Source organism: Lissotriton helveticus, chromosome 1_2 (genome assembly GCF_964261635.1).
Source record: "Lissotriton helveticus chromosome 1_2, aLisHel1.1, whole genome shotgun sequence".
NCBI classification, from domain to species: Eukaryota; Metazoa; Chordata; class Amphibia; order Caudata; family Salamandridae; genus Lissotriton; species Lissotriton helveticus.
The window spans coordinates 229,842,597-230,981,750 of record NC_136058.1 but is presented as its reverse complement, the minus strand read 5'-3'; the positions used below and the strand labels follow the sequence as shown (position 1 = coordinate 230,981,750).

Genomic DNA, 1,139,154 nt, shown 5'->3' with positions numbered 1-1,139,154 from the left:
GTCCACGAGTCGGAAAAAGGTGACGGCCACACTGAACCAGACAAAATTCTGGCTGATACACAAGGCATACTGGACACCAGCCCGTTTAGCCACCGTAGGCATTAGAGACAGCGACGTATGCTGGAACTGCGATAAAGAAAGGGGAGACTTAGAACACCTCCTACTAAAATGCCCAAAAATCAAGGACTTCTGGGGGAAGATCAGAATACTTATCCACGAGATCACAGGCATAGACATACAAATAGACCTCACAAGCCTGGCCCTAGGTTTCACATCCCAGGCAATCACAAAGGCAGAGGATCGGGACCTCATTGATCTTCTGCTAACAGCCGCAGTCAAAATAGTCCTAACTAACTGGAAGGACACATCAAAGGCGGCTCCACAGGCGTGGCTCAACTGGGTCACGTTCCTCAGGGGGGCGGACAACATCACAGCAAAACACACACCGAAAACGCACAAGCAGTCGACCATGTGGGGATCCTTAGACCACTACCTGTCATCACACAAGCCACCGTAGGCGTGAACAAGATACATCTGAGGGCGCTTGCTGAAACAGTTTTGTGATAATAGAACACCGTGCACATCTCCTACTTTATCTATATCTCTCTCCACTGTTCCCCCGGGGCGCGGGGCACAAGATGATCGATCACAGAGACGTACAAATGCCATGGAACATCAAAAAGACGGAATACGAACTATGAGACTACGAACTGGCGAACAATCTCAAGAGTACGGACTACCGCTCCCCCCCCGCCCCCCCCCCCTCTTCCTTCTTTCCTCCTTTCTCCTCTTTAGCCTATTTTCTTCTTTCTTCTTCCACTCATGTATAAGCCTCGTCCATGTATGTAAATTTATATTTTTTTATATACAATAAAGAATTTCGGAAATAAAAAAAAAAAAAGAATATAAGTGAATGCTATACCAAAAAAGGAACATTCTTAAAAAGTTGTTGCATAAGTTTCTAACTTATAGTAGTATTGGGGTGGGGAGGGAGGCAAGTAAAAGCTGCAATTTGCAACTCGTTTTACTCGGCTTAACAGAAGTCGTAGAATATATTTCTGAAATGAAAGGAGGCAGCACAGGGATTGGGACAGGTTACCTAAGGTAGATGGGTTTTCCTAATTTTGAATTGGTGGCACGCTAAAGGGGGGACCCAGGGAGAGCTGTGTGCGAGCCGGTCTCTTCCTTGGTAGCTTCGCGCGAGGGCTGGCCGCGGACAGGTGGCAATTAGGCAAATGGACAGAGGCTATATTTAGGGCCAGCGTAGGGCGCGAAAGGGCTCTGATAGCGGGAGGCGGGTGACGGAGCTTGTTTTACATCCGTGTTTGGGGATTTCTGTTACCTTCTTGACCTGCCGACTGTAATGGAGGCGAGGTGCTGAGGGCCATTCTGGTCCTGCGAGCGACGGGCCGGGAGGATCTTTTGGTCCCTGAGGTTTCCGGTTTGGCAGGGGTGGGGCCTCAGCACCCGGCCCGGAAGGCGTTTGGTGGTGTTTTCAAGGCTGTGTCTGCCTGCTTGTCCTCGCAGGCAGACGAGGACGACGGCGACGCGGCCATGCCTGGTGTCGGGTCAGACACTGAGGCGGGGCCTGCTCTGGCTGTTACCGACCCCCCCCGCGCCTTCGGCTGCTTCCAATGAGGTATGTCTTGCTCCCTCGGGAGCGGTGTGCGCAAGGGGAGCAGCTGGTGGGCGGTGGGGGCGGACTGGTGGGCGGGCTGCGCATTTGCGGGGCGGGTTTTCCCTCAGCTTGGCCCGGTCTGTTTCGAGAGCCAGGGGGAAGCGTGGGAGGAGTCTGGTGGTCCCTCCTAGCCCGTGTTTGCCGGCCTCTGCTTTTCCTAGTGCCCCTGTGTTTCCTTTCAGCAGTGCTGCCGGCCAGGACAGTGCACAGTGTATCCAGCTCAATGGGCAGACCTATGTTTAGGCACGTCCTCCTCCGCAGTCCCTGAGTGTTCACCATGACCGGATAGCCCCCCCCAGTCGGGTTTATTGTCTGGGCACGAGGGTGCCCCCCCCCCTTGTGCTGATTTAAGTAACTCTTGTGGTCTTCCAAAGAGATTCGATTTGCCTGGGCCCACAGTGTTTATGGCTGCTGACTCATTCTCACCCCCTGCTGCTTCACAGGTGCCCCCACCGCCCGGTTGCCTGTTCCCCTTGCGGCGAGTTTTGACGCTCTCGGTCCGGAGACGGGCCTTGGGCAGGGATGCGGCCAGTGGGTATGGATTGGGTCGGGTGCAGACTCCGCAGTCGTTTTACAGGGTACAGAGGGGGCAGTTGGGTCTTTTGGCGTGACGCAGAAGGGTTGGAGTGGCTCCAGAAGCAAGGATACGGCTGCAGTGTGCAGATCTTCGGCTGGTAAACGCAAGTTGCGGACTCAACAGGCGGCAGTTACGTTTGGTGGGGGGGCTCAGGAGAGGGATCTGGAGCGGACTCCTCTTCTTTTTCGTCCGGCGCAGTGCGCAAGGAAGAGATTCAATGGGAATTTTATGATGGGGGCATTGGAGATGGGGAGGTGCCTGGTGGCAGTGGGGATTATGTGTGTCTTGGAGATATGATATCATTGGACATTGATGATGATGATTTGGAAGAAGGTGAATTACGTGATGGCGATGTTGGCAATATTGCAGCAACTGTTCAGGCGGGTGAGTTGGGGCAATCCAATGTTCTTCGTATTTTGCAGGAGTCAGGTGCGGACCACGCGAAAGTACGACTATCCTCGGCGAACAAGTCAAGACAAGGGGACCCCGCTTTGTTTCAACAGAAGTTGTCACAGTTGCCAAAAGGTAAGGCAGGTTGGTGGTCTGTTTGGCAGCAAGGGCAGAGTCTTCCCGCTAAGAGTACTCGATCTATTGGTATTGGGGATGCGGTGATTGGGGAGCAAGTTGCTGCTACTACGCTGCTTGTGCGGCAGCCTGCGGAGAGTAAAAAGCATGTTGGGAATGCTGCCAATGTTACGAATGGGCAGGCTGGGGACGCTGCTAAATCCAAGGATCAGGTGGAAGAGGATAAGAACATACATAAGAAATTGCCTTATACAGGCATTGGTATGCCCTTGGGTTCTCATTTGTCCGAAAAGGCGAAATCTAGGATTTGGCGTAATGAATTTGTTGATGTCTTTAAATTACTTCATCGCGATATTCAGGCCAAGGAGGGGTCTAAAGAGGAGGAGTGGGAGTTGGCTCGGCGGCCTAGGGTCCCGAAGTCAATAGAGAATTGGACGTCTGCTTTTTTGATCTATGCTAGTGTTTACTGCGATCAACATCAGGATAAGCCGGTGGCGATTTACAAGTATGTGGACGTCATTAGGAAGGCACACAGTTATTTTGGAGGCTATGCTTGGCTTTCGTATGACGAGGAATTCCGTGCTAGGATGAGTTTGTTCCCTGAGCGTTCTTGGGGAGATGTGGATGCTGAGCTCTGATTACAGTGGATGGCTTCTGCTCAGCCGCCGGCGACTACTCACATGGCTAGTGGATTGCCGGTGACATATCAGCCCTTTCCATTTCGTCCCGCTCAGTTTGGGGCGGGGTTATGGGCAGGGGGCAGTCAGCGACGTCTGGTGCATGCTGGCACTATAACAAAGGTTTTTGCATCAGACAGTACTGTAAATATAAACATGAGTGCTCACAATGTGGGGGCAGGCACCCTCTCACACAATGTTTCCCGGGACAGCGTTTTGGTGACCAAGGTAGGTGTCAAGGGGGCAGAGGCCAGTCTTCTCAGTTTGTCCCAAAAGGCTCCTACTCCTATTAAGGCGGCGGTTTTAGGCCAGTGGTTGCAGGATTATCCAGACTCTGATGCGGCAAAACGTTTGTCCTGGGGTTTCAAGGTGGGTTTCAAGATTGGTTACCGGGGGCCCCGGCAAGGTAGGTGGTCGGATAACTTGAAGTCCGCAAAAGAGAGTCCTCAGGTTGTACAGAAAAATTGGACGCTGAACTTGATGCAGGCAGGATTGCTGGTCCTTTTGTACATTGTCCTTTGCCTGATTTGATTGTTTCATCTCTGGGAGTGGTGCCAAAAAAGGCAACTGGTGAATTCCGACTTATACACCACTTGTCCTGGCCTGAGGATTCCTCCATCAATGACTTTATTTCCCCAGAAGATTCTAGTGTGTCCTACGATTCGGTGGATGATGCATTGGGGCTGGTGAGATCTGCGGGACAAGGGGCACAGTTGGCAAAAAGTGACATCCAATCGGCTTTCCGTCTTTTGCCTATTCACCCTTCTGATTTTGGCCCGCTGGGAATGCATTTTCAAGGGAAGTTTTATGTGGACAAGGTCTTGCCGATGGGATGTTCAGTGTCCTGTGCATTATTCAAAACTTTCAGTACCCTTTTGCAGTGGCGTTTCACTTTCATGAGTGGTCATAGGCTGGTCTGTCACTATCTGGATGATTTCCTTTTCATAAGTGAACGACATTCTGGGCAGTGTCAGTTGGCGTTGCAGTCTTTCCAGGCCATGACTGAGGAGCTGGGTGTGCCTCTGGCTCCTGACAAAACAGAAGGTCCATGTACCACACTAACCTTTTTGGGGATCGAAATTGATACTCTGGCCATGGTTGCACGGCTGCCCAGCAGCAAGGTTCAAGCAATTTCTGCATTTTTGTTGTTTGTTGTGGAAGAGCGTAAGTTGGAACTCAGAAAGGTGCAGAAATTGTTGGGATACTTGAATTTCGCAAGTAGAGTGGTTCGAGCAGGTAGGACATTTTGTAGACGGTTGGGTATGTCCTTGTCTGGGGCGTATCTTCCACATCATCGGGTGTGTATCACAGCAGCTGTCAGGGCAGATCTGTCCATATGGTTGACTTTTCTGAAAGATTTTAATGGGGTGCCTTTGTCTTTTGAGGATAAAGACACGATTTGGCAGGTACAAATCTACACTGATGCGTCTGTGCCCTGGCATTTGCCATATTCTGGGAGGGACGCTGGTGTGCTGCAAGCTGGCCTGTTCACTGGCAGAGTCAGGGTCACAGTATTGCCTTTTTGGAGTTGTTCCCTTTGCTGGTGGCGCTGTACATCTGGGGTGAAGAATTCAGGAACAGGACTGTGTTATTCCATGTGGATAATTTGGCAGTAGTAGAATTTATTACCAGACAAAAAGCAAGGGATTTGCGTGTGCTGAAGCTGTTGCGTGCTTTCATGTTGAGGTGTCTGCAGTTGAATATAGTTTTCAAAGCAAGACATATTCCGGGGACCACTAATTGTATAGCAGACGCTCTATCTCGATTTCAGTGGAAGGAATTCCCCAGACTGGCTCCTGGGGCAGATCTCAAGCAGACACAGATCCCACAGTACGTATGGGCCTGGGGGGATTGAGGGTCGCCCAGTTGTTCGAGAATTCAGTGGCTGTTTCTACTCGGCGGAGTTACTTGCAAGTATGGCAGGAATTTTTGAGATTTGGTTATGAGTTTTCTTTTCCAAAAGGGGGGTTGTCTGAGGAGCAGTTTTTGTTGAGTTTTGTTTTACACTTGGTGGACAGAGGCTTTTCACACAACACTATCTCTGGTAAACTGGCGGGGATCTCTTTTTATAGGCAGCTCAGGTGGGGGAGGGATCCGGTGGGGGGGTGTTTTTGTCAAAAAGGTTTTGAAAGGTTTGGGTAGGCTACAGGCTGGTTCTAAGCGGCTGAGGCAGCCTGTCACTTTTGATTTACTTCAGCAAATGTTGTCCCAGTTATCTTCTTGCTGTTACGATGCTTCTGAGTGCGTCAAATTTAGGTTGTGTTTTGTGTGGTTATTATTTGGGGCATTTCGGGCTTCAGAACTCTTGGGTTTGCGGAACAGGTCAGGCATGAATTGTAATGAGGTTGTTTTGGAAGGGGATAGGTTACGACTTTGGCTACGAGTTTCTAAAACGGATCAGTTGGGATGGGGTAAGTGTGTTTTTTGGGGAGGAGTGGTTTGGATTCTTGTTGCCCGGTTGGGGAATGGGAGGTTTTCATGGATTCCTCTGCTTTTAGGCCGGGTGTTATCTTTTGCAATGCGGATGGCAGCCCAATTTCTGTTTCCAAGTTATTGGCCGTGTTATGGAAGGTGCTGTTGACTTTGGGGCAGCATCCTTTCCACTTTGGAACTCACTCTTTTAGGATTGGCGTGGCGACTGAGGCTGTCAGGTTGGGGTGGGACTGGTCTCAGATACGCAGAATTGGGAGGTGGAGGTCGAGATGCTGCGAGAAATATGTTAGAAAATACTCCACCTTTGTCTTTTGTTAATATGTGTTTTTTCTCCTAGGTCCTTTGCACAGGATGGTCAGAGATAAACGAAGGGTATGGATTGTGGGACATTCCTTCGTGAAATGGGCCGCTGTCTCTGCAGAACGACAAATTTGTGGGAGGTTTCTGGGTCTCAGCAGTTTAACACATGAGGTCTTTTGGCATGGTAAAGGGGGAATACGTTGGGGGGGATTGTTTCCTATTTTATCTGTACTTTGTGAGGGAGGAGGGGGTCCGCCAGACTTGCTAGTAATTCACCTGTGTGAAAACGATTTGGTATCTTTATCTGGTCTGAGTTTGCTAAAATTGATGAAGATGGATCTTGAAGTCATCAAAGAAGCCTGGGCGAGCACCATGGTGATCTGGACGGAATTTGTGCCACGACTGGAATGGAGCACAAAATCACACAGCTATGGACAGAGCAAGGAGGACACTGAACCGTTCAATGAGACTTTTTTGGAAGGAACTAAGTATTTACAGTTTGGCTCATCCTCATTTACAGGTTTCTGAACGACATTTGTTTCGTGAGGATGGGGTTCACCTTTCCCAGTTGGGACAGTCTTTTTATTTATTAGAATTGCGTGATTTGATTGCCAAAGTTTTGGATGTTCAGTTATGGTGCTCTGAGAGTCAGTTTTAATTTGCTCTTTCAGGTGGAGCAGGAAAACTCTAAAGGTTTTCCTGTTTGGCAGATTTTTAGTGGGGGGGTGGGCAGCCTGGAGCGGGTTGGTCCATCCTCAAAGGGCAGTTAAAGGAAAGGAAGGGGTATCTACAAGAGTTAGTTGCTTGTGGGTTAGTTAGGGTTAACTTGGTGGGGGGTTTAGGATGCTTAGTTAAGCTGAAAGAATTTTGCTTTAATAATTAAATAAATTAAATATGTTTGTCAGATGTTTTGTTTCACACCTGTCTTATTAAAGTGGCCTTTCTTGCTTACTAAGAAGTCGTGGACAGTGAGTTCTTGCGCGAGGGGGGACCCAGGGAGAGCCGTGCGCGAGCTCGTCTCTCCCTGGGTAGGTTCGCGCAAGGGCTGGCCGCGGACAGGTGGCAATTAGGCAGAGGGACAGAGGCTATATTTAGGGCCAGCGTAGGGCGGGAAAGGGCTCTGATAGCGGGAGGCGGGTGACGGAGCTTGTTTTGCCCCACCCACCCTTCCCTCTTTTTTACCGTTAGGCCTTTTTTATTTTCAGTGCTTTAGGTCCTGGTTTTTTATTTTTGTTAGGCTTGCCACGCTAAGACAGGTTGAATTTTCTTTTTATAGGCGGGTTTTTAGTGGGGGGTGGGCAGCCTGGAGCGGGTTGGTCCATCCTCAAAGGGCAGTTAAAGGAAAGGAAGGGGTATCTACAAGAGTTAGTTGCTTCTGGGTTAGTTAGGGTTAACTTGGTGGAGGTTTACTCTTGATAAGGATGCTTAGTTAAGCTGAAAGAATTTTGGTTTAATAATTAAATAAATGAAATATGTTGGTCAGATGTTTTGTTTCACACCTGTCTTATTAAAGTGGCCTTTCTTGCTTACTAAGAAGTCGTGGACAGTGAGTTCTTGCGCGAGTGCAGCACAGAGAGGAGCACAGGTGTATATCAAAAGCACTGAACATGTATAACGAACAAGCAAAGCCCTTCCTTATAAGAATGCCAGCAAGCAGGATGCCAACATCACTGATAATCTCAGCCAGAATACTACAATTTTTTTAGACAATGCACATTTACAGTATGAAATTATGCCAAAGTGGGCCACCTCACTTAACAAAAAAACGTAAACTCCATGTGCGATCAAAATAAATACGACCTTGTGTAATGCAACTTTTCTTCAGGTAAAGCGCTCCGATAACTACTTCGCGCTATACCAATGTAAATTAAAAGAAGCAGCGACCTCTGAGGGGTGGAACAGGCAAGCAGAGTTATAGGAGGGGTGGTGCATCAACTGCACTATAACATTCTGTGTGCGGTAATCTTGAAGTGTAGAAACCAAGGCACACAGCATATTATCACTTCACAAGTACAAGGCATGGTTTTGCCTTTGACCAGTCCCTGTATATAAAAGATGAACGTGCTTGCTAAGAATGTAAGATGGGGCGAAGCCTGGCCAAGCAGCAAGATGCCCGCTCATTAGAGAGGCTCTGCTGGCCGTAGTAAAGATCTGGCATTAATCCTGGTTCCAAGGGCATTTGCACCCTACCCGTGCCCTCTCCTATACCCCTCTGGCTGCCCAATCCGCCTTGCTCCAGTGGGTTCCCTGTTGAGGGACAGAGGGGGAGTGCACCACAATGCATCCTGAGCGTGGCCTGTGCGATGGCCGGGTGTAGTGTGCCATCTCCCTGCCGCTGACCTGGGAGGTGGCAACTGATTGCTTTACGCGGCTGAGCCATCAATGACTACGCGGCAACTACTCCTGACCTGCGACCAAAAGTTGGATGGAGGCCGCGCACGCACTCCAGGATCGGAGCTCCAATCGGGCTGCCTGGGCCCACAGCGGTGAGTCAAGAGCCCTATCTTTGGACCCGGGGAAGGGAAACACACTTGAGACTTAGACTGGGCCGCAGCCTAGACGTTCCGGGCATACCTAAACCTTTTCTGCCCACCCCAAGTGCAATTATGTGCCAGACTCCTTGGGGGAGTGGCCGAACAGCCACGATGGCGGACGGCTTCCACTAGAGCTCCGTGCCCGGCCGGGATTTATCCGGAGAACACGGAGCTGTGAGGGACACTTGCGCCGCTGACCTGAGCGGATTAGTGGCAGAGCCCGGCCCGGTGAGCTGTGGCGTGAATGGCAGCGAGGTGGGGCGACAGGACTGACAGATACACGGCCCGTCAGGACTCGCGGAGCAGGCCCCAGAAGCCGGGAGGTAAAGTGACGCTGTGGCCCGGCGGCGGGACTGGGACCCCGGAACCCGCTTGGCGGTGGACGCCGGAGCTGCGGGGGCGGGACCTGCGCCTGTGGACGATGGTAGAGGCTGCATAAACTTTCCTGGGCACTGCCAGACTTTGAAGGGGCTTGAGGGGCACGGTGGAGACGGCGGGAGGAGGTGCGCTGTGTCCCGCGCTCCGACTACGAGACACTGATACCAGACGGCGACGCCATTTTGAGGCTGCCGGCCTGGGCGGTGCCCGGGGATCGCTGCGCGGCCTCTGCAGCGTGGAGCATTTCGTCGATCTCCTCCTCCTTCCCCCCCCCTCAGCCCTTCGTTGCCTGCTGACCGATCCCACTGGGGGACCGGGGGGTTCGTATGAGGAGGGAGAGCGCGGTGTGACCCGGGACCCTTGGACATACACCCTGCGCAGCGGTCATAGTGGGGAGCCGCAATCATTTACCCTCATAATTCGGACCTGGCCTGGAGACTGAGGGAGGTACTACTGTAACGTGGGCTTCCGCCCGGTGAGGCCCCGGCGAGGGTGAGAGACTGCTGGGGTGAAGGCTGGAACCCCCGAGGAGGTGATCCTGATAGGAGCCGGAAACACCTGCTCCTTGGCTCCCTGTCCTTCTGGGTCCCCCGCACGGGATCGCCAGAGTGGGTGTATCACTGGGACGGCGACCTGCTGCCTGGGCTGCGGCGCCCGTGGGGCCGGAGTACCCACACTGCAGCTGAGTGCCCCGGGTCAAGCACACTATGGTGCGGAGGGGCCAGAGAGCGGTGGAGGGACTGGGTGAGCAGACGGGACCCTGCCCGCAGGCGGGAACTGGCGTGGGCGGCAGCGGAACAGGACAGGCTGATCAGACGATGCTGGGAAATCAACAACCGGATAAGCTGGACCTTATACTCCAGGAAATCTGAGACTCACGGCACGCACTGGAGCAACAATTGGGGACCCTCACCACTAACTTATCTCTCCTGAAAGCTGATCACAGCAAGTTAGCGGCCAAAGTCAAAGACCAAGGTCTAGTGCTCGCAGACCTTGCGCCCACTGTGGCGGACCACAGCACGTCTATCCGGGACATGCGGGGTCAGGTCACCGCCCTGATGGAAAGGATCGAAGAGGCGGAAGGGCGCATTCGATGAAATAATGTAAGGGTGATCGGCCTGCCGGAAAAATGTGAGGGACCACGGGCCGCGGAGTTCATGGAGCAGTGGTTCCGAGACCACGTTGCGACGGACGGAGTCTCCCCATACTTCTGTGTGGAAAGGGTGCATAGGATCCCGACGGGACAGCCCAGGCCGGGTCGACCTCCGCGCCCTCTCATAGCCCGCATCTTTAATTACCGTGACAGGGACGTCCTTCTGAGGAAAGCTCGTGAGAAATCCACCATCCACTTTGAGAATCAGAGGGTGTCGCTCTACCCGGATTATACGAACATGGTACAAAAACAGCGGGCTGCTTATCTGGAGGTGAAAAAGAAACTAAGAGGCGCACAGCTGAAATACGCATTACTCTTCCCTGCCCGCTTAAAAGTCATTCAAGGAAAGGAATCTCACTTCTTCGAGAGCCCTGCTGATGCTGAAGAGTGGCTGGAGGTGGTGGGGCTAGATGGCAGTCAAGAGGCGTCCCAGGGAGCGGAGGCGAGGACATCCGAGAGAGGCTCGGGGGGTAGCTGCCACTCATCCTCTGGATCCGGGAAGGGGAGTGCTGGGCGAGGACCGTCGCGGGACCATCAGAAGAAGGATCAATTGGAGGCTCTTTCGATCGCTGGCACCTTCAGGGAGGACTCGGCGAAAATCATCATGGACTCTGACGACAACACGGTGCACTCAGACTCAGAGAACAGTGTGCTGCTCTTTCCTACAATCACACCTCGAGCTGCGGACGATCTTATTGACAGCTGACCTGTTAAGTGCTGACCAGGGTCGGTACCTCCGCTGCAGACACTGTACGGTATCCTTTATTGCTGTAATTGGTGCCTCCGGTACCTGCCTCCTTTTGGAAAGTTATGTATGGGGGAGGTGGGATATACACGTGGTGGGTGTCAACGACTCTTTCCCCAGCATACACCACATTTGCAGAATTAAAATTGCAATGGGTACCTCTGAGCATTGCTCGAGGAAACTTACTGACAATCCCACAGACGCTGTTTATACATTACACTGAACTTCTCTTCCATGCATCATGAACCCCGGCCGGCCACTGTTGAGCCGGTGGAGCCCGGAACTGGTAACAAAATGAACTTATGTGTGCTAGGCCACCCCCCCAATGGCGAAAGCACGAGACTTTGGATTTCTATGTTTCGACTGTTAATGTTGGGCACAGCTAAGTTCTATTGCTGGGCCGAGTTAGTTTTGATTATGTTAGACGTATTTAGAGGTGTACTCTCGAGGGGGCGTGGCTAACGATCGATGCAGATGGCGGCGTTCCCGTAGCTCTCCTCGGCAGGCGCGGGTGACGGGAGACCTGACGGCGCACAATTGGCGACTTTTCGTTCTGGACCTGACTGAGAGGCCGGCGGAAGATGAGGGGTGTCGCCTGATGTCCTTCCTGAAGCGCCATTCATCGTCTTTGTGCTCTTGGCATCCAAAGTGAGTGACGAACCGTCCAGAGGGGCCGCAGCTGCCATTACGCATTACCGCTGACGGAGCTCTGCTCCTAGCGGTGAAAGTCTCCAACGCAACTGCCTGCCTTCCAAGGGAAATGCTTTCCTGATGTAGTTATTGTGCGCTGCAAGCTGTTTTTTTTGCCTGCCCCACGTGTTTGGGTGAATTAGGAGTTGCTATCTCCAGCTTTGCTCGCTTTTGTCAGTAAAATGAACTGCGTCACCACAGCCTGCATTCCTGCTCTAACGAGGCGGTGATTTCTCCTCACACACAAGTGCCCTTTGAATTGCCTCATGAAGTGTCTGAACTAATTAATAATTCTCCTCTAGGAATACATTTCAGGAACATTGCATACTTCATATCTTACTGGACTTTTAGTTCCAGAGCCACTTCTGCGCTCATACTATTTCCCTTGCTCTTTTATTGTTCATTTTTAGGGCTTTTGCTATGGAATTATCTTCTTAATGCCTTAGGCAGTGTATAAGTAGCATGTTTCTCATTATTTTTGCTACATTTATTTCATGTGCTCTGCATAGCTTCTTGACAAAATGTATTTATTATTAGGGCTTTGAGCACTGGGTTTCATTGCTACTTTCATTGTGCTATATGCCTATTAATATTTAGTTTTGTTGCCTGCTATTCTTTTTCTGATCTTTTTAGTCAGCCACCTTTCCTTACATATAATGTCCTAACGTCTTTATTAGTAGATGGTTTTTGTATGCCTCTTGACCTTATGCAAGTATATAGTTGTATTTCGTTTTTATGAGGCACAGGATTGCAGATATTTATTCTCTTGCATTTATTTTTGTATCTGCCTAGGACATGTGTTCTACTTGCGTGATGTGGGTTTAGAGGGGATACTGTTTAACATGTTTTGAATGTTCGGTTGACTCTTCTATATCTTTTGTGCCTTCATTTGCTCCACTGATCTCCTGCTCATATATTGTTATTACATTACTAGTTGAATTGATGCATTTTATGTATGGGGAGATTATACAAAGATTTACGTAAGCCCTCTTCTGCTACGAAGATTTTTGGACATACAGGTTCTCGCTATAAGTGTCTGGCCATGGAGGATTTACCTGATACCACACCTGCCAAGGGTGCGTCATCTTCAAATGTGTCACTCCCTGCTTCTAAAAAAGGTACGATTAAAAAATTAAAAAAAGATCCTCCTTCACCTCCTTCACCTCCTTCACAGACGTCTTCTTCTACTACCATTGACTTACTTCTGGAGGAAATACGGGCACTGCGTCCTTTTATTGAGGAGACTAAGTCCACCATGCAACAGCTTTCTGACAAATGGCTATCCGTAGATGAAAGGATTACCACACTTGAACAGAGTGTTGCTTCCATAGAGTCCTCTATTGTTAAGGTTGATCCAGTGTGTGCACAAGTCTCAATTTTACACAAACAGATCGAGAATTTAGAATATAGGAGTAGGCGGAACAACCTACGCCTTTACGGCCTTGAGGAAGGTTTGGAGGGGTCTGATCCCATTGCCTACTTCAAATCCTTCTTACCAAAGCTTCTCCACTTGCCGGAGGATACTAATTTGAATATTCAACGGGCACATCGCCTGGGCTCACTCAGAGGTTTGTCCTCATCTGCGGCTGCACCGAGAAAACCAAGAGGTGTGATCATGTATTTTCTTGAATATACTGACCTACTTAAAGTCTTAGCTGCGGCAAAAGCAATGAATCGCATTACATGGTCGGGCCATCCTCTATTCTTTTCACAGGACTACGCCAAAACAACAGCTGACCGACGTAAGGAGTTCTTATCTCTTCGTCCCCAGTTGCGTTCCTTGGGAGCACAATATGGCTTGTTCCACCCCTGCCTTTTCAAGGTTACTATCAACAATAAGACTACCACTTATGATGATCCCCTGAAGTTGAAGAGCTTTCTTTATTCACATTCTAGCGAGAAGATGGAGACTTCGTTTGCCTCCAGTTCTAAGTAATCCTCTATCACTGTAATGGTATAGTCCTCTTGGTCTGTTGTTGTTATTAAGATGGTGCCTTGTTGTTTGTTATGTTAATTGTCATTATGTTCACTCTCTTATTCTGTCTATATATATATATATATATATTTTATTTTTCTTCTCGTACAGATTCTTTCCCGAATTGGCTGGGTCCTTCCCTATGTTCATGACGTCCGTTGGGTCTCCTCCTTTCCTTCGTCTTCCCTTCTGAGCTGTGGTCGCCCCATCGTCCACGTGGCTTCCACCCTCCCACCCTTTGCTTTGTTTTGTTCGAGATGTTCTGTAAGTTTTTTCTCCTTCCTTTTTTCCTGGTGTTTTATGTCTTCTGGGGGGGGTTTCCTTCTCTTAGGTTTCCTGTCCATGAAATCCTTTTTTTATTTTCATCTCACATTCCTACACCCCCTCCAACTTACTGGACACTGCTTTACTATTTTTTTTTTCTTCTTTTCCTGATTTACTATGTCCGCTTATTTCTGCTTTCTTTCGTCTGTTTTTATCGCTTTTTTTCATTCCCTTCTTTGCTTCACTCTAAGTTCTCTTCTACAGTTCTTTTTCCTTTTTTTGTTCGCTCTTTTCTTCCGTCTCACTATTACCTCTTTTCTCCAATGAGAGTATTTCCATTTCTATTATGTTATACCTTTTGTTTAATATTGCTAATTATAATACAGTTTTCGATCTCTTATTGTTTGTTTTTTACTTGCATGACTATTTTACCTTTCGCTTACAAATATTATAGTTGGATTTTTAGGATGTATCTCTTTCAGGTTCTGATATGCCGTTGACACTTGTTTCATGGAATGTTAAGGGCCTTCACTCACCAATTAAAAGGCAAAGAGTATTGTCCCATTTAGCTAAACTTCATGCTGACATAGCTTGTATACAGGAATCTCACCTTTCTGCTGCAGAGTCAGTCAAATTGAAAAGAGACTGGGTGGGTGAGGTTCACTTTTCCCCGGGTGATGGCAAACGTAATGGGGTAATGATTTTGTTTCGTAAGTCCCTTGTTGTTAAAGAACTCACAAGTTGTAATGATCATTTGGGTAGATGGGTACTTGTTCACTTTACCATGGATGGAGTTCCTATATCTATTTTAAATGTTTATGCCCCAGTTACTGGTGATGCACTCTTTTGGTCCTCCTTAGTACCACATGTTACACAACATTACACTGACAATTTCATTCTAGCTGGCGACTGTAATGAGGTTTTCGATCCATTCCTGGATAGACAATCCTCTACCGCATACATTCCCCATAAATCGCATAAATCCTTCACACAGCTCGTTCATCAATTTAAACTACTTGATGCCTGGAGGTTGTGTCATCCTACCTTACGTGAGTATTCATTTTTTTCCCCACCGCATCATACTCAATCAAGGTTGGATTACTTTTTTATCTCGCATCATTTGTCTCAATCCCTCATTTCCTCTGAAATTGGATCTATTCTGATTTCTGATCATGCTCCAGTTTCTATGTCATTAGATGTTCTTCACAAGCCCAACTCTACTAAGAAATGGCGTTTTAATAATTCCCTTCTCCTTGATCCTGTCTTTGTTTCATCCTTTACCTCTTTTTTTCATGATTTCTTCTTGTTGAATCAATCTGACGAGATTCAATTTCCGGTCGTTTGAGATGCTTTTAAAGCATCGGCCAGGGACTTTATAATTCAATTTGTTTCGCGCAAGCGCAAGATAGCACAACAATCTACCAAAGATCTTTTTTCCAAAATTAAACGCCTTGAGCATTCCTATTATACTTCCAAATCCAAAGACTGTTTGCATGAACTTATTGCTACCAAGCTTAAATTTAACCAGGATACTACCAATAGTGCCTCTAAAGATTTACTAAAATCCAGTGCAAAGTTCTATGGGGGCCAAAATAGAGCAGGTAAATTGCTGGCTAATTATTTAAAAGCCAAACAAAATCGGGTTAACATAGATACTATTCATGGTCAGGATGGTTCCCTTAAGTATAAAGATAATGAAATCTTACATGAATTTCAACATTTTTATGAATCTCTTTATTCCTCTGAATCTACCTCATCTGCAGAATCTATCTCCCAATATCTCTCTCTAATTCACTCTCATTTTGTTTCGCCCCCTGATCTTTCTACACTGGAATCTGATATAACACAGGCGGAACTCTTGCGAGCTTTGCAGTCTTTGAAACACGGGAAGGCGCCGGGACCTGATGGTTTCACTGTTGAATTCTTTTCTCACTTTTCGCAACTGCTTGTCCCCAAATTGCATTCCTTAATCTCTACTTTTCTTGAGTCTAAATCTGCTTCAGGTACTTTTGCAGATGCTCTCATTTGCATTCTCCCTAAACCAGGCAAAGACCCGCAGTATTGTAAAAATTATCGGCCAATTTCATTGGTGAATATTGATTATAAGATTTTCTCGAAAGCACTGGCTATGCGGTTGGAATCTCACTTGCCCGATCTTCTGGGAAAAGAACAATCTGGCTTCGTCAAGGGTAGATATCTTGCAGATAATACCAGATTATTTTTCGACATCATTTCTAAATCTTCTCGCTCATCTCAGTCTCTCGCAGCCATTGCTCTTGATGCTGAGAAAGCTTTTGATAGAGTTGAATGGAAGTACCTTTTTCACACCTTGAAGTGGTTCGGTTTCGGTCCAAAAATATCTACATTGATCTCACTCTTATATTCTAGCCCTAGGGCGGCAATTTCGGCGAATGGTTGTCTCTCTTCTTATTTTTCTCTTAAGAGAGTTCGTCAGGGCTGCCCTCTTTCCCCTTTTTTGTTCGATCTCGCCCTAGAACCTTTCCTATTAAAAATTCGCCAACATTCTGATATTCATGGATTCACTTTCCAACAGTCTCATATTAAGATGGCAACGTATACGGATGATGTCCTTTTATTTCTCTCACAACCTAGCTCCTCCCTTCCCGCGTTCCTGACTGAAGTAGATTCTTTTTCTTTTGTCTCGGGATATAAATTAAATAGGGACAAATGTGAAATATTGCCCTTAACAAAATTTACTCTTAAAAATTACTTTACTGCTTCAGGCTTCACTTGGAATTCTTCTTCCATTAAATATTTGGGGCTTAATTTTACGGCATCCCTTAAAGGCACAGTTGTTCGCTGTTTAGAGGATTGTATTCACAAGATTCTCACCCTTACTTCTAAATGGCATCCTCTTTATTTATCCTGGTGGGGGAGGCTAGATACGATTAAGATGATGCTATCCCCTATTATACTTTTTACCGTTTCCAACATCCCTTTGTCCATTCCTTCCAAATAAAATTAATTCTATCCTTTCGGCCTTCTTGTGGGGGCACAAAAAATCTCGTATGTCCTTGAACAAACTATCTCGACCCAAATCAGAGGGGGGGGTGAATTTTCCCAACCTCTCTTTGTACCATAAATCTTTCTTGTTACACCACATTTCCAGGTGGCTTTTGGGTATTAATGCTTCCTCTCCTCTTTGGTTAGATCTAGAGGAATCTTTCATCTCTCCCTTTCTTTTTCAAGAGTATCTTATGTTCTCTCGCAAACCACAAGGTGTAGTTACTCCTATTATCAAACATACATCTAAACTTCTTCCTACTCTCCCTATCACTTCCTTTTTCGATCAACCCATTTGGCATAATGGTTCTATCTTGATAAATAAGAAGCCCATTTTTTGGAAGGCATGGAGATCACGAGGTCTTATATGGGTTCACCAATTATACAACCATGGTCGGCCCCTTTCCTTCTCTTCGGCTTCTTCTGTGTTTAATTTTCCTTCTTCCTTCCGAACCAAATATTCCTTGTTAATTTCTGCTTTTCAAGAGGCTAACAATACCTATCTAACTTCTCCTTCTCCTGTTTATCCAATACCCTCCAGTATGCCTTCTTTGCACTCTTTACTCCTCAAACGTGCCAAGGCTTCCAAAATTTATGCTGCTCTTTTATCCTCCCCCTCACCTAGGCTTAAAACACAAACGGAGGAGACTTGGGAAAGAGAGTTACAAGTTTCTTGGACTACTGCTCTCTGGGATAAAATTTGGCTTAAACTACGCAAATCTTCTAGAGCCGCCAGCTCAACTCAGACGTTATTTTTTATTTATAATCGCCTATTATTTTCCCCTCTCACTCTAAGCAAGCAATTTCTGGCTGTCACAGACTCATGCTGGTCGTGTACCAAGCCCGGAGCAGATCTTTTTCACATGCTTTTTGAATGCTCCTTAGTGCGCACCTTTTGGACGCAAGTATGGTCCCAGATTAACAAAATTTTTCTCTCCACACACCCCTTTTCCGTCTCACACATTTTCCTGGGGAGTGTCTCTCCTATTTGGAAACACTGCAATATGGGTACCAGAATTATAGATCTATTGTTAGCAGTTGCTTTTCAACAAATTACAAAAAATTGGAAAGACTTTACCAAAATATCTTATCAGGCCTGGTGGTATGCAGTCTGTTATAATCACAGATTAGATACGACTTTTGTTTATCCAGTGTCCATGGCGACGAAACCAAAAATGTTATGGGCACCTGTTACCATCTTGTTTGATGATAGTGCCAGACATTCTTTGCCTATTTCTCCTTTGCAACAAGAAGTTTCTAAGCCTCCGTGAGGATGCCTTGATGTTCCATCATTCCATCATTATTGTTTAAATTTAATACATGTTGTTACTTTATATTTGCATTTCTGAATTACATTTGTTTTCATTGTGACTGTTATGTATAGTATATACCCTCTCAGCTGTATTTTGTTATAGTTATTAGTCGTGCTTATAGCATATTGCATTTTTCTTTTTCTTTCCTTCTCTCTTTTCTTTTCTCTCTTCTCTATACCTTCATTCTTTTCTCTTTTGCGATGCTTTATACTTATTTCTTTTCTTTAAGAATATTTGAATTCATTTTTATGTAACATGTTTTTATGATATGTTATGCTTACCTTATCTGAACTTTTTTTAATAAAATTTTGTTCTTGAAACTAGAGGTGCACTCTCCTGGGTTCAGCTCCCCGGTGCTCCCAATTCACGACCACTGGCAGAAATAGTTCCGCCACCTAACGATTATGGCTGAACAGTCTGAAGTATACAAAGTCATCACCTGGAATGTGCGAGGGCTAGGGGCAGTGCAGAAAAGCCACAGGGTCCACTCCTACCTCCTTAGGCAACAGACACAAATCGCCTTCCTGCAGGAAATACACCTCACAGCATCTGAGGCTCAGAAGTTAAGGAAGAAGTGGAGGGGGACTATATACTCCACGTCATATTCTGCCTTTTCCAGGGGGGCCACTATCTGGGTGCGACATGGGACACCGTTCCTGGAAGTGGAACGGAAGGTGGATGACCAGGGCAGGTACATTCTGGTTAAAGGTACCCTAGATGGCAAACTGATTGTCCTGGGCAGCATATACGCCCCGAACTACGATCAGGAATCGTTCCTGCGGAGAGTTGGGAGGGCACTCTCCTCATGGGCAGATATACCCTGGGTACTCGGGGGGATTGGAACGCTGTGTTAGATCTGGCTTTGGATAGATCACACCCGCCCCTACAGGCCGCTGGCGCTGCAAAGCTCACTGACATTTTTAAGGCATGGGCGGAGGGCTGGAGACTGTGCGATGTATGGCGAGTGATACACCCTACGCACAAAGAATATTCCTTCTACTCCCCAGTACATGACCTACACACACGCATTGACCATCTCCTATGCTCCCACACACTGGTTTCTTTGATAGGTGCCCCGGAATACCTGGCAAAGACCTTCTCGGACCACATGCCCCTAAAATGCACCATCTCCTGGGGCAGAGTCCCGACCCCAGTCCCTACATGGCGACTCAACCCACAGCTCTTGGAAGACGGGCCGTTCAGAGCAACCCTTTCAGATGCCCTGACACATTACTGGGATGTCAATTGGGGTTCTGCTTTCTGCAACTTGGTGGTCTGGGATGCGATGAAGGTGGTGATACGGAGGGTGGCGATAGGGAAGTTGGTCGGCGCTAGGCAGGAGATACACCGGACGTTATGTGAGGTGGAGGCCCGAATAACGGGGCTTGAACGGGAGGCAGTTGAGGACCCCGGGAAAAAACAGGCCCTACAAGCTGCATGCTGATACGCTAGAAACACTGCGTACCCTTGATTACAAAGCTTATCTACAGAGACAACACACGGAGGTGGACCGCTCCGGTGCGCTGCTAGCCTGCGCTTGGTGCGAGATAAGCCAGACACCCCGATCATTACCCAGGTCCGTAACCAGGCAGGCGACCTAGTATATACACAATCTGATGTCAACCTGGCGTTCCACGACCACCTAAAGGCACTGTATGACCGAACCGGGACAGACGACCCTACACAAATAACTGACTTCATGCGTGACCTTCCCTTCCCCCTATTAACAGCAGACGTGCAAAAGTCGATAGAGGGACCCATAACCCAACACGAAATACGCGCAGCGATTAAAAACTTAAACAGAAACAAGACGCCAGGCATGGATGGACTCCTGGTGGAGTTCTATTCGACTTATGCCGACACATTAGTACCGGTCCCGGAAAAGGTTTATAAGGTAGCCTTCGAAGAAGGCCATCTGCCACACACAACAATGCAGGCAATAGTGACCTCCATACCTAAACCAGATAGGGATGCTTTGGAGCTAGCGAATTATAGGCCCCTATCCATGCTGGCCACGGAATATAAAATTTTGAGCAAAGCTATCGCCCTGCGTGTCCTGCCTCACCTGACCTCGCTCATACATCGAGACCAGTGTGGGTTTCTCCCGGGGCGCAGCACCTCTCTCAACACGAGACGCCTGCACGCCCTAATGGCAGCGTCACCGACAGAACTAACACAGGCGGGATGTATTGCGTTAGATCTCAAACAAGCGTTTGATTCACTTTCTTGGTCCTTTATGTTTGAGGCCCTACGACGCTTTGGCTTCCCGCCCCCGCTAATAAGATGGATCAGGTTGTTGTAAACTGATCCCACAGCCCGGGCGAGAACGGGGCGCTATGTCCGAATACCCAGTTTACCGAGGCAACAGACAGGGGTGGCCTCTGTCCCCAATGCTGTTTGTGTTAGCGCTGGAACCACTAGCCATTGCTCTTCGCAAACATGCGTATGCGCTGGGTATACCAATGGCGGGGACATCCCATATTCTATCCATATACGCGGACGATATGTTATTATATCTCCGGGACCTGGAGTCCGACCATATGCTATTATATGACACCTTCCGCCAGTTTGAAGTGGTATCGGGATTGACCATAAACCCTGAAAAGTCTGTGGGATTCTATTTCCGGGACGCACGCCACCCACCCTCTATACCGTTTGGCACTTACATAATTCCAGTGGCCCAATCCAGTTTTAAATACCTGGGGATCCGCATGTATAGAAAAACGGAGGATCAGTTGGATGGCAATATCTCTAGGGCCATCGCCGGTCTCCGTGGCAGTATTGGCTTTTGGACCTCGCTTCCCTTGTCAGTCATGGGCCGCATTACCATAGCAAAGAAGGCCCTCCCGCCTTATTTAAGGAGTGTTGAAGGTAACCCTGTGTAAGAATTGATTGGGTACCTTCCCCTGAGGCGGAAAGCCGGGGGCGCTCTTCTCTTCCTGCTATCACTTGTGTTGTGTATTCTCTGTATTAATTCAGTACCGAATTTTAAAATTGTACATATTTTATGAGGTGCATTTTTAACTGCTGATAATTACGCTTGTTGCGGGAGAGACTTACTTCTCTTCCGTGGCTCCCGACAGAGGCCTCATTCTACCGGCGCAGCCGATTGCAAGCGCTGACGCCGGTAGACGCGGAAGTACGCCGCCATCTTGGGAAGGCAGGTAGGGAGGGTAGCGGTACAGCTTCGCGACCACTCCCACCCTCCTGTCATGTGTAAAAGCAATTACATTTCCCGGCCGCGCAGCGGACGGGCGCAGCGGGCGCGACGATGGCGCGCCGAAGGCGCGCCTAAGGCAAGCCCGTCTGCGCCCGTCCGCGCCTGGCCCGGGCCTAGGGCCAGTCCCCCTGCCCGGGGTGTGAGAGAGATCGGCATCAGTTGGACCAGAGATCAGCTGACATTAGTAGGAGCGGGCTCATGTTCTCTATCTGACCGCTGCTCCCCTATGGATTTAGATGGCCGTTCTTTTCAATGCTCCCATTGCTCCTTATCGATTCCCCCATGGCGCGAACGTACCCTCCCTCTTCCCACCGCTTTGTCTTCTTGCCCGTTAAAACTAGCATTGATTAATTGTCGCTCCCTGCCCCGGCATGCCAATGAAATCTCGTCGACCCTCACTACTTACTGTTGGGATATATTATTCCTTACGGAATCATGGACCAAAGATACCTCAAATCCAGACATTTTTCTAGCTACCCCCCCAGACTATCGCTATTTAGGCGCCAACCGGGAGGGAAAGACAGGAGGTGGACTTGCCATCCTGTTTAAATCCCACCTGAATATTATCATTAAGAAAATCACCAATATTGGTCTGATTGAAGCCATTTATTTCTCTGTTGCGGACTCTGCCGCAGTCTATCTTACCGGTATTCTAGTTTACAACCCCCCTAAAGCTTCTCCCTCAGCCCTGTCACAATTGGTACATGTCATCACGGACCTTTCCCTTAAGCACCCTCACTTTATAGTTCTGGGTGACTTTAACCTTCACGTTGATGACCCTACCTGTACCCAAGCCATCCGTCTTCTCGACTCTCTTCAGAGTCTGAGCCTGATGCAACTCATCCACGGTCCGACGCATGTAGCCGGCCACACGCTAGACCTTATTTTCTCCAACCTCCCAGGGACTAGTACGCACCCTCCTCTCCCCCTTACATGGTCCGATCACTTCTTGCTTGCGTTTGACATTCCCATCCCTCAGGCTCCCATCCCGGTGAAACCAGGGCCTGGCCAGAGAAGAAAATGGCATAAGGTCACCTGTACTGCCCTAGAGCCAATATTCAGTTGCCCTCTTGAGTTAAGCTCAGGAAATATTGACACCTGTGTTACTAAGTTTAACACCACTCTATTGGCGGCGATCGATGAAATTGCCCCTTGTATAGCGATGTCATCTGCTAGATCTCGCCCTTCTGCTCCCTGGTTTTCAGATGCCTTACGTAAAGAAAAAAGCCATTGTAAAAAACTCGAACGTAAATGGAGACTTACGTATGACCTTGAGGCAAAAACTATCTATAGACTGGCCCTTAGGAATTTCACCAAATCAAGAAAATTAGCCATGAAAGAGTTTTTCACCTCACAAATTAAAGACGCAGACAATTCGGCAAAAACACTGTTTAAAATTGTCAAGGACTTTGTCAAACCCCCTGCTTTGACACCCATTAATCTTGCTAGTCTGTCTCTTTGTAACGGACTATCAGACTTCTTTCAAGAAAAAATCGATAAAATTGCTGCCTCTTTCCCTCCAGCTGGTACTTTGGACCTCTCCCTTATCCCGGTTTCAACTAACCAGGACATTGTTCCTACTTTAGCTGTTTTTAAGGACCTCACTCCTAATCTTGCACATAAACTATTATTACAGTGCAAATCAGGTTCCCCTTTGGACCCGGTCCCCCCTAAAATCATGAGTGAGTTGGCCACTTTACTGTTAGAGCCTCTTATTTCCATTTGGAACGCCTCTTTACAACTAGGCCAGTTCCCTTTAGCCTGGAAGGAAGCTCTGCTGATACCCATTTTGAAGAAAGCTGATGCCGACCCGACACAATTTAGTAATTATCGGCCTATCTCTCTGCTTCCCAAACCTGCTAAGGTTTTGGAAAAGGCAGTCCAACTTCAACTAGCGGAATACCTGGAGACTTACTCTCTTCTGCATGATTCTCAGTCCGGCTTCCGTGCTGGGTTCAGCACTGAGACCGCACTGCTCGAAGTGTCAGAGACGGTGCGAGAGTGTGTGGACAAGGGCGAGGAGGCCATGCTGGTCCTCCTCGACCTGTCCGCCGCTTTCGATACGGTGTCTCATAAAATCCTCCTTGACCGTATGAAGCAGATTGGGGTGAGTGGCGTTGCCTTATCATGGCTGGGTTCCTTCCTCCAAGGGCGATCGCAGAGGGTTCTTCTTAGACCTTTTGAATCAGAATGCAAACCTCTGGTCCGCGGAGTCCCACAGGGCTCAGCGTTAAGCCCACTGTTCTTCAATGTGTACCTTGCCCCGTTGGCCAAGGTAGTAGAGGCTTGCGGAGTCAGAGTGATCTCGTATGCTGATGATACTCAGCTTATATTCTCTTTCAGCGATCACTCTGACTCCAGCCTCTCCAGTTTTCGCCACTGCCTTGGCGAAATCTGCTCCTGGATGTCTTCTAACCATCTGCAGCTAAACACCGATAAAACGGAGGTTCTGTTCTTTAATCAAAAAATGACCATTCCACCTTCTTTATGGTGGCCTACGATTCTCAACCCTCCGCCAACCCCGGTTCATTCTGCCCGTAACCTGGGGTTCATATTCGATGATACACTATCCTGCAGCCCCCAAATCAATAAGGTCACGTCGATTTGCTATGGCAAATTAAAAATGATGAGGAAGATTTTCCCTTTTTTACCTATGGATGCACGTAGAACTGTCACCCAGGCCTTAATTACTTCCCACCTGGATTACGCGAACAGTCTATATGTAGGGGCTCCTCTGTACCAAATTGAACGTCTCCAGGTGGTGCAGAACGCGGCCGCAAGATTGATTGGTAACATTCCCTACAGACATTCGATCTCGGCGTTTCGCAAAGAGCTTCATTGGTTGCCTATAGCTAACCGAATTAAGTTCAAAACGCTCATTCTCGCCTTTCGAGCGTTGAATGGATCTGGCCCAGACTACTTAAGAAAAAGACTGAGGTTGTCCTACTCGGTCAGGGATCTCCGCTCTAACAATCTGCGCCTAATGTGTGTGCCTAGATTCCGTCGCACAAGAATGGGTGGCAGAGCTTTTGCCGTCCTGGCAGCCAAATACTGGAACAGTCTTCCTATTGATCTTAGATTTGCCCCATCTGAAGTGATTTTCCGCAGACGCCTGAAGACTTGGCTTTTTGCATCTGTGTAGTCTACTTCCTCTCTTTTCTGCCAATCAGTTTCTTAGCGCCGGGACACCCCCATTGGGGGTAGCCGTGCGCTCTACAAAATCCATAAATAAATAAATGCTACCTCGCTTACTGTACCACTTCGTGAATCTACCTATATGTATCCCGCACCGCATTTTCGCGACCATTAAGTCCTTGCTGACCACTCTTATATGGGGGTCGGGCAGACGACGGATCAGTCTGCGTAAATTACAACTTAGTACCTCTCTGGTGGGACTAGGCGCCCCTGACTTTCAAGGATATTATTACGCAAGTCAACTCCAATGGTTGTCTTATTGGCTGGCCGGGAAAAACCTCCATGAGATCGGATGGACAACAGAACAGTTGGGTCGAAGCGACTTACATACCCTATTGCTACCCAAAAGTAGGATACCAAGATTGTGCCACCCATTGCTACGTACTGCCCTTCTCTGTTGGAAGAAGAAGGCGCTGGCTTATACGTCGTCTGCACAGCCATACGCAGATAATACCCCCTTACTGGGTATCCCAACACCGCAGGGAAGGCTCACCAAAAATACTCTACGGCACTGGACGGAATGCGGAATTGAGGGGGTGGGTAGTTTCTTTGGAGATAACCTACTGCTGGACCATCGCACCTTTGTGCAGGTGACCGGGACCTCGGACATACATTACTTATTACACGCTACTGTATCTCACTTTATTAGGACGACTTGGGCGCCGCACCGCATTCAACCACAGCAACACGAGCTAGTACATCTGATGCACTACATTGTTGTGTTTTTCAGCACTCAAACCTGTGAGTAGCCACTCTCTGGCTTACCTGTGGCCACCAGTGTGCCGTACTTCAATGGTTGTCCACATATATTGCTAGCGGTCGCTGTACGTCGACCGGCACCTTCAATGGGCGACTGCTCTACCGGGCTCCCGTTCCAGAATTTGTGTTGTAGATTAAACATATCTCCACATAGTAATAGACAGGTGATGTTAAAAGCAAGTTCCTCTGATAACCAGGACCAGGTTTTGTAGTTGAGAATACTGTGAGTGGAGGGTAACCTGGATCCTTTGTTTCCCCTCTACGCTCCTAATTGAGAGGATCATTCATTTGTCTGCCAAGTTTTCTACTAATAGACTTTGAATAAACCAGTCCATTAATATTTCTTTACTAATGTGCATAGATTGTAATATTTCGGTTTCTTCTGTTGTCGTTTCCTGTGTTGTTTTCTCGATCCCATACATTTGAATGGTTATTGTCTCTGAGGGTGCTTCTGTAGGCTGTGAATGCAAATATATAAAACATTAGTGCAATATTTGTGAAGTAGTAGATATATTTTATATTTATAGCATTTGCTACCTTAACATTTGCTTTCATTGGTGTACTTAATCCAAGGTAATATGAGGTTGTTTATGTATGTTAAATAAGGCACTGTTAGCTATTTGAAATGCTTAGAGTTAAAGGTAATACAATTCAATTTATAAAGCTTTATTCTGAACATTAAAAAAACATGTCCATAAAAGCACATACAGTAACAGATACAAACATTTCATTAAAAGAAAAACACATAATACATATATTATCCAGAGGGGGATGGAATAAATATTTAAAATGCTTAAAAACACATACTTTTCCTGGCGCTGATTGATTTGAGCAAAAATGTAGCAGTAAAAAAGCAAATGTCCGGATGGTGCAAATTAAAAAGCAGTTTCATAGAGTCCGTGATTGTTCTCACTCCAAATCTTTTCAACATAGGCTTTAGAAAAAGTTTCCGTAATTCACTATACAATTTGCATGATAAGAGAAAGTGCTTAGTGCTCTGTTCCGTTTTATTATCACATGCACAGGGTCCATTAGGGCGCATTTTAATATTAGGGCACGCAACAAGATAATGTACTATTCCCATCCTCATTCTGGTTAGTACAAACTGGTGCGAGACTCTGGTTACCTGTATCAAGTACGGATGAAATCCAGTAAAATCATTCATGCTATTGTACAGTATACATGTGGATAGTTTAGAATCCTCCAGGGAATGCCTTTCGTTGCAATAATTCAAAAAAGTTATTTTCATATTTAATTTAGAGATATCAGAGGCACTGTATGGATCATTGATCACATTAAGCCCAAAATCTTTAGGAAGCATTCAATAATGTATTTAATCCAAGGGATCTTAAGATGCTGGTCCAAAGAAAGGCAATCCTCAATAATAGCTCTGTTCAATGAGGTGCCATCACTCAGCCAAATAGAGCGCCACAATAATAAGGGTCTTAACATGATCATATCATTTAGGGTTTGAATCCCTGTTTCCTTGTGAACCAAGGTGTTGGAGGTAGATTTGGGTAAACACAGGAGCCTTTTCAGGAAATTATTCTCCTCTACCTGAAGGCTCCCCGCTTGTGACACACCCCATACACCTTCCCCGTAAAGGGCTGCAGAGAGACATCTAGATTGATAAATTTTTAACATGTCTTTAATGCGTCTACTCCCCACCTTCTTGGCAAATACAAAGAACCCATTAGCACTCCTAGTCATCTTTGTTTTAACAGCTTTGTGTTCAATATCCCATCTACCATTATTTGAAAAAGTAATTCCCAAGTAGCAGAAATTTTCAACTTTTTGGACAGGTTCACCATCAATAAAATAATGGGATTTACTTTTCATTTTAGCTCGTCCAGGCCCACACTCCATCACATATGTTTTAGATTTATTAATCACCAGTTTCCTGTTTTTGATGAACTGCACAAAGCAGTCCATCAAACGTTGAAGACCCAGGGGAGTCCCGGACAGTAACACGGCGTCATCCGCATAGAATAACACGGGTATGTTAAGATTGTTAACTCTAGGGGCATCCGCCGTGACCGTCTGCAGGACAGAATCCACCTCATTTATGAAGACGGTGAAAAGCAGGGGTGCTAAAACACACCCCTGTCTAATTCCCCTCCCGATCCTGAACTTGGTCGTACACTCCCCATTAGGTCCGTATCGAACACTGGTGCTAAGCTTTTCGTACAGGCGGGCCAGGAAATAGATTATACCTTCAGGAGCCCCCATTTCTATCAGTTTGGCCCATAGTATAGCATGGTCTACCATATCGAAAGCGCTGCTTAGGTCAGCAAAACATAAATAAAGCGACCCTTTTTTGGCCTGGGTATATTTCCCTACCAAAAGCTCTAGGTTCAGACACTGCTCAATGGTGCCACGTCCTTTTCTGAACCCAAACTGACAATTGGTTAAAATCTCATTAGTTTCTGCCCATTCCTCTAGTCTTACTAAAAGGACCCGACTCATAATTTTGACAGATGAGTCCAGTAAGGATATTGGTCGATAATTCTTGGCATTGCCCCGGTCACCTTTTTTATAAATAGGAACGATTATTGATTCCTCCCAAGTAGACGGTATTTTACAGCAAATAGCTGCATTGAAGATTTTAGCCAACAATGGGCCCCAAATCTCCGGTGCGGTCTTATACACGTCTATGGGTACTCCATCGGGTCCCTGGGCCTTCCCTCCCTTACTGGCTCTTATGCTAACCATAACCTCATCTATGGTGATATTTAAGGCTACGATAGGCCAGCCTTCTCCGTTGGGGACAGGTCTATTACTCGAGTCAAAAATAATGGAGAAATGTTGGATCCAAGATTCCATACTCACATTTGATGTGAGTTCTGGTACCTTTTCATCTTTTAGGAATGGACTATTCACCGTGGACCAAAACAAGGTATAATTCTTCAATTCTGCTGCTTGGCTGAGGTTGTCCCACGCTTCCTGCTGTAATTCGGCTTTTCTACGTTTAAGGATCAAATTATAATCCTGCCTAAGTTGAATCACCAGACTCTTGTCTCTTGGTTTAACTGCCAAGGCCTCTTTAAGGTCCCTTCGGGCAGTAGAGCAAGCATGATCAAACCACCCCCTTTTGTATCTATTCTTGTGCCCAACCTCTTTGGTAAACTTCTTATTGATGGTTGAATTAATTCTATCAAAGTGGTCAATACTGTCAGCCGAGGTTTCATCCTGTTCTAAAATTGCCGTGATTTCCATTAGACAACTAGTGATGATGGACTCAGATGTTATATCCACTTTTTCTCCCTTCCACCTCAACCTATAACCATTCTGCCTATGGGGTTCAATGTTAACAATACTACCTTGTTCACGTATATAGACATGGTTCCATATTATTACCTCAGTAGTTAAACAGTTATGATCACTTAGCATAACATCAACCACCTTGGGCACAGAACATAGCGGAATAAGGGTTGAAGACATGCATATAAAATCAATGATAGTATTAGCGCCCCTTCCTTTAAAAGTCGGTATATTTTCACCCTCATCATTTTTGACATTTTCCATAATTTCCATATCATAGTCTATCAGAAAGTTATTCAGGGTCTCTCCATAGGAGTGATGGGGAAAATGAACATCAGCATCCCCCAAACGATTATACACACCGCATAACTTCTGAGATGATAATGGGCATACTGAAACGTTAAAATCCCCCACGAAAAGAAATTCAAAAACACCATTAAAATTTTTAACACAGTTAGTCAATGCCCTATCTAATTCATTAATTGCAACATGTCTAGTGCCATCAAATATATTATTGTAGAAATTAATCAAAAGTATATTTCTACCCGCTTCTTGCGCTAGCCATAGAATTTGTGAATGAGCCCCCACTTTTACATAGTTTTTCACCGAGATAGGCAACTTGACTGAAATCAACACCAACAACCCTCCTTTAGCTCTGCCATGGGTTGAGGCCAAGGCAGGAAGTTCATAGGATACAAAGCCATCAATGCCCCTACAGTTTTTACACCAGGTTTCCTGAAGGCAAATGATGTCAAATAAATTCACAAAATCTTTCCATCCTAACATATCCTCCTTGGCCACTAGGCCTGCAATATTCCAGCTGGCGATATGACAAGTTACCCTATCACTCTCATGGCTGATAATAGGCGGTCCATCACTAAATATGGACATGTTATCCTCTAGGTTAAAAAGCTCTATGTTATACATTGAATTTGAGGCATCTCCCCCTACCGACATACAATCTACAATCACTTTATCGTCCAATTCATTTACGGACATAGTTACTTTTCCACAATTATTACTAGTTGCATCACCCCGGGAAAGGTCAATCTCATGTCAATCATTCTGATCCAGAAAGCTCAACGACTGGTACCTATTCTGAATTGGGACTTGATAGACCATCCCACTAACAGGCAAAGGGGTGCTACCATAGGTTGTAAATGGGTTGGGGGTATATGTTACGAATTTATTCCCGCCTGTCGTAGAGTTCACCGTATGCATCGGCGGGGTAAATGTACCATCCTGAGAACCAGGACGGAAATTAGGCAACACAGGTCTATTTACAAAAGATGGATAGGTAAAGTTGCTCGTTACCCCCTCCCCGCAATTAACAGAGGGCGGCCTGCTAAGATGGTTATAAAAATAGCCCAATGGTCTAGCAACTACATATGTCTCTGACTGCGTGAGTGAGGCTGCTCTAAGTAGAACAGTCGCAACATGTTGCGGGTGTTTAAAATTAATGATCACGCAGTCACCCCCACATGTCTTTCTGGTATTACCGATCCAATTGACTCTTCTGATAGAGATAATTTGATCAGAGTAGCCAACTGGATAACCACAGTGGCGGTTTAACCAGGAAATTGTTTTATTCATCAAAGATTCCGCTGACTCCTGGGTAGTAAGGACCTGGGTTAAGATCGGGACATTAGTTAATACCACAACGTAGGGTACACATTCAGGTGGAAGGTCCACTGGGCGCCTACATATCCGCATGGGTACCCCATTAGTTCCCCCTGTGGCAGCAGGCAAAGCTAAGACAGCTGGTACCGGAGCTGTCTTAGCACAATTTGGAGCTGATATAGGTCTAGCATCATTCTGTAAAGTACCCGACACTGTGCTTGTCGACCCAGCCGTTAGTTGCTGTGAAGGTCGGCCTGCCTCCTGAGCCATTGTATGTTTTGGTACAGATAGCTCTCTAGGCAGTTGTTTCCTAGTATTAGTGAAAGGGCACTATTAGTGGGTCGTAATTGTGACAGCACCCTATCCTTTGTAGAGACAGTGGTTGAGCACGCTGGCATTTTGATATCTGATATAGATTTTTCCAATTTACCGGCATGCTGGTCCACCACGGCCCTTAGTCTTACTACTTCTGCCTGCAGATCATCAATTTTGATTAACAAGGGCTCTACAACCATATTTAATTTGTTATAGATAGTACTCAGTAACAGGTCAATTTGATCAGGCTTAATGGAGACAAAATTGTCATTTGATAATGACCCTATTTCCTCGGCGCTCTCCTTGTGTATGGCGTCTTTTTTGTTCTTTCTGATAGAGTGATTTCCCCGCTTAGGTACCATTTTCTTACAGGCTCGCATAAATTTAGTAGCCCTAATGGACTGCTGAGGTGTACCTTCGGAGTTCTCACATGGGTCATCTTCCACCCTAATTGAATTGTCTGCAGCCGTAGTTAAATCAACATTGACACCAATATTATCATACTCCACTACTGTGGCTGCCTCGTTGCCAATATTAATATCTGCATTATTTAGATCCGCAGATGGAATCAGTTGGAGGTCTGATACAGTACTTTTCCCCAGTGATTTCCTTCTGTCACTATTGATTCTGGAAACTACTTTCAGCAAATAGTTATCCGGTAAAGTAGTTTGGACTGACATTTTGTGGTTGATAAGGGGTCTCAAGTAATTGTTATTAAAATGAACAAAGTTACATCTGCAAATAATCACCTACAGGTACTCACAGGTCGAACCAAGGGGGGTGGCCCGGCCCGTCCTCAATCGTCCCCGGACGGCCACAGACGGCCCCGCCCTTGTCCCGGGCTTCACCCGGTCGCTCCCGCGCGCGACTCGCGTGGCGAGAGGGGTGTCAGCCCTTTTCTAGCGCCTCCTGGCGCTCCCGGCGCGTCACGGGCGCGCTGCCCCAGAGGCTGCTGGGAAGTGTGGTCCGGTGTGCTGGTCTGCCTCCCGGCGTCTCCGCTTGCAAAGCCGTTCCCCTCACGGCACCGCCCGATGGCGTCGTGGTCAATTAAGCACTCTGCTGGTGTCCCCCAATACAATTAATAGTTAAACTGAGTTGAATTATTAGTTTGGTTAAATAATTGTTTTATTTTAAATTTACCTTAAAAGAGGATTCAGAAGGATATTGGTTATGTTGTACTATCTGCATTACTTTTTGTAGTATTTATGTGAATAATGCACTTTGGAACAATAGTTATAGCGGTAATTAATATTAATATATTAAAGTGTGGTACTGTAGGAGTAGTTAATTATATGTATATTGTGATTTAAAAGTTTGTTAGTGGTGGTTATGGTTTGTTAATTTATTAAAATATACAGGCTATACATTTATATGAGCCGAAATAGATCACCCAGGACCTCATCTGGCCTGGTTGCTTTCCTACAGGCAATAGGCTTAATTTCCTGTATTGTATCCCTCATCTCTATCACTAGTGGATCTAATGGGGGTTATTTACACCTTGTCACTGCATAACATCAGGAGCTAGTGGGCCATGTTGTAACCTATATAATCCTGTAAAGTACGTGTGCCTAACCTTATGGGAAATTGTATTTGGCAGAAGTCGAGTTGGGCCTTTATTACCATTTGCTGCCAACTTCTAAAATGATTTATTATCTTTTGATATAGCTCCCATATACATATTTTCCCATACGTTTACTTCCCAGTCCTTATGTGCTTTAGCTTGGACTATTTTATACTTATTTGTTTTCGTTTTAACGAAAGATATCTCACCTACTGTAAGGGCTTGTGGAAGTGCATTTTCTAAATAATTGTAAAGTTTGTTGTACCAAGAGCATTTAGGGTTAAAGTGGGCTTAGATGACCTAAATGTTTGTATGAAGCATGTGCCCAGAGTGTGGAATAAGCCTTTATTTATTATAGTTACAGTAGTCGACCAAAAAAAGTCCCTAGGCTTAACCTACCTAACTGTGGTGTTGCTTCTATAAGGGCCCCAGTTTTTAGGGGTGAAGATATCTTATGTTAATGCTCTAAATACACACAAATGATAGTGCACTGGAAAATTTAGAATCCATTGATATATAAGTTCATTTTAAGTTGTATACAATCTAATACGTTTTTTTTAATCGTTGATAAAAACTAACAGCTAACACGTTTCCTTCACCGTAAATGTACTTTTTCAGGGTAATTGCAGTTTTTAGTCCTTGCCCAGGTTTAAATATTACAGGCGATATGTGCAGAGGTGCATTATGATATTTTAGTGGTTAATGGCACAAATTAAGGTGTGCTAGAGGCCTATTAGGCAATCTGAGCTGAATTAGCGTTATTAGCAGGAAACACGAATATCCTGTGAGGTTAAGGGATCGAGTTTACTTTGGGTAAGGATTGCAGTTATTTGATACACAATTTTAATTGCAAATAATCCCAAAGTAAGAGTAGTTCTGGCTAAAGACAGCTGCGCAGGGGCTAGTTCCACAAGGTAATAGTGGTCTGTACTCACCCACAAATGGTCAAACTTCTCCAAAACCAAAATGTCAACACGTGATTAAACAGGGACTTGCTCACTGCCAGAATTATCCACCTCGAGGCACCGTCAAGTCTGAATGTCATTACGGCACAGATTATTGATGTGGGAAGGTAAGGGAAAGGGTGTTTGGATGGGAACTACAGGGAGGGAGACCTGCAATAAATGAACAAGATCTTTGTAATTAATTTCAACAATGGTCTTTCTATGCTCATTAGTTTTGTATATATACAAAATAATCACCTGAATCCTGCACCACAGACTCCTATGAGGAGGATGTCGTTTTCTCCCCGTAACACACATATTATGGTCAATGTTATCACTCTATATTCATTCTTATTGTTCACTATGTAACAGGACACTATTCCCTTCACACATACCTGGTCAAAAACATACCTAGTCTAACTCTGTAGATGCCTTGAGTTGATCTTTGTATTACTTCTATTAAACAGGATATCTTCATCATAGGATGGTCTGATAGTCTCTTTTATGTCCAAAGAAACCAAATAGTCTTTTCAGTGCTTCTCATATTAACATCTACAATAATGCAGGACCGGCCACGCAACATATGTACACCGATGATTGAAAAAGTTCAAAAAATTAACCGTCAAATGTGACTTTTTACGACGGTCTTAGGGATACTTATCAGCCATCAAACATTGCTCCTTTTACCTTAGAAGAGGTAATCGAGGCGATGACTTCTATCAAAGGTGGAAAAGCACCTGGTCCTGATGCCATCCCAGTGGATCTGTATAAAGCAAACATACCAGTGTGGGGGCCCATCCTAACTATTGTTTTATAAGCCTGCTGTTATCAGCATTACTTCTGACTTGGGGGGAGTCTATAATAGTCCCCATCTACAAAAAAGTAGACCGACACAATCCCGCCTGCTATAGACCAATCTTGCTGCTTGACTCCTTAGTCAAAATAGTTGGCAGAATAATTTTAAACAGATTACAAGATTGGGCTGATAGTAAAGGTGTGCTCACCGATTTACAATATGGGTTTCGTACCAGGGTGGGGAGGATTGAACAGAGTCTTAACTTGTCCATCCTCACAGGGAAGTATACAAAAATTAAAGACTGCAATTTGTATTTGGGATTTGTGGACCTTTCATCTGCCTTTGATTGTGTTAATCACTTTAAATTTTGGACAATAATGGGCGAGATGGGAGTGGACTCCCAGATAATTTCCTTCCTTAGGGATCTTTATGCTGGTGCCAAAGCCAGGATTAGACATGGACTCCATGGTGAATGTACTAAGTCGTTCAGCATAGGTAGAGGTGTGAGGCAGGGCTGGGTCCTTGCACCTTTTCTGTTCTCACTTTATATCAACAATGTGGGTAATGCCCTTGACCTTTATCCAAGGGACCCAGGTAGGACACCGCACTGTGCCCGTCCTTCTCTATGCTGACGATGCGGTACTGATGGCACACACCCCAAACTCAATGCAGCTGTGTTGGACCTGTCAGCCTTAGGGTGGTCTCCCCCTACATTTTTGCCCTTTTGCCTCCCATGTTTACCGTACCTTTTTGTTGGACTTAGGCCTCTGGGTGCTCACCACTGCTAAACAGTGCTGAGGTGCAGGTGCTCTCCCCATAAACATTGTGACACTGGCATATCTGCCACAGGCCCCTGCTACCGCAAGTGAGACTTAACCCTCCATAGGTTAACATTGGGGACCCCCCTCTATGGAATAACTTCTGACTGGGACCTAATAAGTCCCTCATGTTTGGTCTTGTTGGACTCGGGGCAGGGAACCCTCTCCAATGATATATGGGGTTTGGGCACTACTACTTTAGGGATCCCAATTTTAGATAGTGGACCCTTTCTTTTCCTACACTTAGCCTGGGCACTGTAGACTCCCCCCTCCCCTCTGCATACTGATAGCCTGCCTGGGTTGGGAGGTGGAAGTGGTGATTCACACCTTCTCCACTGGAATGGGCTGTGACCAGCTGCCCACTGTAGCCTTAACGGCCCTGTCTTTCGTCACTGTGACAGCCAGGTCAGGGAAGGCAGGGAACATCCCAAAACTCCCTGGACTCTTCCAGAAGCCCATCCCCCCAGACCCTTCCCCCCAGACCCTTCCAGAGACTTCCACCACCTTCCAGTAATTGGACTGTAGAATATATAAGGGAGGGTCCTGGCCTCACAACTTTGTTACACTGCTGGACCAGGAAAAATCTCTGCTGGAGCGAGGACTGCTGCGCCAGGAAGGATTGCCATCTGGAAGGAGGCTGACTGCTCTAAGGAACTTCTGCCCCAACCTGCTGAGCTGCCCTACTGCCTGCTGATCCTGCCCTGCTAGGGAGACCTAAAGAAACACATCCAGAGTGTCTCCACAACCTCTTAAGGACCGTCTTTTTAGACCGCAACATTGGAAAGACTTGCCCCTGCAACGCTGGGCCTACGTGCATCATCGCTTGCCCTTTGACTTCTCAAGAAACTACCTCTGCAACCCTGGGTGTGTGTGGCTATTCTTATCACCCCTAACTGAACTGGAAAGTGCTGTGGGGAAGAAGCGCTGCAAGCCTGAAGTCACCGACGCTGGCCCGTGGCGAAAAGTGCTTCAACCACTGTCCTGATTGAACTGGGGAGCGCTGTAAGGAAGAAGCGCTGTGTGGCCAGAATCACCGCCGCCAGCCCGGACTGAGGACAATATCAGAATCCTCCCGTGGTGCTGAGCGCGGTGTCTGCACTGTACTGGAACCCGGATTTAAGCGTAGCGAAACCCTGACACCGTAATTACCGCCGCAGGCACAAGGTTCACACTACAGGAAACTCCCCCGTGATCACTGCCACGGGCCGGGAACCCTGACACCGTAATTACCACCGCAGGCACAAGGTTCACACTACAGGAAACTCCCCCGTGATCACTGCCACGGGCCCGGGAACCCTGTCCCTGCACCGCTGACATGAGGACCGGAGCCGCGCTGGGATTGGCTCCAGCGCGGGGAGTTACCTAGCAACCAGGACTCTCTAGACGAGCCGCCGCTGGAAAAGGGGGCTGCGCCTGAGGCAGTACCGCATCAGCGGGAGACCGAGCATCCCGGGAATCCAAGGAGCCTCACCCCAAGGCCAGCACCTGTCACCCCAGGTAATGTTCCTAGCGTGTGCCCAGCCGCCATGCCAGATGGGGTGCGGCTTGTTACCGTTTGGAAATTGGGGGATTGGTCCAATCTGCCGGGGCCTGTCTGGCATGGGGCTTCGGGCTGATCAGCGTGAGGAAGCAGCGAGGGGCCTTGGACAGCCTCAACCCTGTCTTGCAATCCTAGAGGTTTTTTCTAGCTTCCTTAAGTGCCGGGGACTGTGCCATAGGGCAGCTGGGGATATTGCATTACATCGCAGAGCCGCTGGAGTGGGAATTTCATTTGTTTGGTAACGGCCCATATCTCCTTTGAAAGGAAAGGCTGACTAACTGCGCCGGGATCATTGCGGGTCATCCCTCTTAAACTGACTCTGCCTTCTGTCGCGGGCCTGCGGGGAACTGTGCAAATAGGACCAGCGGGGGCCTAATTACTCTGCCGCTGGGTGCGTAAAAGTCACCTAGGACATACGTTTATTCACACGAGCAGGGGAAACATCATGTCAGGAACTGCTTGATCTAAAACCAAAGTTCTGTTGTGCCCAAGATGGGAACAGTGTCTAAATCTGCCTCATATGGGGGAACAGTTTGCTCGAGAGGTTCTCCCTCTGAAAGACAAACTGTGCTAATAACAGGGGTTAGCTGGTTCTGCTACATGTCACTGAGGAACTGTTTTGCTCTGGTGTTTTCCAGCCTTCCTGTTTTGCGCCAAGCTACCCTGTCGGAAGCGGTGGTCCCTACTTGGACTAGGGTGCGTACCCCTGCCACCCCTGCCAACTAGAGACCCCGGTTCTAACAAGCTGGTACTTAACGACTTTGTTAAATACATGCAAGATCTTGACCTCCATGTAAACCAGGCAAACACTTTTGTAATGAAGTGTGAGAAGAAACCTGGTAATACATGAGCTATGAGAATTAAGGACTCCATTATTAAATCCACCGACACTTTCTCATATCTCGCTGTGTTATTTGACAAAGGTGGCTCCTAGAATCAAGCTGTTAAAACAAGGTCGGTACTTTTTAGAAGTGCCTGCATGGCACTACGTAAATTCTCTCTGAGATTGGGCACAAATCCCCCTAAGGAAATGCTGATCATCTATAAGGCCCGGTGTGACAGCAAAGCTGTTTATGGGGCAGGCGTCTGGGGACACGTGTACTGCAAGCCAATCCATCAACGTTTGTCTGTCATGCAGAGCTGGGACTACCTTTTCTTACAGATTTAATTAAGACTGAGCTCATACTCTTGTGGCATAAATTGTGGACATCCGAGAATACTGTTTTTAATCAACTTGTCATTAGGGACTGCCTAAACTCTACTCAATATGCACAAATTACCTGGCTAAAATATGTAGAGAGCTTTTGCAATGATTTGGGGCACCCAGAATATTTTAATAATACAGAAAGCTTACCGAAACTAAACAGGAAAGACCTAAAAACTGAGGGCCTCATTTATGAGGCCTTGTGTCAGTTTTGCGCTTCTGATGCGTCACTTTTTGTGACGCATCGGCGGCGTAAAACATGCCTCCTGTTGCGCTCAATTTACAAAGTGACGAATCTAAGCAGATGCATCACTTTGTAAACCCTTGCGCTACATTATACCTGCGTCAGGTATAATGTATGCAGGGGGGGCGTTTCCCCGCAAATAAGAGATTTCACTGCGTCACTTCTAGGACACCGTTGCGTCAAAATCTTGCGCCTGCCTCACAGCAGGCGTAAGACTGACATAAGCCCTTTCACATGGGGCTTGCCCCATGTGAAAGGAAGCATTGCTGGAGTTGCATCACTTTTGTGACACACTCCAGCAATGCGTCACTTTTGCGCTTACAGATACGTCAGAAATACTGACGTATCTGTAACTCCTTACGACATGATGCGTCATACATTAAATATGACGCATCAGGTATGTCGCAAGGATTGCGCACTGAGAAGTGACGCATCGCTGCTTTCACGCAGCGATGTGTCATTTCTCATAAATGTGGCCCTGACTGTTTAGTACACCTGGAGAATAACAGGCTGTCGGAAGAACTATTGAAAGGTTCTATTCAAGGAAACCAGCTAATTCTAACGAGACATGATACTCAATTATATCTTATCCAGGTCCCACACCAAAAGCATAGATATGTTTTAGCAGGTTTTAAGATGGACGTGGTTACTTTGCCAGATGTAAACGATTAGTCCTCCACTTTATCCAAGGGTCCATGTGATAATGTTTCGGCACAGACAACAATGCACGTTGTTCTCTTCTGCAAATTTTATAACTAATGGAGTAGACATTATATATTAAGTTACCTAAAGCATCAATATTTTCATCAATGTCATCCAGCTTCTCTATTTTTGCAGTCCCTTTCGACAATTGATATTTGCCTAAGAATGTCATCATTTCTGTGGAGTGTAATTTACGCTAGGAAATCTGTTTTATGAACTCTATGATGATCTACATGAAATTTGTACCGATTGGTGATTGCTTCAGGTGAGCATGACAGGCAGGTATGGCGGGCCCAGTATTACTGAGGCTCTTACCATCCTGCTGCTCCATGATAGTACACTATGAATATTTTTAAAGATATAAGTTATACATTTCTTTTTTAATTGACTGGTAAATGGGCATATGGAAAGGTCTGTCGCTTTCTAATTATGGGATGATCTGTATGGGCCCGATTCACAGAATGAACTTAAGACTCAATCCTAAACTTACTACTACTTTGGTATTCACAGAATGTACTTATTACTTTTGGTATTCACGGAATGCACTTACTACTTTTGGTATTCACAGAATGAACTTACTACTTTTGGTATTCACAGAAGTTAGGATTTTGTCTTAAGTCTGTCTTAAGTCTGTATTAAGTCTGTCTTAAGTTTGTCTTAAGTCTGTCTTAAGTCTGTACTTAAGACAAAATCGTAACTTCTGTGAATACCAAAAGTAGTAAGTTCATTCTGTGAATACCAAAAGTAGTAAGTGCATTCCGTGAATACCAAAAGTAATAAGTGCATTCTGTGAATACCAAAGTGGTAGTAAGTTTAGGATTGAGTCTTAAATTCATTCTGTGAATCGGGCCCTATGTGTTTGGAACCCTGTTTCTAAGGTATTGTCTTATTTTTTACATTCATTGTATTGTGCTTTTATGGTCTGATATCTTCTTGACTGACTAAAGATAATTCGATTCGAAACGATTCGATTTGGCTTTTTAAGAAACTCTGAACGTTCTTACCATCAGAGATTGGGCCAATCTTGACTTTGTCTGTGTTCACTGAATGTGGTGTTCCAATCTGATATCAGTGCTTCCACTGCAATGTAGACAGCTGTCCGATGTCTTAACTCATTGCAGGTACCGGAAACACCCACACGCACCCGGAACAGGAACACAACCAAGATCGCACCTCCGAGCAGAAAAGAAAAGCGAGCAGAAGGTCAAGGGTGGAGCTCATTTTATACTCGAGCCCCTCTGACAAAGCAGTTGCGCTCGTGTAACTGGAAAAAGTAAGTTTCGGGCATGCGTCCATTTCCCTGCACTATAAACAGCATGCGGCAATGGAACAGAAGCATTTACTGTGCCTGTGATTTTTCCGTGTTCACAATCAACAAAGTCTAAAAAGTAATAAGACAAAAATAAAGAATAAACTTAATGTCACAAAAAACTCAGTCTTATGCAATTCTTCTTGCATCATGGTACCAGCATTAGCCCTGAGTAAACGCAATTTGCACTTATATTTTATGAACAATGTCACCAGTATTTGGCTAAAGTATATGGTCCATGTATTTTGCCACACAATACAGAGGAGCACTGGTTGGCAAAGATCCTTGGACCCCTAGAACCGCTGGTTAAGGTCATGACAGTACTTCCCTTTCTCGAAGGGGCTTTAGGGGATGGTTTCTCAGGGTGCCCAGCATGAAAATATGCTAATAAACAAGGAGGGTTACCAGCTGGTTCCCAGGAGTCATTCTCAGGTCTGTAGCCCTTCTAGGATACAAAAATACCACTTCTTTGTTCCTTTTTTAAGGGTCTGAGATTTGTCGCACTTCATATTCTGTGTGTCCGTGGACCAACACTGGTGTTGGTCGAGATTTACAAATTTGAGCCACAGGTTTTAATAGGATATTAAGAAAAATCCTGGATGTATTTTGAGATTTGGGGGCAGATCTAATCGATATGTTACGGGATTGGTCTGTCGGAGCACAGCATAGGGACCTATGTATTTTGGGTGCAATGCCTTTTTATTATGGAATGGAATGTTTTTCGTGGATAGCCACACTTGATCACCTGGTTTGTGCAACACTCCAGGGCCAAGCCTTCTTATCAGCTGCTTTATTATATAGGTATTTAGCTTTTTCCAAATGTTTGAATACGTATTTATGGGTTTTTAGAATGTCCTGAATATTGGATGCAGCAGTTGGTGCGGTATTGATCAACGTACTTGAACTTGAGATTGTTAAATAATTGGGTTGAAAACCATATGTACATTGGAATGGTGAAGTTTGAATAGAGGAATGATATGCAGAGGTCTAGGCGATTTCAGCCAACCATAACATGTCTACCCATGATTTTGTAGTAGAAGTTACTTATCCTTTAGATATTGTTTCAGAGTCTGATTGAGTCTCTCAGTTTGCCCTTCTGTTTGTAGGTGATGGCTGGTGAATAAGGCCAGAGCAATTTGAAGAGGCTTACATCAACTTATCCAAAATTTCGCAGTAAACTGAGTGTTGCGATCTGAAATAATTTTACTAGGGATTCAATGCAAACGTATATTATGCAAGAACACTTGTGCTAAGTCACTTCCTGTGGGTAAGTTTCTGCATGCAATAAAATGTCAAAGTTTAGAAAAACTGTCTATGATTACTAAAATACAAGTATGTCCTTGATCTTGAGGTAGATCAGTAATGAAGTCTAAAGACCAATGCCCCCACGGTCTTTGTAGAGTTTGTAAAGGCAAGAGAAGACCCTATGGTTTTCCGGGGTCGCGCCTGGTTCCAGCACAGACTTCACACTGTATGATCCATTTAGAGATATCTTTCACCATTGTGGGCCACCAGAAATTTCTTTGACCTGCATATAATGTTTTTGACAACCTGGATGTCCTGCACATAGAGGACCATAATGCCGTTCGACCACAACTTTATGAAATTATTCTGTAGGAATATATAGTTTTGAAGCATGAAAAGGTAGCCCTTGTATAATTTACCTATGTGATGTTTGTTGTAGCCATGGTGCCCTTTCCGGTATTTGAAATTTGGTTCGTACTGCATCAAGGAAGTCTTATGTGGAAACCACACTATTGACTTTTCCCGGAGCTATGATGGACCGTGGCATATCGGTTTGATGTAAAACATTGGAGTCTTGCCTTGTTAAGTCATCAGCTTTCCGATTGTCAACTCCTGGATGAAAAGTAACTATGAAATCAAATTCAGAAACGAAAATCATGCATCACAACTGCTGAGGCGCGAGTATCCTAGCTGTTTGAATTGCAGGTTACGGTGATCAGTGTATGCTGTAATAACATGTTTCGCCCCTAACAAGGAGTGTCTCCACTCTTTAAAAGTATCCCAAATTGCTAACAGTTCTTTTTCAGCTATTGTGTAATTATTTTCGACTGATGAACGTTGATTGGACATGTAGCCAACAGGTTGGCATTGGCCATTAGCAGAGGGTTTTTGAAAAAGTATAGCTCCCACAGCTATATCGGAAGCATCTGCTTTACCAATGTAAGGTAACTGAGGATTTGGATGCATTAGGACAGGTGCTGTGGTGAAGGCTGTTTTAATTGGTCTAATGCTTTTTGTGCTTCTGTGTCCCTCGTAAAGATCTCATTTTTCTTTAGTAATCGGGTTACGGGAGCAACTTTCTAGGAAAAATGATCAATAAATCGCAGATGGAAGTTGGTAAAGATAAGAACGCATTGCACATCTCACAAAGTCTTCGGGACAGGCCATTGAAGAACAGATTGGATTTTTTGGTCAGCCATTTGCAATCATCCGGGTGATACAATTAGAAACTCCACCTTAGTGACATGAAAATCACACTTACTTAGTTTACATTTAAGCCCATGGAGTTGCACAGTAATTAGAATTGTCGGTACATGTTGAATGTGACTTTGTTCTGATTCAGAGTAATTCAAGATGTCGTCAGTGTAAATGACAAGAAACTTATCAAGGTATTCTCTTAAGATATTACTTAGGAAGAACTGAAATTCTGCAGGAGCATTACATAGGCATGACCATGTATTCAAACAGACCATATCGTGTTTTGAAAGCAGTCTTCCATTTGTCGCCTTCGGGCATTCGCCCAAAATGATAAACTCCCTTCAGGTCCAATTTTGTATATATCACAGCAGATTTGACTTGTTCCAGTAAAACCAGAATCAAGGGTAGAGGATACATTTTTTTTTTTGTAGAGTTTTATATAGCGCGAACTAGACCCGAACTGAATCAGGTATCAGAGCGCTTTACATAGCACCATTTTCGTTACGTGAGGACATGCATTCATTTTTAGGCACGGGGAGATTAAGTGATTTGCCCAGAATCACTGGAGGTTTTTTTTTGGCGTCATTACCGAGACTCGAACCCAGGTCCCCAGGTCCGAGGTCGAGCGCCGTAGCCGTTAGGCCAACTCCCCTCTCCCCTCTACTTGTTTTTGATTGCAATTTTGTTTAAAGCTCTAAAGTCTATACAAGCATGTACCTTGCCATTTGCTTTTGGCACGTAAAATAAAGGAGAGGCGGCTGGGGATTTAGATTGTCTTATAAATCCATTTGCTAAATATTAGTCATGGTAGGCCCGCAGATGTACATTCTTTACTACATGATAACACTTTTTGTTGCAATAAGAAGATACGTCTATAATGGTATTAGATACCCAATCTATCCAGGGCTTATGTAATCTCAAACAAGACATTCCTAAAATAAACCCATTTTGTGGGGCACTAATCAGACTGAAGTGAATCAACTCCACATGCTCTGTATTCTTTAGATGAAAAGCCATGTTGTCCGTTTGTTTGGTTATATTGCCTGATGTTAAGACTTTACCATCTACGGTTTGAACTGGCTCTGGACTGTTTTATTGTATACATGGTAATTTCGGAGCCTGTGCCAGATCTGTGTCCACAAAATTAATTGTGGCTTCTGAATCAATCAGAATCATGATAGAATGAGATATCTGTGGTGACACCATTGAAGTCATTGTGAGAATTAAATGTGCTACATGGTCACCCACAGTCAAGCTTAAGGTGGGATTTTCCAACTACTCTAAAGATCCCCTACACATCTCCCCCCTTCACATCTTTTGAGCTCACTAGTTGTCCATCAGTGTATCTACACAATTCACTTTCATTGTTGGTTGTTTTGAACCCTTTGCCTTTGCTTTGAGTAAACAGTCTTTTACGGAGTGGCCTTTTATACCACAGTATAAATCCTGACCGCACTGATCCTATTTTCATAGGTTCTCGATGAGTCTCATTTTGGGTGGTATTAGTTATTTCTCTGGTACGATTCAATCAAAACCCCATATGATCCTGATGACCACGATCTCCTTTTCGTTCTGATACTCGATGGTCTAACCTTAACGTCAAATTAATTAATTCAGTACAAGTTAGAGGTTGAGGATCAATTTGTGCAAGAATGTCTTTCATCTCATTCTTGAGACCGTGATAGTATACTGCTGCCCTCTTTCCTTCAGACAGGCTGTCTCCGCCACAAGATGATTGAAATGTGTTAAATAAGTTATCAGATCACGATTACCCTTCATGAGTTCTACTAATTCACTATCTGCGGAGTGAGTGGCAGCTCTCCTATCAAAAACGTTTTCAAACTCTCTTACAAAGTTCTTCCAATTGTATGAAATGTGATCACTATTTTGTACTAAAGGGACTACCCAAGAGGCAGCATCTCCCCTAAATAGGAGATTAAGTAGACCACTCATGATTGAGCATCTAGAAATGAAGAAGGTTTGCAAGTAAAGTGTAATTCGATCTGTGTGAGAATTTTTTTTACTTTTTCTGGATCGCTCGAATATCTCTTGGGCTGCCAAAGGTATTTGCGGTGGCACAGTCACAGATATGTTAGGTGTGTTCCCTGCACTACTCCCTTGACTTCCTTGATGCCTAATACTAGGATATTTACTCAAAGGAAGATCAAACAAATACAGTTCTTCACCCCCTCTGACCTCTACTCTTTATTGCAACAGAGATGCCTTGTCTGCTAAAGCTGCTGTACTATTCTTTGCCTCCAACAACGCTTGTTGTACCTGTACTAACACATTCATGATATCATCTAATGAAGCCATTCTGGAACCGAGCAAGCCACTTGGAATATTTGTTCGTGGGCTCCCTATTCTGTCAACACATCATCCCACAGGGACTTGCTCACTGCCAAAAATGTTCCAGCCCCAGGCACCACCAAGTCTGAATGTTGTTACAGCACAAATTATTGATGTGGCCAGGTGAGGGAAAGGGTGTTGGGATAGTAACTGCGGGGAGGGAGAGCTGCAAGAAATAAACAAGATCTTCATAATTAATCTCCACAATGGTCTCACTATACCCGCTAGTTTTGTATGTATTCAAAATAATCACCCGATCCCTGCACACAGACTCTTCTGAGGAGGATGTTTCTCCCCTGTAACACAAATATAATTGTCAACGTTATCACTCTATACTCATTTCTATTGTTCACCATGTAACAGGACAATATTCCCTTCCCACATACTTGGTCTAACTCTGTAGATGCCTTGAGTTGACATGTGTATGACATCTATAAAACGGAATATGTTAATCGTAGGATGTTCTGATAGTCTCTTTTATGTCCAAAGAAATCAAATGATATTTTCAGTGCTTCTCATATTAACATCTGTAACAATGCAGGACCAGCCTCACAATATATGTACACCGATGATTCAAAAGGTTCCAAAAATTAGCTGTCAAACATTACTTTGCCGAAGCTCTGAAAGTTCTTACCATCAGAGATTGGGCCAATCTCGACTTTGTGTTCAATGAATGTGATCTCCCAATCTGACATCAGCCTTCCATTGCGATGTAGACAGCGGTCCGATGTTCAAACTGGTCGGAGGTACCGGAAACGCTCACACACAGTCTGAACAGGAACCTAAGCTAGACCGCATCTCAGAGCGCAAAAGAATAGTGAGCGGACATCGAAGGGCGGAGCACATTTTATACTCGGCCCCTCCCGATGTAGCAGTCATGCTCGCATAACTGGGAAAAGGACGTTTCTAGCATGCATCCATTTCCCTGCAATGTAAAGAGCATGGGACAATGGAAGAGAAGCGTTTACTGTGCCATTGATTATTCCGTGTTGCCAATCAACAAAGTCTAAAGAGTAACAAGGCAAATTCCAATTGCATCATGGTACCAGCGTTAGCTACAGAGCCCTGAGTAAACGCAATTTGCACCTATACTTTATGAACAATGTCACCAGTATTTGACCAAAATATATGGTCCATGTATTTTGCCACACAATACAGTGAAGCACTGTTCGGCAAAGATCCTTGGATCCCTAGAACTGCTAGTTAAGGTCATGACAGATAAATACATTAAACCAGATAAAACACACAAAAGAGAGTGCCTCAACAATCCAACAGTTGTATTGTAGATTTTGCTCTCTTTGTTTCTTCCCTCCTTCTTTCATGAAGTACACAGAGTTCAATGGTGTCGATATCAATGTACTCTTTGACAATACCAAAATACCATGAGAGCTTTGGTATGAAGTCTTAAAACAATTCTCTTTATTATTCTTCAATACAGCCAAGACACAGTGCGACCAACGTGTTTTGTCCTCTGAGAGGTCTTCATCAGGATAAATGTATTTCTTTACAGCGATGTCACATCGAAGTATTATTGTAAAATGGATCAGTTCTCCGCGAAATTCTCTGAACACTAATACTGCTCCTTTATTGTAGGGAAATACCAGGTGACAATATATAAATATCACAGATATTACGACAGAGCACCACCATCAGAAAAAAGGTCAGTGACAGTGGGACTGTGTTGTATTATCCAGTCTGAACTTACAGAACCCAATGGGGGTGGATATTAAGCTGTGATATTTATGTATGGTCACCTGGTATTTCCCTTCAACAGCAAAGGAGCAGTATGTATTGAAGAAAAATAAAGATAATTGTTTTGAGACTTCATACCACGGCTCCCATGTACCTTTGCGTGTTTTTTGCACAATTATGATTGCTCTGAACAAGCTTATGTGTAGTGAATGAAACGCATTGGCTGTTCACTGTTGTCATTATTAAAAAAAGAAAATAAAGATGTAGTACAATTTGGAGTGGATTTATATATGAACGTATTCAACATTTTCAGGTGCACTACTATTTGTGCATTTTTAGAAGTTTATCTCGCCGTTAGGTTGCACCTTGGAAGCAGTAAGTGCTTTGTTTGATGTACGCAGTATAAGTACGGATGTGGAGAATTCAATAAAGGGAGAGGTGCAGTTTTAGGAGTAGCTTGCTGGTTTGCTGTATGTATGAAATATGTTAATGTTAATGTTTTTATGGCTATTAATTTGTAGTACTTACTTGTAGTATGTTGTGACTTGTATTTAGAAATTGTCATTATTTAATTCATGGACAGTTAGTTGCTTGATTTTTATATATTGTCCAATTATTATAAGACAGCCTGTTGCTTCCATCCATAAAGTTATTTTGACAATATTGGTAGTGTCTTTTATAGTAATTGATTTTAGTTTTTTCACTTGTCGTCCAATAAAAGTATTTTTTGATGGCATCTTCCTGTAAATTATACAATTGTAAAGGTTACTTTTAACGCCTTACATGTTCCATTACACAACAAATAGAGTTTTGAATTAAATGTATTAGAATGATAGCTAAAGGTTTAGTAATGAGTATTGGGCAATTTGAAAGGATGTAAAATAAAGGGCACAGTAGTGAGAAAGGAAGTTATGAAGTTGATATGAAAGTAATATTGAGATAGTGGGAATATGAACATAGCAAATTAATTAGTAGAACAAGTTAAAATGAAGTAAATTAGGGGTTTGAGTATAAGTAATATAGAAGGAGAGGAATATAGGATGCTAAAGAACTGGAGGAAGAGTGCAGTGGTATGGAATAGGTTGATGTATAGTTAAGTGGGTGATGTGGTTAAAGAGGAAAGGTTATTAGATTAAATAATAAATAGGATGGATGTGTAATATATATATATATATATATATATATATATATATATATATATATATATTCACTGAAAAAACCATAGGTTTCACACCAGTTATAGTTAGGAATTAGCATTTCAAAAAACCTATTAAATTCACTGAAAAAACCATAGGTTTGACACCAGTTATAGTTAGCTGGAAATTTTACTGACATAAAACCATTGAAATTCCCACGTTATAGTTAGTTGGTGTCACTATAACTTACGCGCCTGCAATGCACTGCTGATGACGTCACATATTACATCACTCATGACATGCTCAGTGACATCACTCATGACATCACTGTCACTGTCAAACCTATGGTTTTTTCAGTGAATTTAATAGGTTTTTTAAATGCTAATTCGTAACTATAACTGGTGTGAAACCTATGTTTTTTTCAGGGAATTTCATAGGTTTTGTAAATGCTAATTCCTAACATATAGGGCCTCAAACCTATGTTTTTTTCAGTGAATTTCAAATGTTTTTTAATAGAAAATCTTTATAGCTATGAAATATAATATTTTTTATAATGAATTTTATATTTTATATTTATGTAATACTATTTTTTGTATGTATATTTTTCCTTTTTAAAAAAACAAAAATTTGCCCTGGACTGCTCCCCGTGCGCCTACCGGTGAGCGCACCGGTAAACGCAGTTGCGGCGCGTCCCGGTGCGCGTACCGGTGAGTGTCCCGTTAGCGTTATTGCCGCGAACGAAAACATCATCGTGACGTATCGCGTAGCCGCGTGATGCGTCTTATGACGCACGGCGTAAGCGCCCCAGGGCGCGCCCCGACGCGCTTACGCTACGTGCCCAGGGGCGCGCCCCCGGGCGCGTAGCGTAAGCGCGTCGGGTCATGTGATCTGAAAATAACACTTTTCATTGGTTCAGAACAGTTTTGTTTTCCAAATGATGAAAGCCCCCACCTTTTTTCCTCATTCTCACTTTGTTCTTTGACTGAGGAAGACCTGTTTCTATTCATTGAGAAATGGCTACAATAGCAGCAGCAGCAGGAGCATCTGCACCACCACCACCACCACCACCACCACAAGGACCACCACAACACCACATTGGTGGTGAAGAAGAAGAGGAGGAGAAGGAGGAGGAGGAGGAGGAGAGGCAGTTCCTACCTGAAGATAATACCCCATATAAACCGAAGGAGCACATTGTGTGGGAGTTTTTTAAAATCCCAAGGGGCCTAAAGAAAGTCAATGCGCCAAAAGTGACATGTCTGATCTGTGCACTGTACTTTCCAGGGGGAACCCTGCCAAAAAGTATTCTTTTGGCAATAATACCATGATTCGCCACATGCAACGCAGGCATCCAAACAACTATTCTGCGGCAGAGGTCAGAGAACTGACCAGAAACCCTCCCCAATCTTCTCCCAGCACCTCCAAAAGCAAACAACCCACTCCATCGGGTCCAGAGGCAAGGAAGATGGTCCCAAACATACAAACCCAGTTTGGAGATTTTAAAATAATTTGTTTATTTTGCGGGACTACAATTTCCTATGGAGAGCAAAGCATCAAATTGATCAACCGTGCTGGAGACAACCACAAGTGCAAAAAGAAACCTTAATTTTTTCCTGATTTTTTTTCCTCCAGTTGAGCCGTTTACAGTTCCCTGGTTTTTTGTTTGTCCCCATAAAAAATACAAAAAAATTATAAAATTGTTCATAAAAGCCAAAAAAAGTAAAAAAGTTCAAAAAAACAATAAAAAAATAAAACAACAAAAAGAATATAAAAACCAGTTCTTTTTAGAACTACCTCCAATTTATAAAAAAATGCTACATTTTAAAAAAACTCTGTCATTCTTTTTTTTCCATGGTACGCTCCCCGGTACGCTCCCCGGTGCGCGTAGCGGGCGCTCCCCCGCGAAAATCGAAAAAAATCTACCCTGCCCCCTTTTGGTCATTTCCCCCTTTGTTTTTGCCACCTCTTGTATCTCGATCCTACCGAGACACAAGATGGCGGCCGCTCCGGACTGTTTGGAATGTTCACAGACACCCGAGAGCCAATCAGCTTTCCGCTCGCGAACTCGCGTAGCGCGCTGGTACGCGCCTCGGTGCGCGTACCGGGCGCGCTTATAGATATATATATTTTTTTGCACCTAAATTACTCAAAATCCACTGGAGCACATATCTTGAGACATAGCAAAGGCACATCGGGCTACCGTTGGGCTAAAAGTGAGTCCAACCGCCCTATGGAAATTAACATGGGGAAAACACGTTTTGGGACCCCCCTTTTATCTCGGCCCCCGCTTCACGAATCCCCCCCAAACTTTCAGGGAAAGAGCGGCCATTTTCTTGGAGAAATTCAGCCAATTCCGTTGATCAACGCCAAAGTTATTCCCAATAGAATGTTGCGGATTTCCTATGGAAACTAGGTCCTAACTATACTATAACTACCTACTGGCAACCGCCAGTAGGTAATATATATATATATACATATATATATAACATATATGTAAGTGTTGTTACATTTATTATTAATGGAATGTGGAGTAAAACACTTGAGAGTTAGATATGGTAGTGGTGAAGGTTAGTAAGTTTGTTAGTTCTAATTGTTGTAGTAGATATATTTTGATAATAATTGTATATTTGTTATTTTATAAAAGATAGGGTGTGTGAACCTATGAAGTATGGTGATGTGAAGTTGTTTGTTGAGTATATTTATTATGTGATTTAAATAGGTAAATGCAATGCATTAAAAGGTAGAGTTTGTTTTTAAATATATTAGAATGATAGTTAAGGAGTTAGTAATGAGTATTGTGTAATTTGAAAGGGTGTTAAACAAATGGCACAGTATTGAGAAATGAAGTTATGAAGTAAATAATAAAGTAATATTGAGATAGTAGGAATATGAAAATAGTAAATTAGTAAAAAGAATAAAGTAAATATGAAGCCATTTAGGAGTTTGTGAAGAGGTAATATAGGAGAGGAATAGAGGATGTTAAAGAATTTAGGTAGATAGGTAGACGTGAGGCAGTGGATATATAATTAAGTGGGGAGAGTGGGCTTAGGAATTAAGGTAGCATTGATGTAGTGTTAGTTGTAAATTAAGCATATCGTGTAGTAGTATATAGTATATTGTTGTAGAGTGTAGTAGTGTTGAATAGATTATAATGGTTTCTACTGTATCTGTGTAAAGTTGAGCAACGTATAGTACAGTGATGTTGAGTTTAGTGTTAGAGAGATCAGTTTTGTAGAGTGATGTTTAGGGACATTGTTTAGATTGGAGCTTTGTAGAGTAGAGTGTAGTGGTGTATGTAAGAGTATAAGGGTATGGAATAGTGTGATGTATAGCTAAGTGGTATGATGTTTAAGAAGAAATGTTCTTAGATTAAGTAATACATAGGATTGATGTGTAATATATATAAATATATGTAGTCATTGTTATATATAATTACTAATTATGAATGGAATGTGGGGTGAACCACTTGGCAGCTACACATGGTAGTAGTGAAGCTTAGTACGTGTTTTTTACCCATAATTGCTGTAGCAGATGTATTTAGTTAATAGTTGTATATTGGTATATATTATAAAAGATTGGGCGTGTGACACTATGAAGTATGGTGATGTTATAAAATTAACTTTTAGATAATATTTAAATTAGTTAGGAAACAGAAGTGAGGTTGTTTGTTGATGTTATATATTATGTAAATTAAATAGGAATATGCAAGGATGCAGAGTTTTGAATTAAATATATTAATATGATAGTTAAGGAGTTAGAAATGAGTTTTGTGTAATTTGAAAAGATGTAAAACATAGGGCATAGTAGTGAGAAAGGAAGTTATGAAGTTAATATTAAAGTATTATTGACGTAGTAGGAATATGAAAATAGTTAATTAGGAAGTAGAGTAAAGTAAATGTGAAGTATATTAGGGGTTTGTGAAGAGGTAGTAGAGAAGGAGAGGAATATAGGATGTCACAAAATTAGGTAAAAAGGTAGTATTGAGGTAGTGGATGCTGAAGGAAGTAGAAATAGGAAGCTTATGAATTAAGGTAGCATTGAGGTATTGCTAGTTATGAAATAAGGAATAGCTATAGTTATTTGTCCTACCTCTATAATTGTTCCACACACTGTCATCATTGTTTTAAGTTTTGCTTCCTTGACAGCTTGTTGGTAATGATGGTGGAGCAAGTGACTGTAATATACATCTAGCTTCTTGTTCAATTGTATTAGGAATTGGAACTGCTAGTACTTTTTGCTTGTTTTTTTAATTAGCATTGCATTATTTTTCACCAAGAAATTATGTATTAAAATTGTGTGATTCTCTTTGTCAATTGAAAGTATTCTTCATTGTAGCAATTGGCTTTGATGCTGCCACTTGTGTCTGCCAATGCCATGTGGTAAAGTACTTTAGTTCCTTGCTTTGCTGTCTTGTAGTACGTCTTGCTTGCACAATTGATTATTTTTGCTTTGATATATTTTTGGTACAATTTATTGTCATCTGTTGTTTTCTCTTTGATTTCTTGAATTGAAAGCATCTGAAATGTGATCAAAATTGTTAATATATTTGTTTATTTTTAAATAGCTACCCATAATGCTTATGGCCACTGTAATAGAATTCTATAGTTGCATAGCCCTTTATATGTTCATTCGTGTATATATGATCTAATGTTGTTTGGTAGTTAATAGGGTAATTTTTAATTGTTTAGTAGCATTGAAACTGTGTGTGCATAAATTCTTGTAGTAAGGTACTTTGTTGGTGTTGGGTGTTTAAATCTATATTAAAATCTCCCATGATGACATAAGTAAAATTGTTGTAGGATGTAAGAATGTTTGTAAATGATTGTAATAGTAGTTGTATTGGTGAATGTGCTGATTTGTATAACATCACAACTAAGTATTTTTTTTAATTTATATGTTGCATAACATATTGCATGTCAATTCCTAGTTGCGTTTTCTAAATAGGTAGTATGCACATTTCTTTTTTGTACTGTATTGCATTGCCATGGTTAGTTTGTTCATTGTGGTATTTATCAAATATAATATGGTGATATTGGGGAATTGAGAATGCTTCGTTTGGTGTCTTTCGATTAGTGTTTATTTCTGTTGATGAAATAATATCTGCATTCATTAAATTGTAATCACTTGTTTATGATTTAAAAAGCACTTGAAGTGAGTGTATAATTCGACCAATAAATTGCATTTGTTTCTGTATGTGCTTAAATGTGGTACTGATAAATGTAATGGTATTTCTATTGTTAGCGTTGCATTTCTTCCTTTCCTTTCTGATGTACAATTATTTTGTGTCATCAAAATTTTGAATGTATATGTTGAAGCTACATAGTGCAAGAGGTGTATTTTGCTATTGTTAAAGTGTATATAAAGTGGCTTAATAGTTTCACTGTGTGTCCTATTGATTGTATGTGCTGATGCTGGACGTAGTGGGAATTGTTTGCATATAATAGTTATAAATGTTTTTGTATATTGAAATTGTCTTGTTAACGGATATATTGGTGTCCAGGTTTTACAAATTCCTGCATTATATGTGTTATCTTTCCAATTGTTTCATGATAAAAAGATACTCAAATAATAATTGGTGTATTGTTGATACTTTCTAAAAATTCTATATACAAATTGCTCCATTAGTTAAACAATCATTTACAGCTACATTACAAGTTAGATTATAGCGTAATTTTGAGGCAATGTATAAGTTGTGTGCAAGTCTCACAGTTTTTATTGCATCGGTTAGTTATTATTTTAATATTGTTTGTTTTACTTGTTCTGTAAGATCTGAACTAATGGTATTAGTTGCTATTGTGAAAACTGGATGTTGTAGTATATGTTGATGCAAACCTTTATTGTTAATGTCATTTACTTCTTTGTTTGTTGACATGATATATGGTATATTTTCGATAATACTTTCATCTGGCTGTATTTTGATTTGTTTAATGTGCAAAATATCTGTTTCTGTATCATTTTCTTCTCTTATTCTATTTGATAATTATGCAAATTTTAAGTCATTTAAATGTCTCCTTGTTTTTGTGAGTTCATATAGTGTAAAACATATTACCCATAAATCTGTACTTAGTGGGACATATGAATGTTTTGAATTCTCAAATATATATGTGAAAAACTAGTTTTAATTGATAAAAGTCTCCAACAGCTAATAAAGAAATTCCTCCTAATGGCTGACGGGATGCTTTTGTTTCTTTTCATCTATTATGTATAAAACCGAACATATTATTTCCAACCATTACATTTCATAAATGATCAGTACTTTAAAATGCATTAGTTGATTTTGAATAATAGTCCTGTTTTCATGAGTTAGTGGTTTATAAGTAAAAGTTTGTGAAACAGGTATTTTGAATGTGTTATGTATTGTTCTTCCATTAATATTATGTTGACACTGCTAGTAATACATACATTTTGTCTGGACTTTTGCCTACTTTAGTATTGTCTTAACATAATAATCTATACTAATCTAATAAAGAGAGAGCCCAAACCTTTGAGGCGGGTAATCTCAGGAACCACAGCACCAACCACATCACCCAATACAGCATTGGAAAGGGCAGTTGCAGCAGAAGGACATAGGCTATGCAGACGCCCACCATATACATTTAAAAGGTAAAAGAACCGTGCCAGCAAAGTAGTCCCTTATGGGCGTGTCTGCGTTGTGCTGTGGGCGTGTGCTGGGGGCGTGACAAACGCTGGGGGCGTGTGGTACGTTCCGCCCTTCATGCCATGTCTCATATCGTGTGCTAATCCCACCCTGCTCCCTTTAAATACCCCTGCACCCCATAGTCATAACCCACCCTTACTCCTTAAAATACCCCAACACCCTTAAACACTAACCCATCTAACCCTATAAATATACCCTGTACCCCAAAACCCAAACCTATCCCTAAACCCTAAAAATACCCCTGTACCCCTAAACCAAAACCTAGCCCTGAACCCTTTAAATACCCCTGTACCTCAAAAACCAAACCTACCCCATAACCCTAAAAATACCCCTGTACCCCAAAACCCAAACCTAGTCGTGAACCCTAAAAATACCACTGTACCCCAAAACCAACCCTGAACCCTAAAATACCCCTGTACCCCAAAACCCAAACCTACCCCTGAACCCTTAAAATACCCCTGTACCCCAAAACCCAAAGCTACCCCTGAACCCTAAAAATACCCCTGTACCCCGAAACCCAAACCTAGCCCTGAACCCTAAAAGTAACCCTGTACCCCAAAGCCCAAACCTACCCCCTGAACCCTAAAATACCCCTGTACCCCAAAACCCAAACCTAGCCCTGAACCCTTAAAATACCCCTGTATCCCAAAACCCAAACCTACCCCTGAACCCTAAAAATACCCCTAAACCCCAAAACCCAAACCTAGCCCTGAACCCTAAAAATACCCCTGTACCCCAAAACCCATACCTATCCCTAAACCCTAAAACTACCCCTGTACCCCATAACCCAAAACTATATCTGAACCCTTAAAATAGCCAAACACCCCAAAACATATACCTCAGTAACCCAAAACATATACCCCTATACCCATACTTACCTTATCCAAACATTTAAAAAAACATGCTTTTACCATTCATGCATTTACAACTAATTTCGTTGTAAATGTATGCGTGGTAAAAGCATAGAAAATGTAATGCCATGCGTTATAATGGCATTTCGGAGTCATGGTACTTTCGTAATAAAAGTATGCGGAGTGATGGTATGCGGAAAGAAAGTTGCGGAATAATGGGTGTTTACCCTCCCCCGGTAAGTACATTGGTGGCACGGTGGCCCACATCTCCAGCAACATACTCATATTTTTTCACCACCCATTTGAAAAATGCACAGGTCTCTCTCATTGATGGCCAGCACCGACATACACTTTTAGACACACCTCCCGCCACAAGTGCTAGAATTGCGAACTTTAGAGCTGGGGAGCTACGTTCTAATCTCGGCATCAGCTCAACATCCTGTGATTCCAGGCAAATCGCTTTGTCTCCCCGTGCCTACCACAAATGAATGTGTTCTTCTGTAATGTAAATTGTGCTCATGCCATGTTGTCGAGTTCGCGCTATATATTATTGCAAGGAAAAATAAAGTAGGGAAACTCGAGTTCACACACTACTGAACGCGCACTCTTCAGTGCATCAGCAGTGCACTGTGAATCGGAGCGTTTCACAGGCCCGTCACAGATAAGAAATGCTATCAAAACGAAATCCTACAAAACAATATACTACTGGCCGGCAGCAATTCATACCCGGACAACGTCGGGACAGGCTGCTAGTGTTTTATAAAGTGCTGTAATAAGAAAGCTTTTTCCAAATACCACCCTACCAGTACAGAATATATAGCATGTTATTTCTTAACCCCTTCTGTTAAATGATATTATAGTATTTGTCATTTAGTAAAAACAAATTAGAGTGTCTTCTTCTGCATTGGTTCTAATACCTAAATCTAATGACTTGTCGTATATATTGTGTTTTTCATTATCTGGTTGATTAGTTGGTGTTCTATCTATTGACAGTGTGTTGTGTGTAGTAGTAGTTCCTTCTAATAATTCAGGCATTGTTTCATTGTTGATGTTACTCTCTAAATTTTGCATTAGTTCATTATGTTTATTATATTTGATATGATTGTTATTTACAAAGGCGTTGGCTTGAATATATTTTACAAGTATGTTTTGTTATTTAAACTTATTTTATTTTATTCTCTCCATGGATGAAAGAGCATGAATAATTCTCTATAATAATTTTCATAGTCATTGGTTTTATTAAATCTGCAGTAACGTATTATTTTAATATTTTTGCATTTATTTAAGATATATGTTTTTCCAGCTATATCTGGTTATTTTCTGTGTTTATCTTTTTTATTTCAATTTCCACCTCATCTGAGCTGTGGAAATTAGTTTTGATCAGTACATTTTCATTGTCATTCTGTATTTTTATTTGCATGTTTTTTAATTATGATTATACTTAGATGTATTTTCTGCCAATGTACATTGTTCTAATGTTTTTGTCCATTTGCAATATTGAAATATGATACTGTCAAATTATGTGTTAGTATCTGGTAATGGTTTTATAGTATCTAGGTCTCTCATTAAATAAGTTCTTTTATCTGGAGGATTAGCATTAATAAATACAAAAGACATGAACGTTTGTGTAAATGAATTTAAATAATGAGTTAAGCAGCGTCCAGAGCACTATTTGCTGTACAGTTTGAGAATGTATTGCCTATGTGCTTAAACTGTTCTTTTATATTACTGTTGTTATATACTTCTTTTGTTGCTCGTTCAATATTCTGGTCATTCCTCTTTGTGATTTACTAATATATGGAATTATGGAGACAGCAGAAGCATCTTGTATAAACTGTATGTCTATGTTTGCTTGCCAGAACTGCAAACATAATGGATTTTTTATTATTAATACAACATTCTGCTGGTCTTCGTCTTTGAAAAAATTGCAGTTTTTTTCTATTGTGGATCTTAAACATGTAATATATTGCTACAGATTTAAATGTATATTTCCTAAAAGTTTGCAACATTTTAAGTATTATATTCAGGTTTATTCATAGTTTCATGAATATTCTGTATATGTTGCTGCAATTGTTTATCTGTTGTGTCCACTGGTTAAGGTTATACGATTATAGTTTGTGGAATTGTTTATTTTTGATATTGATATTTGCATGTTATTTTGGTTTGACAAGGAAAGGGGGGATCGTAGTGGGCTTATTAAAGAGGTCCAGGCTTCATGCCCTCCTTAATCATGTACTACCAAGAAAAGGAAGCTGTTCCTCTGAGCTCGAAAAACACCTAGCAACTGATTAGTGGTGGTGATTTTAAAAAAAGGGGGGGAGAAGAGAAAGGAGGTAGTGGGATCGGGGATCCCGCTTTTGCGGAACTAGGGTCCTGTCACAATTCAGCTCTGGTGGTTGTAATCCTTGAGTGACGAGGTGCGACTGCTGGACTCTAAGTCCCAGAATGCTTAGGGCTGAGTGATCTGGCCTTTCTCTCGCTCTCTTGCCCACTTAGGCATTCCCTTTCCTCTTCTCGGGTGCTTGTCACCTGATCGTTGTTGTTTGAGTCCATGGTGGAAATACTTGTTCCTGGAGCCTGTTTGTGAGAGATCGTTTCTCACCCCTGATGCGGTAGCGCATAGACGCGCTGGATTGAGACCGCGAAGACCGAGGATGAATCAGTGTTTGCCGTGCTGAACTGAGATACCCGTATTGCGTAACCTGGAAGCGTGAGGAAACGATCATTACTATTAAGCGCTGGACGCGCTGAACTTGGATATGTTTGTAGCTAGTGTAACGCATGCCACGCTGGATTAGATAGGCTCTTACTCGTGATTAGAACGGGTGAAACAAAAGGATATTACCGCTGTACGGAGAAGTGGAGCTGTCAGCCACCATTCGAGACTTGGTTTATGCGGGTGAAACAGCTCGGGGAAAATAAACTGAACTGTTGGACACACGCATACTGAACGGACACATATCTGGTTCAGATAAGTACTTGTTTGTCGAGTGTGCGGAGATCTCAATTCCACTTCAGTAATTACTCTCTGCCTTTAAGAGACTAGTGATTACCCCTGTGAACCTTTCTTTTTATATTTTTTTTGTATTTACTTTATTTTTCTCTTTTGTGCTGTTGGACTTGGCCCTTCTGGCAGGTTCACCCCTGAACTTTTTGCCTGGTATTATTAAATAATTATGGTGTTTCTTGGTTTCTGCGCACTTTCACTGTGTCCCAGTGGACAGTGCGTGCGCACTCTGAGTGCGTGGAGTAAGGTTGTCCTGCCCTCCCATAGGAATGCATGGGGAATGTATGTGTCCCTGGTAGTTCCTGATGCATGTGGTGTACAGGATCGAGTCTGGTATGTGCGGACTCGTGTGATTGAATGCTGCGAAATCATGTATGCGGCATGATTGTGTCTAGTGTGGAAGTGCCACTTCTAGACATGGGTGTGCATGTGTAGTGAGTGTGCTGACACGTGATTGGCTGGAGCCTGGCTCCAGGATGTCTAGATGGGTCTGCCCGGTGGTGAGTGTGGAGATTAGCATGCTGATGGCTGGGGAGGAGTGCACCTGGGTCCTGAATAGGGCTGGGCTTTTCCCACACAATGCTGGCTCTGCCCCCTGTGGTGCGTCTAATGACCCTGGCCTCCCTAGTGAATAGAGTGAGGGGCTGAGCACATCAAGGGTGCTCCCAGACCAGCTGCGACTGGTTCTTCCCCCACCCTGCACCTTTAGACAAAGGTATTCAATGTATAAAAAGGGGCTGTGTCTCCTGACAAAATGTTCTTGTTTCTGAGGTGCCCCGCGATCCTCCTGCCCACGTTGAAGCACCTCACATCTATGAGGGAGGTCTTTTACTTTTTGACTACACATACTTAGATAGGTAGTCCCCCCTGAATGGTAGCTCCTTAATTAGCAGCACTGTTTAGTGTAGATATCCAACACCAACCCCCCCTTTTTTACACTGATTTCATATATATAGGTCCTGAAGAATTGCCACGGTACTAATCGACCAACAGGGCAAGAAACATGTCGACCCAGAGAGAAGAGCACATTAGTGAATGAACATCACCCGACAGGGCCGGGGCCTCTCTTCTTTATATATTTCCTTTTAGGAAGGTGGATTACCTAACCAGAATAAAATGTATCGTCTTGGAATATCCAACCTTTTTTAACTCACCCCCACAGCACCACTCACTATCTACACATACAAGGGCCACACACCCCCACTTCATCATACGGCAAAGGAACAAAAGATCTCCGATAAAGAGCCCCTTCGCGGGTGCCCGTTGAGCATTGCAGCGCCGGCTCAACGAGGAGCAGGTCCATTTGATGAAGCATGAGACCTAGCTTGGTGCGTGTGTGAGGACCCTAGTTCCGCAAAAGCGGGATCCCCGATCCCACTACCTCCTTTCTCTTCTTCCCCCCCCCTTTTTTTAAAATCACCACCACTAATCAGTTGGTAGGTGTTTTTCCAGCTCAGAGGAACAGCTTCCTTTTCTTGGTAGTACATGTTATTTTGTTGACAATTTGTGTGTGTGTGCAGGTTATATATTTATCATACTTCTATATTTGTTTTTTCTTACTGTGGTGCATTTTCAATTCATAATAAACCATGTATATGTGGTGAACCTCTTTGTTGAAATTCTGCTCTGTAAAAGTTGTCAATTAATGTACCATTAGGGTTACCTCTATGCATTATAATACAAATCTGCAAGCTGTGGAGGGGAGAGGTGTGAGTCAGTGGCCAGAGTGGCTGACTCCAGAGAGCAGAGCTCACGGTTCGATCCTCGGTGCCACAGGCAGCTCAGCTCAGCGCCCTGTGATTCTGGAGAATAACTCACTTAATTTCCACGACTGCTCCCAGCACCTTGAAGCCTTAAGGCGTGATATGTTCGCGCTTTACTAATATGGATTATTATTTATTATTTTACAATGAAATAATTTCCCATCTTCATAGTCAAAATGTCTTGCATTGTTTCAAACTCTTCTTTTGTGCTTTCATTTTTTTTTGCACTCTTAGGGGCCGATTCCGATGCTGGGCGGACTCAGGTCCGTCCGACATCGGCCAGGAGCCGTAACCGACTGACCCGCTGTGGTCGGTTACGGCCCTGCTAGTATGATGCAACCGAACCCTGTTCGGTCGCATTTGTATGTTTCACAATGAAAGAATGCATTCCGAGTAGATTGCATGCCTCCATTGTGAAATGCAGGGGTGCAGTTCATCCCTGCACCCTGTGTCCGGAACCTCAAGTTGCCTGCCACCTGGTGCAGGGATCAACGGAGGGGCACCAGGCCACCATTTGGTGGCCTCACACCCATGGGGGCCCTGCTGGGGGCACCCAGAGACAGTTTCCGACTGCCTTTTTGTGCCAGACACACCAGCACGAAAAGGCAGTGAAAAACTGCCATCGTACTCCCTCGGTCGTAAAGAGGCGACCGGGGGAGTACTGGAGGATTTCCGCATTGCAGACGGGCTCTCCGAGCCCGTCATAGGCCATCCGGAAATCAGAGTCGAATTCCTTACCGACCGAGCCCATTGGAATGGCTTGGTTGGAAAGAAATCCGCCCGACACATACTGATTCAGTCGGAAGGGCTCCGAACATGGTTCGGAGCCTTTCTGACCCGAATCGGAATCGGCCCCTTAATAGTATATTAAGGGCCATATGTATCATTGAAATTCGCATTCGCAAAGGCCGAAATTCGCAGAATTTTGGCCTCTGCGACTGTGAATTCGCAAAATGATCCGATGCAAAATAAGGAAGCGCAAAATTTGCGATTCCTTATTTTGCGAGTGCATTTAAGGAATCGCAAATTTAGCGATTCCTTAAATGCAATGTAAGAAGGCAAAAAAAATTGCTAAATGGCCTTAAGGAATCGCAAATTACCACCAACTTCTAGTTGGTGGTAAGTTGCGAATTCCTTGAAAAATGCAAATTTTTCAAAGTGCCATGTGACGCACATACATGCCCTTAGGGCATGTATGTGCACCACATGTGCACCTATGCTTATTTCAGGGGTGCAACAGGGTGTCCTTTGGACACCCCTGCACCCTTGAAATTGTTCTCAATTTGCAATTAGCAAATTGCGAATCGCAAATTGAGAAAAAATTCCCATTCCTTCCTATGGTCCTCCGGGCCCATAGAAATGAAAGGGAAAGTATTCCTTATTTGCGAATTCGCAATTTGCGAATTCGCAATTAAGGAATATCAAGAAATCGCTAAAAAAATGTGTTTTTCTTGATATATACCATTTTGCGATTCTGAAATTGCGATTTCTTAAAAATCGCTATTACAGAATCGCAAATTGGTTCCTTGATACATATGACCCCTATTAAATGGTGCCATTTTGTTTCTGCTGCTGATCAAGTTAGGAAAACAGTTTGTATTCCTAGTTGTCTTATCACAGCGAAAAGAGCTTTTTTGCAATGCACCTAATATGGTTGTGAACTGCTAATAGTTTTTAATATTTTGTATCCTTCATTGTATTGTATAATATTTTAAAAATTATATTTTATGTCTTTTGCAGTAATACATTTTCCATTGTTAAAATGTTTTCTAAATGGTACATTAATTTTACCTTTAATTTGTTTTACCTGTTTTATGTTTAGCAAACATATTAGTCATTGATATTGTTAGTCTTCTGCCAAAACTTCTTAATTCTCATTTACATATTCTACTAAAATGTACAGGTATGTGTTTATCTTCGTTATTAGCTCTTTGTTCTCCTCCAAAAAATGATGGAAAAACTAAATATTCTGAATATTTGTCTTTATATACCCCCCTTTGTTGTGTTACATTCAGCTGTTGCTAATAGTTTGATTTGTTAACATATCTACATTTCCAGCTACTATGTTATCAGAAGTATCAGATGAATCATTTGTTTCTGGTGTTTCACTGCTATAGTTTATTTGTTGTGGTATATACTTCCAATTTGGATTAATAGTGACTAAGGGTAGGCGAAGATGGCGGAGTACCCTTACGTGGAATTCTGCAGAGTTGAACAAAAACTCAGTGAAACTCCGCTCCGTAACTTTGTTCCGTCTCATCCCAATTAATAAAACAGAAACCTCACATACCTTTGGTAAAACAAGAAGTAACTCTATCTTTACATGCTAAAATGCATATAGTCATCTCACAAAAGTGAAAATGAAAGTATAACAAGCAGTGAGAGAGGTGATGATTTTGGGGTCCTCCCTAACCTAGGGAGAAAACCAAGCAGACACATTCAACACAAAGAGCATATCATGCTGAACAATTCGGTGGTGGTCCCATCCTCCTAGGATCACCCCAAGCACAGTTATGGGCAAAAATACAATCCCAACCAAAGGCCCTGCAAACCATATTGGACAAAATACTAGAGTGTAGTGAACTAGATTATTTTTTTGCCCCGGCAGGGTAACTGGAAAGGGTGACAGGGGTGGAATCCCAAGCGAGAGGTCTGTCAGATCATTCCCCCCTGTGGCTCACTGTAGGTCGAGAGACCTGTAGTGGAGCGGGTGGTTGAGGCTAAAAGCCTGGGATCTCAGAGACCCAGGGATAGTGAAGATAGTAAGGGTGGAATCAGAGCTGTGCTTCCTAGAGAATCAAGGATCAATATCCTCGGCTGTGGGTCTATGGGAAGCTGTCAAGGCTGTGTTAAGAGAGAGAGCCCAAAATGGTATAGCATAACAGGCATTGAAAAGAGACGCAGGACATAGGGGCACTCGAGAGCAAACTCATGCACTTAGAGCAAAAAGTGGGAGGAAGTTCTAGTCCGTACACTCTCCATCAGATTGAAGTCCCCAGTGCGGAATATCATTTGCTGGCACGAAGAGAGCCAAATCAACAATATCTCGCTCGAGACATCACCTTTATGAAACAGGGGATAGGGCAGGAGAGCTCTTGGCATGGCAAGGCAGGAAGGAGATAGAATCTAGATGGGTGGGAGCCATCTGCAGAGACGGGTAGGACCTTACTAAGGCGCAAGACATTTCCGACTACTATGCTGACTTGTATAAAGAAAGGAAGAAGGTGGGAGACACACATAACCAGGAGTATCTGGGGAGTCTACGCTCGTTGGGGGAACAGCTGATCATTCACCTGCCTTGTCTGCTACCAGAGGGGGACTCGTGGACTCCCTTGCTCTCCCCCGCCGCCGCTGTTGGCATCGCGGCCGCCGAGAGGGGAGAGCGTCCAAGAACCACATATCCCAGCGTCCCCTACCTGCCTGACGGGGACGCCGACTGTCGCATCACGCTTCCGCGCCTGGAGGCGCATAAAGACGAGCTGCTGCTCCCGCGATGCGGGACGCGTGCGGGCGGCGCCGGGCAGAGGGCGGGCCGTCTGTGGCTGTCCGGGGTCAGAGGAGGTCGGGTCGGGCCACCCCCCTAACACGTACGGTCCCTCATGGGTAAGCGAAAATTACAAACATCTATTTCCGGAGGGGGTGTCAAGGCGAAAGTTCCACGTAACTCTGCTAGCATAATTTCTTATCTAACTTCCGCTGTCGGAGCATTGACTACTGAAATTGCAAACAAAGAACGTGAACTGGGTTTGGAAGGCATTATCCCGGAATCACAGGAGTTGCCTGCTAGTATCAGACCCCTTAGGAGGCATATCCCCTTGGAGCCAAGTATTATAATCGAGCCACCCAAGAGTATCATACCATTGGACTCCACCTCCCAACATAACCATGAGGAGGCTAACCCAGTTAACACGCCGACAGTGACGGCTCCATCAGGGGGAGTACAAAACACTGTGAAAAATCGTGGGAAGAGGCAGCACCCAACATCGAAGCTGCCTAATGAAAACCTGCCAATTAGAGGAACAATTCTTCCCGGCAATCTAGAAGAGTCTTTAAGAGTTTTGGTGGAGAACATTTTTACAGAGAAATTGGAGGCTACATTGATACAGATATCAAAGGACATTATTGACACTTTGAACGAGTGTGTAGCAGGGATTCTAAAAAAATATGAGCGCTTGAATGCTTTTGTACTAGCAAAGGAACAACTTCACCCCCCCCCTAGCAGATACTCCTCTAATTAATTTACAGGCACAGAGAGACAAAGCTCTAGGTATAAGAGGGTTGAACACAATCCCATTGGGCACTAAGCATAATAACCCCATGCTTTCTAACAATACTGTAGCACCCGGGGATGGAAATGGCCCTCAGGGTCCGCTGTTGGGCCCAGGCCCTAAAAACCCCATCCGTCCCATGAGGCCTTTGCAAATTAGGAGGGATTCTAGGCATGATACAATTTTGGCACCCCAAACATACATTAATCTCCCCCCGAAGCTACCCCTTTTGTTGCTATACTAGTTAATGTCCCCCCATTGAAAGCTGGAGAGGTAGAGTCCTCGGATACACTGTTGATAAACTTAAAGAACTGGTGTAATGAAAATTGCACTGGGGGAAAAAACATCTCTTATAGTATAATCTTGGGTAGACGTGTAGGGTGGTTGGGTCACACACATAAACATCTGAAAGGTGACTGCCTCATTGTAAACTTCAACTAACCGAATGAGGCTACACGTCTTTTTTGGGATGTATCAAATTTAGACCCTGAAGTTGCAGGTATTAGAGCTATGCCACTGGGCTTTTTCTACCCACGAGCCAGACTAAGTGACCTGGGAGAGAAAAGATACATGGCATGGAACTCATGTGACCTAAGTAAGACTACTGAAATAAATTCTTCCAAACAACCCAGCTGGGTAACACAAAAACCGGGGTTGCTATCTAACTCCTTTGATACTTCCAACAAGGAGCCCAGGGAGGGTTTGGCCCTATCAAATAGGTTCTCCCCTCAGTCCAACCTGGGGGAGATTGATTGACTGACTGGTCCAGTTACTTCACCCCTTAGTACCCAAGATAATATAGCAAGCTACACATAAGGGATGGGGGAGACAGTGAAAATGATACGTTGGAATGTAGCAGGTCTACGTACAAAAAGAGATGATATGGTCTGGCTTAATCTTGTTAAAGAGTACGATGTAGTTGCGCTACAGGAAACCAGGGACAGAGAGTGCAATTTCTGGGTTAATGGGTATACATCATACTTCACAGCTGCCCGTAGCTCGACAGCTGGGAGAGACAGAGGGGGACTTATACTCTTGATTTCAGTCAACATAGCAGGCACAGCTAAAGTGCTCGACTCTATTTCCCCCAATTACCTAATAGTGGAAGTAAGTTTGATAAATAACACAAAACTATTACTTATTAACTTTTATAACTCAATGCAAGGCGAATCCCCTAATGAGCATCTCCACTCACTGTCAAATTTTTTAATAGTATACAAGGAAAATCAAACCACTTTTGTCCATTATATTTTGATGGGTGATTTTAATGTTCATTTATGTAACTTAAACTGCCAGTATAGAGATAACGATGGTCCCGACAACTCAACCCCCCAACATTTTGAACACAACACCAAGGGGGAAGCTCTGGAGTCCCTCCTTTCTAATACTGACTTGTTCGAGGCTGGGTTCTTTGAAAGGAGTGACCGTGTTGTAACATACAGAGCTAGGGATAGCGAATCAATTATAGATTATATATGTATATCTCCTGCACTCTTAAATTCTGTAATTTTTTATAATGCTATACATTCAACTTTTAGCGACCACAAACCGGTAGTTTTAGAACTCGATAATAACTTTTCATTTTTTAAAAAAAAGACCACCTAGAAATTTCAACTGAGGTCAAAGATAAAGATCAAGGTAGGAGACTTAAATGGAACAAAGTCATCTCCGAAGATTTTTTCAATAGGATTAGTATGAAGGTAGGGGCTGAATTAAATACATGTGCTGATCCTCTTAAGTACAGAGAGGATGTTATTGTCTCCTTTGAAGCGATCTGTCATCAGGTGGCTAATGAACTCACAGTTAAGACTCAACCTAAGGCCCATCCAGCAAAGGGCTGGTTTGACCACAAATGCTCCAGAGCCCACAATTTGCTCATGAAAGCCCTTAAACAGAAACCTAGGGAGAAATACCTGGTATCGCTGCTTAGGAAAGAGTACAAATCTACTGTACAGGCACGTAAAAATGAAATTAAAAAATAGGCTTGGGCAGCATTAATGGATAAGGCTACAATGAGGGACAGCTCCAAGTTTTGGGCAATCATTAATAACCCACTATTTACTGGTTCCGAAAACGCATCACTAGAAGTTAACATTGCAGAGAAGGACTGGTTAGGTCACTTTGAACACATCTATGGTAGCAACTTGGAACTAGAAATATTTGAACCCCCCCATATCTGAGTCCCCTTCATTGCCCCTGAGATTTACCGTGGAGGAAGTTGTGAAAGCGATCGAGGGCACGGCTGGACATAAAGCCCCCGGCCCGGATAGTGTGCCCTCTGACATGTACGAGGCCAATCCCAAATATTGGGCCATAATATTAGCAAATGTTTTTAATTCATCTGCTTCATCGGCTGCAAAATGGTTCCCGACTTCATGGTCACGTTCCATTATTATCCCCGTGTTTAAAAAGGGCCAAAGGGGGGATCCAAGGTGTTACAGGCCAATATCCCTATTAGATTCTTCGATCAAAATTCTGGGGAAGGTAATTTTAGCCAAAATAACAGCCTGGGCCACTGAGAAAGAGAAAATTCTTTCAAATCCGCAATACGGCTTTAGAGCTGGCAGAGGCACGGAGGACCAATGTCTCAATCTACATTTATTAATAAATAAATACACGACAGCTGCAAGAGGCTCTATGTTTTTGGCTTTTATGGATCTGTCCACGGCCTTTGACCTAGTCAATAGGTTGAGGCTGTAGACCATCCTTTTAGATCTAGGCCTTGATCGGGCTTTGGTGTATTTTTTGGCCGAGTTACATAGGGATTTGACGGCAACCATAAGGATGACACAGGAGGGGAAATGTACAGCAGGGCTTAAATCAGGTAGGGGGGTGCGCCAAGGGTGCATTTTAGCCCCTATGCTTTTTACTTTATATATTAACTCTTTGGAGGACAATTTACTCACAGCGACAGTAGATATTCCGCGTGTAGGTGTGGAATTTTAGTTCGTGTACTGAACATCATCTACGCCATCTTGCAGACTCACGTATGAGCATACACGACAGCCATTTTAGGTACCATGGTCTCCCTGTTCACGATCGCCCGTCAGCACACTTCCCTGAACCTTGCAAGCCTTCCCCGCGTGTCCTGGCTGCCCCCGCACTCACATGCACAAGTCATGAACCCTCCCCTCCCATGACTCTGTCTCAGGGAATCACACCCCGCGCCTGACCAACACCTCCTTTCTGTCCATGAATACCCCTCCTTTGATGACCCCTTCCTCTGAGCCCGACTGCCTGTACGAACCGCTGTTCATCCTTTAGCCCGAGGATATAGTTTATTGCCCACTACTGTATGCACTCGCTTTTCCTGAAAGGAGCCACTATTGATCATGACCTCCCCACCCCCTGAGATTCGATCAGGCGCACACATTCCAAAGGAATCGGCAGAACACTCAGCTGCGTGATAGCCCCCTCCCAATCATATGAGGGGAAAGGGCCTCTACTGTTGTCATGTGTTGGAAGGGGCCGGAACTGGGGGGTGCCGGGGATGTCGTTCTCATACTTCACAATGTCCTTGTTGTAATAAAGAACGTCCACATGTCTTAAACCAGTGTATAAAAGACCAGGTCTCAAAGAGGCTGGGAGAGCACCTCGAGACGATACCTTGTTGTCTGATCTGATGTGTTCTACTCCGTCGGAATAAACTTGTTTCCTGTCTTCCTGTCTCCAGCGCCTGCCTCTTTATTGAATAACTTCATATGGTATTAGAGGCGTTTTTACGCCGGGCAAATTTAACTTAGGAAACATCTACTGAAATCGCCTGACCATTTTGAATTGATCTTTATCAATTGGCGTCCCAAACGCGGGGCCCATCGGCGACACGTGGATCCAGTGGGAGAGGTCCCGACGACAGAGTGAACGACTGCAACGATCGGGAGAGCTCCTGTCCAATAGACCCTCGTCTGATAGCCGATCATCTGAACTTCACTGATTCCGAGCAGACCTCTCCCGAGTGATCTACGGTCCTGACTGGGAACCACCAGGAGTGCCGCGATAGCAACAGAGAGTAGAGGACGATCGGGCGCTGGAAGCGGAAGACGAGAAACTGTCCATGCGGTCCGGGTAAGGTCGTGACACACGACAAATTGCGAAATTGATTGATTGATTGTTTGAAAATACTAGTATTACTTATTGATTGTCTCTGAGAGATTCTCTATTTGCAAACAAGCACAGAGTCGCCATACTCTGTTTAGTCTTTGCAGATAGTGAAGGATAGGTAACGCGGACTTTTGTCCCCCATTGTAATCTGCCGTGCCTATTTTTCTCCCCATTGATTGATTGATTGAATCGAGCATTGAATTGTTCGAAGTTGCTTCTCTTAAGGATCTTCTCTGCCTGCAAACGGGGAAGAATAGGAATATTCTCTCTCCCTTTGCAGATAGTGAAGGGTAGGTAACGCAAACCTTTAACACGTCGTGCCTATTTCGTTCCTCATTGATTGATTGTTTGTCCAAACATTGACTGTTTGGAATTGGTTCTTTCTGGAGGTATTCTCTATTTGCAAACAGCGTAGAATAGAATATTCTGTCCAGTCTTTGCAAGTAGTGAAAAGATAGGTAGTGCAGGCTTTTGCCCCCCATTGTAATCCGTCATGCCTATCTTCTCCCCATTGGTTAATAGTTGGGTCAACCCGGACCGCTTATTACAGATGAACCATCCAGCTCCACTGGAAGGCACCCCTAATAAGGACATGTTTACTAAGCAAGGACTAGTCGCTATAGCTTATAGTAAGTTATGGCATAAATATACAAAAAAGGATCCTGAAAGTCAGTGGCCACTGATAGGTTCTTTTGATGAAAATAAAATAAAAACACTAGAAGCAGCTGTAAAAATAAATAAGGCAACGCCCACTATGCTCGATAGTATTGGCATGTGGCGCAAAGAAGCAGAACAGCGAAGGAAAAGAGAAGAAGCAAAAATAGTGAAAGAATTACGAAAAGCAGCCCATCTGGCCGCAAAAGAACTAGATGAAGAAATAAGAAAAAGAGAGGAAGTTAAACAAACACAAGAATCAGGACTGGCAGGCCATAGCCCTGTCAGGACCACCCCTACGCTCTACACGGAGATGCCCTCCAAACAGCGGGCAAATGACGAGTTACTGCTCGGTCCTCCAATTATCTACATGCCCCCTCCTTATGCTCCCAGCCAACCTCTAGCACAACACTCACCAGTTCAAAATGTAGGCGAGGGTGACCATAGCGCTAGTGCCCCGACTCTTACGGCCTTCGCACCGGCCGCATTGGTAACAACACCAGATGAACTCGAGACTGGCAAACAGCTAACAGCCAGACCAAATAGGTTGAGCAAAGATGAGCGGGATGGAATCGACCAGATAGCAAAGACCCTGGTAGAACGGAAGGAGAGCGAAGAATATACGATGAATATGCATAATTCACATGCCGGTAGTCACAGACGGCATTTCATTTTACGGTTCAGCTACCACACCCTGAACGCATATGAGGATAGGTACCAGAATAAGGGTCCTGCAAAACTGACGACTCTATATAGAAGGGTCGATGTTGGAGATGGGACTGAGAGCGATGTGACGGACCTCTTCATGCAAACGCTTGAGGTCTTCCGCCACCTCGCGGAACAGAAACCAGAGGTCAAGATCACAGTCCCTGAGACGATTGAGCCCTCATTAGAAGCAGCCAACACTATGATGCCTATCAGAGAAGCCGCCCTCTACTGGGTTCCCCCAAGAGGTCAGGGAACAAACGATGATATCAACCACGCAGATGCAAAAGGGAGGGTTGTGTACAACTGGGTTTACCAACCATGGGATCGGCAAGATATTTTAACTTTTAGGCAAACCCTGCCCGATTTAAGAAAGAACCCTACAGCATTTTATACCGAACTAGGCACAGCCTTGGGCTCAACCATAATGACTCTATCGGACATTGATTTGTTTTTCGGGTTGTGTCTGCCGGCTGATGTGTGGAAGCAAATCCGGAAAGCCGACCACACAGATCTGTTCGGACACACCTGGAAACAACTCGATGAACTAGATAGGCAGCGAGAGCCCGGAAAGAAACCTGTAAAAGACATACTGGAACTCCCCGACAAAATAGTGCAGAAGCTAAAGACGTTGATCCCAGAAAAGAAGGTAGACTGGTCGGTAGTCACGGCTTACCGCCAGAAACCTCAGGAGGACGTATCAGAATACTTCTCCCGATTTGAGACGGTTTTCTCCGACTACAGTGGCCAAGACATGACCACCGCAACCGGACAACACCTATTCGTGCAAAACTACGTAAAAGGGCTATCGCAAGAGGTCTCCCAAAAGTTACAGACGAGCGAGAGTAGTTGGGGAGCCTCCAAACCTGCAGCTATCCTCCAGATGGCTCAGTATTATGAGCACCAAAAGAACAAGAACGAGAGGGCGAATGAGAAAAAGAAAAAGGACTTAAAGGAACGAGTTATGATTGCTCAATTACATGAAGTGACTACAGGAAGGGAACGGTATAGGGGAAACTACCAGTCGAATGCCCCTAGGAATTCGCCCCCTAGAGGCCGCAACCCCACACCTGGTGCTCCACGAACCGACCTCGATGAGAACCAGTGTGCATTTTGCAAAGAATTTGGACATTGGAAGTCCCAATGCCCGGCCCTTTGGGAAATGATTAAAAATAAAGAGACAAGGGACATGACAAATGGCCCAAAAACTGGAGGGCAGGGGCGAGGGCAGACCTACGACACCACCAATGACCGACCTGGCAGACCAAACACATTTGACCGCCCCGACAGAATCAGTGCCAACAGTCCGACTGTAACAATGCTCACGACTCTGCATAGGACTGCCAGGGGCAAGGGAGGGATCCAGTCGAGCTCTGTGTTGACCAGCAAGGTCCTTACGTCACTGCTAAGGTCCTGGGTACAAAGTCTCCATTTTTGGTAGACACTGGAGCGACACGTAGTGTATTATCAAAACGACTGATTCCAAGGGCACCCTTGTCTGGCTCACACATTACCTCGATAGGTTTCGATGGAACGCCCTCCACTAATCCCCTGTCTGTACCTATCTCCTTTGACCTAGGAAACAATCCCACTGACACCACGTTTCTGCTCTCCTCCAACTCCCCTGACGCCATTATGGGTATTGATTTACTGAAACATTTCCGAGCTACTATTAGGTGTTCCCCGGATGGAGTCCGAGTCATCCTGTACGACAACCCGAGCATGTCCAGACCCTACCCCGCACGACATATGTACGCCATAACAGATGCTGACCTATCCTTGCTCGATACCCTACCCCTGTACCTATGGGCCAGAAACGACTCGGATGTAGGACGAATGATGATCGATCCTGTACACATAACTGTTCGACCAGATGCAATACTCCCGAAACCCCCACAGTACCGGATATCGCCCGAAGGCGAGAAGGCATTGGTAGCGATTATTCAGTCCTTGGTAGATGCAGGAGTGGTAGAGGAAGTGGTTAGTAATGTCTGCAATAGCCCTATCCTACCCATTGTTAAGAAGCAAGGTGAGGGAGATGAGAAAGCGTACCGCTTCATCATCGACCTGCGAGAAGTCAACAAAGTGGTGGTGCCACAGTACCCCGTAGTCTCAGACATCGCCACCATTCTGACTCTCATCCCGTCCACTGCCACCACCTTCACCGTTATTGATCTTAAAAATGCATTTTTTTCTATCCCCATCCATCCAGACAGCCGTTATCTCTTCGGCTTCACTTTAAAAAAACGTTCATACCGATTTTGTAGAGCTCCCCAGGGCTACACTGAAAGTCCCAGCATTTACAGCCAGGTCCTCAAAAGACAGCTGGACGCCGTCCAGCTACCAGATGGAGTAGTGTTGATCCAATATGTCGATGATATCCTTTTGGCGGCCGACACCACTCCACTTGCAATCACAGCCACTATCCAACTCTTGCACTTTCTTGCGGAGAATGGCCACAAAGTCTCCAAAAAGAAACTGCAGTTCTGCCAGCCCCAAGTGACATACCTAGGCCATCTCCTGTCCAAAGAAGGGAGGAAACTTACGCCCGACCGAATCCAAACCATCCTAGACACCCCCATTCCAAAAACACAGAAGCAAGTCCGTTCATTAGTGGGCCTTACTTCTTTCTGCCGACAATGGTTACCAAATTTCAGTCTCATTATAAAACCCCTACTTTCCCTGTTGGCCAAAGATGTTCCGTTCCCACTCCCTTGGACCCCCGAATGCCAAGCATCCTTTAAGGAGTTGCGGGATGCCCTTTGCTCGGCACCCGTTCTAGGAACACCAGATTACTCCAAGCCCTTCTCCCTCTTCACTCACGAAAGGGAGGGATGCGCATTGCCTGTTCTAACTCAGCCCATCGGCGCCAAACAACGCCCTTGTGCCTACTTCTCTGCCACTCTTGATCCAGTCGCCAGAGCCTTACCTGCCTGCCTTCGAGCAGTAGCCGCTGCTGCTGTCTCTATCCGCCAGAGTGAGGGAATTGTGCTTTCGAACTCTCTCACGGTATTAGTGCCCCATGCAGTTGACACCCTTTTGAACCAGACCAAGACTCAACACCTGACTAGTGCACGACTGACAGGGTACGAATTGACTCTACTTGCACCCCACATCACCCTGAAGAGATGCACGACATTGAATCCTGCTACACTGTTACCCTTGCCCGAAAATGACCCCGATGTGCCCCCTATACATGACTGTGTGACCCTCACGGACGAACAGACTAGGAGTAGAATTGACCTCCGAGACATTGCTTTTACAGATCCTGATGGAGAACTATGGGTAGATGGCTCTTGTATCAAACTCCCAGACGGCACCACTTCTGCTGCCTATGCGGTGACGACAGCTCGAACAGTAGTTGAAACAGCTCGCATCACACAACGATCCGCACAGGCAGCAGAACTAATTGCCCTCACACGAGCATGTATCATAGCAGCAGGAACCACGGCAAACATTTACACGGACAGCCAGTACGCCTTCGGGGTGGTTCATCATTTTGGGCTCCTGTGGAGGGAAAGGGGATTCCTGACGTCCCACGGTACGCCCATCCTTCACGGAGATTTAGTCTCCGCCCTGATTGAAGCAGTTCTTCTCCCCAAACAATTAGCAGTGATCAAATGCCAGGCACACAAGAAGGTGACAGATTTAGTTGGACAGGGAAACGCACTAGCCGACATCACTGCCCGAACCACAGCTGAGAATAGGACAACGACACGCATGTATGTGACCAGGTCACAAGCAGAAAAATGGACCGACGCTAGGGAAACAATTAGGGACATCCAGTCGGCTAGCACACCTCTCGAACTGACTGAATGGACACGGGTGGGTCTAAGGGACGATGAAGGCTGCTGGCGGACAAATGACACAAACAAATGGTTGCTGCCTGATGCATATTTGATCCCCATACTGACAATGGCACACTCCCCTGCACACATAGGCTCTGCCCCCATGATTGAACTTATTTCCAAAGTCTGGCACAACAACAAGATCCCCGATTCGGCCAAACGCCTAGTCCAGCAGTGCCTTATCTGCCTACAACACAACCCCGGGAAAGGAACTGTGGTACCCCGGGGAGGGTTTGGGATCCCCGACCACCCCTTTGAGGTCCTCCAGATGGATTACATCCAACTGGAGAGGTGCCAAGGCTTGAAGTACGTATTGGTCATCGTATGTGCCTTCAGCAAATGGGTGGAAGCCTATCCGGCCCGTGATAACACTGCCATGACTACTGCCAAAGTACTACTGAAAGAGTTTTTCCCTCGCTACGGCCTTTGTCGAATTTTATGGAGCGACAATGGCCCCCACTTCATAGCTGAAGTTATCCAACTAATCCTGAAGGGGTTGGGGGTAAAACAGAGGTTCCATGCAGTCTTCCACCCCCAATCCGCTGGCCTGGTTGAACGACACAACGCTACACTGAAACTGAAACTGTCAAAAATAGTGGCCACCACAGGACTTAAGTGGCCAGATGCCCTTCCACTGGCATTACTATCGATGCGCTCCACTCCCACTAAGCACCACTTGACCCCCTACGAAGTTGTGTTTGGGCGGCCTATGAACCTCTGGACTGCCCCCAAACCGACCTCCATTCACGACGTCCCCGACGTCCTGCTGTCAGATTATTTATACAAATTAACTAAAACGTTGTCTGTCATTCATCAACAGGTGCAGCAGGCCATCCCCGATGCTTCCAGGGGTCCCGGTCACGATATCCAACCGGGGGACTACGTCCTAGTCCGGAACTTTCAACGAGCGAAGAGTCTGGAACCCCGGTGGACGGGCCCCTGGCAAGTACTGATCACCACTCGGACGGCTCTTCGAGTGGAGGGGAAGAAGAACTGGCTGCACGCACACCACTGCAAAAAGGTTTCCTCGACCCTGGCCACGACAGACAACGTCAGCACCCAAGAAGAGCTCCTGAACAAAGACCGACCATCACTGAACTGCTATCCTGATACCGAGGCACTTGAACTTGCAAAACACTCTGATCCCACTGTGCCTTCTCGAGAAGGGTATTTCCTGCGTCGAAAGGAGGGAGCTTCGGCTAAGTAGGCCACTGACTAAGTTAAAAATCTCAGAACGGTGACCCAAAGCAACCAAGGGTTACCCGGAGAGAAGCTAAAGAAAGTCTGTGGTTCTGCCCGCTACCGAGCACCTTGAAGATGAAGATGATGGAAGCGCCAGATAAGAAGATGATGGAAGCGCCAGATAGGAAGACGTCGGAAGCAACAGGAAATACCCGCTACAGAAACCCAAAGACTGATAATTTGCACAAATCAAAGACAATCACTTTCTTCATTGTCTTCCTCTTTTGCCTCCTCCTCATGACTTCCTTCTGGATCTTGGAGGAAAGCACACCCGCTCACCAGATGTGGCCAACCACTGTCCAGCCAACCACCATGAAAGAGCACCACCTGATCACCCTTTCACCTCAGCTCCGAGAAAGGCGTAAGGAGTTCTGGAACAATTCCTTCGTACAACTGTTGCACCAGCACAACCTTGCTGCAAATGCCACGAACTGCTGGATCTGTGGGTTGCTCCCACATGCTACCGGACACTCCATCCCCTTCATCCCTTCTCCTTTCTCAGTTCACGGCTCCTGCCTCGCCTGGTTGATCCTCATGCAGGAAAGCCACAAGGACAACGCCGCTTCTGGTCAAACAGTGTCACACTTCTACTATGGGTTCTGGCTGAACAAAACAGGAAAGATGTCTGCTCCCTTTTGTCCTGCAATTTCAGGTTCAACCTTCCTTACGAACATCCCTGCTAAAGAAAGGGTCGAAATGCAAGTGCTCCACAATCCAGCCAGACCCACCTTCTCCCACCTGCGGAAACAAACGGCTGCCACCCTGACCGTGGCCCTGTCTGTCATCAATGTCACAGGACTCGTATGCCTCGAAGGACAAGGAACGCAGCTGGTGGGTCACAGTTCTTGTCGCATCACCAAAACATTGGTCTCAGCTGACCCCCCCTCCTTTGTTGCTTCTCCGAATATGTACTTTGTTTGTGGCACCAAAGCTTACACTTGGCTCCCAAAAGGCTGGAGGGGTACGTGCTACATCGCCTTCATTCTTCCTCCCACGTATGTGGCTTCAGCCTACCACCACCGGCAAAGTCGCGCAGGAGATGTTGAACAAGCCGACTCCACCGGAGCACAGTTCCTGGATACAGCAAAGGGACTTGTTCCTCTGTGGGGACCAATGGCAAATAGCCGCGCTATCCGACACCTGACTCAGGCAGTAGAAACAACCATTAACATCACCGCTGGTATCCTTGCTAACAACGCGGCTGAGCTTCAGGCAGTCCGCCTGGTGGCTCTTCAGAACCGCCTTGTTCTAGATGTGATTCTGGCCGACCGTGGAGGTGCATGCCGCATCATCGGCTCCAGCTGTTGCACCTACGTGCCAGATAACTCACCTTCAGTCTACAAAGCAATCGAACACCTCCACAGACTGTCCTCGGAGGTTCACCAGGAGCAGGAAGGATGGTCGCTTGGAGGCTGGTTCTGGGACACTTTGAAGAACTGGGGATAGAGATTGTTCACATTTTTATTGATACCAATCATGATACTGTGTGGGTGTTGCTTGGGTATTCAATGTTTACCACCTTTATGTGCACTCATTTCCAACTGTATGTGCCCAAAGACTTTGAACTTTAAAACTGAGCACATGAGTCCCCTATATGAGATAGAGGTGCATGGTCTCATGGGGATCGATCCGAACTGACAAGCTGGCGAGACATGTTAAAGGGAGGACTGTGGAATTTTAGTTTGTGTACTGAACATCATCTACGCCATCTTGCAGACTCACGTATGAGCATACACGACAGCCATTTTAGGTACCATGGTCTCCCTGTTCACGATCGCCCGTCAGCACACTTCCCTGAACCTTGCAAGCCTTCCCCGCGTGTCCTGGCTGCCCCCGCACTCACATGCACAAGTCATGAACCCTCCCCTCCCATGACTCTGTCTCAGGGAATCACACCCCGCGCCTGACCAACACCTCCTTTCCGTCCATGAATACCCCTCCTTTGATGACCCCTTCCTCTGAGCCCGACTGCCTGTACGAACCGCTGGTCATCCTTTAGCCCGAGGATATAGTTTATTGCCCACTACTGTATGCACTCGCTTTTCCTGAAAGGAGCCACTATTGATCATGACCTCCCCACCCCCTGAGATTCGATCAGGCGCACACATTCCAAAGGAATCGGTAGAACACTCAGCTGCGTGATAGCCCCCTCCCAATCATATGAGGGGAAAGGGCCTCTACTGTTGTCATGTGTTGGAAGGGGCCGGAACTGGGGGGTGTCGGGGATGTCTTTCTCATACTTCACAATGTCCTTGTTGTAATAAAGAATGTCCACATGTCTTAAACCAGTGTATAAAAGACCAGGTCTCAAAGAGGCTGGGAGAGCACCTCGAGACGATACCTTGTTGTCTGATCTGATGTGTTCTACTCCGTCGGAATAAACTTGTTTCCTGTCTTCCTGTCTCCAGCGCCTGCCTCTTTATTGAATAACTTCGTATGGTATTAGAGGCGTTTTTACGCCGGGCAAATTTAACTTAGGAAACATCTACTGAAATCGCCTGACCATTTTGAATTGATCTTTATCATAGGAGGAACGACCATCCCAGTACTCCTATACGCGGATGATGCTGTTCTACTAGCACGGACCCCTTTAGGGTTACAAAGACTACTCAACTCTTTTGGAGATTTTATGAACTCACTGGATTTAGTGATTAACAGCGGTAAATCGCATGTTATGTCACTGGGCTCAAGAAAGAACAGCATTAAAACATATTATTGCAATGGTTCTACAATCTCTAGAGTGAAAGTCTTTACGTACCTGGGGGTTGTGTCTGATGACAATGGCTCTTGGGCTCCCCAACTTTCGTTTAAAGCTACAGCTGGGAGAAGATCATCTGCCGCAATATTAGGCTTTGCTAAAAGACTGGGGGTAAACCGTGTGAAGCAATCCTATCTATATATAGAGCAAAAACCATTGCAATAGCAAGGTATGGGGCTGTAATATGGGGCTATAAACATACTGACTCCATTCAGAGAGAGGAAAATAAATTCCTCCTTGCACTTTTGGCCCTCCCCCAATCATCGGCAACCTTTTCGGTCAACCTGGAACTGGGTATGGGCTATATCTCAGATGTAATTAATATGGCTCCCATCTTATTATGGATCAGAACTTGGTTGAACCGTAATCTTACCCTTAACCATCAGATCCTCAGGGACCGTATGAAGCTTGAGAGAGCCAAGGAAATCCAATGGTTATCCTTTATTAAATCAACAGCTAGGATTCTGGGGCATCCAGAGATTTATACAAACCCAGAGGGTCTGATAAAAGCTGATCTAAAATGGGTCAAAACCAATTTTTTAAAGACTAGAGAGCTGGAGAGGGAAGAAATAGAATTAAGGAAACCGATGGTAAGGGCCGACTATTTGCTTATTTCGTCCCTATCCATACAACCATACCTTACTTTTGTAACGATCCCATTCCAGCGATGGTTGCTAACGAAATTTCGATTTAATCAGATCTATTTGGTATTAAGTGATCTGAAAGGCTGGAGTAGGCCGGGGGATGCTGCACCTTGTAAGTGGGACGATCACTCCCTCCAAGATTCGTTGCATTTCTTGTTTTTTTGTCCCTTTTACACTGTGGCTCGGACAAAGTTTATTCTCCCATTGTTAAAAAACAAGGGTTTTAAGCATATTAAACCAGCACTACTTTATTTACAATTAATGTAATCTCCAGTAGTCATGTTTGGTGTTGCAAGTTTCCTAGTTGCATCTATTCGAAGTAGGAAGATCAGTTTGACAATCCAAATGGCCTAGGCTTAACTGTCGTACTGAGCTAGATTGAATGGGATAACCTGATTTAACCGGGAAATTGTTTTATCTTTTAATGCTTTAAATTTTAAATGGCTGTAAAAATATGAAATTGTGATATCATTTCTACATGTATGCCACACAGACAATCTGATTTTACTTGATTATTATGTGATAATGTTTTTAAAATGTTTTTACTGAGAATCTATCAAATTCTAACACCATGTCGTATTTTGTATAGCTTACTTTTATGATTTTTATTAATCGAATAAAGTGGATTTCTGATTCTGATTCTGATTCTATCTGGGGAAATACACCTCCCGGCTCTGTCCACGGAAAACCGGGAAGCTCTGGAAGAAGAGATTACGCTCGAGGAGGTGACTGAGGTTAAACATAAACAAAAATCCAGGAAAACCCCAGGGCCAAATGGTCTACCCACAAAGCTCTTCAAGGCAAACCACATCTACTGGATATGTGTCAGGCGGCATTGGAAGAGGGCATTCTACCACTTGATTTGCGGAGAGCAACAGTAGTGGCTATTTACAAGCCCGGAAAGCCGGCAACATATCGTGGGTCATATCGACTAATCTCTCTCCTTAACGTGGAGGTGAAGGTATTAGCTTCTATCCTAGCAAACAGATTGGCCTCAGTGGTCACCTCCCTTATACATGCCGACCAATCTGAATTTATGTCAGGGAGAGTGACAAGGTTTAATATAAGCCGTTTTGCAAACTGGCTGAGTATGATCTAAGGTAGAACAGAATCTCATATGCTGCTCTCATTGGATGCAGAAAAGGCCTTTGATGCCGTCCACTGGCCTTTCATGTGGCAGATATTGAGACGGTCCACCCCAATTTACGGGGTGGATTGAGCTCCCGTACAGGGCACAGATGGCGAGGGTGCGGGTGACTGGGGCAATGCGAGAGGAGTTTGCTCTTTGTACTGACACTGGAACAGCTAACTTGCCTCATAAGAGCGCACCCAAAGGTGAAGGGGTTCATGGCGGGCGGAAGGGAGGAACGCATTTCGCTATATGCGAACAATAATCTTCTGTATGTCACTGAGCCCTTATTCACAATTCCAACCCTTTTTCAAGAGTTAGGAACATTCGGAAAACACACAGGCTACAACATTAAATGGAGTAAATCAATTCTCTATCAGGTGGGATGACCCCTTGAAATACAGGATCTCCCCAGGTAATTGCAAGTAACCAAGTAAGGGCTTAAATATCTGGGGGATGTGTATATCTACGGACATTCCAAGCAGCCTCACGCGTAAAATCCGTAGGGTTGTGACAGAATGCCACACTGATGTGGAAAGGTGCAGAAGATTGCCTCTCACATTACAGGGAAGAGCGGCAATGTACAACATGATTACGCTCCCCAAATTTCTGTACATCTTGCAAAAGACATATCACAAGATCCTTGAGGATATTTTCGGGGCAATAGACAGTGAGGTACGCATGCTCCTGTGGGACGGGGGAGAACCACAGATTGCGTTACGCACACTTCAGCGTAATCAATACAACAGAGGGATAGTCCTCCCAGACATCATCTCTTATTACAGGGCAGCGCATCTGATAGCAGTAAATGACTGGGGACACCTGCCAAGATCACTCCCGACTTATGCGCTGGAACAAAACCAATTTGAAGTACATTCATTCTTACACTACATATGCAGGGGGGAGGGGTCAAACATTTGCTGCCGGCAACTCAGAGGGCATTGGATGCCTGGAAGGGCAATGAGGAACAAATGGGCTAGCATAAGAGAGTAACAAGGCAGACCCCTTTATGGGAAGGAATGCGTCTTCTGGAAATAGGGAAACTGAAAGGGTTCAAAGATTGGGACTTGATAGGAATCTTCGCAATTGGGTACCTAATAAAGGGAGGCTCAATGATCTCGTTTGAAGCGCTGCAGCAAGAATTACAGAAGAGGGCCAGACAAAGTTATAAATATATGCAAATTAAACATGTGTGGACCGCAGAGAGATTAGAAGCGGCAGACATCCCTGGTTTTGTGCTGCTAGAGGGCAGACTCATGCAAGGGAAGATACTAGAGAAGGCCATATCCTGGACCACAAGACTATCATTAATAATATAACCTGGTGGCCCTCAGGGGATCTGGAGGACATAGATTGGGAGGTGGCACTTATGCATCCGAGGAAGGTGGCAGTCAAATTGAGTTTGCATTTAATTCGACTTAAAATCCTACACAGAACATGTGTAACTAGGTTCTGTCTTCACAAAATGGGAAGGGCAGAATTTCCTGGGTGCCTTCGTTTCAAGGCAAAAAGAGGCACGATCATACTCACCTTGTGGGACTGCACACACATACAAAGATACTGGACCAAAATAATGAAGGAGCTAAGTGGGATACTGGGGATCAGCTACCGAAGGATGCTAAATATGCCCTGCTGGGTATACCTTCTGACATAGACCTGCCCAGAAGAAGCCTTACCCTGTGTAATCTAGGTATGGTAGTGGCAGAAAGAGATATAGCCAAAAAATGGGGGGCGTCAGAGGTCCCGACCTTGAGAGAGTGGAAAACCGGGATGGACATGTACATGGGAGCGTTGCAAGCAACATATAAAATTAGACGTTGGCCACAGAAATTCCTCAAGATCTGGCGTCCTTGGCTTAGGTGTTATGGGCTCGAGCTTAGTGATACACAGGGGGAGACACAGAACAGAATAGCACCCAGGAAAAAGAAGGCCTTAATGAACAGTCAATAGTGAGGAGGGTAGAGGAAGATCCCAATGGAAACCAATTGTCATGCCTATAAGCTGTTATACATCTATGCTGCTGGAAATTCAAATTGTCTGTAACCAAAGGAGAAATTTGTATTGCCTGGTGTTCATACATGTACCAAATGTGAAATAAATGTATTTTGGCATCTATGTTAAAATATCAATACAAATATTTATAATTAAAAAAAAGGAAAAGGGCACGGAGAACAACTGGCACAGAAAAGCAGGGAACAGGCAAAAATCGGCTGAGGTGCAGACTCACAATACAAAATTAATACAGAGGCACAATAACAGGCACAATAACAAGACAGTGAAGAGGATAGAAGGAAGACAGAAAATGGCACAGAAAGAAAATGGCAAAATGAATACACAGGCACAGGCACAATAACTAGACAGGCACAATAACAAGACAGTGTAGAGAATAGAAGGAAGACAGAAAACGGGCACAGAAAGACAGAAAATGGCACAAACACAGAGACAGACCACAGCAGACCAGCAGAAGAGCAAGGCTCTTCCATTGGACCACCAGGGATGAGGCGCAGGCAGGAGCCTGCGGGTGGAGGAGGGCCTTGAACACCTACCTCCACAGTGGCAGTGGTAGTGGCAGCAGCACAACAGCAGAGCTGCTGGGGGAGAGAGCAGGTCTCACTCTCTGACCAGGAGCTGACCAAGAGGTGAAACATGAAAATAAACAAACATTGGCAAATCTAACATTAGTGGTCAGCTTTTTGGTTATGTCAATGCGTCTATTGTTTTAGAAAATATTATTATTCTGAGAGCTGCCATCATTAAAACAAACACTGCCAAAAGCAACAATATTTTTGGACTCAAAAACCACACATTGCCATAGTTGTTCCGGGCACTGAACAACATTTTTTGCATTCTCAGCCAGTGGGGTGATGCCGACGCCAAATATCCTGTAGCCCCAGGGTAAGAGCACATTCAGCCAGTCTTGTGTTTCCCCTCCCACCCGTCTGTCCAGACCGATCTATTGCAGGGTCTTCCACGTCGCTGAAATCCCCACCCACCAAGTGTAGGGGGGAGTCCACTGCAAGCAAGACCTCCGCCACTTTCTCGAGCGTCTGTCCCTGTGTGCTCATGTTCCCTGTACCACCACATATGTGCCGCTGGGGTCGGGCCAAGAATTGGAAACATGAAAGAGTACAGTCTTCCTGACGAGTATTTCCACCCGTCAGAAACCAGAGGTAAATCCCGCATGGGCCAGGGTAGTATACATGCCTCTTCCCGGAAAATTACAGCGCGTGCCTCTAAGGTGCGTCTCCTGGAGGAGCATTATATCAAGCTTAAGTCTTTTAATATTTTTAGTTATTAGGCTCATTTTAATCTGGTGCCCCAGCCCGTTTACATTCCAAACCATTGCTGTGTAGCCCTTTTCAGCCATATCCCATGTGGTTGTCTCCGCCATTGCTACCCAGGATGTAGTGTCTCACTTGGCTGCCTGTATTTTGATGTGCATATATGCTTTCATCAGAACTATTGGTAAAGTTCTGATTACCTTGGTATGTGTCCCCTCTCTGAACCTCCACCCCAACTACCCCCACCCCACTCTTTCCCACTTCCCACACACTTTCCCCAACTTGGCAACATGACAACTGTCGCAGGTTTAGCCTGAGAGGTCTGTGTCCCCCCTCTCCTCCCATCCCCAACAGTGAAGCTAGCTAACTAATGGGAGGAGGTAGACCGTGATGCTCCGGGCCCGGGGTTAATTTGTGACCAGCCTAGGCTATATAGGTCTCTACTGCCATCTAGTGTTCTCCTACTGTCTGTTCAGCATCAAACATGCCCTGGATCTGCATTCTTCATCGCTTCCATCTGGTGTTGTTGGTCGCAGCGTCTCTCCTATTACTTCTTTCACTTCCGTCTCTTCTAGTTGATTCATTTTCTGCAGTAGCGGGTGATCACTATCTGACCCCTCCGAGTGCTCCATTCCCAGTGGGCTTGGTGTGGCTTGTCTTCTGGGTCTACCACCCGGGCGTGGCCATTCCCTCGACCTTCGATTTGAGCCCTCTTCCAAGTCTTGGTCTTGCTTTGCTTGCTCCACAACCACTTTAAGCCTTCTGGGTGTGTTGCCATGGGGATCAGACCCATGCCCCAGGTTTTGTTTGAGTTTGGCTCTCTTGGTTTAGGCCTTACCACTGTCTCTGGTATCCGGTACTGTGAGTTTTTCTGTTCTGTGGTTCGCACCCTGGTAGGCCTCTACTCTACCCATGACAATGCCTTATTGGGGGTCCTTAAAAAGAAAGTCTTATCTTGAAATATTACTTTTCGCTTGGCCGGGAAGAGCAGCATATACTGAATTTGGAGGTTTCTCAATATTTCTTTTACAGAGTCGAAAGTTCTCCTCTGCTTCTGCACTTCCCTGGAATAGTCCGGAAACACCATTATTTTCGTATTTTGCATCCGGACCTCTGCCAGCTGTCCCATCAAGCATAATATTAAGTCTCTGTCCTGATAGTTTAGTTTAGGAACCAAACTATAACCAGTCTGGGCGGTGCCCCCACCGGTGGCCTGAATGCAGGCATTCTGTGCGCCCGTCCAATCATAAGGCACGTGGAAAATGGGGCGTTTGCAAGAGTCTCTTTGAGCCATTTGAGGAGGTACACTCCTATGTCTGCCCCTTCGATTCCCTCCGGTAAACCTATAAAACGCAGGTTGTTCCTTCTCGCCCGGTTTTCTTCATCGTCCACGTTCCACATTGTCTCCTTCAAGGAGGCCGTCAACTTGGTAACTTCTCCCCTCAAAGTTATGTGTTACATCTTCCATTTCCTAGCTACGTTGTTCCTGTCTGTGTCGGCTCTTTCAGTTACATTGTGAAGGTCTTGCCGTAGTAGCGTCAGTCCCATCCGTGCGTACTTCAGCTATCCTGCCTTCCAGTGCTTCTCTTGAAGCATGTATTACTCGTAAGAGTGCTGCATTGTCCGGCACCTAGCGTGTGCATGAATCAACTGCTACTAAGATGTACTTATACGCAATATCAGAAGAAAAATGACCACAGTGATCTAAATAAACACATCCAAGTGATTTATTAGAAATGTACAACTGTGTTTGGGGCGGACGCGTAGCAGTTGAAGGCTTAATCTGCTGGCAAATGTCACATTGAAGGAAATAATCATGCGTCTGTTTGTATAGCCCCCACCTCCAGAAACGTTGTTGCAACTGTGCTACACTAGCCGAAACGCCCGCATGCGCAGACCCAACACCTTCATGGGCTGCAGTAATCAGCGCCGGCCTGTGGTCCGCGTTGGGAATTAACCTCTCACCAACGTCAGGTATTTTCACATAAGGAACTTTATCAGGACTTAAGTGGTATGAATATTTAGAAGGGAACCCCTTAGGATATTTACTTCCCTTCTTAGTCGCAGCAATGGCTGCCAAGATATCATCATCAATCTTACTTTTGGAACGTGTAACTGCTGCAACCAAATATGTCGATACTGCTGATTTTGCGGCCTCATCGGCCAAAGAATTGCCAACAGCGTGAACTCCCACGCGCTGATGACCGAGAGTATGAATTAAAAACACGAGTGGCAACTGCTCTTTAAGCTCAGCCACTCGGACCCAGATCATTCTATGTTTTATTGTGCTATCCCTGGAATCACAAAAATCATTCTGAATCCAAAAGAACAGGTTTTCGTTGTAAGACTGGACACAGTAGTAAGAATCACTTACAATAAGCGTCGTCACAGCGTACTCCAATGCAAGCATCAGAGCACGAAGCTCTGACAATATTGAGGTGCAGTCCCCTAAAGTCTGCCTGTGAGCGACCCTGGACTTACCACAATGGCGCAAGCTGAAACTTATTCGTGCTTAGACCCATGCGCAACTTGCGCTGAACCGTCAGTGTATATGATGCAATGGAATTCCTTCAAAGGCCGCATAGTCAAAGGCGCAGGATGAACAAATTCATATTGCAAAAACTCTTGCGACTGGAGGGAGGCATCAAAAATAAATGTGACATCCGGAGACGTCAATGATGCTGCCCATTGTATCCACCGTGGGTGCAAAGCTTTAGAATTCGGTACACTGGCTTTCGTCCCTGCCTCTAGTGCAGGATATGGGGTAACAACCAACATGCGTTTTCACTGCGACAGTGCACGTTCCTTAAGAATCGCCATTTGCACTGCAGTCAAAACTTTTTCCACAGTGGAAAACCGCATTTCATCCGAAGTGTACAAGTGTAACTTGTAAGCAATAGGTGCTGTGTCTCCTTCGTTAAAAGTAAGGTAAGTGAAGCCCACCGCCCCAGGGATGATTCTTATCACCAGGTTGGTATGGTTATCACGAGTCAGTAAGAATTTAGATCCTAGAAGATCAGCCTGCAAAGATTGCAAAATAGCTGAATGTTCTGGCAGCCACAAAGATTTTGGTAAAAGTAGTGCCAGTCCCTGGGTTTATCTCTCTGATATCTACTCTCTGAAACCACAGTGACTCATATGCTGGTCGTGATGTCAACTGGCATTTTTTGCATTGCTGCCTCACTTCATTACGTTTTTGTTTTCTTTTTTGGTCTCCTCTTCTCTCTTCATCGTCCTATTCTACAAAATGGTTGCTTGTTGTTATTCATCTAAACAAAGGAAGCCATCCCCTGCAACAGCTCTTCTCTTTCAGAGATAATTAATTAATTTACAACCGACTGAATTACGACCTCAATCCCACAATTCTCTCTGTTGTTTCATCTCCACAGAATCAGGACTGCCCTATGATAATAGAAGGATTTTGGTAAAAGTAGTGCCAGTCCCTGGGTTTATCTCTCTGATATCTACTCTCTGAAACCACAGTGACTCATATGCTGGTCGTGATGTCAACTGGCATTTTTTGCATTGCTGCCTCACTTCATTACGTTTTTGTTTTCTTTTTTGGTCTCCTCTTCTCTCTTCATCGTCCTATTCTACAAAATGGCTGCTTGTTGTTATTCATCTAAACAAAGGAAGCCATCCCCTGCAACAGCTCTTCTCTTTCAGAGATAATTAATTAATTTACAACTGACTGAATTACGACCTCAATCCCACAATTCCCTCTGTTGTTTCATCTCCACAGAATCAGGACTGCCCTATGATAATAGAAAGAGGACCCTCCTACCTATATGTTGCAACTGAAGTAGGACCACAACCCCAAAATCCCTCTTTAAACCATGCTCATAGATGCAGGACTACTCTGGGGCTCTCGTGATCTATGAACACAGAAAAAGGACTGCACTAACTTGGTCTCATGCTCTCTTGGGCTATGGACACAGAAAAAGGACTGCACTAACATTTATCTTGAGATAGGATTATTCTGTTTTTCAAATGTGTTATCGTAATTTTCCTTTAAGGGACTGTATATGTCTTCACTTCAATCCCTCTTCGATCCTGTTCATAGAATTAGGACTACTCTGTGACCCACCTGTTTTATGCTAACACTTTTATTAGGACTACATATAGACCTGTGTGCTATCTTACTTAGGATTCGTCCATTCTTGTTTCTGGTACCTTTTGCCCTCTATTTACTATACCTCCTACCTCTCTCCCTTACTCTTCAACTTCTGAATTAGGCCTCCCCTCTCTCTCATCACATCCTCTGCTCTTTTCAGCCTTATTACTCAGGTCTTCTCCTCGCTATCCCGGGATCTCTGCTCTCACTATGGAACCTACAGGCACTCACACCTACAAAATCATCTACCCTCCCAAACTCAACAAAAAATCAGCCAAACGTTTTAAGCACAACTTTCTTAAATCTCACCCAGAAACGCCCTTTGCTGACCCTTACTTCACACCACATAATGGAATCACGACCACTGATATCATTTTCTTCACTAGACGTAGAGTCCAATGGAGGAAAGATTTCCTAGCCTTATTCTCGATCTCCTCGACGAGGAAATCCGCACACGGTCTTATTATCTACACTGCTTCATCACAATTCTTCCATGCCACAGCCACCTTCACAATCTACAACAACGGAACTATTCTCATTCTATCCACAGAACGCAGTCTAAATCTATTTGATAACATCTTCTCTACTATAAAAGATTATGTTTCTAATCCTCCCACCCCCTCCCAATTTACCCAACCTACACATTTTCCCCTCACTCCCAGCACTCCGGTCACCACTACGCCTACCCTCCTTGACACCCTCCCATCCCCTACCCACCTGCCATCCTTGAGCGCTGGTCCTCACTCTTCCCTCAACCTCCCTTTCTCACCCTCCAGCACCCCTCCATACTCTCCCCCTAACCCTCTCACGCCTCCAACCTGCTTAACCTTATCTACTAATTCACCTCTTGCACAATCTCTCAGTCTTCCCACAATGCCCACAGCCCCTTACACTCCCTGTCCCTCTTCCCCCTCCATCATCCCTCCCCCAACCGCCTCCCTATTCCATAACAACACCTAAGTCCTCCCTCTTCCCTGTATTGCATCCCCTCACGCTCCCTGTACAGTAGTCGTCCCTCCTCTGGCTCCTAACAGAGACCATTCCCCACCTATTGAATCCCCCCAAGGACCCTGCACAGTAGTTGTTCCTCCGCTGGCACCAAACAGAAACCATTCCCCTCCCTCTGAATCCCCTTATGCACCCTGCACAGTAGTCGTTCCACCACTGACTCCAAGTTGTGACCATTCTCTTCCCAATAATATTCCAACCATCATACCTCTCCTCCTTTCACTAGCCATTACCACTTCCCCTATACCTTCGCCTTCACTGTGCACTACATTCCATGCATTACCCCCCTCCCCCACTTTGCCTTCATCTGATCTCTCTCCTAACCGAGTCTTACCCCCCCAACCCATTTCTCACTCCAACACCAACACCTCTACCATTCCAATCTACACCTTGGATAAGATTATGACAACTCTTCTTCAGATCAAAGCCGATCTCCATTCCCTCAAAGAGTTATTCTCGAAACAACCCAGGCATCCTTTACCCCCTAGAAACTCCTTACCCTACAAGCGCCTCACCCAACCTCGAATTCCTTGCAAACAGAATCCTCCTTATTCGACATCCCCTCACATAATTCTACCACCCGTCCTCTTCGCAGCATCAACCCACTCTCAGCGTACGAGATTCGCTCTCTCCTACACTCTTATGATCTCTCACCCTTGACCCACACAGCCCCCACATATCTTCCCATCCCTACTATTCCTCTCAATCCCCACAGGTCCTCCAAACAGAACAATAGAGGTATCGTTGCCGATAATCTAAAAAAAGTCACACTCACCCCCACCCCTCTTCCTCCCTCATCACTCCTCGGCTTAAATGCACTCTTCTGAACTGTAGATCGGCCCCCAGACATGCCTCAGACATTGCAGACCTCATTATCGCACATGACCTAGACTTGATCATACTCACCGAAACCTGGTTAACAGACTCCTCCTCACCACTCATTGACATTCTGGCAAAACAGGAGGTGGACTTGCATGTATTCACCGTAGCAATCTCGCAATCAGTAGAGCCAGTTCACCTTTATTCTCCTCCTGTGAACACCTTTGTTTTGATATCATCAGCGAAGCTAACCCTGTTTGCTCCCTACATATTATCTACCACCCTCAAGGAGACAACCTCACCTTTACTGAACACCTCATGGATCTGATCACAATGAATAATGGACGTCAACATACACAGATTTTCCTTGGGGATTTCAACCTTCATTGGAACGACCACAACGACTCTGTGGTCAATTGTCTCAAAAACTTCCTCATCGACCTTGACCTCACACAAATTTGCAACAGCCCCACCCACGACAAAGGCTCTATCCTGGATCTTATCATCTCCAAAGCTGACTCTATTCAACTCGAGTCAATCCAACCCTGTGACTGGTCTGACCACTTCATTATTACTTTCTTCATTATCGAAAAAATGAAGCTCATTCCCGCTCAATCCACCAGACCTAAGGTCTGGAAGAGAGATCTGAAGAAACTCAACCCCAACTCACTACCCTCCCTGAACCACAATCTTCTCTTACCCCCCATTGGCGTTGTTGATGTACAGGATTTTACCGACCACTACCTCAAGTCGATGTCCTCAATTATCAATGCAGCTGCCCCCCTTCAATTAAAGAATGTCTCCTCAAAAATCTCTAAACCATGGTTTGACGGAACTCTTAATGATGATAGACGTGCGATGAGACTAGCAGAACGTAACTGGAGATCTGTCCCGTCAGCTTTGCACCTCAAAACACTTAAGAAAAAAAGAAACGCTTACTTCAGAAAAATCAAACGTTCAAAAACTACTGTCTTTAGCCTCCAACTTGATCAAGCAAAAAAACGACCAAAAAAACTGTTCGAGTTAATAAAAACTCAATTCAAAAATGTCCCTCGATCTCTCTCAAACACCTCTAATGCACTGCCGTCCTGTGATGAATTATCTTCCTTCTTTAACTTAAAGACAGAAAACATCAGGAATGACCTCCTCACTGATCTAAATCTCTACTCTAACCGTCACAGTAAAACGCCCACTGAATTAAAAAACAATGCTTCGTGGTAATCCTTTGGAATGTACTCGGAAGAAAAAATTGCCAAGATTCTAAGCACACTGAAGCCTTCCAATCACCTCACTGACCCTGTACCCGCAAACGCCGTTAAGGACTTTATCCCATTACTTCTCCCCCTATGGACCAAAATCATTAATAGCTCACTCCAACAAGGACGCATCCCGGACTCCCTCAAAGTGGGACAGGTTTCTCCCATCTTAAAGAAACCCACAGCGGACCCATCCGAACTTAACAACTATCGCCCTATCCCTACCCTAGCCAAACTACTAGAAAAATGCGTACACCTTCAACTGACTAAACACATCGAGCACTTTCACCTCCTCAACCCATACCAATCAGGTTTCTGAGCAGGCCACAGTACTGAATCTGCCATGACCCACATTATTGATGATGCACTTCAAATACTAGATCAGAATGGTTCCTGCCTCCTCATACTACTCGATCTCTCCTCAGCCTTTGATGCAGTCAAACATGAGAATATACTTGATCTGTTGAATCTCAGAATGGGTATCTCAGGGACAGTTCTCAATTGGTTCACCTCCTTTCTGCACAACAGGACCCAAAAATTCAAGATCAATAATACTTTTTCCACTCCAATCCCTGTAACACTTGGTGTCCCCCAAGGATCCTCCCTCTACCCTACTCTGTTTAATCTAGTCATGGAACCACTTACCGCACTACTCCAAGCATCTAATGTTCAATTCCACATGTACGCTGATGACACCCAACTCTACCTCAAAATACACACCCTCGATGACATCAAAATACTTAATACAACGCTTAGAAACACACAGACCTGGCTAGCAGAGAATCACCTCAAACTTAACGCGCTAAAAACAGAATTCCTCTTAATAGCTCCTCCCACCAAAATCCCCATCACTCAGGCCTGGTTTAAGCATCTCACTGCTCTCACCGTTCAACCTACTATTGTGGACTCTGCAAAATCTTTAGGCATAACCCTTGACGGCAATCTCAACATGCATCATCACATCAGCAATGCAACTAAGGGAGCTAATTTCCACATCAACACACTGCGTAAATTGAAACCTTTCCTCCTTCCCAAGGATTTCAAAACTGCAGTCCAAGCCTTGGTCATCCCACGAGTGGAATATGGAAGTGCTGCCCTCTGTGGTCTCCACTTATCAACTATCGCACCATTAAAAGCCTCTATTAATGCTGCAGCCAGACTTATCACAGGCTCGAAAAAAAGGTCACACATCACTCCCGATCTAAAAGCTTTAGACTGGCTGCCCTACGAAGCCAGAATACTTCTGAAAATCGCCTGTATGACCCACAAAGCTTTACACCACAATTCCCCCAGTTATCTCGCGCAGAAACTGACAATTTCTGGTGGATCAAGAGCGACAAGAAGCGCAGACAATCTTCTCTTGAAACCTAGGAGATTCCACAAGAAAAAAACGTATAAACGCTCCTTCTCAGGAATGGCGCCCAGGATATCAGAACTCAGACTTATCTCATCCACGGCATCCTTTAAAAAAGAAGTAAAAGCTCTCCTCTTAGCCAAATTCACCTGAACTCTGACTACTGTAATATGGTAACTCAAAACTTTTCCTCCTGACACTATTTATATTGTTTTTTGTATGTATATTAATTGCCTTGCATCGTTGCCACCTTACATTGTTTTTCTTTATTTTGTAACCATTTACACCTCTTTCTCAAATGTTTTTGTTTAATTATTATTCATTCGCATGCATATTCACACTCTGTTTGTAAAGCGCTCTGATATCCGTAAGGATCTTGTTCGCGCTCTATAAAACTTTCAAATGAAATTAAAAATAAAAATAATAGCTTGTATCAAAGCATACAAAGGCTTGATACGCTGGGCATATTCAGTAATGTATGTACGCCCGAAATTCAAAAATCCCAGCAAGGACTGTAACTTTTTCAGAGTTGTAGGAGCGCGCAGTTGTGCGCATTTCTCCAAGAAGTGAGGAGCTAATCCTCGTCCTTCATTGTTGAGCTCGTAGCCTTGAAACAACACTGTGTACTCTGCAATGTGAGACTTGGCAAAGTTGAATTTGTAACCAAAGTCTGCAAAGTTACAAATTATGCGGTCAACGCGATACAGATGCGCCCAAAGCTCGTCGTCTGTGAGATATATGTCATCCACATACTAACATGCATCCGTGTCCACTCTCTCCGAGAGAGAGACTATATGGGCAGCAAACACGCCTGGACTATTGTTATAGCCCATCGCTAGGCGCTTAAATTGGCGCTGTTTGCCGCCACAGGTAAAACTGGTCCATTGGGAACTGAGACCATCCAAATTGTGGGCAAAAAAAACGTTGGAAATGTCAAGTGTGGTTTTAAACCGTTTTCGCACAAGACCATCCACTAAAGCAGAGCCGTGGGTATTCTGTACTGCACAGGTACGACAATGCGAGTTCAAATGCCGGTAATCCAATACCAAACCGTACGAGCCGTCTGGCTTGGTCACAGTAAAAAGAGGGTTATTCATCGGTGACACACAAGTTTCAATTACACCTTGATATTCCAATTGTTCAAGGATTTCCACAACGGAAGCCTTAGCTTCGCGTCCGATGGGATATTGAGGTTGAGGCTTTGGCATAGACCGTAAGGGAATCTCGTGGTGTGGGGAAAATTTATCCCAACCACAGTGTATATGGTACAGAGCCGGCGCAAGGCCTTTAGCCCACTCTTCTGCTAAATTCAGCGCATGCTCCTTTTAGACTGTGTGCGCGAAACTAGGGAGGATCACCTCCTCCCCTCTTGGAGCTGCGAGGACAAAAGGTGGGGGCCAGTCAGCCTCCGCTAACAAAATGTCATAGGTAGTTGTAAGATTTTCCCAAAATCCCCCTTTTATGGTACGTTGTATGTCACCTTCAATTAAAAGGACTCTTTCATAAAGTCTATCAGGGGGAGCTACTCTGGTATCAGCTGTCTTCACAACAACGTATCGGTCAGTCGCTGTCACCTTCAGTAGTGGACGCAGGGCCTCTCGCACTATGGTAATCTCCGCCGCGCTGTCTAATAACGTCAGCGCCCATGTCTGATTCCGAAGCTGCGTCACTATCTGTGGCATATCTCGCTGTTAAAGCGGCAACTTTTTTCTTCTGAACCTGGGGTCATTTCGGTGTCGAATCGTCCTGCTTGCCTTTAAATTATTTTGGGCAGGGCTGGTCGCGTCCCTGCTGGCCACCCCGACCTCTGCCGCCTCCTCCACCACCGGTCGATGAGGCCGATGAGGCCGATAAGTCCTGAACGAACGAGGAGAGCGTTGTTCAGAAACCTGAAAACGATCAGGAGATTTTATCGTCGCGCGATCGCGCAAGTCATAAACACGTTCTGTAGGTGCAGGCACTGGAGATGCAGGACGTGACCCCTGTTTCTGTTGCTGTTGTTTACCCTGTTTTTGTTTTTTCGGCCAATTTTGCTTCTTAGCCTTGGGCTGGTCGTCTGTTTCCGACTTCTGCCCTTGGGGTTGTTTTTTCTCTTTTGTAGAGAAAGGCTTGACACCCAAACTATTACGGCCTACGGTCTTATAAGCCGCCATAATAATTCTCGGTAACTGACGGTATTTATTGGCGTCGGGAACAGCCTGCAAAGCATTAGACACCTGAAAGCTTACCGCATCTCCCTTGACATAGGCGAGAACGAGATCGGAAACTATGTCAAAACTGCCGCATAGCCGCATACCCAATTCAAACGCTGCCTCAGGTCCGTGCTCATCTTGAACACGTTTAATGACCGAGGGTAGGACGGTCATTGACGGAGTGCCAAAGCACCTCGTATACACCGCCGCAAAAATCTTACCTCAAGACTCACAGTCACCTGCCTCTGGTATCAAGTCTTTTGGCAAACTAATTGTCAGAATCCTATGTTTTTTAACAGGAGTCGTGTTAGGAAATACTGCTTCCAACTGGTCAAATTTCTCGGCAAGCCAGAAAGGCATATCATCCTTATCCTGGGGGCGCTTGCCCATCACTGCATTAACCATGACAGGACTAAGCTACATACCGCTTGGTCCTGCTGGAAGTGCCGCAACACCTGAGGACCCGCCTGGGAGATTGCGGGTAATGTATTAATCACACTAATTGCGACTGTATGTAGCAGCCATAAATCGGCAACGGGAACCACTCCATGTCTAGGATGCAGTGTAAAGTCGGCCTAAACAGGCCAGGTAGCGCCTGGAATGGACAAAGGACCTAACCTTGTGACTAACAAATTGTGGGATAGGGCGCCATTAAACCAAACTCGGTGCTGCCAAGCATTAATCGGAACTTCCTGTGTCCCATATGGAACATATTCCTGTGGCATGGCAGTAGGAGTATAAGTGTCGAACACACCAGTATTTGCGCTCACTGCAGGGAAGTTCACCCACGAATAGAACATTTCATATGGGTAAGCTACTTCCGCACTCACTACCATAATAACTGCCATGCCCTCTAACCCGACATTGTAAACCTGCAAATGATTGCGAACCGCAATTCGACTATGTTGCGGTATGTCAACGTCAGCCATAGTGACACAGTAAGAAAGAGGTACAACAAAAAACTACGTAGCACAACTGGGCAGTAATTCAAAAGGAAACCATTTGAAAAGATTCAAGCTTGAAAAGACCTATGTAACTATAGGTAGGGATGTCCGACACCACTGTCTTCCGGAAACAACAGTGAAGGGGGTTAAGGACTGATATAAGCACTACTCAAGCGTCATGTAATAAGACCACCAACGGTTGGGCGCCATGTCGCAGGGATTCTGCTCCTACACAGAACTGTGCATAGAGACTTGGAACCTCAGTGAATTAGGGTGTGCCAAAATTCACCTTAGTAGCCAAAATCCCCTACCAGACTAGCAATCAGTGTCTCATTGGTTCTTCCATACCCCCAATGATTAGACAACCCAGAACATGGACTTAGAACACCTCAGGTAACGTGGAACACATGAACACTCTTTCGTTATACTATCATACCAGTCCAAAACGAGGAGTAAATGAAGACACGTGCAAGTTTGAAATGTTTAATTCTAATGCCGTGTTCCCAGGCGCAGTATCTTAGCTAATACAAGCAAACATATTATATGCAACAAGGTTATCAGCATAGTTATTAGTCCATAAAATACAAAGGGAGAAAGCATGTTAAAATGCTAAAGGGAAGAAGGCTAAATGGCACCTCAGTCTTACACTCCCTTGCTAGTATATTATGTTATATCTACAGAAGATCTCATTGGGTTTTAGAAGGGCGGCCCCATACCTCTGGTCTTAGTAGACCTTTCTGTTCACACCCAGATTCCTAGTTGCGAGTATTTGCTTTTTTGGGGCGATTCTCTGGGCTGCTCCAATGGGAGTGCATGGTGTTGTTACTGGTCTTCTCTCGATTTCCATCTGTGTCCCCAGTCTGACCCCTCCAAATTTGCTTTGAGTTATGAGGCACTTCAAGCTAGGAAAATTCCAATGTTTTGCTTGTATCTGGCTTAACCTGTGGAAACAGTCAGTAGATCTTTATTGCTTCTGTCCCGCTCTGCTGAGCTTTGAGTTTCTCTGGGTGGGGGTGAATACCTACCTTCACTTTTGCCACTTTTTGCGTGTCCCTTATTCTTCTTGATCCTCAGCTGACCCAACGGACCTGAAAAACTACCAGCCCATCGCTCTCGATCCCTTCGCAGCCAAGGTCACCGAGAAATTCGTCAATGCCCAGCTGACCACCTTCATCGAAGAGAATGTCATCTTCAACTCCTCCCAGTGCGGATGCCACAGTAACCACAGCACAGAAACTGCTCTCCTTGCAGCCAATGACGACATCCGCTCGCTACTCGACCAGGGCCACCCCGCGGCCCTCATCCTGCTAGACCTCTCTGCAGACTTTGACACTGTCTCCCACCGCACTCTTGCAGCCAGACTCCACAAGGCTGGCATACGGGGGACCGCCCTTGACTGGATCCGTTCCTTTCTCGCCAGCAGAACCCAAAGGATCAGACTCCCGCCCTTCCTCTCCAAACCCTCAGAGATCAACTGCGGAGTACCCCAAGGATCATTGCTCAGCCCCACGCTCTTCAACATCTACATGACCCCCTCGCCACCATCACCAAACAGCATGGGCTCAGTATAATATGCTACGCCGACGACACTCAGCTTATCCTTTCCCTCACAAAGAACCCAGAAGACACCAGACTCAGCTTTCAGGAAAGAAGGAAAGATGCTGCAGCCTGGATGAGCAACAGCTGCCTAAAGCTCAACTCGGAGAAGACAGAGGTCCTCGTCTTTGGACCATCCCCGACCAAATAGGACAACATCTGGTGGCCCTCCACCCTCGGAAACCCACCCACCCCGACGAAACATGCCAGGAACTTCGACATCATTCTAGACTCCTCCCTCACCATGACTTGCCAGATAAACACCATAGCCTTCATCTCCTTCAACTCCCACCGCATCCTCCGCAAGAATTTCATGTTGATCCCCCTGAAGTCAGAAAGACCGTCACCCACACACTCATAACCAGCAGACTGGACTATGGTAACGCCCTCTACTCTGGAATCAACAAATCCCTGGACACAAACTCCAGACCATCCAGAACACCACAGCCAGACTCGTCCTCGGCACCCCACGACATGCGCACATGACCCAGCACCTGCGTGACGTCCACTGGCTTCCCATCGATAAGAGAGTAACCTTCAAGCTACTCACCAACGCCTACAAATCCCTCCACAACATCGGACCCAAATACCTGAAGGTAACAATATCTTACCACTTACCCATAAGAAACCTCCGCTCTGTCGACCTCGCCCTAGCAGAGACCCCGCGCATCTGCAGAGCAGGTGAATGAGACTTCTCCTATATTGTGGCCAAGGCCTGGAACGAACTCCCAGTCAACATCAGGCGCTCCCCTACCCTACACACCTTCAGGAAGAGCCTCAAGACCTGGCATTTGTTTTTGTTTTTAAATGTTTATTAGTATTTTCACAGAGACATCCAGATCAAATTGAATAGAAAAATAAATCCATATTAACTCTACGTTTACCCCCCACCCACCCCCCTACACACCATAGAATGCAAATGGTACGAATGTCAGAAATTTATGTCAATTTATGCAATAAAAGACAAGAAAAGGAGAGAACCAGAAGAAAAAGAAAAAAGAGAAAAATTAAAGCAAAAAGAAATTTACATAGCAGAATAATAAGCAAACTGATATTTCATCATTATTCATTCAAAGAAGACCAACTCATCAAGGGGGCCCAGATGGCTAATCCTTCCATTCTCACTTTACGACCTGCTCTGGCGTATATAGCTTTTTCAAATCTGAAAATTGACAAGAGCCTTCCCAGCCATTGTTGTCCCGTCGGAGGGATAGGGTCAAGCCAATGAGTGGCTATACACAGCCTAAAAACTGTACAGGCAACAAATAAAAAAGTGCAACTTAAGTTCCAAGCATGAGCATTTTTCTATACCTAATACAATCAATTTAGGGCTAAGATCTATTTCTGCACCAAGAATACTTGTTAAAAAACCTTTAACGCTGCTTTTCAAGGTGTCTAGTGTCGGACATGTCGCAAACATGTGAACGAGATCGGCTGCTGGATGTTGGCAGCGAGGGCAAGTAGACCCAGCTACTCTGCCCCATTTGGCAATCTTAGAAGGTGTTATATACAGATTAAACCACTTTTTGTAATATTGAAGTTGTAAGTTTGTTGCCATAAATGATGTATGCGCCATAAGTAATGAATCTTCAGCATTCCCAGTATTGATCTTTAATACATTTTGCCACTGGTCGACATGTTTAGTCAGATCATCCGGTACTAGATCACCCAGTAGTTTGTATAGCCCACCCAACGCACTAGAGTCTTTAATTAATAGCTCCATTACCGGTACTTTGAGAAAGGCAGACGTTCCTCCGAGTTTTTTAGCTAAAGAATCTCTTAATTGGAGATATTTAAAAAATTGTCGGTTATCTAGCCCATATTTGTCCCTTATGATATCAAACAGAAGCATATCAGACCCACTTATAATATCTCCAATTGATCGTATTCCTTTATCATACCATTGCTTCATATATCCATCATTAAAGACATAGGGCAGGGGATTATTCCTGTATATAGGCTTGTATGCATTAAATCGTACCAGTCCTAGCCTCTTCCGGACTGCGGTCCAAACCTTAAATGCACAAATTAGGGACTTAAACCTGACCCGTTTGTAGTAATTGTAGTCAATATGCCGTAAAAAACACCTCTTAGCTTCAGTTCCCTAAATCATTTAAAAAATAGGGACAGAAGAACTATCCCTTATTGAATCCCTCTTTTCATTAAGCAGTATCTCCATATTCTGCAACATCGCAGCCCAGTGAAATAATTGGAGGTTAGGTATCCATGGGTAGAGTTAATAGTCTTAAGGCTCTGCGGGGACGGCAGTTAGCCCAAATGAATCTAGTGAAAAGTTGGTTCATCGAGTTAAACCAGGTGTTACTAATCAACAAAGAAATGGCCCTTAAAAAATATAATATCTTTGGAAAAAAAATCATTTTAATAATATTACATCTACCCACCAGAGTGAGTTTCAGATTCTCTAGGCGAGCAAATTCCGTTTTAAATTTACCAATTAAAGGGTTTAGGTTATTTTCAACAATTTTGGATACATCTGCCCCAATTTCTATCCCCAAATACACCACTTTTTGAACCACACGTGTATCGTTTACCTGAGGTACATTCCCACTCAAAATCTGTGTTTTATTTTGATTTAATCGATAGCCGGAATGTTTTCCAAAGAACTCAGCTTCTTTTTTCGATTTCTTTTACAGCTATCTCGGGATGAGAAGAAACTATGGTTAGGTCGTAGGCGTAAGCCCGTATTTTCGTGTTACCCCCAATGCTCTGCACTCCCTCAATCAAAGAGTTGGATTCTCTCTTCCTTATCAAAGGGTCTATATGGACCACAAACAATAAGGGTGAGCAGGGGCAACCCTGGTGAGTCCCTTTACTAATAAGGATTGGTTCCGTCATCTCTCCCATGATAGAGATACTAGCTGTGGGGCTGCGATACATTGATTTTAACGCTGTAATATATTTCTCCCCTATTTCTCTGTCCTTTAGCGTTGCCCATAAAAACGGCCAGGAGACAATATCGACTGCCTTCTCCGCATCTAGCAGAATAAGTCCGAGAGGCTCTCCTGTGATGCCGGCTGCATCTAGTAAAGTGATGACCCGCTGAATATGTTCTATCGTACTTTGTCCTGGTACGAACCCATGTTGAGTAGGTGACACTAATTGCTTAATTATAGCTGCCAAGCGAACTGCCAATATCTTTGCATATATTTTGATATCGCTGTTTATCAAAGCAATAGGCCGTATGACCCCATTTCTTCCAGAGGTTTCCCTTTTTGGGGAATATGACTATATTGGCAGCTTCCCAGGATTACGGAACCCCCAACCCATTCTGGGCATTCAAAAATACTTGCTTCATCATTTCTAACAGCGATGGTGCAAATGTTTTGTAGAATTCTCCCGGTATTGCATCTGGCCCAGCTGCCTTACCCCTAGCCAGTGAACTAATGGCATCCTGAATTTCTTCAATTGTTATAGGAGATTCTAGAGCTGTTTGCTCCTCTTGAATGAGTTTCTCCCTTGAAAGGCCATCCAAATATTTATCAATTGCTTCCTCACAATTATCATTATCTTCACAATAGAGTTTCTGATAACATCCATGAAAAGCAGCACGAATTTCGCTGGGTCCGAACACCAACCCTTTCGCTGGGCTTTCTATTGCTACGATGTTTCCCTGGGCTGTGCGTTGTCGAGTGCGCCTTGCCAGTACATGACCCACTTTTTCGCCGCATTCATATAGCCTTGAACGCCAAGCAGTAAACTTCCCTGCCGCTTTAATTGCCGATGCTTCTGTAATAACAGATTTAGAGACAGCTACTCTACTTTGAGCCTGTTTAATGCCTTGATTGCTACAGATAGCTTGAATCAATTGGGTTTCGGCTATACTTAATTCCTGATATTGATCTTGTAAAACCTAGTTGTTTCCCCTCTGATCCCGGCTTTCAGTGTATCCCATAATATCTCAACCGATGCACTTCCTCTATTTTCTTCTAAGACCTGGCTTTTTAGTTGACCCTGAGCTGCACCTAGCCCTCTCCCCCCATTAATAAGTGGTAAGGGGGTTGTGAGGACAGGGTGCATATAGCTAAGTAAGTTAACAAATTAACACGCTGCTTTTATGCAGTTTATGTCAGTAAACAATATGAAAGCAACAGTGATACTTATTGAAGCAGGTTTTTTTGATGTCCTATAGGAAGCATGTGACCTGCATGTGTTTACCTGTTGCTCACAAAGGTAATACGTTTTAAAAAAGCCTCAAGTGGGCATCTCAGGCTGTCCACTATTTAAAGGAAGTTAAATCTCATATGTGCATTTTATACTTGTGTTAATTACTTGTCCGTGTTGTTAAGTAGTACAATGAGTCCATCCCCTCACTGAAAATTGCTACGGATAAATGGATATCATAAGACAGTTGATTAACATTTACTTAAAATTGGGTTGAAATGTTCGATTTGGCAGCTTGTATTAGATAAAGTATTGTTATTTTAAACAATGTTGATCAAAAGTGATACAATAGTGAAAGATAAAATGCAACCGTTATGAAATATGCATTATGGAATGCAAAAACATAAAAGTAAGCAGCTGTGAAGGGGACTCCCTGGTAAAATAGAAGAATATATGAAGTTACAATGCATGCAATTACAATGCATGTTTTACAACACAGTCTTTACATCGCAACTACTATTACATTGTATAATTTTTACAACGCATACCATTACAATACCTAATACTTTTGGGTCAACAGTAAGGTAAGTGTTGGATAGTGCATGGGGTAAAAACTACTATTCCCACTCCAGTGAGTGCAACAGTAGGGTAAGTGTTGGATAGTGTAGGGGTAAAAAGTATTATCCCAAGTACCCCAAAACCAATACACACCCTAATACTAAAATAATCTCCATTACTTACCTTATAATGCTTTGTAATGGTATGCAATGTAATGGCATGCATTGTAGTGACATGCGTTGTAATGGCATGCATTGTAATGGTATGCAATGTAAAGGCAGTTGCGTTTTAACAGTTACGTTGTAAAGGTATTTTGTTGTAATGACAGCGTTGTAATGGATGTTTCCCAAAGTAGAACAATAGAATGCGGTATAATGAAAATATACCGTAAAATAAAGTCAGTATTTTTGTTTAAACATAAGGGAAAGGTACACATGTAGCCTCAGAAAATAAAGGCTATGTATTGTTTTTAAGACATGAGGAAAAGGCAAGGCCATAGTGACATATGGAGCCTGGTGCGTTTTGTTGGTAACATAGGCAGAAATGTGGGTGGCTGTGATAACAAACACAGGGGGATAAGTACAAGGAAGTGGCGGAGCGTATCGTTAGCCTCCTTGGCTTAACACCGTGCACTTCCACTTCTGAAACGCAAGGCTGCACCATATTTACAAGAATGTGGTGCAGCCTTGCGTTTCCCCCAGCGATGGCGCTAAATTTAGCAACTTAGCGTCAACACAGGCACCTTTGCACCATAGTGCAAGGATGTGTGTGTGCAGGGGAGGATTGTTTATGTGTAGGGAAGTATCTCTTCCTGCTCATAAACAATCCTAAAATTCAATTTTGCGCGGAGGGCGGGGTAGGCAGAGCCAGGCACTTCCGGGGGGCCGGTTAGCGGTCTAGCTGTTTTCAGACAGGTAGGATAAATGAAGTGGTTGCTGTGGTCGCATTGCGGTAAGCTTGGGCGGTGGCCGAGCCCTGTGCCGCTTCTAACACTACGGGCCTGATTGATTGACCTGATTTCCCCTCAACAGCGCTGTGACTGTGACGGCAGAGGCTGAGGTTGCGGTGCGGTGCCAGTTACTGCACAGTGATTGCTCGTTTTAAATACCATTTTAAAAATACTTGTAAATACTTATTCAACTGTTGGGGGCATGCTCCTACCTGCTGTGTGGCCTGGGCTTGACTGTCACGCCTACCCGCCCGGGTCCGACGCGGTAACCAGTACCGTTGCGCAGAGGGTGGGGTAGGCAGAGCCAGCACTTCCGGGGGGCCGGTTAGCGGTCTAGCTGTTTTCAGACAGGTAGGATAAAGGAAGTGGTTGCTGTGGTCGCGTTGCGGTAAGCTTGGGCGGTGGCAGAGCCCTGTGCCGCTTCTAACACTACGGGCCTGATTGACTGACCTGATTTCCCCTTAACAGCGCTGTGACTGTGACGGCTGAGGCTGAGGTTGCGGTGCGGTGCCAGTTACTGCACAGTGATTTCTCGTTGTAAATACCGTTTTTAAAATACTTTTAAATACTTATTCAACTATTGGGGGCATTCTCCTACCTGCTGTGTGGCCTGGGCTCGACTGTCACGCCTACCCGCCCCGGTCCGACGCGGTAACCAGTACCGTTGCGCCGAGGGCGGGGTAGGCAGAGCCAGGCACTTCCGGGGGGCCAGTTAGCGGTCTGGCTGTTTTCAGACAGGTAGGATAAAGGAAGTGGTTGCTGTGGTCACGTTGCAGTAAGCTTGGGCGGTGGCAGAGCCCTGTGCCGCTTCTAACACTACAGGCCTGAGTGTTTTACCTGATTTCCCCTTAACAGCGCTGTGACTGTGACGGCTGAGGCTGAGGTTGCGGTGCGGTGCCAGTTACTGCACAGTGATTGCTCGTTTTAAATACCGTTTTTAAAATACTTTTAAATACTTATTCAACTGTTGGGGGCATTCTCCTACCTGCTGTGTGACCTGGGCTCGACTGTCACGCCTACCCGCCCCGGTCCGATGCGGTAACCAGTACCGTTGCGTGGAGGGCGGGGTAGGCAGAGCCAGGCACTTCCGGGGGGCCGGTTAGCGGTCTAGCTGATTTTAGACAGCCATATATTGAGATGCCCCACGACCGTGCAGCAGACGCGCGCAGCGGGCGCGCCACAGGCGCGCCAAAGGGAAGCCCGTCTGCGCCCGTTCGCGGCCGGACTGGGCCGGGTCCCAGACCCCTGTACGCACATACTTAATGTCCAGTATAGCTCTCGAGAATTGCCTGGGTTGCGCTCCGCGAGTATGGAGTGTTGTAAGCACAAAATGGAGTGCAACAATGTAAGGAGGAGCTGTGGATTCTGCCCATTTTCCTTTGGCGGCATTGGGGAGGACGAGGTGGCGACTTGTGAACTTAAGTGCTGCCTAGTGAACTGCCGGTCGCTAGGGAAACACAGGTTGGAGGTCTACGACCTACTGGTAGACAGTCAGACTGATATTCTGTTTCTTACTGAGACCTGGCTAGATGAAGAGTCAGCCCCGGATATCATAGAAGCAGTCCCCCAGGGCTATGCCATTAGCCATCTAGATAGGAAAGGGGGCAGGGGGGGAGGCATAGCCATTATTTATAAGCATAATGTCCACTGCACGTTAGAGGAGATAAGTCTGTGGGAGTGTGAGGCGGGGTCCTTTACACTTGAGATGGACCATAACTACATTGTGAAGGGGGTCTTTTTTTAGACCTCCAGGCTATGCAAAGGGCTTTGTGTCCAGTGTTCTGGATTACGCAGCGCAGCCTGCTTTGCGATATGAGAAATTCTTAGTACTTGGGGACCTTAACCTTCACCTGGATGATAGTGCCTGCCCTATAGCTAGGGAATTCTGTCAGGAAAATACCACCCTGCAACTGGGACTTAGGTCCATGGCCCCTACCCACATAAAGGGACACCTTCTGGACTCTCTGTTTGCAAACTGGGAGGATATTGTGGTCCAAACCCCGCCCTCTGTCATCTGGACGGATCATTACCTGGTACCATTTGTAATCAGACGTCCGATGACGAGAAGGGTGGGGCCGAACAGCAAGACAGCAGTCTGTAGGAGATGGGGGGTCTTTTCACAGGAGCTTTTTAATAAGGCCCTGGGGAAGGACGGCCCGCCTGGGGGCAGTGATGCGGAATCAGCATGTAAATACTTAGACCGCCACATCATGGAAGCTCTTGACTGTACGGCCCCATGGGTTAAGAAAAAACAGTTTCGTACTCAGAAATCTGCCCCGTGGTATTCGGAGAACCTGAGAGCTGGTAAAGCCGCTTGTAAACGTCATGAAAGGATCTGGAGGGCAGATTACTCAGAGCAGGGGAAGGAGCTTTATAGAAAGGAACTTAGAAATGCCAAGGCCGGCCATCTGTTAGAGCGAATTGACTCAGCCAGTAATTCTACCCGGGAACTCCTTAAGGTTTACAAGGAGCTGACCTCCACCACCAGAGGTGGGCTCAGAGGTACTCTGCAACCAGATCGCGGAGTTCTTCTCCGAAAAGGTGGAAAATATAAATTCCACCTTCCCGGAGGGGGCCAGGGGTGGTGAGATAGGAATGGCATATGGAGAACCTATGGTGGAATGAGCTGGATTGAAGGAATTCTCGATACCCCCCCAGGGACAACGGATTAAAATCTGCAGCAGTATCAAGTTCGGCTCTCCTAAAGGATCCGGCTCCCCCAAGAAGGTTAATGGGGAGCTTGGAATGCCTAGAGCCTTTCATTAGGCACTTAGTGACGACCTCTTTTGATACATGTTGTGTCCCTGGCTGTTGGAAGGAAGCTGTGGTCCTACCGCTTCCAAAGAAACCACACCTGGGGTTAGAGCGTTTAGGCAACTTACGCCCTATCTCTCTCTTACCATACTTTGCTACGGTGGCCTAAAAAGTGGTCAATATACAACTAACAGCCCACATTGAAGAACATGAGCTTCTGCACCGGACCCAGTCTGGCTTTCGAGCCAGATATTCGACAGAATCAGCTCTGCTCTATGCCACCGAGTCCATCTGGCAATTGGTGGATGCAGGTCAAACGGCGGCCTTAATTTTGCTAGATCTGAGTGCCGCCTTTGACACTGTAGCCCACCACACCCTGGTGCAATGTCTGCGGAAGGGTGGGGTGTCGGGTAGGGCCTTGGGCTGGCTAAAATCTTTTCTGTCAGGGCGGTGCTTCCGGGTGAGACATGGTGAGCACTACTCCCGGGTCATCAAGTTGAACCAAGGAGTGCCGCAGGGATCGACCCTGAGCCCTACCCTGTTTAATATCTATGTAGCACCTGTGGCAGAGATTGCGGAGAGGTTTGGGGTCAGGGTCGTATCCTATGCGGACGACACACAGCTGGTGGTCTCCCTAACTCAGTCCCCGGAGTCAGCCGCCCTCAGCTTCAGAGCATGTATGCAAGAACTAGATACTTGGATGGCTGATAACTGCCTGAGGCTGAATGGCGGCAAGACGGAGGTTCTGGTGGTGGGGCGGGCCCCAACTGTGTGGTCATCGGCTTGGTGGCCTCAGGACTTGGGGGCGACACCTATACCATGTGCACAGGCAAAAAAACTGGGAGTCTGGCTAGACCATGACCTGTCGTTTGACTACCAAACAAGGCGTGTGGCAGGCACGTGCTTCGGAATTATGAAGGTCCTGCGTTAAACCTTGGATCTCCTACCCGTGGCAGCTAGTAAGACTCTGGTGCATGCGCTGGTGACAGCCCGTCTAGATTATGGTAACATCTTGTATCTAGGGGCTCCTGCGAGATGTGTGCAGCGCCTGCAGGGAGTGCAGAATGCAGCCGCCCGCCTCATTCTGAGACGCCCGAAAAGATCATCGGCCAGGGTAGCACGGGCGGCGCTTCACTGGCTACCTATTAAAGAGAGAGTCGCCTTCAAAGCACTTTGTGTCTGCCACCGAATCCTGCAGTGCAGGGCCCCGGCGTACCTGGCAGAACTTGTGTCCCCACACCTTCCTGCGCGGCAGTTGAGGTCGAGTGGGATGGGTTTGGTATGTGTACCAGCTATAAAAAGGGCCAGGATGGGCTGCCGGTCCTTTAAACTGCTGGCAGCCAAACAGTGGAATGCCCACCCGTTGGAACTCCAGATGGAGAGCCAAGAGAGATGCTTTAGGAAAAAATTGAAAACATTTCTTTTTCCTTAAGGTTGAGTCAGGTTCGATCTGGGCTTGATTATTGGCTGACTTACCGCAGCGCGGGGACACACTGGCATTAGTGTAACCACGGCGCTTTATAAGTGGACATATTATTATTATTATTATTAATGTTGTCACTTTCATGTGTGCTGCTACATGAAGCACACATGAAAGTGAAAAAATTGCATTTTTTAAAATGTTTGTTTATGTGCAGGAAGGGACACCTTCCGGTACATAAAAAAACACATGGCATTTTGCTTTTTCCATGTGTGCTGCACAAGGCAGTTCACATGTAAAAAGCAAAAGACTAGAGGTTTCCTGGTCTTAATTTTGGCGCTGCCTCCGATGTACGCCACCCTTGTACATAGGGGGCAGCATCAAATACAATGGGTGTTGCAGTGGAACGCCTACCACAACACCCACTGCACGCCCCTTTCACGTTAACCATAGACTGCTCACATAGCTTTAATTAAACTTTTATCCTGGGACTTTATCGCATTGATTATTAACAATTAAGCTTGTCTACACTGTTTATCTCACCAAGAGGGGGAGGTATTTCTAACTCCCAAATTTTTACCCTCAACATAAAAACTATCCTTTAGTTCACTGTAAATAAGGGTGTGGGCCTTTCCAGTCCTCTAAAGTGTATCTGCATTGCTAGCGATAATACTCACAACCCCTAAGCTTTTCTCGACCGCCTGATAGATGAGCCATAGTGATACTTGAGCGTGGTCCATCACACTCTATTTGATTCTAAGATTGTTGGCTGTCTAATAATGTTTACCATCAAAGGCATCATGACGGGTAGCCATTGCACTACAAACTGGAAGAGTTCAATCAAGTGCAATGGCATTATGATCACTTTCATGCCTCAAACCAATGGACATATTGGCAACTTAAGGCCACAGCCTGACATCAACTAAGATATCATCTATCAAACAAAGTACTGCTGGTTCGATTGAAGGTATTCATCCCTTTCCTATCTGATGGTGTTCTCCCATTACAGGCTTGCACAGAATGATTAAGCGTAAATGTGTAGATTTGTATGGGCAATGGGGGCCATTTTTAATAGGCGGTCTGGACAAAACTAGAACCAGGCAAGAGTTGTTTTCTCTTGATATGGTGTCCTCAAAATTTACATCAAGAGGTTCAAATTGTCAGTTGAAATTACCAATCAATCAATCAATCATGCCATTTGTATAGCGCACTACTCACCCGGGAGGGTCTCAAGGCGCTTGGGGGGAGGGGTATGCTACTGCTCGAACAGCCAGGTCTTGAGTTGTTTCCTGAAGGCGAGATGGTCCTGGGTCAGCCGAAGGTGGATGGGGAGGGAGTTCCAAGTCTTGGCAGCCAGGTAAGAGAAGGATCTTCCTCCGGCGGTGGCTCTTCGGATGCGTGGTACGGCTGCAAGGGCAAGGCTGGTGGACCGTAGCTGGCGGGTGGGCGTGTAGAAGGTCAGGCGGTCGTTGAGGTACTTGGGGCCCAGGTCGTGGAGAGACTTGTGTGCGTGGGTGAGGAGCCGGAACGTGATCCTCTTGTCGACGGGGAGCCAGTACAGGTTCCTCAGGTGGCTGGAGATGTGGCTGCGTCGGGGGACATCCAGGATGAGTCGGGCGGAGGCGTTCTGGATGCGCTGGAGTCTTTTCTGTAGCTTGGCTGTGGTTCCGGCGTAGAGGGCGTTTCCGTAGTCCAGTCGACTGGTAACGAGTGCCTGGGTGACAGTCTTCGTGGTGTCGGTCGGAATCCAGCGGAAGATCTTGCGAAGCATACGCAGGGTGTTGAAGCACGATGAGGAGACGGCGTTGACTTGTCTGGTCATCGAGAGGGAGGGGTCCAGGATGAAGCCCAGGTTGCGTGCGTGGTCGGTTGGCTTGGGTGCGGTGCCCAGGGCTGGGGGCCACCAGGAGTTGTCCCAGGCGGAGGGCGAAGATCCCAGGATGAGGACTTCCGTCTTGTCCGAGTTCAGTTTCAGGCGGCTGTCCTTCATCCACTCGGTGACGTCTTTCATCCCTTCGTGTAGGCAGGTTCTGGCGGTGTCGGGGTCTCTGGTGAGGGAGACTACACTGTAAGCTGCCCCCTTAGGGGGGCTATATGTGCACCAAGAATATCAACTACTGGAGATTCCAACCCAAGCCTACAGATCTTGAGTAGATGCTATACACAAAGATATTTTCCTGGGATAGAAATAAATGTGTGTAAAGGATATCATCGGATGCTATCTTGACCGGCTTTACTGAGCAACCAAGGTGTATGCCAATCCACTTAATCAAGCCCCCTGACACTCTGCCCCTACCTCCCCCTATTGCTTTTTTACTAAAGGAAGCAAACCTAACTGGCTGTGCCTCCTTTATCTGCCTTGTTTCCAGAAATAAACATCAAACAGGTCAATAAAACATCCCCAGTCCATACAATCAAGTTTAGTGCCAAGACCAGCAAAGTTCCAAGACAACAATCTTACCACTGTGTTGGCCTGCACACCATTCAGGGTCATCTTTATTCCAGATTGCTCTTCCTGGCCAGGAGCACTGGCAGTGCTCTCCCCACCACTTCAATCTGAGTAAACTCTACCAATATTTGCTGTTTTTACTGAGTGAGATTGTTCCACTAGATAACCCATCCCACCAATTACATAGGCATCCTCTGGTGTGCAGGAAAAATAATGGAGTCTGCTCTGGCAATCGTGAAACTGTCAACTGGCTCAATATAGTTATCCTTTAGCTTTTCATATGTGAGAGGTGTTCTATTCCCACTGCCCATATCCCAAGGCCTATTTCCTTGTGGCCCATCCATTTCCCTCCCACAAGTCATGGTCCCTTTTTATTAATGAGTCAGTCAACTCCCTCCAGTACATCAAATGTATTTGCAACAGGGATATTATAAAACTATTGTGGAGCCATTGTCTAGGCAGGATGAACACTGTGTTGATTAAGCCAAATAATCGCTTCTGGCATGTGGCAGAAGCTTGTAAAAGTATCCCTGTGGTAGAAGAAGGATATCTGAGCCCTCGCCCCTCCTGTACAGTTCATCCACTAGAAGCCTTTGTTCCAGATTGGGGTTTCTAAAATTAATAATATTACAGTCACCCGGATGATCAATCTGACCCTTCCCAATCCACTTTAATCTGCAGGTAAGGAGTACATTTTGGCCCAGTGAAACCAGGAAGTTCTTAGTCCTCATTAGCCAGTGTGAAAACGTGTTTGCCAGTTCCTTCTGTATTACTTTTTTGCCCTTGTTCAATTCTGGTACTCCTGACATAATTGCTACAAATGGGTAGGCGGCAAATTAATAATCAGTAGATCATTATTATTATCATACACTGCCACATTACTACTCTCCTCATGTCTGCCCTTATTCTGAGGTGGGAGCTCTATATGCCTTCCAATTAAATAATGGCAGTGGTCTGATGAACTAGGGTCAATAATAACTGAAGGTGCAGTTGATGGAGCGAGATAGAAAACAGAAATCTGTTTAAACTCGTGAAGTCACACTTCCATAAATAAATTAATAATGTTAACAATTTGTGCTATGTGTATGCTAATTCAATCTAGTTTAAAGTTGCATCTTCACAGAACACGCGGGAAACTAACATGTGTGCTCATAAATGTGCATTATGTTGCATTCTTATGTATGTGGAAAATAATAAATTAATCTTGTCTATTGTCATGTCATAACTAATAGCAGCTGTTTTTATATAATGGCATGTGCTTATTTTGCTTTCCTTGTATATGTGATGTCATTCCTACTATTCTAGGTGCACATAAGGTTTTATGGATTCATGAAGACTGGTAGATATAAAATGCTGCTTTATTTGTGCTTTACTGCTAGGTAATTTAGACTAATGGGTTAATTATTAGCAATGATGGGAGGCAACAGAACAAACTGTATTTCTTTCATTAATTATTCTTTGTGTTTGTTTATATAATAGTTTTACAAGTGAAGCTTAGAGATGGCTGCAGAAAAATAGTACACTTTTAAAAGTGGCGCTGGAGAGGTGGCGCAGAAAATTGACGCTCATTGAAAAGAGGCCTAATGATGAAAATGGCTCAAGTGAAAATAATTCTGAAAGGATGGAAAAGGCCTCTGAGCTTTTATTTTGAAAGGTTTTGGAATGAACTGCTAAAAAGATGACTCTTTGGAGAAATTTGCTAACGTTTGCTAACGTGCCACGGGAGTTTAGAGCTGACAGGCTCAAGGTTGAAAGGAAGCTTTCGCTACAAAATGTAGCAGCCTAAGGAAGAACTGCCAAGACTTCTAAATGAACAATGAACAAGTGAATTTGCCCGGGCATGTAAGAAGGAGGTGTCACAGTTTACTGTGGTACGAGGTGGCTCAGCCAATGGAGAACTAGAATTCGTCTGCTGGAATGTGAAAAATAGTTAGCTCAGCTTAATTTAGGGTATAAGAATAGGTTCAGAGAACACATAGTTGGCTTACGCTCGAGAATTCTGGAGGACGATGTTATGCTGATGGACTTTACACGTGAGGACAGGAGTTTTTATTAATTACTTTATTACTAGGTGATGAGGGTAGAGACAGAGATATAGTTAGGATTTTGGGAAATGCTTAATTTTACTTATTCCTGCTAATGAATAATAATTCTTGATTTATACTCTTTTTATTAATACTGAATAAATCTTTCTTTATGACATTTTCTAATGCTTGTTTAATAAAATACCAAAACCTAAGTTTTTCTAGATGTGTTTAAATAAACTTTCTAAAATGACAAGCTGGTCTTGATTATTGTAGATAGTTTAAACAACTATATTTAGATCTTATCGCCTCATGATTCAGTCGCTCTATTGTTGATATGGGCCTGGTGTTGTAATGTAAGTTTGGTGGTAGTAGATAGTGTCATTTGTGCAATATTTTGGTGAGAGCGCTGGATCAATTTCATGGTAGCCATCGGACGGTTTATATATGTTGTTTTTGACATACATGTTACATGCATGATACATATATGTTGGTAAATTCATAGGATTAAATTTTAACACATGTTGAGTTTGTTTATTTTGTGCTATGTGTGTACCGGTACAAAAAACTGTGTGATGAGAAGGTAGTCATGCAGAATATCTGATCTGTTTCTGTGATATCGCCGAGTATCACTGTTGGTATCGCCGTGTACCAGAGGTATTGTCGCCGTGCAATACAGTGTTGTCGCCGTGCAACACAGTTTTAGGGCTAGGTGTGAATCTTGTAATAGTGAGGGTTTTCTAAGAAATTAGAGCAGCATGAGAATAGGGACAAAGCGCCTTCCATAAAACTCACTGTGATAAGAGTATTAGTTATATTCGAGCTTGAGTGAAGGGCAGGGTAATGTCGGTGCATGATTATCTATAAACAGGTTAGAGTCCTGTAGGGGTACATGTTTTATATCTATAAACAGGTGAGAGTCCTGTACGGATAACGGTGTTATTTTGCTAACGGTGCATGATTTCTATAAACAGGTGAGAGTCCTGTACGGATTTCATGTGTGACTGAAGTTAGGGAATTTTCAGTGTGAAAGTGCGTGATTGTTTTGTAAGGTATGTTCAAGTGGAACTCTTAGAACAGTCACTTCGCGGTGCGTTCAGAGGAAAACTGGTTCATATTTTTACGTGTTAGAAGGGTAGGGTAAGAGTTGCTCTACTGGCAAATGTAAATTATCCTTAGTGAGAATAGCGCCGACTATTCCGAAGTGTGGATACTTGAATGTATGTAAACTATCCTAATTAGAGAAGCAGACAGATGAGTTTCGTTTTATGTATTTACTAAATTGTACCAAAAGTAATTCTAAGGTACTTAGGAATGTTCTAGGTAAAGTCTGTACCATTCTAAGACTTTTTATGATGTTGTGCAGTGTTTAAATACATTTAAAAGCTCTGCACGCTAATAAAATTCAATTCAAAAGTGTTCAGCATAATTGAAAAGTATAAAAAGGTGAACTGTACTATTTTAAAACATTCAGGAGCATTTTAGAATGTTCTGTGTTAATTAGGCTATAATTAAGGTATTCCACGTTGTTAAACATTTTTAAGTAAGTAAAAAGTGATCAGTATAAATTTTATAAACATTGCTCGCTTTAAATATAATAATAAATTGTTCTCCGTAGTTTAAATTCATTAAAATGTGCCCCGAACGAAAATTGTAAGGGAGGGGCTGGTTTTGCGAGTGAGAGCGTGTGGGGAGAGACTGCAGCTGCAGCTGCTGCATACGTCATCGCCCTGCCGCGCTCTGGTTGGTAGAACTGTCTGGAGCGTCATCATTGAGTAGTGCTCTGATTGGTTCAGGTTTCCCGGAGTGTCAGAGCAATATAGCATTTTATTGGCTGAAGCGCGATTAATGCTCGAAGTTATATTTTGTTTTATAAGTATTCCCGTTCTGATTTCTGTCCCTCCTTTTGCAGATCGCGCTAATTTTAGAGAAAAACTGATTTGATTGCATGTCACATCACAACTGATGTATGCTGGCGAGTGTTGCACTATTTTAAAAGTGAAGTGTAGCGTTGTGGGCTCATTAAATTGTAATTATAAATATCCCCGTGTTGCTAGATGTGCGCTAATACTTTAAAAGAAAGTTAAATGTGTGTCCCGAGCATTTTGTGAAGGAGGGGCTGCTGCCTGGGGAGAGCTGCCAGCTGCAGCGGCTGACTACGTAAGCCGCCACGCTGCCATTGGCTAAAACGCCGACGCGTCATGCACGGAGCCGCGCTCTGATTGGGCAGAGCTCCGTGTGTTGAATGGGGACTGAGCGTCTAGTGTGGATCGCATAGGAGAGCCGCGCTCTCATTGAGCGGGGTTCTGGCGAGGCCTTTGCGTATTGATGCGCTGTGTTTCCTTGACCTGTTGGTCTCCCTAGAGGTTGGAGAAGTTGCGAAGGGGCCGCGATATAATTGGTGGAGGTCCCGTCGCGTCATACAAGAGTCGCGCACTCATTGGTTAGTGAAGCGTGCTGTCACATGAGGAGCCGCGACCTGATTGGTAAAAGCTCCGTGTTATTGTTGGACTTGGTGTTGAGAGCTGGCTTTGAAGTGATAGCGAAATTGCGCTACACTTCAAGAGTTTTAATTTCTGCTTAGGGGAGCTGGCTTAATTGAGGTTGATTTGTCTGTTGTTCGAGAAGAACTGTGTCCTGGTTGATGAGCTGTGTCCTGGTTGGTTGAGGAAGCCGCAGCGTCATAGAAAGGCCGCGACCGGATTGGTTGAGGCTCGGTGGATATTGTGGTTGGCTAAGTGTTTTGGCAGACGTGTAATGATTGGCTGAGGCGTCTCCAATGATTGATGCACCCTGTTTACTTCTGTTCTGATGCTAGTGCCCCTAGTGCTTCGATTTCTTAAATTAATAGTTTGTATTGCTCTGTGATTTGCGTTTTAGAACTGTTCTTTCTAGGATAGGTTTTGTTTTCTAATTTTGTTATAGAGTGAGTAGTTGTAAACATTAAACGCTGTTCCTGTTTGGTATCTGTCACGTTTATGACGTCGTGTTCGTGTCTTGTTTTTACTAACACAGATTGCCATTTGGATATTTTTGAAAGCAGGAGTTACAGGCATTTATTGTTGATAGTTTATTTATGCCTGGTGTCTGCATCTGTTATTGCTTTCACGAGTGGGTATATGTTCTGATAAACTATTGGAGAGCCTAACTTTGGGAAAAAGCAGTGTCTGATTTAGTGGGTAGAGTGTTACCTAATGCATTGTTAATAAAGCACATGTTAATAAGTGTTCAGAACTAATCTAAATTGATAAATTTTATCACAGAGGTGTGGTTCATGGTTGTTGGGGTCATTAGTCACAGTATAGCAAATACCAACACCATTTTAAAGACAAGAATAGGGGGATATACGTTGTCAATAAAGCATTAACAACTGTCAATAAATATGGAAATACAGTTGTAGAGCCCACCAAGGAAAGAACAAGATTTGGCGACATCAGCAACATTGTATCAAAATTGGTGATTTTTGATTTACAAGTCAAATTAAATTATTGGTTTAAAGAAATTAATAAAAGGAGTCTAAAGGTTTTGCAGCAAGACATTTTATTTAAATTAAGGCAAATAGATTAGGTTTTCTTTTTCCACAGGTATATGATGCAGAAGGTGTGTAAGTGAAAAATAAGTACATTTAAAACACATGTGATTATATGTTGGTATTATTGTTATAAATAAATATTTTGCGTTGCTACTGTTTTTGCAAATTGATATTTTTCTTTACAGGTTAATTATAATTAGTGATACAGGCAAATTAGGAGAAATATTAGATTGACCAAATTATAAGATTATTCTACACCTGATAGTGTTAAATTCATTAATTAATTGATCAGCAAGCGCTGCAAGGCAAATTTAAAGAGTACATTTACCAAATTAATTAAAGAAAATGTCTTCCTTATACAAGAAAATGAAAAAGGTTGTTGCTAAATGTGAGAGTAAATTAAAGATTCCCAAATTAGCGAAAATAAATAATAAAGGTGTCAGAGTAGAGAATGTTGATCAGTGTAAAATTAATGTTGTAAATATGGATCAGAACAGAAATACAAGAAGAACCCCAGAACAGGTTAATACAACACCAAAAGTCCAAGATCAGATTGATAGAATGACAGCTCAAACTTCTTCTAAAATTAATGCAATTGAAAAACATGATGAAATGATTGGTACATCTGGAATTAATATTCCTGATCATGTAAATTCATCAAATGATTTAAAGGAGTCTATGAAAATTATGGAAACAGAGATAGTCCCTACGCTTAGAAAAGATGAAAATAATCCCGCAAATTTAAAAGTCCCATTAACTGAAAAGGTTTATTCTATTGTACTTGAAATTGAACTAGTAGGGATTACAACTCAGCAAGAAATAGAGATGACTTCAGTTCTGGTAAGTGAGAAGTCTGACATTGACCTGATTGATTTGACACAGTCAGACGAGTCAAAATTATGGTCAAATGAAAAGGAAATTGAGATAAATGAGCTGAATGAACAGCTAAAAGTACAGCGACAGGTAATGATTCAAGAAATTGAGATGGCTTCATTGCCAGTGCAAATTTTTGTTAATGAACAGACAGAGAAAACAGATACAGGATTAAGTAAAGAACAAGAAAACAGTCCACAAAGAATAGATCTACTTCCAGTATGTTGGAATAAAATTAATGTTCTTTTGAGTGAAGACATCAAAGTAAAGGACACAATTGATCAACAGATTGAAACATTGACTTCTGCAGGTTCACTTTTCAGAAATGCAAATTTAATTAAAAGATTGATTGATAACATTCAATTGACAGAAAGGTTTGCTGTCGTGATATGTGCAGCATACAAAATGAATGATGAACATGCTTTGAGTTCACTAATACTAACAGCTGTAGTTGAAACATGGCAGGTAGTCAAAGGCTTACAAGATGAAGCAACTCATGAGGAGAGAAACACATGGTTGAGAAACACATGGTTAAGAGCAGATTATAAACAGCAAGATGAGAATGAGATTTGGATACACAAAGATGACAGAGTAGTTTTGCTAAATAGCATGATTACTGGCATGGACAGAATGTACCATAAAATTGCAGAATTTCTTTACCAGAGGTGTCTGACATATCAGCAAGTGAACACAATTAAGAGAACAATTATGAGATTGGGAACAGAATTACAGGAGAGTGGTTCATTGACCAGATTACAAATGGATTTCTTTCAGATGTCACTGCATGAAAAACTGTGCTACATTTTTGTGATTATCTATTTGATTACAAAATGGGTTGAAACATTTCAGATGCGACATGATGAAATTACTGTTGCAAAGTTATCAGATAACAGAAAACATATTGAAAACAAATTGCTCCATTGTACAGATAGAACAGAAATTTCAGATGTTGAGGAACAAGAGAACGGTACTATAAAAGACAGAGATGCAAAAATGTGCCTAGCTGCAGGTACAAAGTGGACAGATGTCCTTCCACTTGTTTTGATGTTTCTGAGAAACACTACTGATAAAAAGACAGATTTAAGTCCATGTGAGATTATGATGGACAAGGTCATGAGACAGACATTCATACCAGAGAAAAGAATGATAACTATCAATGATAGCATCAATTTGGAGAACTGCAGGAATTTATCAGATGAAATGATCTCTGTGTTTGATGAAGATGAAACTGAAGTGCAAACAAGAGAAAAAGAGCAAGTACTTGATCTGTTGCCAGGTAAAAGGATCAGGAAAAAGGTTCGTCTAAAAGGAAATTGTCTAGTGCAAAGGTGGCAGAAAAGGAGGCTAGTCAGTCTTGTCACAGCAAATGCAGAGAAGTGCAAAAGACTGAAGAGGTGGATTGACACTGGCCATACTTTTCGTGTAACTACACCTGAAAATCCTGATGAGGATAGTGTCACAATTGATGATTCAGATTCTGAAGAAGAGCCTGAAGAGAATCCAGATCTTGAAGATCGACAGGTTGGTCGACATCTGGAGAGTTTGATTGAAAAACAAGCCTTGATTGAAGAAGACTTGAAAGTTGTGACTGAAGACTCAGAAAATGATGGAGATCTGCTAGAAAAAGAAGCAGAAGAAGAATGTGATCAGATTGTGATTCAAGACCAGGAGAGTATTGAAAAGCAGGAAAGTAGCTCTGAAAGCAGGAACTGGAATTCTGAAACTGGGAAGTTGAAGGTAATTAAAGAAGAAAATGAATTGCCAAGTACCAGCTACAAAGATGACGTTCCTAACGGAGTGAAGCTGCCGAGTAAAGAAGTACCTGAGTCTGAAGTTGAAATTTCTGACACTGAAAATGATGAGAATGATGAAGATTCTCAAATAAGAAAATTCAGAAAAGGAGCTTGGAGAACAGAATGTAATGTGACCAAGCAAAAGAAGAAATTACTAAGAAAAAGTGATAACTGGCCAGAAGAAAATGAAGGCCTAAAATTCAAATTGAGATACAGATCAAAGAAACAGATTGATGAAAAATCAAGTCAAAAAGATTCTGTAAAGAAAAGTGAGGCAGGAAAGAAAATAGAAGTGATACCTGTAGTGGAGGTAAATGATGAGAGTCAGAAAGAGATTGAAAACAAAAGTGACAATGATTGAAGTGCATACCTGTAAAATTTTAGGTTCTCTGTTTTTGGCATAAGGCTGAAGAAATCTTGTTAGATGACACAAGGTCGAAGAAATTCTGTTAGCTGAAAAATTAATTTGTGACATTAGGTCGAAGAAAAACTGTTAGAAGGTTTAAAGAGTATAAAAAAAAAAAAAAAAAAAAAAAAAAAATTGAAAAAGGGGGGTGTTAGAAATTTTTAGAAAATTTAGGTAAAATTTTTAAAATTTTTGTTTTATTTTTCTTTGCAAGCTTAATGAAAATACACTCAACAAGCTCAAGATGCCTAATTTTAAAAATGTTGTAAGATGTCTCTGATATATATGCTCCTAATAATTCTGCTTTGGTTAATTTAGGTTATTGTTCTTTTAGAAATTAACAAGGAGAAGTTTAAGGTTAATATGACAAGCAAGATACTGACATTTTATTAGTTATAGTTTTTACAACACATTTATTGAAGCTTAGTTGTATGTTACACAAGAGAAAGAAATAGAACTAGAGGAGTTTCTTAAAACTCAATATGAAAATTGTAGATAAACTGATGAGATAAGTCTTTAGAACTACTAACACAGGTGAAATTGAATCATGTTCATCTTAGATAAAATTTTTGCTAAATTTTGGGTGGTGGTGTGGTGATTTGTTAATCACCAGATGAGGGAGTTGATGGAGCGAGATAGAAAACAGAAATCTGTTTAAACTCGTGAAGTCACACTTCCATAAATAAATTAATAATGTTAACAATTTGTGCTATGTGTATGCTAATTCAATCTGGTTTAAAGTTGCATCTTCACAGAACACGCGGGAAACTAACATGTGTGCTCATAAATGTGCATTATGTTGCATTCTTATGTATGTGGAAAATAATAAATTAATCTTGTCTATTGTCATGTCATAACTAATAGCAGCTGTTTTTATATAATGGCATGTGCTTATTTTGCTTTCCTTGTATATGTGATGTCATTCCTACTATTCTAGGTGCACATAAGGTTTTATGGATTCATGAAGACTGGTAGATATAAAATGCTGCTTTATTTGTGCTTTACTGCTAGGTAATTTAGACTAATGGGTTAATTATTAGCAATGATGGGAGGCAACAGAACAAACTGTATTTCTTTCATTAATTATTCTTTGTGTTTGTTTATATAATAGTTTTACAAGTGAAGCTTAGAGATGGCTGCAGAAAAATAGTACACTTTTAAAAGTGGCGCAGGAGAGGTGGCGCAGAAAATTGACGCTCATTGAAAAGAGGCCTAATGATGAAAATGGCTCAAGTGAAAATAATTCTGAAAGGATGGAAAAGGCCTCTGAGCTTTTATTTTGAAAGGTTTTGGAATGAACTGCTAAAAAGATGACTCTTTGGAGAAATTTGCTAACGTTTGCTAACGTGCCACGGGAGTTTAGAGCTGACAGGCTCAAGGTTGAAAGGAAGCTTTCGCTACAAAATGTAGCAGCCTAAGGAAGAACTGCCAAGACTTCTAAATGAACAATGAACAAGTGAATTTGCCCGGGCATGTAAGAAGGAGGTGTCACAGTTTACTGTGGTACGAGGTGGCTCAGCCAATGGAGAACTAGAATTCGTCTGCTGGAATGTGAAAAATAGTTAGCTCAGCTTAATTTAGGGTATAAGAATAGGTTCAGAGAACACATAGTTGGCTTACGCTCGAGAATTCTGGAGGACGATGTTATGCTGATGGACTTTACACGTGAGGACAGGAGTTTTTATTAATTACTTTATTACTAGGTGATGAGGGTAGAGACAGAGATATAGTTAGGATTTTGGGAAATGCTTAATTTTACTTATTCCTGCTAATGAATAATAATTCTTGATTTATACTCTTTTTATTAATACTGAATAAATCTTTCTTTATGACATTTTCTAATGCTTGTTTAATAAAATACCAAAACCTAAGTTTTTCTAGATGTGTTTAAATAAACTTTCTAAAATGACAAGCTGGTCTTGATTATTGTAGATAGTTTAAACAACTATATTTAGATCTTATCGCCTCATGATTCAGTCGCTCTATTGTTGATATGGGCCTAGTGTTGTAATGTAAGTTTGGTGGTAGTAGATAGTGTCATTTGTGCAATATTTTGGTGAGAGCGCTGGATCACAGTCAATGGGGGCCTTCTGATATCACAGCATAATCCATGGACTCAAGATGATACAGTATGTGAGAAGTTGGCCTGGCATATGCTGTCCACTATTCTAGTGGGCACCTTGCACCGCACCGGTCCAAAGACCCTTATTGATGGTAGGTTAAGATATCCTCACCCAACTGTTCTACTGGTGCAAGACAGGCTAGTAGTGGCATAGGTTACATAGTTAAAATGGTTTTAACTTTCTCAGTAATCTCAACCACTAGCTGTGCCTTCCGACATAGCTGTGAGTTGGAAGGCACACTTGATGGTAATACATGTGGAGAATGGGCCATTGCTCTTGTCATATTCTGTTTTTTACACACAGCCTTCTGCTATTTTTTTTAACTATTTTGTGTGATACAGCACCGCTATTCTCCAGAGTGTGGACTCCATTGCCTCCAATTAACAGAGGGATAGTAGACCAAGTGATTGTGTTATACCCACTCTCTGGGGCAGTAGTGGTAACGGGTAAATCTGGTGGCCATGCCGGTGAAGGTAGTCGGGTACCAGTCCCCACAGAGAGATTCCTATCCACTAGCTCAATTTCTATGGTCACAACTCCTATTGCTTTCTGCAGTATTTTATCAATTGATGTTGGTTTAGCGAGGGGAAGACAGGCGGGGGTCCCTCCAGAACATTTCTGCTTCCCCTTTATAACTCACTAACACAAACATTATTGATAGTAGCAGTATCTATACATTAAGGCTCCAAAGTAGGCAATTTGCCCCCTGTAGTGGCAGCTCGACACCAAAATGTTACTGTAGAATGATTATATCACCCAACTGTATTTGTACTCAGTCACAAAAACAGGCCAAACGAAATGTACTATAAGTCACTCAGCCTAATTTCCTGGGGCAATATGTCTGAAAGGTGACCCAGCCCAGCCTCATTTGGCCACTGATGGCCCGGGATTGACGCGGGCGTGGCCCGTGCACATCCCGCACTGCTGGGCTATGTGGCGCACTGTATAGCGCCGTCAATGCTGCCAAGGTGCTGCTCGTTGCAGCCTCCACCTCCTGGAGTCCTCGTAATTGTGGGCAATGTAGTCCCCTTGTGTATGGCCACCAGCAAAACTGTTGCAACTCCGACGCTATTGGACCAGGTGATGTCCTATATATCGCACCGCCAATGCTGCTCAGGTGCTGCTCGTTGCAGGGTCTGCCTCCTGGAGCCCTAATACTTTTGGGCGATGTGGTTCCCTCACCAGTGGCACTGCCATGTACAAAAAGAGGAGGGGTAGGAGAGGGAGTGCAGGGGAGCGTAGGAGTGGGCGTGGGGGGAGTGTTTAAAATAATATTAAAAAATAAAACGTTATGCTTAACTGCTGCCGGCCGCCTTCCGCCTCAGTGCTGGGACTTCCTTGTCCCAGCAGACACACTGTGACTGTGTCACAGATACCCTGTGCAATCCCCATGCTGCTGCAGCGCTTTGATTTACCTGAGCAGGCTAGAAAGACGCCCTGCTCAGACCAGCGAGTCTGTGGGGTTTCCCAGCCGCTGGAGAAACTTAAGTGCGCATGTGAGTTATGATTGGCCCAAGATGGCTGGCCAAACACACATGAGCACTCAGGTATTGCACCTAGCACTCCTCCTCCCCCCTCCCATGCCTCGGCCCTGTCCCCGACCCCAATCACTGTACACACTGGCAGAGCCAGCGGCTTAAAAATAAAACAATATTGAAATATAAATTTTTTTTTTTGCTGCTGGCTCTGAGCCAGTGGGATGACGCTCCTCTGCCATTGCGTAGGGCAGCCCCTGCCCTTGCCTATGGCCACCAGCAAAGCTGCCATAACTCCCTTATCATATACTGCTTGCTGTTGCATTTTGGGCCACCGACATCTAGTATGGAGAAAAAACATTCTTTTACAAACCCGAGCACAGGATGGAAACTGTTTTTTTTAATGGAAATTGAAGCAATGATTTAAAAATAAAAAACTCTAACACCTTTGGAATACTGGCTCCCTCGAGAACTCCAACCAATTATGAAGTGACCTGTAAACAGCCTCTCATAAATAACACTTTTTGTTCGTCAATATTATTTATTTTGTTTAAACAGGCAGTGACAACGCACCAGTGGGGAGTGGATTCATGTAAAGGCATTGGTCAATTTAGAATGTAACAGTCAGGCCACATGGTACCACCTCGGAAGCAGGCACAGCCAGGTCTCAGGTAATCAATTACTGTCAGCTGAGCATAGTCCAGGGTATACCGGCCCGATGTGAGAGTAGCAGTCGCAGGCTGCAGCCTACTTAAATAATTATGTTCAATCTGCCAAATTAATTAACTCTTGAAACACAGAGAGCACAGAGGAAGTACGACGAGTCTGCAGTGCAATAGTGTGCACAGCTCTCGTGTGCTGCTCTTTATGCAGCGCATCTAGACGGTCACTGACTTCCAGCTTCTGCCTCACAAAGTGTAGGAGGTGTCAAGGTGCTAATAATGGGTGACTAATTCATTTTAGTGGGGTGATGCGGACCACCACACCACAATGCATTCATCTCACCCATGATGCGTGGCACTAGGCAGTACTGCCTAACCTATTCTACTTCTCTTAGTACTCCTGGCTTGCCTATTCTACCACGTTTTTCTCCATCTGACCATGGGCCCTTTTATATTGGGTTTGGTCTTCTTCATCCCTCTGGCACTGGTCCTCCTAGATCCTATGGTGTGGGTGACCCTAGTTCATCTAGATAATGTCATCCTGATGTAAGATCCCCCCCCCCCCCCGAGTCTCACAATCCTGGATCTTCTGATCCTGGTCCCATTGGACCTCGCCTTCCTCGTGATTCACCTCTTGGCCCTTATCCTCCTACTTTTCATCCTCCTCCTCTATTACGTCCTTCTCCAGCACCCCTCACCAGTTACTTTAGTCAGGAGCAGCCTCCAAGCTAGTCAGACAGATTTTAATGTTTTGTTTTCGCTTCCAGAAATGAGGGCCCACTAGAGACAAGACTTTCCACCGCTTAAAATGTGAAAAATCAAAACTACCATTCCCTCGTTGCATTGTGCAGGTGACTAAAATATCAGTGTGACTGAAGGGTCCACCTATGAGATGTGACGAATAAGCATCAATGCCCTAAACCTACTCTGCTGGGTGAATAGGATGAAAAAAATGTGTTTATTCACAGGCAGCAGGGATGAGCTCCTCCTGTGAATTACACAGCTTCATTCCTTACCTGTCTCCTGCTTCCATTTTGGCCTTTCCACTGAAGCCCCATTACAGTGTCTCATTCAGTTTACCTCCTGTATGTTTCCCAAAGCACTAGGCCCCAAACACCAATTACCTCCTGTTTATGCCCTTCCCTCTGGGGCCCAAATACCACCTGTCTGCAAGGCCGGACTGAGAATCAAAACCGGCCCTGGCAAAGTGCTCGGCCGGCCCCCTGGGGTTGCGACCGAGCTCTTTGCCGGGGCCGGTTTTCGGCCGTTTTTTTTACAGGGCCGATTTTGCTGCAAAAACGGCCCTGTAACAAAAACGGCCCCCAGGGCCCCAAACCGGCCCCCACCCTTGTGGCGCACCGGGGGATTGCCCGGTGCCCGCAACGGCCAGTCCGGGCCTGCCTGTCTGCATTCCATGTTTGGTGCTGCTTGACTGCTAATGTGCTGCCAGATTTGAAATACTAAGCAAGGACATTCCCCCTTAAAAGAAGCCTAAAGTCTCCAATATGAAGCCCAAAGAGAGCCCAGCCCTAACAAATTATCAATAGGAACATCATGACCACTAAAAATAACAATGCATATCATGAGTAAATAAAGCATTTATTTAACAGGCTTTAAAACAATGCTGAGTATTCTTTGCTGACAGTCAAATACTCTGTGACTGAAGCGCAAAATATCTGTGTGCCACATCCATTTCTACATGTCTTATCTAAATATTAAAATGAAAAAATGTTTTTATTAAAAAATGATTTTATATTTTTTGATCTGTAAACAGTTTAGCTTTATTCATGCACTTACCTTTTTACCAACTATTGTACATTTGTATATGCACTTACTTTCAAATGCTTCACACGTTACATCTCCATTCCAAGATAGTGATCACACTAATATAGCCTGGAGTCCATTTTCTCTTTATCACGGCTAAATAAAGACCTGTTTCACACAGTTTATCTGGCCGAGGGTTAAATTGTACATCATCTCTACTTTTTAGTTTATGGCTGGCTAAACAGCAGAGATAGCGTGCTATTTTGCTGGCAACTGGGTAAATAGATGAGATAATACCATTCTATCTAATATAGACAACACTTGGGGCCAGATGTAGGTAGCCTAATACCGGTCGGTAACGGCCGAAATTACCGAATTTCAGCCGTTACCGACCGGTATTAGGCTTTTCAGATGTAGGAGGCCAAATTGAAGGATTCAGTAATTGACCGAATTGGTAATTTAAGGAATCGGTAAATTACCGAATTCTTAAAATACCGATTCGGTAAATTACCGAATCTTTAATGTAGGGAGCACTCAAATAAGTGCTTTTCTCATTTCAGGATTCGTTATTTACCACCAACTACAAGTTGGTGGTAAATATCGAAAACCGTTAAAAAAGCAATTTTTGCAATTTTTAAAAGTGCCATGTGGCTGACATATATGCCCTTAGTGCATGTATGTGTGCCTCCTATGCACCCATGCACTATTCAGGCGTGCAACAGGGTGTCAATGTGACACCCTGCCACCCTTGTAAGTCTTCGTCCTATTACCGATTCATATTTATCAACTCGGTAATTCTCATTCAATTCTATGGGCCTCCAGGCTTGTCAGTACCTTGAACTGTTGATTCCACAGGAGCAGAAGAGTAATTCTCCGATGCCCTCTACAGCCTACCGACTAGGAAAAAACTCCTGCCAGCACGCTACAGGGGGAAGGGGAAATTGGGAAGAGAGAGAAGAGAGAGACTGTCCCAGGGTCTGGTCTGTCTTTAGGCGCTTCTAGGAGTTTTCGATCTCCCTTCGCGAGTAAGTGGAGTGACAGATACCTGCCGAGGAGACACAATGTAAAACACACAATACCTCCCTCAGAAACAAATATAGGTACATTCACTTATATTATTTCACTATATACCTTATACCCTCTAGACTATAGCCTCTCTCTCAGGTGAAAATGAATTCTTGAAAATATAGGTTTCTCTCTCGTAAGTAGTAATACATGTTGCAGTGTTCTTGGAAGCTGTAAGACCTAATACTCTGAAGAAATGAGACCTTACTTGACTTTTCAGGTAAAAGTTCGAATTAGGATGACAAGTCTCACATGTGCCGATGTTTTTGAGGAGACCACCGACTCTGAAGACTCTGAAGCGAAGAACCGCTGACTCTTTTTGTAGGAATGCTCTGGATAGGGAGAGTTTCCAAGAAACGGATTTGTCACAAAAACTAAGGAATTCCTAAGATGAGAAATACACTCTTCGGTGTGCACACCCGAAACGCCACTGAAGGCGAAACAAAAACTAAGGACCGCACCTAGCGGTAATAAGTTCTGACAGAAAAGTTCAGGCACGATAGCGAGACACTGTTCACCGCTACAGCAACAGTTGAAGTGCGCAGAACAGCGCTCGAGCGCCGGTGAAGGCATCAGCAAACGTCAGAGGGGGAGGATGCATAGAGCGCTGACGTCTCTTGCTGACTTGACGGCCATGTTGGAAATCCGCGCTGGCAGTTGGTGATGAATGCCTTAAGGAGGAGTAAATAGAGAGGTCGCAGGTATGGTAATCGCCTTTTCCAGCGTGGATAGAGTTTAACCTTGAACCAATTACTGAACCTAGACCCTGGAAAGAAGATTACAGCTAATGTGTTCCTGACAAGGCGTATAGGAATGAATGGCAATTACCAAATCGGTAAATACTGAATCGGTAATTACCGAATTTTACAGATTCGGTAACATTTACAGAATTTTTTCCTACATAGCATTTACCGATTCTTAAATACCGAATTGGTAAAATTCGGTATTTTAGAATGCATGTGTGTGCGCAACATTAAACTTTGAAAAATGCACTTTAGTACATTTTTTAAAGTTTTTGCTATTTACCATGTAGTTAGGCTTCGTGGTAAATAGCGGCCCCAGATTGCGAATTCGCAATTTTAAAATGGGTCATGAATTGCATTTAAGGAATCTATAATTGAGATTCCTTAAATGCAATTAATCGCAATTTAGCGATTTTCAGAATTGCGATTTTTGCATTTGGGATGATGAATCCCAAATGCAAAAAAAGCGCTCGCAAAGGGCCAGATTCTCAGAATCTGGCCCTTTGCGAGCCGATTTTCCTTTGATGAATCTGGCTGTATGATTCTATTCACTTCAAACTCTTCACCAGAACCTATAGGAATACTATGTGGAGGTTCTTTGGTGCGCAGTTGGGGTGGACTCTCTTTGATTAAGGACACATGGAAAACTGGATGGATTCTCACTGTGGGGGGCATTTTCAGTTTAACTATATAGCAAAATTTGCTATTAAAGAATTCGCACATTTGCGAAGAATTGCATTTAAGGAATCTCTATTTGAGATTCCTTAAATGCAATTCATGAATCATTTTAAAAATGCGAAATTGCAATTTTGGGCCGCTATTTACCGAGAGGTCAGACCTCGTGGTAAATAGCAAAAACTTAGAAAAATGCATTTAAATGCATTTTTCTAAGTTGCATGTTACACACACACATGTCCTTTGGACATGTGTGTGCGCAACACCAATGTAGATTACATTTCAGGGGTGCTACAGGGTGTCCTTTGGACACCCCTGCACCCGTGAAATCGCATCCTAATTTGCGATTAGCTAATTGCTAATCGCAAATAAGGAATAACTCCACATTCATTCCTATGGGCCTGTAGGCCCATAGGAATGCATGGGGAGTTATTCCTTATTTGCGATTAGCAATTTGCTAATCGCAAATAAGGAACATGTAGGAATCGCAATATTTTTTGCAATTCCTACATGAATCCCGTTTTGCAAGTCCTTAATAGCGATTCCTTATGAATCGCTATTAGGGGCTCGCAAAACGGGAGAATGATGAATCTGGCTGATAGCGATTTCTACTAATTTCTTAAGGAATATCTCCCCATTCATTCCTATGGGCCTAGAGGCCCATAGGAATGAATGGGAACACAATCTCAATTTGCTAATCGCAATTAGCGATTCGCAAATTGAGATTGCGATTTCAAGGGTGCAGGGGTGTCCAAAGGACACCCTGTTGCACCCCTGAAATTGATGTGTGCACATATGTTGCGCACACACATGCCCTTAGGGCATGTGTGTGCGCAACATTAAACTTTGAAAAATGCACTTTAGTGCATTTTTTAAAGTTTTTGCTATTTACCATGTAGTTAGGCTTCGCGGTAAATAGCGGCCCCAGATTGCGAATTCGCAATTTTAAAATGGGTCATGAATTGCATTTAAGGAATCTCTAATTGAGATTCCTTAAATGCAATTAATCGCAATTTAGCGATTTTCAGAATTGCGATTTTTGCATTTGGGATGATGAATCCCAAATGCAAAAAAAGCGCTCGCAAAGGGCCACATTCTCAGAATCTGGCCCTTTGCGAGCCGATTTTCCTTTGATGAATCTGGCTGTATGATTCTATTCACTTCAAACTCTTCACCAGAACCTATAGGAATACTATGTGGAGGTTCTTTGGTGCGCAGTTGGGGTGGACTCTCTTTGATTAAGGACACATGGAAAACTGGATGGATTCTCACTGTGGGGGGCATTTTCAGTTTAACTATAACAGGGTTTATAATCTTGATTACCTCAAAGGGGCCTAGAAATCTGGGTTGAAACTTTCTATTCCCTTTCAGATATAAATGACGTGTAGACAACCAAACCTTATCCCCCTTTTTGTATTGAGGACTAGGTTTTCTCTTTTTATCTGCTTGCTTTTTGTAAGCTATTTTAGCCTCACTCAGATTTTTCCTAGCAGCTTAATAAGCATCATGCAACTTTTCCGCTAAACTCTCAACTGCTGGAACCGAATTATCCTTTTTACTTACAAATATATTTGGGTCTTTCCCATAATTCAATTAGAAAGGAGAAAACCCAGTAGACGAGTGAACCGCTGAATTATATGCAAATTCAGCCATCCAGATCAAGTCTGGCAACTCTCCTTCCTGGTCCTGCAAATACAAATGCAAGTATTGCTCTAGCTCCTGGTTTACCCTCTCAGTCAGTCTCTGGGTGATAACTAGTGGAGAATATAGCGTCTACACATAGGTTTTTTAGAAAAGACTTCCAGAAACGAGACACAAACTGGGTACCTCTGTCTGAGATCACCACTGAAGGAACCCCATGAAGACGAACTACATGTTGCGCAAACAACTGGGCTAAGTCAGGAGCTCGAGGAATGGCCTTGAAAGGAACAAAGTGACCCATTTTTTAAAAGGTATCCACAAACACCAAAATGGTGTTGAAACCTTTACTCAAAGGGAGATCTACAATAAGGTCCATTGAGACCGTGTGCCAAGGCTAAGGATCAGTGGGTAAAGGACATAATAGACCTTGAGGAGCTTGTCTAGTAACTTTTCCTTTAACACACTTTTCACAATTTTGGATGTACTGTCTTATCTGATGGTTCATTTTTGGCCACCAAAAATGCCTCTTGATTAATTCTGTGGTTTTCTTGACTCCTTAATGGCCGGCCAAAGGATCGTCATGAAGGGTTTGCATAGCCAACTTAATGGTAGGTAGATACAAGGCTTCTTTCAAATACAGTAGATTTTTCTTAATTTGTCTTTCAGCGCCTTGTTCCACCCATTCATTCATTGCTTCTGGAGTGAGGGACTCTTGGACACCAATTTCAAACCTGGAATATTCGGTAGCTCTGACAAATTTTTCTTCAGGGATGATGGACGAGATTTCCGACCTTTTCAATTTTTCTGGGTTTAATCTGGAAAGGGCATCAGCTTTTCCATTAGAAGAACCTGGTTGATAGGTAATGTTAAAGTTGAAATCCGCAAAGTACAGAGACCATCTTAATTGCCTGGGGGTTAAGGTCTTAGCCGATTTCAGGTATTGCAAGTTCTTATGGTCTGTGAACACAGTTAAAACGTGTTTGGCTCCCAATAGATAGTGTCTCCACTCTTGGAAGGCATCTTTCACCGCTAGTAACTCCTTGTCGGCTATAGGGTAATTTAGTTCAGAAAGCGATAAGCCACTGGATGTAATTGACCCGTGGTTTTGTGTCGCTGGGACAAGATTCCACCAATGGCGTAATCCGAAGTATCAGCCTCAACATAAAAGGGCTCTTCCAAGTCTGGATGTAACAAAATGGGGGCTGTAGTGAAGGCCTTCTTTAGAAAGGTAAAGGCTTCCTCAGTCTCTGAGTTCCAAATAAAAGGTACTAATTTCTTAAGGAGACGAGTTAAAGGTGCCACCTTCAGAGCAAAATCCATGATGCAACGTCGATAAAAATTGGCAAAGCCAATAAAACTTTGGACTTCCTTAACTGATCTGGGCGAAGGCCAATTCTGGATGGCCTGAATCTTAGATGAATCCATAGAAATTCCGTTGGGAGAGAGTATGAACCCCAAAAATGCAACCTCTTTTAAGTGAAAAGCACATTTCTCTAGTTTTACAAATACCAGGTTTTCTCTCAATCTTCGAAGCACGGCCTTAACATGGTGTACATGTTCATTTTTGTTCTCAGAAAAGATCAAAATGTCGTCAATATAGATAACGGCAATCCTGTCCAAAAATTCTCTCAAGACATCATTGACGAAATGCTGGAAGGCGGGAGGGGCATTACATAACCCGTACGGCATGACTTGATATTCGAAAAGCCCGAAACGGGTGCGGAACGCGGTCTTCCACTCGTTTCCCTCAGCGACTCGGATCAAGTGGTAAGCACCACGGAGGTCCAATTTGGTGAAGATTTTGGCACTTTTCACCTGGTCCAACAGCACCGAGATTAAATGGAGCAGGTACCGGTCCGGAAGAACAGAGGGGACGATGCTTGCGATTTAGAAGGTCGGATAAATCCGTTAGCTAGGAATTGGTCCAAGTACTCTATTAGGTATTGATTCTCTCTCTCCGTGAGCACATAGATACGACTGCAGGTTATGACCGCTCCTGGCTCCAACTCAATCCGACAATCATAGGGTCTGTGAGGCGGGAGTGTGTTTGCAGCCTTTTCGCTAAAACATCTTTGAACTCCTCGTAATTCTTAGGAATTTCTGTAGCGATTACTGAATTGATGCTTTGAGAAAATTGAGCAAACAGACTAGAAGGAGATTCTAGTTGTTCTTTTCGAATCTTATGGAAACAATTCTCCTGACAATATTTCTAAACCATCTTGATGGTTCTCTTCTCCCAATCGATAGTGGGGTTATGCTCAGTGAGCCAAGGTAGGCCAAGGATCGATTGGAATTGAGGAGCATCGATAAGATTGAAATGAATCTCCTCACAATGACCATTTAGCCCAGATAACTCAATTGACTCGGTCTCTTCATTGATTGGACCTGGGGTTAAACTCGTTCCATCAACGGCTCGAACAACTTCCACGATTTTCTTTTTTATAGATCGAATTCCAACTTCTTTTGCATGTTTAATGCCCCAAAAGTTGACGGTAGCTCCGGAATCGATCATGACCGAGACTTCTTGAATTTCTCTTTTATTGAATCTTGCAGTAAACAAAACAGTAAGATGAGGTGAAGATACTTGTAAGGTGTTAGCAATCTATTGAGAATCTGGAGTTGTCTTTTCTTCTTTCACACCCATCAGAGCAACTCCTCTTACTGATGGGGTCTCTCTTTTAACGGATGAGTAGATTTTGGTTTCTTTCGACACTCCTTCACAAAGTGCCCTGCGCTCCCGCAATACATGCAGAGATTCCCTAACCGTCTTTTATCTTTTTCATCCTTAGATAAAGGTCCTCTTATGCTGCCTATTTGCATGGGTTCTTCTCCGACGTTAGATTCTGGCGACTTAGTAACTTCAGATCTCACTCTATCGAACCGCTGAGGAAAAGGCCGTAAATCTCTTTTCTTCTCTGATTTTCGCTCATTTAATCTTTGATCCATCTGTAAAACTAGATCTATGAGCCCAGAGATCTCAGTTGGTCTATTAGAAATCTGTGCCAGTGCATCTTTTAATTCTTCCTTCAATCCTCTGTAAAAGATTGCCGCTCGCTTTGACTCGGGCCAGTTCGTTTCGACCACCAATTTGTTAAACTGTGCTAAATACAAGACAAAATCTTTATTTCCTTGACTTACTTAACTCCAACAATTCGTTATCAGAGGCTCGGGTCACTGCTCTTCTGTCAAATATGCGGAGGAATTCTGATCTGAACCTTTCAAAGTCGTATAAAATGGAATCATTCTGCGCAACCAAGGGCAGGGACCACACAGCTGCGTCACCGCTCAGATAAGACAGTACAAAGGCCACCTTAGATTGATCTTCTGCAAAAATAATTGGTCTGCACAAAAAATGCAAAGAGCATTGGGTCAGAAATATTTGCGCCTTGTGAGGATCTCCACTGAAGCGCACTGGTGGGGCTAGAGGGACAATGGGGGATACAGCATGAATAATCTGAGTGGACAATTCGGGAGTGGGCACAACTGGGATGCCTGTCTTATTCTGTTGATGATATTCCAGAGGTACCAGCAGAGAGTTCTTCTACTCTAGCCTTCAAGTTTTTATTTTCTTCTATGGTTTGATTCAATTGTCTCTGCATATTTTCTAAAATAATTGCTAGTTTCTTAACATTTAAGCTCTCAACCATTCTGCTAGGGTGGAATTGAAGCTGGCACTTCAATCTGTCAGTACCTTGAACTGTTGATTGCACAGGAGCAGAAGAGTAATTCTCTGATGCCCCCTACTGCCTACCGAATTGGAAGAAACTCCTGTCAGCACACTACAGGGGGAAGGGAAAATTGGGAAGAGAGAGAAGAGAGAGACTATCCGAGGGTCTGGTCTGTCTTTCGGCCCTTCTAGGAGTTTTTGGATCTCCCATCGCTGGTAAGTGGAGTGACAGATACCTGCAGAGGAGACACAATGTAAAACACAAAATACCTCACTAAGAAACAAATATAGGTACATTCACTTATATTATTTCACTATATACCGTATACCCTCTAGACTATAGCCTCTCTCTCAGGTGAAAATGAATTCTTGAAAATATAGGTTTCTCTCTCGTAAGTAGTAATACGTGTTGCAGTGTTCTTGGAAGCTGTAAGACCTAATACTCTGAAGAAATGAGACCTTACTTGACTTCTCAGGTAAAAGTTCGAATTCGAATGACAAGTCTCACAAGTGCCGATGTTTTTGAGGAGACCACCGACTCCGAAGACTCTGAAGCGAAGAACCGCTGACTCTTCTTGCAGGAATGCTCTGGATAGCAAGAGTTTCCAAGAAACGGATTTGTCACAAAAACTAAGGAATTCCTAAGTGGAGAAATACACTCCTCGGTGTGCACACCCGAAACGCCACTGAAGGCCAAACAAAAACTAAGGACCGCACCTAGCAGTAATAAGTTCTGACAGAAAAGTTCAGGCGAGATAGCGAGACACTGTTCACCGCTACAGCAACAGTTGAAGTGCGCAGAACAGCGCTCGAGCGCCGGTGAAGGCATCAGCAAACGTCAGAGGGGGAGGATGCATAGAGCGATGACCTCTCTTGCTGACTTGGTGGCCATGTTGGAAATCCGCGCTGGCAGTTGGTGATGAATGCCTTAAGGAGGAGTGAATTGAGAAGTCGCAGGTATGGTAATCGCCTTTTCCAGCGTGGATAGAGTTTACCCTTGAACCAATTACTGAACCTAGACACTGGAAAGGAGACTACAGCTAATGTGTTCCTGACAAGGCCCATAGGAATGAATGGGAATTACCGAATCGGTAAATACTGAATCGGTAATTACCGAATTTTACCGATTCTGTAAAATTTACAGAATTGTTTCCTACATAGCATTTACCGATTCGTAAATACTGAATCGGTAAAATTCGGTATTTTCGAATCTGTAAATGTAGATTACCTACATATGGCCCCTAATCTTTCTTCACCCTTCTGTTGGAAACTCACTACAGTACTAATTTTGCCACATTAAAATTTCTAAATAATTCTCACTTTCATCTTCACAAGGGTTTTTTACTTATACTAACTACTTAGTGTTCACACCTGTTCCACTAGCCTGTGTACTTATGGGCATAACTAATGCAGGGCTTTAAAAAAAAAGATTTTTTTAACCACAACCCTCACTCCAAACACTTGTGTTACTATTGATACTCGAAATAGCAACAGCATTCTCACATAAGCTCACCATTCTGTATATCATCCCATTCTTGCCATTACCCATATTTTGTTTATAATCTGAAGGGAAATTTTTCAACATGGCTCTCATGCATTCTTAACCTCTCTTTTTTCCTTTAATCATTTATCTAAATACACAACTATAAAAAAACAATACTTATACACGGTCCCTAGTTTCAGTCGAGAATCTCTGGGGTTGCTTCACGGACTTGTGTTGACCCATGTGTGGGCTCCTCGAATTCGAAATCAGATTCACAGTTATGTAGAATGTAAATTTGTACAGCACACTATCCCCTGGGTGGGAATCCTAGCGCTGAGAAGGTATAAGTCTAGGCACACCTAGGGCCTAGTGGAACTACTTGCAAAGCCAGGACTTTATCTTTTTGTGGAATTCAAGAAGTGAGGAGGAGCCTCCTAAGTGCAGCGGACGATCATTTCATGTTTTAGGAGCAACGTAGGAGAAGTCTTGACCGCCAGATCTGGGTTTCCGTATGTCTGGGATTTTTTGGCAAGCAGGAGTCTGGACGAGCACAACTGTCTGGTAAGTTTGTGAAACCAGTTGCGATTGAGGTATGCTGGACCAGTGTTATTTAATGCCTTGAACATGGGGGGAAGGAGCTTGAATTGTGTTCATTTGGGAATGGGGAGCTAGTGCGGTTCCTTCAGGTGTGGTGTGATGCGAGTGCGAGGTATAGAGTGATTCTGGTGGCAGAGTTCTGAATAGTCTGCAGCCTTCTGGTGAGTTTTTTGTTGATCCTTGCATAAAGGTTGTTTCCATCTTGCTTGCGACCAAGGCATGCATGACGGCTTTCTGGAAAATCTTTATCAGCATCTTCAGGGTATGGAAGCATGAGGCGAAGTCAGCCTTAATTTGGGCGGTCACCAGTGTGCTATTGGTGATAACCCTGAGGTTCTTGGCATGGGTGTTGAGGGTGGGTGTTTCTCTTGGCTCTGTTGGCCATCACGTAGAGTACATGGTAATGAGCTCTTCCCGAAGATCACAATTTGGTCATGTCAGTAGTCAGTTTTAGAAAGTTGGGGGCATATTATCAAGAACGCGATAAAATTAAATTATCGCCGTTCTTGATAATGTGCCCCTGGGTCTTCATCCAATGTCGTTATTTGAACTTGCTCCCAACACTCAGGGGTCTATTAGGATGGCGGTTGGAAACCCATCCCGACCGCCATGGTAGCGGAAATTAACCGTCGCTGGTACCGCGACAAAACTGGTGGTCCAATTAGGATCAACTGGCAAAAAATTCCGACCCCGGTGTAACAATGCCATAAAAGACTGACGGTAGCGGGCGGAGCTGGTGAAAATCTGTCCACGGCGGTCAGATTTGCAACGGAAACACACAAAAACGCCGCTAGGCCAGCGGAGTGAGCACACGGAAAATTAGAATTCCATTAAGGTGACAGCGGGACGATCCGATGTTTCCGACCGCCACGATCGCAAACAGTGATGAATGGGAGAGCCTGCGGAAGGGCTGTTGCATACCCACCTCCGGGGACGCTCCGTGACAAATATGGCAGTCGACAAAAACAACACACAACAGGCCACCAAGTGCACACATCCAACTAGCTCAGCCCCCAAAAACATCTAACACACCCCAATGACACCCCCCATAGCAACTTAAAAAATACAAATCTCAGGATAACCCACACATCACACCCGACAGCAGTACTCCATTTTGGCACACCCACATAGCTGAGTATAAAACCAGCCCCTTCCCTGACCAGAATCCTTTGGCACTACTTCAGCCCTGAAGGAACTAAACCCTGCAGCACAGTGGAAAGGCAAAACACCACACATCTCACCAGCACAAAAACACCCCCCTCCCTCACAACTGTACTTTAAACCATTAAACATTTAAACACACCATGACACAAAATAAAATGCCCAAATTCACTGACAGTGAGTTGTCAGTCATGGCAGATGAGATAATCAGAGTAGAACCACAATTGTTTGGTCATCTGGGCCAACAGACACCATTAGCCACCAGAGCACAAATGTGGAGAGGGATAGTCGACAAGGTCAACACAGTAGGGACTACCCCGCCACCAATAAGGAAATCATGAAGCGGTGCCATGACCTGAAGAGGCTGGTGAAACAGAAGAACTACAAGAAACGTCAGCTGGCTCAGATTACTGGTGGTGGCCCTCCCATTCCACCAAGAACATTCACTGCATCGGAGGACAAGGTGCTTGCCATACTGTATCCAGAGAGTCTCACAGGAGTACCCCGGGGAGTGAAGGCTAGTAAGTACAAACAACTCCCACCAGGCCCCACTGTCCCACCCCTGAGCAGGATATAGCACTCGACCACACCCAGAAGCATGTGGCAGCCACTGTATTGTTCAACTTTACCTAACAGGTAGGTAGCCATCTTCACAGGGAGGGGTGTTTGTGGGTGGGAGGCCTGCACTACAACTCCCACCAGGCCCCCTTGTCCCACCCCTGAGCAGGATGTAGCACTCGACCACACTCAGAAGCATGCAGCAGCCTTTGTATTATTCAACTTTATCTAACAGGTAGGTAGCCATCTTCACAGGGAGGGGTGTTTGGGGGAGGGAGGCCTGCACTACAACCCCACCAGGCCCCTTGTTCCACAGCTCAGCAAGATGGAGCAATTCCCCCACCCAGAAGCATGTGGCAGCAATTGTATTGTTCACCTTCACCTAACAGGTAGGTAGCCATCTTCCCAATGAGGGGTGTTTGTGGGTGGGAGGCCTGCACTACAACTCCCACCAGGCTCCTTGTCCCAACCCTGAGCAGGATGTGGTGCTCCACCACACCCAGAAGCGTGCGGCAGCCATTGTATTATTCAACTTTACCTAACAGGTAGGTAGCCATCTTCATAGGAAGGGGTGTTTGGGGGAGGGAGGCCTGCACTACAACCCCCACCAGGCACCTTGTTCCACAGCTCAGCAAGATGGAGCAATCCCCCCACCCAGAAGCATGTGGCAGCAATTGCATTGTTCACCTTCACCTTACAGGTAGGTAGCCATCTTCCCAGGGAGAGGTGTTTGTGGGTGAGAGGCCTGCACTACAACTCCCACCAGCCCCCCTTGTCCCATTCCTGAGCAGGATGTAGCACTCCACCACACACACCCAAAAATTCCACCCAAATGTGACTACAGAATAGGTAGGTAGACAGTGCTTGCACCCCGCCATTCCTCTCAAAAAGCATGGAGCCATATGACAACAACAGCCATTTTTAAAGAAAATTGAATAGCATCAACAGTAATATGATACAGCAAATGAATTATGATGACATGTAGCAGCAACATTCATAAGTCATGATAGTGAGGCATAGTACAACATACTATGGTATTCACTTTATCTACCCCTCTGTGTCCCCCGGGTGGCGTGTAATGTGGCTGGGCCCGCCCTGTCATTATACCCAGGCTAGTCACTGTCTTCTTATTTCTGATCTGGCGGGGAAGGTTCATAGATATTTCCCCTATGGTGGTTCCATTTTCCTCACACTCTCGTCACATCCCACCAAAATTGACACAGATCCAATAGCCACTTACAGTGTGCAAACAACTAAGCGTATGTAACTGTCACAGCAACCAAAGTGTAACATACCAAATCACATGTTGCAGAAATTCAGGGCACAATCATGCACAGCACTGAATGCTATGTGTAAGTGCCATGGGGCAGATCTTTAAGGACCATATGAAAACAAAGCAAGCATGGTCTGTAGTGCAAATAAAGCAATGCGCATGACATGACAAAGGTATGCATGAGATAACTATGGCTAGCTCATGCTTAGATATAACGTTTGCCAGGCAGAGTAATCAACAAAGATGCTTCACATAAAGTCGTTGTGCCACTAGTCATTAGATGACAACATGTCCTTGTAATCACAAAATCTGCATGTGGCGCATGTCACACCATGGACAAGTAATGCATGTACCTCCACATCATGTCATGTTGCACAGTACTGTGCAGACATACAATCTGATAACTAGTAAACTGTGTGGTGCATAACCTGTAAATAAGATACGTCTAACACCAAGCTTGAGGGGTGCACTTCAATGACCATTTCCCCGTGTCCCACAGGTGACCAAGAACTGACAGAAGAAGATGATGACACCAACCTGCAGAGCCAGTCTCCACCCCTGGAACATGGACTCTCTGATGATGACTCCCTGGATTTCGAGGATGCGGAGCAAGAATCCGGCCCATCAGGCATGCCAGGGCGTAACAGGTCCCAGGACCCCACTGTCCCCCCCACCACATCAGCAACAGCAATTGCGCTGACCCCTGCTGCAACGACCTGTGTGGCCTCCACCACCACCAGTGCTGCCTGCAACACTCTCCCTGCCTCAGAGGATGACCACCCCACCCCACCAACTGAGGAGGGCAGGGAGAGTATGCGGGTACATAGAGTGTTGACGTCACAGGTCCGTGACAGCAGGGCACGTGGGAGGGCAACTGAGAGTCAAGCACAACCGGACACTGGGACCGAAGCCCTGGCCAACATCGCCAGGGTCTTTGGGGCCTATGAACAAGCCCAGGGACACAGGGCCAGGCTCTTGAATATTCCAGTGAGCTCTGCCTGCTGCTGAGGTCCATAGACACCCACATGGGTCAAATCGTGGACCTCTTGGGCCAGCTTGTGGCGGTCCTGAGAGACAGGTCTGTGGCTCAAACAACAGCTCTACCTCCCTCCAGTGGCCCGCAGATGACAGTTCTTCTACCTCCCTGTGGGCACAGAGAGAGGGGGAGTCCTCAGACCCCAATGAGCCAGTAGCAGAGCCCCCCCGCTAAACGATCAAGAGGCCGTCCAAAGAATTCCCAGGGAGGATCCCGTGGCAAAGCACCAGCCAAGCGCCAGTCAAGGAGCCAGCCATGATGGCACCCCTCTTCACTATTGCATTGACTTTGTTGACTGTCATTTTCCACACTGCCATGTTAATGGCATGCGTCTGTGGTGACTACTCAATTGTCTCATCTTCCATCACTGACAACTCATTGATTCCCTATTCACCGTTTTGTAAATATTAACTTCCCTGTCACACATACCCATTGTAAATAAACACTCCTTACACTCCTATGTTTTCGTGTCTGCTCCATGTGCATCACAGGATATACAATGTTGACCATGATTACAATGTACCAGGAGCACAGATTGTTTGTAGGCAATGAGAGGCTGAAGGGACCTAGGAAAACACAAGAGAAAAATATTCACTTGTCACGTGATGGCATCACAGCCATTACACAACACTATGTCGGTACTGTTGCTCATTGTAATGTGTGCAGATTGGAATCTGCACACATTACAATGAGCAACAGTATCAACATAGACATCCTGTATCTGTGCATAACTACCCTGTCCCGGAAACATTAGCATCCAGCACAGAGGCAACAACAGGCAGCAGTCACAAAGCTTAACTAGGCCTTTTCACCAACAACAACATCAGCAGACAATGGCCTTGTTGTACGTTTTCACTCACCTTCAAGGGACGTAACAGTGGATGAGCTGTTGACGCATGTCGACACCTTCCTCCTCTCTACTATTCTCATCACTGGATACGTGTGGGTTTACAGTCGGGCCCTCGGCTGCTCATCAGCATCCATGGATCTCCTTGTAGAAGGTCAGGTTGTGGAGCATGCAGCATGCAACTACAATCTGACACACCTTTTTGGGCTAGTACATCAGTGCACCTCCGGTATTGTCCAGGCAGCAAGATCATGACTTTAGGAGACCAAAAGTACGCTCCACCACAGGACATGTCCTCCCATGGGCATCATTGTAGAGGACTTCACCCGGGGTCCTGGGATTCCGCAGTGGGCTTAGCCACCAAGGCCTGTTGGGAAATGCAGAGTCACCTAGGTGTGAGATACACATACAGATTTTGTGATATAACTGTGGCAGAGGACAGCATGTCACACATCTAGCACGCTACTTGACTTTGCGTACTCATCCACAATCCATGCACACTCCGAAAGCAGATTTGCCATCAGCTGTGGCACAATGCTGTTACACAAGATGTACGAGTCATGGGCAGAACCTGTAAATTTGGCACAGACATGTACAGATTATCATATATGCCTGGCAGACCACTTGCACATTGATGGAATGGAAATGTTTTCTATTACTGTAGATGTGCTCACATGCCTGTGGTGGAATCGGGCCAACATGTTTATTTATTTATTTATGCATTTTTTATATAGCGCGGACTTTGCCCGAAGGCGTCGGAGCGCTTCACATTAGGAACAAGAAATGAAACATAATGAGAAACATTACAAAAGAACAGATTGCAAAAACATACGTTACTTACATAAGATACCAACAAGATTATGCAAGTGCCCAAGGGCATAAAAATCACCCTTCACAGCTGCCAATTGAATGCCTCCTGGGGTAATGGATGTATCTGTCCTTGTAGGTCATCATAGCAGAAAGGACATCAGGTAGCACCATGCTGAACATAGGTTGCGACATCCCACCTGCGCTGACACCGTGTACTGGAATGATCCAGTAGCAAAGAAATGCTGGGCCGCCATCACCTTAGCAGTCTGATATGTTCTGTGAGGCTGCAGGTGGGGCTCCAACAGAGCACATCTTGTAGGGTGGGTCGATCCAGACGGAATTTCCATATGACGTCCTCATACTCCATGTCCACCAGCACTGTGAAGGGACGATGCACATTTGGTCGCCTCCTAGGTGAGATGAAAGGGGACACATGTCATTGCAAACCACCATGAGATGTGTCCAACATCTTACGTTTTGACTGACACAACACCAACTATCCGGGCTCGGCGGTGAGGGCTATGCAACTTGGAACGGACACAGGTGGAGGAACCTAAGCTACTTTGGCTCCAACCCTGATGTCTGACCCGCCGGGCACTGTTGACACATATAAACTCTGACTATTAGGCAGGAGCAGTTGTTCAACAGGTAGCACAATTTTTGTGCTTTGGCAAACTGACACTTATGTAGGTCATGTTTTGGAGACAGTAGTACTGCCTGTTTATAGGTCCTGAAGAATCGCTTGCCAATGAGCGTCTAGCGAGAAACATGTTGACCATATCTTTCACATCTTAGTACTGTCTCGTATGTGGAAGCTTAAGTTCCAGCGAGAACAGACTATTCTTGTTTTTAATTGAGGCTAAGGGCCACCTGAATAAAGTCGTTTTCTGGTACCTTTTGCTTCATTTTACCCTCACCTACACCGTCTACACTTTACTGGCCCCACACCTCCACTTCACCCATAGGCAGTTGGATTAAAAGATCTCCGCCAAAGAGCCCCTCTTTGAGGTGTTGCCCGTTGGGAATTGCACCGCCTACCCAACGAGGAGCATTGCCTATGATGAAGCATGACACCCGCAAGGGTGTGTGAGGCCTCTATATCCAACAAAATGGATACCCTGGGGTAGTTCTCCAATGAGCACTCTCCCCCCCTTGCACCCTAGTGACCAGTTGACCTTCTGGGAACAGCCTAGTCTTCTTTTGTTTTGCCACAACACCAACAATAACTGGCATCACAGTTCAGCTTACAGCACAACTTACATGTAGGAACACCTTCAGCTACACTAGCCGTACACTTGTCCACTTGTCCACTTGTCACACAGTGAGTACCTACAAAACAAAATTTGACTATGTGAATGCCCAAAGGTACATGTCCACATCTTGCGTAACCAGCGCTGAGAGTAGTTTATACAGCATATGTGTGAAACAGCAACACTGCTGGCTCCTACCTAGCTGCTGTTCATGCCACACCTTCTTGCGTAAGTCGAACAGGGCACACATCAACTACACAATGAGTTCAGTCTGTGCATTAAGAACAAGTATGTACATGAGCAAAGCAAAATACACAGTGAAATATGCACATTGTGTAGTCAGATATTCATCACTGTGTGTTGCTTAGCCAGATCACACGTTGCCATGTGTACATATTGGAGCGTCCATCACAACACTGATCTGTGTATATGCACAACAATATCACAAGTGAGGTGTGAGGGAGTATATGCCAATGTTTGCAATCATGTGCACCGACATGGCATGTGTAGTCAGCAGTGGGCTAAATGTTACACTGGCATTGTGTGCACTATTTTGTGGTATGAATTAGGGGTCTACTGTACACTGTTGAGAACTGGCCATTGCCATTGACACAGCATGATGTCTCCATAGGTGCTGTTAACGTGCTCCACCACCCAAATCACGGTCATAGGCACCAATGGATAGCAGCCATATCACGGTAGCGACCGCCTGGCCCCTACGGTTTGTCAGCGCCAATGCCCATGCCCTTCAAGCCAATGGGACCAGCAATCGCGGTAGTGATATACACATTGGGAAATGGCAGTTGGCATGCTCCGCCAACCAAATCACGGTCATTGGCACCAATAGATAGCAGCCATATTGCGGTAGCGACCGCCTGGCCCCTTTGGTGTGTCACCGACAATGCCCATGCCCTTCAAGTCAATGGAACCAGCAATTGCGGTAGTGATATACACATTGGGAAATGGTTGTTAGCATGCTCTACCAACCAAATCACTGTCATTGGCACCAATGGATAGCAGCCATATCACGGTAGAGACCGCCTGGCCTCTGCGGTGTGTCACCGCCAATACGCATGCCCTCACAGCCAATGGGAACTGCAATCGCGGTAGCCTAATGCAATTTTGAAAATCGCAGTAGGCGTGCTCCGCATTGTTTTGCATTGTGCATTTGAAAAAAGCAGACCTGGAACACCAATTGCAGCAGCTTAGAACCACTGAAACTACCCCAGGGGGCTATATATGTGTGAGAGAGAGCCTCACATTCCCACTGCTTCCAGACACTGCTGCCTGACACTCTACACCACCAACTGTTGCTGCTCCTGTCTCCTGGACCCAGATATTGCTGCCTGACGCTCCTCACCACCAACTGCTGCTGCTCCTGTCTCCTGGACCCAGACATTGCTGCCTGATGCTCCTCACCACCAACTGCTGCTACTCCTGTCTCCTGGACCCAGACACTGCTGCCTGACGGTCCTCACCACTAACTGCTACTGCTCCTGTCTTATGGACCCAGTGATGGTGAGGGTTGAGACAATCAGGGCCCATCCCTTCACCACAGAGGAGCTGGAGGTCCTGGTGGACGAGGTGCTCACACAGTATGGGAGGCTATATGGTGCTCCAGATGTCACGGTAAGTGTTTCATTGTGGAAGTGAGAGTGCAGGGAGTGCACACATGAAGTTGATCTGCTCGAGTATGTGCCTGAGAGTGTGGGTGTGTGTGATACACTGCCTAGCATGCTGACTTCAGGGAAATGGGGTTTGTAGCCTATTTCACACATTCCCCGGTCTGCATTTCAAGATAGGAGGGACATGCAGTCTTTTTGCAGTCATACAGTGACACTACCAGTATGGAAAGTGGGAGTCAGGACAGACTTTGCCTGTGCTAATGGATCTTTGAGTCCATGAGGTTGTTCACAGGCTCATTTGTGAAGTGAGACAGACTTTGCTTCCAGAGTGTACTGATGGAACTGTGTTTGACTCTATATTGCCACCATGGATATGTAAGCATTATGCACAAGAGTGAAATGCCTGGGGGTGACACTCTTGGCGGATAATTCACATATGACACATCAGATTGCTGTACTTAGGTAACATCATCCTTCCATTGTATTCATCATGTGTTCTGACTCTCATGTTTAGGCACTGTTTGCCCTCTCATATTGTACCTGCATGTGACATTTCTGATGCCACACATTGAACCTCAGTGTGAGCCCCCCTGGCCTGCACAGTCACTGCCCCATTTGCCAAGGACCCATCACTGAATGGACAGAGTGAGACATATGGGTTGTCTAGTACCCTATCCAAAAAAGAGCTATCTCAAGCCTGTGGATTGCACAAAACAGACCTTGTTAGAGGGGGTGAGACTGTAAGATCATGTCCCTAAATGTGACCTCCATGACACAGTGAGCCATTCACAGGGCAAGGGACATTGAGGGGTGTGCAGTGTTGGACACAGTGAGTCTGCCCCACCACATCATTTACAATGTAATGTATGTCTTGCTCACTCACAAACTGGATAGCAGATGTGGGCCTCCTTCACATTGCTTTCTGTGCTGGCATTGTGCATGTGTATGAGATGGAAAGGTACTGTATCCATCCTCACACCTGCATGCATTTTGGTATGAATATCCCATGCTTATGTACTACGTGTCATGCTGTATTGTCTCTGATAAATGTATCTGTGAAGCTGTGCTGAGTTTGTGCATGCTCCTGTACTGAGAGATAGTGGTACATAACTCAGTGTCACTGAATTTTCCTCCTCTTGTCTCCTATGCCTGCAGCTCAAAGTCCACCAGCGTAAGGCCGTATAGAGGGCCATTGCATGGAAGGTGCGGGCTCTGGGTGTCTCCAACTGATGACACACTCACTGTCACAAGAGGTGGGATGACATCTGCCAGCTGAGCAAAAATATGGCAGAGATGACTCTGGGGCTGCTCCTTCGGACTGGCAGGTTGGCGCACCGGAGCATGACACCACTAATGGCACGCATCTTGGCAGTGACACAGCCAGAGCTGGATGCAGGTTTGAAGGACCATCAGCAGCAAGCTGGGGGTAAGTATTCTGGGAAGGGTGACTTTGGTTGTGAGTGACTGCATGTATTTTAAGCCTGAGCCAGTACTGAACTCTGTGATGTTGCTAGTGTGATGCAATGGCTTGTAAGTGGCCTGTGTGTTGGGTGCAGCTGTCATGCATTTTCGCTACATGTACTTTCTTGTGTCATTGATGTAATGGCCCTTGACATTGCTTTCTGAGTTGTGCCCTTTGGCATTGGCTGCATTGGGGGAGTCGGGGACATCCCATGGCAGTGAACGGCAGTGTGCCTCATCTGAGTGTGCATTCATCAATGTGTGCAGTACTTGACCTCAAAATTGTGAGACTACACATTTGACATCAATGTGCAACTGTAGTTGTACCCCAAAGTAGGACATAGTGGATGGCATGAGCTCATGGCCATTGAAAACTGATATTTTGGAGTCTGTATCTGTGTTGTCCCCATATGTGACCGTGACAACATGTTGAGAGGTACATCTTTTTCACCCACAGGGACCTTGGTATGCTCAGATGAATTTGTATGCCAGGTTACACGGATGCACGGACAAGGTATTTGGCGGTGTAGACATCACATGGGGCAATTATGCCAAGTTTGCATGATACCATGCAATTTTTTACTTTGGAATTAAGCTTGCACAATGTGACTGCACAGGGTGGTGTGCAACATGGGGCTATCATCATCTTGTTTTGTGATTTGCTTGCATATGATGTTTGTGTGAATGGCACTAAACTGAACCTATGTATCTGTCTCCTGCAGCATTTACCAAGGCCACAGAAGGACAGGGGACGGACACCAGTGGTGAGACATCAGGCACAACTGCTACACATGAGAACACTGACACTGATGTGACCAGTGCCTCAGAAGGGTACAGGAGTGTGCTTGAGGAATCACAGCCAGAGACACTAACCTCAATTTAATCTGACCCCAGCGGTGACTATGTTAGCGGGGACAGGGAGTGGGAAATCTGCCTCCTCTTCCACCACACATTATCCAGTGCCCACCCTCCCAGCTACTTCCGCTAGTGCTGCACGTGCTCGCACCAGTAAGAAGGGAAGAGTGTCTTTCCGCCAAGGCACTGCTGTCCCTACCCCTGTCTCCCCTGCTGCACTCAGTGTTGAGGCTGTGGACCTTTTGCGCCAGCTGTCTGTGGGTCGGACAACTCTCCTGAATGCCTTCCTAGACCATGACGAGAAGTTGGCACAGGTAGTTGCCTTAATGGAGGCCATTCATTCAGACGTGGGTGGGCTACACAGGACTGTCCAGTCTTTGTCCTCCACAGTGACGGCAGCCATTCAGCTGTCACAGGCTCAGAGTCCAGCTCCAGTCCCTTCAGCCACCCCCCTGCCAGTGGCTACACACCACAGCCCTCAGGCTCAAGATACACCACACGGAGCACACAACAGTAGCACCCCAAGCGGTCCAGAGCGCAGACACCATACCCTAAACAAACCAAAGTCACCGCAGAGCACAAAGGCAAAAGCCCTTCAGGTGAACTCAGGGGCATCAAGTCAAGAAGCAAGCCTCAGGCTCACATGCCTCAAAAGCATCCCCATCCAAGGACACTCCCGTCCCAAAAGCATTTCCCAAAGACAAGCAGACAGTTGATGTGCCTGCTGTGTAGCTGGTGCCTGCCAAGAGTCCGCAGAAAAAGCCCTCTAAGGCAGATTCACTCACAACCTCAACTCCCATCCACCACCCTGTGAAGCTGGGAAAGGAGGGCACTGTAGGGGGGTTCACCTGGTCAACAGGGGATAGAGGGGAAAGGCCAAGCGTACCACCAGCACCAGCAGATACCCAGAGGGACAGCCACCACCTGCTCCTGATGCACCTGTGGTAGAGAGTAAGTCTGTTGTGCCCAACCTACTTCCAACTCTACCCAAGACACTAATATGCTATAGAGTCCCCAAGAAGTGGAAAGGCACCCCTCCAAATTTTCCCTCCCACACTGTGTCTCATGGCAGCACGTCTCCGCCTCCACGTGCCACAACACCACCCAGTCCAAGCAGCCCTCCGGCTCCCAAAGCCACTGATGACTCTACCTCAGCTGGTCCTCTCTCTCCCAGGTCCAGTCCTCCAACTGGCCCGACACTCAGCCACCTCCCAGTCAGACTGACAGTCAAGTCTGAGTCAAAGTCCCCCTCACACACCTGTCTCTCCCACAGCGATGCCTGGACTGCCCATCGTTATCCCCCTAGCTGTGTTGCTGACCATGGCAGTATACAGTCTCACCCATTCCCTGTGCAGGTTGTCATGCACATATGTGCCTACTTTGAACTGTGGACTGGCCACTGGCCTTGCTGTTCATTCCTGTGTTTGCCCATTTCCTGTGCAGGTTCTCATGCACACATGTGCCTACTTTGAACTATGGACTTCCCACTTGCCTTGCTGTTTATTACTGTGCTTGCCCATTCCCTGTGCAGGTTCTCATGTACCTACTTTGTACTTTGTACTAGCCAATGGCCTTGCTGTTCATCACTTTGGATGCCCATTCCCTCTACAGGTTCTCATGCACACATGGGCCTACTTTGAACTGTGGACTGGCCACTGGCCTTGCTCTTGTCTACTTTTGATGCCTATCTGTGTTATATGTAATAAAGACAATTATTCCTGTTGTCTGCTTTATCAGTGTCCTTGCTAAATAAATGGTTTTCTGTATGGGTATGGTTTAATGTGACACATGCTCTGTATGCCACTTTAACATTCCCAATGGCTTGTTTCACTTTTTCAGAGTTTAGCAGAGGTGACAGGCACTTCAGTTCTTCTTGACTCTGAGGCTTGGGGGTGCAATGATGGTTGTTTGTGATGACCTATTGTTACCCTAATTATTCTATGGTCAGGTTTGCTAAATTGTACATGTCATGTTTGGATGCACTGCCAGCACAGAGGTGGATTCTATCCACAGGATTGCAGGCAGGCTGGCCAGGGTCTATCATGTCAGTGTGATCTTTATTGATGTGTGAACAGCATTGTTGGTGTATGGTCATTTTGTGATGGCCTGTCTTCCTAGTCACAGGGTACATTTGAATGTGTGCACTTGAGTGGCTATGAAGTGTGCAGTGTAAAGGGGGTGACTTGATCGGTAGTGTTGATGTGTGTATGCCCCTGCAAAGATAACTGCACACATGTGTCACCCAGGAGCTGAGTCCCTGTTTGTTTGATTTGTCAGCCCTGTGCTTGTGATTGTGTGTGCATGTGGGAGTTGTAGGTTGTGCACTGTGCAGCGTGTTGATGTGTCCTTGCACTTCTGGGGATCACCTACTTGTTGATACTGCCAGTTGTGAGTATGCAGAGTGTGTGACAGCCAAGTCTGTGTTGTGTTTTGTTGATCAGCCATGGGTCTTGTAACTGTTTGTGCTTACTGTGCAGACCTGCTTATCCACACTGACATTGTGGATGTTTTCTCATGCATTGCTATCACGAGCCATTTTTGGCTCCAGTATGATACCATCCCCTAGCTTTGCTTGTGATACCTACCCATTGTGAGTGAATCCTTCATGTATTTGTGTATTGTTCACTCCTAACCTGTCCACTACTGACGTACACACCACTTCACTCTCATGTCACCTATCCCCTTAGGTTGCCAATGTGTGTGCCTCCCCACCAATTAATTTGTTACACTGTGCTTTGTGGTGCTGATCTGTGCACAGGACCAATGTGCCACTCATGACAGTTTCCCAATTAGTTATGTGCGATTTTCTTGTACTGGTTTGCAGTCATGGTTTTTTTTTTTGGGTATCTTTTTTATTATATAAACAAAAGGAAACAACACAAACATACAATCAAGGCAATACAGCAATAATAAAGCCATTAGGTCCGCGCTCGAGGAGGACGGGAGATATATGACAACAGGATAATTTTTTTTTTTAATACAGACGAGGGGAGGGCGCAAAAGGTAGAATTGCATGTAAACAGCACAATATACCACAGCTAGAAGGAATGTAGGTCAGGGCGACTGGGAAGGACTAGGAATCCCAGTAAGTGGGGGCGTACAGATATCTCCACGGTATGAGTTCCACTGGTTCCAAATCTTCCCCCACTTTTTGGGTCTGCCTCGTGCCATATACACTGTCTTCTCTCTAAACATGCACCAGTCCAGACTCTCTTTCCAAGCAGTCACTGTAGGCGGCCTCGGGGACCCCCACAGCTGTGCAATATCCCTCTTCGCCACCATATTGGCAAGAGTCACCCACCGAAGCTGCGACACGTCATAATCATTCGGACCCCACACATTCAATAAACATTGTCCGGCTTCCGGCTTCATCACAACACCCGTTACTTCATCCATCACCTCATGTACACGTTTCCAAAATCGCACCACCTCGGGGCATTCCCATATAATATGGAAATAGGGGCCAAGGAGACCACACCCACGCCTACACATGCCATCCGTGGAGTAGCCCATATGGATCAGACGGGGACCGGTGACATAGATCCTGTGGAGGATCTTGAGTTGGACCAGATGGAGGCGGGCCGGAATCGCCACCTCCCTGGGAGAGGAGATCGCGGACTGCCAGTCCTCATCATCCAGTTCGATACCATCAGCAATCCCAGCTTCACGAAGGCGATCAAGTAAACTTGACCGGGCATTAATCATTTTTTTATAGAACAATGAGATAGTACTGTCTGGCACATACCCGTCTAATATACGATCTTCGAGGGGGAGGAGTCCGGAATATCACTACCCACTGGCAACACAGAGTTCAGAGCATGGCGTACCTGGACATAACGAAATCTTTCCCTGTCACTCAGCTTATATTCTACTTGCAGATCCGAGAAGGTCTTCACCTCGCCTTTAACCCAGAGATCACACACTTTACTAATACCGATCGTGTCCCATTTATCAAAGCCCTTCGTCTTCCACAGGCCACCCAACTTCGCAGAGGCATAGAGCGGAGTTGCACCAGTTCATTTATCACTCCAGCCCATAGCCGCCGTTGCGCTATGCCATGCCCGCACGGCTATAGTGGTAGGTCCCGAGAGTTGTGAACGCGAGGGTCCCGAATAAAGCGCCCTATAGTAATCACCACCCGGAAGCAGCCACTTATCCATTTCGAATGCTGGATTCAACGCCGGGCCATACATCCCGTGGTTGATGGCAGCAAGGTGGGAGGCCCAATAATACCTGCGAATATCCGGGAGCGCTATACCGCCATCATACCAGGGAAGTGTCAATTTTGGAAGAGCGATGCGTGAACGTCCGTCCCATATCAATTGCCTCTGCAGCGATTCTACTTCCCAAAACTATTTCGACAGGATGACATCAAAACTATTCTGAAGTGCGTATAGGAACCGCGGCAAGGACATCATTTTAAAAAGGGCCTCACGCCCTAAGGGAGATAACGGTAATTTACGCCAACACGCTACATCGGAGCGCAACCTTTGGAGTGGGGGGAGTAAATTGCCGTCATAGCGAACCGCCGGATCCAACGAGATAAACACACCCAAGTACTTAAAGCCAGACTGCGACAACTGGATGGGACAGCCCCGTGGCAAGCGAGGGACATCACCCGCAAGTACATAAATGTAGGATTTCGACCAATTAATGATAAGGCCCGAGTTCTTCCCAAAGGAGTTAAGTACGTCAAACAATACGTTGAGCGATTTTTGGGGAGATGTAAGGTACAATAAAATATCATCCGCGTACAAGGAAATGCGATCTTTAAATTCCGGCGTCCAGCGTATACCCTTCATCGAAGGTTCCCACCGTAGCCAAGCGGCGAGTGGCTCCAACGCCAAAGCAAAGAGGAGCGGGGACAACGGACAACCCTGCCGCGTGCCCCTCCCAAGCGTAAAAGGCCTTGAGACACGGCCATTAACCACCACCTGTGCCAGTGGCGTTTCATACAGGAGTTTGACCCAACCAATAAAACCGGCGCCGAATCCAGATTTAGCGAGCACCGCCCAGAGATAAGACCACTCGATTGTATCAAAGGCCATCGTGGCGTCCAAGGACGCCAAGATGGGCGGTTCACGCAGCGTCGGGGCCCTCGCGAGAACACCATGTAAACGTCTCAAATTTAATGCCGTGTTACGGTGCGGGATAAAACCGGATTGATCCGGATGAATCAGGTCGCTAATAACCGTAATCAGATGATTAGCAAGCAGTTTGGCGAGGATCTTAGGCTCCACATTTAAGAGCGAAATGGGTCTATAAGACGAGCAGCAATCCCGTGGTTTACCCTCCTTATGGATCACCACAATGGTAGCAAGACGCCGATCTCTGGGGAGGGAGCCACTGTCTCGCGCAGCCAAAAACATATCACAGAGATAGGGAGCTAGAGTATCAGGGCGTAACTTATACAGTTCAACAGGAAGGCCATTGGGACCCAGAGCCTTGCCGGAACGAATAGAGCGCAGCGCGAGAGCCACCTCATCCACCGAGGGCGTGGCATCCAAACAATCCCGATCCGATTCCGACAAACATGGAAGTGCTATATCTCGAAGCAACAACTGCAAATCCTCCTCAGGCCTGTCGGACACCGAGGTATAGACTTCTCGAAAATAATAAGCAAAGCAGTCAACAATTTCAACAGGGTCCGTTACACGCACACCACCACATGTCTCAATCACCGGAACCACTCGACTCGCTCTCTCCCTTCTGTCCAGCCAGGCAATCAACTTTCCCGCTTTATCACCCACATCATATAGCCGTCCCTGCTGTTCCCTACTCATCATCTTTGCCGCATCAGTAACCAAAGATTTATATTCTAATTGTTTAAGGCAGAGGACATGTAATGCTTCTCGAGACACCTCTCGTTCCAATGCAGTCTCCAGGTCTGTGATTTCAGTCTCGAGCTGAACAATTGCCTCATTCTTAAATTTCTTAGCACACCCCACCAAAGACAATGCCTGTCCCCTGATCACAGTCTTGAAAGCTTCCCATAACGAAACAGGCGAGGATACAGACCCTGCATTCTCAGTAAAATACAGATCAAATGATTTAATCAATTCAGTGCGAGTCTTAGGGTTAAGAAGATACCAGGGGTTAATCGGGGCCACCCTCCCCTCGGCGCCGACGCTAAGATTAAAATGAAACCAAATAGGGGAATGGTCTGAGATACCCCGGGCCAAGTGTCTAATCTCTCCAATCGAAGGGGACAGGGCAGCCGGTATCAGGATATAATCCAGTCTAGAAAGACTACCATGAGCTCCTGAATTGAAAGTAAACTGTGTTTGCTCTGGATGCATTAATCTCCAACAATCTATAAGTCCCAATGTTTCCAGGAAGTCACCCAACCAGGATTGCGCAGCAGGAAGATCTCTGGGCGGAAAGCGGTCTAGTCTGCCAGAAATGACGGAGTTAAAATCACCATCCAGTATCAAAACACCCTCCGGGAGACCCAGAACCCATCTGCCCCAGGTCCGTGAATGTCGTGGATTGTAAGCCCGGAGGAACATACACCGACACCAACGAAAGTGGCTGTCCCTCCCACCGAGGATCACATCGTCAACCTCGAGGGGGAGGGAAACCCTAAGCAAAATACCCACTCCTCTAGAACTAGATGTAAATCCAGAATGGGCAGCAAGACGATAACCCCGTCTATTAAGCGTGTGACAAGTATTCCCTATCAAGTGTGTCTCTTGTAGCAAGACGACATCAGGCGAAAGGCGCCGCAACAGCTGCATAACCACCCCTCTCTTTATCCGATCACCCAACCCATTCACATTCCAGCATAATACCCTCAGCCCTCTACCCCCCATCCAGATCCACAAAGAACTCCCATCGCAAAACGAGCATCACACCAATGTCAAAGATAATGAAAGTACCTTGCCTTGAAAAAAGAAAAAACAAAACAAACAATCCCAAAACATGGCCCCCCCTCCCTCCAAGGTTCCCATCACAACTCCCCCCCACCCTGCACCGCTGCACCGACTCAAAGGCCACCCCAATTTGCAGTGTCTTTAAAGGGTGGCGTCACCAAGACCCAATTTGCAGTGTGCCTGTCGCCCTAACAATTACAAACAAAGAACTAGTCTACACAAAGAAAACCCCAGAGGAGGAAAGGGGTCCCACCATCCCCGCTACCCCCCAAGATACGAATGGAATGATCAAGGAAGTCAGTGAGCCTCAGCTGGGCATACTGAATAGTTATCCGGTCACGGACACCATAATCATCCTGGGTCTGTCAGTCCCCCCTCAGCACCACCAGCATGTTCCTGACCAGAACGGTGAACCGGCAAGGTGTCCAACCAGTCACTCGCTTCCTCAGGCCTGACAAAGAAGAATGTTCGATTGTCATATTCGACATGCAGTCGGGCCGGGAATAACATAGCATATTTTAGTTCCTTGTCTCTCAGTCGCCGTTTCACCCCTTGAAATCCCATTCGTTGTTTCTGGACCGATTGAGAAAAGTCTGGATAAAAGTTCACAGCAACGTTCCCGAACTGCGTAGGGCCGCTCGTCCGTGCCGCCTGCAGAATGGCGTCGCGATCTCTGAAGTTGAAGATCCGTGCAATAATCGGACGGGGGGGGGAAACCAGGTTTCGCCTGTCCCCCTGGCACTCTGTGCGCACGTTCGATGGCAAAGAATTTGCTCAGGCCCTTGGGTGCAAGATGATTAAGAATGAGGTCCTCCACTCGAAGATCAGTGGCGAGTGAACTAGAATCCTCCGGGACCCCAATAATACGCACGTTGTTGCGCCGTGCACGGCCTTCAAAATCCTCCAAACGACGGGCAAAAAAGTCATTAGCGGATCTAAGGTTGCGCACTTCTGTTTGCAGGTCAGACACGTCCGTGGTAAGGCTGGATGTCTTTAGGTCCAATGACTTCACCTTCTCGTTCATCTTGGCCAGATCAGTGCGAATGAGGTTGACGTCAATAGCCACCGTGTCCAACTTCAGAGCCAGGGCTTCATACTGTTGGCCAATAGAAGACTGAATACCAGCAATGGCGCCCATCACGTCCTGTAGCGTTAAGTCCGCCGATACAACAGGATCGTCGACAGCCTCCTCCCGGGCCTTAGGCGCGCCACCAGGGGATCCTGCAGAAAGTGTGTAGCGATCCATGACATTCGTCTGGGTTGAACCTCCACGTATAGTAGTCTTGACTTCCGTTTTTCACCCTCGGGCTTGCCCGTCATGGCGAGCCGGGTGCCCCGGAGGGAGGCTTGGGATCTGGTCCAAATGGCTCCTTAAAATTCACACACAAGAATACAGGAGACGAAGTTGGGCAAAGCTGAGGCACAGCAAAACAGTCGCTAACTCGAAGCTCAATGAACTAGCACCGGTGCTCGTCCGATCAGCAGACACACCGCAGATAGGAGGCAGTGCGCTGGAGAAACTAAACCGGAAGTGAGGTGAGGCTGTGGTCTGATCCCCTCAAGCCGTTGTTGTTAAATTACGACCTGGGCACTGCTACAACTCAAGGTCCAGGCTGTCCCATGGAGAAGGCCACAAATTTCAAGACGGCAGAACTCGGGGACCCTGCATCCGATCCGACCCAAAAACCTGCTAGTACGTCAGCCAGGTTGTGTCTTAAATGATCTTCCATCAGTTCAGGATATTATCCAGGATAAATGCGGAAGGCAGCAAAGGTCCTCGGGAGCCCTGTGCTCACGCGGCCATCTCGGATGCGCGCGTAGCTCCTCCTGCAGTCATGGTTGCTCATGTGCACTGCAACTGTTTGTGCTGCACAGTCGTCTGTTCGTGTTGTTTGCACCTGGGTGCCCATGAGTTGTGCATCTGTGGGTGTTGGGTTAGCTGTATGTGTGTTTGCTGAGGTACTGCTACCCTTCCTGAGTGTGATGTCTGTGAGCTGTGCTGATTTGTGTTGTGGGAGTAAATGGTGTGGAACTGGGATGTGTATGCTACTAATTTGGTTGGTGTGCACACACTGCTTGTTGTGCATGCAGTGTGTCAGTGTATGTTGCCTTGTACTTGCCTGGTGTGCATCCACTGATGTCCAGCTGAGTTTGCAATGTGATGGATTGGCATGTGCATCTGTTGTGTTTTTCTTGTGGATGTATGCAGAGTTTGGGCTGTATTGGCTCTTTCAGCTGACAGATGCTCTGTGTGTGATGTTCTATTTGCATTACATTGTGTGCGAGGTGTTTGTGCATTGTGATACATTCAGATGTGTGTTGCAAGTGTAGTGTGCATTACTTGTGTGTCTGTCACATGCAGCAAGGTGGATTCTTGTTCCTGAGCTTGTTTTGAGTGCAGATGGGTAGTTTGTCCACCTATTTTTGACCTGTCACTTGTCAGGATTGTGCATGTGCATGCATGTTGTACACTATGACTTGATGGGTTGTGTGGTTTGTCTCTCTGTGTTAGCGTATTGTCCCATTGATCCCAGTGTGTGTCCATGATTATTTTGAGATGATGCACTTCTTGTTTGTGTTGGAGTATGTATGGTGTCTGTGCATTGGTCCTGAGTGACAATGTTGTGTACTCCTGTTCTGGCTGGGGTCCCATGGCCTTTCCACTGTTTGGCTGGCCAAATGTGGGCTTGTTGGACTCCTGTGTATGTTGTTTGTGAGGTTTGTGGGCTATTGTTTTTGTGCCAGCATTAGTTCAGGCATCCCTGAGTGCCTGTGTGTTGTTTGTGGATGCACCTCAGGGAGTGTGATTGTTTGTCTGTGTACTCACAGGACAATTTTTGCATCCTTCTGTGTGTTTAACACTGGTGTTGAGTGGTGCAGGTGTGAGGTGGGCGGAGGAGGGGTATGTGTGAGGTCAGTTTCTAGGCCTAGAGTATTAAGCATGGGTGAGAGCTAGGTAAAACATCTCTATGGAGTGCAGCGGGCTTTGAACAACATGCCAAGAAGTTCTCTAGGTGGGATTACTCCATATGAGGTCCTATTTAGGACAAGAATGTGGGTAGCTGATCTTGATTGCGAAGGTGCAGTTGCGGATGAAAAGCCATTTGACATCCATTATTGTTTGGCTGTTTCACAGGATCTAAATGAATCCAGGACATAACAAAGCAATGTCCACCTGAAGCAGAACGCCACTGGGGAAGTCAAATCAGTCACGGCAAGACCTGTTTGGATCCCAAAAGTTAGGGATCTGGTCAGAGAGAAAATAGCGGACAAGAAAGAATTTGGGCCATCATACAGAGAGCCTGTACAGGTCCTAGCAGTCGAAGGAACAAGAACTGTACTTCTACCGCCTCTTGCCAGAAAAAAGGAGAAAAGATTTGTCTCAATCGATCTAATCAAACCGCACCATGTGGCCAATTGTTAGTAGTAGGCCACGTGGACTCCAAAGTAGCAGACGCCCTCCTCTTGCTACAATTCAAGACGTTCAAATGGAAAGACCCATAACGTTCGAAGAGTCCCCTATACGGAATGAAGAACTATGCAATAATGCTATGGAACTCGTTCCTCTTGATCCTGAAGTTCAAATTCAGAATCAAAATGGAGGACAAATATGAATTCGACCAAATATAGATGTCTACATCAACATGCCTCAACAAAAGCAAACTACGATTTCCACAAATCCTGATGCAATACCAACAATTGATCGAACTGCTTCTGGCCACTTCATAAACTTTGATATGTTTTCTTTGGATCCAAGTGAACCTGAAACAATGCCAGCCCAAAAATCACGCAAGCTGCAAGTCAAAAACTTTCTGAACTTTCATAAAAAGACTTACCTGGTGTCACCTTGGGTAGAACTTTGGGTAATCACTGGGATACTTTTCTTTCTTTTCTGGGTTGGCTTAGTAATAGTTTTTAGCACGCTTATTAATGGAAAATACCTTCGACAAAGCTCTGCAGCCCAAAAGGTGAATTCAGTTTTAAAACCACATCAATCATCTCATCGAGAACAAAGAGACTTGTCATCAGTGAACATTACAGCAGTTCCTCTACCAGATGGATGGTTTGGGACAAGGTTGATTCCCATATATTTAGTCTGACCGAACCTTTAAAAATTCCTCATTTGTTTAAAATATCATTGAGTGATATCATTACCTCAAGTACATTTCCCAATGATTTAGACTTTGAAACTGTAAATTGCATGTTATCTGACTTGAAAAAATCTGCTGCATTTTCTAATAGTGAAACATTGGAAAGCACACCAGATTTTGAAACACTGTATTGTTATCAACATTATGGTCATCACTTTCTGCATAAATCTGCTAATCCTAGAAATGTGTTCACATACCACCAGTAGGAACATTGCCCAGTTGTCTGAACAAGGTTACGACTTATGGAAAGACACCATAGACTGGGGTACTAGAGAATGGTAAGTTCAGGGAACGGAAGCTTTGTTTAGAGCATCCATTATCCCTCAACAGATCATGTTTTTGAATGAGACAGTGCAACAAATGTCTTTCCTTGGACTAGCCAAAACCAAGGACTTAACCACATCGCTGCTAGGCATATTTTCCTCCTGTGCTGAGGACCAACACTACTGGGTGTGGTCATGACGAGCTCAGCTCGTCATGAGCACAGGAGCACTGTACTGCGTGACGAGCTGAGCTCGTCATTAGCAAGGAAGGGATTAAACACACCTCGGATGCCGCCTCCATCACACACAGAGGGCAACAAAACATCACAAAATGAGATTACAGTAGATGACATCATACAATACAATAGATCAGACTCCGATTGGAAGAAATGGTTGATTTGGCCCACAGACACCAATAGTTGCCAGGTAAGATTCATTTGTAAAACCAAAGGGTTAGCTATCCATAGGCCAGATCCACGTTATGTGCAGAGAGAACATCCAGGGATAGTGACATCCTACAGTGTTTGGAAGTTGTGCCAGGAATCCACGTCAGAAATGTTTAATGTATGCTGTCTACAATGATATATGGACAATATCCCAACAAGAGGCCGCAGAGAGACTTCGTGAGATAGACCTTCTAAATCTACAAAAATCTCTAGCAGTGGTAGACAATGGGTTAACTACATTGACCTCCAGGATATATTCTTTAGGCAACATTGTATCTTCTGTGATAGATATACTAGAACAAGATTTGGCCATAATACAACACGGACAATCTCAATTACGTTCTATTAAGTTGTTAAGCTAGACGCTGCAATCTTCGCATGCAGGTTATGTGCTTTGGCGTTTTATAAACAGCACGTCTCTGTTTTCTGAATACAATCTAACAGATAAACAGATAAAAATGGCACAAAGGGGAGCAAAATATACACTGCTGCGTATCAAAAAACTGAATAGATTAGCATTTACAGTGGCAGAATTACCATCCACAGAATGGCTAATCCATGGCCACATAACTCTTCCGGTCATTACTTTTCAGTTTCAGTAGTGCCTTGAACAAAAGCAGGCAGGCAGAAATGAAATAATGAGTGAGGAATACATCAAGGAATCATGGGAACTACCATACAGATTTTGATGCCGGATTGGGGATCGAAAAGTGTTTCTGAGCGGTCAAACTGTGGGACTGCTTTAAGTGGATCACTCATATGTCAGGATCTAATGCTGTTGTCTATGAATTTAGGACCCTAGTGTAATTTTCCCGATTCATGCCCAAATATAGGTATAAATCACCCTATCCTTATATAGGCATAGAAAACATAACCATATTTAGACTTAAACTATACAGTCCAAATACGGCATTGCTACTTCCACTAGTTCCGAAAATCCACAACGATTTCATGGAAAAACCCGCCTTCAGCAGTCAGGGACTTCCCCTTGCTTGAATATTGATTTAATCAAGAACTCATGGAGTTTTCAAAGAACTGAGTCTTTGATGACGTTATTATATCCAACCTTACATCAAACTCGGCACCTTAAAGGTATAAATATGCCCACACTTGCCCAGGCAAACACACAGTGGTTTGAGCAGTTCGACTATCTACCTACACGACACAGCTCGCCGAAGCAAGTGCCGAAGGAAGCCGACCCTCCAGCAGACAAACTGAGAGAGACGCTGTCTTTTCTCTTGCCGAGAAATCCAGCTCCAGTGTTTCCAAGCTACCCTTGCGGGTTGTTGGAAAATCGAGTCCTGAGAGAGAGATACCAGACCTCCTTCATTCTAAACCAAGGTACGGAGCTGATTAGACCCGTAGAGAATTCTTGGATAGGTTCTTGGCAAAAGAATACTGAAACTAAGCTACACCTCATGTACTTCTTCCCTTGTACTAGACCTAGGATAGGTACACCGGGGAAGGCATATTTTAGAAGCACCAGTAGAGTACTTTTAGTCTTTATTTATGAATGTATGTATTCCATGTATTTTATGGCTTAGAAACCATATCATGCTTTTACAGTATTATTTTATAATACTCTTCGTACTGTACGCATTGTACTTTGCAACCAGTATTACGATTGTAGCAGTTCATTTCTCCTGCATGAGACTGAAAACTGTTTAATAAATACTTTTTATTGAAAACGCCTGTCTCTCTATTTCTCTGCACCTCTGGTGAAACGAAGCATGCGCGATTGACTGAGTGAAATATCTATCTATTGTTTCAGCGACTTTAGAGATACGTTTCTTAGAAGGCCCAGTGGACTCCCGAGATGTAGCAGATGACCAAATCTTGCTACAATACAAGAGGTTCAAACTGAAAGACTCATCACCTTTGATAAGCCTGCAGTAAGAACAGAAGGGCTATCCAACAAATCCATGGAACTTGTGCCTCTAGAGACCCAAATAACAGTTCGTCAAGAAAATCCCGTCTACACTGATATAGCCTCTGACTATACAAATATGACAAAGGAAGAAGCAGCTCCAACGATTCCAAACAATCCTGATGCAATTCCGACAATTGACAGAACTGCCTGTGGCTATTTCATCAACTTTGATTCATTTTCTGAGGATCCCAGTGAACCTGAAACTACGCCAGCAAATACAACTTTCAAAGAAAAAATCACAGAGCTCATTCATCAGCTTGAAAATACATATCTGGTTTCACCATGGGTTGAATTTTGGATTGTGTTAGGTGTACTTTTTCTCCTACTTTGGCTCATTCTTGTTTTAAGTTTGGGAAAGATGATGAATGGAAAATACAGTACAATGGACACAGCAAGTAAGAACATCAACTTGCTCCTGAAACCTCACAAATCATCTCATCGTGAGCGAAGAGGCCTGTCATAAGTGATCATCACAGCCATTCTATACCTGGTGGTATAGCATAGGACACAACTGATTATGACATTTATGGCCCGGTGAAACTGTTGAAGATTCCACAACAGTTTTAGGTTTCTTTGAGTGACTTTGTTTCACCCAGCACATTTTCTGATGAGTGGGACTTTGAAACTGTTAATAATATGATGACAGATTTAGAAATGTCAGCTAAATTCACTAAACATGAATACTTAGAAGGTTCATCAGATTATGAACAAATGTATTGGCTAAATCATTATGGTCACCATTATATGCACAAATCAGCAAATCCTAGAAATGTTTTTACTTACAATCAATGGGAACATTGTCCAATGCCGCTAAAGGGCAGCTCTAAAACATTTTATGAAAAGTTTCCATACTTCTCAGGTTTTAATGTCACAAATCCAGAAACTTTTTATTTCAAAAATATGAATAAGAAAGGAATGAAAAACATGTTGACCAATACTTAACAAATTTATTCTGCGAACTTTTATGCTCAACTGTCTACATAAGGGTTTAACTTTTGCAAAGACAACATTGAGACAAAAACTGTCTGGGGCACAAAAGACTGGCAGGTACAAGGGTTAGAAGCCTTATTCAGAGAATGCATTATCCCAGAACAAATAATGTTTTTAAATGATACTATTCAACAAACATTTTGTCTTGGCTTGGCTCAGATAAAAGAGTTAAACAAACCGTCCATACCTAAGCCCACAACTGACAGTAATAGCACTGCAGATGAGAAGGTAGACGTAAAACAGATTTTACAACAGAACAGAACTAATCATGATTGGAAAAAATTGTTAATCTGGCCCACAGACACGAATAACTGTCAATATAGATTCCTGAACAAAACACAAGGGTTCACAGTAACTAGGCCAGATCCAAGATACTCCCAGAGACAACATCCAGGGATAGTTACATCATACAGTGTAGGAAAACTATGCCTTGCGTGGCTACAGAAATCAAGACTTCCAGAAATTAAACAACACTTAAATTTACTTAAATAAGCCGTTGATTTACGAGACTTCTTACTTGGACCTCGTAAACCACGTCAAAAACGTTTCATATACACCGGTATATACTCTGCTTACAATGAAGCATGGAAAGTCACGCAAATGGAAACTGCAGAAAGAATACGAGAAATTGATCGTATTAATTTAGAGAAAGCTCTATCTGTACTGGACAATGGGTTAACGACTCTGTCCTCCAGAATGTATTCTTTGGTCCGGATTGTATCCTCTGCCATTGACATAATAGAGCAGGACTTGCTAATGTTATAACATGGTCAGTCTCAATTACTTTCTACAATGCTGCTAGGCTGGACATTACAAAATCTTCGTTCAGGCTACGTGCCATGGCGTCTAATCAACACCACGTAATTGTTTACTGTCTTTAACCTTACAGATAAACATATCTCTTTGGCACAAAGAGGAGCAGACTATACGGTGCTGCACATAGAAAAACTGGAAAGATTACCTTTAACTGTTTCTGAGAAGCCAGTCGTGGAATGGATAATACATGGCACCATCACGATACCAGTGGCAATTTTTCAGTTTCAGTATTGCTTAAAACACATACCAATAATAGAAAAGAATCGGTAGTGGTGCTTCCCATATGGGAAAGAACCACACTTTCACTTGTTATATATTAGGAAAAGTGATCAAAGTCTTATAATATAGAATAGAACATCAAGTGTAGACGGAGTGCTACATGAACCACTGTCACTCACTACCAGGGGTGACTCTTGCCAATCTAAAAGGGTAAACATCACTTACAACGAAACTTTTACAACGCACTACCATTACAACGCGGTCATTACAATGCAAACTATTACAACGCATTGCGCTGGGGGGCGCTCTAGGATAGGGAATAGGTTAATTTACTATCCAATAACCTTCCCTAGTGTCCACGGGGACTGGAGTTGGAATAGTAAATTAACCTATTCACTATCCAACACCCAAAAGCGCTATGCGTTGTAATGGTATGCGATGTAAAAACCGCGTTGTAAAGGCAGGCATTGTAATAGCCTGCGTTGTAACGTCATACATCCATCTTAAAGGTCGGCAAGTCTGTACACATAAAGAAAAGGGTCAGCAAAAGCACAATCCTAAGCACAAGTATAAATAAATGACTTGTTAATCACGATAGTTTGTGTAGCAAAAAAATATAACACAAATTCGATTTCAAATATCACAGAGTCTTCATTCTTGGACAGGATAACGCAACAAAAAGTTCATATGTATTTGTTGTTCTATTTATTGAAGAAGTGTCATAAAAATAGTCAGAGCATCCACAGAAACAGCCAACACGTGTTTCGTCGGTACAACAAATCCGTACCCAGACTTTCTCAAGGCTATATTCAATATATTGACGATGAGCACTGAAGAACAGTCTTCTAAGAGGTAGTGTAGACTTGAAATTAGTTGTCTTAAAAGATGAAGTCCCAAAACGTCCAATGAAAACAGCTAAATTGTCATTATGGACTAATCATGATCCACAAACATATCAAGTAGTCATGGTCTAAATGGACGCTGTACAGTGTTAAAAACTAGAATGATGGAACGATGCAAGCCCCGACCAAAAAAGGGATGCAATACCAATCTTCAGTGAAGGACAGGCGTCAATGTAAGCACGTTGTATAGTCGCGTGGGGATAGTCAAGCCACAGGATATCTAAGGGCTGAAAACGAGGGAATGGGTCCGTGTGATAGCGCGACCGGAGAAAAAAAAAGGTCTCCGGTCGCGGTATTCTGTTAATACCAAAAGTCTTAAAATTAGGATTTTTCTCAATTTTACTACTACTAAACTGAGAAAAATCCTAATTTTAAGACTTTCGGTATTCACAGAAGGCATTTAGAAGTCCTTAAGTTAGGAGTCCTAACTTTACTACTACTAAATAGAGAAAAATTCTAATTTTAAGACTTTCGGTATTCACAGAAGGCATTTAGAAGTCCTTAAGTTAGGAGTCCTAACTTTATTACTACTAAACTGAGAAAAATCCTAATTTTAAGACTTTCGGTATTCACAGAAGGTATTTAGGAGTCCTAAAGTTAGGAGTCCTAACTTTACTACTACTTAATAGAGAAAAATCCTAATTTTAGGACTTTCGGTATTCACAGAAGGCATTTAGGAGACCTAAAGTTAGGACTCCTAACTTCTGTGAATACCGATATGAGTAAGTGTCTTCTGTGAATACCAAAATGAGTAAGTGCCTTCTGTGAATACGAAAATGGTAGTAAGTTTAGGATTTTGTCTTAAGTTAGTTCTGTGAATCGGGCCCTATATATTCTGCTATGGAATGGTCTCGACCTTTTTCTTCTGTAAACCTAGAGCCATTTCATAAAAATGTAAATTCATGATTCATTCAGTTAGCATTGCTAATATCATACTATATGCTTAGGAAAAAATCATTCCTTTTATATGCGTACTGTACAAATGCTCATTTTTCGTGTGCAACCATGTTGAAATGCATTTTTGTGTATTTTGGGTGGGATTGTAAACACATGCTTTAGATATGTTTTAGTGCTTATAATTTAGTAATGTTAAACATAATAAAGTGGAGTGGGTGTTGTATATGAATTTAGGACCTTAGTGTAATTTTCCCGATTCATGGCCATATATAGGTATAAATCACCCTATCCTTATGAAGGCATATAAATCATAACCATATTTAGACTTAGCCTATACAGTCCAAATACAGCATGGCTACCTCCACTAGTTCCGAAAATCCACAACGATTTCTTGGAAAAACCTGCCTTCAGCAGTCAGGGACTTCCCCTTGCTTGAATATTGATTTAACCAAGAACTCATGGAATTTTCAAAGAACAGAGTATTTGATGACGTTATTATGTCCAATCTTACGTCAAACTCGGCACCTTCAAGGTATAAATATGCCACACTTGCCCAGGCAAACACGCGGTGGTTTGGAGCAGTTCGACTATCTACCTATACGACACAGCTCGCCGAAGCAAGTGCCGAAGGAAGCCGACCCTCCCGCAGACGCACTGAGAGAGACGCTGTCTTTTCTCCTGCCGAGAAATCCAGCTCTAGTGTTTCCAAGCTACCCTTGCGGGATGCTGGGAAATCGAGTCCTGAGAGAGAGATACCAGACCTCCTTCATTCTAAACCAAGGTACGGAGTTGATTAGACCCTTAGAGAATTCTTGGATAGGTTCTTGGCAAAAGAATACTGAAACTAAGCTAAACCTCATTTACTTCTTCCCTTGTACTAGACCTAGGTTAGGTACACCGTGGTAGGCGTATTTTAGAAGCACCAGTTGAGTACTTTTAATCTTTATTTATGAATGTATGTATTCCATGTATTTTATGGCTTAGAAACCATATCATGCTTTTACAGTAATATTTTATAATACTCTTCGTACTGTAAGCATTGTACTTTGCAACCAGTATTACGATTGTAGCAGTTCATTTCTCCTGCATGAGACAGAAGACTGTTCAATAAATACTTTTTATTGAAAACGCCCATCTCTCTATTTCTCTGCACCTCTGGTGAAACGAAGCATGCACGATTGACTGAGTGAAATATCTATCTATTGTTTCCGCGACTCTAGAGATAAATTTCTTATTCTTGGGAAACAAAGTTGTCATGTTTATGTGGTTGTCAGAAACACATCCCTTCTTGTTCATTCGAGAAAGTTTCTAGTGACCTCTGAGCTAGCTGGCACTCACAATTAAGTCTAATATATTCGATAGAGACCTAGTAGACCTCAGTCCTATGTCAAATCTATAGTATATATTATTCCAATGCGCAGAGCCTATTGGGAATATAGGAACTACACTATAGTAGGGCTCATTAGGCTTATAATGGTTCTGTAGCAAACTTGTCCTGTCATTTGAGGGCTGCCCCAGCTGCAGTGATTACTCCAGCATTCAGGCTACTTTCAAATGGGAGTTACTTGATGCTGAACAGTCAAGGCTGCCGCGGAATGCTCCCGGGCATCGCATATCTAGTAACAGGGAGCTTCAGGGTTACTTGTATGCAAGTATTGTTTCCACCGACACATACAGTCAGGGAGGCACCGTTATGGCCTTTACTGAATGTTTCTTTAATACGGTTTGATACTCTAGGCAGGACGAAAGCCATGATTTTACAGAAGTCTGTGCCCTTAACCTCCGCACAAGAGACTCTTGATCTCCAGATAGCAAGGTATTCGGCAGAGATACAGGCGCTTATCCATACAAAATGCCCTTTCCATTTCACAGGAATGGTTAATCGTATCTTTAACATGTCAGATACGACAGGCATCATCCACCTACTCAATACAAAAGGTTCTGGACTTCTAAGCACCTTTCAGACGGTACTTGGAGTTATACCAAACTTCATTCATTCCGTGTTCAGAAACATCTTTGGAGGTCTTCAGCTGATCCTGTTTCTAATAGCAGGTATCCTGATTGTTATCTTTCTGCTATGCAATGGACATCCCAGTGACCACGGAGATGGAAAAAGCACTCCTGGAGCGTTAATACCGTTAACGCATGGTACAACATCGAGGCACGCCTTGCCTAAGAGAACTGAGTGCATCTTGGTTCTTGTAATTTCAACCAGATGGATGGACTGCATCTTACCTGTCCTGCGATGCCTGTTTTGTGGAGAAGAATGCGGGTTAGATCTTTGTTTGACACTCCCATCAGTGCACAACCGGACGTGAATGCTCTTCTGGACCCAATAACAGCCTATGTTCTGCAGTGTCCCCAGCGTATTCCAATGTTGATGGTGGCCTTCCATGAGCCACCACAGGTAGTAAATGCACCTATTGGTAAGGATACCAGCTCCTCCTCGGACACCCAGGCTTTGGACTATGCAAAGGTTGCCCCAGCACCGGCTGCGGACAGTGTGAAACATCATCTGTGCTCAATTGACGTACTCTGTGAGGTATTACAAAGGCCGTCTACTGCGGAAGCAAGCAACGAAAACGTTGCTTCTACGAGCCAGGACACAAACATTTGACTCATTCGTCGCGTGCTGGAAGAAAATTCGCCTTTTTAAAAAACAAGCTCAATTTGGGAACTCACAAAACAAAATGTACATTCCTTTAATTTTTTGGCCATACATGACTTTCTAATGCTTATAGTGGTTCGGACTATAACTACAGACACTTTGGAGCTTTGGCTTGCAAACAATTTTCTTTTAACATTTTTAGGTTTTTAGGTTTTTTAGAAAGTTTTAGACATTTTATCAAAACAAATGTTATGAAATTTGAGCGTACCTATATCTAAATGGGCTGGTAGTACTGTAATAAGTTACATATGTTGTCCAATCAGAAGAGGAATGGGTGTTATATTCCATATAGGTACCCTATATAGGCGCAGGTGACATTGCAACCTTTCACCTATATTCTTCCCTACATTACATACATAACGGGACTGACCTTTTAGCTAGATACGACACTGCATTCAGAACGCAGGTTATTCACTAGTTTGAATCTCATACATTTTGCATGAGGTTTCTTGGAAGCTCAGCAGGACTACCATCTCCTGTATAGTACCTCTGTATAAAGTTTAAGCCTGACGCCATCCTTTAGGCCGACACAGTAACACAGCAAGGTAGGACCCCTGGGGAGACCCATGGGTATATGTACATCACATCTTGCTTAGAAGGACAGAGGAGACCGAGACTTCCCTGCTGACACACTGACCAGAGACTCTGAGGTTCTTGCATGTAGACCCTCCAGCTCGCAGTGGTCTAACTTCCCTCGCGGGGTGTCCAACTCGAGACCAGGACGGGGTCCCATATTCTCTCATTCTCAGGTAATGGGGTTGACTAGATCCTAAAGGGATGGGATTCTTGGCATAACACCTACACAGATGCTAGGTACATTTAGGTACATCTAGTTAGGGAGGCATCGTAGGAGTACTCACTTTTATCATGTATTCTATGTACTTGTATATATTCATGATTACAACAAAATGGTAGAACCATACCACCCTTTTACTTTCATAGTACGTCTAATCATATATCTCTGCTACTGTCTAATGGTTGTTGCAGCTCATCTATTCTACACTAGAATAACAACTGTTCAATACATTCTTATTGACAAACGCCCAGTATGGCTATTCTATGTATCTCTGAGACAAACTAAGTGCGCACGAGTGACTGAGCAAAAGGTAGTATATTGTTTCCATGATTCTGAGGGATCAGGGTTATCATGTTCTAAGGTTGCCAAGAACTATTCTCTCCCCAATAAGAGGAGATTCTAGTGGTACTGTGAGCAAGCTGATACAGACAGGCTAATATACACGGTGGAGGCACATGGAATCAGTCTGCCACCAATCCCACATTTTATGTTATCCAAATGCGCAGATCCTGTATAGGTTATATAGAAACTACATGACAGTGGTTGGATCTGAAACCAGTATTTGATGAGGTGTCTGTTGATAATTTTCTCTACAAACTTGAGCAGGCATGGCAGCGGGGAGATCGGTATGTAGCTGTTGAGCGCTGAAGGGTCCAGTAGAGGGTTTGTTCAGCAATGGGAGGCTGTTTGCACATTTCCAAGAACTGGGAAGGCCACAGAAGAGGTGAGGCATTTAGAATAGGAGAGAACACGGGGCTGATGGGTTGGAGTCCTCTGGAGTAGGCATGGTGGAGAAGGGTCTGATGGGGTCCACGAGTGGATGGTTTTCCGGGTGGCGGTTTCTTCTGCCATGATAGGCCATGTGGTTAGCATTAGTGCTTTGGATATGATTGGTAGGCTTTTGGTGAGGTCTGTCAGGTCTGGTTGTGGGCTGAAGTTTCTGTAAATGGTGGTGATTTTGCTGCTGAAGATTTAAGAGAGATTGTTACAGAGGTCAAGCGAGAGGGTGAATGAATTGGAGGCGGCCAAAGGCAAGATGAAATCTTTCGCAATCAGTGAAGATGTCTTTGCTTCTGTTGGGGTTGGCATTTATGCAGTCCGCTGAAGTGGTGAATTTGGTGGCCTGGATCATTTGCTGTTAGTGTCTTAGGGCAGACTATGCATGATCCTATCTGCATTGTCTTGGCTCATTCTCCATTTTTGCTCCAGTTGTGTGTAGGCTGAGTTTCTTTGTGTACAAACCGGACTGGAATCTGGATCTTGTACTGCAGTGTTTAAAGGAGGCCAGGGAGTCGGTGCAGGTGGTGATCCAACTGTTGAAATTCTTAAGGCTTTTGGGATGCTGTTGCAGTGTTCAGTCGGTAGGTGTTGCGAGCGGTGCTCCATCCCTTGCCAGTGATATGGTGCCAGTTTTGGTGGGCTGGTCTGGTGCTGGTGCATGTGTACTGGACGGGACAAGGATGCTGTACTTGACAATGGCATGGTCTGTCTAGGGGACTAGTATGGGCTTGTTGACTCAAATGTTGTAGAAGTCAGTAGAAATAGGGCCCAGGAGGTGTCCGATAGGTTCTTTAATCGTTGGGTGAGACCCTTGCTTCTTAGGTCTGCAATGAGTGCTCTTGAGTTTGGGATGGTGTGGTCTTCCTGGTGAAAGTTCAAGTCTCTGAATAGGATGTAATTACTAGCATTAAGGGCAAGTGGTGCAGCAAAGTCCATGATGGTGTCGGTGAAGTTGGTGCATGGTCCTGGAGGTCTTAGGATGAGTGCTGCTTAGGATGAAGTTGGCTTTGACACAGACCTTGAATGAAAGGTGTTCCATTTTGGAGGATTATGCTTCCAAGGATGTGGTGCAGGTGATGGTGTTGTTTTTGTGGATGATGGCAATCCCGGCTCCATCTTGGGAAGTCTGTCTTGCAATCTTATAGCTGGGGGAGATGGCTGTGGCAATGTCAGTCGCTAATGCAGGGTTCAGCCAGGTTTCCAAGAGGAAAAGCATGTCTGGGGCACTGTCATGCAGCAAGAACAAGATCTGTAAGCCCTGTTTGGTGAGTGAGTGGTGGATCAGGAGCACGCATGCTTGTGTAGAGTGTTGTATGGATGGTTGCAGGACTGTGACTGTTGGTTGTGGTTAAGTGCATGAAAACTTGCAGGAAGCACATGAGAATTCTCCCTCAGTGATGCGTGGTGTGGTGAGGCAGAAGCATGTGGAGCAGCAGCCGGAGATAAAGGCGTGGAGGGTCACAGGATGGTATCAGTGGGAGGTTAGAGGACCACGTTTCTTGGCACTGGGAGTGGTCCAAGTGCTGAGGCAGCCATTATGTAGGTCCTGGGAGAGGAGTGGTGTTACTTCCTGTGCAAATGGAAACTAATCCTCTTGCTTGGCTTCTGTTTTTTAAAGACAGTTTTAGCGGGAAACCAGTGATGTCACTTCCTGTAATGATGGATGACGGGAAATCAAGTCATAGAATATCCTAAGAAGAATCAGGCCCAGCCGTTTTTTAAATATTTTCTTTCAGATATTTAATTGACCAGTCGCTCAAACAAAGTGATTTAAGAAAAGGTATGCAGATGTGTGACGTGTTATTCCCCTCAAGTTCACCTATCTTAAGGCCCCAGTATTCAGATTCCTGAGGGGAATTCAATCACAGGAAGCGAGTGTCCTTTCTTTGCCTTGTCTGTGGTTGGACAAAGCTCTCACGAAAGGTCAAACAAAGGTCCACAAGCTACTGAAAATTGTATAAATCCAAAGAAAGAATCCTAAAATCCTAAAAAAAAACAGAGCCTGCAGGGGCATGATGCTGTGAGGGTTGGTCATCTCCTGCAGGTTCAGACAGGCCCAACATCCACTTTGCACAGCAAAGCAAAATGGAGAGCTGCAGCAGGCTAGCTAAAGGCCAGGCTTAGCAGCCAACCCCTATGGCTCTGAGCTTTGGCCCTGTACTGTGGTGGTTGGACACCTGCACCAGGTTGGGCATGGTGCCTGGGTTTGCACCTGATGTTTGTGCGTTGAAAGGGGCCTGTGCAAAGTTTTTTTTCTGGCTATAGTTACTAAAGCGGCGTTTCAATATGTTCATGCCTGTGTGAAGGGGACAAGCCTTGAAAAACCTCCAAGGCAACGTGTTAACTCCCCATATTAAGCAGAAAAGGCTTTTAAAAGAAAATGCCTGATTTTGAAGTTCCAAATAGTCTCCTGCTCATATTGTCATATCATACTATCATTGAGGCAGAAGAATGAACATACTGATCCAACATAAAGTAGGGCTGGCTCTGTGTGTCTCTGCAACAGTGATGTGGAAAATGTTCCAAAACCACATATGATGAATAAACAATCTCGCATTTTATTCAATAATATTGATCATGACATTCAAGAAATTGAAGAGGTAACAGTGCTGACTTTCAAGCAACTGAAGAGGTAACAGTGCTCATGGCTGGTGCCAAATCTTCAGTCAATTTTCTTCAAGAAAACATGGATGCCATTCTTAGACCGGAGGACTACTTGAGGTACCATAATGGGAGGCTTGGATTCATCAGGCAGAATTTCAAACCGGAGCAGCGTCAAGGCAAGAGCTACTTTCATCTCGTTCATGGCAAAGTTCTGTCCAATGCAATTCCTAGTAAATTAAAATACAACAGCATTATCGTTTTAATCAACCAAAATATTTACTATAGAGTTCGCACACAAGCTGAAAAAAGAATTGCTGCATACTGTGAAAACAGACTATCCTATAACCTATAGTTTTTCAAAGAAATTATTAATTATAAAAACATAATAAGGACAAAATTGTACATTGGATCAAACGGTCATCATTTTCAGATCAGTGGGAAGGCTCTTTCACTTTTTTCTTGACAATGGTTACCTTTTAGATGGTGCAAAGGCTCAGTGAAACGATAGACACTTTACTACACATATAAAATGGGGTCCACACACACACACACACCAAACACAGAGAATCGGAGAAGGTGAAGCGCAGCAGCTTCTACCTTAATTAGACAAATGCAAGCATTTATTTCATAAGCACATGTTTATATATTTCTGTGTGAATACAACTCAACAGACCTTATACCACTCATGTATTTTCTATACATATCCCTTGAAAATATTTTGGAATATTTAAGTTTTAGACCTTGAGTTCCTTGTAGAACAGGTGGTATTTGTCACACCCTTTAAATACTGACACCCAGGAGATTGGAATTCAACAGGTGTGATAAATAGCAGCTATTTGAAGTTTTTGCATTTTGTGCAAAAATCGGCATATCTCAGTATATATATCGACAGATATGACGTGTCCTAACCCACTCATAAAGAGGCTGTAGGGATACATGCTGTATGTATAACTGAAATCATATTCAACAGAACATGAATGCTGTAATTGTAATGTACCAAAGGTGGGTGGGTGCAGCATGTTTGAGGACATTTACAGATAAGATTGCTGCTTGCAGGCACTAAGCAATACCAAAGGGGATGATGGAGGGAGCGTTGGAGCAAATCAAACACTCGCCCCCAGTCAACTGATATGGGTTTAATCCATCATCATTCTTTAGCTCACTCCACCACCCCAGTTTAGATATGGCCATATGCAAATCAGTCTGACCCGGTGCCTCATGGGAACAGTCCAGCCCGAACTGCCAAGCCATGTCTTCCCTGGACTAGAAACAAGCATCCTGGGACCGGTTTCTGGCTAATCAGCCGTCATCAGCCAGGCTAGCTTGAATCTTGTGGCAAAGTGAGCAAAGGACCCACGTCTGGGCATACCCTGCCAACTTAGGGTGAACAAAGCGATACCAAAGGGGATGATGGACGGAGCGTTGGAGCAAATCAAACACTCAACCTCAGTCAACTGATCTGGGTTTAATCCATCATCATTCTTTAGCTCACTCCACCACCCCAGTTCAGACATGGCCATATGCAAATCAGTCTGACCTTGTGCCTCATGGGAACAGTCCAGCCCGAACCGACAGTGCTTAAGCAATAAAGAAAAACGAACTCTTCATAGATGGTCGCATGAATTGCACAGCAAGGTTGATGTACGGACTTTAAGAGATTGCTAAAAGATCAGGAGTAGAAACAATCATCAAGAAAGAGCAGGGGTGCATGGAAGCTTCATACCTTATGGACTGGAAAAAACAGATGTAGACTGGCATATGTTGACCCAAAAAGTGATATACAAAGGGAGAGGCTTGCCAAAGAAATCAGGTAAAATCTGGCACATGTGGGATTCCTATCATGGAAAAGGACCCACATGAAATGGCTAGACACAGGCAGGAGGCATTTTTGGAGATGCTGTTAGGAATGGGGCAGACGAATGACGGGACAAACTGGGGCAGTCAGAGTAGGCATTGCATAGCCTGGGTTATTAAAGGATGTAACAGCTTCAGTGCGAGGTCGGTGAAATGTTATTATATTTTGTTTACAAAACTTGCAATAAAAGATGTTTTAAAAAAACAAGAAAGAGCAGTGATGAGTCGAAGTTCAATAGCTGGAAGTTAGCATCGGAGAAAACAGATTTCATGAAATCACTTACTAGAAACATGTGAATTTATATAAATGGCGTCTCCATTGTTCATTTGTGAAGTGTCCTAAATGAATCTTCTCCTGGTTCCTTGAAACTGATATATTATTAATTCATAAAGTAGCTCCTCAAGAGGTTGTTTTCAACATGGCGTTCATATTACTTGATTGGATGGTCAAGGTCAACATCGTCAGTTTCTTGAGTTTTGAAGAGTTCCCTTCAAATGCTAGAAACATTATGTTATCACTGTGTTGATCCACTCAATGAATCCATCTTACAGTGGCCATGCCACTCTTAAAGCAATTAGGCATGGTTATCAGTCACAAGAACTCAATGCTCATACCGTAGCAGATTATTTTGTTACAGAACATTGATACAGACACGGTGAAGGTATCCCTTTTTTCTTCCCTATTCCAAAATCAAGGTGATGAAGGAAAAGATTTGATTAATGTAAAAGCTGGACACATTTTCTCTTTGATGTCTGGCCAGGACTGTAACTTTACGGTCAACATCCATTCAGGCCATGCTGAAAACTCCTCAGCATTACAAGGCTTAGCATCTGAAGGTTATCTCTAAACAAAGGAAACACAAAGGAGGAATTGGTTTGGGAGGTTTGATCTTGGAGGTCTGGAATAGAAGTTTTTGTTTGCCAGATCCCAGCTATTAAGTTAGAGTCCAACACCAGCAAGTTGAGCTGGAGGGTGCAATGTGAGGATTTTGTCACAGAAGGCAAATGGTCAGACCAAAACGGGGGGTCGCTGTTCCGAAGGTCGGGGGCAGGCGTGAGGACAGGTAGGTGCTGAGAGCCAGCACACCAACAGTTATTCCCGTTAAGGTGCAGGTTAGCCTACGCCCTAGCCCATGGAGCAATTGCCCTCATGACTCTAGCGGGAGATGTGACTGTGACTGTGACGAGAGATGCACAACTTGCTGGAATTATGCTTTTAGTAGGGTCTCTGAATCGGTTAGGACTCCGGGAGGAACCCTTTCGCTGCACACCTACTACTGGCCATGGTGCAGGCGCTTCTGACCCCGGGTTCAGAGCAGGCCCATCTTAAGACTGCAGGGGGAGAGAGAATGAGTGCTCAGAAGACAGCAGAGGTTCATTGCCACCGACACACGTCGACTGGTGAGAGCGGAGGTGTGTGATATACGCCAAGGAGAATTGAAGCTAGACGGGGAAACGATATTGTGATGTCACGACATGCCATACACACACAGCGCCCAAAGCAGAAGCCGGAAATGGTATCAAGGGTGAAGTACACTTACGGAAGGATTGAATGTGAAGGACTGTGGCGACAGCAGCAGTTAAATCAGATTGTGACAGGGACTGAGCTCCCGTGTCCTCAGTCATCCCACAACAACTCCCCACCAGTGCTTCTTTGGCAGGCATTTATTCCGGGAACTGATACATTGGGGCATAGGAATGGGGGCGGAACTTGAGTGTGACAGTCAACTTTTACATTTATTTAAACAAAAAAATCTGCTGGCATCCTGCATACCAGTACATCTGTTGTAGCTTACTTAAATGGGCACAAAGAGGTTGCGTTTTAAAATATCTTATCCGGGTTGAGATACCTCCTGCAGAGATCTTGGGCTGCTCAGCACTTCTGAGGCGATTATAGCCAGAGAGGGGTTTGCCTTGAGTGGGCCGTATAGCCCACCAGGGATTTTAACATGGCACAAAAACAAACAAAAGGATTGGGGCAGTTTACCCTGGCTTCAAGCCATATCCTATCCCAGAAGGGGTAATATAGTATGTACAACTGTTTGTTCCTAAAAGCTGGTAAGATGGTGATCCTAGCATAGCAAACATTTTGTTGATGCCATTATTAGAAAGAAAATAAAGGCTTTCTTGCACAGCACATTTCCCATTTTTCTAAAAAAATTAAAATGTGGTTATATTTGGGTCATTTTCTCAGTTCCCTCTAGGGGAATAAACAAAAAAGGTTGGGGGGGGGGGGTACCTTTAGAATCCCATAGATGTTGAGAGAAAAAAAGGGCACACATTTCGCATGTATACCTTTTTTTGGGGAAAACAGTTAAGAAAGTTTATGTACAAGGTAACCCAAACATCCAAAAAAGGTTTAGCACCAGGGGTGAAAGCTTTTGCAGTCAAGAGGTTAAGAGTTGTTTTTAGGTTGAGTCTGGGCAGCGCAAGCGCGGCTCTGTGGCATGCTGTATTAGTGTATGGAATAAAAGCACTGCCCACTCTCTGTCGACATTTGTCATTGGCTTTTGTCACTGTCCTTCGTAAATACTTGCTTCTGATTCCTTAAAAGGCTTGTTAGTCCATCCTTTATACCACCTTGTCTTTATTTGTAACCTCCCATGAGGACTGGCCCTTTTATTTCGGTTGTTACACAGTATTTTCTTTAACAAGTTTCTCCTATGGCAGGCACGACATGCTTTCCTGCAACAATTGGCTCACCATGCGAAAAAGAGTTTGAGCTATTGGCATTGTAAATGAAAATGCCTTTTATTTATGTGTTAATTAGCAAAACAGATAAATAAAAGGCATTGTCATTTACAATGTCAATAGCTTAAACTCTCACAAATGTGAGACCTATTGCATTGCAAATGCTTGTTAAAGTGCCTTTCGATCTTAGGCTTGACATCGCAAGGGCCCTATCTTTTGAGGCGGATATTCTGCCGCTGTCGTTCTGGACTTCATTTAGGATGGCATCAGAGCCACGCATTATAAATAAAAACATTCATAATTCAAAGTACCAGTATGGTTCACGTGCATGATACGACATCACAGAGATCCACAGAACTTGAAAGCATTTAGTAAGGTTGCCAGCGGGGGCCCTACTTCAAGCCAGGATCATGGGCCTCGTTGCCACGGGTTGGCTAGTAAAAGACCGACTTTATTGGGGTGTAGTGGGCCTTCCACCTGCTGGGGTAGTGAGAAAATCCGCGCCCAATGTCCAAATTGTTCCCTCTATTCCACTGGAAAGTGTGTACAGAGTCAGTACCTGGCACAGAACTGCACACAGAGCAAAGCAGCAGCTGAATGGGGACGTGCAAGCAGTGCAGTGCAGCGCAGAGCAGTGGCTTGTACACTCCTGAGGGTAACTCTTACAGTCAATGTATGAGCTGTGAATATCTCCGCGGTGCCAGGCTGGCACTGTGTATGCAGTCAATAGCGCCCTTATACCATCCTGATAATGTATGTTAAGTCAATATTTTCTTGATGCCAATCTGTTCATAAACGTGCATGCAACTGTACCCTGATGCCATCCTGACAGTATATATGTGCAGTCAATATCTCCTTGATGGCATAATGTATATTTAGACACTATTACTGTGGTGCCGCCCAGGCAACACACGTTCAGTCAACTGCACCCAGCTCACGTCCCTGACAATATGTGTGCTGCCAAGTGCATCTTATTACTATCCTGCTAATACATGTGCAGTTCAGCTCGCTAATGCAGTTACAGCCAATTACACCATGTTGACATTCTGTCAGTATATTTGCCGTCGATTGCACCAGGCTGCCAGGATGAGAACATACGCGCAGGCAATTGCACCATGCTGCTTGCATGAGAACATACGTGCAGGCAATTGCACCATGCTGCTAGCATGACAGCATATTTGCAGGCAATTGCACCCCAGCGCCATCCTGACGCTCCACATGCAGTTGGTTCCACTCTGTGCCATCCTGACAATACACATGCAGTTGGTTCCACCCTGGGACATCCTGACAATGCACGTGGAGTCAATCCCATCCTGACAATGATCGTGCAGTCAGTTGCACCCAGGTGCCATACTAACAATGCACGTGCAGTCAAATTCACTCCGTGCCATACTGACAATGCACGTGCAGTTGCTTCCACCCTGTGCCATCCTGGCAATCCATGTGCCATCTGTTCCATCCCAGTGCCATACTAACAATGTGCGTGTAGTTGGTTTCTTCCACCATGTGCCATCCTGACAATCGAGGTGCAGCCAGTTCAATCCCGGGGCTATTCTGACAATGCAGGTGCAGTCAGTTTCACTCACTGCCATACTGACAATGCACGTGCAGTCAGTTGCACTCAGTGCCATACTGCCAATGCACGTGCAGGGGGTTCCACCCAGTGCCATTCCGACAATGCACATGCAGTCAGTTTCACTCTGTTCCATACTGACAATGCACGTGCAGTTAGTCCCACCCTGTGCCTTCCAGACAATGAGTGCGCAGTCTGACAGTGCACCACATCCAACCAATATGTGTGCCATCACTTGCACGTCGTCATCGGTCCGTAGGCAGTGGTTGTGTGCACAGACGGGTCCAGTGAACCGCCTGGAGTGAGGAACGTCTGCCTTGGATTTGCACATTGCCACACTGCACAAATGTGTCTGCATTACCTCCCGTCTGCTTCCTGGGGAGTGTATCGCACATTTGGAGTACAGTGTCGGAAATGGATATTTCTGATAAATTCATCTTTTCACCGAGGTCTAACTAGTCTGTTGTCAAATTTGAAGGCTTCCTGGCAGGCTATTGCCTTCCAAAGGCTGGTAGATTTGGAAAAGAACCACCTTCTACCTTGCCCCTGTACTCTACGAACGACCAGATAATCAGTTTGTGTAGAAGAATTTGAATGGTTGACTGGGCAGGATGGCTCACTGAGTTGAACAACTGTCAAGAACAAACACAGTGATCTGAAAATTAGGAGTTCGAATACCGGCAAGACTCGCCCTTCTCTCTTCCTGAGCCCAGTAATTTCAATACCATATATTAAGTAATATTAACATCAGTTATTTACAGCGCATAGAGTTGGCTAAAGTCGATATGAAGCGCTATACGAATTCAAACTATGACAATTGGCGCATCACTCCAAGTTTCAGCAAGAGGCCGTTCACTTTCGTCAGTTTCCTGGTTGTTTCCTGCTAAAATTGGAAGTTCTGAAAAGCATTGGAACTGTTTACTCAGTTATTGGTTTCTACACACTTGAATAAATCTCGGTTCTAAATACGCAAACACTTCAAAAAGAGAGCGTCCATCATAACAGCCGCGCTGTGCCCATTCCAGGAACCCTACCAAACCTGTGTAGCTGTATTACTATACACAGCCAACAGTCACTGTTTTTGTGGTGGTTGTTGGCCGCAGTTTTTTTACTCATTACATACGTTATATTTGTACAACTCCCCTGGACACCTTCTCGGGCCGGGGTCATAAATCATTATCATACATTGTCACAATTTGTTAGTAGTCAGTGTCATTTGGACATCATAAATCATGGGTCATACATCATCGGGTACCATAAATCATTCTGACATCATTTTCTTGTCATAAATCGCTCTGCCAGAGCATCAATAAATCATTGTCATAAATCATGGTCATAAATCATCGGGATGTCATAAATCATTCTGTCACAAATCTGTCAATATTCTGTTGTCATAAATCATTCTGCATGGGCATCATGAATCATCAGCCACATATCATTGGCTGGCCATAAATCACTGGTTTGTCTTTTGCTCATTTGCATATCCTAGGTTCGTAAATCACCCTGACACTTGTAGATTGTTCTTTGTTGTTTTCCACAGCCCTTTGCGTGTTGGGGGTAGTTTTTCCCAGAGCAAGGCCACAACTCGCTTTCTTGCTAGTCTCTCCTGTGCCCTGCCGCATGGCGGGGGCTGGGCTGCGAGTGCCGTCTCCGTTAGCTACCCCGATTTTTGTCAGGTGTATTCACACTGCCGTGAGGCATCCCAGCATGAGTGGCCCTCCTTCTACACACACTGCGCAGTCGGTGTCTTTTCATAACCAAACCAATACACCTTTTGTTTCCACCCTGTTGGGTTGGATTAGCGCTCCCCTTGTGCTCTCCACATGGGGGTAGGCTCTTCCCGGAGTTAGGCCTCAGCTCGCTACCATGTTGGACTCTTTTGTGCCCTGCCGACCGGCGGGGGCTGGGTTGCAAGTGCTGTCTCTGTTTGCTACCCCTTTCGTTAGACCACTTCACTAAGCCGTGAGGCATCCAAAAGTGGGTGGCCTTACTCCCGGTGTGTCTCCATCGCTACTTGTTCCACCCTTAGTTCTTTTTCGTCCCTGCCAGCATTGCGACGCTGTCGTTGTAGGTGTGGGTGGGTGGGACTCAAAAATTGTTGGTGCCGCTCTCCAGCTCCCCGATGTAAAAGGTGAGCTGCCAAGGGGGAGCGTTGCCTTATACCCCCTCCCCCTTTTCTTCTTCCCCTTGTTCTTGGGGAGGGGGAGGGGGAGGAGAGGGCCTCGGGCGCTTTTCACCGCACGGCGATTCCTGGCGGCGCTGACGGCGCAAACCGGATCCGTTCCTTGGGGGCTCAGGCAGCTGTTATGGTGCCGGCCCTCGAGGCCCCCTTCTTGGGCGACCTCTGCAATAACAGCCACACTGTGCCCATTCCAGGAACCCTACCATACCTGTGTATCTGTATTACTACACACAGCCAACAATCATTGTTTTTGTTGTGGTTGTTGGCCACAGTTTTATTACTCATTACATACGTCGTATTTGCACAACTCCCCTGGACACCTTCTCGGGCCGGAGTCATAAATCATTATCATGCATTGTCACAATTTGTTATCAGTCAGAGCCATTTGGACATCATAAATCATGGGTCATAAAATATCGGGTATCATAAATCATTCTGTCATAGTTTTGTTGTCATAAATCGCTCTGCCGGAGCATCATAAATCATTGTCATAAATCATGATCATAAATCATCGGGAAGTCATAAATCATTCTATCACAAATCTATCATCATTTTGTTGTCATAAATCATTCTGCATGGGCATCATAAATCATCAGCCATGAATCATCGGCTGGCCATAAATCACTGATTTGTCTTTTGCTCATTTGCATATCCTAGGGTTGTAAATCACCCTGACAGCTTGTAGATTGTTCATTGTTGTTTTCCACGCCCCTTTGTGTGTGGGGGGTAGCCTTTTCCCGGAGCCAGGCCATTACTCGCTACCTTGCTAGTCTGGGCTGCGAGTGCCGTCTCAGTTAGCTACCCCGATTTTGTCAGGTGTACTCACCCAGCCGTGAGGCATCCCAGCATGAGTGGCCCTCCTTCTACACACCGCCCTGTTGGTGTGTTTCCATAACCAAACCAATACACCTTTTGTTTCCGCCACGCTGCCAGGGAGGCTTCAGTCTTCCTGCGGCTTCCCCTAAGCTGTGTCGTCTCTTTGCGCCTCTGTTGCTCCTTCTGTGGGCCTGCCCATGCTGTTGTTCCACTCAGACTCTAGGAACCCACCACTTGGTGTGTCTACGGGAGGCTGACGTCTGGTAAGGTCTGACGGCAATCTTCCCCCAAACGCCATGGTGTGCTCTCCTACGTCCTCGTCATCATGTCGTGGCACGCTTGTGTCCTGATCAGAGTCTTACGGCACTGTCTCCTCCCGCCATGGGTCATACATGAAATAAAAAATTGGGAAACAGTCAGATACCGATTATGGAGGCGTGATGCCACATACCTTACCAGATAACTTCATGTACGCACACCGGGGAACCTTGGCGATGAATAACATTTATGGTTACCCGTGTCACTGATACTGCCATTAAGATCTCACTTTCTCTTCTCTCCTGCACATCTGAGCATGTGTAATGGGCACAATTACATCTAATGTTGAGGCCACCCCAGCTCGCACTCTTACCCCTGTCACCGGGGACCAGGACACTACCAGCAAACTGCCTGAGACCTGTTCTATTGAGATACGGCAATCATTCCCCTTCAGTGAACGTTGCATTGGTAGAACATTTGCTTAAACTTTGTAGACGCCTACTCCATTGTAATATAGTACGAATATATATATTTCTTTTACTTTTACACTTTTGAAATTGCATTTGCTTCTTCTAATATCCAATATACCAAATTAATTGCACATTTCATTGTGGTATTTCCACATAGGACATTGTTCCTTACATGCCACCCCACTCATCAACTGTACTTATTTCTTACTTGGAAGGATGGAATCACGGGTTGGCCCCACTGGGGTGGCAGGAAACCTAACCGTCCTATTTGTAAAGCTCATGTTCCCCCGGGATATATTTGCGCTGAATAACAGATGCTTATTGTTACCCCCACCCTCTGGTACTGATTGTACCGACCTCGATTAACTGCCCAGGCTCTTGGCTTTATACCAACTGTGTTCCTCTTGCGTTTAATCGGGTGAGAGTGTGAGCTACTATCCCCCCTCTGGACTCTGGCACCCTTCAGTCCTAGCTGACATTTTATGACTCTGGCACCCTTCAGCCCTAGCTGAATTTTTTTTTAATTAAAACCGGGCACACTTCAGCCCCGGCCGAGATCTATCTTATATTACGTTACACATACTGACTGCAGTTTCTTCGCTTGGCTTAGCCAAAAAGAGATAGGTATGATGAAGGCAGTTAACGCTAGGGCATCCTGTTGTCTATATACCTTCTCTTTCTTCCCATTCTATCCGGACTGCAGATCTGCTGGATTTTTTTGAAACAAAATTATTTTCTTTTTGTTGCAAGTTCTTTGCCAGTTCCTAGCTCACTGTATACTGCTATTACCAAAAAGGAAGTCTCTGACAAAAATGGTAACCCACTGACATGTTGACTTTGCCTTCCCTTTGTGATCTGCATGGTCCATGTTCTTTGCAGCAGGCACATTAGCCCTCGGCACTGCTTACTATGCCTAAAACCCAGAACTTCCCCCGAGTCAAAACTCCTACTACATAAGACACCACTTCTGCCAGCACGTTGGGAGTTTTCTTGCCTTTCAATTGTTTCCTGAAAATTGCTGGAGGGCGGGAATGCGGCAGCCTGGCTCTTAATCACAAAATAAACTAGCATTGGCGCATATAACGGCCAGCCACTGCCCAGACAGCAGGTCTGCAGGACACTTTTCAATCCAACTTATTTATTTACGCTGCAGTTTGCTCGGCGTGGAGTTGTTATGCCACACCGTCCATCATTTTGTTTTAGCAAATGATCGGCGCCTGTTTTCCCCAATCCGGCAATCTGGGAAGAAGCACTGACAATGCGAAGATCCCATGAGCTCGCTGTGTGCTCACCGCGCTTGGCACTAAGAGGCGGTCTCCCCAGCACTCGGTATTAAGAGGCGGTCTCCCATCCCAGTCCCGACCCCGCAAAAAGTCCACAAGGTCAGGCACCTCCATGGTGGCATGGCCATCAGCTGTAGGAGTTACCAAACTACTCTACTTGGTGGCTGTAGGCACCCTGGTCACAGCTTTTCCTTGCGCTACCTGTCTATGGGTACTCTCGTTCCCTGAAAGTGTCGGCCTGCTCTTAGCTGTATCCCTTAACAACATCCTGTTTGCGCCAGGGACACCCCTTGGCAGCAACCTGTGTCCCTTCCGTGTAAGGCTATGCCGGCTAGATAAGCCTCAGCAATGCACAGCCACAACGTGAGCGTGGCCCAAGCTTCCGAGCTAGGTAGCAGGATGATTGCAGGAATTGTAAGACTACCGGGTCATAACAAAAAGACCGCTAGGCTCCCCTCCGCAAAGTCCCCCCCCCCCCCTGCGACCGCAGCTATACTCCCAGACCTGCCTGGCAAATCCGCCTTTCATCCTGGTGCATAGACCACGCCAGTCCTTGGATTTCCTCGAGGACAAGCAAGTTGCACACACGTGTAATTTGCAATGATTAGGCATAATAATACGAACTACGTGCCTGTACTCCCTCAGCTGTGTCGTATCCTCTGGGCTAAGCCTGGGCCCTCTCTGGCTATGTTATTCCTGTAGTTATACGCATCCCCCATTGTACGCTGCCCCCTCACTTCCGCACGACATGAGTGCAATCACGGTCACAGAAGCAGGAGTAGGCAAACCAACAGAGAAGTTGGGATATGAAAACCAGGGCTCCCTAACCTTGAAGCAACCCTACTACACTTGCAAGCGGAACCAGCGATGCCCGCCGGGACCTGCCCTCGAGAAATAACATTGCAATGTATGATTCATACATGCCTTTCACATATCGCTTCCTGGGACACTCATGCCGTTCAAGTGTGTGCTGTTACCTATTTCACCAGCCTCTGAAGTATTTGAAAGACGGGGTCCGTCTTCCCTGCATCAGAGCTCGTGCCCTCTAGAGCCCCCCGCAGCGTTCCCTCACTCAAGCCATGTTCGCTACTGTATCGCTCCTCCTTGCACCCGGCCGTGCTCGGGCAGAGTTTAATTAGTAAGGGATCTCATGTGTGCGCCTGATTCATTCTGCAGTAACCAGATACATCAGTGCTTACCTTCGCAGAAACACAGCTCTCCTGCCCGAAGCTGCCATCTAACATTTTACTGATTGCGGCGCTGCTCTTGTGCTTGCACCTATGACATACTGTCTTGCACCATCCTTTGGCCTAGCGCCACCCAGCTGCTTGTTCATCATTCAAAGTTACTGCTTACCCGTATGAGCACGAACTTGCCCCGGCATCACTGGCTCGAGGGCACCTTCATGCCTTTCCAGCGGCCCAGGTCGAGGTGTCTTGCTCCCGGATGGCTGCTCCCCCTGAGCACTGCCGTTCTGGCTCCGGGTGCATTTGCGGGGCATGTCCTGATGCTGCCGTTGTTGGACCTGGGGTGCCCGTCGCCTGCTCCTTTCATTGTTCTGGTTGAGATGGCGGGACGCTTCTGATTCTTCGTTCGCCTCTTTGCCCATTGGGCGGGGGCTTGTCGGTCGGGTCTGTGTTCTCTATCCCCGTGCCTAAGGAGAGAGTCGAGATCGAGTTCTCGTGACCACCGCCGTTCTGGCTTCCGGTGCATCTGGGTAGCCATTCTGGCAACCTGTTCTGCCTCGATCGCCCTGTCGAACAGCTGATCGTCGATCTCTGACCTACTGGATCAAGGTTCCCACTGGGTGCAGCCTGGATCTCGTCGCTACGCTGCGTGGGAGGCTGGGGATTACTTCGTCCCTCTTCTACTGTTGCCTAGGAACTGGGGGTCGTGTCTCACACCTCTGATCCCCTCAGCCTTGGCCTGCCCAGTTCTGGCGGAGGTCGTGCTACAGGTGAAAGGCTCAGAAGCCATCGCCTCCTCAGCTGGCCACACGTCTCCTTGGACTGCATTCTCTGTCTCATGGCAGCTGGGTGCTTGCTGGTCCGCTACGTTCGTATTTTCGTCAGGGTGCCGCCGTGCCCACTGTTGTGTCCTTCAGACAGGTTGGACCAACTTAGCTAATCGGCACTAGGCCTGACACGTGGCCCTAGGAATAAAGGATGCAGACACGGGAAATAACTTGCTGGCTCTCCGTGCGCCCGTCTCAGAATGGCGTACGTGCGTGCGGAGCCTTTCTTTATTATAGGCGGTCACATGACTTCCACACTACACGCCCCTTACGCCAGGGGCGGATTATGAACCCAAAACATAACATTCCTCCTAAAACAAGAAAAACTCAAAACATAATTCTCAGACAGCTGCACCCTTCCGTCTTGAGGGGTAGTCTATTGTACTAATCTTCATAGACTTCAAGTTCACTTTCAAAAACTGCTCCCAACCCGTAGGACACATTACGGAACATTGTATTTAACTCTGATACATAGAACAGTCTTACGTGAGATAATCGCGTAGTCGACAGGAAGGCGTCGGGTTACGTCTCAGCCTTTGATCCACGCCCCTCTGACTTGAACAGTCTGTCTCTGGGGCGGAGCCGGTCTCAGGCGCCTCCATGTCGGGCTCCTCCGGATCTGACACCCCTTCCTGGGCCTCCGCACCGCCTTCTGTTTCCTTGATCACCGCCCTCGGAGTGCTACTCTGTGTGATCTCGAGACTGGGCGTCGGCTCCCTGCCTGGCAAGTCCTGGGCAGTTTCAGTTTCTGTTACCAGAGGTGGTGAATCCGAGGCGCTCAAACCCCCATGGAAATGTTTAAAGTGCGACACATTCCTGGTTACAGTCTCCCTTCCGCGGACCACAGTGATGCGTGTTCCTTTAACACCAACCACTCGCCAGGGTCTTCTCTCATAATTCAAACGAAACTTTCCGCTCGTCACCCTGTTACGGAGAAGCACCACATCTCCTCTGCTGAATTGTGTCACCATGGCTCTTCTCTTGTGGCTGATTTTAGCAAATGCAGTCTCTCGCTTGCGGGCAATTATTTCTTCATTCACGGGGGCAGGGGCCCATTGAGGGTGGTGAGGAATGGAATCAGGTACAATCCGTCCCATCAGGAGATGCGCCGGGGCTATCCCGGTAGTTGAATGGGGGGTTTGTCGGTAGCTGCGAAGAAACGTGAAAATGGCCATCTCCACGGACTGTCCTTTGTCATGAGCAATGCGAATCACTTTATTAAGGGTCCTCATGAAACGTTCCGCTTCCCCATTCGCTTGTGGCCATCGGGGAGTGATGCGTCGATGCCGAATGCCCAGAGATGACAGATAGGTGGCCAGTTCCTGTCCTTGAAATGGGGGTCCATTGTCTGTGCGGATTTCGCACATAGCTCCATGGGTGGCAATAATCTTCTCTACCTTCGGGATCACACACTCTGCGCTGGTGCTGGCTATTATTTCCACTTCCGGATACTTGGAATGGTCATCAATCATGACCAGCGTGTAGTTCCCATCCGGGAGGCTGCCAAAGTCCATGCTGACCTTGTCCCATGGCGGTTGTGGACGAGGTTCCACGGCAATCGGGGCTTCCCGAGGAGCTTCCCCCGTCACCTGACACGCAGCGCATGCCCTCACCACCTGCTCCACCATGTCATCCATCAGAGGAAACCACACCTTTGTCCGTAAGCGTGCCTTGGTTTTAACCATGCCTTGGTGGCCTACGTGCGCTAACTGTATGACTTGATCAGTGAGGGCTGAGGGTATCACCAAGCGATGCCCCCGCAGAAGGCATCCGGCCTCATCTTCATTGAGCTCCTCTCGGACATGGTACAGACTCTCCATTATTTTCTGAGCTTCGGGCGTGAGCATCTTCCACCCCTCCTTGGCCCGATTCCAGTTAGTCGTGTGAACAAGTTCTTTGGCCCTCTGGAGGCAGGCGTCCTGCGCTGTGACACTCACAATGTCGCTGAGAGAGATGGGACGAGGGCAAGATCGCGCCACCACCCACCTGACATAGGCCTCTGTTTCTTCAGCTTCCTCCATCTCCTCAGCCGTGGCTGGTCTGGGATGTCGGGACAGATAATCTGCCGGGTTCTTGGCTCCGGGCTGATACTCGATTGTACAGTTGTACTCCTGCAGTTGAAGCAGCCACTTTTCTATGCGAGGCGGGGGTTTGGATGAGGTTCCCGCAAACAGGGACAGCAGGGGTTTGTGATCGGTCACCACAGTGAATGGCTTGCCATATATGTAGAGGTGAAAATGTCGGCACCCCCAATGAATGGCAATCGCTTCCTTCTCAATCTGCGAGTACCTCTGTTCCGTGTCCGTGAGAGATCTGCTCGCAAAAGCAACAGGCGTCCAGTCGATGTCGTCTCTCTTCCTTTGCATGAGAACCGCTCCCAGTCCAGCAGGCCCCGCATCCACAGCAATAAGCGTGAAGTTGCGGGGATCAAAGAAAGCGAGAGTGGTGTTGTTGGACAGAGACTCTTTGATGTCTTGGAAAGCTTTCTCTTGCTCAGGCCCCCAGTGCCAGGGAGTGGAGTCTTTGGTGAGGTCCCGCAGGGGGAGCGTGAGGTTAGCCAAGTCTCTGATGAACCGGCCACAATAGTTGACCATGCCCAGGAAACTCCGGACTTCAGTAACGGTCTGCGGGGGTGGCGCATCTTTAATGTCCTTCACCTTATCCGGGTCCGGGTTGACACCCTCGGCTGAGAAGACGTAACCAAAAAGCCCTAGCCGGTCCCGCAGGAATTCACACTTTTCTCGGTGGAGCGTTAGTCCTGCGTCTTTGAGTCTCCGAAACACTTGGGCCAGCCTTTGATTGTGCTCCGGGATGGTGCGGGCATGTATCATTATGTCATCACTGACATTTATCACTCCAGGTATTCCAGCGATTAGCTCCTGGATGACATTCTGGAACACCTCCGCTGCACTGGAGATTCCGAAGCTGAGGCGAGTGTATCTTCGAAGGCCGATGTGGGTGGAGAAAGTAGTGATGTTGCGCGACTCCATGTCCAACACCAACTGGTGGTACCCTGACCGCAAGTCCAGCTTGGAAAACCAACGGGCACCTGCCATCTCTCCGATGAGGTCATCTATGGTGGGCGTGATGTGGCGCTCCCGTTTTATGGCAGCATTCGGGAGGCGCATGTCCACGCATATCCTGACCGCTCCGGGTTGCTTCGGTTTCCGGGTGACCACGATGGGCGAAACCCATGGGGTGGGACCCGAAACTTTTTCGATTATGCCTGCCGCTTCCAGTTTGTGCAGTTCTTCTTCCACCAGCGGCCGTAGATGGAACGCAATGCGGCGGTGTCGCAGAGCCACCGGCTGCACCGTTGGGTCAATGTGCAGATGAATTTCTCGGCCTTTGAACTTGCCAATGCCCTCGAAAAGGTCCGGGTACTCCATGAGGAGATGTTGGACAGATTCCTCATGGACCCCGAAGGCGAATGTCACCACTCCCAGGTCTTCAGCCGCTCTGCAACTCAGCAGCATGCCTTGGCCTTCTTCTGACACGAAGACATTGGTTTTGATCGTCTTGTTCCCATGGCGGATTACCGCTTTGAACTTTCCTCTAATCTCGAGAGGGGTGTCTTGCCCATACGCGAAGACAGTGATGGGGGTGGGACGCAGTGCTGGAGGCGTGGTCATGGTCCTGTAGAGGGAAACACTCATCAAGTTTATGGATGCGCCCGTGTCCACCACGGCTATAAGATCTTGGTCCGCTACCTGTATGGCGCATTGGGGCAGGGGCCTGGTGCGGCGGGCAGCGGTGCCAATCATGTGCACCTTGTGCACCGACCGTTCTTCTTCTTCGTCATCATCCATGTCACTGTGACTCTGTTCCCCCTCCACTATGGCCTGCACAGCGGGGCGTGGTTTACGGAAGTTCTTCGATCGGCACACCTTTTCAAAGTGATTCTGCCGGCCACATCCCGAACACCGCTTGCCCCGTGCTGGGCATTCTGCCATCTGGTGTCGCGGACCTCCACAATACCCACATGACTGTCCCAACGCTCCACCCTGAATGGGCGGTCTCTTGGGCCACTTGGTGGGCGTGTGTGTCTGTATCTTGTTGACCGGTTCCACTTTGACCGATGCCTGCAACGCAGCTTCCATGTGCGCAGCCCTAGCTTTGGAGAGTTCTTTCGTGCGGCCAAGAGTTAGGATGTCCGTCAGCGGCTTGCCAGACTCCTCCAGAATCCGTTCCCTTAATTTGGCCGACGCACATCCCTGTATGATTTGCCCCCGAATTTCCTCAGTGGTATCTTGAAACCCACACGTGAGCGCCAACCTTTTGAGCCTGGTGTGATATGTGTCCAGCGATTCCTCGGGCAGCTGGCGCGCTTGTCTAAACACAAATCGTTCATAATCTTGATTGGCCATGGGCTCAAAATGGGCATTGAGGGCATTAATCAGCGTGTGATGAGTTCTGGGGGTCGCCTCCGGGAGGGTCCGAGCAATGGAGTGTATGTCCTTGCCGCCGAGATGTAACACCATGGCCCGTTTCTGTTCCTTGTGCGTCTTCGTAGCTTCAAAGAACACTAGTAGTCTATCCACCCACTCCTTCCATTTGGGAGCGAGCGCTGAGGGCGCACCCTCCACCACAAAGGGTTCGATGGGCGGAATCGTCGCCATCCTCCCAGGCGCGCTTGCGCGGAGGTGGGGTACGCCGCACGGCACGAGCACCACGAGCCGAGGGACAGGCTCGCGGCCGCCACACGGGGCAGGAGGCAGGTACTCTCACCCAGCGAGGATCCAGCAGCCACCCTCGTCGCCAATTGTTGTGTCCTTCAGACAGGTTGGACCAACTTAGCTAATCGGCACTAGGCCTGACACGTGGCCCTAGGAATAAAGGATGCAGACACGGGAAATAACTTGCTGGCTCTCCGTGCGCCCGTCTCAGAATGGCGTACGTGCGTGCGGAGCCTTTCTTTATTATAGGCGGTCACATGACTTCCACACTACACGCCCCTTACGCCAGGGGCGGATTATGAACCCAAAACATAACACCCACGTACCATCCAGGATGCTGCCCTTTGGTTGAGAGTCTGGCCGCTCAGCCAGCTTCGCCAATCCATATCAAGCCAGGAGGCTGCATCGACGTAAACGGGGGCATGAGCAACAGGCTGCAGCACAAGTAGAGGAAAGCTCGGTCCATGGACATCCTCACTTCTTCCACTCCTCTGGTGAGGTGCCTTGAGCCGTGTTGTGGGGTACCCAGACATCAGCTTCCTGGGTCACGTGGGTCACGCAGTAAGAGTGCTTCCCTCTCTGCGCTGCAAACGGAGCTGGCGAAGTTCAGGAGTTCTGTTGACCTGTAGCAGTTGTTTGCTCCTGCTGGGGGTTGATGGCCCTGACTCGATGTCGCCCGGTCAGTTCTGAAATTCTTCCGGCACCACTCAGTAGCACTCAAAAATCATTGGTGCCGCTCCCACAGCTCCCTGATGTAAAGGGTGAGCTGCCCAGGGGGAGCGTTGCCTTATATCCCCCTCCCCCTTTTCTTCTTCTCTTTGTTCTTGGGGAGGGGGAGGAGAGGGCCTCGGGCTCTTTTTGCCTTGCGGCGATTCCCAGCGGCGCTGACCGGCGCGAACGGATCTGTTCCTTGGGGGCTCGAGCAGCTGTTATGGCGCCGGCTCTCAAGGCCCCCTTTGGGGGCGGCCTCTGCAAGAATAACCGTAGAGGATGCATGTCCTCTTCACCGCGAGCCTGCTCCTAGTACTAGTGGTCATGACCTATGTCTCGTCTATAGACTAATGCGGCTCAGAAGTGACACAACATTGTGTGTGGTACTGGAAGGGAAAATGCTGAGGAGAGAAATCATTAGTGATAATGGGTCCTTCAGAACCTGGGTGAGTATAATATATAAAAAAGTGGTTCTGTCAGGGAAATAGCAATTCCTTTGTTCAATGTATGTAATACATCCTGAATGTTTTAAAAAAACAAAAATTATGAAAAGTGTCAATCACAAACTTAATGTTTAGATATTGGCTCCACAATACTTTTCTTGAACTAAATGGCAATAGAGGACACACACCACAAAGACAAAATAATTTGGTCAAAAATGACGATTATATTACTAGAGAATTATGTACAATGGACAATAAACATGGCTGTCAATTAAACAATTAATAAACGGCTATCAAGTGATTAAAGTGCAGGATAAGTGACATGTGGTGATGAGTGAAGTCAAAAAGTGCTATAGATGTATTATACAAATGGGTAACTTATAAAGCAATCAAAATAACAGTTGCATTTGTCTGTCCATTCCTTAATGCATGAATACATGACCCAAGTATAACTTTGTATTGGGGCCAAGGAAACTGCATGGACTACTGAGACTGCAAAGTCGACGTTTCGACCCTAGGTAGAAGCGCTGCTTAATGTAAGTCAGAGGCGGATCTTCATCTGGACAGGCGGATAGGGAAACAAGTATTGACAGCGGGGACAGCTCGTCATTATAGACATCAGCTGGCGCTCTACTTGCTTTGTTATCTCTCGATTTTTTAGCGCACTGATCGTGAACAATGCAACATTAGCAGAAATGTCATTGCTTAGCAGACGGCTATCCTTTGTCATTACGGAAAAAACAATTTCTTTGATCTAAAAACAGAGTTGTTCAAATTCTTCAAAAAAATAAGAATGAACATATTTTTCAAAGACAAAGACCATAATGGACTACAATCTGACATAGGCCTACGACCACCTTCCACTTTCTACCCTCCAAACTCTAAGATGCCACCAGAATTACTAACATGTTAAAAAAATAACGTTGAATGGCTAGAAAATATGAAATCGGCTAGTTGTTTTATCCCCTACAACATCACTCTTGCTGAGAGAAGGGTACAACAAACCTTAAAAAATGATGAAAATATAGTCTGAAAAAATATCACAGACTTATAAAAGCAGCGAAAGGCGTATTTTTGAAGGAGAGGATAGAATCCGCAGATAATCCTTCAAAGGAGCTGTTTTCAATATATACAAAGAACTCACGTCCCCAACTAGGATAACAGCTCAAGACACCTTTTCCGAAGAGATCTGCGAATCTATTGCGGACCCCTTCATGAATAAAGTGGAGATAATACACGCCTCATTTCCGGCTGAGAGTGTGCGACTTACAGACCGATCCAACATACGTACGACACCTGTTTAAAATACAGTACCCCCCAGACAGGAAATGCTGAGACTAACAAATAGTATTCAGTCAGGATCTCCCAGTGATGCTGTTCCACCTAAGTGCTTTAAGAACCAGCTAGAGGTGGTAATTAATCACATTAGCAACATGGCCGCTCTCTCATTCAAGGAATGTCACGTGTTGGATGATTGGAAGAGGGCTCAGGTGATCCCCCTGAAAAAGAAAGCGAAGCTCCCTATTACTCAGCTCACGAATCTTCATCCTATCTCTCTTCTCCCGTTCTGTATGAAAACAGTGGAAAAAGTTGCCAACATCCAGCTCATGGAATTCCTGGAAGAGGGTCAACGTCTACACCCGTCTCAGTCTGGGTTCAGGGCTAGATATTCAACCGAGACAGCCCTTCTCTTTTCCACCGAAAGGCTTAGACAAATAGTAGATGAGGGACAGACAGCAGCATTGGTACTATTAGACCTGAGTGCGGCGTTCAACACCGTATCTCATGCCATGCTGCTTACAGAAATGGGAGTGATAGGACCGGCCCATGATTGGCTGCGATCCTTCTTAAAAGACAGAACTTTTCAAGTTCACTGTCCTCCGTTCAAATCCTCCCCAGATGGTTAAAGCATGGTGTTCCACAGGGCTCAAGCTTGAGCCCGACACTATTTAACATATATATGGAACCCCTGGCTAGAATTGTGGCACCGTTTGGAGTGGACATCGTAACGTATGCTGATGATACGCAATTGATGATCACCCTAGCCCAAGGCCAGAATGAGGCAGCAGCGAGCTTTGCCTCCTGTCTCAAGGAGGTATCTGTATGGATGAATGACAACTGTCTACGCCTTAATGGCGACAAAACGGAGTTATTGGTGATTGGTAGAGCTCCCACAATCTGGTCATCAGCATGGTGGCCATCTGAATTAGGGCCCACACCCACCCCCTCAGAGACGGTTAAGAACCTAGGTGTCCTTTTGGATTCCAGCCTATCCTATGAACAGCACATTGGAAGGCTAGTAGGTAAGTGTTATGGAGCCCTTAAGACCATACGTAAAATACTAGATTACTTGCCTATCGACACCAGGAAATCTTTGATACATGCACTGGTCACCCCCCACCTAGATTATGGTAACTCCTTGTTCATAGGCCTGAGTAAGAAAGGGTTACAGCAACTGCAGTGTGTACAAATTTCGGCTGCCAGATTGGCCCTGAATCTATCTAAAAGAACCTCAGGGAAACAAGCTCTTAAGACTCTCCACTGGCTACCTATGCAGGAACGCATTCTGTTTAAAGCACTGTGTATCACACACCGTGTAGCCCAGGGGAAAGGGCCTAGTTATCTACAAAAGCTCTTAACGATCCATCGTCCTAGACGTAATTTGAGATCATCAGGGAGCATGCTGTTTCAGGTCCCTCGTATCTTTAAAGCGCGAATGGGAGGCTGCTCGTTCAGATACTTAGCTTGCAAAAAATGGAACGAGCTCCCGATGGAATTTCGTATGGAACCGTCGGAGGTAAGGTTCCGACGTAAACTGAAAACGTACCTATTCCCTCGAACTTAGGGCACTTATTAGTTCCTCTTCTCCCTCTGTGTTGCTAAGTACAGTAGGTCTTGCTTGCTGGATGGTACTGCCTTATATCACGGGGACATACTGTTATAGTGTAACTATGCGCTCTATAAATGGTTTTATTATTATTATTATAATCCTCAAACCAGCTGACAAGGGAGGAGGCATCATAAATCAAGATCGGAAAGAATATGATGCCGAGATTAACAAACAAATCTCAGATGAAAAACATTATAAAGCTTTGCCCTCCAACTCATTATCTAACATCAACACTGAAATTCTCAATCTGACGACAGAGGCTAAGAACTATGATATATATCTAAAAAAGAATATGAACATCTTAACACAGAGAGTCGGCGTACTCCAGAGTTATACACTCTGCCCTCACTTTTGAATCTAACACCTTTGAACACGGGAACATCAAACACTTTCTGAATTTTTTTTACTAACTGCAATACACGGAATGTAATATATTGCATATGGTGCCGCTGCCATTTACCCTAAATATGACAAACCAGTCAACCTATCAAAACACGGAAAAGTCAACATAGAAGCAGAATAAGGTGCTCCATTCCCAATGCCCGTCTGGTAGCTCAATACAATGAAACAAACACACTGCAGAGGATCTAAGATAGCAAGTAGTGGAAAGAGCATTTCTACTTGAAAGAGGTGGTGACCTTACCCACATACTGCAAATAATAGAATGCCAGTGGATAGAGCGAACAAAGTCAATTGATCAGGGACTCAATACAAGTGAAGAATGGTGTGGGTTTGTGTACACATTGGCTAACTGAAGTCCCGCTATACTGATCTCAATACCCACATATCACTAAGCGGACATTATGAGTTCATATTGATGTCTGGATGTATCATGTGGTCCTAAGCACACATCAGACTGGGGTACACTGGGCTAACATTCAACCTCATGGTCCCAACACCAGATTTGCAAAAAGACTGTGTATATCATAGTACCAATGTCCTACATGAATCTCCTGTTTTATGTTCTTACGATTCCTATGTAATTGTGCAATTTATATCTATTAGAATTCGACATTGTGCGATAAATTGCGAATATCGTGTGCCATAATGAGATTCCATTTATGAATGTTTATTAATTATGCTATATCATTGTGATGACAGTGCAGTGAATCTGTTTTGTGTTAACTAGAATGATAATAAGTATGTGTCAATTACATGCCTTCACTTCACAAACAGCTGGAAGTTGTCCACCATCTGTGAGAATTGCATCAATAGACATAGAAAATAGATTTGTTATGAACTAAGAATAAATTGCGAGTATCCTGAGCCGATACACGATTCCATCTGTGAATGAGCATTCATTTTGCCATTATGATACTGCTGAATTTAGGACAAGGATGACAATATGAACTTGCTACGTTAGTTATTTACATGCATTTATTTCGCAAGCACCTGGTTCATTCCGCCAGCACTGACTATTCCACCAATAGACGTACAAAATAGATCTGGTATGTGTCAACATGCGATTTTCATAGATGTTCCTATATGTTTTTAATTAGCGCCATTATTGCCCCTCACTCATTTTGAGTCGAATTTTATCCTCTTAGACGAGCCACGAATTGCGCCCAATCAACATGAAAAACATCTGGCTCCTGGCAACACGCGCCGGTATTTCAACTCGGCTTTTGTTTATTATTATTTATTTTTTGTTCTCTCCCTACACACAAAGACACTTTTCAGCTATGCGATACATCACACTCAGGAGTGTAACACTGTACATTTCGCCCTCGAGACACATTCGTAAAAGACAGGATTATCCTCTAGCAAGGTCTGCCGGCATGTCCCTCCAATGGCCAGCAGAGCGCGCAGGTGCACCATAAATGACGAGCGGAGAATTCGGGAATTTTCCAGCAGCAAATTGATTCTGCATCTCGCATTGGATTAACTATTCCATACTGGTAAGAGATGTCAAAGTGCGCGCAGGCATCCTTCCTAACAAAAGTTGGAATCTGACACAAATACTTATGATTACCTTGTGTTATTGTAGGATGTACCGTAGTAAATCCAAGGCTCCCCAATTATTCTTGGCCTTGCCTATTCACGCAGTAAGAGAGCCTCGAAGTACTTAACCCTTTCTTGAACCCAGCATCTTCTTACAATGTCTCTAATAGGGTGTTATCATACTATTTCAGACACCGTCTTCTGGAGATGGACATTAACCCTCACTACATCGAATATCATTGATTGCCAGTAACCTACCCTCCACAGGGTAAGTGACATACAGGGCCGGACTGGGAACCACAACCGGCCCCGGCAAAGTGCTCGGCCGGCCCCCCTCCCCACTCGGGGGGTTTGGAGGTGCCGCCGAGCTCGTTGCCGGGGCCGGTTTTCGGCCGATTTTGGTACAGGGCCGATTTTGCAGCTATGGCCATGTAACAAAAACGGCCCCCAGGGGCCCAAAACCGGCCCCCACCCTTGTGGCACACCGGGGGATTGCCCGGTGCCCGCTATGGCCAGTCCGGGCATGGTGACATACGCCATTGTGTTACTACTTGGTACACTCCTGTGATATACATTCCTAATGTAAATAATCTTTTTACTTTTTGTCCACACAGTGCCCGGCTGGGCCCTATGTGAGTACCCTTTACTACCCCTCACTCACACAGGTGCTCACCACACTAACTGCCAGTCATCCACAGGTATGACATCATTTTGTTTTAAAAAATTCAGGTAGAGTTTGTCCTTCACTTACAATGCTTTCCATTGATACATTGATTATCATCTTTCAGGTGTCCCTACATGGATCGGTCCTGATGAGACCACACATTGTTAGCTGGGTTGAAACGCCGTCGATAACTTGAAGCGAACCAATTCTCAGTCCCTACTATTATACTAGGATACATTTATTGTGTATCCATTGAATGGTAATTCTTGTAATAACATTGAAACCTTGTTCTTATGTCACAAAAAGTCACAATCGACACTCATAGGTTTCCCTTTTTCACTTGGGACACTTCACACTGAAAATCTATAACAAATCTACATTTTTATATATAAAATACTTTGGTTCTCTACACACTCTGTGTTACATGTCCTTTTTTCTCTGACACTTATGTGCCCCCACTTTACTGGACTGTGCTGATATATATATTGTAATATCCAGTATTATCTGCCCACAGGAACCACAGTTTTTAGGTCGAGTTTACTCGAACCTATTGCAGTCAATCCAGAAAGCTGACTTTTTACGATCCGGATTCTCAACAGTTCACGAGAAGCGAGTCACGTGACAAGCTCCTCGTGCACGAGCTTCCCCCTGCCAGCAGCATTTGCCACATCAAAGGCTTCCGCTGCCCCGCCCCCCGCCGTCACTTATTCACGGCCGCAGGCCATGCCTCGCATTTACTTCCCCGGCTCTGCTCCCTGCCCCGCCTCCTCTCTATCCCTCGCTCTCCTTCACCCTGCCCCCACCACCTCTCGATATTGCTGCTTGTTTTGTTTGTTTTCTATTGTTTTTTGTTGTAACTTGTTGCCTTCCGTCTGATGTTCTATCCCTAGCTGTTCTGCAAATAACATTCTTTGTTTCTAACACCCACAGCTTAAAAACCAAAGCTCTGTCCAGTAAAAAGCAAACCAGCATCCCACCGGAGTTACAAACAATCTTTTGCTCAGCTCCCAAGCACGTAGTTTAACGAAGCTGCAATAGCGTGCTGAACGTCTCCATCTCTGTTTGTGCCACATTAATTTAACTGAAACACAAGACATGTAAGCACTTAAACTTCCGTCTGATGTTCTATCCCTAGCTGTTCTGCAAATAACATTCTTTGTTTCTAACACCCACAGCTTAAAAACTGAAGCTCTGCCCAGTAAAAAGCAAACCAGCATCCCACCGGAGTTACAAACAATCTTTTGCTCAGCTCCCAAGCACGTAGTTTAACGAAGCTGCAAAAGCGTGCTGAACGTCTCCATCTCTGTTTGTGCCACATTAATTTAACTGAAACACAAGACATGTAAGCACTTAAACTATGTACTTTCAGAGATCTAAATTTTTTAGGCGTTATTTACCCCCGGTTACTGCCTTTTCCTTCCGCGGCATCGGTCCCTTTGAGGGCGTGACTCACTGAGAGCCTATTGACTGCCTGTTGCATCAGTACTTGTGTGATTTAATTAGTAATATACTTATAGCTCCAGTGGCCGTGGTCCCGCCAGCCTGCACAACAAAGTGCAGTTGGAACTTTCCAGTGCAAATTGTCAGGCGCAACCAGTAAAATTGGCTCAGTGGGTTAATGCATCGGTTTGTATGTATTGTAACTTATTTAGTGCAAATCTAGTGTTGCCCAACAATGGTCTTATTACCCTCTCCCCCTCCAAATTTCTCCAGACGTCTGACCACGCTCAGCGGGCTCCGGCACATAGTCCTTGCCCGAGCCTTCCCCCTGCCAGCAGCATTTCTCCTGCACTCGGCCCAACCCCCTCCCTCTCCATATGGTGCGCTCTGCCTCAGGCCAGCAGCTCTCCTCCCATAATTATTCATTCACTGCAGTGCCTGCGTCTCGTCACCCTTCCTCCCCCTGCCAGCAGACTTCAAAGGCTCCCCCAGCGTGCGCTTGGCTGGCCTCACACCCCATCACCATATGCTTGTTCTCTGAAGATCTTTCTGAACCCTTCCATCTGCAGACCTCACACCTCATCGCTTTCCTTTTAAGGGCCCTCTTTTCACTCTCTCCTGCACCTACTTCCTTGCATCTCCTTTACTTCACTACCCCCTCCTCTCCACACACAGCACACCCATTCTACTGTAAGCAATTATTTAATTTTCTTTTACTTTCACCCTACCAGTATGTCAACAACCGTATACCCCTATGCACACATTCGCATAAAATCAGAATTACATTTGGCACCTCCTGTATTGGCCTGTGCACTCCGCAGGTGAGGCACGTTTTGGCTGAGCATGTATTTTTGAAACCCCTAGACTAGTGACTCATTGACGAGCAGTTTGAAAAACTCTTTGCTTCAGCCTGAACTCCAACGATATCAGTCGTGGCCCGCTGGAAAACACTCACCCGCAGCCTGAACGCACACAGATACACAGAGAGGACTCTTTTGATAGATTGTACGCACTATACAAGAGTGATATGTTGCATGGCAAAAAAAAACTCCAGAAACACGACATCCTGAAAAAAAGCAGATGCTCATAGGGAATGCTAGAGTAGGTAAAATGTGAAATTGAAACGGGTAAAAAACATCGCTAGATTATTTTAATGAGATGTTAATATTTGACATATGTTCTTGGATTTTCGTCACAATAAAATACACTGAACATAATCTTCACAAATGTTATTTACAAAAGTTTAAGCTATTGCCATTATAAATTACAATAACTTTTATTTAAGTATTAATTATTAAAAAAATGTAAAAAACATTGTTATTTGTAATATCAATACATGTAAGTCACGTAAATACAACACATATTGCATTACAAATGCTATAGGTGTCACATTTGCGAGAATTATAACTATTGGCATTGTAAATGACAAAGCTATTAATTTCGCAATTTTCAAAAACAAAACATAAATAAAAAATGTGTCATTTACAATACCAATAGCTCTAACTTTCCTAATACGAGACCTATTGCATTGCAAATGCTTGTTTGTTTAATTGAGCCATCTTGTAGGCACACGCATGCATAGTGTGTAAGCTACAAAATGATGCGACCGCCACATCATAGTGCCCATGCTGCATGGCACCGGAGATGCTGTACAATATGACTAAAAGACGTAAAGGTGAGAATTATTGGCTTTGCCAATGCAGAATAAAAAAAAAACTTTAAATCCCAGAATGCAAAGTACTATGGGCTCAAAGCTCTGGATTGGATGAAAGTGCCACACATGACATTTGCCCATGCCTTCTTGTCAGCTTTAACCCATTCTAGTACAGTATGAATGGGTCATATGTCAACAGAAGCGGTGGTGTGACATGGTGAAAGAAAAATGCTGTGGGCGCTCCCTGAAAACACTACTTCTGTGCACTTTGACTTCACTCAATCAGACACATGACAAAGAACAATGACTCCTTGCTCTACGGGTCTGATCTGAGGGCGTGCATATAATTCCCCACCCCTGTATAATAGAACTTTGTTATTTGTTTACTCCGATCAGCAGTGGCTTGCACTTGGATTCAAGTGTGTACTTTGGGTGGAGTTTTTATGCAAGGACCAGTTAAAACAAGCATTTGCAATGCAATAGGCCTCGCATTTACGCGAGTTTAAGCTATTGGCATTGTAAATGACAATGCCTTTTATTTATGTCCCAGGATGCTTGTTTCTGGTTCAGGGAAGACCTGGCTTGGCAGTTCAGACTGGACTGTTCACATGAGGCACAGGGTCAAGCCTGATTTGCATATAGCTGGGTCTGAACTGAGGCGGCAAAGTGAGCTAAAGAACGATGATGGATTCAACTCAGATCTGTGAATAGGGGTGATTGTCTGAAAAGTTTCAGCGTTCCCTCCATCATTTCCTTGTGTTTTTTTGTTCGCCCTAAGTTGGCAGTGTATGCACAGATGTGGGTCCCTTGCTCACTTTGCCACTGGATTCAAGTTAGCCTGGCTGATGAGAGGTGTTCCCCAAAACCGGTCCCAGGATGCTTGTTTCCAGTTCAGGGAAAACCTGGCCTGGCAGTTCGAGCTGGACTGTTCCCATGAGGCACAGGGTCTAGACTGATTTGCATATAGGTGGGTCTGAACTGAGGTGGCGAAGTGAGCTAAAGAACAATGATGGATTCAACCCAGATCTTTTACTGGGGGTGAGTGTCTGAAAAGTTTCAACGCTAAGTACCTTGTGTTTTCTCCTGTTGGAAGTCTCAGGGACATTAAATACTTAATCTGCCAGTAAATGAGCTCTTCTGCTGATAGCCCTGACTTGCCATGTGGTGCTAAATCCGATTCCTGAGCCCTTAGAAGGAAGTTCTGGTGATAGCATTGATTCCAAGCGTCCTTTCTGGACCAGCGTATTTCTGCAAAACTCGACGCATCGCTGCTGCCTGCACCAGAGTGTGGTCCCCGCTGGATGGAACACCTGCGGCTTACAACACAGACCCAAGCTTTCTGTCACAGCACTCCCGAAGAGCAGCCACTGCGTGAGTCTCTAGCACCTCATTACCCAAGTCCGCGACGCACCGCTCAGATGCAACGCCTGCTTCAACACTGTGGAATCGATGCAGCGGGACTTGACTTTCGACACATCATGGATGCATCGTCTCTGAGTGCCTATTTCAGCATTGACACTGCACCGCAGTAGGGAACCGAGGGATCCTGCCCAAAAAGGACTTGTGTATGTGGGAGTAATGATGCTTTGGTTTTGTTTTAATCAGATCAATAGTGGCTATTTTTCTAAATTAGCGTGGAGTCCTTTTGTAGTGTTTTCACTGTATTCCTGTATGTGTGTGCACAAATTCTTTACAGAATGCATCTGGGATAAGCCTAACTGCTTTGTGCCAAGCTACCAGGGGTTGAGCAAGGGGTATCTTAGGTGTGTAACTTACTCATCCTGAGTAGAAAGAGGGTCCCTACTTGGATAGGGTGCATACCACTGCCAACTAGAGACCACATTTCTAACAGTCACAGTTCTTTCTCTTGGTTGACATGCATCTGAGCCAACCACTCAAAGCAACTTAAAGAGGTAGGCTTCTTTTAATTATTTATTAATTGGAATTCAGAATGATGCTGATCTGATGTTCTGTCAAATCTATACTACTATAATAAAGAAAGAACTTTGCACCTTTGAGGCGGGTAAACTCGGGAACCACAGCGCCAATCCACACACCCGCTACATCATTGTAATCGTCAGGGTGTGCAGATGGACATAGGCTATATAAATGTAGAAAATATACGTTATTGAAAAAAATTTCGATAAAAAAAAAGTAGTCCCTTGCAAGTAGCACCGGCCGCGACCTGCGTGGTGACATCAGGAGCGCGGGGAGGAGCGGCGTGCAGGAGCGGAAGAGGAGTGGCGGACATGGCGTGGGGGAGGAGCGGTGAGAAACGGCGGAATGGCGGTGAGGACCGGCGGACAGGAGGGAGGAGCGGTAAGCGGCGAGGAGCGGCGGAGGGGTGAAATGAGGAGCGCGGGGGAGGAGCGACTGAGGTAAGGCTCCGGACAGGCAGGGGTCAGGGCAGGCAGGGGTCGGGGCAGGCGGGGGACAGGGCGGGCGGGCCCGGGCTGCTTGACAATGTCGGGGCGGGCGGGGGGCCGGGCTGCTGCACAATGTCGCGGCGGGCGGGAGTCCGGGATGCCTGATTGCTCCCGGACAAGGTCAGGACGGGCTGCTAGTATACATATAAAACCTCAAATATAGATGCCAGTGTGATGCCAATCCTTACTCCCAGACAGGAAGTAGTTTCTCTGTGTAGGGTCATCTGTTTTATCCCCCTCTGCCTGCATTCTCAGAGTTCATCTATTGCAGAGTGACTTCCATGCTACTGTGGTTCTAGTGCAGACTCATGTGATGCCTGCATGTTACAGTCTAGTATCTGCTGAATGTATAACTCAAGCCATGGTGCAAATTACTGCTTTTAAGGTGGCATAAGGAACAGAAGGCAAGTAGGCAGCTGGATCCTGAAGCCAAATGGTAAGAGAGGTAACCTTTTTTTAAGGTAGGGTTACCTTAAACAAATAAATATTTCCAGAGTCAAGGGCATTAGAAGTCTTTTAAAAGGGATACTATACCTTGGTCCAGCAGCAAACGGCACAAACGCATGAGAGTGTCGATCACAGGAGTTCTCAGGAGAGAACCGCAAGGGGTCAAACACCTGAAAAACAATATATTGGAAACCAAAGGTAAGCACTTAGAGTAAGGAGATAATTGCTACTAAAGAATGATGAAAGAGTATGAGATAACATAGCATAGGTATCATAAGATAACACTAGGATATGCAGTAACTAAAACGTTTATTCTGGAAATCAAGGGCATGCCATGTGATAAACTTTATCACTGTGTTTCAAATGTCTTCTGAAGATGCATTTTATCTTATTAGCATGATTACAGCCTAAAAAGGGGCTTCACAAACTATGGATGTCTCCTTCTTGCCCTACATGTCTGTGTCTGCTTTTGCTTCTCTTTACTTTTTTTATCAGCTGAATTTCAGACAGTGATGGAGAAGAGGTCCAAGGATGGATTTGGAAGCAGAGCTCATGTCTTGTATTAAGACTGGATGAGTTGCTGATGCTCCTTTATAATAGGTACCATCAAAGTGCACTCTAGTGTCAAAGGCAGCAGGGGCAAGTAATATAGCTCACGTGGCAACAAGGGGGCCTGCTAATCATGCCTTAAAAGATCCATGCGTTCTTTTTCAGAGAAAATAAACTTTGGAAGGAATGTATTGAGAATCCAACCAGGTGCACCAGTGATCCATTTCACTCCAACTACTGAGAGATTTTTAGTCACTGTTTGCTTTTCAGAAATACTTAGTAGAAAAGGGTTACTCAGAAAAGGAATACAGGGGGACAATAGGATTTTAAAGAAGAGTGTGTGTTTATTTTCTATTAGTCAAAGCAATGAGCAGGTGAATGGAGGGGACGTAGGGGTGTCCTATGATATCAGTGTACCTCTAAGAACCACTGTAGCAAGACAGTGGTTACCTATATGGCCTCCTTTGAGACAAAGGTACTTCTACGACTACTCCAGAATCTTTGTGGCAAGTAAAGGGGTATCTAGGTGGCCTACTCTGATATCAGAGTACATTCATCATTTCTCCAGAATTACCATGAGTCAAGTAATGCAGCCAGACAATGAGGGGGCAGGGTTCTGTAAAAATAGATTTGGTGCACAGTACGTGGGTGGAAAGCTTAGGATATCAGACTTTGGACATAGCACTGTGAGGGAAACATCCATTACAACACAGTCATTACAATGACCTACCTTTACAACGCAACTGTTACAACGCAACTGCCTTTACAACACCTGCAATTACAACGCATTATAAGGTAAGTAATGGATATTTATGTGGTATTAGGATGGGCATGGGTTTTGGGGCACATGGGAATAGTAATTTTTACCCCTACACTATCCAACACTTACCCTAGTGTTGCACTCATTGGAGTGGGAATAGTAATTGTTACCCCTACACTATCCAACACTTACCCTATTGTTGCACTCATTGGAGTAGGAATAGTAATTTTTACCCCTACACTATCCAGCACTTACCCTACTGTTGCTCTAACAGTATTATGCGTTGTAATGGTCTGCGTTGTAATGGAAAGCGATGTAATGGTAGTTTTAAAAAATGCATTGTAATGGCATCTGGTAGTTGCAATGTAAAGACTGCATTGTAAAAGCAGGCATTGTAAGTGCATGCATTGTAACGTCATATATTCCACTGTGAGGATCGATTGTAAGGATCACTTGATGTATGGTGCTTGAAACAGAAGAGTTGGGAAGGGGCATTTAAAGAGTGGGTTCACGTTGTGTGCATCTTTTTGTGTAGAGCACACTCCCTACCAAACTACTTAAAGATATCTGCTAGAAAAAATGTAGGAAAGGGATCTGTAATTATGACTTGCGAATGTGAGTTTGTGCCTGGGACCCTGCAGGTGAGGGTAGGGACATATGAGAGGCTAACTAGAATTCCAAGGGATTTGCAACAAAGAACTCAAGACACAGTGCATGGGGCATTGGGCTAGTATGTAGGGACTTTATAATATGATGTATTCTTTGGGACGTAGAAAGATCAGGCTCGAGATACACAGTCATGGATCTGTCTTATATGGCTTACACTTGTATAGCAGACCCAATGGCGTGCTTGCAGCCATGGACAATACACATGGTACAAAGGGACGTGGAACTAAGTAGCATATTTAGGGGAGCATGACTTGAGCCACTGAATTTAGGGATTGGAGATTGGGACATGGACATTTGGTGACATCTGGGAATGGGGCTTGGGGTATGTGTCTTGCTGCCTACTGAGCTGTGCTAGTTCCCATACATTACTCTGGTGGTTACAGTAAACAGCCAATAAGGATTCATGGTTCAGCGGAGGTTAAATCACTTTGGTGATTTCTCCTTCAAGAGGACAAGTTGCTCTCCTTTGTGTGTGGGTGGTTTTTGTATCGCACAAACATAAACAGAAGGCAACACCACTGTACAGGGTCAACAGCAAAGATAAAGTTGACATGTTTCTTTGCCTTATCAACGTGCATATTTCCCTTTGACGAATAAACAGATTTTTGCCTTTACATTTCTAACATGTGTCTTTGCGAGTATCTTTATGTTTTCATACCAAAAACATCCACAAACACCCAAAAAGAGAGATACACCACCACTTTTCATCAAACTAGTACCTGAAAGCAAATGTCTGAGCAACAGTGATAATATTCACATGTAAAGAAAACAATACATGAGATCCTTATTATATCAATTGGATTACTGTACCTCTGGGTCTTTCCATACGGTGGGGTTTCTGTGGATGCTATAAATGCTTACAAATGCAACAAATCCTGCAAATAAAACAAAAGAAAAATACTTAAAATTTGAACCTAACTATTGAGCATAATTACATTTTTTAGTTTAGGATTAGGCAATTTTGCATTCTAGCAAATGGCAACACTTAGGACTCAACAAAACAGTCCACAAACGTGGTTGAGCTCTCTGTTCACACAAGTTAATTTCAGAGGAGGATATGCAATTGCTTGGATCAACAATTCTACTTTACCTTTGGACAGGCTATCTAGTTGGATATAACTACCAGGTGGCGGGGCATTGAAAGAAATCATTTAATGTTTAAGCACTGTAGTATTTTTTAAGGCAAGTCATTCAGATTTGCGCTAAAATATTGTACTAGATTCACACTGCAATTTGGATGGTGCTTAATTTGTGCCAGTGCTGAGCGCTGTCACTCATATTTTAGACATTGGACATTTTTGCTGAAGTTTTGCAAAGTGTGGCAAGCAATCATTGATTTGATACAATCTAGTACTAGAACGAGGGCAGGTGGAGGCAGTCACTCATACTCATTGCTTCAACAAGTGACCCCAAAGAAATAGAGACTGCCATGGGCAGCTGACTCTCTCCCCCATTGGCTGAGTCAATCAGATATGCAAAGGATCAGTTCAAGTAATCATGCATGCTCATCTGACCATCTCTGCAACCTCCCCATGCCCCAATGCCTCTGTACCCTTTCCAGTTGCCCTTGGTGATGCAACAGACTGCACAGATTGACAGTCCTGCACTGTTCACATAACTGGGCCTCGCTCACTGCTTAGACACAGTGGGCCATGCGACCATCCACATCGAAGAGTCCCACAACGGCTGTGTAGTCTTGAATCTACCCCAGCTCTCTTCCATCCACTATCAGACACTCCTTGTCCCTTTATCTCATTCTTGCAGGTTCTTGCCTTTTCACTTTATTACGTTTTTGATGTCTTTCTCCATGTTTTCATCTCTTCCTCTCAGTAAAAGTAATCTGAGGGAAAATAAGTGCCTCTGCTCACACCAGTTAAAATTAAGCACTGGTTTCTCTTGTCTGAAAAACTCCTCCGCCTCTCTTTTTCATGTGAATTTGGTTTTCGTCCCTCTGCTGCTTGCGGATGTTACATTTGCTCTCATGGGGCTTCTTGCAGTTCTGTTTAACTCAACAAGAGAGTTATGCTTTCTTATAACCCAAACCTGCCTAAACCACAAGCTGAGACAAAGAGTTTTCAATTTATCTTTACAAAACTAAGTGATCAACGCCTGTTCCTAAACTCAAGGGGAGATCATTCTAAGGCTCTGCATCCTGGACCCAAAAGGCCCACCCGCCACATTGTATCTTCAAACTTATGTACAGCCTTACAAGTAACACACTCGATCTTTTGCATTCGAACACCCAGTCATGATACGCCTGCAATAAAGTTTGGTGCTTCGGTAAAGAATTTAAAGTGCCCTGTGAAGTACATAGAGACTTAAAAAGATTGTGTTTCTGAACAGAGAGACAGTGCCACCATGGTAGGAGATGTACGGTCTCTCTTTTTCAGATGCAAAGCAATTCATGATATTGCATTCTGCTACCATTAAAGTCTGGGTATAAACTGGATAAAAGATTACACAATGTTAGTCTATTGGAGCCAGGATTAGAGCCAGCACCAATCCAAGTGAAAGTCTTCAAGGGGAAACTGCTGCCTGCTCTACCGTCTCAATCTACATCTATAGGTCAGCTGTGATCATCCAAACTACTAAATTCATCACAAGAGGAAGTAGATCAGGCCCTTTTTGGAGGGTGACTGGTAGCAGGCCTTTGGACCCTCGAACTGAGCTTGTAGCATTCATCCTAACCACAGTCTTCTTGGGGATAAGTGATAATTGATCAGTACATATCATTGATCCAGACAGTCTTGAAGGCAGTAGGGAGCTTTTAGTTCCCTGTGCTCAGAATGCAGATATGGGGGTTATGAAGCCCACACATTTTGAATGTGGGATGTTTGTAATAATAAACACAATGAGGCACAGGGTCAAGACTGATTTGCATATAGCTGGGTGTGAACTGAGGTGGCGAAGTGAGCTAATGAATTATGATGGATGCAACAAAGATCTGTGACGGGGTGAGTGTCTGAAAAGTTTCAGCGCTCCGTCCATCATCTCCTTGTGTTTGCTTTGTTTGCCCTAAGTTGGCAGGGTATGCCCAGACGTGGGTCCCTTGCTCACTTTGCCACTGGATTCGAGCAAGCCTGGCTGATGAGGGGTGTTACCCCAAAACCGGTCCCAGGATGCCTGTTTCCGGTTCAGGAAAGACCTGGCTTGGCAGTTCGGGCTGGACTGTTCCCATGAGGCACCGGGTCAAGACTGATTTGCATATAGCTGGGTCTGAACTGAGGTGGCGAAGTGAGCTAAAGAACGATGATGGATTCAACCCAGATATGTCACTAGGGGTGAGTGTCTGAAAAGTTTCAGCGCTCCGTCCATCATCTCATTGTGTTTGCTGTGTTTGTAATTATTGACATGAATTAAGAACCCCGCAGTGGACATCACGAGTTGGGCAGCAAAAGATGGGTATCCTGAAGTCGGGTGCACCACAGTCCTACTCAACAGTACAGGGGCATTACAGTGCTCTATACAAATGTTGGGAATCAGCACAGCTCAGGGAAAATACAACTCCATGTACAGAAAGCACCACATCTCTGTACATACCCAGTACAGATAGGCCATAGCAGTGTACAACAGTCTCAGGTGGATCACTGTTGTATATATCACAGCCGAAGACACAATAGCTCACAATATCAAGGGTGGGTCACATTTGAGCCAGTGTGGGTAAAGCTAGTGATTTCCAGCCTTTGTGCCTGCCCTGAAACATTCAAAGATGTGCAACCAGACCTGCTAGGTAATCTGGCCTTTGCATGTCTGGATTTAGACCAGCCAACACAAGTGAGTGCTCTCAAGTGAATCTTAGATATTTGAACAGTTATATACATGCATTTGCAGGGTAAAACACACACAGTACAACACTCATTATCACTTTAGTCCGTGAAAAATACAAAAAATACTTTGGACATTAACAACAGTTTCTTCAGTCACAATTTGGCTCATGAGAGCAGAGATTAGTCTGCTTTTAGTGCCCTTGGTTTTCAGATGTGCTATGCATGACTTTTAATGGGCTATAAGAATAGCCCATGTGCATTTGCAGCACATATTGTGTAAATTTTTCATGACAATAACCCTGATGCTCTTTCTTATGTAGACGATATCTACTTGACAGATGTTGAAGTAAATCTTCATTTAGCCAGAGTATATAACATAATATTAGGATTCACTGAAGTTGGTTACAAGTTCAATTAAAAAAATATAATATTAAGTTTCTAAGCGTCCTTTTCCTGGGATGTAAACGGAAACATCAGGGAAAGAGTCTTGCCACTTATTTTTTGGAGCAGTGCACTCAATGATAACGCCTAAACACACAAAAATGTTTGCAGTGCCTGCTAGGATTTTTTAATTTTGGCAGAACATACATTCCACATTATGCACAATGCATTAAACCTCTTCATGATTAATACGCCCTGACTTTTCTACTGAATGCTGGACATCAAAACACACAGCTACAATCTGATTTACTTGAAACACGTCACTAACATACACGTGTTAATACTACAAACCATGTCATCTGAATTTTACCGGTTGCAATTGGATTTACATACATCACCTTTAAACAAAGGTGAAATAGTGCCTATGGCACATAAATCACATTTATATTCCAAAGCAGAACTGCATTTTGATTCCACATATTTTTTTTTGACTGCATTCAGATAGCTATTCTCAAAGAAATGCAACTTGCTCAAGGGAACGCATTACTGTCGTTATTACTTTGTGAGCATTAGAGGCTGTCACTAAGGTCAGTGTTGCTAACACTAAAGCCCTCCAGCCTATGGATACCATCAGCTACTTTGTTAACAGCTGTTGATGTAGACTTTGTCTTGGACCCTTCTTTGCAAACACAATAATTTTTACTGTATTAGAATGTTTATCCCTTGCCATCTACTTTTCTGCCTCTTGATCAGTACAAATGTATAATTTGCATTGGCAGTTCAGCTCAACTTGCTATAGGTTCAGCGCAGCAGTATTCTGCTGCATGTGCCATTGTTATTGGTATTATGTTAAATGGTGTTTTTCACCTTCAAACAACTCGCATACTGCGCACTTGGCTGAACTGAAGGACTTGATACTTGCACTTGAAAATACTAATCCAGAATTCTCCACACTTGTTGTGTGTGATTCATTTTACTGTGTACAGTCATTTATTGATAACTTACATTATTTTTTTTATGTTTTATTGACTCAGAGAGATAATATACATGTAATCATATTCAAAACGTTTTCATTCCTTATACAATATCAATTATTATCATATAATCCAAGTTGATATGACTTTCATATATAATTTCCAAGGTAGATGGCACTTTCCAAAATATATACATAGTTCATTGCAGAAAAGAAGGGAGAAAATAAAAACCAAACCAAGAAAGGGAGTGGAGAGATGGTAAATCACAGCATTCACGCCGACTTAGTCTATATGGTCAATGTACATTATATATACTATATACATTACCCAACCCCCGTTAACCACTTCGCAATTGAAGCTCATCATTTCATGCCCCATTTTTTAGCCTGGAGCCCCTTACAGGCATATGAATGAATGAATGAATGAATTTACATTTCTATAGCGCATAGCTACCCTAAGGCCTCCTAGCGCTTCTGGACCGGGTGGCAGAGGAGCAACCATGTTAGAGTAAAGCCTTGAAGAGATGGGTTTCAAGGAGCTTGCGGAAGGCCAACAGATTTGTTTCCTTCCGCAGGGTGGGGGGAGGGAATTCCAGAGGTTCGAAGCATTCAGGGAAAAAGAGCGTTCATCCTATCTGGTTCTTCGCATTATCCTCGGAGTGGTAAGGATAGGAGGCTTGAAGGAAGAATCCTAGGGGGGTGATATGGACTGTTCAAGTTTATATACAGCTATAATGCGGGCCAGATATTGATGGAAGCATGGAGGCATTGGATCCTTCCATCTAGTTACAATAAGTAGCCTAATTATAGTAACTGAGATAAATATGATACTAATTTCAACTTGATCTAGCGCGGAACAGCTATCAAATCCCACCATAATGAGCGATAGGGTTAATAGCACTGTTTTGCCAAAAATCCTCTCCCAGAACTTTACCAGTTCTGTTTTTAGCAGATCAAGCTGTGGACAACCATAAAACATGTGGATCTCCTCTGCTGGTCCAACCCCACATCTAGGACATTTGTCATCCTCCCTTTTCCCCCATTTAAATAATTTGGCTGGGGTAAAGTATAAGTTGTAGATTGTTTTAAAGTGTTGCACCTTTAAATTAGCTGATAAGAGCTTTTCTTTGCCAGCCGTAATGACATAGCAGTATCTAAATCGTCATTTTCTAACCTGCCGGGCCATTTGGTTTCTGTTTTTTCGATATCATCTGGAACTTGCTCCATCATTATATCATACAGATGTTTAGTTTTACAGAGTGGTCTCCCCATAGTCTCGAACAATAAGATTTTGTCGCTTGGAATTACCTGTTTCCATTTACCAAAAGAATGCCTGTCCGAGATTCCATACTCTTTTTGTAGCTCAGCAAACGACTATAAATGGCATTTTGATTGAATATCCCCTACTGTCCTCAAGCTGAATTACTCCCATTGTTTCCCTATAGTATCATAAAACCCGGGGGGGACATAATGATGATTTCCAAATGGGTGTATACTTTGTACATTTCTCAATGTTCATATGTTTTTGGATTTTACCCCAGACTTTCCAGGCTTTCATAATGATCCAAAATTGAACCTTTTTATAGTTACTGGGTTCCACCTGGCAAAGCAGCAGTGCTCTTGTCCTTTTTCCCTACTGCCAACTGGTAGATTGTTTGGAGACCCTCGGCCGGTGTCCCACTAGCTCTGCCGTCATTGTCAAAGAAGAGTATATTCATAGGTTGTAGTAATGCTGCCCAATGATAAAAGGCAAGATTAGGGGCTACCCATCCTCCCCTTGCTTGTGTCAAAACAAGAAAATTTAGGGATCTCCTAACCTTGCCATATTGCCAGATACACTTACTGAATATAGAGTCTAGAGTTTTAAGTATAGACACTTCGATTTCTACCGTGAGCGCCCTGAACAGATACAATATCTTGGATAGCATCCCCATTTTAAGGACATTAACTCTTCCTATAATAGTTAGGTGAAGTGAACTCATCCGCCTGAGGTCAATAGCCATTTTATTAATCAGGGTGCTAAAATAAATTTGGGCAATTTGATCCATATCCAGGCTAACCCTGACCCTCGAGATAGGTACCCGTAGGTACTCGCCGGCTGCCCTGATGGATAACGTTTTCAGTACAGACTATCTGGGTCTTGGATTTGTTCAGTAGATACCCCGACTCCTTACCAAATATAGTAGCCATGGTTTCTATTTCCTTCATTCCTCCCTCGGAGTCAGGTGGTAGTACCGCAATGTCATCCACGTAAGCTAATACTTAAGTGTTGAACCCCTGAGCTGTTACTGGTATAATTGACTTATTCTCAATTAGCGGTTGAAGGAACGGGTCGATATATAGGGCAAATAAGATTGGGGAACAAGGACATCCCTGCCTTGTTCCCCTTGAGACCCTTATAATGTCTGATTCTCTACCCATATACTGTAGCTTGGCTGCCAGAATTCCCCATAAGTACTCCCATGCAGACCCTGTTGAATGTATTTTCCTAGTCTAGGAGAATCATAAGCAGATTGTCATTAGATTCCCGAGCAATATCGAACAAGGCCACAGCTCATCTTACATGGTCAGTTGTATCTCTACCCGGTACAAAGCCGTGTTGCCAGAGTGACACAAGACTGGCTCTGGAGGCAATTCGCCAAGATTTCGGAATAGATTTTTGCAGACGCATCAATTAGAAAGATGGGCCTGTAAGAGGTAGGCATACCCTGTGGTTTATCCTTCTTAGGGCAACTAAGAATATTGGTAGTCGGATTTCGAGAATATTGTACTCCCAGAGACCGATCCCAGAGCAGAGGGGCTAGCTCTTCCAAAAAGATTTAATAAAATTCTAATGGAATCTCATCATGGCCGGCTGCCTTACTTGAGGCCAGCTGTTGTATCGCTATTTGTATCTCCTCCAATGTGAATTTAAACTACAGATTCTTCTCTCGATTTCCCCTCCCCCCCCAGCCTCCTGTACTCTTCGCTGTTCCTCGTAAATACATTTCCATGGGGGCCCTGTTTCTCTTCCGCGTAGAGATCTTGGTAACACTTATGGAAAACATCAATTACAGCCCCCGGATCTGTATACGAGGTTCCCCCACTTGCTATTGAGGATATCTGGCTCTTCATTGTTTTTGTCTTGTCTTTAAAGCAAGGACTTTTCCCACTGTTTCCCCATACTCATAGCTCTCCACCCTATGAGTCTGATATCCTGCTGCTACCTTTTGAGAGAAGTATGCCCCTATCTCAACTTTAATCAGAGTGATGTCTAGCAGAATTGTATCTGCTTCAATCCCCGCACTATCTTACCTAGGTGCTCTCTTGCTAAATCCCGGAGCTTTGTTCGTAATTGCTTAATCTTTTTCTCTTGTTGCTGTTTTTTTATTATAGACGAAGCCTAACATCTCCCCCCTTACTCCTGCCTTAAACGCATCCCAAACCGTATTGCACAAGGCACTATATCTATTCATATTAAAAAAGTCTGTCATCCACTTTTTAAAATAACACACCTATTCCTGATCCACCAATAATTTCCGGTCGAACTTCCATTGTGATTGCTGTTTATATATCTGCTGGAGTCTTAACCCTAAACTCAAGGGATTGTGGTCTGACATAGTTTTGGTAACATTTCTATCTCTGCCCGTCCCAAGGTCTGCTTTGAAATAAAAAAGTAATCCAGCCTGATGTATTTCTATTGAGGATGGGAGAAATATGTATATCCAGGATCAGAGGAAAATTTGGATTCCCATACGTCTATTAGCTCATGGCTGTCAATTAATGATGTTAATGCTCTATTAACTTTAGGGTTCCGTCCTTGATACCTGCTAGGCATTGTGCCACCAACACCTAAATGTATATTAAGGTCCCGACACATAATTAGAGGGGTAGGCCATGCTTCCAACTCCATTTCCACATCCTCGATTATTTTAGGCTCATCTTGATTTGAGCCATACACCGTTAGGATTTTTATTCCAATCTCTAGCTCCACCAAGGCCCATCTCCCTCCTGTATCATCCAATGTCCGCCTAGCTGGTCCTATTCAATTCTTGGCTAAGATGGCCACCCCTCTAATATTAGAAGTTTGCGTAGAACAGGCCATTAGAGAGTAGCCTCTTATCGCAATTAAACCCCTCTTTTCCCATGGTATATGTGTCTCTTGAAGAGCAACAATATCCAAATTATTCGATCTTAACATTTCCATAGTCCGATTCCGCTTATTCCTATCCCCTAACCCCCTATATTAACTGAACAAATGGTCATCTTACCCATTTCTGCTAATAAGTAGTCGTTCTTTAAATCCTTCCTCCTTTTGACCTAAGTAGTAACAATTCATTCCAAATTCTATCATATTTCGTAACATTTTACAATCCTGTTTAAGAGTTTTGCCAGTTAAAGTTTTTTTTACACTTTTTTGTCTCCACCACCCAGTGCCCCTTCACTCCTCTCCCCTGCCCCCCCTGCCCCCTCTCCCTCCCCCTCGATATCTCTCCCTTCTTCGGGAAGAACCCAGACCGCACATCAGTCTGTTGGAAGATGGAGAGCGGTGTGCCAACACCGTGAATTTCCATAAACATCACAATATCTTTATAGGGGACGACTCTGCCAGAAGAGATCAAAATTAGGAAAAGAAAAAGAAAGAAAAAAAAGAAGAAAAAGGCAGCAGGAAGAGGATATTAGAAAAAGATATCTGTTTTCCTGAAAGCTCAAAATCAGAATACCAACATGTCAACAATATATACAAAAGCTATCCCAGTGTCATCCGCCCCCGTCTACTATTCACTCTTCCCAGTCCGTTAGGGTGCTAAGGCTTCAACCTAGCCAGAAACTCTTTAGCCTTGATTTCAGATGTAAAGAACTTTGTTGAGCCTTGCCAAACTACTTTCAGGGAGGCAGGATTATTCAAAAAAGCATTTGTGCCTTTGTACTGAAAGGGTTTAATCACTGACGTAGTCGCCACCATCTCTCGACAGTGACGTGACAGAAGTCTGGTCTGAAGAAAAAAGAAACATCACCAACACTTCTCCTGGCTTCTGGCCTAGCTATTTCAAACACTGCCTGTCTCAAGAGAAAGTTTCTGAAAAATATCAATATGGCTCTTGGTCCTGACCCTTCCCTAGCTGAATTTCTCACGTTAAAGGGTGTCCCTGTACTCGCTGGACCTCCTGATGCCAATTCCAGTCTGAAAGTTCCAGAAATGCTTGCCGAAAGAGATCCAGCACATAGGTCCGAATGTCTGATCCCTCCTTCCCTTCAGGGACTCCCAAGACTCTCAGGTTATTACACCGTTGGCGCTGCTCACTGTCCTCCAATTTCCGTTGGACATCAGTGAGACGTTTCTCTTGTTCCTTAGATTGTGTAAGCTTTTAGGTGACCTCCATCTCAACATTACTAGCTCTAGTTTCGAGCTCCGTAAGACATTCACCTATAGAATTACAAGTCTTTGTTAGCTTTCTCACTGCACCCTGGACTTTCCGTGCCGTGCACTGGGCTTTACGAGCATCTGCCCGTGTCTCTTCACTGTGCAGTATGATAGTCTGCAAAACAGTTTCCAGTGTCGGGGCTTGCGAGCCAGGGATGTCCTGGGGTGCTACATTTGGGGCAGTGTTAATTGATTCAGTTAGTGAATAGTCCCATTTCAAGCTTGCTGCCCTTTGTAAATGATGCCCCATTTTCTTACACCCAGCCCGACGGGCGGTCATGAAAAGAGTCTCCTGCTTTCTCTGGGTCACCTTCATTTTCGCCATCCTTAGTCATCAACCTACCACTCCAGGCCATCAGACAGAGAGAAAAAACAAATCATTGGGGTCTATCTCAGCCTCAGTACTTACAGTCTGTGTCTCTTGCCCCTGGATTTGGGGCTGTTCACTTGCACAACTGTCTCTGTTGCTAAGGACCTGACACCCGTTGTGGCTCCTCCTATCTCCCCTTCGCTTATCGCCTGTTTTTCTCCATTATCCCCATCTTGACTTAGGGATAGCCCACTATGCCTCAATTGGACGGTTTTTACAAGCTCTGATACATTCCTTTTTTCATTTTGTGGCTCAGTAATTAAAGTCTGACTCCTAGTGTAGAACTGTCAGGCTATTCTTACTGATGTAAGGAGAAATGTCTCCCCTCCCACTTTGTTAAGCAAGCAAATTTTGTATACCCATATTAGTCAATAACTATACTTGTATGTACCAAGACCTCCCCTTGGTTTTATGCTGACTGTACAACAAATGCAAATATAAGGCCCCTGTTCTCTGTACTCCTTAGACTGTCTCATACAGTGGTCTGAGGGTACTGTGTGACGCAGTCTCCCTCATGTGAGGTTAATAAATATGTCTTTTTGATATTACAGCTTCCGTGCCAATTTATTCTTTGTTGGTTTAAGGACCAGGTGCGTCAGTGAACCCCTTAAAAGGTTTCTATTTTTACACCCCGAACAGCCGTCAAATGCTAGACGAGTGTCCGCATCAATGCAGAAGGTCCCAGCATGGAATAGCATCAAATAGGTAGGTGCCGTCTCCCCATTCAATCAAAAATCTGCTTCGGGGTGCTGAATTTGCAAGCCCGCTCCTACGACCTCAAGCGGCCGCAATTTTGCTTCCCCTGTCTTCTCGGAAAAAGATAACTTACATTGTTTGGCGACAAAATTATTTCAGGGATTCAAAAGGTAACACAATCAAGCACAAACTGCTTTGAGTTAAGGTGGCTAATCTTCAAGATAGACTGTGACATGCTTATGTAATACATGCACTGAGTCATCAGCGTGTCGGAATATCTTGGCTGTCGTGAATGCATTCAAATTCAGTACCCCTTTACCTAGAGGTTTTCCTTTAAAATGCTCATCATTTCAATGACCAGAATGTTCTTTCTGTAACAATTTCCGGAGTTGGCGATCGCTAGATTGCCAACAAAGACCGCTGACTTGCCTTAACTGTAGCCACACATAAAGGTGTTGCTTTTGCGGATATGGGAGTGGTGACCACAATTTAGTTGCTACGGCAGCGCTACTGGTGGCATGGTTAATGGAAATAGGCCAGAAAATATGTCCTGTGTTGTGATATCTGTCAACAAATTAAAAGTTCCACTGTGGCTCATCCTACACAAAAAAACTTTAATTTCTAACATGCCTTTTGGCTGTAGTTACTTGTGGTCCACTAATTTTGGATACTTCGTTCAAGTTTGTTTTGGCTGCGTTTGATTCTGGGTCTAGATTCAACTGGGTTTGGCTAAAGCGTTCGGCTGATGCTCAAACTGTTCTTTAAGACTTGCAAGTCTAAATCGGTACCTATGGATGCTGTGCGTTCCAATAAGACCAGGGTTTGGCTTCCGCTTCTAGAGTGTAACATGATTCAATGACATCCCTTGTGGCACAGATGCATTATGCTTCTCCATATAGGCCAGAGGGCAATTCTGTTGTGGAAAGAATGAATGGGGATTTATAGCAGTCCTTAACAGCGACAGTATTAGGCACTGGTTGTGGTGGTTGAACCATCTCTATGAGGTTCAACCAGCTCTAATTAACCTCCCTAAGAGATCTCTTGGTGGGCGGATCCTGTACAAAGTGCTTTTTGGCATCAACATGGATGTTCCCGACCTTGACGGTCCAGGAAACAGCAACCTTTGACATAAATAACCATTGTGCTGTCTTACAGGACCTACAAAAGTTCTGTGACACTCTATCCAGCACCTCCTTTCCTGCCTGCCTTTCCTTCCACAGACGTATAATTTACTGTTTCCGGCTGGTGTTCGAGAAAAGGTGGTGATTAAAAAACAATTTGGACCATACTACTGTTCTGGTCCTTGGCTAACAAGTTACAACAACTGTATTCATACCACCACTTCCTGGTTCTAAGAACAGACAATTTGTCTCAATTGAACATGTCAAACTACACCAGTTGGCCGACTACCCCATACACTACTTCAGGACTTTCCTTTGCAGCCCCTGAGTACCACTAATGAGGATTCTCCCCAGAAGGTCGAGTCCTCCGCTGACATTCCGACAGAAAGGATAACTGTTTATACTATGACGTCTTCTACAGTGGATGTCATTTATATGGATTCACCACTGGAATATCCGTCCCAATTTGATTTTTCAGTCCTACTGTTGAATCACAGCTCCCAGGTTTTCAACTGAGTACCTCTGCGTACTATATGGCTCAAGATGATTTTTCTGCAGACAATTTTTCTGTTTTACACCTGCCTCCAGCACGGATTTGTCTTTTTATTTCCTGTTCAAAATGCATTATTTAGTCCCGCCTTGGATATATGTCTGGATCATACTCTCCTTTGTCTTTATGTGGATTGAATTTGTGACCGTCATTTTCCTGATGATCAATGGCCACTACCTCCCAGAACGTTCTGTTATGGAGCTGGTAGATGGGATGTTGGTACCCCATTCTTTGTCGCCTAGTCTGAAAAGAGACTTGTCCCTCGTCAACATTTCAGCTGTTCCAGTGACTGATGGGACTGTCTGGCATAAATTTCCTTTCGACATATTCGGCCCAATGGAGAACCTGCCAATACCATAGGTGTTCAAGGTTTCTATGGGTGATGTAATAGTACCAGGGTTACTGTCAGATGATTGGATGTGGAAACTGTGAATTCTATGCTTACAGAATTGGAGTGTTACACTGTTTTTGAATGTGAGGATGTATATCTTAATTCTGCTAACTATGCTGATATCTTTTGTTATCACCATTATGGACTTTATTTTCTGCACAGAACAAGTAGTTAACGGCCACATTATAATCACATACCATGGGAACATTGTCTGACTCCCCCATAAGGTAGTTCTAAAAAATACAGTCAAATTCACATATTTTACAGGATATAACACTTTAGACCCCAATTCATATTTTTTTTTAATTGATTCCTACTCCACCGAAAAAATATATGTTGGCACAGACCAAGTTAATATATTTATATTCAGCTTTGTTTGTTGACAAATTAGCCCTTGAAGGCTGTGCTTATAGCATAGATACAATTAATTTGAAGCCTTTGAAGTACTTGGAAGGCATTTTCAGCACGCATCTCCACGCCCGCTGTGAAGGACTGCAACACCCAGGGGGAGCCGCGGCAGGAGTTGCGTTAACATCGCGCCAGCCGGCCCATAAAAGCAGTCTTGGGCTCCCGCTGCGCGAGCCGCGCCAAGCTAAAGCCCGGGCGAAACCCAGTCCAAGGGCGGGCCCGTCCTAGCCCGTCAGATCACGGAGGAGACTGGGCTGGGCCCAGGCTCTTGGAGTTGCTATTCTGGATATCATGGACATCGTGACCCCAACGGTATTTATTTGAATAGTATAGTAATTGTGTGTATTGCCCTGGTTACACAGAGGCAGTTGATACTCAGAGCAAAACATGGCTAAAAGGAAGGAGACATGTGTATCGGCAGGTGGGGCATTGTGGGGACATTAGATGCATTTTTAATCAGGGCTGAGTCCAATTTGAATCATGAAATCCAGCTGACTGAAAAGAGACTCTCCCTGGACACTCTTGCCACCCAAAAGTACTCCTCAATAGGTCGTCTGAGCATGGCTAAATCCCCAGAACCCCCCAGAGTATTTGTTGAACAACTGCTTATCAACCCCGAGAGAGCACCTATAGCTGGGGCACTGGGAGAGCTGGTCCAAGTACAAACAGGCCGTGACTCTACTAATAAGGAAGAATCTATCAGTGCTACCCTGGAAATAGTTCCAGAAGTGCCATTAGTGATGGAAAAGTCCCTGCAGCCCCCTGTAGCTACTGCTCCCACTGTGCTAATATCTGACTCTGGGGCTAATGCAAATGCGGTCACAACTAGATCTAAGAAACCCATGTGGGGGGGCTTGACAAGGCCGACTATAGTGGTCAACGAGGAACCGCCAGCCAAAAGGTGCAGGGGAGGTGTCATGCAGAAGTGTAAACAGAAGTCGAAGACTAAATCAAAAGCAGCAGATCCCTAATTTGCGAGATCAAGTCTCATTGTCTGAGGGAACAGTACAAAGTACAACAATGCAGTCCATGTTTGATAGGAGCACACACATCCCGCTGGTCTCTGATTATGAATCTGAACTTTGGACTAGGCTTGAGTCACTAGTCACAGCACTACTAGACCCCGTGTTAAGTAAAATGGCGTCAATTGAGGAGAGACCGTCAGAAATTGTAATGTTAAATTGTTCATTAGCTGACACCAGGAAATGTTGTTGTAAATGTGTAGACCCTGTAGCAGATGGAGGCTCTGATACCATAGTAACACCCAAGACAAAAGGACCCTCAAGGGGGAAATCCAATATTGAGGGTTCTAGCCTAGGCGTATGTAAAGCTGGTTGCGATGCAAACAAGGGGAAACTGGGTGGGAACATAAACCCAAAAGCCAAACTTCGGACCAATCAAACAGGTAACACTATAGGTGAGGGCATAAATGTTGGGTTACCATTGGCAGCGGGACAGAAGAGGGCCGATGAAACGCATGACGAGTGAGCTTTAAGGCGAACCCAGAGTGCTTTTCAGTCGCTAACCTCCCTAAAGTATCATCCCCACTTGTAGTGATATTATGGAATGTCCCCCTATTGAGAGAGGATCAGATAGAGTCCACTGCACAATTACTGAATAAGTCCCTGCACTGGCTGACCCATCACATAAAGAAAGGAGACATTCGGGAGGATTCACACGCTAGCCAAATTATAATAGCTAGGAGAGTAGAGTGGCTGGGACCAGGACCAAAAAGTTTGGCAGGAGATTGTGATCTTAAATTTTAACAATCGTTTTTTTACCAGGATTTCTTGTGGATCATCTGGGTTGGACTTCAGGTGGCGACACCCAAATTTGAGCACTGCCTTATGCATTCTTTTCCAATCCACCACTGCCCAGTGCTTCATTTAAAGAGTGCATGAATGCCAACCGAACCGTTCGGCTAACCAGGTGGCCCCGATTTGTTGCCGCTGGGTGCACTTGAGTAAAGTCTTTAATGAGCAAATATACCATCCATTCATAGCTTCATGTTATATGAGCCAGGGAGAGCGGAAAGGCGCCTTCACTGGCATCGGCACTCTCCCGCTGCGTGCCTTGAGCCCTTCCACTCGGAATGAAACGCTAATCTATGCATTAAGAGGTCGTCCAATTACAAGGAAAGAACTCCCCCGGCATGTTTCCAAGACTATATTTTCAGCAACTGTATGTGCGGCTAGAAACTACTCTCCCCAACCCCTCCCCCGCTGCAGGTGAAGGCAGAATGGCAGAGATTTGGCGTGCACACGCTGCAGGTGAAGTAAGATCATAGAAGTTCTTGTGAATACAATGACTTCCGCTGCATGTAAAGACAAACTGTGGCAGTAACTCCGACAATGAGCCGGAAATAAGTACAGAAGTCAAAAAGAGAAGGGTGTAAGGGGGGAGGGAAAGGAAAGAATGACAACAACGAGATCCCCTACGATCCACTTGTGACACCAGGAGAAAAGGTTGAAGGAACAAAGCACCTTCGTGGGTCTGAGTAATGGCAGGGTCCTATTTGGGAAATGGCTGGATTTCACGGGTAAAACTCTCACATGACCCCTGTTAAGATATTAAGAAGCAGCACCATATCAAACAAACCGCTACGAGACACAAATAATGCGGGCCTTACATCCGCCTGGGAAAGTCACGCGAAGAGCTGTGTGACCTTTAACATTTTACCTCCGGTGATCAGTTCCTTTATCATTCCGAAGATATTGTCCAGATCACTTATTCTCTCTAACAGACATTCCTCAGCCTTGGCCTATAGTGTAACGGCAAGTTAAGAAGTACAAGTCCCAGAGTGCAAATACTGGGTCACACAGTCAGTCGCGGCCGGTATTACGGGCGGGTGGAAATGGGGTTGTCGCGCCGCGGGGGGAAATGAGCGAGGGTGGGAGGTTTTTATTTAATAAAAATATCAAATAAAAGTACTTACCCAGTTTATGGATTGGTCTCCCTCCTGCGCCTAATCCTGCAGCTCTCCTCATGACCTAAAAGGCAGCCTCGCTCCGTCCCCTCTGCCTCCGCCAATCAAAATGCTGCAAGGGCAGCGTTGTGATTGCTGGGCGCAGGGGAGAGCGCCCCAGCCACGCCACTTTATCCTACAAAGAGAGAAAGTGAGAGAAGCAGAAACATTAAATGGTAGTTTTTACCATAACATGTTTCTGCTTCTCACACTGAGAGAAAGCAGTGGGACGACGCCCCAAACGCCCCCATGGAGGATCCGCCACTGGTACCAAACAAGGAAGCTGACAGACTGGGTGCATACACGATGGGTAGTGTAGCAAGGCACGACACAATGGGGAACCCTGGATGTATGGGAGCTAGAATACAAAAAAGGTTTGCTCCCCTAAGGGTCCTAGACCAGTGTGATTGACTAACATCCTCTAATCATGTTACCCTTATGAGTAATAACGGGGTAGTCATGTCCTGTGGAAAAGTCACGGTCCCTACCTCAGCGGGGAAGCATCCTCGCGCGGGATCCTGCGGGTCTAACCCCGATTGCACCTTGTTCCAGCTCCCCAGGATTTCTCCCCTCTCTCTTCCCCTGCAGGTACGACAGGAACCGGTCACAACACCTAAGACACCGGAAGCAGTTCACCCTGACCCCGGAAGTTCCGGCCCCCACTTCGACCCGCAAGATAGGAAAGCCGACGGTCCACAAGGGAGGAGGTTCCAACCAGCGGACTCGTGGCAGGAGGCAGCAAGGGAGGAACCGGAGCGGCGTACGAGCGGAGCAGAGTCGGAGAGTCGAGTCGAGGAAGAGGACGACGACGACGTTTGGTCTGAAGACTGGTGGAGTCCTCAGGAGGTGGCTGGAGAGCGGCCGTGACTCGCTGGAGAGTTGCGGCGGGCCACGTGAGTAACCATCATCAGTCTCCGTGTGTCCCTTGTAAATATAGTTGTTAATTGTGTATAGAACAGCACACCCATAAGCACTGTCACTCTGTATATAGATATAAAGGTCACCCCCCCTCCCTCACCTAGAACACCCTAAGCTTCCCCGTCCCCCCTATCGTCTGTCTCTTCCACCCACCCTTCCGCCCCTTCCTCACTTTCGCATTTCCGTATCCTCACCTCCCGGTGTCGGTGGTAGTACACGGTAGTCCGTGAGCGTCAAGGACTAACAGCCCTGTACTTTCTCTCTTCCACATACCTCCGAGGCCCATCGGTGCACCATACGGGACCAGACGACCCAGCCCAGCAGAGAGAGAGAGAGCACCGCCCTGACGACCTCAGCCCAGCGGAGGGAATAGACCCACAGTACCCTTTTTTCTGACGTGCTACACATTCCGGACTCCCTCGAGGAGAAAGTTTCCCCTAACCCAGAGACTGCATATCATCTCTTGTACTTGGAGAAAATAAAACCAGCTAGCCATAGCTCACTATATCTGGCCTCCCCGCTTGTTATTCCGGTCCGCTGAAGCCCACGACCCACATGTCCCAAACTGGTAGCTCGAATAAGGAAAAAAGGGAAGAGCAACCGTGTGTACAGATTGGTCCCAATGAATCGATTAAGTTTACTACACCCGTAGTATTAGCCTGTATGTCCTGGATTATTGCAGGGCTTCAGTCTAAGATAGAGTTCAGGGACTGGCAAGAACTAATAGATCAGAATGAAATTTGTGTGTTCCAAGAGACATGGTGTACTAAACCAATACACCGAATAGGATATCTACATTTTTATAAACCAGCAGTGCAAGGACAATAGGGTTAACTGTCAGGGGGTTTGACAATATGGGTCAGGTAGAACGTGTCCTTTAGTATTAGTACAATCATAATTGATAGCCCAGACATTATGGCCATCTGTCTAAAGGCTAACCCCAATAAATGTTTAATTGTTGTTAATGTCTATGCATGAGGTCTTAGCGGTGGTAAGCAGTCTAACACAGTTGACATTTTGGAGAATTATGTGGGGGGATTGACAAGTGCCTCAAATCTAATTATTGCAGGAGATTTTAACCCTACTTTTGAACCCCTTAATATTGAAGACTTCAAACTGACTGAGGAGGAAGATATGTTATGGAGCGTCACCATCTTAGAACTGCCTCTGATCAAACAATGGTCTGAAGCAGCTCTCCAAATGAAAGCACTATGTTTGGAGAGGGGGCTCAGAGCTGTAAATTGCCACTCACCCTCCGACAAACAGGGAGCCAATACATTTAACAATGGTGTAAACTCAAGCAGAATCGACTATATACTTATCAACCTGGAATACTGGTATCTCATGCATGATATGGAGATTCCTTTTACTAAAGATGGAAATCATGGGTATAGCCATTCTCAAACCCCAGTACAGTTATGCTCCACTAAAGAGGTTCAGTTATGCAATAACATAAGAAGGCTAAAATGGGACAAGATAGTGGGTAATGAACAAGCACATACGGGTATAAGGGCTGCAGTCTCCAAAACTCTGGGAGAGCTACGAGCTATTACCACAAAGCCTAAGATAAATTATAGAATTATAGATTTGCACGATGAATTGTTTTGTAATATTAGAACCTTTTTTTAAAAACCAGTTAGCGACAGGAAAAAACAGAAGAGTAAAGATGCAAGCTGGTATAATATGAACTGTAGGGCAGCCTATAAAGCACTAGCAGTTGCCATTAAACAAAATGATTGTAGCCTAGATAAGATCGCACGAAAGAAATATAAATCAATAATGCATCAGTCAAAAAAGGATTGGGATGAGAAGAGATGGGAGGATCTTTATATGGCAAGCAAAGGTAGGAACCAACAGGCATTTTGGCAACAGATCAAATGGGGAAGAGGGGGACAAGCACCTGAGCCCCACAATCATGTAGCACCAGAGGTGTGCGTCAGCCACTATGCATCACAACAAGGAAGGCTGCATTGCACTAACCTGTGCCAGTGTATTACAATTTGCAAGGGGGGATGTAGAAACAGCATTGGGTGAGGTTGCAAGTGGTAGAGCTCCTGACCCTGATGCTGTACCGGCTGACCTGTTCCAAAATGATAGGGCTCTTTGGCTAGAGTACATACTTATTCTAGTGAATGCAATATCTAGTGGTGCACTAACTGCCACTTCCAGGAAGGGCACAGAGATTTTACCCATATATAAAAGAGGAGATTCTTCCTGCCCGGCCAATTATTGTAAAATCAGTCTTATAGATGCCATCCAAAAAATCATAGCAAGAATGGTACTTAACAGAATATTAGACTGGATTGTTGAAAAGGATATATTGTTCCCCAATCCAGGCAGGGTTTTGCACCAATGTAAGCACGGTAGATCAAGTCTTCAGGTTTGTCTTAATATATTGGAGTGTAGTCCTGCTACCTGGAGGCGCTATTTACGCCGCATTTGTGGATTTAAAATACGCTTTCGATTTGGTGTGTCGAAATAAACTGTGGGGAGTTTGTAGGGATCTAGGTATGCTTGCAGAACTATTAAAAGTTGTGATACATTTGTACACAGATAACTTTGCACAAGTACGCTGGAGTCCACAGGGCAATGTGACCAATCGATTTCCTGTATCTAAAGGGATGCGGCAGGGATGTGTTTTGGCGCCAACATTATTTTCACTGTTTATTAACAGAGATGCAGCACATTTTTCCACATTCCCCACTGATGCACCAACTCTGGCAGGCGTAAGAACACCTATACTTATGTTTGCAGACAATACTCTCATTCTTTCAAAAACACAGAGTGGTTTGCAGAGGGCCGTGAACAAGTTTGAGGTATTTTGCAAGGATCGTAGGCTGTAGATAAATGCTAGTAAAACCAAGTATATGATCCTCCACAAACACCGGGCCATTAAAGGAAGGGTGTCGCTAAATAGGGAACACCAAGACCAAACAGAGGCTTTTAAATATCTGGGGATTACAATAGAGTAAACTCAGCTTGAGGTCCCAGATAGAAACCATGGCTCTAAAGCATGGTCACCTTGCTAGTGCATTATTGAAGGAACACAAGTTGTCCCTGACCCAACCTATTTATCCACTACTTAAGATTTATAACACCAAGTTTATTCCGTCTGTAACCTATGGAGCGGAGCACTGGGGATTCGATTATCTGAGGCTGCTAGCTTTGTCGCAGAATAAATTTGTATGAACTGTAGTTGGTTTGCCATCTAGTACCCCTCTACAGCCGGTCTTCTAAGACCTAGGGTGTAGTAGACTGGCATAGGTTGCCAAATTTCGTCCTATCACGTATTGCCGCAGATCATGGTGTACCCCTGAGCTAGGGAATTATGCTGCCGCTTTAAAAGATGTATGGGCAGCTGATACTTCATCTAGAATTAAATGGTTGCGGAACATCAAAACAACGTTAACTGGTATGGGAGTTCGACATTTATGGGATGACCCAGAGGGTCAAAAATTCCCTTAAAAAAAAGAACTGAAAGGTCTATATTGGACCATGGTGGATAGGAATAGTTTACTTACCGCTAAGCCTATTTCCCTGACTGGTACATTTTTAGAGTTTAAACCTTACCCTCAATATGAGTATTTTTGGGATAATATCACTAAACCTAGGGACAGACGTCTATATTTTCAATTTCGGGCAGGGTCGCTACCGGTAAACCCATTCACATGTAAGTGGCAGACAGGAAATGACAGCAAGTGTAAATTGTGTTTAGAGGGTGAGGAGACGTACTCATACATTTTATTTGTTTGCCCTGCATACCAGGCAGCACAGAGAAAATGGCTACAGCCAGTATGTAGAAATATGGGTGTCAAGAGTAACGCCATGTCATGTTCCCAGACCCAGGAGAATACGCAGGACACGATAGTATTGCACAGGTATGCCTTTATTCTTTTCCCTTACAACAGCATATGCATATCACGACCTCATGCTTCGAGGTCCAGCATCAGAGTGTCCTCTCCCCACCCCTTGACCGGATGTGGTGTCCGGTGTCCCCTCGCCCCTTCGCTGCCCCAGGGTCCTAGTGCCCTTGTCCTGGACAGGACATCTCCCCCCCTGTTGCAAAACAAACATTTTTGAGAAAGGAAAGAGAGAAAGAGAGAGAGAGAGAGAGAGAGAGAGAGAGAGAGAGAGAGAGAGAGAGATGTTGTTCGATGGCCCAGAGGCCTCTTCTTTTACACCTCTTCAATTAGTCTCTTTCGTTCCATGTGCTTCCTTCTTGATCGCTGTTTTCTGATATCCGCTTGAGCTTCTTCCTTTTGTGTGCCTTTCTATAGTTCTTGCTTTGACCTTTCCGCTTCTCTTGCGTCTGCCTTGCTGACATGCGAAAGGTGCCCTGTGACGTGACACAGGCCAAACTGCCGCCTTTGCCATCCGTTCTTTTGCTTTTGTCATCTTCAATTTGCCTCCGGGGATCTCGTTGCTCCATTTCCTCGCTTGTCCTTCTTTGACCATCACAATGCCTCCTTTCTTTCTTTTCCGTTTCGTCGCATGTCTTCCTTTTTTCTCCTGAGCCTTTGTTGTTGCGTTTGCTGTTTGAGCTCTTACAGCAGTGTCTTCTTGTTCCACGCTTTTTCCTTTCTTGTGTGTGATAGTCTCACTCGTCTTCATTCTCTCATTTCCACCACCTGTCTTCGGTAATTTTTTTTTTTTGTTGATGTTGTGTCACCTTTGCTACCAATTCTATTTCGTTGCTATCTGAATTTGGCTTTCTGCGCTGTCCCCGGTCAGCATGTGCTGCGTCGTCCTCGGCCGTCATAGCAAGTCTTGTCTCTTTCAATTCTTTGTGGTGCTCTTCGGTCCACGTGACACGTTTTCCTTTGTTTGTTAGCCCCTTCGGTGGTGTGCTTGTGATGGCATCATCTTCTTCCAGTCTTCCAGTTGCCATAAGACCCATCATTTGCGTTGTGACGTTGCTCAACAGGCACGCGCTTTTTTTTCTGTGAACTTTCCTCGCTCCGGTGGGGTGCTTGTGATGGCATCATCTTCTTCCAGTCTTTCAGTTGCCATAAGACCCATCATTTGCGTTGTGACGTTGCTCAACAGGCACGGCGCTGTTTCGTCTGTGAACTTTCCTCGCTCCATTTCTTTTGCGTCTGCTGTCGCTCTAGCCTCCGCTCTTGCTAGGGCCATGATCTTTTCTAGTGATGTTGGCTCTTTTAGTATCTTTGCACGGAAGCTCCTGTCACGGCATCCTTCTATTATTCGCAATCTTATTGCTTGTGTGTTGTCAAATTTGTCAAATTCACAATGTGTTACAAGTTTCCTCAGCCTGGTCGCAAAGTCATCTGGTGTTTCGCCTATTTGTTGAGACGCAGTTGCGAAATTGTATCTTTCAAGGTCAATATTTCTTTGCCCGTCAAATTTCATTGTTAAACATTTCTTTAGTTTTTTATAAGTAGTTGTTTCCTTTGTTGGTAGCGTCACTAGGAGGTCCCCAATGTCATCGCCTGCCTAATTCAGTAATAGACCCAGTTTCTTTGCCTCTGTCACATCCGTCTCCTCCATGTATCTCTCCAGATGTCTGATCCAATTCTCCCACCTTATTCCTACTTGTGGCTCCGACAAGTTGAATGGTGGTGGTTTTCTGTATTGTGCACTTTGTCTTTCTGGCTTGGGGTCTGTCATTTCTTCTTTTCTATGGTATTCTTTTGTTGTTTCCCGTGCTCTTTCTGGCACTCTTCTATTTCCTGTGCTCTTCTTGGCACTCTTCTATTCTCCGTGCTCTTCCTGGCACTCTTTTTTTTTTTTCTTGTTATGTCTTCTATTGCCTTTTTCTTTTGTTGTTTCCCGTGCTCTTTCTGGCACCCTTCTGTTTCCTGTGCTCTTCCTGGCACTCTTCTATTCTCCGTGCTCTTCCGGCACTCTTCTATTCTCCGTGCTCTTCCTGGCACTCTTTTTTTTTTTTTTTTTTCTTGTTATTTCTTCTATTGTCTTTTCTTTTGTTCTTTCCCGTGCTCTTTCTGGCACTCTTCTGTTTCCTGTGCTCTTCTTGGCACTCTTCTATTCTCCGTGCTCTTCCGGCACTCTTCTATTCTCCGTGCTCTTCCTGGCACTCTTCTATTTCCTTATTCTGCCTCTTTTGCCTTTGCATATGCTTGTTTGTGCCTTTTTCTTTATTTCCTTTCTTTTCTTTCCTTTGTCCTTTTATTGGCCCCTCTTTTTCTTTAGTTGCACCTGTATTTATGTATTTATGCCCTCTTCCCTGGTACTATGTTCTGTATGCTGCCTTTTTGTCACTTTTGTGCTTTACTTTGCTTCTCTCCTTTGCTTTTATTTTCTCTCTTTTTCACTTGTATGGCCCTCTTGTCAATTGTCTTTTACTTTAACCACCCTTTGTGGTCTTCTTTTCCTCTTTTTCGGTGCCTTTTTCCCTTATTTTTGTATTTTTGGCTCTTTTTCGCGCTTCGCCTGTCTTCAAAATGGCCGCCGCGCTCGTTCTTGGCTCCTATTGGTTTATATGCCTGTCTTCAAGATGGCCGCCGTGCTCTCGCGGGACTTCCCGTCCAATTGCGGCGCTGCCTGACTCCAAAATGGCCGCCGCGCTCTTTGCAGTTTCTATTGGCTCCCGCGCCTGACCCCAAAATGGCCGCCGAGACTCTCGTGGGTCACGAGAGCTCGCGCTGCTTTTCTATTTCAATTGGATTTCGCGCTCTTTGCTAGGCGCTTACCGGAGGGGTCGTTTTTTTGTTCCTTTCCTCGTGCAGCGGTCTGGGTGGGCTCCCGCGTCGCTGCTGCTCAATCAATGTTGCTGCACTCCTCCTTCTGGTCACGACGCGATCCAGGGTGGGCTCCTGGTTAAAATCGCGATTTCTCCACGTCGGATGATTCCGATCCCGCCTCGTCGCCAGATGTCGTGTTCCCAGACCCAGGAGAATACGCAGGACACGATAGTATTGCACAGGTATGCCTTTATTCTTTTCCCTTACAACAGCATATGCATATCACGACCTCATGCTTCGAGGTCCAGCATCAGAGTGTCCTCTCCCCACCCCTTGACCGGATGTGGTGTCCGGTGTCCCCTCGCCCCTTCGCTGCCCCAGGGTCCTAGTGCCCTTGTCCTGGACAGGACACGCCATAGCCATGAGAATTTTATTAACCAGCACAGAAGTACCATGTGTAATAGCTGTAGCTAAATTCCTAAGCTGGATGTGGCTAATTCGTGGAAATTTTTTTAAAAAATTGAATAGGCCGAGGAACATCAACAGCTGTACAGGAAGATAACAGATAAAGGAATGGTTAGGTTAACATCATGTTGTTAGCAGCTTTATGCATAAATTGTGTGTTGGCCCAGGCATTATGAGTTTTCTTCCTCTTTCCTTTATAAATACTGCAATTTAAGATACGCCGTTGTATAAATTTGTATACACTTGATATTTAATTACTCCAAAACAATTGTGCTCATCAATGATTGTATTTCCCTAGATTTTAAATAGTTAGTAGAATTGACTTTTACTGGAATTAAGTTTTATGTCTCTATATATCTATGAAATGTAATACTTTTTTAATAGAAGAATGTCAATTTTTTAAATATATTGTATGTTTTATTATGCTGTTACCCCTAAATGGATGGGTTATTGATACATGTGAGGATGTCTTTTATAATCTTAAGTGATCGCAATAAAGATTATCTGGCAGATGCATCAAAGTAAATACCGGGAGCAAATGTGCAGATTCTCAGAATCTGCACATTTGCTCCCGGTATTTTTGCATTTGGGATGCATCATCCCAAATGCAAAAATCGCAATTTAAGGAATCTCTAAATTGAGATTCCTTAAATTGCGATTGCATTTAAGGAATCCCAAATTGAGATTCCTTAAATGCAATGCATGAAAGTAAAAAAAATAGCGAATTCGCTAATAGGGGGAGCAAATTACCATGAAGTTGGACTACATGGTAATTTGCTAAAACTTTGATACAAGCACTTTTGTGCATTTTTCAAACCTTCATGTTGCGCACACACATGCCCTTAGGGCATGTGTGTGTGCAACATATGTGCATAGATCAATTTCAGGGGTGCAACAGGGTGTCATTTTGACACCCTTGCACCCTTGAAATTGCATGAGCAATTTGCGACTACCTACTGGTACTCGCTAATTGCTCATGCAATCTCCAACACATTCCTATGGGCCTGTAGGCCCATAGGAATGAATGGGACAGCATTCGTTAATTGCGACTAGCAATTTGCGAGTAGCAATTAAGGAATGTTAAGGAATCAGTATTTTAATAGCGATTCCTACATGCATAGGCTTTTGCTATTCCTAAATCCCGATTCCTTAAAAATCGCTATTTAGGAATAGCAAAAGGCTACGTTGATGCATCTGCCAGTATATGATGATGAATAAAATCCTAATAATTACAAAAAGGGGCTGGTGATGGACAGAGTATTTGAGTTAATCAGAACACTCCTACCCAGTCAACAGATCAGGGCTTGATCCATCACCGTTTTTTAGCTCACTGCACCATTCCAGTTCAGAACCTGGCTATATGCAAATTAGTCTGTCCCTGGCCCAGTGCATCATGGGAACAGGGCAGACTAAACTACCAAGCCAATTATTCACTGGAAAGGAAACAAGCTTCCGGGGACCGGTTTCTGGCATTACAGCCGTCTTCGGCCCGGCTTGCTTGAATCCTGATGGTGCAATGAGCAAGGGACTCATGTCTGAGCATACCCTTCCACACTCATGGTGGCCAAAATAATTACAAAAAGGGGGTGGTGATGGACAGAGTATCTGAGTTAATCAGAACACTCCTACCCAGTCAACAGATCAGGGCTTGATCCATCACCGTTTTTTAGCTCACTGCACCATCCCAGTTCAGAACCTGGCTATATGCAAATTAGTCTGTCCCTGGCCCAGTGCATCATGGGAACAGGGCAGACCAAACTACCAAGCCAATTCTTCACTGGAAAGGAAACATGCTTCCGGGGACCGGTTTCTGGCATTACAGCCGTCTTCGGCCCGGCTTGCTTGAATCCTGATGGTGATATGAGCAAGGGACTCATGTCTGAGCATACCCTTCCACACTCATGGTGGCCAAAATAATTACAAAAAGGGGGTGGTGATGGACAGAGTATCTGAGTTAATCAGAACACTCCTACCCAGTCAACAGATCAGGGCTTGATCCATCACCGTTTTTTAGCTCACTGCACCATCCCAGTTCAGAACCTGGCTATATGCAAATTAGTCTGTCCCTGGCCCAGTGCATCATGGGAACAGGGCAGACCAAACTACCAAGCCAATTCTTCACTGGAAAGGAAACAAGCTTCCGGGGACCGGTTTCTGGCATTACAGCCGTCTTCGGCCCGGCTTGCTTGAATCCTGATGGTGCAATGAGCAAGGGACTCATGTCTGAGCATACCCTTCCACACTCATGGTGGACAAAATAATTACAACAAGGGGGTGGTGATGGACAGAGTATCTGAGTTAATCAGAACACTCCTACCCAGTCAACAGATCAGGGCTTGATCCATCACCGTTTTTTAGCTCACTGCACCATCCCAGTTCAGAACCTGGCTATATGCAAATTAGTCAGTCCCTGGCCCAGTGCATCATGGGAACAGGGCAGACCAAACTACCAAGCCAATTCTTCACTGGAAAGGAAACAAGCTTCCGGGGACCGGTTTCTGGCATTACACCCGTCTTCGGCCCGGCTTGCTTGAATCCTGATGGTGCAATGAGCAAGGGACTCATGTCTGAGCATACCCTTCCACACTCATGGTGGCCAAAATAATTACAAAAAGGGGGTGGTGATGGACAGAGTATCTGAGTTAATCAGAACACTCCTACCCAGTCAACAGATCAGGGTTTGATCCATCACCGTTTTTTAGCTCACTGCACCATCCCAGTTCAGAACCTGGCTATATGCAAATTAGTCTGTCCCTGGCCCAGTGCATCATGGGAACAGGGCAGACCAAACTACCAAGCCAATTCTTCACTGGAAAGGAAACAAGCTTCCGGGGACCGGTTTCTGGCATTACAGCCGTCTTCGGCCCGGCTTGCTTGAATCCTGATGGTGCAATGAGCAAGGGACTCATGTTTGAGCATACCCTTCACACTCATGGTGGCCAAAATAATTACAAAAAGGGGGTGGTGATGGACAGAGTATCTGAGTTAATCAGAACACTCCTACCCAGTCAACAGATCAGGGCTTGATCCATCACCGTTTTTTAGCTCACTGCACCATTCCAGTTCAGAACCTGGCTATATGCAAATTAGTCTGTCCCTGGCCCAGTGCATCATGGGAACAGGGCAGACTAAACTACCAAGCCAATTATTCACTGGAAAGGAAACAAGCTTCCGGGGACCGGTTTCTGGCATTACAGCCGTCTTCGGCCCGGCTTGCTTGAATCCTGATGGTGCAATGAGCAAGGGACTCATGTCTGAGCATACCCTTCCACACTCATGGTGGCCAAAATAATTACAAAAAGGGGGTGGTGATGGACAGAGTATCTGAGTTAATCAGAACACTCCTACCCAGTCAACAGATCAGGGCTTGATCCATCACCGTTTTTTAGCTCACTGCACCATCCCAGTTCAGAACCTGGCTATATGCAAAATAGTCTATCCTCGGCCCAGTGCATCATGGGAACAGGGCAGACCAAACTACCAAGCCAATTCTTCACTGGAAAGGAAACAAGCTTCCGGGGACCGGTTTCTGGCATTACAGCCGTCTTCGGCCCGGCTTGCTTGAATCCTGATGGTGCAATGAGCAAGGGACTCATGTCTGAGCATACCCTTCCCCACTCATGGTGGCCAAAATAATTACAAAAAGGGGGTGGTGATGGACAGAGTATCTGAGTTAATCAGAACACTCCTACCCAGTCAACAGATCAGGGCTTGATCCATCACCGTTTTTTAGCTCACTGCACCATCCCAGTTCAGAACCTGGCTATATGCAAATTAGTCTGTCCCTGGCCCAGTGCATCATGGGAACAGGGCAGACCAAACTACCAAGCCAATTCTTCACTGGAAAGGAAACAAGCTTCCGGGGACCGGTTTCTGGCATTACAGCCGTCTTCGGCCCGGCTTGCTTGAATCCTGATGGTGCAATGAGCAAGGGACTCATGTCTGAGCATACCCTTCCACACTCATGGTGGACAAAATAATTACAACAAGGGGGTGGTGATGGACAGAGTATCTGAGTTAATCAGAACACTCCTACCCAGTCAACAGATCAGGGCTTGATCCATCACCGTTTTTTAGCTCACTGCACCATCCCAGTTCAGAACCTGGCTATATGCAAATTAGTCAGTCCCTGGCCCAGTGCATCATGGGAACAGGGCAGACCAAACTACCAAGCCAATTCTTCACTGGAAAGGAAACAAGCTTCCGGGGACCGGTTTCTGGCATTACACCCGTCTTCGGCCCGGCTTGCTTGAATCCTGATGGTGCAATGAGCAAGGGACTCATGTCTGAGCATACCCTTCCACACTCATGGTGGCCAAAATAATTACAAAAAGGGGGTGGTGATGGACAGAGTATCTGAGTTAATCAGAACACTCCTACCCAGTCAACAGATCAGGGTTTGATCCATCACCGTTTTTTAGCTCACTGCACCATCCCAGTTCAGAACCTGGCTATATGCAAATTAGTCTGTCCCTGGCCCAGTGCATCATGGGAACAGGGCAGACCAAACTACCAAGCCAATTCTTCACTGGAAAGGAAACAAGCTTCCGGGGACCGGTTTCTGGCATTACAGCCGTCTTCGGCCCGGCTTGCTTGAATCCTGATGGTGCAATGAGCAAGGGACTCATGTTTGAGCATACCCTTCACACTCATGGTGGCCAAAATAATTACAAAAAGGGGGTGGTGATGGACAGAGTATCTGAGTTAATCAGAACACTCCTACCCAGTCAACAGATCAGGGCTTGATCCATCACCGTTTTTTAGCTCACTGCACCATTCCAGTTCAGAACCTGGCTATATGCAAATTAGTCTGTCCCTGGCCCAGTGCATCATGGGAACAGGGCAGACTAAACTACCAAGCCAATTATTCACTGGAAAGGAAACAAGCTTCCGGGGACCGGTTTCTGGCATTACAGCCGTCTTCGGCCCGGCTTGCTTGAATCCTGATGGTGCAATGAGCAAGGGACTCATGTCTGAGCATACCCTTCCACACTCATGGTGGCCAAAATAATTACAAAAAGGGGGTGGTGATGGACAGAGTATCTGAGTTAATCAGAACACTCCTACCCAGTCAACAGATCAGGGCTTGATCCATCACCGTTTTTTAGCTCACTGCACCATCCCAGTTCAGAACCTGGCTATATGCAAAATAGTCTATCCTCGGCCCAGTGCATCATGGGAACAGGGCAGACCAAACTACCAAGCCAATTCTTCACTGGAAAGGAAACAAGCTTCCGGGGACCGGTTTCTGGCATTACAGCCGTCTTCGGCCCGGCTTGCTTGAATCCTGATGGTGCAATGAGCAAGGGACTCATGTCTGAGCATACCCTTCCCCACTCATGGTGGCCAAAATAATTACAAAAAGGGGGTGGTGATGGACAGAGTATCTGAGTTAATCAGAACACTCCTACCCAGTCAACAGATCAGGGCTTGATCCATCACCGTTTTTTAGCTCACTGCACCATCCCAGTTCAGAACCTGGCTATATGCAAATTAGTCTGTCCCTGGCCCAGTGCATCATGGGAACAGGGCAGACCAAACTACCAAGCCAATTCTTCACTGGAAAGGAAACAAGCTTCCGGGGACCGGTTTCTGGCATTACAGCCGTCTTCGGCCCGGCTTGCTTGAATCCTGATGGTGCAATGAGCAAGGGACTCATGTCTGAGCATACCCTTCCACACTCATGGTGGCCAAAATAATTACAAAAAGGGGGTGGTGATGGACAGAGTATCTGAGTTAATCAGAACACTCCTACCCAGTCAACAGATCAGGGCTTGATCCATCACCGTTTTTTAGCTCACTGCACCATCCCAGTTCAGAACCTGGCTATATGCAAATTAGTCCGTCCCTGGCCCAGTGCATCATGGGAACAGGGCAGACCAAACTACCAAGCCAATTCTTCACTGGAAAGGAAACAAGCTTCCGGGGACCGGTTTCTGGCATTACAGCCATCTTCGGCCCGGCTTGCTTGAATCCTGATGGTGCAATGAGCAAGGGACTCATGTCTGAGCATACCCTTCCACACTCATGGTGGCCAAAATAATTACAAAAAGGGGGTGGTGATGGACAGAGTATCTGAGTTAATCAGAACACTCCTACCCAGTCAACAGATCAGGGCTTGATCCATCACCGTTCTTTAGCCCACTTGCACCATCAGGATTCAAGCAAGCCGGGCCGACGACGGCTGAAATGCCAGAAACCGGTCCCCGGAAGCTCGTTTCCTTCCCAGTATAAGAATTGGCTTGGTAGTTTGGTTTGCCCTATTCCCATCATGCACTGAGACAGGAACAGACTAATTTGCATGTAGCCAGACTCTAAGCTGGGATGGTGCAGTGAGCTAAAAAACGGTGATGGATCAAGCCCTGATCTTTGGACTGGGTAAGAGTGGTCTGCTTAATTCAGACACTCTGTTCATCACCACCCCCTTTTCTGAATCATTTTGTCCACCATAAGCGTGGAAGGGTATACTCAGATGTGAGTCCCTTGCTCATTGCACCATCAGGATTCAAGCAAGCCGGGCCGACGACGGCTGAAATGCCAGAAACCGGTCCCCGGAAGCTTGTTTCCTTCCCAGTATAAGAATTGGCTTGGTAGTTTGGTTTGCCCTGTTCCCATCATGCACTGGGACAGGAACAGACTAATTTGCATGTAGCCAGGTTCTGAGCTGGGATGGTGCAGTGAGCTAAAAAACGGTGATGGATCAAGCCCTGATCTTTGGACTGGGTAAGAGTGGTCTGCTTAATTCAGACACTCTGTTCATCACCACCCCCTTTTCTGAATCATTTTGTCCACCATAAGCGTGGAAGGGTATACTCAGATGTGAGTCCCTTGCTCATTGCACCATCAGGATTCAAGCAAGCCGGGCCGACGACGGCTGAAATGCCAGAAACCGGTCCCCGGAAGCTTGTTTCCTTCCCGGTATAAGAATTGGCTTGGTAGTTTGGTTTGCCCTGTTCCCATCATGCACTGGGACAGGAACAGACTAATTTGCATGTAGCCAGGTTCTGAGCTGGGATGGTGCAGTGAGCTAAAAAACGGTGATGGATCAAGCCCTGATCTTTGCACTGGGTAAGAGTGGTCTGCTTAATTCAGACACTCTGTTCATCACCACCCCCTTTTCTGAATCATTTTGTCCACCATAAGCGTGGAAGGGTATACTCAGATGTGAGTCCCTTGCTCATTGCACCATCAGGATTCAAGCAAGCCGGGCCGACGACGGCTGAAATGCCAGAAACCGGTCCCCGGAAGCTTGTTTCCTTCCCAGTATAAGAATTGGCTTGGTAGTTTGGTTTGCCCTGTTCCCATCATGCACTGGGACAGGAACAGACTAATTTGCATGTAGCCAGGTTCTGAGCTGGGATGGTGCAGTGAGCTAAAAAACGGTGATGGATCAAGCCCTGATCTTTGGACTGGGTAAGAGTGGTCTGCTTAATTCAGACACTCTGTTCATCACCACCCTCTTATCTGAATCATTTTGTCCACCATAAGCGTGGAAGGGTATGCTAAGATGTGAGTCCCTTGCTCATTGCACCATCAGGATTCAAGCAAGCCGGGCCGACGACGGCTGAAATGCCAGAAACCGGTCCCCGGAAGCTTGTTTCCTTCCCAGTATAAGAATTGGCTTGGTAGTTTGGTTTGCCCTGTTCCCATCATGCACTGGGACAGGAACAGACTAATTTGCATGTAGCCAGGTTCTGAGCTGGGATGGTGCAGTGAGCTAAAAAACGGTGATGGATCAAGCCCTGATCTTTGGACTGGGTAAGAGTGGTCTGCTTAATTCAGACACTCTGTTCATCACCACCCCCTTATCTGAATCATTTTGTCCACCATAAGCGTGGACGGGTATACTCAGATGTGAGTCCCTTGCTCATTGCACCATCAGGATTCAAGCAAGCCGGGCCGACGACGGCTGAATTGCCAGAAACCGGTCCCCGGAAGCTTGTTTCCTTCCCAGTATAAGAATTGGCTTGGTAGTTTGGTTTGCCCTGTTCCCATCATGCACTGGGACAGGAACAGACTAATTTGCATGTAGCCAGGTTCTGAGCTGGGATGGTGCAGTGAGCTAAAAAACGGTGATGGATCAAGCCCTGATCTTTGGACTGGGTAAGAGTGGTCTGCTTAATTCAGACATTCTGTTCATCACCACCCCCTTTTCTGAATAAAATCCTGGCAGGTTTAGGGAAAGGAAACTTAATTTTCAAGCCTGCTTAATTCCTACACATATAATTTTCTCGATCATACTGTCCAGCAGATAACACGTCTGGGTATGGCAAAAATCCAAGAATGAATGTCCCCACAATTCCTCCTATTGCCCATTTCAATGACTGGTAAAGTATGATGAATTTCACCGAGAACAAATAAATAATGTGGTGAGAAATGGTTCATTCAACACCACACTTTCAGGTCCTGGCGGGTGGTTGTTGTGACCAGAAGGCAATATTAGTTGTCATGCCCGTTTTCTCAATTCCAAGCCTGGGTTCGAAATAAGTAGACCAAATCCCCGAAACTCTCTATCACAACATTCTGATATGGTCACCGTGTATTTGGTAGGAAAACTGTGTCAGGAATAGTTAGAACATTCCACACTGTCGGCAGTGAAACAACATTTTTCTCTCCTGTCCGAAGACATAAATAGGTCAGATTTTCTTGTAGTTCCCAAATTCCCACATTCTAAACGATTTATACATGCTGCCTATAATGGAATTTGGAAAGTATCCCAGATGGAAGCTGCTGCACCTTTAAGACAAATTGACCAAGATAATTTGGATAAAGTGCTTGCTGTTGTTGATAATAGTATTAATACGCTTCTTCGCATATTTACAAGCTAAATAACATTTTATCATCTGTTATTGATATTATGCAAAGTGCTTTTGTCAACATTGTATCAGCTTAGATCCGTCATGCGATTTAGCTGAACACTTCGAACACTTAAAAATGGGCACGTGCCTTGGCTTTATTTAATTTCCACGAATTTGTTTTTACCTTTAAATATAACAGACACACAACGACTAATGGCCATGAAAGACGCGACCAATACAGGGTTACATTTGGAGAAAATAAAACAACTTCCATTCACTATAAGCTGAAACTGTCTCCGCTGTGTGTTTAAAACATGTTGTGATCTCTTTACATATTTCTACATTTAAATTCAAAGCTTGCATGAAACATTTTCCTGTAGGTAGATATGAATCCCTTGGAGGCTGTTTCATTCATGAATTATGGTCACTACCCTTTATATATCATTGTGAATGTACCACACAATGGAAGGCTATATTACTGGAGAAGAATGCAACTCTTCTGTCAGACATTCACTTGTTTGTAAACATGTAAAAATCCACAGGACATGAATTGCTTCAGTTCTTAATAGGGTCTGTTATTTAAAAGGAATTTCTGTAATTATCCCTCTTATCACAGTACTCTCTAAAGGGAGCTACTTAGCGCTTAGTGTTCAAGATTGTTGGGACTTTGAGGTGGAATTCCATATGATTTATCTGTTTCTCAGTTAGTCACTTGTCGCAACAATGTCTACTTTTCCCTACGCCACATGGGATCACAGTTGGCTCATTGTGGCTTTCCATTCCAAATTTGAAGGTAGACTTTAAGAAGCTAAGCAGACTCAAAGCATTATTGTTCCAACAAGAAGTAGCTTTCACATCTGCTCACGAAACCTTCGAAATACAGGTAGCTAGAACCTCTAAAGAAATACAATCATTGTTGAATTCAAACCTTCCGAGGAATTTTTGAGAAATAGTGCATGAAATTTGAAAATGCCTCTATTACGTCTAGCCTCACCCACTTTTTTGAGGTTGTCGGCTCCGGCCTCATTAGTTCATTCCAAACTATCTTTGGTATAATACCGGCCTTTTTTCATTCCCTTTTGTCCAGTGTTTTTGGAGGATTCCCGTTGAAGGTATTCCTCATTCGCAGCATCCTAATACTGTTCCTAATCCTCTGCAATGGATATTCCTTTTGCAAGTCTTCTAGAGCTGGAATTGCTCCAACACTACTGTGAGAGCATGCTTCAGCTCTTTGGAATTTTTCTGCTGTAGGAGCTGGAACTTGATTTATCTTTAACATTTTGACCTGCCTGATTTACCAGCATCCAACCTGTGTTCCGAGGCCTCTGGTGTCCCTTTGAAGGGGCACTGGACATTTGCCTGGCTTCGCAGACACACGCTACCTTGGACGTTGGACTGCTGATGAGCCTCTTAGCGACCCTGTTAGACCTGGCACCATTGGCGTGGGTCTCCCTTCCATTTTTGCTGTGCCTCATGTATTTTTTCTGGTGTTAGATGCTTTGGGCACTGTGCCACTGCTGTCAAGTGTCACAGTGCAAGTGCTCCCTACTGTAAATGAATGTATTATCAAATCAAATCAAGCTTTATTCGGTTGCAAGAAAAACAGCCATAACAGCACAATATATTTCATGTAGAAAATACTCAATAAAATACAGTTTAAAAAGTTAAACAGAAAAAAGATTATCATAACTCTAAGATGTATTAAAGGGACAGAATCAAGTTAGGTTCCAATTAACACCACGATATCACATATTATTCCTTTACATCTGTGATTAAGCGGTCAGATATTTTTCTTCAATTCTTACTGCTAACAGGAAAAAACCAGACAGCAATGTATAGAGTGCTAAAACACTATATAAAAAATGATAACATCAATAATAAAAGTAAACACTAAAGAAAACCATGTAAAACAATATGCCAAGAACGGGGGAGTAATGCAGCCTAATAAGGGTGATCAAAATTGAAAGAAACCACAGGTTTTAGAACAACAAAACATCCCAGATTCACCCCAAGTTCTGCATATGCTTAACTACTAGTTTCAGAAATTTTACCAACAGTCTGGCGAACGGTTCGATGTCTAAAAATTGGAGGGCAAGAAATGCTGGGCGGCACCTACGTAGGCCCATAACTCTCAAAATCGGGAGTAGCCAAAGGTGCCTGGAGAATGTATTAATTACTGATTGCAAAATTGACTATTTGGTTTACTTTTCAGACCCTAGTACAGTGCACCGAGTGTGCCCAGGGCGTGTAAATCCAAATGCTGCCAGTGGGCTTCCAGCACTGGTTGTGCCACCCACAGAAGCGGCCTTGTAAAATGTGTCTAAGGTCTGCCATTGCAGAGCCTGTGTACAGTCTGTTACTGTCATGCTGACTGGGCAAGTGCACCCACTTGCCAGTCCTTAAACCTTCCCTTTTCTTCATATTAGTCACCGCTATGGTAGGCCCAAGGGCAGGGTGCATTGTAAGTATAAGGTAGGACACGCCCTGATGTGTGTGGCATGTCCTAATAGTGAATTACAGCCATTTTTGTTTTTCACTATTGCAAGGCTACCTGTTCTACATAGGCCAGAATGGGCTGTTAGAAATTATTACATTTTATAATCCTAACTGACTCAGAGAACATGGTAGAAATTCGAGTTTAATATGCCTGGACTCAGAATAATAAAATACATCTTTTAGTGAAGTTTATTTTAATATTCTGTGTTTGCAAATATCACTTTTAGAAAGTAGGTATTTGCTTGTCTAACTACCCAAAGCCTGCCTCTGCTAGGTTGTGTATTCCTTTGTCTGGGATTTGTGAGTGATAGGGCTGGGGGATTCCAAGAGACAGGATGAGTCAGCCCAGTGGTGAATAGAGAGATCTGCATCTAGATGGGAGGGAGGAGTTGAACCTGAACCTTGAATAGGGTTGTGCCTGCCTTCCACAATGCTGGCTCCACCTCCTGGGGTATGGCTGATGTCTCTGCAATGCACACGGAAAGAAGAGAAGGAAGACTGCGAACAAAGTGCTCCGAGACTGTACTTGCCTTTCACAATGCTGGCTCCACCCCCTGTGGGGCGTCTGATGTTCCTGCCCTGCAATTGTGAAAGGAAAGGAGAAGTCTGGTAAACAGAGTGCTTCAGAACTGGTTTGGACTGGGCATCGGCGCCTCTCCCCTCAGAGAACAAAGGATTTTGGGGTATAAATATTTGGACCCTGATCCCATGAAATTCGAACACTTTTGGACTACAAGAAGAAACCTTTGCTGAGGAGAGGAACCTGAAGAAACTGAGGAGAGACTATTCCCAAGCTGAAGTGCTGCTTGGGGAATTGGCCTGCAGTGGTTGCTTGACTGCCAAAGAAAGGAGCAAGAACTTTGTGTACTTTGCATTCAACTTGTGAAGGATCTCCAAGGGCTTGGAAGAGAGCTTGCCCCCTGACCGAAGTCTCAGGACCAGTAGACTTCACCAGCCTTTGTGGATTGCTCCTGGAAACGCTGTTTCAGGGGCTACATAGGCAGGGAGCTGTGACCGACTCTCACGACCGACCCGGTGTCCTGTAGGCACAGCACCGAACAACGTCCGCCTCAAACAATGCAAGCTCTGAGCTCACCGACTCCGTCCTGACTCCGTCACTGAGCCGTTGCCCGCACCGCGACTGGTGGACACCGTGACTCGTACTGGTCTGACCAACGCAGTCACTGCTGCTGACTTCGAGTCCTGTGAACACACCGGACTCTGGACACTATCTTGCATGCTTCGCGACGCACCGCCCGCCTCACACCGCTGTCCTGACTGATCGACGCCAGCTCCTGAACTCCGGCCCTGTCGCCGCACCGCAAGCTGGAAGCACCTCAACAAAGCACCGTCTCGCCCTACAACGCAAGTCTTGGATCCACCAACTCCGTCAACGGGCCGCTGTCTGCACCGCATCGAGGGACAACGTGTTTGCAATGCTTTCTTTTCTGCACCACGACGAACCCCGGAACCGGCTCGCATGTCCATGCCGGCTGCATCAAGTAAAAGGTACTGTGACTGAGTCTGTCGACATTTGAGTGTGCCCTGACCGCCGTGGTCCGCTGGATTTGTTAGACTCTGTGTTATTTCAACAACGCTGTAGCTGGACAGGGCTACCGACTCTCACAGAACTTTGATTTCAGCCTTTTTAAACAGAACTCTTGATCTTGAATAGTATTGTGGATTATTTTTGTCGTTTATTGGTCTTGTGGTAACTCTATATAAAAGAATACTTATTTTTTTATATAAAACCTTGTGTGGTGTCCATTTGTAGTGTTTTCACTGGGTTACTGTATGCGTTCACAAATGCTTTACACACTGCCTTTGAGATAAACCTGTCTGCCCAAGCCAAGCTACCAAGGGGGTGAGCAGGGGTTATTTTAGGAGTGTACCCCCCTTACCCTGACTAGAGGAGAGGGTCCCTACTCGTCACAAGTACCTACCTGTGCCAACTAGAGACCCCCAATTCTAACAGACCCCCTTCCAGAATTGTCCGTTAGGGTAGCATTGTTTAGGGTTGCAAACTTTAAACCACTCGCCATTGTGAAAACGTGCAGCAGCACATGAATCATAGTAAGCAGGCTCTACTAACACAGGTGCAGGTTGCCCGGTAACTGTCTCAGCATCAGCTGAGACCAAGGATCGTGTCAGTTCTTTTGAGCTCGTGACTTGGACTGTTGACCAATCATCATCTGCTGAGTTGGACTCCTTTATGAAGTCCTAGCCTTTCAGTTGGCGGGTGACAATAATGCATTTCTCCGAATATCACACAATTATATTATTTTACCAAACTGACAATTACACTATTAATTTTCAGTAGGTTTTATTTACATGCACTGCTTTGACCTTGTTTATCTTTTAGTTACATAGATAACATTTAGTTGTTTCCCTCATGCTATTGTCCTGACCAAAGAGAGGGTGTCATGTGTTTCCTAAACGGTCCAATGTGGTTTTCCCTTTCTTAGCCTAATCCTGCACGTTGTAGGATGAATTTCTTTTGCACACAATACTATATGAATATGCTTCCTTTTGTGCCACATTGTATTTTCAGACTGAACTGGATCATGTTTGCTTGTACGTTGTTTTTCCTGGGATATATTCTGAGCACGATAGACAAGGTCAAACAATAATGGCCCTTGTTATTCTCTCTTTTCAGACACTAGTACATAGACATAACACAAGAATGCAGATGGTGTTTGTGAACACACTATTCTTGTCATAACTGAGGACAGGAATTCTAGAAGACACACAGAACATGGTTTCTGAGGCATGAGTGCTGCGTTAACTGAGGTTGTAGAACATCCTCCTAGGTATGCCTAGGTACGGGGTCCGCCACTAATCCCAGAGATTTCTGCTATATAATCATTTAGCTTTAGAAGAGGGGAGCAGGCTTGCCTGTCTTTTAATAGGACAGAGTTCTTTTTGGTATATGGTTTGTTAACCGGGCTAATAATATTTTTAATGTGCATTTGCTGTTTATTTGTGGTGTGAATACTGCATCATAGAGCACAATAGTTTAAGTACATATCATATGCTTCCTTCGTGTTTATTATCATATTGTGGACAAGTAAAAGTGAGTGACCAAAAGGGTAACCGCAATCTCTGAGAGGATAGAGTGTGTTGTGTTCTGGGGTGTCAACTCACTTATTTCTCTGGAACGGTTAGGAGGGCAAGTCGGGGATTATAGTTAGTCAGACTTGGGAAGTTAACCTACTTGCCACACCCAAACCTTCCTTTTTATTACATACAGGTCACCCCTATGGTCGGCCCTGGACAGGGTATTTAAAAAGTAGAACATGTACTTTAAAGGTTTACTTGTCCAGGAAGCGCAATTTCCAATGGCAGCCAGATTCATCATTCTCCCGTTTTGCGAGCCCCTAATAGCGATTCATAAGGAATCGCTATTAAGGACTTGCAAAACGGGATTCATGTAGGAATTGCAAAAAATATTGCGATTCCTACATGTTCCTTATTTGCGATTAGCAAATTGCTAATCGCAAATAAGGAATAACTCCCCATGCATTCCTATGGGCCTACAGGCCCATAGGAATGCATGGGGAGTTATTCCTTATTTGCAATTAGCAATTAGCTAATCGCAAATAAGGATGCGATTTCAAGGGTGCAGGGGCGTCCAAAGGACACCCTGTAGCACTCCTGAAATGTAATCTACATAGGTGTTGCGCACACACATGTCCAAAGGACATGTGTGTGTGTAACATGCAACTTAGAAAAATGCATTTAAATGCATTTTTCTAAGTTTTTGCTATTTACCACGAGGTCTGACCTCTCGGTAACTAGCGGCCCAAAATTGCAATTTCGCAATTTTAAAATGATTCATGAATTGCATTTAAGTAATCTCAAATAGAGATTCCTTAAATGCAACTCTTCGCAAATGTGAGAATTATTTAATAGCAAATTTTGCATTTGGGATGATGAATCCCAAATGCAAAAATTGCACTCGCAAATGGCAAGATTCTGAGAATCTTGCCCTTTGCAAGTGCAATTTGGCTTGATGAATCAGGCTGCATGGTATCCTTAAATGTGGCATTCCTGGTATCCCAATTTAAAAACACACCTTATAGTGAAGTTGGTTTTTAGATTGCAATCCTGAAAATGCCACTTTTCTTACTTGAACCATTTGGGACCAGATGTACTAACATAAGGAATACTCATTTCCTAATTGATATTTATCCTGCAATTTGTGACCCATTAGGAATTGCAGCCATCAAAGGGATGTGGCCTGCTGAGGTCAGCAGACCACCATGTCTGTGATTGCTTTCTAATAAAGCAATCATTTTTATTTTTAAAAATGTTTAAGAATAAAATAATAAAACTTTGCAGTTTGGCTTTTTAAGAGTAGGCAGTGGTCTGAGGGACCACTGCCTACTCTTAAAAATATTTTTTTTCCATTCTCAAAGAGGAAGGGGTCCACCTAGGGACCTGTTCCTATTTGCCAATGGGTTACCACCTCCTTCAAGGAGGTGGTGAAATAGGAATGTTTTGGGACTTTAATTCGGTCGCAAAACATTCAGATACCTGTATTTTGAAGGGACGCCTTAAACACACACCATTCAAATATCGAATCGCAAACACAAATTGCGATTTGGCAATGTAATACCGAATAACAATTTGTGTTTTGTACATATGTAAAAGCACTTTTGCGTTCAGAAATGGCCCAATCTGCAGTTTCCGACCACAAAATTGATTCATACAGGTGGCCCTTGGTGCCTTCTGCCTGTGTCTGGAATACATGCCTGGGGTGGGTGACAGCTGTCTTCCTGCATTGCCTCTAGACAGCCACACACAAAGAGAAGGTACTTGTGACTGAATAGCCATGTGCATGTTGATGGGTCATACTGAGCAGGACGGGAGGGAGGAGCTGACACTTTACACCTGAAGGGCTGTGTTCTATCCCCATGCATACCCTTCTTTAGTGAGTCTGGAGCCAGGGCAGGAAAGGCTGGGTATTGTGCACTTCAAAGAATCTCTTTTAAGTCTACCTACTTCAGAGGCCCCACTGGGTATGAGTATTGGATCTCTGATGCCACCAAGTCAGAACATTGCTGGAACTGGGAACATTCTAGCAGGAAGGACTGATGTGCTGTAGGAGGGGCTGCCATGTTGCTAAAATGTTTACTGTGTTTTCCTGTCACCTGCTGCTTCTTGACTGGGAGTGAGAAAGACTGGACCTGCATCTCTACATCCCAGAACCTAAGTAATCTCCAAGGGCTTGGTGGCTTGCCTCCTGCTTCTCAAGTCTCAGGGATATCAAAGTCTTCACCTCTTTTCTTCCACCCAGCACCTGATTTTGCTTGCTGCAAGTCTTGGTCTGCGAACTGGTGCCAATCTAGTACAGGGCCCTTGGAAGTGAGTTTAAAGTGCTGATCCTGCCAAGAACCTGCACCTTGGCGTAGCTGCACCTATCAGAACCTACGTATTGCCTACTGCGAGATCAGGATCGAAGCATTAATGCTGCTGCAGGGACTGGGTAGGAGCATTGCAGCACCCTCCCAACTGTGTGGGGATTATCGGCCCATCGCTCGACTGCATCCAGCATTTTGTGCTGCAACAAGCATGAAGGTAATTTCGCTCAGCGGGCTACATGGGTCCTTTAGCTGGCCTTCACTCCATCACCGGTGACCTGAGCTCTTGACTTTGTCCCAGTCCAGCGCAACCATTTTACCCCCTTAAGCACTATTTGCTACTAAGCACTATTTTGACATTTAATATTTGAAAATTCATATCTTGACTTCTACTTATTGGATTTTTGTCGTTTTGTTCAGAATATAATTATCTATTTTTCTAAACTGGTGTGCTTCTTTGTGTGTTTGATGTGTTGCACAAATACTTTACATATTGCCTCTTAATTTAAGCTTTCCTGTTCTATGCCAAGCTACCAGAGGGGGGGCACAGGTTAATTTTTGCTGTGTATGTGACTTACACTGACTAAGATTATGGTTCCTGCTTGGACAGGGTGCATGCCTCTGCTAAACAGAAACCCAATTTCTAACAATCCCTAACAAATATACCTGCGCACCAACAGACTATGACGTTCTTCCACGTAACCTCAGCAGCACACCTGTCATGTAGTGAACTCACCAGAGTTATGTGTGCTAAAGCGCGGAACATTACATGACTGGACTTCCTTTACAATAGGGTTAAACAAATATTATTTCACACATCCTCATATATATATTCAGATTTGTCCACTCGCCTGTTCCTTACAACTACTTTGGCAGAATTCTGCTGCTAAATAATTCAGCCAATCCGCAAAATTACAACTTTTCAAACATTTTTTACAATACGTGGGAATTTTGAACTTCTCCAAAATATTTGAGGAATGGAGCTAGAATAGTACATTGGAGTTCTTGACTATTTTGTGAATAGTGGCACTTTACCCCGGGCTGGGTGTCAGCCTGTACTTAAAGTCTTCTACAATAGTATATCCAGTAAAATGTATTTGCTATTTGTTTCATATTGCAATTTGAATAACCTTATGTTCTGGACTTGGAGCAGCAGAAAATGATTTTTTTTGGAGGTACAGTGTTTGCCATCATATTAGGCAAAGCGAACATCTACACAGAGCATACATTCAAAGAAATGTAAATATATAAATATATCCATACATAAGATGCCGTGAAAAAAAAAAGAAATTCAACTTTGACCCTTAGCAGACATATTCACGGAGGCGCTAGTTGGCGCACTGGCAAGATGGGCGCACTAGTGTGAGGCTCCTGCAGCCCGGTGCTTTTATCCTGGCATTTAACCTGCTTACTGACCCATCAAGCGTCTGAAAAATGGCTGGCTGAAAGAGCTACACCCCGACTGGCTCGCTGAAATTTTGGAGAGGATTGGACTTGCCCTGCCCTTATCCTTGCATGCAGAAGATTTGGCCGAAGTGCGGTGCGAGCTTGACTGCGAAGCAGGTGTGGGTGCGGGAACTAACGGAGACCGAGGCTGCACTGGGGACATCCAGGCCCAATGTGGTGACATGAACGGTGAAGGCGGGAGCAGTGGCCCTGGACACTGCACGTAAACTGAGTCGGAGCAGCGCTCGGTGGGTGCAGACATCGAGATCCATTGGCAAGAGGCAGACAGTATTGTGGCAGCGGCGCAGAGGCATAGTCGGTGAACGAGGTGAAATTGAGTGAGCAGCGGTGGCGCTGGTGATTTGTGGCGTCAGGAGAGAGCATTCCTCGCTGTCCGTGTGCGTGTGGAGCTGCATCGATGGCCTGATAAAGGGAAGGCAGGGCACTGGGGCATGCTTGAATGCGAGGCGGCTGCTGAGACCTGTGGGACTGTACCCGTTGCCGTGGCCCCCCCTGCGTGGCCCGATTGCATTTTGAAGGTGACGATGCGGAGAGCGGCTGCCTTTTGAGATCCCGAATGAGGTGAGGAAGGGGTGCGGATACTCGGAAGTGTGACCCCCTCTCACTGTGCAACTGAGGCTGGATAAAACTCTACCCTTGGCGCCATTTTCTAACGGAGGTAGTGCAGGCGCCATTTTATGGAGAGGAACGGCGGGAAGAACACTCGGTGGCCCTGGAGGCATACGCTACTTGGATGGCCGGAGAGCTATTCCCCTACAATTGCAGGATGTCACACTGAGGAAATGCACTCCAGAACTGGTGCCTCCCCTAGTCAACGTGTTTCTCTCTCTTGTGCTGAATTTGATGCACCAAGCAATTAGGTCTGGCGACTGTATGCTCCATGTCTATTAGATACTGCCTTTCAGGAAGAACCGAGGGAGGAGGTGCACGATTTTTTTGTACGTAACAAAGGAACGGTGGATACAGTAGAAACTATCTGGGAAGCATTCAAGGTCACACTACGCAGTTTTTGCATATCAAAGGAGGCAGGGGTGCTCAAACATATCACTAACACACTACACAAACTAGAGGTCAAACTTAAAGCAGTGGACGCGGAGATGGCCGTAGGCCCGAATACTTCCACTCAAGTTCAGTTTCGGGAAACACTCACGGAATATATAGATACAGCGCAGAGGGAAACTCGATTTAGAGGAAAATATTGGGTTGCCAGATGTTACGGAGAGGGGGAGAGACCAGGAAGGGCCTTAGCACAAATAGTCAGGCAGCCTCGCTGCTCGGTCTATGTTATAGAATTTCAAGATCTAGGTGGGATGGTATATTGTGACACGGCTAACATTTTAAATGCCTTCACACAACATTACACTTGACTCTACACCACACAACGCAGAGACGACTTGGATCTAGAGAGTTATCTGGGGGACGTAATGCTGGGCTGGCTGAGCGACGTGCAACGTACCTTTTTATGTGCACCATTTGAATTGGATGAAGTTTGCGAGGCCATTATGGGTATGCAGTCAAAAGCCACAGGGACGGATGGAAATCCGGTGGAATTCAACCAAACATATATAGATCCGATGGCCCCCATTCTTCGGGAAGTGTATGAAGAGTCACTCGAGGTGGGAGTTCTCCCCGCGTCCATGCGGGAGGCGCTAATAATTTCATTACTCAAGCCAGGAAAGACGCCTCAACGCTGTGACACATATAGGCCACTGTCTCTCCTCAATTGTGATGTCAAGATTCTAGCTAAGGTAATCGCAAACCGATTGAGCCTACTGATTTTGATACTGCCTGACCAATAGGGTTTTGTCCCCGGGAGGGCTACATCCCACAACTTGAGAACACTCTTTGCCATACTGAACAATGTCTCGCCCTATCTACCCCTGGCCGCAGTGTTTTTGGATGTCACTAAGGCTTTTGATTCAATTGAATGGGACTATATATTTGGGGTGATGTCGCGAATGGGGTTCCCTCCCCTCTTTCTCTCATGAATCAGGCTATTGTATCAGGCACCGGTTGCTAAAGGGCTTATTAACGGGCGCACGTCTCAGATGTTCCAAATTAGCAGGGGTACCCGGCAGGGGTGCCCGCTCTCCCCCTGCTGTTCGCCATCGCGGTAGAACCATTGGCAGCAAAACTGAGGCAGCATCACAAGGAAAAGGCACTGCGTTGTAATATGCGGCAAATACTTATATCATTATATGCTGATGAAATCACCCTGTACATTCGAGATCCACAGCAGAATTTGAACCCGATCCTTAGCGAATTTATAGTTTTTGGGAAATTGTCGGGGAACCAGATCAACTGCGGGAAATCGAGTATTTTCCCGCCAACGACTGCTACAACTCGCTTCTCGCTAGATTATCCATTAGAATGGTGTGATGGTGAACTACGTTATTTGGGAATCCGGGTCACCAGGGATAGAGAGGAACTTATGAGGTTAAATTATGGCACTGCGATAACTGGCATATCGGAATGTGTGACCCGCTGGATTGCATTACCCCTATCAATGGCGGGAACAGCATCACTAATTAAAATAGTGGTACTCCCACAGTTACTCTACCTTTTTTTTCAAAATTCCGTATTTTTCGGGGGCTTTCTTCTTTAAGACACTAAGGTCGGAGCTGACGCACCTAGTGTGGGGAGGTAGGCAGCCGAGACTGCAATGGAACTTACTTATACAGCCGTATTCACAAGGGGGGTTTGGGATACCAAATTTTGAACTTCATTATATTAGTGCGCAGGCTCACTATGCGTGGTTCTGGATGGCACAGCCGAGGTATATGCCGCAGGTTGCGGCGGAGCATTGACTGGCACACCCCATTCCTATTGACGGTGCACTGTACGAAGTGACTAGTTCCAGGGACAGGATGCCTACCACCATCACATGTACGATTGCAGCATGGCAACGTATTGGACGCATGCTGAATGCCACCTTTTTATACTCTCCATTATTGCCTCTCACTTATCATCTGAACATGCCCCTTCTTCAAGAAACAATATTTTGTAAATTTAGAGAGTGCACCCACATTTGCACATGGGGGGATCTGTATCAGGACGGCCGCTTTTGCACTGCGGACCAAGTATTACAGGGAATACAGAACACCCCACTTGACTTATTTCTCTAACTCGCCTTAGGCAGGGGATATGGTCTCTTACCCCTGACTTCCCAGCTGAACCGCAGACTTTAGTGCTGCTGCAAATGATGCTGCAGAATGTGACGGCTAAGCACCTTGTCTCCTTGATTTACAAGGCAGTTGACACGCAGAGAGAACTGCCGGCTACAGTATCCAGTGTCCGATGGTGTGAGGAACTGGGGTATGAGATAATGGATGACCACTGGGAATATTGTTGTTTGTAGATGGAAAGGGTGTCAGCCAGTAGTAGGCTCCGCATCATACACTATAAATTCCTGCACAGAGCGCACTACACTCCAGTCAGGCTACACAAGTACCAACTAAGGGACTCGGACAGGTGCGATAGATGTCATGTCCCTGGAGCGTGTTTTTTGCATCTGGCGTGGAATTGTTAGTGGATGAATGACTATTGGGTGCAAGTCTTTGATGCTTTGACATTGATGATTAATATACATGCGGAACCCACCCGATAGATGGCTCTACTGGACTATGTTAAACCCCTACAGGCGGTGCATCGCAAATATGTCGCCCTTGAACTACTAATTGCTAAGAGACGGGTGGCCAGCCGCTGTGGGTGGGGACAGGACCTCAAATTTAAGGATTGGATAGCCGACTTAGTGACTTGCCAAGAGTGCCTTGCTACATATGCTGAACTGTTGCCGGGCGCTTCTCGACCCAGGGACATATGGGTCCCCTTGACATGTTATTTACTGGCGCATCTGCAGGACCCGGAGCAGGCGAGCAGAGCCACTCCTCCGCGCTAACAAGTCGGAGGTATACGTGTTGTAACCGAAACTGAGCAGGAAAGGGACACCGGATAAAGACTATGTGTACTAACTGTTAATAGAGGGTATGGTATCAAAACTGAAAACTGTAAGGTGAACCATGGTAATGATGTGATGTATGTGTGCATTGGAAATGGGAACCTGTAACTTGAAATGAAAGGAGCTAATCTACCTCTGGTACTTTGACCAGGATAATGTTATGCTCTGATACAATATACATAGAGTTGATGCGTCAGGAATAACGTGAGTGCTGTCGTGACCACACTGTACCACTGAATGTTTGTAATGATGCTATTGATACCAAATGTATGAGCAGAAATGTCAATAAAAAGAAGTTTAAAAAAAAATAAAAAGACATTCACCCCAAGCAGTGTATCAACCCTCTTGAGCCCTCATTTACCATTTAAAGTCCCCAAATATTACCAAATGACTTCAAATTTTCCAGACATAACAGCAAACATCCTTTCGCTTTCCCTCACCATATTATTTTCTCCCTCCAGTCCACAAAACAGGATACAAGCTTCAACCTCCGTTTCTGCAAAATCAGTGACGGAGCCATCAGTACAGCAGTAAATACTAGCTTCTGAACTTTTATTGGTGTATCAGGCTTACACCAACAAGTGCCAGCACATGGTTTTGTGGTATTTTGATCCCTAGCAGATTTTCTAGAAATGTGTAATTATTGCCCAACAAATTGCAGAGATTACAGCAGACCCATACTAGTTGGGCCTCTTATCCGCTATTTATCATTTCACAACTAAAACACTGGATCAAGCAATTTGATTTCATTTATGCAAAAACTGGGGAGTCCTATATATCAGCAATTTTGCAAAGTACTATATTTTGCGGTAATTGGCCCCCCTCATGGTTGAAAAGTTAAACTCATTGATAGTTGACCATACATCCTTAGCTATTGTCACATTCTCTTCCCTAATTCATTTCACCAAAACTTGCTCATACATATCTACTTACTCTTAGGACATTAAAGATCGACTACGTTAAGCTAGTTTCCTGATGCTAGAATTTTCCAATAATTTACCACAAGCTCTCTCTTGTTTGGCAGAACTTTGGGATCGATATTTCGTAACACCTTGAGCAGGATCAATAGAACCACTACAGCCATACTTTCACATAGGTTATCAGTAGGGTATACAGACAAAATATCGAATCAAAAATATAGAATAGCACAAATATCGAAGTCAAAATATAGAATGGACAAAATATCGAATGGACAGAATATAGTCAACAAAAATATCGAATTTAAGGTAAGTAGTTTAATATCGATTTTCATAAATATAGAAAGTCAAAATATCGAAGTATATAATATAGGTATTAAATATATCAAATGTTTAATAATATTTAATTTTTTTAAGTGTTTTGTATGTTAGTATATGTGTGAAAAGTGTATATTTATTTGATCATTTATTTTACGTAATGAATTTTATGTTATTTAATTATTGCGTAATTTAATTCTGTAGCGGGTTGTGGGTTTATAGGGGAATAGGGTGGGAAGTAATTTAATTATAATTAATTAAATATTTAAATGTATTTATTGGTATTTATTTTGAATTAATTGTTAATTAATTTTTAATTGTTAATTAATTACATTTTAATTGGTAATTAATTTTTATTAATTGAAGAATTGATAATTATGTTAATTTTATAAATGTATTTCCCGTAGCGGGTTGTGGGTTTATAGGGGAATAGGGTGGGAAGTAATTTCATTGAAATTAATTAAATATTTTAATTTATTTATTGGTATTTATTTTGAATTAATTGTTAATTAATTTTCAATTCCTAATTAATTAATTGTTAATTAGTAATTAATTTGTATTAATAGGTAATGAATGTTAATAATTAATTTTTATTTGTATTTGTAATTGATTAATTATTATATTATATTAAATTGGTAATTACTGTTAAATATTTTTTTAGTGGTATTACTATTTAATTTATTTTTATTAATACATGAATTATTTACTTTCCCTACTGTTGCACTCACTGGAGTGGGAATAGTAATTTTTACCCCTACGCTATCCAACGCTTTCCCTACTGTTGCACTCTCTGGAGTGGGAATAGTAATTTTTACCCCTACGCTATCCAACGCTTTCCCTACTGTTGCACTCTCTGGAGTGGGAATATTAATTTTTACCCCTACACTATCCAACGCTTTCCCTACTGTTGCAGTCTCTGGAGTGGGAATATAAATGTATACCCCTACGCTATCCAACGCTTTCCCTACTGTTGCACTCTCTGGAGTGGGAATAGTATTTTTTACCCCTACGCTATCCAACGCTTTCCCTACTGTTGCACTCTCTGGAGTGGAAATAGTAATTTTTACCCCTGCGCTATCCAACGCTTTCCCTACTGTTGCACTCTCTGGAGTGGGAATAGTCATTTTCACCCCTATGCCATCCAACGCTTTTGCTACTGTTACACTCACTGGAGTGGGAATAGTAATTTTTACCCCTACGCTATCCAAAGCTTTCCCTACTTTTGCACTCTCTGGAGTGGGAATAGCAATGTTTACCCCTACGCTATCCAACGCTTTCCCTACTGTTGCACTCTCTGGAGTGGGAATAGTAATTTTTACTCCTACGCTATCAAACGCTTTCCCTACTGTTGCACTCACTGGAGTGGGAATAGTAATTTTTACCTCTACGCTATCCAACGCTTTCCCTACTGTTGTACTCACTGGAGTGGTAATAGTAAATTTTACCCTCCCGCTATCCTACGGTAAAAATATTCTATATTTTTTTTTAAATATTATGTTAATACATATACATGTTTTGACTTAAATTAATTATTTAATAATTTTAATGTTATTTAATTATTTTTAAGTATATTTTAGTTAAATATTTTTAATATTTCATTAATTTAAAATTATTTTTAAGACATTTAAAAAAATTCGATATTCTGACTAACTATATTTTTTTTAACTATATTTTTGATTCGATATTTTTGTACTTACCTGTTTGTAGATAGGAATTCGATATTTTTGTATTCGATATTTTATCCTCGATATTTGTGTAATTCTATATTAGTGTAATCAATATTATGTCAGTGATCCTATCAGTAGCTCTCTCTCATGCCAAGTTTTCCATCTATCATTCTGTAGGAAATCTTCCAGTTTCAGAAATCCATTCCTTCCCCTTCTAGCCACTATTGTTGGATCCATAGTGGCACCTCCCATCTAATTCTAGTTGACTCAATAGAGTTTCTGAATTCACATAGGAAATGCCAAAAACTGTGCTGTTTTCTTGAGGAGCCCTTGTAATATCTTGTGTTGGCCTTTTTGAAGAACTTTAATAAGTGTTGGAAGGTCTCTAACTTGATTTTCTTCCAGCACTTATCAACTAATTTGTTTCTGGAGGTGGCTATATAAACTAAACGTCGTATTAAACCTGTGCATATACTGTGTAAAATGTGCAAAGTAACATGGGCCAGATTTACAAAGTAGTTTTTTGGTTGCAAAAAGCCTGATTCACAAAATTGGGCTATTTGCAACGGGAAAAATTATTTTTCGGATGTAAAAAAAATGCAAAATGTGATTTGGTAACTTGTTTGCATTTGCAATTCGGTATTTGACAGGGGCGTGTTTTGGTCGTCCCTTCCAAAAACCAAAGCGGTATAATATGTACTACTTTTTTTGCAACTGAATTCTGGTTGCAAAGCAGTATTACTTTAATGCAATTTAAAAAGTGGTGGTAACCCATTCGCAAATGAAAAGGGCCCCATTGGGGGCAATTTTCGTTTGAGAATGATGAAAAAATATTTATTAAGAGCAGGCCATGGTCTCAAACGTTTTATTTTTTTCCTTTTAAACACATCCCATTTTCTTTTAAGGAAAACTCGATGATAAAAAAAAAAGATTGCATTATTGTACAGTAATCACAGCAGGACCCCATCTCTGTGATGGGAGAAATCCTACTAGGACATACCTCATTATTATGAATGAAGTAGGTCTATTTGCAACTAGTTAGGAATAGCTAATGAAACTCAAAAGTGTTACATTCATTAGGAATAGCGATTTCGTCTTTGATACTCGCAGGATAATAGCAATTAGGAAATCGCTATTCCTAATCTTGTACATCTGGCCCCAAGTCCTGAAACAAGGAAGAGTTAGCGCTCCTTCCTCCATGCACATATATATAAAGAGCTTGGTACAATCCTTTGGCTGGCTTTGTTCCATGTAAAAGATAGCAGATTGAACTTATAAAAAAGTGAATAAAGGGAGAACTGCCATTTTTTAATAAGGCAACCCATCCCAGCAGTGTAAGAGGAAGCAACATCCATCTAGATAACAAATATTTAACCTTAATCATAGCGGTCTATAATTCAAATACTATAACTCATTCACATCCTCAGTAAAGTATGCTCCCAAATAGCGCTTAGGGCAAGATAACATACAGCTTCAAAACTTTGGAGGAAGCTCTTTGGCTGTGCAGTTACAAAAGATAACATTGCTTTTCCCTTTATTCACCTTCTACGTTCTACCATGCCAACCTTTGGAAAACTGAGACAATATCGACCACTCTTGCCTGCATTATCTTCCATGGGGCTGGTAGAAGCATGATATCATCAGCGTACACCTTCATTTTTGCCATTGAAGGTAAAGTGCTTGAATTATTATATCGTTTCAAACTGCTATTGCCGGGGATTCAATAAAAAGAGCAAAAGAACTGGTGAGAGTGAGCAGACTTGCCTTGTTCCTCACTGGACTCTAGGAGAGCCAGCGTCCGTAGAATTTAAAATTAACCTAGCTTCTATACACACTTTTAATACAATTTTTTGACTGGGGAGAAAAACCTGTTTTCCAAGTATGACAAAATGGATCTTCCAGACCACCAGGTCGAACGCCTTTTTTGTGTCCAACAATAGATTCGCCGCTGAGATCTGATTAACAGTAAATGTGTCCAATGCCTTTATTAAATAATTAGTATTAGTACTCAATTGCCGCCCAGCTATAAAGTCATTTTGGTCCTAATGTATTTGATAGGGGGTCAGATTATTAATTCTGTTTACCACCAGTTTCAGTACAATTTTATAATCTGTATTTAGAAGGGTAATCTGGTGATATGAATTTGCATCAGATGAATCTTTACCCTTTTTGAGAAAGCTAAAAATCTTAAATATCCTAAAAAAAATCTAATTAACAACCTCCAATGAATAAATATTTAAACCCGCTGCAAAGGTCTTATAAAATTCCACAGGGAATCCATTGGGGCTGCAGACTTTATCAAAAGGGACAATCCATAAACTTCTATCCGTAGCTGAAAGAACCAGTTTTGGAAGAAAATCTAAGAAGAAATTCAATTCAGATGAATTAACATTAGGCAATGCATTATAAATATGAATAAAATGTTCAATGAAAGGAACTTGGAATAGCAATTGTGTTTGGTGGGTTTTCATGTTAATTGATCCTTTTATCCTTATCCTTGTATTAAGGTAGATCCCTCCTACGAGGAAAAATGTATTACAATTCTTTCACTGGCTTTTACTTGAACTAAAATTCATACCTTCTGGCAATGTTCGTCCGTCAAAAAATGTCATTGGTTTGGATAGACTTCGCGAGATGGCAGGTACGGGTGGATAGAGGCGAAGGCACTCCTTGATGCACATAGTGGTGTAAGTCATCTTACCAAGATCATCCCTGAAATGGTTGGGATTGTTATTGTAAACATTGTGGGACAGGTTACAGAATGCAAAATGTTGTTTAAAGAGTAAATGACTAGTGTATAAAGCACTGCAGTACTTACATTGCCTTGCTCGGAGATAGATCACTCTTGTACAAACGAGGCTGCAATTGCTGTCTATCAAACTATTTTTGTAAGTTAACAAAGTCGCTTTCTACATACATTCATACAATTTATGATAACCTTAAAATATGATCTGGAAAGGTTTTAGCTTAAAATATTGCTACCTTCAACAGTTAAAAAAGACATTCATATATTAAAACCAAAAAATACTGAAATTATGTTTGCCTCTACAATCCTTACCTGGCACACAAGCCATGCAAACTATGAACTGCACACCCAATGGAATGCTGATGACCTCACTCTTGATGTGAAAAGCACTTATAAATGTTGTAAATACTCTTAAGGATGATGTTACATATCAAATTATCCTTAACACCATGAAAGCGATGACAAAGATTGTAGTGTCATTTAGTGGTAGAAAATATGTGTTGTTAGCTAATATCATTGTGCATTTAGGTGTTATTTATTGGTTTAAACATAGTGAGATCATAACCATTGCATCTGGTGTGTGAGTTATGCCTGACATGGCTGCTGTGCAAATTATGAACTGCATTCTAACCATAACTTGCAAATCTCACAAGTTTTTTTTGTTTTAATGTGTAATCATAACTGCACTTTACATTTAACTGTGTTTATTTCAGTGCATTTCTGAGTTTTTTTCCAACCAATGCTTAGGTCTTACAACGAGAGCTAACCTCATAACTTGACTTAAATCTTTGTTTTCCAGTTGTGTTTTTTCAGTTCATAAACCACATTCAACAGGCACTGCACCATGGGTGGCCAACCATCTCGGTATCCGTCCTTTGGCAGTGCCCAGTCATAGTAGGTTGCAGGGCTTGGACAAAGGCCAGGCTCTGCACCCAATGTGATGTGGGAGGACAGTCCCCCCCCCCCTTCTCCCCCCACTGCATATGATTCTTGAATCTAATTTCTTAGGGTTGATGGATCTTATGGAAGGGTTTATGAACCCCTGGCAAGTTTCATGGCCATGGACTGTGAATGTGCGGCAAGCGTAATGGACCTCTGTTGGGCCTCTATTGAGTCTTGCGGGCCTCTTGTTGAGGATATACAGAACACAAGAAAGGACCAACATGTCCATTACGGTATCAGAGGTTTGGGGGAGCGAATCCTGCTGAAACACTTGGGTGGTTTTTCTTTTTGAATGCATTCACTGTATTGGGATGTCCCATTAGTGTGGTAGAGGAGAATACAATTATGCAGCAGGGTGGAATAAATTATGTGGAAAGAAGAGGTAAATTATTCAGCATAATGCGCCACATTTTGTGATAGTATTACTTCATTATTTTGTTTTTTACACTTCTTAACACTGCCTGGGCATATATATCATACAGCAGTATCAGTTTGACATCCAGATACAGCAATAAGCAACTGGAAGATAACCACTTTGCAAAAGGGACTTTCACTGAGCGCACTATGTGTGTCGCCAAGTTTTTAGTAACTTGGAATCTTCTTGAGCCAGGGATTTTTTTGTTTGTTAAAATCTGCAGATTATGCTTAAAGATGGATAATGTGGGAAAAGAGGTAAATCCATAATAAAGCATCACAGCCGCAAACCCACGTAATTTCACTTGCCCTGGTTAAAGACCAGTTATGGTTACAAATTTTAATCGAAAAGCCACTATAATTTTTCAAGGTATGGTTAGGTCAAAACTCCATGCCTCGCACGACCACCATGCAAACCATATCTGTCCCACCGGAGGAGAATTACACATCACATTACCATTACCACTTTAAAAGTGACAATTCATAACCATAACTGCACTTTACCTGTAGTTAATTGGACAGCGCAATTCCTATGCGAGTTAAAATGGGAAATCTACTTTTTTGACTGCTCCCTTAAGTGTTCCACCCTTTGATCAATGTGAATGACACTCAAAATAACAAGAGGACATTAGACACAGTGACTGTCTACTGTGTGCTGGCTGCTGTTTTTTCTGTATCAGAGAGCAAAGAATCTTATGAGAAATAAAAAGGGAAAAGTCACTAGTCACTTTTTTGACACCACTCTGAACAATGCATTTCAAACCTGAGATTCTTCTTCATATGCCAAAGCACTTTCGGGAATGTGGTGTAGACAAACACTTTCAAAGATGGTTGTCTGGCCAGAGAGGTCTAACCAAACACATCCCAAGATGAAATAGAGTGTTTTCCTTTGATGTGAATTCCTATTCGAATCACACACAATCCATTATATTTTTGCATAAATATGTTTTTATTATATATTTATAAATGTATTTATATATAGAGCAATATACTTGAGGCATTTACATGTGATGGAAGCATCACAACGCATTCCCTTTTTTCCATCGCATTCTTTATCTGCTTGCTACTATATTTGTCTGTGACTTTTACTTCTTGCAGTTGGCACTTTCACTGGATCTACTTTTGTCATAGAGCCCTCCGTAGATGGCTGTTCCCAACCATTAAATGCCACTCCAGTGTTAAAGCCCTGAGTTGAAGGCCCTAAGCACTATATAGCAATCTTTGCCCTCTTCTGCTACCTTCACTACAGCCTGAAGCTGTGTACAGTGACTGGAGTAAGGTTGCTCTTGCTCTTGCTCCTCTTGCTCCTCTCTTCCGCCTCCTTTCTGCAGCAGCCTATTGTTTTTGCTACTCAGTGCCCATGAAGGCCAATCTTGCAGTGACCAGGAACTTAGATTGTGACAGTTTGGCTCAGGCAAAATTTCAGAAAGCGCTCAAAGAACAAGCACTTGGGCACCTGAAACCACGAGCATGGCCAATGGCACCTCACACAGCCAATAAGTCCTGCATGATCTCTAGTGGTCTGTGCCTAATGGACCCATAGGGTGTCTACCTGGGCGTGTCCCTCAAGCTCATGGAACAGTAGGTTTGCAGGGGCGGCCTAGAATTCTTTTGGGATGATCACTTCAAAAGTCCACCCCTCCCACTGTGACAGGCTGCTCCTCATGCCACCAAAGTGCACGAATGCCAATGTATGTGAAGCAGGTAATTTGGACTTCCCTCTTCAGGGTTCCATGGGCGTGAAGGAAATCATACTGATATATGCACAAGATACTTGAGAGTGCCAATATCATTCAGAGATGGGTGCCGTTTTTCCTGTTTATTCGCCTGGCTGACCTTCCTGATTGTGAGGAGGGTGTTTGAGAGACCTTTGAGAGACCTTTCACGGCCCCCGCTTCGCGGGCGCCGTTCACCGGACATCAGGGCTGATTTCTTTGACTTTGCTGAATCTGTGGGACTGCGAGGCCCAGCAGGCCACTTGCTACACACCTGCTGCCTCTTCCCACATTTGACACGCCCCCGCCTGCCTCCTTATCTTTCCTGCACGGCCCCCGCTCCTCGGGTGCCGTTTTTCCTGTTTATTCGCCAGGCTGACCTTCCTGATTGTGAGGAGGGTGTTTGAGAGACCTTTCACGGCCCCCGCTTCGCGGGCGCCGTTCACAGGACATCGGGGCTGATTTCTTTGACTTTGCTGAATCTGTGGGACTGCGAGGCTCAGCAGGCCACTTGCTACACACCTGCTGCCTCTTCCCACATTTGACACGCCCCCGCCTGCCTCCTTATCTTTCCTGCACGGCCCCCGCTCCTCGGGTGCCGTTTTTCCTGTTTATTCACCTGGCTGACCTTCCTGATTGTGAGGAGGGTGTTTGAGAGACCTTTCACGGCCCCCGCTTCGCGGGCGCCGTTCACCGGACATCGGGGCTGATTTCTTTGACTTTGCTGAATCTGTGGGACTGCGAGGCCCAGCAGGCCACTTGCTACACACCTGCTGCCTCTTCCCACATTTGACACGCCCCCGCCTGCCTCCTTATAATTTCATCATCATCACCTTCCCGCGACGCGGGATCGCGCGCGGGCTAAGCCCGGGCAAAGGGCGGGCCCTCTGTGGCCCTCCGAGGCCTGTAGAATCTGGTCTGGGCCACAGCTCTTGGTTCTGCATATTGTTCTGAAACCTGCTTTTAGTTTAGCTGCTTTGGGTCCATTTATTGTGAGTAACTTTGCTTACTTTTATATATTACTGATGGTTGCTTTTGATGTGGTAATTGCTGTTGTATATTGTATCAGCTAGTCTTTGATCCCCAGTATAGGAATGTGTACACGGGAAACTCGAAGCAAGGCTGCGGCTGGTGCTTCTAAGCTGACGGGCACATTGGACAACTTTATTGTGCGTACAAACACTCTAATTCATGAGGGGATTGCCCTCATGGAAAGAAGAGTGTCTCAGGATCTTGCTTTAGCTAGAGGATCATCTTTAGGCCCTATAGCCTCTGCTCGCACACCAAACAAAACTCAATGCACTCTCCAACTAGATCCTTCCCAAGCTACACCCGTGACCCACCCTATCACTATCAGCCAATCTGTACTCCCGGTTTCTGCTCCTCTGATGCCCTCCCAAGTAGCCCCTCTTACCCCTTCAATGGCTCTCTCGATAGCTATCGACGATCAAGAAACAACTATCGCACAAAGAGGTTTGAGGGAGGGCGCTATTCCGAAAAGCTTCCAAACATCAAGCAAGGATAGTGCTGATCCATTAGTTATAGTTGATGGGGCAGGAATTCCCAGTGATTCAACTAGTACTTTTTGTGGACCAGAGGTGGGGAGGGATATTGTGGTTACTATAGAAAATAGCGAAGGCAGAGCTGAGGGGTATCGTGTTTCACAACCTCTTTCATTGGGTATCCCTGATGATACAGCCTCAACCCCAAGCTTAGCAAATCTTCTTGAAGAGAGTAGCCTGGATGAATCCTTTGATGGGGCTGAAGACAGGAAAGGTATTTTTATGAGCTCTATAGCTGAGCTCATTAAATCCTTACTGTCCCCCTTGGAGTCTAGACTACAAGGCATCGAAGATCAACTGCAGGCCTTAAATCTGGAATTGAAAGCCAGACCAAAAGTTCCTGCCAAAAAGGCAACCGGTGGACCAGTATTGGCTGGCGCCAAACCACCATTGTCTAATACACAAGCTGCAGGGAAAAACCTTACCCCTCAAGTGTGTTCGTCTAAAATACCTCCAATCAAGGATAATGTAAATAGTAGTAACAAACTGCCCTCCACTGTGTCTAGTAAACCCCAGAAAGTAAACTGCCCTATTACTCCTGCCCCCAAACCTCCCATTACCCTTGATCCTAAACCTCCTTCATCCCATCCAGCGAATCTTAAAATACGCCGGAATATTAATTTGCCCCCTGATGCCCATCCCTATGTAATTGTTCTAACAGGTGTCCCTGAGCTTCCCCCCTCATCAACAGAAACATACTGGGCTCTTAAAAACAAAGTCTGCCACTGGTTAGATAGAAACTACCCACTTCCACCCAACATTCGTAGTAATCTACTTATGGTGGAGAGAGTACCATGGGTGGGTGAGAATCAAAAAAATCTCCAGGGTGACTGTGTTGTTGTTACATTTGAGGATCCGCGTACGGCGGAGTATATCCGTACTAGACCCCCATGTACCAACAACTCTCCCATTCTAGTTAAATTCCTCTCCTATTTCTATATGCTTGCAGACCATCGCAGCAATAGGTGGAGCTGGTTAAGGGCTCCAAACTGTATAAGAAGGGGGTCGAGAGAAGAGCCTTTTCATGATTATGATTTACATCAGTGGGATGGGGGCGAAGAAGGAGGGTGGAGCACAGTACAAAGGAGAGCAGGTAGGCCCCCTTTTGGGTTTAATCAGTTTCAGGGGGAATGGTATGGCCACCAGCATAACCCCCCTCCATTAGCTTGTTTTAATCGTTTTAGAGCCTTGGAAGCAGTCGATTGACATTCGATTCTTGTCTCCGGCCAAGAGGTTTTGAGGGAGGAGGTAGGGTCATTACAGGCTATATCTACATTTGGAAAAAAGTTTGAAGTGTCTGTGGATAATGTGGCCACTAGTATGATTGAACTGGATTGTACCCCATTACCTACAACCATTGTAACAACTGTAGCTCTTTCTTCAATTAACATCATTTCCTGGAATATAGCAGGATTAAGGAAAAATCTTGAAAATCCAGACTGGAATGATTTGATTGATCCCTTCCATATTTGTATGTTTCAGGAAACTTGGTGTTTATCCCCACAATATAAAAATGGGTACTCCACATATTTTGTCCCAGCAGTTTCTATAGGAAAAGGCCGCCCCTCAGGGGGTTTGCTTATCTGGGTAAAGGTGAACCTGAATTGCATTGTTACTACACATAACATTCAATCCAATGACATCTTGCATATTTCTCTGAAAAGCCCATATGGGGGCATTGTCCATCTGTTCTGTGTTTATGCAAGAGGGGTACAGGGTGGTTTAATCTCACAAACGATTGAGCTGTTAGATGTAAAACTGTCTGAGCTTCCACCCAGGTCTAAAATCTTGCTGGGGGGCGATTTTAATTGTACATTTGAACCCCTAGATGATGAGGATGTTTTGGGTTTAAATTCTGAGGATTGGAGACAGGCCATACCTCCTTTAGCGTTGGCCCCTATTAAGAAGTGGACTGCCAGAGCTATACAGTTGAATGCACTAGCTCTGGAGCATAATTTACGGGCACTAAATGGCCGGACTACTTCCGATCGTAATGGGGCAATGACCTATAATAGGATAAGCTGCCCATCGCGAATTGATTACATCTTTTTAGATGTTTATTCTTGGGCTAGTTTAAAAGATATGGAAGTCAGGCAGTCCTCAGATAGTGACCACAACCCACTATGTATGGAAATCAATTGGGCATACGGGTTTAGTAACAATGGGGGGTCAGAGATGGTCACGAAGGACGTTCTCCCCTCCAATTGTAACCGGAAACTGAGGTGGGATGTGATAAAATGTGAAGAGGAGAAAATTAACAGTGTCAGGGATTTAGTTAAAGCAGAAACCTCCAGCCTTGCATCGGTGGATTGGGGAGAGGTTTCCTCTGTGGGGCACAAATTATTGGGTCAGTATAAAAATCTTACAGATAAAATAGGAAAGTATTTCCTTAAAAACACCCAAAAGAACTCCGCGGTGGCTAATAGACCCCTGAAGGCGAACCCGTGGTATACAGCAGAATGTAGAGCCAAGAGGAAAGCCATTGGTTTAGCGATAAAACTAAAGGATCTGATGGCAGTAAAATTAGCTAGAAAGGAGTACCATGGCTCAATTGCCTCAGCAAAGAAAAACTGGGAGGAAGACCATTGGCAGCAGCTTAAAAATGCTGCCAATGGGAAGAACTCTACCATTTTCTGGAAATTGATTAACGCGTCAGACCGGAGGGGTGTTGACCCTATTTTAAATCATATTACTGAACAGCAATGGCACGCTCATTTTTTAAAATTGTATTGTGATGTTGCCGATCAAACTCCCCTGCTTCCCCCAGCAGACTATAGCAATGGCAACCCCAGTTTGGAGTTGACTGGTAATGAAATGATATTCTCCCAGCAAGAAGTTAAGGCCGCTATTTTAAACATACTCCCAGGTAAAGCGGCCGGACCAGAAAGTCTGCCCGGTGATCTTTTATTACATGATCCCTTAATCTGGGCAGAGTATATAGCAAGCTTAATGACTCTTATCCAGCTAGGTCATCCCGTCCCGGAATCATGGAAAGGGGCGGAGGTGATTACGATTTTCAAGAAAGGTAACTGAGAGGACCCTGCCAACTACAGACCAATTAGTTTAATTGACACTATTCAAAAGGTAGTTGGCAGGGTCATTATAAATCGAGTTGAGACATGGCTAATGGATAATGATATTCTTACCCATTTTCAGGCTGGTTTTAGGCGGAATGTGGGTGCAATGGATCAAGTCTTCCGGTTCTGTGCGGTCTATTGGAAGTCAGTATCAATTACTAAGGGCTCCCTGTATCTGGCTTTCATAGACCTGAAAACCGCGTTCGATGTTATCCCACGCGCCAAACTAAGGGAGGTTTTAGAAGCCATGGGGTTTCCTAGTTCCTTGCTGCAATTGGTTATCAAACTGCATGAGCACAACTATGCAAGGATACGTTGGGGGCACCAGGGTCAAATGACAGAGAAGGTACCAGTCAACAGGGGGATCCGGCAGGGATGCGTGATGGCTCCGACATTGTTCTCCCTCTTTATAAATGGGGTGGTGGACCATTTGAGGGAGGACCCGGCGGATGCCCCCGTCCTTGCCGGGGAGAAAACACCGACACTTCTCTTTGCGGACGATACCCTCCTGATGTCCAAGACCCCAAGGGTCTTCAAAAACTGCTTGACCGTTTTTCCCTCTTTTGTAATGATCGTGGGTTAACAGTCAACACTTTGAAGACAAAGCTAATGGTTCTATCCCCAAACAGAAAGGTTAGGAAGGTTCATCTTACCCTGTGTGGATCCCCCTTAGAGGTGGTGAACGAATTTGATTACCTCGGGGTGAGGCTGTCCAACAACATGAGCTGGGATTCCCATATTTCAAAAAGGGTACTAAATCTTAAAAGGGTGTCCGGTGCAATATTAAAGAATCAGCGCCTCTCTATTAGTAGACCGGTCGCCCCTGCCTTGGTAGTCTATGAAGGGAAGGCTTTAGCCTCGGCAGTTTATGGCTCCGAATTATGGGGTGCTGAAAATACTAAGGCACTGGTAACTGCAGAAAATAAGTTCATCAGAGATTTAGTCTCACTTCCAGTTTCTACCCCTTTGTTACCATTATTTTTTGATATGGGTAAAAAATCAATCTCGGACAAAGTTCAACTAAGGCCGCTGCTATTCTGGGTGCGTCTTAGAAGAACCCAGGAACTAGCCGGGTATGCCCGAGCGTTGGATGAGCTAATAACCTTAAATGTTTCTCACCAAATAAAGTGGCTTAACAATCTTAAGGAATTAGTAATATCAATAGGCCTGGAGGAGTCCTGGGTGTCACAAGTCTCTCCTGCAAAGCAAATTGTAAAGAAACTATATAGGGAATGGGTTGAGGCCAAGATTAATAACAACTCAAACCTGGGGACTTTAACGATGAACTTTCTTGACCACAAACCCTCTATGAAATTGGAACCATTCCTGGATTTTATCCAAGTAGCCAGAGAAAGAACTTTGTTCTTGAAACTAAGATATGGCACTCTCCCTCTTAAAAATTTTTTGGTAAGGTGGTAGACCAAGGGGGGGGATTGAACTAAAATGCCCCGGCTGCCAATGTCCAGAAGAATCTCTTGGCCATTTTTTATTTGCCTGTTCAGCCTACAAATCCATTAGGGCTAAATGGTTGAAACCTGTATGCAGGGAGTTGGGTGTAAAAGACCATAGGTCAGCACTACGTATTATTTTAACCAACACTGTTTCCATGTACATTGTCTGTGGGGTTGCAAAATATTTGGGGGTGCCTGGATAATATGTTCTAGACTGTTGGGTAACGCATAAAAACTTTTTAACAAGCAAGCATTGTTTTAAAACTTTGTTTTTCTTTGTGTTTTTTAACTTGCTATTTACTGCTCTGGATGTAATTGTAGTACTTTGGATGGATTGTTTTTTTATGTATTTATATGTTTGTACTTTTATGATAATTATCTATCGAATAAAGTATTACAACATTCAGAGATGATGAGTTGGTTAGTGAATCTACTGCCCTCACAGTGTAAAACAAATACCCATATGGCTTGCTACAGCAGCCGTTAGGAAGTTCCCGTCAATAAGCATGTCATACTGATAACTGGGCTAGCCTGATTACACAAACCTCGTGGGACTCCCTTAGACAAACTGAAGCTAGGTGGCAAATCACACAAGACTATGAGCCCACATGTCGCCCCTTTGTACATTCATTGTGCATATACGCACATAGGAGTTGCCACTTCCATTGCACTAGAAATCTTTTCTGATTTCTGATCACTCCAATTACAAAGAGCCATCCAGAGGAGAGAGCTGTATGCTCTCTTCTGCTTGGTAGGTCACCCAGTTCAAACAATCAGTGCACAACAGCTAAGGCAATGAAAAGAGTAAAACCAATGTGCAAGAAAGATGCCTGATCTCACCATTCTATTGTGTCCTTTTTCTCCAGGATTTCCTTAATCTCTTCCCTGCATTTCCTCTGGTGTTCTGAGTTTTGACCCATGCAGTATAACATCCATGATATCCCACTGGCTGTTGTATCATGACCTTCAAACATGAATGTGTCCACTTCAGCCTGGAGGTCCTTATCAGATAGTGGTTGTCCATTTTCATCCTAATAAAACAGACATATTAGAAAGCAGATCCCAAGCTAATATAGCGTTAAATAGCTTCATTTTGCTACCAGTCCTTTGGACGATCAAGTCAAATTGAGACATTTTATTTGTTAAGAGCTAAAGAAAACAAAGTGTTTGATTAGAATACAGCATATATTAGTACATATGGTAAATCACAATTACGGTATTTTCGTGCTGGAATAAACTTCTGTCAATTTGCTCTAGAAGATTTAGAGAAATTGCTTGAGTACACTGTCAAGTTATATTGACAACTGCTCCACTATTTAGCTGTAGAAGAAGAAGTTGTCTTCAAAATTCTCCCTTATACGCAATTCGTACGTTTGTTTGAACCCGGTCTGCTCCATCAGTAGGGACACTTCAATTGTTGTTCTAATGTTTATGGTATCTCTGTCAGGCACTTAATAAGTTGAATATATCCATTAGAACATCTAAGTGAATGTAGCTCTGATTTTGGATTCTTGTGTCCTGCCTGATTTGGGTTTGAAAACGGCACGTCTATGAATATATAAAAGAAGATGCATGCTGTAAAGGTTTATTGTACAGTTAATAAAAACTCACAATGTAAAACATACAAATGTATAAAAGTAAAACCATGCTTACAGTTAAAATATAAGAGGAGCGAGTAGGCTTGCTCATTAAGATCATAAAAGTCACAATATGTTTTGGTAAAGGCCATAGAGATTAAGGGAACACATTTAGCAATACTGCCACCCTAACCTATAGAGAGAAATATACAGGAGGTTTATGAAATGTGGCTTAGTTGTGCCTTTAATTTGACAATTCGCCCCAGAGAGAGTGGAGAGCCCACTTTTTAGTGGCAAATGAATTTCAGTGATAGTGGCATAGTGTATAAGGGAGAAGTCTCTATTATTTGTAATGTGAAAGGAATCAAACAAACCTTTCCAAACAGGACATACTTTCAAAAGTGACCTTTACCTTGCAGGACTATGCCATGATAGAGAAAGAAAATAAGTTACTTAACTGTAACTGCAGATCTCCAGATTTGGTAAGATCCATGTTCAGATCCCGTAATCGTCACCAGTCTAAAGTTCTTAATGATTAGAGACACGCAGGCAAAGATCAGCATAGAGGTTTATTTCTCAACACCTCAGCCATCGGTAGCAAGTCAGCAACTGGCATAAAGAGAATCCCGGTACAAAAGGGGGTGGTGATGGACGGAGCATCTGAACCAATCAATCACTCAAACCCAGTCAACAGATCTGGGTTTAATCCATCACAGTTCTTTAGCCCACTCTGCCACCCCCGTTCAGACATGGCCATATGCTAATCAGTCTGACCCTGTGCCTCATTGGGAACAGTCCAGCCCGAACTGCCAAGCCATGCCTTCCCTGGACTGGATTCAAGCTTCCTAGGACCGGTTTCTGGCATTACAGCCGTCTTCAGCCAGGCTTGCTTGAATCCAGTGGCAAAGTGAGCAAGGGACTCACGTCTGAGCATACCCTGCCAACTTATGGCGAACCATGCAGTACAAAAGGGGGTGGTGATGGACGGAGCATCTGAACCAATCAAACACTCACACCCAGTCAACAGATCTGGGTTTAATCCATCACCGTTCTTTAGCCCACTCTGCCACCCCAGTTCAGACATGGCCATATGCAAATCAGTCTGACCCTGTGCCTCATGGGAACAGTCCAGTCCGAACTGCCAAGCCATGCCTTCCCTGGACCGGATTCAAGCTTCCTAGGACCGGTTTCTGGCATTACAGCCGTCTTCAGCCAGGCTTGCTTGAATCCAGTGGCAAAGTGAGCAAGGGACTCACGTCTGAGCATACCCTGCCAACTTATGGCAAACAAAGCGGTACAAAAGGGGGTGGTGATGGAAGGAGCATCTGAACCAATCAAACACACACACCCAGTCAACAGATCCAGCACCGTTCTTTAGCCCACTCTGCCACCTCAGTTCAGACATGGCCATGTGCAAATCAGTATGACCCTGTGCCTCATGGGAACAGTCCAGCCCGAACTGCCAAGCCATTCCCTCCCTGGACCGGATTCAAGCTTCCCACAAAAGCAAACAGTGTTCCATGTTCTATGGAACCTTGAACAAGGAACAGGAAGAAAGAGAATTCCACACTTTTCTCCCTTTGTCCCATGTGGGAACATCCTACAGTTGTCTGATAGGGAGATGCTGCTAATCAGTTCACAGGTATTTCACCACATCCCTGTTCCTCTGCCAGGAGAAATCTAATCCTTCCAGGATGGGTCTAGATCTTCAGGGGGATTCAATCTGGTAGCTTGGCAGGTTAGTGAATAAATCTCCCAGCGATACATCTCAAAGCTGGTATCCCATTAAGGGTGGCTGAAGGAACTATGCTCAGCGTATGAGTACTTTATTGTACTCATATAGAGTAATCCACACTCTTAATAAATATGTGTGCATCTGAGACTCAATTAGTGATTATAAAGCACAAGTCTCTGTATTTTCCATCTAATGTCAGTAACAAGTTACATTTTAGTAACACTTTAACCAAAGTGCAAACCATTTAAAACACTACAGATGTACACTTCGCCCACAAACAAAAGGGGGCATTTCTTTTTGGATTCCCAGTTTAATTATAAGGTTATAGAACACCACAGTCATTGTAGTCTGGGTGCCATCTGTGACAGAGCAACCTGGGCTCAGATGTCAGGCTGACCCAGTCACATGTCTAACTCTGCGCAAGCCCAATACAAACATTTTCACTTTCCACGATTTTTGATAATTACAAGAAGAACATGGAATTTTTATCTTTCATCACCACTGAAGGTTACAGCTTACATCTATTTTAACACACAACTTAGTGTGTGAGACTCCACTAAGTAGTTCACACCACCAAGGAGGTCCAAAAGACACATATCCCCAAGCAAAAGAATTTGGGGTTGTTCACAGGTGAGAACCCGCTTAACAGTAGTAGTCAAGTGCCATAAACAAAAACGGACACAACTGCAGTTTCTTATTAGCTGCTCCAGCTGAAGTGTCTCCAGTGATAGAAAGTACAGGGTTTCAAAGTTGTCGTCTCACAAGCTTTTCACTGGATAATTTGAGCAATATTGAAAAAAGCACCCTGTCTTGTATAGGTAGAAAGAATAACTGCCAATTGACAGATGCAGATCATTATAAAAAATGTGGAATACTAAAGAACAAGCATAATTTCAAATTATAAAATTTAAAATATACTTTGAGAAACACCTTGAAAGCATTTACTGCAAAACAGAAAATAGATACCAGACAGAAAAAACACCAACAGTGCTTTGGTGTTCAAATAGCCGAGTCAACATACAGTGAATTGACAATATATACTTGGAGAAATACATTCTGTTGATCAATCAATTGCAGTGTACATCACAAAATAAGGACAGTGTTAAGAAACTTTGCGCTGAAACCCACTGGTATGTAATCTCAATAGTGCACTCATACTAATATTATGTCCCAGTTTGGATTAATTTCAGAACATGCCCTGATAGCCATGTTTCTCTCTTCTTTTTACTGGTTGTAGGATACTTTAAGCATCTTTTGGTACTTAGGCCCTGATAAAATTGTCAAAAGCTTGTGGCAGTGAAACATATTGGCAAGTCATAACAATGATGTCCAAATATGACAGTTTTTTTTGCGATGCACTAGGTGACACAATCAAATACATGCTATTGGCCAGCTAGTCAAACTTTTAACTTTTAAGGCAACCTAATCACTAACACAAGAAAAGACCATCATAACAGAGGAGTGATGGTGATGTACATAAAGAAACAAAGAATGACTAGGATGTAGTTAATATCAGTAAAGGACAAATAACTGGTCCTATTTGCAGAACCGGGACATCTGATCAAGGAAGAACACTACAACCTACCCATCACACTTTATGGTTAGATGAGATGTCTCCTATATTGAAACCTGGTTATTTGTATTCACCTTTCTGAAAAAACAGACACCACTGGTTGGGCTCTCATGGCACTGTACCTAAAGAATTGGGAGAGTCACAACCCTACAGAAGTGCTAAGTTATTTCAACTGATGAAGCTTCTCATGATGTGATATACTTTACGCATAAAGCTTACTCTTCCCACCTTACTTCTAAGTATATCTATCAGACATTGGCCATAATACATAACACCATCTTTGTCACTATTGTGTCACAACGAACAAACATAGAAAGAGCTGCATAAAAATAAACATTATTATACGTGAACTCGTACCTTGGCACAAAGAAGAATATCTAGAAAGTCTAAATGTCTTTTCTGTTGGATTTTCTCCAATTCTTTCTCATTTTTCAGCACATCTTTTCTCTGTTGAATCACTTTATCTGTCAATGAAAATGACAAATTAGTTTTAATTTACAATCAAACACTGGGGTTACATTCAACCGCAGACAGAGTACCATGAAATGAAGCATTTTTGTTTTATGAGACTTTTTACATAAGTGGAATGCACAAGTTTGTCGAAAAGGAAAAAGTAAGAAAGTAAAATAGGGTTAGTTTGAGACTATCCCATTGCAAGATAGAGGCCACAGCCAAGCAAGTTACATGAACGCTGATAAATAATTATCTGCTTGACAAATGTACACTAATAATCTACCCCTGGACTAATGCAACATTCTACACACCAACAAATATCTTCTATCCTTAACATGTTAAAATCATCTGTCAAAAAGTTATTTCTAAACACAGTGCCTTACCCGTTGCTCCTGAGTTCCGCGACCGGTGCAGCTGCACAGGTCGTACCGCCCAGCATTGGAACATGTGTTGGTTCGGTCTCGCATGTAGAAATACAGTCTTATCAGTAAAGCCAACCGCTGAGGCTCGTTTCAAATCCTGAGTTTCTGCTTGTCCAGACCAAACTCTTAAGGCATACTAACTACTTGTATCAGTGAATTGATACTCCTACAACTTGTAATGCTTAATGTCTTTTGTAACATTTTCTATAGACTGAAATACACACGTATGATTCATTGTCTCAGTATAATGTGTGTGTGATGCAAAGTGCTCTGACTCCCTACCCTGGTAAGAGTAATGCTACAAGCTATAAAACAAATGAAATGCATGTGAGAGAGTAGCTATGGAGAGATGAGGAGCACTGGTGGAGCGCAGTAGTGAACATTTGTGGAGAAGGAGGTTTTTTGGGGTGTCAACAAAAATTGGGCACTGTGCGCCACCAGCGCCCTGTTCCAATGCCTCCAGTATGATAGAATTACATCTGCGTTCTCCAGATGTGTTGCCTACCAGATTTTACTGATTTGTTGACCTCTCAATCACGATAACTGCTCAAAAACATTAGTTTGAGAAGACACATTTTTATATCGGTTTTATCATTTTTGGACAATCTAGCGACGTACTTGATCTAATTATTCTGAAGCAAGAGCAGTTGTGGACCTTATCCTGGTTTGAATTCTTACATTATTCACATTATGATTTGTTTTTTTAAATTTTGTGTCCATTAATCGAGGCATGTTATGAGATTCATAGTGGGGCAGATGATGATCATCATGGCCACTTGCTTGGCGAAATGTATGTAACTGTCCGGTGTAGAGACAAAATATCGAGTTTTTTTATCGACTAGACATAATATTGAGTCAAAAATATAGAATAGACATAATATCGACTAGACATAATATAGACTACCAAAATATCGACTAGAAATTTTTAATATCGAATAGAATGGACATATTATCGAATCAAAAATACAGAATGGACATAATATCGACTAGACATAATATAGACAACAAAAATATCGAATTTTAGGTAAGTTAATATTAATTTTTTTTTTTGTGTAATATAATTCTGCAGCGGGTTGTGGGTGTATAGGGGAATAGGGTGGGAAGTAATTTAATTATAATTAATTAAATATGTTATTTTTTTATTGTTATTTATTTAGAATTAATTGTTAATTAATTATTAATTGGTAACTAATTAAAATATAATTGGTAATTCATTTTAATTGATTAATTGATAAATATTTTAATTTTAGTAATTTATTTTCTGTAGTGGGTTGTGGGTTTATAGGGGAATAGGGTGGGAAGTAATTTAATTATAATTAATTAAATATGTTAATTAATTAATTGATTTGTATTTATTTGGAATAAATTGTCAATTAATTTTTAATTGGTAATTAATTATTTGTTAATTGATCATTATTTTGATTAATTGATAAATATGTGAAAAATATTTTATTTTTAGTAGCGGGTTGTTGGTTTATAGGGGAATAGGGTGGGAAGTAATTTAATATAATTAATTAAACATGATAATTAATTAATTGGTATTTATTTTAAATAAAATGTTAATTAATTTTTAATTGGTAATTAATTAATTCTTAATTGGCAATTACAATTTATTAATTGATTGATTTATAATTATGTGATTTATATTAATTTATTTTCACTAGAGTGGGGATATTAAAATTTACCCCTATGCTATCCAACGTTTTCCCGACTGTTGCACTCTCTCGAGTGGGGATAGTAATTTTTACCCCTACGCTATCCAACGCTTTCCCTACTGTTGCACTCACTGGAGTGGGAATAGTAATTTTTACCCCTACACTATACAACGCTTTCCCTACTGTTGCACTCTCTGGAGTGGTAATAGTAATTTTTACCCCTACGCTATCCAATGCTTTCCCTACTGTTGCACTTACTGGAGTGGGAATAGTAATTTTTCCCCCTACGCTATCCAACGCCTTCCCTACTGTTGCACTCTCTGGAGTGGGAATAGTAATTTTTACCCCTACGCTATCCAACGCTTTCCCTACTGTTGCACTCGTTGGAGTTGGAATAGTAATTTTTACCCCTATGCCATCCAACGCTTTCCCTACTGCTGCACTCGCTGGAGTTGGAATAGTAATTTTTACCTCTACGCTATCCAACGCTTTCCCTACTGTTGCACTCTTTGGAGTGGGAATAGTAATTTTTACCCCTACGCTATCCAACGCTTTCCCTACTGTTGCACTCGCTGGAGTGGGAATAGTAATTTTTAACCCTACGCTATCCAAAGCTTTCCCTACTGTTGCACCCGCTGGAGTTGGAATAGTAATTTTTACCCCTACGGTATCCAACGCTTTCCCTACAATTGCACTCTTTGGAGTGGGAATAGTAATTTTTACACCTACGCTATCCAATGCTTTTCCTACTGTTGCACTCGCTGGAGTTGGAATATTAATTTTTACCCCTACCCTATCCAACGCTTTCACTTCTGTTGCACTCTTTGGAGTGGGAATAGTAATTTTTACCCCTACGCTATCCAACGCTTTCCCTACTGTTGCACTCGCTGGAGTTGGAATAGTAATTTTTACCTCTACGGTATCCAACGCTTTCCCTACTGTTGCACTCGGAGTGGGAATAGTTATTTTTACCCCTACGCTATCCAATGCTTTCCCTACTGTTGCACTCTTTGGAGTGGGAATAGTAATTTTTACCCCTACGCTATCCAACACTTTCCCTACTGTTGCACTTGCTGGAGTTGGAATAGTAATTTTTACCCCTACCGGATCCAACGCTTTCCCTACTGTTGCACTCGCTGGAGTGGGAATAGTAATTTTTACCCCTACACTATCCAACGCTTTCCCTACTGTTGCACTCTTTGGAGTGGGAATAGTAATTTTTACCCCTACGCTATCCAACGCTTTACCTACTGTTGCACTCGCTGGAGTGGGAATAGTAATTTTTAACCCTACGCTATCCAACGCTTTCCCTACTGTTGCACTCGCTGGAGTTGGAATAGTAATTTTTACCCCTACGGTATCCAACGCTTTCCCTACTCTTGCACTCTTTGGAGTGGGAATAGTAATTTTTACACCTACGCTATCCAACGCTTTCCCTACTGTTGCACTCTTTGGAGTGGGAATAGTAATTTTTACTCCTTCGCTATCCAACGCTTTCCCTACTGTTGCACTCGCTGGACTGGGAATAGTAATTTTTACCCCTACGCTATCCAACGCTTTCCCTACTGTTGCACTCTCTGGAGTGGGAATAGTAATTTTTACCCCTACGCTATCCAAAGCTTTCCCTACTGTTGCACTCTCTGGAGTGGGAATAGTAATTTTTACCCCTACGCTATCCAACGCTTTCCCTACTGTTGTACTCTCTGGAGTAGGAATAGTTATTTTTAACCCCTACGCTATCCAACGCTTTCCCTACTGTTGCACTCACTGGAGTGGGAATAGTAAATTTAAACCTCTCGCTATCCTCCGGAAAAAATATTGTATATGTTTTGTTAATAATATGTATATATATATATATATATATATATATATATATATATATAATAAAAAATATATTTTTTTTAAGTTACAATAATTATTTATTAATTTATTTAAGTATTTTAAGTATGTTTAACTTAATTATATTTATTATTATAGTACTTTAAAATTACTTTTAAGATATTTTAAAAAATCGATATTTTGACTGTCTATATTTTTTCCTATCGATATTTTGGAGTCGATATTTTTGTACTTACCTATTTGTAGATAGGAAGTCTGGCATTCTATATTTTTACCTCGATATTTTGGTAAGTCGATATTTTGACTGTCGATATTATGTCAGTGATCAAAACTGTCCATCTCATTCTTATAGAAACACAAAAATACTATGACCCTTTGTAGAAAGGAACCCAAAAGTACATCTTAACTCTAAGGGATGTCACAGGATGGTGTTTCTGGAACAAGCTTCCTTGACAGCATGCTACAAATATAGCTGCAAACTTACTGAAATGAAATTTATTGCGGATATTAAAAAATATTCATTACACACTCTGCATTTGCTGTATTCTCTAGCGCCTTGTTTCAAAACTCTCCATGGACTTGTGAGGAATTGAAAGGAATAGAGTCAACTGAAATCGGGAAATAGATATACAAATGACCCAGAAACTTGAGTATTCATGTAAAAAAAAACTTTTTCTCCAGGGCCCTCTGCGGCAGGGTCTACCAAGCACTCGAATTTAAAAGTGAGGTCACTACTAGCAGTCTTCTGTGGACTTGTCTGTTCAGACAGATATCCTTGTCATCCCACCTTGGCCCTAGCATAGAATAGGTCATGGCAATTTAGAGGCCAGCAGTCCTTTCTGCACTTGCAAGTGTGCACTGTTGTGAGCCTGGGGTTATTTTAAAAGCAGTCCTTCCTTTAAATATAAATCGTGCCCAAACTTGACTTTGGTGATAGGGACACTTAAAACGTGATAAACTACAATATTTTGGATTTTAGGTACTCCCGGGTTCTCCCCTATGTGTCCCAGCGGTGGAGTGGTCATGTCACTATAAGTAGGGCCCGCATAAAATATTTTTAGTCCTAACTTTCAAGATCCTTAAAGACCTCAGGGTTAGGAAAAATCTGGCATCCGCTATTTCATCCGAACAGCAGTGTGAGGATTTAGCTACTTTCTTTGTCGAGAAACTTCTTACCATCTATCGGTCCTTCCCACGAGCTCTCCCTTCTCCTGCTACAGCTCTGCATAGACCTCTAGCACTGTCCTCTTTTTTAGCTATTCCCAGTATTTCTCAGGACAAGTTTATCCGGCTGAGCAGTAAAGTTAAATCTGGCTCTCCAGGCGACCCTTTAAAACCGGCTCAGTTTAGGGAGTCACTCTCTCTTTTCCTGGTCCTGCTTTGCCGGTTGGTTAACTCTTCCTTCTCCACAGCGGTGGTCACGGTGCCTTGGAAACAGGCGCGGGTCTCCCCCATTCTCAAAAAACCATCGCTGGACCCGACTAAGCTCGAAAATTTCCGGGCCATATCTCTCCTCCCCATGGTGGCTAAGATCGCAGAGGCGCAAGTTAATAACACAATAACAAACTTTTTGAGCTCTAATAATATCTTGGATCCATCCCAAAATGGTTTTCACCCGGGTCACAGCACGGAGACGGCTCTCCTGGCTGTGACTGAACATCTGCGGATCATTCTCGATTCCAGTCAGACGGCGGCACTGATCTTGCTTGATCTGAGTGCCGCCTTTGACACGGTCTCGCATGGCATTTTGTTACAACGGCTGGTGGAAGTGGGTGTGGCCGGCCAGGCCTTGGAATGGTTTATATCATTCCTGACGGACAGATTTTTTGGAGTGTCAGCCCCCCAGTTTCTCTCTCATGCTTACTCCATCGATCAGGGGGTGCCCCAGGGCTCTGCACTAAGTCCCTTATTATTTAACCTGTACATTCAGCCTCTTGCAGCAGTCGCCAGGTTGTGGCACCTGACCATGGTCTCCTATGTGGATGATACGCAGCTGGTGGTGGTCCTGACTGAAGGCTCCACACTAAATGTTTCCAGGTTCAGAGACGGACTGGCTGCCGTTGCGGAATAGATGACTACTAACTGCCTGCAGTTGAATGCCAGCAAAACAGAGGTTCTGTTAGTAGGGAAGAACTTGAGTGCCTGGACTGAGCAATGGTGGCCAAGTGTCCTGGGCACTGCCCCTAAACCTAAGGCAGTGGTTAAGAACCTGGCGGTATGGATAGAAAAAGTTGCTGGCACTTGCTTTTGCCTCCTGCGTGGTCTTAAGCCCCTTTTGAAGTTTTTTGACCTCCCAACATGCCAGCTGATTGTCAAGTCAGCTATTCCCTGCCTGTTCAGATTCGTAGTATGGACCGCTTGATGGAATTTAGAAAAGCCATTAAAACCTTCCTTTTCCCTTCTTGTTAGGCTTTTGGTTGCATCTAGGCCTTTGGTCGCATCTGGCTAGGTTTTTGGTCGCATCTCTGCTTCTTCTGCCTCCTCTGTCTTGGTGCCTGGTCTGTTATTCTGCTGCTGGCAGCGCCGGGACGCCCCTTTGCTGGGGCAGCTGCGCACTATATAAATCCGAATAACATAACATAACATGTGCCTTGGGGTTAGAGAAATTTCACATTTTACTTTTTCCCATTGTAGTAAAGTGTTTCCCAAATCGACTTTAGTGCTAGGACAGTGTGGAGTGAGGGTCTACACTATTTTTGTATATTCAGGATCCCTAATGTATCCCCTACGTGTTTCAGGGGTGGGGGTGAATTTAACTACAAGCAGGGCCCTTATAAAATATGTTTGATATTGAGAAATTGCATATTGCAGTTTCCCCATTGTAGATACCTAGCCCCATATGTTAACATGGCAATAGTTTATGAATGATAACTATTGCTAGGAATCAAAATCAAAATATCATTCAAGGACTTATGAGAATAGTATTGATACATCCAACAATATGCTATTGCTGAATGTATCCTAAATCACACAGAAAATAAGTTATAAGGCTTTCTTGTCTATAAACCAAAATTCTGCCTTTCTGTGATCTTACGTAATTGGTCAGAGTTAACACGATTATTCAGGATGCTTTGATGAAGTGATAAGTGGCTCGCCCACAGACAGGCTATCTGTTGGAGAGACCTCTGCTACACAGGAATGCCAGAGCAAGGGGGGAGGGGCCGTAAAGCATGAAGCTTTAAAGGTGAATAGGATGAGCAGAGAATGCCAGGCCCATATACCCACCAACACCTCTCATCCAGCTAGATGGCAGGCTTAGGGAAGGAATTTGCAGATGGTAGGGGAGGAGAGCTATGGGAAGAAGCCATACTGGAGGTTGGTTTAACTAGTTCTTGCCCCTCTGCTGAATTTTCGGTAATACAGAATTTTGGAGAAATAGTGCTTTCTGGGAGAAGATTATGCCACACTTTGAAGGAAGTGGTCATGCTCTGGACTGTTGCCCTGCACCTCATTAAACAGGTGTGCTCTCCTATTTGACCCCAGGGAATACTGAATACATATTTGAGTGGTGCTGAGCCTCTCATATCTGCTACTTGAAACTAAAAATAAGGTGGCTTGCCAAGCTGGGGCACTATCAGGCCCTGCATTCTGACTGACTGAACCTGCTGCATTATTGGGAACTACAGCCTTTTGGATGTATCTTGCTTCAAGAGGAATAACGAGTGGTCTCCCTGCAAGCTACAGGTTAATGGTGCACATCTGCATCATCACCACCAAGAATTCCCTGCCTGGAGTGTGCCCAGTGGATTTGTAAGTGTTTTGTCCAGGTGTATTGTGGGAATTGTGATCCCAACCGTTTAGGGACCATGTTAAAGATGCCAGACCGACCCTTGGATTGTGTTTTGGACACTTTGGACCCTCAAGAAGAACTTCAGGTAAAAGTTCCAGAAGTTTGGACCCTGTTAGATTTGGGGGTCTCTAGTTGGCAGAGGAAGACACCTTTGTCCAAATAGGGACCCTTGCGTCTGGTGAGGGTAAGGGGGTGCACTCCTAAAATAACCCTTGCTCACCCCATTGGTAGTTTGGCATGAGCAGGCTGGCTTATCTCAGAGGCAGTGTGTAAAGCATTGTGAACACATACAGTAACCCAGTGACACTACAGATGGACAACACGTGTTGCAGTATAACAATAAATATTTGTATATAGACTTGACACAAGACCACAAACAACAACAATCCACACTACTGTACTTAAAAATTGGTAGAAATGGCTCAGTTGTCTTAAGATGTAAAACGCAACACTTTGAGTTCACTGTACCTTTGGATGCGTAACGCCATACAACAAAAGGGTTGCAGGGAAGGTGATGCGTCAGTTCCTTACACGCAAGAACAGTGATGCGTCAGGAACCTACTGATGCATAGGGGATGCATGGGTTCTTCTCGGCGTGGGGAGGTGGTGCATCGGTTTCTTACTGCACTTCCGTGGCAATGCGACCAGCAGCGCCGTTATACGATGAAGATCCGGGGCAGTGAAACAAAGATGGCATCTTCTTCTTGATGTGACGCGATGTGTGCATGCCAAAAGGCCGTGCGGTGACTCAACGATTCTTCTGAGCCACGACAGACCCTGCGTCACAGTTCCTGGTGATGCAGCGGCGTCTGATGTGATGTCGATCCTCTTCTCCGGCGATGCGAGGCGCTTTGGCAACGATGCAACATCTGCAGTGGTGACACGCTTTCCCAGCAATGCAACAACAGCGGCTGCGGTAGTGCCACGCTTCTCCGAAGATGCGGCGGCGGCTGGTGCGACGTAAATCCTCTTCTCCGGAGTTGCGAGGCGCTTCGGCATTGAGTCGCGCTTCCAGCTCCTTGCGACACGCAGTCCCTCAACAGCCCAACAAAACTCCAGGCACTTCCAAAGAACTGTTGGGGAGTTGGTGGGTGAAGTCTGTTGTCCCTGACACTACAGCAGGAGGCAAACTCAATCTCAAGCCCTTGGAGACACTTCACAAGTTGAATGAAAGTAGCACAAAGTCCTTTCTACTCTCTTTGGCAATCAGGCAACCACTGCAGGTCAGTCCATCACGCTTGGGGACAGACTCTCCTCAGTCTCGCTGGTTACTCTCCTCAGCAAAGGTTTCTTCTTGTTTCCCAAAAGCGATCAAAAGTTCTGGGGTCTGGGTCCCCCTTTTTATACACATATTCTCTTTGTTCGCTGAAAGCAGAGAGGCCTTTCTCTAGTCCAAGACTCCTTCTTTACTTTCACAGTGTAGGCCAGGGACATCAGATGCACCACAGGAGGTAGAGCCAGCATTGTGGAGGGAAGGCATAGCCCTATTCAGGTCCCAGGTGTAACACCTTACACCCATCTACATGCAGATCTCTTTATTCAGCCCTGAAATGACTCACCATGTCTCCTGGAATCCCCCAGTCACTCAAACTCCAGACTAGTCATACACAACCTAGCAGAGGCATGCTTGAATAGTTAGGCAAGAAAATACCTACTTTCTAAAAGTGGTATTTTCAAACACAGAATGTTAAAACCAACTTCACTTAAAGATGTATTTTATCATTCTGAGTTCAGGTATACTAAACTCGAATTTCTACCTAGTTCCCTGAGTCAGTTAGGATTATAAAATGTTATAATCAAACTGCCCATTCTGGCCTATGGGGAACAGGTAGCCTTGCAATAGTGAAAATCACTATTAGGACATGCCACGCACACCAGGGCTTGTCCTACCTTTTACATATAATGCACCCTGCCCTTGGGCCTACCATAGGGGTGACTAATATGCAGAAAAGGGAAGGTTTAGGGACTGGCAAGTGGGTGCACTTGCCCAGTCAGCATGGCAGTACCAGAATGCACACAGGCTCTGCAACGGCAGACCTGAGACACACTTTACAAGCTGCTTCTGTGGGTGGCACAACCAGTGCTGCAAGCCCACCCGCAGCATTTGATTACAAGCCCTGAGCACACTCAGTGCACTGTACTAGGGTCTGACAAGTAAACCAAACCAACCAATTATGGAATCACTAATCCATACATCAATGTACCATAGGGAGCACTTGAACTGTGGCACTGGACAGTGCCCAAAACATATATAACCAGCAAAAATACATGAGGCAACAGCAATAAATGGAAGGGAGACCCACGCCAAGGTGCCAGGTCTAACACATGTCCCCTCCAGCTGAAATGTGGGGAGAACCCACTGATCTACTGGCAGTTCTCAACACTAAGGTGTAAAAATCTGGACAGACCATCAGCATTGGCGTGTTCTGTACCAGGGCGGTGTTCCACATTGAAATCCATCCCCTGTAGGGAAATCGATCACCTCAACAGGTTTGGATTCTCACCCCTTATCTGCATCAACCATCTGAGGGGCCTGTGGTCTGTCTGAACCCGGAAGGGAGTCCCAAACAAGTATGGTCTCAGCTTCTTCAGTGCCTAGACCACAGCAAATGCCTCACGCTCAATCGCACTCCACCTCTGTTCCAGTGGAAGTAACCTCCTACTGATAAAGGCTATGGGTTGATCTAGGCCCTCCTCATTTATCTGTGACAAAACAGCCCCACCATGCTCTGAAGCGTCTGTCTGAACGATAAACTCCCTAGAGAAGTTGGGTGCCAGGAGCATGGACGCCATGCACATGGCAGTTTTAAGCTTTCTGACAGGTGTCAGTCCAAATCACTTTCTTGGGCTGCTTCCTGGAAGTCAGCTCTGTCAAGGGTGCAAGTTGCAACAATGCTGCCATACCCCTTGACAAACCTCCTGTAATACCTAGTGAGTCCTAAAAGGCTCTCACCTCTGTCTGGGTCTTGGGGGGCTCCCAAGCAAGGATGGTCTCAATTTTGGGCTGTAGGGGTGCCACCTGGCTGCTCCCAACCTGGTGGCCCAAGTACACAATGGAACCCTGCCCGATCTGGCACCTACTCACCTTGATCGTGAGGTCTGCCCTCCGCAGTGCCAACAACACTTTCCAGAGGTGGCGCAGATGTTCTTCCCAAATGGTGCTGAACACTGCAATGTCATCCAGGTAGGAGGCACTGAACTCTTCCAGTCCAGTCAACACCTGGTTGACCAACCTCTGAAAGGTAGCAGAGGCATTGTTCATCCCAAGGACATAACCCAGAACTGGTAGTGCCCATCTGGTGTGGAAAATGCTGACCTCTCTCTCGCCCCACCAGTCAAGGCGATCTGCCAGTACCAAGATGTTAGGTCAAACGCGCTGAGGTGCCAGGCAGCCCCTAACCGATCAATGAGCTCATCAGCTCTTGGGATGGGGTGCGGGTCAGTCCTCGTGACTGAATTGAGCTCTCGCTAGTCCACACAGAACCGGAGTTCTGGCGTGGCACCCGGTGCAGCAGCCTTTGGGACCAAGACCACTGGGCTGGCCGAAGGACTGTTAGAGGACTCAAGCACCCCTAATGCAAGCATCTTGAGACCTCCTGCTTGATGCAAGCTCTCACCCTGTCAGTCACCTTGTAAGTTTTGTGCTTCACAGGAGGACTATCTCCAGTGTCCACATCATGGATGCACCAATCAGTGACACTGAGAATCAGGGAGAACAGATCAGAAAACTGTCCCAGCAACTGGCGGCAGTCATTCTGTTGCTCAGGGGTCAGGATGGAAGAGAGGTTCACACCATCCATTGACCCATCTCTCTCTGTCGCCAACAGGAGGTCAGGGAGAGGCTCAGTCTCTTCCTCCATTCCAGCATCTGTCGCTAGGAGCATGCCCACTTCGGTCCTCTCCAAGTGGGGCTTCAGGCGGTTGATATGCAGGACCAGCAAGCAGGACCTGGAAATGTCAGACGACCCAAACCGTCCTTGATTTCTGCAATTTCCTGTTCACCAAATCCAAAAAATAAGGAAGAACTTGCATCTTTCTTGGGTATGTGTGAATTCCATTCCAAATTCATACAACATTATGTGGTCAGGGTTGAACCGCTACGGAAAATAGTAAAGAAGGATTATGAATTCATTTGGGATGAAGAATGTGAAGGAAGCATAAAGACCATTAAGATGGAACTTGAGCAAGCACAGTCTCTCCAGTCATTCGACAAGAAGTTGAAAAGCACTGTAACAACAGATGCCAGCCAAATCGGCATGGGGGCTGTGCTTAGCCAAATGACTGAGAACGAGGAGAAAATAATCGCATTTGCATCCAGGAAGTTACGGGGCCCAGAAACAAAGTACTCAGTAATTGAACGTGAATTGTTTTCTTGTGTTTGGGCTGTCACAAAGTTTAAAAGTTTACTGTGGGGCTGGGAATTCACCATCCGTACTGACCACAAACCATTGGTCAGTATACTTGAGGGAAAGGGTGCCAGCCAGCCTTCGACAAGAATGGCGAAGTTGGCATGCAAATTGCAGGAGCATCAAGTTAGGATGGAATACATTCCTGGCCGAGTGAACATATCAGCAGATTACTTGTCACGTGCCTCATGTGAGGATGATTCTGAATGCAAAATGGATGAAGAGGAAGATGTACTTGTTGCATGCTTATTTGAAGGTAATGAATCCAATGGTACCATTACTAAATCAGAATGATTAGAAGCTATAAAAGATGACACAGTGTTGGAAGCAATTAAAAAATATGTGATCAAAGGTTGGCCATGCGAAAGGGCACTTGACGAAGCACGCAGACCCTACTGGAAAATTAAGGATTATATTGGTGTTGTTGATGATGTCATTCTCCGGGGTGCGACTTTAATAGCACCAATCTTCATGAGAAGCAGGTTGGTAGCTTTAGCCCACGAAGGGCATGTAGGAATGGCAGGCACCAAACAGAGGTTGAGGGAAAGGTACTGGTGGCCCTCCATGGATCGTGACGTTGATGTGTTTGTTATTCACTGCTCAATTCGCAATGAAGCTGACAAAACTTTGACAACACGCCATTGCCCCATGACCTCCGTTGAACTTCCAGAAGGTCCATGGATCAAAGTCGGCATCGACTTCATAGGTCCCATGAATGCTTTGAGTCTAGAATTACGCTATGCCATATTGTTGTTTGATTATTTTAGCAAGTGGGTGGAAGTCAAATTCATGCCTCAACCCACCACACTTGAGGTAATTGACTTCTTGAAGGAGTTGTTTTGCAGGGAAGGTTTTCCCCATGAGCTTGTCTCCAACAACAGAGTGCAGTTTGTGTCCTCTGAGTTAGTCTCATTCTTTAAAAGAAATGGCATAGAGCATGTGAAATCCTCTTTATATCACCCACAATGCAATGACCAGGTGTAACTGGCCAATTACCTGATTAAAGAAACCATCCAAATGGCCTTGAAGTCACATATTCCTATTGAGGCAGCATTACGCACTAGTATGTGGTCATACTGTACCCCCCCCCCCCACAGTGCCACTAGTAGAACCCCATTTGAACTCATCGGGGAGGGCAGCGATCACACGTTTGCAACCACATTAGTCATTGGCTTTGGAAAAAATGGGAAAATGAGACCCACAAAGAGAGTGAGAGCAGGATGGGAAGTCTGGTGGATGAGCGCCTGAAGCGCATGCGCACAAATTATGACACATGCCTACTAAACTGCAGATCACTGCCTAAACACGGCTTGCAGATTTGGGATCTTCTCTTGGAAGAGAAGATGGCTATACTCTTCTTGACAGAAACCTGGCTGGGCGCGGACTCGGACCCAGAGGTTATTGAAGCATTACCTCCTGGCTATAGTATGACTAGAGTGGATAGACCTACAGGGAAAGGTGGGGGAATTGCAATAATTACGAAAGCCCCCCTTGTGTGCTCCCTTGAACCTCTGGCAATTGAGAATTGTGAGGCCGGTAGTTTTGGGCTACAAACCGGCCCCAGGGTCATATATCTGGCATTCTTCTTTATAGACCTCCAGGGAGTGTTGATAACTTTAGGCAGAGTCTGCAAGATTGTGTGGCACACATGGCGCTTAGGCGTAGTAAGATTATGTTATTAGGAGACCTGAACATTCATTTTGAGGATGTCCAACTTAAAGAGGCTGTGGAGATTAAGCAAGACCTACAGGACATCCAATTAGAATTGAAAAATCTTACCCCCACCCACACGCACGGTCATTTACTGGATCCGGTGTTTGCCAGTTGGGAGGGTATAACAACGAAAGCCACACGCCCGGTTCCCTGGACGGACCATTTTCTGGTTTCGTTTGAAATCAGTGTAGCTGGGGCAGAAGACTTGCTGAGGGGGGGTGAAACCGGCTATCCCTACCGGAAGTGGAAGAATTTTTCCCGGTCCACATTTAATGAGATGTTACGTGAAGGGGGGATGCCGAGAGGAAAGATAGTGAAAGCGCTAATAAAAATCTAGAAGATCGTATCCTTATAGCCCTGAATACGGTGGCACCGCTGTACACCGGTAAGCAAGAGAATAGAGTTAGAAAGTCGGCCCCTTGTTATACGACAGACCTTGAAGTCTCCTTTAGCTCCCAGACTCTTCCGCTTCGCTGGAAGAAGGCGATAGTTCTGCCGATCAGGAAGAAGGACAATATCAGTCATTCAGTGCTTGACAACCTGAGACCGATTTCCTTGCTGCCATACACCGCTAAAATAGCAGAAAAGATAGCTAACATACAACTGATGGCTTACCTGGAGGAGGCCAAACTCTTACACCCTTCCCAATCAGGGTTTCGGGCAGGGTATTCGACCGAAACTGCCTTATTGCGTGCTACAAAGACACTGAGGCAGGGCGCAGATGCAGGGCACACCATGGCACTGGTCATGCTTGACCTTAGTGCAGCGTTCGACACTGTAGCACACATCACCTTGCTACAGTGTCTGAACAAGGGTGGTGTGGCTGGTCGGGCGCTGGGCTGGCTGAAATCCTTCCTGACCGGCAGAAGCTTCCAGGTTCAGAGAGGCTCTTTTCAATCAGCTGAAATAGCACTGGATCAGGGGGTGCCTCAGAGCTCGGCCCTGAGTCCCACCCTATTTAATTTGTACATGGCCCCCTTAGCAGAAGTAGTGCAATCGTTTGGCGTAGAGATAGTGTCCTACGCCGACGATACTCAACTGCTGATCACCCTTTCCCAAGCACCGTCAGGTGGAGCAGACAACTTTAGAGCTTGTATGCAGGCACTAGCTGTATGGATGGACAATCATTGCCTGAAGCTGAATGGTTCAAAAACGGAGGTACTGGTGATAGGTGGTGATAAACGGAAATGGGCTGGCGACTGGTGGCCTAAGTGTCTGGGGGCAGCACCTATTCCGTGCGTCGAAGCCAAGAATCTAGGGATCTGGGTAGACCCTACACTTTCCTATGAGTCGCATATTAGGCGGGTGGTCGGAAAGTGTTTCGGGGTACTCAAGATATTAAATAAAACCCTGGATCCGCTCCCTCTGGAGGCAAGACGCACGATGACCCAGGCCTTGATCACATCCCGGATTGATTACGGGAATGTCCTCTTTCTGGGAGCATCCTGTAAAAGCATAGGTTGGCTTCAGGTACTACAAAATGCGGCAGCGCGGCTTGTGCTCAGACTCCCCAGAAGAGCGGCATCCAGTGCAGCTCTGGTGGCCCTCCACTGGCTGCCTGTTAAAAAAAGAATACTGTTTAAAGCCCTCTTGACTTGTCATCGGATCTTGTGGCAGAAGGCTCCCTGATATCTGGCTGACTTGATCACCAGATATGAGCCAGTGCGAGCACTTCGGTCCTGTGGAATGGGCACTTTGGTGACCCATCGATTTAAGAGGGCAAAAATGGGAGGTGATTGCTTCCATAAGTTGGAATAAACTTCCACTTAACCTGCATCTTGAACAAACAGAAAGGAAGTTTCGCTGTCTGTTAAAAACTCACTTGTTTACATGCTAGAGGGGTTCTGGTATCTGCTGCTGGTTTAGCTCTCAGGTCTTTTTTGGTTCCACAGTTCTACAGCGCGGGGACACGCCGGGATGGCGCAGCCATAGCGCTCTATAAACTTCTTTATTATTATTATTATTATTATTATTATTACAAGGAATGCTGTATGAAAATGTCTGTGAAGGAAGGTGATGTGGTGAGAGTGAAGTATTCCAGGAAGAGTGCCAACATGAGCAAGTATAGTCAACCTAGGCGTGTGGTCAAAACAAAGGGTACTGCCATTCTTCTTGACAATGGTCAAAGGTGGAATGGTTCGAAGGTTGCCAGTAGCAGGATCTCTGAGCCGGTGAGCAGGCCTAGTGGATTGCAGAATGATGGTCTGGTGTCCTCTGCTAAATCGTACATGGGTGGAACATATGGGGATAACACTAATCATGTGTCTATTGATGATATTCCCAGAGTATCTCTTCCTGGTGTGGCTACTGTTCCTGTTCATACCATTCGTGATAGGAGAACAATTGTTCCGCCTATAAGATTTAAGGATTATGCAATGAATTCGCTCATTTTACGGAAAGCAAAAAATGTTTTCCTTGCTTATTATAAAACGATGTATTCCAGAGTTGTTTGTTAAAAAACGGGAGAAGATATAACATGCCGTCACTTCTCACCCTGTCTTGTCCCTTCCCTGTTCCCGTCCTACCTGCTGTGTCTGTGCGCGTGACCCCGGCACGTGTTTAGAACGTTCAGATTCAATTAGTGGAAGCCGTTACTCTAACGGGCATTCAGTGTCTTCCCTTGAATAAAATTAGTCGCTACCTTCACCTTCTGCTGTTGCCTCGTCATTAAAATAGTCGCCACTATTGAGAACCTTCAGAGAGTCTTTTTGCATTCTAAAGCATGTAGATTGTTTTTACTCCACTTGTGTGTTTCCCAAGGTGCAAGTGTCATAACCACTTAGCCTCACACCAAGCATCACCCACACCCGTCAAATACCATCGACTTCCTCAGAAGTGGAAGGCTCAAACACATGTGGGACATTGAAGAAATCACAACTCTAAGCCAGGCATATAAAGGTGAGCACGGGCCGCAGATCATTACACATTGCTGCCATAAGAACCATCTAAAGAGGCTTCTCTAGCACAGCAGCTGTCTTGACACATCGCAGTGATGATTCTGTGTAAAAAACTGTTCTGCTAGTCTGCAATACTAGCAGAAAAAGTCAATCTAAGGCATTCCGAATTGAGGATTGTTCTTCATGAATCAGACCTGCAGCCTTATTTCAGTTGAATGTCAGTGCAAAACAATAGAAGAAGGCAAAGAAACAGAACCGCTTGTTGGAGTCCTTTATTTTGGAATCGAATCACACCACCTTTCCATCTGAGATCAGTAGCCACCACATGCAAACAATTCAAGGTATTATTAACTAATTCAGGTTTCATCACCTTTTGTTAGCTTTAGAATGTTTTCAGACTAAACATCCAAAGACACTATGAATGTGCAGATGGTTTCAAATAAAAATATATCTGCTTTGAGTTTGAGGTCTGATTCACAAAGGTCTGTGTCGAAAGAGACCTGTTTGTAGACCAGCTTCACTACTTCTCGCTTTTGCAGAGACAATATCTGGCTTTGCAACATTTTCTACCTCACGCTTAAAAGTAATTCCTAGTCCGTCAGTCATTTTCTCCCAGCGTCCTGGCCCAGCATCTTCTGCCTGATTGTGAAACAGCCTGGTTCTCATTTTCTTACTTTTTAGCCCATTGGTTGTAGCTTAATACATTCTATTAGTCTGTTTTCCTTCACTTTTATTGTCTCAATTGCATCTGAATAGTCATTTAATTACATGCACTTAAGAGAGCAAATCTCAACAAAAATGGCAGCCACAGTATGTATATAGGCAATCTTGTTTTGAATATGTGCAGCTCCCTACTGTGTAGAAGAAACGTGTTGTTTTCCGCTTGGAACCAACAATTTGAGCAACTTAGTGGCTGTGAAGGAGTTCCTATCCAGGTTAAATGTATGAACTCAATCAGATCTTGCATTTTGATTTCAGATGGTGTCATGATGAAGACTGCAGTCCCATCCAAATCGCTGACTGTGGAAAAGCTGCTTCAGATATTGCATTTTGCCATCAAGAGGAGGAGCTTAGGAGGTTGGTGATTTTGAAGCAGATCATTTGTCATCAGTGTAGAACTTGATGTGAGGTGTTTAACATGCTACTACTAAGGGGTACAAGAAGAAGGATGATTTTCTCTCGTGGAAGATTCATTATTGATTTCATTAAATAACGTCAGTGCCTGCATAATCTTGGATTCTGTTCTGTGATTCTGGATTCTGTGTACAGGAAATTGTCCACAACTTGGTTTAATGCTGCAAACAAATCACTAAAGAGCAGAGAGCTTCTCACCTGTGTACTATGATGTCAGGAATGATGGTCGCAAGTGTTGTTTTGTACAGTCTGGCATCGACCCAACATATCAATGATTTGGTGGTGTTCCTTGTATTGCTTAAATTGTGCACCAATTGTAATTCTGTTTTTTCAAAGACCATGCAAAGTCATCTACGGAGCAGATGCTGACAAGTGATAACTATTATGGAAAGAAGCTTATCCTGTGTGGGAATTATTACAGGATTGTTGAAGGTTTTTAGAATGGCCTCAGAGGCTTGGGTGATGCTTGTTAGCTAGGTTTAGAATGGCTTAGGTGTGGATGAGTGTTTCGGAGTCCAAATCACTGAGGGATTTGGTTTTATTGTCATTGGTGAGACTTAAAGTAAACCTGATGTATAGAGTCCAAGGGGGGTTGTAAGGTGGTGGGAAGGGAGGCATTAATTAGGTGTGCACCCTTTTGTGAAGAAGATATTGAAAAGAATGCACAGAGTTTGGGAAAGTTAGAAGGATTTGGATGAGTTTCCAAGGTTTTCAAAGTAAACCTTTGGAATATTGTAAGAACCAGCAAAGAAAGCTATTTATGCAACCAAGACATAAGTTCAAGATGTGCTATTATCAGTGAGGTATAGGTTTTTTTTTTAGGAGTAATATCTTCAATAGTCAATGATCAGAATCACAAAACAGTGGGGAAAGCATATGAATGTCAAATATGAGAAAGTGCGTTACTGTTACCTGTATGGAGGTGGGCTATTCTGCAGGCCCTACGAAAGCGGTAGCCTTGTTGACTGAGGTAGTATATAAGATCATTGTGGCAAAGAAAATTGCGAACTCTTTGACGCACCAGGTATGAGAGATCAAAGACTGCTTGGACGTAGGAAGAATCACTGTAATTAGAGAGAAAGGAGAGGTTAAATTAAAAGACTGACTTGCAGAAAAATGCAAGGAAATCATGGGACTGTACAAAAATTCATGATACAGGTGTCTTGCAGAAATTAAATACTTTCAATGCATCACAGGAAAACTCACACAGACATCATAAAACTTAGTAGGAGGTTGCACTTCCTTCTTTATGCAAGTTTTAAAGGCATACACCACAGATATTCATTCTGCATGGAGACGAGATGGTGTCATAAACCCAAACTGCTCTGAGTCACTCTCATGAGATGCCTTGACACAAAGATATTGTTACACAGTGGATGCCGGAAAGAGTTGCAAACATTTTGAGGGAAGGAATAAAGAAGCAGGAAGATGGGTGCTACTGTTAGAAACGCTCAAAGGACAAATTGATCTTACAGGCCAAAGGAAATGAAAACCCATGATCATTATGGAGGGAGAGCCACTACATCCCAAAGTTAGAACTAGATTGTAAAACTAAAGAGCAACACTTTCCCTGTCATTAAAGCAGAGATTTGCTCCATATAAAATAAGTCATTATCGTTTCAGAAAGCACAGGGAAATGTTCTGGTCTTCAGCCTGAATGGTGAAGATGGCCTGCCTTGCATTTATGGAACTATATCATAGTACATAAAACTGAAGTAACAGTTAATTACTGATCTTTGGAGTTCCACATCTTGGGTACCATTCACATGCTTGGAAAAGGTCAATATATACCACAGCTTCCTCGCCATCCCCATTTTCCCTAGACCGCTATAAAGTAGTTACTCCATCTCTGCTTAGGTCACAGTTCTGGAGATTACAGTCTCCCCAGTATTGACTACTTTCAAATCATCTCAGACCACTTGAATAGGTCTGGTTAGGAGTGACCTTTGTGCCATTGGAGGTTCTAAAAATCAGAAAACTCTTTGGATGTATAGTCCTGCTCTATAAGTATCAAACTTCACCTAAATTGCCAACGTAACCTAATTCTGTGTTTTAGAACCTCACTGTGGATCCCATTTCTCAGAACAAAGACACCATTCCATTGACAGAATTTTATAATACATTTCATAATCCTCCATATTCAGGATACAAAATAAAACTTTCAATGCTCCTTGTTGTTAAATGTGAATGCAAAGCAGAATTTCTCTGAATAACATACGAGTGTTATGTCAATTCTTTACAACACAATCAAAAGCAACACAGAAACATTGCTTAACTTCTAATTACCCCTGCTAAAAAGATCCAGTGGAAGGGAATTCACAGCATCACCAATTACATCAATGTTTTTGATTCTTCTGGATGGATCCCATGGATGTAAGTTAGTATATGGGGTTCTTAACTATGGGCCTAATGTAAAAGAAGGAGTCTACCCAGACATTCTGGTTGAACTCATCAGACATAGTGATGGACAACTAACAATGTCAGGCTGAGTGGTTCGCCCCGATGCCAGTCACAGTAACTCCACCAAAGACAGCCAAGAACAGGCTATCCAGAACATATGTATTGCATCCACAGCATCTTGGAAAACATCTTCCCCTCTCCCAGTCATGTTAAGGGGACAAGATGTGTGCATACTGACATTTATCCTCCACTTTAGGGGGCAATGCTAGCACCCTAGTTTGTTAACCCCTTGGCCGCGGCGGTAATTCTGCCGCGGCTTGGGGGGAGGGGGGTCCGCGCGGTGCCGACGTGCTGGTGAGGGAACCACTCCGTCACCAGCCACGGGTGGGCTGTGCTAATGACGGAGTGGTTCCATCACGGTCCCACCCGCCTAACAGAACGCGCCGCACAGGCGCGAAATCAACGCCGCGCAGGGGCGGCGGCCGGGCCGTGACGGAACCACTCCGTCATTAGCACAGCCCACCCGTGGCTGGTGACGGAGTGGTTCCATCACCTGCATAGAAGGGGTTAATGGAGTTTCGGAAAGCATTGACATCTTTGCAGAAATAGTTCTAAGCCAATGGCGAAACAGCCACTTCATCTGAGTAATGAGTCCCCGCCCAGGAGGGCAGTCTTCAATAAAGCAGGTTTTCATCCAATACCCTGGCTGGGGTTGTAAGTGGCTGATGTAGAATTTGTCCCACAAACTCTAAATAAGGCGGTGTAATTTATGAGCAATAGAGAATAACATTAATATTAGAAAAGTCCAACCTACTGAATGATGACCAGACACACTTCATGCACTCTTCATGGTAAAAAGTGTATAACTGTACATGGTACCATACCTAGCCAAAAAAGTAAGATTCTAAGCATGGAGACCCATGGGGCACTACATCATAATTGCATGCCACTAAATGGTGTTACCAGGAACAAACAAATTGCAATAAAGGTTCAAAATCAACTGAAAGAAATAGGATGCACATGAGGTGGCGAGGGGAGCTGAACAGTCATTCAGGCAGCACCTCTGGCTCCCGCCAACCCAGGCCCTGGAAGCCAGAGTGGAGAAAAGGCATGTGACGGGGCTGAAAAGGTGTGTGGATGATAAAAAAAAATCAGAAGTGCCTGGGGAAAAAACTCACACAGAACAAAATCTTTTTGCACACGACAAGAAAACTGAAGCACACAGTGAGAAAATACGACAAACGTATGACAATTTTAGGCTAATGTCATCAATTTAAAATATGTTTTAGAATGCCCCATATATAAATCAAATATCTTGATTTAACGAATGAGGTCTCTATGAAGATCTATGTAGGCAAGTTATACTGGGGAATGGTGGATGGTGGCACACAGCGGCGTGGAAGTGCAAGTAGCACCATGCAGGTGCCTTTGTTCTGTCTGTGGAAGTCATAGCTGGTGGATGGTGTGCATCACAGTACGGTCTCCATAAACCTGAGCTCTGGGGAATCCATATGATTCAAAAGGGATTAGGCAGGGAGGTAAACATGATTAACTACTCTGAGGTGCACAAACGCTTACCAGCAAAATGAGAATTATGGTGTTACCATTCTGTTGGGATGTGTTTGCCCACAGAGGAAAGGTCATTCTGAGGATTACCAGGCTGCCTTAAGATGGAGGAGTCAGAAGGGCTGTCTCCTTCTCTTCGAGCCCGAAGAGTTTTAAGGAACTCCCAAGCCCATCACACAAGCAAAATTGGCCATCTCGCCCTCCTGTAGCCTTCCTACATGTATAACCCATCTCCAACCAATCATCTTCCATCTCCTCTCCTTAGGAATGAGCTAATCAGGCTTCGTGTTACACCACCGGATTCTGAAAAAAGCTTTTGGTTGGTGTCCAATTGCAGATGGTCCGGATCCCACCATCAGATTGGTGCTATTGCAGCCTCTATCCCCACCTTAGAATTTGAATTTTGGATATGGGCACTGAAACTTGGTGGAGAAAAGCTAATGTCCTCTATCATCATGGTCTAAACAGACACCCAATCACCTTAGAAACTTTAGCCCAAACTGTGAAAAAGTCAAGAAACTCACCTGTCTAATTGGCAGTTACTGTCATAGCTGAAGGCACATTTCATGATGCTGTCCAGGGTCATTAAGCTGACATGCTGGAAGACTTCCACTGACTTGTTTTTATCAATGATCTTTTCCCACTTATCCTAGAGAGGAATAAAAATGAAATACTTACACTAAGTGCATAAAGTGTGGCAAAGGTTCTCTTTTAAGTAGAGACTTTCAGATCATAAACACAAGGTAGCTGCAAATCCAAAGGCTTGCATTATATAACAAATGATGAATCTACACAAGAATAACACAAGAATAACACAAGAATAACACAAGAATAACACAAGAATAACACAGCGGGCAATGAAAATCAAGCAGAACAAGTGAGCAGAATTGTGTATAGTGGTAGAATCTATATGTTTTGAGTTTTTATTAGGCAGTGAGACATAAGGTAAATATGAGTATGAAAAGAAAAGAGAATCCCGGTCTTGGATGGGCAATGGAGAGGAAGCAGGAGTGCATCTCCCCCTCCAGAACAGGAATGCAAGCAGGCTCTTGAATTCTGCGTTGCTTACTACTGAGCGCATTTAAGTGTGGTTTGTGTAAGCCTGAAGGTCTCTCTGCTCCAGCACAAAATGGATATAGTATTCAAAGGCTGTAAGAGCCTACCTGGCCACTGAGTCCTATTGAAAGCAATGAACTGAGCAAGAAGTTCATAATGCTCCTACTAGGGTATGAGTTTACATGTACATAGGAATAAATTAATTAACGTGACTGCATCTCATGATGCCCTGTCATCCTACCAAACAACTGCTGAGGCCACTTCACAGTAAACATGTGTAGAAATAATCAGAGAAGAGGGGGAAAGGAAAAAATCAACATAGGATGAAGCTAGAACGATATAATACTTGCTGCATGCAAAATAACTGATTAACACATGTATGAACAGAATAAGGGAAAGACGGAAACCTGGAGGAGATCTGTGAGTGGTTAGCATAGCTAAGAGACTGAAATCTAGACAAATGCGTTACACATTTTTTTCAGTCATTCTAAATTCGTCTCTTAAAAAAAGATCATAATTGTGGTGATCAATTTTCAAGATAAAAAGTATGGGGCATAATTGAAAGTGCTCACTTCTGGTACCACACTGACAGCTGAGGATAGAACATATCTCATGACCCACCCCACCATCCTTCTCCTATGGCCCACAAATAAACCTTGAACAGCCTGACTGCAAGTTTGATTGTGGGCCACATCACAAGCTGAAGCATAACCTCTTGAAATTGTGACGTGGTGGATGAGCCCTCCCGCCTCCACAACTTTATGTATTGTGCACTCCACAAATGCATGATTGCCACAGCATCAGAGTGAAAACCATACATGAGGGTGTTTGTGTTAGGGATCCATTTAATCTATCCTGAATTGAACTTTAAGGGGATGGAGAGGGGGAAGAAGTGCAGACCAAGTGATGGGACTCAACTTAACTTTTAGTATCTATAAATCCAAGTTTATGAACTAAAAAGCAAACCAGCAAAAAAAATGTAATAAACTGACACTCACTATAATTTGACCAGTGCATTTTAAATGATATTCTTAGAATATATGTGATTCATATCCTATAGGCTCTGACACACATCCACGAAGATTTCTCATTTGTATTTTAGGTACCGGTTTTGAACAGAAGTCCATGAGCAATGCATTCCTCAAACCTGAGTTAAAAACCATGAGTGCATACAAAACTGTGTGCATGAAACTCAAGTGAATAGGCAAGTAATACTCAAGTGAATAAACACTGGTTAAAAGAAAATTCATTAAAAAAACTACAATGGGGAGACAGTGGAGTCTGAAAGGGATATTAGGAAGAAGGACATAGAATAGGGCCACACCAAGTGGAAGATTCGATGCCAAGTGATGGGCAGAAAAGGAAGCAATACCTCTTATTACCTTTTATATATAGGGAAAGGGGCTTTGGTCCACGCAGGAGCTGGGTTTGGCTGAATGCAATGAGCAGTGGAGTATTCCCACACGGGGGCTGGCACAGTGCATGGCCACAGGTAACAAGATGTGTGTTAACAAAAAATAGCAGCACATTACACAAAATCAGTAAATATCAACACTCTTTAAGCTTACACTATTCCTCAAAAAATCCTTCATTCTTACCCTCATTACAATAGTCTGACGTCAGCATTCACCAATCAGCTAAAGATTCTGCCTTTTAAACTCAGGCAATCTAGGAGGGTGTAGTGGGTGTTGAAAAACGCTTTTCCATATAAAAGAATGTATTCTAACCTCTTAAACTTTCTATTAGTCATTTAGGCTTCCAAGAACAATTCTTCAGATTCAAGGAACAAAAATTGATAAACCATTATATCGGTACTGCCTTTGGTCAGACTAACCTACATCAGCTTACAAAAAACTCATTTTGGTGGTGGAAATTTCTAGAAGGTGGCGGTCTCTGCCCAAACCCCTTAATGAAACCTCACTCCTCCATCACAGACAGACACATTCTGGGTTCAGCCTACAGGCTGGTTTATCTCCTTGCACAGCAAAATGGGAGTTTTCAAAATAGCAGAAACATGTTTTGAAAGAACTCTAGCCCCATCCTGTATACATTTGCACAAAACCTGTCACACCCTACTCCCTAGTCTTTTTTAACTGTGTCCCTCAATTTTAGAAATACCAACAGAAAGCTAAACGTTACGGAATCTACCAAATTTTGTAAAATGTAGCACATGCATCATGATGTCCTGTCTGTCAAACTCACGGATCCTTTGCTCAGTTTAGAGTCCGCGGAACAAAGCTTACTTATGATAGTAAGTCCATGCAATGTTTCCAGAATGTTATTGGTAGAACAACACAGTACCTGCCTACAGTCAAGGCAGTCGACTCCCAACTATCTACAATTCTAGAGTCAGAACCTAACAGAAGGCAATTGGCAGTAGAAGAACACTAAAATGAAAACATTGCCCTTAACACCTTAGGAGCTTCGTAAATAAACCTCCCCAGTGCTGCGCTGTCCATTATCCAGTGCTGAACTGGACGTCCAGCGGTCGCACGCAGCACTGGGGAGGTAGTGCCCGTGACGACCGTTGGCCGACGGCAGCACTTAAAGGGTTAAAGCAACAAACCCCCAAGTACAGACAAGAAGCATTAAAGCAATATCACAGAGTATATATGAACACGCATAAATGAGCATGTAAATATGTAACATTACTAGTCATAGACATCACTTACAATGCCTTTACAGAGGAAAATAATTCTGTAAATACTCAAAGGTTGTTCCTATCCCTCTGCAGGCATTTAGTGTGTCTATGTAAGTTCTGTGCGGAGGACCCCATTGTAATGTGTGCATAAATAAAATGTAGTGTTGGCATAATAAGCCATAAAAACCCATACCAGCATAATTTTGGTTGAGTCTGAGATCAATTTCACGTAAGGTTTTAAAACATCGTAGTGAAAGCCAGGAGTCAACAGTCTTCGATGCTGAAACCACTTTGGTCCGGATAAAATCAGCAATCCTCTTCCTATGGGACAAAGCAATCACCAGAGGGTACATTCGTTAATATTGTCAAAAGTCAGAAAATTTTAATAGAAGTGTATTCATCCACAACACTACCAAGACAAGTCAATATATTTTCCATGTGTTAATGTATTGTTGTGTCATAATCTCACAATGAAATAAATTCCCTAAACCACCAACAAGCCTCAATAAAATATTTGCATGAAGCGGAGAATCCCATCATGAGAAATACACCAATTTTATTTCTTCTATCGTTAACTATGTACCACAAGCAAAAGTAATATCAGACATCAAGGAACCCTGTCCTTTTCAGGTCTCACCTAGCAGTGTGTAAGCGCTGCTTTAGACACCTTTTGGAATCGCTCCAGGCTTTATTGGGAACGCGTGCATGTTTTGCACTGTTCCCAATGAGCCCTGGTGCACGTTTGGCGATTCCCTTGCGGGAGCGAGCAGGAGTGCCATATGTTAGCAATTATCGTGCTCGTTCCCGCAAGGTAAACGGCGTGCACCACAGGAAATCCTTTGTCCACACAGCTGCCCGCTTTTTAGTGCCCCACGCGTTTGTGATTCAGTGCTTGTTTTCTTTTTGGTGTAGCATCCCATGAGAGTGCATCTGTTATTGTACTGTCGTTGTTTCAATGCTTCTGCCTGCCCCTGCCTTTTGGGTTTGCCTGTGTACTTAACCCCATTGTCTTTCTGGGCGCTCCATGTTGGTTTCCTGTCCCTCCTGCTCTCTCCTGTGCTGCTTACGTTTTCCTAACACCCTCTACCACCCAGCCATTGCTTCTGTTCCAGCCCCTGCTATTGCTTCTGTTCCTGCCTCAGTCAAGCTCTGCGTCCATCTCATTCCCCCCTTGCTAGTGCTTTTAATTGCTACCGGGTATGAGAGTGACCTGGAATGTGCTGGCCCCTTTAAATCCCTGACGCTGAGTCTCTTACTTACTGTGACAGGAAGTACTAGGGTGACGTACAAACACTGTATATGAAACTTAAAATAGCTCACATTGCAATAGGCACTATTAACATAGAGCAAAACTCAGAGTAATTGAAAAGTGCAGAATCTAGAAGGCAAGAGAGTTGTTTTACGTCGAGGTAAATACCTAGTCACCAGGGGGGAGGTAGACGGAGGAGAGGAGAGTTTTTCCTAAGGTAGAGGAGGAAGATTTGTGTTTCGAGATGCTCGGTCATGTTACGTATCATTAGAAGACACTGTTCACTGTGGCCCCCATGGTGCTGTAAAAGTAGCACATTTAAAGGAGAAGCAGCACAGAAAACAGAAGCAACATGGAACATGATGCTCTGAAGCAGATCATTGCAGAGTTGAAACGCTATATTTTATTATTTTTCCAAACAGAGATTGCACAGGTTGTAGCTGAGTTTCCAAGGAAGCTTCTGCCAAGTTCTAGACACTGCAACAGAATGCGTGCCTCCAAGATGTGGGTTTGAGAGTTCGAGGCAGAAGTGGTAACACCAGAGGAGTGCTTGTGTGCAGGAAACCTCTAGCTTTCGGAATTTGTGGCTAGCTTTACATTGCACATGTTTCACACAGTTCACTTGTAAACTCAACAATAGGGTGCTTTTGTAATAAGAGGAGTGCAACAGTCGTTTATTCGATGACTCAAATGAATGCTCAGACAGAGGTCTCTTCATTAGTAGCGTAGCATGGAGCCATGGACCCTGGTACAAGGGTTCGATGGGTCACTGGGCCTCAGTGCCCCTGCTGCACCAATGGTAAGTAGCCCCCGCGGTTCCATGGGATCTTCAAAGATTTGCCAGATGCAAACCTGACCAGGCTTCTTGTAATCAGCTTGCTACCTTCTTTCAGAATAAGGTGCAAGTGATATATAACAGTCTTGTCAATCCATCAAATATCCTGGCAGTTAACAATCAATCTGCCTTGTGGAGGAGACATTGCAGTCTAGGTTAACTTGTTTTAAACCAATTTACGCAGATGATGTAATGATTCTCCTTAAATCGATAAAATCTGGGTCACCTAATGACCCTTGCCCCCTTGCTATTACGCACTTGGCCGCCAAGAAGATTAGTGAGATACGTACCCCCCTGATTAAACAAGTTTTGGTATCGGGGATTTACCCTGCAGCCTGGAAGACCGCGTTCATTAGGCCAATCCTGAAGAAGACAACGTTAGAGCCCACTGAGTACAAAAACTATCGTCCTATCTCGGGCCTACCCTTTGCAGCTAAGGTTCTCGAAAAGTCGGTCAATAAGACACTGACCGATTATTTAGAGAGCAATAGGCGACTGGATCCTACTCAACATGGTTTTCGACCACGACACTCTACTGAGTCTGCTTTGTTTGCAGCTTCAGAGGGGATCCGGAGAGTAGTGTGCGGTGGGGGCAGGGCGACTATCGTTCTCCTCGATCTGTCGGCCGCATTCGACACCTTGAATCACACTGTGTTGGTGCGGGGACTACGGGAGGTAGGAATTGGGGATTTGGTCTTGGCCCTTCTTTCCTCCTTTTTAGAGGACTGGAAACACAGTTTGAGCTGGGATGGTTTACAATCTGACAGCTTTAATTTGCCCGGGGCTGTCGCACAGGGATCAGCTCTGTCCCCGATGTTGTTCAATGTCTATGTGAAGCCACTAGCAAGACTTGTCAGGAAACATGGTTTCACTTTTGTGTCGTACGCTGACGACTCACAACTGGTGATATCCCTGTCAGATAGGCCTGAGATAACAGCAGCCAATTTTCACAATTGTCTAAAGGACATCATGAACTGGATAATCCTAAGTTTCTTGAAGATCAACAGAGAAAAAACTGAAGTGATAGAGTTCCGCAATGGGATATCGCTCTAGAACAATTCCTGGTGGCCACCGGAGGCTGGGGAATGTCCTCGCCCCGTCAGGAATTTCAGGAACCTTGGATTCATCTTTGACGACAAACTCAATATGTCGGCACAGGTTAACAGTCTAACGTCTGCCAGTTTCTTTCTGTTAAAGACTCTCCGTAAAGTTTTTCCTTTTATCCCCTCAAACTACAGAAGACGGTAATGGCTGCCCTCTTTCTGTCCAAATTGGACTATTGTAACACGCTGTTCCTGGGTATCGATTAAAACCAGATAATAAAACTGTAATTATTAAAGAATACCGCTGCACAATTAATTTTAAACCTCCCTAAGGGCTATTCTACATCACTAGGAATAAGGGCACTACACTGGCTCCCCATCCAGCAGAGAGTCAATTTTAAGGCGCTCTGCTTGGTGCACAAGGCACGATATGGAGGTTCAGATGATAGCTAGGAAATGTTCATGCTTTACACCGCCTCGCGAAACCTTTGATCGGCCAGTCTTGGCCTGAACTGTACCCCTAAGTTTTGAAGGGCCGGATGAGGGGGTGGGGCGGGGAGGTCCCTGTCCAGTGGTGCAGCAAAATTGTGGAATAAACTGCCAGTGGCTCTGAGACTGCAACCTAATCTATTACTTTTCAGGAAAGCTCTGAAAACTCGGTTGTTCACACCCGAGTAGATCTAGCTTAGTCTCTGCCCTTGCGTACACACACACCAGCGCCAAGACGCCCTGGCATTCGAGTGCTTAATAAGCCCCATATCATCATCATCATCATCATCAGGTAATGGTATGGTACGGATACTTAATGAGTAATATTAGGCTGTAGCTACAAATAAGGGCTGGATGTATCAAGATACTGGTTGAAAAAATTGTCACAATTTGCAACCAGTATTTTTGTGACCAGTGTTTGATTTTGCAAACCGACCTATATACTAATAGGCTAGTTTACATAATTCCAATTCGGAGTGTACCGCAGTGTGACATACCTAATACATTTTCATTAGGCATGTCGGAAATTGCAACTCATTCTGATTGATCAGTTACACAGATGATGGCATGCATGGGTCATCAGACCACCGTCCCTGTGATTGTCTTTGAAAAAATACAACTTTTTTGCTTTTTCAAGCAGCCTGAGATCCTGAAATGAAATGGAGTAGATTTTAAAAATAAAAAATGTTTTAATATTGTAAATGTTTCATTGATAGTTGGCATGCGTCCTCCGAGCTGCAGTCTAATCTCCCTCTAACCTGCATCCCATGTCACAAACGTGTCTAAAGAGGTCCCCTTTCTTTTGGTGAGCCCTAGGTAAGAAAAGGTAACTTTTGAATGGTTGCATACATCTGGTATTGAATCGCAATATAGACAACATCCACTTCCAAGTTGCCATTCGGTATCTGTTCGCAATCCCATTTTAGGAGTCGATAAAACGTTGTCACCTCCTAAAACTTGTACATGGGATATCTTTTTTTCCAGTTGCAAACTCAAAAATTAAATGTTTGTGACTCCAAGCAAGTTTAATACATCTGGTCCCAAATGCACTAGAAATAAAGTAGTAGGCGACAGTGAACTGGAGATTTTTCTTCAAACAATGCACACCCTCCAGCTGAGATATCCCTCTATTTACACTAAATATCAGCAGTAGCTGTGTGAGTCAGCCTCAACAGCACCTGCCTTTACATACTTTCTCTTTAATCATGCCTTTGGTATGAAAAGCACTACATGCAGGATATCACTTAAATAGGAATTCCTATGAAACCTCGGCGTGCCCTTCACAAGTCAAGTCACATGAGTACATTAGATCTTCCAAAGAGTGCTGCCAATCACATTATAGGAGAAACATGTAATAGTTTAATGGAACAGCGTTCTTAAAAATTAGAATACTCTAAAAATCACACATTGGCAATAAAACACACAATTATTTAGTTAAAGTTCCCCAAATATTTCTAGACATCCATCCATCAATTTAAAGCCTATGGCTATGTACAATGCACCAAATCATAATGTTGCAATTTCCTGCCACAGTATTTAAGAAAGGAGTTTTGAATCATTTCCATACGTACCAATCCAAGGAACGAAGAAATTGTACACCATTGCACCCTTGGGATCTAGGAAAATAATATAAAATAGCAAGGAGAGTAAGAATCGGCTTACAGGTACACATTTTTCATAAATAAAATATATAATGGAAAAATAGGTGTATATTCATGAAGTTTTTTTATATTTATGGAACAACTGTAAAAACAATTTGTATTGTTGAATTGTGCAATCTGTTGACAGTGACTACCGACTTGAGGTAATGCAATGGCATTATACTGCCATGTTAAAGCCCCATTCACTGTCATTTCTGTTCATGTGTAACAAATTTGGTAAATAAACTTATCACATTGATGCATGCGACAAGTTTTAGAGTAGAAAACAACAAAACTATTGTTCTAGAGGAAATTAAATGTAAACAAGTGACGCAACAAATTGTTTGCATTTTAATGTAGAATGGATAGGTTAAGCATAGGTGCGCAGGTCCAAAAATATGATGTCCTATTTTAAACTATGAAAATATTTTATACTGTATTTCTTTTGTTTTAAGTGCAACTTGTTATGGTTTAAATTAACTAAACAATAAAATATACCTACCTAGGTAAAGCTCAAGTATTCCTAATGTGCTAAAGTCTGATTGACTGGATGGCTATCAATGAGTGAGCACGCTTTGAGATTTCTTTATCCTCCAATGGCGCAAGCACAGCTGTAATTTTGTTAACATATTGCCTAAAGACTTCAAATGAGTTTGGGAGTTCCCACAATTCATTTTTTTATTAGGATTCCATACTGCACCATACATAGTCACTGTATTGGTCCATGTTTGTAGACAATTCAATCCGAAGCCTTTGATCTAGTGAATCTTCCTGAGCTGCTCTCAGTTTGTGACAGAATTTGACAAAATATCCTTGTCTTGCATATTTTTGCCTCACAAGTCCAAACTCCACCTGATTTGTGCAGGCGCGGCATTCCGGGGTAGTCGGAAAACCTGCCTGTAGATGTCAAGGTTTAGCTTCTCAAGCCATTCACATTCACAGCTGCAAAGTGCTCCACATTCATAGGCTATGGTGGGTTATAGATTCATTCTGATGGCCTCAAGTAAGGGTAGGAGCAAGGTGCCTCAAATCTTCTTCTGAAGGGATAGAAAAACAGCAGTGAGAGACCCTGCTTTCACTTCCATTTTTTCCTTATGTCATAAAAAAGTGCTGCTTTTGTCAATTATTACTCCCAGGTACTTGTAAGCTTGCTCTTGAGTTAGTTTGTAGTTATTTAAATACCAGGGTCCCGCATTCTTAATTCTTTTACTGAACGTTAACACCTATGTGTTAGCGAGGTTAATGTCCAGGTTATGTGCAAGGTTGTAGTTACATAGTTACAGCCTTTGTTCTACTGAGAAGAAATATATTGTCAGCATATAACATACATTTTAATGGTTACTCTCTAGTTTGGGTGCATTAGCATTTGCCTGATCCAAGGCTTCTGTGCGGTCCGCCAGAAAGAGGTTGAACAGTGCTGGGCCTCACACGCATGACTGTTTAAAGACTAGATTTTATGGCAGACAATCGTTCCATCTTCTATTATTTATCCTAACAGGGGTGGCTTTAGGCAGGTGCAACCTGTGCACCTGCACAGGGCCACCAAACCCCAGGGGCCACCATGCCAATATATATCCTAAATATAATAATCCTCTGAGGATGGATACATATTTGCGTGGCGGCCCCTGGCAGGGATTTGGCGGCGTCCGGCTCTGTTCCACTTCCAAACACCCTAACCCCCCCTCTTCACTGGCCCTCGCGCCTGCGTTCCTCCTAGTTCCTGATTGGCTTCTTTTTTTCCCTACCCACTGCTGGCCCGCTGGTAACTTCCTGAGCTCCGGGGGGCTCTGCCCTGCCCGGACCTCCTCTTCCGGGGCCCCCTACCTATGCTCCCTGCCCAGGGCCGCCATGAGCCTAGAGCTGCCCCTGATCCTAATCCACGTGGGGATGTAGAGTTGTTGAAAAGCTTTTAGCAGCTTATTTGAGATCTCCCAAGGAGCAAGTTTCGATCAGATTTGTATCCTTAGTACACAATCAAAAGCGGCTTTCAAATCCACAAAACAGGCAAGTAAGTTTTGAGTTTCTGATCCTTCTTATAGTCAATACTAGTACTGTCAAATTGGTCACAGCGCCCATCCCATGGTGAAAGCCGGTCTGGTTGTATGGAATTATCTTCCGGTCTTCCTCCCAACTGTTCAAATGGCAGAGTAGAAGTCCAACTTAATAATTGGCCTCATTATCTAACAAAGCGATCAGGTGGTAATTTGAGGGATTGCTATTTTTTCTGCCTTTAAAGAACGAGTGAATGAACGCATCAAGCCAAGAGTTTGAAATCTGATTGGAGGTAAAACAGTAATTATACAGTGGGACTAGATAGTTTGCCCATTTCTGCTAGCTTGATTTGTAGAGAGCATTGGGAAGGCGACTAGGTCATGGAGCTCCATCTTATTCACTTTTAATTATCAGCTTCTCGATCTCTCGTATTTGAAATTTTTCCATCTGTGCCATTCATGTCCTGCGCTGATGGAAAAATAGTTATGTCATGCATGGAATTGTTATCACAGACTCTTTCACTCGGATATTATATGGAGCCACTAAATACTGCACCCAGGCTAACTCGCTGATAGTGGTGTTGTTAGAAGTGAATGGGCCTCTTTCCAATTTGTTAACAGTCCTCCAGAATTGGCTTAGAGGCTTACTTTTAAAGACGTGGAGTATTCTTATACACTGGCTTGTCGGTGTGCCCCTTTTTGGCTGTCCATATGGCTTTTCTGTACCCCTGTCTGAGCCGTATACATTGCTCTAGCTGTGCTGTGTCAGCTGGGTGCTTCCTTACTGCTCTTTGTAAGTGGTTCATGCTGTTTTATGCTGTTCTTATATCTTGTGTAAACCATTATGATTTTTGTTTCGCTTGACCTTGTTGGCATCCTTTATGACACAGTTATTTAACAGCTTGGCGACAAATGAATCCCAGTCTTGCACCGGGTTACTGTCCTGTGATATTTTTGAAGCAATTAAGGGGGCACACTGCTCAATTAAGTCTTTTGAGATATGGCCTTTCCATTGCAGCCTTCTCAATTTTTCGTTGTAACTGGATACTGGAGTGTTGCAGATTTTGAGTCCTCTCCACTGTGTTTAAGGGAAGACGGGCTATTTAATGCCTACTAGTCACCTCTATTTGATTAGTAAGCTTAGGCCTAAATTAAGAATATTCATTCTCACTTTTTGATATATCATACATATTACTATTTTCTATTTTCTATTTTTATGTAATATGCAGGCTGAAAATTCATGGTGGTCATGATGTATTTTGAAAAAGAGAAAATGGACGACGTAGGGTGTAATTATTGGTGCACTCTGAGGGACAATTTCACCAATTTATTCCCTTGTTTCGCACATCTACCAGCTACTAGGGCACCGCCCAACACTAAACTGACTAATAAATACTAGAGAAATGAGCTGGGAGTGCTAAATTTTAGAAAGTACAATTATTTAATTGCATTTGGCACAACAAAATTATATCCGAACCAAAAATCATAAAACAACAGTTCTCCAAAAATAAAAAGTATTATTATTCTTTGGTTCTCGATGTATTTCTTATACTGCCAACAGCCGACGCGTTTTGTCCCGGAAATGGGACGTCATCAGGGCTGTAAATGTAAGAACAAAATGTATACATACATGAGTACACATTTTACATCCATATGTTTTTTTACCTACAATTTTACCTTTCCCCAAAACATAAATGTTCTGTGTTATTGTCACACAGTGCAACCTGGTACCATATGGTAATTGAAGTATTCATTAACATTGCTATAACGTCTGTTAGAAACCAAAGAGAAAATTTGCGGGATTCTTTTCGTACAAAATTATCTGTGCAATTAGTACCAATTTTTAAATACAAATTATTTTTACTGTATATTGACAAACTGGGATAGAATACGGGCAACCTGGTCAATGTTGGCAAAAAATTCTGCCTTATATATTTTATGTTAATAACTCATGTAGGCTCACCTTAAGTCCCGCTAATAGTTCGATACTTCAACATCTGCGATATTGCGATTCCTAAAAGTAGGAGGCTCCCAAGGACAACTGTAGACCTTCATAAATCTAAAAGCATAATATCGTATTCTATTAGTAATGGATAATAGTCGTCTATTAGAAGTCTTTCTTCTCCCTGACTTCTTACTACTGAGTACCATCGCCTTTCATTAGAGGGTTCTCCTCAGTGGAATCCCATTTACTTATTAAGTTACCCAATTTCTTGTTGCCTTAATATATTCATTCTGGCCACTCCCATTAAGTTACTGCGGCCTTCTTGTTAGTTTGTTCAGTCCCAATGTAAGTAGATATACCTGAAGTCAAACCATCCGATTTTCTCAACACCCAATATGTCCTTTCATAATATGTTTCAATTCTTAGGGAATGTTTCTCCAAACGTCCCACCTATTGTAATCAAACAAATCTTCCTTTAGACTCCCCATTCACTTGTCAGTTAAGAACCAAAGCCCTAGCACTACTTGCTATAAGAAACTTGTGTCACCAAAAGTAACTCACCCAAACATCCAAAAAATGATTCTCCCTTTCCCCCAACAATCCATGTTCCAAATCTTATTTCTTCACTATCAAATCCGTGTTCTAATTGGGGCACAAGAGACAAATATATCCAACTATTAGTATTGCTCTAAATTATCTCAAGACTGTTTCTCCCTGAACCCCTCGTGTTCTAAGCACTCACCGTTAGACTAGGAGCCTTGTTTCTTCATCTCCGCCCGGGTTCGATAAATCCCGTGAGCAACCTCCCTGTGAAAACCCCTCACAATATAAAGAGCCGAATATCCAATCAGAAACTGCTAAATTCCCGGGAAAATTCCAACGTAAAACACATGTGTCACCAAACCTGCTTCCAATGCGGTCCGACATCTGTATTCCATCCGGTATATACCTATTCATTTCCGTTATTACGTCAGACTTGTCCCATGTGATTTTTCACAACCTGCTCTCAGTGCGGTCCGTCATACCTATTAAATCCGGTGTCGGCCAATCCATTTCCGTTATTGACATCATACTGAACCCGTGTGTTGCATAACTATGCGTTCAGTGAAATCTGCCGCCTTAGTTCTGAGAGCAGCAATCTTATTCGCTGTTCCAATATATATCTCCCTTGCTGATTGGACCATATCACTAACCTCCTTTATGTATCCCGTTTGCTCGTTCCCTACGGTGAACAAACTACGAAGTGAAAAAGTCACACGTTAAACATCAAAGCGCTCATTTAATTATCTATTTATAAGCTATTCTGTTTATGTTCCAAGTAAAACGACCTGTGCACGTTTTCTAATGGGTTAAATTGCTATTGATGATTATGTTTACCGGTCTGCACATTCCTCATACCTAACCAGTGCATGTGATATTTAATCCGGTTGCCCATATATTATGTCCAGTATGTGTACAAAACATTATATACATACTATATACATTATAAAAATATTTCAGTGATATTTACAATGAGCCTCACACAGGAGGCTTGAGTTTGAACAATTACATCAACTATTTTGGTGTTTTCAAAAACCTTATTAAATACCAAAATACATAACCAGCCTTAATATTACATCTCTTGTGCCATGCATTATGCCAGAAAATGACGTAACTCCGAGTCAATGTTAAGACCTTGTTTCATTGTCCGACATTTAATTATCCATCCTGCTTCTGCCTGTCTGATTCGTAACTCCCAATCACCTCCTCTGACGTGTTGTGCTACCTTTTGAATCCCATGGAATTGGAAATTTCTATTTGAGCTATGTTCCCTCTCCATGTGTGCATATAATGGTGATTTAACATCACCATTAATGATTGCCCGCCTAAGTTGCTGTATCCTTGTTTTCAGGGGCCTCTTAGTACTCCCTATGTATATTTTAGTACAACTACAGATAATGGCATATATCACCCCCATACTGTTGCAATTTATGAATTCATTAATCCAATATTGTCTATTACTATTGTACTTAAAGGTTTTGATCTTGTTCATGCCGTGTGTACATATTATACATGAGCCACACACATAAAACAAAACCAAGAATTAGACCAAGATCAGACTACCAGGGGAGAACTAGAAGTCATTAATTTGTCAAATAGACATTTGAATGAATATGAAGAATCTGTATTAAAAAAAGGTTTGAAGTATTGTCCTGTGAATAGTTGTGGTTATACTAACCTTGAAATTGATTTGTTCAAATTTTGCAGAAATTTAAAACTAAAAAGTTTCTTTTCACTTTTGGATGTTAATGTGCAGAGACAAATACTCAATAAAAATTCAGAAATGACAACAGCAGAATTACATAATATCCATTTATTAATGACTTTGTCAGGGGAGTTGGAGTTGAATTTGGATGATGTAGCCAGTCTCTGTGATATAGAAACAGATTATCATTGCACTAGTGGGTGACGCTGTAAATCCAAGTTTATCCCCCAAGGTAGCCAGTTCGCAGCCATAGACCTATATATGGAGAAAATATTAGAGGAGTTTCACAGATTACAAGACAAACCGTTTCGGAAAGGTAACAACAAAGATAATCTGTCCCAGTTGGAAAGATTGGCTCTTTCAGACCTCAGACAGGATTCATCAATAATAATCAGGGAAGCCGACAAGGGGGAAATATTGTGGTTATGAATAAGTCAAATTATGTAGCTGAAATACGTGAACAATTGAGTGACCCTTATTGCTATGAGAGAATAAGAGGTAATCCGATGAAAGAGGTCACTAGGAATATATCAGAACATGGATTTGTTTGGAAAGAAGAGGGTTTGATAGATGCATCAGAGTATAAGTATCTCAACGTCATTCACCCCACCTTTTCATTTTTATACACACTGCCTAAAATTCATAAGTGCAGGGAGAACCCCCGGGAAGACCTATAGTTTCTAGCATTGGCAGTGCCACTGAGCATCTCTCAGAATTTGTAGATGGCTTTTTAAAACCACTGGTGATAAATTCACCTTCCTATGTGAGGGATACAATGGACATTTTGAATAAGTTAAATGACTTCAAGTGGGAAGAAGGCATGATTTTAGCTACGTTGGACGTAGTTGGCCTATACACTTGTATTCACACTGACAAAGGAGTAGAGCCATTGGAACATTTTCTAAGTAGAAGTGCAAGTCTAAGACACCATTCAAGAATGTTAGTGGATATGAGTCGATTGATTTTGAATAATAACTACTTTCTATTTGAAGATGAATGGTTTCATCAGATCAGGGGTACTGCGATGGGTTCCAGGTTTTCTCCCTCTTACGCCAACCTATTAATGGGTTGGTATGAGAGGGAGCATGCCTGGAGCCGCAGAGCGGGCGAATGGATGGATCTGGTGGTATTTTGGGCCAGGTTCATCGATGATATTTTGTTAATATGGAGAGGCACTTCCGATGAACTGGAAAACTATTTGAACTATTTAAACAATAACGATTTCAATGTAAGATTAACGATGAACCATAGTTCATCAAGTATAGAATACTCGGATGTGACACTAATGGTGGAAGGGGAAAACATAAAAAGCAAATTGTTCAGAAAGGAAACGGCCACCAATTCTATTCTAAGGGCAGACAGTTTTCACCCAGGGGCTGTTATCTCAGGCATACCGTACGGCAAAATGGTCCGGGTAAGAAGGAACTGTAGTCAGGAGGAAGACTACACTAATGAACTGAACAAATTGCAAGAAAGATTGAGTAGGAGAGGTTATGCCAGAAAAGACTTAACACGAGCTAGGGACAAGGTATCAATAATTGATAGGAAAACCACTTTGATTCAAAATAAGAGACAGGTGGCCAAACGGGGACCTTCTTTTGTTACTACATATTGTATACAGAAAGATAAAATTAGACAAGCCCTAGGTAGAAATTGGGACTTATTGAAAGGTGTGCCAGGTTTTGCAACTCAGTTAGATGATAAACCACGTTTGATTTTCAAGAAATGTCCAACTATTAGGGACAAAATTTCGAGTAATTATATTCGTTCTATGGCCATAAAGACACAGGATTGGTTTCCCCCACAGCCTAAAGGTTTTTATGTGTGTGGCTCATGTATAATATGTACGCACGGCATGAACAAGATCAAAACCTTTAAGTACAATGGTAATAGACAATATTGGATTAATGAATTCATAAATTGCAACAGTATGGGGGTGATATATGCCATTATCTGTAGTTGTACTAAAGTATACATAGGGAGTACTAAGAGGCCCCTGAAAACAAGGATACAGGAACATAGGCGGGCAATCATTAATGGTGATGTTAAATCACCATTATATGCACACATGGAGAGGGAACATAGCTCAAATAGAAATTTCCAATTCCCTGGGATTCAAAAGGTAGAACAACACGTCAGAGGAGGTGATTGGGAGTTACGAATCAGACAGGCAGAAGCACGATGGATAATTAAATGTCGGACAATGAAACAAGGTCTTAACATTGACTCGGAGTTACATCATTTTCTGGCATAATGCATGACACAATAGATGTAATATTAAGGCTGGTTATGTATTTTGGTATTTAATAAGGTTTTTGAAAACACCAAGATAGTTGATGTAATTGTTCAAACTCAAGCCTCCTGTGTGAGGCTCATTGTAAATATCACTGAAATATTTTTATAATGTATATAGTATGTATATAATGTTTTGTACACATACTGGACATAATATATGGGCAACCGGTTTAAATATCACATGCACTGGTTAGGTATGAGGAATGTGCAGACCGGTAAACATAATCATCAATAGCAATTTAACCCATTAAAAAACGTGCACAGGTCGTTTTACTTGGAACATAAACAGAATAGCTTATAAATAGATAATTAAATGAGCGCTTTGATGTTTAACGTGTGATTTTTTCACTTCGTAGTTTGTTCACCGTAGGGAACGAGCTAACGGGATACATAAAGGAGGTTAGTGATATGGTCCAATCAGCAAGGGAGATATATATTGGAACAGCGAATAAGATTGCTGCTCTCAGAACTAAGAAGGCAGATTTCACTGAACGCATAGTTATGCAACATACGGGTTCAGTGTGATGTCAATAACGGAAATGGATTGGCCGACACCGGATATAATAGGTATGACGGACCGCACTGAGAGCAGGTTTTGAAAAATCACATGGAACAAGTCTGACGTAATAACGGAAATGAATAGGTATATACCGGATGGAATATAGATGTCGGACCGCAATGGAAGCAGGTTTGGTGACACATGTGTTTTACGTTCGAATTTTCCCGGGAATTTAGCAGTTTCTGATTGGATATTCGGCTCTTTATATTGTGAGGGGTTTTCACAGGGAGGTTGCTCACGGGATTTATCCAACCCGGGCGGAGATGAAGAAACAAGGCTCCTAGTTTAACGGTGAGTGCTTAGAACACGAGGGGTTTATGGAGAAACAGTCTTGAGATAATTTAGAGCAATACTAATAGTTGGATATATTTGTCTCTTGTGCCCCAATTAGAACACAGATTTGATAGTGAAGAAATAAGATTTGGAACGTGGATTGTTGGGGGAAAGAGAGAATCATTTTTTGGATGTTTGGGTGAGTTACTTTTGGTGACACAAGTTTTTTTTATAGCAAGTAGTGCTAGGGCTTTGGTTCTTAACTGACAAGTGAATGGGGAGTCTAAAGGAAGATTTGTTTGATTACAATAGGTGCGACGTTTGGAGAAACATTCCCGAAGAATTGAAACATATTATGAAAGGACATATTGGGTGTTGAGAAAATCGGTGGTTTGACTTCAGGTATATCTACTTACATTGGGACTGAACAAACTAACAAGAAGGCCGCAGTAACTTAATGGGAGTGGCCAGAATGAATATATTAAGGCAACAAGAAATTGGGTAACTTAATAAGTAAATGGGATTCCACTGAGGAGAACCCTCTAATGAAAGGCGATGGTACTCAGTAGTAAGAAGTCAGGGAGAAGGAAGACTTCTAATAGACAACTATTATCCATTACTAATAGAATACGATATTATGCTTTTAGATTTATGAAGGTCTACAGTTGTCCTTGGGAGCCTCCTACTTTTAGGAATCGCAATATCGCAGATGTTGAAGTATCAAACTATTAGTGTGACTTAAGGTGAGCCTACATGAGTTATTAACATAAATTATGTAAGGCAGAATTTTTTGCCAACATTGACCAGGTTGCCCGTATTCTATCCCAGTTTGTCAATATACAGTAAAAATAATTTGTATTTAAAAATTGGTACTAATTGCACAGATAATTTTGTACGAAAAGAATCCCGCAAATTTTCTCTTTGGTTTCTAACAGACGTTATAGCAATGTTAATGAATACTTCAATTACCATATGGTACCAGGTTGCACTGTGTGACAATAACACAGAACATTTATGTTTTGGGGAAAGGTAAAATTGTAGGTAAAAAAACATATGGATGTAAAATGTGTACTCATGTATGTATACATTTTGTTCTTACATTTACAGCCCTGATGACGTCCCATTTCCGGGACGAAACGCGTCGGCTGTTGGCAGTATAAGAAATACATTGAGAACCAAAGAATAATAATACTTTTTATTTTTGGAGAACTGTTGTTTTATGATTTTTGGTTCGGATATAATTTTGTTGTGCCAAATGCATTTAAATAATTGTACTTTCTAAAATTTAGCACTCCCAGCTCATTTCTCTAGTGGTCATGATGTATCCATGAATTACTGGGCCTGTCGGCCGGATGACAGCTCTTGGGCCAGCAATCCCGCTCAACATCACAAGATCCACACCAGTTTCGCTTCTTCAAGAAGATTTGCTTCTTAACTCTCAGGGAAACAACCTATTCAACGTTATGTGTATATTAGAATCTAAGCTGAATGAAGGATATAGTCTGAAGATTATAGCAATGTAATGTATTGAAATGAAGTATGTAGCCTGAAAATGGTTTAGTAATCAATATGTAAAATTGTTTTCATTGTTTGTGTTTTGTTTAGATCAATTTTAATCAAAGTGTTGGTTGAGAAAGAGACATAAAACGAAATACTAGTCTTGATAAAGGTGGTGCACATAGAGCAACACACCGAAACGCGTTGACACAATTCTTCCAAGTTAAATTCACGGAACGATTTGTCAGAACGGATCCATGTGATTCTGACTTTCATATAAAGATTCCCATGAATTAACATTCCGATGTGTTATTCTTAACAGTAAGTTACTATGGAGTAACCCAGTATCCCTCAGAACCTGGGCAATGCTTTTCACATAAACAATAGTTCTGTCGGGTAAAAAACAAGTGATTCAAACTTTTAGAAAATTAATTCATACAATTATTTGTCAAATTGCAATATTACTTGCTCTGAAAAGAAAAATGCAAATCCAAGATAACCGATAGGGTATAAACAAATTATTTTATGAATTTAGTGTCATTCATAATTACCCTGTATTCAACATGTACATTAGACATTAAGCATAGTTTACAAAACAGCGCATCAGACTAAAGAGATTGTGATATTGAGTGCAGTGATCTATCGTGCAGTGGTGAGATAGAACCAGTGACTTATATACAAGTGAAGGAAGGGAGGCGGGAAAAATGTTGGCCAAAATGATATTCAATCAGAGATATTCCTCTGTGCCACTAAGGTTGGCGATTTCTATGGAATACTCTTTGTTGGTCCAAGGGTATCTTTGTTGACGTTTCGACCCTAGTGATGCCTGGTTCTCGGGTCAGAGCGGGTCTTCATCAGGACAGGGGGGAGGGGGTGATGTCACCTGTTGAATTAATTGATATGGCATCAGGTGAGGATTTTGCATTATCTGTGAGTCAAGGAGAATGATTGTTCACAATGCTAGACTCACCTCTGGGGACCCAGGGGTGGAGGGGGGGAGCACCCAGGCTAGACTTCCACTGGATCTCAAAGGCACTGTGCTCAGATTCCAGTGGGGATCTACGCAAACATATAGGGACGTATCAATTCATGATCTATTAAGACCTGTCGCATAGTCCGAGGTATAGAGTGAGTAATCAGCTTACCCTAATCCAAGTAGATAATTCAAGTAGAATGGATAATTCAAACTTCTCTGGTATATCGCCTCTGTACATTGAATGAAAGAAATAAGGGGGGAACATACATTAGATAGGTCCACCCATCCCTGTATTCCCCTACTACGTGCAGATTTAAAATTAATAAAAATTAGAATGAAGGCGCTATATTAATTAGTAATCTAGAATTGTACCATTGTTCCATTTAAGAATTATTTATTTACAGCGCTCATATGGGCTTGGCATGGCGCTCGATAGAGATGTCAACATTTAATGTAGTTCTCTGGGCAATTAATCTCGAGCAACAAACATGATGGCCCAAATAAGTTGCTTCTAAAGCGCTCATATGAGAGCCCAACCACAATACTTCAAAGCGTGCATGTCTGCTAACACGACGCTATATTTGTTAGGCAAGTTAAAGTTGTTAACCCTTTGCCCTGTGCTTGATCGAGTCATTCCGTGCCCTCAGAGAGTTGCCCTCAGACAGAGTTAGAAAGTTAAGTTGGCAGGGGACAAGTCATGAGATCATGATGAAAAGACGCCGTTTACATGAGTCTCTCTGCGGCAAAAGCTCTCTCACCTTTCTTGATGTAGGTAGCGTAATGTAAGCTGCAGCAATTCGTTTCCTTCTCCTTTGCAGCCCTCGGAATAATCACTATTGGGTAGATGCTTCAACGTTTTTTTGCGATTCCTAAATTGCGAAAATTAAGGAATCGCAATTTAGGAATCGCAAATGGCAATGCATGAAAAAAATCGCATTAATTTTTTGCGATTCTGTATTTTTCCTTTTGGGAAGGGATGCTTGTTTGGGAAGCATCGGCTTCTTGGCAAGTGGAAACCCATTGCGGCGTCTTCCACGGGACTTTGATTTATCCACCATAACCACGTGAACTTGCGGCTGGATTATGGTTCATAGTGTTTAAGGCATGAATAATTAAATGTCCTGATGATGATCCTATTATTGTAAATGTATCGAAATGCCGTCGACACCTTACACTGGATGATTTGATTTTGAATTTACTAAATCACAACAGTGTACTTCTTGTAAATATCGTCTGCTACATTCTGAATAGATGCAGGCAGCCAACTCTTGCCTCACTTGTCCATGTATGTTGTTGTACAGTAGTAGGACACGGCTGTGTTCCACTTTGATATTATATTGTAAATATTGAATATTTGTAACAAATGTGCAATTAAACCCTGTCCGGCTGGACAGACGCTATAGATTTCAATTTTGGTCTATAAGTATTTCTTTCAGTAGCCTTTGAATGCCAGGGACCACTGTTGTTTGAAGTAATACTTACACCCAAGGTCCCTTGCCTATTGCTCCTTTGGGTATTCCTTTCTGTGATTGCATGTTTATAGAAAGAGAAAGTTGATTTATAAAAATTAAGATCTTCCGGCTTATAATCTAGCCGCCACCTCCTCTCGGCTTGGCGAAGCCAGGGACCACTGTTGTTTGAAGTAAATCACAGAAAGGAAGGCTGAATATTATGAGGGTAGAATTCAGTCTGCCATGAATAAGCAAAAAGAAACCTTTAAAATCCTGAAAGAACTCAGTCATAATAAGGAGGTTAAGTCATCAGATACTCCGATTGACTGTGATGCTTTCCAGGTTTTCTTCTTGCAGAAAGTTGATGGCATCCTTCTAGAAATAGAAAATTCCCCTCTGAGCCGTGGCTCCCCTTTCCAATCCATAGCCTCCCCTCCTCCTGAAACTCGGCTTGCCGACTTCCCTCCCTTGGATGTTCAAACCTTATTCTCACTGGCAAACCGAGTGAAATCAGGCTCACCAGCAGACCCGTGTCCTCCAAGAATTTTTCAAATGGCTTTGCCGAGTCTAGAGGGTTAATTCTTATTTTACTGAATACTTCCTTGGATACAGGCCACTTTCCTCCTGGGCTGAAAGAGGCCAGAGTTATTCCCCTACTTAAAAAGTCATGAGCAGACACCTCTGTCCTCAAGAATTATAGGCCGATTTCCCAGCTTCCGTACTGAGCTAAAGTACTTGAACAACATGTCCTCAAGACACTGACCATTTTTCTTGAGGAACAAAGAGTGTTACATCCTAGACAAGCAGGCTTTAGAGCACACCACAGTACAGAGTTGGTGATGTTATCTGTCCTGGATGAGTTGAGAATAATGGCTGACAAGAAAGTATCGAGTGCCCTGATTTTATTAGACCTTTCAGCGGCATTCGATACGGTCAGCCATAAAATTCTCCTGTCTCGCCTGGCTAATGTAGGGATAGAGGGATCTGCTTTTCAATGGCTTGAATCCTTCCTGACTGACTGAACGCAGAGGGTACAGTTGCGGGATCAGGTATCGATTGCCGGTTCTCTGACATGCGGTGTCCCACAGGGCCCGGCCCTGTCACCTCTGCTTTTTAATCTATATCTTCAACCGCTGGTGGAGAGTTTGGCTCAGCTGGACTGCCAGGTTTTCAATTACGCAGATGACACTCAGCTACTTGTACGGATTAACAACACTAGTGTCAGTCAGGATCACGTACAAGAAGTGCTGCGTTTTACAGCAAGTGGAGAAGTGTGGCTCAGGGGTTAGAGGCGGCAGACCCGGAATCTGAGATCGGTCCTGGACCAGGGTTCAATTCCCCGCCCCGGCGGGTCTTGGGCTAAAAATTCCACGGACTCGATAATTCTCGCCCCGGTGCCTCCTCGACTCACGGGTTCACACTCTGCGACTCTGGGCAACAGCTTGCTTAATCTCCACAACGGCCCCTCGCGGCGGGATGCCTGACTTTCACCTTGTGGATACCCTGCTATCTCACAGGGGAATATCAGGAAGGGTTCCCTAAGCAAGCGCCGGGAAACCCACTGCGGGTAGCTGTGCGCTATATAAGCTCAACTACATTTACAAGCTGGATGACTGATAATTCACTTTAAATAAATCCAGACAAGACGGAAATCCTGGCTGTTCCATGTGTCAACAGCCCTTGGTGTGACCTGTTTTTGTCGCAGGAATTAGGAGTTTCTCCTACCCCAGTTTCAGTGGTTATAAGTCTGGGTATTAAAATCGACGCCGACCTCTCTATGAACAACCAAGTGTCGGCAGTGGTTGGCATCTGTACAGGGATACTGAGGAGTTTGCGGAAGCTTGTCCCTCTTCTCACTACTATCTCCCTCCAGGTCATTGTCTCTGCCACAATACTGTCTAGGTTGGATTATGGGAATGCCCTTTACATCGGCCTCCCCTGGAAATTATTAAGGAGACTACAGGTTGTGCAGAACGATGCGGCACGCTTATTTTTAACCTCCCTAGACGGTCCCAGGCTCCCCCACTGCTTTCCAAACTACACTGGATACCTATCAGGCAGCGAGCATCTTTTAAGGGCCTTTGCATTGCCCATAATGCCATTTATGGACAGGCCCCAGCATATATCAGGGATCGCCTAATGCGCTACACTCCTGCTCGGGCTCTCCGTTCCTCTGCTGCCTGCCAGCTGGTTGTCCCACGGTTCAACTCGGCTCGCAAGGGTGGGATCGCTTTTTCCACGTTGATCCCACAGTTTTGGAACAATCTTCCCGGAAACTTGCGTAAAGAACCGAGTCTCCTTCTTTTTAGGAAAAAACTTAAAACCATCTTGTTTTTGGAGGCACTGACCACAATTTAAGTCTGCCCATTCCGGCTCTAATGCACTGTCTGTTGTAATTTTCTCCTCTAGAAGCGCGAAGAGACCTGATGGTGAACCTGCGCTATAAAAGAAATAACTAACATAACATAACATAACATATTCCAGCACCCAAAGCTCACCTTGTTGTGACTGATGTTTTGTTCCAGATTTTTCTGGTACACCTGTACCCCCAGACAATTACCTGGCCCCTTTCTCTTTTGCACAATGTCCTCGCGGCTGGCGGAACTAGAAAATACTGGTTTTGTGTGCTACGCGGTGAAGGACTTATGCCTAGATGCATCAAACAGAATTGCATTCGCAAACGGTGCGAATCGCTAAATTCGGCCGTTTGCAAATGCAATTCTCAAATTTTGGATGCATCATGCTTTTCGCAATTTTAGGAATCGCAACCATGTTGCGATTTCTAAAATTGCGATTGCATTTAAGAAATCGCAATTTGAGATTTCTTAAATGCAATGCATGAATATTTTTAAATTGCGAATTTGCAATTTGGAAGGGGTAAATTAGCATGAAGTTGAACTTCATGCTAATTTACCCAAAACTTTCAAACATGCACAAGTTACATATTTGAAACTTTTAATTTACACACACACATGTCCTTGGGGCATGTGTGTGTGTAAATGGATCTTAAAGTTAAATTTTAGAGGTGCAGGGAGGGGTTCTTTGAACCCCCCCCTGCACCCTTGAAATTGCATTCACATTTTCCAATTCGCAAAATGAAATTCGCAAAATGTGAATGTCTTCCCATTGATTCCTATGGGCCTTTTTGGATCGAAAAGCCGTCGACACCTTACACTGGATGATTTGATTTTTAATTTACTAAATCACAACAGTGTACTTCTTGTAAATATCGTCTGCTACATTCTGAATAGATGCAGGCAGCCAACTCTTGCCTCACTTGTCCATGTATGTTGTTGTACAGTAGTAGGACACGGCTGTGTTCCACTTTGATATTATATTGTAAATATTGAATATTTGTAACAAATGTGCAATTAAACCCTGTCCGGCTGGACAGACGCTATAGATTTCAATTTTGGTCTATAAGTATTTCTTTCAGTAGCCTTTGAATGCCAGGGACCACTGTTGTTTGAAGTAATACTTACACCCAAGGTCCCTTGCCTATTGCTCCTTTGGGTATTCCTTTCTGTGATTGCATGTTTATAGAAAGAGAAAGTTGATTTATAAAAATTAAGATCTTCCGGCTTATAATCTAGCCGCCACCTCCTCTCGGCTTGGCGAAGCTTTTTTCTTAGGTCTCTAAGTTCATCATTAAACCAAGGGGCGCCATGCTCTTGATGTTTGATTTTTACCTTTCTCACTGGTACTATTAGGTCAAGAGCAGAACAAATAGTAGCCGTGAGTTGGTCATTCTCTTGCGCCAAATTACCTGGATGGGGGTAGATGCCAGTAACTGCATCAAGGGCAGAGGCTAAGTGGCTAGCTTCAACCTTCTTCCAATTCCGAATTAGTCTTCAGGCTGGGGGTGGCCGTAATAGCTGGCAGTCACTCGGGACCCAGCAACTCAGAAGAAAATGATCGGACCAAGCGCACGGGGTGATTTGTATCTGGGTCGCCAAGGGCGGTGACGACCAGATAAGGTCCAGAATATGACCTTTATTGTGTGTGGGACTATCGACTAACTGGCAGAGGTCAAGTGCTTTCATCGCAGAATCAAGATAGCGTACTGCGGGATCCTTTAAAGCACTGTCCCAGTGAAAGTTAAAATCACCTACTATTAGGAGTCTTTTGTAACGGGTACATAGGTCCGTAACCAAATCCATAAAGAGGTCTGTGAAAGTAGGAGGGGACTGTGGGGGGCGATCGACTACCATAAATAGGAGGCAAGAATTTTTAAACAGCCCCCTCAAGGTGTTCAGCAAGGGCTTTAGTGATCGTAAGATGTTTCTTAAAAATAATGCCCATTCCTCCTCCTCTTTCACTTCCCTGCCTATTAAGCCATAGTGCTTCATAGCCGTCTGGAAGGGCTGCAATGATATCCGGGGCTGAGGAGTCCCCTAACCAGGTCTCCGTAAGAGCCAGGACATCAATGTCGCTCTCATAAAGCAAGGTGAACACTTCTAGATGGTGTTTATGCAGGGAGCGTGTATTCAAGACACGTATATTGAGTCCACATGGTTTACCAGCGGTAGATTCCGATTTAAAGGTCGCCTCATCTCTCAGTAGCCGGTGTGCATAGAGCTTCTCAAGGGTCCGCCTATCCACATGATGAATGTCTGATGCCAGAGATTTCAAGAAAGTGGAGGAGAAACTATGCTGGGAGACAGGGGGGGTGGCCCCTGGTCCCGTCAGGGCGCGGACGGGCGCAGACGGGCTTGCCTTTGGCGCACCTTCGACGCGCCGACGGCGCGCCCGCTGCGCTCGTCCGCTGCGCTGACTGAACATACTGCCCAATATAGGAAGTGAAGGAGGGAGGGAGGGGACCTCGACGCTGACGCTGCCAAACAACTAGAGCGTGTACAGCCCCAGCGCTACTCTTCAGGCGGTCTAATTATAGCTACCGCGTTAGCGCTGAGGTTGTAGAAGATGCACCCAAGCACACAATGCGCACAAGTTTAATAACTAACACCAGGATATAATTTTTAATAAAGCGCGAAATGCGCTAAAAACGCTAAAAACAGTATTTTTAAAATGACATTCCCGCAGGGAGCGCGTCCTGCGCTAAGCCAGCTTGTACAATTTAAACACAAAAGCCGAACCCACCGCTCAGCAATCCTGCGGTAGAATTCAGCCCTCTATTTGGGACATGAGGGTGTCACACCCATTTCAGGAGCCTGTTCAAGCTTTATCAGGGGTTACTGCCCCAGGAATCCATGCAAGTACAAAAACGAATGCGCTAAATGTGGTGGGAGGCATGCGGTTTTGTAATGGGTTGAGATGCAAGCAAATACTGGCTTCGCAGCGCACGACAGAGAGAGAGGAGTTCACAACCAGCCTTGACAAAAATACTTTTACACCCACTAAAATAGATACACTACTTTCATGGCTGGCTTTTTATCCACAGACAGGATGTGCTGCTTTTAGCATGTGGTTTCAGTGAAGGTTGCAGGCTTGGTTATCAAGGAACATGACAACGGAGATTTGCAAAAAATGTATAATCTGCCAAAGAATTACCACAATTGGTAAGGGAGACTTTGAGGAAAGAGGTATTGGAGGGAACGATAGCGGGCCCCTTTGACCATTACAAGAGAAGATGATATAATGGTAGGGTAGTACCCAGGGATTGTGCCGTTTCATGTAGGTTGTTTGAATGTTTTTCGGGCGGATTATGAATTTGACGGTGCTGGAGCAGGCCAGATAATGATCTTGAAAAAGAGATTCACGGAGTACATAGGGACCCTTTCAAGTTAAACTCTGCTAGGAAAACGGCTAGAACCATTTTGGTAACTTTTCTTATTACGCTGTTAAAGAGCTAGTACTGGGACATGCTTTGAAGGAATGTTTTGTGAAATTTGAGGATTTCAGCTATCAAGTAAGGTTTGATATTGGTAAGCGAACCGCACAAAGACAATGGGAACTGGGTTCAAGGATAAATGACTTATGAAGTAAGGCTGCCCAGGCCCAGATGAAGTTCCCTGCCAGGTTGAAAATAATATGATTTAACAAGATGCACAATATTAGTAACCCGGAAGAGGTAGATTATTTTACGGCTCAGATGGAGGAATTAGCCTCTAGTTCAGGCTAGTAGAGGCCGGGAGTGTCGCGTCTTTGTCCCGTTATGAAATGGCATAGATTCAGCAACACTATCTTATTACGTATTTAGGCTTTCTTTTTCACTTTTCTTTTAACCCGTTGCGTGCTAATGACGTGCTCAGCTCGTCATGAGGCACGGTTGAGCTGCACTCATGACGAGCTGAGCTCGTCACGGCCGTTGGAATATTCGCACGCGGGGCTGATTACCCCGCTGTGCTGAACGTTCGAAACACGGGTGCGGCCGTGACGAGCTCAGCTCGTCATGAGTGCAGCTCCGCTGTGCCTCATGATGAGCTTAGCTCGTCACCAGCACGGCGGCGCCGCGCGCGGCCACTCTCCCCCACGCACAGGAGGTGAAAAGCCCCGCAGGGAAGGGGTTAAATATGCACTGGACTTTCTCTCTTCACCCAGGGAGTTGCGAAGGGCAGACACTATCACCCAGGGATAGGAAAGGGGGTTTCCCGAGTTGGGTGGGTGGTGGGGAGCATGGGGAAAAAAATCTGTCCTGGTTCTGCCATATTCTTGTATGGTTACTCCATCGGGGTACATGGAATGTGAGTAACACCAGCAAGAGAGCTGGCAGAATGAGGACACAAAAAAAGGAGTGTACAGTGAATGAAATGAGCTGTGATGGTGAGAAACATTTGTATTGTTTATCGGGTTGGTTCATTTTGGGAGAGTTGCCTAAGGGTGGAGGGTGATAGTTTAACTTTATATTAGTGAGGCAGGGAGGTTTTTACATATCTATGATGTTTTAAAGTTTCGACTGCTCACTTGTCCTAATAAAGCTGCCTTTTGCTCTATTTGTGGTCTTTGTGCGTCCTCCGGCCCGCTGTTTATTACCTCATCAAAACCATATGTTGTTTACTGCACAAGACTAAGTACAGATCCATCAGCACAAGTTGGCAGCATCACAGTCTGGGACCAGGTGTCCCGACAGTGAACAGAAGGTGAAAGATATATACAGTGGAACCAATTCCATATATACAAATATTACAAGAGTTTCAATGGCCAGCTACTGATTTATATCCAAAGATCCCTATTTTTCTTGGTGGGATCCTGGTGGTGCTGGACCTAGGACAAGCGTCGACATGTCGACCCTAGGGTGCCCCAATCAGTGGTCATGGCGGGTCTTTCTCAAGACAAGGGTGTGGAAAGGGGGGGGGGGTTTCAGCAGTTCTGTGTTCAAGGCCAGAACGTCTCAGCCTGAGTCGGTACAATGCAAAAGTCAATGTATCTGTAGTGAAGGATTAGTCAGCACAACGTGTTCGACGGTGATTCAGCGTTCCAACCGCCAGCTGCATAAAGTCAACTTTTTGCAGCTAGCGGTTGGAACGCTGAAACGTCAACGCTTGTCCTAGGTCCAGCACCACCAGGATCCTACCAAGAAAAATAGGGATCTTTGGATATAAATCAGTAGCTGGCCATTGAAACTCTTGTATATATTTTTATATATGGAATTGGTCTTTATTCTTTTGAGCACTACACACAAATGTCACTCAATTGCACTTTAACACCCGTTCTGACAGTCCGCGTATGTATTGTATGGTATCATTGAATGACGTAAGCTAAAAAGAAACAATACAATCAATTGATCTCATGACTTATCTGTTAAGCATTATTTTCTGTAAACTGTGTATCACAGAGAGCGTTCAACCCAGAGTGCATTATTAGCAGTGTTAAAGCAATTTTAACTTACCCAACAGAACCACCTTTTTTGTTTAACCATTAATAACCCAAGTTCTGAGGGACACAGGGTCACCCCTTTTCTTTAAATATTTCTGACAGTAAACAGTACAAGAGTACAGTATCTTGGGCTATTACTCGATGTCTTGAAAGAGAGCAGCACAAGACAGCAGTATCGCAGGGTGTTACTTGGTGTCTGTCAGTGAAGACAGCAGAATCACAGGATGTTACTCAAGTCCAGAAAGTGAGCAGCACAACACAGCACTATCACAGGGGTATGTGCAAAAAATATATTGAGCTTTATAAGATTTTTTCCCGTGTGATTTTTCATTAATTGTCTTGGTAGAATATCACATGAACAACTGTTTAAGAAGTAAGTGACTACAGGACACATTTTTAAAAGTAGTTGACAAGATTAACTGCCCCCCTTTTCTAGCAAAAACAAGAATCGGCAAAAGCAATGTCAATGAGTCTGGCTTATAATTGAACATGGAACTCAGCTTATTGGCTTTGCCAATGATTGCTTTTTTCGTACTTCTTCTGGCTTTTTTCCTTGTCCACCACCCCACCCCCAACTTGTTTAATAAGTGTGATCAGTTAAAAACCAAGAATATCAATCTGCAATCAAGTCCTTGTTAGCTACAGGCTTTCAAAGGTCTGATCACTGTAAATGAGGATGGCATGAACTAAGGTCCATTCCTCAAAACAGGATGCTATGGCGACAGCCGTTCTCCATTACCTGATGCATGGAGATCCAAACAATTAAAAAAATCAAGAGGGGAACAGACTACTTGTCCTGCGTAACCAGGGTTTTTCATTTTTCGTGCAGTGTATCAATAAAAAAACCCTCCTTCAAGTACAGAGGATGGAATTAGCGGTATATCTTGATTCTCCGCCCGTCTGCTTCCTATGTTCACCCCCACTTTGTGCTGTGATTCTCTGGTTTTTCAACTTTAGTGTGGCTGTGGGCCTGCCAATCAGACCCACAGCCCAGCTGTTCTCTCTCTAAATTGATACCATGCACTTTAGGTGCATACCAGATTGGTTACTGGATCACCCTTGTGAGCCCCTATATAGTGTACCACCGGTACCCAGGGCTTAGGTGCACCCTAGGCCTACCAGGGGTTGCAGCTTGTATTGTGCCACCCCTGGTTTGCCTTCCAAACTGACACCACAGGTCTGTTCACACATCCTGGGTAAGGTGGTGTAATCACCCCTTAGTTAGATATAGTATACCTATATCTACCTTTACATATAGACACATATACACCTATAAACCACTCCTATGGTAGGCCTCGACAATCCTGGAGGCAGAGTGCTCGGTTTTATGTGAGAGGGTGCCCTAGCATGAGCTGAGCCCCTCTGCAGCTGTTGGAACCATCTCCTTATAGCTGTTCTATAATATGAGCCATACAATATACTCTTAAGTGCATTATAATAATCGCGGTTAATGCTCACTTTGGCTTTATCAAAACATGTCGTGCAAGATGCCAAACACTTTGGAATACTACCCCCGCCAGTTCTGGCGGTGGGGCTAGCATTCCACCCTTCTATAGGGAGAAGACATGTAGTTACTGGTTTACCCGGTTAAAGTTAAACAGAGCCTCAGCATCACAAAATGGATGCTGCTGCCACAGACATGAGTCTTGTAGTGTTTTATCTAGGAAACCTGAATTGATATTCCTATTTTATGCCCTTGTCCGGCTATAATCAATAATATCCATACAACGGCATAATAATCATATCCATAATTCAGTCGTAGCACATGCTGTCACATTAAGCAAGGCTACTTCCCCAGCCCCCTAGTAAGCACACCGAGTTCTCTAAACAAAACCAAACCTCCAGCAACCTGGGAAATCCCCCTTGCTATTGTTTTGATTTCGTCCTAGAACTCCTGTAAAGCACTGTAAGAACGGCCAGTTCTTAGTGACATCTTTATTGACGTCTTATGTCCAACCTTACGTCAAACCCAGGCACCTTTCAGGTATAAATATACCAACGTTGCCTTAAGCAAACACACGGTGGTGGTTCTGGAGCAGAGCAGCTATCTACTTGCCCGAGAGCCCAGCTGATGCGAGAGCCCACGGACGCTGCCCCTCCTCCTTGACGCACTGAGAGAGACGCCTGCCGAGAAATCCAGCTCCGGTGTTTCCAGATACCTTCGCGGGTTCCTGGGATATCGAGTCCTGAGGAAGAGATACAAGACCTCCTGCTTTCTATTACCCAGGTACGGAGCTGACTAAACCCTTACAGAGAATTCTTGAATCAGATTCTTGGCAAAACAAACAACTTAAACTGCTACTTACTTACTCCCTCCCACGTATTAGGCTTAGGTCAGGTACACAGGGGTAGGCGTATTTAGAAGCACCAGTTGAGTACGATTAGTCAATGTATATATGTATGTATATATTGTATCTATTTTAAAGTAACATATGGCTAAGAAACCATATCAATGCTTTTACAGTATTATTTTATAATCCTCCTTTTACTGTACGCACTTTACTTTACCATGAGCATTACAATCGTGGCAATTCATTTCTCTTGTATGAGGAAGAAGACTGCTCAATAAATAACACCTTTTATTGAAAACGCCCGTCTCTCTTTTCTCTGCATTCTGGTGAAACTAAGTACGCACATTTGACTGAGTGAAATAGCTGTCTATTGTTTTCACACGACTCTAGAGATACACTCTTATCCAGGGAGAGCAAAGTTGTCATGTTTTATGGTTGTCAGAAGCTAATCCCTTCTTGTCTATCCAGGGAGGTTAAACTCCTCCTCGTTTATTCGAGAAAGTTTCTAGTGACCTCTGAGCTAGCTGGCAAACCTTAAGTCTAATATAGTCAGTAGAGACCTAGATAACCTCAGTCCTACGTCTACACTGCTGAATATATTATTCCAATGCGCAGAGCCTATTGGGAATATAGGAACTACACTACATGGCGCCCAACGTTTGGTATGGCGATAAATCTAACGCAAGACGTTAGAGTAACTCAGTCGTGCTTTTTCACACAGACCCCTTTTCCCGTAAATACTCCAAAAGACGTCTGGAGTGGGTAAAACGTTAAAAATCCGCCGGAACTTAGTAGGAAGAGATTTCTATGTATAGTTTTTGGTTTAGTCAACGTTGAAGGATACAGTGTTCCAAAAAATTGTGCACCTAATCTTTGTTTCCTTGAAACTTAATCTGCAACAAAAACCTTTCTGTCAATAAAAATGTCAGAAAATGAAGAAGGAAGGGAGACAGCTAGAATAGCAGCTCAACTCCTAGAGGATGACACAAGTCTCCTACAGAAGGACCCGAATGCTATACTCATTCCGGTCAACATAAGAAAAACTATACCTCTTAAACGTATAGAAAATGGACTAACATCGAGAGGTGGAATAATCGTATTCGTAATTGAGGCACATGAATATCGGCAGACAGAGGTATTCTATTCATGGATAAACTTTCCAGCAGCAAACGCTGTCACACACGAATTCCACTATTACAAAATAGAGGAACCTCCGGAAGAGTACACCCCTTTCGAGGAGGTGGAAATCCCATTAAAATACCAAGAGCACCTGCTCTGGTTTAAAGGCGCCCTAAAACATAACAATCACATCACCAGGCGTGGTCCACTAGGTAGACCAGGAGCAACGTGGCCGGTTCTAGCCAGCTACACACCACATCCAGACATTGAAAAAATGTCAATACCAGAACTTTTAGCACAGCTAAAACAACTGAATAAAATTCATAGACAATTAGTCCAATATGTAATGCGGACTTCAACAGTCCAACCAGCTATTAACATTCCACAGCTGACCCCTCATCAGGGGAATACAAATAAAATAACACCACAGAACATACAATCATGTCTGGGTAAAGTACCCATAAAACGGGAACAAATTCCATTCTGGTTAGCACAAAAAATCACGCAAATAGAGGCAGTTATTCCGGATACTACCCCTACTGAGAAACACAGAATTCTGACTATCTGTCTTCCAATGGGGATCGCACCACATGTAGAGGACTGTGACTCTTGGGGCTCAGTCTTTGCTTCCATTTACACAAAAACACATGGTGTTCCGTCCATGGCGGTAATACCCGATGTACTAAGACAGATTCAAAATGAACACGGTCCAGAACCTGCTTTAACTCTGGGTATGAAATTGCTAAAAGACTTCAAGCAGGTCTCGGCTATATTATTAGCCAACATAAAAGGGGAAGCAGCATCTGTGGCGATCCGCCAGAAATTTAAAGAAACAGATATAGCAGAACAACCATTTGAACTTGCCAGAATCATAGAAAAATCCTATGAAGAACTAGGAAGAGATAGTTTGGGTGGGAAACCAGTAAAACCCCAACTAACTGAAAATCCTGAAAAAATATTTATTAAAAATAATCTAAACACTCCAAAAAAGAGCTGGGATGGAAATAAACAATCCACTCCCAAAGAAAAAAGATTCCAGTCCAGAGGAAGGTTTCCTCGGCGGAGAGAAAGATCTCCGGACCAAGGACACAAGTCTCCCCAGAGGGATCCCTCTGAGAAAAGATACAACCTTAGAAATAGGGATAATCTAAAGAAACCTGATAGATATCAAGATATTGATACACGTCCCTCTCGATCTTTTCAGACTTCCTCGCAGAAATCGGAAAGAAGATGACGGTCAGAACAAAGGGAAGAGCACGTCAAGTCCAAAGACAAAGAACCTGCTCATCAAAGTAAAAAAATACAATTTCCAAGAAAAAAGGTAGCCAGTATTAAAATAGTAAAACATGCCGAGGATACTGAGGACACAGCTGAAAAACGGAGAGTGGGCCCAGACAGTGCTAGACAGCGCAGCAGAAGTGACCATAGCTCGCAAGATCCTGATGAATCATCTGGAGACAGTGGACACGAATGAATACATTCAAGTGGAAACTGCAGAAAGCAGAGTTAGCAAACCTCATAAAATATACGAGATAACATTACGTATAGAGGGAGATAAGACTAAGAAAGTAAGGGGTCTATTTTGGGATAACCTTTCCAAAGGCTATGATATCCTTTTAGCTGAAAAGGACTGGCTATCAGAGTTTGTCAGGGAGTGCCCTCATGGCGAAGAAATGATTATGCCTGCCTTCTCAAATCACATTCCAATTCATAAAAAATATACACTTGCAAGAAAGTGGGCAGTAGCCCAAGCCCCTGCATTATATAAAAATCATGTAGGATGGGATGAGGACTCTCCTCCTCACAAAATCCAATTAAAATGTCAATCAACTGCACAAAGGCAGTACCCAATTAAGCAAGAAGCTAGCTAAAAAACAGGTCAGGGAGATCTTAGATCAACTTGAATACCAGGGGGTGATTGAAACATGCACCTCACAAATGAACAATCCTTTGTTTCCTGTCTCCAAGCCAGACGATTCATATCGTCTAGTTTTGGACTACAGACACCTTAATTCATGTTGCAAGACATTTGCAGTACAAAACTCACACAGTGCAGCACTAATGAATAACATCGTGCGCAAAAAATACAAAACAACATTAGACATCTCTAATGGATTCTTGTGTCAAAACTTTGCACCTGAAAGCAGGTATTTGACTGCTTTCTCAATAATGGGCTCGCAGAAAAATTCCGTCGACTCCCACAGGGATTCAAGAATAGCCCAGGATTATTCTCAGCAAGAGTAACAGTGTTACTACAAATGTATGATGATGAGGCATTATCTTATGTCGATGACATCTATCTGACAGATGATGACTTGGATACTCACTTGAAAAGAGTGAACACCATAATACTTGGGTTCGCAGCAGAGGGTTACAAATTCAACTTTAAAAAGTCACGAATTGCCCATCTGACTGTCCTGTTTTTAGGATATGAATTATCAAGTGAAGGCAAAAGCTTAGCAGACAATTTCTTAGAGAAGTGTGCTGTACTCCAGGCACCAAAAACGCTGAGGAACTTACAATCAATACTAGGTTTCCTGAATTTCGGAAGAACTTACATTCTAAATTATGCAGAGAGGGTTAAACCTCTCTATGAATTAATAAAACCTGATTTTAAACCAATCAATTGGACTCAAAAACACACAGAAATTTTGAGATCATTGCAAACAGACATGTTAGCAAAAACAAAATTGCAAACTCGTGATAACACACGCAACCTTGTAATCTGAGTCATCCCAGGAAGATGCGGATTCACGTACCTGACCTCTAATGAGGGAGAAAAGGTACCAATAGCTTACAAATCACACTTGTACACACAAGCTGAAAAAACATTCAGTCTTGCAGAAAACATTGTAAATGCGGTTCAAACAGCTGTAGCAAAAGAAAGAGCCCAGGCCCAAGGCAGACAGATTACTGTTTTAACAGCAGAATCAGCCTTCGAGGCAATAACAAGCCCACGTAATTTAATTACCGTGGCATTAGATCCAAAATGGATACAATGGGATACTTCTCTTGCTACAGAAAAAGTGAAATACTATTTTGACCCGGAAATGAAAAAATTGAAATATCTAACATATGAAAGAGAATATCCTCTGCCAATCGACATTCTGCTCCTACAACAGTACGCCTGTGTAATATACACAAACGGGTATGCAGAACCCTTAGTTTGGGGAAAGCAAGCTTATAATGCTACGTGCGAGGTTGTCAAATGTCGGTGGCACGGAGGTAAATTGAGACCACTGGTAACAATGTCACAATCTGTAAAAGACAATTCAGGTCAACAAACTGAATTAATAGCTTTAAAAATGGCGCTCGATATTGCCGATCGCGAATTCCCAACACGAATAGTGTGCGATTCGCAGTACTGCGTCAAATCATACAATAATGACTTGCAGAAATGGGTTCAAAATGGTTACAAAGATTACACAGGTGCCACAATCAAGCAAAAATCGCTTTGGGAACAAGTAGTTCTTTTAAAGAAAGAACTACAAAAGACTCACTTGATACATACACTGAGTCATCAGCGTGATGGCGTTCACGCTGCAGGGAATTCATTGGCTGAGACAGCCACAGCGGAAGCAACTAATTCGGCTTCCGTAGCCACAAAGAAGCGTTCAGAAAAATACATAGACGGGGAAACGATGCTGGAGGAAAAAACGTCCTCAAAAGGTGATTGTGCAGCATTACCCGTGAACTATCCACTCAATTATACATACATAATCGATGCAAACTCCGTTCCTTTTGCTCGAATCCTTGGAGTGGGGGATACAGTAATTCCAAACACGAACAGGAGAGTCTTGCTAATAGCAGACGCACACATGGGTAAAGGTCTAGGGTACCGAAGGATCAAGGAATCTCTGACAGAATTACAATCAGAATACTGGTGGCCGGGAATGAGCGTGGATAATCACAAATTTGCAAAAAATTGTGAAAACTGCAACAGAGATCGCAGTGGGGAACCGGCCGAAGTAGTGCCAGAACACCTAATAGAAAGCATAAGGCGATCTATACGCATGATTAAACAAGAAACATGCGTCCCAATGTATATTATTTAAGACTAGATTCACTTAAAATGTAGGCCCCAGCGCTCGGCTGACGCCAGAACTGTTATAAAAGATTTGCGAGTCTATATCTGCACATACGCAATTGGCATGCTACATTCTGACCAGGGTCCTGCTTTTAGCTCTCGAGCTTATAAGGAGGCCATGACCAGCATGGGCATAGCATTGCGGTACTCTTGTCCCTTCCATCCTGAGGGAAACGGGATTGTGGAAAGAAAAAACCGAGACATAAAGCAATCTATAACGGCGAGGGTATTAGGTACGGGTACTGGGTGGGTCCAACATTTAACAAGTGTCCAACGTAGTCTTAACAATCTGCCAAGACATTCTCTAAAAGGTTTCAGTCCGTATGAACTATTGTTCGGAACTAGAATGCACATTCAGGACCTCGATGGTCAGACTTCAGTGGTAGAAGAAAAATGCTTTGATATCAAAGATCGTTTGGCTATTTTACAGGACTTAAATGAAACAAGAAAAGACCTGAGCAACGTAAAGCTAAAACAGCAGTCAACAGCCACTGACGAGAAACCACCTGTCCCAGCAAGGCCTGTCTGGATTCCAAAGATTGGGGATCTGGTCAGAGAGAAGATCGCCGTAAAGAAGGAATTTGGGCCTTCTTACAGAAAAGCAGTACCTGTCTTAGCTGTCAACGGAACAAGATCAGTTGTACTACCGCACCTTGCTGGTAAAAAGGAGAACAGAGTTGTATCCATCGACCTGGTAAAACCACAATCATGTGGCCGATAATAAGTAGTAGGCCCAGTGGACTCCCAAGATGTAGCAGAAGACCAAATCTTGCTACAATCCAAGAGGTTCAAACTGAGAGATTAATCACATTTGATAAACCTGCAGTGATTAAAAAGGGACTATGCAATAATGCCATGGAAATTGTGCCTCTTGAAGCCCAAATCGCAACAGTTCATCAAGAAACACCTGTCTACAACGATGTAGCCACAGACTATGCTAATGAAACAAAGAAAATTCCACAAGCAAATAAAAATCCGGAAGCGATTCCAACAATTGACAGAACTGCATCTGGCTACTTCATCAATTTCGATGACTTTTCTGAGGATCTAAGCGAGCCTGAAGAACAGCCAACAACTAAATCTTTTAAAAACAAAGTAACAGAACTCTTTTATCAACTCAAAGAAACCTATCTGATTTCTCCATGGATTGAATTTTGGATTGTGTTGGGTGTACTTTTCCTCCTGCTTTGGCTCATCATGGTTCTTTGTTTGGGAAGATTCATTGAGGGAAAATATAGTTCAATGGACACAGCAAGTCAGAACATCAACTTGGTCCTAAAGCCACACAAGTCATCGCACATCGAAAAAAGAGAACTATCACCCGTGAATGTCACAGCCAATACAATACCCGGTGGGGTAGCTTGGGACAAAACAGATTACGATATTTATGGCCCGGTCGAGCTCCTGAAGTAACCACACCAGTTTAAGATTTCATTGAGTGACTTTGTAAACCCGAGCACATTCTCTGATGATTGGGACTTTGAAAGTATTAATGATATGATGTCAGACTTAGTAAAGTCAGCAAAATTTACAGAACATGATTACTTGCAGGGTTCATCTAATTATGAAGAAATGTACTGCTACAACCATTTTGCACATCACTATTTGCATAAATCTGCTCAACCTAGAAATGTTTTAAATTATAATCAGGGGGAACACTGTGCAACTCCACCAAAAGGCAGTTCAAAAATTTTTTAGGAGAAATTCCCATACTTCTCAGGGTTTAACACAAGTGAAGCAGAAGTGTTTTATTTCAAAATGTTAAATAAGACAGGAATGAAAACAATGCTGACAAACACTAAATTAATCTATTCGGAAGCATTTTATGAAAAAATGACTACATTTGGTTTTGATTTTTGGAAAAACAATATTGAAACAAAAACCATCTGGGGTACCAAAGATTGGCAGGTCCAAGGTATAGAATCATTATTTAGAGCCTGCATGATCCCAGAACAAATTATATTCTTGAATGATACCGTTGAACAGACAACCTGTCTTGGCCTAGCCAAAATTAAAGACTTAAACAAACCGTCTATTCCAAAGCCAACACCTGACAGTAATAGCACTACAGATGTTGAGATAGACGTATCCCATATTTTTAACCAAAACAGAACACATCCTGATTGGAAGAAATGGTTGATCTGGCCCACAGACACAAATAACTGTCAAGATAGATTCCTGAACAAAATACAGGGGTTCAAATTGACCAGGCCAGACCCTAGATACGCCCATAGACAACATCCAGGGATAGTTGCAACATACAGTGTAGGAAAACTCTGCCTCCAATGGCTACAGAAATCCACACTGGCAGAAATTAAGCAACACTTGACTTTACTTAAAGACGGTGCTGACTTGCGTGATTTCATAATGGGACCACGCAAACAGCTTCAAAAACGTTTCATAGCGGCCAGTATATATGCAGCTTACAACGAAGCTTGGAAAGAAACGCAAATTGAAACGGCAGCAAAAATACGGGAAATTGACCGTATTATTTTGGAAAAATCACTTTCTGTTGTGGACAATGGGTTAATGACTCTGTCTTCCAGAATATATTCACTGGACAGTATTGTATCATCTGCTATAGATATAATAGAGCAGGACTTGCTAATGTTACAAAATGGTCAGTCACAATTACGTTCTATTGTACAGCTAGGCTGGACGTTACAAAATCTGCGTTCAGGCTACGTGCCTTGGCGTTTAATCAACACAACATCATTATTCTCTATCTTTAACCTTACTGATACACAAATCAGCTTGGCACAGAAAGGAGCAGAATATACAATTCTGAGCATTGAAAAACTTGAGAGATTACCATTGACAATGTCAGAACGACCTGTCATTGAATGGATAATACACGGAATAATAACTATTCCGATAACAACTTTCCAATTTAAATTCTGTGAAGAGTATATACCAGCAGGCCAGTATGAAAGGTTGGGTACAGGATACATTAAGTCATCATGGAAATTACCTTACACACACACATGTTATAGTGAAAAGGAACAGAATGTATTTCTTAGTGGTAATAATTGTAAAAGATCACTAAGTGGTATACTTCTGTGTCAAGGTATTAACCTGCACGGTGCCTGTGAGGGGACTTCAAATAACCTTTCATGTCACCAGCATGGCGCACCTGCAACTCGAATAGAGCCATTCTTTAGACGGCTTTCTAACGGGAGCTATATTCTAATAGTGGACCACAGATGTTGTGGCATGGAGCCAGGAAAAGCTTATCTCGTTAGCGTTAGTTCCATGGTCACTTGATGTATGCAAGTATTGTTTCCAAACAGCACTCCAGACAGGGAGGCAAAAATGTGGCTCTTTTTGAATATCTCTTCTATTCGAATTGCTACTTTAAGCAGAATGAAGTCTGTCCTTTTGCAGACAACTGTGCCCTTGACGTCATCAAAAGAAACATATGATCTACAAGTTGCAAGGACAACGGCAGAGATACATACACTTTTATCAACAAATTGCCCCCTACATTTCGCAGAAATGTTAAGCCAAATCCTAAATATGTCTGATACCAGCGGTATCCCACATGTATTTAAGACAACTTTTTCGGGACTGTTAACACCCTTCACAACAGTTCTGGGCATTTTTCCTAATTTTGTCCATTCTTTCTTTGGCGGCCTACCACTCCTGTTGGGACTCGTAGCAGGCATTTTATTTTTGATACTTCTGCTTCGTTATGGCAAGCCAAAACGCAGACAAGACTCCAGCAACAATGGAAGAAACGATCCTAGCTATACGCTATCGGGACCGTATAACTAAAGTCCTTGGACTAGCCCGGCTAAGAGATCTGAATATGACCTGGTTTCTTTCATTCAGACCCATCTGGCAGAATTGTATCTTACCTGTGCTTCGATGTATGCTATGCAGAGAAGAATGCGTGTTGGACGTCTGTCTTACACTACAATCAGCAGTACCATTGGATACAGATACTTTGCCAAGTCCTGTAACGGCTCATGCATCGTGTTGTCCCCAGCGGTTACCAATCCTGATGACGGCATTCGTTGAGACTTCACCACTGCGATTAAAGGGTAGTGAAGTACGAGATGAGAGCAACATCACCCAGGTACGACCTTCTGTGAGCACTGCTGATCCTGTCATCGATGATAGCAATCATGCTCACGACTGCGCAGTTGCGGCATTTTCAAACTTGGTGGAACTTTCACCTGAAGCCGTAGACAACTTTTTTGCGAGTCTGTCTGAAATGATGTTTTCCCCCGAACAAAAAGAATAACTTCTAAGCAAACTAGTACACAGCGTTCCCTGAACTCTGAATTTGGCCTTCGGCTTTGATAAACAAAAGCTACTGAACATATTTGGAACTATATTTTTTCTCTCTCCCCTGAAAGCGAAATTATTTTTTTCCCAGACTCCAAAATATTTACCCTTTTTCTGGCACATGTACTCTGCTTGAAGTAGAACTATTCTTAGAGAACAGAGCTTCTATTTTAGGAACTCTAAAGACAAAATATCACGTCAGCCACGAGCACAATTACAGCAATTGTATTTATATGTGATGGAATGGTCTCAACCCTTTTTTCTGTATTAAGAGCCATTTCATGTGTAAATTTCGCAAATCATTCATGCTGATATATATATATGCATCCCTTTTAGTGAATGATTACACTGCTTAAAAAGCGTACAGTACCTATAATCATTTTCATGTATTTCATACACCATTTCAAATGCAAAAATGTATTTTGGGGTGGGTTGGTATACACATGCACCTTTTATGTTTACTATTGCTTAGTTTTTAGTAATGATGGACATTAATTCGTGGAGTGGGTGTAGTGTTTTATCTAGGAAACCTGAATCGATATTCCTATTTTATGTCCTTGTCCGGCTATAATCAATAATATCCATACAACGGCATAATAATCATATCCATAATTCAGTCGTAGCACATGCTGTCACATTAAGCAAGGCTACTTCCCCGGCCCCCTAGTAAGCACACCGAGTTCTCTAAACAAAACCAAGCCTCCAGCAACCTGGGAAATCCCCCTTGCTGTTGTTTTGATTTCGTCCTAGAACTCCTGTAAAGCACAGTAAGAACGGCCAGTTCTTAGTGACATCTTTATTGACGTCTTATGTCCAACCTTATGTCAAACCCAGGCACCTTTCAGGTATAAATATACCAATGTTGCCTTAAGCAAACACACGGTGGTGATTCTGGAGCAGAGCAGCTATCTACTTGCCCGAGAGCCCAACTGACGCGAGAGCCCATGGACGCTGCCCCTCCTCCTTGACGCACTGAGAGAGACACTGTCTTTTCTCCTGCCGAGAAATCCAGCTCCGGTGTTCCCAGATACCTTCGCGGGTTCCTGGGATATCGAGTCCTGAGAAAGAGATACAAGACCTCCTGCTTTCTATTACCCAGGTACGGAGCTGACTAAACCCTTACAGAGAATTCTTGAGTCAGATTCTTGGCAAAACAAACTTAACTTAAACTGCTACTTACTTACTCCCTCCCACGTATTAGGCTTAGGTCAGGTACACAGGGGTAGGAGTATTTAGAAGCACCAGCTGAGTACGATTAGTCAATGTAAATATGTATGTATATATTTTATCTATTTTAAAGTAACATATGGCTAAGAAACCATATCAATGCTTTTACAGTATTATTTTATAATCCTCCTTTTACTGTACGCACTTTACTTTACCATGAGCATTACAATCGTGGCAATTCATTTCTCTTGTATGAGGAAGAAGACTGCTCAATAAATAACACCTTTTATTGAAAACACCCGTCTCTCTTTTCTCTGCATTCTGGTGAAACTAAGTACGCACATTTGACTGAGTGAAATAGCTGTCTATTCTTTTCACACGACTCTAGAGATACACTCTTATGCAGGGAGAGCAAAGTTGTCATGTTTTATGGTTGTCAGAAGCTAATCCCTTCTTGTCTATCCAGGGAGGTTAAACTCCTCCTCATTAATTCGAGAAAGTTTCTAGTGACCTCTGAGCTAGCTGGCAAACCTTAAGTCTAATATAGTCAGTAGAGACCTAGATAACCTCAGTCCTACGTCTACACTGCTGAATATATTATTCCAATGCGCAGAGCCTATTGGGAATATAGGAACTACACTACAGTCTGACTTCCTGTCGCTGGACGAAACTCCGGTGGGGGAGGCCCGGACAATAGGTTTCCTGTCCAGGGAGTTGCTGGCACCTCCCCAGACAGGGGTTTTGTGTACTGGGGCAGGGAGGGCTGCATTCAGTGAATGCTTCTAGACACTGCCTGGGGCACACAAGGTGCTCCATGCATAGCCCAGTTCAAACCGGTTGCTGGGGCACACAGCCCCAGCTCTGGTGTGAAACTGGACAAAGGGAAAGGTGTGTAACCACACCCTTCTCAGTTCCACCCATATGAGGAACCTAGCCAGGTAGTCCAGCCCCCATCCTTAGTATAAGTATAGGAGCTGTGTCCCTAGGACTTTAGATTACCCTGCATCTTTGAAAGACATATCCTGGACCTTCGACATTCCATTTCGACTGCAAGATGTAAGCTATCTCCCTTGTGGTCAAGGAGTGACCACCCTGTGCAAACAGGCACCAACAGCAACTTCGCTGGTCTGCATTGTCAAGGCTCAAGTCGAATCCCAAAGACTCTGCGACTCAAAAACTAGACTTCCAGACTTCTCTGACCCCGATCCACACCCACAGCAAAGCTGAGACACGTGGTGGACACGAGAGATGTGGGACTGGGCATCTTGGACATCCTGCATTTTGCTACCTACACTCCTTTTCTGAAGCCTCAGTAAGTTGTGCATTGGGGTACGAGATGCCCCAGCCCCGAGCACCATTTGCACCGAAGCCCAGGCCCCCACACTCAGTGAGTGTCCCGTGGGCCCACTTTTGCAGTTGAGCTTGACGCGTCTTCTCAGTTCCTTGCCTGTTGGCTTGTGAGCCCCCTGAAGACCTTCCTTTAAATTTAACTTGCTTTCCTGGTTGCTCCAGGCTTGCTCCAGCTTCCCTGAAATGGAGACGTGCCACAGACCTTGCTGGTCTGAACCAGAGCCAATCTCGACATCCTGCATGGGTTGCGGTTGCCAAGGCTTGTTTGGTCCAATCCAAATCCCGACACCGCAGTTATCTAGATCCATTGTGGGACAGCTGGAATCCATCGCCTGGTCATCGTCGATGTCTCCTGGACCTCGTGGCTGAAGAGACAAATTCACCTTCTTCACCTTCAAGCATCCGACATCGCCTGGTTCCTTCCTGGTACCTTCCTGGTACCTTCCTGGTCACTGGCTAGTCACCCAGACTCTGTCCCCTCTGCTTTCAGGTTCTTCACATCTCCGATCCGCCCAGACACTTTTTCTCTGGTCCCCTGCAGCACTTCTTTGCAGCTCTCCATAGAAAACGACGACAAAAACTGACAAGAAAAGACACCTATGCACCCGGCTTCCCTGGGTGAGGTAAAACGAGTACTCCGGTGCTCCAGTGGGTCTTGACTCTCGAAGTGTCCTAGTTTAAAAGAGTTCCATCCTAGTCCATCCGGAAGTGTCCTTAAATTGTATATTTGTAACCTCTTTGTTTCCCATAGAAAGTCAATGGTAACCCGCGGCTGTGTTTAGACACTGCACGCGTGTCCCGTGGGCCTCCTACGTCCTAACCCTTGGTTGTTTAGTGTAGCCCCAGTGATTCCACAGGCCCCAGGCCTGCTTTCTAACTCTCACCTGATACTTATACCACTTTCTTAGTATATGGTTTGTGAGGACCCTAGGGTATAATATATACTGTGCAACTTATTGTATATTAACTGTGTGACTTGTATTGTATTTTTACCTCTGACCTCATAAAGAGTGCAGAGGGGTTGCGTTTAGATTAAATACATATATATTTGATATATACCTTGTGTGGTGTCCTTTCATTTGGTACTCACTGGATTATATATGGTAAAACAACTTGCTTAACTCGCCTACTTAAGTCTTCACCTGAAGACTGCTGGTTCATCCTACCACTGGAAAAGCTTTCTATAAGGTTGACTTTACAACCACCATCAATAAGGGTCGATTAGACTGGTGCATGGTGCCCACTAGAACTAGTGGACATCATATTCCAGGCTAACTTCTCACAATCATCATGGAGTTAGTTCTCATGCTTCGTCCAGCCGGAGGTATGTCACTGGTTAGTGCAGTAGTGATCAGTGATACAGGGGTCAGGTTGAAAGTTGAAAAAGGTGTTTACTTTAAAAATACTCGTACAGCCAGAGGGAAAGTTTAATAGGTCTTGATTTGAGATATTGAATAAAAAGTTGATGTAGTGCGTATTGAGATTTGATTAGAGATCTCCCGCACTTAAAGTGTCCTTAAAAAGGTCGACATGTTTCAGCCCTTGTTTTGCCCCTAAGGGTCAAGTGGGTTTTCTTCAGGATCTCGAGTGCATTTGGTGGTGCGAGACTGTGGGTGTCTCAGTGTGTGCAAACCTTAAAAAAGTTTTTAAGGAGTGGTAAGAAAAAGATATATTAATCAGTTTCAATCAAGGTCCAGCGGTACCTATGAATACAAAAAGGGGTGCTGTGGGGGGGGGACGGAGAGAGAGACACATATACGTGGGGAAGTTTTAGATATACTCTGTCCAAGTTCACTCTGTCTACTGTTCAGGAAGGAAAAGCAACAATAAAATGGCAATTCTTTACCACTCAAATCAACTATTGAATTATGACAAAAAATCTCTCTAAGTTTCTTTCTATGATGTTTCAAAAGTTATGGAGTTATATGCAGTAAGTGGGGTGTCAAGATTTGATGTGACCATTATACATGTCTTGTATTACAAAACAGCTTGTATTAAATACAGTGTATAGCTTATTTATGAGGGGTTGTGCACTTGGATGTGACAACAGTGGGCACAGCTGACCAAACAATGAGAGGAGCGTTAGTAGCTCTGTCTCAATTATAGTGTGGTCCCTATAGTGCTTGCTTACTCTTATACTGCGTGTAGCCGTGTTCGGCGTTATTAGCTACGATGTTAGCTCATAGCCGGGTATTCTGTGTATGTTCCTTAGCTCGCTATTGTTTTGGAAAACACAGTACCAGGAATCATTATTTAAAGTGTGTAGTTAACTACGGTTGTTATGTATCTTTTAGGACCCTATTGTCATTTTCCCGATTCATGCCCTTATATAGGTATTAATCACCATATCCTTATATAGGCATAGAAATCATAACCATATTTAGGCGTAGCTCATGCAGTACAAATACGGCAGGGCTACTTCTACTAGTTCTGAGAATCCACAACCATTTCTTGGAAAACTCAGCTTCAGCAGCTAGGGACTTCCCCTTGCTTGAATATTGATTTGTCCAAGAACTCATGGAGTTTTCAAAGAACTGAGACTCTTTGATGACGTTATTATGTCCAACTGTACGTCAAACTCGGCACCTTCAAGGTATAAACATGCCCACACTAGCCCAAGCAAACACACGGTGGGTTGGAGCAGTTCGACTATCTACTTGCCTGATGCATCGTGCTACAGCAAGTGCCGAAGGAAGCTGACCCGCAAGCAGACGCACTGAGAGAGATGCTGTCTTTTCTCCTGCCGAGAAATACAGCTCCAGTGTTTCCAAGCTACCCTTGTGGGTTATTGGGAAATCGAGTCCCGAGACTGACCTTCTTCGTTCTAAACTAAGGTACGGAGCTGATTAGACCCTAAGAGAAATCTTGGACAGATTCTTGGCAAAAGAATACTGCATTTATGCTACACCTCACTTACTTCTTCCCTCGTACTAAGCATAGGTTAGGTACACAGGGGTAGGCGTATTTTAGAAGCACCAGTTGAGTACTTTTAGCCTTTGTTATTAATGTATGTATTTATTTATGGTTTAGGAACCATACAATGCTCTTACAGTATTATTTTATTCTACTATTTATACTGTACGAATTATATTTTACAACCAGTTTTACGATTGTAGCAGTTAATTTCTTATGCTTGAGAAAGAAGACTGTTCAATAAAACCCTTTTATTGAAAACGCCCGTCTATTTCTCTGTACCTCTGGTGAAATGAAGCATGCACGATTGACTGAGTGTAATATCTATCTATTGTTTCCACAACTCTGAAGATCAGTTTTATCTTGGGGAAACAAAGTTGTCATGTTTATGCAGTTGTCAGAAACTAACCCTTCATGTTTATTCGAGAACGTTTCTAGTGACCTCTGAGCTAGCCGGCACTCACAATTAAGTCTAGTATATTCGATAGAGACCTAGTCGACCTCAGTCCTACGTCTGATCTATAGGATATATTATTCCCATGCGCAGAGCCTATTGGGAATCTAAGAACTACACTACATGGTATCTAGTGGTGCTGCTCAAGTCGCTTGCTCTTGCAAAGCGTGTTCGGTTTTGGAAACGTACAGTGTTAATTACACGTCTCGTAAGTAAGACAATTGCTACGATGTTGGTTCATAGCCGGATATGGTATCTTACGTGGTGAGCTGTTATATTGGTTATCCCAGTGCAAGCAAACATTCTCTAAAGTGTGTGGAAAATTCTGGTATATGGAGGCTGTTAACGTTGCTTGTGCTCTACATCGCTATTACGATGCGCATTCACTATTGAAAATGTGCAGTGCTAGAGTCATGCGTCACGTAAGTAAGGAAGATGGCAAAAACGGGGCGCTTAATATAAACGGAGTACGGACGCCCTTGTGCAACCCTTAATGCATACCTTCTGTTAACTCAAGTGGGCATCGTCGGGCGGTCAAGGAGTCTTTTTCCTGCTAGAAAACAGACAGGGCTCAGATTTTATAATACATGCGTTAGTAGTACATTACGGTTTTAGTCATGCTGAGTCCGTTCTTTTGCTGCTACCTTTGGCTCTGTTCAAGCACTGCTTGTGCTGACTCTTCCACTGGGGGCCCGGTTGCTTGCTCAGTGTCCTGGTCACATGTTTTGGTAAAGAGGGAATAGAGCTGGAAGTAAGACTATGTTGGATGTTGTGGTCGTTGTTTAAATAAAGTTTCAAATGTGGGATAGTTCGAAAAATTCTAATGAATTCTAAATGTAACTTGTGTGGACAATTGTCATAAATGTCAAGTAATAATAATAAATAATAAAGGAGTTTATAAAGCACCTGGTTACGCCTTCCGGCGTGTCCCCGCGCTGTGGAGAAGAGGCTAGTGCATAATAGTAGAGAGAAGCCACCGGTCCGAGCTCATCCTAGAGGACTATTCAGAAAACAGGTGAGTTTTGAGAAGACTCCTAAATCTGGTTTCTGATTGTTCCATCCTCAGACCAAGCGGGAGTTTATTCCAGCTTTGTGCAGCTAAGAGGCGAAATGAGTGACCACCCATTCTCGCTTTCTTAATCTTAGGGATTACCAGCTGTCGTGTCCCACCTGATCTCAATGTTCTGCCCGGTACATACCTCGTAATCAGGTTTCCCAGGTACATTGGAGCCTTATGCCAGAGGATGCGATGGCAAATAAGAAGGGATTTGAACAATATCCTTTTCTTGACTGGGAGCCAATGAAGAGCTTCAAGGGCTGAGTTAGACGCTGCCCTTCTAGGTAGCCTCAAAATCAGACGAGCTACTGCATTCTGCAGAACTTGGAGATGCCTGAGATTCTTTTCCGGAGCACCCAGAAAAAGGACGTTCCCGTAATCTAAGCGGGAGATAACTAGGGCATGCGTTATAGTCTGCCTGGCCTCTAGTGGGAGGAGATCTAATGTTTTGTCGAGGGTTTTTAATACACCAAAACATTTCCCCACTAGCCGGCGGGTGTGGCCTTCATAAGAGAGGGCCGAGTCCACCCAGACTCCCAGATTCTTGGCCACTAGACAGGGTGTAGGGGTGGGGCCCAGACATTGTGGCCACCACTCTGAGGTCCAGTAAGATTTGTCTCTGCCAACCACTATCACCTCCGTTTTGGCTCCGTTCAGCTTCAAGCAGTTTATATTCATCCACGAGGCAAGCTCCTGCATGCACTGCTTAAAGTTGGAAGCCTCAGCCGACGGTGCTTGGGATAGAGAGATCAGCAACTGAGTGTCATCAGCATACGATACTAATTCCACTCCAAACGCCTGCACCACCTCAGCCAGGGGGGACAGGTATAGGTTGAATAAAGTGGGGCTCAGGGCCGAGCCCTGAGGGACCCCCTGCTCAAGATCCACCTCTTTGGACTGAAAGGATCCTCTCTGGATCTGAAAACTGCGCTCTGTCAAAAAGGATTTCAGCCAGCCCAGCGCAAGACCCGAGACACCTCCTCTGTTCAGACACTGCAGCAAGGTGAAATGTGGCTACAGTGTTGAACGCCGCGTTGTGTGGTAAAACGACAAATAGAATATTTTTAAATATCAGTCATGAGGACAAACATTGTTATCATTTTTAAATGTGTATGTTGTGGTATGCGACATTACGAGACGCTTGTTGTGAACAGTAGGGTCACTTAAATGTGATCCTAAAAAGACTCATATGGGCCCTGATTGTTGTAGAAATGTCAGGGTAGTGTCTATATGCAAAGGTCAGTCTTATGGTCAGTTTGCCCTAAATCTTTTTATTTACATATGGGTAGTCTCTCGTGCTGCATATTTTGCAAGCTTTGCGTTGGTACCAGTGGACATATGTCGAGTGAGATGTAATGTTGGTATTAGTTGTATTCTTGCAGTTCATTGGTCAGACTTATTGTGTTGCCTGGTACCTGAGGGCATATAGGTATTTTTAACCCCTGAGGAGGTCAAGTGTTGTCTCTTTTTAATCTGTGTGGGACCTCCACAGTTTCCCCTGGACTTGTTCAGTAATTCAGGCTCAGCCAGGGGATGTGGTCATTTAGTCCTTGGGTATTGGTTTTGAGGGACATCTAGTAACCACCAGATGAACTGCAGCTCTTTGTAGAATTATTTTGATATTGGATACTATATAATATTCACTGCCCACTGCTAATCTCATCCCATAATGCTTTGCAGGGCCTTTGGATGGGAATGTTTTTTTACCTATAACTGTGTTTGGGGTGGTCCTAAGAGGATGGGACCACCACCAAATCGTTCAATAGGATGTGCTTTTTTGTTTTCAAGGCATCTGTTTGGTACTCCCCCTACGTTATGGACGATACCAAAATCATCACCTCTCTCACTGCTTGCTAATTTTTCAGTTTCACTTTTGTGAAAGTACTATATGCACTTTAGCATATAAAGATAGAGATACTTATTTTATCATAACTGGCACTGTACAGGATTCCAATTGCAATTATTTTGCAATTTTTTCACAGTGCAGACAAGTACACCGTGTCATCAGCTACGCTACGTGTACTACGTGTGAAATTCAAAGTATACTACGTGAAGCTACGTGTAGTGCTACTACGCAAACTACGCCCAGGCCTACATGGCCTTCTAGATACAACACCAAAGGTACCCGAGAAGGACTTATTAACCTGTGTAACAACCTACAACACAGCCTCCAATAATGTATAGTTAACAAAAATTGGAGAATTCTGACTTTAGGTTCCTTAAACTGGCCAAAACCAAGATTCGCTAATAAAAAACCAAGAAACCTCAGGGACATGCTGGTACACACCAGACCACCTCCTAAAAACGAGGAGAAGAAGCCCCTCGACTCTGGAACCATCCCCCGGTCGTGGGTCATTACCCATGTGGTTCGTGATCTAACCAGTCACTAAGATCATACAACTCCTACCTGATTTCAAATGGACCATAAGAAATCACACGAATTGCAACACGACACACGTAATTTATATGACTACATGTCCGAGTAACATGCGCTACATAGGGATGACATGCCGCAAGGTGAAACAAAGAATATGCAAACACAGGAGCAGCGTGAAATGTAAAAGGAACACCACGAAAATGAAAAACCATTACATCGAAGCTAAACACACTGTGGACGATCTACACTGGATAGTACTAGAGACACTAACAACAAAAACCTACAATGCAGAGAAAGTACTGTTTGAGAAAGAATAGAGATGGGTGCATAGATTCAAAACCAATACTCAAGGACTAAATGACCACATCCCCTGGCTGAGCCTGAATTACTGAACAAGTCCAGAGGAAACTGTAGAGGTCCCACACAGATCAAAAAGAGACAATACTTGACCACCTCAGGGGTTAAAGATACCCTCAGGTACCAGGCGACACAATAAGTCTGACCAATGACCTGCAAGAATACAAATAATACCAACATTACATCGCACTCGACATATATACATATAATCAATGGGAACTTTGTCCAACACCTCCAAAAAGGTAGTTCTAAAACATTTCTTAGAAAATTTCCATATTTTACAGGTTTTAATGTTATAAACCCAGAAAGTTTTTTCTTTAAAAATGTGAATAAGACAGGCATGAAAAGTATGTTGACAAATACTAAACAAATGTATTCTGCAGCCTTTTATGCTCAATTGTCCACCTTAGGCTTTGACTTTTGGAAAGACAACATTGAGACAAAAACTGTTTGGGGCACGAAAGACTGGCAGGTAATAATAATAATAATAATAATCCACATTTGTAAAGCGCACAATCACCCGTAAGGGTCTCTAGGCACTGGGGGTAATTGGGAAGATTAAGCAAGCTATTGCCCAGAGTCACATGGTGCTGGGCTAACGTGCCGCCGGAGCCGGGGATCGAACCCTGATCCCCAGATTCCAGCGTCAGTCGCCCTGGCCGCGGCGCCACACCTCTCCCCAGGTACATGGTTTAGAAGCATTGTTCAGAGCCTGCATCATCCCAGAACAAATGATGATCTTAAATGACACTGTTCAACAGACATCTCGTCTTGGCATTGCTAAGATAAAAGATTTAAACAAACCGTACATACCTAAGCCCACACCTGATAGTAATTTAACTACAGATGAGGAGGTAGATGTAAATTATATTTTACAACAAAACAGAACAAATCCTGAATGGAAAAAATGGTTAATCTGGCCCACAGGCACGAATAACTGTCAAGATAGATTCCTGAACAAGACACAAGGGTTTACAGTAACTCGGCCAGATCCAAGATATGTCAAGAGACAACATCCAGGGATAATAACAACTTACAGTGTAGGAAAACTATGCCTTGAATCGCTACAGAAATCCACACCTCACCCCCCGAAATTAGCGGATAGACATATTTCAAACCTATTGTATGCTGACGATGCCATCCTCCTCAGCCAAATAAAAATTGGGCTGCAGCGACTAATTTCTGGAACATGTACCTACGCAAGGGAAAATGGGATGGTGATCAATGAAACCAAAACAAAGGTCATGATTGTCGCAAAGAGCAAAAAATTCAGAAAAAAATGTAATTGGTATATGGAAAATACCAAACTAGAACAGGTTGAAGTATATAAGTACCTGGGCGTACTTTTCGATGAGAAGGGTAGTTACCAGCCCCAAATAAAAGATATTCAGAGGAAGTCCAACTCCCTAACAGCTGCATTTAGAATCTTGCAGAGATCGCTGGGCAACCTCACATATGGGCCATTTTTAAAGGTTATAGCGGCAAGATTACAACCAACAATCACATACGGCAGTGAGTCGTTAATGGGAAGGGATACGAAAACAATCAATAATGCTGTAACTAAAACATACAAATTACTATTTCATCTCCCAACAAATGCCTCACCAGCGCAAATTAGACTTGAGTTTGGTTTAACCAACCAATATTATGCGAAGAAGGGACACTTTATTAAAACCTGGAACCGGATTAAAAACGATCAAGATAACCAAATCTCTCAGCTATTATGGAAGGAGATAAGTAATAATACAAAGGCCACACCATGGATTTTTCTTAAAGAGGCTATAGAAGAGTTTGCAGTCACCGCAATTTGGAATAATACCATAACTAACGCTTCCTTTAAGAAAATAATTAATAAAACGTCAAATCAACTATCAATTTTAAATGATAAAGATAGTCTGACAAAAAGAATAATAAATGGATATAAAACAAAGAAGGTTCAAGACTATTTAGAAATACCATGGTCAGGAAACAACAAACAAATCCTTCTAAAAGCAAGATTTGGAATCCTTCCGGGAAACTGCCACCTCCCGCCTTGGAAAATCTCTGAAAGGAGTTTAATATGTAGACTATGTAACAACGGAAAGGAGAATATTGTCCACTTGCTCTGTATTTGTCCGGGACTACGAAATGAAAGGACAAAACTACTTAAAGACCCTTTTATTGTACGTGGAATACGATCATGTAGGCAAGCCCTGAAATGTTGTCTTCAATCAAATGATATAGCCATGAATGCTACCTTTGTAAAAAATTTATTAATGGTAAAAACAAAATTAGTACACTACGTCCTAAATGAAGTATACTAAGGATATATTTTAATGAATTTTATGATGAAAGTTTTATTGGTTTTATACTAAAAGTATTTTTGTAACTGTATATTGTAAGATTTTAAATAATCAAACAATAAAGAAATTATTATTATTATTATTATTATTATTATTACAGAAATCCGCACTCCCGGATATAAAACAACACTTATCTTTGCTTAAAGATGGCGTTGATTTACGAGAATTCTTACTTGGACCTCGTAATCCACGTCACAAATGTTTCATATACGCTGGTAAATACGCTGCTTACAATGAAGCATGGAAAGTCACGCAAATGGAAACAGCAGAAAGAATACGAGAAATTGATCGTATTAATTTAGGGAAATCACTCTCTGTAGTTGACAAAGGGTTAACAACTCTGTCGTCCAGAATTTATTCTTTGGACAGCATTGTACCATCTGCCATAGACATAAAGGAACAGGACTTGCTAATGTTACAACATGGCCAGTCTCATTTACGTTCTATAATGCTATTAGGCTGGACGTTGCAAAACCTTTGTTCTGGCTATGTGCCTTGGCGTCTAATCAACACTACGTCATTGTTTACTTTATTTAACCTTACAGATAAACAAATCTCATTGGCACAGAGGGGGGCAGAAAAACTGGAGAGATTACCATTGACCGTTTCTGAGAAACTATCAGTTGAATAGATAATACATGGCACCATCACGATACCAGTGACGACTTTCCAGGTTCAGTATTGCTTAAAACATATACCAGCAGCCTGTATGAAAGGTTGGGTAAAGAATACATTAAGTCGACCTAGGATTTACCATACACACACAAATGTTGGAGTGGGGGAAAGGAAGCATTTCTTAGTGGTAAAAATTGTGAAAACTCTCTAAGTGGTACACTATTGTGTCAAGGTATTAATTTACACGGAGCCTGCGAGGGTTCTTCCAATAACCTTTCTTGCCACCTGCAGGGTTCGCCCACAGCTGTTGTGGAATGATGCCAGGAATAAGCTATCTCGATACTGTGTCAGCCAGGGTCACTTCTTGTATGCAAGTATTGTTTCCTAAAACCAAGACAGACGGGGAGTCGCCACTATGGCCTTCACTGAACATCTCTTCTATACGAATTGATACTTTAAGCAGAATGAAAGCCATTCTTTTACAGAAAACGGTGTCACTGACCTCGTCCAGAGAGACGTATGATCTGCAAGTTGCAAGGTCCTCTGCAGAGATACAAGCATTATTATCAACAAACTGCCCAATACATTTCGCAGAAATGTTAGGTCGTATCTTTAACATGTCTTTAACATGTCTGATACCAGCGGTATTGCACATGTATTTAAGACGATTTTTTCGGGACTGTTAGCACCCTTTGAAGCAGTGCTGGGCATTTTTCATAACTTCGTACACTCAGTGTTCGGCGGCCTGCCTTTCATTTTGGGACTCATAGCAGGGATCTTATTTTTATTCCTCCTGCTCCGTTATGGCAAATCAGGCCCCCAGCGATACCCAAGTCAGTATGGAAAATGGGCTCCAGGATATGAGGTATCGTGACAGAATAACACAGGTCCTTGGCTTGGCTCGATTGAGAGATCTGAATACCACTTGGTTCCTGTCCTTCAGACCAATCTGGCAAGATTGCATCTTACCTGTTCTATGATGCCTGCTTTGTGGAGAGGAATGCGTGTTAGATGTCTGTCTAACACTACCATCGGATGCTGACGCATTACTGGGTCCGGTAACGGCTCATGTGTTGTGTTGCCCCCAACGGCTACCAATCCTGATGACAGCATTCATTGAGATCTCACTGGCAAATCCAACTGTAGGTGAGATACGCAGACCAACAGGCACACAGGTACCATCTGTTATGAACATTGCTGAAGCAGGGGACGCTGACGGCGATGCTTCACATCTGTGTACAATCAATCTTCTTAATGAAGTGGTTGAACTTTCCTCTACTGTGGTAGGCAATTTCTTTGCCAGCCTTGATGACTTAATGTTTTCTCCTGACACCGAGAATAACTTTTTAAATTAGCACATAGCGTTCTTTTGAACTCTGAAATTCGACCTTCACTTTTTTCAAAACAAAAGCTTCCAAGTTTGGAACTCTATTTTCACTACAGGTTGATTTGACTTTTTCCAAAATTGAACTTTGGCACAAGAGTAATCTGCTTAAAGTAGAACTATTCTTAGAGAACGAGAATTCTTTGAACACTTCCTAGAAACATTATTAGCCTAATCCACAAACCAAATTAGTTTGTTTATTCTCCTATGGGATTGTCTCGACCTTTTTCTTCTGTAACTAAGAGCCATTTAATTAATGTAATTTTCGTGATTCATTCGGTGAGCATTTATAGTATCATATTATATGCTTACAATGAAATCATTGCCTTTAAATATGTACTGTACAAAAATGCTCCTTTTTTAGTGTGCAACCATTTCAAATGCATTTTATATGATTTTGTGGGGTTGTAAACACATGCTCTAGATTATATGTTTTTGAACTTAGAAGAACATGATAACGTGGAGTGGGTGTTATGTATCTTTTAGGACCCTATTGTAATTTTCCCGATTCATGCCCTTATATAGGTATAAATCACCATATCCTTATATAGAAATAGATATCATAACCATATTTAGGCACAGCTCATGCAGTCCGAAAACGGCAGGGCTACTTCCACTAGTTCCGAAAATCCACAACGATTTCTTGGAAAACTCAGCTTCAGCAGCTAGGGACTTCCCCTTGCTTGAATATTGATTTGTCCAAGAACTCATGGAGTTTTCAAAGAACTGAGACTCTTTGATGATGGTATTATGTCCACTGTACTTCAAACTTGGCACCATCAAGGTATAAACATGCCCACACTAGCCCAAGCAAACACATGGTGGTTTGGAGCAGTTCGACTATCTACTTGCCTGATGCATCGTGCTACAGCAAGTGCCGAAGGAAGCTGACCCGCAAGCAGACGCACTGAGAGAGACGCTGTCTTTTCTCCTGCCGAGAAATACAGCTCCAGTGTTTCCAAGCTACCCTTGTGGGTTATTGGGAAATCGAGTCCCGAGACTGACCTTCTTCATTCTAAACTAAGGGATGGAGCTTATTAGACCCTAAGAGAAATCTTGGACAGATTCTTGGCAAAAGAATACTACATTTATGCTACACCTCACTTACTTCTTCCCTCGTACTAAGCTTAGGTTAGGTACACCGGGATAGGCGTATTTTAGAAGCACCAGTTGAGTACTTTTAGCATCTGTTATTTATGTATGTATTTATGTATGGTGTAGGAACCATACAATGCTCTTACAGTTTTATTTTATTCTACTATTTATACTGTACGCATTATTATTTTACAACCAGTTTTACGATTGTAGCAGTTAATTTCTTATGCTTGAGAAAGAAGACTGTTCAATAAAACCCTTATATTGAAAACGCCAGTCTATCTATCTATATCTCCGCACCTCTGGTGAAACGAAGCATGCACGATTGACTGAGTGTAATATCTATCTATTGTTTCCACGACTCTGAAGATCAGTTTTATCTTGGGGAAACAAAGTTGTCATGTTTATGCGGATGTCAGAAACTAACCTCTTCATGTTTATTCGAGAAAGTTTCTAGTGACCTCTGAGCTAGCTGGCCCTCACAATTAAGTCTAGTATATTCGATACAGAACTAGTCGACCTCAGTCCTACGTCTAATCTATAGGATATATTATTCCCATGCGCAGAGCCTATTGGGAATCTAGGAACTACATTACATGGTATCTAGTGGTGCTGCTCAAGTCGCTTGCTCTTGCAAAGCATATTCGGTTTTGGAAATGTACAGTGTTAGGGTCATTCTCCAGTATTAGGGGTGTCTTTCATAGATTCACATGCTTGAATATTCCCCGTCGTCGAAGTGGGAGTCCCACGGTAAATAAAATAGCAATAATGCTAATAAATATATATATATATATATACATATAGTAACATATAAGTAATAAAACAGATAAAATATGTACTGAAAAACCTTTACAAAGGTTACTACATAGAAATGCATTAGAGAGAAAAAAACTCATTTGTAACATATCAGTGTCATTATGTTAGTCCAAACTGCAGCCAATCAGGCTCAAGCACCCTCTAGAACCTTCTCCTCAGAAGCTCAAGCCCTCAGATTTTCTACCGCACGTCGTGTGAAGGGAGTCTCCCTGAGCTCTGCTCAGTTCTTTTCTACATTTCTACTCTTCACAGGTTTTTGTTTTACACAAGATGTCAAGTAAGAAGTCTTTATTTAGGCCTTGTTCCTCCTGTGGGAAATTGCGTTTATTTGAGAAGGACCCTCATGACAAATGTATTTACTGCCTGTATCCTGCTCACAAAGCGGTTGATTGTAGGTTCTGTAGAACTTTCAATCCTAAAACCCTTAAGGCCAGGGAGGGTCGCCTTCTACTTTGGCTTAAGCGCCTTCAAGATAAGGAGGACGTTGTTTCTGATGCAGAAAGCCTTCAGTCAGTTCCTTCTTCTATGGCTTCTAAGCGTGGCAGTGTTCAGGAGTTACCATCTCCTTTCCTGAAGAAAAGAAAGCTGGCTTTAACTGTGGCTGCAGTGCCACCTACTGCTTCTGTGCCTATTATGACTACGCCCACGAGACCTGGCTCTCAGGCGCCTTTTCCAGCTTCTGTTAAAGTGGTTACACTTTTAACAGCGCGGTCGTCGACGGGCTCGTCGACGACCACTCCAACGACGAGATTGGCTGCTGTGGCTTCGTCTACGACCACAGTCACGACGACGTCGGCGTCATCATCGTCGACGAGAGTCTCGACGACGGCTTGCACGTCGACGAACGCCTCTGTCTCTTCAATCCCGTCGACGATCCCCATTTTATCGTCGACGAAGAAGCCATCGTCGACGAAGAAACCATCGTCGTCATTGCCTTCGTCGACGAAGCTCCCGTCGACGACACAGCTACCGTCGACGACGACGAAGATTCCGTCGACGAAGATTCCGTCGACGAAGATTCCGTCGACGAAGATTCCGTCGACGAAGATTCCGTCGACGAAGATTCCGTCGACAAAGATTCCGTCGACGAAGATTCCGTCGACGCAGGCGCCGTCGACGCAGGCGCCGTCGACGAAGACGCCGTCGACGTCTAAAATGCTGTCAACTACATCGTCGACGAAAACATCGTTGACGAGCTCGTCGACGAGCACATCAGCTACACTAGTGCCTAAGACTTCGAGGTCTACAGTGACCCCTACAGACTCATCGTCTACGACGACTGCTTCCAAATCGTCATCGTCTACGCAGGGATCTGCGTTGACAGAAACTTCTGGTTCTTCATCCTACGCCAACGTGCCTTTAGTGCCCTTGGACACTTCAGTTTCTGCTGTACAGTCCTCATTCAATATGGAGGAAGATTCTGCTTTCCATCTACAATCCCCTGCTCCACAACCACCACTTCAGTTGTTTGTCTCAGACCATGAGACTGAGTCTGTCCCGGATGACACTGGGTATGGGGACGCCCGGAGTCCATCAGATTTGATAATTAAATGCCAAGACACTACTTCGGAGGAAGAAGAAGAAGATGAGCAGGTAGATCAGCACGAGGACCAATGCGTGCAACTTCCGATGACGTCTATTCCAATGACGCTTTTCTCTAACCTCCAACACATGTTGGATGATTACAATAGACGCTTTCCGCCTACCCCCCAGGGTACTCCGGTTCATGAATCTGCTGAGGTACCAGTTTCGCATCAACCTCTACAATCACCACCTAGACCGTCGATACATTTGAGCGCACCTCTATCTCCTAATCCACAGATGGACACTGACTCAGAACCAGAGAGAGAGGAAGGCGAGGTTTATCCAGATACAGATGGTGAGCAAGACCCTTATATGGCGGAATTCGATGATTATCGAGTTCAAACACCCTCGCCACAACAGGGCACTTCAGGTGATTCACCTCCTGTGGACATCGCTAGTTTTCATAAGCTTATGGACAAAGCGGCGGACCGCTTCAAGTTGACAAGGGTCCAGCGAGACGAAGAATGTTTCCTGTATGATTTTAAGAATCAGCCTTATAAGCAGGTACATACCATACCAATTATAGAATTTATTTGGAAGGAAGGGCAAAAGATTATGAAGGCTCCTAACTCTTTGCCTGCCCAAATACCTAGGTTGGAGAAGAAGTACAAGGCTCCAACAGGCTCGCCTGTTTGTCTGCTATCTCATCCAAAGCCAGACTCTGTGGTGACTCAGGCAGCACAACGTCGTGCGCGCAATCCTGCAGCGCCTGTCACTTCCCCTCCCGATAGAGAGGGTCGACGATTGGATGCAATCGGAAAGAAGTTTTCATCCATGGCATCAACCTCAGCCCGTGCTGCGAATGCTCTCGCAATTTTGGGTCGTTTCGACCGACAAATGTGGTCAGACATGTCCATCTTCCTTGCACAGCTTCCAGAGTCATCCAAAGCAGAAGCGCTCCGGGTCCTTCAGGATGGACAAAGAGCTTCGGAGGAGATTATAGACTGTGCTGTGGATATTGCGAATACTGCATTCCGTATCCTTGCCAGTGCTGCGGCGCTCCGACGCCAGGGATGGTTAAAATCTACATCTTTCAGGCAAGAGGTTCAGTCAAAGATAATTGACATGCCGTATGATGGCCAATCTTTGTTCGGTTCCCAAATCGATGCGTCTTTGGAAGCCATAAAGAAGGATACCGACACGGCAAAATCGCTTGGATCCTTACAATTTAAGAAACAGCCCTTTCGTGCAGCACGGGGACGGGGCACCTCGTCCACTTTTTCCCGAGGAGGACAGTCACAGTACCGCCAGTACAATCAGGGAAACCAACGGTACTCAAATCAACAGTCTTCTCGTCAACAACAATCCAGACCCTATAGAGGAAAGTCCAACTATAGAGGTGCCAACAACGCCAACAAACGGCAATGACTTGCCAGTTCAGCAGGATGTTGGAGGTCGAATCTCGCAATTTTACTCTCAGTGGTCTCAAATAACATCGGACCAATGGGTGTTGGACATTGTGCGCAAGGGTCACGCCTTGGAATTCACAGAGTTTCCTCCTCCATTTCCACCTTCGGGTCCGCCACCTCCCCACCTGGAAGAACTGCATCATCAAGTTCTACTTTTATTAACAAAGGGTGCAGTCGAAGTGGTTCCTGTATCTCAGCGGGGGAAAGGCTTCTATTCGAGGTTCTTCCTCATTCTAAAGAAGACGGGGGAGTGGCGTCCCATTATGGATTTGAGGTATCTCAATCTATTCCTGAAACAACAGTCCTTCCGGATGTTAACGTTGTCAGAAGTCTTGCGACTTCTCTGCAGCGGCGATTTTTTAACGACAATAGACCTGCAAGACGCCTATTTTCATGTACCAATTATTCCTCAGCATCGGAAATACTTGAGGTTCACAGTGGGACACAATCACTATCAGTTCAAAGTCCTTCCTTTTGGCCTCAGATCAGCTCCTCGTGTGTTCACGAAGGTTCTGGCCCCGGTCATGGCTTATCTGCGTCTTCAAGGAGTCCAAATATTTCCTTACCAGGACGATTGTCTTTTAAAGTCCCAATCCGCAAGCCAGCTGCATCACGACACACGTCTGTGCCTCACCCTATTCAATTCTCTAGGGTTGACCATCAATGTAAAGAAGTCACATTTCACACCTCTGCGAAACAGGACATTCCTCGGAGCTGTTATAGACACGGACGTGTCAAAAGCGTTCATCTCCGCCGAGCGGAGACAGAGGATACTTCATCTGGTCTCCACCATCAGATCAAAAAAAGTCAGTTTCAGTGCGAATGTTAAAATCATTTCTGGGAATGGCATCATCTTGTATCGCACTGATCCCGAATTGCAGGTTACGTACCCGTCTCATTCAGGAGGAATTGGACCTACAATGGCGACAGGTGTCGGGGTCGTTTAACGACCAAGTGACAGTCACATCTTGCATGAAGAGCAGTCTGCTCTGGTGGGAGCAACGAACCAATCTGATCCAAGGGGCCTCCTTCCTTGCCCAGCCTCCAGATCTAACATTGACCACGGATGCGTCCATGGACGGATGGGGAGCCCATCTCATGGAACTTTCCATAAAAGGCAAATGGACAGCGACTCAGAAGACCTGGCATATCAACAGGCTAGAATTACTGGCAATCTTCCTAGCGCTAAAGGCTTTCTTACCAGTGGTGCGCGGAGAATCGGTGCTGGTTCAAACAGACAACACCACCAGCATGCACTACATGAACAAACAGGGAGGCACAAAATCTCAGCCCCTGTCTCGTCTTGCCCAAAAGATTTGGGAATGGGCACTTCGTCATCACATTTGTTTGACAGCAGTCCATCTGCCGGGAGCGTCAAACATACTGGCAGATTCCCTAAGCAGGTCGGCGTCATCCACTCACGAATGGGAGTTACACCAGCCGACTCTGGACCTCGTGTTCCACCAATGGGGTCATCCCAAGATGGACCTCTTTGCAACTCCAGTGAATCGGAAGTGCCAGACTTTCGCCAGTTGGCATCCACATCCGGACTCCAGCGGCAATGCCCTACTCATGGATTGGACCGGCCTATTTGCTTATGCGTTTCCACCACTCCCATTGGTGCCAAGAACGTTGTGGAAGATGCGCAGACAACCCTGCCGCTTGATTTTAATCGCCCCACGTTGGCCCAGACAGGCGTGGTTTTCAGAACTCCTTCTAATGTCCCAATGCAAACCCATTCGTCTCCATCCACGTCCGGATCTTCTGACAATGGACAATGGACAAGTTTGTCACCCAGACCCATCAACGCTTCAATTGTGGGCATGGAACCTGAATTCATTGAATTTGCCTCTTTAAATATACCTCAAGACTGTAGAGACATTCTAGCGTCGGCTAGAGCTCCATCCACCATCAAGACATATAGGTTAAAGTGGAAACGTTTCTGTCATTGGTGCGCAGCATCCAACGTACACCCTATCAGTTCCACTCCAGACCAACTGTTACCGTTCTTTTTAAGTCTTGCTCAGTCTGGTCTTTCACATGCCACATTGAGAGTCTTCTTGGCGGCTATCTCACGCTACCGTCATGATGGATCTACGTCTCTCTGTTCATCCAGAATCATCCGACAGTTCTTTAAAGGACTTTTCCGGAAGTTCCCTCCGTTAAGGCGCCCTCCTCCAGCGTGGCACCTCAACGTGGTGTTATCCCAACTTATGAAACCTCCATTTGAGCCAATTCATCGCTCACACCTCAAGTTTCTGACCTGGAAAGTGGCTTTGCTTTTGGCTTTGACTTCGTCTCGTCGCGTAAGTGACTTGCACGCTTTCACAATCAAACCTCCATATTTACAGTTCAAACCAGATGGAGTATCACTTCGTACCAATCCTTCTTTTCTTCCAAAAGTACCTACTGACTTCCATTTGAACGAGCCAGTGTTCTTAAAGACTTTTTTCCCGGATCCTAAATCCCCTGCGGAACAGCGACTACATTCTTTAGACATCAAACGTTGTCTAAAATTCTACATTTCAAGAACAGCCCCTTTCCGTAAATCCAATCAGCTATTTATAGCATATGGACTACTGCGCAAAGGACACTCAGTGACTAAACAAACAATAACACGATGGCTCTCTTCAGCCATATCATTTTGCCATCAGCAGGCTGGCAGGCCTTTACCTACTCCAGTGAGGGCACATTCTACGAGAGCGATGGCGTCGTCCATCGCATTGTTTGCCGGAGTGCCTCTACACCAGATTTGTCGTGCTGCGACATGGTCCAGCAGGCACACCTTTACCAGACATTATTGTTTGGAAGCTGTCAACGAAGCGGATACCGCAGTGGGGCAAGCAGTGCTTCGTCATCTTTTCAAATAAGGTGAGCCTCTTTCCCTCCTCCATTCTTGAGATTGCCTTGCTTTTATGCTATATATTGTTTCTTCAATGCTTTGGAAATATTGCAATCTCAGCTCTAGGAGGTTACTGCTATCTATTCTATTCAAGCATGTGAATCTATGAAAGACACCCCTAATACTGGAGAAGAACAATTGTTACTTACCTGTAAACAGGTGGTTCTCCAGTATTGGTGTCTTTCATAGATTCACATGCGACCCACCCATCCTCCCCTCAGAGGCTCTGTTCTCCTCATGCGCTATTATTACTAGTGCTACGAAAATCTGAGGGCTTGAGCTTCTGAGGAGAAGGTTCTAGAGGGTGCTTGAGCCTGATTGGCTGCAGTTTGGACTAACATAATGACACTGATATGTTACAAATGAGTTTTTTTCTCTCTAATGCATTTCTATGTAGTAACCTTTGTAAAGGTTTTTCAGTACATATTTTATCTGTTTTATTACTTATATGATACTATATGTATATATATATATATATATTTATTAGCATTATTGCTATTTTATTTACCGTGGGACTCCCACTTCGACGACGGGGAATATTCAAGCATGTGAATCTATGAAAGACACCAATACTGGAGAACCACCTGTTTACAGGTAAGTAACAATTGTTCATTTGACGCGTAGTGGTAATTACACGTCTCGTAAGTAAGACAATTGCTACGATGTTGGTTCATAGCCGGATATGGTATCTTACGTGGTGAGCTGTTATATTGGTTATCCCAGTGCAAGCAAACATTCTCTAAAGTGTGTGGTAAATTCTGGAATATGGAGGCTGTTAACCTTGCTTGTGCTCTCCATCGCTATTACGATGCGCATTCACTATTGAAAATGTGCAGTGTTAGAGTCATGCGTCTCGTAAGTAAGGAAGATGGCAAAAACGAAGCACTTAATATAAACGTAGTACGGGCGCCCTTGTGCAACCCTTAATGCATACCTTCTCTTAACTCAAGTGGGCATCGTCGGGAGGTCAAGGAGTCTTTTTCCTACTAGAAAATGGATAGGGCTCAGATTTTATAATACATGCGTTAGTAGTACATTATGGTTTTAGTCGTGCTGAGTCCGTTCTTTCGCTGCTACCTTTGGCTCTGTTCAAGCGCACTGCTTGTGCTGACTCTTCCACTGGGGGCCCGGTTGCTTGCTCAATGTCCTGGTCACATGTTTTTGTAAAGATGGAATAGAGCTGGAAGAAAGACTATGTTGGATGTTGTGGTCGTTGTTTAAATAAAGTTTCAAATGTGGGATAGTTCGAAAAATTCGAATGAATTCTAAATGTAACTTGTGTGGACAATTGTCATCAATATCAAGTAATAATAATAAATAATAAAGGAGTTTATAAAGCGCCTGGTTACGCTTTCTGGCGTGTCCCCGCGCTGTGGAGAAGAGGCTAGTGCATAATAGTAGAGAGAAGCCACCGGTCCGAGCTCATCCTAGAGGACTATTCAGAAAACAGGTGAGTTTTGAGAAGACTCCTAAATCTGGTTTCTGATTGTTCCATCCTCAGACCAAGCGGGAGTTTATTGCAGCTTTGCGCAGCTAAGAGGCGAAATGAGCGACCACCCATTCTCGCTTTGTTAATCCTAGGGATTACCAGCTGTCCTGTCCCACCTGATCTCAATGTTCTGCCCGGTACATACCTCGTAATCAGGTTTCCCAGGTACATTGGAGCCTTATGCCAGAGGATGCGATGGCAAATAAGAACGGATTTGAACAATATCCTTTTCTTGACTGGGAGCCAATGAAGAGCTTCAAGGGCTGATTTAGATGCTGCCCTTCTGGTTAGCCTCAAGATCAGACGAGCTACCGCATTCTGCAGAACTTGGAGACGCCTGAGATTCTTTTCCGGAGCACCCAGAAAAAGGACGTTCCCGATATCTAAGCGGGAGGTAACTAGGGCATGCGTTATAGTCTGCCTGGCCTCTAGTTGGAGGAGATCTAATGTTTTGTTGAGGGTTTTTAATACACCAAAACATTTCCCCACTAGCCGGCAGATGTGGCCTTCATAAGAGAGGGCAGAGTCCACCCAGACTCCCAGATTCTTGGCCTCTAGACAGGGTGTAGGGGTGGGGCCCAGACATTGTGGCCACCACTCTGAGGTCCAGTAAGATTTGTCTCTGCCAACCACTATCACCTCCGTTTTGTCTCCGTTCAGCTTCAAGCAGTTTATATTCATCCAGGAGGCAAGCTCCTGCATGCACTGCTTAAAGTTGGAAGCCTCAGCCGACGGTGCTTGGGATAGGGAGATCAGCAACTGAGTGTCATCAGCATACGATACTAATTCCACTCCAAACGCCTGCACCACCTCAGCCAGGGGGGACAGGTATAGGTTGAATAAAGTGGGGCTCAGGGCCGAGCCCTGAGGGACCCCCTGCTCAAGTGCCACCTCTTTGGACTGAAAAGATCCTCTCTGGATCTGAAAACTGCGCTCTGTCAAAAAGGATTTCAGCCAGCCCAGCGCAAGACCCGAGACACCTCCTCTGTTCAGACACTGCAGCAAGGTGAACTGTGCTACAGTGTCGAACGCCGCGTTGTGTGGTAAAACGACAAATAGAATATTTTTTAAATATCAGTCATGAGGACAAACATTGTTATCATTTTTAAATGTGTATGTTGTGGTATGCGACATTACGAGACGCTTGTTGTGAACAGTAGGGTCACTTAAAAGTGATCCAAAAAAGACTCGTATGGGCCCTGATTGTTGTAGAAATGTTAGGGTAGTGTCTATATGCGAAGGGCAGTCTTATGGTCAGTTTGCCCTAAATCTTTTTATTTACATATGGGTAGTCTCTCGTGCTGCATATTTTGCAAGCTTTGCGTTGGTACCAGTGGACATATGTCGAGTGAGATGTAATGTTGGTATTAGTTGTATTCTTGCAGTTTATTGGTCAGACTTATTGTGTTGCCTGGTACCTGAGGGCATATAGGTATTTTTAACCCCTGAGGTGGTCAAGTGTTGTCTCTTTTTGATCTGTGTGGGACCTCCACAGTTTCCCCTGGACTTGTTCAGTAATTCAGGCTCAGCCAGGGGATGTGGACATTTAGTCCTTGGGTATTGGTTTTGAGGGACATCTAGTAACCACCAGATGAACTGCAGCTCTTTGTAGAATTATTTTGATATTGGATACTATATAATATTCACTGCCCACTGCTAATCTCATCCCATAATGCTTTGAAGGGCCTTTGGTTGGGAATGTTTTTTTGCCTATAACTGTGTTTGGGGTGGTCCTAAGAGGTTGGGACCACCATCAAATCGTTCAATAAGATGTGCTTTTTTGTTTTCAAGGAATCTGTTTGGTACTCTCCCTAGGTTATGGACGATACCAAAATCATCACCTCTCTCACTGCTTGCTAATTTTTCAGTTTCACTTTTGTGAAAGTACTATATGCACTTTAGCATATAAAGATAGAGATACGTATTTTATCATAACTGGCACTGTACAGAATTCCAATTGCAATTATTTTGCAATTTTTTCACAGTGCAGACAAGTACACAGTGTCATCAGCAACGCTACGTGTAAAGTTCAAAGTATACTACGTGAAGCTACGTGTAGTGCTATTAAGCAAGCTACGCCCAGGCCTACATAGCCTTCTAGATACAACACCAAAGGTACCCGAGAAGGACTTATTAACCTGTGTAACAACCTACAACACAGCCTCCAATAATGTATAGTTAACAAAAATTGGAGAATTCTGACTTCAGGTTCCTTAAACTGGCCAAAACCGAGATTCGCTAATAAAAAAACAAGAAACCTCAGGGACATGCTGGTACACACCAGACCACCTCCTAAAAACGAGGAGAAGAAGCCCCTCGACTCTGGAACCATCCCCCGGTCGTGGGTCATTACCCATGTGGTTCATGTTCCGTATGTGATCTAACCACAGTCACTAAGATCATACAACTCCTACCTGATTTCAAATGGACCATAAGAAATCACACGAATTGCAACACGACACACGTAATTTATATGACTACATGTCCGAGTAACATGCGCTACATAGGGATGACATGCCGCAAGGTGAAACAAAGAATATGCAAACACAGGAGCAGCGTGAAATGTAAAAGGAACACCACGAAAATGAAAAACCATTACATCGAAGCTAAACACACTGTGGACGATCTACACTGGATAGTACTAGAGACACTAACAACAAAAACCTACAATGAAGAGAAAGTACTGTTCGAGAAAGAACAGAGATGGGTGCATAGATTCAAAGCCAATACTCAAGGACTAAATGACCACATCCCCTGGCTGAGCCTGAATTACTGAACAAGTCCAGAGGAAACTGTAGAGGTCCCACACAGATCAAAAAGAGACAATACTTGACCACCTCAGGGGTAAAAGATACCCTCAGGTACCAGGCGACACAATAAGTCTGACCAATGAACTGCAAGAATACAAATAATACCAACATTACATCGCACTCGACATATGTACGTAGGTACCAACACAAAGCTTGCAAAATCTGCAACACAAGAGACTTCCCATATGCAAATAAAAAGATTTTGGGCTAACTGGCCATAAGACTGCCCTTCGCATATAGACACTACCCTGACATTTCTACAACAATCAGGGCCCATATGAGTCTTTTTAGGATCACATTTAAGTGACCCTACTATTCACAACGAGCGTCTCGTAATGTGGCATACCACAACATACACATTTGAAAATGATAACAATGTTTATCCTTACGATGGATATCTAAAAATATTCTATTAGTTGTTTTACCACACACTTGACATTGATGACAATTGTCCACATGAGTTACATTTAGAATTCATTAGAATTTTCGAACTATCCCACGTTTGAAACTTAATTTAAACAACGACTACAGCGTCCAACATAGTCTTTCTACCAGCTCTATTCCCTCTTTACAAAAACATGTGACCAGGACACTGAGCGCGTAACCGGCCCCCAGTGGAAGAGTCAGCACAAGCAGTGCTTGAAGTGGGCGGAAGGTAGCAGCGAAAGAACGGACTCAGCACGACTAAAACCATAATGTACTACTAACGCATGTATTATAAAATCTGAACCATGTCCATTTTCTAGCAGGAAAAAGACTCTTTGGCCGCCCGACGATACCCACTTGAGTTAACAGAAGGTATGCATTAAGGATTGCACAAGGCCGCCCGTACACCATTCATAGTAAGCGCCCCGTGTCTGCCGTTTTCCTTACTTACGAGACGCATGACTCTAACACTGCACATTTTCAATAGTGAATGCGCATCGTAATAGCGATGGAGAGCACAAGCAACGTTAACAGCCTCCATATACCAGAATTTACCACACACTTTAGAGAATGTTTGTGTGCACTGGGACTACCAATATAACAGTGCACCACGTAAGATACCATATCTGGTTGTGAACCAGCATCGTAGCAATTGTCTAACTTGCGAGACGTGTAATTCCCACTACGTGTCAAATTGACCCTAACACTGCATGTTTCCAAAACTGAATACGCTTTGCAGGAGCAAGCGACTTGAACAGCACCACTAGATACCATAATTAACTACACACTTTAAATAATGATTTCTGGTACTGTGTTTTCCAAAACAATAGCGAGCTAAGGAACATACACAGAATACCCGGCTATGAACTAACATCGTAGCTAATTCACTCAGTATAAGAGTAATCACGCACTATGGGGACCACACTATAATTGAGACAGAGCTACTAACTTGCCTCTCATTGTTTGGTCAGCCGCGCCCACTGTTGTGTCACATCCAAGCGCACAGCCCCTCATAAATAAGCTGTACACTGTATTTAGTACAGGCTGTTTTGTAATACAAGACATGTATAATACTCACAGCAATTCTTGACACCCCACTCTCTGCATATAACTCCATAACTTTTGAAACATTATAGAAAGAACTTAGAGGGATTTTTTGTCATGATTTAATAGTTGATCAAGTCGTAAAGAATTGCCATTTTATTGTTGCTTTTCCTTCCTGAACAGTAGACAGCCTGAACTTGGAAAGTGTATATCTAACACTTTTAAACAACTAGAGAGTATATCCAACAACAAATATACAAAAAGCTCCTATCACAGGAAACAGTAAAAAAATAGCCACCAGCGCCTCCCAGTGCTACATGCAAACAGATCTGCTGTGTCATAGAAAGGGAAAGTGAAGTCAACCCAAATGAGAAAAAGAACCCTCAGGCCCCCTCCGAAGATGGGTAGCCGTTTATCTTCATTGGGTTCTTGAGTTAGTGCATGTTAAAAAACATCATGCTGAGAAAAGTGCAGATTAAAATGAGTGTGGATCACTCCCTCAACCAACACTTTTAATGGAGAGGTGATTCGAACTCAATTAAAACCAATGTGCATAAACGGACATAGAGAGTTGAGCAGATTTGAACTCCCAGTCCTAAAATACGGTGGACATGTTTCAGCTATCTGGTCATATTCGACCCAGCATTCTTCAGGACCAGAAATGTAAACTCACCCAACCGGGCAGTACACGCCCTAAAGTGTCTACTCACGGTGGGTGGATATTCACAAGAAACGTATTTATACCCACTTTAGGTTCTATGTCTTGTGCAAACCTCTATTCGGCGAGGTATTTGGAATTTGGTTGTAATCCCATTATAGTCATACGTATAACAAAGTCTGTAGCTTCTCCTTGTGGATTCGTATCTCCACTACACATAACTCCATGAGTCAGTGGTGGAGGAAATCTTCACGGCAGCATTAGTGCGCTGGCGACTCCCCGCATCTAAACCTAGAGACGGCTCTTCCACGGCTCGAAAGACCTAACACTTCCCCACGTATCTGTGTCTCTCTTTCCGTTTTCCCCCCAACCACTCCTTTTTCTATTCACAGGTACCGCTGGACCTTGATTGAAACTGATTAATATATTTTTTTCTTACCACTCCTTAAAAAGTTTTTTAAGGTTTGCACACACAGAGACACCCACAGTCTCTCACCACCAAATGCACTTGAGGTCCCGAAGAAAGCCCACTTGACCCTTAGGGGCAAAACAAGGACAGAAACATGTCGACCTTTTTAAGGACACTTTAAGTGCAGGAGATCCCGAATCATACGCACTACATCAACTTTTTAGTCAATATCTCGAATCCAGACCTATTAAACTTTTTTTCCGGCTGTACAAGCATTTTTAAAGTAAACACCTTTTTTAACTTTCAACCTGACCCCTGTATCACTGATCACTACTGCACTAACCAGGGGCATACCTCTGGGTTAAGGAAGCATGAGAACTAACCTATTGATGATGCTGTCACGTCTTTAAGAGTTGGGCGGAGAATCAAGATATACCGCTAATTCCATCCTCTGTACGTGAATGAGGGTTTTTTATTGGTACACTGCACGAAAAATTAAAAACCCTGGTTATGCAGCACAAGTGATCCGTTCCCCTCTTGATTTGTTTGATACAGATTAAGGAAGCTGAATGGATCACAGCTACTTCTTTCTCCCCCTACCTTGAATATATGATCTAAACAATTAACCAACAATTAAAAAGGGCAAATACAAAACACAAAGTCTTTTTTAACACCAAGATTTTCCTAATGTGAAAAAAGAGTAAATCTACGATTACCCACCTCCTCTGCCAAAGACAACTTTTGCATATTCAGGGTGATTGATGACCAAAGATGCGAAGAACTTTCCCATCCAACTGGGAAATCCGTAATTGTATTTGTGTGTCCAGGACACCAACTTGGCCAGTTCTGTTCCATCTGCTTTAAGCTGCAGAATTGAAGGAACAGAATAAATCAATCAGTTACCCCAGATTATACACAGATTATTGCACCATGTTAACATCTCCATCAATTTCATCCTGTCTTGTAAAGCTCTCAATGCATTCGTGGGTCCATTCTTTTCAATTGTTTCCAAAGAGAAAGACAAAGGAATAAATGAAATAATAAAGAAGCAGAACAGAAAAAACACAACTCCAAATTTCAATGCCAGCCATCATAACCCAATCCGCACCAGTCTGGAAAATGTTATTTGTGTTGTATGGTTCCCTGTTGTTATGAGGTTGTATAAACTTCATCTCCATAAAATACAACTATTGACACACTTTTTTTTAAATGCTGAAAACATTTTCATAGTGATCAGGAGGATGAAGCGCTTGCTTCTACAGGCCAGTTTATGACTCTCCATGTTCAACCCTCCAGGGGCCCCCAACCCTTCAAGGGTAGTCCATTCTCGCCAAGGCCAATAAATATCTATGAAATATAGGCAACTCCGGGGCACTTTACTACACTCTGCATAAGGGCGGCCCATCATTTTGCATTATGCCACTGCTTGGAGGCATCATTCTTTCTGGTGTAATGGGAGTTAAGGCTTAGGATTGCGACCCTGTGCCAACTTCTCTCTGATGACACAGTCGATAATCGTCAGCTGGCATTAATCACATGAAAACCAGCCTATTGTTAGGTGTGAGCGTGGGATAGAATGTTTAAAGCTGTGAACCTGAACCCTAATAGGACCACAAACTCCTAATGTCAGCACAGCTGCCACTAGCAACTTTTCATTGGACTTGCATCGTCTGTAGTGTATTATCATATTACTAACACTCTCCTGAGCAAGGGTGGAAAAAATTAATTCTGCTGTACATTCTGGGTGTGGTAGTTCAGCATCAATTACTTACCGGTAATTGCATCACTCTGAGTCCTATACCCACGCTTCCATCCCTTACTTATTGAGGGATCCCAGCCTCATCAGACACCCATACCACGTGACTCCAATGCATGGAGCATATCTAGCCCTCGCCCCCCACCAACCTCTTGTAATACCACATAGACCGAAACCATACCAAAAAGGCTGGCCTGGACTACCAGGGAGGGAGGGAGGGAGGGACGTAAGAAATGGAAGCGAGGGAGTAGGACTCTGAATAATGCAATTACCGGTAAGTAATTGATGCATTACATCATCATCCCTCTCTCACTTCCATCCCTTACTTATTGAGATGTACAAAGCCAAACAGGACAACCAAATCAGGTATGCACAAAAAGAGGTTTATTAACAGAGACAGACAAGAAGGAATCACCACTATTCAGGAACCGTAGTGGAAAGAACCTTGGACCCAAAAACCTCAGCATGGTCAACCTCCTGGCAATAAGAGGTAAAGGTCGACGGTGAAGTCCAGGTGGCAGCACAGCAAATCGCTGAAATGTAAGCCCCCTGGATCTCCGCACAAGACGCCACAATCAATGGACCGAGTGGAACAACACTGAACACCCAAGGGAGACAGGTTTCCCCACTGCCTCATACACCAGAGAAATCAGAGACCAAACCCAACGACTCAAAGAAGGAGTGGAAGGACGCAAACCCCGATTCACAAAAATGAAACAAGAAAGACGAAAAGGGCCAACCCACTCCAAATGATCAGTAGAACTGACTGGACATCAAACGTGTGCAGCCACACTTCCGAATCCGAGGAAGGGGAATCAACTCCTGATCCCTATGGAACCGAGAATCCACCTTAGGATGAAAGGAAAGAACCAGCCTCAAAATAATCCTGTCCTCAAAAACCCTACAAAAAGGATGTTTGGAAGACAAAGCACCTAGTTCACTCAGGCGGCGAGCAGGTCATAAAGGACAAGAGACGTAGGTCCACAGAAACAAAGGGCTCAAAGGGAGGCAACATCAAAGCCTCCAAGACCAGAGACAGATCCCAAGAGGGAAAGTGTCACCAAGGAGCAGGGAGAATATTACGCTTCCCCTTGAAAAGGTGCCCAATCAACCCATCAGGTTTCAAGAGATTGTTCCAAGAGCTCCGGAAAGCCTTAATCGCAGCCCACTGCAGACGGAGGGAGGAAACCTTCAAACCCAACAAAGCTACATCCTGGAGAAACATCACCTCAAACAAAGAAGAGGAAGCACGATCCAAGCCCTTGTCACAACACCATCTACCGAAAGAACGCCAGTGCCTCAGGTAAGACTTGTTGGTTGAAAAGCGCCTAGCTGCCTGCAGAGTAGAGGTCAAACCAGCCGGAACCCCCTTACGCAGCAGACCTAAGTGTTCAACCTCCAGGCCGCCAAGAGCATCCTGGTCAGAGCATCCTGCAGCTACACAGGGAACAACAAAAGGGACGTAGACAGAGGCAGCAACCACTCCACCTCCGACTTCATCTCTAATAGGAGAGGAAACCAGGAGGAATGAGGCCAAGCCGGAGCCACCATAATCACAGGCATTCACAACGAACGGACCCACAGAAGAACTACAGAAGATGGGAGAAAGGAGGAAAAGCATACATAAGCCCTCAAGGCCAAGGGCAGGCGAGAGCATCCACCGCCCAGGCTGAACACTCCTGACTGGGGGAGCAATACCAGGCCACCTTGGCATCACCCACACTCGCAAAGAGGTCCATCACTGGAACACGCCAGCGCACTGTCAGATCCACAAACAACTCCTGATGGAGGCAGAAATCCACAGATGACGGGCTGGCCTTGCTGAGAGCATCCACCAGGGATTTAGACACCCCTGAATATGAATTGCCGGGAGTGCCAACAGATGGGACTCCACCCAACTGAACAAGTGCACCACCACCAGAGCCAGAGACGAGGACCTGGTAGCCCCCTGCCTGTTTACATAAGCCATGGCCATGACGTTGTCCATCTTGATGAGAACAACCCAACTCCGCAGAAACTTAGAGAAGGCACTCAGAGCCAAATGGACAGCCGCCAACTTCCTCCAATTTGACGACCTCCCACTCTGTGAGGGGGACCAGAAGCCCCTGATCCTATGATTCCCCAGCCAGACTTCCCACTCGAGAGGCTGGCATCTGTGGTGACCACCAAGGGTGCCAGAGGAGAGAGAGAGACCCCACCGCAGCAGGTGACCCTGAACCCGCCACCAACCCAGATTCTCCCTGATATGTGGGGACACCGTATTCGGGGAAGAGAGGGGAAGACAATGGGGAGACCAATGCGCCAGAATGTGAGCCATCAGTGCGTGGAAATAAAACCGGGCCCATGGAACCAGAAAAACTGTGGCAGCCAGATTCCCTTGCACCTGGAGCCAACGAACCACCACCTGGACCAGGCTGGACAGAAGGGACAGAATGTGAGTTGGATTTTGACCACCCAAACCTCGGGCAGAGAAACCACCCTCAAATCTGTACAAATTCAAGCCCCAATAAAGGGACGATCTTAGGAAGGATTTTCCCACCTTGATAAGAAAGCTGTGCTCCCGAAAAACGGCCAGAACCACCCTTGTGTGACTGAGAGCCAACTGGAATGAGGGAGCATGAACCAACCAATTGTCAATGTTGGGATGGAGAAAAATCCCCTGACTGTGAATCAAGGCCACCAATGGAGGCAGAAGCTTGGTGAAGACACGAGGAGCGGACTTCAACCCGAATGGCAAAACTGCAAACTGGAAGTGTCAGTCGCCTATCGCAAAACATAGAAACCTCGATGCTCCTGAGCCATGGGAACATGAAGATAGGTGTCCTGCAGATCGATAGACGTCAGTAAGTCCTGGACCCCAACCAACAGGATAATGGACTGCAAAGTCACCATCTTGAAGTGAATTGTCCGAACCCAACCATTTACCCTCTTGAGGTCCAGAGCCGGCCAGAACCCCCGACACCTTCTGAACCAGAAATAAAATGGATTAGAAATGCAGTCCTTGCTGTGCCAGGGGGGCAGGCACAATATCGCCTTCTTTGCCAGAAGATCCCGAACCCCCTCCAGAAGTGCCCTCCTCTTCTCCGGAGCCCTGGAAATAGGAGTATGGATGGTCCCCCAGCCGGGTAGAAGAGCGACAAAGTAGATAAGATATACACTCCTGACAATTCTCAAAGCCCTGTGATCCCTCACATCCAGACTCCAAGCCCCCAGAAAAAACAAAAGCGTCCCACCCACAGGCCACGAGGCCGCCTCGCCATCGTGGTCAGGACTTCCGCTTGTAGGAATCTGACTGACCCTTGGGACCCGCAAGGGAAGACGCCTTCTTGGGCTGGAACTTATGCTGATGTTCTAAAAAGGGCTTGGAGGACTGACGGGAACAAGCGGAAGAAGGAGGATTCCAGAAGTGACAAGAGTGAGAAGACGAAGCCTTCTCCTTGTAAGGCAAAGCATGTTCATGATCCTTGAAGGCCTTCGGGATCATACTGTCCAGCTGCTCACCAAACATCATCTTGCCATCAATGGGAATCTTAAAGAGAGAGGAATTCTCTGAAGAATGCGCCTTCGAGTCTCGCATCCACAGATGTTTAGGCGCCAGGACCAAGGAACCAGAAGCCATGGCAGAAGACTTAAGACCATCAGAAGAGACGTCAGCCAAGAGCTTGGCCTGCTGCCCCATGTGGACAAGCAAGTCAGAGCAGTCTGTCTCCTCTGGGAATAGCCTGGGCAAGCTTCTCAAAGTCAGACACCAAGGACTGAGCAGGATAAGCAGAGTACACGCCAGTCCGTAATGTCAAATTACCAGCAGAGAAAGCCTTCTTCAGAGCACCATCAACTTTCTTATCAGTCGCATCTGCTGTAGTGTAGTTCCTATATTCCCAATAGGCTCTGCGCATTGGAATAATATATCCTATAGATTAGACGTAGGACTGAGTTCGACTAGGTCTCTATCGATTATATTAAACTTAATTGTAAATGCCAGCTAGCTTAGAGGTCACTAGAAACTTTCTCCAATTCACAAGAAGGGATTAGTTTCTGACAACCGCATAAACATGACAACTTTGTTTCCCAAGAATAAGAAATGTATCTCTAGAGTCGCGGAAACAATAGATAATATTTCACTCAGTCACTCGTGCATGCTTCGTTTCTACAGTGGTGCAGAGAAAAGGAGAGACAGGCGTTTTCAATTAAAGATTTTATTGAACAGTCTTCTTTCTCATGCAAATAAAGTGAACTGCTACAATCGTAATACAGACTGCAAAGTATAATGCGTACAGCGAGAACAATATTATAAAATAATACTGTAAGAGCATTGTAAGGTTTCTAAACCATATATAAATACATACATAAATAACAAGGACTTAAAGTACTCAACTGGTGTTTCTAAAATACACCTACCCCAATGTACCTAACCTAAGCCTAGTACGCGGGAAGTAGTAAGTGGTGTAGCATAGGTTTAGTTTTCTTTGCCAATTTCTATCCAATGTTTCTCTAGGTTCTAATCAGCTCCATACCTTTAGTTTAGAATGACGGAGGTCTGGTATCTCAGTCTCGGAACTCGATTTACCAACACCCTGCAAGGGGAGCTTGGAAACACTGGAGCTGGATTCTCGCAGAGAGAAATGCCGCCTCTCGATCAGTGCGTCAGCTGGAGGGTCGACTTCCTTTGGCACTTGCTGTAGCGATCTGCGTCGGGCAAGTAGATAGTCGAACTGCTCTGAACCCTGTGTCTTGCTAGAGCAAGTGAAGGCATATTTATACATTGAAGTTGTCTAGTTTGAAGGGCAAAATAACGTCAGGAAAGAACCCCAAGGAAATAGTAGTACTTTGTAAAGTACATGAGTTCTTTGGACAAATCAATATTCAAGCAAGGGAAGGTCCCGGACTGCTTAAGCCGATTTTCAAAGAAATCGTTGTGACGTTTTGGTACCGGTGGAAATAGCCATGCCTGTATTTGGTCTGCATGGGTTATGTACAAATAAGGGAATGATTTATATGCCTATATTAGGGCAGTGTGAATTGTACCTATATAAGGGCATGAATCGGGAAAGTTCGCTCGGATCCTAAAATGCCGTACAACACCCACTCCACTTTATTATGTACAACATTACTAAGTTCTAAAACACATAAAACATATCTAAAACATGATGTGTTAAAATGCCACCCAAAATACATAAAAAAGCATTCAAAATGGTTGTACACCAAAAGAGTATTTGTGCTATACGCATTTAAAAGCAATGTTTCATTCAAAGCATATAGATGACATTTAAAAAATGCTATCCGCATGAATCATGAAAATACATTTATGAAATGGCTCTTAAATACAGAAGAAAAGGTCGAGACCATTCCATGACAGAATATATAAATTGTTTGGTTGTGGACAAGGTCAAATACTGTCTCTCAGAAGTATTCAAAGAATTCTTGTTCTCTAGGAATAGTTCTACTTTAAGCAGATTACTTGGTGCTAAAAAAAACGTTCAATTTTGGAAAAAAGTCAAATCATAGAAAAATAGAGTTCCAAAGTTAGAAGTTTGTTTTTGAAAAGTGAAGGTCGAATTCAGAGAACACTGTGTGCTAACTTCAAAAGTCAGTGTCATTGTTCGGAGAATACAGCAAATCCTCTAAGCTGGTAAAGAATTTGTCTACTACTGTAGGTGAAAGTTGGACTACTTCGTTAAGCAGATCAATTGCACATAGTTGAGAAGCATCGCCGTTAGTGTCAGCCGCATTAGCAATGTTCGAAGTAGATAGTACTTGTGTGCCTGTTGCTCCACGTAGCTCACCGTCTGCACTTTACGTCTGTGAGATCTCAACGAATCCAGTCATCAGGATTGGTAGCCGCTGGGGAAAACACAGTGCATGAGCCGTTACTGGTTCAAGCAAAGTATCAACTTCCGTTGGAAGGACTGATGGGAGTGTCAGACAGATGTCTAGCACGCATTCTTCTCCACATAGCAGGTATCATAGAACAGGTAAAATGCAATCTTGCCAGATGGTTCAGAATGATAGAAACCACATGGTTTTTAGATCTCTTAAACAAGCCAAGGTCAGAATTTGAATCATGCACTCACGACACTTCATTGCCAGGAGGGTGTTCTCCAAGGTGATCTGGGTGTCGATTGTGACTTGGCTTGCCATACCGGAGCAGAATGAATAAAAATAGTATTCCTGCTACGAGACCCAAAACAAGAGGCAGGCCGCCAAACACAGAATGCACGAAGTTTGGAAATATGTCTAGGACTGCTTCAAAGGGTGCTAACAGTCCTGAAAAAATCATCTTAAATACATGTATAATACCACTCGTTTCAGACATGTTTAAGATACGACCTACCATTGCTGAGAAATGTATGGGTCAGTTTGTCAATAAAAGGTCATGTATCTCTGCTGAAGTCTTTGCAACCTACAGATCATAGGTCTCTTTAGCCGAGGTCAGTGGCACAGTTTTTTGTAATAGAATGTCTTTCAGTCTGCTTAAAGTATCAATTTGAATAGAAGAGATGTTCAGTGAAGGCCATAATGGCGACTCACCATCTGACTTAGTTTTAAGAAACAATACTTGCATACAGTAAGTGACCCTGGCTGACACAGGAATGAGATAGGGGGTTCCTTGCAACATTCCACAACAGCTGTGATCATTCAACATAATGTAACTTCCATTCGAAAGTTGCTTAAAAATTGGATCTATCACTGCAGCTGGAGAACCTTGCAGGTGGCAGGATAAGTTGTTCGAGGAACCATCGCAGGCCCCATGTAAATTAATACCCTGACATAAGAGTGAACCACTTTGTGTGTTTTCACAATTCGTACCACTAAGAAACACTTCTTTTCCCCCACTCCAACATTTGTGTGTATAAGGTAAATCCCAGGATGTCTTGATGTATTCTTTACCCAACCTTTCATACACGACTGCTGGTATATGTTTTAAACAGTACCGAAACTGAAAAATCGTCACTGGCAGAGTGATTGTACCACGTATTATCCATTCTGTCGCTGGCTTCTCAGAAACAGTTAATAGTAATCTTTCCAGTTTTGCAATGCTTGGCACCGTATAGTCTGCCCCTCTCTGTGCCAAAGTGATTTGTTTATCTGTAAGGTTAAATTCGGAAAACAATTACGTGGTGTTGATTAGATGCCAAGGCACATAGCCAGAACGTAGGTTTTGTAACGTCCAGCCCAAAAGCATTATAGAATGCAATTGTGACTGACCATGCTATAACATGACCAAGTCCTGTTCCATTATGTCAATGGCAGAGGATAATATGCTGTCCAAAGAATATATTCTGGATGACAGAGTTGTTAACCCATTGTCAACTACAGAGAGAGATTTCTCTAAATGAATACGACCAATTTCTCGTATTCTTTCTGCAGTCTCTGCTTGCGTTGTTTTCCATGCTTCATTATACATGGCACAGAAAACATTTATGACGCGGTTTCACAGGTCCTTGTAAGAAGTCCCTTAAATCAACGCCATTTTTAAGTAAAGATACGTGTTGTTTTACATCTTTCAGTGTTAATTTTTGTAGCCACTCAAGGCACAGTTTTCCCGCACTGTATGATGTTACTATCCCTGGATGTTGTCTCTGGAAATATCTTGGATCTGGCCTAGTGAATGTGAACCCTTGTGTTTTATTCAGGAATCTATCTTGACAGTTGATTGTGTCTGTGGGCCAGATTAACCATTTTTTCCAATCAGGATCTGGTCGGAATGGTACTGGAGGTTTGTTTAAATCTTTTATCTTAGCTAATCCAAGACAAGAAGTCTGTTGAACAGTGTCATTTAAAAACATTATCTGTTCTAGGATAATGCAGGCTGTAAATAAAGCTTCTAAGCCCTGCACCTGCCAGTCTTTTGTGCCCCAGACGGTTTTTGTCTCAATGGTGTCTTTCCAAAAGTCAAAACCTAATGTAGACAGCTGAGCATACAAGGCTACAGAATAAATGTGATTTGTATTTGTCAACATACTTTTCATTCCTGTCCTATTAAATTTTTTAAAGTAAAATGATTCTGGTTTGGAAATATTGAAGCCTGAAAAGTACGGAAATGTGTCATAAAATGTTTCTGAGCTACCTTTTGGTGGCGTTGGACAATGTTCCCATTGATTATAGGTAAAAACATTTCTAGGGTTTGCAGATCTATGCAAGAATTGATGACCATAGTGATTATAACTGTACATTTGTTCATAGTCTGATGAACCTTCTAAGTATTAATGATTTGTAAATTTTACAGACATTTCTAAGTCTGACATCATATTATTAACCGTCTCAAAGTCCCAATCATCAGAAAATGTGCTGGGTGAAACAAAATCACTCAAGGAAACCTTGAATTGGTGCAGAATCTTCAACAGCTCCGACGGACCAAGAATGTCATATCCAGTTCTGTCCCAGGCTATACCACTTTGTAAAGGAATGACTGTGATGTTTACTGCTGAAAAGTCTCTTTGTTCACGATGGGATGATTTGTGTGATTTGAGGAGTAGGTTGATGTTCTTTCTTACTGTGTCTTTTGTACTATATTTTCCATTGATCAGCATTGCCAAGGTGAATACCAGAGTCAACCAAAGTAGAAGGAAAAGTACACCTAAGATAATCCATACTTCAACCGATGGTGAAACAGCTATATTTTTTCCAGTTGTTGCAAGAGATCTGTTATGTTTTTTGAAAGTCTTTTCAGCTGGCGGAGTTTCAAGTTTATTTTTTTAAATTTTCTTTATTGGCATTTTAAAGACATACAATGTCTAACGTATGAGAAACATGTAGACCTTAGCACAACAACATCCTGTATTTAGTCTGGTATACATCTTATGCCCTTGGCGTATACTTCTACAACATGGCTATTACACATTTTTAGTCCACTTGATGCATTTGTAAATACGCCAGATACGCTAATATATCCTCAGTAGTTACGGAGTGCTGTGCAGTATATAGATTACCATATGAAGTCATGAATTCCTGTAGAATTGCCTGTGTGTCATATTGTGAATTACCGGTCGTGTCTCTAATTGCTTTTACTATCTGGGGCGCATGTACGGAACAGATCTTATCGGCTAACGCTCTACCTGGTCTCCCTCCTTCCCCATAAGACCTAGCTACCTGTCGCTTCACTAAATATTTAAGTTCATCTTTCGCATATGTTTGGTATTCGGACAAGACAATTCTAATATCCGCTAATGTCTTTGTCGACGCTGTTCGCCCATAGTCGAGTTCTAGTGTGCGCAATTTCTCTTCTCGCAGTGATAATTGTCTCCTAATGCCTTTAAGAATACCGGCAGTGGTGCTTATACATGTACCTCTAATTTTAGCTTTAAATGCTTCCCACAAAAGCCCAGGATCCTCAGTGCTTGGCTGGGTAAACTCAAAGTATTCTGTTATAGCTTGACTGATTGTGTATGTGTACACTGGGTCCAGCAGCGCCCTTGCATTAAACCTCCAACTGTATGGTGGTGGTGTATAATGTGGTATTTCTACTGCGAGCAGGACTGGATTGTGATCTGACAGTGTCCTAGCCATATGCTTCACAGATTTTGCGCACAGCAATATATCGTCACAAACCAGACAGTAGTCAATGTGCGACCAACTATTGTTCGCTGCCGACACATGCGGGCTTCCAGTTTCTCCGGATTACGAGATCTCCAGCTATCGGTAACGTGTTTTACAGCAATAATATCTCTTAATTTACACAATGCTCGCCTATGTGGTTCTATCGATGTCCCTGAGCGGTCAGTTTCTACTTGCAGTGCAATGTTAAAATCACCTCCCCATATTGTTGGAATGTCAGGTAGATTGTGTATTTTCCTCTCTAACGCTCTATAGAAGTCAGGATCATCAGTATTTGGTCCATAAGTATTAATTATGGCGATTTTGCGGCTTCTTATTGTGCCTATTATCACATAGCGCCCCATTTTATCAGAGTCAGTAGTGTCTATGTGAAATTGTATACCTTTCTTTACCAATATAATAACTCCCCTAGCATAAAATGAATGAATGAATGAAATGATCTTTATTCGGATTCTGAAAAATCCATAAAAGTACATACAGAATGAATCTTTTAAAATACGTGAAGACATATACAAAGTTAAAAATGTTAAAATACATCCCAATTAGACATGAGCAGCATATATGGCAAAAGTACATATTACATAGAATTATACCACAAACAGTTTAGAAAAACATTCATAAATTTCTATATAGTTTGTATTTAAGTTTAAAGTGCGTTATGCGTCCGAAGACCGTTATGCATGTTCCATACTTGCCCTCGATTTAACACAGGATTTTATGAAACAGCTTACGGTAAATGTGACATCATCGGTTGGTAGCATTTGCAAAAATTTAAATGCCAATTTAAAATCTCTTAGATTGTATTTTCTGAAAATTGGCAGTAGGTAATGATGGATATACAATTTATAGTGGCCACAGAAAATAAAATAATGCAATAAACTTTGTTTCCCACCGACAGAACACTGGCATTCAAGCTCTTCTAGATTTTTGTTGTAGCCGAGTGGAAAGCTCAATAAATTTACAATACTGCCATCACGGAACCTAAATAAGAGGCTCCGATTCCATCTACCTATCGGTAATGTCAGATATCTACAGGGTTTGGAGGATTCATTTAAAACAATATTATTAGTCACAGTTAGTGGAAGATATTTAATAATAGCTGGTTTCATTAATTCAATTCTCAAGCGTTCCTCTTTGTATAACTCATATAGTGCCCGTTTTACAATGTTCTTATGGGCGGGCACAATGGTATTTGGTGAGCTAAACAGGGAACCATGTCCAACACTAATTAGACTATTCTTGACCGCATTTAGCCAAGGTATAAGGTTGGATCGTTCATGAGATAAACAGTCTAAAATTATGCTACGGGTCAAGGAAGCTGCTGGGTTTGTCCAGGTTTTTAACCAGAAAAGCGTAGGCCTTGACTTTATGAAATCAGCTATGTACGACAGCTTAAGTTCTTGGTGGCAAATAAAAATAGGCGTGCAAGAAATACCACCCAATACCTTCCTGCAAAATCTGTTTTCCTCTAGCTGCAGAGGCAAGCTATTACAATATCCCCACACTTCGGATCCGTATGTCCCAGTTGGCAGACATTGGGTACGATAAATATTTATCAATGGGGTAATCACATCTGCCACTCTCGGTTGGCGAAGAGATAGAATTGAATTAATTGATTTGCCAATCTTATTTCTTGCGAGGGCAGTGTGATGCTGCCACGAGCCAGTATTAGAGAATAATAACCCTAAATAGGGGAAGGTACTTGTACATTTTAGTTCATTTTCGCCACTTTTGATTGAAAGGATATTATATCTTTTTAAACCACAATTCATGATAAATGATTTTTTAAAATTGGTATTTAACCCTAAATCAGACATAAAAACAACAAACCCTGTAATTAATGAGCGCAACGCATTTGGGGTACGCCCCATCAATACAGCGTCATCCGCGTAAAGTAAGGTAGTGATAGGGGAACCATTAATAATTGGGACATCCTTAGTGTTCTTACTCAGAGCAGGGCTCAGCCCATTAATATATAAAATAAAAAGTAAAGGGGCGAGTACACAGCCCTGCCGGACTCCTCTTTGGATGGAAATGTCACCAGATAATTCACCTTCGTTGTTAATGCGTACTTTTGCCTTGAGATCCCTGTGTAAATATGAAAGGAAATGTACTAAAGAATCATCTAAACCATATTCCAGCAATTGTGACCATAACCTAGAGCGGTTAACAAAATCAAAAGCGGAACTCAGATCCATGAAACCTAAATAAAGTGGGGACTTTTTAACGATAATATATTTGGCCATGATTAGGTTCAAGTTGAGACACTGCTCAACAGTGCCCACATGGCTTCTAAACCCCGATTGGCTGCAGTGTAACACATTATTATCTTCGGCCCAATCCCTTATTCTCTTAAATAATACCCTACCAAGGACTTTTAATGTATTGTCGATCAGCGAAATCGGTCGGTAACAGGCCGGATCGGCCCTGTCACCTTTCTTGAATATTGGTACGATGACGCTGTTCGACCAAGTTTCGGGGATGGAGCTATCGGTCAAATGATTAAATAAGTTACATAATAAGGGAGCCCAAAAGTTAATTTCCGATTTGATCTGGTCGATAGAAAGACCATCAGGGCCAGGGGCTTTATTACTAGCACTGTCAGAGATTGCATCCTCCACCTCAGATATTGAGAAGTTCAGTTGATCATTAATGTTTATAGGGAAGATAGAATCTATGCTAGGGGCAGCTATGTTGTAGATTTTAGAGAAGTGCTCCACCCAGTCCTCTCCATTGATGTTACAGTTAATTGGTTGGATGTTAGAACCAAAAGACCTGAGTGATTTGACTTCTTTCCAGAACCCCGCGGTGTCTTTTAGAGAGACATTCCGTATTAGTAACTCCCAATGGTTAACCACTAAAGCCTCTGTTCTTGTCCGTAGGGCGAGTTTATATTTAGTTCTTAGTTCTCTCACTAGGTTAAAATCCCTAGGATTTAGTTGTAAGGCCGCCCTCAATTCCCTGTTGGCTTTAGAACACGCGGAATCAAACCAGCGTGGGCTGTGGTCTGTGTTGGGCCTAGATGGTTTAGAGGATTCCCTTCTCACTGCCCCACAGAGATTACCAAATGCCCCAATCAACACTTCATCGGTGCTCCCAAAGGACAGACAGATGTCTATTAACACTGGGTGCTTTCTGATTACATTGGCTAGAATAGCTTTGTTGTCCGCCCCTTTCCATATTAGTCTAAGTCTGTCAGTAGACAGTACCAGATTTTGTGGGCCACTCTCAACCTTTAATGCAGCCTTTCTTGTCTGAGGATGGTCTAGATGTATTCTTAGCGGATAGTGGTCACTATATGTGCTACAAATAACCTCAGCTTTTCTAATTATATTACACAGAGATGGACAAAGAAATACATAATCAATCGTTGAGGCGGAGCCTCGGCCTATATAGGTGGGTGCGAATTTTGTTTCGGCGCTAGTACCAGCGATTTCCATGGCATTCACTAAGTTACGTGAGGCTAATATGTTCTTTAATTCCTCACCATTTTGACACGGAGCACTCGTGCGATACATATGTGCATTAAAATCACCCCCTATACAAATACCATCATAATGACCATATTTCGAACCCTCAACGATATCATCAATAAAACCAAACAAGGACAAAAAATTTCCATTGGGATGATTAACAAAATCATTATTATAAAAGTTAATTATACATAAAATCATCCTATTAATGTATTTTACAGCCATAAAACTTTTGCCTGGTGTTGGTATCGTTTTGATTTGTACCCCTGGTTTTATCTTTGACCAAATGGATAGCCCCCCGCTTGGCCGTCCCATAGATGAGGCTAAGGCCTTTGAGTTATGGCAGCAGAAGCCCTCCATTGTAGGGTCAATTAAACACCAAGTTTCCTGGAGCAACAACAAGTCACAATTAGTTTTCACCCAGTCGAGCCATTCTTTAATTTTCAGTTTGGAGTTAAGACCCGCTATATTCCAACTCACAACGGAAAGTACAGAGTCCGAGGACTTATGATTCGTAGATTGGCCTCTTACAGGATTTCCTATCAGGGAATTTATATCTGTCTGGTTTCCGTTGGTGGCAGGTGATAAGGAAGCAACTGAGTAGGCTGGCTTAATTAGAGATGGTCAGTCCAACATATCCAAACCTGACAGGGGTGCAAATCTATTAAATGTATTGAAGGGGAAAGCAACTGGCTGGAAATGCATGGCTGGTGGCTGAGGGTGCCTTGGTGGAGGATAAAAATGCATTAAAGGCGGTTGGAATTGCATAGGTGGCTGCCTGTAAAAGTAGCTTAAAGGTAGCATAGTTACAACCGTAGAAATTGCTGAACAATTACCACTTATATTAAGCAGATATCTTACAGTTCCTGGATTTTTGAAATTAAGAACTACACAATCTCCGTCCTTATCTTTAGGTAGAGGTCCAATCCAAGGCACCCTACGGGCTGATATTATTTCTCTTGATATGTCATATCCGACCCCTTTATGTTTAGTTAGCCAGTCTATACATTTGTTTCGAAGTTGAACCCAGGTTTCCCCCTGATCCTCCCTCAGCACTGGTACTCCTGCCAAAATCAGAACAAATGGGCAGGCATCCGGTGGTAAGTGTAAAGGACGCACCGGCCCTTCGTTTTTGTAGGACTTATTTAACCTTACTTGGGTAGAACCTATGTTATCGTTTACAGCTGATGTTGTGGCTGTAATAGGTTGGGTAAGGTAGTCATCCTTGCTGGTTACACTTTTGTTAGTAGTGGCCAAAGGGGTGATTTTTCTTGGTGCAGGGGTAGGGATGGTTTTAACAGCCATACTAGGTTTTACACACTTAGCCCCTGCATTAACAGTTCGTGGTTGGGCTGGAGGTTGTGTAATGGGCGATAATGATGATGATTCCAGGTTTTTTATTCCCTTATTCAATACAATGCAAGCAGCCTGTGTTTTTGATGAAAGGGTGTTACTTAAGGATTCAAGATCCTTTAAAAGACGGTCGGCTCTAATTTGGTCCAGGCTAATAGACCCCTTTCTTTTGGCTTCAACATTTTTGACCAGGTTGTCCAGTCTGTCCAGTCTTTTAAAAACATTATTAAATTGGTTGATCATAAGTTTCTCTACTCGATTAAAAATAGTGTCTACTATAGTTTCAATAAAGTTCCCATTCTGCTTGGAAAAGTTATAATTATCTCCCATTAGTGTTGTTTGGGTCCAAACAGTATTACCGTTCCCATCAGGGTGGGTTATAGGTGAAAAAGATGTATTGTCTATATCCATAGAGTCTTTTTCCTCCGTGGGTACAGTTGCCACCCCCAGAGATTTTTGTTTGTTCCACAGGCTTTGGGGAGTAGGCTGACGCTTGTTTGATGAGGGTTGTTTTCTTTTATTAGTACTTTGCTTAATGATGCATCGTTTCCTTTTCCACCCTCCTGGTTTGTTACTGCTGGGCTCCGTAACATCCAGGGTAATGACATCCCCCTGGGAAACAGGTATGCTAATAGGGGTGGTTTCTTTAGACAGAGGTGCCAGTTGGCTAACTGCTGTAGTTCTTAATAGAGCAGAATCTGTAGCTATATATATAACTGTATTTTCATCTTCCGATACAGTAGGCACGGCTGCAGGTGGAAGAGGTGGCTTAACCACTGTAATCTCGGGGGTAATATGGGTGTTTCCAGAAGCACTTGGTATGTTATTAGTCATATAAGGACCCATTGAAAACCTCCTCTCTGTCTCTACAATTTCATTGAAAGCGGTATCAATTAGTGTTTCAAAAGATGTGATCAGGGAGACTGAGGCAGAGGTGTCAGCATCCTGGGAGGATATATCAATGTGGGTGTTTATGGTAGTGGAATCACCCATGTTTGTGCTTAGGTATGACACTTACGGTTGAGATGTTCTTAGGGGGGTGGCCCGCCCGTCCCCTGTCGTCCACGGACGGCCACAGACGGCCCGCCCTCTGCCCGGGCTCCGCCCGGCGTCGCCCGCGCGCGTCCCGCGACGCGGGGGGAAGGGCGCTCTCAAGTACGCCTCCGGCGGAAGTCCCTGGTGTCAGGCGGCGTCCCCGCAGCTCCGGGGGCGCTGGGAGATGTAGTTTATTCCTCCCCCGGCCCCTCTCGGCGGCCGCGATTGGTCAGCGGCGGCGGGGGCAGCAGGGAAGGCAAGGAAGGCTGGAATGAGGCTGGAGTCCCGGCTGGAGTTCTAGCAGTCCTGTCAGCAGAGCGGACAAATGTCGGTAAGCCCCCTTAGGCAGCAACAGAGGTCCCCGCTTTGCCGGGGGAAGGGCGCTCTCAAGTACGCCTCCGGCGGAAGTCCCTGGTGTCAGGCGGCGTCCCCGCAGCTCCGGGGGCGCTGGGAGATGTAGTTTATTCCTCCCCCGGCCCCTCTCGGCGGCCGCGATTGGTCAGCGGCGGCGGGGGCAGCAGGGAAGGCAAGGAAGGCTGGAATGAGGCTGGAGTCCCGGCTGGAGTTCTAGCAGTCCTGTCAGCAGAGCGGACAAATGTCGGTAAGCCCCCTTAGGCAGCAACAGAGGTCCCCGCTTTGCCGGGGGAAGGGCGCTCTCAAGTACGCCTCCGGCGGAAGTCCCTGGTGTCAGGCGGCGTCCCCGCAGCTCCGGGGGCGCTGGGAGATGTAGTTTATTCCTCCCCCGGCCCCTCTCGGCGGCCGCGATTGGTCAGCGGCGGCGGGGGCAGCAGGGAAGGCAAGGAAGGCTGGAATGAGGCTGGAGTCCCGGCTGGAGTTCTAGCAGTCCTGTCAGCAGAGCGGACAAATGTCGGTAAGCCCCCTTAGGCAGCAACAGAGGTCCCCGCTTTGCCGGGGGAAGGGCGCTCTCAAGTACGCCTCCGGCGGAAGTCCCTGGTGTCAGGCGGCGTCCCCGCAGCTCCGGGGGCGCTGGGAGATGTAGTTTATTCCTCCCCCGGCCCCTCTCGGCGGCCGCGATTGGTCAGCGGCGGCGGGGGCAGCAGGGAAGGCAAGGAAGGCTGGAATGAGGCTGGAGTCCCGGCTGGAGTTCTAGCAGTCCTGTCAGCAGAGCGGACAAATGTCGGTAAGCCCCCTTAGGCAGCAACAGAGGTCCCCGCTTTGCCGGGGGAAGGGCGCTCTCAAGTACGCCTCCGGCGGAAGTCCCTGGTGTCAGGCGGCGTCCCCGCAGCTCCGGGGGCGCTGGGAGATGTAGTTTATTCCTCCCCCGGCCCCTCTCGGCGGCCGCGATTGGTCAGCGGCGGCGGGGGCAGCAGGGAAGGCAAGGAAGGCTGGAATGAGGCTGGAGTCCCGGCTGGAGTTCTAGCAGTCCTGTCAGCAGAGCGGACAAATGTCGGTAAGCCCCCTTAGGCAGCAACACATGTATCGATTCCGCCCATCTCCGTCCTATAGTGCTAGTACCTGTTGGTGCCTAATGTGTCTCCTGCAGGAGAGTGATATCTATTTGGTGTCGATCTAAATATACAAATATTTGTCTTATCTTTATTGGATTGTTCAATCCTCTCACATTCCAAGTTAGTAAAGACAATTTCTTTGACTGTAACACATCAGTAGGCATTCTTAAACAGTGCAATCATACATGATATGCCATAATGTCTCTTGTGTACTCTGTTTGTTACACGTAGAGTAAATCTTGTGATGTAATATTGCTCAGTATGGGTTTGGAATACAGCAATGTCTCTCAAGTGCCTTGGTCTACAAAACAATACCCAGTTACCCACCTTTCTCCCCCCACCCACTTTAGCATCCCAACTATGCCAAAGACATGTTCCCCTAAAAAATGGTAACATAACTGAACTTTGGTTGGAGTACACCTGCCTAGGGGGTCCGCCGAGGTCACAAAACTCCATCCAACTTAATCGATGTGGCCAGGTATGTCTTATATCTGCAGACATTGTCCTGTTTTGTAACTTACATGTGTCTTTTAACATCTCAGTCAAGTTCAAGTTCATAAAGCTTTATTTGGTTTGTTTTTGTACAACCATATAAGCTGAACATTTTTAAAAAGGAATACACACAATAAAATATCAATACAAAATTCATCACAAGGACAGGTTATAGTGTATAAGTCCACGGGCCGGCTCTCATAGTTACTTCAGTGCCGAGGAGGAAAGACATAATTATATAAATATTTAAAACCTGTAACAATATATACTCTGTATGAAAGTGCATGGGGCAAGAAAGTAACCCATTCAAATTTATCCCTGGTGCAAAAGGTATGTATTAAAGTGCATTATTAATAAACCTTTGTAACACAATACTGTCTTCCTTTTGCAACACGATATAAAGTGACATATGCATAAGTGCAAAAAGCAATAAGTGCAAAAATGCAAATATAGGGAGCAATATATACAATATTACAGCATTATCGATGTTCTTGCTGCCCTACATTTCAACAAATATTGTGCAACATAGAAACAGATGTAAGGGCTCTCGAGAGCATAAATTAAATTCATTGCATCTGCTGTTAAACGAGTATTATGTTTTAAAAGAATAGGTTTCAGATAAAATTTCCTCATTGATACATAAAATTTACAAAATAGTAGGAAATGGCAAGAATTCTGCATATATATATTTTCACAGGGGCATTTCATAGTGGAGCCTACCCCTATTACAGGGAACGACACAAGATGGTGGACAATGCCCAACCTTAAACGTATTAAGACGAATCGGTGTGATGGTCTGGTCACATCTGCCAAATATGCTTGGAACCCACTTTTAAGTTCAAGTTGTCTGTAAAAAACAGAAGTCTTTTGGGTCCTAGTCATCTTAATTCGTTCTTCCCTCTTGTATGACAATAAAGTTCCTTTTATATCTTTCTTAGAAAAAAGGTATTACAAAATCAGAATCCTTGTCAATTTTAAAACCAAACAATATGTTGTACCAATGAATTATATAACTTAGCCATGGGATGCGTGAACAGTGATCTAGTTTAAGACAGTCTCTAATAATGGACTGTGTAAACTCCGTTTCGCTCTTATTCCAAATAGAACGCCACAAAAGTACGGGGCGTAAGGCTGCCAAGTCAGATATATAATTGAGGCCAGTTTCTTGATGAACAAGATCAGTGGAAGCTGAGGCAGTAGCACACAGCAACCGTTTAAGAAAACTGTTTTCTTCCCTTTGAATTTGGGCCGTAGTTGAGTAGCCCCAAACTCCAGCTCCATACAGAGCTGAAGAAACGCATCTTGCATTTTATATGACAACCATGTCCTTGATTGTACGATCTCCCAATTTTGGGGCGAAGCGAAAAATTCCATTGGTATCCTAATCCATTTATATCTGATGTTATCTTGTTCACCCACCCATTTGCCATTACCTTCAAAAGTGATACCCAAGTAACTGAAGGTACTAACATTCTGTATTGCGGTGCCATTCAAAAAGAAAGGCCTTGATGACTTCATTTTCTTCCCGCATATCATGGTATATGTCTTTGCTTTATTTATTAAAAGTTTCCTACCCGTGATAAAAAGATTAAATTAATCAATAAGTTTTTAAAGGCCTATCGGGGTACGGGAAATTAAAACGGCGTCATCGGCATAAAGTAATACCGATACGACAGCTCCACTGATTTTAGGTGCATCTGCATGGACATTATTTAAAACTGTGGCTATTTGATTAATAAAGAGGGAAAATAAAAAGGGGGCCAATACGCACCCCTGCCTAATACCTCTTCGAACAGCAAAAAAAGGGGTCCGCTCTCCAGTTGGCCCATAGCGTACTGCATGATCGTTTCTCTTAAACCCGGGCTAAGAAAAACACTATTTCCCTTGGGGCCCCGGATTCCAACAATACAGACCAAAGGAGAGAGTGGTCCACCAGATCGAATGCGCTGCTCAAATCAGCAAAACATAAAAACAAGTTACCCTCTTTAGCCACTGTATATTTGTTGATGAGAAGGTCCAGGTTTATGCACTGTTCCACAGTCCCTATTCCTTTCCTAAATCCATATTGGACTGGGGTTAGATTTTTAAAATCTGAGGCCCAGGTTTTTAATCTTTTTAAAAGGACCCTGCTAAACACTTTTATAGAAGAGTCCAGTAGCGATATCGGCCTGTAGTTGCAGGCTCGGAACGCGAGCCCTTTTTATATAGTGGCACAATTAGTGATTGGGCCCATGATTTTGGAAAATTCCCCATTACTGCAGTGTTAAAAATCCTTGTTAAGATGGGTGCCCATAGATCTGCTAAATCCTTATATAGGTCAATTGAGACCCCATCTGTGCCCGGGGCTTCCCCCCCTTTACTGTTTAAGAGCCCTTCCTCAACCTCGTCAACTTGAATCAATAAAGGAATGATAGGCCATGTAAAAACATCAGTTAAAAGAGAAGTTAAACATAACCTATCCGGGTTAAAAATGTTAGAAAAATGTTCAATCCATTCGGCACAATTCACGTGAGAAGTCAGTTCGGGTACACATTTATCCTTTAGGAACGGACAATACACAGTTTCCCAAAAGAGTTTGCTATTATTTGTGTCAGCAGCCATACTTAATTTTCCCAGGTGTCTGATCTGAACTCTTTTTCATGTATCTGCACGGCTTGCTTATATTCAACTCGAAGTTCACAAACTAACAGTTGGTTACGCGGCTTGATCCCCAGTGCCAATTTTAATTTGTGTAGGGCCCAGGGTACATTTAGAGTCAAACCATCTTGTAACAACCTGTTTCCTACCCTTAGTATCCCTTGTTAAAACATTTTTAATTGTATTATTTATATCAGAGAAGGTGGTTAATAGAATTTCAGGGATAACCTCTTCACTCAAACAGTAATCAGTGGCTTCCCTGCCTCTAAGGATCACTTCTTTTTGAATCTTAGGGGGGTCTACTCCACCCCATTTTATTCTCATCCCGTTAGACCTAACAGGAATAATATCTAAGATTTTTTCCGTGGTATTAATTAGTTTATTCCCCCAATCCAATAATACCATGGAAATACTATTGTGGTAGCTAACCACCTGTTCTGATACCCAAAGGTCGGAGTAGGAACTATCCTTCGAGAGTAAAATATGATCTATGTTGCTATTGGCATTTCTCCCAGTGAAAGTTGGACATTTTATGTGGCCCTTTTTCATGGAGCAATCTAGTAAATCTAGGTCATATTTTGCCATTAATGTATGCAAGGCCCTGCCATATCCACAATGTGAGAAATGTAAAAGTTCGTCATCAGTTCCCCTAGTGAAAATGTCATCCCTCATAAAACCACATGAATTAATTAAGGTTACTGAACAGACCCGCATATTAAAATCCCCAGCCCACAGAATGACTGAAAGTTTGCTGGATAATTTCAGACGCCTATCTATTTCCTTTTCTAAGGTATCTAAATGCGCATCCCTATCCTTATAAAAATTATTATTATAATAATTAATTATAATTAGGTCCTTGCCCTTGGGGAACGTTAACCTCAAAAATTGACTACGATCACCCACGAATGAATAGCTGATAATTTTACACCCAATTATTTTGGTGGAAACAAGTAGTAATAATCCACCCTTTGCTCTGCCTGATGGAGAGGGTATAGTATTTAAACAGTGGGATGTATAGCCTTCTACTTCAACAACATCTGTACTCCAGGTTTCCTGCAGACAGATTATGTCACTTTCATGGGTAATAAAATCCTGCCAGAAAGCTGTGTCTAATTTTTTCCCAAGTTATTAAAGTATACCCTACCTGAATTAAAATTTCTGTTCCTTCTGTAACAAGTAAATCCAGGTCAGGTAAATCTACTACATCCGTAGAAAGTGCAGATTTTGTTATACTTAGGATATCTAGCGCATCTAAATTATCCTTTACTGCATTACATTCTTTATCTTGTGATTGAGAGTTGCTTACATTGACTCCCCTACTGGTTAGGTTATTAATAACCATATGCTCTGACTCATCTATAAGGGGCACCCCTTGTGGTTTAATATGTCAATCGTTATCCTCTAGTCTTGACAGGCACTGAAATCTATTATAAAAAGGGATGGGAAATTGCATCAATCGTGCTACTGGTGGTACTGGTGCCCAGTTTGTATTGGGGTAAAAAGCTGTACGATCTGGGCCTGAATTATTTAACAAAAGATGTTTATAAAAATACCCCAGTGGTAACAAAGTTATGTTATGTTCAAGATTTAACGGTGGGGGTGCACTAAATGAAGTTTCACGCGCCCAGTTTGGTGACCTAAAATTGATTATCACGCAGTCCCCATCAAATATTTTTGGTGCATTGCCTATCCATCCCACCCTTTGTGTAAGTATTTTCTGGTCTGCACTTGATATGGGATAACCACAAGTTTTAGTTAACCATTACAGGGTTTTATTTTTTAGAAGATCATGTGTTTCAAATTGCCCCTCCCGCAGCCTGGGTACGTTACATGAAACTGTAACATACGGACCACATGCTGGTGGTAAATTTATAATCGGTGGTATGTCATTAACTTTGGTAGTTTCTGAGTGACGCAAGTCCTTCATACGTTCAGTTGATGATCCCCCTATTTTTTCATTTCCTGCCAATAAATTTACATTATTATCCTTAGATGATTTATCTTGTATCCCTAGCGTCACTACTTTGCTAGGACTACTCTGATTTTTAGAATTAGGTCGATTGTTTACAGCAAGGCCCCAAGAGTGTGTGGGGTCTGACTTGTCCCTTACCTGCTTTGTTTTGGGTTGGTTGGGTTTAGAAACAGCCCCATTTGAGGTTGAGGCAAGGTGGGCACACATGTGTCACTACAGGATATTATAGGCAGATTGGTAATTTTTGCTATATGATCCTCAATTGAGCCCACCCATGCCTCGATATTAGACATTTTCAAAATGATAGGCCCCAATAGCGTAGAAAATAAGGTCTCTAATCTTCCCCAAAAATCGGTTTCCCCCACCTCAATCAACCCCTCACTGAGGTTTGTGCTAGTGCTCTTTGACTTGCCCTCACACTTGTCCCCTCACGATCCTAAAGGATCATGTACCTTACTCCGGTGTGAGCGAGTACCCCTACCCTTATGTTTATTTGTAGGCTGTTCTTTGATGATGTGGTTTTGTTTGCTCTTTGCTTTTTGCCCTCGTGTTCTTACTTGGGGGCTTCCCTCAGCTACCCTATCTGATAAATCCGGCTCAGCAGGCAGGGGCGCGTGAGGTCCCTCCGAATCTGCTGAATCGTTAATCAGAAGAGGGGGCTCTTCACTTATAAATGGCAAGAGCATAGTGGGTTTTAGTGGAAGCCTACTGACCGAGGGAGGGAGATCAGAAGGCAATTTTTCCACTAATGGAATGTTCTTTTGGCTTTCGACTCCAGGAAACCCTGCATATCAGGTCATAAGCATTGACTCAAAGGAATTAGCCAGAGATACAGAGGTATTTTCAGACAGTAAGGGCAAGGATGAGCCTGGGGGAGCGAGAGACGTCTCTCGGGACTCTCTATGGCAGTAACGACAACCCCTATAGTTTTCTGCAGCATCTTGTCTATAGCAGTTAAACTGGGGAGCGGGGTGGTGGAAGCTGTTTTCTGTCTTCGAGTTTGTACCGGTGTTTTTTTACCCATTTTCCTAAATATAAATGTGAGCAACAAATATAAAATGTATAACACTATGCACCAATATATACCAGGAAGCAAGTACTAGACATGGGGACAGTAGCTGGAGACCAAGGTTAACAATACTATTTACCGTACATTAATGTCTTCCAGCAGATTTTTTAGTGACCAGCCAAATGGTGTGGCCCAGCCCAGTCCCGGCCAGCCCCGGACGGCCACAGACGGCCCGCCCTTTGCCCGGGCTTAGCCCGGCTAGTCCCGCGCGCGGTCCCGCGACGCGGGGGCTGTCCTCCAGTTATATGCGCCTCCGGGCGCGGAAGTATCGGTGCCGGCTTCCGCCGCTATGCAGCCTGGGATGTGTAGTCCCCGCCTCCACTCTGCGGCCGCGAAGACTGTGACTGCGGCTGCGGGAGGGGGGACCGAGAGAACCAGCGACCCCACCAGAAGACCACAAGAGCGTCCTGCACCAGGGAGCAGGTAAATCAGATGCCAAAAGCCCCCGCTCTGCCGGGGCTGTCCTCCGGTTATATGCGCCTCCCGGTGCAGAAGTATCGTTGACGGCTTCCGCCGCTGTGCAGCCTGGGATGTGTAGGCCCCGCCTCCACTCTGCGGCCGCGAAGACTGTGACTGCGGTGGCGGGAGGGGGACCGAGAGAACCAGCGACCCCACCAGAAGACCACAAGATCGTCCTGCACCAGGGAGCAGGTAACTCAGATGCCAAAAGCGCCCGCTCAGCCGGGGCTGTCCTCTGGTTATATGCGCCTCCGGGCACAGAAGTATCGTTGGCGGCTTCTGCCGCTGTGCAGCCTGGGATGTGTAGTCCCCGCCTCCACTCTGCGGCCGTGAAGACTGTGACTGCGGCAGCGGGAGGGGGGACCGAGAGAACCAGCGACCCCACCAGAAGACCACAAGAGCGTCCTGCACCAGGGAGCAGGTAAATCAGATGCAAATGCCCCCGCTCTGCCGGGGCGGTCCTCCGGTTATATGCGCCTCCGGGCGCAAAAGTATCGTTGGCGGCTTCCGCCGCTGTGCAACCTGAGATGTGTAGTCCCCGCCTCCACTCTTCGGCCGCGAAGACAGTGACTGCGGCGGCGGGAGGGGGGACCGAGAGAACCAGCGACCCCACCAGAAGACCACAAGAGCGTCCTGCACCAGGGAGCAGGTAAATCAGATGCCAAATATTTGCTGGTACAATCTTATAATATATGTCATAGTATTATCCTGTAACACATTGCACATTGTTTGTAGCTGTCAGAAATGTTCAGCAAATAGGCACATAATGGCATCATATACTTATCCCACTTTGCTATTCTGCAGCCATAGACTTCGCAGCGTGAAAGTCATAAATGTCCACCAGTTATAGTTCCATGACCGCTATCGTGAGCCGTGGCAACAAATGCAAAGAATCCAGGTACCCAACGCTTTCCCTGTAGCTTCTCTCTGTGCGATCAACTAACATCAGTCAATACACTTAGCAGTGGGTAGGGCTGAATGTTTCTCATCAATACATATTTGCCGAGGAAATCCTGTAGAAAACATTGAAGACCCTTGTGGCAATCTTGGTAGCCTATGCGTACCACACAGCAAACGTGCTATCCATTACGATCTTTGACATAGTTCTTCGCTCCTGTGCAGTATTGAATAACACTGTTCCAAATTTTGCCCATGTATATATATTGCTGTCATTTGAGAGGTCATTACTCCGATTCTTGATGTCGCTCCTCTCTATGTTGTTCCTTCCACCTGGTGCTGAGTTTCTTAATATAGTCGTGCGCTGCTTTCGGTGATTGTACAATCGTGGCTCAACCCTCATGGGTATTCCTCATTCTGGCCGGATATAGCATGGTGTATTCTATTTCCATTTCGCGCAGCTTCTTCTTTATAGGGTTATATTCCTTTCTCATCAGTTGGACTGTCATTGTGAAATCTGGATAAAATTCTAGGTTATTACCTTGATAACTTATCTTCTGTTTTTCACGTGCCATTCGTAGTATCACATCACGATCTCTATAATTTAGAACTCGTGCTATTATCGGTCGTGGAGTGGCACCAGGTTTCGGTCTCAGGGCCAAGGATCTATGCGCTTGTTCGATTAGGAATACTGACGAGAATTGCTCTGTACCAAACACACTTCGAATCATGTCTTCCACATAAGTTTCCATTTTGCCTCTGTTTGTGGATTCTGGAATTCCCGCTATTCTAATGTTATTTCTCCTAGAGAGCGCTTCTAAATCTTCTGTCCTGCTCTTTATGATATCTAACATCTTTTCCATTTCTTTACATTTTGTGGTCATGCCATGTGAGTTGCCTTCTACTGCGGATATGCGCGTTTCAGCCTCCACCAATCTCTCTCCATGCTTATCCAGCTTTGCTGCAATGTTATTGACTCTTAAAGTGATGGTATCCAGCTTTCCATTTATATCTTGCAGACTTTGTTGGATAGCTAGCAGTACTTCTTCCATACCAGTGTTAGGCCCCCCAACAGTTTCCGGTTCTGTGTCCGATTAAGTTGACAAGTTTTTCGCGTTTTCTTCGTATCAAAGGGTATCTTAGATTGCTGTTTATCCGGTTTACCCATGATTACTTATGAATGTATCTGAGAAAAGAGATGGGATTACCGTTTGTACGCTGTTTGTCTACAGAATGGAGCACTATTTCCTTACTTTGTAGTACACTTGCACTCCAGGTCCTCACTCCTTCGCCCCTCTGAGGAAACCCCCAGGCAAGATTAGCAACAGAAAAACCGCATGGTTCACAGACGCCCTCAAAATCGCAAAGAAATCATGCCAAACCCTCAAAAAAGCCTGGCGCCACAAACGGACATCAGAAAACATGACAGCCCTCAAGAGCGCCACCCGTGAATACCACCAGATGATCCGCACCACCAAAAGGACATCATTCAAAGAGCGTCTGGACAACAACGCCCACAACAGCAAGGAACTCTTCAGCATCGTCCAAGAGCTCTCCAACCCCAGCGCCAGCAACAACGACATCACACCGTCGCAAGACCTCTGCAACTCCCTCGCCACATTCTTCCACCGCAAGATCGCAGATATACACGACAGCTTCGGACCCCAGACTCCGCCTCCAGCCACCAAACCAACGACCCGCACCCCCAGCCTCAGCGCATGGACCCCCATCAGCACTGAAGACACCTCCCGCTTCATGAACACCATCCACTCCGGCTCCCCCTCCGACCCATGCCCTCATCATATCTTCAACAAAGCCGACAGCATAATCGCACCCCACCTCTGGAACGTCATTAACAGCTCCTTAACGGGAAGCTGGAAACAAGCAGAAATCAACGCCCTTCTGAAGAAACCAACAGCGGACCCCAAAGACCTCAGAAACTTCCGCCCCCTCTTTCTTCTCCCCTTCCCGGCTAAAGTCATCAAGAAGACCGTCAACAAACAGCTGACTGCATTCTTCGAAGAAAACAACTCGCTTGACCCATCCCAGTCCGGATTTTGAGCCAACCACAGCACCGAGATCGCCCTCATCGCAGCCACTGATGACATCAGGACCCTGATGGACAACGGAGAGACGTCCGATCTCATCCTCCTGGACCTCTCGGCAGCCTTTGACACCGTCTGCCACCGCACCCTAATAACCCGCCTCTACAACACTGGGATCCAAGGAAAGGCCCTGGACTGGATCACATCGTTCCTCTCTGATAGAACCCAGAGAGTCCACCTCCCTCCCTTCCGCTCTGAGGCCACCAAAATCATCTGCGGCGTACCCCAGGGCTCCTCACTCAGCCCAACTCTCTTCAATATCTACATGAGACCCCTCGCCACCATCGCACGCAAACACAACATCAACATCATCTCCTACGCCGACGACACCCAACTGATACTCTCCCTCACCAAAGACCCTCTCACCGCCAAAGCCAACTTCCAGGACGGAATGAAAGATGTCGCAGAATGGATGAAGCACAGCCGTCTGAAGCTCAACTCGGACAAGACAGAGGTCCTCATCCGCGTACAAGCCCCATCCGCCTGGGACGACTCCTGGTGGCCCACAATGCTGGGCACCGCACCGACACCCACAGACCACGCATGAAACCTGGTATTCATCCTGGACTCCTCCCTCACGATGACCAAGCAAGTCAATGCAGTCTCATCCTCATGCTTCAAAACCTTGCGCATGCTCCGAAAGATCTTCCGAAACCAGAAAGACAGTCACCCAGGCCCTCGTCACCAGCCGACTGGACTACGGAAACGCCCTGTACGCAGGAACTACAGCCAAACTTCAGAAACGCCTTCAACGCATACAGAACACCTCCGCTAGACTCATCCTCAACATCCCTCGCCACAGCCACATATCTACCCACCTGAGAAACCTGCACTGGCACCCTGTCAGCAAGAGGATCACGTTCAGGCTGCTCACCCACGCACACAAAGCGCTCCACAACACGGGCCCCGAATACCTCAACAGCCGCCTCTCGTTCTACACTCCCACCCGCGAGCTCCGCTCCACCACTCTCGCCCTCGCCAGCGTCCCAGGGATTCGCAGAACCACCACCGGAGGAAGATCGTTCTCCTACCTAGCAGTCAAGACATGGAACTTCCTTCCCGCACACCTACGACTGACCCAGGACCATCTCACCTTCATGAAACACCTCAAGACCTGGTTATTCGAACAATAGCAGGCACCCCCCCTCCCTTCAGCGCCTTGAGACCCTCACGGGTGAGTAGCGCGCTTTACAAGTGCATTGATTGATTGATTGATGCACGCACAAGCAATTCTCTAGCACTCACTTTATGCCTTGCCGTTACCGTGTTTGGACTCCACTGAGGGTTACGTGGATATCATTCCCAGTTTTATTGTGACAGCGCCAGCTGAAATGTCATACAGTTGTGTCCTGTTACTCCAGCATGCTTGGCTACGAGGCACAATTAATCACTGAGTACCCCCAGCGTGCACAGCAGGTTCAAGCCACAACCAACACCGGGTATTATGATGTTGCGCAATCACCTTCTAAGCAGCATAACAGTGTTCTCGTCTCTGGTCAATGGCTGATCACAGAGCGCGCATACACACCACAGCTTGGTCTAGTCATACACATGGCGTCCATACTTTAGTCAGAAGTTCGCAGCTTACTTAGCCCTAGTGTTGTGAGCAACAAACAAACAGCCATTAAGTAAAGTTCTGTTAATCCAGGCTTTCGGAACACCATACAACCGGCAATGATAGCGCTATTAGCATCGGCAGGGCATCCTTCGCCCGTTTGACTCAGGCATTCCTCATGTGTACAGAATTTTACTTCGATGCGCGTCCGTGTCAGGCAGCGGTGTTACTAATCGGATCGCACGCCATACGGAGCTCAGCGGTGTATGCTCGCTCGTCTGCCCGCCATTTTGAGTGCCATGTAACGGGTCTCTAACCGACGCGCTGTTTGTGTGCTTCGTATCTAGTGCGCTATTATATTAACATTTAGGGGTGGATCTCTCTTACAGTGCTTTGCAGTAGATACTCCGATTTCTTACCCTGTTTTGCTGTTTGGCCGATTTCAGCTCAGTTGTCCTTCGTGATCACGTTTGTTCCGTTAGGGTGCCCCCATGTTGGCTCCATCTGTGAAATGGCTCCCGCACAGTATTTACACCTTTTACCCGCTTTCTCCTCATTCCTGCGCGGGTCAGCCGGTGTTGTCGTGTGCCCACTATCTTCCGATTTCCATATTTGTTGTTTTCTTAAATTTTCATGTCCACTAGACGCTAATAAGTGCGTTTTTCATACCTGCCCGGTGGAGCTGTCTCAGAAGGCAGCCATCCCGCGGTGCGCCCTCTAGTGCCTCCCCTGGCGGCGTTTCAGGTTCACTTAGATCCTCAGAAATCGTATCAAAGTTAATGAAGTAGCCAGATGCAGTTCTGTCAATTGTAGGGATTGCTTCCGGATTTGATGAAATCGCTGGAATCACTGGATCACTTGTCATATTAGTATACTCGGATGCTATATCATTGTAGGCAGGTGTTTGTTGACAAACTGTTATTTGGGTCTCAGGAAACACAAGTTCCATGGCTTTCTTACATAGTCCTTTGTTCTGTGCTGCAGAGTCTTCAAGTGTTATCAGTCTCTCAGTCGGAACCTCTTGGATTGTAGCCAGATTCGGGCGTCTGCTACATCTTTGGAGTCCACTTGGCCTACTACTTATGATCGACCACATGATGTGGTTTTGCAAGGTCGATGGATACGAACCTGTTCTCCTTTCTTCCAGCAAGGTGCGGCGGCAGTACTGTTCTTGATCCATGAATCGCTAAAACAGGTTCTGGTTGTCTGTATGAAGGTCCAAATTCCTTCTTGTCCGCGATCTCTTCTCTGACGAGATCCCCAGTCTTTGGAATTCAGGCAGGCCTTGCGGGGACGGGTGGTTTTTCTTCAGTGGTCGTTGGCTTCAGTAATAGGTTGCTTTGACTTTTTCTTGTTTCATTTAAGTCCTGCAAAACAGCCAAACGGTCTTTGATATCAAAAGGTTTTTGTTCTACCACTGAAGTGTGACGATTAAGGTCCTGGACAATCATTCTAGTTCCAAAAAGGATTTTATATGGAGTGATTCCCCCTAAAGAACTTCTTGGCAGATTGTTAAGTCTACGTTGGACACTTATTAGATGTTTGACCCACCCGTCACCCGAACCTAGTACCCTAGCTGTTATAGATTGCTTTATGTCGTGTTTTTTTCTCTCCCCAACCGAATTTCCTTCAGGATGGAATGGACTAGAATACCGCAATGCAACGCCCAGATTGGCCATGCCTCCTTGTAAGCTGGAGAGCTAAACGCAGGACCCTGGTCAGAATGTAGCATGCCGACTGCGTATGTGCTGATAAAGACTCGCAAATCTTTTATAACAGTTCGGGCATCAGCCGAGCGCTGGGGCCACATCCAAATGAATCTCTTCTTAATATTTGTGGGAACGCATTTGTCCATAGGGACGCCTGTGTGTAGATAGTCTAATGCTGTCTAACAATGGTGTCTTTACTGGGCTGGCTACACTGTAGCCAGGTATCTGGCGGCGTTCTATGCTGCTATCTCAGTTGCAGTCATGGCAATTAATTACAAATTCAAAAATGTGACAAATCATCCTTGGCCACTAATACGTCTCTTTAACTCTAGTATGGAATTAGAGATCCCCTGATGCATCAGACCCTCTCCCAAATGTGCTTTGTATATTATAGCTACTCTACGTTTCCTGTTTGTAATTACTCTATCCCCCACTCCAGGGATTCGAGCAAAAGGAATGTAGTTTGCATCAATTATTCAAGTGGATAGTTTAGAGGTAACGCTGCCTTTGCATGTCGCATTGACAGCTTGCATTATTTCGCCGTCTATTTTCGTTTTTGAACAAGTGATTGCAGCTACGGAAGCTGTTTGCACAGCTGCCTTCGTCAGCCAATGAAATTGAAATTGTTTATTTTATTGTTCAGTTAGTTAAAACCATAACAATATACCAAATTCTAATTTTAGAAAGTCTTCACTACATAAAAATTACATCACTGTAAAAACATAAAATCCAATACAGTTATATTATTGTAAAATGCTTTTCATATTATTACTATGAGTCAATGAATTCCCTGCAATGTGAACGCCATCACGTTGATGACTCAGTGTATGGATCATGTGAGCTTTTTGTAGTTCTTTTCGTAACTGAACTACTTGTTTGTAAAGCAATTTATGCTCGATTATGCCACCTTTTGCATCTCAGAAAACCGTTTTCAATCCAGTTCTGCAAGTATTCGTTATAAGATTAAACGCAATAATATGAATCGCACACTATAAGTGTGGGGAATTCGCGATCTGTATTTTCGAGCGCCATCTTGAAAGCCTGTAGTTCAGCTCGCTGAGCTGTACAATCTCAGAGGGATTGTGTTTTTGTGACCATAGGTCGGAATTTACCATTGTGTCAGCGACCTTTAACGATCGCACATGCAGCACTATAAGCTTGTTTACCCCCAATCGCGGGTTGTTCTGATCCGTCTGTATAAATTATACATCCGTACTGTTCTAGAGGCAGAATTTCAATAGGCAGAGGACATTCTTGTTCGTATTGTAGAAATTCTTCTGTTTTCAAATGGGGGTCAAAAACGTATTCAAGTTCTGTGGCAGCAACAGAATTAACCCATTGTATCAATCTCAGATGTAAAGCTTTTGCATTTGGAATGCTCGCTTTTGTTACTGCTTCTAAAGCAGGAGTAACGACCATTATGCGTTTTCCCTGTGCGAGGGCTCTCTCTTTTGCTACTGCAGTTTGAACCGCTGTCAGAATTTTTTCTGTAGAAGCAAATTTCATTTCTGCTTCTGTGTACAAGTGTGATTTATAAGCAATTGATACTTTTTCCCCTTCATTAAAGGTTAAGTACATGAATCCGCATCTCCCTGGAATGATTCGGATTACTAAGTTGCGTATATCTAAGAGTGTTTGTAAATGTGTTGTTGCTAACATGTCAGTTTGCACTGAACACAACATTTCTGTGTGTTTTTGAGTCCAATTATTTTGTTTGAAATCCGGTTTGATTAATTCGTAGAGAGGTTTAACCCTTTGTGCGTAATTTAGAATGTAAGTTCTTCCGAAATTTAGGAAATCTAGAATTGACTGCAAGTTTTTCAGCGTTTTTGGTGGTTGGAGCAGCGCACATTTCTCTAGAAAGTTTGCTGCCACGCTCTTGCCTTCACTTGATAATTTATATCCTAGACACGGGACGTTGAGGTGGGTAATTTGTGATTTTTTAAAGTGAATTTGTACCATTCAGACACGAAGCGAAGTATTATGGTGTTCACCCTGTTCAAGTGCCTTTCCAAGTCATTGTCTGTTAAGTAGATGTCATCGACATACGATAATGCTTCATCATCATACGTTTGTAGTTGTAACTCTGTTACTCTGACTGAAAATACCCCATGACTATTCTTGAATCCCTAGGGGAGACAACAGAACTGACTCTGTGTCCCCATGGTTGAGAAAGCGGTCAAATATCTGCTTTCTTTGACAGAAGAAACTGTTAGAAATATCTAATGTTGTTTTATACTTTTTTATGCACAATGTTATGCATAAGTGCTGCTGTATGTGCATTTTGTACTGCAAATGTTTTGCAACAGGAGTTTAGATGTCTGTAATCCAAAACTAGAAGATATGTATTGTCTGGTTTGGATACAGGAAACAAAGGATTGTTCATTGACGAGATACATTTTTCAATCACCCCTTGGTATTCAAGTTGATCTAAGATCTCCTTGACCTGTTGTTTAGCTTCTTGCTTAAGTGGGTACTGCCTTTGTGCAGTTGGTTGAGTTTTTAACTGGATTTTATGTTGAGGAGAATCCTCATCCCATCCCACATGATTTTTATATAATGCAGGTGCCTGGGGGACTGCCCATTTTCTGGCATATGTGTATTTTTTATGAATCGGAATATGGTTGGAGAAGGCAGGCATAATGAGGTCTTCGCCATGTGGGCACTCCTTGACAAATTCAGGGGGCAAGTCTTGTTCAGCTAGAAGAATGTCATAACTCTTAGAGAGCTTCTCTCAAAAGAGTGCTCTTATTTTTCTAGTAATGTCCCCCTGTTTTCCGAAATTATCCCTATTCCTGAGGTTATACCTCCTTTTAGAGGGCTCCTTCTGAGGAGACCTACCTCGGGATTGAGAACGCTTCTCTTTAGAAGTCTGTTTAGTGTTCTCCCACTTCTTTTTAGGAACAGTGAGAGTGTTTTTAATAAAGACCTTCTAAGGACTTTCAGTCAGCTATGGTTTTACTGGTTTACCACCCAAACTGTCTCTACCTAGTTCTTTATAGGATTTTCAATTATTCTGGCTAGTTCTTGAGGTTGCTCGGTTACATCAAATTCTCTTAACTTTTGGTGGATCGCCACGGATGCTGCTTCACCCTTAATATTAGCTTATATTATTGTTGAGACCTGTTTGAAATCTTTCAGTAATTTCATACCTAGATTTAAAGCAGGTGCTGCCCCGTATTCATTTTGAATCTGTTTCAGGACGTCTGGTATTACCGCCATAGATGGAACACAATGTGTTTTGGTGTATATTGCAGCAAAGACTGTACCCCAAGTGTCGCAGTCCTCCAGGTGTGGTGCTAACCCCATTGGTAAACAGATTGTTAAAATCCTGAGTTTCTCATGAGGGGTAGTATCAGGAAATACTGCCTCGTTGTGAGTAATTTTTTGAGCTATCCAGAATGGAATTTGTTCCCTTTTTGCAGGTAATTTACCAATGACTGATTGTATAGTCTGTGGTGTTATTTTATTTGTGTTCCCCTGGTAAGGGGTGTGTTGTGGAATCCTTATAGGAGGTTGGACTGTTAGAGTCCACATGACATATTGAACCAATTGTCTATGTATTGTTATTAGTTGTTTTAGTTGAACTAATAGTTCATCACCTGACATTAATGTTGCTCCTGGTCTACCTAGTGGACCGAGCCTGGTAATGTGATTTTGATGGTGTAGGGAGCCTTTAAACCAGAGAGCATGCTCTTGGTAAGTTAGTTGAATCTCAATATCCTCGAAAGGAACGTATTCCGTTGGATGTTCCTCTACCTTGTAGAAGTGAAACATGTGTTACTGAATTTGCTTCAGGAAAGATAATCCATAAATAGAATACCTCTGTTTGCTGATATTCGTGTGCTTCTATCACAAAAATGACCCTACCACCTCTTGATGATAGGCCATTTGTTCTAAGTTTTATAGTGATGGCTTTCCTTAAATTTTCTGGGATGTTTATAGCATCCAAGTCATCTTGTCGGAAACCTGTAACGACTAATCCTGGTAGGGCTGCAGCTCCACCGGTTGGGTTGTTGTCGTCTTCGGGCATTGTTTAATGAAAGTTGCAGAGCAAGATTCAAGGAAACAAAGATAAGGTGCACAATATTTTGGAACACTGTATCCTTCAATGTAGAAAAAAACAAGAACTAATACATAGGATTTTCGTCCTACTCAGTTATGGCCGATATTTTATCCTTTTACCCACTCCAGACGTCTATTGGAGTATTTTACGGGAAAAAGGGGTCTCTGAGAAAAGTAGACATACTTTAGTATCTAGCTTTAAATTAGTGCCTAACCAAATGTTGGGCGCCATGTAGTGTAGTTCCTATATTCCCAATAGGCTCTGCGTATTGGAATAATATATCCTATAGATTGGACGTAGGACTGAGGTCGACTAGGTCTCTATCGAATATATTAAACATAATAGTGAATGCCAGCTAGCTCACAGGTCACTAGAAACTTTCTCGAATTCACAAGAAGGGATTAGTTTTGGACAACCGCATAAACATGACAACTTTGTTTCCCAAGGATAAGAAATGCATCTCTAGAGTCGCGGAAACAGTAGATAAGTATTTCACCCAGTCACTCGTGCATGATTCCTTTCTACAGAGGTGCAGAGAAATAGAGAGACGGGCATTTTCAATAAAAGGTTTTATTGAACAGTCTTCTTTCTCATGCAAGTAAAGTGAACTGCTACAATCGTAATGCAGACTGCAAAGTATAATGCGTACAGCGAGAACAATATCATAAAATAATACTGTAAGAGCATTGTATGGTTTCTAAACCATATATAAATACATACATAAATAACAAGGGCTAAAAGTACCCAACTGGTGCTTCTAAAATACGCCTACCTCAATGTACCTAACCTAAGCCTAGTATGCGGGAAGGAGCTAGTGTGGTGTAGCATAGGTTTAGTTTTCTTTGCCAAGAATCTATCCAAGGTTTCTCTAGGTTCTAATGAGCTCCATACCTTTAGTTTAGAATGAAGGAGGTCTGGTGTCTCAGTCTCAGGACTCAATTTCCCAACACCCCGCAAGGGTAGCTTGGAAACACTGGAGCTGGATTCTCGCCGAGAGAAATGCAGCCTCTCGATCAGTGCGTCAGCTGGAGGGTCGACTTCCTTTGGCACGTGCTGTAGTGAGCTGCATCGGGCAAGTAGATATTCGAATTGCTCCGAACCACAGTGTCTTGCTAGAGCAAGTGTTGGCATATTTATGCTTTGAAGGTGTCTAGTTTGACGTAAAGTCGGGCATAATAACATCAGGAAAGAACCCCAAGGGAATAGTAGTTCTTTATAAAGTACATGAGTTCTTGAACAAATCAATATTCAAGCAAGGGAAGGTCCCTGACTGCTTAAGCCGATTTTCCAAGGAATCGTTGTAACGTTTTGGTATGGGTGGAAGTAGCCATGCCTGTATTTGGACTGCATGGGCTATATCTAAATAAGGGAATGATTTCCATGCCTACATTAGGGCAGTGTGAATTGTACCTATATAAGGGCATGAATCTGGAAAATTCACTCGGATCCTAAAACGCCATACAACACCGCAGGGGAACAATCCTCCGGATTGATCGCCGTACGACCAATCAGAGTGGCTAGCATGGCATCCACCTTCACAGTGTGCAGAAGAGAGTCCTCCCCCTCCTCCACTGAGTACAGCTTCTGCAAAAACCAAGGAACCGAGGTGTGCTCCAGATCGCGCCGCTCCCCAGAAATCAAGTCCTTGATATGACCATGAAAAGGCATTGCAAACACAGGGGGCTTAACATATTGAGGAAAAATTTCATCCGACCCCTCGGGGTAAGAGAAAGGTGAAAACCCCAAGTTCTCCCGAATGTGTTGAAGAATCGCAGGACCCTCCTCCCCACGAACAAACTTGCCTGAAGAGGTAGAAGGCCGGCCAGCCTCGGAAGCCGAAGAGTCCTAAGATTGAGAGTCCACCAGACCCACTGCAGAATGAGAAGCCCTGTGCTTAGCCGGGACCCTGGCGTCCAGAGCATGAGCCACAGCAGTCTCCATCATATCCTGATCCCAAAATCGGGCAAAGAAATTCATGAACTGGGCTCCTACACACTCCTGTCAATGCTAAATGTTGATGTAAAGTTACTCGCTAAGGTCCTGGCAAAACGCCTAAGTAAGGTCGTGATCTATCTGGTTCATGAGGGCCAGTGTGGGTTAATGCCAGGAAGAGGAACACATATGAACATAAGGTGCCTCTCACATGTATTACACTCAGTAGTAGACAGCAAGATACGGGCGGCAACAGTCTCCTTGGATATTGAGAAGGCGTTCAACACTTTGAGGTGGGAGTACTTGTGGGAGGTCCTAAGGAGAATGGGGCTGGGTAAGGAATATATATCCTGAATTCAACTCCTCTGTTACCAACCAAGTGCTCAGGTACGGAGTGGTGGTTTGATATCAGAGACATTTTCCTTTTTTTTTTTTTTTTAAATCTTTTTATTGACAATTTTTCACACTTATTCCCCCTTCTGGGACCCAGAGGGGGCGAGGAACAATTAACTAAAATACATCCATAATGCTTAAACCATAGAGATATAACATTTGGACATTTTCCATCGAGAGGGGCACACAACAAGGGTTTCCATTCTCCCGCTCCAATTTGCCCTGACGATGAAGCCACTGGCAATTAGGCTACAACAAGTTATACTCCAGTGGGGTATTCTTATAGATGGCCGTACTCATGTAATCTTGTTATATGCTGACAATGCACTCCTATACATACCACAGCCAGAGGAGGCGATCCCAACGCTCCAAGATATCCTAACTTCCTTTGGATCGATGTCAGGCCTGTGGTAAACTGTCGGAAGTCAGTCGTCTTCCGATTAGCGGCCCTTACGAGGGAGGGAGCATTGGACCTCCCGGAGGTTGGATTCAGCTAGGAGAGCGACCATTTCCACAATCTAGGCATAGAGGTGGCCCATTGGCTGGAAGCGCAGTGTACAGTCGAGGGCCGCAGAGAGTCGATCAGATTCAGGAACAAACTTCTCCTTTCGGTAATTGGAAGGGTAGCCATGAAAAGGATGGTAATGGTCTCATGGTGGCTTTATGGACTCCAAACCTCAGTCTGGAAAATACCTAAAGCCACATTTGACACCCTGATTAGTCTCCTAATATCATTAGTATTGGCTGGAGGACACACCAGGGTACAATTCAGACTTTAGGCTCTACTATCTTGCAGGACTCTTGCAGTATGCGGCGCATTGGTGCGCTGAAAGCCGAAATTTGGAGAATGAACTACTGGCGAATCAAAGCAACGGGATGAAAAATACCTCATGATGGGCTCCGCGACCCCAGGGGACTGCCTGCATGTGGTCAGACAGGTAGCAGAGGCATGAGAACAAGCAGTCACCCTGGTTATTAGAAGAGCTCCGTATGCCAATATGCTCTCCCTACAGTGGCTACAGGGTTTCCGCCAAATCCAGACAGTTGTGGATATCACAAAGTGGAACAAAGGGGGTTGCATGATGGCTGGACACATGTAGGCGAACTGAATATTTTAAAAATTTGATGAGGCAAGTGAATGATGGTTCCAAGTGCCAGACGGCCAGTTTCTGCAGAATACAAAAAGAGCAAGCACGGTTCGCGATATTTGGACTTCGTTTCCAGACAAACCGGCAGAGTCCCACACGTTGGCCTTATTCCTTGACCCTGGCTCCACTAGAGGGTTAATTTCACATTCATATAAAGCCCTAAAGGCAGATCATACTATTGAGACATCTGCAGTTAGAGACAGGTGGGAAGCAGACATACCAACTCTACTTACAGAGTGCGACTGGAAAAGAGCGTTCGCACAGGTCTGTGAAGTAGCTAGCAATGCCAGATTCAAACATACTCAATTCTACTATCTACACCGCACGTATCTGATGCCTCAGTGATTGGCAGATTTACCCCTGGGAGGTCCGCAGCCTGCCCCTGATGTGGTGTTGACCTGGCCACATTTATCCATATGACTTGGAGCAGTGTCCGCCTCCACACGTATTGGCAACAAGTGAACCAGGCATTCCGCAAGGCTACAGTAGTGTATGCAGAGGTCTCCAATAAGCAGTGCCTACGGGGAGTATTTCCGGTACCTAAAAAGGGGACACGCATGAGACACAGCTTTGTGCTTCTAGGTCTAGTCATGGCCAAGCATTGCATTGCAATACATTGGATCCACAATACAACCCCTAACATAGACAAGTAGAGGGTAGACATGCAAGAATGGGGCATAGCCGAAAAGTGCAGCTTGAAAATGGTACGCTAAGATGAGAATGCAGAGCGGGACATGGATGAATGGAGGCGAATGTCAGTTGTGCTGCACTTAACCGCAGATGGGGGCAGACGAAGGGGAGTGAGCATCGTAGTTGTCAAATTCCATTCAATCTGCGCAAAATCTGGACAACTGTGAAAACCCCTCACCCCAGTAAGCAAGTAGACAGATAACATTGGAGGGTTGAAATAGACACTCCCGTAACTCTCCCAAAAATACAACTCCAGACATCTGATAGCCAAGTCCTAGAGGGTATTTACTTTTCACCAATAAGGAGACACAGCCAAGCCCTTTTTCTCTCTCTTTTTATTTTTTATAATTTTTTTTTTTTAAATCTTTATTTATCCTTTATATTCTAATAGTTCTAGATGAAAATTGTTAAACACAGAATTCCAGGATGGACAGATGCCGAAGACCTGTCTTGGCCATAGAAGTGTCCAATGAATGAAACAGTTGAGCAACATGTATGGGGAAAAAAAGTAATCATAATGTCAAAGGTATTCTATGTTAGGAAACAGACTGCTCACCATGAAATGAAATGAAATGAAAAAAGTTCTTAATAAAGCGCACTGCAACCAAGCGGCTTCCTGGCACCATATATGTATGTGGCAAACTGTGCAATGTGATCCTTGCAAATAAAAGTAAGTTTAAAAAAAGAGAAGGAAAAAAACATGCAGCATTAGTGCTGTGTTTGTGCACCACAGTACTGCATGTTTGCCACTTTATGATTATGTTTCCTTTGTATAGGGCGCCCATGCCAACTGTAAGTGTGTGGAAACAACACCAAAACTCTGGATCCCGATTCGGCCTTGATATCCTATTTGCACTCAAACTGGGATTCATGCAGGTCGCCAGAGTCCCCTGGTACTCAGGATATGAGTATTACATGAAAGTGAACATGTCTTGGACCAGACCAACATAAGAATGAAAGTCCAGCAACGGCACGGCATTAAAAACACATACTGATGCATTCAAGGTTTCAGGAGTCTTTCAAAACCAGGCCACTATAATCTCTCAAAAATAATAAGGATTCCCAGTATGTTGTGAACACCACAGGCCTGCTTCCTCCCACCCAGTCGGGTTTCCGTGCCCTCCATTCGACCCAGTCAGCACTACCCTTATCGACCGAAACCCTGCGGAAATATGCGGATGAAGGGCAAACAACGGCTCTGATCTTACTCGATTTTAGTGCCGCATTCGACACTGTAGCCCATCACACACTGCTACAGTGTCTGAAAAAGGGAGGAGTAGTGGGTTAAGCTTGGGACTGATTGGAGTAATTTTTAGCAGACCGCAGTTTCCAAGTGGCACAGGGACCTTTTCGATCCAAAGAGATCAGTCTGAAACAGGGAGTTCCACAGGGCTCCAGTCTTAGTCCCACCCTTTTTAATCTGTATGTTGCACCTGTAGCAGCTATTACAGACAGATTTGGGGTGGAAGTAGTGTCCTATGCAGACGACACGCAATTGGTTGTGACCTTGTTACAGCCAAAGGAGCAGTGTACTACCAACTTCTCCGCTTGTATGCAGGAACTTGGCGCATGGATGGCAAACAACTGCCTCAAGTTGAACGGAAACAAGACAGAGGTGCTGATTGTGGGTAGTGCCCCTTCTATATAGACTTCGGCATGGTGGCCTTCCACACTGGGTCCCCTACCCACTCCCAGTAAATTGGTCAAGAACTTGGGGATCTGGCTGGATAATAAAATCTCGTTCGAGCACCAGACCAAACAAGTGGCAGGCAATTGTTTCAGAATACTGAGGGTCCTCAGGAAAGCACTCGACCTCCTGCCATTGCCTGCTAGGAAAACCATGGCCCACGCCCTAATTACCTCCAGACTGGATTATGGGAATGTCCTGTATTTGGGAACCAGTGCAAAGTGCACGCAGAGGCTGCAACGCATACAAAATACGGCTGCGCGCCTGATTCTGATGCTACCCAAGAGAGCTTCTGCTAAGAAAGCGCTCAAAACACTGTACTGGCTACCAATCAGGGAACGTGTGATATTTAAGGCCCTCTGTGTGGGCCATCGAATCCTACAGAGGAAGGGCCCCAGGTACCTGCTTAACCTGCTCAACCCATACCATCCTACCCGACAGTTGCGGTCAAGCAGGACGGGGCAGGTGCTGGTCCCAAAATTCAACAGAGTGAGAATGTGAGGGCGTTCCTTCAGAGTTATGATTGCCGCACAGTGGAATAGACTGCCTCAGAGGCTCCGCTTGGAGACATCAGAGGCGGCTTTCCATGAAGAGTTGAAAACCATCCTGTCTCCCAAAGATTAACATCGGGAATGCGGGCTGCCCAGAACAATAGATCATGAGTAAATAGTCATTTTGGTACTACTCAGCGCGGGGACACACTAGCTAGTGTAACCAGGCGCTTTACAAGCTTTATAAATAATAATAAATATCAGTACGAAATCTGCACTAGTGTCAAGTTCAGAAGAGCTTTGGACCTGGTGTGATGAAGGTGAGAAACTACCCTTCAAACTGCTCTCTCTTTCTATGAAAATCAACACAGTGTCGCCCATTCCATCCTCAATGACTGGCTTGGCAATGTTGGCAGGAGGGGTCTGCTCTCCACTTGTTTTGTCCTTTTCTGAAGAATTGCTGTCACACAGCCATTTTTCTTTGTCTTCATTCCACCACCAGAGATGAGGATGCCCTTCAGAGTCCATCCAGACTCAGACCTATCACCCATTCTGTTTAACTGTATGTCAAGCTGCTGGCCGGGTTAACTGGTTGGTTTAGTTTCAACACTTGCCTTTACTCTAACAACACCTCATGATCAAACTATGTGTAAGAGTTTCTGATGATTTGATGAATGAAAAATTCTTGCTGGACCGGTTTCCCATGCCTGCTTTGTTCACCAGAACATTAGGCATATTGATGGACTCTTCCTAATTATCACAAATTCAAAAAGTCCTATATGCTGACGAGAAAAGCAGGGCCGTCATCGGCCTTGCGGCAAGTATGGTGGGGCACCGGACCTCCCTTCCCCCAACTGCTCTCCGTGGTGAGGCGCACCCCATCACCTCATTATGACGCGGTGGGCGCACCTCATCACTGATTGGCCACAAGGGCTCTGAAGTGACCCTGGTAGCGATTGAATCACTTCCGGGTCACTGGGGAGCAGAAGTCATGCCGGTTAGAACCGGCCTGGCCAGTAAGGGGGTTGAAAAGGCCGGGGAGCGCGGGAGTCGGCCTCTTTTACCCGTGCTCCCTGGTCTGCCCCACCCAGCCTCTAAGAGGCTGTAATCTTTTTCCCACCCACCATCCCCTAAGGCATTGTGTTATGAAGGTTGTTCATATGTTTTTCCCAAGGTAAATGGATGACGTGTGTTTCATAAGATTATTTTTGTTCCTTAGAAATTTTTCCCATTTACAGGTCATCAATCGTTGTATTTATTGCTATTCCTTGGTCAGGCGATAAGGTCATGATTGGTTAGCAGTAAATTTAAGGTCCTTAGAGGGCGGCGCCATTCTTGAATGGGGTCGCCCAAGGGGAGAGACAAGTGGTCTCTCCTAGACCTACAGGGGTGGTACAGTCGGTTGGCTGGATGGATGCGGGGGAGGGGGGGAGTCACGCTTTCTTTAGGCTAGTTGGCCACCCCGCACATGCACAGTGACGTCACTAAACGGCGCAGAGTGCAAGGGCCCCCTTAAATGGAATTAACAGAGTGTACGGGGTAACCGAGGGGGGAAGTCCCCTCACGGTAAATGGACCCTCTGCGCATGCACACTCATACGGGATGGCGTGGCTAATTGATAAGGATCTGACACCAGTTAGCGACCTTGCCGTAGGCCTAAATAGGATATGCAGAAAAGTAATTAATGTATGATTATGATTCAGATGTTAGATTCGTATAGGAAATACCTTGTACTACAAGTATGTTAAGGTTAGCAATCTGATATCTGTATATATTAGTTGTAATCAAATGTCATGCTACGTTTTCTGCTAAAAATGTGTAAATATTGTTTATTTCAATTTTTATTTGATTTTATGTTTTAATAAATACGGCCGGGGGTTGTACAACCCCCGCCTCCAAAGAAATCCCTCTCATGTCTATCTTTAATAAATGTTGGTTAAACACAAGGAGGGGGAGGGGGATGTTAGGTAGTCCCGGGCCATATTTCTTTCTGCTGAGGATCATCTAGTCCTCATTCTATCACACAAACATGTCTCCGGTGATGGGGCACATGCGCCATTACACTGACTTTACTGCAATGCCATCTTACTTGGCCTCCTGGAGTATTGCATCTCAAAACTTCAATCTTTAGATTCTGGCAGTGAGCCTTCTGTGTGGACTGCGATGACACCTTCCTCCTAGCTTGTCGCTCCCTCCATTGGCTCCCTAACACGCGGAAGATCCAGTGCGAGTTTCTCTGTCCCACGTACCCTCTACATCAGGGGATATGGATTTCTCGCACTTAATTTGACCCCTTGTATGCCTATGAAAGCCTGGTGGTCGTCTGGAGCCCCGTCCTACTGAAATTTTCATTAAAAAGCACCCATGAAGTGGAGGTGAGGCTTTCCGCTTGTTGTGGCCCCTGCATTGCAAATCTTTCCCTTTGGAAACATGCTGTTTTGCCAATTTAAGCAGAATCTCAAGATGCATGTGTTCTGTAAACTGGCATAATGCTGTTCTCACTGCGGGCTCTCAAGATGCATTGCACCAAGATGCCTCTTCTGGTGAACATATGTTCAGTATATAAATATAATAATAATAACGATAACAACAACAACAATAGTTTGTGTTATTTTCAACTACAAAACCGCAATAGTGAGGAGTAAAGTACCCTTTGTTGTGCATTATAAGGTTATCGAAGGTCAGCAAGGAGTTTCATAACCAAATAGAGAAATGAGGCCAAAGGCAGAGTTCCTTTATAAGGTATTGGAACTACTAGGTGAAATGCAATATCCTTATCATGTAGGGCAGAATGTAGGTTTTCCCATAAAATACATGGTCATACCATCACCTTTCCAAAACACCACTTAAAACCTTGGTGCGTCGCTCTTTCATACGAAAGAGCAAGCATACTTACAAATATGGAGAATAAAAATTAAACCTGTGGTGCAAAATTAAACAAATCAAAAACCTGCTAGATATTTGTTGCAATCATATAAGAAACATTTCAATACGAGTCAGTTCTTTAAATAAAAAATCTGCAGGTAGCTCGAAACGTGTAGGAACATGCAGAAAGATTCTGGCTTCTCCCTATCTAAGGAGAGCAAAAAATAAATACATTCTGTTAGATCTGGGGGTCTCTAGTTGGCAGAGGTAGGTACCAATGTCCAAATAGGGACCCTTGCTTCTAGTCAGGGTAAGGGGGATACACTCTTTAGATAAACCCTTCTCACCCCCTTGGTAGCTTGGCACAAGCAGACAGGCTTATCAAAGGCAATGTGTAAAGTATTTGTACCAACACTCACAGTAACACAGTGAAAACACCATAAATGGACTCCACACAAGTTTAGAAAAATAAAGTATCTTTATCTAAACTACACAAGACCAAAACGACAAAAATCCAACATACACAGTTCAAGAATATGATTTTAAAAGTGTTTTAGGAATTGCGTCAAAATAATCCACAGTTGCGTTACGTTTAGCCCAAAGTACCTGTAGATGCGACAAAAGTTCCAAGTGGAAGCTGCAGCATTGAAAAACAAGTGATGCGTCACTCCTGAGACCCTGGGGAGGCGATGCGACAGCCGCGCTGCATGCAGCAGGCGTGTTGCGATGAATCCGGTCTGTTTGGGGAGGGATGTGATACCTTGTATGGATTCCGGTGAGCAGGTTCGGTAAGAAGCGCCTCGCACAGGCACGATGCAACGATTTTCGGGACAGCGACGATCTCAGGTGCGGCGGCGATCCGCATAGCAGCGTCGATCTTCTTCTCTTGCGGCCCCTAGAAGCAATGGCTCTGCGACGATGCTCGCAGCAACGTGATGAGGTCCGCATGCAAGCGGTACGGCGATCTGACCCAGCGATGACAGGCTCTGCGACAAAACTCGCAGCTACAGGAAACTTCCCGCACCGGGGCGATGCGTTCCGCAAGTGAACAATGCGTCGGTTCTAGCAGCAACAACAGGCGCTGCGACGATCTCGATCTTCGCGGCGGCGGGAATTTCCTCGCAATTTCGGGGATGTGCTCCGCAAGCGAGCGATGTGTGGTAATTGCAGATTGTCTTCTTTTCTCCTTGTCCAGCTTCCCAAACAGCAGGCACAACTTCCAGAGGTCCCCCAATTGGCTCAGGCACTCTAGGAAGGGCAGAACTCACTCAACAGAGTCCAGGAGGGAAACTGGCGGTGAAGTCCTTTTGTTCCTGGGACTTTTTAACAGGAGGCCAGCTCTCCTTAGGGTCTTGGAGATCTCTTCAAGCAAGGGGACACATCACACAACAAAGTCCTTCACCTCTCCTTGGCAGCAAAGCAACTGCAGGTCAGTCCATAAGCACACAGCAGGACAGTCCTTCCTCTTCAGTCTTCCAGATTTCTCCTTGGCAGAGGTTCCTTCTTGATTCCAAGAAGATCTAATTTTCTGAGGTCTGGGCATCCCTTTTTATACCAGTCTTTCCTTTGTTCTCTGGAGACAGAGAGGCCTAGGCTTAGTTAGACAAAAGGGGGGGGGGGGGGGGTGATGGACGGAGCATCTGAACCAATCAAACTCTCACACCCAGTCAACAGATCTGGGCCGTTCTTTAGCCCACTCTGCCACCCCAGTTCAGACATGGCCATATGCAGATCAGTCTGACCCTGTGCCTCATGGGAACAGTCCAGCCCGAACTGCCAAGCCATGCCTTCCCTGGACCGGATTCAAGCTTCCTAGGACCGGTTTCTGGCATTACAGCTGTCTTCAGCCAGGCTTGCTTGAATTCAGTGGCAAAGTGAGCAAGGGACTCACGTCTGAGCATACCCTGCCAACTTATGGCGAACAAAGCGGTGCAAAAGGGGTGGTGATGGACGGAGCATCTGAACCAATCAAACACTCACACCCAGTCAACAGATCTGGGTTTAATGCATCACCGTTCTTTAACCCACTCTGCCATCCCGAGCTCGTCATCAGCACCGCGGTGCCGCACGCGGCCCCCCTCGCCGCAGGAGATTTAGCCCTGCGGCGATGGGGTTAATATATCCCAAGTACTGTGTACATGTAGTGGTTTGTTCTTCGGATCGGGGAGAAAATGTGAGAAGGTTCTAATCTAGCAGAGTACTGACTATCTAATGAGAGGCCTCCCCCCTCTCTCCTAGCTTACTCAAAGATCACTCAAGATAGCGGATGGGTAGCCACTCTTCAACTGAGCTCCTCCCAGCTGGCCTTTAAAATTAATTTATACGGGCATCAGTATCCCTTCATATCCTACTCTAGCTTTAACAAATCATTCCTGATACATCCGAGACTACCAACACAAATACCTTTAATCAAAATATTAAATATTTACATAACTCGTCGGCTACACAGGGGTGGAGGAATAGAACCCATGGTTTGCCATAGCAAATTTGGTGCGAGCCACCATTGGGGCTGATGAAACAAGCCCATGAATGCTCATGTTAGTGCAGGCAGGGCCACCACCTCACCAGCCTGATGTGGAGGATAGATGCTGCAGCAGAGATGGGCTGACCTGAATGGGTCACTGGATAGAGGTGAGTGTACAGCACAAGCTGCCCTCCGTTTGGCAGTCACAGACTGCACAAGAAGTTAGAGTGATGTAGGGCCACGCTGACTGACGATATTTATAAAGCGCACTACTGCCGAGGCGTCTTGGCAAAGCTGCAATGTCTGCCAGGTGACTATTACTGCTTTTGGTCACATTGCCTGGCATGGAGGACCACAGAAGCAATGTCAGACTCTTGGAGCTGAATTAGGAGGACAATGCCATCTTGCTTCATTGCCATCCACCTCTAGGCATGATTCTTCTGGAGGCCACCATAAGATATTAAGAGGTCTCACAAACAACTAGATTGCAACCTCTTCAATCTATCTTCATGAATCCTAGTCTAAATGGTGGCAGCAATGTTTGAAACAAAAATGTCCGCCTGTACAGGTTCGCCATTTTATATGTCAGCAGTGATCTTCTGGAGCAACTGTGCAGTATATTTTAGGTACTCTGCATGCTATATTATCTGTCACACTTTTCCGTTATGTTTAAAATGCTGAATATTCAATTTTTCTATTCAAATTCTTTATGCAAATAATTAAATATCACCAGGTATGACCAAGAGTCTGTTTTGAACTGTAGAGATGTAGTACGCAACACTGTTAGATCCCTGGATCAGGACTGGTGACAGCTCCAGTGTCACAGCCACTACTGCCTCGCGAAGGAGCCAACTATGGACCTCCTTCTCAAAAGAAATCTAAATGTACACCTATTTGTGAGTGTGGATTTCTTATTTTCCATGTTTCACAAAAATTCCCAAGATTAAGCATGGAAAGAATTATTTTCCAGCTCTGTGGAGTTCCCCGCAACAGAGAACTTCTCAGTGTGAGAATAAGCTCCACTGTGCGAACATACCAATTTTTTCTCCACAAGGAAAATATTTTTCCCTTTGTGAAACCCCTTCCCATACACAATCACCAAATATGTGTGTGGTCCATCTCCCTTTGCACCCTGGGAAGGAAATGACACCAGCTCATGGCTTTACTGTTGTAAATACAGATCTCTATATCTAGCCACCCTCATCTGACTGTTTGCCTGCGCTCCTTTTAAATCATCAAGAATTACCTTAAAGCTTTTGGTTCTGTTTTTTTTCCGAACATTAAGCCTTAGCTAAACATACTGCTTTTAAAGTAAATGAACTTTTCTGCATCCATTGGGCCCAGTCCACGCTTTAGAAAGCAAGAAATATATATATATATAAACAATAAATAATTCATATTGATAACGTTTGCCTGATATAAATAGATGATAGAGCATTACGACAACCACATGGATGACGCTAAGCTGTATTTACAGCCTATCACTGCCTATCGAAATGGCTGCATTAATTTGACCACTTTACAACCAAAGAATCTACAATGGATAAATAGTTTGTCCAATATATTAATACAAAGGAGCAAACTAGTGTAGGACAGACATGCACTATCACTCTATTTGTCTTCAAGTGTAAACACTTTGACCCAGAAGATTACATGAATCCTATGCTACCATAAATTAAACATGCATTGCTTTAAATTACTATTTCTCTATAAATGATCAAGTCCACCTGGTAACACAAACTGTACTTACTATATGAGTGGAAGTCACATGACATGAGAGCTAAAACTCTTCTAGGTGCCTTTCAATCAATTCTCCTTGATATTGCCCAACCTCTACCAATACTCCTAGTTTCCTTTAGCCATCACAGTGGGTGTTTTCAGCAGCAAGAGTACTCCCACTATTGTAGCTCTTTCGAAAGAACAACCACACTTCTATCAGCTGTAGTGAGAGGCTGTACCACACCTATGACTCCAGGGGTAAAGCAGGTCATTCTCCCGAGAAGACTTATTTGGATAGCTGATGCTGATGCTGATGTGGATGGGAAGCTTCCTGTGGCAGGCAGGACATGCCTTAGCCGAGTGGCACTGGCCTGGTGGGTCATAGTTCAACTACTCAAGAATAGAGTGGAGCAATGACCAACAGGGAACAGGGGAAGGCAGTCAATGTCATTTTAGGGAGGTTAGAGAGAGAAGCTTTGGAAAAGAGACATAGCTTTGATGTGCAATACACACAGAGAAGAAAGGCTGTGAAAGGAGACCAGTGCCAGTCCTCCTGTAAGAGAGGTTCAGGCCGGTAGAATATGGAGGGGAGAGTCTGGTGTCAATCAATGTGTAAGTGGGGCCAGTGGACAAACTAACCAGTATATGTAAATCCAGTATTTGTAAAGTGCACAGCTACCAGGAGGCAATTAGGCGCTGGGGGCCGTCGGGAAGATTAAGCGAGCTATTGCCCAGAGTCACATGGTGCTGGGCTAACCTTCCGACGGTGCGGGGAATCAAATCGTGAGCCCCAGTGTCTGGTGACAGTCGCCCTGGCCGCAGCCCACACCTCTTCCAGCATCTTCTCTCTTCATTAGGTTATGGTGTCCATCAAGTAATCAGAGAGGACAATTTAGGGGATCATAGAAATTCCTAAGTAAAGACCATGGTTTCCTGATTCCACCACAAGACTACGGTTTGACTCAATATAAAGAGAATCATGAAGTAATAATCCCTTTTGCAGGAGTAGTAATAATACCATTTCATGGTGCATGGTGTATTCTCTGGTTCCTGGCGTGAAGTGCCACAGAAGACTCCACCATCTTCTCAAAAAACAGGATAAAGAAACCAAGGAGAAAGACACACTTGACTGTAGTCATAGACTACTGTAAAATGATTTGATTTAGCTGCAGAAAGACAATGTATGCTGCACACCTTTCTCCAGAGCTTAAAAGACTACATTGCATTCAAACAGTTAAAAGGGTACAATTCAAATAAACACCTTAATCCAAAAAGGAGTAAGATCACAAGAACTGGTATTTTAAAAGCACCCCTTCAGTGGTCCATGCGAAAATGGCCTTTCTGAAAGACAGGTAGGGGATTGATCATATCTTCTTCTTAGAGGAATTCAACGATGGCTGGCAAAATCACATGGGGCGGAAATCTGCAATAGGCTACCGAAAAGGTGAGATGAGTCATGTTTAAAAACGACTAAAGACATTCCTTTTGAGTACATGCCTAGCCTCCCGTACTTCAGGGCTGTATCAGCACTGGGAAATCTCATTATTCGGAGTGCAATAAAACTCTTGCTTCAAAAATACATCTTGAAACAACCGAACAGACAGTAGGTCCCCTAACCACACCTCTAGGATCCTGCTACAATGTAGCACCCTTTTTATTTACCCGCTCACCTGCGCAGCTACAGGGCTACCATAATGGTGGGAAAGGCTTTAGTTATACTATACCTGCTTGGAAAGTGTTCGTTCACTTCAGCAAACTGAAGTTTCCACAGTGAGACTGGCTTTATGTGCATGCAAAACCCCGGCAAGCCTGTGCAACGTACATCTTATTTCGGTACATCCAGGAACAGAAAACGGGGGGAAAGAGTATTAAGAGGGCCTTAGGAGCCAGGAACTGCACCGCTGGCAGGTGATGGCAGCTGGGTTACCAGGGACGACTTAAAGAGGGATTGGGGATGAGTGAAAGTGCTCTGTGTATCAGGACCAGGAAGAGGGGACAGAAGACAGGAGCTGAGTGCTGGCAGCACACACACTGCCCTGCGAGGCCCTTTTAAATGGGAATAGTAGCCTGCTGACACAAGCACACTGACATGGACTAATAATTCTCAGTTCTCTTAGTCTGCTTATCTAAGAACACATTTGCATCTTGCGCCCGAATGAATCTTCATAACTGGTGCACTCTCCTAACTCCTACCCAAAGCAAAACTCAGAGTTTGCATCTTGCCGAGTCATCCTGCATACATTCAAAAACTAGCCTCATCTGCCACCCCCAAATTAGGCCTCATAACGGGTGCCCCTGCTGTACAATCAAGTGTAGTTTACACCGCAGTACCATTACAACGAGGGTTTTACAACGCAAGTCGTTACCACGACTTGCGCTGTAGGGTGCTGGACTTAGGAATAGTATGATTTACTATTCCAACTCCAGCCTACGTACAGTAGGGAAGGTGTTGGAATAGTAAATCTACTATTCCTTAGTCTAGAGCGCCCTCCAGCGCAAGTCGTGGTAATGACTTGCGTTGTAAAACCCTCGTTGTAATGGCACTGCGGTGTAAAAGCCGCGTTGTAATGGATGTTCCCCGTTGTGGTTCATAAATCCTGCATCTTCTGTGAAATGCACATTCTTTGCTCTCTGTGCTGATGATGCTGAATCTCTCAATTGTGAGACAGAAGCCACCCGGTGACTCTCCAGCGGCAGTGCATGTTGCAACCTTGTTATTAGTGGAGTGCCCGCCTCCCCAGACTTAAAAGAAACCAATAGAGATTTGGAAAACTACCACCATACCATGTTTTCGTCCAGAATATCTATTCCACTGGCAGCTAGGGCATTGTGAAAAACTAAACTGTTGGGTCTTGTAAACAGAATTTTAAACTAAAGTTTTAACATGATGCTTTTTGCTTGTTGGTTGTAGGATATAGTTCTAGCAAATGCATAGTGTAAAATTGCAAAAACCAAAGAATAAAGAATTATGGAGAAAAAAAAGAAGAAGAAAAAATGACCCGGAGGTCACCTGCTTTCAAACAAGAGTGGGACTCTCCGGGGTCAGCGACCTGCAGATTTTATAAACATCACTGAGCATTTAGGAATCAAGGAGAACCTGATAAGTGAGTTACTCAGACACACCTTTACCGATTACGAACTCCGTTTCTTTCATAACATAAGCATGTGCGCCCTGAGGCTGCTTCTGGGAGCAGGTAAAACTCAGTTTCGAACATCATTATAGAAAACATTGGCTCCTCCCTCTGCAGGTAGCCCACAGGGATCCATGGTTTTACTCTTTCTTAGGGACATAGGAATCTCAAAAAATATTTCTAGGTTAGGCTTTGTTATTTGATAGTGACATAACACTGACTTAGCCCACAAAAGTAGCGCTTTGCTTGATGCATAGACGACCACTGTGTGATGTATTAGAAGGTAATAGTGTGGCACAATCTTAAACTTTCGAGGATTGACCTGCCATTTTAAATGTAATTGTGTCTCTTCATAATGATAATAGGTTAATGTAAAACTGACCGATATCATAGGAAAAAAAGCTATACACGGGAAACAGCCAGATACATTATTGTTTTCTTGTTCCACTTCTCGTCTGTCTATATACAGCAGATATTCCAACAAGGCTACAAAAAGCAGAGAGCTCAATCAGACAATATGAAAATAAATATCCTGACACAGGAGGAGGATTTAGTGTTATTTTCTGCAACATTAAATGGTCTTCAAAGACTTTTGACCAAATTACAAGCTGACACTCATAACAACTTTCTGATCAGCACTCTGCCCAAACCAAAAGTAATGGCGTGAAGAGGATGAAAAATAAAAGAATTCATTAAAAAAAAAATTACTTGGTTTCTAACACAAAAATCAAGCAAGTCAAAGACTATCAATTTCTTGGTCTTACAGTAAAATCTAATTTTTATGTGTCTCGAGCGGTATTCCAACTTTCATCAACCTGGTCACAAACTGTGGGCTGAGAGCTATCGGTGAACAACTCACTCAGCTCAACAGCAAGGTTTACTGATGTGTCCTCTATGGATCCTAGAACTAGTAAAGTTCAGTTTGAAATTAGATTTATAGGGTAACCAATGCATACACACCTTGCTGAATTTGCATCTACCAGTCCCAAAAGATGGATATGCTTAGAACTGGGTTTACCCGCTCTTTCGGCCTTGGCCGATCAGCACCTTTTGCCTAATTTGATGCTATGTGCCAAAGCAGACTCAGGCTTCCTAAATGCCAGAACCAAGGATTGTAGTTTCACAAGCCTGCCAAATGTTTGTATTCAAGTATTAATGGGTGGAGGGATATTAACTAAAATCATGGAGGGAAAGCTACGGTATATGAGCATGTGTAGATGAAAGTTGTTCAGTTAAGTAACCGAAGAGCTGTCTTTTAAGTAAGAACTGACTGAGAAATGAAGCTAAATGTTAGAGACACCACAGAAACCTATAAATTGGCCATTCAGTCTTATTCAAATTACAATCTCACTGTAAAGGCATAAAGGACTTCCAGTGTGTCCTCCTTTTTAACAAAGCAATACCCCTATCTGAAGGAGCACACACTGAAATTAAAGAAAAATATGTGACAGTGCTAACTTTGAGACACTATGAGAGATGATAGTTGATGCAATAGGCATTGTGTCTAAGAGTGTTACAAAGCAGTACGATCATCAAGAGACACATGATACGGGTGGGATAGTATCAGATGCACTTCCACTAGAGGCCACCCCCCCCGGAGAACCCACTAATTGGTCCTACCACCCATGAAATAGTGAAAGAGGTCCTAACAGACCCACCTCTTGTACCAGCTCCCTATAGCCTTGAGAAAGACTCGTCACAATTTGTATTAGAAGCTGCACCCTTGATATTAGTACTAGCAAATGTACCCACCTTATCACCTGACCAAACAGAACCAACATCATCAATAACAAGTAAGGCACTACATTGGCTGTCAAATAATATGAAGATGGCGCAGTGGGGAGAACAGCAGTTAGCTGATGAAGTTAAAATGGCAAGGAGGGTTACATGGATTGGGAATAATCCTAAAAAATGGAAGGGCGATTGTGTTGTGTTAAATTTCCATAACTCGGCCACACTTCCAAATATTTTGCACAATCTTTTTCCCCCACAACGAAGAAGTGGCACCATAATCCCCCTTACATTGGAATTTTTCTATAATGAGTTGAAAAAAGAACCCAAGCAAAATGCCCTGAAGTCTGTCTGGATGGCAAGAAACAACAGATGGGGTAGGGAACCTATGGTAACTGATCCTAATATTGTCCCAGGCAACAGGGTTGGTACATGGCTAGGTGATCACCAAAATATGCCCTGTTTAACTACCCCAGGGCCAAATTGGAACTTAGTGAGTAGACGGGGTCTGTATAATCATGACAACATGTATGCGGCGACACGTAATGGCAATTTTGTTGGAGGATGGTTAGGTGACCAGCAGAACTTGCCATACCCTATTACCCCAGTGCCTAGATGGAACACAGCTATAAATGGATGGGGTTTTGGGGCTCTGCACTACAACTGTGGAATTAGCACCTCTAATAGGTTTGGGGCTTTGGCTGGTCTCAATGACTGTGATTGACTCAAGAGGGGGGGGGGGGTTTCCAACGAAGTAAGGGATGTCACTCCCAGGCTTAACCCCCAATGTGAGCCCAATCAAAATCCATCAGATTGTATGGCAGAACTGCCGCTCCACCATCCCACTAGACAAAATGCAGCGGCTCAAACATTGAATACTGATGTTTTTGAGAACACTAGACAACCCCAGGCACAGACAAATCAAGAAATGCTAGAAACAGAAAAAATATTTTGCTGGAATATTGCAGGGTTGAGAAAGAATCTATCGGATCCAGCCTGGCACCAATATCTTGCCAGCGGGGACCTTATCCTGTTCCAAGAAACTTGGGGGCTAGAGAACTACTTTAAGGTTGACTATAGCTCTTTTTTCATTCCTGCAATTAACACAAATGGGGGCAGACCTTCTGGCGGTTTAACAATATGGGTCAAAATTACAGGGGGGATAAGCTTTAAGCAAATTGACACAAACAGCTCTGACCTTTTGATGATCGAACTAAAAAAAAACAATGGCCAGACTACTTATGTGATTAATGTCTATAACAGACCACATCAAGCATGCAAAGAATCGCCAGTCATAACCCACCTAGGTAATATCATGGCAGGGTTAGATCAAAATGCAACAGTAATTGTAGGAGGCGACCTAAATAGAATTTCGAGCCCATAACGGGTCTTGAAGACATCTACAAAGATGAGGATAGCGTCAACAATATACCCCTGGTTCACACGACCTACAAAGTAGCCTGCACTGTGAGTGCCCTACAACTACTGAGCTTAACACTTGAGCGTGGGCTGCGTGCATGTAATGGGCGTTTGCCCTCAGACTGCCCCAGCAAGCCAACATTCACTAGAGGTGGTTGTTCTAGTCATTTAGATTATTTTATAGTCTCCCTACACTTATGGCCTATGGTAGTGGATTTAAAAGTGGATGATCGCATGGAGAGCGATCATTACCCTTTGATTTTATCTATTCAAAATTTGATTTCTAATCCTACCAATAAGACAGCCAGAACATTTTTTCAATCACAAGACCCCCTAGAAACAAACAATCGTAGGTCCCTAAAGTGGCCAGCAGTGCTAGGAAATACAAATACTATTAGCCAGATCTATCATGTCTTTGTTAGACATATGTCCCCCTTGGTGGAGAATAGTACTGCAAATTATAGTCCTTGTCTGATAGAATTTCATGATCATCTAATTGGCCAGCTCAGTGACATCCTGACTAGAGTGGTAAAAGGATCAAATGCCGCCCACAAATGTAAAAAAATGGGTAGTTCCTGGTATAACCAGGAATGCCGGAGAGCCAAATCAGACTTAATTATTGCAGTTAGGGAAAATTCACCAGACAATGTTAAAATCAAAAGAGCTCAGTATAAAAGAAGTTTACTCTTGGCTAAAAAAGAATGGGACGAGAGGGTATGGTCTGACTTGTTAGATGCTTGTAAGCGCAAAGACCAGACCTCCTTCTGGAGCCTTATTGCTAGTGGCACCAAAGGCGCCACAGAAACCAAAGACAGATTTCTTGAGGAAAGTACTTGGGTTAGGCATTTCTCTCTACTATATGCTTGTGCCGACCCAGGTGATAATGAAGACCAGGCCAATATGTACCTAGATTTGGTATTGCATGAACCCCCTCTTGTATTTACTTTGAATGAAACACTCTTAGCAATTAAAGCAGTTAAGCCAGGAAAGGCCCCCGGTCCGGACGGAATACCAGGGGACCTCTGGAAGCACGAGAATTACATTTGGGCTCCCTACATCAATCTATTATCTAACGAAATTGCCAGTGGAGCCTCTGTCCCCGGATCTTGGAAGGGGGCAGAGATTGTAACATTATTCAAAAAAGGTGATAGGTCGAACCCCTCGCACTATCGCCCTCTCAGCTTGATCGACGTGTTACAAAAAAATTTTGCCCGCCAACTTCTTAGTCGACTTACTTTATGAATTAATGATCATTCTATTTTTACGAAGTACCAGACTGGTTTTAGATCAAAAATAAGCACAGTGGACCAGGTTTTTAGATTTTTATGTTTAGTCTGGAAATATACTATTATAAGGAGCTCCCACATATATGTGGCCTTCGTCGACTTGAAAGCAGCCTTTGATGTGGTTCCTAGGGCAGACCTATGGAAGAGACTAAATAATATGGGCATGCCCGGAAACATTCTACAGTTACTTATTAGGCTGCATGAGAATAATTATGCACGAGTCAGATGGGGACCAAATGGGGAGCTAAGCGAGAAAATAAATATATCTAAAGGGGTTAGGCAAGGGTGCGTAATGGCACCTACCCTATTTTCCCTTTATGTCAACGATATTCCTGACACCCTTTTGGGCTGCGAGCATGACTCTCCCAAATTGTGTGGTGAAGCCGTTCCGGCACTATTATTTGCAGACGACACGATTTTAATTTCTCAGACACCTAGAGGATAATTTTAACTTGTATTGTCATGACAGGAAATTGGAAATTAATTCCTCTAAAACAAAGGTCATGACAATCAATCCCCATAAAGGTTTTAATAAAGTTTTTAAAATAAATGATGAAATTATTGAAGAAGTCCCTAATTTTAAATACCTTGGTATCATTTTAGATAGTAAACTAACATGGAAAACACAACTAGAAAATGCAAAACTGAGGTTGACTTAAAACCAGTTCCCAATTCTAAAAAAGCACAAGAACAGTCACACTAAATCAGTTTCACCGGCCATTGAACTATTTAAATGTAAAGCACAGTCATCCTCCCTCTATGGAGCGGACCTTTGGGGTTATGCACTGAAGGATACCTTTCTAGTTCGCGAGAACTCCTTCATTAGACAGCTCCTAGGTCTACCTGGCTCCACACCACTGACCCCCGTATTGTGGGACCTTAATTTCCGACGCACAGATGACTATGCTTCTCTTCGCCCGTTGCTTTACTGGGTCCGTTTATGGTCTACAGAGGAGTTGGTAGACTACAGAGAAGCACTGCAAGAGATAATGGACATAAAAAATATCACTTATCTGCCATGGTTAGTGTATGTTGAAAGATGGTTTGGAAAATTGGGGCTGAGTAATTTTTGGTCAGACCCTGACTCGCTAACTAATAGCTCAAAAAAAATTCTGAAACGAAGGTATTGGGAGTTTATAAGCGACACAGTGCTAACCAATCCTAATATAGGAACTTTGACCTCAAAATTTTTTGAGGTAAAAATGAATATGCGATTGGAGCCTTTCATGGATGAAATTTACCTCCTGTTCGCTAAAAGCCTATATCTAAAATTCAGGTATGGCATTTTGCAAACGAGGGACAGGATGACCAAATGGCACTGTAATAAGGGTGCAAATAGGAATACTGATCCGGTTATATGTGAGCTTTGCGAAATGGGGTTGAAAGAGGATGAATCTCATGTATTATTTATATGTCCTGCATATCTTAACGCAAGGAAAAAATGGTTAAAGCCTATATGCAAAATGTTAGGCCTTCGCCACATATGGGTTGGGCTCAGAATATTTAAGGGAGAAACCGATAGTCTTTAGCCTGAGCCGTTTTCTCCTATGTGTAGCACTGATTAGAAATAGAAAAAGGTCTTAAAATTTAAACCTTATCTATTCTTATAATGTATTTTTGTTGGCTTGAACTGAATTTATAAGCTAAGTGCAGGGGCAAAATGAACTGGTTAGTTCAACATGATATTGTTTACTAAATGGTAAAGTGTGCTTATTTTAGCGATCCTGGTGCATCTTTTATATGGAAAATATTTTACTGTTTTATGTTTCCTTTATATTTATTGAGTGATCTTGTCAGATGAGGTAAGCCGACTGTGACGAAATGTCTTCCAATTTAAAATTTCTGGGACATGTTAAAGAATCACGTGCTGCTAATTGTACTCTAATTTAACTGTGATGTTGTATTTGTTGTATTTTCTTTTTAATTATATGTATTGTATCTTATAAGGTTTTTAACCGAATAAAGATTGAAATTGATTGACCACATTTACATTTTGTGACTTGCATCAATTGATATTCGTTCATGCTGACCTTTAATAAGGGTGCTGTAAAACGAGCGTGGGGGGGGTACTGTTCTTTGCTGCAGAGGTGAAGCCAATAGAATAATAAAGATAGCTGCCAGGTTCCCTTTCAGAGGGTACCAGGTCTGGCAGTTTGGGCTGAATGGGTCCTATCGGAGCAGGAAAAATTTTGAATTTCATGTGTCTGGTTCTTGTTTGAGGTGGCATGGTGGCAAAATGAAGGTTGGACTAAAGCGTGGCCCAGAGTAATTATCAGTGGCGGAGATTAATTCAGGCATTCCATCCACCACTTTTTTTGTTTTCCTCCGTTTTTTCAATCCAGCAGAGTTGGAAATGGTGAAGTTTTAAGTGATTGTGGAAGACTAGCTTGTGTTACACAAACCCACTAACTCGGACTGAAACAAGCAATGTGTTGATTACATTTTCATTTAGTACAATATGAAAGGCAAAAATAATTTGTAACTATAGTCATAATAAGTTAGGATACGAAACATAATACCACAATTTTTTGTAGGAGAGATGCATCTTATATTGGCATTTTGAAAAGTAGTTGTTTCTAGGAGATTAAATACTTACAATTGTATAATATGTATGGCTGGCTGACCGAGGATAATTTGTTGCACAATTACAGACGGATTGGTGTCACTATATCGCAGATTATTACAACGCATTCCGTTACATCGGAATTTTTACAACGCAGGATCTATTACATCGGATGCCATAACAACGCATGGCATTACATCGCAGATGCTATTACAACGCATGGCATTACATCGTAAGTATATGTAAGTATACTTTTTTTAAAAAATGTTATTAATTTAATTAATTTAATTTATTTAATTTAATTAAAATACATTTTAAAATAGTAGTTAATTTAATTTAATAAATTTAAATCTATTTATTTAATTTAATTTTAATAAAAATTGTAATTAATTTTAATTAATTAATATAATGAAATTATTTTAATTTAAATATGTTTAAAATTGTAATGAAATTAAATTAATTAAAATAATTTTTTTAATTTAATTAGTTTAATTAAAAATGTAATTAATATAATATAATTAATTTAATTTAATAAATATATTTTAATTAATTTATAAATGGTAACTATAATTTATTTAGCCCTAATCACAAACCCAACCCTTAACCCTAAAAACACCCCTGTACCCCAAAACCCAAACCCTACCCTGAAACCTAAAAACACCCCTGTACCCCAAAACCCAAACCCTACCCTGAAACCTAAAAACACCCCTTTACCCCAAAACCCAAACCCTACCCTTAAACCTAAAAACACCCCTGTACCCCAAAACCCAAACCCTACCCTGAAACCTAAAAACACCCCTGTACCCCAAAACCCAAACCCTACCCTGAAACCTAAAAACACCCCTGTACCCCAAAACCCAAACCCTACCCTAAAACCTAAAAACACCCCTGTACCCCAAAACCCAAACCCTACCCTGAAACCTAAAAACACCCCTGTACCTCAAAACCCAAACCCTACCCTGAAACCTAAAAACACCCCTGTACCCCAAAACCCAAACCCTACCCTGTAACCTAAAAACACCCCTGTACCCCAAAACCCAAACCTAGCCCTGAAACCTAAAAACACCCCTGTACCCCAAAACCCAAACCCTGCCCTAAAACCAAAAAATACCCAAACACCCCAAAACATATACCTCAGTACACCAAAACATATACTCCTATACTCATACTTATTTAAAAAATTACTTAAATTAATAAATTTAATTTATAATATTTAAAAACATAAATAAATATTTTTATTTATTTTTATTTATAATTAATAATAATTAAATCAATTATATAATATTAAATAAAATAAAAAAATTGTATATACTTACCAATACTTACGATGTAATGGTATGCGTTGTAATAGCATATGCGATGTAATGCCATGCGTTGTAATGGCATCCGATGTAATGGTTCCTGCGTTGTAATAGCTGCGTTGTAACAGCATTACGACGTAAAAGTTGCGTTGTAAGTGTGCATCACCTTACAGACATTAGGTGTATCAAAAGTCTTTTTAAAGTATTGTAATGATTTTACTAACCCAAAAAGTGTATGTTGTGTTGGGGCAGAATCTGCTGTACTTTGAACATTAAGTAATTGTCCTAGATTCTCAGGTCAGATATAAAACCTTCTATTCTCCAGTCATAATTTACATGTACTGCCCTCATCCTTTCAATGAACCATTCAGTGAGTGGTGAGAGCTTAGTCATGTAGTGAAGTAGCTCATAAAATGTAGGTGGAAAAATTAGTTAGATTGGGAGGAGCGCTCCAACTTATCCTACACTACCCCTAGGGCAGACAAGGTGAACCCTCTCCTAAAAATCCACCATCATGGGATGGTGGAAAAACAACCTATCAGGGCTTGGATAGTGCCTCTTTTCATAGGAAGTGGCCACTAGAGGGTGTAGACACCCTAAAGATAAGTAGCCCATCAGCTACTATTTGTTTCTCAAGGTAACAACCCTAAATTCAGTATTTAGGTGGCTCTCTGAGACCTGAAACTCAGATTCCACAGACAAAAGAAGACGAGGACAAAGAAGACGTGCTGCGTGAAAACAGAAGCCCTGCTGCAGAAGAAAAGGGTGCCAAACTCTACCTGCTGCATGAAGTAATCGACAATCTCTGTGTGCTGTGTTTTTCTAAACCTGAAAGGACACCAAGAGCCCCAGAGCACCTCCAGCCCTCGAGAAATTGCAGAGAAGCTCCCTTGGAGTGAAGGTATCACTCTCCGGCACTCTGCAGGCACCGATCCTGTGAAGTTCAGTTTGTCAACGTGCTGCTCCCGAACAACATTGACGTAGCATAGGAGAAAGAAGAGGTACAACAGCTCTGGAGGGTCATACTGGTCTCCCCTCCAAGTCTAGAGACACCAGGACTTACCGGAGGTGCGGTGTACCAATACCCGGGGTACCGGACCCAGCGGCGCAAACACCAAGAAGAGTCCACACCGGACTACCAAAGTACCAGAAGCAAGCAGACGTCGAGGGACCTTGAGACACCCGAGAGCCATCTGTTCCTAGATCACCTCTCCAAGTTGACTGTTCATGACCAAGATGCACAACCTCTAGACAACCTCTTCACTCTGCACTCAGCCCCACCGGCCATGGTATCGACTAACCCACTGTGCTCCTGTGGTCCCCAGGACCTTACAACATCCTCCCACCAAGGAGAACCACCGGACTTACCTGTAAGTCCTCCTGTACCGTGTGTTTTCAAGTGGACCCTTCGTCTTTGCGCACCACCTTCCAAGACCTTCAGCCCTCTGCTCCCAGCCAAATCATGATGCTCATGATCTTCTCCAATGGGAACTTTGGACCTGGTCCTGACATCGACCTAAAACTTTGTGAAAACATTGCCTGATTTTCCATGAATTTTTCAGCTTTTTCTCCATGGTTTTCAATGGTGCTTAATTGCGCTCAAAAGTAATATGTTTTCCAAACTTTGCAAACTCGTAACTCTGAAAGCACTTACCTTAGAACTGTGTTTTTGGTCTCTATATTTACCTAAAAATCTATATCAGTTTTAAAAATTGGTCTCGGATTTATCCTTGAGTGTTTCATGTATAGCCTCTGTGAGTACAACAAATGCTAAGCACTACACTCTGATAAGCCTAACTGCTTGCCCACTCTACCACAAAAAGAGCATTAATATTATCTACTTTTCCCTCTGTTTAGCCTTTTGGTATTTCTCGGACTCTCTACATAGTGTGCTTCATTTTTGTACACCGTACAGAGAGACAGTTTCCTACAGTAAAATATTATAATTGTCCCCCCCAGTCTGACAGCTTCAGACTAAAAATGCAGACTGGCTCGTTCTTGACGGATATATGACGGTACAACGCGTACCGTCACAACGCATACCTTTACAACGCGGCCGTGACAACGCAAGTCGTTACCACGACTTGCGTTGGGGGGGCGCGGATTTCGAATAGTTTAATTTACTATTCTAACACCAGTCCCCGTGGACCCTAGGGAAGGTGTTAGGATAGTAAATTAACTATTTTTAGACCTTGAGCGCCCTCCAGCGCAAGTCGTGGTAACGACTTGCGTTGTCACAGCCGCGGTGTAAAGGTACCGCGTTGTGAAAACATCGTTGTAAACGATGTTTACCGTTCTTGACCTCTTGACCGAAGATAACTTAACTAAAATGTTTCAAACCCCCAGTCCAGTTTTTCCTGAGAAATGAAGGACTGAGTGAACAAAGACTTGTTCTATATAAAATTAAACGTTCTGAGGCACATATATGGGTTGTAAGAAGATTATTCACTCCTGGAGAAGTATACCTCAGTAGTCTCAAACCTGCCACTTGTACCACCACAGAAATGCAACTCTATATTGGCAAAAGCACCTAAACGCGATTCATTTTGTACAGACTGAAGCAGTCACTCATGCACTAAATCCAGTGTTTGTATTTTTCTTATATTTTATTTAGATCTTTGCATTTCATTAATAGTTTTCTGTTCCCTTTTACCTTTGGTTTTGAACATCCTAGCTCATATGAAGTATTTCTCGAGTGAGCTTGTGCCTGCCTGGATCATTACATTTATTATTGGGTCCAGATTAACAAAGAACTTGGGTTTTCTTTGGATGATGTAAGTCATCTCAATGAAAAGCAAGTCCTTAACTGAGATTTACAAAGCCACACAAGAGCCGATTTGGGTGGCTTTGTTCAGCTCTGCAATGACATGTATTGCAATTCAGTGGCTTGCGCTGTGTTACATTCCCTTAGGATAGGCACTACATGGGTGGAGTATGGGTGTTCCTGTGCATCCACCCCTGGATTTTGTTGCTATACCAGATCAGTACACAGGATAGAGCCGGAATGCTACGCCTCCCTGACCCTGGAATAATGAAGAGAAATATTTGTATTTCTCCTTCCTACTTTCTCTTTCTATGCGGATGCATTCCGAGGTACACATAGAAGGAGGAAAATGCCTCAAAGGTATGCCTTCCTGCTCACAAACAATCCTGTCTGTAACACAGGCACCCTTGCAGCGGGCGCAAGGGTGGCTGTGTTGGTCACAGCACTAGAAAACAGCAGAACTGCACCACATATATGTAAATATGGCACACTTCTGCTTTCTCAATTCACAGCAAGTTGCGTTGAGAATTCTTAGTAAATTTGGCCCTAGATGTCTTTAGGCAGAAGACAGATTAAATAAAAATACCGCTCCACAGCAACTATATTACTATTACTGCACACATGACATTTCGCCCTATAAATATTTATATGGTGGTGTGGGGCTCCATATAAGTATCTCCACTGAAAGTAAAGCGAGAGAGAGGGAGGGGCAGAGGTAGAGGAAGAGTGTGAGGGAGAGAGGAAAAATGAGTGTTATAACCAATGATTTGTACAAAACAGAGGGGGGGGAATCAAATAAAAAAAAACGTATAAAGGTCAATTAAAAAGATCATCAGAAAGTAGAATGAAAGTAAAGATGTCTTTGATTAGGAAAAACAGAAGTAAAGGTGTGTAGGAGAGACATTTTAAAATGAGTTCAAAACAATATCCAGATTAAGGGACACCACACTTAAATACGCCTCTATTTAAAAACACAATGAATTGGTGAAGGAAGCTGGCTCTATATATATTGTACCAAAGTGAGGTATAGAGTGCACAGAGTCTAGTGGAACCCCAAAGGTAGGCAGAGGTAAAAGTAGATAGCACCTTACTCTCTATTTGTGGTAGTGCGGGCGAGCAGTAAGGCTTTATCAGAGTGTAGTGTTAAGCATTTGTTGTACACACTCAATCAGCAAATGATTGTAACCCACTCAAAGACTGAACTCAGACCAATATTGTTTGTATAAAAATATTCTTTTAGTTATTTTTTTTCTGGAACCAAGCAAGCCTGGTACAGGTAAGTGACTTATACTTTGCATTAATAATACAGTTTGAATTTAAGTTGTATGTAGACTTTGGTTTGATTACAGTAGAATCACGGATAATGCAATGCTTTGAAATATTGTACATATACTTTGTATGACTTTTCAATAGGATGTCAAGTAGATTAGTTTACAGATTACTTTTCTTACACAGTGTAGTATACCTGGATACTGCACTGGGAGCTTTCCTGTAAACAGGTAAGTAAAAGAGACTGTTATAGATTTTCCAACTCCACACTTAAAAACCTTTTCATAGAAAAACAGTCAATGTTATCCTATGGGAGGAAATAGTGTTATTGGTTAACATGTAAGTACTCTGTTGTGGGAGTTGGTTTTCTGGGGTTAGACTCAGGCGTCTCCCAGGGTCAAGGATGTACTTTTGTTACATCCTCAGCTGCACTAGGGCGGCCGGGTGCAGAGTGCTGAGGCCCAGTGTTATCCAACGGGGACTAGGGGGCCTCCGGTTGGTGGCTGCTTGCGAGCAGGCCACAAGGTTGTGAGAGGAAAGCTCAAGATAGCACCAAAGGTACACCCTCAGCAGCATCAGGGTGGCCAGGTGCAGGGTACTGGTATGTTGTCTGGTGCCCTGTTACTTTCAATGGGGAGTCTCCAGTTTGCAGACCCACTGCAGGCTTGGTGACGAAGGTCTTCTGGGTGTGACCACCACTTGGAGAGGTAAGTTGGGATGCTGGGGTTGGTTAAACACCGTAAGTTGGGCGACCTAAGGCCATGGGGCATCGGGTGCAGGGGTGTCTTTTAGGGTCAGATCTTCTTACCAGCTCCTGGTCGCGGCCGGGGGACCTTCCGGTTTGAGGCTGCAGGCATCGCCTGGAGGCTTGAGGTAGGTCAGGGATCACTGGATCTCAGATCAGGATCGTGGCATAGACCTCCTCATTGTGTTGGGCCACTCGAACTTGGGCCGTGTGCGTCAGGTGCAGAGTGATGCAGACTTGCGGATTGTGCCGGAGCTGGAGTCTGTGGGTGAACAAATTAGGTATTCACTGGAGACAAAGGGGCTCATTAGGATAGCGGGTGGATCGCCCCCGCCAGGCCGGAGGTAGCCACCGCCGGTCTGGCGGGACGATCCGCCCGCCATCCTTGCCGGAATGACCCCCGCCATATTAGTATGGCTGAGGGGTCTGCGGCGGACGGAAAGACCGTGCGCCGCTTTTCCGCCCCGGTCGCCTTGCGACCGGGGCCGAAAAGGGTTTATATAAAGTGGCGATGTCTATCAGACACCGCCAGCCATATTACCATGAAAAACCAAAGGTGATGATGGACGGAGCGTTGACAATACAAACACTCACCCCCAGTCAACTGATCTGGGTTTAATCCATCACCGTTCTTTAGCTCACTCCGCCACCCCAGGTCAGACATGGCAATATGCAAATCAGTCTGACCCCGTGCCTCATGGGAACAGTCCAGCCCGAACTGCCAACCCATGTCTTCCCTGGACCGGAATCAAGCTTCCCAGGACCGGTTTCTGGCATTACAGCCGTCTTCAGCCGGGCTTGCTTGGCTCCAGTGGAAAAGTGAGCAAGAGACTCACGTCTGAGCATACCCTGTCAACTTAGGGCGAACAAAGAAAAAACAAAGGTGATGATGGACGGAGCGTTGACAATACAAACACTCACCCCCAGTCAACTGATCTGGGTTTAATCAATCACTGTTCTTTAGCTCACTCCGCCACCCCAGGTCAGACATGGCCATATGCAAATCAGTCTGACCCTGTGCCTCGTGGGAACAGTCCAGCCCGAACTGCCAAGCCATGTCTTCCCTGGACCGGAATCAAGCTTCCCAGGACCGGTTTCTGACATTACAGCCGTCTGTTGTTTTGCATTTGTCACCCCGAGTGGGATGGGTATGCTCAGACGTGAGTCCCATGCTCTCCACACCACTGGAGTCAAGCTAACCTGGCTGAAGACGGCTGATAGCCAGAAACCGGTCCTAGGATGCTTGATTCCGGTCCAGGAAAGACATGGCTTGGCAGTTCGGGCTGGACTGTTCCCATGAGTCACAGGGTCAAGGCTGATTTGCATATGGCCATGTCTGAACTGGGGTGGTCCGTTCCACGCAGAAGCGGTCGCTCCCCTCACCTCCCTCTCCTGGTGGTATTGTATAATTTACTGCAAATCAGACTTAAAAAGAATCCGTGCAGCGCTCGAGAACGGTGTTGCTTACTTGGCCTACTGTTTGTATCATCGAATAGCATTCTGTGCAGCGCTCATAACCTATGCGCTTTGTGTAGGACTTCAACAGTTATTTTTAGGCTTTCTGTGCAGCGCTCGTGTCCTGCGTGCTTTGATAGGAGTGCAACTGATTTCTAATAGGCTTTGTGTGCAGCGCTCGTGTTGTTGGGCAACTGCCATTGGTAATTGATAGCTTTGTGTGCAGCGCTCGATAACGCTACTTGCCTCACATTTATTTCCGCTAGCGCTTTCATTGTGGTGCTCCTCGAGGTGTGTAGCGCTTTGTATTATTTACTTAAGTGCATTTGTTTACCTTTCAGCCATTTTGTATTGACCCCTTGGCCCGTCCCAGACCCTCCCTGCACCTAGATCCCGCCTCCCAGCTGACCCTCCCACCCACAGAGGTAGAGCATGCGCTTGCCCTCGTGGAGAGCTGTGACCGTCCTGCTCCACGCAGAAGCGGTCGCTCCCCTCACCTCCCTCTCCTGGTGGTATTGTATAATTTACTGCAAATCAGACTTAAAAAGAATCCGTGCAGCGCTCGAGAACGGTGTTGCTTACTTGGCCTACTGTTTGTATCATCGAATAGCATTCTGTGCAGCGCTCGTGACCTATGCGCTTTGTGTAGGACTTCAACAGTTATTTTTAGGCTTTCTGTGCAGCGCTCGTGTCCTGCGTGCTTTGATAGGAGTGCAACTGATTTCTAATAGGCTTTGTGTGCAGCGCTCGTGTTGTTGGGCAACTGCCATTGGTAATTGATAGCTTTGTGTGCAGCGCTCGATAACGCTACTTGCCTCACATTTATTTCCGCTAGCGCTTTCATTGTGGTGCTCCTCGAGGTGTGTAGCGCTTTGTATTATTTACTTAAGTGCATTTGTTTACCTTTCAGCCATTTTGTATTAACCCCTTGGCCCGTCCCAGACCCTCCCTGCACCTAGATCCCGCCTCCCAGCTGACCCTCCCACGCTCCACCCCCCTCCACTCTCCATTTGAAGCAGATGAACCAACGCGTAGCGTCCACGCGCTGCGGCCGCGCCAAAGGTGCGCCAAAGGTAAGCCCGTCTACGCCCGTCTGCGCCAAGCCTGCGCCCAGCGCCAGAACCCCTGGCCCCCGTACCACCCACCCCACCCGCTTTACATACGTCGCCTCCACCCTCTTAGCCCTTAACCCCGGCCGACTCCCCAACTGCGCCCAAGCCGCTCCTGGACAAACCCATGGACCCTTCACATGCAACTCCTGCAAGTATGACGGCACCAAGACCAACTCCTCATCCACTAACACCAAACAGATTTCTGACACCATCCACATAAAATGCATCCTGCTCAACACCCGCTCGGTCCACAGACACGCCATCGACCTTTGGAACCTACTAGACACCATCTCTCCGGACGTCGCCTTCCTAACAGAAACATGGATGAACGCCTCCTCAGCCCCAGACATCACCATTGCCATCCCGGAAGGCTACAAGATCATCCGAAAAGACCGCACCCACCATACAGGAGGAGGCATCGCTATCGTCCACAAGAATTCCATCCGCATCTCAACCAGCTCAGACGCCAACCTCGCTAGCGCCGAGCACCTTCACTTCCAAATCCACACCAACCCCAAGACCACACTCAGAGGCACCCTCCTCTACAGGCCCCCTGGACCCCGGGCACAATTCAGTGAAGACATCACTGACATTATCACCCCACACGCCCTCCCCTCCGAGGACTACATTCTATTGGGAGACCTCAATTTTCACCTGGAAAAGAGCAACGACAGCAACGCCACCACCCTTCTGGACAATCTCGCCAACCTCGGACTCAAACAACTTGTTAATACCCCCACTCCCTACGCAGGTCACACACTCGACCCTATCTTCACCTCCAGCAAACATATCTCCTTCAGTCACACCACAGTTCTCCATTGGACGGACCATAGCTGCGTTCACTTTATCTACAAAAAGACCACAACCCACAACCATCCTCAACCTATGCCGCGAAGAAACTGGAACAAAATAACCATCGACCAGATCTCCTCATCGCTTCTTCTAAACCCCCCTGCCCACTCCTCGAACCCCAACCAAGCAGCCATTAACTTCACTCAATGGCTAACCAACAGCGCCGACAACCTAGCACCTTTGAAAAAACGTCAAATCAAACTAGGCAGCAAAAACGCCTCCTGGTTCAACGATGATCTTAAGAAATCCAAGAAATTCTGTCGCTCCCTTGAGAAGGCCTGGAAAAAAGACCCAAACACCAGCACCAGGGACGCCTTAAAAAACGCCACCCGCATACACCACCAACTGATCCGGACTGCAAAGAAAGCCGCATTCAAAGATCGACTAGACAACAACGCCCACAACAGCAAGGAATTATTTAACATCGTCAAAGAGTTTACCAACCCCACTGCCAACTCCAACGACATCACTCCCTCTCAAACCCTTTGCGACTCCCTAGCTTCGTTCTTCCACGATAAAATCGCAGACTTCCACAACAGCTTCGACAACCAACTCGGAGACCAACCCACACAACCTCTTGCTGTACCTTCACCCCCCTTGAACATCCTTAATGACTGGAACCCAATCTCCACTGAGGACACCATCCGCCTGATGAACTCCATCCACTCAGGATCCCCCACAGACCCATGCCCTCACCACATCTTCAACAAAGCATACTCCATCATAGCACCACACCTCCGAGACGTCATCAACTGCTCCCTCAACTCCGCCTCCTTCCCGGAAAGCTGGAAACACGCCGAACTCAGCGCCCTTCTGAAAAAACCCACAGCTGACCCCACCGAACTCAAAAACTACCGCCCCATCTCGCTCCTTCCATTCCCGGCCAAAGTCATCGAGAAAGCGGTCAACAACCAGCTTGCCGCCTTCCTCGAAACCAACAAATCCCTCGACTCCTCACAGTCCGGCTTCCGAGCCAAACACAGCACTGAGACCGCACTCATCGCTGCAACAGACGACATTCGAATTCTACTGGACAATGGAGACACAGTCGCCCTCATCCTCCTCGACCTCTCTGCAGCCTTGGACACAGTCTGTCATAGCACCCTGTTACAACGCCTCAGAAACATCGGAATCCAAGGAAAAGCACTGGATTGGATCACCTCGTTCCTTGCCGGAAGAACTCAGAGAGTCCGCCTCCCACCATTCAAGTCAGAGGCCACTGAAGTCATTTGCGGCGTGCCACAAGGATCTTCACTCAGCCCCACCCTCTTCAACGTATACATGAGCCCCCTCGCGGCCATCGCCTGCCAACACAACCTCAACATCATCTCCTACGCTGATGACACTCAACTGATCCTCTCACTCACCAAAGACCCTAACACCGCCAAAACCAACCTACATGAAGGAATGAAAGAGGTAGCCGAGTGGATGAAGCACAGCCGTCTGAAACTGAATTCAGACAAAACAGAAGTCCTTATCTTAGGTACTTCCCCCTCCTCCTGGGACGACTCTTGGTGGCCAGAGGCCCTTGGAAAAGCACCCATCCCGACGGACCACGCACGGAACCTGGGCGTCATCCTGGACTCCTCACTCTCGATGACCAGACAAGTCAACGCCGTCTCATCGTCTTGCTTCAACATTCTTCGCATGCTCAAAAAAACATTTAGCTGGATCCCCACCGAAACTAGAAAAACGGTCACCCACGCATTGGTTACAAGCCGCCTGGACTACGGAAACACCCTATACGCCGGCACCACCGCAAAACTTCAGAAAAAACTCCAACGCATCCAGAACGCATCAGCCAGACTCATACTAGACATCCCGCGTAAAGACCACATCTCTGGTCATCTGAAAGACCTCCACTGGCTCCCCGTCAAGAAGAGGATAACATTCTGCCTCCTAACCCACGCACACAAAGCTCTTTACGAACTTGGACCCGAATGCCTCAACACACGACTTTCCTTCTACACCCCCCCCGCCAGCTACGCTCTTCCAATCAAGCCCTTGCTGCTGTACCTCGCATCAACAAAACCACCATGGGAGGAAGATCCTTCTCCTACCTGGCGGCTAAAACCTGGAACTCACTTCGCACTCACCTTCGCCTCACTCAGAACCACCTAGCATTCAGAAAGCAACTTAAAACCTGGATATTCGACAAGTAATTCCCCACCCTTCCTCAAGCGCCTTGAGACCCTCTGGGTATGTAGCGCGCTATATAAATTCATTGACTTGACTTGACTTGACTTGGTGTGGAGTGCAAATAAACGATGGATTTAGGCCCAGATCTATGTACTGGGGTGAATGTATGACATTGTTCTGCATTCTGTCCATCAACTGTTGTTTTGCATTTGTCACCCCGAGTGGGTTGGGTATGCTCAGACGTGAGTCCCATGCTCTCCACACCAATGGAGTCAAGCTATCCTGGCTGAAGACGGCTGATAGCCAGAAACCGGTCCTAGGATGCTTGATTCTGGTCCAGGAAAGACATGGCTTGGCAGTTCGGGCTGGACTGTTCTGATGAGGCACAGGGTCAAGGCTGATTTGCATATGGCCATGTCTGAACTGGGGTGGTGTGGAGTGCAAAAAAAACAATGAATTTAGGCCCAGATCTCTGTACTGGGGTGAATGTATGACATTGTTCTGCATTCTGTCCATCAACTGTTGTTTTGCATTTGTCACCTCGAGTGGGATGGGTATGCTCAGACGTGAGTCCCATGCTCTTCACACCACTGGAGTCAAGCTATCTTGGCTGAAGACGGCTGATAGCCAGAAACCGGTCCTAGGATGCTTGATTCCGGTCCAGGAAAGACATGGCTTGGCAGTTCGGGCTGGACTGTTCCTATGAGGCACAGGGTCAAGGCTGATTTGCATATGGCCATGTCTGAACTGGGGTGGTGTGGAGTGCAAAAAAACCAGTGGATTTAGGCCCAGATCTCTGTACTGGGGTGAATGTATGACATTGTTCTGCATTCTGTCCATCAACTGTTGTTTTGCATTAGCCATATTACCATGGGCATTTTCCATGGAAAGGCATGCAGAGTCTACTTTGGGGGCCCATTGCGGGCCGCCAAGGACTCTGGGGGGGGCACCCCCTGCATTTCAAAGGACAACGTGGCAGGCACCACGCGGTGCCCATCACGTTGTGCTTTGAAATGCACAACATGTATTTTTGACATTGCGGCGGGCGGTGCATTCAGCACAGCCTGCAGCAATGTTAAAAATACAGGATGCGCCCGACACTGTGGCGGGCGCATCCTAATTCCCCCCATGGGACCCCCACCCTTATGGTGGGTGGTCCCGTTATCCGATAGGATGGTGGGCGGACAAAGTCTGCCCGTCATCCTAATGACCCCCAAAGTCTTTTCTTTGGAAGGCAGGGCAGGTCCTCAGGGTTCTTTTGGGCGCTGGCTGCAGGAAACACCGGAGTTTAGCTTCTGCAGGTTCGAGGTGGGGACAGGCCAGTACAGCAGGGGCCACGTCAGTGGGCATCCTCCTCTTCTTAGCTTCGGCATGGCTGTTCGGTCCTTCATCTTCTTTTCTTCTTATAGTTTCTTGTCTGAGGAGGCAAGATACAGGGGTTCCCTTAAATACTAGATTTAGGGGTGTTACAGGTAGGTAAAAGGTTGGGCCCAATGGGTCCCTTCTTTGAGGTGGGTACACCTCATTATTATGCCACCCTCCAGTGGGAGGGGGGCGTATGCCTCACCGTGGTTGGCTGGGCCCCTTATCTGCAAGATGGCGGGGACTGAGAGTTGTGTTTCACCTCGTCTCCCCCACCTGAGGGGTGAGGTTGGCAAATGTGGGTACACACACCTCTATTCCTCACTTGTTTTTCCCACCTAAAGTGGGGGTCAGACCGGTGGGGGCCAGTCCCTGAAAACAGCAACAGGCCTGGGGAAGCTCACATATGTGGCAAGCCTTTGAAGCTTCGCCATCATGGACCCTGCCCATCCTGGGGGAGGAGGCCTGGCACCCCGTCCCAGGATGTGCATTGTTTCAGTACCCTGAAAGCAGTAGGCTCTCGACCCAGGGGTCCTGAAACATGTGTGGTGGTGGCAGCTGGCGAGCAGCCACTCGGCCCGGACACTAGTGGTAGGTTGTTTTTCAGGGGGCATCTCTAAGATGCCCTCTGTGTGCATTTTTCATTAAATCCCATGCTGGCATCAGTGTGGTTTAATGTGCCGAGTTTGATATCAAACGTCTCAGTTTTCAGTTAAGCCATTATGATACTGTGGAGTTTGTAATGACAAACTCCCAGCACCATATATTCTTAATGGCATTACTGTACTTACAATGTCTAAGAATTGGCTTAGACAATGTAGGGGTACAGTGCTCGTGCAGCTGTACCCTCACCACTGGTATAGTCCACCCAGCTAGAGTGGTGGCTGATCCATGCCAGGGCAGTGGGCTGTAGGTATGGCACGCAGAGATGTGTGCCATGTCAACACATCACTTTATTCTGCACCAAAACACGCAGTCTGCAAAAGCAGTGTGTGAGTGTAAAGGTACAGGGCCTCTAAGGAAGTGTTTTAGCCCTTAGAGGCCTTCCCAGGTCACAGTGCCCTGGGTACCAGTGGTACCATTTACCAGGGACTGACTTGTGGCCAGAAAGTGCCAATTGGGTTTAGTCTTCAATGTAGTTTTTAGGGAAAGAACATAGACCCTGGGTACCTGACTGGCAGGATCCCAGGGCACACTCAATCAAAGTACATCAGAAAAAGGGAACTTTCTCACAATTGGCAAAGTATCTTTGCTGACCAAAAGTAAGAATTGTGTCCACAAATGAAAATCACAAACACATTCCTGAAACGCACGCCTTTCTGGGAAAACATTAACACTTTAACAGAAGTCCAAAGGGGAGTCAAGCTTGACACATGCCTTTCAACTTGCGCCAATACTAAAACAAATTTGCAGCACATGCACAGTTGTATTTCACACCACAAAAACTTTTTCGTCATTTCAGAGTTGATTAAAGCACACAAGACAAACACTACTTGACGTTTATTAAACCGAGTTCTATTGCCTTAAAGCATGGGCTCTGTTCTACTGCAATCCTCACTAGATGTGACACTATCTATTAGCATGAGATAAGTTTTCACTTCCGGAACAATGTGGAAGGTGACAGATCAGGAGTAATGAGGTAATATGAATTTTTATGCTCAATTGTGTCCCCTACTACGTACCCCAACGGCTCCATGTATGTGCCTAAAGCGCATGTAAGTTCCCTCCATAACCCGCTATGAAGACGCAAATACATTTGCGTCCAACGTTAACATGTCCTCTTTCTAATCCGCCATGAATGGATCGATAATTCAGTTCCTAAGTGTGCCGTGCCACCGTCTTTACATGGTGCACTTTCATGTTTTCATGGCTCTGGCGAAGGCCCTGATTTCTGCCATCGAGCCTTTTTCCTGACTTCTGCCTCTGAAAACTGCAGCGAGGACCTGCATCTGCATCCCTGAACTTTGACTTACTCTCTACGCGGCAAGTGGTGCCCGGCTCTGCCTGACTGCCTGCCAAAACTGTATTCAGCCTTCAAGTTATCTGCTCCGCTCCTCGAAAATACATTCCTGTCTAGTAGTTTAGGTAAACATCCCCCCAGCTGCAGAGTAAAGGGCCCGGCTTTTCTATCTCCATGTACGTAATTCATAGCTCCTGTTGCCATGGTAGGCCCATAGCCCTCGCATTACACGTAGACACACATGCACGCATTAGCAGTCAGTATAGAATAGCCTCTGCCCGAGAGACCTTTTCTTTAGATAATACCGTTCTCCAAACACAAAATACCAGATATGATTTAGGAACAAGTTGATCTGACCCACCAGACTTCTGTCTCTAATCCTAGCGTTAAATGTCAAGTCCCCTTCACCCTCCAGTTCCACGTCAGTCACACGTCATGCTGCTGCGCGCGCACCTCTGCCATATATTTCTGCTGACACTGCAGGATTCTTCTAGGGATCCACCCACTTCTATGACTGAAATGCTGAAATATTTCTTCTTCTATGTGACGTTTCTGGCACCCACCTCCGTGTACACCCTTGTGCACGCCTTCTGATTACATATTGTTACGCACATGTTTCTTATCTTGTTTCTTTCAGCCGTTACGCCTTCTGAACCCATCACCACTGTAATGATATTATATATACTGCGTACTGTTAATAAATCATTGTACATGTCCATGATTCCCTTCCTGAACCCTCGTGGTGATGGATCATGCTACCTGGTTCGAACCAATTCCATTTTATGGAATAAAACCCCTTAAAACTCAGACGCCACGGACTCTGTGTCTCTTATTTTGATTGAGCTATTTTATTGAACTTTACCACATAGAAATTAGATATCAGGTAATTTAATTTACCACAGAAATTGGCACCCCAGATGGGACCCTCCCCCACCTTACGCGCCGGCGGTGCGTTGCAGCCCTAGTCCCCTGCCACAGCCGGACGGACACTCATGCGCATCCACAGGATTTCCTGTATCTCCCTCAGGCCAACGGAGGTGACTGAGACTGCGATTGATACCCAGACGAGGCGGTGAGGAGTGCGGAGGATCCCGACCCGAGTCCAGCCGAGAGTGCAAGGTCCGAGGTGTCTTGAGGCCCACCAGTTCCGAAGTACCTACGTCACGAGTCGAGTCCAGTCCAGTGTCGAGTTTTCCGAGGCCTTCTGTTCCGTGCTTCCCGGTGAGTACCTTTGCTGAGGACGCATCTAGACGGGTGCATTAGTTTGCCCCGGTCGAGACGGGTTTGGGTACATAGACCCGGTCTGCACTGTTTAGCAGTGTATCTGTGCTGTTTAGCAGTACATCCAGTAAATGTTACTAGTTAATATGTGGTTTTAATGTCGTGGTATGAGTGATTGTTTGATCTACATTACTGTGTATATTGTATTTATGGTGTTCGAGTTCGAATAAGTATCAAGTATCAAGGTTCAAAAATGCCGCTGTTCAGTAAGTTACGACGGTTAGGAACTAGAAAGGGGATTCTAGAAGAAGCAGTACCTGTTCCACCTAGGGACACTCCAGGGCACTTTATGTACCACAAGCATGGCTTAGATGCCATACTGTACTTAGACTTGTGGGTCGATTATACCAAACACTTAGAGGAGAAATATAAATGGCCTGTTTCAGGAACATGGGATGCCGAGTGCATCATGAGAGTAGAGGAAGCATTATTGAAAAAGAAAGCCCGACAGTCACAGAAAGACGCCATAGAATTATGGCGTAAAGAATCACATAGACGCACAGAAAAAGAATTCAGAAAAGCAGAGAAACAGAGAAGATTCAGAAAAGACTCGAGAAAACGAATTAGTCAAGGAAGGTATACGAGTTCGAACAGAACAAGTAGACCGACAATTAAGTACGCTTAATAATGGCATGTATCCAGTTCGGGCCGAGGGCCTGCCCAAGGCGACCCCAGAAGTACCAAAGAATCTGCCCCTTCCATTGGTTCCGACTAAATTACGTCACAAGACCGCAGCAGAGATTTTTCTTTCTTCCTATTTGGATGATGCAGCCCCAGCTTATACTCATGCACCTGCCCATGTGCCCGTCCCACCTGTACCTGCACCCCATAATCAGCAGCCCCCGGGTCCGCAACAGCAGGTCCTCGCTGCAGCTTTGGTCCCGAATCTTGCACCCCCTATAAATACCCTTAATCCTTTTGGGATTGGCATAGTTCAGGTCCCAACGCAGCCAGGTTATGGTCAAGCCTCCAGCTCAGGAGGCGCATCTGGAGGTTTTCGAACCCCGCCGCAGTTACTTCGAGTGACAATGAGAGATTTCGCAATGGCGCGGACACCTAAAGGTGCCGCAGCAGAACAGCTCAGACAACAGCTTACAGATTGTAGATACGACACTGTGCCTGGTACGTCAGGACCCATGTTGTTAGCGTCCTTACGCTTAAGACGAGTTACAGATTATCTGATAATGTTACCAGAAATGCCAGAACATCTAGACAAAATGTATCACTTTATTAGAACAGGAGAAGGACCCGAGAGTGTTGGTGACGCCATGTCACGTCAGAAAATTGAGAACAAAGGTTTAATTATTCGATTTTTGGTAAATTGTCTGATAAGAGAACAAGATCAGGCAGGATTTCCACAAAGTGAGATGGATAAATTGAACAGATGGAGTCAGAACATGGCTGAGGGTAAACATGATAGAGAGAAAAGTATACATGCTATGGTTAGAAAGGTCCGTAAAGAAATCATAGATATACATGCTCGTCGAGAAACTGAGGAGCCACTCGAATCAGACGATCTAGCCTCCTCCCAGGAGGAGGATGAATCAGAGAAAACAGTAGAAACATTGCAGCAAATAAGTCAAGACACGATAGCCTATGTAGGTAAGGGTAGATCCTTTGATAAAACGTTACGCCCAGAAAGCAAGCAACTTTTTCACTCTGCTATGTCAAATCCGAAAACGCCTGAACATCTATTTCAGGATGCCGATAAGGTACTTCAACATCGGATGGGGTACCATGTACTCAATTCTATGGATGAACAAGAATTAGCCAGGTCAGCAGTGCAATGGGCTGACAATTCTAGTATGTATAATGATGACACAGTAGCACAAACCTTTTTGAATCTGTCCCCAGACGAACAGCGACTGGCTGGTATGTACATGATACAACACCTTCTTTTATTGTATAAATGCCAACGTTCTGACCCAGGTCCCTTATCTGATGTACTAATAGAACTACTCATGAATAAATGGAGAGGTCTAGGTACCGATCTAATTAAAGTAATTCTAGAACAGCGACACAGATATTGTGCTTTCTTGAACCCACAGTTTGTTTCAACCCCACCCCCAGAAAGGAAAATGTTTTACTTCGACCGACAGAATCCCTTACGAGAAGTACATCCAGTCCAGAATGCCGATGACACCCTTAGACGTGTTTTCGTGTACACACCGTTATCTAAAATGGAATTATTAGAAATGAAGAAGATAGTACCTAGTCATGATAAAGATCCAGCAGGTTTTCACCGTGAAATAAAAGACATGTTACTTGTGGGAGACTATACCTATCCCGACATTATGAAAATATTGAAAGTATTACTGCCTGCCGGTATTTACGGGAAACTCAAAGAAAAAGACTGGGAGGTGGGAGAGCAAAAGATTGATTGGGCTGCATTAGAGAATGAAGAAACGGCTCGAACCCCAGGTCTAGGGCTTGGGGACAAAACTAAAGCATTACCAGGATTGTTAGTACAGGTTCTGCCAAGATTATTGTCAACTAAAAAGGAAGACTGGGGTGCAATCTCAGCCTGCAAACAGAAACCCGATGAAGACACTAGTGATTTTTATTCTAGGTTTGAGAAATGTTTTAATATTAATAGTGGCCTGAAACCAAGTAGTGAGTCATACCCACATCTTTTTGTAATGAAACTAGTTGAGAATTCCTTGCCTCAAGTTAAGAATCGTGTATTAAAAGTCGAGAGCACATGGCAAGCAAACACGCCTTCCCAGATGTTACAAATGTTACAGTACCACCAGAACAGAGTCAGGGAAGAACATGATCATGAACAAAGACGTATGAAAGACACAAAAATGAAAATGTTAGTTGCTCAGTCAGTTCCAGCTGACAGTCAGAAAAACGGCATGACACAGTCCAATAAGTCAGCAGTTCCCGTTAAAGGGACATGCAACTACTGCAAACAGCCAGGCCATTATATAAATGAATGCACTGTTTTAAAATACAATATAGCAACAGGCAAAACTAAGGAGAGACCGCGTCCTCCTAGACAGGATCAGGTTCACCAACACGTACCCCAGAATGTACAGCCTATGCCTGCTCCACAACAGACAGTACAGACCATAGCGGTACCCCAGCCACAGCCAATTGCCTCAACACAACACGCAACTCAGCAGATGTACCAGTATGCACAAACTGACTATCCCGAGTATCAGCGATACACATGAAACAGCCTAGAGAGGGAAGTTGGCTTGCCTCTCATTGAGATTCCTGTAGATCAAGAGGGTCCTTATGTACATAGTCAGGTATTAGGGAAAGATAGAAAGTTTTTGATTGATACAGGGGCAAGCAGAACAACGATAAGTCACGACGAGGTTCCAGGGGCACCCCTCTCAGGCTCACAGAATGTTTCCCTTGGTTTTTCAGGAAAACCTATTATTAATGAAGTATCAAAACCAGTTCCTCTAGCAATTGGTCCGTTATCACAAACTACAGACTTATTGCTTACGAAATCATGTCCAGAAAACTTGTTAGGTATCAAGACACTGAAGGCTCTAGGAGCAGTCATATGTTGTTCTCCGGAAGGAGTTAGATTATTTTTACGTGACTTTAAAGGTCACTATGTGTTGAGAGATATTGATCCCAGGTTACAGAATGTTCCTGCACAGTTATGGGCACAAAGCCCAACTGATGTAGGTTGTATGCACATTACACCATATCGAGTTACACTCAAGCCAGGAGTTGTCTTACCCCGAATTCGACAATACAAGTTACCACCAGATGCTGTAGTGGCTTTACTGAAAATCATTGACGAACTCATTGCCCAAGGAGTGGTTGTAGAGACCGACTCCAATATCTGTAATTCCCCTATCATTCCGATTCTTAAACGCACTGATCCAAGTGCACCACCAGTTTATCGATTAGTGATCGATTTGCGCGAATTGAATAAATGCATTGTGCCACAGTATCCTGTGGTCCCAGACATATCGTCTTTATTGACTGCAATTGATTCTGAAGCCACGTTCTTTACTGTAATTGATCTGAAGAACGCCTTCTTTAGTGTCCCCATTAATCCGGATAGCCAATACCTTTTCGGATTCTGTTTAAATGGTCGAAGCTTTAAATTCGCACGCGCACCTCAAGGATTCACAGAAAGCCCCAGCATCTATAGCCAAGCATTGAAAAGACAGCTCGACAGTATCCACATGCCTGACAATACTGCCCTACTCTAGTACGTCGATGATCTGTTGATCACCGCTCGAAGTGAACACGAATGTGAACATGCCTCACTGACAGTCTTACATTTTCTGGCTGACAAGGGACACAAGGTGTCCCCTTCGAAGTTGCAATTCTGTGTTCAGCAAGTGGTTTACCTTGGGCACTTGCTGTCCAAATGGGGGAGACAGCTAACACCCGACCGTATCCAGTTAATTGTAAATATGACACAGCCCAGAACACAGAAGGAGGTGCTGGCCTTTATAGGCCTCACTTCTTATTGTAGACAATGGATCCCTCAGTATGCATTTCTAGCCAAGCCACTTATACAGTTGACAACACAGGAGGCAGCGTCATCAACTGTCCTCCATTGGACTCAGGAACATACACAGGCTTTTGACGAATTAAAGAAAGCTTTATGTCAAGCACCAGTCTTAGCGACACCAAGTTACAGCAAACCTTTTACACTATTTGTCACAGAACGTGAAGGTACTGCATTGTCAGTCCTCACTCAAGACCAAGCAGGGTCACACAAACCGTGTGCCTATTTCTCCAGCACATTAGATCCAGTAGCCCAGGCTTTGCCTGCGTGCTTGAAATCAGTAGCAGCAACAGCTCTAGCAATCAGACAAAGTGATTCTATAGTGTTAGGACACCAATTGACAGTACAAGTTCCACATTCCGTGGAAGTTCTTTTAAACCGTACGCAGACTCAGCACTTGACTATAGCACGACTAACAGGTTATGAATTGACATTATTTCAGCCACACATAGAAATCAGACGCTGTAACACATTGAATCCAGCTACACTTTTGCCATTAAATATGACAGACCCTTTGGCACATGACTGTGTCGAAGTCATTACCATCATGACGAAACCCAGACAAGACTTGACAGACACCGCATTACCAGATCCAGACCTGACACTTTATGTGGATGGTTCATGTATGAGAACAAGCACAGGAGAGTTAGTGGCTGCATATGCAGTAACAACAGAAACTGATGTCATAGAAACACACCGTATTGACACCCTGTCAGCCCAAGCGGCAGAGCTCATTGCTCTGACCCAAGCTTGTATTCTAGCCAAGAACAAGAAAGTTAACATATACACAGATTCCCGTTATGCATTCGGAGTTGTACACGACTTCGGAGTCCTCTGGCAAGAACGAGGTTTTTTAACTTCACACGGTGCCAAGATCCAGCACGGTCCCCTCATTCAAGCTCTGTTAGAAGCAATACATTTGCCTACAGCAATAGCCATCATGAAGTGTAAAGCACATATTAAAGTCACTGACAACATTTCCCAGGGCAACGACCTGGCAGACCGAACCGCCAAGCTCACAGCACAGACTCACACACCTGACTTGACAAAGACAATAATCCCGACGCCTACTCATTGCATGACAGTTAAGGATCCCGCCCTAGATGTAATTGACATACAGACACATGCTACACCAGACGAAATCAGGAAATGGACTGAACTGGGAGGGATCCAGACAGAACAGGGATGGATGACGAAGGGAAAGGCCACATGGTTTCTCCCCGACTCTATGGTTCAGGTTATTATTACCACAGCACATAGTCCTGCACATTTAGGAGAGAAAGCCATGTTAGACAGTATTCAAAACCTTTGGTTCAATAAACATTTACGAGCAGCAGCAAAGCAGAAAGTGCGTACTTGCATGATCTGTTGTCAGTTCAACCCAGGTAAAAGCATTCCCGTAGAGCAAGGTGGATTTCATCCTCCCGATCACCCTTTTGAAGTCCTCCAGATGGATTATATCCAGATGGAACGTTGTCGAGGATTTAAATATGTTCTCGTAGTTGTCTGTGCACTTTCCCGTTGGACAGAAGCATATCCAGTCCCAGATTACACTGCTCCGACCACTGCCAAACAGCTGGTACGTGAATTTTTCCCACGGTACGGTTTGCCCCGTGTCGTGTACTCAGATAACGGTCAGCCATTCTCGTCCGAGTTAATGAAACAGGTATCACTCCTGCTCGGCTATCAATGGAAGTTTCACTGTGTCCGACATCCCGAGGCAGCAGGTCTCGTGGAACGTCACAATCAGACTCTGAAAATTCGTCTCGCCAAGATTTGCAAAGAAAAGGGCGTAGACTGGATAGTTGCATTACCCGTTGCCCTCTTCTACCTGAGGATGGTAGCGCATTCGAGAACAGGGCTATCCCCGTATGAGGTGGTCTTTGGCAGGCCACCGAATATGTGGGGGACTCCTCTGCCTAGAAAAATCACAGATGTTGACTGTAATATGCTGACAGATTACCTTGCCTCCTTGATGTCTGCACTACAATCATGTCGTTCACAGGTTGCTGCAGCCTTTCCCGACAACACCGATGTAAAGCCACATGGGATCATTCCGGGGAATCTTGTCCTCATTAGGAACTTTGATCGGAGGAGTCCGCTGGAGCCCCGTTGGCAGGAGCCGAAACTTGTCCTGCTAACCACGAGGACTGCAATCAAGGTCGAGGGCCGCAAAGGGTGGCTCCACTCCAGCCACGTCAAGATATTTCATGGACTGCTTCCAGTTACAGACTCTCAGCCCTCCCCCTCTAAGGACTGCCCAGATTTCAGTGACTCTAAACTTCCCCTGATAGAGAAAAATCCATCCGAGGAGTATAAATCCAAACTGAGGTCTAGCAAGTCAGACAGTTTAATTGTTTAAGTCCTCCCCTAGGCGAATCGGTTAGACCTGATTCTGACATGTTCCCGCTAGACCCCGATAGAGAGAGAGATAGACAGAAACAGCTCAAGAAACGTGAATATTGTAAATCTCTCCACAGTCACTGCATAGTGACATTATTGATTATGTTTTTTCTGAGTCTTATGATTATTGCTGCAAGTATACTGTTAAACTTGTACTACCCTATTTTCAAGCATACACATTCTTCTTCAAATGTTACTATCGAGCACACTTTCAGTGAATTACCCCCGCATGAATTGGCATACAGACTTGCGCTGCGCAACAATACATTCATTAGTATGTTACAACATTCCCATCAGACCAGCAATGCTACCAATTGTTGGATATGTGGCCGACTCCCCCCCTATCAGAAATACAAGGGAGTTCTGCCCCTCTTTCCATACCCGTTCACACACAATGGTTCCTGTGGTGCATGGTTTAGTTTAATAAATTCCTTAAATTCTGATTCCGTAGTTTACCAAGGCAATTGGGTATGGGGAAATCTGAACACTGTTCTGCACAAAGTATGTTTCCCTGACAAGGAGGGTCTTCCCAAAAGGACAGGGACCGATCTAGAAAACGAAGTATATGGATTAGGTAATTTTACACTTAACCTCATGATTCTGAATGTCGAGTCCGAAACCAAGCCAGACTTACCCTCTATGTCAGTATTACCTGTTAAAGGTGAATTATGTGTCAGAAAGAATGGTTCAGTACACCTAGGTCATAGCGAATGTACCACTGTAGTCAAATTCAGTGATAAAGGCAAGTCTACATTCAAAGCTTCCCGTCATTCCTATTTTGTTTGTGGCCATACAGCATACATACGTTTACCCCTAGATTGGGATGGTACTTGTTACATTGCATTCCTTCTGCCACCTGTTTTTCTAGCCCCACCTGACTATCATAGGAACTCCCACCTAGTACATACTAGACACAAGAGAGAACTCCCGATTGTCGATTATACTGAAACGGCATGGGAGCAATATACAGATTTCAATAAAGGTTTCTTTCCCTACTTAGGTACTGTCTCGAATAGTAAACTGATACGTAGATTGACCAGAACCCTTGAAGCAGTAGTGAATGAAACTACTTCCGCCCTAGGCAATTTAACAGAGGAACAGTCTGCTATGAGACTTGTTGTCCTTCAAAATCGTCTTGTTCTTGACGTCATCTTGGCCGATAGGGGCGGAGCTTGTAGAGTCATCGGATCGAGTTGCTGTATTTTCATTCCACAAAACGCACCTTCAGTATATAAAGCCATTACCCGTCTTCACAAAATTGCTAGTCAGATACACCAGAATCCAGGCACCTGGACTTGGTCCGGTTGGTTCTGGAGCGTGTTATCCACTTGGGGATGGAAAGTCCTATCCTTCCTAGGGATAGCCCTTCTCATAGTATTCAGTTGTTGCCTATGTCTACAATGTGGGCCGACGATATGCGGTTTGTGCGCCACATCATGTATTCCCCATTCAAGTTCAAGTTCAAATTCCCGTCAGAAAAAGGAAGTGCAAATGATGTTATATGAACACATAGATGGATTAATGAAGATTGATATATCATGAAGGGTCCGTAGGGGACAAGGAGGGAATGAGGTAATATGAATTTTTATGCTCAATTGTGTCCCCTACTACGTACACCAACGGCTCCATGTATGTGCCTAAAGCGCATGTAAGTTCCCTCCATAACCCGCTATGAAGACGCAAATACATTTGCGTCCAACGTTAACATGTCCTCTTTCTAATCCGCCATGAATGGATCGATAATTCAGTTCCTAAGTGTGCCGTGCCACCGTCTTTACATGGTGCACTTTCATGTTTTCATGGCTCTGGCGAAGGCCCTGATTTCTGCCATCGAGCCTTTTTCCTGACTTCTGCCTCTGAAAACTGCAGCGAGGACCTGCATCTGCATCCCTGAACTTTGACTTACTCTCTACGCGGCAAGTGGTGCCCGGCTCTGCCTGACTGCCTGCCAAAACTGTATTCAGCCTTCAAGTTATCTGCTCTGCTCCTCGAAAATACATTCCTGTTTAGTAGTTTAGGTAAACATCCCCCCAGCTGCAGAGTAAAGGGCCCGGCTTTTCTATCTCCATGTACGTAATTCATAGCTCCTGTTGCCATGGTAGGCCCATAGCCCTCGCATTACACGTAGACACACATGCACGCATTAGCAGTCAGTATAGAATAGCCTCTGCCCGAGAGACCTTTTCTTTAGATAATACCGTTCTCCAAACACAAAATACCAGATATGATTTAGGAACAAGTTGATCTGACCCACCAGACTTCTGTCTCTAATCCTAGCGTTAAATGTCAAGTCCCCTTCACCCTCCAGTTCCACGTCAGTCACACGTCATGCTGCTGCGCGCGCACCTCTGCCATATATTTCTGCTGACACTGCAGGATTCTTCTAGGGATCCACCCACTTCTATGACTGAAATGCTGAAATATTTCTTCTTCTATGTGACGTTTCTGGCACCCACCTCCGTGTACACCCTTGTGCACGCCTTCTGATTACATATTGTTACGCACATGTTTCTTATCTTGTTTCTTTCAGCCGTTACGCCTTCTGAACCCATCACCACTGTAATGATATTATATATACTGCGTACTGTTAATAAATCATTGTACATGTCCATGATTCCCTTCCTGAACCCTCGTGGTGATGGATCATGCTACCTGGTTCGAACCAATTCCATTTTATGGAATAAAACCCCTTAAAACTCAGACGCCACGGACTCTGTGTCTCTTATTTTGATTGAGCTATTTTATTGAACTTTACCACATAGAAATTAGATATCAGGTAATTTAATTTACCACAGTTCGACCCAGTCTCTTTTTTTCTTTTAATATTTTTCTAATTTTATACAATACACCAAAGAATAGACAATCACAAACAAATATGTTAAGCCATCTCTTCCAGCGTCATGATACATACAGTGCTATACTAGCGTCTCACGCCCCATGATCTGCAGGTAAGTTTGCGTGAGTAGCATAGCCACAGCGCTCATTTTCACATCGCAAGCATTAACCCAGGTTTTGGTTCGGTCATCCCTCAATATCCTCAGCTGAGGTAGCAGATCGCACTGGTTGGCAAAGCATCCACCTGCTTTCGTTCCACTTACCCCGGACCCTTTTACCCAGTCTCTTTAAGGTCTGTAGATTTAGCACAATAATAATAATGAGTTGTTCTTTGCAGTGAATGAAGAACATGCACTTTATAGAAAAGCATACAAAGATTGCTGGTGCAGCAAGGAGATGAAGGGAGGTTAGCCGAGGTAGGCCCCCAGCCCAGTTAAAGACAGACTAGCGGGTGTGTGCGTGTTGCTTAGAGAGGCAGAGCTCAAGGAAAAATGTATTTTCTGCCCCAGCTCATTTAGCCCTGGTCAACAGCACTTGGGTATTGATAAAGGTGTCAACCTTATGTTGTGTACGGCTAAAAACATCAACAGTTCTTTGCATTATTGGGAAGGTGTCAACTGTCAACCCATGGTGTATACTACTAAAAATATCAACAGCTCTTTGTGCATTGATGAAGGTGTCAATGCCATGTTGTGTACTCCTAACACCTCAACATCAGTTGTTCATTGATGAAGGTGTTAACCCCATGTTGTGTACTACTAAAAAAATCAACAGCACTTTGCATTATGGGGAACGTGTCAACCCATGGTGTATACTACTAAAACATATCCAGATCTTTGTATATTGAGGAAGGAATCACCCTAATGTTGTGTACTACTAAAACATCAACAGTACTTTGCATACTGGGGAAGATGACAACCCCATGGTGTGTACTACTAAAAAAATCAAGAGCAATTTGTGTATTGATAAAGGTGTCCACCCCATATTATGTACTACTAAAAACATCACCTGTTCTTTGTATATTGAGGAAGGTGTCAACCCCATGTTGTGTACAACTAAAACATCAACAGTACTTTCCATAATGGGGAAGGTGTCAACCCCATGTTGTGTACTACTAGAAAGACAACATCACTTTGTGAATTGATGAATGGGACAGCTTTATGGTGTGTACTAGTAAAAACATTAGCAGTTCTTTGTATTTTGAGGATGGTGTCAACCCCATGTTGTGTACTACTAAAAACATTGATACGTTGCATATTGTTAAAGGCATCAATGGCATTTTGCATACTGCCGAGGGTGTCAACACTACCAGTCATACCTTCAGGTGCCATGGCTGTCAACATCACACGCTGAAGATGTCAAGAGCAAGCTGTATTCTAGCTGAACACTAAATGGCACTTAGCACACTGCTGAAGGTGCCAGCTCATTCTGCTTGCTATCTTAAGATAATAACTGCATGCATCATACAGCTGAAGCTGTACATACGGCTAAAGGAGTAAACAGCCAGGTTCTTAGTAGCTCACACTGTCAATAGCACTTTGTGCACACTTAAAGGTGTCAACCCCACCCCTGCACAGAACGAACCATTAACGATTGGTGTCACCAATAACACACATCAACTAGCCCATTTAGCCACCCATGCTGCCACCACAAACCACGCAAACAACACTACTCTAGATTGCAACACCCAGAACGTGAAATCCTCCACTGTAAATAATGTTAGTGAATCGGTGGTGGCCAGAAAAGAAAACCTTAGCCTACCTCCGGCTGCTTGTCCCTGTGTCTTAGTCCTAGCAGGTGTTCTCCACTGAAGGAAAAACCAGACCGATACATGGGAGTAAATGTGAAACAAAAGTGCTGATTGGCTAATTAAACATAAAGGTCTTAGGGTGTCAAATATTAATGACATCATAATGGTGCGTAGGGTAGGGCGGGTTGGTTCTTCATCAAAGAATATAGAGGAAGATTGCCAGAAACCGGTCCTAGGAAGCTTGAATCCGGTCCAGGGAAGACATGGCTTGGCAGTTCGGGCTGGACTGTTCCCATGAGGCACAGGGTTAGACTGATTTGCATATGGCCATGTCTGAACTGGGGTGGCAGAGTGGGCTAAAGAACGGCGATGGATTAAACTCAGATCTTTTGACTGGGTGTGAGTGTTTGATTGGTTCAGATGCTTCATCCATCCTCTGTACTGGGGTGAATGTATGACATTGTTCTGCATTCTGTCCATCAACTGTTGTTTTGCATTTGTCACCTCGAGTGGGATGGGTATGCTCAGACGTGAGTCCCATGCTCTCCACACCACTGGAGTCAAGCTATCTTGGCTGAAGACGGCTGATAGCCAGAAACCGGTCCTAGGATGCTTGATTCCGGTCCAGGAAAGGCATGGCTTGGCAGTTCGGGCTGAATTGTTCCTATGAGGTACAGGGTTAGACTGATTTGCATATGGCCATGTCTGAACTGGGGTGGCAGAGTGGGCTAAAGAACGGTGATTGATTAAACCCAGATCTTTTGACTGGGTGTGAGTGTTTGATTGGTTCAGATGCTTCATCCATCACCACCCCCTTTTGTACCGCTTTGTCTGGTTTAGACAGCTTGGATTGACTTTCGCCTATTCGAACATCATCTGAACATATTCCCCCGAGACTCATGCCCAATTCATTAGTACATGTCATTTTAGAACTACATGGCCCTAAGCCCAACTCAATAGAACATGACATCATAGAACCATATCATCCAAACTTGTATGTCCTAAGATGGAATATTGCCTGCTTAGTCTCTAAAATAAGTTCTGGAGAGTGGGCAAATTTAGTTAAAAAATATGATATCCTCACGTTTCAAGACACTTGGGCATCAACGGATATATATCTAGAGGGGTTTGAATGTTTTAATATTATTGTACCCATCCCCACACAAGGCCGCCCATCTGGCGGACTATCTATTTGGGTTAACATCACTTCAGGTGGTAGCGTTAAAACCCTTGCTACACATGATGATAATTATCAAGCTGTCATTTATACACGAGGGGACTCAATCTGTTTTATCAATTTTAATAATAATGATTATTTGAATGCACCAAATAGGAATTATAATAATTTGTTCAACTTCGTTTCTGTTTTAAAAAAATCAAATTGAGCTTTATAAATTTGCAGGAATTTGCCCAGGTGGAGATTTTAACGCTAGGATGGTGAGGCCAAAAGACGTAGTCACCCACCTACTTTAGACACGTTCACATGCAAAAGAGGGAAAGAACTGCTGGATTAGCTGTCTAATCACAATCTAATGAATGTGATGGATATTGTCAATGCACAAAATAACAACAGTCCTATTCCGACTTATAGGGGTCGTAGTTGCGCCTTGATAATAGATTATATTTTTATCTCTGCCTCGTTAGAAGATTTTGTAGTTCAAGCCAAGGTTCTATCGAATGTGCAAAGAGACCAAAACCCAATTTCAACAACAATTAGGTTTGCCCGCAGACTTGTTTTCACTAAAGAGCCAGGTGAAAGTAATTTAATCCACTCGACGGACAGCTTGAGGGTAATCTGGAAGGGCATCAATAACGGCAAACTGTTCTCCCAAATGATATCAGCATATTCACTATCTATTGAGATCTGTTTCTCGACCAATGATCCAAACCCAGAGGTAACCAATGCTTTTGGCCACCTATGTGCTGGTATCAAACGATTAATATCAAGGCCTGTACCTAACATCAACCCGAATCCCAGATGGTTTAATAACGCATGTTCTCGAGCAAATAGAGAGCTCCGTGCAGCACTTGCAGCGGTACCCAGGGACGTAACTCTTGTTGGAACCCTGAGACAACATTGTAAACAAACGATGAGGCAGCGTAAAGAGGATACATGCTTGCTTGCGCCACCAGCCTCAGTAATGAAAACAGTTTTTGGGCAGCAGTCAAAGATGAGAGATCCATGGGCCTTCCACTCATACCTATAAGCTGCAACATAACAAGTGAGGCTTGGGAAGCTCACTTTTTTAAATTTTATACAGCCCCTTCCCAGAGTGACACACATCCAGATATCAATAACAGAAGTCAAGGACACAATTAACCAAAGCTTGGGTAATAAGGTCCCCAACCCCAATTGGCTTCCCATTGAACTCATTAAGTATAAGTATAAATTTGAGTTCTAGGCGCCTCTTCTACTCAATGTTTTAAAAAATGTAGCAAACAGTTTTATACCAAGCACATGGTCAACCAGTATTATCGTCCCGATTTTTAAAAAAGGGGACCGATCCTACCCTGGCTACTATAGATCGATCTCCCTGATCGACAATACACTTCAGATATTTGGGAGGATCCTGTTTAATAAAATCAGATCTTGGGCTGAGGAGGAACAGATTTTAGGTAAATGCCAGTTATGGTTTAGAAGCAAACTGGGAACAGTTGAACAATGTTTAAATCTCAATTTGATTGTCGGTAAATATACCATAGCTCGGCAATCTCCAGTTTGATCAGGCTTTTATGGATCTCTCCTTAGCCTTCGACTCTGTAAACAGGTCACGTCTATTGTCAGTCCTTTTAAAGTATGGATTGAATGAGGTTTCAGTTAATTTTTTAACTTAATTGCACAGGGACTTAAAAGCACAGGTGAGGATTGGCAAAGTTTGGGAGGTTTCAGGGAACAACAATATTGACAGAGGGGTCAGGCAGGGGTGTGCACTGGCCTCTCTCTTGTTTATCTTGTACATTAATGATTTACACAATGTTTTATCGGAACTTACCTACGATGTACAGAAAATCAATGGCAAAACACTCCCCGTCCTACTATATGCAGATGATGTGGCCCTAATGGACCACACCCCAAACACACTACGCACTTTTGTTGATTTTTGGCTGGCCTGGATCTCTGAACTAATTTTAAGAAATCGTTAAAATGTGTTGTGGCTCCAAAAAGCACTACATCAACTCAATTACCTAAGGATCTGAACGCCTTCTATGCACTCACACTTTTCCATACTTGGGACTAATATTTTCAGACATTGGTTCCTGGGCAGCGCATCTGGTCCACAGTAGGAGTACATTTTTAAGGGCCATTAACTCAATTTTATGTCTCCAGTAACCAAAAACAACTGAGGTAGTGCTATCAATAATTAAAATCTATAAAGCACAGTGCATACCTACGGCAACTTATGGTGCCGAAGTTTGGGTTACGTAAAAAGTAGTAGTATTTAGGGAGAAGAAAATCAATTTTGTTGAAAACTTTTGGGGATCCCAATCTCTTCTTCAAATTTTATTTGCCATCAGGAATTAAAGTTGTCTTACATTGAAGAATACATCAGGTCTCGCCCGGCTATATTTTGGTTAAAAGTTTGGCAAAACCCGGCAGCGACGCTAACTAGCTAAATCACAGCGGACTGCCTTAAATGTGACTAGGGTGGAGATATACCGTGGCTTGCCGCTGTCAGAAATAGTTTGATCAGCGTGAATCTTGATCACATTTTTCTGAATCCAAACAATATGGAGGGCATAACTAAGAACACTCTCCAGGAGGCCCTATATGACCAATATAGCAACTCAAGACACGAAATAGAACTTGTGAAGTCGTCAGTTACAAGGTATATGTCTTTGGCTCCTACCAACTGTCCTCCATCTCATCTGCCATCTAGCTATCTCCCACTGAACTTAAGTCGCTGGGAGAGAAGCTTGCTTGCTCGTCTCTTTAAAATACCTACTGTGCTTCCCTATAGGCTTTAATACCAATCTTGAGCAAATGCCCTGCCCTTGTGGCAATATGAGTAACCAATTAACGTTACACTTTTTATTTTTTTGCAAATACTATTTGTTATTTACTAAACAGTTCTTGATTCCTTTCTTTAAGGCAACAGCCACTGCTAACTTCAGAATAGCCTGGATGGAAATTATTAATCTTAAGAGGGCAGACTTAACCTTTAGAGTAATTTCTTTCCTGAAGGTGGCAGTTCACTCATGCGCTTCAATGAGTACCCTTTAAAAACATTTGATCTCACTTGATTACATCTCGCTATCACTTGTTGAGAACCATAATTTCTAATGTTGGATGGTAACCTGTAGAAACTTTTGCCTTGTATATCATGGTTTCTCACATATAGCTTATATCTGTATGCACTTTAATATAGTATGCTGTTATTTCTTTAGACTTCACTGTATTTTATCATATTGTATGTGTTGTTATCTGTTTGTTTCTGATTGTCCTTGCATATTTGCACTTATCACACTATGCTGCTACTGTTTTGGTTAACCGAGCCATCTAAAGGAGTGGTCGTTTTACATAGTTGACTCTTTTATAATATGAATACCTACATTGCTGATCACGCCACATATACAAGTCCCTGTTATTTATCGCTTATTTACTGAAAATGTTTTTAATGTAATCATTTCTTGCTGTTTTTTTTATCTGTGCTTTTATGGCTATTATGTATCCGATAAAGATTATTTGAATTTGAATTTGCATGCGAGCTGAAGGTGTCACACATAATAAGGCAGCATGTCACAGTCATGAACACAACTGTCCATTAACATGAGAGTACCACATACGCCTGATGGTATCTTAGCGCAAGTTCTGCATGACAAGTAGGAACAGAAGATATTAAAGAAAAAACAACACTAACAGATACGTAGAACCTGCATTAAAGTCTAATGAAAACGACCAAGGGAATACGCCTGGTGCTCAGCCAGGTAACAATAGTGCATCAGGTGGGAAGCAAGGACCAAGTAGACCCAATCAAGTCAAGTCAAGTCAAAGAGGCTTTATTCGAGTAAAATTCTCATAAAAGCACATACGTACATTTATATATTAAAACCACATTAAATAAAAACCTAATTTTTGATTGACAATCATTAAAAAAGATAAAATACATAATTAATACATTATAAATGCTAAAAAATTGCTTAATAACACTGATTGCTGGAAAGGGTGCTTATAGGGGAAAGCTCTTGGCCACAATCCTCTGTCTAATAGACCCTGCCCATCCCAGGTACTTGGCAACTGCTATAACTAGGGGCATAAAAGTGCTGGTGCAAATGATTCTCAGAGCCGCTAGGCTACTGGTAGTACCTAGGTTTCTACACGCTGGGGCTAGCCAAACTCGTCTTGGAGTGACGTAAGCCCTACAGGAAAATAAAAAATGACCTATGCTTTCTTTTGAGGCTCCACATACAGGGCAATCTATATTAGAAGAACTCCTCCACCTCCCTATAAGCGATCTAAGAGGGAGCGCACCGGATCTAATTTGGAATAGGAGCTTCCTGTCCACTGGCGTTGTTATACTATCCCAATAGTCTTCCAGCACAGGATACAATTTGGCTTCCAAGAAACGGCCCGTCATAGAGTCAGCAGCAGTTTTTCTCCAATCTCGCAGGGCCACAAAATCCCAATATAGTCCTTTCAATGCTTTTTTACTCAGAAAGACCTCTCCTAAAGGATTCTCTCATAGGGTTTGGAGACCAAGCTCACAGAGCATGGTTCTAAGTTCTTTTAACCATCCTATTCTATGGAAGATATCTGCTTTTATTACAGCTAGGAACCCCTCCGCATAATGGTGTATCTCCGGAGTCGTCCAAAGCCGTCTCCAATATAGAACAGGTCGTAGCCTCGACAAATCCCCTACTGCCTTCCTCCCCAAGTCAAGTCTAAGGGGGAGCAATGGGGTACTTTTAGGGAGGCCAGTAACTGCCCTAAGGAACTTGTTTTCTGATTTCTGCATTGAATGTAATTTCCCAAAGCCCCACAGTTCTGCCCCGTACAGAGCAGACCCTAGGGCCTTGGCCTCGTAAACTTCCAGAACTGGCTTGATTGGCTTGGACTTCGATTTTCTATGCTCCACCCCCAGAGCACCAGATATTTGTCTATGTCTTAGTACCGCCATATCGATGTGCTGTGACCATCTCAAATCATCAGTTATGTAAATGCCAAGATAGGTAAAAGCCTTAACAACCTCTAACAGACAATTGTTCATATATATTTTGGGTCTAAAACTACGATGGCAGTTGAAAGTCATTAACTTAGTTTTAGCCACATTGACTTCCAAACCGTGCTCCCCGCAAAATTCATCAAAAATAAGAAGAGCACGTTGCAAGCCGCTTGGGGTGTTTGACAAAATTAAGGTGTCATCGGCGAACATCAAAATTGGAACTTTGATGCCCGCCAAAGAGGGCGCATCTACACTAACAGACAACATACGAGCAACTATCGCATTAATAAATAGTGAAAAAAGCAAGGGGGCCATCGCACACCCTTGGCGAACTCCCCGTTCTACCGGGAAGTCAGCCGTAACTTCTCCATTCCTACCCCACTGGATTTTGGCAAATTTAGCCTCCTGTAACCTCATAACCATGGTTAATAAATCTTCCGGTAAACCTAGATTCCTCAAGACCACCCATAACTTTCTCCTTGGGACCAGGTCGAAGGCAGCCCGCAAGTCAACAAAAGCGACATACAGGCAACCCTCGCCTAGCACCACTGTTCCTCACCGCAGCAAGGTAAAGCGGAACACCTGGTCCACTGTACTGGTGGCCTTCTGGAATCCAGCTTGGTATGGGGATAGGGCATTGTTTTCATCAACTCAGTCCATTAGCCTGTTTACGACCATCCTCCCCACCACCTTTTGGATGGTGGCAATCAAGCTTATCGGTCTGTAGTTCCCGGGGACCGACCAATCACCTTTCTTGTATACGGGTATGATGATCGCACCCTTCCAAGATATTGGTACCATAGCCCCTTGGGCAATGTCATTAATAAAAAGATCCGCCGGGACCCCATCTATGCCCGGGGCCCTGCCCCTAGCCACTGCACATAAAGCCACTTCTACCTCTTTGAGGCTGACAAAATTCCCATTAAAATACACAGCCATAATCTTCCCAATCATTTGAAGCTACGCACAGTAGGCAAAAATGTATAACCTGAATGCAGCATGTCCCTCTGGGATCAGCTTAAACATATGTGTTTCTGATGAGATCAATTGCCACAATCCTTTTGCTGTATACTGCTCAGGTTTTAGATGAGTATACCACTTCTGCACTGCTAATTACTAACAAAGTATAAGAGGTGAACCATTCTTTGCAGAAATTACTGTATAAAGTCTCTGTTGTTGAGACGGAGAAGCCCCTTGCATGGTGATGGATATGCATTCCTGCCCGAGTTCCGCAGATGCTTCGATATTTTGATCCCTGGCACTAATTTTTGGTCATGGGCAAACACGAATCAAGCATGTGCACCACAACCCAAGGCCTGTCTTAAGGTAACAAGGTCTGCTTAGGCTTGCAGAAGCTCACCAAGTGTTACCCTCATGAAGATTGATGGCTATTGCCCTTACCAGAAGTTAAGTGGTACAAGGGCAGTGGTGGCAGCATAATCATTTGGTGTTTTGTAGGATCAGTAATGTAAAAATAGCTTTTTACCTGTGGTACTGGAGTGGGGAGGGTGCCGTGCAAGCTGTTTGTTGCTTAGCACATTGATCCTGGACTCCTAAGGACCACATGTGGGGTAAGGTGGAAGAAGTGGCACAGGCCAGTGTAAGACTTGCGGTTTACAAATCAGCGAGATCATAGCTAGAATTTGAGGTGCATCGCTAGTACAGGCAGCACCTGGGGGCAGCTCCTATAATTCCACCAGAGACACAGAGTATAGTGTGGAGGAGGAGAAGAGGGAATGAAAGGACCAATAGGGTAGAGACCTACTATGTCATGTGCAAATGCACTAGTCTTGGGAGACTGATTATTTTTGTATGCTGTGCTTATCATGTATAATAAGTACTGCTTTTCACACTAAGCATCAGTATTGGACTGGACAATCACCTTATTGGAGTTCTGCGATAATTACTAGTTATGAACCTTCACATAGCTCGCACCTACCTCTCCTTGAATTACCATTGACTGCTCAACCCATGCTACCACTGAGAGGCAAGTGCTGAAGGGGTGGTACTTTTCCCAGTTACTCAGGAGCCATAGTAGGTCGGACCCTGGGGCCTCAGCAGTAAAAGACCACAACCCCAACAGTTGAGGCCAGACGCTCCCGCTTCCCTATGGTCCTCTTAAAGAGGTTAGTCATCCAGTTTCTACATTAGTGCGGTTTCAAATGCAGCATGCACTATTACTTCCAAACCTCAGACGAAATCACTGTGCTCGGCTAAATGTTGCAACATGACTAATATGTCTTCTGACAGAGATGTGCCCCCTCCTGCTCCATAGTGACTATGGATATTATGTTTAGGTACCACATTAATTAAGGAGGAAGATGAGCTGCTACTGGACAAGCAGCCTGAAAGAACAAGAAACTGAAGACCATCTGGTCTACAGCAAGCATGCAGGTGGTAGTACAGGACTTGGCAACTAGGCTACAGGGCAATATGGAGGTTTAAACTAATTGATTAGGGATGTGTGCCACACCATGCTTGAGGTGTACATTCCATTCATTCTATTATTACTCATTATGGTGATAATCCTAACACACATGTATTAGATGATTACACATTAAATTATAAATATCATGCAATGCCAATATGTCTTTGTTCTAATTTATGGCGGCCCAGGGTTTGCTTCCTCATCTGCTCCTATGCTGTACGAGATTCAATGAAAGCTCTGTTGTATTCCTAACATCCCCAAAAATCTTGAGTCTAAGACAAGAGAGCAAGTGGGATATACTTCTCTTTGTTTCTTTTCTCCGCAGGGGGAATGGTACTTATTTGCATTTGGTGACTTAAGATAGACGGGCGGACTACTGAACTAATGCACATAGCAAGGATCCTGCTGATAAAAACACAATGAGCCAGGCAGAGTTCATTCTACCAAATTATCTGTTTTGGTTAATCTGTATAGAATTCACCAGACATAAGAACCAGGCAAGTGTACCAACAAGCCTGAACACTAAGGGCCACATGTACGAACACATTTTCCCATTGACACAGAATGAGTAAAACTGTTTGATACATCTGGCCTTATGTTCTTTACCCACTGCTGAGCTGTTGATTTGCCCTTACAGTAAGTGCACTATGGCTGTTATTCACATAATATATCTTGGAACGGAGTATTGTGCAAACCGTGGAGGGCACACATGGGTTATGGGAAGAAATGCAGAATATTTTGAAGTAGTTTGAACTGGTGAAAACATGAGGAAACCACCACTTTCATCTGATGCATTGATGCAAGACCACGCCCACTAGCCCTGGGCACACAAACACCTCAGCAAACTATCGTGGGGTGTACAGTAACACAACAGAGTGCCAACCGATGGGGCAGGTGCTCTTCCCCAAATCGTTAAACATTAGAAAGTCTTTCTACTCGCTTATGAGCAAGAGAAACAAACAATAGAACAATATTGATCACATGACCGGAAATGGACTTGAACCGGCCGAGCCCCGGGGGATATAACAAGTGTTCAGAGTAAATCACCAGCCAGGGAGAGTGGGCAAGCAACTAGGTTTGCATCCCAAGACAGTATTGCGGCAATAAGAGAAGGATTAACAGAGAGAACTGGGACCAGTAGGAGAAAGGCCAATTATGACCAAAGAGAGCTGACACATTTCCTGCTGCTAGTCTGCTCCAGGAGTGGAACTGGTCTAGATTTGGCTGTGGGCCCAGGAAAATAGGATTACTAGGAAGCAAAATATTAAAATTAGAATATGATTGGTCCATTGTAAATGTTAGATGCTCTCGACCTTTACAAGGTTTTGTGGTGCAAACAAAAAGTCAAAAACTTGACATGTCTGTTTTGTTTTGTCTAGATACATGCATTAATTGGCTTGCATGTCGACTATGTCCTTGAGCCTTCACGTCCTGTATTTCTAAAGAGCAGTCTCTATCATGAACCTCCTAGACGCTAAAGATGGCTGCCTTTATTTAATGTGTGGAACACAGTTGCTTCTTTGTCGTTCCTGAGTGTACCTTATAGAGCATTTACAATTGATGCTTATAACAAGTGCAAGTTCTGAGCCACTCCTATGTCTTTTCGGGCTGGACTCAATAGAGCTTCTATTAAGTAGTCTGTATACGGTGGGAAACAGCCATTACAATGAATTGGGACAACGCATGCCATCCCAACACAAGTACCATCATATCATAATACTATTACAGCACATGCCATTACAATGCATATGCCTTTAATTTTAAGTTTTGGTTTGGATTTTGGGGAGCCAAGAGTTATTTTTACGTTTTAGGCTAGGGTATGGGTTTTGGAGTGTCAAGGGTGTTTTTAAGGTTCAGGGTGGATTTGGGTTTTGGGATGCCAAGAGTAATTTTAGGTTTCAGGGTGGGTATGGGATTTGCGGTGCCAAGGGTAATTTTAGGGTTTATTTGATTTATTTTATTTTAAAGGTTTTATATAGCGCTGGCTAAACCCGGAGGTATCCGAGCGATTTACATGAGAATCAGACCATAGTTGCAGGTTACATCGTTACAAAGGTTACAGTTATTAGAGCTTGGCAAACATAGTTACATGTAAGGTTGACACAAACAAAAAAGGACATATACTTAAGGGAAAAAGCAGGCAAGGGGAGAAATTCAGGGGAGGGGGTAGGAGCAGGGAAAGTAGACAGAGTGGAGGATGGAAAGAGGAGGGGAGGGTGAGAGACACAGTATGGAAAGAGGAGGGGGAGGGTGACGGCGACACAAACCAGTAGACAAGTCAAAGCTGCATCCAAAGTCCAGTAAGCTGTGATCCCAGAGGAAGTGGAGGGGGCGTGGCCAAGTGCTGAACATGGTGGACGTGTAGTCTCGGAGCTCCGTCCACAGCCCTGAAAACGAGCTAATAATCCTGTCATTCCTGACTGCAACCCACCTGCAAACTGCCCGAGGAGTCTCCGAGTGCAAGCGGAGTGAGGCGGAGAGGCGCTGCCTCCCCCACACCGCACCGTGACGACACCGGGGCCGAGGTGTTCCTGCGGCCTGCAGTGCGGAGTGAAGCCCCGGCCTCGATTGGGTGGCCTGCCTGACCTGCTCCGGACCATTGCCGCATCCTGATCGGATCTCCGGACCGGAAGAGTGCCGCGACTCCTACCGAGACACCGGAATGCGAGGGGAGGCCCCTGCTCTATCCGTGGTCCCGCTGCCTCCCCCCAGCCAGCTTTAACTTTCGCCGGCATATTCTGTCGCGGGCCCGCCCGAGACGCGAGGCCCCCCGGACCGGCTTGCAGCCAGCCTCCACCACCAGCGACGCCCACGCCACCAGCGCCGCCTACGCCACATGATAGGTCAGTGGACGGGTGGAGAGTGCGGCCCTCCATCAGACCTGTGGGCTCAGCTTCTCCCTGGCTGTGCCCCGCGCTCAGAGACGAGACGCGACCCGCCATAGAAACTGCCCCACCGGCGCCATCTTGCCTGCACGCTGGGATTGAGGGGGTCCACCTTGGGTCTCCGCCGTGGCGCCTCCTTCATCCCCCTGAACCACTTGAGGACAGGCGGACCCCGTGAATTTACCGCAAGGTGGCATACATCAAAGGCCTGCGGACCGACACTGCTTTACCGCCACTGGGACCTGCGCCACACCGCCGCCATTGCTTTACCCTGTCACAGCTCAGACCCCCCACATCCCCTGCCTGCCTCCCGGAGTGAATACCTAAAGGGGTTGCAGCTGTCGACTGCAGCTGCTTCGACGCCACCCTGCACACAAGGTCAAATGGGCAAAAATCGGGGCAGGCCCCAAGATCAGGGCGCTCCGACGGACATGCAGTCCACGGGCTCCGAGGACCCGCTTGCCTCTTCGAGCGCAGACATCATCCCGCCAACCGGACAGGGATCCCAGGACGCCAAGTTGGACCTCATCCTGAACGAAATACGCGCATCGCGCGAAGCACTGGAATCGCGTATAGACAGTATGGCGACTGGCTTATCCCTACTGCAGGCTGACCATAACAAGTTGGCGGAGCGGGTCTCTGAACAAAAGATAGCGCTGAGCGACCTCATACCGCAACAGACTGAGCATTCTACGCGGTTGGAGAATGTGGAGAAACAGCTCAGATACCTCCGGGACAGAGTGGACGATGCGGAAGGACGTGCCCGCCGCAATAATGTCCGCATTTTGGGCATTCCGGAGAGAAGCGAGGGGAGGAACCCCACCCAATTCGTGGAGGACTGGCTGCGACAACTGGTGGGCCAGGAGGATCTCACTGCCCTATACAGTGTGGAGCGGGCGCACAGGATGCCGTCGCGACCTCCTCTGGCGGGGGCACCCCCTCCCCCCTTGATTGCACGCCTTCTCAATTATAGAGACCGGGACACTGTTCTAAGAGCGGCTAGGGAGAAGGCACCGATACGATTCGAGGATAAGAACATCTCAGTGTATCCTGATTTTACGCCCACAGTGCAACGAGCCAGGTCCACCTTTTTGGGTGTAAAGCGCAAACTGAGAGACAGAAATATGAAGTATACGCTTCTGTTCCCCGCCAGACTCAAGATATTGCATGACAACAAATCCCACTTCTTCGATTCACCGGAGGAGGCGGAGGAATGGATGGAGGTCACGCTATCCCCACCGACCTCTCAAGACCCACTCGCAGATCGTCACGACGGCGGCCACGGGAGCCAACAGGGCGGATGGAACGCCGCTTCCGATCTGAGACGCCATCCTTCACGGGACGCACCGACGAAAACGCACCCTTCCGGAGGTCAGTCGACGGGCCATTTATCACCGCGACTGCGGCTGACGGAGGAGGCGCTGGCCGCTCACGACGCGGGGGCGACTGGAGACAGACTCACCGTTACCACCGACACCCACACTGAGGTGTCCGGATCAGTAGACAGTATACAATTATTCCCTAAGGTTACAGCTCAGATGGCAGCGGAGTTCTGAGTGGCAACTCGATTGATCCCCTCCGGGTGGTAACGTATGACTGATCCTTTCCTTCAGGTATCATGGGTTGCTTTCAGGGCCATCCTTTCGAGGGCTACCATGCCCTCCCAGGCCGTAAAGTGACAATTACCAGAGGCCTACTTCCCCCAGTATGCACACAAACCTGACTGTTCTGTGCCCACGTTGGGCACCTTGGTTTGGCTCCCGAGCCCGTTGGTTTGGGAACCTTATTGTTAAGGGGTTATATGTTCGTAGAACAATCTCGTCTTGTAGCAACACTGAACTGATGTGGTCACCCGGGTGCTTCAGTATAACGCAACACACGGACGGTAATGGGGCCTCTTAATGTTTACCAATTGTGCACTTGGAATGTGAGGGGCATGGGGTCGGTACATAAACGCCATAGAATTCTGGCTCAACTGAATCGCAGGGGGACACAGATTGCTTGCCTCCAGGAGACCCATTTGAACAAAGATGAAAACATGAAGCTACGCAAGAAATGGAGAGGGCAGCTTTTCGCCACCTCCTATTCTGCGTTCTCCAGGGGGGCGGCGATTTGGCTCCGCAACTCTGTCCCTTTCCAGATGCTGGAGCAGAGAATTGATCTGGAAGGACGTTATGTGTTTGTGCGGGGGCTATTGGATGGGGATGCCATTATACTTGGTTGTGTGTACTCACCAAATGCCGGTCAAACAGAGTTTTTGTCAACTATAAATGGAGTGCTTGCGGGTTGGGCTGATCACCGATGGATAATTGGGGGAGATTTTAATGCTGTGCTCGATATTACACTAGACAGATCGCACCCCCCCTTGCAGGCCACTGAGAGCAGGAAACAGGCAGATGCTCTAACACGGTGGGCAGAGGGGTGGGACTTGGCAGACGCATGGCGCAGTGCGCACTCCCGGGAGAGAGAATACACCTTTTTCTCCCCACCCCACCAACTCCACACCAGGATTGATCATGTTTTCTGCTCCCGCTCCCTCACAGCCTCAATTGTCCGGACACAACACATGGGGAAATCTCTATCCGATCACAGCCCCGTTGAGCTCACTTGGCAGTGGGGCAGGTGTCTGGCCCCCATCCTGACCTGGAGACTGTCTCCGGATCTCCTTGAAGACTCGGTCTTCCGGTCCTCCCTGTCCGACACTATAGAAACCTACTTCTCCACAAATGAGAACACAGCCAGCTCCCGGCAGCTAGAGTGGGACGCTTTTAAGGTCTGTCTCAGGGGGGCGGCGATGACTACCCGAGTGGGCATGAGGCGGGTGGTGCTTGAGCAATTGAAAGACGTCGAGGGCTCACTAGCGTCCCTGGAGAGTGAGGCAGCGGGCACGAACGCACCTTTCACGCCATTACAGGAGGCCCACATTAGACATGCAGAGCTGCTGGAAGACCTACGGCTCCTAGATCACAGAGAATACACGAATAGACAGCATACACAGGCAGATAGGGCCGGTCCCCTACTAGCTCGCCATCTACGTGACTCCCCAGTATGCCATCCGATCCTAGAAATACTAGACCAAACTGGTAGCCCGACCTCCACCCAAATAGGGATAAATACAGCGTTTAAGGACTACTATTCCACACTGTATAGCCCCCCCGCCCCTATCAGAGACCGCGTTCGAGACCTTCCTGAGCGACCTTGACCTCCCCCGGCTCACCGACAGGCAATGCAAGGATCTGAAGAGCACCATTTCGGTAGCGGAAATTAGACAAGCGATACGAGCGCTCCCGAAGAACAAGGCTCCCGGAACAGATGGCCTCCCGGCTGAGTTCTATGCCACATTTCTTGATCTCCTGGCCCCGCGGTTACACTCTCTTTACTCGGAAGCTAAACGGACAGCCTCCCTGCCACAAACATCCATGCAAGCGTTGATCACATCCCTCTTAAAGCCTGGCAAGGACGGACTGCAGTTGGCTGATTACAGGCCCTTATCCCTCCTCAATACTGACTCCAAGATCTTGAGCAAAGTGCTGGCGTCGAGACTCGTGCAGTTCGTGCCGCAGTTGATCCATCCGGACCAATGTGGCTTTGTACCGGGCCGCAATATAGCCATGAATCTCAGGCGCCTGGCCCAGCTGATGCTCGGCAACCAAATGGGCACGAGCTCGGAGGGCTGCATTTCTCTGGACCTACGGCAGGCGTTCGATTCCCTTAGATGGGACTATATGTTTGCCACACTGGTGAAATTCGGGATACCACCCGAATTCATTGCCTGGGTCAGATTGCTTTACACCCTTCCCACGGCTAGAGTGCGTACCTCCAGCCACATCTCCGGACCCATAGCTATAGCGAGGGGCACCCGGCAGGGTTGCCCGCTCTCCCCTCTCCTATTTATCCTCGCCCTTGAGCCATTGCTCTGCAAACTCAGGACACTGGCCCCCCGGTGTGGTGTTCGGAGAAACGGGACGGCGCACATTGTATCCGCTTACGCAGATGACATCATATTGTATCTTCGGGATTTACGGGGCGACTTGAAGCCTATACCCCGAATTTTTGAGGACTTCAGGGCAATCTCTGTCTCACCATCAGCGAGTCTAAGTCCTATGTCTTCGCCTTTGCATCCACGGGCTTATCTACTCCTCTACAATTCGCCCCCCACGTATTCCAGGTGGCGGATATCACTTTCCGCTACCTGGGGATACAAATCTATAGAGAGGCGGACATGATGATAGACGGCAACCTTGGGAGGGCCATTAGGGCGCTGAAGGCACAGATTCAGTTCTGGCTAACACTACCCCTATCCATAGCCGGCAGAGTGGCGATTTCCAAGATGGTGATGCTTCCCCGCCTCATATACCACTTCACTAATCTGCCGTTCCTGATCCCGGCGGCGACATTTAATACTCTTGACACACTACTCACGGAACTTGTGTGGGGACATGGACGCAGACGCATAGGCCTCGCTAAACTACAACTCCCCCCCCGACTCAGGTGGTATGGGCTTACCGGACTTTAGGGCTTATAACTATGCGTGTCAACTGCAATGGCTGGCCTACTGGGTAGCAGGACGCAATCTTCATGAAATCAATGTATCGGAAGATGAACATGCCAAAGGGAGGGTGCATACATTACTTTTACCTAGATCGGATTTACCGAGAGACGCCCCACCACTCCTCAGATTGGCAGTGATGTACTGGCGGAGGGCACTAAGGTACACATCCCCCAGGACATCCTTTTCCCCCACGACCCCACTCCTGGGCATCCCACTGGGCTCGGGAACACTCTCGACGAATAAGCTGGTGTCCTGGCACCACGCGGGGGTGTCGCAAGTGGGCGACCTATTTGACGAGGGGCGCCTGCTATCATTCGAGGACTTTAGGGCCGCGCGCGGCATCCCAAGGGGCTCATTTCTCTTACACGCAGGCCTTCGCCATTATATCTCATCCAGGTGGTCACCCGAGGGACGGGAGCCTCTCACAAACCCTCTCACTGCCATGCACTACCTCATGGGTGCAGGCAGCCATCTGACCAAATGGCTTACTTCTAGCATTAAAAAGGGGAGGGCCATCTCTCTGTCGCCGCTCAGAACAACATGGGAGGGAGATATCGGTAGGCCCCTGAGAGACAAGGAGTGGGAGCGTATCCTTCGGTTTCCTAGGAAGGTTGCTAGAAACCCCAAGTTTAAGTTTATTCAACTGATGCTGCTACATAGAGCATACCTGACCCCACACCGCATTCATGTGATGTTCCCCGATGCCGTTGACACCTGCCCTTGATGTGACGCTGATGACGCATCACTACTACATATGCTATGGCAATGCCCTAAGTTGGGATATTATTGGACCACTGTCCATGACTCGCTCGAGAGGGCTGGCGCCATGTCCCATTCACCTTCACCAGAACATACCCTGTTAGGACTGGGACCACCGACACGCACTAGAACCGTGGCGGCACGTTTTACAGACATGGCCCTATTGTTAGCGAAGCGAGCAATCACGATGAGGTGGAAGTCACCCGCGCCACCCAACCCTGAATTATGGAAGGTTGAAGTGATACGATGGGGCAAAGCAGAAGGCGAGGCTTTACAGCGAGAGGAACGTAGGGGACTCCGGAAAATACAGATCTCACTAGATTGGTTTACCATAATGGGAGCGTTTGAAGCGGGGGATAACGGGGATGATGACGATACCCACGACTCTCCACAGATGGGGTGAACGTTCAGACTTAGGCCCTTCATGAACCTCTACGGCCCGAGGTGCACAGTGCTGGGGTACGGGTACCCCGGACCATCGATTTATTCCCCTCAACCCTGCCGGGGTGTATAGAACACATTACATATCAAAATGCCACGGGTGACCCAGATGTGAATACTGTGATTATATGCAAACTTAGAGAGTGTTGGGAGGGGTTACTGAGGGTGGAGGGTGGGTAGGGACCGACGTTGGATTGTTTACTTAATGTGGGTCTGAACAACAAAATGACAAATCGTTGCTCCTCTGTGCTTGTATGCTTTAAGCGGTCACGTGCATGTATTATCCTGATTATATTTGAGCTCCAATATGTATGTGCCTGCTCTAATTACTATGCTAATAAACAGACTTTCACAAAAAAAATCCCAGAGGAAGAGGTATAATTTCCCCATCTCTGTTACGAGAGACTCCCTATACGCAGTGGACTCTCTCAGAGGGGTCTCTGAGACTCCAAGGCCTACATACTGGATCCTTCCCCAAAAAGGGGAGAGGGAGTGCTTTGGCAAGGGTTGTCATACCATACCTCTACTGTGAGTGGCTCCCTTAGCGCTGTGGACTCTCTCAGCGGGTTCGCTGAGACTCCAGAGTATAAATATTGGATCTTACCCTAACAATGGGAAAAGGAGTGATTAGTCAAAGGGCACAAAAGGACAGGGGGCTAGGCAGTGTAGCAGGCAAGAGGAAAGATTCAGGTGAGAGGGGATAGGAGCAAAGTAAATAGAAAAGTCCTTACAAGGAATATTCCCTTTTCCAGTCCAGGCTGCTCCCACTTTGCCCCTCACTCTTGGATTCTTTTCTCATGTTCCAGGTTGAAGCCAGTGGGTTCAGGGGATTCTTTCATAGACTACTTTTTGGAGCGAAATAGGTCTCCATGAAGTGATCTGGTATCCAGTATTTGTGCTGGTTATTTGATCCTGGGGAGGTGATTCAGTGTTGGAGGTGTGTCAGGAGTTGTGTGGAATTCCCCAGAGTTCTCAGGGGACTCTGAAATTAAAAGTTTCTTCCATGAGTTGAGCAGCTTTTTTGCCTCTAACAACATATGCGAGGCTTCTCCCTTTCTAGTGAAATCAGGAACGGACTCTCTTTTTGCACCTTTGCCCTTCCTGGTGTAGATATTCACCAATAACGCTGCATCCTCTTCCTCTGGAAAGCGACGTTCAATACCGCCTGTGTTTCGAACTCAGCATTTTAACAACATTTTTATTCTTGAAAAGTATTGCAGCTCAGTGATTTCTTGTGAAAGGGTCTGCTTTGGCTGCGATACCACTGACCGTTCTCGCACATGGTAGTAGTGACAGCACTCCAGAATTGTGTGAAAACTCTCAAAGGGAGCCCAGTAACCCGCGGCTCTTGTGAAAAGTCTCTCTTCGCCAGTGTGAATCGGCTTCCCCTATGCCCACTAATTGAGGCGCTGAGCTCCAGGCGCTGCAGTCTCTCTGACAAAGTTGAGGTGCAGTCTAGTGGTCTCTGATACACCAGGGAAGGGTTGGCTATTCTGAGGTTCGAAGCTCCAGAGTCTCTTATGAATGCATGTGTTTTCTAGCACTCTTTGTTTCTTTGGGAAAAGAACAGTTTCTTTGGTACATGAAGCTCTCACATAGCTGGCACCTACCTCTCCTTGAATTACCATAGACTGCTCGACTCATGCTACCGCTGAGAGTCAAGTGCTGAAGGGGTAGTACTTGACCCATTACTCAAGAGACATAGTAGGTCGGACCCTGGGGCCTCAGCAGTAAAAGACCACAACCCCCACAGCTGAGGCCAGTAGCTCCCATTACCATTATAACTTTGTTTTGAGGAACTCCCGAATCCTGGTCTGGGGTGCCTGCCCCCAAGCCCTTTAAACTTTATAGGGCAACGCTCACTGTTTGGAGGTCTTCGTACCCCTTAATTGAAACCAAGGCTGTGACTTGTTCCCACTCCGCCCCTATCCTGGGATTTTCACCCACCCGCCACTCGGCCAGCTCTCGCTGTATCACCTACCACAATATGTTCAGTACTCCTTTATATGCCGCCGTATATTATACCGATAGGGGCTTGACATTTTAAGGCCAGTGGACCTCTAGGACCGTTTTGTCTACTTTGTGACAGCCATACATCCTGATTCACGCTTTGTGAGCTTGCTACACCACATATCCGGTGGCTGTTCCTATTGAATTCAGACGGCCCCCGAAATACCGGCTTACATACTCTCGCCCTGAAGAAGGAACTACATATATGTTTGTGTGTTCCGAAACGCGCGTAGGCGTTTTACAGTTTATTCTTTGTTGGTGTATTGTCGCTTCATTGTCTTACTGTATTGTGTATTTTTTCTTTTGTACGTTTGTACTTTTGTTAACTATCTAATGTCAGTATTGTAGATGTAGTGTTGTATATTTATATGAATAACAAAGGAGGGAGGGAGGGAGAGAAACAGTGGATTCAGTATCCCTAAACGTACTTTCTAAACAGAATAGAATCCACTTGGGAGGTGGTGGTGGTCCCTACAATGGTGGGTAGCACACAGTGTTGTTTAAATACCGCTCACACACCAACAGGCCCCTTGGTGTCATGCTTCATCATCGGAGTCTTTGCGCCCCTCTACGGGACGCGGCGTGCTACGACCGACGACTACGTGGGAGCACTTTCTGTGGACTATGTGTGAATGAATGTAGGCTACTTAAATGTGAGTGGTGAAGTGGTGAAAGTGATACTTAAAAAATACCTGGCTCATGGGGTAAAAGAGACTTTAATTAAGCCCCCGGCTGGTATTATTAAAAAGGGTGCAGTGTGAGGTTACTGGTGTATAATTATGTACATTAACCTCTTTTGTGCGTCGACATGCACATGTTTTGGAGTGCGAAACTCCTTCTCCGGGACGGGAAATGCACAAAGGTCCCCACCTTACTCACATGAGCCATTAGCGCATTATTGGGGGTTCCATCATGCTAAGTTCAGTGATGGTTTTGCAGGAGACCATCTGCCCTCTTCCCCTCAACGCGGCTCCGATGGTTGAGGCCGCGTTGAAGGGAGGAGGGCAGATCGTCTCCTGCAAAACCCCCAATAATGCGCTAATGGCTCATGAGGCAATATAACCTAAAACACTAAGTCTTGATAAAAACGCCAAATGGGCGCAGAGACTACGTGTTGAACTAAAATTTAGGTACATAACACCTATAGTTGACGCCACAATTTTTGTATAATACACTTTTACATCTACATCCATGTGAGTAAGGTGGGGATCTTTGTGCATTTCCCGTCCTGAAGAAGGAGTTTCGCACTCCAAAACATGTTCATGTCGTCGCACAAAAGAGGTTAATATACATAATTATACACCAGTAACCTCACACTGCACCCTTTTTAATAATACCAGCCGGGGGCATCATTAAAGTCTTTTCTACCCCAAGAGCCAGGTATTTTTTAAGTATAACTTTCACCACTTCACCACTCACATTTAAGTACCCTACACGCATTCACACATAGTCCACAGAAAGTGCTCCCATGTAGTCGTCGGTCGTAGCACGCCGCATCCCGTAGAGGGGTGCGAAGACCCCGATGATGAAGCATGACACCAAGGGGCCTGTTGGTGTGTGAGGGGTATTTAAACAACACTGTGTGCTCCCCACCATTGTAGGGACCACCACCACCTCCCAAGTGGATTCTATTCTGTTTAGCAAGTGTTGTATATTTAGACTTTTGCTACTACCATGGGCCTCTGTTTATGTACTGTCTGCATTGTTTGAGAAAGGAAAACTATTTTAAAATGTATATTTATGTGATTATCTTATCTATTTTTGATATTAATAAAATGTGAATTCATAAAATGTTGTGATGCTCCATATTCTGCGGGACAACTAAAAATATATAGTGTGGATGAATCACCCACAATAGTATGCCCCTGTGGAGGAAGAATTTGTTATTTTGCATGTGTTTTTCCCTGCTCTCTTCCTCCCCATTAGAGATTACAGGGCCCCTCTTACGTTTTTTGGCCATATTAGAATAATACATTAGTGCACCTCGACATGTCACTAAGACATGCTTCCACCTAGGGTAGACAATACTTACATTTTCCGTACATTTATTCATTAGGAGATTGATCTTCTTTAATCCTTAAGCAAAATATGTTTATTGCGCATTATGCTGTTATTTGTAGCCATCATTCTTTGCATTTGCACTGATTATATGTGTTGGGATAAGCAGGATTTACCAGCAAAGATTTTAAATGCACATTCTATTCTCTATGTCTATCCATGCTTTAACCCCTTGTGTGCTTCGGAAGTCCCCTGGCCATCCGACGTCACGGTGGGCATGTGTGGAGGACGCCGGGGGCTGTCCGAACTCCACACACTCACTAAAACTCCTGCACAGCGCAAAAATGTGTGCAGCGCGGAAAGGGTTAAGGAGGTGGAGGGCTATATATACCTAATAATTTATGGCACCAATTAGATCGGTATATATATATATAGATATATATATATATCTATATATATATATATAGATATATATATATATATATATATATATATATATATACACACATATACATATATAAATATACACACACACACACACATATATATACATATCATTACTTAACTTAACCACTTTTAGCAAGTCTATGCCTTTACCACGCATTTTGTTTTCGTTGTAATGACATGCATGGTAAAGGCATATGCATGGTAAAAGTGTGCGTTGTAATGGTAACGTGTTTTAACAGCACTTGCGTTGTTACAACTACGTTGTAATGGCATGCTTTGTATTGGCATGTGATATACATCATATATTCGTATCCAGTCCATGCCCTTGGATCACATGCATATCACTCCTGGCAAAACGTATAGCCCCCTTACTGTTTTCACCTGTAACTCATACACTCCGTGGTTCGCTCCACTCTCACTTTTGCGTAGTCCCAAAAGGACATATCATATGGCTATGGTTTTCCTGTGCATGCATGAGAAAATATGTGCAGATTTTAGAAGCATGGTATGTTACATGGCTGCATGACTTATAATACACTTTACCCAAGGTGAAAATGGGAGAACGGGTGTAATTTTTGGAGACAACATGGAGGAGAACACAGTAAAAATGACCAACGTCTGTGACTATTGACTGGGGAACTGAGGGGCTGGGATATCCCCTCAGCCCGTCTCTGAAGCCATGCTCCACGTCAACCAAATCTCCTTGAAGCCCTATACTGGAGGATCAAATTCTGGGGGTTCCCATCTCTTTGTTTTCTTAATTATTAAGTTGAACTCAATAAATTGTAGGCCTCTCCTAAAATCAATCTGTTTGCCAAGCCAAGGAAGCTAACAGTGTATTTTATGTTAATGTTACTTTGGGTTATGCTGACTTGAAAAACAATCCGGTTTTAGGAGAAACTCAACATATCAAACAGGGGCGGTGCATCCATTGGGGCGGTGGGGCGTTGCCCCACTAGCCACATGCCCCATTCAACTGAAGTTCATAACAATAATTACATTAATAAAAGAACTACAAACGAGGTCTCTTGTAGTTCTTTTATTAATGTAGTAAGTTAAATAACACTTGTCGCTTCGCTCGCGGCACTGGCAGTCAGCAGCTGATTGAAGGGGCGGGGCTGGATGTGGCAGCGGGTTGAGTGACAGCTGCGCTTAGAAAGCGCTGCTGCAATAGTGCGCATGCTCGATTTTGGGCTGGTCATTTTTATGACCAGCCTGAACATGCCTACTACAGCCAACCTACTACCATACTTGAGCCAGGAGAGCGAGGGGGGTCGGGACCGAGCGTACGAGGGTTGCTTGAATGCAGCAGCTCCCGGTCTCTTAATGGGCGAGGCGTCACCGTGCTCTAGCCAATCCTGGCGCTGCTAATGCAGCGTCTGGATAGGCAGAGACACCGCGCAGCCTGAGGGCAAGCATTTGCTGCATTGGGTGGGTGGGTGGGTGACATTTGCTGTGTGGGTGGGTGGCACTGGGTGCTGTGCGGCAATGTGATTGGATTTGGCGATCGTGATTTGTGACGTGACCGCGCAGGCTCCGTCACCGCACCAGTGCCGGCGCCCGCATGAGCCTGCTGGGTAAGCCGCACTCTTACAGTACTTCGCAAAGCTGCCGCTGGAATGTCAAGTACCACAAGCTGCAGAACTACCTATACAACGAGTTGGAGAGACCCGCACCTGGGCCTTCATCAACCACGTCTTTGTGTGAGTACCGGTCCTCTAGGAGTGGTAGAATTTCGCTGAACTGCGGTGGGTCTTCTGTACTTCAGAGAGGCACACAAGTTCCCCGTGCAGTGTTTATTCTTACAATGTCTGCCTTTACTGTACTGTGTGTCTCCTTTTACAGTAGGACCTGAGTGTCTTTATCTCCAAGTACAGCTCTTGCAATGTTTTAATTTTACAATATGTTGTTTGCGGTGATACACTCTACCTACGTGTCTTTGATGTATCTTACTTGGGAATATGGTGCCTTTTCCTCGGCCGTTAGGTGTGACTCAGTTCGGCTTACTATGAAATGTACCAAAGGTCTCTGTCTTATGCTTACTTTTAGCAGTGGGTGCTGCCTTGCAGAACTCAGGAGATATCAATGCTTAGAGTATCCTCCCTAACCGTATAACTAGGGTGACCAGATTCTCAAAACAAAAAACGGGGACCGGTCATAGACATAGAAGTAGGACTACGGTTTGCAGTAACCATCGACATAAAAGTAGGACTATTTGACAGCTGTCATAGACATAGACAAAGGACTACAATGACAGCTCCCTCCACAGACCGAGATGAAGCATTACAGACAACAAATCCGGGGTCAATTATTGGCACCCCTCTCCTTTACACAGCAGCATTAGTACTTTTTATTACAATGTTTAATTGGATGTAGTGCGTTGTCTTGTTGGAATAGCAAGAACATCAATTTAAATCTCCTTTCATCTCTGGTAGGAACGTGTTAAGGCAGTTCGGGGCATGGTGGCCAGCAGCAGAAACAGCGTCCGTGTTCAAGCAGTTCAGTGCTTGAACACGGACGCTGTTTCTGCTGCTGGCCACCATGCCCGAACTGCCTTAACACATTCCTACCAGAAATGAAAGGAGATTTAAATTGATGTTTCTTGCTATTCCAACAAGACAACGCACTACATCCAATTAAACTTTGGAAAAAACTTTTTTGAGCCCTGAAGAAGTCTCGATTGAGAGATGAAACGCGTTGGCTAAGAGAATCTCACTTGTATACTTGGATTTTAATGTTTTGGATCAACTAATAAAGAATTTACTCGGACCATCAGTGGACTCTAGACCTGCTTCTCTTGGACTGATCTAATTTTAAAAGGATGTTATGATATATTTTTCGATGAGTGCTGATTCCAAAATATTTTTGCATTTGTGGTTTGGGCCTTTGCCTAATTGGAAGTAAATAGGGTTGTACTCCCAGGTTTTCTGAGCACCATCACGAGATTAATAAGTTACGTTAATAACAGGTGCAGTCGTTTGCCTCGACCCTCTTGTTTCTTTATACTTTTTATTTACACTTTTAAGGACTATAGCATATATTTGCCAAAAATCAATAAACATCACAGGTTAGCAAACGCCAGTGCAAAGAGAGCATGCGTGTGCATGCTGAACCGGAACAATGAAAAACAGGGACATTTCTGTGTTTAACCAGGACACTGTTTGAAAAGGGGGGCATTTGAGTCACTTGGAGAAAAGTGTCAGGACACGGGGACACTTCTCCAAAAACGGGGACCGTCCTGGGAAAACGGGGACATCTGGTCACCCTACGTATAACGCCTCTTCATTTTCCGTTTACCGCTTGGTAGTTGTGCTGATTGTGAGAAGCCAACTTTAACTATATAGTGCTTGTCTTTAACCGTTATGTGTGACTGCGTACAACTCGCCGTACAACCCCAGGCACTAAATGTATAAGTTTGCAATGCGGTGGTTGCCTTTTTCACATTGTCTCTGCTTTGTATCATGAGTTGTATGTCTTTATCGGGTCTTTCTTAAAATGTGCATACCCTGAGTCTGACTTTATTGTGCGCTGTGAGGCAGCTCAAAGGACCATCCGGGGCAGCATGCTATCTGGGAGGTGCCTTCGAGCCAGGCATAGGCTCTGGCTGCAGAGAACAAAGTTGTAGGTAGTGTATATGCTGGTGGTTTATTGTCACATGCAGTGAGTGCATGGCGTATCATGGGCTTTGTTTGTCGTTTGGTGCTATGCTATAAAAAAAAGTGCAGAATTACGAATAAAGTACCTAAATACCATGATGGAGACACGAAGTATGGTCGGTGTGCACAGCCAGCAGCAGGTACCACTACCAGAGTGAAGTTGGAGCCTGGCCACGGAGAGATGCAGCGGTCCTGCTGCCTGCTGCTGCCCCTTTCAGTCGCGCACTGGCAGGAGGAGGGTGTAATGTGCATGTTGGGGTATGAGAGCTTTCCGTGTTGAGTGAGAAGTGTGCACGGCCCATGTGTCCCACGGTTGGTGTCTGGTGTGTGGCTACGCAAAGTGAAGGAACTGGTCCCAGTGGTAATTCTTACATTTTAATTCCTCTAGGCAGTACTGCTGTAGTGTGCTGTTACCTCACATCTACCCACCCCTACTTAGGGCTCTGCTGTTTGCATAGGTTTACTGTCAGCACTTTTCATTTAAGCATAGATTAATACTGTGGCTTAATTCTTTGAAATACAGCTCATATATCCAATTACATTTGGTTTTACATTGTCATCTGCTAGCTTAATATGATGCAAAACGTCAGTTATGTAAACTATTTGCAGGTACACATAATCTGTTCTTTGTAAGCATTAAATTCATTCATATAGTCGGGTAAATATTATACAAATAAAAACAATCATATAACAAAGTGGAAGACTGGTCAGGCCTCAGCGTGCAGTAATTGTCTCATTGTTAATGTTCATTCACCCCTCAGGAGGCATGGGCATATGCATTGTTGTGATGATTACTTTACCTGTCATTTTATTCACTTAATATTTTGGAGAATAATGAAGGCTGGAGCAAGAAAATCACTCGTTTTGTGGCTGTGTTTCTATTTCTAGTTCATTTCGGGCCATCCTTGAAGCTTTCACTGACTATCAATGAGGTTTAAATCCAGAGGTATGGATGTGATACAGGGTATGGTATGCTTTGATTAAAATTTGCTCGAAAATGCACAATTTTTCCACTCTTTTTTCAACCCCTTTTAGGTTGTTCGGGCTCGCTCGCTGCTACGGTGCAGTATGACAATCATTTTACCCCTCACCAGTTAAAAAAGTCAGCAGCCACCACTGATATCAAAGGCTGCAATTAAATAACTGGCTAAAAACAAAGACATCTCGGAGACACCAGAGAATTTGCTCCTGTGGCACCAGAGAGTTTGCTCCTGTGGCATGTTTTCAGGGCAGACATGTTTAGTCACTGTGTTTGATCTTCAATCTGGGAAAATATTCCAGACAGAAAAGCACACCTTTGAAACTTATGTTTGTATGAGTGTCTAGCAATGGTTTAATCTACGGCGTGATTAAGCGTATTTACTGAACTATATAGACCAACACTAACTGAATAACATTATTTGAACTACTGAAAACAGAGCCTTGGTGTGGGACATTGAGGAGAAGAAAAAGATGTAACCCTAAAATCACTGAACTCTACACTATTTAATCCTGCGCTCAAATCATGGCTTCCCCACTTGGCCAAATTGTGTGAGCTCCAGCCCATCACTTAATTACACTATTCATCATTTTCCTTATCAATCCGGTTTGAGAGCACATTGAAGTAACTCACGACACGACCTGTGCTCTACAAAAACCTCACTTATGTATAGTTAATATAAAATAAACTTGCTTAACATTTAATAATAATATGAACTATCTAAATAGAAGACATGAGAAAGTGATACATTTTGGGCAACATGTGGAAATTTCGTTAGGGCATAGGTTATTCCTGTTACATTTAATTTGAATAAATGTCACTCAATTCAGCGATATTACCGCATGCACATAATTGAGACAGCGACAAATGAGGAAAAATTGATTTTTTAAATGCCGAAAAGTATATATTTAATTTGAAAGCTGTTATATATTTTTTTCGTGATATCTCTGCCTGATTACCTCTTTTGATAGCACAGCTAGTGCTCTGGAAGCAAACCAAGCCCCTGGCTCGGATATTCCAAGGCTGCCCCTGGCCCCACTAGAAATGTAGTGCTTCTTGCGCTCTCCTCTGTGACGTCAACGGACAGGCCACTGTTAGCTACACCTCGACCGGCTGACCGAACGAGTCAAAGCGCTGGGAAATTCCCCTCCCCCTTCTTACCTCCTTAGCGTGACCAAAGAACCAGTGTTTGGGGGGTCCGGGGAAACTTGCAAAACCTGCAGCCAGCTTCCTATTTTGGAGATAGAGTGTGACCGCTTTCAGCAACAACCCGGCGACGCACAGCAAGGCAGCGGCCTGAAGCACCCCGCTCACGTCCAGGGACATCCCGAGGGCGCTCAGAGCGGACGCCATGGGGTTGCTACTTTCTCTCTGTTCAGCTTCCACCTGCTTTGCGCATCACTAGGGCGAGTACAGGGGGCCAATTGGAGTGCCGAGTTTCTGTCACACCTATGTCGGTTTATCATTCATAAAGTTCTCGCTAACTTAAACGATTGTAGGCGAAGACACAGCGCCACCTGTTGGAATTTTCCAAACGGATTGTCCCAACACCAAAGTATACAATAATAACCAAAGAGCACGTTCGTAGCAGCTCACCATTTAAATTATAATGTGTTCCTTTCGATATTCCGAAAATGTTATCCCGCGTTCCTTATCAGAGTGAATGCCTGTGCGTTTTATAGATACATGTTTGTGGGAGACAGAACACACGTGCAAACTTATTATTTTGGAAATCTGGGGGGTTATATTTTGTTTTAACACGTATCACCCTGGCAAACCGGTAATTATATAACTACAGTCCTACCTGCACCCCAAGAAGCAATCTATGGTTGGCTATGTGAGGTCAACGTTCCCCTCCAGTCCTCACAAAGGCCCTGGAATAAGGTGAAGGCCCTGCAGACAAACACAGTCAGAAATCCAACAGAAGCCGAATGGTAAGGCAGAAAGAAGAGATACCTGCCACAGCGTATCAAAGAGCCATCATCCATACAAAGCAAAAACTCTATCAGCAGCAACAGGCAGCTACGAAGAATCGCTAAAGGCAGTGACAGCAAGGTGCAAGAAAGAACTAAAGACAGAGACCACCAGGGAAAAGAGATGTTGAAGGCAACGACAACCAGGTGCTCAAAGTTAAGAGCAGTGACAAACTTGTACCACAGACAAAACTGTTATTCAGTCTTAAGAAAGAAGATATCGCTGTCCAACATCAGCCTGGGTTCGACCACCCACTCATAAGTCAAAAAGCAGAACATTGGCGCCAGATGGACTGCATGGATCGAAACGTTCAATGATTTCTTTGAAGCTCTAAAAGAAATAGATGAAAAAAAGATAATCAAATACTTAAAGAACTTTGCAGGCGATGGAGTGAAAGAAGTGATAAAGAAAATATCACAAACTGCTGGAGTATCGTACCGTCAAATCAAAGAAACACTGGAAGCCAAGTTCAATCCAATGCAGAATGTCAACTATGAAAGGTACATTTTTAACCAGGCCAGACAGCAGAAACGGATGAGTTTGTTGAAAGACTTGAAGCCCTCATCAAGCACTTCAAGTTAAATGAATTTAGTGAAGAAGATCAATGCATCTCAGAGTCATTAACGCTTTTCCTCTCTGATTTGCTTTAGACAACGCATGCTGTGAGAGACACTCAGTTTAGAAAAGGTACTCATGGCTGCAAGAGCTGAAGAACATTCGCATTGGCATACTGCTGATATGGAATCTGGAACAGCCCAGAATGAATCAGCGTTAATCTACTTGATCCCTCCCACCTGCCGACACTTCCCGACAGCCTCCGCTGATGAGAAGCGATTGCAGCTTTGTTTTCCCACCTAGGGGCTTTCATATTGCAGGGTTGACTCCTGCATCGTGGGACACAACCCGACCCCTCCTGCCTGCCAACACTTTCCAGCAGCCTCTACTGGTGATAAGAGATCGGAGCTTTGTTTTCTGACCCAGATGCCTTTTTGTTCCAGTATCGACTCCCACATTGCAGGACTATACCTGATCCCTTTTGCCTTCATACAATTCCGAGCAGCCTCCGCTGATTAGAAGAGATCAGAGTTTTGTTTTCCCATCAAGGCACCTTCTTATTCCAGTGTCGACTCCTAGATCGGGAGCCTCTACCTGATCACTCCCGCCTGTCTAGACTACCGAGCAGCCTCTGCTACGAAGAAGAGATTGGAGCTTAGTTTTCCTCCCAGAAGACTTCTTACTCCAGCACTGACTCCTACATTGTTGTACAGGTGCGGCCAAGACCTGGACCAAAGCCAGGCCCATCCACGCCCATCAGAGCCCAGAGGAGGCTGGGCCACCTCTTTTTAGCAGACCCCAGCTTAAGGTACTGTGACCGCTACTCCTGCCCTACGCTGCCGGCGGACCCTGTGCTGCACTGCCTGCTGCCCCTGCGCTGCGTTGCCTGCTGCTCCTGCTCTGTGCTCCTTGATGTCCCTGCGCTGTGCTCCCTGATGTCCCTGTGCTGTGTCCTGTCCCTGAACTCCCTGCTGTCGCTGTGCTTTTCTGCCTGCTGCCCCTGTGCTGCACTGCCTGCTGCTCCTGCGCTACCTGCTGACCATGCGCTGCCTGCTGTCCTTGGGCTGCCTGTTGCTCCAGTGCTGCACAGCCTGCTGCCCTTTGCAGCCTTCTGCACAAGCACTGTCTGCTGTCCCTGTGCTGCCTGCTGTTAATGCCTGTCCCTGCCTGCTGTCCCTGCACTGCCTGCTGCCCCTGCACTGTGCCGCTTGCTGTCCCTGCAATGCATGTTGCCCCTGTTCTACCTGCTGCCCTTGTGCTGCACTCCCTTTTGACCCTGTGATGCCTGCTGTCCCTGCACTGACTGCTGCCCCAGCGCTGCACCGCCTGTTGCTCCTAAGCTGTCTGCTGCTCCAGCGTTGCACTGCCTGCTATCCCTGCACTGCCTGCTGTCCCTGCCCTGCTTGCTGTTCCTGCCATGTGCTGCCTGCTGTCTCTGCTCTGCCTGCTGCCCCTGCGCTGCGCTGCACTGCCTGCTGCTCTCCCCCTGTCCTCACGCTGCCAATCCCAGATCCTTGCCTGGTCCTTGACCGGCACACAGGACCACTTGAACCACTCACCAGGATCATCAATGGAGATTGCTGCATGGCCATGCCGCCGCATCACTGGCTGGATTATGCCCAGCTGCAAAACCCCTCGCCCTCCCCCCACCCGACAGTACTCTGCTAAGGAACTCCTGGACGCCAAAACCACAGCTGTGTCTCCTCCTCCCCACAATCCACCAAAGGACCCTTTCACCTCCCGACACTGCCACTTCTCCGGCGACACAACGTGCAAAATATCCTGCACCACTCCTGCCCACAAGTTCAAGAACACTCCACAACCACTCCACTGTATACTGCTCAATACCCACTCCATCAACAAACACGCCATCAAACACACCTGTCAAGCTCGCGCACCGGCCGTAACTACATCTCCCGACTAAGCCCAAGCCGGAACTACTACTCCCATAATCCTCCGCGAGTCGCCCTAGACATTGCGAGAGGAAGCATAAAAAGGAAGCGATGTCCGTGCTCGGCGTCGGGGATTCCTTCTCCGTTACCTTCGAGTCTGCAGTCTTGTACAGAAACTTCATGGTAGCGGTAGGGTACTCAGCACCAGTCTTGATATATCAGCAGGGGCACTGATCGTTGTTTGTCCTGCAAATCGGCAAGGTAGCCGAGCGCGCATTTACTCGGTCGGTATTGTCGGCCGACGGGGGAGTGGATGTTTTGAGATCCACGATTTCCCCAATTATTTTGTTTTCCTTTGAGAAATACTACTTTGGTGCCTCTTTTCCACTGATGTGTTATATGGAATCTAGAGGAATACTTGAGTGCGACTTTGGCCTCATTCTGTTGTGCTCCTTGAATAACAATCACTACAGTCAGTATAAGAAGCATTATACTAAGGATCAGGAGCATCCAGTACCAAGACTGTTTATGTGATACGAGGCATATCTTTAGCCTATCTCCTTATTATCATTATTTTGAATGGAAAGAAAGGCCAGTAACGTGTGTGTATGATTGATTGTGCATTAACTATTATTGTCTCTGACTTCCTTTGTTAACAGGGGTTTTCCTATGAGTGCTATGAGTGGTAGAGGGCTACGCTCTACCCCTGTGATTCTCAAAGGTGTCTAGACAAGGGTATGTTCTCTTGTTCAATAACCTTGCTGAGTGATATCATATGTACCCTGTGGATTGTATCTCTATGTTCGGATTTGTTTTTGTATTTATGCAGTGATACTCCAATACGGTCCTCTGCACTGACAAGCACTACTGCCTATACCCAGAACTCGTATTTTGCTTTATAGGTATTTAGAACAATAGGGGTTCATCTCACAGGTATAATGTATTTGCTAAATGGAGAGAAAGAGCTTTAGTGTATTTATCTTTGTACGTTTCTTTGTGTTTTCCAGATCTCCCTCCCCGCTGTCCCCTTCCTTTCCCTCCCCTCTCCCCATCTTCCCCCGCTTGATCCTTCCGATGTCCTGTGCCATCACGGCTATCCAGGCATTGGTTAGATCTAGAGGTGGACCATACTAACATCAAACCGATCCTGAGGACCGTCTCCGTGACAACACCACCCTCTCCATAAATGTTGCCTTCATCACTAAAATGCGACTCAACTCCTCTTGGAACTACAAAATAATACACCGAGAGCGCACCAACAAACAAGGCGGAGGCATTGCCATAATCTTCAAGGTCAGAAGCACCATCACCAATGACGACCCCATGCCTCTTATAAAAAACCTCAACTTCCTAATATATACTGAGCCAAAGACCACAATATGAGGCAGCCTCGCCTACGGACCCCCGGGACGGACCTTGAGCAACATTCTGCGACACTATCCCCAACCTCATCGTCCTCTAACAATTGACTCTCACCACTACCACCACTACCACCTCCTTGGCGACCTCAACTTCCACATTGAGGCCCCAGCGACGCAAACTCCAACCCCCTCCTGGAGATCCTCAACAACATCGGCCTCACCCAACAAGCCAACCAAATCCATGCACAAAGCTGGATACACACTTGACCCCATTTTTACCTCTATCGACAGAGTCAAATTAAGCCATACCACAGAACTCACCTAAACTGACCAGACCATCATTAACTTCACCTTCACCGATGCACAGCATCAACAGCCGTCAGATCCCCCTCACTGCAGCTGGAGCATGGTCAGCAAAACTCAGCGGTCACAGGCCCTCATCAACTTCCTATCCGAGGGCTCAACAGACCTCAACCGGGCTGTCCAGAACTTCACCGCCTGGATCACGAACTGCACCAAAAGATTCTCCCTACTAAAACCCACAAAATCCAACAAGACCTCGAAAGACGCCAGCTAATACACCCCAGAACTCAGGGCCACCAAGCAAAATTGTCATCAACTGGAGAAACGATGGAGCACCAATAAGCACCCCTAAAACAAAGCAGTTCACAAAACAGCCTCCAGCAATTATCACAAGCACATCAAGAAAGCCAAGAAAGCAGTCATCACCACCCACATCGACTCCCCAGCCAACCACACAAAGGAACTCCTAAAAATAGTAAAAAAAGTCTCATTGCCATAGGGAACACCGTCCACTCCTCCCAAGAACTCTACAAACCCTCTCAGACTATTTAACCAGCAAGATCTCCAGCATCAATAATAATTTCAACCTCCAACCTGCCACGCTCAACCCTAGTGACCTCAACCATGCAGCGAACACCAGCTAAACTATCACCACCTAGTCTCCAGTCACCGTCCTGACCACCGCAGCTATCTTGTCTTCCATCCTCTCCGGGGCACCCACTGACCCCTGCCCCACCTCCTCTTCAGCCTCTCTTTTTTTTTTTACATTTTTTATTGAGAAGTTTTTCTCCCCCTCTGCAAGCAATCAGCAATCATATATACAACAAACAAAATTCGCAAAATTACATTTCATAGAATACAAATGAGAAAGCAGAGAATATTAAGAAAAATACAGGTAAAAGAGATAAAAGCATTCTTTACAGAAATCTTATCCTATCTACACCCCCAAGCTATGTAAATCAATCATTTTTCATTCCATTCATTTAAAGGAGCCCAAATACTTTGTCCCAGAATTTTTGATTTCCTGCCCTTTCTATAATATTTTGCCCTCTCGATTGTGTATAAAGAGAGTAGGCGAGCCAGCCATTGTTGACATGTTGGGGTAGAGGATCTAACCAAGCAGCCGCAATTTTAATTCTTAACACAGACATAGCCAAAAATAAGAACCTAAATACATTCTCCTCCTGGGTCACACTGCTAACTCCTAGTAAGATCAATTCATGAGTTAGCTTAGTTTTTACCGCAAGAGACCGATCTAAATATTCCTCAATCCTATTTAATAACCCTTGTAAACGAGGGCAAGATGCAAACCCCCACATCTTGGACAAGTAATCCCTGATAACCCCCCCACTGTGCGATTCTAGCTGGAGTATAATACAGCAAGAACACAGTTCGAGAATACTCCCGGGGCGGCTCCCACGCGCTAAGCCCACTTAGCCTCCTGCTTAGTTAAATCTTCTTGCTTTAGCTTTGCTAATTCTGCATAGATCAATTTAATACCCCCTTTGCTACCAGCAAGCATTATATCAACCACAGCATTATTATCAAACCCACAGCCCCCACCTATTTTTTTTTTTTTAACTCCGGATTTGTAAATATTAAAAAAATTATACGTTGACTCCAGCTGTATGTTACAAAATTGGCGAAAACCATGTATCCCAAATAGATACCCAACCTTAGTAACACCCTTGGCATCCCATTCTGCCATAATTTCATCTGAAAAAATTTCTGGAAATGTAGGATTTTTATTTAACACCGTGTAATAATTAACCCTTCCCAAGCCAGTCTTTTTCTTTAGGGTCCCCCAGATTTTAAATTCAGCAATGAAAGTCTTGAACTTAGTTCTTTTATAGTAGCTGGGCTCTGTGAACTTACAAAAACACCTCTCCGCGTTATCTCCCAGTAACAATTTATACACATCAGGCAGTTCATTTCCCCCTTCACCGTCAGGGGGCCTCCCCCTATAAGCACCGCCATATACTGTAGAGCCGAGGCCCAATAATAACTTTTCAAATCGGGAATCGAAAAACCCCCTTCAGCCTCTCAATCAATCAATCAATCAATGACACTTATAGAGCGCGCTACATACCCGTAGGGTCTCAAGGCGCTTGGGGGAGGGGGGGTGCCGCTACTGCTCGAACAGCCAGGTCTTCAGCTTCTTCCTGAAGGAGAGGTGGTCTTGGGTCAGGCGCAGGTCGGTCGGGAGGGAGTTCCAGGTCTTGGCGGCCAGGTAGGAGAAGGACCTTCCTCCTGTAGTTGCTCTTCGGATGCGGGGGACGGCGGCGAGGGCGTGGTTGGCTGATCGGAGGTGGCGTTTGGGAGCGTAGAAGTTGATCCGGCTGTTGAGGTAGCTCGGGCCTTGGTCGTGTAGGGCTTTGTGTGCGTGGGTGAGGAGGCGGAAGGTGATTCTTTTGTTGACGGGGAGCCAGTGAAGGTCTCTCAGATGTCCGGAGATGTGGCTGTGTCGTGGGATGTCGAGGACGAGTCTGGCTGAGGCGTTCTGGATCCGCTGGAGTCTCTTCTGGAGCTTGGCGGTGGTACCGGCGTAGAGGGCGTTGCCGTAGTCCAGTCGGCTAGTGACGAGGGCCTGGGTGACGGTCTTCCTGGTCTCGGTGGGGATCCACCAGAAGATCTTCCGTAGCATGCGTAGGATGTTGAAGCACGCCGAGGAGACGTTGTTGACTTGCCTGGTCATGGAGAGGGAGGAGTCCAGGATGAAGCCCAGGTTGCGTGCATGGTCTGTCGGTTTGGGTGCGGTGCCCAGGGCGGGAGGCCACCAGGAGTCGTCCCAGGTGGAGGGTGAGGAGCCCAGGATGAGGACCTCCGTCTTGTCCGAGTTCAGTTTCAGGCGGCTGGTCGTCATCCACTCGGCTACCTCTTTCATCCCTTCGTGTAGGCTGGCTCTGGCGGTGGCGGGGTCGTTGGTCAGGGAGAGGATCAGCTGGGTGTCGTCGGCGTAGGAGATTATGCTGAGGTTGTGTTGGCGTGCGATGGCCGCGAGGGGGCTCATGTAGACGTTGAAGAGGGTGGGGCTCAGAGAGGATCCTTGAGGGACGCCGCAGATGACTTCGGAGGCCTCTGACTTGTACGGTGGTAGGCGGACTCTCTGTGTTCTTCCATCGAGGAAGGAGATGATCCATTCCAGCGCCTTGTCCCGGATTCCGACGTTGCTGAGGCGCTGTACTAGGGTGTGGTGGCAGACAGTGTCGAATGCCGCGGAGAGGTCTAGGAGGATGAGGGCCGCTGTTTCTCCGTTGTCCATCAGGGCTCGGATGTCATCGGTGGCGGCGATGAGGGCGGTCTCGGTGCTGTGATTGGCTCGGAAACCGGACTGTGAGGGGTCGAGGGATCCATTCGTCTCGAGGAAGGCGGCCATCTGCTTGTTGACGGTCTTCTCGATGACTTTGGCTGGAAACGGGAGGAGCGAGATGGGGCGGTAGTTCTTGAGTTCGGTGGGGTCCGCTGTTGGTTTCTTGAGTAGAGCGCTGAGTTCGGCGTGCTTCCAGCTCTCAGGGAAGGTGGCGGTGTCGAAGGTGTCAATGAACCCAAGTAGCAAGCAACTCACCAGCATCCTTCAACACATACATCACTACTGAAATGTTCTTGGACAGATAGAAACACGGAGATGTCAGACCCCTCCTAAAGAAAATCTCTGCCGACCCCAGCAATCTCACAAATTATCCCCCATTCTCCCTGCTCACCTACCCGGCCAAAGTACTCAAGAAAGCTATCAACCAGTAGCTCACCAAATTCCTGGAACAATACCACCTACTGGACGCCTCACAATCAAGATTCTGGGCAAACCACAGCACTGGGACTGCGCTGATCGCTGCCACTGATGAACATCAGATCATTCCTTGAGTGCAGAGAAATGGTTGCCCTGATCCTCCTTGACCTCTTTGCAGCACTTGACAATGTCTCCCACAAGAGACTCCACAACATAGGCATACAGCAAGATGCCCTCAAGTGGCTCACCTACTTTCTCACAGGATGCAAACAGGATGCAAACAGAACATCTGGCTCCCTCTTTTCACCTCTGTACCCACAGACATCATATGCGGCATACCTCAAGAATCATCCCTCAGTCTCACCCTGTTCAACATCTGCCTGACCCCCTTCGAAGACATCGTCACATCCGTCACATCCGATGGACTCCATCTCCTATGCAGATGACACTCAACTGATCATGTTGCTCACACAGGACCTGTCCAACACCAAAACCAACTTCTGCAACACCATGACCAATGTAGTCAAATGGATAAGAGACAACTACCTCCAACTCAACTCAAATAAAACTGAAGTACTGATCTTTAGGAAGAACTCCTCCACATGGTGCCACAGCTGGTGGCCTGCAGAACTCGGACCCACTACTGACCATGAAACGACATGTCAACTCAGTTGCCTCCTCCTGCTTCCACCTACTTGCATGCACCGCAGAATCTTCAGATGGATTTCAACCAACACCAGAAAGACCATCACTCAGGCCCTCGTCACTAGCCCCCTCAACTACGGCATCACCCCTACACTGGTATCCCCACCCAGCTCCTCAAAAGACTGTGGACCATAGAGAACGTCGCAGCTAGACTCATCCTGGAACTCCCCAAACAAGCCCACATCGCCCTGCCTTAGAGACTTCCACTGGCTCCCTATCCAGAAGAGAAGCCAGTTCAAGACCGTCGCACACGCCTACAAATCCGCCCATGTCCTAGGACCTGCCTACATCAATTATCAACTGAGTTTCCACCAACCCTCCTGACACCTGCGCTCCTTCTCACTTGCCCTCGCACACACCCTACACATTCATCACATTCACAGCAGTGGCCAATCCTTTTCCTACATTGCTGTGAAGACCACGACCTTCGCCTCCAGCTCTGTATGACCTCCTTGCTGGTAGACTTCAGAAAGGGACTCAAGACCTGGCTCTTCGACACTGTCACAGCACCCAGATACCCCCAGGGGTGACAGTGTGCACTTTCCAAATGCTTGATTGATTGACAGATTGATTGGTGGAACATGAAAAGAAAGCAGAAAGACAAGGTAGAGGCCTGTAAGTTGAAGTCTACAGAGAAAAAGAAATTGTGTTTCCAATGTGGATTCTCATTTTGACACAAAGGCTGAGGGATAGAACACCATTTCATAATGGTTATTAAAGTGAAACAGAAACTAAGTGCATCTTGACCAGAAGAGAAAATGGGTGCCAGAATCTCCCAGAAGCATCTAGCCATGCCCACAAGGCCAAACAGCAACATCAATGAGGCAAGTCGAGACTAAACGAAGTCGATTATCATCGAACTCATCTTCCAAAGACTCTTCAGCACCAATTCAAGTGACAATGAAGAAGAGGGCTGTGAAATGGTGATTTTGACCTCAGAATGACATGCTTATGTAGGATTGGCTCGTTGCAAAGACAACCACAAGTTAAAGAGAAATAGCAACGGTAAGTGACCAAACTCATTTGGGCAATGTCCTAAGATGAAGCTAAAGTTATAACTTTTATTTGAGACAGATGTGCATTGATCAATATCATGCGGGCAGAAAAATACAACAACGTGTGTCTGGTACCACGTCTAAAGCCATCAAAAACAAAGGTGTACACTAGTGCTGCTTCCAAGCCATTGCAAAGTTAAAATTCATTGGTAGCAACCATAAAGCATAAGAAATGACAGTACAAGCACCAATTTATGTCCTCCCAGGTACTTCAGCGAGTGCATGTATACTCAGTTTCAGCACTGCTGCTGACATGGGGCTGATATAAATCAAGTACAACCGCAATGCATACTTTGAAATAGTAAGTCAATTCCCGTCATCGTTTCACAGACTGGGGAAACTCAAGAACAATGTAGGTGCAACTTCAGATCAATGAAGACATTCGTCCTGTTGCTCAGCGCCACCATCGGATTGCTTTTCATTTACTAGAGGCCATTGAGAAGGAAAGACATTATTAAAGCATGACATCATCAAGCACTATACTGGTCCGACGCCATGGGTTTCACCCATAGTGGGAGTGCCAAAAAGGACAGTGGGTATTGTGGTGCATATTTGTGTTGATATGCACAAAGCCAACTAAGCAATTGAGAGAAAAAGACATCCAGGACCACAAAAAGCAGCCAGGAATACAAAGCTGATTGGCACTAAAAGTCTTCTCCTGTCTCGATTTTACCAAAGGATCAACTTGAGCTGGGAGAGAACTGTAGGTACATTACTACTTTTTCAACTCATGTTGGTTTGTTCAGATACAAAGACTTCGTTTTGGTGTGTCGTCGGCTGAGGAAATCTTTCAGGATGTCATTCACTGAGTAATCCAACCTGTCACAAATGCTTTTTTTTCTTTTAGTTTAATACAAGCTTTTTTAAAGTATAATACAGAATTATCCTGTGTTCAGAGTAAACAGTACTTAATATAATGAGGAGACAAGTTATACAATAAACTTGTTGACATAATGTCACAATTATGCACTTATAAAAAGGCACGTTTTGTATTTTGTGAGAAAAGAAAGGCGGAAGAAAAAAGGAAGAAAAACAGAAGAAGTTAGGGAAGAGAGTAAAAAAAAAAAAATATGTAATAAATATCTGTAAATGTATCACATAATACGCCACATATTATATATTGTCTTATTTCATACAGCAACTCCTTGTCAAACAGCTTATGTCATACAGACGCAATGGTAAAAAACTATGTTTAATATTAAACAGAAAAGGGAAAAAAAACAGGGGGGTTGGAAAACCATCATAGAATCTTTGGAGGGTTTATTCTTCTTGTTTAAGTAACTAATGAGTGGAGACCAACAGAGGTCTTTATTAATCACCTGTAATGAAGATGTAGCCGATGCTGTACCAAGTCTATGGTAAGAGCAAAGAAGATTCCACCAGCTAGTAACATTAACATTTTTGGCATTCTTCTGGTTGGATGTAATCATTTGAAAGGCAATGGCAAGTGACAGGTCCAAAAGTGTGCTGGCCAGAAATGTGAGGAACATCCCAAAAAGATGCCCTCAATATCAAATGGGAAATTTGGGTAACAAATAGAAATATTTCTACATACCTGCAGCCAAAGGGATGTAATTGGTGGACAGTGAAAAAACATATATAATTATGTTCCAAGGAGGGTGTTAAAAGACCAACACATATTCAAACTAGCTTAATTATATTTATGCAAAGAGATTGGGGTAATATATAACCTATTATAAAAATAATAAAGAATTTGTGTAGTTCTGGCATTGCATGAGGTATGATGTATTTTTTCCAGATTAAGCTACAGACCTTTAAAGTTAAGGAGTAATGAAGATCAGACTCCCACATTAGTTCAATTTTAGATTTGGAGCGGGAAATAATGTAAATATTTATAAATATATGATGCTTTAATTGATGGCAAAAGCTCGATTGGATTAGAAGGTGAGGAAGGAATAGGAGATTTTGATTGATTGAGCATGAAAATAGTATGTAGAAGGGCTCTGAGGTGGCAGTACAGTCAGACAAGGGGCTACTCGCAGAGATCGATCAGAGCGAGACAGCCATCTTGGGTGGGGCACAGGTCAGCGGGACAGTTGTTTTCCTCGCTGAGGCTTGAAATGCCGGCACTGCCGCGGACGCGTGCAGCGGGCGTGCCGCTGGTGCGCCGAAGGTGCGCCAAAGGTAAACCCGTCTGCGCCCGTCTGCGCGGGGCCATCGCCAGTCGCCAGGACCCCTACCCTTCTTACTGCCGTTCGCATTGTGTATGCGCGTGATGGGCTATTGGCTCTGGAAGTCAAGTGTCCCTCTCCGGTCTGGGCCCCGTGTGAAGATGCCTTTAATTGTAAGCACTGTGCCTGTTATTTTCCACCTAAGGATTTGAATCCCCGGCAGGGAGTTGGTTCTGACCTTAAGTTTCTGAGTCTTAACTGTAGGTCTCTTGCCAAACACCATGCAGAGGTACTTGAACAGAGGAGGTCCCAGATGTTCTATTCCTGACTGAGACCTGGCTTACGCCTGACTCGGTGGCTGAATCATGGCTGTCCTCCCTTCGCGTTATGAGTTGCATAGTATTTGCAGAGGTGTCGACAGAAGGGGGGCATCGCAATCATTGCTAAGGATGCTTACAACTGTTCCATTAGCAAGGAGAATATTGCTGGCTGTGAAAGTGCTTTGTTTAAAATTACACTGAATTATAATCTCACTATGACCGGCCTCCTTATTTACCATACGCCGGGCCCCTCTAGTCCTTTCAGAGAAGACCTGCCGAACAAAGTCGCACAATATGCGGGCTGGACGGCAAATTTTACTATTCTTGGGGACCTCAACCTTCACCTTGACAACTGTGAGAAGGCTGAGCTCACCAGTTTTCTGGCGGATCTGGAGGCCTACCAGTTGATCCAACAGGTTCAAACAGGTACCCATGTAGCTGGTCACCTGCTGGATCCCATCTTTTCAAACTTAAACTCTCTCAGGATCCTACCGCCCGTTCCGCAGGCATGGACCGACCATTTTTTGGTCTCCTTTGCTATACGTCTTCTGGTAAAAGGCGATTTGACCCACCCAATCCCTGTCCTAAAGCGCCCTTGGCACAAGCTCGACTCGTTTTTCTGCATGGCTGTCTAGCTATAGGCCCCAGTTGTGGCCGGATGCGGAGACAGCAAACTCCTGCTTCAATGAGTGGGTAACATCGAGCCTGGATAGTTGTATTCCGGCTAGGCTGGGAGGGAAATCCCGCAGGCCATCGAACCTCTGGTTTAACGACTCATTAGTCACAGCCAAAAAGGGCTGTAAGCAGCTGGAACATGCTTTGAGGCCCTCTTATGACCAGGCGGCTAAAAGTAAATATTGAGCCGCAATTAAACAATATCACAAGCTTATTCAGCGAGCTCGAGCAGAGTTTGTGCCAATACAATCCTGGCCAGTACCAACGCTGCCAAGACCATCTTTTCTGTGCTGAAGAGCATGAAGAGCGGAGGTACTACGGAGACTTCTTCGATCTTCTCTGATCAGCAGTGCAATTAATTGGCCTTGTACTTTGTGAACAAAGTTGATAACATTTACCAGGGTTTACCCACCCCTGTCTTGCCCCCGGTGGTGGGGGACCTGGAGGTCTCATGTTCCATGCGGGTAACCACCTTGTCATTTTTTCCTCCGTTGTCGCAGATGGAGTTTGAAGCACTCTGTTCAAAGATCAAATCGGGTTCGCCAGCGGACCCGCTGACTCCTGCTCATTTTCGTCAGTTCCACACTCTTCTCTCTCCACTGAATTTCAACCTGGTCAATCTTTCTTTGGCCTCAGCGTCTGTACCGAGGGCCTGGAAACATGCTAAGGTTATTCCCCTGCTTAAAACACCCTAGTAGGACCCTGCAGAGCCAGCCAACTATCGCCTGATTTCCCAATTGCCGTTCTTAGCAAAGGTGGCAAGGTCTCCAAGTTTTCCGAGCAGAATGCCATCTTCGATCCATCTCAGCATGGTTTCTGTGCCCGCCATTGTACTGAGTCTGCTCTGCTGGTAGTTTCGGAGGCCATTCGGTCGAACTTGCATGTCAGAGATTGAGCGGCCTTGGTCCTTTTGGACCTAAGTGCCACTTTTGACACCGTCTCCCATGCGATACTCCTAAGTCGCCTGCAGGAAATTGGCATCAGGGAAGCGGCCCTGGAGTGACTACGGTCTTTTCTGGAGGGGAGGTCCTTCCAATGTTCATTTCCCTCCTTTCCATTCACAAGAGCTTGCTGTGCACCAGGGTGTACTGCAGGGTTCAGTGTTAAGCCCCCTACTGTTTAACATTTACGTCCCACCCTTGGCTGTGTTGGCGTAGGGAAGGGGCTTGTCACTGGTATCGTATGCTGACGACACCCAGTTAGTGATCGTATTTTCCAAAAAAAGGTGCACTAATTTGATCAAGTTAAAAGAGGACCTCTCTGCGATTGCAGACTGGATGTCAATGAACTGCTTACAGCTCAACGCCAGCAAGTCCGAGATTCTGTTGTTTGGGAAGAATCAGGGTTTGTGGTCCAAGCATTGTTGGCCGGACCGCTTGAAACCTGCTCCCTTGCCCAAAAAACAGTGAAAAACCTCGGCATCTGGTTTGATAGTGGCCTAACGTTCAACACCCAATCCAAGGCAGTGGCTGGGGCTTGTTTTGGGCTTCTGCGGGACCTGAAGCCACTGCTGGGCATTTTCCCTCCAAAGGTCCGCCAAATCATTCTTCAGTCTACAATTTTGTCTAGACTGGATTACGGCAACTGCCTATATTTGGGCGTGAACAAGGCCAGTGTCAAGCGTCTTCAAAGGGCACAGAATGCAGCCACCCGCATGCTGGTGGCCCTTCCAAACTCTTGCTCTGTTTCCCACGTACATCAGAAACTCCACTGGGTGCCAGCAGAGAAGCGCATTCAATTTAAGGCGCTTTGTTTGGCGCATAAGATCTTATCACCTCAGGCACCTGTGGGGTTAGCGAGGTTGCCTGAGTTCTACGTACCATGGCGTTCTTTAAGATCTGCCGCCTCAGCCCTGGTCTGCACCCCGCTTGTCTGAAAAGCCAGAGCGGGTGGCCGTTCTTTTCGCAGCAAGGCCGCGCAACTTTGGAACTCAATTCCTGTGCCCATCAGAGCTATGCAGAACCATCTTGCGTTTCGGAAGGCCACAAAGACCTGGCTTTTTCCTGCCTAAGCTTTTTTTCTGACCTCTGGTGTTTCTCCTGGAGTCTGCGGTCTGCGCAGGGATGCCCCGTCGCCAGGGCAGCTATGCGCATTATAAATCCGACAAATAAATAAATAAATAAATAGTATGTAGAAGAATACCTTTGAGAGACTCATACTTGCTGGCATAAGCAGAAGAGAGATTAAATTTGATTTGGATTTTCTAAAAAGACATAGAAAACATATCTCACAATAATTGTTTGACTTGAATTATGCCTTTGATCACCCATTGTTTCCCAAAAAACAGTACCATTCAAAATGTTGATGGATTTATTATGCCATATAGAGGATTCCATAAATTCCTGTATCAGAGACATGGGTCGTGTAAGAATACAGGAAGATATTATAGCAGCATATTTAATAGACGGAGCAGAGAAAGCTTGAGGAGGCTAGGAGAAATGTGCTAAAGAATGAAAAGGAAAAGGTGACGCAAGTGAATATTCTAATTTATGCTAAATATTGGTATGTGAAGAATCATCATCTCTACGATAAGGTAAGATTTGCTTTAAAGCAAAAGCGGCATGATATTAATGAAAATTTGGAAAGCTTACACCGCCCAGTTCTTTGGGTCTACAAAGGGATGCTAATGAAATACGTGTTTTTTCCCATTACATACAAATACCCTGAGTGATTTATTTAGTAGTTTACATTTTTTCAAGGGAAGAGTAATAAGTTAATAGGCGACATGGACAAGTAAAAGTAAATGACAGGTAGAAACATTATCTTTATAGTGGCCAACCTTCCCCACCGAGACATATATAGAGGGTACCACTTCTCAGTCATTTGTAGAGCCTTATATTGAACATCATCTACATTTATCTGCATTGTCTTTGCTGTAGAGGTAGAATATTTAATTCCCAAACACTTGATAAAATGTGGAGACCATTTAAGCCCAGTGCCATTAAACATATCCTTCACACAATACTTATTGAGGGGAAGTACCTCAGATTTAGAAAAATTCAATTTATATCCAGATAGCTTACAATAGGTTGAATAAAGATTATTCAAAAATGGTATTGATGATTCCGGTTCAGAAACATAGAAGATCACATCATCAGCGTATGCTGTAAATTTAATCTCAGTGTTTTATTGTCGGAAGCATTCAAATGAAGGGGAGTTTACTAGTGTGTGCAAAAAAGGTTCCAGGGATAAAAAAAAAGCAAAGGAGATAATGGACAACCCTGTCTTGTACCCCATAGAAGAGGAAAATATGCAGACTGAATGTAATAAAAAAAAACATGTCACAGGAGAAGAATACAATATAGCTATATATATATTTGAGAAAAGTTGGACAATTTAAGAGCCTGCATTATAAATTTCCAATTAACACAGTCGAAAGCTTATAAATCATCCAAGGTTACTGCAGCCATAGGCGTACTGTTGGCTGAGGCCACATGTAAAATGTCTAAACACACCCTGGAGTTATCAGTCATGTGTCTTCCTTTAACAAATCCTGTTTGTTCAAAGCCAACCATATCCGAAATTCGAGGAGCCATTCAAATAGATAAAATCTTAGCAAAAGGTCTACAATCTAAATTGATAAGAGAACTGGGATATATCATTATCTTTATCTTAAACAACTCACAGCCTCCAAAAAAGTTCCCTTAGCTTCATCTTGTGAGACAAAATACTGATATAAGGTGAGTAAATGTGGGAGTAAAAGATGTGAAAAGCTGGAATAAAATTCAACAGAAAAACCGTCCGGACCCAGTGCTTTATCTTTGGGTAGTTATTTACAACAAGGGGTGGTGATGGACAGAGTCTCTGAATTAAGCAGAGTACTCTCACCCAGTCAAGAGATCAGGGCTAGATCCAACACCGTATCTTTGGGTAGTGCATTAATAGCTGACTTTAACCCTTTCCATGTGTCGGATGGCCCCCGGCCGTCTGACGTCACAGTGGGCATGTGTGGAGGTCCGAACCCCGACCACTCGTTAATTTTCCAGCCCCGCGGCGGAATTCGAGCTACAGTCAAGGTGTTAATTCAGAAATAAAAATAGGCTTGTCTAGAAAAGAAAGATACTGTACCTGCTGATAACTTGATGGGAGAGAGTAAAAGTAAGCATCGAATGCCTCATCCATGGGAAAGTGATCTGGTATGTAGAGGTCTGTAAAATAATCAGAAAAACATTTCAAAATATCCTTGTTTTTAAAATGAAGAGTCCCACTTTCATCTATAATTTTAACTATTTTGGATTTTTGAGATTTGACCTTCAAATAATTAGCAAGTAATTTATCTGCATTATTTAGCCCTCTGTTAAATTAGGAATTCATTTTTAACATGCTCCGGCAGCACCCTCTGTCGAATTTTATTGAATTCAAATTTGGCATTCATTAAACGGTGAAACACATTATCCTTCTTGGTTATGAAAATGTTGTGTTCTAGTTGTTAATAAATTGAAGCTGTAATGAGGATTCTTTAGCAGAATTGTTTCTTTTCGACGTAGTATAATTAAATATGTGTCCTCGAGCAGAAGCTTTGAAGGCATCCCAAACTATATGAAATAGTATGTCAGGTGTGTTATTGTGTGGAAAGAACTGTTGTAGAAAAACTTCAAAATTCTGCACAAATTCTTTGTCTTTTAGTAAACTAATGATAAAGTGCCATCTACTAGGATTTTAGGTCTCAGGTAATAAATCCAAGTCAACCATAACAGGAGTATGATCTGAAATCAATATTGGCCAATTTCAGCACATGTAAGTATAAAATCAAGCAGAGGTGAAAGAAATATATAATCAATTCTAGATTGGGATTTATGGGTAGCTGAATAGAAGGTATATTGCTGCCTGTCCAAAGACTATAACCTCCTGGCATCAGCTAGCCCTCTGGAATTAATAAATCGTGTGAATGCTATCTGCATTTTCTTAGGAACATATTTATCTGTAGACTTTCTTTTTAAAAAAAATATTTTTATTGAAGATTTTTTTCTCTTTTTCGTGCAGGGCACGGCAGCCTGTTACAGCAATACTAAATAAAAATACAACATATTTTACTTTGTAAAACAATTGTCGTAGTTCCAGTTTTCCTAATACAAAAAAAGTCTCTATTTTTTACCGTCTTATGCCAGTATTAAGTAATAATTCTTACCCAGCAATAAAGAAAAGAGAAAAAAAAGAAAGAAAAAAAAATTATATATAAAAAAAATAAAAAATAAAAATTAAACAAATAAATACAGGAGATTTGCAACAGACATCAAGTATTAGCATATATATCATCTGATCCACAGTAAATATTTATATTTCTTAATGTTCAATTAGAGGCCCCTTCTTTCCATCGAGTAATGGGACCCCAAATTAGTTTACCCAGCTTTCTTCCTTTTTTCCCCTTCCTTGCATATATCTCGATCTCTAAATTATACACTGCTAATAGTTTAGCCAACCAATGATGAGATGAAGGTGGTAAGGGATCTAACCACGCAGATGCTATACACAGTCTCATAACTGAGAGAGCTACAAATAAGAATTATCCTCCTCCCTGTAGTTGCCCCTCATCCTCATTCACTCCCAGTAGAATTATCGCAGGGGTTAGGAGAGTTTCAGTTCCTAATACCTTATTTATAAAACCCTCGATATCTTTTTTAAGAAACTCTATATGAGGACACGATGCAAATACATGTACCAAATCTGCATCCAAGCTTCCACACCTAAAGCAACTAATTCCTGTTGTGCCCCCCCATTGTGCTATCTTTGCAGGCGTATGATACAAATGGTATATAGTTTTATAATGTTGCGCCTGAAGAGGCGCTGAACACAGCAGTGTATATCCCTTTTCTAGAGAAATGTAAAAAGTTTCCTCACTGACATTCAAATTATTTTTCCATTTGTTTGCCCATTTTCCCATATCATCCTGCTTTGAAGCTGTTAATTCAGCATAAAACCTTTTTATTGTGCAGTCCTCCCCTGCTTGAATCACTTCCATAATAAGATTTTTAGTGAAGCCCACCGAACCTCCCTTCTTGTTGTTTAAGAAGCTCCTTATTTGTAAGTATTTAAAGAACTGCCTATTATCTAAGCCAAATTTAGTCTGTATTTCAGAGAACTGAAAAGCCCCTTGTTGTCCCATAACGTCCCCTACCTTTTTGACTCCCTTCCTTTCCCATTCTGTAAATACAGGTCCAGAAAAGACCTCTTCGGACAAGTTTGGATTTCCTTTCAATCTAGTGTATAAATTGTATTTCCCTAGTCCAAACCTTTTAGAAAAAGCTTTCCAAACTGTATAAGCAGCGATAATCGTCTTGAACCTTGTTCTTTTAAAATAACTAGCCTCTGTGTGTCTTAAAAAAATATTCTCAGCATCTGACCCCAGAATTAATCCATATATTGCTTATGAGCCAAATTCGTTCCAGCCTTCAGCCTCTCCGCCCCCCATCAGCCCTGCCATATACTGTAGAGCTGCTGCCCAATAATATAACTTGAGATCTGGCAGTGCCCACCCGCCCCTCTCCCTTGGTAGTGTCATGAACCTGAGTGCCCTCCTAGTTTTCCCCTTTGCCCAGATAAATCTATTGATCACATGTTCAATATTCTTAAATATTTTGGCCTCAAATAATAACGGTATTGCTCTGAAAAAATATAAAAATTTGGGTAAGACCAGCATTTTTACTACATTCGCCTGCCCCACAATAGAGAGATGTAAGTTGTCTAGTCTATCCAGGTCCTTACGTATTTTATTAATTAAAGGTGTTATATTCTTTTCCACTAAACCATCCAGGTCATCCGATATAGTCACCCCTAGATATAATCCTGCTTGTACCACTCGACTATCTGTGCAGATGGTATGACAATTTTTGATAATCTGTGTTTTTGCCACATTTAATTTATAGCCTGAGACCTGCCCAAATTTCGAAGCCTCAGTTTCAATTTGAGCAATAGCCTCCATAGGGGTCGGTGTAATCACTGCGACGTCATCGGCATATGCTAATATTTTACACTGACCGATACGTGTGCACATTGGCATTATTAATTCACAACTCTCTATTCTACGGATCAATGGATCCATATACATAGCGAATAACAACGGTGAACAGGGGCACCCCTGTCTTGTACCTCTCCTTATTCGAAATTGTCCTGTAGACCCCGCATTCACTCGAACAGAAGCCACTGGATTTACATATAATGCCTGAAGCGCTTTAACAAATCGCTTTTTGACGCCAGATCTTTCCATTATATGCCAGAGGTAGTCCCAGGAGATCCGATCAAAAGCTTTTTCAGCATCTAAAAGCATCACCGCAATCGGGTCCCCTGAGACTGCTGCGGCATTGAACAAAGTTATCACCTTGCGTGTGTGGTGAGTAGTACCCCGCCCAGGTATAAAACCATGTTGATTCTTGCTCACTACTTTGTCTACTATCCTAGCATATCTTGTTGCTAAAGCTTTAGAGATCTTAGTATCCGAATTCATGAGGGTGATAGGCCTATATGATCCAGGCTCTTCCGGGGGTTTTCCTTTTTTCAAGATAATCACGATTTCCGCACCTCCCCATGATCCGGGGATAGATTCCCCTGTTTGTGCCTGCTGCAATGTCCTAATTATATCCCCTTTTAAAATATCCCAAAACACTTTATAAAACTCTATCGGGATTTGGTCAGGGCCCGCTGCTTTCCCCGAAGGGAGGTTTAAAATAGCTTCTTTGATTTCTTCTGCCTGTAGATCCTCTTCCAAACCTTCTGCATCCTACTCCAAAAACTTAACTACCGGAATGTCCTGTAAATAATCCATAATTCCCTGAATATCTCCCCTCAATGGCTCGTCATACAGTTCTTCATAAAAAGTTCTAAAAACTTCTCTTATTTCCACTGAATCTACATGAATCCTACCTGCTGTATCCCTAATCTCCCTCACAGTGCCCAATGATTCCTGTTGTCTTGTCCGCAAAGCTAGAGTTCTCCCCACTGTTTCACTAAATTCGTGGCATCTCTCTCTCTTTGTCATATATATTTTCGCAGCTTTTCTGGCAATTTCTCCCTCTGCACCTCCTTTAGCTTTCAGTAGTTCTATCATAGCAGTATCTATTGGGGTTCCAGTCATGACACATTTTTCCAGCTCCTCTTCAGCCTTAAGTACTGCCTCAATGATTCCCATATTACGTATGTACTCTTGCTTTCGTTTAAAGGAGTTAAAACTCAATGTTTCTCCCCGAACTCCCGCCTTAGAAGCGTCCCAAACCACTCCTGTAGCAGTGCTACCCCTGTTAATCTCAAAAAATTCCTTAATCCACTTTTTCATATGCTCTACATATTTATCTTCTTGTAAAAGCCCTCTTTCAAAAGTCCACACTCTTTGTTGTCTAATATCTGTTGATTTAGTAATTGTAAGAACCAGGGGATTATGATCACTGAGGATCCGCGTTAATCTTTCTATCTTTGAGTCTGAGAGAATAATACTAGAAACGAAAAAGTAATCCAATCTAACACAGGTTTGGTGTGGAGCAGAGTAATATGTAAAACCCTTTTTAACTTTCCATTTTTTCCCCCATACATCTGAAAGAGTATTATTTGCTGCTAAGCTCTGTAATGCCTGGCTTACTCTTCTCTTCCTACCTTGATATTTGCCAAACGAACCTAGACCCAGACCATCAGCACCATTAATATTGAGATCCCCTGCCAAGATGATTTTAGGTGCCCAAGTAGCTAGTTCTACATACAAAGACTGAAAGATCTCCGGGTCGTCCTCAGTTGAACCATATATCGTTACTAATGTGGTCCATTCACCCTCAATCATACACTCAATCATTGCCCATCTTCCCCATTGATCCTGTGCCTTTTTTCTCGTTAATAAATTTTGATTTCTAGATAGTATAGCTACCCCCCTTTTTTTAACACCTTGTCGCGAATTAACTAATACATAATAACCCAATTGCTTCAAATAATATTCTTGCGAGGCCATGACATGTGTTTCCTGTAAAAAAATAAAATCCACATTCATTTGTCTTAAAGCAACAGAAATTTTTAACCTTTTCTGGGCATCATTTAGTCCACAAACGTTCAATGTTACATATCTAGTCCCCATGTCTGATTCTTAAGCTTTTACCATATATCTTCACACATTTATTAACCATATTTATTTTTCCATTGTAGTTTAATTCTTTAACTTTATATGAATCACCAAATAGTGCCTTCCTTCCTTCAAACCCTTTATACTTAATCACATCCCCATACTTTGTCCCATCTTCTTCTGTGAAAAACTTCAACTTTTGTTGCCGTACCGTGCCCTGCACCGCCCCACCCCCTCCACCCCCAGCTCCTGCCCACCCCCCCCCTTACTGGCAAATAGGTCAATGCTGACCTATGTCTGACAGCCGAACCCCCCCAGGAATCTTCTCCCACCAACTCTCCCGTTATCCCTTTCTTATTCCTGCTGTGCTGGAATAATTCGTGCTAATCCCACCTCCTTTTCTATGTCAGCTGCGCTGTTTGTCTTATAGCTGCAGCCCTGTCGCTTTGCGCTTTACCTTCCCTTTGTGCCCTCCCTTCTCTTAGAAAGTTCAGATACTCCTGTGCCACTATTTCAGAATAAAATACTCTAAACTGACCGTTGAAACCAACCTTAAGGCGACAGGGAAACAGCAAGAATACCTCACATCCCACATTTTTAAAAGGCGTTATTAGCTGCCTCATACGCCATCTCCTCTCCACCGTAGTGTGACAGAAGTCCGGTCGAGCAAAGAAAGTGATATCTTTGTATGTTCTTTTGGCCATTGGTTTTGCCTTGCCGATTACCTCCTCCCTTAACAAAAAATTTCCCACATACACCAATATGGCCCTTGCTTTGGAGCCTGCATTGTTCTTCCTTTGAGTTAGAGGGAAGCGATGTGCCCGCTGCACCTCCCTGTCCCAGTCCCACTTGTCCATCTCTGGGAAGGCCCCTTTCAGTAGATCTTCAACGAAGGCCCGTACATCACCCCCCTCCTTCCCTTCCTCAATTCCAAGCAGTCTTATATTATTACGCCTTTGTCTATTCTCGAACTCTTCAAGCTTCCAGAGAACATCCGATGAGGTCTTTTCTTGCTCGTGTCTATACTCCTGTAGTTTCACTACTTCATCCTCCACTTTACCCGTCCTCTCTTCCACTTCTACCAGTCTGCCAGACACTTCTGCATACATTTTATTAACTTTGCGCAGAGACCCTTGTATCTTCTTGTGTATGTGCTTAGCTCTCTGACTCTCTCTTCGAGCCTCCCCCTGAATTTCCTTCAGGGTTGAAAACAGTAAGTCAAAGCTAGCTGCATACCCTCCCGCCTGGTCCTGCGTCTGACTCTGGACTCGATTTGATTGTTGGGAGCCACCTACTGCACCCTCTTGACATACCTGCGAAGTAGCAGCACAGTCCCAATCCAGCTTCTTAGCTACTTTCGCTTGCATTGTGCTCCCAAGTTTTTTAAATCTCCAGCGGGATCTTCCCTTGGGTTTACTCAAGTTACGTGCTGGGTTACGTTTTAGTGCAGTGTTATGCTCAGACTCAGACTCAGATTCTAACTCTGAGGTGTCTACCTCAGACTCCTCCAAGCAGCTCTCCGTAGATAATGATGTAGCATCTAACTTATCAGACAAGTCATCAGTTAAATCTGAATTTTCAACTTCCTCTTCATCTTCGTCCTTATCTTCATTACCCTCTTTATCTTCATTCCCAGTGAAAAAACAGTCGTTGCTAGGTGAGCCAGTGTTTGTGGGAGGCAAGCAATATTCCCTACTATCTGTTCCTTTATTCATCCCCCCCCATCCACCGATTGAGCATTGTCAAAATTCTTATTATGGATGGTTCCCTCGCCGGTAACTACGATATTGTCATCTCTAGCTTTATCATTCATTGCTTCTGCTAAATCCTTATCTGTGAGAAAACCCTCCTTCTCTATCTCTAGCGATTCCTTATCTCCCAGCAACTGCCCCTCCGCTATTGTCAGGATGTGTTTACTCACTATGTCAGCGCCCCTCTGTGCTTTACTTGTCTGGGCTTGCGTACACAGCACAGGTGTTGATATTGGTAGAGAAACAATCTCTGAACCAGCCAAAGCGCCCTGTGCATCTATTTTCTCCATCGTAGTCTCGTTCTCAAACACAGGGGGCGTCGGAGTTATCTGTTTCGGACCAGGCTGCTGAGCTACAACTTTGGGCTGTTCTTCCTTTTTGCGAGTGCTCTCTAAATCCGAGGCAATCATTTTTTCATTTGCTTGCGTCTGTACCGGCTGAATCAAAGCTGGCGCCTCACCTTCCGTCTCATTGTGAGATTTGCTGCAATCGTTCTCGGCGCTGTGCAGTTCTTCTCCATGTGTCATAGCAGCTGTTCCCCCGGGCGGTGCCGCTCCTCTCAGGCCATTGACGTCACTCTCTAACTCAGCCTGTTGGAATGCAGCCTCAGGTACATCAATCAGCGGGCTCGGCAGCTCTGTAACCCTGACAGACTCGGCAAGACCAGTAGCGTAAACAGATACAGGTACGTTCTCCACTCTGAGCGCTGGGAATGATTCGAACAGCGTAGGTTGCCGCAGGCTGGTTTCTCTCAAAATCTCCAACCCGGATTCCATATTCTTATGCATTCCTTTTCCCGGTGCCTCTTTTTTCCTCTTTTCCGCCTCTCTGTCTTGCTTTCTTTTCTCAGAAGCAGAGAGCCTTTCCACCTCATGTAACTTGGCAGCTTCTTTTCTTGCTTGTGCTCTATGGCGGGGTTTTGTTCTCAAATTGGCAGCCGGTATATCGGAGTCACTCACCAGTGAACCCTCCTCTTCTCTCCCAGCTATATCCTTGAGCACCCTCTGCACCTTCGGCGCCATAATCTGCCTTACAGCGTACCAGCTTGTTTGAAAGCGCCGGATTGTGCCAAGAATCGTCACCCCGGCTTTCCGCCAAATGGAACTTAAATCTTCCTTAGAGCGATTGTACAGGCCTGGTGACTGTGTTGAGAGGCCCTCTTCCTGAGTAATCCAGCTAGTAAAGGCCACGAGCATTGCTATTACCAGCTTCCAGCTTCAGCTATCTCAGTTCAAACACAGTGCGGAGCATATACTTTTTTGCGCCTTGTCTCGATAATTTTTCACAGTCTCATCAGAACCAGGATATCAGCACATCACAACACCATGGGAGAGTAGGTTGGGAGCTGCCACCTCCTACGGTCCATCGGCGGCCATCTTGCCCCTCAGCCAGCGCATCCCTATCTGTAGACTTTCTATCTAAAAAGGGTCTACAATCTGAGTAAAATTGCCCCCTACTATTACATTCACATTCGGGCAAGAGCGTGACATAACTGACATTTTTTCTCAAAATTTCACATAAATACCAGTAGGCCCATAAATATTGAGGATGGAGATAGGTGTGTGATGAATAGTGGCATGTATAAGTACCCATAGACCCTCTGCATCTCTTTCCTCTTTCTCTATTACCAATGCCGCCACCACCAATCCCACCACCACCAAGACCAATACCACCGCCAATACCACCACTAATACCACCACCAATACCATCTCAACCACCAGGACCACCAATCCCACCACCACCACTGATACCAATATCACCACCATCAATACCACCACCAATACTACCACCACAACCATTACCACCACCAATACCACCACCACCAATAACACCACCATCAATACCAATACCACTACTACCAATACCACCACCACCATCAATACCACCACTAATACCACCACCAATACCACAACCACTAGTACCACCACCACCATCAATAAAACCAGCACAATCAAAAACACCACCACCAATACCACCACCACCACCATCAATGCCACCAATACCACCTCCAAAGCCACACAAACAGCAATACCAATACCACCACCAATACCACCTCCATCAATACCACCACCAACACCACCAATACCATCACCACCACCAATATCACCACCAATACCACCACCAAAACCACCACCAATATCATCACCAATACCACCACCACTACCAATACCCCCACTATCAATACCACCGCCAACACCACCACCAATACCACCATCAATACCATCACCACCAATTACACCACCACCAGTACCACTACCCCCAATACCAACACCCCCAATACCAACTGTACCACCACCAGTACTACCACCACCAATACCACCACCATCAATACCACCACCACCAATGCCACCACCACCAATCCCACCACCACCAAGACGAATACCACCACCAATACCACCATAATACCACCACCACCACCAATACCATCTCTACCACCAGCACCACCAATCCCACCACCACCACCAATACCGATATCACCACCATCAATACCACCACCAATACTACCACCACAACCATTACCACCACCAATACCACCACCACCATCAATAAAACCAACACAATCAAAAACACCACCATCAATACCACCACCAATACCATTCTTCAATCCTACCACAAACAGCAATACCAATACCACCACCAATACCACCTCCATCAATACCACCACCAACACCACCAATACCATCACCACCACCAATATCACCACCATCAATACCACCACCAATACCACCAACATCAATACCACCACCAATATCATCACCAATACCACCACCACTACCAATACCACCAGTATCAATACCACCACCAACACCACCATCACCCACACCACCATCAATACCATCACTACCAATACCACCACCACCAGTACCACCACCCGCAATACCAACACCCCCAATACCAACAGTACCACCACCAGCACTACCACCACCAGTACCACCACCATCAATACCACCACCACCATTTCCACCACCACCAAGGCCACCACCACCAATCCCACCACCACCAAGACCAATACCACCGCCAATACCTCCACCAATACCACCACCAATACTGTAGTAAGGATATGATACTGCCTACAGACATTGCTATGTTAGCATAAGTGAACTACATGCTTAAACATAATTTTGTCGCTTTTGCACACAACCATACATGGCTCTGTTCTCTTCAATAAAACTGCTTGCTTTTATTTCACATATCTAGGCTCACACTGCGACCTCAGTCTGCACAGAGTGTTCAAGGTCGAATACCAATGTATGCTGTTAATTCATGTTCATTAGTCCCATTCACTTAGACATAACAGAAACGCAGCTGCACATAACTGAAATTCGGGTGTTTTTTTAAATATTTATCGCATGCTTGAGGAGGCACTTGGAGAAAACCTTTTCATCTACAGAGAGCTGTGCTTGTCATGGGATGTGATTCACTGCATCTGTTCTTGGAGGAAAGGGGTTTCCCGTTGAAGCCTAGGGGTCTTCTATTATTATAAAAGCTAGCTCCTAGCCAGGGGAGGAAGGTAGAAGGTGTATAGTCCTGGTTCCACTGTCATTATAATATGATCTCCCCCTTTGTGTTTTATGGAATTGTAACAATTTCTGATTGTATTATTATTATGCATCTTTTTGTTAGTACTGGTGAAAGTACTTCTTCTTAGAGCACGTAGTGAAAACAAACATTTTAAACTATATTGTGTCTCTTATTATTCACATTGTTGTCTGGTATGAGTGTTAAAATGAAAGAGTGCTCTTGATTCCCACTATTCCTGAGAGTTTACTAAGTTGCTTCTTCTGGGATGTCTAATCAGTGGCAGCTTCGCTGTAGCACGGAGAACGAATGAGACATTAATGCTAGTCAGATTGGGGTTCTGGGCACTGAGGTGGGTTTTTTGTACACCACAATACACAGAGGGCCCGATTTACAGAACTAACTTAAGACAAAATCCTAAACTTACTACCATTTTCGTATTCACAGAAGGCACTTACTCATTTTGGTATTCACAGGAGACACTTACTTATTTCGCTATTAACAGAAGTTAGGAGTCCTAACTTTAGGACTCCTAAATGCCTTCTGTGAATACCGAAAGTCTTAAAATTAGGATTTTTCTCTATTTAGTAGTAGTAAAGTTAGGACTCCAAACTTTAGGACTCCTAAATGCCTTCTGTGAGTACCGAAAGTCGTAAAATTAGGATTTTTCTCACTTTAGTAGTAGTAAAGTTAGGTAAATTTAGGACTCCTAACTTTAGGACTCCTTAATGCCTTCTGTGAATACCGAAAGTCTTCAAATTAGGATTTTTCTCAGTTTAGTAGTAGTAAAGTTGAGAAAAATCCTAATTTTAAGACTTTCGGTATTCACAGAAGGCATTTAGGAGTTGTTAGAAATGGGATCCCTGGCTGGCCAGGGCTTGCGCCAAAGTCAGTCAGAGACCACCACTTCCACGTTAGGGCAAGGGAGTTACACTCCAAGATAAGCCCTGCTCACCCCCTTGGTAACGTGACACGAGCAGTAAGGCTAAACCCAGAGGCAATGTGAGTTAAGCGTTTGCGCGCGCACCCAGCAACAACACCCAAGGCCCACCACAAAGGAAACTCCACACAAGGTTATGTATAAAAATAGCCTTTGTATTACACCAAAACACATTAGATAAAAACACACACTTTACAATGTGCCAACAGGCACAGGCAGAATTTACAGGGGATATGTACAAGACAGGGCCGCATGGACCACTGTCAGGAATATGCACTTTTAGACTTAGCACTTGGTAGAATTAGCACTTTTAGGAATAATAATTAGCACATAGCACATATAATAATAATCACTGTAGCACAAAATAGAACATAAAGCACACAACCAGTAACCACTGGTAAGAGGTAAGTACCATCTACGCAACCCTAACCACCGTAGGAAAATATTACGTAGGGAACCAGGACCTCACTAGTAACACCTGTACCAGGAGAAAAACAACCACCTAAGTATCACCATACATTTAGGGGTATAGGCATAGGAACATTTTACACATGATGCATCCAAACATTCAGAGGTGTAGGGAAGGAAAACACATGATGCGTAAACATACATTCAGCGGTGTAAGAACAAGGCACATGACGCATCAAAACACATTCAGAGGTGCAGGGAAGAACAACTGTGCAGAATTCACATTTAGGCAGAAATACATAACCTGTCCCCAGGCCAACTGACCTCTCTGGGGCTTAGAACGCCCTGTGTCCCAAATGTCAGGGCTGGCTGCAGGCAGCCAAAGAACAAGCCTAAACTGGGCAGCTGGGAACTCGAGCCTGGTACCAGCGTGCCTCCTGGCTCTCTTCTGGGGCCTTGAGGACCAATAGGGCCACAACTATGTGTGAGCCTTGCAGGCTCTGATCACTAAAATGCCCGGGTGAGCCTTGTGGGCTCTGATCAATTAAATGGCCGTCGTTGGAGTCCCTCCCTGGGGGACTCGAGGTCAACAACTATGCCCTGAGCCTCTCTGGGCTCTGATGAAATAAATATGCCCCCCACGAGCCTCTCTGGGCTCGCAAAACAAGGAAATTCCCCGGAGCCTCTCAGGGCTTGTAAGAAGTGCCCCCGACGTTGGAGTCCCTCTCGGGGGACTCTGAATTACACCAATGCCCCCGGAGCCCTTCTGACTCGACAGGCCACCTACCTCTTGCTCTGGGGGAGCGCAGACACCGTTGGAGCGGCCCGCTGCCTCTCGGGCCGTTCACGGACTATGCCTGGGCCCTCACGGGGCCTCTATGAACAACGGAACCAACAATGGCCAGCAGGCATTACTGGGGGGGCGGGCACCGGCAATGTGCCCCGACGCCTCCCCCTCCTCCCAATCCAACACTACGGGCCCTCACTCACCCGGTCCTGCAGTGGAGGCTCTGTCTCTCTGACGACAGGCGGGTGAACAGCAGGCGCGCTCTACCGGGACACGGGAGCCCCGCGGACGTCCTGCTTCGTCTCTCTTTGGACCGGAGCGCGGGGTGTGCTCCCGTCCGCTTCCTGGTTTGGTCTCTCGGGGCAGCCAATCGCAGCGCGGCGATTCCTCTCTGGGGCTGCCAATGGCAGCGCGGCCCTGGGGGTATGGAGGCGGGAGCAGCGCCTCACAGGAGATCCCCGGGCCGGCCGTGGGAATTCCAGCACCAAATGAGGGGTGGGCACCCTCGAAATTGAACTAAAACACGGGGTAAGCTCCCGCTAACCAAATAAGCTGGAACACGGCCACAGATACCGGGCACCAGGCCAAAGGCAAAATAAAGTGCTCCCAAGCGCTAGGAGGCAAAACCAGCGCTCGCAGGTGCTAGTGTAAAAATAAAGCACTCTCAAGCGCTGGGGGCCAAAACAAAGCTCTCCCAGGCGCTAGTGGCCCAAAAGTCAGCAATCAAGTCCTTCAGGAGGTGGGGGGGCAAGGCTGGGCCCAGAGCCAGCTCACAGGGTCCTCCTAGGCAGGGAGGCAATCCCCAGTGGCAGTCCTCCTGGCGCCCAGCATCAGCCCCCCTCAGGAAAAGGATCCAGGAAAAGAACCAATTGCAAGGGAACACAGCCCCTTATTATACATTAAATCCCTTTGTCTCAGGGTGCAGGGTGGGGGAAAAACCAGTCGCAGCTGGTTTTGGAGCACTCTTGATGTGCTCAGCCACCCTTCCTATTCACCAGGCAGGCTAGGGTCATCAGTCACACCACAGGGGGCAGAGCCAGCATTGTGTGGGGAAAGCCCAGCCCTATTCAGGTCCCAGGTGCACCACTCCCTCACATCACACATTCTAATCTCAACACTCACCACCGGGGCAGACCCATCATGACTCATAGAGCCTGACACACCAGCCAGCTCCAGCCAATCACAAGCCAGCACATTCACTGCACAGACAGGCACACTTCTAGAAGTGGCACTTCCATATTAGACACAAACACGCTGCACGCATCATTGCGCAGCACTCAATCACATGAGTCCGCACATACCAGACTCCAGCCTGCACACCCCACCCATCAGGAACTACCAGGGACACACATACATTCCCCATGCATTCCTATGGGAGGGCAGGCCTATCTCACCACACGCACTCAGAGTGCGCACGCACTTTCCACTTGGACATAGTGAAAGTGCGCAGAAACCAAAAATCACCATCCCCAGGTCACATACAAAAAGCAAAAAGTTCATGGGTGAACCTGCCAGAAGGGCCAAGTCCAACAGGAGTCCTAAAGTTAGACTTTTTTACATTTACTCCCACCGCAATACCTGCGAATTATCGGCCATATACGACATAAGAAGTTTCAATTTCAGCATGGTAACATCGTATTTGGTTTCATGGCGCCCTCCCCCACTTAGGCCCTTTATCGATCCCTGGGGCCACTTGGCACTGGGTACACACCACATCCACGTTATATACAATTCCCTGTAGATGATTTGCGTGTCTTACATACCTCCTTAATTGGGGTACATCGGGCTCTAGTACAATGCGTTTCATGCAATCTCCGGGTGGGGGCACCTGGGGTTGCGGCGCACCCAGTTGGACCGGCCGGGATGTTGATTAGTCCCTTCATGGTTAATTCGGTTATGAGCAAGCAGCCCCAGAATAAGGACGATTTACCTTATAGGATTGCTGAGAAATTTGACCAACTGGAGGCAGTATTTCCTAATACGACTTCTGTGGAGAAACACAGGATACTCACAATTAGTATGCAGAAAGACTTAATACCAGAAGTAATCCATTGTGAGAATTGGGGGAAAGTATTTGCAGCAGTGCATGCAAAGTGCTTTGGCACACCTTCTATGAATGTTTTACCCTCCATGATCAAGCATGTTCAGTTTTAGCATGGTCCAGAGGGGGAGTTGAGTTGGGAATGAGGCTTGTTGGAGTGTTTGAAGTAGTTGCTGATCTCATCCTTGCGAATGTAAAGGGAGATGTGGTTAACTTTCAAGCCTATAATACCTTGTCCCTGATGCCGCAAAACCCTGTGAGTTACCACAAATTATTGCGGAGGATTATAAGACCATTAGCCGCAATAGTTCGGGTTTTAAGCCTTTTGGTAAATCAGCAACACAACCGCAAATACAGACGGTGCAGTCTAATGAAGACAACCGTCCAGTTTTTAAAAAAAAGAATTGGAAGAATAAAAAACAAGGGAAGCAACAACAGAAAGGGTCGCGTGCTGCGTCACCGATACCAGAGTCTACTAAGCGCACTTATGATTTGCACGACTACGCGAGAATTAGGTCTCCTGATAGATTTCAGGTCCTTGATCAACATTCTCCTCGTTCTTCACAGGAAACATCTGGCTCACAACCCGGTGGAGGTGAACGTGGTAGAGGTCGAGGTGCCCCAAAAGGACGGGAGCAGCCTTGTCCGTCTGAATATAAAGGCAAGCAGGATGATTTTCCTTGTCAGCCCCCATTTCAGAAAAATAAAGTTGCTGCATTAACAGCAAGGTATGCCACAGACTGTGAGAACCCAACTTTGGAACCTACTATTGGCAGCAACGCTGCTAGACAGCGCAGCAGAGGTTACAATAGAGCGGCAAGCACTGCGTCCATTTCTGAAGGTGACAGCAACTGACCTTTTCATCACAGTTGAAACTGCTGACACCTGAGTGGCTCCCTCTGACAGACTATATGACATTGTTTATCAAATTGAAGGTGACATACAATGTGTAGATAAAGGGATTTTTAGGGGAAATCTGACTTCTTCATATGACATCTTGTTAGCTGAGGCAGATTGGCCCGCCTTTTATTTTAGCTGCTCCCAGAGGGAAGGAGGTAATCCTCCCTAGTCTTGCACATAGAGTGCCCAAAGAGTAAGCTCAAACTTTAGCAGAAGAGTGGGCTCAGGTGCTTGCACTGCCTTTGTACCATACTCATGTAGGGTGGGATAAGCTTTCGCCACCTCATGAGATACCATTGTGGTCTATGCCACAGCTACATCGCCAATATCCCGTCAGGCGGGAAGCAAAGGCTCCCGTTGCTGAAATCGTTGAACAATTGGAATACCAAGGTGTGATTGAGACATGTGTGTCACCAATGAATAACCCTCTTTTCACTGTAACCAAACCAGATGGGTAGTACCGCCTACTTTTGGATTATTGACATTTGAACTCCCATTGTCGAACCTGTGGGGTTCAGAATACCCATAGTTCAGCCCTTGTGGATAGTCTTGTAAGAAAAAGATTTAAAACCACTCTTTATATTTCTAATGGCTTTTTTAATCATAACCTGTCATTGGACAGCGTTTACTTCAGACAAAAAACAAAAACAATTTTACCCCTTGTGTGCTGATGACGAGCTGAGCCCGTCATGGCACACAGTCACCGTGTGCTGATGATGAGCTCAGCTCGTCATGGCACCCAACCACGGGGGAAGCGCTGGCGCTCCCCCCGTGGGCCTTCCATCGGCCCCTCTCTAACAGGGAAGCCAGGGGAGACCTTCCCCTGCCTCCCCCCACCCCCCTGCCGCGTCATCAATGACGTCAGCGCCTGAGGCGCACTGACGTCATTGGAGGTTCCCCTTAGTTCACCGACACGCAGGAAGCCATTTGCTTCCTGCGCGTCGGTGAACTAACAGGTACGTTTGGGGGCTGGGGCGGGGGGGGATTTCAACTAAAGAGGCATCGGGGGGAAAGGAAAGGGTTTTCCTTTCCCTCGATGCCTCTTTTGAGCATTCCTGCTGCACGATCGTGTGATCATGCAGCAGGACTGCCCACTAGACACCAGGGATTTTTTTTAAAAATGGCCACCATTGTTCATGTGTTGGGGGAGTGGCCCCTTAGGCAAGGGTCGCTCCCCCTTTGGGGGCATATTCTTGGTCTTTGTCTCCCCCCCGGGGGGGATAGCATATGTTTTATTATTTATTTTAAAGCCCAAATGTACGTGCATGTGAGTGGCCCCTTGGGCAAGGGTTACTCCCACTGGGGGCCATTTTAGCAAGCCCACATTTTCATTTTTATTTTGAGGAGCAACCCCTTAGGTTGCTCTCCTTTTGGGGGCCATTATTTGTGCTTTGATTTGCTTTTGTTAAAAAAAAATCCTAAATGTGATGGCGGTGTGTGGAGCCTGGCTTTGGCTGGCGGTGTGAGTGGACTTGCGCTTGGCTGGCGGTGTGCTTGGTTTGGCGCTTGGCTGGTGGTGTGTGTGGCCTAGCACTTGGCTGGTAGTGTGGGTGGACTGGCGCTTGGCTTGTGGTGTGCATGGACTGTCGCTTCACTGGCGCTGTGTGTGGATTGGCACTTGGATGGAGGTGTGGGTGGATTGGCACTTGGCTGGTGGTTTGCTTGGTTTGGTGCTTAGCTGGCGGTGTGCGTGGACTGACGCTTGGCTGGTGCATGGCTGGTGGTATGCATGGACTTGCGCTTGGCTGGCAGTGTGGGTGGACTGGCGCTTGGCTGGTGGTGTGCGTGTACTGGCGCTTGGCAGGCGGTGTGTGTGGATTGGTGCTTGGCTTGCGGTGTGGGTGGATTGGCGCGTGGCTGGCAATGAGCGTGGTTTGGCGCTTGGCTGGCCGTGTGCGTGGACTGGCGCTTGGCTGGCGGTGTGCGTGGACTGGCGCTTGGATGGTGGTGTGCGTAGATTGGTGCTCGGCTGGCGGTGTGTGAGTAGTGACTTGCTGCTAGTCACTACACACATTGCTAGCTGAGTGCCACTCCACACAATCCATCAGTTTGTGTAGTTGCTGTGTCTGGAATGTGGGCATGTGAAAGTGATGGACCCTTGAATGGCACTGTCTGCTGGTGTGAGTGTTGTAATGTGATGGGCCCGCGGCTGGCGGTGTGAATGTTTTGTATGTGTCACACGTATGAAAGGTGTATGAATGGCCTGTAAAGAGGTTGGTGCCTTGTTGTGGCATTACAGCTCATAAGCTGTGAGTCAATGGTTCAGTTTCTTGTCCTTTCAATTATCAACAGTGCATTTCACTTTTGTGAAATGACTTGCTAATACAATTGTATATACTGAATCTTCACTCGCCCTCGTGCCGAATCCAACCAGTTTGTGTGTGTGCTTGAGGAGTAGATGGATGTGTATCAATATTTGTCTATTTTGTCTTTTTGAAGCAAGTTGTACTTTGTCCCTTTTTGTAAATGTTGTAATGCCTTGGTTTTGTGAATGGTCTTGTGTGTATCAGGTATGAAAGGTGCGTGAATGGCCTGTAAAACGGTTGGTGCCTTGTTGTGGCTTTACAGCTCACGAGCTGCGAGTCACTGGTTCTGTTTTTGTGCATTTAATTATTGACAGTGCATTTCATTTTTGTGAAATCTCTTGTTAATCAAATTAAAGGTACTGAACCACCACACGCCCTCGTGCCAAATCCAACTAGTATGTGTCTGTGTTTGAGAAATTGATAGCTGTGCTGGAATCTTTGTCTTTTGAGTCTCTCTGTCAAGGTGTACATTCCATCTAAGAATAACCTCCTAAATGTAGATATTATTGTTGACCCATGGGAGTACATGGTGATGTCTCTCTTGTGAAAATCAAGTTATTTTTTCATCCACAAAGTCCTGCAAACTTGACAATGTCTGTCACAATTTTCATGCAATATTGTGCCAAAAATCTCACGCTGTTGAACTGAAAACATAATTAAGTCAAAACAATTTGGTGTTGCAAGAGAGGTCACTTGGGTTTTTGACCCCGTCCTCGACGGCCATCTAGGGAAACCTACCAAACCCACACATTTCTGAAAAGTAGACACCCGGGGGCTTCCAAGGAGGTATGGTGTCTTTGGATCCCCCAACGTTCCCTTACCCAGAATCCCTTGCAAACCTCAATTTTAGCTGAAAAAATCCGTTTTTTCACACTTTTTTGTGGGAAAGTGTGGCATCAATGGGCTCACACAAATGTCCTACCACCCAGCGTTCCCCCAGGTCTCCTGATGAAAATGGTGCCTCACTTGTGTTGGAGGCCCAAGTGCCCGTGACTGGCAAGGGCCCAAAACGTAGTGAGGCGACTTCAAAATTGCCTATGTCAAAATCACCTGCTTTTGCAAGGGGGGTGACCTGGGTTTTTGCCCCGTGCTTGACGGCCATCTAGGGAAACCTATCAAACCCACACATTTCTGAATAGTAGACACCCGGGGGCTTCCAAGGAGGTATGGCTTGTGTGGATCCTCCAACGTTCCCTTATGCAGAATCCCTTGCAAACCTCAATTTTAGCTGAAAAAATCAGTTTTATCACACATTTTTGTGTGGGAAAGTGTGACATCACTGGGTTCACACAAATTTCCTACCTCCCAGGGTTCCCCCAGGTCTGCCGATAAAAATGATACCTCACTCGTGTGGGTGGATCAAGTACCCACGACATGCAAGGGGTCAAACACTATTGAGGCAACATCAAAATGACCTATCACAAAACTACCTGTTTTTTTTGGGGGGGGGGGCACCTGAGTTTTTGTCCCCGAGCTCGGCGGCCATCTTGGGAAACTACCAAATCCAAACATTTTTTAAAACTACACACCCTGGGGAGTCCAGCGAGGTATGGCATGCATGGGTCCCCCAACGTTTTCCTACCCAGAATTCCCTGCAAACCTCAAATTTAGGTAAAAAACCACTTTTTCCATACATTTTTGCGTGGGATCTCCATGCGGGCACAAATGTACTACCACCCGGGAATGCGGGTTGGGTGGAAATTTGTTGATCCAAGCAGATTCTAGAACTTTCCACCACAGAAATGTGAGGAAAATGCGTTTTTGTTTGTCAATTTTTTAGGTTTGCAAGGGATTCTGGGTAACATAACCTGGTGGGAGGCAGTTAAGTCACCCCTTCCTGGATTCCCTAGGGTGTCTACGTTTCAAAAATGTATACGTTTGCTAGGTTTCCCTAGGTGCCGGCTGAGCTAGGGTACAAAAACTACAGCTAGGCAAAAAACAGTCAAGCCAGCCAAGCGCCAAACCACGCTCATTGCCAGCCACTGCGAAAATTGAGGTGTGACCACATTGTGTTTTGCGCCGTTTCCTGTCGCAGGCACAAGGCCGACCCACACAAGTGAGGTAATTCAGATTTGTAACTCAACTGTTATTACCTATTGAGTTTTCATTCATTTCTCCCTTCCAAATGAAAAATGACCTATAATTCTCATGCTAGTGCAAATATGTACTGTTTCTAAACTCTATAATTTGTGCCCATTTCAGAAATACATAGGTGTCATTCATACCAATTTTTCCATTTATACATTTTCAAATAATAATTGGCTCTGAGTTCGTCAGGTTCTTGTTGAACCTACAAGTCCTATATATCCCCACAACCAGGAAGGTCCAGCAAATATAGTGGTATATTGCTTTCAAACAGCTGTCATAATCATAAGAAGTTACAGGTGCAAACGTTGACACAAAAAGCAGTTTTTCAACTAATTTAAAATGTGTCCAATATTTAACTGTTAGTTTCTTTAAAGAAACCTTCATGGATTTAGACAAATGACCCCTTTCTGATTTCAGAATTGTGTCTACCTTTCTAAAATGTATAGCTTTCCAGGATCCATTATTGCTTTCATACTCATTTTTACCATTAACTGGAAGGAGTTTGGAAGCACTAAAAATAGCAAAAATAGGCTATGTCCCAGAAAACTGTCAAAACTGTGTGAAAAATGTTGGTTCTCTGACAAAAGACTGTCATTTCCTAAAAGCTGGGAAAATGGTGATTTCAGCCCCACAAACCCTTTTTTGATAACATTTGGAGGGAAAAACCCCAGAGGCTTTCATTTGCAGCCCGTTTTTCCAATTTTTCTGAAAAAAACCCAGAAATGATTTTGTATTTTTCTTAATTTCTGAGACCCCTCCAGTGGAATCCACAAACCCTTGGTACCTTTAGAATCCCCATGATGTTGAAAGAAAAGGACGCAAAATTGGCATGGATACCTTATGTGGTAAAAAAGTTACAGGGGCCTAAGCGCGCACTACCCCAAATAGCCAAAAAAAGGCTTAGCACAGGAGGGGAAAAGGCCTAGCAGCGAAGGGGTTAAAAGATTAGCCATGGGCTATAAGAACAGCCCAGGTGTATTTGTCGCCCATGTCGTCTCTTTGTTAGATGAGATTGACCTTGATGCATACTCATACATTGATGATATTTACCTCATGGACGTCGAATTGTGGCCGCATCTCACTCGCATTGACCACACCGTAGTATGGTTTGCGGACTTTGGATCCAAATTTAACTTTGCAAAATCACACATTGCAAAGTACACAGTGTTGTACCTGGGTTATGAGCTCAACAATGAAGGTAGAGGTCTAGCACCTCACTTCCTCGAGAAATGTACACGTTTGCGTTCTCCTACACTCTGAAAAAATTACAATCTTTGCTGGGTCTTTTGAATTTCAGCCGAACTTACATTCCCGAATATTGCCAGCGTATCAAACCTCTCTATGCTTTGATCTAACCTACATTTACCAAATCCTGCTGGTTTCTGGAACATTCTGCTATTCTGCCATCTTTGCAGTCTGATCTTCTTGAATCTAAATACTTATTGACACATGACAATCACACACACCTGGTAATAAGAATTGTGCCAGGCGCCGTGGGTTTCACATACTTGACATTTAATGAAGGGGACACAGTACCCATTGCTCACAAGTCACACTTGTACACTTCGGCTGAAATGCACTTTTCATCTCTCGAAAAAGTTTTGACGACAGTCCAGATGGCGATCCTGAAGGAGAGGGCGCTGTCACAAGGAATCCTTGAAGCAGTGACGAAAGCCACAGTACCAATGCAAAAGCTTTGCATCTTCGTTGAATACAATGGGCTACTTTGTTGACATCTCCTGATGTCATGTTTATCTTTAACGCCTCCTTGCAAACTCAGGAGTTTTTGCAGGGTGTATTTGTTTGTCCTGCTCCTCTATCAATGCGCCCACGTGAGGAGTACAATTGTTTCATTTACACTGACGGTTCAGTGCAACCGGTGACGGGGTCTAAACATTCTCTTTCAGCAGCATGTGCAATAGTGGCCGGTACCATGGTGAACGGTGAGTTCAAGTCCAATGTAGTGAACACGCAGGTGCTTGGGGACTGTACCACTCAATTGGCAGAACTGCATGCTCTGGTGCTTGCACTGGAGTTTGCTGATCCTCATGTACCAACTTTGATATTAAGTGACTCTTACTACTGTGTTCAGTCCTACAACGACAATTTATTCTTTTGGACTCAGAATGTGTATCGTGATTCCAAAGGTAGCACAAATAAGCATAAAATGCTATGGGTTCGAGTCAGAGAACTTAAAGAACTTCTGCCTCTCACACAAGTAATTCACACACTTGGTCCCCAGCGTGAAGGAGTACAGGCTATTGGCAACAGTTTAGCTGATGAAGCAGCAAAAACAGCAGTAGCCATATACTTAGTGGCACCAGTTACAAGGTCCAAAAGTAAGATTGATGAAGACATCTTGGCAGCTATTGCTGCTACACAGAAGGGTGTTAATTAAGTCTTGATAATGTTCCCTGTGTGAGAATTAATGACGTTGGTGACAGGTTGATTACCAACACGGACCGCAGACTTTTCTTGATAACAGCCGCTCACGAAGACATGGCCTCGGCCCATGAAGGCGTTTTTGCGACCATTACTATCTTACCGCAAGGTTACTGGTTGCATGGGTTGTATAAACAGACTTGTGATTATGTCCTTTATTGTGACATTTGTCAGCAGATTAAACCATCCACTGTTGCACAGTCACCACAAACACAGCAGTACATATCTAATAAACCACTTGCATGTGTTTATCTAGATCATTGCGGTCCATTTTCATCTGATACTGTGTATAAGTTTATCTTAGTTGCAGTGGATTAGAGCACAAGTTTTCTATGGGTTTTGCTACAACGCAGTACTGACGTACAAACTGTCATCAGGGATTTGCGTCTCTCTTTGTGGGAACTTTTGCATGTGGCACCTTCCATTCTAACTAGGGTTCAGTGTTCGCCTCTAAGGCGTACAAGGAAGCCATGAGGTCTTTGGGGGTGCAAGTCAAATTTTCATCTCCATACAGGCCCGAGGGCAACTCAGTTGTGGATCGAATGAACCGTGACTTAAAGCAAGCCTTGACAGCTAGAGTTTTAGGTACTGGTTTGCCCATTTATATAGTGTACAACATGCACTTAATATTCTCCCTAGAATATCTCTGGGTGGGCGGACCCCATACGAAATGCTCTTTGGCATAAAAATGTTTGTCCCGGAACTTAATGGTCTAGACATGGCGGCGACAGCCGCAGCCTTTGACGTAGATAATCATTCTACTGTATTACTGAACCTATAAGAGACTCGTGACAGTCTGGCAAAGGAACATTTGCCCTCCGCAACTGAAGCTGCACTACAGATTCTGGTAGATGGCTGGCTACCTCGAGTCGGTGACCTAGTCTGTGAGAAGGTGGAGAACAAGAAGGAGTTTGGCCCCCTTATGGTGCACCGGTTCCAGTGCTTGGCGTGAATGGTACTCGAAAAGTCATTTCACCACCACTTCCTGGTCGCAAGGATAACAGGTACATCTCCATTGACAATGTCAAACTACGACGAGTGGCCGATTCTTCTTAGCATTACTCCCGCTGTTCCCTGTCCAGCAATGCTAAGGAATTCTGTTTTGGCCTCAGCAAACACCATCAGACCTGACATTGCCATTGAGATGCTCACTGTTACTAATCCATTATTGAATCCTCTGGCTTGCAGTTGTCATGAAGATACTTAGTATGCATATCCCTCTGATGTTCATTGCCTGATGTGCAAACAAAAGCAGTCAACCAGTCACATTTTTTATTTGACACTAACTCCACAACATCGAGTTCATCATCGAAATTTTCTATTTTTGTCACTTGGTTTAAACACAATTTTTTAATTCCACCATAGACTTACATCTGGTTGGTTCTCATGGCCATTTTTTCGTTCATACATTCTTTCTCCGTCGGCTCAATGGTCGCTACCTTACTGAACGCTCTGCTGTGAAGGTAATTGATGGAACTTTGGCACCACACTGTTCTTCACTCATCATGAAACAAGACCACACCTTTGTCAACATTAGGTATGGGCAAAATGTGTGAATTCGCGGTACGCGAATTCGCGTGAAATCAAATTCGCCATCCGCAAAATCCACTAATTTGTGCAAATTTGCATATTTTTTGGGGAGTGTTCGTGGGGCGCTGTGCGTGTTTGTGGGCTTTTTTTCACTGCAATGACAGCGAACTTACCCATGCGGTCATACATGGGCGTGGCCATCTTGTTTCACGTGTTTGCGCTGCGTATTTCCGGTTCTGGTTCCGGCCCCAGTTGCCTGCTCGCGTTGTGCAATTCCTACATGTGGGCCTCAATTACGTGTTCGCGTCCCTTTTATGCGTGTTCACGGGAGAAATATCGCGTGAACTTACCCACGCGGTCCTCAATGGGCGCGGCCATCTTGTTTTTCATTCATTGCTATGGTCCTGGGCATGCTTTTTGTATCCAGCTTAAATCTTTGCCATCCTTTGTTTGTTTGAAGATTTTTTTGGTCTTTTCTACTCATTATCTATCCCTCTCTTTTTCTACATCTGTATTTTGTGTTTTTTTCTATTTTTGGTTACTTTAAAACTACTTTTTTTTACCTCTTCTTTTATTTACTTTTTCCCTATTCTCATTCCTATTTATTATTTCCATTCCTGTCCAGGACCATGGCAAAGGGAGCCGGGAAGGAGAAGGGGAAGGGTCCCGCACCCCGTTCCCGGCTCCCTTGCGGGCGCTTAAGAGGGGAGGATGTGACGGCCAGGGAGATTTTCACCGCGGTGGAGGTGGCCGCACTGATCTTTTATGTGCAGCGCCCCCTCCCCAAGACCGTGGCAGCAGGGGGCAGGCTCGGGTCAGGGTATGGCCTCCGGGAGCGTCGCCAGCTGTGGGATAAGGTGTGCCGGGCCATGCGGAGGCAGTCGGGGGTCCGGCGCACCTACTAGCCAGCGACGCACATGTGGTCGGACCTCCTTGACCTCAAGCAGGAAATGCTCCACTGCTAGGTGTGGAGACCCCTGGCCTTGGTGAGTAGTATTTAATAACTACTTTGTTTTCTTCTGCTCTTTGTTATATTGCTAATATATGTTTTTCCCGAAGAGCAAGAATGCTGCAGATTCAATTACATTGCAGGTAAATTAATGTTTAAATAGCTTCTGTGATTGCAGGTGCTTGCCTGCTCAGTGGCATTGCTACTTGTTTGCAACTTTGTGCTCATTTGAGAGCAGAACTGCGTAATGCTAGAGAGACTAGAGACTTAAGTCTAGTCCTTCCTTTGTACTCCTGCTGCCATTAAGAAGAGATAGTGGTGGATTGATAGGTTGAGTATATTATGACTTGTTATTTAGTATTAGGAAATTGTTTCAGTGGTCTGCAATCATGATGACAGGCTGTGTCTGTCACGTCGCATGCTGTTGAGTGCTGGCAGTCGTAGTAGAACCTTTTTGTTGTTGGTTTAGTTAGTGATTTACATAACTTTCCAAGTAGACGGTCTGCGAATCCAGCAATACTGTACTATCTAGCCGAGTTGACCAGATCAGATAGGTCAATCAATATGTAGTGCAATTGTTGGTAATTTGTTTCCTCGAGATAATTTTAGATTGTGGTCAAAGAAATCAAATATTTCCAAAAAACAATCATCCATGTTTGTGTTTATTCTATGATCATCAGCACCTCCCAGGGGCAAGAAGACTGAAACTCCGGCGGAACAAGGTGGGCAGGAACGGTCCTCTGCAGGCTCTTCTGCTGGCCCCAGTAAGTTGCTCTGATGTTAATATCATTAATAATTATACTTCCCTAACTTTTACAGGTCCTATTCACTCAAAATTGTTTCCTAATTCAATTTTTTACAAAATAGTGTTTGATCTTCTTGTAGACTGTTTCTACATTCTTGTCCTGCCTCTACCATCACTCTCTGCTACTACTATTATTTACTATTATTATGAGTCGGTCTGTGTAGGTAGCTAAGCTTGCCCAGTCGGCAAACGGTGTTAAACAAAACTCTGATCCAGCAATAGCTCTAGGCACTGAGTGCAGTCCTCTGGGTTGCCCTTGCTGTCCATTCCAGTCTTCTTAATGGAAGTGTTTTGACAGTTTCCAACAAAAAAATGTCAATGTGTCCAACAAGAATAAGCTAGTAGTTTGCTTTTTTGATTTGCTAGGAGCACATACCATACCGCTAGTGTTTCAGGGACTATTCTGCACATACTGAAGTATGGACAAGAGAAATAGGATATTGTTGGTGATAGGTGCAGTTCGACTTTCCAAATACCTCAGTCCGAACAGAAGTTAAACCCCCAATCCCCTCACCGACTATCTAGTGTGTCTGACCAATGATTACGTTACGACCCAGAAGAACAGAAGAAGACTACCGCCGAGTCCCGACCTATCAGAGTCACGGAAACATGCCTGCAAAGTGCAGTAGTTCAAACCCTTCCGCTCACTCATTCGTGAACAAAAACCACACAGTGTTTGCTAGTTTTAAAGTTTTATTTTAAAATAAGAAATAAAAAAACTATTTCTTCATTTTTAATAACGCAGTATTCCGAGCGAGCACTGGTGATGATAGATGACGTTAAAGTTTAAACAACATTCCCTTGAATCAATATAAATTAACACATCAAATTATTAGAATAACTGTGCGGGAGCCCCCACCTTCTTTAAAGTACTAAAAGTACTGCTGGTGATGAGGACTGGAGCAGGTGGTGAATTGTCTTGTTGGCAGAAGTGCAATGGAATCTTCTGTCCGTAATTAGAAAAATGGTGCACGTTAAAAAGCAAGAATTTAATGGCTAACCATATAAAAGGTTAACACCCTCCCCAAAACCGTCCCTTTTTTTCATTCCCAATAATTAAAAATTGGTTATGTATAATACTTTTTCTTTCATTACGAGACGACATAGGGGGTGGTGTATGGCATCTGAAAATATGACATGTTTTTTCTAGACGTCACATCGGATGCGGCACCTACCACCAGTGCCGGGGCCAGCAGTGCGGAGGGGTCCACTCCAGGTGATGCGGCGGAGCCATAACCAGTACCACCAGGAGGAGCTGTGGGGGATGAATCTGCGGCGGCGGACGGTGGTAAGTTATTATACTCCTTATTTATTGACATTTTTGAGTAGGCTCGCAAAGGAGTGTATGATGTATTGTACAGTAGACAGTACACTAGTACAAGTACACTGTACTGTTAAGAACAGTTACTAATTTAGAACTACATTTTTGCCAATCACGGAGAAGACAGTCAACCTTGACTTAGCCATAGCATTAGCGGCGGTAGTTTTCGGGTAAGCAATGGCCCCCTCTATGACTTCAACTCAGCTAGGAAACTTTTATCGTGAAGCCAAGCCATATCAGATGTACTTGAGGGATGTCAAGAACGAAAAGGGAAAGAAGGGTGAAAGGAAGGACGAGCGAGTCGTAACATTTATGACTGTAAAGAATGATACATGTTTTTGAATGCAGGCAGAGGTGGCTGATAGGAAAGAAATCACATGCATGGCTGCTTGAAGCAAGGATGGTTGGAGGAGAAAGAAATGATGACTGCCTGTGTGGGTGAATCAGAGAAAATGCACGTGTGGTGTGCATTGCAATATATCATTTAGGTCAAACTCAAATGCAAGTCAAGACGGTGGTTTACCAAATAAAATGAAAAGGGTGTTGGTTGTTGAGAAAAAGTAAACTTGGTACAGTTAAGACAGTTGAGACATTAAGAAGAATGATAGACGTTTACTTTGGGAACCTGGATGGTATCTTCTTTTTCCTCATAGATAGCAGAGGTGTATGTAGTAGAGCAGACACTCAGTGGATGAAGAGTGTTACTTTGAACAGCATGTCTGTGCCAGAGTAGCAAACCTGAGGAAATCCAAATACTAGAAGTTGTGATTGTTCAGAAATATTCCCTTGACTAACAGTTCAGTAGTTTACTTTGCAAGCACAGCATATATTGTCTATGTATTGTATAGTTGACATTATATCAAGTCAAGTCCCTTCCTCCGGCAATTATGGGTATCACACTCACTCCCTATGTTAATAATTTTCTTTCAGCTGTGTCATGGGTGGACTATTGCTGTTGTTCACTCAATCTATCAAAACAAGGCACCTAAAGTCATCGATCATATAAGCAAAGATCATGTGATCGGCAGGATATATGATCAGAAATTAATAATCTTTATTTTCCTTTTGTAGTAGTCAAGGCCCGGGGGGGCAGTGCGAAATATAAATTACATTGAACAGTAGCCCTTGATGTAACCGAGTATGGCCAGTGCCACCCCTATAGAAAAGTAAGAGCTCCCCTATCAGTATCACCACCTGCATGTACTGCTTAAAGTAATGCGAGTCTGTGTCATCATGGCTTGTGTCTGTTTTTCTTGGGAGCAGGCTGAGTGAGCTGGCAGTATGCCGGCTAGGCTACCACAAGTTCACTAACAAGTAATTTCTTTTGCAAAACAAGAGAAAAAAAGAAGTATACTGGTGTACTCTCTGACTCTCTGACTATGTGGTGTGTCCATAGGGCTGCTAGTAGAATTCCTGAAACTCCCACTAATGTTACCGCTTACCGGCCTACAAAGACGGTGGAAAGATACATGCCAAAATGTTATACCGTGCTTGCAAGTTGCTAGTGTTACTGTGAGACAACTTTCTGTTGAATTATTTTGTGTTAATGTTAAAGAGTATTGGTTACAGTATTTTTCTTTCTTTCTTCATATAGATGCTCCGCAACAAAAGCTCACCAGGAAGGAGATGGCTGTCAGGGCCAGGGCCCGTAAGCTGGAGGCCATTTGCGCCAAACATCGACGGCTGTGGGCTCGGGAGCAGGATGAGGAGGCGGTAACTACTGCATCCTCTTCCAGTGCCCCCGCGTCCACCAGCCAGAAGCCTCCATGTAAACAGCCCCGTTGCCCGACAGCCTCCCGCCGCCGCCGCAGAGCAGCAAAAACAACTTCTGCCCCCCAGAGCCTGGGTGATGACACGTCTGCGCCGGCTTAGAAGAAAAGTGGACTTCCTGGAGCGCTTGGGTGAAAAACAACAACGCTAGATCCGGGACCTCCGCAAAGAGCTGCGGGACCACCTGGACACCGCTGGAGGAAGTGACTGTCCCTTGCCCCTTTTTTAACCCCTTCAGTGCTAATGACAAGGGTAACTCGTCATGGAGTTTCCATTGATTTCAATGGAAATTACATGGAAGATCTAAAATAGCCTTAGCATCCAAGTGGTTAAAGACTGTTGGGGGGGGGGGGAATTGGGCGTTGGGGAAAGGGAAAGGACATTCGGACCTTGTTTGGGGTTACAGAAGGGGGTGAGTTGGGATTGGAAGAAGAAAGACTTGAAGACGGACTTTTGGACCTTGTTTGCGGTTAGGGAGGGGGGTGAGTTGGGAAGACGAAAGACTTGAGGACGGACTATTGGACCTTATTTGGGGTTAGGGAGGGGGGTGAGTTGGGAAGAACAAAGACTTGACGATGGACTTTTGGACCTTGTTTGGGGTTAGGGAGGGGGGTGAGTTGGGTTAGTTTATTTTTGTTAGCGGAAATATATTCATTTATTTTACATACTTAAACATAGTATACGCGTTCATATTATTTTGAGTGGTGGTGGGCGGGGGTTAGTGTACTTTTGGTTTCTTCAAACTTACCGGCATGAATTATCTAAACGTCCAAAAATGTACAAAAGTGCCACTAACAGAGTTAGTGAATTCAATCGCCCTAGCAGTACTTTCCTAGTACTACTGTCATTCTCTCCTCTCCTCCAAGTCCTAGCCCATTATTCTACCTCCCCAAAATGCTTATCTTACCTGTGATTCATGTTTGAGAATAGGGCTAGGCACAGGGATGGCTGCATGGCAAATGGCGATTAAGGTTGGGTGTTGTTGACTTTAATCCTGGACGGATGAAATATCATTGTTGTGCTAGTAGTAGTAGTGGTACACATTGGCAGCAGCAGCATAAGAAAAAAAAGCAAATGAAACATTGAGTGGCCTGAGCGTAGCATTAGAAACAGTACGATAGATAGTACGGTAGAGAACAGTGCCATAAATTGTATCCTAAGCAGTGCTAAAGTATTCAAAAATATAAGTACTAGTTGTGCGGAGTATGGCTACTATAGGAAATAGTATTAAGGCAAAGGACACAGCAACGTAAGCATTACGCATTCAATTTGTCACGTATAGGAGGAGGAAGTTGTTGATGATCAATCCACGATGGCTCATATGAAATTCTGATTCAAATGATTTTTCTGTTGCTTTGACCTTATCCTCCCCAGCAAATGTGTGGAATTCATTGTTGTCATTTAGTCACACTTCAATGAAAAAACCACACAGCCCGGGGGAAGAGGGTTAGGGTTTGAAAATTGGATGGGAACTGGGTTTTTTGGGAAAGTTTTGTGGCGAGAGGAAAAAAAACACAGCAAGGACAAACAACAAATGAAGAAAAACAAATCTTTGGATTCGAAGATATCCATAAATCTTTTCAGGGACATAAAGGAAGTGCACTACTGCATGCATGAAGTTGTTTGCTAAATGGATGGTTAGGTTACTGAAAAGTAGTACTAACTACAACTTACTAGTAACTATGAAGAAACAATTTGACAGTACTGGGCTGCAGTAATAATTATGCAATTTCACTTCCCTCTCTGCCATCAGAGAGAATAAACACTTATTAGTACATTAAATTATTTTTAAAAATAGCAAAGAAACTTATGAAATAGCTGGAGGGATGAATTTGAAGCAGAGAGCAAACAAACGCACAGAGTCACACTCGTAGAAGTTTAAGTTCACAATAATAACATTTAAATGATTAGGAGAAGTGAAAAGGATACTGTAACTGGATGTTGTAGTTGTCCTGTTGAATTTGTGAAGTTGCATGCATCCAGCCATTACTCTTATTGGCGGTACTCCTCCATTCCATCTGACGCTCCGTCGATCAATCTTGGTGACCAGACACACTGTCCACTGCCTGCCTGATGCGGAATTGCGGATCGCTAATGGTAAGCCTGCTTGAGTTAATCGTTTGTTCCACGGCACAGGGTGAAAGCTGACCTGTAATTGTTGATGGAAAAACAGGAAGTGATATTAAAACACCACGGAGAAAAAAGTATAAGGTACGCTGTGTACTGCAAAAAGAACACTTTCAGTTTCAGAGGTGACAGTATTAAATACAAGCATCATTTCGAAAGTGCGTACCCTGAGTCTCCTTTTCAAGGATGAGGTAAACTGTGCCAAAACACACTCTGAAACTAGGCCCAAAACAAAAACACCCCTTTTTCACCATGAATTTTCTCCAAAGCACTTGCAATCAAAATTAAACATTCCCAGCAGTGCTCCAAGACCCCTCAACCCACCCCCAGAAATCGAGAACACCCCCAAACAGGCCACCAAAAACATGCAGGAGTGCTATCCTAAGCGAGGCCTACCTTAAAATCGTGCCAAACGTGCTCTGCAATTAGGCACAAACACCCCTTTTCCACCATGGATTTTCTTCAAACCACTTGCAATCAAAATTAGACCTTCCCAGCAGTGCTCCAGACCCCCCAACCCACCCCCAAAAACCTTGAACACCCCCAAACAGCCCCCCAAAAACATGCAAGAGTGCTAAAAAATAAAAACTTTTTCACCATGGATTTTCTCCAAACCACTTGCATTCAATATTAGACCTTCCCAGCAGTGCTCCCAGACCCCTCAACCCACCCCCAAAAATATAGATCCCCAAACAGGCCAACACAGAAATGCAACACTTAAAATCTCCAGAGGCCTTAGATAAAATTGCTCCAAAACGCGCTCTGCAGCTAGGCCCAAACCCCCCTTTTCCACCATGGATTTTCTCCAAGGCACTTGCAATCAAAATTAGACATTCCCAGGAGTGCTCCAAGACCCCTCAACCCACCCGCAGAAATCGAGGTCACCCCCAAACAGGCCACCAAAAACATGCAGGAGTGCTATCCTCAGCGAGGCCTACCTTAAAATCGCTCCAAAACGCGCTCTGCAGCTAGGCCAAAACCCCCCTTTTCCAACATGGATTTTCTTCAAACCACTTGCAATCAAAATAAGACCTTACCAGCAGTGCTCCCAGACCCCCCAACCCACCCCAAAAACCTAGAACACCCCCAAGCAGCCCCCCAAAAACATGCAAGAATGCTAAAAAAAACAACTTTTTCACCATGGATTTTCTCCAAACCACTTGCATTCAATATTAGACCTTCCCAGCAGTGCCCCCAGACCCCTGAACCCACCCCCAAAAATGTAGAACCCCACAAACAGGCCAACACAGAAATGCAACACTTAGGATATCCAGAGGCCTACCTTAAAATTGCTCCAAAACATGCTCTGCAGCTGGGCCCAAACCCCCCTTTTCCACCATGGATTTTCTCCAAAGCACTTGCAATCAAAATTAGACATTCTCAGCAGTGCTCCAAGACCCCTCAACCCACCCCAAGAAATTGAGAACACCCCAAAACAGGCCACCAAAAACATGCACGGGTGCTATCCTCAGCGAGGCCTACCTTAAAATCGCTCCAAAACGCGCTCTGCAGCTAGGCCCTAACCCCCCTTTTCCACCATGAATTTTCTTCAAACCACTTGCAATCAAAATTAGACCTTCCCAGCAGTGCTCCCGACCCCGCAACCCACCCCCAAAAACCTAGAACACCCCCAAACAGCCCCCAAAAACATGCAAGAGTGCTAAAAAATAAAATGAAAATGTCACCATGGATTTTCTCCAAACCACTTGATCCAAAATTAGACCTTCCCAGCAGTGCCTTCAGACCCCTCAACCCACCCCCAAAATGTAGACCCCCCCCCCCCAAACAGGCCAACACAGAAATGCAACACTTAGAATCTCCAGAGGCCTAAGTTAAAATTGCTCCAAAACGTGCTCTGCAACTAGGCACAAACCCCCCTTTTCCACCATGGATTTTCTCCAAAGCATTTGCAATCAAAATTAGACATTCCCAGCAGTGCCTCAAGACCCCTCAACCCACCCCTAGAAATAAATCGAGAACACCCCCAAACAGGCCACCAAAAACATGCAGGAGTGCTATCCTCAGCGAGGCCTGTCTTAAATCGCTCCAAAAAGCACTCTGCAGCTAGGCCCAAACCCCCCTTTTCCACCATGAATTTTCTTCAAACCACTTGCAATCAAAATTAGACCTTCCCAGCAGTGCTCCCAGACCCCCAACCCACCCCCAAAAACCAAGAACACCCCTAAACAGCCCCCCAAAAACATGCAAGAGTGCTTAAAAAACAAAACATTTTCACCATGGATTTTCTCCAAACCACTTGCATTCAATATTAGACCTTCCCAGCAGTGCCCCCAGACCCCTCAACCCATCCCCAAAAATTAAACCCCCCCCCCAAACAGGCCAACACAGAAATGCAACACTTTGAATCTCCAGAGGCCTACCTTAAAATTGCTCCAAAACGTGCTCTGCAGCCAGGCCCAAACCCCCACTTTCCACCATGGATTTTCTCCAAAGCACTTGCAATCAAAATTAGACATTCCCAGCAGTGCTCCAAGACCCCTCAACCCACCCCCAGAAATCGGGAAAACCCCCAAACAGGCCACCAAAAACATGCAGGAGTACTATTCTCAGCGAGGCCTACCTTAAAATCTCTCCAAAACGCGCTCTGCAGCTAGGCCCAAACCCCCCTTTTCTACCATGGATTTTCTTTAAACCACTTGCAATCAAAATTAGACTTTCCCAGCAGTGCTCCCAGACCCCCAACCCACCCCCAAAAACCTAGAACACCCCTAAACAGCCCCCCAAAAACATGCAAGAGTGCTAAAAAAACAAAACTTTTTCACCATGGATTTTGCTCCAAACCACTTGCATTCAATATTAGACCTTCCCAGCAGTGCCCCAAGACCCCTCAACCCACCCCCAAAAATGTAAAACACCCCCCAAACAGGCCAACACAGAAATGCAACACTTTGAATCTCCAGAGGCCTACCTTAAAATTGCTCCAAAACGCACTCTGCAGCTAGGCCCAAACCCCCCTTTTCCACCATGGATTTTCTCCAATACACTTGCAATCAAAATTAGACATTCCCAGAAGTGCTCCAAAGACCCCTCAACCCACCCCCAGAAATCGGGAAAACCCCCAAAGAGGCCACCAAAAACATGCAGGAGTGCTAACTTCAGCGAGGCCTACCTTAAAATCGTTCCAAAACGCGCTCTGCAGCTAGGCCCAAATCCCCCTTTTCTACCATGGATTTTCTTCAAACCACTTGCAATCAAAATTAGACCTTCCCAGCAGTGCTCCCAGACCCCCAATCCACCCCCAAAAACCTAGAACACCCCCAAACAGCTCCCCAAAAACATGCAAGAGTGCTTAAATAAAAAATGATTTTTTACCATGGATTTTCTCCAAACCACTTGCATCCAATATTAGATCTTCCCAGCAGTGCCCCAGACCCCTCAACCCACCCCCAAAAATGTAGAACTCCCCCAAACAGGCCAAAACAGAAATGCAACACTTAGAATTTCCAGAGGCCTACCTTAAAATTGCTCCAAAACGCGCTCTGGAGCTAGGCCCAAACCCCCCTTTTCCACCATGGATTTTCTCCAAAGCACTTGCAATCAAAATTAGACATACCCAGCAGTGCTCCAAGACCCCTCAACGCACCGCCAGAAATCGAGAACACCCCCAAACAGGTCACCCAAAACATGCAGGAGTGCTATCCTCAGCGAGGCCTACCTTAAATTAGCTCCAAAACGAGCTCTGCAGCTAGGCCCAAACCCCCCTTTTCCACCATGGATTTTCTTCAAACCACTTGCAATCAAAATTAGACCTTCCCAGCAGTGCTCCCAGACCCATAAACCAACCCCCACAAATCCAGAATCCCCCCAAACAGCCCCCCAAAAACATGCAATACTGGTATCTCCAAAACATGGCAAACTGCGCTGTTAACAAAAAATTGCTGTTTTCAGCACTTCCACTACTTCGATCCTCTTGAAACTTATCAGGACACTTGTTCCAGCATTCCCAAGAATCTTAGCAAGGCAGAACAAAATCGATCCACTGCGCTCTTTGAAGAAGAAGAAGAAGAAGAAGAAGAAGAAGAAGAAGGTCTACGACTAGTTTTCACTTTTCACCCAAACACAAGTGCCCGCAAAACACCAAAAAAGGCCAACATTCTGCCAATTCTGGACCAAAAAATGCCAAACCCCCCTAAAACCTTGCCAACATCATTATGAATGAGCCTGCATCAGGCCCTGGGCCCTAGACTCTGCGGGAACCATACTAAATTAAACCCAAAAACCCTAGTAAACCGCACTGAACCCTAAAACCTAGATATGCTTTGTCTGTCTGTGTCAAAGAGCCTAGGTATTGTGGAAAAGTAAATTTTGCCATGTTCTGTGTCCCTACGTGTCATCCATCATATGTTATGTGTGCATGATTAATATGCATATGTTATTCCCCATGTTTGATTAAAGACGCAATTATAGTTGTGTCCACCTTTAGTATGTCAGTTTCCAGTTCTCGTGAATACTACGAATATCAGGCCTATGTAAAGCTACGTTGCCACGTTTCTCAGTGTGCACGTTATTCCATTGTAAAATCTCCGTTTCTAGGCCTCAAAAGGGCCTGGACACCAGATTCAGCTCCTGTCCCCTGAAGCCTCGCTGAGGAGCGATACAGCCCCCGCCTGTATCCTCGACCCTTCACTTACTTCCTGTCTCGCAGTGCCCGGTTCAGCCTGGCTCTGCCTCTGAGTCTGCCAAGAGTATGTTATGATTCCAGTTATCAGTTCAGTCCTCCTTCTCTGCATTCCTAAGCTACTGAATCGCATCAATAGTTACCGTCATAAGTCTAGCTTTTACGTCTCCATGTAAGAGAAATACTGCATTTAATGGTCATTTAATATTCTTCATCACGCACTACATGTAGAATAATGCATGCTCCAGTCTTAGAGTCTGTTAGCCTTTCCCCTCCTGACTTCTAGTTTATATCAACATGTTCCCTAAACATCAGATACTAGATACTGCTTAGGTACATGTCGCCCTGACTCTCCAGACTTCAGTCTCTGCTCCTAGCACAGAGTTCATAGCCCCCAGCTTCTCCTAGTAACACGTCATTGCCAGTTTGCGCGCACCATCAGGTTAGAGGTCCCGGCTCCTTAGGTAGCCCCCTCCATGGTTTCCACCCCATTCATGACATATTCTGTTACGTTTGCATCACATGTCTATGTATACGCCCTGTTACACCTCTTTTCACCCTTATCTTTCGCGACTGCTACACGTCATGCCTTCTGCTCCACCCACTGCTACGCCTATTGCAATGTAATGCTATGTGTTTGCGCTATGTATATATGCTCATGTACTGTTATTAAAAGTTAGCTAGCCTTGTCCCGATCCTGACCCCGGCAGCTGCCTTTCTGTTCCCGTGCAGGTTGTCCTGTTCCTGTCCTTTATGCTATATTAAACCTGCAAAACTCCTACTACCTCGAATCTTGACTCTTATTTTATTGAGCTATCTGTTATTCATTTATGCATTCAAAAATAGGGTATTATTTATTTATTTACCACATAATGGCGCCCGAACAGGGACTTGCCCTTTCCCCACGCGTCGGTGAAGCCACGCCGACCCCCTGACCCTCTGCAGTCGTGACGGAACTCTTCTGCGCACCGGCAGATATTTCTGCTTCAAGTATCCCTCAGGCCCACGGAGGAGACGGAGGAGGCGGTCCAGCATCCAGACGAGATGGTGGAGGAACGCGGCGAGTCCCGACCAGAGCCCAAGCCGAGAGTCCAAGGTCCGAGGTATCCGGAGGTCCACCCGTAACTGAAGTCCGAAGTTCGTCGTCCGTCGTCGTAGCAGTCCAGTCCAGTCCGAGGCCTTCCGTTCTTGCTGCCCGGTGAGTACCGTTACTGGGGTGGTATCTAGACAGGGTCAATCTAATTGTCTCTGGTCTGTGGGTTGGTGGTACACAGACTCACAAACGAAGTGTCCACTTCGGTGGATGCGGGTCCTGACGTGTCTCTTTATGAGACCGGTAAGTTTCGTACTGTTTCAGCAGTGCATCTAGTTTCTGTTCTAGTCAGTTCTGTTCTCGAGAAAATTCATGTATTCTGTGTTCCATATTCCAGGTAGTATTCTGTTCGAACTGTTATTTTAAATGTTCTTCATGTATTTTAATGTCGTGGTATGAATGGGGAATAAGTATCGTGTTCATTGTGTATTGTATTGTGTCTAGATTACAGTTCAGTCATGCCCTTGTTTTCCAAGTTACGTCAGTTAAAAACTAGAAAGGGTCTGCTGGAAGCAGCAGTTCCCGTCCCGCCCAGGGACAGTCCAGGTCACTTTATGTATCAGAAACATGGCATAAGTGCCATATTATATCTAGATTTATGGGTAGAGTACACCAAAGAGTTGGAAGAAAAGTATAGATGGCCTGTGTCAGGCACATGGGATGCCGAGTGCATCATGAGAGTAGAAGAAGCATTATGGAAAAAGAAAGCCAGACAGTCACAGAAAGACGCCATCGAGTTATGGCGCAAAGAATCTCATAAAAGAACCGAAAAAGAAATCAGAAAGTCAGAATTAAATAGAGAATCTCAAGAACGAGCCCAAGAAAAAGAATTAATCGAGATAGGTGAACAAGTTAAAATTGAACAGTCAGACAGACAGAGGCATGCTCTTATTAAGGGTATGTATCCTCTTCTTGCCGAGGGTTTGCCAAAAGCGACCCCGGAGGCATCCAGTAACTTTCCGCCACCATTAGTTCCGACCAAGCTACGTCACAAACCGACCGCAACTGATATTTTTATTTCGTCCTATTTGGACGACACAGTCCCAGAATATGCAAATCCTGTTCGCGCTCCGCCAGTCCCTGTAAATCAGGCACTTCCCGTTCCTCCAGACACCGGGGTACCCCTTGCAGTACCTGCTACGGCCCCCCTGGTCCAGCCTGCCATACCAGTTCAGCCCGCATTTCAATTTCCTGCCACATTAGTACGAAGAGGATCAGTCGACGATTCTAGTTTAGGGGCCGCAGGAGGAGGTCCTCCTCAGACCCCGCCGCCACATAAGCGTTTAACGTCAGCCGAATTACATGCACAAGCGTCACAGCGTACGCCCAGACATCAGACTGTAGCAGAAATAAGAAAAGCCCTTAATGAATGCGGCTATGATCCAGTCCCAGGCGAGGATAATATGGTTTTATATTCATTCCGCGTAAGAAAGGTGGCCGAGTATCTAGTCACCCTACCGAATATGAAAGAAGACCTAGACAGAATATATCGTTTCATCCGTACAGGGGATGATCCAGAAAGCATTAGCGAGGCCATGTCTCAAAGGAAAGCCGAGATCCAGCTCATGATATTAAAGTTTCTGATTAACTGTCTAATAAGAGAACAAGATTACCCGTCTAAAGATCCGGCCGAAATGAAAATCCTGACAAGGTGGAGTGATAATATAGCCGAGGGTAAGCACAAGACCGTCGGTGCTATGGAGAGTATGTACAAGAAAATCCGTAAAGAAATAATAAAGTTACACGAACAGCGTAAAGCAGCACAAGTAAGCGAGAAAGAAAGTAACTCTGATACTGAAGAGGTAGACGACGAGAATCCCGCCAGAATAGCGTATGTAGGAAAATCTAGATTTCCAGATCGCCATTTACGCCTAGAACACAAGTCTACTTTCCATCATCCAGCACCAGAACAAGGTTCTCTAGAACAAGTGTTTCAAGCTACCGATCACATTCTGAAATCACGAATCGGTTACAGTGAGTTAAGTACTATGCATGAACAAGAACTAGCCCGATCAGCAGTCCGATGGACTACTGATTCTACCACTTTTCCAGACGAAATAGTGGCACAAATGTTTCTGAAACTGCCCCCAGCCGAGCAACGACTGGTGGGTATGTATATGATCCAGCACCTCATTACATTGTATGAGGGTCAGCACTCTGATCCAGGTCCGTTACATGATATCCTGAACGAGTTACTCCAGTATAGATGGAAAGGTCTAGGTACCGATTTAATTAGTGTCATTCTAGAACAGCGTCACAAATATAGAACGTTTTTGAACCCGCACTTTGTTCATGTCTCACCCCCAGAAAGTAAACCATTTTACATGGAGAGACAGAATCCGTTACGAGAAGTCCACCCAGTTAGAGGAACGGGTGGCGAACTAGAATGAGTGTTTGTTTACACCCCGATCACAAAGATGGAACTCTTAGAGATGAAAAAATTAATTCCCTGCCACGATAAAGATCCAGCAGGGTTCCACCGAGAATTAAAAGACATGCTCCGTATGGGAGAATACACGTATCCAGATATAATTAAAATGTTAAAGGTTCTGTTGCCCGCAGGGGTGTATGAAAAGCTCAAGGAAAAAGAATGGGAGGTGGGAGAGAAAAAGATCGATTGGGCAGTTCTAGAAGCTGAAGATAAGGCACGAGTACCAGGTACCGGTCTTGGAGCGAAATGTAAAGAATTACCTGAACTATTGATTCAAGTTTTACCCAGATTGTTAACAACGAAAAAGGAAGACTGGGATGCAATCTCAGCCTGTAAACAGAAGCAAGATGAGGATATTAGTGATTTTTATTCTAGATTTGAGAAATGTTTTAGCATCAACAGTGGCCTCAAGACAAGTAGTGAGTCATACCCTCACCTTTTTGTTACTAAATTAGTCGAGAATTCAAGTCCACAAATTAAGAATCGAGTTTTGAAAGTCGAAAGTACCTGGCAAGCTAATACCCCGTCCCAGATGTTACAGATGCTCCAATACCACCAGAATAGAATCAGAGAAGAGCAAGAACAAGAACACGAGAGAAAGCGTATGAAAGACACGAAAATGAAAGTACTAGTTGCACAATCTGTTCCTCAAGACAGTCAGAAGAGGGGTCCGAATCAAGCCAGTCATCCTGCGGCTCCCGTTAAAGGGAACTGCAATTATTGTAAACAGCCAGGTCATTTTATAAACGAGTGTGCAGTTCTGAAACACAACATAGCTACTGGTAAGACTAAAGAAAGACCACGTCCGCCTAGACAAGAACAAGTTTCACAGATTCCTCAGCCACAGAATGCACCACAGACAGTTACAGCACCGCAGCCCATCGCTGCAACACAGCACGTTACACAGCAGATGTACCAGTATGCACAGTCCGAGTATCCAGAGTACCAGCAGTATTCATGAAACAGCCTAGAGAGGGAGGTAGGCTTGCCTCTCATTGAGATACCTGTAGATCAAGAAGGTCCCTATGTTCACAGTCAAGTATTAGGGAAAGACAGAAAGTTTTTGATTGATACAGGGGCAAGTAGGACCACAATTAGTCATGCCGAAGTTCCAGGGGCTCCGCTCTCAGGCTCTAGAAATGTTTCCCTTGGATTTTCAGGAAAACCTATTGCAAATGAAATTTCAAAGCCAGTTACTCTAGAAGTAGGTCCATTGTCCCGTACTACTGATCTGTTACTTACTAAGTCATGTCCAGAAAACCTATTAGGCATTAAAACACTGAAAGAGTTAGGTGCAGTTATATGCTGTTCCCCAGAGGGAATACGATTGTTCCTGCGTGACTTTAAGGGTCACTATGTATTACGAGATTTTGATCCCAGATTGTCCAATGTTCCGCAGCATCTATGGGCGCAAGGTCCAACTGATGTTGGTTATATGCAAATCACACCCCATCGTGTGACTCTCAAGCCAGGTGTAGTGTTACCACGAATCAGACAGTATAGATTGCCACCTGAGGCTGCAGCAGCCTTATCCAAAATTATTGACGAGCTCATCGCTCAAGGAGTAGTTGTAGAAACTGACTCCAACGTATGCAATTCTCCGATCATTCCAGTCATGAAAAGGACTGATCCAAATGCACCCCCAGTATATCGATTAGTGATTGACCTACGAGAACTTAATAAATGTATTATTCCTCAGTACCCAGTTGTCCCAGATATCTCTTCCCTTTTGACAGCCATTGATTCCGAAGCCACGTTCTTTACTGTAATCGACCTCAAGAACGCATTTTTCAGTGTTCCCATTCATCCAGACAGCCAGTTTCTTTTCGGATTCTGTTTAAATGGAAGGAGCTATATGTTCACACGAGCTCCTCAAGGTTTCACAGAAAGTCCTAGTATTTATAGTCAAGCACTTAAGAGACAACTTGATAATGTTCACATGCCAACTGACACTGCCCTGCTCCAGTATGTCGATGATCTACTGATCACAGCCCGTTCTGAACGTGACTGCGAGCGAGCGTCACTGACGGTTCTGTATTTCCTAGCCGAGATGGGGCACAAGGTGTCCCCTTCGAAGCTTCAATTCTGTGTCCAGCAAGTGGTATACTTAGGACACTTACTGTCCAAGAGGGGTAGGCAGTTGACACCAGACCGTATCCAGTTAATAGCGAGTCTTCCTCAGCCCAAGACCCAGAAGGAGGTACGTGCTTTTATCGGCCTCACTTCTTATTGTAGACAATGGATTCCTCAGTATGCATTTCTAGCCAAGCCACTGATACAGTTAACGACACAGGAGGCAGCCGCATCGACTGTCCTCCCTTGGATATCTGAACATACACTTAGTTTTAATGAATTAAAGAAAGCTTTATGCCAAGCTCCAGTTCTAGCAACACCGAACTACAGTAAGCCTTTTACACTTTTCGTCACAGAACGTGAAGGTACAGCATTATCTGTTCTCACACAAGATCAAGCAGGACAATACAAGCCATGTGCTTATTTTTCGAGCACATTAGATCCTGTAGCCCAGGCTCTCCCTGCGTGCCTCAAGTCAGTTGCAGCCACAGCACTAGCTATCAGACAAAGTGATTCCATAGTATTAGGACACTCCCTGACAGTACAAGTTCCACACTCCGTGGAAGTTCTTTTAAACCGAACACAGACTCAGCATTTGACAATTGCACGTTTAACAGGTTATGAATTGACACTGTTTCAGCCACACATAGAAATCAGACGCTGCAACATCCTGAACCCTGCTACACTGTTACCATCAGTTACTTTAAGTCCGGACACACACGACTGTGTGGAAGTAGTTAATATTACGACAAAACCAAGACAAGATCTGACAGATATTCCGTTACCAGATCCCGACCTGACACTTTATGTGGATGGTTCATGTATGAGAACAAGTACAGGAGAACTAGTCGCCGCGTATGCAGTGACTACTGATACTGAAGTTATTGAGACACACCGTATTGACACTCTGTCCGCTCAAGCAGCAGAGCTAGTTGCTCTGACACAAGCCTGCATACACGCTAAGAACCGGAAAGTTAATGTTTACACAGATTCACGCTACGCATTTGGAGTCGTACACGACTTTGGAGTGCTCTGGCAGGAGAGAGGTTTCATGACTTCTCATGGAACCAAGATTCAGCATGGTCTCCTTATTCAAGCTCTGTTAGACGCAATACATTTACCGACATCCATTGCTATCATGAAATGCAAAGCACATACGAAAGTTACTGACACTATTTCCCAGGGTAACGATCTAGCAGATCGCACAGCCAAGCTTACAGCACAGACTCCAGACATTCCAGTTAACATGACACACACTCCAGATCCGATTACATGTATGACAGTTAAGGACCCCACTCAAGATGTCATAGACATACAGTTACATGCTACTCCCGATGAAATCAAGAAATGGTCCGAACAAGGAGGGGTCCAGACAGATCAAGGATGGGTGACGAAGGGTAGAGCCACATGGTTTCTCCCCGACTCAATGGTTCAAGTCATTATCAATACCGCACATAGTCCAGCACACTTAGGAGAAAAAGCTATGTTAGACAGTATCCAGAACATTTGGTTCAACAAGCATTTACGAGCTGCAGCTAAGCAGAAAGTCCGTACCTGTATGATATGTTGTCAGTTTAATCCAGGTAAAAGTGTCCCGGTGGAACAAGGGGGATTCCAACCTCCTGACCACCCTTTTGAAGTCCTCCAGATGGATTATATTCAGATGGAGCGATGTCGAGGTTTCAAGTATGTCCTTGTAGTTGTATGCGCTTTGTCCAGGTGGACAGAAGCATATCCAGTCCCAGATTACACAGCCGCGACCACTGCCAAGCAGTTGGTTCGTGAGTTCTTCCCCCGTTATGGACTCCCTAGGGTCGTATATTCTGATAACGGCCAGCCATTCTCCTCAGAGTTAATGAAGCACGTTTCCCTTTTGTTAGGATACCAGTGGAAGTTCCATTGTGTACGCCATCCTGAAGCAGCAGGTCTCGTAGAGAGACATAACCAGACCCTGAAAATTCGCATCGCCAAAGTGTGTAAAGAGAAAGGTGTGGACTGGCTAGTAGCTCTGCCAGTCGCTTTATTCTGTATGCGCATGGTCGCACATTCCAGATCAGGTCTATCCCCGTACGAGGTCGTTTTCGGCCACCCCCCTAACATGTGGGGTACTCCTAGACCCCGAAGTATTACCGATGTTTCAAGTAATATGCTGACAGATTACCTAGCTTCCTTGATGTCTGCCCTCAACTCTTGTCGTTCACAGGTTGCCGCCGCATTTCCAGACAATACCGAGGTGGCACCGCATGAAATCGTTCCAGGATCCATGGTCTTAATTCGCAATTTTGATCGCTCAAGTCCGCTGGAGCCACGCTGGAAGGAGCCCCGACAGGTCCTCCTCGCCACCCGTACAGCCGTGAAGTTGGAGGGTCGCAAAGGCTGGGTGCACCTTTCGCACGTGAAAAAGTTTTATGGACTGAAACCGGTCTCAAAGAACATTTCCCAGGATTCAAAGGACTGCCAAAGTACTATTCTTAAGGACTGTCCCGCAAAAAACAATGATACTGCACCCTCCCTGTTAGAGAAAACTCCGCAACAGGAGTATAAGTTGAAACTCCGGTCTAGTAAAATAAGTCAGCCAGTTTGATTGTCTAAGTCCTCCCCTAGGTGAAACGGTTAGACTGTTTCTGACATGTATAAAATAGACCCCCATAGTGAGAGAGTTAGTCAAAACTCAATCCGATGTATCGTTTTTCTATGTTTCATATTATTTCTCAGCATTATGATTTCCTGCACCAGTTATGCCTTTTACCTGTATTTTCCAGTTTCTCATGTAAATATGTCTGCTAATGTTACAGTAGAACACACGTTTAGTGATCTGCCTCCTCATGAACTCTCTTACCGCCTCGCTATGCGAAATAATTCTTTTATCCGCATGTTACATTACTCACACCAGACCAGCAATGCTACAAATTGTTGGGTGTGTGGTCGACTCCCCCCTTTCCAGACGCCGAAGGGAGTTCTGCCACTCTTTCCTTATCCGTTTTCACATAATGGTTCGTGTGGAGCATGGTCCACGTTAACGTCGTCCTCAACAGATATGTCTTTTCTTAACAGTACATGTTTTCCAGACAAGCAAGGTCTTCCCCACAGAACCGGGTTAGATCTAGAAAATGAAGTTTACAATTTAGGTAATTATTCTTCGAATTTCATGGTCCTGAATGTTCAGTCTGATACTACTCCAGACTTACCTGCTATTTCAGTACTACCAGTCAAAGGCGAATTATGTGTCCGAAATAATGGTTCCGTACATGTAGGACATAGTGATTGTACTACTATTGTCAAGTATAGTGACAGTGGGAAATCTATTTTCAAAGCTTCACGTCATTCTTATTTTATTTGTGGTCAGACCGCATATGTTCGTCTGCCCCTCGATTGGGAGGGAACCTGTTACATTGCCTTCCTACTGCCACCGGTTTTTCTAGCCCCACCCGACTACCATAGGAATTCCCACCTAGTACATACAAGACACAAGAGAAACCTCCCGATTGTCGATTATACTGAAACTGCTCTAGAACAATATATAGATATCAATAAAGGTGTCTTCCCTTATTTAGGTACAGTTGTGAATAGTAAACTGATACGTAGGTTAACCAGAACCCTTGAAGCAGTAGTAATTGAGACTACTTCTGCTCTAAGTAATTTAACCGAAGAACAATCCTTTATGAGAATTGTCGTGCTCCAGAATCGTCTCGTCCTTGACGTCATATTGGCCGATAGGGGCGGGGCCTGTAGAGTCATCGGATCTAGTTGCTGCATTTTCATTCCAAATAACGCGCCGTCTGTTTATTCAGCTATAACCAGACTTCATAAAATTGCCCATCTGTTACACCAAAATCCAGGCACCTGGACATGGTCCGGTTGGTTCTGGAATATAATTTCCGCCTGGGGATGGAAAGTCTTGTCCTTTCTAGGTATTGCAGTAGCGATCATATTTAGCTGCTGCCTCTGTATACAATGTGGCCCTGCGATTTGCGGCATTTGTGCTACCTCTTGTATTCCTAGTCCCAAGCCCCGTTCTAAATCCCGTTCCAAGAAAATTCGAGACGAGCAAATGATACTGTATGAAATGATAGATGGTATCATGAATATTGATGTTTCCTGAAGGAAACGTAGTGACAAGGAGGGAATGTGGAAAAGTAAATTTTGCCATGTTCTGTGTCCCTACGTGTCATCCATCATATGTTATGTGTGCATGATTAATATGCATATGTTATTCCCCATGTTTGATTAAAGACGCAATTATAGTTGTGTCCACCTTTAGTATGTCAGTTTCCAGTTCTCGTGAATACTACGAATATCAGGCCTATGTAAAGCTACGTTGCCACGTTTCTCAGTGTGCACGTTATTCCATTGTAAAATCTCCGTTTCTAGGCCTCAAAAGGGCCTGGACACCAGATTCAGCTCCTGTCCCCTGAAGCCTCGCTGAGGAGCGATACAGCCCCCGCCTGTATCCTCGACCCTTCACTTACTTCCTGTCTCGCAGTGCCCGGTTCAGCCTGGCTCTGCCTCTGAGTCTGCCAAGAGTATGTTATGATTCCAGTTATCAGTTCAGTCCTCCTTCTCTGCATTCCTAAGCTACTGAATCGCATCAATAGTTACCGTCATAAGTCTAGCTTTTACGTCTCCATGTAAGAGAAATACTGCATTTAATGGTCATTTAATATTCTTCATCACGCACTACATGTAGAATAATGCATGCTCCAGTCTTAGAGTCTGTTAGCCTTTCCCCTCCTGACTTCTAGTTTATATCAACATGTTCCCTAAACATCAGATACTAGATACTGCTTAGGTACATGTCGCCCTGACTCTCCAGACTTCAGTCTCTGCTCCTAGCACAGAGTTCATAGCCCCCAGCTTCTCCTAGTAACACGTCATTGCCAGTTTGCGCGCACCATCAGGTTAGAGGTCCCGGCTCCTTAGGTAGCCCCCTCCATGGTTTCCACCCCATTCATGACATATTCTGTTACGTTTGCATCACATGTCTATGTATACGCCCTGTTACACCTCTTTTCACCCTTATCTTTCGCGACTGCTACACGTCATGCCTTCTGCTCCACCCACTGCTACGCCTATTGCAATGTAATGCTATGTGTTTGCGCTATGTATATATGCTCATGTACTGTTATTAAAAGTTAGCTAGCCTTGTCCCGATCCTGACCCCGGCAGCTGCCTTTCTGTTCCCGTGCAGGTTGTCCTGTTCCTGTCCTTTATGCTATATTAAACCTGCAAAACTCCTACTACCTCGAATCTTGACTCTTATTTTATTGAGCTATCTGTTATTCATTTATGCATTCAAAAATAGGGTATTATTTATTTATTTACCACAGTATGCTACATCGGGATGCTTCACTCAGTGGTGCCTGCCTTGACCTTCTGCATGTCCCTGCCGCAAGCATTGGCCAAAAATCTGTTCCGCTCAAGAATTTGCGAATTGTCTGCAATTTTGCAAGATTCGCAAAAAAATGAAAAAAAACAAATTTAACAAACAGAACGATGTTTGGCCCATGCTTGAGGTAGGGCCATGCAGACGGTCAAGGCAGGCACCCCTGAGTGAAGCAACCTGATGTAGCATACCTAGGCTCTTTGTCACAGACAGACAAAGCATATCTAATTGTATGCTGCAAGCCACATAGCCCCAATTTTACATGAACCGCTGTCTGGGGTGGAGTGGAGTGGACTCTGCCTGGCATAACAACAACAGTGCACTGCCTCGACCACTACATACCACGAATGGACAGACATGTAGTTCTGCTGTAGTAGTTGTTGTAGACTGGTTTACCTGTTTGCCACTCACGAATTGGCCATAGTTCTTCCGTAAACTGACGCGGATGATCCATCCATCCCAGTGAGTGACTGGAAAGAAAAAAGATATATTATTTAATCAATCATCATGGTATATTGGCAAGTGAGTCCAAGGACATTTTGCATATTGGAAAATGCAACGTAGTGGCCCCTGAAGTTGAAGTACAATTTGAATTAAACAAGGTAAAAACAAAACAGAGTAGTAGACATGAGTTACAATTAGTGTTTAAAAGATTAAATATTAACTAAGAGAAGACATATGATTCATTTCATGCACAAATAAAAAAAAACGGCAATTGCTTTCACCAGAGCCAGACAGCCATTGCTGTCCACTGCATGCCATCTTCTCATTATTCATTACCTGTTCTACTTTTTGTCCGCATCTTCTTCGGAAAGTGAGGGCCCACAGGGAAGCCTCTCCTGTCAATTTCAGAAGTAACTCTGTCAGCAATCAGCAAGCACGTAGTCAGTCAGTAATTTCAGTCCCACTTGAGGGGACTCGTCTGCGAAGACAAAGTTTCTTTATTCTGCGTAATCTATCCATCTGCCTTGAGGGAAATGGATAGGGGGCGTCTGGAGGAGGAGGATAGAGGAGCATGATTGAGTTGTGAACTTGAGAACCTCAGGAATGCAGGCTGCGGCACCTTCAAATCAATAAGGAAAATAAGATGAAGACAGTGCTGCTGATGGAGTTTTGTTGTGGTAAAAGTTGCAAAACAAAGAAAGACACACAGGAATAAAAGTGAATAAGGACGAAAAAAAAGGAAGTCATTTTCAGGCATCGGTGTCAGGGAAGTAGAGCTCGTCCTCAAACTCGATGAATTGAGACGGCAGTAGGTCAGCTAACATAGAAAAACTTCTGTCACCTAAGTCGGTGTCCTCTTCTTCCTGCGTGCATTCACACATTTTGTAATCTGGTGGTATGAAGTGCTGATTCATCTTGATCAGTGTTAACCTCTCCACATTTTTGGGTGAGGTGCGGGTCCTTTTTGAAGTCACAATGGCACCAGCAGCACTGAAAACACATTCAGAAGACACGCTTGCGAATGGGCAAGACAAATAATTTAGAGCCAGGTTGGTGATCAGTCGCCATCGATCCCTTTTCCCATGCCAATACAGCAATGGGTTCTGATTAACAAAGACCTCTGTTGGGTCATCCAGATACGCCTGCACCATCGACTCAAGGTTCTCCAGGGTTGCTCCACTTTGCGTACTATCTGTGCCCTTTGCATTACTGGAACGAGCAAATCCTTGATGAGTTAGCCAATCCGCTTCCGACAATATTATGGCTGGGCCTGGTGCAGGTGAGGATGATGATACGGTTGCTGGTGTCATTAACAGCTGTGAGGGAAAGTGACTCCCTTCGGCCACAGATTCAGAAGTGGAACTTGACGCCAGATGGCCTGCTGATTCAGTAGTACTTCTGCCGGGTCCTTCAATTTTCTGCCGCTCTTTTTCTAACCGAGTGGCTGACACAGCTAGCCAATGTTTGTACTTTGAAACATCTGCTTCATCAAAAGGAATGAATGCGTTGCTGGCCACGGCCTTTTTGTACCGTGGATCCAGAATAGTGGCACAAATGTAATGCTGTTCTGTCTGTATTTTGTTTAGCCTATCATTGACAACTAGGTGGCTTAATAACCTCTCCGCCAACTGATATGCGTCTTGCTTTTCAGCATCATCTCGGAACGTTGAAGACACTGCCTTCAGTTGGTGCTCTAGCATGCGCAACAAGGGATAGCTTTGCCCAAAGTACAGTCCTCCCTGCTGACTTCACGCGTGAAGACCTCAAAAGGACGAAGCATGTCTGTCAGGGTTTTAACTAGGTCCCATTCCTCCAACTCTAGCCTCATGTCTTTCATACTAAAACCCAGTCCAAAGACATACTCATTGATTACCCCCCACTGCTCAGACAGACGCTCAAGCATGTAGAAGGTTGAGTTCCAACGTGTTGCCACCTCCTGGATGAGTCCTTTGACTGGCAGTCTATGTTCATATTGCATGCTCCTCAGCTTCTTCCGGGCCTTAAAAGAATGGCTGAAATGTGTGCAGATTCTTCGGCAGGTGGTCAGTAACTTGCTGACTGTGGTTTCCTTTTTCAAGAAATCTTGCACAACAATGTTAATACTGTGCACCAAACAAGGCACTCTGAAATATTCACCATCAGCCAAGGCCCTAACTATATTACTGCCATTATCTGTGGAAACATAACCAACCATGCGATTTCTTGGATGCAGCCATCCATAGACATTCCTGTCAAACTCCTCCTAAAGGTTGGGTGCAGTGTGAGATTTCACCATGGCAAAAATGGCTACTGTTGCATGTTTCCAAGTAGCTTGAAAAATGGTGTCTGTGTCAACACCTGCAGCTAGCTTCTCTTTAACCCCTGCAAAAGAGACCCAGTGTGCAGTGATGCACATGTAATCAAGTACTTGGCAACTGGTCCACATGTCTGTTGTCAGGTGGATAGTGTGAACAGCACTCTTCTGAATAGCTGCGCCAATCACCTCCAGCACATCTTGATGTAGTGCTGGAACTGCAACTCTGGCAAAATAGGACCGTCTAGGAACCTTCCAATTAGGGCAGACTGTTGCCACAAATTCTAGAAAACCCACCCCTTCAACAAAAGAAAAAGGGAGAAGGTCCAGCGCTAGCATTTTAGCCATCTTTGCGTTATACAGACGTGCCGTTGGGTGGTTGCGTTCATATGGCGCATCCGACCAAAGCATGCTTCTGATGGTGGGCTGGACCGTTTTACGTGATGATGATGATGCAGACTTCTTCAAACCAGTTAGGCTCATTGTTGTACTTTTTCACATTGGTGTCTCTCCCAGACTCTTAGTGTGTCTCATAGATGTTGCTGGCGTAGAGGGTGTGGGCACTACCACTGCAGTGCTGCTGCCAGGGGTACTGGGTGTACCAGAAAAAATGTCTGTTGCTTCTTCACCTCTCCCCTGCACGATCAGCCCCTCGTCATCATCAGATGCAATATCAAGGGATACATTTGGATTTGTTGTACTTTTGGCTTCCCGGATCTTACTTAGGTGGGCCTCCCACTGGATATTTTGGTGTTTTTGGAGATGACCTCTCTGGCCTCCGTTACCATAGTTGGTACCAAGCTTATCCCAACTAACTACAGCTTTACAAATCGGACAAACCACCATGTTTTCCGCCTTGTTGCTAACACTAAAATAGTCCCAAACTGGGGACTGGAAATGTCTGCTGGTGGTGGAGGTGCTACTTTCAATGCCAGATGAAGTGGAGGATGGTAGTGGCTGAATTTGACTCTGCTGTGCACTTTTTAGCACCACTACTTGAGGTAATGGAGGTCGAGCTGGATGGAGGTCCCTGCCGGCCCTTGTGACGAGAAAATATGGAAGCTGTAGGTCGTGTTGGTGTAGTAGTTAACTGCATTGGTGGTGGTACCAGTGCCATGCCGCCCACATCACACTCAGAAGCAATTTGGGATAGGGTAAAAATGTCTGCCTGCTGCATGCCCGCTGGGGCTGGAGTGACGACTGTGATGACTGGGTCGTCGTCGGACTGTTCATCAGCAGCAGAATACACCACTTCTTGTTCGTCGTCATCATCAGCCATAAGTGAAAGCCTTGCAGGAACCTTCCTTTTAGGCTTAGCTACCTTTGTCGGCTCATGTCGTGCCTCACTCTCAGACTGCATTGGTGGGTTCCATTCAACAACAAGATCATCAGAAGGAAGGGTGCTTGACGAAGAACTTGTAGTAGTAGCCCTCCTTGACCTTTTTCTTGCTGGCGATCTGGAAGACAATGGATCATCATCAGGAGGAGTGGCTTGCTCGGATGATACCTCAATTTCCTGATGTGCCCCTACTTCTGGAGGAACACGTGTTGTAGGCAGTTGTGCCGCTCCATGAACCTCTAGTTGCACCTCTCCATGCGCCTCTCCTTGCGCCTCTACTTGCGCCTCTCCTTGCGTCTTTACTTGCGCCTCTCCTTGCGCATGTACTTGCGCCTCTCCTTGCCCATGTACTTGCACTTGTACTAGTTGCACCTGTGGTTGTCATTGCGGCTGTGGTTGTTGAAAACTCGTCAGCTGAGTTACACCCGGCGTTGATTGGATGCTACTTTCTTGCAATGAGCCAACATCACTGGTCGATGTTGGACTTGGACCTAACTTGGCGTGGTGGCACTGAGCCCAATGAAGCAGAGGTGCTATTTCCAGCTTGGTCCCCGGCGGACACCGCTGCTGCTGCAGGCATAATTTTCTTTTCCCCAAAAAAGGTGACGGTGGGCCCACCAGTCTCCTTGGTAGGTGGTGCCACTTGCTTCTACTGCTCCTTCTTACTGGCAGTGGCACTGGCAACTTTTTTCGCAAAGGTGCTACGGCCACCTTTCTTTGGGCCCATCTTCTTCAGATGTCAGAACAGCAGGCCGCAGTTGCACAAGTTGCAAAGTTGTCTTGTCTGTGGCCACACGTGACGTCACGTGACGTTGTGCTGCACACACCGCTGCAGGACTTCTTCCTGGCACTGGTGGTTCTCTTGTGCACCTAAAAGCAAAGGAAGCCAGAGGAACATCAGTTAAACATCCCAAAAAACACACAAAAATCACCACAATCCAATGCCATCCATGCCCTCAATGATGTTTAAATTCAGGACACCCCACAGAAAGACTTGGTCCATGGACCACTGAGTACCCCTGGGCCTAATGGATGAAAGCAATGCAAACTGGGTGCAGGCCTGAGCACACTGCCTGGATGCAAAATGGCCCCTTGACCCCCACCACATGGCCAGGCCCTGCCTGTATCAGGCCTCAAAATGGCCCCCACCCACATGGCCAGGCCCCAACAACACCCCAAAAAGTCGAAAAACACACAAAAATCACCCCAATCCAATGCCATCCATGCACTCAATGATGTTTAAATTCAAGACACCCCACAGAAAGACTTGGCACATGCACCACTCACTACAGCTGGGCATAATGGATGAAAGCAAGGCAAACTGGGTGTAGGCCTGAGCACACTGCCTGGTTTCAAAATGGCCCCTTGACCCCCACCACATGGCCAGGCCCTGCCTGTACCAGGCCTCAAAATGCCCCCCACCCACATGGCCAGGCCCCAACAACACCCCAAAAAGTAAAAAACACACACAAATCACCCCAATCCAATGCCATCCATGCCCTCAATGAAGTTTAAATTCAAGACACCCCACAGAAAGACTTGGCACATGCACCAATCACTACAACTGGGCATAATGGATGAAAGCAAGGCAAACTGGGTGCAGGCCTGAGCACACTGCCTGGCTTCAAAATGGCCCCTTGACCCCCACCACATGGCCAGGCCCTGCCTGTACCAGGCCTCAAAATGCCCCCCACCCACATGGCCAGGCCCCAACAACACCCCAAAAAGTCGAAAAACACACACAAATCACCCCAATCCAATGTCATCCATGCCCTCAATGATGTTTAAATTCAAGACACCCCACAGAAAGACTTGGTCCATGGAGCACTGAGTACCCCTGGGCCTAATGGATGAAAGCAAGGCAAACTGGGTGCATGCCTGAGCACACTGTCTGGCTTTAAAATGGGCCCTTGACCCCCAGCCACATGGCCAGGCCCTGCCTGGACCAGGCCTCAAAATGGCCCCTACCCACATGGCCAGGCCCCAACACCACCCCAAAAAGTCGAAAAAACACAACAATCACCCCAATCCAATGCCATCCATGCCATTAATGATGTTTAAATTCAAGACACCCCACAGAAAGACTTGGCCCATGCGCCACTCACTACCCCTGGGCATAATGGAAGAAAGCAAGGCAAACTGGGTGCATGGCTGAGCACACTGCCTGGCTTCAAAATGGCCCCTTGACCCCCACCACATGGCCAGGCCCTGCCTGGACTAGGCCTCAAAATGAGCCCCCACCCACATGGCTAGGCCCCAACAACACCCCAAAAAGTCAAAAAACACACACAAATCACTCCAATCCAATGCCATCCATGCCCTCAATAATGTTTAAAGTCAAGACACCCCACAGAAAGACTTGACCCATGCAGCACCACTCACTACCCCTGGGCCTACTGGCTAGTGTGGCTTTACAGGCACCCCAACATTTAAAAAAAAAAATCCACATATAACAGTGAGCTAAAATTCCATGACATAAATGAGATTTAAGTTCAGCAAAAGTCACAGAATCAGTTGTATCATGCACCCATGACTAACACTGGGCCTACTGGATACTGTGGCTACTCACAATATATATTTTTTAAAGTTGTGAAAAAGTTTTAAAATTGTAGTTGCAGCAACTGCAATGCCCCAAACAAATAACACCAACTTACTTGTAAAATCTCAAATCCAAAAGTGATCCAAAGACTCCAAAGTCCAAAAAGTCCTTGAATACAAATATCCAGCAGCAGCCACAAAAAGTAATCCTTCCAGCTCCAGATCCAAATGAAAAGTGACCAGGACATGGACAAAGCACTGGGAGGAGCCAGCTGGACAGGAACAGGAAGTTGGAGACTCTGGGGCACTTCCTTACTCCCACCCCCCCCTAAAATGGACTCCTTGCACCAAAAAGTGCAGCCAAATGTCAATCTGAGGAGTTATTCTGATCAAAATCATCATTTTCAGAAGGTGTATGCTGCCTGCGGTGGATTTCTTGTGCAGAATTGCAATTTTTGCAAGTTCAGGGAAAGCGAGCTGTTCAAATCTCCCGCCGGAAGTCCGCTGCGCGTCACATCTACATGTTCGAAATTGTTTACTCCTGCGATACGTGATCGCGGGCCCTTATGACGTACTCGCGTTGTCAAACTCTCGCTGTGCAAGATGTCGGGTCGCGATAATGTAATCGCGGACGAACAACTCTAGCGCGATCACGCAGCAAGTTCCAAAATGGCGCAGGACATGCAAACCGGGAGACAAACAACTCGGCGAACACAGAATCACGGTAAGTCAACGCCGCGCGTGCGATATTGTATTTTTCAAGCGCGACCAAGCGAAAAAATCCGCCAGCTTGCGAATTTACGGATTTTTGGGCAAATTCACGGGATTCGCAGGATTCACGGACCGCGAAATTGCCAAAGCGCGAGCAGAACGGATTTTTCACCCACCGTTAGTCAACATCTCTGCATGGCCAGTGTTGGAAGGGATTGTTTGGGCTGCTGTAAAGTTCCAAATTCATGGCCCAACTGAGGTGGTTAATGTCCCAAATGTACTTCGTGTTTCTATTGGGGATGTAGTAAAACAAAACATATGCCCTGATGATTGGGACGTCCAAGCTGTAGTCTTTATTTTCTGATTTGAAATATTATGTTGCATTTGAGGCTGAAGATTTGTATTTGGATTCTGCAAATTATGCCGACTTATTTTGCTACCAGCATTATGGCCACCATTTCCTGCATAAAGCTAATACATTTAGAAATGTGGTTAATTATACACAATGGGAACATTGCCCAGTTCCCATTAAAGGCAGTTCAAAAACCCTTTTGAAGAAATTCAAATACGTAACTGATTTCAGTAAGTCTAATCCTGATTCATTGTATTTTAAAATGAATTCATCGTCCAATACTAAAGTCAGGCTCACCCACACAAAGTTACTGTATTCAAAATCCTTTATTAATCAGTTACCTATAGGTGGCTATGAGCTATGGAAAGATACTGTGGATCTTAAATCTGTTTGGGGTTCTAGACCCTGGCAGGTACAAGGCACAGAGGCTTTACATCGTGCGTGCCTTATCCCAAACCACATGTTGTTTCTGAACAGCTCTATTTATCAAACGACCCGTTTGGGATTGGCGACTTCAAAATAAAAGAATGCCCCTAAAATTCCTACTCTTTATGCTTATCGGACATGGAACACTCACACAGATATGTCCCTTGATGAATTGCAGTCAATAATTGCAAATGCTTCATTTAATGTTTCTAGTGTGGATCCCCTGGGTTGCTTGGTATGGCAAACAAGTTCTGATTCATGCCTACACCGTACTCTAGGTATGACCCCTGGATACACCCAGGATAGACCAGATCCACGTTTTGATAGCTCCCATTCGGTTACAACCTATTCGGTAGGAAAAGTATGTCAAAATTGGCTGAAACGCTCCACTCTGACGTCAGTTAAAGATCATTTGTCTTTATTAACTGAAGATGTTGATTTGACAGATTTTTTTAAGGGCCCTGCAGGTGGTAGATCAAAAAGATTTCTATATGCTATTTACAATGAAGTTTGGAAGCTGCCCCAAAATTGAAGCAGCTCCACATTTAGGGGCAATAGACCAAGCTAATTTAGAAAAAGGGCTTGCTGTCGTTGATAATAGCATTAACACTCTCTCCTCTCGAATTTATACATTAGATAATATTGTTTCATCTGTTGTGGACATTGTCCATAATGAAGTATCTGTTGTGTACCATGGTCAAAATAATTGCGTTTCATCATGCAGTTTGCTTGGACTTTACAAACATTGAAAGCTGGGACAGTTCCTTGGGACTACATAAAAACGGCATCTTTATTTTTGCCTTTCAATTTAACAGAAAGACAACAGTTTATGTCCATGAAGGATGCAACATACTCACTTTTACACATTGAAAAATTAGAACAGTTGCCATTTTCTGTGGCCAAAACTAATTAGGCAGTATGGCTCATCCATGGGGTAATAACTCTGCCATTTTCCATACTTAAATTTAGTTTGTGTATGAAACATTATGCACTAGGAAGATATGAACCCCTGGGTAGTGATTTTCTCCATGAAGAATGGTCTTTGCCATTCACATACAGATGCCTGAGAGATGACAAGGAGGTTTATTTAACTGGAGAAGATTGTAATTCTTTGACTGACTGACTGTAATTCCAAACCTGATCATTCACTTGTGTGTAAGAATATACAATTGCACAATGCTTGTAATCTACAGGCACCAAATTTGGCTTGTATTTTAAAGGGTAATCCAGTGCCAGGTATCACACCTACTTTCGCACTGCTTGCTAATGGTAGCTATTTACTTTTAAATAATGAAGCTTGCTACAGCATGCTGGCTGGATCCACTTACATTGTGACTGTCTCACAATGTGTAGTTTGCTGTAAAAATTAGCTTTTTCCGCCCCCCCATGGGAGGCTCGACATCTCGTTTTGGCCTTCCATTCTGACCTTGAAAGCAGAGTTCAACAAATTGAGCAGAATAAAAGCACTATTGTCCCAAAAAGAAGTAGTTCTTACTTCTTCCCATGAAACATTTGTCCTTGACGTGGCTAACACCCGTACAGAGGTGCAGGCGCTTTTAAAAACTGATCTCCCACTTCATCTGGCGCCTTGATCCATACTATTTTCAATGCCTCGACTACAACTGGCTTGGCCCATTTTTTTGGACTTGTGGGCTCTGGCCTTGTGACCTCATTCCAAACTATATTTGGTGTGATACCGGCCTTTTTTCATTCTATTTTTTCCAGCATCGTCAGCGGTTTCCCACTAATTCTTGCCTTGGCTGCCGGTGCACTACTTTTGGTTTGCCTGCTCTGGAATGGCTGCACTGTCTGTGTCACAAAACAGCCGAGCCTAGCTGATACATTTTCATAGCCATATGCTTGAATACTATGGTACTCTGCCCTTGACTTCCTGGAACAAAGTTTTCTTGAAGAACACGAAAGTTGTCCTCTGATGGTGCTAGAAGCTCCTGTAATCGAAGAACATGTAGGTTCATTTTCTTTGCTCGATTGGATGGCGAGTCTCTATTCTGACAATAACAATGACTTCCTCTTGGAGGCTGTTGCAACATATTGTGCCGATACACTGATGGATTAACTTTGCAGCCTCCCATCATCAGTCGAGTACTTTTACTGATTTATTTATTTTTGGCTGGCCGACACCCTCATTTTAATTTTTTTCCTTTCCTTTTCCTTTTTTTTGTTTTCTTTTTTCAAATTGACCCATTTGCATGATGAACGTATTTCTTGCTCACTCGAACATGAACTCTGCGTTCTATTGTGTCCATTGTTCGTTGGCCCGGTCAGGGGAGGGTGTAGTAAGGATACAATCCTGCCTGTAGACATTGCTATGTTAGCTGTTGTTATCTAGAACATCATCGGGCATTCAAAAAACTCTTGATGGATTTGTTGAGTTCTGTGAGCTTCGGGGATTGGAAATCAATCTGGGAAAAACTAAGTTTATGATTTTTAATCCCCCTAAGCGGGTCCGTCCAAATCCAGTCTTACATGGTACCCCCCTTGATAGAGTAAAAACATTTGTTTACTTGGGTGTTACTTTAACTGAGAACTTTTATTGGAGCACCCAGATTGCCAAATCTACACTTAAGCTATCCCAGCTTGCTGGGGGTATAAGTAAAGTTCTTAGGGAGTCAACATTTAGGACAGTGTCCCAAGCTCTGGAAATATATTGCCGTCAGGCGAGAATGGCTGCAATTTACGGGGCTGAACTTTGGGGGCACAAGGAGGTATTGAACCTCAAAAAGGCAGAACAGTTTTTTTTTAGAAACTTAGTTGGGTTACCGCCCAGTACGCCTTTGATTCCTCTTAGGCTCGATCTGGGCATGGTCCCAATAGAAGAGATTATTAGTGAAAGACCAATCATGTATTGGAAGAGGCTGTGGTCAGTTCCTGAACTGGCCGCATATAGAGCTGAGTTTTCTGAGATTTTGTCCCTTCTTATACACAAAAAGATCCCTTGGCTCCAGCACATTCGTGCGGTCAGTACCGGGCTAGGTCTATCGGATCTGTGGGAAAACCCAGAGACTTATTGCCCAGGGATATCCAAGAAGGAACTTTTATTCCATATAAGCAAGCAGAGTGCTCAGATGCTAGCGAGCTCTACATCATTGGGTAGGTTTACTTCTGAATTCCTCCAAGTGAAACTTGAATCCAAATGTGAGGAATTCTTGGATACAATTGAACCCCCGTTTGCTAGAAAATTATATCTTCAGCTAAGGCATGGTACTCTACCTATTGGATCTTTTAAATCTAAGTGGTCAAAAACTAACACCAAAGTTTGCCCTGCATGTAAATACAAAAAAGAGAATATAACCCATGTACTGCTGTTTTGCCCTGCCTATTCTGCCATTAGGAAATGTTGGCTGACCCCTATTTGTAAGAACTTGGGATTTTTGCACTTTCAACATGCTTGCAGGTTATTAATCTATGACACCCATCCCCCGATTGTGTTTGCGGTCTCACGCTATCTTTTAGGCATGTGGCGTAGGAGACAAACTTTTTTAAACTAAATCAATTGTTATATTTACTGCTCTTATCCTTGTATTCTGATAACTTATAGTTTAATGCTGTTTTAACTTTTTATGATTATTTATTGTTTTATTGATTGTGCTAATGTATTTTATGTGCACTTTTATGGTCTATCGGCCGAAATAAAGTTATCAATGAATGCATTCAGGGTCGGACTGGCCGTAAAGGGCACCGTGCGTTTCCCCAGTGGGCCACCAGAGTCAGGGACGATTTTGGGCCCCTGAGGGGCCGTTTTAGTTACGCAATAACGGCCCCCTGTAACAAAATCGTCCGAAACCGGCCCTGGCAAACAACTCGGCTGCAACCCCATGGCCCCCTGCCCCTGGGTCGGCTAGCAGTTTGCCGGGGCAGTTTCAGTTCCCAGTCCTGCCCTGTGTTCAATGAAATGCATGGTTGATACTTTACAACTATAGAACTCTCTGTCAGTCCTTTTGGCCTCTCCCATGGGCCTTTCTCTGCTTCTCTTCGTACTCTTCCCTTCTTACCCTAAGGGATACTTGTTTCCCTGTCTTCCATTTTCTTGTATCTCTAGCCGGCGAGCCCTCCTCCTGTGTGCTTTTTGTTCCCCCGTCTGCCGCCCCCACTCACAGAACAATCTTCCTTCCCCGTGGCTTTTCACAAGCACAGTCAGGACCAGGTGTATTTGTCATTTAATTGAAAGGTGGGCTATGAAACGAATTGGAAGGTGGGCTGTCTTGAAGGGTCCTTGCCTTCAACACAGTCCTCCTTTTGTTTCTATATCTAAAGAGGCAACGGAGGCATCATTATAGTCCGTCCTTGCTTTACAAATCATAGAAGGTATTGAATGGCTATTATGAAGGGTTCATAGTCATTAGACCATACCTATGTATTGGCTTTGTTACTGTTTCTTAGTTATAGTTACCAGATTGCTAAATCAAGACTCCTGTTTTGCACCCATAATAACTGTTCCTCGGGACACTTTGCACTTTTCCACCTTTCCAGGCAGCTTCACCGTTTGGTGCCAGCTATGGGCGTGGCTTGCGTGCTGCCTTAGAATGAGTTAGGGTGACCAACCATCCATAAAGTTCACGGACAGTCCGTAAATTGGACCTCACGTCCGTTGTCCGTTAGGATCCTTTTAACGGACACCGTTTGTCCGTAACTTTGGCCATCACAGGGAGCAACACTGCTCCCTGCGAGAAGCCTCCGCCTCGAGCCCCTTGATGCTGGCGCCTCGCACTCCTCCTCGGAGCACTAGAGCAGCCCCTCCCGCCCATTGTAATTCTGTATGGGGCTGATGATTGCCACATACAGAATGACAATGGGCGAGTCTGAAGTTTTGCCACATCCGGTGGGCTGCCTCGGTCTAGGGCAGCACATTTTGTTCGATGAAAGGAATGTGCAAACACGCACAGGCTGCTGCAGAATCCAGTTCATTCAAAGAAGCTGGTGAAAAAAGTTGAAAAGAAGGTGCCCGGGCTAGAGTTGTTTCAGTCTCATCATTTTAGCAAAGTGCAGTTTTAATATTATATTGAACAAAGCCCGCTTAAAGCCCTGGAAACAACACCATATCACAGTCGTCTCAAGTCCTAGCACTGCATCACGCATGGCTCATGCCTTCCACTTTTTCAGATTGCCTATGTGCAGGGGCATAGTGAACCCTCCGCCACCCCACCCCTTGCTTTAGGAACTACAGCAAGGGTGACATTTTTGATGGGCCTCTTCTGTCTGGAACTCTGCAGATGAAGGCTCAGCTCATAATTAATATGAAAAGGTTGGCGAGTGAGTAAGGGATGGATGGATTGGTGAATGGATGATTGAAAAGGTGAATAGATGGATAATGGGCCAAAGGATGGATGGATGAGTGAAAGGGTGGATGATCGGTGAGTGAATGGGTGGATGGATGAGTGAAACGATGGATGAGTGATAGGGTCAATGGATGGATTCACGAGTGGATGAGTAGATGGATAAGTGGGTGGGTGGATGGAAGGAAGGATGGCTAAGTGAAAGGGTCGATGGAGAGAGAAAGGGAGGATGGATTGATGACTGAAAAGGTGAATGGGTGAAAGGATGAGTGACTGGATGGATGAGTAAGTGAAAGGATAGCTGGATGAGTGAAAGGGTAAATGGCTGGATGGAAGAGTGAATGGATTAGTGTACGGATGGATAGGGTGAAAAGGTGGAGGGATGGATGAGTGAAATGATGGCTGAAAGGATACACAATGGATAGGTTTGCAAATGGATGAATATGTGTGGATATAAATGGGATTACTTATATACTATTGCGCGACCTCCTTTGATGTGTCTGTAAAACCTACCTTTTGTCCCGAAGATTTGTCCTGAATTTTGACCCCCTGTCCTGAATTTTTGTCCTGAATTTTGACCCTTTGTCCTGAATTTTTACACTCACCGTCCTGAATTTGCACCCATGACAGTTGGTCACCCTAGAATGAGTGCACATGATAGTCCTCGTTTATTTTCTTTCTGTAAATACATGTCGTTGCAGGGGAGCAGAACCATAACAAGTGCAGGGTGTAGATCAAAGAGTTCCGGCTGCTTTTGAGGCTGCTTTTGAGGTTTGTGGTTGAGTAGTAGAAGACTAAAGCAGCAAGGTTTTCCCATTTAATTTGTCATTTCCCAAAGCCAGTTTTAGATGTAAATAACTATAATTCGGCTTAAAAAAACTCGGCCTAAAATTAAGGGCGCAACAGCCTTTCTAGCTTTCTACTCTTTTCTTGATTTAGGTACTTGTTGTTTTAGAGAGGAAATATGTCCATAGAGTATCAGGAAGAGTATTTTATTTCTGGTAGATGAGGACTGACCATTGCCTTTTTAAAGTCAACAGCAAAATTACTATTTTTCATGAAAAAAGGTTATTTTATACCTAATTACCCACAAAACCATAACAATGTAGTACATCTACCCTGATTTCTAAGCACTATAATAAAAGACCTGGAATATCTGACTCCAGAACACACACAATGCTGTTCTATACTGGTCTATATAATGGCCATGAGCTATGTTAGCATAAGTGAACTACATGCTTAGACACCATGTTGCCACTTTTGCACACAACACTACATGCCTCTGGTCTCATAAATAAAACTGGTTGCTTTTCTTCACACGAGAACTGTCTGTTTTTTACATATCTAGGTTTACACTTCAACCTCAGTCTGCAGATTGTTCACGGTCAAATATCAATGTATGCTGTTAATTAATGTTAATCAGCCCCACGCACTTAGACATAACAGAAACGCAGCTGCAAATAACTGAAACTCGGGTGCTTGGAGAAAAAACCTTTCCATTTACAGAGAGCTGTGCTTGTCCTGGGATGAGCTTTACTGCATCTGATCTTGGAGGTATGGGGTTCCCCGTTCAAGTCTAGAGTTCTTCTATTATTATAAAGCTAGCTCCTAGCCAAGGGAGAGTGGCACAAGGCGCTATAATCCTGGTACCACTGTCATTATAATATGATCTCCCCCTTTGTGTTTTACAGAATTGTAACAATGCTGATTGTATTATTATTATGCATCATTTTGTTAGTATTGGCGAAAGTATTTCATCTTAGAGCATGTCTCTGATTACTTGCGTTGTGGACTGGTATGAGTGTTAAAACGAAAGAGTGTTCTTGATTCCCACTATTCCTGGGAGTTTACTAGGTCGCTTGTTCTGGGTTGTCTAATCATTGGTAGCTTCGATGTAGCACGGAGAACGAAAGAGGCACTGATGCTAGTTGGATTGGGGTTCTGGGCACTGAGGTGGCTTTTTGATACACCACGATACACTGAGGTCCTGGTTTCCTGTGCATAGTTCTGTGCATGAGCAGAATCCCTGCCAAAATACCACTACCAATGCCACCACCAATACCACCATTTATATCACCATCACCACCAATACCACCACCACCACCACCAATTGTATCACCACCACCAATACCACCAGCAATACCACCACCACTAATACCAACACTAACAATACAACCAGTACTACCACCACCACCACCAATACCACTACCAATACCACCACCACCACCAATACCACTACTAATACCACCACCACCACCACCAGCAATACCAACACCATCAATACCACCACCAATACCACCATCAGCACCAATACCACCACCACCCATACCAACACCACCAATACCACCACCAAAACCACCACCAATACCACCACCACCACCACTGATACCACCAGCAATACCACCACCAATGCCACCACCATCAATATCACCACCAACACCACCACCAAAAAAATCCCCACTACCAATACCACCACTATCGATACCACCACCAGAATCACCAATATCACCACCACCACCAATACCATCACCAATACTATCACCACCAATAACACCACCAATACCACCACCACCAATACCACCACTACGAGTACCACCATTACAACCAATACCACCACCATGAATACCACCACCAACACCACCACCACCAGTACCATCACCATCACTAATAGCACCACCACCAATACCCCCACCAAATCTACCACTACCAATACCACCACCACCACCAATACCCCCACAACCACCAATACCATGACCACCACCACCAATACCACCACCACCATTACCAATACCGCACCCACCACCAGCTACCAATACTACCACCAATACCACCACCATCAATACCACCACCATTATCACCGACAATGCCACCACCACCAATACCACCATCACCAATACCACCACCACCAACACCACTACCACCACCAGCAATACCACCACTAATACCACCAGCAATACCACCACCAATACTACCACCACTAATACCACCAACACCAACAATACCATCACCAGCAATACAACCAATAGCACCACTACCATGAATACCACCACCAACACCACCACGAGTACCGTCGCCACCACTAATAGCACCACCAAATCTATCCCATCAATACCACCACCATCAATTCCACTACCAAAACCACCACCACCACCAATACCACCACCACCAATACAACCACAACCACCAATACCACGACCACCACCAGCACCACCAATACCACCACCAGCAATACCCCCACCACCACTGATACCACCACCAATACCACCATTATAACAGACCCCCCAGATCATTGTAGCATAGATTTGGAAGTTTAGCGGCACAAAAATGGAAATTTAGCGGCACAAAAAGGGAAATTTAGCGGCATTATTGCGGCACTTTGTTTTACTTGTAATCAACCTTTTTCAGCCTTAAATCAATGGAAACTTATATAGCAGAGTATTCCACTTTGAAATAGGCATGTTTAAACTGCCTGCAACTCTATGGAAGCACAGCTCCAATCCTAACTTCGTGAGAGGGGGCCCTATTTCTCCCTGGAATGATTTAGCGCCCATGAATGCACCCCTGCTGGGGCTCTGCTGCCACCTAGACCCATGAACGATTCAGAAAAGGGGGTGGTGATGAACAGAGTGTCTGAATTAAGCAGACCACTCTTACCCAGTCCAAAGATCAGGGCTTGATCCATCACCGTTATTTAGCTCACTGCCCCATTCCAGCTCAGAACCTGGCTATATGAATCGTTTTTGGCCACTATAGGTGTGGCAGGGTATACTCAGACATGAGTCCCTTGCTCACTGCTCCATCAGGATTCAAGCAAGCCGGGCCGACGACGGCTGAAATGCCAGAAACCGGTCCCCGGAAGCTTGTCTCCTTTCTGGTGAAGAATTGGCTTGGTAGTTTGGTCTGCCCTGTTCCCATGATGCACTGGGCCAGGGACAGACTAATTTGCATGTAGCCAGGTTCTGAGCTGGGATGGTGCAGTGAGCTAAAAAACGGTGATGCATCAAGGCCTGATCTTTGGACTGGGTAAGAGTGGTCTGCTTAATTCAGACACTCTGTTCATCACCACCCCCTTTTCTGAATCATTTTGCCCACCATAAGCGTGGAAGGGTATACTCAGATGTGAGTCCCTTGCTCATTGCACCATCAGGATTCAAGCAAGCCGGGCCGACGACGGCTGAAATGCCAGAAACCGGTCCCCGGAAGCTTGTTTCCTTCCCAGTATAAGAATTGGCTTGGTAGTTTGGTTTGCCCTGTTCCCATCATGCACTGGGACAAGAACAGACTAATTTGCATGTAGCCAGGTTCTGAGCTGGGATGGTGCAGTGAGCTAAAAAACGGTGATGGATCAAGCCCTGATCTTTGGACTGGGTAAGAGTGGTCTGCTTAATTCAGACACTCTGTTCATCACCACCCCCTTTTCTGAGCCACCTAGACCCATGAGGCTTGATACCTCTTCATCAAGTGTCCTATGGCGCAAGATGGTGGTAGTTGGTGGAGGTGCATTGCCTGCTGCAAAGAACGTGTACGATAGAGATGGTAGAACTGAGTATGAGTGAATTATGAGTAGCTCTATAAAAATTAAATGTATGTCAGAAAGGGGCAATGGAGTTATGAGGGGTACTGTTGGAGTGTAGTAGCAGGGCTTAATTTGAGCCAGTGGTTTCCGGTGCTCTGCGCTGTCACCTAATTGTCAACATCTACACTGATGACAGTCTGCCACATAGTGGTGATGTATTTTTGCTTTCAAGATGAACACAGCAATAGTGTTTATTCATTCAATACTCTTTAAAAGGGACGAATACCAGCCACCCAAGCAAATCCTATAGATTTGGGGGTTAGTAATAACATGAACAGACTAATTTGTAGGGTATGATGAGTTGGTAGTTGTGCTAGTTCTGTCATTGGAAGAGCTGGAAGGGGCAATGGAAGGTGCAAGCTGCAGTGGCCACCTGACGAGGGCCCTGGCACTTATCTTTTTTTTTCAGAATTAAGCACTGGGTGGTAGTAAATGAATTTGCGCAGAAGGACGTCATTGAGGGGGCGCCAAAAAAACTGGCATCAGGCACCCACCAGCGCTAAAGCAAGCCCTGGATGTGGTCACTGTTGTGACAAATATTGCAGCGAGAAAACACTCAGTGAATAGATCCTTGTGCAGACCAGGTTTAGTCCTGGCAGTGCTGACACAGACTTTCATATATATTTTCTAGATGGGTAAATCGAGTGCCATATGGCTGGGTAATAACACCTAATAGTTACAGTGCTAAGAACCTACAAAAATACGCAAGTAAACTCTAGCTAAAATTATAAGTTTATGCAAACCAATCTTGAATCTTGCAGGCAGATTTCTGCAGCGGGCGCTTTAACCCCCTAAGCTACCTCACTGGCACACCCCATTCAAGTAGCAATAGTTGTGTCATCCAAAATCTGTAGGGAGACAGAACCGCACAGACACACACACTCGCTTTCAGTTTTGAAAGTCCTCAAAAATGTTGGTGATTTTTTATAAAATATTGTTTTCTCTAACTTAGCAACCCTACTAATCTGTTTCCCTCTCCCTTCCCACTGCCTCTTACGCAACCCTCAAGCACCTTAACATTAAATGCCAGCTTGACTTTTGGAAATTCTGAAGCACAACCCCCCTGCACCCCCCCCAATCATCTCACTGACCAAGCTGCTCCCCTGCGTCCAAAAACCATTGCATTATCTATTTACTTATGCGTACAGCTGTATCAAAGCTGTGTTCACGGCAACATTTCTTTTTATATCCGTCTGTCTTCTAGAAACAGAAAGTGGAGAGACGTGATGAGAAAGAGCGGCGATGGGAACCGGAGACAGCAGGGGGGGGGTATCGAGAGAGAGATAAAGAGCGAGATACCCTGAAGGCAGACATACAGAAACTATGTAGATGGTGACGGGTGGTGAAAATGGACCTAGGCGCAACACTTCGGAAGCTGAAGCAGGGTTGGTCCTGAAGTCAGACAGGACACAAGAGGTCGAGGAAGGGGGCTGGCCAGCTGGGAAGGGGCAATCCCGCTTCTCTCTGAAGTGTCAGTAAAAAGGGTTCTTTCGTTTCACACCTCTAACATTCCTGCAAGATTATTAGGCAGAAGAGGCCTGGGCTTTCTCAGAGACTCGCGGCCACGGACACAGATGCCTTAAGGCCGGAGCCCGGAGGAGTAAGCAGGCAGCTATTACAGCTGTACGGCGCCGAGTAGTGACGTGTGCGCGTACAGCCAATAAGATGTCACCATCTTTTATGCTGCCGGCCGGAGACGTTTTTCGCGGCACTAAAGGTCAATATCGCGGTCATCGTGCTCTTCCGCTGATTTCGCGATTATTTCGTGAATCGCGAAAACGCGAAAAGCTGGAGGGTCTGATTATAACCACCATTATCACCACCAATACCACCACCACCAACACAACTACCACCACCATCAATACCACCACTAATACCATCACCAATACACCCACCAATACTACCACCACTAATACCACTAACACCACCAACACCGCCAATACCACCACCACCAATACCACCAATACCACCAATACCACCACCAACAGCAATACCAATACCACCACCAATATCACCACCACCACCAATACACCACCAATACCACCATCAATACCACCACCACCACCCATACTATCACCAATAACACCACCACTACCAATACCACCACTATCAATACCACCAGAACCACCAATACCATCACCAATACCATCACCACCAATATCACCACTGCCAGTTCCACTACCACCAATGCCACCACCACCACGACCACCAATTCCACCACCACCAAGACCAATATCGCAGCCAATACCACCAATACCACCACCAATGCCACCACCAACAAGACCAATACCACCAATACCACTATTATTGCCACCATCACCACCAATACCACCAACACTACCACCACCAACACCACCACTAATACTACCAGTTCCACTTCCACCAATACCACCACTACCAATCCAGCCACCACCAAGACCAATACCACAGCAAATACCACCCATAACACCACCAATGCCACCACCACCAAGACCAATACCACCAATACCACTACCACCAATACCACTACCACCAATACCACAATTATTACCACCATCACCGCCAATACCACCACCACCAATACCACCACCACTAACACCACCAACACGTCCACCACCAGTACCACCACCACCAGTACCACCACCACCAACATCACCACCTTCAATACCACCACTAATACCACCACTAATACTATCACCAATACCACCACCACTACCAATGCCACCGCTATCAATACCACTACCAATACTACCATCACCACCAATACCACCACCCTCAATACCACCACCACCACCAATACCACCACCACCACCACCATTACCACCACCACTACCAATAACACCACCACCAAGACCAATACCATCACCACTGCTACCACCACCAATACCACCACCACCACCAATACCACCACAACCAGTACCACCACCAATACCACAACCACCAATACCACCACCACAAATAACATCACCACCAATAAGACCATCAATACTGCCACCAATACCACCACCACCAATATCAACACCACCAATACCACCACCACCAATTCAATACCGCCACCACCAATACCACTAATATCACCACTACCAAAAACACCACCACCAATACCACCACAACTGCCAATACCACCACCAGTATCACCACCACCAATATCACCATCAACACTAATGCCGCCACCACCAATACCACCACCATCAATACCACCACCAATACCAACACCACCAATACCACCACCACAACTACTACCACCCGCAATACCATCTCTACCAATTTTTTGTTTGAATATCTTTTATTGGTTTTCACTGTATTTGTACAATACATATCATAACATCAAACAGAAAAATCAACTAGACTTCCTGTACTCATGTCAATTTGCATAGGTAAAAGCAGTAAGTCATCACAGGACATCAGTCTGGTATCACGTTACATCAAGCTAGTACATCCTCAAGGGCGCTTCCTGTATTAAAAGAAATCACATGCCTCAAAAGCAATGGTTATAGTTTACCCTAAGGAAGGTGGTGTGAGGGCCGGGGAAATACAACAAGGCCCAAGCCATAATGCAACCTGTTAAAGAGGGTTCATGTGGTAAAAGTGACTTTAGAGAGGGCGCGGCTATATGATCTTAAGAACTGTGTTTCTCAGGTGTCGCTAGCGCTTGACAAAAGGGTTAATTTTCTAGCCGTGCACCTCTTGTCGCTCTAAATGGAAAAGACGGATACAGGGTGTGTCATCCCTGACAATGACATTGATGGATGCTGATATGTGTCATGTAAGGTGCGGAGAACATGGTATTCAAAACATCATATCAACTAGAACAATTTGTGAAAGAAACGCAAACATGCTAAGATATAACATCCAAAGCAAAGAAAAAGAAAAACCCAACAGGTGTGCCGGGAGTCTGCCAATTTAGCGCTATGTTTTTGTGTCTTCGATCTCAGGGGAAGGTTAGTGTGGGAGCCGGTGGTCTGGGAAGCCCACCACAGGTGGGAATCCCTGGGAAAGAAAGGGTAAAGCTCAATGTTGAAATCACACCAGGGTCGCGGCCTCGAGGGAGCAAGGTCCACACCCAGTAGGGAGCAGCAATGTCTCCTAGTGTATCTGAGTAGTGCCACTTATGAGTGTCAGGTGCCAAGCATTCACGTAGACGCACAGCCCCCGCCCTTCCCTCCTGTCGTTCTGGTGGGTCCTAAGGACAACCTTCCTAATCAATTCCTCCGTTGTGACATGCCCGGTGGAAAGACTTCAGGGCATCACCCAGGTTTGCGCGATGGGGTATTTACGCAGCCCCGCAGTTTCCTCTCTATGAAGAGTTACGCTCTCCGCCCTCGCCCAGTTGTCGAAAGAGTTGTACCAGTGTGTTGCCAAGGAGGGTTCGCTGCGCTTCCAATGTTTGGTGATGAACCTCTTTGCTGTGATAAGCCCAAGGTCCCAGAATCTGGAAGGGACTCTATTAAGTTTTGTTCTCTTGTATAGGCCTAGTATGTATACCTCCCATGTGTGTCGCAGTTCCTCGCCCACACCCTCTGTCAGCATGTCCGTCATGGTGTGCCAATATGTCTGTAGTGTGGGGCAGGACCACAACATATGAAGTAGATCCGCGCCCACAAGGGAGCACCTCGGGCACGCCGACGTTGTGACCTCAAAATACCTATTGACCTTATCAGGTGACAAGTATGCGCGATGTATTATATAGAGTTGGATAAGCTTGAAGCGGGAGTTTTGTGGTATGTTGGTGGCACCGGCCAGCACTGCTGCCCATTCCCTGTCTGACCATGCCCTTCCCCTATCTTCTGCCCATTTATCTCGCAGGGTTTGGGAGGAGCATTGCGTGTGGATCAGAAGAGCTTGTACCAGCCAATGAACCACGTGGGAGCCATGTCCCATGACGTGCAAATACTGTACTAATGAGTGTGTCGGCAGTTCTTCCGAGAGGTCTCCCCACCGCCGTAAAATTATATGCAAAAGTGCTGCATGCAGGAGAAACTGCCCTACTGGAAGGCCTGTGTCCGTCGCTAGTGTTTCGAACGGAACCAAGACGCCTTCAGTATAGAGATCACCCACTGTGTCCACTCCGGCCTGCGTCCATCGCGTTAGTGCTGCTACCGTTACTATTCCTCCATCCCTGGGCGTGCCCAACAGTGGAAGCACCGGGACGTATGGTGTGACAGCACAGGTGAGTTTCAGACTCCTGACATAGCACCTGCGAGCCACTGCCAGATGCAGTTGTGATGGGCAGGGGGTCTTGGTCAGGGGTGAAACAGGGTGTTAATTTGTGTTTGGGTCCAGGTCGCGGCGTCTGTGGTGGTATCGCACAAATTCTTCCCGCCTAGCCATCCGGCTACGCATTGCAACTGTGCTGCCCGGTAGTACAGTTCCAGATTAGGGACTGCTAGGCCTCCAGCATCGGGGGCGCATAGAGCTTCTTCAGCGCCACACGCGGTCTCCCCGTGTTCCATATTAGGCCTCTAATTGAGGTTTCTAGCTCTCGGAATATTCGAATCGGGACATACACTGGGATATTAGCATAATAGTATAACAGTCTGGGTAAAACGATCATTTTCGTCAGCGTGACTTGAGCAGGCACATTCAAAGGGAGGGTTTTCCAGAATGTCATCTGTGTTTGCAGGGAGGATATAGCACGTACTAGGTTGCCCTCCAACACATCAGGTAGAGTTCTGTAAATGTAAATCCCAAGATATCGAAACGTGGTGGGGTACCAAGTGAGTCTCTCATTATTAATGTGGATCTCACATTCCTGTGTGTCCGCACAGAAGGAGTACACTCCAGACTTGTCCCAGTTGACTTTCAGTCCCGACATGGTTTCAAAGGCGCAGAAAGTATCAGTCAGGGCCAACGGAAAGCGGGTCAGATCTCTGATATATAAGAGTAAGTCGTCGGCAAACAACGATACTGTATGCAGCCCGTCCGCTAAGGATATCCCCCACTCCATGCCTTGGTCCCTCAGTAGTGCCGCCAGGGGTTCCATCACTAATGAAAAAAGTAGCGGGGACAGAGGGCATCCCTGCCTGGTACCCCTCCTAACACGAATGGTGTCCGACAGCAGCGCGCCGGAGCGCACCCGTACCGCGGGTTTCTGATATAGCAATCCCACCTTCTGAATGTAATCATCTCCGAGGTCATATTTCCTTAACACAGCCACCAGGTAGGGCCACTCCACAGAGTCGAAAGCCTTTTTGAGGACAAGTACCAGGCACCCGGATCTGGGCCATCGTTGCATGGCATATCTTTGTACCCTGAACAAGTGCCGTATATTGTGGGAGGTGCTCCGTGTGGACACGAAACCATTTTGGTCGCTATGTACAAGGGCGGGAACCAAGGGGGCCAGACACTGATCCAGTGCGGAAGCCAGTATTTTGTAATCAGTGTTGATAAGGGCTAGTGGGCGGTATGAGCCCAAATGGGTGCCGTCTCTGCCGGGCTTTGGGAGGGAAATGAGGGTAGCATATACTCTCAATAGCTCAGGGATCAGTAAGTCTGAATAGGCTTTAAAAAATTCAGCAGGCAGCCCATCTGGGCCTGGGGACTTGCCATTAGAAAGGGAGAAAATGACGGTGCGCAGCTCGTCAGGTGTGAGCGGGGCTTCCAAGTCATCTCGTTGCGTGTCATCTATCCCTGGCAGCACTTTGTCGGAAAGGCATGTAGTTATGTCAGCAAGAGAGACTCGTAGCCTAGATTGATATAATGACGTGTACAGTTGTACAAAAGCCTCATGTATGCTACGTTGTGTATATACGACACCTCCCCCGCTAGCGCGTATTGCCGTCACTGGTGTCGTTTGAGTATCTTGTTGGATCAGCCATGTTAGCAGCTTTCCCTGCTTATCCCCAAGATTGTGAGTGGGCGCTGAGTGGGCCGCATAGTTAAGATGACGTAATCTCTCAAGGAGCCTTGCATGTTCCGCATGTACTTCGTGTAATGATGTGTCATCTCCCCCCACCGCCTCGTGCTCCTTGTGAAGTAAATCAGCTTCAATATGTGTCAAGTCCCTATCTAACTGTCTCCGCATGCCAGCTTGTGTGCCCAGGCAGTGGCCCCTGATTACAACTTTAAAGGCATCCCACTCAATTTGGGGGGTGGATGCTGTACTGGTATTCTCTTCAAAGTATTGAACAAGGAGTGTACTTAGTGAATTGCGAAAGGAGGCATCAAGGAGGAGGTCAGGTTGAAGCCTCCAGGTGGGCACAGCTGGGTGTGGGCACGCCCATGCCAACTCCAGGACATGCGGGTTGTGATCGGAGTGGGTGCGGCCCATATAGTAGGTGTCAGTGACATGCGGAAGCAGCTCGCCCGACAGTATGTATCTGTCCAATCTGACATGTAGCGTATGTGCGCCTGAGTAATAAGAATATATCTTTGTGGTTGGGTTGCGACTACGCCAGGCATCGTGTAGATCCCACTGTAAGGCCCAGCTAGTCAGCGCTTTCATATCCACGTGGACAGGAGCCGCGGACAGGGGCGGGAAGGAGCGGTCCAGAGAGATGTCAAGGACACAGTTATAGCCTCCCAGATCTGTGTTAGGGGCATATATCGAAGCCAGGACCACCAGTTGGCCATCTAGTTTACCCTGAGCAAGCACAAATCTACCCTCCTTGTCCATGTGAGAATGTGAGATCGCAAAAGGTGTCCCCGGTCTCACCCATATCAGTGCCCCACAAGCATAGGACGATTATGTGGTGGCATAAAGCTGCCCACGCCACCTACGATGCAGCTTCTGCACTTCTGCGTCATTTAAGTGTGTTTCCTGCAAGAGGGCTATCTGAATCCGGTGTCGTTTGAGATAGGAAAAGATTTGGTACCTGCGCGAGGGTGTGTGCATTCCTCTTACATTCCACGTGCATATCTTTATCGCTGACATTGTAGTTTCAGGTGGTCTTCCCACTCCTCCACAACTCCACAGCGAGCCGCCACCTCGGCCATCCCACCACCCCCCCACACACAACCATCAAAGACTTTTCAGTGAATGTCCGCAAAGACTGCACAAAATAAAGAGAGAGACGCAATCCAAATGGTGCATCGGACCAAACAGAACACAACAACAGGAAAATACCAAAAGGTCGACTGCTAAACATACTGGCGTCCAAACTCTTCAATGAGGTATCGAATATTTAGGTCCAGGGGGGTCGCTGCGCATGTGGCACAACGGAGATAGTGCAACAGTTAAACAAGTAGGTTGAACACTGCCCTCCCCAGGCAGTCTGCGTCGTCCTCGACTGGCACAAAGTGTCCCAGTGGGGAATGACATAGCCCGTTACACTTGAGTCACTGAATCAGCAAGGGTGTCAGGGGGCCCAGGAATTCCAACAGCACTCCATCCAGGCAGCGAAGCGCTAGTGCAATTACACCCAGGTTGTCTGCCGGGCAGTTCCTGCCAGGACACCCACCCCCCAGAAAGCAACCACCACAGGGCTGATACTCACTGCGCCTTACGCCGATGTCAAAAAGTGTGATAGGCGTTGAGGCCTCGGCTGTGGCCAAGGTCGTGGGCATGGTTGACGTTCAGTTGAGTAGCAGCACCCACGCGCTGCAGAGCAGAAAATCAGCTTTTAGCGACGCAGTCGTTCATTCAATGAATCAGATCTGCTGTCTGCGGAGTTACATCTGGCTGTTCCATGGACATCTGGGAGTCGGGCAGTCCGTAGATGAGTTCATCATCACTGGGCAGTTCCCGCGGGCTGGCCCCCAAAGCGGCCTCCATGTCCGGCGACCCACTGAGTTCCGCTACCATTCGGAGAGCATCCTACTGCTCGCTGTGTACAAGTTCCGCAGGCGGGCCAATTTCTGCTACCGTCCGTGTCCAGTGGGCTGGTGATGTTCTGTTCCTGAGGCGGCTTCGGGGCCCTCGGAAACTCCGCAAAGATGAAAGAGCCGAAGTCGGCCTGGAGTCCGCAATTATTCCACCATCTAGCCAGGCTTCAGCTTCCTCTGGGCTGGCGAAGAAGTGCGTTGTGTCCTGGGCTATCACTCGTAATTTGGCAGGGAAAAGAAGGGAGTATTTGAGGTCCAGTTGGGGGAGTCTTTGTTTAACTGCTAGGAAGGAGTGTCTTTGACGCTGAACTTGAATTTTATAATCGGGAAAGAACATGATTTTGGCGTTGTCAATGCGAACATAGCGGAGCAATCTGGTTTCATGCAATATGGAGTCTTGATCACGGTAGTTCTGGATTCTTATGAGCATGGGTCTGGGGTTAAATTCCGTAGGCAGTGGTCGTGTCGGAACTCGGTGCGCCCGCTCCACAACAAAATGAGGTGACAGTGCGTCATCCGGTAACAGTGTTTTCAGCCAGTTTTCCATGTGTGTCGCCGGCTCCTTCCCCTCCAATCTCTCCGGCACTCCTACAATTCTCACTTTGTTTCTCCGTGCCCTCCCTTCCACATCCTCAGCACGGTCCTCCAAGAATTCAACTCTGTTCTGCAGGTCTCTCATCTGCTTGTCAGACTGGGCGACTCGTGGTGTAAGATCTGCCACATTCCCCTACAAGGCTGCGGTGCGATCCGCCAGTTTCTTGTGGTCAGCACGCAGGTGTGTTAGATCGACAGCCACACCATCTATCTTGGCTTCTAGTGAGGTGCAGGTGAGCTGCATCGATTTCTCCAAACGCTCCATGGCCGCCAGCATGGTATCAAGTTTAGCCGCCGTTGGGTCAGAGTCCGTCGCCTTCATGTACTTCTCCATCCTTCTCTTTGGTTGCGAGTTGCTGGAGCCAGTCCTCGCCCTGGTACCTCCAGACATGGGCAGCGTGGTAAGTAAGGAGCCGGCGTCTAGTGTGGCAGTGTCCAATAAATGGTAGAGCTCCGGCTCACACCAGAGGAGGCGGGAAAGGGCAGGTTCCTAGGTACAGCATGTCATAAGGCCACATGGACGGCGTCCTAACCTTGACTCTCCTCCGGGAACCCCAGCTCCGCAGGGCATCCAGAGGTCGATGGCGCGCACAGCGCCCCCGTGCGCCGCTGCGCTTGCCTCAACTTTGCGGCGTGGGCAGGGCCCCTCCAGGCCAGGCAATGGCTGGGCACGGGTTCCGACCCGGGCGCGCCTCCAAGTCGCCGCAGCAGTCCTCTCCATGGAGTGCAGCTCCTCCGGTAACCAGGAGGCCTCTCAGTCTCAAGGCTACAACCCGGAGCTCCGACCACCCACAGGGGCCCCGGCAGGGTCGCTGGTCAGGACATGCTAGGGGCAGCCACGGCACACCCTCAATCATCAGTGGAGCTTGGATCGTCCGCCGGGCCTGAAAGTCCGCCAGCTGGTTTCTCTCTCGGGGGGAGGGGGTGAAAGCGCCCCCCCCGGCCCCACTCGGGCAGTACCTGCACCCCACCGCACCTCAGGCTGTTTCAGCCCCGCAGGGCTCCCGGCAGTCGACGTCTCGCCCAGCGCCCTCTGTGCGCCGCAATGATATCTCTGGCGCAGTAGTGCAGGGGGGGGGGCTCCCCAGATCAGACGGCAGCCGGGTGCGCGATCCGACCCCCCACTCGACCCGGGCCGTCACAGCAGGCGTCTCCGCAGTGCGTAGCGTCCCAGGTGCGCCAAACTTCTTCCACCTCTAGGCCGCGCCCCAGGGCCTCGCTCACCTCCAGCAGCCTCGGTCTCTCCTGAGCAGGCCCGCCTGCCAAGTCGCCTCAGAATCGGCCTCGTCACGGCCAGAACCACCGGTGCGTCCGGGTGCATCCGATGGGCCCCAAATTACGCCAGCTAGTGTTCGCCGATGACCCCACACAGCGCTGCAAGTGGAGGCTGGATCAGGAGAATTGTGGTGGAGAAATGACCTGGGGAGACTGAGCTCAGATCGGAGTTCTACTTCAACACGTCCGTTCCCATTGGGTGCTTAGCCACGCCCCATACCATCTCTACCAATACCACCACCATCAATACCACCATCAATATCAACACCACCACCAATATCACCACCGCCACCAATATCAATACAAATACCACCTCCACCAATACCAGGACCAGCCCCACCAATACCACCACCACCATTACCACCACAAATACAACTACCACAATCAATCCCACCACCAGCAATACTACCTCTACCAATACCACCCGCATAACCAATACCACCACCACCACCAATATCAATACCACCACCAATACCACCTCCACCAATACCAGCACCAAAAATGCCACCACCAATACCACCACCACCACCAATACCACCACCACCAATACCACTACTACCAATACCACCACCAACATCACAAATACTGCCACCAATATAACCACCACCACCTATATCACCACCAGAATCAATACCACCACCATCAGTACAACTGCCAATACTACCAGCAATAGAACCACCACTAATACCACCAACATCCTTACCACCAGCACCACCAAAACCACCACCACCCCCACCAGTACCACCACCAAAACCATCACCAATACCACCAGCAACACCACCATCAATTCCACCACTACCAATACCACCACCACCTATCCTACCACCACCAAGACCAATACAACTGCCAACACCACCCCTACCAATACCACAAAAACTAATACCACCAATATCACCACCAATACCACACCAATACCACCACCACCAATACCACCACCAATGCCACCACCACCAATGCCACCACCACCAATACCACTACCACCAATATGTTATGTTATGTTTATGATATGTTATGTTATATGATCTGTATCATGTTCTAATACTCTAGAGTGTCCTGGCGTGTGCGTGCATTGTGGAAGAAGGGGCAGGATAAATTAGATGACCAGTTTAAACAGATGAGTTTTAAAATATTTTTTTAAAAAGCGAAAATCCTATGTGTGCTGTGGCTCCATGGGGAGGGCATTCCAGGCAGCTGCTGCTTAACAGAAAGAGACTGGCCGCCGGCGCTGAGTGGCAGATCATAAGGGGCGATTCGGCGTATACAGAACAAAACGCCTCCTAAGGTACGCAGGCCCTTGGCCATGAACGGCCCTGTGTGATAGAATAAAGGCCTTTAACTGCACCCGCTGGGCCACAGGTTGCCAATGCAGATCCTGCAAATGCTGCCTGACACTAGATCTCCGAGAGATGTTAAACAGGAGTCTGGCTATGGCATTCTGTATGATTTGAAGTTTCTTTACCAGATAGCGGGGACTACCAATGAACAAAGCATTGGCATAGTCAAGGCGGGAGAGGATGAGGGCGCCCGCTACCATTTCTTTAGCCTCCCTCGGATGCAGGGGAAAGAATCTTCGTACGGCCTTAAGGGTCCCGAAGCAGACTCCAGTAAGTTTTTTAATGTGTTCTGCAAACCGTAGATCTTCACCAAACCACAGCCCCAAGTTCTTTGCCGGGTCACCCACAGAGCTGGGGCATGGGACATTAGGAGGCCACAAAGATTCTCTTAAGGCAGGGGGAACTGACCATACCTCCGACTTATCCTAATTGCACTTAAGTTGGGCATGTGCAAGCCAGTGGACAACAGACGAAAGGGAAATCTGAGCAACATTGGTATCCAGATCAGAACCCCTCCAAGTAAATAGCAACTCCCACTACCAGTACCACTATTATTACCACCATCACCACCAATACCACCACCACCAATTCCACCACCACCACCGCCAGTACCACCACCACCAATAAATCTGATACCACCACCACGAATACAACCACCAATACCACAACCACCAATACTACCACCACCAATACCACCACAACCAATACCACCATTACCACCAATACCACCACCAATACCAATACCGCCACCACAAATAACACCACTACCAATAACACCATCAATACCGCCACCAATCCCACCACCACCAATATCACCACCACCACTACCAATCCAATACCACCACCACCAATAGCACTAATACCACCACTACCAATAACACCACCACCAATACCACCACCACCGCCAATACCCTTCCTACCACCACCATCAACACTTAGCAGTTCCAGATAGCTGGGACGCTACTAGCTGGTGCAGGAATCAACTTCTGACCAAGTAACTTGCTAAAATCTTTTTTAATCCATTTTAAAACTACTTGTATTTTGTGCACCATAGAAAAAAACAAGCATTGTTACTCACAATTTCTGGGCTGTAACCAGGCGAGGTCGCCCCCACACACCCCTGCTGCTGCTTCACTTGCCTTGTTGCCTGCTGTGCCCTCGTTTTGCTGCCTCGTTTTTTATTCTACTGTGCCCTCGTTTTGCTAACTCGTTTCTTTATTGTGTTGTGCCCTCGTTTTGCTAACTCGTTTCTTATTCTGCTGTGCCGTCATTTTGCTAACTCGTTTCTCTACTCTGTTGTGCCCTCGTTTTTCTGCCTCGTTTATTTATTCTGCTGTTTGTTTACTCTGCTGTGCCCTCGTTTCCCCTCTTTGCTGCCTTGTCCTTTTCGTTTTCATTTCCACAGGACAGGGCAACCCAGCCGCCGCTGAGCCGCCCCCTGCCCTCCTTTCCCGCCGCTGCCTCACCACCGCCAGAGCCAACCTACACGAAGGGATGAAAGACGTCGCCGACTGGATGAGGAGCAGCCGCCTTAAACTGAACTCAGACAAGACGGAAGTCCTCATCCTGGGATCCTCACCCTCCGCCTGGGACAACTCCTGGTGGCCCCCGACCCTGGGCACCGCTCCCAAGCCAACGGACCACGCACGCAACCTGGGCTTCATTCTGGACTCCTCCCTGTCAATGACCAGACAAGTCAACGCCGTCTCATCTTCGTGCTTCAACACCCTGCGCATGCTCCGCAAGATCTTCAGATGGATCCCCACCGAAACCAGGAAGACCGTCACCCAGGCACTCGTCACCAGCAGACTGGACTACGGGAACACCCTCTACGCCGGAACCACAGCCAAACTTCAAAAAAGACTCCAGCGCATCCAGAACGCCTCCGCACGACTCATCCTGGACATCCCCCGACACAGCCACATCACCGGACACCTGAGAGACCTGCACTGGCTCCCCGTCAGCAAGAGAAACACATTCAGACTCCTGACCCACACACACAAGGCTCTCCACAACTTGGGCCCCAAGTACCTCAACGACCGCATGACCTTCTACACGCCCACCCGCCAGCTACGATCAACCAACCACGCCCTCGCCACCGTACCACGCATCCGCAGAGCCACCGCCGGAGGAAGATCCTTTTCCTACCTGGCAGCCAAGACCTGGAACTCCCTCCCCACCCACCTTCGGCGAACCCAGGACCATCTCTCCTTCAGGAAACAGCTCAAGACCTGGCTGTACGAGCAGTAGCACCCCCCCCCAGTGCCTTGAGACCGTCCTGGGTGAGTAGCACGCTCTATAAATGCCGTGATTGATTGATTGGGCACACCCCCGACCCAGTCCGCCGCGGCAACTGCCGTTTGAGCGGAGGGCTCCACTGAGTTGCTCATCACAGACACTTCCGGTCAAGGTTAGCGTGCTAGTTGCCGCGCCCCCACCGCTATTTAAGTTGCAGTGTATCGCTCGCGCAGTGGATGTGGCAGATCCTTATAGCTGGGACGCTACTAGCTGGCGCAGGAATCAACTTTTGACCATGTAACTTGCTAAAATCATTTTTAATCCTTAAAACTACTTGTATTTTGTGCACCATAGAAAAAAACAAGCATTGTTAATCACGATTTCTGGGGACTCCCCCGCCCTGGTCCGCCGCGGCAAGTGCCGTTTGAGCGGAGGGCTCCAGGGAGTTGCTCACCACAGACACTTCCGGTCGGGGTTAGCGTGCTAGTTGCCGCGCCCCCACCACCACTATTTAGTTAGATGACAGAGTGCACGCGCAGCGGACGTGTTGAAGGCGTGCCGAATGTATGCCAAAGGCAAGCCCGTCTGCGCCTGTCCACGCCTGGACTGGGCCCAGGGCCACCTCCCCTCGCTCAACTCCCTCAGAGGACAAGGTAATAACATATTCAGGTAGCGACCTTAAACATCTTCCCCCAGTAACTACTTGTCCTCTGGTGGAGCTAGATATCTCCCTGAATGCCCTACCTAATACCTGTCCTAACTGCGATGCACCCATATTCACTCAGCTCAAGTCAAGGACTTCCGAAACACATCCTCCCTTTACCATCCATGACACTGTCACTGCGGCACTGGTGAACGCTCGTTCATTAGTCAAACATAAGTATGAGATACATAACTTTATATCGGAACATGACCTTGATGTTCTGTTTATAACCGAAGCTTGGACAGATCCATCTTCAGGACCAGATCTCACGGCCGCCACTCCGGAGGGTTACACAGCCGTCCGTCAAGACAGACCCATTAAGAAAGGGGGTGGACTAGCGATAATCCATCGCAATAAATTTCCCATTAAAATTGACAACATGGAGGAGCCAAGATAGCGACGAAGATCGCCGCTTAGGGAGTTGGCTCCGCTGATCTCCCTCTCCCACCGTGACATCCTGAACGGAATCCTGTTCTTGCGCCCCACTCCCATGTGTAGGAGTGGTAGCGGTGCCCACTAGTGAAGAAACGCGGCGCCTCCAAAGTTCAGAGGCGAAGACACGTCGGTGGAAAGATCGGGGCCTGTTCCGGCGGACAGACCGGGGCCTCGCGTAGGTGGAGACCCGTCTGAGAGTGAGTAAACAACGGGTGCACTGAGCCATGTGGTCCCGGTCAGCGCCGATCGGCGAAATGACAACCTCCGAATAACAGAGGGTCCTGGGCTGAGGCACAACGATAGTGAGGCTTGGGTGGACATGCCTCCCTGTCCGGAGAAGAAGCGTGTAAAGATGTGGAAGACCGAACCGGCCCCAAAAACGGCAGCGTACCGGAGGTGGTCTCTGGTGCTGGCGCGACACCTGGGACTCCTCCCTGACTGTTGCTGGACGAAACGGCGTAGACGGAGTACCCCAGGGGTTTTGTGGAGGGCTGAGTGTGCTGAAGGTTACTCCGCTCTACCCAGGAGTCGGCGTGGGGTGAACCTTTTGGTGGTAAGGCAGCAAGAAGGGAGCGGCGAAAGCTGCTAGCTGCATGTGAAAGGTGCCCCCGGAAGATGGCAAGATTGAGCTACTATGAGCTCCGGTAGGTTGTGGGGGGGACCTAGGGAGTGGCCCATACCCGAGGAGCACCTGGGAGACCACAGCAGAGGCTGGAAACAGTGACATGGGGAGCAGTGGGAGATTCATCAGGACACATCAAGAGGAGCCCAAAAGAAAACACCTGTGCATTGCCCGAGGCGCTGGGGGGGTCCGGTTTGGGCCTGAACTGTATCGAGTTGGACGAAGCTGTGGACCTAAACAATGGCTGGCCGGTCATAGTTATCGCAGGAAGGATGTAGATGGCAAGGCGGTGGCCCTGGAAGATTGACTGCAGTGGGCAATCTGTGTGATGGATGGATCTTCTGTGGACCGGTGAAGTGTCGAAAGAGCAAGTTGGGTGAAGATCTGCCAGTGAGGTGTGTCTGGGCTAATAGTGACAAGATGGTGACAAAAACAGATTAGGATAGGGTTCTGCCCCGAACCGCTAAGGGATCCAGAATGTTCAGTCCAATAAGTTGGATAAATATACTCTGCCTAAGGGATCCCCAGTGGAGTCGAAATGGACACAAGTCTGGGGTGAAGAAGACGCCTCAGCTCTGGTAGAGCCAACCATTGACGGATCTTATGGCGGCCATTAATGGAATCCAAACAACCCTGGGCCAGAAAATGGAAACCCTAGACACCAAGCTTGATATTGTCACAATTGAAGTAGGGCTTATAAGGGCGGATCTCACAGTGTGAGAAAGTTAAGTCTTTGGAGGTGAAGACGGGTAGTCTCATTGATGATGTGAATCTGTTGCAGCAGGAAGTGCGTGAGCTTAACCCCTTCCATGCTCATGACGAGCTCAGCTTGTCATGCAGTACACTGCTCGTGTGCTCATGACGAGCTGAGCTCGTCATGAACAATGGGAATCAATGAGTGCCAGCGCTGGGGGGAAATTGCTGTAGCATTGATGGTGTTAAGGCATCAAGAACTCTCACGGATCGCAAACTGGACGAGTTTGAAGGTAGCGCATGGCGGAACAATGTTCATATCCTAGGAGTGCCCAAGAAGTCGGAAGGTCAAACACCTGACCTATTTGTCGAAAATATTGTTCTTAATCACCTCAAACCGAAAGGACTCAGTAATTTTTTTACGATTGAGCATGCTCATAGGGACCCGGGGGCCAGACCCAGGCCTGGGACGCCCCCCTCCCTAGGATTGCTTGGGTCCTCAATTTTTGAGACAGAGATGCGATACTTCAGGCGGCTCGAGCGGGGCCTCCTTTTCACTTTGAAAATGCGACTCTCTCCTTCTTTCCTGATTTCACGCAAACAGTGCAAAAACAGCGACACGGCTTTCTATCGGTGAAGAGGAGACTACGTGAGAAGGGTATGAAATATGGTATGATGTTCCCGGCCCGCCAACGTGTGGAACATAAGGGAAAGGCCTGGTTCTTTGACAATCCGGAGGTGGCAGCGGAATGGTTGGACAGCGTACCTGCTGCAGAGACTGAGGGCCAACCCAGAGAGGAGGCGAATGAGCAATAAATTCTGAATATGGTGACTTAGCGGGCAGGAAGTATAGTATGCGATTCACGGGTGGTGGGGCGGGCGAGTTACACTTCCCCGATGCTGCTAAGTAGAGAAAATTGCTTTTGGGCCTGAAGTATGCTGGGGCAGTGTTTCTGGAGGGGAGGTGGGGAGAGGCGGGCGTTTCCCAGGCCCTCCTCTATTTCTACTTTTAGTTAGTTGTAGTGTAGTTTTGGGGAGACAGGCACACTGCTAGTTGGGGATGGCGCAAGCCACAGGCAGGAGTGCAGGGTGAGGGTGGGGGGACGAGAGTTAAGGGGTGTGTGAGAATTTGTAGTATTGTCGAAATTGTTATTGTAATACATGCAGTATGTTCAGCATTTTGTTTTGGTTGGTTATTTTTTGCATCAGGTGACCGGTATATGATGTATCATTGCTATGTCTTCATGTAGGCAGGGGTTGGGGATTGCCGTACTCAGGTGGAATGTAAATAGGGTAGGGGACAAGATAAAGAGGGGATGGTTAGCCAGTTGATCAGGAGACACTCCCCAGATGTGGTGTTGTTGCAGGAGACACATTTGATTGGAAATCGTTGTATTGCCATACATAGGGGAGGATACAAGTTAGTGGCACATGCCGGTTTCACCTCGGGGTTCAGGGGGGTGGGAATCCTAGTGAGGAATTCCTTCCCAATGACCATTCAAGCTACATGGGCGGACAATAGAGGCAGGTACATTGGCGTTTCGGGGCTGTGGGAGGGAAGAAATGTTACTTTTTTGTCTGTATATGTCCCGCCGGCCCTGCAGGCAGACACCTTTCGTGACCTGTGCAGAATTTTTTTGACATTACCAGTGGGGTTGTTGATTGTGGGGGGATATTTTAATGCGGTGATAAATGGTGAACTTGACAGGCACCCTGCGTCGGATCCTACCACCACCACGGAGATGGTTGTCGGATTTTGTAGAAACCAATGGGCTTGCAGATGGGTGGTGGCTGAGAAATCCAGGGGATTTGCATTACACTCACGCTTCTGCCGCACATCACTCCCTTTCAAAAATTGAATATATCTTGGTACCGCCATCACAAGTGGCGGGGATCCGAGAGATGCGACATCTAGGCAGAGGGATATCTGATCACTCACCAATCTGGCTTAGCGTAGAGGTGGGACAGAAAGATGCGGGTAGGATAGCTCCCATAGTGAATGGCACCTGAGACACCCCGCCAACAAGAAGGGGATTATTCAGGTCACGGACCAGTATTTTCAGAACAATGTGGGAATGGTGGAATAGGAGTGCTCCCTGTGGGAGGCATATAAAACCGTCGTCCGAGGGAAAGTATTATCACTAATTTCGGGAAAGAAGAAAAGGAACCGAGGAGAGGTAGACAGGGTAGAAGCAGAGTTGACAGCCTTGGAGGGGGAGGAGTCGAGGGTGAGCACCCAAGATGGGTCGCATCATCTGAGACTCCTCCAAGATGAATATAGTAGCCTGGCAAGAGATAGGGCCAGGGAGCAACATGCCGACACCCAGAGCAGGGTTTATGAACATGGCGATAAAGCCGGGAAGTTGATCGCTTGGCTAGAGAAGGGAGAGTGGGGATCTCTGCTGGTGCCAGAGTTGCAGGCAGAAGACCTAGGTAAAATTACAGATCCGCAGCAGATAGTTGAGGAGTTCTCTGCTTACTATAGATTAGTGTGTACAGCTGCAGATGCTTATACGGAGGCCGATAACGCAGCTATGATTCATGATATTCAGATGCCTACACTCTCAGGAAGACAGGAAATACCAAGATTCCCCCTTCACTAATGAGGAGGTTACGCAGGCTATTAGAGGGGTGCATTCTGGGAAGGCCGCGGGCGCGAACGGAATCCCCATTGAACTGTATAAATTGAACGCAAGTAAACTAGCGCCGTTTCTTCGAGATATGTTTTTAGAGAGCAGGGAGAGGGGTCGGCTCCCATATGATCAACGGGTAGCCAATATAATCGTTATACATAAGGAGGATAAGCCTCGGACGATGTGGTCCTCCTATCAGCCAATCTCGCTTTTGAATGCTGAGCCGAAGGTTCTTGCAAAACTGTTGGCGACCAGACTGGTCAAGGTTATCATGACCCTCATACAACCGGATCAGTCAGGCGATTATGCCCCGCCGTAACACAGCTCTTAACATACAGGGGCTGCATGGGATTCTAGATAGCGCGTCGCACATACACGAATCGGTGGTTCTGTTGTCATTGGACGCCACCATGGCTTTTGACAGAGTAGAGTGGCCCTATCTGTTTGCGGTCTTGGGAAAGATGAGTATTGGACAGGAGTTTATAGATTGAGTCCGCCTTTTGTATGCGGGTCCTCTTGCCAGGGTGGTGGTGAACAATCATAGATCCGCCGACTTTCCTTTGGGAAGGGGCACACAACACGGGTGTCCCCTTTCCCCTTTACTATTTCCATTGGCCCTTGAGCCATTGACGGCATGGGTTCGCTGGGACAGGACGATTCGAGGGCTGTGATGGACACCTGAGTGGGTAGATAAGATCTCGCTCTACGCGGATGACATTCTGCCTTACCTTACATCCCCTAGGGAGTCCCTAATTAGCTTTCCTGATGTCCTGGCCATATTTGGAAAATATTCTGGCTTTGCTATTAATTGGGGGAAGTCGGTGCTATTTGTTATCAGCGGTAAGCCCCCGGCTGTCCCGAGCTCCTGTCCGCTGCAAATAGAGTCGGTGGGATTTCGATATTTAGGAATATATGTGACCATGGACTCGAAGCTACGATTTGATAATAATCTGGGACCCCGCTGGCAAGATTCCGTAGGGATGTGGCGAGATGGAAGGCATTGCCGCTTTCCCTACTGGGTCGCGCAGTACTGTTCAAAATGATGGCCCTTCCCCGTTTCCTGTATGCTCTTCAAAACACAATGGACCCTGTGCACCTCTCATATTTCGAGGAAGTAGAATCTCTCCAACGGCAGCTTCTCTGGGAGGGCAGACCACAAATTCTGTTTACTAAACTCACCTTACCCTCGTACGACGGAGGGATCGGCTTGCCGGACCTCCGAAAATACTATTGGGCTTCCCAGCTGGCGGCGATCAAACATGCGGTCTATGGATCACCCCAAGACCCCGGATATGCGATGGATAGAGGTCAGATGCCAGACGGTGATTATATGGGAGCCCTTTATGTTAGAAAGAACCGGTCTCCCCTTGTTGGACCCGCAGCCCTGCAGTAGAGGCGTGGCATGCGGCTAATCGACATTTTAAGTGGGATGGGAAAATTACATTAGCTACACCGTTGTGGAGTTCGGAGGATCTGGGTAGTCTTTGGAAGACGAAGGGCTTTGACAGATGGGATCTTATTGGGATCGCGCAGGTCAAAGATATGTGGGGGAAAGGTGAAATTCTTACGTTTGATGCCCTGCAAGAAAGTTACCAGCTGCAAGAGAGTGAGAGGTTCCGATATCTCCAGGTTGGATATGCCCTACTGGCAAATATTCCCAGAGGCACGGTGCCCCCGGAGTCTTCCCCGCTGGAGGACCGTATACTGGATGGTCATCTTCCAACCAAAACTATCTAGCTGATTTATAAAAAACTGATTAACCATACTGATGATCCACTAGTCAAACTCAGAGAGCAATGGGGTGCTGATGGCCTGGTGCTGGATGATGAAGACTGGAGGGAGGCAGTATCTTCACCAAAGGTAGTGGCTATTCAAATGAGACTTAGGTTGGTACAGCAGAAGATCCTATACCGGTCATATATCACAGGATCTCGACTGGTGCACATGGGTTGGGCGGAGGATGGGAAGTGTCGTAGAGGCTGTGGGGAGACCGGGACGTTCATGCATGTTTTATGGCACTGCGCTGGGTCGAGATACATGACAAGATTCGAGAGGTGTTGGGCGTGGAAATATTGTTGGAGACCCGACGATGTGTTCTGAATGTCTGGGAACCGACCGATCTGAATACACATGGGAAGCGGTGGGTAACACTGGTGTGTATTATAGCTAAGCGTAACATTGCACAGCTTTGAGGCACCAGTCAGGTGCCGCAATTGGGGAAATGGATGGAGGATTTAGACCTGTGCATGTTCAGAGAGAGATCAGTTTACGTGGCCAGGGGCAGACCTGGGAAGTGGGGGAAGATCTGGGGGGTGTGGAATAACTACAGGGGCGATATATGTACTCCTCCGACAGCTGAAGAAGATACTGTGGTGACGGAATCTCAATAATCCCTGTGTAAAATCCTCGATGAATATCCGCAGGCATGGAAATGTATGTATAATTTTTGTTATTGACTTGTTTATCACCCGATGCCGTTGTTTTGATTATGTTAATATAATGATTTTTTTTTTTAAATTGACAACATATCCCTTCAGATCTGCGAAGCAATGAGCTTCTCTATCTTGCTCACCCCTTCCCAAATCTTTAAAGGCATTCTATTTTATCGACCCCCAAGATCCCGGACTGCCTTTCTTGCCTCATTGAACAAATTGCTGGAACTCGTGGCTACTGAACCCACTATCACTATTGTAGGTGACATTAATTTTCATCTTGAAAACACCACTGATAACGACACAATTATGCTACTCTCAGAATTAGAGGCATTGGGTCTCTCACAATGAATAGCTGACCCTACACGCATAGCTGGACACACGTTAGATGGCCTTTTCTCTAATTCACTAACAATCTCCTTAAAGTCTATTCTTCCCCTGGTCTGGACAGACCATTATGCTATTATATTTAATATCATTACTGACAGAAAACCAATATCGAACACAGCTCCAATTCCCCATATACCCACTAAAGCTTGGAAGAGTATGGACCCCGAACTCCTCAAAGGACACCTAACTCTTACCCAACTGGAACCCTGCCTAGATCCTGATTTAGCAGCATCAAACTACTCCAACTGGCTGAATAATGCATTTGATTTATTGGTGCCAAAAAAGACATTCTCAAAAAACCACTGCTCCCCTTCAGCCCTCTGGTTTTCTGAAATCCTAAGAGCGCAGAAGAAAGTTTGCAGAAATTACGAAAGGCAGTGGCGTAAAAACTACAACAATCAAGAGAAAACTCGTTATAAAGAGTCGTTCAATAAATACAAACTGTTAATTGCTCAGGAGAAAAACAAATATTACATCACTCAGATTGAGACCGCCCAAAACTCCAGTAAACAGCTGTATCAGGTAGTTGCTAAATTATCTGGACAGGTCTCAAACTGTATTCCAGCTCCCTCTCAGGCACTATGCGACTCCCTTGCTGATTACTTCTTTGAAAAGGTTTACGACATCTACACTAATTTCTCATCTCAAACGCAAAGAGATAACCAGCCACTGAATCAAGAACCCTTGGAATGCGATCACTCTTTAGCAAAATTCGAAAGCACCACACCTGAGAAGATTTCAAACCTAATCGCTATTATTAAATCTGGCTCTGTCATTGACCCCTGTCCCTAATCAATACTTAAGCCTCGAGCTGACTTAGTCGCACCAACGTTGTCTAACATCTGCAATGCAATGTTTGCATCTGGTACATACCCAAAGATGAGGAAAAAAAACATTATTAAACCACTACTAAAAAAATCTAATCTAGATGTGAATGAACCTAAGAATTATAGACCAATAGCAACTCTTCCCTTCCCTGCCAAAATTTTTGAGAAAGTGATTAACACCCAGCTCTCCAAATATATCGAAGATCACCAACTCTTGGATGATACTCAGTTTGGCTTTTGTACAGGCCACGGCACAGAGACCGCGCTAATTAAAGCAGCAGAGGATTTAAGAATCATCCTCGATCAGGGAGGAATGGCTGTCCTTATACTGCTGGATCTTACAGAAGCTTTTGACATAGTCGATCACTCCATCTTGATCGACCGTGTCTCACATATGGGCATTCAACAGACAGCCAAAGCCTTATTATCTTCCTTTCTCACCGACCGTACTCAATCGGTAAACATCGGCCCCTTTAACTCATCTCAATTAGCCCTCCCGTGTGGTGTCCCCCACGGATCATCCTTAAGTCCGACACTCTTTAATATCTATGTGTCGGACTTAGCTAAAGTCATCAAATCACACTGGATGGGACTTACATCCTATGCCGATGACACCCAATTGGTGCTCAAGGTACACAATAATGGTGACATAGTAGCAGCTAAATTTCAGAAGGGTTTGCTCGGCATCAGCAGTTGGATGACCACAAATTGCCTCAAACTGAGCTCTGAGAAAACAGAGGTTATGATACTCAGTAAACTACATCCGACATGGTCTCCCAGTTGGTGGCCTTCTTTACAAGGCCCTCCTCCAGTACCAGTCATCTAGCTCAGAAACCTGGGTGTCATATTTGATGACAGGTCGTCCTTTGTACCCCACGCAAATACTGTGGTATCATCATCATTCCACAAGTTGCGAATGATAAAAAACTACTGCCATTCTTACCCCTAAATGCAGGGAATACATTGGTTAGAACTTTAATAATGTCTACCGTCGACTACTGAAATGCTCTTCTTATGAATGCTCAAAATAAAGTCATTAGCAAACTTCAACTTGTTCAAAATTCCGCAGCCAGAATGTTATCTGGAACGCTAAAACAAAAATCTATCTCTCACGTTATTCGACGTTATCACTGGCTTCCAGTGCGAAACCGCATAAAGTTTAAGGCTCTGTGCATTGCTTATAAGGTATTTTGCAAATCTGGACCTCTTTTCCTCAACAATGCCATAGTAGCATATGCTCCCTCTAGAGACCTCCGGTCCTCTACGGAAAATCTCCTCATGGTTCCCCGCACAAGAACTGTGCTGATAGGCATTTTACCGTGGCTACGGCAAAACTCTGGAACACCCTTCCAGCTGAGATTAGATCCAGCCAGTCTCTATTGGTCTTTAGAAGAAAGACAAAAACCTGGTTATTCAACCAGTAGCTCTCTGCTATATGGCACAAGTCCATGGTCCTTCAGCGCCGAGAAACCCACGGGTTTTTGCGCGCTTTATAAATCTTAAAAAATAAATAAAAATAAAACACCACCAATACCACCACCACCTATACCACCAGTACCACTGATACCACCACCAAATCCACCACCATCAATACTACCACCCTCAATACCAACACAAATACCACCACCACCAATATTACCACCACCACCACCACCACCACCACCAATATCAATATCACCACCAATACCGCCACCACCACCAATACCACCACCATAAATAAAACCACCAATACCACCATTTACACCGCAAATATCACCACCACGACCAATACCACCACCAATACCACCACCACCAATAACACCACCACAAATAACACCACCACCAATAACACCATCAATACCACCACCACCAATATCACCACCACCAATATCACAGCACCAATCCAATACCACCACCAACAAATACCACTAATACCACCACTACCAATAACACCACCACCAATACCACTACCACCAATACCACCACCGCCGCCAATACCCTTCCCACCACCACCAACACCACCAATACCACCACCAATACCATCACCAATACCCCCACCACCAATACCACCAACACCACCAATACCACCACCAATACAACCAGTAACACCACTACTAATAGAAAAATTACCACCACAACAACAAGTACCACCGGCAACAATGCCACCACCAATAACACCACCACCACCACCAATACTGCCATCAATACCATCACCAATCCAATACCACCACCACCAATACCACCACCACCAATGCCTCCACCACCAATACCACCACCAATATCACAACCAATTCCAACCTCACTACCAATACCACCACCATCAATACCACCATCAAAACCACCAATACCTCCAGCAATACCACTACCACCAACACCACCACCACCTATCCCACCACCACCAAGACCAATACCACTGCCAATACCACCACTACCAATACCACCAATACCACCACCACCAATACCACACCAATACTAATACCACCATCAATACCACCACCATCACCACCAATACCACTACCATTACCACCACCAACACCACCCCCACCAATGCCACCACCACCACCATACCACCACCAATACCACAACCAATCCAATATCACCACCACCAATACCATTACTACCAATAATACCACCACCAATACCCCCACCCCCACCAATACCACCACAACCACCAATACCACCACCACCACCAATAACACCAGCAATATCACTGTCCCCACCAATACCACTTCCACCAATACCACCACCACTGATACCACCACCAATACCATGTCAATACCACCACCAATACTACCACCATCACTATTACCATCAATACTCCCACCACTATTACCATCACCACCAATACCACCACTACCACCATTACCACAACTACCAATACCACCACCACCACTACCAATACCATAACCACCACCAATACCACCACCACCAATATCATCACCACCAATTCCACCACGAACAATACCACAACCACCTATCCCACCATCACCAAGACCAATACCACTGCCAATACCACCACTACCAATACCACCAATACCACCACCACCACAACCACCAATACCACTACCAATACCACACCAATACCACCACCACCAATACCACCATCAATACCACTACTGCCACCAGCACCACCAATACCACTACCATTACCACCACCAAAACCACCCCCGCCAATGCCACCACCACCACCAATACCACCATCAGTACCACCACCACCCATACCAGCACCACCGATACCACAACCAATCCAATATCACCACCACCAATACCACCACCACCAATACCACCATCAATACCACTACCGCCACCAGCACCACCAATATCTCTACCATTACCACCACCAACACCACCACCACCCATACCACCACCACCAATACCACCCCCCACCAATACAACCACCACCAATATCAACACGACCTATACCACCACAACCACTAATACCACTACCACCACCAATACCACCACCAACACCAACAATACCACTGTCCCCACCAATACCACCACCACCAATACCACCAACACTGATACCACCACCAATAACACGTCAATACCACAACCAATACAACCACCATCACTATTACCAGCAATACTCCCACCACTATCACCATCACCATAATTTTACCACAGATACCACTAACACCAATACCAGTTCCACCACCAATATCAATACCACCACCACCAATAATGCCACCACCAATACCACCATCCCCAATACCAGTACCACGAACAGCAATACCACCACCACCATCAATACTACCACCACCACCATCAATACCACTGTCCCCACCAATACCACCACCACCAATACCACCAACACTGATACCACCACCAATAACACGTCAATACCACAACCAATACAACCACCATCACTATTACCAGCAATACTCCCACCACTATCACCATCACCATAATTTTACCACAGATACCACTAACACCAATACCAGTTCCACCACCAATATCAATACCACCACCACCAATAATGCCACCACCAATACCACCATCCCCAATACCAGTACCACGAACACCAATACCACCACCACCACCAATATTAATACCACCACCTCAGCACCTCTTGCTCACTAGTTATAGCAGGGGCACTCTATGAGGCCAGCGTAGCAGCCTAGACCATGCCTCCCTTCCTCCATAAATCACAGCCCACCCTGCAGCAGAAGGTGAAGCTAGGCCCCTACTACAGCTGGAGTGTATTTTATTATAAGATAGCAATGAAATTACACAATGACACACTGCACACTCACATCACGGAGAGGGCAGGTAATAGACCCCTCCCGCTCGTCTGCCTGAGCTGCAACAATGTAATCATAGAGCGTAAGGTGTTGGAGCCCTTTGTTAGTGGTTATAGCTTGGATCATATGTAACTCTCACTTCACAGTTTGTGTCTGTGTAATTTACAACACTTACACATCTTCTTCACTGCACTATTTATCACCACCTTGAAGACGTCGCAGGCCGGACTCTTCCTCTGATATTTACAATCTAACAAGCGGTCAAGAAGACCTTTATTGCAATTTATTATTTATATATTAATACAATTTATAAAGCGCGTACGTTTGCCCGTGGGCGTCTTGGCGCTGAGAATACTACATAGGATCTCTGAGGGAAGTGGCACATAGCCATGAAAGCCCAGTTACTGATGGAATAACCATGTCTTCACCAGTTTCCTGAACTGGAGGAGAGATTGAACCGCTCGAATAGTAAGCGTGAGCGAGTTCCAGAGTCTGGCTGCAAACACCTCCGTTTTCTCAGAGTTCAACAATAAACAGTTGGCCTGCATCCAGTCTTTAATAGCCAGCATACCTTCTTGAAACCGTGCCGCTACCTGTTCCCCATCATTGTTGATAGCAAGCACCAGCTGAGTATCATAAGCATAGGAGGTAAGGCTCATCTGGTAGGTTTTAATAACTCTCGCCAAGTCCAACACATAGATATTAAAAAGTGTTGGACTTAGCGATGAGCCTTGAGGCACTCCACAGGGTAAGGTAAGCTCCGGCGATTTAAAAGATCCCAGCGTGACTGCCTATGTTCTGCTGGACAAAAACGAGGTTAACAGATCCCTAGCTCTGACTCGGATGCCCAGGCTTCCGACACGGTCAATCAGGATGGAATGATTGACCGTGTCGAAGGCCGCCGATAAGTCCAGCATTATAAGGATGGCTGTCCCTCCATGATCTTTAATAGTTCTGATATCATCTGCAGCTTTGATGAGGGCCGTCTCCGTACCACGGAGCTTTCGAAACCCAAACTGCGTGTCATCCAGCAGCTTGTTTTGCTCGAGGTAGTCCGCCAGCTGAGTGTTCATTGCCTTTTCGAGCACTTTGGCTAAAAAGGGCAGACTGGCTATAGACCTGTAATTTTTCAGCAACTCCTTATCTAAAGATGGTTTTTTGAGGAGTGGCTTTAATAGGGTGTTCTTTAGCATGTCCGGGTATATCCCAGACCCAAGGATTACATTACAGACTTGTGTCATGGCTGTACTGATAGTGTCAATCACCGGCAGATGGACCCTAGGAGGACATGGGTCCAAAGTCGATCCTGTTTTAATAGACACCATGATATCCCTAATTTGTTCCTCCTCTAATTCTTTGAATTGAGCTAGTGAGCAGGGAGGAAGGTTGATTTGTGGTGTCGGGGAGGCTGTATTATTAGTCGCAAACTCTGAATAAATGTCGTTGACTTTAGTGAAAAAGAAGTTAGCCAAGGAGTCACAGAGAGCCTGCGATGGAGTGGGTGCTGTGTCTGTGAACTTCCCAGCCAGCTGTTTCACTACTTCAAATAGCTGTTTGCTAGAGTTTTTGGCAGAATCGATTTGCTCTCCAAAATACTTCTTTTTGGTTTCTATAATCAGTTTTTTATAGATGAGCTGTGTCTCCTTGTAGCGTGTTTTACTGACTTGGTCATAAGACCTACGCCAGTATCTTTCATGCTTACGACATTCTTGCTTATGTCTCCTGAGTTCTTCTGTGAACCAGGGGGCGGAGGACACCTTTCTGTTTCTGGAGATGGTCTTTACTGGAACTGATAGCTTCATCGCATTTCCTATCCAGTCTGAGAATTGTGTGGTAGCTAGGTTCGGATCCATGGATATGGTCGGGCGGAACCTGAGCAACAGCTCATTAAGGGCTACATTGTCTATGTCCTTCCATACCTTGAACGGCTCATGACTCAGATAGGCCTGTTTAAATGGGGGCACGTCAGTGATAGGAAGGGCGCAGAGAATGACAAAGTGATCGGACCAGGTTAAGGGTAAGATATCCTGGACCGTGATACCTTGTATATTAGTAAAAATGCCGTCCAACGTGTGACCGGCCTCATGTGTCGGGGCGTTCACCAGTTGAACCAACCCCAAGCTTTCCAAGTCTCCCCTTAGTACTTGGGCGTCAGCATCCTCCTGCTTCTCTAAGTGAAAATTCAAGTCTCCCAGTACTATAAAAGAGTCCTCGGTCACCAGAGATTCAATTAGCGAATTAAGATTAGCCAGAAATGCGGAACGAGAACCCGGCGGTCTGTACATAAGTACTCCCTTTAGGTTGTATGAGGGTGTCACCTTGATGGCAAATTGGAATGCTTCACAGCATTTAGATAAAATCGGGAAAATTCTAACTGAAAAGCTATTTCGGGTGATAACTGCTAATCATCCTCCTTTCTTTCCCTGTCTATCATGTCACTGTGCCGTATATCCCTGTGGTGTAGCAGTCACCAAATCAGGACCTGATTCAGCATCCATCCAGGTTTCCGTTATAAATAACACATCTAGGGCCAGATGTAGGTAAATCTATTTTACCGACTCATAAATACAGAATTTTACCGATTCGGTATTTATGAATCGGTAAAATAGAAGCAGGGAGATGTAGGTACATCCAGATGTTTTTTTACCGAATCGGTAAATATCGGTATTTACCGATTCGGTAAATACCGACCGGTAATGCCCATTCATTCCTATGGGCTTTGAAGCCCATAGGAATGAATGGGCATTACCGATTCGGTATTTACCGAATCGGTAAATACCGAATGTCACAAGGGTGCAGGGGGTGTCACTTTGACACCCTCTGGCACCCCCAAAAGAGGTTCGGGTGCCATGTGGCAGGCATACCTGCCCTAAGGGCAGGTCTGCCTGTCATATGGCACAGGTGTGCATGCACACATGTGCATGCACACCGGAATCGGTATTTTACCATCAAATTGTTTTGATGGTAAAATACCGATTCTGTAATGCTTGTGGGACTCAGAAGAGTCCCACCTACATATCAAATTTACCGATTCAGTATTTTCGGTATTTTACAGAATCGGTAAATTTACCGATCGGTAAATTTACCGATTCTGTAAAATACAGGGCCCTACATACCATTTCTGACATACCGGTCGGTAACGGCCGAAAATACCGATTTTCGGCCGTTACCGACCGACCTACATCGGGCCCCAATTTTGTTGTCTGGAATAAGATCATGAATTTCCTGTCTGTGCTTGGCCAGCGATCTGACGTTAATGAGTGCAATGATTATATTTCTGATTTTGTAATTGAGGCCTAGGTGGGCGTGCATGTTACTGTTCATAAATGGTAGATAAGTAGCGCAATTAGGGCAGGCGGAGATAGCTGTTTGAGGGATATGTTCAGGATGGTATCGTGGGCAGGTATTACATGGGACTGACCTTAGATGAAAAAGGTCGTTAGCTGAGTAAAAGATGTGCTCGGGTGTTCCGTTTGGACCAGGGGTCGTGGCCCGCGGCCCGGTCTCGGCGCGGACGGGCGCAGACGGGCTTGCCTTTGGCGCGCCGCCGGCGCCCGGCCGGCGCGTCCGCTGCGCCTGCCCGCTGCGCGGACAGAATGACATTGTCCTTAAATCCAGTGTGGAGGAGGGTGGGATGTGGCCAGCAACTCGACCGCCACCCTTTCCCTCACCCAGTATGGCGACCGTGATCAGTCTCTCCCCAGCGCCAGCACGTAGTCTGCTGCGCTGTGGGCTGCCGTGTAAGCAGGGATCAGGCTGATTAAGAAAGAGGTGATGTCAAACTAAAAATAATGCGCCGTAAAGTAAAACAAATGCACATTTTAAAATTTGCTCAGCCTCCGGCTTCCGCCTCAGAGGTGGTTCTAAATAGTAGTCAGCGCGCTTGTGTTAAAGGGCGTTTTAAATACCGTGGGAGGGCGGGATGTGGCCAGCAACTCGACCGCCACCCTTTCCCTCACCCAGTATGGCGACCGTGATCAGTCTCTCCCCAGCGCCAGCACGTAGTCTGCTGCGCTGTGGGCTGCCGTGTAAGCAGGGATCAGGCTGATTAAGAAAGAGGTGATGTCAAACAAAAAATAATGCGCCGCAAAGTAAAACAAATGCACACTTTAAAATTTGCTCAGCCTCCGGCTTCCTCCTCAGAGGTGGTTCTAAATAGTAGTCTCACATTTGTGAGAGGCAAAGCTATTAGTATTGTAAATTACACTTCCTTTTATTTGTTTTAAAATACGAAACATAAATATAAGGCATTGTCATTTACCATGCCAAAGGCTCAAACTCATGTGAATTTGAGTCCTATTGCATTGCAAATGCTTGTTTCTATCTTGAATCCTTTTGTTGATTTATTTTATGTTTGTTTTTAAAGAGATGCTTTGAACTTTTTGGCCAACATATTTTTACATTTTCTGAAATGAACAAACCTCTTGTGGTACTTTCTGAGAGGATGGTACAGACGTGAAGAGATTACAATCTGGTTTTGTACACCAGATTGTGTTAATGCTCTACTCTTTGTGCAATGGGTAGCAAACATCTTTAGCCTAGTATCAGTCTCTTCTTCCAGTTCTTGCAGAACTCTAGCAGACACACTTTCTTTCTCCTCTCCCGCTTCCTTTCTCCTGCACTCTATTTCAACCTAGGGAAAACTCCTTTGGATTAATTGCTCTGAGATGCTTTATAAAACCTTTTCTTTAGTTCAATATGTTTAAGGACTACTTTGGTCTTGACTGAACAGGTTGCACAATGTGCAGGTCATTTTGCAAGCATTTACCTTCTTCTCATCTCATGCATAAATGAAGAATATCCACACAACGGACTCTTTGTTCATTTCATTTTGATTTGTTTGGGATGTCAACCTCATCTTCATTAGAAAGCTAAATTGATGGAACCTGCAAACCAGAGCCTGCTGTTTCCTGGCTCTGCTGGCTTCCTGGTTGAGACATTTTCCTTACAGATAAACCTGATGCTTTTCATCCATGCCTCCTTCTCAAAGCAGAGTTGGCTACAAAATAATGTCTCAAAAACTGTGGGGTCTCATAGACTGGATCTCGTTTGTGAAAGTGTGGAGTCTGCAACCAATCGGATGCCTCCTTTATTTTGTTGGTATTTGCAAGAATGCATAGCCAGGACTTCTGTTGTAAGTAACGCAAATCTAAAAATGAGATGTGCAAACATTTTAAAAAGTTGTATTTGGAATGCAAATATATGTTTTGATTTAAAGTGAAGTTAATCTAACTACAGGTAGCAAGACACAGATGTAGTGTTCTGGGATTCTCAGTGCCAGGAACTGGCACTGCAAATTCAGGGAGTACCTGATCAAACTGTCTAGGATTTGTAGGGGAGCCATCATTCTTATGGACCATTTCAGAGGTTTGGTTAGTTCCTGAGAATATATTCAAATTGTTTTTGACTTTCTGGAATAGTTCATTGCACTTGTTACATAGGACAACCCTACAGCAAAGGTGACTGTAAGGTGTTTCTGCTGTTGTTTTCTTTTTGGTGAAGCAAAGCCTTTGCAATTTGTTTGAGGGCTTCAGAACAAAAACAACAGGAGAGGAGAATGTAGATGTAGGAAAATAATGGCATGCATTGGAAGATGTTCAGATGGTGGATTCCAGGTCACCACCAGAAACCATTGTCTGGAATGTTATCCGCATCCTACCAGATGAAAAATTTTAGCTTCAAATGACATGACTTGCAGAAAAAGTTGAGCAAGGACAACCGATACAGCTTCGGAATCTCTTAATTGCACAGGCACCTACAAGCATGGCATAAATAGTAATATATGACAATGAGATGAGGAATGCAGAAGAGACAACTGAGTCTTCCTCAGCATTCCACCATGCAATCACTACTGGATAGACATCCTGCTGGAGGAGAAAGAAGAAATTTAATTCCTGCTTCGCAACTCTAGGATTGCATTGTTAGGTCTGTGAGAAGGGCATCTTATACAAGGAGTACAGTGGAAGAATACGTAAAAACCAAGACATGCAAAAAACATATTTTTCTTGTTTATGCATATTTTACCCCAAAAGTAAAACAGAAAAAAATCGCTAGAAAATGCTAAATAGTATGTATTTATGTTGCTTGTTTTGAATGGGAGTACATGAAAGTGCATGAGGAGAAAGGTCTAGTAGAAAAATGAGTGAGCAAGATGCAGTTTACAGTAGGGTTGGCCTGGCCAGGCACCCAACCCTCCACGGATATCTAACTCCTCCACTGTGCACATGCTGCGGCATGTTAAGGTCAGCCTCAAGGCTTGGTTTCTAGCTACAGACAGTCAACACACCGTGGATGCCAACCCTCTGCTACTTATAGGGGTTGGACCACAGAGCCTAACATTGGCCTGTTTTGGATTCACACATCCAAGGTAGGCTTCATGTCCAGGGACCACAAATACATGGCAAGCTTCTCCATCCCATGTCTCTCCTTTCTGTGGAGTGCATTTCTCAATACTTGCTGTAGGTTTGCAGTCCTCAGGTTTTCAGTGTTCCCTTTTGCTGATCCTTTTTGAGGTTCACTGTACTTTGATACCAACAAGGGCCGGGGACCCTTGCCGCCAATTTAGATGTTGGGGTTCTGCAAATCCCAAAATGGATCTAAGGATCCTACTACTCGTTGCCATATCTTTTTTTAATTTAAACCAATTCTGGCCCTTTAAGAGTCTTCCTTTCTATGGAATGGTGGTTCCAGGTGTGCCCAAATTACCCAATTATATGAAATGAATGAAATATAAAGGAGATGTATAAGGCGCGAAACATTAACCCGAGGGTGTCAAGGTACTTACTCATCAGACAGGATTAAACTAGGCGGTTCGAAAGCACATTAGAGACTGAACAACCATGTCTTCAAAGCCATCCTGAAGGCCAACAGATGGGTTTCTTGTTTCAACGTCATAGGGAGAGAGTTCCATAATTTGGTTGTACCTAACAGAACACTTCTCCCACCCAGGAAAATTTTTGGACCCTGTGAACAATCAGATCATGGGCAAGGGATAAATGAAGATTACGGACTGGAATATAAGGTTGTAGATTCCGTTTTAGGAACCCAAGCCCTATTTCATGCCTGGCCTTAAAAGCAATACACAGAGCCTTAAACTCAATTTGGCTCTTAACTGGAATAATTTCAGGAATACAATTGAGTTTTACTACCCGTTTTTATAATATGTTTTTAAACTCATTTTTCTATTTTTAATGAAAAGCTATAACATTTTTACAATGGTTATGCGATACACAAATTGTTATGGTTTTAATTAACTAAACAATAAAGATTAAATTTCAAAATTTCTTAACTGGAAGCCAGTGTAGATCTTTGAGCGCCCTAGAAACAGATTTATGTCTTGGGATGTTAAGCAAGAGCCGTGCTGCAGTGGTGCAGGCGGCTCCAGAAATTCTCCATAAACCATCACCTTAACCCAGGGAGCTATTCACGAAATACTGATCAGTGGGCCCATCACACTGCAATTCATTCATACACACATTTACTCGGCTCCGAGGATTCAGTGAAGACCAATGGAGAGCCGCGGGATTATAGCGGAGTGTCTAAATTTAGGATTTTATACATTATTTACATCTGCAGTTTAATTCTAATACCATGGTTTTATTAAAGGAAACATTTTAAACACTCCACCATTATTTATCGATGGATCAGCTAGTAAAAGTTAACATAAGGACAACAAGACCTGCTTAATTCTCCATTTATTTAATTTTTGTTTAGAGATTTAATCTCCTAGCATGACCTCTACGTTTTTTTCAAAGGAAAAATTCAGTAATGCATTTAAACCTGAAAGAAAAATGTAATTCAAAACATTCATTTATTAGCATGACAGTTTAGAAAATAAATCAAACTATATTACCGAGATGCAGATACGCAGACATCAGCATAAGACAGAATAGTTCCCAAAGAACACCTCTCTATCTCTCTCGATGTTCCCCCTCTCATAGGACTTTGCACCAAGTCAAAAGTTAAAGTTCAGAAAATTGTCAAAGTGCCTGTGCCATAGGAAAATTGCGCAGTACAACAGCATCTTGGGGTGCAAAGATTAAGACGAAAAGCAAGCTTTTTTCATCGTCCCAAATGTCCTCTTTCATACCCTTTTTCACTAACTTATCAATCTAAATTCATAACTCTTATGTCCTAGAGTGTCCGTGATTGTTCAATTTAGAGGTGGAGGAGCATCACCTCATCGCCTTACTGTTCAATTTCTGCGGAGCCATCGTTATAATTGAAAAAACGAGTGTGCCCATTGTTCATGTCATGCTTCCTTCGATGTGTCCTTTAAATTGTTATTCGATGCCCCATTCCTACGATTTGGACGCTGACTTTCGAAAAAGTTGGCATCTGTTCCATGTGGCAGGCCACATTGTCCTTGACCTGTTCTGCACAAGCCCAGGCAGCTCGCGCTTCCAGTCGGCGCATGCATTCTTAGACCGCCACCTCAGAGTCACAGTCAGCTTCCATTTTCTTTTGGAACCATAGGCCTCAATTTAAGAACCATTATAGAAACAAACACAAATAAACGTAAATTTTAGAATTAAAGCCCTTCTGTTTACCTCCCCCTTTCTAATATTATCCCAGTTAGTATTTACCAAGCTTTAAGCAACACATATGCGTGATTTCACTTACCAATCTTCCTGATATATGCCACAAATAAGCAAACATAAAGCACATTCATGCAGTTTCTGATTAATATATGACAAATGCGTACTTTTTATGACGAGATGCATAACATATTAGTAAATTACGCTTGGCAATTACATATAGTTTAGTATCCCACATGTATTTGTGTAGGTGCATTCTATTCTATGTTGGTTACATCTCAAAACCACATGACTAGTACAAGTTACTGTTATGGAGAGTTGTCTTCACAAGGGGTATACAAATATTTTTGTTTCCACCTTGCTCCATCAACTTCCCCCTTTGGTGATTTTATCAACAAATATCTCCCAAAATTTAGAACATTTTATCTCAAAATGTTTCAAATTCTATTAATTAGTACAAGTTACATTTCTGTTTCTTCTATTTTCTTTCTATCTTGATAAAGTTTCTCTTTAAACTATTCCATCTCGATATCGGCTTTTTCCCTTTCCCTGTCTTGTTTTTCTTTAATCACATTCTTCAAAGACTTTTTAACACTTCTTCTCTTTCTACACTGACAACTAAATCTCAAAACTAAGATCACTCTTGTTATTGCAGTCACTGGTATTAGTATTTTCCGTATAATAGATCTACCTATTTCATAAAAACTATTTTTAACTGCTGATAAACCTGCACCACGTTTCTAGAGAACACCTTCAACTTCCAGTGGTTCGGTTTCTTTATGCAATTCTGTAATATTTGTAATGTATCTCTCGATGTTCTGACTTTTATCAGGAATGTAGGTACAACAGTGTTGCACCTTTAAAATTCCACAAACTCCTCCTTCTTTTGCCAAAATTATATCTAAAGCAAGTCGAGTTTGCATTACCATACTTCTCATGGCAAACATTTCAGTGTTTACCATTAAAAATCCTCCCGCTGTGTCTGTTGAAAATCGGTCTATTTTTGTTGACAATTTTCTAATTCGGTTTGCTTTAAAAGATATGCCTACTGCTGGTATTAGTGCTCCAAAAACATCACCTATTATTTCCATTACACTTTCTCTTCTTCTATGACTTAGTGATTTACCTATTTCATGGATTCCATTAGTACCTCTATCTATAGGAAAGATTTTAGGAAAGACCAGGTCAAGTAACACGACCCATACCAGTCGTCAGGTAATTTATAATAAGCTTTGTTTCCACACAAAAAATATATTCCTGGAAAAACTGGGTTATTACCACCTTTAAATCCCCATCCCCCTTTGATAATATAAGTATCTTCACATTGACTTGCACCCACAAAATAATTGTCATACACAGTGTTATCTCTTCGAATACAAAATTTCCCTAATAATGGTGGACCTATACTTATAGCCACATTTACATTATATCCCTCAATATTGTCATCTGAAAATGTCCACTTTGTTGATTTAGTTAGTTTCACTTTTTCCTGTCGCTTATATTGTTGTCTCCTTTACTCAACCATTTTCAGAAAAGCCTTTTCTTCATTTCTCATTTTACATGTCATATTATGTTTAAAGTCATAATCATGTGTCAATTCTTGTGTTTCTAAGAAAAATTCTCCAAAAACCTCAGCAGGCTTAACTTGATTTAGTTCAGCAACAACTTTCAATTTGGCTAATACATCATCAGAGTCTGAATAATAATACTCTCATTTTCCTGTTTTGTAAAATAAACTTGCAATTACGCTAAATGACACTCCATATGTTAACGGTAAACGATGGTAAGTGACACCCTCGGACACAGATGCTGGTAATTTCACAAAACGTAACAGTCGCTGGCATCCATGGTCCTTACATACTCGGATAATAATCTCAAAAAGCTATTTTGTGAGAAGTCACTAATTGACTTCCTTTGATGAATTTCAGGCCTATATACATGCAATTTTTCATTTTTCAACTCATTATTGTTAACCTTCAAACTCTCATTTGCTTTCAATTTTTCAAAATCAGGTTTATAGGAATGATAATAGCAAGCAGTAACCATACTAACATTAATATACCAGTGCATAATAACCACATTCTACACCATTTTTTAAAAATAGAACACTTAGGGGGCCATTAGGAGGGCGGGCGGGCTTTGCCCGCCCGCCACCCTATCGGGAAACGGGACCGCCCGCCTCGAGGGCGGGGGTCCCGAAATGTGCATTAGGATGCGCCCGCCACACAGGCGGGCGCATCCTGTATTGTTGCCATTGCGGCGGCAGGAGCAGTAATCTCCGCCCGCCGCCTTGTTAAACGTGCACGTTGTGCATTTCTAAGTGCAACATGACAGGCACCGCGCCATGATGCACTTTCAAATGCGGGGGGGTACCATAGGTACCCCCCATGTGCAACCCTCCAAGCCAGGGACTCCCAGGGGGCCCGCAACGGGCCCCCGCAGGGAGTCTCTGCATGCCGCCACGGAAATGCATTGGTGTAAGCCCATTGTAATATGGCGGGCGGTGTCTAACAGACACCGCCACCATGTTACTCGTTTTCCGCCCCGGCCGCCAGGCGACCGGGGCGGTAAACATGCGGGCGGTGTTTCTCACCGCCGCGGTACACCCCGCCATACTAATATGGCGGGGGGATTTGGGCTGTGGATGTCGGGCGGATTTCCTCCGCCAGGCTGGCGGTAGCCACCGCCAGCCTGGCGGAGGAAATTCGCCCGACATCCTAATGGACCCCTTAGATTGAGTTACTTCATTAGTAGCCATTTATTTTTACACAGCAATTTTCACAATTTTTTCACCCCTTAAATTGTCTCTCTTTAACTTTGTTTTCACTTACAATGTTCTGTTCATGTTCAATTACCGCTTTTGTTTATGTATATATATATATATATATATATACTACCGAAAAAACCAGGCCATGACCCCTCAGATCTAACCAACCTTCGACCGATCTCTCTCTTGCCTGGGATGAGTAAGATCGCAGAGAAGGCAGTCAACCAGCAATTGTCAGCCTTCCTCGAATCCAATAACCTCCTTCGACCCTCACAAACAGGCTTCCGTCCAGGCCAGGGGACTGAGACAGCCCTCCTGAAAGTGGTAGAGGAGGCCAGATGCATCTTGGATTCAGGGGGATCGGTTCTACTGCTCCTCCTGGATCTAAGCGCTGCATTTGATACGGTCGACCACAAGATTCTAATCCAGCGACTATCTGAGCTAGGAGTGAGAAACACAGCACTTTGTTGGCTCTCATCTTTCCTAGAAAACCGTACCTTCCAGGTCTGTGAAGGGAACATGCGATCAGATATCCTTTCCCTCCAGTGTGGGGTTCCACAGGGCTCTTCATTGAGCCCTACACTGTTTAACACATATATGGCCCCCCTGGAGGATGTGGTCACCCCATTTGGGATAAAAGCCGTCACTTACGCTGATGACACCCAAATGATCGTATCATTCTCACTCGAAGAAGAAAAAATCAAAAACCTCCATGACTGCCTAGAAGGTATATACGTTTGGATGTCCAACTCAAGGCTTAAGCTCAACGGCTCAAAGACCGAGCTTATGCTCTTGGGACACCAACCACCGTCCCTCCCCATTGCTATGTGGCCTTCATGCCTAGGACCCCTTCCCCAGCCCAAGTCCGAAATTAAAAGTTTAGGCTTCTGGCTGGAACAAAACCTCTCCATGACAACACAAGCAAAAAAAAATAGCCGGCACCTGTGTTGGTCTACTTTGATCAACCAGGAAGATTCTTCCACTACTCCCTGCAACCTCACAAAAAATGCTCATGCAAGGTCTAATACTGTCTAGATTAGACTACTGCAATGCCCTTTTTTTGGCCGCCCCTGAAGCTATGCTCAATGTCCTGCAGCGAACACAAAATGCCGCTGCAAGGATACTCACGGGAACCCCCCGTAGAGTTTCAGCCAAACCTGCCCTAAAGACATTGCACTGGCTGCCGATCCGAGACAGGGTCAAATTCAAAACCTTATGTACCACCCACAGAGCCATGCAAAATCAAGGACCCCCAATGCTTAAATCTATGATCTGCCCATACATACCTAACAGACCCTAACGTTCAGCGCAAGGCAACCTGGCTAAAGTTCACCGAATTAAAAGAGCTCGAACCGGTGGACGCAATTTTTCGGTGATCGCCGCAACCCTCTGGAATTCTCTTCCAATCCAACTCTGGTCTGAACCTAATCATATGAGATTCCGAAAACTTCTCAAAACTTACCTCTTCCCGCAATAACCTTTCCTCTTCTGCTTCTATCCTCAGGTGTTTGTCCGCAATCTCAGCGCTGGGACGCTTCCGGGCAGCCATGCGCTATAGAAGTCCCATATTCATTCATTCATCTTTTCTTTTCACTGTTTCTCCAAACCTCTGAGAAATCTCTTTTTCTTTCTTTGTGTTACCGTTTACTCACTTTCTGTTTCAAGACCTGGACAATGCAAGCTCTCCTGGCTGCTGTTTACTTCACTTATTGGAGGCAGAAAAATGTAGGTCCATTCAGGTGATTTGGATTTTTGATTTGGCCTTCTCACTCTTTTTGGCCTTTGCACAATCTCTATTTTCTTTCCCAACAACTCCTCTTAGGTTGTTATTTCATTCACTTGATCCTCCTGTACTTTAGCTTTATTGACCAGTTTAAATTTCAGTCCATTAGATCCTTTAGGCCAATTATCTCCTTTTTGAACTCTTTTTATTTCAGGTTCGACAGTGTTTCGCCCCACTCTCCAAGCTCTTTTTCTTGAACTTCTCCTTAATTGAGTGTCATCACTGTCATCAGTTTCTGTCTCATCTTTCTACAGTCTCATTTATAATGATTCTTACAGGATCTGATTCTTTTTCCGAGCTTACTTTCTCTTTGGACAGTTATTTTACTCTGTTAGGAACTTCTCCATAGCTGGTACTTGGAAGCTCATCCTCATTGTAAGTTATTTCCCTTTCACCAGTTTCGAGATTTCAGTTCCTGCTTTCAGAGCTTTGAGAATGTCCTTCAGTATCCTCTTGATTACTTAGCTCAGTGTCCTTACTGATATCAGTCTCTACCAAATCACGACTTACAGGTCGATCTTCAATATTTGGTATTTCAACAATTTCATTTTCTCCTTCAGATGCAGAACTAGTATCTGATATTTCCGGATGTCGACGAACAGGTCGAGCTTCAGTATCTGGATCTCTTTCTGGTTCACCCTCAGAGTCTGAGTCAGTGGTACTTTCACCTTCCTGAGGATTTTCAGGTTCAGGCACACGAATAGCGTGGCTGGCGTGCACCCCCCCCCTTTTGACTTCAGCACATTTACCTGCAGTGGTACTAACCAGAATAACTTGTCGAGGCTCTTGCCAGTGAGGCACTAGACAGTTTCTTCTCCTGTGAACCTTTATCCGAACCCAATCTCCAGGGACTAGATCATGAGCTGGATATTTTTCATTCGTTTGTGCCTCAGTTCCCACCTGATGGAACATTGAAGTTACCACGTCAGACAGATTTTTGCAGTAATCCAGTGTGATATCATCATTTATACTCAACAGTTTATCAACTGGTACAAATGCTTGTCTCATTACTCTTCCCAACAAAATCTGATGAGGACTTAATCCTGCTCTTTTGTCAGGAATACTCCTCAGGGTCATTAGAACAAGTGGCAGTGCATCGGGCCATTTTAGTCCTGTGGCCAAACACATTTTTGCAAATTTGTTTTTTATTGTTCCATTTACTTGTTCAACCACCCCTGAAGCTTCTAGTCTGTAAGCACAGTGTAACGTTTGACGAATGTCCAGTGCTTCACAAATCATTTGCATTAATTCATTATGGAAATGTGTTCCACAATCTGTTTTAATTGTTACTGGGAAACCGTAGCGTGGTATTATCTCTCGCAATAAGAGTTTGGCAACTGTTACTCCATCATTCCTCATAGTCAGGAAAGCTTGGGCCCACCGTGAAAACAGACAAATGATCACAAGTACATACCTAAGTCTAATACATGGTGGTAGTTCAACGAAATCCAACTGCATTCTTGTAAATGGACCTCCCTCCCGTCCTATGGTTCCCAAACTCACAACTGTTTTCCTTCTTGGGTTCAATTGCTGACACACGAGACACCTCTGGCAGAGGCTCTCAGCAATCATCCTAAATTTAGGATTATACCATATCTGTCTAAACATCCGTATCATGGCGTCTCTTCCAATGTGTGCTTGACCATGGTACATTCGGGCCATATTTGAGATCATGTTATCAGGCATTACTGGTCTTTCATCTTTGTGTACCCAGATTTCATCTTCTTCTCGCTGTCTACACCCTGCTTTTAACCAGTTATCTTTTTCTTCTTCACTAGCTTCTTTCTGCATTTGTTTCACCTCCTACCATGTCTCAACTACTGTGGTTAGCATCAAAGGACTCGAACCATGTTCAGTTTGCCTATCCCGATTTATGGATGCAAGATATTTGTCTCAGTATTTTGCAATTGAATCTACGTATTTGTTACCTCGAGTGATATAATCATCTCCTTTCTTATGAGCTGCACAGTTTACGACAGCTATCTTGTCTGGTAACTGAATTGCATCAATTAACATTTTCACAAATTCAGCATTTCTAATGGGGGATCCTGGTGAAGTCATATAACCTCTTTGGGACCACAGTTGACCAAAATCATGGACAACCCCAAATCCATACTGACTGTCAGTCACTATGGTGACTCTTATCTCTTTTCCCAACTCGCATTCTCGAATCAAAGCAATCAATTCCGCAAGCTGAGCTGAACGGATTCCTTTCAAAGAAAACGCTTCTAGGACATCTGCTACTGTACAAACAGCATACCCCTGCCACTTAGGAAATGTACAGAACATTTGAGTTTCAGGAAACAACTTAAGACCTTTTTGTTCCAGTCATAAATCATTTTCCTTCTGGACTTGCTGACAGTGCTCTCTAGCTCACAGGCGCAAAGATACTCCTTCGGGAGTTGATTCGAGCGCGTTATAAACCTACATATAAATAAATAAATAAATATGCAGCACTCAGTACACCTTCATCTGTTCTCAAATATGATCCATCAACAAACATCACATAATCAGATTCAGGCAAGGGTACACCTTTGATATCAGGCCTTGGTTTGGTACAGTACTCCAGAACATCCAAACATTTGTGATCAACTTCATCTCTTACTTCCACATTCATGAAATCAGGTAATAATGTAGATGGATTCAGATTTACACATCTTGAAATTGTCACGTTATCTGCATCTAGAATTGTTTTCTCATATTTTGTCATTCTGTTATTGGTAAGGTACTGCATTTTGGTTCTACTGAGGAGATTCTCCACTTAATGAGGTACATACACTCTCAAAGGGAATCCCATCACTATACCTTCACTTTGTTGAAGACTCATCCTTGTAGCAGCAACTGCTTTTAAGCATCCCGGCAATGCCCTTGCAACGGGATCTAAAACAGCAGAAAAGTATGCAATTGGCTTTCTCAGTTTTCCATGCCTCTGTCTTAGAACTGACAATGCACATCCTTCTCTCTCACTGCAATAAAGTTCACATTTTTTTCATAATCTGGCATTCCTAATGCTGGTGCTTCACATAGACTTGTTTTTAGCTGTTCGAAAGCTTCCAATTCTGCCTTATTCAGTATTATTGGATCTTTTACATCTACTTTTTTCAGTCTCTGTAGCGGTTTAGCTATTAGTGAAAATCCACTGATCCATTGTCGACAGTCTCCTACCATTCCAAGAAACATTCTCACCTGTCTCCGTGTTTTTGGAGGTTTCATTCCTTGTATCATACTGATTCTTTCTATGGTGACTTGTCTAATTCCCATAGCAATTATGTGGCCCAAATATTGTACCTCTTTCTGACAAAATCGTAGTTTTGATGGTGACACTTTATGTCCTTCTTCTGCCAGATGATTTAAGAGTGCAACAGTGTCTGAAACACATGCGTCTTTTGTTTTTGATGCCACTAACAAATCGTCAATGTACTGCACTAGAACTGACTCTCCAGGCATACTTACATTTTCTAATGATTTCTTTAACAATTGATTAAAGATAGAGGGACTTTCAGTATACCCCTGAAGAATTCGGCACCATGCCAAAATACGGTCTCCGAATCGGAACGCAAATATGTGCTGGCTTTCAGGTTGTAATGGAACAGTAAAAAATGCATTATATAGATCAAGGACTGTATACCATTCTGCATCATTTGGAATTTGGTATAGAATTACTGCTGGGTTTGGCACAATTGGACAACATGGAACAACAATTGTATTTACCCTTCTCAAATCCAGTACTATTCTGAATGTTCCTTTAGGCTTTTTCAATCCCATTATAGGCGAATTACAAGGACCACTTTCTATTTCTCTCAAAATCCCTTGTTCAATCATTTTATTTATCACTGGGGTTATTCCTTCAATTATTTCAGCTGTCATTTTGTGTTGGGGAATATGTGGGTAACTTATTCCTTCTTTCACAGAAACTTTCAAAGGATCTATGTTTTTCATTAAGCCAATATCTTCTCCTGTGAAATCCCACACTTGCTCTTTGACTACCTCTTCCAATTCATCAGGTATTTTCTCTCGATCAAAAACAGAAAACATGCTATTCTTTTCTGCTTCTATTAGTGACATTGTAATTTTATACAAACTATCCTCATCTGGGGTTTGAAGCTCAATGCCATCTGGTGAACAGTAAATGGCACAGTTCATTTTGCACAGTATATCCCTTCCAAGAAGATTAACAGGACTACTGTCACACACCACGAATCGATGCATGTCTTTGAAATTTCCAATTTCTATTTCAACTGGTTTTGTTAAGGATGTTTTATTCTACTGATTATTTACACCTACAACTTTGATGTCTCACCCGAGAGAGGAAGATTTTGAATTTCCACTGATCTAACAGTAGACCGTGTAACACCTGTGTCCACGAGGAAAGTCACCTCTACATCACTCACCTTCCCATTCATATAAGGACCTGATTGATCTACCTCTAGAGTAGCGCCAAGTACACACTCTTCTCCCTCTCTCAGGCCCCATCATAAACTGTCATCTGACTCACTCCCATCTTCCTTCAGCCAATACTGCGGACTCACATGCACTCTGGGATTTCTAGTTACCTGATCTCCTGCGCAGAATCCTGTCTCTGTATTGTATCTCTGTAGGTTTACACTGTGAGGAAGTGGAGGTTGTGGCACCTGACACTGTGGATCAATTACCTGTTGCTGTGGCAATGGCTGTTGAATTACCTCATTCTGCACCTGCGGATTCAATGATGTATTTTCTGAAATAACTTTCGGTGGAAACTTACACTCTTTTCTCCAATGCCCCATCCTTCCGCAATTATGACATGGATATTTCTTCTTTAATTCTTCTATATTTCCAGTTAATTTTGGCTTACTGAAATTTCCCTTTACTCTATTTTGGTTCCCTTCTGTAGTTTTATTTTCTAATTGAGCTACTTGATGCTCTGCAACTTTTACTTGTGCCCACATTGCTTTCTCCTTAAGTTTTTCTTTGTTTTACTTAAATTTCATCACTACAGTATTTTGCATGTCTCAAGACCTCATCACAGAGCAGACTGCCATCCCATTGAGCTATGCTTAATCATATCCCCTATTTTTGGTCTCAGTCCGAACACAAAACGATATACAAAATGACTCATATCCTTTTCAGTCAGTTCCTCATACCCACTGTACTGTTTAAACACTAATAACAGTCTCTCATAAAATGCATGAACTGACTCTTTTGCTTCTTGTATTGTCCTGTCAATTTTTACCCAATCTGTCTCTTTTGGTGGAATTTTGTTTTTCAGAAACACTATCACTTGTTCATATTTTCGCAATACTTCAGGTCCAGGAGCACCTGTCACTTTATCTCGTGGATATTCAGCTTTTGACCAGTCCACTGTAATCTTGCACTCCGACCATAGGTCTGCTGGTACTACTATGTCAAATAACCCATCTAAGTCTTCCCACAAAACTTTTTAAACCTTCGCAAATCGATCTACTTGCCTATACCATTCTACTGGTTTCTTTCTCAATCTGGGAAAGTCATTTGTGAATGATAGAAGGTCCTATCTACTCCAAGGTACATGTACATATCCTCCTCCTGGTATTTCTCTCATAGGAATCTCATTTACTACTTCTTCCTTTTCTCTTACTGGGAACGCAAATGTGGATTTGTCACTGCATTCCTCTCTTTTCTTTGTCCAAATCATTTTCCACTTATCAATGTCTCCCCATTTTCTCAATAACACAATCAACGCTTTTATTTGAGTAATTCTTCCTGCTGTATTCATATTTTCTATATTTTTGTCAGTAAAATCCACTCTATAAGGTTTCTGCAATGCTTTATATTTTGAAAAGTCTACATCCAATTCACTTACTAACACCTCAAATCGATCATGCATGCTTTTGGTTTTCCATGTAATACTCTTACACATTAACATAAGCTCATCGTCCTGAAAATTTTTCAATCTATCTATACCAATCGTTCCAATTATTAGTTCCTCCGTATCAATTTTTAGTCTAGCCACATCTAACGTTTTTGGTTCAGTTTCTTGAAATTTTAGAGTTTTAATCCAATCACTTAATTCCTGCTCTGATGGTCCTACTGGAGTTTGTGTTAAATCAATTTTTTCTACACTTTTCTCAGGAGTTATAGAACCACACTTCCCACCTGTTGGAAATTTATACGGGAGACTCTGATTAAAAGTCAAATCAAGCGGTGTCATTCGATTAGTACGTCTAATTTCTGACAAGTCTGGGTAAACCTTTTCTTTTACTCTTTGTAGGCTCTGATTTAAAGGAATAGTTAAAGATGGTTCTTTTATTTTTTGATTCTCAAACACAGGAATTACAGGACCTATTGTTACCCGAAAAGTTACAGCTTCTATATTTTTAGTACGCTCTTGAATCTTCTCAGCCAATTTATTTGTTGAATGTATATACTCAGATGTACTCTGTTGTGCTTCAATTTGTTGTTCTACTCTATTTTCAATTTTCTCTGTTTCATCCCTTTGTTTGGGTGTCCCGGTGTATCTGGTTCCTAGTAATGGAACATCACAATCATATCTCATTTCTACTCTTTCCAGAACATTTCTAACATTTGAAAATCGTTCTGGAGTTTCTGCAAGTCTATCCTCTGACTGTGGAGTACTTGGAGATGTACCCATGGAATTTGGTTGGTATGGCGGTGGCCTCCTATTTAGGATTTCCTTATGCACTTCATCCTCGGACCCGCACTTCATCCTCGGACCCACAATCCTCATAACTTCTCTTTCCTTTCTCTATATTATTCCTCTTTTCTGTACACTTTCGCCCTGTTCCCTAATTAACCAATCTGACCGGATACATTCCATCACACATGTTAGCATTTCTCCACCTTCGCATTCTACTCCAATGTGATTCTCTCCACAATCCACAACCTCTATTCCTTGGTCCCATGTAATCTCTAAACCTTTCTTACTCTAAATCATGCATTTCATCTTCCCACTCAGCTAGAGCTTCAAACTGAGTCAGTCTAGTTCTTGGTTCAAGCTTCATCATCTTTTCTCTCACATTCCGCAGAACTTCAAGACTAAAAGATCCTATTTCTGGAAAAACTAATGCACCATCATTTTTAGTATACCTTGCCCAATTTTCTAACCATATGCATGTATGGTAGCCATATTTTGTCATCATATATGATGCAGGCGTTTTAGGCGGAGGAATTAATTTTCCCTCTCTCGTCTCAATTACTTTATCCTTTTTAAATACATTTTTCAAATTTTGGATACACAAAGATTTTTCACTCTCAGCTCCATAAATAAACTCCATTGTGCTGTGAATTTCCTGTCTTTCAAAAGAACGCGCACTCTTCCGTAAACGGCTTCGTAACACCAGCCTATCACAGCGCAGGTCACACTAACGCACCAATTAGAACAAGGTACGTTTCAGTAGTGCTCAACCAATCACTTTGCTGCTTTTGCTGATGCACCAATCAGCCCTTACTCTGTCTTGGTCACGTGGACCAATCCCAGTGCAACACTTTTGACTTCAGCCCTACTCCGGCTTTTGCAGCTTAGACTGACCCCCTTTACAAAATTTATCGGAAAACTGTATTTACACTTTTATACAGCAAAATCAGTTAGTAACCACGTAAAACAACTCCATTTGTTTGTTTCACTAAAACTAAATTGATAGTTTTCCTCAATCACATAAGAATTCTGTATTTCCAGTAGACAGCGCTTACCTCTTCTCTACCACATAATTTTATGCTTTCGCCGATAAAGTAGCACTTCCCTCTACCTTACCCTTCTCTCAAGCTTAGGTTAAACTTTATTACTCTCTCTGGGTAGAGTTTTAGCCAGAATACACATGATCCCTATGCTCAGACCCAAGATTTTCACAGGTTGCCCTCACTTTTACACGTAAAGGTCCCTAAACAAACTTGTAACATAAGAAGATGTCACCACTTTAAAACAGAATATGTAATGTGCGACTTCACTTGCTACACTTCCTCTGCCTTCAGAGTGACCAGCTTCCCACACTTTCTGGAAGCCTTTTCCAGACAACATATAACACAATACAAACTCAACAGATGTTAGTCCAAAAATTCTGTACATCAAAATCTATATATTCTATTCTACACATTACATATCCTAGTCATTCTATAGCAACCAATGCTCTGCTACCAAGTATTACTGGTGCAGCGCGGCTCCAGAAATTCTCCATACACCATCACCTTAACCAAGGGAGCTACTCACGAATGACTCATCAGTGGGCCCATAACACTACAATTCATTCATACACACATTTACTCGGCTCCGAGGATTCAGTGAAGACCAAAGGAGAGCCGCGGGGTTATAGCGGAGTGTCTAAACTTAAGATTTTATACATTAAAGTTGTGCAGTTTAATTATAATACCACGGTTTTATTAAAGGAAACATTTAAAACACCCCACCAATATTTGTCGATGGATCAGCTAGTCAAAGTTAACTAAGGACAACAAGACCTGCTTAATTCTCTATTTATTTAATTTTTATTTAGAGATTTAGGGCTAGATGTAGGTAATTCACAAATGCCGACTCATTATTACCGATTTTTACCGAATCGGTAATAAGGAATCGGCATTTGCGATGTAGGTAAAAAATCTGTAAAAATTACTGATTCGGTAAAATTCGGTAATAGTTACCGATTCGTTAGAATTCGGTAAAAATATTACCGAAAACCCATTACCGAATCGGTAAAATACCGATTCTGTAATACCAAATCGGTAAATACCAAATCAGTAATTCAAAAAACGGGAATCATGGTGAGCGCATTGCCCATCTGAGCATGTGCCGGCTTCCTGTTCCTAAACGTTCCTGTTTATACTATTTTCCTTCTTTCAACAGCCCGGTAATGTACGGGCGTCCCTTGCTCTCGCCGGTGGAAGTGTTTTAGTAACATGGCGAGGTAAGCACCTTTTAGAGCTAACCACCTTATGGCACTGGTATAGGGTGGTATAAGATTCACATTTATTACCAGTTGTTGAAACTTTATGGATACTTGCCGTATTTTAGACGAAGGGAGGTCACGAGTGATACAAACATTTTTTACAATGAGTAATTGACTTGGCGTGCTTTGAGCATTGCACAGAGTCAGGCCCCCTTGTTTTGATAATGCTGATGTGTCTCCTGTGCCTGTTTCTTTAAATAATGTTGCTTGATTTAATTGATGTGTACACATGTGTGGCACATTATAAGGCATTAAGTTGTTACTGATGCGCTTATAAGGCATCAAGTTGCTACTGATGCGCTTATCTGTCATTTACTTTTTTCTGTTTCCTAGGACTCCATCAGGAGCGATCTTCCATCATGCAGCTGTAGCCTTACAACAGGTATACAGGGTGCTGCCTCGCCCTGTATGTTTTTAGAGGGTTTAATTACTTTTTATCACGTGCACTTTATACATTATTATCCTGGTCCTGAAGAAGCGCCAACGACCCTTATGGCGACGCAGGCGCGAAACATGTTGACCTATGATCTCATGACACCCGGGCATAGTGTGCCTCAGGGACAAGATTTTATCTAGCAGTTTATCTGCCAAGGGTTTACAATTCATACATTCGCTGCATGTTTACCCTTCCTTTAACATTGATTCTCTCACCACTTTGCACGCACACCTCTTTTTAACCCTCATTAGACCCATACCCCACATACCCACATGCACCTTCCGGCAGTTCTCAAAAGATCTCCGATAAAGAGATCCTTCGGGGGACCCGTAGGGGATTGCAGCGCCGGCCCTACGAGGAGCAACTGCCCGATGATGAAGCATGACACTCTTTGGGGTGTGTGAGGGCAACAGAGGACAACAGTGTTTGTTCCACTTCACTAATGGGTCACATCAACCTAGGATGTCTTTTCCTCTTATCTTTCTCTTTTTTCACGTTTCCTTTGGTTGTGCACGGGTGACTATTTGCACCCCTATGCGAGGGTGACATTGTTGAACCCTGCTATAGGAACAGTGTCTTCTTTTTGATAACGTATGTTGAAATGAGGAGCATGGACACTGGACCTTTAATCGCTCCTTGGCCCCCCTCTCTCTTTTGCAAAAAATTATGTACGGCGGATCAGCCGTGGGCCATTACTATGTTCTTCTTTCCTTCTTTTTCCTATAGGCACACGAGACATTATCGCACACAGTAGGGCCACGATTATGGATCCTTCATTTTGTGAAAACCGGAGTGGGGACCATATTGTTTTTACCCCCCACTAAATTCCCTTGCAAATGAGCTTGAGGAGGCAGAATTCTGAGGGCATGCAAGGGTCTATTTTCCCTAGACATTATCCTCAAGGCTCTCTATTAGACAAGGTTTGGGAAATCGATTTAGCAGGAACAGCCACTAGCAACATGGACTATCATCTTACTTATTTCAGCACGGGGATATTGTCCCGATATAACTCTATGGAATCTGTGCATATGCGAAAGGGTATTTAACATGAGGTACTTGGCAATGAAGTTTAACTCTGTGGGCTATATATAATAATATTTCAACAAACATTGTGGTACTTCACACATTGCCCACCTCAGCATGTTTCCAACTATTATGCCTATCCGCATACACTGGGGAGTATGTTCCCTGGCAATGCGCATCCGCGTACACTGGGGAGTATGTTCCCTGCCAATGCGCATGCGCTGGTGATCCCCGTCTTTGGCGCATGCGCACTACATTGGATTTTGTGAGGACAACCCCGAAAGGGGTACCGCCCACACCTGACCACGCTCTTTAATTTGACTCGCGTCTTGCCACTAACGTTCCAACAACCGGCAGACGCTTGGAGGGGGTAGGTGTATAGGAGTCAATACCCGGATGAAATTGTAAGTAGATCATTATGGCTTGGATTAGGGACATGGTGAGCGCATTGCCCATCTGAGCATGTGCCGGCTTCCTGTTCCTAAACGTTCCTGTTTATACTATTTTCCTTCTTTCAACAGCCCGGTAATGTACGGGCGTCCCTTGCTCTCGCCGGTGGAAGTGTTTTAGTAACATGGCGAGGTAAGCACCTTTTAGAGCTAACCACCTTATGGCACTGGTATAGGGTGGTATAAGATTCACATTTATTACCAGTTGTTGAAACTTTATGGATACTTGCCGTATTTTAGACGAAGGGAGGTCACGAGTGATACAAACATTTTTTACAATGAGTAATTGACTTGGCGTGCTTTGAGCATTGCACAGAGTCAGGCCCCCTTGTTTTGATAATGCTGATGTGTCTCCTGTGCCTGTTTCTTTAAATAATGTTGCTTGATTTAATTGATGTGCACACATGTGTGGCACATTATAAGGCATTAAGTTGTTACTGATGCGCTTATAAGGCATCAAGTTGCTACTGATGCGCTTATCTGTCATTTACTTTTTTCTGTTTCCTAGGACTCCATCAGGAGCGATCTTCCATCATGCAGCTGTAGCCTTACAACAGGTATACAGGGTGCTGCCTCGCCCTGTATGTTTTTAGAGGGTTTAATTACTTTTTATCACGTGCACTTTATACATTATTATCCTGGTCCTGAAGAAGCGCCAACGACCCTTATGGCGACGCAGGCGCGAAACATGTTGACCTATGATCTCATGACACCCGGGCATAGTGTGCCTCAGGGACAAGATTTTATCTAGCAGTTTATCTGCCAAGGGTTTACAATTCATACATTCGCTGCATGTTTACCCTTCCTTTAACATTGATTCTCTCACCACTTTGCACGCACACCTCTTTTTAACCCTCATTAGACCCATACCCCACATACCCACATGCACCTTCTGGCAGTTCTCAAAAGATCTCCGATAAAGAGACCCTTCGGGGGACCCGTAGGGGATTGCAGCGCCGGCCCTACGAGGAGCAACTGCCCGATGATGAAGCATGACACTCTTCGGGGTGTGTGAGGGCAACAGAGGACAACAGTGTTTGTTCCACTTCACTAATGGGTCACATCAACCTAGGATGTCTTTTCCTCTTATCTTTCTCTTTTTCACGTTTCCTTTGGTTGTGCACGGGTGACTATTTGCACCCCTATGCGAGGGTGACATTGTTGAACCCCGCTATAGGAACAGTGTCTTCTTTTTGATATCGTATGTTGAAATGAGGAGCATGGACACTGGACCTTTAATCGCTCCTTGCCCCCCTCCCTCTTTTGCAAAAAATTATGTACGGCGGATCAGCCGTGGGCCATTACTATGTTCTTCTTTCCTTCTTTTTCCTATAGGCACACAAGACATTATCGCACACAGTAGGGCCACGATTATGGATCCTTCATTTTGTGAAAACCGGAGTGGGGACCATATTGTTTTTACCCCCCACTAAATTCCCTTGCAAATGAGCTTGAGGAGGCAGAATTCTGAGGGCATGCAAGGGTCTATTTTCCCTAGACATTATCCTCAAGGCTCTCTATTAGACAAGGTTTGGGAAATCGATTTAGCAGGAACAGCCACTAGCAACATGGACTATCATCTTACTTATTTCAGCACGGGGATATTGTCCCGATATAACTCTATGGAATCTGCGCATATGCGAAAGGGTATTTAACATGAGGTACTTGGCAATGAAGTTTAACTCTGTGGGCTATATATAATAATATTTCAACAAACATTGTGGTACTTCACACATTGCCCACTTCAGCATGTTTCCAACTATTATGCCTATCCGCATACACTGGGGAGTATGTTCCCTGCCAATGCGCATGCGCTGGTGATCCCCGTCTTTGGCGCATGCGCACTACATTGGATTTTGTGAGGACAACTCGGAAAGGGGTACCGCCCACACCTGACCACGCTCTTTAATTTGACTAGAGTCTTGCCACTAACGTTCCAACAACCGGCAGACACTTGGAGGGGGTAGGTGTATAGGAGTCAATACCCGGATGAAATTGTAAGTAGATCATTATGGCTTGGATTAGGGACATGGTGAGCGCATTGCCCATCTGAGCATGTGCCGGCTTCCTGTTCCTAAATGTTCCTGTTTATACTATTTTCCTTCTTTCAACAGCCCGGTAATGTACGGGCGTCCCTTGCTCTCGCCGGTGGAAGTGTTTTAGTAACATGGCGAGGTAAGCACCTTTTAGAGCTAACCACCTTATGGCACTGGTATAGGGTGGTATAAGATTCACATTTATTACCAGTTGTTGAAACTTTATGGATACTTGCCATATTTTAGACGAAGGGAGGTCACGAGTGATACAAACATTTTTTACAATGAGTAATTGACTTGGCGTGCTTTGAGCATTGCACAGAGTCAGGCCCCCTTGTTTTGATAATGCTGATGTGTCTCCTGTGCCTGTTTCTTTAAATAATGTTGCTTGATTTAATTGATGTGCACACATGTGTGGCACATTATAAGGTATTAAGTTGTTACTGATGCGCTTATAAGGCATCAAGTTGCTACTGATGCGCTTATCTGTCATTTACTTTTTTCTGTTTCCTAGGACTCCATCAGGAGCGATCTTCCATCATGCAGCTGTAGCCTTACAACAGGTATACAGGGTGCTGCCTCGCCCTGTATGTTTTTAGAGGGTTTAATTACTTTTTATCACGTGCACTTTATACATTATTATCCTGGTCCTGAAGAAGCGCCAACGACCCTTATGGCGACGCAGGCGCGAAACATGTTGACCTATGATCTCATGACACCCGGGCATAGTGTGCCTCAGGGACAAGATTTTATCTAGCAGTTTATCTGCCAAGGGTTTACAATTCATACATTCGCTGCATGTTTACCCTTCCTTTAACATTGATTCTCTCACCACTTTGCACGCACACCTCTTTTTAACCCTCATTAGACCCATACCCCACATACCCACATGCACCTTCCGGCAGTTCTCAAAAGATCTCCGATAAAGAGACCCTTCGGGGGACCCGTAGGGGATTGCAGCGCCGGCCCTACGAGGAGCAACTGCCCGATGATGAAGCATGACACTCTTCGGGGTGTGTGAGGGCAACAGAGGACAACAGTGTTTGTTCCACTTCACTAATGGGTCACATCAACCTAGGATGTCTTTTCCTCTTATCTTTCTCTTTTTCACGTTTCCTTTGGTTGTGCACGGGTGACTATTTGCACCCCTATGCGAGGGTGACAATGTTGAACCCCGCTATAGGAACAGTGTCTTCTTTTTGATAACGTATGTTGAAATGAGGAGCATGGACACTGGACCTTTAATCGCTCCTTGCCCCCCTCTCTCTTTTGCAAAAAATTATGTACGGCGGATCAGCCGTGGGCCATTACTATGTTCTTCTTTCCTTCTTTTTCCTATAGGCACACGAGACATTATCGCACACAGTAGGGCCACGATTATGGATCCTTCATTTTGTGAAAACCGGAGTGGGGACCATATTGTTTTTACCCCCCACTAAATTCCCTTGCAAATGAGCTTGAGGAGGCAGAATTCTGAGGGCATGCAAGGGTCTATTTTCCCTAGACATTATCCTCAAGGCTCTCTATTAGACAAGGTTTGGGAAATCGATTTAGCAGGAACAGCCACTAGCAACATGGACTATCATCTTACTTATTTCAGCACGGGGATATTGTCCCGATATAACTCTATGGAATCTGCGCATATGCGAAAGGGTATTTAACATGATGTACTTGGCAATGAAGTTTAACTCTGTGGGCTATATATAATAATATTTCAACAAACATTGTGGTACTTCACACATTGCCCACCTCAGCATGTTTCCAACTATTATGCCTATCCGCATACACTGGGGAGTATGTTCCCTGGCAATGCGCATCCGCGTACACTGGGGAGTATGTTCCCTGCCAATGCGCATGCGCTGGTGATCCCCGTCTTTGGCGCATGCGCACTACATTGGATTTTGTGAGGACAACCCGGAAAGGGGTACCGCCCACACCTGACCACGCTCTTTAATTTGACTCGCGTCTTGCCACTAACGTTCCAACAACCGGCAGACGCTTGGAGGGGGTAAGTGTATAGGAGTCAATACCCGGATGAAATTGTAAGTAGATCATTATGGCTTGGATTAGGGACATGGTGAGCGCATTGCCCATCTGAGCATGTGCCGGCTTCCTGTTCCTAAACGTTCCTGTTTATACTATTTTCCTTCTTTCAACAGCCCGGTAATGTACGGGCGTCCCTTGCTCTCGCCGGTGGAAGTGTTTTAGTAACATGGCGAGGTAAGCACCTTTTAGAGCTAACCACCTTATGGCACTGGTATAGAGTGGTATAAGATTCACATTTATTACCAGTTGTTGAAACTTTATGGATACTTGCCGTATTTTAGACGAAGGGAGGTCACGAGTGATACAAACATTTTTTACAATGAGTAATTGACTTGGCGTGCTTTGAGCATTGCACAGAGTCAGGCCCCCTTGTTTTGATAATGCTGATGTGTCTCCTGTGCCTGTTTCTTTAAATAATGTTGCTTGATTTAATTGATGTGCACACATGTGTGGCACATTATAAGGCATTAAGTTGTTACTGATGCGCTTATAAGGCATCAAGTTGCTACTGATGCGCTTATCTGTCATTTACTTTTTTCTGTTTCCTAGGACTCCATCAGGAGCGATCTTCCATCATGCAGCTGTAGCCTTACAACAGGTATACAGGGTGCTGCCTCGCCCTGTATGTTTTTAGAGGGTTTAATTACTTTTTATCACGTGCACTTTATACATTATTATCCGGGTCCTGAAGAAGCGCCAACGACCCTTATGGCGACGCAGGCGCGAAACATGTTGACCTATGATCTCATGACACCCGGGCATAGTGTGCCTCAGGGACAAGATTTTATCTAGCAGTTTATCTGCCAAGGGTTTACAATTCATACATTTGCTGCATGTTTACCCTTCCTTTAACATTGATTCTCTCACCACTTTGCACGCACACCTCTTTTTAACCCTCATTAGACCCATACCCCACATACCCACATGCACCTTCCGGCAGTTCTCAAAAGATCTCCGATAAAGAGACCCTTCGGGGGACCCGTAGGGGATTGCAGCGCCGGCCCTACGAGGAGCAACTGCCCGATGATGAAGCATGACACTCTTCGGGGTGTGTGAGGGCAACAGAGGACAACAGTGTTTGTTCCACTACACTAATGGGTCACATCAACCTAGGATGTCTTTTCCTCTTATCTTTCTCTTTTTTCACGTTTCCTTTGGTTGTGCACGGGTGACTATTTGCACCCCTATGCGAGGGTGACATTGTTGAACCCCGCTATAGGAACAGTGTCTTCTTTTTGATAACGAATCATGGAATCAGCCAATCCAGAACAAGCACATGACTCCCAACCAGGAAGTGGCCACACCCATGCAGGTGCACTGAATCAGTTGGTGTTTCAAGAGACTGGGAGCATCAGCAACAGCAGAGGAGCACAACAGCCAACACCCAGTTCACAGAGACAAACTGCACCATGGCCACACCCGAGAAAAGCAGGGATTCAGCAGCTGGGAGAAAAAGAAAAATGAAATTCAGTGAGAAGGAGTTGGAGGTCCTCATCGAGGAAGTAGTAAAAGACCATGACCAGCTCTTTAGTAAGAGGACACTAAACGTGCCTGAGTCCCAGAAAAGGGCCATTTCGATGGCAATCCAGGAGAAAATAAATGCCATTGGGGTCACAACACGGACAATTGAGGACCTAAAAAAGCGTTGGTACGACCTGAGAGCACGTGCCAAGGAGAGGATGTCTGAGCGCCAGAAACAATCTGCAAAAACTGGTGGGGGAAGCTCCACAGCGCAGCTGCTACTGCCCTGGACCAACTGGTGGAATCCTCCCTCCAGCCAGAGAGTGTCCATGGAATTGGGGATGTGGATAGCTCAGCTAGACCATCAAACACACAAGGTAAGTTGCATTACATCATACTGTATCCCCTCCCTAACCCCAATCCCCCTTCAAAAATCCCACTCCAGGCCATGTTTCATGTAAGCTGTTTAATGCATCATGGAAAATGTAGTCCATGTCAATGGGTAGCAAAACAGCCACTCCCCAATTAGCATAGGAGTGGAGTGGTGTGGCTCACTGGTTAGAGGCGGCAGACCCGTAAGCAGAGAACGGCCTGGGACCAGGGTTCAATTCCCGACGCGGCAGGGTTGTGGACCAGGGTAAAAATGGACTCGATAATTCTCGCCTCAGTGCCTACTCTAACCAGGGAACACACTCAGCAACTCTGGGCATTAAGCTTGCCTCATCTCTACAACGGCCCCCCACAGACGCCGGGGATGCCTGGTTTCACCTTGGAGATACCCAGAAAGGGACCATCTCACAGGGAAAACCAGGACGGGTTCCCCAGCGGTCTTCAGCGCCAGGATACTCCATGGAGTCGCAGTGCGCTTTACAAGTACACCCACATTTACATTTACATAGGCAATTATTACACATCTGTAGGTGAGATAGTATGGGTCAGACAGCAAAGATGTCATTTGTGATATTTATAAGCACACATTTGCTGCAAGAAAAGTAAGTAATGATACATTCTGTATCCACAGGCGGAACAGCGCCACAAGCTTCAGAGGGGGAGACTGCTGATGCTCCTAGGGATGAAACAAGAAGTGATGAGGAAGTTCTGACACCTCCACCCATTGCACCAACTACTCCACCACCACCACCTACAAAGTCAAGGAGATACACAGTTGCTCCACTTCCAGAGATAGATTCCACAGAGGAGGACAGGCAGGATGTCCAGCATACTCCACCAGGCCCAGACACACAGCCATCCGTGGTGCAGTCCCCCATGCGTGAACGCAGCACAGGTGTCAGTAGACGACGCCCAAGGTCACAGAGACCGGAATTTGGAGGCTCAAGTGTCTTTGAAGGCCTGGAGGGCCAAATGCTGATAGTGCAGGGCCAGCAGGGGAGAACAATGCGGACCATTCAGAGGCAGATGGTGGCAAACAACCGCAAGGTGGATGAAATGAAGGAGGCCATGTACTGCCTCAAAAATACAGTGGCAGAGGGACTGAAGGAGGTATCTGAGGCACTGACCAAATTAAGTGACAAAATGGAGGGGGAGCGCGCTGCAAGGCGGAGAGACAGGCAGGTGATTGCAGGCTTCAGGAAGTCTGTGAACAGACTTTGTAATGCCACCCACGTGCTGAGTAGAAGATCTGTGGCCATGCAAATGGAGATGGCCAAGTGCAGTTGTGAGGTAACCCAGGGCCTGGTCACAGTCACCAGTGCCGTGGAAATCATGCAGACCAACCAGATTGCTACCACCGGTTCCGGGGAAGTTGAGGAAAGTGAGGAGGCAAGCAGTCGTAGCACTGAAACACCCCCATTGCCAGAGAGCAGGAGACGCAGTGGGAAGCATGGCTCCACTGCAGGACACTGCGCTGCTGAGGACAATGTGCAAGCCGGACGCGGCATTGGTGTGCGGGGGCGCAGGAGATAGGACACAGACCTACAATTCAGATCTGTAGTGGGTGAAGTAACCCTTTTGAACACATAGCTGGTGTCATGGTGTGCTGATCATTTGCCTGAAGTAAGGTTTAATAAACACCCTGACACAAAAGCATTACCTGGCTCTGTCTCATTACTTACTTAAAAATAATTATTTGGTATATGTATATGGTATGGTATATGGCATCTCTGTCTCCCATCTCTGTCTCCCATCTGCTGCAGCTGCGCCACCTGCTGCACTGTGCTGTGGCTGTGCTGTGGCTGTGTACCTTCCTCATCCTCATCCTCCTCTTCAGAATCACACATTTCCACAGGTGTACCCTTCTTAGTGGCCAGGTTATGCAGCATGGCACACACAGCTATGATTTTGCAACACACCAGGGGCTGGTATTGCCGTGCACCTCCACTTTTGTGCAGGCAGCGGAACCGGCTTTTGAGGAGTCCAAATGTTTGCTCAACCACACTGCGTGTCGATCTATGTTCCGCATTATATCTCCTTTCACTTGGAGTGGTTGGGTGCAGGTACAGAGTTAGGATGAAAGAACGCACCGCATAGGCACTGTCACCTGTGTATGAGATGTATGTAAGTATTACACAGCGCACAGTTTCCTCAACAGTTGTGTAACTCAGGGGGTGTCACATGTACTTACCTGAATGCGTTATCAAGAGAGAGAGAGAGGACCAGAAAGCTAGTCCTTATCCCCGGGGTTATATATGATTTAATCAAAAAGAGACTAGCTCATGTTTTACGGAAGTTACAAAAAGTAAAAAGACTCGAGTATGTTTCGTCATGGGGTGGGAACACCTGGTGAGTGTGTTCATGAAGCCCTTACCCACCAACCTAGTTGGTGGCATGCTTCATCATCGGGCCCACCCAGTGACACCTAGCGTGTCCCGGGTGTGCTTCAACGCCTGATTACAGCGGAGCAGGTATGTTGCTGAGTGTGTAGTGAAGTGTTATGAAAGTGATGTTAAAACGGCTTGGCGGGGGTCCCAGTACCCAAGGGTAAATTAGACTTTAATGCCTGGGCCTCCGTCAGCGGTTAAAAATAAGGCTGTTGGATGTTAGAGGCGAGTTACGACCTCCCATATCCGGTGGTGGGTCAACATGTTTCAGCCAGTGCCTTATGTATATGCTGGCTTTCTTCAGGACCTATATTAAAAGTGAGTGTAATTAAACTAGTGGGTGTGTAATTCAGACTATGTGTATACACGCCCTAAAGTGTTTATCTATGTGTGAGAGGGGGATTCCCTTCTCAAAACACGCTAGTTTTAGAAGTTTTTGACCTCAAGGTTGAGAGGTGGCAGGGGGTTGACCAGCTTTTCTGGGCAGAGCCTGCTCTAGACCTGTAGTGCCTCCTTCGCACACAGCTATTACCCCTTGGTAACTGCCAGATGCCAGGAGGTGCAGGCAGCAGAGTACCTGTACATGAGTTGGTATTGCGTGCGCCGTTGGTGTCTGGTGCTCCAGGAGTGGGTGCAGGTCCCGTATGAGGTCCAAGATGGTGTTTGGGTGTAGCCTGTAGCGCTCATGGATTTCAGCATCAGTCAGTTGGAACAGTGTTATTCGCACTCTGTAGACGCGCTCCTCCTGTCTCCAGATCCTCAGTCCTGCTGCACGCAAACGTAGCAGCCTTGCTATCACGTACAGGGCCGCCATTGTGTTCACACTGATGCATTTTGGGGCTGTTTTTATGCAGTGCACCTGATTACCTCCTGCTTTCACTTAGTGTTAAATACCGATTCTTATTTGCCGATATTTGACAAATTCGGTATTACCGATTTTTGGTACATCGCATTACCGAATTTTTACCGATTCCTTATTTCCGATTCAGTATTTTTTTCCGATTTGGTATTTTTTAATCTCCGAATCGGTAAATAAGGAATCCTTAACTGTTTTTCCTTATTTTTACCGATTCCTTATTACCGAGGCCACTCGGTAATACCTACATCGCACATGGCTAAATACCGGTCGGTAACGGTGAAATTTACCGATTTTCACCGGTACCGACTGCTATTTGGCCACCTACATCTAGCCCCTAAATCTCCTAGCATGACCTCTACGTTTTATTCAAAGGAAAAATTCAGTTATGCACTATGCATTAATAACCTGAAAGAAAAATTAAATTCAAAACTTTAATTTATTAGCATGACAGTTTAGAAAATAAATCAAACTATATTACCAAGATGCAGAGATGCAGCATAAGACAGAATAGTTCCCAAAGTCCCTGCGCCATAGGAAAATTGTGCAGTCCGACAGCATCTCGGCGTGCAAAGATTAAGTTGAAAAGCAAGCTTTTTTTCATCGTCCCAAATGTCCTCCTTTAGAGTCAATCATTTTAATTATGCCGGAAGAAATGTGGTACACAGCCCAGCTGCCTACATCAAATTGCCGGCAGGGCGTAAACACAATGTATCAACACGGCGTCTGGGCCTACAACCCGGAGGTCAGCCTCGCGAAATGCAATGAACCTGAAGGGACCACCCCACCTGTGCTGTGGCCACGCCTTTTCAGAAACTGAACAAATGGAAAAACAAACACCCTTCCCCCTCCCACCCACCCCACCTACACACGCACACACTCACAAACACATACCGGCCCCCCTCCCCATCCCACCCCACTCCGCGTCAGCTCAAACTGTAGAATTACTACAAAAAACCATCAAATCTCCAAGGGAAGGTACAAACCACTGGGTTAGCTCTATCGGATTCTAAGGGGATGAGTTGTAGGATCTTCAGGTATTTTGGGCAAGTTACTTCTTGCAGGTCTTTGGACAGAAGATGCAGGAACGGGCCCCACAATTTAGCATACTCCGAACCTTTTCCCATCTATCTCCATCGAGAGCCTTTCCATTGCTAAGATATGCCATAGCCTCTGGAACCAGTCTCGGGGATCAGGTACCGCCTGGGAGCCCCACTTTGCCAGCAGCACCTGCCTCGCAGCCAACAGCGCCAGCGCGATCTGTCTACCTTTCAGCGAGCGCAGAGGGAAGAACTTGGAATGGGGAAGCCCCAGCAGAGTATGCTCCGGGAGTCGGGAGAATGTAATCTGAAACGCCTCATGCAGCTCGTCCAAGATCGTGGGCCAGTACCTCCCCAGCTTTGGGCAGTGCCATAACAAGTGTGTCAATGACCCGGTTAGCCCACACCCCTTCCAGCAGAAACCTGACTTAGTGACATCCCAAGCTCGAATGCACGCCGGGGTGTAATACCAGTAGGCTGCCACTTTATACACTTATTAGGCACCTGCAGTATTGCAGGCCGTGTGCTGCGCGCAATAAAACACATGTTCCCACTCTTTTTTCGATAGCGGGCCTGTGCAGGGGTGAGTTGTCTCTTGGGGTGACTCAAAATCATAGCATACAACTCCGCGATGAGCCGCCGGCCATCTTTCTAACAGACCAGCCACCTTTCAAACTTCGTCAGTGGTCGAGACATATCAGCTACGTGCGCGGGTTGGGTAACCCAATGTGCCACCTGAGTGTAAGAAAAGGCATCTGTCGACGGCAACTGGAAGAACTCCATTCGCCACCGGGGAAACGGAATCAAACCATCCAGGTCAAAGAGGGAACCTACCCTCTTACAGCCTTCCTCTCGCCAGCGATGGAAGACGGGGACGCGCGGCCCGGTGGGAAGTCCGGGTTGTCAACAATAGGTGTCATCGGAGAGGGGAACGTAGTCCACCCCTTTTGGTGCGCCAGCTGGTCCCATGCCTTAAGAGTCGGCGCCGTCACCTGGGACGAGTAGAGGCCCCACGCTCTATGCTTGCGGGGTAACCAAAGCTCTCGCCAAATATTGCAACCCGCCACCATCTGGTCCATGAAGTTCCAGTGTTTACTAGACATGGGCCTGTTCCGTTCCACTATGTATCGCAGGGTGGACGCTTGGAAGTAGGCAGATAGTAGGGGAAAACCCAATCCCCCCGCCGCCCTCGGAGCAACCGCCACGGACAGTGCCTGTCGCGGTCGTTTATTGTCCCACAGGAATCTATTAAGGAGCCCCTGCAGTTTCCGCAGGGTGCCCGGAGGCGGAGTCAGAGGCAGCATTTGAAACAAATACAGTATGCGGGGGAGAACAGTCATCTTCAGAGCTGCCAGTCTCTCAAACCAGGCCAATTTGAGTCGGGACCAGTCGGAGAGAGCCTTAGTGACCTGCTCAACCAACATCTTTTAGTTCAGGAACACAGTTTTAAAAAAATTGAAGGTGCTAGACGGACACCCAAATACTGAATATCGGATTGCGCCCAGTGGAATTCAAAGTCCTGCTTCAGATCCAGGACGTCCGCCTCTGGTATGGACAGGTTAAGGATATGCAACTTGGTGAAATTGACCTTGAAACCTGCCACTTTCTGGAACTCCGCCAGTTCTTTCGAAAGGCTCCGCAAGGAAGAGTGGGGGTGAGTAAGTGAGAGGATGACATCATCCGCATACAGATTAATCTTGTGCACGTCCGTCCCAAACTTGTCCCAGAGATGTCCACGTTGGACCAAACCCGCTGCGCAAAGGGTTTCATATAGAGCGCAAAGAGCAACAGGGACAGGGGGCATCCCTGCCGCGTTCCTCTTGCGATAGGGAAAAGAACAGACCTGCAACCATTGACCCGCACCGCCGCCTTAGGGTCTGCGTAAACACACCGAATTCATTGTATGTAGTTACTCCCCAGCCCGAACGCCCATAACCCGGCAAACAAGTAGTCCCAGTCTACTCGGTCAAAGGCCAGGAGCGGGGCCAGCTCTCTGCAGAAGGTTTTATAAACAATTGCAGAAAAGCCATCTGGCCCGGGTGATTTTGCTACTTTCAGTTTTGTAATGGCTGAGATGACTTCTTTGATGTGGATTGGCATGTCAAGGGCCTCCGCGGAGCCCAATAGGAGGGGTGTAACATTACAGGACTCCAAATAGTCTGCTATTCCGGAGGTAATTGCGCCCTCTTTGTGATACAGGGCCTGATAGAACTGCCTAAAAGTATCTACAATGGCGGAGTCCGTGGTGTGTTCAGTCGCGCTCCGATCCCGAACAGCGTGGATAGTGGTCAGCTGGGAACACGCCCGCAGCCGTATCTAAGTGGTTCAACATGCACCTCTTCATCTCCAGTTCCCACCAAATCCTCGGCGCCCCAGTCCGCTTATGGATTGCCTCTAGGCCACTAATGTCCCCTTCTAACTCTGCTCTTTTCTCTCTGTGCAAGCGGGAGTATGTCACTGCAAGAGCTATAAATTCGCTTTGCGTCACTAATTTTAGGGCCTCCCAGACTGCCACCATGGGTGTGTCTTCCACCTCGGTCTCGGCCAGGTAATGGACTATTGTCCCTCTGATCTTCGTGACTTCCGACTCGGAGTGGAGCAATGAGTCTCGAAGGCGCCATCCCGCCAATGGCGGCCTAACCCCGTTAGAAGTGAAGGTTACTGAGATAAGCGCGTGGTCCCACAAAGAACGCGGCATAATGTCCGTCACTGACAAGTGAGGCAAGAGGGAGGTCGTGGCCAGAAAGTGGTCTAAGCGCGCATAGGTCTTTTGACCTGTCGAATAGTAGGTATAATCTCGCTGCTGGGGATGTTGAACGCGCCACACATCCCTCCAACAGCCACTGTTTCCCTCCCTGCGATAATGCCCCCATCTGGTACACCCGCTGTCCTGACCTGTCAGTCTCTGCCTCCATCACAATGTTCAAATCACCACCCACCAGGATTTGGGCATCTGGGGTAGCTAAAACCTGCGAAAGCGCCGACTGCAGGATGGACTCTTGGTTAGTGTTTGGCGCATAAATGGACTCTACCATGAAATGCGTGTCCCCCCACTGCACTCTCACAGCCAAGAATCTTCCGCCCACTTTATCGGACTATTGAGGCCTCGGACATTTAGGCTCACTATCTTCATCTCCCTATGCTGCATACTGATAAGCAGGGTAGACCTGCTGTACACCTTCCGGAGCTGTGACTCCTAAAGGTCCTCCCTGCCCCAACTACCCCCCGGACTCCTTCCCATTCCTCCCCCCCCAGCTGACGCGGAGACCCCAGAACACCCCCACTCACCCCAACTCCAGTCCCCCACCCCCACCCCCCACACACACAAACCCCAATCAGACAAACTTCAACAGTGAAAAAAAGGAGAAGCAAACAACAGTTCGTCAGACGGGCCCCAAGAGCTGGGGAACATGGCATCAGCAGTCCACATAACCAGTTCCTGATGCAGGACTCTACTCCCTTCAAGGACATAAGAAAATCAACAGCCAGCTACCAGTAGTCGGCCTCCTCCGGCGCCATCCACTGGCCTATTCAGTGCCATTCGTAGGTTTATCTCCTTAGGAGCCCCCCTCCGCATCTGTCACCAGGACCACCGACGTGACCGCTGCTCCCCGCTCAAGCCGGCTTGTTGACAGATCAGGATTTGTGGCAGGTGCCGGTTTGCCGACCCGTTGCCATTCTGTCGATTGCCTGCATCGTCTGGTGGGAGACTCTGCATCACTTGGTGAGGGAGTGGAGCGCTCCAGACCCAGAAGGTCGAGGGCCAACGTCAGGGAGCGAACCTGGATCAGCTTTCCATTAAGCTTGAAGATTAGCCTGAACGGGTGCCCCGACGAGTAGGGGATGCCTTGCTCCCTCAGGTAGGTAGTGACAGGCTTGAACTCCCTTCTTTTGAACAACGTGGATGCTGCAAGGTCCTGAAAGAGCAGCAGGTGGTGCTCGCGGAATTGGAGGGGGCTGAGGTCTCGAGCTTTCCACAGAATCCGCTCCTTGATCTGGAAATCGTGAACGCACACCAAGATGTCAGGAGGGGAGCCTTGGGCCCCCTCGGCAGGCCCCCTCGGCAGGCCCACCCGGTGTACTCTGTCCAGTTGGATTTCCTGTAGGCCCTCCTCGTCCAGAATCTGTCGGAAAAGGGCTCCCACATATTCACGAAGGTCAGACCCCTCACCTTTCCAAGGCACCGCCTGAATCCGAATGTTATTTTGGCACGATCTGTTCTCCAAGTCTTTGCTTGCGCCTGGAGGTCTAAATTCTGCTCAGTCAGCCGGATCACATCCTGCTGGAGTTGATGTATGTCGCCCGCCATCTCTAAGTCATGCTTCTCAAGCGTCGCCACTCTCTCCGCCACTCTCTCCCCTATCGCATCCACGTTGCGCCGCACTTCCCACAGGTCAGAAGCCAACTGAGAGCGCAGCTCCGATATGTCGTCTTTGATGGTCGAAAACAACTCCACCATGAAGGCTTTGGTGGCGGGTGCGTTGTCATCCCCAGGCCGTGGTGACTTCTCCGTAGTTCGCTGGGTGATTTTGCCCGCTAGCGACGTAGGCATGTCTTTCGGGGGTTTATCCTGTCTATTCCTGCCTGCCACCATCTTGTCCCAGCCGGAGTTGACGCTTATAAAGGCAGGTCGACGCGGACGCTGATCCTGTGCCAGGTATGTTACACTGCGCACCGTCGCACAACAATGCACGGCACCAGTCTTATACTCCTAGAGGCAGTGGCGGGCCGTATGCGCGAGGGGTCTAGTGTCAGGCGTAGACCACGCAATCTAGACAGGTCCCTCCAGCAGGACAGCAACTACCGGAGGCAACAGCACTGGAATGGGCCCTCCGAAAGGACCAGCGGAACCGGAACCGACATCCAAGGGCAGGGCGTTCTCTACTGCGGAGCCTGGAGATCACTGCTCCTGAGGGGGCTGCTCCATAGCCCACCAGCGCTGCCAGGGCTGCCAGACGATCACCCGTAGCGCAGTCCCCCCACCGAAGTGCAGGCCGAAAGGAGCAACTCAACAGTTTCCAGTGGGGCGGGGGATAGGCAGGGAAACGCACCCCCCGGTCAGCTCTGCTCCCTGGCCGGGCTCCTGTAGCCATCCGATCGCGAGCAAAGAAACACAGCTTCCCAGGCCCGGCCCTAGGCCCTGGAGACTCCCACTCCCGCTGCTAGGCCGCACCGCACCATCCGCCGAAGCACGGACCGAACCACTGGGTCTCCCCTAGGACCACTCCCTCTCTCCTCACCTCAGCTCTGCCGCCACTGCCTCTACCCGCTGCGCGGCACTGCATGGGAGCACTCACCTGCGATGCGGGGATCTCTACCAACGCGGCCGCAACAGGTCTACGGATTGCCGCTCTCAGCGCTCCCGGCCCAGGCTCCGCCCGCCTGCACCGTGCTAGGCGCAGGACTCGCCGCTGTACAGGGGACTCTCGGGGGCAGGACCGCTCCCGGTGTCGGCGTCCCTAGTTCCACCGTCCGCCTCCACTCTCCGCCGTCAAAGGAGGGCTCACAGCTCTCTGGCCTGATTCGTGTCTCACCCAGCTCTGCATCGGGAAGGCCGTGTCAGGCTGCAGCACTCTCGAGCCACCGCGCTCACCCAAAAACCACACAGCTGCTCCGATGTCAGTATAGAGCACCTCTGCCGGCCCCCACTTGCTTGGATGGGCACGTTCAGGGAAGATATAACAAGGCTAAAGGTAGGCAGACGCCGGAGGGACCGTAAAGCACGTCCTACACCACCGCCATCTTGGCCACGCCCCCCAATGTCCTCTTTTATACCCTTTTTCACTAACTTATCTATCCAGGGGCCATATTATCAAGAAAGGGCGATACATTATCGCCGCGTTAAACGGCAGGAAACTGCCGCTAAAGTGGCGATAATGGGCTTGATAATATGCCCTTGAGGATTCCCATAGAAGCCCATGTTCTGGTGTTAACCTGGGCTTCTATGGGAATTTACAAGGGCATATTATCAAGACCATTATCGCCGCTTTAGCGGCAGTTTCCTGCCGATAAATGCGGCGATAATGTACCGCCCTTTCTTGATAATATGGCCCTAAATTCGTAACTCTTATGTCCTAGAGTGTCCATGATTGGTCAATTTAGAGGTGAATGAGCAATGAGAATGAGCCTTACTGTTCAATTTCTGCGGAGTCATCGTTATAATTGAAAAACATAGTGTGGCCATTGTTCGTGTCATGCTTCCTTGGATGTGTCCTTTAAATTATTGTTCGATGCCCCATTCCCATGATTTGGACGCTGACTTTCGAAAAAGTTGGCAACTGTTCCATGTGGCAGGCCACATTTTCCTTGACCCACTCTGCACAGGCACAGGCAGCTCGCGCTTCCAGTCTGCGCATGTGTTCTTAGAGTCACAGTCAGCTTCCATTTTCTTTTGATCACAACGGCCTCAATTTAGGAACTATTATAGAAATGAACACAAATAGACGTACATTTTAGAATTAAAGCCCTTCTGTTTATTCCCCCCTTTCTAATAGTATACCAGTTAGTATTTACCTAGCTTGAAGCAATACATTTGCGTGATTTCACTTACCAATCTTCCTGATATATGCCACAAATAAATGGACAAAAAGCACATTCATGCAGTTTCTGATTAATATATGACAAATACTTACTTTTTATGACGAGATGCATAACATATTAGTAAATTACGCTTGGCAATTACAAGCAGTTTAGTATCCCACGTGTATTTGTGTAGGTGCATTCTATTGTATGATGGTTAAATTTCAAAACCACACGATTAGTACATGTTACTGTTATGGAGAGTGGCCTTCAAAAGGGGAATACAAACATTTTTGTTTCCACCTTGCTCCATCAACTTCCCCCTTTGCACCACCTGACTTTTGGACAGGCACTTTTTTCGAAGATTGATAAAAAGCCCATTACAATAGTCTGCTCTATATAGAACTAGTGCTGAGACCACTAGTTTACGTAGCTCAGCTGGAAAGAATGGGAGAATCTTTCTCAGAAGCTTTAGCATGTAAAAGGAAAGGGAAGCAACCTGATTAACATGACTTTCAAATGAGAGTTTACAGTCAAATATGACTCCCAGATTCTTCACCTTGATTAAAGGCCATAGATTGGGGACCACAAATTGGTGTAGGCACCAAAGAGTAAGAGCTCTGTTTTACTTGTGTTAAGTTTTAAACAGTTGTTTGCCAACAGGCACCAACCTGATGAAGGCAGGTATGAAACTGTGCCATGGTGTCAGTGGGTGAGCCTGTCACTGAGACAATAATCTGCGTATCATCGGCATAGGAAATAGTAGAGAGAAACCCAGGGACCTGATCATCCTAGCCAGTGGTGCAAAATAGATTTTAAAAAGGGTCGGGCTCAGAGACGACCCCTGAGGCACCTCGCATGATAAAGTAAAGTTAGGTGATTCAAATAGAGTAATTGCTTTCCCTTTGATACTGATAGAATGTCAAGTACCTTGCCCCAGAGGACCCAGAAGAATTCCAGATCTTCTGTGTAAGGCCCATTACAAGAAACTAACGTGATGGATTGGGCACATAGTCGGCCCCACAGGATGCTGAAGCAGTCTTGTGAATCCCCGTAGAATCCCAGGGGGGTGTAGGGAAGCGTACGTCTCACTAAGATAGTCGTGCCTGGGGCATATGATGAGAAGGACTAGAAACACCTGAAGGCCACCCAACGAGTTGCAAATGTAGTAGGTGTGGTGGAGATAAGATGTGAGCATGGCACAGTGCACATTATGGCAGTCCAGGTAGGCATGTATATGTCTTCGTTTGCAGGGGTTACCCAAGCCACACACATTCCAAGTTAAGAAATTATATTTGGGAGGACTAGGTTGGGATTCCATAGCAGATGTGCCGCGTGATAAGCGGATAGGAAATTTGTGGTTGAGTTTGAACAGTTGGTATAGGCATGCATTTGCAAATTAATGCAATATACAGTGGCCGAAACCATTCCCGGATCCCTCCCTCCTCCCACATTAGCAGCCAAATCCTGCCGTGGTGTGCCCTCCCCTGATTCCCTTGAGTACCACTGTCCCAACGGGGGATAGTGGGATTAGCAAGGTAAACAATTTGAACCAATTCTTTGTAGGGTTCAAGAGTAGTGGTAGAAAGATGATGACCAGAAAGCCCTTCTATCAGCAAGGGGCTCGGAGGTAAGGATAGTGGTCTGTTCCAGTCCATCTCATGTAGTGCAGGTCATCCCCAGGTCTGCAGGTTAACAGGTAGCAGACAGAACTTAGGGGGGAAGAGATCTGTTAGGTCAAAGAGTGTTTTGTTGGAGAGGGATACTAGTGACTCGGGTCCGGGTATCATTATCATTCCACGTCTGACTCTTCGTGGGACCGCTTGGAGGGGGAGAACAATTGCTCGCCGGCTTAGGTAAGGTTTTCAAGAAGTCGATAACAGGTTGAGGATTAGTGAAGAAATGCTGCTTCCCTAGGTGATTGATTTTGAGACGCGTGGGGAAGAGCATAGCATATTCGATGTTCATTTGCTGAAGTTTTTTCTTCACTGGGAGAAATTTTCGGCCTCCTTCTTGAACGGCTAATGTGAAGTCCGGGTATAGTGATACTTATGTACCATCAAATAGCACTTGTTTGTGTTCCCTGGCAAGCATGAGGACAGTGTCCCAAACCCAGTAGTTAAGGATCCTCGCGACGATGGGGCGAGGGGATGGACTCCGGGCACTGGACGGGGGGGCCAGCGAGCGGTGCGCTCTCTCCACGATTAATACTGAAGAAAATGCCTCTCTCCCTAATGTGGCTACAAGCATATGCTCCACATATTCCTCCATTTTTCCGGTGGCGTTGGATTCTGGGACACCTAGAATTTGGAGAGTGTTGCGTCTGGAGCACGTTTCTAAGTCCTCATTCTTGGCAACTATCAGCTTCAGGACTTTTTCCATATATGATTTTTTTGCAATAGTTGTGGCAGAGGCGTTGTCTAGATCAGATATTCCCTGTTCGGTCTCCTTCAGCCGCTCTTCGTGTTGATCGCTTTCATGCGCAAAGGTGTAGATGCGAGCGCTAATAGTGCCCATTTTTGCTACAATAGACGTTGGGGTGGACTGTATAGCTAGAAGGAGAGTCTTCAGATCGTTGGTGGACGTAGGTTGATCAGAGGCAGTGGATTGCACACCTTACATGTCTGTTTGGGACCGCAAGGATTTTCGTATCTAGTTATAGTTAGAAATGAGCATTTAAAAAGCCTTTGAAATTCACTGACAAAACCAAAAGTTGAAGGGGCATTATAGTTAGTTGGACATTTCATACAAAACCTGAGAAATTCGGCTGTTATAGTTAGTTGAGCTAACTATAACTCGCGCCCCTGCTATGCAGTGCGGATGACGTCACATATTACATCATTCATGACAGATTTATTTAAAATGTACAGTAATATTTGCATTTTTAAGTCTGTTCAAAGGTATAGCTGAATGTTGCTTCTTATTTTTTGATAGTTGGTTAAAGATGCAATACAAATGTGTATTTTCAACGATGTTCATATAAGGTGTAGTTCATTAGGCATCGTTTCTACTAAGGTATAGTTTAATAATACTGCATAACTATAGTTAGCTTGGTAAAATGTAGGACATCTGTGGTGTTTGAATGATGATCATTTAAGGTGTTAATAAATATGTTTCTGTTATTAGTTTGCACAGAAGGTACAGTTAAATGTTGCCATATGTTTTAAGATAGAATGGTGAAATAAGGTGTTGTTAATTATGCTTTTATTGTAGTTTGAGGTAAGGTGTAGTTGAAAGATGCCACATAATTTTAGATATAATGCTGAGGAGGTATAATAAAAGTGTGGTTTTAGAAAGGCTCATAAAAGGTATTGTTGATTAGTTTTCTTCTTTAAGTCTGTTGAGAGGTATAGTTTGATGATGTGGCATCTTTCTAGATGTAATGGTCAATATGTACCTCAAAAGTAAACCACCACATTTTACTCTTTCTGCTATGTTGTAGTTATCTACTTAACTACATAGTATGTAATCACTCATTTATGTGTTGAAATGGTATTTATATAGTTGTATGCATATTTAGAGAATTATTGAGAGGCGCTTGACTGATTACAGGAGTGCAAAGGCAGTGAATATGTGATTTTGAATCGATCTGGAGGAACCCTACAATCACATACAAAGGCAAGCCACTATTCAACCAATCCTGGATTAAAAGTGGAATCCTTTTCCCCCACCAACTCTACGATGGAGCCTACCCTCTCCCCTTTACAGAAATCCAATCCAAATTTGGGAAACATCCTTTACGACGCAACTTTTACCACGCAGTGCCTTTACAACGCAGGTTTTTGCAACGCAAGTCATTACAACGAATTGCACTGGGGGGTGCTCTAGGATAGGTAATAGTTTAATTTACTATCCAACACCTTCCCTACTATCCACGGGGACTGGAGTTGGAATAGAAATTAAACTATTTACTATCCAGCACCCCCCAACGCAAGTCGTTGTAACGACTTGCGTTGAAAAACCTGCGTTGTAAAGGCATGCGTAGTAAACGTATGTGTTGTAACAACGTACATCCCAAAATTTGGGATTAATGCTTCCGATTTTTATATATTCTTAAACATAAAAACAGCCATTACAAAAGCGGGGCTGTCCCCCACATCCCCGGCCCTTCTAAGATTTCTCCCCGGCCTAAATAAAATAGGACACCAGGTTTCAAGGTTATATAAACTGCTGAACCCTCAGTCCTCTAAACTGAATGAGAAATCTACGCTGTTTTGGTAGTCTCTCGCCTCATTCACCATCTCTGAGCCGGAGTGGTCCGCGACGTGGAGATCCTGTATGAGCCATAAAATAAGCCCTACATTATCACAAACCAAGTTCTGGCTCATGCACAGAGTCTACTGGACGCCCGCTCGCCTTTATGCTCACAAACTCTGCCCTGATGCATTCTGCTGGAACTGCAAGCGTGCTGAAGGGGATTTAGATCATCTCATCCTTCAATGCGACTGCGTCTCAGCCTTTTGGGACAAAGTATTTGACTTCATCCACAAAGTATTTAATATCACGCCCACCAAAGAACTATCTTACCTTGTTTTTGGCTTTATTAAGGAAACCCAAATTCCGGAATTAGACAGGGCCCTACTAGACGTTCTATCAAAAAAGCTAGTTATGCTTTTTGGTTGAACTGGGTGATTAATCTCCGAGGCGCTGACAACATCACTCTCCAAAACACACCATGGCATCCCTCACAAAGAAAATTGTGGAATTCACTTGATACCTACTTTAAAACCCATAAACCTCCGTGAACGTAACAACTCTCCAATTTTTCAATATTTCCCGGGTTCCAGGTCAATCATGCATAACACGCAAGCCTCGGATTAAACTGATATAGTCAGAACTGATCTGCCACATCGTGGTGCCCCACCTTCTCATCTTATCCATCTTATCCTTATCCATATCCTTTTCCTTTTCTTTTTCTTTTTTACTTTTCTACTTTCCTCCTTCTTCTCCCTGTCTATGTCTATCCTCTCTTCCCACTCCACTCTTTCTCTATCCCCTTAGGACTCCATCTCAATAAGGCCTCATGAATGAGTGTGGTACTCACTTTCTCCCCAGATCCATCTGAATGTAAAACCTGTCATCATGAGTACCAATCTAACACCTTTGACTGCCAACTTCTGATCATATGCTCTTACCTTTGTACAGATGTACGCTCATATGCATATGTAATGTGTACACAGCATATTTGTTTTGATTGTTCTGAAATTCTGAAATTTCCAATAAAACACTTTTTTTGAAATCACATAAGTACACGAGAAATGATTTACTGATTCTATATTGTGCAATCACCCAGTTAGTATGCAAGCACTACCCATGCATTCATGCAAAGACTAATACACTATCCATTTAGTCCCCTTACCACCTATACAGTACTGAGTCACTCCTCCAATTACCCAGGTAGTACCCAGGAAGTCCAGGAATCACACTGCCACTCTCTGTGCACTTCTCCAATCATCCAGCCAGTACCATGTTCTTATCTAATCATTGCACCAAAAACCAAGCACTTATAAATTCACCATGCTGTCAACTATCCATGTACTTGTATAATGACTGAGGTATTAAGCCATGCAGTGCTACAATGAAATGTGCACTATCCAAGCAGTCCCCAAAACATCTACACAGTACTGATTCGCCACTTCAATTACCCAGGTAGTACCTATGAAGTGCAGGAATCCAACTGTCACTCTCTGTGCACTCTCCTATCATCCATCCAGTACCATGTTCTTATGTAATCAGTGCGCCAAAACCCAAGCACTTATAAATTCACCATGCTGTCAACTATCCATGTTCTTGTATAGTGACTGAAGAATTTAGACATGCAGTGCTACAATGAAATGTGCACTATCAATGCAGTCCCCTAAACACCTCCACAGTACTAGTACTGATTCACTCCTCCAATTTCCCAGGTAGTACCCATGAAGTGAAGGATTCACACTATCACTCACTGTTCACTCCTCCAATCATCTAGCCAGTACCATGTCCTTATTTGATCACTGCGTCAAAACCCAAGCACTTTCAAATTCACCATGCTGTCATCTATCCATATATTTGTATAATGGCTGAGGAATTAAGATATACAGGGCTACAATGAAATATGCACTATCCATGCAGTACCATAAACATCTACACAGTGCTGATTCACTCCTCCAATTACCCAGGTAGTACCCATGAAGTGCAGGAATCACACTGTCACTCTCTGTGCACTCCTCCAATCATCCAGCCAGTACCATGTCCTTATGTAATCACTGTGCCAAAATCCAAGCACTTATAAATTCACCATGTTGTCATCTATCCATCCACTTTTATAAGGTATTAAGACATGCAGTGCTACAATGAAATGTGCACTATCCATGCAGTCCGCTAAACACCTAAACAGAACTGATTCACTGCTCCAATTACCCAGGTAGTACCTATGAAGTGCGGGAATAACACTGTCACTCTCTGTGCACTTCTCCAAATTATCCAGCCAGTACCATGTCCTTATGTAATCATTGCACCAAAACCTAAGCACGTATAAATTCACCATGCTGTCAACTATCCATGTAATTGTATTATGACTGAGGCATTAAGACATGTAGTGCTACAATGAAATGTGCACTATCCATGCAGTTCCCTAAACACCTACACAGTACTAATTCACTCCTTCAATTACTCAGGTAGTACCCATGAAGTACAGGAATCTCACTGTCATTCTCTGTGCACTCCTACTATCATCCAACCAGTACAATGTTCTTATGTAATCAGTGCGCCAAAACCCAAGCACTTATAATTTCACCATGCTGTCAACTATCCATGTACATGTGTAATGAGTGAGGCATTAAGACATACAGTGGTACAATGAAATGTGCACTATCCAAGCAGTCCGCCAAACACCTACAGTGTACTGATTCACTCCTCCAATTACTCAGGTAGTACCCATAAAGTGCAGGAGACACTCTCTGAGCATTCCTCCAATCATGCAGCCAGTACCATGTCCTTATCTAATCACTGCGCCAAATTTGACCCAAGCACTAATAAATTCACCATGCTGTCAACTATGCGTGTACTTGTATAATGACTGAGTCATTAAGACTTGCAGTGCTACAATGAAATGTGCACTATCCATGCAGTCCCCTAAACAGCTACACAGTACTGATTCACTCCTCCAATTAGCCAGGTAGTAACCATGAAGTCCAGCAATCACACTGCCACTCTCCATCCAATTATCCACCCAGGACCTTGTCCTTATATAATCAATCACACATCCATGCACAGATTCTCACCCCACCACCTACCCACACAGACACTGAGGCACCCATACAGATACTCAGACAACCAAACAATAACCCATATAGCTCCTCATTTAGCTACTCACCAACCCATGCAACCCCTTACACACCAACTGACAAATCACATGTGCACTATCCATGCTGTCCTCTAACCACCTACACGCTGCTCATCACACCTCTATTTTCCCAGGTATTATTTATGCAGTCCAGCAATCCCACTGTCACTCCCCGTCCTTTCCTCCAGTATCCTAGCCAATACCAAACACTAATCCAATCACTCTGCCAATACCCAAGCACTTACAAATTCAACATACACTCTCCTTGCAGTACTGTAATTATCCAGTCACTACCCATGTACCCATGCAATGACCCATACACTAACTCATGCAGTGCTAGAATCATATGTGCACTATCCATGCAGTCTTCTAACCACCTACGCGCTGCTCATTCGCACCTCTATTTTCCTGGATACTATCTATGCAGTCCAGCAATCACACTGTCACTCCCCGTCCTGTCCTCCAGTCTCCTAGCCAGTACCATATACTAATCCAATCACTCCACCAATACCCAAGCGCTTACAAATTCACCATACACTCTCCTTGCGGTAATCTAATCATCGAGTCAATACCCATGTACTCATGCAGTGACCCACACACTAACGCATGCAGTGCTACAATCACATGTGCACTATCCATGCAGTTGTCTAACCACCTACAAGCTGCTCATTCACACTTTCATTTTTCCAGGTACTACCTGTACATTCCAGCAATCACACTGTCACTCCCTGTGCACTCCTGCAGTCACCCAGCCAGTACTCCAATCACTCCACTAATTGCCATGCCCTTATAAATTCACCATACAATCGTGTTGCAGTACTCTAATCATTCAGTTAAATAAGCACTACTCATACAGTCATACAATCATCCATGCACTACCCGTGCACTGGTTGAATCAATCAACATCTACAGATAACTTGTGCAATCACACATTCATTAGCATGCAATTATTTCTCTTTTTTTAACCAGGTAAGGTAGTTCTGAAAAGAACTTTTTGTTTCTTCTTTTTTAGGTTTTATACTTTTTTTTATGCTTTTTAAACAATTTTGTATTTTTTTTTAGTTTTTTTCTTTAAAAAACAGGAAAAAGAAAAGAAGTAAGTTTCAACTTTGCAATTAACCACTCATTGCAACCATAAAAATAAAAAAAATAACAATAGTAGTTTCTTGCCAGAGAAACCACAGCATCTACGGATTGCTCCCCGCAGCAAACAAGAGTGTTGCACTTGTTGCAAAGTTGTTTCAAATTTCCAAATTCAGGACGAATGTCCGGGCCTCGAGATGAGGAGCTTGAGGCTTCAGAAGTGCTTGGACCAGCTCCCGGGTCATCCTGCTGCCTTTTTTCTTGTGCACGTCGCAGTTGTTCCTGTGCAAATGGGCAAGGGTGAATGGTCTTCATTTGTTTATACATGCTGGATGTTCTGCAGGAGTACTTCTTATCACTCCCCCTGAACAGTTCTCTTGAGCATAGCATGCAAGTGACTTTACTCGGGGCCAGGCACCCCACACCCATCGCTAACCAAACGCGCATCATTCACGACTCTAACAATACGGTAGCTTCACTCCGCCCACCCACCAAGATAGGAACACGATGGGTGCGCGACTCCACTTTTTCACAAAAAAATATGTAAAAAAAGAGAAGACATAATATAATTTCAATAACAAAAAATAACAAAAACTATTCTTTGGATATTAAACGTACTATATATTACAAAAAACGAAAACAAAATTACTTAACAAACCATAGCTTCAACAAACATTTTAAGTAAAAAATAAATTATAATTTACAAAACCTTTGAAATTCACTGAAAAAACTATAGGCTTCATGGACGTTATAGTTAGAGATTAGCATTTAAAAAACCTTAGAAATTCACTGAAAAACCGGTAGGTTTCAGGGTCATTGTAGTTAGTTAGACATTTCACACGTACAAAACCATAGAAATTCGGCCGTTATAGTTAGTTGAGCTAACTATAACTTGCGCCCCCGCATTACACTGCTGATGACATCACATATTACATCATTCATGACATGGTCAGTGACATCACTGATGACATCTCTGATGACATCACTGATGACATTATCCAGTGACTGTGTGTTTCTATACAATTTAAATATGTTTTATATATATGCCAAGGTGTATTGAAGAATGAATGAGTGTATACGTGTCAGGAGGGTTGATTTAGTAGGTGTGTGAATGACTGTATAAGTGAGTGATTGTGTCTTACAGAATGCATGTGTTAGTGACATGCACACAATTTAGTTTGTCAGTTGGTGTGTAAGCGGTTCCATGGGTTGGTGAGCACCTAAATGAGGATCTATATGGGTTATTGATTAGTTGTGTGAGTATCTCTATGGGTGCCTGGGTGTCTGTGTAGGTGGGTGGGGTTGGGTGTAACTCTGTCCATAAATGTGTGACTGGATGATTCACTGGTTGTATAGGTTTAAGAGTGCATTTGTGAAGAGCTGTATGGATGGGTGAGTGTGTGTATGTATGTGTTGGTGAGTGAAGCGATGCCTCAGTGGTACATGTGTGAGTAACTGCATATGTGAAAGGCAGTATATGTGAGTGTTGGAGTGTATAAATGACTACATGTGAGAGTAAGTGATTGTGAGAGTGGGTGTATAGATCAGTGTATGCTTGTATTAGTTATTGTATTAGAGTGTAAGTATGTGTTAGTATATGTTTAAAGTGAGGTGGTGTGTGTAACTCTACAGGTGAGTTAATGGGAGTGTAATTGATTATTTCCATGACTGACTAGGTGTGTGAGTAACTCTATGAATAAGAAGCGGTGAATGAGTGTCTGTATAGATATGTGAGTGCATAAGAAAATGCTGTATTGTTGGTTGACTGCATGTATGAGTGACTGTACGGATGAGTGAGTGGATGTTTGTATAAAGTTAGGAATTAGTGAGTGGATATGTACTAACTGGTATTGGTGTGTTGATGGTTTCGAAAATGATAGTCTGTATTTTAGAGTGGGTGTATCAAGGGTTACATTAGGGTGTGATGAGCTGCAGATTTTCACGTGGTTGATGTCATCAGTGATGTTGTCAGTGATGTCATTTGAGTTGTCATCAGTGATGTCATCAGTGATGTCACTGACCATGTCATAAATTATGTATTATATGACATCATCAGGTCATCAGCAGTGCATTGTGGGGGCGGGAGTAATAGTTAGCTCAGCTAACTATAACAACAGAATTTCTATGGTTTTATATGAGTGAAATGCAACCGTGAAACCTATGGTTTGTTCAGAGAATAAATATATATATATATATATAGAGTAGTTGTTTACAGTAAGAGACTATTATTGTTTACAAATAAGCACTTGCACTTTACGACGAGATAATGAGGTGGTTAGAAATAGAAAAGCATTACTAGGAATTGTTTTCCCATTCCAATTACATTTATTTAATACAGCCACAAAGCAAACTAAGATAGATGATGAAATCTGTTGTCTAAGGTCTAAATGTAAGTAATGAATTGGGAACAAAGGTTGTACAGTTTAAGATATGAAATTGTAAATAATCCTTTTTATAGTCTACTAAGGCGAGCACGGCTTAGGGGCACTGGCCCAGAAAATTGTTGAACCGTTATTGCTTGAACTGTCGAAAATGATGTTCTTAATGCACTTGCATATTTTAGGATGGAATATTTACATTTGATACTCTCTTTTTTAAGGTTTGCGCCGAAACAGATAGTATCTTTTCAATGTTACTGCACAAAAGTTCCCTTAATTTGAAAGTGGTAAAATGGCCGCTACATTAGCAGGCAACTTGCTTAGTTTTAAATGGTCCTTTTACGCTGTTTGCTACCATACCTGTGTATTTGTAGAAGCGTTCAATGGCAGTACAAACATCGTGATCAAGGGAGCATGACTCCCGAAACGCGTTGATGGATGTAGCAAGAACAAAATAAAAGCCTGATTGAATGATATCCACGCACGAGTGCCAGATGATTTCTTTGAAATGCAAAAGAAAATCCTATTTTGAATATATATATATATATATATATGAGCACGGTGACAGGATCGCCGAAACGCGTCGGATCGCGGCACCTTTGACACTGCATTTGAAAATGATAAAATAAAAAAAGAATTTTGCTGCTGAAACTACCGGAGTGGTGTCCGTTTCTCTGTCTGGCTGTGCTGTTTGTTCGGTGCTCCAGGGAGCGTTACACGCATATATATATATATATATATATATATATATATATATATATATATATATATATCCTTCACGGTGCAAGCAGCCGCCGCACCCCGCTATGGTCCCTCCTCTGACAACAGCGGTCCATACTGGGCAGCGAGCCCAAAATTATTCACAGTATCCACACCCAAGTCCTAAGCTCCAAGGACAGTATGAAGTACGGACACAATCGGCGTTTCCATCAAAAATCCATTTATTTAGCGTTTGTTAGGCAGCAGAAACATTAGTCACTCGACGTGTTTCGGGGCTCCTCCCCTTAATCACGAGTCAGTGAATGCTCTTTGGTGTACTAGTAATATAATCACGGTCATCATGGCATGTGAAAAAATAAACAAAATACTTTCCGTGCTGAACGCACAAACAAAAAATTCAAAAATTCAAAGGGACGGTGTAAATTACACTATTCAGACATTAAATGAAAACCTATCCTTTTTCTTGCATTCAAAATGTCTTAAACATTATAAACATTGTAAACAATCGAACTCGAGGATTGACTCGTTTGCAACACAAAGGACCAAAATAAATGACGGAATCAAAACCATTGGGATTTCATGTTATCCTGGATTGTGTACATGATAGTCATTGCCTTTATCTATCAAGCCTCAGTGGGCAATTATAAAATTATCCCTCATAATGCATACATTAAATTAATTACTAAATCACTCCCATGTGGGAAATTATATATTATCACATGACATCAATTGTATTGCATTTGAAGAGTCATTTTTATAATAAATCCTGCCCTTGGAGCTTAGGACTTGGGTGTGGATACTGTGAATAATTTTGGGCTCGCTGCCCAGTACGGACCGCTGTTGTAAGAGGAGGGGCCATAGAGGGGTTCGGCGGCTGCTGGCACCATGAAGGATTGAATGGCTTTGGCTCAGCCAACAGAAATCAAGGAACACGGAAAGAAGCAACACTGCGAATAAGAAACCGCTTTAGACTGCAGGTACATGATTTAAGGTACAAGTCAGTTTTTCGGACTTTTCAAAGGGATGCTGTAACTTTCCTGAAAAAGAATACCTGATATTCCGTAAACAGAGATACGCCTCCCATTCTAGAATACATAGAGAGGGAAGCGTGGCGTTGACACAGCGCTTCCAGAAGTTTTGAAAGCGCCAATTAGCATATAGCGTGATGGCAGCAGAAAGAAGAGAAAAATGGGCGAAAGCAGCAAATGACATAATTCAAGACTGCGATAAAGTTACTAGTGTAGTAAGCACAACAAATATAACTACACAAAAATCTCCAAAGAGAGTCTTATGGGACAAATTGTGGAGGGCTCTCAAACTGGAACAGAACAAATGGTGGGAGGCAACCACCTTACAAAAATACATTGAAGTTGGAAGAATCCCTCGTGGGCTGCGTATTTTTGTAACTCCGACTTTTCAAAACCCTGACCCTGAACTAATTAATGGGTGGGAAGCCAACAATCATGAATGTTCACTCAATATGTTGCGGATGTTGGTCAAATTTGCTTCCAAAGATATGGAAGGGTTAAAACTAGAGATTGAAGGATTGACTAAGGAATTACAAGAAATGTGTACTGAGGATGAATTCAAATTAGAGATGGATAAGATAGAAACAAATTTGAATAAAATTGAAACCGACATCAGGAATAGAAAACAAAGAAAATTCCAAAGAGATTTGGTAGATTACCAACGAGGGCAAATATTGACTTTTGCAAAAAAGTATGATAAAATGAGAGCGGCAATGCAATCGCCTGCGAAGCCCATCAACCAGTCGGATGAACCAGCAAGTACATCTGAAAATGTATCAGAAGACGGCCTACAATCTATTACAAGTGGAAGTGATGTTTCGACTGGTGCCAATTTCTCTGGAGTAAAAACCAGTGTTTTAACGGAATTTTCAATGGTAATGCAGGACAAACAAGGCAACAACCAAAGATATCAAGGGCGTGGAAGAGGCAACAGAGGAGGAAAAGGCAAAAATACATCTTCATTAGGAAACTTAGGAAGCCCTGTGGGAAGTCGTACAAGGGGCCAGCTGAAAGCGAAATGATGCAGAAAAGAACTGTCATCAATCTGTCAGATCGCATACTAACCAACAAAGAGGTAGAGTTGTTATCTTTGGGACTAACTTTCTGTCCATCTAATACTTTTAATCTTACTCAGAGTAAAATTGACTTATTTTTCTTTACCAGAAAGCTAAGGATAAGAAAGTGGTATGCAACCAAAGTGGGCAAAAACAACGTTACCAATGTGGAAAAACCACATCATTTAAGTATTGCTGAAGCCAAGTTAACACATTCACTCAATGTATTAAGTGAACAATGGGAAGAAAGTCATGACCCCTATCAGGATCTATTGGCAGCAAATGTATCACTGGGGTTGAGTGCTAATACAAACTTTAAACCGAAATCTATATTTTTGCCTCAGATTCGCAATGATACAATCGAGGTGTTTGAGACATGTATGACTAAAGAATTGGCTAGAATCGCAGAGCGTAGATATCATCAAGGTTGGAGAAATGTTACACAAGCACAGTTAAAATCACTTGATGACCTAAGAAATTATCACACTATAGTGATTACAAATAGTGATAAAGGTGGTAACATAGTGATACAATCCAGAGAGAACTATGTGGCAGAAGGTTTGAGACAGTTATCTGATGCAAATAGTTACTGCAGGAGTAATCGCATGGAATATGAGAATTCCATCAAACTGTTCCATATACAACTTACAGAATGGAAAAACAAGGGAGTGCTAGAGGAGGATGAATATAGATTTTTATTCTGTAAATTTCCCAGGTTACCAGCTCTGTACCTCCTGCCGAAAATACATAAGAGCACTATAAATCCACCAGGGAGGCCAATTGTTTCTTCAAACGGTAGCTGTTTTGAATGTGCTTCCCAATATGTTGATTATTTCTTACAGAGCTTTGTTCAACAATTGCCATCTTATGTAAAAGATTCAGGTGATTTTCTGAATAGGATTGAGAATTTGAAATGGGAGGAAGAGTTTTCTCTTCTTTCGCTTGATGTAACAAGTTTATATACGTCAATTCCTCACCAACAAGGACTTGATGCATGCATGCATTTCCTATCCAAAAGATCTGTGTCATATTTATATCATACACAGATGTTGATTAAGATGATGGAGTTATGCCTCACACAAAATTATTTCTTATTTGATAATAAGATTTTCAGGCAGACTCTCGGTACTTCCATGGGGACCTGCTTTGCTCCTTGCTTTGCGGGTTTTTACATGGGGTACTGGGAGGAAACCGTAACATAAAAGTCACCGATGTACCGCGAACACGCAATTAAGTGGATGCGTTATATAGATGACGTGATGGTTGTATGGAAAGGAACTGAGGAGGAGGCAAATACTTTTGTAAATGACCTCAACAACAATGATTTCAATTTGAAATTTACAAGTAATTGGTCTAGAGACAATTTGGAATTCCTCGATTTACAAGTAAAGGTTGTTGACAACAAATTGGAAACATTGTTGTTTAGGAAAAAGACTGCAGGGAATATTATTCTCCATGCGCGTAGCTGCCACCCTAACTCTTTGATTCGGAGTATTCCGGTAGGCGAACTTTTAAGAGCAAAGCGCAATTGTAGCACTAGAGAAGCCTTTGCACTCGAGGAACAAAATATGATTATGAGATTTTCTGAAAGGGGCTATTCGAGGAAAATAATTGTTGAAGCCCAAAAAGCTGTAGTTAAACGTTCAAGAGAATCGTTGCTACAGTCTAAAAGTCAGAATTGACAAAGTGAGGATGACAATAAGACACGTTTCATTACCACTTACAGTAGCCAAGCAGGTATGCTAAGAAAAAGCCTCATCAAATTCTGGCCCTTACTTCACAGTGACCCTGACTTAACTAAATGTGTCAATGACTCACCCCAAATTTCTTTCAGGAGGGCAAGGTCTCTCAAAGATCAATTATGTAATGCAGTGATTGCCAAACAACCAAAAATTTCTGGTGTACAGGGGTTTTTTACTTGCAGGAATTGCAAAGCTTGCAAGAATAGTCGGAACAAAAAGAAAGTCCAATTATCACCTACATCGGAGACTTTCGTAATAAAAGAACACACATCTTGTACAAGTGACTATGCAGTATACGCATTATTTTGTCCGTGCAATAAAGCCTTCACCATCAAGCAAGCCAAATTAAGGGTACTTGAGCACCTGCGGGCTATTGTTAATATGGACAAAACATATCCGATAGCTCGCCATTTTCACAGTCACCATAACCAAAATGCAAACTTATTGAGTTTTTGCGTTTTATGTACAGTGAAATTCAATGAGAGAGGTGGAAATCGTATGCAAACCCTACGTAGGCTAGAATCAAGAATGATTATTCAGCACGGAACTATGACCCCAGGAGGCCATAACTGTGATGAAGAGATGGAAGTACACTTAGGTTGATGAACTAACAGTGATATGGTTCCAGTTTTAGATGAGCTATCCGCAGTTTCAGGTCTAATGAGAATCGACTTTGGCAAATGATACATAGTTTTTTGCCCTAAACTGTTTTTAACTTCTGATGTCTTGATTGCTCAGATGTGAATTGTTTTTTTAAAAAGTTTTTTTATCGATGGTCACAGGTTGTACATTTTCCTTGTTCACAGGGGCGGTGTTTTTCAAGACTTGAATTTAATTCTACACACACTGGATGAAACTCTAGTACAAGATGATTGAAACAAGTTTGGCTAGACAATCGGACTGACAATGGACCATGCAAGGACTCTAATGCCACTATGGCTATAAAGTATCGAATATGGAGTTGGTTGATGAGAAGTCAACTTGCAGCCCACTGAGGCAGGATTTATTATAAAAATGACTCTTCAAATGCAATACAATTGATGTCATGTGATAATATATAATTTCCCACATGGGAGTGATTTAGTAATTAATTTAATGTATGCATTATGAGGGATAATTTTATAATTGCCCACTGAGGCTTGATAGATAAAGCAACAACAACAACAACAACAAAGGAGCTTATAAAGCGCCTGGTGACGCCATCACGGCGTGTCCCCGCGCTGTGGAGAGAAAGTCAGGACCGAAGAAGGGTATTACAGGGAAAACAGGTGAGTTTTTAAGCTTTTCCTGAAGACGGTCTCCGAGTCTGCTAGTCTAATCTCCATAGGGAGAGCGTTCCATTCCCTAGCGGCCATAGCCCGGAAGGAACGGCCACCCATTCTGGCTTTCCTGATACGGGGTATTTTGAGCAGGCCAGTTCCCCCAGAGCGAAGAGCTCTATTGGGCTCATAGGGAATAGCTAGGTCACTCATGTATGGAGGTGCTTTTTGGGAGATGATCCTATGGCACATTAAGAGTGCTTTAAAGAGAATTCTTTTTTTTATAGGTAGCCAGTGGAGAGTGTCTAGAGCAGTTTTGGAGGGTGCTCTCTTGGGAAGTCTAAGAACTAGACGTGCTGCTGTGTTTTGGAGGACTTGAAGTCTCCTGATGTTGTTTTGAGTTGTTCCAAGCAGAAGCACATTCCCATAATCTATCCTAGAGGTCACTAGAGCCTGTGTCATAGTACGCCTAGCTTCAAGGGGAAGGAGATCAAGGGTGCGGTTCAGGGTCTTCATGACCCCATAGCATTTTCCGACCACCTTGTTAACGTGACAGTCATAGGATAATTTGGGATCAACCCAAATCCCCAGATTCTTGGCCGCTTCACAGGGGGTGGGTAAGGGCCCCAGACACGAAGGCCACCACTCCTTGGTCCAGCTCGTATCCCTACCTCCCATGACCAAAACCTCTGTTTTCGAACCATTAAGCTTCAGGCAGTGTTGGGTCATCCAACCTGCCAGAGCCTGCATGCAAGATTTAAAGTTGTTTGCAGAAGCAGAGGGGGCTTGGGATAGGGAGATGAGAAGTTGGGTATCGTCGGCATATGAAACTAGTTCAATGCCGAACGATTGAACCACTTCAGCCAAAGGGGCCATATACAGATTGAACAGGGTAGGGATCAGGGCAGAGCCCTGAGGTACCCCCTGTTCCAAATCAATGCTTTCAGAGAGAAAAGCGCCTCTCTGAACCTGGAAGCAGCGATTGGTGAGGAAGGCTTTAAGCCAGCCCAATGCTTCCTGGATGACCCCGGCTTTGTTCAGACACTGTAGCAGGATGGAGTGAGCCACAGTGTCGAACGCCGCACTAAGGTCCAGCATTATAAGTGCCATAGTCTGTCCTTCATCTACACCTGCCCGTAGGGTTTCGGTCGCTCTCAGAAGGGCGGTTTCGGTGGAATAACCTGACCTGAAACCTGATTGGGAGTTGTGGAAGGCAGTGTTAGACTCTAGATGGGCCATAAGTTGGCTGTTAGCTATTTTTTCAGCCACCTTTGCCAGGTAGGGTAGCAGAGAGATGGGCCGGAGGTTTTCCAGAGTGTCCTGACTGATGTTAGGTTTTTTCTTTATAGGTAACACAATGGCTTTCTTCCATTCCATGGGGAGGGTAGCCGTGGAAAAGGAGAGTTGGAGGATGTGCCTGAAGTGTCGCTCAAGGACCTCCAGACTGGCTGCTAGTATCTTGGGGGGGGCAGGGTCCCGGGGAGAACCAGATTTAATGTTTTTGCAGATACTAGTTAATATAGTAGTGTGAGGAACAGCAAAGCTTGTCAGGCATTTTTTAACATGGATAAGCTCCAGATTTTCAGTGAAGTCAGAGCCTGATGGCAGGTCGGTGGAGAAATTAGAGTAGATTGTGATAATTTTATTGGCAAAGTATTTGGCAATATCATTACATTTCTCAACTGAGTCATTATGGGTATTGCTCTCGTTGGTGACTACCGAGATTTCTTTAAAAATTTTAAAAAGCTCCTTAGAGGAGTTTTCTGCTTCACCAATACGGATCTTATAATGTAGTGCTTTAGCGGAGCGTATCAGTTTGTAATATCTCGCTTGCTCTTTCTTATAGTGGTCTTTTGCTGTGGGGCAGAAGTTGACACGCCATTCGCGTTCCAGTCTTTTACAAGCGGTTTTAGCATCTTGAAGTTCAGCTGAAAACCAAGGGGATGGTTTTCTCAGTTTCTTATTGGCCACTGATCTACGGATGGGAGTGGTCTCGTCAAGGGTAGTTAGGATAACATTTTTTATGCAGGTATAGGCGGTCTCACAGTCGGAACCATTAGGGGGTCCAGCCATTTCAAGTCTATCAGTAAACGTGTCTAGGTTAAAATTTTTCCATTTGCGACATTGATAAGTCTGCAAGTTTCCGTTCTTGACTTCAGTCTCTGTCGCTAGTAAATGTAGGGGAATTACATAATGGTCAGACCAGGGAATGGGAACTGGAGGGAGCACTTTTACTCCACTCCAGTTACCAAATACGGGGTCGAGTAGGTGACCTTGTCTATGGGTAGGGCTCTGATGTTTAAGATCTAGCTGCAGAGAGAGTAGTTCTGCTTTTAAGCAGGCGGCGTCTTTATCCCCGACGTCGTCAAAGTGTATATTCATGTCGCCCAGTACCAGGAGTCTAGATTTCCTTAGAGCGAGATGAGCTGTGGCCTCTATAAGGCTGGTGGTAAAGTCAAACAGTCTGCCCGGGGGTCTATATAAAAGGATGCCAGAAAAGCAATGACTATCATGTACACAATCCGGGATAACATGAAATCCCAATGGTTTTGAGTCCGTCATTTATTTTGGTCCTTTGTGTTGCAAATAAGTCTATCCTCGAGTTCGATTGTTTACAATGTTTATAATGTTTAAGACATTTTGAATGCAAGAAAAAGGATAGGTTTTCATTTAATGTCTTAATAGTGTAATTTACACCGTCCCTTTGAATTTTTGAATTTTTTGTTCGTGCGTTCAGCACGGAAAGTATTTTGTTTATTTTTTCACATGCCATGATGACTGTGACTATATTACTAGTACACCAATGAGCATTCACTGACTCGTGATTAAGGGGAGGAGACCCGAAACGCGTTGAGTGACTAATGTTTCTGCTGCCTAACAAACGCTAAATAAATGGATTTTTGATAGAAACGCCGATTGTGTCCGTACTTCATACTGTCCTTGGAGCTTAGGACTTGGGTGTGGATACTGTGAATATATATATATATATATATATATATATATATATATATATATATGAAATTAGCAGCTCCTCCTGAGCACGCTCTGCGCTCGCAGACACCGCCTCCACGCCAGCATGAAATGAGGAACAAACCAGCAAAAGTCAGCAACAGATGGTTTATTCCAAAAACAGAACCAGCGACGCGTTTCGAGCTGCAAAGCCCTTGATCATGCTGCCTATATATATACACACTTATATATCTTCACACATTTTTCAAAAATAGCACAAGTTAAATCAGGCGCTGTCTGGAAAGTTTCAGGATGATTAGTAAATTGGGGGTTGAGAAAAAGGGGAAGCTTACAAAACACTTTGGGCCAGATGTAGGTAGCCAAATACCGGTCGGTAACGGCCGAATTCGGCCGTTACCGACCGGTATTTGGCTATTGAGATGTAGGGGCACGGAAACAGGGCAAATCGGTAATTTTACCGATTCGGTAAATATACCGGTCGGTAAATTTACCGACCGGTATATTTACCAAATCGGTAAAATTGATATGATCCTGATAGGGGTCATGACTTTCTTCCCATTGTTCACTTAATACATTGAGTGAATGTGTTAACTTGGCTTCAGCAATACTTAAATGATGTGGTTTTTCCACATTGGTAACGTTGTTTTTGCCCACTTTGGTTGCATACCACTTTCTTATCCTTAGCTTTCTGGTAAAGAAAAATAAGTCAATTTTACTCTGAGTAAGATTAAAAGTATTAGATGGACAGAAAGTTAGTCCCAAAGATAACAACTCTACCTCTTTGTTGGTTAGTATGCGATCTGACAGATTGATGACAGTTCTTTTCTGCATCATTTCGCTTTCAGCTGGCCCCTTGTACGACTTCCCACAGGGCTTCCTAAGTTTCCTAATGAAGATGTATTTTTGCCTTTTCCTCCTCTGTTGCCTCTTCCACGCCCTTGATATCTTTGGTTGTTGCCTTGTTTGTCCTGCATTACCATTGAAAATTCCGTTAAAACACTGGTTTTTACTCCAGAGAAATTGGCACCAGTCGAAACATCACTTCCACTTGTAATAGATTGTAGGCCGTCTTCTGATACATTTTCAGATGTACTTGCTGGTTCATCCGACTGGTTGATGGGCTTCGCAGGCGATTGCATTGCCGCTCTCATTTTATCATACTTTTTTGCAAAAGTCAATATTTGCCCTCGTTGGTAATCTACCAAATCTCTTTGGAATTTTCTTTGTTTTCTATTCCTGATGTCGGTTTCAATTTTATTCAAATTTGTTTCTATCTTATCCATCTCTAATTTGAATTCATCCTCAGTACACATTTCTTGTAATTCCTTAGTCAATCCTTCAATCTCTAGTTTTAACCCTTCCATATCTTTGGAAGCAAATTTGACCAACATCCGCAACATATTGAGTGAACATTCATGATTGTTGGCTTCCCACCCATTAATTAGTTCAGGGTCAGGGTTTTGAAAAGTCGGAGTTACAAAAATACGCAGCCCACGAGGGATTCTTCCAACTTCAATGTATTTTTGTAAGGTGGTTGCCTCCCACCATTTGTTCTGTTCCAGTTTGAGAGCCCTCCACAATTTGTCCCATAAGACTCTCTTTGGAGATTTTTGTGTAGTTATATTTGTTGTGCTTACTACACTAGTAACTTTATCGCAGTCTTGAATTATGTCATTTGCTGCTTTCGCCCATTTTTCTCTTCTTTCTGCTGCCATCACGCTATATGCTAATTGGCGCTTTCAAAACTTCTGGAAGCGCTGTGTCAACGCCACGCTTCCCTCTCTATGTATTCTAGAATGGGAGGCGTATCTCTGTTTACGGAATATCAGGTATTCTTTTTCAGGAAAGTTACAGCATCCCTTTGAAAAGTCCGAAAAACTGACTTGTACCTTAAATCATGTACCTGCAGTCTAAAGCGGTTTCTTATTCGCAGTGTTGCTTCTTTCCGTGTTCCTTGATTTCTGTTGGCTGAGCCAAAGCCATTCAATCCTTCATGGTGCCAGCAGCCGCCGAACCCCTCTATGGCCCCTCCTCTTACAACAGCGGTCCGTACTGGGCAGCGAGCCCAAAATTATTCACAGTATCCACACCCAAGTCCTAAGCTCCAAGGGCAGGATTTATTATAAAAATGACTCTTCAAATGCAATACAATTGATGTCATGTGATAATATATAATTTCCCACATGGGAGTGATTTAGTAATTAATTTAATGTATGCATTATGAGGGATAATTTTATAATTGCCCACTGAGGCTTGATAGATAAAGGCAATGACTATCATGTACACAATCCAGGATAACATGAAATCCCAATGGTTTTGATTCCGTCATTTATTTTGGTCCTTTGTGTTGCAAACGAGTCAATCCTCGAGTTCGATTGTTTACAATGTTTATAATGTTTAAGACATTTTGAATGCAAGAAAAAGGATAGGTTTTCATTTAATGTCTGAATAGTGTAATTTACACCGTCCCTTTGAATTTTTGAATTTTTTGTTTGTGCGTTCAGCACGGAAAGTATTTTGTTTATTTTTTCACATGCCATGATGACTGTGACTATATTACTAGTACACCAATGAGCATTCACTGACTCGTGATTAAGGGGAGGAGACCCGAAACGCGTTGAGTGACTAATGTTTCTGCTGCCTAACAAACGCTAAATAAATGGATTTTTGATAGAAACGCCGATTGTGTCCGTACTTCATACTGTCCTTGGAGCTTAGGACTTGGGTGTGGATACTGTGAATATATATATATATATATATATATATATATATATATATATATATATGAAATTAGCAGCTCCTCCTCAGCACGCTCTGCGCTCGCAGACACCGCCTCCACGCCAGCATGAAATGAGGAACAAACCAGCAAAAGTCAGCAACAGATGGTTTATTCCAAAAACAGAACCAGCGACGCGTTTCGAGCTGCAAAGCCCTTGATCATGCTGCCTATATATATACACACTTATATATCTTCACACATTTTTCAAAAATAGCACAAGTTAAATCAGGCGCTGTCTGGAAAGTTTCAGGATGATTAGTAAATTGGGGGTTGAGAAAAAGGGGAAGCTTACAAAACACTTTGGGCCAGATGTAGGTAGCCAAATACCGGTCGGTAACGGCCGAATTCGGCCGTTACCGACCGGTATTTGGCTATTGAGATGTAGGGGCACGGAAACAGGGCAAATCGGTAATTTTACCGATTCGGTAAATATACCGGTCGGTAAATTTACCGACCGGTATATTTACCAAATCGGTAAAATTGATATGTAGGTGGGACTCTTCTGAGTCCCACAAGGCCTACAAAATCGGTATTTTACCATCAAATTCAATTTTATGGTAAAATACCGATTCAGGTGTGCATGCACATGTGTGCATGCACACCTGTGCCATATGACAGGCAGACCTGCCCTTAGGGCAGGTATGCCTGCCACATGGCCCCCAAACCTTTTTTGGGGGTGCTAGAGGGTGTCAAAGTGACACCCCCTGCACCCTTGTCAAAATCGGTATTTACCGAATCGGTAAATACCGACCGGTAATGCCCCATTCATTCCTATGGGCTTCAAAGCCCATAGGAATGAATGGGGCATTACCGGTCGGTATTTACCGATTCGGTAAATACAGATATTTACCGAATCGGTAAAAAACACATCTGGATGGACCTACATGTCCACCCTTCATATTTACCGATTCTTAATTACCGGATCGGTAAAATTTGGTAATTAAGAATCGGTAAATATTTTTTACCTACATCTGGCCCTTTGTCCCGCTGCAATGGATTTTGCCATTTTCAGATATCGCTACACCGCTGAATGAAATTACACTACATTTGATGGAAAAGCTCTTCTTGGTTCATGAAGTGACCTTTTTGTAATTTGGTGTAAATCTGTTCAATAATGTGGAACTTATTAAAGAAAGAAATGTATAGATATCTAGGGAAGTGGATCCTTCTGTGGGGGATTCGCTGGGTGCCCGTTGATCCGGGGGAAAAGCAAAGCACAGTTTGGCTAGAAGCATCCTGAAAGGAAAGTTGTGTCCACCATTTTGTTTGTTGCTTGGCCTGGGAGGGAAACATAAAGAGCCAAAACATATAAGGGGTCAGGATACACGTACACATGGAGGGGTCCCTGAGGGCAGAAAACAGACCCAATAACTTTTTTAGGCACAAATCGAGGATTCCCGAGCCCTGGTGGGGGATTCATGGTTACCCACAGATCCAAAGTCCATTGGATAAAAATAGATCTTCTGTTATGCCCCTGGACGGAGGGTAGCTACTGTTGCAGCAGCTGCTTATAGAGTTTAATAGCACTGTGTGAAAATACGAAATGGCGGAATCCTTTTAAACCAACGGTTCTCCTGTCTCTTTGTGGACTCCCAGAGTAAAGAGGAAAAATATCATCACTCACAATGTCAGAAAATCCTATTACCAAATTGCAGCCTTGCTAGCTGATCAAAAATGTGAATGTAACTCCAACAACACAGTGGCTCCACTTTACACATTACTATATCTACTATTTACAAAAACTATTGTAAAGTTACAGGTGTCTCTAGCACAGAGTTAAAATGTCTAGGAGGCTCTGGCAGGAATGCTTAAAGGATGATTGTGAACTCCCACTCATTTCATTGATCTGGTCTTTCCTCTACTCTTGTTTCACAAGAAATGAAGGGAGGCCCATGCTTTGTTAGCCAGCTGAAACACTGGCCTCAAGAAGCACCATATTAAGGATGGATCTCTGCTTCTTGAGGCGTGCATAATATGTGCACTGCACTGGGCCAAGTGAGGGCTGCTGCTGATAAATGGTCTGAGGGGATGGATGGGATGATTCGAGGCCTTTTTAACGGAGATGCAAGGAACACGCAGGCTTCCACTAAATGTGTGGAGGCAGCAGCGCAGATCGGGCCCGATTTACAGAACTAACTTAAAACAAAATCCTAAACTTACTACCATTTTGGTATTCACAGAAAGCACTTACTCATTGATGAGTAAGTGCCTTCTGTGAATACCAAAATGAGTAAGTGCCTTCAGTAAATACCAAAATGGTACTAAGTTTAGGATCTTATGTTGTTAGTTCTGTGAATCGGCCCCAGTGAGCTCAGAAGAGCAAGCACTTTGCATTTATGACATACTTAAACTGAAACTACAAAAGTGCATCAAAATCTCCAAAGGCAAACATGACCAGTTTTGAAGCGACGAAATAGTGGGTCACTCACAGGGAACTATCCATCTTCTGGGAACCTTGCGGTCCGCGTTAAGTTTCACAGTAGGAACAGGAACAAGGAGATTTACAAAATATTGAAAGGCCAACTCAGATGTGATATTTCATCATTGACCTAGCCACATTCAGTATAGAAAAGTCTAGCTGGGAATGGGCTCACCATTATTATAGGATTACTTTTATGAGTGGGTATTCGGAGAACTAGAATCTTGAGAGCAAAAAGATCCCTACGCCAAAAGTGTTTCTATTTATTGAGGGTGGACCAGAGGATGATTCACAACTATTGTGATGCATGAGACTAAGTTTTATTCCTGCACCTAAAATGGGTCGACATGTTTCAGCCCTTATAACGGCCCCATAACCAGTCCCTGGCTTTCTTGGGGACCCAAATGTTCACTTTTCTAACTCCTTTCTATAATCATACTTATGCATTCATCAGTGAGCATGTATAAACATTACTACAGTCCTGTCATACCGTATTCACGGTGTGTAAGATAAACAGATGGTCCCGTAAGATGTGAAAACAAAGAACACAAACCATAATACTACCGAACAAATATACCCCAGGCACTTCCTACAGTTATGATTTCTTTGCAGATACATAGTAGCTGTTCAGCAATATGTGTTCTTCCACACCACCCATTAAACGTAGGACACTCAAACAAAAAGAAATTACTAGTTCACTTATTGATCAATAAATGACCTATGTCTAACATGAATAATGCACCAGCAAGTGGTATTGGTGAAAAGGATCACTGCATCTATTGCGGGTCTGAACTGCACCAGGGTGGAGTATTTATCACTTTCATCCGAAGGTTGGTTAAACAGATCAGTGTGTGGGCCCTGCCATACTGAATGGCATGCATATGGTTTTGAAGTTCTGAATGAGTCCACCGACCTCAATACACAAATTCTAAGCTAGCAGAAAGAACGCTGGTTTTGACAGGGGGCAGAAAGTGTTTGTGTGTTGTAAGCGTGCATTCATTTGTTTTTTTTGTGTACATGTTTGTAATGTTAATAAACGAAGAATGAAAAACACAAATTTAATCTTATCCAATTGTATTTATGAAAATATTTTCAAGTAACTGAAGAGGTAGTAGTGATGATGCAGCTTGTAGACAAATCTTCAGTCAATTTTCTTCAAGTTTACATGGATACCATTCTTGGACCGTAGAACCAGTTGAGGTATTATAATAGGCGGCTTAGATTCATCGGGTGTAATTTCAAACTGCTGCAGGGTCAGTGCCAAAGCCACCTTCATCTCGTTCATGGCAAAGTTCTGCCCGATGCAATTCCTGGCGGATAAAAAGAAGAAGGTATTCTCTAGCAAGCAACATATCTCTTGTGTGAGTAGGGACAAAAGGTTAAAAAAAATCGTTATTGTAAAACCATTTTAATAAGACGCTTTAACTTCCCAAATAATTCTATAATTATGAAATTGTACTCTGCATTTCCAAGGATGTGCATTTGGTCAGGAAGAGTAATTATTTAATAACACTAATATCTTCAGGAGTAACCTATTTAACAATTTCCTCCCAAATGTTAATGTTACGTAGGCAAAAGTAATAATATTTCTTGGGTGCATAGAATACTCCACAGCACATCAGTAAGGTTCTTTCCTATTATTTGAAATATAGCACTCTTATGTATAAACTATATATTCTCATCATTAAATGATGTATTCATTTTGGTAATAAAAGAGGGATGAAAAATCCATGGTTTCAACATGAAGATAACTTAGAATAACCCTATTATGTAGAGCCATCTTGACAACTTTCAGCCGACACGTGTTGGCTTACTGATGAATTTTGGATTAATCTCTGAGCCCAACAAATATTGTTACTTTTGTCTAAATGTGTAAGCCAGATAGGGCAACTGGATTTTGTAGTGGCAGCTGGTGCAGGCCTGCTCATCTTATTGCATTATATCTCTGCTACTATTGTAAATGTTAAGTACTTGGCCAGTACAACAGTTATCACTGGCATTCAGGAAGATTATCTCAGCCAAAAGAAGCACACTGCTATTATCCTTGCCAACAATGTTAGTGGAGCAAAGTGCATGTTTACCCTTGAAAGAATAGAAGATATGCCCTTTAACCAAATCAAAATGGTGAGAGCCCGAGTAAAGCAGAGAGAATCAGGTAAGGGAAAGAGCAGGAGCTTGTACGTCAAGTAGACAAACACAAGCACAGATTTTCTGAAGAACATGTTATTTAATATTGTGACTGTTCACTGAGTTTCCCGTTACCACTCACCTATTTGTACTTAGATATCTTTAACGTTTTTTGGCATTCTTCATAGGCACAGCAGTATGAAGAGATCTGCATAGTGAGTGCTTTGCCACAGACCCTGAATATTAATTTAATGTTTGGATACCCTCTTGGGTGATTAGTTTGCTATACAAATCAACATAACCTAACATAGATATGTATCTGTAAGAGTAGTACACACAAGTAAAATTAAGATGGATACAGTAGTATAGGACAATGGGTCACATATTTTAGACTAGCGAGGATATCAGCATTGCCAGACAAATGCACTAGTAAAAGATCACAAGGATGAGTTGCACAGCAGTCCACACACTGATTTTAAAAGATTGTCAAACCGATCGGAAAGGCAGTAGCGTACAAAACAATGGGCAGGGATAGGCTGAAGCCGAACAGCCATAAAATTGCAGTTTGGAGCAAAACAGCAAATAATTTACATCCCTCCACTGTGGTCTGTTGGATATGTGACAAGGGCATACTAGCTATCTAAAACAATCCTTGCTAGGTTGCTTCTATCAGGATTTTTGTGTTCCGTTACAATAAAGGTTTCATTTAATCCGTTCACTGTATCCAGATGGTGTATGCTGGGCAAAGTCCATTAGACTCTTCTATTAAGAACGAGGAATCATAGCTCAACTTTCAACATGAAAGGACGTAGAACCGAGAGACGGACATGCAGGTTAAATAGTGGAGCTATATTAGAGGAGAAATAAGGATAAAAGGATGGCCTATTTGCCAAGACATTATCACACAAACTGATACAGAGTATCGACCAAAAACAATGGAATGACAACAGCAACTCTCCCTACCATAACTCCTTCAAACCTCAAACTTTGTCAACACCCTATACAGTGCAGCCACTAAAATACCAACCATTCTAATCAATCTAATAAAACTCATACCTAATACGAAACTAATCTCCAAGAGTAACCTTCTCCAACAGATCTTCATCAGTGGCCTGCTACTACAATATGCCAACTCACTCTTTTTTGTTTTGCAATTCTTTTGGGAAGAACAAAACAAAACAGTGTATAGGGGAACATAAGGTACCATATGTGAAACAGTAATACTGTATGAAAAAATGTATGCAGATTGTGCAAAACCAGCGAGGAGAATATTGTCCATTTGCTATGTATTTGTCCTGAACTTCAGATCCAAAGAAAAACTATACTTAAAACAAGTTTTAATACGCGAGGAATAAGGACATGTAGGCAAGCTCTGATAAGGTATCTGCATTCTAATGACATAAGTATGAATTCTGCTTTTGTAAAGTTTTTATTGAGAGTAAAGGCAAAACTGGGAGATTATAATTATGAAACTTTTGCGCAGTTTGAAACCATTTTAAAACTCTGTCATATTTACTGCAACTAGTTTAGAAGTTGGTGCTGCATCCTTTTTATCTTATTTTAGTGGTTTTATATTATAGTAGATGTATATGTTAAATTGTAAGATTTTAAGTAATCAAACAATAAAGAATTATTATCAGTGTTCTGGATAAAAAACAGTGCAAGATGAAAAGGAGCTCTAGGTACATAGCATGTGGTGTTCCGACGAGGCAGGGTCCCTTGAAAGTCGAGGAAGGGCAAAATCAAAGATGACAATTGGTTCTACATCTGTACACAGAATCCCCAGCGGGCTTGGAGGGGGGCAGAAAAATGGAGGAAAAGCAAACAGGGAGTCCATACTTGCATCCACACACCCGGGGGAAGAGTAGAGAGGGGAACATGGGAGAGAATGGGGGGAAGAGAGGAAAAAGATGAGAGGCAAAGAAGAAGAGAGATGTGGAAAAGGTTGGAGTGGGAAAAGAAAGTGTGGGAACCAGGCACGCACCCTCAAGGATACTGACTAGATAGGATCTCAAGAGCAGTATCAGTGTGATATAATATCTGATCACCCTTTTGGGATAGGGGTGCTCTGAGCTAAGAGCTATTGGAATTTGTCCCGGAGGAAAGGCACCCAGGTGAGGAGGAAGTGCTCGGTCTTATACTGCAGGTTGTAAATGACCCACCTGTTAAAGGCTGTCTGGTACCAAATCACTCGTACAATCTAACTCATGGATAGCTAAACTATGCTGACAGGTTAATGGAGAGGAGGACCAGCAGTAATCTAAAAGTCACATTATTCACCTCCTAGTTTAAGAACTAGGGGGCATATTACCAAGGGCCTTATTGCTGCTTTAGCGGCACTTTTTGCTGCTAAAGCAGTGATATTTCTATCGCCCTATCAGCAAGCTGTCGCTAACAGCAGTTAGCGACAGCTTTCTGACGAAGGCGACCTGTTTGGGTGCTGCTTTGCATGTCAGCGATATCTAACGCTAATGACATGCAAAGTAGGTGTTCCTGACCAACAGACCTCAGGAACAGCCGCTACAGGCCTATCGCCTATTAGCAAGGAGGCCCTGGCCCCAGTTAGCGACGCAAAAAGTTGCGCTAACCGGGGTCATCGCCGGTTTTTTAACACCTGCTAATATCAGGAGTTAGCAATACCTAACATGGGGGGGTGGATTATGCTGAGACGAACACAGGGTCGTATCAGCAAGGTTTTCCACCTTCCCCATGAAACACCGCTAGTTTTCTTGCAATGTTGGCCCTTCCCTCCCGCTATCGCTGGAATATATATCACCATGGCGCTAATTGTTGCTAATACAGAGTTTACGTAGTGATATATTCCAGCGATAGCTGGAGATGGAAATATTTGCGCTAAGCGCGCTCTGCGATATTTTTCGCAACTTCTTGCTAATATGCCCCTAGAAGAATAAGCCTTCATGCTTAGAAATCCCAGCCAATTGACTTAAAGCACAATGGAAGCACACTGCAGCAAACTCCCCAAAAGCGAATGACTAAGTCAGCACATTTTACAATCAATTTTCAGCACAGCCACCTGGGACTGGTAAAAACGACATACCTACAGTCAGCATCCCCAGGTAAAGAAATTACGATTCTGCTATTGATACCCATATTCAAATGCATTCCCACAGCAAACAGCTCTCCACCTATTACAGGCTGGCATCCGCTCATGATATGGTACAAAAACTGCTTAAATGTGGATGCAAAATAAACGAAAGCCATGAACTCTTAAACGGAGCTTTAGCAGCAAAGATCCGGCCTAGGCCATTCCACAGTTTAATGACAGTAAAGGCAATTTACCCACCTGATGCCACAGCTCTACTTTTGCCTGAGAGCAAAGGAGCAACCTCTTACCTCTTAATATGTAATACACAACCTGAAATCAGCTTTTAACATAGTGTATCAGACTGTTCTTTGCCGCACTGTGGCAGGCAGGGTCCTCTCTCCTGGTTCACCTGTATCCAAGCTGATGACTTATAGCAACTGATCCTGGAGCACTTCCTCTCTGTCTCCCGACAGGCCATAAGTGAGGTTCAACTAGATGCTTCTGAGGTGTTCTAATGATCCAATACCTAGACCCACAAAGAGGCATTATTGTGTAATGCCAGGTCCTGCCCAAAGGGGAAACCTCTTCTCCAATACTGCTTGTTTCCATCACGGCAGGCGCCAGTGTGCGTACTCACCTTCTTTAGCCTTCTCTGCCTTCAGTCTCATTTCCATCCTTTGGATAGAGATTTCGGGGCAGATTTAGAAGCCCCTTGAACTGCCAGTTCGGCACTTTTTGTGACACACTGGCAGCACAAAACACTGCCCCATATTTACAAGGACAGGAAAAGCCACCCTCCGTGGCTTTTCCTGTCCTTGTAAATATGGCCCCTTTACACGCAGCACTTTGCGTGAAAGGGGCGTTCCATGGGTGTTGCTGTGGGTGTTCCCACGCAACACCAATGGAAGGAGACACATTTCCAGATTTACGAGGAATCGTAAATCTGGAAATGCGTGTGAATGCTAATCGTACCCAGGGGAGGCGTAGGGAGGCGCAACAAGGAGAAATGCATTCATTTCTCCTCGTTTTTGTTTCCTGTTTCTATATGTGCTGCATTCTGCAGCACACATTGAAAGAGGAAATCACCTCTAATGATTGGTTTTGTTCAGAAAGGGTTCACTTCCTGCACATAAACAATCATTAAAAGAATGCTGTTTTTCAACGTCCATGTGTACTAATGCAGCACATATATAAGTTGAAAAACAGCATTTCAGATTGTTTTTATGCAGGAAGGGAACCCTTCCTGAACAAAAACAATCTTCCCACGAAGGAGGCACCCTGAACCATGATGCAAGGGTGCCTGTGTCAGCGCATGGCAGCAGTTTGTGCGCCCGCACAGGGGGAAGCACAGAGATGCGACATATTGTTGTAAACATGTTTCCAAACTAACGCAGCACAATGCCGTTGCTGCACCATGCTGCGTTAGTTTATTGTAAATCTGCCCCTTCTTCTTCTTTACCCTTCTCATCACAAGAGATGCATTCTGTAATGTCACGAGTGCAAACTCAAGACTCAGAGCCTGCTCACTGCTATGAATGCCTCCCAGCTGCAGACTAATGCATGCAGACTGTAAACATGAAGTCAACTACTAAGTCAGTGACAAATGAAGTCGAGTAGACGGCTGGATGCAGAATGCAAATGTTAAGCGCGGACTGTGCTGTGCTAACATAAGTAGCAGAGTGTTTTTCCACAGTTCTAAGCCTTAATAGTATAGAAGAAGGAGCATTGTACCTTGATCCAGCAGCAAATGGCACAAACGCATGAGAGTGCCGATCAGAGGAGTTCTCTGGTGAAAAACGAAGGGGATCAAAAACCTGAAAAATAAGATGGTTAAACAAAGGTAAAATAACCTGCAGCACAGGCAGAAAACAGTCAATTATTGTTTCCGAATGACTAAAAAGCATGAGCTATGACCAGATGATATTGTAAGATAACACTAAAATCACGATGTGAGCTACCTGAAGAAAAAGTGACTTACTTTAATAACCTTTTTATGGTAGATACTCTAACTGCAGATTCCTAAAATTTGGAGGGCTTATTTAGGAGCCCTTGCGTAACTTTTACGCCACCAGTGCGTCACTTTTTGTGACGCATCAGCGGAGTAAAAAATGTGCCTTGTTGCACCATATTTACAAAATAACGCATCTAGGTAGATGCGTCACTCTGTAAACCCCTGCGCCACATTATACCTGCGCCAGGTATAATGTATGCAAGGGGGGGCGTTTTGACGCAAGAAAGAGTCATAGAAGTGACGCAGTGAAATCTATAAGATTTCACTGCGCAATTTCTTGGACACTAATGCGTAAAAATCTTACGCCTGCCTCATGGCAGGCGTAAGACTCTTGCAGGCACTAACAACATGGGACATGCCCATGTGAAAGTACACATTGCTGGAGTTGCGTCACTTTTGTGACACACTCCAGCAATGAGTCACTTTAGTGCCTACAGATACGTCAGAAATACTGACGTATCTGTAACTCCTTGCGACATGATGCGTCATACTATAAATATGATGTATCGTTAGTGTCGCAGGAAGAGCACAGTGAAAACTGACGTATCGCTGTTTTCACGCAGCGATGCGTCACTTTTCATAAATGAGGCCCAGAATGTTCTCAGGTTCTAGATCTTTTCAGCAATGCTCCCTGTGCACAGGTGGTGGCACCATAAAGCACTGCAGTAACTTCTCGTTACCTCAAAAGTGCCGGAGCAGGGCCGCATACATCCAACACCCCAGCACGTTGACATCTCTTACTTAACCTTTTTCTTCCCACTCCCTCAGGCTCAAAGCCCTTCAAATAAATTGCAAGTGACACTGTGACAAAATCAAGCTTGGCACCGAAGTGTGATGATTTACTGATGTTCACTCCACTAAAAAAGCAGGTTGGAGGGCAGTGAGAAATCTGCCTTTGTAGTATCTAACGGAAAGTGTGAAGGTAAGTAACTTGTTTTTCCGAGGAATACATCTAACCACATATACATCATCTTTACAATAGATACCACAGCACCACCTAATTGTGGCTGGTCTTAGGAGTGAACCTAGAGAAGGAAGCTCTGCAGAACTTAGCAGACAAAAAGGTCCTACTGTCTAATTGGTCTGTCAAGGAAGTAGTGTTTCATGAATGTGTGCACCAACGCCCCCACAGCCTAGCCGTTACCCAGAGTGAGAAGCACCCAGACACTCCTACCAAAACAATAATAGCAGTCTTGGCCCTAGTGAAATGAGCCAGCCAGACCTTAGGACCTTTAATGGAACAAACTACCAACCTGGACGGAGTCCTCTTTTGCACCCCCTTACCATTCCTGATCCCATTGGACCCCGCCAAGAGCTTACCATCTACATAATGATCTCTTGTTTAGGGTGATGGTGATGGAGCCTCTCCTCTTTTGAGGGATGTGGCAGAGCAAAAAATATAGGGTGTTGATTGGTTGACATGCACAAGAGATATCACTTGTGGCAGTAAGACAGCTTAAGTCTGCAGCACCAATTTGTTTGGGAAGAAAAGTTGCATAGAGAGTTCACAGAGAGTGCCTGCCGTTCACTCAAATGGCACACAGAAATGATGGCAATAAGAAAGATTGTTTTGATCATCAGAGCCATCAATTTTGCATATCATTGAATAGCGGGCATATAAAAAACATCAGGACTAGATTGATGTCCCACTGAGGCATAACAAATGGTTATGGAGTGAAAATGCATTAGGACCTTTAGAAAAAAAAATAAACAAATAGAAAACGCATCACAACCAATAACATCAAGAGAAACTGGTTAGTCAGGCAAACATAAAAAGATTGGAAGTGCTGACAGGTTACCCTTAATGATGATCATTGCAAGGCCATGCTGGGGCATGGACAAAACACACAGCAATGCATCAGAGAGTTTGGTCTGTAGAGGGTCTACCTCAAATACCCCACATCAAGTCAAGAACTGTTTCCAACAGCTTGCATAGATGGAGTTTGTGGATCAGCGTCTGCTTGCAAGAATGGAATCTAAGTCTTCCGGCAGCAAATCAAAATAATATAACTGGCGCTGCTCAAACGCCAAATATGGATGTGTAGGCTGCAGAGATTTGGTTGCAAGGCTCTACCCTGTTACTGGGACAGGAGGTTCTCCCGAATGTGTAGCTGGATTGGAGGGTAAATGCTCAGGAGCTTTGGATACAACAGTCTCCTTGCCAAGTCTGGGGCTATTCTGGTTACTTAGGCCCATTCTGTCCCATCTTTCTGGGGTGGTGGTGGGTGGGAGTGCCTACAGGATGCTTGTGTCCCATGGCAGACAGAACGCATCTCCCAACGATCTTTTTGGAGGTAAATCCAGTGTGTAGAAGCTTTGACAGTGAACATTCTTGACAGGATAGACAGATCTAGCCAGGCACACCCCAATGATTTAAGACATGCTTGGAATGGAGACACCACTTGACGCCTGCATCTGACATCTGCTTACCTTTTCTACTCTGAAATTCAGGGACCCCAGGTAGGTGGTGGAATACAAGGAAATCTTCTGCTGGTCCAGCCACTTCCGGTACTGAAGAGCCTTCTGGAGCAGGATAGCGGACCTCACCCACCCTGCTTGTTGTAATACCACCTGGCAATTATGTTGTTCACCAGGACCAGGAGTAGTCTTTAAAATAATGGTCAGTAGGAAGGCGTTTGTGGGCTGATGGATTGCCTAAAGCACCAAGAGGTTGAAGTGGCAATGACTCTCCACTGGAGACCAACGATCTTTGAGCTTCACCAGCTATAGAGAACCACTCCACCTGAACAGTGGCCTCTGTCACACATGGGAGCTCTAAGGGGCGAAGGGAAAGTGGCTTGCCAAGGTCAGATTGGTTCCTTGGTGCCAGATGAGGTCTACCACAACATGAGGTCCTCAGACGTCTCTTGTGAGATCTGGGAAGTGTCAGAGCGGCAACCCTGTGCCGTGCCCATTGAAACCTTAGTCACATCTGGCATATGGGACAAAAGACCATGAGCCCAAGAAGCCTCAAAACTAATCTCACCGAGACCCAGGACTGAGCCTGAATATCCTGAATGACCCACACTTGCAGCAGTGCTAGAAAGGCCTCAAACATTAGTGTGTTTAGGATAGCCCCTATGAAGGAAATTGTCGGTGTAAGACTTATGTAGGATTTTGCTCATCAATGGAAAACCAAAAACTCAGCCATTGCTTGGACGTAGTCTGTGGCTGACTATGGCGAGCCTGCCTTTAGCACCCAGACATTGAGATAAAGAATACATGTCTTCCCGAGCTCTTAAGGTGAGCCGCACCCGCCTACATTACTTTTGTGAACACCTTGGGGGACGCTGAGATTAAGCTGATGGCAGCATGGCAATTTGGAAATGTTCTGATCCTGGTGTGAATTGCGGGTAGAACAGTGCTTAATTTGAGCCGCTGGTTTCCTGGGCTTAGCACTTGCACTTAATCTTCAACACTGGCGCTTTTCAGAAGCACCAGTGAGCAACAATTATATGTTTAACATTCATATTTGTTGTTTATTCACAGGGAGATTAAGTGATTTTCCCAGAATCCAAGGATGTAGAGCCGCCGAGACTCGAACCTGGTTCCCCAGCTCAGATGTCAGCAGCTCTTGCCATTATGCCACATCCCGCCCCCACTTTCATTGTTAGTAGTTGTTTCTGTCTTAGGCGGAGGTGCAAGCTGCCTCCTGACGAGAGCCCAGCTACTTCTTTCTTCTTTTTTTTACAAATTAACCACTGGGGTAGTCTCTACGGAATTGGAGGATGAGTATGTGAAAATACATGCCTTAAAAGTCCAGAGCCACCATACATGCCCCAGGATCCAGAGCAGAAAGGATCAGGGTCAGAATAACATTCTGAAGTTGATATGTGCCATTTTGGCTTCCTGCTTGCTCAGGTGCACTGTGTGCTGCCTAGCACCATAGCAGGTAGCCTTGCACTATAGTTGAAGGGTGCCTGCATTACAAGCAGGATTGTTTTAGTGCACGAAGGTATATCTTCCTGCACAAAAACAATTCAAAGAGGCATTCTCTTATTTCAATGCGAAATTCAGAATGCATCACACAATGAAAGAGGAAATAACGAGAAGAAAAAATATTTTTCCCATTGTTATGGTGTACCGATTTCATACAATCCCTGGCATTGTATGAAATCTGGCATTGTGTCAAATTCATAAGTGGATGCGGGAGAATGCCCATGCTCCACCCATAGATTGCCTCCCAGCTCAAAATGTAACATAATGTAGCACACACAGCTGTAACAAAGGTGGGAAAAATGGCCCCTTGCAGAGTTTTGTAAATCTGAATTAAGGAATTGCACTTCGAAATAAAAACAATGAAACTCCTTAATGAATATTGATGAGCAGAGTTTCAGTATAGGTCGGAGGCATCCATCCTTCTTCGGGACAAGGAATTAGTGTGAACAGCACCCCTCTGTACTCACACGTCCAGTATCTGCTCAATTGTGCCTTTGGACAGTGTGAGATTGAACTATTGCATTATGATAGTAGAATGGTCTGCCAAGCAATCGCTCTGGTATGGAGAAATAAGTGGTGAGAGCAACATGAAAGGCAATGGGAAGCCCTTTTGATTAATTTGTAAGACCTATCAGTGTGAAGTGATGAATCTCCAGCTAGGGAAGTATTATCATAGCCTGCCCTCTACCAGTTGATAGTAGGCCTAGGAGGGCATATATTTTTGTGGGCCACAGAGGGCAAACCAATGCAGATTGAAAACCACTCCGATATTGGAAGGATGGGTTGGAGGATATCTGTCCCTGCTGGTGTGTAATTCGGTGATTTTCGCACCAAATTTCCCATCCGCAGGTTTTCACTAGGTACTTTCATTGCACTACCTTACAGCAGGTTGGACCTGGTGAAATTTACCTGAGGAAAATTGGGGTGAGTGCAATAATTACAGCAAATTATTCTGCTTCGATCCCTACGCAAACAGATCTTTACACAGGGACTGGACAAGGATGGGGCACTCGTAATGAGAGTCTTGGTGTTAATGTATCAGTTTGTCTGTTAAAAGATTAATGACATTGATCTTTAATGACTTGATTGCATGACCAGTTGTTCGTTTCTTGCACCAGCTGCTCTGCTTCTCAGGTGCTGGTTTTGCTCTTGTACACAGGTATTATGAAACTTGTAAGTGTGATGCCTTTATTCTTCTCGTGTACATTTTTCGCTCCAAAAATCCCTTGTTAAACTTCTGGTTATCTCCTTGCATGTGATTGGTGGAACTGGGGTAGCCCGGGAAGCAGCCTGATTCCTCTGTGTTGCTTTATCACTCGTAGATGGAAGTTTCGATTTTTAGGAGTTTCACATCAGGTTTTGGTGAAGCCTCCATTTCTACTCTTGAACAACTCACTGCATTATTGACTCCAGTGCCTGGTATTCTACAACAGCCTTAGACCACAAAAATACTCCAATAGACCAGCTTGTGTTCTTACTTCCTTTGGTAGCTTGGTTTTCATAGGCCTTGTTAGTATGCAAGGGGGATACTTGTTGCTTGCTCCGTATGGGTGGCATTCTTTATTATTCTTTTCTTAATAACTATTCGATACATAGGACTCTCGTCTGTGCAGTTCTATTTTACAGCAGTGAGGATCTCTCGTGGTTCATGGAGTCTCTGACTATTTCACCAGCTCACCAAAAGGCCCAAGGGGTTTCTCCAATGAGAGAACAGGACCATCTTCCCTCTTCGTTTCCTGACCAGAAGAGGCTACAAATGTAAACAAGCAATGGTAACGCATCGGTTTCGCATATGTGATGAACAAAGAGCTGTTTTTATCAAGAATCATCACGGATAAGGAAAGAGCTCCCTGACAAATAACAATGGAGTGGAGAGGATGTAGTGCAGGGCCAGAGCTGCTGACTTCAAAGCTGGGGATCCCTGTTCTAGTCTCGCTGGCAAAACATGCAGTGATTCTCTGCAAAACTCTTAGGGGCATATTATCAAGAAACGGCATTAAAATTATCGCCACTTTAGCAGCAGTTTCCTGCAGCTAAAGCGGCGATAATGGGCTTGATAATATGCCCTTGTGACTTCCCATAGAAGCCCATGTTCTGGTGGGAACATGGGCTTCTATTGGGATTCTCTAAAGCATATTATCAAGCCCATTATTGCCGCTTTAGCGTCAATTTCCTGCCGCTAAGGCGGTGATAATCTTAACTCCATTCTTGATAATATGCCCCTTAGTCTCTCCACGGTGATACATTGTTATATAAATATGCTGCAAGATTCAAAACTTTATGAAACAATAATTCCACCAAAGCGTATGTTAACAGTATTTCAGCTACGGGAAACTGATAGGAGAAGTAGACGAGGAACAAGCCTTGGTAAATGCAGGAAAATATGCTGCAGTTAATAGAAATGGAGGTAAGGTAAGTAGCACGCACAGGAATCAATGAGAAGCCAGGAAAGAGAGGAGGCAAGATGTAAGTCCCTTTTAAGTTTATATTAAAAGGAATAGATTTCTCGAGCACAGCACAAACGCTGTGCAGGTGAAACCTGTAAAGTGGTTTTGCCACTGTCTTTCATCAAACCAGTTCCAGACGCCAAAAATCTAGCCACCAGTAATACCACAGCTAATATAATTTAAACGTACTGTACCTCTGGATCTTTCCATACGCTGGGGTTTCTGTGAATGCAATAGATGTTTAAAAATGCAATAATTCCTGCAAAAAAGTGAAAGAAGAAATCTATTTGAAAACATATTTAACTTTGATCAAAATGACACATTTTTGCATAGGATTCTCAGTCAAGCCACGATGCAATAATCTGGATTGCAGAAGACACAAAGGTGGTTTAGCAATGCATTATATAAAAGCAGATCAAATCTCCATACTCAAATGTGGAAATCCGTTGAGAACATGTAATTGGAAGGTCAGCAGGTTTCTACTTTTAACCTTGGTCAGCAGCATGGTGTGGTAACAGTACTAGATGGTTGACATAAATGCAATTCTCTAATGAGTTGCAACTTGAGAATGCTGTATAACAAAACAGTATGATTCATTCTGGAGCACCGTATCAGACACAGTGCATTCTGGGTTACACTTTGCCATGGAGGTCAATTAACCAAAATGAAAGGGGTAGCTGCAGCAACATCACGAGCTATTTGACCTATACTTTTGCTCACACACATATGCTTACAAACACACACCTACACATACTGTGCCACACATAAACACATTTTCACCTGCAAGAACACACACAACAAACAGCACTTTTTACTTAATTGAGCTGCCAGGGATGGTCATATTGCAGCTAATTTTATGCCATTTATTATTACACTAACAGTGGTTATAATAATATTATTTACCATTAGTCTAATGAAATAAAATTACAGAGAACAAGGAAAGCGGAGATCTAACCAATGTCCAAAGGACAGTACCAGGTGTAGTGAGGGTCAAGCCAGGGGTTAAGGCTGCAACCCCTTTTGAACTCTAAATGAAGTCCATGCACTATGCTTCAAAACACGCCACCACCAAGATTTGCTTTTCAATAAATATGGAGATTTTTGTAGATATCAGGTGCTTTTTGGAGATACATGCCATGTGTAAATTGAGAATGCAAACATACAATACCATGCATTTTAAATATATATCCATGCATCAGTATATTTCATTGAGGTTTAATTTTTGCGACTAAGACCACTGTCTTCCGGTGTAACTTTGAGATGCATCAGCATCTCTTAAGATGCTCAGCAACAAGTTCTATTAGATCTTTCATATTGTGTACAATGTATTAGGAATGCAAGGTCCAAGAAAGTGAATTTCGATGAGAAAAATAAGTAAACCAATCACAGATATATATTTCACGTAATCAGGATCTGCAGATATTTCAATGAGGAGCATTCATTTACACCAGAAAAACCTCTGTAAAATATGTAGCTTTATTAGGTCTAGCTTAACAGCGCAGCTATGTGTGAGACCAATTTTTAACATTTCTTCAAAATATACATAGAATGGGTTTTGGTTCCACCCAGAGGAGTAATACACCCTCATCTCATGCTACTGCCTATATGAGTTATCATTCCACCTCCTATCTCCTCTGAAGTGCACAAGAGACTATTTTACATCTTTAAATTGCACTGCATCATCACACATTCAAATCTTTAGGACGAGACAGGACGAGATATAGGATTATCGAAGGGGTTTGGTGGACGTGGAAATCCATAGGTAAAATTCTAGGAATCCCCAAAATAAATGCTAATACCAATCTGTGGAAATCAAGTCTATTCATCCATCTTGGACAGAATGAGAATAGTTTAATTTGGAGGGCACAAGGGATAAGATGCTTGGGCGATGTCATGATGGGAGAGAATATATATAGCTTTACTGAAATACAGCAGAGGTTTGGGATCCCTGGGAATCACTGGCTGCTATATTGGCAAGTCGCTCAAACTATTTCAGCAATAAGACCAAAACTAGTGATGACACCAAACTGCCAACTGATTGAGTATATAAAAAGAGGGGGAAGGAAGATTGGTACTGCCTATAATTTTCTGGTGTCCGGGCTCCCAGATGATCTGGATAAAACTGAGGTGGCTTGGTCACATAAGTTAGGGGATCCAGACGTAGATATAGATCTGGCCTTACTTTTAAGCAGTAAAGTATTTCGAGCTTCAAACTTAAGGGCCCAACACTACAAGACGGTGTTTAATCTTTATTACACCCCCGCAAAATTGTTTGGGTGGAGGTTAAGGGAAGACGATAAGTGCCCAAGATGTAACACAGGCCCAGCAGATTTGATACATATGTTTTACGGCTGCTCTAGTCTGGCCTCAATCTGTGGTGAGATAACAACCTTTCTGAGGGGGCTGCTAGGTAACAATATCAACCTATCCCCCACACTGGTTCTTTTAGGAGCGGACTCTAAACTTAAGGTCGGGAAACATGCACAAGCATTGTTATTTATTGCCGCAGCAGTACTCCGTATGCTAATCTCTGCTGGGTGGAAAGATTCCAACGCCCCCACATTTCAGATGTGGATGTCTAGGCTGCTGGGTATCCACAATCTGGAAGCCTGCCTTTATGAATTAAAGGGTAGAAAGAAGCAGGAGTTTGGTAGGAATATTTGGGCACCGGTTAAGATCTGGAGAAACTCTGATTCATGAGATTTGTGGGGACTTAGCCCCTTTGCTTTTTCTTTAAGAATTATGACTGCATGTTATTAACTTTTGTAAAGCTCTGATTAATGTATTGCATATTATGAAATCGTTTTACATTCTATAATATATATTGTATCTATATATCCAGATATGTATTGATTCTGTAATTGTAACTGCCTTATCTCTAATAAAAAAAAAATAAAAAAAAAATCTTTAGCTCATTTGGGCACTGCCTAAAGAAAATTATTGTTTGTTATGTTTCCCTGTAGCAGACCTTTTAATTGATTTAGTCGACTAGTACATATATATGTTTACACACACACACACACACACATAAACATAGGGGCACACACTCCAACTGTCTAATAAAACATAAGCAGAGGCACAGAAAATAAGTCTGACTTTAATGTGGTAATGCATTTAGTCACGGGCATGCAGTTTACTTTCATTAGCACATTAAAGCCAGACATACTGGCTTTGACAATACATTAAATGAATTTGTACTTATAAAGCGCACTGATACCACAACAGGGGTTTCCTGGCACTGTAACGCATACCGCTGTGGAACCCTTCCCGGCTTTTCCCTGTGAAATGTCCACTCCTGGGCACCCCCAAGGTGAAGCCAGGCATCCCAGCGCTGTTGGGGCGATTAAGCAAGCTATTGCCCAGTGTTGCAGAGTGGGACCCATGATTAGAATAGGCACTGAGGCGAGAATTATCAGGTCCGAGGAAATTGAGCCCAAGACTCGTTGAGGCAGGAATTGAACCCTGGTCCCGCAGAGCGGCAGACCTCTGGGTTGCAGGGGGTGAGATCCTTCTCAAGCAGCAACCACAATTATTGTTGGGGTGAGGTACAAGCTAACCCTAAATTAACCTGTGCTCATCCCTATGGTAGCTTGGAACCGAGCAGGCAGGCTTAACTTAGAGTCAAAGGGTAAAGTAATTATGCAGCAGTTCAAACAGTAATAAAGTGAAAATACAACACAAGAAAATTCCCCAAACCAGTAAAACTGGATATATGCAGTTTCAAAGATTTCAGCGAAAATAGTGCAAACAAGCACAAAGCACCAACTATGGTTATCTGGTCATGCCAGACCAGGAGAAAGTCACAAGTTCAGGTTGGCCACAGTGGAGAGTAGGCTGGTTACAGGGACTCAGTTAGGCCTGCTCAATAAAAGTACCTTAAATCCTGGTTGTGGAATGTTTTGTGATGCAGTGCCAAGGATGCGTTGAGCAGCAGAAGCAATGTGTTGGTTCCGAGGACCTGTGAGGCTGGGATGAGGTATTACTCCTGCCCTAGTTTTCTTGTATATCTGGCAATTTGTCTGCTCGATCAGGTCTTCATCAGTCAAACTCAATCAGTTCTTCACCAGCCATTTCTTTAATCGGGGTCTTCCTCAGTCAAAAGTCAATCAGTTTGATTTATCAAGTCCTGCTCGAGCAGACGGGATTGCTAGATATAGAAGAATATGAGGGGGGGAGTAAATAAAGCACCCTGTAGATTATTGCGAAAAGGTGAATTGGAAATCTGTAGTGAGGCTACCTGTCACTAGGAGCACCAAGGGAAACCCAGAGTGAATTTGCCTTCCGTGAATGTAATCAGAGATATTTGAGAGATTTGGTCCAATGAAAACCAGGCAGGCAAAGAACAAAAATTAATTACTTGCCCAGACCATTCGGGTGATTATTCCAAAAATACCAAATTAAACAAGCATCCTCCTAAAGGATATAACCAGTGAGAATGAAACCACATGAGACCATAAATTGAAAGCCCATTGTGTCCTACAATTATTTTATTTGCTTTTAATACTTTGCCCTGAAGAAGGTAGAGTGAACCAATTGAATACCAACGAAACTCTGCGTTGACAACCTGTGATGTTATTTTTTTTCTTTGTACTATGTGGGGATACCCTGCAATAAAATCTGTCTATTATGGTATCTTTCAATATTTAGATCATTGAGACGATCCTATTTGTTTTTTCATTCAATAGAGTATAGTATTAGTGAGAGATTTTACTGATGTGATGTTGCACAAATCATGAATAATGTTTTTATAAAACATTTATTGACAATATACTAGTGTATTACATGAAGACAATACTGAATAGAGTATATTGTTATGTTCCAAAGATTAATGATATGAAATAAAAGCACAATTTTTACATTAAGCAGGATTCAGTGTTTAGATAGCTGAGTGGATGGTAAATGAATGAGGGTTTCCCCGAGGCAGATGGGCTTATAGGTATGAGAATATGAGTGTGCATCACAAGAGGGATCTCTTATTGTTTTCTCTTCTATACTTGTGGAGCTGAATTCATCTCAGCCACTGGCAATCGCTCAGGCCACATCCCAATCCATTGGTTTTCACCCACCATGGCACCTAAATTGGGACCCACCTATATGCAAATCAGCCTTGAACCTGTTCCAATCGGAAAACTCTTGCCCAAACTGCCAGGTCGGTCCTCTCTGAACCAGAAAACAAGAAACCCAAGACTAGTTTTGCCATTATAATTATTATTATAATGGATTGGGATGTGACCCCAAGTAATTACTAGGGGTTGAGATTAATTCAAGTATCCCATCCATCACTTTTTTGTATACTTTAGTGTGTTACCCTTAGTGGGACGGGTATGCTCAGACGTGTGTCCTGTGTACACTGAGACACTGGAACCAAGCTGTACCTGGCTGATGAGCCCATAACTAAACTAGAGCAAAATTGGTCCTGGGTTGCTTGTGTTCCAGTTCAGGAAATATATGGCTTGGCAGTTAGCGTTGGACTAACCAGACTGCGGCAGGGTCAAGACGGATTTGCATATAGCTGGGTACAAACTGAGGTGACATGGTCTGCAAAATAATGATGGACTGGGATGTGGCACGATGAATTACAGGTGGCTGAGATTAATTCAAGCTTCTATCCATCACTTTTGTGTATACTTTAGTCCAGGCCCACAAGAAGCATTTAATTTATAGGCCAAATGTATGTAAGCCAATACTACCATGTTTTAAGGAGCACGTTCGCACTGGTTAGCAGTGGTAAAATGCAAAGAGTCCTAAGGCCAGCAAAAAAAAGTCAGAAAAACAGGAGGTTTGAAGGCAAAAAGGTAGGGAAAAATCACACGGACGACGCCAGGTCTAACAGCCATGTGCCAAAAGAACGAGGGAGCCCTGAGGACCAAGTGGCCAGTAATCAACCACCGTTTCTCCTTCAAATGGAACATCCACCAGCATCCAACTATACCCAGTTTTCAAAAATCACCCATCTCAGCGTTTCAAGTGTAGTGTAGTCTAGTGTGAAAGGAGTGTTTGAGGGGCACTTGTTGATAACCAATAGATTTCAGGGTTTGGTAGTCTAAGCTCTACGTGTTCTGTACTAGCATAAAGTATGTCCAGCTGTAGACAGGACTTCCTCCTCCACCAAAGGACCAGTTTGAGCATGCAGGAGAGGTCCATGAAGATTGATTTCACAGCAGCATGGGGAGCATAGCAAAGAAATAGTTGAGCCTAAGTGCTATGTTCATTTGAATTATTTGAACCCTGCCCCAAAGGGAAAGATTTCAAGCCATCCATCTCCAAGTCTTGGCACATCTTAGCTAACAGAGGATTCATGTTGTTCTACCAAATTAGATAATCCAGGTTTCAGAAGGACCCATAAGTACTTAAGGTTAGAAGGTATCCATCAGAACGGATGTGACCAAATTGTAGCTATTGTGGCAGTGCGGCTCATAGGCACTGCCTTGCATTTTCCCCAATTAATGCAGTAGCCCTATAAGACGAAAAATCCGGAGATTAATGCAGTAAGCGGTGAGAGGAAGGAGGCGGGAAATGACAGCGTGAAAAGGATGTTGTGAGCATATAATAGTGTACTGAGGTCTCCAACAGGGGTAGATATACCTTGTATTCCCAGGTGCTAACAAATGCCTAGGACCAGTGGCTATAGTGCCAGTAAGAAGAGCAGGAGTGAAAGTGGGGAACACTGTCCTGTTCTTCTTAGGATCGGAAAAGGCTGGGAAGTGTGCCTATTACAAGAGAGCACTGCAGTAGGATTTGTAACTAACCATTTAATTTTAGCCTGAAACCCTCGGCCAAAATCCATGGTTTCTAAGACCCACAACAAGTATCCCCACTCCACTCTATTAAAGACCTTCTTGGCATCTAGCAATACAATCATATTTCCCTCCACCCGCCCCCTTCCTGCTGTAGGACATGAAGCAGGGTTCGAAGGTAAGCAGCCGAAAAGCACTGCAGGATGAAGTAGACTTTGCCATAGTGTATCAACAACGGTAGAAGTCCTTTCAATCATTTCGATAGCATATTCGCTAGGATCTTATACTCAATGCTAGGATGTTAACAACACTACTATTCTAGCTTTATTGACTTCAAAGAGCAGAGGAGACCCGTCTTGAATAAAATGAACCATACTACATAGCAGGGGGCTAGCACTTCCTTAATGATTGTATACAATTCAGTGTGATAGACATCGATCCCTGGGGATCTGCAAATGGAGAGACTATTAATGACTTGCCGCATCTCTTTCTCTTAACCTGTCCTGTGATGGACTAACTAGAGGAAAAAATGTAGAACGCCTCAACTCCGTGTCCTGTAGCTGTAAAAGTGAGCCGCAAGGAATGTCCAAACATGAGGAAAAGGGGGTGGAGGGTGGCTAAAACAACATCACTCTAGGAGCAGGTGGTACTTAATTAGGATGTGACGGTCTACCTCCCCCTGTCACAGTGTTCCCCACATAGCTCTGTTTGAGTGGGTCATCACCTTAATCCTTTGAGTTGAAGAGCCCGAAGAGCAGATGTGCCAACCCGCATACCCCACAAGCAAAACAAAAGTGACTGAACATCTAAGAGGCTTATCAGCCTTCCTCAAAGAAGATGTTGACATCTCTTGGGTGGAGGCCAGTTTTTAGACATGTGTTTCGGGCCAGATGACCACTCTTCCATAAGTGCTTTGATTCTTTTGCTCTCCTGACAATCTGAGAATCCACTTACTCTTTCATTCTGCAGGTTTGGGGGAGGGCATATGGCTTGTGTCTCCATGTCCTCTGAGGTTAAAGCTCCCAGAAAAGTCTCCAGCTGGCCCAGATCAGTAAATTCCTTTGTGAAGCCATTCTTGGTGATGAGTATGAGTACCGGTTCAAGGAAACCAAAGTAGATATCCATTTATTATAATCGGGCCTTTGGAACGAGAAGCATTTTTCGTTTAAGCACGGTTTCATGGGAGAAGTCTTACATATAGATTCATCAAAGTCCCGTTTTGCGAGTCTGTAATAGCGATTATTAAGGAATCGCTATTACAGACTCGCAAAACGTGAATCATGTACAAATCGCAATTTATTTCGGCACGAATGGGAAGACATATCAATGTGCAAATCGCTATTAGCGATTCGCATTTTCAGTTTGCGATTTCAAGGGTGCAGGCACCCCTGAAATGATATTGGACGCTGGTGTTACACACACACATGTCCCAAGGACATGTGTGTGTGTAACATACAACTTAGAAAAATGCACTTCAGTGCATTTTTCTAAGTTTCCGCTATTTACCACGAGGTTTGACTTCGTGGTAAATATCAGCCCAAAATTGTGAATTCGCAATTTTTTAATGTTTCGTGAATTGCATTTAAGGAATCTCAAATAGAGATTCCTTAAATGCAATTCCTCGCAAAATATTGAATTCTATAATAGCGATTTTTGTATTTGTATTCTCAGAATCTGGCCCTTTGCGAGCCGATTTTACGTTGATGAATCTGGCCGTTAGTTCTTGAAGATCTTGCGGTTGTCCAGGTAGAAGGGACTCAGTTTCCTGGTCAGTTGGATCACTTCGCTCACCTGTTGGTATGACAAGAAGCAGACTATCACTTGATGAGGGGTGTCTCCACCATTAGTCATCCTAGTCTTGATTATATGAGCTTTCTATAGTTACAGCAGGGGGTGAAATTCCAACTTGGTGGGGAAGCGGATAAACTGGGTCACAAAGAGCAATATATCGTCCCCTCTCCATGTACTCTGGAATGCTTGAAAAACACAGGGAGCCCGATTCACAGAACTAACTTAAGACAAAATCCTAAACTTACTACCATTTTCGTATTCACAGAAGGCACTTACTCATTTTGGTATTCACAGAAGACACTTACTCATTTCGGTATTCACAGAAGTTAGGAGTCCTAACTTTAGGACTCCTAAATGCCTTCTGTGAATACCGAAAGTCTTAAAATTAGGATTTTTCTCAATTTAGTAATAGTAAAGTTAGGACTCCTAACTTTAGGACATTAGGCATACCTCAAAGAAGGGGCATACCTCAAAGAAGCACTTTAAACTTATCATTCAACACACAAGACAACATTTCTCTTTTGAGAACTGACTACGGTTGCGCAATATATTTGAGAGTTCCAAGAGGCAAACCCCACTGTTGTCTTTTTTTGGCTGTCAAATTGACTTTATACCGGAGTTAACTGCATGTACGTGAGTCAAGAGTTACATATTTTGCCCATTCAGCAGACGGCTGCAACATTGGTGCTATGGAAACCTCTGGCTCTATGGGATTAAAAATGTTTTAACACTCCACTGACAACATAAACTCAGCCCTGATCTTGAGTTGTACTGTGGCAGTATGGAGGAGGACAGATGTTGGGGCAAGTCAGGATCATAGGACGTCTGCACCAGAAGTCATGAAAAAGATTTGGCCTATTCTGTAAAGAAGCCACCAATGTGCTAGAATATTTACTGTTTATTGTATACATTGGCAAAACCGACATCTAATTGCATTACCACATGTGCACAAAAATGTATAAATATTCACCAAATCTATTTTCAGCCTCGTAGTTTATGATCTCACCAGAACCCCTTCCTAGCAATATCGGACCATATTACAGTTACGCTTTATGTTTTCTCTCTCTCTCTCTCTCTCTCTCTCTCTCTCTCTCTCTCTCTCTCTACCCCTTCTCCTCTCTCTCTCTCTCTCTCTCTCTCCCTCTCCTCTCTCTCTCTCTCTCTCTCTCTCTCTCTCTCTATTAAAGTGGTCATAGCCACTGTGTATTTGTTATACATGAGTAAGACTATCCATAGGAAGACGTTTTTTGATTTGCTAATAACTTCAGGCGTCATTTCACAAATCTTCATGAAACTTTTCAAAAAAAGTTCATCTACCTCAGCTCTTTCCTGGAAAGTTTCAGGGTGATCCATTAAGCAGAGGCCGAGAAAAAGAGGGCAACATAATGGTTTGCCTATACAATTTCCATAGGGAAAATTGACCAACAATTCAGAGAAAACTGCTGAAAAAAATTACATCAGATTTGTCAGAAAGCTATATATTTATCCATCAAACGTGCTTTTTTGTAATTTGTTGTAAATCTGTGCAGTCAATTTTGAGGAATTATGGTTTAAAAATAGTGGAGACTCCTGTAGGATTCCCCCTGGGAAAAAAAACCAAAGTATGAATTCTGATTAGCTAGACCCACCGGAGTCAGGTGAGGCTGAACAATGTGATTGGCAGATGCAACATGAAGACAAATGTGGCTGACGTTAAAAGGCTCAAAGACTCTGTAAGTGAGACTTGAAAAAGGCAGATAAGGGGGCAGGGTAAATGTAAATCCGTATTTGTAAAGCACGAACTACTCACCCTTACGGGTCTCAAGGCGCTCGCGGCTGTCGTGGAAATTAAGTGAGCTATTGCCCAGAGTCACATGGTGCTGAGCTGAGCTGCCGCCAGAGCCAGGGATCAAACCGTAAACCCTGTGCTCCGAAGTCAGCAGCCCTGTCCGCAACCTGACCTCATAGACCTTGTGAGTGACCAAATATAGGCCACAAAAAAAAGAAAATTTTGTCTTGTCGATGTCCTGTGGGAAATTGACTGAATCAGCACTATTATAAATGTAGCTTTTTTTTAAAAAAAACACTTACATTTGCCAAGTATATGTAAGTTACATAAGTATAACTTGTGCCACTGTAATGCATTTCTTATTACCTCACATATTACATCACTGATGACATCTGAAATCTATGGCGTGGAAGTTACACTTAAATCTCTTTCATTTTGCAGCCTTATAGACCTATCTAACAGGGCCAGACTAGACGTAGTGGGCACCGGGCCTTTCCCGGTGGCCTGGAAGGCTGGGGGCCAGTTTTGGACCAGCGGGGGACATTTTTGTTACTACAGAATGATCATGCATTCCTGGAGGTGATAGATATCCACATTTTTGGACGTCAAGTGCTATTTCGCAAGTTTGAATTGTCTGTGATCAAGGTGTCTAATCTGGCCTTGTTAGTGAGTGAGAAGGTCCACCCGAAGCAGCAGCTTTTCTTAGGGCTAATGAACATCTCTAGGAGCATGGAGTACCAGGACTGAATGGTCCAAGTGGGAGCCACTAAGAAGAGCATCAAGGATGCTGGTCTTCACTTGCTCCCCATCTACAAGAGGAGGCAAGGATCACTGACCAGTTGATCCATGGCGCATTGCCTGTGGGCTGTGGATGTAGGTACTTGGAGATGAAGTTTGGACATTTTGTATTTTCAGGGGTGGTGATCAGGTATACTTGAAAGGTGAAGTACCTGTGTATAACATGCCATTGGAGTTGCCACTCATTCACTCAGCTTTCTGAGCAGATTTGCAAAGTTGTTGCCACCCCCGAAAAATGCTCCGCTAAAAGTTATATGTTATGGCAGATCACCCAATGCCAGATTCCCTGTGCAAGTGCTGAGAGTTAGGGATAATGCGTGCCATCAGCTAGCTGTAGATGGTACATGGTTGTCATGTTGTCCGTCCGTCTTGACAAGCATTACCTTCTCTTGAAGAAGTCTTATTTAGTCTAGATGAATGGCAAGCACTTCTATGGACTTGATATGGTGGCCCATGTGTTGATAGGCCCATATCTCCCTGTGGTCATGGAGTTGAGTTCACACCCTAGCCTATGAGAGAAGCATTCACTGTAATGCTCATATGCAGAATCAGGTTTGAGAAAGGCCTGCCCTACAGCAAGTTGTTGCTGTTTCACCAATGCAATTAAATATAATGGGGTTACCCTGTGTCCCTCAGAACCTGGGTATTTTGTTATGAGCTACAAATAGTTCTGTTGGGTGAAAGAAATATCCTTAGTGGTTTTAAGATATTATTTTCTTAAACGATTTGTGTTATTTGAGTCATAAGAAGTTTCCCACATGTTTAAGGGATCACTTATAGGTCCTTCGAGTGATTAATGTTTAATTAAAAACATTATTAACAATTACCTTGAGGAGATTTCTTACACCCTAAAGAACTGTTTGTACCTCATAACTGTTTCACCAATGCAGACAGCAGTGAGGGCTAGTCTTTAACAGCACTGGATCTTCCCAATAATCCTATATCTATGACCACTGTCTCACAAGGTGCTCTTGCAGAGGGTTCATGTGGAGCCTGGTGTGAGGAACTATAGAAATGCACGAGGGCATCATGTCTCGAAGGTGTGACCAGGAGCTAACCACTGCACTGTGCTGAAAATGAAGCATCAGGTCCTGGAATGCCAATACCCTCTGTTGGTTTGGGTAGCAATTTCCTGTAACTGTATTTCGCATAGAACTCAGGAAGGCTTGGATCTGTTGAGGATGGAGGTGTGCTTTGGTGGCATTTATGGTAAATATCAATCTGTGAAGCACAGATATTTCAGCCTGAGTGCCTTGCTGCCTAAGGGCGCTCTTGTTTCTTAGAGACAGGACCAATGTGAGTGCCCCCTATCGCAGATGGGTGGTCACCACAGTTAGACACTTCATGAACACCCTTGCAGCTGTGGTGACCTTGAAAGGGAGTACTTTAAATTGGTAGTGATTTCCACTTACCACAAAGCAAAGGATACCAGCAATGAGGAAGGTTGGATGGGTATATGAAAGGAGGCATTTTGAGGCATTTTGAGACAACATCATGTGATTGCTGTATCAGAGCAGATGGATGACATCCTGCAGGGCTGACATATGGAAGTGTTTCTATAGGATATATCTGTATAGAGGCCAGAGGTCCAGATGAGTCCAGAGGGAGCTGTCCTTTTCGGAATGAGGAATTAAGAAGCTGACACCTTTTCCTCTGATGGTGTCAAGGTACTCTCTCTATTGCCCCTTCCTAGAAGAGCACTTGTTCCTTTTTCTTAAGAAGGAGAAGCTGGTCTCTGCTGAGCACATGTCTGCAGAGTGGGATGTTAGGAGGGGTTGTGAGAAGTTCAAGGCAGTTTTCATTGCATACTACTATTAAAATACAAAACTCTGATGTTATTTCCTCTCATCGAGCTAGGAAATCCTGTGTTCTCCCTCAACAGGTGAGACACGTGATCCAGGAGGAGGTGGGACGAGTGACTGCTTGGAGGAGGAAGCTCCTTTACCGGAGTCACCTCAGCTTTTCCCTCTGTTGTTACTCCTGTACACACCCTATGTTACTCCTGTACACACCCTTCCCTCTGTTGTTACTCTGATACACATCCATCGTGTAACCCCTGCTGATCTACCGGAGGAAGGTTTGATGCTGACTCTGATAATACTGCAGTCGTTCGGTTGAAGTGATCTTTAATCCTCTCCTGGGCTGTTGCTCGTGAAAGAACTGCTAGCATTTGGTGTTTGCAGGGCACCCATTGATTTCCCCCTTTTTATTTTTTCTATCACCTCATTAACCTGAAAATCATGGAGATGCTCCTCATTGATAAGGAGTTTGAGGTGATTTTCCTGGACTTCGGGTTTGAGCCAGGAGATTCAAGTCAGGCGTGACATCTGAGGAGGGTGCTAGTATTAATGCCCCTAGATGCTTTGTCTGCAGCATCAAGCATTCGGTGACTGCTGGCATTCGGGGTGGTGTTGCACTCAAACACTTTTGCCCTTCCTCATTCTGCACTCCTCAGAGAGGTGGTTCACAAGTTCCTGTATCTTCCCACTGAGACCTGTCTTACCTGGAAAGTAGTCTGACAGACTCAGCCATGCACCAATGTGTTGCTGCCTTTACTGATACCCTCTTACCTGCAGTGTCAATTCTTTTGTTGCTTTCCTTATCAGGTAGAGGGAACTTAGCTGTGGCTTGGGCTGAGGCTCTCCTACAGAGGGTGTAGACCACTGCAAAGTCAGGGGGGACCTGGTCCCTGGTGTAGCCAGCGTTGCTATGTGAAGGTCTTTTATTTTTGCTCATCTCTAGTTGCTTCTACCCTAGCTTTCACTGACTTTTTTAAATTATCTGGGAAAGATTTGTGCATGCTTTTATGCTTGTATAAGTACTGGACTGGCTGTTCAGTCTTGGAAAGTGTCTCCACAAGGAATTCCACTTCGTGTTGGACAATGTGCATATCCACTTTATGGTGTGCAGTGGTCCTTTGGATGACCTCATAGTAGACTGTGGTATCAATTGGCATAAATACTCTAACTGGGTAATAGTCCAAGTCTAAACAGTCAGGACGGGTCGACATAATAGCCTTTTCAGGGTTATCAGTGGGGTCTGGGTCTAAGGGCTAGACATATGGGATGGTGGGATCATATAGGCTGCCTGGATCCCAAAAAGCACATAGGAACCCCTCATGTGAGTTTGGTGGAGGCAGAAAAGGTGGTGTGTGTGAGTGTGGTGGTGAAGATGGTGAAAGCAGTGGCAGATGCAGAGGAGAAGTGAAACATATGAGAGAGGAGAAGATCTGTACCCCTGCCCTGTGTGGCCTCTGAGGATAGTTCTTCCTTGAAGGCAAGACTTCTCCTGCAAGGAAGTGTCTCTGATGGCTTTGGCGCAGTGGGATTTTTGGTGTTGATGGGATCTTCAGCACCAGCTATTGTCAGGCCTTCAATGCCAGGTTTGTGTGTGAGTGGGGGTGCTCAATGACCTTGGATTAGGTGTAGATCAACATCCAGTTAGGGTTGATGCCCAGGAGCAGAGCCTTAGGCAGTGGAGGTGGCACTCTGTCATGTCCATCCTCAGGTTTTTAAGGCACAGCTCTGTGGGATCATGCTCTACCTCATTATGGGACTTTCAGCGCAACAATAGCTTGATCGACTGTGTCTTTGAGATGGGCATGTTACTTATAACCATGGGCATTGTCTTGGGGCCTGATTTAGATCTTGGCAGATGGGCTGCTCGTCTCAACAGTGACGGAAATCCCATCTGCCGAAATATAAATCCGATTAGATCCTATGGAATTTATATTTTGGCAAATGGGATATCTGTCACCATTGTGCTGGAGTAACCAGTCCGTCAGGATCTAAATCAGGCCCTTACTTCAAGGGCTGATGGTCTTCGGCATCAGCTCCAAGTCCACTTCTTCGTGCTCCGAAGTACTTGAAGGGACCATAGCTCGATTGGGTATTGCTGGGCTGCTAGGATTCTGGATGGATCTGTCTTCACCTTCTTTGACTCTTAAGGTATCTTCTCAAAAAATATTGGGAGTTTTGGAGAATGCCTGTTGATGCATTTATTTGTGCACCCAGCCCATATCTCTTTGGTACCACAAGGTCTTCTTCAAGTAGAATGGAAAGCAAGACTCAAGATGTGGGTTAGTGGTTGAAGGAGAGGCACAGGTTGCAGGTGCCATGGTGATCCGACTACAGATTCTTCATACTTCAAGTTGTATTAGGGACACTGTTTGAAGGGGGTCTGTTTCATCATCCCCTTCCAGTCTTCCTTCTCTGGTGTCAATAATCGAGGGAGGACAAGCGGTCCCTGAAGCGTGCCCGGCATACAGGGTGTTGAGTGTTACCTAGGTATCAAGATACCTTGATTTTCCCCTATTGCTCTACCTCCATCGTTTCAGGGTTGCCCCTATTGCTTAGTGGTTGTTGAGTGTTACCTGGCAGTCTTCCTTAGGTGTTTGGTGAAGTAGTGCGACAGAGAGTCTTCTGAAATGTTTGTGTTGAAATTCAACTGTGTGGACCTGAAAATCGTGCAATGAACACAAAGCCTTCTTGGTGTATGTATGAACGCGGTGGCAGAAAAAAAACAATTTAAGATGGAGTCGGGCCCATTGTGAACCAAGTGAGAGTCACTGAATATTTGTGACTCAAAAGACTTTGGAGAAAACTATTTGAAAACATCCAAACCCAACATTAGATCGCATGAGTTTGTGATGCATGTGTATCTACTGCCACACACACTACAAACATCAATTAACATTTTAAAAAGAAATCCTCGAAAGAGTTTAAGTTACAGGATATAGAAATCTAAGTTGGAACAGGGTTATGTTATGCTATCTGTGTTTTTATGGTTCATATGACATGAGGCTTGCACCATTCTTGGCAAATACATTGTATTCTATCTAACTTCTAAGAAATTGTCAGTCACATCATGGTCAGCCAACAGGAGCATTTTAGTCTCCCCTCTTTATAGAGACTGTTTGGGTGTATCCTTTTGGCTCCAATGGAATGCATGATAATTTAAATCTAAAAGGTATACTCTAACATCACACATTTAATTATTTGTCTCATCTATTAATTGTACACAATAAACAATCATTTTTAGGTCTAGTTTCTAAACAGTTCTAGCTGTCTCTGAGGCCTCATGTTTTATCAAGAAGAATCATAATAAAATACACACAGATGCATATATACATAGAGGGGCTTTTGGTTAGCCCTCTTCATCCCCTGGCACTGTTTACTGTGAGTGATAGTGTTTGGTCTTGTACAGGTGCACATCAACCCAAGAACTACTCCATTTCAATGCTTGTGCTGATAGGGCAATCTGTGCTTTCATTTCATATCAATGGGCTATTCTTGTGATTGGTAATTTTTCATTTACTTTTTGTAAACATACGAACCTCACCTTTAAACTTGACTGCACTTTTACTTTGTATTATTACTTTTATTCTATAGTTACACTTCTAATGGCATATGTTTGCAAGCTAAAATATCAAAAATGTTTACAGGCTTGCCAAGGCCAGAACTACTGATTTTTCCAGTGCTTGTATCTAAAGGTTTTGTACTGCAGCGTGCATTTTGTATTGCTTTCTTCAATACATGTGTGCAACACACCAATTGCCTTTCACAATGCCTGTCTTACTTATGTATTTTTTATTTAGTAATTATGAACATTTCTTGAAGTGGAAACGGTTCATACCTTCTGGTAACGTTCGTCCATCAAAGAAAGTTACTGGCTTGGCGAGAGTTCGAGACACTCCGGGTACTGGAGGGTAAAGGCGAAGGGACTCCTTGACGCACATAGTGATGTAAGTCATCCTGCTAAGATCTTCCCTGAAACATTTAGCATTGTGATTGTAAAAGAGTAGTGCATGTTTATGAAGGCAAGAAATGTATTTAACGACTGAGCTGTATTTAAAGAACTGCAATACATGCTTCACGCATTCCTTTCCAACAGCACACTGCATTTTTATCTATTACTATCCATATGTTATATATTGTAACATTGGTCACAATCATAAATTAGCAATGTGGATTATCGCTCAATACATATGTGGCAGAATCATACAACTTGAAATGACTTGTAGTTGTGCCAAATTCCTGCAAAGCGGCAAACCAAATCATTTCTTTCGCGTGCCTGGGCGTGCACTCCAGGAGGCACAATTTAGCGCATAGATACCCCTGGGTGATAATGCGCTCTATAAGTCTATATTAACATAACATAACATAACATAACAATTCTACGTTGCCTGCGGATCTGAAAATCCTCACACATTTCAGGCAAGGTGCAAGGAGAGCATTTAGAATCATAGCAAACAGTCACCCACATAAGAGAAGTCAGCTCAAATGTGTGTCCATTTACCCATCCTTTTCTTTGTCTGGGTACTTGCCTGCCCTTCCATAAACGGGCTCAACACAAAACAAGCTTACATGTCTCAATGATGATTTGACTACTGCCATAGAGTTTAATAATCAATAATGATCCATATAGACTCTGTTGTTACTCCAAAACAGGAGGGCACCCTTTTAAGATCCCAGCACAGTGTGTTCATTTGGCTATCCAGAAGCTACATCGTTTGGCTTCCGAAATACATGTAGAGACTGGTACATGGTCCCTCTCTGGTTGGTTCTGGCGTCTATTGTCTTCTTGGGGATGGAAAATTCTGATAGTACTGGCATGTATAGCCGGTATCATATTCACGTGCTGCCTTTGTGTACAATGTGGACCTTCATGTTGCTCTTATTGCGCAACTAAACTCACCTTCTCTGTGGCCGGTCCACCCCCAGCAACAGTAAAGGCTCAGTTAGTTCAGCAGGAGCTCAAAGATTTAATACTGATTGATGAGGGAATATTTGAAGATTGAGCTGTTTTAGTTAGCTACATCATGCTAAATGGGCCGTTCTGAGGGATAAAAAAGTAGATTTCCCATACCTAAGGAGCATCGGACCTATATTATGTTAGCATGATGCATCTATACGTACCCTCTTTTGCTTAATATATATATATATATATATATATATATATATTGTGCTTGCAGGGAGGAAAACGTTTATTTGCTCCCTGCGTATCTATTGCTAATAGAGTAGACCGAAAACCATACATACACCATTTTCTGAACCTATGCTCGAACACGGGCTGTGATCACGTGTTAGTCTCCGGCAGTTGTCAAGCCCCAGTTCATCTGAATTACATGAAGCAGCTGAACGTAGGCTGTCTACTCGACTGTCCTGAGACTCAAGATCGCATCTGGCTTTGGGTGCGATAAGCGCAATCCTTGGAGGTGCCGTGCCTACACTCCCGGGCACCAAGACGAAAGGGAGTCACCCCTCCTGACCTTCCCAGCAATAAATAGTTAAGCTTTGAACTAATCATGTGTGTCATATATGGTCCTTCCCTGGAGCTCGGGGGCCAACTGGTGTTTTTACTGTGATTATATGTGTTGAATCGAAAAGTATATAACCTCATGTTTGAATACGAGCCAACAGTCTTCTCCGCGCACCTGATGGGTGAGGGTTGGAGAGGCTCCTCTATAGTGTATTTTGCTTAATAAATGATTGAACTTTCTTCACTGCCAACTGACTGGTTATTTGGTAATGGGATTGGGGCTATTGGTAGGTGTAGCCTTTAATGTTATTTTACAGTACTTCAACACATGGTGAGGCACTTCTCCCCCTGTTACTCAAACACTACCTACCACTCTACATATAGGTCACGGAAACGAGTACTATCTAATCGATGCATACATGTGTCTGAATCCGAGGGTTTTGTGTCACCATGATGATAAACTGTTTAACATTAACTATACTGGTCAGTTTATGTAGCATGTTTTATTCTATGAACATATAAGGCAAAAATGCTATCTAGTTGTTATTTAATGCATAATGTATGTGATAAACCCATTTTCTGTTGGTAATTAAGACACATGAGTGTCAAAGTCTGCACTGAACATCACTATCTAATGCTCCCTTGAACTCATTATATGCTCACTTCAAGCAATGGTGCACCTTCAAGCAATGAATTCTTAGCTGAAGATGAACTGCCTTAACTGCCACCATCATCATTGCCTGTCCTCTGGATCCCACATTTGCAGTAAGAGGAGAATTTGATTAAATGTTGAATATTGGGTGGGCGGGGGTAGGTGCCTAAAGAATGTAGGTGATGGGGACACTGTGTCCTTCCTTTTTAAAGACAATGGAATTGATTCTGCTTGGATGTATGACGTTATAACGCATACTTTTACAACGCCTACCTTTACAACGAAACTTTTACAACGCAAAAACTATTACAACGCATACATTTACGACGCAATTTTTTACAACGCATATACTTTTACAACGCATACCATTACAACGTAAGTATTGGTAAGTATATAATAATTTTTTTTAATGTAATATAGGTAAAATTAATATAATTTAATTTAATTTAATTAATTTATTTACATTTTTTTTTTTACCCTGTACCCCTGTACCCCAAAAACCCAAAACTGACCCTGAACCCTAAAAATACCCCTTTACCCAAAAAACCAAAACTGACCCTGAACCCTAAAAATACCTCTTTAACCAAAAACCCAAAGCTGACCCTGAACCCTAAAAATACCCCTTTACCCAAAAACCCAAAACTAACCCTGAACCCTAAAAATACCCCTTTACCCAAAAACCCAAAACTGACCCTGAACCCTAAAAACACCCCTTTACCCAAAAACCCCAAACTGACCCTGAACCCTAAAAATACCCCTTTACCCAAAAACCCAAAACTGACCCTGAACCCTAAAAATACCCTTTTACCCAAAAACCAAAAACTGACCCTGAACCCTAAAAATACCCCTTTACCCAAAAAACAAAAACTGACCCTGAACCCTAAAAATACCCCTTTACCCAAAAACCCAAAACTGACCCTGAACCCTAAAAATACCCCTTTACCCAAAAACCTAAAACTGACCCTGAACCCTAAAAATACCCCTTTACCCAAAAACCCAAAACTGACCCTGAACCCTAAAAATACCCTTTTACCCAAAAACCCCAAACTGACCCTGAACCCTAAAAATACCCCTTTACCCAAAAAAACAAACACATAACATTTTAAATATAATTATATACTTACCAATACTTACGTTGTAATGGTATGCGTTGTAAAAGTATCTGCGTTGTAAAAACATGCGTTGTAAATGTATGCGTTGTAATAGTTTTTGCGTTGTAAACTTTTCGTTGTAATGGTAGTGCGTTGTAAAAGTTGCGTTGTACACGTTGTTTCCCATTCTGCTTAGATCAGAACTCACATCAGATGGTCTAAATCATGGAGATTTGTGTGTCATAAGTGAGGTTGCTGTCTTAATAATGTGGTTGTATCCTATAACCTCACAACTTTCCATATAAGCCAAAGGGAGCCTCAAAGTTGCACATGGTGCTGATCACTTGGTTGGCTACATTACACAGTCTCTCTGAGTCTGTGGAGGCAAACATTCGAAGGATGGATAAATATCCAGGAATATGCACGCATACATCCCCTCTTTCCACAGATCCTGTCTGATTGTTGTTGTACTAAGAAGAATTTGGCAATTGACTGTACAATGTCAATTTTCGCATTCTGCAAAGTCAAAGCGACCATGCAGGCTGTTCATAATGTGGACAATACAAATAATGTGTCTAAAGGAAACTAATATGTAAAAAGATGTCTGCTCTTACCATTCCACTGTGTCCCTGTCTCCCAGTATTTCCTTAACCTCTTCCCTGCATTTCTTTTGGTGTTCTTGGTTCTGGCCCATGCAGTAAAGAATCCAAGATATCCCACTAGCTGTTGTATCATGACCTTCAAACATGAATGTATCCACCTCGGCACGGAGGTCTTCATCAGACAGTGGTTGGCCATTTTCATCCTATTGTGATAGAGATATTTTAAGAAAAATCATGGAGGAGCTTAATTATAGTATCAAATCTATGGAAGATGAAGAAATTATGTTACACATATAATGCCAATCATGAAGAACTAAAGCGAAATCATTGATTACAGTACACAGTATGTGGAAAGTCTTGATTAAATATTTTGATCCTGACTGAAAGTTCTGTTCATCTGCATCCCAATTGTAAAATGTTCCCAAATGCTAATTTCTGATAAGTTCGAGAGTATATTCAAGTACAAAATCAAATTCTTGTTAAAACTAGCCTGTCACATAGTTGCATCCTTGTACACGATGACAACCACATTCATCTTTTGCTCGCTTGAGATCTTAAAATGATAGACTTGTTCAAATCTAGTTTTCAAATCAAAGAAACTCATATTGTTGTTTATTTTCTTTGCATTAGTCTCTATCTGTCATTCAATACTTCTATGAGGATCTTTTGAAAATCAACCGGATTTAATATTTTATTTCTATTTCTTATAGTCTGCCCGATTTGAAAGTGCCTGAATTGGGCACTTTTGCATTTATAAAAGTAGGCATACTCTTAGAAAGAAAAAACATCGGGGCATAGTACCAAGGCGGGCGATATGTGATTATCGCACCGTTAGCGGCCGTTTTCGGCCGCTAAGCGGTGATAATTCTATCGCCCTATTAGCAAGCTGTCGCTAACAGGAGTTAGCGACAGCTTGTAGGCGATATTGAGCGGTTTGGGGCCCGCTTTGCATGTCAGCGATATTTATCGCTAATGACATGCAAAGTGGGCGTACCCAACCTGTTAGCGACTGAAAGCAGTCGATAACGTCGTTATCGCCTATTAGCAAGGATGGCGTAGCGATGGAAATATTTGCGCTAAGCGCGAATATCTCCGTAAACTAACGCCTGCTCAGGCCAGTTCTTAGCCATGACATCCAATGGGAGGTGGATATAATGGCTAAAGACCCTGTTAGCGATAATGCGTGAATATCGCTATATTCTCAGCGATATTCACGCATTTCACCGCTATCGCCGGGAATTTTATCGCTTTTGAGATAAACGTTGCTAATAGCAAGTTATCTCAGCGATAATAAATGGTGATGCGTGGCGATAAAAATATTGCCGCTAACCTACTTAGCGATAAATATCGCTATTTGTTGATAATATGCCCCTTAGAACCTATCGCTGAATCAAAATAGAAAGCTGAAGAGCCTCCATATGGGACATGTACTGTCAGTGTATTGTAATGAGATGTACAGTAATGAAAAGTCTGATGAAGATCGCTGAAGAGGCATATAGTAGCAAACAGTGATGGTCAAGAAAAAGCACTGTATGTTCAAACAGCATTGTTCATTTATTATCTATTTATTGTGTTTATATAGCATGGACCTAGCCACACGGGTAGCAGAACACATAATATGTAACAGGAAATACAATGAGCAAAAAATACAATGAAGATAGAATGTAGAAAGATTAACAGTAACAATGATAACAACGACTACAAGCAGTTTTGGGAGATTTAATTAGTTCTCTCCTTTTGTTTGGAAGATGAACCATGGCCCACCTCGTATCCTTTCAACTGAGCAAGCTGATATTCATATTTATTCTAGCGCTCTAAAATTTCAACTACCCTAAATTGTGAACCCTCCATTATTTCTACAAGAGATGCAGTGGCAAAACCATGACGTTGAGATCCAATAAGTGCCACAAATTAATGTTCTACCCATTATTGTTGGAAAGGATGATGTGGCAAACCCTGAATATGTGTGGGGCACGGTAAGGGAATTCTCTTCCAGTGCACTCTAGGAAACTCCCATCTTTTATTTTTTTTATCTTTAAACAAAATATATACTTTTTGAATGAATTTTTTCTGAGACTTTTTGTCTTGCTATTCAAAAGCTGTACTGTTATTTTATATTTATTTCCCTTGCTAAGCATCTAGAAGCTGTTTTGTGGTTTGGTTAAATAATAAACAATCAAAACAAAATGTATTCATCTGGGCCCCTCGGAAAACCATTTCTCAAAAACTCCTAAACATTGGAAAAATTAATCTCAATAGAGAGAATGACAGATACAGTCCTTAAAGTATAGTATTGAAGATGTTGGTGGCCATAAGCATATAATATAAAATAGCAGTATCTTTGGAATAATTCTAGCTGGGCACTTTGTGGCACTGTGAGAGAAAGAGTTATTGTATTTCAAAATTCAGATTACAGAGACTTTTAAGACTTTCAATTTTCACAGAATTGAGAAGTGACAATGATTTGCCAGACATCTATGCAGCTCCTATGTAGGGATGTGGATCAATCTTATGGGTCACATTAACAGTGAGAACAGAACTGTGCATTGTCAGACTTTTCCATCATTTTGATAAGTGTAAAGAAAATTATATAGCATAATACGCAGCATGTATTCAAATGACCAATTTTAAAATATATTATAGAAACATTATAAGCATTGGATAAAGTACAAAAAATTGGCTATTGAAATGGAAAAAAAGTATATGAATAATGAGGAAATCTGCAATAATATAATGGTGTAATACAGTGACTATGTCATTTGGCAACTTAATTTTTCTGGGGGAACTAGACCAACCTTGTCACAAAATATGGACAGTGTTAAATAAAATACACACATTTATTGCTTATCTTCACTGGTGACTTCACTTCTAGACTTCACATCCGGACGCCCGCAGAGATGCCACAGGAACACCATGCTGCAGAATGACCGTACCGGTTTTCACGAGGAGGAGCAGGAGCAGGAGAAGGACCCGGTGAGGCGCGCTCGTTACAACCCAGACCTTGTGGACTCTGGGATTAATTTTAGTCTTATGCCTGAAATAAGCATTATGTGAGTAGTAAAGGGGTGGGCCCTTATGTACTCGGAAACCTGGGTCCATGAAGCAGTACAAAAAGAATGGGTCCGAGTTCTGGTATCTCTATTACCAAGACTTACTTAAATTTGTTTTTGGACAGACATACACCACAAACTATTCAATAATTGCGATTAAATTTTGAAAACAACATGGTGATATTTAGAACCTTCAATAGCATTTATTTCTGCAAGGTTATTCTTTCATTATTTTGCAATAATATCAATCATGTGCAACAGAGTTTTTCAATGTAATTGTATAATCATTACATAAATGGTGCTCTCTGTGAGAAGGGGAAAGGGTGTGTGGAGATTGTGAGGGACAGGGTAAAGGTGCTGTGACTTTTCAGAAAATCGCGTTAAAATCAAAAACGCCTTTACAATCAAATAAATGAAAAACGTTCCCAAAATGCATCACACATAGGTACAAATTAATTCCTCATTTTAATCCTATGGTGTGTTAGATTGGCGTAGTTCTTAGGTTGGGGTAGTTCTACGTTTCGACCCCCGTTTACGCTAAAGGGTTATTCACGCCTCATGTTGGGGTCTTCTTCAGGAAGGTGAAATAGAGAGCCTGAAAAGTAACGATAATGCCGGGGCTAAGATTAAATTGCAGTGGTGATGGGTCTGGGAAGTTATCAAAGAAAAAACGAGTTGTACATACATTAAAAGATGGTTAGTGGCTATCCCGTCTGGTCGTGGGCCTTGGTATGCTCCTATGATTTCTGAAATACATAATATGAAAGAAATACTAAGTGGGCTGCGTGAGGCCATGGCCCGTATAAGGACGAGGAAAGACAAAGGGACTTACTTAGACGGTGTTCCTGCGTGAGGTATACACAACGCCTTGTCAGATGAAAACAAATAGGATCTCTCAAAGTGCAGAAAACGTCTCTCTGAAATGTCAAACAGAAAACGCCATTTAGAAACTGTGATGGCGTTCAAGATTGAAAGTTAAAGCCACCGTGTTAAGATGACCAAAGACGTATGGAATCATGGAAAAATGAATGCGGCGATCCGAGTAATGCGGGCGCCGCAAGGCATCAAATTACAGGACTTGTTCAACATCGTGAACCCACCCCTACCTTTGCGTTAATGTTTTCATAGGGAGAAAGGGCCGCTGCCGTCAGTCCTTCATGCTGCCGCGTTGCATCTGCAGAAGCTCGCGGTGCAGCCGCTCAATGCTTGTATGGAAAGGGGCTCGACAGCGGCTGGCCAATCAGCGTGGAGTACTCAAAAGGGCCGGAGTGGCGGCTCAGGGAGTGCCTGTAAAGTGCTTGCGTTATGGAGGTCGGGTCTATGACTTAGGGGGCATGTGCCTAATGTGTGTGATTAGGTTGAAACAAAAGAATTCAGCGTCGTAAATCAAAAGCACATATAGTAAAATCCACTTTATAAGATAGTACCCAAGTTACCCAAGTTGGAACAAATGAAAGTGAGATTAGGGATACTGCAAGGTGATATAATTCTTGTATACATGTGCATTGCCCACTTTAGGATGGATAAAAACATTTCAAAGTACCTTTAAAAAGTGTTGGAACAGAAGAAAGTAGCCGTGAGGTGTCATGAATTCAAAAATACACGTATACATATGCATTTCCCACTACATGGGGCTCATTGTATGGAAACAGTTCAAAAGGAATAACATAAGTCGTGTTAATGTTCAGCAGTCCACAGAATGCGCAGACTATTCAGGATTGAGACCGGCCATTTGTGCATAGTTGGCATCTAACTCATTCAGCCCTCCAGATATGGTCATAAATTTCTGCATCCATTTACATTCCCTGATGTCAAGAATGGAGTTCAAATTACCCCCACGTGGGCCCAGGGAGATCTTTTCTAGTATTACCCATCTGATGGATTCCGGGGCATGGTTTTGGTCTTTGAAATGATCAACTAATGGAGCACCTACTGTGGAGCAACGGATCCTGCTGCAGTGTTGGAATATTCGGTTTTTCACTCATATCATAAGGACATCGTCTATATACCGATGCCATGTTGTGATCATGTCTCTGTAGGGGTTATTTAGAGATAGAATGCACGAGCACGAGCATTACTGGATACCCCACAGGCACCCACGATCCAAAGTCTATGGAAACTACCAGAGGTAGTAGGACACTACAGATGTACTGTTTGTAAAGCGTGCCCTATGTGTTGGGAAACTAAACAAATAACTTACAATAATCTCACAATAGATTTGAAGTCATTCACAAACTGCAACACAAGTGGGGTGATTTACGCAATTCTTTGTCCATGCGACCTGATGTACGTTGGACAAACACAACAAAAAGTGAAAAACCGAATATTCCAACACTGCAGCAGGATCCGTTGCTCCACAGTAGGTGCTCCATTAGTTGATCATTTCAAAGACCAAAACCATGCCCCGGAATCCATCAGATGGGTAATACTAGAAAAGATCTCCCTGGGCCCACGTGGGGGTAATTTGAACTCCATTCTTGACATCAGGGAATGTAAATGGATGCAGAAATTTAAGACCATATCTGGAGGGCTGAATGAGTTAGATGCCAACTATGCACAAATGGCCGGTCTCAATCCTGAATAGTCTGCGCATTCTGTGGACTGCTGAACATTAACACGACTTATGTTATTCCTTTTGAACTGTTTCCATACAATGAGCCCCATGTAGTGGGAAATGCATATGTATACGTGTATTTTTTAATTCATGACACCTCACGGCTACTTTCTTCTGTTCCAACACTTTTTAAAGGTACTTTGAAATGTTTTTATCCATCCTAAAGTGGGCAATGCACATGTATACAAGAATTATGTCACCTTGCAGTATCCCTAATCTCACTTTCATTTGTTCCAACTTGGGTAACTTGGGTACTATCTTATAAAGTGGATTTTACTATATGTGCTTTTGATTTACGACGCTGAATTCTTTTGTTTCAACCTAATCACACACATTAGGCACATGCCCCCTAAGTCATAGACCCGACCTCTATAACGCAAGCACTTTACAGGCACTCCCTGAGCCGCCACTCCGGCCCTTTCGAGTACTCCACGCTGATTGGCCAGCCGCTGTCGAGCCCCTTTCCATACAAGCATTGAGCGGCTGCACCGCGAGCTTCTGCAGATGCAACACCGCAGCATGAAGGACTGACGGCAGCGTCCCTTTCTCCCTATGAAAACATTAACGCAAAGGTAGGGGTGGGTTCACGATGTTGAACAAGTCCTGTAACTTGATGCCTTGCGGCGCCCGCATTACTCGGATCGCCGCATTCATTTTTCCATGATTCCATACGTCTTTGGTCATCTTAACACGGTGGCTTTAACTTTCAATCTTGAACGCCATCACAGTTTCTAAATGGCGTTTTCTGTTTGACATTTCAGAGAGACGTTTTCTGCACTTTGAGAGATCCTATTTGTTTTCATCTGACAAGGCGTTGTGTATACCTCACGCAGGAACACCGTCTAAGTAAGTCCCTTTGTCTTTCCTTGTCCTTATACGGGCCATGGCCTCACGCAGCCCACTTAGTATTTCTTTCATATTATGTATTTCAGAAATCATAGGAGCATACCAAGGCCCACGACCAGACGGGATAGCCACTAACCGTCTTTTAATGTATGTACAACTCGTTTTTTCTTTGATAACTTCCCAGACCCATCACCACTGCAATTTAATCTTAGCCCCGGCATTATCGTTACTTTTCAGGCTCTCTATTTCACCTTCCTGAAGAAGACCCCAACATGAGGCATGAATAACCCTTTAGCGTAAACGGGGGTCGAAACGTAGAACTACGCCAACCTAAGAACTACGCCAATCTAACACACCATAGGATTAAAATGAGGAATTAATTTGTACCTATGTGTGATGCATTTTGGGAACGTTTTTCATTTATTTGATTGTAAAGGCGTTTTTGATTTTAACGCGATTTTCTGAAAAGTCACAGCACCTTTACCCTGTCCCTCACAATCTCCACACACCCTTTCCCCTTCTCACAGAGAGCACCATTTATGTAATGATTATACAATTACATTAAAAAACTCTGTTGCACATGATTGATATTATTGCAAAATAATGAAAGAATAACCTTGCAGAAATAAATGCTATTGAAGGTTCTAAATAGCACCATGTTGTTTTCAAAATTTAATCGCAATTATTGAAGAGTTTGTGGTGTATGTCTGTCCAAAAACAAATTTAAGTAAGTCTTGGTAATAGAGATACCAGAACTCGGACCCATTCTTTTTGTACTGAAATAAGCATTAAGCTTCGACTGCAACTCAGAGCAACTCTGCGCATCACTGTGGGTGGTACTTTCTTTTACTGCTTTCCTAGCTATTTCCTGGGCGGCAGGCTGCTGGCTGCAGGACAGCGGATGTTTTATTGAAAGTTGGCGGCAGAACGATTGGTCGAATGTCCAAGCCCCATAAAGAAACAGCTGAGAAGAGGTGAGTGGATAAATGGATCAAGTCCCAAGCGCTTTCACTACTTTATAGACTATAGCCTGAGTTACTACAGCTACAGTACAGCCCGTGGGAGCCTTAAAACTAAGCCAGTTCTTGGTCCCTTGTTCCCAGTAGGGCTGCTCTGGAACAAATACAGAGGCCAAGAAGAGCTTCAGCCTTGGGTAGCGCCACCTCCCAGAGAATAAACTAGTTAGCTGTTCTCTTGAGGCTCGTCATTGCCATGCCATCAGGGACCACCAGAGACCACTAGGTTGCTCATTGGGGGGGGCGGGGGGTGCATGTGCTCTGCTGACTGTCTGTGCATGGGGCTTCTTGTGCTACTTGGCTGAGGGTCGCTGGGGGAGTTCCATACGTAAAAGCCTTCCCTTCAAACTACTTGTATATGCTGGCATCGGCCATAATGTGCCAGAGGCTTTTAATAGCATATCTAAACCCCTTCCCACCACCTTGAATGTAAGGGGATGCTCAGAAAGACTACAACGCCCACAGACCTTTGCGGCAGGGGTCGCCACTGCGACCTCTGTCCTCAACCACTGTTCGTGACTGGAGGTGCTTAATAGGGGCCATCCTTTCCCACAGCGCGGGACGCTCAGGGGGACTACAATGCCCACAGGCCTTTGCGGCAGGAGCCGCCACCGCGATATCTGCCCTGACCTGATGTTCACACCTGTTTTCCTGGACTCTTCCTGGATTATTAAATAGTCATTTTTTATCTTCCAATACTATTTTACTGTATTGTATAGTAGTTTCCCTGACCCACCAGCAGGAGCCGATGGTGGAAACTGGAATCAGTAACTTATTGTCTTACTTGAAAGTCACATATGTACTGTAATAGCCTTGGCAGCACTTGAGACATTCTCTCTGTGATTATTGCCTGCTCATCTCCACTTTTTTAAATCTACCGCACTTAGCCAAATTTAGGGCTGAGGCTACCATTTAACTCTGTTCAATTGAGAAATGGAGAAGCGCGCATGTATAACAAAACATCTTCAAATGCCCATTTCCTCTCCAATGCCCTCAGCCTCAATCGATAGGATGCTCCACAGGGCTATTGGGGGAGTAATGTCCGAAATAGAGTTGACTGAGAGGCGCCTGTCCCTAACGCCAGACATCTTTTCCCCAATGCCCGAGGCATCTACCTCCCAAGCCGTAAGCCCTGTATCTGCTTATCGGCTAGTAGAGTCTATACCCAGGAAAAGAGAGTCCCCTCAAGCCTTACCCTTAACCCAAGATCTACCACTATCAAAGACTCTGCTGGAGGGGAGCCACATTCTGCATCCTTTCGGACATCGGACCTCGCCGCACCCGCTCCGCGGGTGCCGCATCGCTTGTGGAGACAGAGGCAGCTAGACGCACCGAGGGAGCTGGGAACTGTTAGACGCAGGTAGAGGCACGCAACGGGGCTGCGAGCGTTGCAGGGACTCCATCTCCCAGGAGTCCCTGCCTGACCGCCACCCATCTTCCGGTCCACTCTCCCTGTTGCTCCGCCCACAGCCCGTTACCACTCTTATATCTTGGTCGTTGTGTCCCGCAGCGCGGGACGCATGCGCGGGACTCAGCTCGGGGCTAAGACCGGGCAAAGAGCGGGCCGTTTGAGGCCGTTAGAGAACGGAAGAGACCGGACCGGGCCTCTCCTCTTGGTTCTATTTATTTGCTTCTTAACTTTTGCCTTTTGTTTCCTACTAATCCCTGTTGATTTTTATGTATAGACATTATGTCTGTGCGTGAGATTAGAAACAGGGCAGCTAAAGGTAGGAAGATGAACGGGACTCTTGATGATTTCATCACTAGAACTAATACTGCCATTGATGTAGAAATTAACAAAATGCAGCAAAGAGTCTCTATGGACCTTGATGCAGCCAGAAGAATATCGCTGGAATTGTCCGTAGCGAGGAAGTCATCCCTAGGCCACCTTGCACTAGCTAAAACTCCCGATCGTAGGACAGGTATTGCTCCCGCCCTGACGCAGGCAGTTGTCCACCGGATTCCTGTCTCTCCACCCCCTGCCCCGATGGGGGGGCCATCACTTTCTTCGCCCCTCGATTGCTCGTCCACCTTGGGAGTGTTGGAGCCGGTAAAGGGATCCTTTATAGACATAACTTTTGATCCTAAGGGAGAGGGAGGCAAGAATCCTTCTCCACCTAAAGAAGTGGCTGTTTCGAAACGTAAGCGCCAAACTACATCTGCCTTTTCTAGGAAGAAGGCGAAGGTTGCAAAGGCCCAGATTCTTACAAATGTTAACCCTATTGTAGGAGGGGCGCCCACTATATCCTCCCACTTCCCTCCCCAATCCCTACCACCTGTGGCCCCCAACAGTACAACCAGTGCAGAAACTAGTCGGATGGGTTCAGAGGGGGTGCACAATCTAGTTATTGATGGTGAGAACGAAGGGGTCCCTGTGTGTGTGATAGGGGGGAGGGATGTGGAATTCTTAACGATTGTCTGGGAAACGCTAAAGAAACTTCTAGCACCTCTGGAAGTCAGGCTTACATGTATAGAAAATCAACTGCTTGAGACAGAAAAAAGTATTTTAAATTTAGCTACTCTTACTATAACTGATCACAAACCGAGCAGTATAACTGACCCAGTCCACCCCATATTACCATCCACAGTCCATATACCCTTGATCCCTGTAACCAAACCCATCCCTAAACCCCGCTCTAAGGCAACCATAAGTAATAATACTAATGGCATAAAGCAGTTACCCAAGCAACCACCTGCCCAAACAGTTCCAGCTACAAAGCCCATACCACCCACAAGGGCAAAACAACAAAAGTCCTACTATCCAAAGATGCAGGGGGAAAACTATAAGGAAAAGCATCGTGGGGGTTATGTCGAGCTCCCCCCAGATGTTAGACCTTATGTGGTGGTGCTGACAGGCGTCCCAGAAATTGCATACCATCAGCAGGAAGACTATGGGTCACTAAGAAACAAGGTAACACACTGGCTTAATGAAAATAGGCCGTTACCTGCTCACCTGAGAAGTAAAATTCTCATGGTTCGGAGGATACCATGGGTAGGCTCCTCTCTCAAATCAATCCCAGGTGACTGTATAATTGTTTCCTTTGATGACCCCTATACAGCACATCACATATGTACATGGAATGATCATGGGGGGAATTCGACCATAGTAGCAAGATCCCTAACGTATTTCTATCCTCCGCCTTTACGCCCCAAAAATGGGGGGAATTGGCCATTGTCTAGAAGACATGCATGGGATGATGCAGAAGACTGCTGGCAGGGTACACAAGGGAGATGGGATGGGGCACCTACTCACAATAGATTTGGCTGCCTTGAAGATATCGATTGACTCATTAATAATGCGCCTTGCACAGTTTTTCATGAGGACTTGTCCCTACCTCTCCAGCATCTTACTGCTGCGCATTCTCGAGGTATTCACCACAACCATAATGCACCGGAAAACAGGGTTTTGTCCACAGAGGATAGACCACCCGAATTCCGATCAGTGGACACAATCCTTGAGCGCATTACCAGTAACAAATCAAGGCAGGTGGTCCTTTCTCACGATAACGTCAAGTGTAATTGCCTTCCCGGGGAGTTACCTGCAACAGGCTGCCCACAGCTAGAGGGACCCCTTTCCCTAGAACCATCTTCACCCGAACTGGCCAACAGTTGTATTCCATCACCGCTGTTGACCGAGGGCGGAGAGCTATTCTGTTCCCCGGCAGCAGAGCTGGTAACGGAGATTGTTGTAACAACTACGGTTGATCCCTCCACTGCTGTCCCTATCACCACTCCTAGTATTGTTTTGGCCAACCCCGTAAATGACCATGTGCATGGCCTAAATAGGGTTCCAAGGGAGGGCTTTAAGGTACTCAGTTGGAATATAGCAGGCCTTGCCCGGAATATAGACATACCCGACTGGAATCTCTTTATTGAACAATTCGGGTTGTGCCTATTCCAGGAAAGCTGGTGTTTGGAACCATGTCATAAGGTGGGGTTTACCACTTATTTTGTTTCTGCAACACAATCGCAAGCAGGGAAAGGCCGTTCTTCTGGCGGTCTTCTCATTTGGGCAAATATCTCGCTAGGCCTCACTATTAGACACATAGTTAAGGAGTCACCGGATCTACAGAGAATCTCTGTTAGAATGCCACAGGGGGGGAGTAGCCTCGAAGTTTTTAACATCTATGTTAGGGGGGCAAAGGGTGGAAAATAAACATTGTCCACTATGGGTATTGAGGAGGGCCTTAGTTCCTGTGCGCCCGATGCCTTAGTGATACTTGCAGGGGATTTTAACTGCACATTTGAACCTCTGGCTACCGAAGATATACTGGGCACTTGGGAGGATGATGCCAGAAGAGGTATTCCATCTCTCTCGCTGGCCCCTATCAGAAGCTGGTCTCAAAATGCTATTGATCTTAATGTACTCTGCCTGGAACATGGCCTTAGGGCCACCAATGGTAGAACTAAGTCAGACCAGCTAGGAGCTCATACGTACAATAGAGTGGGTCATTCCTCGCGGATTGACTTCATACTGTTGAACTATAGACTCTGGGCACACCTAACCGATATGGAAGTTATGCAGTCCCCCGTTAGTGACCACAATCCTCTACTCCTGTCCCTGTCTTCCCTCGTGGAGGGTGCTCCATCTGCCCTAACTTCTCACGTCTAGAAAACAACTAACAAAGTAATCCCTTCTAACTGTGCCAGACGGTTAAAATGGAACACCTTTGTGGCAAATGATGTCAAGATCTGGGAGGCCAAAACTATAATGACTAACATCGCAACGCAGTTAGACTCACTAGGACCCATTGATTGTGACCTTGAAGTTCCTAATCTATTCTTTGATGCGACTACCGCGCTGGGAGAACTTTTTGTGGCTCACCCCTCAGGCTCAAGGCGCAGCACGAATGGTAGACCAACGCGTAATATGGGTTGGTATTCGCACGACTGTAGCGTCGCCAAAAAAGAATTGATTAGGGTGGTAAAAGCGAAGGACGGGGCTCAGATTAGCTGTGCTAGGCGCCACTATAGAAAGACCTTGGCAAAGGCTAAGGCTGAACACGAGAACCAGTTTTGGCAGGATCTACTGGCAGCCAGCCTTAGGAAAGATGCTAAATGCTTTTGGGACGTAATAAGAAGAAAGGACAAACCTACGGACTCGCTCATAACGTGCAATATAACTGAGGGAGCCTGGTTCGATCACTTTTCTAAGCTTTATGCAGCGAGTGAGCCCTATGTCCCGAATGAGGTGGGCCAGCACGCCCCGGGTAAATCGGAGCCCAAGGAGGATTCCCAATTCACATGTAAAGAAGTAGAGTGGGCGATTAAGCGCCAGGTCCCAAATAAAGCAGCGGGCCTGGATGGCCTTCCAGGGGATTTACTCCGTGTTAACCTGGCCGAGTGGGGGAGACTTATTGCTTCCGTTATGAATGCTGGTTTGGCTGGTGCGGCCTTACCGGATTCTTGGAGGGGAGCTGAAGTCGTCCCTGTCTTTAAGAAAGGAGACAGGGACGACCCTGCTAACTATCGCCTCATAAGCCTCCTCGATAGTTCCCAGAAGGTGGCAGGCAAGGTTGTCTTAGGAAGAGTCACGCAGTGGATTGAAGAGAACAATGTTTTGTCAGACTTCCAAGCAGGTTTTAGAACCGGCACGGGGACAATCGAGCAAGCACTCCGCTTGCTGATGCTCTATTGGAAAGTGGTTGTACTGGGCAAAGGCAGCCTATACCTGGCATTTATAGATCTCAGGACTGCCTTTGACCTGGTCCCACGAGAGCAGCTCTGGAGTGTCCTCAACACATTGGGCATCCCCCCTTACCTGCTAGACATGCTGATAAAATTCCACGTAGACAACTTTGCCCAGATCAGGTGGGGAGCACACGGACAAAAGACATCACGTATTCCTGTAAATAGAGGTGTCCGCCAGGGTTGTGTGTTGGCCCCCACACTGTTCTCATTATATATCAACGGTGTGGTGGAGCATCTGCTACAAAAACCAGTGGATGCCCCCTCCCTGGCAGGAAAGAAAACACCTACCCTCTTATTTGCAGATGACACTCTCCTGATCTCTAAGACACCAGTGGGCCTCCAGAGTCTATTAAACAGCTTTAAAACCTTTTGTGACTCAAGAGGTCTGGTTATAAACATGGGGAAGACGAAGTTCCTGGTTTTAAATCCCCCAAGGAAATTAGTCAAACCACCTATACTTGATCTAGTTCCACTGGAGAGGGTCAGGGAGTTTGACTATCTCGGCATCCGTATCTGCGACTCCATGAGTTGGAAACCCCACCTCCAAAAGATGTTGCTGTCCCATAAGAGAGTGACAGGTGCCCTTCTCAAGAAACATTGTGGCTCCTCGCAGAAACCAATCGCACCGGCACTGGATATTTACAGGGCTCGGGGTGTTAGTGCAGCACTCTATGGTGCAGAATTATGGGGTGTGCAGAACGCGGACCACCTGGCCCGCTCCAAAAACAAATTCCTCAAAGACTTAATGGCCCTCCCTTATAATACTCCAACTATCCCCCTTTTACTAGATATGGGCATTTGTCCTATTAGTGATCAAGCGAGGTTGCGTCCGCTCCTCCTATGGGCCCGTATCTGGAGAGTCCCTGAATTGTCCAGCTATGCAGATGGCTTAAAAGAGATTCTTGCATCGCCTGGCTGGGCGAAGATTCAGTGGCTAAGGGAAGTCAAACATCTTTTAATTAATTTGGGTCTTGAGGATGATTGGGACAACAGATCTGCTCCGCCAAAGATAACATTAAAAAAGTTATTCTGGTCTTGGGTGTCTGAGGGTAGAAAAATGGATCCTAACCTGTGTAGGTCATCGACTGAATTTCTCTTGGTAAAAGAGCTATATTTGGATTCCATCACAGTTTCTTGGGATAGGGCCCTCTATTTTAAATTCAGGGTAGGTGTGCTTCCAGTGGGAACTGTGACTGCTAACTGGAAGGTTCCGGCCCAGACCTCGCCCTATTGTCCTTGTTGTTCACACAGATTAGAGACTGTTCCCCATCTGCTGTTTGAATCTGTGGCCTATGCAGCACCTCGTAGCAGATGGTTGAAGCCACTCTGTAGAGCACTTGGGACTAGGTCACACCGGGAGGCTTTAGGAATTCTTCAAATGGACCCTCGCCCCCTGTTCGCTATTGCAATGGCCAAGTTTTTAGGCTGGGCATGGCGCATTAGACTTAATAGACTTTCTCATCTTGTCTGAGTCCATTTTATATTGCTGTACTGTTTTACTGAGTCATATGCATAGAGTGTTCCATAGAGCTATGTATTTTGTACTGTTCACTTTTTTAACTGTTTTAATGTCTATGTAATGCTTTTAAGATATCAAATGAAATCGAAATAAAGCTATAAACAACAAACAACAACAAGATCTACCAGTGCAGCCAATTACGCGCAAAGGTGGAACCACCACTAATTTAGTTAAGAACGGGAAGCTCAAAATTGGAAATGGGGCAGGAGCCAAGAGGAATAAAAACATTGACATCATCTAGGGAAGAGGAACTATCTAGCTCTGGGGGAGCAATAGAAAATTCCACCAACCCTCGGGCAGAATCTGATTGTCCACCCTGGGTGAGGAACTTGATGGCGGATCTGGCGATCCAGTTGAAAGCTATTGTTAATGAAGAGATTGCTCACTTACTTAATCAATCAGACACAGGACATTTACTGGGGGACAATAGGCACTCTAACACTTCGGATTGTATTACCCTAGCCCCACGGAATTAGAAGGATTGTAGTTTGCAGACAAATAGTGTAGACCAGTCAAGCACGGTCCCGTGAGGGTGGCACCCCTAGATGCCCAAAAGGAGCTAGCAGAATAGATGCTTATATTACTGAGGTAGCGGAAAACTCTGTATGCCATTTAAAAAGGCTAGGCCCCCAACAGGCTCAAGACCCGAGGAGCCTTATTAAAGCAAACGGGAGGCACAACAGAGGACCCAAATGCAAAAAGGACCCCCCGATTAGAGCCCAGGGCAGACAGGGAAGGGGTGGTGGCCATGGAGAAAGGCTATGGAGCAGTGACACTCCCGACTATAAATTTACCCCCATCCTCACTTGCGTATGTCATCATATTGACAGGAGTACCCGAGATTAAAGAGGGCCAGAAGGAAATGCAGCTGGACCTAAGGAACAAATGCCTTTTCTGGCTGTCCGGGCATAGGCAGTTCTCCTATGATCAAGCAGGAGAGATCCTAATGGTTCGTACAGTTGGATGGGTGGGCAAGAGACCCAAGACATCACAAGTGGATTGTATTGTTATTAATTTCAGCAATCCCCAGACCGTTCACACCCTAGCAGCCCACATCTCCCGTCCCTATGCACCTTACACAAAGGTCAGGGCCCATACATTGGACTATTTTCATTTCCATAGTCATAGCCAAAATAGGAACACTAACACCTATGCACCAACTAACTGGTATTTAGAACAACCAATAGTGAGTCCACCCCACAGATCTCTCGTTTTAACATCCCAGTGGTGAATAGGTTTGGGGTATTACAGGAGGTGGATTGACTTGTGTGGGAAGGTGGACTTGCCCTGAGGTATGGGTTCCGGGGGTCAAGTAGGGAACTAAGGGAATCCAATAGTGGCCAGCTGAACCAGAATACCCCCTGTGGTCATGAGGATGATTTAGGTGCTCCACAAACCAAAAAACAACCGGGAGCCATTGATTCCCATGGGAATGTGTAGACTCTCCTCGAAACCCAGTGCCGAAAGCACGTGACTCCTTAATCTTTGGTCCATCCAGGAGCGGTCTCCCTGTGGAAGATGTGGAAGTAGCCCAAATGGCCAAGCAGAAACACACGCAAACCCTAGATTCTAACAGCCTTAATGCCCTGGTGAAAACTTTGATCATAAGCTGAGGGTCTTATCCTGGAACATTGCCGGAATAAAAAGTAAATTATAATGCCCAGAATGGGGGTTATTCGTAGGCAAATTTGATGTGTGTATGTTCCAGGAAACATGGGCAAGGGATGATATTGTGAAGATGGGATATGCAACCTTTAATGTGCTGGCCACGAAGGGGGGGAGAGGCAGACTCTCAGGCGGCTTATATACCTGGTTTGCCACGAACCTGGATAGTACAGTGGACCGGCTGAATACCCTGTCTAACAACATTCAGTGTCCTGTACTCACTTTCTCACCCAGCCTTACAATTACTTTTATTAACATCTATTCCCTTCCTGTAAGTATTTTCCACAAATCACATACCTTCGAACAACTGAACACTTTTATTGGTACTGTTCCCCCGAACATAAGGCTGGTTAATGTTAACTGTCAATTTGACCCTCTTGATGCCTCTACGGATGCTCTTTCCATCGATGAGGACCGACATTGGCTAATCCTTGACCCCCAAATCCAACCAATAAAGGCCTGGACCCCGTTGGCACTCCAGATCAATGCAGTAACACAAACTCATTCTCTGAGAGCGTGCAATGGTCGTATTCAAACAGACCAGGGGGGGCTAACCTTTAATAGAAATGGACAATCCTCTCTGCTGGATTATATTTTAGTGGAAACAAGACTATAGCAGTGGTTTGCTGACTTCGCCGTCCTGCCAAATCAGGACAGTGAACACAATGGCTTGACCTTGGAGCCACACCTCCCAGATTTTCATAACCCTGTGGATAGTGGTACCCCTCTAGACAGCAACCTAATACTCGCCAATAACAGAAGGAGAATTAGATGGGGGCAGTTGAGCAGTCACCAGATAAGGTAGCCACACTATTTTCTCTAACTATCTTGCCCTTACAGGAAATGGACTCCCCTTGAGCAATTGTTTAAATAGAGGTGCTGCATGCAGAACTAAAAACTAGCATGACCAATATATTTAATCCCCAGACACACTTCAAAGCGAAATAGGGTGCCAATCAAACTTGGTTCAATGATAAGTGCTGTAAGGCCAATAGAGCCCTCATTGAATCTATTAAAAGTAAGGACAGACTCCTTAAAAGGGATCTATGTTATAAGATAGGTCTCCCAAACCTATGGAGCAACCCGGAGATAGCGTTCTTGGCAACTTCACGTCTGGAACGAGGAAGAGCATATAGATACCTCAAATTAGCTGACATTTTTTAAACATTAAAGCTGAGTATCAGCTCGTGGTCCTTCTGGACGTCATTCAACCTGTCCAGACTAGGAAATTATATATTCAGTTTAGAATAGGGCAATTGCTGCTTCAAGCCTTCACTAACAAGAGGCTAAAAGCTCACCCCTCTCCCCCCCCTTGTGAGGCCTGCATGTAACTGTGTAGATGAGACTGTTATTCATGTCTTTCTCTTTTGTCCTGTCTATAAAACAGCCTAACGACAATGGCTTCTCTCACTTTGCAGAAGCCTGGGGTGCAGGCAGTTTGAGGAGGCATTTAGAATATTGAGGATGGATACCCACCCACCTATTATTTTCGCTGTCTCCCATTTTTTTTAACTTTCTGTGGCATTATTGAAGGGTATTGTTAAACTCATCACTGCAAGCATAAAACCTCCACAGTCCCGACATTGTCATATTCAGATCGTTTTTAACATTTTTACTTTTTAACTTATTCTAAACTTTTTTTAACCTTCTTCTCCTTTCAAAAACCAATATTATTGATGAATTGAAACTTGACTAAACTAACATGAGGGGTAAATGCCGCTTGTTGAGAAGAAGCTTTTAAACCTATTGCGTCTTGTTCATATGGTGAATCTCAATTCTGTTTATAATCAAGTTTTGTTTCCATTCCACTTTTATGTATTGTCTTTGCTATGTATTCTCTTTGTCATTCTTGTATTTTGTACTTTTTTATGGTCTGTATTGACCAAAATAAAGTTTGCTGGAATGGAATGGCTTATCTTTACCACAAATATAGTGGGAGTCTTGCCAAACTGTTTTCAAATGTTTGAACTAAAGATTGGCCTTTTTTGTAAAAGCAGTAAATCATAACAAAGAACCCTGGAAAGAGAGATGCAAACATGCAATCCATACCTTGGAACAAATCAGAATATCAAGAAAGTCTAAATGCCTCTTCTGTTGTATTTTTTCCAATTCTTTCTCATTTTTCAACAAATCTTTTCTCTGCTGGATCACTTTATCTGTGATAAAAATACAGATTCATTTTACTTTGCAATATAGAAATCCTGGAACACATATTAATGTGCAAAAGTAGCAGCTAAGGTTGTATTTGTGAATATAGTGGCTACAAACTACACATATCTTAAAATTCCCACTAACAGAAAAGGCAACTGCTATGTCCACAAAAGCAAAAGAACCCTAGCCTAGGAAGCATTTGCAGTTATGAGCCATTTTGACGTAATGGTGAGTGTAAAAGAATGTCTGATACACAAATCAAGTCCTTTATGAGATCATCAAGACAGAGTATTAATTTTGGTCAGTCTACATGTCAGATGATCTTGCACTCAAGGTGGCCACAGCAAGGCCCTTTCTTCCCTGGAAAATTATTATAATCTCAAGGGGCTCAGTACAAAATTAAAGAGTCCAGAAAAGGATATTCCCATAGTAAAGAAGTTATATTGAATAGCTGGATACAGGGAATAACTGCAGTTATGGTTAGAAGGTGACCAATTACATGTACAAGTGCCACGCAAAAACAAACCAACAGAACATAATATCACAGAGCAGCAGAGACCAGGAAAACCCCATCATCATGTTGGCTAAACATAGCCTACATTTATATAGGCAGTCTTCTGTATTTCGAATCTTTTTGGAAATTGTTCCATTAAATCATTGATTTGATTTGATTTGAAAATAATTTATATTGCGCAACTAAAGCCCTAAGGTATCTATGCTAAATCATAGCATAGAAAATGAATAGTAAATAAATATATCATTACTACAATTGAGTTCAAACTAATACAAAATCATACTGTAGTTGTACATTTATCATTTCACTCCAATAAGAGAAAGTATTGTCTAATTTGTGTTATTAAAATTCAACTACTAAAGTTGTATACAGTGAATTATTAAGTAGAAAGCCAGTAATGTCTTGCATAATATGTTTAAACCTTTTGGATTTATATATTTGTGAAGGTCAATTTTGAGTTTCATCCTTTCATCACAATGAATTGAGCCATTTGATGATAGCTGAATTAGGAGTGACTTGGACCACTCTGTGTTGCAAATTAAAATTGATAAACCATTTTTTATTTTTACAGTTCCCCCGAAGAAGGGATCTTGCATCCCGAAATGCATAGGGATCTGCGACAGCATGATTGGTAATTTATATTGATGTAACATTGAATTGTATAGGTTAATGTGTTTTTTGTTAGAAATTGTATTAATTACCCTGACAAAAGTTTGATCTTGTAGTAAAAGAAATTTGAAAAGCCAATTGAATTTAAGGTTTTGCGAAAATTGTCTTCAGGAGGAAATTGTGATAAACTTGATTAGCAGAAGGAAACTGTGGTTAAAAAACTAAGCAAACAGTGTGTTTGCATTAGCCGTGCAGGCAGGGTAAAGTGATCAGGTGACACTTTTATTATCATTTTGATTTAGCAGGGGAGGGTAGCTACCTCCTTCCCGCCAAGCATGCCCAGATTAAAGCATTTGAAGAGTCTAAAAGTAGGATTCAGCTAATAAACAAGGAGTGCGCAGCACAACCCCATCATTTGCATTACAACGCATGCGACATTACAATGCATGCTTTTACACCAACGGGTTGTGCACCGGGACGGGCTCCGGGAAGGTCTGCACCGGGCCAGGGAGACAACACTGGAACCACGACGAGAGACAGGTAAGGACAACGCTGGTCTCATAGTGTTTTAGGGTTCAGGGTAGTTGATGGGGAATGTAGTGGAGGGTAGTATTTTAGGGATTATGGATTAGGGTTTAGGGCTTAGGGTTGAGGAAGTACTATATGGTAGTGTTTTAGGCTTTAGGGGTTAGGGCTTAGGGTAATAGTAGTGTAGGGTACTGTTTTTGGCTTTATGGGTTAGGGCTTAGGGTTGAGGTTGAAGTGTAGGGTCGTTTTATAGGCTTAAGTGTTTAGGGTTTAAGGTTTAGGTACGGTCTTTTTTTAGGCTTTAGTGTTTAGGGCTTAAGACTTAGGGTTGCGGGTAGTGTCAGGGGGTCGTACTGTGTTTGGTAGGTTCCTATATTATTGTTTAGGGGTCCGTTAGGGGACATTTTGCAATGTCATTGAATGCGTGGTGTTTGTGTACGTTGAAAAGGTATTTTACATGCATGTGAACGGGAATGCGATGTCATGGTTTGCGTGGTAAATGCATGCGATGTAACGGTGCATGAGATGTCGAAAATGCGATGTAATGGCATTCGTTGTTTTTGTTTGCGTTCTATCGTAATACATCCATATTTATGAAATTTAGTGGCAAATAATGATCGATTTCTGAACAATTAATGTAAAAAACGTTAAATTCCTGTTTATATGTCACATGTTTTAATTAAGTGTACATTCCCAAAGAGGGTTAGCTATTTCACGATGTTTTGTTTTTTGTGTAGCATATTACTCTTGTATTGTGCATACTTCGAACAAAGTCGCCTCCAGGTGTTTATATGAGGCCACAATTGAGCACTATGGAGCGGAACACAGTGCAAGTTTCTCACAGGGCATGTCAATGGGTCATAAAAGTGATACATTTTGCTGTTTTATTAAGATCTATGGATGGGAACAGGTGCACATTTTTGTTGTTGTTTTTAGATGTTTTATTGTGCAAACATTTATGATTCTAATGAATGGAATAAAGTTATTTGAACGAACGAACGGGTAATAAAAGTGTTCAAAGTAAATGGTCATCCAATCCTTGACCTCTTCACAGAGTACACTGAATATTAGTCATGTACTCTAGTCACAATTGGGATTCTGTGCAACTGTGTGTCTAAAGGAGGTTCCACCGTTTTCAAAATATTGACAAGGTGAAAGAAAAGAAAATACAGTGCTTACTGGTGAGTGGGTGTGTTGTGAGTTTGGAAAAGAGTGAAGTAATGAAGATGCAAGCAGGAGAGAGTGAAAAGAGGGTGCTGAAGAGGACAAAGATGAGGTGAAAGATATGCAGTAGATCTGTTGATAAAAAGGGTGTAAATGTTTAACAGAGTGAACACAACGTGTGTGATTGAGGCACTGGAGATCATTACCCCTTTTACAGGCTGCAGTCAAATTTAATTAACAGTCTCAGAATTTCCAAAATGAAACATTTTCAAAATTCATTATTTACAACAAGATCATTGTTCCTAATGATTTACCTTAAACAGCTAACAGCTATTGACAAAGCCAATAGCCCTGTCTGTTGTTAGGTGCATGTCAGTTATGTTATCTGAATGGATGCAATAACAGAACGCTTACAGAGGACCCAAAACACTGGCTGAGGAGCTCACAGAAATGTCAATTTCATGTTTAAGTCACTTTGTTAGTTAAACAGGCGACACCTCTTTTACAGACCCTGACTTTTTGCATCCCACCTAAAACCCTGCTTCCAGCACTTTTAATACTTCTCCAGTGTTGTTCTCCAGTGATGCATGTTTCCCCTCTTTTTCATGCTCTTCTCTGATGCTGTGTGCTGCTCCCTTCTCTGCCAGCTCTATTCTGTTACTCTCTTCCGGTGCTCCCCACTGCACCCTTTTCTCAGTGCTCTATGCTATTCTGTTCCAGTGCTCTGTTCTTGCTCTTCCCCAGTGCACTCTGTTGCCCTCTACTCTTTATGGCATGGTCCAGTGGACTGGGCTGCCCTCTCCTCCACACCCTCTTTTCTAGCACTTTCTTTTAGGCCCTCCTCTTTATGATCTCTTTCAGTACTGTCTGCCACCTCTTCCTCTTCGTGATCGCCTCCACTGCTTTCCACTGCCCCCCTTCTCTTCACGCTCTTCAGATGTCCACTTTGATGCTCTCTTCTAGTGCTTTTTACCAGTGTTCTCCACCTCTCCCTTCTCTTCATGCTCTCCTCTACTGCTTTCCATGGTCTTCTCATCGTGCTTTTCACCAGAAGTGTCTTTCGGGGCACTCTTTTAGCGATCTCTTCCAGTGCTTTCTTGCAGTGCTCTCCTCCAGTGTTTCTTGCTGCTCTTCCGCTTCATGCTCCCCACTGTATGTTCCTGACAATGTTCGACGCTAGAGCTCTCCTCTGTCACCTCCTCATCATGAACTCCTCCAATAGTCTCTGCTAATCCTTCTTTGTGCTCTCCTTCAGTTCCTCTTGCTCCTATTAGTGATCTTCTCAGGTGCTCTCTGCTCCCTGGTCTACACACTATGATAGAGACTTCGAGGCCACATGACTTTTAATTTCAAGCAGATGGAAAGATAATCTGTCTCTTGGTGCATGCATATGCGCGGAGATGTAGGGAAAACAGTTGGAAAGTAATGGCATCAAGTGACTCTTGCTAGTGCAGCCATCTCCACAGTCAGTTTCTGAGGTACTCAGTTCTCAAATATTGGGAGATTAGGAGACCCAGGCACAAGAATAGGATTTTCTCAAATTCATGTAGTAGTGCTGGCTCCAAGGCCTGTAACTTTCATATTTGTGCTTGTGTTAAACAGAAAAAGGTTTGTCTCACACATGTTTGTACCCAATGGGTTCCAGTCCAGTTGTTTAAATCTCATATTTATAGCAGCCTTCAGCCTGATTATAAATTCTCCCATTGTTGGCAGAACATGAGAGCAGAGGAGAAAGTTCAAACAGTGATTGTCAAAGTACACCTAATCGACCAATTTAGGCAGGCTGGGATTGAAATTGATTTCTCCTGGTTCCACAGTTTTCACCCTGCCCACTAGACTCCAACTTTTGTGGGGTGGCTCTGATGGCACGGTGAAGACACTGTCATTCTCAGGTAAATGCCACTAGGTTGGGGGCTATAGCCACATTTCTATTATAATGTTAATTACTAGCATATTTAGGTAATGGTCAAACTGGAATTTAGATGTTGAGTTTCCCCTTTCCACAGCACTAATGTATCATTGGACCACATCTAGCAGTGGTGCTAGACCAAACCAGTGAATTGCCCACGTTGTTGAGGGGGGATTCTGTCATTGCTAATTTTGTATAGCATTCACTACAGGAATCAACCCTGTTTTGAAGCACTCCTAAAATTTGCAGGAAAAAAGAGAATAATGACATAAATAGATCATGACAACTGTTTTTTTTTTACGTAAGTAAGTGGCAATAGGCCAGTATCAGTGGTGGATACTGTTGTGTTCCATTGGTGTCCCAGGAACAAGTTACTTCTTTTTTCTAAGGGATCAAGAAAGTAAGGGTGAAAAGTTCCAGCATCACCTAGGAAGTAATGATAACAACTTTAGTATTTAACTCATAGCTACACATACAGGATTGATGAAAGTCTGATATGGCAATGGGAATCCATTCATTGCCGCACAAAGGGGGAAATTTAGGGGGAACATTGCTGGTGGCAACACCCGCATTTGTGGTGGTATTAGTTTTGGTAGAATAATGAGTAGTGTTGCCAACGGTGGTGATAATTGTATTGTGTGTTGGTGATACTGATGGTAATATTGATAGTGGTGATATTGGCAGTGGTGAATTGTTGGTGTGATACAGATAGAGTTGGTATTAGAGATGAATTGGAAAGCATTCCTAGATTGGAGTTGAGATTGCATCTTGAATAGCATGCCCTCTTTGTGAAAAAGATATTTAAGAGTAGGCACAAGAGTTGGAAGGTTGGAAGGATGGAGGCTTCATGCGTATCCTACTTTTCTACAATAAAAACTTTACTGCAATAACTAGGGATGAAATCTCTGTTGAACCAAGAAGGCGACAAGAAGTGCAACAGTAATCAAGTTATCGGTTCCAGGAGAAGCTATTCCTTCTGTATCTGCAAAGGTTAATGGTTTTGCTACTTATTAACAACCTACGGCTAAAGGTCATTCCTGAATGCCATTGGTGAGGAAATTAGATTATTATTACCTGTATGAAGGTGGGCTATTCTGCAGGCCCTCCGGAACCGGTACCCATCAGGACTGAGGTAGTAAATAAGATTATTGTGATAAGGAAATATGCGAATTCTCTGCTGCACAAGGTTGGAAAGATCATAGACTGCTTGGATATAGGATGAATTACTGCCAAGAAAAAGATAAAGGAAAGGATAAATCAAGCTACTCCATGACTATTGGTGATTCCAGTGAATTATGGTTAAACATGGAATTTGGTGAGGTAAAGGGCATTGGGGTAAAGGGCATTGGGGTATTGAAATGAGTAACATCACAAAAAGTAGTTAGGTACACTGATACAAATGTAAATACAACTCTGGAGTGCTGCAGATTCTTCTTTTTGCACACTTGATTAGATGTGCATAAGAATAATGCATCTTTAGACACTTGATGGTGTCAACGGTCCACCCTGTTCTAAGTCACTGACAAGAGATGCCCTGGGTATGAATACATTATCTTACTATCTATGTGCACAACATAAGGGGTCAGACAGGACTTGAGAGGAGTAAAGATACAAGAAAGAAGTTGTTTTGGTATTAACAAACAATTAAAATAAAAGAGCTAAACATATGAGAAACACTCAAATGACAACATTACATATCAGACAATAATAGTATGCTAATCTAAATTAGGGCCAATGCACTAAAGTAGACACAAAAGTGATGGATGGAATGCTTGAATTAGTCTTAGCCACTGCATCCCAGTCCATCATTATTTTGCACATTATGCCACCTCAGATTGGACCCAGCCATATGCAAATCAGTATTGACGCTGTTTCAAAGGGAACAGTCCAGTCCAAACTGCTGGGTTGGTTCCTCCTTGAACCAGAACAGAAGCATCCCAGGACTCGTTTAGCCCTTGTTAGGGATCATCAGCTTTATACAGCTTGATTCCAGTAACACCTTTTACATGGGACCCATGTCTCGGCATGCCAGTCTCACTTAAAGCAACACACTACATTATATAAAAAGTGATGGATTTAATGCTCAAGTTAATCTAAATTAAATATGTCCATTACTAAGATAAGGAAACACATTGATTCCTGTGGTTATTTAAAATTTTGTCAACACTCTTTGGTAACACAAATAGGACTGGTTTATAAATAAAAGTGCCTTTTGTGTCACTGATGGATATAGGCACTCAATAAGTCATCATACATGCACCCTGTCATTTCTCTCTGTACTCATGCATCCATTGATGAATCCACTAACTCATTCTTACATTAACCTTCTAACACAATTGCAATAAAGCACACAAACTCAACAAAGTACGCAAGATAAATTAAAAGAACACCGGAAAACATTCTGCAGTCTAAACATGGTGGGCATATGTTTGCAATAGCAAAACTAAATATAGATAAATATAGCAGCAGTCGGTGTCTGTCTTGCAAAGGTATTGTAAATAGTCAAACTTAAAGTTAAAGCATGCTGCCACATAGAGAGCCAATGTGTTGGCCACCTTGGAATGGTAAAAGAATGATAGAAATGGACAACAGGATTCCATATTGTTCTCCTGGTTTGGAGGAAGTGGGTACATAGGCTGTGCGGCAAGCAAGTGACCTGTTAGCACTGTCTGGCCTCCTAAAAACATTCAAATAAAGGGGAAGCAAAGAAAATTAAGGGGAACTATAAAAACTGAAAGTTCTAAACTAAAGGACTGGCCATCCAGTCAGAAACTTAAGCTCACTATTTTGAGATGGATGCACACGTGATGATAAAATGGTATTAACTCACAGTGCAAGAGAGCCAATGATTGATGCTGACTGAACCATTACCCCATGCAGTTTGCTATGAACTGACATGTATTTATGTGTGTGTGTGTGTGTGTGTGTGTGTGTGTGTGTGTGTGTGTGTATATATATATATATATATATATATATATATATATATATATATATATATATATATATATATATATCACAAAAACACAAAACTTCACTTAGATATTCTCACAGCACATCAATAAACACAAATCTTCTTTTTCTGTTTCTTTTTGTTTACTATTTTTAAGCAGTCAGAAACAGCCAAGCCAACAGGATCGTGTCTTCTTAAAAGTTATTCCTTGGTTTTCCCTGATCGCCACTGCCAGACCTGGCTCAGTTTTTAAGACATTCCAATATTTCTTTAAACTTTTCTTAAGATTCCATGGCTGGGTATTATATTTACTTATGAAACTAATCTTTTGTTCTGGTATTTCCTTAGGTCTTTATGCCATTCCATGATACATGCTGACACAACTCGTACTATTAAAGGCTTTCACACTTGTAACCAATGTAACGTCTGCAAATACAGCAGTAGTTTTAAGACTGTGAAACTATCATTTGAGCAGAAACCATTTCTAATTGACAAACACCTCACATGCAATTCTGATAATGTAGTGTATGCCCTTCTCTGTTCATGTAAACTAGCCTACAAAGGTAGCACAATCCATAAGGCTAAGAAGCGCATATTGGAGCACATGCGTGCCATTAGAAATAATGACAAGCATTATTCAATGGCATGTCATTTTTAAACTCATCTCAGAACTGCAATTTGTTGAAATCTGCTGTACTTTATACCGTACCTAAATGAGAGAGAGGGGGAGACCATACTACGGAGTTGAGGAGACTTGGGTCCAAAATGACAATTAAGTGCAATAGCCTTTATCAAAATGGATTGAACATGGATGAGGAAATGTTTGTACATTTAGGCTAATGTCTATTTTCTGCATAATTATCCTTTTTTCTTCTGTACAGTCTTATGTCTTTTTCACATTGTGTGTTGTATCTTGGTGGTTTTAATCAATACTTTGTGTTTTGTTTGTTCCAGACGGAGATTTCTGAAAGAGCAAAGAAGCTGTTATCATTTTTATTGGGTCAGCATGTGTTGATGTATATTCAGGTTGATTATGATGTACAAGATTGACTTTGTCTGAAGAGCCCACTGAGGCATAATTGTAAAAGCTTATTGTGAGGTACTTCCTCATTATCAATGGTTCTGTTACTATAACGGATCAATTGGACTTGATAACTTTATTCAGTAGAAGGCTTGGATAACGCCCACTGGGGCCTGATTGATATTTACTTAGCATGACTATGCACCATTATCTCAGTTGAGTAATGTGATTGAGCATATATGGCTCTTACAGAAGGGATCTATAAATATCTTAAGATGGAGTGTGTATCACCATTCTCAAATACTGTATGCCACAGGGCACTTTGCAATAGTAGAAATGTCATTGCACAAGTGTATGGGACGATAACGCTACAGAATTAGATATAAGCTACCTGCACTCACATTACAATACAACGTCATAATGCTAATGAATTCTTTTGATTGCGCTGACTTTATTGAATGAAATGCTGATGACAATTGCTTTTCTTTATGTCGAAAAAATGTACATAAAATGCAAAATGATTTCTTCTATGTTGATGAGAATGAAACGCACACCCTGTTTCTTTAAACAAGGCAGGAAGTATGCCTATGCCTAACCCGTGACCAAGGAGTGCGTGAACTCCGAAACGCATTGGGTTTTCGTTGTTGCCATGTGTGATAAACATACGCTGAACTGGAATATGAGTGGCGGCTCAGTAATTTTTGACACTAGTATTTCGTGTGATTGCAGTTTTTTGCTATATAAATATATATATATTTATATCATTATTAATATTTTTTCCGTCAAAAGCGGAACACTCAGCAGGTTAAAAATGCAATTTATTAGCCCAAACAGATGTGTCACATTACATCTTTTAAAGATGGCTTCATCCATTAGGAGGAAGCCAAGAGACTTGGCTTCCTCCTAATGGATGAGGTGTTTTTATCAACAAAGATTAGTTCTCCATAAACAGTTCCCATAATCTGCCGCCATCTTTACCTGTGGTTGTAACATTGATTTTAAATGCAACATTTTCCAGATACTATCAATCCATTTAGTAGGTGTTTCTCCACAATGGTTTGGGGCATACATTAATCAGTTCTTCAACACTCCTGATGACAGTTTGTTGCTGCACAGTAGACATCATTTTATAACCCTTGTTCTGCCATGTATTCCCCTTTATTTGTTACCTACCCACAGATGCTCGCCTTAGTGATATCAGTGCCAGTCCATTGAGTAACACCCCCATCCAGTTAGCAAGGGTTACATGCTAGGGTACCGTCGGTGCTGACAGTCTGCAATATACATTTCACCAATTTGCCACTGACTGCTGTTGAACTCCTTAGGTGCGGGTGCCTCTGTTGCACACGTGCCAATGTGTATATAAAATAGCTATCAAAAACAGAGCACTCAGTGGGTTACAAATGTAATTTATTAGCCCAAACACACATGGTTTGGCATTCTCATCTTTATCAATGTTCATATGGCGTAATGGTGTCACATTCCAATTTTTAAAGTGGCATGGCTTCCTCCTATTAGATGAGCCTAATAAATTGCATTTTTAACCCGCTGAGTACTCTGCTTCCGATGGACAATTTAAATGTGTGCTGCCACACGCACAATGTAGGCACCTGCTCGTAAAAAGTTCTACAGCAGTCAGTGGCAAGCTGGTGACGCCGGGAGCGAATACCAGGAACAGAAGAGGCAAGAGTTCAAACGATGAAAGGTTCACAATCATAAATCTCACAGAAAAGACGCTCACCACAACTGAGGAGTCAGTCTTAATACTAGCATTGTTAATCTGCCCAACAGAAGAGTTTGAATACACCCAGACTCGGATAGACCTTTTTAAATATATTAGGAGGATAAAGTTATATAAATTCTTTAAAATGAGGAATCAAAGCAGACAAAGTCAAGAACCCACACGGACACAAATGATGGCAACCAACTGACAATAAGATACTTGGACACCTTGGCAATCATGGAAGCACTAGGGGAGGAAGACTTGAGAGAAAGAGATCATCAAAATAGAACTGAAGAGTTGGGTGTAACCCAATCAAGAGCCTCAAGTCCTTTTAGACCAACGTCCAAGTTCTATCCTCAGATGCTAGTAGACGCGATAGACATTTTCTACGAGAATGTAAATAAAGACCTCTTGACACTAAGGACCAAAAAAGAGAATGAAAAGAAATGGAATCTCACATATAATCAGAGGAAGGCTATTCAAGATCTGAAAAGTGATAAATCAATTATAGTGAAGCAATCTGACAGAGGTGGGAACATAGTACTGCAAACATTAGAGATTTACTGCAAGGAGGAGTTTCGACACTGGATGATTGTGACAGCTATGTACCAGTAAGCAAAATGGACTATCTTTCCAGTATACAGTCATTTGAAAATATATTCGAGAAATGGTTTGGTAAAGGCTTACTATCAAGAGATGAACATAACTTTTTAAAGAGCAAATATCCATGAATCCCGACGTTTTACCATCTTCCCAAGATTCACAAAAACACCACCAGTCCACCAGGGAGGCCGATAGTTTCTTCTATAGGGGCCTTGACAGAGAATCTATCGAGATATGTTGACCATTTCCTCTCTCTAGTGTCACAATTGTCACCATACACTCGAGACACGAAGGACTCTTTAATGCAAATCAAGGGGATAAAATGGGAAACTGACTTTATTATGATCACCTTCGACATTTCCAGCTTGTATATGAGCATCAAACATTAGTGATGGGCTGGAGGCGGGGAAATATTTTTTGAAAGAACGTCCCCTGAGGTTCCCTGAGCATAACAACATGTTGATAGAATTCACCATGTTCTGTCTGAATAACAATAATTTGATCTTTCAGGAACAGAGATATAGACAGACAAGGGAAACGGCAATGGGCACCTGCTTCGCCCCCAGTTACGCTGATTTATTCGTGGGCTGGTGGGAGAAGCAGGTGGCCTGGGCTGACACTAAGGATGAATGAGTAGAACAAATTGTCTGTTGGAGGAGATATATCGATGACCTCTTCATAATTTGGAGAGGACCCCTGGAATAGGCCAGTCAATATATCTCCTCCTTCAATGACAATGAGCTGAACTTACAATTTACCGGGGAACTGAGCACAGAACAAGTAAATTTCCTTGACTTGAAGGTATTTGTCAGAGGTAATGAGATTCACACATCCCTATACAGAAAAGAGACAGCGGGGAACTCAGTTCTACATGGGAGAAGTAGCCATCCAGCAAATTTGAGCCACAAAACGCAATTGGCCCATAATTCTTACGGATGCGGTGATGGCACCGAATCTGCCAGATAATCCTACAATTACTATTCAGGAAAGGTATATCTATGAGGACATAGCTGGTAAAAAATAGCCCAGAGGTTCACCTAGGTAAAATGTGGTTACAGTCGAGACAAGGATTGTTTAATGTTTGAGCTGTAGAGCTTGAAAATTTGGTGTAAGCACCACCAGTTACAAGACTCCGTTTAATGCCAAACCTACTCTGATCAAAGGCAACTACAATTGCAAAACAGAATTTGCTGTTTATGTCCTGACATGCACCTGTGGATTGAGATATGTGGGAAGTACAAAGCTACAGGTGCATGTCAGGATTCTACAGCACATTCGAGCAATTGTCAATTACCATGTTACATACCCAGTTGCCAGGCATTTCAAACAAACCCACAATAATGACCTCAAACGCCTCAGTTACTATGTACTCAATTCGGTTCCCAACCCACGCAGAGGGGGCAATAGAGAACGTTCTCTAGGGCAACTGGAATCTTGAATAATTTTAGAAGAATACAGTACAATACAAGAATACAGATTCCAGTAGGAGTGACTAATGCCAACAGTCCACCCACCATAGCTTACACCACCATGTATGACCAGAAACTCATGCTGAATATGCTATCACTGCGAATTAGAAATGAAAAAATGAAACTTAAGTGCAAGCATAGCATATAAAGGCTCTGTTAGTCATCCTGCTACCAAAAGGGATTTTAGATTTTAAAATCTATATGTGCATATATCCTAGTTTATAACAAATAACACAGTTCTCCGTCTGCTGCTATCGCCCTCTTTTTTTTTATTGTTTGTTCAACCCTTAATTGTGACATGTTTTAGCAGTAGCACTTTAAACACAACAATAAAGCCTTATGAGTCATATTGTTTAGCACATAGCACTTTTCAGGGAGCACGTAACCAACAATATGATATAGTCACTCAGGTCTGAGTTTTTTAGTCTACATTTTTCCATTTGTATACAGCTTTCTGTTGCATATTCATATGTATCAATCTAGGTCTAGCATTTAAGCAGAAATAGGAGCATGGCTCCACAGTACAATTGAAAAACATGACCTGTGACGTAGGTATATGTGCCTATTTAGTTACTGATAAAGAACAATCAATATCAAGTGAGATTTTCATAGCACATTTGCACAGTTCCAATGTTTACATCCCTCTCAGCATTTAGGCAGAAATTAGTTTACCATGTGTTTTACTATTGATTTTATGGTTGGGATTTTAATATTTAGCTAAGATATTATTTATTACATTTGAAATTGTATATTTTTTGCAATGTGATTTTTAGCTATTTATCTATGTTTCATACAATAAGATACAACATGTTCCTGACACTATTGGGTTGTACTAATTGAAATGTGCGCAACATCAAATCATGTAATTGTGGCACTCAGTACCTACAGAATGGATATAGTAGAAAAATTAGCAGACTTGAAAGAACGACTAATTGCTAAGTTACATATAAGTATTTTGTTTATGTTTACTTAAGAAAGACTTAAGACAAACTTAAGACAGACTTGTCTTAAGTCTGTCTTAAGTCTGTCTTAAGACAAACTTAAGACAAAATCCTAACTTCTGTGAATACCATAAGTAGTAAGTTTAGGATTTTGTCTTAAGTTAGTTCTGTGAATCGGGCCCTATGTGTCTACCACACAGAAAGAGTACCAAGTGTGGTTGAATATGAAAATATGAAAATCTAATTAGGAAATGGTACAACAACACAATGCTGGGGACGGAGGAGCATTTGTTTTTAAGACATAGCAATCCAGTCACAGCCACTTTCTATCATATTCCGAAGCTTCATAAAGACAGCCTACATCCACCTGGTAGGCCTATTGTGTCTTCACAAGGGAGTTTGACAGAACATTTATCTATGTTTATTAACCATTTCCTTTTTCCTTTTGTAATGGAACTTGATTCATACATTAGGGATACTAAAGACTTTTTTAACAAAATTGACAATATAATCTTGGAGTCAACGTATCAACTTATGGTGCTGCATATCACTAGCCTACATACGTGTATTAAACACGCAGATGGACTCAAAGCTGTGCAGTTTTATCTGAATAAGAGACAATTGCGGTATGCTGAACACAATGCCATGCTGATTGAATTTACACTGTTTTGCCTTACAAATAACATCTTTGTATTTGGATAGAGGTTTTTTAAACAGATCTCTGGTACGGCGATGGGCACCTGCTTCACCCCCAGCTACGCAAACTTGTTCGTAGGCTGGTGGGAGGAGCAGGTGTCCAGAACCCATGAGAGAGGGCAAAGTAAAGGTCGTGCTGTTGCGTGGCATCGATATATAGATGACCTTTTTATCGTGTGGGAAGGCACCTGTGAATCAGCACGAGGGTACATTGACGTGTTAAATGATAACAATGTCAACTTACACTTTTCGGGAACAGTAAGTCCAGTGGCAGTGGACTATCTGGACCTGAGGGTGTTTGTGTCCGAAGGTCAACTCAATACAGCATTATATCGCAAGACAACAGCGGGCAACTCTACCCTTTTTGCAACCAGTAAATATCCTCCAAAACTGAAACAGAGCATACCATATGGAGAGTTGCAAGGGTAAAAAGAAACAGTTCTAGAACATGCGATTTTGAAGTTGCTGCAAAAGAGAGCTTAGCACGGTTTGAGATCAGAGGTTATGATCGAGAACTTTTAGAAAATACATTTGAAAAGCTCAAAAAATTCCCAGACAACAATCGCTGCAAAATGTTCCAAACAAAAAAGTGGGATCAGGCAACATAATTGAAGGGAAGTTTAGATTGATCACCACTTATTCAGGTGAGGCCAACTTCCTAAAGCGCACCATGAAAAAGAATTGGCACATTCTTAAAACAGATAGTGTCATTAGTGATGATATACCAGCATTTCCACTAGTGACTTTCAAGAAAGCCAGATCTTTGAGAGATACTCTGGTACGCAGCCACTTGTTGAATGAACCACAAGTGATGGGAACTTTGAAGGAAATGAGTGGTTTCTATCCGTGTGGTAGGTGCAAAGCCTGTAGTAACAGCAAGAGAGTCATGTCATATAAGATCCCTGACATAAATGTAACTAGATCCATAACCAAATTTTTAACGTGCAGCACCGCCTATGCAATTTATTGTTTAGTCTGTCCTTGTGGCAATACTATTTATCCCCTGAAAATTAGAGTCTTGGAACATCTCAGGGCGATATCTAAAAATGACACATCATACCTGGTGGCGAGGCAATATGCTGAGAAGCATTCAAGCAACAGAAATGTTCTACAGTATTTTCGTCTTGACAATGTTAAAGATCATATCAGAGGGTGAGACAGGCTGAAAAAACTGCCAAGGTTGGAATCGCGCTATATAGTCGATCTCCAGACAAAATTTCCCAAAGGGTTAAATAGCAGTGAGGAACTGGCATCACATTTGGGAGTGTGATATGGAATATGGGATTTCTAGATATGGAATTTCAGATAGGGATCAAATATCTGATTAATTTCTGATATATTCTAATGAATTCAAAAAACCAGTAGCAATAATGTTCTGCGACTTATGGTCATAAGTTTAGAGCACACTACATTTTGATTTGTGTAATTAAAATGGCATATAAATGCAGGGGGTTATACATAGAGCGGCGAAATATAAAATAAAGAATTTGTGAGTCATTTTAGAAGGTCTGTATGGATGAGAGATGCCCTACTTGAATATCGTTAAGCGATACTGTAACATCATGGCAACGTTAGGCTTAACGCTTTGTCTAGGAACTAACTTGTGGTATATTACTTGTAAACATGTCAATGAATTTGAGTCATTGGGGGTAACAATGGAGGCAGTAGACCTTGGCCGATTCACGGCTTGATGGTTTTGTCACAAAAACGGTAAAAGAATAATATGGCGATCAATTTGATAAAGGTTGACTTCCCCAATAGGAGCTTTATTTAGAAAATTGCATATATTTAGCAAATTACATGGAATGAAAACACAGAGTGCTTTATTGTTCATAGGTAAAATGAACAAAATACAAGTCGATTGCGTACTATGCATGCTGTGGACATTTGCCGATATTCGGCGAGATTATCGTGAGCATGATGAATAAAATTTAATTTTTGCTTTCAATGTGCTTGAGGTAATCACAAGTACCTCAGCCTAAATATAATATGGGGAATTTTAAAAACACCAAAACTGCTATCTGCACACTTTTAATTTGATGTGTAATTTAAATATAATCCTATGCAGTTTAAATTGTGAATGAATTGTCACATAATGTGAACAGCATTAATTGTGTATGCATCTGCATGTAAATTGTATGTTCCAAGATGGCAGGTGATTTACATTGCTATCCTGGGGGTCCACACAGTCCTCTGTTTGCTGCACATAATGCAATTGATTAAAAGACGGCTGCCTGCGATGTGTTGGCTACACCGAAGAAGGCAGACCGCCGAAACGCGTTTGTTTGTGAAATAAAGATTCCTTAAGAACGCCACCCGCGAGTGCTTATTTTCTCCCGAAGAGGTGAAATCAGAGCTGGTATTCTAGCGGAACGCATCGCCGCATTATAGCACCCGTCCAGGAGTGATTCGTTCTGATGCATTCAGAGCTCAAAATATATATATATATATATATATATATATATATATATATATATATATATATATATATATATAGATATATATATATTCACTAAAAATACCATAGGTTTCAGGGACGTTATAGTTAGTTGAACATCTGACTCATATAAAACCAGATAAATTTGTCTGTTATAGTTAGTTGAGCCAACTATAACTTGCGCCCCTGCAATGCACTGCTGATGATGTCACCTATTACATCACTCATGAAATGGTCAGTGACATCACTGATGACATCACTGATGACATCTCAAATGACATCACTCATGACATCACTTAATGACATCATCCAGTGAATGTGTGTTACTGTAAAGGTTAAATATGTTTTATATATACAACAAGGTGTATTGAAGAATGAATGCATTTATAAGTGCCTAAAGGAATTATTTTGTATGTGTGTGACTGACTGTATAAGTGTAATTGAACGTGTCTTACTGAATGCATGGGTTAGTGACTAAACTGTGTAAAAGTCTGTATTAGTCTCTCCATTGGTGTGTAAGCAACTACATGGGTTGCTGAATAGCTACATGAGTGTCTATATAGGTTATTGATTTGTTGTCGGAGTATCTGTATGGGTCCCTGAGCATCTGTGTGGGTGGGTGCGTGGGGGAGTGTATGAGTCTGTGCATAGATGACTGAGTGGGTGATTCAGTGGTTGTAAGGATTAAAAAGTGCATCTAGGAAGGACTGTATGGGTGAGTTAGTGTGTGTATGGGTGTGTTGCTGAGTGAATGAATGTCTCAGTGGTATATCTGTGACTAACTATATACGTTTTAAGGCACTATATATGCGTGTTGGATTATATAAATGAGTATACGTGAGACTAATTTATTTGAAGAGTGTGTGAGTATAAATAAGTGTCTGCTTCTATCAGTGATTGTATAGGACAGTAAATATGTGTTAGTATCTGTATAAATAAGTGATGTGCTATGTCTAAAAATAACAAAATTGATGTGTATAACTGTATACCTGAGTTAATAGGTATATGATTGATTATTTGCTTTACTGACTAGGTGTGTGAGTAACTCTATGGATGAGTGGCAGAGTGTGACTGCATGTATAGATGTATGAGTGCATATTATAGTCCAATTTTGAAGAGTAACTACAAGTATAAGTGACTGGATGTGTGTGTAGACCTAGGAAATAGTGAGTGGTATGTAGTATATGGCATTCTTGTGTGTACGGTTTCAAAATTAGTAGTCTGCATATAAGAATGGGTGTATTAAAGTTTATATTAGAGCATCAGTATGTGCATCAGATTATCATGTGGATAATGTCATGAGTGATGTCATCAGTGATGTTATTTGAGATGTCATGAGTGATGTCATCAGTGATGTCACTGACCATGTCATGAGTGATGGAATATATGACATCATCAGCAGTGCATTGCGGGCGCCCGAGACATAGTTAGCTCAACTAACTATAACAGGCGAATTTCTCTGGTTTTATATGAGTCAACTGTTTACCTAACTATAACGTCCCTGAAACCTATGGTTTTTTTATAATGAATTTCTAAGGTTTTTTAAATGCTAATTCCTAACTATAACGTCTGTAAAACCTATGGTTTATTCAGTGAATTTCAAAGGTTATTTAAATATTAATTTCATAATTTAATGTTTATAAAACCTATATTTTTTCTATTATTTTAAAAAATATTTTGGAACTCTAGTATACTTCTTTTGTTAACTTAAAAAATTATGTAATGTTTTATATCTTCCCCAAAAAATATGTATATATATATTATTTTTGTTGAGAAAACTGCACTCCCATATCAAGCTCCATCACCACGCGAATCCGATCCACCATATTACTAAACTCGTAAGTGATGAGCATATCGTATCCGACTAGTTTGTTGCACTGCGTCCTGCGTAACATCATATACGCATGAAGTCGCCCCAGCTGCTACTTTGGTGTCCGAAAGGTACGCAGTACCAAGCCACGCGTTACCTCATGTACAAATGGGGTCGCGCCCACTGCGCTTTGCGTATGCGATGAGTACACGCTGCCAGGCCCTGTGTTACATCACACACGTATAGTGTCGCGCCGGGTACGCCATTCACTCGTTTTGTTTTTTTTTGTCTCAAAAGTATATCTAAATAACTTTTAACAGTATATGAAAGCAAGCGATAATCTAAAATATTTTAAACATTTATATATTTCTAACTGTAATAAACTTATATTATGATAAATATATTTTGTCAAAATCACGTCGGGTGCGGCCTCCTTGCGAACTCGGTGCGCGATTGCCATGTGACCTTAAAAAAAAACATTTGATTGCTTCATAACATTTCTCATTGCAACAGTTGGGGGACCCCACCCATTTTAGTCATACTCTCTACAGTGTTTGACGAGAGACACCTCTTCTGCTTAGAGAGCTTTTTTGAAAAGTTTTTTTCCTGTATACACATATGTTATACTACACACAACATGCAACGATCATCTTGATCAATATTCATGGTCTGTACATTAGCCTTCCACGTGTGATGGCCATGCATCTCAAACGTTACATCAAAAAACAAATGTGTGTTACATGATGCCCCTGGTGTGTGTGTGTGTGTGTGTGCACATTACTGTGCTCCCTTTCGGCCTGGGTATTGGTGGCTCTAAGAAGTATTAGAAGCCACGGGAAGAAGTGCACATCGTAGATCACATGTGACAAACAGTAAACATCAATGTGTAGATTTCTTTTGCCGTAAGCTCTGTTGTCAGGCTTTACCAGTATAGTAGTGTTCTATATGTGAGACTTTCAGATTCACGTTTGACATACATTGCTAGACTTTAATGAGCGTTATCACTGTGTATGACGTAGCCTCACTGCTGATCCTCCCTCCATACGTGCACGTTCACATGTGTACGTTTTGCGATACCAACACTTTCAATAATACCGCACACCATTGACATGCGTGTCTCAGCATATCCACAACCTTGACAACGACATGTGATGTTCGCCATTCAATCTTTTCGAACAGCATCTCATTAGCGATAGTTGCCGCCCTCCCGACACATATTACATTAATGTAAATTGCGCATTCTGCGACGTCGAAACTACAAAAGAAACACACGTAAGTACACTTCTTGGCCAGGCAGGAACTGAACAAAACCCAGGTCCCTGTAATAATGATCACACCCCTACGCTGGCCTGGCATACGCAAGCCCAGCCCACTTTGCGTACATATAAATAGGATAATGACGACGCCACATGTTCCACTTCTTCCACACTGCCTCGGGTGATATGGCCGCATCCACCTCGCATATCACAATGCGCAATGAAGAAAAAGGGATCCATGAAGTGTACATCCTGCCAATCAACACTGGTTCTAAATTGTGTACCCTACTGCCCGTCGTCTTTCCAAAGGAATCCATGAGGTGTACACCATCCCGCAATCAACACTCCATCTGAATTGTGAGCACTGCTGCCCGTAGTGTTTGCATACACAATGACAGCAGGTGAGCAGTGGGGCCTGGGTGCACAGGGCCCCAATTGAGCGTGGGGCGGCGGGAGGGGTAGAATGCATCAGCCTGGCTGCTCAGGTGCGAACAAGCGATGTTGCCGTGCGCAATGACGTGATCTCTGACCTGATTCAGTCTCATCTTTGTCTCATTTTAAAGACCTGCTGCACCATACTGTAGGCCTGAGCCAGCAGGCAGCGCTGCCCTACAGACACGTGTTGAGCATGGTGCGAATAAGTGATGTTGCCGTGCGTAATGATGTGATCTCTGACCTCATTCAACCACATCTCTGTCTCAGTTTCAGGACCTGCTGGACCGTACTGTAGGCCTGAGCGTGGCGTTGGCTTTTAGGGCACTATAGTGAGCTCATTACTATGTGTACATGCACACAGCCTACTGCATTACACGTGCACATTATGCTTCTACCATGCACTCTGTTCTTTTGTGTGTGAACCTTTGTATAATATATTATTATTTAACCTTGTGTATTCTCATGCACTCCAACTCCTCTTTAAACCACGATTACTACTAACAGTTGGTAGATCGTACTTAAAAAAAAAGGATGCACTCAACTTCTGTTTTCTATTAAGCTTGAAATAAACCTTCAATTACCTCCAGACGTTTCCACCATTACATTATTTCTCCCTTTGCAAACACTGAATTGATGGATCCAAAATGGGTGGAGCGGGAGCTCACCCGGCGATGATGCCCTGGGCATTCCGACGCCTTCCATCGTGGTATCAAGACACCATCCCCGACCGGAGACCTGCTCTCCTACCCTACAAACATACCTTGGACTCAGAACTTGCACCAACACCTCGTTGGACACACCGATGGTGGCAGGTGAGCAGTGAAGCCTCGATGTGCAGGACCTACAATTGAGCACAGTGCGGGGTGTATGGGGCTGGGGTGCAGCACCCTGGGTGCACAGTTGCTGGCAAGTGATTTTCCCGTACCTAATAATGTAATCTCTGGCCTCATTCATATGTTTCATTTTAAGGACTTGCTGCACCACACTTTTTCTCGTGGACCCCAGAGTCCTAGACAAATGGGTGATGGGAGGGTAAACACTGAGGGCTCGGTACAGTAGGCCAAAGCTCTGTCTCCTCATCCCTCTGTTCTTTTGACTCTCACTTCCCTTGTCCCTTCCACCCACCCCCCCTCCCTCCTATTATCACCATCGTCCTTTCATTTGGACTACCTTTCTTTACCTCTTCCACATGGCACACATACTTATGTTTAATTTTTGTCTTGCAGGTTTTGAACGCTGCTTCCACAGGAGTCCAACCCACGTATTTTATTTTATCCTGTTGTTTTTTCTAATAAACTTACGTTTCCATTTATTTGTGTTTTAATAAAGGTTATTTTTTTTCCAATAAATAACTGAGTGTATAGGTCTTCTTTTTCTGACACTTGTCTATAGTTTACTGTGAAAATTGTCTGTTGATAGGATATTAAGAGGGAAAACATTTGTAATTTACCGGTGTATCTACTAAGCATAATCCAACTGAGTATTACACAAACGAAGCATGGGTAATTCTACAACTGCAAGGGTTCTAAGAGTGCATCACTTTATAACACCATGTGTACTGCCTGTGTGTAATTACAGAACCAATAAGGTACTGCCTAGGACCACCGAGGCTTGAGGGACTGCTGAGGCCCACCCTGCCTATTTAAGTAAAGGCCCGGAGGGTGGCGATCCCCGGACTTCAGTTGGCCTGGAACCCCCGAACAATTAGTAAACAATGTCCGGGAAGAGGACAGTCCCATAGGCTGTGAAACGTCTTTGTGCCCTTCCGCGCCTAATTTACATGTAACATTACGATCCCCAGTCCTACAGAGACCCCGCAATATAATAATAGGATTGGCCACGGAACATTACCGACCAGGGGCCTCATTTAAATGAACGGTTGAGACTTTGCTTTTTTTTTTTTCTTCTCTCCCATTTTTACCATCCGGATCCGCTCTATTAAAGTGATACAAGTTTTTCCTCCTCTCGCTTCAACTAGTCAAACAAGGATTTGCTATCACAGGGTAGAAGGCATGCACCCGCCCCTTAATAGCAAACACACATGTCCTGGGGATGCACATCCCTAGACAATGTATGAACTGCACCTGGGAAGTCATGCTCCTTAGGACCATGATACATTGGTTAGTATAAACAATACTAACACTACTTACACACATGTAGTACAGCGACCAGAGTGTAGTGAAGAGGTAGAGGAAGTGCAAAATCTAAAAATATAAATTCTACCAGAGGTCGTATGACATAGTTCAATGAGCCAACGACCCTGAGATGAGTAGAAACAGCTACGCGAAGAAAACGGGTCTTCAGCAGAAGGCGATCAATTTTGAAATATTGTTGAGTGCTGCATTCTTTTTACCTTCTCCCTCTCGTCACCAAATTTATGTAGTGAAGAGGCAGACAGCAGTGGATCCGATAAGTAGATTTATTACAGGAAAACAAGACACCTTAAACAGCCACCAACAGGAGCAGACAGCAAGGCAACAGCCTTCTCAGCACTGTGTACAAACTCCCCAAGGTTCCCCTTAAGAAATCCCTACATTCTAACATTACATACTTACATTCTAGTAGAATTACATCCTAACATTCGACTATGACTTACATTGCAATACTACACCGAGCACATAACTTTACAGCAATGAGCTCATGATTTCATCAATGAGTCTTGAGATCGGTAGAGGTGAGTAGTTAGCTTCCCACTCCCTGTATTGTATAAACTAACACTCCTCCCACAGGTATGCTACAGCGCCCAGAGCACGTCACTTTGCAGCAATGAGTTCACGCTTTAGGCTCACAGTTTAATCCCAGAGTCTTCAGACCAGTAGGAGTGACTACTTAACTTCCCACTTCCTATGTACTATAAACGCATACTAACACTACTTACACAGTTATACTACAGTGGCTAATATCCTGCGGCACCCAGAGCCCATCACTTTACAACAATCAGCTCGGTTTCATCCCCGACTCTTCACACCAGTAGGCGTTAGTACTTCGCTTCCCGCTTCCGGTATAGTATAAACATACAATAGCAGTCAGTAGTTCGCTTCCCACTCCCTGTATGGTATAAACGCCTACTAACACTACTTGCACACGTATGCTACAAAGACCAGACCATATCACTTTACAGCCAAGAGCTCACACTTTAGGCTCTCGATTTCATACCCGAGTGTAGCACCATATCATATCAGCACCATGTCACTCTGAGCAACACTTCAGACCGGTATCAGGGACTACTTCGCTTTGCACTCCCCCACAGAGATTACAGTGCTCCTACCCTCGTTTCTAACTTTTTTTGCCCTTTTTCCCATTACTCGCTTCAACGGAATCACAAAATGGCGGCCAACTACTTCACCACCCGCTTCCGGTACAGTATAAACGCACAATAGCAGTCAGTAGTTCGCTTCCCACACCCTGCATGATATAAACGCATACTAACACTACTTGCATATGTATACTACTGCGCCCAGAGCCCATCCCTTTACAGCAATCACCTAGGTTTCATCCCCAAGTCTTCACACTAGTAGGTGTGAGTACTTTGCTTCCCGCTTCCGGTATAGTATAAACGTACAATAGCGGTCAGTAGTTTGCTTCCCACTCCCTGTATGGTATAAACGCCTACTAACACTACTTGCACACGTATGCTACAAAGACCAGACCACATCACTTTACAGCCTAGAGCTCACGCTTTAGGCTCTCGGTTTCATACCTGAGTGTAGCACCATATCAAATCAGCACCATGTCACTCTAAGCAACACTGCACTTTCAGACCGGTAAGAGTGACTACTTTGCTTCACACTCCCTCACAGAGATTATAGTGCTCCTACCTTCCTTTCCAACTTTTTTCGCCCTTTTTTCCCGTTACTCGCTTCAGCGGAATCACAAAATGGCGGCCAACACTTCCTAGTTGCAACCGCTCCCAGCGCTCGCAGCCAATAAGCAGCAAGCTCGTGCTCGTAACGCCTCAGCCAATCAGATGGCAGAATTCCCAAATATCGATATCTGTAAATTTTGATATTTCTCAAAAACTACTGAGCGGATTTACCCCAAATAGCAAAAATGTGCTTTCTAGAACAAGACCCTTCTCCCTACCAAATTTGAGGTAGTTCTGTTCACCCGTTCGACCTATAGCCTTATATAAATTATCCTATGGAAATTAACATGTAGAAAACACGTTTTGGGACCCCCCTTTTTTCTCGGCCCCTCTTGATGAATCACCCCCAATCTTTCCACATAGGAGCTGATATCAACAAAGATTTGGTTTTGAAGATTTCTTAAAGATTCATCAAACGTCGCAAAACAAAAAATGCTCTTCATCAGTGATGTCATGAGTGATGTCACTGACCATGTCATGAGTGATGTAATATGTAACATCATCAGCAGTGCATTACGGGCGCACGAGTAATAGTTAGCTCAACTAACTATAACAGGCGAATTTCTCTTGAGTCAAATGTCCAACTAACTATAACGTCTCTGAAACCTATGTTTTTTTAGTGAATTTTAAAGGTTTCTTAAATGCTATTTCCTAACTATAATGTCTCTAAAATCTATGTTTTTTTCAGTGAATTTTGAAGGTTTTTTAAATGTTAATTTCATATTTTAATAATTATAAAACCTATATTTTTCCGATTTTTTTTTGTAAAAGTTTGAAACTCTATTATAATTCTTTTTTTAACTTTAAAAATTATGTAATGTTTTACATCTTCCTCCAAAAATATGTATATTTTTTTCGATGAGATAACTGCACTCCCTTACCGGTAGTGTACCAAGCTCCATCACCACGCTAATCCTATCCGCCATATTACTAAACTTGTAAATGATCCGCATTTCGTATCCGACGGGTTTGTGGCACTGGGGCCCACGTAACATCATATACGTATGAGGTCGCGCCAGCTGCTTCTTTGGTATCCGACGGGTACGCAGTACCAAGCCACGCGTTATGTCATGTACGTATGGGGTTGTGCCTGCTGCGCGTTGCGTATGCGACGAGAGCACGCTGCCAGGCCCTGTGTTACATCATAGACGTATGGTGTCGCACCAGGTAAGCCATTCCCTCGGTTTATTTTTATGTCTCAAATTTATATTTAAATAACTTTAAACTGTATATGAGAGCAAGCACTAATCTAAAATATTTTAAACAGGTATATATTTCTAACTGTAATAAACTTATATTATGATAAATATATTTTTCCAAAATCTTGTCGGGTGCGGCCTACTTGCGCCCTTGATGCGCGATTGCCGTATGACCTTAAAAAGAATCATTTGATTAGTTCATAACATTTCCCATTGTAACAGTTGGAGGACCCCACCCATTTTAGTCATTCTCTGTTTAGCATTTGTTGAGACACACCCCTTCTGCTTAGTGAGCTTTTTAGAAATGTTCTCTTGCTGTGTACACATATCTTATACTACGCACAACATGCAATGATCATCTTGATCAATATTCATCGTCTGTACATTAGCCTTCCACGTGTGATGGCCATGCATCCAAACGTTACATCAAAAAAAAAATGTGTGTTACACAATGCCCCTGGTGTGTGTGTGTGTGCACACTATTGTGCAGGCTTCCGGCCTGGGTATTGGTGGCTCTAAGGAGTATCATCAGCCATGGGCACATCCTAGATTGCATGTGACAAACAGTAACCAGTAATGTGTAGATTTGTATTGCTGTATGCTCTGTTGTCAGGCTTTACCAGTATAGTAGTCTGTCATATGTGAGACTTTCAGATTCACGTTTGGCATGCATTGCTTGACTGTAATGAATGTTATCACTATGTATGACGTAGCCTCACTGCTGATCCTCCCTCCACCGAGCACATTCACATATGTTCGCTTCGCGATAGCAACACTTTTAATAATACCGCACAACACTGACATGCGTGTCTGCGCATATCCACAATCTTGACAACGACATGTGATGTATGCCATTCAATGTTTTTGAACAGCATCTCATTAACAATAGTTTCCGCCTTTCCGGTACATGCTACAATAATGTAAATTGAGCATTCTACGACGTCAAAACTGCAACAGAAACACACATAAGTACACTTCCTGACTAGGCAGGAACTGAACAACACCCAAGTCCCCGGAGCAATTATTCACACCCCTACGCTGGCCTGGCGTACGCAAGCCCAGACCACTTTGCGTACGTATAAATAGAATAACAACGACGCCACAAGTACCAGTTCTTCCACACTGCCTCAGGTGATATGGCCGCATCCACCTCGCATATCACAATGAGCAATAAAAAAGGGATTTATAAGGCGTACACCATCCTCGCAATCAACAATGGACATAAATTGTGAACCCTACTGGACGTCGTGTTTCGAAAGGAATCCATGAGGTGTACACCATCCTGCAATAAAGACTGCAACTGAATTGTGAACACTGCTGCCTGTCGTGTTTGGACACACAACAATGACAGCAGGTGAGCAGTGGGGCCTGGGTGCACAGGAGCTACAATAGAGCGCGGTGCTGCGGGCGGGGTGGGGTGCATCAGCCTGGCTGCGCAGGTGCGAACAAACGGTGTTGCCTTGCGTAATGATGTAATCTCTGACCTCATTCAGTGACATCACTGTCTCATTGTAAGGACTTGCTGGACTGTACTGTAGGCCTAAGCCATCGGGCAGCGCTGCCCTACAAACACGTGTTGACCGCGGTGCTGCAGGAGGGGTAGGGTGCATCAGCCTGGCTTCGCAGGTGCGAACAAGCAACGTTGGTGTGCGTGATGATGTGATCATTCATATCTGTTTCATTTTAAGGACTTGCTGGACCGCACTTTTTCTCGCGGACGCCAACGTCCCAGACACACTGGTGAAGGGAGGTGAACAATGAGGGATGGGTGCAGTAAGCCTACGCTCTGTATCCTCCTCCCTGTGGTCTTTTGACTTTCCCTCCCCTTCTCCCTTCCACCCACTCCTTCTCTGTCCCATTCTCACTATCTTCCTTTCATTCTGACTACCTTTCTTTTTCTCTTCGACATGGCACACATACTTATGTTTCTATTTTGACTTGCAGGTTTTGTACACTGCTTCCGGAGGAGTCCCACCCACTTATTTCATGTTATACAATTGCTTGTTGTAATAAAGTTGTGTATCTATTTATTTGTGTTGTTTTAATAAAGCTTATTTTATTTTTTACCAATTAATAAGTGAGTGTATACGTTTTTTCTTTTTCTGACAACACTTGTCTGTAGTTTATTGTGAAAATCGTTTGTTTATAGGAGGTTATGAGGGAAAAGATTTGTAATTTTGAGGTCCACCTACCAAATATAAACCAACCTTCATTATGCAGACTGAGACATAAGAGCAAGATGCTGTCACTCACGACGACTGACACTCCAAATACTAATTTGCTGATTGGGCGGCTAACCCAAAATGTGCATGACAGCTAAAAGAACCCAATGGCTGAAGGGGTCTGACCCACTCTCCTAATCCATGTGTGCTATATGCAGTGATACAAAATGTGAATGTTGTTGAGTAGGAGAATAAAAGTGGAGGTAGTGCGGGTATACGTTCCCGTGTTTTGTTCTATGAAACTAAACAAATGCTAGAATGTGAGCACCGATCATAAAAACCACTGACCTTCGTTTAAAAATATATCTATTTTTACCCTGTACGAAGTCTACCCTTTTTTGCCGCCCTGCTATTACCTTGCAAAGTTATCCCTAAATTACAGGGACAGCCGCGCCATGACAGGAATCTGGAGCACTTTTAAATGGCAAGCACCAAAATGTTCATATTCCCAATTCGCCTGCTGGAAGTTATAGCTGTCACACATCGCATCAAGGGTACCAGCCTTTGCAATTTCTTAACATGGCAGCATGTGAATGCCTCACAGGACTCTGTAGGACCAGGTAAACGCTTTCACGCTGATGATAAACTTTCCTGGGGTGAGCAAGGCTCCTTTTAAAAAAAAAAAATGCCATCCCACGGATTGCGAACCTGTGAACACATCACACCAGCAAGAAAAATCCACAATGCCCTTTCTTTGCAGTGCATTTTTTGTGCACCCAGGGAAGATCAGCCTAAGAAATACCAGGGGGCAGATTTACAAGCCCCTTACGCCACTTTTGCGTCACTTTTAACATGGAAAAAGTGACGCAAAAGTGGCGCACGGGGCTTGTAAATAAGCCCCCAGGTGCCCCTGGAAGCAGACTTGATAAAGAGCTCCCACCCCATCCCTGTGGATCAAGATTCCTTGGTGACTTCCTAAACCCCTGGAGAGGGACAGAGAGGCTACTAGCATGTCTCATCACCGCCATTCACCCTTGCTGCCTGGCCACCTGGAGAAGGTGCAGAGTTACGGCAACCGCTTCCTAACAAGAAGGGATTGAAAAGTCAGCAGGAGGTATTTGCCATATGATTAATGCTATCTCTGCGTCCATCCCCACATTGTAATTAATAGCCTAGAGAGGGTGATGTAACTCTTCCGCATGGAGGTTAAATCTTCACTTTTCTGATGCTGTAAACAGATCCCTAAATACCTAAGAAATAATGTTAAACCACTCACCTCTCCATCTGGCAGTTGCTGTCATAGCTGAAGGCACATTTCATGATACTGTCGAGGGTCATTAGGCTAACATGTTGGAAAAGTTCCACCGATGTGCTTTTAACTATCAGTTTTTCCCACTTATCCTGTTATTCAGGAGACACAAAAAAGCGCAGGGTAAGGAAATGTATGAAACTGTAGCTGTGCTGCTCTTTTTTGCAGATGGCAATCTCTGTAGCCATCGCCAAACAGCTTGTTTTGGTTTACAACACAACTACATTCACATGTGGATCAGTCTGTAAAAGTCACGATGATGTGATAAAAACCTGGGGCCTCATTTATGAAAAGTGACGCATCGCTGCGTGAAAACAGCGATGCGTCACTATTCACTGCGCCCTCCTTGCACCACCAATGATGCGTCATATTTACAGTATGACGCATCATTGCGCAAGGAGTTACAGATACGTCAGTATTTTTGACGTATCTGTATGGCACAAAAGTGGCGCATTGCTGGAGTATGTCACAAAAGTGACGCAACTCCAGCAAGGAGTCCTTTCACATGGGGTAAGCCCCATGTGAAAGGGCCTGCGTCAGTCTTACGCCTGCTGTGAAGCAGGCGTAAGAAATTGACGCATTTGTGTCCTAGAAGTGGCGCTGTGAAATCACATAGATTTCACTGCGTCACTTCTACGGCCCTTTCTTGCGTCAATACGCCCCCCTTGCATACATTATACCTGGAGCAGGTATAATGTGGCGCAGGGGTTTACAAAGTGACGCATCTCCCTAGATGCGTCACTTTGTAAATATGGCGCAACAAGGCGCATTTTTTACGCAACTGGTGCGTCACAAAAAGTGACGCACCAGAGGCGTAAATGTGACACATAGCCTCATAAATAAGGCACCTGCTCTTTATGGATACATTTTTGTAAATGAGACTTGCATACAACCGTAATCCTATGTGCAATACGAATTTGGGGAAGAGGACATAAGAAACAAATAACATATATGAGGCACATTAAACACACAAAAAGTGATAGGAGGAATGCTTGCAATAAATCTAACAACTAGCACCCGCTCGGGGTAGCACTGAAACCCATCGTTCGGTTGCCCACCATGCCACCTCGGTTTGGATGCAGCCCTGTGGCGTAGCTAGACCTTTAGCCGACCATGGCAGTCCCTGTGTTTGCTACCCCGTGACGGCCACAAGTAAGAGTAGGAGTGGGGGAATGTGACGCCACCCCCAAAACTTGAGCACCCTGGCTGCACCACTGATCCAGCCACTTTCAAATCAATGTTGACCCTGCTCCAATGGAAACAGTCAGTTCGAAAAGCCATGCTAGCTCCTCCCTGAACCAGAACACAAGCAACCCGAACCTGGCAATTAGGGGCGGAGCTTGCGACCCAGAGGCGGAGGTTCCGGCCCAGAGGTAGACATTTGAGCCATGGCTAAATCCCCACCTCCGAGCCGGAAGCTCTGCCTCCAAGCCGCAAGCTCTGCCTCCGGGCCGCAGGCTCCGCCCCTAAGCTGGAAGCTCCGCCTCCAGGTCGGAATTTCCGGCCCGAGTGCAGACGTAAAGTTAGTAGTCTTAAATCTATTCTGTGAATATCGAAAGTAGTAAGTTCATTCTGTGAATCCCGAAAGTAGTAAGTTCACTCTGTGAATCCCGAAAGTAGTAAATGTAAATGTATTTCGATTTATATAGCGCACGAATCACCCAGGGGTCTCAAGGCGCTTGCTTAGGGAACCCGTCCTGGTATTCCCCTGTGAGATACCCCAGCAGGGTATTCACAAGGTGAAAGCCAGGCATCCCGCCGCGAGGGGCCATAGTGAAGATTATGCAATCTATTGCCCAGACTCGCAGAGTGTGACCCCGTGAGTCGAGTAGGCACCGGATGGAGAATTGTCGAGTCTGTGGAATTTTTGAGCCCGAGACCCGCCGAGGCGGGGAATCGAACCCTGGTCCGCGGCTGATCTCAGCTTCCGGGTCTGCCGCCTCTAACCACTGAGCCACGCTTCTCCACAGGGATATTCTGTGAATACCAAATAGTAGTAAGTTTAGGATTTAGTCTTAAATTCATTCGCGAATCGGGCCCCGAGTGTTTATCTGGCTGTTAGGTCATGCTGAATGCTAAGAGCTAGGCAGAAATGTGAGGCTTTCCGCGGAGGTCTGTATATAGACATGTAACTCTTATGGGCAGATGTAAACTGCAGATTCTAATGTAACTCTATCCTTATAAGGAATTCAAATCAAAGGCCTTGCAATCAACATGCACATATTAGACAGGCTAATGTATTATTAACGAATGACCCCAAAGCATTGTAATATTTCTGGCAAGAACATGTGGTTTTCTGAGCATGGTTCTTATACTTCCAAATGCCTTCAAATCCACACTGTAGATATGCTCTATATATTTATATAGTAATACCAGGCAATTTGATTAAGCCCAAGATGGCAAGCATATATTTATGTTAGTGATTGCAACCACAGTGGATTAAGTTGAGAGAGGCCTCATTTTATGACGTCAGACATTTTTGAACAGGTGTGTCATGGGATGACCGTGGCCCTCAGTGTAAAGCTCATTGGGGGGTGTGGTAGTTGTCGTGTCCTTTCTATTCCTTCTATGTTCATTATAGAATTTAGAATTTATCTATGTCAGGTAGAATTCATTGATGTAATGTTGATGAGTTATTTAGAATTCACTGATGTAAGTGTATTATTTGAATGGGAGGAGAAGCGGTTGGGGATTGATGGAGCAGGACACTTTTGCTCTTGCAGTAGTGGGTCTATTATTGCCACTTAATTAAATAAGCATTTTTGTAAACCTTTTGACTCCCTCACTTCTTTACAATGGCGGCAAGGTATTTTTAGTGCAGACCCACTGTGCTTATCTCTTGATTTATTCTCCGTGTAGGATTCTCTATTTGGAATTCCTTTTGCTGTTTCCTGCATTTCTACAGTCCTCCTGTGTATACATTTTTCAAGGAATATATTCGTGTCTTTGGACCTCTTTAGTGACGTTTATTGCTATTTTGAATCGGATATTCAAGGTACTGTGCTCTTTAATTGTACTTGCCGTTTATTTGTGGCCGTTGTCTGCTCGTGTGCCTGCTTGCGCAGAGGAATTTGCATGTGCCGAGAGATCTACATGTGTCTTCTTGTGACTTCTGTGTACCTGACTGCAGCTGTTGCCAGGATATCTAACGTGGAGTTCTGCATGCGTCTACAACGCAATCCAAGTCAGCGGCGGCCATCTTTGGTGGATGTTTTCACACGTTTTCACGCTACGTGACAGCCATTTTGCTTCGACATATTGGCGCTACATGGCGGGCGTATTGGTTCCACCTCCGTCCATATTCCCACACACCCTGTTTCCTCAGCGCAAGCATTTCTACAGTTCTGTGCACATCGTTTCAATCTTCAGGAGGATTTCTTTGTAGTTTGTGATTCGCACATTGCTATTTAAGACTACGAATATACTGGTATTCATTTCATTTTCTGTTACTTTTATGCTTGTGCATCACAGTGATGCACACACTTCTAGTGTGAATTTTATCTTTTTCTCCACAACAGTGATATGCACACTCTTTTCAAGAACTGCATTTGCATATTCTGTTGTTTCAAGTGTATATTTGAAAGTTATTTCAACCTATAGTGATATGTACACTTATTTCGATTACTGATTTTGAGTTCAATTTTAGGGTCTTCTTTCATACTGTGTTGTGCATTATATTATTACAATTCAATTCAATTTCAGTCTTTATTCGGTTTAAAAAACCTTGTAAGATACAAACATACAATCATAATACATCATGTAACAATATAAACACATCATAATACATAATGAAACAATAGCAGCGGGTAGAATATCAACACATTTCCTTTGCATAAAATACCTAAAATTCAGTTCATTTTCCAAGCCATCCATTTGATTGACTAGATCGTGGTTGGCCCCTCCAGTATACAGAACACTAAATATTCGAGTTTAATAAAAAAATAATTTAACTGTTTTGTTAAAAAGGAGAATACACGTCAGGACAGTAAACAACGACATATAGCAGCTAACAAATAACGTAAAAAACATGGTAAAGTAGCCTATTCCATTAGGTTTTTAAGTTTTTAGGTTTTTCATCCTCCTAATCAAGGCTACACATAAGAGAAAACGACTTAGGCTGAACACAATCGTTTGTGCAGTGTCACCCTTAAAAATTCTAAGTCCAACCTTAATTTGTCTGAAGCCTAGCCTTTTACAGATTGGCTTGAGCCATTTTTTCCTGGCTCTTAGGTAAGCTGGGCATATAAATAAAACATGGGACTCATCCTCTTTCAACCTCATCTCGCATAGCTCACATATATCAGAGCCAGCGGCCCCGGCCAACCCCTTATTACAAGTCCAGCTGGTTGTCCTTTCTTTTAATTGTAAGATACCATACCAGAACTTTAGATATAGGCTTTTGGCAAGTGGGGGGTAAATTTCATCCATAAGGGGCTCTAAATACATAGTCATTTTAATTTCGAAAAATTTCGAAGTTAGGGTCCCTGTTCTGGGGTTTAATAACACTGAGTCTCTAATATAATCCCAGTACCTTTGCTTCAAAATCTTTTTTGAACTATTTGTGAGGGAATCAGGATCGAACCAGAAGTCACTTAGCCCTAATTTTTCAAACCATTTCTTGACGTACTCTAACCATGGCAAATGCGTACTATTCCTTATGGCCAATATCTCTTTCAATGCTTCTCTATAATCTGTCAGCTCCTCAACGGACCATAAACGGATCCAATAAAGGAGCGGACGAAGAGAAGCATAGTCATCTGTACGTCTAAAATTAAGGTCCCATAATACTGGTGTCAGTGGTGTTGACCCTGGAATCCCTAGAAGTTGCCTAATAAACGAGTTTTCCCTGACTCGAAAAGTATCCTTTGAGGCATAAGCCCAAAGGTCCGCACCATAAAGTGAGGATGATTGTACTTTATATTTGAATAGTTCAATAGCTGGTGAGACTGCTTTAAAATGGCTATTCTTATGCCTCTTTAAAAATCGGACACTGATTTTGGGTCAGCCTTAGTTTTGAGTTCTCCAATTGCGTCTTCCATGTGACGTGACTGTCTAAAATAATGCCCAGGTATTTAAAATTGGGGACCTCTTCAATAAGTTCATTATTTATCTTAAAGACCTTATTGAAACCTTTATGAGGGTTGATTGTCATGACTTTTGTTTTAGAGGAATTAATTTCTAATCCCTTGTCGTGACAATACAAGCTAAAAGTATTTAAAAGGTTTTGGAGTCCCCTAGGTGTCTGAGAAATTAAAATCGTGTCGTCTGCAAACAACAGTGCCGGAACGGCTTGCCCGCTCAATTTGGGAGAGTCATGCTCGCAGCCCAAAAGAGTTTCGGGGATGTCATTAACGTACAAAGAGAATAAGGTAGGTGCCATTACACACCCCTGCCTTACCCCTTTTGCTATTTTTATTTTCTCGCTAACTTCACCATTAGGTCCCCATCTGACTCGTGCATAATTATTCTCGTGAAGTCTAATTAAAATTTGAAGGATATTTGCAGGGACACCCATTTTACTTAGTGTCTTCCATAGGGCTTCCCTTGGAACCATGTCAAAAGCTGTCTTCAAATCTACAAATGCCACGTATATATGGGAACTTCTTATAATCGTGTATTTCCAGACTAAACATAAAAATCTAAAAACCTGGTCTATAGTGCTTATCTTTGATCTAAAACCTGCCTGATATTTTGTAAAAATGAAGTGTTCTTCAATCCAAGAGGTAAGCCGACCCAGAACTTGTCGGGCAAAAACTTTTTGCAACACGTCAATTAGGCCGATAGGCCGATAATGTGAAGGATTTGACCTATCCCCCTTTTTGAACAGTGTTACAATCTCCGCCCCCTTCTAGGTTTCTGGGACAGGAGCTCCACAAACAATTTCATTGGATAGTAAATTGATGTAAGGAGCCCAAATATAATTTTCGTGTTTCCATAGATCACCTGGTATTTTATCAGGGCCTGGGGCTTTCCCTGTCTTAACTGCCTTGATTGCTGAAATTGTTTCTGACAAAGAAAAGACAAGAGGTGTGTCATGGGCTACAAAGGGAGGCTGTAAACTATCCCAGCTTTCAGTCACGCTTTGACCTTCACAAGAATAAAGCAAAGTAAAATGCTCAACCCATGTTTTCTCCTCTAGAAATTTATCTTTGCATTCCGTAGCCCCCCTGGTACCTCTAGCAATGAGGCTCCAGAAGGAAGTCTGGTCTCTGCACTTGCATGCATCCAACAGATCTGACCAAACCCTTTCATCCCACTCTTTTTTGGCCATTTGCAGGGTTCTTTTATACTGAGCTCTCTTAGTTCTCACAATATCCGCTGAGTCCCCCCTAACCGCTTTGATTAGATCTGTTTTAGCTTTCCGGCATTTCTGGTTGTACCAAGTAATCCCGGCTTGTTTACCTTTCTGGGCGTTTTGTGATCTCTTTACCGCCCTGCTCAAGATCTCGCCAAGTTGGTTAATTAGATATTAATGGGATTTTACCAAAAGCGGACTTTGGATGACAATACTATTCCCTAAGAGGGCAAAAATGTGCCTCACAAATACGTTGTAGATTTGGCTAATAATTTTTGTATTGTCTAATACCACTGGCCATTTCAGGGATCTACGGTTGTTTGCCACTAGAGGGTCCTGTGACAAGGGTACTGTGTTGCTAACCCTTTTATCAGGGGTTATAAAAATCTGGGTCTGTACAGATAGAATCAGGGGATAATGATCACTCTCTGTACGATCATCCACCATTAAATCGATGATCATAGGCCATATGTTTAAAGAAACCAACAAATAATCTAAATGGCTGTAGGTCACCCCTCTAGTAAATGTTGGTTTACTGGGGGAGTCTGATGGCAACCGCCCATTACAGGCACGTAGGCCTGATTCTAGAGTTAAATTCAATAGTTGTAAAGCACTCACTGTACAGGGTGCTTTATGATTTGTATCAACTAAAGGAATGTTGTTAGCACCATCCTCATCCTTATAGATGTCTTCTAAACCTATGATAGGTTCAAACCCTCTATTGAAGTCACCTCCTATAATTATTCTTGCATTTTGATCAAACCCTGTCACAATATTACTCAAGTGGGTTACAACTGATGATTCTGTACATGATCGATGTGGTCTACTATAGATATTGATCACGTAAATGCTGTAGCCCATAGTGTTTTTTAGCTCAAGTAATAACAGGTCGGGGTTATTTGTATCAATTTGCTTAAAAGACAGGCCTCTTGTAATTTTTACCCAAATTGTTAGGCCGCCAGAAGGTCTTCCCCCGTTTGTATTTACTGCAGGATGAAAAAGGATCTATAATTAACCTTAAAGAAGTTCTCAAGCCCCCAGGTTTCCTGAAACATAATTAAATCCCCACAAGCCAGATAATCATGCCAGGCCGGATCTGAAAGATTCTTTTTCAGGCCTGCAATATTCCAACAGATGATTTTAGTTAAATCCGAAGCCCCTGATTCCATTGTTACCAGTTGCGGAGTTGTTGATCCATTAGCATCTAAATGTAGTGTTCGCACCACTGAGTCTACAGAATGCATTGGCTGTTGAGGGTTTTCAGCAAGTGCAATCTGTTTTGGTGCAACTACAGGGGGCAGACCAGAATGTATATGATTTACACCACATGACTTTATCAGAACCCCTCCATCAAGTCAATCGCAATCAGATAAACCAGCTAGAGCGTCAAACCTATTAGAGGTACTAACTCCCCAGTTGTAAGATGGAGCCCCAAAACCCCAACCATTTGTAGGTGCATTCCATCTAGGTGTAGGTGTGGTAGGGAACGGTGGGTTCAGGTAAGTACCCGGCCATCCTCCATTATAATTACCATTACCTACACATGCTGGGGTATTAGGGTACAATAGACGCTGTTGCATACCTGGCCATCCTCCATTGTAACCAACGGTACTTAAAATCCCACAATTGTTTGGTGGTATACCAAGCCCTCGTCTACCCATTAAATTCAAATTTTGTCCTGGGGTAATATGACGGGGAATATTGTGTTGGTTGACATGCCATGGGCCAGTCCTATCTTTAGAGACATGGTTTGTATCGCACATTGTAGGTCCCCCATCCCATCCATTTTCTCTCGCTATCCAAGCTGGTTTCAAGGGCTTATAGTTGTTGACTTTTTGCGAATCATTATAAAAGAATTCCAATGTGAGGGGATTATGGAACTACTTCTTCTTTGTGGTGGTAGTATGTTGGATAGAATGTCGGGAAGAGCAGATGGAGTTGTGAAAGTTAATATCACACAATCGCCCTTCCATTTCTTTTGTTTTTTCCCTATCCATCCAACCCTCCTTGCCATTTTAATTTCGTCGGCCAGCCGTTGTTCCCCCCCCTGCGCTATCCGCAGATTTTTTGACAGCCAGTATAATGCCTTGCTTATTAGCGACGAGGCTGACTCAATTTGACCCGGTGGTAAGATGGGTGTATTAGCTAACACTAACACTAGTGGTGATGCTTCAACTACAAATTGTGTAGAGTTATCTTCTATCGCCAGGGGCACTGTGTCATGTGATGGCTCAACTAATTGAACTGGGGGGGCTTCTAGTGGCAGGTCATGAACAATATGGCTGGTTTGTGGGCATTCTAAAAGAGTTGGCCCTGGTGGCATAATATCTGATGTTGACCCAGATTCATTATCTTCCTTTGAGCAATCATGGCCGTTATTAACATTACTTAAAACATTTCCTATGGCATCTGATAATACATTTTGAGTACCTCCCAATTTCTTTATCTCTGCAGAGAGTTTATCAATCTTGCTAATAAGTGGTTTGATAATTGTCTGAATTTTAATTTCTAACAGCTCCGCTATTCGTGACAATAGGTCCTCGTCCATTGTTTCCCTCGAATTGTTCTCCTCATTGTTCTGATGGGTACTTTGTGGATTTTGCTGTGGTATAGCCTTGCTTTTTCCTGAGTGTGGCCCTCCACGTTTGTTTTGTAATCTGCGACAGGCTCTAACTGCCCTAGCAGACTGCTTTGCAGGTACTTCATCCACCACTTCCTCTTTTTCATCATTATCTACAACCTCAATGACAACCTGTGCATCTAACTCGTTGTCCGCATGTTGTTCAATGTCCGGCGCATTCGTTGTACTGATATCAATATCAACATTTGATGGAGGAGCTGGTTCAAGTACATCACTATTAAAATCCAATAGCAAGGACTCGTTTGACTGAGAGGATGTAGGTGGGCTCAGAGAATGGAGAACAGGTGACTGGGACAAACCCAATGATTGTCTGCGCTTGCTGTTTATCTGGGTAACCACTTGAACAAGATAGTTTTCCATAGTGTTTTTAGGAGTTTCAGGTACCAAACGATGAATTTTTTTAGGCATTATTATGCACAATGTGTGATAGTTTTACACCCACAACCCAATAAAAAACAAGGTATTAATTTCAATATATAAAACAAAAAAGTCTTACGTCAATGCCTTGTGCAGATCTCCAATGGACTTATTTCCTAGTTCGTGGAGATGTTTTATCTGCTGTCCGCTTTGCAGAAAGGAAATGGTCCCTAGAGCACAAGGGTAGAATTTAGAGGGATGGCCTAGCCTGGCCTCCTAGTGCCGATGAGGGCCGTAGAGGGCCCGCCCTTTGCCCGGGCTTAGCTCCGGGCGTCCCGCTCGCGTCCGGCGAAGCTGGTCCTGCGGCGCTTTATTGCGCCTCCCTGGCGCCCTCGCGTTGTCACAAACGCGCGCCGCCGCGTAGGCTGCCGGGATTCGTAGTCCCGGAGCGGCGGCGCGACCAAACTGCAGGAAAGGTGACTCTTGGTGGTGGCGGCGTGGACCGCGGGCGTCTGGCAAGCTGCGGCGTGTTCCAGGTAGGTTTTCGTGTCTCCCCCTGCTCCGCCGGTCCTGCGGCGCTTTATTGCGCCTCCCTGGCGCCCTCGCGTTGTCACAAACGCGCGCCGCCGCGTAGGCTGCCGGGATTCATAGTCCCGGAGCGGCGGCGCGACCAAACTGCAGGAAAGGTGACTCTTGGCGGTGGCGGCGTGGACCGTGGGCGTCTGGCAAGCTGCGGCGTGTTCCAGGTAGGTTTTCGTGTCTCCCCCTGCTCCGCCGGTCCTGCGCCTCTTTATTGCGCCTCCCTGGCGCCCTCGCGTTGTCACAAACGCGCGCCGCCGCGTAGGCTGCCGGGATTCGTAGTCCCGGAGCGGCGGCGCAACCAAACTGCAGGAAAGGTGACTCTTGGCGGTGGCGGCGTGGACCGTGGGCGTCTGGCAAGCTGCGGCGTGTTCCAGGTAGGTTTTCGTGTCTCCCCCTGCTCCGCCGGTCCTGCGGCGCTTTATTGCGCCTCCCTGGTGCCCTCGCATTGTCACAAACGCGCGCCGCCGCGTAGGCTGCCGGGATTCGTAGTCCCGGAGCGGCGGCGCGACCAAACTGCAGGAAAGGTGACTCTTGGCGGTGGCGGCGTGGACCGTGGGCATCTGGCAAGCTGCGGCGTGTTCCAGGTAGGTTTTCGTGTCTCTATTATTACGCAATTTATTACATTATTTATTGTTTTTATTTCTCTTATACTATAACATGGCAACCTCTCAAATTTGCAATCGGCCTTCCACTTTCTTGCAAATTCCAGGTAAACCTAAATTGCGGTGGAAAAAATAGTTTGAAACTTTTGAGAATTATATTGTAGCCATTGATGGCACTAAATTTTCACCTGAGAGGAAGAAAGCCATCTTATTTAGTTTTCTTGGAACAGCAGCTATAACATTTTTTTACAATTTTGTACCTATAGCACCGCCCAGTGGTGAAGGATATGGATGGAACATTTACAAGGAAGCAGTGGCGAGATTAGAGAAACAGTTTGAGGAAGAACCAAATGTATTAAAGGAAAGACATTCTTCTCATAAAAGGAAGCAACTTGTTGATGAGACTATTGAAGAGTATGTTACAGCTCTTATAGTATTAGCTGCTAATTGTGACTTTGGTTCAAATGTTAATTTCTGCACTAGAGATCAGTTTGTTTTCAATTGTGAATCTAAAAAAGTTCAAGAAAGACTTCTTGCTTGTCGTAAACATACATTAGCTTAGGTATTGGATTTAGCTAAAGGGATTGAAAGATCCATTCAGTCTGCAAAAGTCATCACATCTGAAGAAAGTAGAAATGTGGTTTCTCCAGTATGTTCTATACAATCATATAGTAGGAATATAGTTAAAACAGCGTTAACTAAAGTCAGCAAACTAAGTTGTTACAGATGTGGTTCCAAATTTCATTTGACTAATTACCCTGACTGTCCCGCAATAAGAAAGAAGTGTGGAAAATGTGGAAAGTTTGGTCACTTTCAGACTGTGTGCAGAGTTCCTAAGAAAATGTCTAATACTACCATTAGTAATATATCTAATGTTGAGAAAGATACACTAAATATAATTTCTAATGTTGAGCATGATGTACAAAATCTACTGTCTACTGTTTATGACTCTGAAATGTACAGTTCTGAAAATAATCTTGCTCCTCCCATTAAAACACCTTTAGGGTTTGTTCTCAATGGTGATGTTTCTCTTGAGGCCATGGCCGATTCCGGCTCACCCATTACCATTGGGTTAATATCAAATTTAGAGAAACTGATGTTAATCTGCATGTGTTTGGAAATTGTGATATTCGCATGATGGGTTTCTTTGAAGACACCCTAGAATTTAAGGTCCGTAAAATATTTACTAAGATTTATGTGGCGATTGATGGAAGAATATTGTAGGTTGGTATGATTTGGGTAAATTGGGTGTTATTTTATGCCCAGGCTCAGATTGTCCCATCCAGGTAAGGGATATTGTAGTCAAGAGTGTTTCTGTTGACCAATCTTCTGTTCATGCCATTCTAGATAAGTGCAAAACTGTTTTTAGTGATAAAGTCGGACAAGTAAAAGGTTTGCACATAAATTCAAACTTAAGGAAGGGGCAGTACCTATACAACACAAAGTGCTTATGGTTCCTTTGGGAGTAAGGCAGAAATTGAAATCTCATTTAGATGTGTTATGTTCTGAGGGCTTCATTGAATCCACGGACAGTGGGTTTTTGCCATAGGTATTGCACTTTTTAAAAAAAACAGGATTTGAGGTTATGTGATGACCTTAGATCTTTGAACAAAAATATTGTAGTTGAGACTTACCCCTTGCCCAGGATACAGGAATTGTTAGCAGCTGTTAATGGTGCAAAATATTTTTCAATACTTGATCTTAAATCTGCATACCACCAAGGAGTTCTGTATGATGCTTCTAAAGATTTAACTGCGTTTATCACTCCGTTTGGCCTGTGCAAATTCTTAAGAATGTCCTTTGGGCTGGCCTCCACGGGCAGCGTTTTTCTGAAATTAATTGAAAATGTATTTCAGAGCTTAAGTGGGGTGCCAGCCTTTCAAGAAGACATAATAATTTTTGCTAAGACCTGCGATCAACACAGTGTCATTTTGGATTCTGTTTTAGAAATTTTAAACAGTAAAGGGATGACCGTAAACAAAGATAAATGCAAATTTCTTGTAAACGAAATTGATTACTTAGGTCATAGAATCACTTGTGATGGCATTTTTCCAAAAGAAGATCTTATTAACACTTTGGAAAAAGCTATCAAACCTCAAGATAAGGACTCATTACGTTCTTTTCTTGGCCTGGGAGAATATTATGCCAGATTTGTGAAAGGCTATGCTCTTGTTGTAGAACCCCTTAGGCAACTTTTGAAAAAAGGTTCCCCATATAAATGGATAACTATTCATGATGACGTTTTTTTCAATGTCAAAAAACTAATAGCTAAGGCTCCGGGTCTCAATACTTTTGAACGTGATGGCAAATCATATGTCACGGTTGATGCCAGTGCCATAGGTTTAGGTGCTGTGTTTACTTAAATGGTGGAGGGAAAAGACAGAGTTGTTTCTTTCATTTCCAGGGGCATTCGTGGTGCAGAGAAACATTATAGTACAATAGAGAAAGAAGCCTTGGCTTGCGTGTGGTGTGGGCAGTGGAAAAACTAAAAAACTTTTTATGGGGGCGGCCTTTCATTTTAGTTACTGATCAAAAGCCACTTCTATATATGATGGATGGTGTTACAAGTGGCAATGCTTCATCCAGACTAGTGAATCTCATTGCTAGGTTACTGGAGTTTAATTTTGAAATTCAGCACATTCCTGGTGGAAAGAATTTTACTGCTGACTGTTTATCTAGATTTACGCCTGTTGAAGAAAGTGAAGGAGAGATCACTGATCAGCATGGGTGTGTTGCGGCCTTGGTGGATGCTGTTAGTGTGTGTGATTCTGCCATTTCAGAAAAGGAGTGGAATGATTGTGTGGTCAATTGACACTGTTTTGTCCAAGGTCAAACATTTTGTTGCCAATGGATGGCCACATGGCAAGAATTTAGAACCCTCTCTTCGGAGTTTTGAACAAGTTGCTGATGAGCTCAGCATTGAAAATGGAATTTTATTGAGACATGATCTATTTGTGCCACCTGTGGGCATACAAAATAAACTTATCAAGTTGGCTCATTCTGGGCATCCGGGTATGTCTGGAACGAAAAAATTGATCAAACTGCACTATTGGTGGCCAGGAGTGGATGGTTGTGTTGAGCAGTTTGTTGATACTTGTGGTGTGTGCGTAAAATCTGACAAGCATTGGAAGGTTTCCTCTGAACCCATGTCTGTACAGGATGCTCCTATGGGACCCTGGGAAAAGGTTTCCATTGATTTTTCAGGTCCTTGTGAGTGTTTGGGCAGGGAAAGGAGATTCTTAATTTCCCTATTGACAATTTTTCAAAATGGATATATTACACATTTGTGGAGCCTTTTGTTACTGATGAGGTAATTTTGTTTTTAGAACATGTATTTAGGATTGAGGGTGCTCCTGATATTCTTATGTCAGACAATGGGGTGCAATTTGTATCTAACAAAATGTTAAATTTCCTAAGCAGTTTTGGTGTGCGTTCTGAAAGAGCACCGTTATATTGTTCAAGGGCCAATGGTCAAGTGGAAAGGGCCAACAGGTTCATAAAGGAAGGCATTCAAACTGCTTTGGAGAATCATCTTGATGTTTTAGAATTTCTAAAGGAAAAGGTTTGGAGTCATCACATTACTCCTCATACTTGCACAGGTGTGTCTCCATATTTTTTCGGGAGAGGAAGACAAATCAAGTCTTTGTTAACACCTTTTTACAGGAAGAATATTGAGGGTGACACCTTGGAGTAACATAACAGATTCTCCCACGTATGGAAAGTTGTATCATGACACAAAACACACAAGGCTACAAGTAAAAAAGTGGAAATTGGTGACTGGGTGCGTATCATCAATCCTTCTTTGACCCGTTCAAAAGTTCATCAAAGTTCACTGTTCATCAAAGTTCACTGTCCCCTTCAAGGTAGAATAAATAACGAAGGTTGGTGGAACAAAAGTTCTATTGTAGTTCTTAAACCTGGGCAGGAAAAGTTTTTGGGAGAGGTTGAATACACTGCATGTGTTTCTGGTCAGAATCCTACTGTATGTGTTCCTGGTCAAAGTTTCACTGGGAATGCAGCAGACACTGTTCCTTGAGCATACCAAAGAGAATCTACTGCAGGAGGAAGTTCTGACTCATCTGTTAAGGATAATCTTGTGTTGCAGAAAATAAGTACCAGGATACCAAAGAAGTTTGATGATTATATTTTTGAATAATGTTGGGGTTTTCTTTTGGTTTGTTTTTGTTTAAAAAAAAAAGGATATATGTGGCAATTGTTGCGTCCTTTCTATTTCTTTTATGTTCATTGTAGAATTTAGAAAGTATCTATGCCAGGTAGAATTTATTGATGTAATGTTGATGAGTTATTTAGAATTCACTGATGTAAGTGTATTATTTGAATGGGAGGAGAAGCTGTTGGAGATTGATGGAGAAGGATGCTTTTGCTCTTGCACTAGTGGGTCTATTATTGGCACTTAATTAAAGAAGTATTTTATATACTTTCTGACATCATAATTTTTGTGGAATAGCAATTCTGCCATTCCCACAAAGCCCTTCTTTATTGGATCCACTGGCACAAGCTCATCTTCTCCCGCTTGGCTCCTGAGCTGGTAATTGCTGGAAGATGGAAGCAATGCTGTGGCTGAGGATATAAGTTTTTTGAGGTAGGGGTGAGATTCCACACAAGAGTAAGTTGGAGGCTCTTTGGTAGTTAGAGGTTTGATTGTCAGCTTCTGGCAGAGCAACTGGAGAATGTTATCTAAAATGCTTTCTTCAGATTTCCCTGCTGGCAAATGACATTCAACACCAGCAGCGCTCCCAAGAATTTCTTAAGACACCCTAGTTTTGAGCAATGTGTCCTCAATGCATCAAAATACATTTTTTTGATAGCTTAATTACGAAGAAAGTTTGTTATCTTAAATTAATCCTTCAGGTTTCTCTGCTGCAACATGTCACTTCGGCAGCTCTCACAAGAATTGCTTTGAATGCTATAGTTTTTAGCACTGTGCAACTAAATATACATGTTTGTGCACTTACTTACCAAAAGGTCAGCACATATGGCTTTAACTAGTAATGCTAGATATCTAACAGGGTTACATGATCCAGGCAGGCTTCCGTTCAAAACATTCAGTAACTGACAACATCGCAGTTTTACAAACAGTCCACGACAAATATGTGGTGTCAAAATCATAAGTTGTCTACTGTGCTTTTATTGATGTTACTACTGCTTTTGACGGCGTGGATAGGACAACACTATGGAAGAAGTTAGAGAGGCTAGGGATTCCCCATGACCTACTCACAATAATTATATCCTTGTATACAGCAACATGGTGTAGAATACAAAGCGGGGTGGGGGCTTAACAAGATATATATTCATTATGAATGGTTTGAAACAAGGTTGCCTCCTGGCCCCCTTGGTATTTTCTCTCTACATAAGAGATCTCCAGGAGTATTTTCTTCAAACCAATAAGTTCCCTCCGAAAATAGCTTGCAACGATACCCGTAGCTTAATATACGCTGTCGATATTTTTATACTAGACCGTGCTCCAATAGGTCGTCAAAGAAATTTAAATGCATTAAATCATTATGCAATTGAAAACTTTCTGGTTCCAAACATATCAAAAACTAAAGTCTTACCCTTCAGAGGATAAAAGCAATCCTGTCCTTTTAATATACTTACCTGTGGCAAATTTGTTCACAAAGCTTACACAATTCCTCTCAGTTCCAACACATATGGCGTAAAGCAAATGCTCATGTAGGGGCATTGGAGAGGCTCTACTCTTACACTGGGAATAGACACTTCCAATCCTTACTTGAGGTCTACCATATGAAAATACCCCATTTTGTCTGATGCCTTGGGGCATATACAGATTAGAACTTTGCAAACAGTAAAAGTGAGAGAAGGGAATATTTTACATATAACTGTTAAAAGTTAGCCAATCTGTCTGGCCCAAGCATTACACACAGTTCACTTTTAGTAGGAATATTAGTTCAGCTCTTAATGCATCTCATTTCACAGTAGCACTTGTATAATCTGGAACCCAGCACACTTGAAGCTCTTTCTAAAGAACTTGACACCTAGATTAAGCTTCGAATTGAATGTAGAACACTGTTTACAATTAATGCACTATGAACAATATGTAAAAAGCATAGAATATAAATCCCAGAGTAATATTTACATTTTCAGATAGAAGACAGAGTATAACGCTGTATTCTCTTACTGCGGTTGGGGATCCTTCCATTAAAAGTTTATACATCCAGATGGAATAACCTAGAAAATAGGGCAAGTACTTGTGATTTGTGTAATGGAGGAGTACACAATCTACTTTGTGTTTTGTCAGTCTGCCCAAATCCGATCCTTGTCGAGGCCCGGCTTTGATTTATAAAGCCCATTCATTTTAGATACAAGATCTCTTCTGTTCGAGGCTGAATCCTGCTATGCAAGTCGCCTCCTAATGAATTTGTATGTCATAACTTGTTCAAAAGTTTTTAAAGAGTTTTTTAAAGTTCTTTTAAAGTATATAATGAGAATTGTCTTAAATCCATGCATTTTGTATTTGTTGACCTCAGTAGAGGTATAAATCAAATTCAATAAAAACCTTGAACCTTAAAACAGGGTTACATTGTTTATGCTAATGCTGTCCTTGTCTAAACAACTAGTGAAATATAGTTAATTCCAGTCACCCATCTGGATAATTAACAAACAAGAAAATAATGTACAGTGAAACTCATTGTGAGTGAAAGTTCTACTGCATATTCATTATAATTGAAAATCTGACTGGGTAGTAATGTTCGGCAGCTCACCACGCACAGCTCTTTTTAATGGTGAAATAAAAATATGAATCATTTGGGATACTTGACAATCATTGTTGTGGAATATGATGACTACCATCTTCTCTGCAAGTCCCTATTTAGATGCATCTTCATGGCAGAGGATTTTGAATAGCAATAAAATAAAAACCTTGAAGAAGCAGCCAGACTCATGAGGGTGCAAATCGAGGTTATGCCTTCATGCCTAGGACATGCTAACCCCAGACTAGTTTTGCTTTCCTTACCCCTACGTCTGCTTACCATGACAAGGTTATCAAGGTAAGTAGCGGTGGTGTTAAAAATAGTAAATCAATACCTATCTATATATACTTACCATGGCAATATAGTGGTAGTAGATATTTTGCAGTCAATAATGTTGCAGGTTGATATTGAAAGCTCGATCTTAAGGTAGAACACCAAACATTCCTTATGCCAGCAGCTATTTTCATTACTTTACATGTATATCAATATTTATGATCTGTGAGCTATTATTTTGATTAAATATCTCTTTTACTGTTATATCCCTACTTTTCACCATCAACTAACTATATATGGGTAGCACTTGCTGTTGTATTGAATGTTCGGTCCTCATATTTAATTTATTTATTTATTTAGCAGCTTATAGAGCGGGGTGTCCCGGCACTGCAGACCAGGGCATTAAAGAGCTCATCTAAATCACTGGGTTACAGGCCCTCTAGAGAAAGCTGGAGAGGTGTAGCCTTTTCCCTTTTTTAATTTGTTAGTCATCTAATATGTAATCTGTTTGGTCGAACAAAGCTGGGAAATACTTTTTTTTTACATTGATTATTGTAACAATTTGCTGTTTGCTTCAGACAAACTGCACACACCCTTCTGCTCTAGTAGAAATGTGATTTTTCTTAAGATGGCTATTTTGTAATGGTTCATCAGTCATTTTTGTTACATATGCAACTAAATAACATGTGAGCTATGATTGCTTTCATGTACCAGCCAGTGGCAATTCTCTATTGAACAAAGTGTCTCTACTTGAATGAAATAGTCAAAAGGATGACAGGCCCTCACTCTTTGAACTGTGCAAGCGTGTGCATTTGGTGGGCCCTGGGGTTATTTCTTTTGGACTAAGACTTATTTTTCATCACCAGATTTCAAACCAAAGAGACAGAGAGGGTGGTAGAAAATAGAAAAAAAGGAGGAACATAAACATAGTAAAAAGTTACAAAGGAAGAAAGTCTGTATGAAAAGAAAGCTACTAGATTGTGGTAAAGATATGAGGTGGATTCAAAGCCAGGGAGTGATTGAACTGTGGCTGCAGTGGGCCCCCAAGAATAGTATTTGAATATTATGCTCTGATTAGAGTTTAAGGTGTTAGCATTAAATGTGCCTCATAAGTGTATCACAATTTTCTGGGCCCTGCTTGTTTTCTTCACTCTCCCCTTTACATTAGGCCTAAGAATTCCCCGATCATACCTCAATTACATATGGCAGCACACTGCCTCACATCACAGCAGAGTTCGCTCCTTAGCATTTTGGTAAATGCAGTACAATGTTTGTGCTTTCTTGAATATTAGCTGTAGTTTTTCATCAGAGTTGGTGCAGATAGTGCTGTTCATCTTTAGACACGTTTCTTTATTTTATTCTTTATCAGTAGAGATCAGAAAAATTAATTACATCAGGGGTTGCTGAGAATGCTGCCAAAGTCCTCTCAGGTCTCACTCAGTACCTCTCACTGGCTCACAGGTGCATTTCCAAAAGTGTGTCACCTTGCTGGCTCAAGGTAGCTTTTTTTAAAAGCAGGGGGATGGGAGCACGCTGCCTCACATCACAGCAGAGTTCGTCCTTTAGCATTACGGTAAAGGCTGTAAAACGTTTGTGTTTACTTAAATATTAGTTGTAGTGTTTCACCAGAGTTGGTGCAGATAGTATACATATTAGCACAGTGCCATCCACACCAAGCTGTAAAATGTCAGTGGTAGCTTTTATTTATTTCAGGTTGGCTTGGCTGGTATTTTACCAATCCAAAGCTGTAACTGTGTGCCTGGTCTGGTAAACAGCTCAGCGTACTGTGCAAATCCTATGCTTAAAGACTTTGCTGTAGGAATGGCAAAAGATTTTGGGCCTGATTACGAGTCTCGCAGTCTTGCGAATGCCAGACATGCGGTGGCGCAAAAGTGGCAGTCAACCGTTTTGACGATTACGAATTTGTATTTCGTATCGGCAGTGGACTACCAGCTGTGCCAGGGAACAGTTATTTCCTGGCGGTTGCGCAAGAGCGCCACAATCTATTATGCTGAGCAGGGACTGGCGCAGTCACACTCAGCAGATTTTGAGTTCCTAGACCATCAGCCTTTTCATTGCGGAGCCCCACTATGAAAAGGCTGGTTGTGCAGGCACAAAGGGGCCCCCTTGTCCCCCGCAGCCATTGGGATACTTTCAGGGGGGCGCATGTCCTCCCCTGTCTGTATTCCCCACAATTCCAGCACGGCATGGAGGTCACCATCCATGTCATGCTGGAACTTTTTGCCCTTTCCCATTGAGGTGGCTGTTTTCAAGGCACCGCCATGGGAAAGGCCAAAGGACCGCCGACTGTATTACAGCAGTCCATGCACAGGTTTGGTGCAGTGATGCCAGCATTGAGCTGATGATGTCATCAGTGTTGTCATTTGAGATGTCATCAATGATGTCACGGATCATGATGTAATATGTGAAGTCTTAAGCAGGGCATTGTGGGGGCACCGGGTATAGTTAGCTCAGCTAACTGTAACTGGTGGATTTTACTGGTCTTGTACAAGTGAAACCTGAGTCTAACTACAACTTCCCTGTAACCATTGTTTTTTCAGTGAATTTCAAGGTTTTTTTACTCTATTTTCTAACTATAACGTCCAAGTAACCTTTGTTGTTTGGTGAATTTCTAAGGTTTTTTAAATGCTAATTCCTAACTATAATGCCCATGTAACCTTTGGTTTTTTCAGGGAATTTCTATGGTGTTTTGCAGAGAGGTGGAGAAAGGGGGCGGGCCTCTTACCAGCTCTCAGCAATCCCACTGTCTGGGACTCACTGGAGGTAACAGAAGGAGTTCATGGCCCCAAAGGACCCTCAGCTTCCAAGGAGATTCCCAACCAGCAGTGCACTTGGAGGCGTGTTTACAGAGTAGTGGAGAAAGGGGGTGGGCCTCCGGTGTCTTGCCAGTCCCACAAGTTTTTTTTGTTTGTTTTGGCCCTCCTCTTCTGGGCTGATTAGGATCCTAGTGAACCCATCCCTCTGGCACGGCCTCCAGTGTGGGTGCCCTGGTCCCAGCATTGTAGACTGTGAGGGGAGCCTCAAGGCCCCTGCAGTCCCTGCTGGCTCCCCACCCCATGAGGGAGCGAGCATTGCTTTGACACAGAGGGAGCTGCTAACATACAGCTCACTCTCTGTCAAAGCAATTGTGCCCCGCTTTGAGCAAGCGAGAGCAAAATGTTCTCGCCTGCTCCAAATTAAGCACAGTTTGCTACTGTTTGGCGGAAGTGGTAAAGCTCCAACCAAACTGTAGCAAACAGCGATATCCTGGGGGTGGGCAGGAGCCGGCTCTTGGGGTTGGCGGTCCCCAGTGCCATCTTTGGATCTTGTAGAATTTGCCCCAGCGATGTGGTGGTCCTGGTGCTCAGGGTTCACAATGGACCCCCTCCATTATATTATTTGAGCCCCGGTAGGTGGTGGTCTCTGGGGCTGTGGGGGGCCTTGCAGGCCCCCTGCAGTTATATTACTCCATGCCCTATAGAGGTGGTGGTACCTGGGCCTGCGGGGGGCTGTTTGATCCCTTGCACTTGTAGAATTCATTGCCCAGGGGAGGTGGCTATCTCCAGGGCTGCGGGGGGAACCTGCATAAGCCCCCCCCGCACTTCAATAATTCATAGTCCAGAGAAAGTGGTGGTCCCTGGGGCGGCGGGTGGGCAGGGTTGCTCTGCATTGGTATAGTTCAGTACTCAAGGCAGGAGGCTCTCGCCGGGGCTGCGATGGGGACTGGGCATGTCTACAGGGCTGTGGGGGGAGCAGGAAAGCCCCTCCAAATTTGTATAGTTCTGTGCCCCGGGGAGGTGGCGGTACCTGGGGCTGACGGGGAGCCGGGTGAGCCGGGTGGGCCCAAAGTAATTATATAGATCTGGACTCTGGAGAGGTGGTGGTCCCGGGGCATTTCAAAAGTTTAGGAGGGGGCCCCATAAGCCCCCTCCTTGATTATCATGAGCCCACATGCCCCTGGGAATTAGCCCCCCTGGGTGCTTCATAAAAATAATGAGTGGGGGCACGCCCGTCTTTTTTTTTTTTGCCATGCATCCACGCGTGATTGTGTGGAAAAATTTAATACAACAATACTTTTAACACCCTCAACATATCTTGGGAGGCCAGAGTATTCCTATCTGCCCCGTTTTCTTTACTTTTTTGTGTGGGACTCAGCTTCAAATCGAGTCCCAAGATGGCTGCAAACACTTCCTAGTTTAAAGTGTTTTCAGTCAATCAAATTTTAGTAGGATCCACAAATCCATTGCTAGGACTTGCGCCCCCAGATATCTATATTTTTTAAACTTAAATATCTCTACAACTACCAAACGGATTTATTCCAAAACACAAAATGCCCACCTTCTGGACCAATATCTAGCTTTCTGCCACATTTGGTGTAATTCCATTCAGCGAAACGGGCTGCAGATGTGTTAAAAAAATGAAAAATCCCCGTAAACATTAAAGGGGGAAAATGCGTTTTGGGACCCCCCCTTTTTTCTCGGCCCCTGCTTGACAGATCTCCACAAAACAAGGCAGCTGAACCAAAATGGAGACTTTTTTGAAAATTTCATGACAATTCGTCAAGCGGCACCAAAGTAATTCATAAAACTAAAAACACTTTTCCTATGGAAACTTTGGTCCTAACTATAACTACTTATTGATGACCACCAGTAGGATATGGATACACACACACGCACAAACACACATGCACACACGCACGCACACACACACACCCACACACACAAACACACACACACATACACACACACACCAAAGGGAAAACAAAGCTCCCTGGGCCACTCTGAATGCTCCATTTTTAAATTGACACTCCTGTGGCTCTGCAGCGCTTTGAAATGAAAAAAAAAAGGGTGGGCTCTTGGTCCGAAGGCCATGCATAGGGTTGGTATAGTAAGCTGTGCTGGGAAAAAAACTTTGAGTTAAAAAAAAAACGAGAAATTCACAAAAAAAAAAAGATTGAAAGTGGCTTTAAAGTAAGGTATGTTAATATTATTTTCCTTTATATTAAAAAACTAAAACCAAAACACCGAAGTTCACCAGTTATTGTAAACTGAAGTGACTATAGCTCGCATCATGAAGTAACTATAACTTGCGCCCTCGCCAGGCACTGCTTAAGCCCTCACATATTGCATCACTCATGATATGTTAAATGATAGCACTGCTAACATTACTGATACCATCACTGATGACATAATTTCTGGATAAATTGTGCATGGCAGGGAACGAGTTATAGTTCCTTCATGGCGCAAGTTATAGTTACTTCAGTTAACTATGACTGGTGAACTCCAGTGTTAGGCCTCAAAAGCTGTGTTGTCACTGAGATTTTCACCTAACTATAATGTCACTTTAACGAATATAGTTTGTGAAGAAATTCCTAGGCAGTCTAACCAGTAGGCAAACAATTAATCTGACCCAATAGCAAAAGGAACATTCAAGAAATAAATTTATAAAACAAGCATACTTTTAATTGACATAGTAAAAATCATATAGGGACCTGAACAAATATCAGACTGGTGAAATCATACAATAATCAAAACATATACAATTAATACATAAAATTAAAAAAAAGTTTTAACAATTTAATAAAAAGACACCCTAAATCATAAGTGGTGCCTAGAGTGCAATGGCGAATAAGAACTCTATGTCAATTAAAAGTATGCTTGTTTTATAAATTTATTTCTTGAATGTTCCTTTTGCTATTGGGTCAGATTAATTGTTTGCCTACTGGTTAGACTGCCTAGGAATTTCTTCACAAACTTTATTTACCCTGCCCTAGGAGTCTGCTTACATTACTACCCAGGGGGTCCTTGTTTTTCTCATTCCACTTTAACGAATATAGCCTGTTATCACGCAGTCTTTTAACCAGCAGGAAATTACAATGCGGTCATTACAACGACCGCGTTGTAATTCGGCATACCAATACCCTGCAAGTCGTAACAACGACTTGCAGAGGGGGGGCGCTGGAGGTTGGAATAGTATAATTTACTATTCCTACTCCAGTCTGTGCGGACAGTAGGGAAGGTGTTGGCTTTAAAATCCAACACCTTCTCCCCCCTCCGCAAGTCGTTGTTCCGACTTGCAGAGTAATGGTATGCGGAAATAAAATGCGGTCGTGGTAACGACAGTGTTGTAATTCCCTCTAGGGAAAAAGGTTTTGGGTAAACATTGTTTACCCACTTTAACTGTTGCTTTTTTCTTGTGAATAGTATACACACACACACATTTATATACGCTGAGGGCAGTGGGTAATATTCTTAAAGAATGACTACACACTATGATGGGCTACTTTCACACAGCAGAATCCCACAAAACCATGGGGTTCTTAGAGCAAACCATCATCCTATACCTTCTCCTACAAATATGAACTTGAATACATTTTAAATGTGTGTATTTATAAAGGTAACATTGGTGAGATTAGCAACATCAATCCATACCAACATAATTTTGGTTGATTTTGAAATCATTTTCACGTAGGGTTTTAAAACATCGTAGTGAAATCCTGGTGTCAACAGTCGACGATGCTGGAACCACTTTGGACCAGATAAGACCAGCAGTCCTTTTCCTACAGGACAAGTATAATAATCAAGCAATTAAATGCGGAACAATCGATGGTAAGGACAAGCTCTACAGGTGATACACATGTTCAAAGCATTTTATTCATCAATCAAACCATTGCAAATCACTGCCTGTTTTTAAATTTCTAAACCCACACTATTCTAATGAACCACCTTGCCTGGAAATCCAACAAATTCTGAATAATTAAGTTGGGTATCCCTGTAAGAAATATTGATATTACATTTATTTTCTTCCCCTGAACAGACTTCTTAAATAACTATGTACTGGACGACAGTACCTTGTCTATGACTTGTACAGCACGCCTTTGCCTGTTATCTAGGTTTGTGCTATTCAAAAACCACATTAATACAAATATGCATACATACATTTATTCTCTATGAACATGTCAACAGTGAAAATTGGCACATCTCCAATGAAGATTCTGTTGAAAGGAAAACATGAATGTCTTTCTATTCCGCCTTCACACAACAAACTTTGCAAACTGTATACCTAATTACACAGTTTCTTATCTCTTCTGACTGGACTCATATTGGACTTTCTACAGGAACTCAGAGATTAAGGAGTTTTCTTCACCTGTTGAGTGGTGAATTTCTGCTCTGTCAGGCAGCCTTATCTGTCATGGTACACACACCCTCGCTTGCAGAGAATAAATGCCAAGGCACAGAATCTGTTCCCAGACTGTGTTGATGATTTACTTTGGCTGAACAAATGGAAGTTCATTGGAAGGTGGGGTTGGTGGAAGGGGTTTCTGCTTGCTGCAAGGGGAGAGGTTTACCTCCAGCGCCTTTCCGCTTGTGCTGCAGATGCTGATATAGAACCCGCCACAGTAGCTGCTGGGGAGTGACAGTCTTCAGGCTGAGTAATCAAAACTAAATATTGTATCAGAATGTTGAATTAATGGTTTGTTTTCAATCTTGACAGACATGCATATTGACCATGTGTTGCATGGCATGGGCAGGTTTCAAATAATTGATTAGATCTGGATATGCTGGCAATATGCATCAATAAAACTGAATATTTACAACTTGGACTTAAGGTGAAATTCAACAATGGAAAACATCTGATATGTTTAAAGACGTTTCAGATTTGATGTAAATGATTATACTGTAAAGCATATGTTAAGTTTATTAAACAAATAGGAGTACCCATAAATGTATGTAAGTAGTTTATTAGTAGGGCAGAAGTGCATTAGTAAGTCAGTAGTGCAATTAGTGATAAATCAGTACATGCTCTTTATAGTCAGCAATCCCTGTTTGCTTCCTTATATAATGGATTAAAAACCTCAGAACCATATATTCCCTTTATAAAAGCAGGAGTGGTGGACTGGATCTGAATTTACTTAAAGAAGGTTGCGTTGAGATTTGTAGGAACTGTTAATGTAGACAAGTGGCATCAAGAATAAGAAAAAGATCTCTTATGCATTGCTTTGATAGGAGGCCTTTAGCATTGACAGCACAATCTGTTGTTGTTTTTCACTAATCAGTCCAACTCCCTTTTCCCTTTTCACCAATAACACACTACAATGCTGAGAATCAGTACAATGGTCGACTCTGTCTCTTCCCACCTCCCATGTCCATGTGATGCACATTAGTCCTTGTTCGTGACCCGTAATGGTTTGATTACACTTCCAAATCACTGAGTGGTTTGCTTTTATTTCAGTAATTAAGTTTAAAACAGAATTCTAGGGAAACATTTTTTGTGCTTTGCGTCACAATCTGGTGTCACCACCAACTAGAGAGAGTGCATCGTCGAATGAGACGAGAGCAAGGAAGGTGGGAAGGAGGGGAAGAAGGTAGCTAGATTAAAGCCAATATTGGAATACCTGAGAAGATGGAGGAAGGGAATGAGTTAGGGAGGACTGCCGGACCAAAGCCATTTAAAAAAAAATGGATTATAAGGTAAAGGAGAAGAGGTGTCCTGATAGAGCTGGGAGACTTTGGTAGCATGCCAGCTAATGTAAGGCCCATATCAAATGAGGTCTCTTCTCACAAGTATTGGCACCCTTCTTTGAGTTAACATAACATAACGGGCATTTGTAAAGCGAGCGTTCACCTGTAGATATCTTGGTGCTGAATAACAGATGCTTATTGGTACCCAACTCAATGGTACTCATTTTATAAACTTCAGATGGATGAAAGGCTGAGTGGGCACGCTAGGATTTGGACCTGTGACCATGTGGGCGAACACTGGCCCCTGCAAGTGGATGCATTATTCCACTGTGCCACCATACCAGACCTATATAAATACACATTGAAAGATACCTAACTACAAAATTGTGTGGTACCAATTTTAACTCATGACATTTATATGTATTATGTGACCATTCTGCAAGTGAATTTAAGTGCAGTGTAGATGGAGATAAGCCTTTATAAAAATTAATGGGACAACCTTCCTAAATTAGATTCACTGCCAACATCACACCCTGGATATCAAACCTCAACATACCATTGATATCCCCAAAACATTTCTAGGCTTACTATTTCACATTCTACAAAATATTGCAAAACATATACCCTAGTACACCCCACATAAAACATTAGCTCTTTCAGACTGCAGCTTTTGTGGCATAATAATTAGGAAATGTTCAAAATAATGCCAGTACGTACCAATCCATGGAACTATGAAAGCATATCCCAGTGTACCTTTTGGATCTGGGGAGTTCAATATAAATTGCAATTAGTGTGAGAAAATGGCATACAATAAAACACAGACCTAAGTAAAATGTAAGTGGTTTTGTTGCTTTTTCATTTTTTAAATTAATACAACTAAATTACATTTTTTTATATACATAGGGTAATTTCTTCCTAATGACTACTTAGTAAAGGCAAAAAGCATATCACCACATTAAACTTACATTTTAAAAAAGAAAACTTAAACATGCCATAACAAATTGACAACCGTAACTCGCATATGGTAGGGCACTCAACTCATTCTTGGCATGGAGGCTGAAGAGGTTTGGCTAATAGGACTCTTTAGAAATCTCTAATCTGGAAAATGTGTGCAATCAAAAGTGTATGAAATCCTTTGATAATCTCAAAGAGGAGTGCAGTCTCCATAATCTCCACCTATGGCATGCTTTACAGAAATACCAAGAAGAATTGACACAATTCAACCCATTGGAACTAAAATGACGTTTGGGACTTCAGGTCAGGGTGATACATTGAAGCTTTATCACTTGTTAGTCATCAATGGCCTGACCCAACCATGTCCATTCACACTTACTGGGAAGGGAACCTCAGCCCTATTTATTAACGGGTTGAGAACAACATGGCCTCACGAATCCATGCCATATCATCCAAGCCTTGGCTATTCCAACTTAACTATCTACATATGATTTGCTACACCCCTGAAAGGTTATGAAAGATGAGTAAAGGCGCACTTTCCACAAATGTACAATGCCCACCTATTGCATCTTTCTACACGTCAAGTGGGACTGGCCCTGTAGCCAAACATTTAAAATATGTACAAGACGCTCTAGACACAGTAGTAGGCCCCCAAAATGGTCCTACTAGGGACACACGAAAAATGAGAGGGCTACAGTAGCAATTCCACATTAATTGGATGCCTAACTGCCAAAAGCCAACATTCCACAAATATGGAAGGCATACATTCCCCCTTCCCAACAAGTCTGGGTAAATGGGATGGACCACTGTGCACACCTCAAGAGAGATGTTCATGAAGCTAGGGGTTGCCTACACCAACAAAGATCATAAACACCGGGTGGGACTTCTTTCAATCATGTAATGTGTAAACCACATGCTGCTAAAGGTATCACCTATGCTGTAATCCCAAATAGACACAATCTTGAAGGGCCCACAAGGTGTGCAAGATGATCCTGTGTACGTAACCACAGACATACCCACACAAAGGGTGGAAAAAACACGATCAAGGTCATAAAGTTGAATACAAAGTTGCTTCTCCTTTTCTGTAAGAGATTTCTTTTAGAGATTCCTTGGCTCCATTTGTTCTCTCCCAATGTCATTTGTCACGTTATATAAAGATTTACATTGAAAATCCAATATTAACGCAATTAAAATAATATCAAAATATTATATTACAAATATATTAGTAATGCTTATAAATTACCAAAGTATTTTGTTGCACAACAAACAAAAATTTAGTGCGTAGATCGGAGTAACATACACAACAAAAAGTAATATGATCTCTCATCCCAGCATTCAAGTTAAAAATAAGTCAAAGCAGAGATAAAAAGGGCAGGGCAACGAGAAAGGACATATTATAGTTTCAACTTAGAACACACTGGAAGATTAAGTCAGATGTAGTCCGCCGTGGTATGAGGTGAACTTCCTGGCTGAGTGAAAGGAAAAATTGCTCTATTATTTTAAAGTATGTTAGGTCTGATTTCTAGTTACTTTATAACTCATTTGAAGCACCCTTTGTTTTATAATTTGAGATAGACTGAGATAAAATAATTTACCCATATTTACACAATTTCTAGTTAAATGCCAAAACTAGGTAACTGAGACAGAAAATGTCCACCTTAGCCCAATCATGTGAGTTTGGGCATGACCTTCTGATCCTACACGAGCCATTCCTCATCTGACCTTCACATTCAGTACCTGCTGACCCAGAGATGAACAGCTTATCTTCAGCAGTTGCAGGTATTCAAGCAGTACATTGTTTTGGGGTAGTAAGCATTAATATAGCCTTATAGCCCGTCGTAGAGGGCTATACCATCTATTAAAGGCCCTCTCTAGCGTTAAACAAGGGAGAGGGACTTTAATAGCCGGTATAGCCCAGCTACGAAGGGCTATAAGGCTATTAGAACATTCTGCCACTAGAGGGCAGAATGTTCTAACAAAAAAAAAACAAAGCCTTATGGGAGCATGAGAGGATTGGAATCCCCTCAGGCTCCCTGAAGCCTTTGTTCACAGCCAAAGCTGTGAACAAAGAAACATTGGAATGTTGGAGCTCCAGGCTTTACCAGCCATTATAAGCCCGGAGAACTCCATTGTTTTCAATGGAGCTCCCAACATTTCAATGTTCTAATTAGGGTTATTGGTCAGCTGACCTCTGACATAAGAATAAGCATTCTCATCTCAGTTTGGAATGTGTTACAATTAAACAATGACTCTTAAAAAAAGAGTCAGCTTTCTTTGAAAGGTAAATTAATTTGTATTTAAATAGATTCCATCTCATACACTTGGCATGCCACGGTGTTTAATCCCACAATGCGTTGCAGGCAGAGAAATATCCAGAGGTGAGATGTTGGCACCAGTAAGATCACACACCTTCTTCAGCACTGATTGCTGTAAATCTACAGCCTACTACTCTTCTCACAATGATCCCAACCTCAATGCTGTTAAAAATAATTTAGTCTTATTTCCTACTAAAGATTACCTCTGCCACTGTAGTTTACTCCAGTTGGGCCAGTTGACCAGAACATTTCTCACACCAGTCCTGCTTGGTGGAATTAGGCCAACAGGGTACTGCTGCTTCCGGGCCTGCTGTCTGAGCTACACTTCACCACTGTTATCCATCCTGTAACTGGTTGTGGGTACCTCACTCAACACCATGTCATCAAGCACGCCAATAGGACTCACCATACAATGCACTTCAGAGTGCACGCAGGGTGGCCATATAGTCTTTCTTCTAATCAGACCTTTTCATCCAGCAGCCCTAATATTATACAGGCAGTTTTCAACTTTCTCTACTGGGAGGGTTTATTAGAAGGAGCTACATTTATTGTATTGTCTTGCATTATTAGTTATGGTATGTACTGTGCTGGACACTAGGATAGAAGTTGCCCCCTCCCTGGAAGACTCCCTGGTAGTGTTCTGCTAAACGCTTCCAGCTGCTCACTCTTAGGGTGATCCGCAGCCATCGGGTGAGCCAGTCTCCCACTTAGGAATACTGCTGTGTTGGGATCCTTTCCTTAGTTACAGACTGCTGGAGGAGCCATTATCTACATATTCAATCCCAGTGTATGAACTTAGGGCATGTATGGAACCTGTACAACTCCCCTACTCAACTGTACCAACCAGACAATGCACATTAGTACAGTATTGTCAAAGCAGACCAAGTTAAAAAATCACAGGACATGTTTACTTACGTTTTACAAGTCCTGGCATTGTTAAACCCCCAATGTTCTGTTTCACTACAGCAAGCCTAGCTCTCAAATAGACCAACACTAGGTTACCTTATCTAGTAACCTATTTAATAAGTGATAACTTCAGTTTGGGAATAGCTAAAGAAATCATTCTTCCACTCATTAATTTGAATTATATTTTTTAATCCTCCTTAATTGTAAAGTTAGAGTATAAACTTCTATTTTGCAAATGGCACTTTCAGAAAGTTGCCATTTTCCTGCCTAAACTAAATATGCTTATTGCCAGTGCCCAGTGCCACAAGGCTGTTAATACCCCTCCTGGGGTGCCAGATGCATTAATTCCAGACAGGTGACAAAAGAACCTTGGGTGTGGGCAGTGATGTTCCTCTCCTCAGCATGATGGCCAGAGGGTTGCCTGATGGCCAGGGGATTGTACCCTGCCCTTCCTGCCATCACAAAATGCCTGCCCTGTCACTGGCAAATGCAGCCCACACCGGGGCCTGCCGGCCATTTGTTTCCCTAGACAGACTCAAGCTAAAGCAAGAGAAAAAGAAAGGACTAACCAGTTTATGAATAAACAAAGGAGGTGTTCCCCAAGCATAGAAAATGAAAGCAGCACTCTCAGAACCTTTCATCATAACACTCCTGGGTCTATGGAGACTCTGAACAACGATTGCCTTGCTGACTGCAACTTGATGACGACTGGACCTGCTTGCCCTGAACCCAGGACTGCAGAAGTGACTCCAAGATTTAGATGGCTGACCTCCGGCTTGAGCTACATGGGCTCACATAGCTTCGAAGCCCCTTTCTTGACTCTGCCCTGTTGACCAGCACCAACTGGACCTGACTGAACCCGCTGCTGACCTCTGCTGGAGTGACTCCTAACCACCAAGAGTTGCCCCTTCAGATCATGGGCTCTTGCCTGTCGTAATATGTACTTCTCCATTCTCAAAACTGCAAGAACCGGACTCCAGGTGAAAAGCCAGAGGCTCTGGGTTCTTCAAGTTGAAAAAAATGGTCCCCAGTCTCCTTGCAAACGTAAGCCAACTTTACTGAGGTCAACACAGAACCCGCATCCAGCGGCCGATGCAATCTTTCTAGAAACTGACCCTAGACTTCGCTGGCGGGGCTCTTCGCATCAACACCAACTGCTCGTCTTTCCTGCCAAAGCAAAATTCTGATTGTCGACCAACTCTTAGCGCCGATGACAACTATACCCGTCTCAAATGTACAAACTAAAATAACTGCCCTTACCGGCACAATCTACCCAACCTCTGTACCATTTCAGCCTCTCTGCTCTCTATCAGAGCAATGAACCAGCACTGCAAGGATAGGTCGTCAGATTGTTCCAACAGAGCAGCCTGGAATTCCTTTATGACATAACAACAGCAGGTAACAACTTTTGTAATTTACGGTTCCTTAGTTTTAGCAGTAAATTACGGATTTAGAATCTAGTTACTCATGTTAGTGGCTCTCAGTGAAAGCCATACATAACAGTTTTATTCAAACTCAATCATTTCTTTATATGAGCTTTCAAAGGTGTGCCAACTGTAGAGCACCATAACCTAAAGCAATCAGTCCCTCTTTCTGACAAGCATTTGCAATACAACCAGTCTTGCATTTGCAGACTTAGAGCTATTGGCATTGTAAATGAAAATGTCTTTTACCCATGTGTTTTTGTCATTAAAACTTTACACCGGGAAGGAAAATCTGGTAGTTTGGTAACAGAACACTCCAGATGTGTATTAGGTTCGAATCTCTGCTGGCACATTTTGAGAAAGTCAACTGCCTACTTTTTTGTAGCTCATAAGTATCTTCTGACAGAGAGCCTGGAGAGGTTTTAGCACTAAACATGAACATTATTTTCGTCCTATCCCTAACGGAAAACATATTTATAAATATAATAAATAAAACGAATTTATGACAGGTTTCAGCACATAATCCACATGAATAGAAGTTTTGCCAGCTCCCTGTAAAAAAATTATTAATCTCTTGTTTTCCTTGTAAATACTCACGTAAAATAGACACGTTGCATTTACGTAAGTCTTTTGTTCATGAATTATTATTCCAATCTTCCTGTGTCACCCACACCTCTGCTTTAACTACTGAGTACAGTGAAAACAACACGTCTGCACTATTCACCTAAAGCTATTCCCATTGCCCATTCTACAGAGACGTTTTCTATGTGCTAAAGGTAACCACTAGATGGCAGTCCCACTCTATTCTACAGAAACTGGAGGGACGCTGTGAAAAGTTGAAGACATATCTGGCATGTAAAAGCAAATTAATATTTAATGTTGTTGAACGAGTGATGTTCATTATAATTGCGGAAACCGTGATGAAAAGCTTTTTGCAGATACGTAATACTTGTGGAAAAGATTTTCCACCAAATGCCATTCAAACAGTGTGGTGTGGGGACTCAGGTCCACATGGTGAGTAGTGATGGACGCAGACAGTTGGTAGTATGGTGCAGTAACTGGCCCAGGGCACGTGCGCCCATCCCCTTTTCTAAACAGGTTCACCTGACGGTGACGCCTGTGGTGGGTGGGTGAATAGTGTGGGTTACACCAGCAGTGGAACACTAGAATTTATCCAGCCGGATACTACAGATAGAAGCTGATATTTTTCTTATCTTTTGATTGTTATGTTTGTCTAACACCCAGAAGATAAAGTTCAATGATGCAGTTAGAGATCCTACCAAAAACGAACAATTACCCATGCAGTAAATCAGTAAGTGTATGTGCACAGGTAAGGCAAAACAATCCTTCCATTTAATGGTTATAAACTAAATTTGGTACTATGACGGCGCGGTTGCTATATTACACTGGTTTCCGCACACACGCAAAAACAAATTATCGAGCAAATTTATAGACATGGGCTTGATTATGGCAAAGAGGGAGCTAACCAGGGGATGGAAATCAAGGGCGGCGCCAACACACCAGAGATGGCTGAATGAGTTCCTGAAATGGGCTGCGGCGGAGAGCACAATTAGGTACCAGCTGGCCCGACGTAGACCAGATGAGAAAGCTCAGGAAGCAGCACTGGTGTGGGAAGTCCTGGTTCAAGCTCTCAGAGGTAGTGCAGTAGAGAGTGAAGAGGAGGGGGAGGACGTAGATCCAAGGACCCTAGGGGAGGCGTCACCAAGCCAAGCACCTGCACCAGACACACGAACACAATAACCGACTCACATTCCGACACCAGACACAGGTACGGACACCAGGGGGGGAGGGGGCGGAGAGTGGAGAAGGAGAGACACATCTCAGTTCCGATAGCGGACACGATACACGTTTAATGGGTGTTGGGGGGCGATAAGTGTTAAAAGCAGAGAGCGGTAGACCGCTTGGGTTGACTGCACTAACCAGTTGAATCTAAAGGAGGCTGTCGAAGAGTGGAACGCCGCCCGGCCTCCGGGATGTGGGTTATAAGGATGTGTGCATGCTAACCGGATGGAACTTCAGGGCCTACGGTCCCGTAACAAAATAACTGCGAATATGTTGTATTACCTGTACTAAACTCTGCAATAAAAATTGTTTTAAAAAATAAAAATAAAAAAAAAAGAAACTAAATTTGGTACTGAGTGCTGAAAAAATATATCAACTAGCAACAGCTGTGGTTGCTGAGGAAAGGAGGCAGATTTTCTTGTCAGGCTGGAAAATGTCTTATCTCCTTTCCCCACGATTACGTGCAGGGGAGGGGAGCGAAGGTAAGAGAGCGAGAGAGCTGCAAACTAACAACTCATTCGCTTCCCAGAAAGGGGAGGGTGAACAGGAGCAGCCTGCTGTGAGTTTGGCCCTGGGTTATCTTTATCAACCATTCTTGATCTCAGAGGAAGAGGATGGTGTGCAATGGTCAGAGCTGTCAACTCTGGAGCTGGGGATCCGTGTATGCTCTGCGTGAGCTCAACATCCTGTGATTCTGGGTAAATCACTTAATTTCTCCTGCACCTCTGGAGAATGCAATGGAACAATAGAATGTATCCAGCCAGATACTACATCCCTCCCAAACTTTAATGAAAAGAAATGTAGGAGAGTAGGGTCTGCTATCCTATGGTCACCCCAAATTTTTGCTTTTTGCTTCACTGGTTTATGACTTAATGTGGCTGTGGGCCTGCTAATAAGACCCACAGCCTGCTGTTCTCTCTCTAAATTAATGCCAATGCACACTAGTTGCATTGCGAATTGGAACTGGTTCACCTTATTGGCCCCTGTAACAGTGTACCCCAGGTACCCAGGGCAGAGGTGTTTCCAAGGCCTACCAGGGGCTGCAGCATGTATTATGCCACCCCTGGCCTGGCCTCCATATTTGACACAACTGGCTGATCACTCAAGTTGGTGTAATCACCCCTTACTTAGGTATAGTATGTCTATATCTAACCTAAAATGGACACATATGTTCCTATCAGCCACTCCTATGGAAGGCCTCATCAATCCTGGAGGCAGAGTGCTTGGAAATATGTGAGATGGTGCTCTAGCATGAGCTGAGCCTGTCTGCAGCTTTCGGAACCACTTCCTGTAGCTGTTCAATGATACTGCCATACCATATACTCTTAAGTGCATTATAATCCTCGCGGTTATTTGCTAACTTTGGTTTGGCTTTATCAAAACATGTCGAGTAAGGTGTCATACGAATTGGCCAGTTCTGGCGACGGGGGCAGCATTCCACCCTTCTAGAGGGACACAACATGTACATAACCTGAACCCCGGTTAAAGTTAAACTAGAGCCTCAGCATCACAAAATGGATGCTGCCACCACAGACACAAGTCTGACCTCCTGCTGCTGGGAGTCCTTACAGCGAGGGAGGCTTGGACAAAGGGTTTCCTGCCTTGGGAGGTGTTAGCACCACCCCAGACAGGATTTTGTGTGTTGGGTAGGACAGGGCTGAATAGAATGAGACATGCCTGGGGCACACAAGGTGTCCCTGTGCATAAGCCAGTCCAAACCGGTGCTGGGGCTTCACAGCCCCAGTTTTGGTGCGGAGCTGGACAAAGGAAAGGGGGTGTAGCCACCCCCCTTCCTGGTCCCACCCAGAGGAGGGACCTAGCAGGTAATCCAGCCCCTAGATTTGGAATAAGAGTAGGAGCTGTGTCCCAAGACTTCAGATCATCCTGAACTTGACTTGAAACTAAGAAGAAAACTGGACTTCGACATTCTGCTGCACAGAAGACTGAAGAGAATCTCCCGTGTGGCCAAGGAGTGACCACCCTGTGAACACAGGCACCAACCAGCAACTCGACGTCTGGTTTGCCACCGCCTCCCGCCGGAGCTCGAGCATAGAGCCCGACAAGACCTGGATTCCCAGACATCTCACAGCCCGATCCACAGTCCCTGAAAAGAAGGGACCCATGGAGGCATCGAGAGACGTGGGACCGGCCATCTTGAAAGACCCCCGAGAAGCTGACTGCGCAGCACCCGCTGGTCTGGTTGCGCCAGACTTGCCCTTGCTCTCCTGAAAAGGAGCACCCGCTCTGACCTTGCTGGTCCGAGTAACAAGCTTTTTCTACTTCCTGCGTGGCTTGCATTAGCCAAGGCCTGTTTGCTCCAATCAAGTTGCCGACACCGCCATCAGCTAGACCCTTTGTGGGACAGCTCGTGATGGACTCCTGGACGTCCTTGACCTCTTCGTGTCCACGTGGCTGCGGAGACAAGCTGCACCTCTTCACCTGTTTGCACCCAACATCGCCTGGTTCCATCCTGGTTCCACGGTAGTCACTGACTAGTGACTTTGAACATTGTCCCCTCTGCTTTCAGGTCTTCACATCTTCAGATCCATCCTTGGATCCACCGGAACTCTCCTCGACGACCCGCCTGCAGCATCTTCATCTCCAGGCACCATCGACCTGTGTGACGAAACCCGACACTACTTGGCACCTGTGCACCCGCTTCCTGTGGGTGATGTAACTCAGCAACGCCAGTGTTCCTACACTGGTACACACCTCTAGTGCCTAGATCTAAAGTTTTGTCCTTCTAGGTCAGTCGGAAGGTTCCTAAAACACTAACTTTGTAACTTTTACGCACCATTGACATTGCATTGGTGCATGCGTGTGCTTTAAGCGCTGCACCCGAGTCACGCGGGCCTTTCCCGACTTCTTCACTGTTAGTCCCGAACAGCTCCAGCGATTCCCCAGGCCCTAGGCTTATTTCCTTTCAGATTGGTGGTTCTTATACCACTATTTTAGTATATGGTTTAAGTGGCCCCTGGGGCTCATCCATATTGTGCAACTTTTGTATATTTAAACTGTGTTTTGTTTTAACACATTTGCTTCTGTGCTCATAAAGAGTATAGGGGATATTTGTAGTAAATAAATATATATATATTTTCAATATATATCTGTGTGGTGTCCTTTCATTTGGTATTCAAGGGGATTGTGTATGGTAAAACAGCTTGCTTCACATGCCTTTACAGAGTTTAGCCTAAGACTGCTTTGTCTACGCTACTAGGATAGCTGGTCTATAAGGTTGACTTACAACCAATCATCATAAGGGTCGCTTGGCATGGTACAAGGTGATCACTAGAACTAGTGAGCATCATATACTAGGCCAACTTCTCACAAGAAACACACAAAAGTCCAACCTGTAACAAGACAAATAAACAACATATAGCACGAAGTGAGTCTCTTCAGACTGTCAGCCAGGTAGCGCCAGAGCTTTGGACCACACGGTCAGGATGCTTTCATCCGCCTTGGCGATTGTTCTGTGGATCGGACTGGTCTCGCGGCATTAGAGTCTATGTACAATATTTTAGTATTGGTGCATCTGGAGCTGTGGTGGAATCCACTCTGGAACATCTTGGTGAGTGAGGCCTTTCCTTGGAGGTGGCGTGCTTGATATTATTCCTCGCTCCTGACTGCCGAGCAACATCGACATGCTTCTCTCGTCTGGACTCACCTCTCACTGGAGCCTCCTGGACGGCCTTCCTGCCGGGCTGCTATGGGACCTGTGAACTGTGCGGTCTTCGTGTAAGCTGCGCAAAGGCGTAGCAGAGGAACTGCCAACAGGACACAAAGCCAAGTTGCTCATGTAGTGTAGTGTCTTCGTCTAGATGTTCCCACCGCCAGGACTCAGGTTCTGTGCCTTCCCCAGATGGTCTTCGGTGACCAGTCTTCGACTGTGAACTCCATGCTTACCGTGCCTGTCATGGAGCTGCCGCTGACGCATCTCTCCTATTCAGATTCCCCTTTCACTGGAACTCCATCGAGGCCCTTGCCCCTGGATTGCCATGTGACCGCATGAGCTGTGCGGGCCTTTGCGTACGCCACACTTAGGAGTCACTGCAGAACTCCCAACAGGGCCACGGCCAAGTCTTGTGTAATCCCAAGGGTGGATGTTCCAATGGCCGGGTATGCTCGACTTCGGTAGGCGGAAGATTGACGGGGGCACACAGAAGGTTCTTGGGTGGTTCGCCTGGTGGTGCTCCTTGGTGATGATGCACCTGGATGATGATAAATCAGTGATTGTTCTTCAGTTGGGCAACATGCGGCGATCTATTGGCTTGGGCGACCTTGTGGAGTGAGGAGGACTAGATGGAATTCGCCGCCCCTTGCAGTTGTATTCCAACAGGTGCACTATTGAGACGTGGTTCTATTGATACCAAGCAGCTGGTGACAGGTGAGAGGACGGTCGAACTGCGAAGCATGGGGCTTGGATGCAGATCATGCTTTCTAGCGGCTTACGGTTGGTCCTCCCGTGAAGCTGTCTCCAGTGACGTCTCGGTACCCCGGTGTCTGGCTCGTGCTGATGTACACCTTCTCCAGTGCTGGCACGAGTCCTCTGTCCTGTCGCTCTTCTACGTTCCATCTTGAGTGCCTGTGGTTGTTGTGTGCCCTGTGGCACTGTACCACTGTTCTTTCCTCCTTTGCGGAGTGGCATCCTGCCACTCTCTCTTCTTCCTTCCGACCAGGTCCTCACTTGGATGTGGCGCCCTGCCAACTGTCTCATGTTTGCTCCACATGGACATCTCGCTGGTCGCGTCCTTCTTGGGACAGTCTTTCCTTTTCTGCGGACCTGTCGCAGGCCTGTCCTGTCAGTAGGACTTGCATGTTCCTCTTGGGGACTTTCACTGGCACTATCCCTTCCTGAAGGATTTTGCGGGGTCCCTCTACCCTTCGCTCGAGGCTGTGCCATCGTGGCGCCTGCTTCTTCCTTCTTTCTGGTGTGCTTGTCCGGACAGGTCACTTTGTGTGACGTGTTTCTTGCTTGCCGAGTGACGTGACGCCTGGTCACGTGTCGCCAGGTGTCGGAGCATCTGTTGCTGTGGCGGCCTGGTACTTGGGGTGTGTGACTCCTCTTTTGCCTGTCGTGGGTCACCGCCGGCTCCGTTTGAGGCAGTGCGAGGGAGGAAACTGTGTGGTCTTCGGCCCACTGCTAGGCTTCGCTGGGGCGATGGAGAAGTGGATGCTCTGCTTCCTGCGTTCAGCAGAGCTTCTTCGTGTAGATGTCTCTATCTCCCGGGCGCCTGCTGTGCTGTGAAGTTTACTGGTGCGGCCTTCTGTACTTAGCACACTTTGTCTTCGTCTTGGACGCTTTCTTCTGGCACTTGGTGTGCCTGTGGTGTAGCTTGTGGTTGTGTCTGTACACCAGCAGGAGCAAACAATGTGATCACCTCTCTGGCAGTGGCGTTGGGCAGCCCCTTGTGGTGCGTGCTCTGCAGCAGTCTTTCTTGTGCTTTTGGTGGGGATAGCTACCTCGAGACATTGCCGTCTGGCTGGTCTCTCACTTTCGCTGGTGGCTATTTGGGGTGGTGCTGGTTGCATTTGGCTCTGGGTTTTTTGCAGCTCTCTGTGGGGTTTGTCAGTCTCTCCCTGTGTTTTGCGAGGGTGGCAGGCAGTGCTCCATTTTCTACTGCCAGGTTCCTGGGGCATACAAACACTGAGGCCACTCCTACATGTGTACTTTGTCATGCTAGGCACTGCAGGTGCTGCAAGTCTGGGTGGGCCAGTGCATGCTGATTGAGCCTGTGTGTTGCTTTTGTTTGGGTTGTGGTAAGGTTGGTTGGCTGCAAACTCTCTTGTGGCTCAGTGTGAGGATTGCGGAGGCACTCCGTTTTCGTAGTGATGCAGCTGGCTTGTGGGTGCAGGGGGGGCTCCTTCATGTACAGCTGGCATCAGTTCACATGGGCTGTCCTGCGGCACTTTATCTATGTTCACCTTTGTCCTTCAGGCAGCGGTGTGGTCCAGTGGTCACTGGGTGGTGCTGTGAGTGATTTCAGGGAGGCCACTGTAGCTTTCCTGACACTGAAGGCCTCTGGAGCCATAGTAGATTCTGCGGTGTGCTCTCCCGCTTATTGGGTGCTGCACTGGAAGCATTGTGCTTTCCATTGGGTTCAGGGAAAGGTTCCTCACTTGTTGAGGGCTGTGTCCCACTTGCTAGATGCCTAAGGCTTGCGTGACCCTGTGCTGGTGTGTGGTTTCTTTACCCGTGCCAGTGACTGGGCAGTTGTTGGAAGCAGAGTCCTTTTCTTGGGTCACGGTGTGCAGTCAATGTTTTGTTGGTGTATCTGCTTGCATGGTGCTTGTATGCAACACATTTGATGTGGCACCTTGACCACCAGGGGGCGCTGCCACTATTTTCTGGCCTACTGCATCTTTCCTAGTGCAGCGGGCCGTGGGGGAAGTCTGTGCAGAGGCAGTAACTTCCGCAGTTGCTCCTACCGCTTCTTGTAGCAGGTGTGGTGCCGCTCGTGTCAGCCAGGTGGCGCTGCATGCACCTCGCTGGCAAGGGCTCACCTCACTGACGCATGCATGATTTGAGCTACCAGTGCGGGGGAGGCATGCAGCGCTGGAAGGCCGATCATCTCAACCCTGATCGGGCGGTCTCCGGAATGGCCTCACTAAGTGTGTGCTCTACTTCCCCTATTCCTGCACAGGCGGCCCTACCAGTGTGGCAGGCGACTCCTGACTGTGCCGGCCTTGAAGGCGGATTGCAGGGAGCATGTCCATCGCTCCTGAGCACTGGAGACCAACCCCATGGGACGGCAGGGGTTACTTTTGCTTCTCCTCACTGCTGCTGCGGTCGCTGCAGTCAACTCTTGACGCTGGGAGCAGGGCCGGCCTGTACTTTACTTTTCCAAGACGGAGGCCCATCCGCTGGCAGTCTTTTTTACGGCCTTGGTGCGGTCAGCACCATCTTGCCGACGCTCTTCTCCCCTCTCCTGCGGGTGGGCAGGGGTCGTGGCAGGTGGTTCTGTGGTTGGTGAGAGGTGGCAGGGCTGCATGCTCTCGCCTCTACTCAGAAGTCTTTGGGCCTCGCAGCTCCAGCAGCTCAAACATTCTTCCTCGTCTCTAAGGTGGCATCAATGGACGGCGGGCTCCTCCGCCTTGGATGAGTGTGTGTGATGCCGGGCAGTCGCTTTAGAACATCACGGCTCCCTTTTCCATCACGGCAGGTTTCTCTTTGTCCTTGATGAGGTGAACTGGCAGGCAGTACCGGGCTGGGGGCTGCCGGTGTGGGCTTCATTCACTCCTGGGGTGGACTGACCATGCCACGCAGGGAGCTGTGCCATTGCGCACTCTGTCCGCTTCCCGTGGCTCCCCTCTGCCATGGAGAGCAATGGAGCAGCTGCTGGGTGGATGGCAGCTGCACCGGCGAGAGGAAGTGGAGCCGGAGTTTCAGTCGCGGCTCACTGGGCCCTGCAGGCATACCGGTGAACGTGGTAGCGGGCACCTTGCTGACATTGCGGGGCTCTTGCACTCACCAGGATTGCATGGTCACCCTTCCCCACTTCTGACATCAGTGACAGACATGCCAACCCTCCCGATTCAGGCGTGAGACTACCGATTTGAAGGCTAGTCTCCCGCCTCCCGATTCCTACAAGCAAAAACCCGATTCCTTGGGGGTATCGGCTGACAGAGTTTGGTATTTTGTAAAGTGCTAATTCTTCCAGCAAAGAGTGGCGATGCAGGGGCTCTCGAAGGAGGGAAAAAAAGAACAAAGCGTCATTAACTAGGGAATCGTCTTTTAAAGATCTGCGAAGTACGGGGGGGGTGCTGTTTCAGCCCGGGCTGCCACAGGGGGGTGGGTGTATGTACTGCCAACAACCTGCCAGGCCAGTGTACAACACTTGCATCACCCTCTCTCTGCTTGCCATTATGCTCCATGCTTCTGAAAGGTAAGAAAAAAACGTGCATTTGCGTTTCAAATGTCCGATCCTACAGCAGCACACTTCCAAAGCCCATACATGCCAGTAACCAAATTCAAGGCCCCTTTCTCCCGATTTTTTTTTTTAATCTCCCACTTTGCTCTCCTGAAATGTTGGCATGTATGATCAGTGAGGATGTGGCACGGCTAGTCTCCGGTTGTTGCTCCATGACTGCAGGGGTGGTGCCGCGCTTGATCACCACTGCAGCCACTGGTGGCCGTGGATAGCGCTGTTGGGGGTGCCGCCTATCAAGCTCATTTCCTCCCCCACGAAGGACGAAGAAGCGCCGAGCCACAGGCACGCGGGGTTAGCTACTCGCCTCAACGCCAATGTGGTGTGGGGCCTCAGGCCCACATGGTGAGTAGTGATGGACGCAGACACTAGGTAGTATGGTGCAGTAACTGGCCCAGGACACGTGCGCCCGGACCCTTTTATTAACACGGTCACTTGACTGGTGACGCCTGTGGTGGGTGGGTGAATAGTGTGGGTTACATCAGCAGTGGAACACTAGAATATATCCAGCCGGATACTACAGATAGAAGCTGATATTTTTCTTATCTTTTGAAAACGTTAATTGTTATGTTTGTCTAACACCCAGAAGATAAAGTTCAATGATGCAGTTAGAGATCTTACCTAAAACGAACATTAACTCATGCAGTAAATCAGTAAGTGTATGTGCACAGGTAAGGCAAATAAATCCTTATATTAAACGGTTATTAATTAAATTTGGTATTGTGTGCTGAAAAAATATATAAACTAGCAACAGCTGTGGTTTCTGAGGAAAGGAGGCAGATTTTCTTATCAGGCTGGAAATTTTCTTATCTCCTTTCTCCACTACTACTTGCATTGGAGGGGAGGGAAGGGAAGAGAGCGAGGGAGCTGCAAACAAACAACTCAATGGCTTCCCAGAAAGGGGAGGGTGGAGAGTGAACAGGAGCAGCCTGCTGTGAGTTCGGTCCTCGATTGTCTTTATCAACCATTCTTGATCTTGGTCAGAGCTGCCGACTCTGGAGCTGGGGATCCGTGTATGCTCTGCATGAGCTCAACATCCTATGAATCTGGGTATATCACTTAATTTCCCCTGCGCCCCTGGTGAATGCAATATAAATCTACTAATGTAATTTAAATTAATGAAAACAAACTGCAGCAATCTCGGAGGGGTGGTCAAGCATTTTTGTGGTAGGGAGGAGGGGTGTGGATTTATGGCACAGGGAGTTTTAGTGACTGCACTGCAAATGAAGTGGCAATTTATTGTAAATTAAACAAAAGAAAAAAGAAACAGCGACATCGGAGGGTTGTGGGATAGACATGCAGTATTGTCGGAGGGGTGAGAGGTTGGGGTGGTGACACACAGAGGTTAAGTGATGGCAAGGCGACCGAAGTTTCATGCACAAAGTAAACAAAGCAGAGGCAGGCCAATAAAAAAGAAAAGATTGCTCTCAAAGTATCCGAAAATAACATGAAGAGTAAAAGCACATGTAACAGGGGTAGTCCTCATGGGAGGTTACAAAAATAGAAAAGGAAGGACTAGTAAGCATATTAATGAAAGAAAAGCAGGCGTTCAGGAAAGGCAGTGAAAGGAGCCAATTTAAAACAAGCATTTGCAATGCAATAGGTGTCGCATTTGTAAGAGTTAGAGCAATTGGCGTTGTAAATGACAATGTTTTTACCCATTTGTTTTGGTTTGGAGCGGATGTATGGGGTGTAGTGGAATTATGTGGGTTGGATTGGAATTATTGTTGTGAAATTTTTAATTGTGGATTGGATTTGTGTAGCGAAATTATGTGGCGTGGTGTGCAGTGGACATATGTGGATAGTTATGTGGTATTGAGTGTAATGGAATTATGCGGAGTGGGATTGTGTGTCATGAAGTGTAATTATGTGGAATGGTATTTTGTGCAGTGGAGTGGTATTCAGTGGAGTTTAATTATTTGGTGTGCTGTTGAATTTTGTAGGATGATGTGGAATTGTATGGCATGTATTGGATGTATGTGGTGTGTTGCGTAATTGTGTTGTTGAGTTGAATTATGTGGTTTGTTGTGAGATTATGTGGTGTGGAATGGAAATGTGTATAGTTGAATTGTGTGGCGTGGAAATGTGTGGTGTTGAGTAAAATTATCCTGATTGGAATTATGTGGCATGGTGTGGAGTGTACTTGTGTGGATTGTGTTACCTAGTTAAAAATTATGAAAAACACTGAGTTATCAAGAGGAGTTCAAGCAAACCCTTATTGCACATCAACGTGCATCTCACAACCACAGAGAAAGCGAGGAGATCATTCAGAGGTCATGTTCAATCAAAACTTGGTCTGTCTTTCAGGACATATATAGACAGTGTCACATAGAAGTGAAACATTTTGAACAAGAATACACAGACAGGCGTGGACACAGACACAAGATTCTACAAGGCCATATACAGACACACACCCACATACATATTCAGACACATGACCGCTGGCACACAGACACACATACAAAGCCACAAATGCATGCAGATACACAAACAGATAACTTACATGTGGACAGACACAAAATAGCATACAGGTCAAGGAAGCAAGTTTAGCTTTTTCGATGTTTATGCTTTTACACTGATATACAATTTCATGGGTGCAGTTGTGAGCATTGCTTAGTAGGAGATTATAAACATAAGAGAATGGAAGGAAGCATCAGTTGGTTTAGGTATGACTGAATGCATGATGAATAAGTGAGAGAATGCAAAGTTAGATGGTAAGAAGAATAAGGCATTTTATGGATGCACAGGTGGCCAGTAACGAGCAAGACGCTGTGTGTGTAATACCATTGAACCCACTTCCATAACACAGTTTAGGTCACCACAGGGATTTTCTTGCCTAGAGGGTTTTTTGGAAACCGCAATCAAAACACCTAAGCTATGATAAGCGTCCCCTGAAGGAGACACATTTGAGGAGACTGTTAGGGTCTCTTACAGGATAACCAATTTTGCGGATGGGCATGCCAACTCCCTTCCTAGGCCTTTTGGGCTAGTCAGATTGGTTCCGTAAAAGGCCTTGAAGGGAAGCCCTTCGGCCACTGCTGCGTCAGCAGTTGCCAGACTATAAGCGTGTCCAGAAGGCAGCAGCAGTTGCTGGACTACAAGCGTGGCCAAAAGGCAGCCTGTCAGACCCGCCAATGTCCAGTACAGAGACAGAGAGGACCACATTTTGACACTGCAGCCACCACGCACCGGTGTCAATGTGTTGTGGCATGGGAGATGTCAGACAAAAGGGACAGCACAAGCAGGTTTCCTAATATGCATGTGCCAGATGAAGTCTGCTGGTGGTAGAAAACAAGCGGCAGCCCGCCAGACCTGCCGATGTCCAGCTCAGGGACCCAGAGGACCACAGTTTGTTGCTGCAGCTACCAATGCACAGGTGTCAACGTGCTGCGGCCTGAGAGACGTCAGATGCAAGGGACAGCACAAGCAGGTTTCCTAGTACGCATGCACCAGGCAAAGACCGCTAGTGGTAGTAAACAAGTGGTGAGTAGCTGGTGTTTTTTGTTGTATCTTGAACTCAGGAAATAAGTGCTTTCTGATATGTTATTTTTGACCTAAACATACAAGTAGGTTTTTCAGAACAATACCCTTATGATTTCAGTTAATATTTCCTGTACCATAAACCCCACTGCAAGACATGCCCCCTGCCTCACAACACTCAGGTCACCCCCTCCAAACCAACCAAGATCCTTGTGACAGAACAGACGTGTTGGGCACTGGTATCAGCCCCAGAACAGGGAGGCAAAGCGCTGGGTTCATAAACATAAACAAGGCAAAAAAACAGAAGTTTCCAATTGGAAAAAATATAAACACGGGGGCCGAGCTAAAACATTTTGTGCGGCGCCCGTGCACAGTATTGAACGAATAAAGATGAATGCAGGCCACCGTGCAAAAATATAAAGTGTAGAGCCCTTGCATATTTAACTTATGTGCATGTTTCTTATAAAAAATCTTATACCGGGCACTGTGGTGAGAGAATATCAGTAGGGCAAAATAAAACAAGCAGTCCCTACACACAACATATGAAAACTTACAGCATAATAAAACTGTAGTTGGTGGGTGCTCATTCCGACAAAATGGAAGTGATGTATCGGGAGCACTAACCAATAAGGAGCCTTGAAAGAAGAGTGAGGCAGAAGTTAAGCAATTGCACGCAGCAGGCGGGTTAAACTCACTATACTGGTTACAGCATGTCTTGCTGACATTGCATACGTGATGCCTAGGCTCAACCTAAAGAGGGCGGTGCCTAAAGCCCATATTCTAGAGACAGCATGTCTCAAAGAGACAGCTCATGCCCTGCCTAGGTGAGACCTAGAAGGAGGTTAGCGGACCTGCATTTCTCTCTAATTCTATGCACAGCATAAGTAGGAACAGAAAAATCAAAAGTGTTAAAAGAAAAGACGGAAACATGTAAAACACAAGCTCTGGATTATATCAAGATTTAATAAAGGTAATTATCTAGGATGACCCACCTCCTCTGCCGAAGACAGCTTTTGCATAATCAGGATGAGTGATGTTCAAAGATCCAAAGAAGCTTCCTACCCAGACGGGAAAAGCATAATTGTATTTGTGTGTCCATGACACCACCTTGGCAAGGTCTGTTCCATCTTCCTTAAACTGCAAGAAATACAGGAATGCAGCTGAAATCACCAATGGTACAGAAGGACATACACAAAATGTTAACTGCTTGAACAGTTTTATATACTAGAGCTATAGTTGTAAACGAATGTGTAATGTTTTTGTGTTTTTCTGCATGAAAAAAGAAACCCTAATTTTTATTTAGCTATCTTTCTATTTCACCTACCTATGACACATATATTAAACAAGATAGTGCCCAGAACTAAAAGGAATTCATGTGTGCTCGCCTAACTCCATGTTCACCCATTTTGTCCACCTACTCAAGAAACAAAGAATGGAGTTATAAAGACAGAGCACCTTTGATTTAAGAGGGTATTTAGATAGTTGTCAGTCTGCGTTTTGCCAACCATGACCAACTAAAGATGGCACCCAGAAACTGTATGGAGTGGATGAAAGCATGGACCTTTAAAAATGAGATAGGCGAAATACTATAACCCTGGCAACTCTGTAATGAGGGAATAACCATTACCTCCATTTTAAAGAAATCACAATTCGGGGGAGAGTGAGGGGCTCCAAACAAGATGGGCGCCTAACTCAGAGCTCCGCATCGCGGAGGGAAATGCCTCAGTGATTATCCCAGCTCCAGCATCATTTTCTTCCTGAAACGGAGTTTATCACAAGTCGGAAGTCCCCCTGAGTGGCTTTCTTCTGTTTATATGGCTTTCCCTCATCTTTTTCTGTGAAGTTATTCCAAAACTGCTGCAGCTCTTCTAACGCTGCCATTTTGAATTCTTCTGTGATGGAGTTTTCTTTTTCTTCAGGTACAATGCTCATGAAATGACTTTCACTATAATAATATACAGTGCTTGCTCTTTCATGCATAATTAGTCTTTCTCTGGACCAGGAGAGGATTTACAATTCTATTAGAGTCTATTGCGCAGCTACTGTCTGGAATTTTCTTCATAGACTGTGGGCTGTTTGTTGGTGATCTCTATTGCCTCAACAGAGTTTCTCCTTCCTTTGCTATATGGGTAGGAGTAAGATGTTGCTACTTACTAATAAGAAATCTACGGCTAACACTCCAGTGTCTGATTCCTCTCATACTGAACCTGCGCTTCATGAAAATAGCAAAATGGCGTAATCTGTTTCTTCAAAATTGACGGTTTGGCCAACTTCTTCAATCAAATTGCACACTCCAGCCTTTGCCAACAATCGTCTTAAACAAGATCCTCCTTCTCCACCAAAGCCTGTTTCTCCAGTATCTTTGGACATTGTTTTAGAGTAAATTTGTGCTTTGCATCGATCTATTGAGGAAATCAATTCCTGCTTGCAAGTTATAGATACTAAATGGTCGTCTATGGAATCTCGTATTACCATTGTGGAGCAACATGTTGATGACCTACAAAATTTATCCACCAAATTGGTTACCTTGGAGAGGGAGGTCCTCTCATTGAAGAAATTAGAGGAAGATCTTGAAAATAGATATAGATGCACTAATCTCCATTTATATTCTCTTCCAGAGGGTTTAGAGGGTAGTGATCCCATCCATTTCTTCAACCCCTTTCTCATACAGCTTCTTGACCTTCCTGCATCTACAAATTTGAATATTCAACGAGCTCATAGACTGGGTCCCCACTTGTCTACTTCATCTGCCCCTTCAAAACCACGGGGTGTGATTCTTTTATTTCTGAAATTCACAGACCTTTTACATGTTTTAAATGCAGCTTAACATAAAAAACAGCTTGTTTGAGCCAGCTCTAAATTATTTATTTCTCAGGATGTTTCTTCAGCAAAAGCTAAACGACGGTAAGATTCCTTGATCTTCGTCTAGATTTACGTGCACTTGGCACACGTTATGGACTATTCCACCCATGTTTGTTCAAGGTTACTTTCCAAAACAACACTTCTACCTTTGGTGACCCGGCAGACCTGAGGAAATGTATTCAGTCGCACTCCACAGCATCTATGGAAACTTCTGGTCCTTCTTCTTCCACGTCCTCCATGCCTTGACTTTCTCCTTTGCAGTCTATAGTTAACAATTGTCTTATAACATATTATTCTTATTTGAATTTATTTTAATTGTTTTTTCTCCCTTCATACCTCTGCAGGTGTTCTTATTGAGATATCTTTTTATTAGTTTCCTACTCGTCTTATACAATACCCCGTTGTTATGCTTCCTACCCGGTTGGTTGTGTCGTCTTCTTCTGTGTGTTGCTACTCCTCGCATATCTCTACTAGTTTTTTGCCCAAAAGGTACGTATTACAGTCATCAGTCCTTTTTTATCTTCATTTACACTCTTATTTTTATATATTGATGACATGTACTCTCTTTTCTTAATGTCCTATTTTTTTCCTCTTATTTCTCAGTCTTTTCTTCTATATTTCCGTTCATTCTACAGCTCTCTCCCCTTTTTCATTGTTTTATCTTCTTATGGTTATTATTGTTGATTGTGTTACTTCATGTATCATTCAATGTATATACATTCAGGGTCATATCTTGGAATGTGAAAGGTTGTATTAACCCTATTAAGAGGCAGAGAATATGATCTCGCTTAGCCTCCTATAGTCCACACTAAGGGGTCCATTAGGATGGCGGACGGATCGCCACTGCCATGCAGGCGGTGGCGATCAGTCCGCCATCCTTGCCCGTCCGCCACCTTTTTTCCCCCCGCCACATTACAATGGCAGGGGGGACTGTGGCGGACGGGAAGACCATCCTCCGTTTTTCTGCCACGGTCGGCTTGCGACCGTGGCGTAAAAGCTCTAATATGGTGGCGGTGACTATCAGACACCGCCAGCCATATTGGACGGCCTGAGGGGAATACCTTTCCATGGCGGCATTGCTGCCACGAAAAGGCATACGGTTCCTGCTTTGGGGGCCTGTTGCGGGCCCCCAGGGTGAAGGGGGTGGGAGGTGCACATGGGGGGTACCTATGGTACCCCCCTGCGTTTCACAGCACAACATGGCAGGCACCGCGCGGTGCCTGTCATGTTGTGCTGTGAAATGCACAACATGCATTTTTTACATTGCGGTTGCCGGTGCTTTATGCACCGTCCGCCGCAATGTTAAAAATGTGGGATGCACCCGCCACTGTGGCGGGTGCATCCTAATTGGGGGCACGGTTTCTCCGCCCTTGTGGCGGACGGTACCTGCCCCAGACAGGATGGCGCACGGACTTTGTCCGTCCGCCATCCTAATCGACCCCTTTGTTCTTTTATAAGAAACCCATTTGACAGAAACAGAGGTTTTGAAGCTTAAACGAAGTTGGGTTGGCTCAGTACTTGTTTCTCCTACCTCTAATAAGAAAAATGGCATAATCATTCTAGTTCAGAAAACGTTGAAATGTTTTGTTATTTCTCAAGAAACAGAGTCTGAAGGTAGATGGATAGTAGTTAAGTTATTTGTTAACAATATGTCTTTGACAGTATTTAATGTTTATGGTCCTACCCAATGGGATTACTCTTTCTGGCCCAATATTACAAAAAATGTATTCAATCTAAAGATGATATTTTTATTTTAGGAGGTGATTTAAATCAGATTATAGACCCTTTTATTGACTGCCAGTCCCAGGTTTGTATCATCCCTCATAAAGCTCACACACAATTTCATAATACAATTTCTCAGACGTAACCCAGATGTAACAGAATTTTCGCTTTTCTCCCCTTCTCAAGGCTCCCTCATGGCTCCCTTACTCGGTTAGACTACATTGTCCTCTCCAAACCTTTATCCCAAAATGTTATTTCTTCCTCAATTGAACCTATTGTAATATCTGATTATCCCCTGGTTGTTACCGATTTTGACTTATTCCGACCGCAACCCGGATCTTCCAGATGGAGGTTTATTAATTTCCCTTTACAAGATCCTCATTTTTCTTCTTCCTTTATTTTTTTTTTTGCTGAGGAATTGCTCTCCTTGAATACCGATCCAAATTCCCCCTCATTGATTTGGGATACATTTAAAGCTGCTGACAGTGGCTTAATTATAAATTTTGTATCCAGGAAAAAGAAAAAAACACTCAATCTATTTAATAGTTTATTAGCAAACATTAAACAACTAGAATATCAATTCTATTCTTCCTCTTCTAGTTCACCTCCAGAGGAACGCATTTGTGCGAAGCTGAATTTTAATTAATTAAATACTGATAATGCTTCTTCTATTCTTTTATGTAGTAGTGCCCGTTATTATGACGGATGGAAGATAGTCTGTAAAATTTTGGCTAAGTATCGCAAAGCTCCGAAAGAACGTCTATTAATGGATTCCATTCAGACAGCGGAAGGGAAACATCTCTTTAAGGAACAAGATATTCTAGAAGAATTTGTGAAATTTTACAAATCTTTATATACACCGGAATTTCCTACATCTACTTCTTTAATCAATACTTTTCTTGCTCAATCTACTCCTTCTTCACATGAAATCCTGGACTTTGATGCTCTTGAGTAGGATATATCAGTTACAGAAAATATCTAAATCTGTAAGTCTTCTTAAAAAAGAGAAACGTCCGGTACCAGATGGGTTTACGGTAGAATTGTATTTATATTTTTCAAACTTACTACTCCCAAAACTTTTGCATCTTTTCCATAATTTTCGCATTATTGGTAAGTCTGGGGGTACTTTTTTGGAACCCACAATATGCTTAATTTATAAGGAAGCAAAAGACACACATTTCATGGACGGAATGCAGAACGGGCTAGACTGTTCCCATTGGGCGCAGGGTCAAGACTTATTTGCATATGGCTGGGTCCAAACTGGAATGGCATGGTGAGCAAAAAAACGATGGATTTAGGCCCAGATCTCTGTACTGGGGTGAATGTATAACATTGTTCTGCATTCTATCCATCAATTGTTCTTTTTGCATTTGTCACCCCGAGTGGGATGGGTAAGCCTAGACGTGGGCCCGGTGCTCTCCATGCCACTGGAGTCAAGCTATCCTGGCTGATGAGGGTTGAAAGTAGGGGTGGGCGGAATTTGCGTAATCACATTACGCAAATCTCGCGAAACGGTAAAAAAACTCTGCGAACACGCAGAATTTCCATGAACACGTGGAATTGCTTGTTTACGATGCTTTTTTACTGTTCGCAATCGCTGTTTGCGTGCTCAGGGGGAAATATCTCGCGAACAGGCATTTGAGAACGCGAACAAGCAAAGAATTTCGCGGAGTCGCGGAACGCAGAATTTTGGGCAATTTCGGGTTCTCCGCGGAATGCGAAATTACCCAAATTCCGCTAACGGAACGGAATTTACTGCCCAGGCCTAGTTGAAAGCCCAAAACCTGTCCTAGGATGCTTGTTTCAAGTCCAGGGAGGACCTGGCCTGGCAGTTCGGGCTGAACTGTTCCCATTGGGTGTGTGGTCAAGACAGATTTGCATATGGCTAGGTCAAAACTGGAATGGCATGGTGAGCAAAAAATGATGGATTTAAGCCCAGATCTCTGTACTCGGGTGATGGTATGACATTGTTCTGCATTCTATCCATCAATTGTTCTTTTTGTAATTTAATAAGAAAGGCAGCGACCCCAGACTTTGTGAGAATTACCTCCCTATATCCCTGGTTAATGTTGATTACCAAATCTTTGCCAAATTACTTGCTCTGCGTCTTGAACCTCTTTTGCCTACTCTAATTGGACCAGAACAATGCAAATTTGTTAAAGGTAGACTAACATCTGATAATTCTCAGTTGTTTCTTAACGTTCTTAATAAAGCCTCCACTCTTTCCTATTCCTTAGCTGCAGTCTCTATTGATGCGGAGAAAGCATTTGATAGAGTTGATTGGTCTTTTTTAGTTAAATCTCTTAATTGGAACGGTTTTGGTCCCAAATGTATTTCTCTTATTTCCTTACTTCATACGAATCCCAGTGCTTTTATCTTAGTAAATGGCCTTATTTCGCAATTCAACCGTTGCAACGGGGTGTACGTCAGGGTTGTCTCTTATCCCCTCTTTCATTTGTTTTATCCAATGAACCTTTTTTATCTTGTATCTCTAAAAATGCTTCTATATTTGGGTTTCTTTATGGAGATTCTCATTTGAAAATATCAGTGTATGCAGATTAAATTTTGCTTTTCATTTCCAATCCTGAAACCTCTATTGCCTCTTTAGTGCAAGAATTCTCTGATTTTTCTATGGTCTCTGGCTATCGAAATAATCCTGATTAAGACAGAAATTTTGTCCATTACCAAATTTTGTTTTCAACAACATTTTGATTTGACTGGTTTCCGATGGAACAACTCTAAAATTAAATACTTAGGAATTTGGTTTAATAATTCCATATTGGATTTGGTTAAAATCAATATGAAGGAAGCCTTTGATCATATATCCTTTCCTCTTGGAACCCTCTTTTTCTTTCTTGGTGGGGTTGTCTTGATTCCATTAAGATGATGATTACCCCTATCTTGCTATACATTATTTCAATCCTACCTATTCGCTTAACTTCCATGTATTTTATAACACTCAACTCCCTTCTTTCTCAATTTGTATGGCATGTTAAGAATATCCCTGAACCACCTTAGGAAACAAAAATCTATTGGCAGAGTAAAATGTCCTGACTTCAGACTCTTTTCATAAAGCTTTTTGCCTGAAGTCGGCATCTAAATGACTTATTACAGACATCTACCCTTTCACACCCTTATGGGTTAAGGTGGAACGTTCTCTGATTGCACCTTTTTCTGTAAATGAAATTCTTGCATTTACTGCAAAAGTAGATATCACAACTCTTCCACTGTTACGTCACACTTGCTCTCTATTAAAATATCATTGTCATCAAAGATTTCTAATAGAGAATCGTTTCTTCAATCTCCTCTCTGGTATAACTGGCTTATTACTCTTAAAAATGAACCTTTCTATTGGAAATCTTGGAGACTCTGAGGAATAGTTTGGGGTCGTGATATGTTCGACATCATGACCCTTTGCTCTTTCCCTCATTTTCAAGCTACTTTTAAGTGTCCGCACTCATTTTGGCAGAACTTTTCAAGACTTATGGAGTTAATCTTGGATATCTTTTATTCCCTTTCTTCTGATATTTCTAAATCCTCAGACAATCCATTTAATTTATTTTATATTTATTCCCAAAACTTCTTTGATCTATAAACAACTCTTTACCCCAGACCCTGTTCGATCTAAAATTATTTTAGAATTGGCTTGGGAGAGAGAATTGTGTAGTGTGTGAAGCGTTGATTTCTGGAACAAAATCTGGGCAAGATCAATAAATATTTCTAGGACCGCTTCTACTACCCAATCTATGTTTTTTCTTTATCATAGGTTTTATTTTCGTCCCCTATCAATAGCTAATTTTTCACGCATTAATAATTACTCCTGTTGGTCCTGTAAACCCCCTCTAGCTGATTTGTTCCAGCTTTTGTTTTCCTGTCCCAATGTAACTTCATTCTGAGTGCACATATGGTCTACTCTTTCCAAAAATATTAAGTTAAATATCCCTTCATCCAAGGACCTTTTTTTTGCAGGAAGTCTGATAGAATCCTTGGGTTTGCCTGTTCATGAACGAGGTTTATTTGACCTTATGTTGACTTTGGCTTTTCAACAAATCACATTAAATTGGAAATGCTCAACTAAGAGAGGTTTCAGAAAAAGTAAACATTTTTAAACTTCAGTGCACTTGCTCAGATGTTGCTTCCCACAGCAGTAAATAAACTGAGGGCTGCCTCGGCCATCCAGAACAGTGCAGATTCGGGGAGAGCAGGCAAGGCACAGCTGCCATCAGGGGGAGCGCTGTTATCAGGAGGAGCGGGATTAGCAGTGGGTATCTCCAGTCTCCTGGGTAGAGGCTGGCTCTCGTGAACGGTGACTGACTGCTGCTCTTGCCAGTGCTGTTTCACAGGCAGTTGTACTGGGGGTAGGGGAGAAGGGAAGAGAAAGAGAGAGACACTGTCTCAGAACCTGCGGCACATGTTGCTGCTCGTTATGTAGGCTCAACCTAAGAAGGGGTGCCAAGTTATTAAATGGAAGCTGTATTGAAATGCTCCTTCTAATTTAGCACTTCTATTGAGGTTGTTTGCCTCTGTACTACAAAAGCCCTCTAAAAGTGAAAGAAAACAAACAAAAAATATAACTCCGAACTTGTGGAATGTTATAACAAGGACAGACCTTCAGTCTCCGTCCAGCAAACCTGTGAACCCAGCATCATTAGCAACCACTAGGAAGATGCACTGAAATCCGAAGCACTGAGGCCAGCGCCGTCACATGGTCAAATTGGCCAGACTTCAATTTAATTTTGGCCCACAATGACATGCCCTTTTGTTTACGTAGATCGATGGTACTTGAAAATATAGACTGTTCTTTGTTAACCGAACAAGGATTGTAAAGACTACAAGTTTGTTACATTTTTCAGTCACACGTGTGATAACTGACAGGTGTCAGCAGCACTACAGCCAACAGTATATATTAATCAGCTTTACGGAGAATAAACACTTGAAACAAAAGATCTGTTGCACGAGCAGCGGGAGGAGGTAGGGCTTTAGCGGGACGCAAAGAACGCATTGTGATGGCCAACCAAAAGCATCACTAGACCAATACTCCACCACTCTGTTCAGGAAGAGGATAAAAACTTCTCTCTTTTCCAACAACTAATCTGTGCTCGTCCCGCCCCTTGGTGTTACACCTGATTGTGCAGAGCGCCTGGACACTCTACGGAGTAACAGTTGAGCTATATATGACCCCATTACATTACAGGAGCAAGAGCACAAGAAGGTGGGATATAGAAGCAAACAACCCACTGAAAAGCAAGCTTTTCCGAGTGACACTCTCCTTAACCAATCAGCAGCGATGGGAGTACTCAAACCCCCCAAAGTACATACAAAAGATCATCCTGCAGCACAAGAGCATGTAACCTCAGCCTAACAAACAGCAGGGAGGCTGGATGTCCTATAGGCAGGAATTAAGCACTAGTGTTTTGAGGTTCTTTCTGAAACCAGCTTAAGAGGAGCTGCTGCGCAGGCCATGGGGAGGAGCATTCCACAATTGGGAAGCCAAAAAAATTAGCAGTCTGCCTCCTCTTTTGGCCTTATTAATGCAAGGGACTGGAACCGTTTGAGGTTATTAGTTCTCAATGATCTTACTTAGCAGTAAGGCTTAAAACGCCTCCTAAGTTAAAGAGGACATTTGTGAGTAAAGAGGAGTGCCTTGAAATGGACCCTCTTAATAACTAGGAGCCAGTGAAGGTGTCGTAGGTGACCTGACACAAAAACATGAGGAAGAATCTTAAGAACTAATTGAGCGCTGGGTTCCGAATAGTTTGAAGGCTCTGATTAAAAATGCAGGCAACCCAAACATCAACAGTTGGCATAGTGCAACCAGCTAGTAACCTAGGCATGGACTATCATTCTATGAAGGTCCTCAGGAATGAGATGAAGCGTCCTTCTTAGAGACCTAAGCGTGGCAAAACAGGTGTTGGCTATCGCCTTTTATTGGGGCTCAAAAATAAGGTTTAAATACATTTTCTCACTAAGATTTCTTACCATATGTGCAGGGAGCACCCAGTTATGATGGCCACCAGATGCTGGATTCAGGAGAGGCATTGGTGCTGAAGATGTAGCAATGTCTTGGGGCATCTCCAGAATGTCACTGTGTCTTCCATTCTTCGACTATGCCTACCCGTTTACTTACAGCAGTGGGGTGGCTGCCTACACCTCACCAGGGTGCCCATGTACCTGGGAGTACAACTCATCCCTGAGACTGGAGTTAGTAGTGGCAACATTGGAATCATACTTCGTAGCTCTATCCAATCTCCAGCCATACAGATTGTGGAGCATGTAAATCATATAGAAACTTATGGCAATCTCCCACTGAGGCACCAATGTCTTTAACCTGAAGCTTCATAGTCTGGTCACCTAACGTTTTCAGGGCTAACACTTTCCATCTTGCCAGAGGGCACAAGGGAGTCTAAACAATAAAAATTAACAAGCAATGAAACAACAGTGGTACTGGCTATGAATGGGGAAGGTCAGGAGGCCTTGGGTGGTGTTCCCTTCAAATCCTTGGGGCTAGAACAGAGGTTCCCAAACTGGGGTTCCCACACCCCCCATTGGGTGTGGGAAGACAATTTCAGGGGGTGCGACAAAGAGGGAATGTATATATACTATATGCATAAGAGAAATCTGACGAGACTTTTGTTGGTGGGTGCAAACATTTCCTAAGGGTGCGGGCATGGAAAAAATTGGGAACCCTTGGGAGGGCTACAAAATACAAAACTCAAATTGGGGACAGTCATCCCCAGTGCATAATTTGCAAAGTACATAGGCGCTGGGGGGGCGAGGTTTTCTTGGGAGCCACTAGTGCCACTACCAAATGTCAGGGTTGCCGAATACAATTAGCACTAGCTGTCTCTTTTTCTGTCTCTTGCAGACTCTTTTTAACCTCCTTTTGCCATGGTTTCCTATCCTTGTATTTCATCTTTCTACTCCCTTGACATCTCTAACTTGAGATCAAAGCTGATGAAATAAGTTGCAGTATCAAACAATGAGTGCTGGTGTCCATCACATGCAAACACTGGCAAAAATTAAGCACTGTTCCCATCTATACATTTATGCTTGGAGCAACATCTTGCTCTGCATTTATTCTGGAATAATAAAAAATACTATTGCATGTCCAACTAACTTAAAGAAATCGATGTTTTACCCATCCATATCACACCCTTGAAGAGATCGGGTATTTAAATCACCATTGTTGTATACTGTCAAAGACAGCCGCCTAGCAAGCATAAAACGAGAGTTACCGCATTAACATGAATAATAAAAAACAGTGTAACCTCTGGCATTTCATATTTTCACATAGACTATCATATTTAAGAGCGTACATCATGAGATGCATACATCAGGCTATGGAAAGGTTAGGGGTCCACCTGTGCGATGAATATATCCACATTTGTCTTCTTACTGGGAGCTAAGCATTCCATTGTAGCATTTAACTCTCGCAGAATAGCAAAGCAGAGCAGTCCAAGGCCTATCCAGAGGCGGTGGTCTGGGCTAGTAATCTCCATCCACTGGTACGCAATAACAGCACTCAATAAATCATTGTCTAGTGAGTCATCTTTCTTTCTGACAAATACTATGCATTATTTCACAAATATATACATCAGGCAGACATAAATACCTTTGGTGACATTCTGAAATCACATTTGTCCCCTAAAGGGCCAGTACTCTGCCACCACCCACCTATGCTACATCACATTATAAGGGGGTGTAATAGTAAGTAAAGTAGGCCTACTGGCTTTGTCATTTGGTCACCACAAATATAGGGCAAGCCTATTGGCATTGCCAAAAGATCATAACATTAAATATAAAGTAAGCCTATAGCCCAATAACCACATGCCAAAAATCACCATCTTATAACTGGAATCAGTATTGTGTTCAAAAGCAAACATTATTGTCAACATAAGCATTACAATGTTTATTCAACATCACGGTCATCAATATATTGTCAATAAAACATTAAAAGAAACATAACATGTGTATAAGTCTTTCTTTTAGTCCACATAAATGTTAGCACTAACAACCTAAGCTGTACGGCTTAGAGCCAAAGCTCCACATCTGGAGTGCTTCAAACCAATAAAAAATTCTCATGAATTCAATGGCCAAGGATACTTATGGCTATATCTTACATTGCTTCTCATGGGGGGCTGCTGCACTCAATGCAACCCTCAAAACGTGTGTAAAGTACATTGGGGATGTTCCTGCCTCTCCGTGAAGCGCCACAATGAGAGAAATATTAAAAGAAGTCCTTGCGGGGCATTATGAGGCACTCCTAGCCCAAACCATGAATATTACAGCATCAGATCTCCCAATGTTTTGTAATGCCGAGCAGTGTCCTTTTTCTTTCCTTTCTTCTTTACATTCTCTCCGATACCCAAGCCAACTAGGCACTCAGGTGCAGACATGGTTATGGGGGCAGCTTGGGGAGCACACTCCGAGATGCCACATGTGCTCCATGCTCATGTGCTGTCAGCAGGAGTAGCCGTGTGGGTGGGTATGCCTCTCCCACATTGGTGCTGTTTGGGCACCTGCAGTGGGATCCTTGGGACTTCAATAAATGTGCTTGGGGTACAGGGGATGACTGGGGCTGGACCGATAGGGCTTGACGTTTGTGCCAGGCACGGTGGTGAAGGAGCCTCTGGGGAGAAGGCACATGCTTATCCTCTCCCCTCCAAATCATTACAATTGGAAAACACCCAGGCACTGGTCCACCCGATGGCATTTAAGGTCTCACCTAGGCAGCAGAAAGCGCGTGTAGGAGGCTGCCGGGGCCAGCAGGGCCAGCACCGTTGTTGTTATGTGCTCTTTATTTTGTGTTCAGGAGCTTTATTTGGTTACTAACACAGCAGCAGCATGCCTGTTGTGTAAGTGGTCCACGGCTAGTTTTCTTAATAAACACTACGGCGCCCACTGTGCTTCATCTTCGAATAGGGTGGACAATTTTTTTTTGTTTCTTCATAAGCACAGATCTGGGCAGTGCACGAACAGGATTGTGCTCTTCTCTCTCCTAGCTGTGTCTCTCAGAGCATGCATAGCAGACTGTTGTAGAAAACGGGGCAGCTTTGCAAGCACCAGCCATTTGTATTACCTCTTCTTTGTTTTATGTTCAGGAACTTTTTTTTGTTTTAAATGATTACTGCCACAGTGGCAGCATGCTATCCGCTTCAGGAAGTGCACAGCATGTTTTCTTTAACCAACACTGTATTGCCCACCCTTATTTTATTATGTTCAGCAACTTTATTTGGTTTTAAATGGTTACTGCCACTACAGCAGCATACTGGCCACTTCGGGAGGCGCATGGCATGTTTTCTTCAGTCAAAACTGCAACCCCCGCCGGCTCAAAACGATGGTACACCTGCCGCTTAAGGAAGCACACAGCGAGTTTTCTTTAATCAACGCTGCCCTCTTCTTTTTTTTAAAAAGCGCAGCTCTTTCCAGCGCAGGAGCAAGTTTTTGCTTGTCACCCTTCTAGCTGCATCTCTTCTCGGAATCCAGGCCTCGCGGTACACTGGGGCTCCCCTGCCCACATGTGGCATGTAGGAGGTGGGACAGTACTGAGCTTATGACTGTCCCACATCCTCACCCATTCTTGAATTCTATTTCCTTGCCAGGCTCCCTTCCCTCTCAATTTGTGTTTCTTCTTTATTGTGAATGCAGCCCATTATAAAGAGAGAGCCCCAAGAGTTTGATTTTGTATCACATCATTTTTTTATTATTGTATCATAAAGTGCTCTGGGTGCGGTGAGACCAGCTGACTAACTCCATTGCTGTCTCTAAAGACAAGCGTCCACACACTCTGTGTATAGGAACAAGTGCCTCCGATTGCTTTCACTGCACTCTGTCACCTGCTAACTCTCTCTTTCTATCCCCTCCACCTTCCTCTGCTCCTTTCATTGTTGTCACAACCCTTTGACTCCCTATTAGCAGCTACATGTTCCAATAGGACAGTGAAACACTTACATACACATAAAAGGCATTTAATATTTATAGTTTTATGTTTATTAAGTTGCTAACAATACAGAATGCATACAGTAATCAGGTAAGTGCTCGCCTGTGTTTGCTTTTCCTATTATCTCATGCACTGGTGTAATTGCAGTGCTGGAGGGTCACTTTACATGTGCACAAATTCCGTCTTTAATCTTTCTTTTAAAGCACTAATCATACCATCCCTGCTTTCCACTGTTTACTCTCCATCCTCTTTCTTTCCTAGCTCTTTACATAGGTCAAATAGGCACTCCACTGCAAAAAAAAAAAACATAACTGATGTTGGACTTGGCCCTTTTTGCAGGATTATTCCCAAACTTTTTGCTTCTTCCTCCTATTTTTTCCTACCTGTTGTTGTTGGTTTTTGGACTCTGGACACTTTACCACTGCTAATCAGTGCTAAAGTGCATATGCGCTATTCGTAAATTATGAACATAGTTGGTTCTCTAGTTGGCATATTTGACTTACTGGTCAGTCCCTAATAAAGTGAACTAAGTGTGCCAGGGCTGGTAAATCAAATACTACTAGTGGGCCTGCAGCACTGATTGTGCCACCCACATGAGTAGCCCTGAAAAGATGTATCAGGCCTTGCATTGCAGTGCCTGTGTGCAGTCTGCTAACTGCCATGTCCACTTGGCAAGTGCACACACTTGCCAGGCCCTAACCTTCCCTTTTCTTGCATATAGGACACGCCTACGGTAGGCCCAAGGTACCCCCCTGGGCAGGGTGCAGTGTATGTGAAAGGCAGGACAAGTACTGATGTGTGTAACATGACCTGATTTCGTTTTTCATATTAAAAGGATATCTTGCCCAATAGGACAGAATGGGGAATGCTTTGTAACATGTTACAAGAATATCTTCCCGTAGGGTTAAGACAGAAAAATAAATGTTAGGCTCTCTGAACTCAGAATTTAATAACACATCTTTTACTAAAGATGGTTTTTAAATTGTGTGTTTGAAAATGCCACTTTTAGAAAGTATTTTTTAAGAGACAGTCATCCCTTTCAAGGAGAATCAATATAGATAACCACAATACTTCAATGAGGAGCGGGTCTATTTGTGTCCGGAAGGACGTTTTTTAGAATGTCACACTTTATCGCATCTTGCCATTACCCTGGCTACAGCCTCACATTGTGCCGTACAGCAACTTCCCAGGCATTTGCTTGATTGCTTAATCCTGATGATGATCCCATAACTGTTGTTGGGGATTGAAATGTCATCAACAATTACATCTTAACTCTAAACTGCAAATTAATAATGACGTGGAGTATAAGATGGCTGTGTTATTGTGAATACTGTTAATTTGTATCTTCACTAAGAGTCACTTTTAAGTCACTTGCCTGTGGTAAAGAAAACTGCTGATTTCCAAATACCCTGTCACGTCCTGCTCACTTATTGTTTGTGTATTGTCTTGCTTTTTATGTGTGTAAATACATTCTAAATAACATCTATCTGGACACAAATAGACCCGCTCCTAATTGAAGTATTGTGGTTATCTATATTGATTCTCCTTGAAAGGGACCACTGTCTCTTAAAGAATATTACCTCCCTTAGTCCCTTTCGACTTTTAAGGGTTCCCTTGTTCCTTTTTTTGAACTTTTTGAAAGTAGGCATTTTCTTGTTTAACCATTCTGTGTGCCTCTGCCTGTTTGTGTATTGACTGTCTGGTTTTGAAGTGACAGGTGCTGGGGAAGTGCATTCTCTCAGACAGCCACCGGGGGCAGGGGGTGATGTGTGCCCTGCCTTTCCTAAATGAGTCAGGGCTGGGCTGAATAGACCCGGGCTGCATTCAGAGTAGGGGGAGGAGTTTTCACAAGCATCTGAAAATGCCTGGTCTGCATGTAGAGTGGAGAGAAGATTTCCCTTCACCTGAATAGGGCCTGTCTGCCTTACACAATGCTGTCTCCACCTTCTGCTGGGCAGCTGCACAAAAGAGGACTTAACTGGTTTGGACTGGCCTCAGAGACCCTTGCACAAAGACAACCAAGACATTTTGGGGTATAAGTATTAGAACTAAAACTCCTACTTCTGGAATCGAGAGGAACCTTTGCCAAGGAGAAGAGCCGGGGAAACTGATGAGAAGTACTGCCCTTGTTGTGTGTCTGGGGTGGCCTGAAGTTGTTGTTTGTGCCACGGAAAGGAAAAGGACTTTGCTGTGTGCTGTGTCCCCTGCTTGAGGAAAGTCACCAAGGGCTTGCCTCCTGTTTTGAAGTCTCAGGGACACAAAGACTTTACCCCAGATCCCCTGAACTTCCTTGCCAAGAGGTGCCTGTAACTGTGTTGGGCCTCTGGAGGTTGTTCCTGCTGTAGGAAGCTTGAAAAAACCTAAGAGAAGTAGGAAAACCTGTTTCCGATGCCGTCAGCGATGCCACTATGATGCCACAACCTGCACCGGGGCCCGGGGCATCGCTCATGAAGTGAACGACGCACTGCCCGGCCTGCTCCGCAGCTCTGACGCCCTTTGACGCCCGCGATGCCTGCTGTTATTGGCCGTGCCTGACACCAGTGCTGCCCCGACTCTGTCATCGCCAGCGCCTGCATCCTGTTATCGCAGCGCTGATAACAACCGAGGGTCACTCCACGATATCGCTGACTTTGCATTGTCACTGTAACCGATGCTTCACCTCCGACACAACCACCTTCCCCTTTCCTGAACACGACATGTCGCCTCCTCGCGGACACAACGCCTCACCTTCCCTGTGGCCGCCAGGGAGCTGGCCTCGACATCTGCACCAACGCCTCACTTCCTCGATGCTGTGCATCGTCACAGACTATGTTTCCAAGGCACTGTTTGTTTGGGGGTCTGTGTGACTCCATGCCCGACAATGCGTGCCTCGGTGTCAGCGCCTTACTTTGGATTTTTGCTGTCACGATGTTGCAATAGCCCCACTTGGTGCTATTTGGTTTCTACACGCTTATTTTTGCAATATTCTTTTGAAAGTCATTTTTCTTAATACTTGTATGTTGTATTTTTTGTCAATTTGGTCTTGTATAGTTTAGATAAAGATACTTTATTTTTTCTAAACTGGTGTGGTATTCTTTTGTGGTGTTTTCACTGTGTGTGTTGGTACAAATATTTTACACATTGCCTTTGGGATAAGCCTGTCTGCTCGTGCCAAGCTACCAAGTGGGTGAGCGGGGGTTATCGAGAGTGAAAATCCCCCTTACCTTGACTAAAAGCAAGGGTCCCTATTTGGACAAAAGTACTTACATCTGCCCTCTAGAGACCCCCATTTCTATTAACTGAAAAACTGTTATTTTCAACACCAATAGCTCTAACTTTCACTAATGTAAGACCGATTCGCATTGCAAATGCTTGTTTAGAATTTGCAGCCAATTATTCCTTATGGAAGTAGACAGCCTTGCTACAGTGAAAATCGTTTTGGGCGACATTTCACTGTAAGAACATGTTCAACATTAAATTCCCATGTCCTACTTTTAAATATCATGCACGCTGCATTTAAGGGCAATAAGGCCTACATTTGGGTGTCTTAATATTTAAACAGAAGGTTAATACCTGTCAAAAAGAATTACTTAGACGCATTGAATTTACAATTTAAACTACAACAGGCAGGTTACCTGTGTGCAGCTACCAGGCTGCGCACAACTGTAGTGTCTCCCGTAAGGCCTGCACACGTTTGCACTCGTTGACATGCAACCAGCCCAGTTTCCCTTAACCTAGCTATGTCAGTTATCTTAAAATGCAGACAGCAGCGGTAAAATCATGCAATGCAATTACCGTGTAATTATTGTGTGGGAGACTCAGAAAGTGATGAAAACTCCCCCACAGTAAAGATTAAAACTAGGCTAATCAAAAACCCCAAACAAGTATTAAATGGGCACTGGGCAGAACCCATTTGCAACAGCATCAAATTATCATAATCTCATATATACAGGAGGTAGTAGGCAAGAGACATGCATTACAAAAAAAACACATATTAGCCAGTGGAGAATGTTAATGTAGGAAGATGGAAAGGTTTCGTTATTCAGAAACACATATAACCCGCGTGGGGCACTTCTAAGGCATCGTGGGGCTAAGTGATAAAAAAAACACAAGAGACTGAAAAACAATCAGTGCATCCTCTACATGTAAACAAAAATGTCACGAGGGCTACTGCACGAAATGCAAAGGGCGGAACAGATGCGCTGGAGAACAGCGCTCAAAAGACCACAGGGCTCTAAACGATGACGATAGTTGTCTAGCCCTCCCCTCCCCTGTTGTAATTGAAGTACTGAACCCTTCCTACCTCCTTGAGGTGACCAAAGAACCAGTGTTTGGGGGGTCCATGGAAACTAGCAAAGACCGCGGTCAGCTTCCTATTTCGGCGAAGGAGCGTGACGACTTTCAGCAACAACCAGCCGACAACCAAGAAGGCAAAGGCGTGAAAAAGCTGAGTAATATCAAAAGGTGCCCCCAGGATGGTCATTGCAGATGTCATATTGCTGTTGTTACTCCTGCGAGACGCGTTCCTTCTGTCCCACGGCTTCCCGAGCTCCGTTTATCACTGTATGAGATCAGGGCAAGTCTTAGGACAAAGTCTAATCACTAGTTTTTTGACTTTCCATAAGCGATGGGCCAGAGCGCCATCTGCTGGAAGGTCTTTGAAAACAGAGCTTTTTTGGGCAGATTTTATGTAAAATTGAGGGTTGAAAAATATATCAATAAAGACTTGTTAAAAAAAAAATGAAAACAGAGAGAAGTAACAGCCAGCCGATGCTTTCCCTTGATCGTTTCGGAACCGAGGGTATGTATGCATGCTGTTTTATAGGTATCAGTGGTATCGGTGAATCAGACAGGGAATATTCTCCAACCATCCTTTTTGGTGACTGCAGGTGATGTGGCCACTTTTTCGCAAACTTAGTCACGTACCTAAGCTGAGAAATGTCATCTATCAGTAGTATGACTTTCCCCCAGAGGTGTAAACACTGAACCTAGCAGTAGAATTCCACTAAGAGAAGCAGGAATCCCTAAGGGCATGTTAACTGCAGTGTGAGACCCCACAATATCTGAGCTCCCCTGCCAGGATTAGCTCATCGAAGGGCAGCTTTCAGCTTCTCCTGTCCAATAAAAATGTGTCCACCCCTCTTCTCCCCTTCCCTTCAGGCTCTAAATCCTGCCTGCATTGGTGCCATTGAAGACTTTCTCAAACCTAAAGGAGAAGTAATGTTATGAAAAGCAAAGAAAGTCAAATAAACCATGCTTCAGTGCATTCATGCACTGAGGGAGTTACCAATAAGAAAGACAAATATAACTAACTAAGGGACACATTGCAGTAAAAGGTTCTCATGTCACTAATGTGTCCAAGCACTCCTTCAATGTACATTTGCAGATATAACTCACATTTTCTGTGTATGTCCAATTGACAGTTGTCCATTGCATTATGTTACTTGTAGTCCTGCATGTGCGACGGGCAAAGCAAAATGACAAGTACCACAGTGAAAAGAGAAAAAAAACAGAACTTGCACTTGACATGAGACATCTTGAGATGACTGATTTACAATACAAAAGGCTTTACATCTAGAACGTAAGTTCACTGAAGTTTTTTAGGTGAACCAAAAAAATGTGGGTTGTTCATTTAGCTTTCTGTTTGTAAAAGAAACGGTGGGCTTCCAAGTAATTTAGTAAAGCTGCTCACATTGACATACAATTGCCAAATATTTGTAGCCCAGAAACGTTTTCATTTATTTTTTTATTTTTTTATTAGTTCAGTTCAAAGCCAAATACAAAATACAATAGAGCACAAAGGGACATCTATACATTAGGACTTATTGTACAAATAAACAAAAATAGAAAAAGTAATACAATAAAAGATACAACACCATCATAAACAATCGGACAGATAGTCACTCTAACGGGCCCAAATAATCAATCATTGCCTGCCAAATTTTGATCCCCCTTTGCATTTTCCTAAGGGATTTGATACGATACAGGTTATATTCTAAATAAAAAACATTATAGTACTTTGCCCTCCACATCTCATATACCGGCGCTTCCGGTTTCAGCCACATTGAGGAATTGCATAGGCGAGCTATGGCCATAGCCATAAATAAAAGATATCTATTTTTATGATATCCTAAAAAACAATCAGTGTCATTAGACAAACCAAACATAATCAACTCTCTGGAGATTACCACATCGCAATTTAAAATATGTGATAGGAATTAATCAATAGATGCAAAAAAAGGTTTTAACACTGAGCAATCAGAAAAAATGTGTACAATATCTGCCATGTCAGATTGACACCTAAAGCATTTCCCATTATAGGCATTGCCCCATTTCAGCATTTTAGCAGGTGTATGATATAGATTAAATAAAGTCTTGTAGTGCTCCGATCGTAAATTGGCAGACAAAATGATTTTAGCAGCCATATTAATAGAATCTTGAAAAGGTACTACAGGAATACCCAATCTAATACACCATTTAGACTCGTGTAGCCCCATATCATCCTGCTGTGTATTCAACAGATAATTATATAGAGTCCCTATCCGTGACGGCTTTTTTAGAATTTCCATAAAATCATTAGGACATAGAGGTAAGATATTTTGGTGTTTAAAGATGAAATCACGTAATTGTAAGTACTTAAAAAAGTCATGCTGGGAAACAGTATATTTGTCTTTCAACTCATGAAATGTGGCCATTATACCATCTTTAAACATAGAACCAAGGCACACAATGCCTTTCTCTCCCCATGTACGCATCTTACGATCCCAAAATATTGGAGGAAACAGTTCTACAGAGTCACATGGAGTATAGAAATTAATGCGACCCAAAAAGATAATTTTCCGAATTGAGCGCCATCCTTTAAAGGCCGCTAGTGCTAATTTGAATCTGGTCCTTTTATAATAGCTTGGTTCTAAAAAACGAAGCAGCATTTGTCGTGATTGAGGACCGAGTAGAAGATAAAAAATATCAGGGCTCTCAAATACGGGTGGAGTCCCCCCAATCACAGGGCATTTAATGTTTTGCAAAAGACAAGCCAGATAATATAATGCAAAATTTGGAACGCCCCACTCACCACGCAAAAGTGGAAGTGTCATAAATTTAGAAGCCCTACGCGGAGATTTCCAACTCCATAAAAAGCTATCAACTATAGCTTGCAATTTCCTCAGTTGTATAACAGACAACTCCAATGGTACCGACCGGAAATACTAAAGTACTTTAGGCAAAATAGACATTTTTAAAACATTGCGTCTCCCAACCAACGACAAATGTAGACATTCAAGTTTTTCTAGCTGGTTTTTAACAGATTGCAATATATCTGCCCAATTCACCATAACCAGCTCTTGAAGCGACAGCCTGATTTTAATACCAAGGTATTTAGCCTCGGGAGTAACACGACAGTCATTGTGGCAAAGTCCTGTAGAGTAGATAACCTGGGTTTTCAATGTATTAAGTTTGTACCCCGACACATTACCAAACTCTTGTGTTAAATTTTCAATCTCAAGTAGGGCTGATTCTGGATCAGATGATAAAACAGCAACATCGTCAGCATCTGCTAGCACACGTATACTGCCCCCAGGCAACACCATAGATTGTATATGCTGAGATGTCGCCAACATCTGTAAAAGTGGTTCTATATACATAGCGAACAATAACGGCGAACATGGGCAGCCCTGCCGTGTACCCCGAGTAATATTAACAAATGCTGATTCCTGGCCAGACAAACAGATCTTAGCCCTGGGGCGTCTATACATAACTTGTATAGCGTGTAAAAATCGGGGTCCGAACCCCATTTTAACCATAATTGCCCATAAAAATGCCCATGCGATGCGATCGAACGCTTTTTCGGCGTCTAAAAACACCAATCCAACGTTCCTATGGGTTGCCGCAGCATAATCCAAGACTGCGATAACACGGTGTATATGGTTAATCGTGCCACGACCAGGGAGAAAGCCATGTTGTTGATCAGAGACTAGTGCAGGTACGACCTGAATCAGCCAGTTCGCAAGAATTTTAGAATATAATTTCGCATCTACATTGATGAGTGAAATAGGTCGATAAGACCCTGGACGATGCAGGGGCTTGTCTTTCTTTTTAAATACAATTATACTTGCATCATCCCACGATGGAGGGGGGTCTCCGGCTTGAGCGGCAATAAATGTCGCCAACATATCTGCTTTAATAATAGGGAATAACAAATGATATATTTCTAAAGGGAGTTTATCGGGGCCAGGAGCTTTCCCAAGAGCCAAGTCCTTAAGTGCAGTCTCAAGCTCTTGCATTGTAATAGGCGCTTCTAGCTCTTCTTTATATATGGAGTCCAACTGAGGTAAGTCAAATCTATCGACAAACTGATCAATCGAATCGAGAGTAAGGTCTTCTTGAGTATAAAGTTCCGTATAATAATCGTGAAATACCTGAAGAATACCCTCAGATGACTCAACTAGAACGCCTTGGCTATTTTCTATAGACGCTATACGCTGCGCAGTCTGACGCCCCAGCATTCTTTGGGCTAGAGATCTCCCCACAGTCTCCCCATATTCATATCTCTCCGCGCGGTGAATTTTATATTGACATGCTATATCGTGGCTCCTGACCCCATTAATCTTTGCCTTACATCTTGCAACTTTATCTTGTGATGCCCTACTATCCCGATGTATGCTGATATCCAGTATCAATTCCCGCCCTGCATTTGTTAAATCAAGCAGAAGTTGCTCAGTTATATGTTTTTGTTTGCGTGGTAAAGTCCACCCATAACTACATGTTTCCCCACGTAGCCCTGCCTTAAAGCAGTCCCATACCATTGCATGAGAGGCAAATCCCCTATTACAATCCAAAAACTGCTGGGCCCAATCTAAAACTTGACACACATAAGTTTCATCCGTTAGGAGTTTCTTATTAAATGAAAATGTCCGTTGTATACGCTGGATTTTAAGCAAAGGCATGTCTATAACAACGGGGGCATGATCAGATGTAATACGTGGCATTACAGACATCCGAGCACCAGCCGCAAGATAACTAGGTATAAAAATGTAGTCTAACCGCACAAATTCCTTATGGGAGGAAGAAAAAAAAGTAAAGCCCGGATCCTTGGATTTGCCAAGGACCACCCGTCTACCAGCCCATGTTGAAGCAATAGTTGCCGTAACTCTCTAAATACCTTCGGCTTCCTACCCACATAGCCACTAAACTTAGAGTCCCAGATGGTCACCTCACCATGAATATTAAAGTCACCAAGTAAAAATAACGGTGTACCCCAAAGAGCCAACTCAACATTCAAAAACTCCAGAACGGCGGTATCGTCAATATTTGACCCATATACCATGCATATCGTAGCAACAACATTCCCTATAATGCACTCAACAATTGCCCATCGTCCTAAGCTATCAACTTTAGTCTTTCCCGTTGTGGCAATATAGCCACCCCCCGATTCATAGTGGATTGCTGTGAGGTAGCCAATACTAAATACCCAAGTTCCATCAAAAACTTCCAGTTCGCCCATGGAATATGAGTCTCCTGGAGACAAATAATATCCGGCTGGATCAATCGAATTTCATGCGACACTCGCCTGCGTTTAAGAGTATTGTTCAGACCACAGACATTAAATGAACACATACAAAAATTATAACTAGCCATCACCTATTATTTGTCTCATTAGATGACGGCACCAATAGTTGACAAAAAACCATACATTTACTCTTGAAGCCTTATAGCTTTGAACTGACTTTTCCCCCTTTAATCCCCCCAGTACCCCCGTAACCCCCCAAACCTTCCACCAACCCCAGCCCACCCACCCCCCCACCCCAAGTGACCCTTCCCCAAAACTAAGGCAAAAGGGCCTATCACCCTGTAGATGTGTGTGAGAGCAACTCACAATGTTTGGATGAATCCGATAAAGAAGGAAAAAAAACGTGAGGGGGAAGACCAATATAGAAAATCGATCATGTAATACTTATAGCAGCCCCTCACACTAATGAATTCAGATATTCCTTAGCTGGGGCCTCAGATGTAAAGAACCGATTCTGCCCTTTGTACACAGTTTTTAAAGTAGACGGCTGGAGAAGAGAGACTTGTGCAAACCTTCAATTGAAATGGAGCAATCAGCTGGCGTAACCGCCAGCGGTTCTCTACAGTAGCGTGGCAGTAATCAGGGCGTACAAAGAATTCAACCCCCTTCCCAGAGCGTGTTTTATCCGGTCTTGCAAGGTCATATAATGTTTGTCTTGCCAAAAAGTTGTTTAATGATATCAAAATGGCACGTGGATATTGATGGCCTTGCGTGGCCCGTGATGGTCGCTGTCGAAATGGAAAACAATGTGCCTATTGGATCTCCTGGGACCAATGCCACTCCTTAACCTCAGGGAAGGCTTCCTCAAAAAGTTCCACCACAAACTGCCGGATGTCCTGTCCCTCACGCCCTTCGGGCACTCCCAAAATACGCAGATTGTTACGACGTAATCTATTCTCCAAATCGACCAGCTTTATATGGACATCATCCTTCTGAGCCTTAATACCGTCAATGTCAGTTTTGTTGTGTGCCACTTGATCTTCCAATGAGGAGATGCGCCCCTCTGCCTCTACCATTCTATCTGTAAAGTCGTTACATGATTTTGCCAGCCGTCGCACTGTATTCTGGAGTTTTTTACAGGCAGTGCGAGTTTTCAGATGTTCAGCCTTAGCCTCCAGGCGTTGATCTGAAATGGCCTTTAAAATGACATCTAATGCAGCTTGGCTTGTGGTCCCGGGGCTGTAGCTGGCTTGATCAACAGAGCCTACTTGGCCCAACTGTCCTGATTGACCCGACATTAAATCTTGATCTGCATCGGACATAGTCCCACCAGCAATTTCCTCACCCCAATTACTATCCAGTTGTTGGTTTACAACAGTGAATGTAGTCTCCTTGGTGGTGATTTCAAGCGATGAGGTCTCCGCCTCGTCCTCCAGGTCGCCCTCCAGATCAGAGCCCCTGGACTGTTCTGACAGTGAAAAAAATTTGCTATCCTTACTGCTAATAGGATCCCCTTCTAGCCCTTCCGCCCCAATTGCCATCAAGGGAATGTCCAAATTTTGTGTGCATTCAACACTAATAGCGGCATCAGCAATAGGGCTTAGTGCCATAGCAGTTGCGGATTGCAATAGAGGTACTGAAAGCACGGGAGAGACTACTGGAGACACAACTAACTGCTCAAGCGCTTCCACCAAAGTCTTATCGCCATCGGTCTCCACCTCCAAAACATCAAGATTTTTGCTATTCGTGCCTCCAGCGGCCAAAGTCTTTAATACTAGGGTCTTTAACATGGATTGGAACATTTGTGGAATTTTCGGGGTACCAGTTTGGCTGGAATCAAAATCAGCATTACCACAGCCATCTTGTTTTGTCTATGCGGCGAGAGCAGCCTGGTTTCCGATCTGACTCTCCCCACTGGCTCTGGTTTTACCGCCGCAAGCTGTTTTTGGACCCATAATGAGCTGGCTGGCTAGGTTTTTACTTAGTGATGCGTTACAAAAATATAGTACAACTATAATGCCCACCGGAGAGAAAGAAAAAAAAAAAAAAAGGTCTAAGTCTGTGGTATCCACAAGATGAAATACGGTAAAGTCAATTCCAGTAGATCCCACTCGCCAAATTATAGCTCACTATTGTCCATACTGTGCCGCCTTGCAACTTTGTAACTTTTGTTTAGTGTCTTTAAAGCACCGAAGAACAGAGCCGCCGCTTCTCTACCTTTCACCCACCTCACCGCACGCCATTAGCAGGACGAGAGACGTGACCTTTGAGCCGCCAGCCACACAGCTCTGGGGCTTACTGCTGGGTACAGCCCCCGCAGACCTCCACAGGCTTCACCAGGCGCCTCTACGCATCTCCGCGTATCTTCGTCTCCTCCCGCGTGAAATCGAATACCGATGCTGGGAGCTGCCGCAGTGTGTCTCGCCGCCTCTCCTCCAGCCGACAGCCAACAGATAGTCGCGGCAGCTCCAAACTCAGAGCCGCTACCGCCCCCACTGACCACTAGAGGGTTTGCCGGTACTGTGGTTACAGCCCCAGAGAACCGAACGGTGCCGTTTGCCTGAAAAAACTCGCTGGGGTCCCAGGTAGGAGAAATCGCCGGATCGCCAAACGGAGCTTCTCACACGCACGCCTGACCAGCAGGCGCCATCTTGCCTAACGTCCAGAAACGTTTTCAAAATATTTTCCTGTTAACAAATATTCATTTATGCCAGCATGCCAGTGGGAAATAAAAGCCCTTGGTGTGCTGTACTAGAGCTAGAGTTGCTCTGTTTTAGTGCATGGTCCTCACTTCTAATCACCATGGCTTTTTAATAGAGATGATGAAGAATACAGAGCTAACAAGCGGCCTCCTATTTTTTTTTATTTTTTTATTTTAACAAACTTTATTGTTACCAAGTCAGTGGAACACAGCATCAGGCCTACAACCCGGGGGCCGGCCGCGGTCACAGTCAGGGTTGGAAAATAATGACAAAAATATGTAACACAGCCATATGACCGACAACCCTGAGGTCCGGCGGCAAAGCAGTATTCACAAAGCAGCTGACTCCGAGCAATTCCTCGAGGTAGGCAACAATCCACTCTAATGTGAAAAGATGATTTCCCTCTCCGCCTGTCCCATCTCAGATCTAAAGGAAGCAATAGGAAAATTGTGCAGCGCCCTAAAACAGAAATAAACGCCGACCCAGTAACAATTAAAGAACTCAACCCTCTCCCCTACCGCCCCCCACCCTGCCACTACTGCTTTAATCATTCCTGTAAGTTGCGTAGCCTTTGCACCCTCCTGGTGCCCCAGCTGGTGCATTGCATTCATGGGCCTGCGCTGCCATAGACCGCTCACGGTCGCCCGTCACCTCCGCAAAGGGAAAATAGAGAGCGACCCCCCCACTCCGGGAGTCTCCGCCACCGCCCTGGGTCCATAAAAAATGACTAGTCAGTTCCCTGTCGTGATGCAGCCTCCAAATCAACCAGTGTGCCATCGTCCGCCTCCCTCGGCTCTACCACTGTGCTCCTTGCGCTCAAGTGTACCCGATATAACCCGCAGAAGTTTTTAGGGCGGGAAGTCGGGGAAAGCAATTCACTATAGTGTTCTGTTTGTGTGCAGCAATAAATCATGTCATGCGCCCATCTCTTAATGGTCGGGGGCGGGCCCCTCATCCATCGAAATTACACCACTCGCCTTGCCATCAACATACCCATATCCACAAGCCGTCGCACCGCCACCGGCAGTTGTTTTGAGTACCCCAGCAGCGCCAACGCCGGATCTAGGCTGATATCTAGTTCCAGAATCTCACTCATCTCCTTAAATATACCATCCCAGTATGTCTGGATGGCCGGGCATAGCCACGCTAAATGTAGAAAATCAGCTACCGGTGCGTGACATCTCTCACACTCCGCCGTTTGTCTCAGGCCATACCTGTGCAGCCGTTCAGGAGTATAATATACTTTCTGCAGAAACTTAAAGTGAATAAGTTTGTGCCTCCCATTCAGAGATGTCGTCTTGGTGATCCCGCAACAGTACCTCCACATGGCGTCGTCTATAGTAATTTGAAGATCACACTGCCACTCAAACGTAGCTTTCATGAGGTTCTGTTCCCTATACATAATTGCCTTCCTGTACAATATCGTGATCAGCTTACGGGATTCCACTACCTTTATAATATGTGTGAGTTCCGGAACTTCCGGCGGCTTCGCGAGATCCGGGCCTAGTAGGCTCAACAGGGCTCTTCGCACTCTGTGGAAGTGGAATCGTGTCAGCAAGGAGAAGGCCCCACCGCCGGCAGACAACTGCTCCCACGTCTTAGTCAGTCCCTCCAAAAACAAATCTCCTATCTTAGCTATGCCCAGCATGCGTAAAGCCTGCGTCACTCCCTTATCTTTCAGTGGGGGAAGCCATAGCCCCCACTCCGGGAGCATGGCTGGGGAATACAGAATTTCACTGTTCCGAGCCTGAGCCAGGGAGTGCCAGGCATGGTTTGTGGCAGCTAAGGAGTCAAGAACGCCCGTTCTACGATTGACCGGAAGGCACACCGTGGCCGGAAGAGGGAGGGGAGCTGCGAACAGACGTTCCAGCCGGACGTGTGGGATGGTGTCCTCACCGTGTATCCAGGTATGCAGGTGCGAAGCCTGCGCCACCCTGTAGTATAATTCCAAGTCCGGTGCATTCAAACCACCCTGCTCGTACGGAAGCGTTAATGTACTCCATTTCACCCTGGGCTGCTTACCTCCCCATGCCAGTTTAATCATAAGTTGTGTGACTGCCTTGAAAAAGTTTTTGGACAAAACCATCGGAAGCGCACTGAATAAAAATAAGAACCTTGGCAGCACGACCATTTTCATGATGGCAATGCGGCCCATGAGGGAGAGCGGGAGCCCACACCACTTTTCCACGTCGTCCTCCAGCCTGCTGAAGGCCACCCCGTAGTTTTCTCATATCAGAATCTCCGGGTCTGTGTGTAGCTGAATCCCTAAATACCGCACCGGTTCCTGGGACCACTGCAGAGGATAATCAGCGTCAAAGCGTTTGGTAGCCGGGGTAAGCTGAAAGGCCACCGATTTGGACTAGTTGACCTTCAGGCCAGAAAGGGCGCCGAGCGAACCACATCCCGCAGTACAGAGGACAGGTTAGTCTCCGGATCTCGAACATAGAGCAGGGTGTCATCTGCGTACGTAGAGACTATGATCTTGTGAGCTAGAAAACTAACACCCTCATGCCAATGGTATTCGTGCAGTGCGCAAGCCAACGGTTCCGCTACCAGCGCATAAAGCAGCGGCGACAGAGGGCATCCCTGTCTGGTCCCCCTACTAATGGGAAAGGGGTCAGTCACCAGGTCCCCTACGCGTAGTCTCGCAGACGGGTCGTGATATAAGGCACCGCTCATTTGGATAAAGGGCTCGCCTAGTCCCATGCGCCGCAGCACTCTGGTCATAAAGGGCCACTCAACAGAATCAAAAGCCTTTTCCATGTCTAGAAAGACGGCTATAGCTTTCGCATCTAGTTTCACCTGTTGGATCACGCCAAGGACCGTCCTGACATTATACGTGAGGTTCCTATTGGGGATGAATCCCGCCTGTTCAGGGGCAACTAACTCAGGCACCAGAAGTGCCAGGCGTGTGGCCAATACCTTGGCGTATATTTTAGTATCAACGTTCATGAGCGAGAGCGGTCTGTACGAGCTGCATTCGTCGTGTGGCTTATTGGGTTTAAGTATAGTGACCAGCAATGCCTCCGTCATCGATGGAGGCATGCTGCCCTCCACTCAAATGTCGTCAAAAAGTGAGGAGAGATGCGGGATCAGTTTGTCCTGGAACGCTTTATAGACGCATACCGTGAGCCCGTCGGCACCCGGAGCGCTACCAGAGCGCATGCTAGCCAAAGCCTCCACTATCTCGTCCTTGCAATAGGACACATGAGGAACTCCCGCTGAGCATTGGAGAGCATAGGTAATGCAATGTACTCCAAGTACTCGGAGATGTCATCATCCAGATTCCCGCCTTTAGCCAAGTGTAGGTCCGAGTAAAAACCTCTGAACCGATCAGCGATCTCAGCAGTCTCGGTGACCACTTCACCATCAGCCGTTCTCAGCTCTGTTACCTGTGTCTTCCCTCTAGTGCCTTTCAGAATTCTGGCTAATACAGAACTGGGTCGTTCCCCTTCACCATACGTCCTGGCCACTGCGTATTTCCCCATGTGCTGGATCTCCCTATCTGCCTCCTCGTGGTATTCAATAAGCAGGGTCTTAATTTCCTCGAGGACCTCGGGGCCGGGACGTACGCGCTGCAGTGCTCAAGGGCCAACAGCTGCTGCTCTAGGAGCGCCAGTCGCCCCCGGATTCATTTGAGGACACTGGAATGTTTGGACATAGCCATGCCTCTAATATATACTTTAAAAGCCTTCCAAAGTGTTTGGTAGCTGTCCACTGAGCCCACATTGGCGTCAAAGAAGACATCAATGTCCTTAGTGAGCTCCCCTCGATACTGCTCATCAAGTAGCGAATAGGGAGGGAAACGCCACGTGAACGGTGGTATGATTTTGGCAGGCGAGTGCAGCTTTAAAAGGACTGGGTAGTGGTCTGAGCGGGTGCGCGGCACTACCATGCAAGACTTGATACTGCCCATTATTGCCGGCGTCGCCATCCAGTAGTCAATTCTAGTATGTATGTCATGAAATGCAGAGTAGTGTGTGTACCCTCCCCTGTCAGCATGTATATAGCGCCACACATCCTCTAGATCTAGCGCGAGGAGCTCCCTGCTGAGCGCTTGTGCAGCTGCCGTTGGCTTACGCGGGGGACCCGCAGATCTATCAAGCACCGGGTCAAGTACCATGTTAAAGTATCCCCCCAGAGCATACGCACTGAAGCAAAAGAGCGGTTCAAAAGTATGTTCTTGAGAAAGCCACCCTGGGGCCCCGGGGTGGGAATATTTTATCCATTCCTGATGTCAGAGAAGCCAAATGGATGATCCATTTTGACTCCATACAAATGGCCTAAATGAACTTGATTCTAGTTATGCACAACTGGCTTGCTTAACAATAGAATAATTATGCCCCAGTCATATGTAACCTAATGTTGTTAACCTCTGGGTGGTGTCTTACTCTATGGGTTCAAGATGATACACCGGATTCGTGTATACTGTGTCCTGATGTTTACCATGTTACTTTAGACATACCTGAATATTTGTTATTGGTATACAGTGCCATTATCTTCTAGAACTGTCCAAAACATGTATTATATGATACCTTGTTACTTACTATGTGTGCATATGCTGAGCTAATACCCGCACAAGAATTATGTATCTTGGTTCATCCATTGTTTTTCCTGAAACCCTCTATACAATGATGTGATGATGTAATCTGTAATACATTGACTACTAGTGATATGGACCGCCGTACAAATTCGGCATTTTAGTACACATCGTGTATTGAATATTGTAGAGTTGGCGCTCTAGCAATCACGCTACGTCACCGCGTAGCGTGAACAGCGGCCATTTTGGGTCACGCCAAGATCGGGTGCCGGAGCGGTACAGAGAGGCAGCAGCTCGGCGCTCTCCGTGAGGACTATAAGTTTATATAAATAAATAATCATTTTACAGCTCACAGAGTCCTGTCATTGTTAGGAGGAACCTCACCTCCACTGTGGTGACGAAGGCTGGGACTGAGGAAAAGACAACCACAGAAAGCAACCCACAGAAGCAACAGGGCAGGACAGCCACACAGCAACACAGGCAGGCCCCATGCTGGATAGGCCAGAGGAGCACGGAGAGCGTGGCAGAAGCACGGGAAACCACCAGAGCCGAGAGGAAAAAAACTAGGAACCAGGTACAAGGGCACTGCGCACCCAGAAGCAAAGGGGTAGACATACCAAAACTAAGAAGTGCGAGGGGGGCAGTAAGTTAGTTGCCCCACGGCCACCGTATGCCCAGCAGAGCATGCAGGGATGCCACAAGGTACGGAGGGTGCCCCAACTGAGCAGAAGCACTGGCGGAATCAAGGGGAAGTGAGGAAGGAGACGTAGAGAGCCCCCACCTCCAACCAGAACAGGGAGAGGAGAACAGTGCGCCAGGCAGTCCCAAGAGCCAGAATACAGCGCCGGAAAAGCGCGACACCATGTGCGCGCAGGCGACTTCGGGACAGCCCCAATACCATTCCTACCCAAGCCGGGCGAACCCCTAATTAAGTGGGATGACTGGAGGGAGTACATCCTAAATTACATAGAAGTCCTAGAAGATGAAAACGAGGAAGCGTTCACGAGCAAAAGGAAAAGAAGGATTTTTCTGCACAACCTAGGCCCTGAAGGGATCAGGGTATTCAAGAACCTAGTTCCCAAAATTCGGCAAGACACAGACGACGATGTCTTTGCCCATGCGATCGAAGAACTCAACGAGCACTACCGGCCGGCAGTGTGCGTGTCGATAGACCGCTTCAACTTTCAGCAGCGGAAACAAGAAACTGGAGAATCAATCGACGAGTATGTGGCGGCGTTGAAAAAATTAGCGACGACATGCAAATATGGCGCGCTCCATGATGAATTCATCAAGGACCAAATTGTGATGCACACAACAAATAAATCAGTGCAAGACAAACTATGGGCGAGTGGAGATGCCTCGTTGAAAGAAGTGATCGCGATAGTGAAGAAGGCGGAACTGGCGCGGAGATGCGCAGACGCAGCCAAAAGAGAACCATCAGCGAGGCCAATGGTAAATAAAATAGATGAAGAAGAGCCCAAAGGAGGGAACAAGAACGTGAGTGCGGCTTACAGAGGGCCCAACAAGTGGCCGGGGAAACCGGGACCACAAGGAAAGCAGTCAAAAGGAGTGAAGAATCCCTGCTACCATTGTGGCAGTGTGGCTCATGAAGCACATGACAAGAGATGCCCAGCGTTTCGCGCCAAGTGCATGTTTTGCGGAATAATGGGACATTACGAAAAGGTATGCCGGAGGAAAGCGGGCCGCAACACAGTGAAGTATGTAGACCAAGACCAAGAAGGCATGGAAGGAAGATGTCAAGAGGAAGAGGAGGAGGTGCTATGTATAGATGAGCAAGTTCTGAGTGTAGACACCAGGAGATCGAACAAACCATTACTTGGCATGTTAATAGGAGGTGTGAAGATAAGCATCGTGGCGGACTCAGGATCCCCATACACGATAGTGCAGAGAGCAGTATGGGCCGAGAAATTCACGCCTCAATTGGGTCCGCAACTGGAACCACCTGACATCAGACCGGTCACATACCTTAGAGACCGCATCCCAATGGTGGGGTTTAGACCATTGACATTTGAGTTCGGAGGACGCAGTGCCGCTTGCAAATTATACGTAAGGGCCCATCGGTTCTAGGCTGGATGGATCAAGGAGACCTGGGCATCAAGCTTGACCCCGGCGGAGCGGTACAGGTGCTGATGACGGGGCCGGAACGATGGCCAGACCTAGAAAAATGGAAAATAGACTTCCCAAAGGTGTTCGGTGGAAAGGTTGGGAAATTGGAAAAACTCTCTCACAAGATCGTCCTCAAGATGGATGCCACGCCGGTATCACACAAAGTGAGGAATGTGCCGATCACAGTGAGGGAAGCGGTGCAACAGGAACTGCGTGAGCTGGAAAGGAATGGAATAATAGAACCCATCACATGTGCGGAGTGGTTGGCGCCCTTGGTGGTGGTCATGAAGCCCAATGGCAAGGTGCGGTTGTGCGTGGACCTGCCTGAGCTAAACAAAAGTATCGTGGTGGAAAAGTTCCCGTTACCCCGTATTGAGGAAATGCTGGCGAAAACTAAAGGAAAAAAATGGTACTCCACCATTGATCTGACGTCAGGGTACCACCAGATAGCGTTACACCCGGAGAGTAGGAAGCTAACATCATTCATACCTCCCTTCGGGTGTTACCAATTCTGCAGGATGCCTTTTGGCCTCGCATCAGCAGCTGCCGTCTTCCAGAAACTCATGCATCGCCTCTTTAAAGACATGGAAGGGATCCAATACTTCCAAGACGACATCCTGGTGATGGGAAGGGATCAACGAGACCACGACACCAAGTTGTCCAAGGTGCTGAATGTGCTAGAGGAGAAAGGACTGACTGCAGAGTGGGAGAAGTGCCGTCTAGGGATGGCCTCTGTCACCTATTTGGGACACGAAATTGGTGAACAAGGGATCACGCCAAAGAAGGAGAATGTGAGAGCAATATGTGATGCTTTACCCCCCTCCAGCAATGAAGAAGTAAGGTCCTTCTTAGAGATGGCTGAATATTACAGCAAGTTCGTACAACACTTTGCCACCAAGACCCACCACATGAGGCAACTAACGAGAGAGAAAACGGCATTCACATGCACGGAAGAGACGCAGAAGGAGTTCGAAGGTATCAAAAGGGATGTTGTCCAAGCCATACCCCTCCAAGGGTACGATCCGCAGGGCAAGACGGTGGTGACAACGGATGCCAGCGACAAGGGGCTGGGAGCAGTCCAAATGCAAGACAGAGGTGGAGGAGCGATGGAGACATTAAGCTTCGCATCCAGAGCCATGACGGACACTGAAAAGAAGTTTAGCGTCATCGAAAGGAGATGCTCGCAGTGGTGTGGGCCATGGGCAGATTTCGTCAGTTCTTGTGTGGCACGAGGTTCCAACTTAGAACGGACCACAAACCTTTGGTAAGAGTCCTCACGTCCAATGGGCATGCGAGCGCCACACCTAGAATTGCAAAAATGACCATCAAACTGTTGGTGTATCGATACGATGTGGAATACATCCCGGGCAGCAGGAACAAGGTGGCTGACTACCTGAGCAGGGCTGCTGCAATGGAAAATGCCGATGAAGAGAAGGAAGTGGGTGAAGAGATGGTGGCATTGATGGAAGACCCGGAGAAGGTGATAAGCAATCACGAATGGAAGGATGCGTACAAGGCGGACAGGAACATCCAAGAGGTGATAGAACACGTTGTCGGAGGATGGCCCGACAAAAAGCATCTAAATGGAAACCTGAGGAAGTACTATGAAGTAAGAGAGGAACTGTCCCTGGATGACAATGGCGTGTTTGTGTACAGAGGGGACAAGGTGGTACCCCCGGAGGGACTAATAACGAGGCTACTAGCAATATTGCACGAGGGCCATCTAGGTATCTGGAAAACTAAACTGAGGGCCAAACAGGGATACTGGTGGCCAGGCATGGACATACAAACCGAACGACATGTAAGAGGGTGCGACCAATGCCAGCGTGCAGACAAGATGATGACACCATTGAGGCCGGCCTTGGGAAAGTTCGCTGTCCCGAAGAATCCATGGGAGGAACTCTCCATTGACATACTGGGACCAATTCTGGACGAACAAGGAACGCCGAAATACCTGCGTGTCCTAGTAGACAGGTACTCTAAATGGCCTGAAGTTCGTGTCCAAGAAGAGATGGTACGGAGACCATACTCAGGTTCTTGACAGCTACCTTTCTTAGGGAGGGAATTCCCAAGACTATATTGAGCGACAATGGTCCCCAATTCACCTCGGAAAAATGACTCCAATACATGGAAAGGAATGGAATCATCACCAAACACACATCCATATATCACCCCGCTGGAAATGGACAAGTGGAGCGATTCAATAGAGTACTAATGGGGTCCATCCAGGCAGCCATCATGATTGGAAAGGACTGGCAGAAAGAGATATTGCACATGATTTGGGCCTATCGCATCACCACTACCAGCACGGGGTACAGCCCCTTCCAGATCTTCAGAAGCAGAGATCCCTTCACTAAAGACAATTTGGCATGGAAGGAAAAGACAGTTACTAGTAAATGGTCTCCTGCAGTGGCAGAGAAAAATTTGGAAAAAGCTCAAACCATATATACTGAACATTATAACAAGAGGAAAATGTAAAGGACACGTTGTTGGAAGAAGGAGAATGGGTGAGGGTCAAGCTGGCAGTGTTACAGAAAAAGGGGGACAGTGTCAAAGCCCAGCTCACCTGAGTTTCTGTTCAGTTCTGATGGAGGTTGAAGACAGTCTGACCCCACCCTGAAACTGCTTGTTCCAGCACACTAGTTTTAAACAGTGCACTAAGAACCAGAAGCTCAAGGGAAGGGGGAAGTGGATAAAATAAAAAAAGAGAGACAACACCGTTCTTGCGTTTCCACTGTAGAAGTGCTGCTAAAATCTGCGGCCCTCTCTGACTTTTGTAGAAACTGGTGCCTAATGAAACATAAACAAAGAACAGATAAGTGCAACCTATCCCTAAATGTGTTCCTGACTAACCCTTAATCTATTTAGAAATTCTCTTCTAAAAGTACCTCTTGGATCCTGGTCTTTAGCTTTCAGGTTTGGAATGCGTTACTGTTCTGGGATGTGCTTTCTATTACTGTAAAACTTCTGTAAAATCAAACGAATATCATTATCAGAATTACCAACATCTAACATTCACCTTAGTATAACTAAAGCCTAAATTCTTAATAGTAAACTCACTTTTCAAACATTTCCAGACTTTTTATAAAACAAATACTGTACTTTTACATCAAAATACAGCAGGTAATTTGTGCAAGTCCTTGATTTACTGTTTGCCTTGCTGTCAATGGTTTCCTCTGTTCGATTCTTTAAAAGTTCCATGTAAAACAATGTTTATTTCACAAATTTCCACAAAGTATTCTTGTAACAAAGGGTTTGAACCACAAAGTTCTTGGGAGATATCTTGTTCAAAATTGTCTTTACATGAATACAGAAATCGCCGACAAAGTTCTTTCAGCTAATAAAAAGTTTTGCACTTACTTGTTGCTGAAAAGGGATACTGATCAGTCTAACCTTGTCCTGTTTCTCTTTTGCAGGTCGATTGCAGTGGACAGAAGAGGGGCTGAGGCAAGAAGGAGCCGGAAACCGGAAGAAGGAAGAGCCAGCAGCCGCGCCCGTTGAAGCCAATGAAGGTCTGGAGAGAGCAGGAGTGCCAGCTCCGAAGGATCTGTTCTCAGGTAAGTGGGAGGTAGACGAGCACAAGCACTGGGTGAGGCTCAGGGGCTGCCTTTTATAGACAGGGCTGGGTGTGGTTCGAAGAGCTGGGTGTGGGTCGAAGAACTGGGTGTGGTTCTCACAAGCAGGTGTGCAGAGCTTCAGTTATTATGCTAATGAGTTGAAGTAACACATGGCCTAGGGAGGAGTGCTCTAAATAAGCCTTGGTAAAAGCAAGGTCCAATGTGCAAACAAGACAGCAATGTCCAAACTTGTGAATACATTGAGCAACATACACAGAAGTCTTAGGGAGGGGATGCGATAACAAGAAAGGCTTTCAATAGTATGTTTAAAGAGAGCTATTACAGAGACCAATGCATAGTATGTTTAAAGAGAGCTATTATAGAGACCACTAGTGCAATGAGAGGGGACATGCTCTTTGCTGTGCACAAACCCTAACAGACAGTAAATACAGCCGGCCCCTTCAAGTCAAAGAAGTTTACGATCGAGCAGCAAGGTTGAGCGACGGTAATGTGTGGTCCCTGGATCGCATGGCTCGATGCAACAAGATTCTAAGAAGGGGTCCCGAAAATCGGGATCAAGGAGTGCAACAGAGAATGAGAACATCACTCCGGAAGGAGACCTGGAAGGTGCGGACCCAGAGTTGGAGCAAGGAGGCGGCGAAACTCCCATTGCGGAGACACAGAGTCGAGAGAGGAGAGAGCCGACTTGCAGAGAGAGTCCGGGTATCCAAGAAGGTAGAGAAAGGGGGTCCGTGATGACCAGCGGAAGAAAAGCAATGTCCACCCCGGTAAGATGCACAAGGGGGGGGGGGCGAGTGATTGTGAGACCCTCCAGGTTCCGGGACTATGAGATGGGTGATGGCCAAAAACCCCAAGACTGCCTTATTCATGTGATACAAAAAGGGGGAGATATGTAGAGTCGGCGCTCTAGCGTTCACGCTACGTTACCGCGTAGCGTGAACAGCGGCCATTTTGGGTCACGCACAAAGCACGCCAGATTGGGTGCCGGATCGGTACAGAGAGGCAGCAGCTCGGCGCTCTCCATGAGGAGTATAAGTTTATATAAATAAATAATCATTTTACAGCTCACAGTGTCCTGTCATTGTTAGGAGGAACCTCACCTCCACAAATATCAATCTCGAACCAAGCACTATGAGTGATTTTTATCATAGACATACACCAACTCGTGTACGATTCATCCGATTTTCACCTTGTGCCCGATCCTAACCCACAATGTGTAATGAGATCAGATAGATTGTTTATTCTAAAACACCCAGTCCTTCTTTTTCCAAAAACCTAGTTCATTATAGTTCATTATAGTTACATTACATTCAGTTTCAAATGGAATCTTTTTGGAGACCGGAGCTTTCGATCTAGATAGAGCCGCTTTGCAAGTCTATTTTCACTCTTTACCGTATTGGCGATGACGCGCCATAGCATGCATTTAGCGTCTGCTTCTGCTAAACACCCTAGGATAACTCAGATTGCACGACGGGAGTATTTAAAGATTCCGCATTCGCCTGCTCTTTTCCCTGGAATATTCAGTGATGGCCGCATCAGCGAGTAGCGGTAAGAAGGATTGGGACTCCCCCTTGTGGGTTTACTGTTTTTTTTTATTTACTTAGTCTGCGAGCGCTCACAAGTTCGGTTTAACTGACGCGGGTTCTTTCATCTGTTAGCCCACGCAGACTTAAGCACCACTTGATTACTTTGTCGCATTCAGCACCGAAGATCGGTGAGTTTCTTAACTGTTATGAATAGTTTCTAAAGGTTTTTTTTCTATATTGTTTGACCATAGGTGATACCCATTGATTTCTGTGTATTTATTTCACAGTGACACTATTTTGAACTCACCCCCAACACAATATACAGCAGGTATTATTGCCACGACGTGACTGTGTCTTTCACAACATGTTTATTGATTTAGTTTGTTTAGTGATTCTTCCACTGTTTGTCCTCCTCCCCCTTTTTTCAGATACTTGAGACTGAATACTTTGTAGCAGCTATATGGTTTACACAGATACGACTATTTGTTATAATTTACGCTTAGAAGGGACACGCTGCTTGTTCCATAATTTTGAGTAAGTTGTTTCTCGAACCTAATCAGTAAATTAGAATTATATGTCTAAGAGCGACAGATGCGCTCTAATTGTACCTTATATGTCTCCTTCAGGGGTTGCTGTCGCACTCTACACTTAGGAGCTACACGGCCCTATATCTACATTGTGTCCTCATTGAAGGATCATGGTAAATACATAGCAACAATTCAGGTTCTTCTGTGAAATAATGTAATTGGTTCCACAGTACCGATTTTGTTTTTATACTTCCTACACCAGGTGCCCTTCTCCCCACCACTGTCCTGCTGAAGACCCCTGTGTAAGGTGTTAACCAACCTACGTTGAGATTTCGGGGTCGAAACCTCGATGATTCTTTTGCTTGAAGCTAGCCTTTGAAACAACAGAGACTATACTTATTGTGTTTCGCTAATGGGGCATAGCGTTTTTTAATGTGTGTGAAAATTCATGTAACATTGGCTTGGTATTATAAGCCTGATTTCGTGTGTAAAGTGGTTTGTGATTTCACTCCTTTTTTCCATGCTTTTCCCATGACCACGATCCTCACTTAAATGCACTCACCCATCCCCCCTATTTCTCTGTCCAGTTGGACACCTTTTGTACATATGAAATGATTCCTTCTCCACATGCAAAATAATGTTTAGTTGGCAATGTGATTAAATAACATTTGCTTCTGACAAAATCATTGTTGCAGATTATCCTTGTATTTGCATGATTCTAGTCTACAAAGTCTAGTTAGTCCTTTATTACTGGGACCACTATTTATTGTACAGCAACTAAACAGCAGCTAGTGCTGCTGTTCACCAAGAGGGCCACATTCAAAGGTCAATAGGGCCACGAGTGGCCCCCAGGTCGTACTTTGAGTATCACCGGTGTAAGTGGGTATATGGATGTGTGATTGGGTATGTAAGCATTCGTGTAGTGTGTGAGTAGTTGTGTGTGTGAGTGTATGGCTGTGTTGAGGTTGTATGGTGACTGAATGGCTGTGTGAGTGCTGTATGGTTAACTAAGTGGGTGTGAGAGCATATATCTGGTGAGTGTGTGGCTGTGTCAGTTGTATGGATGGGTGAGTGGTTGTGTGAGTAGCTGTATGGGCGAGTGACTGGGTGTGTGAGTGCCTCTATAGGTGAGTGAGTAAGTGTGTGAATAGGTCTAAGCTTGAGTGACTGGGTGTGTGAGTGGTTCTCTGGGTCTGTGATGGGGATGCCAGTGGTTGTGTGGGTGTGTGAAGGGGAATATGAGAGGTTAAATGGGGGTGAGTGGGTGTGTGAGTGGTTCTGTAGTTGATTTTAGCAGTAATGTCATCAGTGATGTCTTGTGAGATGTCATAAGTGATGTCACTGACCATGTCTTGAGTGATGGAATATTTGAGGTCTTAAGCAATGCATTGCAGGGGCGTAAGGTACAGTTAGCTCAGGAGTGAAATCCGTAACCTGTAACCTTTCGTTTTTTCAGTGAAATATATATATAATGAATTTCACATTCATTTGGACATCAAGTTATACATTTTCTAGTGTAAATTCCCACCTCTTTGTGAGCAGGTTGCAAGGAATATTTTAGCTAAATTATCTGTTGCTATATATCTGAATGTTATCAAAGGCCAAGAATGAATCCATCACAGTGTGAGTTAATGGAATCAAATCAGCTGAGTTCCCCATTCGGCGAGGGACTAGACACGGTCGCCCGCTATCCCCCTCACTTTTCGTGCTTGTCCGGGAACCATTGGCGTACCTGGCCAGAGCACACCCAGATCTAACAGGGTTCCTGGACATTGAGGGTCAGTTGTTGGATGAGCGGATCTTGCTATACGCGGACAACATCCTTTTATACATAACCGACCCGGACAAGACGCTCCCTATTGTTTTTCGAGTAGTTGAAGACTCCGGAGCACAGGCAGGATACAAAATTTACCGGGGGAAGTCGACCATATACCCAATTGGGGGCCGCCTTGACATGCAGTCCGTCCCGATGAGTCTACCTGTTGTCAAAAAAGGTTTTAAATACCGGGGCAATGCATTTCAGAAAACGTGGCAACCTATCTAACCCGCAACATCCAGCATGTCCTGGCGGACTTCTGGGAAGATGTGATCAGATGGAGGCGTTACTAGGGAGGTCGGCCATGTTTAAAATGATAACACTAATATATATTTTTCAAAATACGTACTGTAAAATATCTGAAGTTATCTTCAGGGCGATAAACGCTGAACTGCAAATTTTTGCTATGAGACGGAGGTCACCCTAGAGTGGTGCTACAAACATTGCAATGAAGCCACTATAATGGGGGAATCTCGCTGCCAGACGTCAGAGCATATTATAGAGCAGCACACCTTGTAGTCATCAATGAATGGGGGCATGCCCCTCAGCACCACCCCACATACGCCCTGGAGAGACTCCAATTTTCCACACGCTCGCACCTTCACTACATATATGGAGGCCACGGGATGAGAAGCCTGTTGCCAGCATCTCAGAAGGCAATTGAGGCTTGGAGAGAAGCCGAAAAGGTAATGAAATGGGAGCAAAGACTAACCAAGTCTACACCCCTTTGGGAAGGTACATGGATACCTGAATTTGCAAAGCTAAAGGGTTTTATGTGGTGGGATACCATTGGGATCACTACTCTAGGTGACATAACGAGACAGGGCACCCTGATGACATTTGCAGATTTACAAATGGACTATCACTTGATGGACATGCAGCATTGTAAGAACCTCCAACTCTGACATGCCTGGCAGGTCCACAGACACGACATCACTACCCTCCCGGAATATGCCCCGCTAGAAGGGCGGCTGCTCCAGGAAGAGATACTAGAGAAACCTGTTTCCTGGACGTAGAAAACCCTGATAAACAATACACCCGATAATCTACTAACACTTTGGGGTAAGTGGGAGGACCTTGTCGGCACATTAGAGGACATTGATTTGGAGAGGACCCTAATGCACCCTAGGGAGGTTGAGATCAGGGTTAGACTACGACTAGTCCAGTTCAAAATTCTACATAGGTTATACTATAATAGGGCAAAATTACATGCGATGGGCAGGGCAGAGACGCCAGAGTGTCTGCGCTGCAGAACAGAGTGCAGCTCCTTTATCCACATGCTGTGGGAATGCCAGCCAATTTGTGGCTATTGGGCATGGATCGTGGAAGAACTAAATAATATACTTCACGCGCATATCCCGATAGACCCCAAGTTTGTCCTGCTAGGCATCCATACGTAGGTTGATATTACAAGGTATCAACTCCTGATCTGTAACTTGGGTCTCCTTGTAGCTAAACATGACATAGGGAGATATTGGGGGAGACCGGAAATTCCCACCTTGAAAAAGTGGCACACGGCACGGACATGTACATGAGAGCCGAAAAGATGGTATACAAAGCAAGGGGGTGCCCACGAAAGTTTAAGAAAATCTGGCAGCCAGGCTGAATTACTATCACCTAGAGACGGAGGAGCAAGACACTACAATATTGCACCCCTTATGAACTGCCAGGGGGGTAGGGGGTACATTACGCTAGACGCTTACCTAGCTGAGGGACCTAGGGGATCATTACTACGGGGGGTGGATGACACTAAGAGGGGTACCACTCTTTGCTTTGTACCATTGCTTCTTGTAACTTTTGTTGGCCATAATCGATGGACTCTGACTGAAATGCACCTGCTGTGTTGTTTGTTGTTTTATTAAAAAAATAGTAAAAATATTTCACCAATAAAAAGAATAATTCCATCACAATAGGCTTCTGGAATAGATCTATCTTTGCTTCTTATAAGAAGAGCTGCAGTGGTCTTTGGGTGTGGTATTTCTTTCATTTTGAGATAGGTAATCATTCATGAGCTTGGATTTTCCAAGTATTGAATTAATAATTTTTACTGGAAGTCAAACCGCTGATAAAAAATCTGATGACCAGAATGAAGAAACTGAGCAGGATTTTTAATGTGGTCTGCAAGTTCCAAATTTAAATCGTATAACGCGATTCATAAATATGTTGGTAAACCTGTCATTGGCAGCTCCTTTTAAGCAATGTGACGAAAAGAAAAATAAAATTAAAATAACTTGCTGTTATTATCATTTTATTGTTTCCAGCAGCTTTTCTGGCACATGGGTGGGGCTGCTCTGTTCTCAGAGCAGGGCAGGGGAGGAGTGGAGTGGTTTGCCCACTCCAAGTGAGCATGAATGCTTGACCGGTCCTCTGGGACTGGCCAAACAGTCATGCGCACTTTCCCTATTCTCCACTCAGGCTGCATTACAGCAGAACATGCCCAAGCCCCCATTCCCAGGCAGAGGGCCGAACCACTGGGCTCTAGTCAATCACAACGCTGCATTGCGGCGTTGTGATTAGTCAGGAGACCCTAGGGGTTTGCCAATCAGAACTTTGTGATTGGTCTGGGGAGCTTGGGTGTGCTTCCCGGCTCCAGTTAGGCCCAAGGCTGAATGAAGAGAGATAGAGCAGGGACGCGGGCGCAGCAAAAAGGTATTTTGTTTTACATTCCCCTTCTTCCTCCCACCACGGCACCCCCGATCTGTGCCAGCCGCCACTGTAACTTGATCATTTGAGGTAACGAGAATCAGGATGTTCACCTCATTGTGGGCAGATGGCAGTCCAACACTCTGGAAAGATCATGTTTCAAGAACATAATTGAAGACTGGAACATGCCCAGGAATATATGTTTTGGTGCTTTGAGCATCCATTAATGTGAACATGAGCAAAGGATTCAGTTGTTTTTTCATCACCAAAACATTTTGAAAAATTTGGCAGTATTGGTGAGATTTTAAATCACAAACATTCACAGTATTTTGCATTTTCGATCATGGTAATGTTTACATTTCTGAGGAAATTTGGTTTAAATGTGTAATAAATATAGACTTTCAAAATACATTTGTAAGGGAGAGGTGCTAACAGGGGGACTTTGCTACAGAGCTTATCATATCTATAACATATAGTCCTCCAACAACTGTTTAGCCTTTTCCGATCCAGCCTGGATCTATATATGACTCTCAGTGGGCCCCTTTCTACTTTCTTTGCTCCCATTGGTCCGTGAGTGGCATATGTTTGCCTTTCTTGCTCTCCTGTGGAAACATAATAATCCAGATTATGTTTCCTCCCTCACCCTTCTTGAATATTCTATTTGTTCTCGATTTCCTCTCATCTTTCACATGCTCCTTCCATCTTTGTCATTCCCTGGCCCCTGTTTCTCTGATTTTCTTTCTATTCTTTAATTTTTCTTTCATGACTCCTCCATCCACATCTCTCAGTTCAATGTCTTCAGCATTCTTCTATGACTCTCTCTTCCCTTCTCCCATTCTCAACTTTAAAGCATGTTCAATCTATTGTATTGCTCTTTTATGTCTTACTGACCTCTAGTCCACCCTTTATTCCACATTGACCTCAGAAACAAGAGATCCCTTATCACACCATCACGTTCTTTTTTTACCAACATAGTTTATTGGGTTTTTCACAAAGTTAAAACATCCAGTGCAACAATGGCAGTTAGGTGATCTTGTGGCATGCGTATGACCAATTTATGCAACCGACTGCTTGATTCAGGAACTTTTGACAATTCCATCCACTGTGTTGCCCCTTTTTAATTAGTAAAACCTTTTATGACAGCTTTAACTGACATCAGCACAGAGCAGAGTCAATATCCCTTGAGTCCATGGTACATAACACATAGGAAGCAGCCTCAAGCAGGCCCAACAACCCCAACTCTCTATAATCCCCTCTCATCGCCCCAAACTAGGACCAGTGTGGTACAAAAGGGTGTGGTGATGGACGGAGCATCTGAACCAATCAAACACTCACACCCAGTCAACAGAGGTGGGTTTGATCCATCACCGTTCTTTAGCCCACTCTGCCACCCCAGTTCAGACATGGCCATATGCAAATCAGTCTGACCCTGTGCCTCATGGGAACAGTCCAGCCCGAACTGCCAAGCCATGCCTTCCCTGGACCGGAAACAAGCTTCCTAGGACCGGTTTCTGGCATTTCAGCCGTCTTCAGCCAGGCTTGCTTGAATCCAGTGGCAAAGTGAGCAAGGGACTCATGTGTGAGCATACCCTGCCAACTTATGGCGAACAAAGTGGTACAAAAGGGGGTGGTGATGGACAGAGCATCTGAACCAATCAAACACTCACACCCAGTCAACAGATCTGAGTTTGATCCATCACCGTTCTTTAGCCCACTCTGCCACCCCAGTTCAGACATGGCCATATGCAAATCAGTCTGACCCTGTGCCTCATTGGAACAGTCCAGCCCGAACTGCCAAGCCATGCCTTCCCTGGACCGGAAACAAGCTTCCGAGGACCGGTTTCTGGCATTTCAGCCGTCTTCAGCCCGGCTTGCTTGAATCCAGTGGCAAAGTGAGCAAGGAACTCACGTCTGAGCATACCCTGCCAACTTATGGCGAACAAGGTGGTACAAAAGGGCGTGGTGATGGACGGAGCATCTGAACCAATCAAATACTCACATCCAGTCAACAGATCTGGGTTTGATCCATCACCGTTCTTTAGCCCACTCTGCCACCCCAGTTCAGACATGGCCATATGCAAACCAGTCTGAACCTGTGCCTCATGGGAACAGTCCAGCCCGAACTGCCAAGCCATGCCTTCCCAGGACCGGAAACAAGCTTCCAAGGACCGGTTTCTGGCATTTCAGCCGTCTTCAGCCCGGCTTGCTTGAATCCAGTGGCAAAGTGAGCAAGGGACTCACGTCTGAGCATACCCTGCCAACTTATGGCGAACAAAGTGGTACAAAAGGGGGTGGTGCTGGACGGATCATTCGAACCGATCAAACACTCAAACCTAGTCAACAGATCTGGGTTTAATCCATCACCGTTCTTTAGCCCACTCTGCCACCCCAGTTCAGACATGGCCATATGCAAATCAGTCTGACCCTGTGCCTCATGGGAACAGTTCAGCCCGAACTGCCAAGCCATGCCTTCCCTGGACCGGAAACAAGCTTCCGAGGACCGGTTTCTGGCATTTCAGCCATCTTCCCATGAGGCACAGGGTCAGACTGATTTGCATATGGCCATGTCTGAACTGGGGTGGCAGAGCGGGCTAAAGAACGGTGATGGATTAAACCCAGGTCTGTTGACTGGGTGTGAGTGTTTGATTGGTTCGAATGCTCCGTCCATCACCACCCCTTTTGTACCGCTTTGTTCGCCATACGTTGGCAGGGTATGCTCAGACGTGAGACCCTTGCTCACTTTGCCACTGAGTTCAAGCAAGCCTGGCTGAAGACGGCTGAAATGCCAGAAACCGGTCCTAGGAAGCTTGTTTCCGTTCCAGGGAAGGCATGTCTTGGCAGTTCGGGCTGGACTGTTCCCATGAGGCACAGGGTCAGACTGATTTGCATATGGCCATGTCTGAACTGGGGTGGCAGAGTGGGCTAAAGAACGGTGATGGATTAAACCCAGATCTGTTGACTGGCTGTGAGTGTTTGATTGGTTCGAATGCTCTGTCCATCACCACCCCCTTTTGTACCGCTTTGTGCGCCATAAGTTGGCAGGGTATGCTCAGACGTTAGTCCTTTGCTCACTTTGGGCCCCATTCACAAAACTAACTTAAGACAAAATCCTAAACTTACTACCATTTTCGTGTTCACAGAAGGCACTTACTCATTTTGGTATTCACAGAAGACACTTACTCATTTCGGTATTCACAGAAGTTAGGACTCCTAACTTTAGGACTCCTAAATGCATTCTGTGAATACCGAAAGTCTTAAAATTAGGATTTTTCTCAATTTAGTAGTAGTAAAGTTAGGACTCCTAACTTTAGGACTCCTAAATGCCTTCTGTGGATACCGAAAGTCTTAAAATTAGGATTTTTTTCAATTTAGTAGTAGTAAAGTTGAGAAAAATCCTAATTGTAAGACTTTCGGTATTCACAGAAGGCATTTAGGAGTCCTAAATTTAGGAGTCCTAATTTTACTACTACTAAATTGAGAAAAATCCTAATTTTAAGACTTTCGGTATTCACAGAAGGCATTTAGGAGTCCTAAAGTTAGGAGTCCTAACTTCTGTGAATACCGAAATGAGTAAGTGCCTTCTGTGAATACCAAAATGAGTAAGTGCCTTCTGTGAATACCAGAATGGTAGTAAGTTTAGGATTTTGTCTTAAATTAGTTCTGTGAATCGGGCCCTTTGCCACTGGATTCAAGCAAGCCTGGCTGAAGACGGCTGAAATGCCAGAAACCGGTCCTAGGAAGCTTGTTTCCGGTCCAGGGAAGGCATGGCTTGGCAGTTCGGGATGGACTGTTCCCATGAGGCACAGGGTCAGACTGATTTGCATATGGCCATGTCTGAACTGGGGTGGCAGAGTGGGCTAAATAACGGTGATGGATTAAACCCAGATCTGTTGACTGGGTGTGAGTGTTTGATTGGTTCAAATGCTCCGTCCATCACCACCCCCTTTTGTACCGCTTTGTTCGCCATAAGTTGGCAGGGTATGCTCACACATGAGTCCCTTGCTCACTTTGCCACTGGATTCAAGCAAGCCTGGCTGAAGACGGCTGAAATGCCAGAAACCGGTCCTAGGTAGCTTGTTTCCGGTCCAGGGAAGGCATGGCTTGGCAGTTCAGGCTGGACTGTTCCCATGAGGCACAGGGTCAGACTGATTTGCATATGGCCATGTCTGAACTGGCGTGGCAGAGTGGGCTAAAGAACGGTGATGGATTAAACCCAGATCTGTTGACTGGGTGTGAGTGTTTGATTACTTCGAATGCTCCGTCCATCACCACCCCATTTTGTACCGCCAAACTAGGACCAGGCAGCCAGCTGCAACCATTTAGCCATTCAATATTTCACCAGGAACTCACCCTTAAAGACTTAGGGGCCAATTCCAATGTTGGACGGACCTGAGTCCGTCTGACATCGAAAAACACAACAAAGAGACAAGGGATTACTGTTTCTCTGACTCCCTTATTATAGTATCAACACACACAACAGAGAAACTCGATATAAAATACTATAGCCTCATCTATACAGTATCTATTAGCAGATTGAGGATATTGGTCCTAACATAAACCTACACAGGGAAACAGACAGAAAAGTGTGTACTGTTCCTTGCAACAACACTTAGAGGAAGATCATAGATATCTTAATACTGCCCTCACTCACCTCGCGGTGTCATGCTTCATCATTGGGCCGCATCAGACACCTAGGTGCAGACCAACACTCTAGATGGAGCGCAATCTTTTTTTGACGAAGACAAGTGTTGAGGGTAAAGGTAAAAAGAACACAAATGTGATAATCCACAAATGACACTAAGACATAACATAGAAAAGAAAACAGAAAAAGCAGGGAGGCCTCTTCCCTGCTGTCACAGGACCAAACAATGCAGTATGAAAGTATTAAAACAGCCGAAGGATCAACCCACTACTATTTATTCTGTTTGATGATCCCTGGCAGGGTTAAAAAATATGATAGGGGGTATGCAGGGAAAGTAACGGTCCCTATATCCCCACTGCCATTACCAACATGTTTCTGCATTTACACCGCCTCCATCCGGATGGCATTAGGCTTTCGTCAGGGTATTGGTCCCTGTTTTCCAATCCTTACCCAGCTTGGGTGTATATTACCTTACTTCTTTTCGTGGTGATGGAAAACTGTTCCACTTCTTACCCCTCGCCAGTATTTCTGTGGGGGAACACGTACACGAGTTTATGTGAATTTCTCTAAACCCGGGGCTGCGTGGGCCTGTGTTCTCGCCATCACATAGTCACAGGAAGCACCCAGTCTCTGGCTCCCACCTCACAGCCCTCCGACGATCATCGATTGTGTTTTTCCCTGCATAACCCCTATCATATTTTGACCGAAATTGGAATCGGCCCCTTAGTCTAATTTAGATCTTTGTGAACAGGTTACTCCATCACAATGGTGATGGGCATCCCATCCACCAAAATATAAATACCATAGGATATAGCGGGATTTATATTTCAGCGGATGGGATATCCTTCACCTTTGTGACAGAGTAACCAGTCTGCCAAGATCTAAATCAGGCCCTTGTTCAAAGCTGCTAAAGGGTTACCACCATGGGTTGTATCACCTCAAGCCTCACTCTCAGCCTGGCATATCTTATCACCTGTCCCCCCCCCCCAAGCCTGCAAGGGCAGCTGATGCTTCCTCTTGCCCACCGACCTCCGCTTGCACCATCTTTAGAGGCCATCTTCCTCAGTCTTCCAGGGGTGCCATATTTTCTCAAAATTCGGGGACATCCCTGGGCTTTGTACACCAACTCATCTGCCCTCATACACTAATCTAGGTTTCCCTCCCACTTCTGCATTTTGGGTGTGTGGGGGTTCCCCACATTTCCACACAACATTCCATTGTTCCACTGAAACTTATTTAGGGTCGAATCTGGGTCACATCCTTGTCCCCTACCCTACCAGTGGGATCTCCAGGGAACAGCCCAGGGGCCCTCAGGGTGGCTCAGTAAGGGGTGCTCTTTGGACTCCAACCAGTCAGATTCCATTGCAGCTGACTCAAGGAAATGTGAACCCTCCACAACTGCAATGCATAACTTCTGTCTGGGTAGATGTTTATAGTCACCCTGTCCTAGTACCAAGTGCCACGGGTCCGAGCAGAATGTGGCCCTTGTCCCTAAAATAGAGGATGTGCAAAACTATTGGTCTTGAAAAGCCCCCGGTGGCAGAGAACCTCCCTGGCACCTTGTGTGCCCTCCGCACCATAAACAGTTTATAGGGTCTCTCTTCAAATACGACCGAGCCCAACCAGTCCTCCATGTACAGCTCAGGCCCTCTGCCTGTTCTAGGATCCCCACAATCGTAATGTTGTCTTGGCAGGTGGGGCCATTCAATTCATCCAGTTTCACTGCCAGAGCTGTGTTTTCTATCTCCAGCATCTTAATACGGTGCCCGGTCCCCATAATCATCGTGTCAGCTGCTCGAGAGACTGCTCTGCAGTATCTACCCTCTCCGCAAGCTTTCTGTAGTCTGCCCATGATAGCCCCACATCCTGAGACACCGATTCAATGTTGTTTTTCAAAGTGGACTTGGCCCAAGGATTCTCGCACAGTGGGCCTCCAAACTCAAATCCACAGGCATCAACAGGATACCACACATGGTCCCCAGCGGATTTACAAGGATCCCCTGTGGTACTGACTTCTCCCCTCCGGTACAACCCATTCTTGATGCAGGGTTTTAGCCCTCCAGTCTCTGATCTGTGACAATTCTTCCAGATGCACTCTGGCCGATCACCACACACAGCCCAAGGATGGCCCAGAGTCTCCTCCAACATACTCGCTGCACTGTCGATACCGTCTCGGTTTCCCTCCACTGCTGCTGTTCACAGGTCAAGGCCACCTCACAGCCGGCATACAGCAGCTCCCACCCAGAAGCCCGCTTAGCCCTCCACACCCCAGGGCAGCAGTCGGTTCTCCAACCACCGCTTCAAGCGGACTGTGTTGGAGGGCATACACCAGCTCCCACTTGGGTGCCCCAACCACCACCACGGAGTACAAGCACCCGCCCCACTCCTCACTTACTGATGTATTTCCACTGGGGAGGCGCTCTCTCTCTGATTGCCCCTGGGGAACCCTGCTACATCCACTGGCTCCTCAGGGCCTCAACACACTGCCGCAACCACAGGCCTCTCGGGCATTCTCAAGGCTGACACCTCCTGTGCCAAACGCTTGCTAAGTCCAGGCTCCTCTTGTATCTTTAATACTGCCACTTGGGGAAGCTCACTTCTTGTGCATCTTTGTGGCCCCCGCTGCAATCACAGATTCCTCAGGCCTGCATTGGACTAAAACTCCCTCCCACAATCACTGCCGCAGCGTTCTGGTCGCCCAGGCTACTTCAAGGCCGTGCCGTCTCCAGCCATAATGGCAGTGGTTGCCAACATCACCTCTTTCATCTTTGCCCATGAGCAGTTCACAGGGGCTTCAGAGTGCCTCTCTAGCTCCCGGTACCCTCCGGCCCTAAATAGTCATAGGAGAAATGTCTCCACAGGCCAGACGCGCTGAGGTTCATGCAGGGCCGGACTGGGAACCAAAACCGGCCCTGGCAAAGTGCTCGGCCGCCCCCCACGCCCCTCTCCGGGGGTTGGGGTTGCCGCCGAGCTCTTTGCCAAGGCCGGTTTTCGGCCGATTTTGTTACAGGGCCGATTTTCCAGCTATGCTGAAAAAACAGTCCTGTAACAAAATCGGCCCTTAGGGGCCCAAAACCGGCCCCCACCCGTGGGGCGCACCGGGGATTGCCCGGTGCCCGCTACGGCCAGTCCGGGCCTGGATTCATGTGCATCCCGGCCACGCCCCTCCACCATCATATTCTTGTGCCATGATAACATCACGCGGTACAAAAGGGGGTGGTGATGGACGGAGCATCTGAATCAATCAAACACTCACACCCAGTCAAAAGATCTGGGTTTAATCCATCACCGTTCTTTAGCCCACTCTGCCACCCCAGTTCAGACATGGCTATATGCAAATCAGTCTGACCCTGTGAAGTGAGCAAGGGACTCACGTCTGAGCATACCCTGCCATGATAACATCACAGCACACTCTATGACACACACCAACAAAAATAACATATCACATACAGAATTACATACACTGTTAACCACACATCATTGAAGTGTCTCACACCTACACATCATCAAAGCATCATACCACCACACCATATCACACACACAAACACCAAACACAGACACATCATCTCATTATAAACAACATGCATTGTTAGAGCATCTCGCACATACACGCGAATACACTAACCATCTTACCGTACGTTTTAATTCACATGAGCACACAACATCATAAACATGATCACTAGCCACTCCTATCACAAATGACACCCTAGCACCTTTACATACTGATACAGTTTTGCACTTCTGCTGCAACAGTTGGTGTTTTGTGCCTGTAGGAAAGGGCCCCTTATTCCATGGTTACCTCCCACCTTTTTGCCAGATGCATGATGCCAACTTGACTGAATGTACCCTCGGTCCCTGCCAATCAGGTTCCCATGACCTTTGTTCTTTCCCAAAACTGCGCCTTTGTCTCCACAATTGGCACACCCCTGGCCCACATGTAAATCTATTGTAGAGGAACAACCCTGTTTTTATGGGCCTTGTTACCAGAGAGAGCCTCTGAGGGCTGCTGCATGTGTTATGACACCCTCAGAGACCCCTCTCCTGAACGCACACACACAGCCATTGCAAGCTGCTTATTTATTTATTTGTTTATTTATTTAACATATTTTATATAGCGCTGGCTGGACCAGGGGGTATCAGAGTGCTTTACATGAGTTTTCATTGCAGCATAGAAAAATTTACAACGAGGTAGTATTCAGAACCCAATACAGAACGGTAGAAAGCAATTTAAATATTACACAATTTAAACAAACTAATTGCCAAAGGCTTACAAATAATCAAGAGACATTAGGCTAGTGAGAGAGGGAGAGGATGTAAAAGAGGGGGAAGGGTATGGGATTAGGAAGAGGCAAGGGAGGGGGATAGTTAAGGCGATATTAGACAGCTATACATAGATAAATAAATTCAATGTAACAGGATTACAATGAGGTAGTATTCAAAGTCCAACAAGAAGGTCAAAACAGCTCTAGTTTTACACCGTCACAATACAAGCGTTACAAAGGGTAGCCACAAGTCCAGAGAGAATTAGCCTAGCGTGGGAGGGAAAACATTGAGAAGAGGGGGGAGGGTAAGTGAATTCGGGGAGGCTGAGAGGGGGATGATTAGGTAATACCTGGGGGGACGGGCAGGTCCTATAGGAAAGGCTGGAGGGAGGAGTTAGTGGGCGAAGGATGATGAAACAGGGGGAGGAGAACAATAGGAGGTAGGGATGGGATGAGTGCCCAGGGGCAGATTTAAGGACCCCTGTATTTGTTCAGCAGGAGAAGTTTGAGGTCTTTTTTTGAAATTGGCGTAAGCAGGGTTGAAACAAAGATCTTTGGGGAGGGAGTTCCAGATGTTAGGTGCATTCCCGGAAAAGGAGCGAGATTGTGTGGATTTCTTGTTTAATAGAGGAGGAACAAGAGCGAGGGTGTTGGAGCTCCTCAGTGATCTAGAGCAGCCGGCTTTGTGAAGTTTATCTGCGAGGTACTACTGGGAGAATTGGTGCAGGTCTTTGTGCGTAATGCACGCTGCCTTGTAAGAGGCTTGTCCTTCAATGGGCAAACATTTGAGGGTTTTAAGGGCCGGGGAGATACGGCCAAACCAATTAGGGTCGCTAATGAGCCTAGCGGCAAGTTTCAGAACCGATTTGATTGGGGCCAGGTGGGCTTTAGGAGTTCCAGCGAGGATGGCGTTCCTGTAATCGATTTTTGACAGGACCAGTGACTGGACTACTAATTTAAAGTCATCTGCTGGAATTAAAGGTTTTATTTTCTTTAAGTGATGGAGTGTGAAGAGAGCGCTTTTGGCCGAATATTTTATATGGGGGATGAGAGTAAGGGGCTGGTCAATGTTAAAACCGACGGATTTGACTGAGTTGGGTATAGTGCGAGAGCAGTTGAGAGCTGTAAGTTCAGAGATCCAGGATAGAATGGGGAGCGAGTTGTTCTTAGGGGAGAAGAGAATGATTTCGGTATTTTTTGGGTTGAGCTTGAGGTGGTTGTAGTGGAACCAGGATTGAATCTTACTCAGGGCATCATTGAGGTGAAGGATATCTGAGCTGGATTGAATCTTAGAGTAAAGTTGGGTGTCATCGGCGTATAGGTGGTAGTTTATTCCTCGATTGTTTAAGGATGAGGGTGAAGGGTTCCATGAAGAGATTAAATAGAGAGGGGGAGAGGATAGAGCCCTGTGGGACTCCAAGGGAGACAGGCAGAGGTTTGTAAAGGCAGTCATAGATTTTAATTTGCTGGGTTCTGTGTTGGAGAAAGGAGGTGAACCATTTGAGGATGGATCCACTAAGGCCAAAACAATCTTTAAGTGTGTTAAGTAGCGTAAAGTAGTTAACAGTGGCGAAAGCAGCAGAGAGATCAAGGAGAATGAGTAGGGAGGATTTGCATTTGTCAAGGGCGTGTTGGATGTCATCAATTATGTTTAGCATTGCCGTTTCAGTACTACAGCCCTTTCTGAAGCCTGATTGGAACAAGTCTAAAAGATTGAATGAGTCAATGTGCCTATCTAGTTGGAGCAGGGCGCATTTTTCAAGGGCTTTTGAGAGAAGAGGAAGGTTAAAGATTGGAGGAATGTTATTTAGGGCGTTAGGATCGCCAGCTGGATTTTTGAGGATGGGAGTGATTTTTTCTTTTTGAAGGGATGCAGGGACACAACCAGAGGTAAAGGAGGAGTTGATGATAGAGGTCCAGTAGGGGGTAGTGATGTGTTTTAGGTCTTGGTGAAGGTTGGAGGGGAGAGGATCTTTAGTGTGAGATGATGGTTTCAGTCTGAAAATGACGTTAAGTACATCAAGTTCAGTGACCGGATGGAAGTCGTGCCAAGAAGCATTATTTTTTAGTTCAAGTATGATGGGGCCGTGTTCGAGACTAGAGACAGTAAGAGGGAGCGATAAGGAGACGTGAGGGAGCATAGAGAGTGAAAGAGAGTTTGAGGAAATGTCCGTGAGGGTAGAGGGTTAAGAGGGAGGAGAGTTAGGGCAAAGGATAGATCAATTTTGGAGATTTTTTCCAAGAAGTAGTTGGAAATTTCCTAGCATCTATTAGTGGTGGCAATCACTTTGGGGGGGTGCAGAGGATGTTTGGTTTTTCGCAATGCTGAAGAGTTCCCCAGGTCGGTTTTTAGCTTAGTCAAGTTGGGAGGGGAAGAATGATGTCTTAGCACTGAGGATGTGTTTTTTATAGTTGTATCGAGCGGATCTGAGGAGAGAGAGGTAATAGGGGGAAGGGGTTTGCCTCCATAAGCGTTCAGTCGATCTAAGAGTGCGTCTCTCATTGTTAAGATCTGGATTGAACCAGGAATTGGAGGAGTTTTTCTGTCATTTTAGTTTGGTTGGGGCAATTTGGTCAAGGACCTTAATGATGGATTTATTAAAGTGTTCGGTGAGGTCATTGGCATTTTGTGAGGGAGGAGAGAGTTGAAGTTGAGCTTTGACTTTGTCCTCAAGTTCGCCTGGGGGGATAAGGTGAAGATTCCTGGTCAATATCATCTGTTTGATGGTTTTGGGTGGAGGGGGTAGTGTTAGAGATCATGAAAAGGATGAGGTGGGGCTCAGACCAGTCGATAGGGACGATAGCGTCAAGAGTGGCTCCTTTGGAGTGAGTGGGAGAGTGGCATAGTTGTTTTAGGTCATTGATGTCGAGTAGATCAGTGAAGAGGTTAACCGTAGGTTCATCTTTTTTGTTCCAATGGAGGTTAAAATGTCAGAGGAATAGGTTTTTAGAGTTGGAGAATGAGGATTGGGAGAGAAGGTCAGACAATTCTTCTACAAAAGGGAGAGGGTCGCCGGAAGGATGGTAGATGTTGTGTAATCTAATTGGAGGGGAGCCCTGCAGTTTAAGTTACGCTCCGAGGTATTCAAAAGTAGAAGGATCGTAGATAAGCACAGGGGAAAGTTGGAGATCATTTTTATAGATTATTGCTAGACCGCCTCCAGTTTTGACAGGTCTGTCTTTTCTGAGGATGGAGTAGCCAGTGGGGGAGAGTATATCAAGAATGGAAGAGGAGTGATCTTTAAGCCAAGTCAGACAGGCAATGTCAATGCATTCACTAAGGATGGTTTCCGAAATTTCAATCGCATGTCGGACCGCTAAACAACAGTTAAGCAGCATGCAAGATAGGGGTATAGGGTTGGTTGAAGGGGGTGGGCAGGTGCGGATTGTGGTAAATTGCGGGGGAAGTCTTGGTAAGGTTGGAGAAGTTGGAATTCTGTTAGTCCCAAGGATCATGGGGATAGGAGCCTCTGCGATCAAAGGGTCGGTCGTTGAAGAGCGGGGGGGGGTAAGGATTACATGGGTCAGGGAGGTCAGAGGCGGGGAGGAGGTTAGGGGCGCGGAAAGTTCTAAGTGTATCGTTGCAGAGGGGGTATTATTCTGGGTGGGCAGTCAAAATATCGAATTTAAAATATCGATCTACATTAATATCGAGTGTTTAATATCGTAGGGACAGAATATCGAAGTCAAGAATATCGTTGCCCAGAATATCGACTCCAAGTTATGTAATATTGATTTTTTAAATATCGAAGTAAGTAATATCGTAAGCAAAAATATTGTTGTTAATATTATCAATTTTTTTAGTGTTATTTATTTTAGTATGCATTTCATATGTATGTTAAACATTTTTTTAATGTATTTTTATACATTTTAAAATAAATGTTTAGAAATTAGTAATTTTGTTAAAGTAAATTTTGCGTTCTAGTATCAGAGCCGGTTGTGGGTTTATAGGGGAATAGGGTGGGAAGTAATTTAATTATAATTAATTAATTAATATATTTGTATTAATTGGTATTGATGATTAATTAATTATTAATTGGTAGTCATATTAATTAGAATTAATTTATTGACAATGATTACTTATTGTTATTGGTAATTCATTTATTGTTAATTAATAATTAATTGGTGATTAATTTTGATTTAGTGATTAATTGATTAAATTAATTATGTGATTGTTTATGTGTTTTGGGTTGTGGGCTTATAGGGTAATAGGGTGGGAAATAATTAAATTAAATTAATTAATGAGTGTTTTTATATATTGGTATTTATTATTAATTAATTGTTAATTACGTATTAATTGGTAATCATTTTTTATTAATTAGTTAAATATATTATTTAAAAGTAATGTATTAATCATTATTATGTATTGTTATGGTTGATTAATTTATTGTTGATTAATTATAAATGTGTGATTAATTATTAATTGGTAATTAATATTTATTAATTAGTTAATTTATAATTGTATTAATTTATTATTAATTGTTATTTGATTATTTGATAGTTAAATTAATTGTGGTTTTTTGTATGTGTAGTGTGTTGTGTGTTACAGGGGGAATAGTGTGGGATGTAATTTAATGTTAATTAAGTAAATATTGATTTTAATTTATTGGTATTTATTAATAATGTTTCTGTAAATTAATTTTTAATATGTAATTTTTTTGATAACAAAATATGTAATTGATAAGTAAGTTAATTTAACCCTTACGCTATCCAGCACTTTCCCTACTGTTGCACTCTCTGGAGTAGCGTAGTGGTAAACATTACTATTCCTATCCATTGCTTTCCCTACTGTTGCACTCTCTGGAATTGGAATAGTAATTTTTACCCCTACGCTATCCAACACTTTCCCTACTGTTGCACTCACTGGAGTGGGAATAGTAATTTTTACCCCTACGCTATCCAACGCTTTCCCTACTGTTGCACTCACTGGAGTGGGAATAGTAATTTTTACCCCTACGCTATCCAACGCTTTCCCTACTGTTGCACTCACTGGAGTGGGAATAGTAATTTTAACCCCTGCGCTAGCCCAACTGTTGCAATATGTGGAGAAAGTATATATATTAATGCTCTATTACTTACCGGTAATCTTCATTACTCCTGGTCCCGTTGTCCTCGGCCCATTCATTACTTATGGAGATAACCATCTCCCGACAGAAATAAAAACAAGAGGAATGCTGGGATATCCCTACTGCCCCTCCCCCCGGGAGTATAAAGGTAGTACCTACCCAGCAGCCCTCCTGTACTAACAAGCCCAGACAGGAAGGCCGGCCGCCCAGGAGGGAGGGAGGGGCGCATGAATGGGCCGAGGACAACGGGACCAGGAGTAATGAAGATTACCGGTAAGTAATAGAGCATTACCCCCAGGTCCCTTATGTCCTCGGCCCATTCATTACTTATGGAGAAATACCAAAGCAGAAAAAGCCGGCCTTCCCAAACCAAACAGAAGCCAACCCGGAAACCATACCAAGGCAGCAACCGCAGGAAGAAAGAGGAAGAACCGGGTAAAAGACAGGCAGAGCCCCCGACAACAGAGGACCCCTACCAGCCCAGCAGACACCCAAAAAAACCAAGGGAGCAGAGCCAGACGACCAGACCGGCCACCACAGAGGCCAATCAGCCCACCGCAGGAACACCCTACAGTGAACCAGCGACAGGGAGAGCACAGAGACCCAAGCCACCAAAGGCAAGAGGCCAACAGCAGACGAGAGGCCAAACAAAGAGAAAGGCCAAGAGCCACCAGGCCAGCAAGCCAGAAACGGGCAGCAGAAGACAACCCAGGCAAGAACAGGCAGGAGAGAAGTGAACCAGATGAACCAAAGGTCCAACAAAACCAACCCCGGGAAGAACAGTGGAAGCCCCCCAGCACCCAACCCGAAAGACAAGACCGAGCCCACGGACAGGGAAAGAGAGAAAACCAAGGCACCAGGGAACGAAGAGCAAACCCCAGGAAGCCAAGCCACCAGGACCCGCAAGACGCGGACACAAGGCAAAGGGAACCAGCACCTCCAGGAAACCCGAGCAGGAAGAACCAACAAGGGCAGCCAACCAGGACAAAGAGACCCCCAAAAAGAGGAAAAGGGAACCGAAGGAACCCCCGGAACCCCAAAACAGAACTCCAGCCAAAGCGGAGGAAATGGGAGCAGGAAGCAACAGCCCGAAGAAGGCAAACCTGAACACCAAAGCAGGAGCGCAACCGGACAGGCCAAGGACCCGGAGGACCCAAGACTACAGCAAGGGAACCACGAAGGAAACCAACAACAACCACAGCCAAGCCAAACCAGAGACAGGCCAGGCAGAAAGACCCCAAACAGCTCTAGCAAAGGACCGGGGCAGAAACCCAGAGGCCAGAGAGACCGAGGCAAAACAACCCCAGAGGACCACACAGAAGCAACCGCAAGCAGGGAGGAAAGCAAAACCAGGGGATGAACCCCGCACGGGGCAAAACCGCAACCGAGGATACAGACAGGAAGCCAAAGCCGAAGCCAAAAGCAACCTGCAGAACCAACCCCATGACAAGGGAAGGACAAAGAAGGAAAGACCCCAACAGAGCACAGGCCGGAGAGCCAACAGCCCCGCCGACGCCCCAACGAACCCAAGAAGAGGCAATCAGGGGAAACAAGAAGGCGACAGCGTGACGGCCAGAAACAAGAAGCAGACCGGAACACACCACACCCACAAGGAACTGGAACCCAACGACACAGGGACCAGCCCCCCCACATGGAGACAAGGCACCCGCAAAGAAGTGCCCATCCACTCCAGAAACTCCCAGAAGAGACTTAAACAGGCAGCCCAGGACCACAGAAACACAGCCAGGCAACCCAGAGCAGGACGCACAAACAGAAACAGCAGACCAGCCCAGAACAGGAGCCAACAGGGAGGAAGCCCAAGGCAACAGGCAACCACAGAAAGCCACCGCCGAAGGACAAGCAGAAGCAAACGCAGGCCACAGCAACCAGCGCAGCGCGCCACCCACACAGCCAGGCAACGGGGAGACGCGCACAGCGACCTGGAAGAAACCGGGAGGCGGCGTACCTGCCACAAGGGGCAGAGAAACCGGAACACCGGCCAGAAGGAAACCAAGCCGCCAAGCAGGCCCGGCAGGCCGGGAGGCAGACCCAGCAGAAACCCGGGGAGAGAAGAAACCACAGCCCAAGGATAGGCAACAACAACAGCCACCCCGTACCACCACCAAAACCAGAAGAGGAAGGGATGAAAACCGAAGGAAGTAGCCCAAGCAACCAGGCCCGGCAGGAACCAACCCAGCCAAACCCAGCACAACCACCGAGCAGCGAATGGAGCGCGGGAACAAGACCCCAAACCGGAGAACAGGAGGCAAGACACAGCCCGGCAGCCGCCCGCAGGCCCCAGCCCGGAACAAACCACGAAAGGCAATACCACAGAAAACAGAAGGGGAGGCCAGGAACAGCAGAACCAAGCCAAAGGCAAGCACAGGGAGAGCCAGCGCAAAAGCAGCCAGGCCAAGCCCACAGAAAAAGGCCCCGGGGAACACCGGAAGCCCATGAACTCAGCAATAAGGAAGGCCCAGCACCAGAAAGAACCAGGCAGGCCCCCACCAAGCACCACGCCCAACCACAGGCGCAGGTAGGGAGGAACAGAACAGCCGCGCCCAAGGCAGAGGGAGACACAGCACCCCAAAGAACCACCGGCACAACACCGGCAAGCAGCCACGAGCGGAACCAGGCTCAGCCCAAGGGAAGGGAGGAACAGGGCCAGGAACCAGGAGCCCCAAACGCCGACCAACCACACAGAGGCCAGGAAGGGAAGAACCAGAACCCTAAGCGGAGCAGACGCCACAACAGCCAGCCCGCAGCGGAGCAAGGCAGGGCAACCGGAAGAGCCCGCAGGACCCCCACAACCCCACAGCGGCAAAAGGGGCAGGAACACCGACCCACAACCAGGCGGGGCAGAACAGAAGGCAAACCAACAGGCCGCCGCAGCAGAAGAAAGAAGCGACCATAGCATCAGAGGGCAAGTCGCAAGCAAGCAGGCAGGAAAACCCCAACAACACAGGGAAACCCATGAGCAAGCAAAGGCAGGAACAGCGAAAAAGAACCAGCCCCACAGAGGTGACCGGAACCCACGCCAATCCGAGCCAAAGCGAACAGACCCTTGGAACGCCCACCACCGGAGAACAGCAACAACCGGTGCCGTCCGAATGCCCGAAAACAAGCCGCGTGGAACCCCGAGACAGCAGCAACAGAAAACCCAACACCAAAGGCTCAGGTGAAACACAGCACGGCAAAGGCATCCCAACCCAATAAGGTGCAAAGGGAGAATAACAGGCCCCCCCTGACGCAGCCCAGCCAGCCCCAAGAGGACGAAACAAACACCCAAAAGGAGCGAGGACCAACAACACACAAAAACCGCACAGGACCAAACGGGAGGCAGCGAAGCAGCCCCCCCCCCTCCCCGGAAAGGCGACAGCACAACAGAGTGCAGAGGAGGGGAAGAGTCCCCACAGCGCAACCAGGCACAAACACAGAAGCCTAGCCCGCCAACAGAGAAAACAGTGCGCAGCACAGGAGCACCAGGCACGGCACACAAGGAGCGCCCCAGATGCAGCAAGGATCCCGCAGGAGCCAGAACCCGCGCCCCGCACAGGCCCCCACGCCCCACCAGGCAAAGGGGGGAGAACAGGCCAGCCCACACGCAGACGAAGAAGGGGCCAAGGGAAAACAAAGCGAGCGACCACCAGAGCGCGACACAACACACCACAGAAACATGAGTGGACGGCGCAGGGAGAAGAAGCGAGGCACCCAGAAACACAAGAAAGCCACGCGCAAAATGAACCCAAACACACAAACATGGTCAACACAGGGATTCAACTGCGCAAGGACGAATTCCTGGAAACAGCCCCCGACAATACAGGGTGCTCCGAGGACAGAGGAGGTCACATCCAGTAGAACAGAATGGATGACTAGGCACCGAGCTCTAAGAGAGCAGGAAGCTCAATAATCAAAGAGCGGAAGCGGCCGCGTGCATGTACCCCCCCAGGTCAAAGCAACTGCAAGGGCACCAGGAGACCGGGGGGACAGACATGAACTGCACACCCCCAAAGGCGACAAGGCACCTAGCCGACACCCCCACATCAATACACAGTCGCAAAGGGCCAGGGAAAGCACCAGCATCACGCAGGCGGGCACAACCCCCAACACAACCAGGAGTCAACGAGGGATAAACACCCTCTGCCAAGTAATGCAGCGAGGGAGAGCCGCAGGTGAAGCGCCACGCCGATTCATTGCGCTAGTGCTGTCCGTGAGGCCAGAAGTGCGAGAAAGGCACAAAAGCAGCCCCCAGCGGCCGCGGGGGTCAACACACAACAAGACCCCCACTGCCAGCGCACAGGTAAAAGGCAGCAATAAACAAACAGAGAGCGCCAGCCACAAGGAAGGACGCTCCAGCAGTCGAGCCACACCCACCCCAAAAAGGTGACAACACCGCAAAGGGGAGACACACCTAGAGCGGGGGCCGCATCAACAAGGCCCCCACTGCAACAGCCAGCACCGGAATCCGAGCAGCCACACAGCGCGTCTCCCACCCGGCCAAGCTCAGGGAGACGCGCACTCCGACCCGGAAGCAACCGGGAGGCGGCGCACCAGCCGCAAAGGGCCGGTAATCCGGAAAAACAGCCGGGAAGAAGTCGGACCCCCCAGCAAGCCAGGCAGGCCGAGGGGCAGATACATCAGGAAACGTCACCCCTGCCTGCTAAGCCAGGCAGACGGGCAGGGGGAGCAGAGAAGAACCAGCACGCCCCCCAGCCCAGCAGGAGGGAGTGCAGCAACACCAGCAACACCAACAGCAACCAACATCCAATTCTGTCGAAGACAGAAAAAAAGAACAGGAGGGCTGCTGGGTAGGTACTACCTTTATACTCCCGGGGGGAGGGGCAGTAGGCATATCCCAGCATTCCTCTTGTTTTTATTTCTGTCGGGATATGGTTATCTCCATAAGTAATGAATGGGCCGAGGACATAAGGGACCTGGGGCTAATTTATATGTAGATGTTTAAATAGTTTTAAAATTATATGTATTAGTTATTATTTTTAATGTTTATATCTATAATTTTGTAAATTATATTTATTTTTGACTTATTTTTACATTATTATTAAAACATTTTAAAAAACGATATTTTTAACATCGATATTATTTACAACAATATTTTTCCTCTCAATATTTTTGTACTTACCTTTATGTAGATAGGACTTCGATATTTTTGACGTCGATATTTCTGTGTCGATATTTTTGTAGGTCGATTTTCTGTCTTTCGATATTTTGTCATACAATCCTTATTCTGTAGCTGGGTGATTGTAAAATTGTTTTGTTCAGTGCACAGGGGACTAAAGTGATTGAGGCGGTTTAGTGCGGCGAGGAAATTGACATCTTTTTTGAGAGAGGTGAGTTCAAACGATAGGTTAGCGAGATGGAGAAATATGTTAAAAAGCATCGGGGGAATGAGGGAGAAGGCGATGGAGGATGGGAGTTCAGGGGGATTAGTAGGAAGTTCTGTGTTAGCCACGGCGAGAGGTCTGGGGAGAGGGAGGGGAGGGGACCCGGGTGGGGGGAGTAGAGTGGAGTTCCTATTTATGGCTGAAGGGAGGAGAGAGGAGTGGGGTGCGGCGATCATTGGGTACATAGGAGCGTCAGTGGACAGAAAGGGAGATCGGTGAGAGTGAGGAGGGTTGTTCTCCTGTTTAAGGAGGATAAGGTCAGTTAAGGGGGAAGAAGTTGGAGCAGGTGATTGAGTGATTGAGTCAGAGGGAGGTCGAATTGAGGGGGCTGGGAGGAAGAAGAGGATGGAAGGGGGAACTGCTCTGAGATGTTGGGCCTTCAAGAGGAGGCGAGACAGTAAGGGTGATTGCGTAGGAAGTTGATGAATCATTAGGAGGGAAAGTTGTTAAGATAGGGGAGGGATTGAGAATCTGTGTTTGGGTGACTTCCATAGAGTTTTTAAAGTTTGTAAGAGGGAGGGTTAGAGGAGGTGACAAAGGAGGTGTAGGGTCAGAATGTGAATGGAAGGATGTTGGTGGGGGGAACTGCTGAGATATGATGGAGCCTCAAGCGGAAAAGAGAGAGTAGTACGGGGGTATGCGAACGCAGTAGAAGAATCATTAGGAGGGGCAGTTGCTAAGGTAGGGGAGAGATAGAGATTCTGTGTTAAGGAGATTTCCGTGGTGTTTTCACAGTTTGTAGGAGGGGGAAAGAGAAGGTGACAGAGGAGGTGCAGGGTCAGGTTGAGATGATGGGTCAGAGGATGGTATCGAGAGTAGGTAGGATAAGGCGCTGAAATGGTGTTCAAAGATGGTGGGATGTTTTTCCGAGGCTTGAATGAGGGTGTTTCCAGATTTAAAAATGGAGATGTCAATTTCGCCAAGAAAAGTAGTGGAAGGGGAGGTAGATAGTTTTAAGCCATATGGGATTTTACATGACTTCTTGATAGGGAGGTGATGGAGGAAGGTGCTTTTCCATTTAGACGTGCGCTTGCAGTAGAAAATGTAGTTGGTTTTTACAATAGAGGTGAGACTGCGATAGTTATCTACAAATAGTGTTTCTTGGTGAAGAATTAGTTGTTTATGTAAAGTTTTTCTTAGCGTTTTTGGAGAGGTTGGGGGGATAGAGGATGGTCCAAGAGTTTGGGCCATGTCTAGTGATAGATGCATCCAGTGAAATGGGGGAGGGGTAAGTGAGGGGGGGCATTGTTGATCTGTGAAGGACGGGGGGAGTAAGTGACTAGAGTAAACCCCAGAGAGCGACATGGAGGCAGGAGGTAAATAACGGTTCTAAGTATCAAATGTGATTATGTGGTTCTAGTGAGTATAACACGATTGCCCTAGTCAATTAAAAGAGGTTGTAATCCTCTAGTATGTGGGATAAAGTAAACTAATCTATGATGGCCGTTACAATTGAGGTTAGACTCATCCTCTTTTTAATACCATTGTTGTTGATGTGAGGCTCAGAGTGATGTGTGCGTTCTTCTCTTACATCAGTTCATTCATAGAGGCAGCACAAAGTGGGATTAAGCAACCGGGATATTCACCAGATTCCTTAGTAGAGACCAGGGCGAATGTCCAACTCCATTAAGTTGTCGGAATTTTGTACTGAAGAGCCCCTTTCTGCTTGTTCTGGTGCAGACTAAACTGAAGAGTCGACATGGCCCCCATCCTTGGGGGCCATGCCCACCAACACTGCCTGTGGCATGGGTAAGTCACTCCTCCAGCAGGCCTTACAGCCCTAAAGGAAGGGTGCACCATACCACCGGTGTGGGCATAGCTGCATGAACAATATACGCCTACTGTATCTGTGCCATTCACAGGCATTGTAAGTATCCTAGGGCCATTTTGAGTATAGGGGCTAGGAGTTTGTCATTACGAACTCCACAGCTCCATGATGGCTTGTCTGAAGTCTGAGAAGTTTGGAACCAATTTTCCCAGCAGTTTAGACCCACACTGATTCCAGTGTGAGATTTAATGTACAATGCACTCAGTGTTGCCCCTTGAAAAACGACCATCCCTGGTGTGGTTCCTGTCTGCCTACCTGCCATCTGCCACCAGACAGGTTTCTGGAACCCTGGGTAGAGAGCTCTCCACTCTCTGGGTCCTGCAACAAAGCAAATCCTGTGCCGAGGTGTCATGCCTCCTCATCAGGATGGGCAGGGTGCACGAAGGGGAAGCTTTCCGCCTTTGTTAGCTACCCCCACCCTCTGCTGCTATTAGCAGCTGTCTCCCACTGGTTCTGACCCCCATGTTGGGTGGAAAAACCATCAAGAAAACCTAGCAGAAAGGGAGATGTGCCGACCTTTTTCAACCCCACCCATCAGGTGGGAGGGACAAAGTGAAGCACACATCTCAATCCCCTCCTTATTGAAGATGAGGGGACTCCCCCAATCAGGAAGAGGCATATGCCCCCTACCACAGGAGGGTGGCATAAGAGGAGGTGTAGACACCCCAGGGAAGAGACACATTGGTCCCAAACTGCACACCCCTGTAACACCCCTAAATCTGGTATTTAGGGGCACCCATCAATCTTGCTCCTTAGATTCGACAACCTAAGAAGATGAAGGACCAAAGAGCCAGGCACCAGTGGAGAAGAAGATGACGACTGACTAGGCCACAGCCACACTGGCCTGTTTCCTCCTCCAGCGACCCTGCTTCAAGAAACCTGTGTGGCCCACAGGCAGCAACCTCAAGAACCCCAGAGGACCCGCACTGTCTACGACAAAGACTCCTGTCTCTCGTGGACACCGGATTTGTCCAGCATCCAACTCCAGTCTCTGGATCTGGGTGGATCTGCAACACTGCCCCACCCTGCAACCGACGCCCATGTCCCGAGTTCGAGCGAAATACTCACCCTGAGAAGTCTCCCTGGTGAACTTGACCTTGTCTGCACCCATAGATGACCTCTCCGAGAATCCTCCTCGATGCCCACAGCCTCTTTTTGAAGGGTCTCCATGACCACAACTGGACCCATCTGAGGAATCCCAACACCAAAAGGGAACCCTGCATCCTTCACCCCAACTTTGGGGAGCACAGCCGATAGTGCACAGGTGTCCCCCACCTTGCTAACTTACTTGCCCAGCTAGTGCTCACCTTTGTCCCACCGCCTGGTTCAAGCCTACAGCATCTTTCCAAGACTGACGACCTCCATTGAACAACATTGGGCGCCGATGCTGATTAGCACACTGCACCCCGATGGTGGTGTGGCTTTGGTGCTGCTTTGTGTCCCCCCCTGTGCTCACCTTAACCCCCGGGGCAATGCCTTAAAACCAAAGGTGCCTACCTATAACCCATGCCTCTTTCAGGTACCCCCCCCCCCCCCGGCTCCACTGGATAACATTGGCCTTAGTGACCTCTGCACCCGGCCGACTCAATGCCGCTGGTAATGCAGTTCCTACCTTATTTTGAACTGTGCCTTGTGTTGTCTCAAACCTCTGAGACCTGGGGAAGTAAGTCGAGTCGGTACCCGAAACTGCATAACTTTGTTTTCCTCCATAGGACTGCATTGTGTTCTTATCCATTGCATTGCACTGTCTATTCTTTTTTCACTGCTAAGTCTAAAACTGTACTTAAATTGACATTTACAGAAAACTTTCTTAAAATTGTATTTACTGTATTTACAAAACAATACTGCATTCTTGAAAAGTATTACTACTTTTAAATACTGCACAACTTACCTGCACTAAGTGATACTTGATGCCAACATAAAATAACAATATAACTATATTTTATACAAAGTGTGTACAATAAATGCTTTAAACGACCCTCTGTTAAGCCTGACTGCTTAGCTCAGCTACCACTGAATTGAGAGTAAGTTATTATCTACTTTACCCTCTGCCTACCCTAGGAGACTCCCGGAACTCTGTACACACTATATCTCCTTTTGGTATAGTACATACAGAACCAGCTTCTTGCAGTGCCATTGCTGATGCCCATTGCTTTCAGGTTTTGTGTTAGTGAAGAAAGGTTGTACTGTGCTGTGTGTGAGGAAATTAGCACTCCTGCGAGTGCTACTGTGCCACGTGTACTGCACCTGTTCTGAGCCATGTGAGTGAACCTTGCATTGCCATCTATCCTACAGCTGTTTTGGTTTTAGGGAAGCTTACTTTACTTCTCCCGATTCTGTCCCAGAGATAATAAATCTTGGTAAATCCTTTTCACCATAAAAAAACAACACGATTTCCGAATTTCTTCTTAAATGTTTTGCTGAATCTAGAAGGTACAATAATCCAATTTAACCAATGCTTAATTCATTGAGATTGGAAGGATGAAAGTGAAGCTGGTGTACTGGACATGCTGGGGAATAGAACTCAAGGCCTGTGGGTCCCAGTCGCCAGGGCCAGACTGGGCATTTATTCCATTGTGTATTTTCCACGGGAGGGGGATTTGGAGGCCAGTTTATGAAGGTATTTAGCCAATGACAGCAGTGCTTCTGTTTCCAGCTCTCCAGGGATCATGGCTGCAGGCACAACAGTCAAAAGTCAGAGAGAGGGGGGGGGGCGGGGATAGAGAGAGAGATTGCAAAAAAAGACAGAAGATAGAAAGGAAGCGGGGGCTGATTTGAATGTAAAAGCTAGTTGAAACAATATCAGCCAGGGTTGTGTTTGGTTGCCATCCTGGCCTCAAAGCAGACATGGGTTCAACGTCAAGCATATCTCTTAAAAACAGTAGTGTTGCCTGACTCAAAGGCGTGGTGAGACAGCAGGTGGAGGTAAGGCAGTGCACAGCATCTTCACAAATTCACTGATGCATGCATTTGCTGGTTGGCACCCGAGTCTCATCAGGAAACATGTAGTGTGGATACCTTCACAGATGAGTTCCTGCATGTCTGAGGAATATAGTGCCAGGCTAACCCCCTGTGTATTTCCAGTCAGCACGGAGCAGATTCATAGGAGTGCGAGGCCCCGATTCACAGAACTAACTTAAGACAAAATCCTGAACTTACTACCATTTTCGTATTCACAGAAGGCACTTACTCATTTTGGTATTCACAGAAGACACTTACTCATTTCGGTATTCACAGAAGTTAGGACTTCTAACTTTAGGACTCCTAAATGCATTCTGTGAATACCGAAAGTCTTAAATTTAGGATTTTTCTCAATTAAGTAGTAGTAAATTTAGGACTCCTAACTTTAGGACTCCTAAATGCCTTCTGTGAATACCGAAAGTCTTACAATTAGGATTTTTCCCAGTTTAGGAGTCCTAAAGTTAGGAGTCCTAACTTTACTACTACTAAATTGAGAAAAATCCTGATTTTAAGACTTTAGGTATTCACAGAAGGCATTTAGGGGTTCTAAAGTTAGGAGTCCTAACTTTACTACTACTAAACAGAGAAAAATTCTAGTTTGTGACACGTGGTGCCACAAACTCTGTCCAATGCCAGCCGGTGACACGTGGATGAAGGACCAGGACTACCCTGTGGATCAGTAGGTCTCACATCCAGCACCTATTCGCGAATCACGAATGGCAGAGTCCACACCAGTGGTCGCACGGAGAGGAGTAAGAGGAAGATGCAGCTCATTCCGGACAAAAGCCGGGTCACAGTCAGGGAGGTGACCGAACATGTGGTGCCACTGAACCTACACTGTGGACCAGTTGGTCACAGAGTCATGATTCAGCAATGGCGGAGTTCAAATCAGTGTACCGGCATCATCCCAGACTGCATACCCTCAGCCCCAGTGCCACTAAGTTTGTTCCCCGAAATTTATGGACACTCTCTGATTGAAATTTGGTGACGTCTGAGTCTATGGACTAGGGGCAGTTTTTATCCTCATGTAGCTGATACCGATTTGGTGGTGGCAATGAGGCTGTCGCATTCCACTCCTCCATTTGCTGCTTCTGGATAAAATCAAACTTTTCGGTGTCATGCCCTGGAGGACACCTCCCTTTGTCCGGTGCAACCCTCCACAACATACCGCTTGGACATTGATGGTGAACTGGTCAGGTCACATGGCCCATCTGACTGCACTGCAAGTCTCCATCCCGTGGCTGGATGCCTGTGCCGGCTACAGTGTATCCGGGGCCACTAACTCTGTGCTAGTCCGGGCAGAGACCCCTTCTCTGGAGACATTGGGTGGCTCATGAAGCGTAGGCCTTGGGGTCATCAACGCCATTTCTTTGTGGCCTTGCTCTGTACGCAGCCTCTGGACAAAAATGCGTCCCATCAGGGCTCACACACCAAAGCGAGTCCAGACCAGCCTGGACGACGCACACCGCAGGAGGCACACGCCACCACCACAAGGACCACCTCCAACTGCCATCTGCCAGAGTCGAAACAGTGGTCCTGACAGACTTACGGATGTGTTTTCTGTTTACGTTGCACTGTTGTCTAATGTTCAAGTGGTTGTCAGCACCAGACATTCCGTGCAGAAAGGCTTACACTCACCACACACACATCCACACAGGCGTCACTGTACATGTGGCCCTGCCAATAAAGGGGCTGGGTGCATGTGCCCGTAGCCAGTTCAACATGATATCTAGGTGCATCCCTGTTCTTGTTGTATGCATGAGGGCCCTGGGCCCTACGTCATTACATTGTGCTGTGTACATCGGATGCAGACATGTTGCCGCAGGCAACAAGGTGGAGCTTGGACATGTAGCTTTGTTATTACCCACTCAATTTGTAAGGGGAATTGCCTGGGCCGTCCTATGCAGAGCCAACATGGGTGTGTGACTGCTATTTGAGCGCCTCTGTCTGTGGTTCTATACTGTGGATATGCATATGCATGTGTCTCTATGGCAGTGTGGGTCTCCTTAGTGGTGTGTGGGTGGGCCTGAAGGCTGATAGACACCTACGTATGTGTCCTGGTTCGCATTCCATGGGTTCAGCCCCTACATACACCTGTTGGGCCACCTCCTTTTGGCATGCTGACACATGGCATTGGGGTGTCATATGTGGGTGGGTGAAGTGTCATGAGCCAGTTGTGCTTGCGGGTGCTTCCTGCTGTGTGGTCTGTTGCAGGCTCGGTGATCCCCCCTGAGTAGCTTGGCTGGCTGGGTCCTGGGGGGGGATGCATGGGATATCCATGGGCTGTTGTAGGGCGTCGGTGTCGACGGTGTGGTGGTCCTCTCCAGCATCACTGATGTGTTATATTCTGTGCTCTGCTGAAGCTGTTGTGTGCCACTCTGCGATGTGAAGGGGAGGTGCATGTTGACTTTGTGTTGACATGTATATTTGCGCATTGTGCTGGTTTGCATGCAGACTGTGTGGCAATGTACATTGTTGGGGGGTGCTGGATTCTTGTGTACATTTGGACTACATGATGGATGTGAGGTCGTACACGTACATATCCATTTCATAGTTTCCGGCTCTATCAGATGTAGTAGGCATGTTTCTGTGAATGTGCGGACCCAGTTGTGTCATTTGTTCTGCAGTGTTGGCTATGTGTGTTGTTCCATGTTGCCGTCAATGTGGGTGTGCTGTTCGGCTATGTGTGTGTGTGTGCTGCAGTGTGTCAAGAGGATCTGGGACATTATCCTGGGTGATTGTGGGTGCGCTGTCTGCTACACCTCGTTGTGCATGTATGCCATTGTTCCCAGCACCCCCTGTCCCCCCAGTCCCTGTTTGTTGCACTCCCTGTTGATGTTGTGTCAGGTCCTCTCGAGCTGCGTCCGTACTCCCTACTCCTTGCACCCTCTCCACACTGATGACTGTGGTCTGGGTTTCCTCCAGCTCCCCCGATGGCGCTGGACTGCCACCTCCTGTCGCCATTGCTGCCTTCCTGTTGGGAGCGGGTTGGTGCCTAGTTTAGGTAGTCATGTCATGCCGTCACCTATTGGCCTCCTGGATTGGCCTCCTTGGCACTCCGACTGCAATACATTTGGTGTGCTAGTGGGTCAGTTGCTGGTAGTGTTCTGTCACCTCCATGACGCTGGTCTTTGTTTCCTGCGGTCTGCACCCTGTCTTCCTCTCCCTCTTCTCCTTGGCCTTCCCCGGCCTCATTGTTCCTTGTTGGTAGTCTGTGGGGGTTGTGGGGTTCGAGTTGGCCTCTGAGCTGGGTCACGGTGCATCCATGTTGCTACGTGCTTTGGCTTGTATCTGGTGTATTTTTTTGTGGTTGTTATGGTGCATTGTCCTGCCAGATGCTTTTTTTTGCGTTCACGTATCGCATTTTTGAGGCATGGCGTTGATTTTCACGTGGACATTTGCCGCGTTATCTGGTGTCTATCGCAAGCTACCGCCTTGTTGTGAATTCCACGTTGACGTAGGGTTATTTTCTCATGATGGGCAGTGATGTTGGAAGTTGCGTTACGCTACTCTTGCGGTAGTTATCACACGTTCTTGTGAATATACCCCATAGATTACTTCCAGTTATTCACTGAGTTAATCAGCTTTTATTTTCGGCCGTATCAGTGTTTTTCAACATTGGCGATACTTGAAGTTAAAATCTACAGTAATAAAAATGATCTCTAATTATTCTCATGTGTATTCAGTATATCTAGGCCTAGATCAACATGCATCTCCCTTTCACATTGCAGAGGGACAAACAACTCCTCCAGCAGAGCAGACCAGACAACTCATCGGTGATGCTGGAGAGGACCACCACACCTCCGACATCAATCCCCTACAATAGCTCATGGACATCTTAGGCAATCCAACCCCAGGAGCAGGGCAGTCAAGCTACATAGAGGAGACTCCAGCCCCTGCACAGACCTCACAGCAGGAAGCACCCGCCACCACGGCTGGCTCCCAACACTCCACCGATCCCATTCCAATTCCAGGTGTCAGAATGCCAAAAGGAGCTGGCTGAACAGGTGTGGGTGGGGTTATGAGGTGGCATCCCGCCTTTGAGAATCAGGGGGTCTGCTACAAGATGCCCAGTGGGAGGTAGAGCCATCATTCACCTTGCCAGGCACGGCCCTGCCCAGATCAAAGAGTCACCCCTCCCCATGCTCTGAATGCCAATCTCTCTCTCCAGCCAGGTCTGACCCAGCTGGCCCTGCTGCTCCAAAACCAGACGGCCAATAGACATACTAGCAACTCCTATAGGAAAGCTTAAGCAAGAAAATACCTTGTTTTTAGAAGAGGCATTTTCGAACACGGAATATGCAAATGATCCTTACTAAAAGATGTATCTCAATGTCCTGAGCTTAAACATATCAAATTCGAGTTTCCTATCCGGTTCCTGGGGTAAGGTAGGATTATGGAATGTAATACTCAGCCCGCCCATTCTGACCTATGAGAAAGGATAGCCTCACAATAGTAAACAGTAATATGGAGGGTAACTCGCTATTAGAACATGCTACACAGACATACTTTAAAAGCTGCTTCGGTGGATAGTGCAAATCAGCGCTGCAGGCCCACCAGCAGTATTTGGTCTACCAGCCCTGGGCACACACAGTGCACTTACACTAAGGGCTGACAGGTAAACCAAACAAGCCAATTATGGTTATCCCAAATCGTACAGTCATCTTTACACAGGGAGAAGTCGCGCTGTGGCACTGATTAGCAGTGGCACAGCGCCCAGAGCATGTAAATCCAGCCAACATAAAGATAGGAAGTGAAAAGAGGAAGGGAAACCCGCGCCAATGTTGCCAGGTCTAACAGGTGCCACCAAGTCTGAGTATAGCATTCAACCCCAAGTGTCTGGGGCCCTCGCAGACCCCACTGTACTCAAGTAGGTCACACATTTGGAACTGAGTCTTGATTTCATCATGGCAGAGTTCATATCATTGCACACAAGGAGAGGTGTAAGAGGAAGACACGTTTCAGTCAGGAGGATAAAAGGATCATCGTTATGGAGGTGATCGAGCGCTATCAACAAACTGACCTGGAGTCACTAACTCTGTGCATCGCAAACTGATGATGCTTGCTTGTAGGCCCCTGCTGACTGCTGCATCCGGCCTACACTGCGGTCGAGTAGGTCACACATTTGGCTACCAGGCTGAGGATGGCATCCAGGACAGTTGTGATGAACTTGGATAGGGCTGGCTGTGAGACTCCTCCGACTCTGGCAGTTGTTGGTTGCGTTAGTACCATCGGCCTGTGGGCAATGATGGTCAGAATGCGGAGGATGGTTGTCCTTTTGGCGCTGTAGTGGGCAATGCCATTCTCTGGTGTTGGGTCTTTGAGGTTGGTGCGTTTTCTGAGGGTCCGCTGTCTTTGTCTGTCCTGCCTCTGGGGTGGTCTGGGGGCCGGGGGGGGTGGCGGACCTGGGGGTGGTGGCGGTGGGTGTTGTTGCCCTATTGGGGCTCCGGGCTGCATGTTCAGTAACTCCATGCATCTGTTGTTCTTCAGAAGTGGCTCTGGGTTGTGCTCCCTTGTCTGGTGCCGGTTGTCGTCCGACTTTACACCAGATCAGAGCAGGTGTTAATTTCCTGCAGCTAACGCGCCTTATCGGATATTTTGGGATCTAATCGCAGATCTAGCTGGTCGTTGATAATGTTGTGAAGTGGTGTTGTCGTGGCTTTTTGCACGGGATTGCCTATCTTTAGCGATGGTTGCCGGGGTCATCTGTGGCGATGTTTATGAGGCTGCTACCGCAGGTAAACTGGCTTGTGAATGGGGCAATACATTTATCATGACTTTGGCTGCGCTAAAATGCCGATAACTTGCGTAGATCCTTGAGAATATGCCCACAAATTTTTTTTATTGGATGAGATAAATATTGCACCAAACTTCAGCCACTCATACGATGGCCTAAGGGCGGATGATGCTGTTATGCTTAATTTCCTTCCAAAGCATATCTGATGTTGGAGCTTGCAAAATGTCTTAGTGAGTTGTGCACTTGCTTATGATGTCTGCTGTTATCAGCAGGTCCTAAGTTCAAATGCTGGTATGATGTCTATAAACTAGGTAACTGCCCTCTACAATTTACAGCACTTATCAACAGCATCATCACTGTATAAAAAGCCAGAGGTCTGGGGAACCCCAAAAGTCAGTGGAGCAAAGCATAAAACTGTTACTTGCTGCTGAGGGAGGGGTAAGATTTCAATTTCTGACAGCTTACACTGCATGCAGGTTTCAGTCATGGGGGAGACAACTGCTTTAGGGACCAGGCATGCTCTCCTCAATGTCCTATTTACCAAGTGACATTTATTAAGGGGTTGCAGTGCCGGAACATTATGAACTTAGGCTCATATGTATAATTTTTTCACGCAGTTCAATGCAGCAAGCCACCTTGCTGTGCTGCGCAAAAGGAAAAGGACAGGAAGGCACCATATTTAACTTTATATTGAACTATCCTTTCCTAGCCCTGGCGCACTTTTGGATGCATAGCGCTAATGCAGGCACCCTTGCGTCATGGTGCAAGGGTACCTGCGTTGTAGGCAAGACTTTGTGCACCTTCCAGCACAAAAACAATCCTCAGAGGAATCTTCCTCTTTCTATGTTTGCTGAAGAATGCGCAGAAAGAGGAAAAACTAGGAGAAATAAGGATCATTCTTCTTGTTACCCCTCAACTGGGGAGGCAGAGCATGTTTACACATTCCCAGGTTCTCAAACTAATGGTAAATTTGGGGGTGCTTTGGGGGATGTGTGGGAACACCCACGCTCCACCTGTGGAATGCCTCCATGGGGCACAGTCACACAAGGCAGCGGTTTGCTCCGATTTATGTTACTCCAGATATATCAAGTCAGTGCAGGGCTATGCAAGGTGGCCATATAAGGTTTGATAAATCTCACTTAGGTTTTGTGCCACCCTCGCGCCCTCTTGCGTGGTGCAAGGGCAACGCAACCCCTTGAAAAATCTGGCTGTCAATTCTGAGGCTGTTCCTATTCGATGCAATGAGGCACAAAGTCAATTCCCTCCTCCTTGATATTAACAGTGGACTGTTTGCCCCCAAGTCAACACATTCCCTTTGCACAGTAATGTATTAGTGAATCCTCTTCCAAATGGTACCGTTTTTCATACGCAAAAGCATTATTCTGCTTGAAGCCTCTTCCAAAATCATGCCGATGCTGTAAGCATGACTGATAGGATTTTTCTCTTGCGTTTTTCTTTTTCCATTATCAGATCGGGAAAGCCAGCGTCTATTTTTATTATATATCCAGAATTACCACATAATAGTGAACTTTGCATTGCTTATTGCCGGAACGTTTGCCAAACTATAACTATCTGGCTCAGATATGTTTCCCCTTACCAGCTGGTGATTAGATTTATGACACCTCATTTTTCCAGCTTCAAACCATACTTGTTTTACATGCATGACATGGGTTATACTTCACGCATCAAAGGGGCTAAAGGCTACTTTCTAACCTTACTATTTTAGTAACAATGTGCTTTAATGCAGTGCTTCCTATCAATGTTTTGCTGTTTCTAAGCATTGTAAATAAGATGCTAACATTACTCAACTCAACAGCACTCAATTTACCGGCCTATGAAGGATGGGACTTTGAGCCAGCTCCTTGGGGGTTTGAACTTGTGACCTGCAGATAAAAGAATGTGCTTGTTTAATCTTTAACTCACTGAGCCACCTGGCCACCATTTAAGGTGATACCCATCTGGCCACCTTTTAAGGTGATACCCACGTTTCGCAATCAACCAGAAATGTGTTTTTTTGCCTTTTATGTTTTGATTTAAAATAGTTTCCAGCTCATTATTTCAGCCCCCCCCCACACACACACCTTTCTGCCATCTACACGCGATGCACGGATGCATCCTTTCATATTCAAACCTTAAGTATTTGTAGATTTACTCAGGAACTGTTGAATTTGAATTTAAATTTGAATTTGAATTTGAATTTAAAAAACTTGTATAGCGCAACGTACACCATACGGTTTCTTGGCGCTGTTGGAGGCATGAAGAACATAGGAAAAGGGACAGTTAGTGTGGGAAGGCCTGAACAAACAGGAAAGTTTTCAGGCCCTTGCGGAAGAGGGAGTATTGTTTGGTCGCTCGTAGGTGGTCAGGGAGGGAATTCCAAAAGATGGGGGCCAAAACAGAAAAATTGGAACCTCCCCATTTTTTTCTGTTATAGCGAGGAACCTGTAGAAGGGATTGAGAGGATGATCGGAGCTGTCTAGTGGGGACATAATCTTTTAGAAGGGAAGAAATGAAGGCAGGGGCCGTTCTCTGCCGTGCCTGGAAAGCCATACAGCCAGTCTTGAAGAGAGACCGTTGTAGAACAGGCAACCAGTGCAGCGCCTTCAGCAATGGTGTAGAATGATGGAAACGGGGGAGGCCATACACCAGCCGAGCTGCCTGGTTCTGCACAAGCTGGAGTTTGCGTAGGCTATATGCCGGGATGCCGTTGTATAGGGCATTGGCATAATCTAGCCGGGAGATCACCAGGGCAGACATGATGAGTTTGAGTGCCAGAGGGGAGAAAAACCTGGAAACAGTGCGGATAGTGCGGAGCATCAGAAAACAGGAAGAGACGACAGAACTGATTTGTGAGTGGAGGGTAAGCTGATTGTTAATTTTAATACCAAGGGTCTTGACCGTGGAAGAAGGGACAGGAGGGGAACCAAGAGTAGAAGGCCAGAAAGAAGAGTTCCAGGGACTGGAAGAGCCACCAGTGAGCACCAACTCGGTTTTATCCGGGTTCAGCTTCAGGTGGTTGTGGCTCATCCAGTCCCTGATGAAGATCATAATAGCTTGAAAATTGGAGATAGCGTGAGGGGAAGAGGAGAGGTTGAAGACAAGCTGGAGGTCATCCGCATAATTATATACAGTGACCTCCAGCTGCTGAAGTGCAAAGATAAGAGGATAGATATAGAGATTGAACAGTAAAGGGGAAAGAGAGGAACCCTGGGGGACACCACAAGTGATCTTAAGTGGAGCTGCCGTGAACTCCCCCAGCCGGACCGCCTGGGTGCGATCCCGCAGGAAGGACGAGAGCCAAACTAGTGCTGAGCCCCCGATTCCTGCCGCTCTGATACGTGAAAGCAAGATGGAATGATCCACCGTATCAAAAGCGGCGGAGAGATCGAGGAGCACCAGGGCTTGATGTTTGTTTTGGTCCAAGCCCTCCCTGAGGTTGTTCAGGACCGACACCACGACGGACTCAGTAGAGTGCTTGGGACCGAAACCCGCTTGGCAGGGCGCCAAACCTCCCGTAGCCTCCACATGGGCACTGAGTACTGAGGCAACATGGCGCTCAAGCACCTTGCCCAAGTATGGCAATAAGGAGATGGGCCGATAGTTGATTAAAATAGCTGGATCGGCACCTGGTTTCTTCAAGATGGGCACAACTGTTGTGTTGTTTACTTCCCCATCTGCTAGCGCCTTGAAATGAATTACACATGGTGGGATTTTTTTCCTAAAAGAATGTATTTGCTCTGATTCTTTGTCATCCTTGTAAATGTGATTGTTCTCAGGCATGTTTGTTCGGCTGCACTATATCTGCCCTCACAGTACTCGTTGTAGTACCCTTGTCTCTCGTTGTTACTATAAGCTGCGGTTTGTGGGTTTGTGGTTTGTTTCCTTGTGGAAGAATGGCAACTTTTGTTTTTTAAGACCTACATTTGTTATTAACTCAGTCAAACCATATGCAGTCTTGCTTTTTCTGAAATATACTATCACTACTAATAAAACAATAATAATAATAATTATTGTTATTATAATAAATAATGATATTACAACGTATTATTATTATTAGTAGCAGCAGCAGTAGTAGTCATAGTAGGGGCAAGAGTACTATGTACTGAGCGCACATTCCCGAAGTCTCTTGGAGTTGGGAACTGAATAAATGCAACACACTGAAGAGGGGTCAACTAACAATAGAAGATAGATCTTGAACTAGAGTTAGCATTATTAAAGGTTGGAGATGCTTAGGAGATACAGAGAGAGGTTATTCCAGAGTTCAGATCCCATGACTGAGAAGGCCCTACCTCCCTTCTAGAGAACTTGGGGGCATATTAACAAGGGGGGCGATAGGCAATTATCGCCGGTTTAGCGGCCGTTTTCGGCCGCTAAGCGTCGATAATTCTATCGCTCTATTAGCAAGCTGTCGCTAACTGATGTTAGCGACAGCTTTTAGGCTATAGCGAGCGGTTTGGGGCCCGCTTTGCATGTCAGCGATATTTATCGCTAATGACATGCAAAGTGGGCGTACCCAACCTGTTAGCGACTGCAAGCAGTCGCTAACGTCGCTATCGCCTATTAGCAAGGCAGGCGTAGCGATGGAAATATTCCCGCTATCGCCAAAAACTAACGCCTGCTCAGAACAGTTCTTAGCCATGTTATCCAATGGGAGGTGGATAACATGGCTAAGAGTATTTTGTCGCTAATTCGTGAATATCACTGTATTCTCAGCGATATTCACGCATTTCGCCGCTATTGCTGGTTATTTTAGCACAATGGAGAAAAACGTTGCTAATAGCATGTTTTCTCCACTAACATATCCAGCGATAAAAAAATAGTCGCTAAGCCCATTTAGCGATAATTATCGCTACTAGTTGGTAATATGCCCCACGGAATGGGGAATGTGTACATCAAAGAGTAGAACCAGGCTGTGTGATTCTAGGTGGTCTGTAAGGAGTCAGTTTACCTAATAGGAAATTGGACCTGGTTTTACAGAATGCTCAAAGCGGGAAGCAGAGGGCTGTGAATTGGATTCTGTGTTTTACCTACAGGCATGAAAGGTTACCACAGGACTGGTGTGCATGATCCTGTTGACATAGACCACTAACAAGTCTTATAGAGATACTTTAAAGACGGTGGAGCTTCGCTGGGCCTTGGTATTCAAGACCAAGTTACAGTGCATTACAATATTCCTGGTGGGAAAAGGTACAAGCCCCAGTCACTTGTGCATGTTGAGCTGTGGGAATATAAGGTATAATCTTTTTTAGTTTGTTGAATTGGCAAAACCAGTCAACCAGTCCTTTTGAATATGAGTAAATAACAACTGTTCTTAGTCAAATAGAATGCCTAGATACTTTACCCTAAAAACCGGAACCGGCCCAAATCGACTGTCTATGGGTGAGATGAAAAGCAAGAGGAGTCACCTCCAATTACTCGCTCTGTTTTTGATCTCAGTTGAGTTTTGAAAATTCGTCAGACATCCGACCTTTGATACATAGAGTCTTCCAGCTATCCAATGGAGTTATCATAATTCTGATCGAATTTGAGTAGTGCCTCTGGATCATCACCATAGGAAAGATTATTAAATCCAAATGAAAAAATAAGGCTACAAAGGATTCAGTTGTACCAATACAGATACAAGATGGTGGATTAGGCCAATCCCTTAAGGACAGGGCATGGTTTCCACCATCTTGAGAAAAAGAAAATAAGATTTTGCTATATGACTGACTTTTCTTTCATTTATGACATATGCGAGTAGAGATGACACACTGGGTCGCTGAAGAGGACCCACCTTTCCCGCACACGACTGCGAGAAACGGAATCAGCTTTCAGCGACCCTAAGGGGATTACAGGTGGCGTCCGATAGGCACCCCAAGATTTAGTTATCCAACTGGGGGCAGCGAACTTGCACAGCTCGGGAGGAGGGACCTCTTTCACGCCATCCAAACAGGCTTGGTCAAAGTCAAAGGAACTTATTAAGCACACTTATCACCAAAAGGGGTCATGGCGCTTGCGAAGACTCTGTGTGGACTGACAATCTGATATGAAGGCATTATAGATGGTCGAATAGCCAAGTTTTTAATTCATTGAGGAAGAGCTTATGATCAGAGATGGAAAGGAGATGCGGTGGAAGCTTGTTCCAAAAACCAGGGGCGAGAAAAGAAAAGGAACAACTGCTGTGGTGCAAATTTGTCGAGGAGTGACGAGACATTTAGTACTAGATCTAAGTGACCTGCTTGGCTGATAGCAGCTAAGTTTCTTGGCAAGATAGCTTACCCCGGTTCCATATATTCCATACATGCTCCTGTGAGCGAGACAGAGGATTTTGAAACAGCTGCGCTTCTTAACAGGAAGACAGTGAAGAGTCTTCAAGCTGGGCACAGATGGGCTCTTGATGGAAGGTTTAAAATCAGTCTAGTAGCAAAACTTGAAGCTTGGAGTAGAGCTACTAATTTATGGAAGCTAATAGGGCATTGCCATAGTCCATACGACTTATGAAGAAGCCCCTGCACCAGCGGTTTTCTGGGTTCAAAAGGGATCCATTGAAAGATTTTGCATAATTTACGCAAAATGCAATAACAGATGCCTATGACATGATTTATATGGTTTTATATTGACAACTGATTGTCAATCATTATTCCGAGGTTCGGCACCAAAGGTTTGGCAGATGGACAAAGGCCTAGATTCTGAGGCCACCAGTCACTGGACCAGTATTCATCTTCTTTATCAAAAAGAATGATCTCCGTCTTACTTCCATTAAGTTCTAATTGATTAGTGCACATCCAGTTGTCAATATGGGTCATGCAGTTTTTAAATAAGATCATTTTGTCGGTGGGGTCAGGGCCAAGAGTAATTAATAGCTGAGTGTCATCAGCATATGTTTTTAAACAAAAAGAATCCACTCCTTCGGTGGCGGGTGTATCCTCCAGTGGTGGGGAACACCCTAGTTGTTTTGATACCCCTCACACACCAACAGGCCCCGTGGTGTCATGCTTCATCATAGGGGTCTTCGCACCCCTCTCCGGGGTGCGGCGTGCTGCAACCTACGACTACGTGGGAGCACTTACAATGACTATGTATGGTGTGAGTGAGGATTGTCTATGTGAGTGCGTGGTGGGGTTTTATTTTTAAGTGAGTGACGTTAAAAAACTACCTGGCTCGTGGGGTAACAAAAATCTTTATTTGGGTCCCCGATCTGGTGCTATTAAAAATTAAGTGTAGGAAGTGTTGTATGCAAAACAATGTGCATCACCTCCTTCTTGTGTGTGTCAACATGTTTCGGTTTAAAAAAACCTTCTTCAGGACTGGGGTACACAAATCCCCACCTTACTCACGTTTCTCTACTTTTTGACGATTTTTTAATAAAAAAAGTGAAATATATAGTGCAGGTGAATCAATGTACCTAGCAAAACGCCGCTTAATAGCTGACCTGTAAAGAGAAGAGGATAAAAAATGTTTTTGGGGTGGTCCGCTTCTTCAAAAACCGCAGGTGTAGGGGAGGAGCTACGCTAGCAACCAAGATGGCCGCATAAGCCGCCGGAGGCTCATGAATCCTGACTCCCATCCTGATTTCCCACCGGACTCCCGTGCAGCTGAAGTGCGCCTGACTCTAAAGGTGCAATCCCGGAATCTCTAGCTGCTCGGATTGTGAAGATACGTTGTGTGCCATTCTTGGCCTAACTCAGAGTTGAAGCCGGGGCCTCGAGTTCTAACCCGACCGGGTTGGAGTTGAACAACATCGGCCGCGGGACGTGGGTGGTTCCGGTCTCCTGAAGTGGCATCTTTCCTTTTCGTTTCGGATGGTGACCTGGTGGCAGCTTTCTTTGCAACTACGGCGGCTTTCCATATCGGCTGCTTGGACCGGGTATCCGCCGCCCGGAAGCCCCGTTGAGCTCCCGGGGTTGATGGGCTTGGTTCCTCGTTGGCGGCGACGGTACTTCGATCGTGCTTGGTAGCACCCACAGTTGTCATCTGCATTGCTTCTGCCTTGTGCCCCGGAGAAGTCGACCTCCGGGGCTCTGATACCCGCCTGGTCGCTCACTGAGGGGCGATGGAGGTGGCCGAAATTACACCGTCGCTGCACAATGTAATGGCCGCCATTGGGGAGCTCCGCAAACGAGTCACCGCCACCTTCCAGAGGATGATCGTAACGGTCGATCACATCTGCCGGAGACCGGACTCCGATCCTTTGTTGGTTATGAGCCGGTATGCCTTACCCGCGGCGCAAGCTTCGATTGCTACCGAGGACCCTGGGCGGCTGTCGGACTTGGAAATTTCTCGCGACCCTAAGATGGCGGCGAGCGAGCCCGAAAGTACTGGCTGTGTGTTTGGCCCTCTATCGATGCCGCCGGGGATGGATGTGACTATTTCTATACTTCAGTTTGTCTTCTCCACAGACTATCGGATTTATACCTTGCCTCTTTCAGAGAATGCTCAAAAACGCTGTGCTGACTTATCGATGTTGGGCAGTGGACCTGGTTTGACTTTTGAACTTTGTCAGCATTTATCCTGGTATCACTGCTTCTGTGGTGTCTTTGATCCGTTTCTGTCTTTGGATGCTCTTGTTGTGATGGCGATTCGAATGGTCAGGGCTCGCATGATGACTCGTAGCGGCCTGATAGTATTTGATGGGGTCTGCGTAATTGATCGTCGGGGCCAGGGCTGACTTTCCTATGTTTTCTTTTGGCTCTGACGGGTGGTGTCTGTGGGAGCGAGGGCTAGACGGGATTTTGATTGTCTGAGTATTGTGTAACTGCTATGTTCAAAATGGGATTTGCTACCTCTGTGATGCCGGGGGCCGGGCGGGATGGTCCATTTTCTGTTTGTGGCTCCCCTATTGAATTTTATTGCTATAACTTGCTCAATGCTGCGAAAGGGGATGTCCGCCTCTGGTGGGGAGATGGGAATCTGGGAGCCCGTATCGTTTTGTACCTTTCTCCTCCTCCAGCTATTCCCTTCCTTGGGGTGTAGTTTAGTGGGCGACAGGCACGCTGCTAGTGGGGTTAGGTCGTAGCCATCGGCAGGGGTGTAGGGTGGGGGGTTGTGTTTTTTTTTTTTTCCTTTATTTTTTTCTATGACCTTCCTATTCCCTTTTCCTCTCTTCACAAGAACTGTGGCATATTCTCCTGATCTTTTGTCCATCATATCTGAGTGTCATATGTTCAAGTCGTATATCCTGTATTTCTGGTGGGCGGGTGCTGTTGCGATGTACTTGTGGTCATTTGCATCTTACTGTTCTGCTTCAGCTTTAAGCTGGTACTGATCCTTTTTTTCGGTGCCTATGATCGTAGTGTATTTCTTCGACTTATTTGCCCGTCCCCAGCTGGAATGTATTTCCCCTAATGACACCTGATGTGTATATTTCTTTCTTGTGTTATACTCAATAAAAATAAATATAAAAAAAAAAAAACGCAGGTGTGGTGACCAGTGGGTACAGGCAACAAAGTGCGGTTTCAATAACTAGACAAAATGTCATACTATACGTGCAAATTGTGCCTATAGTGATTTATAAGAAAAAAACAGAACAGACTCACAAACATTTAACATAAAACACATACACACGTTTTAGGCGAGTTCATATAGTGTCACTTTAAGTGGTCATAAGGCTATTCCACCGCTGTTTGAAAAAGAGTGAGAGCAAAACGTTAGATAGCCCTCTTTTCATATAACACACTGTTTTGAAGGGGTTCAGTTGCCCCATGAGATAAAATCCAGACGTAGGGGTCCCTCGTGCTAATCTGCTGCCTGGGAGAGAAGCATGATTAGAGTATTGCCGTTACTTACATTATCGTAGAGATGTTAGCGCTGCTCAGGGTGTCTATACTCAAGAGTTCTGCAAGGTAATACCTCCTGACCGACCCTCACGCGGCTCCGCTGAAAGTGCCGGGACGGTGTTGGCTGGGCTTTTTTATACCCTTTCCGGCTCCGGACTGATTGATTAAGGCTTCCGGGTTATCCTTACATGGGTTTTTGTCAATTTTGCTCGCGTCTCCGAGGTATTGTGTACCGCTACTGCGCACTTCGTTAGAGTGGGAGCTATACGTAGTGACGCATATTGGTCTGGTGGGTCTCTGGTCAGCTGGGATTTTGTTCTCTAACAAAGCCTCCCTATTGTTGTTTCTGGCCCTCTTCATGGCTGCATTGATAATCCTGTCCGGATACTTTCTTCTCCGCAGCTTAGTTTTTAGATCCTCTGCTTGTGACTTTTAGTCTTTCACTTGTGTGCAGTTTCTTCTCAGACGGAGGAGTTGTCCGTATGGTAAGTTCATCCGCAGATGTCGAGGGTGGAAACTGTCGCATCTGAGGAGACAATTTCTTGCGGTTGGTTTAAAGTTTGTTGTCGTTTCCAACCTTCCATCTTGGTGGAAAATGTTGAGGTCGAGAAACACTAGTGTCTTGTTGGAAACCGAGTGAGTGAATTTTAGAAAACGGTTCTGAGTGTTGAGCCATTCCATGAACTGTGTTGCCTTCTGATGGTCACCCTGCCAGATCACAAACACATCATCGATGTACCTTTTCCAGGTTAGTATGTGTTGTTTGTAGGGGTTGTTGTTGTGTAAGATCTTGTTAGTTTCCATATGATGGACATAGAGTCCGGCCAGGCTTGGTGCAAATGTGCTCGCCATACTTGTACCGTGGCTCTGGAGGTAGATTGTGTTGTCGAATTCAAAAAAGTTTTTTGCTAGGGCCAATGCAATGCACTCCATTACCACTCCTCATGGAGTTTGGTACTGCCAGTTCGTGCTGTACAAAACCTCCTCAATTATGGCTATTGTTTCATCGTGAGGGAGGCTTGTATAGAGGCTCTCCACATCTAGGCTTAGTAGTAGCTGGCTGTGTGGATCAAAACTGAGGTCTTCAAGGAGTTGTAACACCGACTTGGTATCCTTCAAATAGGTGTCATTCCCTTGTACTAAGAGGCGGAGGAAGGCGTCTGAAAATTTCGAGAGGGGTTCCAAGATTGACCCTATGCCCGAGACGATTGGTCTACCCGGGGGGTTGTCCAAGCTCTTGTGTATTTTTGGAATACAGTAGAAATATGGTGTCCTTGGTGTCTTTTGTACTAGGAATTCCGCCTCCTTTTTCGAGAGCCAGTTGTGTGCTAAGGCCTCCTCGACCATTCCCCCATTTGTGATTCTTATAGTCTCTGTTGGGTCTTGGGGTAATATGGTGTAGTTGCGTCGGTCTGATAGTAGTCTCAGACATTCTTGTTTGTAAGCTGCTGTTGTTTGGACCACTATAGCCTTCCCTTTGTCGGCGGGCTTTATGGTAATGTCTTTATTGTTAGTCAGTTCACGGATAGCCTCTTGTGCCAGACGGCTAGTGTTGTGAAAGACTCGACGTGTAGATGAGTCTAGTCCCTTTAGTTCGTTCATTACAGTATTCTCAAAGGCCAAGACCTCAGTAGGTAAGGTTGTATCTGGCGGTGTGAACGTGGATTTTGGTCTCAGGCCTGTGTCTGTCTCTGTGGTGTTTTCTTTTCCTGTGAAAAAGTCCTGTAATTTGATATTCCGTAGCAATTCTTGTATTTCAGTGTGGAGTCTGAATGAGTCAAGCTTGTTTGTTGGGACAAAGCCTAGGGCCTTATTCAGGACGTCACTCTGTGTAGTGGCCAGTTCCCACGGGGTGATGTTTATCACTAGGTCCCCTTCCGGCTGGTTGATGGGTTGTTCCGTAGGGCCCCCGTCATGCTTCTTGTGTTGATTCATGGATCCCCTTGGTTTGGGTCCTGCCATGTGACTGTGTTGCCTTTTCTGTTCCGGCCGCGGCGCGGTCCCTGGCGCGATCCTAAAAAAGGCTGGTTGTTGTAGAAACCTGGATCGAACTCCAGGCCCCACTGTGGGTACAGGGGGCCTGTCGGTGGTGGTCCATAGTTGTACGATGGGAAGGGAGTTGGGCCCGTGTGTTGGGAGTAGTATGGTTGTGCTTGATACCCTCTCCATCCTCTTTGCCTCGGGTATTGTTGTCCCTGCCGTCTCTGGGATCCTCTGTATCTGGAGTTGCTGCTCGCGCTTGAACCAGATGAACCCGTGTCTGAACCATCACTACGAGGCCTCCGGGTAGATAGCGCTATACAAGTGTTGTTTCATTCATTCATTAAACTCACAAGAGACCCCCTTCGATTTATTTTTACTTAGATGACACTTGACTTAACATCTAAATTTATCGCAACAGGGCCATAATCACCCTTTGGAAATAATCTTGCAGTCGGAGCATTTTCCAGAGAAAGGAGAGCAGTGCTTCAAGCGTCCAACCTACACGCATGCACAGATCACAGACACGCGCTAGACGCGTGCGCAGTAGCGGTACACAATACCTCGGAGACGCGAGCAAAACCGACAAAAACCCATGTAATCATGAACCGGAAACCTTAATTAACAATTAATGAATCAGTCCGGAGCCGGAAAGGGTATAAAAAAACCGGGACAACACCATCCCGGCACTTTCAGCAGAGCCGCGTGAGGGTCGGTCAGGAGGTATTACCTTGCAGAACTCGTGAGTATAGACATCCTGAGCAGTGCTAACATCTCTAGGATAATGTAAGTAACGGCAATACTCTAATCATGCTTCTCTCCCAGGCAGCAGATTAGCACGAGGGACCCCTATGTCTGGATTTTGGCTCATGGGGCAACTGAACCCCTTCAAACCAAAACAGTATGTTATATTAAAAGAGAGCTATCTAACGTTTTGCCCTTATGACCACATAAAGTGACACTATATGAACTCCCTAAAACTAGTGTGTGTGTTTTATGTTAAATGTTTGTGGGTCTGTTCTGTTTTTTTCTTATAAATCACTATAGGCACAATTTGCACATATAGTATGACATTTTGTCTAGTTATTGAAACCGCACTTTGTTGCCTGTACCCACTGGTCACCACACCTGCGGTTTTTGAAGAAGCGGACCACCACAAAATAAAATGTTATCCTCTTCTCTTTACAGGTCAGCTATTAAGCGGCGTTTTGCTAGGTACATTGATTCACCTGCACTATATATTTCACTTTTTTTATTAAAAAATCGTCAAAAAGTAGAGAAACGTGAGTAAGGTGGGGATTTGTGTACCCCAGTCCTGAAGAAGGTTTTTTTAAACCGAAACATGTTGACACACACAAGAAGGAGGTGATGCACATTGTTTTGCATACAACACTTCCTACACCTAATGTTTAATAGCACCAGCTCGGGGGCCCAATAAAGATTTTTGTTACCCCACGAGCCAGGTACTTTTTTAACGTCACTCACTTAAAAATAAAACCCCACCACGCACTCACATAGACAATCTTCACTCACACCACACATAGTCATTGTAAGTGCTCCCGCGTAGTCGTAGGTTGCAGCACGCCGCACCCCGGAGAGGGGTGCGAAGACCCCTATGATGAAGCATGACACCAAGGGGCCTGTTGGTGTGTGAGGGGAATCAAAACAACTAGGGTGTTCCCCACCATTGGAGGATACACCCGCCACCGAAGGAGTGGATTCTTTTTATTTAAAAACATTAGCCAAGGGAGAACGAATCAATTATTGACCAAATCTCTCTCTCTCTCCCCCCCTTTTGTTATTGATAGTTGTCATCAGCATATGACACTACATCAAAGCCGTAGAACCGGGTTACCCTGGCCAGGGGTGTTACATACAGGTTGAAAAGCATAGGACTCAAGATGGAGCCCTGAGGGACTCCTATGCTTACAGACTGACTACATGAGGCCAGGGTCCCTATTTGTAGAGTTTGAGTTTGAGTTTAAAAATACTTGTACAGCGCACATACACCAGCGGTTTCTTGGCGCTAAAACTGAAAAGATCTGGGCCTAGGGAGCAAGTGAAGCTAAAAATGTTTAGTCAAAGGCCTTGGAAAACAGGTGAGCCTTGAGGTGTTTGCGAAAATCTAAGTACAGAGTGAGGGAACGAAGTTCAAAAGGGAGGGAATTCCACAGGGTTGGGGCAAGGGTCGCAAATTTCGAACCTCCCCACTTCTTTCTCCGATAGCGAGGGATAGTGAGGAGGGACTGAGAGGAAGAACGCAGTTCCCTGGTGGGAACATAGGGGGTAATCTCAGAAGAGATAAATGCGGGTGCCAAGCCCTGTCGAGCCAGGAAAGTAATGGAGGCGAGTTTGAATTGGACCCGGGCTCGCACAGGAAGCCAGTGTAGGGTTTTCAAGAGAGGGGAGGAATGGTGAAATTTCGGAAGGTTAAAGACCAGGCGGGCCGCCTGGTTTTGTATCTGCTGCAAACGCCGAAGACTATATGCAGGAATACCTGCATATAGGGCGTTGCCATAATCCAGGCGGGACACCACCATGGCCAAAATGATACGTTTGAGAGCAGAAAAAGTAAAAAAACGGGACACCCTACGAATAGTGCGCAATGAAAGGAAAGAAGAAGATACCACGGAGCTGACCTGAGAATGAAGGGTGAGTTGAGAATTGAGTTTTATACCCAGAGTTTTAACAGAGGTAGTGGGGACAGGGGAGGGGCCCAGTGCAGGGGGCCAAAAAAGAGAGGACCAGGGGCTGGATGAACCACCCGTCAACACCAGCTCGGTCTTATCGGGGTTGAGTTTCAAATGATTGTGGCTCATCCAGTCCCGGATATGAAGCATAACAGATTGAAAGTTAAGAAGAGAAGAAGGGGAAGAAGACAGATTGAAGACAAGCTGGAGGTCATCCGCATAATTAAATACGGCCACCTCCATTTGTTGAAGAGAAAAAATAAGAGGGGCAACATAAAGATTAAACAGGAGGGGGGAAAGGGAGGAACCCTGGGGAACCCCACACTGAACTTTCCGGACGTCCGCTGTGAAATCACCCAGGCGAACAGCCTGGGTGCGGTCACTCAGGAAGGAGGATAACCAGACCAGAGCAGTGCCCCCGATCCCCGCCGCCTCGACACGGGAGAGTAGGATGGTATGATCCACCGTGTCAAAGGCGGCTGAGAGATCGAGAAGCACAAGAGCCTGGCGTTGATTGGTATCCATACCCTCCCTGAGGTTGTCCAAGACCGAGATGACAACGGACTCCGTAGAGTGTGCGGGGCGGAAACCAGCCTGGCGGGGAGCAAGAGCTCCATGCATCTCCACAAAGGAGCTCAGGGCGCAGGTGACATGGCGCTCGAGCACCTTTGCCAAAAATGGCAAGAGGGAGATGGGGCGGAATAACCGCTGACTTCAAGGGGTTGGGAACTACGCCTTGGGCCAGGGAGCTGTTGAGAAGATGAAGGGGGGGATCAGGGCAGGTGACAAAAATCTGACGGAGGATATGGGCAGGACAGGGGTCCAGAGGAGAGCCAGATTTAACCAAGGATACTATGGACGTGAAAGCTTCCTTAGATATGGAAGGGAAAATAGTGAGTTCTCCCTTGGGAGAGGGGCATTGGGGATCAACAAAGGTAGAAGAAGGGGGCGGGATGTTGTCTTTAATGGTAATGATTTTATGGATAAAATAGTTATTGAGGGATTGGCAGAGTTCTTTGGATGGGGCGGGCTTAAGGGTTGTTCTGTCTGAGAGCGCCAGATTCTGAACAATCGAAAATATCTCCTTGGACTGGTTTGCAGCGGCAAGGATTTTAGAGGAGAAGTAGGTGGTTTTGGCCTCCAGGATCTTATTTTTATACTGGGCAAGGATGTTGGTATACTCCAGTCGTAAAATGGGGCAATAACTTCTCCTCCAAGCCCGCTCTGCGCGGCGTAATGTGAGTTTGGTGGCCTTTAGCTCAACATTGAACCACCGATTGGCATCCTTGTCGCGCTTAGAGGTGATGCATTTGAGCGGGGCAACAGAATCACTACCAGCGGAGAGCCACTGATCTATAGCCGCGACCTGAGAAAGGGTAGGAAGACCCTGCAGGGAAGGGAGGGTAGTGGTAAGAAGGGAAGAAAAATCTTCCAGGTTGGCTCGGCCCCAAGCTCGGGCCCAGATGTTCTTGGGACGAGAGGGCTTGGCTGGGGGGTGAGTGGGCAGAGAGAATGAAATCAAGTGGTGATCGGACCATGTACAGGGCAAGATAGAGAGAGATTCCACGGGACAATTCAGGGACCAGATCTGGTCGAGCATGTGACCTTTGATGTGGGTGGGGGAGTGAATGAAGGAAGTGAAATTGAGGGATTGAAGGGTTTCGGAAAATTCCTTAGAAGATGAACATTCAGCAGGGTCGGAGGGCCAGAAATTAAAATCACCAAGGAGTAGGATAGAGGTATTGTTAACTGTAATGGTAGCCAGGACTTCCAAGAAATCAGAAAGGAACTGTAAGGGAGATTGAGGAGGGCGGTAAGTGAGAAAGCAGGTCAAAGGAGGAGAGGTGGCGGCGGTGCGAATAACCAAGTATTCAGTGGTAGCAATGTCCGGCAAGGACAGGGTTTGAAAAGGGAGATCGGTGCGTGCGATGACTGCCACGCCGCCCCCCACTCTGCCGGTAGGGCGATCTGCCCGAAGGGCATAGTAAGTAGCCGGCAGGGTGGCCAGTAGGGCGGGGAGGGAGTCATCGCCGAACCAGGTCTCCGTTAAAAAAAGGAGATCGGGGGTATGAAGGTCCAACAGGACTGAAAGTTCGTGGGTATGGGCAACAGCAGACCGAGTGTTAAGATAGAGGACTGTTAAAGGTTTAAGGGGTATAGAGTGAGTGGGAGATGGGGGTAAGAGAGAAGGGCCAGACACAGGAAAGGGAATGTGCGAGGGAACCTCATGGGATAGACCAAGGGAGGAGATGCGAGAGCAAGTGGAAGTAGCAATGGGCCAGGGACCCTGGAGGCGGCGAAGTTGAACCGGGGAATAGGTGATAAGGGGGGCAGAGTAACGCGCCCCTAGCCCCGGTCGGCCGCAGACGGGCGCAGACGGGCTTAACTTAGGCGCAACTTCGGCGCGCCTTCGGCGCGCCCGCTGCGCCCGCCCGCTGCGCCGTCTATGAGGGGAAGTTGTGATATAGGGACACATGGAAAGGGTCTAAGAGGGGCGTGACAGGGGGTGGAGGGACAGAGAAGCAGCCCCGCCAACCACAGAGGAGCCCGAGATGGTGGGCACGCCCGTCCCCGCCCTCGTGACCTGCCCGTCACAGGGTGAGGGAACGAGCAGCGTGGGGCGCTCTGGCGGCGGCCGGCAGGAAGGTCAGGAGGCGTCAGGGGGTGCGCGATGTCCAGGGCGCAGCCCCTGCAAGATGGAGGCAAGGTAGGTAAAAGTCTCGAAGTTTTAAAAGTTTTGGTTGCGCCGCGCCACAGCAGCGTTGTAGCTCCCTCGGGAGATCTAGACAGTGTCAGGGCCTGAACTCGCCCTGCTGAAATAGATTATCAGGGGGGGAGGGACAGAGAAGCAGCCCCGCCAACCACAGAGCAGCCCGAGATGGTGGGCACGCCCGTCCCCGCCCTCGTGACCTGCCCGTCACAGGGTGAGGGAACGAGCAGCGTGGGGCGCTCTGGCGGCGGCCGGCAGGGAGGTCAGGAGGCGTCAGGGGGTGCGCGATGTCCAGGGCGCAGCCCCTGCAAGATGGAGGCAAGGTAGGTAAAAGTCTCGAAGTTTTAAAAGTTTTGGTTGCGCCGCGCCTCAGCAGCGTTGTAGCTCCCTCGGGAGATCTAGACAGTGTCAGGGCCTGAACTCGCCCTGCTGAAATAGATTACCAGGGGGGGAGGGACAGAGAAGCAGCCCCGCCAACCACAGAGCAGCCCGAGATGGTGGGCACGCCCGTCCCCGCCCTCGTGACCTGCCCGTCACAGGGTGAGGGAACGAGCAGCGTGGGGCGCTCTGGCGGCGGCCGGCAGGGAGGTCAGGAGGCGTCAGGGGGTGCGCGATGTCCAGGGCGCAGCCCCTGCAATATGGAGGCAAGGTAGGTAAAAGTCTCGAAGTTTTAAAAGTTTTGGTTGCGCCGCGCCTCAGCAGCGTTGTAGCTCCCTCGGGAGATCTAGACAGTGGTGGTTCAGTTCATTAGATAGTTCCTGAACCAGTCCAGGGCCCTAACCCTGACCGCCACCTCCCAGAGCCGTTGTTCGAAAATGCTATGGGAGATCCTGTCTAAAGCTGCTGACAAATCCAACAGGACTAGCATGGCTGACTGCCTGTAGTCCAAGGTCAGCCCAATGATGTTTCAGTACTGTGTGCCTCCCTAAACCCCGCCTGTGATGGATCCAAGAGTCCATCGCTCTCCAGACGGGTGGTAATCTGTTTAATTAGCAAGGTCTCAAGTACCTTTCCAAAATATGGAAGCAATGAGATTGGAAGGGTAATTGCCAGGTACCTTAGGATCGGCAGAGAGCGTTTTAAGGATTGGCTTGACTTATGGTGCTTTCCATCTAGCAGGGACCATTGCCTGTGCTAGTGACATGTTGAATAGGTCTGTGAGTTTAGCCGTGAGCAAAGGAGCTATAGTTGCAAAGAAACGGGGGGAAAGTGGGTCAGCTGGAGAACCTTATTTAATCTTCGCTAGAGCTGTGGAAACTTCCTCTGATGTAAGTACAGAGAATTCAAGCAAAAGAGGCAGAGTGGGGTCACTGTTAGCTGCTTGCGTGCGGCAGGAATTCCAGCCCTGTGCTGGACATTCCATTCGCGGGTGTGGTCATGACGGAACCATTCCGTCATCAGCACAGCCCAACCGTGACTCATGATGGAATGGTTCCGTCACGAGCATGGAAGGGGTTAATAACTCGATGAGAATCAAAACATTTTTTTATTGTTGTAGGGAAAATACCAATGAATAGATTTAATCTTTTCATCAATAAAAGGTAGACCGCGTGTCTACCTAATCTTGCGAGAAAGTATTGCTGGGCTAATCAGAGAGAGGGGTAGTAAACTCCTTTAATATCTTGTAAAGCTCTTTGTTGGAATTGGCAGCTTTGGTAATCCTGTTAGTGAGATACAACTTTTTCGCCTGTCTGATGTTATTTAAGTATCCTCAATGAATCTGTTTATATTTTTGGTGATCTTCATTGGCCTTGGTTTTTCTCCATTGATGCTCAGCAGTCCTGCTGGACAGTTTTCCAATTTTCAGTGCTAGTGTAAACCAGGATGATGCTCAAGGCTTGATCCTAATCCTCGACAGAGGAGCCACTATGTTCAGGGCCAATGTAATTGCATCTTTAAAAACTGTTGCCGCATGATCTATGTTCTGGGTGTGAGAAGGAGATGGAGGGTTAAAATAAGCTGAGAAAGTTGCTAAGGTGACTTCATGCCATGGCCTTATCCAGGTGAATTCGCTACTGGGACAATTTTTGGAGGTGCCCTTTGGCAGAACATTTTTAATAAATTGTGATCAGACTAAAGCAGAGGGAGGGATTGCTCAAATCTAACTCTGGGTGAATTAGTGAACAATAGATCCAGAGTATGGCCAGCCAGGTGCGTAGGTCCCACCACCATCTGGACAAGTCCCAGTATGTTCAGATTTGTTACTAATTGACTTGTATCAGGGTCTGATAACAGTTCCACATGGTAATTAAAATGCTACATTTGCTGAGTATGTGAGACAAGATAAACCCTTGGCTTGTTTTCTAGCCTGTCTGAAGCTTACGAGCTGTCTTGGCGATTCTGTAGCGGGTGCTCACGGGGGACTATTAGCCAGGCGGTATTATTAACCCCTTCCACGCTCATGACGAGCTGGGCTCGTCATCAAGTAGCCTCCTCGCACGCTCATGACGAGCCCAGCTCGTCATGATGGGTGGGATTTCCGATTTCTCAGCACAGCAGGGGAATATGCTGAGCATCCATGGGGTTAAAGCCCTTTTTATAGACGAGCAGAGGCTAAAGTGGTAATCACTCAATTGATTTACTTTAGTTGAACAACCTATTAACCTCCGCACGGGGCCCACTCCCAAACTGCCATGCATGTCATTCTTCACATATATTTTCCAATAAAGTTTACCAGCATGTGTGTGTCTAGTTTCTTGTGGTATATGTTGGCCACAGTTTATTTTGCATAACATGTACGAATTTCTTTTTGTTTACAGTAGCGTGGTCATAACCCGCTATAACCAGGCCATGAACCAATGTCACGGGATGTAATAAATCATTTTGACAAGCTCATAAATCATAGGCATGACAGTTCAATAATTCATCCACTTAGCAGTCATGAATCATTTTGACACGCTTGTAAATCATGTGACAGATCATAACCGACAATAGCCGACAGGTCATAAATCATTTCTGACCTATTACAATCACATTCTATTATCTGTCGACCACACTTGCGACACTTCATAGTTTGTACAGGCCATTGTACATGCCGTTTTATTGGTTCATAAAGTTCCCTGTTGGTTTTCACGCTGATTGAGTGGGGGGTAACCTCTCCCTAGAGTTAGGCCCCAACTCGCTACCTTGTTTGTCAATTTTGTGCCCTGCCATTCAGCGTGTCTGGGCTGCGAGATCTGTCTCCACTTGCTCCCCCCTTCCGGCCTACTCACCCTGCCGTTAGGCATCCGATGGTGATTATTGATTTTGATTAAAGCATATGATTATGCCCTACTATATACAAGAACTTGTATTGCTAGTGAATACACGTGTGGTTAGAGTAACATTAGCAATAAAGAATAACTGAAGGGGGCTGGTCTCTTGATCAATGCTTTCTGCTGGGATGGGAGGGAGAATATTTTGAGCGACATGTCAACAGACCAATGGGGAAAGTGTTGATTGGGAGCCCTGTAGCTATGTATGCATATTTGTATGATAGTTAAAGCTGCCTTGTCCTAAAAAGTAAAATAAGCAGTACAAAGAGAGTTGGCTTCAGGTTTTCAGTCATTCGTTTATGTGATTTTCATGGTTTGGCATCGGATGAACAGTCCATCATGGCCACAGCATTTTGAGAATGGTTAAGTTATACCTGTTGGTTTCCCATTAGAGTTTGGTGATGGGCATTAAAAACTAACCATATTTTTTTAATGCTGATGCAACTTGACATGTAATTTGTAATTAAGGCCTATTGTGTGACCTTTAATATATTTACTTTCCAACCAGAAGATATTTTAATTGATTATTTGTTTTTTTGAATTAGGATATGCTTGCTGTTTGGATAAAGTAGTTTTAAGATACACTACTATTAACTAAACACCCTTGCACTATCATTTGTTGTACTTTCCTGTCATGATGTTACGGTATTGGATTTTCCCTATTTTTGTTCCTGCATTAATATGCACTCCGGCATAAGCTTTCTCAAAGATGGAATGAAAATGCTAGTCTTTCATCAAATGTAATATGCATATTTTGCTCTTTGTGCTTTAATTTCACCACTTACAAATCAAATGTCATTGTCTAGCGCATTGTCATAACAATATTCCTTGTTGGTACAGCTTAACTATGCCTAATGAACCCAAAGAATCAGACTCCCGCCCTTCCACTCCAAACCCACAGAGATGAGCTGCGGAGTCCATCAAGGATTGTTGCTTAGTCCCACGCTCTTCAACATCTATATGGCGCCCCTCACCACCATTGTCAGACACAATGGACTCAGCATAGTATCCTACGCTGACGACACTCAGCTCATCCGCCTCCCTCACCAAGGAACCCGACACCACCAGGCTCAGCTTCCAGGAAGGAATGAGCAGCAGCTGCCTGAAGCTCAGCTCTGAGAAGACAAAGGTCCTCATCCTCTGACCCATCCCCTCCACATGGGACAACCCCCCACTTCCACGGACCACACCCGCAATCTCGGCATCATATTCAACTCATCCTTCAGCATGACCCGACAGGTCAACGCCGACTCCTCCACGTGCTTCAACACCCTCCGCATGATCCGCCAGACCTTCAAATGAGTCCCACCTGAATCCAGCAAAACCATCACCCACAAAATGATAACAAGCAGACTGAACTACGGAAATGCCCTCTATGCCGGAATCAACAAATCCCTGCTCCAAAAACTCCACACCATCCAGAACACCGCCACCAGACTCATCCTCAGCATCCCACGACAAGACCACATCACCCAGCACCTACGAGACCTCCACTGGCTCCCCATTGAGCAGAGAGTGACCGTCAAGCTACTCACTCATGCCTACAAATCCCTCCACAACACCGGACCCAAGTATCTCAACAAAAGAGTCTCCTTCTATGCTCCCAAGAGAAGCCTCCGCTCCGCCAACCTCACCCTAGCCGAAACCTCTTCCATCCGCAGAGCTAGAACAGATAAAAGAGCCTAATCCTACATCGCGGCAAAGACCTGGAACAAACTCCCGCTCAGCATCAGACGTTCCCCCACTCTGCATGGCCTCAGGAAGAGCCTCAAGACCTGGCTCTTCGGGTAAGATGTTTCTGCACGATTCCCCCCCAGCACCTTGAGACCCCACAGGTAAGTAGCACGCTTCACAAATCCCTGATTCATTAATTTAATGTGGTCTGTACAGCAAAGGTAGCCTACACAAGCTTCCATGTTGTTGTGGCCAAAATGTTGTTTCTTTATGGAAATTTAGTTCTAAGACAGCTGGTGGGTACACATAAAAAATAGCCAAACTATTACCTAACACGTCCCCTAACAGAAATCCAGACCAATTGGCTTTGCTAGTGATTATTTTTAATGCCGCTGCTTCCAGCAGGCAAGGGAAGAGATCTGTAGTGCAGGCCAAACTTTTCTAGTTTGTCTTTGAACAAAGTTGTGTCTGCAGATGACTCGTGGGTAAACCTGAATTGACTAACATATGATGGAATCTGGGCATCCGAGTCTCTGAATGACTGTTGAGGTACATTATGGCAATGAAAAGAGATGGCTGTCATACTTGTTTAACATGCATTGTCAAAACCAATAGACCTGTTCTTAGGTAGCCTGTCCTTTTTTGGCAAACATATGCTATAGATGTTAGAAGTTTCAATGAAATGCAAAGTAAAAACGTCACCTATAAAGTGACATCTGTATCTTTCCAAAATAGGCGGAAAATAGCCCATCACCAAAATACATTAAAAAAACATTAAAATGTAAGTGGACATCGGGTCACCTGCCCTAGCACTGACCGGACGACTTTTTAGGCAGATGGACACGTGCCCAAGAAAATGGCCTCAATAAGCAGAGAGTAAAGAGAGCCAATGGCTGCAGTGGGCTGACGCAAAACCCTGTAAAAGTTTGTATTCATGAGGAATGAAATGGACTGCATGTGCAGTCGGTGCCGGTATTTAATCATAGCTTCAACCCTTTTAACCATAGAATTGATAAAGGACAGTAAATACTGTTCGTTGATGGTAAGACTGGCGCCTTTGCTGATCAGTGCCAGTTTTCTAAGGTTGTGCGGTGCCTCCCGATTTAAACTCAGGGTGGTTTGTATGCAACGCACCCACCCTGATCTAGAACAATGCACCCTACGGAAGCTCATGCATCTGTGCAGCTAAATGCATGCAGGAACAGAATATGAACAACCTCTACCATACAGGCACAACAAGAAAACACTTTTCAGTTAGCCAGCACCGCAGTCATCCTCGTCGCCATCCATTATAGTGCCCTCTGTGCCTGAACGTCCCATCTCTGGCTCCTTTTGCTTTACTAAATGTAACAGGTATAGCGACACAAACGTGATAAAAGCATAACTCTGGTCATGACGCACAGCACTAAAGCACTTTCCAGAAAGGCCACACTTGAACCCTACCCTCCAAGAACACAAACTGAGTAGTAAATACTTATTCACAAATACACTTCTGTGTCTCGTCATGGGTGTGAAGCGCATTTTTTTAAATCTATTATATAATACAATTTATTACATACTGGTGCAATTTTAGCCAATATTTGGAAACATCAGACAGTGAAAATATTGTCTCACTCAGTAGGTGCAATTGTAGTTTTTGTAGGGGTGAGGCGGTGCAGATCTCTGTGTGAGGCGTGGATCCCGTATATGTAATCCAGCCCCAGACATCTTGGGCCCGATTCGCAGAACTAATTTAAGACAAAATCCTAAACTTACTACTTTTGGTATTCACAGAAGTTAGGATTTTGTCTTAAAACAGACTTAAGACAGACTTAAGTTAGGATTCTGTCTTAAGTCTGTCTTAAGTCTGTCCTAAGTCTGTCTGAAGACAAAATCCTACCTTCTGTGAATACCAAAAGTAGTAAGTTTAGGATTTTGTCTTAAGTTAGTTCTGTGAATCGGGCCCCTTGTCTTTTCAAGGCAGCAGTAGGGTCACCAGCAGCAGACTCCAGACAGCTGTAGAGTACGTGACAATTACTGCGCAGGCCTAACAAAACAATTAGTCAGCACTTGCTGATGAGAGTATATTTTCACTTTTTTTAGCAGCTGTCCTAATGTCAGCACGGACCCTGTAAGCGAGGCGTGACCTTGTTCTCCAGACTCCAGGTAAGAGGTCAATGCGGCTTTCCACTCACTCACTTTTTTTGTCCTTAGTTGATGTTTAACGTCTCTGACGTCAGTGACGTGGAGCACAGGTAAGCTGTGGAGGAGCTCTTGCCAGAGGTCACACGGGTGCTGGGCGGTGCGCGTGACAAGCGCGATAGCTCACCACAGAACAAATGATGACTGATTATTAAACTGGGCGGCTTCCTGTGGGTGGTGACTCGAGCTTTACCAAAAAAAAGACCAGTGTCGCCACCCTCTCACTACCTCCTCTCTCACCTTCTAAAAAGTTACGTATCCTGATTTCCTAAACTTTCCCCTGGCTTGATAAGGCAGACTTAAACCACCAAAGATGGATGGTCCGCTCTGCCTTACGACAACCTTATGATTGGCGTTCAGTAAGCCAGACCACGAGCCTTTCAGAATCTGACTTTAATTCCTTGGGTCTGCATTCTGTGCCCACCACCCCTACCACGACACCCCACCCGGGGAGGAATGGCAGAAGTATCGTGGACTGTTGATTTGAGCTGATTTTCTGTGGTAGAGGATCAATGGAGCACCAATGTGAAAAGGCGGGTCTGTTGTTTTTTACACACCCAGGGGCATGTTTATGGAATTGTGCACAGGGCAGCGCAGCAAGTTGCCTTGCTGTGCTGCCCTGCGCCACAGGGAAAGGGCAGGAATGTACCGTATTTATCCGATATGGTGCATTCCTGTCCTTTCCCACTGGGCTGGCGCCATTTTGGCAACCTAGCGCCAACGCAGGCACCTGTAATAACGGAGCCACCCGGCCCGTTCACACACGCCGTCCACGCATCCCGAGGGCGGGCTCGCCTGAGGGCATAAATAAAGGGGTGCAAGACCGCTTGGGGTCTTTGGCCCAGAATAGTAGTAGCCGTGTGTGTGTGTGCTTCATTATAGTGTATGGCACAACCCTGCGGCCTAGCGTCACCCCCCTACCCAAGGCCTCCTGCACTACACGGAGGCCTCCAGCACTACACTGGCATCGAGGCGGGTCTGTCCCACGCCTCAGCCTTGCAGTCACCAGTCCCTTGTTCACGGCCCTTGCGCAGTCCGCGCCGGTGTTGCTGTTTCAGCTCGGCAGCGGGTGTCCACCCCGCGTGGGACTGCCATCTGTTGACTGCACCAGGCTCTGGGTGCGCCTCCTCCGCTGATGCGCCCCCGCCGAGAGCATCAGCAGGGAGGAGCAGCCCATCGCACAAGGAGCAGCGCCCAAGGTGAGGCCTACTCTGTTCGGAGGGGGGTGAGCGAGCGCCCTGCAAGCCCAGCACTGCGCCGCCTCGGCCCGCAGGGTCCCGCACTGCTGCTGCCTGGCTGCGCTCCCACTACCACGTGGTTGAGCCGGTGGGAGACGCCCCTCGCTCATTACATTGCGTCCTGAACGGTTTTGTCTGCACGCTCGCTCTGAGGGAAGGTTCGACCCTCACGAGCAGGGGCTCACTAACACACGTGCCCCCAACTTTCTGCATGCCTGTGCCTCCAATCTGTGCTCGAGTCTGAGGCCTACAGCTCCAAACTCCTGTCTGCTGCCCTGTTTCCAGGCCTGCCCAACATCACGTGGGCCCACACATTGGGGAAGACAAGTCCCCGATCAAGGGAAGCAGCACAAAGAAGACACTGCTTCAGGGCCTGGCGACACGCTTTGTCTGCAAGCTGCGCAGCAAGGTTAGCCCGGGATCGCCTTTCTCTAGCCCTGCACCTGGACTTTCCAGTGCCCACACGCGGCCGCCGCGCTCCGCCCAGGGGTGCCTGGGGGAAGGCCCTGCGCTTCTCTGCTCGTGCTCCTGCCCTGCTGCTCATGAGGCACTGCGCCTATACTAGCCACACCTCTCTCAGCACCTGCCGTGAGCAATGAGCAACGTGGCCGCCACCGATGCGGGTGCCCCCTCAACACCACCACCACCTCAGTAGGCCGCTCTACAAGCCCCCGGCTCCACAACAGGTTGTCCAACAAGCTCCCGCTCCGCTCGGTCATGGCACGGCTGCTCCATTGCCGCCTTTCAGGGAACTCTCTGACCCGTCCACCGCCGCGGCAAAATGGCGCTCCTGGATTGGTCGTCTGGACCATTACTTCATCGGAGTGCGGGAGATGAATGGGAGAGTGAAGAGATCACTCATCATGTGCTATGGAGGAGCAGAACTGTACGACCTGTTCGAGACCCTGCCGGACAGGGGAGAAGATGACGACTACGCCGGGGCGGTCGCGGCCCTGAGCCTCCACTTTGATCCCCAAATCAACCCGGATTTCGAAGGGTTCAAACTGAGGCAAGCGCGACAGGGGGAGGCCGAGACCATAGACATCTACTACACCCGCTTAAGGAAGCACGCCACTTCGTGGACACTGCCTGATCAGAGGGCGGAAATTCACGCGCAACTCATTCAAGGCTGCCGGTCGATCCTGCAGCGACGCCTCATACTGCGGCAGCCGGGCATCACCCTCGACGAAATTCTGGTCCTTGCCAGGTCCCACGAACTGTCCAACGCTCGGGCGGACGAAATGGAGGCGGCCCTGAATCAGCCCACGACGACGCAGCGGACACCCGCAATCAAGGAGGAGAAAGTGGACGTGATCCGCAAATGACCACCCCAGTCGAGAAGGGCAGCGAGGGCTCCACAAAACAACAGGTGCGGCAACTGCGGTCTGGACCATCCTCCAGGGGGTTAATGTTTCGCAAGAGGAAAGACGTGTTCGCAGTGCGGAAAGCTCAACCACTTCCCAAAGTCTGCAGGAGCGGAAGAGGAGAGAGCAACACCTGCGGACCACGCTGGCTTGCTACGGCAGTACGACAGTTGACACTGGAAGATCCAAATAATCAAGGTGGCAACGCACAGCCAGGATTCGACTTTGGGACAGAGGAGGATGAAGTATTCTTTGTGTCGTTCGTTGGCAGAGAAGGCTATAGGCGAAGACCACCGCCCATGTGCGATATCACCGTAGCGGGATCCCCAGTGAATGCCCTGATAGACACCGGAGCATAAGTCAACGTGATGGACAGTGACCAGTATGAGAAACTAGTGCCACGCCCGCCCCTCCTACCGTCCAAAGCAAAGATATATACATACAACAGTGATGAGCTGCTCCCTCTACGAGGGGCATGGAGGTCTAAGTCACCAGTGATGGCCGGAGTTTGAGCACGAGATTCCATGTCACCGAAGGAAATAGGGGAACCCTATTGAGTTACCACACGGCGGAAGACCTGGAACTTGTATTTTTTGCCAATCAAGTACACGAGTTACACGCACGTGAGATGCTCAAAGGCTTTCCCATGTTGTTCGAGGGCTTAGGATGCCTCAAAGGGAAGACGTTCAAGTTACACGTGGACTCGACAGTCTGGCCTATGGCGCTGAGACACCGGAGGGTGCCATTCGACCTGCAGCTGCAGGTGTAGGAAGAACTCAGAAAGCTTGAAGATCTGGGGGAGATAGAGAAAGTATCGGGTCCAACTCCATGGGTGTCCCCCCTCATCGTAGCCCCGAAACCGAAGCAGCCGGGGGCCATTCGATTATGCTTCGATATGCGCATACCGAACAAGGATGTAAAAAGGGAGCGTCATCTTACGCCCACAATGGACGACATCGTTGCTGACTTGAATGGCGCCAAATGGTACACCAAGTTGGACCTCAATGCGGGGTATCACCAGCTGGAGCTTCACCCTGACAGCCGGAACATCACGACGTTTTCCACACACGTTGGACTACGTAGCTACGAGAGGTTGAGCTTCGGAGTCTCGTCAGCTGTGGAAATGTTCCAAAATGCAATAAGGGAGACACTCTCCGGACTCCCTGGGGTAATCAGTTTAAGTGACAACATCCTTGTGTCCTCCAAAACTCTCGAGGACCACCATGCACACCTACAAGCCACCCTGAAAAGCCTGGCGGACAACGGACTCACCCTGCACCGATCCAAATGTTTGTTCCATCAGGAACCGGTGGACTTATTCGGATACATCTTCTCCCGAGATGGGCTGCGTATAGACCCGAAGAAAGCGGAGGCCATTCGGTCGGCCCCAAGACCCACATTGGCCACTGAAGTCCGAAGTTTCCTGGGGATGGCCACGTACTGTGATCGGTTTATCCCCAACCTCCCATCTCTCTCCGAGCCACTCCGTGTTCTCACAAAAGCGGGCCAACCATTGACCTGGTCGGCCAAGGAAGACATGGCGTTTCAAGCAGTCAAAAACGCCCTCATCGACGACCGAGTCATGGCGTCCGAATCGACGCACAGAGGTTGTGGTGGACGCCAGTCCCATTGGGCTAGGTGCCGTCCTGAGGCAGGAAACTGAATCAAGAGAATGGGTCCCCACCGCATATGCCAGTCGGGCGCTGACGGCCACCGAGATGCGGTACGCACAGATAGAACGAGAAGCTTTGGCCATAAAATGGGCGTGCCAGCACTTCCATCTGTACCTCCATGGACATGAGTTTCGGGTGGTCACGGACCACAAGCCCCTCGTTCCACTCTTTGCCGGTACGGCTCGGCTCGCACCTCCGCGGGTCGAGAGATGGACAGTGCAGCTGCAAACATACCCTTTTGAGGTGATCTTCCGGCCAGGAGCCAACAACCCAGCTGACTTTCTCTCACACTACCCTGGCTCACCCCCGTCACTCCACGCGCCGGCGGATGAAGAGTACACCGAGGAGTTTGTCCGAATGGTCCCCCTGAAAGCATGTCCGTTTGCCCTCACGCTCGAAGATGTAGGGAAAGCCACAGAGTCCAATGAGTGCCTCGTCAAAGTCAAGAGCACGCTGGTCAACCGGAACTGGCGTCATTTTCTGGATGGCGTCAGCTCCCTAACGACGGAGGAACAAGTCTTTCGACAACAGGTGTGGAGGGTACAGAGCAAACTCAGTGAAGGCCCTCATGTAGTGGTCGTGATTCCGAAGAATCTGCAGAAAGAAGTGATCCGGCTGGCACATCAAGGTCATCAGGGTGTCTCCAAGACCAATGCCAGACTCAGGAGCAAGGTCTGGTTCCCTGGGATGGACGTCATGGTGGAGGAAGTGGTCCGCAACTGTCATTCCTGCAGCATCACGAGTGTCGACCCTGCACCGCACCCTGTGATCACGAAGACCCATACCCGGAACTATGGTCCTAGTTGAGCATAGACTTTGGGTCATTTCCAGACGGACGGAAAACGCTGGTGTTAGTCGACTCACATTCCAAATTTCCGGTGGTAGAAGTAGTGTCCTCGACGGCTTTCCCCCACGTCAAGGCTGTACTGGACCGCATGTTTGCAATGATGGGCCTGCCGGACGAGATCAAATCCGACAACGGACCGCCGTTCCAAGGCAGGGACTTCCAGGATTACCTGACCTCCCGTGGCATCGGACACAGGGAAATCACTCCTCAGCGGCCCCAGGCGAACAGCGAGGTGGAGCGGTTCATACGAACAATAAACGGGGCCCTCAGGATCGGGATGGACAAAGGAGAGGATGCCGAACAGTGTCTCTCACAGTTTCTCAGTGTATATCGCCAAACCCCACATTGCACCACCCGGTGCGGCCCAGCCCATCTGCTGTTTCGTTGAGCCCCGAGGGACTATGTGCCTGCAGATCCATCCTGGAGTCCCCCAGAACTAGGTCAAAATGTCGTACAAGGGAGAAGGAAGTCATCCAATGACAAAGCGAGTCAAGCTCGAAGAGCTCAGTTTATGAACATTGAGGTTGGGGTTCGAGTCAAAGTGAAGGACCGCCACCCGAGCAGTATCGCACCCCATACAAGCCAGAAGTATGAGAGGTAGTCAACATCCTAGGGACCATGGTGTCGGCCATGCGGGACACCCTTGTGGTCACAATGAACACCTCCTGGTTCAAAAAAGTCCCCAGGGACATGCAGGTGGATGACCAATTGCCTGAAGAGCTGGAAGGTGGAGAAGGAGCGACCCTCTCAGAGGTCCCGCAAAGCCAACAGGAGGAGGTGCCAATGCTACTCCGAAGAGAATCAGAAATGGTGGAAGACAGGAGGACTCCTGAGGAGTTTGAATCTGCCCCCGCGGATGAACCCGAAGGGTCGGAAGCAAGGAAGAGCTCCCGGAGCCAGAAGACTGGTCTCCGGCGGAATCTGACCCCTAGTCAAAAACTAAGAGACTTTGCGTGGTGTGCTCAGAACATCTGAGCGATTCCCTGAGACAAATCAGTGTATCTAAAAGATTGGAGGGATGTAATAACGGAGCCACCCGGCCCGTTCACACATGTGGTTCACGCATCCATGCATCCCAAGGGCGGGCTCTCCCGAGGGCATAAATAAAGGGCCCAACTCTGCGGCCTAGCGTCACCCCCCTGCCTCGAGGCCTCCTGCTCTATACTGAGGCCTCCAACACTACAGCACCCTTGCACTAAGTAGCAAGAGTGCCTGTGTTGTCGGCAGGATTATTTTTGTGCAGGAAGGGGCACCTTCCTGGCATAAGCAATCCATAGAGGAGTTTTCCTCTTTCTATATGTGCTTCACAATCCCTGGTGTAATTTTATTAACATAGTCAGCGTCTCAGCTGGATTTTTAAGGTGCCAGATAAGGCTTGAACCATCAGTAGAGTGTTGTGTGATAAAATTAACACCGTCCTTACATTGGTGTCTACTCTGGGGCACTGGGCTGTAACACAAAGGGCGTTATGATTGCCCCACTCGGTCAATAAGACCTCCCCTTTGGATAACCAAGTTACAAAATGTGTGTTTATAAACATATAATCAATTGTTGAGGCACGGCCAGTCCCTCTAAAAGATGGTAAAGATGTTGCATCACCTCTAAGTGTCTCGAGTAGATCATCTAAGTGATGTGCCGCCAGATGTCTAGTCCAAAAACAACAGTTGATGGACAGAATGCAGAACAATGTCATACATTCCCCCCAGTACAGAGATCTGGGCCTAAATCCATTGTTTATTTGCTCACCACAACACCCCAGTTCAGACATGGCCATATGCAAATCAGCCTTGACCCTGTGCCTAATGGGAACAGTCCAGCCCGAACTGCCAAGCCATGTCTTCCCTGGACCGGAATCAAGCATCCTAGGACCGGTTTCTGGCTATCAGCCATCTTCAGCCAGGATAGCTTGACTCCAGTGGCGTGGAGAGCACGGGACTCACGTCTCCCACGCCTCCCCTTTCATATCTCGCGTTGTTTTCCTCTGCCAGGGAAGATAACGCACCTTTCTCTGGAGGCTTCTCCGCTGCAGGCTGGCATGCCTTCTCCCCTGCTCCCCAACATCTCCCTGGCCCATCCCGATAAAGGGTGCTGAGCAGGGACATGTCATCTTCTTTGTGGGGAATCAATATGCGGCAAAGTTTATCTGCTCGACACAGCAGGAGGCGATAACTCCAGCCGCACAGGGCCCGTGATGAATGCTCATAATTGCGTTGGTGTGAGAGCGAGATAAAGAGGCGCAAAACACACACGGCACACAAACCTAGGCTACACACACATATGTGCACACACACATACCCAGGCACGGAGCTGCACGACCTCACGCAGGAACTCACTAGAATGCACACACGCACAACCACTCAACCACACATACAACCACACACACAACTACACACACAACCACACACTCAACCACACACACAACTACACACACAACCACACACACACAACCACACACACAACCACACACACACACATAACCACACACACACAACCACATACACAACCACACACACAACCACACACACACACATAACCACACCCACACACCCACACCCACAACCACACACCCACAACCACACACACAACCACACACACAACCACACACAACCCCACACACAACCTCATACAACCACACAGAACCACACACACAACCACACACACAACCACAAACACAACACACACACAACCACAAACACAACACACAACCACACACCCAACCACACACACACAACCACACACAACCATACACACACAACCACACACAACCACACACACACACAACCACAGCCAACCACACACACACAACCACAGCCAACCACACACACACAACCACAGCCAACCACACACACAACCACAGCCACACACAACCACAGCCAACCACACACACAACCACAACCACACACACAGCCACACATACAACCACACACACAACCACACACACAACCACACCCAACCACACACCACCACACCCTACCACACACCCAACCACACACACAACCACACACACAACCACACACACAACCACACACAACCACACACTCACACAACCACACACACAACCACACACACAACCACACACATCTATCTATCTATCACCCTCCCTCCCTCTATCTATCTATCTATCACCCTCACTCTATCTATCTGTTGCCCTCACTCTATCTTTCTATCTATCTATCGCCCATACTCTATCTATCTATCGCCCTCACTCTATTTATCTATCGCCCTCACTCTATCTATCGATTTATTGCCCTCACTCTATCTATCTATCTATCGCCCTCACTCTCTATCTATCAATCTATCTATCTATCAGCCTAACTCCATCTATCTATCTAACTATCGCCCTCACTCTATCTATCGCCCTCACTCTATCTATCGCCCTTACTCTATCGATCTATCTATCTTTTGCCCTCACTCTGTCTATCTTTCGCCCTCACTCTGTCTATCTTTTGCCCTCACTCTTTCTATCTATCGCCCTCACTCTGTCTATCTTTTGCCCTCACTCTATCTATCTATCGCCCTCACTCTATCTATCTATCTAGCTATCTATCTATCTATCGCCCTCACTCTATCTATCTATTGCCCTCACTCTATCTATCCATCGCCCTCAATCTGTCTATCGCCCTCACTCCATCTATCTATCACCCTCTAGCTATCTATCGCCCTCTAGCTATCTGTCTATCGCCCTCACTCTATCTATCTATCTATCTATCTATCTATCTATCTATCTATCTATCTATCTATCTATCTATCTATCTATCTATCTATCTATCTATCGCCCTCACTCTATCTATCTATCGCCATCACTCTATCTGTCTATCTATCGCACTCAATCTATCTGTCTATCTATCGCACTCACTCTATCTATCGCCATCACTCTCTCTATCTATCAATCGCCCTCACTCTGTCTATCTATCTATCACCCTCACTCTATTTATCTATCTATCTATCGCCCTCACTCTATCTATCGCCATCCCTCTATCTATCTATTGCCCTCACTCTATCTATCTATCGCACCACCACAACATCAGTCAGGGGCACCACAGCATCACTCAGGGGCACCACAACATCACTATACGCTACCACAGCATCACTGAATGCCACAACATCACTCGTTGCCACAACAACATCACTCAGCGCCATCACAGCATCAGTCTGTGCAACCATTCAACAACTGGTTCAAATATGTTCTCTCAATGTTTCAAGCTTTATTACAAATGTCACAAAAAGATGTTAATATTTCACTTCTGTTCTTGGATTTTCGTCACAATAAAATACACTGAACATAATCTTCACAAAAGTTATTTACAAAAGTTTAAGCTATTGCTATTATAAATTACAATAACTTTTATTTAAGAATTAATTATTAAAAAAAATTAAAAGCCATTTTTATTTGTAATATCAATACATCTAAGTCACGTAAATACAAAACATGTTGCTTTACAAATGCTATTGGTGTCACATTTGCAAAAAGTTAAAAGTATTGGCATTGTAAATGACAAAGCTATTAATTTCGCTATTTTCAAAACCAACACATAAATAAAAAATTTGTCATTTACAATACCAATAGCTCAAACTTTCCTAATGCGAGACCTATTGCATTGCAAATGCTTGTTTATAAAGTACTCTTCGTAACCACGGTGTTTGAATCTTAACGCTGTTTTTGTGCTGTGTTTTTCCCACTCAGTTTCCTCTGAACATATTCGACGGATTCTCAGAAATTCCCCCTAGGGTATATTTTCAATCACTGATGTTTTTGGGAAAACTCTCTGCAGGCAAGGTTGCATTTGTAGATGTCTACTTCCGGTGTAGTGTTGTATGTAATTCGTTGTTACGTACATAGATCTCAGTATCCCAAAATACTATTCTTTCTTTGCTGATGGTATAGGTAAATCTGATTTTGGCATCCGTTGACTTTAAAATTTATATATATGCACCACAAATAGTTCATCCAGAATCCCGAGCCACATTTAGTGGTGGGCCATTGTGGGGTCGCGAACGCCAAATATCCAGAACAATCGTTTCTCAAATCTCCAAAAACAATGCACAGCCACAAAATGTTCTTTTCAGCATGTTTTTTATTCTTTAAAGCCCAGTCACTCTACGCGTTTTGGGGAAACACCTCCTTGTTCACTTGACTCGTAAACAAGGAGGTGTTTCCGCAAAACGCGTAGAGTGAATGGGCTTTAAAGAATAAAAAACAGGCTGAAAAGGACATTTTGTTCTCCTTTTTTTAAAAGATGAGAGGGACACAGCGTAGCACGGTGAAGCAGCTTTATTTCTCTCTGTGGCATGACTTGTTTCGGAAATACCTTTTTCAAATGCCAGATCAAAAATTTGCTGATTAGACTGCTTGGATGTCTTTAAGTAGTCCAGCCTCTCCTTCGAGTGAAGTGGGGACACCTAGCCCGTATATTCTCTGACATCACCCTTGTAGCTTGAGATGGAAACCTACAGTCCCCACAATGCTGCTCGATGTTCAGCTAGGGAGGGTGGTGTTTGAGGCCTGGATTTTGGTTGCTCACAGTGAGTGGAAGGCCAGTTGCGAGCTCGGTCATGTGAAATCTGCAGCCCAGATGTCAGAATGACTGCCTCACTTGCTCCTACTTCCAGCCGCACTTTCCCACTTTGGGTAAACCCAGAAATGACAGCAGAGTGTCCACATCTCTCTATACAGTGATGGACTGTACTTGCCAGCAGTTCCTCTTCCCTCGTGGGTTGGGTGGTGGTTCTCAGCTATATATGCAGTGGTAAGAAGGTCATCTACCTCATCTACCTCACTGCCGTTAAAATTTACCATCGTGCTATATGCCGGGCCCGGGCAGCTTTTTATGCTGCGGAATTCGGCAATAGCCCTAATCCATCTAAAATCATTTTTAAAGTGGTAAAGGACCTGGTAGTAAAGCGGGCCTGGGCAATTACTACGAGTTCCACGGCACACTGTGAGGCCCTTGCCCTGTTCTTCCTAGAAAAAGTTCAGAACATCTACTTAACATTCCCTGATACTAGGCCACCGGCAGGCACCCCATGTAACATCGCTGGTGATTCCCTGCTGTATGTGCTGCCCCGTTGACAACTAAGGGTTTTGACATCTTGGCTCAGCAGGTGAAATCCGGGTCGCCCGCCGATCCGCTTAAGCCAGCCCTCTTTAGAGACCAGTTGTTCAGGGGTCGCACTTCGGTACTCTCCCTGATGAACATCTCGTTAGCCTCGGGCATGGTTCCAGCAAGCTGAAAGCGGGCTGTGGTTTCTCCTATTTTAAAGAAACCCTCCCTGGACCCGGAAAAGCCGGAAAGCTATCGGCCTATTTCCCTGCTCCCCTGGCCGACCAAAGTTGTGGAGGCCCACGTGAACAAGACTCTCTCGGACCACCTCTCTCGACTCAACATCCTAGATCCCACCCAGAACGGGTTCCGTGCTGGACACAGCACGGAGACCGCCCTTCTCACCATGGCTGAACACCTTCGTACAGTGATGGATGTAGGACAGACGGCGGCGCTGGTATTATTATGTCTAAGTGCCGCCTTTGATACTGTCTCTCATCCAATCCTGTTGCATCGCCTGGAGGAGATAGGAGTGAGGGGGTCTGCCCTCCAGTGGTTTCGGTCTTTCCTCGATGATCGTTTCTTCAGCGCTGCGGTGCCACCGTTCCAGTCCAAGTTCCATCCTCTGAAACAGGGAGTGCCGCAGGGATCCTCGCTGAGTCCCACGTTGTTCAATCTATACGTGAGACCGCTGGCTGAGGTTGTCAGGCAATGGGGTATGACCATGGTGTCATATGCCGATGACACCCAGCTAGCGGTTACGATCAGCGGGGATGTAGAACAGGACGCTCCCAGGTTTCAGAGTGGACTCAGGGCGGTGGCAAGCTGGATGAAGACCAACTGTCTCCAGCTCAACGCGAAGAAAACCGAGGTCATGATCGTCGGCAGACGGGCGGATCTCGGGGGGGATAGGTGGTGGCCTCCGGAGCTTGGGCCGGCCCCTCTTCCGGTGACGGAACTGAAAAACCTGGGAGTGTGGGTGGATCCTACTCTCAGCTTTGAGGGGCATACAAAAAAAAACGGCGGCCTGCTGCTTCGGAATTCTCCGGACCTTGCGTCCAATATTGAAGTTTTTCGATCCCCGCACCCGGCAGCTGGTTATACAGGCGACTGTTATATCACGCCTGGACTATGCCAGCTCCCTTCTGGTGGGCGCTAACCAGGCTGAAATCACCCGCCTTCAGCGGGTGCAGAATGCCGCTGCTAGGGCAATTGTTGGTCTCCCTCGATTCTGCCCTGTTTCCAGTTCTTTGAAAGCTCTGCACTGGTTGCCAGTCAGGGCTAGAATTCAATTCAAGGTACTGTGTCTAGCCTTCAATATTTTAAATGGTACGGCTCCTCAAATTCTTATGGACCTCTTGACCTGGTACGTCCCCACTCGGCATTTGAGATCTCTGGGCCAAGCTCGTACTATTACTCCCAGATACAAGCTGTGCCGTGTTGGTGGCCGGTCTTTTCGGGTGAAAGCAGCCGAATTGTGGAACTCCCTTCCGGTGGGGATTCGGTTGTTGGAAGACCTCCTGTCCTTTCGCAGGGCTATTAAAACCTTTCTATTTTAACTTGGCTCTTTCTTAGCGGTTGTGTTTCCAGTGGTTGTTGCGTGGTACCTTGCCGTGCGCCGGGACGCCCCTTAGCTGGGGCAGCTGTGCGCAGTACAAATCCACGTAACATAACATAACATAACATAACATATATATATATATATATATATATATATATACATATATATATATATATATATATATTGCGCTCGTCAAATCCCGGCAATAATCCCCAGGAAAGAAAACAGCACTCGGGAGGTTCCTTCACATGGAGTAGTTTATTCACCTGCTAGCTACACCACAGACGCGTTTCGGCAGTTTGCCTTCATCAGTGTGTGAATGCACACACCCAACCAGATACATTTATTTTGTTAAGCATTCAAATCGCATGACGTGTACACCCCATAGAGAGCATAGACAGAGGACTATATACTTCCCCACAAGTCCGGACTCCATCTTGTAGTGGTCAAAGTCTACCATATACACCGTTCATAATGGTTACAATGAAACATTATCTAACCTATAGATAGGTGAACGCGCTTTAGTGGAGAAGTTAAACGTTACTGTGCTAGAAATGCATTTAGAAAATAGAGCCGTGGATCGGCAATTGTCCTCCAAAATTATTCTAGCTCATTAGGGGTGAATTCAACTCATACATTTGCAGGAATGTGTAACCAAATAGTAAAAGAAAGTTATATATGTCCGCATGTGTAGACTAGGAGAAGGTTAGCAGAAAAAGAAAGGAAATATCCAAGGCGCCATAACTAGATTGACCAAAAATGCACAATTATATTGTGGATCAAAGAGCCCTTTGAACCTACAAGTTAACATTCCAATTGCTATAGACCAGAGTCCTCGTTCATGTGCCTAGATTCAGTGTGGCCACAGTTCACCAGTCTAAATTATCAATTGTCTATAGTGCATATAATATATACAGTGTAGTCAAATCATGCAGTTGATCCAATCATATATACAAATATTATATACAACAGATTTAAATTGGTCCTGTACGGAGAATTATTCACAATACCCACATCATTTACCTAGATGCACTATCATCTCCTCTCCGCTATTCATGCCTTTAGGCCATTTAGTGGAAAGATCTATAATATAGCGTGATTCGAGCCTGCGTAGTCGTCGTAGGCTATCTCCTCCCCTCACGTTATATTTAATAGTGTCAAGGCCAAAGTATTGTAGCTTGCTGCGATCTCTATTATGCTTTTCAGCAAAATGCCGAGCTACTGGGTAAGATGGGTCAGCTTTATCGATCGCCCTTAGATGTTCCAGGATCCTTAGTTTTAACATATTTACAGTGCTCCCTATGTAGCGAAGGCCACACGGGCAGGTCAGACAATATACTGCCAAAGGTGTACTGCAAGTAATGAACTGTTTGATCCGCAACCTCTTACCAGTTTCGGGCACCTCAATATAAAGCACCCTCCTACTTCCTGCGCAGGCCTTGCATTTACCACAGGGATAAAACCCACTCATGGTTCTTAAGGTGTTACTCTTCGGAGGAGGTTTCTCTAGATGACTGGTCACCAAGTGATCCCCAAGGGATCTAGCTTTACTGAAGGTGACAAGCGGATGGGTGGGTAAGTCATCCTTAAGTATGGTATCTGTTTTGAGAATGTGCCAGTTCCTGCGAAGCATGGCCCTCAAATCCTCAGCTCCAGCGGAAAAAGGAGTTATTAGTCTGAATTTTCCACTGTCAATGGTTAATTTCTTAGGGTCCTTACTCATGGTAGATCTGGGTGTCAGGAGGGAATCTCTAGGGATAGCCCTCACTCTTTTTAAGGTGTCATTAAGCAAGACTTCTACATACCCTCTGGCAACAAATCTACCAATACATTTGGTGGCCTCTACTTCAAAATCTTCCGATCTTGAGCAGTTTCTCCGGATGCGGAGTAGCTCCCCCATAAGGAATGCTCCTGATGAGCTGCGGAGGATGGCTGCTGCTGGCGAAAAGTGTAGAATTGCCAGCCGTGGTTTTTCTGTGAAGGGCTGTATGAATGTGGCAGTTTTCTGAAAACACTTTTAGGTCGAGATATTCCGCTGCCACCGGACTCACTGTTCCTGAAAAGTGTAGATTGTATTCATTCTCATTCATAAGTTTGATATAAGCGTGTGCTGTGTCAGACGTGCCATGCCACACGATGAACAGGTCATCGATGTACCTGAACCAACCTATTGTGCTACCCTCTGAACCGTCCACTGTGCAGCTCCTGGGTACCTGCTCCTCCCACCAGCCGACGAATAAATTCGTGTAGCTGGGAGCGAAGCAGGTACCCATCGCCGTCCCAGACACCTGCCTGTACAATTGATCCTCAAATAGAAAAATGTTATTACACAAGCAGAACTCGATGAATTTGAGGATCATAATGTTGTGTTGAGTAAATCTCAATTGTCGGGAGTTCAGGAAATGCTGTATCGCTTCCAAGCCATGCTGGTGTTCTATTACTGTGTACAGACTAGTGATGTCTAGCACAATTAATTGGCATTCATCATCCCATTTTACATTCCGGATTTTGTCCAGAAAATCTTTGGTATCCTGAACATAGGAGGATAAAGTTAGTACCAAGGGAAATAGAAACTTGTCGATGAATCGTGACATGTTTTCTGTGAGGCTGCCAATTGATGATATGATGGGGCGGCCTGGTGGGCGTTCATTGTCTTTATGTAATTTGGGTAGATGGTAAAATGTCGGTGTAAGTGGTTGGCTATTTCGGAGAAAGAGAAATTCATCTTTGCTTAACATGTTACATTCATGCCATTTCCCTATTAGTTTATCGTAACTCCGAATACTGTCCTGATATAAAGCATTGGTGCATTTCGTATAGAAATTAGTGTTGGAAAGCTGGCGTAGCGCTTCGTTTCTGTAGTAGTCTCTTGTTAACAGCACCACGTTCCCCCCTTTATCCGAGGGTTTGATTATTATATTCTTATCCTCCATAAGATTGTGTAGGGCCAGTTTCTGTTGCTCAGTGATGTTATGTTTCATTGGATGGTTAGCCTTTCTATATTGCATTAATTCTTGAGTCATGGCCTCGGAGAAGGCGTCAATTGCATCCCACGGCATCTGGGGGATAAATGTTGAAGGAGGTTTATACCCACTCTCTTCACGATCCTGCTCAATTCCAAGTGCCTGTGCCCTTGATGCTCTGTTGGTGGTCACTGGACAATCATGTGTAGATCTTTCTTCACGTAGTTCCTCAAGTGTCTCGAGGGCTTCAATTTCTCTGCCCGTTAGGGCATCCGTGGCTGTAAGTCTTGTGCCCATATTTCCAGTGGCTTTCAGATGGGGTCGTAACTTGAAATGTTTATGTAGTTTGAGCTTGCGTGTGAATCGAAAAAGATCGATCCGAGTCTGGGTATACTCTAGGGGGGAGTTGGGGCAAAAGGTGAGGCCAAGGCTGAGTAAATTCTCTTCGCAGTTCGTTAAAACTCTATCCGTCAAATTAACCACCGTAAGATTGTGGCTCTTGTTAGTATCCTGATCGGGGTTTACTTTTTGTTGCTGCGGGTTCGGTTGCCCCAGTTGTTGGGCTTCGCTCTGCCTCTGCCCCTTCCGCCGCCGCTTGCCACCACCTGATCTCCTCGTGCGCCTTGTTTTTTTGTATGTTTTTGAACCATCTCTGGCGGTTTTGTCTTGCCGCCTCGTAGCCAGGCCCGTTTGATGACATCGAATTCTTGATGAAAAGGGGTTTTCTCGCTGTCGTGGGGAGCGCTAGTGCTTGTTCTTTGTCGCGATGTAGTCGCTGCTCCTGCATTTTGATGTTCATCGCCAGATTCGTTCTCAGTTGCGTCAGACTCTGAGGTTGCGATTTCAACTGTCGGCGCCGCGCTGGATTGGAGTGCTAAGCGTGAGGCATCATATTTTTTGGCATATGTTAATATGCGACCTTGCATATAGTCCGCCTCATCTCTTTCATATTTCTCTTGCTTTCTTGTGCGTATTTTTTGTTCATACTTTGTAAGACGCGATTTCATCTGCGTTCTTAGTTGTAGCACCAACTCTTTATCCGTTTCCTTCTCCAGCATGTCCTCCAAGTTTTTGATTTCTTTCAGCGCTTTATCTCGGTCACTCCAAGCATATTTAATTAATATCTTGAGTGTTCCTTCCATGTATGCAGTTGTATGCGTCTCCCAATCTGCTAGCAGCTGCGGATCAGGGTTCTCATATGAAGGTTCAGTGTGGACCCTGAGACCGCGAGGCACCCTCTTAACTTCCACGTAACTGGTGAGGCTAGTGGCCTCCCACCACTTACGCGTCTCGCGTTCATGCAATTTTTCAAGTTTCACCATCATTTCAATTATTTTCTTTTTCTGTGGATCAGCTGATGGCGCTTTGTCGCCGACCTCCTCCCGCCTATCACGATGTTTGAACATGTTCTGCACCGCATTGCGGCGTTCTGTTTCTGAAAACATCGTACTGGTTTGGGAAGTGCCCGTTTAAGAAGTAGAATCCGGGCACATTAATCAAATGGGTGTGGCTAGCAATAACTCCGTGGACAGTGAACTCTCCCTGACGCCCTGTCCCAATGACCGCTATACTCGTTCAGTTATTAGACGAGGAACACGGGTACATGGATCTTAGACGAGTCTGCTTACCCGCCGCGTTGTTCCGAATGTTCTCCGGGCGGAGACCGGGGTGAGCCGGCGTCCTCCAGGCGTCCTCTCGTACTTGACACGGTGGGCGTGGACCGTCCTCCTATAGATCCTCCTGATAGCGCTGAGACGGTGCACAGGAGACTACTACGTCCAACGCTCCTTTCCCTCGAAACCCCATGCACTCGTGGGCGGGTGCTGTCAGCGGCTCGAAGGAAGCCGCGAAACACTGCGCTCGTCAAATCCCGGCAATAATCCCCAGGAAAGAAAACAGCACTCGGGAGGTTCCTTCACACGGAGTAGTTTATTCACCTGCTAGCTACACCACAGACGCGTTTCGGCAGTTTGCCTTCATCAGTGTGTGAATGCACACACCCAACCAGATACATTTATTTTGTTAAGCATTCAAATTGCATGACGTGTACACCCCATAGAGAGCATAGACAGAGGACTATATACTTCCCCACAAGTCCGGACTCCATCTTGTAGTGGTCAAAGTCTACCATATACACCGTTCATAATGGTTACAATGAAACATTATCTAACCTATAGATAGGTGAACGCGCTTTAGTGGAGAAGTTAAACGTTACTGTGCTAGAAATGCATTTAGATAGATATATATATATATATATATATAAATATATATGTATGTATATTACCTACTGGCGGTCGCCAGTAGGTATATATAGTTAGGATTTTTTCTCTATGGGATTTTTGAAAATTCTATGTCTAATAACTTTGGCGTTTGTGGACGGAATTGGCTGAAATTTTCAGGAAAATGGAACATTTTGTTTATGAGCAGCCACTGAAATTTGGGGGGGGGGTCGTCAAGGGGGGGCCGAGAAAAAAGGGGGGTCCCAAAACGCGTTTTTCCCATGTTAATTTCCATAGGGCGGTTGGCCTCACTTTTAGCTCGAACGGCTGAATGGATTTGCACGAAACTTGGCAAAATTGTAGGGACTGGTAGCCCGATGTGCCTTTGCTAGGTCTCAATATATGTGCTCCAGTGGATTTTGAGAAATTAACGTTCAAAAAAATATATATATCTGTAAGCGCGCTCCGGGCAGCGCCCCGGTTCGCGTACCTGACGCGTAACGGAACTTCGCGAAGCGAAGCTGATTGGCTCTCCGGTGTCTGTCAACATTCTAAACAGTCCGGAGCGGCCACCATCTTGTCTATCGGTATGATCGAGAGACAAGAGGAGGCCAAAACAAAGGGGGAAATGACCATAAGGGGGCATAGTAGATCCTCCCTGACCCCCTAGGTTTGATGTGGAGGCTTTAAAAGGGCGCGCGGGGCAAAAAAAAAAAAAAATTTTTTGTTTTTTTTGCGTGGGGAGCACCCGGTACGCGCACCGGGAAGCGGTCCGGGGAGCGTACTATAAGGAAAAAAGAATGATAGACTATGATATTTTGAAATATTGTATGTTTATTGATCTTTTTTTAATTTTATTTTTATTAATTTTTTTTTATTTAAGTAGCAGTATTAATGATTAATAAATATTAATGTATTTTTGGAATTGTGCACAGTATACTATAAGTATGAATTTACATTATAATCAATTTGGTACTAGTTTATGAATTACATATAAAAATGATTAAAGACTCAAACAATTTTTTAATATTAAATATAATTTAATTTTTCGGATTGTTTTTCAAAATTTAATAGAACGTCTAACATTTGACTGTCCGATATGTCCTCTTGTTGAGTGAACATAACTTCCCACATTTGACCGTCATCATAATGAAGTAAACAATCCACAGATTCTACACATTGTAGAAGTTCATGGTCTCGTGATTCATCCATGAATTCCAAGTCAATGGGTTCAATTATTTCCTCATTGTTCATGTCTAGGACAATTTCAAAGGAAACGTTCTGTTCTCCTTGCATTTTTGTGCTGAAATTTGAATAAAAAATAAATATATCAGTAGAGATGGGGCACTGTTGAGTTTAAGTTCAGACAGGTACTTTTGAGGCATGAAGTAGTACTATTAAAAAGTGCCTGTGAAAAAGCCTATGTAAATTCATAATTATACCACAGAAACCTAAATCAATCCATAATTATAATAAACAAGCCTTTCTCAATGTCTAACTGTTACAGAGGGATAGTATATAACTATCTGAAAATGTTTTCAAATTTATAAAATAACATCTTACCTTTTAAAAACAAGTTTAAGTTGTGAGTGAAAATGATCTTGCAATGTAGTTCAGGAAGTAGTAGTCAAAATGGCTGTGTTTTTCTCTCTTTTTTTATATATATTCAGGTACATAACCAATCAAATGTCAGGTAAAAAAAGTAGAAAATGAAAGGAACATTTTAATTGGTTGTCAATTCCAACACTTCAGGTGTGTTTTGTGAAGTAATTTACCTCAGGGTATTTAGAGAGGTCTACAGGCTAAATGGCTATATAGAATTCCAACCAAATTTGTGAAAATGGTAGGGATTGGTATGTAGTATGAGTTAATCTATATTTGGTGACATTGTCTCCAGGGTTTCTTCTGTAAATTACTTTCCCACCTTTTTTAATGGACCGCTTCCCGGTGCGCGCCCCGGTACGCGAACCGGCAGCGTTACGGGAGTCCACCATTTTGTGTTTCGGTAGAATTGAGATACAAGATGGAGGGCAAATAATGTTCAGAATGGTTAGAAGGGGGCACGGTAGACGTATCTTGACCCCCTAGGTTTTCTGAGGGTGGCTGAGGAGGCCCATATGTGCGAAAAAAACGCACGGTTAGCGTCCGGTGCGCGTACCGGGTAGCGCTCCGGGGAGCGTACTTTGGTGAAAATTAGTGAAAAAAGTTAGAGTAAAATAATAATTGTGAGTGATCAGAAGTAGGGTAGCTCTGAAAAGAGCTTTTGGGTCCTGTGGCTGATGTAGGTACCTACAAGTAGGTACAAATGCACAGTCTTAAATTGAGGATGAAAATTCTGTTCCCCTCATCTGAGAAGTGAACTCCATCTCCTCTGTAGATATCTTGCATCTAGTAACGCAAGTTATTGTTGTAGATGGAGCCCATTCCATGGTCTCTCATGTAAGCTGAAACAGACTTATTTACATGCTTCCTCGATTTCTCAATTTGTGGACAAAATTGGTTCGACCACCTCCATTTCTGTCTTTGGCATATATTTGAATATACCAATGCAGTTTGAGGAAAAAGTGCCATCAATTGTTCAAAGGTGTCCTTTAAAAGCATTTCCAGACCTACCCCAGTCAAAGTGCCCAAGTCATTACCTCCACAGTGCACAATTAACAGGTCAGGTTTTGGTAAATGCAAAAAGGTTTTCACCAATGGTATCAATTGGTGACATTTTAATCCTCTGTGGGCAATCCACTTGATTTCCACATTTTGTAAATTGAGGTTAGGTAAATTTCTGTTATCAGCAAACCTTTGAGCCCAGTGGATATAACTATGTCCAACAATCCAGACAGAAAACATGGTGAGAGGAGGTTCTGCTGCAGTCAGATGAAGTGTGGCAATGAAATGGGAGTTGAAAAAATAAGAGTTTAAAATGAAAAAAACTGTGGAGTTTCTGTGTTAATGAAGCAGTAGCAGTGATTGGTGGATTTTGATTGCTGAAAACAGAAAGTTAGGGTGTATGGATGAGTTCTTTGAAAGATGTAATTTGAATGGTCAAAAAAAATCATTTTATGAAAGATTGCACTGGATATGCAGGTGTACTGAGAGTTCAGAGTTCAATTGAAACGTTGTTGTGTGAACTTGCAAACATGAGAGGTCTTTCAGGAGGTGGTTGCTATGCAAAAAAGGCAGAAAGGGCAGAGGGGGGAAGGGTGTTGATTTGAAAAAAGTGAGGGAAGAGTTTTGATTGGGTGACATGAGAGATATGTGTGATGAATTACAGCTTTTCTGTGCTTTTTATAGCTGCAGACTCTGGAGTGCATACATTTTGCTCTGCTAAAGACAATTTGGTGTGTTTCTGACACTGTTTTGAAACTCATAAAGTATTTGCTAAGGTGAGAAAAGATTCATTTAATTTAGATAGAGAATAGTATGGTTTAGGGAGAAAATCATGAAGAAAGTTGTGTATTTAAAATGTTGCTTTGTGTCAAGTGTTTTACAAATAGATTTTGTTTCTTTGTGTTACATAGCCATGTTAAAAGTGACGCAAAAAAAGTGCAAGGGTCTTACAAAAATGCTTTCATGTGTCTTAGGGTATTTTAACTCACTTCCCCATGAATGTATGAATATAATTGCTTTACAAAATGTGTTTAAAAACGTTTTTTTAAATCAATTAGGTTTCTGGATATGTAGTGCTAGAGTTTCATAGGTTGCTTGGGGCATATTTATAAGGCATTTGAGTCTCTCTGATGTTATTTTTCCCATTTTAATTTAAGACCTTTCCCCGTGGTGCAAGTTCCTTGTAAATATGCCCCCATCTGTGCTTGGCAAATTTAGATTTTAATTCTTTGACTAGCATAGCCATGTTAAAAGCGACCCAAAAATGGTGCAAGGGCCTTAAAAAAACGCTTTCATGTGTCTTAGGCCATTTTAAGTCATTTCCCCTTGAATGTAGGTATATAATTGATTTAGATGATGTGTTTAAAAACGATTTTTGAAATCAATTAGGTTTCTTGATATGTAGTGCTAGAGTTTCATAGGTTGCTTGGGGTATATTTAAAAGGCATTTGAGTCCCTTTGATGTTATTTTTCCCATTTTAATTAAAGACATTTCCCCGTGGTGGAAGGTCCTTGTAAATACACCCCCATGTGTGCTTGGCAAATTTAGATTTTGATTATTTGACTTATATAGCCATGTTCCATACAGTTCTCACCTTCTGCGTAGTCTTTCATATGCTAGACTCCATCTGCACTATGAGATACCTAAGCAAAGGAAACACAGGTGATGTGATTGTGAAATGAGGAAAAGAAACTCCACATTTTTCAATTACATCATCTGTGTTTCCTAAGTTTACAAATGACATTGTGCAGATGAGCTTTGGGCCTGTCCACCGACACAGAAGAGGTCTGGCCTTTGTTCAAGAGTGAAGTGGACATTACTTACTTCATTGGTAGGCCTTCACATGTATTATCTCTTCTGTACTCTTCAACAAGCGTAAATTTCATCTGCAACCCTGAGTAGGCCTCACCTTAAACAAACCTCTGGATAGGCCACACCTTATCGTCATCCTGAATCAATCATTTCAAATGTTAGGGACAGATTTATGATAGGTGTATGCCTCTTTTGACTCACTGTGCGTCACTTTTGTGACGCAGCGGCGGTGCAAAAGATTTGCTATGTGGCGACATATTTACAACTTGATGCATCTAGGCAGATGTGTCATGCTGTAAAGTCCCGTGCCACATGAAACCGATGCAGCAGTGATGCAAAAGATGCACCATGTTGCAAGACAGGCCTCACTTCATCTCCAACAAGATAAGAAGCTGAATCTTCTGTAAATGTCAAAATTGTTGTATACACTGCTGAACTTCTGTGTACTCTTTGATATGCTAGACTCCATCTGCACTATGAGATACCTAAGCAAAGGAAACACAGGTGATGTGATTGTGAAATGAGGAAAAGAAACTCCACATTTTTCAATTACATCACCTGTGTTTCCTAAGTTTACGAATGACATTGTGCAGATGAGCTTTGGGCCTGTCCACGGACACAGAAGAGGTCTGGCCTTTGTTCAAGAGTGAAGTGGATATGACTTACTTCATTGGTAGGCCTACACATGTATTATCTCCTCTGTACTCTTCAACAAGCGTAAATTTCATCTGCAACCCTGAGTAGGGCTCACCTTAAACAAACCTCTGGATAGGCCACACCTTATCGTCATCCTGAATCAATCATTTAAAATGTTAGGGACAGATTTATGATAGGTGTATGCCTCTTTTGCGTCACTGTGCGTCACTTTTGTGACGCAGCGGCGGTGCAAAAGATTTGCTATGTGGTGACATATTTACAACTTGATGCATCTAGGCAGATGTGTCATGCTGTAAAGTCCTGTGCCACATGAAACCGATGCAGCAGTGATGCAAAAGATGCACCATGTTGCAAGACAGGCCTCACTTCATCTCCAACAAGATAAGAAGCTGAATCTTCTGTAAATGTCAAAATTGTTGTATACACTGCTGAACTTCTGTGTACTCTTTCATATGCTAGACTCCATCTGCACTATGAGATACATAACCAAAGGAAACACAGGTGATGTGATTGTGAAATGAGGAAAAGAAACTCCACATTTTTCAATTACATCACCTGTGTTTTCTAACTTTACGAATGACATTGTGCAGATGAGCTTTAGGCCTGTCCACGGACACAGAAGAGGTCTGGCCTTTGTTCAAGAGTGAAGTGGACATGACTTACTTCATTGGTAGGCCTTCACATGTATTATCTCCTCTGTACTCTTCAACAAGCGTAAAGTTCATCTGCAACCCTGAGTAGGGCTCACCTTAAACAAACCTCTGGATAGGCCACACCTTATCGTCATCCTGAATCAATCATTTAAAATGTTAGGGACAGATTTATGATAGGTGTATGCCTCTTTTGCGTCACTGTGCGTCACTTTTGTGACGCAGCGGCGGTGCAAAAGATTTGCTATGTGGTGACATATTTACAACTTGATGCATCTAGGCAGACGTGTCATGCTGTAAAGTCCCGTGCCACATGAAACCGATGCAGCAGTGATGCAAAAGATGCACCATGTTGCAAGACAGTCCTCACTTCATCTCCAACAAGATAAGAAATGTCAAAATTGTTGTATACACTGCTGAACTTCTGTGTACTCTTTTATATGCTACACTCCATCTGCACTATGAGATACCTAACCAAAGGAAACACAGGTGATGTGATTGTGAAATGAGGAAAAGAAACTCCACATTTTTCAATTACATCACCTGTGTTTCCTAAGTTTATGAATGACATTGTGCAGATGAGCTTTGGGCCTGTCCACGGACACAGAAGAGGTCTGGCCTTTGTTCAAGAGTGAAGTGGATATGACTTACTTCATTGGTAGGCCTACACATGTATTATCTCCTCTGTACTCTTCAACAAGCGTAAAGTTCATCTGCAACCCTGAGTAGGGCTCACCTTAAACAAACCTCTGGATAGGCCACACCTTATCGTCATCCTGAATCAATCATTTAAAATGTTAGGGACAGATTTATGATAGGTGTATGCCTCTTTTGCGTCACTGTGCGTCACTTTTGTGACGCAGCGGCGGTGCAAAAGATTTGCTATGTGGTGACATATTTACAACTTGATGCATCTAGGCAGACGTGTCATGCTGTAAAGTCCCGTGCCACATGAAACCGATGCAGCAGTGATCCAAAAGATGCACCATGTTGCAAGACAGTCCTCACTTCATCTCCAACAAGATAAGAAGCTGAATCTTCTGTAAATGTCAAAATTGTTGTATACACTGCTGAACTTCTGTGTACTCTTTTATATGCTACACTCCATCTGCACTATGAGATACCTAACCAAAGGAAACACAGGTGATGTGATTGTGAAATGAGGAAAAGAAACTCCACATTTTTCAATTACATCACCTGTGTTTTCTAACTTTACGAATGACATTGTGCAGATGAGCTTTAGGCCTGTCCACGGACACAGAAGAGGTCTGGCCTTTGTTCAAGAGTGAAGTGGACATGACTCACTTCATTGGTAGGCCTGGACATGTATTATCTCCTCTGTATTCTTCAACAAACCTAAATTTCATCTGCAACCCTGAGTAGGCCTCACCTCAAACAAACCTCTGGATAGGCCACACCTTATCGTCATCCTGAATCAATCATTTAAAATGTTAGGGACAGATTTATGATAGGTGTGTGCCTCTTTTCCGCTGCTGTGCGTCACTTTTGTGATGCAACGGCGGTGCAAAAGATTTGCTATGTTGTGACATATTTACAACTTGATGCATCTAGGCAGATGTGTCATGCTGTAAAGTCCTGTGCCACATGAAACCTGCGTCAGATTTCATATAGGTGTTTTGTTGCAGGGTATGCATTTATTTGCATGAAAGCCCTGTAAAACTAACACAGTGAAATTTAGAAGATTTCACTGAGTCAGCTTTATAGCATTGCTGAATCAAATCCTTACGCCTGTTTGAAACAGGCATAAGGAGTGATGCACCATGCAATGTGAGGCTTCCTCCTGTGCATTGCAGTAGACATGTCGCGCTTACGACGTGATTCCTGCAATGTGCTGCTTTTGCAGCACAGATGCGTGACGCATCTGTGCTGTTTTTGCTCAATGGTGCTCCACATTGTAAATGCGGCACACCATGGGTGGCAGAGCAGCGGTGCACATTAACTGGTGCATCCGTGGGGATGCGCCAGTTAACATAAATCTGCCCCTTTACATTTAAGTATGAGCAGGGGACACAGAGTCGGTGAGGTTTATCCAAGGTTAAGAAGAGATGAGTCCTGTTCACTGAAAACTTGGACATAGGCCTCACCTCCTCAGCATTGCTGGACATGGCTAAATAATAGCTGCAAAATGTTACTCTTGTTAAACAATTTTACTATTATAATCTCTGAGATTTGTCTCTTACTCTGCAACATCTCATTGTTGTTCTCTTTCTTTAAAGATAACGACAACATCAACCATGAGTGATAGTGAGCAATCAGTTGATTTCGACCTTATCATTGAACTTGTAATTGAAACGTCAGTGGAAGTAGATCCCTTGGATGATTTAAATCCTGAGGATGATGAAGAACATGATGAGGATGCCGATTTGTCAGAATTGTATGACATAGGGTGGGAAGCTGACCTGCTTGAGCCTATGGAACTATAAACATTTATTTTTAAAATGTACTTGAAATGAAAAGTAAAAATGTAAACCGTTTCATTTAAAATTAAACACAACTTCAAAAACAGGTTATGTGTAGAGTCTTTAATGAAATAGTAAAATATGCTCATAAAATTAGATCAGATTCACATATAAAACAGCACAGGTAAAATGTAGAAGCATTCCATTTCTTTGCTACTATTTGTGATTTCTAAATTTGCCAATGCACTAAAAATTATTCTATGTAAAAATAACAAGTAGTGTGTTAAATTTTTGATGACTGTTATTGATTTACTGCTTGCTAATAGTGGTTAATAACATTTTTTATTATATTTTACCACAGATTCAACTGCAGATCATTTCAAAATTAAAGAATGCCTTCGAAGGACAGAAGGCGAAAGGCTACCAAACATCAAAGACAGCAGCTCCAAAAATTATTGCAGCAGACCTCTACAATAAAAACTTGTCAAGTCACCAAGAAAGGTCCGGGTAAGATAAAGAAATCATTTGTAGAAAAAAAAGTAGTACTACAGAAAATGTTTTAGTCCAGAAAAAGAGAAGCAATTTAAACGGAAAGGGAAGGCCAATCAAAAATGTTACTGCTAGAGCAGGAGATAACTCTGTGTATGGTAGTAGAAGGAAAAATCAGTTTAGGGACATTCGTAGACGAATGTTCCGCAACAGGATAATTGGCAATTTGTTAAAAAATATTAAGAAAGGTCAGCAGAAAGTGGTTTTTTATAAGAGAAAAAAAAATTTGAGAAAGTTATTGATCAGGCACTTGAAATTAAGCGAAAGTTATTTATTTTGATAATCAATAGAATTAGGAAGCTAAACAAGGCAATTTATGATTTCAAAAGAAATAGTAGATGGAAGAGAACAGTTAATCGTAGTAATTTTTGTGAAATTTTTTCAGGAGAATGGATGCATAGTTCAAGTTGTGAGGCATTTTTTAATGAGGAGAGTTATTTCCAGGATAATGATTTGGTGCATGCAGTTGACACCAGTGGTCGAGCTTATGAGGTGAAAGATGGTTGTCCAGTTGAAAAAGAAAAACTTGTGACAACAGAGGCAGAAGAGGTGTTAGGTAATGAGGTTTTAGGAAGACGTCCTAAGGGACCTGTGTACACCTGGAAGTGTAGTAGTATTTGCAGTGTGCGACAGGATTCCATCAATTTGCTTTGTGATTTTGTACGGACATTTAATAAGAAAAGTTTGAAGCAGAAAATGAAGTTGTTGCAAGAATTAGATCCTTGCAGAGTGAGAGAAGTGACAGGTTTGCATGGTCATTCACTGGCTTGTCTTTCCAGGAGAGTATGCCAGAGTGTTTTTCATCATTTCAGGATGCTAGCAGTGCATCATAATAAAGTGAGGAAATTAGTTAGAATGTTGTATTATGCTAAGAGTCCAGCAGTTATGCTTAAACAATTATGCACTGCTCTTTTGCATGGTTCTGAAATAGATGTGAAGAATATTTGTGAAGAAATTGAGTTTTGTTACTTTGGAAGTAAAGAGGAGAATGTTGAAATTGACCCAGAAGAAGAGGGTAATGTGGAAGATAGTGTACAGGTTTCCAGTACAGATAATTTTCAGAAGGAAATTGCCACGTTTCAGGTGAAATCAAGTGAGAGGCCTAATTTCACTTGTGTGTGTTGTCGACGCACTTATTATAAGAATCAGACTAAGTTAGTGGATTTATATGCAAAAAGTGAAAGGGAAAATAATAGTGAATGGAAGGATTTTGCAACATACTTGATGGTAGAAAATTGTTTTGATTTGGGATTGGATCAACGTGTGTGTACTTATTGTTGTAACAAATTAAATCAAAACCAGATGCCTGCTAGAGCGGTTCATAATAATCTGGAATTGGTTGAGATTCCTTCTGAATTGAAGGATTTAAATACTTATGAATCTATTTTGATTCAAAGTATCCTTCCCTTTCAGGCTATTGTAAGAATGGAGCCAAAGACAGGGAAATTGCCTCCATCAGATTTACAGAGAGGATTAAAGGGAAGAGTTGTTTATTTGCCTCTAGATTTGAAGAAAAACATTAATCCAATTGGAGTAGAAAAAGTGGAAGAGGAACCTCTGGTTATCTTAGTTAATGGGGTTCCCACAAAGAGTAAGAAAATATGGCAAGATTTAGTGGATGTTAGGAAAGTCAAAAAGGCAACATTGTATTTGAAAAAAAACAATAAGTACTATAAGAATGTATATGTTGCAGAAGAGGAAGTAAGTGAAGAAGAGGATAGCGATTTGTGTGCTGGTCAAATTGAGAAAGTAGAACCCTCTAAAAGTGAAGAAATATATGAACATTATAGTGTTCATCCTTTGCATTCCAAGGAAGTCATGGGGAATGCTATTGAGTTGTTTCAAATGAAACAAGCCAAAGGGAGTCCCATTAGTGTTTGGGAGGAAAGTTTGGAAGCTCGGTGTTTCCCACAGCTATTTCCAACAGGTCAAGGAGGAAGATATGATGAGCGACCTCATCAAATTCCTGCTTCTGAATACCGGACTTTACGATTGTATGCAGAAGATCCTAGGTTTCGACAATGCATTCCCTATTTGTTTCATCTCCTGTTTGAAAGCGATCTGTCTGGACTGTCATATGCAGTGAACCACATCTTGAAAAGTGGTATACAGATGCAAAACATCTCGGCAAGTGACTTTATGGATAAAGTCAATGTGCAAGACAGTATTTTGGATTCTCACCTGATTAATCTCATGGCGTGTCAGCGTGGTACTAATGAGTACTGGTACCGTCGTCATGGTGATTTAAAATGTATGCTGAGGAACTCCCACATGGTTCCTCACTCTCAGCTGTGCCGAGTATGGCTGGGAAGACTTACTTGAATTTCTACGAGAGGCAAATGGAAACATTGAAAATATCGAATTCAAGACACCCGGAGAACTGTGCTCTTTGGATCCAGTGAATGTATGCAGGTACTTCAATCATAGATTTGAAGCTATGATGTCTTTCATCATGAACAAGAGAAATCCACCTCTTGGAGAGGTGTTGGATTTCTTCTGGAGAAAGGAGTACCAAGCAAGAGGTGCTCCTCATATACATATGCTGCTGTGGATCAAGGATGCACCTAAATTTGGAACAGATCCAGAAGACTTAGTGATGAGTTTCATAGAACAGTATTCTACATGTGCTGTTCCAAACGCAAAGGAGGACAAAAGCCTAAGAGAACAAGTTCTACGCTTCCAAAGCCATCGTTGTGGAAAGTACTGTCGTCGTAAACTCAGAAACAAGGACAAGTTCTACACCAAATGTTGTTTCGCCTTTCCACGACCGGTGATTTCTAAAGGAAGAGTGAACAGTTTGACGTCTTCGCTGCGACATAATGTGATGAAGAAATCACCTAAAAACACATACAATTTGAAAAGGAACGAAGAGTCCAAGTATATCAACGACTACAACCCAGTGATTTTGTCCATGTTGAATGCTAACATGGATATACGGTTCGTGGCTGATAACTGTATGGCTGTGGCTCGGTATGTGACATCTTACATCACCAAAAAAGAAAAGACAGAATTGAAGGATATGTGGGAGGACATTTCCCATGAAAAGAGCCTCAGTAAGAAGTTGTACAGTTTCAGTCTGAAGATGTTGTCACATCGAGAAATCGGAGCTTACGAATGTTCTGACCGGTTGTCTTCAGCAAGTCTCTATGCCAAATCCAGGAGTATCGTTTGGGCGAGTCTTGGTCTTGCTGCAACGCGTAATCGAGTTCTGAAACCTGTGCGGGAAATTGAGTATTTGGCGGAAAAGGAGCCAAACAGTACCGATATTTTGAAGACCAACATGTTGGATACATATTATCCAAATAGAAGCAGACACCTCGAGAATGTTTGTCTGTATGAGGTTCTACAAAATTACATATTCAAGAGGAACATCAAAGAAGATATTGATAAAGGAGTGTATGCTGTAATTGGAAGTGAGGGATGTCTCGTCAAGCAAAGAAAATGCCACTTGGTAAACCATCAAAAATTGAGTGGCGAATCTCCTGAAAAAAAAGAGTTTTTCTATTTAGCACTTTTGCAACTTTTCAAGCCTTGGCGTGCAGAAGAGGAACTGCTTGGAGATTTCCTCTGTTACGAAGACTCTTTCAATGCCGCCAAGGAGACCATAGAATGTCCTGTTTTTCTCAAATATCTAGAAATGTTGAATGCGGAAATCGAGCAGGAAGCAACGATTGCAGCCGAGATTGCTAGAGACAGTTCTCAGGACAGTCAGAGTTCTGTTTCATTGAGTCAGGATCCACTAGGAGGACCAGTTATCGAAAATGAAGCTGCCACTGCCATGATTGAAGTGGAAAGAGCCATGGCACATGCTCAGGAGGATGCGGTTAACTTAGAAGACTTGGAAAGACAACTTAACGTTGAGCAGAGGGAAATATATGACGAAGTTACCAACCAAATTGATCATGGATTAAGTCATGAGAAGGAGTGCTCATGTACGTCGTTGAAACCTGTCCGACTGTACGTGAGTGGAGAAGCGGGAACTGGAAAAAGTTTCCTCATTAAAGCAATTTCATGTTATTTGCAGAAAAGGACTGAGTCATCGCTGTCTTGTGTTGTCACCGCTCCAACTGGACTGGCAGCTCATAACATTAAAGGTATTACTTTGCATCGTCTACTGATGCTGCCAGTGGAGCATGATAACAAATTACAATACCACAAGTTATCTGGAGATGCTTGTTGTGAAGTTTCAAGAGTCTTGAAGAAAATGAAACTTCTTATCATTGACGAAGTAAGCATGGTTTCCAATGTCATGCTTGCCTTTGTGCATTTGAGAATGCAAGAAGTTCTCAAAACAGAGTATGATGTGTTATTTGGTGGCAAACACATCATTGTTTTCGGTGATCTTCTGCAGCTGACACCAGTGAAAGGACAACCTGTGTTCAAAATGCTCACGCATGAAGATACCAGGATGTGCCTAGGGAGCATTGGCAACGTTAATATATGGTTAAACTTCAATTATGCTGAACTGCATGAAAATATGCGTCAGGCGAAGGATGAAGATTACAAGAATATTCTACAAGATGTTAGAATCGGAAAAGTGACCGAGCATGGGAAAGAAGCTTTACATGCACGATTACTGTCAAATTTGTATCCAGAACAAGACGTTGTGCCTGAGAATATTTTTCAGAAAATTACTGAGAAGAAATCTGGAATATGTTTGATGCCAACTCTTGCAGAATGTGCCATCTTCAACAACAAAATGTTGTATTTAGAAAACCAAGATATTGTGAAACTGGAAGCTATTGACAGAGTAGAGCATATGGGATCAACAATTATTTTGTCTGAGAATTTGAAATCAAAATTGGATTCATTAGAAAAGAGTATATCTAAAACTGCGGGTTTTGAAAAGACTCTGAATGTGTGCTTAAATTGCCGCATAATTTTAAGAAGGAATTTACATGTTGAAAGAGGTCTGGTAAATGGATCAATGGGTAATGTTGTTGATTTTGTGAAATACAGAAATAGGGATGAAATTGAATTTTTAAAAATTAAATTTGATGGCATTGAGGAAGTACAGCTAATTGGTCGTTGCTCTGCTAGGTTTTTGCTTGTGAAAGACTTATATGTTCGCCGTAAGCAGTTTCCTGTTTGCTTGGCATATGCGGTGACAATCCATAAATCACAAGGTTTAAGTGTAGACAGTGCATTGGTGAATATTGGCAGTTCTGTGTTCAAGGAGGGTATGGCATATGTGGCATTGTCGCGAGTCAGAACTTTATCGGGATTGTACTTGATTGAGTGTGATGTCACAAACATTTGTGCGGATCTAGACTGTGTTAAGGAATCAATAGGTTAAGAAGAGAGTATGCGCCACATTTGCCTCAATATCCTTTGTTTGAGAAACATGTGGTAGGCCGGAAACGAAGAAATGTGACCAATAGTAGGGAGGTTGTAGCAAAAAGACGAAAAGTCGATGAACCAAAAATTATAAGCAGAAAGGAAAAGAATTTTGTTGAAGATGTTGTTGGTTTTCAATTTGAAAACAGTTCTGGTGTCAACTGCTATGCTAATGTAGTGGTTAATGTTTTGTTTTCTCTAGAAACTTTAAAACAAGAGATTGTGGTCAATTCGGATCAGAGATTTTGCAGTTTGTTGAATTCTGTGTTAGAGAAATGTAGCACTGATAGAACAAAAATAGAAAGTGTGTCTGAAATTCGAAATCTGTTAGACAGATGTTCAGGTCAAACACAATTCTCTCAAAATATTCAGCAAGATTGTCAGGAGTTTTTAATGTATATGCTTGATGTATTGCATGATAAAGGTGTAGATGTAGATCACCTGTTTGGGCTTTCTTATCAATGGCAGCATGACTGCGAGAACTGTATGGTATCAAGTACTACTAGTGTAGACTCAGAAAAATTTATATATTTAACTTTGCCAGACAGTAAATCAGTGTCCTTTAGTAAGCTAGTAAAAGCAGCTGATCACAACATGGAGTGTAGCCAATGTAAGTCTGAAATGTTGTCAACATTATTTATACGAACATATGGCCAGTATGTCATTTTAATGTTCCAACGATGTAGGCCTGATGGAACAAAATTGACAACTTTGATTAAAAATTTTGTGGCTTCACAGTTGTCAATATCAGGAAGGACTTTTGTAACTGCAGCAATTATATATCATGACGGTCCTTCAATAACATCAGGACATTACACAGCTTATTTAAAGTCTAGAAATGGCTGGTCATTCTGCAATGATTCTGTTTTAACTTAAAAAAGAAAAATTGCCTTTTGACCTTAAAAATTCTTACCTGGTGTTTTTAAAACCAAAATTTTAGGGAAAGAATCTCGGAATGTGCTCTGAGGAAATTCAAGAGGTTCTAATGGCTCCTACACAATTTGGCCTTGAGGATAAGTGTAGTACAAAGTCAAAAGTTATTTTTGAGTTTTAAATAGTTCCTGGAAAAAAAGAAGGTTTTCTTACAGAAAGTGGTGGGCACGGATTAGTTAAAGGACAACAGAGTATTTCCCAAAGCAAACGGTGTTCTTACCATAACACTTGACGTCATGGAAAAATAACTGCACTTTGAATGAGTTCAGAAAAACTGTTTCTTTTTATAAGCTAATTCAAGCAGCCAATAAAAACATGGAGTAGAGGTAATGTAAGTCTGCAATGCTGTCTAGATTATTTGACCAAACTTTTGGTTATAATGTCATTTTAAAATTCCAACTATATCAACCTGATGAAAGTAAGTCTTCAACTTTAATTACAAATGTTGTGGCTACATAGTCGTTTATTTTAGGAAGAACATTTTTAACTGCAGCTATTATATGACATGATGGTCCTTTGACAAGATCCGCTTATTACACAGCTTATTGAAAATGTAAAAAAAGCTGCTGTTTCGTAAATGATTCCTATTTGACTACGATACAATGTTGCCTTTTTACTTAAAAATATTCTTACTTTCTGTTTTCAGAAAAGAGAATTTAGGGTAGGTAACTGGCCTATAATGATTCTAGGGGTTGATATAATTGTATCTACTGTTTTAAATTGCTTTGTGATTAAAAGTGATGTAGAGAATTAAATAATTGTAGTAGTCATAGAGGTAGTGTAAGTCTGCTTCATAGTAAGCAGTATCAGTGTCATAGGAAATGTGGAACATGAGTGAGCAAGAAGGGTGAGATATTACTAGTACAGGATTGTGAAAGTGATCTTGAACGTTTTCTTTCTGAAAGTTGCCGAAATACAAAATGACGGGATTTGCTTAGAAGAATTCCAAGAGTTATAAATGGCTCTTACACGATTTGGCCTTGTGGAAACGTGCGGTAGAGAGCGAGAAGTCATTTATTGTATGTAACATATTTTTCAAAACGATGGAGCTTTTCTTTCAGAAAGTGGCGGGCTGAAAATAATAGCAGCACAACAGAGTGTAAGCTGTTCATAGGATATCCTTCGACGTCATGGAAAGTAAGTTACTTTTCAGGAGTTCTGATTTCTGATTGGTTATGTTATATGGGTTTTTTAAACACAATCATTTTGATTGTGTTTTTTTTTCCCCGCTGTTATATGATGAATACCTTCAAGTCACTATTTTTAGTGAAATTTGATAAATTCTGAGAACAGCAAAAATAAACCATTTAACATGTATAATTAATTCTGTACTTTTTGTATTTATGATATACATTTAGAACTGTGTAGTAGGCATTGAAAAGCTGAGGCTTCTATAAGTGTCAAAGTTGTTGCATACAGTGCTCACATTCTACGTAGTCTTTCATATGATAGACTACATCTAAACAATGAGATACCTAAGCAAAGGAAACACAGGTGATGTGATTGTGGAATGAGCAAAAAAAATTGCACGTTTTTCAATTAAATTACCTGTGTTTCCTAACATTACACATCACATTGTGTAGATGAGGTTTAGGCCTGTTCCAGGAGACAGAGGAGGTCTCACATTTGTTCAAGAGTGCAGTGGAGATGACTCACTCCGTTGGTAGGCCTGCACATGTATTATCTCCTCTATACTCTTCAACAAGCCTAAATTTCATCTGCAACCCTGAGTAGGACTTACCTGAAACAAATCTCTGGATAGGCCACACCTTATCAGCATCTAGAAACAATCATTTAAAATGTTAAGTGCAGATTTATGATGGCCATACGCCTCTTTTGCGTCGCTGTTCCGTCACTTTTGTGACGCAGCAGCAGTGTAAAAGATGCACCATGTTGCAAGATAGGCCTCAGTCCATCTCCAGCAAGATACCGTCAGTTTAAAATGTATATAATTAGGACTGTGTAGGGGGCATGCAGAAGCTGAGGCTTCAGTAAGTGTCAAAGTTGTTGCATGCAGTGCTGCACTTCTGGGTACTCTTTCATATGCTGGACTACATCTGCACAATGAGATACCTAAGCAAAGGAAACACAATTGATGTGATTGTGAAATGAGCAAAAGAAATGGCACGTTTTTCAATTACATCACCTGTGTTTCCTAACATTACACATCACATTGTGCAGATCAAGTTTAGGCCTGTCCAAGGAAACAGAGGAGGTCTGGCCTTTGTTCAAGAGTGAAGTGGACATGACGCACTTCATTGGTAGACATGGACATGTATTATCTCCTCTGTACTCTTCAACAAGCCTAAATTTCATCTGCAACCCTGAGTAGGCCTCACCTCAAACAAACCTCTGGATAGGACACACCTTATTGTCATCCTGAAACAATCATTTAAAATGTTAGGGACAATTTTATGATGGCTGTGCACCTCTTTTGCGCTGCCGTTGCATCACTTTTGTGAGACAGCAGCAGTGCAAAAGATGCACCATGTTGCAAGATAGGCCTCACTTCATCTGCCTCAAGATACTGTTAGTTTAAAATGTATATTTTTAGGACTGTGTAGGGGCATGGAGAAGCAGAGGCTTCTGTAAGTGTCAAAGTTGTTGAAAAACTGTTTGTCCTTCAATCTTTTCCCTTGTCTTTTCTAATTTTTAAATACATGTTTTAATATTTTTCAAATGTTTGTTCTCTCTTTCACAGATTGAAAGTATAAAAATAACAAGTGACTAAGTTAACGACAATTATAAGGTAAATGTTTTGTACTCTTTTCGTTACATTTCTATCACATTTAACTTCTATTAGTTTCACTACTTCATTTCTTTAACCCTCACTTTCCTGCCTTTGCTACTTTCCTCATTCCTTTCTCTATTACTTACTTACTCTACTCCTTCCACTATTTTTCTCAGTCCCTCTCTTCTCATACTTCCTCACTCTTGTTCACTCACTCCGTCTCTATTACTCTCACTGTCTCTGACTGATCACTCTTTCACTACTTGTTCATTATGCTTTCTCTCTGTAGTTCAAGCACACTAAGGGGCATATTATCAACAGAGGCAATAAAATTATCGCTGCTTTTATCAGCAGAAAACTGCCGCAAAAGTAGCTTTAGCTGCAGTTTTCTTCCGCAAAAGCGGCTTTAGCACCAGTTTTCTGCCGATAAAAGCAGTCATTATCGGCAGAAAACTGCCGCAAAAGCGTCTTTAGCGTCAGATTTCTGCCGATAAAAGCAGCAAAACTTTTATCGCCTATGTTGATAATATGCCCCTATGTTATTTACATTTCTTTGCTGTTTCAATCATTCCTTTTCTGTTACTTCTTCTTTTCTGCATTGTGTTTTTTCTCTCTGTTATTCCAATGTTTTAATCTTAATTTATTCATTCAGTCACATTCTCTACTCTCCTTTTTTTCTTTCACTTCCTTATCTATTTTGTTTTTCTCAATTATACCCTCTTCCATCTTTTCTTCGGTAAATAGATCTATTAAACAGTATCTTTGGTTTAGTCCCTATAGCTGTGTTTCTTTTAACATTACTCTCTGTTTCCTTCCCTTATACTTACTCTTCTTTTTACCGGCGAGCGAACCGGGAAGCGAACCAAAAGAAATAGAGGTTGGCAGAGTGCTAAATATTCTACCAATTTTTTTATAAATGGGAGGTAGTTCTGATAAGAACTTTTTTTTTTATTGTTTTTGTTGTTTTATATTTTTTTTATTATTTTTCTGAAATTTTTTTTACTTTTTTTGTATTTTTTGAACGGTTTTATATTTTTGGTTTTTTTTTTTGGGTGGGGGAAACGAAAACGATTCATTATAAAGGGCTCAACAGGAGCAACAAAAAAAAAGAATGTATTCTCTGGGGCGTTTCGGACAATCATGATTGTCGATAGCTCTGTTGATCAGAGTGATGCTACTTTCTCTGTAGCAAATGAATTGGTTACAACGCACGCACACTTGTTTCACTTCCCCGAACCTCATCTGTATATTTGGGACCATCTCCCTCGCCTCTGGTCCCGTCACTTCCTGTACAACTGATCTTCTGGCCATAGAAGGGGGATTATCTTGCTGGTCACGTGACTGCGCAGCACTGTAGTTGATAGGGTGCCACCTCTGCATATGGCGATGCATTGTATAATTTCCGTAACTATATTTTTTATCTGTCCCTCTGGACAGACTTTCTTTACATATAAGGCAAGTTACGTACCGGGCATTGACTTTTTTTTGGCCCGGGGATATTTAAAAAATTGCCAAATAAAGTTTTCTTTGATATGAGACCTCCTGGGCTCCTCAGGCAAAAAATGCCTCTCTTCCTGCTCTTCCTCTTCTTCTTCTTCTTCCTCCTCTTGCTGAATGATAACTTCAGCAGGTGGTCCTCTCTTCCTTGGAGGTGGTGGAGGTGGTGGGGAAGCACCAGCTGAAGCTACTAATGAAGCCATTGCTCAGTGATCACAAAAGGTCTTCCTCTCACAAAGATGAAAGTCAGAGTGAGGAAAGAAGGAGGGGTTTTCATCATTTGGGAAAGACAATAGTTCTAAACCAATGAAAAGTGTTACTTTTAGGTCACATGACCTAGTCTTACATCATTATGAAACCAAAAGTGAAATGAAGCAATGAAAAGTGTCATTAACAAGTCACATGACCTGTTGTGTTTACGTTACGCGCTTTGGGCCGCGTCCCGGATCGCTTCCGGGAAGCTGCGCTTCGCGCCTCGTTCGCGTACCGGTTCACTTCCGGGTACGCTAACGCGGCGCGTCATATGACGTTTCACGCGACAACGTGATACGTCACGCTGACGCGACGCGTCACGATGTTGTTTTCTAACGCGGCAGTTGCGCAAACGGAACGTTTACCGATTCGCGGACCGGGTCGCGGCACCATTTTGAGCTAACGGGAAGCGACCCGGTTCGCGGACCTGGAGCGAAACAAAAAAAATTATAAAAAAAATACATTAAAAAATTGTATTAGAAACATATAAAATATATTTTTCGAATTAAAGAAGAATACATTTTAAAGCTTTTGATATTTGCTATTAAAAAACCATTGAAATTCACAGAAAAAACCATAGGTTATAGACCATATATAGTTAGGAATTAGCATTTACAAAACCTTGAAAATTCACTGAAAAAACCATAGGTTATAGACCATATATAGTTAGGAATTAGCATTTAAGAAACCTTATTTTACTCACACAAAACCATTGAAATTCCATATATAGTTAGTTGTACTAACTATATATCGCGCACCCGCAATCCACTGCTGATCATGTCACATATTACATCATTCATGACATTCAGTGACATCACTGATGACATCACTGATGACATCTCAAATGACATCACTGATGACATCACTGATGACATCTCAAATGACATCACTGATGACATCACTGATGACAACATCCAGTGACTGTATGTTTCTGTAAAGTTAAAATATGTCTTACATATTGAAGAATGAGTGGATTTATAAGTGTCTGGATGAAGGATTTATTAGGTGCATGACTGACTGTATGAGTGACTGATTAAATGTGTCTCACTGAGTGCATGGGTTAGTGACTAAACTGTCTTAATTTGTGCATCATTATGTCTGTTGTTCTGTAAACTGCTGCATGTGTTGATCAGTAGCTATATGAGTAACTATATGGGTTATTGGTTGATTGCCTAAGTATTTGTATGGGAGACTGAGTGTGTGTGTGGGTGGCTGGGAGGTGTATAACTCTGTGCATAGATGTGTGAGCAGTTGATTCACTAGATGTATGGGTTCAAAAGTGCATGTGGAAACAGCTGAATGGGCAGTTGACTGTGTGCATGAGTGTATTGGTGAGTGAATGGATATCTAAGTGCTACATGTCAAAGTAAGTACATATGTAAAACACAGTACATGTGAGAGTTGACATATATAAATAACTATGCATAAGAGCCAGTGAATGTGTGAGTGGCTGCATGGATCATTGTGAACTTGTATCAGGGATTGTATAAGAGAGTAAATATGTGTTAGTATATGTTTGAATAAGTAAGGTGTGTATAACTGTATAGTTGAGGAAATGGAGGTGTGATTCATTCTTTACATGACTGACTAGGTGTGTGAGTAACTCCATGGATGAGTGACAGTGTGTGAGTGTCTGTTTACACTGAGTGTATCTAAATTTTTATTAGAGTCTGAAGAGATTCATCGTATTATCACATGAATAATGTCATCAGTAATGTCATCAGTGATGTCTTTTGAGATGTGATCAGTGATGTCATCAGTGATGTCATCGGCGATGTCATTTGAGATGTCATCAATGATGTCATCAGTGATGTCATCAGTGATATCATCAATGATGTCATTTGAGAGGTCATCAGTGATGCCATCAGTGATGTCATTTGAGATGTCATCAGTGATGTCATCAGTGATGTCATTTGAGATGTCATCAGTGATGTCATCAGTGATGTCACTGACCATGTCATGAATGATGTAATATGTGACATGATCAGCAGTGGATTGCGGGTGCGCGATATATAGTTAGTACAACTAACTATATATGGAATTTCAATGGTTTTGTGTGAGTAAAATAAGGTTTCTTAAATGCTAATTCCTAACTATGGGGCACATTAGGATGGCGGACGGACTTGCGTCCGTCCGCCACCCTAGAGTAGGAGGGACCGTCCGCATGGGCTGCGGCGGTCCCTCCGTGCAAATTAGGATGTGACCGCCACCCTGGCGGTCACATCCTGGATATTTAACATTGCGGCGGGTGCAGCTTCAAGCTGCACCCGCCGCAATGTTAAAAAAGCATACATTGCATATGTATGCAGCAAGCAGGAGGCACCGCGCGGTGCCTGCCGCTTGCTGCATACATATGCAGGGGGGTACCATAGGTACCCCCCATGTGCACCCCCCACCCCCCCTTCACCCAGGGGGCCCGCAACGGGCCCCCGAAGTGAAGCTCTGTATGCTTTTACACGGCGGAATATCCGCCGTGTAAAAGCATTTCTTTCTGTGCATCCTAATATGGTGGACGGTGTCTGAGAGACACCGTCACCATATTACAGCTTTTCTGCCGCGGTTGTAAGCCAACCGCGGCGGAAAAGCTGCGGACGGAAACCAGGACCCACCAGCCATCCTAATGTGGCGGTGGGTCCGCTGCGGTTTTTCCGCATCCTCCGGGCCGGCGGTGGATTCCGCCGGCCCAGAGGATGCGGAAAAACCGCAATCCTAATGAGCCCCTATATATGGTCTATAACCTATGGTTTTTTCAGTGAATTTTCAAGGTTTTGTAAATGCTAATTCCTAACTATATATGGTCTATAACCTATGGTTTTTTCTGTGAATATATATATATATATATATATATATATATATATATATATATATATATATATATATATATATATATATGTGTGTGTATATATATATATATGTGTATATATATATATATATTCACTGAAAAAACCATAGGTTATAGACCATATATAGTTAGGAATTAGCATTTACAAAACCTTGAAAATTCACTGAAAAAACCATAGGTTATAGACCATATATAGTTAGGAATTAGCATTTAAAAAACCTTATTTTACTCACACAAAACCATTGAAATTCCATATATAGTTAGTTGCACTAACTATATATCGCACACCCGCAATCCACTGCTGATGATGTCACATATTACATCATTCATGACATGGTCAGTGACATCACTGATGACATCTCAAATGACATCACTGATGACATCACTGATGACAACATCCAGTGACTGTATGTTTCTGTAAAGTTAAAATGTGTCTTACATATTGAAGAATGAGTGGAAGTATAAGTGTCTGGACAAAGGATTTAGTAGGTGCATGACTGAATGTATGAGTGAGTGATTAAATGTGTCTCACTGAGTGCATGGGTTAGTGACTAAAGTGTCTTAATTTGTGCATCATTATGTCTGTTGTTCTGTAAACTGCTGCATGTGTTGATCAGTAGCTATATGATTAACTATATGGGTTACTGATTGATTGTCCAAGTATTTGTATGGGAGACTGAGTGTGTGTGTGGCTGGCTGGGAGGTGTGTGACTCTGTGCAGATCAATGTGTACTTATATCAATGATTGTATAACAAGGTAAGTATGTGTTAGTATATGTTTGAAAATGTAAGGTGCTCTATGTTTAACTGTATAGACAAGAAAATGGAAGTGTGATTGATTCTTTACAGGACTGACTAGGTGTGTGAGTAACTCCATGGATGAGTGGCAGAGTGTGAGTGTCTGTATAGGTGTATGAGTGCATATGATAGTGTTGTAAAGATGAGTGATTGTATGTATGAATGATTGTATGGGTGAATGAGTGAATGTGTGTGTAGACGTAGGAATCAGTGAGTACATATGTAGTAACTAGTATTGGTGTGTCAATGGTTTCAAAAATTATACTCTGTATTTAACACTGGGTGAAACAGAGGTTATATTAAAATGTGAGGAGATGCATTGTATTGTCACATGAATGATATCATCAGTGATGTGGTCATTGATGTCAAATGAGATGTCATCAGTGATGTCATCAGTGATGTCATTTGAGATGTCATCAGTGATGTCATCAGTGATGTCACTGACCATGTCATGAATGATGTAATATGTGACATCATCAGCAGTGGATTGCGGGTGTGCGATATATAGTTAGTGCAACTAACTATATATGGAATTTCAATGGTTTTGTGTGAGTAAAATAAGGTTTTTTAAATGCTAATTCCTAACTATATATGGTCTATAACCTATGGTTTTTTCAGGGAATTTTCAAGGTTTTGTAAATGCTAATTCCTAACTATATATGGTCTATAACCTATGGTTTTTTCAGTGAATTTCAATGGTTTTTTAATAGCAAATATCATAAGCTGTCGAATGTCAAGTACGTGGTAAGTGAAAACATTTTCGTGTTTATGCACACTGATCTGCTTTGAATGGTGCCCCCCCCCCCTCATTTCTATTAGGAGTACTCTCTCTTTGCACATAGTGAAGGGTAGTTAACGCAGGCCTTTGCCCCCGTTGTAATACGTCGTGCCTGCTTCTCTCTCCATTTGATTGATTGTTATCCAAGTATTTACTGTTTTAGAATTGGTTCTCTTTGGTTCATTCTCTATTTACAAACAAACAGAGTCGCAATACTCTGTTTAGTCTTTGCAGATAACGAAAAATCGTGTAAAAAAAAAAGAAAAGGAATCGAGCAAAATCAGTAGGCCACTAATGGGATCTCTTTTTGACCTCGCTAAAATAGAAACATTAGGAACAACCCCTCATGACAAATACAAAACTAGTGAAATGAACTGAACTCCACACAATGATGGCTGCAAAACAGCTCGGCTCCGCCACCCACCCCGCCCAAAATAACGATAAAGAGCGGCTGCCATGATTGGTTGCGGAATGGCCACGACGGAGCTACGAAATGGTGCTGCTCTCATGCTAACCCCAGCTTCAGTCTGAAACATCCAGAAACACTGTAGACTACCAATTCGATCAGTTCCGGTAGCGCCCCAATGTAACCCGGTAGAGAAGAACTAGCCCTCCCCTCTTTGACTAATGGTTCTTGTTGCCTGTCCCTTCTGTTGTCATTTAACAGAACTATTTAGCCTGCTGAAAGGGGTTGTGTTCCGACCGCTGGTTGGTGGAGACATTTTGACTATATTCTGGACCTGCGTTGTCGCGTAATGCGTCATATGACGCGCCGCGTTAGCGCATCCGGAAGTCATCCGGGGCGCGCAGCGCGTAACGTAAGCATAACAAGTCATGTGACTTGTTAATAAAACTTTTCATTGGTTCATTTTACTTTTCTTATTCTAATGATGAAAGGCTTGGTCATATGACCTAAAAATTACGCTTTTTATTACTTCCGAACATTATTTTTTCTTAAATATATGTTATAATGTTCCAGGCTAATGTACTTTCCCGGAAAATTTACAACTGTCCTGCAAGTAAAATATATTCTTTTTTCGTCCCATGACGGAGCCGTTGAGCAAAAGAGGGTCGACCTTGCTGTCTTAGTCGCCGATACGCCTGAATATGAGATTCTTATCGATCACTTTATGTTGCAGGAATAGAAAACACAACAGCCCTTGACCATTTATCTTTACTGCGTTCCTTCGTATTATACCTTTTACCCTTCATGTAATTGGTCTGCTTTATTTCACTTGCCTTTTAATGATTCTAAAACAGTGACTATTATTAAAAACTTTACCAATGTATATACTACTACCATGTTTTCTTTTAAAAACCTTTATTGTGAAAATTTAATTATACAAATACGAGCCTATAACCACGTGGGCCGGCCACGGAGCAAACTGTAATCGTATATGATGAGTAGACATTTACACTGTAGAGGAACGTAACGGGCGGGCCATTAGGTTGCAAGAACTAAGGTGTCTAACAGTTACGGAATCGGTGGACGTACATTTTATAATTAAAATACGACAGGGCCAGTTACAATAAAATTATCTAGATATACATTTGCGGGCAAGTACCATGGGTGACGTTTATTCGAACTTTCAATAGTACAGTAATCAATAACACATCAGAACTTAATATCAATAGGGATGTCGAAATATTCAATCAATTCTCGTCCCCGCCCTCCATGTGCTTCAAAACTGCATACGTATCTCGTGATTTCAAGGTTCTGCAACCAGTACACAACAAGGAGTTACGAGTCCCATTTATTCCGGCGCCATTTTGGGCGAGGACGGGCAGGTCCAGGATATAGTCAAAATGTCTCTACCAACCATCGACTATGATGATGTTCATATGCTGTATTTATTAGAGTAACACTCATCTGTCCACATGAAATTAATTTGCCACAATCTAAACATGTCATTTTAATCTTTCCAAAGTTCTTCTAAATATTTGGGACCGTTTCCCTTGCCTCTGATGCTGTCAATGCCACTTCTTTGATGAATGTACTAGCAGGTCAGGGGTTCTCCTCCAAATCTCTCTTTTATGCAGCACTATAATTAATTGGTGCCACCTCTCCATATGACGATGCATGGTATAGTTACCATAACTATATTTTTTTTCGGTTCCTCTGGAGAGTTCATCGTGGCAGATGAAGCGTGTAACGTACCGGGCATTTACCTTTTTTTGCATGTACAGGAAAGGAAAAAAAAATCGAGCGTCCGAGTTCTAAGGTGTCCCAGGGCCATTTTAGTGGACCAGGCCCAAATCCAAAGAACAGGCCGCCATTTTGAGAGTCCTGTTGCAGCCGCCTGTCGCTGTAGCATCAAGAGCAGCCGAAACTCAGCTGAATGGCAACTGAAACGGTAAAGGGGCGCCCCACTACAGCAGACGAGCCTCCACCTAGGAAGGCCCGTTCACGCCGCCTCCCCCCCCCCCTTCGGGCACCCCACGCCGTTATTCGGAGCAGTATTGTAGGATGGCCACACCAGTGCGGCAACTTGCTAGACATCACCTCGGTGGTAACCGAATCTCAACGCCTTGTGGTGTCTTCTATTCAGAAAACATTGTTATGCTGCCTTCGACCTATTCGCCGCAAGTGCGCACGCAACTCAGCTGCATAGCTTGCTAGACACCACCTCGGTGCTAACCGAATCTCAGCGCCTTGTGGTCTCTTCTATTCCCAAAAAATTGTTGCGCTGCCTTTGGCCCCATTCGCACATCGGTCCGCTACTGACGCCATCTCACAGGCTAATGGGGCGCCCCACGCCGAGTTTCAGCATTGTAGGATGACCACACCAGTACAGCAACTTGCTAGACATCACCTCGGTGCCATCCGGATCTCGGCGCCCCACTGCAGATGAAGTGCCTCTCAACTATGAAACCACCACGGTGACATCCGGATCTTGGCGCGTTGTGCTGCCTTCGGCCTATTCGCACATCGGTCCGCTACTGACGCCATCTCACAGGCTAATGGGGCGCCCCACGCCGAGTTTCAGCATTGTAGGATGACCACACCAGTACAGCAACTTGCTAGACATCACCTCGGTGCCATCCGGATCTCGGCGCCCCACTGCAGATGAAGTGCCTCTCAACTATGACACCACCACGGTGACATCCGGATCTTGGCGCGTTGTGCTGCCTTCGGCCTATTCACACATCGGTCCGCTACTGACGCCATCTCACAGACTAATGGGGCGCCCCACGCCGAGTTTCAGCATTGTAGGATGACCACACCAGTACAGCAACTTGCTAGACATCACCTCGGTGCCATCCGGATCTCGGCGCCCCACTGCAGATGAAGTGCCTCTCAACTATGAAACCACCACGGTGACATCCGGATCTTGGCGCCTTGTGCTGGTTCCGGCCTATTCACACATCGGTCCGCTACTGACGCCATCTCACAGGCTAATGGGGCGCCCCACGCCGAGTTTCAGCATTGTAGGATGACCACACCAGTAGAGCAACTTGCTAGACATCACCTCGGTGCCATCCGGATCTTGGCATCTCAACGCCTAGTGGTATCTTCCATACAGAAAATATTGTTGCGCTGCCTTTGGCCCCATTCGCACATCGGTCCGCAACTGACACCATCTCACAGGCCAACAGGGCGCCCCACGCCGACTTTTACCATTGTAGGATGGCCACACCAGTACAGCAACTTCCTAGACATCACCTCGGTGCCATCCGGATCTTGGCATCTCAGCGCCTTGTGGTGTCAGTCAGAAAATATTGTTGCGCTGCCTTTGGCCCCATTCGCACATCAGTCCGCTACTGACACCATCTCACAGGCCAACAGGGCGCCCCACGCCGACTTTTACCATTGTAGGATGGCCACACCAGTGCCACAACTTGCTAGACACCACCTCGGTGCCATCCGGATCTTGGCATCTCAGCGCCTTGTGGTGTCTTCTATTCCGAAAATATTGTTGCGCTGCCTTTGGCCCCATTCGCACATCGGTCCGCTACTGACGCCATCTCACAGGCCAACGGGGCGCCCCACGCCGACTTTCAACATTGTAGGATGGCCACACCAGTGCGGCAACTTACTAGACACCACCTCGGTGCCATCCGGATCTTGGCGCGTTGTGCTGCCTTCGGCCTATTCGCACATCGGTCCGCTACTGACGCAAACTCACAGGCCAACGGGGCGCCCCACGCCGACTTTCAGCATTGTAGGATGGCCACACCAGTGCTGCAACTTGCTGGACACCACCTCGGTGCCATCCGGATCTTGGCGCGTTGTGTTGCCTTCGGCCTATTCGCACATCGGTCCGCTACTGACGCCGCCTCACGTGCCAACGTATTTTCTCCGCATTTTATACCCTATGCCGCATAACAGGTCATGTGACTTGTTTATAAAACTTTTCATTGGTTCATTTTACTTTTGGTTTCCTAATGATGGAAGGCTTGATCATATGACCTAAAAACAACACTTTTCATTGGATGAAAACTTTTTTTTTTCCCCAAACGATGAAAGCCCCACCTTGTTTCTGGATGTTTCAGACTGAAGCTGGCGTCAGCATGAGAGCACCACCATCTCGTAGCTCCGTCGTGGTCATTCCGCGAGCAATCATGGCAGCCGCTCCCCACCAGAAGCCTACAGGAGTCGGGGGCCCCCAAAACTTTTGATGAATCCTCAAGGCGGAGGGGACGCTTTCGAGAATGGGGTCCAAGACCTAGCAGACAAGCGTCCGATTTCCAAGGTGTCCCAGGGCCATTTCAGTGGACCAGGCCCAAAAAGGAAACAGCCTGCCGCCATTTTGAGAGTCCTGTGACAGCCGCCTATCGCTGCACCGCAAGAGTGGGCGCAACTCAGCTGAATTGCGGCTTTTGACACAGTGGACCAAAAACGGACGGAATGGCAACTGAAACGGTAAAGGGGCGCCCCACTACAACAGATGAGACTCCACCTGGAGAGGCCCGTTCACGCCGCCTCCCCCGGGGCGCCCCACGCCGTTATTCGGAGCAGCATTGTAGGATACCAAAACCAGTGCGGCAACTTACTGGACATCACCTTGGTGCCATCGTTCTGCTGCCTTGGAACTATTCGCACAACAGTTTGCTACTGATGACCCATCCCCCGCGACGCCCCACGCCAGAAATCTGGACGTTGTGCTGCGTTGGGACTATTCGCACAGCCGACCACTACTTCGTTGTTTTTCCCTAAAAATGTTTATATGTTATTACTGTTTTTGTTTTCTTGTATATATTTATAAGTTATTAAAGTTTTATAATCTTACTACTTTGTCGGAGTGCTATATATTTTTAATGTGACACATAATTGTAAAAACTTTGATGTACAAAGAGTCATCCCTGGAATCTTCCGCTTCAGGCTCGGTCCCCTCCCCAATCACAATACAGGATGGTTTTCAGATAATAGGAACGCGTCTGCTGTGACGGATCTCATCGAGTGTGGGCCTTGATCTACTATAACTCCTTTGAAGAGGGGTGATTCTTTACAGCTGGGGCCATAAACTACATCTGCAGGGCTAGCTGATACCCTAGCACCGGCCTGGACAATCGGACACAGAGGAAAAGGAGTGTCAGAGGGTGCGGTAGTGAATAGGGCGAAAGGGAGGTGTCGGGCGGGCACAGGGTGTGATTCTCAGGGAAGAGCAGCGCAGATGGGGGGAGGTTTATTACCCATGCATAAGACAGAGAGCGGGGGTGACCACTGCCTGGGGGAGATGCTTGCGAGGGTGGGGAGCCATGCTAAGGATCGACAGCGTGCACAGAGTGGGTCTGGTCAAGGCATCTAAAATGACTGCCGTGCACGACAAAAGCGTGGCATTTGAAAAAAGACAAGATGGCGCAGACAATGTTTTTCAACACTTCCTGATTTCCTTCGAATCGAACGTTAACAGATGTTGGGGCATATTACCAAAGTTAAGCGATATTTATCCCTAACGATGCTTAGCAACGATTTTTTTACCGCTAAGCATCGTCAGAAATTATCGCAGATAAACCTTGCTATTATCAAGGTTTATCGCAAATACGATAAAAAACGACCGCAATGCATTAATATCGCTGAAAACTCAGCAATATTCATGCATTACCGAGCTAATGCTCTTAGCCATGTTATCCACCTCCCATTGGATAACATGGCTAAGAACTGCTCAGGGCAGGTGCTAGCTTTTGGAGATATTCGCGCTTATCGCGAATATTTCCAAAAGTTGATAATAGGAGATAGCGATGTTAGCGACTGTTTCCAGTCGCTAACATCTTGGCATGCCCACTTTGTATGTCATTAGTGATAAATATCACTCACATGCAAAGTGGGGCCCAAGATGGTCGCTATCTCCTACTAGCCGTCGCTAACTGGTGTTAGCAACAGCTAGGTAATACAGATATAGTTTTATCTCCGCGAAGCGGAGCGCTGTTACAGATATATATCTTGTTTTTGAACGTTAATTTCTCAAAATCCACTGAAGCACATATATTGAGACCTAGCAAAGGCACATCGAGCTACCAGTCCCTACAATTTTGCCAAGTTTCGTGCAAATCCATTCAGCCGTTCGATTATTATTATTATTTTTTTTTTTGCCCCGCGGGGCCCTTTTAAAACCTCCACATCAAACCTAAGAGGTCAAGGAGGATCTACTATGCCCCCTTATGGTCATTTGCCCCTTCGCTTTGGCCTCCTCTTGTCTCTCGATCCTACCGAGAGACAAGATGGCGGCCGCTACGGACTGTTTGCAATGTTTACAGACGCCGGAGAACCAATCAGCTTCGCAAACCTCCGTTACGCGAAGCGGAGCGCTGTTACAGATATATATCTTTTTTTTGAACGTTAATTTCTCAAAATCCACTGGAGCACATATATTGAGACCTAGCAAAGGCACATCGGGCTACCAGTCCCTAATATTTTACCAAGTTTCGTGCAAATCCATTCAGCCGTTCGATTATTATTATTATTATTTTTTTTTTGCCCCGCGGGACCCTTTTAAAACCTCCACATCAAACCTAGGGGGTCAGCGAGGATCTACTATGCCCCCTTATGGTCATTTGCCCCTTCGCTTTGGCCTCCTCTTGTCTCTCGATCCTACCGAGAGACAAGATGGCGGCCGCTACGGACTGTTTGGAATGTTCACAGACGCCGGAGAACCAATCAGCTTCGCTTCACAAAGCTCCGTACCGCGAAAAGTCTGCGAACCGGAGCGCTGCCCGGTCCGCTGTTACAGATATATATCTTTTTTTGAACGTTAATTTCTCAAAATCCACTGGAGCACATATATTGAGACCTAGCAAAGGCACATCGGGCTACCAGTCCCTACAATTTTGCCAAGTTTCGTGCAAATCCATTCAGCCGTTCGGGCTAAAAGTGAGGCCAACCGCCCTATGGAAAACTCAATGTTAAAAACACATTTTGGGACCCCCCTTTTTTCTCGGCCCCCCCTTGACGAACCCCCCCAAAATTTTCAAGGGCTGCTCAGAAACAAAATGTGCCATTTTCCTGAAAATTTCAGCCAATTCCGTCCACAAACGCCCAAGTTATTAGACATAGAATTTTCAAAAATCCCATAGAGAAAAAATCCTAACTATATATACCTACTGGCGACCGCCAGTAGGTGATATATATATATATATATATATATATATATATATATATATATATATATATATATATATATATATATATGTATATACATATATATATATATATATATATATATATATATATATATATATATATATTACCTACTGGCGGTCGCCAGTAGGTAGTTATAGTTAGGATTGATTTCCATAGGACATCCGCAACATTCTATCGGGAATAACTTTGGCGCCGGTGGACGAATCTTCGCAAATTTCTCAAAGAAGATGGCTCGCTCTGCTCTGCTCCTTCGCTGAAAGTTTGGGGGGATTCGTCAAGCGGGGGCCGAGATAAAAGGGGGGTCCCAAAACGTGTTTTCCCCATGTTAATTTCCATAGGGCGGTTGGACTCACTTTTAGCCCGAACGGCTGAATGGATTTCCACAAAACTTGGCAAAATTGTAGGGACTGGTAGCCCGTTGTGCCTTTGCTATGTCTCAAGATATGTGCTCCAGTGGATTTTGAGTAATTTAGGTTCAAAAAAATATATATATCTGGGACGGAGCCTACCCACACATCTGATCTGATTGGCTGTCAGCACTACATCCAAGAAGTGTTGGCAGCCATCTTGGGACCAATATACATGATAGCACCTCATTAAAAAGCATTGTAGTTAATAGAGGGTTTTAGGACTTTAGTTACATTATAATCATTTGTTGATGGTACCATACTCATTTTAGGAATTGTGGTGTGTTCTAAGGTGATTTTACCATGTGAAAAAGCCTTCTGCTCTGATATCATGAATCATGTTTGAAAGAAAACTAATATCTCATGATATTCCCACAGTGGTTTGGAAGGGGATCTATAAGCTAAACTGAAAGCATATTTTCTGTAAATTCACATTATCTTTCTCAGTAATGTGAGAATGAAGTCTGACATTCTCAGTAAAACATGTACATCCAACAAGGACAGAGACTGTCAGTTGATTCCTTTGTGTTCTACTGCAGCCTCCTAGAGTGTTCTAAGGAACAACTAGAGCGCTAACAGTCCTACTTATTACAAAGGTATAGCACACCTGAAGGCATCGTGATGGGAATAAAGTGGTAACTCTTAAAACATTTAATTTAAAAAGGAACAAAATGAGGGGGTATATTATGCCATAGAAAGTATTATTAGTGCTGCAGAAATAAAAATTAGGGCACATTTTGAGTGACTTCTCAAATCCTCTTCAATTTCATTAAAGAAATTCTGACATGCAGACTGAAACATGCACTTTGAATACCAGTAGCAGACTTCCCTGGTGAGCAGTAGCTTTACTACAGTGATCTAATGAGCAACTAGAGTGCTAACATTCAGAATTTATGGCAAATGTGTGACACATCTGAATGCCTTCTTGATGGAACCAAAGTAAACAAGCATTGAAAATGCAATAGATCTCGCCCTCGTTTAAGTTAAAGCCATTCTGTTTGTAATGAGGTGGCTTTTTAGCTTTGCTTTTATTAGTGTTTTTTAAACTTTCATGTAAATAACATGCATCTGTATGCATATATGTATATGTCTGCATGCATTCATATTTGTATTTATATAGATATACAGATTATATATGTTTATATATGTATGTATATACATACACATACATATATATAAATGCATATGCATATATATGCATATATATATGTGTATATGTGTGCGTGTAGAGAGAGGTAGAGAGGTAGAGGTAGAGAGGTAGAGGTAGAGAGGTAGCGGTAGAGAGGTAGAGATTAGTAGAGAGAGAAGTAGAGAGAGGTAGAGAGGTAGAGAGTAGAGAGTGAGTATTAGAGAGTAGAGAGTGAGTAGTAGAGAGTAGTAGAGAGCAGTAGAGAGAGTAGCAGAGAGTGAGTAGTAGAGAGTAGTAGAGTGAATAGTAGAGTGAGTAGTAGAGAGTAGTAGAGGGTGAGTAGTAGAGAGTGAGTAGTAGAGAGTAGTAGAGAGTAAGTAGTAGAGTGAGTAGTAGAGAGCAGTAGAGAGTGAGTAGTAGAGAGTAGTAACGAGTGAGTAGTAGAGAGTAGTAGAGAGTGAGTAGTAGAGAGTGAGTAGTAGAGAGTAGTAGAGAGTGGGAGAGAGAATAGTAGAGAGTAGTAGAGAGTGAGTAGTAGAGTAAGTAGTAGAGACTAGTAGTAGAGACTAGTAGAGAGAGAGTAGTAGAGAGTGAGTAGTAGAGAGTAGTAGAGAGTGAGTAGTAGAGTGAGTAGTAGAGAGAGAGTAGTAGAGAGTGAGTAGTAGAGAGTAGTAGAGAGTGAGAAGTAGAGAGTGAGTAGTAGAGAGTAGTAGAGAGTGAGTAGTAAAGAGTGAGTAGTAGAGAGAGAGTAGTAGAGAGTGAGTAGTAGAGAGTAGTAGATAGTGAGTAGTAGGGAGTGAGTAGTAGAGGTAGAGTAGTAGAGAGTGAGTATTTGAGAGTAGTGGAGTAGGAGAGAGTAAGTAGTAGAGAGTAGTGGAGAATATTCCAAAGTTTGGCACAGCACCACTTGCACAATAAGTCCAATCAAATCATATCACTTAGAGTCCTTATTGAAGCGCTGAATCTTGGTGTATATTCAAATGCTTTTATTTTCCTTAAGTTTATGTACCACAGCCAGCCGAAACGTTTAGTTCTGTAAAACAGAACTTCTTCAGGGCGGTCTTATTTCCTTCAAGTTATGTCGGTATCCTGTTGTCATATAACTAGATATTTCTTCCAAATGTTAGACGAGACGTAAGTACATTCTTAGTCAAAGTGACTAGGTATCAATTTTACCCACACAATTCGGGCAGACTTGAGTAATTTATAGCATCCTCAAAGTCAGTCTTTCAAAAATTCCAAAGTATAGGACATGATAATCCAAATCCAAATGTTTCTCAATAAAAGTCATTTTCAATCGTTCGGAATATCGGTGTTTGGGCAGATATGACCCAGGGACCCCCAGTATGCAAGGGGAATTAGTCCACCCTCTGCAAACGCGCCAGTGGCCTGCGTTGCAGAGAGGTGTAAAAAGGGGCATAGCCTCATTACACCTCTGTGCAATGCAGCCCCCTGGCGCATACTGGAGGTTCCAGGTGGGCTAGTTGGCCCCCAGGGACCCCTAGTATGCAAGGGGAATTAGTTCCCTCTCTTCAAACATGCACGGGGCTGCATTGCAGAGAGGTGTAAAAAAGGGTGTGGCCTCATTACACCTCTCTGCAATGCAGCCCCCTGGCGCATACTGGAGGCTCCTGGTGGGCTAGTTGGCCCCCAGGGACCCCCAGTATGAGAGGGGAATTAGTTCCCCCTCTGCAAACGCGGCAAGGGGCTGCGTTGCAGAGAGGTGTAACAAGGGGCATAGCCTCATTACACCTCTGCAATGCAGCCCCCTGGCACATACTGGAGGTTCCAGGTGGGCTAGTTGGCCCCCAGGGGCCCCCAGTATGCAAGGGGAATTAGTTCCCCCTCTTCAAACATGCACGGGGGCTGCGTTGCAGAGAGGTGTAAAAAGGGGCGTGGCTTCATTACACCTCTCTGCAATGCAGTCCCCTGACGCATACTGGAGATTCCGGGTGGGCTTTCAGGTCTTATATAGTTAGGAATTAGCATTTAAAAAACCTTTGAAATTCACTGAAAAAAACATAGGTTTCAGGCCTTATATAGTTAGGAATTAGCATTTAAAAAACCTATGAAATTCACTGAAAAAACCATAGGATTTACACCAGTTATAGTTAGGAATTAGCATTTAAAAAACCTATTAAATTCACTGAAAAAACCATAGGTTTGACACCAGTTATAGTTAGCTGGATATTTTACTGACATAAAACCATTGAAATTCCCACATTATAGTTAGTTGGACTCACTATAACTTGCGCGCCTGCAATGCACTGCTGATGACGTCACATATTACATCACTCATGACATGGTCAGTGACATCCACCCACACTCGGCGAATGCATTTCGGCGTATTCTCTGCCTTTCTCAGCGCCAGGGGTGTAAATGGTTCAGGAAGGTTCGTGTTTCACTTATAGAAACACATACTTATTTAAACAAGAACTCTTTCAATCTCTCACTCTCACATATACTCATTTATATACATCAATACTCACATATACTAGATTAAAACATATGTAGTTACTGATAAAGACACTAGTGAGACAGTCATTCACTCACTAACATACACATATACACACTCATCCACCCATACAGTCCTGCACATAAGCTGTCTTCAAAACACATACAAACAGTGAGTCAGTCATTGATGCATCTATGTGCTAAGTAACACCCCCACCAAACCATACAAACACTCATACTGATACTAAAAAAAACATCTAATAACCCATATACACACACATGTAGCTACTCACCAACCCATGCAGCCACTTATACACAAAGTGAAACACTGATACAAAAATTTAAATATTTAAACAATACTCGCTAATATATGTATTCACTAAGATACACTTAATAAGCCAGTTAACCAATCAATTAAAAAAAAACATCCATTAAGACACTTATTTAAACATTTATTCTTCCATCGACCTTTACATATACATATATAAAACATATTTATTTTTCAGAAAGACACACTTTCACTGGATGGTGTCATCAGTGATGTCATGAGTGATGTCACTGACCATGTCATGAGTGATGTAATATGTGACGTCATCAGCAGTGCATTGCAGGCGCACAAGTTATAGTGAGTCCAACTAACTATAACGTGGGAATTTCAATGGTTTTATGTCAGTAAAATTTCCAGCTAACTATAACTGGTGTCAAACCTATGGTTTTTTCAGTGAATTTAATAGGTTTTTTAAATGCTAATTCCTAACTATAACTGGTGTGAAACCTATGGTATTTTCAGTGAATATATATATATATATATATACATATATATATATATATATAAAGCCATAGAACCTTTTTTCATGTCTCTTGGCATTACAACGGACTACCTTATCCAGAATGCCCTGTAGAAACGCCCACTGGGGCGGGACATTAAATTAAATTGAATAAATGCATGGTTCTAAACTCACCTTTTCTGGTCATTCAACCAGCCAGTGAACAAGAGCTATTACTCAGCTCGAAACGCGTATGGCATAGGAAACAAAGGCTTGGGGGCATGCTGTTACTTCTCCGCCTGTGGTTTTGAGTGCGGTAACTTCTGCTCGAGCGGCGAATCCTCAAAGGACAACCTTGTGGACATAAAATATATATATATGTGATCAAGCCTCAGCTGAGGTGAAACGCGTCATGGTGACTGGTGGGCTGTTATTCTTCACGAATAAAATGCACTGAAACGAAAGCACGGAGTTTGTGGCTTTACTCGCTTTTCGTCTTCAGCGTGAGCTTTGCTGTGTTGATTTCGAACTTTTGGAATATATTTATATATATATATATATATATATATATATATATATATATATATATATATATATATATATATCAATTCGAACAGGAGCCAAACTTTGAATCGAGGCCACAGGAAGTATTTTAACTCGTTTATTTAAATTGTAGAAAGTTTGCATCTTGCTGTCAGGCATACATCACCAAAGGGACATCAGAAAAGTTCAAGCGCTGGACGCGTTTCAGGATTCATTCCTTTCATCAGCAGCGTCAGTTCGTAAAGGAAAAGCAAACACAGTTCTCGGCGCACACATGTACTCTTGATTGCCTCAGTGGGCGTGGTTCATTCTACGGCTTTCTGGGAACCGTAGTGTGGCCCTTTGTATTCCCCAAGTGGGTGTGCTTGAATGCCTCAAATTCCGAAAGTATATATATATATATATTCACTGAAAAAACCATAGGTTATAGACCATATATAGTTAGGAATTAGCATTTACAAAACCTTGAAAATTCACTGAAAAAACCATAGGTTATAGACCATATATAGTTAGGAATTAGCATTTAAAAAACCTTATTTTACTCACACAAAACCATTGAAATTCCATATATAGTTAGTTGCACTAACTATATATCGCGCACCCGCAATCCACTGCTGATGATGTCACATATTACATCATTCATGACATGGTCAGTGACATCACTGATGACATCACTGATGACATCTCAAATGACATCACTGATGACATCACTGATGACATCTCAAATGACATCACTGATGACAACATCCAGTGATTATGTGTTTCTGTAAAGTTTAAATATGTTTTACATATTGAAGAATGAGTGGATGTATAAGTGTCTGAATGAAGGTTTTAGTAGGTGCGTGATTGACTGTATGAGTGAGTGATTAAATGCGTCTTACTAAATGCACGGGTTAGTGACTAAACTGTCTGAAAGTGTGCATCAGCATGTCTGTTGTTGTGCAAGCTGCTGCATGTGTTGATCAGTAGCTATATAAGTAGCTATATGGGTTATTGATTGGTTGCACAAGTATTTGTATGGGAGACTGAGTGTGTGTATGGCTGGCTGGGAGGTGTGTGACTCTGTGCAGATCAATGTGTACTTGTATCAGTGATTCTATAAGAGAGTAAGTATGTGTTAGTATATGTTTTAAAATGTAAGGTACTCTATGTTTAACTGTGTAGATTAGAAAATGGAACTGTGATTGATTCTTTACAGGACTGACTAGGTGTGTGAGTAACTCCATGGATGAGTGGCAGAGTGTGAGTGTCTGTATAGGTGTATGAGTGCATATGATAGTGTTGTAAAGATGAGTGATTGTATGTATGAATGATTGTATGGGTGAATGAGTGAATGTGTGTGTAGACGTAGGAATCAGTGAGTGCGTATGTAGTAACTAGTATTGGTGTGTCAATGGTTTCAAAAATTATACTCTGTATTTAACACTGGGTGTAACAGAGGTTATATTAAAGTGTGAGGAGATGCATTGTATTGTCACATTAATGATATCATCATTGATGTGACCATTGATGTCAAATGAGATATCATCAGTGATGTCATTTGAGATGTCATCAGTGATGTCATCAGTGATGTCACTGACCATGTCATGAATGATGTAATATGTGACATCATCAGCAGTGGATTGCGGGTGCGCGATATATAGTTAGTGCAACTAACTATATATGGAATTTCAATGGTTTTGTGTGAGTAAAATAAGGTTTTTTAAATGCTAATTCCTAACTATATATGGTCTATAACCTATGGTTTTTTCAGTGAATTTTCAAGGTTTTGTAAATGCTAATTCCTAACTATATATGGTCTATAACCTATGGTTTTTTCAGTGAATTTCAATGGTTTTTTAATAGCAAATATCATAAGCTGTCGAATGTCAAGTACGTGGTAAGTAAAAACATTTTCGTGTTTATGCACACTGATCTGCTTTGAATGCTACCCCCCACCCCTCATTTCTATTAGGAGTACTCTCTCTTTGCAGATAGTGAAGGGTAGTTAACGCAGCCCTTTGCCCCCTTTGTAATCCGTCGTGCCTGCTTCTCTCTCCATTTGATTGATTGTTCTCTTTGGTTCATTCTCTATTTACAAACAAGCACAGAGTCAAAATACTCTGTTTAGTCTTTGCAGATAGCGAAAAACCGTGTAAAAAAACAAAAGGAATCGAGCAAAATCAGTAGGCCACTAATGGGATCTCTTTTTGACCTCGATAAAATAGAAACATTAGGAACAACCTGTTGAAAATAGCAATGCGTATGTACATAAGCGGCGTTCATTTGTGTTCACAGTACCCCTTGTTGATTGTTTGAATCGAGCATTGAATTGTTCGAAGTTGGTTCTCTTAAGGATCTTCTCTGCCTGCAAACGAGGAAGAATAGGAATATTCTCTCTCCCTTTGCAGATAGTGAAGGGTAGGTAACGCAAGCCTTTAACACGTCGTACCTATTTCATTCCTCATTGATTGATTGATTGTCCGAACATTGACTGTTTGGGAATTAGTTCTTTTTGGAGGTATTCCCTGTTTGCAAATAAACGTAGGAAAATCTTTGCAAGTAGTGAAAGGGTACGTAATGCGGACCTTTCTCCCCCGTTGTAATCTGTCATGCCTATCTACTCCCCACTGATTGATGCACCTGTTTCACCCGGACCATTTACTAGACATACGTCATCTGGCCCGACCAGAGAGCACCCCTAGTGAAAAAGACATATGCAATAATAACGAAGTGATCACTGTATCCTGTTAACAGAAACTTTAGCATGAAACAACCTGGAAAGAAAAGAATAGGAAATCGAAAATCAGTAGGCCACTGATGAACATGAACTTTTATTAAACAACGAACAAAGAAACGATAACATAACGTAATGATAAAACCTATTAATGTCCTAGAAACAAGAAAACGTTAGAAATATGCCAGTGGTGAGAGACCAGAAAAACAGTAAGAGAAACCAAATCACCCCTCGCTGTCCCACCGCCTGCCACGCCCAAAAAATCGATAGACTAGGGAAAATGCAAGTCAGTAGAACATCCGCCCCCACTCTGGAAACTTCCAAGGTGGGGCAGGGTTCCGGCTACGCCCAGCCGGGAGCAGCCCATATAAAGCAGGTCCTGCTGCCACGCCTCGGCCAGGAGATCCTAACGTAGGGTGTAGCCGGAGGAGAGGCCGAGACCAGCGGGACCCGGCCAGGGGATTGCCTTTACAACGCTGAACAGTTGCAGGGGGGGGGGAATGTCTCCTCGACCCTCCCCTCTCTCTCCCAGTCCGGCCGCGGTGGCCCTTGAGAGTTGCAGGTAGTCCCGCCACATGCTCTTCCGGTCCGGCCACCAACGGTCGGGGGGCCGAGGCCGACGGGATCCGGCTGCAGCCAATAAACCAAGAAACCCGTTAATGGGGCCAGAGCCAGGGGCGTCCGGCCGACATCTACCGGAAGCCCGGCCCGAAGACGGACGGGACACTTCTTCTTTCTTGAAAAATGGCTGCGACAACACTGGGGGGGGGATGTCTTGCACATGCCTCCGACCCCCCCCCCCCTCGTCCTCATCGCCTGGTCCGGCCATAACAAATCTCAAGCGAGACGCCGTGGGGTGCACTGGGAGGGAGAGACGGTGCGAACAGGCCTCTCCCGCCTCCCCAGGTGGAGGCTTCCCAGCTGCACCCTCAGCGCTCCAGGTGCCCGGAAAAGGGTTCTTCCACTGTGGCTATGCTGCAACGTCTCGCCCGGCAGGGTGGAGCCCGTCCGCTCATTTGACCCCGCGATCGCCAGTAGCTACCGAACTCTCAAAATGGCGGTCGACCTGGCAAGAGCGGGCCCAGCATAAAGAAATGGCCCGGTCACTGGTTGACTCCACCACCGTAGTCCTCCACGACCTTGAAGATTCTAGAGGAGCCGCGGGAGTCTCCGACCCCCGATGGGGAATGACTGCCATGATCACCCGTGGAGTGACGAAACTGTATCCGCGGGACGTCGGCGCCAGCCTCACTTTGAATTACTAGAATCCTGCAGACCTCACTTCCGGTGAAAGCACAGTGTGACCCGGTAGGAAAAATTGTTGCACCCCCTCCCCTTTTTGACTGATAGTTCAAACCACCGATCCTTTCCTTTGCCCTTTTAACGGAACTTTGGACTGCCTCCCCCTCTTTTACATTTTCTAGAGAAAACAAAACATTAACCACTACAATAGCATAGCAGTTGACACCAGAACTGTTTTCAAATTGAAAACCAACAACATCTTCAACAGAATCCTTTTTGTTTCTGCTGTGACCCTGCTACAGCACAGGCATTGTCCCCAGCAGTAATTCTGCAATGCCGCTAAGAATAGCTGTGGTGCCTACTGGACTCACTCACCCCCGCGGCGCCCCACGCCGTTATTTGCTGGGCGGCAACTTGCTAGACATCACTTTCGTGCCATCTAGATTTCAGCGCGTTCTGCTGCCTTGGAACTATTCGCACAACAGACCGCTACTGACAACAATATTTCATTATTGGTGCTGTCAATTTCAATAAATCTATTGGATAATTCAAAAGAAATTGCCACGGTCTCTTCGTTGTTTAAATGTTTTTACTGTTTTTGTTTTGTTGTATATATTTATATGTTATTAAAGTTTTATATTCCTACTACTTTGTTGGAGTGCTATATATTTTTAATGTGACACATAATTGTAAAAACTTTGATGTACAAAGAGTCATTCCTGGAATCTTCCGCTTCAGGCTCTGTCCCCTCCCCAATCACAATACAGGATAGTTTTCAGATAGTAGGAACACGTGTGGTGTGACGGATCTCATCGGGTGTGGGCCTTGATCTACTATAACTCCTTTGAAGAGGGGTGATTCTTTACAGCTGGGGCCATAAACTACATCTGCAGGGCTAGCTGATAGCCTGGACAATCGGACACAGAGGAAGAGGAGTGTCAGAGGGTGCGGTAGTGAATAGGGCGAAAGGGAGGTGTCGGGCGGGCACAGTGTGATTCTCAGGGAAGAGCAGCGCAGATGGGGGGAGGTTTATTGCCCATGCATAAGACAGAGAGCGGGGGTGACCAGTGCCTGGGGAAGATGCTTGCGAGGGTGGGGAGCCATGCTACGAATCGACAGCGTGCAGAGAGTGGGTCTGGTCAAGACATCTAAAATGGCTGCCGTGCACGACAAAAGTGTGGCATTTCAAAAAAGGCAAGATGGCGCAGACAATGTTTTTCAACACTTCCTCATTTCCTTCTAATCGAACGTTAACAGACGTTGGGGCATATTACCAAAGTTAAGCGATATTTATCGCTAACGATGCTTACCAACGAATTTTTTACCGCTAAGCATCATCAGAAATTATCGAAGATAAACCTTGCTATTATCAAGGTTTATCACAAATGCGATAATAAACGGCCGCAATGCATGAATATCGCTAAAAACTCAGCGATATTCATACATTACCGAGCTAATGCTCTTAGCCATGTTATCCACCTCCCATTGGATAACATGGCTAAGAACTGCTCAGGGCAGGTGTTACTTTTTGGAGATATTCGCGCTTAGCGCGAATATCTCCAAAAGTTGGTAATAGGAGATAGATATCTTGCATGTTGTAATGCAAGTTATTGTGGTATATGGAACTCATACCATAATCTCTCAGGAAAGCAGAAAATGATCCTTTTGGGACCGCCTAAAAAGGCCTAGGGGGTGAGGAGTACTCTACTTTGCCCCCTTTTCACGTTCCGAACTATTTTATTTTACTCTCTTCTGTAATTACACAAAATAGCAGCGATAAGATGCATCGGAGACACACAGTGAGAGAAAGGAGGCCGGAGATGAAGAAGAGATGTCAAATACACATTGGAGATAATATAGTGGCAGAAGGGAAGTAAATATGAGTAAACTTACCATGTAACATAAAAATGTTGCACTCTATACTATAAGTCTCATTTTATACTACAATCACTTCGCTACAACCTCATAAATTAAAAATAAAAATGAATAATGTCTCAAACAATTTTTGATTTCTAAATATACATTTATTCTTCAGAATTTTCTAAATTTGAAAGAACTAGTAACATGTCCTCATCAGCAATGTCCTCATGAAAAGTCTCCAATAATGATTCTTGTAACTCTATGGTCTCCAAACACTCGATAAATTCGCCATCAAGAGATTGATCAAAAAAATCATTCAAGTCATCTCCTCCTTCTGACAATATTTCATTATTGGTGCTGTCAATTTCAATCAATGTAGTGGAATCATTCAAGTCATCTCCTCGTGACAATATTTCATTATTGGTGCTCTCAATTTCAATCAATGTAGTGGAATCATTCAAGTCATCTCCTCCTTGTGACAATATTTCATTATTGGTGCTGTCCATTTCAATCAATCTAATGGAATCATACAAGTCATCTCCTCCTTGTGACAATATTTCATTATTGCTGCTCTCAATTTCAATCAACGTAGTGGAATCATTCAAGTCATCTCCTTGTGACAATATTTCATTCTTGGTGCTGTCCATTTCAATCAATCTAATGGAATCATACAAGTCATGTCCTCCTTGTGACAATATTTCATTATTGGTGCTCTCAATTTCAATCAATGTAGTGGACAATTCAAAAGAAATTGCCACGGTCTCTTCATTGTGAGCCATTTTATTTTGAAATTGCTTGCTGTAAATTGCAGAAAAAAATAATCACTTTCATTTATCGTTTTTAGTAATACATAATATAAAACTAACGTTATCAAGTATTTAGTATAACAGAAGGACTGCAAATAAATAACAGAAAACATTTTTCAAATTATCTTCAAGTGTACAACATAGTTCCCCTTACAAATTAACAACTCACCTTTTTAAAAGTAGGAAAAGTGTTAGTACTGTGTAAATCAAACACCAGAAATTCACCACCAAAAATTCCTCACAAATGTACCTCAGACAGTAGTATCACAAAATGGCTGTGGTTTCCTCTCATTTGACATATATACATAACCAATTAACTTTCATCACACACAAATACAAACCAAAGTAACATTTTAATTGGTTCTAAATTTCAACACTTTCAAATGTGTTTTCCCCATGCAATTTTCCATAGGACATTTACATACGTCTACAGCCTGAATGGCTGAACGGAATTACACCAAACTTGGCAAAATGGTACATCAAACCTAAGAGGTCAGGAAGGATCTACTATGCCCCCTTATGGTCATTTCCCCCTTCGCTTTGACCTCCTCTTGTCTCTCAATCCTACCGAGAGACAAGATGGCGGCCGCTACGGACTGTTTGGAATGTTGACAGACGCCGGAGAACCAATCAGCTTCGCAAAGCTCCGTAACGCGAAAAGTACGCGACCGGAGCGCTGTTACAGATATATATCTTTTTTTGAACGTTAATTTCTCAAAATCCACTGGAGCACATATATTGAGACCTAGCAAAGGCACATCGGGCTACCAGTCCCTAATATTTTACCAAGTTTCGTGCAAATCCATTCAGCCGTTCGATTATTATTATTATTTTTTTTTTTTGCCCCGCGGGGCCCTTTTAAAACCTCCACATCAAACCTAGGGGGTCAGCGAGGATCTACTATGCCCCCTTATGGTCATTTGCCCCTTCGCTTTGGCCTCCTCTTGTCTCTCGATCCTACCGAGAGACAAGATGGCGGCCGCTACGGACTGTTTGGAATGTTGACAGACGCCAGAGAACCAATCAGCTTCGCTTCACAAAGCTCCGTTGCGCGAAAAGTACGCGTCCTGGGCCGCTGCCCGGTCCGCTGTTACAGATATATATCTTTTTTTAAACGTTAATTTCTCAAAATCCACTGGAGCACATATATTGAAACCTACAAAAGGCACATCGGGCTACCAGTCCCTACAATTTTGCCAAGTTTCGTGCAAATCCATTCAGCCGTTCGGGCTAAAAGTGAGGCCAACCGCCCTATGGAAAACTCAATGTTAAAAACACGTTTTGGGACCCCCCTTTTTTCTCGGCCCCCCCTTGACGAACCCCCCCCAAATTTTCAAGGGCTGCTCAGAAACAAAATGTGCCATTTTCCTGAACATTTCAGCCAATTCCGTCCACAAACGCCAAAGTTATTAGACATAGAATTTTCAAAAATCCCATAGAGAAAAAATCCTAACTATATATACCTACTGGCGACCGCCAGTAGGTAATATATATGGATATATAAAGCAAAACCATCTCAGGCATAGAGTGACACATAAATTATGCAAAAAAGAAGCAGAGAAATGTGGCTAAACCTCTCTGAAGAGCTATGATGATAGCAAAACGCATGTCAGGGGATGCTTTTTTTCATTTCAGGTTGGCTTGGTTGGTATTTTAACAATTGAAAGCTATAATACTGTGCCTGGAGTAGTAAAAGTCTTTTGACCTTTTACAGCTGGGCATGGAAAGCACTGTGCTAATCCTATGCTTAAAACCTTTGCTATAGAAATGGTAAAAGTCTTTGTCCCTTTCTATCTCAGCGTGGAAAGCACTGAGCTAATCCTATGCTTAATGATTTTGATAGAACAGCAGACATTTGAGGTGGGCAAATCTAGAGTGTCACTGGTGTTGTGGGTGGTCTTTACAGGAGCTGGCTCCAGCTAAACTTGGGACCTACCAAGAGTTCTCTGCTTCTTTTTTGCATAATTTATGCGTCACTCTCTACCTGAAAGGGTATTGTTTTGACTTATACTGGTTGCTCCTTTGTGTCTGGAAAAAGCTTAATCTCACCGAAGAGCTGTATTAATAGTGAAACAGGTTTCAGTGTTTGATTTTATTCATTGCAGGTTAGCTTGGTTGATATTTTACCAATTCAAAGCTGTAATACTGTGCCTGGAGTGGTAAAAGGCTTTTGTCATTTTACAGCTTGGCATGGATGGCACTGTGCTGATCCTATGCTTATAAACTTTGCTGTAGAAATGGCATTAGAACTTGTCCCATTCTATCTCGGTGTGGATGGTGTGAGAAGTTGGCCTGGTATATGATGTTCACTATTCTAGTGAACACCTGCACCAGTCCAAACAACCCTTATGGTAATGGTTGTTAGTCAACCTTATAGACCAGCTATCCTAGTGGTAGCGTGGACAGAACAGTCTTAGGCTTCAAGGCTCTTGAGGGCGTGTAAAGCCAGCTGTTTTACCATATGTAACCCCTTGAATATCAAATGAAAGGACACCACACAGGATATATATAAAATATATATGTATTTATTTACTAACACACTCCTCTGAACTCTTTATGAGATCAGAGGCAAAATCACATAACAAGTTACTTAGTCAGAATACGTTAAGTTGCACAATTTACAGTTAGGCCCTAGGGGCGAAGCAAACCATATACTAAGAAAGTGGTATAAGTACCACATCACAAGAAAAGGAAAGGGCTAGGGCCTAGAGAATCGCTGGGGCTACACTATCTGAACCTTAGGTTAGGGGTAGGAGGCCCACAGGCGGCGCGTGCAGTGTCTTTACACACACGCGTGAGTCAATACAAAGTCAATGGGAACTTAGAAGTTAGAAAAAGAAGGATTTAGGACACATCCGGTTTAGCTAGGAGGAAACAACTAAAAACCTAGACACTTGGATAGTCAATACCCTTGGGAGCATCGAAGTACTCGCGTTACCTCACCCACGGACGGCGGGTGCATAGGTGTGAAGATGTGTCGGGTTTCGTCATTGAAGCCTATGGAGACCTGGAGAAAGATGCTGCAGCGACCAGGAAGAAGATGTCCGGGTGGATCCAAGGGTGGATCGAGGATGAAGAGGACCTGAAAGCAGAGGGGACAGAGTCTGGGTCACTAGCCAGTGACCGGGTGGAACCAGGAAGTAACCAGACGACGTCGTGGAGCAATCAGGTGCTGTCGTGAAGCTTGTCTCTTCAGCCACGCGGACCAGGAGGCGTCGAGGACGACCAGGTGCTGGAGGCCAGCTGTCCCATGAAGGTTCTCGCAGATGGAGGGGTCGACTGCCGGATTGGAGTCAACAAGCCTTGGCAAAGGCAACCCATGCAGGATTCAAAGAAGGCTTCTGATGCAGACCAGCAAGGTCTGAGGTGCCTCACCTTTGCAGGGAGGCAAGGACCAGTCTGGAGCAACCAGACCAGCGAGTTGGTTCAAAAGGATTGTCGTCACAGAGGCTACTAGCCAACGGGCCAGCAACCGGACAACGCGTCGAGCAGAACGCAAGCAGAAGGGCCCCACGCAGAACTCGTGGAGTGTGGAGGGCTGATCTTCGGTGCAGTTGGAGCTCGGATTCGGCGTTTCTCAATCCCCAGTGCACAGCTTCGAGGATACCTCAGGAGCTGCACAGTTAGCAAGTTGCAGGCTTTTCAAGATGTCCGGTCCCACGTGTCTCGTCGCCTCCACGGATCTCAGTTATGCTGCAATCGTGAAGAGAGGTTCACAGAGGTCTGGAAGTCTGAGTCTTGTCAGGCTCTGTGCTCGGGTTCCGGCGGGAACGTTGACAAAGCAAGCCGTTAATTTGCTGGATGGTGCCTGGTTGCCCAGGGTGGTCACTCCTTGGCCACAAGGGAGATTCTCAGTCTTCAGCTTCAGCAGAACGTCGAAGGTCCAGAGTTTAGTTTCAAGTTTCAGGACTCAGCTCCTACCTTTATACAACTAAAAGGGGCTTGATTACTTTCTAGGTCCCTCCTATGGGTGGGACCAGGAACGGGGGTGTCATATCGTCATTGCCTGACTCCTGTTTGTGACAGGACAGGCAAGGCAGGAAGGGGCGTGGGCAGAAAGGGAAGTAGAAGGGAGGAGGGTAGTTCTGGAGGAACACGCATGAATAAAGATGTGTTAGAATCTGCTCCCGGCTCCTGTGATCCTTTGGGGAAGGCGACACTGGCGACGAGGGTGGGATCCCTGCTGAAGTCCCACACGCGCCTTAAGACCCCTGCCGTCCGTGAACGGCCGAAACAGCGAGCCTGCAGCCCATGTCGACGCGGTGTGGAAAGAGCGCGAAAAGCAGAAACGCTCCACACGCTGCGTCTGAATGCTGCCTTAGAACAAGACGATCGGCATCAGTGTGAGAACTGCCCGCGCTGCCGGATCGTCGTTTTGAGCGCCCCTGAATCGGCAAGCGGCCCAGAATCCACCCGCCTGAAGAAAAAGAGTGGAGAAAATCGGCGAGAAACCGCGAGGGCGCCGGTGAGCGCACCCAGAGACGGCCAGCCAAGACAAGGAGCGTGGGGGTGAGTCCCGAACGCTGGGAAACCTGCCTGAAACCAGTGTGAATGTGGTACAGCCTAAATAAAAACTTTGAGTGTTACAACTGTAAAATAACAAGACACCACGCGTCCCAGACGGCGGCCATCTTAAATTCACGCACTGGCCATAGGCACCCATTGGTATTTTGGTGTCGGCCATTTTGGAGTCAGGCATCATTGCATTTCATATTCAAAAAAGAAGAAATAAACAATAACTGCTGATTCTCCATCAAAACCAAACAATACTGGCTAATTCACTCACTTGTGGCGAACTCAATCGCATAAGAGATACTGAGTGACCTGACCAAGCTGCGATGTCCGTCCTCAACCAGACAGGCGCTTCAGGAGGAGGAGCGACAGCGGCACCAACCCCGCCACCTCCACCGCTTGCACCGTCCCCCCACGTGCTCATTGGGGTACCATATCTGCGGCCACCAGACCCTCTAGAGCTGACGTCCGGCAACAGCATGGGGCCCAAGTGGAAGATCTGGGCTGAAGATTTCGAGGACTACATGACCGGGTCCCAGGTGCAAGATTCGAAGCAAAAATTGATAGCCCTGCGTAATTTAGTGGGGAAAGACATTGCGCAAATCATCAAAGAACTGCCTAATGCAACTACTGCCTCCTACGATGACGTGAAAGGAGCTCTTGACCGGAGGTTTCTACATAAACGCAACTTGGACTATGAGCGCTACACATTTAACTTAGCTACCCAAGACAAAGATGAACATATGTGTGACTTCATTGTGCGCATCAGGAGGTTGGCTCTACACTGTGAGTTCGATGCTTTCACTACTGATGACGCATTGCGACTGCGCATAATTGAAGGGTGCCAATCCGAATCATTGCGCCGGCGACTGCTGAAAAAGCATTATTCTCTCGAAGAAATGACACGAATCAACGACCAAGCGGAAGATCACGCCAGGAAAATGGAGACCAAATAAGACTGAAAAATGGGAACATGCATTCCCTTGCTCATGAAGGCCACAGAGGGATAAGTGCTACCAAAAAGGCCCTAAGGGAGCGTGTCTGGTTCCCGACACTTGATCAAATGGTGGAGGCCATGCTCAAGGACTGTGTCTCATGCCAATTGGTGAGCCGTGACGAACCACCAGCCCCGCTACAAAGGTCAGAGCTACCAGAAGGAGTATGGCAACAGGTCGCCATCGATTTCTTCGGTCCCCTAAAATCAGGTCAATACATTGTCGTAATCATGGACGAATACTCCCGGTTTCCGTTTGCGCACCTAGTATCATCCACCAAAGCGACCACAGTAATTCCAGTTCTCGACGAAACCTTCGCAGCCTGGGGCATTCCACTGAGAGTCAAATTTGACAATGGAACACCGTTCAATGGCCACGAATTAGCAGAATTCGCACAACACCTTAACTTTAAGCACCAAAAGATCACACCCTTATGGCCCAAAGCCAACGGCATGGTGGATTGCTTTATGGGGACCTTGAAGAAAGCGGTTCAACAAGCGGAACTGGCTCACCGAGACATCCAACAAGCTCTGAATGAAGTGCTACGGGCGTATCGCACCACGCCCCACAACACCACCAACCAATGCCCAGCCACTCTGATGCTAGGAGAATCCCTCGCACCCGTCTACCCACTCTGGACAGTGCCCTCCAACCTCAAACTGTGAATGTTGATCACGACATGCTAGTCAAAAAAGACTATGAAAAAAAACTACAAATGAAGACCTATGCTGATCGGCGCAGACGCGCGAAACACTCTGACATTCAAGAAGGAGACTGGGTGATGGTGCGGCGTGACCGAAGAACAAAAGCGGACAGCCGTTATCTCGCTCACCCTCTGAAAGTTAGTAGTCGGAAAGGAACCATGCTCACAGCGGAAGCTGATCACAAGCAGATAACCCGAAATGTCTCACACTTCAAAAAATGTAACTCCCACAAACGAAATGAAAGTCACCACCGTGAACTCTTCTCTGGCTCGGGAAGCCAAAGTGAAAGCAGTGATCGAAGTCAACCCAGCCCAGCAAGACAGGGCGACTGCATGAGTCATCGAGCCAGAACACCGGAACGACTCAGCCGCCCCAGACGACAGACAAGACGACCGACGGGCCTCATTGAAGAAATCTGAGAGACAGTAAGACTCTGTACAAAAGTGGGAGGTGTCATATCGTCATTGCCTGACTCCTGTTTGAGACAGGACAGGCAAGGCAGGAAGGGGCGTGGGCAGAAAGGGAAGTAGAAGGGAGGAGGTTAGTTCTGGAGGAACACACATGAATAAAGATGTGTTAGAACCTGCTCCCGGCTCCTGTGATCCTTTGGGGAAGGCAACAGGGGGTGGTTACACCCCCTTATCCTTGTCCAGTTTCACGCCAGAGCTGGGACTGGAGTGCCCCAGCAACCGGTTTGAACTGGGGTATGCATGAAGCACCTAGTGTGCCTTAAGCAGTGTCTCAATCTATTCAGCCCTCCCTGACCCAGTACACAAAGTCCTGTCTGGGGTGAGGCTCGCACCTCTCCAGGCAGGAAACCTATTGTCCAAACCTCCATGACTGGAAGGACTCCCAGCAGCAGGAGGTCAGACTTGTGTGTAGGGCTGATCTTCGGTGCAGGTGGAGCTCAGATTCGGGGCTTCACAATCCCCAGTGCACAGCTTCGAGGATACCTCAGGAGCTGCACAGTTAGCAAGTTGCAGGCTTTTCAAGATGTCCGGTCCTACGTGTCTCGTCGCCTCCACGGATCTCAGCTATGCTGCAGTCGTGAAGAGAGGGTCAGAGAGGTCTGGAAGTCTGGGTCTTGTCAGGCTCTGTGCTCGGGTTCCGGTGGGAACGTCGACAAAGCAAGCCGTTGATTTGCTGGATGGTGCCTGGTTGCCCAGGGTGGTCACTCCTTGGCCACAAGGGAGATTCTTCAGTCTTCAGCTTCAGCAGAACGTCGAAGGTCCAGAGTTTTGTTTCAAGTTTCAGTTCAGGATAAAAATCTAAAGTTTCAGGACTCAGCTCCTACCTTTATACAACTAAAAGGGGCTGGATTACTTTCTAGGTCCTTCCTATGGGTGGGACCAGGAAGGAGGGTAGTTACACTCCCTTTCCTTTGTACAGTTTCGCGCCAGAGCTGGGGCTGGAGTGCCCCAGCAACCGGTTTGAACTGGGGTATGCATGAAGCACCTTGTGTGCCTCAGGCAGTGTCTCAATCTATTCAGCCCTCCCTGACCCAATACACAAAGTCCTGTCTGGGGTGGTGCTCGCACCTCTCCAGGCAGGAAACCTATTGTCCAAACCTCCGTGACTGGAAGGACTCCCAGCAGCAGGAGGACAGACTTGTGTCTGTGGCAGCAGCGTCCATTTTGTGACGCTGGGGCTCTGGTTAACTTTAACTGGGATAGTCAGCAACAACATGTCTTCTCCCAATAGAAGGGTGGAATGCTACCCCCGTCGCCAGAATTGGAGAGGGGGTAGTATTCCAAAGCGTATGACACCTTACACGACATGTTTTGATAAAGCCAAACCAGAGTCAGCATTTAACCGCGAGGTTCATAATGCACTTAAGAGTATATGGTATGGCAATATCATAGAACAGCTATAAGGACATGGTTCCGAAAGCTGCAGACAGGCTCAGCTCATGCTAGAGCACCATCTCACACATAACCAAGCACTCTGCCTCCAGGATTGTTAAGGCCTGCCATAGGAGTGACTTATAGGTTACTGTGTGTCTATATATAAGGGTAGATATAGGAATACTATACCTAAGCAAGGGGTGATTACACGACCTTGCCCCAGCTGAGTGATCAGCCAGTTGTGTCAGTTTGAGTGGCCAGCCAGGGGTGGCATAATACATGCTGCAGCCCCTGGTAGGCCTTGGTTACACCTATGCCCTGGGCACCTATGGTGCACTTGTACAGGGGCTGATAAGGTGAACCAATTCCCAATTTTGGATGTACCTAGAGTACATGGTTTAAATTCAGAGAGAGTGCATCTGGGCTGCGGGTCTGATTAGCAGGCCTACAGCCACAGCTAAGTCGAAAACCATTAAAGCAAAGGATAAAGTGGGGGTGACCATAGGAAGCAGACCCTACTCTCCTACAGATGGCACTGTGCTAATCTTATGTTTAAAGATTTTGATAGAAAAGCAGACATTTCATGTGATCAAATTTATAGTGTCGCCGGTGTTGTGCGTGCTCTATGCAGGAGTTGCTCGCCACCTAAATTTGGAAACTACCCAGAGTTCTCTGCTTCTATATATATCCAACAGAAAAGGTTGCCTGCTATGGAAGACACCGCACCACTGGTAAGTATTTTGGCCAATTCGTTTTATTAGGAGAGCAGCAGCATGTAGGTAATTCCGTCCACAAGAATATAATAACAAAGTCCAACACGACGCGCTTCATCATTGCTTCTTCAGGGGCATTGGACTCGAGTCTAGCGGCAGCACAGTTTTGGCGGCAACTCATGTTGTTCAAATACCCCGCCTCAGTGGGCGTGGCCTGCACACCGCGGCCTGCTGGTACTTGGAGTGCCGTCATCTTCCTCCAGTGAGTTGCCTGCCACTAACTCGAACATTTAAATACATTCTTTTCACAGTGGAACGTGGCACAAATTACTGTCCCTGCCACGGCTGAAATCTCTTAAAAACGGCACCAGCGCCATACACTAATCCGCAGGTTGACGGTTCAGCAGGAGTACTGGAACAGCACCGGGGCGTCTTACGCGGCTCAGGCCAGCCGCTTAACATCCAACAGAAAAGGTTGCCTGCTATGGAAGACACCGCACCACTGGTAAGTATTTCGCCCAATTCGTTTTATTAGGAGATCAGCAGCATGTAGGTAATTCGGTCCACAATAATAGCAAAGTCCAACCCGACGCGTTTCATCATTGCTTCTTCAGGGGCATTGGACTCGAGTCTACCCGCAGCACAGTTTTGGCGGCAACTCATGTTGTTCAAATACCCCGCCTCAGTGGGCGTGGCCTGCACACGGCGGCCTGCTGGTGCTTGGAGTGCCCTCATCTTCCTCCAGTGAGTGGCTGCCACTAACTTGAACATTTAAATACATTCTTTTCACAGTGGAACGTGTCGGGTTGGACTTTGCTATTATTGTGGACCGAATTACCTACATGCTGCTGCTCTCCTAATAAATCAAATCAAGGGGGTCTCTGTGGCCATCCATGCCAGACCCCTGCAGGCGGATTAATCGTTGGGCGGTCAGAGGTCAGGAGGAGCGTCGGGTCTCCAGCGCGATTGGCGAGGTGGAGAAGTCCTGGAAGGAGAAGCCCGTGGCCTGTGTCCTCGAGGTGCCCAGCCAGGAGGGGGTCGATGAGACAGGAAGGTCCCGGTCGTATCAGTGTAGAGTGTCGTCCAGCTAAGTCGAAAATATTTTTTTTCTTTTCTTAATGCCAATCCAGTTGCTTGTAGTGAGGCTTGTAGGTCGAGGGAAACGGGTGGATGGCGGGTATAATGAGGGATATTGTCCGATGCAGTGATACCCTACCCTGGAGCTCTTGCAAGAGAACTCCTATTCAGCGGCCATCTTATCTAGGGTGACCACCTGGACCTGCTTCCGGACGGTCGCTCCACCAAGCTCCTCCTGTGCCTCAGCTGATATCGTTTTCTGTGCCTCCCTGGTATCGTTCTGCCGCTGCCTATTATTCTAGCGCCTCACTCGCATAGCGCTTTAATTAATTAATTACCTGCCTCTCGCAGCGCGACCTCGCTCAGGCTTTTGGTTTCACTGTTGGCTTGTCTGTGCATGCTTTATCCTGACTACTGCTCCATTTACCATCAGTGTTTGGGTTTGTTTCACCAGCGCTTGTGCTCTGATAGCGCTTGCTGTTAACTCGCTGCATTTTCATTGTCTGTGTTGCCCCTGCCTGCCCTCCCTCGGACCCTCCATTTTGTTGTTGTTGTTCTCCCCTGGACCCTTGACCCGCCCCTCAGCCACACTACCGCCTCCCTGCTGCCCCTCCCACCCACGGTCATCGAGCCTTCCTCTCTCCCAGCCTAACTGTGACCACCTGGACCTGCTTCCGGACGGTCGCTCCACCAAGCTCCTCCTGTGCCTCAGCTGATATCGTTTTCTGTGCCTCCCTGGTATCGTTCTGCCGCTGCCTATTATTCTAGCGCCTCACTCGCATAGCGCTTTAATTAATTAATTACCTGCCTCTCGCAGCGCGACCTCGCTCAGGCTTTTGGTTTCACTGTTGGCTTGTCTGTGCATGCTTTATCCTGACTACTGCTCCATTTACCATCAGTGTTTGGGTTTGTTTCACCAGCGCTTGTGCTCTGATAGCGCTTGCTGTTAACTCGCTGCATTTTCATTGTCTGTGTTGCCCCTGCCTGCCCTCCCTCGGACCCTCCATTTTGTTGTTGTTGTTCTCCCCTGGACCCTTGACCCGCCCCTCAGCCACACTACCGCCTCCCTGCTTCCCCTCCCACCCACGGTCATCGAGCCTTCCTCTCTCCCAGCCTAACTGTGACCACCTGGACCTGCTTCCGGACGGTCGCTCCACCAAGCTCCTCCTGTGCCTCAGCTGATATCGTTTTCTGTGCCTCCCTGGTATCGTTCTGCCGCTGCCTATTATTCTAGCGCCTCACTCGCATAGCGCTTTAATTAATTAATTACCTGCCTCTCGCAGCGCGACCTCGCTCAGGCTTTTGGTTTCACTGTTGGCTTGTCTGTGCATGCTTTATCCTGACTACTGCTCCATTTACCATCAGTGTTTGGGTTTGTTTCACCAGCGCTTGTGCTCTGATAGCGCTTGCTGTTAACTCGCTGCATTTTCATTGTCTGTGTTGCCCCTGCCTGCCCTCCCTCGGACCCTCCATTTTGTTGTTGTTGTTCTCCCCTGGACCCTTGACCCGCCCCTCAGCCACACTACCGCCTCCCTGCTGCCCCTCCCACCCACGGTCATCGAGCCTTCCTCTCTCCCCGCCTAACTGTGACCACCTGGACCTGCTTCCGGACGGTCGCTCCACCAAGCTCCTCCTGTGCCTCAGCTGATATCGTTTTCTGTGCCTCCCTGGTATCGTTCTGCCGCTGCCTATTATTCTAGCGCCTCACTCGCATAGCGCTTTAATTAATTAATTACCTGCCTCTCGCAGCGCGACCTCGCTCAGGCTTTTGGTTTCACTGTTGGCTTGTCTGTGCATGCTTTATCCTGACTACTGCTCCATTTACCATCAGTGTTTGGGTTTGTTTCACCAGCGCTTGTGCTCTGATAGCGCTTGCTGTTAACTCGCTGCATTTTCATTGTCTGTGTTGCCCCTGCCTGCCCTCCCTCGGACCCTCCATTTTGTTGTTGTTGTTCTCCCCTGGACCCTTGACCCGCCCCTCAGCCACACTACCGCCTCCCTGCTGCCCCTCCCACGCTCCGCCCCTCCACACTTCATTTATGCCTGATGCCCCCACGCGCAGCGTCCACGCGCTACGGACACGCCGAAGGTGCGCCAAAGGTAAGCCCGTCTACGCCCGTCCGCGCCTGGACCGCGCCCAGCGCCATACCCCCTGGTCCTCGCATTGCCCACCCCTCCCGCATTACTTACGATGCCGCCACTCTCCTAGCCCTTAACCCCGGTCGCGCCCCCAACTGCGTCCAAGCCGCTCCTGGTCACACCCATGGACCTTTCTCTTGCTACTCCTGCAAATTCATCGGCACTGTCAACATCTCCGCTACGCCCACAGCACAGATCCCCGACCCCAATCACCTTCAATGCATCCTTCTCAACACCCGATCCGTCCACAGACATGCCATTGACCTTTGGAATCTACTAGACACCATTTCTCCGGACATCGCCTTCCTGACGGAAACATGGATGAATGCTTCCTCCGCACCTGACATCACCATTGCCATCCCTGAAGACTATAAGATCACTCGCAAAGACCGTACCAGCCACACAGGAGGAGGAATCGCTATCGTCCACAAGAAATCAATCCGCATCTCAACCAGCTCTGACGCCAACCTCGCAAACTCCGAACACCTCCACTTCCAGATCCACATCGACCCCAAAACCACACTCAGAGGCACCCTCCTCTACAGACCACCAGGACCCCGCGCAAAATTCAGTGAAGACATCACGGACTTCATCACTCCACACGCGCTCCCCTCCAAAGACTACATCCTTCTGGGAGACCTCAACTTTCACCTTGAAAAGATCAACGACCGCAACACCAGCACCCTCTTGGACAACCTCGCCTACCTCGGACTTAAACAACTAGTCACTTCCCCCACCCACATCGCAGGTCACACACTCGACCCCATCTTCACCTCCAGCAATCATGTCTCTTTCAGCCACACTACGGATCTCCTCTGGACTGACCACAGCTGCGTTCACTTCACCTACAACAAACCAAAACCCAACATCCACCTCCAACCTACCCTGCAAAGAAACTGGAACAAAATCACCACGGACCAAATCTCCGCATCGCTCCTTCAAAACTCCCCAGCCCTCTCTTCTAACGCTAACGAAGCCGCCGCCAACCTCACCCTATGGTTATCCAACACCGCCGACACCTTAGCTCCACTGAAAAAACGTCAAAGTAAACCTGGCAGCAAGAAGGCCTCATGGTTCAACGATGATCTCAAGAAGTCCAAGAAACTCTGCCGTTCCCTTGAAAAGGCCTGGAAAAAAGACCCAACCACCAGCACCAAGGACGCCTTCAAAAGCGCCACCCGCACTCACCACCAACTGATCCGAAAAGCCAAGAAAACAGCATTCAAGGATCGACTTGACAACAACGCCCACAACAGCAAGGAACTTTTCAACATCGTCAAGGAATTTTCCAATCCCTCGGCCAACTCCAACGACATCACCCCCTCTCAAACCCTCTGCGACTCCCTAGCCTCTTTTTTCCACAACAAGATTGCAGACATCCACAACAGCTTTGACAACCAACCCGGATACCAACCCACCCTACCATCTGCTGACCATCTTCCCCCCGTGAACACCCTTAACGCCTGGAACCCTATCTCCACTGAGGACACCATCCGCCTGATGAATTCCATCCACTCAGGATCCCCCACAGACCCATGTCCTCACCACATCTTCAACAAAGCAGACTCCGTCATAGCACCGCACCTCCGAGACGTCATCAACTGCTCCTTCAACTCCGCCACCTTCCCAGAAGACTGGAAACACGCTGAACTCACCGCCCTTCTGAAAAAACCAACAGCGGACCCCACCGAACTCAAAAATTACCGCCCCATCTCGCTTCTTCCATTCCCGGCCAAAGTCATCGAGAAAGCCGTCAACAACCAGCTCGCCGCCTTCCTCGAAGCCAACAAATCCCTCGACCCCTCACAATCTGGCTTCCGAGCAAAACACAGCACTGAGACCGCCCTCATCGCAGCAACAGACGACATTCGAACTCTACTGGACAATGGAGACACAGTCGCCCTCATCCTCCTCGACCTCTCTGCAGCATTCGATACAGTCTGCCACAGCACCCTTCTACAACGCCTCAATAACATCGGAATTCAAGGAAAAGCACTTGAATGGATCACCTCGTTCCTCACCGGAAGAACCCAGAGAGTCCGCCTTCCTCCATTCAAGTCCGAGGCCTCTGAAGTCATCTGCGGCGTACCTCAAGGATCCTCACTCAGTCCCACCCTATTCAACGTATACATGAGCCCCCTCGCGGCCATCGCACGCCAACACAACCTCAACATCATCTCTTACGCGGACGACACTCAACTGATCCTTTCTCTCACCAATGACCCCAGCACCGCCAAAACTAACCTACACGAAGGAATGAAAGAAGTTGCCGAATGGATGAAACAAAGCCGTCTGAAACTGAACTCAGACAAAACAGAAGTCCTCATCTTAGGTACATCCCCCTCTGCTTGGGACGACTCCTGGTGGCCGGAAGCCCTCGGAAAAGCACCCATCCCGACAGACCACGCACGGAACCTTGGCGTCATCCTGGATTCTTCACTCTCAATGAACAGACAAGTCAGCGCCGTATGCTCTTCCTGCTTCAACATTCTTCGCATGCTCAGAAAAACATTTCGCTGGATCCCCACCGAAACAAGGAAAACAGTCACCCACGCTCTGGTCACGAGCCGACTGGACTACGGAAACACCCTCTACGCAGGTACCACCGCTAAACTCCAAAAGAAACTCCAACGAATCCAAAACGCCTCAGCCAGGCTCATATTAGACATCCCACGCAACGAACACATCTCTGGTCACCTTAAAGACCTCCACTGGCTACCCGTCAATAAGAGAATCACTTTCCGACTGCTTACCCACGCACACAAATCACTCTACGACATCGGACCAGATTGCCTCAACTCTCGACTGTCCTTCTACACCCCCTCCCGCCATCTACGTTCTTCCAGCCAAGCCCTCGCCACTGTACCTCGCATCAACAAGACCACCATGGGAGGCAGATCCTTTTCATACCTGGCTGCTAAAACATGGAACTCACTTCCCGCTTACCTTCGCCTCACCCAGAACCACCTAGCGTTCAGAAAGCAGCTTAAAACGTGGATATTTGACAAATAATCCTCCTCCCCTTCCTAAGCGCCTTGAAACCCTCTGGGTATGTAGTGCGCTATACAAATTTTTTTGACTTGACTTGACTTGAAGCCCTTCTGAAGACAGAGGTTCTGAAAAAACAGACACTGAGTGAAGGTCCTGAAGCAAGAGTGCTGCTTCAGCTGAGATGTAGAACATACACCTATCTATGCTAAGGTACGGACTCCGCCACTAATCCCAGAGATCTATAATATATAATCATTTAGCTTCACTAGTATAGGAGGGAGGTAAGGTTCATCTGTCTGATAACATGACAGGGCTTTTTATGGTATATGGTTTGTTAACCCTGCTGATGATATTTTTGATAGGCATTTGTTGTTTAATTGTGGCACAAATACGGGATCTTAGAGTACAATAGTTTAAAATAAACATTGTAAACTTCTTTTGTGTCTCTTTTTTATCTTATTGTGGTCCAGTACGAGTGAGGGAACGAAAGGGTTTGTCCTGTTGCTGCGATCTCTGAGAGGGTCGAGAGTGTTGTGTTTCGGGGTGCCAAATCACTTGTTTCTCTGGAATGGATAGGAAGGCAACTGGGCCACTATAGCTAATCGGACTTGGGTTCATAGATACAGAGATGGTACGGTGACTCAGTCCCTACATGCTGATGTTTTACCGTTCCAAGCATAGTTCTGTTCCTGAGCAGAATCCCTGCAACAGTACATCTCCTGTGCTCTACATTGATGACAACAGTTAAACATCAATACAACTCGTGCAAGGTGAGTGGGTAAAAAGTCAAAGCTATTATTTGTTTCCTTGATGTAAATACAAGTTATGGTCTATTGGGAACAATAGTTCCTACAACATGACTGCAAAGTTCCGGATAGATTGCCGCAGATACAATTTTCTGCTGAGACCCGGGTGAGCCATAGCCTAGCTGGAGAGGCCCTGGAGGACGTTCAACAGTGCATTTCTACTCCTTCTAGAAAGAATGAGCTTCTCAGGAGAGACAGCAGAAGTGATGGCACATCGTCCTCTATGGGACAGTTTCATCGGATGTTGGCCTTATCGGGCAAGGCATGTGAGGTAGGGAGCCGAGAAGTTCTTACACCCACCAGCCTCCCTACTTCAGCCTCCTTGATGTGTTCTGGTGACTTCAGCTGCAGACCCAAAGCTCTTGCATAAACAACGGGACTCTGAACAAACTACTTAACTGAGAAGAGGTGACATTTTCCCAAAAGAACAAAAGTATGTATTTTTAGGTCTCGCTAGACATTTAGTAAGCAGGTTTTTCAGGCGCTGCCAAAGGCAGCCACCAGCTTGCTATTACGGGCACAAGCGCGCGTACCTCGCTCTGCATCTTGACGTGATCACTTTCACTTCCGAACGCGCGGCACATTACTTTTAGGGCAGCGCGGCCAATGCTTGTTTTCTTTACTTTTGGTATAATCGCGGCACCCGCGCTTTACTTTTAATGTTATAACAATATTGCCGATCTTCTGTTTCACACAGATGCAGATTACCCACTACAAGATATCTTCCAAGTACGATATATTTTTGGGGTTGACTGTTTTTTTGATGTGTTCAGATTTTTAAAAAAAGATTTCCAGGTTATTATTGGGCCATTTTCCCCATTCTGGTGCTGATACTTTTATGCATGCTCAGAGAGACCTTTTATGCATACTCAGAGAGAACTCGATCATTACCCACTGCATTACCCCAGTCAACCCAGCCAGTCCTGTACACTTTACCTAAGGGTCAGCAGATGCTCGTTACATTCACTTCTGATTTGATGCATCATATAGGAAATACTTCCTTAAGGGACATGGTACAAAGGTGGAGCTTTTACAAATAACAGTGTCTCCCAGGTGCAAAACAAAAAATACTAATTTGTTGAAGGGACTAAAAATGGGGGTAGCACCAGCCTGAAAATATGACTGAAGTTAATAATTTTGCACGATTGTTGTCATCTACAGCAAAATAAGTTAGTGCAATATGCCATTTATTGTGTGCACTGAGGCCTGCTGATTTTTTTCTTCTTCGATATCATTGGATCTGAATGTTTGTTATGGTTATTGCTTCATTGGTGCAGACAGCTTGAGGGACTCCTGTTCTAAACGCACACCCACCACCCCCTTTACAGGGAGCTGGGCGGCTGTTAATCTTCTTCAGCTACCGGACCCTTGTCCCTGCTAGGCCTTTTGTGACTGCCCGGGCCTAGTGTCTGTCTGTACTTGTCATGCTTACAGTTCCACCTCTGACCACCGAGACAATATTTCCGACCCCTGTAATGCACCTGTAATGCTTTCCTAACCAGGGCCAGTTCACACATGGCCACAACAGAAAGCAGAGGCATTGTGTCCATGTGCTTCTTTCAAGAAAGTGTATCGAATAATTTTGCTTGTGTGTAATAAACTCCCTCTGATACAACTTGTTACATTTTGTATTCACACTTGCCAACATTTAGCACAATAACTGAGAAGAAAATCTAAATGATATATTACATCTCCATCAACCCCCATGTGTAGATATGTGGTGATATACTAAAAAGCAGGTTTGATTCAATGGCTGTGAAGGAATACTTTTTCACATTACCTTTTCAATGGCTATGGTTTTCCCTATCACAGGTAGGATGGATGGTTCTTTCTAAGCTTTACAGTGGGGTCAGTGGTTTCTCTGTGTATAAGACTCATAATACTCCATATTGCTCCTGTCCCATAATATAGACACAGTGGGTGCTAAACAAAACGTTTGCATTCAGACATGAGCCTTGAGATATCACATAAGTACACAGAAAGAGGGACGGGAGCTGAAGGAAACAAGCATTTACGTAGCCAATAGGTCTCGCCTTTGGGACCTTGTAAGTGTTTAGCAATGCAACAGTTGATGTTGTTGCACCAAGGATATTGTGCTGCATAACTACATACTTATAAGCTCCCAAAGGTGAGACCTATTGGCTATGCCAATGCTTGTTATTGTTGCATGAAAGACACCTTTCCTCAAAATACCACAGGGATGCCTGAAATTACTAATTGCATAAATTTGATCTTATTAGGTGCAAGCAATGAGATCCTGACATCAAAAAAGATCATGCCAGAGGCCACGCTCTAAAGAGCAGCCTTGGCCCGTCTTCATCCTGGCAAAGTACTTCAAGGCCCTCCTCATGACGAGGGAGAGCATCACTGATTAACTCGCAGCTGGACCTCTGTTTGAAGCCCTGAAGTGCGCAGGGTTGAGTGTCAATCACTGACACCTCATCACAGAGTGGGGTGAGGTCAGCAACTCCTCACTGCCCCCATCCCACACCATAAAGAGGTAGGGACCGCTGTCTCCACTCGATGGCTGGACTATTGTCAGTCCATAAGAGAAGGCAGTATTCCCAACCCACCTGGGACCTCTGAGGCAGAGCGGACCTGGTAATTGTGATTTTTTTGGGTCAAATTTTTGGTTTGTGCATGCATATATATATATATATGAATATTTGGGAGTGCATTTTGTGGATGGATGTGTGTGTGTGCACGAGTGTGTGTGTACGGGTGTGCGTATGTGTGTATGTGTGCATGTGTGGCCCGTCTGCCCCGCTTCCTGCTAAAATTACAGGCAGCCACCAGCAAAGAGTACATTTTGTTGTAAAGTTCTGTGACTGCAGTGTTATTGCTAACATATATGAGCCTTAATGCGAGTCACTACCAATGCATGTTTATCGCTTTAGGTCATACAAATTTCACTTTTTGTCTCTATTCTTAAGAAATCAAATTTTCCTTTTGCGGTAGTGTTGTATCGTTGGTGTTTTCACAAACCTTGCCCTCTCCGTGAATCCTTTTTCACCTCAAAAATGACTTTTCTCTTGTTTAAATACTGAAAGGGACACATGTGTTCATGCCTTATGTACATGGAATGTGTATTCGCCCTCCTTAAATGAAAGGTAAACACCCTGGCATAGGCTGACAGGTGTCATGGTGGCATAAAGCGTGTAAACCAGTTGGTGCATGCTTCATGTACTGTTATGTTGGCATCTTAATCAGACGTTAATTTAATCCTAATTGATTTCACTAATGCTAATTGGAGATGCGTACAAACTATCTGTAATAACAGTGTAGTATTTTTTAAATAATTTTTTACGAAGACAAATTCTGCAGTCTTGCTCAGCAGCTGTGTAAGCCTTTCTTTCTACAACTCCCCTTTTATCAATCTCCACTCTCCAAGTTATTTGCACGCTACATAAGTGCTTAGCGTATAACCAATAAACTAAATACCACAAAGTAAACGACAAACAGAAATATGGCAATTGAGAATTTGGGAAGCTGATTTAGTAGTGCAGGAGAGAGCAGCAGGGTGCCATATCTACAAAGATGTGGTGCTCTTCTCTCTGCCTGTGCTGGCGCACTTTAGGCAGCCCTGCACCACAGATAGCCATGCAGCATAGAGCAAGGGTGCAGGCATTCTGTAAGGCATGGGTTTTGTGACGGAAGCGGTCCCTTTCAGGACAAAGACTGTGCTTTAAGGCTTTTCCGACGTTGTACCTATGCTGTACAGTGCAGTACACATGCAAAGTAGGAAAAAAACGAGAAGAAAGACAAACATTTCTCCTTATTGCACTTGCCTAAGAAGGCGTAGGATTTTGTCTGTGATTCTTGGTATATAGCGATTTGCATCAAACCCCATGGGTAGTTGCATAGGAATGCCCATAAACCACACATGGAATGTCCCTTTGACACAAACTAATGAATTGCGCAACTTTGCGTTTATTTGGAATACTATCCACCCCAAATCCAGATTGAAAACGAGAACAAAGCTCAAGTTGTATATGTTGTCACTCAGACCCCGGAGGTGAAAAAGATCCCATATAGGCTCTGGTACCCATCTCAAATGTTTTACTATACATGGCCTTCAAACCTTCTTTCCCTTCTCAGGTCAGAAGCACAGTGGTAGAGAGGAGTCATGTGGATGCCATACACAACATGGCCTTACCTACATCAGTTATTTTCCCTGTGCTATAAGTATTTGCAAAGTTAACCTGAATTCATTAGCATTGTCCTCCCCTTCCCTGCACAAATATAGCAGTCTCCAAGCAACTTCTAATCCTAGCCCCCGCCCACCTCCCGCACCCTACATAACAAAGGTTGAATCGACTGGCTGTGTTGGGGGAGTAGAAATCAATACGCACAATTGAAATTCAGTTAAAATCGAAAGTATGTAAGAAACTGTTGGAAAATACATTATGACCCTCATGCACAAAGCAATTTTACAGTTGCAAAGGTAAAATAGGAGCCTTTGCAACCTCAGAATGGCATTTTTAAATGTATGTAACCTAAATTGAGATGTGGTAACACGTTACCGAATCGCAATTCGGGTATGACTAGAAACATAGAATCGTTTTTTGGAATGCACATGTAAAGGGCATCCCTCTCAAAGACTGATTCCTCATGTTATGAATTAATGTTTTGCCATCAGTTAGAAACCAATAATATTTTACCACCATGTCAAAGGAGGTGCTCGCCATTCATAAACAGAACATTTTTCCCATGGAACCCTTTTACCTATGTGAATATGGACTACTGCATTTTTAGCAGCAGGCAGCGGTCACACGGACCTTTGGAAAAGGTACCTTGGGGACCCCTTGGAACCACTATCTTCTCCTATAAAATGGTAGTAAAATGTTACATTGTTTTTAAATGCATCCCACTTTCCTTTTAGGAAAATGGGCTGCATTAAAAAAAAAAAATTGCTTTATTTAAAAGCAAACACAGACATGGAGGTCTGCTGACCCCATCAGTCCACGATGCCAGTGACTCAAGCTAATCATAATGGGTTACAATTCTGACCTACCTTATACATATTAATGAGGTATGTTGAATTGCAACCGACTACGATTCGGTAATTTGTGAACCAAAAAATTTATTCGGTAGAAGTCTGTGTGCAAACTGCGACCACTTCTACAGAATACATTTTAGTACATTCAAAAAAAGAAATCACTAATCGCAAATCATTTGTCTTCACATTTTATGATTTCTTATTTGGAATATTAGTACATGAGGATCTATACTATGAAGAGAAAAAATTGGGACTGGGGAAACTTGGAACAATATCTTGAAAGCCAATGTAATCACTTGCTTAACATTCACATAGGAACTTCATTGGCTGCACCATAATCCCCCCTCGGAAGAGGTCTGTGCATTTCTTTTTTCTGTCATCAGTGATGCAAACTCAAAAAATCTCCATCTTAATGCATGAACTACACATAGCAGAGTTTCGAAATACGGGACAGTATCTGGCTCTTCATGCCTCTGAGGTCTTTGGTCAGCTGCACATGTACTAGCTCTGAGATTTTTCGACTTAATGTATGTGCTGTACACGGAAAAACATGGCACGCACACACCCCTTCTGCATCATTTCAGCGCCAAGAATGCGTTCATGATACCATCCCAGGTATTTCTATTCTAAAGACTTATGGGACTTTCTTCAAATCCGTGTAAAATATCTAAAGGGGCTGGCAGCCATCAGATGCAGTGCTTTGGACATGCCCTCCAACATATGAGGTGTGGGCTAAACCCAGCATGGCATCTGAAAGGATATACATCCATGCATGAAAACTTTGGTTTACAGTAGAGACACTCATTTATCATCAGTTACTGAATACTTGAAAAGCGAAAAGTGATTGTGTGAGTCTTGAAAAGCTTCTGGAACTAAAATAACTATGTTTAGTGTCATTTTCATGCTCTAAATCGGTGAAAACACAAGCTTCTGAGTAGGAGGAAGTCTATATAAGCAGGCAGAGTGACTGATACTGTCTGTAAAGCATTTCTTAGATATTTGTTTTACTCTCCTTGGCCACATGCCAGGAAGCTTTATCTCCCCTTCCCAGACAACAGATGCAGTTAAAGGTCACTTAAGAAGATGTGTTTGCATAGTTAATACAAGCATTTACAATGCAATGGTCTTGGCATTGTTAAAGTTAGAGCTATTGGCATTGCTCATGACATTATTTTTAAGTTATGTTTTTGTTTTTAAAACATATAAATAAATGGCATTGTCATTTACAATGCCAATAGCTTAATCGCTCGCAAATGCGAGACCTATTGCATTTGCACACACACACAGAGCCACACACACAAAGCCACCCACACACACATACAGAGCCACCCACACAGAGCCACCCACACAGAGCCACCCACACAGTCATTCACATAGAGCCACCCACACAGTCATTCACATAGAGCCACCCACACACACACAGAGCCACCCACACAGAGCCACCTACACACACACACAGCCACCCTCACACAGAGAGAGCCACCCACACCTAGAGCCACCTACAAAAAAAGCTACCCACACAGAGCCACACACATACACACAGAGCCACACACAAACAGAGCCACACACACATACACACACAGAGCCACACTTCACACATACACACACTGAGACACACACACACAGAGCCACATGCACAGACAGAGCCATACACACAGACAGAGCCACACACACAGACAGAGCCACACACACTGACAGACAGATCCACACACACAGACAGACAGAGCCACACACACAGACAGACAGAGCCACACACACATACAGACAAAGCTAAACACACAGACAGACAGAGCCACACACACAGACAGACAGAGCCACACACACACAGAGCCCAACACACACAGAGCCCAACACACACAGAGCCCAACATACACAGAGCCCAAAACACACACACACAGAGCCCAACACACACACACACACACACACAGAGCCCAACACACACACAGAGCCACATACACACACAAAGACACACACACACACAGAGCCACACACAGGGAACAGAGGCCAGAAAAACAATCACAAATAGGGAACAGAGGGCAGAAAAACAATCACAACGAGGGAACAGAGGGCAGACAAACAATCACAACGAGGGAACAGAGGGCAGAATCACAACGAGGGAACAGAGAGCAGAAAAACAATCACAACCAGGGAACAGAGGGCAGAATCACAACGAATTAACAGAGGGCAGAATCACAACGAGGGAACAGAGGGGAGAATCACAATCACAACAAGGGAACAGAGGGCAGAAAAACGATCACAGTGAGGGAACAGAGGCAATCGAGCACAAGCAGGGAACCGAGGCAAGAAAAACACGAGCACAAGCAGGGATTAGGGGCAAGTAAAACATGAGCACAAGCAGGGAACAGAGGCAAGAAAATTTACCGGCTCGGGGGGGGGAGTCTCTCTCTGTTGCTCTCTAAGCACGTTTTCTTGTCTATACCTAATGGGACCCGTGTCCGCTCCTGCACAGGTCGGAGCCAACCACGTCGTGCTTAAGGTGCTGCACGGGTTACCGGGACTTCAAACATGGCGACATCTGATTGGACACACGCAAGGGGCAGAGAAGGCTTCTCGTCTTGTTACCTGAGGTTAGGTCCCATCCCACTGTGGCGCTTCTGGCGTACTCTGTGCATGACTCGACCCGCAGAGTGGAACCTGTGTGGAAATCACTTCAAGGCACGTTTATTATACCAATGTCTGCTCTCTGCTGCAGCTCCCACGGGCACTTTTATTGCTCGGGACACTATCTGAATATAGTGATTGCAGAGGATTTTCTTAAATTCACATTACTACTTTCGTTTTTGTGGGCTTGTTTGTTAAGTGGCGTGTTGATTAGCCCCAAGAACAGCGCAAGGGAGAAAGGACCATCATGTTTCTCTGAGGTGAAGCAGAAATGCCTCGGAGAAACGCAGTGTGATTTTCGGATTTGGGTTCGTGTTTTTCTTTCTCTCCTCTTCCCATTGGCTGGAATGTAAAATTCCAGCCAATGGGAAGAGGAGAGAAAGAAACTAAAAAACACACCCCTGAAACCCAAAAAGACGGGGCTTAAACGGACAGACGCCCCTCTCCTCCAATGGCTGGCCTCCGTTTAGGAAGCCAGCCAATGGAGAAGAGGGGCGGGACCATGCCCCACTACTGAAAAACATAAAATCTCTGCAGCGAGACTGCGCAAGCGCAGCCTACGCAGGCCAAGACCTAAAAACTAAGGCTCAATGAGTTACTAAGGTTTTCGCCAATCACGTGCAAGACAACTGGGAGAAAATCCATAGCAACTACTTAACTGCTGTGTGTCACACAAGAAAACACGCAAATGCTGATAATGCAAAACAGGCACTTTCCTTAACATTATGATAACGGTCAATATGCTGCTACAGAAGAGGAAATCAACTAGGATCATTTAAAAGTATGATTAGGTGTTATGCTTGGTTTGACTTCCACAGGATTTGCAGAATCTCCGATAGTTGATTACAGTATGTTGCTGCTGGCTAGAATCAGCAACCTAGCTGTGGGAAGCAGAGAGGAAGAGAAATTGCTGCTGTTTAGGGAAGGCAAGGTGTGGCATCACCAGATTCCGCTTAGTGAGAAAATATGCCAACAAAGTGTAAATAGCCATTACTACTCAAAAGGAAGGAACAAAACCCTGTGATATCAAATAGGTTGCATGAGCTTGCCATCACATTGCCATAAATGTGAGCCCTAGTAGCGCTCTTCAGGAAAGAACTGAGCTATCTGAGTTACACTGACAGTACAGGACCAACTCATGTAGGGCTTAGTTCCCAAGGTTTGTTCTGTGCCAATTAAAAAAGTTAACACTGGATGCAATCTGATAATGTTTAAAACACTTTTGAGGAGGTGAGATATAAATTGAATTCCCAAAACGTTTCTCTAGAGCACTTTCAAGATGGATCCGTGGAATAGGTTCATTAGAATTAAGTTTAAATGAGGTGATAGATTGAATAGTTTAATTATTGGAACCTTTGTTCTCTGTTATAATATTTTACTGGGGTGCATCATATACAAAACCTTGAAAAAATAATACCTTACATTTTTTCATTTATCCAGTCATTTTCATTGGAATGTATTACTTTGCAATATCTTTTCACATAATTGTTTTCAATATTTGTATCAAGTTAGCAATATTGCTCAGTAAGTTAAGTGTTTGCTGCTGACATAGAAACTATTTACAAATCAACAGTCTGAATCCTGACAAAACAAACGTATTTTTCATCGTCCTGAGATCAAATAAATGCATACCAATAAAATAAGTATAGCACTGAAATTAAGTTGCAACGGAGGACCACATTGTTGTACAATGTTGATTTTATTAGTTGCTATTGAAAGTCAAATTATTTAGCTTTTTATGGTATCAGATGCAAGCACATTTTGTGGCATAGTTGTCAACCTATTTTTAGGTTTTACCACATTCCCCTTAACGGGATTGCAATGTTAAGTAGAAAATGCTTCTAATTAAAGTATACTACATGCTTTCAGTATATCGTACTTAAATGGCATTCAACAATGCATGATGTTGCCTTGGGCATAAGCACAAGAGTGTTATTTTATAAAATGTGTCCATTCTATCTCACAACATAAAATAGTTTGTGCAAAATGTATGCAACACAGCACACAGCAGAGGACAGGACTACGTGCACATACATATTTTCTTGGAATAAAAGGTATGCGATACGTTTGCAACACTGCGGTCTTAACCATGCGTGTTCAGACTACGCAAGCTCAACCACACATATGCCTTACTACGTCACGCATATGCGTGGTTAAGTCAGTGCGCGTCTAGCTGCAGGCTGCTGTTGTTGTGGTGAAGGTGGAAGCAGGAAGACACCAGAAAGAGACGCGGTGAGGTGAGTGGGGCTCGGCGGGTAGTTTCATTAGTTTTAGGGACAGCTAGGGGCTGGGTCGGGTAGGGGCAGGGTTTTAGGCCTTTGGGCAGAGGAATGGGTAGTCAGGTAGTTTTCAGGGCTGGAGTGCAGGGTGGGTCTTAGGGCAGTGGGAGGGGAATGGGTAGTCAAGGTAGTTTTTAGGGCTGGTGAGTTGGAGTAAGTTTCAGGGTAGGGGAAGGGGTTGGAGTAGTTTTAGGGACAGTGCGGGTGTGGGGGGTTAGTGTAGAGTATGTAAAGGGGCAGGGTTTTAAGCCTTAGGGCAGGGGGAGGGGAATGGGGAGTAAGGGTAGTTTTTAGTCCTGAGGGGCCTGTGTAGGTCTCGGGGCAGGCCTCAGGTCAGTGGATGGGGTTGGTGTACTTTAAGGGACAGAGAGGGGTGGGAGGGTCAGGGTAGTGTAAGTAAAGGGGCAGGGTTTTAGGCCATAGGGCAGAGGGAGGAGAATGGGTAGATTGGGTAGTTTTAGGAACAGTGCGGGGTAGGCATAGTGTTTGTAAAAGGGAAGGGTGTTATAGGGACAGCAAAGGGTGGGGGTGGTCAGGGTGGGGGGTGGCTGTAGTGGTAACCTTAGCGACACATACCCCTTTACTGTTCATGCCTATACCACGACATTGCGTGGTAAAGACATGCATGGTCAAGGAATGCGTGGTTAAGACGCATTCTTGGTTTGAGCTGCATAGTAGAGGTATGCGTAGTTTACCCATGCGTGCCTCTATCATACAACTGATGCAGCGCTCCTGTTGAAAAACTGTCTCAAAAACGTATCACCTCAATACTCACCATTAATCATGAAACACATACTACTAATGAGACAATTTTTGAGCGACTGAATCAGGTGGTATGATTAACTAAACTACTCACATATTATTTACATAATTATATACAACTGCAGTTTATCTATTTTTACCTTGGTTTTTACATTCATTTTTTAATAATCAGACCACCAAGGCGATTGGATCAACGGATGGTAACTAGATCATGAATAAACAAGACCAGATTGTCTTTTCAAATCTAATTTTTATTAACTTTATTTTTCATAAAGAAAAGGCATTTACGTTTTAGAATCTTTATTTTATAAGCAAATAAGAAAGAAGCATTTCAATAAGGAAATGATCTAATAAACTGACATTATTAAAGCAAGCTCAGAAACATGAAACATTAGCAGAATAACAGTTTCCATTCCCTAAATCTATTTGCCTGTCTATTTCTCACTTCACCTAGAAAGGAAAAATGATTTAAAGTCTTCTGTCCTTACCATGTGCCAAAAGTCCAACAGCATGTCACGTCAATCAGGAATCGGAAAGAAGAGAGTTGCAGCGAGCCTTTTTCCTCCTGCTCATGGTGTCAGGTTTTATACCTTTCTTACTAGCTAAACGTTCTACATTTTACATTCTTTTAAGCAAATCCAAGCTTTTCATTGGCTGTCCTGTGTCAGTCCATGATAAAACACATTAGGTCATCTCCGATTCTTGACTAGGTCCAGGCTTCACATAAGCCCTATTGTCTTTCATTTCCACTTCTTTCAACTTCCTCAAGAAAGTTACTTTTCCTCGAGTTTCGAACATTTACTTCCTAGCCTTGGCAGACACTTTAAGTTTCTGTCTGTCCTTGAGCCTTTTCTTCATGAGCACGTTCAACTCAACCAAAGAACTGCTTTTTCAATTAACGATGACAGTGCAGTAAAAATCTTCACAGCTACGCATGTGCAAAGACTTCACTCTGGACAAGCTTTTGCGTCTGCAGCTCTGTCAGCCATGTTTTCTGAACCACCTTTAGGCCTCACTTTGGAAACTACTATTAAACAAACACAAGACATCAATTAATTAAAGAATTGAGACCCATTCTGTTACCCACCCCCTTTACTAATTAATCCTGTTAATTATGTTACCTAGCAAAAGCACATTCAGGCAGCATTATATTTACTTTTCCTTTAGGATCGGCACGAACTCCATGAGCTTTCGTCACAAAAAGGACATAACATAAGTACACAAAATAAGCACATGCCATTAGTTAAACAGCCGCATTTAATACTGACAAAGACTATAGACAAGGTTAGTTTATTAATTTTTTCCTTGCGTTTGCAACATAAAGCACATTAGTTTATCCCGCGTATATTGATGAATGTATTCTTAAACTAAGTTGATTAGTAATTTCACCACAAGCTTATTCATTTAATTACTTATTATGAGAGATTAACTTCAAAAGTTTGAACAAAATCTTGATCTTCACCTTGCTTCATCAACTCCCTCATCTGGTGATTTCTAAATCACCAAATAATACCCAAAATTTATAAAATTTCAACCGTTGAACATGTTTTGGACTTTCTTAATATTAGTATATCTAAACGTTAGATTCATCTGTTTTTCTGCATTTATCATATTGAGTTCTCCGAAACTCTTCTAATTCTATTTATTTTTCTTTTTCTTTTCTTAGTTTGTAAATTATTTTCTTTTCTATTACATGTTTTCTTCTCTTGTGTATCATGCAACTGATTTTTAACAAAGGTATCACTATAGCTATGACTATTAAAGTCAAGTCAAGTCAAGTCAAGTCAAAAAGGCTTTATTTCGACATATGAAAATATCTTAAAAAGCATACATACAATAAAATTCATTTCAATGCATTTAGAGATAAAAACCACAGATTTAGATGCACCCTGATAAAAAACATAATTAAACAATTTGTCTGAGTCTTTTTGACCGAATTCGCCATGCCCACCCAAGGTACTTCGAGGTGGCACATGCGTAAAAGGTACGAGTGTCTGAAAGAAGAATCCTTAAGGCCACGTTACAATGCCTAGTACCCAATGTGCGACACATGGGTTTTAACCATTTTGACCGTGGGACTTTGTATGCAGGACACTCAAATAAAAGGTGGGGGACGGATTCTTGGCGCTGTGGGCAGAAAGGACACCACGGAGCAGTCTGGTATGGGATTTTCCAATGACTAGTAAATTCCATTACGGGGAGGAGGCCAATTCTAAATTTAAAATACAGGGACCTATCCCAAGGTGCTGAGATTATGTCCAAATACAGTTCTCTAAAAGGAGTATCTTTAGACTCCATGAAATTTCTGGTCGACTTGCAAATCGAGGTGGAAGAATTCCTTCTATTTGTCACCCAGTTCCAATAAAGTTGTTTTATTATTGATTTGGGCGGGGCTGTCTGTTGGAACCATGCTTCTTCCAGCCCCAGGTTGGTGAGTAGTGCTTTAATGTCCGTTAGCCACTTTATTTTCGCCCAACCTGTCGATCTTAATATCTCCCGCAGTCCATCCGCATAACTTGAGAGTTCGGGGACTCTCCAGATGCGGGCCCACAGAAGCAAAGGGCGTAATTTTGCTAGATCTTCAATCGCCCGACAGCCCATATCCAATTGCAGTGGCAAGATGGGGACAGAGGGGCCAAGGGACATCAGGCTTCTCAAGAAGATGTTCTCAGCTCGAGTGAGGTCTTTCAAGTTCGACATTCCCCATAGTTCCGCCCCGTACAAAGCGGCACTTACTCCTCTAGCCTACATAAGTACACAAAATAAGCACATGCCATTAGTTAAACAGCCGCATTTAATACTGACAAAGACTATAGACAAGGTTAGTTTATTAATTTTTTCCTTGCGTTTGCAACATAAAGCACATTAGTTTATCCCGCGTATATTGATGAATGTATTCTTAAACTAAGTTGATTAGTAATTTCACCACAAGCTTATTCATTTAATTACTTATTATGAGAGATTAACTTCAAAAGTTTGAACAAAATCTTGATCTTCACCTTGCTTCATCAACTCCCTCATCTGGTGATTTCTAAATCACCAAATAATACCCAAAATTTATAAAATTTCAACCGTTGAACATGTTTTGGACTTTCTTAATATTAGTATATCTAAACGTTAGATTCATCTGTTTTTCTGCATTTATCATATTGAGTTCTCCGAAACTCTTCTAATTCTATTTATTTTTCTTTTTCTTTTCTTAGTTTGTAAATTATTTTCTTTTCTATTACATGTTTTCTTCTCTTGTGTATCATGCAACTGATTTTTAACAAAGGTATCACTATAGCTATGACTATTAAAGGAAAAACTAATTTACCTATAATTGAATTACCAATCTATTGAAACCAGTGTTTAATTGCTACAAATATTTTACTTAAACGTTCTGAAAAACTCTCGTCTTCTAAAGGTTCAACTTCATTATGTAATTCTGTAATGTTTTTAATATACATTTCTATATTCTGACTTTTGTCAGGTATGTAAGTACAACAATGTTGAACATGCAAAATTCCACAGACTCCACCCTCTTTTGCCAGCAAAATGTCAAGAGCAAGACGATTTTGCATCACCATAGTTCTCATAGCAATAAGCTCTGTACTTACTAATTGAAATCCACTTCCAGTATCTGTTGACAATCTATCAACAATTGTAGACATTTTTCTGATTTTATTTGCATTCAGGGTTATTCCTACCATAGGTATTAATGCACCAAATATGTCTCCCAGTATTCCTGTAAAGCTTTCCCTTCTAAATCTATTCAGGTGATTGCTAATTTCAAATGAACCTTTCGCATTTCTATCTACATGAAACATTTTTGGAAAAACTAAACCTACATAACATGTCCCATACCAGTGGTCTGGGAGATTGTAATAAGCTTTATTCCCACAAACAAAATAAATTCCAGGAAAGATTGGATCTTTGCCTCCTTTAAATCCCCAACCCCCTATAATACGAGAAGTATCTTCACATTGACTTGCACCAACAAAATAATTATCAAACAAAGTATTATCTCTTCTTATACAGAATTTTCCACTAACAGGTTTATCTATGTGAATTGCAACATTTTCATTTCTACCATTAAGCTTTTCATCTTCCATCTGCCAAAATGTAGATTTAGTATGTTTCAACATCTCATTTCGCTTGTAAATTGCCCTTCTCTCTTCCATAATATTTAAGAATGTCTTCTATTCTGTTCTCAATTTACATGTTAAATTATTTCTAAAAGCATACTCATAAGTGAGTTCACTAGTCACTAGGAAAAATGCCCTCATCTGTTTAGCATATTTCACTTTATTCAAGCTATCTTCAACTTTTAAATTTGCAAAAATCTCATCAAAATCTGAATAATAATATTCCAAACGTCCAGTTTGATAAAAACAAACTAGCTATTACACTACATGTTATGCCATAAGTAAGAGGAAGCATATTATACGTAACACCTTCAGACACAGAAGTAGGTAACTTCACAAAAATGTAGCAATTTTTGCGTCCATCACCATAACATATTCAGATAAAAGTCTTGAAAAGGTATTACTAGAAAAATCTCCCACAGATCTATCTTGATGAATCTCTGGTTTATGTACAATAATTTTATCAGTCTTATCAACTTTATCATGATTAACCACAACATTACTAGTCATGTTAGTTTTACACATCTCTTTATCTATTCCAAAAGGAAAAATGACAGCTAAAATTAACCAAACTAAAATTATCAAGATTACACATATGGAAGACAATTTGCAACATCTTTTGAAAATTGAGCATCCCGAATTATTATTAATATAAGGCATCTTTACTTTCAAACAAGAGTCTATTACTAAATAAAAATAAAAAATTGCTAAATATACTCCCCTCTTTTTTTTTAATAGATAACTTTATTATCTAACAGCTTTTCTTCGACCTTATGTCATTCATCAATATGTTTTCCAGCTAACACAATTTCTTCGACCTTGTGTCACCTAACACAATTTCTTCAACCTTGTGTCACCTAATGAACAAAATCAATCATTATCATTTACATCATCTAAATTTCTTTGACTACTATTTACTTCTACTACTGGTGGAATTATAATATAAGTCCACTCAGCTGATTTGTACTACTGATTTGGCTTTATTACTCTTTTTGCTCTGCTGTTTATCACTTCTATTTTCTTTCCTGCTTGTTTTTTCTCATTTGTGTCTTCTTCCTTTTGACTTGTGATCTCATTCACCTGTTCTTTTGCTTTATTCACTAATTTAAATTTTAGGCCTTCATTTTCATTTGGCCAATTATCTCCTTTTATTGTTATTTTCTTTTTTGGTTCCGCTAAATTATACTCCACTCTCCAAGCTCTTTTCCTTGATTTTTTCACTTTCGAATTATCACCACTTTCATCTGTTTCACTTTCTGTGTTATCAGCTGATTCATTAATAATCAGTTTTATTGTATCAGATTCTTTTTTAGATTCAGGAACTTCTTTACTCAGCAGTTTCACTCTGTTAGGAACAACATCCTTATAGCTGGTACTTGGGATTTCTTCTTCTTCTTCTTCTTCTTCCTCAATTACTTCTAATTCTCCAGTTTCAGAATTTTCGTTCCTTCTTCCAGAGCTTACAATCTGCTTTTCAATACTCTCCTGATCTCGATCTTGAATCCCTTCTTGTTCAGTTTCCTTTTCTGCTTCTTGATCTAGCAGATCTTCATCATTTTCATTTTCATCAGAATCTTGTATCACAATTTCTTCATTTTCTTCATTCAATGCCTCACTCGCATTTGAATTTTCCAGATGTCGACTTTCTTTTCGATCTTTAGAATCGGGATTTCTTTCAGGATCAGCTGTTGTTTCACCTTCGTCAGGATTCTCTGGTGTTGGCACATGTATGGTGTGGCTAGCATGAATCCATCTCTTCAATCCCGTACACTTTACTGCATTTGTTGTGACTAATATCACGTGTCTTGCCTTCTGCCACCTTGGTACTAGGCAATTTCTTCTTTGATGTACTTTTGTCCTTACCCAGTCTCCTGGTAACAGATCATGAGCTTGTTCTTTCTCTTTTGTAATTACTTCAGTTCCCACCTGATGGAACACAGAAGTCACCACATTCGATAGATTTTTGCATTAATCCATAATGATGCTATCATTAATGCTCAACAGTTTATCAACTGGAACAAATGCTTGCCTCATAACCCTGCCCATTAGAATTTCGTGAGGACTCAAACCTGTTTTTCTATCTGAAATGCTTCTCAAAGAAATCAAAACAAGTGGAAGAGCATCTGTCCACTTCATTCCTGTTGCTAAGCACATCTTTGCTATTCTGTTTTTTATTGTACCATTCACTTGCTCAACAACACCTGATGCTTCTGGTCTGTAAGCACAATGTAATTTTTGCTTTATATCCAGTGCTTCACAAATCAATTTTAGCAATCTGTTTTCAAAATGTGTGCCACGATCTATCTCGACCGTCACTGGAAAACCATACCTTGGTATGATTTCTGTCAAAAGCAATTTTGCCACAGTAATTGAATCATTGCGGTGTGTTGGTAATGCTTCTACCCATCTTGAAAACAAACAGATTATCACCAAGACATATCTGAGTTTGTTATGAGGTGGCATGTCAATGAAGTCAAGCTGTATTCTGGTAAACGGACCACCCTCCCGTCCTATGGTTCCCTTACTCATAACAGTTTTTTCTGTTTGGGTTGACCTGTTGACAGATAAGACACCTTTGACAAAGGGACTCTGCAATTATTCTGAATTTTGGATTGTACCATGTCTGTCTGAATAATCTAATCATTGAATCTCTACCAATATGTCCTGGACCATGATACATGCGTACCATGTCAGAAATCATACTATCTGGCATTACTGATCTGTCATCTTTGTAAACCCAAACCTCATCTTCTTCTCTCTGTCTGCATCCTGCTTTTAACCATGTGTTTTTCTCCTCATAATTTGCCTCATCTTGCAACTGTTTTACTCCCTGCCAAGTCTCAACTACAGATGTTAGCATAAGTGAGTTCAAAACATGTTCATTTTCTTTTTCCCTATTAATAGACTCATTATGTTTTGCACAGAATTTTGCTATTGAGTCAGCATATGAGTTTCCTTTTGTTATGTAATCCTCACCTTTTTATGTGCTGTGCACTTTACTACTGCAATTTATTCTGGTAGCTCAATTCCATCAATCAATCTTTTAATCAACTGTGCATTTCTTATTGGTGATCGTGCAGAAGTTAAATAACCTCTTTGAGACCAGAGCTGGCCATAGTCATGGACTACGCCATAACCATTGTGACTATCAATCACTATGGTAATTTGTAACTCTTTCCCCAATTCACATGCACGAATCAAAGCAATTAATTCTGCTACTTGAGCTGAACGAATTCCTTTAAGACAGGAAGCTTCAATTACATCTGCAACTGTACATACTGAATATGCTACACTCAGAACACCTTCATCTGTTCTTAAGCATGAACCATCAACAAATAAAACATAATCTGACTCAACTAACGGGACATCTTTTATGTCCTGTCTTGGTTTAGTGCAATATTCTAATACATCCAGGCATTCATGATCAACCTCACCCCTGATTTCTGTTTCAGTAGTGTCAGGTAATAATGTGGAAGGATTTAAATTCACACATCTCGCAATTAAAACATTATCCAAGCCAAGGATAACCTTTTCATATTTTGTTAGCCTATTATTTGTCAAATGTTGTGTTCTGCTTCTAGTGAGGAGAATATCAACTGAATGTGGTACATATACTTTTACAGGAAATCCCATTATTATTCCTTCACTTTGTTCCAAACTTACGCTTGTTGCAGCTACCGCTTTTAAGCAACCTGGTAATGCTTTAGCAACAGGGTCAAGAACAGCTGAGAAATATGCTATTGGCCTTCGCATTCTTCCATGTTTTTGAATCAGAACTGATAATGCACATCCTTCTCTTTCACTGCAATACAGCTCAAATTCTTTTTCATAGTCAGGCATTCCTAATGCTGGAGCTTCACACAAACTTTTCTTTAATTGTTCAAAAGCTTCTAATTCAATTTTTGTTAAGCTAATCGGGTCTTTTATTTCTGCTTTTGTCAGTCTCTGCAGTGGCTTTGCGATTATTGAAAATCCACTAATCCATTGACGACAATAACCTACCATTCCTAGAAACATTCTAACTTGTCTCTGTGTTTTTGGAGGTTGCATTGCTTGAATCATTTTTATTCTTTCTGTTGTCACTTGTCTTACTTCCTTTGCAATTCTGTGACCAAGATATTTTTTCTTCTTGTTTGCAAAACTGTAATTTTGCAGGAGATACTTTATGTCCCTCATATGCCAGATTTTAAAAGAGTAATGGTATCTGTTACACAATTATCTTTTGTTTTTGCAGCCACAAGGAGATCATCAATATACTGCACTAACGTAGATTTTCCTGGTAAATCTAGATTTTCCAATGATTTCTTCAGCAACTGATTAAAAATAGATGGACTTTCGGTGTACCCTTGAGGGATTCGACACCATGCTAGAATACACTCTTTGAACCGGAACGCAAAAATTTGTTGGCTTTCTGGATGCAATGGAACAGTAAAGAATGCATTACACAAATCAATAACCGTATACCATTCTGCATCATGCGGAATCTGATATAAAATTACCGCTGGGTTTGGTACAACTGGGCAACAAGGAACAACAATTTTATTAACCTTTCTCAGGTCTTGAACAGTTCTGAAAGTTCCATTTGGCTTTTTAATTTCCATAATCGGTGAATTACATAGACTACTCTCAATTTCTTTTAGAACACCTTGTTTTATGAATTTGTCTATTACAGGAGTAACACCTTCAATCACCTCTGCTTTCATTTTGTACTGAGGAATGTTTGGATAATCTGCTCCTTGTTTTACTGATATTTTTACTGGATCTACATTTTTCATCAAACCCATTTCATCTCCATTGAAATCCCAAATTTTTACATTCACTGTGTCTTTTAATCTTTTAATTCTTCAGGTAGATTATTCTTCAAACACAGGAAATAATTTACTTTCTTCTGCCTCAACCATTGACATTGTTAATTTATAAAGCCCATCTTCTTCTGGAGTTTGAAGCTCAATACCATCCGGTGAGCAATATATTGCACAATTCATTTTGCACAGGATATCCCTACCTAATAGATGTACAGGACTGCTATCACAAACTACAAATCTATGCATGTCTTTAAATTTACCTATTTCAACTTCAACTGGTTCAGTTAAATCTGTTTTTATTTGCTGATTAGCTACACCTACTACTTGGATTTTATCTCCAGAGAGAGGAAGGTTTTCTATTTCCACTAATCTAACAGTAGAACGGGTAGCACCTGTATCCACTAGGAAAGTAATGTCTACATCATTCACTTTACCATTTACAAATGGACCAGATTGATCCACCTCAAGAGTGGCTCCAAGCACACACTCTTCCTCCTCTCTCAGGCACCGTCAGAAGTATTCCTCAGATTCACTCCCTCCATCTTCTTTCAACCAATATTGTTGAGACACATTTGACACATTCACTCTTGGCAATCTGTTTACCTGTTCACCTCCGCTGAATCCTGTTTCTGCACTGTATCTCTGCACATTTACACAGTTTGGAAGTGGCGGTTGTGGTAACTGACTTTGCTGAATCACTACCTGTCGCTGTAGCTGTTGCTGCTGATTTATCTCATTCTGCATCTGTGGATTTAATGATGCATTTTCTAAATAATTTCTGGGTGGATTCTTGCATTCACGCTTCCAGTGTCCAATTTCGCCACAATTAAAACATGGGAGTTTCTGTTTTAACTCTTCTATATTTCCCATCAATTTTAGTTTATTATAATTACCTTTAAATTTCCCTTGATTCTGATCAACATTTTTATTTCCTAAAGTTGCTAATTGTTGTTCAGCCACTTTTACCTGTGCCCACATAGCCTTTTCTTTTAACTTCTTTTGTTTAGCATCTATTTCATCACTACAGTATTTTGCTTTTCTCAAGATATCATCCACTGTGTGTGACTGCCAACCAACTATTCCTGTTCTTACCATTTCACTAATTTCAGGTCTCAATCCATATACAAATCTGTATATAAAATGACTCAAGTCTTTTTCACTTAAATTTTCATAACCACTGTATTGTTTAAATACCAGTAGTAATCTTTCATAAAATGAATGTACTGATTCTTTTGGCTCTTGGGTTGTTCTATCTATTTTAACCCAGTCTATCTCTTTTGGGGGAATCTTGTTTTTCAAAAACACAATTACCTGTTCATACTTTCTCATTACCTCTGGTGAAGGAGCACCTGTTACTTTATGTCGAGGGGATTCTTCTCTAGGCCAATTTATAGTAATTTTACATTCTGCCCAAAGATCTGATGGGACAACTATGTCAAAGAATCCATCAAGATCAATCCACAAAACTTTTGAAACTTTCACAAATCTGTCTACCTGTCGATACCATTCTACAGGTTTTTCTGTTAATCGAGGAAAATCATTTGTAAACATTAAAATATCCTGTCTTGTCCATGGGACATGCACATACCCTCCTCCCGGTATTTCTCTCATTGGAAATTCATTTACTACTTCTTCTCTGATAGGAAAAGCTAAACTTGTTCTGTCTTCATCTCTTTTCTTTGTCCATTTCACTCTCCATTTACTTAATTCACCCCATTTTCTCAAAATCACAATCAAGTCTTTTATTTGAATTATTCTTCCTGTGGTATTCATATTTTCAATATCTTTTTCAGAAAAATCCATCCTATAAGTTTTCTGCATATTCTTCTGCTTACTTAAATCAACTTCTAATTCAGAAGCCATATCCTCTAATTGATCATATTTGTTTTTCGTTTTCCATGTTATGCTTTTGCAAATTAATAATAATTCATCATCCTGATATGCCTTCAAACTATCAGTTCCAATCGTTCCAATTATTAATTCCTCTAAATCTGCTTTCAATTTTGCAACATCAAGTAATTTACATTCTGGGGTTTGTGTTAAATCTATTTTACTCAAACTCTTTTCGGGAGTTCCAGAGTAAGATTCTGCACCAGATGGAGTTTTACTTGACAAACTTTGATTAAAAGTTAAGTCAGGCATCATTATTTTCTCTCGATGTATTTCAGACAAGTCTGAATAAAAATTTTCAGTCACTTTTTGTATTTCTGAATTTAATGGAACAGTTAAAGCTGATTGCCTAATTTCCTTTTGATCAAATACTGGAAGAACAGGTCCAATCGTTACAGGTACTGTTACTGCTTCCATGCTTTTAGTTAACTTCTGTATTAATTCATTAGTAGAACGATTATATTCTGAGGTATTTGGTAATCCCTCATACCTTTCTGTTCTTTTTCCATTTCTTGGCGTTTCATTTCTTTGAACTGGGGATTCCGTATAATTTCTATTTTCTCCTGATATATTTGAATTACATCTTGCTTCTACTCTTTCAGGTGTTTTTCTATAATTCTGATTTGTTTTAGGAGATGTCTCATCAATAATTTCTCTTGGAGGGGCACTTGGAGAAGTCCATGAACAAACTGGTTGATAAGGTGGCGGTTTTCTAGTATACATTTCTTCTAATACCGCATCTTCTGAATCACTTTCTTCACTAATATTATTTTTTTTTTGGGCACTTTTTTGTCCAGTTACCTCATCAATTAGTCTCACTGGGTACAAGCCATCACACATGTCTGCACTTCTCCATCGACGCATTCTATCCTCATGTGTTTCTCTATTGAGAGCTAATCCTGTTCTCCTGGATATTCCTCTACTCTCTCGTTCTAATTCAAAAATGTCATCCTCCCATTCAACTAAAGCTTCGAATTGAGTAGGTCTAGGCTTTGGTACAAGTTTCATCATTTTTTCTCTTAAATTTTTCAAAACTGCTACATTAAATGATCCATCTTCCGGCCATGCTAATACACCATCATTTTTAGTATACTTCATCCAATTCTCAATCCAAAGACAAGTATGATAACCATATTCACCCAACATATAAGCTGCAGGTGTTTTGTAGTTATGAAGTAATCTTCCAACTCGCGTTAAAATTTTCTTGTCAGGTTTAATTTTGTTTTCCAATTTCTGAAACCATGTAAGCTTCTTTTTCTCCTTCATGTAATAGTGATCCATGTTTTTAAACAATTTCTCTTACTTCGGTAAAGATCGTAACAACTTCCTTGTTATTCCACAACACCAACCAATCCGTGCGCGAAACTTACCTACAAGCCAATCAAGTTAAGCTTCGTCATTATTTTGCTCAACCAATAGAATTACTGTTTTTCAGGATGAGCCAATCAGCTGTAAGCTTTGCCTCAGTCACATGAACCAATCTGTGCGTGAACACTGTGACGTATGTTAGCCAATCACATCGCGACACTTGTGACGTATGCTACCGCTGCAGCTGCTCTGTCCCTCGCTACACTCCTTAAACTAACACCTCCTTTACAATTTTCAAAGCGCCATATTTACAAATCTTTCAATTGAATTCAGTTAATAACTCCACAAAAAACAAACCATTTGTCTGTTTCACTAAAGTAAAGTGATTGCTTTCCCAATCATTCAAGTATTCTTTTCACGTGAAATAGACGACGCTATTTTCACAGAATATTAAATTCGTTGATAAAGTAAGGCTACTTTACCCTTCTAGCAGGTAATGACGAACTTGTTTCTCTCTAAATGCACATACAGAGATATTTTACACCTCCTTAGAGACAATTCAGAGTTTCACTCGATCGTTCATTACAAATTCATTTTCGCACATTCATACAGAAAATTCCCTAACCATACATACATAAATCTTTAGTAGGACTTTAACCCACCAATAGAAATCCTCACTCGCCAGTAAGATAGACGACGCTTCCTTACCCTTCACTCAAGCTTAGATAAATTCTACTACTCTTTTCACAGTGAGTTTTAAAACAGGACATCAGTCCCTATACTCGAAAGCTACGATTTCATAGACAATCCTCACTATGCATTCTACCATACACACCTAAAATCCCTAAACTTGTGCTGTACGACCACAACACTTGTGATATACGGTGATACCACTATTTTGAAACAGAACAAATGCACTGTGTAACTTCACCTGTCACACTTCTCATGCCGGCACAAACCAGGCATTTTTCACACTGCTGGAAAAAACCTTTCGACTACATATAACAACTGAACAAACTTAACATGTTTTAGACATCAATCCTATGTATTACCATGTAACTTGCTAGTTACCATAGTAACCGTAACTCTGCTACCAAGGAATTGATGCAGCACTCCTATTGAAAAACTGTCTCAAAAACGCTACTTATCACCTCAATAGTCACCATTAATCATGAAACACATATAAAGGCCCATACTACCAATGAGACAATTTTTGAGCGACTGAATCAGGTGGTATGATTAACTAAACTACTCACATATTATTTACATAATTATATACCTTGGTTTTTACATTCATTATTTAATAATCAGACCACCAAGACGATTGGATCAACGGATGATAACTAGATCATGAATAAACAAGACCAGCTTGTCTTTTCAAATCTAATTTTTATTAACTTTATTTTTCATAAAGAAAAAGCATTTACGTTTTAGAATCTTTATTTTATAAGCAAATAAGAAAGCAGCATTTCAATAAGAAAATGATCTAATAAACTGACATTTTTAAAGCAAGCTTAGAAACATGAAACATTAGCAGAATAACAGTTTCCTTTCCCTAAATCTATTTCCCTGTCTATTTCTCACTTCACCTAGAAAGGAAAAATCATTTAAAGTCTGCTGTCCTTACGTGCGCCAAAAGTCCAACAGCATATCACGTCAATCAGGAATCGGAAAGAAAAGAGTTGCAGCGAGCCTTTTTCCTGCTCATGGTGTCAGGTTTTATACCTTTCTTTCTAGCTAAACTTTCTACATTTTACATTCTTTTAAGCAAATCCAAGCTTTTCATTGGCTGTCCTGTGTCAGTCCATGAAAAAACACATTAGGTCATCTCCGATTCTTGACCAGGTCCAGGCTTCACATAAGCCCTATAGTCTTTCATTTCCACATCTTTCAACTTCCTTAAGAAAGTTACTTTTCCTCGAGTTTCGAACCTTTACTTCCTAGCCTTGGCAGACACTTTAAGTTTCTGTCCTTAAGCCTTTTCTTCATGAGCACGTTCAACTCAACCAAAGAACTGCTTTTTCAATTAACGATGACAGTGCAGTAAAAATCTTCACAGCTACGCATGTGCAAAGACTTCACTCTGGACAAGCTTTTGAGTCTGCAGCTCTGTCAGCCATGTTTTCTGAACCACCTTTAGGCCTCACTTTGGAAACTACTATTAAACAAACACAAGACATCAATTAATTAAGGAATTGAAACCCATTCTGTTACCCACCCCCTTTACTAATTAATCCTGTTAATTATGTTTCCTATCAAAAGCACATTCAGGCAGCATTATATTTACTTTTCCTTTAGGATCTGCACGAACTCCATGAGTTTCGTCACAAAAAGGACATAACATAAGCACACAAAATAAGCACATGCCATTAGTTAAACAGCCGCATTTAATACTGACAAAGACAATAGACAAGGTTAGTTTATTATTTTTTCCTTGCGTTTGCAACATAAAGCACATTAGTTTATCCCGCGTATATTGATGAATGTATTCTTAAATTAAGTTGATTAGTATTTTCACCACAAGCTTATTAATTTAATTGCTTATTATGAGAGATTACCTTCACAAGTTTGAACAAAATCTTGTTCTTCACCTTGCTTCATCACAACCAAAAGGTATGCCTCTTTTATTCTGCCTATCCCAGTTGTGTGTTTTTTTAACTCGTCTTCAGTTTCCGGGTTGTCTTGTGCTCACACTAGAAGGCCTCTAGAAACACCTCTTTTCATTAAGAAACGGCCATGCATAGTTATTATGTTCATGTCTCACCTGGGCGAACATCAGCCATAAAAAATAGATTTAACATATTTGGCAGCCTTTCAAACTCTGGGAGCCCTCTAGAAATAACTGCTGCTTGGAGAACACGATTTGTGGAATTCTGGCGCTTTGACATTGTATATGATGTACATTTCGATTTGTATTGGCAGTGAAAGACAAATGGTCATGTTTTTCCCTGCTATTTGATTTACATGTAAGAAATGAATGGTTTTGCATCCTGCGGCAGAGAATAGTGCTTTCCTCGGCCCATCAAATGGGAATGCTCGCACCATTTGGACTAAATTGTCAACTTTTTAAATGTGTGAATATATTAATCAACAGCTGAAAAGTGACTTGTAGCGTATGAAAAGTGACACACGTTTTGAATCCTTGTTTCAATAACGGGTGGCAGATACCGTGATTCCAGTTTCCAGTCTGAAGTTACTGTGACATTTATTGTGGGCAGCTGCTGCCACCTAGGGGAAGAAGTTTATATCCAGAGAAGATGAAAGACCGATGGAGCTTTTAAAAGAGACTGATTTATAGTTTGGAGAACAAGTTACTATGTCACAAATGATATCCTGTCCTCTTTATATACAGGGTATAATGCACTTGTAATAAAGTGACAGAGTAACCCGCCAAACACCTAAATCAGGCCCAAAGTCTTGATTCCAGAAGAGGTGTGGTGTAATTCCCAATTATTCAAACTGCTGAGGAGACCTAGGTACACCGGTACCAGGTGAACGTATCTCAATAAATTGTTTTATTTTGCAGATTTCTATTCTGCTTTACTTATTTTTGTCTTACATTTGTTTCTCTTCCCAAAGTGCATGTTTTATTTTTCTATGTGCTGTTTTCCTGTCTGAGGTTTTCCCTGCACCTTCCGGTCTCTTTTACCATTTTCTGCCTCTTTATTTTTCTTGTCTTTTTCACATTCAAATGAACTCTCAAGTACTGCTTTTTTCCTTTCTTCCTTAGTATCCCTGTAATTTTTAACGTGTCCCCTCCTCATTTTATTGTCCTTTTGCTGTTCGCTCTTTTGTCCTTATTGTGCATAACGAGGTACCTTTCATAAAACTGTATTTTCCTTTTTCCTTCCCATCTCATTTTGCTGGTTTCCTTTACCACTTCTTCTCCGTGTATCCTATTTTTTATGTTCTTATGTTTTCGATGTGCTGTGTATCTGTTGAGTTTTTGGGAACAGATCTCACTTTCAAAGAGTTGAATTTCAAAGTAACAATTATCAGTGTTGGCCGTCTGTGGGTTGTTGCACCCTGGTGCGGAACATGCCCTCGGAGTGCTTTGAATCTGTGAAAATCCTTTCACTGTGTAAGACAATGGCCAGCTGAAGGCATCCCAGACATCGCGAGGGTGCCAATAGACTCATGTGTGATTTGAAAAGAAGAAGGAAGCATATCTAAAACTTTGTGGGGCATATTATCAAGAGCAATAGCCCCGCTTTAGCAGCATTTTTAGCCGTTAAAGCGGCGATACTCCTATCGCCCTATTACCAAGGCAGCGCTAACAAGTATTAGCGCATGTTAGCAGGCGAATTACTAACGCTACGCATCTTAGCGATATACATCGCTAATGAGATGCAAAGTAGGCATTCCATCCTAGGACAAACAGTGAAATGCCCCTTGTCCTTTGGGGTTGATGGTTTTTTTGGTGTGTTTTTTTTTTAAAAAGCACGCCTGAAACAAACAAACTGCTAGACACCCGCAAGAAGGATCATTGGGGCATATTATCAACAGGCAGCGATTTTGATTATCGCCAGCTATCGCTGGATTACATCGCCGTGTTAGCGGTGTATTAGCTACGCTTTGCTAACAGGTGAGATGAAATCCAGCGATAGACTGCGATAATGAACATTAGTGCGTGAAATCCAGTGATGATTTCACAGCGCTAATGTAAAGCTTGGTAATAGGGTAGTGTGTACTTAACCTTACAATCCACCTCTCATAGGCATTATTGGTAAGTTAAGTTTTATTCAGGCAATAGAATATTACGATAATGGGAGCTTAGCGCGCCTTTTGTCATTGCTTCGCTGTTCAGGGGGCAGCGTTGGTAATACCGCGATGTAGGTGTTGCGGGCATTTCACGTTTTGTCCAAGGAGGGAATGCCTACTTTGCATCTCATTAGCGATGCATATCACTAAGATGCATAGCGTTAGTAATTCGGCTGCTAACGTGCGCTAATGCATGTTAGCGCTTCCTTGGTAAGAAGGCGATAGGAATATCGCCGATTTAGCGGCACTATTGCCCTTGATAATATGCCTCATTGTCTCTACCGTATCAACGCATTTCCGCATAGACAAAGTATAGTAAAATCTTTTAATTCCTCAGACCCATTATGTGCAACATTCATACATTTAGCAACTGGCAACGTTATGGATCCAATACTCTCTCCTGACCCCCCTCCCAAATCCACTTTTGAAGGGATAGGTCATCTGAGAGTCTCTTCTGAGCATCTCTGGTGCCTTAATGAATTTCTTAAAATTTGTGCCAGTTTTAATTAAACATATATCTTTTTACTTAGGTTGGATATTGTAAGATCTTTGATCCTAATACAAAGGCATTCAAGCTGTGGGACGCCCCTTGGGGTTTCGTGGATCCATTACCAAGGGGTTGCAAATGCCACTACAAGTATTTATAAATGAAGATGGCACAGAACAGTGACCTTGTTTATTTGTGGTATTTCCAGACTGTCTTCATTTAATGCTGACGCAGGGTCTGCTTTAGCACTGGAGTCGCCGGGTGCGACAATGTTTGTTGGCGCCACCTCTGCCATGGATTCCCTCACCACCACCCTTTAACAGTGCCCAGGTCTCCATAACCACTCTATCTCGGATGCATTTAATTAGTTATATAGCACCACTCATACCAGTGTAGGGTGTCAGAGCACTTTGCATCCCACAACCATTACACAAAGACAAGTAATCATACCTTTGTATATCAGTGCATAGGAAATGTTACATAAGCCAGAGGACTACAAGGTGTAAGAGTGACATGTCATCCATACTGGAAGGCAGGATAATTTAAGAGTCTTGGTCTGGAGAAACAAAAACTCATAATTGAAAACGTAGCACCATAGTTGGCGGTTCTCTTCAATAATAAGACTTGATTTCTACCCAAAATAACGCTTTTTGCAACATTAATATATGCTCCAAACTATTCTTTGCAGTGTGCATGCAGTTCTTAGATTATGAAAGTTAAAATCTTACCGTTCTATATTAGGATTTTAACTTATAAATCTCAAGTAACAAAAGGATGTCTCTTTTTTAAAAGCAATAACCCACAGACCTATTTACATCATATGCACGTTGTAATCTGCATGGTACACGTTCTTTGCAACAGGCGTATTAACCCTTTGTGCTACTTTATAGTGAGTCAAACCTCAACTGGACAAAACTCAGATCTCTCTCCAGGAAGAGCATTAACGACTGTGCTGAAATGAATAAAAAATAGCATGGACACTGTGATCCTCAGCGCCTTGGGTGCAGGGGTGCAAGAGTGTTGTGGCAGGATCATAAAAATGGCTAAAAAGAACTAAACATTGTGTACATATTTTGTTATTCTTTCACTTCCAGGTAACTGCATATAAAATAAGGCAAAGTAAACACAAGTTAAATTAATCCATGGAAAATCTGCTCTTTAACATTATGAAACTTCAGTTGATTAATGTGATCCCTGGAGATGTCTGTGTGTGTGACTAAAGAGTCACAAAGATGAATCCTTGTTGGTGAAGTGGGGACTAAGAACTTGTGGCATTATTGTGCTACAAGGTCTCAGCCTGTGACAGAAACTACTGTGAATATGTAAGTCATAGTTAAAAAATTGTTTTACACACAGTATAAGATAGTTGTTGCAAAATAATTTAGGGGCAGATTTACCAAGAATCTGTGTTGAAGTTGTATCGCTTTTGTGGCACAGCCCTGATGCAAACTATTTTGTTTTATTTAGTAAACCATGCAAAAACCCTTTGCGGGATTTTTGTATAGTTTAGTAAATGCAAAGTAATGCATGGCACTATCTGCGGCCTTGAATTACCTTGAGTTGGGAAGGTGTTCCATGGGTGGGACATGGGGACTCTCATGCATCTACCCATGAATTTTGACACATGGATGCATTCCCATCTTGTAAACCTGGGAATGCATCAAAAGGCTATGTCTTCCCCAGTGAGGCATAATGAAGAGAAATATGTTTATATCTCCTCATTATTTTTCACTTGTGCTGTGTTTTGCAGAACACATCGAAAGAGAGAAACGTTGAGAAAGGATTGTTTGTGCAAGGGCAATCCTGCCTATAATGCAGGCATCCTTGCACTTTTGTATAATGATGCCAGAGTTACCGCTAGGTAGCACACAGTGCATTAGTGCTACATGGTAGCAAAAATGTGCCATATCTTATTTGATATCATACATTTCTGCTCTGACTCCCTTTCACGCCACATAGTGCAGCAACTTTGCTAGTTGCCCAGCATTGAATGAAATGTAAGTATCTCTCCTTTGTAGTGTTCAAGATAAAGCAAGTGCATTCAAAGTATAGATGTTCATACTAAGTAATCAGACTGTACCTAATGCAAACATTTTAGAAGTGGCCATTTAAATTATACATTGCAGAACTCAGCTGATAACCACCTTGCATATCTCCAAAAAGAATAAATCTTTGCCACCATAAAGCTTCAAGTGACTTCAATTATAGTTTGTCCAGGCTCCCAAGCAGCCTTTACATATGCTGATTAACCAATTGCAAATATTTATATTTCTTTCAGGTAGTAGGCACCCTGAGAAAGTATTTTTCTTTGGTGCTCTGTCCCTGTCTTGGCTTCACAGCACAGGAGCTCAGACACCGTCTTCACTTTCATCCAGCGGCACCTCAAAGTAGGCATTAACTGTCCTTGGAGGATTGTTTTTATTTTTTTAAATGGGCACATTAGAGCTGGCCAAGTCACAGTGCTTTTAAAAAAAGTATGTTTGGCCATTCTGCACAGCAGGTGCTCTGTTGTACAGTATGGCTACAAATCATTGCCAAAGCCAGATCTATTGGGTTTGCATATGCTTGTTTAGTTTACAAATGGACTGAGACCGCTTCCTCAAAGAGATGCTCTGACGAGGGGCGTGAAATATGTGGGGGGTTGCTTTTTTCTTTAAAGGGCCATCATGACTATAAGTGCAGCAGGTGCAGTGGCACAGGATCCATGTGTGTTGGGGGCCACTGCACCGTACATATGGCTGATGGGGGCCGATTGTCCTTCCTAGCATTAGGGCCCTGCAGTGAAGCGAAAAGGGTTCAAATAACAGGGGAGAGATGTGGTGCTTTTTCAAATTATTTTTCATAATGGGGCAGGCAGGCTGCTTTGAGCCTTAGGCCTATGTGCAATGGCATAGTGGCAAGTTGAATGGACATAGGGGATGCAGCTGTAGGTATCAATGATGTCACAGATGCACCGCATATATGACTGTGCTTCTATCCTTTCTTGCATGCATTAGGGCCCAATGCACCCTTACTCTACCAGTGTTTCTGTAGGCCTCAGAGCAATGGTTCAAGGGAGAGGAAATATTAAGCAGAGGAGACACCTCTGATTGCGTTGAGAGATGGTAGGGAGCAAGTGGGGCAAGACGGGGGCTCATGTTTTTAATAACGGGCAGACGGAGCCCACTTTGCAGACAGTAAGTATCCTATCAATAGTAAAGCAGGTGAATTAGCACTGGGGCTCAGGGTTACGAGGTGCCCACAGTATCACAGTTATGACAAATCTCACTTTACAAAAGGGAGCATGGGGCTCATATTCCTTGCTAGCATTAGGGCTAAATTCACCCTTGCTGCACAGAGAGGGGTCAATCATGGGAGCTAATTTGTTTTATAAAAGGGAAAGAGACCCTGTTTCATGATTGGAGTGAGGGCAAGCCATGGGGTGACGGGGTGTAAGAGGCACAGGAGACCGGTCGCTACTCAGATCCTCAGCTGTCTTTAGTGCATCAGAACCCAGGAGTGCTAAGGGCTCACATCACCCCAAATTATGGGGAGCAGGGCTTTTTATTGAGTTTCTGTTTCTGTTTGATGCATTTTCTGCTTTATAAGTCTCATATTCAATATGTAAATGTAAAATGTAAATTGATACTTGTATAGCGCACTACTCACCCGCAAGGGTCTCAAGGCGCTTGTACGAATACCGCTGTGGAACCCATCCTCGCTTTCCCTGTGAGGTGTCCACTCCTGGGCACCCCCAAGGTGGAGGCCAGGCATCCTTAGCGTTGTGGGGGCCGTTGTGGAGATTAAGCAAGCTATTTCCTAGAGTTGCAGAGTGGGACTCCATGATTGGAATAGGCACCGAGGCGAGAACTATCAGGTCCGTGGAATTTTGAGCCCAAGACCCGCTGAGGCGGGTAATTGAACCCTGGTCCCGAACTATTGATAAAGTACCCCTGAAATGACCTCATAATTCCCACCACCTGAGCTCATCCCTCTCCTTCCCACTCCCTCAATCATTACATAAAGTTTTTTTGGAGGGGTTGGGGGGCAACTTCTAAAAGTTTTACTTAGAAAGGGGTTATAGCAAAAAAGACATCTGTCCTACAGTTATATAGCAGGCTGCTGGATTTTTTTGGAAACAAACCTCACACATTTGCTTTGGATATTGACCACCTTGCTGGTAAAGATTGTTTCCCAACAGTGAGCAGAAGTACTTTTAAGTAAATTTATTTGCCATTAAAGATTTCACCATTTAGGAAGTAAAGTTGCTCGGGGCCAGCTCACATAAATGCAGCTGCTTTTCTCTGCACAGCCTGCCAAGCACAATTTACTCCTTAGGTTATACTCGGAGTACTTGTTCAGTTCAAATAAGTCCGTCAGACTAAAGTAGCAAATTAACATTTTAAAAGGAAGAAACTCCCACTCGGTATTCTTAAAAAATCAGGCACTTCTTAAAGAAAAAATAAATACTGGCTTTTTTACCTTCTTCTCTTCATTTTACTTGCTGCTGGTTTCAGGCCTCTGCCTGCCCTGCTTGCTTTAGTAGCAGTCTCCAGCTCTTGTCTGATAAATGAAACCTTTCTTCCAAAGACCAACAGGAAGAGTCAGAGCGAGAGTCAAAACAGGCCCTCTACAATACCACACACTCCATGCAAAGTGAACACTACCACAGAGAGAGTGAATCAATCAATCAGGAATTTGTATAGCGCGCTACTCACCCGTGAGGGTCTCAATGTGATGGGGGGGGGGGAGGCAGCTCTGGATCAGTCGAAGAGCTAGGTCTTGAGGTCCTTACTGAACGTGTGCAGGGTCGGGGAACGTCTGATTTTCACAGGGAGTTTGTTCCAGGTTTTGGCTGTTATGTAGGAGAAAGCTCTCCCCCCGGTTCTGTTTCTGCGGATGTGCTGGTTTCATGCTAGGGCGAGGTCGGCGGAGCGGAGGTTCCTCTTGGTTACGTGGAAGGATACTCTCTCGTTGAGGTATTTGGGTCCAATGTTGTGGAGGGATTTGTAGGCGTGGGCAAGGAGTTTGAAGGTGACCCTCTTCTCGAAGGGGAGCCAGTGGAGTGAAAGCAGCATGAAAACTGTCTCACAGAAGCATGGCAACTCTGTAACACACACAGGCACAGCAATTCTGTAACACACACAGGCACTGCAACTCTGTCACACACACAGGCGTGGGAACTCTGTAACACACACAGGACCAGCAACTTTGTAACACACACAGGCACGGCAACTCTGTAACACACACAGGCACAGCAACTTTGTAGCACATACAGGCATGGCAACTCTGTTAAACAGACAGGCACGGTGAATGGACACACCCACACACAATCGAGCACACAGGTAAGAACACTCTCATACACAAACACATCCGCAAAGAGGAAAGCAGGATGATGACTACGACACACATGCACACACTGACAGATTAAACTCTCCCACGCACCTAATGTGAATACTGTTCCATATATAATACAACACACAGATACAGCAATTACAGCAATGTTGAAGCCATTGAGCCAGGGGCTTAATGCAAGGCAGAACATTGCTTTTCCTACACCCTGGTAGGGTGTTAAAAGATAGATGGGGGGCACTGTCCACTCTGAACGCTGGGTCCTGGCACTACTGTTCCTTCTGCACACTCACTCTCTCTCTCTCTCAGAAAGAACACACGTAAACAATCAGAAAGAAAACTATAATGCATATGTGTAGGGTATTGTACATACAGACTGGGTGAATGTAAAATCACACACCCAAAGAGATGCCAATATAGTGGCCATTGACTTACAGACACATTGTACACTATCATGCACATACTTGCAGAAGTAAAACCATAAGACAGACATAGGCTAAATGAACCCTTCTTACATTGACAGGCTGAAAGGGATCACACCCACATGGCTACTGTGGCTATTTCTTTCTCTAAAGCTCTCTCTCCTGCGTGCACACACACACACACACACACACACACACATACACACATCCACAAAACACAAATATAAATGCAGACTGTAACATATCAAAGACAAGATCAACATATCTCTCTCTCATGTGCTGCACCAGACCTGCCAAATAAATAAAAAAGTCACAGTGTATGGAGGAGACGGGCCTAGTGCCAAGAGGAACCTAAGAAGCACTTTTGCCCCTACCACACCATACCCCTCCTCCACAAAAAGCTTGCTGGTGCTGATGTCCTTGGGTATTTAGGACAGGAACAGACTAATTTGCATACAGCCAGGTTCTGAAACTGGGATGGTGCAGTGAGTTAAAAAACGGTGTTGGATCTAGCCCTGATCTCTTGACTGGGTGAGAGTATTCTGCTTAATTCAGAGACTCTGTCCCTCACCACCCCTTGTTGTAAATATTTTTGTCCACCCTAAGCGTGGAAGGGTATACTCAGACATGAGTCCCTTGCTCATTGCACCATCAGGATTCAAGCAAGCCGGGCCGAAGACGGCTGTAATGCCAGAAACCGGTCCCCGGAAGCTTGTTTCCTTCCCAGTGTAAGAATTGGCTTTTGTAGTTTGGTTTGCCCTGTTCCCATCATGCACTGGGACAGGAACAGACTAATTTGCATACAGCCAGGTTCTGAAACTGGGATGGTGCAGTGAGCTAAAAAACGGTGTTGGATCTAGCCCTGATCTCTTGACTGGGTGAGAGTATTCTGCTTAATTCAGAGACTCTGTCACTCACCACCCCTTGTTGTAAATATTTTTGTCCACCCTAAGCGTGGAAGGGTATACTCAGACATGAGTCCCTTGCTCATTGCACCATCAGGATTCAAGCAAGCCGGGCCGAAGACGGCTGTAATGCCAGAAACCGGTCCCCGGAAGCTTGTTTCCTTCCCAGTGTAAGAATTGGCTTTTGTAGTTTGGTTTGCCCTGTTCCCATCATGCACTGGGACAGGAACAGACTAATTTGCATACAGCCAGGTTCTGAAACTGGGATGGTGCAGTGAGCTAAAAAACGGTGTTGGATCTAGCCCTGATCTCTTGACTGGGTGAGAGTATTCTGCTTAATTCAGAGACTCTGTCCCTCACCACCCCTTGTTGTAAATATGTCCTTGGGTATTTAAGCATCTCTCAATGGACATTGGCTATTGTCAGGAAACTAACCTGGTGCCAATTGGTTCCACAGGGGCAGAAGAACTTTTCAGAATGCCCTCCAATGTATACTCACAAGGAACCTCTGAGACTCCTTATTGCTAGTATTCACAAGGGAAGGGGAGTGGGAGAGAAATAAGAGAGACTGCCTCGAGGTTCCTGGTGCTGCCCTGTGACACACCTCACAATTCTCCTCGTGTGAGTTTTCTCTTTAGGCAATGTCACTCAAATTGACAAGCACCTAAATAGTACCTCTTTTGTAAGATCAAGGGCACTCGAATAAATCACTCAACCAGGTTTGTAGGAATTTCTCTTTCTGCTGTGTTTCTGTTTTCAGTTTTAGCTGGGTTGTAGGGTTACAGGATATAGGTAATGGGGTATAGGATATAAGTTATAGGGTAGAGGGAGGTGCAGATTGCTAAACTGTCTCCTGGTAGGCGGAAACTCATTTTTATTCTGGTGCCTTCAGTGGAGAGGATTAAAAAACAGAATAAACAGGGGTTTGGAAAACATACTCTATAGCATCAATTCAACATGTTTATACCCTTCAGGAATCCCAGACAGGGTTCGGTGGTATTCCTCAGGACCAAAAAACTATCACTGTGCAAATAATTCTGTGCAGCACCCATATACTGGCCTCATCATAATAAGCCAGAAAATACACACACATGAGCCGCAGTGTCTAAATCTCGGGGTCCACTGCTATAAGGAATAAAGAAATAGAGAAGAAGTTAAAAGCATTCAAACATCTTTGAATAAGTTGAGTGCCTAACAAGGCGACTGGGTGAAAAACGGTGAAATAACCACCACCACAATCCACTCTAGTGTTAAGGAGAATAGGAGTATTTTTTACCTGTATTCAATACTACATGTACTCACTCTCAAGCCTCAAAGGCTGCCTATCACATAGGGCTGTTTTGTATAAAAGAATAGAATAGATGGATATGATAAGAAAGAAGGCAATATATCAAATGGTAACATCATGTATTCTCTCTTAATCATATGTTTAGATAATTATGTATTATGGTCAATGGTTCTAGAATAAATCACTCAACCAGGTTGTAGGTATAGATAACCTAGTGTTTATTTTGTGTAGATAATCTAGTGATCATTAGAGTGCTCTTCAATAGATAGTTAGACCGACACAAGAGCTCTCTTGGGGCCCGATTCACAGAATGAATTTAAGACTCAATCCTAAACTTACTACTATTTTGGTATTCACAGAATGCACTTACTACTTTTGGCATTCACAGAATGCACTTACTACTTTTGGTATTCACAGAAGTTAGGATTTTGTCTTAAATCTGTCTTAAATCTGTCTTAAGTTTGTCTTAAGACAAACTTAAGACAAAATCCTAACTTCTGTGAGTACCAAAAGTAGTTCATTCTGTGAATGCCAAAAGTAGTAAGTGCATTCTGTGAATCCCAAAAATAGTAGTAAGTTTAGGATTGAGTCTTAAGTTCATTCTGTGAATCGGGCCCAAAGTCACCCAGGCTTGCACTCGTCTAAGGAGGCAAATAACATACCTCTCTTTCCTTAGTGTAGCACATAACCAGGGACCATTTCGAGCAGAGTTTTAAAAGGTGAGTGCTATAATATGCAGGTGGGTGTTCTGCTCTTTCAAAACAAAGGGTTTCTCAAAGGAGTGTGTAAAGCACCTACAAGGACAGCAGCCACCCCCACCTCCGTCAAGTGAAAGAGGCGGCTTCACTCATTGTAGTGTAACCTTACATGGAGGGGTGACCCTTACAATAAAAGTGGCAGCGGAATACGCTACGTGGCCAGCAAACTCCCCAATCTCCACATACCTTTAAGCCCGCGACATGCAACCAAGAACACAGCAAGCCCGGCGAGTGTCCACCCATATTGGCAGACTTGTATTTAAAAGTGGGGTAGTCTGCTAACCAATCCCAGGTGTGGCTGGTATGATGGCAAATGTAGTTAAATCATACACCACGTAGTCCACAGCCTATCTCACACATACAGGTTTCTGGGAAATGAAGTCCTCATACACGAGGAGTCTCACAAAGATGGTCTAGCATACAGCAACACAACTAATGTAACTGACAGTGTAGTCACCACTGTTAAATATTATCAGTGGCGGCTACTCCACTAAGGCGGAGGAGCATCGCCCCACTACTATGCAGCAGTAAAAGAAAGGAAAATATAAATGATAATAACGTAATGTTATTATTATTTTAATTTGGCTTCCTGCAGCAGCAGCTTTGCGTGAGGGGGCGGGTAGGTGCTGCAAAGCAGGGGAGGAGTGGTAGAACACCCCCAAAGTGCGCAGTGAGTGTTTGGCTGGCCTCTCGGTCTGCCCAAAACAGTTATGTGCACTTTCACTGTTCTCATTACAGCCTGCATGGAGAACATGCCCACCCCTCCAGTCCCTGGCTGAGCACCATGTCACGGCGCTAAGACCAATCACATTGGTCAGGAGAGCCTGGCTGTGCTTCCTGTTCCTGGAGTCAGACGCAGGAGAGCAGGAGCAGAGAAGCGGGACCCGTTGGCAGATAAGTGTTAATTTTTTTTTTCATTGCGACAATTCACCCCTCCCACGCGCCTGCCCCACCATCAGCGAGCAATGCCGGCCATCACTGAATATTATGCAATGCAATTAAAAGAGATGTGCTAATAAGCGAACACAATGAAAAGGGAGCCTAATCCCTACTGAAATGTCATGTATACAGCGCCAAAGGCATTAGGGAGTATCACGGAGCACACCCTAGTAAAGATACTAGAACATAAAGAGAATGCATAAACTACCAGAGTATGGCATAGAGCTTTTTCAATGTTTGTGATGGACACAGACACATGAGATGGTGATGATGGCACTCATTGTTTCGCAGATAGATTACTGTAATGCCCTATATTTGGGGATCTCTAAATATTTGATAAAGAAACTCCAGTCTCTGCAAAATGCAGCAGCAACAACACTACTGAAGGTCCCCAAATTGGGATCAATTTCTCACTTAATGCACAGCCTCCACTGGTTGCCAGTGGAAAAGAGGATTATATTTAAGGTCCTCTGCATTATCCACAGGGCCCTTCACAGAGTCGAGACAACCTTTTTCCAGGATCGGTTTTCCTGGTATACTCCTTGTAAGAACCTGAGATCGAGCTCGGCGCATGTGATCACTTGTCCCAAGAATAAGCAAAGCACTGTGGGGTTGAAGAATGCTCCTGCACCGTGGGAGTAAACTATGGAACTCCTTCACTTTAGCCATCTGCTCGCAACCCATCTTGCAGCTGCTTAGGAAAGAGTTAAAAACCTGGCTGTTTTCTCAATAGGTCATCAACTATGTTTGAGATAGGCCTGCAGGCAGCTTGTCCCCTGGGTTTTTTGATCAGTACAACTCTAAGACACCTTTGGGTATTGCATGCTCTAGAAAACTACCTCATTCACTCATTCATTCATTCATGGCATACAAAGGTCAGTAATGTACAAGTCCATCAAATTGCTATGTGTATATGTGGGTAGGTATGAATTTCAGATGTTATAGAGTAGTCCACGGAATATCATCATTCGGACTGTTCAAATGGCTCTTCAATCTAAAAATCCAATGCTGTTTGCTTTGGAACAGCAGGGTCTCTAGACTGCCCAGGCTATTTAATGGTGGCGTTTATCAATATTGAGACATTTGATGTCCTCCTCTGTGTTTCCAGTCATCAGAAAATGTCTTGTCAGCTTATATCTAACTGAACTATGATGTTCCACTACTCTAGTTTTAACCTTGCGAGTAGTCATACCTACATTTTGTAGTCCACAGGGGCACATAATGAGGTAAATAACCCCACAGGTGTTGCATATTGTGAGATTTGTAGCTGCCACTGGGTCCTCAAGCCTAACTCCACCTCATTTAGAGTTTGTGTCAAGTGGCAGACAGAGCAGGACCCCCATTGAAAATGCCCTTTCACTGGGGTTTTTACAGGTTGCTGTCACCAGTATTAAAATGTTGTGCCAATTTTTGTTAATGGCCTTCTTGACAGTGTTAGTTAGGTGGCTATATGTACTCGCACTTACCTGTCTCTCTGATGAGCCTTTAGGAATATTCTCAAGAGCAGAGCATCTCTAGAGTTGATTCTTGCCCTTTTTAACGCTCTTCGGATGAAGTCATGTGGATATTGTCATTGTAAAAGGTTGTAGCTCAGTTCATTTGCGTGTTTCTTGAATAGCTGTAGCTCCGTACGGTTCCTCCTGAGTCTTAAGAATTGACCCACTGGAAGGTTATTGCGAAGTGCATGTAGGTAAAAGCTGTTGTAGGACAGTAAAGAGTTTTGTGACATTGGCTTCTTATATAGTTCTGAAAAAACATTCCCATCTTTTGGATAAAGTAACAGATCTAGAAAATGGAGTGAGTCCTTGCTATAGTCACAAGTATATTTCAGGATGTCACCTCTGGAGTTCAGTGAAGCTGAAAAGGATTGCAAAGTCAGTAAATCCCCCTACAAGATGACCAATATATCACCAATGTATCTTTTCTATAGTATGAGGTTTATCTGGAATGGATATTCACCCGGGTAGATGTGAATTGTCATGTAATTGTGCATATAGAGATTTGAATTCCAGGGGCAAAGGTACTGCCCACTGAAGACCCAGTAACCTGCTAAAATAGTTGGTCTACCAACTCGAAGAAGTTCTCTTTTATCGCTGTGGTCACACAGTCCGTCATGTAAGATGTAGGAATCTGAATATCATAATTCCCTTTGTGTTAACAGTCTTTTTATTGTTTGTAGAGTATCTTCTTGCGGGATATTTGTATAAAAGGATTCCACTTCAAACAATACCAGAAAATGTACTTGGGGATCGGACTGGTCATCAGTAAGGAAGGAAGGAATAGGTTTTGTATCTTGCAGGTAGGATGGCATTTCAGCCACCAATGGTCTCCGGAAACAATCTATGAATTGGGAGAGTGGTTCCAAAAGTGAGCTGATTCCAGATGGACTTGGTCTTCCAGGTGATGGTCGTGTTGGTTTATGAATCTTATGTAATATATAGAAATATGTTGTCCTCGGGTGGGCATTGAAAAAGAACTCAGCCCCACCCTTGGTGATCCTGTCAGCTGCTTTGACCATGTCGACCAGTGTTTTTATGGATTTCTGTAGTCTGGGATCTCTCTGTAGGGCCTTATAGTATTTGGTGTTACCCAATTGATGGAGGCATTCCTCTGGATAAATGTTGGATTCTAGTATCACCGAGGCATCCCCTTTGTCAGATGGTTTAAAAGTGATCTTTTTCTCTGAACCCAATATTTTGAAATACTCCATCTCTTGTTTTGAAAGGTTGAAGAATGGTTGTTTTGCATGAATTTTAAATAGCTCAAACTCTTTTGACTGCTTTCTCAAAACTGGATACTCCTTGGGGTTGGATCAGGTGAGGTGGCGGGTTGAAGGAGGACTTGTGATTGAGATTGCGATCTGGATTGAGATGATCTGTTTTGTCAAAGAAAAAAGACAAATGTATCCTCTGAACAAATTGTGCAAGTTCTTGATGTAATGTGAAGTCATCTCCTACGTGTATGGGGACAAAACCTAGGCCTCTGTTTAGGACCTCTTCTTCTTGTTTGCTCAAGGTCCCTTGGCTCATATTCACGATGTGGTTGCTGCACTGCTCGTGGATGGTGTTGGTTCCTTGGTCATGCTGTGTGTCGCTTGATGTTCTATCAAGGATCCCAATTTACCTGGTTCCTCGTTGTTTCTTTCTGGTTGGCAAATGTTCCTATGTTTCTTCTTCTGCCCCAACTGCCACGGCCTTGCCCAAAAAAAGTGGGTATCCATGGTTGCCATTGGAAGGGGTTTGAAAAGGTGATGTTGGAAAACCCCACAGATGTGGAGGCCACCACACCATCTGAGCGGGTGGCCCTGCAAAGAAGCCTCTTCCTCTCGATTGTTTCATTACGTTTCTGCCAAAATTCTCTGTTTCTCTCAACTCTGAGTCTTCTGTACTACTCCGCTCATCTGAGATAGAGGTCCATTCATCGGTCCCTCGTCTCCAGCCTCTCTCGCCTCTCCTGTTATTCTGCTTCGGTGGTTGCGGTTCATAATCATCCGCAATTTATGGATAAACTTTCTCATTAGTAAATCGGTCAATATCCTTCTTCAGCTTATTGATCTTGTACTTCAAAAGGGTTTCTTTGGTCTCACTCAGGATTGTGTTCCCATCTTCTAATTTCTTCTTGTAAAGGGTCACTTGTAGTGTGTCTTTGATTTGGCTTTCTAAGAATGTAATCTGTACCATCAGGAGGTCCACTGTCTCTTTTGCTGTATTTATAAGGAGATGTATCCAATCCCTCTTACATCTCCATGAGATCAGTGACTAATCTTTTCTTAAAAACGTTACTAACTAATGTTTGAGTGCATTTGTCACAATCAGTCCTTGGGAAAGCCACGGTGCTCCGTAATTACTCAGTGAGGATTGCCCCAATGTTAGCCACACAAATATGTTTCTTCAAGTTGGAAAGTTCAGCCTATTATCCTTTGTGATAATGTTAGGGTTAACTTGAGTGTTGAGAATGCTAGGGGTCTGTAAAATAGACGGTATTACTGTTTCTAATATGATAAGCCAAGGCTGTCAGCTGTGGTCTCTAAAATAAAGTATACACCATTCTAACTGGGTACAAAAAGAAATAGGACCCACAGCACGTAGACTGTACTATGTTTTATTGCCCACAGGGCGTCTATTGGGAGAAGGGAACCCAAGCCAAGGCATACTGCTCCCTTTTACAGTAGAAACACACACACAGAAGTATGGCTGAGTGAGGGTTCTTGTCCTAAGAAAAGCATTCTCCAACCAACATTCCTTTTCTGAAAGATTTTCTTGTCCCTGCTACATATACCAGGCGTGCTTCCTTGTGTTTCTGCTACAGATGTAATACTATGTTCGTCGGTGTAAATGCCCAACTTGTTCCTGCAAGTATTGAGCAGCAAGTTACATCTATATAGAAAGGCACATCGATATCATTCTTTTTTTCTTGAGATTTAGTGCAGATATTTACAGTGTCTGTCTGGCAACCCAGAAATATATTTCTTTCCACTCACTTGGGTATTTTCCCATTTATGTATGTATGATTTCTGGGGCAATGGTCTGGGAAGTGCACAAAATGATGAAGGGGTTCTATGCCCTTGGTCTGTGTGACATCTTATTACAGCTGTTTGTAGACTCTGATGAATTCCTCTAACATTGCACGAGTGTTCTGTTGATATTGTTGGTCCTCCTTTGGATTAAGAGTGTATCCTGTCACTGACGGGGGGCGTGGCCAACAGCATGGCGTGCTAGGACGTGTGGCCCCGGAGCTCCCGGCGAACTGCTTATAAATCTGTCATTCACAATAACCCAATAGCCACCAAAATAACAGAGCAGAAGCGGAGATACGGCGTGACCCAGCGGAGGCGAGCACCGAGTGGGGTACCTGCGTGACTCACCCACTACGATGACTTTTAGCTGCCACTCGGGGTGCCCGGCCAGAGGCAAGATGGCGGCCGCGGCACTCGAACGCTGCCGGAGGAGTTGAATCTCGGCCCCCGGATTGGCAGCGGACCCTGCGGTGGGATCGGAAGACAGCGCTCCCCGTGTGGTGTCCCGCCGGGCCTGGCCGCCCCCTGATCCGCAAGGTCGGATGCTCCGGTGAAGATCGCCCCTACCCAAGATGGCGGCGGGAGCGCCCGCACTGTGCTGAGGGAGCTGAGGGATCGCTGAGCCACGGCCCTGGGGCGCATGAGGTGAGCGGCGGAGCGCCGGACAGGCGACGGCTCTACCAGGGGGTGGGGCATTGGAAGGAACCCCGAGGCACCATCGGACTTGGAGGTACGCCAAGATGGTGCCCGGAGCCGCGCGCCGACGATAGGGTGGCCCCGGTCCCGGCCTCGAAACCTGCGGCGACCCCGACGCTCTGCAATCAGAGCGCTACTCACGGCCAGGCAGCTGGGGGAGTGTTCAGGTGCCCCTACCTCCTCGCGGACGCGGATCCGCCGCGCAGATTGAGCCGCACATCGACCACCGACTTCGCAAGTGAAGCCCCGGTCAACACCCTGGTCAGTGTTAGACCTGCGGTCCCCCCCGCCCTCTCACGAAAGGGGGCCTGTCACAGGCGGTGACAGGGGCCCAGGGCCTGGCAACCATACCTGGCAGGCAAACGCAGGTGCCAGATGGACTGAGAGACTTACCTGGGGGCACCGGTCGACGGCCCGACTACAGTGGAGGGCGAGAGGGAGGCGACAGTGGACCCCGAGAGCATTGGTGTGCGGTTCTTGGGCCCCTCGAATACCGGGTGAGATACAGGGTCGACGGCCAGCCGCGATTGGTGCCCGAGCAGTGGAGTGAATCGTTGCTCGCCCTACGCACCGGCTGCTACAGATTTGTACATCATGGGGAAGAGAGACCCACTGCCCAGGGCGCCCAAGCAAGGGCCGATGGACAATTTTGCCGCGCCACGTCAGATGGTGGAGACCCTCCCGGCTGCGTCGAGTGGGCGCTCTGATACCGAACTGCTGATGGGGGCCATCCAGGCATCACGGGCCGATATCCAGGAATCCCGAGCTGCCCTGGAGGTTAAGATAGGCGAAGTGGGTTCCGAAGTGACGCTGCTGAGGCAAGACTTCCGTAACTTGTCCGACAGGGTGACTTCTGCGGAGGCGCGGATGAGCGAGGCCGAGGATTCGATCACTACCCTGAGAAAAGACATGGCGGAGCTCAAGGCATCCCATCGCCAACTACTTTGGAAGGTGGACGACGCTGAAAACAGAGCACGACGCAACAACCTGCGTTTTGTTGGATTTAGGGAAGGGATTGAGAAGGCAGATATGGTGTCCTTTCTCCACTCCTGGCTGATGGACACTTTCCCAGCGGTGCAGTTCTCGCCTTGCTTCATTATTGAGAGCACGCACAGGGCCCTCCTGGCGAAACCACCGGAGGGAGCGAGACCGCGACCAGTCATTGCGCGTTTTCTTAACTTTGCAGACAGGGACCTGATCCTGCGAGAGGCGAGGAAACAGGGTGAGATCCGTCTAGAAAACGCGCACATCATGATCTTTCCGGACTACAGTCAGGAGGTGCAAAAGCAACGCCGCTCCTTTGACGCCGTCAATGCGAAACTTAGAGACCTGAAGATCTCCTACATGCTACTCTTTCCGGCGAAACTCAAGGTGCTCTACAGGGAACAGTCACTCTTCTTCACCTCTCCAGAGGATTCCTGGCAGTGCCTGGAGGAACGCCCAATCCTTAACAGCAGGGAGACTGTCGGTCGAGAAATGTTGGAGAGGTCTGTGCGGAATGGACCCCAATGGGAACTGCCGAAGGCACAGAGGAGGAACTCCAGGAGGTCAAGGAGACGAACTCAGGCGACGCCTTATCAAAGCCACGGCCCGGGAAACACGCGGAACGGACGATCGGCCTCCCCAGGTGGGGTGGCGGAGGGAGGCTCGAGATTCACCTGTCTACGCACCACTGCTCGCTCTGAGGGAGAGAAAGATGATGAACTTGAGAGCCGCACCTCTGGAGGGGAGGAAAGGGAGGGAGAGGATCAGTCTGTTCACCCGCTGGTTGATGCAATCCGAGTATTGGAGCAGGACATGTCTGGACAACACAGCGCGCCTGAATCAGAGACTCAGGACTCCAGGTCATGAACGATGATGGTTCGGGTTCTCGAGTATGCAGCTCGGTGTTGGGAAGCACGCAAGTTGACACGCCCTTTTTCTTTCCTTGTTTATTTAGGATCATTGTTTGTATAAGTTTTGTTTGCTGATCTTTCTCCTGACCTGGTAGTGGAAGGGGGAACAGGGAGAGCTTAAAGTGAGGGATGTGTGGGAGGGTGACAGGCCTTCTCCTATGGACAGTGCTGTCTTGTGATGGGACGGGACTGGATGGGGAGGGTGGCGGGGTGGGAGGGGGAAGGGGAGTCTCAAGTTCGTTTGGTTGGGGGGCGGGGGTTGCAGTCGAGACGACACAGCTGTGCACCTTGAGGCACTACGCTACATTTCCACAATGGAACTCAGCCACATTGACATATCGCATTCACGAATGGCTAGTACACTAGCGACACTGCAAGTGGGCAACAAGGGAGTTAGTATCCTGACATGGAACGTAAACGGACTGGGATCTAAAATCAAAAGAGGGCTAGTGAACTCCTACCTTAAACGGCTGGATCCAGATATTACCTTACTCCAGGAAACGCATCTTAAGGGCTCACACTGTGCCTTCATAGCAAGGGGTCGTATCAGAGTACTGGCACATGCGGGCTACACATCCGATTCCAGGGGGGTGGCGGTCATTATCAAAAAATCTTCCCCGTTTTCCATCACGCGCACTGGGGACGTACCCTGGGGTTCAAGGGACATGGAATAGAAGTATGTACACAATACTTTCAGTTTATGCACCGCCCAAGCTCCAGGCACGTACACTCACGGCCCTTTTTAGCATTCTTCTAGACACTGCGGACACTATCCAAGTCATGGGAGGGGATTTTAATGATGTGATGGATGGGGGACTGGACCGTTCGGGGACCTTCAAAACGCAGCTATTCTGCGCGGTTTGAGGGCAGACATCAAGGTATATGTGGCAGAGAATGAGGGAACAGTGGAATCGAAGGTCACCTTCTGGGAGGCCATGAAACCGGTCCTGCGAGACAGACTTCAAAGCAGGAGGGGGGACGAATGCCGCAAACGCCAGGCCGAGGCCACAGCTCTGGAACAGACTATTCTAACACTGGAAAGAGACTACCAGTGTCGTAAGGATACTGAGACCCTGAGGAGATTGCTAGATACCCAAAGACAGTACAGAGAGCTGGTCACGAATGAGGCGCAGACCCAATCCCTTGCCACCCTTCACCGTCTATACGACGTGGGGGATAAGTCGGGCAAACTCCTAGCATGGCTCAGTCGAAAGGAGCAGGCGGCTCGATGGGTCGAGGCTATACGAAACACAGATGGGGTACTTGTTACCTCTGAGGCGGCAATTGCCGACACATTCGGCTCACACTACGAACTTTTCTATGCAGCTAGGGATCGGGGAACATGCGAGGAGGCGGGCCATTACATGGCACAGACGGAGCTGCCCACATTGTCGCCTGAGGACCTTCGGGTCTTGGAGGCTGATATTACACTTGACGACATAACAGAAGCAATAGCCAAACTGAGACCGGGGAAAACTCCGGGACCGAATGGTTTTCCGGCCGAATTTTTTAAGCGTACGGCAGACATTTTGGGACGCATCTTAAGGGGCTCTTCACCGGGGCCTACCAGGCAGGAAGGCTCCCCCAGACCTCTCCGTGGCCACGATTGTACCGATACACAAAGAGGGTAAACCGAAAGAGGACTGTACATAATACCGCCCCATTTCCCTCCTTAACACGGAGGTTAAGCTTTTGGCGACCATACTGGCCCGACGCCTGAGGTCAGTCATCCCGAACCTTATACACCCGGACCAATCCGGTTTTTTACCGGACAGGGCCACCAAATTGAATCTTCGCCGTACCCACAATTGGCTTTAGGAGGTGCGGGGACGGGGTGAGCCACATTGGTTTCTCTCCCTTGACGCCGAAAAGGCTTTTGATGCGGTCCATTGGCCATTTCTTCATGCTGTGCTCCACAAATTTGGACTTGGTCCTAGCTTCCGGAGGTGGATCCAACTCCTTTATACTGCGCCGAGTGCTAGAATACGGGTCAATGGAAAATTGTCCCGTGAATTCCCGATCCAGCGGGGGACCCGCCAGGGGTGCCCACTGTCGCCCCTCCTCTTCATACTTACTATTGAGGTTCAGGCAGCCAGGATACGTCAGAATGTAGGCATCACTGGTTTTAAAAAGACAGATGAGGACCTCGTCCAAGAGAAGATATCACTCTATGCAGACGATGTCCTTCTGTATATCACGGAACCTGACTCTACGATTCCGGAGCTATTCTGTGAACTAGGGCAGTATGGGAGATGGGCAGGACACACCATTAACTGGCATAAATCGATTCTCTATGACCCGGGGGGTGGCGACAGGTGGGTGGAGCTACCTGACCAGCTATTGACGACCACTGAGGGCTTTCAGTACCTCGGGATATATATCACATTAGATAAGGCGCCACCGTTCCGAAAAAACCTGGAACGGATTATTTTGAGCTCGGTGGCAGACATGGACCGCTGGAGGCAGCTCCCACTCATGCTCCTAGGTCGAGCGGCGATGTATAAAATGATCATCTTACCTAAATTTCTTTACGCATAACAAAATGAATACTACCCACTGCCGGTCTCGGTACTTACCAAAATTCACTCTGATTTGAGAACCTTCCTGTGGTTGGGTAAGCAACCTAGGGTGGCGTTGACTATGCTCCAAAGGCATCAATATAGTGGGGGGATTTCCCTCCCCAATCTGGAGGCTTACTATTGGGCGGAACACATGACGCTGATCAATGACTGGTTACATGCCCCGGCGGACCACCCAACTTATGCCCTGGAAAGGCTGAAGTTGTCGCCCAGAAATCTATTGTACCATATATACGGAGGCTCCAGACGGGCGCCGCTACTGCCAGCCACTATGCTCACGCTCAGTGCGTGGACCAGGGCCACGAAACGCATGGGTTGGGAAAAGAAACCTACTCGGCAGACGCCGTTGTGGCATTGACAATGGCTGACAGAACTTCACAGACTACGTGGCTTCAGGGGTTGGGATGACATCGGCATTTCCACAATAGGAGATGTGATCGCCAAGGGGGAGCTGAAATCCTTTCAAGCCCTTAGGACAGAGTTCGGGCTTCACCATTCCCAATTTTTCAAATATACCCAGCTACGACATGCTTGGCGTGCCCAGAAAGTCCCGCTCACTGATATTTCTGAATATGCGCCTTTGGAGGGACGGCTCCTTCAGGAGCGGATCCCAGGGAAGGCGGTCTCCCTCACCTACAAGACCCTAACCAACAATATGCTAGGTGACCTGGGTAAGTTCCGACACACGTGGGAAGGAGAGCTTGGAGACATGGAGGACCTGGACTGGGAGGTAGTGCTGATGCATCCCCGGGAAGTGGCAATCAAATCTAGACTACGCCTTATTCAATTCAACGTGCTCCATAGAACCTATTATGACAGACTGAGACTTCATAAGATGTTGCGGGTGGAAGACGCACCTTGCCTCGGGGGCTGCCAACAGGACGGGGATTTCTTTCACACTATATGGACATGCGACAAGATCCAGACGTACTGGATGCACATCTTTACGGAATTAGGTGAGGTTTTGGGGACCCCCCTCCACTGTGAGCCCAGGCTAGCATTGCTGGGCATGACCAATGATGTGGATCTGCCACGCCCACTCCTTATCTTCTTAGTATTGGCACTAGTGGTGGCTAAAAGGGATATTGCAAAATATTGGGGGTCACCGGAACCACCAGGATTGGAGGAGTGGAGAAGAGGCCTGGACCTGTACATGGCAGTCGAAAGAGTAACGTATAAAGCAAGAGGGTGCCCGAAAGAATTTAGAATGGCAATACCATGGATTGGATGGGGGGTTGTAGGGGCCCGGGGCTCTGGAACCTGGCCATTATACTGTTGCACTGCTGATGGAGGGAAGCTGGAGGGGTAATGTACAATTTACCAGATTATGAGACAGGGGGGGCCCCCTTAGGAATCGTGTAACACTGTAATAGACTGTTTGCTGGCTGTGAAATGGGCAGGGAGGGACGTGGGAGTGTTTAGGCTGTAGATTCTCGACTGCTTTGTTTTGTTTTGGATATACGGATATGTTGAGGGGCGGGGGGTAAAAATGAAAAAGCAGAAACCCTACATGGCCCATAGATGCACATGAGGGCTTTTGAGTTTGTACTTCCGGTACATTGAGTCATTCGCCGCCCGACCTCCGGGATGTGGGCCACACGGCAGTGTAAGAACTTATTGCCTCTATTATGTAACGTACTGACGACCTGCTGGATTCTGATTGAATGCTGAATTTGCATGTGTTTCTGCAATAAAAAAAAAAAAAAAGAGTGTATCCTGTTAAGCTCAAAAAGGCATGCCCCAGTAACCCGTGGGCCCATTCTAATAGGTTCTGTGACATGTGGCAACTTACCCGGAAACCATTGGAAGTGCACCTGGGGCCTCATTTATGAGGCTGTGCGTCACTTTTACGCCGCTGGTGCGTCACTTTTTGTGACGCACCAGTGGCGTAAAAAATGCGCCTTGTTGCGCCATATTTACAAAGTGACGCATCTAGGTAGATACGTCACTTTGTAAACCCCTGCGCCACATTATACCTGCGCCAGCTATAATGTATGCAAGGGGGGCATTTTGACGCAAGAAAGGGTCATGGAAGTCTATAAGATTTCACTGCGCCATTTCTTGGCCACTGATGCGTCAAAATCTTACCCCTGCTTCATGGCAGGCGTAAGGCTGATGCAAGCACTAACAACATGGGACTTGCCCATGTGAAAGTACACATTGCTGGAGTTGGGTCACTTTTGTGACACACTCCAGCAATGCGTCACTTTTGCGCCTACAGATACGTCAGAAATACTGACATATCTGTAACTCCTTGCGACATGATGAGTCTTATTATAAATATGACGCATCAATCATGACGCAAGGAGTGTACACTGAGAAGTGACGCATCGCTGCTTTCACGCAGCAATGCGTCATTTCTCATAAATGAGGCCCCTGGTACTTAATGGCACCCCCAGGTGCTGGTAAGAACGTACTGCAATGATGGATTAGATGGTGTGGTCTGAGTATCTAATCCTATGTTAGATTCAAATGCAGCAAATGTTACCAATGAATAAAAGGTCTTCATGGTATTTTGAGAACTGGCTCACACCATGGACGTGATGGTATGTCTTGCAGTTTTCACACCTCATTCTGTAGGATTAACAGGAAGCAATTGGTGCACATTAATTGGTATGTTTATAGGAGCTGTCATGGATCAAAGTTTAGTACCCATTGATTAGTCGGACTTCCTTTACATCTGTTAAGTATGAAAAACCTTTGAGCTGCTTTAACTAACAGAATTAGGGTGAGGTCTCCACACCTAGTACAATTCTTGACTAATTATAGAATTGTGGGGCATATTAGCAAGAACCTCGTTAAAATTATCGCCGTTTTAGCGGCAGGAAACTGCGGCTAAAACGGCGATAATGGTCTTGCTAATATGCGTGGTAGAATTCCAATAGAAGCCGAGGTTAGATGTCCTGCACATCCAACCTGAACTTCTATTGGAATTCTATAACGCATATTAGCAAGCCCATTATCGCCGTTTTAGCTGCAGTGTCCTGCCGCTAACACAGCGATGATTTTAACGAGGTTCTTGCTAATATGCCCCTGTGGCTTTTAGGACACACAAGGAGAGCCCAACATTGGGTGCCACTAATATATGCCAAGGATTGAACGCTGCTCTTAGATTCTTCATGGCATGAGCTTAACGAGATAGCTTGTGGATCAGACAAACTTAAAAAACAGACATGTGTCTCACCAGTCAACTGATAAGCTATTTCATGGGGAGGGGCCAGTCTGGAGACCGAGGGCCCGATTCACAGAACTAACCTAAGACAAAATCCTAAACTTACTTCCATTTTGATATTCACTGAAAGCCCTTACTCATTTTGGTATTCACAGAAGGCACTTACTCATTTCGGTATTCACAAAAGTTAGGAGTCCTAACTTTAGGACTCCTACACGCCTTCTGTGAATACCGAAAGTCTTAAAATTAGAGGGGCCGATTCACAGAACTAACTTAAGACAAAATCCTAAACTTACTACTTTTGGTATTCACAGAAGTTAGGATTTTGTCTTAAATTAGTCTTAAGACAGACTTAAAACAGACTTAAGTTAGGATTTTGTCTTAAGTCTGTCTTAAGACAAACTTAAGACAAAATCCTAACTTCTGTGAATACCAAAAGTAGTAAGTTTAGGATTTTGTCTTAAATTAGTTCTGTGAATCGGGCCCAGAATTTATCTCAATTTAGTAGTAGTAAAGTTAGGACTCCTAACTTTAGGACTCCTAAACTGAGAAAAATCCTAATTTTAAGACTTTCGGTATTCACAGAAGGCATTTAGGAGTCCTAAAGTTAGGAGTCCTAACTTTACTACTACTAAATTGAGATAAATCCTAATTTTAAGACTTTTGGTATTCACAGAAGGTTTTTAGGAGTCCTAAAGTTAGGAGTCCTGACTTTACTACTACTAAATTGACCAAAATCCTAATTTTAAGACTTTCGGTATTCACAGAATGCATTTAGGAGTCCTAAAGTTAGGAGTCCTAACTTCTGTGAATACCGAAATGAGTAAGTGTCTTCTGTGAATACCAAAATGAGTAAGTGCCTTCTGTGAATACGAAAATGGTCGTAAGTTTAGGATTTTGTCTTAAGTTAGTTCTGTGAATCGGGCCCATGGTTCCACCTGCAAAGACCATAGCATGGTTATTTTAGGTGGGGTCTTCTCACCTGAGGTGTTTTACATTCTAGTGTGGTGTTGTGTGGTGTGAATCATGTGAAATGTGTGACGTCATTAGTGTGAGTGTTCTGTCAAGCACTACCCTGATATCCTGTAGAGGCACGATTCAAGTTGAAGATGTTAACACCCAACTTCTCCTCTGCACCAAAGTTCCACGCATTAGACCACTTGACCTGGACTGAAGCCCAAAAAGGAAAGGGGAATAAAAGGATTAGAGAGAGAGTGGGGGTTTGTCTGTGTTCTAATCTTCTGGTGCGATTACTCCCGACTTCCGGCATCGACTTATGGTCTTCCTGTAATATTAGAAGAGCAAAGCATCAGTAACTCCTACAAAATCTGGTTCCCCACTTCTGATTCCCCATAGTGTGTAGAATGTCCCTTTTAGTTCCCTCTTTACCACCTTTGATGCTCCCTCTCTTGTGGGCACTGGTCTATTGCTTATATATCGTTTAGGGGAAAAAAGAAACAACAGTCCATATGATTTCTACCTCTCCATTTGACAATGTGTGTGTGAGTTTAATCAGTAAGTCTTCGTATACATACCAAAGTCTCCCAGGCTCCTTAGCTGTATAGCAAATCTGAGATTGACAATGCCTTTTTGCAATGGTCAAACTAGGTTGGATCTATTAATAAACAATACCAAATTCCATTCCTCCTCAAACAATTAGGATTAGCTTCATCAGCATACGATGTATGCCTTCGTTTCTGTTCATGCAATTATGGTTAGAGACGTGTCAGGTTCAAGTTATCGTTTCGAACAATGAATGCAGTTCACAATGATTAATATAACACATATAACATGTAGTATCAAACGTATATAGTCAGCGTGTAATCGGAGGTTAGCACAATACACATAAGATAAACTTCAAACAATTTGAACAGCTCTCAATATTAACGAAATTACCAGCTCATATTTTTAATAATGTCTCTCTTTTGCTTTTAGGGTCCTGTGCTGTCTGACAGAAAGCAGGTTCAAGTAAGGTAAGTAGCAAACTAGTTTTTGTGCTAAGTGTGTGAACGTGTTACAGCTATACATTTTTGTTTAGGGCGTTCTCTGATTGTCTTGTTTTCTTTGCTAGGCAGCAGAGGGTATCCAGGGTGCAGCAGAGCGGTGACCGAAGTGTGGATCTTTCTCATGTAAGACCTCGAATAGCAAGCAGGTTCTGAAAGATTGACATGGCTTAAGTAGCAACCGGGCACAACATGGCCACCTCTTCTCAGTAGATTTGCTGCTATTGCAGGAATTCGGGCGGGGTCAGGTTTGGCAAGTGTCTCTCCAGGCTGCTTCCTCTGGATGGCTCAGTGGTGCTTGCCATTAATGTCCCCCATCCCTCCACAAGAGTATTCCCAGTGTCTTAGCTCAAGCCTCCAATTCCAGGGGAGGGGGAAGAGTTGAGGATGGTTTAGGGCCAAGTAGGTTAGGGACGTGGCTGGCCGATATGCTCTATCCTTGTCAAAAGAAAGGGGCTGAGCTTGTAACATCCTAGCCCCTGGTGGTGTTCCCTTATTTGTAACTTGTTCCTTAATAAAATACCTGTTCCAGTATATGTATCTTCGAAATGCAACAAGTTTTCAATATGCAATCACATCTGTAACAGCTAAAACTCTATTTTTTGGTACGTTGAGGTTAGCTAAAGTGGGTTGACAGGTATTTCTTGCTTTTCAGGTTGTGTGTGAGAATACGTTGTGAGAATTATACATAGATAAGATGAAATACCTCGGGCGTGGCTTAGAAACCCATGAAAATGACCATGTCTCCATAATGCTCTAGACTAGGGAAGCTGTCGTAACATGAACGATCCTCAGTAGCTGCCCTTATGAAGCTGGGAATCCAATTACGTGTTTCAGACTCCCTAAGAAGGCAGAGGGGCTGTTTTCTAGCTTCGGTGCTCATTTTTTCATGAGTATTACTCAGTGCTACAGCTCTGCTGCCCACCATTTTCTCCTAACAGGCAGGGAGCCCAACTCCTATAAAGGAGTAGAGATGCTTCCTCATGGTGGCTGGTCAGATGGAGCTGCTTAAAGGCAAGCTACAATGAATTATGCTATTTAATATTTGACTCTTTTGCTTTGGAAAGTACTTTCCACATCGTGCTCTGAAATTGCTGCCTCCATACAATACAGTAGCTTGTAGTGCGCTTTTCACTTGCTGAAATGCTGAAAAACATTTGGCACTATTTTTGCGAGCAATTTATATTACTGGCACATAACTAATTCTTTTAATCCTCCATATATAGTAGATTACTTCATGGGTTGCACTACTAAGGTTAAGGATTTTAATAACATTTCTTCTTTCAGAACCCCATGGTTGGTACAGCTTCATAAATAGACCCCTTGTGAAGTGAGGTTGGACATTAGAGTGGGTATAATGGAGAGTTGCATTACTGTGAATGCTACTATGCCTAGCAATGCTACTCGCACAATTCTCCAAAAAGATGTCTCTGTCTCAGCTAAAAAGCGTAAAAAAGACTTGAAGTCTCCTCCTCCACTAACATTGTAAGGGTTACTGGAGGAAATTAAAGGTTTTAAGCCTTTCATTGTGGACACCTACACTACTTTACAGAGAATAGAGGAGAAATGATCTAGTTTAGACCACAGAATTAATGATGCAAAGCAAAGAATAAGTAGGACTAAGGACATCCTTATCATATTTAAAGATATGTCCAATTAAATTAAATCTCTGAAAAAAGATGTAGAAAACAGGAATAGGACAAACAATGTTCACATAGATGGAATTCCTGAAGGATCAAAATGCTCTGATGATATCCTTTCTTTAATCTCTGTTCACTGAACTTTTGTTGAAGACTGTGGGCCAATACCATCTGATATACAAAGAGCTCACAGAATTGGGCCATGATCTACTACAGCTTCATCTATAGTCAAACCTAGGGCTATTTTTCTCTACTTCCTGTAATATACAGACTTGATGACAGTTATTTTTGAGGCTAAACAGAAGAAACAGCTGCAGTGGAAAAATCATGCCATTTTTGTCCCATAGGATGTTTCGAGGGCCACAGCTGTCAGGTGGAAATAATGATAACTTAAACACATGAATGATCAATATGGTCTCATTGAGATATGTTTTTAAAAGTTACATATGAAGACAAATCCTACTCTTTAAATGATCCAATTAAACTTAAAGAGTTTATCTTGAAACATAATACTCATGTAATGGAACAGGGTCATGGTTCTGTATCCTTAAGTGGTTCTGCTTCAATTTCTTTATCTTTATTCTATTAAAAAGTTTAGTTGGTTATCTACTCCTGGAGTTCATCACAAATGTATAATTGTTATTTTCACTGTCTTGATATTCTTTTACCTCACACATATTCTTGCTTTAGTTTCCAGATTATTACCCATGTGCAATTAATCTGTTCCCTTGTCTCTCCTATGTTGTGTTACCTGTTTGCAGATCACTCGTACCTGCTTCTGGAAGATGTCTACGTTTTGATGTTACTCTTCATATGGCAAGTTTTTGTTCACATTGTTCTTTATTAACCAATACTTTTGTCATGTAGTACATATGACTTATCTACCATTGGTAGTTCATGTGTGTTTTCATGTTCAAGGCTGAGGATGGCCATCTTCACTTGTCTGGTGTTCGCTATCCCGGTTCTATTTTGTTCAGTAGTAGTAGTGTTTTTCTAATTTACTGCTGTATAGTTCTTGCACTTGTTGTCTCTTTTTTCTGCTTCTAGCATCTGTGTCTCTATGGTATTCATGAATATTGTTTAGTTTCCTTTGTTGTTTTTTTCTCTTTTTCATTTTTCTTTGTTTTGCTTTTCTACAAATGCATAGAAGTCCTTACAGTTTCTGTTTAAGCTCTGGTCTTTGGATGGTATTTCTCACATAAGCACATTTCTTCACAGAATTATAATGTGGAATGTTAAAAGTCTAAAAAAAACAGTCATGGAGCAAAGGGTGTTATCACATCTTACAAGGCTTGTTGCTCTGCTTGTATTTTTGCAAGAAACACTTCTTTTATTGGAAGATATTTGGGTGTTGAAGCAGCAGAAGGTGGGAGTAGGTTTTGTGTCCCTCAGTCATTAACAATAAAAATTAAGTGGGTTCAACAATATGAAATGACATTTTGTCATTGTGTCTCGGGAATCCAATGAGGAGTAACAATGGATTATTACTGCAGTTAAAGATAACGATACACCCTTTTTTGTAATTCCTTTTTATGATCATAATACTTCCAGTGAGGTTTTTTGCAAAGCAGTTATGTCAAAATGAATGCTGTACCCTAATGAAAGGATGGTGAATGCAGTGTTGGTGCAATGAAATTCTAGATCCCTTTCTGGATACAAAGTCTCTTACAAGGTATGTCTGCAATTCACCTCAAAAGGATTTTGTACTATTTTATGTTGCATTTAGATATGGTTGTTGTATTATAAAGAATGTGGAACTTTCTACTATGAGGGTTCTGGACTGCGTTCCAGTTCCAGGCAATTGATCTTGTACTTTTATGATGGGCGGTCGATGATCCTGATGGCCCAGCCAGATTGTGAAATAAACAGTATTAACTTGACTGTTTGTGCCGTTCCTTACCACAGTTTTTCAAAAGGTTATTTTCTCAGAAGGCTTTATCAGATGCTCGAAGAATGCTTAATCGGGATTTTAGAGAATATTCATTTCTCTCTCCTGTGCATAACACTCAATTCATAATTGATTATGTTCTTTAAGTAAAGATCTGCTTCCTGCAGTGGTTCATGCAGCTATACAAGTTTCAGATCATGCCCCTGTCATTGATGCACACCGTAACTTGACCAATGAAGGTGAAACTAATGGATAGCATTTTAGCAACACCTATTATCTGATCAACTTTTCTTGTTCGAATTTGAAAAGTTTGTGACAGAATTTTGTGAGCTGGATTCCTAGGGAACACCATAAAATCGCCAGTCTGTGGGACTCTCTTAAAGCCATTGCTCTGAGCTATGTTATCAATAAGGAGACTTGGAAAAAGTGGGAACTACTTTGTAAATCAGCTACACTTTTAGCAGAAATTAAGTTCTTGGAGCGTATTTATTATACCACTAGAAATAATAGTGATTGTCTGGACAAGCTGATAGCTACAAAATTGAGCGAACAAGGGCTACAACTGTAGGGGCTAGTGATTTAGCTATTAAAACACAGCGCTAGATTTTATTGGGTCTCAATATATCTGGTCAATTATTTGGCAACTATCCTTAGATCATACAGGAACAATCTCAGAACAAACGTAAGATATACTCTACTAAGGGAACTTTTGGGAATCTGAATTCACCACATATTTTTCAGTTTTAACTCATTCCAAATAGTCACAGATGAATTTCTCAGGGGTTGAGAAAAAGCTTGATGTCACTAAATTTGGAGAAACTCTCAACACGCTTTCTAAAGATAAGGCCCCTTGCCTATACGGTTTCACAGTGGAATTGTACTGGCAGTTCTCTTATTTATTCACCCTTTACCGTCATTTTATTTCAATTGTGAAAGCAGGGTGTATGTTTACGGAAGCTATGCTGTGTATACTCCCAAAGAGACATAAAGAGCTCTCAGACTGCAAAACATTTTGCCCATTTTCACTTATAAATGTAGATTGAAAGATATTTTTTAAAATCTCTGGTGTTGCACATTGAGAAAGGTTTGCTAGGAATAATTGGTGCAGAGCAAACAAGCTTTGTCAAAGTCCGAGTTATTTCAGATGATTACTGAATCTTTTGTAATGTTATTTATGTGGCCTCTAGGAGGAAAGAATCCATGGCTGCAATATTATTTGATGCTGAAAATAGATTTGATCAAATGAACTGGGACTTTATGCACAAAACCCTTCAGTAGCATGGTTTTGGCCCCACAATTTTGAGTTATATTTCTTATCACACTCATTTCCCAAAACTCCATAAAGTGCTGGAAATGGTATATTGATGTTGTTTTTGCCATATCTGATGGTGTAACTGTACTCCCAAAATTGATTACTTCAATGATGCATATATGCTACAGAAAGGCTTGAGAGTGGCTACTCACGCACAATTGTAAAATCTGCACTGAAGAGGGCCTGGTATAACCACAGAAAAGACCTTTTGAAAATCAATTATGTGAAATAATGTAACAAGACTGTATGCGTAACCACCTTCTGTCCTCACACTAATATGATTACAGCATCCATTAAGAAGCACTGGCATATTATACAAAGTATTGATCTCACTTTAGACCTGCCATTGTTCTCTTTCAAAAAGGGTAGGAAACCTAGTGCTCCAGCTGGTTCTAGGGTCCCAGACAACAATACTCTTGATTAAATATGAGAATGTATTCATATTAGAGCCATTATAAATGTGGTAGCTGTGTTTCATGTCAGTTTACAACTAATACCAAACTTTATGAATAAGATGTTATTAGCTTGGAACTGATGACATTTTGCAACTGTAATACGTCTATGTTTGTGTATTGCATATGGCACCCCTACTCTTCAACCTACATTGGACAGACCAACACAGCAGGTAAAAACACGATCGACAACAATGGAGTAGAATTCACTGTGGAGTGTCCACTGCTCTCTTGGTAGCGCACTACAGTGAGAAACAGCACATGGCCAATGACGTCAGATGGCAAGTGCTGGATATTGTGAAGATGCCTGAGAGAGGAGGGAATCTCTCTCTCGGATTTTACAAAGACTCGAATTAATGCTAATTAATGTCTGATTCAATTTCAAAAGAGTTCAAGAATGATATGAACTCCTTTCTGGCACATGGAATCTTGCCTCTGGTGTATCTATTTTTTATTCATAATATATGATGACTCAAAAATGTAATGGTATGTTTGTGTTAGTTTTGTGTTTAGCTATATTATCTAGGTCTATGTACCATCCTTGAATGAACTTAAGTATTTCCCCCTTTTTCTGACTTTTCTAATTGGTTCCTTTATGTTCTTATTAAAGGGACCTAGAGGTTTTTCTTTGTAACTTTTGCGGAGGCTTTAATATACGCCTTCTATTCTTTAAATGAGCGATGACATGGTTTGACATAATCATTTTTTTTACATTGTTGCAGCTCCACATTAGCTGTGCAGTGAAGGGTTGTACCTCTACAGCTGTGATAAATGATCTCCTTGTCAATGACAGTGTTCCTTGTTGAGGTTTGGAACATTCCAAACTTCGTTTTGGAGCACTTTTGCATGCCCCTGTGAAGCCCACTCCTGCTCTTCTTCATTCACCTTTACTGTCCCTCCTACCACTCAGACATCTCATTGGAGCACTGACTACACGTGACAGGCTGCCATTTGATGGAGTCTGCTCTTCTGAGTAGCATTACAGCAAGTCTGCATGCATCGTTTCCTGGCGTTTCTGGCTACTCAGGGGTGAGTTTGTGTAAAGTTATGACCTCATCTGAAGATCGACCCAGTCTATCTTAGTTAATGTTAATTTATACTTTTTCAGTCAACACTCCTCTGGGAGAATATTTATCTTGCCTAGTTAACCAGGGAGCACTTTTATTTTAATTTGCACACAAGTGTAATAGTAGTTGCTGTTATTTTTTTTTTTTCAAAGATATGTTTATTGTTTTAACAAGAACCATGCGACAATCCCGCACATCTTCCCACGCAGGGGGGAGCAATCAAACAAAGGCCAAAGTACAAGAGGTTGAAGCAGGCCAACAAGACCAACTGAACAAGACACCTGGCTTACAGGGCAGCTCTCTAAGGGTTACAGCTTCTAACAGGAACAGGGTTTGCCATGCAGCCTGCTATATGGAGAAGATATGTTTCAAATACGTGGAGCGTCCGGACTCTAGTCGTCAGGTAGAATGGCCTGCATTCCTCAAGCAGAAGGCGACATCCGCTTCAGCTTGAAGCGTGAGTCGGAGCGCCTCTCTGTGTAGCTCATCCTACCGGCTTTCTCGTAAAAGAAAGAATAAGGAAGAAAAAACACAAAAGCAAGGATCAAATACAAAACCCAGCCCCCCACTCAAAACCCTCTCCCCACCCTGTGGAAAATTAGTGCGTTTTGGTGAACATTATCTGCGCCATCTTGCCTCTTTCCCTGATGCCACACTTTTGTCGTGCGCGCCCGCCATTTTAAGATGCCCCGATCAGAACAAACCCTTTTGCATGCCGCTGGCCCCTGACATAGCCCTTTGCCTTCACTAAGCCTGCACGCTGACCACCCCCTGCTTGCACCTGCCTTGAGTCATAAACCCCTCTTCGGCGCTGCTCTGCCCCAGGCCCTCATCCTGTTCCCAGCGCGACACCTCCCTGCTTTCCTTTCATGATCTCCGGCCCTTAGATGCAAACCCCTTTTTCCCGTGTGCCCGTTTTGTCCTCCCCGTTCCCAAGCCGACACCCAGCTCTGCCGATACCATCCTTGCCCCTCCCCGTACAATAGAAAGCTTCCCCCATCAAAGAATCCCCGGGTTGATCAAAGCCCCCACCCCATGAGATCCGATCAAACTCCCCACATTCCGTGAATCGGCGGATTATCCAGCTGCGCGATGCTCATCACCTGTTGTGACTAGGGTGGGGACTTCAACTGTAAATGTGTGTGGGAACGGGCCCAAAGGGGAGTTCCGAGAATGTCTTTTCCGTACATCAAAGCTTTAAACATGTATGTGTAATCTACAATAAAGTCATAAATGTGGGTATAAGAGGCCAGGCCTCAGAAATACAGTTAGAGCACCTCAGAACGATACCTTCTGTCCGTTTCGTTGTGTTCTCCTCCGGAGAGAATAAAAAAACCTTGTTTCCTGCTTTCCAGTCTCCAGCGCCTGCCTCTTCATTGATTTAAATAACTAGAGGGTCACAGAGGCAATACCGCCGGGCAAATATCGATTGTCCCCGACCCGATTGAACTCTTTACAATTGGCGTCCCAAGCGTGGGGCCCATCAGCGACTCGTGGATCCAGTGGGAGAGGTCCCGACGACAGAGTGAACGACTGCAACGATCGGGAGAGCTCTTGCCCAATAGACCCTCGTCTGGCAGCCGATCATCCGAACTTCACTAGTTCCGAACAGACCTCTCTCGAGTGATCTACGGTCCTGACTGGGAACCATCAGGAGTGCCGTGAGAAATACGAGAAAAAGAGGACGATCGGGCGCTGGATTCGGAAGACAAGAAACTGTCCACATGGTCCGGGTAAGGTCGTGTTGCCACGACAAGTTGCGAAAAAAAAATTTGTTTTGATTGCTTGATTGTTCAAAATACTAGTATTGCTTTGTTTATTTTTATTTGGAGATTCACTGTCTGCAAACGGAGAAGCAACAGGCTCTCTCTCCCTTTGCAAGCAGTGGAGGATAGGTAGGGTAGCAGCCGTGCTTGTTCTTTTTCTCCCCCACTCAATAATTGCTTGAAACTGAACTGTTGTTCACAAAACTATTGTTTCCTGGAGATTCCCTGTCTGCAAGCAGGGAAGAGACCACCCTTTTTGCAGATAGTGAAAAGGGTAGGTAACGCAGATCTTTGCGGACCTACTCATTCTCCCCATTGTTATTTATTGGTCGTTTGGTTTTATATATTTTTTTTGATCCATGAGGTATTCACTACCTGCAAACAACGTAGAATAGAAATATTCTGTCTAGTCTTTGCACCTAGTGATAAGATAGGCAGTGCTGACTTTTTAGTCCCTCGTTACGAGCCGTCATGTCTGTCTTCTCCCCACTGATAAATAGCCTGTTTAGCCCGGACCGGGTGTTAGAGGTGGACCATATAGCTCCACTAGAAGGCACCCCTAATAAGGACATGTTCATAAACTATGGGTTAGTCACCATAGCTTATAATAAATTATGGCACAGGTATACCGAAGATAGCCAAGACAAACAGTGGCCACTGGCAGGATCCTTTGACCTTGATAAAATAGAAACGTTAGAAATAGCCCTTCGAAATAATAAGACGACGCCAATTATGCTCGACAGTCTCGGTATGTGGCGCAGAGAGGCTACGAAACGACAGAGAAAAGACGAGGATAAACCAAGTAGGGAAATATACCGGCAGGACAACCCCAGGACACCGCTACCCACAACTTATCCCCCGACACTATGCAAAGGACGACCAGACTTAGGGTCAGACCAATGCGCTTTTTGTAGGTATGTCGGACACTGGAAAGCCCAATGCCCGACTCTACTGAGCGTGAGTAAAGGCAAAGGGCCGACAAGAACGACAGACCGACAGTACGAGAAAAGGCGCGAGACAGAGAAGAACCCGACTTACATAGACAGACCAGACAGAACCACCACGTTTGATTATGCCCGATGGCACAGATTTCGCCAGGAAAATCTCAGCGGCATGCTCAAGTTCTCCTAGGTCGGGCAATGTCAAGACGGGAACCCAGCCTCGTTTAAAATTCACAGACGGAAAGAGATAATCATGACCAATAATTTCTAATTTAAAACACTTGTAGAGCGCGGCGTACACCTTGCGGTTTCTTGGCGCTGGAGGTTCAGAACTGAGGGGGAAAGACCATGGAAGGGTGGAGTGAGTATTAGGCGGGGAAGGCCTGGCTGAAAAGGAAAGTTTTCAGGTCTCTACGGAAGGAGAGATACTGAGTTGCGGAACGAAGATTGTCTGGAAGTGAGTTCCAGAAAGTAGGAGCCAGAGTTGAGAAGTTAGAACCGCCCCATTTTTTGCGTGAGAAGCGGGGGATCTGGAGAAGGGACTGACAATAACTGTTTTTATATTTGTCTTGGGTCTTTGTATGTCGTACTTGTACTGTCCCCCGTCTGAGTTTGTGTGTATGTAATGTACAAATCTGCGTCATCCCTCTACACGTGTTTCCGTGTTACTCGACCTCTGTTAGCAGAAACTTAGCATAAAAGCAACCTGGAAAGAAAGAAATGGTAAAACAAAATCCGTAGACCATTAATAAACTTGAACTTTTAATTTAACACAACAAACAAGGAATAATAACGATAAACTGTAGAAAATGAAAGTCAAACAGAACATTCGCCCCCCCCCCATTCTGGAACCTTCCAAAGTAGGGCAGGGTTACGGCTACGCCCAACCAACGGCAACCCATATAAGGCGAGCCCCGCCGCCAACTCTTGGTCAGGAAATCTTAACGTATGGGGGAGCCGGAGGAGAGGCAGGAGCCCGCAGCCTGGGCATTTGCAGGTAGTCCCGCCACATGTCTCCTTGGCCGGCCGCAACGGGCCTGGAAAGACTAAGGTAGTCCCGCCACATGTCCAAGAGGAGAACGAGGCACCTCTTCCTTTTCTCTTCCGTCACAGCCGCAGCAGTCCTGGACGGCGGGATGTCCTGCACGTACCTCCACAACAATTTGTCCAAGTTGGGCTGGGAGGGAGAGGCGACGCGGACGAGCCTCTCCCACCTCCACCGGTAGGAGGTTTCCCAGCCCCCAGCCCGACGCCGAACATCCCCAGTCAGGCGATGGTGCCCATACTTCCACAGCACCGAACACACCATGGTGGCACCCCAGTACTTGCGCAGCACCGAACGTACAATGGTGGCACCCCAGTATTTGCGCAGCACCGAACGTACAATGGTGGCACTTGGGGAACACCGGATGTGGAGAGGCCTTCATGCGGGGCGATGAAAAGGAGCGGCATGGAGTGCACCGGGAGAAGGAGACGATGTGAACGAGTCTCCCTCGCCCCCCAGGTGGGGGCATCACAGCTGCACCCCAGCTGAACGTCCCGCTCTCACAAAACAGGGACCTCTTCCTTTCACTCCGAAGGGTCTCTTCCATTCTTGCAAACTTGACGAGAGTGGCCCCTGTAGGGCCTCAAAATGGCGTCTGGATCCGCTGGAAGGCGGGCCCCGGCCACTAGAGTAACTTTGGCCAGCCGTATAACTCAAACATTTGTCCCATGGAGCACGAGCCCCCATCTCCGACAGTATCTCCGCAGCCTTGAAGATCATACAAAGGTCCCCGGCGGAACCTTCGGCCTTTGCAGGTTTCCGGTAAGGGACGGCTGCCTCGATCGCCAACGAAACAAACATGACATTGCCACACCTTCTGTTAGCGTGAATTCTAGAACTGCCGAAAGGGACTCTGGTCCAAACTGCCAGTAATGGAAACATTTCCCCCTGATGCTGCTTCCGGACTGTGCCGGCCCCGCCCAAAATGGCGCTGGTATCAATCGGAACTTACGAACACCTCGTGGTGTTCCTTCGCACTAATATAAACTTGATGCTCTGAGATTTTATATGATCCTTTGTACACTTGGCTAGAAAAGACGAAGAGAACTCACTCGACGAATAGTGTGAAAAGATCCCCGTTACAAATGTTGATTACGAATGTACAATGTATTATATTTTTATAACTGGTGTAAACCCCATTTACGACGCACACGTACGGTATGCATATAGGAAATCTGATTACAACTGTTATGATTATGCTTCTAAATTATGAAAATATATGCCCCCGAACCCCCAGCCAATTAATAGACGTTTTAGTCTCTTACAAATGAATGAGTAAAACTTTCCGATGTTTTTATTGTTGCAAACGACACCCCCCACTGTACGCACTTTAGCCATTGCCACGACCGACCAAATACGACCGCACCCTCATAATCCATATGCTGAAATGATTTTGCAAAATAAAGTCTTTGAAACTATGGACGGGTATTGCATGCTTTATTTTAAAACAATATGGGATGGGTGGGAAAGTTCTTTTTCTGTGCACCCTACTCTGCTCTCTCTTTAAGGTTAAAAGAAGATGGTTGCCCAGCCCTGGAGGACGGATCGGATCGACAACACGACACTCCGCCTTCAAAGTACGCGACTGACTCATGAACTCTCGCGTAGAGGAAGACCTTGACTTCCAAGGATGGGTAAAACGAATGGTGTAAATGAGGGAATGTAAAAGGAGGGTGAAAAGAAATAATGTAAATATTATAAAGTACAACGTTCCAAAGTAGCAGGGACCCAAGAACCGAAGAACTTTAGAACGCCACGGCGTTGAAAGAGGTTTAAGGATCCCGATAGTGAGATATATCCTTTGACTAGATACCTCGCACTAGGCACCTCTGGTTTCCTTTTTATGTTTCCCCGCACACGCCCTACATGAACACACTACCCCCCCTCGACTCCGGAAACCATATCCCCGGGGACCCTGCCCCAAGGAGGAAAGACGAGTAAGAGGTAAGTAAAGGACTTATGAATCCATGTACTTGAATGCGCGCGAATGCTGTCTCCCCCACCCCCCCCTTTTTTCCTCCCTCTGCAGGTTACATCAGAGATTACAGCCAAGGTGTGGCGAAGATCTGAGACCTTGCCATGTCTAAATACACGAAACGGACTAGCGCCGCAGGGTGGTGTCTAAGCACGCCTGCAAACTACTCACGTATCGAACAGACCCGGAAAATTAGCACAACTTGATAGAAAGTGATCACCCTTAAACCAGACCGGACGAATGAACCCATGTCACGTATGATGCGAAACTGTGAGGGAATGTGTGTGTGTGTGACTGAGGCGTTGACCCAACTGGTCAAAGGACCGAGAATGCGAGAAAGTGCGACAAAATGGTACCTCCTTTCTTCTTTCCTTTTTTCTCAAAGCATGTCCCCTCTACCCTGTCTAATGCTCAAACTGCATGATTACAAGATCCTAACGCAGACCCGTGAATGCCCTTTACTGTGTAATGCACTAAATAGCCTTTCTTGAATACACTGCCACCCTCTCTGTTGCACGTGTACTATTTAGCCTGCCGTTGCACTCTCTCTCTCTCTCTCTCTCTCTCTCTCTCTCTCTCTCTCTCTCTCTCTCTCTCTCTCTCTCTCTCTCTCTCTCTCTCTCTCTCTCACTCTCTCTCTCTCTCTCTCTCTCTCTCTATTTTTTTCACTACCACTCTTCCGAGTGGTTAGCCCCGAAATTGGCAGATTGCCACCCCTAGCACACCACCTAATTGGCTTCAAATACCGTCAGTATTTGCACAAACGCTTGTCTTTAATACAATCACCCTGAAGCCGCGTCATTACCTCTCCTTTTCCGCTAGAAGTCAATGAACCCAGGTTGGGCCGTAAGGGAAAGGACAGGTAAGACGACAGAGGTTCCCTAATCTGACCCGAAATAAGGGAACTACATGTCAAACGGCTCCTATAGTATAAAACAAGGACCTCAGAATACGCGACCCTCCCCTCCCCGAATTGTCGCAATACCCAAACCGGAAAAGTGACCACCCCCGTTACCTCCCCTGTCTATGTCCCTGGTTGTTTCCCATAAAACCCCTGTCCTTCCTAGTTAAGTAACCGGGCTGTAAAAGGTTACGTAGGACCCAGAATGATGTTTTACAAGGTTAACAGACTAGACCAAGGTAAAGAAATCATCAAAATGAACCCCGCAGTAGTTGAAAAGCAGGATGCACCGATAGAAAGGAAATGTTTAGCCATGTTCGTCTCTCAGCAAAATACCTGTGTAGTACCATGTTGACGACTCACTGTACCCTTTTGTAAATGTGAAACTCTAGAGAACGGCATATCTTTGCCAGATTTGTCTCCCGAAGGTGGGTTACCATCAGATGAACTGTCATGCCTGTAATAAATAATTATGAAGGAAAGTCATAGTGAATCCAACAGGTCCGCCACCGGTCATTCATATGCCAGTTGTGAACATTAAATATAACGGACATTTTCATTCTTTGCCTGGAGCTGGGAGAGAAATAGACTTTTTGATTATCTCCATCTGCAAATTTTCTAAAGACTGTCTTTTCAAACTTGTTTAAGGGTACTGCTGTTGGAGGAGAGAAGGACCGGATGTGGGAGCACGAGGCCTGACTGCAGACTAAGGAACACCTGCGACATTAGCCAAGGCGAGACCACGACTGAAAAGAGCTGCAGGACGAGGCACTGTTTTCGACAGCATGAAAAGAAAGGGTCGACCTGATGCCCCTGCTCGACGTCCAGTGCCTGTCGACAAGTCCCCGCTCTCTGAATTCCGTCACACGCCCGCCTATTTGAAGTCTCTCGTTCCCCTAGTTTGTTCCCAATTTGGCCTTGCTCCATCCCCCTTTTTCCTCTGACCTACCCTATGGACTGTTTTAAACGCTCTTCTTCCATCGGAACTTTCTGACAATCACCTCAAAGGACACAGGGCGAAAAGGACCTTTCCGACCAGAAACGCGAGGAAAGGGTCATGCCCTGCAACGCAGAACTTAGAACAGAGCTGGACTTGTAGCTCCACCGCCGGTGCTCAACAGCGCCAACGAAAGACCACAAAGAACAATGAGAACTCATAAAACTTCGAACATTTGACATCCTCAACCACCGTTTTGCTACGCCTCATTTCTCTCCCAGCCGCCATTGTATTGATCCTGCTCCAATCCGAATCTGAAATATGTATTAACCTGCCAGTTCACGTTATGATATGTACTTGCTGCTCGCCGTTTTTGTATTTCATTCCTATGACTTTCCTGCTGAACAAATTTATCAAAGTTTATCAAATAGGTGCACCTCCTAAAAACTAGAAACCTCAAAATGTATTGTTTACAACTCTTTTTCATCTAGGGTTCCTACCGTTTTCTTTCTCATGCTCACCACAGTAGAACCGAATAGAAAATGAACCAGCAAGATGTCTTGAATATGTTAAAGGGAGGACTGTGGAAAATTAGTGCGTTTTGGTGAACATTATCTGCGCCATCTTGCCTCTTTCCCTGATGCCACACTTTTGTCGTGCGCGCCCGCCATTTTAAGATGCCCCGATCAGAACAAACCCTTTTGCATGCCGCTGGCCCCTGACATAGCCCTTTGCCTTCACTAAGCCTGCACGCTGACCACCCCCTGCTTGCACCTGCCTTGAGTCATAAACCCCTCTTCGGCGCTGCTCTGCCCCAGGCCCTCATCCTGTTCCCAGCGCGACACCTCCCTGCTTTCCTTTCATGATCTCCGGCCCTTAGATGCAAACCCCTTTTTCCCGTGTGCCCGTTTTGTCCTCCCCGTTCCCAAGCCGACACCCAGCTCTGCCGATACCATCCTTGCCCCTCCCCGTACAATAGAAAGCTTCCCCCATCAAAGAATCCCCGGGTTGATCAAAGCCCCCACCCCATGAGATCCGATCAAACTCCCCACATTCCGTGAATCGGCGGATTATCCAGCTGCGCGATGCTCATCACCTGTTGTGACTAGGGTGGGGACTTCAACTGTAAATGTGTGTGGGAACGGGCCCAAAGGGGAGTTCCGAGAATGTCTTTTCCGTACATCAAAGCTTTAAACATGTATGTGTAATCTACAATAAAGTCATAAATGTGGGTATAAGAGGCCAGGCCTCAGAAATACAGTTAGAGCACCTCAGAACGATACCTTCTGTCCGTTTCGTTGTGTTCTCCTCCGGAGAGAATAAAAAAACCTTGTTTCCTGCTTTCCAGTCTCCAGCGCCTGCCTCTTCATTGATTTAAATAACTAGAGGGTCACAGAGGCAATACCGCCGGGCAAATATCGATTGTCCCCGACCCGATTGAACTTTTTACAACCCCAGTGGTGGCAGCTAGCATAGATCGGAGGTCAAACTCGCATAGTGTCAAGGTCTCAGAGCTGGAAAAGGTGGAGGACTCTAACATTAGCAGGGCAAACTGCAGATGGGAGGCCTCTGGAAAGGAAAGATACCATGGGACCCCACCAAAATTCAAAATTCTTAAAATCACCCCTAAAAATGTCCGCCATGCGTTCTAGACTCAATACTTCCATAAACGGGAGTGCCAGAGGGAGATGGCCGGTGCCTCTCTCTTCAGATCACGTAGTCCCAGAAGGGTAGTGGCCATAGAGGTGGGGATGTTGTAACCCAACATCACTTTGATATCAGCCAAGATTTCCTCCCAGAAATGGCGGATAATGGGGCAGTCCCACCAAATATGTTGAAAATCCCCTAAGAATACACATCCCCTCCAACACCTATCCGAGGTACCGGGAAAAATCTGTTTCAACTTGGCCTGGTGTAGACACCAATCCATCATGGTCTTCATGTGGGCTTCCCAAAGGTCCAAGGAGTGGTTAAACATTGAGATGTCTGACCATAAGTGCGCCCATTCCTCGTCAGTGATATCTTTCTGAAGAACTCCCTCCCACATAGACATGTAACGGGCCGAGGGTTGAGTGCCATGGAGAGTAACAACCCGTATATGAAGCAGATGACACCCTTCATCGAAGAGGTCCTAGTGAGAAATGCCTCAAATTTCATGAGGGGGCGTGTAGCAGCTTCCCGCACCTGGGGGGAGAGTGCCCAGTGGAGTAGTTGTGCGTGATGGTACCTTTCATTGTCCTCCACCCCATAGTCCTGCATACAATTTTCGAACGCGAGTGGGTCAAAATTGTGGAAAAGATGTGTTAGAGCAAGGCATTCCCCCCTCCTTCCATGCCGCAAATGGACCCTCCCTTGACGTTGGGGGAAAAGCGGGATTGAAGTGTATTGGCGTAAATGGGGAGGGAAAGGTAGTCCACCTATCGACTCTGGCTACCGAGTCCCATACTCTCAGAGTCGTGCGGGTGGGTGTGCTGATATACACATTCCTAGGTCTGTCGCATTTGGGCCTCCGTACTAAATCCCAGATTGTCCTACCTGCAACACTTCGATCCATATGCAGCCAGTATTTTTCTGATTCTAACTGTGTCCACTCCACCAACACCCGAAGTTGTGCTGCCTTATAATATAGATGTATATCTGGGAGCCCCACACCCCCCTCTCTCCTTGGTCGGCGCAGAATAGAAAAGGAAAAGCGCGCCCGCCCACCCTGCCAAATAAAGCGTAGTATCATAGATTTCACTCGCCGAAAAAATTCCCCATCTAGCTCGATCGGAAGGGCTTGGAACAGGTACAATATCTTCGGAAGTAGGGACATTTTCACAGCGCGGATCCTTCCCAGCCAGGATATGAACATAGGCTTCCATCGAGCAAGATCAGCTTGGATATTAGCCAGGATGGGGGGGAAGTTAGCTGAGTACAGTTTCCCCAACGTAGGAGGCAAATGAACCCCCAAATACTGAATAGAAGACCCTGCCCATGAAAGAGGTGTGAGTGCCTTGAGCCTAAGAACTTCAGAGTGGGGGAGAGTGAGATTGAGTATGTATGACTTGTCGAGGTTGATTTTAAAACCCGCCACTGCTTCAAAACGCTCCAGTTCTGCCTGCACGGATGGAAGGGAGTGGGCCGGCTCAGGGAGGGATAAAAGGACATCGTCCGCGAATAGGGTGATTTTGTGCAACTTTCCAGTGAAGGGCAGGCCCCGGATATCTGAATTAGCTCTAATCGCCAGCGCCAAGGGTTCTATGCTTAAGGTGAAAAGCAGAGGTGATAAGGGACACCCCTGCCTAGTGCCCCTGGAGTGTTAAAAAAAAGAGGAGTGGTGTCCGTTCACCGCGACCCTGGACCTGGGGGACAAATAAATAGCCCGAATCATAGATAAGAATTTAGGGGAAAAGCCGAAGGCTGTCAGTGTCTGAAATAAAAAAAAACAATCCACCCTATCAAATGCCTTTTCGGCATCGAGCCCTTCTAGTAACGCCGGAATTTTAAAGTTATTGTCCTTCTCAATCAGATGCACTATACGCCGAGTGTTGTCATAGGTCTGGCGACCTTTAATAAATCCAGATTGGTCTGGATGAATGAGCGCCGGCATCAGATCGTTAAGCCGTTTCGCTATTATGGAGGAGTATAGCTTCGCATCCACATTCAGGAGGGCAATTGGCCTGTAGGAGGCACACCTACTATGGTCCTTCCTGGGTTTGGGTATAATCGAAATCAGGGCCTCTGCCATAGTTCCTGATGTCTCACCATCTTCGGCCATACGGTTAAATAAGCGCACTAAACATGGACTGAGTTCAGAGGAGAAAGTCTTATAGAATATAGCTGTATACCCATCCGTCCCAGGAGCCTTATGGAGTTTCAAAGCCTTAATGGCAGCCACCACATCCTCCCTCGTGATAGGAGCAGAAAGCATTTCGTTCCACTCTGCTGAGACCTGGGGCAGTGTCAAGGACCGTAGGTAATTGCGTTGTTTGATGAGTCAAGAGAATCCCCCGAATACAATTTCTTGTAGAAGGCACCGAAGAGCTTGACCTTGACTTCGTCCCTGTGAGTGACTTCTCCCAAGGAGTCCTGGATCCCCCCTATATATTCCCGCTCTCTTTTGTCCCGCAGCTGCCTGGCAAGATGTTTACCCACCTTATTACCCTGAGAATAAGAAAGTTGCCTCAATTTCAACAAGGTATATTCCGCTCTATTATTATAGAGCGCCCGGAGTTTGCCCCTAACCGCCGTCAGGTTGCGTTGTACCTGTCTGGTGGGGTCCGTCTTGTGGGCTTTCTTGAGAGTGGATAGCTCCTCCTCCAGTGGCTCACCCTCCTGGCCACACTGTTTATTGAGAGCGGCATTTAGTGCAAGACACTGCCCTCTAAAAAACGCTTTGAAGGCGTCCCACGTGTTGTATACTGATGTGTTCCCGGGTAATTAAGGGAGAAGAATTCAGTGATAGCCCCCCTCAGAGTATCGCAGGATGTTTTGTCTCGAGCCAGGGACGCCGGAAAGTACCATCTAGGAGTGGCCTGACCACTCACACCCCAGTTAAGACCGATCGAGAACAGGTTATGATCTGAAATGGATAGCGGGAAGATCTTGGCCTCACGAAGATTGCCCCGAAGGGACTGGCTAAGAAAGATGTAATCTAAGCTTGAATAGGACTGATGAACGTGGGAGAAAAATGTGTAGTCTCGGGATTGGGGGTATAGAGCCCTCCAAGTATCTAAAAGGCCTAGGTCTCGAATCTGCTGTTGTGTGTCCTGAGAAAATGAGCCCATGTCTAACTGTTGTGGGTGAGTGCTTTCAAGATCCTTCTGCCACACCAAATTAAAGTCACCCATGAGGAGCAAAGGCCCCTCCGCAAAGTCTGTAATTTTCCCCAGGAGTACGTGGAGGAACCCGGTCTGACCAGTGTTAGGAGCGTACTCCTCTATGAAGGTACGAACGGAACATAAGGGCCACCCCCCTGTGCTTCGTGGAGGCAGAGGACCGATAAATGAACGGGAACTGTTTGTACTTAAGACGTAAGTCCTCCGTTTTACCTAAGTGGGTCTCTTGGAGGCCAACTATGTCCAGTTGGTGGTCTATGACATATTTCCAAAGCTTTTGGCGCTTCTGGGGAGAATTCAGCCCCTTGATGTTCCACGTCCCAATAGTAATCGGCATCAGAGATAGAGACAAAGTCGCTGTGCCCTAAGAAGCCCCCGTCCCCTACCAACCCCGAGGGCTACTGTGGAGCTATCTACCTTGACATCGCTCCTTCCTAAACGACCCGCTGTGCTCTGAATTCGTCTGACCATCACCTTCCTCCCCCACATCGGGGAGCCACCCCCCCTGCCGCTCCCTAACCTCCCCTGCATCATCATCACTTTTGCAAACCCCCAGATCAAAACCTTTCTACAAAAAAACAAAAAAATTCCACCACCACTGTCCCTCCCATCCCACCCCTCAACCCCTACAAAAACCCAAAAAAGAAGAAACCAGAACCTTAAAACAGAACCAGCATGCAATCGCAGTGGAGGACGAATACGCCCCCACATGAACCGGGGGAGACAACAGGTCCTGGGACCCAGTCCGCGCCCCACCACGGCGAGATCTCATAAAGGAATCATCGAAGCAATAAGGCCGCTCAATTTACCCCAAACTTAGCAACCATAATACAGGTCCCATTCAGTAAGTCCATAGCTGCTATCGCACTATTCATTCTGAAATTGAAATCATCTCATCACCTCCCCCCCGGAGCACAGGTATGACACAGGGCCTCTATTGAGAGTTCAAGCAGCGACAAACAACCCAGGAGTCTTAACAGAAGATCGTGCCCTCTCCCAAGTATAACCGGAACAGAACAGTCTTGGGGGAGCGCTGCAATTGGCATGAGAAGTACATAGTCTCACCTCTGTCGAGGCTCCGGAATCCTCGAAACGAAATCTCCTAGTCTCGAATATGGCGGCCCGGGACCCAGCCAGGCCCCCGCAGGGGGGCAAGCAGACTCATTTCGACAGAGCGTCCCCTGGTCGTTGTCAGCGTCTCCCTCTTCTCGAGCTCGGCACCCAGGACGAAGTGGATGTTGCACCCTGTGAAGGGCCACCAGACGCCTCAGAAGAAGGACCCACCTCCTCCGACGGGAGGCCCAAAAGATTCAGTCCATCCTTCAAGTCGGTGATATGTCGCCTCTTGTTGCGGTATTCAAAACTTAGACCGAAAGGGTACGTCCAACGGTACCTGATACCGTCCGCCTGGAGCTTGGCAGTGACCGGTCGCAGCATCTGCCTGCGCACCAGCGTGGACGGGGCATCGTCTTGGAAGATGGCGCAAGAGAAGTTCTGGAAGGAGATAGAATCCTTCGATCTGGCCGCCTGCAGAACCGCCTCTTTGGTCTTAAAGGAGTGGAACTTTGCCAGCACATCGCGAGGCCTCCTCCGATCGCCCTTCTGCGGGGTACCCACTCTGTGAACTCTGTCCAGTTTTATCTTAAGTGTCTGAGGGCTCAGGATTTCCGCAAAGAGGCCCTCTATAAAGGCTTCTAAGTCCGGCCCTTCTGCGCCTTCTTCAAGGTCTCTGATTTGAATGTTATCCCGTCGCGCGCGGTTTTCAAGGTCTTTGGCCTTAAGTTGTGTCTGCTGTAGTTGTTCCTTAAGGGATTGGATGTCGTCCCGGCACTCCCCAACCGATTGCTTGTGTTCCTGGTATTGCGTCTCCAAGTCCAGAACTCTGGTGCCCACTGAATCTACGTCTTGTTGAAGAGAGGCCAGACATTCCGATAAGTCTGTGCGTAGCTGATCTATAGATGACATGATGTCCTGACCAAGCGCGGTGCGAAGCTCGGATTTAAAGTCTTTAAACATGGACAGTAAATCCGCTTTTGTGAGGGCCATGTTCACCTTGTCGGTGCCTCCCCAAAGAGCTGGGCGATTGTCAGCGGTGGCGAAGAAATCCGACATCTTGCCGGTCCCCTTGTTCGTGTCGTTCTTCGGCGGCATAAGGAGGGGGCCCCACACGGCCCAGCCGCCCCAGGTCTCACAGGTGCACCCCTTCAAAACTTATCGTAGGCTCAGGAGGAGGCAGATCGTCAGTGCCCAGCACGTCTGGGGGAGTCAGCAGTGGTCACACCTCCATCCCTCCGGGTAACTCACCGTCCGGGTGGGCGTCCGCTTATAGGCTATGCGCCCTGCACTGGACCGCTGGCTTCGCTAGGAAAGCAGAGATCACCCTGTAGCCTATAGTAGCAAGGGCCCTCCAGCTGAGAACCAGGAGGTCAATAGCGCAATCCCCCAGGCCCCGTCCATTGCCGCGTCCTTTGTGCGTGGTGTAAGCTGACGTTAGAGGGATCCCCTCGCACCCATCGCTGCTCACCGCATGTCATCTCTGCCCCACCGCTGCGGCTCCAAAGCATCGGTATCAGGCAGGCGAGAACTTAGTAGGAGCCCTCAGGGGCCCTCAGCGTCTCGGGAGACCTCCACGGCCGCCATCTTAAGGTCAGGCAGCAGGGGAGCTTACAGCTGCAGAGTATCAGCCGGGGATCTATGTTGCTGCAGATAAGTCGGGGCTCACCACCACTGCCTCTGTTGCTTCTGAGTCCCCGGCATTCCTCTGCTGCCGACTATGTCACCGCGGATCAGCGCGATCTCGCCGCCGCTCAAAGCAGATTACCGGCCGCCATTTTAACCTCGAGGCCTCCCTCCGTCTCCGGAATCAGTGCGTGGGGGCCCTCGAGACCCCGGAAAGCCGCCAAGTCACCTGTCGGCGGTGGCTCACATCATCCGCCGCCGGGGGATATGCCGTGGGGATGATTCCGCTCAGGAACGCCGCCAAAAACTCTCGCCAGACAGCGCGTGGGCCGGGAGCCGATGCAGGTCACGTCTGCTCGGCCATCTTGCCAGGCCACGCCCCCGTTGCTGTTATTTTTGTTTTGTTTCAATTAGGGGTCATACGGGAATCAATTCCCATATATGCGTGCACTTCTCAAGCTGTAGACCACCTCCTTATACTAATTTTGTTTTTTAAAATTATTAAAGTAGTCCCAATATTACAATAGTCCTTTGAGACCCTCGTATCCCAAATTAGGATCAAAACATCATTGCCACAGACTACCAAACAAACGAAGGGACTGCCAATCTTGTCAAACGCACTAATTCAATCTTTATAATGGTTGTTTGTTAGAAACACATCAGCTTGACTGTATACTTTTATTTATGTATTTAGATTTTGCTTAGGTTTTGCACTGGGATCACAATGAACTGATTTGCACTTTATTTATAGAATAGATGAAGCAATAAAAGTATTTGTGGTCTTGTTTGTTCATTACATTATCAGCATTACTTCATTCTAGCATTCATTGCATGAGGTTATTTAGCCTCTTGGAGGTATATTCACAAGAACGTGTGATAACTACCGCAAGAGTAGCGTAACGCAACTTTCAACATCGCAGCCAATCGCGGGAAAATAACCTCATGTCAACGTGGAATTCACAACACGGCGGTAGCATTCGATAGTCTGCCGAAACTGAGGACAATGTCCGCGATACAACCACCTCGATGGGGACAAAAACACAAACCACAATACCAAAAAACCTGCGATGGGTCAAAGCGCAATGAGGAAGCCAGCGATAAGCAGTGCCAGGCCTGCAACACACACCTGGCAGGCGGGAAAAATCACCGTAAAAGTAGAAAAAGCACCCAAACGCAAACTGACCAACACCCAAGCACCATGGAGGCAGCCGGAAAAGGCGCATTGGACGAGCACAACCCCACAAGCACCCCGGACGACCAGCCCAGGACCTCGGGGAAAAGGAAGGGCAAGGACAAGAAGAAGAAGAAGACAAAAATCAGTCCCCAGGTGTACAGGATCATAGTCACGGAGGTGATGGAACACCATCAACAACTGTTCGCCACCTCCAACGTATCATTGGTCACCAAAAATGGAATCTGGCAGGACATCGTGGACAAGGTGAATGCCGTCAAGGATCACAAGAGGACAATGGATGAGGTCAAGAGGCGAGTGAATGACATCAAGCGACGGACCAAGGAGAAACTCTCCGCCAACCGGAAGGCAGCAACGCAGACTGGAGGTGGGGGCCCAGTGCAACAGCTCGAGCTGGATGACATGGAGGAGCTGGTGCCGACAGTCATCAGTGTGGAGACTGTGGCTGGAGTCAGGGGATCGGACACTGCTCGACAGGACACAACACAACCGCAACAGGGTGAGTGACCACCAGGTACTGGGGGGACGGGTGGAGATGGGCACAATAGCACACATGTACAATCAAGCAGAGCACAGTGCACACCCACAATGACTCTGGGTCCTCGCCCAGATCTACAGACTGTCACAATGTACAATGACATGCTGTCTGAATGTCAACATTTACCATGCGGCTACATACATGTGGACACATCATAATAAACTATCTCCCCTTCACATCAAAGGGGCACCATCAACACCTCCTGCAGAGCAGTCCCAGCCACTCTTCACTGATGATGAGAAGGACAACACCAGCATCGACACCCAAGCCATCCAAGATATGATTGACCTCATCTGCAACTCACCTCCAGGATCAGGGCAGCCCAGCCACATCATGGAGACCCCACCCACTATCCAAAGCACCCAGCAAGAGGCAGCCACAACCCCGGCACTCCCCCAAGACTCCCTGGAACAACACGTGGCCTTCCAACGCCGTGTGCTGGAGTGCCAGAGGGAGACCACAGAGCAGGTGCGGTTGGGCTTCGGCAACCAAACTTGACATCCTTGGGTGTGTAGCACCACTCCATGGTCTCCAACTAGCCCTGACTGACATCGCTGGAGTCATGACGCAAAGAGAAGAACACCTGTCCACTCAGAGTGGCTCCAGCGATAACAGCCGTGAGCTGCCACAGATGCGGAGGCTCATGGAGGACATGGTGCGCATGGACGCGGAAAGGATGGCAGCCACCGCTGCACAACAAAGGACTGTAGCTGGGAGACCCTGCAGATCCTCATCATGGCATTGCTGCCACAAGGAATGGCAATGTTGAATGCTGCTGCCCCCACACCATCCACATCTCCACCCTCTGGTGTGTCTATGCCTCCCTGAGCGGCAGGCCTAACCACTCCAGCACCTGAGGTGTCAATGCCACACAGTGAGGCCGACAAACCACCTCTGGCACCTGAGGTGTCAGTGGCACACAGTGGGGCCGACAAACCACCTCCGGCACCTGAGGTGTCATTGGCACCCAGTGCTGCAGCCGGTACAGCAACACCCACAGGTGGGTCAGGGCACATATCTGGGGACGAGGATGTGGATGGGCTTGTGATCAGAAGGGCTAAGTAGTATTCATTTCTGCCACCTGGCCTGTTCCTGGCTGGCCCCGTACATGGCCTCATGACCTTCCACTGACTCCGGATTCACTCAGATGCACTCACCTTGGACAGCAACATGGACCGCCACATCCTATTTGATGACCACTGACACCGCGACCAAATAGCGGACTGCACCCCTCCTCTTCCGGAGTACTTGTCTTCCATGGATGGACTCTGGCTGGCCCTCCAAGGGCCATATAGTGTGGTGTATTCGGCGGTTGTATGTCTAAACAACTACTGCCTAAACCAGGACTTCCTTAACCACGAAAGCCTAACCACGAGATATTCTTAACCACTACCTTTTGTAGCACGACTTCCTAAACCACGAAATGAAACATCTTGTGTTTGGCCATTAAATGGCACTATTGTAATTATAATACTTCTTGCGTGAACCACTCGTAAAAAAAATGGATCTTAATGTACTATGTTAGTATGCTTTGACAACGCATATCATTAGCTCTTTTTTTTTATTTATCCTTTTTGTGGGGGGAGACCCCCCCAACCCTTATTTTCCCTTAATTCTGAGGAGTGACGTTGTACAGGAGCGGAGGGTAGTGGAGAGACTCGTGGTTTAGGGAAGTCGTGCTTAAGCCAAGTTCTGAGCTGGGATGGTGCAGTGAGCTAAAAAACGGTGATGGATCAAGCCCTGATCTTTGGACTGGGTAAGAGTGGTCTGCTTAATTCAGGCACTCTGTTCATCACCACCCCCTTTTCTGAATCATTTTGTCCACCATAAGCGTGGAAGGGTATACTCAGACATGAGTCCCTTGCTCACTGCTCCATCAGGATTCAAGCAAGCCGGGCCGACGACGCCTGAAATGGCAGAAACCGGTCCCCGGAAGCTTGTCTCCTTTCTGGTGAAGAATTGGCTTGGTAGTTTGGTCTGCCCTGTTCCCATGATGCACTGGGCCAGGGACAGACTAATTTGCATGTAGCCAGGTTCTGAGCTGGGATGGGGCAGTGAGCTAAATAACGGTGATGGATCAAGCCCTGATCTTTGGACTGGGTAAGAGTGGTCTGCTTAATTCAGACACTCTGTTCATCACCACCCCCTTTTCTGAATCATTTTGTCCACCATAAGCGTGGAAGGGTATACTCAGACATGAGTCCCTTGCTCACTGCTCCATCAGGATTCAAGCAAGCCGGCCGACGACGCCTGAAATGGCAGAAACCGGTCCCCGGAAGCTTGTCTCCTTTCTGGTGAAGAATTGGCTTGGTAGTTTGGTCTGCCCTGTTCCCATGATGCACTGGGCCAGGGACAGACTAATTTGCATATAGCCAGGTTCTGAGCTGGGATGGGGCATCGAGCTAAATAACGGTGATGGATCAAGCCCTGATCTTTGGACTGGGTAAGAGTGGTCTGCTTAATTCAGACACTCTGTTCATCACCACCCCCTTTTCTGAATCATTTTGTCCACCATAAGCGTGGAAGGGTATACTCAGACATGAGTCCCTTGCTCACTGCTCCATCAGGATTCAAGCAAGCCGGGCCGACGACGCCTGAAATGGCAGAAACCGGTCCCCGGAAGCTTGTCTCCTTTCTGGTGAAGAATTGGCTTGGTAGTTTGGTCTGCCCTGTTCCCATGATGCACTGGGCCAGGGACAGACTAATTTGCATATAGCCAGGTTCTGAGCTGGGATGGGGCAGTGAGCTAAATAACGGTGATGGATCAAGCCCTGATCTTTGGACTGGGTAAGAGTGGTCTGCTTAATTCAGACACTCTGTTCATCACCACCCCCTTTTCTGAATCATTTTGTCCACCATAAGCGTGGAAGGGTATACTCAGACATGAGTCCCTTGCTCACTGCTCCATCAGGATTCAAGCAAGCCGGGCCGACGACGCCTGAAATGGCAGAAACCGGTCCCCGGAAGCTTGTCTCCTTTCTGGTGAAGAATTGGCTTGGTAGTTTGGTCTGCCCTGTTCCCATGATGCACTGGGCCAGGGACAGACTAATTTGCATATAGCCAGGTTCTGAGCTGGGATGGGGCAGTGAGCTAAATAACGGTGATGGATCAGGCCCTGATCTTTGGACTGGGTAAGAGTGGTCTGCTTAATTCAGACACTCTGTTCATCACCACCCCCTTTTCTGAATCATTTTGTCCACCATAAGCGTGGAAGGGTATACTCAGACATGAGTCCCTTGCTCACTGCTCCATCAGGATTGAAGCAAGCCGGGCCGACGACGCCTGAAATGGCAGAAACCGGTCCCCGGAAGCTTGTCTCCTTTCTGGTGAAGAATTGGCTTGGTAGTTTGGTCTGCCCTGTTCCCATGATGCACTGGGCCAGGGACAGACTAATTTGCATATAGCCAGGTTCTGAGCTGGGATGGGGCATTGAGCTAAATAACGGTGATGGATCAAGCCCTGATCTTTGGACTGGGTAAGAGTGGTCTGCTTAATTCAGACACTCTGTTCATCACCACCCCCTTTTCTGAATCATTTTATCCACCATAAGCATGGAAGGGTATACTCAGACATGAGTCCCTTGCTCACTGCTCCATCAGGATTCAAGCAAGCCGGGCCGACGACGCCTGAAATGGCAGAAACCGGTCCCCGGAAGCTTGTCTCCTTTCTGGTGAAGAATTGGCTTGGTAGTTTGGTCTGCCCTGTTCCCATGATGCACTGGGCCAGGGACAGACTAATTTGCATATAGCCAGGTTCTGAGCTGGGATGGGGCAGTGAGCTAAATAACGGTGATGGATCAAGCCCTGATCTGTGGACTGGGTAAGAGTGGTCTGCTTAATTCAGACACTCTGTTCATCACCACCCCCTTTTCTGAATCATTTTGTCCACCATAAGCGTGGAAGGGTATACTCAGACATGAGTCCCTTGCTCACTGCTCCATCAGGATTCAAGCAAGCCGGCCGACGACGCCTGAAATGGCAGAAACCGGTCCCCGGAAGCTTGTCTCCTTTCTGGTGAAGAATTGGCTTGGTAGTTTGGTCTGCCCTGTTCCCATGATGCACTGGGCCAGGGACAGACTAATTTGCATATAGCCAGGTTCTGAGCTGGGATGGGGCATTGAGCTAAATAACGGTGATGGATCAAGCCCTGATCTTTGGACTGGGTAAGAGTGGTCAGCTTAATTTAGACACTCTGTTCATCACCACCCCCTTTTCTGAATCATTTTGTCCACCATAAGCGTGGAAGGGTATACTCAGACATGAGTCCCTTGCTCACTGCTCCATCAGGATTCAAGCAAGCCGGGCCGACGACGCCTGAAATGGCAGAAACCGGTCCCCGGAAGCTTGTCTCCTTTCTGGTGAAGAATTGGCTTGGTAGTTTGGTCTGCCCTGTTCCCATGATGCACTGGGCCAGGGACAGACTAATTTGCATATAGCCAGGTTCTGAGCTGGGATGGGGCAGTGAGCTAAATAACGGTGATGGATCAAGCCCTGATCTTTGGACTGGGTAAGAGTGGTCTGCTTAATTCAGACACTCTGTTCATCACCACCCCCTTTTCTGAATCATTTTGTCCACCATAAGCATGGAAGGGTATACTCAGACATGAGTCCCTTGCTCACTGCTCCATCAGGATTCAAGCAAGCCGGGCCGACGACGCCTGAAATGGCAGAAACCGGTCCCCGGAAGCTTGTCTCCTTTCTGGTGAAGAATTGGCTTGGTAGTTTGGTCTGCCCTGTTCCCATGATGCACTGGGCCAGGGACAGACTAATTTGCATATAGCCAGGTTCTGAGCTGGGATGGGGCAGTGAGCTAAATAACGGTGATGGATCAAGCCCTGATCTTTGGACTGGGTAAGAGTGGTCTGCTTAATTCAGACACTCTGTTCATCACCACCCCCTTTTTTGAGCCATTTTGAATGCAGCCAGTGTTGTCAGGCCTGCACCCATTTTGCCTAGCTTCCATCCATTATGCCCAGGGGTAGTGAGTGGTGCATGGGCCTAGTCTTTCTGTGGGGTGTCTTCTTGAATTTAACCATCATTGATGGCATGGGATTGTGCTGATTTTTGTGTGTTTTTCGATTTTTGTTGCTGCTGTTGAGGCCTTTTGCCCAGGGGTAGTGAGTGGTGCATGGACTGAGTCTGTCTGTGGGGTCTCTTTAATGTAAGCATCATGGAGGGCATGGATGCCATAGGATTGTGGTGATTTTTGTGTGTTTTTCGTTTTTTTGGGGTGTACTGTTGATGGGGACTGGCCATGTGGGTGGGGGCCATTTTGAGTGCTGGTACAGGCAGGCCCTGACCATGTGCTTTGGGTGCAAGGGGCCATTTTGAATGCAGCCAGTGTTGTCAGGCCTGCACCCATTTTGCCTAGCTTCCATCCATTATGCCCAGGGGTAGTGAGTGGTGCATGGGCCTAGTCTTTCTGTGGGGTGTCTTCTTGAATTTAAACATCATTGATGGCATGGGATTGTGCTGATTTTTGTGCTTCATCCACTCGGCTACTTCTTTCATCCCTTCGTGTAGGTTGGTTTTGGCGGTGATTGGGTCTTTGGTGAGTGAGAGGATCAGCTGAGTGTCATCAGCGTAGGAGATGGTGTTGAGGTTGTGTTGACGTGCGATGGTTGCGAGGGGGCTCATGTAGACGTTGAAGAGGGCGGGACGCCGCAGATGACTTCGGTGGCCTCTGACTTAAAAGGGGGGAGGCGGACTCCTGAGTTCTTCCAGCGAGGAACGAGATGATCCAGTCCAATGCTTTTCCTTGAATTCCGATGTTTCTGAGGCGTTGTATCAGGGTGCTATGGCAGACTGTGTCGAAGGCTGCGGAGAGGTCAAGGAGGATAAGGGCAACTGTGTCTCCGTTGTCCAGTAGTGTTCGAATGTCGTCTGTTGCTGCGATGAGGGCGGTCTCGGTGCTGTGTTTGGCTCGAAAGCCAGACTGTGAGGAGTCGAGTGATTTGTTGGTTTCGAGGAAGGTGGTGAGCTGATTGTTAATGGCTTTCTCAATGACTTTGGCAGGGAATGGGAGGAGCGAGATGGGGCGGTAGTTTTTGAGTTCGGTGGGGTCAGCTGTGGGTTTCTTCAGAAGGGCGCTGAGTTCGGCGTGTTTCCAGCTTTCTGGGAATGTGGTGGAGTTAAGGGAGTAGTTGATGACATCTCTGAGATGGGGTGCGATAATGGAGTTTGCTTTGTTGAAGATGTGATGGGGACATGGGTCTGTAGGGGAACCTGAGTGGATGGAGTTCATCAGGCGAATGGTCTCTTCTGTGGTGATTGGGTTCCATTCGAAGAGGATATTCGGAGGACGTAACGGTTCGGAGGTGAGTGGGGTGGACTGGTTTACAGGTTGGCTGTCAAAGCTGTTATGGATGTCGGCGATTTTGTCATGAAAGAATGAGGCAAGGGAGTCGCAGAGGACTTGAGAGGGGGTGATGTTGTTAGAGCTGGTGGTGGGGTTGGTGAATTCTTTGATGATGTTGAAAAGTTCCTTGCTGTTGTGGGCGTTGTTGTCAAGTCGGTCTTTGAGTGCTGATTTCTTGGCTGTCCGGATTAGTTGGTGGTGTTTGCGGGTGGCGTTTTTGAAGGCGGCTTGGGTGATAGTGTTTGGGTCTGTTTTCCAAGTTTTTTCAAGGGAACGACATAGCTTCTTGGATTTCTTAAGGTCATCGTTGAACCAAGGGGCGTTCTTGCTTCCTTGCTTGATTTGATGTTTCTTCAAGGGTGCTAATTTGTCGGCGGTTTGTGTTAGCCATTGTGTGAGGTTGATGGCGGCTTGGTTAGGGTTAGTTGAATAGGCAGGGTTTTTTTGAAGAAGCGATGTGGAGATCTGGTCGATTGTGATTTTGTTCCAATTTCTTCGCAGAGTTGGTTGAGGGTGGTTGTGGATCGAGGTCTTATTGTAAATAAAGTGGATGCAGCTGTGGTCCGTCCAGTGGAGGGGTGTGGTATGAGTGAATAAGATATGCTTGCTGGAGGTGAAGATAGGGTCGAGTGTGTGTCCTGCATAGTGTGTGGGGGTGTTAACAAGTTGTTTGAGTCCGAGATTGGCGAGATTGTCCAGAAGGGTGGTGGTGTTACTGTCGTTGCTCTTTTCCAGATGGAAATTGAGGTCTCCCAGTAGAATGTATTCTTCCGAAGGGAGGGCGTGTGGGGTGATAAAGTCAGTGATGTCTTCGCTGAATTTTGTACGGGGTCCTGGTGGCCTGTAGAGGAGGGTGCCCCTAAGAGTTGTCTTGGGGTCGGTGTGGATCTGGAAGTGAAGGTGTTCGGCGATAGCGAGGTTGTCATCTGAGCTGGTTGAGACGCGGATGGTGTTCTTGTGGACGATGAGGCCTTTTGCCCAGGGGTAGTGAGTGGTGCATGGACTGAGTCTGTCTGTGGGGTCTCTTTAATGTAAGCATCATGGAGGGCATGGATGCCATTGGATTGTGATGATTTTTGTGTGTTTTTCGTTTTTTTGGGGTGTACTGTTGACGGGGACTGGCCATGTGGGTGGGGGCCATTTTGAGTGCTGGTACAGGCAGGCCCTGGCCATGTGCTTTGGGTGCAAGGGGCCAATTTGAATGCAGCCAGTGTTGTCTGGCCTGCACCCATTTTGCCTAGCTTCCATCCATTATGCCCAGGGGTAGTGAGTGGTGCATGGGCCTAGTCTTTCTGTGGGGTGTCTTCTTGAATGTAAACATCATTGATGGCATGGGATTGTGCTGATTTTTGTGTGTTTTTCGATTTTTGGGGCTGCTGTTGAGGCCTTTTGCCCAGGGGTAGTGAGTGGTGCATGGACTGAGTCTGTCTGTGGGGTCTCTTTAATGTAAGCATCATGGAGCGCATGGATGCCATTGGATTGTGGTGATTTTTGTGTGTTTTTCGTTTTTTGGGGGTGTACTGTTGATGGGGACTGGCCATGTGGGTGGGGGCCATTTTGAGTGCTGGTACAGGCAGGCCCTGGCCATGTGCTTGGGGTGCAAGGGGCCATTTTGAATGCAGCCAGTGTTGTCAGGCCTGCACCCATTTTGCCTAGCTTCCATCCATTATGCCCAGGGGTATTGAGTGGTGCATGGGCCTAGTCTTTCTGTGGGGTGTCTTCTTGAATTTAAACATCATTGATGGCATGGGATTGTGCTGATTTTTGTGTTTTTCGACTTTTTGGGGTGTATAACTGATGTTCCTATGTCTTCCATTGCTTTTAGGTGCACAAGAGAACCACCAGTGCCAGGAAGAAGTCCTGCAGCGGTGTGTGTGCAGCATAACGTCACGCGACGTCACATGTGGCCACAGACAAGACAACTCTGCAACTGCAGCCTGCTGTTCTGACTTCTGAAGAAGATGGCCCCAAAAAAAGTTCCCGTAGCTCCTCTAGCAAGAAAGTTGCCAGTAAGGAGCAGAAGAAGCAAGTGGCGCCACTTACCAAGGAGACTAGTGTGACGACCGCCACATTTTTTGGGAAAAAAATAAGTACGCCTGCAGCAGCAGCGGGGTCTTCTGGGGACCAAGCTCCCGGGAGCAGCACCCCCGCTCCATTGGGCTCAGTGCCACCATCACCACGCCAACTTAGGCCCAAGCCCTTCAGTGCTTTAGAGGCCGCCAGTATAGTTGTTCAATCACCATCGACCAGTGATGTTGGCTCATCGCAAGAAAGTAGCAGCAATGTCCCACAATCAACACAGGTTGTTGTAACTCACCTGACGAGTGTTCAACAAACACAGCCGCAACAACAACCACCTGTGCAAGTAGTACAATCCCAAGTACATGTGGAAGGAGAGGCAGCGCAAGCAGATGCGCAAGCAGAGGTGCATGGAGCGGCACAAGTGCCCACAATAGTTGTTCCTCCCGAAGTAGGGGCACATCAGGAAATCGACATTCAAGCCGAGGTATCACATGAGGAAGCCACTCCTCCTGATGATTCATTGTCTTCCAGATCCCCAGCAAGGAAAAGATCAAGGATGGTGTCTACATCTTCTTCAAGCCCCCTTCCTTCTGATGATATGGATGAAACTTGGGAACCACCACTGCCGTCTGAGAGTGAGGCACACCATGATCTGACAAAGGTAGCTAAGTGTAAAAGGAAGGTCCCCGAAAGTCTCAGAGTTATGGAGTGTGATGATGACGCTGAAGAAGAAGTGGCGTATACTCATGCTGATGAAGACTCTCCTGACGACGACGCAGTCATCATAGGCGTCACTCCAGCCTCAGCGGGCATGCAGCAAACAGACATTTTTACCCTATCCCGAAATGCTGCTGAGCGTGATGATGGTGACGTGACAACGGGACCACCACAAATGCAGTTAACTAGTACACCACCACCTACCGCTTCCATATTTTCTCACCAGAAGGTACCTCCATCCACCTCCACCTCAATTAGTGGTGATGCAAGTGCACAACGTAGTAAAGTTCGGCAACAGACATCCTCCACTTCATCTGGCATTAGCAGCATGACCAGCAGTATCGCCTCCTCCGCCCCCCACAGACATTTGAAGTCCGCAGTTTTGGACTTCTTTAGTGTTTGCCCAAAAAGGGAAAACATAGCCATTTGTAGCATTTGTAAGCTTGCAGTTAGTCGTGGTAAGCTTGGTACCAACTATGGTACCGGAGGCCAGAGAGGTCATCTTAAGAGACAGCACACTGTCCAATGGGTTGCGCACCTAAAGGAGATCAAGGAAGCCCGAATTGGAAGTCAACAAACTGTATCCGTTGATGTTTCATCTGATGATAACGATGAGGAAGAAGCGTCAAACATTTCTTCACCTACACCCAGTACCCCTGTCAGCAGCACACCCCCTGTGCGCCACACTAAGAGTGTGGGAGAGAGTGAGACACCAATGCGAAAAATGTCATCACCGAGCGTAACTGGGTCGAAGAAGCCATCATCTTCCCGTAAAAAAATGGTCCCGCCCACCATTAGAAGCATGTTGTTTTCAGATGCGCCATTTGAACGCAACCACCCAATGGTGCGTCTGTATAACACTAAGCTGGTTAAAATGCTAGCGCTGGACCTTCTCCCTTTTTCTTTTGTGGAAGGGGTTGGTTTTCTTGATTTAGTGGCAACGCTCTGCCCTAAATGGAAGGTTCCGGGCCGGTTCTATTTTGCCAGAGTTGCGGTTCCAGCACTACATGCAGATGTGCTGGAGGCGATTGGGGCAGCTTTGAAGAAGAGTGCTGTTCACACTATACATCGGACAACAGACATGTGGACCAGTGGCGCAGGCACTGATTACATGTGCATCACTGGCCACTGGGTCTCTTTTTCAGGAGTTACAGCAAAGCTAAGGGCAGTTGTTGACACGGACAACGTTTTTAAAGCTGCTTGGAAACATGTAACACTAGCCATGTTTGGCATGGAGTCAAGTCATACAGCAGAAAACATTTTGCAGGAGTTTAACACAAAGGTCTTTCAATGGCTGTCACCTAAAAAACGCATGATTGGTTATGTTTCCACGGATAATGGCGCCAATGTAGTTAAGGCCATGGATAAGGGTAACTATTTCAGAGTGCCGTGTTTGGAGCACTGTATAAACCTGGTTGTTAAAAAATTCTTGAGTGAAGAAAGTCCAGCCTGCGAGTTACTGACCACCTGCCGAAGAATGTGCACACATTTCAGCCATTCTTTTAAGGCCCGGAAGCATCTGAGGGGCCTGCTACATGAACGTCGACTGCAAGTGAAAGCACTCATCCAGGAGGTGGCAACACGTTGGAACTCAACCTTCTACATGCTTGAGCGTCTGTATGAGCAGTTTACGGTACTCGATCAGTATTTCCTTACACTGGGTACAGCTGTGAAGGAACTGAGGTTACATGCGGAGCAATGGGAGCTAGTTAAAAGCCTGACAGACATGCTTCGTCCTTTTGAGGTCTTCACGCGTGCAGTCAGCAGGGAGGACTGTAGTTTGGGAAAAGCTATCCCATTGTTGCGCATGCTAGAGCACCAACTGAAGGCGGTGTCTTCTAAGTTTCAAAAAGATGAAGAAAAGCAAGAAGCTTTTGATTTGGCGGAGAAATTATTACAGTGCCTACTTTGCGATGAACGTCTTCAAAAGATCCACACAGAACAGCATTACATTTGTGCTACTATTCTGTATCCACGCTACAAAAAGGCACTGGCAGGCAGAGCATTGTTTGCTATTGGTGACGCAGAAGTTTCAAAGTACAAACGTTGGCTAGCTCTGTCAGCCATGAGGTTTGAAAGAGAACGGAAGGAAATTGAAGGAAAAGGCAGTACATCAGCATCAGCAGGCCATCCGGAGTCCAAAGAATTCACTTCTGCACCTGTGGCTGTGGCAAGAGTGACCTCTCAGCCGTTAAAGACATCAGCAACCGGATCATCTGCACCAGACACAACAGCAACATTGTGTGAAGAAGACGATTGGCTAACTGAGCTTGGGTTTGCTTCTGAAAAGGTCCCAGGAAAAAGTACGCAAAGTGGAGGAACCGTGCAGAACCTTGAGTCGATGTAATGTAAATGTACAGGAATTTATATAGCGCAAATCACCGAGCGGTTTCTAAGCGCTTGCTTAGGGAACCCGTCCTGGTATTCCCCTGTGAGATAACCCCGGCAGGGTATCCACAAGGTGAAAGCCAGGCATCCCGCCGCGCGGGGCCGTTGTGGAGATTAAGCAAGCTATTGCCCAGAGTCGCAGAGTGTGAACCCGTGAATCGAGTAGGCACCGGAGCGAGAATTGTCGAGTCCCTGGACATTTTAGGACTCAAGACCCCGCCAAGCCGGGAATTGAACCCTGGTCCCGGGCTGACCTCTGCTTCCAGGTCTGCCTCCTCTAACCAGTGAGCCACACTTCTCCACTTCTCTTCGGTCGATGGTGCAGGACTATCTGAATGACCCAACAGAGGTCTATATTCATGATGACCCATTGGCGTATTGGCATGGGAAAAGAGAATTGTGGCCAGAGATCACCAACCTGGCTATAAATTACTTGTCTTGCCCACTCGCAAGCGTGTCTTCTGAACGTGTTTTCAGTGCTGCTGGTGCCATTGTAACTTGCAAAAGGACCAGCCTCTTGCCAAAAAATGTGGAGAGGTTAACAATGATAAAGATGAATCAGCACCTCATACCACCAGATTACAAAGTACGAGAATACATGCCGGAAGAAGACGAGGGACACCAACTTAGATGAGGGAATTTCTTCTCTGTTAGGTGATCTACTCCCGCCTGAATTCGCAGAGTATGAGGACGAACTCTGCTTCCCTGACACCGAGCCCTGAAAATGAGCCAATGAATCAATAACTTTCTTTTTCGTCCTTATTCACTTTTATTCCTGTGTGTATGTCTTTCTTTGTTTTGCAAAGTCAATATAAATAAAAAATTTAATCACCCAATCACAAAACAAGCCCATCAGCAGAACTGTCTTCACTTATTTGCTTATTGATTTGAAGGTGCCGCAGTCTGCATTCCTCAGGTTCACAAGTTCACAAGAACATGCTCCTCTATCCTTCTCCACCAGACTCCTATTTCCCTCAAAGCAGAGGGCTGGATTACGCCCAATGAAGAAAGACTCTGCACTTGTGGGGGTGTTCTACTTCTTTGCGGGTGAGTTGACGGCTCTGGGGCCATTGCTGGGAAGGTCTAATACCGGATAAAAGTGGTTTGGACAAAATGGGAGTCAAATTTTTCTTTGCGTTTTTGCTGACTTGCTTGTCTTTGAGGTGCTGTTTGGAGGGGTCCGGGTGTTTGTGGGTGGGTTTTGTGGTCTGGGAGCACTGCTGGCACAGTCTAATTTTGATTGCATTTGTTTTTCAGGAAATCCATGGTGGAAAATGGGAGTTATGAGTCTGACTTAGCTGCACAGCGCGTTTGGACAGAAGGCCGAAAAATATTGTAAGTATGAGATTTTCCATTTTTGCTTTTTGCCTGTTTGGCCTTGTTGTGCTTTTTTGCGGGTGGGTTGGCGGGTCTTGGGGCATTGCTGGGAAGCTCTAATACCGGATAAAACTGGTTTGGACCAAATCCATGAGGAAAAAGTTTTTGCTTTTTCTGACATTTCGGTCAATTTAGCGTTTTCGGGGGCCTGTTTGGGGGGCTTCCTGGTGTTTGTGGGTGGGTTTTGGGGTATGTATTTTATGTATGTATTTTAATGCTTATTAAGCGCAGCTGTCACCCAGCGGGTATCCTGGCGCTGAGATCAGTTCCACCATCTGCTCTACCATTTATTCTGCTCTAGGGAAGAGAAAGGTTTTAAGGTCCTTTTTAAATAAAATCAAATTTTGACTGCTCCTCAGTGTTAAAGGTAGAGTGTTCCACATTGTGGCGGCCGTAAAACTGAAGGCGCGGCCGCCCATTCTCACTCTGTTTATTCTTGGGATTTTCACTAAGAACGCTGAGGCGGATCTCAGAGGTCTGGCAGCCTGATACCACGAAAAGAGGTTTTGCAGTGGTATTGGTCCTTGACCATGCAGTGCACCAAAAATCAGGCACAAAGCCTTATAGGAGATCCTCTGCTGGACCGGTAACCAATGTAAGATTGCCAGAGCTCCGGCAGAAGAAGGATAGTTTTGATAGCAAGAGGTTTGAAGAAAATCCATGGTGGCAGAGGGGAGTTAGGGCCTAGCTGCAGAGCGTGCGCGGAGTGATTTTGGAAATTGCCCAGAAAATGACAGTGCCCATTTTTGTACTTTTGCATTTTGGCTGTTTGGGGGTCTTCTACTTGTTTCCGCCTGGGTTGATGGCTCTGGGGCCATTGCTAGGAAGCTCTAATACCGGATAAAACTGGTTTGGACCAAATCCATGAGGAAAAAGTTTTTGCTTTTTCTGACATTTCGGTCAATTTAGCGTTTTCGGGGGCCTGTTTGGGGGGCTTCCTGGTGTTTGTGGGTGGGTTTCAGGGTCTGGGAGCACTGCTGGGTATGGATAGTTTTGATAGCAAGAGGTTTGAAGAAAATCCATGGTGGCAGAGGGGAGTTAGGGCCTAGCTGCAGAGCGCGCGCGGAGTGATTTTGGAAATTGCCCAGAAAATGACAGTGCCCATTTTTGTACTTTTGCTTTTTGGCTGTTTGGGGGTCTTCTACTTGTTTTCGCCTGGGTTGACGGCTCTGGGGCCATTGCTGGGAAGCTCTAATACCGGATAAAACTGGTTTGGACCAAATCCATGAGGAAAAAGTTTTTGCTTTTTCTGACATTTCGGTCAATTTAGCGTTTTCGGGGCCCTGTTTGGGGTCTTCCTGGTGTTTGTGGGTGGGTTTCGGGGTCTGGGAGCACTGCTGGGTATGGATAGTTTTGATAGCAAGAGGTTCGAAGAAAATCCATGGTGGCAGAAGGGAGTTAGGGCCTAGCTGCAGAGCGCGCGGAGTGATTTTGGAAATTGCACAGAAAATGACAGAGTGCCCATTTTTGTAGTTTTGCTTTTTGGCTGGTTGGGGGTCTTCTACTTGTTTTCGCCTGGGTTGACGGCTCTGGGGCCATTGCTGGGAAGCTCTAATACCGGATAAAACTGGTTTGGACCAAATCCATGAGGAAAAGCATTTTTGCACATTAACTTAGGGCTCGTTAGGGTTAGCACTTGCAGCAGGGTTGCATGTGTTTCGGGGTGTTCTAGATTTTTGCAACTGAGTTCTGGGGTCTTGGAGCACTCGTGGGAATGTGTAATTTTGGTTGCAAGTGGTTTGAAGAAAATCCATGGTGGGGAAGGGTGGATATGGCCTGGTTAAAGAAAGCGTTTGCCACTATTCTTAACTTATGGCTCGTTAGGGTTAGTAGTATTGTATTGCATGTGTTTGGGCGGGGGGCTGTTTGTGGGGGGGTTTGCGAGTCTTGGAGCGGTGCTGGGTATGGATACTTTTGCTTGCTTGCAAGTGGTTTGAATACAATCCACGGTGGGTAAGGGGGGATTTGGGCCTACTTTACTTTCAAAGTACGTTTTGTCACCATTTTCTACTAGGCCTCGTTTTTGGAGATCTGATTGGGGGTCTTCTTAGGGTCTTCTACATTTTTGCGACTGGGTTTAGTAAGGGTCTGGGAGCACTGCTGGGAAGGTCTAATTTTGTTCTAAAACACAGTTTACATTACACCTAGCTTGAGGGGAAGGATCCGCTAAATTAATTCGCCCATGCTTATTTATCCTTCAAAAGGAGACTCCGACAGAGTAGGCACTTTCAAAAATATTGTACTGTCTATTAGGAAACTCAAAGTGTGACTTTTTGCACTACACAGCGTACATACCTTATATTTATTTGTCAGTGGTGTTCTAATATCACTTCCTGTTTTTCCATCAATAATTACAGGTCGGGTTTCAGCCTGTGCAATGGGAAAAAAAGGATGAAGTCAGGCTTCACATTAGCGAGCCGCAATTCAGCATCCGTCAGGCAGTGGACAGGGTGTCTTCGGGTCACCAACATTGATGGACGGAGCGTCAGATGGAATGGAGAAGTCCCGCTAATAAGAGGAATGGTTGGATGCATCTTACAACTTCCCAAATTCAACAGGACAACTACAACAACATACAGATACAGTATCTGTTCTTTTCTAATTATCTTTTACGTAATGTTATTGCTGTGAACTTCCATGAGTGTGACTCTGCATTTCTTTGATCTCTGCTTCTAAATTCATCCCTACAGCCATTGGATAGGTTTTACTTCTGCTATTTTTCAAACCTAATTTAATGTACGAAGTGTTTCTCTGAGTGCAGAGATAGGCAAGTGAAAACGCATAATTATTACTGCAGCCCTGTACTGTCGCATTCTTTCATTCACGGTTGTCGAAAGTACTAGTTACTTTTCAGTAACCATGCATGCAGTAGTGCATGCACTTCCTTTATGTCACTTAAAAGATTCATGGTTAGCTTTGTACCCAAAGATTTGTTTATCTTCAATTATTGTTTGTCCATGCTGTGCTTTTTTTTCTTCTCTCAACAAAACTTTCCCAAAAAAACCCATTCCCATCCATTTTCCAAACCCTAACCCTCTTCCCCCGGGCTGTGTGGTTTTGATTGATGTGTGACTAAATGACAGCAATAATTCCACACACTTGCTGGGGAGGATAAGGTCATAGCAACAGGATGGTGAAGGAATCCGAGGATATATTCTTACTCAGCTTGACACCGAGTCACTATTGGCAAATGAAAGCAGATTTTCATGTGCGCCATCAACTTGATTGGTCATCAAGAACATCCTCCTCCTAGACGTGGCAAATGAAATTATTACGCTGCTGTGTCCTTCACCTTCAGTACTATTTCTTGTAATAGTAGCCAATGTCAAAGAAATTCAATGCAAGTAGTAGTTATACTTTAAATACTTTACCATTTGTTAGGCTACATTGTGGCACTGTTCTAGTGTACTGTCACCTGCTATATTCTCTATCGTACCGTTCTAATGCTACGGTAAGGACAAACAAGGTTTCATTTTCTTTTTTTCAGATGCTGCAACTGCCACTGTGTAACACCACAAGTACCACGGCAATGATGACATTTCATCCGCCCAGGATTGCCAACCTTAATCGCCATTTCGCGTGCAGCCAGCCCTGTGCCTAGCCCTATTTCCAAACACAAATTACAGGTAAGATAAGCGTTTGGGGGGAGGTAGTATAATGAAGTATTAGGAGAGACGAGAGACTGACACTAGTCCTAGGACTATTGAATTCACTTACTCTGTGAGAGGCACTTAGTTTTGAAAACATTTGGGCCATTAGTACTTACACAACTTGAATCAAGATGCCACTTAAGTTTCAGGACTGTTAAACCCCCACCCACCAGCCTCAAAAGCAGTAAAAAAACACGTATGCTAAGATAAAGTTTAAATTATATTTATATATCCAGTAACATAAATCTCCCGCAAGACCCAACACCCCCCCCCCCCGGACCCCAACAAATGTCCCTGAAAACGAAATCCAAAAAAGTAGAAAACCCAACTCCCAATTCCCACCCCCCAGAAGTCTTTAAAAAAGGGGCAAGGGACAGTCTCCTCCTACTGGCTGCTGTTGACTTTTCGGGCCAGGTCAGCATGCTCCTTGCGGAGGGTCTCGAGCAGGGTCTTGGTGTTGAGGAGCTCCTGCTCGAGGTAGGAAACCCTCAGGGAAAGGCGGTGCATCCTTTTTTTGCAACTGCTGTGGGGGGCAGCTGATTTCTTTGCTGCTCGGTGGTGGCGGGTGGCTGTGGTACCCCGGCTCCGTACCACTGGAGACCTGCGCTGACTGGCTGACCCAGGAAGCGCAGAGGAGGATGCAGGTGTCGCCGTGGATGTTGTTGACGTACTCTGCGTGTCCTCCTCCTCCTGGGCCACCAGCCGCCGATATTCGGCGACAGTCGCCTCCAGCCTCCGTTGCCGGGCCCTTTCAGCCAGCTCCTTCCTTGTTGGTTTGGAAGGAGCATCTATATGAAGAAAGAAAGACATAGTCTGTAACCAATGCTCTTTAAGATTAACACAAAATGATTCAGCAGAAAGTTGTGTCACAGTAGAACTAGCAACTTGGAAGCGCCATACAAAACTATTGTGGCCAGTATCTATCTAACCTCCCACTTCTTCATCCTTGCTCTAACATTAGTGGGAGTTTAAGGAATCAATTCTACGAGCACTATGGACTCACTCCATTAGAGTCGACTATGACAGTACACCAGTCTTATTCTTCTTCTTCTCTCTTGTTTAGCAAAATTGGTACGTTAACTTCTACAAGCCGGCATAATGCCAGCGCAGTCAACTTGCACCCATGAAAAACAGACGCCCGCCATGATGAGTGAGACAGACTTGCGTTACTGTACCAGTCCAGTACATGCAGGTGGTGATGCTCTTACTTTTCTATTACGGTGGCACTGAGAATACTCTGTTACAAGGGCTACTGCTTAATTAATTTAACTTTCACCCTACAGTGCCAATGAATAGATACTAGAAAAGGAAAATGAAGAAGATAAATAATCTGATTATCTATCACTGCACATGGTATGTATTTGCTTACATATGGGATGACTTTAGGTGCTTTGCTTTTTATTGAGTGAACAGTGATACATCCACACAAGAATGACAGAGTTCTACTAAACTTATTAACAGATGTAGTGAGCGGCCATCGTAATAGCCGGATATATGCTGTGCTTGCAATACAAACTACTGCTACTATTCATGGTAGTATTCGTACAAAATTACAACTTCTTTTACTTGCCTTTCCTACACTGGGACGGACGTGCGGGTGCGGTGTTACATGCTCTTCAAAGTAAGCATGGGCGGATTTTGCGGATTTGCGGATTGCGACAATACGCAAAATCCGCGAATTCTCGCGGATTTTTTTTTGGGGTGTGTGTTCGCACGGGTTTCTGCAAGTTCGCGAGGGTTTTGTACAATTTCGCAAATTGCGAACTTACTTGTCGGGTCGCCAGTTTTGCGAACTTGTTGTTTCTACGTGCCCAGCCTGTTTGCAAGGCTTTCTTCATCACTGCCACCCTCTGTCACCACTGGCACTCTCTTTGGTCACCCATGCCACCCTCTGGCTCACCCATGTCACCCTCTGTGTCATCACAGCACCCTCTGGTTCACCAGTGTACATTATTGGGGCAAAGCAAAGCACTGCCATCCTCTGTCAACACTGGCACTCTGGTTCACCCATGCCACCCTCTGGCTGGCACACCCATGCCACCCTCGGTGTCATCACAGCACCCTCTGATTGACCAGTGAGTGTACATTATTGTGGCAAAGCCAAGCACACCTGCTAAGTGCTTTAAGTTTTGCAAACAACAACACCTGCCCTGCCCCAACTGACATTAATGAAGGCTGGCACCTGCTTGTCTGCTCCCTTTCCTTTTTGTTGCAATAACAGGATGCAATGGCATACTTGTAACTATTCTGTGACTGTCAGAGCAGGGTCACACAATAGTTGCAAGTAGGCAACCGGATTCTGGAGGGCCCCTTCAGGAAGCACTACAGGTAAATGGTTACAAATGATGAGCTCGAACTTTTGCACCTGCTCGTTGGTTTTGCTTTTGCAAAACTCGTTTTTCGGTAATTTCGCCCTATTCGCGAGGCGCGGCGTCATGCGAAATCGACCGTGGAAGCCGCGAACTCGTGCGAGTTACCCCAAGGTTGAGTATGGGCGCCGCCATTTTGTTTGCGTGACGTATTTCCGTTTCCGCCCGCTATGTGTAATCTCGCGCAATGAGCGCCTTGCGAATGCAAGTTCGCACGAGTTCGCGAGAGAAATCGCGTGCGAACTTACTTACACGCACGTGTTCGGGCCGCCATCTTGTTTTTCATTCATTCCTATGTGTCTGGGCATGGTGTTTCTATCCTCTGTATATCTCTGCCATCCTTTGCTTGTTTTAATATTTTTTTGATCTATTTAACTTTTTTTCTATCCCTCTAGTTTTCTAGGTCTATATTTTTGTGTTTTAGGCTACTTTTGTTTACTTTTCAACTACTTTTTTAAACTTTTATTTCCTTCTTCCCTGCTCTTATTCTTTTTCATTTTGTCTCCTTACTGCTAACACCTGCCCAGAACATGGTGAAGACAGCTGTCAAGCTGCCCAAGACGGGCACCGCAGCCCGTGCCCGGCTCCCGTGTGGCCGTTTGAGGGCGGAAATGGTGGTGCCCAGGGAGATCTTCAGCCCTGAGGAGGTGGGCTCACTCGTTTTTTATGTGCAGCGCCGTCTCCCCAGGACCATTGCGGCAGGCGGCAGGATCGCTGCTGGTTATACCAACAGCCAGGAGCGACGGAAGCGGTGGGGGCAGGTGTGCCGGGCCCTTTTTGACATCACGGGGGTCCAGCGCACCTACAATCAAGTGACCCACCGCTGGACCGATATCCTGGACCGGGAGCGCGACCTGCTAGACCTGCTGGGAGTGGAGGTCCCCGGGCTTGGTGAGTAGTAGTAGCAATTTTTTCATCACTCACTACTCTGTTTTTTCTCCTGCTCTGTGTGACTGTGTTATATTGCAAATGTTTGCTTTAACTTTTTTACAAAGAGCAATAATGCTGCTGATTACATTGATAGGAGAGGTAAATTAATATTTCAAAATCTTCTGTGCATTTCAGGTGCACTGTTCTCCTTCTCTGTGGCGGTGCCACTGCTTATTTGTTTTCTATTTTGTGTTCATTTAATTGGGCTGAGTAATGTATGAGTGTACTTTACAGAACTGCGTAATGCTAGACACAAAGGGGCAGATTTACAAGCCCCTTGCGCCACGTTTACGCTGCCTTACCTGACGCACAGCGACGTAAACGTGACGCATCCCTGCGAGTCATGTACAACGAGATGCATCTAAGGAGATGCGCCACGTTAAGGCCTGGGCCTGCGCCACAATGGGTGCGTTCCCACGCAGGGGGGGGGGGGAGTGGCGGTCACGCAGCTGTGCGCCTCGCAAAAGTGCCTGCGTGAAATCTACAAGATTTAACGCAGGCACTTCCGCGACGCTGCTACGTCAATTCTTTATGCCTGCTTGCTTGAAGCAGGCGTAAGGACTGATGCGGTATGTTGAGTATTGGGCAGCCCTGAGCATTGCTATAGTTGCATCGCGCCTGCGACGCGACTCTAGAGATGCGCCCCTCTTTCGTCACGAGATGCGTCACGCATCTGCCTACCCTTGCGCCAGGGTTTGCCGCATTGTAATTGCGGCGCATCTGCCGTGACGCAAGGTTAGTTTTGCGTTACGCATTTGTTCTTGTGCAGATCTGGAGGTGTCCAGCTCAGAACTCGTAAGTATGCCCCTAAGTGTCAGATTAGCAATTACCTGCGCATCCCTGCAAAGTGTGCGGCACGCCAACACCACCCATGGTGCGCCGTATTTACAATGCGGCACACCATGGTCCCAAAACGTCACCGAAGCGTTACGCATCGGTGCCGTAAAGGCGGCTCATTGATGGAGTTGCGTTGCAACGATGGCGCAGCTCCAGCAATGCTGCGTCAAGCCGTAAGTCTGCTTCATGCAGGCGCAGGGTTTCAGTGACGCATCATTGTCCTAAATGACTGATTGAAATTTTATATATTCCCCATAGCCACTTTTAGCATGCGTTCCTGCGCAGGAACGCCCTCCCTTGCGCTGGAACGCTCCCTTATGGCGCAGGGCTTTAGAATGGGATGCATCTCCCATATGCGTCACGTTGTTAATATACGCCACACCATGGCGCCTCTCTTGTTGTGGCGCTGCGTCACAAAAGTGACGCAAGAACGGAGCAAAAGAGCTGCAAGGGGCTTGTAAATCTGCCCCTAGAGTAGAGGCTCAGGTGCAGTCCTTCCTTTGTAGCCCTCTTTTTGGCTGAAATAGTTGGTTCTTGTTCTTTCTAAATGTTTGATTTGGTTGACAAGGACATCGACAAGCAGCAATCATCAATGTTTTCTGTTCATTCTTTCATGTTGTACGTCAGGTCCGCCCAGGGGCAAGCGGACAGAAAAAGCGGATGCAGTGGCTCCAAAGGAGGAGGATGCAGGCCAGGGCGGCGAGTGCTCCTTTGCTGGCCCCAGTAAGTTTTCATTTAAATATAGAGGACCTATTGTTGTCCAAGCGTTCCTAATTTAATTTTTTCGAAATAGTGTTTAGATAGGAGCAAAATCAATAATACTACTGTTGCAGGGACAATTCTCCACAAACCGAACTATGGACACCAAAGACCAGAGTAATAATATTTCAGAGTGGCGTGTTTGGCACACTGTATAAACCTGGTAGTGTCAGCGGCACGGACTCCTCCTTGCAAAAATTGCAAAACCTTTCGCTCAGTCACTCTAGTCTGGAGGACCAAAAACCACAGAGTCTATTCAAGTTTAAAAGCTTTATTAAAAGTTTAAGTAAACACATATATTAAAATAAAGTTAGTTGGAAATGGAAAAGTGCTTGGTGCTGAGTTGATGAGTAATGGAACACATTTCTTGTGGTCGAGCCGAGCTTTCACCTGGTTTGAAGTTGATGTTGCTCTTGTCCTTAGAAGTCCAGTTTCTGTCTGTTCAGAGAAAAATGGTGTGTGTTAAAATTAAGCAAGCATTCATCAATTATGTCAAAAAAATGCAGCAAGACAACAGCCTTCCCTGGAAGGAGGGACATTTTTACTTTAGACTAGAGTAGACAGTCAATTACTTTTTCTGTTGTTTTCACATTCTTCATTCATACTTAGACCAAATACTAGTGAGTGGTGTAATCTAACATTCTTAAATCTAATTTGTAGGTGGAACATCTGGTGGCGGGGCCAGCTCTGATGTGGTAATAGTGATCGACTCGGAGTCCGAGGACCACTCTGGGGAGGAGGCGGCGCAAGAGGACCAAGAAGTACAGACTGTGAGGAAGGAGACAGTGGTGGTGGCGGGTACAGGTAAGCTGGATCATGGTACTATCTGACTCTTAGATAGCATATGATGTGTATCTACAGAGAGTAGACGGTCACTGGATGAACTACGAACATACTATGAAATGTTTCCAGGGGGGGGTGCAACATCATCACCATCTCCTGAGTCCTACTCCTGACATGATTGATAGTGTGGTTTGTGGCCAAGGGCCGCACCGAAGGGGGCAGGGTCGGTGGGGGAGGGGGGTGTATCTAGAGCAACAAAAAAAAATATGACCATGAAATTGAAATCATGCCCCTGCAGCGGATGCCTTTGTCCACTGAGCCACCAGACCTGGCATACACATTACACACATCTTTCTTTCTCTCTCCCCCTCCCTCTCTCTCTGTCTCCCTCCCTCATCCTCCCTCTGTCACCCTCTGGCTCCCTCCCTCTCTCTCTCTCTCTCCTTCTGTCTTCCTCTGTCTCTGTCTCTGCCTCTATTTGTCTGTCGGTCCCAGCCTGCTGTAATTACCATATTGTAATTTGTCACTGGGCCAGCACTGGATGGACCTGCGATCCAGGGGGGGGGGCAATCGCGCCCTCTCTTGCCCATCCCTGCGGACGCCCATGATATTGGCCTGAATAGTTTCTTTTGTACTGCGCTGGCTAGTTGCTAGTTGTACTGTGACACAACTTCCTGCTGAATCATTTTGTGTTAATCATATTCTTAAAGAGCATTGGTTACAGATTATGTCTTTCTTTCTTCATATAGTTGGTCATACTAAAACAAAACCAACAAGGAGTATGCAGGCTGTACTGGCCCGGCAACGGAGGCTGGATGCAACTGTTGCCCAATATCGGCGGCTGGTGGAACTGGAGGGGGATGACACGCAGTCCAGTACTTCCAATGTGACATCTGCATCCTCCTCCGTGACCCCACGTTCTGCCGGTCAGCGCAATTCACCAGCTAAACGGAGCCGTGCTGGCAGACGCCACCGCCGAGCAGCAAAGGCTGCACCTCACAGTACTGTAAAGGCTCGCTTGCGCCGAGCAATCCGCAGAGTGTCGGACCTGGAGGCGGAGGTCCGGAAATGGAAAGAGTACCAAAATTTGGTGGAGGGCCTCCGTTTAGATCACGCCACCCTCCGGGAGCAATACGATGCCCTGGCCCTAAGGCATGATGCCCTGGAGGCCAAAGTTAACAACACCATGCATCCCTAGAGTGTCCCTTGCCCCTTTTTTAGAGACTTTTGGGGGGTGGGAATTGGAAGTTGGGTTTTTTGGGGACTTTTGAGGGACTATTTATTTGTTGTGGGTTAGGGAGGGTCTTGCGGGAGATTATTTTGTTAGGGATATAAAAATATACTTTTTCAAACTTTATATGAGCATATCTTTTTTTTTACTACTTTTGAGCCTGGTGGGTGGTGGTTTTGCAGTAAGTTCGTTTTACTGAACACTGTCATCGTGTTGGTTCACGTGTAATTGGCCAAATGTTTTCCAAAGTAAATGCCTGTCACAGAGTTTGTTAATTGAGGAGTCCTAGGACTTTACTACTAGTACCACTGTCACTCTCTCGCCTCTCCTAATACTCCATTTATACTACCTCCCATCCAAACGCTTATCTTACCTGTAATTTGTGTTTGAGGGCTGGCTCCACCTGGAATTCACAGTGTCCTAAAGCGTTCTGCAGCAGGGCCCCAACTGGAGTTTCCCGGCGTGGATTTTCTGCAAAACAAAAGCAATCAACATTAGAAATATGGCAGCGGTGCTCACAGACCCCAAAATCCTAGAAGCCCCACAGACAGCACCCCTAAGATAGGCAAGCGAGCAATAATAACGCCTAAACGTTCACGTGTAATAGGCCAAATGTTTTCCAAAGTAAATGCCTAACCAATTTCATCCCTTAATAGACCTTGCCAGCAATGGCCCAGCCAAGACCCGTAAACCCAAACGCAAAAAAGTCACACTTAGCAAAATGTATTTAAATGAGGACTCACTACTTCCAGACAGTCCCTCTTTAGGGGACTCGTCAACGTAAGTTTCTTCATTGTGCAGATTCCAGGCATCAGCATTACGGGAAATGGATAGGGTGAGTCTGGAGGAGGAGGATAGACGACCAGGACTGAGTTCTTGTCAACTAACTGTTGTGAACCTGAGGAATGCTGCGGCATCAAAATCAAGACAGTTCTGCTGATGGGCTTGTTGTTGCTTGTGATGGGGTGATTACAGTTTTGTTGTGAATGTGATCAAGCACTTGCTAAAAAAAGAAAGACAGACACACAGGAATAAAAGTGAATAAGGACTAATATTAAAGTTAATGAATCATTGACTCATTTTCAGAACTCGCTGTCAGGGAAGCAGAGCTCGTCCTCAAACTCTGCAAATTGAGTCGGTAGTACTTCTGGTAACTGAGGAGAACTTTCCTCAGGTAAGTCGGTGTCCTCGTCTTCTTCCTGCGTGCATTCTCGTACTTTGTAATCTGGTGGTATGAAGTGCTGGTTCATCTTTATCATGGTGAGCCGCTCCACATTTGCGGGCAAGAGGCGGGACCTTTTGCAAGTCACAATGCCACCAGCAGAACTAAAAACACGTTCTGAAGACACGCTTGCGAGTGGGCAAGACAAGTAATTGATAGCCAGGTTGGTGAGCTCTCGCCATATGTTTCTTTTCCCATGCCAATACGCCAATGGGTCCTCAGTAATATTGACCGCTGTTGAGTCATCCAGATAGGCCTGCACCATTGAAACAATGTTCTCCCGGATTCCTGTACTTTGCACTTCTGTGTCCTTTCTGGGACAAGGAAACCCTACCTCACTTAGCCAATCCGCTTCAGACATATCGCCTGGGCCTGGTGCAGATGATACGGTTGCTGGTGTGGTTAACGGCTCAGAGGAAAAGTCACTCACTTCTGCCACAGGCACAGATGCTGAAGTGTTTTTTTGGGACGCCTGATGGCCTGCTGATGCACTAGTAGTACTGTCTTCAAGTTCTCCTACAGTTTCCTTCCGCTCTCTTTCAAAACGAATGGCTGACTGAGCTAGCCAACCTTTGTACTCTGTAACATCTGATGTTTCAAAAGGAATTATTACTTTGCCAAACAATGGCTTTTTGTAACGTGGATCCAGAATAGTAGCACAAATGTAGTGCTGTTGTTTCTTGATATTTACAAGCCGTTTATTGCTAACTAGGCGTTGTAATAATCTCTGCGCCAACTCATATGCTTCATTCTTTCCAGCATCTTTTAATTCTGAAGACACCACCTTGACTTGGTGCTCGAGCTTCAGCAACAATGGGATAGCTTTGCTCAAAGAACAGTCCTCCCTGCTGACATCACGCGTGAAGACCTCAAAAGGACGAAGCATGTCTGTCAGGCTTTTAACTAGCTGCCATTGCTCCACCGCTAGCATCATTTCTGTCGTATCACCACCCAGGTTGTAGAAATACTCATTGACTACTGGAAACAGCTCATGCAGACGCTCAAGCATGTAGAAGGTTGAGTTCCAACGTGTTGCCACCTCCTGGATAAGTGCTTTCACTGGCATTCTACGTACATTTTGCTGGTGCCTCAGCTCCTTCCGGGCCATAAAAGAATGGTTGAAATGTGTGCATATTCTTCTGCAGATGGTCAGTATTTTGTCGACTGCAAGTTCTTTTTTCAAGAACTTTTGCACGACAAGGTTCATACAGTGCGCCAAACACGGCACTCTGAAATAGTAACCGTTCTCCATGGCCTTAACTACATTGCTGCCATTATCAGTTGAAACATAACCAACCTTGCAATTTCTTGGGGGCAGCCATTGCGAGACCTTTTTGTTAAAGTCATCCAAAATGTTGGCTGCAGTATGACTTTTCTCCATGCCAAACATGGCTAATGTTGCATGTTTACAAGCACCCTTAAAAATCTCGACCAAGTCACCCCCTGCATTTATCTGTTTTGCAACCCCTGAAAAAGAGACCCAGTGTGCAGTGATGCACATGTAATCAAGGGCTTGGCAACTGGTCCACATGTCTGTTGTCAGGTGTATAGTGTGAACAGCACTCTTCTGCAAAGCTGCCCCAACCAACTCAAGCACCTCTTTATGTAGTGCTGGAACAGCAACCCTGGCAAAATAGAACCGGCTAGGAACCTTCCATTTAGGGGCCAGTGTTGCCACGAGTTCAAGGAAACCCACACCTTCGACAAACGAAAAAGGGAGAAGGTCCACCGCTAGCATTTTAGCCAGCTTAGTGTTATACAGGCGTACAGTTGGGTGGTTGCGTTGAAATTGCGCATCTGAGGAGAACATGGCTGAAATGGTGCGCTGGACAAATTTACTGGATGATGCTGATGCCTTCTTCGACCCACTTCTGCTCAGTGTTGACATTTTCCGCATTGGTGTGTCTCCAGACTCTCAGTGTGCCTCCTATGTGTTCTGGAGGGTGTGGTGCTGCCAGGGGTACTGGGTGCAACCGGACAAATGTCTGACGCTTCTTCTACCTCCCCGTCATCTTCAGATGAAACACCTAGTATGGGTATAGCTTGATTCTAGCATTGACACCACAGCAGCTTGGCTGCTTAACTTTTAAATCTGTGTATTTTAGACATTTTATACTGCATTGCACTGTTGTTCCTTTGTGTCCGACCCCCCCCGTTTTTCTGACATCGGAGCCAGCATAGACACCCATAATACCCAGGACAGTCACACGATCCCTCCCTAGCATTTTGGGGTATTTCATTGCTTTGGGGGTGATTCAGATACCTGTGGCCGATTCTAGGGCCATTCATTCATTGTGCTCGGCCGAAATTGACGGCGGCCATCTTTGATAGGGCTACATTGACTCGGCGCTCTAGCCTCAGGTATAAAAACGGTTAGTCATGACTCCGCGCAGCGGACGCGCACAGCGGACGCGCCTGATTCGCGCCGGAGTCACGCCAGAGTCCAGCCCGTCTGCGCCCGTCCGCGTACGAACGGGTGCTGGGGCTGGGGCTCTTGGCTGCGGGCTTTCATACACACGGGATGCTTTATACCATCTACAGAGGGGAACCCAGTCCCTGAATCCAACTACTCTAACCTTACTAGAAGAACTTTCTATTCGCCGTTCATGTAGCAGTAAGTCCACCTCCCATTCCCATACCCTGAATCTGGCTAGTTTAAACACCAGATCACTGCAATGCCATAGTCTTGAGATTTTCACCTTACTCCAAGCTGGAGAAATCGATGTTTTAACATTGACTGAGACCTGGCTCGGGGAAAACTCACTACCAGACATTATAGCAGCAGTTCCATCAGGTTATGACATTTACTGGCATAATCGCGCAGGGAACGCCCGTGGGGGAGGAGTAGCTATACTCTTTAAGAAAAACCTAGCTGCAATTAAAATCTTGGCAGAAACAGTGGACTTGGCCGACTTGCTGGCAGTGAAAGTTATGTTTGACAATTTGTGTTTAATCATCCTCACTGTCTATCGCCCGCCAAATTCCACCTCGGCCTTTAACGACTTATTTATGGCCAGCATATCGGATATATGCTCACGTTATAAGAACATAGTAGTCACGGGAGACTTTAATCTACACTGGGACAAGGAGAAAAAGGAGCCAGCAGCTAGCTCTTTGGAGACAACAATGTGTTCGCTTGGCTTCAGGCAACTGGTAGACTCCCCTACGCACATAAAGGGCCATATCCTTGACCTGGTCTGGGTGTTGGATCCCAAGATCACCTCAGTAAAAGTTCTCCCTTGTATCTGGTCAGACCACCACCTGATATATTGCGAGGTCCCTATTGGCGCAAAACCCCCACAGCCCCCACCAAAAATTAAAAAGACTCGTCAATGGAAAAATGTTGATGCACAAACATTGACTCTGTCGCTCAGGGAATTCACTCAACCCACGGCGCCAGTCGCCGACATAGACCAAGAGTGTAGAGATCTAATGGGTGATCTAACAAGGGCAATTGATCAGATTGCACCAGTGAAATCCCAGAAAATGAATAGTGGTGGGAAGGGAGCTCCCTGGTTCACACCAGCTCTAAGAGAGCATAGGAAAACTCTGCGTAATGCTGAGAGAAACTGGAGGAGAAAAAAAGACCCCGAATCCTGTGAACAATACAGGCAGTTGCTTCGAGCCTATAAAAAACATATACAGGAATCTAATGCGACATTCTACGAAAATCGTATTAATAAGGCAGATAATGTTCAGAAGGAAACTTTTAAAATCCTCACGGAACTAAGTAAAAAAACTCAATCTATAGAGACCACCCTCAATTGCGACACCTTTCAGAAATACTTTCTAGAAAAGGTCGAGGGTATTTTACAAGAAATAACAAGTACCAGAGTTGGTTCCACTGAACTACATCCTGCTAAAACTCCAGGTGGAATGTACTTGTCTAGTTTTCCCCCGATTGATTCATTGAACCTAGACACCTTAATGAGGAAAACAAAGTCAGGCTCTCCAGCCGACCCATGCCCCCCTAGTGTGTTTCGCCTAGCCCGCCTCAGCCTAGAAGAACGCATTCTGTCCATGCTAAATAGGTCATTGAACACGGGACAGCTGCCAGCTAGCTTTAAAGAGGCCCGAGTGAAGCCCCTAATCAAGAAAGCTGGGGCCGATCCCAAAGTATTAAAAAACTATCGGCCCATCTCCCAGCTCCCATTTCTATCCAAGGTGCTTGAGCAGCATGTTTTGAAGTCCCTGGCTGCGTTCCTGGAGTCTAACCATCTGCTCCATGAGATGCAGGCAGGGTTCCGTGCCCACCATAGCACCGAGTTAGTCATGCTCTCGGTGCTGGACGACCTTAGAGGGTTGGCTGACCGAAAGAAACCAAGCGCCCTGATACTTTTAGACCTATCAGCGGCGTTTGATACCGTCAGCCATACCATACTCCTGGATAGGTTGGCCGGGCTTGGGTTTCGGGGCTCTGCTTACCTCTGGCTGGAATCCTTCTTGTCCGGGCGAACCCAGAGGATTCAGCTGGGAGAGGAGGTATCAGGAGCAGGAGACCTGACATGTGGGGTACCCCAAGGCTCTGCCTTGTCCCCCTTATTGTTCAACTTATACCTGCAACCACTAATAAGCACCTTGGTTGAGATGGGCTGTCGGGTGTTCAACTATGCAGACGACACCCAGTTGTTGCTGAGCATAGATGACACCGTAAGGGCCCAGTCGCTGGCAGAGGAGATTCTTAGGTACACAGTCAACTGGATGTCCAGGAATCTCCTGAAGATTAACCCTGAGAAAACAGAGGTGTTAATTGTGTCATCCACCTGCTCCCCCTGGTGTGACCTCTACTGGCCCCAGGAATTAGGGCCCACCCCTAAGCCAGCAATCGTGGTCAAAAGTCTTGGCATTAGAATAGACGGCGCCCTCTCAATGACCAATCAAATCTCTGCGGTAGTAGGTACCTGTAACGGCATCATAAGACAACTGCGCAAACTTGTTCCACTTCTTTCCCAGTCCATGATCCGCACAATAGTTTCTGCCACCATACTGTCGAGGCTGGACTACGGAAATGCGCTCTACCTGGGCTTACCTAAAGCCTTAACAAATAGACTGCAGGTAGTCTTAAATGATGCGGCAAGATTAATCTTCAGACTTCCAAGGAGATCACATGCATCCCCGCTGTTGCTGAATCTTCACTGGTTACCAGTGACGCAAAGGTCGGCTTTCAAGAGCCTCTGCATAGCCCACAAGGCCATCTATGGGCAAGGCTCTTCCTATATCAAGGAAAGACTAGTTATATACAGGCCCGAAAGAAGCCTAAGGTCCTCCGAGGCTCAGTTGCTGGTATGTCCTCGGTTCAGGCTAGCAACAAAAGGAGGGAGATCCTTTTTGGTCCTACTGCCCAAAATGTGGAATGAGCTGCCGGAAGCTCTTCGCAAGGAAGGAAATCTGCTTTGCTTTAGGAAAGCCCTGAAGACAACTCTATTTAGAACAACGTTGAGCTCAGTATAGACCTAGCTCGCCTCCTGTTGCTGCTCGAGCTGTGATGTCATTGCGGTCAAAAGCGCCCTGAGACCTGTCGGTGACTTGGCGCTATATAAACCGACGTAAACATACACAAACATAAACATATTTTGGCCACTTGCCCTTTGGGTTTGCTTTCCGTGGATGTTTGCTAGGTGCGCAAACCATTCGACAGCGTGCCTTCTTTGAAGATGACCTATCTGGCCTCCGGTTCCATAGTTGGTACCAGTCTTACCATGGCTAACTCTAGTCTTACAAATGCAACAAACGGCTATGTTATCATACTTTGCATGGACACTAAAAAAGTTCCAAACTGGGGACTGGAAACTTCTGGTTTTGCCGCACGAGATGATACTGCCAATGCCAGATGAAGGAGTGGTGGATGAGCCTTGCAGACATCTACTGGGTTGTGCAATTATTGCAGCAGCCCTACTTGAGGGAGTCGAGCTGGATGGAGTCCCCCTCTGGGGAGAAAATATGGGAGCTGTAGGTTTTGTTGAACTTGTTGTACTACTTGACTGCGTTGGTGGTGCTACCAGTGCCACGTCGCCAGGGTCACGCTCAGCATGACGTCGGGATAGGGTATAAATGTCTGTCTGCTGCATGGCCGTGTGGCTGGAATGACGTGTGTGATGACTAGGTCATTGCTGTCATCCTGTTCAACAACATCAGAATGCACCACTTCATCAAGTCCGACGTTCGGATCCATAAGTATGAGCTTTCCGGGGCCCTTCCTTTTAACATTTGATACCTTTCGCAGCTCATGGTGTGCCTCCCTCTCAGACGTCGGAGATGGTTGCCAATCTAGATCCAGATCATCATCTGATGGAGCGGGGCTTGAAGAGGAACTTCTACACACACTCCTTGATCTTTTCCTTGGTGGGGAGCTGGGAGAAAATGAATCATCAGGAGGAATGCCTTCGTCTTCCTGACATGATACCCCGGCTCCAAAGTCAATTTCCTCCTGTGCCCCTACTTCTGGAAGAACAACCATTGTGGGCACTTGCACCGCTCCATGCGCCGCTACATGGGCCTCTTCACTGACCTCTACTTGCAACTCTCCATGGACCTCTCCTTCTCGGCCTTCTCCTTCTCGGCCTTCTCCTTCTCGGCCTTCTCCTTCTCGGCCTTCTCCTTCTCAGCCAGCTCCTTCTCGGCCAGCTCCTTCTCGGCCAGCTCCTTCTCGGCCAGCTCCTTCTCGGCCAGCTCCTTGCGCATGTACTTGTGCTTGTACTAGTAGCCCATGCAGTTGTTGTTGCGGTTTTGGTTGTTGAATAGTACTTGTGAGATGAGTTACAACCTGTGTTGATGGTGTGCTGCTACTTTCTTGCGATGAGCCAACATCACTGGTCGTTGGTGATTGAACCACTAAACAGGCTACCTGTGCAGCACTCATGGTGGGCCTTTGTTTTTTCCACAAAAATGTAGTGGTCGAGCCACCAGTCTCCTTGGTAAGTGGTGCCACTTGCTTCTTCTTCTCCTTAGTAGAGACATTTTTCTTGCAAGAGGAGCTACGGGCACCTCTTTTTGGAGCCATCTTCTTCAGATGTCGGAACAACAGGCCGCAGCAGGACTTCTTCCTGGCACTGATGCTCAACGATGATGCGGAGTTATTGACTTTGTGCACCTAAAAGCAAACGAAGACAGAGGAACATCAGTAAATATATGTTGCATATGTAGCGCTTCAATAAATAGTTTGCAAGTAGGCATTTATGAATACACACTTGCACACCACACAATATGGAAATTTCAAAATTAGGATTTGCTAAATTTTTGGGAAACAGGAATTTAACATTGATCCAAGAGAGCACACACAGAGAGGGTTATAGTTTCATGTACCACTGACTCCCCCTGGGCTAAATGGGTGAAAGCAAGGCAAAATGGGTGCAGGCCTATGGCACAAAGCTCACTGCCTGCCTTCAAAATGGCCGCTTGACCCCCATCCACATGGCCAGGACCATGCCTCAAAATGGCCCCCACCAACATAGCCAGCCCCCAACCCCTACTCCAAAAAGTCAAAAAACACAACACCAATCAAATCACCACAATCCAATGCCATCCATCAAGTTTCAGAAGGTTTAGGCTGCCTGCTGGTGGTTTTCTGGTGCAGAATTGCAATTTTTGCAATTTTGCGAGTGCGAGATTGTTGCTTCACGACGCGAACGTGGCGAAAAACCAGCAAAATCCGCGAACAGACGGATTCTGGGCCCCCTGGGCATGATAAAATCACAGCACACTGGGTGCAGGCCTATGGCACAAAGCACACAAACTGGCTTAAAAATGGCCCCTAGACCCCCACCCACACGGGACCAGGCAATAAACTGGCCCCCACCCACATAGCAAGCCCCCAACACCACCCCAAAAAGTCGTAAAACACACAAAAATCACAACAATCCAATGCCATCCATGCCCTGGCCAGAATAATGTTAAAATTAAAAAAAACAGTTGTATCATGCATGCACCCATAACTAAGCCTGGTAGTTTTCAATTCATGTGCAGAATTGTAATTTTTACAATTTCGCGAGTGCGAGATTGTTGCTGCGCGGGACGCGAGCAGTGCGAACACAGGCAATTTTTTTTTTATAAAATCCGATTTTCGGGTAATCCGCGGGAGTTCGAGGCCCCCTGGGCATAATGAAAGCAATCAGAGCAGACTGGGTGGGCATAGGGCACAAAGCACACTGCCTGACTTCAAAATGGCCGATTGACCCCATCCACATGGCCAGGACCTGCAGGACCATGCCTCAAAATGGCCTCCCACACATAGCCAGCCCCCAAACCCACCCCAAAAAGTCGAAAAACACACACAAAAATCACCACAAACAAACAACATCAACTTATCAACTTACTTGTAAATCAAATTTCTAATCAAAAAGTAATCCAAAAGGCCTCAAAGCCAAATCTCCAGCAGCATCCACAAAAAGTAATCCTTCCCAGTCAAGATCGAATTCAAAGTGGCCAGGAAATGGACTAAGCAATGGGAGGAGCTTGCTGGACAGGAAGAGGAAGTTGGAGACTGGGTCACTTCCTTCACCCCTCCCCAATTGTAATTTTTGTAATTTCCCGAGTACGAGATTGTTGCTGCCCGCGCCGCGGCCCGCGAGCAGTGCGAACACAAGCAAAAAATCCGCCGCGCGCGGATTTGCGTATTTTCGCCACATCCGCGAGAGTTTGCGGATTGCGAATTTACCGAAAATCTGAAAAATCCGCGAGCGGAACGGATTTTGCGCCCATGCTTACTTCAAAGTAACACTTAGTTCATCCAGTGACCGTCTACTCTCTCGAGATACACATATGCTATTTAAGAGTCAGATAGTACCATGATCCAGGCATCCATCCATTCAAACTATATGTCAATCATTCTTCTTCATGTCTCTCATCTGGACAAACCTTACGTTTTCTCACGGAGAGCACACTATGCAGTCTGCAATCTCAATAAGTAATGAATATAAGAGCTTACCACTGCCCGCCACTACTGTGGCAACCCGCACAGCAGTTTGGTCCGGCACTTGCACCGCCTCCTCCCCAGAACTTCCCTCCTCCACCTCCGCGCTGCGCCCAGCACCAGATGTTCCACCTACAAAGTACATTTAAGAATGTTAGATGTCATAGACATACACCAATCACTAGTATTTTGTCTAGGAATTAAGAAATGTGAATACCGAAAACAAGCTAATAATTTGTGACTGTCTACTCTAAAGTAAAAATGTCCCTTTTTCAGGGAAGGGTGTTGTCTTGCTGCACTTTTTGGCACAACTGATGAATGCTTGCTTTTTAACACGCACCATTTGTCTCATAACAGACAGAATCTTCACTTCTAAGAACAAATCATCATCACTATGACGGTGTGATGTATTCCTATAGGTTCTGTATCGATCCCCCTATTCCTGACCCTGTTCTGGTTAACAAGTTAACTAGCAGCCATCCCATAATGCAGAAACCGTTATCTGATTAAGCCACACCACGGCACAGGAACGCGTTATCTGATTAGGTCATAACGCTTGCCATCTAATTAGACAAGCAATATTCCTCCAGCCCCTGATAAGGCATACGGAGTTCTCAAAACAAATCAAACCTATGACAACCTGGGAAAAACCCTGTGGCCATTGTTTTGATTTCACCGAGAACTTCAGCAAAAGAATGTGCTAACGACCAGTTCGTATGACATCCTTATTGACGTATCTATGTCCATCCTTACGTCAATCTCGGCACCTTACAGGTATAAATATTACCGATATTGCCTTAAGCAAACACACGCGGTGGTGACGAGATCGGAGCAGCGAGACTTGCCGAAGCCCAGCAGAGAGCGAAGCCCGCCGCCGCTGCCCCGCCTTCCTGACGCGCTGAGAACGAGACGCTGCCTTTCTCCTGCCGAGAAATCCAGCTCCGGCACTTCCGAGCAGCCCTTGCAGGCAGCCTGGAATATCGAGACCAAAGATGAGAGATACCATCCCTCAACCATCCTAGATTCAAGGTACAGAACTGAATAACCCCTTGCAGAGAATTCTTGAATCAGTCACTTGGCAAAACAGACTTAACTTAAACTGCTACTTTCTATCCCCGCCCACGTATTAGGCTTAGGTCTGGTACACTGGGGTAGGCGTAATTAGAAGCACCAGTTGAGTACGATTAGTCAAATGTTTATATGTATATATCTATTTTATCCATTTTAAACCACCATATGGCTTAGAAACCATATAAATGTTTTTACAGTATTATTTTATACTTCTGCTTTTATTGTATGCACTTTACTTAACCATAAGTATTGCAATAATATCGATTCATTTCTCTTGTACGAGAAAAGAGACTGATCAATAAATAACATCTTTTATTGAACACGCCCGTCTCTTCCTTTTCTCTACAAACTGGTGAAACTAAGAATGCACGTACTGACTGAGTAAAATAAGTTGTCTTTTGTTTTCACACGACTCTAGAGATACACTCTTGATTAGGGGAGAGCAAAGTTGTCATGTTCTATGGTTGTCAGAAACTAAATCCCTTCTTGTCTATCCAGGGAGGTTCAACTCCTCCTTGCCTATTCGAGAAAGTTTCTAGTGAACTCTGAGCTAGCTGGCAAACCCAAAACTTTAAGTCTAATATCGACAATAGAAGACCTAGTTAACGTCTGGTCTAGGCCTATACTATTGAAGGTATTATTCCAATGCGCAGAGCCTATTGGGATAATAGGAACTACACTACATGGCGCCCAACGTTTGGAAAGGCGATAAAACTAACGTAAGACATTAGAGTAACTCAGTCGTGCTCTTTCACTCAGACCCTTTTTTCCCATAATACTCCAAAGACGTCTGGAGTGGGTGAAAGGTAATATCCGCCAAACCTCGCAGGAGGAAACTCCTATGTATGGTTCTTGGTTTAGTCAACGTTGAAGGATACACTGTTCCAAAATATTGTGCATCTAATCTTTGTTTCCGTAAGAAACCTGATCTGCAAACAAACAGAAAAACCTTCCTGTCGGTAAAATGGTAGACAGTGATGATGAAAGAGAGAGAGTTAGATTAGCAGCTGAACTAATAGAAGCTGATAATACTATGCAAGAAGCGGACCCGGATATAAAACTCATCCCGGTCAACATAAGAAGATCTATAACGTTAAAACTTATAGACAATGGACTGACACCAAGAGGTGGTACAGTCATATTCGTAATTGAGGCACACGAATATCGGCAGACAGAGGTATTCTATTCATGGATAAACTTTCCAGCAGCAAATGCTGTAACGAAGGAGTTCCACTATTATAAAATAGAGGAACCTCCTAATGAGTACACTCCTTTCGAGGAAGTAGAAGTACCACTTAAATTCCAAGAGCACCTGCTCTTGTTTAATGGCGCCCTAAAACATAATAATCACATCACCAGGCTCGGTCCACTAGGTAGACCAGGAGCAACGTGGCCGGTCCTAGCCGGATACACACCACATCCAGACATCGAAAGAATGTCTGCAGGAGATGTTTTAGTACAACTAAAACAATTAATTAAAATATATAGACAACTAGTCCAATATGTAATGCGGACTTCAACAATCCAACCAGCAATTAAAAATTCACAGCTGACCCCTCATCAGGGGAACACAAATAAAATTACAAAACACAGAACATCCAGTCCTGCCTAGGTAAAGTACCAGCTAAACGGGAACAAATACCATTCTGGTTAGCACAAAAAATCACCCAAATAGAGGCGGTGTTTCCAGACACCACCCCTGTGGATAAACACAGGATTCTGACTATCTGTCTTCCAATGGGAATCGCACCACACGTGGAGGACTGTGACACTTGGGGTACAGTCTTTGCTTCCATTTACACAAAAACACATGGAGTTCCATCCATGTCAGTAATACCAGATGTGCTAAAACAAATTCAAGACGAATACGGTCCAGAACCCGCTTTAACTCTTGGTATGAAATTACTAAAAGACTTCAAGCAGGTCTCGGCAATATTACTAGCCAACATAAAAGGAGAAGCAGCGAATGTGGCGATCCGCCAGAGGTTAAAAGAGACAGATATAGCAGATCAACCAGCTGAAATTGCCAGAATTATAGAAAAATCCTATGAAGAACTAGGTAGAGATAGTTTGGGTGGAATACCAGTGAAGCCCCAACTAATTGAAAGTCCTGAAAAAATATTTATTAAAAATAATCTAAACAGTCAAAAGAAGAACTGGGATGGAAACAAACAATCCAATTCAAAAGAAAAAAGATTCCAGTCCAGAGGAAGGTCTCCTCGGCGGAGAGAAAGATCTCCGGACCAAGGACCCAAGTCTCCCCAAAGGGAGCCCTCTGTGAAAAGATACAACCTTAGAAATAGGGATAACATAAAGAAACCGGATAGATATCAAGATTTTGATACACGTCCCTCTCAATCTTTTCAGACTTCCTCGCAGAAATTGGAAAGAAGAGGACGATCGGAACCCAGGGAAGGGCACGTCAAGTCCAAAGACAAGGAACCTGCTCATCCAAATAAAAAATGACAGTTTCCCAAGAAGAAGGTAGCCAGCATTAAAGTATTCAACAATGCCGAGAATACTGAGGACACAGCTGAAAAACGGAGAGTGGGCTCAGACAATGCTACCCAGCGCAGCAGAAGTGAGCATAGCACGCAAAGTCCTTATGAATCTTCTGGAGACAGTGGACACGAATGAATACATTCAAGTGGAAACTGCAGACACCAGAGTTAGCAAACCTCACAAAATATATGAAATAACTTTACGTATAGAAGGGGATAAGACTAGAAAAATAAGGGGCCTTTTTTGGGATAATCTCTCCAAGGGCTATGACATCCTTCTAGCTGAAAAAGATTGGCCACCAGAGTTTGTCAGGGAGTGCCCACATGGCGAAGAAATAATTATGCCTGCCTTCTCAAATCATATTCCAATTCATAAAAAATATACACTTGCAAGAAAGTGGGCAGTAGCTCAAGCTCCTGCTTTATATAAAAATCATGTGGGATGGGATGAGGAATCTCCTCCACACAAAATCCAGTTAAAATCACAACCTACTGCACAAAGGCAGTATCCAATCAAGCAAGAAGCTAAAAAACAGGTAAAAGAAATTCTAGATCAACTAGAATACCAGGGGGTGATTGAAACTTGCACCTCACAAATGAACAACCCTTTGTTTCCTGTCTCCAAACCAGACAACTCATATCGTCTAGTTTTGGATTACAGACACCTTAACTCATGTTGCAAAACTTTTGCAGTACAAAACTCGCATAGTGCTGCACTAATGAATAACATAGTGAGCAAAAAATATAAAACAACATTAGACATCTCTAATGGATTCTTTTGTCAAAATATAGCACCAGAGAGCAGATACTTATCAGCGTTCTCAATAAATGGCGCTCAAAAAGAATTCTGTCGGTTACCCCAGGGGTACAAGAACAGCCCAGGATTATTCTCAGCGAGGGTAACAGAGTTACTACAAACCTATGATGACGAAGCATTATCTTATGTCGACGACATATACCTAACAGATGATGACTTGGATACTCACTTGAAGAGAGTGAACACCATAATACTTGGGTTCGCAGCAGAGGGTTACAAATTCAACTTTAAAAAATCTAGAATTGCCCATCTAACAGTCCTGTTCTTAGGATATGAATTATCAAGTGAAGGCAAAAGCCTGGCTGACAATTTCCTAGAGAAATGTGCCGTACTCCAAGCACCTAGAACACTAAAAAACCTACAGTCAATTCTAGGTTTCCTAAATTTCGGAAGAACATACATTGCAAATTACGCAGAAAGGGTCAAACCCCTTTATGATCTAATAAAACCAGATTTTAAAAAAACCAATTGGACTCAAATATACACAGAAATTCTGAGATCCTTACAAACAGATATGTTAATTAAAACAAAATTAGAAACACGTGATAACACACGCAACCTTGTGATTCGAGTCATCCCAGGAAGATGCGGATTCACTTACCTGACCTCTAACGAGGGAGAAAAGGTACCAATTGCATTCAAATCACACTTGTACACTAAAGCTGAAATGAAATTTAGCCCAACGGAAAAAAATCTTACTGCAACACAGACAGCTATAGCAAAAGAACGAGCCCTGTCACAAGGTAAACGAATAATAATCGTTACACCGATACCAGCCCTAGAGGCTGTAACGAAAGCAAGCATACCGAATGCTAAAGCGCTCCATCCGAGATGGATACAATGGGCTAATTCTCTTGCTGCAACAGACGTGGCATACGAATTTGATCCTAACTTAAAAACACAAGAGTTTCTCCAATATGAATTCGAATGTCCGCCGCCGACCGAAATTCTGCCTCTAGAACATTACGGCTGTATAATATATACAGACGGATCAGCACAACCCGCAGTAGGGGGTAAACAAGCTTACAGTGCTGCGTGTGCGATTGTAAAAGGTCGCTGGCACGATGGGAAATTCAAACCAGCGGTCACTAAAACACAATCTCTAGGAGATTGTACAGCTCAGCGAGCAGAACTACTGGCATTCAAGATGGCGCTTGAAAATACCGATCGGGAATTCCCCACACTCATAGTGTGTGATTCGTATTATTGCGTTCAGTCTTACAATGAATACTTACAGATCTGGCTTCAGAATGGTTTTAAGGATGCAAAAGGAGGCACAATAAAGCATAAAATGCTCTGGGAACAAGTAGTTCTTTTACAGAAAGAACTACCAAAGACTCACGTGATACATACACTGAGTCATCAACGTGATGACGTTCACGTTGCAGGGAATTCATTGGCTGATGAGGCCGCAAAGGCAGCTGTGCAAACGGCTTCCGTAGCTGCCATCACCCGGTCAAAAACAAAAATAGACAGCGATATATTACAGGCTGTCAGCGCTACAGTAAAAGATGCGATAGAAACACTCCCGAAAGGCTTTCCAGTAAAGTACTCATACATAACTGATGCGAATAATGTTCCATTTGCTCGAATCCCTGGAGTGGGGGATAGAGTAATTCCAAACATGGAACATAGGTCAGGACTCATCATAGCGGCACACGAAGGACTTGCTTCTGTACATGCTGGCGTCTCAGCCACAGTTTCGTTATTAAAACAGAGATACTGGTGGCCACAAATGAGAAGACAAACCAGGAACTATGTTCTAGAATGTGAAATATGTCAAAGAATGAAAGTATCAACAGTGAGACGACCAGCGCAGACGCCCCTTCTAATCTCGGATAAACCATTAGCCTGTGTTTACCTGGACCACTGTGGTCCCTTACAAAGGGATGGTAACTATAAATATATCTTGGTCGCAGTGGATTCATGCACGAGATTCATATGGATGTGGCCCCAGCGATCGGCTGACGCCAGAACTGTTATAAAAGATTTGCGAGTCTTTATCGGCACATACGCAATTGGCGTGCTGCATTCTGACCAGGGTCCTGCTTTTAGCTCTAGGGCTTATAAGGAGGCCATGACCAGCATGGGCATTGCATTGCGGTATTCTTGTCCATTTCATCCCGAGGGAAACGGAATTGTTGAAAGAAAAAACCGTGACATAAAGCAATCTATAACAGCTAAGGTATTAGGTTCGGGAGCTGGGTGGGTCAAACATCTAATAAGTGTCCAACGTAGTCTAAACAACTTGCCAAGAAATTCTCTGAAGGGATTCAGTCCGTACGAATTGTTGTTTGGAACTAGGATGTTAGTCTTAGATCTTGACAGTCAGACTTCAGTGGTGAAAGAAAAAGGCTTTGATATCAAAGACCGTTTGGCTATTTTGCAGGACTTAAACGAAACAAGAAAAGACCTGAGCAACATAAAGTTGAAACAGCAGCCAACAACCACTGAAGAACCACCACCTGTCCCAGCAAGACCTGTCTGGATTCCAAAAGTCAGGGATCTAGTCAGAGAAAAGATCGCGGTAAAGAAGGAATTTGGGCCTTCTTACAGAAAAGCAGTTCCTGTCTTGTCCATCAACGGGACAAGATCAGTTGTACTACCGCCGCTTGCTGGTAAAAAGGAGAACCGAGTTGTATCCATCGACCTGGTAAAACCACAATCATGTGGCCAATAACAAACAGTAGGCCAAGTGGACTCCCGATAAGTAGTAGAACACCAAGGTTTGCTACAAGTACAGAGGTGCTAACTAAAAGGCTAATCACATTCGAAACGCCTACAGAACAACAACAAGGACTATGCAACAATGCAATGGACCTCACACCTCTGAAAACCCAAATAAAAACATTTAGTAGAGACACACCAACCTACAATGAAGTAACAAATGAATATGCTGAAGCTGCAAGAAACAGTAATCCTGAAGCAATTGGAACAATAGACAGAACGGCATCCGGCTACTTCATAAACTTCAATGATTCCTCTGAAGACCTCAGTGAATCAAAGACACAGCCATCAACAAAAACCCTTAAAGACAAAGCTAAGGAACTTTTGAAACAACTGAAAGAAACCTATTTGATTTCTCCATGGATTGAATTTTGGGTGTCCTTTGGTGTATTTATCCTCATACTTTGGCTCATCATGGTACTATGTTTGGGACGCTTCATTGAGGGAAAATATGCAAAAATGGACACAGCAAGCCAGAAAATCAACCTGATCCTCAAGCCACACACGTCTTCACACGTCGAGAAAAGAGAACTTTCTTCAGTCAACTTCACAGCCAATCCTATACCGGGTGGGGTAGCATGGGACAATACTGACTATGAAATTTATGGTCCGGTTGAAATCCTCAAATATCCACACCAAATCAAGATCTCGTTGAGTGACTTTGTAAAACCAAACTCATTTGCTGATGATTGGGACTTTGAAAGTATTAATGACATGATGTCTGACCTAGTGAAGTCTGCTAAATTTACCAAACATGATTATTTGCAGGGTTCGTCTAATTATGATAGTATGTACTGCTACAACCACTATGGTAACCATTTTCTACATAAATCTGCACAACCTAGAAATGTTTTAAATTATAATCAATGGGAACATTGTGCAACCCCTCCAAAAGGAAGCTCAAGAACCGTTTATGACAAATATTCATATTTTTCAGGGTTCAATACAAGTAAAGCTGAAACATTTTATTTTAAATTGTCAAATAAGACAGGAACAAAAACCATGCTTACAAACACAAAATTGATATATTCGGACTCATTTTTTGAACAGATGAATACATTTGGTTTTTATTATTGGGACAAAATTGTGGAAGTAAAAAGTGTTTGGGGTACAAGAGAATGGCAAGTTCAGGGTATAGAATCATTGTTTAGAGCCTGCATGATCCCAGAACAAATTATATTCTTGAATGACACTATTCAACAAACTACCTGTCTTGGATTAGCCAAAATCAAAGACTTAAATAAACCGTCTATTCCAAAGCCAACTATGAACAGCAATAACTCTACAGATGAAGAGATAGACGTAAACTATGTATTAAACCAAAACAGAACAAATCCTGATTGGAAACAATGGTTAATCTGGCCCACAGATACTAATAACTGTCAAGACAGATTCCTGAACAAAACACAGGGGTTCACATTGACCAGGCCAGACCCTAGATATTCCCAAAGACAACACCCAGGGATAATCACCACCTACAGTGTGGGAAAACTCTGCCTTCAATGGCTACAAACTTCCACACTGACAGAAATTAAGCAACACCTAACTTTACTTACTGATGGTGCTGACTTGCGTGATTTCATTATGGGACCGCGCAAACAGCGTCAAAAACGCTTCATAGCAGCCTCTATATATGCAGCTTACAACGAGGCCTGGAAGATAACTCAAATTGAGACAGCAGAAAGTATACGGGAAATTGACCGTATTAATTTGGAAAAATCGCTTTCTGTAGTGGACAATGGGTAATGACTCTGTCCTCCAGAATTTTTTCATTGGACAGTATTGTGTCTTCAGCAATCGACATAATATCGCAAGACTTACTGTTGTTACAACACGGTCAGTCTCAATTCCGTTCTATTGTACAGCTTGGCTGGACGTTACAAAACCTGCGTTCAGGCTATGTGCCTTGGCGTTTAATCAACACAACGTCACTATTCAATATCTTTAACCTTACTGATAAACAAATCAGTATGGCACAGAAGGGTGCTGATTATACAATCCTGAGCATTGAGAAACTCGAGAGATTACCATTGACAATGTCAGAACGACCTGTCATTGAATGGATAATACATGGGATAATTAATATTCCAATATCGACTTTCAGGTTTCAATACTGCCAAAAATATATACAGGCTGGCATGTACGAAAAATTGGGAAAAGGGTACATTAAGACAACATGGAACTTGCCCTATTCACATGCATGTGTCAGTAATAAAGGACAGAAAGTGTTTCTTAGTGGCAATAATTGTGCGATGTCACTAAGCGGTACACTTCTGTGTAATGGAATTAGTTTGCATGGAGCCTGTGAAGGGAACTCAAATAACCTTTCATGTCACCAGCTAGGCGCACCTGCAACAGAGATAGAACCATTCTTTAAAAGACTCTATAACGGGAGTTACGTTCTAATTGTGGATCGCAGATGTTGTAGTCTACTGCCCGGGGTTCCTTATCTCGTAAGTACGACTGCGAAGGTCATGTGCTGTGGACGCTTATTGTTCCCCAGCTCCTTTCCAGACAGGGAGGCAAGGGCATGGCCTAACTTGAAAATTACTTCTATTCGAGTTGATACTTTAAGCAGAATGAAAACAGTGCTTCTTCAGACGCCGACCAGGCTCACGTCATCAAAAGAAACGTATGATCTCCTAGTCGCAAGGACGACTGCAGAGATTCACTCATTGCTATCAACTAATTCCCCCATACATTTCGCAGAAATCCTGAATGAAATCTTAAATATTTCTGATACCAGTGGAGTCTCAAAGGTATTTAAGACAGTATTTTCGATGGCATTAACACCATTCAAAGCCATACTGGGTATTTTTCCAGACTTCGTCCATTCGATTTTTGGCGGACTTCCCCTCATTTTGGGACTAATTGCAGGAATCCTATTCTTAGTCCTTATATTTCGTTATGGCAAACCATGTCGCAGACAAAACACCTGCGACAAGGGAAGAAACAATCCGAGCCATTGGATACCGGGACCGGATATCAAAAATCCTGGGACTACCCCGGCTTAGAGACCTGAACATGACTTGGTTTCTTTCATTTCGGCCGATATGGCAAAGATGTGTTTTACCTGTACTAAGGTGCATGCTGTGCGGAGAAGAATGCGTGTTGGACACCTGTCTGACGCTACAATCGGATGCGCCAATGGATGCAGAAACATTGTTGGGTCCGGTAACGGCTCATGCATTGTGCTGCCCTCAACGGCTGCCAATCCTGATGACGGCATTCGTGGAAACTTCACCACTACGATTGAGGGGTAGTGAAGATCAAGATGAAAGCAGCATCGATCAGGTACGACCTTCTGTCAGCAATACTAATCAAAATGTCAATGGAGACAATCATGCACACGAATGCATGGTTACATCTTTTTCCGAGTTAGTGGAACTCTCACAGGAAGCTGTTGACAGCTTTTTCAGCAGTCTCAATGATATGATGTTCTCACCAGAGCAGAAATAATGACTCTTGAACAGGCTAGCACACGGCGTTCCCGACACCTTGAATTTGGCCTTCAACTTTAATAATAAAGTAAGCAAGATCAACATTTCCTCCAGTCCACGGACAGCAATTTTTTTCCCTAAAAAATTTTTTTTTACGATTTTTCGGGACACTTATCTTCTGCTTAAAGTAAGAACTATTCTTAAAGAACTAATTTCTGTTTTTAGAAACTTCATAGACATTAGCTGCCCGCTGGTATGTTCGTAAATGTTTTTTGAACTGTGATGAAGTGGTCTCGAACCTTTCTTCTGTATTAAGAGCCATTTCATGTGTAATTCTCATATACAAATTAGTAATAATGTATACATATGCGTGATTACTTTAGCATTATTCTACAGCTTGAGTGCATATAGTACATGTGACTAATTTTTTTCTCCCGTATATTACATAATTTCGAAATGCATTATGTGTATTTTGGGGTGGTAAGGTATACACGATACTCTACAGTGTGTTTTACTATGCCTAGATTCGTAAATATGGCCATAGTTAGCGTGGAGTTGTTGTGATGTATTCCTATAGGTTCTGTATCGATCCCCCTATTCCTGACCCTGTTCTGGTTAACAAGTTAACTAGCAGCCATCCCATGATGCAGAAACCGTTATCTGATTAAGCCACACCACGGCACAGGAACGCGTTATATGATTAGGTCATAACGCTTGCCATCTAATTGGACAAGCAATATTCCTCCAGCCCCTGATAAGGCATACGGAGTTCTCAAAACAAATCAAACCTATGACAACCTGGGAAAAACCCTGCGGCCATTGTTTTGATGTCACCGAGAACTTCTGCAAAAGAATGTGCTAACGACCAGTTCGTATGACATCCTTATTGACGTATCTATGTCCATCCTTACGTCAATCTCGGCACCTTACAGGTATAAATATTACCGATATTGCCTTAAGCAAACACACGCGGTGGTGACGAGATCGGAGCAGCGAGACTTGCCGAAGCCCAGCAGAGAGCGAAGCCCGCCGGCGCTGCCCCGCCTTCCTGACGCGCTGAGAACGAGACGCTGCCTTTCTCCTGCCGAGAAATCCAGCTCCGGCGCTTCCGAGCAGCCCTTGCAGGCAGCCTGGAATATCGAGACCAAAGATGAGAGATACCATCCCTCAACCATCCTAGATTCAAGGTACAGAACTGAATAACCCCTTGCAGAGAATTCTTGAATCAGTCACTTGGCAAAACAGACTTAACTTAAACTGCTACTTTCTATCCCCGCCCACGTATTAGGCTTAGGTCAGGTACACTGGGGTAGGCGTAGTTAGAAGCACCAGTTGAGTACGATTAGTCAAATGTTTATATGTATATATCTATTTTATCCATTTTAAACCACCATATGGCTTAGAAACCATATAAATGTTTTTACAGTATTATTTTATACTTCTGCTTTTATTGTATGCACTTTACTTAACCATAAGTATTGCAATAATATCGATTCATTTCTCTTGTACGAGAAAAGAGACTGATCAATAAACATCTTTTATTGAACACGCCCGTCTCTTCCTTTTCTCTACAAACTGGTGAAACTAAGAATGCACGTACTGACTGAGTAAAATAAGTTGTCTTTTGTTTTCACACGACTCTAGAGATACACTCTTGATTAGGGGAGAGCAAAGTTGTCATGTTCTATGGTTGTCAGAAACTAAATCCCTTCTTGTCTATCCAGGGAGGTTCAACTCCTCCTTGCCTATTCGAGAAAGTTTCTAGTGAACTCTGAGCTAGCTGGCAAACCCAAAACTTTAAGTCTAATATCGACAATAGAAGACCTAGTTAACGTCTGGTCTAGGCCTATACTATTGAAGGTATTATTCCAATGCGCAGAGCCTATTGGGATAATAGGAACTACACTACAACGGAGGGACCAACGATTCAGCACCAAAAACAAAAATTAAAGTTCAAACCAGGTGAGGGCTCGGCTCGCCCACAATAAATGTGTGAAATAAATCACTATAAGCACTTTTCCATTTTTAATCAACCGTTTATGTTTTATGACAAGCTTGATTTCAATAAATATTTTTACTTTTAATAAAGCTTTAAAACTTAAATAGACTCTGTGGTTTTTGGTCATGAGTGAATGAGCAAAAGGTTTTGCAATTTGCAATGCATGAGCCCGTGCCTCTGACACTTCTGGACTCTGACTCCGTACTCTTGTCCTGCGTTGGATAACCATCATTGGGGATCAATCATCGATGAATTCGGGAGCTAAATGACTCTGCCACACTATCTAGTCAGTAAGGAGATTGGGGGTTCTTCAAAGTCTGATATCACTGAGGTATGTGGAAAGTCAACCTGTGCCTATTATAATTGATAAACAATGCACTTTAGTGTCCATAGTTCTGTTTGTACAGATTTGTCCCTGCAACAGTAGTAGTATGGATTGTCCTCCTATCCACATCAAAAGTAAAGTAGTATCTTATTCTTTCTTGGTGGTCATTCACCTTTTTATTGTTGGTAATTGTCAAAGCATAAACATTTAGAAGACTTGAAAAGTTATTATGGACAATCCCAGAGGACTGCACTCAGAGCATAGAGCTATTGCTGACTAGAATGGGAGTTTCGTTTGACACCTTTTGCCAAATGTTCAATCTTAGTTAGCTATACAGACAGACAAATAATAATAATCTAGTAATACCACAGGGAGTCATAGTCGAGGCAGAATAAGAATTTAGATACAGTGTACAAGAAGATCAAAGACGATTTAGAAAAAATCAAATGAGGAACGCTAGGAAAAAATAGGTACTCTATATTAAAATTAAAACTTACGGGGGCCAGCAAAGGAGCCCTCGCCTGACCGATCCTGGCCTGGTTCAGCAGCAGCAGCCTCCTCCAATGTCCTCTTGCCCCTAGGGGGAGCTGATGTACAACATGAAAGAAAGAAAGACCCAAAAACATGGATGATTGTTGTCAACCAAATCAAAAATTTCAAAAGAACAATAACAAAGTCTTTTGGCGAAATAGCAAATAGACTACTATTGAACGGGATATATTGACCTATCTCATGTGGTCTACTACGATATTAGTATTGCTTGATTTGCGGACCGTCGACTTGGAAAGTTATGCAACTCACTAAACAAACTACTAAAAAGGTTCGCCTAGGACTGGCAGGCAGCAGTCCGCAGCACGGGAACTGACAGTCAAACTCCATCGTGATTGCAGATCAGCGACAACACTAAAAAGTTTCCTACTACATTAACCAGTCATTAAAATACTCAAACTATCAATCCACCACCACTATTTCTTCTTATTGCCAGGTGTACAAAGGAAGGACTGGACTGGAGTCTGTAGGGGCAGATTTACAGGCCCCTTGCGGCTCTTTTGCTCCATTGTTGCGTGACTTTTGTGACGCAGAGGCATAACAAAAGAGGCGCCATGGTGCGGCGTATATTAACAACGTGACGCATACGGGAGATGCATCACGTTGTAAAGCCCTGCATCATCAGGGGGCGTTCCGGCGCAAGGGAGGGCGTTCCTGCGCAGGAAAGCATCCTAAAAGTGGCTGAGGGAAATCTACAAGATGTCAATCAGTCACTTTTAGGACAATGATGTGTGACTCAAACCCTGCGCCTGCTTGAAGCAGACGTAGGGCTTGACACAGCATTGGGGAGATAGGGCACCCCAGAGCATTGCTAGAGCTGTGCCATCATTGTCACGCAACTCCAGCAATGCGCCGCCTTTACAGCACAGATGCGTAAGGCTTCTGTGACGTTTTGGGCCCATGGTGCGCCGCATTGTAAATACGGCGCACCATGGGTGGTGGTGGCGTGGCGCACAATTACTGGCGCATCCCTGCTACTTTGCAGGGATGCGCCGGTAATTGAAAATCTGACCCTTAGTGTCTAGCATTACGCAGTTCTTTACACTACACTCATACATAATTTCTCAGGCCAATGAAATGAACACAAAATAGAAAACAAATAAGCATAGTAGCAAGGCTACTGAGAAGGAGAGCAGTGCACCTGAAATGCACAGAAGATTTTGAAATATAATTTACCTACAATGTAATCGGCAGCATTATTGCTTTTGGTAAAAAACAAACATTTGCAATATAATAACACACAGAGCGGGAGAAAACAGAATAGTGATGAAATAGCTAGAAATAGCTACTACTACTCACCAAGCCCGGGGATCTTGACGCCGAGCACGTCCAGCAAGTCGTGTTCCCGGTCCATGAGATCCGTCCAGCGGTGGGTGGCCTGGTTGTAGGTGCGCCGGACCCCAGAGTGTTCAAACATGGCCCGGCACACCTTCTCCCACCGCTTCTGGCGCTCCCGGATCCCGTAGCCGGTAGCGATCTTGCCGCCTCCCATGATGGTCTTGGGGAGGTGGCGCTGAACATAAAAGACTAGTGCGGCCACCTCCTCCGCACTAAAAATCTCCCGAGCTATAACTTGCTCCCCCCTCAAACGCCCGCACGGGAGCCGGGCACGGGGTGCGGGACCCTTCCCCTTCGCGGGCTGCTTCCCGGCTCCCTTTACCATGGTCTGGGCAGAAAGGAAGGTAAATAATAAAGAAGAAATAGAATAGGGAAGAAGAAAAGAAAAGAGTTAAAAAAAGTAGTTTAAAATCAACCCAAAGTAGCAGAAAACACAAAAATATAGAGCTAGAAAAATAGAGGGATAGATAATAAGTAAAATAGAACAAAAAAAACTTCAAACAACAAAGAGATTGACAGAGGATACAGAAAGCCTGCCCAGAACCATAGCAATGAATGAAAAACAAGATGGCCGCGCCCGTTGACGACCGCGTGGGTAAGTTCGCGCGAGATTTTCCCCGCGATCACACGCGAACATGTACTAGCGAGCCGCACACTTTGCGAGATTACACATCGCGCCCGGAAACGGAATTACGTCATGCAAAGAAGATGGCCGCGCCCATGTACGACCGCTAGGGTAACTTCGCAAACGTTGCGCTACAAGCGGCTTGCGAACACGCAAAAAATCACGCGAACAAACACGCCGCAAAAAAAACAAAACGTGTATTCGCGGCTTCCGAAATCGATCTCGCACGAAATAGCAGAAAAACGATTTTTGCAAAACTGAAAGCTGAAAGCACTCAGCAGGTGCAAAATTTCAATCTTAACATTAGTAACCATTCCCTCTAGTGCTTCCTGAGGGGCCCCTCCAGAGTTCAGTTGCCTACTTGCAACTATTCTATGGCCCTGCTCTGACCCTCACAACAGGCTCAGAGAATAGCTATAAGTATGCCAAAGGTCCTGCTAAAAAAATTAGACTGCAACAGAAAGCAATTACATAATCTACAGTGATGAAACACAGGGTGGCATGGGTGAGCCAGAGGGTGGCAGTGGTGAAAAAGAGGGTGCTGTGATGAACCAGACGTAGAAACAACATGGTCGCGACCGTTGCTACCCGACAAGTAAGTTTGCGTTTGCGAACTGGTAAAAAACCCTCGCGAAACGGCAGAAACACTTGCGAAACCCAAAAAAAAAAAATTGCTAAATTCGCGAGAGTTCGTGGATTTTGCGGATTGCGAATCCGTAAATACACAAGTTCGCGGATTGCCAATTCGCAAAATCTGCCCATGCTTAGTAATCAAGTCCCAGCACCAAATGTGATACCTGGTGGCCAGCGCAGCGTGGATGCATGGTGTGGAGCCATGTTTGCGGGCCCTGTGCTCGTGGCTTGCAGCGGGACAGACTGCAGGTCCCACCATGTCCCGATGCAAGCAACAAGCTGGTCACGGAAGGTGAGCAGTGAGCCCCGGGTGTGCATGAGCGGGCATGCTCCGATGGGAGGCGGGAGTTGCTGGGATGTCTCTGCCTAGATGTGCATGGGCGGCCATGCTCAGATGGGCGTTGGGAGGTGCTGGGATGCCTCTGCCTGGGTGTGCATGGTTGGGCATGCTCTGAAGGGCGGCGGGAGCGCCTGGGATGCCTTACCTGGGTGTGCATGGGCGTGCGATGTTGTCTTGTGCAAGTGTGTGTACTGTGCAGTTATGTCTCTGGACTCTGTTTCAGATGACGGCTCTGTCTCAGATGTGTGATCTGGTGTACTGCTGTGCGTATCGGCAAGTGGTTGGAGACACATCGGTGGCCGCAGGTGAGCAGTGTGCCCTGGGTGCGCAGGGTCGTCTCTCTCTTTCTCTCCCCCTCTCTTCTTCTCTCTCTCTCTCTCTCTCTCCCCCTCTCTTCTTCTCTCTCTCCCCTCCTCTCTTTTTCTCTCTCTCTCCTTCGCTCTCTCTCTGTCCTTTGATGTGCGCAGGACGCACCTTCTCATAATGTTTTTTGTCTTGCAGGCTGTGACCTACGGATTGTGTTGAGGGGAGCCGCCATGTGTCTTCATTTAATTTCTGTGTTGATTTCAATAAAGTTTCACTGTTTGCTTCGAAAGTGAATGTGTGATGTTCATTTCTGTGATGACACATGCATGTCACCAGTTGTGATTGTGCGTCATCAGGTGGAATATTTTGTACATGTTTAGGTGTAGCTAATGTGGCATGTCTTTGCCTGGGGGAGCTGGGTGTGTCCTGGGGGTGGTGGTGGTGGGTATTGTGGCCCTCTTCAGTGTCCGGCCTGCATGATCAGTGGCTCCATGGCATCTGTTTGTCTTCAGGTGTGTCTGTGCTCCCTTTTGTGGTGCAGGCTGTGGTCCCACTTTACACCAGGTCAGACCAGGTGTTAATTTCCTGCTGCTAATGCGCCTTATCACGTGTTTTGTGTTCTTATCGCCGATCTGGCTGGTCGTTGTGAATGTTGAGGTGTGGTGTTGTCGTGGGTTTTGGCACGGGAACACCTACTCTGCATCTCATTTGCAATAGCTGCGAGGGTCCTCTGCAGCGATGTTCTTTGCGGCTGCTATCGCGGGAAAACTGGTACTGTGGGCTGTTAGCACCAGCTTGTGAATGGTGGGGTCATTTTATCACGACGTTGGCTGTGATAAAGTGCCGTTATTCGGGCGATAGCTCCCTGTGAATATACCCTTTGATTTCTTATTGTGCATCAGTGATCCCAATGAGAACCGTTGTTCCGTGAGAATGGTCTTTCTAGAATTGTCTTGATTCTCTGCGGTGTTGGATTATAAACTGAATATGGACGAATCAGAGTTCATACCCATTAACAAATAATGTTTTAGACACCCCTTTCAACAGGTTGGATTCAGTTGAAATATACCCAAAATAAAATGTCTCGAGATTTGGTATACTAAACCAACACGTAACCTAAATTAAATTTGAAGGAAATAAGACATAGAATTGAGGATATGTTAGAAAATTGTCCCCCCTTACTCCTTTCCTCGCAGGGCCATTTAGACACTATTAACCCCTTCACTGCGGGGGTTAATTTCCCACTGTGCTGGGGGGCAGGGGGGCGGGCACGGCGCCCGCATGCTCATGACGAGCTGAGCTCGTCATGAGTCACCGCGCTCCTGTGCTCATGACGAGCTCAGCTCGTCACAGATGCATTACCTGCCGTGGAACGCTCAGCACAGCAGGGGAATTATCCCCGCGTGTGAGCGTTCCACGGCTCATGACGAGCTGAGCTCGTCATGAGCACCGGAGCGCCGTGGCTCATGACGAGCTCAGCTCGTCATGAGCTTGGAAGAGGTTAAGGTTATGTTTCTACCTAATTTTAACTTGACAATGTTGCAGATTAAGATCGCTAAAACTTCTTCTCTAAAACAGATAGTGTCTAATCTACATTTTTATGGAACAATAAACCTGGATTTCCTTACAGGCTTTAAAAAACAAGTTTAATGGAGGAGATAATTTTTCAGATTTTGTCAAATAATATAAACCTTTTAGTTTAAAAACACTTTTAAGATCTCCAGCTTTAGACTTCTACTCCTCAAATTAAAACTCTGGTTTTCGATGGAACAGGCTACTTTTCAACACACTTCACTTATCACAAACTAATTTTTATGACTGAACCATCAAAGAATTTTCTGGGGCCTACCACGTCAATTGTTGATTTGTTTTATCTCCCAAAGAATGTTTTCTAGCTAGTTCATTGTGGTACAATAATAACGTAACACTGAACAATAAAACACTATCTCGTATGGGTTGAACGATTGTGGTATTACTTGTATGCCTGACATTTTTCAGGAATCTGCAAATACACATTTTCCTAAATTAGCTGACATTTATAAATTACCCATGTCTTGCAGCAAGCAATTTTATGTATTAATTGGGGCTTACTGTGAAGGACTTCAAGGTTCTCTTGCACTTCCTGGTGAGTATTCAAAGATACCATCAATGTATTTCAAGATATCAGATAGCAGAAAGGTCTCAATTTTATATAAATACCTTACTGAGCCCAGATATCCCACTGAAATACAGAAATAAAATGGGAGTTGGATCTGGGAAATACATTTTGAACTGATTTACAGGGTAACATTTGGTCTAAAGGTAATTCTGCCCCTGCTCTGCATGTACTACTGAATTGCTATTTTTGTTTCAGTCAAGATTATTCTTTACTTCTACACATCTTTTTAAAATGAAAGTTCTTCTGCAGGATACTTCCTGGTCATGCTGTTCTCAAATAGGAGTTTAGGTGCATTTCTTTATCAAATGCCCTGCTGTACATCAATTTTAGATTCATGCGTGGCTAAAGATCAGAACTATTTGCTAATGAAATGTCCCTTTTTCTTATTTCAATATACTTTTAGGTGGATGTCATGATTCCTATAGACAGTAAGCATTTTTAGGTAAATGTATTGATCTGCAACTGTTATTTAAGTGATTACGTTAAACTAAAATGATGCGAGCAATATTTGTGTAAGGTACTGATTGAAAATAGCTTGCAAAAGTAATAAATTGGCCACATACAAGTTTACACCTATGCAGTTAACAATTAAAAAAATTAACATTTAGCAGCCTTTAACAAAGTACCTAGTTAATTCAGCCCATTTGTCTCAGTTGACTACAGATAATTAGCTCCCACCTTGATTGTATTTAATATGATATTAGACATATCAGCCTTAGGAGGGCCCACCCCAAATTTGTTTTCTTTTTTTGCTTCCACATTTTGCTGAATTTTGTTGTTTACCTTAGAACTCTGAGCACTTTACCATTCCTAATCAGTGCTAAAGTGCATGTTCTTCTTCCCTAAACATGTGTGTAACTGGTGTATACCTGATTGACGTATTCAATTTACTTGTAAGTACCTAGTAAGGTATTATGCCATATACCCAGGGCCTTTAAGTTAAATGCTAGTAGTGAGATGCGGCACTGATTCAAAAGTAGGCCTGTAAACCTGTCTAAGGCCTGCCACTGCAGTGCCTGTATGTTCAGTTTACTTCAACTTTGACTCAGCATTTAAAACTACTTCCCAAGCCTTAAACTCCCCTTTTAATATATACAAGTCACCCCTACAGTGGTGGCTCCTCCACATTGGTGGAGGAGCGTCGCCCCACTGCCTGGCTCAGAGCCAGCAAATGTAAAATAAGAAGATGCTCTTGCATCATTTTAGTTCACATTTGCCAGCCCTGCCAGAGGTTTAGGCAGGGCTGGGGCTTAGGAATGGGAGGAAGGAGGAGGAGTGCTACGTGCACTCCACACCCTAAGTGCGCTTATGTGTTTTGGCCGGCTTTTCAGGCTGACCAAAACACACATGCACACTTAGGGTTTCTCCAGCCCGGCTGCATTGAGCAGCTGGGCTAGCGAAACCCCACAGACTCCCTGGTTTGAGCAGGGAGTCTTCCCTGCCTGCAGAGACCAATCCTGGTGCTGCTCTACAACACAGGGATTGGATGGCTCCCTGCGGCTGCTGGAACCCAGGAAGAGGAGAGGCCGATGCTGGAGGCGGCCAGCCATGGTGGCAAAAGGTAAGTTTCATATTGTTTTAAATATTGTATTCCCCCACACGACGCCTCCCACCTGACCCCACTGGCCCCCCCTACCCTGTGTTTATAGCGCCCACTGCTGCACCCCTAGGGTAGACCCTCGGTAGCCCTAAGAGCAGTGTGCTCTGTAAGTAAAAGGTAGGATATGTACTTTTATGTTTTGCATGTCCTGGTAGTGATAAACAGCCTATTTCGTTTTTCAGTCATATGTGCATTCCCTTGAGACATCCACAACACATGAAGGATCGGTATATTTCAGTACCCATCTACATGCATCTGCATTGTGATGGCATTGCCTAGGCAGGAGGGAAAGTCTCTCTAATCCTGCTTCCATGCATGACTCACTGGAAGTGGCCCAGATACTAGCAACACCGATTTGAATGCATCTCCTATCTGTGTGATAGGTCAACACATCAGACACATCAGACAGCATATTGCCGCTGTGATACCGTGGTAAGATTGATGCATCCCCTTGACTGCATGGCAGAACCCGGTGCATAGCTCAACACCTCTCGACTCCAGCACCTCTCTTTGGACTGACGCATCGCCTTCACTGCGTGGATAGATCAATGCATCTTGTTTGCAACCATAAAAGGTACTTTGTTCACCAGGGCTGGTGTGAGTCCTGTAGCTGGCCTGCACTTCCATGAGGTCAGCCCGAACTTTAACTTCACTCTGGTCCAGCGTGACATAAAGTAACCTTTTTTTAGCGCTACTTGCTTCTAAGTGCTTACTGCATTTATTGTTTTAAAATTCAATATCTCAATTTCTATACATTGGAATGTTTTGTTTATAATATAATAATCTATTTTTATAAACTTGTGTGTAGTCTTTTGTGGTGTATTCATTGAGTTACTACGTGTGTGTGTGTGTGTGTGTGTGTGTGTGTTTTTTGCACAAATACTGCCTCTTCAGATAAGATTGACTGCTCTGTGCCAAGCTACCAGAGGATGAGCACAGGTTATATTTCAGTGTGTATCTGGCTTTCCTTGACTAGGACTGTGACGTCTGCTTGGACAGGGTGCATATCTTTACCTATCAGAAACCCAGTATCTAACATAAGATTTCTACTTTATTATTCTTTAATGTAGTTTTTGATGCATTATACTTTTCATATATATATATAGTTCGAAGTAGGTTATTTTATGCCTCTTTTCTAGTACCATCTGTTAACTCGAATTTTTCTTCATTTTTAGGAACAGTTAAATCCATTCTGCATACTCATGCTCTTTCGGCTATCTGTTTGCGTACTTTACAGCTATTTTTAGAGTTGATTTAGTGTCATACCGTATATTTGTTTTGGTTTTATAATTTTATTAATTCTCCCTTAGTTTATCTTTTGTATTTACTTATGCAAGTAAATACCATTATACCAGCAAATTCCTTATGGCAAAGGGAATTTGGCTTGACAACATGGCCTACATATATTATTGGTAGGTTAGGGCATTGGAAATCTTAAAACTGCATAAACAACCCAAAAACCCATGTTATGCTAGTCTACCAATGGCCAGGCAGGGACTCAACTTTGTCAGGGCCTTCAACAGAAACTTGACCTTCAGGGTTAGGAGTATGAGATATGTGAAGTAAAATAAAAGCATAGGAAAGGTGGTTTGAGAAATACAAAAGAAGTTTAGACTTCAGGCCTGTTACTGTGGTGCTAAATCAGCACAGTAGAAGCTTTACCTTGAGGCTTAGAAGTGTTCAAATGGAGTAGTAGAACAGAAGCTAACAGTGTTAGTAGTGCTGAGATGTACCAGTAACAGAAATCTGACCTGTGGTCTTAGCACTGAAACAGTAGCAGAAAAGAAAAGTGACCTTTACAAATGAGGTAAAGTTTTATTAAAACAAAATCTAAATATTATATTCTAACATTATACAATATTTAATTTGTAATGTTATATAACTAAAAAAACAATTATATATGTGTGTGTATGTTTATATATTTTAAAGTTGAAAGAAAGATTTACAATATTTCCTGTGGGGTGTAATTTAAAGTCCCCGCCTCCATTATTTACTATGAAAAGAAAAGAGTGTTGCAGTAACTGTGAGAGTTCATATGTGGCACCAGACTTACTCCAGGGCTAGGCTGGAGTACATTTATAGCTATTTTGTGTCTTGCTGATCTGTAGAAACTTCAGAAGTGTAGTTTGTGAATAACAATGGGCTTACTCTTTTGTGGGTGGGAGTTTGTAGTAGCCTGTCCGTCCCCAAACCCCTCCTTGCTTTTCCCTAAACACCTCAGATTTTGTAGTAGATATTCCCCATATTCCCAACACTCCCCAGGTCCGTTCCACATTTGCTACTAAGTAGTAACCTTACACGTGAGGAGATCACCCCTTAGAAAAAGATAGGAGAGGTGAAGGTGGAGAGCTCCACCTTTAGGTTTATAAATGATAGTTTACAGTAAGTAGTACCACCTGTAGCATCCTGCTACTAATGATGACAGACACTTACTGTGGGTTATAACTGGAGCTTTATTTGCATGCCTCCTTACTTGTCCCTGTCCCTACTCTAACTGCCCTCATCCTGTCCCTACTCCGCCTCTTCCTTTCCCTGACCACCTAGCTCCTCCCACCCAGCTACTAGACTGCTAACATATAACATCTCCCCCTTTCTTAACAAAACTAATGACATATTCAATCAGATCTCTTCAATGATTCTCTTTGGTCGCTGGACATTACGGCGCGGCCGTGCGTTCGCTTCACCAGTGTTCTCTTCAGTTTGGGGTACATCCAATTGGCCCAGATCTTCTAGAGCGTCCTGTTTGGAGTTTTCAGGATCTGGTGACGCAGTGGGGTCAAGCAGCAATCCGGTCGAGTCTCTGGAGCACTTCTTAAAGTGAGACACGTTTCTCGTAATTCTGCGGTGGTCAGACTCTGCCGTCAACATTGTGCCTTTCTGCCGAGTGACCAGTAGTGGTTCATCGCGAAAACGACAGTCCGTTTTCTTCTGTTGGTCTTGTTTCACTAGTACATAGTCTCCTTCATGTACGGTGGGTGACCTTGCCCTTCGCTTGGCGTTGGCATACATCTTCATCTTGTCCTTGTTTCGTTTGTCTGTGTCTGCCATCTCTAGATGGTTGTGGGTGGGTGATATAGCTCGCAGTGCTCCATCCCAGGTTGGAATTCGGTTTCTCATGGGACGACCTAACATCAGCGTGGCAGGACACTTGCCAGTTGTCGAGTGGGGAGTTGTCCTGTAGGCTCTGAGGACCTCGTTGAGGGCGATCTGTAGGTCCTTCTTTTCGGCACAGGCCTGCTGAAATGTTTTCTTGATCGTGGCCATGAAGCGTTCAACGGTGCCGTTTGCTTGTGGCCACAGGGGTGTGACCTTCCTATGATGGAAGTCCAAGTGTCGGGCATATGCATCGAACTCATGTCCATTAAAGGGGGGACCATTGTCTGTCTTTACCTCTCTAGGGACACCCCAGGTTGCAAATAATTCATCCAGCACCTTAAGAGTACTGGAGGCACCAGTGGAGGGTACGAACTGTGCGAATGGGAAACGAGAGTACTCGTCGATTATGACTATCACATACTTGCTGGAAGATAATGGTCCATAGAAGTCCACAGCAATTTCTTGCCATACTCCAGCCGGTAAGGGGGTCATTTGCAATGGGGCCGGGGGATCACCTTTGCTTGTCAGTTGGCAGGGGTGACAGCCTTTCAGGGTGGATTCCACCATTTGGTCGAGTAGGGGAAACCACACACGTTCTCTGAGTGCTCGCTTCGTGGACACAACGCCCCGGTGACCTTCATGGGCAAGATCGACGACACCTTGCTGCAGATTTCTGGGGATCACAATACGCTGTCCCCACAGTATGATTCCATCTGAGGTCACTGACAGTTCCTCATGAACATGCCGGAATGCTTGTATCTCTTGTTTGGTGTCCAGCTCACTTTCTTCATCCTGAGGGTCATGTCTCCACCTGTTGGTTCGGATCTTGCGGAGTACCTTTTGCAGGACGGCGTCCTGTACGGTGGCGTCTCGGATTACATCCATTGGGATGGCAGGAGGTAGCGCTTGGTCAGCTACGAAATGGATGTATTCCTCTGCAATTGAAGGATGAGAATTGGTTGATGCAGGCGGATGCCGAGACATGTAGTCTGCCGGGTTTTCAGACTTTCACGGCTTGTGTACGATCGTGAAAGTATACTCCTGAAGCCTCAAGCCCCACCTCTCAATTCTGGGGGGCATTTTAGATCGGGCGTTGCCGTAGATGGTGACTAGCGCCTGGTGATCAGTGATCAGGGTAAAGTGTTTGCCGTAGAGGAAGATATGAAAATGTTCACATGCCCAGACCACTGCAAGGCTCTCCTTCTCAGGCTGAGAGTACGCCTTCTCGGGATCGGACAGGCTGCGGCTGGCGTAGGCAACTATACGTCTCTGGTCAGAGTCATGGTCATATTGTGCCAGGATGGCCCCCAACCCTACGGGGCTGGCATCAACTGTGACTTCAGTCATGCGTCTGGGGTTGAAGTAGGAGAGGTTATCGGCGGACTCCACGGCCCGCTTGATCTCCGAGAATGCTTGCTCGCACTGAGGAGTCCATTCAAAGGGTTGACCTTGCTTGGTCAAGGTGCGGAGCGGGTGGCTGATGGTCGCGTAATCCCGGATATACCGGGCGCAATAGCTGGCCATTCCCAGGAACGATCGTAGATCACTGACGTCCCGAGGACACTTGGCGTTGTTCAAGGACGCCACTTTTTCCGGGTCAGGCTTCATTCCTGCTCCTGAGAAGATGTGACCGAAGAACTTCAATGTCGATTGATGAAATTCGCATTTGTCCTTGTTCAGGGTCAAGTTCGCATCAAGCAGGGCATGACAGACACGGTTGAGTGCAATGTCGTGCTCACGGGTGTCGGAGCCATAAACAAGGTTGTCGTCGCTGTAATTGAGCGTATTGGGGATGTTTTGGATAATCTGTCGAATTGCCTCTTGGAAAATTTCGGCAGCTGAAGACACACCAAAGCTTAGTCTCTTATACCTGAAAAGTCCTAGGTGTGTGGCAAAAGTTGTGATGGGGCGTGATTGGGCATCCAGCTCCAGCTGGTGATAGCCCTTGTTGAGGTCCAGTTTAGAGAATACCTTGGCTCCGTTCAGAGCCGAGATCATGTCACATAGAAGTGGCCCTGGATGGCGTTCACGTTCTATCGCAGTGTTGGGTATTCGCATGTCGACACATAGTCTTACTTTGCTGGTGGTGCCCTTTTTTGGTACAACGACCACTGGCGAAACCCATGGGGTCGGACCGTCCGTGTGTTCAATGATGTCGGCCGACAGGAGGTCATTGATCTCTTCTTCGACAGCCTTTTGAAGGTGGAAAGGAACACGCCGGGGGTGCTGAGCAACAGGCCTGATCTGTTTGTTGACATGCAGGTGTATCTGACGATCCTTCAGTTTCCCCAGCCCGATGAAAAGGCGAGGAAAACGGTCGACGATGTTCTGGTCATCACAGACTTTGAAGAGGATCTCCACAAGCCGGAGACGTTCCGCAGTCGGCAGGCTCAGCAGACAGTCAGCTTCGGGGCCCTTGATGACATGAATGACGGCATCAATAGTGACATTGTCATGTGCCAGTGTAGTCGGGAATTTGCCAAGACATTGCAGCGGCTTCCTTGACATCCAGGTGTAGACCCGTACAGGTGCATGAGTGAGCGTCGGCTTGGGGCGCATCCTCTCATACTCGGTGACGGGGATGTAGTTCAGCGAAGCTCCGCTGTCCATAACAAATTTGGTGTCGTGATTCCCTACTTTAATGTGTAACCGAGGATACTTCTTCAACTGATCTGGGTCTGCGATCATATATGCACGGTGGGTCGTGTATTCGGAGTCTCGAGATGAGGACCTGGAGCCTCGGGACGGAGATCTGCGCTCCCATCGCGATCTGTGCGACTCCCTGCTGGAATGTGTCGAGCTGGAGGACCCCGTGTCTTTGTCATGGACGGCTCTAATATGGTGCTTCCTGGTGCTCGAACGAGACGACCTCCCGGTTCCACTTCGCCTCTCTTTGTTGTACTCGCCGCACATCGCCTCGAAATGGTTTGTCCGACCACATTTTCTGCACCGCTGGCCCATGGCAGGGCAGACGTCCACATGAGGATAGTCATATCCACACCTGTAGCACCTGCTTGCTCTCTCTGGTCTCTTCTCTCTCCGGCCGGTTTCTCTCCTCCCGTGATCTGATCGCCTCGAGCGAGATGACGGTCGCGACGTCCAACGATTGTCCCTCGAGCGTCTTCGCCCACCACCACGGTCTTGAACTCGATGTGCTTGCTCATTGCTCACTTTGCGCCCAGATTCAATGGTGGCGGCATGCTCCTCAGCTTGATCGTATACGCGAGTCAGTTCCTCAATGTCGTCCAGTTCTTGCGGCTTTCTCAGCAGTCGTCTTCTGAGGGATTCTGAGTGGCACCCCTCTATGATCTGTGACTTGATGGCAGCGTCGGTTGAAAGTCGCAGTGCCTCGATAGTCGCCGCAGTCGAGTGATGAATGTGCTCATTGCCTCGTCTTTCCCTTGACGCGCCTGATGAAAAGCATGGCGCTCATAGTCCACGTTCTTTTGTGGAGGAATCTCTTGTTTAGTGCGTTGCGCACCTTGTCATACGTTCCGGTATCTGCAGCAGGGAGGTCCTTGATGAGTTTACTTATTTCACGCCCAGCCAAATTCCGGAGAGCAATTAGCTTGTCCTTGTCAACGGTCACTTTGGACCCTTCGAGGTAGTCCTCAAAGTCTTCGAGCCATTCCTGCCACTTGGGGCCCATGCTTCCACCTGTCGTTAGGGTGACTGGTTCCGGGGCCCTCAAATGTGATCCTCCTGCAAAGAGGGGCTTGACCTCATTTCGTCACGGTGATGTTGACATCGTGGGACCGCGACGCGCTGTGCTGGGTGCTTGTCAATGCTTGTTTGTTCCTTCTTGCCAATGCTTGTTTATTTACTATTGACAATGCTTGTTTCTTTGCTCTTATCAATGCTTGTTTGTCTCTTCTCGCCAATGCTTGTTTGTTTCTACGCGCCAATGCTTGTTTACTTGCTTTTGACAGTGCTTGTTTCTTTCTGTTTGCCAATGCTTGTTTATTTGCCTCAGGCAGTGCTTGTTTCTTTTGCTGGGTGCCTGACTTCAAGATGGCCGCCCTCTGACAATCAAGGGTCTGTCCTCAAAAAACGCCTGACTTTAAGATGGCCGCCGTCACTGCAGTCACACGAGGCTTTCTCTCCTGATTCACTCAGTTCCAGTTCACTCTGGACTCACCGGCCGGCGACTTCAGGGGATGGCAGACCTCCGGACTCAGTCTTCTTAGACCACCGCCACAGTCAGGTGAGGTTGGGGTGGGCTCCCGCCTTGCTGCTCTCACTGCTGCGATCACGCGGCGACACAATGCCAAAACTCACGCATCTGGCGTGAGATTTTCCGATGCCTGCCACTTTGGACGCTGCGGTTTCACCGCGCTCGGCTTCACTCACCGCCGGGCTTCTTGGAGGTCACGTTCCTCACTCGGGGCAATGTTCCTGCACTTCTTGGGGCACTGGACAGAGTCGGAGTGGGCTCCAGACCTCTGTTCTCTTCTCACAGGCCGGATCACACGCATCCGGCGGGGTTAAATTTCGGCGCGAACTGCTCTTTCCCTTCGAGCATTCCAGCGCTTGCTTCTGTGCCTCTTTCAAGCGTTTCAGCGCTTGTTACCACGGCTCCCCTTCGCTTCCTGACCACTCCTGGACGGACAGGGTCACCGGCTGCTGGCCTCTCTCTCAGGCGGCAGGTCCACTCGGCGGCGTTTTCTTTTCTTTAGCGCCACAACGGGACAGGGCACTATTGTGGGATTCGGTGAGCTGTACTTATGCCCATCCCACCCTCGTCGCCAGTTGTAGCATCCTGCTACTAATGATGACAGACACTTACTGTGGGTTATAACTGGAGCTTTATTTGCATGCCTCCTTACTTGTCCCTGTCCCTACTCTAACTGCCCTCATCCTGTCCCTACTCCGCCTCTTCCTTTCCCTGACCACCTAGCTCCTCCCATCCAGCTACTAGACTGCTAACATATAACACCACCAAAGTATTGATTTGGGTCCTACATACAAAACGCAGTTTGTGAATTGCGCCAGTAGAGTTTACAATGTCAAAATAAAAGCATTTTGGAAAACAAAGAAAGGCATTCAGGGGCAGATTTACATGCCCTTTGCGCCACTTTTGCGTCACTTTTCCCAGGTTAAAAGTGACGCAAAAGTGGCAGAAGGAGATTGTAAATTTGCCCCTCAGTGTTTTACTGCTGTGCATGTAAATGTAATGATTAGTAGTGCAAGCTGCTTCAAAATGTGCCACTTACCAGTTGGTGAGCATGTCAAAATCTACAAGACAATGCAACTCGAAATAAATAACTTAAAACGTCTACTCAAGGTTCAAGCTAAACATATACTTTCTATAAAATAAAACAAAAATGGAGTGAATTTAGGTGTTCAATAATTATGTTGTCAAATAGAAAACTCATACAAAAGGAAATGCTTGTCTCCCATGTGCCCACTGGAGGGCACCATCTCACCCAAAACGGTGGATATGGAATATCGAGTAAGAATTCTTCTCAGATACAGATATGTTGAGCACAATTAGTTTCTCAACAGGCTTCTTATCTTTTTTTTTTTTTTTTTTTAAGTTGACTTGCTTGGGTATTTGTAATACAACTTTATTATGGTCTAAACGAAAAGGAACGGGAACGACAGTAACAGGGTTCACCACTGAATGTGATGCGACTGTAGCAGTCTTTAAATTAGATTCGAAACGTGAGGATAAAGTAATTGCAGTCCAAAACAGCTAAATACGCAGGTCCAAAATATGAAGGAATTAATTTTTACTGCCACATTCACTCCGAAGCCCACTCATCTCCTTCCGCATCCCAAAGATTAAAGCACATGTTCTGCTCAGCTAGATAATAAAGTGGCAAACACGCTGCACCATCGACATCACAGGACAGTTGCCTATAAAACTAGACTTCTGACGCTGGGCTCCAGCTTTGCTCACAGATCATCGTCCTCATCTGGCAATGCAGTGGTCTGGGCAATCTGTAAATCTTGCTCGTATTGTGCTGCCAATGCTGGGTCCATTACAACTTCAGGTGGTGCAAGAGCAGGCATTGCTACAAACTCCAAATTGGGATCGCCGATTAATTTTCTTGCAAGCCAAAGGAAGGGCTTCTCAAAGTTGTAATTGCTTTTTGCGGAAATGTCGTAGTACTGGAGGTTCTTCTTCCTGTGGAAGACTATGGACTTTGCCTTCACTTTCCTGTCTTTGATATCCACTTTGTTGCCACACAGCACAATGGGGATGTTTTCGCACACTCGCACCAAGTCTCGATGCCAATTGGGAACATTTTTGTATGTGACTCTTGATGTGACGTCAAACATAATAATGGCACATTGAGCTTGGATATAGTAGCCATCTCGAAGGCCGCCAAACTTCTCCTGGCCTGCGGTGTCCCAGACGTTGAACTTGATGGGGCCTCGGTTCGTGTGGAAGACGAGAGGGTGGACCTCGACTCCCAGTGTGGCCACATACTTCTTCTCAAACTCGCCGGTCAAGTGGCGCTTGACGAAGGTGGTCTTGCCGGTGCCTCCCAGACAGCCACACAGACTCTTCTGGAAGACCCCCCTCCGCACACCATGGCTTCCCAGGGAGACCCGCAGGTTCAACAGGCTTCTTATCGATGGATATTTGGCGGGCAATAAGCAGGCATCTTCCAGCACTGTTTGTAGAACTCCTGGGGGAGTCTTAGGTGCTTTCTTATGTTCCGTTGTCAACGGTTTCAACTCTCTTGGAAAGAACTGCATGGGAACCCCACTTTGTATTGTATTGTAATTGCATTTATATAACGCTTGCTAACCCTATAGAGGATAGTATGTCCTGCTGGACACAGTCTAGTGTTTTACCAGCCTCTCCCAGAAGGGCTGGACCATACACCCACCCCACATGCATCCAACACAGGCGTCATCAGTCAGGTGACCCTGCCAATAAAAGGGCCCGAGTGCACGTGCTCGTGGCCATTTCCAGTACCTATATACTACGGTGTCAGTGTGCATTATTCTAAGTATGATGGCGGAGAGCCCACTACTTTACAGAGGCGTTGAAGCGCTTACTGCACGGTTAAGTTTTTCCAGAGGCCCTATAACAAGCAGCACACCACCTTGGTCTGGGTCTCAGTATTTCTAGGCACTAGCTGTGCGGGATCTTCCCGTTCCATAGTACCAAAACCCCTAATTCCTATACCATGGGACTTTACTCTTTCTGCAAACCAAGCAAAAGCACACCTCACTGCACTCTGTGATGGCCCGGATCTGTGCCAGGAATGCTTCAAGACTGCAGGCAGATAAGCAATGGCGACTGGTGAGATTTGGAAGTGCTGAGGTGTAAAAGGTGTGGATGATTACTCTGCAAGCCCAACAGTCATAAGGGGTTCTCCTGCCAGTCAAATTTTTAAAAAAGAGTGGGCAAATGGTGCATTTTCAAGCACATTTGAGAAAGCAAGAAGGTTAATTAAGCAATTGTGAAAATGTAGTTATGGCTTCAATAAAGACGATTTCATATGATAATGACGTAGGCAGCTGCTTATTCAGTATAAGAAGAGAATTTCATAACAGAGTTTGAGATAACAATGCTGAGTACCTCACCGATTTCTCTATTTATTGATATACCTTTACAAATGAAACCTACTGAGGAATTCAAGTTATTGAGATTTGTCGAACTGGACATAATGAGATATTATGGAATAAACATTAACAGGCCCCACCCACAGGGCCTGACTTACTCTACAGGCCCTGAATAAAATGCCACTCCCACATGTCCATCGTAATTTTAACACCTCCTCCAGCTCTAAGGAGTCTCATGGTTTAGACACCATTTTATGACTTCACTTGGGAGAAGCGGGTTTCTTATTACACAAACGCCATTCTATTGATTGGAGTAAGTGGTCATGCTGTTTAAGTAGTGTGAATATTTAGTGCTAAAAAATATGTTTGCATTTGTGAAACCAATTCTTATTGCGCCTTTGGAGGTAATTAGTACCACCAGTCTTTACTTCCTGAACATAGCAGTACAGTTTAGGTACCAACGAACAGTTGCACATGATTTTACCATAAATTGCAAAAAATTATTTACTTAATGCCTACTTTAGTGATGCCTATTCTCCAGTATTGGATCTTTCATAGATTCACATGCTTGAATATTTTACCGTCATCAAAGTGGGAATCTGCTACCTTCCGCCCGGAGATCCGAAATAAGATACTGGACTTGCCATTTGACAGCAAATCATTATTTGGCAAACACGTGGATGATCCCATACAATCCATCGAGCCTTTCACGGATACCGTGAAGTTCCTTGGACTCTCCAGTATAGGTAGCAGCCCTTTCGAGGAGCCAGAGGCTGAGAAGCATATTCCTTTAGAGGTGATTACCAAACCTACAGGCAACAATATCAATCGGGCCAGACACAGTACTGTCCCCAGTACGGACAACAGCAGCAATACAGGCTACCACCAGCGGCTGCATACAAGCACTCAGGCAGAGAAAACAATGTCTGCCTGTGGCAGAGATTAGAGCAGAAAACAGTGACCTTTGTTTACTGCCAACGACCCCCCACTCTTCAGCTCCCCATATTGGAGGGTGAATTGCAAACCGTCTTCACCAGTGGTCCAGAATAACACCCAACAAGTTGGTGCTTAATGTGATCTCCCAAGGACAGACCCTGGAGTTTTTCCAAAAACCTCCAAAACACCCCACCATCAGGACAACCTCTCCCTCACTTAAAACAGCTCCTTAAACAGATCTCCCTGATACTGAAAAAGGGAATAGAAGTTGTTCCACAACTTCAGAAGGGATTGATATTTTACTTCTCAGGAGATTCGTGTGAAACTCTCGACCTGCAAAGGTTGAACAAATTTCTAAAGAAGCAATACTTCCGCATGGCTACGCTTCAGGATATATTACACCTCCTTGACAAGGGAGATCATATGACATCACTGGACCTTCAAGACTCATACTTCCATGTTCCGTTACACCTAAAACACTGCGAATTCCTCCACTTCCAGGTAGCCATAACCCACTTACAGCTCAAGGTCCTTCCATTTGGGCTAAAATCAGTCCCCAGAATGTTTACCAAGATGGTAGCCCAAGTAGCAGCCCATCTCAGACAAAAAGGAATCCAAGTCTTTCCATACTTGGATGATTGGCTCATAAAAGCTTCCACGCATCAACAACCAGCAACAGCCACATCCATCTACTTCTCATTATTCACCACACTTGGCCTCACTGTCAACTGTCAGAAATCTCACTTGTATCCCACAGCAACGTTGACATTCTTCTTAGCATTCCCAGACACGGTGCAAAACAAAGCCTTCCCCTCACAAGACAGACAGGTAAAAATTCTGCAACTAGCCCACAAACGGTCCACAAAAATTCAGTTTCTGTATGGATCTACAAATTATTCATGGGAATGAATTCTTCCTGCATCGCTCTTGTTCCAAATTGCTGACTTCAAATGTGTCCACTTCAAGAGAAACTGGACAAGCAATAGCTCGACAACCTCATTAAAATAACTAAAGCAATGAAAGTAACCATATCTTGTTAGACACAAACTTTAAATCTGTCCAGAGGTCTCACATACCTAACACAAATTCCCGAATATATCATAACAATGGATGCCTCCCTAGAAGGTTGGAGTGCCCACCTCCAGGACTTAAAAATAAGCGGCAAATGAAGTCCAAACGAAAAAAAACTTCACATCAACCAACTGCCCTGAAGTAATTTCTCCCCAAGACTGAAAAATGATTAGTGCTTATACACACAGGGCCCGATTCACAGAACTAACTTAAGACAAAATCCTAAACTTACTACCATTTTCGTATTCACAGAAGGCACTTACTCATTTTGGTATTCACAGACGACACTTACTCATTTCGGTATTCACAGAAGTTAGGACTCCTAACTTTAGGACTCCTAAATGCCTTCTGTGAATACCGAAAGTCTTAAAATTAGGATGTTTCTCAACTTTACTACTACTAAACTGAGAAAAATCCTAATTTTAAGACTTTTGGTATTCACAGAAGGCATTTAGGAGTCCTAAAGTTAGGAGTCCTAACTTTACTACTACTAAATTGAGAAAAATCCTAATTTTAAGATTTTCGGTATTCACAGAAGGCGTTTAGGAGTCCTAAAGTTAGGAGTCCTAGCTTTACTACTACTAAATTGGGAAAAATCCTAACTTTAAGACTTTCGGTATTCACAGAAGGCATTTAGGAGTCCTAAAGTTAGGACTCCTAACGTCTGTGAATACCGAAATGAGTAAGTGCCTTCTGTGAATACCAAAATGAGTAAGTGCCTTCTGTGAATTCCAAAATGGTAGTAAGTTTAGGATTTTGTCTTAAGTTAGTTCTGTGAATCGGGCCCACAGACAATACCACCAGCATGTTTTATCTCAACAAGCAGGGGGGAACACACTCACCAGCGCTATCAAACACAGGCACAAAACGTCTGGAGCTCGACTCTTCAATATCAGATATCACTCAAAGCAGAACGTTTGCCAGGACTGCCCAACAGCATTGCAGACTCTCTAAATAGGACCAGTATCCCTTAAAACGAGTGGATCTAGACCACCAAAGCATGGACAATCTGTTCCACCAGTATGGCAGGTCGAACTTTGATCTATTTGCTACGAAGGAGAAAAAAAGTGTCCATCCATCGCAAGTTGGCATCTCCAACAGGGATCGTGGGGGAATGCATTTTCGATTACATGGTCAGGAATCTATGCTTACGCTTTTCCCCCGATTCCGTTGGGCCCAAGGGTGCTCACCAAACTGAAGAAAGAGCCTTGCTGTCTTCTTCTCAGTTCCCAAGTGGCCCAGATATTTCTGGTTCAAAGAGCTTCTGCTCCTCTAGGAACAACCTCATGTCGAGATCAAACCAATACCAATGTTACTGACCATGAATCAGGGCCAGGTCCGTCATCTGGACCTGACATCCCTACACTTATCAGCCTGGCTCCTAAGTTTAATGTGTTCTCCATGATAGACATTCAGTCAGACTGCAGGGAAATCCTTGCTAAAGCAAGGGCGGAATAACAAAGATAACTTATAAGCTCAAGTGGAAACGCGCCTTTGGTGTGCAGACACTAAAGTCTACCCTCTCACATCACCACCAGAGCAAATCCTCCCATTTCTGCTCCACCTGGCAAGATCCGGCATGACTCATTCTTCCATCAGAGTGCATCTTTCAGCAATTTCTGGGTTCAGATGATCCATTAATGCATCTTCTCTATGATCTAGTCGAATTACAAAATAATTTCTCAAAGGCTTATTCATGACGTTCCCTACAATAAGAAAACCTCCACCATCGTGGTACCTGAATGTGGTGCTGGGACAGCTCATTAAAACACCATTTGAGCCCATTAACAAGGCAGATTTGAAGTACCTTACTTGAGTAACTGTGCTGCTGGTGGCTCTCTCTTCTGCCAAACAGGTAAGTGACATTCACACCTTAACCTCTAAGGAACCTTTCCTACAATTCGAATCAGACAGTGTAATACTTCGAACAAATCCTACGTTTATTTCCAATGTGCCATCAGACTTCCTGCTGAACAAGCCAGTGGTTCTACGAACATTCTTCCTGAATCTCAAACGATTGCAGAAAAATCTCTACATTCTCTAGATGTCAAACAATGTCTAAACTTTTACTTACACAGGACGCATCAAATCCACAGAGGGAATCAAATGTTTCTGGCTCACACAGCATCAGAAAAGGTCCTCCAGTATCCAAACAGACCACCGCCAGATGGACTGCATCCACCATACAATTTTGTCACTCGCAAGCAGGAAAGCCATTGAAGGGCAAAGCCAAGACCCATTGTACCAGAGCTGTTTCCACATCTACAGCCCTTTTTGCTAGTGTGCCCATCCAGCATATTTGCCGAGCAGCAACATGGTCCAGCAGGCACACATTTATGAAGCATTATTGCCTGAATGAGACTTATGCGGCTGTTGGAAAAGCAGTGTTGAGACATCTGTTCCAATAAGGTGAGCCTTTTAGCCTTTTTTCCCACTATTCACTAAATATATGATCGTATGCTATGATTGTTCTTCTCTTGGTATACAGCTTATTATTCTGATTCAAACATGTGAATCTATGAAAGATCCAATACTGAAAATTAATTACTTACCTGTAAATGTAGTTCTCCAGTATAGGTATCTGATATACATTCACATGCGACCAGTGGCAGCTCCTCCGATATGGCAGAGGAAAGTTGCTCCACTGCTTTTAAGCAGTGCTAAAAGCAAAAACATAAAATTATAATAACTTTCAGTTATTATCATTTTGTGCTTCCTTTTGTGGGGCTGCTCTGCTGACGGAGCAGGGCAGGGGAGAAGTGGTTTGCCCACTCCTAAGTGCACAATGACAGTTTGGTCAGCGGCCACCCAAACCAGTCATGCGCACTTTCCCACTTCTCCATTCTGGCTGCATAACAGCCTGCATGGAGAACAAGCCCCCCCTCCAGCCCCAGACTGAATGCCGTGTCACAATGATGCAATGCGGCTTTGTGATTTGGCTTAGTGGAGGGAGCCTGGCTGCCTGCTTCTTGTTCCTGAAGTCAGAGCAGGAGCAGAATGCGGCACCTGGTGGCGGCAAGTTAAGTGAATTTTTTTTGCGCTTCCACCCACAATCGCGACCCCCTGCAACCACCCACCAACCTGTGAGCCATGCCAGCCACAACTGCATGCGCCGTCCCCCTCCTTCCCTGAGAGGCTCCTCTCTGTACTTATATTTATTAACCAAGTGCTTGAATATCTGTGGGGTTCAGCCCCTCCTGGGAGTGTTCCAGAGGGGGCTGCCACCCGATTGGCTAAAGTTTGTAGTTTGGTCCATTTTAAACCTTTAGTTCATTGCCATTCTGTCTATGATGGTAATATACATGACTTTATTATAGTACCGTGGATCTCCCACTTCATTGACGGGAAATGATTCAAGCAGATAAATCGATGAAAGATGCCAATAGTGGAGAACTACAGTTACAGGTAAGTAACACATTTTCTTACTCCACAAAGAAAGGATGAGAAGCTGTGCAGTTATATGCTTCTAGTCTGATTTTATTTGTGGAAGAATTGGAAAAAACTGTACATTTTTAAAAATGTAGCTTAAAAAAAGAAACAAAACGTGCACTTCAGTGTCTTATTTTAATAGCTTTACTGTGAAATGGCTGCAGACCCATTTCACAACAGATCAGTTTAAAAAAAAAGCATTGGTGTGCACATTTTTTCTTGCCTTTGATGTGACTTTTTCGCAGTGCTCGAGACCTGGTACTTCTTGTCCTGACTCTTTCTAGGCAATATCATCATACAAGTCTACAGTACACCGTTGTTGTTGACTTTTTTAAAACATAATACATGTACTACTTCACACTCAAAGCAACATCCCCCAGGGATGTCTCATTTTCTGTGTCTCGGGGAGCCTACCCCCAGGACACAGTAGTTTACCTGCTCGCAAGAGTGTAGGCATGAAGACATATGTCTGCTCCTACCTGGCGGGAGCATTTTTAAAGCTCCCACTAGGTGGGAGCAGACATGCCTTCCCTGCTCGCAGGGACGTGGGCGGGGAAAGCTTGTCTTCTACCAGCCAGCTGAAGCTTTAAAAATACTGCCGCTGGGTGGGAACACGCTTTTGTTTCCCTGTCCACACTCTTGCAGACAGGGAAGCACACATTGCTGCCACCTAGTGGGAGCAAACACAAATAGCTGCTCCTGCTGCTCCTACAGTCTCCCACAATGTATTGTTTGGTGGGCATGCTGAGTGGGCACGGAAGCCCCAGGGGATGTGGTCCCTGAGACCACTATAGACACGAGAAGTGGGGCCGGATGGCCCCCACCTTTGTAAAAAAGGGAGGCCCATGGATGTGGGACCCTGGGGCCCATAGTAGCTAGGGGAGGGGCGCTGGGCACCCCATCCCCTAAAATATGTTTTGGCTCCGGGGGGATGGGGTCCCTAGAGCTCCTATTCACTCGTGCCTCCCTTCCCTTTACATGTAAAGTCCTTCATCTATGTGCACCTTGGGGTTTACTGCCTCAGGAGGTTTGCCTGCACGGTCTGCAGCCAATCCAACGCTGCACAAGGCCATTGGCCGTTCGCAGCGGGGGGGGTTGGCTTGACATATGATAATAAAAATATTACTTTATGTTAAGAAAAACCCAGAACTTCACTGAAAAAAATCTAATGTTATAGTTAGGTGAAAATTTCAGTGGCAATGTAACATTTTAAACTAATTTAAAAAACACAGAAATTCACCTAATATAGGTATCTCTAATAACTATAAATCATGTCCTAAGGTAACTATAACTCGCGCTCTCACCATGCACAGCTAATTACCCCACATATTACATCACTCATAAAATGTTCTATAACATCATTGATAACATCACTGCAACATTTTAAGTGACATCAGTGATGAGAAGATTATGCAAATTTTGGGCGCAAGTTCGAGGGTAGACAGGGTATCAGGGGTTACTTGGTAGAAAGGGGTTAATTGTCTCAAAATGTAAACATCAAAGCCTTTCACCACTGGTATCCCGAGACTTAATATTACTATCAAGTCCCAAAATGAGCATTAACTACAACCCTTTAGGACTTGGCCCTCAGCTTACCAAAGTCGAGTTGCCCAAGGCTTATTTAGGGAGAGTCCAACAAACCAACCAATATCACTAAATAAATACATCTTCAGTCAGTGCTTTCACTTATGAAAAAAAGGACCTTACTTCTTCAGGGGAAAAAGTAAAGAAAATATTCTTTACTTCAACCTCTGAGAGGAAGTGGGTCTACGGCCAGAGTTGCCTTCTTTGGACCTGGGGAACCATGTTGGAGTTTCAACATTGCCTCAACATGCTGGGCAAATCCCTTAATCTACCTTTTTTTTTTTTAAACTTTGTTTATTGGGTTTTGTAGAGCATACAGAATGCCTAGGTAAGAAAGACGGTTCAGGTACACAGAATAATGGGTTATCATAACAAATACAGTGCACAGACAGTATATCATAATCAATACAGGTAGCAACAATTACAGGTCATAAGTAGCGCTTTCCAGGGCATACAAAGCGACAAGGTACCACTTCACATCTTATTCTTTTACACCTACATTATTACGCCAGTGTGTTTAAAGCGGTCAATTTATATCATATCAGCGAGTGTGCTATGTAGAGGTAGATTATTATGTCGGGGTATCGGGCCTATCTCGCCCTAGGAGGTAGCATTTCAGGGGGGCCCAGATGTCGGTTGGCCTGGAGGTCAGAGGTAACAGTTCAGCATTTGTCAATAGCTGTTCTTGACAATAAACTAGGTCATTCAGCCAGTCCTTAAACTTAGGTGCCCTCCCTCGTCCCCATCTACAAGCCACCCGTCATTTTGCCATAAGTAGTGCAAAGGCAACGAATTTACGGTTTACTGCCGGTAGTGTTGCAACGTGTCCCAGGAGTGCAAGAACTGGTGATAAAGTTATGACAGTATCTATCATTGTGGACAATGCACTGAATACTTGTGTCCAATATGCATTGATGCTCTCACAGTTCCAAGCGAGGTGTAGAAAGTCGGCTCCTGGAGCATGGCATCAGTCGCAGTTATCTGTGTCTCGCAAGTTGTGTCTGTGCATCCGCGCAGGTGTACAATAAAGCCTATGTAGGTACCTATAGTGTATAATTCTGAGCCTACTATTAGCGGACACCCTCTCTGTCTGCTGCGCACAGAAGCCCCATTGTTCATCAGTTAGCGTTATTCCCAGCTCTTGGTTCCATTTGGCTCTAGCAATGGGGTCTGGGCGATCTCGTAACCCGTGTATTGTTTTGTATATTACTGACACCAATTTTTTAGCTTGTTCTCCCTGCAGGATCCTCTGTAGGGGCTCAGAAATCGGAGGTTCATCGGGGAAGCTTGGAGTAATAACTCTCAGTCCCTGTCGAAGTCTAATGTATAAAAAGACATCGAGGGGTGTTCTCGACACCCCTGCGAAGAGGTGGTCTAGTGTCCGGAATTTGCCTTCGTGATAGAGATCGCCCCAATTCTCAACTCGGATGTGTTTCTTAAGGTTACGGAAGAGGGCTTCCTGGAGTAGAGGCATATCAGGGTGGTAGACCAGTGGCAGAAGGGGGGAATACAGCATGGTCATGTCTAGCATCTTCCCAAGTGAAGCCCACGCATGCACCTTGCTCATAACAGTGGACGGCGTCTTATCTCTGCCCTCTGTCGGTATGTACAGTGCTTCTTCTATGGGTACTGGTAAGGACAGCCAGTGTTCCGCTGCTACCTGAGGCATATATCGGGGTTGATGTATCCAAAAATATGCGTAGTGGGCTTGCGCACTGTAGTAGTACATTTCAAAGTCGGGAATCCCGAATCCTCCTTGGAGGTATGGTCGGGTTAGCACCTCCCATGCAAGTCTTGGGCACTTGCAACCCCATACCAATCGGGTCAATTCGGACCACAAGACCCTAAAAAAATTCCTCCCGGGGAAGAAGGGTATATTTAGGAAGAGATATAAAATTGTGGAAGAATGACCATCTTTATTAGGGACGCCCTCGCCATGGACAATGGTAGCGTAATCCAACGTGAGATTTTGTCCGATAACCGGGTCATAGTTGTCCCATAATTCAGCCTCAACAGCTCATCCCCATCTTTTGTTATGCGAATTCTCAAGTATTTGAAACCATCCTCACACCAAGGTATGGGGTAGTCCATATGGAACGCTGTCGTCCCCACCGTTAGAGGGAAACAACAGGATTTTCCCCAGTTAATCTGGATTCCGGACATTCAACCAAATTTTATGAATTCTCTGAAAATGGGATTCAAATTTTGATTGGGGTCTCGAATGTACAGTGTAATATCGTCCGCATACAGCGATATCAATATTTGTCGCAGTTCGTAGAGCCTTATCGTTGTGATGTTGTCTCAGTTTAGCCGCAATTGGCTCTACCGCGATCGCAAAAAGCAGAGGCGACAACGGGCACCCTTGTCTCGTGCCTCTCGAGATCGGAATTTCATGGGACAGTTTCCCATTTACTGGGACTTTAGCCGTGGGTGTGTCATATAGGAGTCTGATCCAGGATAGAAAGATTTGGGGGGAACCCCATGCGTGTCATCACTGCGAGCAGGTAGTCCCTCTTCTAGAGAATCAAATGCCTACGTAGCATCTAGGAAAATGGCCACCATGGGTAAGTCGTCTGAGATATTATTTAATACAGTAAAAAAGGTACGCAGGTTATGAGAGGTTGCCCTGCCGGGTATGAACCCTGATTGGTCCGGCAATATTAGATTTTCCATGAGAAGATTGAGCCGTGTCGCTATAAGCTTAGCCAAAATTTTTACATCACAGTTAAGCAAGGCCAGCGGTCTATGGGAATCACTGCTCCGTGGTGGTTTACCCGGTTTTAGCAATGAGGAAATGAGGGCTAGCCTCATGGAAGGGGGGAGACGTCCCACCTCTAACGCGTCTTCATATACTTCCCGTAATATTGGGGCCATAAAGTCAATATACGTTTTGTAGAATTCAACCGGTATCCCGTCTGTGCTGGTGGCTTTGCCAGACTGCATGTGCATAATTGCATCACGTACTTCGTCCAGCTCAAACGGGGCACTCAGAAAACGTTGTTGGGTATCACTTAGCCATCCTAGCGTCACATCACTCAAGTACCTGAAGAAGTCTGGTGAGTCAGTTCTCGTAGATGTGTATAGGGTTGCATAGTGTCGTGTAAAGGAGTTCAGAATGTGTGTCGTATCTCTGTATACCTTCCCCTCGCAATCCTCGATTTCCATCACCACATTTATGGGTCTTTCTAGTTTAACCGTTGCGGTAAGAACCTTCTCTGGCCTTTCACCCTCTCCATATCGTCGTGCCGTCCAGTACTTCCCCCTGAATTTCGTTTCCCTAGCTGCTTTCTCCTTATATTCCGAGATTTTCTCTCTTATTTTGGAATAGTTCTCCTCCCCTGGTCTGTCAATCAAATAGTTTTCTAGTGCCTTCAGTTCCTTCTCTAGATTAGTCAACAAGCGCTGGATGCTTTTTAGTACCCCGGATCCCTTTGCAATACATATCCCTCGTGGTGTTACCTTGAACGCCTCACAAATAGTCTCTACGCTATTCACAGTACACTTGTTGCGTTCAAAGAAGTCCAGTACCTCTTCTCGCAGTTCCTCCTGAAACACTATGTCTAAGAGCATGGTGGGTTGTAATCTCCAGCTTGATCTTTGTGGCCCAAGTTCGTCACTTGTCAATGTTAGGCGAACCGGTGCATGGTCAGAGTATGTTCTAGCTAGGTGCGTGGCTGCCGTGAGTGCTGGGCATATGCCTGCCGATAGGAATATATAATCTATCCTGGCCCATGTCGCAGCATGAGCTGTATAATGCGTACCTTCCCGTTTGTCAGGGTGTAGGTGCCTCCATGCGTCTATCAGCGAATGTTCCTGCAGTAGTGCGTGTAACTCGGCACATGCGCGAGTGTAATGATGTGGGCTAGGCTGTGATCTTTCGAGCGCTGGGTCCCTTGCCACATTAAAGTCACCCCCCATATAACTTGGTCTGATCCTATATCTACAATAGCGGCCCACAGCTCAGTGAAGAACACGGGATTATCTGTATTCGGGCCATAACAACATACTAGTGTAACCGACAGGTGTCCCACCCGACCCCATGTCATGCAGTATCTGCCTTGCGTATCCACCCTCGTACCCAGGACAATGAACCGAGTCCCCTTCTTTATGAGGATGGCGGTACCCCTCGCATAAGCGGAGTATGAGGAGAAATTAGTATGGTCAGCCCATCTACAGGCAAATGTATTATTAGTCCGGGGATTGATATGGGTTTCCTGCAGAAGAGCTATATGTATGTGGTGTCTGTCAAGATATGCCAAGACCTGGCGTTTTTTTCGCGGATCTCCAAGCCCTCGAACATTCCATGTCGCGCCATCGTACATGATCTAGGTGGCTGGTGTCTCTCTCGTAGGGAGAGGTTGTCAAGTGTGTCCTGTCCTGCACTGCACTGTGCACTGTGATGCGGGTCGCAATCTTGCAATCATACCTCGCAGTGTCTGTGTTCTGCACCGTCTTATCCGGTCCTGCCGTCCCTTTCAAAAGTAGTCTATCTAACCCATGGATCCTATGGTCATATCTATGTCTGTCTTGTAAAACCACATCATAACTTCTCACAACAACATGCTGTGTAACTCCCGGTGATCCCTCTACCTCCCCCTCCCACTGAAGCATCCCCACCTTGCCAGAATACCCTTCCCGCCCCCCTCCCACGACATTGGTTAAACACCCCAGTATCTGCAGTGTACCAAGCTTAAACAGTGGGGAATGCCCTTTGGGAGACATCTAAGGTATGCACATATCCACTCTCTTCACCTCGGCCCTACAACCTGAGCGGCCCTGGGTGGGGTTAATCAAGGGAGGGGAGTGGTGCCTGGAATACATTACCACCAACAGTCCAACACCCGTCCATGGTACTCTGGCCTTGCAGCATCTCCCAGATACAATAGAGGACCTCGCAGGGGCCGCATAGGGGAACGCCCCCTGGATAGTGCGGCACCCCATCGACCAGTCCGTCAGTTCAGAGATCGCCACCCAATGCTTGCTCGTCCTCCTGTCGTTCTTCGTCATGGTTGCCATTCCCTTGCCGTGCCTGTCGCAGATTCTTCAAAAAGTCATCCACTTGCTGTGGGTTCATAAAGAAATGCTGTTTCCCTTGGTGGGTCACTCGCAGCTTCGCTGGATACAATAGTGCATAATCAATTTGTAGGGTACGTAATTTTTTTTTAACCTCAAGAAATTTATGTCGCTAGTCTTGCACCATCGGTGTAAAGTCAGGATAGATTGAGAAGACAAAGCCCTCATACGATAGATTTTGATTATTACGCGCTGCTCTTAGCACCACATCGCGGTCACGGTAGTTTAGGAGCCGCGCAATGATGGGTCTCGGTGGGGCTCCGGGTTTAGGCCTCGGTCCAAGTGAGAGGTGTGCTCTTTCAACTATGAATTGTTTTGAAAACGCTTCGGATCCAATCACAGATAGGAGTATTTATTCTACATAGTCCTCCATGCGCCCCGTGTTTGTGGACTCTGGCACGCCTGTCACGCGGATGTTATTACGCCGGCTGCGAGCTTCCAAATCTTCGTTTTTAGTTGCAATTACTCTGAGGATATTATCCATTCTTGCAAGCTGTGTGGTATGAGAGGCCGTGGTGTCATCGTTGTCAGAAATCCGTCTTTCGGTTTCTTTGATTCTTTCATCATGTACATCCAATTTGTGTACAATAGCGTCCATCCTGGATGACATGCGGTCTACCTTGTCCACAACAGTGGCGAATCCCTGCCTCATTTCCTGTACCAACTGTTTTATATCTACGGTGGGAGAGCTTGGTCCCTCCCCCGCTGTTGACGGGCTTTGTGAGCCCCCTGTATCCGGTACGTGCCTCGACCCCTTTTTGGTAGTCGTGGATTCAAAGGATAGTTTTGATTGACGATTGTCTAGTTTACCCATAGTGATGCTGCTACTGGGGCTGGGAACGCCCAGTGGTGTACGCTTGATGCTTGTATCCTGGGAGAGGCCAGAACCCCTTCTCATGAGCGCAGTGTTGTCTGTTTGTAAATCACTGGTGAGTAGGCGGGCGGGCCTAAGAACGCAGGTTATAGGTCTCTATGTCCAGGCAGGAGAGGGACGCGGCGCGTTGTGGTGACCTGCAGAGTCTTCTAAGATTAGCCTCACGGGTCCGGGCCGTGAATCCTACAGCCACAGCTGGGATGGTTACGTGTCATGCCCCAGGCTATACCGGACCAGAAGCCCCCCACATCCTCTCATATGGGGCTGCAATCTCGGTGATGCAGTTATCGTAGAGGCAGGGAAGTGAATGTAGCCGGAGTCATGCCGGCGACCGCAGCAGCCTGTCCGGGGAGAGAAAGTTCGCATGCAGGCAGAAGAGAGATTGGTGGAGAGATGCCGTCACCCGGTGCCCATTTGCTATGCAGTTTCTCAATTAGCGACGATGAGGGTGTGGTCCGATGATCTATGCTTGGGAGGCGCTCTTGTATTATTAAGCATAGGGCGTAGGTCTTCGGTAATCGGTGCCTCCTTAGGCTGTGCAGTCCCTAATGTGGGTGTTTTGTCGCAGCGTTATTTGCATTTGAGACAACCTGGGGTTGACCGGGCGTGACTGGGTCAGGTTCTGTCACCCCCAACCAAATTCACCGTCTTGGCACAGCCTGTACCCCCGCAGCAATCAGGATATCGGACCCATCCCTGCTTCACCGCTGCGGATGGTGTCACTACGTCCCGGGGGGTTGGGGGGCAACAGAGTGCGCCCCAGTGCAACGGGGGGTCCTTGCAACGCGAAAGAAAGAATCTGCCCTTTGGGGAGTGGGAGGTGGTGTATCCCCAAGTTCCCGCACTGCAAGCACTCGCAGGTCCGGCCTACAGTCTGTGATGTGCTGCGGCCTGCCGTGATGCACAGTTTCACAATCTGCTCCGTTGCGGGGTTCGGACATGCGGATATCTCTTTGTAAGCCAAAAGCGCTTCCCGCTGCAGGTTACTTCGGCGCTCCCCGCTCCTGCACCCCGATCTGGGTGATTCCCACGCTCCTGGCAGTAATGGCAGATGAGGTGGGCGGTCCCTCCAGGGAGCCGCGGCGCACACAACACAGCTTTCCCCGGTAGTCACTACTCGCGCGGCTAGTTGTGGGGGCAACTGGCGAAATCCTCACCTTGCTATGCGTTCCCGGTCCTTTCACATGGCCACCAGGTATCTCCGCACCTTCCGTTATGGCCTCAGCTGTCTCTTTGCCTGGCAGTGTCTCTGCGACAATCAACTCTGGTCACGCCTCGGCCTCTGGGCCTGACGCGTTATCGCACTATTTTCAACAGAGCACGTACTTCCTAAATGTCGCACACAGCCACTGGCGACCCCCTGCCCCACCTTGGTATCTCAGACGTCTTTATGCTGGGACAGGCTGGCAGGTTAGGCCCGTTCGCGGTGTCTTTGTCCACGAGGCCTACACGTCTGGCGGGAAGCCGCGGGTTAGAGTAGTTCTCGGCCTCCGGCCCTTCGCTACCTCAGTCTCCAGCGCAGCTACCGGGCGGTCGTCTCGTCACCTCTCCCAATGGCCTGGTACGTCGGAATGCAACCAAACTTTCACCGAGTCTGAGGCTTGGTGTCTTCAACCCCCGTGAGCGCTTATACCGGGTTTTGTGTTGGTTTTTAAGGATAACTGAAGGATTTATTTTCCAAGCTTGCAGGAGTCTCACTCACGTGCGGCCATTCTGCATGCGCGCCCTCTAGCGCCCCCAAATCCCTTAATCTACCTGTTCCTAAAAAATGTATGTGACCTTGTGTAATGCAGTAAGTGCACTTAAAGCACTTCCATACATTTAGATTGAGTTTGCACTATAGAAAACTGCAAAAAATCAAAAAAGCTAAAGCACAATAGCATACACAAAATCAGAGGGTACTTATATTAAAATATCTATTTCCCATGTAACAGTCACAGTGATTTTGGGAAACAGCCTACAATGTTTCTCTAGCACAGATATTAAGTGGTATCTCAATGGAAAAATTTGCCTTTCACCCTTTTAATGGTGGTTTAGGGAGGACCCTTCTCTCGCTGGCTGGTTAGCCCTTTGCTTAAGGGTGGCATTTATGCATGTTTCCCTTCGGTTTCAACATCACAAATGCACAGCACCTCTTATGTCCTTTTTTGGTGTTCGTAAGGTGCAGGGCCAGCCTGAAGATATTGGCTGTTAGTGAGGACAGCACTGCTCATGGTGGTGGTGATAGAGCGCGCGAGGCCACCCGACCAATAGTTTTCGCCGTTTCCGGCTTCAGGGCCCATATACTTTTCAAATCACCATATACATCGATCAGGTGACTTCACGAGCTCTATCAAGTTGGTGTGTGTGTGTTCCCTGCTACCAATTTTCGGTGCACCCGACTTACCATCCACCGATGCGGGTGCCTAATGACCACAATGAATCAGGGAGCTAGCTGTAAAGGAAAGGCAGCAAAATACAAACCCAACCAATAACATTCAAATACTGTTTAAATGACCACGGACAACTGGAAGTTTTAAAATGTTTATCTAAAGTTCATTATTTTCTTGCATGAGGTACAATAAAACAAGGCAATCAATAACCAAGATAACGTAAATCACATAAGCATAAAGAAATAATGACAGAGTAATCATCAAAGTACTAATAAAATGTAATGAGAAAAGATACTATGCAAGTCAGTATTATCTAAACAGGGATAGCCTAAGTGTGAGTGACTATAGGAGAGCTTATAATGAATAACACGCTTCACTTAAGGTGAAGGGGCCTTTGAACAATCTAGGCAACGAAGTTCTAGACCATATCAGGAAATGACACACTGCTATGCAAAATATAATTTCTAACAAATGAGAAGACATAGGAATAAACTTATGGAAAAATATAAATGACTTTCAATAGTTGCAGAAAGGCATGGAAAATATCACATATGCAATGTTGAACTTTATTAAAGCAAAAGTTAGAAATTCAGAAGGTGCAAGAATTTCAAGAGGTTCAGAGCAATATTTACCTAGAAAGGTGTGGAAACCAAACCCTGGCCACGGGTCAGTTAAGGACAGGAAACCCTCAAGGAAGGATACCCCTCAAAGGACAGCAGGTGCAGAATGGACACCCAGGACAGGACAGGATACCCTCGGAATAGGAATCAGGACAGGACCCTCAGGACAGGACAGCAAACCCTCAGGACAGGACCCTCTTCAGGACAGGACCGGAACCCACAGTTCGGAAGCAACGCCTGCGCTCCACCCGCTCTGCAGCTATCGATCAAGACCCCGATTGGGTCAGCGAACTCCCAGCTAAGTGCCTTGCCAGCACTTTAAGGTTCAGTAGAACCTCAGTCTATGGTCAAATTCGGACAGAGTGCTTCGCAGCGCTCTGTATCTTCAGTCACCTATTGAGTGCGTTGGGTCAGTGACAGGTCAGCTAAAACCAGACAAGTCGGACGGTTCACTAGGTGAACCCAGGGTAGATATACAGTTTGGGGACAGTGTACCACCCCCCAATGTTGCAAAGTGTCAGAATCCCTCAATTTCGATTGGTCCTAAGGTAGGATTTGGGTAACACACCAATCACAATACACGATTTGAAGCCTTCATTAACATATTTGGGTACCGCCTAGCAGGTTTGGGGTTCCCAGGAGAAACTGTGCAGAAACACAATGACAATTTAACATTGTATCATATGAGGAGCAACATTCGCTGTTCTCGCAGGGCAGAGGTGACTTTCTCAGGAGCATCTCGCCCATCACTGCCAACTGGCTATGTTCCATCAGCCAAGGTCCCTCGTGCTGCCGAATGTCGCACAGGCGCAGAAGGGACCTCCAATATGGCTCTCCTCTCACTCAGACCCCCATTTCCCGCGGTACATGAAAAGTAAGCGAAAACAAATTAATACATAATAATGTCATTATGAAAACACATCACAGGGTTTGTACTTTTAACTCATCATCAAGAAATAAACTTATTGCATCTAAATGTTAGCTACATGGATACAGATACAAGAGCAGTGGCACGAGCAGTACCACATGATAAGCACAGCTATGAATTACGCATGCGCATAACTTTCCCTCCACTTCTGCAGACGCGTCAGGACACGTGAGTGTGGCTGACGCATGCGCAGTAACTAAAATACAAGCGGCAGCCATCTTTAGGGACACGGATTAATTCATTAGAAATACACATAGGCAAGCTTCGGGAACTTTGCCTAAACAAAATAAATGTTAGTAAAACATACACTTTTGTTACCTTATTACACATAAACGAGGTTCTTGATTTCGGCAAGCCGCAAAATATGCGAAGCTTTGCTTCATCAATCCCCTCTTTGATGATATCTACTATCATCACAAATTATAATGGAACCAGATGCCAACTTTCTTTCACACTTTATAAAGTTCTATTTCTTCCAGCAACCGTTCTAACTTTTCTCTTTCAGTTTTAGCAGGGTGAGAAGTCTTCACCTTTTTGTATATCTGATCATTCACTTCCTCTAATTCAATCTCATCCACACTTCGTTTCACTCCTCTTGCATTTACCTCGTGCTTTTTGGTGCGCTTGCGGTATTTACAGCATAAGAAAATGGAAAGTATAATAAGACCTATAATACCAATTGGCATCAGAATTTTGAATAATAAGCTTTTACCTATGCTAGCAAGCCAATGACCTACATTTGAGAGACCATCTACCAGTCTCTTCCAGGCACTATCAACCTCGAGTGGTTTGAGTTCCTTTGCCAAATTAGTAAGGTTTTTCACATATCTTTTGATCTGCACACTTTTATCCGGAATATAAGTGCAACAATGTTGCACCTTCAACATCCGGCAGACTCCGCCCTCTTTCGCTAATAAGGTGTCAAGAGCAAGTCGATTTTGTAAAACCATTGATCTGATCGCAACCATTTCGGTATTGACCAGCAGAAATCCATGAGCTGTTTCAGTAGACAGCACATCTACTATAGTAGACAATTTGCAAATTCTGTGAGTATTCAGAACCACTCCCACTCCAGGTATCAGTGCACTGAAAATACTACCCATAATTTCACCTATACTCTCTCTTTTACTACGCACTAAGCCATTAGTAACTTCATTGCTTCCAGCTTTTCCATTCACATGGTATATTTTCGGGAAAACAATGCCAAAGTAGCAGCTTCCATACCAGTGATCCGGCAATTTGAAATAAGCCTTGTCCCCACAAATGTAATAAATTCCAGGAAACACAGGCTCTGACCCATTTTTGAAACCCCAACCTCCAATTACCTTGTAATTATGTTCGCATTCACTGGAACCAATGAAAACATTATTATAATAGCTAGTCTTCTCGCGGTGAAGACATAGCTTGCCTTTCTTTTCAAAATCCAGCAACAGAGCAGGACCCGCTCCACCAGATGAGGTGCCTTCCATGTTTTCTGCCCACTTTGGCTTTTTCTGACTTTCGTCATTAGCCTTCTTCTGAATTTTAATTCTCCTTTTCTCTGCCATGTTCAGGAACATCTTTTCCTGCTCACGCAAAGAACAAGTCAAGTTATCTCTGTGTGCGTCTGCTATGTCAATGTTACCTATAGTCAGAAAGTAGTCTCCCATATATCTTATGGTGTCAGTTTTGGTATGTACAGGATTCAAGTTCCCACGTATAGGAAGTTCAGAAAAAATCACGTCATTGTTAGAGTAATAATACTGTAACGGTCCCCTTTTGTAAAATAAACTAGCTAAAATGCTACAGGAAATTCCATATGTCAATGGCAGATGATGGTATGTCACGCCTTCAGCCACCGAAGTAGGTAGCTTCATGCAGACATAGCAATCTTCAATTTCCATAGTCTCTACATAGTGTATTAACAAATTTGCGAAAACATTTAAATGTGTCCTGTTCTTCATTCCATGATAATGTAGTCCTCCCTCATCTGATGCTTCTAAGTCTCGTTTAGTTTGTCTCAATGCTCTCTCATGTCTTTCTACACTCTGTGTTGTTAGCTCCTCATTGTCAGTATTTACAACTTCAGTAGGGACAATGTTAGTATCTTTACTTACAGCAAAGGGAATGAAAATTGTTAATCCTATCCAGATAACTATCAGTACTACTACACTACATATACACACCTTGCAACACGTTTTGAAACGGCTGCAACTAGGTCTACCATTCACTGTTGAATCAGACATTTTGGGCTCTGAAGGAGTCTCTCGAACCCCTCTTTTTGGCTTTACACACTTAGCTTACTTTGTGCAAATTCACGGTGGTTCGTCTTCCTCTTCAGCTGAGTACTCTGGGACAGGCTCCCCGTCGCTCACGTCAGTTATATCAAGATCTTCAAGTTCCTCCAAAACCAGTGTCCATTCAGGAGATTTGTACTTTTTGTTTTGTCTTTTTATTCGCTCACTCCTTCTTTTGGAAGAGTCTTCTTCTTGCTCTGCTATCCGAGCACTTCTTCTTGCCTCTGCACGTTTTTCTTCCACTGTCTTTATCCTAAGTCTCAATCTTTTTACAAACCTAGGCTCAAGGTTGTTTCTTTTCTTTAGTCTCTTAGTCGGTACTTGGACTTCACTTTCTTTTCTTATTTTCTTGTTCTCTCTATCTTGTGGTAATTCTTCTCCACTTTCTTCTCCTACTTCCCTTATCTGGCTAGTTCCAGGGCTAGCATCAAATTCTTCTGCCTGGTTGCTAATCTGGCCTTGTTCAGGAATATTTTGTTTTTGGCTTTCGATTGTCTTTATTTCTGTTTCTGTTTCCTGAACCCGTTCTCCTAACCCTCTCTGATCCTGTTCAAGCACTTCGATCTCTTGATTTTCTTCTGCTCGAACTATCACTCTATTTCTAATCTCTCCCTTATCTGCATCAGGTGTTCGCGGTGGTGTATCGAATATCTGCTCGGTCCCTGTCTGACCTTCTCCTTCCTCAGTTTTGATTTGAATCTCAAGCGGCTGAGGTTCTTCGCCTGTGCCTTGCTTTTCCTGACTAGTCCACTCTCTACCTTCACTAAGTCGTTCTCTTGTTCTGATAGGATCTTCGGTCAGATCAATCATCGGTATCCATTCTTCTGGCCATATGCTTGGCAGCTCGTCTTCAGCTACTCCTGGCTCAGTTTCCTGGACCTCTTCAGCAGGCTGGATTCTTGGCAGTTCGTAGTCAACTACTCCTGGGCCAACGTCTGCTGTTCCTGCAACCTGACTGGTGCTGGGCTGCTCGTTGTCAGTTGCTTCTGGTCTGGCTCCTTCAGGGTCCTCTGCTGGTTGCCCTTCTTCTTCAAATCCTCTGTCTGGCAATACCTTCTGGGTGTGTCCAGCGTGGATCCACTGAGGAACACCTGCGACCTTCACTGCAGTGGTTGTCACCAGGATTACTTGGCGTTTCTTTCCCCACCTTGGTGCCAGACAGCTTGATCGAGTGTGCTTCTTTATTTTGACCCAATCTCCTGGAACCAAGCTGTGGAGAGGAGTCGTTGGATTGAGGATGCCGTCGTCTCCAATCTGGCGAGAGATAGAACGCACTTGGTCACCCAATCTTCTGCAGTATTCAAGCACCAAATCATCAGTAATACTCAACAGTTTGCTTCCTGGCACCCATGCTTGTCTCATCACTCTTCCCATAATGATTTCATGGGGACTTAGGCCTGTCTTGCGGTCTGGAACACTTCTCAGTCCCATCAGGACCAGGGGTAGGGCCTTCACCCAGGTCATGCCAGTAGCATCTGTCAGCTTTGCTAGTCTGTTTTTGATAGTTCCATTTACTTGTTCCACTATTCCAGAAGCCTCTGGGTGGTATGCACAATGGAGTTTCTGCCTTATTCCAAAGGCCTTACAGAGTTCAGCCAGTATGTCATTCTGGAAATGTCCACCCTTATCTGATTCAATAATGCATGGTATTCCGAACCTAGGTATCAGTTCTTTTAGTAAACACTTCGCTACTGTCAGTGCGTCACTTTGAGGAGTAGGGTAAGCTTCTACCCATTTTGAAAATACGCAAACAATGACAAGGACATATCGTTTCCCTTCACAACGGGGCATGGTGATGAAATCAACCTGTATCCTTATAAAGGGACCCCCTGATCTCCCAATCTTGCTCAGTTCAACCATTGTCCTCTTGCCTGGGTTCATCTGTTGACATGACAGGCACCTCTGGCAAAGGGACTCTGCTACCTTCCTGAACTTTTTACTGTACCAAGTCTGTTGAAATACCAGAATCATGGCATCCCTACCAATGTGTGATCCTTCATGTATTAATCTAGCCATTGTGCCAAGCAAGTGTCGGGGTAACACAGGCATACCAGTTGGGCCCAAGATGACACCATCCACACGTCTCGGTCTACACCCATCCTCCTTCCATTTCTCTCTTTCTTGCCAAGGAGCCGACTCCTGCCACTCTCTCACCTCATCCCATGTAGGCACTTCCTCAAACACCTGAAGCTGGCAGCTGGTTCCTGGCCCCCCTCGTTTTGGATTTACAATATACCGATCTTTGGCACACCATTGAGCCACTCGATCAGCATAATCGTTTCCCAGTGATACTCTGTCCATGCTCCTTTGATGAGCAGTACATTTTACCACTGCCAGTTCTTTGGGCAACTGGATGGCCTCTAAAAGGTCATGAACAACTTTTGCATTCCGAATGGGAGTACCTGAGGAAGTCATGAATTCCCTCTGTAGCCATAATTGGCCAAAGTCATGCACAACGCCATAACAGTACTGACTGTCAGTATACACTGTTATGCGTAAGTCCTTCCCAATTTTGCAAGCCTTTATCATGGCTATCAATTCGGCTACTTGTGCAGACTTGATGTTATATAGGTAACCTGCTTGTTCAATTTTTGTGAAAGACACTACTGCATAAGCAGCACTCAAGCCTCCTAATTCATGTCTTAGACAGGAACCATCCACGAATAGTTCTTTATCATGCTCAGGCAATGGTACTTCTTTTATGTCTGGGCGTGGCTTAGTACTGAACTCTGTCAGGTCAATACAATCATGTTCATCATCATCCCCACCTTCTATTTCCAATGGGTCGGGGAGTAAGGTGGCAGGGTTCAGAATACCGCACCTAACAATGCTCACATTTGCTGCACCCACAAGAATCCTCTCGTATTTAGTCAGCCGACTAGGGGTGAGATACTGTGTTTTAGTTCTGGTCAATAGAATTACCACTCCATGTGAAACATACACGGTCACAGGATGTCCCATGACAATGGACTCACTCTGTTCCAGACTTGCACAGGTAGCAGCTACCGCTTTCAGACAGCCTGGTAACCCAGCAGCTACTGGGTCCAATGTGGCAGAGAAATAAGCCACCGGCCTTCTGGTCGTGCCATGTTCTTGAGTCAGGACAGACAATGCGCAATTATCGCGAGTGTCACAGAAAAGGGCAAACTCTTTGGAATAATCTGGCATTCCCAACGCAGGGGCTGTACACAGACAGTTCTTCAATCTTGTGAAAGCCATTAGACTTTCATCGTCCCACTGTACAACATCTGGCATTCCTCTCGTGGTCATTTTTATCAAGGGCCTGGCTAAGGCTGCAAATCCCAGAATCCACTGCCTGCAGTACCCTAATACACCCAGGAACATTCTGACATCTTTTTGAGTGCGGGGCAACTGCATTTTTTGAATTATTCTCACTCTTTCTGATGTGACTTTTCTGACACCCTTTTCTATTTGATGTCCCAGATATTTTACAGATTTCGCACAGAACTGTAGTTTGTCAGGGGCTACTTTATGCCCTTTCTCACACAGATGATTTAAGAGGGCAATGGTGTCAACTACACAGTCCCTGTGACTTTTAGACGCCAGTAGAAGGTCGTCTATGTACTGTACTAACACAGAGTTCCCAGGTAAGATCAAAGTCTCTAGACATTTTTTCAAGATCTGATTAAAGATAGAGGGGCTCTCTGTATACCCTTGAGGGACCCGATTCCAACAATACACGTGACCCTCGAAGGCAAATGAGAAAAGAAATTTGCTGTCGGGGTGCAGGGGTATCGAAAAGAATGCATGACATAAATCAATCACAGTGAACCACTCAGCATCCCAAGGAATCTGGTACAATATCACTGCAGGGTTCGGGACAATAGGGCAGCAAGGAACTACAATTTTGTTAACCTTTCTCAGGTCCTGCACTACCCTATACTTGCCACTAGGCTTTTTGATGCCCATAATCGGTGAGTTGCATGGGCTGCTCATCACTTCCTGTATGATGTCTCCTTCTAATAATTTTTGTATTTCCAAAGTGACACCTGCTTTCACTTCAGCATTCATTCGGTAGGGCCTAGTGTTAGGATATACTGCATTGTCCTTGATGGCTATCTGTATGGGGTCCACATCTTTCATCAACCCCACATCCTTTCCAGTGAAATCCCACACCTCTGGCTTTACGGCTTCCTGTAGTTCTTGGGGCAAGTCCTGCAGGGTCAATCTTTTAATTTCTGAGTCAGGTCTAAGCAACAATAATTTATAAATGCCATCTTCATCTGGGGTCTGTATTTCAACACCTTTTGGTGTGCAAAAGATGGTACAGTTCATTTTGCACAGCAAATCACGACCCAGTAGATTCACTGGACTGGTGTCACAGACGACAAATCTATGCATCTGTTTAAAATTTCCAATTGAAATCTCCATTGGTTCGGTAACAGGAGTACTAATCAATTGATTAGATACACCCACTACTTGGATATTTTCTCCCGAGAGGGGTAGGTTTGGAACGTCCACTGTTCTTACAGTAGAACGGGTAGCGCCAGTGTCCAACAGAAAGGTGACATCATTTCCGTCAACCTTTCCTTCAATATATGGTCCAGACTGGTCTACCGGCAAGGAAGCGCCAAGTACGCACTCCTCGTCCTCCCCTCTCAGGCCCCGTCAGTCCTGATCATTACAAAGGAAGGTATCATTCAGCAGATACTGCGAAGTTGCTGTATTTCTGTTCTCCCCGCTTTCCCAAACCTCTATCTCTTCATTTTCTGCCTGTCTTCCCCTGTATACCTGCTTGGGTGCTCGAGGCACCTGAACTGTTTTTACCTGGGGTTGAGTCTTTCTTGGTCTTTCTTTCTGCGTCTGTGGAGTTAAATCAGGAGTTTTTTCATTAATATCTACTAATTGGGGACACTCGTTTCGCCAGTGTCCAATTTCGCCGCACTGATGGCAGGGAAATTTCTTCATAGCCTCTTCCCTGCTAAATTTGGGCCGGGGCTTTCCTCCACCCCCTCCCCCAGGACCTTTGTTCTCAGCATTTTTAACCATGTTACTCAATTGTTTTTCCTGCTGTTCTGCGAGCTTCACCTGAGCCCACATCACCTTTTCCTTGAGGGCCTTTTTCTTTTCTGCCATCTCGTCCTCGCAGTACTTAGCGTACCGCAGGACCTCATCCATTTTCTTAGTATGCCAACAGATTTTATTATCTTTTATCCACTGACAAATTTCAGGTCTTAAACCATTTACAAACCTGTAAATAAAGTGCGTCATATCCTTCAGGTCGATGTTATCAATACCACTGTATGTTTTAAATACCTGCAATAACCTCTCATAGAAGGAGTGCACTGTCTCGTCCCTTTCTTGTGTTGTTCTATCTATTTTTGTCCAATCAGTTTCTTTTGCGGGCACCTTTTCTTTCAAGTGCTGAATTACCTGCTCATATTTTCGCATGACATCCTTCGATGGCTCCCCAGTTTCCTTGTTTCTGGGATACTCCTCACTGGGCCAGTCTATGGCTATTTTACACTGGGTCCATAAATCTACTGGAACCACAATGTCGAAAAACCCATCCAGGTCTTTCCACAGACATTTCTGTACCTTCACGAACCTCTCCACTTGCCTGTACCAGTCAACTGGTTTCTCTCGTAATTTTGGGAAATCGTTCGTGAAGGACACAATATCCTGCCTAGACCAGGGGACATGCACATATTTCCCTCCTGGAACTTCGCGCATGGGGCATAACTGCTCAGGTTTTTCTACCTCTCTTAAAGCAAACTCGGGAGTCACTTGTCGGGAGCGAACCTCTTCCCTCTTTTTCGCCCACCTGCTTCTCCATTTTTCCACATCTCCCCATTTCTGCAGTACCCCCATTAATTCTTTAATCTGCAACTTCTTCCCTGCCACATTCAGGTGTTCTATATCTTTGTCTGAGAAGTCTGCTCTGTACGGTTTCTGTAAGGGCTTGGATTTTGAGATATCTACCCCCATACTAACTGCTGTTTCGGTCAGTTTTTCGTGGAGCACTCTGGTGTTCCTTGTAAAGCTTTTACATATGAACGACAATTCTTCTTCAGAGTAGGTATTCAATCGATCCAACCCCACATTTCCTGCCATTAATTCTTCTATTTCGACCCTCAGCTTGTAGAGGTCTAAAGGTTTTGTTTGCGGAGTCTGCTTCTCTAATTCACGACTCCAACTCTCAATTTCATCCGGAGTTACCAGAGAGACATTCCTAGTACCTGTTGCTGTCTCTAATTTAATTTCTTTTGTATTAAAAGGGTTATGCCTCTGCTGTATTCCCTTTCCAGTCTGTTTGTTTGGTAATTCCAAGAACGCAACTTCAGACTCGCACTCACTGGACTGATCATCTATGATGATCGGTTCCTGTCTCGGGGTTGCCATGACTGGGGTCATAACTGGAGTAATCGGATTTCCCTGACCATTTCCGTATAACGGGACCACCGGTCCAATAGTTACTGGAATAGTCAATGCCTCAGGACTGGTATTTAACTGGGAAATTTTCTGAATTATTTCTGTCCTTTGTCTAGCTAGAGCCTCTTGCTCCTTTTCCACTAGTACCCTTCTTAAAGTTGTGTCATGTAATATCTGTGGGGTCAACGGAGGAGTAAAACTCGGGGCAGTAGGATGCGTTTCACTTGGTCCTCCCCCATAATTTGGTTTCGGGAATAAAGTTCCAGTATTAAAGGACCTGCGCTCTTCCCCATATGGAGGTTGAACAAAAGGCAGTCCTGAATTCGATGGTTTCTCTTCGCTTTCATACAAGGGTCTGGGAAAAAAGATTTTCGTACGTGAATATTTTTCTTCCTGGCTTGCGGGCACTTTGGGATATATATCCCTTGTTTCCGTCGGTTCGGGTTTTTCAGGATAGGGCAATACTTGACCACCCCCTCCCAGTCCCAGGGACCTGTCTTCTTCCTTTAGGAAGTGGCGTCGGGGAACATCTCCTACACTGGAAGGTCGGGTTCCCTCATTGTAAGGTGGCGGACTCCTGGTACAGATGTCATCTAGCAATTCATCATCTGATTCCCCCAGGGCCCCCCAATGCTTACATTTTTCAGTACTTTTCTCACCCGCTCCAATGTTATGACATGCCGGCATCATGGGAAACAGACCCTCAACAATCATGCTCTGTCTCCACTGTTTCATCCTTTTATCCCTGGACTCCTGTTTCTGCCTGGGGTACCACTTGGTCAAACCCTTGTCCATTCGGGGTCTTTCTCTTTCAAAAGCCTCAATCTCCCATTCCTCTAATGCCTCATACTGCGTTAGTCTCGGTCTGGGATGCAGTTCATTCATTCGGGTTCTTAAATTAAATAAGATCCTACCATTGAAAGTACCATCTAACGGAAAAGCCAATACTCCGTCATCTTTTGTGTACTTCACCCAATTCTCCAACCACACACAGGTATTGTACCCTCGGTCAAACATCATGAATGAGGCGGGAGTATTGGGTGCTGGGACAAGAACACCTTCTCTAGATTTAATCGGTTTGTCCGTTTTAAAATAATTTTTCACCTTACTTACAAGGGACATTTTTCTCTTGGTTCCGTACATAATATCGTATCTGTTAGCCTTCCACTGATCCCTTTCAAACCCTAAATGCCTTGGATCAGGTCGAGTCTCTGTAGTCCGCGAGTGCCACATACGACTTCTGCGCTAACTTTGTTTACAAACTACCTCCAATCAGAACGCGCTTCAGAAAATTCGTGCAACCAATGGGTGCGCGACACAAAATAAGCTCCGCCAATGGGTGCGCGGCCCCTTCGTGAGACAGTTCCCACGCTCCGGCGCTCACCCCTCCTTTACAATTTCAGCTCCGCTACCCGCCCGCTGCTTCTACCAATCCCAGCGCGGCACAGAGTGACGTCAGAGACGCTTCGCGACTGACTCCCTCCCTTCACAAGGTAACGGAAACTTTCTTTCTTTTAAAGTGCTCAGTGCTTGGTTATTTTACAACAAATACACATTCGCCACAGTGCTCAAGTGTCTAGACAGAGAAAGAATTCTTTTACTGCAAGTAAACTACTTCCATTTACTTTTCACGCGCTGCGGGCAGATCTCTTCCGCCTACCCTTCACTCTAGCATCGGTGAACCTGTTATTCCCCTAAACTCATCCACTTCTTTCCGGGATATATTCCGAGTTTAAGGTTTCTCAGCGGACCCCTCTGCTTTCACGCTAGCTCCGAGGAACCTGCTACTCTTCCGATGTGACCCTTACTAGGTTACGCCACTATGGCAATTTTGCCAATGAACCCCGTTACTGTCATTTATTCACACATGTATTCAGAAAACCCTAGTTAGTGCTTCCCGGTTATCCTAACCTGCACCTAACTTTCCTCGAACCTGTGACCTCAGGACAATGGATTCTATTCACCACTTGCCCTTTCAATTCCCCGGGGAGTTCGGACAACACTTAACGATTCGATTTACAAATGCATGGATTAGTACATATAACAATATAAGAACAAGAATAATGACAATACAAAAATTCATGAATTATTTTTACAAGATATTATTCGTGCGTATTCACAAGAGATTGATCAGGTCTCTTAGAACAGCCACTCTTATAGCAGCATTAATATAATAGCAGCTTCCGACTTAACTAGTCCAACTAATCCCTGCCTTACTCTCAACTAGTCCCTAACCATCCTCTAGCTACCAGAAAACTGATAGAGCGCGCGAGGCCACCCGACCAATAGTTTTCGCCGTTTCCGGCTTCAGGGCCCATATACTTTTCAAATCACCATATACATCGATCAGGTGACTTCACGAGCTCTATCAAGTTGGTGTGTGTGTGTTCCCTGCTACCAATTTTCGGTGCACCCGACTTACCATCCACCGATGCGGGTGCCTAATGACCACAATGAATCAGGGAGCTAGCTGTAAAGGAAAGGCAGCAAAATACAAACCCAACCAATAACATTCAAATACTGTTTAAATGACCACGGACAACTGGAAGTTTTAAAATGTTTATCTAAAGTTCATTATTTTCTTGCATGAGGTACAATAAAACAAGGCAATCAATAACCAAGATAACGTAAATCACATAAGCATAAAGAAATAATGACAGAGTAATCATCAAAGTACTAATAAAATGTAATGAGAAAAGATACTATGCAAGTCAGTATTATCTAAACAGGGATAGCCTAAGTGTGAGTGACTATAGGAGAGCTTATAATGAATAACACGCTTCACTTAAGGTGAAGGGGCCTTTGAACAATCTAGGCAACGAAGTTCTAGACCATATCAGGAAATGACACACTGCTATGCAAAATATAATTTCTAACAAATGAGAAGACATAGGAATAAACTTATGGAAAAATATAAATGACTTTCAATAGTTGCAGAAAGGCATGGAAAATATCACATATGCAATGTTGAACTTTATTAAAGCAAAAGTTAGAAATTCAGAAGGTGCAAGAATTTCAAGAGGTTCAGAGCAATATTTACCTAGAAAGGTGTGGAAACCAAACCCTGGCCACGGGTCAGTTAAGGACAGGAAACCCTCAAGGAAGGATACCCCTCAAAGGACAGCAGGTGCAGAATGGACACCCAGGACAGGACAGGATACCCTCGGAATAGGAATCAGGACAGGACCCTCAGGACAGGACAGCAAACCCTCAGGACAGGACCCTCTTCAGGACAGGACCGGAACCCACAGTTCGGAAGCAACGCCTGCGCTCCACCCGCTCTGCAGCTATCGATCAAGACCCCGATTGGGTCAGCGAACTCCCAGCTAAGTGCCTTGCCAGCACTTTAAGGTTCAGTAGAACCTCAGTCTATGGTCAAATTCGGACAGAGTGCTTCGCAGCGCTCTGTATCTTCAGTCACCTATTGAGTGCGTTGGGTCAGTGACAGGTCAGCTAAAACCAGACAAGTCGGACGGTTCACTAGGTGAACCCAGGGTAGATATACAGTTTGGGGACAGTGTACCACCCCCCAATGTTGCAAAGTGTCAGAATCCCTCAATTTCGATTGGTCCTAAGGTAGGATTTGGGTAACACACCAATCACAATACACGATTTGAAGCCTTCATTAACATATTTGGGTACCGCCTAGCAGGTTTGGGGTTCCCAGGAGAAACTGTGCAGAAACACAATGACAATTTAACATTGTATCATATGAGGAGCAACATTCGCTGTTCTCGCAGGGCAGAGGTGACTTTCTCAGGAGCATCTCGCCCATCACTGCCAACTGGCTATGTTCCATCAGCCAAGGTCCCTCGTGCTGCCGAATGTCGCACAGGCGCAGAAGGGACCTCCAATATGGCTCTCCTCTCACTCAGACCCCCATTTCCCGCGGTACATGAAAAGTAAGCGAAAACAAATTAATACATAATAATGTCATTATGAAAACACATCACAGGGTTTGTACTTTTAACTCATCATCAAGAAATAAACTTATTGCATCTAAATGTTAGCTACATGGATACAGATACAAGAGCAGTGGCACGAGCAGTACCACATGATAAGCACAGCTATGAATTACGCATGCGCATAACTTTCCCTCCACTTCTGCAGACGCGTCAGGACACGTGAGTGTGGCTGACGCATGCGCAGTAACTAAAATACAAGCGGCAGCCATCTTTAGGGACACGGATTAATTCATTAGAAATACACATAGGCAAGCTTCGGGAACTTTGCCTAAACAAAATAAATGTTAGTAAAACATACACTTTTGTTACCTTATTACACATAAACGAGGTTCTTGATTTCGGCAAGCCGCAAAATATGCGAAGCTTTGCTTCATCAGTGGCATCCTTTGTATGGTGCACCAACCTAAGATTGCCAGAACTCTGCCCTGACTCAGCAGGCTCTGCTGCATTCCTTGTTGAGTGCGCATGTGCACAGACGGTCAGGTGAGTGTCAGCACCAGTACTAGTGGTAGAGCCAAAGCAGTGGTAGAAGTGGGCGGGGACGGAAGGGCACGGCGTGCCCCTACTTTGACAAATTATTTCAGTCCGTTCCCCTACTTCTTTCTTTCAAAAAATCGTCCCGGGACAGCAAGAATAGTCCTACCTGTTAACGCTAACTTTTTCATTCAGCTTCCAGGGGCTGCTCGCACTTCTCTGTGAACTCCAGAGGCTGCAGCAGCCCCCGCCCCCCCTGAGCTCCCACAGACCGAGGGCAGGCCCATTGTCATTCCGATTGAGGCCGATTAGCCCCTTTCGATTGACAATGCGCCCGCCCTCTGCCTTTGACGATGGTGTGCTAATCTTGTGTGGATCTGGAGATTGAGGGATGGTGTTCTGGGAGACAAATCCCCCTCCTTTTAGTGTCCTGGTGCGAAGACCTTTTCACTTTTAGGATACTGCGTCATCAGTGAATTAAATCGATCGTTTTTCAGGATACAATATGTCTTCTGTAAAAACCTCTAGTCCAGATCCTCCAAATATACCACAGTTTACAAAGTGCCCTTATATTGTCTGATTGTTCAAGCTTACAAAAAAAACTCTAACACGATTCAGGCCAGGTGTTAACGCAGTCCGGTGGAAGACGCACACGCGTTTTCCTGTTTGCAATGAGGTCAGAGTTAGTAATGACAGAGGAGCTTTCCCCAAACAGAGTACTCTGGGGAACTTGCTCACTTGTGTCATTTGTCCATGTTGTACACAGATTGAACAGGGCAGGAACAGTGACGGGACAGAAGAGGCGACAGGAAAGGAGAGGTAATGGGGCAGGATAGGTGACCGGGCAGAAGAAGTAATGGGCAGAAGTGACAGCGTAGGAGAAGTGACGGGCACGAGCAGTGACGGGGCACGAGCAGTGACGGGGCAGGAGCAGTGACGGGGCAGGAGCAGTGACAGGGCAGGAGCAGTGACGGGGCAGGAGCGGCAACAGGAAAGGAGAGGTGAGTGGGCAGGAGTGGTGACCAGGCGCGAGTGGTGACCGGGCGGGAGTGGTGACCGGGCGGGAGTGGTGACCGGGCGGGGGTGGTGACCGGGCAGGAGTCGTGACCGGTCAGGAGAAGTGACGGGCCAGGAGCGGTGAACGGAGCAGGACCGGTGAACGGGTCAGGAACGGTGAACGGGGCAGGAGAAGCGAGGGGGCAGGAGCAGTGACGGGGCAGGAGCAGTGACGTGGCAGGAAAGGCGACAGGGCAGGAGAGGCGTCAGGAGAGGTGACAGGGCAGGAGAGGCGACGGGGCAGGAAAAGCGACAGGGCAGTAGAAGTCACGAGTAGGTGATGTGATGGACAGGTGACATGACGGGGCAGGAGAGGTGACAGGGCAGGAGAAATGACGGGGCAAGAGAAGTGACGGGGCAAGAGAAGTGATGAAGCAGGAGAAGTGATGGGGTAGGAGCGTTGATTAGGCATGAGCAGGAGCAGTAACCGGGCAGGAGCAGTAACCGGGCAGGAGCAGTGAACGGGACAGGAGCAGTGAACGGGGCAGGAATAGTGAACGGGGCAGGAGCAGTGAACGGGGCAGGAGCAGTGAACGGGGCAGGAGCAGTGATGGGATAGGAGAGGCGACAGGGCAGGAGAGGTCACCGGGCAGGAGATGTAAAGGGGCAGGACAGGTGACTGGGCAGAAGCAGTGATTAGGCATGAGCAGGAGCAGTCATAGGGCATGAACGGTGATCAGGGCATGAGCGTTGAACAGGGCAGGAGCGGTGAACAGGGCAGGAGCGGTGAACAGGGCAGGAGAAGTGACGGGGCAGGAGAAGGGAGGGGGTAGGGAAATTGTCGAGGCAGGAGCGTTGATCGTGCATGAGCAGGAGTACTGACTGGACAGGAGCAGTGAAAGGGGAGGAGCAGTGACGGGTCAGGAGCAGTGACAGGGCAGGAGCAGTGACAGGGCAGGAGCAGTGACGGGGCAGGAGAAGTGACGGGGCAGGAGAAGTGACGGGGCAGGAGAGGTTACGGGCAGGAGAAGTGATTAGGCATGAGCAGGAGCAGATAACGGGTAGGAGCAGATAATGGGCAGGAACAGATAATGGGCAGGAGCAGTGAACAGGCAGGAGTAGTGAACGAGCAGGAGCAGTGATAGGGAAGGAGCAGTGACGGGGCAGGGGAAATGACAGGGAAGGAGCGGTGATAGGGTAGGAGAAGTGACTGGGCAGGAGAAAGTGACAGGGCAGGAGAAGTGACTTGTACTTATGTTCCTTGCCTATTTATTTATATACTATTGCATGACATCCTCTGATGTGTCTGCAAAGCATACCTGTTGCCCTGAATTTTTGTCCTGAATTTTGACCTCTTAGCCCGAATTTTTGTTGTGAATTTTGACCCTTCGTCCTGAACTTTTACATTCCCCATTCTGAATTTGCACCCATGCCAGTTGGCCACCCTACTCTGCAGTGCCCCCTTCCCTTCTATCTAGGGGCCTGCAAAGCAACACTGAAAGGGCCATCAGACCACTGTGAATTAACTGGTGACACAACAGAGCAGAGCAGACTGTTGACAATGCAATATCGGCTCTTGATTAGCAGCGGATTCCAGAACAAGGAGTGTAAAATCGTCTATGTAGAGGATGCTGCGGTGCAGGGAGGCACACAAACTAGTTTATTTTAACAAACTGACTACACTGAACGGGGTACCTGTGCACCCTCAACTTGAAACATAGTGATCCATGACATTTATATCTAATAATCATAAATATCTGCAGTACTGCATTGAAAAGGGTAACAATGCAGGACTGGCCATTCCAGGCATCAGGCGTTTTCCAGGGCGACTGGAAGGGTAGGGGGCCAGTTTAGTTGGGGGGGGGGGGGGGGGCGGTTTTGTACAAGTGCAGGAGTTTTAAAAACACTGCAAAGTTCTTTGTATATTCAGCAGCTTTCGGTCAACAATACAAGTGCCAAGATAACTTTGGTGATCAATGTACCTGTTGGAGAGAGATGGGAGCATGTTTTGTCTAGTAGCTGTTTTACTCACCTAAGGTAGCGCAGAGGGGTAATATGCCTGCTGGAAAGAACGTGTACCATGCATATCAAAGAGCAATATTTTATGTGCATAGTTCAGTGGGCACTGCTTTGTGTTCACTTCCTGAATGAAAGGACACTTGAATACATATGGCCTGGCAGTTCGGGCTGGACTGGTCCCATTGGGTGCAGGATCAAGACTGATTTGCAAATGGCTGGGTCCAAACTGGAATGGCATGGTGAGCAAAAAAACGATGGATTTAGGGCCAGATCTCTGTACTGGGGTGAATGTATGACATTGTTCTCCATTCTGTCCACGAGTTGTTCTTTTTGCTATATTATGATTGAGCAGCTAGCTGGCTGACATGAATATGAAGGAGCCTTTGTGGGTTTCCGTGAGTCTAGATTCTCCTGACAGTTCCTTTCTCTTCTGAGCCCTGCTTAACACATGTGTAAAGGAGGAGCCCTGTATTCATGTCCTCAATGTTTGAGACAAAAAATACTCATGGATTTCTGAACAATGAGAGTAAAAGCATTAAGGGAACATGTTGTTCCTGCTTATATTTCACACGCTTTACATAAACCTGTATTCCCTATGAGTGTTTGCTTTTTCCTGAATTAAACCTCAAATAAACATTTTTATCCATTGTTTGAATGAAATAACGTTATAAGCTGTAACTAGTCAGTGAAATGTAAACGTACTGAAAATGGTACGTTTTGCTATTCCTAGCCACACCCCTGACTCCGCCCACTGATCCAATCTTTGGTTATTGCCCCCCCTGAGTCTCCACCCACAGTTCCCCTACTTTTTTTTCCCCACTTCGACCACTGAGCCAAAGAGTTCGGTTGTGCTGTGTGAGACCATGGTGAGTGGGACTGAAGCCTGGAGATGCCAGAGCAGGGGCTACACCACGGAGTCAGAGTTTTTGCCTGAATTCCGCGTTCCCAATGGAGCGCAGAGTTGGCAAAACTCCGTAAACTTCGCCAGTGGAGTGAAGTTTGAAGCCCAGCACAACTTTTCTCAGCTGAGATATCGTACAGCCATTGTAGCGAGACAATGAAAGTTACACTTCTTAATCAAACACATCACATGGTGAGAATGTATTTTGGTCTGTATCTAAAAAATATGCTGTAGTATGCCTTACACAGAAAACATAAGCATATTTAAAAAACATTAACAGCACCTTCATTCAACTGAGGAAGTGGCGTTCATTTGTTTACAGTTGTAAATGTGTCCTCTCCAGGAACCTCTGGAGCAGAAATGTAATATATTTTATAAATGGATTAGAGCCAACTAGACCATTGAGCTAACTACATTTTGTAAATTTAATACGTTAGTGAAGGTCTATATTTAATACGTTAGTGAAGGTCGTATCTGAGATGCTTTGTGTCCAGGCAGAGAAAGAAAGTAAAACAATGCTGACAAATATTTTCAGCTGCAGCTTTAACATGAGGATTAAACGAGCATTTTTTGAAAGTACATATTGTAGCATCCTGTCCAACATGTGTAGGACCAAGAGAACTACTAACCATATGATTCGAAATGCCATCCAGCAGGACATGTTTTACATCGAGTGACTTCCAAATGCAACTTTGATCTATACAACCCTTTGCAATCCATTTCTTTTCTAATCATCAGATATATCATCTTGTAACATTATAAGCTCTTCAATTTTCTGCACTGTTTTTGACAAGAAACAATTTACACTCCCTCTACACTACCTGTTTCTAATGTAGTGGACAAAAGAGCACAGTAGTTTGCAACTTCATCAACATATTGGTTTTCAAGAGTAACAATATAATCTCCACTATTATGTGTTGCACATTTTACAACCACTACTTCTTTCGGTAACTGCAATGATTTAAGCAGATCTAAAATTCTTGGTCGATTCCTAATTGGAAGAGGAAGTTAAGAATCTGCTTTGATACCAGAGCTGTCCAAACTCTTCGACCACTCCAAGATCATATTGGCTACATTTGTAAATTGTGACACTCAATCCATTGGCCTTGCATCATGCTCTTGTTAGGGCAATAACCCTGAAACCTGTGCTGGGGTTACATTACACAGGTATGATGCTTCAACAATGTAAGCTATTGTGCAACCTGCATATGCTGCTCTCCGGTCACTGTGATGTTCTGTCAGGCAAGAACCTTCTACAAACAGAATCAAATCAGCCAATTCAAGTGGTAGATCTTGAATATCAGATCTAGGTTTGGTACACAACTCTGTCAAACTGATACAATCAAGCTCACAATTATTGTCTCCTTTTACAGAATCTCACAAGGCATTGGCAAAAGTGTTGTGCAATTTAGGGTGTTGCAGCATCTGATAGAAATATTTTCAGCCACAAGGATTACTTGCTCATACTTGGTCAACCGGCTGTTTGTCAAATCCTGAGTTTGAGTACAAGTCAGCAAAATCTCAACTTAATGAGGGACACAATAATTGTATAATCCATCACAATCCTTTCACTCTGCTGGAAGTGCTGCAGTTATAGGGTCTAATGTGCTGAAAGGTAAACCACAGGCTGCTTTGGTCCTCTGTGTTACTGAGTCAATACTGAAAGTGGGCACCCTTCTCTCTCATGGTAGAATAAATAGAAGTATTTTTTGTAATTAAACATTCCAAGAGCAAGTGCAGTACAGATATTATGTCTGAGTTCCAGGATGGCATTCATACATACATTGCCCCAGGGTGCCAGATTACCCACATCACTGTGTGTAAGCCTCATGTTAAGGCGTTGGAATCAGGGAAAAGTTTGGAATACCCTGATGACAGTAGCCAACCATTCCGAAACATTTCCTCACTTTATTTTGGGTCATTGGTGGCTTCATATTTGCAATTGCAGGGATTAGTTATGCAGACACTTTTAGCACGCCTTTCTCAATTTTATCACCCAAATAAATTTCGCACTCCTTCCTCAATTTTATCACCCAAATAAACAACTTCTTTCTAGCAGTATTGCTGTTTTGGCTGGGACACTTTATGGCCCTTCTCTGCAAGGTGGTTTAACAATATAATTGTTTAAAGCTTGCAATCTTATCTCATCTTGGATGCGACCATCAGGTCATCAATGTATTGCACCAGGATTGAGTTACATGGAAGGTGCAGACTCTCTAGATCTTTCTATGGAATTAGGGAGAAAATGTATGAAGTCTCCATATACCCCTGTCGGATTTGACAACAGACTATTACTCAATTTACAAATCTGACTGCAAAAACATACTTAGTATCCTCATGAAGAGGAATGGAGAAATACGCTTGGTACAAATGAATAATAGTGAACCATTCTGCATCAGCAGGGATTTGAAACGAAATGACACCAGGATTCGATACCACAGGCCAACGTGGAACAAAAATATTATTAATTGGACAAGGGTCCTGCTCTATTCTATGCTTTCCGTTCATATTCCTTATTCACATGGTTAGGCACTTCCTAGCAATTCTTTAAAAATGCCTTTATCAGTAATTTTCGGGGAAATGGCAGTCCTTCCTCTGCTTCATGAGTACACTTGCACTGAGGAGTACGAAGAAACACTAAATTAGGTTTCACTTTGATCAGCACTGACGCTGCAATTTTAATAATACAATTTTTTCCCCTGTAAAATCTCAAATCTCCTCTTTCACTGTGTCTTAAATCAGGAGGCAAGTCCTCTTTTGTGAGAAGTGGGAACAGTCTTACTCTGCGATTTTAATTTGAAGTTCAAATCTGCAACCTATGTCTGAATTATGCAATTCCTTTTATACAAATCAATCAATCAATCATTTGTATTTTTATTTTTTTTTATTTAAAATTTATAATGCGCAACAGCTACCCGCAGTGGGTTTCCCGGCGCAAAGGGATAGACTAAAGAAGAAAACTGACATCAAACACAACTGAATTAGCAACAAGAGCTACGGGGAATAGTTTAAAAGAGTAGGGTCTTTATTTTTTTCCGAAAACAGAGCATGTTAGTCTCGGTCTTCAGGGCAACGGGCAGGGCATTCCAATATTTAGGGCCAAGATGGGAGAAAGATCTTCCACCCATCTTCACTAGCTTAAATCTGGGAATGACATAATCGCAGTTGGCCGATGATCTCAAAGTACGACAGGGCCTGTAGGGTTGGACTAGACTTTGAAGATACAGTGGGGCAGAACCCTGTTTGATTTTAAAAAGATAGCACAAGGCTTTGAATTTAATTCGACTCGAGATCTTGAGCCAATGGAGATCGCGAAGAGCCTGCACAGCCGAACACCTCCTCGGGATATTACAAAGGAGACGAGCTGATGAATTTTGTACGACCTGTAGTTTGTTTACAGTCACGGCATCTGCACCAAGATAGAGGACATTGCCGTAGTCCAGGCGAGATGTTACTAGCGCCTGGACTACGGTTCTCCTGGAAGCATGAGGCAACATCCAGAGAATTTTTTGGAGCCATCTTAGGATAGTAAAACAGGTGGCCGCCACCTTGGTGGCTTGTTGCCTCATAGACAATCTGTCATCTATGAGAAAACCCAGGTTACGTACCACCTGGACTGGTAGAGGGGTAGGGCCCATAGTGTTGGGCCAGTGTTGAGGGCCCCAAAGATCCTTCTGCTTCCCCAAGATGATAATCTCGGTTTTGTCACCGTTAAGCTTGAGGAGATGCTTCTGCATCCACTCAGCCACAAGTGACAAACCGATTTTCAGACCAGACACGTTGTTATCTTCAGCGCTGGAGAGGGAAAAAACGATTTGCGTGTCATCGGCGTATGAAAAAATAGTCAGCCCGGCTTCCTCTGCGATGATAGCGAGAGGTTTGATGTAAATATTGAATAGCAGCGGGCTGAGAATAGACCCCTGAGGGACACCATACGCCGATGGACAAATCGTAGATGCAGCTTTCTGAGAGAAAACTTGGAATGTGCGCTCACTTAAAAAGGAGGCAAACCAGGCATGTGCAGGGCCAGCTATTCCAAGGGAACGGAGAGAGTTTAGTAAGATGGAATGGGACAAGGTATCGAACGCTGCGCTCAGATCCAAAAGGATGAGAGCAGAAGTTTCACCGCGATCGATACCGTGCCGAAGTCTCTCCGTCACCCCTAGTAGTGCAGTCTCAGTAGAGTAGTTAGCCCGAAAACCGGACTGAGACGGATGTAAAAAGCCCTGATTTTCAATAAAAAGAGTAAGCTGCATGTTGACATGCCTCTCCAGTATCTTTGAGAAGATAGGCAACAAAGAAATCGGTCTGAAATTGGAAAGATTTGATGTGTCCGCACCAGACTTTTTCAGAAGTGGGACCACCATCGCATGCTTCCAGTCCTGTGGCACACTAGACTCACTCAAGGAAGTGTTAAGGAGTCTCATAAGAGGGCGCCGACACTCAAGATCGAGCAACTTTAAAATTTTTGCAGGCACCGGGTCACGCGGTGAGCCAGATCTTACACTGTTCAGGCAGGCAAGAAACGAGTCATCATCAAATAGAAGCCAGTTGGTTATCATTACCCTCGAGGACAAAGGTGCAGTCATAGTCGCACACCCCAGTTGGAACTGACTTGCTGTGTTGGAGGCACTCATGGAGTTGTTAATACGCTCAACTTTGGTGATAAAAAATTCCGCAATGGAATTACATTGGGCTTCTTCCAAGACAGGGGGAGTCGGTAGAGTGTCAGCACCAGTCAGTTTTTGAACCACTACAAATAGAGTGCGAGGGCAATTCTGAGCTTGTGACACTATATTTGACGTGTACGTAGCTCTTGCCTCTTTACACCTAGAATGATATCCCTTCAATGCTTCTTTATAAGCGGTCTTCCGAGAAGCAGAGTAAGTGCGCCTCCATTTCCTTTCCAAGGCTTTACAGTTAGTTCTCTGGACCTTTAAATCAGGCGAGAACCATGGGGCCGGGCATCGGTGGAGTTTAGAAAGTCTCGGAGTAGAGGGAAGCACGATGTTTACAGCATTCGTGAGCCAGGATGTAACTGCCGAGTTCAATTCTTTGAGAGGGGCTTCGTCATTCAGGGGGCGAGTATCAAAAAGATACTGGTTAAACTTCGAAATATCTAGTTTACCCCATCTATGGACTAGTTCGCCCTTGCCCTGTCTATTCAAAATAGGCAGTTTGATGTCAGATAGGGCGAAATGGACAGCAAAATGATCAGACCAATCCAAGGGACGAGCACTCTGAGAGCAGTCAAAGGAAAGATTGGAAAGGATTGGATCCAATTGATGCCCTGCAGAGTGAGTGGGGCCCGAGTTACACAACATCAGGCTCAATACCTCTAAATCACTTAAGAAACTCTTACTGATGGCGCACGAAGTGTCATCAAGATGCAGATTTAAATCGCCAAGAATGGTAAAGTTTGAGGCTTTAAGAAGTAGAGGGCCTCTAGAGTTGGTAAGCACGGATATCCAGGTGTGAGCATTGCCGGGAGGGCGGTATATTAAAAGGCCAGATAAAGTAAATTGAGGATTAATCGCAAGTTTAAAAAGCGCAGCCTCACTACCAGGAAGAGGAAAAGCTTCAAGTTTGCAAAAATAGCAAGACTTGAAGATTATTGCAATGCCTCCTCCTTTTCCAGAATCTCTGTCCTGTCTCAATATGACATAATTGTTAGGGACAGCACACGCATTATCCGGGCTGGAGCTACCATGAGGCCAAGTTTCCGTTAGGAACAGGGCGTCAGGCTCCTCAGAAATCAAAAAATCAAAAATATTTGATTTATGTTTGGGTAGGGACCGGCAATTAATGGTCCAGAACTGGAGGATGGAGTGTTTAGCGGGAGATATCTTTGTCCTTCTACGACCACGCGTGCGAACCGGTTTCATGGCCTTACAAGTAGACATTTTACCAGTACGAAATTTACAACCTCCACAGTGAAAATTATGAATCGGTAAAGAACAACGAGAACAGGATAAGTAAGAAGGAGGGCATAGTGATCGTAAAGACTCACCCGTATAAGATATCATAGGTACAGCCTGAAGTGCTGATGTAGGCATAGCTGTAAATCAAAGTCCCAAGCCCAGTCTGGCCCGGTCTGACGCGGACGGGCGCAGACGGGCAGGACTCTGGCACGACTCAGGCTAAGCGAGAGGCGATCGCGCTGCGCGATCCCGCTGCGCTGGGCAGGGAGCTTTAGCTTTGTAAAGCGCACTACATACCCGCGAGGGTCTCAAGGTGCTGGGGGGGCTACTGATCGATCAGCCAGGTCTTGAGTATCCTCCTGAAGGTCAGTCATAGGCTCAGTGTACAAAAGAACACAACCCAACAAACTAACCAGAATAGTGTCACAAATTATGAATTGGTGACCATTTTCTGTAGGTCTTAATATTTCAGCATATTTACTGATGCTTTATTAGTGATATGTTTGGCACTAATGCCTAAAACTTGGACTTACTTTCCTAGAAGGTGTAGGTTTGGAACCACCATCAGCATGACCTTGAACCAGGCGGGAAACATCCTTTACAACGCAACTTTTACAACGCACTACCATTACGACGCAACTGTTACAACGCAAGTCATTACAATGACTTGCGCTGGAGGGCGCTCTAGGATAGGGAATAGTTTAATTACTATCCAACACCTTCCCTACTATCCACGGGGACTGGAGTTGGAATAGTAAATTAAACTATTCACTATCCAGCGTCCCCCAACGCAAGTCGTTGTAACGACTTGCGTTGTAAAAGTTGCGTCGTAATGGCATGCGTTGTAAAAGCATACGTTGTAATGTCATACATCCAACCAGGCAGCACCAGTATTGGCCAAAAGTGATACTGTGTGGCCATTCACCTCACCATTTACATATGGGACACTCTGGTGTACTACTACAATGCCCACCCCTGCCCGGGGGAGGCGTCTCCGAGCACTACGTAAAGTGACCGACTTGGTCTTATTCCATAAATAAAGTTAATCCAAGCAGCGTGGCTTTCTTTAATTCTTCATCGATTTATTAAACACATTCATGTTTCATGGTTTAATTTAAAGCTGTTGTTGCAAAGAGGGTAACATAATTATAGCCAATCCCGATGCATTTCGGGCTCTGCCCTTCCTCAGGGGATGACTCTAAAAACAAAGAGAATGAAAGAATCGTAGTACCAATATGAAATTGACCATCATGCTGTTATTCATAAGTGCGTGGACTAATGATCGGTGCTAGAAAAAAGTACTGCGTACGTGGTGACATCGTGAAATTAAAATGGGAGTCCCAGGGTTCCCAAGAGAAAAATTATACAGGCTACTTGGCGGAAGGATTGAACCCTCCGTGTAAAGGACCGTGCAGACCCAGTGACAAGGTTTACCTACATGAAACCCGCAATTGGCGTGCGTAAAGTAAATCACTGAAAAATAAACGTGGACTGTGGTAGACGAGCCTGTCCACACAGCCACAAACTGGATCGGTGCTCATGCAGTTAAAAACAGTGCAAAAACGGCTGCATTCCGCTCATGAGGTACTCACGTTACACCAAACAGTGCCAGGGCTCCGAGGAGTTCCAACGTGCAATGGAGAAATCGAGGTGTTCAAGTAAAAAAAAACAAAAAAGCCAGACAGTGATTTTCTCGGAGCACACAACAGAACTTTACCTGCATTACCTTGGGGAACACCCATCTGACTGTGCGAGTTCCATCATTTATTAGTCTACACTCTGGTGTACCTCTGAGGCTGCAGAAAGCATTCAATCCTTCTTCCCACTTACACTATCTCTACCTCCCACACTTATCACAACTAAGTGAAAGCATTTGGGATTAGTGTGAATCACTGAGCATTCACTGTTGTAATTCAACCAGTGTTGTCATCCTGAAAATAGACGATAGACTATTCAATGTTGTTTTCTTCTCTGAAAAGCAGTACAGCATGAATGTTTTAAAGAGAGTAAATCTTCTTTTATAATGTACTACTCACCTGTGAGAGTCTCAAGGCATGGGGGGAGGGGGTAAGCAGTTCCGTTCAGTCGAAGAGCCAGGTCTTGTGAGTCTTCCGGAAGATGTTCATGGAGGAGGCCCATTTGATTTTGAGCGGGACCTCATTCCAGGTCTTGGCTGCAATGAAGGAGAAGGTACTTCCACCTGTTCTTGTTCTGTTGATGCACGGGATTTCGGCGAGGTGGGTGGATCGTAGGTTTCTCTTGGATACGTGGAGGGAGATTCTCTTGTTGAGGTATAGGGGTCCAGTGTTGTGGATGCATTTGTAGGTGTGGGTGAGTATCTTGAAAGTGACTCTCTTCTCAGTGGGGAGCCAGTGGAGGTTCCGTAGGTGTTGGGTGGTGTGCTCGTGTCAAGGAATGTCGAGGACGAGTCTGGCTGCAGTGTTCTGTATGGTCTGGAGCTTGCGGATCAGAGACTTGTTGATCCCGGCGTAGAGGGCGTTTCCGTAGTCCAGTCTGCTGGTGATGAGCGCATGGGTGACGGCCTTTCTAGATTTGTGGGATCCACTTGAAGGTCTTCCGGGAGGATTCAGATGGTGTTGAAGCAGCTGGAGTTGACGGCGTTGACCTGTCGAGTCATGGATAGGGAGGAGTTGAGTACCACGCTGAGGTTTTGGGTGTGGTTCGTGGGTGTGGGGGGCTGCAGAGGGTAGTAGGCCACCAGGTGTTGTCCCATGCCGAGGGGGAGGGTCAGAGGATGAGAACTTCTGTCTTCTTCGAGTTAAACTTCAGGCAGTTTCTGCTCATCTAGGATGCAACGTCCTTAATTTCTTCCTGAAAGCTGAGTCTGGTGGTGATTGGGTCTTTGGTGAGGGAGAGGATGAGTTGGGTGTCGTCGGCGTAGGATATTATGCTAAGTCGGTTCCGTCTGACAATGGCAGCGAGGGGGGCTAGGTAGATGTGGAAGAGCTTGGGGCTGAGCGACGATCCTTGGAGCACTCTGCAGTTGATTTCCATGGGTTCAGAGAGGAAGCGTGGTAGTTTGATTCTTTGGGTTTTGCCGGTGAGGAACACGTGGATCCAGTCGAGGGTGGTTCCTTGTATGCCGGCGTCGTGGAGTCTGGCGTTGAGTGTGCAATGGGAGATGGTTTTGAACGCTGCAGAGAGGTCCAGTAGGATCAGGGCTGCGGCGTGTCTTTGGTCGAGGATGTCGTCTGTGGCGGCGAGTAAGGCGGTTTCGGTGCTCTGGTTGCTGCAGAATCCAGATTGGGAGGGGTTGAGGATGGAGTTTTCTTCGATGAATTTGTGTAGTTGGGTATTGACGGTCTTCTCCGTGACTTTGGCCTTGAAGGGGAGGAGGGAGATGAGTCTGTAGTTCTTAAGGTCAGTGCGGTGTGCTGAGGGCTTCTTGAGCAGGGGTCTGACTTCTGCGCATTTCCAGTCGTCGGGGAAGATGCCGGTCTTGAAGTTAATGTTGATGGTATGTTGTAGTTCGAGGGCGATGGCGGTGGTGGCTCTTTGGAAAATGTGCTGGGGGCAGGGGTCCATGGGGGCCCCTGAGTAGATGCCTCTCATAGTTGAGGTGGTGTCTTCAGTGGTGACTGGGGTCCAGGAGGATATAGTATGCTGGATGTTGTTGCTGGAGCTGGAAGTGGATTCGGAGTTGGGTGTCTGGTCGTTGAAGTTGTCATAGATGTCAGGGTTTGCTCTGCAAATAAGGGTCCACCTCCTGATGTCACCACCACCCTGAATATGTTACACAAGCAGGGATAAGAACCTGAAACAACAAAAGAACAGAAAAAATATAAACAAAGCCCAGAGGTATGTCTATACTCATGAATTCTCGCTAAGCCCTGTATACCTGATAGGGGGTTGTAGCAAAACTATCTGCATTTAGCAAGCAGTACTTCAGTCTGTATGCTCCTGTAAAGAAAACACCACATGAATAGCCTTGACTCATAATAAACATATGCCAACAGAAAACAGTATTTGGTGCAAGCAGCGTACCATACTATAAGGAGGGTCTTTGCCATAATGTGGTTTCTAGGTTCTTTACAAAAAAGGATATGAAGTATGTCCCTGATCTTCCCAATACTGAATGAAGAAAGAGTCTTAGCAAGTTGAAGGACGACCACTGTCCCGAAAGCACTCTACTAAGAACTAAAGAAGAAGCAAATATAAATGCTGTTTCATAGGGAAAAAAAAAAAATGAACGGCAGCGTGTGGCTGTGACCAACATTGTACTCCACTCAATAGATGTCTAGTTGGAATTTACTATCACGAAACAGTAGCACGTGGTTGTGACCACCACCGCGCTCCGCTCTCATAATTCCCAAAGAAGAAACTGATAAATAACCGGCAGCGTGTGGTTGCGTCCACCACTAACGCTCCGGTAATTTAAATGCCCAGAAACGCCTTAAGTGAACATGGTAGCATGTAGCTATAAACTACCACGCTCCACTGTTCCCGATTCGTGAGATAATCAATATGCACCCAAACGGTAACACGAGGCTGCGACCACTTCTGTGCTTCGCTCAGTGCACCCAAAATAAAGAAGAAAAATGGCAGCGTGAGCCGATCAAATACTCCGCGCCCCGCTGGAATTGCAAAGCAGGTTCAGCCTCTGGTAACTCTGGGGGGGGGGCTCCCCTCCGCGCTTTGACCTTGAAGCAACTTTTACCAGCAACAAACAAGTTGTGTGTCTTCATCCACGGCCAACCAGCAAGATTCCCAACGGTGGACTCCTCACCCAGGAAACTAAACGTCCAACCTCGACTAAACAGGAGGTTCAGAATTACATGCACCGGCCAAACGCGCAGGTCCGTAATATACTTCCTCATGATAGAGGATCATGGGAAACGTAGTTCTAGGTGTTAGGCAGGCGCCTTACGATAGATCCTGACAATAGAGTGCCTTCATTTTCAGATGTAAGTAGGAACTGAACTTGTCGCAGAAGTCCTGGGAAGGGGTGATGTCAGTGGCTTCGCTGGGGGGCTTGGTGAATTCCTGGATGATGCTGAAGAGTTGCTTGGAGTTGCCGGCGTTGGAGAGGATCTTGTTTTGGATGAAGGTCTTTTTGGTGGATCTGTTACTTTGGTGGTATTCCGTCATGGTGTTTTTGTAGGTGGTGTGGTCTTCTTACATTTTGGTATTTCTCTAGTTCTTCTCAAGACGTCAGCAGATGCGTCTGGATTCTTGGAGGCCGGCATTGAACCAGGTGCCTTTCCTGGGGCATTGTCTGTCGGGGTTGCGTAGTGGGGCAAACTTGTCTGCACAACTGGAGATCCATTAATGGAGCACTTTGCGTGGCTAGGTTGGCATTGGTCGATGAGGTTGGGGTGTCGTGGTTGAGGGTGGAGTTGAGTTGTTCCTCAGTGACTTTGCTCTTCGTGGGGGGCGCGGTGCAGCTTTGGGCGTGTGGGTTTGTCGACGTGGAAGTGTATGCAGTGGTGGTCTGTCCACTGGGGTTGCATGGCGTGGATGAAATGGATGTTGTTACCTCCTGTAAAGATGGGGTCGAGGGTGTGTCCTGCCTTATGGGTGGGTGTGGAGATGAGCTGTTTCAGTCCGATGTTGGCGAGGTTGTCCAGAAGGGCGGTAGAGTTGGGGTCGCTGGCATTGTCAAGTGGAAGTTCAGGTTCCGATGAGCACGTAGTCCATGGAGGTGATGGAATGGGGTGTGATGAGGACAGCGATGGTAGTGGCGAACGAAGTGTGAGGTCATGGGATATGTCGGTGAGGGTGCTGCAGAGTGAGGTTCTGGGGCTGGTCTGAATATGGAAGTGGAGGTGTTCGGTGGTGAGAAAGGAGTTCTTCGTGGTGGAGGTGAAGAGTCAGAGGGAGCTCTTATATACAACGGTGAGTCCTCATCCTGGGCGGTTTGGGTGGTCCTCTCTCTGGATCTTAATTCTTTCAGGGATGGCGGTGGCGATGTTGGGCGTGGAGGAGGCGTTGGTCCAGATTTTGATAAAGAAGGTGACATCTGGCGAGAGGGTGTTGAGGAGGTCCCAGATCTCTACGGCATGTTTGTGCAGAGAGCGCACATTTAGGAGGATGCACTTCAGGGCTTTGGTGTTGTTGTCATTGGGTGCGGGGGCCGTGGGAGGGCTGTCAGTGGTGAAGGTTTGGCGGCAGTGATGGCAGCAGAACTGGCCGTGGGTGGTATTTGGTATTGATTGCTAGCAGTTGTTGTTCCTTCTGGGTTTGAGTCCGAGGAGGGCAGTGGAGTTGTAGCAGTGGGAAGTTGCAGATCCAGGGTTCCTGGCACTGGCCACGGTCGGGTCACAGACGGGTACAAACGGCTTGCCTTTGGCGCACCCGCTGCGAGCGGCCGCACAGTGGCCACCATTAAGGAAGGAAGGGAAGTGTGGGAACCAGCAGGGGGGAGGGGCCGCGGGGGCAGCAGCGGTGCGAAGGGCACGGAGAGCAAACGGGCACAGGAGATAGAAAAAGCGGCTAAAACGGCTAAATTAACACACAGTCACAGACAAGTTAGGCACAATAAAAGTACATTGAAGAGGCTAGAAGGAAGACAGAAAAACGGGCACAGAAAGACAGAAAAATGGCACAAACACAGAGACAGACAACAGCGGCCAGCAGAAGAGCAAGGCTCTTCCATTGGACCCTCACAGATATAACTTCAATCAAACTTATCAACCCCAATGTAAGGAGATTACACATATACTGTAATCACTCAGCTAAAATACCACCAAACCCAAGAGTGTAGCTTCTGGTGGTATTTTAGCTGAGTGATTCCAGTATATGTGTAATCTCCGTACTGGACAGTTATAAGTGGCATTTGTCATTCTGTGGGAAGGCATCCATCCTCGCACAAGTAAACACAAACAGACATACAGAGATGCACACAAACACATAGAGACACCAGGTGGAGTACATACATTTATCAATAGAGGAGTCATTATATTGAATTGTTTGAGATGTTTGAGAAGTGAGAAGGCTGATAAACTTTCCAATGATGCAGAATATATTGAATCTTCAGATATTTGTACACTCATCAAAGAATGACTGAATGCGTGACTGAATGCATCGACAAATGGGGCTATGCTATGCTGGTAGCTGGAAACTCAAATAGTTTGAAAGCAAAACATGTGGTGGAAATTTTTATCTGTGAGGTAAGGTATCTACATCTTATTGCAGAATCTTGAGGACAAGTGAGATCAGGTTACCAAAAAGGTAGGGCAACAGAGAGGTACAACCGCATCTCAAGTGATGCAACATCATTCAAAACAGGGTCATATACTATATATGGGTATGATGAAGTTTGAGATTACAAGACTTTATATAGCAAGCGATTACCCTGAAGGGTAAATTGGTTGCTTATGTGGGAGCTGAATATCAGTAATCCCCTGAACCCAAAACTTGATCACCCCTCTTATTACCTAATTAATTTGTCTCCAGTTGATTTTGCAGTTAGAGACCAAACGCCTCATCAGGAAAACACAATTTAGCAGAGTTAAATAGAATAAACTATTGGAAGCATAGAGGACTGAGTTCTAGATCACAAATAGGGCAAATATTGAATTTATTATAGTAAAGTCATGAGATACAGGGAAAAATATATAAACTGCCATGAAGGCCCATTTGCAAAAGTAAAGATAGATGCAAAATCATAAAACGTATTAATCCCTAGTGAGGCCAAATTTAAGTACATTTCTAAGTGGTAGACTCATAAAGAAAACTGACAACATCACAATAGCAAGTTTTAAAAGCAAAAGAGAAGGATGGCAAGAACCCCAATGAAAATAATGAGCAAAATCCCCCGGGAAAAACAGAAACCCAAAGGTTTTATATGCAAATCACACAACATAGTAATATATTATGCAAATTTAGCATGGTATTATCATAGTTAGGGTCGCACAGGCAAAACAGAAACAGCAATATAACTTTAGTACTAACCCATTTCTTTCTGCTTGCTTCCTCCACAAGTGTACTCTGTAAAGTAAAAGTAAAATTAACAATGTCTTAAACAATGGCTCATAAAATTAGCAGAACTACACTAACACTTCCAGTGGAAGTCCTTGAAAATTATACTTTTTCAAGGACACTTTCAGCACACGATGAAAGCTTCATTCACAATACACACTTTCTGACCTTGGCATATATTGCTAATATGATGACGTCATTCACTTGTTGCTCCTCAGAAACAAAGGGAGAGATGATTTTCAGTGGAGGGGAGAATAAGCAGGCACAAGCTGTGTAGCACTCTAGAAACTACATCGATTTTACAAATAATGGCATATCAGACAAAAATGTGGTATAACTATTCATAGCTTTATTCACACTTCTAATTAGCATGGAAACTCGTTCCAAGTACAACATCATAAGTTCACTGTTTACAACTCCATACATAGCTTAAAACACAAATTATGAATAATAATGTTCATGTATGGGGTGCAGCACTAGGTACTAGCGAGATGTGAGAATAAGACCAATACACTGAAGGTCACCAGAGTGATACACCCCAACTCAGCTGAATGCATAAAAGAGACAGGCTGAGACTGGCACATGGACTGCAGATATGATGAGGGAAAATATGTTGGAATGGTGTACTATGTGAAGCACAGTGCATGAGAGTGGTGGGTGGGAGAAAACTCGAGAAACGTGACCGATATCGTCATTTGATCTCTTTTATTATGCTTTTTGTTGGTTTCCAATGTTATTTGACAACCTATGTCAATTTAAAAATAAAATATAGTCAAAAATATATATATATTTCACTTGATATTGAAGGATGGCTTAAGGATTGTGGGTGGAGACTGCGTTGAAGCTGGAAACAGGAAGCTGGAGCAGGTGCAGGCAGCCATAGCTGTAGCCACGCCACGCCGAGACAGAGAGGACCGGACCGCAACCTCTGCCCTCTTACTCTTTCACGCCTGATCTGACCATACCAGACCTTGCTGACCAGACCCTGCCTCTCTCAATTCCACCAGCGGGGTATGCATATGGTTTGGTGGCCGGCGGCTGTAGAGAGTGGTATTTAATTGTTATATGTGTGTACCTTTAAAAAGTGGTAATAAGAATGTTATGTTTACAGGATTCTGTAATCTAAAATGTTTAGTGCATATTTCATTCTGTGCCTGACTGCTACTGGATCTATTGTGGGTCTCTGCTGTGGAAATACACCTTTCAGCTCTACTTCACAATACTTGAAGACTTTGCTGCATAATTTCTTGGAAGGACTTTCTACATTTATTGACGACAGTTTTATTTGTCTGAAGACCCACCGACCTATTGGATTTTGTTACGTCTAATTCAACTTTTCTACTTATTTACAAAGGATTACTCTCCAGCACTTCTAAAGGCATTTTGCTCAAGGTACCACCGTTTCAAGAAGTTACAATAGTTTTTTTTTTAATTTACTTTGGATTTGTTTTTACGTCTTTTTGACTACGATCTATCCGAATAGATATCTACGTCTGGTGCTGACTTTGGATTTCTACTGAGAGGTACTTTTATATGTACAGAGTTGCCGTGCTTTAGTCTGTGCATGGAAGAGTGTTTGGATACATCCAATTTGTTTGCTGAGCATTAGAGTTGGTGTTTACCTTTGAAGCTGCATCCCACCGTTACTCTATTGCTTTCCTTTGAAAGTGCCTTCATTCCTGGGCTCGCGTTCCCTCCTCCATCTCCATAGCTCAACTTTTGTCCTGACGTCATCCTGGTTTCTTCAACAGCAATTCATAATGCCACTGGATCATCCACTTGAAGACGCTTCACACGCAATTGTGTCATCGAGTCAGTCACGTTGTGGTGGCCATTTTTTTCTTGACGTTTTCTTCCGTAATAAATAAACACAAACTGGGAACTTTTGCTGACAAGGATTTCATCGCTGTTCATCTTCCGTAATAAGCACACAAAGTGGAAATTTCTGCGATTCATTTCTTCTACTCTTCAGCACAATTTACCGCAAGATGTTAGTTGGTGCTTGTCTTCCGTGATTAGCACACGTATTTGGATCTGCTGCTGTTGATCCCCCATATCA

At 44.7% G+C, this 1,139,154-nt stretch overlaps 2 protein-coding genes, 2 long non-coding RNA genes and 1 pseudogene across 4 annotated transcripts; 2 read left to right on the top strand and 3 right to left on the bottom strand.

Moving 5' to 3' along the window:
• Positions 1–167,478: 167,478 nt before the first annotated feature.
• On the bottom strand, positions 167,479–474,077 carry LOC144799963 (cytochrome P450 4B1-like). Its single transcript, XM_078671608.1, has 12 exons — positions 473,802–474,077; positions 360,207–360,351; positions 297,965–298,009; positions 292,971–293,098; positions 289,605–289,729; positions 286,027–286,178; positions 267,163–267,269; positions 262,761–262,951; positions 252,592–252,725; positions 200,769–200,833; positions 198,068–198,150; positions 167,479–167,774 (listed from the first exon to the last, which is right to left on the bottom strand). Exons 1-12 carry the CDS (start codon positions 473,991–473,993, stop codon positions 167,606–167,608), a joined length of 1,536 nt encoding a protein of 511 aa, XP_078527734.1. The 5' UTR covers positions 473,994–474,077; the 3' UTR covers positions 167,479–167,605.
• LOC144799974 (uncharacterized) lies at positions 284,221–678,569 on the top strand. The gene is made up of 3 exons (XR_013603911.1): positions 284,221–284,321; positions 284,959–285,057; positions 678,453–678,569. It is a non-coding gene; the product is annotated as an uncharacterized LOC144799974 (long non-coding RNA).
• Positions 649,250–793,449, bottom strand: LOC144799957 (cytochrome P450 4B1-like). The gene is made up of 12 exons (XM_078671595.1): positions 793,170–793,449; positions 775,356–775,500; positions 756,274–756,318; positions 753,526–753,653; positions 729,581–729,705; positions 706,812–706,963; positions 700,912–701,018; positions 682,474–682,664; positions 678,491–678,624; positions 661,957–662,021; positions 655,097–655,179; positions 649,250–649,502 (listed from the first exon to the last, which is right to left on the bottom strand). Exons 1-12 carry the CDS (start codon positions 793,359–793,361, stop codon positions 649,334–649,336), a joined length of 1,536 nt encoding a protein of 511 aa, XP_078527721.1. The 5' UTR covers positions 793,362–793,449; the 3' UTR covers positions 649,250–649,333.
• Positions 685,334–709,857, top strand: LOC144799969 (uncharacterized). Its single transcript, XR_013603910.1, has 3 exons — positions 685,334–685,434; positions 702,099–702,158; positions 709,642–709,857. It is a non-coding gene; the product is annotated as an uncharacterized LOC144799969 (long non-coding RNA).
• Positions 793,450–1,087,349: 293,900 nt separating the features above from the next.
• On the bottom strand, positions 1,087,350–1,088,228 carry LOC144799949 (GTP-binding nuclear protein Ran pseudogene; annotated as a pseudogene).
• Between the last annotated feature and the right edge of the window lie 50,926 nt (positions 1,088,229–1,139,154).

Coding starts and splice junctions, on each gene's coding strand:
- LOC144799963 (XM_078671608.1), bottom strand. CDS start 473,993: ATGGCGTCCGCTCTGAGCGCCCTCGGGATGTCCCTGGACGTGAGCGGG. Junction 267,270..286,026: donor AATAGCCCACCTCCATACAG/GTAACAGTAACG, acceptor TTTCATTGACAG/ATAAAGTGATTCAACAGAGA. Junction 252,726..262,760: donor AAAAAGGACACAATAGAATG/GTGAGATCAGGC, acceptor CAACCATTTCAG/GGATGATCTTGGTAAGATGA.
- LOC144799957 (XM_078671595.1), bottom strand. CDS start 793,361: ATGACATCTGCAATGACCATCCTGGGGGCACCTTTTGATATTACTCAG. Junction 756,319..775,355: donor AGCTGTCTTCGGCAGAGGAG/GTGGGTCATCCT, acceptor TGAACTCCCCAG/ATCCAAAAGGTACACTGGGA. Junction 729,706..753,525: donor AATCAACCAAAATTATGTTG/GTATGGATTGAT, acceptor CCTGAATAACAG/GATAAGTGGGAAAAACTGAT.